The 1148162-nt window shown below is 46.2% G+C and overlaps 1 protein-coding gene and 1 pseudogene across 2 annotated transcripts; both read right to left on the reverse strand.

Moving 5' to 3' along the window:
• Nucleotides 1–25092: 25092 nt before the first annotated feature.
• On the reverse strand, nt 25093–722315 carry LOC137372589 (pre-B-cell leukemia transcription factor 1-like). Of its 2 annotated transcripts, XM_068036530.1 has the most exons (10): nt 721916–722315; nt 721660–721733; nt 151689–151948; nt 129253–129443; nt 114777–114912; nt 109783–109942; nt 79414–79500; nt 75320–75432; nt 49874–49963; nt 25093–25235 (listed from the first exon to the last, which is right to left on the reverse strand). In XM_068036530.1, exons 1-10 carry the CDS (start codon nt 722086–722088, stop codon nt 25143–25145), a joined length of 1377 nt encoding a protein of 458 aa, XP_067892631.1. In that variant the 5' UTR covers nt 722089–722315; the 3' UTR covers nt 25093–25142. The 2 variants fall into 2 exon arrangements, with proteins under 2 accessions (XP_067892631.1, XP_067892630.1); XM_068036529.1 differs by lacking the exon at nt 49874–49963 and having other exon boundaries at nt 721916–722155.
• Nucleotides 722316–1117547: 395232 nt separating this feature from the next.
• On the reverse strand, nt 1117548–1118598 carry LOC137373239 (N-myc protein-like; annotated as a pseudogene).
• Nucleotides 1118599–1148162: the final 29564 nt, after the last annotated feature.

Consider the following 1148162-nt stretch of genomic DNA (forward strand, 5'->3'; position numbering starts at 1 on the left):
GTGTAGTGAATTGGGCCATGATCAAACCAGCTCCCCCAGAGAAGACTGAATTGGTACTGCAGGCAAATGACCATGAAGTTTGTCTGTCTGAAATTTTCATTGGAAAGTTAGAGGACCCAGGGAATGAAGTAAATGAATCTTTCCTAGATGAGGCTTAGCGAGCTAACCCAGCACTGAGAGAGTTAGCACAGGCTGCCCAGTGTGAAGGGTGAAGCAGAGGGAGTCCCTGACTGCTACTATTTAAAGAATGAGGTAGTGATGAGGAACTGGAGTTCTCACAGACCTGAGAGCAAGGAGTTGACAGTGGTTCATCAGTTAATGGTGCCACAGAGGTACCGGAAAGAAATATTAAGAATGGCCCATGAAATTACAATGGCTGTGCATGTCGGTATACAAAAAAAACAAAGCCCGCATAAGGCAGCAATTTGATTGGCCAAAACTCCACAAAGATGTGGTGTGGACTGTAGGAGTTGCCACTTGTGCCAGGTTGAGGGGAAACCCCAACCCACAGTGAAATCTGCATCCCTGAGTCCTGTACTAATGTTTGGAGGACCCTCCAGCAGAGGGCTGGTGAATTGGAAGTGACCCCTCCCGAGAACAAAAGGGGACAGGCAGGCATAGGGCTGACGAAAAGTTAGAGAGGAAAGGGGAAAAAGGGACAAAGAGGACAGGATAAAGGAAGTCCAGGTGGAATCCCAAATGCAAACCCCTACTGTCCAGTCAGCCAACCCCGAAATGTTTGAAAAATAAGACCCCACATCCTCTATGTACATGCAGACACCAGATGTACCCCATGAGAGTTGCTAACAGCGTTTACAGAAACCTGCAAGGACAAAGGGTGTCTCAAGAGGGGAGAGAAACTGTGAGGGTGATGCCTCACCTAGTCGAAGTGCCGCAGGGGAGCTTTAGTTGAATCTGGACAAACACCTGCAAGCGGGAATATCCCAGAGGACAAAGGGAAGATTAACAAAGAATCCTCCCCCACAGTCAGGAGAAAAGGGAACCAACCATACCCTAAAATGAAAAGCCCTTGCATGACTCAGCAAAGCACTGAAAGAGAGATCAGAGTGGATCCACCCACTGTTGACTCTCATGAGCAGAACTCCAATCAGGGCTAATTAAATCTGACCATTCCCCCTGCAGACTTCAGCAGGAACAAAGGCAACCGAGACTATCATGGAAATATGCAAACTGCAAATCTCCCCAAAAATCATATGTTTATTGGGATGCCCATTCCCAACGTATTGCAGGCTGATGGTGAAGAAACTTTAAACCCCTTGGGCAACACATAACTATCTCAGACTCACCTCAAGGGAAAAGGGGCAGTTTAAAGCAGCACTGCTACAAAGGAACGACAGGCTGTAACAATTTTTAGGATTTTTGAATGAGTAAGAATGAATGAGAGAAATGCATATGCGTTTCCCTGTACTTTCTCCTCTTTCTATTTTTTAATGAAATGCTCTCTTAATATCACATTTCATTCCGCTGGATGTGGAGGTGTGATGGAAACCACAGCTGCCAAAATGAGACAGATTAATTTCGTCATATTGAACATTATTTTTGAATTGTTAATGGATTTGAAATAACTTGTTTAAAAGACTACAACAGTGGCTGAAAACATGGCTGCACATTTGCATACTAAAAGATAGTTGCATGAGGAAGACAATGAGAGTCCACCCTGATTCAATTAGCTGGAAAGGTTTTGTCAATAATGATGATCAAGAGACATTGAGAGTCATTGAGCCAGCATTCCACCTGCCCCCACCCCCCACCCTACTGAAAGTGTCTGGTAAGCTTGGGGGAATCCACAAATCTCGCAGGCGAGGCTGCTCTAGACAAGGAGCTAGTCACATGACTGACCTGCTGGCCAACCTGGGTTTTTTTTTAATTGTGCCTGACACAGAACAGTTTGGGAAGAGACTGCAACCGAACTTCAAGAAGAGAGCATCTCTCTATCACACGCAAGGTGCTAAGGCCCCACGGAAGTAATTTAAGCCTCAAGACAGAAGACCTGCAAAACAAGTTTGAAAGTGTGCACTGGGCCCCAATGAGAACTGCAAGACTTAACTTCAATCAAAGACTTTACATCCAATCCAAAGCCAGTAACTAAATTCCATCTACTACTTTAAACCTCCCCTCCTTTAATTCTTTCTCTTTTTCTGTCTCTACTTGCATGTGTGTTTATCACGGATGCATGCTAGGGTTGTCGCATCACATATTTTTAGTAGTTTTAACTGAATTAGAGTTTTAAGGGCAATAAACTTACACCTTTCTTGTTTAAATCTGAGAAAATCTGTCTGATTGATTTATTTACCATTACAATTAGACAGCAGTGAGCAAGGACTCAATAAGGGGAAGCTAAAAACACGATGTTTTAAAAATTAAACCTGTTACGGCCAAAGCAGGAAAAGGCTGAGAGGGGAGTCCTGGACCCCATTCTCATCTGGACATAACATAAGGTTAATAAACTTACACTGTTCTTGTTTAAATCTGAGAAAACCTGTCTGGTTGATTTCTTTGCAATCTCAATTAGACAGCAGTGAGCACGAACTCACTGAGGGGAAGCAATAAACACTCTGTTTTTAAAGTTAAACCCTGTTACGGCCAAACCAGGAAAAGAGCGAGAAAGGAGCCTGATACGCCTTCCTCACTTGGTCGTAACACTGTCCAAATGCTGCCTTTTGGTTTAGATGTTAAACCAAGGCCTATCTGCCTTTTCAGGTATACTTTAAAAATCACACCGTACTATTCAAAGGCGAGCAAGAGCATTTTAGCTTTATATCGTTCATTTGACGTCACTGGCGGTCCCCCGCTTGGAAGTCAAGCTTGACAGGTTTGGCTTCCAGTTGGGCAGGAACTGCTGGAGAAGATGCCGCAGGACCAGGTAGGTCTGATCCCTCATTCTGGAGAGGTGTAATCTGACCCCTGACCCCAGGGAGGGGGGGGCGATCATTGACCCTCCTGGGGGGGGTGGGCTGGTGGCCCAATCTCTGACCCTGGTGTTTGGGGGCCTAATGCTGGGGTGGGTGGGATCCAATCCCAAGTGAAACAGGGAGTCCAGTCCTGCAGGTCGGAAGGGAAGGGGTTGATCTGTGGTGGGTTGGGCGGGGCGGGGTGAGGTGGTGTTTAATTGCATGTGGGGTTTTGAATGGGGAGCATTCTGATGGTTGGAGTAGCTCAGGAGATTGAGGGGAAATAATCCTGTTTCTGCAGTCCACAAGAAGTGCTTCCCGAGACTGTACTGGCCTGTTGCTGGTGCTGTGTTTCCTGAGGCCTGAGAAACTAGGCCGGCCATAAATCCGAGGCTTCCAGCTCATTAACTTATTTCAAATGGTAACATGCCTCCTAGGGCCGGGTTGGCTGTCCGTCCCTTGTTCCACCCGTGTAAAAAACAGATCTCACTGGCTTGCAGCCAGCTGCTTTACACGCATCCATTTCTTTGGCCATTTAACTCCTTATCCACACCCAATCACACCCAGTCTCTCATGTTAAAATTCCCTACACTGTCTGTGAAATGTTTTGGTTGTTCTGAGGACTTGATAGAGCACAATATAAATGAACACTCTTGCTCTCTATCCAGTATGTGGACAGTGGGCAAGGACAGACTTGGATTCCACATGGTTCAGTAGCCTGGGTGCACACATGTGAATTGGCCCATCTCTGGAGGTGCAAGAGACTATGGCTGTCTATTGTACTGTTATGGCCAGGTCTTATTTGCCTGCAATCGGGTTTATTCTTTTTAAACAGTAGTTGTAGTTACCACCTCAGTGAGTGTTTTACCTTTAATGTGATCATAAAAGAACCAATCAGACAGGTTTTCTTGAGTTTAAACAAGAAAGAGATAAGTTTATTAGACTCTACAAGTAAAACCCGATCTAAAAATAATTTAAAAATATGCTACACATTCATGTACACATGCACTTGTGAATCACACACACAAATAGATTACAGAGTGGAAAGTAAGTTTTTTGGTTGGATTAAAATCCAAAATAAATAAAAGTTAAACACACCGTCAGAGGTTGGTGATTCAGTGGTCTTCCAGCTGGAGTTTATTCTTGAAGTTTTTGTCTGGTCAAAGTGCACTTCCTGGCTGGCTCGCTCGGCTCAGGGTTTTCTTGGAGGCAGACTGGTTGGTGGCTCTCTTCCCCTGGATTCTGGCTGTAGCAGTCTGTAGGCTTGGAGAGTCCACAGTCACAGACAGTTTTCAAACTTGATGCTGTCTGGAGAGGAAAAGAGAGAAAGGGAGGCACACAGCCTTCTCTGCTAATGCAGTCTCAGTTACTGTCAGTATCTTTGTGTGTAACCAAACTCCCAGCTTTTCACAGCCTAGAGAGATGGTGACACGGTTCTCTCAATCCCCTTTGTTTTCAATGAGGTTCAAAATTTAAAACCCAAAACCTCTCTCAGGTGGCACTGTCAGTGTTTATCCCCTGAAGGGAGATCTCCATTCATGAATGCCTCAAGATGGCTTTGAATGCCCAGCTAATGAGGGTGCTCTGATAATCTACTCAGTTAGCCAAAGCATTGTCCTGGCTGGGCTCCTTGTTAGACGTGTGTTGTAGGATCAGAATTCCTTCTCTGCACCCATCACCGCCCCCCCGCACCTCCACCGCCAAGTGGATTTTAAAACTTTTTGTGGAGTATGGGGAAGGAACCTCAACTCCCACGGACAATAGTACTGTGAATGAGAGCCAAAGCTCAACACAAAGCACACTGAGGCAGGCTGCTTTCGAGGGGTCAATTTCAAACATTCCAACATCACAACAGAACTGATACTGTTAAAGGACTGGAATTTGGGACATTATCATAACAGTGGCACAGGATAACTGCCATCATGTTAAGTAATTGGGGAGGCCATTGTAACAGCTAATCGGCCCCAGACCACAGCATTCACTCCTGTCAAGACAGGAGAGAAACCTTTTTCTTGTATATCAGCTCTGGAGCCTGGGCTACCTCACCTTGGTGGAGTTCATTGTTCTCGGTCAGGGAAATCACATCAGCTCTAAATGGATCTGTCTGGACCAGGCAGGTAGCAGAGAAAAGAGATTAAAAGGTGCTAAGTGCTGACCATCCAGCAGGATGGCTTCAGGAGACGTGCTTATGATATTTCGATAAGGATCATCATAAAAAGGACAAGATCGAAGGGTTTGGCACTGCAGTTATGTGAAGAAGGATGGGGACTGGTCATCTCAGGTCCAGGCCTATAATTAACATTGGTAATAACCAGCATGTGGGTGATTGTAAGTTTTTCAGTCAAATCTTGAAGGGGTTTGTACTGTGGGGGTTGCAGTTGGAAGAAGGGTCAAAATTGGTCATCTTAACTCAGGACCGACAATCAATACCGGGACCGACCGGCCTTGTGGGTGATTGTAAGTGTTTTCAGCCAAATCGTAGTGATCTTGGTCTGAGGGATTGGGACAAAAGCGTAGTGTTTTTGCCTGAAATTTGTAAGTTTGAGCCAAGTCGTAGTGACTTTGTTTTGGGTAACTTGGAACAGTGGTTGAATCGCTGAAGGGTTCAGCTGGGAATTGGGGTGTCAATTTTAAGTTACTGCAGGACGCTTTGTACTGAGGACAGTTTTGTTTTATTTCTGTTTCAACTAACCATAGAGCTGTCTGTATTAGGGATATTATTGGATTCAATAAAACAACAATTCATGGTTAAGCCAAACCCTGTGTCGTGTAAAATTTTGTTCTTGTAATTCCTAAAGTCCAAGAACTGTAGTAAGAGGGTATGGGAATGGAACCTCTTACAGTATCGATGTGAGGTGTTTCAGATGCAAATTGTGGTGGCTATCTTGGCTGTCAGTTTTTTAAAAGTTAACTGTAGGATTTTTTCCATTAAAAATTTAATGTACGTTTCCAACCTCTGAATTACTATTTCTCATTTGGCATATAGTGTTTTCTTACAGTATTCTAGTCTAAATAATCTACTGTCTTCAGCATGGCTAACAAGGAGGGAGGACGAAACAGATATTTAGGAACAACTAGATCTTAATTTCAACCATTGGTGTGAGTTTTAAAATAAAAAAAAATCTTGGGAATAGCATCATATAACATTTGTTGTAATAAGACTGTGATAGGAACACAAGTAGAGTTATGTTCAGGTGAGAAGGAGGTCAAAGGGCGCCCCTCTCTTCGCTCTCCTTGTTTGACCACAACAGGTTTATTTTTTTTTTAATTGATATACGCGCCAATTCAGCGAGTGTTTAACTATTTACCTGCTATGAATATAAAAGAATCAATCGGACAGGTTTTCTTGAGTTTAACAAAGAAAGGGTTTAGCTTTATTGTACTTAAACAGATCTAAGTAAAATAATAAACTACACTCCAACACACACACACACTCGAGGTACACACACGCACAAAAATAGGTTACAGAGTGGGGAAAAATAAATTGGTTGAGTTAAAGTCGAGAGAAATAAAAAGAGGCATACAGTATGTGGAGATTGGTAACTTGGCTGGCTTCAGGCTGAATTTGGTGGTGCTGAGGCTTCCAGTTTGAAGGTGTGGACAGCTGATTCACTGGTTCTCCTGGAGATAACGATGTGGATGATTTCCTTCAAGGGGTCGCTGTCTGCAGCAGTGATAGGCCTAGGTGGTTCTGGCCAGCAGGCAGGGTTTGAGATTTTCAAGGTGGATTGGTGAAAGAGAAGAAGGAGGGCCCCCACTTGGTTTTCTCTTGTCAGTGTCTAGCTGCTTGTCTAGTTGCTGCAGAGAAAACACCAGCTTGAACATACAGATGGTTCACCTGTCACATGACCATCACCCAGTGATTCAACATGATGGTTACCCCTGTGTATTCCCTCTTGCAACTTAATCAGTCCATGTCTATGAATTCCATTTTCTCAACCAGGGTTCCATTGATCAAAGTGATTAGGTTTGAATGGTTCCTCTCCACCAGTTTAATGTCCAACTGATGGCCTAATGTCTTACTAATGGGAGCAGGATAGGTAGTTCAATCAGACTCCCCTGGTCATTGTTCTTGAGGGGACAGGGCAGACAATTCATCTTCATCTCAATGCATTGGAATGTGGAGTATTGTGATGCAAATTGGGGTGGCCATCTTCGCTGCTAGTAGAGTCACCTTTTATCTGTTTCCTTTTCTTTTAAATTTAATTCAGGTTTCCAGCCAGTGGATTAAAAAAAATCATCATTTGACATAGCACATTTTTGTGACAGTAGCCACATGATATAATAATAATGGAGTAATAGACCAAACATTGCAATCAATTGGTCTACAACAGATTAGATTAGATTAGATTAGAGATACAGCACTGAAACAGGCCCTTCGGCCCACCGAGTCTGTGCCGAACATCAACCACCCATTTATACTAATCCTACACTAATCCCATATTCCTACCAAACATCCCCACCTGTCCCTATATTTCCCTACCACCTACCTATACTAGTGACAATTTATAATGGCCAATTTACCTATCAACCTGCAAGTCTTTTGGCTTGTGGGAGGAAACCGGAGCACCCGGAGAAAACCCACACAGACACAGGGAGAACTTGCAAACTCCACACAGGCAGTACCCGGAATCGAACCCGGGTCCCTGGAGCTGTGAGGCTGCGGTGCTAACCACTGCACCACTGTGCCGCCCTAAATGAATATATCGGTAGGGGGTAGAGAATTGCCATTGTAAGACATAAGTGCTGGAGAGCTTTCGAAACCTTAGGTCCAATGTCACTTGTTTCTCCCAATTTTGTTATGTTTATCACATGTCATGCTTCAAATTACTCCTATAATCTATCCCAAAATATTATTTTCAGAAAGAAACCTATCTTAATTTGCACTGGAATGAATCAATAATTATTGCTTTCACCATCTCACACGGGAGCCTGTTCCACAGATTGGCCACTGGCTCACGGACATAATGAGCTGAATTATCCCACCTTAGTTTTTAAAAGGAGGCGGTTTTATTGGCGGGTCCGTGACCCGGAGACGAAAGTGCTGTGCCTTCCGGTTCAATCTTCCGGAAAGTGTGCAATTTAGAACTGGCCTCCGGATCACCGTCCAAGCGGGGTGGTGGGCAGATTGAGGAGGCAGGAGGGTGAATCAGTGTCTGTGATTGAAAGGGCAGCCAGCAACCTTCACTGTGGCTGCAGTGAGAGTGTTGCTGAGGTGACTGGCACACAAGAGGCCAGAGCAAGATGGATGTGAGATGATGCTGAAGGCACCCATAGGCATGTCTTAGACAACCCCACCTCCCCACTCCATCTTCAAACGCACCTCCATGGCCCTGGGACATTCCCCCCATTGTTCACAAAGATTGGTTTTGATTAGGCAGATTGGCCGACTCGCTGTACAGCTTTGTGTTGGCTCTTAAGGTCTGTGTCAAGCATAGTATGTTAGTCCATAAGAATTTATAGCCAACATTCACCCAGCTCCCTCCCTTTTCTCAAAAGTAATCAGCCCCAGAATCTGACACAGTGAGAGGTGAATGTGATTAACTGAGGCCCAGAGAGAAGAACCTGACTAGTAAAAAATGGAAAGACTTGCATTTATATAGAAACTTTCATGACCTCAGGACATCCCAAAGTGCTTTACAGCTAGTGAAGTACTTTGCAAATGTCGTCAGTGCAGTAATGTAGGGAAACATGGCAGTCAATTTGTGCACAGCAAGCTCCCACAAACAGCAATAACGTAAATGGCCAGGTTTTTTTTCCAGTGATGTTGGTTGAGGGATAAATATTGACCAGGACACTGAGGGGAAGATGTAGCTTTAAGGGAAACCAGGATGGATTGTAATAAACTACATGCTTAACAGTTTTAAAATGGAAAGCATTTCTGGGCCTTGAACAAAGTGAATGCATCATACATGAGTCAATCACCTCACTGAGTGCAGCACTGCTTTACTGACAGGCATTGGAACAGCTTTCTTATTTCCTCTCACCCGGAGCTCGGCTCTCATTAATCACCTGTCAGCACTGTCCAGGCTGTTGGACATCTCATCTCGTCCACAGCCCAGCCCTTCCAAGACATCATCTGAATTGATCAGGAGGGAAGGAGAAATGAAGAAGGTTTCCTTCCGCACATGATATGATCACAAATCTTGTTCGGTGATGAGATCTGTATGTTCTTATCACCGCACTTGAGCTGTTAGTTGGCTGCGAGGGACAAACAGCTAGAATTATTGATCGCTGCGTGGTGATAAGAGCAATGTTGCTGTCCTGAATCACATCTTTTGTTCATGGGGTCAAGGATATATCAGTGAGTTGGTTGGCTGAAGATTTAAATTGCTTTTTCACCCATTTATTCTTACATCAAAAGTCTCACGGAATTGAGGTGACAGACTGGCAGTTATGGAGAAGGTTTCTTCCCTTCCTCTTCCTCGGATACTTGCCACTGTCCCCTTCATAGGGCAATTGACATTTACTTGTTCCCTGTGAGCACTGTTCCATGGTCTCATGCTGCACAGAAGGAGGCCATTTGGCCCTTGTGACTGTACCCTGCTGTTGAAAGAAATACCAACTTCGTCCCAATCCTTTGCTCTTTCCCCTTTGCACTCAGAGAAAAGAAAACGGTCAATGCAGGGCACATTTAGCTCAGAATATTGTTTAATACTGATCCCTACTTAATTATGTTGGCATATGAACAGGAGTAGGCCATTCAGCCCCTCATCCTGCTGATCTGTACCTCAACTTCATTTACCAACCTTTACTCAATATTCCTTACCATAATAACCATACACAACTGCCCATTATTATTCCACAAGCACCCTTCACACAGACATGCGGGAGTAGGTGGAGGAGAAGGGGGAGAGATTTACAAAGGACATGAAACATGAAGTGAAACAGCAATTGCAGGAAGCTGAAGGTATGGTGGGAGAAGAAGGTTGTTGAAGGCTTTAGGAGGGAAGGAGAGAGATAGCAAAGCAAAGTCAATTTTTCAGAGGACAGGGCGTCATTCGCTCAAACACTGGCTTCTAATGGTGGACTGGAGAGGATGGGAGGCAAATATTAATCTAAAGACAGAGAAATTGAGAGTGCAGATTGGGACGTAGAGCTTGAGAAGAATTTCTAATACCAAGGCATCAGACAGGTTTGATGCAAGGTAACAGAATAGTATGAAGCAGTTTCACAGATGGGTTAAGCAGTTGTAACAAGGTCACAGAAGGATTTGATGCAAGGTCATAAGTGATATAGGTGAACAGCATAGATGCATTTAAGAGGTAGCTAGATACGTACCCTAGGAAGAAAGGAATAGAAGGATATTTTAATCGGGTTAGATGAAGTGAGGTGGGAAGAGACTCATGTGGAGCACATAAACACGCCATTCGGCCCAACTGGTCCATGTTCCACATGAGTCTCTTCCCACCTCTCTCTGGATCCACTCTATCAAAACCTTTTATAATTTTAAAGACCACTATTAGATAACCCCTCAAACTTCTCCTTGCAGGAGAAAAGAAACCCACCCTGTTCATCCTCTCCTGATAGATATGCCCCCTGAATTTCTGGTACCATCCTTGTAAATCTATTTTGCACCCACTCCAGTGCCTCTATAATTTTTTTCTAACATGGCAACCAGAATTTTACACAGGGCTCCAGCTGTGGTCAAACCAAGGTTCAAAACAAGTTTAACTTAACTTCTTTACTTTTCAATTCTGTCCCTCTGGAAATAAACCCTGATGCTTGGTTTTCATTTTTTTTCTGGCCTTGTTAACCTGTGTTGCTATTTTTAGTGATTTGTGTATTTGTGCTCCCAGATCCTTTGCTCTTCTACCCCATATACATTCTTATTTTCTAATATGTGACCTCCTTTATTTTTCTTGCCAAAATGTAATATCTCATAGTTAGCAATGTTGAAATTAATTTGCCAATTATAAATCCATTCTCCATGTTTGTTAATGTACTGCAGTCCTCCACAATGTTGACTGTGATTTGTTGCCAGCGAATCGTCGAATCACAGAAGGAGGCCATTCAACCCATTGTGACCATACTAGCTCTCTGCGAGAGCAACTCAGCTAGTCCCTCTCCCCCCTGCCCGTTCCCCGTAGCCCTGAAAAACTTTTCTCTTAGGATAATTATCCAATTCTCTTTTGAAACCATCGATTGAATTTACCGCCACTACATTCTCAGGCACTGCATTACAGATCTTAGCCCAGGGGTCAGCAACAAGTGGCTCGAGAGCCGCAGGCGGTTCTTTAACATCTCATTTGCGGCTCCTGTTTCACGGTGTTTATGTTCCCAATTTGTAATGGTGTAGGAACATTGAGTGATCAATGTCTCTGTTCCTACTGGGCCATTTTACAAATGCATTTCAGAGGGCTCATTCTTTCTTTCCCAGCAGTGCAATTCAATCCACCCCAGCAGCTAAAAAAAGACTTTCTACCAGTTGCATTAATCATTCCAAGATCTGGTTTAACTGTAATTCAGAAGTATATATCACCTTTCACCCACCTTATATCTCAATGAATTTTAAAATCCCACATGCTCAAATAACACGGCAGTTAAACTCACTGCAGTGAATCGTGGGAAGTGGAAATTACTGCAATATAAATGGGAAACATACAAAAATATATATCAACTGGATAGATTTTCCTACCCAATTAGTGACTTGTTTTAAACTGAGATTTTTAGACGTGTTTTAGGCTCCAGTCGCATTAATATGTTCCCATTGTAAAAGCTTCACTTCAACACACTATAGACTAAATAGACTAAAGGTTTGTTGGAGGTGTCGATGTGTATCGATACTGCAATCACACTCCCCACAAGTGAGTAGTCCCGAGTAGATGGAAGAGTTGAATTGAAGTTTAGTGTATATGAGCTCCCTCGCTCACCTAACACAAAGCCTTCTATTACAACGTTGAATTGAGAATTGATTTTTGTTGGGGGACTGGAGACGACACTGTTTCTGAATATAATTCTCTACAAACACATAAACGAAAATTAAAATATTTAAATTTTGTGCCAATGATTTTTCAGTTTTGAAAATGTGTCAACGTGGCTTTGTTGTTTGATTTGATGCGTCTCGTTATGGTTTTTTAATGTGTCATGTGTTAAAATGCAACATAAAAATCTTTAAAGTTACATTTAAGAAAACTCTACAAAGGGAATCAGAGTTTCGACTGTATCGTTAACAAAAAATTGAATTCCGCCCAGCAATTGTTAGCAAAGCTCAAAACCTTTGCTGCAAAATATCCGCTTAGAAGTGAACGAAAACGTGCTGTTATGATTTTCCAGGAAAACGGCTATAAAGCTGAAAGCAAATTTAAGATTTGGGTAGCATCAAGATTCAACTTTCAAAATAATAATAACGGTTTCTACCTATTCCTGGGATGTGGACAGTGAATTTTTGCCTGAACTATATGCAAGATTGAAATTACATGAAATTTTGGTGGTGGCTGCGGTCATTCTGTTAAGCACCAGAGAGAAGTTCAAGCAAATGGCTTTTTACAGCATCAAATAAATGCATAATGCTCCTTAGATTCATGATAAGCAATTTTTTCCTCTTAAGGTATGCTTATGACTTTACTCCATTCTTTAATTTGTTTTTTGTCTTGTGGTTGCCAATAGCTTTTATTTTAAGCAAATTTTTTAAACAAGGCTCCTCTGGTTAAAAAGGTTGCTAACCCCTGTCCTAACCACTTGTGCCTAAAAAAGTTTTTCCTCATGTCACCGTTGCTTCTTTTGCCATTCACCTTTAATCGGTGTCTTCTGGTTATTGATCCTTCCACCAATGGGAACCGTCTGAATGCCAAAGGGATCAAGGGATATTGGGAGAAAGCCGGAACAGGGTACTGAATTAGACGATCAGCCATGATTTTTTTTGAATGGTGGAGCAGGCCCGAAAGGCCTACTCCTGCTCCTATTTTCTATGTTTCAATGTTTCTCTCTAGCTACGCTGACCAGACCCCTCATAATTTTGAACACTTCTATCAAATCTCCTCTCAACCTCCTCTTCTGTAAGGAGAATAGCCCCGGCTTCTCCAATCTATCCACATAACTGAAGTCCCTCAGCCTTGGAACCATTCTCGTAAATCTTTTCTGCACCTTCTCTAAAGTCTTGACATCCTTCCAAAAGTGTGACACCCAGAATCAGACACAATACTCCAGTTGAGGCTGGACCAATGTTTTGTATAGGCTCATCATAACTTTCTTGCTTCTGTACTCTATGTCCCTATTTTGAAAGCCTAGGATCCCTATGCCTTTTTAACAACTTTCTCAACCTGCCCTGCCACCTTCAACAATTTGTGTATATAGACCCCCAGATTTCTTTGTTCCTGCACCCCGTTTAGAATTCTATCCTTTATTTTATATTGCCTCTCCTCATTTTTTCTGTCCGTTGATTCCACCAACCCGTCTATTTCCTCTTGAAGTCTATCTCCTCACAGTTCACACTACTTCCATGTTTTGTGTCACCTGCAAAATTTGAAATTGTGCCCTGTACACCCAAGTCTAGGTCATTAATATATATCAAGAAAAGCAGTGTTCCTAGTGCCACCCTCTGGAACCCCACGATATACCTTCCTCCAGTCCGAAAAACAATTTTTTGTTTACCACGACTCTCTGTTTCCTTTCACTCATCCAATTTCATATCTATGCTGCCAATGTCCATTTTATTCCATGGGCTTTAACATTGCTGGCAAGCCTTCTTGAGGTGTATAAAATTATGAGGCACCCAAAACAGAGTGGATAGGAAGGAGCTGGTTCCCTTGGCAGAGAGGTCAATAACCAGGGGGATAAATTCAAAATAATTGGTGGAAGGATTAGATGGGAGTTGAGGGGGAATTTCTTTCTCCCAGAGGGGAGCAATTTTCGTATCATCCGCAAACCTTTTAATCATGCCCTCTGCATTGAAGTTGAAGTCAGTTTATTATGTGGCATTTTATTGAAGGATTTTTGAAAATCTAGATAAGTTACATCTCCTGCATTATCTTTAATGTTTGTGCAGTTCTTTCCTCTACCCTCCTCAGCACTGTGAGCGGTTCATTGCAGTGAGGGAGTGGTGTGTTGGTTATGTACCAGCTTGTCCTACAAGTAGACTGTCAGTGAGTGTGAAACAGCATAGCACAGCATTCACAATGAATGGAAGAAGCAGCACATTGGGGAAGTCAATGAGAGTAGGAGTAGCTGTTGAGTGTGTGAGTACAGGCGGAAGGAGGTGTAGTGAAATATCCAATTGTGCCTGGAGGAGAGATGCATGGACGTGGGTGAGGAAAGAGTGGGAATAAAGTAGACTTCTCCAAAGCTGTGCAGGGAGTAAGTGATATGTGAAGTTGAGAGTCTTACCTTGGCAGTCCTGGTGAGGTCATTAGATTTCTTCCTGAACTGCTGCCAGGTCTTAGCTCTATCCTGCTGACATTGGCTTGTCTCCATTGCTGAAAGCTAATTTGTAGGGGTGCCCATCATCCATCAGAGGGAAAGAGAACCTCCTTCTGGTTCCTGACTTGCTCCATGAGCACCTCCTTTGCTGGATTGGGCAATTAGGAGGTCCGACCGACATCATGCTGCATCAGTAACTTGCTCTTCACCGACCTCCTACGAAAAGTGCCCCCCACCTTGAAGGGCCACAATCTGCCTTTAAGTGGCAGTCATGCCGTGTGATTTTCCGCCAATCAAATTGGTGAGCTGCCTATAAGGAATGCGATTAGCATTTGCAGCTTGAGCCTGTTGTATTCAAATGGAGCCCAACTACGAATATTGATTAGGCTTCCTGCTTACATAATGAGGAATGTGGAGAAGGTACCCTGGCCCTACTAAGTGACACAGCCTGGGAGTTCTGAGAAAAAGGATAGATCCGTAATTCTCGGAGTTTCCTTAAATAGTTACAATCGTTACACTACTTAAATTGAGCATGTTCTCACTGGAAAAGTGAAGGGTGAGAAAGAAAGAAAAAAACTTACAGTGCCTTTAGTGATCTTGGGACATCCCAAAAGGATTTTACATCCAATTAAGTACTTTAAAATTTTAGTCACTGTTGTAATGTGGGAAATGTGGCAGCCAATTTTCACACAGCAAGATCCCACAAACAGCAGCGTGATAATGGCCTGATAATCTGTTTTAGTTGGTTGAGGGGATAAGTATTGGCAAGGACACTGCTCCCCTCCCTGGGGTCTGGGATTGGACACCCTGGGATCACCCCTTCCCCCGTCATTGGGATCAGGGACCACGCACCCTCTTTGGGATCAGGAATCGGACCTACCTGGTCCTGTGGCCTCTTCTCCAGCAGCCCCTGCACAATTGAAAGCCAAGCCTGTTTATGAAGCCAAACCTGACCCCCAGCCAGGGAACCTGTCAGTGACGTCAGATGCACGCTGTGAAGTTTAAACTCCAGACTGTGTGGGGAAACAGGTTTTCCCTGTGCTACTGGACACTCCTTAAATCCCACAATGGTTGGGTAAAAAATTAAAAATTCTTCCCGACGGGTCACTTTGAAGTGCCATCACTGTTTTGCCAGTATAGTGGCTAGTTTGAGTACAGGAAGGTCCTATAAACAACAAAACCAACGAATGACTGAATAATCTGTTTCTTGGGCACTGTTGGTTGAGGGATGAATGTTGCCCAGTGAAGTGACCAGCTTAGAGAATGACATTGGGACAGGTGTAGGATACGATCAGCTTACGCTTTGAAAGCACCGACGCACATCTTCATCAGGCTGCTTGGTTCTCCAGGCAGGTTAAAGATTCTGTGTGGAGAGGAGGCTTGGACATTAAGGGAGTCTGACATTTGACACATGAGTCCTTTTGAAAGACAGGCATGCTGAAGACTGATGAAGATCCCCTGAGGCCCCTGCCTAATCAGCATGCAGCTACCTTGAGTTGGCTCATCCCATTTAAACCAGGAAGGTAAGCCAGGTACAAAACAAGCTGCGAAGTGCATACTGCAATTGGTGTGCTGGACTGAGTGATCTATATTGACACAACAACGATCTGAAGTGATTGACTCTGTTGTCGGGCGCAGGACTATGAACTAGTACTGGTGGACACTGGTGGCAGTGTGAGGACCAACCAGATGAAAAATCTGGGTAGGCCTTGGTGGATGGTGTGGATTAGATTACCAGCTAGTGGCAAGTCCAAAATCCAAAAGAGAAAGATTGCTGAGGATGGGTGGAGAAACAGAAAGGTTTGGGAAGTGGAGGGTGGGCATGTTGAGGAAAGAACTCTGATCTTCAAGTTGCTCATTGGGAAAATCTGTTGACACTTTTATAACTAAAGCCTCCACATCATAAGATGTGGAAATCACAGGGTGAAATTGTGCGGTGTACTTATATCACATCTGAAATATAGCAAAGACACACCAGAAGGTAAGGAGAATGGGATTTTAGACTGAGTAGGGATTGGAAGGAATAATGGGGAGAAATTCCGCGGCAGCCATAATTTCTGTGCAAGGTTGATGGGGAAACCCTGAAAATAAGGTGGGAGTGGCAATTTTCTTCCCCAGTTCTTTCTACTGTGGAATAGGGCAGCTTATGAAGTGAATGGAATGAAGTGACTTGCTCCGCCTTCAGAGACAGACTGAAGGACTGCATGTGCTCAGATGTCAAGGGAATTCCACTGTCCCACTCCCGGATTCCACTCCATCGCGGCACTGGGAGTCAACTGGACAGGCCTCAGCTGGAGTATTGTGTTCAATTCTGGGCACCCCACTTTAGGAAGGATGTCAAGGCCTTGCAAAGGGTGCAGTGGTGATTTACTAAAATTTTACCGGGGATGAGGAACTTCAGTTATCTGGAGAGACTAGTGAAGATGGGAGTGTGCTCTTTAAAGCAGAGCAGATTAAGTAGAGATTTAATAGAGATGTTCAAAATTAAGAGAGGTTTTGAGAGAATAGATAGGAAGAAACTATTGCCACTTACAGGAGGTTCAGTAACCAGAGGACACAGATTTAACATAATTGGCAAAAGAACCAGAGAGGAGATGAGGAGAGTTTTATTATGCGGTGAGTTATGAAGATCTGGAATGCACTGCCTGAAAGGGTGGTGGAAGCAGATTCAATAGGGACTTTCAAGGGAAAATGGATGAATATTCGAGAAGGAAAAATTTGCAGAGCTATGAGGAATCAGCAGGTGAGTGGGACTAATTGGATAGCTCTTACGAAAGTGTCGGCACAGGCACAATGGGCCGAATGGCCTCTTTCTGTGCTGTGAGCTTCTATGATGCCAACTTGAACTTCTGCGAAAGAGCAGGAAACCAAGCTGCTTAAGGAAATGACTGAGCCTGACTAGATCCAGCGGACCAGTGTGTGGGATAGAACTGGTCAGTGAGCCATTCATCCCACACCACAATCAATTCACGTCAATAACCAGGGGCAGACCAACAGTTTGCAACAAGTGGAACAATTTATTTGCATTATGCATTAACAAGTACAAATTAAAAACCCATCAAACCTACACCTCATTATTCCGTGTGCCCTAACCTGGCAATCTTTGTGGTTAAAAATGACACATTACCCAGTGTTGACTGGTGAACACGAACAAAGAATCTAAATTAATTACAAATGGTTCCGTCTGAGTAAAAAAAGAAAAACACATTTAAAAAAAAATGCAGTATCTTACAATGAAAAACAACATGCTAATGTGACACGATTGTTGTGAAATAAAAATCACTCCCCTTCAAAATGAATTATAATCTATCCTTTTAATTTAACCCAAAAAATAAAGCAGAATTGCTTGCATCTTAAGAGCTTCTTGTCAAAGGTGATGTGAAAAGCAGGGTGGTTATTGACTGTTTCCGAGGGAGTTTGCTATGGTTCTGCTGTGAGTGTTCTTTTTTGCTCATCATTCAGCCTCGTAACCAAACCACTCCCCACGTTCTGCCACAGCAGGCTTCTGCAGTATCCATTCCCTATCTCTGTAATCTCCTCGAGTCCTACCTCTGCGCTCCTCCAATTCTGGCCTCTTGCATGTGTTGAGCATCTCCGAATTTCTTCACTCCACTATTGGTGGTCGTGCCTTCAGCTGCCTCGACCTCAAGCACTGGAATTCCCTCCCTAAACCTCTCCGCCTCTTGACCTCACTTTCCTCTATTAAGGCACCCTTTAAAACCTACCTCTTTGACCAAGCTTTTGGTCACCTGTCCTAATATCTCCTTTTGTGGCTCGGTATCAAAATTTTGTCTAATGACGCTCTTGGGTAGTGCCTTGGGATGTTTTACTACTTTAAAGGCACTATATAAATGCAAGTTATTGTTGTTCTTTGACTGGAGATTGGTTTCTTTCTTTAATGCAGGAAGACCACATTGGTGTTGCTGCTGCATTTGCAGAGTGGTTTGGTAAACCGAGAGCATGTGCTTTGAAAAGAAGCTGTGGGGCATGGGTTCAAACAGGTGAAAGGAAAAGCTGAGGACTGATGTCAGGAAGATCTTCACATATACACACACATGCAGTGATCAACACCAGGAATGCACTTCCCCTTGGAGTAATGCAGGTAAAAACGCTGTGATTGTTTTAACAAATAACTTTATACTGCAATGGTGTGGGGTGGGGGGTGGGGGCAGTGAGGGGGGTGGGGTGGTCAGGGAAAGGGGAGAGTTGGGCTTTTCTGGATGGATGGGCTGAATGATCTCCCTATCGTATCTATGTTGCATTGTGATCTTGTCTGGACTTTCTTCGATTGGTCATTTTTCCACTAGTTATCGCTCTGCTACTGAGAAAAATCAGAGGTTTACAGCATGGGAGGTCATTTGGCCCATTGTGCCTTTGCGAACTCTTTGCAAGAGCAATCCAAATTGAATCCCACTCCCCTCCTTGCTTCCCATAGCCCTGTATCAATCCAAAACTAACCCCACTATTCTCCTTGTTCCCCATCGCCTTCTATCAATCCAAATCTAATCCTACTGCCCCTCTTACTCCTGCATCGCCCTGTGTCAATCCAAAACTAACCCCACTGGTCTCCCCACAACTCTCTATAGTCCTGCATCTTCCTTCACTTGAAATATTTGACTTTTTCCTTTAAAATACATTCTTTATGGTGAAGCACTCAATGGTCTAACAACTCTTTGTGTTTAGAAATATCTCTGAACCTCCTCATTCTCTTGGCAATAATTAGCAGCACAAACATGGGACTAGAAACAGTGTAAAAGCAGCTTGGGTGCAGTCGCCTATCCACATTGAAATTCCAACACCAAAACAGGCCATTTGGCCAAACCAGTAGGTGCTGGTCTTTATCCTGCACATGAGCAGTAGTCGTAATCCCATAAGCCTCCCTATTCCCATATCCATGTTCCCTCTCTCCTTCCACCAACATAGAATTACATATTGCGTAGATATGTTCGGAAACATTTCCTTTGTTCTTTTAAATATGTCTCTGATTGCAATGAAATTAGCCAACAGAGGAAGCTGTTGTTGACACTGTGGTTTAACACTATACCCAGTGACCAGAAATATTCTTAGTCCAATGGTGTACTTTTTCAATTTCCTTTACAGCTTTGGTGAGTTTTTGTGCTCATCGTAATTTTGGAATCATTTTAAAATAATGTTCAATGGCGAGGCATTTGCTACAACTGTGCTCAGCATCTGCAATATTCTCACACAAAGCGTAATTTTCAAACTGCAGTTACCAAGTTCCACCGAACTCCTGTTTCCATGAGCTGGTGGGTCAGTAACCAAAGGACACAGATTTATGATAATTGGCAAAAGTACCAGTCGGAAGAGGACAAGAATTTTTTTTTATACAGTGAGTTGTTGTGATCTGGAATCCGCTGCCTGAAAATAATAACTTTCAAAAAGGAATTGGATAAATATTTGGAAAGGAAATAATTGCAGGACTATGGGGAAAGAGCATGGAAATAGGACTAATTAGATAGCTCGTTCAAAGAGCCAGCACAGGCACCATGGGCTGAATGGCCTCCTTCTGCACTGTATGCTTCTATGAACAAGCCACCTTTCTACAAAGTTTGGTGGGGACAAGGGTGTCACCATATCAGGTCATTGTCAGGCAAGGTATTGTCTGGAACAATTGCAAGACTGCAGGATAGGTCTGGATGACAAAGACTATGTGAGTATATGTGTCTAGGGCCTGAAAGGATGCAGTCTGTTCAGCTTTCTGCTCTGCATCACCTAATTAGAACTGAATGATTTTCACGAGATAACTCAGGGTCTGATGGGGAGAGGCCATTACCAGGATAAAGTGACTGAACTCACTCGAAGCTTAATCAAGATCCAGGCCAGGGAGAATCCAGGCAGAACCTAGAACCTCCTGCAGAAGTTCAGCGTCAGATTGGTTCCAGTTTAGGTCTTGTTGAGATTTATTATCTTATTGTAAATGATGCTTCGGGAGGTAATCAGCTTACATTCTCATATGGTCACTGACAGCAGATCTCCCAATGCCCTCGCTATAAGATGCAACACATTACTGAAGCTACAGTGTCATAAGTGCTAGTCCAGTTGGTAATGGGCAAGCTTGCATCATAATCTGAATCTCAAACAGAAAGGAAGAACTTGGATTTATATCATGCCTTTCAGGTCCTCAGGACATCCCAAAGAACTTTACAACCAGTATAGTCACTGTTGTACTGCAGGAAACACAGTCGGGTCCCACAATGTGGTAATGACCAAATAATCTGTTTTAGTGGCATAGTTGAGGGATAAATGTTGGCCAGGACAGTGAGAGGACCTCCCCTGATCATCTTCAAAATAATGCTGTGGGATTGTTTACATCTACCGGAGGGGGCAGATGGGGCCTCTGTTTAATGTCTCGTCTGCAAGACGGTGCCTCCGACTGCAGCACTGGAGTGTCAGCCTAGATTATGTGCTCAAGTCTCAGCAGTGGGCTTGAATCCACAACCTTCTGACTTAGAGGCAAGAGTGCGACCCACTCAACCACAGTTGACACCCAAATAGGTTTGGCAGCCAGTTGATGGAATAGAATGGCTGAGATACGCAGAAGCAGCATTCTGTATCTACCTGACCTCGGGGCATCCTTAAATGTGGATACTGACAACAAGGAGAGGGCTGAAACACTAAACAAGGAGTGGACATTCAGAGCATTTCACTACATCACTGATCAGGGAGACCTCAGTGTCAAGACTGCTTTTCACATCACCTGTAGTTAGCCGTGAGCAGGAGATTATAAAAGATGGGAACCTAAGTGTCTTCTACTCAGTCACCACTAAATACAAGAAGCCAATGGAAGGGTAGGTAGATCAGCACTCTTAGAGTTTTACACAGAAATGGAGCATTTCATCTAAGACAGAATATAATCACCTGTGACACAAAGATTAGCAAACAGTCATCAGATCAGATTCACATGCCAGTGAGAGTAAGGATTACACATGGTACTCTTGACAGTTTTTGGTTCTTTGTTTAACCCCACCCTCCCTCCCTCCCCCGCCCCCTATACAAGAACATTCAGACTTAAATGTTCAAATAATAGCTACAAATAACAAGACTCAAACAGTGAGTGAGGAAAGGTGTGAGGAAAATGTGAGTAAAGCTGAAAAAGAAACCTTACAGTTTGTGTTTTTATTTCTTAAATTTCATTTTCTGTCCTTTTTTTTGCCTTTTGATTGTTTTTGGTATCGCATTAATGGTCTGAATAAATATGTTCATTGCACGAAAGAAAGGAAACCAGTTTATGGGACTGACTGAGAATGAACCAGGTGCCTTCAGCAGATGGACCATATTCATGGTGCGGCCCTCTCCACTTAAAGGGGAATCATCTTCATTGGGTGGGAATGGGGGGGAGGGGGTTGGCCAAACAAGCTTTTTTGTCTTTCTTTCTGACAATGGTGATGTACACATCACTTGCCCTTGAGATCTCAGTGACAAGAATGATCCTTAGCTCTTCATCTCCCCAACTCCCAAAAACAAAAGATCTGATGAATACTATTTCATGAAGACTGTGTCCGTTTAAACCCCAGTCCTCTACCAGAAAACTTACATTAATCTGAATTAAAGATCTCCCAATGATAGGGAAATGTTAACATTATCCACACCCTCCCCCCCAACCTTGGTCTTCATAGCCTGGACCTCCAGATAATCAAATTCAGGAACACACCAGCAATTGATGACTTTAGGCATTCAGTGCTCAACTCTATGGGTCATGAGTTTGAGACTTAAGAGCTTATGAGTCTCAAATCCATTACAAATAATCAGAATAGGGGCCTCAATACCTTGAACAAACAATTGAATCAAGAATGTGACAATTATAAGTGTTGAAGTCAGTTTGAACTAAAGCCCTTCTCCTTCACTGTTGCTTATAGTTTCTAAAACTTTTGAAATCTATCCCTCCCAACATATCCATACCAATGAAGTCTCCTTGACCTGCATTGGGTCATCACAGCTCACCAATCAGTACACTGATGTGAAGATATGTCATTCACTTCCAATGCATTGCCATAATGCCTCACGGACATCCCTGTAGGGGAACTTCTTGTCACTGGGTGGCTGCACATCACTTTGGGCCACAGCATAAAGACCTCAAGTCTCCTTCCTGTCTCTCCTTCATTCAAGAAGCTTACACTATGGATGAAAATGGAGCTGGCAGAGAGAGGCAGGAAAATAAGTCAGGCGTGAATATGAAAACGAGGAGGTGAGGAAGAATCTGTATCAGTTAGACCTCAGTTGGAGCACTGAATGCCACATTGCCCACCTCATTATATAATGAATATTGAAGGCATGGACAAGACATGTGGTATAGATCCAGTGGAATGATACCAGGGCTGAGGGGATTAGAGTAATGATGAGAGACTTGAAGAATCAGGGCTGGAGTAGAGAAAGTGAAAGGGGAGAGATCCAATAGAAGTGTTTGACAGGACAGACAGTGAAAGTTGATTTCCACAGGTGGATGAATCAGGAACAAATAGATATAGGTATAGATTAATACTGAAAGTTTACACCCGGGGGCAGGGGGGCACTGGTGGAAGGAGGTGAGAGATGAAATGTTGTCACCCTTAGCGTGTGGAATCCATCACCACAAGTGTCTGTTGAAGCACAGTCAGGGCATGGGGTAGAGCGGATAGGTACAATGGGTAGAATGGATGAAACGGCACCCTTCCAAATTGAGATTTCTTTGTTTTTCACGTGTTGAGATAGATTGTAAGTGGAGGGTCTGACAACTGTATCTGATGGGAGGCAGAATCTGCAGACTGTAGGCACTGTGTGGTCTCACTGTGAAGGAGAAGGAAATGGTGACAACCCAGAACTGACAAATCTGGCAACAACAACAGTGCTGCTTGCTCAGCACATCCAATGTGGCACTTCAAGTCTGTGGCTGCCTTGTAAATCACCTTGTCACTCTTGAACAATTGGGGGTAATTTTAATCTAGCCCGAGTTTACTCTGCACTTAGTGGAGAGTCATATCAGGTGTGGGGTGTAAAACTGCTCTTCCACTGGTGCTTGTGGGATTCCTGCCCGAGGAGTTAGGTTATAATTACATGTTTGTGGGCACTGAGAATACAAGGTCAAGATGGGCATCTACAAAGATCGCACTGTTGAAATGATCGCAATGCCAAATTGCAGTTGCTACTTTGGCCGCTGTTGCGAAGACAATCAGTAATGTGCCTGATCAGAGGGCCCCTTTAATTTACCAAGCCTCACTGGCAAAACAGTCAACATACAGCTTGCTGACAAAGAACAAGGAGAAAAGGGTAGAATGTCCGATAGGCAAAGTTCATGTATTAACATTTGACTTCTCCTTTGCTACAGTCCAGTGTGCGATTTCACCATATCCATTAACCCATATTAAACAGCCCAAGTAGGAATAGGTCCAAATCCGTTAAGCAGTTTAACGTAACCAGTGCTTTAGCAACATAAACCAGGAATAAGGCTTTCAGCCCCTCAAGCCTATTCGACCACTCAGTTACATTATGGCTGATCTGTATCTAAACTCCATCTACCCATCTTGGTTCTGTAATCCTTAATACAATGACCCGACAAAAATCTATCAAACTCAGTTTTCAAATTTTAATTGACCTCTAGTCTGAACAGCTTTTTGGGGGGGGGAGAGTTGCAGATTTCCACTACCCTTTGTGTGAAGAAATGCTTCCTGTCATCACCCATGAATGGCTTAGCTCTAATTTTAAGGTTATGCCACTTTTCTGGACTCCCTCACCTGAGGAATCTACCTACCCTATCAACTGCTTTGCTCTTGTTAAACACCTCAATTAGATCATCCCTTAAACTTTTATATTCGAGGGAGTACAAACCTAGTCTATGCAACCTGTCCTCAGAATCTGACCCTTTTAGCTTCTCATTTAAACCAAGCAGCCTCTTAAGGTGTTTGTATAGGATGCTGCATTTTTAGTGGGGCTTATCCGTTATGAGATAGAATTACTATTTCCTTCAGAAAAACACTACTGAGTTAAAACTCAAACTGATGATAACATTTGAAAGGTCGGGCAAATGGAGAGCATAAGCCCAGGCTTTGTAAAATGGGAACCAAAAGGCTAAGAAGAACACAGTAACCTTGGAAACAATGACAGAATCAAATTCAGAATTAACCTGACTAAAAGCGAATCTGGTGGGCGGAGGGGGGAAGGAATAGTGTCTTCACACAAAGAATGATGGGAATGCAAACACGCCGATCCAGATGTAGAATTGACTGAGGGAAAATATTCCTTATTTGTGAAGTTAGTAAGTGACTTACTGGATAAAGATGAAGAGTGGGGACCTGTAGCTATTAGCAGAGAGCAGCTATGGTGCACAAAATGGCAGGGGAGTATTCTGTATTCTATACTGGAGTTTTAACTGCGAGGCACCCATACCAGGAGATGGCTCACACCCTGGACTGGTTCACTTAAGGGTTCAATGTACAGATAATGTATTTCAGTCGATTAACCGAGATGCAAGTGCGTGAAAGAAATCAAATTTGGCTTGAGCAGGCTCGAGACTGATACAAAGAGGTAGAGTGCGGGCATTGTAATGTAACGATAGGGATTCCTTATTGGTCTCAGATGAAGTCACAATGAGGTAATTGTCCATTGGGATAGGCGTGAAGATGTTTTATTCCCGTGTTGTCTCACAATGTTCACTTATAGAGTGCGTCTATACCCAAACAAAGACCGAAAGAACTGTCCCAATTGGTTATCAAGCACCCACCAAAAATTAAAGAGAAAGCTGACTGGGGCTTTAGTCGGTTCACCCCACCCATGCCACAAATCACCACCCCCCCCCCCCCCCCCGCTCCCCACCCCCGTCTGATTGGTCAGTGCAGAGTGAAAGCCCATTGGCTGCTGGAATGCCCTGTTGCTACGAGATCAGTTGGAGGTATCAGACTGGACACTTCCAGGCCCTTCTGTTGGTGACGTCACTGAAGATGGGGTAGTTGCATCCTGCCAGCCTCCATTAGTCTGTGAAAAGAAACAAGTAGCTCAGAGCAAGGAATGGAGTGAGTACAATGCTAATTGACAATTGTACTGACAAGGTCACTGAAACTCACATTTATACATTTAAGCAGTTTGGAAACCACTTAAAATGCCTCTTAAAAAATGATTTTATGTCAGTACTGGTGAATTAACTCCCCCTGTCCCTCCAAGTGTCAGCATCAAGCAAGAACTTGAATTTATTTAACACTTTTCACGTCCTCAAGATATTCCAAAGTGCCTCCTGACCAAGGTGTTAGTGCTGAAGTGTAGTCGCTGTTGTAATGTAGGGAAACGTGGAAGCAAATTTGCACACAGCAAGATCCCACAAATAGCAAAACGATAATTGACCAGATAATCTGCTTTTTGGTGCTTGTTCAGGGATGAATGTTGGCTAAGACACCAGGGAGAACCACCAACCACATACCCCACATCCCCCCTCCCCCTCCATCGACTAGCTATTCTTCAGTGTGGTACTGAGGGAATGCTGGATTTCTGGAGGTGATGTCTTCTGGACCAGACATGAAACTAAGGCTGTGCCTCCCTCCTCAGGTGGATGTGAAAGATCCCACAACACTGAGCAGGTGGAGCTCTCCTGGGCTTTGATGTACTCTTATTCTTCAAACAGCACCATCACATTAAACTGGTCATTTATCTCACTGGTCATTTCTGAAATCTTGCTGTGTTCAAATTGACTGCCACCTAAAACAACAAAAACTTGCATTTATATTGTGCCTTTAACAGAATAAAACATCCCAAGACACTTCACAGGAGTATTCTAAAACAAAATCTGACACCGAGACACGAAAGGAAACATTAGGGCGGCTGACTAAAAGCTTAGCTGAAGAGGAAAAAGGTAGAGGGGGAAGAGGTTTAGGGATGGGATTCCAGTTCTTGGACCTTTGACAGCTGAAGGTACAGCCGTCAACGGTGGAGCAATTAAAATCGTCTCACCTAAATTAAAACAGTGATTGAAGCATTCAGGACATGATAAGCTGCAAGATAAGTGGTGGGTTTTCTTTCAGTGTCCTACTGTTTCCTTTAGACAACCCCAATATCACACACAATCCCCCAGCTGGTACAGCGAGTAGTTGGGGTGCTTCTGGTCTTCTTATCTTCCTGTGCTCTGGAGCCAACTAATTGCCCAGGACAGGGTGAGCCAGGGGAAAGGGGACCCTGCACCTCCACCAGGAAGTGCAGCTGGGATTTGGAACTTGGGACAATGCTAGGAGTTTGTTGGGGAAGTCATTGAGCATCACATGACACCACCCAATGCCGTCCAGCATTATAAAACAGGACCAGTGGATAAATGAAGTCCTACCAGCCAGTCTCAGCCTCACCGCAATCAAAGAGAGAAAGAACGGGAGGGAGAAAGAAAATGATCTGTTAGGCTGATCTTGTAAAAAAAAAACAACAACAGGTTCCATAATGCTCTTTACAGAGCAGAGCTCACTATACACAGTCTGATTCAGCTGTGGCTCAGTGGGTGGTGCTGTGGATGAATTTATTGCTGTTATCGGGACCTTGCTGTGTGTAAACTGGCTGCAGTGTTTGCTACCTTTACAACAATGACCTCGCTTCATTGGCTGTAAAGTGTTTGTGGGATATCCTGAGGTTATGAAAGGCACCATATCAACCCAAGTCAATTTTTTTTCCTGTGTGGATGCCCTCTTGGGTAATAAATAGTGTCAACATCCCATTGTTGTGGTTATCGGCATCCTTCCATGCACGTGAGATGCTGGCCATGCAGCAACTCCATTGGCGATGGGATAGTTTCACATGGTGCACTTCTGCTGATGGATGAAGAGACCAATGCGTGAGAGGCAGGTTCTGTCACAAGTGGTGGTTAACAGGTGTCGACATCCCAAGAACAAATAAAAATAAATGCAATGGTGCCAACCCAGTTCACAGATATTAGGTACTCTTGTTGCACTTGGACCATCTTTAGGGGTGGCGTACCACAACACTGAACCTTACAACCGTTACACATGATAGCTTGCGACCACTATTAGTAGCAACTGTTGTTATGCAGGAATGCTGCTTTATTTGGCAGTGTTGATTGTGGGAGGAATGTTAGCCAGGACACTTGCCCTGCTCTTCTGTGAATCCTATCACACGGGATCCCACCTCCGACAATATTTTTGCCCCCTCCTCCTAGTACCACACTGGCATATCAGCAGTAGGTTATTTGCTCAAGTGCCTGAGGTGAGGTTTGAACTCATACCTTTGAACTCAGACATGAGAGTACTAACTACAGAGCCCAGGCTGGCATTCTTGGGGAATTAATCCACTGGGGGACAGTCATGCTAATCACAACCTCTGAGTGGGAGCCTGATGCCGATTCACCTACCCCCGTGTCACTGTCACTTTGCCCTGTACACAGTCCTTTTAAAAAGTGAAACCAAACGGCTTATCATTGAAACCCTTTCCCAAAAGGTCAGGATGGAACAACTCTGCAAAGAGGCTATTACAACAAATTACTGCCTTCAAGATGGCAAGGTAAGTATAAGGGGCAGAAAGCGGAATCAATTTTGTGTCTGGAAAGCAGGCAGATTAAAGTGCACTGGGGACATTAGTCAAAATTTAAATGCCATTAGCTGAGCGGCAGTAGAAAAGGCCTCTTGGCAGCCTCTCATTTCAAAGCCTGTTATTTTATGGTAAGTACTGCCCGGCCCCGATCACAATCCATACACGCACACACATGCAATCAGAACAAGAGGGGGACAAATTCCGATAAAGTGCCCTCTTGGTGAGAGGATGCTTCCCTGTCAGTGCTCTAATTGCCCTCATTTCCTTTTTTTTTGCTGTTAAGACTGTATAAAAATTCCCACTTTGCTTGTCATCGCAGCTGATGGACAGGATCAGAGGAGTGTTTTACACCAGGATTGACAGTGGTGATTTGATGCTTCGGGGTTACAGTCCTCTGCGAGCTTCAGATCCTTGGAGACGGAAGCCATTTAACCCTGCGTAACCCTGCAAGGGTTATACAGCACACACACAGACACACACACACATTTATTTAGAAAACCCTCCTGGCTAGGTCATGGGACATTGACCCTTTAAAGGGATGATGGTCACGTGCCCTTTAATCTCGTCAGCCGCAGAGTTTGTGATAGATGTTCTCCAGAGTAATATTTACCACAGCTAATATTTCCCTCCAGTCATGGGGGTGTCCCCATTGTGTGCCTTTATCGAGTAGTTCTGCTATAGCCCTCTAAATTCTACATCATTCTCAGTGGGATAACAACGGCAGCTTGCATTTGTACAGCAACAGTAAAGCTGAAAAACATCCTGACGTTACATCAAATTTTACAGCACAGGAACAGGCCATTTGGCCCAACTGGTCTATGCCAGTGTTTATGCTCCATTGAAGGTGAAGTAAGGTGGGAGGAAGCTTATTAGCATAGTCTTTTATTCTTTCCTTCCTCATGTACTTAGCTAGCTTCCTCTTTAATACATCTGTGCATTGAGGCGTAAGGAGAAAAAAAATAGAAGGGAGCTTGTTATTCATTTACTCAGGGCACTGTGTATAATTCAGGTTTCCATTCCACAGAAAGGATATAGAAGCACTAGAGAAGTTGAAAAAAAAAATTACAAGGATGATGCCAGAACTGAGAGATTATAATCATCAGAACAGGTTTAAGTTCTTGTTTCTAGAAAAGAGAAGGCTGAGGGATGAACTCATTACGTCTTTTAAGATTGTGAAGGGGTTTGATAGGATAGACATAGAGAAGATGTTTCCACGTGGTGGAGATCAAAACTAGGGGCCATAAATATTAGATAGTCATCAATAAACCCAGAGTGTTGGAATATCAAACTTGCTACCACATGGAGTGATTGAGGAAAATAGCATAGAGGCATTTAAGGGGAAGCTAGATAAGTACATGAGGGAGAAAGGAATAGAAGGATATGCAGAAAGGGTGAGATGGAGTAAGGTGGGAAGAGATTTGTGTGGAGCAGAAACACTGACATGGAGCTACTGGGCCAAGTGGCCTGTTTCTGTGCAGTAAACCTGAATAATTAGTGTCCTTCCTTGAATCCTGCTCTCTACCTTGAAACATCTGATCAGAGGCAAACATGTTTTCCAGAAATTCAGTGGCATCATGTAGGGGCGGCACAGTGGCGCAATGGTTAGCACCGCAGCCTCACAGCTCCAGTGACCCAGGTTCAGTTCTGGGTACTGCCCGTGTGGAGTTTGCAAGTTCTCCTTGTGACCACGTGGGTTTTCGCCGGGTGCTCCGGTTTCCTCCCACAGCCAAGGACTTGCAGATTGATAGGTAAATTGGCCATTGTAAATAGCCCCTAGTGTAGGTAGGTAGTAGGGAATATGGGATTACTGTAGGGTTAGTATAAATGGGTGGTTGTTGGTCGGCACAGACTCGGTGGGCCGAAGGGCCTGTTTCAGTGCTGTATCTCTAAATAAAATAAAATAATTTAAATGTATGGTGAGCACTGCCCATTCACGAGGCTGATGGATGTTAGTGCGTAGGGGGACGGGAGGCTTGAATTCTACACAACACATCTGCTCCCAGGTTGGACTCCAGGCAGTACATTTAAAGTGAAACGCACAGCAGCAGAACATGGCAAAAGGGGCATGGATAAGTGGGCAGACTGCTCCCTTTCCAACAAGTTGCTTTCACACAAACTTGGCTTTCCACCTTGGGAGAACATGCTGCAATCAGTACGAATGTTTTCCAGTAACCACCGCACAGAACAAAGGAATCGTTAAGGCCTTCTCTGCGGAGTGTCACTGACACCTCAGTGCCCCTGCACTAGGCAGTGGGGGAAAGTCAGCCAGGGCCCCACTCTCAATTGTTATTCAGTAATCTCAATGTGAGTAGACTTCAAGTGAAGAAAGCATACGTCTCTGTAGAGTGTTTCACTGTTTTTCTGGTAATTTTGGTGTACCTCGATTCAAAGTTAGCATGTTGCTTTTTATATTTTTTAAAAGGTATCAAAAGGTGTGAGAGGGCGCGCGTCTCTTCACAAGACCTGCCAGGTGGTTTTATGTTTGTAACTGTTGGGTTTCATTCTCCTCTGAATTAACACAAGAACTTTGTAGGAAAAGCCTATTTGTTTGGTCTGTGTAGCTTGTGCCTGTTGATACAAAAATCTATCAGGCCAAACCAGTGCAGCAAGAAATACAGGCATAAATAGGACTGGGTTCCCAGGGCTTTGTGGATCTGGTTTCCAGGGCTTACAAGCTTCCTGTTGCCCGCAGACAGTAGGTTGGACGCTCCTACTTTGCACAACCATATTGCTGGACTTCACAGATTAAAAACTGCCAAAAAAAACATGTGATTCATTCCATCAACCAGTTCTGGGATTAGACCCTAACTGTGAAACTGGGAATTTTAATGAACAGCACCCAATACCAGTGTATTCTTGTTCTGATTAAACTGGGCTTCCACTTAACAAGAATTGACTGCACTGCTTGCAATTAAGACAGTGACAGTAAAGACAGTTACATAGAAGGCAGATGCTGAGCACAGTCTGTGGATGTCAGCCAGTCTCTATGTTGCTGTCATTTCTTGGAGGCAAAATTTAGTGTGTGCCTTTTTTTAATTCTTTAAACCAATTTGCAAAATGCTCATCCACTCAGTCATGTGGAGTGTGTGCACTGCATGCATAGTGACTGCAGGAGAAACAGACCTTAAGGTGTGAGCTGCCCACTACAGACACTCAGTAGTCCACTATATGCCGCAGAGTAGTTATTGTCTGACAGCACTATTCATACGATCACCCACCTGCCCAACATTAGCAGCACCAGACTGACTCTTCTCCTCTCTAAATACTTCCGGGGGGAAATGGATAAGGTCTGAAAGCGGGTGCAGGGATCACAATGTGGGATTAACCCCCACGCCTCTTCCTTTCAAAGCAGGCAGTGCACAAACTTCGTGCTACCTGCTTATTTATATGATTGCAGCATGCAGCCAGTGGTGTTGTTGAGTGGCTAAATGCCAAAGTCGTGAGAGGCTAGCATGAGTTCAAGCTAGCCTGTGCTATTTAAAGCCAGCCTCCACCTCTTAAAGGGAAGGTGGATTTTGGGTGCAGCAGGTGCTAGAATTCATTATACAAGTGGCTTTAACCTGGGAAACACAAAGGAGTGGCAGAACATGGCAGACATCGGGTTCTAAGGTCCTCTGCTGCAGCACTGGAGGCCTTGGTGCAGGAGGTTGACAGGAGGAGAGAGATCCTCTATCCACAGGGGGCTAGGAGACCCTCCAAGAAGGCAATGGGTGCAGATAGCTGTGGAGGTCAATGCCAGCAGTGTAGACCTGAGGACCTGGATGCAGTGCTGCAAGAAGTTCAATGATCTCACGCAAGTGGTCAAGGTCAGTGAATGTATCTTCAAATACCATATCTTATCAACTGCACCACTAACCTCAGCAACTGCTCAATGTACCACACTCCCTTCACTCACCAACAACAATCTCTACCAATCATAACTGATACATAAAATTAATAGCTTCACCTCACCCTCACGCATTTAGCACTGCTGCAAGCCTCACAGCCACATCCCACAACTTTCACACACAGCCAGCTATTCAACCATGACACTCACATCACCCAAACACATTGCTCCACACTTCAGTCTCTCTTGTAGGACACAGTGGCGCACAACTGAAGGCAGCAACACCTAACTGGTGGGGAACAGGCATGGCTGCATGTCCTTACCCGAGAGAGGAGACCATACTCACCATCGCTGGGGTGGCCGTGAGTGATTCTGTGATCAGCGGTGGAGTTAAAAGGATTGAAGATGACAGAATGCTCATACCTAATCCTCTTTCTTCATGTCCCCTTCTCTCTCATTTCACAATCTCTTCTGATTCCCAAACTGCAGAAGGTGTAAGCATCTAGCTCTTACTTTCCAGCAATCCTGCCCTTGTAGCTTTCTCCTTTCAGATACCCAAGAGTTGCCACCTGGTCAGTCAGTGTCACGGCAGTGTGACGTCAGAGAAGAAGAAACTGATGATGATGAAATGCCATCACTTGTTGTCACCCTCACAGCTAACAGCTCAGATACTGGCACTGCTTACTTTCGAAGGTGGCATAGAGGTTGGATCTGCAGATGGTGAGTCACCAGGCAGGAGTCACCTGCAGCTGGCGAAGGGGGAAAGGATTGCATGGTGCCTGTTCCATGGGAGGGGGGGGGGGTTTGAGGTTGCACACGGGTTCAGCTGCAGAGGACTCAGATGAGGACTTCAATGGGGTGGCGTATAGAAAAAGGCTGATGGGAATGCACACAGAGATGCTTGGTGTATTGATAGGCCGGCCAGACAGCCTACTTTCACAGTCAAGGGGCATGGAGGAGTCCGGCTCCAGCTTGGCACAAAGCTTCACACAGAACTTGGATCCCATCCTTTCCAGTGTGAACGTACTGGCCAACTCCATGAGAACACTTGCTGACACACCCATGATGCAGGGTCTGATGGCCGATGTCTCAGCTTCCAATGCAGCACAAGCAGAAGCCACCCAACGACTGGGTGCTAGAGTAGAAGCTCAGACTGAGGTCATGAAATCTCAGCTTGGTGCCATGCAAGCTCAGACTGCTGCCATCACAGTGCTCAAATGGGGTTTTCAGGGTCTCACAGCAGTCCAGCAATATGTCCTCCAACACATTGTTAGGAATTCTGAGACACTGCTGTCCTCTCTCAGGATGACAACCTTTGTGCTCTCACCACTGTCACTTCACCAGTGTCTTTGCTGTTGCCTGTCTGCCAGCCCAGACTTTTGCCACCCATGCTGAGATGGTGCAGTCCGAAGCCAGGCCTTCTAGGCCCAGAGCTGCTTGCACACATCCTGCAAGGCCATCGGCAGCCTCCCCCACTGAAAGGCAGCAGCAATCCACCAGGCTTGCTGCAGCCACTGGGGTAGCACTGTGTAGGAGCATTAGGACAGGCAAAGTCACCCACAAGACAGGCACTAAGGGAATACACAAGGGTGATCAGTTAACTTTTGTATAAAATATTGAATGATTTGAAAAAGTTGATTTGGAATATTTGTTTGGTTTTGGCTTTATTTCAGCATTGTGGCCAAGAGGACGCTGTGATGGACAGTAACAGAGGAAAAGTAAGATATGGGATTGCTGTTGAATGGTGATTTGGGGTTGTGTTCTTTTTTTTTATCCTTTCTTGGAATGTGGGTGTCACTGGCTAGGCCAGCATTTATTACCCATCCTTAATTGCTCTTGAGAAGGTGGTGGTGAGCTGCCTTCTTGAACCACTGCAGTCCATGTGGGGTAGGTACACCCACAGTGCTGTTAGGAGGGAGTTCCAGGATTTTGACACAGTGACAGTGAAGGAATGGCAAAATAGTTTGAAGGCAGGAAGGTGTATGGTTTGGAGGGAAACTTGTAGACGGTGGTGTTCCCAAGCATCAGCTGTTCTTGTCCTTCTAGGTGGTAGAGGTTGTGGGTTTGGAAGGTGCTGTCAAAGGAGCCTTGTTGAGTTGCTGCAGTGCATCTTGTAGATGGTACACACTGCTACTACTGTGTGTCGGTGATGGAGGGAGTGAATGTTGAATACTGATGGGGTGCCAATCAAGTGGGCGGCTTTATCCCGGATGGTGTCAAACTTCTTGAGTTTTGTTGGAGCTACACACATCCAGGCAAGTGGAGAGCATTCCCTCATGTTCCTATGGGGAGATGGTGATGTAGTGGTAATGTTGCTGGGCTAGTAATCCAGAAGCCTAGGCGAATGTCGTGGGGACATGGGTTCAAATCCCACCACAGTGGGAGAATGTAAATTCAATTAATTAACAGAAATCTGGAATTGAAAGCTAATCTCAGTAATGGTGCCACAAAACAATTATCAATTGTTGTTAAAAAACCCATCTGATTCACTAATGGAAGGACATCTACCAACCTTACGTGGTCTGGTTTATATGTGATTCCAGACCCACAACAATGTGGTTGACTCTTACATGCCCTATGAAATGGCCAAGCAAACCACTCAGTTCAAGGGCAATTAGGGATGGGCAACAAATGCTGCCCTTGCCAGTGATGCACACATCCCTTGAACGAATAAAAACACTCCTGATTTATGCCTTGTAGATGATAGACAGACTTTGTGCGGGTCAGGAAGTGAGTTACTTGCTGCAGAATTCTCAGCCTCTGAGATGCTGTTGTAGACACAGTATGTATATGGCTACTCCAGTTCAGTTTCTGGTCAATGGTAACCCCCAGGATGTTGACAGTGGGGGATTCAATGATGGTAATGCCATTGAATGTCAAGGGGAAGATGGTTAGATTCTTTCTTGTTAGAGATGGTCGTTGCCCCTGGCACTCGTGTGGTGCAAATGTTACTTGCCACTTATCAACCCAAACCTGAATGTTATTCAGGTCTTGCTGCATATGGACATGGACTGTTTCAGTATCTTAGGAATCGCGAATGGTGCTGAACATTGTGTAAACATCCCCATTTCTAACCTTATGATGGAGGGAAGGTCATTGATGAAGTAGGTGAAGATGGTTGGGCCTAGGACATTACGCTGAGGAACTCCTGCAGTGATGTCCTGGAGCTCAGATGATTGACCTCCAACAACCAAAACCATCTTCCTTTGTGCTAGGTATGACTCCAGCCAGTGGAAGGTTTTCCCCTAAATCCCATTAACTCCAGTTTTGCTAGGGCTCCTTGATGCCATACTCAGTCAAGGGCAGTCACTCTCACCTCACTTCTTGAGTTCAGCTCTTTCGTCCATGTTTGAACCAAGGCTGTAATGAGGTCAGGAGCTGAGTGGCCCTGGCGGAACCCAAACTGAGCATCACTAAGCAGGTTATTGCTGAGTAACTGCCACTTGATAGCACTGTTAACGGCACCGCCCATCACTTGGTTAATGATTGAGAGTAGACTGATGGGGCAGTAATTGGCCGGGTTGGATTTGTCCTGCTTTTTGTGTACAGGATATACCTGGGCAATTTTCCACATTGTTGGGTAGATGCCAATGTTGTAGCAATTGCCAGGATGTTGCCAGGACCCATAGCCTTTGCAGTATCCAGTGCCTTCATCGTTTCTTTATATCATGTGGAGTGAATCGAATTGGCTGAAGACTGGCAGCTGTGATGTTGGGGACTTCAGGAGGAGGCCGAGATGGATCATCAACTCGCACTTCTGGCTGAAGATGGATGCAAATGCTTCAGCCTTGTCTTTTGCACTGATGTGCTCAGCTCCCCCATCATTGAGGATGGGGATGTTTGTGGAGCCTCCCCCTCCTGTTATTGTTTAATTGTCCACCATCATTCACAACTGGATGTGGCAGGACTGCAGAGCTTAGATCTGATCTGTTGTTTGTGGGATCGCTTAGCTCTGTCTATTGCATGCTGCTTCGGCTGTTCAGCATGTATCTCGTTCTGTGTTGTAGCTTCACCAGGTTGACACCTCATTTTGAGGTATGCCTGGCGCTGCTCCTGGCATGCCCTCCTGCACTCTTCATTCAACCAGGGTTGATATCCTGACTTGATGGTAATGGTAAAGTGGGGAATATGCTGGACCATGAGGTTACAGATTGTGGTTGAATACAATTATGCTGCTGCTGATGGCCCACAGCACCTCATTGATGCTCAGTTTTGAGTTGCTAGATCTGTTCGAAATCTATCCCATTTAACACAGTGGTAGTGCCACACAACACGATGGAGGGTATCCTTAATGTGAAGACGGGACTTCGTCTCCACAAGGACTGTGCGGTGGTCACTCCTATCAATACTGTCATGGACAGATGCATCTGCGACAGGTAGATTGATGGGGACGAGGTCAAGTAGGTTTTTCCCTCTTGTTGGTTCCGTCACCACCTGCTGTAGGCCCGTCTTGCAGCTATGCAGGACTCGGCCTGCTCGGTCAGTAGTGGTGCTACCAAGCCACTCTTGGTGATGGGCATTGAAGTCCCCCACCCAGAGTACATTCTGCACCCTTGCTACCCTCAGTGTTTTCTCCAAGTGGTGTTCAACATGGAGGAGTACTGATTAATCAGCTGAGGGGGGCGGTAGGTGGTAATCAGCAGAAGGTTTCCTTGCCCGTGTTTGTCCTGATGCCATGAGACTTCATGGAGTCCGCAGTCAATGTTGAGAACTCCCAGGGCAACTCCCTCCCGACTGTATCCCACTGTGCTGCCACCTCCGGTGGGTCTGTCCTGCTGATGGGACAGGACATACCCGGGGATGGTGATGGTAGTGTCAGGGACATTATCTGCAAGGTTTGATCCCATGTGTATGACTACGTCAGGCTACTGCTTGACTAGTCTGTGAGACAGTTTCCCAATTTTGGCACAAGCCCCCAGATGTTAATAAGGAGGACTTGGCAGGGTCGAAAGGGCTGGGTTTGCCATTGTCATTTCCGGTGCCCAGGTTGATGCCAAATGGTCCGCTTTTAGACTTTTCTGTAATGGTTTGGTACAACTGAGTGGCTTCCTAGGCCATTTCAGAGGGCAGGTAAGAGTCAATCACATTGCTGTGGGTCTGGAGGCACATGCGGGCCAGACCAGGTAAGGACGGACGATTTTGTTCCCTAAAGGTCATTAGTGAACCAGATGGGATTTTACAACAATCGACAATAGTTTCACCATTACTGAGTCTAGCTTTTTTTTTATTCCAGATTTATTAATTGAATTTAAAGATTTTAACCCATGTCCCCAGAGCATTAACCTCAGCCTCTGGATTGCTAGTCCAGTGAGGTTATCACTACTCCACCACTGCCCCAAAACTGGTTCACTGGTACCAAAGTCAGTTGAGCTGATCACGACACCCCAGCCTGAACAGAGATGTATCGGTTGCCTCCTTCCTTCCTCCTCCTTCTCCTCAGCTGATTGCCATATACCTGGTAGCAAGGGCAGTGCCCTCATGAGGTTGTGCAGGATGCTGCACACCACCATGAATCGTAAAACACACTCTGGCATATAGACTTTCTGGGGGTCTGCGAAAGAATGTGAATGGGACCCATTGCTGTGATGGCACAGTAAGATCAGGTGTGTGCTGTTGGCTGTTGGTTTGAGTTCCTTTGTCCACTCGAGCAGCGCAGCCAAGAGCTCGCCCACTATGGAGTTCGATGTCCTGTGCCAGGGCCTGGTGCACTCGCACAGTAAGCAATCTCTGGGCCAGCATTGGGCCCGAGGCAACTCTGGAAACAAACATGTAACCAGATTAGCATGATATCGAACTGACTGACAATCCCAAGAGAGGACACGAGAGGCCCCAGGGACACCGGGACTGAATTCTCAGGGCTGGTGCTAGGGGAAGAGTAGGAAGAAGCTGCCATGTCAGCTTCGTTCAGGGGCCTGGAAAGACAATCAAGCCAAACTTTGTTCACTGAGTGTGACAGCTGGACCTATAGTGGAGGTTTACACCTGAAATGGTGTCAGGGTCCCAATAGGAGCTACCCAGCCTAATCCCACTCCACCAAAAGCAGGGAGGTGTGATGAGTGAGGTATTCAACAGGCATGTGGCTCAAAGTCTAGGGTTACCTTTCAGCTGAATGGAGGATCAAAGTTTTCACATCATCACTCACATCAATATATTGGACAGCCCTGACAAAATGTCATGCAAGTCTCTAACAGGAGGACACTGATGAACTTTAGATTTAGAAATGTAAAAGTTCAAGGAGTTTATGGTATATTAAGTCAGGTGGTGGGGGGGACGGGGCAGGGGTCTCCATGCTTACTAATCCATTCGAAAAGGGGTTCTTCAACTAAAAGGTTTGAGAATTACTGTTCTAAGTCTTTCAATGCCAACAATATAAGAACAGGAGGAGGCCATTCAGCTCCTAGAGCCTGTTCTACCATTCAAATAAATCATGGCTGATGTTTATCCTAACTCTAACCACTTGCCTTGTTTTTGTAACCCTTAATACCCTTGTCTAACAAAAATCTATCAATCACAGTTTTGAAATTTTCAATTGATCTCCAGCCACAACAGTTTTTCGGTGGAAAGTATTCCAGATTTCCACTATCCTTTGTGTGAAGATGTGCTTTGTGATATCACCCTGAATGGCCGAGCTCTAATTTTAAGGTTATGGCTCCTTGTTCTAGACTCCCCCCTACCAGAGGCAATAGTTTCTCTCTATCTACCCTATTGAATCCTTTAATCATCTTAAACACCTCAACTGGATCATCCCATAATCTTCCATATTCAAGAAAAAACAAGATTCCGTGCAACCTACCCTTTTAACCCCGGTTTTATTCTGGTGAATCTGTGCTGCACCCACTCTAAGGCCAATATAACCTTCCTGAATTGCAGTGCCCAGAACTAAATGCACTACTCCAGATGGGATCGGTGTACGGCTTGCCGGGGGAGCTTAACCCAACTTGCCTTTTCTCCTCCCTATGTCAACAACTTTCACCTTCTCCCTCTCCAACAGTTTGCTTCTCCTTCCATCACACGCTAAAACCTCGCCTTCCTCCTTTCCCAGTGCCAACAACTTGCCCCTTCTCCCTTGTAGCACCAACATATTGCTCCTAACATCTATCCCTCAATGGCAGTCTCCATTTCCATGAAGGAAATTATATTGCTTGCTTTTCTCTTCATTTGTATCTTTCAAGATTTTTGATTGTAGAAAAGCTAATGGCACAGATGGGTAGGTAATCATCTTTTGATTGACCGATCTGAACAACCAACAGCCCATCTATTCCTGTCAACCACAATCAGATGGAACCCTGTCATCAGGCCCAATATGTCTCACCTCTACTGACAGGGTAAGGAGTGAAACACCTTAGAAATAAGCTCAAGTCCAAGCTCCACTGTTAAATGTTCACTCCAATAGGGCAACAATCACTGTAAATATCCACTGTAGCAATTCATTAGTTGCAGTGAAGCTACCAGCCGAGATTGGATAGGTGATCATGGGGAAACTCTAGATTATTTGGTCTTTGCTCAAAAACCAACATATTTCCCATTTTGTATCATGATGATTTTGCAACAAATTTAGTAAAGATATGAAGTTTTCAGAGGCCTGTCTGAAGAATCAGATAGTTATTGTCATCTTATCCTTGTCAACCAGGGCTGTCCCATCTGAATGCAAAGTATGGACCAGACTGAGCCACCACAAGGGATCAAAGGTAAGTCCCACTGCTACTGTTCTAAATGTGTCAAAACTTATGGAAACCATAGTGACTGAACACCATCTCAACTTAGTATGTGGTTGCTAATTTGGCATCAGGTAAAAGCAATCAACTTACAATACTCTCCACTTCATAGATGAGGAATGGAAAGACTTTCTCACTGGATCACTAACAATCAGGGTATGATAAGGACCATAATTCAGAGACAGTCACTGCACTAACATATAATAAGGCCCATTATCTCAATTCGTATGAATAGATGTACAGGCATGCATGTGACTCAGTGGTGAAAGGAAGAGATGAAAAGTGACGGGAAGAGAGAGGTAGAGGAATGGAAGGCAAGGAATAAAGGCAACTGATTCAGCCTTTATTCAGAGACAGGCAGGTGTCAAATAATATTAAGCTTAAATTAGAACAGAGCTCCGAAACTAAGGTTGTAAATCTGGACAAAGCAAATGATGCAGGTATGAGGAGTGAGTGGCTAAAATGGATTGGGAAACTAGATTAGAAGATAAGACAGTAGATAGGCAATGGCAAACATTTAAAGAGTTAATTCATAATTTGAAACGGATTGTAAATTCCCTTAAGGAATAAACACCCTACAGAAAGAAGTGTTCCAACTGCGGCTAACAAGACGTTAAAGATAGTTTTAGTTTAAAGGAAGAGGCTTATAATGTTGTCAAAAAAATCAGTATGCCTGAGGATTGGGGGATTTTAGAATGCAGCAATGAATGACAAAAATGCTGATAATGCAAAAGAAAATAGAATACAAGAGTAAACTGGCTAGAGACATAAAAACAGATTGTAAAAACTTCTATAGGTATGCAAAAGAAAGAGATTAGCTAAAGCAAACATGGGTCTCTAACAGACAGAGACAGGAGAAATTACAATAAGGAATAAGGAAATGGCAAGGATGTTAAATGAATACTTTGTATGTGTCTTCATGGTAGAAAACACAAAAAACATTCCAGAAATAATGGAGAACCACGGCTCTAGTGGGATTAAGAGATTTAAGGATATTAGTACTGGTAAACAAATAGTACTGGAGAAATTAATAGGAATAAAAGCTAACAAATCCCTGGACCGGATGGCCAAATTCCTAATGTTTTAAAAGAGGCGGCTACAGAGATCGTGCTGCATTGGTTTTGGTCTTCCAGAAATCCCTAGATTCGAGAACATGGATTGAAAGGTAACAAATATAACCCCTGTTCTAGAAAGGAGGGAGAGAACAAAACCAGGGAACTATTGGCCAGTAGTCTGAACATTCATGATAAAAAAAATTTCGAGTTCATTTTCGGGAAGTGATAGCAGGGCACTTAGAATATTATAATATGATTTGGCAGAGTCAACATGTATCTATGAAAGGGAAATTGTGTTTGACAAATCTGTTAGAGTTTTTCTGAGGATGTAACTAGTAGGATGGATAAGGGAGAACCAGTGGATGAAGTATATTTGGATTTTCAAAAAGAATTTGATAAGGTGTCGCACAAGAGGTTCTTATACAAAATCAGGGCTCATGCAAATAATACATTAGCATGGATTGAGATTAGTTAAAGGACAGAAAACAAAGAGTAGGACGAAATGGGTGTTTTTCAGGTCAGCAGCCAAAAGCTAAAGTGGTTCCACAAGGATTGGTGTTTGATCCTCAGCTATTTATAAATTGTAGCAATGACATAGATGAGGGGACCTAGTGTAATGTATCCAAATTTGCCGGTAATACAAAGTTAGACAGGAAAGGAAGATGTCGGTAGGATGCATAAAGGCCACAATGGGATGTAGGCAGGTTAAGTGAGTGGGCAAGAACGTGGCAGAGGAAATGAAATGCGGATAAATGTGAAGTTATCCACTTTGGTAGGAAAAACAGAAAAGCAGAATTTTCTTTTAAATAGTGACACTGGGAAATGTTGGTATTCAGTGTGATATGGGTATCATAGAACAGTACAGCACAGTACAGGCCCTTCGGCCCACGATGTTGTGCCGAACCTTTAACCTACTCAAGATCTAAGTAACTACCTACCCTTCATTCTACTATCATCCATGTACCTATCCAAGAGTCGCTTAAATGCCCCTAATGTATCTGCTTCTACTACCACCGCTGGCAGCGCATTCCACGCACCCACCACTCTCTGTGTAAAGAACCTACCTCTGACATCTCCCCGAAACCTTCCTCCAATCACCTTAAAATTATGCCCCCTGGTGATAGCCCTTTCCGCCCTGGGAAAAAGTCTCTGACTATCCACTCTATCTATGTCTCTCATCATCTTGTACACCTCTATCAAGTCACCTCTCATCCTTCTTCGCTCCAATGAGAAAAGCCCTAGCTCCCTCAATCTTTCTTCGTAGGACATGCCCTCCAGTCCAGGCAGCATCCTGGTAAATCTCCTCTGCACCCTCTCTAAAGCTTCCACATCCTTCCTATAATGAGGCGACCAGAACTGAACACAATATTCCAAGTGTGGTCGAACCAGGGCCTTATAGAGCTGCAGCATAACCTCGCGGCTCTTAAACTCAATCCCCCGTTAATGAAAGCCAACACACCATACGCCTTCTTAACAACCCTATCAACTTGGGTGGCAACTTTGAGCGATCTATGGACATGGACCCCAAGATCCCTCTGTTCCTCCACACTACCAAGAATCCTGTCTTTAAGCCTGTATTCCGCATTCAAATTCGACCTTCCAAAATGAATCACTTCACACTTTTCCAGGTTGAACTCCATCTGCCACTTCTCAGCCCAGCTCTGCATCCTGTCAATGTCCCGTTGCAACCTACAACAGCCTTCCACACTATCCACAACTCCAGCAACCTTCATGTCATCGGCAAACTTGCTAACCCAGCCTTCCACTTCCTCATCCAAGTCATTTATAAAAATCACAAAGAGCAGAGGTCCCAGAACAGATCCTTGTGGAACACCACTGGTCACCGAGCTCCATGCTGAATACTTTCTATCTACTACCCCCTCTGACTTCTATGGGCCAGCCAATTTTGTATGCAGACAGCCAACTTTCCCTGTATCCCATGCCTCCTTATTTTCTGAATGAGCCTACCATGGGGAACCTTATCAAACGCCTTCCTTCTTCCTCTTGACTAGCTGTTCCACATCTCTTGTCATCCAAGGTTCCTTCACCCTACCATCCCTTCCCTGCCTCATCGGGACAAACCTATCCAACAGTCGCAGCAAGTGCTCCCTAAACAACCTCCACATTTCTGTCGTGCATTTCCCTGAGAACATCTGTTCCCAATTTATGCTCCCCAGTTCCTGCCTAATAGCATTGTAATTCCCCCTCCCCCAATTAAATATTTTCCCATCCCTTCTGCTCCTGTCCCTCTCCATGACTATAGTAAAGGTCAGGGAGTTGTGATCACTATCACCGAAATGCTTTCCCACCGAGAGATCTGCCACCTGGCCTGGTTCGTTGCCAAGCACCAAGTCCAATATAGTCTCCCCTCTAGTCGGCCTATCTACATATTGAGTCAGAAAACCTTCCTGGACACACCTGACAAAAACTGCTTCTTCCAAACTATTTGCACTAAGGAGGTTCCAATCAATAGTAGGGAAGTTGAAGTCACCCATGACAACAACCGTAGGTTGTTACTTCTGCACCTTTCCAAAATCTGCCTCCCAATCTGTTCCTCCATGTCTCTGCTGCTATTGGGGGGTCTATAGAAAACTCCCAACAAAGTGACTGCTCCTTTCCTGTTTCTGACTTCCACCCATAATGACTCAGTAGACAAACCCTCCTCGACGACCTCCCTTTCTGCAGCTGTGATACTATCCCTGATTAACAATGCCACTCCCCCACCTCTTTTACCTCCCTCCCTATTCCTTTTGAAACATCTAAACCCTGGAACATCCAACATCCATTCCTGCCGTTGTGATATCCACGTCTCCGTAATGGCCACAACATCGTAGCTCCAAGTACTGATCCATGCTCGAAGTTCATCACCCTTATTCCTGACACTTCTTGCGTTAAAATAGACACACTTCAACCCATCATACTGGCTGCAACTTTGCCCTGTCAACTGTCTAACCTTCCTCACAGACTCTCTGCACTCTGTATCTGCCTGTTCAACAGCTACCCCATCCACTGATCCGTGGCTCCGGTTCCCATCCCCCTGCCAAACTAGTTTAAACCCTCCTGAAGAGCTCTAGCAAACCTCCCGCCCAGGATATTGGTGCCCCTCCAGTTCAGATGCAACCCGTCCTTCTTGTACAGGTCCCACCTTCCCCAGAAGGTATCCCAATGATCCACATATCTGAATCCCTCCCTCCTACACCAGTTCTGTAGCCACGTGTTCAGCTGCACTCGCTCCCTGTTTCTAGCCTCACTAGCACGTGGCACCGGTAACAATCCTGAGATTACTACTCTGCTCGTCCTGCCTTTCAGCTTCCAACCTAACTCCCTATATTCACTTTTCAGGTCCTCATCCCTTTTCCTAGCTATGTCATTGGTACCGATATGTACCACGACCTCTGGCTGCTCCCCCTCCCCCTTAAGAATCCTATAGACTCGATCCGAGACATCCCTGACCCTGGCACCTGGGAGGCAACATAGCATCCGGGAGTCTCGTTCGCGACCACAGAATCTCCTGTCTGTTCCTCTAACCATTGAATCTACTATCACTATCGCTCTCCTATTCTCCCCCCTTCCCTTCTGAGCCACTGAGCCAGGCTCAGTGCCAAAGACCTGGCCACTGTGGCTTTCCCCTGGTAGGTCATCCCCCCCAACCATATCCAAAACAGTATACGTATTATTGAGGGGAACAGCCATCCTTGTACATTAATTCACCGTAAGGTAACATACAGGTCTAGCAAGTTAGGAGATCAGCCAGGATCTCAGTGAATGGCAGTGCAGGCTCAAGGGGGCTACTCCAGTTCCTATGTTGCTGTGAATTTTGGGTCTAATATGCCTATCTGCTGCTAAAAATCTCAGACCTTTTTATTCCTTGTCTCCCAGAATTTTCATGTTTTTTCACTGTGCACTTGCTTCAAATGTTTACCTTTTGTTTAGTTGATATTCAGTGTTTTCATGGTTCCCTCCCACTGCTTGATTATTCATCGGAACCATCTTGAAATGACAACACTCATGGACACACATAACCACTACTGTGGCGAGCATTTGCAGAACCAGCAACTTGTAGCCAGGAGAGGTGAGACCAGTTTAAGCTCCCTGTCAGAGGCTCTGCCTCTGTTTATTAATTGTTAAGGACAATCCAGTTGCTCATTTGAACCCGTTACTCTCTTTCACCAGATGTGGAGTTCACTGATGGAGGCAGGAGGGGCTTTAAAAAAATATCAACGGGCATACACAAAGCTTGGCAACATGGTCGGCTACCGACTTCTAATGTGCCAACCATCAACCCTATAGTTCTGTGGGCAACCGACATGCTGGGGTGGATCAAAGGCCTTAGAAAAAGACAGCCATATTTGGATTGGGTTGCCTTTTCTTCCAATGCTCTACTTGGCTCAAGGGTCATTTCCATACACAAAGGTAACTTGTTGCAACAACGTGTCAGATTGATATCTGTGGAGCAGAAGTTGTCCAAGTGAAATCCCTGTGGACATCTGTGGCCCCTGAGCCTTGGCAGTCCACCCCACCAAGCCTGAACATAGGTTCTATTTCTGCCTATCTGTTTTACTCACTACTTTGTGCTGTTTTAATTTAGTAGTCCTGCAGGTTTGTTACTTTTTTTAATGCTGTTGTCCAATTTTTGGATGGACGGCAAATCAGAAGATCTAAGCACTGAGATTCCTGTTGCCAGAGGAGCAGAAAGGCTGATTTCCACTCATGCAGGAACGCAGGAGTTTGGGGAGAACCTGGTTACAACAGGTTTATGTCCCATTTGTCATGCTGCTTTAACTTCTGATTGGTGGTGAGAGGCGGAGGGGTTGGTGTGGTGCTCTGGATGGACCTTCCTCTGTATATTAAGGTAGCATGCCTGGGTGAGTTCTCTGGGAAGTTCTTCCCATTTTATTCTGCCCTTAAGAGGCCTCAGCTACATCAGTTAAAGTGATCAAACTGGCTGTTGTTGCCAGGCCACAATGGGATTGAACCATATCACATAATGAGCTGTATATACTACTACTCCCTGTCACTCAAGCATTGAATCAGCTGGGAGAGCATTTCTTAATGTGAGCTTCAGCTGCTCCCAGTCTTTTGACTGCAGAATCTGACCATGGAATGAAATCTGCATTACAGGCGGATTGTGAGGGTTTATGTCGTGCATTGAGTCAGACTCTGGCTTTGCATCTCTCGGGCCTGAGTTCACATCTAATGCAGACTGATGGGATATCCTCGCTCTGTTGGTTTTAAAAGGTCCTTTGTGAAATGAGGCTGGGCAATCTCAATCCAGCTCCAGGTGAGTATGGATCAACAGCAGTAAATTGTCAGCCTCTGTCAGATAACCCATGGAACATAAGGAATAGGAGCAGGAGTAGGCCATTTGGCCCCTTGAGCCTGCTTCGCCATTCAATACAATCATGGCTGATCTTCTGCCTCAACTCCACTTTCTTGCCTGCTCCCCAGATTCCTTGATTCCATGAGAAATCAAAAGTGTATCAATCTTACTCTTGAATATACTCAATGATGGAGCACCCACAACCCTAAAATTCCAAAGATTCACAACCCACTGAATGAAGAAATTGCTCCTCATCTCAGTCCTAAATGATCGACCCTTTAAAAATGTGAAGAAAAGCATTTTTGGAAGAAAGAATGAGCAAAGGCAATATAAACTAAATGGAACAATATGCAGGAATAGAGATATCTGCGGGTTCGCATACACAAATCTTTGAAGGTGGCAGGACAAGTTGAAAAGGCTGCTTAAAAAAAAGGCTTACGAAATCCTTGGCTTTACTAACAGTGGCATAGAGTACAAAAGGAAGGTGGATATACTAAACCTTTATAAATCAATGGTTAGGTCTCAGCTGGTGTATGGGGTCCAATTCTATGCACCACTTCAGGAAGGATGTCAAGGCCTTGGAGAGAATGATACCAGGGACAAGGGACTTCTGTAATGCGGAGAGACTGGAGAAGCTGGGGTTATTCTCCTTAAAACAGAGAAGGTTAAGGGGAGATTTGGTAGAAGTATTCAAAATGATGAAGGGTTTTATAGAGTAGATAGGGAGAAATCATTTCCACTGGCGGAAGGGTCGATAACCAAAGGATGCAAAGGAAAGGTTTGCAGGACCGGTGGGGAAAAGAGCAGAGGAGTGGCACTAATTGAATAGCTCTTTCAAAGAGCTGACACAGGCACAATGGGCCAAATGGCCTCCTGCACTGTGATTCTATGATTCTATATTGAGTCAAGCTACAAAAGCTGGGTGGGTTCTCTCGGATATATTTTAGTGGTCGCTTATGATACTGGTCATTCTTGTGACTATCATTTGTCATGACAGGGCTACACTGTGAAAGCTTTAATAGATCTTTATTGACCAGCTTCTGATGTAACACTGTATGACAATTCTATGAAATGTTTGGTTACATGATAACAGCATGCTATTCATCACACGAATGCCAGTGCCTGCAATTAAGTGGGGTTGGGGTCTTGCTGGGAAGAGAGAGGGAGAAAGAGCAAGGGGGAGGGGGGGGGGGGGTAAGAGAGAAAGAGAGAGAGAGAGAGTCATAGGCATAGAGCTGGAGAAACCCACAAACGGGGCCTAATTGTGAGGGAGATACATTAACATCAGGAGAGATACAGTCATTAACACAGGGTGCTATGGGGAGGGGTTACTCAGTGACAGTATGAGGAACTGGATTAACATCAGTAGAGATACAGTCAGTAACACAGGGCACTGAGGGACAGGTTACTTAATGACAGTGAGAGAGAGCTGGATTAATATCAGTAGAGATACAGTCACTGACACAGGGGGCTGAGGGAGCGGTTACAGACTGACACAGTGAGGGAGCTGGATTAACATCAGTAGAGATACAGTCAGTAACACAGGGCACTGAGGGACAGGTTACTTAGTGACAGTGAGAGAGAGCTGGATTAATATCAGTAGAGATACAGTCACTGACACAGGGGGCTGAGGGAGCGGTTACAGACTGACACAGTGAGGGAGCTGGATTAACATCAGTGGAGATACAGTCAGTAACACAGGGCGCTGGGGGAGGGGATACTGAGTGACAGTGTGAGAGAGCTGGATTAACATCAGTAGAGAAAAGAGATCACATTAGTCACACAAAAAGATAATGTCAATCTTCATAATGCCATTGTTTAACAGTGAGACCCCTCTCTAAAAGAGGACTCTTGGAATTGTTACACTAATAAATCCTGGCAGTTGTGTGATACATCAATAATGGAGTTGATTGCAATGATTAATCAATCTCTACCCATCAGTGTTGAACAGACCCAGACGTAAGCTGAGGAAAACCCCCATTGATGGGGAAGTTTGGGAACCATGGTTCCAAAGTCACCTGTTCCTCCCAAGCACTTTCCACAGGTCATGTCTTCAGTTACTCATGCATTGTATCCCCAAGTAAGGTCTGATGGAGAGACTGTCCCATTTGTACGGGGTCCAGTCTATGAATGTACAAAACTGATAGGCCGGAAAAGGTCAACTGGTCCATCAAGCTTGCCCCACACTCGTGACTGAAAGTCCATCTTTAAAAATGGCAGTTTGTGAAACTTCCTCTTTAAATGTGATCCTGATAATGTCATCTCTTTAGAAAGGGTCCTGATGGGGAGATTTTCTCTTTAAAACTCCCTGTATGATTAGAATGACCATTAATGCAAATTGTTTTCCCTCCATGGCCTCACACCTCTCTATTGCTTCAGCCTCCTCCAACCTTATAACTCTGAGATTTTTGCGTTTCTCCAATTCCGGCCTCTCGTGCACCTGCAATTTTGATTGCTCCACAATTGGTGGCTGTGCCTTCAGCTGCCTGGGCTCTAAGCTCTGGAATTCCCTCCCTGAACACCTCTCCGCCTCTTCACTTCACTCCCCTCCTTTAAGAGGCTTCTTAAAATCTATCTTTGACCAAGCTTTTGGGCACCTGTCCTAATATCGCCCTATGTGGCTCGGTGTCAAATTTTATTTGATAATGTTCCTGTGAAGCGGCTATTTTCGTTGTAAAATACCTTGCAGGAGAATGACAGGATCCCATTTTACTTTAATCCATCGTCAGTGCTGATGAAGGATTTCAGTCACCTCAGTCTCACAGGAAACAAGACAGGCCCAGCAAGGGTAAAATATATGAAAACTATTGCAGCAATATTTACCGAAGGCCTCAGGTTTGTTAATCTCATTCTTTTTCTCCTCAGTCTTTTTAAATAAATAAATATATAGAGAGAGCAATAATAAAAATTCATCAACATCTCCCGGCAAGTAGAGAATTTGATTTCCTAGGACATCTAAACGCAGGGCGAGCGGCCAGAAGTAACCTGCAGCGATCCAGAAGCTGTAACCCGGCGGTCATGTGTGTGTGTGTGTGTGTGCGGCTAGCCTGCTCTCTCAGCCTGCTGTCACACCCGCTGAGGGGTGGGATGCGTGATCTGAGAAATCAAGTTGGATTGCTGTCCTCTTTGGAGCCAAGGCTCTGGCTGTCTCTGTCGTATCAATTTTCCCCAGCACCACACAGCTTGTCGCTGTGAATTTACAAGCCCACGCAGCACAGGCAGTGCAAGGAGGGGGTGGGGGGTGGGGGGGAAAGAGATAGCCTGCGTGCTGCTTTTGGCTGTGGGAGAAGCACGGTAGCTATTTTTAGAGCATGCGAGTGGTGGTGGAGGAGGGGGAGAAGGGATGGGTTTGTCGGGGGCGGGGGGAGTGGGGGGAGTGCAGATGGTGAGGGGCTTCAGTTAGCAGGCCTATTGAGACACAGAATCGAGGTTACGGCCTTGCAGTAAACCAGGCGGCACCTGCTTTACTCCACTCGGCCTGCTCGACCGCCCCCGGCATGCGTTTGCCGACGCTGACTGTATCTGACAGGTGGGACACGTCAGATGCCTGGCTTTATCTCCCCGCTCGCCTCCCTCACCATCACCCCTCACTCCCCCGCATGGCGGCAAGGCTAATCCGTGCCGTCGGCGAGCTCGCTTTGGCCGCTGGGAGCAATCACCCGACTGGGCTGATCTCGGAGATGTGACAAGTGGGACCTCCGTGTGGTACTGTCTTTGCCTCCAGCTTGCAAATAATGAGAAGTGAGAGGCAGAGAGAGAGAGAGAGAGGCAGCAATAAATAACAGACTTGATGGAGTTCTTTAATATTATGAAGGGGTTTGATAGGTTGGATGTAGAGAAGATGTTTTCACTTGTGGGGAGTCTAAAACTAGTGGTCATAAATATATGATAGTCACAAATAAATCCAATAAGGAATTCAGGAGAGAATTCTTTACCCAGAGAGTGGTTAGAATGTGAAACTCGCTACCACAAGGTATTGTTGAGGTGATTAAGATAGATGCTTTTAAGGGGAAGCTAGATAAGCACATGGGGGAGAAAGGATTAGAAGGATATAAAAAGATAAAGAAGGGTGGGAGGAGACTCGTTTGGAGCATAAACACTGGCATAGACCAGTTGGGCCGAATGGCCTTTTTGTGCTGTAAGGTAATTCTATGAAATGAAGGAGGAGACAGATTTCTTACATTCAGGGCCTGTGGACTGTAGATCCTGCCAGCTCCCAGACCGTCACTGTATCCGCCTGTCTGGTTGATGACATGGCGCAGCGAGTCCACCTGGAAAAGAAACAAGAGGCCTGGTCACACTGTTAGACCATGCTCCATTTCCTGGCACAGGGGCACACAGTGCCTATCCTTACCCCGCAGGGGCCAGGAGGAGTGAGGGAGCTGGCAGCACAGGGAGCATTTCGTGGGCACTGCCTTGCCATCTTGTTACCTCCCCTCCTCCGAGCCCTTCAACAGGTTGTGGCTGTGAATTGGTGGACTCCTGATTGACTACACTGCCCTCTTCCCCAGCTTCCATCATCAGCTACCGTGGCTTTGTTTGGGGGATGTTCTGGCCAGCGTGGTCCTGAGGCTGAGTTAGCTAGTGATAGAGTAAATGCTCCATGTTTGGCCGCAGTGTCCCCTGGCAATAATCAACCAATGTTCCCCACTCTTCTGTTACCTACCTCCTGGGAAGTGTGAGTGAAAGGCAAATTACTGCAGATGCTAGAAATTTGGAAAGTGCAGTGGCTGGAGTGTCGTCTACATCGGTTGCTTTGCGCTTCAATTCTCCATCCTACTCACACTCTGATCTCTCTATCCTCAGTCACCTACATTACAACAGTGAGCGCACTTCAAAAAAAATCACTCCACTGGCTGTAAAGCATGTTCGGACATCCTGAAGTCATGAAAGGCACTGTATAAATGCAAGTCTTTTGTTGACAGTATTAGAACATAGAGCAGTACAGCACATTACAGGCCCTTCGGCCCACGATGTTGTGCCGACCCTTTAACCTACTCTAAGATCAAACTACCTACCTACTCTTCAATATACTATCATCCATGTACCTATCCAAGAGTCGCTTAAATATCCCTAATGTATCTGCTTCTACTACCACCGCTGGCAGCACATTCCACGCACCCACCACTCTCTGTGTAAAGAACCTACCTCTGACATCTCCCCGAAACCTTCCTCCAATCACCTTAAAATTATGCCCCCTGGTGATAGCCCTTTCCACCCTGGGAAAAAGTCTCTGACTATCCACTCTATCTATGCCTCATCATCTTGTACCCCTCTATCAAGTCACCTCTCATCCTTCTTCGCTCCAATGAGAAAAGCCCTAGCTCCCTCAATCTTTCTTCGTAGGACATGCCCTCCAGTCCAGGCAGCATCCTGGTAAATCTCCTCTGCACCCTCTCTAAAGCTTCCACATCCTTCCTATAATGAGGTTCAACTCAACATCGAGGAACAGCACCTCATTTTGCTATGAGGTATTCTGAAGCCCTCTGGCCTTAATAGTAACTTTAATAATTTCAGACCCTAACAGCACACCCGCTTTCTGTTTAGCAGGTAGCGCTGGCATGGGATGGGTGTACTGGCATTTGTGGGGATGGGGTTGGATTGGTGCCAGGGTGAGAAACCTCCATTGCTGATGGGGTGGTCTGCCACCTGGGGCTGAATTTTATAATGGTGAGTGTCCTGACGTTGAGCCAGAAATCTCGAGGGAGTCCCACCTTGGCCATTTGGGGGACCCCCGGTCGCATTTTACGGTGTTCAAGGAGTTAATCGCCTGGCACCAGGATTCCCATCCCTTTCAGGACAGGGATTCTGCCTCCAAGAGCTGCCAGCCAATCAGAGGGCCAGCAGCTCAGCAACGCCATCAGGAGCGGTGGGCACTGCTGGGACTGCACCCAGCTAGAAGAATCAACATGGATGCTGGCCTGGAAAGGAGTTAAGTGGGGGCAGGTTTGCCAGGGCTAGTCAGGCAGGCATTGGTGGGGGGATGGGTTGTTGAGGGCAGGGGGTGTTGGTGCGGGTTGGCCTTTGCCTCTGGGGCCACAGATTGCCTAAACAGGAGGGCAACCCACCCCCTCCTCCAGCCCCCCTCACTGCTCCAGCCGGCAGGGAAGCTGCCTGATTTTACTGGGCGCTCTCACCATGTGGCGGGGATCCCACCAGCCGCCAGTAAAACACCAGTGATGGCGGGAAGAAGCCCTTAAGCGGCCATTAATGCCACTTAAGGGCCTCAATTGGCCTTTGGGCAAAAAGGCTGTCCTCTACCTGCCCTGCCCGTAACAAAATTCAATGGCATCGGGAAGGCGATGGGCACTCCACCCCCGCCACCACTCCCCCCTGCCATTTTATGGGCACCCCCACCTCCCTGCCCACCCTAGAGGGCTAATAAAATTCAGTCCTTGGTGTCAGCTGTTCACTTCTATCAGAATCCTGTGTAAGTTTTAACTATTCCTAATCTATTTAGTGCTTCATGTTTAGCTCCTCACACCCCCTCTCTATCACGTATGGATAGATCTTTTCTAGCTTTGATTTCTCACTTTCTGCTTCCTATTGTTTCACTTTAACATCACTGCTGTCACTTAATCTACATTCCACTTAGGCACTTTGCAGGTCCTTCATCCCCTATGTGTTGTTGGATTTTTTTTTCACTTCCTCCTTCAAGTTGTCCAGATCTCTGTTCAGACTCCATCTGGAGAACTGCATTCAGTTCCGGAACCACACCTCAGAAAGGATATATTGGCCTTGGAAGGTGAGAAGTGCTGATTCACCAGAATGATACTGGGCTAAAAAGGTAAAATGGTGAGGACAGGTTGCATGGACTTGGCTTGTATTCACTTGCGTATTGGAGGCGGAAGGATGATCTAATTGTGGTGTTTAAAACCTTAAAAGGATTTGATGGGTTCATGGAGAGAAACTATTTCCTCAAGTGCAGAAGTCAAGAATGAGCGGACATAAAAAAGGCAGATTATTATCTAGACAGAGAAAGACTATAAAATACTGCAGTACAGAGGGATCTGGGTGTTCTTGTGCATGAAACATAAACGGTTAGCATGCAGGTGCCGTAAGTAATTAGGAAGGCGAATGGAAATTTGGCCTATATTGCTAGGGGGTTAGAGGTTAAAAATAGGGAAGTCTTGTTACAACTGTACAGGGTGTTGGTGAGGCCACACCTGGAGTACTGTGTACTGTTTTGGTCGCCGCATTTAAAGAAGGATATACTAGCATTGGAGGCAGTTCAGAAAAGGTTCACTAGGCTAATTCCTGGGATGAAGGGGTTGTCTTACCAAGAGAATGGCTAAACAGGTTAGACCTTTATTCATTGGAGTTTAGAAGAATAAGAGGTGATCTTATAGAAACATATAAGATTTTAAGGAGACTCGACAGGGTAGATGTTGAGAAGATGTTTCCACGAGCGGGGGAATCTTGAACTAGGGGACATAGTTACAGAATAAGGGGGCACACATTTAAAACTGAGATGCAAAGGAATTTCTTCTCTGAGGGTGTTGAATCACTGGAATTCTCTGCCTCAGAGAGTTGTGGAGGCTAGGTTATTAAATGTATTTAAGGAGGAGGTAGGTTCTGGATGTTGAGGGTCAATTGGAGCTTTCGAGACCGGAGACCAATAGATTATTGTTGGGTAAGGGTATCGAGGGATATGGAGCAAAGTCAGATACATGGAATTAAGGCACAGATCACCATGATCTAACTGAATGGTAAGTCAGGCTTGATGGGCTGAATGGCCTATTCCTGTTCCTAATGTTTCTTGCTCTCTTTGTTAAATGTTGCTCATCTGTATCATCTTCCCGTTCTGATGAACGGCCCATAGGCGAGACCTCGAGCTGTTGGTTTCTCACTCCACAGATGCTGTCTGAGCTGGTGAGCGTTTCCGGCACTTTCTCTGATCTTTGCTAGAAACTATGCCTGATGACAGGGTGAGGTTCAGCTGCAATGTGGCCGGGTAAGCTGCTGCCACTCACTGCCCAGGCCCGCTATGGAGGTGGAGGGTTGAGGGGATGGTGAAGGGGGTGGTACAGGAGTCACTGCCATGACCTGCAGTGGAAGCTGGGGTGGAGGGGGGGGTGTCCAAGAGGGCTGCCGATGTCCTTGGCATGGTACCCTAGGCTGTAGCAGGTAAGACAGCAATCAGTGATTCCAATCACAAGGTTGCTCTGTGATACAGGTCACATGTGGTCAGTAGGATTGACAACCCTCCAGGAATTGAAGATTCACCTGCCAGCAAAAAAAAGCCGGGGAGAAAAATCATATGGGCAATAAAAAGTGTTATTTTAATTTTCTTTGACCACTTTTGTTTGCAACTATTTCAGATATGGGAAAAAGCTGTTTGACTGACAATCAAGAATCATCCAATCAGGTAATGAAGAGTCTCTTCACTTTCCGATTACATAGAATTGCATCAAATTTGTAGCACACAAACAGACCATTCGGCCCAACCAGTCCATGCAGTGTTTATGCTACACTCCAGCCTCCTCCCATCCTTCCTCATCTAACTATCAGTATAACCCGATCTTCTCCATTATATGCTTATTTAGCTTCACCTTAAATGCATCTAGAATATTCACTTCAACCACACCCTGTGGTGGTGTGTTCAACATTCTCACCACTCTCTGGGTAAAGACGTTTCTTCTGAATTCCCTATATGATCTCGTAGTGACAATCTTATATTGATCTCCTCCAGTTTTGCTCTTCCCCACAAGAGGAAACATTCTCTGTGACTACTTTATTAAAATATTTCATAATTTTAAAGCCCTCTATTGGGTCACCCCTCAGCCTTTCCTATCCAAGAGAAAACAAGACCCAGACAGCTCATCCTCTCCTGATAGGTATAACCTCACAGTTCTGGCATCATCCTTGTAAATCTTTTTTGTACCATCTCCAGTGCCTCTATATCCTCTTTATAATATGGCGACCAGAACTGTACACAGTACTCCAAGTGTGGACTAACCAAGGTTTGATACAGGTTTAGCATAGGGTCTCTATTTTTCAATTCTATCCCTCCAGGAATAAACTCTAGTGCTTGGTTTGCTTTTGTTATGGCCTTATTAACCTGTGTCACTACCATTAGGGATTTATTCCTCTAGCCCTTCATTCCTCGAGCCCTTTCAAATTCTTATTTTTCAATATGTGACCTCCATATTTTTCTTACCAAATATATTACCTCACATTTATCTATGTTGAAATTCATTTGTCAATTATATGTCCATTCTTCAAGTTTGTTAGTCTTCTTGTAATTTATTGCAGTCCTCCTCAGTATTGACTATCTTACCCCACCACCCCAGCTCACTTTGGTGATATCTGCAAATTTGGAAATTGTGTTTTTGATTCCAAAGTTTAAATTATTAATATAAATTGTGAACAGCAGTGGTCCCGCTACTGATCTTTGTGGGAGGCAATTTCCCATCTCCTGCCACTCTGAATAGCTACCGCTTACAACGTTCCCTCTAAGCTGTGTGGGAGCATGGCCTCGCAGCAAATGGGAATGTTCCACGCGGGGGACAATTGGACCAAGCACAAACAGTGGTCCCTTTAAGCGGCAATCTTAAAGGAACCTCGCAGTGCAAGAAACAGGCTGCACACAGTAAAGTGAACATTAACCCCTTACTGCTAATCTCTGTTTTCTGTCTTTCAGCCAGCGAGCTCTTCATTCTCGAATCATCCCTGACTCTGCACAGTCTGACCTGATTCATCCATCTCAGATAGAATGCACCATGAGGATGGGCAAAACAATGGCAGCAGTGTGGGGAGTGTGGGCATTTGGAAGGCATGTCAGGCAATCTCCTGGAAAACATCCAACTGGAGTTAGAAACCTTAATACAAAAACACCTCCACGTTCTGATGAAAGGTCACAGACCCGAAACACTGCGTCAAATTTTCAAATTGTCGTGGAGGAGGAACCGGTGGCAGTTGGGACTGCAATTTCCAGCCACTGGCTGGCATGCCGGTTGCCAGCTTGTTCCAGCCTCGGGGCCATTTTAAAACATGCCGGTTCGGGGCATAATGGCTGCCCGCCTGCAAGCAGTGGGTAGCCAATTAGGCATCCCCAAGAGCCTATCAAATTCAATTCCGCCAATTTTCCAGTTGACATGCGGGTCCCCTGCCGAAGCCAAATCCCGGTCAAGGGATGGAGGTGGCCTCCTGGTGGCAGGCCGGGAGGGCCAGGATCCATTGATAAAGTTGAGCCACACCGCAGCCTCAACAGCCATAGGGCCACAGCTGCAGCCACAGACCTCCCTGTGGAGGATCTCCCCCCTCCACGATGATGACCCGGCAGCTGTGGCCTCATTGTATTTTAAGGTTTTTAAAAAGTCTCCAGAGAGTGCCCCCATCTTGTGGCACCCTCTCCTTCACCTATCTACATCTACAGCTCTCAGCTCTGACGGTGGAGCTGCCAATGTGTCAGTGCTGGAGGGCCTTCTACTGGCATTTCAGCCTCGGGAACCCCTCCCCCACCCCCACTGTCCCTAATACGAAGGGACACCCAGAGGGGGATCACTTAATAGGCCACCTCCTCAAAAACCGCTTCCAGGGTCCCACCTCCAGCAGTTCCGGGTTCCCAACCCTGGAATTCAGCCCGGTGTCAGGATCAGGACCCTGTAACAAAATTCCAGCCCGCTAACTCTGTTTCTCTCTCCACAGATGCTGCCACACCTGCTGAACATTTCCAACATTTTCGGTTATTTTATATTAGCAGCCCATTTTCGGACAAAGGAGAGAGCATAGTCATTGAATAAGGATGTTAAAACCAATGAGTTCCACTTTTCCTTTGAGTAAGTGGCACAGAGGCCAGCTCAACGGAGTACACCTTCTACAGAGTACTTATCTCGGGAATTTGGTGAGTGAGGGAATTTGGCACAGTGAGGGAAAAGGGGCTGTTCTGGTCTTTTACAAATCGGGGAGTGGTCCAAAGAGTGAGTGAGAGACAGCAACACCTGAGAGCTGAGGTCTGGAGACATTAATTAGGTGAGCAGGTAAGCGATTGGTTGGTGAGTTTTATGTTTTTTTCTCTAAACTAGAGCAGAAGTTTAAACTAAAACCTGGGAGATATAAGTTGTCATGCCCGCAAGCCAAACTTATGATCTATAAAATGAACTTGTGAAGTAAATCCAAAATGGACAATTTTCTTGTAAACAAAATGGAGTAAGAGGTCAGGTGACCTTTCCTTGCCTCACAATACAGATAGAACTACAAGAACCCTGAGATAATTTTCATGTCTGGACAAGACAAGTCTTGAAGAAGTCATTGAAATACAAATGAGTTTTCTGGACATATCCCTGAGAAATCATTAAAATGCATATGACCCTTTTTGTGGTAATGGCTGCCTCTCTTCAACTGTTTGGATTGACAATATGTCACAGACTTTTGGACTCCAAACTCAAATTCCAAAGAATGAGTGTGAAAAGCTCTACTTTATCAAGGTGAGATGAGGATGAATGACATCCGGACTCCATTGTCTAACAATGGCCTCACCATCAGAAACCATTTATGAGGACAATGGAAAGAGAAACTATGGTCACATGACAGAAACTAGGTTTCTGATAAGGAGTTTTAATAAAGGTATATTCTGGGCAAAAAAGTCAGAGAGATCTGTCTACCGAAGAGAAAGACCCTGCCTAAGATTAACTGTTTTGAACTACATGTCGGCAGAGACTAGAGTTTGGCCTTGAACTCCCGATTGAGAAATCATACCAGAATTTCGCCATTGACCTTTGGCTGGAACATATCAAGAGTAGTCTGCAACAACACATCTGTCTTCCTGAACCTCCTAAATCTTTCTTCAGTGAACAAGGAAAAGATTACAGGCCTGCATCGTTTCAAGTCTTCAGCCCAGGGAAAAGCAAGTTTAACAGAGAATTCTTTACAGATTATCAGACCTAACACATGTTATCTTTATAACCTCTATCTTTTCTTGAATGTGTGTATACCTGTATAAGTGTGAGAGTGGGTGTTGTTGCGTATATTTCAGGTGTCATATAATAAACATTTATCTTTCTTTTTAAACTTATGATAAAACCTGTAATTTGTCTGTTCTTGATAATTAAAGCACTCAAGATTTTTAAAAAACACAGTCTTTGGTCAGTCAAGAGGTGGAAAAGGGGGGAACCATCCCTATCAATTCTCACCTGTCCGTAACACAGTATTGTATTTAATCTATAGCTTAACTAGTTATACTACTTAATACAGCTACAAATATACATTGTGATATTTCAAAACTTGAAATCCTAATTAGGGAAATAAAATAAAATAGACATGGCACGGCAAGTGATTTGTAGCATGTGGGAGCTGGTGTCACCAGTCTGATCCATAGCAACCACATCTGCAATAAGATTAGATTAGATTAGAGATACAGCACTGAAACAGGCCCTTCGGCCCACCGAGTCTGTGCCGAACATCAACCACCCATTTATACTAATCCTACACTAATCCCATATTCCTACCAAACATCCCCACTTGTCCCTATATTTCCCTACCACCTACCTATACTAGTGACAATTTATAATGGCCAATTTACCTACCAACCTGCAAGTCTTTTGGCTTGTGGGAGGAAACCGGAGCACCCGGAGAAAACCCACGCAGACACAGGGAGAACTTGCAAACTCCACACAGGCAGTACCCGGAATCGAACCCGGGTCCCTGGAGCTGTGAGGCTGCGGTGCTAACCACTGCGCCACTGTGCCGCCCTTAAGTGTCTGCAGCTCAAGGAACTTTGGCTCAGAGATAATGAGCTGGAGTCTGAGCTTCAGATACTGCAATGCATTAGAGAGGGAGAAAGGTACCTGGACACTTTGTGCCAGGAGGCAGTCACAAACCTTAGGTTAAGTAGTTCATATTTAGTCTATGGTCAGGGACAGGAGGGTGTGACTACGAGTGAGGTAGGTATGGGGATCCAGACGGTAGCAATGGAGGAGCCTCAGCCCTTGCACCTATCCAACAGGTACAAGGTTTTGCCAGGGACATTCAGTTCCTGATCTCATTACAGCCTTGGTCTAAACATGGACAAAACAGCTGAACACAAGAGGTGAAGTGAGAGCGATTGCCCTGAATATCAAGGCAGCATTTGACAGAGTGCAGCATCAAGGAGCTCTAGCCAAACTGAAGTCAATAGGAATCAAGGGGAAAAAACTCCACTGGTTACAGTCATACCTAGCACAAAGGAAGATGGTTGTGGTTGTTGGAGGACATTCATCTCAGTCCCAGGACATTGTTGCAGGAGTTCCTCACAGTAGAGTCCTAGGCACAACCATCTTCAGCTGCTTCATCAATTACCGTCCCTCCATCATAAGCTCAGAAGCAAGGACGTTCACTGATGATTGCACATTGTTCAGTACCACTCACAACTCCTCAGTTACTGCGGCAGTCCGTGTCCATATGCAGCAAGACCTGGACAATGTTCAGGCTTGTGCTGATAAGTGGCAAGTAACATTTGCATCACACAAGTGCCAAACAATGATGATCTCCAATAAGATAGAATCTAACCATCTCCCCTTGACATTCAATGGCATTACCATCACTAAATCCCCACTATCAACATTCTGGGGGTCAGGATTGATCAGAAACTGAACTGGAGCAGCCACATAAACACTGTTGCTACAGAAGCAGGTCAGAGAGTGGGAATTCTGCGGCGAGTAACCCACCTCCCAACTCCCCAATGCCTGTCCACCATCTACAAGGCACAAGTCAGGAGTGTGATGGAATACTCTACACTTGTCTGGATGAGTGCGACTCCAACAACATTCAGGAAGCTCAACACCATCCAGGACAAAGCAACCCACTTGATTGGCACCCCATCCACCACCTTGAACATTCACTCCCTTCACCACCGATGCACAGTGGCAGCAGTGTGTACCATATAAAAGAAGCACTGCAGCAACTCACTAAGGCTCCTTCGGCAGCACCTTCCAAAGCCACGACCTCTATCATCTAGAAGGACAAGGGCAGCAGACACATAGGAACACCACCACCTGCAAGTACCCCTCCAAGTCACACACCATCCTGACTTGGAAGAATATCGCTGTTCCTTTACCGTCGCTGGTTCAAAATCCTGGATCTCCCTCCTCAACAGCGCTGTTGGTGTACCCGCACCAAATGGACTGCTGCGGTTTAAGAAGGCAGCTCACCACCACCTTATCGAGGGTAATTAGGGATGGGCAAGAAATGCTGGCCTTGCCAGTGACACCACATCCCATGGCAGAATTTTAAAAATTTAGGTTCTTGCAGCCTATGTGGACGAGAACAGGGACTGCAGGGAGGATGAACAAACTGACCACATTGCTGTGGGGTTGGGTGCCATTCAAGTTGGTGGAGTAAACAGGAACGTAGTAGTAGGAAACAGTATAGTTAGGGGGATAGATACTGTTCTCTGCAGCCAAGAGCGTGAGGCCCAAAGGCTGTGTTGTCTGCCCATTGCCAGTGTTAAGGACATGTCCTCAGGGCTGGAGAGGAACTTGGAGTGGGAGGGGAAGGATCCAGTTGTCCTGGTCCATGGGGATACCAATGACATAGGCAGATCTAAGAAAGAGGTACTGCTGAGGGAGTATGAGCAGCTAGGGGATAAATTCAAAAGCAGAACCACAAAGGTAATGATCTCTGGATTACTATTGAGCCACAAGCAAATTGGCATAGGGTAAATAAGAGTTGAATGTGTGGCTCAAAGATTGGTGTGGGAGAAATAGGTTTTGATTCATGGGGCACTGGCACCACAACTGGGGACATTGGGTGCTGTTCCATTGGGATGGGCTTCACTTGAACTGTGCTAGGATGAGTGTCCTGGAAATTGAATAACTGGGGCTGCAGCGAGGACTTTAAACTAAATAGTGGGGGGTGGCAGAGAGGGGAGAGGGTTCTCATGAGGGGGAATTTAGGAAGTTAAAGGGAAAGGACAAGGCAATAATGCAGGGAAGCAATATGGATAATGATAACCAGAGTGTGACTGGAAGGGACCAAGCATACAAACATAAGAGTGCACCAGCAAATAGGGACAGAGTAGGGAAAAATGGTAAAAAGACAGAATTAAAGGTTCTTTATCTGAATGCACACAGCATTCATAACAATATGGATGAATTGATTGCACAAATAGAAATAAATGGGTATGATATGATGGTCATTACAGAGAGGTGGTTGCAAGGTGACCAAGGGTGGGAACTAAATATTCAAGGGTATTTGACATTTCAAAAGGATAGGAAGAAAGGAAAAAGAGGTTGGGGGCTAGCTGTTACTAAAGGATGAGATCAGTACAGTAGTGAGAAATGATCTTGGCTTGGAAGATCAAGACGGAGAATCAGTTTGGGTGGAAATAAGAAATTGCAAGGGAAAGAAGTCATTGGTGGGAGTAGTTTAAAGGCCCCCGAACAGTAGCTATACTGTAGGACAGAATATAAATCAAGAAATAATAGAGGCTTGTAGAAAAGGTACTGCAATAATCGTGGGTGATTTTAATTTTCATGTAGATTGGACAAATCAAATTGGCAAAGGTAGCATTAAGGATGAGTTCATACACTGTATACAGGGCAGTTTTTTAGAACATAGTGGAACCAACCTGGTAGCAGGCTATTTTAGACCTCGTAATTTGTAATGAGACAGGATTAATTAATAATCTCATAGTAAAGGAACCTCTAGGGAAGAGTATTCAAAACATGATTGAATTTCACATTCATTTTGGGGGTGAGAAACTTGGGTCTGAAACCAATGTATTCAACTTAACTAAAGGGAATTACAAAGGGAGGAAGTCGGAGTTCGCTAAAGTGGTCCAGGAAAATAGGTTAAAAGGTAAGATGGTAGATAAACAGTGATGGACATTTAAGGCAACATTTCATGGTTCTCAATAAAGATATATTCCATTGAGAAAGAAAGATTCTATGAGAAGGATGAACCATCCGTGGATAACTAAGGAAGTTAAGGATGGTACCAAATTCAAAGAAAAGATGTGCAATGTCGCAAAGATTTGTGGTAGGCCAGAAGATTGGGAAAATTTAAAAAATTCGCAAAGGATAACTAATAAAAGTGAGAAATTAGAATATGAGAGTAATATGATACAAAAACAGACAGCAAGAGCTTCTACTAGTATATAAAAAGTAAGAGTAGATAAAGTCAATTAGAGGATGAGAATGGGGAATTAATAATGGGAAACAAGGTGACTTTACAAGTATTTGGTATCTGGCTTCATGGCAGAAGACACAGAAAGCATTCCAAGAATAGTAGAAAATCAAGGGGAAAAGGAAGGGAGGAACTTGAAACAATCACTACCACTAGAGAAAAAGTACTAGGAAAATTAATGGGACTAAAGGCTGACAAGTCCCCTGGAGCTGATGCCCTGCATCCTCGGGTCTTAAAAGAAGTATCTGCAGAGATCGTGGATGCATTGGGTGTAATCTTCCAAAATTCCCTAGATTCTGGAAAAGACCCAGCAGTTTGCAACACCTCTATTCAAGAAAGGAGGGAGACAGAAAGCAGAAACTATAGGCCAGTTAGACTAACATCTATGCTATAATCCATTATTAAGGAAGTAATAGTAGGACATTTTTTAAAAATCATAATGCAATCAGGCAGAGTCAGCTTGGTTTTATGAAATTGAAATTGTGTTTGACAAGCAGGGTGGATAAGGGGGAACCAGTAGATATAGTGCAGTTGGATTTCCAAAAGGCATTCAATAAGGTGCCATATAGAAAGTTACTGCACAAAATAAGAGCTCATGTTGTTGGGGGTAATACATTAGAATGGATAGAAGATTATCTAACAACAGGAAACAGAGAGTCGAGATAAATGGGTTATTTTTAGGTTGGCAAACTGTAATTAGTGGAGTGCCAAAGGGATCAGTGCTGGGGACTCAATTAGTTTCAATCTATATTAATGACTTGGATGAAGGGACAGAGTGTATTGTAGCCAAATTTGCTGATGATACAAAGATAGGTGGGAAAACAAGTTGTGAGTAGGACACAGAGTTTGCAAAGGGATATAGATAGGTTCAGTGAGTGGGCAAAAATTTGGCAGGTGGAGTATAATGTGGGAAAATGTGAGGTTATCCACTTTGGTAGGAAGAATAGAAAACAAGGATATTATTTAAAAGAAGAGAGACTGCAGAATTCTGTGGTACATAGGGATCTGGGTGTCCTTGTCCATGAATCACAAAACGTTAGAATGTAGGTACAGCAAGTAATTAGGAAGGCAAATGGAATGTTGGCCTTTATTGCAAGTAGGGAAGTCTTGCCACAACTGTACAGGGCATTGGTAAGACTGCACTTAGAGTACCGTGTATTGTTTTGGTCTCCTTATTTAAGGAGGGATATATTTGCATTGGAGATAGTTCAGAGAAGGCTCACTAGGTCGATTCCTGGGATGAAGGGGTTGTCTTATGAGGAAAGGTTGAGCAAATTGGGTCTATACTCATTGGAGTTTAAAAGAATGAGTGGTAATCTTATTGAAACATATAAGATTCTGAGGGGGCTTGATAGGATAGATACTAAGAGGATGTTTTTCCTCGTGGGGGAATCTAGAACTAGGGACACAGTTTCAGAATAGGAGATGAGGAGGAATTTCTTCTCACAGAGGTCATGAATCCTTGGAATTTTCTACCCCAGAGAGCAGAGGAGGCTGGGTCATTGAATATACTCAAGGATGAGCTAGACAGATTTCTGATCTATAAGGGAGTCAAGAGTTATGGGGGGCAGGCAGGAAAGCAGAGTTGAGGCTGTGATCAGGTCAGTCATGATCTTATTGAATAGTGGAGCAGGCTCGAGGGGCTGAATCCCGTGTATCTTGGCTGCTATTAGGCAGCCTTGACAGGGATGGAGCAAAGGATTGTAAAGTCCTGGTCAAGCTACTGCATTTTAAAAAGATATTCAATGGGTTGTGTCACAGGGGCTGGTTCATTATAATGTCGTATGTTGTTACGGCCCCTGACACAACACAGATTGATATCGGGTGGATCAGAATAAAAGACGCATAGCACACTAACTGGCAAGGAAATATGCTGGTATTCATCTGTTCCTTTTGGAATGTGTTACTGTTGCCTCTAGCTGTGTTCCTCTCATTTGTGAAGAGTGAATAACAAATATTGTGAGCAGTTGGAAGGAAAATATTTAAGAGCTAAGGTTGCCAACTCTGGTTGGGTCTATTCCTGGAGGTTTTATCACATAACCTCTTGCTGCTGAGCACCCATGCTTCTGCTATTGGCCCATCCTTCGAGCGCATTGCCAACCCATGGCCAATTGGAAAGGGACCAGAATCTTGTTACCCAATTGGATTAAACTTGACTCTCAACGAAGCAATAATTTTTTTCCCTCCATCTCCAATATTGTTACAGCAATAAGTAAAAGTGTTCAAGGAAAATGAAAGAAACACAATGGTGTTTGATGGCCCTATGATATCATCCTGAGTTTTTTGTACAAAACTGTGCCTGGGAGATTAATCTTCAATTCTTGGAGACTGTATGACAACCATGGAGGGTTGGCAACCCTTTTGAAGGCTTGTTCGCATTCTAGGAAGGTGGCAGACCCAATGTTATCTTGCAAATAGATGCTCAACAATTTCCCCTTAATTGTACAATGATAGAGTAAAATATAGCCCCAGGTCTCAGCAGGCTTCACGAATTGAGGGTGTTTAATTCCTGGTGAATTTGGATAACTGTCCCATTGTCAATTCTTACCTAACTCCCATAAGCAAATATACCCACCAAAGCCAATCACGGTCATGTCATCAGGAGTCAGACATGGTTCAGTGCATAGCACTCTCATCTCTAAATCAGAAGGTTGTGGGGTCAAATCCCACTCCAAAGTCTTCAGCACTTAATCCAGGTTGACAAGCCAGCACAGTAAAGGCCTGCTCAAGTCACAAAAAACAACCCGACGGAACCACATCGGACCCGGGCCCGACCCGGCCCGAGTCTCTCCATTGTCCCCCCCAAGCCCGACCTGACCCAAGCCCGACCCGACCACCACAATGTTCCCTTTACTTACCTTCCAACTTCCAATCTTCAGGAAGCTGCAGCATGAGCGTGATGACTTGATAGAGATGCTCACACCCTCACTGTGCAGACTCAGAGTTTTCCTGCTTGATGTCCTAGACTCACAGCTCAGGTAAGTTTTTAACTTTTAACACTTACCTGCAATTCTTGCTGTGTGCATCCGGCCCAACCTGGACCTGGCTTGACTCTGACCCGGCCCAACCCGACCCCAAAGGCTGGACCTGGAAGAGCAGCCCGACCCAACCCGAACTCGACACATGTCGTCGGGTCCGGGTTGGGTAGCAGGCCTTTACAGTACAGTACGAAGGGAGTGCTGCACTGTCAGAAGTGCCATCTCTTGAATGAGATGTTAAACTCATTGACCGTTTCAGGTGAACACAAAACACTACTGCGCAGAAGAGAAGAGGAGGTTTCCTCAGTACCTGGACCAATATTTATACCTCAACCAGCACGGGTAAAACAGATTACTGAGTCATCATCACTTTGCTGTTAGTGGGGCACGACAGTGCGCTAATTGGCTGCAGCTTTTCTTTCATGAAACAGTAATTACTCTTTAAAAATTCTTCATTGGCTGTAAAGCACTTTGGGATAACCTTAAGTCAAGAAATGCACCATATAAATACAAGACTTTCTATTCTTTCTTTCTCATTCCCTTTCAAATCTGCAGTCCGAGGGTATCTGTTATTCTATATATAAACCACGTGAACCCCTCGATTACATTCCAGCCTGTAACTCATTCCCAGGTATCTGTTATTCTGCATATAAATCACCCAAACCAGTTGATTTGATTACAGCCTGTAACTCACTCCCAGATATCTGTTATTCTACACACAAACCACCCGAACCCCTCGATTAGACTCCAGCCTGTAAGTCACTTCCAGATATGTTACTCTATATATAAAGTATCCAAACCCCTTGATTAGATTCCAGTCTGTAACTCACTCCCAGGTATCTGTTTTTCTATATAAAACCACCCAATCTCCTCGATTAGATTCCAGTCTGTAACTCACTCCCAGGTATCTGTTATTCTATATAAAACCACCCGATCTCCTCGATTAGATTCCAGTCTGTAACTCACTCCCAGGTATCTGTTATTCTATATAAAACCACCCGATCTCCTCGATTAGATTCCAGTCTGTAACTCACTCCCAGGTATCTGTTTTTCAATATAAAACCACCCGATCTCCTCAATTAGATTCCAGTCTGTAACTCACTCCCAGGTATCTGTTACTCTATATATAAACCGCCCAAACACCATGAAATTCTATATATACATAACCTGAACCCCTTGATTAGGTTCCAGTCTTTAACTCACACTCCTTTATCTGTTATTCTATATATAAACAACCTGAGCACCTCGATTAAATTCCAGCCTGCAACTCACTTCCATATATCCCGGATTCATGTTTTTCTATATATAAATCACCTGAACCCCTTGACTAGATTCCAGCTGAGAAATCACACCCGGGTATCTGTTATTATATTTATAAACCACTTGAACACTGAATTACATTTGAGCCTGTAATTCAATCCCGGGTATATGACATTCTATATATATATATAACATGAACCCCTGGATTAGCTTCCAGCCTTAAACTCACTCCCAGGTATCTGTTATTCTATATTATAAATCACCCAAACCCATCGAATAGATTCCAGCCTGTAACTCATTCCCAGGTATCTGTTATTCTATATATAAACTAACTGAACCCCTTGATCATATTCCAGACTGCATGTTACTACCAGGTATCTGCTACTCTATATATAAACCATCCAAACCCTTCGATTAGCTTCCAGTCTGTAACTCACTCCCGGGTATCTGTTATTCTATATATAAACCACCCAAACCCCTCGATTAGCTTCCAGCCTGTAACTCACTCCTTGGTATCTGATACTCTATAGATAAACCACCCAAACCCCTCGATTAGCTTCCAGCCTGTAACTCACTCCTTGGTATCTGATATTCTATATATAAATCAACTGAACACCTCAATTAGATTCCAGTCTGTAACTCGCTCCCGGGTATCTGTTTTTCTATGGCTGGGATTTTATTCCCATGAGGGGCGTCCCAGCGCCTGGCCGGAATGTAGGGGCAGGCTCCGCCTTGGCACTCTGTTGGAGATCTGTTGTAATTTCACGGCAGGCAGCCATTGAGGATGCCATCCATTTAAAGGATGAGTTCTTGCCGCCAGAGCTGCTGGCCTTCTGATTGCGGGCTTCCAGGAGTGGTGGCCTCTGCCGGTATTGCAGGAGACTTGCAGTACCAAAGATGGAGCAGACCCCAGGAGAGGTAAGTGGAGTCAGAGTCACAGGGGCCATTCAGGTAGAACACGGCACCAGGGTGGTGGGGATGAATTGGCAAATGTGGGGGGATTTCTTGCCGGCAGAGTGGGCATTGTCGCTGGGGAGGTGGGGGTTGGGAGGCTTTCCGTGGGCCCTGGACTGCCCAGAAAGAAGGAACACCCCCCCACCCGCAGGCTTGCTAGGAGGCCGCTAGATTGTATCTGGGAGTGTTTCCAGGCAGCGGCAGGCTGCTCTGTTTTCCATAAGGACAAGACAATAAGAGACCTTTAAGTGAACATTAATTGGCCACTTAAGGGCCTCAAATGGCCTGGGGCAGGAAGGCCGTCCTTGGCCTTCCCCAAGTGAGATAAAATGGCAGGGACCCAGGCCACAATGGAAATGGTAAACTCTGCCATTTTGTTTGCCTCCCCTAGCTCTGTTCCCATCTCCAAAGACAGGACATAACCCTGCCCTATATGTAAATCACCCAAACTGCTCGATTAGATTCCAGCCTGCATCTCATCCCAGGTATCTGTTATTCTATATAAAAACCACATGAAACCCTCGATTAGATTCCAGCCTGCAACTCACTCCTGGAGATCTGTTATTCTATATATAAACCACCTGAACACCTCAATTAGATTCCAGTCTGTATCTCATCTCCAGGTATCTGCTATTCTATATATAATCCACCTGAAACCCTTGATTAGATTCCAGTCTGTAACTCACTTGTGGGAACCGGTAATTTTATATATAAACCACCTGATCGCCTTGATTAGTCTGCAGCCAGAAAATCACTCTGTTACTATCTGTTATTCTATATATAAAACATCTGATCCCTTGATTAGATTCCAAGCTGTATCTCACACTCGGGTATCTGCTATTGTATATATAAAGCACTCAATCCCTCGATCAGATTCTAGCTGGTAACTCAGTCATGGGTATCCATTATTCTACGTGTAATCCACCCAAAATCCTTGATTAAATTCCAGACTGTAATTCATTCCCGGGCATCTATTATTCTAATATATAAACCACCTGTAAATCACTCCCGGGTATCTGTTATTCTATATATAAACCACCTGAACTCCTTGATTAGATTCGAGTCTGTAACTTACTCCTGAGTATGTGTCATTCTATTTATCAATGACCCGAATTCTTTGATTAAATTCCAGCTTGCAACACATCCCAACTATCTATTAGTCCATATATAAACCACACAAACCCTTCGATTAGTTTCCAAACTGTAACACATTCCCTGTATGTGTTATTCTACAATAAAAACATCCAAACCCCTTGATTAAATTCCAGCCTGTAACTCACTCATGGGTATCTGTTATTCGAAACATAAGCCACCCGAACATTTCAATTATATTCCAGTCTGTAACTCACTCCGGGGTATCTGTTATTCAATATGTAAACCAGCTGAACCCCTCAATTAGATTCTGGTCTGTAACTCACTCCCTGGTATTTGTTATTCTATAAATCATCAATCAAGCTCCTCAATTAGATTCTAGGATGTAACTCAGTCCTGAGTGATGTTATTCTATATGTAACCATCCAAACCCCTTCATTATATTCATCTATAACTCACTCCCAGGCATCTATTATTCGATATACAAATGACCTGAACCCATCGATTAGATTCTGGGTATCTGTTATTTTATATATGCAAACCACCTGAACCCCTCGATTAGATTCCAGCCTGTAACTCACTGCTGGGTATCTGTTATTCTACATAGAAACCATCTGGACCCCTCAATTAGATTCCAGTCTGCAGCTTACTCCCGGGTATTTTTTTATTCTGGAAACCTGGGATAAGCTCCTCTGCTCTTTTTAGGAACCAGCAGCAGATGACTAAAAAGCTAATAAAGTGGGAGAAAATTGATTATGAAAGTAAATTGGCAAGAAATATAAAAACAAACAGCAAGAGCTTCTACGGGTATATAAAAAGAGAGTAGCTAAGGTGAGCGTGGGACCCTTGGAGGATGTGACTGGAGAATTGATAATGGGGAACAGGCAAATGGCATATAATTTAAACCAATATTTTGCAACGGTCTTCACGGTGGACGATACTATAAACTTCCCACAGATAAGCAAGGAGCTAATGGGAGGAAAGATCTTGTAACAGTCTCTATCACAAGGGACAAAGTATTTGACAAACTGATGGGACTAAAGGCAGACAAGTCGCCAGGACCTGATGGCCTGCATCCAACGGTTTTAAAGGAAGTGGCTGCAGAGATAATGGAGGCATTGATCGAAATATTCCAGAACTCACTGGATTCCGGGAGGGTGCCAGCAGATTGGAAAACTGTTAATGTGATGCCCCTGTTCAAGAAGGGAGGGAGACAAAAAGCAGGAAACTATAGGCCAGTCAGCCTAACATCGGTCATTGAGAAAATGCTAGAATCCGCTATTAAGGCAGAATAAGTAGGACATTTAGAAAAGTTTAACGCAGTCAAACAGAATCACATGGTTTTGTGAAAGGGAAATCATGTTTGACAAATTTGCTAGAGTTGTTTGAGGATATAACAAGCAGAGTTGATAAAGGGGAACCGGTAGATGTAGTGTATTTGGATTTCCAGAAGGCATTCGATAAGGTGCCACATAAAAGGTTATTGCACAAGATAGGAGCTGTACAAGAAGGACGGGTTGCATCTGAACTGGAGGGGCACCAATATCCTGGGCGGGAGGTTTGCTAGAGCTCTTCGGAAGGGTTTAAACTGGTTTGGCAGGGGGATGGGAACCGGAGCCACGGATCAGTGGATGGGGTAGCTGTTGAACAGGCAGATACAGAGTGCAGAGAGTCTGTGAGGAAGGTTAGACAGTTGACAGGGCAAAGTTGCAGCCAGTATGATGAGTTGAAGTGTGTCTATTTTAACGCAAGAAGTGTCAGGAATAAGGGTGATGAACTTAGAGCATGGATCAGTACTTGGAGCTACGATGTTGTGGTCATTACGGAGACTTGGATATCACAGGGGCAGGAATGGATGTTGGATGTTCCAGGGTTTAGATGTTTCAAAAGGAATAGGGAGGGAGGTAAAAGAGGTGGGGGAGTGGCATTGTTAATCAGGGATAGTATCACAGCTGCAGAAAGGGAGGTCGTCGAGGAGGGTTTGTCTACTGAGTCATTATGGGTGGAAGTCAGAAACAGGAAAGGAGCAGTCACTTTATTGGGAGTTTTCTATAGACCCCCCAATAGCAGCAAAGACACGGAGGAACAGATTGGGAGGCAGATTTTGGAAAGGTGCAGAAGTAACAGGGTTTTGTCATGGGTGACTTCAACTTCCCTAATATTGATTGGAACCTCCTTAGTGCAAATAGTTTGGATGGAGCAGATTTTGTCAGGTGTGTCCAGGAAGGTTTCCTGACTCAACATGTAGATAGGCCGACGAGAGGGGAGGCTATGTTGGATTTGGTGCTTGGCAACGAACCAGGCCAGGTGGCAGATCTCTCGGTGGGAGAGCATTTCGGTGATCGTGATCACAACTCCCTGACCTTTACCATAGTCATGGAGAGGGATTGGAGCAGACGGGATGGGAAAATATTTAATTGGGGGAGGGGGAATTACAATGCTATTAGGCAGGAACTGGGGAGCTTAAATTGGGAACAGATGTTCTCAGGGAAATGCACGACAGAAATGTGGAGGTTGTTTTGGGAGCACTTGCTGCAACTGCTGGATAGGTTTGTCCCGATGAGGCAAGGAAGGGATGGTAGGGTGACAAGAGATGTAGAACAGCTAGTCAAGAGGAAGAAGGAAGCTTACTTAAGGTTGAGGAAGCAAGGATCAGACAGGGCTCTAGAGGGTTACAAGGTAGCCAGGAAGGAACTGAAGAATGGACTTAGGAGAGCTAGAAGGGGACATGAAAAAGTCTTGGCGGGTAGGATTAAAGAAAATCCCAAGGCGTTCTACCCTTATGTAAGGAACAAGAGGATGGCCAGAGTGAGGGTAGGGCCGATCAGGGATAGTGGAGGGAACTTGTGCCTGGAGTCGGAGGAGGTAGGGGAGGTCCTTAATGAATACTTTGCTTCAGTATTCACTAGTGAGAGGGACCTTGTCGTTTGTGAGGACAGCGTGAAAAAGGCTGATATGCTCGAACAGGTTGATGTTAAGAAGGAGGATGTGCTGGAAATTTTGAAAGACATGAGGATAGATAAGTCCCCGGGGCCAGACGGGATATACCCAAGGATATTACGGGAAGCGAGGGAAGAGATTGCCGTGCCTTTGGCGATGATCTTTGCGTCCTCACTGTCCACTGGAGTAGTACCAGATGATTGGACGGTGGCAAATGTTATTCCCTTGTTCAAGAAAGGGAATAGGGATAACCCTGGGAATTACAGACCAGCCAGTCTTACGTCGGTGGTGGGCAAATTATTGGAGAGGATTCTGAGACACAGGATTTATGATTATTTGGAAAAGCATAGTTTGATTAGAGATAGTCAGCATGGCTTTGTGAGGGGCAGGTCATGCCTCACAAGCCTTATTGAATTCTTTGAGGATGTGACAAAACACATTGATGAAGGAAGAGCAGTGGATATGGTTTTTATGGATTTTAGCAAGGCGTTTGATAAGGTTCCCCATGGTAGGCTCATTCAGAAAGTAAGGAGGCATGGGATACAGGGAAAGTTGGCTGTCTGGTAGTAGATAGAAAGTATTCAGCCTGGAGCTCGGTGACTAGTGGTGTTCCGCAGGGATCTGTTCTGGGACCTCTGCTCTTTGTGATTTTTATAAATGACTTGGATGAGGAAGTGGAAGGCTGGGTTAGTAAGTTTGCCGATGACACAAAGGTTGCTGGAGTTGTGGATAGTGGGGAGGGCTGTTGTAGGTTGCAACGGGACATTGACACGATGCAGAGCTGGGCTGAGAAGTGGCAGATGGAGTTCAACCTGGAAAAGTGTGAAGTGATTCATTTTGGAAGGTCGAATTTGAATGCAGAATACAGGCTTAAAGACAGGATTCTTGGCAGTGTGGAGGAACAGAGGGATCTTGGGGTCCATGTCCATAGATCCCTCAAAGTTGCCACCCAAGTTGATAGGGTTGTTAAGAAGGCGTATGGGGTGTTGGCTTTCATTAACAGGGGGATTGAGTTTAAGAGCCGCGAGGTTATGCTGCAGCTCTATAAAGCCCTGGTTAGACCACACTTGGAATATTGTGTTCAGTTCTGGTCGCCTCATTATAGGAAGGATGTGGAAGCTTTAGAGAGGGTGCAGAGGAGATTTAACAGGATGCTGCCTGGACTGGAGGGCATGTCTTATGAAGAAAGGTTGCGGGAGCTCGGGCTTTTCTCATTGGAGCGAAGAAGGAAGAGAGGTGACTTGATAGAGGTGTACAAGATGATAAGAGGCATAGATAAAGTGGATAGCCAGAGACTTTTTCCCAGGGCGGAAAGGGCTATCACCAGGGGGCATAATTTTAAGGTGATTGGAGGAAGGTTTAGGGGAGATGTCAGAGGTAGGTTCTTTACACAGAGAGTGGTGGGTGCGTGGAATGCACTGCCAGCGGTGGTAGTAGAAGCAGATATATTAGGGACATTTAAGCGACTCTTGGATAGGTACATGGATGATAGTAGAATGAAGGGTATGTAGGTAGTTTGATCCTAGAGTAGGTTAAAGGGTCGGCACAACATCGTGGGCAAAAGGGCCTGTACTGTGCTGTACTGTTCTATGTTCTAGGAGCTCACGGTTTTAGGGGTAACGTATTAGCATGGATTGAGGATTGGTTAACTCACAGAAGACAGAGAGTCGGGATTAATGGGTCTTTTTCAGGTTGGAAGGACATAACTAGTGGAGTGCCACAAGGATCAGTCCATGGCCTCAAATATTTACTATCTATATTAAAGACTTGGAGGAGGGGGCAGAGTGTAATATATCCAAATTTGCTGAGGATACAAAAATAGGTGGGAGGGCATGTTGTGATGAGGACATAAGGAATCTGTAAGGGGATATAGATAGGTTGAGTGAGTGGGCAAAAACTTGGCAGATGGAGTTTAATGTAGGAAAGTGTGAGGTCATGCACTTTGGTAGGAAGAATCAAAAGGCAGACTATTATTTAAACGGAGAAAGACTCCAAGAAAGTGCAGCACAGAGGGATCTGGGTGTTCGTGTGCATGGTGTAGCAAGTAATTCAGAAGGCAAATGGAATTTTTGGCCTTTATTGCTAGGGGGTTGGAGTTTAAAAATAGGGAAGTCTTGTTGCAACTGTACAGGGTGTTGGTGAGACCGCACCTGGAGTACTGTGTACAGATTTGGTCCCCATATTTAAGAGAGGATATACTGGCATTGGAGGCAGTTCAAAAGAGATTCACTAGGCTGATTCCTGCAATGAAGGGGTTGATTTATCAAGAACAGCTAAACAGGTTAGGCCTTTATTCATTAGAGTTTAGAAGAATAAGGGGTGATCTTATTGAAATGTACAAGATTCTGACGGGGCCTGACAGGTAGATGTTAAGAAGTTGTTCCACTAGTGGGGGAATCTCGAACTAGGGGACATAGTTACAGAATAAGGGGACACCCATTTAAAACTGAGATGCAAAGGAATTTCTTCTCTGAGAGGGTAGTGAATGTCTGGAATTCTCTACCCAGAGGGTTGTGGAGGCTAGATCACTGAAAGTATTTAAAGAGGAGGTAGATAGATTTTGAAATATTGGGGAGTTGAGGGCTATGAGGAGCTGACACGAAAGAGGAGTTGAGGTCTGGGGCAGATCAGCCATGATCTTATTGAATGGCGGGGCAGGCTTGAGGGGCCAAATGGCCTACTCCTGCTCCTATTTCTTCTGCTCTTATGCTACTCAGCAATTTGAACTGTGTCATGAGCTCACTCCTGAATCAAAAAATCTTTACAACTGGGAAAAGCATAATTCCTCCAACTTAATTTTGGGAAGACTAAATCAATTGCCTTTGGTCCATGCCACAAACTCCATCCCTTCCCCCTGGCAATTCTCTGTGGTCAAACTGGACCCTAAACTGAGCTTCTGATCACATATCCACTCCATCACCAAGACCGCCTACTTCCAACTCCATATTATCAACCGCCTCCACCTTTTCTCAGCTCAGCCACTGCTGAAACACTCATCCATGCCTTTAGTACCTCTAGATTGACTATTTCACTGCACTCCTGGTTGGTCTCCCACCTAACACTCTCTGTAAACTTACGCTGATCCAAATCTCTGTTGCCTGTGCCCTAAATTACACCGAGGCCCGTTCACCCTTCACCCCTGTTCTTGCTGACTTACATCGGCTCCTGGTGTAATCTTTCTTTTCAAATTCCTCCGTGGCCCTGTCCCTTCCTATCTCTGTAACCTCCTCCAGCCTTTCAACCCTCCGAGTTCTCTGTGCTCCTCCAATTCTTGCTTTTTGCTCATCCCTGACTTTAATCGCTCCACCATTGGCGACCTTGCTTTCAGCTGCCTCGCCCTAATATCTGGAATTTCCTCCCTAAACCTCTTTGTCTTTCTACCTCTCTCTCCTCCTTTAACATGTTCCTTAAAATCTCTTTGACCAAGCTTATGATCACCTCTCTGAATATCGCCTTATGTGGCTTGGTGTAAAACATTGTTTGATAACACTCCTATGAAGCACCTTGGTTAAAGGAGCTGTATAAATACAAGTTGTTGTTGTTATTGTCATCAGTCAGTTATTAGACTCTCAGCATCCAATCTGACAGCTGCCTGAGTTGTTGACCACACCTACATGCTTGAGTGACACGTCTGAAAGTAAATGGAAATGGACGTTGCTTTTCACATATCAGTAATAAAGGGGGTACTGATTTTGAAATAAAATCAAAACTGCTGGAAATACTCAGCAGGTCTGGTAGCATTTGTGGAGGGAGAAACAGAGTTAACGTTTCAGGACCGTGACCTTTCATCATCTCTGCTTCTCCCTCCACAGATGCTGTTTTTATTTCATATTTCCAGCATCTGCAGTATTTTGCTTTTGTGCAGATTTTGAAATTTTGGGAGTAAAATATCTGGGAGGCTGCTGGTGATTCGCCAGGATGAATGAGTGGAAGATCCCTAGAAACTGCAGGGAAAAGGCATGAATGTATTATGGGGAAATTTAACCTTTTTTTTACTTTATCCTATCCAACCTGCCATGCTCTTCCTGGCCTGCAGGGCACTGGAACATTGTGGCCTATGGGTTCCATGGGGTGCTGGAAGCCCTCTCCGGAACCTAACCCATATATGAGGGGTAAAGGGCTATTCTATATTGATGTGCATTGTGGTCCAGTCTCATCTAGCCCCAATGTGGAGTCATTGGATAGTGGTCAGGAACAGGAACCCTGAGACTCCCCTCCCACGTCCCATTTCCCATTAAAGACAGAAGATCCAAAATATTTCAGCATGTTTATTTTAAAGCAGTTTCTGTGATGTCCTACCTGTAACTGCACATTGGCTCCGACCTGGGCTGCCTGGTATGAATCCCCATTCAGCGCTTGCATGCTCATATACAGATCTCCAGTGCTTGTCATGTTATATGAAGCAGAAGAACCTGCAAAATACAAAGGGTAGCCCCTATGTGACCAGGCTGTAGCAGTGGCTCTCTCTCTCTCAGTGCGTCAGCTGCCTCACATAAGAACATAAGAAATAGGAGCTGGAGTAAACTATTCAGCCCTCCACCATTCAATAAGATCCCGGCTGATCTTCCACCTCAACTTCAGCCTCCCAAACTATCCCCATATCCCTTAATTCCCATATTTTTCAAAAGATCTATCAACCTTTGTCTTGAATACACTCAATGACAAAGCATCCCCAACTCTCTGGGGTAGATCACTCTAAAGATTCATAACCCTCAATGAAGAAATTTCTCCTCATCTCAGTCTTAAATGATTGACCCCTTAGTCTGAGATTGTGACCCTGTGTTCTAGACTCTCTAGCCAGGGAAACATCTTCCCAGCATCCACGCTCTTATGTCCCTTCAGAAATGTATATGTTTCAATGAAATCACCTCTCATTCTACTAAATTCTAGGAAATATAGGCATAGTCTACTCAATCTCTCCTCATAGAACAATCTGCTCATCCCAGGGACCCAGTTAACCTTTGTTGCCCTCCCTTTCGGCCACATATCTCCTTCTATAGGTAATGTCAAGCTCACGAGAAGTGCAGTCAGAAAATACAGAACCAAACTGAAGAGTTATAAAAAGTTGACTTCTCCTTGAAATAAAGTAGACAATGGGCTGCAAAATGGCCACCATAGGTCGGGCTGACAGGGCCTGTACATTCAAACTGTCTCACTGTCTGTTAGGGACAAAAGGATACATTCCGGGCTAGTAGGTGTCAATTACACCCAACCTGAAACCATCAGGAGACATTCCTGAATTGAATGGGTTCTTCTGAAACAAAATTGGTGTGAAATAGCCACAGCCCGGGCCACTGAATGGTCAAAACAGGGTGGGAGCCAGGCGGCTCCTAACAGAAGCTAATGTGAGAGATTTGTCTTAAATCTCTCAGGGGGTGGGGGAGTCTTTCAGGACAGGACAAAAGACAACAACATCAGTCTGATCTCTCCTCAGCTCTCACAGTACAACAACAACAACAAAAAATTGAATTCCAGCAAGGCTAAGAGAGAGAGAGAGAGAGATTGATTCAAGCCAATACAGTTGAACCCTGCTGAGACAAGTTGGAAGCTAGCTACAGCAGAGACAAGAGGTGAGAATTGCCCTGAGACATCAATACTGTCTTCATCACAAAGTGAACCGCCAGGAGACTGAAACAACCCAACTATTACCAGACCACCAGCAAACAGGCCTGCAACTTTAAAATTCACCTTCCGAGGAGGATCCCACAGGTTATTCCTGAAACAACAGACTTACATCCTGAACTTTGAACACCTCTTTTTCTGTTCTTTTCTATCTATCTTCTCTTGAGACTGCATGTGACAGTGAATGCGTGCATGAGTGATGTTGCTATCATTTTGAGATTTGTTTAAAATAAATAGTTTTTTTTTAGCTACAGGAAAGCCTATCATTTGTCTGTTTATTTGGCAAATAAAACACAAGGGGTTAAGGCACTACTAACAAAAACACTTGCTGTAGGCAGTTGGGAGGTGAACAGTGGAAACAAGCCACACCATCACCCAACTGGCTGTAACAGTAAGGAGACTAAAACTGTACACAGTACTCCAGGTGTGGCCTCGCCTAGGCCTATACAATTTTAGTAAGACTTTTTAACTCTTATATACCAATACTTTTTGTAATAAAGGCTAACATACCATTTGATTTCCTTATTGCTTGCTGCACCTGTATGTTAACGTTCTGTGATTCGTGTACAAGGACACACAGGTCCCCCTGAATACCTACATTTCCTCCTCTCTCTCCATTTAAAAATATTCTGCTTTTCTATTTTTCCTACCAAAGTGGATAACTTCAAATTTCTACACATTATATTTCCTCTGCCACAGTCTTGTAAACTCACGTAGCCTGTCTGTATACCTTTACAGCAGCCTTGCATCCTCCTCACAGCTTACTTTCCCATCTAACTTTATATCGTCAGCAATTGTGGATACATTCCACTCAATTTCCTCATCTAGTCATTGATATAGATTGTAAATAGCTGAGGCTCGAGCACTGATCCTTAAACTACTTACAGCCTACCAACCCTAAAATTACCTATGTATTCCTATGCTGTTTTCTGTCCATCAACCAATCCTTAATCCATACTAATATATTACCCCCAATCCCATGAGCTTTAATTTTGTATAATAACCTTTTGCGTGGCACCTTATCGAACGTTTTTTTGAAAATCCAAATACACCACATCCACCGGTTCCCCTTTAATCATCCTACTCATTACATCCTCAAAAAACTCTAACAGATTTGTCAAACACAATTTCCCTTTCATAGATTTTTGTGTTGACTCTGCTTCATCATATGACGATTTTCTAAGTGTCCTGTTACCATGTCCCTAATCATAGATTCTAACATTTTCCCTACTACTGATGTCAGTCTAACTGGCCTATGGTTCCCCATTTTTTTTCTCTCTCCATTCTTGAATAGCGGGATTATGTTTGCTACCTTCCAATCCATGGGGACTGTTCTAAAATCTAGGTAAGTCTGGAAGATCAAAACCAATGCACCCAGCATCTCTGTAGCTAGCCTGAGTCACTCTGGGAGGGGGCAGGATCTGAGTCACTCAGAAAGATGGAGGGGTAGGGACTGAGACACTCTGGGGAGCTGGAGAGGGGGCAGCACCTAAGTCACTCAGGGAAATGGAGAGGGTGCAGGGCCTGAGTAAGGGGGATGCTGGACCTGAGTCACTCAGGGAGCATGAGAGATGTGTAGCCTGAGTCATTCAAGGAGATGGAGAGGGGGTGAGGCCTGGGTCACTGGGGAGATGAAGTGGGGGTGGAGCCTGGGTCACTGAGGAGATGGAGAGGAGAATGGTCTGAATCATTCGGGAGTGAGGGAGCAGCCAGAGACCCTCAGGTCAAAGGAGCCTGAGTCATTTGGGGCAAGGTATGTGTCAGTGTCATGGAGTTTCATGGCCAGGACTGGGGGTACGAGGGCCAGGACTGGGGGTACGAGGGCCAGGACTGGGGGTAGGAGGCCTGAGCAGGAGGTAAGAGAGTTAGGACAGATGATGTGAGCGACATTCAGAGTTTTGGCAAGCACTTGACTGCAGGAAAGGAGCAAGTGGAACGAATCGTGAGAGATCTGGATTAATTGGGGATTGGTCTGACAAGAGGTCAGTTATGTTAAATGTAGACTACTGTACGGCAATGACACTGGGGAATGGGAATCAGCAGAGAAATCTAAGATGAATAAACTACAGGACACACTGCAAGAAGGGGATCTCAGGGTACTGGTGAATAGATTGTTGAAATCAGCAGAACAGTGTGACACAGCAGTGAAGGCAACCAAGATCGAGCCACAGAAATATAGGATGGGCTAGAATCAATGATAGGGTAGAGTATCCATGGTGTGTGGAAGGAGGTTAAATGGGTGGGTAAAGTGTACATGGAGTGTGGCAAGAGATTAAATGGGTGGGTAGAGTTTATGATAGAGTGTACATGGGGTGTGATAAAATGAGCTGATTGACTCTGTTCTCTTCCAGGCTGTGTTAAATTCTTAATAAGCATCACTTTACTCGTTTCATTCACCTGATATCATTTGATTTGACTTCCATGGACTGACGCATCTCTAGCTTCTTTCTATCATTTGTCAGGGTTAGATGCATTCTCCTCTCACATTCCAATCTCTTATAACCTTTCTTAAACGTTGATGCTGTACAATGTGTAGGGGCATGATTCAGGGAGGGAACATAACCTTAGGTCAAGTAAACATTGCCTTTTCAGTCACAGATGCTGCCTGAACCGCTTGATGTGCTATAATTGGCTTTGATGGGATAAGGAGGAACGGAGGTGGGCGCATGATCAAGTTCTGCTACTCCTCTGTATGTGTGCATTGGGCGATGGCTACAGTGCCCCCCCACCCCCACCCCTACCCCACAGTAAATCCGCCCATCAACACTCACTCTCTAAGCTCGTACACAAAGACCGGGCAGTTGGACGCGGTGCTGGAGGGCTGCTGGCTCCCATGGATCTGTAGCAGGATTCCGTACCTTCAGAGAGAGAGGGGAGAAAATTAGAAAAAGGCACAGAGACAGCAAACCGTATTCATTGCAAACATTTCACATCAAATATGTTGGACAAAATTGGGGGAAAAGTTGTAATCCAAATTCCCAGCGACGTGTGACACAAATGCCAGAGGTCGACAAGCTCACGGAGATTCCTGCACCATCTCACACGCTCATTCAAAGCCATTCAGGGCCTCACTCATACAGACAGTCAGTCATTGTACGCTCTTTCAAAGGAACTTGCAGACTAAAACTTGGCGAACGCTCCTTCCCCAAACCAAAAAGACATCGACTGCTCATTCATCTCTTTACTGTTTGTGGGATCTTGCTGTGTGGAAAATAGCTATCATGTTTACTGACATAACAACAGTCACTGTGTTTCAAGGGAAGTCGTTCTATGTGTAGCGTATTGACAGCAAGATGCAACAAAGTATTCTTTATCCATACAAGTTTTTATAGGTCAGAATTATGGACTGACGATTTCTTAATGTTCAACTGGCCCACAATATACAGCAGGCCCTACCACACTTACTACCCACTTTCGTCTTTCAGCTAATCCATTCTGGGTGCAGTATGTGCCAATCTAGTTGGATACAAAATTCATGAAACTACAGAGTAAGGGAAACAGAGAGAAAGACACCTCATATGATTAAAGAAGTTGAAGTACAGATAGGCCACCAACAGTTAGACAGCATACACTTTCAAGAGATACAAATACTGTACCACAGTGAGAGAGTGACATAAAAGCTCATATCAGGAAATAAAAATATCCTGAGACACAAGAAGAGCACACATGGAGAGATACAGTATCACATAGCGAAAGGGAGAGAAACAAAGAGATCAATATGACTTTGTCCTTATACTGGAACCCTATTCATTTTTGTCTCCAGCTCCTTCCATGATGCCCCAGGGAACATAAGCAATTTTAGTCAATCTGCAGTCCATACATGTATAACACACGCCACTAACATGCTGATTGCCCAAACACCTTCATTATTTCCCCCACGGACACCTGGATGTTGCAGGAAAGTGGTGCCCCCCACACCCACGCCCAGAGAGTAGGCTTTTCCAAAGTCCAGGACGTCATAGATTACTGACGTGTTGCCCTGTGTGCTCCTGTCCATAAAACTGCAGCCTTGATGAAGCACAAGAAGCTTCGACTCCATCAATGACTGGATAATGTATGACCATCAGTGCAAGGTCAGGCCTGCTAGCTCGGCAACTGCCATGATGCCTGTATTGTCAATCCTCCATTCCCCCATCTCTTTGACCCTGGCTAACAATTGTAATGTTGGCTTCTGACATTTGTACATTGTCTGCTTGCAGCTGCTGGTCTACCCTTCATTGAGAGCGATCATCAAGCTCACCACTGGAACAGTAATGTAATGATTGCAATGTGTTAGCAAGTTGGCGAGTTTCCATCACAACAGCCCAGTTAAGGTGTCCCATGCTATCGGGGGATTGCTGCATACTGCAGGATGGAATAAACATGTTTCTATTAAGGCCGGATGATCCTCAGGGTACTGACGGCGTAAACACGTCAGACATTGAGAACTCGAGCCATCAATCCAAATGTGATGCACTGAGAAAGCCAACGCCATTGTCTTCAATCCCTGCCACAAAGTGTTACCCCGCCATGGATTCTAGCACCTCTCTGGCCACTGTCCCAGGCTGAACAAGACTGGTTGTAACCTTGGTGTCCTACATCATTGTGAGATGAGCTTCCGGCCACATTTTCTCTCCATCACAAAGATCTCCTAATTCCACCTCCATGCCATCATCTATCTCCACACTTCCCTCAGCATATCTGCTGCTGAAACCCTCCTCCATGCTTTTGCTACCTCCAGACTTGACTATTCCAATGCTCTCCTGGCCATCTTTCCACCTTTCCCCCTTCATAAACTCTGCTGTCTGTATCCTAACTTGCACCAACTCTCGAACACCCATCACCCCTGTGCTCACTGACCAGCATTGGCTCCTGGTCCAACAATGCCTTGAAGTCAAAATTCTCAGCCTCAAATCTCTCCATGGCTGAGCCCCTTCTTCTCTCTGTAACCTTGTCAGCCCTAAAACCCTCTGAGAACTCTGTGTCCATCCAATTCTGACTTTTGTGCATCCCCAACTTCCTTTACCAAAATCTCTCCATCTTTCTACCTCTCTCTCTCCTCCTTTAACACACTCCTTAAAACTTAGCACTTTGGTCATCTGTCCTAATATCTCCTGATGTAGCATGGTGTCAATTTTTTCTGACGGCCGTCCTGTGAAGCGCCTTCTGATATTTCACTACCGTTAAAATGCTAAAGAAATGCAAGTTGTCATTGCTGCATTTAGCTCATCAGACCCTGACACCTTCACAACTTGTAATGAAAGTTTGCACAGAGCTCCTCACCATTCCCCTGAAATAGATGCCTTCAGCACAATCAACAATTGCTCCACAACAGGTAGCTGGACCCTTCCTCTCATCGCAAGTTCCTATGTCTGAATGTCATTACAGAAACACTCTGTGGACACAGTGCTAATGAAGTGCCACCAAAATGTTACAGCCCTTCATTGTTTACTGCTGGTGGTTGATGCCAGTGTTCCTAATCTGGTTCTTCCGGGAAAGGCTCCGAGATGCTGGAGCGTGAGAGATGGCCAACTGCTGTGGTGGTCATCAACTCCTGTGAGTGCAGTCCTGGAGTGACCTGTTTTCAGACTATGACCTCTATGGCAGCTCCTAGGGCAGCCCAGCCCTGCACTCTCTCTGATGTCTGTATAGGCATTAGATGGAGTGGGAGGAGGGGAGTGGGTAGAAAGGAATGGAGATCATTCAGATAGACAGCGACATCATCTGTTCCCATTCTTTGTCTGCTCCCATTGCTGGGCCCTGACTCAACACACCCACTGATCTGCAGAGAGCAAACACAGGTAGTGCATTGAGCTGACTGAAGCTCCTAGCTATACAATCTCCTGGCCTGTCCAAGGAGGAGACAGTAGACTCCAGGCCCATCATGGCAACAGTATGCACATTCCTGAGAGATACTGAGTCACAGGTTCCTTTCTGGTGGATTCTGCAGCAGCTGGTCCGAGAGTGGCCACCTGCTATGCAGACATTCAATCCCATGCACCAGAACTGCACAAATGTAGGTTGTATAATTTCCCTCAGTAGCTGCAGGGTGCAGAAAGCTCCTTGGTATGCTCTCCAAAGTCTGTAGCAATCTATTATGCTCAGAAAACTTCCACCCTTTAGAACCTGGACTCCTAAGGGCTCCATCCATGACCCCATCAATGCAAGGAACAGGCATAAGTTCACCCTCTGGGCAGCTGGTTCCTTTCTCTCCTCTGCCACCTCCCACCCTCCCCAGCTCATTTGTTTAATGCAATCCCCTCAAAGGCACCATCCGGGCACTGCTGAGCTGATGCTTCACAGGGTAAAAATGAGCGATCATCATCTTCAAGTGGGACCTTCATGTCCGCCTTTAATGCAACCCATCTCCGAGTCACGTGGCAGACCTAGAGAAAGAGAAGAGGAAGAAGGGGTGAGATGTAGACATGTCAGATAGCACCCCAACAATAACAGATTGGGAAGTGATGTTCATTTTCTTATTTGGATGCAGTGAGTGAAGGAGTGCAAACTAAAACAAATGTAGAAAATTTGCATGCAACCTTATCTGTACCAGGCCTCCAGCTTTCTCTTCCCCTACTTCCTGTAGATTGTTCTGGCCCAGGATCTCTTAGGCTGCAACTTTGATAGGGGCTGGAGCATGTAAATGGTGTTCTCCTCCTGTATGAATTCTCTCCCTCCTCTTATGGGCATTCTTTCCTGCTGGAAGAATAGGAGGTAAATAATAGATCTTCGAGTCTTCCATGTGAATTGGCCTGGTGCCCACTGTGTTTGTCTAATGTAGTGGTACGATGGGTGTTCCTGTCATCATGCTCATTATGGGCACCAGGCCAGTCCATGAGTGTTCTACTGCTAAGATGTGAAGAAATGCCAGAGAAAGGGACAGGAACAATAGGAAGCTTCATTAGGGAAGGGGCGTATATGGGTCATGCCCTTCATAGAGAATACAATGACAGATGTGAACGGCATTCCTACCTTGGTACATTTGGTGAGACCGCTCAATTTTTCCAGCCCTGGCGTGCATGCTGCAATCATTGGCATGGCTGGTAGCTCTCTTGCCACTTCACTAGCACTGAGTTCAGAGTGTGCTCCTGTAGAGGATTCACTGTGCGACACACCCATTGGCAAAAAGATGTCTTCAGCTAGCTCTATCAATATTGTGACTGAGCTGTCAGAAAACCTAGGCTCCCTATCACTCTCTTAAACACTGATGGACATTTCACAAAGGCTTCAGCAAAGGGTGTCCTCCTTTGGCTTTAAGAAAAACCCTTTTAAGCTTCTGGGAGACTTTAAAACTTGCAGCTGCATGTAACTTCCTTCCCTCCATTGGTCACAGAGAGTGAGAGAAACATACATAATATACAGACAGATACAAGTCCAGCAGCAATGACTTGCATTTATAGAGAGTCAAATGTTTAAAGGCACCTCACAGGAGGGTTATCAGGCACAATTTGTCCTCAAATGACAGAAGGAGATATTAGAACAAGCAACCAAAGCTTGGTGAAAGAGGTAGGTTTTAAGAAGCATCTTAAAGGAGGAGAGAAAAGTGGAGAGATTTAGGGAGGAAATCCCAGAGCTTATGGTCTGGACAACTGAAGGCATGGCCGCCAAGGGTGGGGCAAAGGAAAATTGAGGATGTGCAAGAGGCCAGAACTGAAAGAATGCAGTGCTGCCCAAGGGATGCAGGGCTGGGAGGTTACAGAGATAGGGAGGGGTTGAGGCCATGGAGTGATTAGAAGAAGTAGTTAAGAACTTTAAATTCAAAGTGTTGCTGGTCTAGATGCTGATATGAGCTAGTGAGCCTAGGAGTGATGGGCAATAGAACTTGGTGCAAGTTAGGAAACAAACAGCAGAGTTTTGGATGAGCATAAGAGACCAGAATTGGAGGACTGTGGTGTTCTCGGAGGATTGTAGGGTTGGAGGAGATACAGCACTGAAACAGGCCCTTCGGCCCACCGAGTCTGTGCTGACCATCAACCACCCATATATACTAATCCTACACTAATCCCATATTCCTACCACATCCCCACCTGTCCCTATGTTTCCCTATCACCTACCTATACTAGGGGCAATTTATAATGGCCAATTTACCTACCAACCTGCAAGTCTTTTGGCTTGTGGGAGGAAACCGGAGCACCTGGAGAAAACCCACGTGGACACAGGGAGAACTTGCAAACTCCACACAGGCAGTACCCAGAATTGAACCCGGGTCGCTGGAGCTGTGAGGCTGCGGTGCTAACCACTGCGCCGCCCCATGAGGTCATGGAGAGTTTTGGACATGAGGATGAAAATTTTAAATTTGTGATGTTGCAAGACCTGGAGCCAATGTACGCCATTGAGACCAGGAGTTATGTATGAATGGGATTTAATGCGAGTTAGGAAACATGCAGCAGACTTTTGAATGAACAGAGGTTTATGGAGGGTGGAAGAAGGCAGGCTGGCCAGGAGGGCATTGGAATAGTCTCACAGAGAGAGACACACATGTAGAAAGAGATACAAATACAGGACCATATAAGAGACACACAACATATACAGTAATGTACAAATGCAGGACTACATAGAGAGAGATGCACAACATTTATAGGAGATAGAGGAGTACATTTACAGGCAATTTACAGAAAGATCCAAGAACTACAGAGTAGTGATAATGGATGATTTCAGTTATCCTAATAGACTGGGATAGTAATGGTGTAAAGAGCAAAAGGAGTGAGGAATTCCTGAAATCTGTACAAAGGAAGCTTTTTGATCAGTGTGTTTCTAGCCCAATGAGGAAGGAAGCAGTGTTGGATCTAGTTCTGGGCAATGAAGTGGAGCAAGTGGAGTGTGTTTCAATGAGGGAGCATTTGGAGAACAGTGAACATAATATTATCATGTTTAGGATAATTGTAGAAAAAGACAAGGAACTATCAGGGGGAAATACTTAACTCGAGGATGACTAATTTCAGTGAGTTGAAAAGGGATCTGGTCCAGGTGGTTTGGAATTAAAAATTGGTAGGCAAAATTGTAATTGAATAATGGGAGGCCTTCGAAGAGGATATAGTTCAGGTGCAGAGTAGTCACAATCCTACGAGGGGGAAAAGGAAGGGCATCAAGAGCTACAGCTTCCTGGATGACAAAAGACAAAGAGATTAAAACGAGAGAGAAACAGGAGGCGTACGACACATAGAAAGCTCATTATAGAGTAGAGAAACAAGCTAAATACATAAAGAACACAGGGGATCTAATAAAACAAATGAGAGACAAAGAGAAAGTATGAGAGTAGATTAGCAGCTAACATAAAAGGGAACTCAAAAGTCTTTTTATAAACACTTAAATAGTAAGATGGTCGTCAAAGAAAGGGTGGGAACAATTAAGGACCAAAAAGGAGATCTTCTGGAAATAGAGGACATGACCGAGATACCTTGCATCAGTCTTCACTAAGGAAAAGGATGTTGCCAATGTAGCAGTAAAGGAGGAGACTGTCAGAATATGGGATAAGCTAAAAACAGATAAAGAGAAAGAACTTGAAATGTTGGCAGTCCTCAAAATAGAAAAGTCACTTGTTCCGGATGGGATGTACCCTAGGTTACTAAAGGAGGTAAGGGTGGAAATTGCAGAGGCTCTGGGCACAATCTTTGAATCCTCCTTGGATATGGGAGTGATGCCAAGCACTGGAGGATTTCAAATGTTACATCCCTATTAAGAAAAAGGGGAAAGGGATAAACCTGGTAACTACAGTCCAGTCAGCCTAACAGCAGTGGTGGACAAACTGTTGGAGACAATAATCAAGGTCAAAATTAACTAACATTTGGAAAGGTGTGGATTAATAAATAAAAGTCAGAACAGATTTGTTAAAGGCAAGCCATGTTTTACTAACTTTATCAAATTCTTTGATGAAGTAACAGAGTGGATTGATGAGGGTAGTACAGTTGATATTGTGTACATGAACTTTCAAATGGTGTTTGACAAAGTAACACATAATAGATATTTTAGTCAAATCAAAGTCATGGGATTAAAGGGACAGTGGCAGTATGGATACTGTCTAAGGGGCACAAAGGAAAGAACAAAGGTGAATGGCTGTTTTTCCAAACTGAAGGGAGGTATGGCCGCACCTCCCCACCACCACCAGGCATCTATATTAGGTCAGGTCCGCTGCTCTTTTTGATATATATTAATGACCTGGATTTTGGTATACAGGGCCTAATTTCAAAGTTTACAGATGCAACATAACTTAGAAATGTAGTAAACAGCGAGGATAGTAACTGACTTCAAGAGGACATGGACAGATGGGAGAAAGGGGCAGACATGTGCAGATGAAATTTAACCCATGAAAGTATGAAGTGATACATTTTGGTACAATTTCAAAAGGGTGCAGGAACAGAGAATTCTGGGGATGTAGGCAGACCAATCTTTGCTGGTGGCAAGATAAGTTGAGAAGGCTGTTAAAAAAAACATATGGGTTATTTGGCTTTATTGATAGAGGCATAGATTACAAAAGCAAAAACATTATGCTAAACCTTTATAAAAACTCAGCTGCATCATACTTTGGGAAGGATATCAAGACATAGAGAGCGTGCAGAGGAGATTTGGAGGAATGGTACCAGGGATGAGGGCCTTCAGTTATGTGGATGGAATGGATTATTAATTCATTCATTCACAGATGTAGACATCACTTGCAAGGCCAAGATTTATTACCCATCGCTAATTGCCCTTGAGAAGGTGCTGGATGAATCACCTTCTTGAATCACTGCATTCTATGTGGTGTAGGGAGGGAGTTCCAGGATTTTGTCCCAGCGACAATGTCAGAAAAGTGATATATTTCCAAGTCAGGATGGTGTTTGACTTGGAGGAGAACTTGCATGCTGCCCTTGTTCCTCTATGTGGTGGGGTCGTGGGTTTGAAAGGTGCTGTAGCAGAAACTTTTGCATGTTGCTGCAATGCATCTTGTAGATGGCACACTCTACAGCTACTGTGTGCCAGTGGTGTAGGGAGTGAATGCTGAAGGTTGTGGATAGGGTGCCGATCAAGTGGGCTGTTTTGTCCTGGATGGTGTCGAGCACCTCAAGTGTTGTTGGAGCTGCACTCATCCAGGCATGTGGTGAGTATTCTATCACACTCCTGACTTGTGCCTTGTAGGTGGAGGAAAGGCCTTGGAGAGTTAGGAGGTGAGTCACTCACTGCGGAATATCCAGCCTGGTTCGACTCTCTTATCGGAGTTGGTCATTGCCTGGCACTTGTGTGGCACAAATGTTACTTGCCACTTAAAGCCCAAGCTTGAATGTTGTCCAAGTCTTGCTGCATGCAGGCACAACTGCTTCATTATTTAAGAAGTTACGAATGGAACAACATTGCCATTCTAACCTTATGGTGGAGGGAAGGTCATTGATGAAGTAGTTGAAGATTTCTGGCTCTAGGACACTACCTCGAGGAACTCCTGCACCAATGTCCTGGAACTGATATGATTTGCCTCCAAAAACCACAACCATCTTCCTTTCCGCAGGTGCAACTCCAGCCAGTGGACAACTTTTCCTCTGGTTTTCATTGACTTCAATTTTGCTAGGGCTCCTTGATGCCACACTTGGTGAAATGCTACCTTCATGTCAAAAGCAGTTACTCACACCTCACGTCTGGAATTCAGCTCTTTTGTCCATGTTTGAACCATGGATATGAAGTCTGGAGCCAGGTGGCCGTGGCGAAACCCAAACTGAGTGTTGATGAGAAGATCATTGCTGAGTAAGTGCTACTTGATCGCAGTGTCAACGACACCTTCCATCACTTTGCTGGTGATTAGGAGTAACCTAATGGGGTGGCAATTGGCTGGATTAGATTTGTCCTTTTTTTGTGGACAGAACGTAACTGAACCATATTCAACTTTGTCAATGTTTGGCTGGAGGCGCCGTTAGTTCTAGAGCACAATTCGTCAAAACTGCAATCAGGATGTTGTCACAGTCCATAGCCTTTATTGTATCCAGTGGCTTCAGCTATTTCTTGATATCTCATGGAGTGAATCCAATAGGTTAGAGACTGGCATCACTGATGATGAGGACTTCAAGAGGAGGCCGAGACAGATCATCCTTTTGGCTGAAGATGGGTGTGAATGCTTCAGCCTTATCTGCTGCACTTAATGTGCTTGGCTTCACCATCATTGAAGATGCTCATGGAGCCTCCTGCTCCTGGTAGTTGTTTAATTGTCCACCAACTTTCACGACTGGATGTGACAGGACTGCAGAGCTTTGATCTTATCTGTTGGCTGTGGGATCATCTGGTTCTGCTTTTGCTGTTTAGCATGCATGCAGTGTTGGAACCTCACCTGGTTGGCATCTCACTTTCAGGTATGCCTGGTACAGGTGCTGACATTCATTCCTCATTGAATCAGGGGTTAGTTGTCTGGTTTGATGTTAATGGCAGAGTGAGGGATCTACCAGGTCATGACGTTACAGATTGAATACAATTCTGCTGCTGATGATAGCCCACAACGCCTCATGGATGCCCAGTTTTGATCTGTTCTAATTTCATTCCATTTAGCACAATGGTAGTGCCATACAATATGGTGTCCTCAACATGAAGATGGGACATCGTCTCAACAAGGAAAGATATGTCTGGGACAGATCTATTAGTGAGGATGCAGTCAAGTAAGCTTTTCCCTTGTGCTGGTTCTCTCACTACCTGCCGTAAGCCCAATATCGCATTTTTTCCTTCAGGACTCAGCCAGCTCGGTTAGTAGTGGTGCTACTGAGCCACTCTGAGTGATGAACAGTGAAGTCAGTGCCCTTGCTTCTTCCAAATAGTGTTGGACATGGGGGAGTACTGATTCATCAGTAGAGGGAGGACGGTAGGTGATAATCATCAGGAGGTTTCCTTGTCCATGTTTGAGCTAATGCCATGAGACTTTATAGGGTCCACTGTCAATGCTGAGGACTCCCAGGGCCAACCCCTCCTGACTGTGTGCCACCACCTCCTGTGGGTCTGTCCTGCTGTCGGGACAGGGCATACCCAGGGATGGTGATGGTGGTGTATGGGACATTGTCTATAAGGTATGTTTCCATGAGTATCACTATGTCAGGCTGTTGCTTTACTAGTCTGTGGGATTGTTCACCCAACTTTGACACAAGACCCTAGATGTTAGTGAGGGGAACTTTGCAGGCTCTATGTTCTATGTTCAACTGGGCTGGGTTTGCCATTGTCATATCCAAATCCAATGCCTGGTCACTGCTGGATGGTCCATCCAGTTTTATTCTTAATAGACTTTTCTGTAGTGGTTTGATACAAATGGGTGGCTTGCTCAGCTGTTTCAGAGAGGGCAGTTAAGAGACAACCACATTATTGTGGGCTTGGAGTCAGACCAGGCAAGGATGGCAGGTTTCCATCCCTAAAAGACATTAGTGAACCAATTGTTTTTTTTTACAACAATCCAATAGCTTCATGATCACCATTACTGATCCAAGACTTTTTATTCCAGATTTATTTAATTAACTGAATCTAATTTACAAATTGCAAAATTCAACACTGAATTGACATCTCTGGCTTTTTAGCCCAGGTCTCTGGATTACTAGTCATGTAAGAGAACCATTCTACTACCAGAGAAGCTGACATTGTTCTCCTTGTAGCTAAGCAGAGAAGAGCAAGACAAGGTTTGATAGGGCTGTTCAAAATTATGGGTAAATAAGGAGAAACTGGGCTGAATTTTTTGAGGCCCCTGAGGTGAATTGGAGGCGAGGGAGTACAGAGTATCATGATGGGTGGTTGCAGGGTAAAAGGGCCCATCGCCTCCCCATCGCCCAGCGATCTTCCTGGCGATGACCTTCCTGTCCAGACGCCAATTGAGGCCCATAAATCGCCCACTGCTGCTGGGATCTTACAACAGCAGGGGGGGGGGGGGGGGGGGGTGAAGGCTGCTGGGTGTGCCTCTGCTGCACGGGGAAGATGCCTTGTAAAGCAAGGCACCCTCCCTGCGGGCTTGGGAGCGGGGTCGCGGTCCCTTCTTCATGTACAATTTATGGACCACGGAGGACCCCCACCGGGAACAACTTTACCCCCGGGACCCCCTCCCCCTGGGGACTTAGCGACCACCCCCCCACCACCCCTTCATCAGGGTCTTACGGACTGGCCCCAGCAACACAGCCTCACCTAACTCTATTCCAGGGTTCCAGCGCTGGGCCTGGGTCCGAGGCCTCTGGAGTACTGGCAGTGGCCACCACTCCCAGTGGTGCTCCCGATACTGGTGAGCAGCCAGCCCTCTGATTGACCGGCAGCTCTTGGAGGCGGGAACCCTATCCCTTTAAAAACTGGGGTGGGAAGAGACTTTGAACTGGAGGTTAATTGCCTAGTTAAGGGCCTCAATTGGTGGCAGGATGGGACGGCTGTTCACAAGCCTTCCCACCCCAGACTAAATTTTGTCGGAGGCGGGATGGTGGCAAGAACACCCCGCACCCCCAACCCCCACCACAATCCCCTCCGAGTTTATGCTCTCCTTGTCTCCAAAGCCACCGGTGGAAGTGCATAAAATTCCCCCCAAAACATTTGTTCAATGTCTCTGCAATTTCCCCATTCCCCATAATAATGTCTCCTCTCTCTGCTTCTAAGGGACTGTTTACTTTAGCTACTCTCTTCCTTTTTATATATTTGTAAAAGCTCTTCCAATCTGTTTTAATATTCCTAGCTAGTTTACTCTTGTATTCTGTTTTTTTCCCTTTTTATCAAAGGTGGCCTTTGCTGGTTTCTAAAACACTCCCAATCCTCAGACATGTTACTATTCTTTACAATATTATAAGCTTCTTCTTTTAAGAGTAAGCCGCGGATGGCTGTTTCTTGCTGAGTTTTTATTTTTCAATGGAATGTATTTTTGTTGAACATTTTGAATTGTTTCTTTAACTGTTTCCCACTGTTTATTTACTGCCATAACTTTTTGTCTACATATCCAATAAACCTCAGCCAGCTCTCTCCTCATGTCTATGTAATTGGCTTTGTTTAAGTTTAAGATTCTTGTTTGTGGTTGGTGTGTGTCACTTTCAAACTTAACATCAAATTCAACTGTGTTATGATCACTATTTGCCAGTGGGTCTTTTATATGAGATTATGAATCAATCCTGCCTCATTGCACAATACTAGATCTAAAATAGCTTTATCCCTGATAAAAACAGAAAGTGCTGGAAATAGTCAGCAGGTCTGGCAGCTTCTGTGGAGAGAAAAAAAGAGTTAATGTTTCAGGTCAGTGACCTTTCATCAGAACCTAGTATTTCCAGCACTCTGTTTTTATTTGAGATTTCCAGCATCCACAGTACTTTACTTTTATTTTAGCTTTATCCCTAGTTGGTTCAAGTGCATATTGTTCCAGGAACCTGTCATGAAAACATTACACAAATTCATTTTCGAGACTGCCCTTGCCAACATGGTTGGCCAGTCTATATGAAGATTAAAGTCTTCCACAATTATTATATTGCCTTTGGTACAAGCTCCAATAATTTATTGTTTAATGTTCTGTCCAACAGTATATCTACTGGTAGGGGGCCGATAAACTACTCCCACAGCATTTTCTGACACTTGCTATTTCTAATCTCCATGTATACTGATTCTATTTCATGATCTTCTAAACCAAGGCCCTTTCCCGCTAATGCCTTAAATCATCCTTTATCAGTGCTACCCCTTCTCCTTTGCCATTCTGCCTGTCTTTTCACAATATTATGTACCTGGAATATTTATTTCCCAACTTTGGTCACCTTGTAACCATGTCTCTCTAATGATGTTTAGACCTAAACCATTTATTTATATTTATGCCACTAGTTAATCTACCTTATTGTGGTGCTTCTTGCATTCAGATTAAGAACCTTTAATTTCATTTTTTTTTAAGGCTATTCCCTGCGTGGACCTTACTCGCTGATGTACAATTACTGTTAAACTCTCTGTTCCGTCCTGTCTCACTCTATTTGTCTTTACCCACATTGCTAAACTGTTCTATTGCCTCAACTCTTTGGCTTTCTAAATCTCCCTTCACCCAAATCCTCCCCCCCCACCCCCGCCCACTGTGTTAGTTTAAAGCCCTATCCACATCCCTGGTTATATGACTCACCAGGACACTGGTCCCAGCCTTGTTTAAGTGGAGCCCATCCTAATGGAACTGCTCCCTCTTTCCCCAGTACTGGTGCCAGTGTCCCATGAATTGAAACCACCTCTTCCCACAATAATCTGTGAGCTATGCATTTAATTCTATAATCTGCTTGCCTCTATGCCAATTGGCATATGGCTCAGGTAACAATCCAAAGATTATTAGCTTTTATGTTCTGCGTTTTAATTTGGACCCTAACTCCTCAACCCTCTCAGCAGAACATCATTCCTAACCCTACCTAGGTCATCGGTACCTACGTGGATCACGACAACTGGATCCTACCACCACACCCCAAGTGCGTCTCCAGCCATGAGATGATGTCCTTAACCCCGGCACTGGGCGGCAAAACAAACTTTGGAGCTCCCGGTCGCGGCTGTAGAGGACAGTATCTATCCCCGACTATACCGTCCCCTATCACTACCACATTCCTTTTCACTCCCCCCACTTGAATGGCTTTCTACACCATGGTGCTATGGTCAGTTTGCCCATCCACCCTGCTGTCCTTATTCTCATCCACACAGGTAGCAAGTATCTCATACCTGTTAGTCAAAGTCAAAAGTCAGGGGCTGAGGCTCCTCCATCACTACATCTGGGATGCCCATACCTGCCGGACTCACAGTCACACTCTCCTGTCCCTGACCATTGATGAATTCTAAAGTTCTACTTAACCCAAGTGCTGTAAGTGCTTCCTGTCCAATTGACTCTCTCCCTCCCTGATGCTCCATAATGTCTGGAACTCAGAATCTAGCTCAGCAATTCTGAGCTGATTTTTCTCCAGCTGCAGACACTTACTGCTGATATGGTTGTCCAGGACTGCAATGCATTCCACAAACTCCCACATGTTGCAGTCATGGCACATCACCATCCCTGCCATGTCTGTCTAACCTTATTTATTTAATTAGTCAATCAGCTACGAATTTAGTCAGCTGAAGTAAGAGCAAGTTAGAGTCCCTAGCTTGCAAACAAAAGAACACTCACCAGCTACTGGAGGTCGAACAAAAAGGTATAAAAAAAAGCACCTCCTTCCCCCTCTGCACCGAATTCCCGCCTGCACCAAATTCCCGGCATAACACTCCGTCCTCGAAGAACTCTGTCCTCAGTTTTCTCTGTGCTACCTTACTCTTATACAAAAGAGAACTGGCGAAATAGTTGAAGGGGAAAAAATTACTGGGCTATGAGAAAAGAACAGGGAAGTGGGTCGAATATAAAAGCAAAATACTACGGATGCTGGAAATCTGAAATAAAAATAGAAAGTGCTGGGAATACTCAGCAGGTCTGGCAGCATCTGTGGAGAGAGAAACAGAGTTAACATTTCAGCTCAGTGACCTAAGTCACACAAAATAGGAGCGCGGCTTTCAGGGCCGTCGGAGGCAGACTTGCCCCTGGATTTCCAGCTGGTGGGTGGGGCCACCGCCTCATCGTCAAATTCCAGCCTATGTCTTCCTGTTGTTTTTTGCAGTTTTGCTGTACATTTTGTCACATGGCCTCCAATTTGGCATCATGTTCAGATATTATTCCCTCAATTTCCAAGTCTGGATCACATCTTTATATCATAAGACCTCAGCCCAGTTCCCTGTGAAACAACGCGCACCACATCTTAATTCTGTTTCTCTCTGTGCAGATGCTGCCTGACCGGCTGAGTATTCCCGGCAGTTTCTATTTATGTTTCAGTTTTCCAGCATCTGCAGAATTTGGCCTTTGTGCTCACTACATCTCCACTGTTTGTGAAAAATTCTATTAGCATTTGCTTTCTGACCTTCGATCATCTCTATCTATCACTGCCCTTAATTCAATGTGCCATAAACCTTGCCATAAGTCTCCTATAGGACCTTATCAGTGCTTCTTGAAAATCCACATGAGCAACATCCACTCCATCCTTTTATCTTTTCTCGCCCCTATTCTTCAGAAACATTGAGTAAAGGTCGTCAAGCATGAGCTGCCTACAAGTCTGCCCCTTCGAGCTCATCTGAACTCACATTTCTCCCAAGCGCTAAATCATTTCATTCCACATCATCTACTCTACAGGGTGAGTTTCCTCTTCAGCTATAGAAGATGGAGGAAATCGCTCCCGATCATCGCTTGCCCGCCTGGCCAAAAGCCTTAGGGTTAAAGTTATCTCTCGTTGATCACACTACTCTTCACTCCTCCTGTTTTCTTTCTCCTAGATACTCCCAGAAAGTATTAACTCCAAGTATTTTATTGCCAATCCTGACCTGGATGGTAGTACATAATGATTTTGCTTTAAGCTTGGAACCTGTCCCCCAGTTTTGTTTCCTTCACTCTGTACATTGATAAACATCCATTTCAGGTTGGTCTCCCTTGCTCAGGCAATTTCTCCATTGTAACCAACACACCAAAGCTGCGATTTTCCAATAAAGAGGAAAGTTGGGTTCAGTTGGCACAAAGCACAGATTCACCTTTCCCTGAGGCACAGAGCCTGGATCCTGATTGAACTTTCCAATGGAAATCCACTCCTTGATTTGACTCGGTTACAGGCACAGGGAAAAGCTTCATAGAAGAGCCTGGATTGTGGCATGTGTGGCAGTGGATCTAAAAATTCAGTAAGCCATTAGCTCTTAAAGGGCTGCAGCTAACCTTTAAAGGGAAAGTTGCAGGGGGGCATAAATCTAGAGAAGTTGATGACCATGGTGCAGCAGAAACATGCTGGCCACACTGCTCCATTTGGTGAAGAGTTGGTGGTTCGGCTCCAGGGATATATGGAAGCAGGGTGGGAAGCACTGATGAGCACTGCTACCAGCTTCATGCAGAGTTGTCACTGATGGTACCAGTGCATCTTCCGCATAAGTGGTTGCAAAGGAGAAAGAGGTGTGCAGGTCTCAGGGTGGAGGCAAAGTTGGGCATGTTGCTCACTTTTTGCACATTCTTTGTCAACTCTGCAGCTTTGTAGCAGTACCATTTCAAGTATCGGACCTATCTGTTGCCCCTTTGCACACACTCACCCGACCAAAGCTAGTTGGCACACTTTCCTCGCAGGAATAGGTGGAACAGCAAACAGATGCTCAAAGTGCCAGTCACTTCCCCTGTTAGTGGCTTCTCAGTGGAGACAACAGCTGTGGTGTCTTCTGAACCATTACTTCAACTTCCCACTTCTCCTTCCAAATATGCAGCCACCTCAAGTTGCTCTGAACATCATGGCTCCTTATTGAATTGACACGTGGGCAACACCCTCGCCTCAGTGCCAGAAGGTTGGAGGGGTTTTAAGTCCCACTTCGGGACTTGAGCATGTAATCCAGCCTGACACTTCAGTGCAGTACTGAGGGAGTGCTGAACTGCTGGAGCTGCCGTCTTTCAGACGCGTTGTTAAGCCAATGCCCCATCTGCCCTCTCAGGTGGATGTAACAGATCCCATGATATTTTGAAGGAGAGTAGGGCAGTTATATCTGGTGGCCTGGCCAATATTAATCCCTCAACAAATATCACTAAAGCAGATTACCTGGTCATTGATTACTTCGCAGTTTGTGGGATCTTGCTGTGCACATGTTGGCTGCTGCCTTTCCTACATTACAACAGTAACTACACTTGAAGAAAGTACTTAATTGGTTGTAAAGCAGTTTGGGACTCATGAGGTTGTGAAAGGCACAATAAAAATGCAAGTCATACTTTCTATGCTCAGATCCACCAGAAAATCCATTTCTTTGCACACATATATATTTGTATGGCTGGGAAGTAGTTATAGTTTGATGTCGAGGTTAACAATCAAGTCAAAGGACTCAGCTGATGCAGTGTGAATGGTTGTGATGCCACCAGGAATGGATGTCTCAGGGCAAGAGTTAGTCTGACTTAGATGGCTATAGTCAAAATCTGAACTGGTCCTCATGGCCACATCTTTTCTGACCTGTCCTCAAATGGGTGAGGGTTGTCCAGATTTTCCTTGGCAGGTTGAAACCTGGGACTTCACCGCTCTGGTTAGTTATGAGGTTGTGGTTGGTGATGTTAGCAGTCAACCAGGGGCGTGTCATCAAGCTGTCATTGGTTTGTAGGGTGTGCAGTGCGTACCAGTAGGAGCTACGAGATTTCAGGCGAGTTTGAGGGGTTTTTTGGAGGCCCTGTATCAGTGGGAGTGCTTTGTCAGCTGTCAGCTCATGGTGTTCTTTGAGCAGCATGTTTTCCCTGTGGACATCAGGAGGTTCAATGTGTGCTAGCACAGGAAGCCACTCGAGCTGTGTTTGTCTCAACGTTCCAGAAATAATTCTCGTGATTTCCCAGAGGTGGATTATATACTATCTTTGTGTGGCGGATCCTGAGCCAGGTTGAGCAGCTGTACTCTGCTGTTGGGTAGACCAGGGTGAGTGAAGCAGTGCATAATGTGTTGGCTCTGCTGCTCCAGGTGGTACTCACCAGTTCCTGTATGAGATTCACTCGCATCTTAACCTTGGCTCCTGTGTTCTGGAGCTGTTGCCGGTTGATCAATATATGGTCAAGAGTGATGCCAAGATATTTTGGCATTGAGTTATGGGTGAGTGGTCGAGCACAGTACTGGACGTGAAGTTCTTCGCTAGCCTTTGAGTTGTTCAGGTGGAAGGCTGAAACGACAGTCTTGGCGGCATTTGGTTGGAGTCTCCATTTTCAGAAGTAGGCTTCCTGAGAGCATAGATCTTCAGTGAATGTTTTCTGAATGTCCTGGCTAGGGGGCATTGAGGGGGAGACAGCAACCTTCACGTGGTCCTTCTGTTAAAGTAGGTTTTCCAACTTGAGAACCTGCGAACTAATGCTGTCAAGAAGACGACTGATCCCTGGTCACCGGACTCCGGGTCCAAGCAGTAAAAGCTCACTGGAAAATGGATTCTTTGCATGTGAACCATAGTGTTGCTGTGACAACACACCCATTATCCAGATAGGTAGCATCTGCCACACCTTACCCCTGAGGGATAGTTCTGTCTTCACTCCAACTGATGCCTCCATTTCACAGGAGGAAACAGGCGTGAACGCGTCTGCCACTCGCTTGCCGCAGGTCTTTGAACTCCGATCTGCCTAAGGTGGGAACATCCCTACGGTGACCAGCACAAAGAAGGTTTCATGCTGCAGTGACTTTCGTTTCAGCAGGTAGAGCTGTTCATGCTCCAGATGTTGTCCTGTGAAGTGGAGATGGCACAGACCAAGCCTTCTAACATGTGTCAAAGCAAGCATCAACCACTTGGCTGGGTAGTTGACATGTGTGGACAGAACGCCTGAGGCATGCTTGTGCCTGCCTATGGTGGCCCCCTTCTGAACTCCTCATCCTTGCCTGAAGTAGCCAGCACATTCAGAACCCCAACAGGAATATTCACCACTTTCTCTGTACCATGCCACTTAAACTGTCAGCAACAAACAAGAGTAATGAAGAGAAACACTGCCTCAAAAAATGGCAAAAACAAGTGTCGCAGAGCAAAGTGCAGCAGAAATGTCTGAAAAACATACCTGATAAAAGCACTTGTCCGCATGTAACCTACCTTTAAAAGGCTGAGTTGAGCAGGCTTGGCCCAGGATCCCTGCTGTATGCATTTGAAATGTGCGAGAAGTTTGACCTGTGGGTGGCCTCTCAGCTGGCAGCAGGATTTAGAACATAGAACATAGAAAATAGGAGCAGGAGTAGGCCATTCGGCCCTTCGAGCCTGCTCCGCCATTCATTATGATCATGGCTGATCATCCAACTCAGTAGCCTGTTCCGGCTTTTGCCTCATACCCTTTGATCCCTTTTGCCCCAAGAGCAAACTAACTCCTTCTTGAAAACTTCCAACGTTTTGGCCTCAACTGCTTTCTGTGCTAGTGAATTCCACAGGTTCACCACTCTCTGGGTGAAGACATTTCTCCTCATCTCAGTCCTGAAAGCTTTACCCCATATCCTTAGACTACGACCCCTGGCTCTGGACTCCCCCACCATCGGGAACATCCTTCCTGCATCGACCCTGTCAAGACCTGTTAGAATTTTATAGGTTTCTATGAGATCCCCCCTCACTCTTCTGAACTCCAGCGAATGTAATCCTAACTGACTCAATTTCTCCTAATATGTCAGTCCCGCCATCCCAGGAATCAGTCTGGTAAACCTTCACTGCACTCCCTCTATAGCAAGAACATCCTTCCTCAGATAAGGAGACCAAAACGGCACACAATATTCCAAGTGTGGCCTCACCAAGGCCCTGTATAATTGCAGCAAGACATCCCTGCTCCTGTACTTGAATCCTCTCGCTATGAAGGCCAACATAGCATTTGCCTTTTTTACCGCCTGTTGCACCTGCATGCTTACCTTCAGTGACTGATGTACGAGAACACCCAGGTCTCGCTGCATATTCCCCTCTCTCAGTTTACAGCCATTCAGATAATAATCTGTCTTCCTGTTTTTGCTACCAAAATGGATAACCTCACATTTATCCACATTATACTGCATCTGCCATGCATTAGCCCACTCACTCAACTTGTCCAAATCACCCTGAAGCCTCTCTGCATCCTCCTCACAACTCACCCTCCCACCCAGTTTTGTGTCATCTGCAAATTTGGAGATATTACATTTCCATTGTAGGACCACAATTCTTTGATGTGATTGCAGTCTGCGCACTCTGGTAGTGAGGACTCACTTTGGAACCCAAAGCACCGCTGGGGAAATCGAGTATCTGCGGCTACGAGTCTGACCTTCTGGCCACTGCCAGCAGAGCCCCAGAAAATAGTACCCTCAACAGCTTACTTTCCCTTCCAAGTTTCCTATATTCCTCCCTTAATTGGCTCTTCCCTGTCCTGCTGGTATAACGAAACCATGATCTGTTCCTCAAATCTCGAGCTATATATTACTTCCTCAGTCTGGTTATCCCTGCACCTGGGGGCACCAATTCTGGTTGGACGTATTCCTTGGACGTGTTCCGAGGGGTTTCATCACATGACCTCTCACCTCCAAATGTCCCGCCCCCTTGCTCCTGTCATTGATCGACATCCATCTTTGCTGCACCGCGCCTGCCCTCAAAAATTGGAACGCTAACAGTCTCTTTGTTACCTCATTGAATGATCCTTGCCCATCAGTCAAACTGCCTTGTTTCTCCCTCTCCATTATTCTGCTAACTAATAAACAGAAGTGTTCAAAGAAAATGGTACAAGAATAACACACAGATAATTTCTTCTCATGATCATGTGATTTTTCTCCCCGGTTGCTTGCTGCAGAGTTCAGGCGATTCCTGGAGAATCCAGGACCATCTTGGAGAGTTAGCAGCTGATATGTGGCACTGATAGTACTGCTGAGATTGCGATCTTTGAGATCCTACTCCTCAATCCATCATCAATCCATCTCCCACACTGTTCCAATGAAGCTCAAGGGAAGCTTGAGCAACATCACTGCGTCTTTTGATTAGGCTCCTTACAACCTTCTGGACTCAACATCGAGTTCAATAACTTCAGATCACAACCTCTGCTCCCATTTGTTTGGACAGCAAGTACTGGTAATGATTCTGCTGTTGCCAGTTACATCTCAGACTCAGCTTTCGACTCAGCTAGACTCAGCTTTTGTTTCTTGACGTGTCCGATTACCATATCCTTTTGCCTTTCAACATCAGGCTGGATTTTAAAGCCCCTGCTCTGCTGGGAACAGTGGTGGGGGGCAATGAAGATCGGTAGGGAGGAGACCCCGATGGCGGCAGGCCCCGTACCGATCTTGGCGGTGGCAAGTCCTCATTGCGGCCACCCCACCAATCGGCGACAGGACCCACATTAAAATATGTTAATGCCTACTTACCATGCAGGCCGAAACGATTCAGCCACCATGTTGCAATATTTATTATAGCAGCCGACAATGCTGCGCCTTCAAATCCCCGTTCGGGGAAATGTGGCGCGACACCTGTGGGGCAGGGGGAGGAGATTTTATTTTCTGTGTGTGAGGGGGGAGCGGGGTTACAACACATTGGATTGGTCAGGGGGGAGGTGATGGGAAGGGGTAAAGGACAAAGGTGCCGAAATTTGGGTGGGGGTTGGGGGTGGAGGGTGGGGAGAGCGGAAAGGTCAAATTTTCAATATAGGCATTCCACGGGAGGTGGGGCGGGGGGGGTGGAGGGTGACAGAAGGGCAGGAATGTTGTGATATGACATTGGGGAGCTGGAAGAATGAATGGGAAGACTTGTCCATCCATTTTTTAACCTTTAAAGCAATTGTCCTTTTAAAGATGGTACCTCCGCATTGGTGCAGCAAGCTCAGCACACTCACACTCACACCCACACTCACACTCACATCCACACAAACAACCCCACACACATACACACACACACCCACATACATCCCCTGCACCCCCACACACCCTCACATACACATTCAGATCTCTGCACACATCCACACACACATACCCAGATACACAAACGTATACCCACACATACATACACACACACGGCTGAATTTAGTTAACACGTCACAGGTTCTGGATCCGCCACCACTCATGATGTGTGCGGCCGGCCTACCGCAAACATAGGAGAAATGGTGGCCTTGTGGTAACGTCACTGAACTAGTAATCCGGAGGCCCAGGCTAATGCCCTGCAGACAGAGGTTCAAATAACACCATGGCAGCTGGTGGAATTTCAATTCAATTAATTAATCATTTTAAAAAATCTGGAATTGAAAGCTTGTCTCAGTAATGCTGACATGAAACTGTCATCGATTACTGTAAAAACATATCTGGTTCGCTAATGTCCTTCAGCGAAGGAAATCTGCTGCCCTTACAGTAAAGTGGTTGATTCTTAACTGCCCTCTGAGATGGCCTAGCAAGACACTCAGTTCAAGGGCAATTAGGGATGGGCTACAAATGGGTGGGAATCGGAAAGTTTCCCGATCCAATCTGGAGTCAGACAGGGCTGTCCTCTCTCCCCGGTCTTGTTTGTTTGCTGTATTGAACCCTTTGCTGAGTCTATTAGGAAGGATGTGAGCATAAGAGGGGTGACAATCCCAGGCAGCGGAGGCACTCAGGTTAAAACCTCCCTGTACATGGATGACGTCGCCGTCTTCTGTTCGGATCCGCTGTCTGTGTGCAGACTGATGAACGTCAGCGACCAGTTCGAACTGGCCTCGGGAGCCAAAGTTAACCATGGCAAGAGCGAGGCCATGTTCTTTGGGAACTGGGCCGACCGATCCTTTGTTCCCTTCACTGTCAGGTCAGATTACCTGAAGGTGCTGGGGATATGGTTCGGAAGGGCGGGGGCGTGCACCAAAACCTGGGAGGAGCGAGTAGCCAAGATACAACAAAAGTTGAGCATGTGGGGGCAGCGATGTCTCTCCATTGTGGGTAAGAACCTGGTCATCAGGTGCGAGGCGCTCACGTTGTTGCTGTACGTGGCGCAGGTCTGGTCTATCCCCCACTCCTGCACTGTGGCGGTCACCCGAGCCATTTTCGGCTTCATCTGGGGATCTAAAATGGACCGGGTCCGGAGGGACACGATGTTCAAAGCTCTGGATAAGGGCGGGAAAAATGTACCCAACGTGGCCCTCATCCTGATGACCACCTTCGTGTGCGGCTGCATCAAGCTGTGTGTAGACCTCCAGTACGCAAACTCCAAGTGTCACTACGTGCTGAGGTTCTATCTGTCCCCGGTGTTGCGAAGGATGGGCCTGGTCACATTGCCGCGGAACGCTCCATGCAGTTGGACTGTGCCATACCACCAATCCTTCGTGGAGCAGTTTCTGCTGGAAAACACCTTTGACCACCGATCCATCAGGCAGTGGTCTGCACGGAATGTCCTCAAGGCCCTACGGGAAAAGGAGACGGGGGATCCTGTCAGATGGTTCTCCGAGCAGACCGCCAAAGTCACTTGGCGGAATGCCTCATCACCAGAACTTTCAAACAAGCACCAAGATGTAGCTTGGCTGGTGGTGAGAAGGGCCCTCCCCGTCAGATCCTTCCTGCACGCCTGAGGTCTCACCCCCTCCGTGCAATGCCCCCGCGGTGGCTGTGGTGGGGAACTCACTCCTGGAATGTGTCTTTGCAAAGCAGGTGTGGAAAGAGATGCAGTGGATTTTGTCGAGATTCATCCCAAGCAGCTCCGTAACACAGGAGTCTGTGCTCTACGGGCTGTTCCCAGGGACGCACACCGAGACAAACATCAACTGCTGCTGGAGGAATATACATTCGGTGAAAGACGCCCTTTGGTCTGCCCGAAACTTGCTGGTCTTCCAGCGCAAAGAGTTGTCCACGACCGAGTGTTGCAGACTGGCACATTCCCAGGTCCAGGACTACGTGCATCGGGGACGCACTAAAGCTTGGGGCAGCCGCAGCAAAGGCTCAATGGGGAAACACCATGGGTCCCCCCACCAAGCTGGACTGAGGGGCTGGATCCATGGGAAACCCCTCGAACTGTATCGGAGAAATTTTGTGCGCTGTAAAATGTAAAAATGTATATGGCATGACAATGAAATGGAAGGGTTGTGAGGCAGCTCATGATTGTATAGAAGGAAACTGATCACCTTTGCACTGTTTGTATTTTTTGACTTGATGCTGTTTTAAACTGTTTAGGAATGTAATTTTTTTACAGATTTTTATGAATAAAGTATATTTTGGAAATTAAAAAAAAAGGTCTGCCCATCAAGGTGAACTGAGGGGCTGGATCCATAGAAAACCCCTCGAACTGTATCCAGGAAATATTTGTTTGCTGTAAAATGTACATGGCATGTAAAATGAAATGGAAGGAGTGTGAGGCAACTCACTCCTGTATTGAAGGAAACTGATCTCCTTTGCACTCATTGTATTGTTTGACTTGGTGCTTTTTAGAACTGTTTTGTCATGTATTTTTACAGATTTTTATGAATAAAGTATATTTTGGAAATTAAAAAAAAGTCTGCCAGTGACGTCCACATCCCATGGCCCCTCATAGCTCCATTCCTGCTCCAAACGGTCTCACTAAATCCAGCCCACAGACACACTCACACATGCACCCACATAAACATGCATTCACACACTCATACTCACAATCACACTCACATACATACACCTTCACACACTCACATTCACAATCACACACACTCTCACATACATACACATCCACATGCTCACAATCAGAATCACACCCACACCCACACCCACATATATACATCCACGCAGTCATAAACACATCCACACCCACATGCATACACAATCACACCCACACACATACACATCCACGCACTCACAAACACATCCAAACCCACATACATACACATTCACAAACACATCCTCACCCATATATATACATCCACGCACTCACAAACACATTCACACCCACAGACATACACATTCACACTCACAATCACACCCACACCCAGATACATACACATTCACACACTAACACTCACAAACACACCCAAACCCACATACATGCAAAAACCAATACTATTACAGCCAGCCACAGACACAACTACACACATAAATACAGAAATGTTTACACAGACATGGCCACACACACATATAGAGTGGGCATTTGCTCTCTCCCCATCTCCATACCACATCATATCTGGAGTGGTAAACTGGCCCCAATGAGACACAACCCACAAACGCTGGAAAGAACACTGACTCCGAGTTGGTCTAGGTGGTGGCACCTTCTGAGGAGCATAGTGCCACGAAACATGATGGGTAGAAGGGCAGGAGGATTTCAGTATGAATATGACATCCTGAAAGCCGTGGGCACTTCTGCAGAGGCTGGCTGACTTTAGCTGGCCTGATAATCTTTTCTCCATGACCTGTTTTTACTGAGCAACCTTACGTTTCACGTGTATAAAACACACAATAAAAATCAATGGAAGATCAACATCTGGACATCATAACATGGCCGCTAAGGGTAACCAGTGGGAGCGGCACAGCCGCACGAAGCCACCTCCCTGACAGATATGCACATGCACCGGCGCACTGGTGCCTGCACAAAAACCCGAGGGGCAACCATCGGGTGCTCACCATTACAGGATGGCACCTCATTAAGGAGGCCATTGAGGCAGGAGTGCTGCCAAAACCGCACAGTTGTGCTAGCACCCAGACACCTGCACACACGGATGTCAATGTGTGCATGCACATGCATGCATTAATGAACCAATTTAAAAGCCAGCAAAAGACACACACAGACACACACACACACCACACAAAGAGCACAAGAAGCATTTAAATTCTATCAAGACCTAGAACGGCGGCAGGAAAACCAGCCAGGCCCCTGCCCCTCGACCATCATTGCAACAACCATCATGCTCACTCTTAATTTGCCTTTAAGCACAGCTCCAGAAACCCAGTGGATGCACAGGACGTAAAGCTAGGGCCTAATTCATGTGTGCCTTGTTCATTCTTTATCTTTTTTGTTTTTGTTACCTTTTGGATTCTCCCCTGTTGTCAATGAACCTTCAGCTGGGAAAACAAGCCAACGATAAAGCAGGAAACTCTCCCCCACCCCCGCTCCCTCTCCCACCCCCCAACCCCCACACCTGTACAGCTACGACACTAGGGCTGCTTTGACAGTCATAGATTAGGTCCTGAAGACAGAAAGGAAGAGCCTCAGCCCCCAGCCTTCCCCGACCAAGCCCAACCCCTTCTCTCCATGCCCTGCTGAAAGGTGGGCATCCAGAACACTTCCTGGGGATAATATCTCCCTCCAAACCAATCACTTGTGTGCGTTGAACTAAGTTGCTTTGCTGGGAGCTCTGAAACAGAGAGTGCTGTACCCTGCAAAGGGATTCCCATTGTTAAAGTGTCACATTCACAAGGACTGCACAGAATTCAGGATTCTGAGACTAACTGCATCCAAATTCCCATGCCCATGGCGGGACCAGGACTCTGAGAGCTAAGTTTCATCCTTTGGGTCAGCTGGGATCCAGCAAATCACTGCAGGGCAGTAGGCCGAGTGAGAGGAAGTGTATCATCCTCCAGATTGCATGTTTGGGGGGCCCTCCTTTAAGACTCTCTTTAGAACTTAATTCTTTGACCAAGCTTTTGGCCACCTGTCCTTATGTGGCTCAGTGTCAAAAATTGTTTGATCACGCTCCTGTGAAGCACTGTGGGACATTTAGCTATGAGAAAGGCACTATATAAATTTAAGTTGTTGGCATTGAGAAAATAGGGACAAGAAAGGCTGCCAGACAAAGAGAGCGATTGGAGGCTGTAGGTGAGAGAAGGTATCAAACCCATTGAGAAGAATCAGAGACATGTGAGAAAGGCCTTCTTGGACATGGGAGTAGAATTCATTTCCTCAGGATTTATTGAGAGCACAAAAGAGACAAATGTGCTTCCTGGAGACAGCCTTGGCGATGGAAGAGACACAGGCGTTCCATTTGGAGGTCATCTGGTGACTGAGAAGGGCAGCAGATGAACTGCAGGTTTGCACCCATCTTCCCTACTGGTAAACATTGTGCAATCTCTAGCGATCTAGTGGAAATGGTTGGTCTGGTTCCTGACAATGCACTGAAGGACTATTAAAGCTGTTGGCTTCGTATTGGTTTGTAGGGTTGTGCACGTAGCAGTCAATGCTACAGCTTGAATCTATCTAGAATTTGCAGCACACTGCCTGGTAGGGTGCTGGATTCATATTCAATAGTAGCCTTTAAAAAGGAATTGAATTAATACTTGAAGGAGCAAAATTGAAGATGAAAGAGCAGGACAGAGGGATGAACTGGATTATTCTTTGAAAGAGCTGATACAGACACAATGGGAAGAATGGTCTTCTATGCTGTACCATTCTATGAATTGGACTGCTCTTTCAAAAAGCAGGCATGGGCAGGATGGGCCGAATAGCCTCCCGCAGGGCTGTATCACTGTGTACTTCAATGAAATTGCAAGCCATGGGGTTTTATAATTTCCTCACAACATCCCGGGATTTCACAAATCATGAAGTGCAATAATTATTATGAAGGCAAACAAAGCAACCAATTTTCATCCAGCAGGGTCTCACACACAGTAAACGAAGAGGAGAACCAGTTACTCTGTTTTTCATGGTGTTGTTTGAGGGACAAATGTTGCCTAGTACATCTGGCAAATTCCCTGTGCTTCTTCATGAGATCTGACTGGGCAGGTACCCTCAGTATAGTATCATATGCTTAACCTACATTAAGATAATCAGATCATAAGAAATCGGAGCAGGAGTAGGCTCAAGTCCTGGAGTGAAAGTGAACGCAGAGATATCACTGCCGGAGTTCTTGGGAACAGTATCCTTCAGCCAACCGTCTTCAGCCCCTTTAGCAATGAGTTCACTCCAGCTGTTTGCTGATGATTCGACAGTGTTCAGCTCGATTCCTCTGATAATGAAGCAGTCAGTACCAGCATACACCAGGAACTGGACAACATCCAGACTTCAGGAGACAAGTGGCAGGTAATATTCATGCCATAAAATGCTGGATAATAATCATTTCCAACAACAACATAGCCCAACTATCTACCCCTGACGTTCAACAGCACCACCATTGCTTAGACCCCACCATGAACATCTTAGGGGCCAGGAGTTTAACTGGATCAGCATATCAACATACCAGAGCAGGACAGAGGCTAGGTACCTAATGATGATTGACTTACCTTCTGACACCCCCCCGCCCCACCCACTCAAAACTTCACCTTCTACACAGCTCAAAGCAGCAGCATAATGGTGTACTCATCACTCCTCTTAATGGGTATTGCACAACAACACGCCAGAGGTTCCACATCATTTGGGACAAAGTAGTCCACCTAATTGGCACCCCGTGACTGAGCTCAGTATCCTGAAATGATCTGAAGCAGGTCATTTCAGGTGCCACATTTACTCTGACTCTCACATGGAAACAGTTTACTGAGGAGAAATGTAACACCAGGAGCAGAAAAAGTCCCTCACCCAGAAATTCAGGGGTTGGGATACTGCTGGGATGCCCCAGAATTTTGGTTTGGGCCTTGACCAGAGCCATGGCAAATTGCGCCAATTCTGCCTTCTCCAGCGGCCTGCCCTTCCTCAACGTCCTGGCAGCAGTCTGCAGACTTGTCTGGGGGTTGCTCCAGGGCCACTTTGGGAATTCCGCCAGACATGCCCAGTGGCATCTACATCTGCTGGGCTGATTGAAGAGGCTACCAGTGCGGGTACCTGTCCCCAGCATGTTGATGACCCTGTCCCTGGGAATTGGAACAGTGTCACGGAGAGATGGAAGCAGCACGTAGTCCTCAGAGTGACACTGAGAAGCCTGGTGCCCTAACGAAGTATCACTGGGGTATCCTTGACATGCAAGTGCACATCAGGAAATCAACTCCCCTCCTGCCAATTTCAGGACCAGATTTGCTGCTCACAGCACCCTCTGAAATACCATAACCAAAGATCGAACGCAGCAGGGTAGAAATTGCAAGGCTTAGTGCCTTGTTAGATGTTAGTATCGATCAGAGATAGGGCAACAACAGTGCAGCCTCTAAACAAGCAAGGCTCCAGGCTGAGAGCAGTGCTTTGCATTATCTGCCCAAAATACACCTCTTTCTTAAATAACAGAGAAACTCGATGAACTCCCTGCCTGTAAGTTGCCCTTTGTTATAACATGCTGCTGCAGTGTCTTTCAGGTGGCTTGGTAGGAAGCATTTGAAGTTATAACTTCGAATCAGTGAACTTAGCACACACAATCATTCACGTATGTGCTATTTTGATGGTGAGTAAAGAGAGGGCCACATAGACATGTAGCTTGAGTACCTAACATGTTCACTTCTCAACTTGTTTGACCAGAGGTTCTTCACTGTCGTCCTTGTTTGTTTAGGTGATAGCATTCCAAGAGTTGGGATGCCAGCGTATATGACATGCTCCAACAGCAGCAGATGTCTCTACACATTAAGAACATCCATGTGAGGGGCACCAGAGGTTGCTGAAGATAATAAACAAAGGAATAATTCTGTCGGAGAAACACTGACTGGCAGACAACTGAGACTGCAGATTGGGTAGGAGAGCGATGAATGCTCATGGGCTGTCCAAGGAGAGATAGTAATGATGAATGAAGCTTTTGGGTCTCCACTTCAAGATTTGAGCATGTAACCCAGGCTGGAGCTCTACTGCAGTACTGAGGAACACTTACATTGCCTGAAGAACCATCCTTTAGATAAGATATTAAACTGAGGCTATTCAAGTGGACCTTGAAGATCCCGTCGTGTTTTAAGAAAATGTGGAGTTCAACATTCCTCCCATTACTACCAGCACCAAAAACAAATTAACTGGTTATCCATCTCATTGATATTTGTGGGGTCTTGCTGTGCTCAAAATGGCTGTTAATTTGCTGTCATTAAATCACTGGACCTCAAAATATGCAACGAGGAACTCTCTTTCTTAGGATGAGGCAAAGAAAATGCTGTCACTTCTCTTAGGCTGTCAATTCTAGTCCTGCAGAAATGATAAACTCCTCAATATCTCAAAAGTGCACAAGAGCACTCAAGGTGCTGGGAACCCTATTAATGAATCCTAGCTGACAACCAATCACCAGAGAATTGATCAGATGTGAGGCAACAGTCAATGAGCAGAAGAACAGCAGGGTAACTGTGTAGTTATTGGACCCAATTTCATGCAATACTAACCAATGACTGGGAAAGCAGCGTATGTTTTGATAGCTGTGGAGGGGGATTTATGAGCCTCTGCCCACGCCCTGTCCTCTCTCCACCCCGTCCTAATATCATCAAGGCTTACTAATCCATAACAAGGTACCATTTAATTTAAATGACAGCTCCTATCGAATTACAATTGTGCCCAAGCTGAAAGGTCACTTAAAATTGTAGTGATTTTCTGTGTCTAATGGAACAGGTACTGGCGTGAGAAAGCACAGCCAATTCATTTGGTCTTGGGATATACTATTAGCTTCTCATCTTCAGAAATGAAGATGCAACTGTGCCAAGGCCCCCCTAACAATTGGTGAAGAAAATTCCAATGTTGACAGGCTTTGGCCAAAAGTTATGATCTTATAGACCACAATCATTCTTGTCCCACCTATTTTAACCCCAAGGTGTTTAGACCATTGTGGGACGAAACTGCTTGGCACATGTTTTCCTGCATGCCCCAGGAAGTAATACGAGGCATCCTACAATGACAATTGACCTTTCAGCTTCTCCATAATCACAATGAGGGGTGGAGATGTCCTTTAAGAGTTGTTCAATTAGATCTGATTAGTGTCTGGCTGTGCAAAGTGGCCCATAAACACTCACCAGTGGAGTTGGGAGTGGACGGGGAGTTGGCTTGGCTTCCTTGAGCTGTCGCGTTTGTCGCAGTTACCGCTGTTTTGGCGGCGTACAGATTTGCTTCCTCCTGGAACTTGCCTATGTTTTTCTTGTATCGGATTCGCTTGTTACCAAACCAGTTTGATACCTGCCAGGGGGTGATAAAGAGACAAAAAGGAAAAGCTATCAGTGTGTGGTGGTGAGCAGACACACTGAGGTGTGGGGCGTGCCATTCACAAAGGGTAATGCATAGAGTTTACATGGCAGTACAACATTGAGGCTTTTGTACCAGACCTTTTGGCTTCAATACATGCAGCAGCCCACATTTTGATGGTAAATAGGGGCTGGGTTGGGGAAGAGGGGACATTGCTACCTCAATGAAGTGCCACAACCTTCTGACTCAAACTGGAGAACTTTCTCAATCCTTTGGCGATGTCAATGTTTAACCCCACTTCTTGATGTTCCACTCACTGTGCAAGCCAATAGACCATAGACCCACTGTATCAGCCCGTTCATCTGAGGATGGCATGAGTTGGATCAACTTGTTTTATATTGGTGGTCCAACTGCCACATAAAACTGGTCCTTGATCAAAACAAATCCCTTTGGGGAGTCCAGTTTCAATGACCATTTCTGATAATATATTAGCCATGTTGTCCATATACCCTGCCTATGGGAGCGATTGCATGTGGACAGCTAGCTACATGCTCTGGCAATTACCTCATGGAGAATTCTGCTGATCGGCTGCCATTATTTCAGTGGAAGTTCGGTGAATGTTCAAGGAAATTCACAGCAATGGTCGATCGTGGTCAGTATTTATCATCGCACTTTGTGACTCTGATTAGGTTTACCACTAATGTGTGTGATTGCGACAGAGCTTTGACACGGTCCAATAGTTTACTGTATTGTCTTATTATTTCAAAGAACATAATGTTCTATTCGGTATTTATCTCTCAACCAACATCACTAAAACATTATCTGGCCATTATCACATTGCTGTAAAAGTACTTCAAAGGTACTTCATTGGCTGGAAAGCACCTTGGGACATGCTGAGGTAGTGTAAGGTACTATATAAATGCAATTTTTTTCTTTCAATATTTGTGACTTGCCTACAGGATGGAACTTCAATAAACTGCCAGGTACTCGCTATTCAAATTACCATACAGTGGGCCAATATTGGAGAAGGTGACTGACTGCAGCAGAAGCGTAGTGGAGTATGTTCTTCAATTCAGGAATAACATAACTAGGTTGATTGAGCTTGCACAAAATAATCTAAACTGTGGCACGATGCTGCTAGAAAATACTGGGACGATCATAATGCAAGACGCCCAGGGAGCGACAAACCGTATGGCTACTTACAAGCTCGCTGAGCAAGTCCATACTTGGTGGTGGAAAGGCATAGCAGGTGGGCCGTGCAGTCAATGCACAAAATAAACACAGGAACAGGAAAAGGCCATTCAACCCCTTGAGCCAGTTCTGCCACTCAATTAGATCATGGCTGACCTGTATCTCATCTTTCCACCTTGGTTTTTTAACCCCTGATACCCTTGCTTAACTAAAATCTATCCATCTCAGTTCTGAAACTTTCAATTGCCCCACAGCCTCAACTTTTTTTGGGGAAGAGTTGCAGATTGTGTGTGAAGAAGGGCTTCCTGACATCATCTCTGAACAACTCTAACACTAATTTTAAGGTTAGGTCCCTTGTTCTCGACTCTTCCACTCTATAATCTCCTTTAATCATCTTAAACATCCCAATTAGATCACTCCTCAGTCTTCTATTTACAACCTGTCCTCCTAATTTAATCCTTTTAGTCCTTTAAATCTACACTGGACCCTACCCAAGGCCAATATAATGCAGTACTGCAGAGGGGAGTAGATTTCATTATCAGATCTACTAAATGGACATGTCTCTCCCAAGGAAGTCCCTCTGTATCCTGCCACCACCCCTCGGGAGGGATAGGAATGCAAAATTATAGCTTTCTTATCTGAGAAAGCCTCTGTTGACGAGTTCACTTCGTCACCTCCATTATCTCCCCCACAGGAGTGGCACGCCAGGAAATTGCTGTTGGTGTTTCTGTACCTTATTCTCAGCCAGCCAGACTGTTCAAAACAGTTTTAGCACAAGGCCAATAGGGGTATTTCAAATCCTCACACCTCATGCTACACAGTGTGAGGGAACATCCAGCCAGGGAGGTGGAGGACATGGTGACCTGGGAGGAATCTTAGCCATCCCAGAAACCATGGACATCATCAGCAAGAAGGACCAGGCTAAATGGTTCTGCAGTGACAAATGCATCAATCACATTCCAATAGCTGGTGGATTCCACTTTGACAGAGCTTGGGGTTTACGTCCTAACATATGTTAATATAACATAGCAGCTCATGCACTATCCAGTCAAGCAAATCAAGGCTGACAGTCAAGGCTGTGTATAAGTCTTGTACTTGGGTCACTGTGATGGTGGGGGAAACAGTGACCTGAGCAGATGAAGGTGGACAACTTCAATTATTGGAGTTTCGTCTTGACTGAGAAACAAGCTTGGTTATCTTTGGAGGTTCAGGTACACTCGAATATAATCACACAGCTGAGCCATTTATGGTCTGTAAGGAGAAATCCAGTTGAATAAGAAACTGTTTTGAAAAGCTGAACAAGCCCTGAGTACAGACCCTGAGCGAGCTTGTTCCAACTATTGCTGAGTTTTCACAATGCATCAGGCAGAGGCATTGGCACTGCATTGAGGCAAATTATTGACCCTGAGAAGGAAGGCCTAGCCATTTACCTAAATTATCTATTGCCACAAGAGATGACCTGTTCTACAATTGAAAAGAGGCTCTCAAAATCCACAGCCATTACAATGGGCTTCGTCGGGAGTCAAGTGGGTGTCGGTTGAATCAGTCACAAACTTGATCAGGTCCCAGATATGGCAGGTCCTGATCTTGCATCTACATTTCCGAGGTGGCCTTATCCTAGGCCTTCAGTCAGGACCTGGTGTAATATCGGGACAGGTACACTTTGTCTCACCAGATGGACCTGGCTCAGAGGGGTAGAGATGGGCCTAGCCAACATTCATCCCTCGATCGACATCTTGGGAAATAGACGTAACTGGTTATTTATCTCATTTTCTGTTTGCGGGACCTTACTGTGTGAAAATTGATTGCTGCATCTACAAAGAAACAGTGATGAGACTTCAAAAGCAATTAATTGGCTGGAAAGCACTTTATGACATCTTGAAGCTTTGAAAGGTGCCATATAAATACAAAGTTTCTTCTTTTGGGAAGAGGAAGAGGTGGGACGTCAGTGTAGAAGAACAGAATAATTCTTCACTTAAAGTGAGCCATCAGCCCATATAGTTCAGTGTCAGATGTGAAGTTTGCAATGCTCCATCACCACAACCAGTAATGGGATCTCCTTCTGTACAAATGTGGCATCTGCATTACCTACAGCAGTCCAGTAAGCTCTCAATGAATGAGATGCCACTGGACTTGAACCCATTTTTCACCACTGGATGTCCCAAAGCACTTCACAGCCAATGAAGTCCTTTTGATGTTGTCATGCCAATGTGTTTTGTTGGATGATAATTTTCTTTGGTCCACTGACTGGAGATCTGAAATTATATATTTTTTTGAAGAGATTTAAAAAGAACATTTTAAACAGGATGATTGCTGGCAGCTTAGTTTGCTACACTGTATCCCACATTGCAAAAGACTGTGATTGAGGGAGGTGAAATTGCCTGTGCATTTCCCAGCACGAATCAAGACCCAGAAAGTTTAAAGGAACTACCTGTTCTTTTCAGCAAGCAGAGAAATGTTGCTAGCTGCTATGATTGAATCACTGAGTGACTGTCATGTGACAAGCCCCTCCTCATCTATGGTTTTATGCTGGTGTTTTTCTCTGCAGCAGAGGAGAAGCAACTGGACTCTGACATGAGCAGACCCTAAGTGGGGCCCCCTCTCTCTCTCCAATCCAGCTTGAATGCTTTCAAATCCTGCCTGTTGACTGACTACCTTTGCATACTCCAGGTACAATCAGAAACCCTGTGGGATGAAATCTGCTTCGCTTTCTCTAATAGGCCAACTGAACCAGTCATCTACCTTTTCAAACTAAAAGCCTCAGGACCACTGAATTCAGCTAGAAGCCAGCTGAATCACCAATTTTCACAGACCGTATACCTTTTCATGGCCTCAAACTCAACCAATCTATCTTTCCCCACTCTGTAACCTATTTGTGTATGTGTAAGCCTCTCGTATGTGTGTGAGAGTGTAAGTTGGTGTGTTGTTTATTATTTTTATTAGTTCAGTTTACGTACAATAAAGTTAACCTTTTTCTTTGTTAAACTCAAGAAAACCTGTCCGATTGGTTCTGGTTATGATCATAGCAAGTAATCAAACACCTACTGAATTGGCCAACACATCCACTTTAAGAAAGAAGTGAGCCTGTTGTGATCTAACAAGGAGAGGGAAAAGTGGAAAACCCTTCAACCCCTCCTCACTTGACTGAAACAATGTGTGGCCATGGTTTTAATCGAAAACATCCAGCTAATTTGTGCACCGCAAGATCCCCAGAAACAGCAATGTAATAAATGAGGTGATAGTGATGTTGACTGAGGAATAAACATCAGCTAAGACGCTAGGGAGAACTCCCCTGGTCTTCTTCGAAGTAGTGGCCTGGGATCATTAACATCCACTTAAGAGGTAGACATGGCCTCGGTTTAATGACTTATCTGAAAGATGGCAACTTCGACAGTGCAGCACTCCCTCAGTACTGCACTGGTGTGTCAGCCTAGATTATATCCTCAAGTCTCTCAAGTGGGATTTGAACCCACAACCTTCTGACTCAGAGATGAGAGTGCGACCAACTGAACCAATACTTACACAGAGGTGAAAGGTCACTGTTCTAAACCTTTACAGTGCTACTATCAGAGAAAGGGTTTTAAATTGTGCTTGGGGTTATCTCCCCTCCTCCTTTAACTGATAAAGCTGCCCTCACCTGTGCCACCGTGATGCTACATTTCTTCGCCAGTTCTTCCTTGGCTTCTTCACTGGGGTAGGGGTTGCTGAGGTGAGAGTAGAAATACTCATTGAGGATCTCTGTTGCTTGCTTGCTGAAATTACGCCTTTTTCTCCTGAAAGCAAAAACATTTCAAAAAAGAAAACAAAGGGGGGAAGAAACGCTGTCTATTTTGCCCCGTTCAACATCTCGGATATCACCAGTATCTGCCTCCTACCCACTCCTGGTCCGACAAGATAAAAGAGCTCTCTTTACCCCCACTGAGCTGCCTCAGGTGTCACTGAGCTGCCTCCGAACTCACCCTGAGCATCCCCCTACCCCAGGAAGCTACCTCCAATGCCCTCATGGAGCCACCTCCAGCTCCTGCCTCAAAGCCTTATATTTATCAATTTCTTTACCTCCCCTCCCCCCACCAACAATTATCGGCTGCCAGCACCACTTCAGAATCTCTGTGGCCTGAGACAGAGTGAGGGTAGACCAATCAATCGGGGAGCGGACTGCCGATGAGTCAATCCTAAACTTACATGCACACACTCACTTCACAGCACAGACCAGCAGGGAATGATACAGAGAAGAAACACTGGACGATTTTCTCTTACTCCATCCCCTTGCTGCCCCAGAGACCCAGGGTAATAGTCCTCCACACTGCCCAAGCTCAATACATTGGGGATATTAAACCCCATGCCCCCTGGCTGCATGCAATGACTGAGCCACCAGTGGCACCACAATTGTGATCGAGGCTTCGATTCTGACTCCCATGTGTAGTGATGGGCTATGGATAGCCAGTAACAGAGGTTGGCTTCTCCCTTCAGTGACCTGTTCCTGAGTGCCATGGTGCTCGACGTGAGGACTTTCCCAATCCTGCGGCAACAACATGGGAAGCTGAGGTAACTGCCCCAAGGTGACGTGCCAAGTTAGGCACAGCAGGAGGCAGGCTGCACATGGAGCTGTGAAGCTGCTTTAAAATGCTGTTGTCCCCGGGTCTCAGTTGCACAGGTGATCGATAAATTAGTTACAACATAATGAACTGGCCTGAAGAGAACGTTTTTCTTAATGGCAGCATTTTCCCAACTTTGTCACTTTTTAAAATCTTTTTCCTTTGATATTTCTATCAAAAAGACTTGGCAGATTTTGAAACAATTCGGGAAGGCAGTTGCAGCTCTGAGATGATGGGCAATAGTCAGGTAGTGGGGGAAGTTCCGGGAGAGTTGAATGCAGTTTAGTGGGGTAGCAGTGTGTGGGGGGAGTGTGGTGGGGGGGGGAGGGGGGGGTTAACAGATCTCCCTTGGACAGGAGTTGGGCACATTGCATCAGGCTCAGAGGTAGCCCAGCCCTTCTAGAAGTAACTTGGAGGAGCTGTAGGCTCAAGTGTTAAATAGGAGCCTTAGTAATCCCGTTAATGTAATGTTGTCCTTGTATTTTAAAAGGAATAACAAAATGGTGCAGTTACAGGTAATTATTAAAGGTCAAATGTCATATAGCCCTACATATTCCTGGCAGCATATAGGGCTTGGGAGACCCAAAACTCTGCTGCCTGTAACTAACTCACACCAAGTCCTGTTCATGCATCATCCTTATGCTTACTGATCTACATTGACTCCCAGTCCAGTAACACCTTGATTTTCATCCTTGTGTTCAAATCTCTCAGCCCCTCCCAATCTCTGTAATCTCTTCCAGCCCTACAACCCTCTGGGATCTCTACGGTCCTCCAATTCTGTCCTCCTGCGCATCCCTGCTTTTAATGCTCCACCATCGTGGCCGTGCCTTCAGCAATGTTCCCTCTAAGTTGCTCGGCAACACGAAAGGCTGTGCACAAGTAGGCCCCCTTAAGTTACCGAGCATACGCTGCCATGCAAAAAACTTAAATGGCTCACGTGCTTAAACAAATCACCTGTGCATTCCAAAAAAAAATTTGAGGCAATTTTGGCCTTCAGCGGTCTAATCCCTGAGCTCTGGAATTCCCTTCCTAAACATCTCCAACTCTCTCTCCCCCTTTAAGATGCATCTTAAAACCTATCTCTTTGACCAAGCTTTTGGTGATCTGACCCAATATCTCCAGATGTGGCTTGGCACCATATTTTATCTCATGCACTTGTGACACACCTTGGGGGATACTACATTAAAGGCACTAAACAAATGCAAGATGTTGCTGTTGTAGTGATGTTGCAGTGAGAGATACATATCCCATCGTCAAATACATTCCTCAGCAACCTCGGTTCAGCAGATGAGGCAAATGGAATGACAGAAAGATGAATAGCAAATGAAATGTTATGCTGACGAGTGCAAAGTACTGGGAGAATGAAAAAGCAGGATATGTATGAAATGAATGAGCAGAATTAGCACAGGGAGACAGAAAGGGGAGTTGAGACTGACAACCTCATTGCTTTCATTGTCAAAACAATGCAAAATGAAAGTGGTAAGTGTTGGGATAATACCGTTGTTCTGTGCTCGGAGGCACTGTGCTTTGTGAGAGGGCTGCGATACTGCAGTGGTGGTTTCTGAGACTGGCACACCCTGCATACACACCTCCTCCACTAAGGGTGTAAAATTAGCTCTAGCAATTTCATTAGCTTCTGTAAAGAGGGGGAAAAGATTCCTTTCTTTCTCTCTTTGAGACTGCAGAGTGCCAGTTATGCACCTCCAACATTCTTTGTATCAGTTCACCCTTTGAACGTCGACATGCAGAGTTCCAAGTGCCACTGTGACCTGCTAGGAGTGGAGCCAGGGTCGGTTAACTGCTGGATTAATATCCACATGCCTCAGTTGCTAGCACGCTGACCTTTGAGTCATCAAGTAATGGATTCCAGTCCCACTCTAGGGAATTGAACCCATAATCCATACTTACATGTAGAGTGTAGAACGAAGGAAATGCTGAACTGTTAGAGGTGCACCTCCAAATGAAATGTTAAACGGAGACCTATTGGTCGGTTCTGATGGTTACAGTGGATGTAAGCAATATCCTGGCTCTATTCAAGACAGAGCAAGAGAGTTCTCCTGGTGGCCTGGCCAACATTCTTCCCTCAATCAATACCAGCAAAAGAAAAGCAGAGTACCTGGTCATTCACCTCATTGTGGTTTGTAGCAAGTATTGCTGACAGCCAATGTTATTCACTGCATAAGCAGCTATTGGGAAAACACAGGGATTGTGTGTTCTCAATGGTGTTGATGGCACAGGTCAAAACACTGGGCAGCAATGCACCATGGCTCCTTAGACAGCACCTTCCAAACCCGCGACCTCTACCAACTAGAAGGACAAGGACAGCACATACATGGGAACACCACCACCTGCAAGTTCTCCTCCAAGCCACACACCATCCTGACTTGGAACTATATCGCCGTTCCTTCACTGTCATTGGGTCAAAATCCTGGAACTCCCTTCCTAACAGCACTGTGGGTATACCTACCCCACATGGACTGCAGCGGTTCAAGAAGGCAGCTCACCACCACCTTCTCAAGGGCAATTAGGGATGGGCAATAAATGCTGACATAGCCAGTGACACCCACATCCCATGAATGAATAAAAAAAAAAGGATGTTGTGCTGCCCTTGGAGACAGGCATGGAGGTGGAGAGGGGGCAAACAAAATGGCAAGAGGTGCCATTCCCAACGTTGCCCGGGCCCCCTGCCATTTTGTCCACCCCAGGCCAATTTAAGCACTTAAGTGGTCAATTAATGGCCACTTCCCACCTCCACTTCAATGTTTTGGAAGGTGAAGGGCTCACTGCCATGAGACACCACCAGGTAAAGGTTCGCAGCCTACTAGTGGGTTTGGTGGCGGGGGCGGGAGGGTTCCTTCTTTGGGGGCATTCCAGAGCCCCCAGAGGGCCCCGCCGGCAGTGATTGCCGCCACCCTCACCAAACCCCCATCCAGGCACCAGGGTCTGCCTGACTGGCCCCGGCAACCCCAACCCCACTTACCTCAGCCTGGGCTCTCTGGATTCTTATCCGCAGGACCTCCTGCAGTACTGGACGTGGCCATCTCTCCTGGTGGCACTGCCGGTACTGCAGAACAGCTGGCCTTCCAATTACTGAAAGGTCTTGAGGCAGGAGCTCATCCCTTAAAAGGACAGTGTCCTTAATGGCTGGAAGTTAATTAGCTGCCAGCCATGTGATAGCAATGGGGGTCCAACGGAAGGCTAGGGTGGGGTCTTTCGGCCTTTTTAAAATTTATTCCTGGGATGTGGGTGTCGTTAGCAAGACCAGCATTTATTCCCGATCCCTAATTGCCCTCGAGAAGGTGGTGGTGAGCTGCCTTCTTGAATCGCTGCGTCGGTGATGGAGGGAGTGAATGTTTGTGGATGGAGTGCCAATCAAGTGGGCTGGATGGCATTGAACTTCCAGAGTGTTGTTGGAGCTGCTCCCATCCAGGCTAGTGGAGAGTATTCCATCACACTCCTGACTTGGGCTTTGTAGATGGTAGACAGGCTTTGGGGAGTCAGATGGTGAGTTACTCGCCGTGGGATTCCTAGCCTCTGACCTGCTCTTGCAACCATGGTATTTATATGGCTCTGCCTGTCAAGTTTTTGGTCGATAGTAACCCCAGGATGTTGATAGTGGGGAATTCAGTGATGGTAATGCCATTGAATGTCAAGGGGAGATGGTTAGATTTCCTCTTTTTGGAGATAGTCATCGCCTGGCACTTGCATGGCGCAAATGTTACTTATCAACCCAAGCCTGGATATTGTCCAGGTCTTGCTGCATTTCTACACGGACTGCTTCAGTATCTGAAGAGTTGAAAATGGTGCTGAACATTGTGTAATCATCAGCGAGCATCCACACTTCTGACCTTATGATTGACGGAAGGTCATTGATAAAGCAGCTGAAGATGGTTGGGCCTAGGACACTACCCTGAGGAACTCCTGCAGTGATGTCCTGGAGCTGAGATGATTGACCCCCCTCCAAAAACCACAACCATCTTCCTTTGCGCTAGTTATGACTCCAGCCAGTGGAGATTTCCCCCGACTCCCATTGACCTTAGTTTAGGGCTCCTTGATGCCATACTCGGTCAAATGCTGCCTTGATGTCAAGGACAATCACTCTCACCTCACCTCTTTTGTCCATGCTTGAACCAAAGCTGTAATGAGGTCAGGAGCTGAGTGGCCCTGATGGAACCCAAACTGAGTGTCAGTGAACAGGTTATTGCTAAGCAAGTGCCGCTTGATAACACTGTTGATGACACCTTCCATCACTTTACTGATGATTGAGAGTAGACTGATGGGGCGGTAATTGGCCAGGTTGGACTTGTCTTGCTTTTTGTGTACAGGACATACCTGGGCAATTTTCCACATTGCTGGGTAGATGCCAGTGTTGTAGCTGTACTGGAACAGCTTGACTAGGGGTGCGGCAAGTTCTGGAGCACAAATCTTCAGCACTATTGCCGGAATGTTGTCAGGGCCCATAACCTTTGAAGTATCCAGTGCCTTCAATTGTTTCTTGATATCACACAGATTGAATCGAATTGGCTGAAGACTGGCATCTGTGATGCTGGGGACTTCAGGAGGAGGCAGAGGTAGATCATCAACTTGGCACTTTTGGCTGAAGATTGTTGCAAATGCTTCAGCCTCATCTTTCGCACTGATGTGCTGGGCTCCCCCATCATTGAAGATGGGGATATTTGTGGAGCCACCTCCTTCAGTTAGTTGTTTAATTGTCCACCACCATTCACGACTGGATGTGGCAGGACTGCAGAGCTTAGATCTGATCCATTGGTTATTGGATCGCTTAGCTCTGTCTATTGCATGCTGCTTATGCTGTTTGGCACCCAAGTAGTCCTGGGTTGTAGTTTCACCAGGTTAACACCTCATGTTGAGGTATGCCTGATGATGCTCCTGGGTTGCCCTCCTTCATTCTTCATTGAACTGGGACCCCCATCGCAGGGATAAAATCCGGCCCACTGATTTCCCAATCCATGTCCTTTTTGGTGTAAAAGTATTTCTCTTCAAAACCCAAGAAAAAGAAAGTCTAACTCCGGTTAGGCCACACTAGAGTATTGCATCCAGTTCTGATTGCCACACTTTAGGAAGGATGTGAGGGTCCTTGAGAGGGTGCACAGGAGATTTACCAGAATGGTTCCAGGGATGGGGGGGGGGTGTTAGGTTGGAAAAGCTGGGTTTGTTCTCCTTGGAGCAGAGGAGATTCAGGGGAGGTTTGATAGAGGTGTACAAGATAATGAGAGGCTTCGACAGGGTAGACAGAGAAAAGCTGTTCCCATTAGCTGATGGTACAAGTACCAGGGGACACAGATTTAAGGTTTTGGGCATGAGGTACAGGGGAATGTGGGGAAAAGCTTTTTTACACAGAGAGCAGTAATGACCTGGAACTCACTGAGGGTGAGGGTGGTGGAAGCAGAGACAATGAATAGTTTCAAAAGGAAATTGGATATAGGCATATGCTCTGGGAAGAAGGGTTCGAATCTCACCACAGCAGATGGTGAAATTTGAATTCAATTAATAAATCTGGAATTAAAAGCTAGTCTAATGGAGACCACGAAACCATTATCGGCTGTTGTAAAAACCCATCTGTTTCACTAAAGTCCTTTAGGGAAGGAAATCTGCCATCCTTACTTGGTCTGGCCTACATTTGACTCTGAACCCACAGCAATGTGGTTGACTCTTAACTGCCATCTGAAATGGCCGAGGAAGGCACTCAGTTGTCAATGGCAATTAGGGATGGGCAACAAATGCTGGCTTTGCCAGCGACGCCCGCATCCCATAAAAGTATATAAAAAAAGCATCTCATCTGAAAGACAGCATCTCTGACAGTACAGCACTCCCTCAGTATTGTAACAGAGTTCAGCCTGGATTATCTGCCCAAGTCTCTGTAATAGTCAAATCCATAATCTGCTGATTCAGATGTGAGAGTGCTACCCACAGAGCCACGGTTGACCCGGTGTTTAGAGAACTGCAAACAGTGCTCGAGTTTCATTGTTCTGAAGGAGTCGGTGCAAGATTATGTAGAACATTGTAATCTGGTGAAATCTGTTGTGGTTGCTCTTGCCTCAGTTTAGTTTCCCTTAATGTAATTACTCTGATTCACACTTTAAAGCCTGAAAACACAGGATGACTCTCCTTTTCAAAAGGGAGTTTGGGTTTGTGATCATTTTAATTTGGTTACTGATCTGACGGAGTTGGAATATACATTTCTGCCACTTACAGCTATGTAATTAGGGTATCTTTGAGTTCCTTTTCTTCTCTAATATCTTTAACCACACTTGTGGAATCAATGTGCAGCCTTGTTTGGATATGGGTGGGGAAATGGCTTTCCAGTTTACCTGTCACAAGTTGCTGCTGCTATCAGATTGGCCAGTACTGTCTGTTTGATCTAGTGATTAATCAGTTAAGGGATACAAGACTTCCAGGTAACATTCTCACTCTCTCTGCCTGGCAAAAAATTAATAGAAGGAGAGAAAGCAATTCAATTACTTTTCTCACTGTACTGTCACTTGAGTTAAGACAGAGGATTCCATGAGGTTGTCGTTCTGATGGCAGATGCTTTTTCAAGGACGCAAGTTACTCCTAAAGTATCCTTGTTCTGAAAGAGGCACGGGGAGATTACATTAAATATGATCTGTTACAGTTTCTCTTACATATGTTTAATACTATCCAAATGGTATATTCTCGGCTGAGAGATAAAGTCTATCTGTCCAGCCAATGACTTTGCCAGAGTGAGATGTAGTCAGAGTGTGAAGGTGGGAATTTAGTTCAGATGGGAATTCAGTGTAGAGCGGGAAAGAGGAATGGACGTGTGACGTTCCAGCAAAGAAGGTAAGTGATTGGTTGGTGAACATTTTCTCTTTTTCTCTTATCTAAACGAAGGAATTTTGTTTGGGGTTAGTGTAACATTAATTGGAATAATAAGAATAAGAATCTTCTGAGACTTGGGTGATTTATTAGTAAGGTTTTATTATTTGTAGTAAGGTTTACCAGCAGTAGTAAAGCTTATTAGTAGTGGGGCTTAGTAATAGTGGGGTTTATTAATTATAAGTTAATTAATCAAATAGTTAGTTAAAACACAATAAAGATGGCAGGGCAGGTGATGTGTTGCAGCTGTAGCATGTGGGAGCTGATGGACACCAGTGTAATCCACGACAACCACATCTGCAAAAGTGTCTGCGCTCAAGGATCTTTGGCTCAGAGTCAGTGAGCTGGAAGCCAAGTTACAGACACTGCGATGCATCAGTGAGGGGGAAAGTTACCGGGACACTTTGTTCCAGGAGGCAGTCAAACCCCATAGGAGAGTGTCTTCTGATTTGGTCAGTGGTCAGGGACAGGAGGGTGTGACTGTGAGTGAGGCAGGTAAGGGGATCCAGAGGAAGAAGTAGAGGAGCCTCAGCCCTTACAATTGTCCAACAGGTTTGAGGTTCTTTCAGCTTGTATGGATGAGAGCGAGGGCTACAGTGTGGATGAGAAAACTGACCATGACACCATGGTACAGGAAGCCATTCAAGCAAGGAGAGTAAATAGGAATGTCGTGGTAGTAGGGGACAGTACAGTCAGGGCGATAGACACAGTTCACTGTAGCCCAGAGCGAGAAGACTGAGCTGAAGATCCTTGAGCGCAGAAGGCTGCGTTGCCCGCCCGGTGCCAGGGTTCAGTACATCTACTCTGAGCTGGAGAGGAACTTGCAGTGGGAGGGGGAGGATCCAGTTGGTACATGTGGGTACCAATGACATAGATAGAACTTGGAAAGAGGTTCTGCATTGAGAGTATGAGCAGCTCGGGGCTAAATGAAAAAGCAGAACCTCAAAGGTAATAATCTCTGAGTTATTACCTAAGCCACAAACAAATTGGAGTAGGGTAAATAAGATTAGAGAGTTAAATGGGGGCTCAAAGATTTATGTGGGAAAAATGGATTTGATTCATGGGGCACTGGTACCAGTACTGGGGAAAGTGGGCACTGTACCATTGGGATGGTCTTCACCTGAACCATGCTGGGACCAGTGTTCTGGCGAGTCATTTAACCAGGGCAGTAAAGAGGGCTTTAAACAATAGTGGGGATGAGGGATCAAATGAGGGACGATATGATAATTTAGAGAGAGTGAAGGCAAGAGAGCAAGGAAGCAATAAAGGAATTGATAATCTGAGTGTGGCAGAAAGCGAAGATTTGTCAGGAAGCAAAACTGGTAACAGGAAATAGAAAAGTAGCAAGCAAAATTAGAAGACAAATGAAGCGAAGGCAAGCATCAAATAGGATCAGAATATGGAATAATGTTATTCATCATTTAGGAATAATAGGCAAAAACGAAAAGGAAGTGGGGTAGCGCTCTTAATAAAGGATGAGATCAGTACATTATTGAGAGACTATCTTAGATTGAAGGAGCAAGATGTAGAATCAATTTGGATGGAGCTAAGAAACAGCAAGGGGCAGCAAACATTGGTGGGAGTTGTTTGATTTGATTTAGATTTGATTTAGAGATACAGCACTGAAACAGGCCCTTCGGCCCACCGAGTCTGTGCCGACCATTAACCACCCATTTATACTAATCCTACACTAATCCCATATTCCTACCACATCCTCACCTGTCCCTATATTCCCCTACCACCTACCTATACTAGGGGCAATTTATAATGGCCAATTTACCTATCAACCTGCAAGTCTTTTTGGCTGTGGGAGGAAACCGGAGCAACCGGAGGAAACCCACGCAGACACAGGGAGAACTTGCAAACTCCACGCAGGCAGTACTCAGAATTGAACCCGGGTCGCTGGAGCTGTGAGGCTGCGGTGCTAACCACTGCGCCACTGTGCCGCCAAACAGTAATGGTTATATTGGGCACGGTATAAATCAGGAAATTAGAGGTGCATGTAACAATGGTAATGCAGTAATACTGGGTGAATTCAATTTACATATAGATTGGGTAAACCTAATCAGCACTAATGCTGTGGAAGATGAATTCCTGGAGTGAGTATGAGATGGATTCCTGGAGCAGTACATTGAAGAACCAACTAGGGATCAGGCTATTTTAGATTTCGTATTTAACCTTGCTGTAAAGGAGCCTTTGGGAAATAGTGACCATAATATGCTATAATTTTACATTAAGTTTGAAAGTGATATAGTTAATTCTGAAACTAGAGTCGTAAATCTCAACAAAGGAAACTACGAAGGTATGAGGGGCAAGTTAGCTATGGTGGATTGGAAAATACATTAAAAGATTTGATGGTAGACAGGCAATAGCTGGTATTTAAAGAAGTATTACATGGTCTACATCTAATATACATTCCCCTAAGACACAAAAAACCAACAGGAAAGATGAATCAACTGTGGCTAAGAAGTTAAAGATTGCATTAGATCAAAGTTAGTGGCTTATAAGGTTGCCAGAAAAAGTGGTAAACCCAAGGATTGGGAGCAATTTAGGATCTAGCAAAGGATGACCAAGAAATTGACAAAGAAAGGGAAAGGAATGCAAGCTAACGAGAAACATAAAGGCGGACTGTAACAGCTTCTTTAGATATTTGAAAAGGAAAAGATTAGGGAGGACAAATGTGGGCCCATTACAGATGGACACAGGAGAATTTATAATGGAGAATAGGGAAACACCGGAGAAACTAAACAATTACTTTGTGTCTTTTTTCATGGAGAAAGATACAGAAATCTCACAGAAATACTAGGGAACCAAAGGACTTGTGAAAATGAGGAACTGAAAGAAATCAGTATTAATCAAGAGGTCGTACTTGAAAAATAAACTGGATTGAAGGTTGACAAATCCCCTGGATGAGATGAGCAACATCCCAGAGTGTTGAAGGAGGTAGTTATAGAGATAGTGGATACATTGGTGGTTTCTATAGATTCTGGAAAGGTTCCTGCAGACTGGAAAGTAGCAAATGTAACCCCACTATTTAAGAAAGGAGGGTGATAGAAAATGGGGAACTACAGACTGTTAGTTTGACGGTAATAGGAAAAATGTTAGAATCTATTATAAAGGATGTGATAACTCATGAGATAAGACACTTAGAAAATAATGACATGATTGGGCAGAGTCAACATGGATTAGTGAAAAGGAAATCATGTTTGACCAACAAACAAAGAACAAAGAACAGTACAACACAGGAACAGGCCATTCGGCCCTCCAAGCCTGCGCCGATCTTGATGCCTGCCGAAACTAACACCTTCTGCACTTCCGTGGTCCATATCCCTCTATTCCCTTCCTATTCATGTATTTGTCAAGATGTTGGAGTTTTTTGAGGATGTTACTTGTAGCATAGATAAAGGAGAACCAGTGGATGTGGTGTATCTGAATTTTCAGAAGGCTTTATATCAGGTCCCACACAGGAGGATAGTAAACAAAATTAGAGCACATGTGATTGGGGGTAATATATTGATATGGCTGTGCTAAAATGTCACTGACAGATGCACTAAATGTGCATCCAGGATTCCCACATGATATCAGATCCCCTGCTCCCTAAGCATCTCCGAGGTAATATCGGTGCCAAAATGTTCATTCATTCAGGAGGTGAGAAAGAGTAAGAAATGGGTAGATGATGGGCACTCTCCCAGAGGCCTTATTCTACAATGCAACGTCAGAGGATAAGATACTGAATCAAGATTAAATAGACCTCCAATTCCAAAGCAAACCTAGACAAGGCAAGACAAACCAAACAAAGCCTAGTCAACGGCAAGGCAGGCAAAACAAAACCAAGTCAAGCCAAAACATTCTGAATTACACCAAGCCACATCATGACAAGCAAGGTTAAACCAAACCAAATCAAACCATGTGAACTAGCGACAGATTGGTAGCTTTCACTTTCTAGGTATCTTACAGGTATGTGATTGTACTGATTAGATCCAAGTATTATATACCCCTGAAGAGGGTGGAGAGCAGATTTACTCGAATTATACCATCGATGAGGGACTTCAGTTATGTGGAGGGACTGAAGAAGTTAGGATTGTTCCCTTCAGAGCAGAGAATGTTAAGGAGAGATTTAACAGAGGTGTTCAAAATTCCGAGCTGCTTTAATAGAGAAACTGTGTCCACTGGCAGGGGTGTCAGTAACCAGAGGCCACAGATTTAAGATAATTGGTTAAAAAAAAGAGGGAGATGAGGAGTGTCTTTTTATGCAGTAAGTGTTGAGCAAGGGAGTGGGACTATCTGGATAGCTCTTTCAAAGAACCAGCACAGGCAAGATGGGCCGAATAGCTTCCTGTTTTGCTGTATCAATCTATGTTTCACCACTGGGTCATGACCTGGAACTCGCCATCCACAAGGGTAGTGGAAGCGGAGACAATCAATGACTTCAAGGTGAAATTGGATGGCCACTTGAAGGAAATAGACTTGCAGAGCTACAGGGATTGAGCAGGTGAGAGGGACTGACTGAGTAGCTCCGCAGAGAGCCGGCATGGACCTGATGGGTTGAATGGCCTCCTTCTGTGCCGAAAATGATTATGATTCTATGACCTGTTCTGCCTGTTGCCCAGGATGGATCACGGGATTCTGATCTAGTCGTCTTCGATGACCACTTCCTGTTACTTCTACTTGATCCATATAGTCTTGCACATGAGCCTGACTGTAGGAATGGAGCTTAAAGGCAGTGAATTATTTGATTTCAATGACACCATCGAGACCAGTTCTGTTGGATGCCATGTAGAGTGCGTCTTTAGCCCCAGAACCAGACCAGCGCTGCAGCAGTCAAGTAACCACTAAATACATTGAGTGACGTACAAATCTTTTGAACTGGGTTTCCAGTGTAGTTTTATGCTGCAGACAAACTCCTCAAACATGCAGTTTTCATAGGATTAATGCAGCCACTGCATAGAAGGAAAAGCTGTTCTTTGAAGCCCTCTCTCAACTCATGCCATCAATGGACTATTGAAGCACAGATCTGAGAGATAAAAGGGTAGTGTTACAACACATTGTTAGATCTATCTCCTCCTTTATCTTTGCCGAGTGTCAAGGCAAAGGTAGACCTGAAATGTGAAGGCTGATGTTCTTGTCCTTGTTAGGCCAGGGATTCTAAAACTAGGGAGTCTAACTAATGAATGTATTAAAAAGCATGAGGAGGACAAAATTAACTAAGCAGCATGTTATTGTGGAAATTAAACCTCCAGGAGTCAATTTAAGTTTCTGTGTCTGCTTTTTAAGATAGCCATATAGGCTGAGAGTCAAAGTACTGAAGTTGACTAGTTAATGCCCCTTCAAATCTGTCATCCGTGCTGTAATCAGGTTATGAGGCATTGCTCAATGCATCTGTGACACCTAGTGCTAGAACATTCCAAGAATGGCTCCACTTGAAAAGCTCTTAACAGGCTGCAAGGAGCTTTGGGATGTCCTGGGATGGTGAAAGGTGATACATAAATGCAAGTCTTTTTTCTTGAAGAACATGACTAGTATACCAGTTCTTAGATGTATATATCTATATATATTAAAAAGAGCGTGCACAAATTTAAAGGGGGTTCAAAAGAAGACAGACCTGGGGATTCACATACACAAATCTTTGAAGGGGGCAGGGCAAGTTGATAAAGCTGTTGAAAAGTATACGAGTTCCTGAGCTTTATAAATAAAGCCATAAATGGTAAACCTTTATAAATCACTGCTTTGGCTTGAGCTGCAATATTGTGTCCAATTCTGGGCACTACACTTTAGAAAGGATGTTAAGGGCCTGTAAAGAGTGCAGAGGAGATTTACCAGATGGGAAGAGGGATGAGGGACTTTAGTTCTGTGGAGAGTCTGGAGAAGCTGGGGTTGTTCCCCTTGCAGCAGAGAAGGTTAAAGGAAGTTTCCACTGGCAGATAATTGCCAAAAAAGCCAGGGGAAGGTGAGGAGAAATTTTACACTCAGGGAATTGTTGTGATTTGGAATGCACTACCTGAAAGGGTAGTGAAAACAGATTCAACAGTAACTTCCAAAAGTGAATTGGATATCATTTTGAAAAGGGGAAATAGCAGGGAGAGTGAGACTAATTGGATCGCTCTTTCAAAGAGCCAACGTGATGAGCTAAATAGTCTCCTTCTATACGGTATCTTTCTATAATTCTATGATATAAATTGATTAGTTGTCCACTTTGAAGATCTTTAATATGGTGTCCAGTTGAAACGTCAGCCTCCATTTGCATACTTAAACCTAAGGCTTCGTCTAATGCTAAGATTCATCACCTCCAATCTAATCGATCTCAATGGAGAGGAAGCCACGATCATTGCTCAGCATTGGATTAAAGCCAGGTCTAAGGGGCCCTCATTTTACAACTTTTCTATCACCGCCTAAAGCACTATTTGTGTCCTGGCCAAATTTGATCCAACTCCATGAGATGAGAGGACACCTCCCTTTTGCAGAACTCCCTGCCACCACCCCCCCGCACCCAACCCGCCCACCCCCCAACTCTGCTTATAGCATGAGCTCTATTTGTTTTTATTCTGTAAGTTCAAGCAATGATAATGTAGCAACATGGAGTCCCCATTGTCTTCAGCTACTTTCTCTTTCATTAAATTCACTGACTGCATTAAAATGGTACACATCAAGTCTATTTACCGTGCATCCAAGAATCGTGAGCGGAGTATCATGACTGCCTCGCACGTGCTCTGTTTGAGTTGCATCTGGATGGAGTTGAACTTCCGGTGGATGATGTTGACCATCCTCTCGATTTCCTTCGGGGAGATGGGCCGCGTTCGGCTCTGCTCCCGCAGTAGGTTCATTACGTGTGTGGTGAACTCATTGCAGGCCTGTAAGAGATGAGGTGAGAAGCAATGAGAGAACTGATGGAGGCATAGGCTCCTGTGAAACATTGGCAGAGTAGGACCGCGCTGGCACTGCAATCCAGAGTCATACTCTGAGAGCACATCACAAAAACCTTGCCATCGACGACTTTTTATCCATGGCTGCTTGCGAGATATAATTGTGTGGGTGGTTTGGTGAGGGATCATGTACCTGAACAACCTGCTGCCATGGAAACCAACCGAAATCTGACTGGGTACCAGTGGTGCAACCAGTGCATTCAGCTTCCTAGGCCCTAAGCTCTGCAATTACCTCCTGAAACCTTCCTGCCTCATCACCTCCCTCTCCTCCTTAAAGATGATCCTTAAAACCTACTACTTTTACCAAGCTTTTAGCCACCTAATATTTCCTAATATGATATCTCCTTTTGTGGCCCAGTGTCAAATTTTATAGTCATAGAATCATTACGGCACAGAAAGAGGCCATTTGGCGTATCAACTACATGCTGGCGCTCTGTTGATCAATCCATTCAGTCCCATTCCCCTGCTCGATCCCCATAGCCCTCTAAGTTTATTTCCCTCAAGTGCCCATCTAATTTTCCTTTGAAATCATTCATCATCTCCACTTCTACCAACCTCATCGGCAGCGAGTTCCAGGTCATTATCACTCGAAGTGTAAAAAAGGTCTTCCTCACATCCCCCTGCATCTTCTGCCTAAAGTCTTAAATCTGTGTCCCCGAGTCCTTGTACCGTCAGCTAATGGGAACAACTTTTCTTTGCCTACCTTATCTAACCTGTCATAATCTTGTACTCCACTATCAAACCTTCCCTCAATCTCCTCTGCTCTGAGGACAACAACCCCAGCTTTTCCAACCTATCCTTGCAGCTAAAATCCCTCATCCAAGGAACTATTCTGGTAAATCTCCTCTGCACCCTTTCAAGGATCCTCACAGCCTTCCTTGTGGTGACCAGAACTGGATGCAATACTCTACTTGGGGCCGAAGCAGAGCTTTATAAAATGTCAGCATAACCTCCCTACTTTTGTGCTCAAAACTTCTATTTATGAAGCCCAAGATCCCATATGCTTTACTAACCACTCTCTCAATATGTCAATATCAAAGATCTATGCACATGAACTCCCAGATCCCTGTCCCCCGATAGTCTTTAGAACTGTGCCGTTAAGTCTATATTGCCTCTCCCTATCCCTTCTGCCAAAATGCACCACTTCACACTTTTCGGTACTAAATTCCATCTACCACTCTGCCAGCCTATCTATGTCCTGTTGCAGTCGATTTGTATCATCCTCACTGTTTGCCAAACCTCTAAGTTTGGCACCGTCGTCAAATTTTGAAATTGTACTTTGTATTCCAATATCCATATCATTGATACCTATCAAAAAAAGCAGTGGTCCTACCACTGAACCTTGGGGCAACACTACTGTCTATCATCCTCCAATCTGAAAAAAAGCTATTTATCATGACCCACTGTATTGTGTCATAGAGTCACAGAGTCAGAAAGTCGTACAGCATAGAAACAGGCCCTTTGGTCCACCGCATCCATGCCAACCATAATGCCTATACTAATCCCACCTGCCTGCATTAATTCCATATCCCTCTATGCCTTGCTCATTCAAGTACCTGTCCAGAAGCCTCTTAAATGTCGCTACAGTTCCTGCCTCCACCAGCTCCTCAGGTAGCTCATTCCAGATACCCACTATTCTTTGTGTGAAAAATGTACCCCTTTGATCCCCTTTAAACCTCCTCCCGCTCACCTTAAATCTATGCCCTTTGGTTTTAGTCACCCCTACCATGGGAAACAGAGTCTGGCTATCTACCCTATCTATGTCTCTCATAATTTTATATACCTCTATCATGTCCCCTCTCAGCCTCTTTTGCTCCAGGGAAAACAGACCCAACCTATCCAATCTCTCTTTATAACTCAAGCCTACCAAACCAGGCAACATCCTTGTGAATCTTTTCTGCACCCTCTCTAGCTTAATCACATCTTTCCTGTCGTGCGGCGACCAGAACTGCACACAATACTCCAAATGCGGCCTAACCAACGTTATGTACAACTGTAACATGATGTCCCAACTCTTGTACTCCATGCTTCGGCCGATGAAGGCAAGCATGCCATATGCCTTCTTCACCACCCTGTCTACCTATGTTGCCACTTTCAGGGAACTATGTACTTGCACCCCAAGGTGTCTCTGCTCAAGAACACTCCCCAGGGCCCTGCCATTCACTGTATATGTCCTGCCCTGGTTTAACTTCCCATTTAACTGCGTTAAATTCCATTTGCCACTCCCTTGCCCACTTTCCCAGTTGATCTGTAAGCTGTTGTAACCTTAGACAACCTTCTTCAGTGTCCACTATACCTTCAATTTTGGTATCATCTGCAAACTTACGAATCATGCCCCTTACATTCACATCCAAGTCATTAATATAGATGACAAACAACAGCGGGCCCAGCACCGATCCCTGCGGCACACCACTGGTCACCGGCCTCCAATCTGAAAAACAACCCTCCACTACCACCCTCTGCCTCCTATCACCAAGCCAATTTTGTATCCAATTTGCTAGCTCACCCTGGATCCCATTTGTTTGAACCTTCTGGACCAGCCTACCATGCGGGACCTTGTCAAAGGCCTTGCTAAAGTCCATGTAGACAACGTCCATCGCCCTGCCCTCGTCAATCCTCTTGGTCACCTCCTCAAAAAACTCAATCAAATTTGAGAGACATGATCTCCCATGCACAAAGTCATGCTGACTATCCCTAATCAGACCATGCCTTTCCAAATGCATATAAATCCTGTCTCTCAGAATCCCTTCCAATAACTTTCCTACCACTGATGTAAGGCTCACCAGCCTGTAGTTCCCTGGCTTATCCCTGTTGCCCTTCTTAAATAAAGGCACAACATTAGCTATCATCCAGGTCTTCCGGTACCTCACCCGTGGCTAACGATGATACAAAAATCTCTGCCAGGTCCCCAGCAATCTCCTCCCTTGCTTCCCATAGCATCCTAGGATACACCTGGTCAGGCCCTGGGGATTTATCCACCTTAATGCACTTCAAAATCTCCAACACCTCCTCCTTTGTAATGTTGATATGCGCCAGGATATCGGTGTTCCCTCCCTTGAACTCACTAGCTTCCATGACCTTCTCCATGGTAAATACGGATGAGAAATATTCATTTAAGACCTCGCCCATTTCCCGTGGCTCCACACATAGATTGCCACACTGATCCTTAAGGGGACCTACTCTCCCTAGCTACCCATTTACTCTTAATAAACTTATAGAATCTTTTAGGATACTCCTTTATCTTATCTGCCAGGGAAATCTCATGGCCCCTTTTCGCCCTCCTAATTTCCTTCTTAAGTGTAGTCCTACATCCCCTATACTCCTCGAGGGACTCGCTTGGTCCCAGCTGCCTATTCCTGACATATGCCTCCTTCTTTGCCCTGACCAGACCCTCAATATCCCTCGTCAACCAAGGTTCCCTAAACTTTTCAGCCTTGCCCTTCCATCTAACAGGAACATGCCGGCCCTGAACTCTTCCTATCTCACTTTTTAAAGCCTCCCACTTGCCAGACATCCCTTTACCTGTAAACAGCCTCTCCCATTCAACTTTTGAGAGTTCCTGTCTGATGCCATCGAAATTAGCCTTCCCCCAATTTAGGACTTCAACCTGAGGACCAGTCTTATCCTTTTCCATAACAATCTTGAAGCTAATAGAGTTATGGTCACTGGTCCCAAAGTGCTCCCCCACTGACACATCAACCACCTGCCCATCCTCATTTCCTAAGAGGAGGTCGAGTGTAGCCCCTTCTCTAGTAGGACCATCCACATACTGCTTCAGAAAACTATCCTGGACACACTTAACAAATTCTTCCCCATCTGATCCCTTAGCACTAATGCAGTCCCAGTCAATATTAGGGAAGTTAAAATCACCTACTATTCTTTTGGGCCTCCTTATCTCGAGAGACAATGGATACGCGCCTGGAGGTGGTCAGTGGTTTGTGAAGCAGCGCCTGGAGTGGCTATAAAGGCCAATTCTGGAGTAACAGGCTCTTCCACAGGTGCTGCAGAGAAATTTGTTTGTTGGACCTACTATTACAACCCTATAATTCATACACCTATCTGTGATTTCCCTACATATATGCGCCTCCACTTCCCTCTGACTATTGGGGGGCCTATAGTATAATCCCATCAAAGTGATCACCCCTTTCTTATTTCTAAGTTCTACCCATATGACCTCGCTGGACATTCCCCTGGGATCTCCTCTCTGACTACTGCTGTGATGTCCTCCCTAATCAATAGTGCAACTCCCCCTCCTCTCTTACCTCCACCTCTGTCACGCCGGAAGGAATGTTACCCCGGAACATTGAGCTGCTAACCCTGCCCATCCCTCAACCACATTTCCGTAATAGCTATAATATCACAATCCCATGTACCGATCCATGCTCTGAGTTCATCTGCCTTACCTGTAAGACTTCTTGCAATAAAGTAAATGCAGTTTAGCCTACCAGACCTTCCACGCTCCCTGTCCTGCCCCTGCCCGGCCTGCCTACTGGACTTGCTTGCTTTAACCTTGCTTTATTGGTAGGCGGTGGCGTAGTGGTATTGTCACTGGACTAGTAACCCAGAGACCCAGGTATTGCTCTAGGGACATGGGTTCGAATCCGACCACATCAGAAGGTGGAATTTGAATTCAATTAATAAATCTGGAATTAAAAGCTAGTCTAACGATGGCCATGAAACCATTGTCGATTCACTAATGTCCTTTAGGGAAGGAAATCTGCTGTCCTTACCTGGTCTGGCCTACATGTGACTCCAGACCCACAGCAATGTGGTTAACTCTTACATGCCCTCTGAAATGGCCTAGCAAGCCACTCAGTTGTACCAAACCGCTACAAAGTTAATAAAAAGGACTGAAAGCGGACGGACCACCCGGCATCAACCTAGGTACCGGAAACGACAACGGCAAACCCAGCCCTGTCGACCCTGCAAAGTCCTCCTTACTAACATCTGGGGGCTTGTGCCATCCAGACCAGGTGACTTCTCCACTCTAAGCATAACCAGCCTTTCCAGTGCATCCTGCCTATCAATTTTCACCCCATCCATTACCTCTAGCATCTCCATTTCTACTGATATTTTGTCAGCACCCTCTTCCTTAGTAAACACCGATACAATGTATTCATTAAATATTTTATCCTTGCCTTGTGTCTCTAAACACATATCACCCACTTTGTCCCTAATAGGACCCACCCCACTTCTTACTACCGAGATGCCAGATGATGATTTTTGGGTTCCCTGTATGTTAACTGCCATTCCAATCTCATATTCTCTCTTTGCCAGTCTTATTTTCCTCTTCACTTCCCCTCTCAACTTATTGTATTTGGCCTGGTTCTGTCTTGAAGAATTCACCTGACATGCCCCATACACCCTCTTTTTTTTGTTTCATCATTTTCTCTATCCTTCTCAGCATACCATGAGCCCTGCCTTTGTTCCTTCGCTTTCGCCCTTGCTGGAATGTACCTAGCCTGTACCTGAAGTATCTCTTCAGTTACAATTTTTCCAGTCTGTCTTTTCTTCCATTTTACCCTGGCTAGATCCCCCTCTCATCCCATAGAAGTTAGCCCTCTTCCAATTTAGAAGTTCTACTTTAGATTGTTCCTTGCTCTTCCCCATTATTAAACTACACCTTGTGATACGATGATCACTCTTACCCAAGTGCTCCCCCATAGACATTTGGTCCACTTGGCCCACCTCATTCCCCAGCATCAGATGCAGCAATACCTCCTTTCTCATTGAACCGAGAACACACTGGTGAAGGACATTCTCTAGAGCACATTTCAATAATTCCTCCCCCTCCTTTGCCCTTACTCTAAAATTATCCCAACCGATACTTGGGTAGTTAAAGTCCCCCAATATCACCACTCTATAGTTCTTGCATATCTCTGTGATTTCCCTGCAGATTTGCTCCTCTCTCTCTCTCTCACTATTTGGAGGCCTACAGAATACTCTCAGTCACATGAACATAACCTTCTTGTTTCTCAACTCTAACCAAATGGGTTTTGTTTTATAACATTCCTGTAAAGCACCGTAGAACATTTCATTATGTTAAAGGTGTTATATAAACTCAAGTGACTGTTGTTGTAACATATAGATAGAAACCCAATTACATTATAATGTGTCATAAGACTATAGCTGGATCTCAATGAGGTTGATGGTATGAACTAGCACTGACCCAGAGCTGTGTGTGTCAGGAGTTCAAATCGGAGTATCAGGCACAGAGATTAGTGCAACATTTTCATTATCCACTGGATTTACCACCCGCCCCCAAAGGAATGTGCGAAAAGTTGGACATGCTAACCTGTGACTTTGATTAGTGCTGGCAAGGCAGCAGGGTCCATGCCCACAGTGCTAATCTAATAAAGAGTCAGTCTAGGTCAGCACAGCAATACAATTAATATCCCTATAAATGCATTTGGACTGCTAACTCAGCTTCTTAGTAGACACTATTTATCAAACCATGAGCCCCTGGTGAGCCCTGATTCATTTAATTGTTGGTAGAGATTTTCAATTTACCAATCCCATTTTTCCCTCTGTACGGTACATTCACAAGTGGCACAAGTGGCACAGTGGCGCAGTGGTTAGCACTGCAGCCTCACAGCTCCAGGGACCCGGGTTCGATTCTGGGTACTGCCTGTGCGGAGTTTGCAGGTTCTCCCTGTGTCTGCGTGGGTTTCCTCCGGGTGCTCCGGTTTCCTCCCACATGCCAAAGACTTGCAGGTTGATAGGTTAATTGGCCATTATAAATTGCCCCTAGTATAGGTAGGTGGTAGGGAAATATATAGGGACAGATGGGGATGTGATAGGAATATGGGACTAGTGTAGGATTAGTATAAATGGGTGGTTGATGGTCGGCACAGACTCGGTGGGCCGAAGGGCCTGTTTCAGTGCTGTATCTCTAAACTAAAAAACTAAACTAAAATCGCAAACAGACTTTATTTTTAAGACCCAGGGTTTATGATTCCGTTACACGTGGTGCACCGAGGAAATCTTCCCCCACTGTACAACTCCCATCCCCATTCCAGTAAAATTCTGTTAAAGATTCCCCCCTCCATAGGTGAGCTCTGAAAGTGAGAGATGTTTGTTGAGTAAGAGTATCAAAGGATATGGAGTGAAGGCGGGTGAATGCAGTTGAGATACAGATCAGCCATGATCTGACTGAATGGGCCAAATGGACTCCTGGGGGTGGGTATTTTGTGCTCTCCCCACGGCGGGTTTGGAGGTGGGAAGAGCATATAATCAGGCGGGATGGCTGCAGTGGGTTCTCCGACACCTTCCCGCCTCTACTGAAATTAAACCTGGGGCGGGAAGGCCTGTGAATGGCCTTCCCGCCCTGCCGCCAATTGAGGCCCTTAAGTTGGCAATTAATGCCCAATTAAGGGCCTCATCCCGCCACTGCCGCAATCAGCTCAGCGGTGGGCGGGCCTGTCGCCACATGGGAAACACGGCAAAAAAAAGTATGGGTTACTTCCCGGCTCCCGTGGTGGTGGAGCGGTGGGTAGGGATCCCTCATTAAAAGGCACAGCGCCTGAATGAGGGACCCGACATCAGAAAGGGGGGGGGGGCCCGCTGAGAGCCACCCCACACTCTGCCCTTGCTGCTAATCCCTACAAACCCTTCCCTGCGACCCCCACTCCACAGGACCTCTCCTGCCATGACCTACCTATGGCCTGGGTCCAGCGCTCCTCTTCCTCAGGTGAGTGCCGTGTTGGCACTGCTCAGTTAAAGAGGTGCCGGCCTCTGATTGGACGGAAGCTCTTCGAGGGCGGGGCATCCACCGCCGGGGTCCTTGATCCCGTGGAAGGCCCGTCTCTGCCCAGTTATGTGTCTAATTGGCACTTGATTTGGCAGGCCTCACACAGAAGGGGCGACCTGGGGTTCTCGGCAGCGTTTTGGCTGGAAGTGGAGACTCCCGTCGCCCGGATGAAACTCCGGCCCTGCACTCCCTACTGTTTCTATTTAAAGTGACGAAGTGTTGGATTCCTTGAGGTAACAAACCCATTCTGTGATACAACAAATATACTCATCCATGTATGGTGCTCTCCTGGGGTGTTACCAACAATCACTCTGATTGGTGTACAGCCCATTCCTGTGTGTGGGCAATAAAACCTTTATCAGACGATCTAGTCAATCTTCAGACCACCGACAATTTATTGGACAGCTTGGGGCAAGTTCATAATCAATAAGATTCGTCTCCTTTTCAAATTCGCTTGCACCTCCAAATTGGACATTGAGACTGAAGGAAGACAGCAACAACATGGGGAAGTGTTTTTAAGAAAAATAATAATCAATTAGAAAAACAATTCAAGCTGATACAACGGTGAGGACAAGGAAGAGAAACAATCTGAGAAAGGGATGAGAGAGAGAGTACAGGTCATTTACAGTTCATATTTAAATAAAGGTTGGGTTGCTACATTAAAACATTTCCATGTGGTTATTACTGTAATATTAGTGTTTGTTTCAGTGTCCCAGTGTGGCAACTGAAAACATATAAAACTAGCAGACCCCTGAGAGAGCAGAGTTTCTCTGATCTGGCTAGCAATAGTCAAAGTTAACACCTATAAGTGTGTAACTAGTCCTAAATCCCCACCCATAGAAACTGTGCTTGGGGTGAGGAGAAGATTGGATTTACTGGGACGCCTTGTGCAGTCGAATAGGCTGCAGATACTCTCAAGGTTCGGACATGAATACTGGCCATTTGGCTGGTGCAAGTTGGGCCTTTTCAAGGGGCCAATGCCTGCAGGAGGGAAAGCTGACAAAGGTGGAAAGAAAATAAAAGGAGATGGAGTGTGTTTCAGAACAATATATGTTCCTAAAGCTCCATACTTGATCAGAGCTTTGTTTGGAACATACTCCAGCTCATATCTGCTAAGAACTAGTCCACTTATTATATTTTGGGACTTTTTTGCCTATTGCAATTGTCAGGCATCAGCTGGCCTACAGTAAAATAAAAGCAATATACTGCGGATGCTGGAAATCTGGAATAAAAACATAAAGTGCAGGAAATACCCAGCAGGTCTAGCAGCATCTATGGAGAGAGAAACAGAGTTAATGTCTAAGGTCGATGACCTGTCATCAGAACTGCTGGCCTACAGAACATTGAATCATTGGATAGTACAGCACAGAAGGAGGCCATTTGGCCCATCGTGCCAGTGCCAGCATTTTGAAAGAGTTAATCAATTACTTCCACTCCCCTGCTCTTCTCTCATAGCTCTGCAATTTTTTCCTTTTCAAGTATGTATCCAATTTTTTTTTAAAGTCACTACTGAATCTGCTTCCACTACCCTTTCAGGGAGTACATTCCAGATCACAACAACTCGCTGCATTAGAAAAAAAATTCTCTCATCTCCACTCTGGATCTGTTGCCAATTGTCGTAAATCTACGTCCTCTGATTATTGACCCTCCTGCCAGTGGAAACGGTTTCTCCCCAGCTACTCAAACCAAAACCCCACATAATTTTGAACACCTCGAGGAAATAGAACCATAGAAAAATTACAGCACAGAAGGAGGCCATTCAGCCCATTGTGTCCGTGCCAGCTGAAAAACTAGCCACCCAATCTAATTCCACCTTCCAGCACCTGGTCCGTAGCCTTGCTGGTTACAGCACTTCAGGCACAAGTCCAGGTACCTTTTAAAAGAATCGAGGGTTTCTGCCTCCCCACCATTCCTGGCAGTGAATTCCAGACACCCACCACCCTCTGGGTGAAAAAGCTTTTCCTCATGTCCCCTCTAATCCTTCTACCTTAAATCACCTTAAATCTGTGCCCCCTGGTAATTGACCTCTCTGCTAGGGGAAACAGGTCCTTCCTGTCTACTCTATCTAGGCCCCTCTTAATTTTGTACAGCTCAATCAAGTCACCCCTCAGCCTCCTCTAAGGAAAACAACACTAGCCTATTCAATCTTTCCTCATGGCTGAAACTTTGAAGCCCTGGCAACATTCTTGTAAATCACCTCTGTAATCTCTCCAGAGCAATTATGTCCTTTCTGTAATGCGGTGACCAGAACAGTACACAATAATCCAGCTGTGGCCTAACCAGCATTTTATACAGTTCCAGCATTACATCCCTGCTTGTGTATTCTATACCTCGGCCAGTAAAGGAAAGCATTCCATATGCCTTCTTCACCACTCTACCTGTCCTGTCACCTTCAGGGACCTGTGGACATGCACTCCCTTTCATCTACCCTGCTCCAAGGAGAAGAACCCAAGCTCCTCGAATCTTTCCACATCGCTGAAGTTCCTCACACCTGGTATAATTGTACGAAATCTCTTCTGCACCCTCACCAAGGTCTTGGCATCTTTGTTATAATCTGATGCCCAGATTTGACTATAATGACCCTGATATTTTCTCCAGGCTGGAAAGAGAGCAGGAGAGTGAGGGGAGGGGGGAGTGCGAGGAGGGATATTTTTGGATGGGAAAACATTAAGAAATTAACTGCAGGGTTTTGAATGTTATAAAAAGGTTTCCCACTCTATAAGCAGCCAGATTGACATGCTAATTGTCTGGGCTGCTAGCTGAGGAGCTGATGTCAGGTGAGTCTGACACAGATGGGGGATTGGGCGTTGTGGGGGGGGGGCAGGGGTGGGTGACAGAGTCTGACAACAAAGCGGGGAAAGTGGGACTACACGGTTTGGGTTCGGGTCAGTCAATAATGGATCTGATCGTCAGCAGGCAGCATATCGGGACTGGAGGGAAACACCCCCGCTCCTTTTGGCCACAACCAGTGCAACAAAGGCATTCATGGGTTCTCACCTCCTTTTACCTGCCAGGTTTACCAACACCCAGGAATCATGGTTACCACAAGTTAAAAATAAAAATGCTGTCAAAATGGAAAACGCTGCCTTCATTAAAGATTTCAGTGATCGATTCGCTCCAAGAGTAGATTGGACACACTCCCATCACCTGACAGCAAATTATTGCCAGCCTTGCCCTGTCTCCTGAGAGTGGATTGGTCGCCCACTCCCATGACCCGTCTCCTGAGAATGGATTGGTCGCCCACTCCATGACCTGCTTTTTGATAGTTGATTGGTCGCCCACTCCCACGAGCTGTCTCCTGACAGCGGATTGGTCGCCCACGGCCCAGGACCTGTTTCCTGAGAGTTGATTGGTCGCCCATTCCCATGAGCTGTCTCCTGAGAGCAGATTGGTCGCCCACGGCCCAGGACCTGTTTCCTGAGAGTTGATTGGTCGCCCATTCCCATGAGCTGTCTCCTGAGAGCAGATTGGTCGCCCACGGCCCAGGACCTGTTTCCTGAGAGTTGATTGGTCGCCCACACCCATGACCTGTTTCCTGAGAGTTGATTGGTTGCCCGCTGCCATGACCCATCTCCTGAGAATGGATTGGTCGCCCCTGCCTCCCCCCACAACCCACCTCCTGACAGCGAATTTGTCACCCACTTCCTTGACTGTCTGCTGAAAGTGGATTGATCGCTCCTGCTCCAACCCCACAACTCCATCCCCATCCCACCAGCAACCCTCTCCTGAGAGCGGATTGGTCATCCACTCCCCATCTCTGCCCCGATTCCGTTAAAACTGGAAGTAGGCGAGTTGGAATCGAGATTGAAATTATAAACATTTTCACCTTCCCACGCACCTCCAACCACTGTCCTTACAGGTTAAAATTTCCCCCAATACTCCAACTGAGGCCTAACCAGTGATGTATTATGGTTTAGCATAACTTCCTTGCTGTTGTACTCTATGCTGCTGTTTATAAAACCCATATGCCTTTTCAACAGCTTTATCAACTTTTCCTGCCACCTTTAAAGATTTATATAGGTAAACCCCAAGTCTCTCTGTTCCTGCAGCCCCTTTAAAATTGTACCATTTCATTTATATTGCCTCTCCTCATTCTTCCATCCAAAATGCATTAGTTCACACTTCTAATTACACATCAGTTTGTAATGACTTGGGTAATATATTATTGTATGATCAAGAAATCTTTAGAAGGTCAGTATACATTATCCAGCATTATCCAGGCACTCTCCCCACTTTCCACTAACCTCCCCCACCCCCTACCACCATCCCTGCACCATCTCACTCCCTGTCACAATAAGAGGAGTAAGTCCTCGCAGTGTTCTGGTCAATATTCGTGCCTCAGTTAACGCCATCAAAAACAGATTAACAACTCATTTGGCTCATAGCTGTTTGTGGGATTTTGCTGTGTACAAAATGGCTGCCCCATCTGCGACATGACAAGCCACTGCCCTACAGAGTTATGCACTGGACACAAAGCACTTTGAGGCAGTTCTGTGCAGCATGATAAGGCACTGTGCAGATACAAGTCTGTTTGCTTTTTAATTGCATTCATCAAAAAGCAAGTGCTTGGCAAATCTCTTCTCATCTACTCACAGATGCATGACACATTGAGGTGAATCTCATTGAAATGCACCATTCTGTCATTCGTGTGTGTGTTGTCACTGGGATGGAAGCAGAGTGCTGTCTTGCTTCAAACTGTAAAATTCCCATTATACTTTTCTCATAAGAAATTTTAAATAGGACAATGTAGATCATGAATTTAAAATGAAACTCTATTAGCTGCACATTGAAAAGAATTCTTCTGTTTCAGTGTCTGGATGAAAGCAATATGCAAATACTGTGCAGGAATATAATATAGATATATATATTATACACATGCATATATACAAATGTAATATATACATACACACAGCTATATTATATAATGTATATAAATTCAAGTGCCTTAGAATGCTTTTCTATGTTAAAGGCTATATAAATGCAAGTTGTTGTGTATATGAGTGTATGTATCTATACTGTGAGGAGGGCTATTTAGCCCAGCCATTCTTTGAAGGAAACTATTGCATGTTGACTGCACCAGAACTTTGATCTTGCCTTTGAAATGTAGATGCTGAAAAAGATTGCAGACACATAATGGTCACCATCAAACAATATGATTATTATCATTGTTGGCTGTAAAACGCTTTGGGACATCCCAAGGTGGTGAAAGGTGCTATGTCAACAAACATTCTTTCTTAAATTTTATTTGATATGCAGACCAGGTGCATTGTCAGGGGTGCCATCTTTCGGATGAGATGTTAAACTGAAGCCCTGTCTGTCTTCTCAGGTATAAAAGATTCCACAGCACTTCTTTGAAGATCAGCAGGGTCATTCTGGGCAACATTTATCCCTTAATCACTAAAATAGATGATCTGTGCTCAGATTGGCCCCCGTGTTTCTTACATTGTAACAGCAAACAAACTTTAAAAGCTCGTCATTGGCTGTAAAGTTCTTTGGGGTTTCCTGAGGTCATGAAAGTCTTTCGTTCTTTAAAGCAATAAAACTTGTCTCATTGTCAAAAGTTGGCAGCTCACTCTCTTTATACCTCAAAACGAAAAGTGACTGAAAGCATGTTTACATGCCCAGCCACATACTCCTTGACCACTGTCTGAGGCTGATATCATTCTTATGTTCCAATCCCTCCATGGCTTTGTCTTTCCCTGTCTTTGTAACCTCCTCCAGCCCTACAGCCCTCTTAAACACTTTGCATTCCTCCAACTCTGGCCTCTTGAGCATCCCTGATTTCCTTTGCCTCACCATTGGTGGCCATGTCTTCAGCTGTCTCGACCCTGAGCTCCGGAACTCCCTCCTCAAATCTCCCTGCCTCGCTCTCCTCCTTTAAGACCCTCATTAAAACCTAGCTCTTCGACCAAGTTTTCGGTCAGCTTCCTTTGGCTTAGTGACAAAACTTGTCTGGTTATGCTCCTGTGAAGCACCTTGGGATGATTTACTGCCTTAAAGAAGCTATATAAATGCAGGTTGGTGTTGGTGCTGTATTGTCTATGACATTGGATTACTGAAGAAATGGCTTTAGCTTCTTCATAAATTTTATAAGAAAGTCTTGCATTTATTTAGTGCCTTTCATGGCCTCAGTGTGTACCAAAGTCTGAAGCATTTGTGGAGAGTAGTACTGAACCAATATGAAACGAATTAGTCACTGGAGTGTACCCAGGCCCTAAGTCCTGCCACTCTTTTTTTGCTGTAAATCACAGTTGGTGATAATGGTGAACAAAAATCGTCATGGGTTGGCAGGACATTTTAATGGCAGCCACTTATTTTAAGAGTTTAAAAGAGTCATTATCCCTATTAAGTTAATGGGCCGAGGGAAGCCATGCGAGCTCATTGAAGGTGCTGAACTTAAACTGAACGCCTCTCCCCTCCCCACCAGAAATAAACAAGGGGCTGAATTTTATGGGCCCCCCCCCCCCGAGACGGGTTCGGAGGTGGGGGCCCATAGAATTGTGGCAGGAGGGGGCGGCGGGCACGTCACCTCCCCATTGTAATGCACTTTTATTGGGGGTGGGATAGACTGAAGACAGCCTTTCTGCCCAGAGGCCACTTGAAGCCCTTAAGTGGCCTATTACTGGCCACCTAAGGGCCTCTTCCTGTTGCCGCTAGGATCTAACCAACAGCAGGAGGGGGCCTCCGCCACACTGGGAGGTTGCTCAGTAAATTGCGGCGACCTCCCTGCAGGTTTGAGGGGGGCTGTCCTCTGCTGGGAAAACCTGCACCTCCATGAACTCCCTTCCCATTGTATTAAACGCCCACCCTCCACCTCTCGCCAGGGCCTGCTGGTCTGGCCCCAGCGACCCTGCCTCACTTACTTTGGGTTCGGGCTCCAGTGCTGGGCCTGGATCCAAGACCTCTTGCAGTCCCGGCAGTGGCTACCGCTCCCATTGGCACTGCCGATACTACTGAGCTGCCGGCTCTCTGATTGGTCAACAGCTCTTGGAGGCGGGATCCCTGTCTTTGAAGGGACAATGATCCCGGCGCCGGGCACTTAAACGCCTGAGTGCAGGTAGATTGCACCGCGGGGGGTGGGGGGGGAGTGATTCTGAAAGGACAAGGCAGGGTTCCCGTTGCCTTTTCGGCCCAGCACCAGCACAACAAAATCCAACTCAAGGAATATACAAATTAAAAAAGATATAGAGGCACTGGAGAAAGTGCAAAACAGATTTACAAGGATGATACCACAACTGGGAGGTTATAAATATCAGGAAAGACTTAAAAGGCTGGGTCTTCTTTTTGTAGAATAAGGATGGCGAAGGAGTGAGCTGATGGAAGACTTTAAAATCATGAAAGGATTTGATTGGATAGATGTGGAGAAAATGTTTCCACTTGTGGGCGGGGGGACCAAAACTAGAGATCATAAATATAAGATAGTTATTCATCAATTCTATTGGGAATTCAAGAAAAATGTCTTTAGTGGCTAGAATGTGGAACTTGGTACTATATGGAGTGGGTGCGGAAAATCACACAGACGCATTTAAGGGGAATCTGGATAAGTAGATAAGGGAGAAAGGAATAGGAAGTTATGTTGATATGGTTAGATGAAGTAAGGTGGGAGGAAGCTTGGATGGAGCATTAATGCCAGTACAAACCAGCTGGCCCGAATGGTCTGTTTCTGTGCTGTAAATTCTATGTAAAAACAAAAATAAGACCTGAAGGGAAGGGTAGATTAGCAGAAGTACCATTTTATGAGCCAACATCAGGTAACTTACAGCATGGGCAGTGACTGTCTCCTGCAGTCCGCATTGGATGTTAGTTAGGATATGCACTGTATCTTGTGACTCAAAAAAAAACTCAGAAAAAGGGAGAAATGGCGAACCAATAATGGGACTTAAATGCAACATGGGCCATGAAATTCCACGCCACCCAACGCTAACAGAAATTGAGCACCCTGGCAGTGCATGCCAGGCGGTAACCAGCAGCACCCCCCTCCTTCCATCCCTCCACCTGCCTGGCCAGGCCGACATGCACACTATGGAAGTACCTGACCCCTTCCCCAGTGCATAATTGTCTTTAGATGATGTATCCAATAAACAGTGGCCCATGTGTTGGGCACAGAATTAAAGAGATGATTATTAACAAATATAACGAGGAGTGCTTTAAGCCCAAAACAACCACAGATTGTGATGACTGTCTAAGTATCCAACACAGACTGTATGAAACTTAGGTAAAGATGTTTGAGGAACCGTGTATGAGAAAAGAAGCCAGGCAAGACAACACCCTCAATGAGCTAAATGACAAGAGGCTTTCTTCCTAGTAAGTATCTATGTGAGCCCCTGTGGTGATTGTAATGATGTGCACAAGAGCAGAAAGAAAGCTACTTGGTATAAATAGAAGACAGAAATGGAGCTGGAGATTGACTGCAGTGGATTCATGCCACGGTGACAGGCTACACAGCAAGTGCGAAAACCTAAAACCTAATTGTCAATGAGCAGAGGAGATTTGAAAGACAGGTGAGAAAAACAGAAAGCAATGCATGACTTAAAATGAACGCAATTAAGTCAGCTGCCCTTCCACCTGGGGGAGAGGGGGGGCAGGGTGCTAAGACCATGTGCACTTTGAAACACTCAGGCAGATCAGTCACTCACTGAGGGAGGTGTGTTGAAGTGAGCGGTTGACAGGGTGTGAACCGGAATGGAAGCCCATTCACAGTTAGCCGTCAAATTGCACCCTGAGAAAGCTTCCCACCAGTTCCTGAGATAGTGGCCAAGTGAAAGCGATCAAAACACACCCCCAGACATGGGACACACACAGCATTCGTGTGACAACCTAATGTGCAGAGGTGTGTGTGTAAGCTGCACCACCCCATCATTGAGCTGGAGGTCAGAACAGTGGGAGTCAAGGAGGACTCCAATTCACACAAATACTCAATTCTGTCATAATACACTCTCACACTTCCTGCCCATCTTATCAAGCAGATGCCAGGTTGGATCTGAGAAGGCAAATTTCTAATCACTTTCTGACAATGGATTTCGCCCAGATGGCACTTGCTCAATCTGTATTGGTCCAAGTCAGGTCACTTCAGAGTTGGCTTTGCTGTTGGTGCCACTTCGGTCATAAACTGGAGGTGGACATACACTGAAAATTTCCCATTAAAGGCCAGCTGTAAAAGAGATTCCCTTTGCATTCAACTCTGTACTAGTATCTGCACCAGATCTGTTTCACATTCCAACATTCCATGTTCCTTCAAGTAGCACAATATCCTTGAGACTCCTAGCCACACTTCAAGGTGGGGTTCAGTAGGTTTCACTGAGTGTGTTAGTCATCCAAGCCAGGAATGTTTTCATATCCTTGTAATTTTAGACTTTCACTTTCTCCTTGGTCTGCCTCCTTGTCTTGGCTCAAAGTCCTTTCTATAATGTGCACTGAAGAAACAGCTACTGCCCAATGATGGAGTTACCCCATACGAACATACGAACATTCAAATTAGGAGCCACTCGACGCCTCGAGGCCTGCTCCGTCATTCAGTAAGTTCATGGCTGAACTGATTATTCCAAATTTCCACCTCCCCCTGATAACCTTCTACCCCCTTGCTTATCAAGAATCTATCTACCTCTGCCTTAAAAATATTCAAAGACTCTGCTTCCACCGCCTTTTGAGGAAGAGAATTCCAAAGATTCACGACTCTGAGAGAAAATATTTCTCCTCATCTCTGTCTTAAATGGGTGACCCCTTATTTGTAAACAGTGACCCCTAGTTCTAGATTCTCCCACAAGGGGAAACATCCTTTCCACATCCACCCTGTCAAGACCCCTCACGATCTTATATGTTTCAATCAAGTTGCCTCTTACTTTTCTAAATTCCAGCAGATACAAGCCTAGCCTGTCCAATCTTTCCTCGCAAGACAGCCCGCCCATTCCAGGTATTAGTCTAATATACCTTCTCTGAACTGCCTCCAAAAGCATTTACATCCTTCCTTAAATAAAGATATCAGTACTGTACCCAGTACTCCAGATGTGGTCTCACCAATGCCCTGTATAGCTGAAGCATAACCTCCCTACTTTTGTATTCAATTTGCCTTACGATAAACAATAACATTCTATTAGCTTTCCTAATTACGTGCTGTACCTGCATAATGATCTTTTGCGAATCATGCACTAGGACACCCAGATCCCTCTGAATCTCAGAGCTCTGCAATCTCTCACCATTTATAAAATATGCTTCTTTTTTATTCTTCCTGCCAAAGTGGACAATTTCCCACTTTCCCATATTATACTCCATTTGCCAGGTCTTTGCCCACTCATTTAACTGATCTATATCCTTTTGTAGCCTCCTTGTCCTCGTCACAAGTTACTTTCCTACCTATCTTTGTGTCATTAGCAAATTTAGCAACCATATCTTCGGTCCCTTCATCTAAGACATTTATTTATTTATTTAGAGATACAGCACTGAAACAGGCCCTTCGGCCCACCGAGTCTGTGCCGCCCAACAACCACCCATTTATACTAATCCTACATTAATCCCATATTCTCTACCACATCCCCACCATTCTCCTACCACCTACCTACACTAGGGGCAATTTACAATGGCCAATTTACCTATCAACCTGCAAGTCTTTTGAAGGTGGGAGGAAACCGGAGCACCCGGCGGAAACCCATGCAGACACAGGGAGAACTTACAAACTCCGCACAGGCAGTACCCAGAACTGAACCCGGGTTGCTGGAGCTGTGAGGCTGCGGTGCTAACCACTGCATCACTGTGCCGCCCATTTAGATAAATTGTAAAAAGTTGAGGCCCCAGCACAGATCCCTGTGGCACACCACTCGTTACATCTTGCCAATCAGAAAATGACCCATTTATGCCTACTCTCTGTTTCACATTAGCTAACCAATCTTCTATCCATGCCAATATGTTACCCCCTACAGCATGAACTTTTATTTTCTGCAATAACCTTTGATGTGGCACCTTATCAAATGCCTTCTGGATATCTAAGTACAATACATCCACCGGTTTCCTTTTATCCACAGCACATGTAACTCCCTCAAAGAACTCCAATAAATTGGTCAAACATGACTTCCCTTTCACAAAACCATGTTGACTCTGCCTGATTACCTTGAACTTTTTCTAAATTCCCTGCTATAACGTCTTTCATAATAGCTTCTAACATTTTCCCTAAGACAGATGTTAAGCTAACTGGCCTGTAGTTTCCAGCTTTCTGTCTTCCTCCCTTTTTGAATAAAGGAATTACATTCGCTATTTTCCAATCTAACAGAACCTTCCCAAATCTAGGGAATTTTGGAAAATTAAAACTAAAGCAACAACTATCTCACGAGCCACTTCATTTAACAGCCTATGATGAAGTCCATCAGGACCCGGGGATTTGTCAGCCCGCAGCTCCAATTTGTTCAGTACCACTTCCCTGGTGATTGTAATTTTCTTGAGTACCTTCCTCCCTTCCATTTCCTGATTTACAGCTAATATTAGGAGGTTACTTGTATCCTCAATAATGAAGATCAATGCAAAATATCTGTTCAGTTCATTTGCCATCTCCTTATTATCCATTATTAATTCTCCAGACTCACTTTTTATCGGACCAACAATCACCTTGTTAATTTTTTAATTTTTTAATGTGTAATTACTTCAAGCAGGAGGGAGTGAGCAGGAGATTCCCATCGCCTGTCTCTCCCACTGGAACGAGGAGGAGATTTCCATTGCCTGTCTCTCCCATTGGAGCGAGCAGGAGATTCCCACTGACTGTCTCTCCCATTGAAGTGAACAGGAGATTCCCATCGCCTGTCTCGCCCACTGGAATGAGGAACAGATTTCCATTGCCTGTCTCTCCCATTGGAGCGAGCAGGAGATTCCCATCGCCTGTCTCGCCCACTGGAATGAGGAAGAGATTTCCATTGTCTGTCTCTCCCATTGGAGCGAGCAGGAGATTCCCATCGCCTGTCTCGCCCACTGGAATGAGGAAGAGATTTCCATTGCCTGTCTCTTCCATTGGAACAAGGAGGAGATTCCCATTGACTGTCTCTCCCATTGGAGCGAGCAGGAGATTTCCATTGCCTGACTCTCCCATTGGAGCGAGCAGGAGATTCCCATCACCTGTCTCTCCCACTGGAATGAGGAGGAGATTCCCATCACCTGTCTCTCCCACTGGAACGAGGAGGATATTTCCATCACCTGTCTCTCCCACTGGAACGAGGAGGAGATTTCCATCACCTGTCTCTCCCATTGGAATGAGAAGGAGATTTCCATCACTTGTCTCTCCCATTGGAGCGAGCAGGAGATTCCCATCGCCTGTCTCTCCCACTAGAACGAGGAGGAGATTTCCATTGCCTGTCTCTCCCATTGGAGCGAGCAGGAGATTCCCATCGCCTGTCTCTCCCACTAGAATGAGGAGGAGATTTCCATTGCCTGTCTCTCCCATTGGAGCGAGCAGGAGATTCCCATCACCTGTCTCTCCCACTGGAATGAGGAGGAGATTCCCATCACCTGTCTCTCCCACTGGAACGAGGAGGAGATTCCCATCACCTGTCTCTCCCACTGGAACGAGGAGGAGATTTCCATCACCTGTCTCTCCCATTGGAGTGAGCAGGAGATTCCCAGTGACTATCTCTCCCATTGAAGTGAACAGGAGATTCCTATCGCCTGTCTCGCTCACTGGAATGAGGAAGAGATTTCCATTGTCTGTCTCTCCCATTGGAGCGAGCAGGAGATTCCCATCGCCTGTCTCGCCCACTGGAATGAGGAAGAGATTTCCATTGTCTGTCTCTCCCATTGGAGCGAGCAGGAGATTCCCATCGCCTGTCTCGCCCACTGGAATGAGGAAGAGATTTCCATTGTCTGTCTCTCCCATTGGAGCGAGCAGGAGATTCCCATCGCCTGTCTCTCCCACTAGAACGAGGAGGAGATTTCCATTGCCTGTCTCTCCCATTGGAGCGAGCAGGAGATTCCCATCGCCTGTCTCTCCCACTAGAACGAGGAGGAGATTTCCATTGCCTGTCTCTCCCATTGGAGCGAGCAGGAGATTCCCATCGCCTGCCTCTCCCACTAGAACGAGGAGGAGATTTCCATTGCTTGTCTCTCCCATTGGAGCGAGCAGGAGATTCCCATCACCTGTCTCTCCCACTGGAACGAGGAGGAGATTTCCATTGCCTGTCTCTCCCATTGGAGCGAGCAGGAGATTCCCATCGCCTGTCTCTCCCACTAGAACGAGGAGGAGATTTCCATTGCCTGTCTCTCCCATTGGAGCGAGCAGGAGATTCCCATCGCCTGCCTCTCCCACTAGAACGAGGAGGAGATTTCCATTGCTTGTCTCTCCCATTGCAGCAAGCAGGAGATTCCCATCACCTGTCTCCCCCACTGGAACGAGGAGGAGATTTCCATCACCTGTCTCTCCCATTGGAATGAGGAGGAGATTCCCATCACCTGTCTCTCCCACTGGAACGAGGAGGAGATTTCCATCACCTGTCTCTCCCACTGGAACGAGGAGGAGATTTCCATCACCTGTCTCTCCCATTGGAATGAGGAGGAGATTTTCATCACCTGTCTCTCCCATTGGAATGAGGAGGAGATTCCCATCACCTGTCTCTCCCACTGGAACGAGGAGGAGATTTCCATCACCTGTCTCTCCCATTGGAGTCAGCAGGAGCATCCCATCGCCTGTCTCTCCCATTGGAGTGAACTGGAGATTCCCATCGCTTGTCTCTCCTATTGGAACAAGGAGGAGATTCCCATTGACTTTCTGTCCCATCGGAACAAACAGTCGAGTCCCTATGCCTGTCTCTCCCATTGGAGTGAACAGGAGATTTTCATCATCCAATTCTCCAAGAGAGGTGGGATATGTTGTACATTCAGTGATAACACTATAAATAAATGTTCGTTTTCCCATCTACTGATAAGGGCAAGAAGAAAGCATTGACATCTTATAACGGTGTTTGAGGGGACAGTGGGAACGTGTGGAGGGAGTGGGGTTAGAGATGTCCACTCTATACTGAGTATTGGCAGCAAAGACTGTCAAAATGCTGAGGTCAATGTGGAAGGCTGATGGTCTTCATGGACATTGATGATTGGTGTTTACTGAAGAATGACCAATCTGGACAGGGAGGGGGAGTGATGAGGGAGGGAAGGGTTCTTCATGACTGTGTTCAATGCTTCCTTCACCTGGAGTGTACATACATGCAAAGAACAACTAGGCAGTAATGGAACCCTGGTTATTTCCAAACCCCATCTTCCCCGTCCCTCACCCAGGGACACTGATTGTTGCCCTAGGAGGGACTGGCGAATTCTTGCACACACCCTGGGATCAAACCTGGGACCCACCCCTCCCAGTCAGTGGGGCAATGGTCCAGCTCTACCTTGGCAGGCTGTGTCTGTTGAGGGTTCGGCGGTGGGGTTGGGGGGGTGGTGGGGGTGGTCCCTGTATGATTTACCTGTTCATATTTCTCCAGCTCAGTGTGGTAGATCTGCCGGATCTGGGTGAGCTTGGCTCTGTAGTCTGAGTGCTCAGCCGAGTTGTCAGTCGTCGCTCCTCCAGAGACGGCAGCGGCAGCGGCGGCAGCAGCGGCTGCAGCCGAGGCGGACCCCCCACCTTTCTCCGGCCCCGCAACACCCTCCGCCAGCAGCATGTTGTCCAGTCGCACAAGCTGGGGGTCCGGAGGCTCCTCTTCCTGAGCACCTCGGATACTCAACACTGCAAGAGAAGAGAACGTCTGTTAGACTGTGATGGCCAAGCATCAAAACACGACCACACATCATACCTGGTACAGTAGAGGGGAAGGAGAGCGAGAGGATAAATGGCCAACGCTAGTTTTCAAACAATAGTTTGAAATGGCCCAGGGTGACATTGAAGAAACAGATTGAGGGTTTTTTTTAAAATAGATTTGAAACTCAACAGGCAGGTAATTTTACAAGCCTGAGCTCCTGGCACCGACTTGCACTTGCAGGAAGTGTGTGTCGGAGCTCTGGGTGCGACTTGTACACCTAAGTTTCTGTCCTGTACTCTGTGTGAACTTAGCTCCCCAAAGGGAGAGCAGTGTCACATGGAATTACCCCGAATCTGTTCAATAGCTGTGGAGCTGTGAGCAGGTGCATAGTCAACGCAACAAAGTATCAGTTTCAGGATGTCAAGCCCAAAGTGTACACTGTTCTTCTTCCATGGCACCTGAGTTCAAACATTGGAGGTTGTGCAGGGAGCAGCAGGACTGAGTTATGGGGAAAGACTGGAGACCTTCCAACTTTCAGAAGGAGACATCTCGAGAGAAAGATAACATGGTCAACATTTGGAAAACAACTTCAAATTAAAGCATGACAGTGGGACAAAGAGGCACAGGCATACCTACAACTGAGGTCAGGACACACTAAGTCACAGGCACATGGATAGGCTACAGTAGTGGAGGGAAACACTGCTAACATTATTAGCAGGAGGCCAGGAGGTGGTTAGGTCTATTGTGATGGATGAGCCCAGACTGCTCCATTGGACTTCAACTGTGATTCATGGTGTGAATTTTGATTTCTCCAATCATGTACAGAGGGAACATGCCCAGAGCAGGCACAATGGCCCAAGTGTGTTAACGTGCATTGCAAATACGTAAAGTGGGTACCACCAGTGCACAGGGATCTGATCATTCCATCTAACTTCTGCTGTTGTTTCCATTCCAGAAACTGTTCTTCAGACCAGTTTAATGAAAAATGCAACTGAATAAAACCCGTTTGGAATGAAACTGTGACGAGGGAGGTGGAAGCTATGGTGCCATGTTGACCACAGAAATGAACCAGTCCCAGAAGCCTCTCCACTACCCCTCCCCCCCACCTGGCCCTTCAAACAGACAGCAATGCCCCTTTATGTTCCCTATTCAGCATGTTGCTACTCATAAACCAATGGTAGCATCCGACTTGACCTATTCATCAGCTTATAAAGTAAGTGAACGTTATTAGATTCTCTTTTCATTACTGGCGGGATCTCAATGAGGTTTTGTCTCATGGACTTTGGAACTGCCATTATCAGTACGTCAGTTCATCTTCATCTCAGCTATTAATGAGAAGGATACAGATAAATCTTGGCCCCTGGGAGTTGAAGCTCTGCTCATTACCAGGGGTCTGTCACCAGCCTCACTGCCTAGGTCAGGATCTGGCTTCACTGGCAGCCAAGGATAGCCCAGTGGCACTGACACACCCAGTGGGGTAGAGGGAGACAGAGGTGCCCAGCAACGTCACGGTACCAAGCTGAATACAGTGAGGAGATAGAAGAGGTGAGTCTGAGGTCACAGAGTTCACAGTTGCCCTACTCCCGCCCATTGAGTTTTCACCATTTGCACCCATTTGTGGGCCTTAGATCCCTCTGCACCTCGGAATTCTGCAGTCGTTCTCCGTTTAAGTAATACTTTTTTTTTTATTCTTCCTGCCAAAGTGAACAACTTCACATTTTCCCTCATTATACTCCATCTGCCAGATTTTTGCCCACTCACTCAACCTATCTATATTAATCTGCAACCTCCTTATGTCCTCTTCACAGCATACATTGCTATCTGCCTTTATGTCATTTGCAAATTTAGCTACCATGCCATCGCTCCCCTCATTTAAGTCAGCACAGACCCCTGCAGGACTCCACTCGTCACATCCTGCCAATCAGAAAAGGGCCCATTTATGCATATTCTCTGTTTTCTGTCAGCCAGCCAATCTTCTATCCAGACTAAATATGTTACCCACTACACCATGAGCTGACCAGAGATGACCAGTACATATTTTAACAATCGGGTTTACTAACAGAGGATACCAATACCTATCCATAAAAGCCTACTATTTTTTCACAAGAACTGCAGACAAAAGCCTCTGAAACTTTCTATTGTGTTCCTGCCAATGGCTTCAGAATATTTCTACACTCAATCGCCTGCAATACCTGCCGGAAAGTCCATGTTTATCGCTGCGAACAAGGTCAACATCAGTTGTGATGATTCCCCATTCACAATGTCGCATAGCCTGCTGATGTTTCTTATCAAAGCTTACCTCAGCTTGGTCAGTGGTTGCACTCTCATCTCTGAATCTGAACCCTTGGGGGTTCAAGCCCTACTCCAGTGATTTGGGTACCAAATCTCAGCCTACACACGAGCACAAAAATCAAGGCTGATACTCCATTCCAATACTGAGGGAATGCTGCACTGTCAGAGGTGCCATCCTTTAGATGAGAAGTTAAATCGAGGTCCCATCTACTTACTCAGATGGATGTAAAAGATCCCATGGCACTATTTTGAAGAAGAGCAGGGGAGTTCTCCCTGGTGTTCTGGCCAATAATGATCCCTCGATCAACATCACAAAAACAGATTAAGCTGTTGTCCTTTTAAACTGAGGCCATGTCTGTCCTCTTAGGTTGATGTAAAAGATCCCATGTGTTCTGATCCTGTAGTTTTTTTTGTCTGGGAAGAATGCGGTGTGCCTTTAAGGCTGGAAAAAGAGCCGTACTGCTTTAAGGCAGCAAACTGTAAAGACTGAGTCAAAGAATGCATTCTCATTGCCCGGGATACAGCTATTCGGAGACTGTGATTCAAAGGGTGCATTCTTGTTGCCTTGGATATGGCCACTCGGACTGAGCATCGAGAGATACATTTGTTACAATTTAATTTTGAACTGGCTTATAGTACAAACAGCCTGTTCTAACAGAGGAAAACAGACAGACAGCTGTGTGTTAGCACCTGAAAGGAGAAACAGACCATTTAAACTGAAGGAAGAGAATTTAGTTTATTTATTATTCTCTCGCAAAATTCTAAAAAGTCAAGCCAAAACAGAGATCTCTGATAATTTAAACTGAAGGAAGGGAGTTAGATTGTGACAATCTTTTATCCCTCAAAAATTCTAAAGCCAGATTGATTCTATTGAAAGTGGTTGCGAGTTATTCTTCTGTGGTCATCGCTGGAGAAGGAAAGCATCACTTACTGCTGGAATTAGACTATGGATTGTTCTACTGTTGAAGAACCTTTTTTCTCCCCATTGGATGGCTCTGAGGACTTCAAGCAACCTTGGACTTTTTCACTTCTGGCAGGAGTGTAAATTTGCAAGGACTCTAATTTTTTCTATTTTAAATGTTGTTTATATCTTAGTAATGTTTAAGAATTTAGTTTTTCTAATTAAAGAGTTAATTTGTTGATTTAAAGACACCTGGTTTCGTTAGCCTCATTCAGGGGTCAATAGATGGTACAATTTGGCTGGGTCTTTAATTTGGAAAGTTTAAGATGACATGTTAGGTGATCTGTGAAGGGATGGGATTGAATTATCAGTGCGTTTCTCCCACCACAATCCAAATCTTATATTTTGATTGGGGGCTTTGACTGGAGCGGTCGGTCATAACACATGGCACTATTTGAAAAAGAGCAGAGCAGTGTTTCCCGGTGTTCCTGGCCAATATTTATCTTTCAACCAGCATCACTAACAAATAGATGAGCTATTCATTAACACATTATTATATGTGGGATCTTGCAGTGCACAACTTGGCTTCTGTGTTTCCTAAATTACAACAGAGACTACACTTGGCTGTAAAGTACTTCAGGATCTGCTGTGAACAAGTATCCAGGTCCACAATTATTCTCCAGCAATACCCTGAAAGGCTGTCACTTGTTATATTGCCACCGTTGGCAGTGAGCAGCTCCTGCGTTTGCCTATGTAACAACAGTCAGAGCACTTTGGAGTAACTGGCACTTAGAAATTTGACTGGGCACTGTATTAATACAATGTCTTCCTTTCCTGTCACACCCACAACCAATTGAAACTTTGGGCCTACTTTTTAGGCCCTGCTGGGGTGAAGAATAGCGCCGCCAGCTTGTGTGCCGGTTCCCCGGCTCCATCCCGCCCCTGGGCCATTTTCCCAAAAGCAGGATGAGGGAGAGGCAGGGATCCCCACTGCCACATGGCGCGTAGCCATTAAACCAATTAAGGGCCTATAAAGGCCTGTTAACAGAGGTCAACCGGGATTTTCCAGTTGGTCTCCAGGTTGCCACGGGTGGTGGGGGCAGGTTTAACTACCTGGAGGCAGCATCCCAGCAGCAGATGGTGGCCGGCACTCCAGGCAGGCCCAGAGGCCCTCCTTGACTGCCTGGGTTCAGGAACAGCTGCAGGCCACCCTGTAGTGAGGATTCTGCCCCCCCACCCCACACACACACAATGGTGGCCTGGCTGCAAAAGCCATTTTATATTTAAACTTTAAAAGGTTGGAGAGAGGGCGCCTCCATTTTGAAGCGCCCTCTCTCCTACTTACCTTCCATTGCAGCCTGTTGCTGCTTTCAAGCTGGAAGGCCTCTGATTGGTCCACCAGCTTTAAGAGCCTGCCCACTGCCCTTAATTGGACAGTGAGCCTGCCCCATGGCCATTAATTGGCCGCTCCAGGGAAAATCACAATGAGTGACAGTTTCCCACACAGTGCAGGCATCTGGCCCCCTTTTGAGCCTAATGTTGGGGTTCAGAAGCCCGCAGGGGAAACTCCAGCCCTTAGATGGGAGTAACTGAGAGCTATGGTACCAGTGGAAACCACAGTCCAGCATCCTTCCGAGCTTTCAGAAAGGAAGGGACAAAACTGAAGAAGAAAAAAAATCTCATAATCAACTCACAATCTAATTAAAATGGCATTGAAGAGAAGCAATGGATTTAAACGATTGCCCATTTCTTCCAGGCCAGGACATTGTGTGTGTATGTCTTCATGACTATCGTGAAGGACAAATCTAAAAACACTAGAGTTTAAAAAAAAAGGTTTCTGTTCACCACTGTGCATAATTAAGAGAACGAAACACACAGATCTAAATGAGGCTTGACATTTATGGAATATAATGGGATCCGAGGGGAATTCAGTGAGATCCGCATGCCTTTTAACCAACAGGACATGATACCAACAGATATCACTGGCGCTAAGCATGCCACAGAAACCCGCTGTTAGCTATTTAACAAAGAAAAAAATTGCATTAATTTTTCAGTAGTACGTGTCAGGAATCTGTATTCTGGAGTTTTGGAGTTGAACAAATATGCACTCAAGTAATTGCATGTTTTTGTTTCCCGACTTAAAGAGCCATCGTCACCATGTTGCGAGAACATTCCACCCCCCTACCTCTTCGGACACGGGACCACACTTTTTTTGTTGGAGAACAGTTGCCATGCAATTGTACTAGATTTGCCAAAGAGAGAGGGAGAGAGAGAGAAAAGAAAGAAGTCGAAATAACTTTTTGCAATGTATGTGTACATCACATATAGTAAGGAAAGAAAAAAAATTGCTTTTATACAACACATTCCACAACTGTCGGATATCCCAAAGCACTTCTGAGTCAATTAAAGTGCTTTTGAATAAAAGCAAAATACTGAAGATGCTAGAAATCTGATATAAAAACATAAAGTGTTGGAAATACTCAGCAGGTCAGGCAGCATCTGTGGAGAGAGCAGAGTTAACGTTTCGGGTCTATGACCTTTCCTGCCAGAAATGCAGCCCTCACTTTCAAGTTATCCATTCTACCCATTTTTTTTATACCATACTTCAGTTTTTGGAAGATTTTTAGCTAAAGAGCCAAATCAGTGGCAATTTGGGAAGTAGAGTAGTAGGGTTGGTTGGAGGCAAGTAGTATAGGCCGAGATGGAAGATGTCTAAAAATGAGAGCCAGATCTTTCGAATGTGAAATCGAGAAACTCTCTTCCGCAAACGGCAATTGACGCTAGATCAATTGTTAATTTTTAAAACTGAGATTGATGGACCTTTGCTAATCAAAGGTATTAAGGGATCTGGGGCAAATGTGGGCATATGGAGTTATGCCATAATCTCATTGAATGATGAAACAGGATCGAGGGGCTAAATGGCCTCCTCCTGTTCCTGTGTTCATATGAGAGGAAATACTGAGGATTACAGCACCATCACTGGAAGAGACGATAATTACATCAGTGAATTCCAGTTTAAATGCAGACATCGGAACTTGTCATGGGAAATGTTGACAAGCGTGTGACAACAGCGTGACAACAGGAAGTAAGGCTTAGTAGACAGTAAGTACATGCAGATGTAAGATGTTTTATTGCATTACATTTGGTGTAAATATATTTAATAATAAAATTATAAAATAAGACATGTCTCTGTGCAGTGCCTGTGCATCATACTTTAAGGAATCCATCAGACTGTCTATATGCAAATATATGTCCTACTTTCACCTAATTGGCTCATATTCATAAACCAGCAACAAATCACAACCAGGATGCACTGCACCAATCAGCAAGCAGAGAGCAGGAGTGAAAACAGGCAATTCTGAAGATTAAAAAAAAACTAGAAATCAAAAATCATCTGTCAGCTAAAATGACCAAGAAAAGAACTAAATCATTCCAACTATTCTGGAAAATTGTTTCACCAGTCATTTTGTCCCTCAACCATCTGACTACACACGAGTTTAAAAAAAAACTACATCTTATAGCATAACCAACATTTAGGAGAGGGAAGCAGAGAACAAAATGGATGACAGATATAATGGACTGGATGCAGTCGACCTATGCAGAATGTGTAAGGACAGTACAGGACAGACAGAGGTGGCAATCCATGACAGTCAACCTTCTGAGAAGAAGATCACACCAACAAACCAACATTGAGAACTTTATTAATTTGCAGCAACGAATCGAAGATACCCACAAAAACGCCCAACTCCTGTTTCAGATGAGATTGATAAGTTTTGCCCCAATTAAAGTTGCCAACTCTGGTTGGATGTATTCCAGGATATTTAATGTCCCCCATGAGTTTCCTCCACCATTGCTCCCAGCTGTGTCCTGGAAATTACTCTTCAATCCCTAGAAATTCCTAGAGGATCGGCAACCCTATTATCCCAGGCAAAATAGTCAGCCAGAGGCCTGGACATTGGGGTTGGTTGTGAGGCTGATGTCTGTGCTTCTGTCCCTGAGCAAATCCAGTGTGGCAGTCTGCCATATTTTTGATAAGACCATCCCATCTGCTGATGCTGTCCCACTGAGTCCTGGCAGACAAGTCCTTCCAGGACTGGCCAAGCAATGGGAGGCTACAACTGAGAGTATTTGGTCACTCTGCATGAGAGGCCATAGTAATAGGATACAGCAAGTTACGTAGCAAAACACTGCGACTGTTAGCAAGCAACACATCTAACTCACTATGAGCAATGCCACAGCATTACTGCATTATATATTAGAGTCATAGAGTCGTACAGCATAGAAACAGGCCCATGCCGACCATAATGTCCATCTATACTAATCCCACCTGCCTGCATTAATTCCATATCCCTCTATGCCTTGCTCATTCAAGTACCTGTCCAGATGCCTCTTAAATGTCACTACTGTTCCTGCCTCCACCACCTCCTCTGGCAGCTCATTCCAGATACCCACCATTCTTCGTGTGAAAAATTTACCCCTTTGATCCCCTTTAAACCTCCTCCCTCTCACCTTAAATCTCTGCCCTTTAGTTTTAGTCACCCCTACCATGAGAAACTGACTCTGGCTATCTACCCTATCTATGTCTCTCATAATTTTATATACCTCTATCATGTCCCCTCTCAGCCTCCTTCGCTCCAGGGAAAACAAACCCAGCCTATCCAATCTCTCTTTATATCTCAAGCCTTCCAAACCAGGCAACATCCTTGTGAATCTTTTCTGCATCCTCTCTAGCTTAATCACATCTTCCCTGTAGTGCGGTGACCAGAACTGCACACAGTACTCCAAATGAGGTCTAACCAACGTTATATACAACTGTAACATGACGTCCCAACTCTTGTACTCAATGCCTCGGCGATGAAGGCAAGCATGCCATATGCCTTCTTCACCACCCTTTCTACCTGTGTTGCCACTTTCAGGGAACTATGTATTTGCACCCCAAGGTCTCTGCTCAACAACACTCCCCAAGGCCCTGCCAGTCACTGTATATGTCCTGCCCTGGTTTAACTTCCCAAAACGCAACACTTTGCACATGTTTGCATTAAATTCCATTTGCCAATCCCTTGCCCACTTTCCCAGTTGATCTATATCCTGTTGTAACCTTAGACAACCTTCTTCACTGTCCACTATACCACCAATTTTGGTGTCATCTGCAAACTTACAGCAAATCATGACCCCTACATTCGCATCCAAGTCATTAATATATATGACAAACAACAGAGGGCCCAGCACCGATCCCTGCAGCACACCACTGGTCACCGGCCTCCAATCTGAAAAACAGCCCTCCACTTCCAGCCTCTGCCTCCTATCACCAAGCCAATTTTGTATCCAATTGGCTAGCTCACCCTGGATCCCATGTGTTCGAACCTTCCCGACCAGCCTACCACGTGGGACCTTGTCAAAGGCCTTGCTAAAGTCCACGTAGACAACGTCCACCGCCCTGCCCTCGTCAATTCTTTTGGTCATCTCCTCAAAAAACTCAATCAAATTCGTGAGACATGATTTCCCACGCACAAAGCCATGCTGACTATCCCTCATCAGACCTTGCCTTTCCAAATGCATATAAATCCTGTCTCTCGGAATCCCTTCCAAAAACTTTCCCACCACTGATGTAAGGCTCACCAGCCTGTAGTTCCCTGGCTTATCCCTGCTGCCCTTCTTAAATAAAGGCACAACATTAGCTATCCTCCAGTCTTCCGGTACCTCACCCGTGGCTAACGATGATACAACAATCTCTGCCAGGGCCCCAGCAATCTCCTCCCTTGCTTCCCATAGCATCCTAGGCTGCACCTGGTCAGGCCCTGGGGATTTATCCACCTTAATGCACTTCAAAACCTCCAACACCTCCTCCTTTGTAACGTTGATATGCTCCAGGATATTGCTGTTCCCTCCCTTGAACTCACTGGCTTCCATGACCTTCTCCACGGTAAATACAGACAAGAAGCATTCATTTAAGACCTCGCCCATTTCCCGTGGCTCCACACATAGATTGCCACACTGATCCTTAAGGGGACCTACTCTCTCCCTAGCTACCCTTATATTTATAATATATAAAACACACAGATATGTATTGTGCACATATATCATACAGATTCCCATTTTTATAAAATTCATGTAGATACATATACACACACACACTCTTACAATTTATATAATTATCTTCATATCATATATACAGATATATATGCACACATGCATGTATCAGACAGATTCATATATAATGCACTTATATTTATACATATAGATATATATCATTCAATTTATAAAGATACACACACACACATGTTGGGTCCCAGCTGAGGGCCAGAGTGTGGGAACTCCTGCCTTAGGGAGGCCCAGCCCCGCCCATTCCTGGTGGATAGCAGCTCCACCACCACAAGGAAGCTGTACCCTGCAGTCGGGCAGTTGGGAAAGGAGCCCGCCAGAATGACTGCCGATTGTCAGCGTCGGTGTACTATATTCACTGAACCAGGAGAGGTTTTAACCAACAGTAAAAGAGCAGGAATCTGTTTGCCTATGAATTGAACATTTAAGTTTCAAGAACTGAGGGAAACTGCCTGCTTATTTGGCTCATATCTGCTCTGTCAGGCAATCACTTTTGGTTTGGAATACATCATTTTATGTTACATCAATCAGCCTGGAGAGTTTCCGTAATTTACTGCACCCTAATTAGACAAGACTGGCATCCCTTCATGACCTTTGACATTCCTGAGTGACCCCTCTGACCTTAGCAGTGCCCTGCGACCAGTCCTATCAGCAGCCTTCCATCATCATTCATTTCTTTGGAGAAGACCAAATAAACATTTAGTTAGCTGACCACTTTAGGGAGGCGAATGGGGAAGGGACCTCCAGAATAGGAAGGGCAAAAGCTCTCCGATTTCTCTTGAGGCACTCAGGCTGATGACCCTTTGACCTGAAAGAGTTTACTTTAAGCAATGAAGCATTAGTCATTAATTTCACACATAAACAAATGACATGGGGAGCTCAAGGTCTGCTCAGTCAGTTTATTTGACTTGTTTAAGTATCATTTGAAGAGAGAGTAAGGGGGAGGGTTGGAGTTTGTTGAGCTAAATGCAAATAGTTGCCGCACACGTGTAATCCTCTTAGCTGGACTGCCACACACCTAGAACTAATAAACTTACTGTTGATCTAGTACAGACACCTAGCCGTACTGAGAGCTGCAAACTCTGCTTAACTGTATTCATGGAGCCATAGAATCAGAACAGCACAGAAGGAGGCCATTCAGACCATCAAGTCCATGCTGGCTCTCTGTTGATCAATCCAGTCAGTCCCATTTCCCCGCTTGATCCCCATAGACCTATAAGTTTAATTCCCTCAAGTGCCCATCCAATTTCCTTTTGAAATCATTCATCATCTCCGCTTCCACCACCCTCGTGAGCAGCGGGTTCCAGGTCATTACCACTCGCTGAGTAAAAAAGGTCTTCCTCACATTCCCACTGCATCACTTGCCTAAAATCTTAAATCTGTCTCCCCTCGTCCTTGTACCATCAGCTATTTGAAACTGCTTTTCTTTGCTTATCCTATCCAAACCTGTCATCATGCTGTAACCTCTCTCAAATCTCCCCTCAATTTCCTTTGCTCGAAGGAGAACAACCCCAGCTTCTCCAACCTAACCTTGTGGCTAAAATCCCTCATCCCTGGAACCATTCTGGAGATGGGAATGCAGCAACCTGTAGCTTCTCCCTTTGCACACCTGGAGGACGAGACCACGCCTACTTTTGTGCCAATTAGGGCCCTGCCAGTCAGTGCCTTCAACATTAACAACAAGATCAAGAGCTAATGGCTAAGGGAGGAAACACAACAAAATTTGAAGTCGAGTACCATTAGGCGGTTGGTATTTCCCTCAAGTTAGCATCTTCCAGCAACTCCTGCAACTGAAAAGGCCCCAGACATATTGGCTTTCGTCGTTCCTCTGGAGATCAAGGGGGGAGGTGCAGATGCTAGGCAAGTCTGCACTTCCTAAAGCCATGCCTAGGCTACGCAGAAAACAAAGAAAGGTAACTTTTCGGCTTGGAAGCTAGAATGTTGGGACTGCGTGTCCTGGAATGAACAGTGATCTACAGTTAGTATACGCAAGACAGTCCTGAATGACAGTGAACTACACAAGCTTGGCTTGCCAATTCTACATTGCCATTCTACAAGAAACCAGATTAGCCGATACAGGCTCTATTCGAGAGGCTAATTACACCTTCTTCTGGCATGGTGAAGATTGGCGTGAGAATGGTGTAGGCTTTGCAGTGAGCAACTGGCTGGCACAGTCAATTGAGCAACCAATTGCAACCTCGGAGTGCCTCATCTCCCTGCAGTTATCATCCAAAGGAGGCACAGTCAACGTCACATGCATCTATGCACCAACTCTGAACGTCAGCATCTCAGATAAAGAGCATTTTTATGACTCCCTAGGTGTCACTCTGAGGAACATCCCAAATGGTGAGAGACCATTCATCCTGGGTGACTTCAACGCATGGGTTGGGGCAAACAGTGATTCATGGTCAATGTGCTTCAGTTGTCATGGGATGGGTAAGATCAATGACAATGGACAATGCCTTCTTGAGCTTTGTGCCCTGAATGAACTCTGCATCACCAATACCTTCTTCCAGGGCACACATCAGCACAAGGTATCATGGCGTCACCCAAGGTCTAGACATTGACTCCTCACAAGGAGGCACGATTTGCCCAGTGTTCTTCAGATCCACACCTACCATAGAGCAGATTGTGACACCGACCACTCTCTTATCAGCAGTGGCGTGAAGGTGCACCCCCAAAAGTTCCACAGCTCCAAACATGACAGCCCGTCATGCATCAACATACCCTGCATAAGTAATGATAATACTAGCACTGTCGCTAGAATATTTACTACCCACCAAAGCCTTAACGGGAAACACTGATGCAGGCATTGATGATGTTTGGAAGTCACTAAGCTCAATCATCTATGAAGCAGCAGAAGCATCATTTGATAAAGGCAGAACCCGCAACAAGGGCTGCTTTGAGACCTACTCAGCTGAGATGGTATCTGTCATTGATGCAAAAAAACAAAGCCAACATGATACACAAAGAACAAAGAAAATTACAGCACAGGAACAGGCCCTTCGGCCCTCCAAGCCTGCGCCGATCCAGATCCTCTATCTAAACATGTCGCCTATTTTCTAAGGGTCTGTATCTCTTTGCTTCCTGCCCATTCATGTATCTGTCTAGATACATCGTAAAAGACGCTATCGTGCCCGCGTCTACCACCTCCGCTGGCAATGCGTTCCAGGCACCCACCACCCTCTGCGTAAAGAACTTTCCACGCATATCCCCCCTAAACTTTCCCCCTCTCACTTTGAACTCGTGACCCCTAGTAATTGAATCCCCCACTGTGGGAAAAAGCTTCTTGCTATCCACCCTGTCTATACCTCTCATGATTTTGTACACCTCAATCAGGTCCCCCCTCAACCTCCGTCTTTCTAATGAAAATAATCCTAATCTACTCAACCTCTCTTCATAGCTAGCGCCCTCCATACCAGGCAACATCCTGGTGAACCTCTTCTGCACCATCTCCAAAGCATCTACATCCTTTTGGTAATGTGGCAACCAGAACTGCACGCAGTATTCCAAATGTGGCCGAACCAAAGTCTTATACAACTGTAACATGACCTGCCAACCCTTGTACTCAATACCCCGTCCGATGAAGGAAAGCATGCCGTATGCCTTCTTGACCACTCTATTGACCTGCGTTGCCACCTTCAGGGAACAATGGACCTGAACACCCAAATCTCTCTGGACATCAATTTTCCCCAGGACTTTTCCATTTACTGTATAGTTCACTCTTGAATTGGATCTTCCAAAATGCATCACCTCGCATTTGCCCTGATTGAACTCCATCTGCCATTTCTTTGCCCAACTCTCCAATCTATCTATATTCTGCTGTATTCTCTGACAGTCCCCTTCACTATCTGCTACTCCACCAATCTTAGTGTCGTCTGCAAACTTGCTAATCAGACCACCTATACTTTCCTCCAAATCATTTATGTATATCACAAACAACAGTGGGCCCAGCACGGATCCCTGTGGAACACCACTGGTCACACGTCTCCATTTTGAGAAACTCCCTTCCACTGCTACTCTCTGTCTCCTGTTGCCCAGCCAGTTCTTTATCCATCTAGCTAATACACCCTGGACCCCATGTGACTTCACTTTCTCCATCAGCCTACCATGGGGAACCTTATCAAACGCCTTACTGAAGTCCATGTATATGACACCTACAGCCCTTCCCTCATCAATCAACTTTGTCACTTCCTCAAAGAATTCTATTAAGTTGGTAAGACATGACCTTCCCTGCACAAAACCATGTTGCCTATCACTGATAAGCCCATTTTCTTCCAAATGGGAATAGATCCTATCCCTCAGTATCTTCTCCAGCAGCTTCCCTACCACTGACGTCAGGCTCACCGGTCTATAATTACCTGGATTTTCCCTGCTACCCTTCTTAAACAAAGGGACAACATTAGCAATTCTCCAGTCCTCCGGGACCTCACCCATGTTTAAGGATGCTGCAAAGATATCTGTTAAGGCCCCAGCTATTTCCTCTCTCGCTTCCCTCAGTAACCTGGGATAGATCCCATCCGGACCTGGGGACTTGTCCACCTTAATGCCTTTTAGAATACCCAACACTTCCTCCCTCCTTATGCCGACTTGACCTAGAGTAATCAAACATCTGTCCCTAACCTCAACATCCGTCATGTCCCTCTCCTCGGTGAATACCAATGCAAAGTACTCGTTTAGAATCTCACCCATTTTCTCTGACTCCACGCATAACTTTCCTCCTTTGTCCTTGAGTGGGCCAATCCTTTCTCTAGTTACCCTCTTGCTCCTTATATATGAATAAAAGGCTTTGGGAATTTCCTTAACCCTGTTTGCTGAAGATATTTCATGATACCTTTTAGCCCTCTTAATTCGTCGTTTCAGATTGGTCCCACGTTCCCGATATTCTTTCAAAGCTTCGTCTTTCTTCAGCCTCCTAGACCTTATGTATGCTTCCTTTTTCCTCTTAGCTAGTTTCACAATTTCACAACATAAACCCAACAGCTAAGAAACTGCATGAGCTGAAAGTAGCCAAGACAGCCATGCAAAGGAGAGGGAGATACTGCACAAACACTGGATTAGCTTATGTCAAGAAATCTAAACTGCATGTGACAAAGGAAATCTGTGAGCTGTGCATGAAGGGATCAAGAGGGCGCTTGGCCCTGCCATCACTAAAGTTGTTCCCCTGAAGTCAGTAGGTGGTGATGTACTCACCGACAGAAGTAACACTACTGTGAGCTGTACCCCTGTGAGTCAAACATCTCCCAGTCTGCGTTCAACGCTCTCCCGCAACTTCCTATCATGGATGAGATAGATGAAGAACCCTCATCACTGGAGCTCGAGAATCCATAGATTGCTTCGCAAACAGAAGGGCACTAGCCAAAGGCGGAATCCTCGCCAAACTGCTCAAGCAGGGAAAATCCCATCTATTGCCACCCCTTTATGACCTTCTCCTTCTCTGCTGGAAAGTTGGCTCTGTTCCACTGGAGATGCTTGATGCCAAAATCATCAGACTATACAAAAACAAAGGCAGTAGAGGAGATTGCAACAGGGTATCTCACTCCTTAACACCACGGGGAAGGCCTTTGCGGGTGCCTTACTTAAAAGACTCCATTTACTTGCAGACCAAGTGTACCCGGAAGCACAGTGCGGTTTCTGTGCTGGCAGATCTACTGTGGATATGATCTTCTCCATACACCAGCTATAACAGAACCGTAGGGAACAGAGTATACCCCTTTACCTTACTTTTGTAGATCTCATTAAGGTATTGGACACCATCAGCACAGCAGGACTCTACAAGATTTTGGGAAAACTGGCTGTCTGCCGAAGCTCCTCAGTCTCATCCACTCCTTCCACGATAACATGTACTGCACTGTACAGCTTGATGGCTCCACTTTCAACAGTTTCAGAGTGAAGAATGGAGTGAAACAGGGTTGTGTCCTAGTCCCCACTCTGTTTGGCATTTTCTTCTCCATGCTCCTAACCTTTGCCTTCCCTGCAGATATGGAAGGAGTCTACTTTCACACTAAGTCAGCTGGCAAGTTCTACAATCTATCAAGGCTGAAAGCGAAGACAAAAACACATCACCTGATCAGAGAACTCCTCTATGCTGATGATGCTGTGCTAATCACTCACACAGAAACTCAGCTACAAGGACTCATGGACTGTCTCTCCCATGCCTGTAACTTGCCTTTGACCATAAGCGTTAAGAAAACCGTGGTCATGGGACAAGGTGTTGCATCTCCGCCCCTGATCACATTGAATAATACCCTACTGGAAGTGGTTAGCAAATTCTGCTTCCTTGGGTCCACAGTGACAGACAATATTCCCTTGATGCAGAGCTCCATACACGCATAGGGAAAGCAGCAACCACCTTTGGCCGACTCACGAAACGTGCATGGGCTAACACCAAGCTGACCCTTCGGACCAAGCTGATGGTTGATAAGGCCTGTGTTCTCAGCACCTTGCTGTATGGCTGTGAAATATGGGTGACTTTCTACTTGGCTGTTTCTACTACTGTATTATTGTCTCATTCGTGGATTCGTCCTAAATCAGAATAACAAGATCTATTAATATTAGCAACTTAAAATAGATCCAGATTAATTGTTACAAATATTTAAACTTTATGCAGTAAGAAATATAAACAAGAGGAGGCCATTCAGCCCCTCAAGCCTGCTTTGTCATTGCTGATCTTTTTCTTAACTCCATTTATCCGAATTTGCTCCATTTCCCTCGATATTCTTACCCAACAGAAACCTATCAACCTCAGTTTTGAAAGCTCCAGTTATACCCCAGCAATCAAAGCTTTTTGGGGGAGAGGATTCCAGATTCCCAATCCACTTGAGTGAAGAAATACTTCCTGACATCACCTCTGAACAACCCATGGCCCCTCGTTCTGGACTCTCCCACTGGAGGAAATCGTTTCTTTGTGGGACCAGGGAAATCTGCCCCTGAAGATACCTCTTGAGGCACCACAATACATACTCAGGAGGCCAACTGAAGTCAAAAACTTGGATGTTCCTGTTAAAGACCCAGCCTTCCAGTCAGTGAGGGCTGCCACTAGTTCAGTGAGATAGTTAAGCAGGAAGACTCTCATATCTGAGCCCCTGTAAGCAGCGTAAAGTGTGCACCACCAGCATAGGAATACTGTCCACATGAAATATAGACGACCGATGTACTCAAGAGAGAACTGCCACTAAAAAAAGGATGCATTCATATTGCGCTTTTCAGTTGTGATTGAGGAATAAATATTGACCAGGACACCGGGGAGAACTTGCCCTGCTTGTCTTCGAAGAGTGTTGTGCATTGTAACCAAGAGGGTAGATAGGGCCTCAGTTTAACATCTTATCCAAAAGACAGCACCTCCGACAGGGCAGCACTCTCTCAGTACTGCATTGGAGAGTCAGCTTGGATTACATGCTCCAGTCTCTGGTGTGGCAATTGTACCCACAACCGTCCAGCTCAGAGGCAAGAGCGTTTGCCACTGAGACATGGCGGGCACTGCTAACTAACTTGCTGCGACTCAGTCCTCTGGCTGGCACTAGAATCTTTCTCACCAGAGAGTGGGGAAGGTGCTTGTTGTTAGGCTGCCCTGAACCCACCAGGGCAATCACAATGTCTCAGTTATTCAGTTTGAGCAACCTTCAGATTGTGTAAGCTGCCTGAGCCTGTGTTCTCAGCACTTTGTTGTATGGCTGTGAAACGTGGGCGACTTACATCTACCAAGAAAAGAAGCTCAATAATTTCCATCTTCACTGTCTGCGGCGCATTTTGGGTATATCCTGGCAGGAAAAAATTATAAATGTGGCAGGGCTCTCAATGGCAGAGCTCCCAAGTGTGTTGGCACTAATCAAACAGAGGGAGCTTCGGTAGATCAGACAGGTCCGCAGGATGGAAGATGGTCGCTTACCCAAGAACCTTCTGTATGGTGAGGTAGCTGGGGCCAGATGACCAGTGGGGTGCCCAAAGCTCCGTTTCTAGGATGCTTGCAAGCGTGACGTGAGGGCCCTAAATGTTGTCTATCACACCTGGGAGTCACTAGCTGGTGAAAGAGGGAAATGGTAACACATCCTGTGGACTGGTGTGCACTACCATGACAACCAGTGGCTACAGCAGCTTGGCAACTGGTGCCAACATCAAAAACAACAACTCACAGTGTCACTTGTGGCAGATCCTGCTTCTCAAGGATTGGCCTTCACAGCCATCAGCAAAGGTGCACCAAGAGAATACACCCCACCTAAATAGATTGTTTGCTGTATGTCCATCATCTTTTGTAGATGGAAGGATGCCAACCTGGGACTTTGGGAGTCCGATGACAGGAAGAGCAAACCTCCCATGAGTGTTGAGAGCAGATTTTAGCATCAGTGATTTGTTATGAACAAATATTTTTTTGAAGATAAAACATACCTCCAATGGGTTTGCAAGGAGGTAGCTCCCTTCACCCATTAAATCAGACAACTGCCTATTAATTAAATTAAATGTTGCGCCAACTTCAGTAAGATTCATTGCCAGGCGGGCAGGCCGCAATGCTTCCGAGATGAATGATAAAGGGTCCGAAATCTTGGAATAGCATGTGCAGTGTTCCCCATGCACTTACTGAGTTCATCATTGTCGTTTTGAATGCTACTTAGCTCTCTGTAATACCCTGTGACAAACACATCCAGGCCTGTGACACTCTCCTCTCGACATGTACTCCTTGCACTACACAATATGATTGGTCGAAGGATGCTTTTCTGTCCCATTGGGAGAACTGCGGGGTGCAGGGGTTGGGGTGGGGGGGGTTCAGTTTTTACACACGCTCCACACCTTCTGACACCACGCTCAGGTGGTCATTAGTCAAGCTTCAATCATGACCTTTCACCCTTCATTAACATCAACTCATCCAAAACTCTGCTGCTAATTTGCACGAAGTCATATTCACCCATCACCCCTGTACTCTCTACATTGGTGCCCGGTTCGGCCAGGCCTTGATTTTAGAATTCTCATTCTTGTTTTCAAATCCCTCCATGGCCTCATCCCTCCCGCTCTCTGTTAATCTCCTCCAGCCTCACAACCATCTGGGATATCTGCACTCCTTCAATGCTGGCCTCTTGAATATCCCCGATTTTAATCACTTCACCACTTTATTAAAATGTATTTTGGGATGTGAGCATTGTTGGCAAGGCCAGCATTTATCGGCCATCCCTAATTGTCCTTGAGAAAGTGGTGCTAAATAATCTTCGTGAATTCAACTGAATGGCTTGCTAGGCCATTTCAGAGGGCAGTTAAGAGCCACCCACATTACTGTGAGTCTGGAGTCACATATAGGGCAGACCAGGTGAGGTCAGCAGATTCTATTCCCTACAGGACATTAGTGGACCAAATGGGTTTTTACCACAATCCACTAATTTTATGGTCACCATTAATGATGCCAGCTTTATTTAATTAATTTGAAATTCCCCAGCTGCCAAGGTGGGATTTAAACTCATGTCTCCAGATCATTAGTCCAGACTTCTGGATTATTAATTCAGTAACATAACCAGCATGCTACTGTACGATTGCTGGCCATGCCATCAGCTGCCTAGGCCCGAAGCTCTGGAATTCCCTTGCTCTGCCTCTCTTCCTCTCTCTCTTTCTTTAAGACACGCCTTAAAGGCAACCTTTATCTGTCTTAATACCCCTTATGTGGCTCGGTGTCAAATTTTATTTAATAAAGCTCCAATGAAATGCCTTGGGATTTTTTACTTTGTTAAAGGCACTATATAGATGCAACTTGTTGTTGAGTCCCCTGCGAGCTGATTCTGGAAAGTTCTCGACTAAGTACTGGCTGATCATCCTACGGCTCCCGATTAGTTTTGACACGCGGCATAAATCCATTTATTTGTCTCTGCAAAGTTTTGAGTTGCGTCTGTCACACTATGTCACACAACACAAGCCAGATATAATGGCCGTGAAAGCTGCCGGATTGCCATAAAAACCCAACTGGTTCGTTAACGTCCTTTGGGGGGGTGGGTGTGGGGGGGGCGGGGGGAACTGCTGTTCCTCTCCCCATGCCACCCTGGTCTGATTTGGCCTGTCCGTAACTCCAGTCCCAAAATACATAGTGAGGGGGCAACAAATTGCCATCCACATCCCAGAAACAAAATTAAACACTTTTGCATTGTAGTTACTATTGTATGTAGGAAATGAGACAGCCAATTTGCACACAGCAAGCTCCCACAAACAGCAATGAGATAATGAGCAGATAAACTGCTTCACTGATGCTGGTAGAGGGACCAATATTAGCCAAGACTCCTCTGTTTTTCTTTGAATTACGCTGTGGAATGTTTTATAACCACCTGAGAGAACAGACAGATCCTCGGCTTATCATCTCACCCAAAAAGACAGCAGGGCACTCCACAGTACTGCACTGGGAACATTAACCAGGATTGCATGCTCAAGTCCCTTGAGCGAGATTTGAACTCTCAACCACCCAACTCAGAGGTAAGAATGCTACGCACTGAGCCACATTTAACCCTGGGCAGCAGGCTCCCTTTATTGCTGTTAGTCTGTGGAGCTGATCAGGCAAGGGAGTGGGGGATATGCCCGGTCAATGTTTCTCACAGCCCACAGACAGGTTGGCAGGGCATCAATTAACATTCATGACATACGAGGTGGAATGGGCTCAAGGGTAAGTGAACTCAAGAGTGTAAAAATTTGTGCCCCCTATGTAGTATGGCAAGGGCAAAGAGCAGAATACAGTTGCAAAGCAAGAACTTGCACTGCTTTTGTACCTGATCCTGCCCTCAGGCAGTCCCAAAGCACTTCACAACCAAGGAATTACTTCTAAGCGCTGTTGTTCTGTAGGTAAATTTAACGGGCCACTTTCTGGATTCCGCAAGTCATGGAGATAAGCGTCCAGTTATTCTGGTCAGACTGCTCATTTCATCAGGGCCCAATGCATAGGGTCGAGACCATGCATATGCAAACAGGCCACTAACATGACAAAACGAGGACTAGTGAGAGATACAGGACAGGCCAAAGATAGGCAACAGCACGGAACAGAGAGAGAGAGAAAGAGAGAGAGAAAATGTGGGTGTCAATTAAATAAATCAACTCTGATGCCTCTATAGGGCTGACAGCTCGGCTTAAAGATTCTGACAGCCTTCTCTCGGTGGCTTCTAATCTCATAGCGGTCCCTGGAGCCCATGACCAGCAGTGCTAGGCTGAGTGGACACATACACTTCGCATGGTGCTTCGATCCCTGCAGCTGTTCTGCTTGGCCTGCCTCTAATGATGGTAATTAGCATGGAGTGGGCCCAGGCCCGGAAACAGCGGGCCCACAGCCTGACTGCAACAAGGCAAGTCCTTTACACACAGCACACGGAACAGACATGCACACATAGACATAGACACAGACATAGACACACAGACAGAGAAATACGCAGACACACATACAGAGACATAGGCAGAGACATAGAATCACATACCACACACAACAGACACGCACACACAGACATAAACACAGACACACAAACAGACACAGACACACAAACAGACATAGAATCACATACAGATAGACACACAGACCACACACAACATTCAGACACACACAAACACAGACTTAGACACAGGCGCATTGACACACAAACAGAAATGAGGGAATCTGATCAGCCCCATGGAGGTGGGACCGAGAGTTAAATTTGAAAATAAGGCGTCGGCTCAGCTGCCCGACCTGTTCCCATCTCCAAGTGATCTTGCCGGAGGTGGGGTCAATGCGGCAGCGTCTACCCCACCTGGCAAGGTCTACCTCGCCCGGCAGCGTCTACCCGCTCGGCAGTGTCCATTTGCCCGGCCGCAGCGGGTAGCAAATTAGACCAATTAAAGGACCAAATGGCGGTAAGTTCCTGACGCTGCCGGGAACTTCCTGACATTGGATGGCCTCCCAGCTGAGGCCGGAGCACGGCAGCTTCCTGGAGGCTGCCTCCTGGTGGTGACCAGGGTGAGGGGGGGCGCCATTGACACCTCCTCTCAATCCCACAATCGTGGAGTTGCTGGGTTGAGAAGGCCAAAGCCACAGCCACAAGCAATCCTGTCGAGGGGCTCCCCCTCCACAATGATGGCCCTGACAGCTGTAGCCATTGTTTAATTTTACATTTTATGAAGTCTTCAGAGAGTCCCTCCATTTTGAGGCACCCTCGCATTCTCCTGCCTGTCGCAGCAGTGCCCAGCTCTCCCAGTTGGGCTCACGGCTCTCCAGAGCTTCAAGCCCTTGGACTGGGCCTGTTGCCTCGGGAACACGCCCGCCATCCTTAATTGGACAGCGAATGCAGAGGCAGCCTCTTAATTGGTTACCTGGTCGCCATGCGGCCAGACAACACCAGTGAGCTTCGGACCTGCTCTTGGTACTGACTGCAGAAAAATTTCAAAGTTTGTCAGATTCCACCCTTAAACAAAGACATAGGAACACACAGACACACAAACACACACCACCACCACACAGAGACATAGATATGCTCACATCCCATAGATTCAAACACACACTCGCACACCACACAAAGCAAACATGTGCGTGCACACACACACATTCATAGACACAATCCAACCATCTCCTCCGACATTCAACCATATTAACATCGCTGAATCCCCCACTATAAACATCCTGTGGGTTACCATTGACCAGAAACTTAACAGGAGTAGCCACATAAATACTGTGGCTACAAGAGCAGGCCAGAGGCTGGGAATTCTGTGGCAAGTAACCCACCTCCTAACTCCCCAAAGCTTGTCATCTACAAGGCACAAGTCAGGAGTGTGATGGAATACTCTCCACTTGCCTGGATGGGTGCGGCTCCAATAACACTCAAGAAGTTCGACACCATCCAGGACAAAGCAGCCCACTTGATTGGTATCCCATCCACAAACATTCACTCCCTCCACCACTGATACATAGTGGCAGCAGTGTTTACCATCTGCAAAATGCACTGCAACAACTCACCAAGGCTCCTTCGACAGCACCTTCCCAACCTATGACCTCTACCACCTGGAAGGAAAAGAGCAGCCGATGCATGGGAACACCCCCACCTGCAAGTTCCTCTCCAAGCCACACACCATCCTGACTTGGAACTATATCACCGCCATTCCTTCACTGTCGCTGGGTCAAAATCCTGGAACTCCCTTCCTAACAGCACTGGGTGTACCTGCAGTGGTTCAAGAAGGCAGCTCACCACTACCTTCTCAAGAGCAATTAGGGATGGGCAATAAATGTTGGCCTAGCCAACAGCCCATGAATGAATAAAATTCTTACATTCACCTATGATGTTTAACAGGAAGCTTTGATCCAAGTCTGTAACTGGTTAATTATGCAGATCACTACACTTAACCATCTCCCTTTACATATGTAAAAGGTGCTGCTTTAAGATCCAAGAATTTCCTCTTAATATTTTAGACATCATGAAGTCAAAATTATCTTGTTTTCTTCCAATTTCCTGTCCCCCATAGCTGGTGCTGCCCCCTATAGGGATACCATTCCACAGGCATTCTCCTGCCAGTACATCACCCATCCATACCTGCCCAGGGAGTGTTTGATTGCACTGTCCAGACGGAGCTTTACTCTGTATCTAATGTTTTCTTCTAGGGAGCTTTACTTTGTATTTAACACCCCTTTTTTTAAGTGAAGGAAGCCTTGATACCCCAGGCCCTTTTATTTTTGTCGAGGGGACCTTTATTCTCCAGGCCTCCTTTATATGTATTTTAATTTTTTGTATATTACATAAATAACTTCATTTTTAAAAAACAGGTAAATAAAACAAAACTCAAATTAAAATGTAATTTTCAGCATCAATGATGCACTCCAGCCCCTGAGGTGCCCACCAGTCGCTGAAGGCCTCAAGCGACCTGGCAGACATCGCTTGTTCCTTCTCCAGGGACACCCGCATGCGAACATAACCTTGGAAGAGGTGCAGGGAATCAGGGTGAACAGACCCCCAGATGGCATGTACCTGGACTTGTGAAATGCCACCTTGGCCGGGCCCAGGAGCAGACTATCGAGGGGATCCCCCCCACCCTCCGCACCGGGTGTCCAAAGATCATGAGCGTGGTTCTGAAGTGCAGCCAAAACTTGAGGAGCAGTCCCTTTAAATACGCAAAGAGGGGCTGCAACCTCGCACACTCCATACATACATGGAACCCAGACTCGTCCAGGCAGCAGAAATTACAGGCAGCCTGGGAGTCCGTGAACCTACTTAAAAGCTTATTGCATGGGACTGCCCTGTGCAGCACCCTCCACCCCAGGTCCCCAGTGTAAATAGACTCTCGCGTAGAGAGACCTCCACCGGGGGTTTCCCCTCATCACCAGATGGCAACACAGACTGCCACAGCGTGTCCGGGCGGCAGACGAGGGCGAGGAAGCAGAGAGTGTGCAGGAGCAGCCCATACAGGAAACCCCTCCGCACGGTGTGGAATGGTATGGAGGGCAATTCCAAGAGGCTACTCAAGTTGTGTGGGACTGGCTCCCGAGGAGGGTTTTGGGGCTTGGGTCCGATGAACAGTTCCGGCCGAGCGGGGATCAGCTCGGCTGGGAGTGCTCCACACTCCCGAGTCCCCTCGTCACCCACAGTGAAGGGCATCCTGGGAACTTCAGCTACTCCTCCACCCGTCGGTCTGTCCCTAGAGCCGGCAGCCCGGACAGCCAAGGCCCTCCCCTCTCCTCCACCGGCGGGGGAGCACCCTGACTGGAGGCGACCATGTTCCAGACTCTGTTAAGATCCCGGGAAAAGACAGGCAACTTCCTCAGAGAGGCGCGGCTAACGTTCTCCGCCGGCAGCTGCGTGTCGTCTTGAAGGCAATGCCCCTGGCGGATAAAATGCGTCAAAAGTGCATGCCATCTGGGAGGACACTCGACATACAGGTATCTCTGCAGGGTCCGAAGGCGGAGAGTTGCAGTCTGGGTGCGGACGCACACCAGCGACTGGCCGCCCTCCTCAATCGGCAGACTCAGGACCACGGCAGACTCTCAGTGTTTCCTCTTGCCCCAGAAGAAATCGACAAGCTTCTTCTGGATCTTGGTGGCAAATGCGGGGGGGCAGGACCAAAAGTGACCAGTTGGTACCACAGCATCGAGGCTACCAGTTGCTTTATGACCAGCGCTTGGCCCCTGTAGGAAAGTACTTGGAGCAGTCCTGTCCAGCACCCTAGCTGAATGGTAACTTTCACCTCCAACTCCTGCTAGTTTGCTGGCCAGGCTTCCTCAGCGGGACTCAGGTGGACTCCCAGATAGAGGAGGTGCGTGGTGCTCCACGCAAAAGGTGTTAACTCCTCCGGCAGGGAGTCCATCCGCCACTGACCCACCAGGAGTCTGGAACATTTCTCTGAATTGATCCTTGTGGAGGACGCGGCAGAAAAGATCTGCTGGCATTCGCACATCCTCTGCAAGTCACGGGATCTGTGACCGTGAGGAACACGCCATCGCGTAAGCCAAGAGGATGACCCGCATGCCCAGTCCATGCAGAGCCAAACCTGCCAACCTCCTGTGAAGCAGGCACAGGAACGGTTCCACGCAGATGGTATATAATTGGCCAGATACGGGGCATCCCTGACATACTCCTCTCCCAAAGCGAAGGGACACCATCAAGGACCAGCTAACTTTGACCAGACACTCTGCGGTACAAAAGTCGGACCCAGGCCACAAAATGCGGCCAGAGTCCGAACACACGCAGAGCCCTGAAAAGATATTTGTGTTCCATCCTGTTGAACACCTTTTCCTGAGCGAGGGAGAGAAAGGCAACCGACAGACCAGTCCTCTGGGAAAGTCGGATCAGGTCCAGGTCTAGGTGGATGTTGTCCTGGGTGGACCGGCCTGGGACCGTGCAGGAATCGTCAGGGTGGATCGTGTGGGCCATCACAGACTTCAGGCGGGTGGACATAGCCCGGGCAAAGATCTTATAATCCGTGCTGAGGAGGGAGACCGGACACCAGTTCTTAAGCAGGCGGAGATCACCCCTCTTCGGCAGCAGGGCGATTACCACCCTGCACCACGAGAGGGGCATCTCCCCGGTCGCCAGGCTTTCCCCCAGGACCCGCGCATAAGCGCCCCAGGATGTTGCAGAACGTCCTTAAGAACTTTGCGGTCAGCCCGTACAGCCCGGGGATTTGCCTCGCGAGAGCTGGGGGAGGGCTCCACCAACATGAGAGGAGCCTCCAGTCCCCTCCAGGCTGACCTCCGGTAGGTCCTCCCACATGTTTCTCCGCGCATCCTCACTGCACGGATGCGGAGAGAACAACGCACTGTAATAGGTACGGACCTCGATGAGCAGCTCGATGAGCTGCTTCCTAAACCCCCGCCATTTTCCCAGCGAGTAGAAGAAGGGTGAGGCTCAGTCCAAATCTTCCAGGATCTGGATCCGCGACCTCAGGTGCACACCTGAGGACCCTACGAGCTGCAGGTCCCTCAGTGAGCCCTTCTTCTCTTTGTACGCCTGCCACAGGGCCGGGCCCACGATGCCTTGACTGCAACAGGACTCCAAGTCGAGCACCTCCCTCTCCCAGCGCCTGATCTCAGCCTTCCGCCTCTTGGTCGACCCCTTCGCGTACTCCTGACAGCAGACATGGATGTGAGTCTTGCCCACATCCCACCATAGCCTCAAGGAGAGGAACCCCCTGCTTCCTTCTCCAGTCAGCCCAGAATTGACGGAACGAGTCCTGGAATCACTCGTCCTCCAGCAGCCGGTTGTTAAAGTGCCAGAACGCGGACCCTGCCCGCGTGCGGAGAAGAGTGAACTCTGCCCACACCAGGTGGTGGGCTGAGCATGGCACTAGCTGCATGGAGGCCACCAAGATGCAGGAGAAGTACACCTGCGAAATGTAGAGACGGTCGATTCGGGACCCTCCTCCTCCAGACCTCCAGGTGAAGGTGCTGGAATCGGGATGAAGATTCCGCTAGACGTCCACCAAGTTGAGGGAGTTGGTCAGTTCTCTCAACTTCTCTACCAATGCTTGACAGCGCTGGGGAGTGGAGCGATCCTGCACCTCGAGGGTACAGCTAAAATCCCCCTCAAGGATGATGCACTCGCCGTTATCGATAGAGTTGAAGTGAGCAGACACTTCTTCAAAGAAGCGCGCTTACAACTATTTTACCCAGGTGAATGGCAAGGTGGAGCAAGCTGATAGACCTCCAAGAGCTCCAGCTGAAAAATCGGGGCCAACAAGATAGCCACCCCACTAGAAATAGGGGTGAGGTGACTCATGTAGACCCCACCCTATCACTCCAGGAGCCAGGTGGCTTCGTCTCCTGGAACGGTGCATATCTCTATTCCCTGAGGACTGAGAGATTGTGAAATCTGCAGTGAGACCCACTGCTGCTATTGATGTTGAGGCTGGTTATGGTTATCTTCATGTTAAAAGTACTTTGAAACCCATCACCAACACCTCACTGTGAAGAGGGAGCAGAAGTGCACTTCGCCTTCCACTCCTCCAGCAACCCATTGAGGAATGCTTTGAACTGGTGCCTCACAACCACTTTCACACCTGCGCCCTTCGCCCCCCTTCTTGAGGGCGGCACGGACGGACCACATTATCAGCGCCAGATTTGACCATCGGCCTAGGGCCAGTTGAACTTTATTGTGGCAACCCCGGCATGCCGCGAGGAAGTCCCGGAGTTCTGCTGTGGGGATGGCAGGAGGCACGAGGGACTCCACTGCCTCACTGGCAATGGATTCAAGATCGTCCTCCATGCCCCACACTGATTCCCATCCTCCTCTGGGTCGTCACCGCCAGCAGCCGACACACCCACCAAACTCTGTGAGGTGGACATTCCGGCCGCACCAGTTGGTCCTGCCTCCAACATGATCTCGCCCCCAGGATCGATGGCGAAGGGATTCTCTCTGGGTTCTTCTATGGAACTGGAGCCAATGGGCACCAGTGGTTCAGGAACCCCCTCCACCTCCTTCCCCAGGCCAGTGAGCGGCCCAGGGGAGATGGTAGTTTCCGACTCAGGAGATCCACCCGAAGCCGGGACTGGAGGCGGAGAGAGGAAGCCAACTCCCACTCTGCCAGCGCCCGCAGGCCCAGCAGATGCGGCACTATGTAAATTGGCCTCAGGATCGGGTACATCCTGGGCAGCAGCATCAGGCTGCTGGGAGGTTTGACCCTCACAGGTCTCGCCCCCCACCCAGGACACCCGCCCCATTGGCATAAGGAGCAATTTCTCCCGTGGGGTCCACAGGCTCTCCCACAGCAGGCGGGCCCTCTCCCCCATCATCGGGAGTTGCGAAATTAACAGGGGCTTCTCTCCCGACTCCATCCTGAGAGACATAGGGCTGCTGCTTAGGGTTCGAGGCCCTGATAGCCCTTGTGGTGGGGGAAGGCTGAGGACTTGTGCCAGGAGAGGGACTCTGTAACTCCAGGTCCTCTTCAGAGGAGGTAAGCCTCCTCCTCGTATTTCAGGAAGAGCACGGAGGCTCAGAAACCTCAATCTCAGTAGAGGTCTCTGCTTCTACCTCCCCACCACCCCCAACCCCGCCGCCCAGATTCTTTAGCCCGAGCTTAGCCGCAGGGCAGGTGGGCTCCCTGGATCAGGCTTAGGGCTAAGCTGAGGCTCAGGATTTTTTTTGTATCCAGGGGGTGTGCCTTCGAATGTTTTGATTTGCGTCATGCCTTCTTTCCAATCGGACGGGTCTCCCACTCCCAATGGCCTCCAGAACCGCCTGAGCGGTGTTTGTTGCAGATGTAGGCGGAGTAGGGGGAGGTGCAGTAGAGGGAGGTGCAGCGGCGCCACTCTGGGCCGCCAAGGCGGAGTTGACTCTTATGAACATGCACCACCCCCTTACAGGCATGGCATCATGCCCTGTCCAAGGATTAGAAGACACAGTATGTCGCCCCTTGGAACTCCACATTTAACTGGCACTCCATGACTTCCTCTGGCGTCAGCTGCATAAAGAGCTGGTGGCGGAAGGAGTAGAAGTGCCGGTGGCTGTTCTCCCGAAGACCAAGCGGGACTGGGGTGAGCCCCGTCTTTACCGCCCCACGATGGTGCAGGTGGGGGAGGAGGAGCTCACCAGAAATGAAGGGCAGACATTCGGCAAATTGACCCACTGCGCAGTGGCCTCCAGGGGCTCCACTGGCAGAAATATCCCACCCACAGTGAGCCCTTTGCTCAGGGCCAGGGACACCGCTCGCTCGGTCTTCAGGAAACAGTCTTCCTGTACATTTTAGAGGCAGCAACAGTGGCCGAGGGGGCGACAACCTCGGCCATTGCTTTGACACATGCCACTATTGACATGTTGAGATGGAAGGGAGAGTAAGGCTGCGAGGAAGTTTCTCTTTAATAGGTGATTGGAGTAGCTTACTTGAGAATCCAAAGCCCAGTCTTCCAGTCAGGGGAAGGTTCTTCGCCCGGGTCAGCTGGAGCTGACCGATTCTTTCCTCTTCCTGCTGTTATATAAAGACTGTCTTTAGTGGGCAGCTCCAGCTGTCCCGAGCCACGCAATTGGAGTGGGGAGGGAGCTCCCTTGATGCAAGATGGAAGAAAAGCACAAGAACAAATACAGGGGCTCCCTATAGAGCTTTGCAGCCCCACCCTGGATCTTCCAGCGTCTCTACCCTCCCCCAACAGACCAAACAAAAACAGTTCTCTGGTGCTCCAACACTCACCTTTCCAAAATAACGTGCAGGTCTTCTTTGCTCTCCACTAAATAGAAACAGTTCCACACTTGAAGTTGTAAATCTCTCAGCTCTCTCCCCTCTCCTCTCCAGCTGCAGCTCCCATCAGCCTGCACAGGTGCAGTTGTTTTGCCTGATTGCACACAGGAAGTACGCCACAAATTCTCCAGCCAATCCCGTGCTGTATCTGCCTTGGGAGTGTTTGAAGGGACAGTGTAGAGGGAGCTTTACTCTGTATCTAGCCCGTTTTTTTTTTCTTTTTTCTTTATTAGGCAGCAGAAAACCCATGCTTTACCTTCCTTGGAAGTGTTTGATGGGACACTGTAGAGGGAGCTTTACTCTGTATCTAACTCATGCTGTCCTGAAATAAGAAGGATGAGGATGGATCCAGTGTGACAGAGATACTTAATGATCCTCTATTCACTGCAGTCGAGACATTTGCACTTTGTGCCCAGAGAGTGTGTCGGATGTGAATCAGTCACACTCATGGCCTCAATCTATTCCATCTCTGGGAATTCCTCTGACTCTGTGTCCAAATGTCTACTCCTGACGGTACAGCGCAGTGCCTTGTGGAATTCACCCGTTTACATTGCTGGGTGACGAAGAACGTTCTGCTGTGGAATCAACCTAGCCCTGTGCGACTGCACACATGCAGCGACCTCACATTGGCCCAGATTTTACTGGACGGAGGGCATCGCTCAGCATGCCCTGTGACCTGAATTTCTCCCCTCACCCTTTAGCTGGGAAAAGGTTTGCCTGCAATTTGCTGGAAGCGTGAGCTGATCGCAAGGTTGCCAGGGCATCTGGGAATTAGGTGAATGACTGACCCAACAAGCTTTCTCCTTAACCCAGATTTAAAGATAGAGATGGAAACAGAGGAACAATGGAGAAGAAATAGGGTGAATTTGATACAGAAAGAGAAATAAACAGAGGGAAACAAAGACAGGATTAAGAAAGAGCAAAAAAAAGAGATGGCAAGGAAAAGTAAGAAAAGTGGCAGCTGTTCTCCTGACTATCTGATTGTGGGAGAAATCACAGCCAGCCTGCTCCCTGACTCAGTGGTGCAGAGGCCCAGTTGTCGCTGCCCAGCTGAATCGAGCTAACCCAGTACAGACTACGGCATGGAAACAGTCAGCCCGCAGTTGTGCTCAAGTCACAATCTAGGACTTTCTGCCCACAGAGCTTTCCTGATATAAGGAGGAACTCTGTCCCTTTCCCCATTATCCTCAGGAAAGGACAATCCCATTCCCAGACATCGGGGGAACTCTGCCCCTTTCCCCATTATCCTTGAGAAAGGACCAGCACATTCCAGACATCAGGGGAACTCTGTCCTTTTCTGCATTATCCTCGGGAATAGGCCAATTTCCAATGTCAGGAGAAACTCAATGTTCTGCCCCAAGCCCAGATGCTACATATCAGGGAGAAGGCTCACCCCGACACTCCCGCATGCCTTGATGCCAGGAAGGCTCATCCCTGACCCCGATACCCCCCCGCCCATGCCTCGATGTGCCAGGGGTTGGACACACTTCTGTTTATGCTTCTGCTCACTGTGCCCCCACCACCAAGCCCCCCGAATCTACATCACATCTAGCACCAAAAGCTTCTCAAACCCACAAAGCTATGTGGTGTCATGCATACCAAGGGAAGGGAGATGCGAAATATGCACTGAGACCACAGCGGGGGGATGCTTGGCGGCAGGAGGTCACGTGATGAAACCTCCAGGGCTACATCCAACCAGAGTTGGCAACCCGAAGGGGACCCTTACCCAACATGGAAGAGTTAACGCCTTCTGATGGGTCATGTTGCTTCTGGTCAAGGGGAAGGATATTGAAATAAAAGACTTAAGAGATGAAGGGAGGGGGAATGAATAGCCTGTCACTCGCACATGAGATGGCAGAAGGGAAAGGAGTGAGAGAAACAGGACAGGACCCTTTGTACCTGTCGAGGAGAATGAAGGGACCTGCCAGCTGTTTGCGAGCTAGTGTCTGCTTGCCTGGCAGTTCACATAAGGCATCACTCTTTGACTTGCCATGAGCGTATGTGTGAATAATTAACAGTAATTAATCCTCAATTACCATAATTAAGCAAGTCACAGAAAATTAAGTGGCATCTGGAGGCGTCTTCAACAGAGGCGGACAGTGCGCTCAGCTCCTCCATCAGCCATCTGAAAGTTCATTCTGTGCAGCAAAGTACCACCTCTCAAACATTTTAGTCCTCGGGGAGGTCAGGGGCTGGGCTTGTGGATAGGCCTGGCAGTACCTGCAAAGAAATTAACCTGGGAGATTGTATATTGACTGCCTAGGCTGGGACGCCTGTGGGTTTCTCACATCCCCCTCCCTCCATGGTTGAGGAAAGTGCTGACACTCACTATTGAGTGTCACATAGCAAAAATGGCTCAGCTAAATGAGGCAGTGAAAGGCTGCTAACACCACTGGAACTGTAAACCCAAAAGCAGCCAAGTTCTTCAGGATAGGAAGGGAGTAGGGGAGAGAATACATCTGCAACGATACCTGGTTTCCTGATGGGTGGACCCCACACTGCCAGAACACCCTCCAACTCATTGCACACAGCCATCTCAAAGTCACAGTCCTTATCCACTGGTCAGTGACAATCCCTACATTCCAACAGTTTGTGGGAGCTTGCTGTGCGCAAATTGGCTGTTGTGCTTCCTACATTACAACAGTGATTACACTTCAGAAGTACTTCACTGACTGCAAAGCACTTTGGGATATCATGAAGTCACAAAAGGTGCTAATTAAATACAAGCTCTTCTTTCTTAAATGTTCCAATGCTATGCTCTTTGCCATTCAATAGTTTGGATACTCTTATTAATTGAAAGACTTAGAACCAAAAGGCCCAAACTCTGTCCGAATTCCTGATTAGGTTGGTTATTGTGTGAGCATTAAGCCTCAGTCGATCAATCAGTATTGAGTATTGATCAATCAATCCGGTCAGGGATTTAATCCCTTAAGTTGGGCAGGATGTGGGAGCAGCAAGCCCACTACCCACATACCCAGTCATAGGACCTATCCACCGTAATGGTCAGACCTCATATTCATGGCAGGCTACCCTTGCGCGTTTAGTGCGGCTCGCCAGTCAAAGTTGGGGGGGGGGGGTCATGGGTTGGGTGGGACAGAAGTTCTGCCAGCTCCTGCGCAGGGCAAAGTTGGTTGAGTTGGGCTAAAGGGGAAGGGGGAGGCAATCTCAGGAGAGGGCTGTACATGGTTGGGGCAGGTCGAATTTCCCCCATTATTGGAGTTCCCACCAGCTAAGAATGTATCAGGGTCCTACTTCCATTATAGGACCCCATGTTACATCATGTAATGGGGCTGCTATCTGTTCTGGCCAAAGATTTGGTCACCTTTCTGAAGGCCCCATTGAAAATGGCAGCAGGTAGAAACGGGGCAGTACGCTCTGTACTGCAGTTTTGAGCGTGCTGCTGCCTCCGTCTGGAAGGAAACGTAAGGTCATTGACATTCCCTCCTCTGCCTAGCTAAGCATCTTGGTCAAATCTCAGAAATGTAGCCCTGCCATATCTTCCATCGTCTACCTCAACTATGTCTGGGGCCTCTCTGAGCAATACCGCTCTGGTTTTGTGCTGTGGACCCACTGGGATGTGGAGGCTTTCATCCCATCCACCTGGGCCAGACTGGCCACAGAGGTGAAAGTGCCTGTTCAGACTTGACACCCAAGCTGCGAGTTTTCACTGTAGCAGAATCCTCGGTGTAAACGCGACAGGACAGACTTGGACCCGAGCCAACTGTCCTGGAGGGGGTGGAGATGAATGGGTGTGAGTGAGCATGTCTAATTTGAGTTTTGTGGGGTCTAGGCAGGATTCTTCCTCCATTAGTTAGCCTATGTTGAGGAAAGGGTGTTTGGGTTGGTGAGGGGTGGGTGGTGGAGGTGGGGCAGGGAGTGCGGTGAAAGGTGGAAAATGGCTGTGGTGTCCACTCTAGTTTTATTAAAGTTCCACCGTGACCAAAGCAATTGCTTGACCTGCTAAGTTATTTTAGACAGAGAAGAGGTTCAAAGGTGTGTCCCAAATGCATTGTAAGCTCCTGAAACAGGCATCCTTCAACAGCACCTTCCAAACCCGCAACCTCTACCACCTAGAAGGACAAGGGCAGCAGATGCATGGGAACACCACCACCTGCAAGTTCCCCTCCAAGTCACACACCATCCTGACTTGGAACTATATCACCATTCCTTCACTGTCACTGGGTAAAAATCCTGTAACTCCCTTCCTAACAGGACTGTGGGTATACCTACCCCACATGAACTGCAGTGGTTCAAGAAGGCAGCTCACCACCACCTTCTCAAGGGCAATTAGGGTTGGGCAATAAATGCTGGCCTGGCCAGCGATACTCATATCCCATGAAAGAGTAAAACAAAGATTGAGCACGTTTGCAATCTACATCCAGTACAATTGACTCTGTAATTTCTTGCCCGGACCCCATTCTCTCTACTGAGTGAATCAGACAGTTCACAGACAACTGAGGGTCCACATTATCTGAGCTGCAGCTAGGTGAACAACCATCCAGCTCTTAAAACCCATTCAAATGACCACCAGGGCTGCCAATTCTGGTTGGATATAATCCTGGAGGTTTCATCGCATGGCTTCCCACCTCCAATCACCCCATCCCCACACTCCTGCCATTGCTCACCCGACACATCCATCCCCGTGAAGCCTCGCCTTTCCATACCACCTGAAAAGTGAATGGACTGTTCATTAACTAACTAGCTCATTCATAACCGCCAGTCAAACAGCTTTTTTGCCATCTCTGATACTTTTATAACGAAAGTGAATTTTAAAAATGAAGTCAAAAACCCTTCCATTTATTTTATTGCCCCTATGACTTTTCCCTTGGCATTTGTTTGCTCACAGCAAGTGTCCAGGAGATTATTCTGTAATTTCTGGAGACTCCAGGGCAATCCTGGAGGGTGGGCACCCCTACTGACCACAAGGGAAAAGATCAGTCTTGAAACTGCTGGCACCTTGAAGAACATTGAGGGACGATGAGTGGGAGGAAGGGGAGGTGGTTGCATCCTAGTAGTTGGTGACCCTGTCAGCGACATCCAGACAGCATGCTGCACTGGGATCCATCATTCCTCCACCAGCTGGGGTCACGGAGCTAAGGTGAGGATAGAGAGATGGCTTGATGAAGGTATCCAAAACTCTGGTACCCATATCCGAACTTGCACTGAGTCCTGTTCACTCAACACCCCTGTGCTTGCTGACCTACATTGGCTCCTGATCCAGCAATGCCTCGATTTTAAAATTCTCATCCTTGTTTTCAAATCCTTCCCTGGATTTCCTACATTCGAATTAGAATTAGAACATTACAGCGCAGTACAGGCCCTTCGGCCCTCGATGTTGCGCCAACCTGTGAAACCATCTGACCTACACTATTCCATTTTCATCCATATGTCTATCCAATGACCACTTAAATGCCCTTAAAGTTGGTGAGTCTACTACTGCTGCAGGCAGGGCGTTCCACGCCCCTACTACTCTCTGAGTAAAGAAACTACCTCTGACATCTGTCCGATATCTATCACCCCTCAACTTAAAGCTATGTCCCCTCGTGTTTGCCATCACCATCCGAGGAAAAAGACTCCCACTATCCACCCTATCTAACCCTCTGATTATCTTATATGTCTCTATTAAGTCACCTCTCCTCCTCCTTCTCTCCAACGAAAACAACCTCAAGTCCCACAGCCTTTCCTCGTAAGACCTTCCCTCCATACCAGGCAACATCCTAGTAAATCTCCTCTGCACCCTTTCCATAGCTTCCACATCCTTCCTATAATGCGGTGACCAGAACTGCACGCAATACTCCAGGTGCGGTCTCACCAGAGTTTTGTACAGCTACAGCATGACATCGTGGCTCCGAAACTCGATCCCCCTACTAATAAAAGCTAACACACCATATGCCTTCTTAACAGCCCTATTAACCTGGGTAGCAACCTTCAGGGATTTATGCACCTGGACACCAAGATCTCTCTGTTCATCTACACTACCAAGAATCTTCCCATTAGCCCAGTACTCTGCATTCCTGTTCCCCCTTCCAAAGTGAATCACCTCGCACTTTTCCGCATTAAACTCCATTTGCCATCTCTCAGCCCAGCTCTGCAGCCTATCTGTGTCCCTCTGTACCCTACAACATCCTTCGGCACTATCCACAACTCCACCGACCTTCGTGTCATCCGCAAATTTACTAACCCACCCTTCTACACCCTCTTCCAGGTCATTTATAAAGTTGACAAACAGCAGTGGCCCCAAAACAGATCCTTGCGGTACACCACCAGTAACTGAACTCCAGGATGAACATTTGCCATCAACCACCACCCTCTGTCTTCTTTCAGTTAGCCAATTTCTGATCCAAAGCTCTAAATCACCTTCAACCCCATACTTCCGTATTTTCCACAATAGCCTACCATGGGGAACCTTATCAAACGCCTTACTGAAATCCATATACACCACATCCACTGCTTTACCCTCATCCACCTGTTTGGTCACCTTCTCGAAAAACTCAATAAGGTTTGTGAGGCACGACCTACCCGTCACAAAACCGTGCTGACTATCGCAAATGAACTTATTCTTTTCAAGATGATTATAAATCCTGTCTCTTATAACCTTTTCCAACATTTTACCCACAACCGAAGTAAGGCTCACAGGTCTATAATTACCAGGGCTGTCTCTACTCCCCTTCTTGAACAAGGGGACAACATTTGCTATCCTCCAGTCTTCCGGCACTATTCCTGTCGACAATGATGACAGAAAGATCAAGGACAAAGGCTCTGCAATCTCCTCCCTCGCTTCCCAGAGAATCCTAGGATAAATCCCATCTGGCCCAGGGGACTTGATCTATTTTCACACTTTCCAAAATTGATAACACCTCCTCCTTGTGAACCTCAATCCCATCTAGCCTAGTAGCCTGAATCTCAGTATTCTCCTCGACAACATTTTCTTTCTCTACTGTAAATACTGACGCAAAATATTCATTTAACACTTCCCCTATCTCCTCTGATTCCGCACACAACTTCCCACTACTATCCTTGATTGGCCCTAATCTAACTCTAGTCATTCTTTTATTCCTGATATACCTATAGAAAGCCTTAGGGTTTTCCCTGATCCTATCCGCCAATGACTTCTCGTGTCCTCTCCTTGTTCTTCTTAGCTCTCCCTTTAGATCCTTCCTGGCTAGCTTGTATCTCTCAAGCGCCCTAACTGAGCCTTCACGTCTCATCCTAACATAAGCCTTCTTCTTCCTCTTGACAAGCGCTTCAACCTCTTTAGTAAACCACGGCTCCCTCGCTCGACAACTTCCTCCCTGCCTCACAGGTACATACTTATCAAGGACACGCAGTAGCTGCTCTTTGAATAAGCTCCACATTTCGATTGTTCCCATCCCCTGCAGTTTCCTTCCCCATCCTACGCATCCTAAATCTTGCCTAATCGCATCATAATTTCCTTTCCCCCAGCTATAATTCTTGCCCTGCGGTATATACCTGTCCCTGCCCATCGCTAAGGTAAACCTAACCGAATTGTGATCACTATCACCAAAGTGCTCACCTACATCTAAATCTAACACCTGGCCGGGTTCATTACCCAGTACCAAATCCAATGTGGCATCGCCCCTGGTTGGCCTGTCTACATACTGTGTCAGAAAACCCTCCTGCACACACTGGACAAAAACTGACCCATCTAAAGTACTCGAACTATAGTATTTCCAGTCGATATTTGGAAAGTTAAAGTCCCCCATAACAACTACCCTGTTACTCTCGCCCCTGTCGAGAATCATCTTCGCTATCCTTTCCTCTACATCTCTGGAACTATTTGGAGGTCTATAAAAGACTCCCAACAGGGTGACCTCACCTCTCCTGTTTCTAACCTCGGCCCATACTACCTCAGTAGACGAGTCCTCAAACGTCCTTTCAGTCGCTGTAATACTCTCCTTGATTAACAATACCACACCCCCCCCCTCTTTTACCATCTTCTCTGTTCTTACTGAAACATCTAAATCCCGGAACCTGCAACATCCATTCCTGCCCCTGCTCTACCCATGTCTCCGAAATGGCCACTACATCGAGATCCCAGGTACCAACCCATGCTGCAAGCTCACCCACCTTATTCCGGATGCTCCTGGCGTTGAAGTAGACACACTTTAAACCAGGTTCTTGCTTGCCAGTGCCCTCTCGCGTCCTTGTAACCTTATCCCTGACCTCACTACTCTCAACATCCTGTGCACTGGAACTACAATTTAGGTTCCCATCCCCCTGCTGAATTAGTTTAAACCCCCCCGAAGAGCACTAGCAAATCTCCCCCCCAGGATATTGGTACCCCTCTGGTTCAGGTGAAGACCATCCTGTTTGTAGAGGTCCCACCTACCCCAGAAAGAGCCCCAGTTATCCAGGAAACCAAAACCCTCCCTCCTGCACCATCCCTGCAGCCACGTGTTCAACTCCTCTCTCTCCCTATTCCTCGCTTCGCTATCACGTGGCACGGGCAACAACCCAGAGATAACAACTCTGTTTGTTCTCGCTCTAAGCTTCCACCCTAGCTCCCTGAATTTCTGTCTTAAATCCCCATCTCTCTTCCTACCTATGTCGTTGGTGCCTATGTGGACCACGACTTGGGGCTGCTCCCCCTCCCCCTTAAGGATCCCAAAAACACGATCCGAGACATCACGAACCCTGGTACCTGGGAGGCAACATACCAACCGTGAGTCTCTCTCGTTCCCACAGAATCTCCTATCTGTTCCCCTAACTATGGAGTCCCCAATGACTAATGCTCTGCTCCTCTTCCCCTTTCCCTTCTGAGCAACAGGGACAGACTCTGTGCCAGATGCCATCGAATTCCAACAGTGACTACACTTTAAAGGTACTTCACTGGCTGTAAAGCCCTTTGGGATGCCCTAAGGTTGTGAAAGGTGCTTTATAAATGCAAGTATTTCTTTTAATCTTTTTCATGTCTGTGTCCCTGCTGATATCTGTAACCTCCTCCAGTCCTAAAACCCTCTGAGATATCTGCACTTCGCCAACTCCATCCTCTCAGATGCAACCATTTGTAGCCGTGTCTTCAGCTGTCATGGCCCGAATTTCTGGAATTCCCTCCCTAAACCTCTCCGTCTCATGACCTCTCCTCCTTTAAGAACCTACCTCTTTGACCAAGCTGTTGGTCACCTGTCCTAATCAGTGTTCCTGGGTAGCAATCCTGAACATACCGTGCAGTGCAACAAACAGGCTTTGCTCAACAAAGAGAAATTGACGGTATGTCTCCTTTTGTAACTCAATACCAAATTGTTTGATAATGCTTTTGTGAAATGCCTTGAGATGTTTTCCTGTGTTCAAGGCAACTTGTTATTCGTAATGGCAGTGGTTCTGTGTTGAGACTATTGTTCTTTACAATCTTGATTAATGATTTGGATAAAGTTGTTGGGAGAATTGTTCAGAAGTTTTCAGATGATCGAAGGACTTGTGCAAGTGTTATAACCTTAGATTTTTTTTTTAAAAAGCAACTCCAATCAAATGGGCCCCATGGAATGAACGAACTTTGCGACTATGCCCTGGACATTGAATCAGGACATGACAAGGCCTATCCAGCCCAGTCAGCCCTGCAATATCCTCCTTACTAATATCTGGGACAAAGTGGAGGGGCTGTCCCCCGGACCCATCAAGGAACACCCAGATATTGGTATAATTCTGCGAGTATGGCTATCAGACAACGCCCCAGACTCCTCCATCATCATCCCTGGTGATGTCCTGTCCCACCTGCAGGGCAGATCCACCAGAGCTGGCAGCACAGTGGTATACAGTCGGGAGGGAAACACCCTGGAAGTCCTCAACATTGTCTCCGGACCTCATTAAGTTCATGACATCGGGTCAAACAGAGGCAAGCAAACCTCCTGCTGATTACCACCTACAACTCCCCACCTCAGCTGATGAGTCAGTACTTCTCCATGTTGAACACCAATTGGAAGAAGCATTAAGGGCAGCAAAGGCACAGAAATCACTCTGGGTGGGACACATCAATGTCCATCACCAAGTGTATCTCGGTAGTGCCACCCCTTTCCAAGCCTTGAAGGATAGAGCTGTCAAACTAGTCTGAAATGTCAGCCTAGATTATTTGCCTATATCTATCCCTGGAGTGATCAGGTGATTACCACATTGAGCCATGGCTGGCACCATCACTGAAGGAAAGAAGCCTTTTTTTTTTGTTCATTTTGTCCCAGCTATCAACGAACCAGATTCCTGAGCTCAGCAGTTGAGTGGAGCTCCCTTGGCAGAATGTGCCAAATCAGACTGATTCACAACGACAGAGCAGTAACTGGCAAAGGGGAGTGCCATGGTGATTGGGACGGTGAATCAGGCAGACAGCGGATCCCTGTTAAAGGGACAAGGTCATGAAGTCAATGGTGTCTCCAAGATACTTTCCCATGACTGCAAACAGAGAAGGAAAGAATGTTCATTCCATGATGCCCTTGCGTCTCAAACAGGTCATGTGAGTCAGTGATTTATGGAGGACAGTGACTGCAGAGGTATCTCAGCAGATTATGCCAGTCATTGGGTGGATCAGAAACTACCGAAGGAGATTGCAATGCCCCTTCGCTGAAGGTTCACTAGATTGATTGCTGGGATGAGAGTGTTGTCCTATGATGAGAGGTTGAGTAAATTGGGTCTATACTTTCTCGGAGTGTAGAAGAATGAGAGGGATCTAATTGAAATGTACAAGATGCTAAAGGGGCTTGACAGGGTAGATACAGAGGTTGTTTCCCCTGGTTGGGAAATCTAGAACATGGGGGAATAGACTCAGGATAAAGGACCTATTATTTAGGACTGAGATGAGGAGAAATCTCTTCACTCAAATGGTTGTGAATCTTTGGAATTCTCTACCCCCGAGGGTTGTGGATGCTCCATCGTTGTGTATCTTCAAGACTGAAAGTGATTGATTTTTGGCCATTAAGGGAATCAGGGATGTAAGGATAGGGCAGGAAAGTGGAGTTGAGTTTGAAGGTCAGCCATGATTTTATTGATGGTGGCCTATTTTATAATGCTCAGGAAAAAGTCAACTGGCTTGGCCAATCTCCACTGGGATGATGGTAAGGGTGCTACCATTGACTTTAGTGTCTGTGTGTGTTTGAGGGAAAAGGGTCAGGTCAGACAGGGATCAGACTTGGATGCAAAGCTTCCCACAGTTGAATAAACTGCAGGCAGTCCTTGAAGAATGGCTACTTGGAGGTGGTACTGGAGGGCTGCAGGTAGCCATGAGGCTTAACCCTTTGGCTTCAGGGCAAGTGAAGTGGCTTTGACTCACAAGTCCACTGTCATTGTTTAAGACCTGTAGACTTTGGAATAAAAAAGATACTTTTAAATATTGACTTTTTAAAGCAAAGTGTATTCAAACATGCTTTAAATATGCACAGAAATGAAAGGTAGCAAGGATGATAATTGGTTAATGCTGACATCATTTCCACAAAGCCTATAAACATTAAGTAATTCACTCGCCTGTCCCCGAACTGATAAACCCCATATACCCACTGTGTTCGGAAGTTCATGCTCCCGTGTGCTCATCAGGGATTGTCCCACTTAGGCGATCTATCTGAGTTGGGAACACAGGGAGATAAATACCAGAGTGAAAGACACTGATTGATAACCAGGCTTTTAAAGAAAAAACTGTGACGGAAACCTTTAGCCGGGCTTAGGAGGTCAGAATGCAGGATATTATTTTAAGTCAAGTACGGTAGCAAGGTGTGGGGAAGCATTGCGACTTTATTGTTTTTTTTACCATTACGCAGAGATGTTCGTGTGAAAGACACAGATATCCAGTTCAGACCACAAGGGGGCATTATTGTCACACAGCTGTGTGCTCAGATTGTAGGGTTAGGAGTGTGACAATGCAGGAACACCCCCATGACAAGGCGGTCAAACTACTTAGAAGGGTGGCTGGCATCTCTGTACCTGAGAGAATATCCAAGGCAACTCCTGAATTTGTAAACATTCACACCGCATGAGTCTCATGAGAAGTACAATAAGTTTACATCCAGCACAACAATTGATCTAAACAGAAGAGACAGCGAGGAGGGTGGAATGAAAGCAGATAGGTTGAAAAATCTCGTTCTCACACACAGTACAACTTGTCTCGCTGTCTGATCCAGTCTCGGGTCCATTGAATGGAAAGTGACAATGGCAGGGACATAGAGTAGAATTTCTGCCTCTCCTCATCCGAGCACCTTCACTCTCTATCTTTATTTAACAAATATTGATGGACTACTGTGAGGAGAGAGCAGTCATGTGGTGTAGCACTGACAGTGCCTCACACATGTTAGACCAATGACAGTCCCTGTCAGCAACTCCTGCAGTGTGGCTGCATGAGGCTCATCTCGAGCCAATAGCCCCTCATCAGATACCTCACGTTACCACATATAGACACAACGCACTGACCTTAAAAGTTAGCGTCTCTTTGAACAGTATATTGACCCCTAGAGTTACTGTCTCCTTTAATACTGACACAATCCCAGGTTCTCCACATAACCTCACACCTGGTACCATTCATTAAATCTCTGCTGCACCCTCTCCAAGACCTTGTGAATTGTCTTCAGCCAGCCACAACAATTAACAGCTTGTCCCGGCACCCTCTTCCAGCTGATTAACTGTTAACTGCCACTGATGTGAAAGCAAAATTTTAAAGTAAGAAAATTATGTTAACTTTCAGGCTGTTAGCAACAAACTAGCTATACTACTTACCCGCTTACCAGTGAATTCCCGCTGTCATCAAATTCCTGTTGCACTCTGTATTGCAGATACTCCCAGCTGTGTGGGTCCCACATGTTGAACCCCAATGCAGCATAATTGTCCCATGTTTGTCTTGAATGGGAAGAGGAACTCTCAAACTCCAATGAAGCATTAAACTCTTTTAAAGGGACAGTACAGCAAGATATGTATTTATTAGCTGGAGAAACAGAATGATATGAGACTGTCTTAAAATCAGTCTGTGTTTGCCAATAGCGTTAAAGGTTACATGTACCAACCTGCAGTCAACTGTTAAGCACTTGCTCTTTCCCTTGAGTCTGTCAATACGCTTGATGACTATTGGCTGTAAATGCCACTAGCCTCTGTACCAATGACTAAATCTGTCATTTGACCTAAATTCTCCAGGGGTGCAGTCGTCAATAAAGTTGTGCACCATTGGCTGGCCTGTCAATAAGTAGTTCTGGGAATGAGTTAGTTTCTAGTACAGTAACTACACTCAGCCACAGATAAACCCAAAGCTGATCGTACGTCAGACTCTAAGCTGCAGGCCCAGTCACTGAGCTCTGCTCCAGATAACCTCAAACCCATATCAACATTTCAAACTCCATAGCGTACTCAACCTTTTTTTTCAGTCATTACATGTACAAAGTAGTCGCATCAGGGGTCATTCGACAGATAGAATGGGGTGGGAGGGGCGTCTGCAGCATAAAACACAATTGGAACTCCACCAGTACAGATGAGGGAGAACATTTATACCTAACCCCCCCCCCCGGCCACCCCCACCCTCCACCACATGACAGTATCCTAGTGCCTCTTGAATGACTGCAGATATCTGTGGTAGTTGTCATGGCTACTGCAAGGCAAAACTCTTAGGCAAATTTCATGCTGCCACAGGACAATTTTTGGTCTTTCTGACAAGATAGTTATGAAAGCAAGAACTTGCATTTCGAAAGCGCTTTTCATGGCCTCAGGATGTCCGAACGTGCTTTACAGCTAACTAAGTACTTTTTGAAGTGTAGTCACTGTTGCAATGCAGGAAACACAGCAGCTAAGTTGTGCACAGCAAGCTCCCACAAGGAGCGATGTGATAATGCCCAGCTCATCAGATTTAGTGACTTTGGTTGAAGGATAAATATTGACCAGGACACTGTGGAGAACTCCCCTGCTCTTCTTCAAAAAGTGGCATGAGATCATTTACATCCCCCTGAGAGGGCAGACGGGCCTCGGTTTAACATGTCAGCCGAAAATATTAGAAAAACTTCAGCCTTGAGCAAAGGTGCATGAAGAGGAGACTTTACGGAGGTGTGCTGTAATAGAACATTTAAATCCTGTTGCTATTTGATCAAATAGCATCTATTTGTCGAAAGAACATAGAGTGAGTAAGTTTAACCTAACCGGCTTGAATCGGATTCTCTGGGGAAGGCTCTTAGAAGAGCACCGAGAATGACTTCTGGCTTTAAGTTCCAAAGATGGACTAACAAGCTAAACCTATTTCCTTTTCTCGGATAAGGACAGAGTGGGATATGATTCAGGTTCCTATATTACTGTGAGATACAGCTGAAGTAGATGTAATGCCAGACTAACAAAGACGTGGGGACACAGGTTGCAAATTAACCCAGATACTTCTCATTATTGCCACTGTTCAGAGAATATCAAACAGACTTCCTGCAAACAGTTAATCAACAAGGAGCTGTGAGAAATGGGACTGAGGACTACAGGCACGTGTACAAAGGGAGCAGTCAAAAGCATTTCAGAATCCCAAAGGGGCCCACTGCCTCGCCCATGTAGACTTTCTTGCCAGCTAGCTATTCTACCAGGGGAGGATGTCCCTGCTTCCTCCGGTGGATGCCCACTCCATAGCGTTTCATGGAGAGCTGCAATCTCTATGCAGTGTCCCGTACTGAGGGAGTGCTGCACTGTTGGAGGTGCTGTCTTTCTGATGAGACGTTAAATTGAGGCCCCGCCTGCTCTCTCACGTGGGTGTAAACAATCCCCTGGCACTATTTCAACGAGAAGGGGAGTTATCCTAAATGTCTTGGCCAATATTTATCCATCAGTCAACATCACAAAAACAGATTATCCAGTCATTATCACATTCTGTTTGTGGGATCTTGTTGTGCACAAATTGGCTGCCGCATTTCCTACATCACAACAGTGACTACCCTTCAAAAAGAGCCTCATTGGCTGTCAAGCACATTGAGACATCCCAAGGTCATGAGTGGCACTAAGTGAATGCAATTCTTTGCAGCCAAGCGGACAAGACTCTGGTATCAGGCACCCTTGTGAGACGAACACCTGGGGAGTGGTGAATGGGTGGCCGCAGGCTGCAGCTGTATCAAGGGGCCGAGAGGAATGAGGGAAAGCACAGGCATAAACACTGGCCAGGATGACAGGGTGGGGATGTGCGATCAGAAAACGGAAAGGGAGCTTTGATTTTTTTCGCTCGCTTCAAAAATCCATCTTGCTCAAGATGACAACAGGAGAAACCTTGCCTTCCAAACACAATCCCCTTGTGATTAATTCTCATCTCTGCCTATCTGTAACCTGTGAGGAGCCAGAAACAGCACAAAATGGAGCTCAAGGAGCATGAGCCTGGGGCTGCAGATTGAGAACAAGCAGCTGATCAGCTTGCTGGAGGCTGGTCTCAGCTTCGATAAGCCAGCCAGCTAGCCAGCTGATTATCAAAACCCTCTTACAAAAAAATGTGCTGCTGTCTGATTAGAAGACTCCACTCTGCCAAGACAATAAAGAACTATTATCTATCCCCTTTACAGGATAATCCCCGCTCTCTATCAGCCCACAACCATATGGCCACACAGAGAAGATAGGTGTTGATGGACACATAATTTCCATTATAATTAGGAGCAGGAAGCCTTGCTAAAACCTGCAGATGATAAGGCAGGCTATTGTCTGGCAGAAACCACTGCTTCACCAACTCAGCTGCACTTTTTTTTTTACAGAGTTCAAACTTTCCCATTTGTCCGAAAATCTACCCCCCTTCACCAAACCTCCTGTTTAGCTCAAGAGCAAAATACTGCGGATGCTAGAAATCTGAATTAAAACAGAAAAATGCTGGAAATGCTCCTCAGGTCTGGCATCATCTGTGGAGAGAGCAACAGCGTCAATGGGCTGAATCTTCTGTGCCCACTGCTGACATCAGCAGCCAGCGAGAAACAGCAGCCCGCGCTTCCGGGCCACATCTCACCGAGCCTCCGCAATCTTCCGGGCGGCAGCTCATTTAAATAGCCGGGGTGGGCCGTGCCCCCGATCACATGGAGGGTTGGCTGTCTGTTCTGGCAATGGCGTCTGCTGACTGTGCACATTTTAAAGGGCTTTCAGCCCTATCGGGAAATTTAAATATTTAAAGATAAAGTAAATAAAAAGTAATAAAGACATTTCTTCTGTCCCTCTCCCAGCCCCCCAACACCAATAAAATTAATTATTTGCCTCCCCACCCTCAAAACACGCACCTTGCCCATCTGACCTTCCCTACCCCCACCCACAAACTGCATAAACTTCAAACTCCAACCCTTCCCACCATTCCCTACACCAATGATGTTACTTTGACCCCATTCCCCCTCCCCCCCCACCCCCCACCCCCAAGACCCGCACTGAGAAACTTAACTCCTCCCCCTTCCCCACCAATGTGGCGCCTCGTTTCCCCAGACGGGGATCCGAAGGCACGGAAGTGCTGGCCAGCAGCTCGAAGATCGCAGCGGGACTTGAGGCGGTGCCGTAAGTATCATTGATGCATTCCTTTTAATTTATTTAAATATTCAAACGGGGATCCTATCGCCGAGCAGCAGGGGGGTCTGCCATGAGGCCTTGCCGCCACCGGTAATATCAGGCCAGGCCAGGCCCTCCTGGTGTCGGAGTGCATGGCGGCCCTCTCCTGGTGGCATCTTCAGGCACCCCCGCCTGCCATGGACCCCAACGCCTAGGGGAGAACAAAACCCAGCCCAATGTTTCAAGTTGATGACCTTTTATCTGAGTATTTACAACATTTTTTTGTTTTATTCCTGTTTAGCGCCTCTTCCAATCATCCCATTCTTCCCCTACTGATCAATGCTTAGAGTGCTTGATGGCTAGTGTGGTACAATTTGTTTCCAAAGCTGGGGACTGAAGGGAGTGCCTTGGCAACACAAAGTAGGTGAAGGGGTTCAAATGGATGGTGGGTAGCACCCAGACAATAAATAGCAAGCAGCCCCAGGGTGCATCAAACAACCATCTCGCCTGTACCTGGGCTTCAGTCAGACCTGTAGGGTGGAACAAGGCTTTGCCCTCTCTACAAGACACTCCTTCACATCAAACGGTCCAGTTTCTGAGTGGGAACAAAACTTACTCAAACATCAAGGAATCCATTCGAGAACAGAATACTTATGATATGGAGGTATTTGTGTAAGACTGAGTCACACAACCCAAAAAGCCCCAGGATCAATCCTTGGCCTCTGTTGCAGCAGCTGATCGGAACTGGGACAGCAGTAAGGCGGCCGCTATAATTGGCCTCAGTGCCTGTGGGCTAGCGCAACACAACACATCAGGGTTACGGCAACTAATTTCATTCTAGTGAATCCAACTAGAATGTGTATGCGCCTGGGCATCAGGTGAGAAGGGTGTAGGCTGTGACTATGATGCCCTCCAAGGTCAAATATTCTGACAGATGTGGGGCTATACATCAGCAAGTGTTAATGGTTTTGGGAGAAAATGGGAAAATTGGGACAATATCATAGAATGGTTACAGCACAGGACAAGGCCAATTAGCCTGTCGTGTCCATGTTGGCTGTGTGTAAGAGCAACTTAGCTAGTCCTACTTCCCTGCCTTTGCCCATAGCCCTGAAAAATTTTCTCTTCAAATAATTATCCAATACTCTACTGAAAGCCACAATTGAACCTGCCTCCACCACACTCTCAGGCAATGCATTCCAGATCCTAACGATTCGCTGCACAAAAATGTTCTTCCGCATGTCGCCATTGGTTCTTTTGCCAATCACCTTAAATCGGTCTCCTCTACGGTTCTCGACCCTTCCGTCAATGGGAACAGTTTTTCCCTATCGACTCTGTCCAGACCCATCATGATTTTGAACACCTCTATCAAACCTCCTCTCAACCTTCTCTTTAAGGAGAATCGTCCCAGCTTCTCCAATCTATCCACATAACTGAAGTACCTCATCGCTGGGACCATTCTCGTAAATCTTCTCTGCATCATCTCTAAACCCTTCACATCCTTCCTAAAATACAGTTGAGGCTGAGCCAGTGTTTTAATAAAGGTTCATCTTAACTTCCTTGCTTTTGTGCTATATGCTTCTATTTCTATTTCTGTACTTGACCCACCTTATTCCCTGGAAACAGATCCAGCAATACCTCCTTCTTTGTTGGGCCAGAAACAACGTGATCAAGAAAATTCCCTTGTACACACTTCAGAAACTCTTCCCCCTCTCTGCCCTTTACACTATTACTACCCCATAATATATACTAATATATACTATATTAGAATAATTCAAGTCCCCATTACAGCTTTTTCCTCCTCTGCAATTTCCCTGCAAATTTGCTTCTCCATATCTTTCCCACTAGTTGGTGGCCTATAGAATACACACAGTATTGTAATTATCCCTCTATTTTTCCTTAGCTCTATCCAAATACTTGACCCCTCTAGGACATCTTCTCTCTCCAGCACTGTAATATTCTCCTTAATCAATACTGCCATCCCTCCTCCTTTCTTTCCTTCCCTATCTATCCTGAACACCATGTATCTCGGAATGTTTAGCACCCAGTCCTGCCCTTTTTTGAGCCAGGTCTCTGTTATCACCACAGCATAATATTTCCATGTGACTATCTGCGCCTGCAGCTCACCAACCTTATTTAACACATCTTGTGCATTCACATATATGCACTGTAAACCTAATTTAAACCTGATTACATTCCCGCTTACTCTGACCTCACCTAATAACTTACTATTTCTTACTCTAGTGCTGTGTCTCCCAATTTTTTGTGCACTTTGTTTATCATTCCTTATGCTACATCCTGGTTCCCATTCCCCTGTCAAGTTAGTTTAAAACAACACTAGAAAACCGCCTCTCAAGGACGTTGGTCCTGGCCCTGTTGAGGCGTAACCAGTCCGGCCTGTACAGGTCCCACCTCCCCCAGATTTGGCGCCCATGTCACAGGAATCGAAAGCCCTCTCTCTTACACCATCTCTCCAGCCACACATTCATCTGCTCCATCTTCCTATTTCTATACTCACTAACGTGTGACTTAAAAGTGGATAAATCGCCAGGCCCAGATGAGATGTATCCCAGGCTGTTATGAGGCAAGGGAGGAGATAGCAGGGGCTCTGACACAAATTTTCAAATCCTCTCGAGCCACAGGAGAAGTGCCAGAGGACTGGAGGACAGCGAATGCAGTACCATTATTCAAGAAGGGTAGTAGGGATAAACCAGGTAATTACAGGCCAGTGAGTCTAACATCAGTGGTAGGGAAACTATTGGAAAAAATTCTGAGGGACAGGATTAATCTCCACTTGGAGAGGCAGGGATTAATCAAGGATAGTCAGCATGGCTTTGTCAGGGAAGATCATGTCTAACTAACAATTGAATTTTTCGAGGTGACGACTAGATGTGTAGATGAAGGTAATGCAGTTGATGTAGTCTACATGGGCTTCAGTAAGGCTTTTGATAAGGTCCTGCATGGGAGATTGGTCAAGAAGGTAAGAGCCCATGGGATCCAGGGCAATTTGACTAATTGGATCCAAAATTGGCTTAGTGGAAGGAGGCAGAGGGTGATGGTCGAGGGTTATTTTTGTGAGTGGAATCCTGTGACCAGTGGCGTACCGCAGGGATCGATGCTGGGATCCTTGCTGTTTATAGTGTACATTAATGAGTTAAATGAGAATATAGGAGGTATGATCAGTAAATTCGCAGACGATACGAAAATTGGTGGTGTCGTAAATAGTGAGGAGGAAAGCTTTAGATTACAGGGCAATATAGATGGGCTGGTAAGATGGGTAGAGCAGTGGCAAATGGAATTTAATCCTAAGAAGTGTGAGGTGATGCATCTTGGGAGGACTAACAAGGCAAGGGAATATACAATGGATGGTCGGACCCTAGGAAGTACAAGGGTCAGAAGGACCTTGGTGTACTTGTCCATAGATCACTGAAGGCAGCAGCATAGGTAGATAAGGTGGTTAGGAAGGCATATGGAATACTTGCCTTTATTAGCCAAGGCATAGAATATAAGAGCAGGGAGGTTATGATGGAGCTGTATAAAACACTAGTTAGGCCACAGCTGGAGTACTGTGTGCAGTTCTGAGCACCAGACTATAGGAAGGATGTGATTGCACTGGAGAGGGTGCAGAGGAGATTCACCAGGATGCTGCCTGGGCTGGAGCATTTCAGCTAAGAAGAGAGACTGGAAAGGCTAGGGTTGTTTTCCTTAGAGCAGAAAAGGCTGAGGAGGGACTTGATTGAGGAATACAAAATTATGGGGGGTATAGATAGGTTAGTTAGGAAGAAACTTTTTCCCTTAGCGGAGGTGTCAATAACCAGGGGGCATAGATTTAAGGTAAGGAGCAGGAGGTTTAGAGGGGATTTGAGGAAAAAAAAATTCCCCCAGAGGGTGGTTGGAATCTGGAACACACTGCCTGAAGGGGTGGTAGAGGCTGGAACCCTCACAACATTTAAAAAGTATTTAAATGAGCACTTGAAATGCCACAGCATACAAGGCTACAGGCCAAGTGCTGGAAAGTGGGATTAGAATAGATAGGCTTGATGGCTAGCTCGGACACGGTGGGCTGAAGGGCCTGTTTCTGTCCTGTATAACTCTATGACTCTATGGCACTGGGACTAATCGGAGATTACTACCTTTGAGGTCCTGCTTACTAGTCTCCTTCCTAGCTCCCTAAACTCTGCCTGCAGAACTTCATCCCACTTTCTACCTCTGTCATTGGTAGCGATTTGGGCCATGACCTCTGGCTGTTCACCTTCCCCTGACAGAGTGCTCTGTAGCCGCTCTGTGAAATCCTTGACCCTGGCACCAGTGAGGCAACATACCATCCGGAGTTCATATCTGCAGCTGCAGAAATGCTGTCTGTTCCTCTAACTATCAAATCCCCTATATCTAAAGCTTTCCCAACCTTCTTCTTGGCTGCCCATACAGCTGAGCCACCCATGGTGCCATGGACTTGGCTCTGGCTGCACTCCCAAAGAAACCATCACTCTCACCAGTACTCAGAATCTGAAGTTAATAAACCTCAAATGGAGATTAGAATCAGAGTGTGATGCTGTCTGATAATAGGACAGGGTTAAATGAGGAAGGTAGGAGGATGGATAAATCTCCTCATGGATTACTTAGTTAGTTCAGGGATTGGGAATTCTTACCACCTCCGCCCCAACCTTAGTAGATTAACTGATAGGGTAGAGTGTACATGGGGTAGGCAGGAGATTAAATGGGTGCGCAGAGTCTATGATATGATAGGGTAGAGTGTACATTATGTGTGGAAGGAGATTAAATGGATGGGTAGAGTCTATGATAGGGTAGAGTGTACATGGTGTGCAGAAGGAGGTTAAATGGGTGGGTAGAGTCTATGACGGGGTAGAGTGTACTTTATGTATGGAAGGAGATTAAATGAGTGGGTACAGTCTATGACGGGGTAGAATGTACACGGTGTGCAGAAGGAGATTAAATGGTTGGGTAGAGTGTACATTATGTATGGAAGGAGATTAAATGAGTGGGTAGAGTCTATGATGGGCAGAGTGTACATGGAGTGTGGAAGGAGATTAAATGGATGGGTAGAGTCTATGACGGGGTAGAGTGTACATTATGTATGGAAGGAGATTAAATGGGTGGGTAGAGTCTATGATAGGGTAGAGTGTACATGGAGTGTGGAAGGAGATTAAATGGGTGGGTAGAGTCTATGATGGGGGAGAATGTACACGGTGTGCAGAAGGAGATTAAATGGTTGGGTAGAGTGTACATTATGTATGGAAGGAGATTAAATGAGTGGGTAGAGTCTATGATGGGTAGAGTGTACATGGAGTGTGGAAGGAGATTAAATGGGTGGGTAGAGTCTATGACGGGGTAGAGTGTACATGGTGTGCAGAAGCAGATTAAATGGGTGGGTAGAGTCTATGATAGGGTAGAGTGTACGAGTGTACATGGAGTGTGGAAAGAGATTAAATGGGTGGGTAGAGTCTATGATGGGGGAGAGTGTACATGGTGTGCAGAAGCAGATTAAATGGGTGGGTAGAGTCTATGATGGGGTAGAGTGTACATGGAGTGTGGAAGGAGCTTAAATGGGTGGGTAGAGTCTATGATGGGGTAGAGTGTACATGGAGTGTGGAAGGAGATTAAATGGGTGGGTAGAGTCTATGACGGGGTAGAGTGTACATGGAGTGCAGAAGGAGATTAAATGGGTGGGTAGAGTTTATGATGGGGTAGAGTGTACATGGAGTGTGGAAGGAGATTAAATGGGTGGGTAGAGTCTATGATGGGGTAGAGTGTACATGGAGTGTGGAAGGAGATTAAATGGGTGGGTAGAGTCTATGACGGGGTAGAGTGTACATGGAGTGCAGAAGGAGATTAAATGGGTGGGTAGAGTCTAGGACAGGGTAGAGTGTACTTTATGTATGGAAGGAGATTAAATGAGTGGGTAGAGTCTATGAAGGGGTAGAATGTACATGGTGTGCAGAAGGAGATTAAATGGGTGGGTAGAGTCTATGACGGGGTAGAATGTACATGGTGTGCAGAAGGAGATTAAATGGGTGGGTAGAGTCTACGATGGGTAGAGTGTACATGGGGTGTGGAAAGAGATTAAATGGGTGGGTAGAGTCTATGATGGGGTAGAGTGTACATGGTGTGTGGAAGGAGATTAAATGGGTGGTTAGAGTCTATGATAGGGTAGAGTGTACATGGTGTGTGGAAGGAGATTAAATGGGTGGGTAGAGTCTATGATAGGATAGAGTGTACATAGTGTGTGGAAGGAGATTAAATGGGTGGGTAGAGTCCATGAGAGGGTAGAGTGTACATGGGGTGTGGAAAGAGCAGCCTTGAGGGGTTAAATGCCATTTTCTCCTTTTGAGATTCTCTTGAGCTGGAATGTATCTAGGCACGTGCCACTTCTCTTTTTTTAATCTTCCTGTTAAAGGTCGCCCCTCCACAACCGTTCAGTCAGGTAACCTGCTCACCGACCTTCGGAAATGCTGAACTATTCAGAAGTTCCTGGAAATTCTCCCTGGCCTCACAGCACTTGTGGACTCTGACCTCTGGACCCACAGACACACCAGTCAGTTGACGTGATACTCAGGGTGGGGGGAGTGTGTTGCTGGAATTCTGTTACACCTCATTCTTTTGTTGTCTAGATTTCCCCCCAGACGCCTCACAGTTTCCCTTCTGGAATTGAAAGGGATACCACATGTTGCAACTTGCCTAGTACCAGACAGATAGCGCAGCATGTGACGAATTGAGTGAGTCATTTTAATTTTCTCGTATCCATTCAGCTAATTGATTATAGAAGGCTCTCATTTGTGCAGTTAAGAGAAGAGAGACAAAAACACTTCTTTCATTATAGGGCGAGCAAGATTGATATCGGCATCTTGGAAAATCGTGTCCTGATCCATCTGCCCCCTCCTGCCCAACCCTGGATAATAATGCTCACTTTACTTCTCCTGAACAACAACAATTTGCATTTATACAGTGCCTTTAACATCGTAAATTTTCCAAGGGACTTTACAGGAATAGAAGTGAGAGAATAATTGACACTGAGCCACATGAAGGCTCTGTTGTCTTCCACTTTGAAAGGGTTCAATGGTCAACAGAAATTCCTTAACAGGGTGCATGGCATCTATTGGCCATGAGAGCCACATGGGAGCTGAGAATACTGCGCCCGAGCGACTGCTGCAATATGTGCTACTTTATCAATGCAGCTTGTCCCATTCTCAAATATCATGCAGGAGCTGACACTGAGTCACACACAAGTCCTACCTTTACAGACAAGAATGAATGGTTCCTTTTTACCTGCTGTATACTGTATATGTAAAGGAGCTGGCACTAAGATACAAATGGGCTGTACAGTACTAAACAGGAGTGAATCATTTGATCTTACCCTCTGCGCACTGTACAAGTACAGGAGCTGACACTGAGTCACATACATCAGCCATGCAGTATCATACTCAATCATTCCCTTTTACCCAGTATGCACAGTACAGTGTAGTATCACTGTACCCTGACCTGTGTCTCCAATTTTCTACAGCATAGATCAGGTTTTGCAATTAACTCTGAACTGTGGTCAATCATCTTAATGGGGAATATGTGAGATACCCAGCTTTTCCTCTTATCAATTCCGATCGAGGTAAATACTACCCTGCTAGATCGCTGTGTACAGGCTAAAACTACAGTCCAGGCTTATGTGCAGAAACAAAGACACACAAGCAAAATACTATTCAGTTCATGTTTCAGAAGAGACTTTCTGAATAACCCTCACTGCCAAGGACCTGTGTATTAATGGAAGAAAACCATGGGCCAAACACCCACGATTGCCCAATAGATGTAGCCAGCTGGCATGGCTCTGTGCTAAAGGTGCAAAATTGGCAAATCAGCCTTTATATGCAAAGGGTAGATGATTTAAAAATATAAAGAGAGATCTAAGTCCTTCCAAACTCTCTTCGCAAACTTTACGAAAGACACAAACACTTAGCATCTTAGAAATGCCAAAACATTCCAGCAATTTTGAGGCCTATATAATTATCTTCCCATCAACAATATCTTCTTTTCTTCTTTGGCCTCCTTATCTCAAGAGACAATGGGTAAGCGCCTGGAGGTGGTCAGTGGTGAGTGGAGCAGCGCCTGGAGGTGGCTATAATGGCCAATTCTAGAGTGACAGGCTCTTCCACAGGTGCAACAATATAATTTTACATAATGTGGCTTTGTGGAAGAGCAGTGGGTTATCTCATGTTATGCATTGGTGTACTGTATTAACAAATCCCTGCCCTCTTGAGTTACTCCACTGTAAGTTTCCTACAACTAGGTGCTGACTAACTGAAATTGTGTATTCTTTTCAAGCGTAGTCACTGTTGTAATGTAAGGAAACACAACAGCTAATCTGCACACAGCAAAATCCCAGAAACATTAATGAATTAAATGACTAGATAATCTGTTTTTACTGATGTTGATTGAAGGATATTGTTCAGGATACTGAGGAAAACTCCTCTTCGAAATAGCGCCATGCGATCATTTACATTTTGTTTTCACAAAAGAGAGGGGCAATACAGATATTGCAATCCAGGAGGAATTAACATAGTGAGAGAGGAAATATTGAGCAGTTTAACATCTTTGAAAGTAAATAAATCCCCATGCCCGAATGAAATGCATCCTTGGCTGTTAAGGGAAGCAAGAGAAGAACTAGCAGAAACTCTATCATTTTCCAATCCTCTCTGGCTACAGGTGTGATGCCAGAGGACTGGAGGACAGCTAACATTGTACCATTGTTTAAAAAGGGAGAAAGGGATAAACCGAGTAATTACAGGCCAGTCAACCTAATCTCGGCAGTGGGAAAATTATTGGAAAAACTTCTGAGGAGCAGGATAAATCTTCATTTAGGAAAACATGGATTAATCAAAGACAGCCAGAATGGATCTGTTTGAGGAGGTAACAAGGAGGGTCAATGAGGGAAGTGCATTTGGGGTAGTCTACATGGATTATAGCTAGACTTTTGATAAGGTTTCACATGGCAGACTGGTCACGAAAGTAAAAGCCTATGGGATCCAAGGCAAAGTGGCAAGTTGGATCCAAAATTGGCTCAGAGGCAGGAAGCTAAGGTAATGGTTGATGGGTGTTTTTGTGGCTGAAAGGCTGTTTCCATTGGGGTTTGGCACAGCTCAGTACTAGGCTCCTTGCTTTTTGTGGTATATATTAATGACAAATTTGAATGTAGGGGGTATGATTGAGAAGTTTGCAGATGATACAGTTGATAATGGAGAAGAAAGCTGCAGACTGCAGGACGACATCAATGGACTCGTCAATTGGGTGGAACAGTGGCAAATGGAGTTCAATCCAGAGAAGTGTGAGGTTATGCATTTGGGGAAGGCTAACAAGGCAAGGAAATGCATAATAAATGGTAGGTTACTGAGAAGTGTAGAGGAACAGAGGGATCTTGGAAGGCATGTCCACAGATCCCTGAAGGTGGCTGGACACGTTGATAATGTGGTCAAGAAGGCATATGGGATACTTGCCTTTATTAGCCGAGGCATAGAATAAAAGAACTGGGAGGTTATGCTTGAACTGTATAAAACACTAGTTAGGCCACAGCTGAAGTACTGCATGCAGTTCTGGTCACTGCACGATAGGAAAGGTGTGGCTGCACTAGAAAGGATACAGAGGAAATTTACCAGGATGTTGCTTGGACTGGAGAATTTTAATTGTGAGGAATGATTGGATAGGCTCGGGCTGTTTTCTTTGGAATGGAGAAGGCTGAGGGGAGACTTAATTGAAGTGTATAAAATTTTGAGGGGGTCTAGATAAAGTGTTCAGGAAGGCCCTATTCCTCTCAGTTTAAGGGTCTATAATAAGGTGGCATGGATTTAGGATAAGAGGTAGGAGTTTTAGAGTGTGTAATGGAAACCACACCTGCCAAAATGTGACATATTAATTTCTTCATATGGAACATTATTCTTGAACTTTTACTGGACTTGAAATAACTTCATTAAAAAGACCACAACAGTGGCTGAAAACATGACTGCACATTTGCATTCTAAAAGACAGTTGCACGAAGAAGACAATGGGAGTCTTCCCTGATTCAATTAGCCACATGGACTTTTGTCAATAGAGATGATCAAGAGACACTGAGAATCACTGAGCCAGCATTCCAGCACCTCCCCCCCCCCCACCCCCCCACCCCCCCCCCCCCCCCCGCCTCAACTGAGTGTGTCTGGTAAGCTTCCACAAATCTCACAGGCCAGGCTGCTCTAAACAAGGAGCTAGTCACATGACTAACCTGCTGACCAACCTGTTTTTTTTTTAATTGTGCCCGACACAGAACAGTTTTGGAAGAGACTGCAACTGAACTTCAAGAAGAGAGCACCTCTCTCTCTCTCTCACAAATTTCCAGGGACCCATGGAAGTAACTCAAGCCTCAAGACAGAAGACCAGCGAAACAAGTTTGAAAGTGTGCACTGGGCCCCAAAGAGAACTGCAAGACTTAACTTCAATCCAAGACTTTACATCCAATCCAGAACCAGTAACTAAGTTCCATCTACTACGTCAAGCTTTTCCCCTTTGATTTTTTCTCCATTTCTATCTCTATTTGTGTATGTGTTTATTGCATATGCATGCCAGCGTGATCGCATCGTGTATTTTTAGTAGTTTTAACTGAATTAGAGTTATAAGGTTAATAAACTTACACCTTTCTTATTTCAATCTGAGAAAACCTGTCTGGTTGATTTCTTTGCCATTACAATTAGAGAGCAATGAGCAAGGATTCACTGAGGGGAAGCTGAAAACACGTGTTTTAAAAATTAAACCCTGCTATGGCCAAACCAGGAAAAGGCTGAGAGAGGAGCCCTAGACCCCTGCCTCTCCTGGTCATAACTGAAATTTGGGGGCTCGTCTGGGATTGGACCCACAGACAAACGAGAAATTGGAAGTGGGAAGTCAAAATGACCCCAAGCAAAAACAGAAAAGATCTCAATACAGGTTTTCTTGTGGTTGTGTGTGCTAGAATACTAACATGTCTGTGACTGAAGCCAGTAACTCCCCAAACCAGGGTGAAGTAACTTGGGATAAGTTATATCACTGTCTGTGGAGAAGTTGAGAAATATGGCTGAGCAGTGTGGGATCACTTTCCGTGACACAACTAGGAAATCAGAACTCCTAAGACTAGTGGCCAACCTTTTTTCCCTCGAATCTGAAGAAACAAACAGGGTTAGAAATAGACTCCGACAGGGTATTGCTAGCAAAAATACAATTGGAACAGAGGAAACTTGAATTGGAAGACAGGGAAAGAGAGAGACTGTAGAAAGAAAAAGAGAGAGGGGAGAGAAAGAGATTGAAAGTTCCAGAAGGAACGTGAGGAAAGAGAGCTGAGGCAGCTTGAGTTAGCTAGGGGGCGACACAGCACCCCAGTGAAAGCATGGAAGGTACAAGTGCGGGTGTCTGTACGGAATTATTCCCAACTGATCCCAAAATTCAATGAGGGAGACATGGAAACATTTTTCATATCTTTTGAGAAACTTGCAAGGCAGTTAAATGGCTGGCTGAAAGCTGGATTCTTCTGGTGCAAAGTAAGCTAACAGGAAAAGCCCATGAGGTTTATTCCCTGTTGCCAGATGAGAATTCATCCAATCATGAACTGAAAAAAATGCTATCCTTGGGGCACATGAGCCAGTACCAGAAGCTTACCACCAGAAATCTCAAACCCTCAAGAAGCAAGCTGATCAACCTTACTTGGAGTTTGAGAGAAGAAAGCAGCTGGCTTTTGACCAGTGGTTGAGGGCTCTTAAAGTGAGGTCCAGCTATGAAAACCTCAGAGATGTAATTTTGCTAGAGGAATTTAAAAACTCTCTCCCCCTCTCCATAAAGACTCATGTAGAGGAACAAAAAGTACATAGAGCGAGGCAGGCCACAGTTCTGGCTGATGAGTTTGCTCTAAAATACAAGTCGGTTCCGCAGGGGAAAACCTTTCCTAGTCACCCCCACAAACGGATTCTCGCCCAGGGCCCGAGGCCCTCAAGGTGCTAGTGGAGGGGACAGCCCGAAGACCCGCATCAGGACATGGGCGGCACAGTGGCGCAGTGGTTAGCACCGCAGCCTCACAGCTCCAGCGACCCGGGTTCAATTCTGGGTACTGCCTGTGTGGAGTTTGCAAGTTCTCCCTGTGTCTGCGTGGGTTTCCTCCAGGTGCTCCGGTTTCCTCCCACATGCCAAAGACTTGCAGGTTGATAGGTCAATTGGCCATTATAAATTGCCCCTAGTATAGGTAGGTGATAGGGACAGGTGGGGATGTGGTAGGAATATGGAATTAGAGTAGGATTAGTATAAATGGGTGGTTGATGGTCAGCACAGACTCGGTGGGCCGAAGGGCCTGTTTCAGTGCCGTATCTCTAAAAAAAAAATCTGACAAGGACAAAGGGTGGGAAGGTGATCAGAACCCAAGCATTCTTGGGATAAAAAGAAAAGTAGGAGACACAGGGGGCTCTCTTCCAGCCCAAAAAGGAAGGTGCTGTAAGTAGGAGTGAGACCCGGAGACCACTGTGCTTCCATTGTAATAAAGCAGGTCATCTAAGAGCTGACTGCTGGAAACTACGGGGAAAGCCTGCAGGGTAAATCAGGGCACACCTGCTCAGTGAAGGAGAAAGGACCCTGACGGAAAGCACAGCTGAACAAGCTGTGGCTTTAACTGCAGCAGTAGTCAGGCCCGTGGGAGTCAGTTGCCAGCATTCGCCAGAGCTGGCGGGCAGCCATAAAGACAGGGCTAAATTGTGGCGAGTCGAAGAGACTTAGTAGTTGGCAGGAAAAAAGACAGAGGCGCAAGGGGAGAGCCAACTGTGCAACAGCCCCAACAAACAAATTTCTCTGCAGCACCTGTGGAAGAGCCTGTCACTCCAGAATTGGCCTTTATAGCCACTCCAGGCGCTGCTTCACAAACCACTGACCACCTCCAGGCGCGTATCCATTGTCTCTCGAGATAAGGAGGCCCAAAAGAAGAGTCAGGCCCAGAAAACATACTGCTGTGGGTGCAGAAAAATTTAATAGGATTCCCTAGGGTTGTCAGGATTTTCTGTCTGAAGGGAGAGTAACCCATACCCCTCGAGTGGAGCAAGCAAGCCCATCGCAATCCTCAGGGATACAGGGACCACTAGATCCCCTTTACTAAGAAAAGGCCTGACCTTTCCCCCAGAGAGAGCAGTAAATACCAGAATGGTGGTGAATGGTATAGGAGGGCAGTGTACGCCTGTACCTTTACACCGGGTGCACTTGGAGTGTGTCCTACTTTTGGGACCAATGACTGTAGGAATTGTGCATAGTTTGCCTGTGGACGGGGTTGACCTGCTCCTCGGTAATGATCTGGCAGGGGCGAAGGTAGTAGCTTCCCCAGTAGTGAAAGAGAGGCTGCAGGAGGTTAGAGAGACAGGGCAGTGGCAGGAGATGGTCCCCTGCTGTTCCCCTACATGTGAAGTGAATCAGGCCATGGCTAAACCAGCTCCCCCAGAGGAGACTGCATTGGCACTGCAGGCAGATAACCATGAGATCTGCCTGTCTGAAGCTTTCATTGGAAAATTTGAGGACCCAGGGAATGAATTAAATGAATTTTCCCTAGCTGAGGCTCAGCGAGCCAACCCAGTATTGAAAGTGTTAGCACAGGCTGCCCAGACTGAAATTGAAGCAAAGGGAGTCCCTGATAGCTATTATTTAAAGAATGAGGTACTGATGAGGAAATGGAGTTCTCCTCACAGACCTGAGGACAAAGAGTGGACAGTGGTTTACCAGTTAGTGGTGCCATAGAGGTACCGCAGAGAGAAATATTAAGAACGGCCTATGAGATTACAGTGGCTGTACGTGTCGGTATACGAAAAACCAAAGCCCGCGTAAGACAGCTGCTTGACAGGCCAAATCTCCACAAAGATGTGGTGGAGTACTGTAGGAGTTGGCACATGTATCAGGTTGAGGGGAAACCCCAACTTACAGTGAAATCTGTACCTCTGAGTCCTGTATCGGCATTTGGAGGACCCTCCAGCAGAGGGCTGGTGAATTGTAAGGAACCATTGCCGAGAACAAAAGGGAACAGACAGGCACAGGGCTGACGAAAAGTTAGAGAGGAAAGGAGAAAAAGGGACCAGGAGGGCAGGTTAAAGGAAGTCCGGGAGGAATTCCAAATAGAAACCCCTACTGTCGGGTCAGACTAACCCCAAAATGTTTGAAAAATTAGACCCCACATCCTCCTATGTAAATGCAGACGCTAGAAGCACCCCACCAGAGTTGCTAACAGCATTTACAGAAACCTGCAGAGACAAAGAAAGTCCTCAAGAAGGCAGAGAAAACGTGAGGGTGATGCCTCACCTAATCGAAGTGCCGCAGCGGAATGCAGCAGAATCTGGACAAATACCTGCAAGCAAGTCAAGGGAAGATTAGCAAAGCACTTTCACCCTCAGTCAGGAGAAAAGGGAACCAACCATACCCTAAAGTGAAAAGCCATTGCACAACTCATCAAAGCACAAAGAGAGATCAGAGTGGATGCACCCACTGCTGACTCTCATGAGCAGAACTCCAAACCAGGGCTAATTAAATTTAACCACCCCCTTGCAGACCGCAACAGGAACAAAGGCACCCTAGGCAGTCATGGAAATGTGAAAACTGCAAGCCTCCTGAAAAATCACATGTTTATTGGGATGTCCATTCCCAACGTATTGCAGGCTGATGGTGAAGAAACTTCAAACCCCTTTGGGCAACACATAACTATCTCATACCCACCTCAAGGGAAAAGGGGCAGTTTAAAGCAGCACTGCTACAAAGGAAAGACAGGGTGTAACAATTTTTAGGGTTTCTGAATGAATGAGAATGAAGAGAGAAATGCATGTGTGTTTTCCTGTACTTTCTCTTCTTTCTATTTTTAGAATGAAATGCTCTCCTAATATCGCATTTCATTCCGCTGGATGTGGAGGTGTGACAGAAACCACACCTGCCAAAATGAGACATATTAACTTTGCCATATGGAACATTAATTTTGAATTGTTACTGGACTTGACAGTCAATTAGCCAGATGAATTTTTGTCAACAGTGATGATCAAGTGACATTGAGAATCATTGAGCCAGCATTCCACCTCCTCTCCCTCTCCCCACCAGCCCCCCACCCCTACTGAGTGTGTCTGGTAAGCTTGAAGGAATCGACTAACCTGCTGGCCAACCTGGGCTGTTTTTTGAATTGTGCCTGACACTGAACAGTTTTGGAAGAGACTGCAACTGAATTTCAAGAAGAGAGCACCTTTCTCTCTCTCTCTCTCATGCAAAGTTCCAGGGACCGACAGACGTAACTCAAGCCTCAAGATAGAAGACCAGCAAAACAAGTTTGAAAGAGTGCACTGGGCCCCAACGAGAACTGCAAGACGTAAATTCAATCCAAGACTTTACATTCAATCCAGGACCAGTAATTAAATTCCATCTACTTCTTCAAACCTTTCCCCTTTGATTCTTTCTCCTTTTCTGTCTCTATTTGTGTGTGTGTTTATCGCGTATGCATGCTAGCATGGTTGCGTCACGTATTTTTTGTAGTTTTAAGGGAATTAGAGTTTTAAGGTTGATAAACTTACACCTTTCCTGTTTAAATCTGAAAAAGACCGTCTGGTTGATTTCTTTGCCATTACAATTAGAGAGCAATGAGCAAGGATTCACTGAGGGGAAGCTAAAAACGCGTGTTTTAAAAATTAAACCCTGCTACAGCCAAACCAGGAAAAGGCCGAGAGGGGAGCTCTAGACCCCTGCCTCACCTGGTCGTAACAAGGGGATTTGATGGGAAGTATTTTTTCATCCAGAGGGTGGTGGGGATCTTGAACTCAGTGTCTGAATGGGTGGTAGAGGCAGGAGTCCTCATAATACTTAAAAAGTACTTGGATATGCACTTGAACTGCTGTAACCTACTAGGCTACAGACCAAGAGCTGGCAAGTGGGATTAGGCTGGATGGCTCCTTATCAGATGGTGCAGACATGATAGCTGAGCGGCCTCCTTCTGTGCTGTAAATTTCTACTGTCCTGTGATTCTATGATTCTATGCAGCTGAGAGGGTCTCAGTTTAACATCTCATCTGAGAGACAGTACTTCTGACCGTATAGATGACAGTGATAGATAGATTTTTGGTCTTGTAGGGAATCAAATGACATGGGGAGGGGACAGGAAAATGGAATTGAAGCCCAAGATCAGTCATGATCGTATTGAATGGCGAAGCAGGCTCGATGGGTCATATTGTCTACTTCTACTCCTATTTCTTGTGTTCTTATAGTCAATACTGCACTGGAGTGTCAACCTGGATTATTTGCTTAAGCCTCTGGAATGGGACATGTACCTTCTGACTCAGAGCCCAGTGCGCTATCCACTGGGCCACATTTGACATCTCGAAATTAATCCTTAACAGTTTAAAGAGTGTGACATGTCATGAGTTGCTCTCCTTACAGTTTATACATTTTATTAGCAGTTCATCCCCAGCATTCTGCCTTGCTGCCAATGAACTGTTGTTCTTTTCTTTAATTTTACCCTACAGCAGTGTTACTGAGTAACTTTTTGTGAAAGATGACAATCCTTGCCTGAGGCTAGCTTGGCGGGATGCTCCAACACACTGTATAATAAAGTGACAGCTCATAGGTCTGTGCCCATGATGCCAGCACTATGGGCTTTTGGTTTCCAAGGTGGAGCATTGCTCGTCAGCAACTGAAGGTCAGGTATTTCCAACAAGGCCCAGGGTATGATTATGTTATTGGACCAGTAATACAGAAGGCTGGACTGATAATTCAGAGAACAAGAGTTTAAATTCCACCATGAGAGTTTGAGCATATGGAAATATAAAGCATGTATAGGTCAAAGTGACCATCTCTGCCAGTGATCTGGATGAAGGCATAGGATAACCATACACAAGTTTGCGGATGACGCAAAAATGTGTATTTGCTGTGTATGAACAAAAGTTTACTGAGTGAGAGACTTAGATATTAACGTGCACGAGTCTCTAAAGATTCATGACTAGAATTACAAAGCTACAGCAAAAGCAAATAGAGTATTAGCATGAGTCGCTCAGATGATTGTGAATAGATCGATAAATTTGATGACCCTACAAACCAATAATCGGGTTGAGAAATTAATCTACTGACAAATAATCAGATCGATGAATGATTCTACTGGCTAATAATCAGATCAATAAATGATTCTACTGGCTAATAATCAGATCAATGAATGATTCGACTGGCTAATAATCAGATCAATGAATGACTCAGTTGTCTAACATTCAGGTCAATGTCCTGACAAGTAATCAGGTTGATGAACGAATCAACTGTCCAATAGTAAGGTCAATGAATTATTCTACTGTCCAATTATCAGACTGATCAACGATTTCACTGACAAATAATCAGGCCACTGAATAATCCTATTGACCAATAACCAGAATGATGACTGCTTATATTGGCCAATAAACAAACCAATGAATGATCCTACTGACCAAAATCAGGTCGACAAAGAATTCTATAAACCAATAATCAGTCTGATGAATGTTTATATTGACCAATCATCAGACGGATAAATCATTCTATTAACCAATAAGCAGGTCGATAAATGATTCTATTGGCTAATAATCAGATGCATGATTCTACTGAATAATAATCAAGTCAATGAATGATACGACTGTCCAATAATCAGGTCAATGAGTGATTCAACTGTCGATAAGCCAAGTCAATTAATCATTCCACTGTCAAAAATCAGACCAATTGATAATTCTGCTGACCAATAATAAGACTGATGAAGGATTATATTGACCAATAAGCAGGTTGATGAATGATTCCACTGCCAAATAAGCAGATCAATGAATGATTTGATTGAACAATAATTAAACCAATGATTGATTCTACTAGCCATAAATCAGTGATCTGAACAATCCTACTGATCCATAATCAGACCAGTGAGTGACTCGACTGAACAATACAGAGACCAGTGAATGGTTCTATTGAGCAACAATCACATCCAGGAATGTTTCTACTGATGAAAAATCAGACAAATGCCTGATTCCATTGACCACTAATTAGCCCAAGGCTATTGATCAATGAACAGACCGATGAGTGGTGCTACTGACCATTAAGTGGACTGACCACTGATTCTAATGACCAGTATACAGTCCAATTAATAATTCTATTGCGCTATAAAATGGATTAATAAATGACTCTACTGACCGATAACCAGAGCGATGAATAATTCTATTCACCAATAATCAGACTGGTGAATGAGTCCACAGAGTAATAATAAGGATAATGAGTGGCTTGGCTGACCAATAATCAGAAGTTGATTGATTCTACTGACCAATGACTGGACCAACAAAGGATTTCACAGACCAATATTCATGTCAATGAAAAATTGCACTGACCAATAATTAGATCGACCGATATTTCTATTGAACAATATAAACTGAGAAATGATTCCACTGAGAAATAACCAGACCGATTTTTTTTTTATTCATTCATGGGATGTGGGCGTCACTGGCTAGGACAGCATTTATTGCCCATCCCGAATTGCCCTTGAGAAGGTGGTGGTGAGCTGCCTTCTTGAACTGCTGCAGTCCATGTGAGGTAGGGATACCCACAGTGCTGTTAGGAAGGGAGTTCCAGGATTTTGACCCAGTGACAGTGAAGGAATGGCAATATAGTTCCAAGTTAGGATGGTGTGTGACTTGGAGGGGAACATGCAGGTGGTGGTGTTCCCATGCATTTGCTGCCCTTGTCCTTCTAGCTGGTAAAGATCGCAGGTTTGGAAGGTGTTGTCGAAGGAGCCTTGGTGCGTTGCTGCAGTGAATCTTGTATATAGTACACACTGCTGCCACTGTGCATCAGTGATGGAGGGAGTGAATGTTTGTAGCTGGGGTGCCAATCAAGTGGGCTGCTTTGTCCTGAATGGTGTCGAGCTTCTTGAGTGTTGTTGGAGCTGCACCCATCTAGGCAAGTGGAGAGTATTCTATCACACTCCTGACTTGTGCCTTGTAGATGGTGGACAGGCTTTTGGACATCAGGAAGTGAGTTACTCACCTCAGGATTCCGAGCCTCTGACCTGCTCTTGCAGCCACAATATTTATATGGCTACTCCAGTTCAGTTTCTGGTCAAGGGTAACCCTGGATATTGATAGTGGGGGATTCAGCGATCGTAATGCCATTGAATGTCAAGGGGAGACGGTTAGATTCTTTCTTGTTGGAGATGGTCATTGCCTGGCATTTGTGTGGCGCGAATGTTACTTGGCATTTATCAGCCCAAGCTTGGATATTGTCCAGGCCTTGATGCATTTCTACATGGACTGCTTCAGTGTCTGAGGAGTCGTGAATGGTGCAGAACATTGTGCAATCATCAGCGAGCATCCCCACTTCTGACCTTATGATTGAAGGAAGGTTATTGATGAAGTAGCTGAAGATGGTTGGGCCTAGGACGCTACCCTGAGGAACTCCTGCAGTGATGTCCTGGAGCTGAGATGATTGACTTCCAACAGCCACAATCATCTTCCTTTGCGTTAGGTATGACTCCAACCAGCAGAGAGTTTTCGCCCTGATTCCCATTGACTTCAGTTTTGCTAGGGCTCCTTGATGCCATACTCAGTCAAATGTTGCCTTGATGTCAAGGGCAGTCACTCTCACCTCACCGTGAGTCCAGCTCTTTTGTCCATAGAGTCATAGAGTCGTACAGCATAGAAACAGGCCCTTCGGCCCTCCGCGTCCATGCCAACCATAATGCCTATTTATTCTAATCCCACCTGCCTGCATTAATTCCATATCCCTCTATGTCTTGCTCATTCAAGTACCTGTCCAGATGGCTCTTAAATGTTACTACTGTTCCTGCCTCCACCACCTCCTCTGGCAGCTCATTCTAGATACACACTATTCTTTGTGTGGAAAATTTATCCCTTTGATCCCCAGTTGTAATGAGGTCAGGAGCTGAGTGGCCCTGACAGAACCCAAACTGAGCATCATTGAGCAGGTTATTGCTAAGCAAGTGCCGCTTGATAGAACTGTCGATGACACCTTTACTGATGATTGAGAGTAGGCTGATGGGGTGGTAATTGGCCGGGTTGGACTTGTCCTGCTTTTTGTGTACAAGTCATACCTAGGCAATTTTCCACATTGCAGGGTAGATGCCAGTGTTGTAGCTGTACTGGAACAGCTTGGCTAGGGGCGTGGCACGTTCCGGAGCACAGGTCTTCAGTACTATTGCCGGAATATTGTCAGGGCCCATAGCCTTTGCAGTATCCAGTGCCTTCAGTCGTTTCTTGATATCATGTGGAGTGAACTGAATTGGCTGAAGACTGGCATCTGTGATGCTAGGGGCTTTAGGAGGAGGCCGAGATGGATCATCAGCTCGGCACTTCTGACTGAAGATTGCTGCAAATGCTTCAGCCTTATCTTTCGCACTTATGTGCTGGGCTCCCCCATCATTGAGGATGGGGATATTTGTGGAGCCACCTCCTCCAGTTAGTTGTTTAATTGTCCACCACCATTCATGCTGGATGTGGCAGGACTACAGAGCTTAGATCTGATTCGTTGGTTATGGGATCACTTAGCTCTGTCTATCGCATGCTGCTTACCCAGTTTGGCATGCAAGTAGTCCTGTGTTGTCGCTTCAATTGGACTGCAGCAGTTCAAGAAGGCAGCTCACCACCACCTTCTCAAGGGCAATTAGGGATGGGCAATAAATGCTGGCCTGGCCAGTGACGCCTACATCCCATGAATGAATAAAAAAAAAACAGGTTGACACCTCATTTTGAGGTATGCCTGGTGCTGCTCATGGCATGCCTTCCTGCACTCTTCATTGAACCAGGGTTGGTCTCCTGGCTTGCTGGTAATGGTGGAGTGGGGAATATGCCGGGCCATGAGGTTACAGATTGTGGTTGAGTACAATTCTGCTGCTGTTGATGGCTCACAGCGCCTCATGGATGCCCAGTTTTGCATTGCTAGATATCTGTTCGAAATCTATCCCATTTATGATGGTGGCAGCGCAACACAACAGGATGGAGGGTATCCTCAGTGTGAAGGCAGGACTTCATCTCCACAAGGGACTGTGCGGCGGTCACTCCTACCAAACTGTCATGGGCAGATGCATCTGCAACAGGTAGATTGGTGAGGACGAGGTCAAGTATGTTTTTCCCTCATGTTGGTTCCCTCACCACCTGCTAGTCTAGCAGCTTTGTCCTTTAGGACTCGGCCAGCTTGTTCAGTAGTGGTGCTACCGAGCCACTTTTGGTGATGGACATTGAAGTCTCCCACCCAGAGTACATTCTGTGCCCTTGCCAACCTCAGTGCTTCCTCCAAGTGGTAATCAACATGGTGGAGTACTGAGTCATCAGCTGAGGGTGGGCAGTAGGTGGTAATCAGCTGGAGGTTTCCTTGCCCATGTTTGACCTGATGCCATGAGACTTCATGGGGTCCGGAGTGGATGTTGAGGACTCCCCGAGGGCAACTCCCTCCCGACTGTATACCATTGTGCCGCCACCTCTGCTGGGTCTGTCCTGCCGATGGGACAGGACATACCCCGGGATGGTAATGGCAGTATCTGGAACATTGTATGGTATGATTCCATACGTATGACTATGTCAGGCTATTGCTTGACTGGTCTGTGAGACAGCTCTCCCAACTTTGGCACGAGCCCCCAGATGTTAGTAAGGAGGACTTTGCAGGGTTCACAGGGCTGGGTTTGCCGTAGTCATTTCCGGTGCCTAGGTCGATGCCGGGTGGACCGTCCGGTTCTGTTTCTTTGATTTTGTAGCAGTTAGATACAGCTGAGTGGCTAGATAGGCCAGTTCAGAGGGCATTTAAGTGTCAACCACATTGCTATGGGTCTGGAGTCATATGTAGGCCAGACCAGGTAAGGATAGCAGATTTCCTTCCCTGAAGGACTTTAGTGAGACAGATGGGTTTTTACAACAATCGACAGTGGTTTCTTGGTCATCATTAGACTAGCTTTTAATTCCAGATTTTTAATTAATTGAATTCAAATTCCACTTTCTGCTGTGGTGGGATTCAAACCCATGTCCCCAGAGAAATACCCTGGGTCTCTGGGTTACTAGTCCAGTGACAATACCACTACACCACCACATCCCCTATATATAATTCCACTAATTAATAATCAAACCGATGAATGATTCAATTGCCCAATAATTGGGTTGCTAAATTATTCTATTTGCTAGTGATCAGATCAAAGAATGGCTCTACTGGCTGGTAATAGGGAGAAAGATTTATTCTACTGACCAATAATCAGACCAATGAATGATTCTACTCACCAATAATAAGGTGGATAATTGATTCTACTGACCACCAGTCTTAACACCGAATAATTCTACTGACCAATAATAAGGTGGTTGAATAATTCTATTGACTGATAATCAGATCAATGGATGATTCACCTGACCAATAATCACACCAATGAATGGCTCTATTAATCAATAATTATGCCAATATATGACTCTACTGATGAATAGACTGATGAATAACTTGATTGTCATTGTTTGATTCTACTGACTGATAATCAGATCAAAGAATGATATGACTGACAAATAATCTTGGTGATGAATAATTTAACTGTCCAATAGCAGGTCAATGAATGAAGATATTGCCCAATATTCAGATCTATGAATGATTCTACCCAACAATAATCCAGCGGACAAATAATTCAATTGACCAATAATCAGGTCATTAAATGATTCAACTGACCCCTAATCAGATTGATAAACTGATCTGCTAACCAATAATCAAATCAATGAATGATTCTATTGTTCAGTAACCAGACCAATGAATATTTTGATCAGATAGTCAAATCCATGAATGATACTCTAGACCAATAATCGGATTGATGGATAATTCTGTTTAACTATAATCTGAACAATGAATGATTCTATAGACCAATAAACAATTTAACTGACCCATAATCAGAATGATAAATGATTCCACTCACCAATATTAAACTAAATAAGTGCTGACCAATAATCAGAAGGATTATACTGACCAATAATCATACTGATGAATTATTCTATTATCCAGCAAACAGACTGATTAATATTGGTGAACAATCATAGAATAGGATAATAGCAGGCCATTTGGCCCTTTGGCCGATCAGTGAATGATACTACTGCCACATAATCAGACAAATGTGTGATTATATTCATCAATAACAAGATTGATGCTTGATTTAATTTTCCAGTAATAAAGTATTGAATGACTCTACTGACCAAAATTCAGACTGGTGAATGATTCTATCGTCAAATGTCCTGATCATTGTTTCTACTGACAGTGAAAAATACAACTGACAAATAATCAGGATGATGAATGATTCAACTGTCCAATAGACAGGTCAATGAATGATTCTACATGTCAATAATCAGCTCCATGAATGAGACTATGGACCAATAATCAGCTCGATGAATGAGGCTATGGACCAATAATCGGGTTGATACATGATTCTATCAACCAATAATTAGATTGATGAATGATCATATTGACCAATAATCATATCAATGGGTATCTCAACTGACCAATAATCATGTGAATGGATATTTGCAATGACTGATAATCAGTTCATTGAATGATTCTTTTGATGAATAATCAGGTCAAAGAATGATCTTATTGGCCAATAATTGGGTCTATTGGTGATTCTATTGAGCAATAATCAGATTGATGAATGGATCTACAGGCCTTTAAACTAACTGATGAATGATATGACAGAGCAATAATTAGGTCGATGAATGAAACTACTAATCTATAATCAGGCCGATGACTGATTCTACTGACCAAGAATCAGGTTTATTAGTGATATAATTCAGCAATAATTAGATTGATGAATGCATGTACTGACCAATAAGAACATGGATGAATGCTCCCATTGACCAATAATCAGATCAAAATGATTCCACTGACCAATAATGAGATTGATGCATGATGCTAGTGACCAATAATTAGATCAATGAAAGATTTCAATGTAAAATAATCAGCTCAGTGATTGATTTTATTAACCAATAATCTGACCAATGAATGGCCAGGTCAATAAGTGATTCTACTGACCAAAAATCAGGTTGGTGAATATTTCTGCTGAATAGTAATCAGAATAATGTATGATTCAATTGATAAATTTTCAGGTCGACATACATTATATTGATAATTAATCAGGTTAGCAAATGATTCTACTCACCAAAGTTCAAATCAATGAATGATAACGAATTACTAATTGTCAGATCGATGAACGATTGTGCTGAACTATAATCGGAATGATAACTGGTTCTGCTGACTCAATCAATTGTCCAATAAATCAGATCAATGAATGTTTCTACACAATAAATAGACTGATGAATAATTCTACTAACCAATAATCATAGCAATAAATGATTCAACTGACCAATAAAATGGTCAGTGAGTAATTCAACTGGCCAATTTTACTCACCAATAATAAGATTGATGAATGATTCTACTTACAAATAATCACGTCAATGGGTATTTCTCATGACAGTAATCAGGACTATTTATGATTCAACTTACCAATAAGATCGATGTATGATTATATTGATAATTAATCAGATGGATGAATGAGTCAGGGAAATGATCAATAAACAGCCCGAGGAATGCTTCTGCTGACTGATAATCAATCCATTGAATGATAGTGATGACCAATAATCAGATTAATGCTTAATTCCAATAACCAATAATCTGAATGATGAATGATTCCACTGAGCAATAATCTGATATAGAAATTGTTCTATCGGCAGATAATCAGATTGGTGAATTATTGTACTAACCAATAATCAGAACTATATATGATTCTATTGATCAATTATCAGAATAATGAGTAATTGTCCAATAATCAGATCTATGAATGATTCTACTGAACAATAATCGGCTCAATGAACGTTTCGTACTGACCAATAATCGAATCATGAATGGTGCTCATGACCAATCATCAGATCGGTGAATGACTGTGCTGAGCTCTAATCCGAATGATGAATGATCCTAGTCACCAATCAGACCTATGAAGGATTACACTCATCAATAATTAGGCCAATAAACAATCCAGGAGACTGCCCGATTATCAGTCAGATGGATGCTCCTTTGGAAGGATAAACAGGTCATCATATGATCCCACTGACCGATAATCAGACCGATGTATGGCTCCATTGATAAATAATCAAGTCAATGAATTATGCAATTGTTGAATAATCAGGTCGATGAGTGATTTAACTGGCCAATTATCAGGCCAATAATTGTTTTGACTTGCTGATAATCAGGTCAATGAATGATTCTACTTAACAATAGCCAGATTGATGAATAATTCTTTGGAACAATAATCATATTGATGAATGATTCAGTGGACCAATAATCAGGTTGATAATTGATTCCACTGATCAATAATCAAGTTGAGGTATTATTTGACTGACCAATAAACAGATCAATAGATGGTCCTACTGGACAATAATTAGATCAATTAATTATACGGGCCAATAATCAGAACAATAAATGATGCAATTGTGCAATAATGAGGTTGAGGACTGATACCATTGAACAAAAATCAGGTCACCGAATAATTCTATTGGCCAGCAATCAAATCAATGAATGATTTAACTAACCAAAAATAGATCAATTATTCTACTTACCAATAATCAGGTCAATGAACAATTTGATTGACCAATAATCAATTCGATGAATGATTCTACTGACCATTTTCAGGTGGATCAATTATTCTATTGACAAATAATCAGATTACTTATTGTTCCTATTGAACAATAATCAGATGAAAAAATATTGTATTGATCAATACTCAGACCGATGCATGATTCTTTGATCAATAATCAGAATGATGAATTTGTGCAATAACCAGGCCAAGTAATGATTCCACTGAATAATAAGATCCACAAATGATTCTATTGATCAGCAATCAGATCAATGAATGTTTCTATTGACTGAAATTCAGATCAATGAATGTCCCTATTGACCGACAATCAGATCAATGAATGTCCCTATTGACCGACAATCAGATCAATGAATGTTTCTATTGACTGAAATTCAGATCAATGAATGTCCCTATTGACCGACAATCAGATCAATGAATGTCCCTATTGACCGACAATCAGATCAATGAATGTCCCTATTGACCAACGATCAGATCAATGAATGCTCCTATTGACTGACAATCAGATCAATGAATGTCCCTATTGATCAACGATCAGATCAATGAATTCTCCTATTGACTGACAATCAGATCAATGAATGTCCCAATTGACCAGCAATCAGATCAATGAATGTTTCTATTGACTGAAATTCAGATCAATGAATGTTTCTATTGACTGAAATTCAGATCAATGAATGTTCCTAATGACTGACAATCAGATCAATGAATGTTTTTATTGACCGACATTCAGATCAATTAATGTTCCTAATGACCAGCAATCAGAACAATGAATGTTCCTAATGACCGACAATCAGATCAATGCATGTTCCTAATGACCGACAATCAGATCAATGAATGTTCCTACTGACCAATAATGAGATCAATGAATGTATGGAGTAACATATTGGCATTGGTACAAGATTGACTAGCTAACAGGAAACAGAGAGTCGGCATAAATGGGTCATTTTCTGGTTGGCAAGATCAGTGAATGACCAATAATTGAAAATGTGAATGATTTTACTGACTAATAATCAGGTAAGTGAATGACTCTATTAAACATGAATGATGCTGATGGCCACTAATCAAGTTGATGACTGATTTCACTGACCAGTTTGATGAATGATTCAATTGTGCCATATTCATGTCATGAATGATGCTACGGAGGAATAATAAGGTTGATGGATATTTCTACTGACCAATGATCAGGATGATATGATTCTCCTAGCTAATAACCAGATCGATGTATTACTCCACTGGCCAATAATCATATTGATGCATGATTCTATTGGCTAAGATTCAGAGCAATTCTCCTGACAAATATTCAGATCGATGATTGATTTTTCTTAACAATAATCAGGTCAATGAATGATTCTGTTGACCAATATCCAGCTGGATGCATATTTCTACTGACTAACAATCAAGTCAATGAATAGTTCTACTGACCAATAATCACATCAGTGGATGTATTGTTATGACCAAGGCAGGAGAAATGCACTGTTAATTCAGTCCCACTTCTCCACAGGTCATAGCATAACAATGAATTTTCCCACCCACCGAAGAATAGCCAAATTAAACACTGTATTTTTCCCCAAGAATAAAGCATGCCAAACCAAGTTTCTTTAAACCACAGCATTAACTATTTATTAGAAAATAAATAATAAGTCTCAACTATTAATGAGATAAATCTATATATATGAAAAGCTCCTTATTTCCTTAGCTCTCAAAAAAAAACGGTTAACTGGAGAAAAGGGATTTTGGTTTACAGCTGTTTCTTAGGAATAGATGGAATAATAAAAATAATTGAGTTTATCATATTCTGGTAGGGTGTTTATGGTACAGTGAGGTCTCCCAGAGTTGAATAGTCAGATGCCACTGACACTCTCTCCAGGCGAGGTTGATGAACAGTCTTTGATGGGTAGCCGTTCAAAGCAATTCAACTACAGCAGGCCACACACAGGTCTTCCAGCAGGGCTGTAGTAACCAGTCTGCTCAGGACTCACAACAGCAACACAGCAGTGGAAGCTTTGTTCAGGTTCCAGGATTTCCCAAAATACAGAGGCAACAGGAATCTCACTGGATGCAGGAATTCTTCAGAGACAGGAGGCAATAGCAATCTGCCACCTTTCAAATATAGGGTTTCTTTTCAAGAGATGCAAGTCTCCTTTTCAGAGAGAGATCTTTTCCTGAGTCTCCAGGCAGGTCAGGTCTAAGCTTCAAAATGCCTGCTCTTTGTCCAACTCCCTGGTTTTTAAAAGTCCAAAGCGAAAGCAAAAGCCTCTCTGAGCTGATCAAGTGACCAGACAATGTCTCCACTGTCATTCGAAGTGTTGCTTTCAGGAGGTCAAACCCCTGGCTGGCTTCGTTGAAACTGCTTGCTTTTCCTATTCTTGTATACAAAGTCAACATTCAAAAATTCCAGCTCTTTGCAGGTGTCCAAGTCGACTGAAAATCATTTTTTCAGTTTTTAAAGCTCACAGAAGTCTAAGATTTTGGTACAACAAAACCTTTTGGAACAGTATCTACTGCCAATGATTGATTGTTCTACTGAACAATAATTAGGACCATGAATGATTCAAATGATCAATAACCAACTCAATGAATGATCCTATTAACCAACAATCAGGTCAATGAATGATTCAATTGTCTAATAATCAGGTATTCAATGATTCTACCGACCAACAATCAGGTTGATGGATATTTCTACTGACCAGTACTCAAATCGATGAATGATGCTACTGACCAATGGTGTAGTCCATGAATGTTTATGCACTGAATAGGGGAATCATTCAACTGACCAATAAACAGACCGATAATTGATTCTATTCAGTAATAATTAGATCTATGAATGATTGTACAGAGAAATGAATAATTCTATTGATCAGTAATCAGCCAAATGAATGATTCAAATAAACAACAATCACATTGATAAATAATTCAGCTGACCAACAATCCGACGAAAGAATGATTCTCCTGATAAACGATGAGATTAGTGAATGATTTTTGACCAATATAGAGATCGATGGCTTAATCTAGTGACCAATAACCAAATCAATGAATGATGGTAGACAGCAGTGTTCTCCAAGGTTCAATGCTGGGACCACTGTTTTGTTAATATATATATAAATGACTTGTATATTGGAATACAGAGTACAATTTCAAAGTTTGTCAATGATACCAAACTTGGAGGTGTGGCAGACTGTAAGGGTAATACCAATCGACTGCAACAGGACATAGATAGGCCAGCAGAATGGGCAGGAAAGTGGCAGATAGAATTTAATATCGAGAAGTTTAAAGTGATGCATTTTGGCAGAAGGGATAAGGAGAGGCAATATAGACTTAATGGCATAGTTCTAAAGAGTGCACAGGGAGAGGGGGACCTGGGGGTGCATGAGCATAGATCTTTGAAGGTGGCAGGATATATTGAGAGAGTAGTTAGCAAAGCATATGGGATCTTGGGCTTCATAAATAGAGGTATTGAGTACAAAAGCAGGGAGGTTATGCTGAACCTTTATAAAACTCTGGTTAGGCCCCAACTGGAGTATTGCATCCAGTTCTGCTCACCACTTTTTTGGAAGGATGTAAGGGTCCTTGAAAGGGTGCAGAGGAGATTTACCAGAATGGTTGCAGTGATGGGGGATTTTAGCTACAAAGTTAGGTTGGAGAAGCTGGGGTTGTTCTCCGTGAAGCAGAGGAGATTGAGGGGAGATTTGATAGTGGTGTACAAGATAATGGCAGGTTTGCATAGGGCAGTCAAAACAAAGCTGTTCCCATTAGCTGATGGTACAAGGACTAGCGGACACAGATTTAAGGTTTTCGGCACGAGATGCAGGGATATGTGAGGAAGGAATTTTTTATGCAGAGCGATGACCTGGAACTCGCTCCCTACGAGGGTGGTGGAAGTGGAGACGATGAATGATTTCAAAAGGAAATTGGGTGGGCAACTGAGGTAAATAAACTTACAGGGCTACGGGAATAAAGCCGGTGAATGGGATTGATTGGATTGCTCTACAGTGAGCTGGCACGGATTTGGTGGGGCGAATGGTCTCCTTCTGTGCCGTTATGACTCTATGACTCACTATGACTATATGATTCCCCGAAGTAATAATCAGATTGATGGATGATTTTATTGAACAATAATCAGATGGATGAGTGATTCTGTAGTCCAATAATCAAGACAATGATTTATTCTTTTCATAGAAACATAGGAGTAGGTCATTCGGCCCTTCGAGCCTGCACTGCCATTCAATATGATAATGGCTGATCATCCAAACTCAGTACCCTGTTCCCGCTTTCTCCCCGTATCCCTTGATCCCATTAGCCCTAAGAACTATCTCTAATTTTTTCTTGAATACATTTAATGATTTGTTCTCAGCTGCTTTCTGTGGTAGAGAATTCCACAGGTTCACCACTTTTTGGGTGAAGAAACCTCTCCTTATCTCAGTGCTAGGCTTACACCTTATCCTTAGACTGTGACCCCTGGTCCTGCACTCCCCCGCCATCGGGAACATCCTTCCTGCATCTAGTCTGTCCAGTCCTGTTAGAATTTTGTAGGTTTCTATGAGATCCCCTCTCATTCTTCTAAACTCTAGCGAATACAAGCCTAATCAACCCAATCTCTCTTCATAAGTCAGTCCTGCCATCCCAGGAATCAGTCTGGTGAACTTCCGCTGCACTCCCTCCTTAGCAAGAACATCCTTCCTCAGATAAGGAGACCAAAACTGCACACAATACTCCAGATGTGGTCTCACCAAGGCCTTGTATAATTACAGCAAAACATCCTTGCTCCTGTACTCGAATCCTCTGACTATGAAGGCCAACATACCATTTGCCTTCTTAACTGCCAGCTGCACCTGCATGCTTACTTTCAGCGAATGCTGCACAAGGACACCCAGGTCTCGCTGCACCTCCCTCTTTCCCAATCTATCACTGTTCAGATAATAATCTGCCTTTCTGTTTTTGCCACCAAAGTGGATAACCTCACATTTATCCACATTAGACTGCATCTGCCATGTATTTGCCCACTCACTCGACCTGTCCAAATCACACTGGAGCTTCTCTGCATCCTCCTCACAGCTCACACTCCCACCCAGCTTTGTGTCATCTGCAAAGTTGGATATATTACATTTAATTCCCTCATCTATATCATTAATATATATTGTGAATAGCTGGGGTCCTTGCACTGATCCCTGCGGTACCCCACTAGTCACTGCCTGCCACTCGGAAAAAGACCTGTTTGTTCCTACTCTTTGTTTCCTTCTGCCAACCAGTTCTCTATCCATGTCAGTACCTTACCCCCAATTTCATGTGCTTTAATTTCACATGTAAATTTCTTATGTGGGATCTTATTGAAAGCCTTCTGAAAGTCCAAATACACCACATCCACTGGTTCTCCCTTATCAATTCTACTAGTTCCATCCTCAAAAAATTCTAGTAGATTTGTCAAGTATGATTTTCCTTTCGTAAATCCATGTTAACTTTGTCCGATCGTGTCCTTGTTTTCCAAGTGCTCTGCTATTACATCTTTTATAATGGACTCTAGCATTTTCCCCACTACTGACGTAATTCCCTGTTTTCTCTCTATCTCCTTTTTTAAATAGTGGGGTTACATTAGCTACCCTCCAATCCATTGGAACTGTTCCCGGAGTCTATAGAATTTTGAAAACTGACCAGCAATGCATCTACTATTTCTAGGCCACTTCCTTAAGTACTCTGGGATGTAGATTATCAGGCCCTGGGGATTTAATGGGCCTTCAATCCTATCAATTTAGAGTCATAGAGAGATACAGCACTGAAACAGGCCCTTCGGCCCACCGTGTCTATGCCGAGCAACAACCACCCATCTATACCAATCCTACATTAATCCCATATTCACTACCATCTACCTACACTAGAGGCAATTTACAATGGCCAATTTATCTATCAATCTGCAAGTCTTTGGCTGTGGGAGGAAACCGGAGCACCCAACGGAAACCCACGCGGTCACAGGGAGAACATGCAAACTCTGCACAGACAATACCCAGAACCGAACCCGGGTTGCTGGAGCCGTGAGGCTGCGGTGCTAACCACTGTGCCGCCCAATTTCCCTAACACCATTTCCCTACTAATACTGATTTCATACAGTTCCTCCTTCTCACGAGACCCTATGTTTCCCAACATTTCTGGGAGGTAATTTGTGTCCTCTTTTGTGAAGACAGAACCAAAGTATGTATTTAATTGGTCTGCCATTTCTTTGTTCCCCATTATAAATTCCCCCGTTTCTGATTGTAAGGGACTCACATTTGCCTTCACTAATCTTTTTCTCTTCACATATCTATAGAAGCTTTTACAGTCAGTTTTTATGTTCTCTGCAAGCTTACTCTCATACTCTATTTTCCCCTTCTTAATCAATCCCTTTGTCCTCCTTTGCTGAATTCTAAACTGCTCCCAATCATCAGGTTTGCTGCTTGTTCTGGCCATTTTATATTACTCCTCCTTGGATCGAATACTATTCCTAACTTCTTTTGTAAGCCACAGTTGAGCCACCCTTCCTGTTTTATTTTTGCACCAGATAGGAATGAACAATTGTTGTAATTTATCCATGTTCTCTTTAAATGCTAGCCATTGCCTATCCACTGTCAACCCTTTAAGTAATGTTCCCCAATCTATCATAGCCAACTCGCACCTCATACCTTCATAGTTTCCTTTATTTAGATTCAGGACCCTAGTCTCAGAATCAACTCCCTCACTCTCCATCTTAATGAAGAATTCTATCATGTTATGGTCGCTCTTCCCCAAGGGACCCCGCACAACAAGATTGTTAACTAATCCTTCCTCATTACACAATACCCAGTCTAGGATGGCCTGTTCTCTAGTTGGTTCCTCAATGTATTGGTCCAAAAAACCATCACGTACGCACTCCAGGAATTCCTCCTCTACAGTATTATTGCTAATTTAATTTGCCTTATCTGTATGTAGATTAAACTCACCCATAAATATAGTTGCACCCTTATTGCATGGGGCTCTAATTTCCTGTTTAATGCCATCCTCTACATCACCACTGCTGTTTGGGGGTCTATATACAACCCCCACCAATGTTTTCTGCCCCTTCGTGTTTCTTAGCTCCACCCATACAGATTCCACATCAGGATTCTCTGAGTTAATATCCTTCCTCACTATCGTATTGATTTCCTCTTTTACTAAAACGCTACTCCACCTCCTTTCCCTTTTTGCCTGTCCTTCCTAAATATTGAATACCCCTTGATGTTCAGTTCCCATCCTTGGTCACCCTGCAGCCATGTCTCCGTAATCACAATTATATCGTATCCATTTACATCTATTTGTGCGTTTAATTCGCCTACCTATTGCGAATACTCTGCGCATTGAGATACAATGCCTTTAGGCTTGTCTTTTTAACATTCTGAGTCATCTTAGCATTATTTTGCACTACAGCCCTATTTGTTGATTGCCCTTGATTTCTATCCCTTCCACTTATGCCTTTTTGTTTCCTGTCTTTTGTTTCTATCCTTGTTTCCTCCTCCTCAGTCTCCCAGCTCAAGTTCCCATCCCCCTGCCATTCTAGTTTAAATCCTCCCCAACGGCACTAGCAAATGCCCCTGCGAGGACATCGGTTCCGGTCCTGCCTGGATGTAACCCGTCCCACTTGCACAGGTCCCGATGTCCCATGCATCTAAATCCCTCCCTCCTGCACCATTTCTCTAGCCACGCATTCATCTGGTCTATTCTCCTGTTCCTATACTCACTAACACGTGGCACAGGAAGTAATCCTGAGATTACAACCTGTGAGGTCCTGCTTTTAAATTTAGCTCCTAACTCCTTAAATTCATCTGGCAGGAGCTCATCCCTTTTTCTACCTATGTTGTTGGTACCGACATGTATCACGACCACTGCTGTTCACCCTCCCCATTCAGAATGTCCTGCAGCCACTCCGAGACATCGTTGACCCCAGCACCAGGGATTTTCATCAATAATCAGGCTGCTGAATGATTCTACTGACCAATAATAGACTGATCAATAATTCAAATGACCACTTATCAGACTGATCAATAATTCTACTGAACAATAATCAGGCTGATGCATCATTCTATTCAGCAATAATCGGATCTATGAATGATTTTAATGACCAATAAACAAATCAATGATTGACTGAATACAGCAGCCAATATGCAGACTGATGAATGACTTTATTGACCGATAATTAGAATGACAAATGATTCTACTGATCAATAATTAGGCTGATGATTGATTCTATTAAGCAATAAAATTGATGGATGAATGATTCTTCTTCTTCGTCTTAGGCAGTCCCTCGGGATCGAGGATGACTTGCTTCCACTCCAGTTCAATGGGTTCCGAGATGGCTGATAACTCCAATGCATGATCTGCAGGCTCTGCCACATGAGGGGCAGGTGGCACTTGAAGAGTCAGGGAGATCAGTAGTTTGGAGGGTTGTGCGCGCCCTCCAATGCCTCGACTTTGTCTCCGCATGTTCCTGACGAAGTCCGTCGAGGTGTGTGATGCTTCCCGAATGTGCTTTCTCCGTCTAGGCCAGTCACAAGCCAGAGACTCCCACGAGTCAACGGGGATGTTGGATCTCTTCAGGGATGCTTTGAGAAAATCTCGAAAGCGTTTCTGCTATCTTCCTGGGTGTCTCCTATTGCAACCAAGCTCTGAGTAGGGCAGCTGCTTCAGGAGTCTGGTATCAGGCATGTGAATGACATGTCCTGCCCAGCAGAGTTGGTTTAGGGTGATTAGGGCCCCGATGCTGGGCAGGTTGGCTTGAGAGAGGTCTCTGCTGTTGGACCACCTTTCTTGCCACCGGATTTTGAGGATCTTGCAGAGGCAGCTCTGGTGATACTTCTCCAGTGCTTTGAGGTGCCTACTGTAGGCTGTCCAAGTCTCCGAAGCATATAGGAGCATAGGGATCACTGCTGCCCAATAAACCATGATCTTAGTCTCAGGTTTGAGAGCCTAATCCTCAAATACTCTCTTCCTCAATCAGCCGAAGGTTGAGCTGGCACATTGGAGGTGATGATGAACCTTGTCGTCTATGTCTGAATGCACGCAGAATTTGTAACAAGATAGATGAGTTGACGGCACAAATAGGAATAAATGAATATGATTTGATAGCTATTACAGAGACATAGTTGCAGGGTGACCAAGACTAGGAACTCAATATTCATGGGTATTCGACATTCCGGAAAAATAGGCAAAAAGGAAAAGGAGGTGCGGTAGATTTGTTAATAAAGGAAGGTATCAGTGCAGTGGTGAGTAGTGATATTGGTGCAATAGATCATGATGTGGAATCAGTTTGGGTGGAAATAAGGAAAATCAAGGGGAAGAAGTCACGGGTGGGAGTCGTCTATAGGCCCCTGAAGAGTTGCCTCACTGTAGGACAAAATATAAATCGGGAAATAACGGAGGTGTGTAAGAAGGGCACTACAATTGTTAGGGCTGATTTTAATCTGCATATTGATTGGACAAATCAGATTGGCAGAGGTAACATGGAAGACGAATTTGTAGAGTGTATCAGGGATTGTTACTTAGAGCAATATGTTGCAGAACCTACCAGGGAACAGGCTATTTTAGATCTAGTAATGTGTAATGAGATAGGAGTAATAAGAGATATCAGAGGTAAGGATCCTCTAGGGGGTAGCGATCACAACATGGTAGAATTTCAAATTCAGTTTGAGGGCGAGCAACTCAGGTCTCAAACCAATGTCTTAACTTAGACAAGGGCAGTTACGGAGGTATGAAGAAAGAGTTGTCTAAAGTGGGCTGGGAAAATAAACTAAGGGGAAGGTCAGTAGATGAGCAGTGGCAGACATTTAAGCAGATATTTCATAACGCTCAGCAAAAATTTATCCTGGTCAAAAAGAATGACTTGATGAGAAGGATGAATCACCTGTGGATAACAAAGGCGGTCAAGGAGAGTATCCAATCAAAAACTAAGTTATACAAAGCAGCAAAAACTAGTGGTAGGCCAGAGGATTGAGAATTGTTTAGGAAGCAACAGCTAATAAAGTGGGAGAAAATTGATTATGAAAGTAAATTGGCAAGAAATATAAAAACAAACAGCAAGAGCTTCTACGGGTATATAAAAAGAGAGTAGTTAAAGTGAGCGTGGGACCCTTGGAGGATGTGACTGGAGAACTGATAATAGGGAACAGGGAAATGGCAGATAATTTAAACCAATATTTTGCATTGGTCTTCACATTGGAGGACACTATAAACTTCCCACAGATATCAGATAAGCAAGGAGCTAATGGGAAGAATGATCTTGTAACAGTCTCCATCACGAGGGATAAAGTATTTGACAAACTAATGGGACTAAAGGCAGACAAGTCTCCAGGACCTGACGACCTACGTCCAATGGTTTTAAAGGAAGTGGCTGCAGAGATAGTGGAGGCATTGATCGAAATATTGCAGAACTCACTGGATTCTGAAAGGGTCCCAGCAGATTGGAAAACTGCTAATGCGATGCCCCTGTTCAAGGAGGGAGGGAGACAAAAAGCAGGAAACTATAGGCTAGTCAGCCTAACATCGGTCATTGGGAAAATGCTAGAATCCATTATTAAGGAAGAATAAGCAGGACATTTAGAAAAGCTTACCGCAGTCAAACAGAGTCCACATGGGTTTTGTGAAAGGGAAATCATGTTTGACAAATATACTAGAGTTCTTTGAGGATATAACAAGCAGAGTTGATAAATGGGAACCGGTAGATGTAGTGTATTTGGATTTCCAGAAGGCATTCGATAAGGTGCCAAATAAAAGATTATTGCACAAGATAGGAGCTCACGGTATTGGGGGTAATGTATTAGCAGGGATTGAGGATTGGTTAACTCACAGAAGACAGACAGTCGGGATTAATGAGTCTTTTTCAGGTTGGAAAGAGCTGAGTGCCAAAAGGATCAGTGCTAAGGCCTCAATTATTTACGGCCTATATTAATGACTTGGAGGAGGAGGCAGAGTGTAATATATCCAAATTTGCTGACAATACAGAAATAGGTGGGAGGGCATGTAGTGATGAGGGGATATAGATAGGTTGAGTGAGTGGCCAAAAACTTGTCAGATGGAGTTTAATGTAGGAAAGTGTGAGGTCATGCACTTTCGTAGGAAGAATCAAAAGGCAGACTATTATTTAAATGGAGAGAGACTCCAAAAAAGTGCAGCACAGAGGGATCTGGGTGTTCTTGTGCATGAAACACAAAAAGTTAGCATGCAGGTGCAGCAAGTAATTAAGAAGGCAAATGGATTTTTTGGCCTTTATTGCTAGGGGGTTCGAGTTTAAAAATAGGGAAGTCTTGTTACAACTGTACAGGGTGTTGGTGAGGCCGTATCTGGAGTACTGTGTACAGCTTTGGTCCCCGTATTTAAGAAAGGATATACTGGCATTGGAGGCACTTCAAAAGAGATTCACTAGGCTGATTCCTGGGATGAAGGGGTTGACTTATCAAGAACAGCTAAACAGATTACGCCTTTATTTATTAGAGTTTAGAAGAATGAGGGGGCTTGATAGGGTAGATGTTGAGATGATGTTTCCACTAGTGGGGGATCTCGAACTAGGGGACATAGTTACAGAATAAGGGGACACTCATTTAAAACGGAGATGCAAAGGAATTTCTTCTCTCGGAGGGTAGTGAATGTCTGGAATTCTCTACCCAGAGAGTTGTGGAGGCTAGATCATTGAAAGTATTTAAAGAGGAGGTAGATAGATTTTTGAAATATCGGGAGTTGAGGGCTATGATGAGCTGGCATGAAAGAGGAGTTGAGGTCTGAGGCAGATCAGCCATGATCTTATTGAATGGCGAGGCAGGCTTGAGGGGCCAAATGGCCTACTCCTGCTCCTATTTCTTATGTTCTTATGTCTACCTTTGCTGAGAGGAGGTTCCCAAGATGTGGAAAATGGACCACATCTTCCAGGACCTCACCATTGATATTGATTGACAGGGTGTGGGAGCTGGTTGGAAAAGGACCTTCGTTTTCTGAGTGTTTAGTGAAAGACCCATTTTCTCATATGCTTCCGAGAAGGAGTTGACAAAGATCTGGAGCTCAATTTCAGAGTGAGCGCACACGCAAACACAATCTGCATACTGAGGTTCGACGACTAAGGTTGGAGAGATTTTCGTTTTGGATTGAAGGTGGCGTAGGTTGACCAGTTTCCTGTCTGTTCTGCAGATTATCTCCACCCTGCGGGTAGTTTGCTGAAGGTGAGATGTAGCATTGCAGTGAGGAAAATGGAGAAGAGTGTTGGTGCGATGACACAGCCTTGCTTGACCTTGGTATTGACTGAGATAGGGTCTGTGGTGGTTCCGTTGGTGAGGATCACAGTTTGTATATCATTGTCGAGCAGATGGAAGATGGTGACGAAGTTCTGAGGGCAACCAAATTTGAGCAGGATGGTGGTTGCCTCGTGGTTGACCAAGTCAAAGGCTTTTGTGATTCTACTGACGAATAATAAGACTGATCAATGATTCTGATGACCAATTAACAGACCTATAAAATATTCTATTGAGCAATAAAAGAGATCATTGAATGATTCTACTGATTCATAGATTGATAAATGATTCTATTGACCAATAATTAGACCAATGAATGATTCTACTGTACAATAAGAATATCGATGAATGGTTGCACCGACCAATAATCAAATCAATGAATAATTCTATTCGCCAATGATACTAATCAATGATTCCATTGACCAATTAATAGACCAATGAAATATTCTATCAGCAAAAGTCAGATCGTTAAATTGTTCCACCGACCAATTATCAAGTCAATGAATGATTCAGTTGTTCAAAAATCAGGTCATTAATGGTTCTACTGACCAGTAATCAGATTGATGAATGAATCCACTGACCAATAATCAATTCGATGACTAATTCTACGGGCTGATAATCAGACTAATAAATGATTCTGCTGACCAATAATCCAGCCAACAGATATTTTCAAGTACCTGTCAATCTGAAACATTCTCTCAGCCATGGTAATAAACCCGTAATTGAGCTCAGCATCGATTTTGACTGCTGCTCCTGCAAGGCCTTAAAGTGACAGGCCAGTTTAGTAGCTAAAGATTACAATATGCTCTGGAGCCTTACCTACTGTCAGTATCGCAGTAGGCATTCAGCAAGTATCTCAACAGATACAGATTGTTCTGTCCAAAATTGGATTGGTGACAGCCTTAATGCCGGTGTGAGGGGGAGGCGGACTGTGCAAAACTTGATTGCCCTACTATTTACAAATGCTGCTTCTAAAGCTGTGAGTAGTTCAGCACGGGTATAATTATGGAACACATCCTCACAGTGAGTGTTCAGTATCCAGAGGGTTACTGTGCAGTTTGCATCCCTTTCTTCAGTCTGTGTGGGATTATCATTCTGTTAATTAGATAGAGTTGACGTGTGTCAGGATCCCTAATTACAGCACTGGGCTAAATGCTCTTCCTCTGACATCGGCCTCCCAAGCTGCTCTCCATCGCTGTATATTTTCTTTAGCAGAGAGGAAAAGCAAATTACTCAGCCTTTTCAGTAGCAGCCAAAATGGATTGCATGTCTTGGCAAGCTCGGGACAGCTTCATCCAGACGGTCAGAATGTGGGACTTGGCTCTCAATGTTTAAACCTCTTAAAGGAGCATGCTCTTTATGAAAAAGTAGCAAAACAAATTTCAAGGAGCAACAACTGTTCACAATTATTGTCAAAACAACTTCATGCCCCAAGTGACTGCTTTAAGGCAATTTACACCCCCGCGTCTTAAACTTACATTTCTATTGCAGCTTTCACACCAGGATGTCTCAAATTGTTTAATTACCAGTGAATTTTCTTTTGAAGTGTGGTCTCTCCTATGTAGATAGACATGATAGCCAATTTCCACACGGCAAGATCCCCACAAACAACAAATGAGATGAATAACTAGATACCTGTTTATGATAATTTTGGTAGATGGAGGAATATTGATCCAATTCCCTGCTCTTCAAAATGTGAAACCCTGGGGTGATCACCTAAATTGCCAGATCAATGATTTAATGTCTCGTTTGAAAGTCAGAAATTCCAACCCTGTGATACTCCTTCTGTACTGGCACTGGAATGTAAGTCTAGATTTTGTATTCAAGGCCCTGGAGTGAGTCTTGAACCCACAACCTTCAGACTTAGAGGAGAGAATGAGCAAAGCTGACAATTGTATAATGTCGAATTACTCCAGATATGATTTCTTGTAATCTTTCAGTTGCCTCTTTAGAGTTAGAATCTCGGAGTGTGCTTTTGTGTGAAAATGTCCCTGGCGATATCATTCTAAAATGGGAGCATATATGAGCAGGGAATCTTTTCAGTGACTTTGGGTTGGTTTGCTCTCGCAAAGAGCCACAAAAGGCATATGTGTCATGAATGGCCTCCTTCTGTGCTATAAGCCTCAATGGTTCTCTTACAATGCCACAACCTGTAATCTGACCAAATCACACAGGACTATTGAATTGCTCCAGCCGTGCTTTTAGCTGCTTAGACAATAAACTCTTGAATTCCCTAGCAAAATCCCTCTACCTCTCTCTGTTCCTCAAAAACCTAGTTCTATGTCAAAGCTTTGATCATTTGCGCTAATACCTCCTTATGCAGCTCAGTATCAAATTTTGCGTGATAATGCTCCTGTGAAGAATCTTGGGGTGTTTTATTATGTTAAAGCACTATATAAAGGCAAGTTGTTGTTGTTGTGCAGAATGCCTGACTGTGGATCATTAGGAGTGGCTAATACAACAAAGATACTGCATCCGGATCAATCTCCCCCGTCTCTGTACATATCTCATACAGCAACAGTTCAACCTAATTAGCCACTTCCACAGAGCATTTCCCAAATTCCCAATTTCTGGCCTTGGTTTTTCCACTTCACTAAGTTTCTTAAGCTAGCCACAAAGTTTTTGAATTGCGATCTGCAAATTTTGCATTGGCCAGTGTTCAGCTTTCTTGTGTTGTACAGCTTAGTCCCACCACCGCATGGTGCCTTCACAGCATTGTCTGCAGCACCAATCACCAAGGCCCACCCCACTACCTCGCTCCCACCACCACCCCCAGCCAGATAGCTGGCTCATACTGCTGCCATTTTCAGCCAAATAACTCTGCTGGGAAGTGAGAATTGCAGAAGCTCTATCTTAGCATTCAAGGTGTCCTAGATCCCTGGCCACACTCTTTATTCAATCAACTCACCTTCCAGGTTACCTCAAGAGTTTTTATGAGCTGGACATAGGGTTGCCAACTGTGCGTGGACACATTCCTGGAGGTTTCATCACATGACCTCTCTGCTTCAACCACTCTGGCCAGTAAACAACCTTTGTTTTCCCAATCCCTGATATTTTTAAACAGAAGAAAACGAAGAAAAAAAACGCTTTTTTAATGCCCCTCTGATTTTTCCATTGGGTCTTAAATCTTTAATTCCTGGAGATTCTAGGGCAATCTTGGAGAGGGTTGGCTCCCCTAATGGATATGGTCTGTGGATGGTCCCAGATCATCTCCTCTTGTTTGCTTTGTTACGCTCTTATGATCAGCTCTGCACACATAACTAAGGTGAATCTTCAGAAGGCGATGCCTTCATCCAGCAAACGGCAGATTTGTGAAAAGTCCTGCTGTGGTAAAGTGGGTGATGTGACCCTCATGATCGTTTGATTCTAATTTTACTGAATAGTTGTACAGGATAGGAGCAAGTAGCGGGGCTGTCAATTCCACCTTGTTCACTCCTAAAACCACGTTGCTCACGAATTGCGTCAGCCAGAGACTTTCCATCCAATGATAGGAATTTAGGAACATAGGAGCAGGAGTACGCTCTTCACCCCGTCGAGCCTGCTCCACCATTCAATTCAGTCATGTCTGATTATCTACCTCAACGTCACTTTCCCATGCTATCCCCATATCCCTTGATGTCATTAATATCCAGATATCCATCAATTTCTGTCTTGAACATGCTCAATGATGGAACTTCCTCAGCCCTCTGGGGTAGAGAATTCCAAAGATTCACCACCCTCTGAGTGAAGAAATTCCTCCTCACCTCTGTCTTAACTGGCCTACTCCTTATTCTGAGATTGTGTCCCCTGGTTCTAGACCCACAAGCCAAAAGAAACATCCTATCTACATCCACCCTGTCAAGTCCTATAAGTTTCAATGAGATCACTTCTCATTCTTTGAAACTCTAGAGAATACAGGCCCAGTTTCTGCAATCTCTCCTCATAAGACAATCCCGTCATCCCAGGGATTAGTCTGGTGAACCTCCTTTGCACTCCCTCTATGGCAAGTATATCCTTCCTTAGATGAGGAGACCAAAACTGTACACAATACTCCAGGTGCGGTCTCACCAAGGCTCTATACAATTGCAGCAAGACTTCTTTACTCCTGTACTCAAAACCCCTTGTGATGAAGGCCAACATATCATTTGCCCTCCTAATTGCTTACTGCACCTGCATGCTAGCTTTTAGTGACTCATGAACAAGAACACCCAGGTCCCTTTGGACATCAACACTTCCCAACCTCACACCATTTAAGAAATACTCTGTCTTTCTGTTTTTTCTACCAAAGTAGATCACTTCACACTTATTCATATTATATTCCATCTACCATATTCTTGCCCACTTAGCCTGTCCAGGTCCCCTTGAAGCATAATTGCATCCTCCTCACACCTTACAATCCCACCTAGATTTGTGTCATCAGTAAATTTGAAATTACTACATTTGGTCCCCACATCCAAATTATTTATATAGATTGTGACTAGCTGTGGCCCCAGCACTGATCCTTGCAGTACTCCACTAGTAACAGCCTGCCATCCTGAGAATGACCCATTTATTCCTACTCTCTGTTTTCTGTCTGTTAACCAATTCTCAATCCATACCAGTATCTTACCCCCAATCCCATGTGCTCTAATTTTGTTTACGAACCTCCTGTATGGGACCTTATCAAAAGCCTTCAGAAAATCCAAATACACCACATCCACTGGTTCTCCTTTATCTATGCTACAAGTAAAATCCTCAAAAAACTCCAGCAGGTTTGTCAAACATGATTTTCTTTTCATAAATCCATGTTGACTCTGCCCAATCATATTATTTTCTCAGTGTCCCGTTATCTCATTCTTTGTAACAGATTCTAACATTTTCCCTACTACTGACATCAAACTAACAGATCTGTAGTTCCCCGTTTTCTCTCTCCCTCCTTTCTTAAATAGTGGGGTTACATTTGCTATTTTCTAGTCTGCAGGAATCTTTCCAGAATGTATAGAATTTTGAAAGCTTTTAATGATAACAAGGGGAATTTTATGCTATGCCCTACGTCGGAACCAGAAGCGGGAGAGCACCACTTTCTCACATTCGCCCAAATTAAGTTCAATTAATGCCCAATTAAGGGCCTCATCCCGCTGTCATCTGAATTAGCTCAGCAGTGGGCAGGGCTGTTGCCGCACAGGAAGCGTGCCAAGTAAACCCATGGGTTGCTTGCCGGCTCTGGGTGATGGTGGGGGTGGGGGGGGGTCCCTTAGCAGTTAGTGCCTGAGCAAGGGACCCGACATCGGGAAGGAGGGGCCTGCTGAGAGCCAACCCCTGCCCTTACTGCCGCCCCACCCCCCTACATACCACCCACCCCCGCAATACCCCTCCCACTTACCTGTAGCCGGGTTCCAGTGCCTCCAGCGAGTCCAGTACCAGCCACTGCCTCTGCGGTAGCGCTACTCAGTTAAAGAGCTGCCAGTTTCTGATTGGCCGGCAGCGGACCTCCGCCGCTTGGGCTCTTCATGCCTAATTGGCACTTGATCCGGCAAGCCGTCCACAGAGAAGGTTAGGTGGGGCTCTTGCCAGCACTTTTGCCGGTGGTCGAGACACTTGTCGCCAAAACGAAATCCCGGCCAATGGTTGGAAAAGCTTGATACTCGTTCCCGGCTGCAACAGGGATAAGGGCAGTGGAATTTTTACTCCAAGCAGGTAAGCTGACAAACCTTAGAACCAGAACCCTTGTAGACAGCTACTGTCAATAAATCGATGTGAAATTTCCAATATTTCTCGAGTGCCTTCTAGAGGTCCATGTAATCAAAATCTATCCACACTCACCCATCCACCATGTTAGTGACAACCTCAAAAACTTCAACGAGATTATTGAGACATGGCCTTCACCTCGCAAATCCATGCTGACACTCTGTGATCACCTCATACTTATCCAAGTGTTCAGTCACTCTGTCTCTGAAGATGGATTCCTGCAACTTCTCTAAACTGGTGTTAAAATGCCAGCTTTCCAGTTATCTGGTTTCTTACTTTTTCCCCTTCTTAAATAAGAAAGTGATTTGGTAATTTTCCAAAACAAAGGTACAATTCCTGAATCTAGAGGATGTTATAAAATTATGACTCTAATTCCCTCCCTGTTTTTGGTACTCTGGGGTGGAGAAGATCCAGTTCTGGTGATGCACTTATCCCAAGTCTCATTATTTTCTCCATTTACTATTTTTTGCTTATATTAACTGTACTGAGTTCCTCCCCTTGACTTACTTTCCAATTCCCTTGTAAACTCTAGAGATTTAAATGTATAATCTAAACAGACACGTCTAGCGTGATTCTGATGAGACGTTAAATCAAGATCCCAACGGTTAAATGGTTCCAAGCCAAATGGTGAAGAATGAATCTAAACACAGATCCTTTTCTTGATAGTTGGTTTAGTCACAGAATGCAACATTACATATCTCAGCTTCCTGGAAACCCACCTGTTTATCTTAACAGAAATAACCTACTGTTAATACCAATGGCTATCTAAGGCGGATGTAACAGATCCCATTGTACTATTTGAAGAACAGCAAGGCGTTTGATGTCCTGGACAACATCGATTGTGCAAATAACACCACCAAAAACAGATTACCCAACCATTTGTTGCTTATGGGACCTTGTTGTAGGCAAAATGGCTGCTCAGTTTGCTTACAAACCAACAGCGACTTCACTTCAAATATTTAATTGGCTGTGAAGCATTTTGGGACATCCTGAGGATGTGAAAGGTGCTATATAAGTGAACGTTCTGTCAAAAACAGGGCTGGATTTTCCTTAACCCACCCCATTTTCCTGGTTTGAGGGTTATTAGCTATCCACGGTGGGCTGTCAGCCAAATCCCCACTACCCAGAGGAAGCTTACGACTGGTTCAGTGAAAAGATGCAGCCGTGTTGCACTACAGTAGCACCCAAAAATAAAAGAGTTGGAAATAGATTTAAGGAGGGCAGTTGTGCTCCAAAGATCTCGGAGGGACCGGCAGTACGACTGCACTCTACCTCTCTGCCTTTGCTGTCTGTCTGCCTCTAGTCAACCATTCTCTAACCGTTGCTGGCCATGCTTGATCAGCCGTTTGCCAGCGCTTGTCTCACTGCTCTCCCTGTGTGAATCATTGTGCCTGGCAGCCCATTGTGACCTGACATATAATTCCACAAAAAGAAAAGCAAATTGAGCTGCAGCATGCTGGGAAGGTTCAACAACAACAACAAAAATAATAACAACTTGTATTTATATAGCACCTTCAAAAGGAAGGTGCTTCCAGGAGTGAGATTATGCAAAATTTTACACCGATCCACGTAAAGTGATATTAGGGCAGATGACCAAAACCTCAGTCAAAGAGGTAGATTTTAGTCAGCATCTTAAAGTAGTAAAGAGAGGTGGAGAAGCAGAGAAGTTTGGTGGGGGGGAGGGGGGGGGGGGTGGAATTCCAGAGCTTAGGGCCAAGGCAATTGAAGGTATAACCATCAATTTTGTAGCAATTAAAATTGGGGATGCACAAGAGGCCAGAATTAGAGGACCACAGATATCTCGGAGTAGAGGCCTGCTACCCGACCCGACCCCGACGGGACCCGGCGACATGTGTTGGGCTTGGGTTGGGTCGGGCCCATTTTCAAGGTCCAGCTTTCGGGCTCGGGTCGGGGTGGGCCGAGTCCAGGTCGAGTTGGCTCGGGTCGGGCCGGGCACACACGTTAAGTGCTCTGCTGGTAAGTATTGAAATTAAAAAACTTACCCGAGCTGGGAGTCCGGGAGGAAACTGAGACTGCGCAGTGAGTGAGTGACATCACTATGATGTCATCACGCATGCACTGCAGCTTCTTGCAGGTTCAGTGTCAGGAAGGTCAGTAAGGAGATAGTCGGGTCGGGGAGGGTTCGGGTCGGGTCAGGCCCGGGGCTAAATCGGAGGGTAATGGACTGGGTTGGGCTGGGGTCCGCTGTGGTTTGGTCGGGTTCGGATCGGGTTTCTTTTTCCCGACCTCAGCAGGCCTCTATCTCGGAGGGTTGTGGGACTGGAGGAGATTACAGAGATATATAAGGGTGAGGCCATAGAGGGATTTGAAAACAAGGACGAGAATTTTAAAGTCAAGCTGTTGCTTAACTGGGAACCAATGTTGATGAACAGGGGTGAATCGTGAATGGGACTTGGTGTGAGTTAAGACACAGGCAGCAGAGTTTTGAATGACCGCAAGTTTACAGAGGGTGTACTGTGGAAGAGCAGCCAGGAGTGCATTTGAATAGTCAAATCTAAAGGTAACGAAGGCATGAATGAGGGTTTCAGCAGCAGATAAGCTGAGGCAGGGGAGGAGTTAGGAGATGTTACAGAGGCGGAAATAGGTGGTCTTTGTTTTTTTAAAGTTTTTTAGAGATACAGCACTGAAACAGGCCCTTCGGCCCACCGAGTCTGTGCCGACCATCAACCACCCATTTATACTAATGCTACACTAATTCCATATTCCTACCACATCCCCACCTGTCCCTATATTTCCCTACCACCTACCTATATTAGGGGCAATTTATAATGGCCAATTAACCTATCAACCAGCAAGTCTTTGGCATGTGGGAGGAAACCGGAGCACCCGGAGGAAACCCACGCAGACACAGGGAGAACTTGCAAACTCCACACAGGCAGTACCCAGAATTGAACCCGGGTCGCTGGAGCTGTGAGGCTGCGGTGCTAACCACTGCGCCACTGTGCCGCTTTGTGATGATATGCGGTCAGAAGCTCATCTCAGGGTTAGGTATGACACCAAGGTTGCCAACAATCTGCTTCAGCCTCATACTGTTGCCAGAGAGAGGGATGGAGTTAGCAGCTAGGGAATGGAGTTTGTGGAGGGGATCAAAGACAATGGCATCAGTCTTCCCAATATTTAATTGGAGCAAATTACTGCTCATCCAGTACAGGAGTCCGATAAGCAGTCTGATAATTTAGCAACAGTGGAAGAATTGAGAGTGGTGGTGGTGAGGTAGAGCTGGGTGTCAATGTACATGTGAAAACTATTGCTGTGTTTTCAGGTGATGTCACCAAGGGGCAGCATGTAGATGAAATAGGAGGGGGTCAAGGATAGATCTTTGCGGGATACCAGCGTTAAGAGTACGGGAACAGGAAGAGAAGCCATTGTAGGTGATTCTCTGGTTACGATTAGATAGGTAAGAATGGGTCCAGGTGAGAGCAGTCCCACTCAGCTGGATGACAGTGCAGAGGAGTTGGAGGAGGATGGTATGGTCAGCCGCGTCAAAGGCTGTAGACAGGTCGAGAAGGTCGAGGAGGGAAAGCTTACCTTTGTCACAGTCACGTAGGATGTCATATGTGACTCAGGCTCTGTTTCATTCACACCCACACCTGGCTGCCGCTGCCCAATCCAACCCACAGGGCATTCTCTTCCCTGACTGCGGCATGGGAATTGCTGTCAGCTGGCACTCAGTTAGGAACATAGGAACAGGACAGACCATTCAGTCCCCAGGCCGATTCCCCCATTCAATTAGATCATGGCTGATCCGTTTCTTAACTCCATCTATCCACCTTGTCTCCATATCTCTTACAAACATCTATCAATCTGAGTTGGTATCACTCTCACCTCTGAGTCAGAAGGTCATAGGTTCAAGTCCAGACTTGGACTCCAGAGGCTTAAGCACCTATTCTCGGCTGAAACTCCAAAACAGTACTGAAGGAGTGCTGCACTGTCGAAGGTGCCGTCTTCCAAACAAGACTTTAAACCAAAGCCCTTTTTGCCCTTTTAGGGGACATGAAAGAACCCATGGCACTATCTGAAGAAAAATAGAGAAGTTCTCTTGATGTCTGCTCAATAAAACAGATCATCTGGTGATGTTAACTCATTATTTACTGTTGGACCTTGCTGTGCACATGTTTCTCTAAGTAATGACAGTGACTAACATACGAGCATACGAATTAGGAGCAGGAGTAGGCTACTTGGCCCCTCAAGCCTGTTCCGCCATTCAATAAAATCATGGCTGATCTAATTGTAACCTAAACTCCACATTCCCGCCTTCCCCGATAACCTTTCATCCCCTTGCCAAAATCTATCTACCTCTGCCTTAAAAATATTCAAAGACTCTGCTTCCACCGCCTTTTGAGGAAGAGAATTCCAAAGACTCACGAACCTCAGAGAAAACATTTCTCTTCCTCTCTGTCTTAAAGTGACCCCTAGTTCTCGATTATCCCACGAGAGGAAACATCCTTTCAACATCCACCCTATCAAGACCCCTCATGGTCTTATATCTTTCAATCAAGTCGCCTCTTATTCTTCTAAACTCCCGCGGATACAAGCCTCGCCTGTCCAACCTTTCCTCATAAGACAGCCCGCCCATTCCAGGTATTAGTCTAGTAAACCTTCACTGAACTGCTGCCAACACATTTACATCCTTCCTTAAATAAGGAGACCAGTACTGTACTCAGTACTCCAGATGTGGTCTCACCAATGCCCTGTATAACTGAAGCATAACCTCCCTATTTTTGTATTCAATTTCCCTCGCAATAAAACGATAACATTCTATTAGCTTTTCTAATTACATGCTGTACCTGCATACTAACCTTTTGCGATTCCTGCACTAGGACACCCAGATCCATCTGCATCTCAGAGCTCTGCAATCTCTCACCATTTAGATAATATGCTTCTTTTTTTATTCTTCCTGCCAAAATGGACAGTTTCACATTTTCCCACATTGTACTCCATTTGCCGGATCTTTGCCCACTCAACTTATACTCCATTACAACTACAATTCAAAAGCGCATGATTAGTTGTGAAGCGGTTTGGGGCATCTGGTGCATATATATGCATCTCCGTCGACAGCACCTTCCAAACCTGCAACCTCTGTTACCTAGAAGGACAAGGGCAGCAGACACATGAGGACACCACCACCTGCAAGCTCCCCTCCAGGTCACACACCATCCTGACTTGGAAATACGTTGCCACTCCGTCACTGGAGCTCCCTCCCTAACAGCACTATGGGTGTATCTGCACCACATGGACTGCAGCGGTTCAAGAAGACAGCTCATCACCATCTTCTCAAGGGTACCTCGGGATGGGCAATTTTGCCAGTGATGCCCACATCCAGGAATGAGTATAAAAAAATTAAAAATTGTGGCAGGGAAGGATTGATTCCACTGACCACTCCCAACCTCCCACCCCACCCCAGGTCCCACCAGGAGATGGCCAGCGGTCCTTTGAGCAGTGGCAGAAGCTCCCCTGATGCCCCTTTTGGGAGAAGGCCTAACAGCGGACACCGCGCCCTCTCAGTAGACTCTTACATAATCTTTTATAGGCCTCCCCACAGCACTTTGGGAAAGATGACAACCAATTTTCACACAGAAAGGTCCAAGAAATAGCAGTGAGTTAAAATCACAAGACGATATGTTTGGGTGATGTTTGTTGAGTGGACATGTTTTTCTTGAACCCATAAGAACATAAGAAATAGCAGCAGGAGTAGACCATATGGCCCATCGAGCCTGCTCCGCCATTCAATATGATCATGGCTGATCTTGGGCTTCAATTCCACTTTCCCACTCGTTCCCCACATCCCTTGATTCCCTGAAAGACCAAAAATCTATCTATCTATCCCAGCCTTAAACAGATTCAAAGATGGAACATCCACAACCCTCTGGGGTTGAGAATTCCAAAGGTTCCTCTCAGTCCTGAATGATCGGCCCCTTATCCTGAGATGTGTCTCCTTGTTCTAGATTTTGCAGGCAGGGGAAACAATCTCTCAGTGTCTATCCTGTCACGGCCCTTCAGAATTTTGTATGTTTCAATGAGATCAGCTCTCATTTCTCTAAACGCCAGAGAGTATGGGCCCAATTTACTCAGCCTCTCATCATAAGACAACCCTCTCATCCCAGGAATCAATCTAGTGAACCTTCACTGTACCGCCTCCAATGCAAGTATATCTTTCCTTAAATCTGAAGACCAGAACTGCACACAGTATTCCAGATGTGGTCTCACCAAAGCCCTATACAATCCTGGAAGACCCCATTATTCTTGTACTCCAATCCCTTTGCAAACAAGCGCATGGGTAAGGCTTCCACTGCTATGTTCAGACTGGCCAAGAGAGTGTGGGAAAATGGCGCACTGACACGGAACACAAAAGTCCGAGTGTATCAGGCCTGTGTCCTCAGTACCTTGCTCTACGGCAGCGAGGCCTGGACAACGTATGCCAGCCAAGAGCGACGTCTCAATTCATTCCATCTTCGCTGCCTTCGGAGAATACTTGGCATCAGGTGGCAGGACTATATCTCCAACACAGAAGTCCTTGAAGCGGCCAACATCCCCAGCTTATACACACTACTGAGTCAGCGGCGCTTGAGATGGCTTGGCCATGTGAGCCGCATGGAAGATGGCAGGATCCCCAAAGACACATTGTACAGCGAGCTCGCCACTGGTATCAGACCCACCGGCCGTCCATGTCTCCGTTATAAAGACGTCTGCAAACGCGACATGAAATCGTGTGACATTGATCACAAGTCGTGGGAGTCAGTTGCCAGCATTCGCCAGAGCTGGCGGGCAGCCATAAAGACAGGGCTAAATTGTGGCGAGTCGAAGAGACTTAGTAGTTGGCAGGAAAAAAGACAGAGGCGCAAGGGGAGAGCCAACTGTGCAACAGATCCCAACAAACAAATTTCTCTGCAGCACCTGTGGAAGAGCCTGTCACTCCAGAATTGGCCTTTATAGCCACTCCAGGCGCTGCTTCACAAACCACTGACCACCTCCAGGCGCGTATCCATTGTCTCTCGAGATAAGGAGGCCCAAAATAAAAAAAATAAAATAAAAATCCCTTTGCAATAAAGGACAAAGACACAGCCTTCTGACTCAAGCTCAAGAGTTGGAGTGGGGTGGGCTAGGGGATAGGTGAAATTAAGATACAGATCAGTCATGATCTAAATGAATGATGGAACAGACCTGAGGGGCTGAACGGCCTCCAATTGTTTCTATGTTGCCTACTGAGTATCGGCTGAGCATGCTGCAGTCAAGGAAGCAGTGACCTGCATGTTGGATAATGGGGGAAGGGCAGCCAGGTGGGGGTGAGTGTGAAACAGGGCCTGAACCTTCCTGGAATGCTGCAGCTCAATTTGCTTTTCTTTCTGTGGAATTATATGTCAGGTCACAATGGGCTGCCAGGCACAATGATTCACACAGGGAGAGTAGTGAGATAAGCGCTGGCAAACGGCTGATCAAGCATGGTCAACAACGGTTGGAGAATGGCTGACTAGAGCCAGACAGGCAGCAAAGGCAGAGACTTGGAACGCAGTCATACTGATATGGCACGGCGAGCATGTTGAAGCCTGGTAACCCTTGCAGCTTATAATGTGCCTCAGAAACTCAAAAGCACTTCAGACACAATGAAATACTGTGACTGAGTGTGTGGAAAACACAAAAACCGTTTTGTAAGGTCATTACTCAGTTGGTACTCCTATTGCATCTGATGAAAAAGAAGGCTGTGGGTTCAAGTCCCACTCCAGAAACTTCAGCACATTATCCAGGCTGACACTCCAGTGCAGCACTGAGGCCTGCTGCACTGTCAAAGGTGTTGCCTTTCGGATGAGGCATTAAAACCAGGTCCCACCTGCCTTCTCAGGTGGACGTAAAAGATCGCTATTTTGATGAAGAGCGGGGCATTCTCCCCAGTGTCCTGGCCAATATTTATTCCTCAGGCCTATATCATTGGATGTAAAGTGACTTTGGGATCAATGTGTCCGTCTAAACTGCAAGGCCGCATTGCTACACGACAAGTTCCCGCACAGGCCGAGCTCAAGTTGGGGCCCCTTTAAGATAAAGCGCATGCACGGCCATGCAAAAAACTTAAGGGCCTGCACACTTAAAAAATCGGCTGCTCACAACCGAAAAAATTAGAAGGTACGTTGTTTGTGATGTCCTGAAGTTGTGAAATGTGCTGTTATGTCCTAAGCGTTTTGGTATAAACATGCCAACTACAGAATCCAGGGAGATGCCAACCTCTTGGCACATGTTGCAGGAACACGGGGAGTTGGAGAAATGTGGCAGTGGTTCCAACAAGGATTTTTTTTAAAACTCTGTGCACCTATGTGGCTTATTTGAGTGAAACAAGCTAAGAATGAGCTGCAGGTCATTTGATCGTGCGAGGATTGTAAAATCACCACAATCACAGTTTGTTGTCAAGTGAAATAACACAACAGTTTTTTCCTTTTGGTACACTCCTGTGCTGTCTGCAACCCCTCACCATTGGGGAGTGTCCCGATACTCAGTATGGAAGATATCATGCAATATTCATGGCCCTTTAACCTTGACATTTTTTTGGACAGTACTCGAGCTTGTCTGCCTCCCTCGGCAATTTGTATGCTTTTCTCATTGTTTGCCGCGTTGTGATCAAACAGCTCCTGTTTCATGAAAGATTCAGGCGGTATTGACTTCCTGTCGATTCTCTCCTTCACTCTCTATCGGCTTTCTTTTTCTCTCTGTCATTCACTTTTCTCTTTCGCCTCCTGCCTTGATATATTTTGCTTCCTTTGTCGTACTTTTCTTTCAATCCTTCAGTTTCAGTGGTCATCCCAATCCTATTTTCTGATTGCAATTCTTTTTGTCATTTTTCTTTCCCATTCTCACTCTATCTTTTTCTGTCTCTCTGTCCCTGCCCCCTCCCTTCACTGCATTGTCTGCCTGTCTCTCTCTCTTTATATCTCTACTCATCTGTGCTTCTCTCTTTCTGCCTCTCCCTATCTCTCTCTGTCTCTCTCTCTCCCTCTGAGGCACATATTCTTTCTTCTCTCCTGCAGGTAGTGATTCGAGCAGGGTACTTCACGCAAAGTGTTGTCCTTCAGGTACAGCCCTGCAATGAGGGTTACAGCTAGGCTATTACTGCACACCACCAGTGTCTCCAAATAAGGGACAATCAAACAACATACCACATCCCTCTGTCGAAACCATGTCATAACCTGCTTGGAAGCAGTCTGCATTGGCTCATCTGTTATTCTTGTCCATCCCTGGGGGAAGGCTGAGTCTACAGGCTAAGACTGAGGAGACAGAGTGTGAGCATTCACATGATAGAGGGCAACTATCTCCCTCCATCCTAACCACAGGGAGCATTTTAAAAATATATAACCTGGGTGAGGTATTGAATTAACCCTTGGGTCCTTTCAGCTCTGGGACACAAAATCAAACCCGAAACACGACCAATGGGTTGAAAGTGCATTCCTTCTATGTGTTATAAGGGCTCTAAATATTGATTGGGCAGTTGTAATCCAAAGGCACAGGCCAGGATCACTAAATTACCCCAAACAGGCACCAGTTGGAAATCTCACCCACAGGGAGCAGGGGGCAGCTGGTATGGAAGTGGGAAAATGACACACTGGTGCTCTTCCGATGTCAGTACTGTGATACCTTGATCAGTACTGAAATGTCTAGGCCAGGACTGAGATACCCTGACGGCAACTGAGATAACTTGACAAGGACTGAATACCTTGGCTGAGACTGAGACACTTTGGATAAGACTGAGATAACTCAACCAGGACTGAGATACCATGGTCAGGACTGAAATACCTTGGTCAGCACTGAGATACCTTGGCCGGGACTGAAATACCTAGGCCAGGACTGAAATACCTTGGTCGGGACTGAGATACCTTTGCCGGGACGGAGATACCTTGGCCGGGACTGAGATACCTTGGCCGGGACTGAGATATTTTGGCTGAGACTGAGATACCTTGGCCGGGACTGAGATACCGTGGTCAGGACTGAGATACCGTGGTCGGGACTGAGATACCTTGGCCGGGACTGAAAAACCTTGGTCAGGACAGAGATACCTTGGTCAGGACAGAGATACCTTGGTCAGGACTGAGATACCTTGGTCGAGACTGAAATACCTTGGCCGGGGCTGAGATACCCTGGCCGAGACTGAGATACCCTGGCCGAGACTGAGATACCTTGGTCAGGACTGAGATACTTTGGTTAGGAGTGAGATATGTCAGTCGGGACTGAGATACTTTAGCCAGCACTGAGATACCACGGTCAGAATGGAGATACTTCGGTCAGGAGTGAGGTACATTGGTCAGTGCTGAGACACCAGTTTCACCTTGGAGGAGTGGCAATGTTTCCTTACATATTTTTTAACTGTCATCATTGCAGACATGGGCATCTCTCAATCTCTCACTGTCTGTCAGCCATGGCTCAGTGCTCCTGAGTTAGAAGGTTGTGAGTTCAAGCTCCACTCCAAAGACATGAGCACATAATTCCGGCTGACGTCTCAATGCAGTACTGAGGCAGTGCTGCACTGTCGGAGATGCTGTCTTTCTCATGAGCCATTAAACCGTAGCACCGTCTGCCTCCTCAGGTGTGTGTAAGATATTCTATTTCAAAGCAGAGCATGGAGTTCTCCACCATGTTCAGGCCAATATTTATCCTTCAACCAACATTACTAAAAATAGATTATCTGGTCATTATCACATTGCTGTGTGTGGGAGAAATTGCTCAATTGCTACAACAGTGGCTAAACTTCAAAAGTACTTCATTGGCTGTAAAGCGCTTTGGGACATCCTGAGGTCATGAAAACCCACAATATAAATGCATGTTCTTGCTTTCTAGGCTTTCATGCATCTTAGAGATTGGATTACACACAGTGGAAGGCAGCATAGCTCCGAAAACTACAAGGAATCAATGCAAAAAGGTCACACTCCAAAACAGAACCAGATAATCTAAAATGATCTATTACTTTGATAGGCAGCAAAATAATCACCCAAACCTGCCACCTTGACTCATTGGGCCGCACCCTTCCCTGAAGCCCCATTCAAGAATGCGAGCACAGAGTGTCAACTGACACTCCAATGTCATACGAAGGCAGTGCTGTTGGTGGTGCCTTCCAACATGAGACACAATTCTCCATCTGTCTGTCCGAGCTGTGACTGTGATGAGGGCCGTTACAGTGCTGTAGCAGCGACAGAAACCCGACTGGATAAGTCCAAACATGGAGTTGCAGGAAAGATGGGCATGGCTTTGGGAGGCAACAACATGTTCAGGGACGTTGGAGAGGAAAGGGAGTTTGGAGATGGGGTTGCAATTTTCAGGGATAGAGGGAACAATGCTGTTTTCTTGTGAGGAGGGAGGTGATGACAGCAGTTTCCAAAGGGACAGAGACAGTACCTGAGAAGCATGGAACTATTTATGATGCCAGCTAACATTGGGGCCAGGAAGAGAAGTTGGATGTTCATCAGTTAAGAAATGAACTGTTCATTTAACTCATTGCCTTCTGTGGGATCTTGAGGGTCTAAAATAGCCACCATATTTACCCATGTGGAAACAGTCAGGGCACTTCAAAGCAATTTCATATACATGAAGTGCTTTGATGCATGGCAAGGTACCACATAGAAAAAGTCATTTTTTTCTCCAATAAAATAATTCTTAGGGTTCAGAAAGAGGCAGAACTGGACTCTTCTGTGTTCCATGCACTTGAATCTCTGTCTCTCCCCTTCTCACCCCCATCTCCCTCTTACACTCTGCTCTCACTATCTACTTGCTGCTGTTTCTCACTTGGCTTCAATTCCAATTCAGTTTGACTGATAAACGAGATCATTTCTACTGCCTTTTGTAAAGTTTCAAGCAAAAAAAAATTGTTATCTGAAAAAAATCTATCTCGGTTGAGTAATATACTCGTTGAGACTTTACAAGTCATGTCTAATAAAGTTTAAACAGCCACAGTGGACCACTAACCCATACAGCCCAGGTTCTGCGGGAAAGCCCTGTCACTGTAAATAGCTTCATTGTGAGCTGGTGCCGTAAACTTTTATATCTGTGAACTGGCTTTCAAAGCCGTGCGGTTTTCCACTTTGGGACCAATCTGTCATCTTTACGAGGTGAGACGATATTCTTCAAATCACTTGTGCTTAGAGCCATTGTACGTGCTGTACCTACCCTGGGAGTGTTTGATGGGACAGTGTAGAGGGAGCTTTACCCTGTATTTAACCTGTGCTGTACCTACCCTGGGAGTGTTTGCTGGGACAGGAGCTTTACCCTGTATCTAACCTGTTTTTTTCTTTTTTCTTTTTTTTTTCTTTACCCCGTTTTTTTTATGGGGACAGTGTAGACGGAGCTTTAGTCTGTATCTAACCCCGTTTTTTTTTTTCTTTTTTTGGACAGTGTAGAGGGAGCTTTACTCTGTATCTAACCCCGTACTGTCCCTGTCCTGGGAGTGTTTGATGGGACAATGTAGAGGGAGCTTTACTCTGTATCTTAGCCTGGCAACAGCCGCCACCACCCTCCCCCACTCCCTGCTGGTTTAATCATGTTGGTGTATGATTGTGGGTTCAGTTGTGATGCACTGACACATCCTCCATCCCTCCTCCAAACAAAAAGCCCACCAACACTCATAGTATCTCCAACCAATTATACTCTTCCTAACCTGAGGCTAACTGTGGCATACCAGCGCCTGAAAGTGTTAAAGGGAGTTGATAGGGCAGTTGGTGAGAAACTATTGCCTCTGGTCGTGGGAAGTCCAGAATAAAGGGGGCAAAACTGTAAAATTAGAGCTAGGCCATTCAGGGGCAATGTCAGGAAGCACTTCTTCACACTAAGGGTAGTGGGAGTCTGGAACTTTCTTCCCAGAAATGCTGTTGAGGCTGGGGGTCAATTGAAAATTTCAAAACTGAGATTGATAGATTTTTGTTTTGCAAGGGTATCGAAGGATATAGAGAAAAGGCAGATAAATGGAATTAAGATACAGATCAGCATTGATCTGAGTGAATGGCAATGCAGGTTCGAGGGGCCTGCTTCGGGCCCTGTGTTCACTGATTGATCCTGTTGTGGTGGGGGGTGGGGGGGGGAGAAGGGGAGCAGTGTGGGATCCCAGAGATTGAGTTGACTGTAATTACAGGCATGGGAGATGGAAGCAGCATAGTAATTATTATTGTGGTTCCTTAACAAACTTTGCAGAGTTCAAGCTTCATCCTCATTTGAGTCTAATGTGTGATGGATAGGCAGCGGTGTCCCCCGAGGGGCTTGGATCCTCCACTGGACCATGATGGACGAAAGCATAAGACAAGAGTGGTGCATGAGTGTGAGCTGTGCATCCAAAGCCAGCCCTGTAAACTGCTCGCCTCCTCCCCTGCCTCTCTAAGATTCCTGCCAGACATCTGCTTTGCCTGTGTCTCCCTCAGTTCCAGGTGGGCGATCGTGCTGACAAAATCAGCACTGATTTTGCGGACTGTCAGTGTGCGGTCAGAGTCAATAACCTCTCTGCTCTCCAGCGTTACTGCTAGTTAATTAACAATGCCACCCCCGGGACCTAAGCTTCTAAACACGGGCGAAGATGAGCTCTGGCTCATTGTGAAGCACAACCTTAAAGGTGGCTCCTTTCTTCTCTCCAAGTACAGGGCTGTAAAGTACCAGTTCAGCCACTTTCCTTCATTCCTACTGAGGCACGGACTCGGCTTCTGCAGATAAAACTGATGCTTGAGCCCGGCTTGAGTAACTGCTGATCCTGTGCGAGGCTGCAGAGTGCGTGCCAGTGTGCTATGTGACCCTGGTTGGGATAAGGAGGGGGCAGTGGGGGGGCAGTGCCTTGGAGGAGCTATGTCTAATGCTTGCCCAACGTCTACAGCATGCAGACTTTCCAGCAGGAGTCCCTGAACTTTTCAAAGAGACAGATTCAATGGCATTACGATCGCTGAATCCCCCACTATCAACATCCTGGGGGTTACCATTGACCAGAATCTGAACTGGACCAGCCATATAAATACCGTGGCTACAAGACCAGGTCAGAGGCTAGGAATCCTGTGACGAGTAACTCACCTCCTGACTCCGCCAAAGCCTGTCCACCATCTACAAGGCACAAGTCAGGAGTGTGATGGAATACTGTCCACTTGCCTGGATGGGTGCAGCTCCAACAACATTCAAGAAGTTCGACACCATCCTGGACAAAGAAGGTTTACTAGGCGAATACCTGGAATGGGCGGGCTGTCTTACGAGGAAAGATTGGACAGTCTAGGCTAGTGTCAGCTGGAATTTAGAAGAGTTATAGGCAACTTGATTGAAACATATAAGATCCTGAGGGGTCTTGACAGGGTGGGTGTGGAAAGGATGTTTCCCCTTGTGGGAAAATCTAGAACTAGGGGTCACTGTTTAAAAATAAGGGGTCGCCCATTTAAGACGGATATGAGGGGAAATTTTTTTTCTCAGAGGGTTGAGAGTCTTTGGAATTCTCTTCCTCAAAAGGCGGTGGAAGCAGAGTCTTTGAATATTTTTAAGGCAGAGGTAGATGGATTCTTGATAAGCAAGAGGGTGGAAGGTTATCGGGGGTAGGCAGAAATGTGGAGTCATCAGTTCAGCCATGAATTTATTGAGTGGCAGAGTAGGCTCGAAGAGCCAAGTGGCCTACTCCTGCTCCTAATTCGTATGTTCGTATGTAAACATTCACTCCCTCCACCACCGACGCACAGTGGCAGCAGTGTGTACCATCTACAAGATGCACTGCAGCAATGCACCAAGGCTCCTTTGACAGCACCTTCCAAACCTACGACCTCTACCACCTAGAAGGACAAGGGCAGCAGATGCATGGGAACATTACCACCTGTAAGTTCCCCTCCAAGTCACACACGATCCTGACTTGGAACTATATCGCCATTCCTTCACTGTCGCTGGGTCAAAATCCTGGAACTCCCTTCCTAACAGCACTGTGGGTCTACCTACCTCACATGGACTGCAGCGGTTCAAGAAGGCAGCTCACCACCACCTTCTCAAGGGCAATTAGGGATGGGCAATAAATGCTAGCCTGGCCAGCAACGCCCACATCCCAGGAACGAAAAAAAAAAGAACCTGGACTTTCCAGCAGGAATATTCAGACTTTTCAGAAGGAGTCCCTGAACTTTTCAGCAGGAGAACCTACAATTTCCAGAAGGAGAACCTGATTGTCATCAGGGACATGAAGATTCCCAGCCCAGGGCCACTGAAACCAATTTGGCTCGGCTCATGTGATTCCTGAGTCTTGTGAAAATACCATGAAGCTCCAGATTCGATGTTGCTGAATTCCATGCCATGCTTTGTGTTGGTCCCTCATACTGACCAGGATGGGAGGTAATGTACAGCAGAGTTGGCTGTGCAGTCATGTAGTACACGCACTGACATCCCCTAATCCCTGGGCACACACAGTCTACATCACAGCCTCTGATAGTTGAAGTCTTAAAAGGATCTCTAACACTTGACTCAAATTCTCAGGAGTTACATCATCAAAAACATGGGCGATCTTTTAAAACCAGAACAGTTCATAGAATAATCGAATGGTTACAGCACAGGAGGCCGCCATTTGGCCCATCGTGTCCGTGTTGGCTCTCTACAACAACTGACCGAGTACAACTCCTCCACCCTTTCCCCATAGCCTTGAATTTTTTTTTCTCTTCAAACAATGATCAAATTCCCTTTTGGAGGCCTCGATTGAATCTGCCTCCACCACACTCTCAGGCAGCGCATTACAGATCCTAACAACTCACTGCGTAATATAGATTTTCCTCATGTCACTGTTGCTTCTTTTGCCAATCACCTTAAATCAGTGTCCTCTGGTTCTTGACTGTTCCACCAATGGGAACAGTTTCTCCCTATAGACTCTGTCCAGACCCTTCATGATTTTGAACATCTCTATCAAATCTTCTCTTTTCCAATCTATCCACATCACTGAAGTTCCTCATCCCTGGAACCAGTCTTGTGAATCTTTTCTGCAACCTCTCAAATGCCTTCACATCCTTCCTAAAATGTGATGCTCAGAATTGGACATAATACTCCAGTTGATAAAGGTTCATCATTATTTCCTTGCTTTTGTATTCTATGCTCTATGTATAAAGCCCAGGATCCTGTATACTTCGTCAATCACTTTCTCAAACTGCTCTGCCACCTTCAACGATTCATGCACATAAACCCCCAGGTCCTCCTGTTCCTGAGAAAGTTTCATTTCTTAACCAGGAATCAAATACAGGCCACAGGGGTAAACGAGCCAAATCCTAACCACTATCCCACCAGGGAACCAGCTCAACAGCTATTCCCCTTTTCAACAAGTGTCATTTTAGACAGTAACTTCTCCCCATCAGGGAATTGAGCCCCAGTCTCTACCATTACAGGCAGGGTGAGTAACCACTATACTAATGAGGAAATGTTGCCAGACAGTTTTCAGTTCTGAAATGCACCTTATACGCATTCAGTTCCAGTGATATTTTCTTTTTCTCAGCAACCCTACCATTCAGAGAGAGTGGTTTTAAAATCTAGAGCCCTGGGACCAGTTTAGCACAGGGTCTCAAATAAAGAGAGAGAGATCAAATCTACAGCCTGTACAATACACAAAGCCCCTGGCCACTGGTAAACCAGCCAGCTTGCATTGCTATTTGTCCTGAAGGTCAGGGCTTCAAGTCCTCCTTCAGGACTTAATAATCTAGTCTGATACCCCAGTACAGGACTGAAGGAGTCCTGCATTACCCTTCAGTTGGATCTAAGATTTCAAGTCACGAATTCTCCCTCAACCAGCATCATCAGAAGTAGATTGTCTGCTGTTTTGTGGGATTGTTCTGCATGCAAACTGGGTTACGGCATTTACATTACAACAGTGACTATACTGTAAAAGTGCCTCAATGACTGTGAAGCACTTTGGAATAGCTTGATGTGAACGGCATGACAATAGTGCACGATTGCTCTTTCGCTTGATGCTTGGCCTTTCTCCGATTTCATAGGCTTTCTGAGAGCAGTTCTTAAATACTATTTGACTACGTTTAAAGCACTATATAAACGCATGTTGTTATTGTTGCCGCATCAGTGGATGAAACGTCAATCAGAGCATATCAGCAACCTGAGATGGAGGCAAACTCACGGAATGCAAACTTAAACTCTGTATGTGGTCTTGGAGGCTCCATGGTCAGCAGAGACCAGGTTGCAAGAGGTAAATAGATGGGATTTACAGGCCGTCTAGAGGCCTATTTGACCCCGCTTCTGACTACGATTTCAACTCCAGCTCTGTGAAAAATGTCAGGACCAGCGGGGAACGAGCAATCAAAATGGGAATCAGCAAAAGTAACTGTCAACTAAGCAGTGGAAGACTTTAATCAATAACTATCTCCGGGTGGGTTCCTTTCTACTCCTGGTCGCTGTGTGAGATGAAACAAATTATCAGCCTGCCAACTGATATCAGTCTGTTTATCCCTCCCTCTCTCATCCTTCATCGTCCCTTCACTTTAAATTGCACGAGTGTTAACACATCTGAGAAAGCCAACAGAACCACTGGCAACAATACCAACTTGCATTTATAAAGCACCTTTAATGTAGTCATAGTCATAGAGATACAGCACTGAAACAGGCCCTTCAGCTCACCAAGTCTGTGCCGACCAACAGCCACCCATTTATACTAATCCTACCTTAATCCCATATTCCCTACCACGTCCCCACAACTCTCCTACCACCTACCTAAACTAGGGGCAATTTACAATGGTCAATTTACCTATCAACCTGCAAGTCTTTGGCTGTGGGAGGAAACCAGAGCACCCAGTGGAAACCCACACAGTCACAGGGAGAACTTGCAAACTCTACACAGGCAGTACCCAGAATCAAACCTGGGTCGCTAGAGCTGCGGTGCTAACCACTGCGCCACTGTAGCCCCAACATGTTCCACAGAAGTGCTATCGGACAAACTATGACACCGAGCCACACAAGGAGATATTAGGACAGGTGACCAAAAGCTTGGTCAAAGAGGTAGGGAGAGTCTTAAAGGAGAAGTAGAGATGCAAAGAGATTAGGGAGGGAATCCAGAGCTTAGGATCTCGGCAGCTGAAGGCACAGCCACCAGTAAGATGTTGGAGAACCTGCATGTCATGGAGCAGACCTTGCTGAGAGAACATTTTCAAGACTCTCGGATCAGTAGATTTTTACTGGGTAAGGTTGTCAAGGGATATGGAGAAATGGGGCTAAATTGGATTGAGGTAGGAACATAGGAATAGGAGGAGGCCATTCAGCCCCTTGAGCCTATTCCTCCATTTAATTACAATTGCTGATCTATATCTTAACTCCATCTACGTGCCTTGATTCCGTGACCCTTACCTATCAAAAATCTATCAATTTCAATTTTGAGATTTTCAATTGATCCCCAGACTCTGCAGCATTTTGAGGGTATGGGGTGGGTACCCTTTGTATGAAGAAGTGCTTCAGCCCTGAACAGCCTAGTTCTAATCTTAAACTTCTGCCCTGTTGTTTGGTACTTCCACCCAGCACAGGAAAGAGAGAGAAACAGTGTGTTAAACTGCTAAGCCTTTTTGAGAGACTGCTAATTTCACAAACTGTGAAGCTGTGAATGCCGTTCTATTGTTTAAGATGCAAAGGAAAGACAGCTACCAAATCCTACCCCACCTCTTCTCCATCACCAAGGCCACTTACTTCCATCTCTTTAACATTGCCTGACTGCGGCCAGGTGCTGCTGAAAGCCTCACCTATGTCTTTGTTACCTTCAGACCTGACTATTCCAATACTTTCCTGGCTGGTCTCCCATCGTCTGCTCTCCATAAACTTGAGCTCAGCAACCTTGTGGTTTTTTAGCTGTGGCTCAATGGGTAACACCTCAGAATCAGAAGGTGGTGGGTTCAAATCCCACTCCAAATAGCCGAGTGCGTAATCCAGTACAGTGCTAAATGAGTGCTCACTTATCAGTGGTGCTGCCCTTTGGCTGAGATGTTAAAGTGAGGCCCTGTCGGCCCTCTCAGATGGCTGTAAAAATCCCATGGCACTATTGGAAGAAGAGCAGTGGAGTTCTTCCCGGTGTTCTAAATTTATATTATTTGTTCCTCAACATCACTGAGAAATAGCTTATCGAATCATTATCATGTGGGAGCTTGCTGTGCACAACTAGCTGCTGCACTTCCTACATTACAACAGTGACAACACTTTAGAGGTAATGTATTGCCATTTCCCAGCACTGGGTAACACTGCAAAAAGAAGTGGGAGGAAGCAAGTGGGACTGAGGTTTAAAGGCAACCTTGGTGCATTGAGTACATGGTGTGACTGTCACGCAGCCAGGGCTGAGGCAGCAGTGCTCAGAGGAGAAAGGACGAGGAGGGGTGATCATGTTTGGAGGGTGCGAGCCACTCTAGCTGCAGGGACCCTTTCACTGCAACGGCTATGAATCAGGGAAAGCTACTGACACTGCTGGAGGTGGCTCTGAGGCTTTGAAGGCCCAATGCCACGGATGTTCGGGAGAAGGGGTAGGGGGCCTCTCAGTCCACCAGCATCAGGCAACAGTGAAGTTTCAGCCGGGGTTAGGCTCTAAAGATGAGCAGCGTGGCTCGGCTTTATGCCAAGGATGCTTGTGTTGTTTCCTTGTGCAATGGTGGAGTCTGCCCCCAATTCCTTACCCCGCACTCACTCCAGCACTATAACCGGGCCATCTCTGATACAAGTGCTGTGGTAGAGGCCATAGGGAGCCTGGCTGGGATCATGGGGAGGGGGTGCTGGTGGTGGTTGGTGCGGTGTGGTGAAACACTGGGGGTGCTCTGTGAACTCCAGCTGACCCCTGGGGAATGTCCAAACACTGGGGGTGGATGCAGAGAGTGGGAGATCTCTCGGTCCTCCTCCCGACACCAGAGCATCAATCACCTTGACAATAAAAAAACACCAGCATCTCCAGCCCTGGGATAAACCAGTTTACAGCCTGGAACAGACAGATAAAACTCCCGCTGTTTGAGAAGGGGCCTACGCGCCCTTTCAGGCCACGAGTAGTCACAAGCTGCTCAGATGCTTGCTGCACTCAGCCGATGTTTCTTGCACATTGCATTAAGGGATTACTGGAGTCAGTTCATCTCACTTTATCTTCAAACCCCTTTCACTGTGTGGATCTTAGAATCATAGAATGGTTATAGCACAGAGTGAGTCCATTCGGCCCGTCACATCCATGCCAGCTCTCTGGTAAGAGCAACCCAGCTAGTCCCACTCCCCTGCCTTTCCTTTGTAGCCCTGCAAATTTTTTCTCCTCATATAATTATCCAATTCCCTTTTGAAGGCCCCGATTGAACCTGCCTCCAGCACACTCTCAGGCAGCGCATTCCAGATCCTAACCACTCACATTTTACTGAATCTGACATCCTTTAGACACGCTGCAATGATAAATGAGGAAAATTAGGAACAGGAGAAGGCCATTCAGCCCTTCGAACCTAAGCAATTAATACCATGGCTGGTCTACACATATATTATAAGGACAGGTTGAATAGACTTGACTTGTCTTCCCTTGAGTATACAGAATTAAAGTTAATCTAACTGAAGTGTTCAAGATGATTAAAAAATTTAATCCGGTAGATCGAAAGAAACGATTTCCTCTGCTAAAGGAGTCTAGAACAAGACCTTAAAATTAGAGCTAAGCTACTCAGGATGATGTGAGGAAGCAGGATAGAGTTAAGATACACATCAGACATGATCTAATTGAACGGCAGAATAGATTCAAGGGGCTGGATGGCCTCCTCTTGTTCCTACCTCATTTACTCCCTTTCTCTCCATATTGTTTGAAACCCTTACCCAAGGAAAATCTACTGCTCCTAAAGTCACAGCATCATTACAGTGCAGGAGGAGGCCATTCAGCCCATCGTGTCTGCACTGACTCTCTGAAAGAGCAACTCCCTCAGTTCCATTCCCCTGCCTTCTCCCCATAACCCTGCACATTCTTCCTTTTCATGCAACTATCTAACTCCCTTTTGAATACTTCAATTGAACCTGCCTAAAGTCTGTTCCGTGACATGCAGACTGTCCAAGCATCACCCAAGTAGTGCCTCACTTTCGCTCCCAGCTGGATCATTGGCCAAGTGACCAAGCGGAATTGTGTTTTTTTTCACCCCGGTGCTTGTTTTGGCTCAGGATTACATGAGGCCCTGTGAGCTTGTTCCCCTTCTTACTGATGCTGCAGGGCCCACCCGCTACTGAGATTTAGTGGGGTACAGGTGGGATAGACAGCTGTTGTCCATCTGACGTCCCAGACATGGGGTCAGACAAGCAGTGCGCGCCGCAAAAAAAATGCAACGTGGAGCTTCAGCCTTGCTTTCTGCCCACCACACTACCTCTGGTGTCAACAGGCAGCCAGAAACTCACGGCAGGCCTGTACTGTTGAGCTGAGTACAATATATCACCCTCCTGTGGCTCAGTGGTCAGCACTTCTGCCTTCAAGTCAGCAGGTTGCAAGTTCCAAGTCCCACTCCAAAGATTTGAAGGCAAAATCCAGGCTGCACCGTGGGAGTGCATTGTTGGAGGTGCAATTTTTCAGATAAGATGTTAAATTGAGGCCCCATCTGCCCTGTCAGGTGGCCATAATAAAATCCCATGGTGTTATTTCGAAGAGGAACAGGGGACTCTCATCTGTGTCCTGGCCAATATTAATGCTTCCACCAACACCAGTGAAAGAGATTATCTAGCCTTCAGCTCATAGCAGTTTGTGGAAGCTTGCTGTGTGCAAATTGGCATTCCAACAATGAGTACATTTCAAAAAAAGTAGTTAATTAGTTGTAAAGCACTTTGGGATAGCCATTGCAAATCCTTTCCTTATCATTTAAGGGAAGATTGGGTAGTCCAGCTCGAGGTAGCCCAGTGCTTACATTCAACAGTTACTCAGTCATCCTGTCACCTGATACCACTCCACATTGATAGCTACAAATAACCTGAACCAGTGGGATTGGTCTTTGATTTGAAGATCCCACTTTGCAGTCGCTGAGTCCCTGCTTGCCCATATGTTTTCTGAAGGCAATCAGCTCAATTGACTTTGCTGACTTTAACTGTGTGCTATTGACATGCAAACGTCCCCTTAGCTGGAGAGCATTAATATTAATCGCAGCTCCCTTCCAGAGTTGCAGTTTGCCAGCTCAGTAGTGTCCCTCTCCGTCACAAATACATCTCCACTTATCTGCAATATTGAGTGATCAAATATCCCAACACTGTTTCCAGAAAGTGCTGGAGTCACACGATAGGACCATCGGAGTTGAAAGCAGAGGAGACATGTTGTGTTTTTGGAGCTAGGCTCTCTGCCAGATCTGGCAGAGTTCCTGTAACTAAAATGTTACCCCTACCTCCAGTCTTTTCAAACCCCAATACATTCTCCAGCACTTCTTTTCACTAGATCGCACCAAGTCCCGTTCACCCATCGCAACTGTCCTCACTGATCTACATTGGCGTCTTGTCAAACAATGCTTGGATTTTAAAATTAATATTTTTGTTTTCAAATACCTCCATGGCCTCGCCCCTCCCTATCTCTGTAATCTCCTCCAGCCCCACAACCCTCTGAGATCTCTGCACTCCTCTAATTCTGGCCTCTCACACATCCCTGATTTTCATTGCTCCACCTTTGGTGGCCGTACCTTCAGCTGCCAAGACCCTAAGCTCTGGAGTTCCCTCCCTAAACCTCCCCGCCTCGCTACCTCTCTCCCCTGCTTAAGATGCACCTTAAAACCCATGGCTTTGGCTAAGCTTTGGGTCACCTGTTCTAACATCTCTTTATGTGGCTCAGTGTCAAATTTCGTTTGATAATCACTCCTGTGCGGCACCTTGGGATATTTTACTATGTTAAAGATGCTATATAAATGCAAGTTGCTGTTATTGCAGAAATGGTTGCATTCTTGTCGGCAGAAGGTTGTGCGTAGGGACCAGTGTAGTATCACAGGGACTATTGCTCTGTACAATCTTTATTAATGATTTAGACAAAGGTGTTGGAGGAACTGTCCACAAGTTTGGAGATGATACAAGGATTGTGCCTTTTTGCAGTTTTTCCCCCCCCAAATTATTTCCTTCCCTCCATTCCTCCCTGCCCCTCTCCAAAGGCACTGATTCTGGTTGGGGTACAGTACTACGACTGTTGTTGGCCCAAGGGGTCAAGCGACTCCTGGATCCAGGCCCTGGTCAAGCTGCCATTAGTAGGCCAGGTAACTTTCTCCTAGTTGTGCTCATGTTTCTTATCTCTATGGTTTGAATATTTGTTGGGCCTGGAGATTGGGAAAGGGCTATTCTTAGCACTGTTGTCTCATTAGGAGATAAATCCTAAATAAGAATATTCAGGGTTTGGTTGTATCAACTATTGGAGATAGAGGCAAATTAATGGGGAGACAGATTGAAACTTTATCAGTGACACGCAAGGTTCCCTGAAGGCACAAAGTTTGGACAGCCCAGGACTAACACCTCCCCCCACCCCGCCCCTATCATCATCAAGATAACATGAATGAACCAGTATGCCATGTGAGGTTACTAACCAGAATACTAATTGCTCCAATCTAGCTATTATAAGCTAACAACTGACTTATTATCATTAACTAACATTTAGCTTTATTAGAACTCTTATTTGTAGTATGGTAAAGTAGGAAAACTTAGGAAATAGGGCACAGTATAGACAAAATGTCAAGGTTGGAGGATTCTGGGAGATTATGTCAAGTTCTAAAATGCTTACTTGCAGCAAAAAGGTGAAACCTTGAGAGCAGACAGTGGAAACAGCTTCTGAGAGAACAAAATGTAGACTAGTCTCCCAATGAGATAAGAGACCATGGAATGTAAAGCATGAAGATAAAGTAGTCAACACAATGGGGTTAGCAACAGAGTTAGCAACAACAAAAGAATGGTTTTTGGTTGGTTAAGAAAGACATCCTTAACACAAGGGTAAAGATGATTGGGGGAAGGGAGGGTTAATTGGATAGCAGCCAGGATAAAAGATGTATGTGTCTCTGTATGGCAGAGAATTTTCAAACAGCAAAGCTACAAGAGAAGCTATGAGGAGGAGAGAGACTAAAGAAACTTGAGGACCAGAAGTTACAAGAAAAACTAGTCGTGCGCTCTACCCTTCAGTCTCTAATACGGGTACTATCCGTGTTAGACTGTTAACCACTACCTAAGTTTGTGACTCACAGTTTATCTGAAAACTTAATAAACTTGTCCTTACCTTTATTTAAATAAAACCAATTCATAACTAGCTTTTTGCTGTCAAGTCTGGTCCCACCTCAGAAGGGGACATAAACCAACCCCACCTTATCAAATCTTAGAAACATGATTTACTGTATTTTACAACAGGTCGCACCTTCAATTGAAAAGATGCTGGGCAGAAACACAAGAGACTTGTCTAAATGTCTCTCAAACTAGCAACCACACCTCTGCATCAGAAGATTCTGGGTTCAAGCCCCACTCCAGAGACTTGAGCTCATAAGCCATGCTGACATTCCCAGTGCAGTACTGAGGGAATACTACACTGTTGGAGGTGCCATTTTTAGGACAAGACATTAAATTGATGCCCGTCTGCCTTCTCAGATGGATGTAAACGATCCTATGGCACTATTTCGAAGAAAAGCAGGGGATGTTTTCCCAGTATCCTGGCCAATATTTTCCCCTCGACTGACACCACAAAAACAGATTATCTGCTCATGATCACATTGCTGTTTGTGGGATCTTGCTGTGTGCAAATTGGCTGCTGCATTTCTTACATTACAACAGTGACTACACTTCAAAAAGTGCTTCACTGATTGTAAAGCACATTGAAATGTCCTGAGCTCCTGGAATGGGTTATATAAATGCAATTTGTTTCTTCCTTGAGGAAGGAAGGAGATGGTTTTGATAGCAGAGGTGCCAACCTCCTCTTCACATTGACAACAGCATAAATGTCTTTCCAGGTTGTTCTCCGGTCCCAGGCAATAATATGATTTGCCAAACCTCTTCTCGAGGTATCAGTGCCCCTTTTAAAGCAAGGTTGCAAATGCATTCCCTTGAAACCACTAAGAACAGAGAGCTACCTTGCTCGGAAATGGAAATACAGTCCCCAAGCTGCCTGTCTGCTGCCTGCTTTGACTGCTGAATCTGGCGTGTTTTTTTAAAATTTCCAATCCAAATGCACACACACTCTCAGGGGTTCGACTTGCTCTGGGAATTTTAATAGAGCCCAGGGGAGGCTGTCTTCAGCTCGGAAATCAGGCAACAGTCAAAACAAACACGAGATGAGGAGGGCTGAGTGCCTGAGAAGTGAGAACTACAGCTCTCTGCATCGAGCTCTGAGTGCCAGGGCTGGGTGGTATGGGCCCAGCACTGCTGACGTAGCTGTGGGGTGATGAGCTCTCCCAAAGTGAATGGAGAGATGTAGAGTGGAGGCTGAGAAAAGGTAGCAAGGTACATCAGGCAGACCTGTCGGGAACACCAACTCGGGTTGGCCATTTTGAGGCGTTTTCATCACGTGGTTTCTAACTGCCACCCCCACCCCCCACATTCCTGCCATTGGCTGCCTGACATGTCCATCCTTGCAGTGTCCCACCTTCCCACAGCAATCTAAAAGTGAGAAGACTGTCACCCGATTGGATGAATCTCGACAATCTGCCAAACAGCTTCATGATCTCATTTCCAATATTTCTATCACTAATAAACAAGTGCTCAAAGAAATTTAAAAAAAAAAAATAATCGCACCATTTGTTAATGCTGCCGTCATTTTTCTCCTGGGTTTGTTTCTTATTTTGGTTGAAGCAGTGCACTGGAGACTCCAGTGCAATCCTGGGGGGGGGTTGGTAACTGTCATGCCCAGGCATGTCTCTAGCGTACGTTGCCAAGCAACGCAGCTACAAAGGCTGCAAATAGGCCGGCAGCAGGGCCTGTCCAGAGACTGGTGTCCAGTGCACGGGGAAAGGGGAGTGCAGTGGCTGACAGTGGGAGGGAAGTGCATCAAAGTGAAGCATAAAGGCCAAACAAAAGCTTGAAACACAATTTGTTAAAAATTTCTTTTGGGGAGTTTTTAAAAACTTAATTCTTTTTATTTTCCCCTTCCCCATTAGGGTTGCCAACCCGTTTGAAATGCTCCGGAGTCTCCAGCAATTTAAAACTGATCTCAAGAACACCGCGTTGAGCAAAAAAAAACAGGAGGAAAAAAAATACATAGGGGGTTAAAATATTGTGTTTTTTCAAACACTTTTGGTTATTTATTACACCAGAAAAAATGCTGGTGGACTGACAGCCAAGAATCATCCAATCAGGTAATGAAGAGTTTTGTACACTTTCTGATTGACTGGGCAGCTGGGACACCATGAAGATGGGCATGTCGGGCACCCAATGGTAAGACTGTGGGTTGAGGTGGTTGGAGGCAGGAGGTCATGCAGGGAAACCTCCAGGAATATGCTGAACCAGAGTTGGGGAATCCTTAAAATAAAAGCAAAATACTGCGGATGCTGGAAATCTGAAATAAAAACAAGAAATGCTGGAATCACTCAGCAGGTCTGGCAGCATCTGTGGAAAGAGAAGCAGAGTTAACGTTTCGGGTCAGTGACCCTTCACTGACCCGAAACGTTAATTCTGCTTCTCTTTCCACAGATGCTGCCAGACCTGCTGAGTGATTCCAGCATTTCTTGTTTTTATTGGGGAATCCTTATCTCTCTTCCCAGCCTCTATGCCGTGCAACATGATAAGACCCTTTAAAAACAACAGACTTGCATTTCTATAGCTCCTTTCACGACCTCAGGACATCCCAAAGTGCTTTAAGGCAATGAAGTACTTATTTTGAAGTGTAGTCACTGTTGGAATCTAGGAAATACAGCAGCCAATTTGTGTACATCAAGCTCCCACAAACAGCAATATAATAATGGCCAGATAATCTGTCGATTTAGAAAATTATGTGGTACTTTTATCTAATGCAGCCTAATGCATTGTTAGTGATGCATTCAGCTACTGTCAGCTCTGGGTGAGTTGGTAGTATTCTTACTTTCTAGCGAGAAAACTGTGGGCTCAAGTCCTACTGAAGGGAATTTCTCCTTGTTATTTATATGAATAGATAGCATCTTTCATGCTATGATCTGCTCTTGGCCTGTCAAAGAGCGATGTGAAATCGAGTTTTCTCTAGAAGAGAGAGGATAGGAGAAGGTGACTGTTGAATGAACTCCCACAGGGAGAGCACTTGAAGGCTTTATATTGCTGCTGCTGAGCTTTTGGCCTGCGGTGTCTGAGGGCCAGACAGTGCCATACAGAAAAGTGTCAGTGCTAAGTTAGGTGCTTGGTTCTCGTGATGACGCCACTCCTATTCGACCATGGGGTGAATCAAGCCCTGAAGAGCTGACTGAAGAGGACACCACTTATAGGGTCATGACCCCATGATCCAAATTAGAACATGAAAGGGTGCTAAATGCTCACAGCTGTTCGTCAGACACAACTGTCATTCCCTGACCAGCCCCTCCCCAAAGCCCACACGATATACATCATTCCTGGGGTAGGATTCAAAACTAAAGTCAAGACTGCGACAAGGGACAGGAAGACATGCTACGCTGAAAGGTCCCATTCTGTACTCCAAACATTCATGCTTAGAAAGAAGCCAAGATGACATGGGACAGAATGGAAAACTGGCTTCATCTGTATATCTCCATGAAACTGAAATGGGATGTGATTGGCTGCCTAGAATTACTGTTGCATATGGTAAATTGGGTGAGAGACTGCAAAATTGGCAACCAGCAGAGAGTGTACACGTAGCAGATAGGGTTCAATCAGGAACCAGCAGATATTGTACAGTGAGAAAATGGCAGGCAGTGTACCATCAGCAACCAGCAGGCAGTGTACAATCAGCAAACAGCAGGCAGTGTACAATCAGCAAACAGCAGACAGGGTACATGCAGCAGACAGTGTATGAGCAGAAGACAGTGCACAAACGGGAGATAGTGTAAAACCAGCAGTATACCATCAGCAACCAGCAAAAAGTGTACAATCAGCAACTAGCAGAGAGTATACACTCAGAAACCAGAAAACAGTGTACAACCAGCAGACAATGTTCAATCAGGAACCTGCAGACTGTATACATTCAGCAGACAGTATAGAATCTGCAACCAGTGGACAGTGTACAATCAACAAACAGCAGACAGTATATAACAACCGGACAGTGTACAATGAGGAACATGTAACCAGCACTGCACAACCAGAAACAAGATGGAAACAGCAATTAGAAAAGTGTGTGCAATCAGTAACAAGCAGCCAGGGTTCAATCCAAAACCAGCAGGCTATGTACATTTAGCAACAAATAGACAGTATACACTCAGCACCCAACAGATAGTGTACAACCAGCAGACGGTGTTCAAACAGCAGCCAGTGGACAGTGTGAAACATGCAACCAGCAGACAGTGTAGAATTTGCAACTGTAAGACAGTGTACAAGCAGCAGGCAGTGTACAGACACCAGCAGTTGTGTACAATGAGAAACCAGCAGACAGTGTACAGTCAGCAAGCATCAGACGGTTACAACCAGAAGACAGTGTACCAGGAGACAGTGCACAAGCAGCAGTGTTCACTGAGCAACCTGCAGAAAGTGTACAAACAGCAACCAATGGAAAGTGTACAATGAGGAACCAGCAACCAGTCGTGTACAACCATAAACTAGTAGACAGTATACAAATAGCAATTAACAGAGAGTATACAATCAGCAACGTGTGGACAGTGTACAACCAGGAACTAGCAGTCAGTGTACAATGAGGAACCTGTACCCAGCAGTGCACAACCAGAAACCAATAGACAGTATACAAACAGCAATTAGCAGAGAATGGGCAATCAGCAACAAGCAGTCTTCAATCCAAACCCAGCAGGAATGTATAATCAACAAACAGCAGACAGTGTACAATCCACAACCATAGCCAGGGTACACACAGCAGACAGCGTTCAATCAGAAACCAGTAGACACTGTACACTGAGCAACCAGCAAACAATGTAAAATCCACAACCAGCAGACAGGGTACATTCAGCAAACAGTAGGCTGCGTGCAACTAGCAACCAGTAGTCAGTGTACAATTCACAACCATTGAACAATGCGCAAGAAGCAGCAGGCAGACAGAGAACGATCAGAAACCAGTAGGAAGTGTAGAATCAGCAACAAGCAGACAATATACAATTAGCAAACCGCGGGCAATGTAAAAAAACAGCAGCCAGTCAATGGACAGAAACCAGTTGACAATGTACAGTCAGAGACCAGCAGACAGAATACAATCAGCAATCAGTTGACAGTGCACAACCAGCAAAAAGAAGATAGGGTACAATAAACAAGCAGCAGACCGTCTACAATATACAACCAGTGTACAGTGGTACAATATGTAACCAGCAGACAGTGCACACTCAGATTCCGGCTGACAGGGAGCAACCACTGGGCAATGTACAAACTGAAACCTATGAACAGTTTACATTTAGCAGCCACTAAACAGTGCACAAACAACTGCCAGTGGACAGTGTACAATCACCAACCAGCTGACAGTGTACAATCTGCAACTAGTGGACAGTATATAACCAAACAACAGACTGCGTACAATGAGCAAACTGTGGATATGTACAATCAGTAACCAGCAGACAGTGTCCAATTAACAGCCAGTAGACAGTTTAAAATCAGAAACCAGCTGACGGTGTACAATCAGCAGCCAGTGGACAGTGTACAACCAGTAAACAGTGCACAGCCAGTAAACAGTAGACAGTGCACATGAAGCAATAGCAGACAGTATACAACCAGCAACTGGTGGACTGTACAATCAGCAACCAGCAAACTGTGCACAATATGCAATCAGCAGACAGTGTACACTCAGAAACCAGCTGACAGGGAGCAACTGGTGGACAATGTACAAACAACAACCAGTGCTCAATCAGCAACCAACCAACAGTGTAGGACCACCAGCATACTGCGCTATCAGCAACCAGCAGACAATGTACAATCAGCAAACTGCGGGCAATGTAACAAACCAGCAGACCGTCAATGGACCAAAACCAGTAGACAATGTACAATCAGCAATCAATGAGGTACAATGAGCAAACAATAGACAGTGTACAATGTGTAACCAGCAGATAGTGTATAACCAGCAAACAGTAGACAGTGTACATTCAGCGCCCCAGCTGACAGTGAACATTCAGCAACCAGTGGACAGTGTTTAACCAGTGACCAGAAGACAGTGTACAATTAACAACCAGCACATAGTTTACAATCAGAAACCAGTTGACAGTGTACAATCAGCATCCAGTGTACAACCAGTAAACAGTAGACAGTGTACAATATGCAATCAGCAGACAGTGTACACTCAGAAACCAGCAACCAGTGAACAGTGCACAATCAGCTGCCAGCGAACAGTTTACATTCAGCAACCAGCAGCACACACTCAGCAGCCAGCAGATTGTGTACATGCAGCAACTAACAGACAGTGTAGGACCAGGGACAGTGGACTCCACAACCAGCAAACAGCAGACAACATACAATCAGCAAACTGCAGGCAATGTAACAAGCCAGCAGCCAGTCAACGGACACAAACAGTAGACAATGTACAACCAGAAAACGGAGGACAGTGTATAACATGCAACCAACAGTGTACATTCAGAAACCAGTGGGCAGTGTACAACCAGCAAACAGCTGGCTATGTACAATATGCAATCAGCGGACAGTGTACATTCAGAAACAGGATGATAGGGTGCAACCAGCAACCACTGGACAGTGTGCATTCAGCAACTAGTTGACAGTGTACAACCAGCATCAGGCAGACAGTGAACGATCAGAAACCAACAGGTAGCACACAGTCATGAACCAACAGTGTACACTTAGAAACCAGTGGACAGGGAGCAACTAGTAGACAGTGTACATATAGCAAACAGTAGCCAGTTGACAATGTACAGTCAGAGACCAGCTGACAGGGAGCAACCAGCAACCAGCGGACAGTATACAAACAGCAACAAGTGCACAATCAGCAACCAGCAGTCAATGTGTAATCAGCAAACTGCGGGCAATGTAACAAACCAGCAGACAGTCAATGGACAGAAACCAGTTGGCAATGTACAGTCAGCAACTAGCAGACAGGGTACTATCAGCAATCAGTTGACAGTGCACAACCAGCAAAAAGATTTTGTGTACATTCAGCACCCAGCTGACAGCGAACATTTAGTAACCAGCTGACAGTGTACAAGCAGCAAACAGCATACACTCAGAATCCAGCTGACAGGGAGCAATCAGCAAATAGCCGACCGCATAAGTAAACAGTGTGCATGTAACAACCAGCAGACAGTGTTCTCTCTTCTCTTTGGCCTCCTTGTCTCGAGAGACAATGGGTAAGTGCCTAGAGGTGGTCAGTGGTTTGTGGAGCAGCACCTGGAGTGGCTCTAATGTCTAATTCTAGAGTGACAGACTCTTCCACAGGTGCTGCAGATAAAATGTGTTGTCGGGGCTGTTACACAGTTGGCTCACTCCTTGCGCTTCTGTCTTTTTTCCTGCCAACTGCTAAGTCTCTTCGACTCGCCACTCTTTAGCCCCGCCTTTATGGCTGCCCGCCAGCTCTGGCGATCGCTGGCAACTGACTCCCACGACTTGCGATCAATGTCACAGGACTTCATGTCGCGTTTGCAGACGTCTTTAAAGCAGAGACATGGACGGCCGGTGGGTCTGATACCAGTGACGAGCTCGTTGTTCAATGTGTCCTTGGGGATCCTGCCATCTTCCATGCGGCTCACATGGCCAAGCCATCTCAAGCGTCGCTGACTCAGTAGGGTGTATATGCTGGGGATGTTGGCCGCCTCGAGGACTTCTGCATTGGAGACTGTAGATAGTGTACAACCAGCAAACTGCACAGCCAGCAACCAGCAGACAATGTAGAATCAGCAAACTGCAGGCAATGTAACAAACTAGTAGACGGTCAATGAACAGAAACCAGTAGACAATGTACAGTCAGAGACCAATAGACAGGTACAATCAGAAAACAATAGACAGTGTACAATGTGTAACCAGCAGATAGTGTACAATCAGCAGCCAACAGTATACAACGGGCAAACTGTAGACATGTACAGTCTGCACCCAGATGACAGCGTACATTCAGCACCCAGCTGGCATTGAACATTCAGCACCCAGCTGGCATTGAACATTCAGCACCCAGCAGACAGTGAACATTCAGCACCCAGCTGGCATTGAACATTCAGCACCCAGCTGGCAGTGAACATTCAGCACCCAGCTGACATTGAACATTCAGCACCCAGCTGGCAGTGAACATTCAGCACCCAGCTGGCATTGAACATTCAGCACCCAGCAGACAGTGAACATTCAGCACCCAGCTGGCATTGAACATTCAGCACCCAGCTGGCATTGAACATTCAGCACCCAGCAGACATTGAACATTCAGCACCCAGCTGGCAGTGAACATTCAGCACCCAGCTGACATTGAACATTCAGCACCCAGCTGGCAGTGAACATTCAGCACCCAGCTGGCATTGAACATTCAGCACCCAGCAGACAGTGAACATTCAGCACCCAGCTGACATTGAACATTCAGCACCCAGCTGACATTGAACATTCAGCACCCAGCTGGCAGTGAACATTCAGCACCCAGCTGACAGTGAACATCCAGCACCCAGCTGACAGTCAACATCCAGCACCCAGCTGACAGTCAACATCCAGCACCCAGCTGACAGTCAACATAACCGCATGCAGTGGATTGCGCAATCAGCAAACTGTGGGTATTGTAACAAACGAGCAGATAGTAGTCAATGGATACAAACCAGCAGTAGACAGTGTACAACCAGCAACCAGCAGACAGTGTACATTCATAAACCAGCTGATAGTGTACAATATGCGATCAGCAGACATTGTTCACTTAGAAACCAGCTGACAGGAAGCAACCAGCAACCAGTGGACAGCAAACAGGAGGCAAGGAGAAACCAGCAACCAGCAGACTGTACAATCAGCCAACTGCGGCAATGTAACAAACTGGCAACCAGCAGACAGTCAACAGGCAGAATCAATTAGACACTGTACAAAGACCAGCAGACTGTGTACAATCAGCCTCCAGTGACCAGATTATAACCAGCAAACAGTAGACTGTGTACAGTCAGCAGCCAGCATACAGTCAGCAACCAGTTGGCAGTGTAGAACCAACGAACAGCAGAGAGTGTACAATGAGCAACCAACAGACAGTGTATAGTCAACAGCCAGCAGTCAGTGTACAGCCAGTTACCAGCTGACTGTACAATCAACAACCAGGGGACAGTGTACACTCAGAAAGCAGCTGACAGTGTGCAGCTTGCAATCAGTAGACAGTGTATACACAGCAACCAGAGTGTACATTCATCAACCAGCTGATAGTGTATAATCTGCAACCAGCAGACAGTGTACACCAGCAAATAGTCAACAGTGTACAATCAGCAAACAGTAGCTATTGCACAATCCGCAACCAGCAGCAAACAGGTTACAATCAGGAACCAGCAGACAGTGTACATTCCGCAACCAGACAGTGTACATGCATTAACAGCAAACAGTGTACTTTCTGCAACCAGCTGACGGTCTGAAATCAACAAAGGACAAACAGTGTATCATCAGCAACCAACCAGTGGACAGTGTATATTGAGCAAACAGTAGACCGGATGCAATCAGCAACCAGCAGACAGTGTACCAGCAGCACCAGCAGACATTGCACAATCAGCATACAGCAGACAGTGTACAATCAGCAAACATTAAATAGTGTACACCACAGAAACCAGCTGACGGTGAGCAACCAGTAGCCAGCCGACAGTGTACAATCAGCAAACATTAAATAGTGTACACAACAGAAACCAGCTGACGGTGAGCAACCAGTAGCCAGCCGACAGTGTACAATCAGCAAACATTAAATAGTGTACACCACAGAAACCAGCTGACGGTGAGCAACCAGTAGCCAGCCGACTGTGTACAATCAGCAAGCAGTGCACAGTGTACAACAAGCAACCCATGGACAGAGTACAGTCAGCAACCAGCAGACTGTGTACAACCAGAAGCCAGCAGACAGCATATAACCAGAAACCAGTAGACAGTGTAAACTCAGCACAGAATGACCAACCTGCAGGTAGTGAATATTCAGCAAGCAGCAGACAGTGCACATTCAGCAACCAGCTGACAGTGTACATTAAGCATCCAGGAGACAGAGTACCACCAGCAACCAGCTGACAGTGTACATGAAGCAAGCAACAGACAGTGTACAATCGTCAGGCAGCAGTCAGTGTACAACCAATAACCAGCTGACTGTACAATGAGCAACCAGGAGACAGTGTACACTCAGAAAGCAGCTGACAGTGTGCAGCTTGCAATCAGTAAATAGTGTACACTTAGCAACCAGTAGGCATTGTACAAACAGCACCAGCAGACAGTGTACACTCAGCAACAAGAAAGTGTGCAATCAGTAACCAGCAGACAGTGTGCAATCAGTAACCAATGCACAATCAGCAACCAGTTGTCAAAGTACAACCAGCAACAGGAAAACAGTGAATGAACAGGAACCAGCAGGCAGAATATAGCCAGCAATCAGCAAACAGTGTACAATAGCACCCTGCGGGTAGTGTAACAAATCAGCAGGCAACAGGCAGTCAACAGAAGCCAGCAGTGTACAAACAGCAACCAGCAGACAGTGTACAACCTGCAACCAGCAGGCAGGGTATAATCAGCACCAGGACAAAGTGTACAACCAGCAGCCAGCATACATTCAGCAACCAGCCAACAGTGTACAATCAGCAAACATTAGATAGTGTTCATTTAGAAACCAGCTGACAGGGAGCAACCAGTGTACTGTGTACAACAAGACACCCATGAGCAGTGTACAGTCAGAAACTAGCAGACGGTGTACAACCAGAGGCCAGCAGACAGCGTACAACCAGAAACCAGTAGACAGTGTAAACTCAACATTGAATGACCAACCAGCAGGTGGTGCACATTCAGCAACCAGCTGACAGTGCACATTCAGCAACCAGCAGTATACAGTCAGTAGATACCATACAGTCAGCAACCAGTAGACAGTGTACAATCAGAAACCATTGGATTGTGTACAACCAGCAGTCAGGTTACAACCAGCAAGCGGCAGACACTGTGCAATCAGGAACCATGTACAACAATGAACAGACAGTGTACAGGCAGCAACCAGTGTGCAACCAGAAACCAGCACAATTTCCACACTCAGCAAACAGTGGAAAGTGTACAATCAGTTGCCAGAAAACAATGTACCATCAGAAACAGCAGACAGTGTGCAATCGGCAATCAGCAGAAAGTATACAATCAGAAACCAGCAGACAAGTTACATCCAGAGGACAATGTACAACTGGCAGTCAGTGTACAAACCAGTACCAAGAGCTAGTGTAGAATTGGAAACCACCAGCCAGTGTACAATCAGCAACCAGCAGCAGACAGTGTACAATCCGGAAAACCACCGACGGTGCAAAATCAGCAACCAGCAGATGGCATACAAAGACCAACTAGCAAGCAGAGTACATCCAACAGTCAACAGACAGTGTACAATCAACAACCAGTACAGAATGTACAACTAGAAACCAACAGAGAGTGTACAATCAGCAACCCACAATCAATGTACATTCAGCAGCCAGTATACACTGTACAATCAGGAACCAGCAATCAGTGTACCACCAGCAGTCAGTGGACAACCAGCAACCTGTACCAGTACAAGAACACAAGAAGTAGACCATATGGCCCATCGAGCCTGCTCCACCATTCAATACGATCATGGCTGATTTTGGGCTTTAATTCCACTTTCCTGCCCACTCCCCATGTCCATTGATTCCCTGCGAGACCAAAAATCTATCTATCCCAGCCTTAAATGTATTCAATGATGGAGCATCCACAACTCTCTGGGGTAGAGAATTCCAAAGATTCACAACCCTTTGAATGTAGTAATTTCTCATGTCAGTAGACACTGTACAACAGGAACCAGCGGACATTGTACAATCAACAAGCAAACAATGTACAGGCAGCATCCAGAACAAATTCTACATCCAAACCGAGGAAAGTATACAACCAGCCACCAGCAAACATTGTAGACTCAGCAACCAGTGAACATTGTACAATGAACAGCCAGCAGACAGTGTAAAATCAACAACCAGCAGACAGTGCACACTCAGAAATCAGCAGTTAGTGTACTGTCAGCAACCAGCGGAGAGTATACAATCAGCAACTAGCAGAAAGTGTACAATCAGCCACCTGCAAATAATGTACCATCGGAAAATGGCAGACAGTGTGCAATTGGCAACTAGGAGACAGTATACAATCAACAACCAGCAGACAGCGTACATCCAGAAGACAGTGTACAACCTGCAATCAGTCTACAATCAGTGCCAGCAGACAGGGTACACCCAGCCACCAGCAGACAGGGTACCCTCAGCCATCAGCAGACAGGGTACACTCACAACCACCAGCAGACAGGGCACACTCAGCCATTGTACCCTCAGCCACCAGCAGACAGTGTACAACCTGCAATCAGTCTACAATCAGTGCCAGCAGACAGGGCACACTTAGCCACCAGCAGACAGGGCACACTCAGCCATCAGCAGACAGGGCACACTCAGCCATCAGCAGACAGGGCACACTCAGCCATCAGCAGACAGGGCACACAGCCATTGTACCCTCAGCCACCAGCAGACAGGGTACACTCAGCCACCAGCAGACTGGGTACATCCAACAACCAGCAGACAGTATACACTCAGCAACCAGCAGACAGGGTACAATCAGAAACCAGCAGAGAGTGTACAGCCAGCAATGAGCAGTCAGTGTACATGCAGGAACTAGCACACGGTGTACAATCAGAAACCAGGGGACTGTGTATAACCTGTAGACAGGGTACAATCAGAAACCAGACAGTGTGCAACCAGCAGGGAGTGTACAGTGCACAACCAGCAGACAGGGTACAATCAGAAACCAGACAGTGTACAACCAGCAGACGGTGTATAGTGTACAACCAACAGACAATCAGAAAACATTGGCTCTGTACAACCAGTAGTCAGTGTACACCCAGCAAACAATAGACACTGTACAATTAGGCACCAGAAGACAGTTTACAATCAACAACCAGCAAATAGTATGCAACCAGCACAAGTTCTACACTCAGCAAACAGTAGACAGTGTACAATCAGCAAATGACAGACGGTGTACAATATGCAACCAGCAGACAGGGAGCACCCAGCTGACATTGAACATCCAGGACCCAGCTGACATTGAACACCCAGCACCCAGCTGACAGTGAACATCCAGCACCCAGCTGACAGTGAACATCCAGCATGCATTCAGAATTGCACAATCAGCAAACTGTGGGTGATGTAACAAACCAGCAGTAGACAGTGTACAACCAGCAACCAGCAGACAGTGTACTCTTGGGAAAGCAGCTGACAGTGTACAATATGTGATCAGCAGACATCGTTCAATTAGAAATCAGCTGACAGGAAGCAACCAGCAACCAGTGGACAGCAAACAGGAGGCAAGGTGAAACCAGCAACCAGCAAACCAACCAGTGGACAATGTACAATAAGCCAACTGCGGGCAATGTAACAAACTGGCAGCCAGCAGACTGTCAACAGGCAAAATCCAATAGACACTGTACAGTCAAAGACCAGCAGACTGGGTACAATCAGCCTCCAGTGACCAGAGTATAACCAGCAAACAGTAGACAGTGTACAGTCAGCAGCCAGTTGGCAGTGTAGAACCAAACAGCAGAGAGTGTACAATGAGCAAGCAGACAGTGTATAGTCAACAGCCAGCAGTCAGTGTACAGCCAGTTACCAGCTGACTGTACAATCAACAACCAGGGGACAGTGTACACTCAGAAAGCAGCTGACAGTGTGCAGCTTGCAATCAGTAGACAGTGTATACACAGCAACCAGAGTGTACATTCATCAACCAGCTGATAGTGTATAATCTGCAACCAGCAGACAGTGTACATCAGCAAATAGTCAACAGTGTATAATCAACAAACAGTAACTATTGCACAATCCGCAACCAGCAGCAAACAGGTTACAATCAGGAACCAGCAGACAGTGTACATTCCTCAACCAGTGTACATGCCTCAACCAGTGTACATGCAGTAACAGCAGACAGTGTACTTTCTGCAACCAGCTGACGGTGTGAAATCAGCAACCAGCAGTGTACCAGCAGCACCAGCAGACATTGCACAATCAGCATACAGCAGACAATGTACAACCAGCTGACAGTGTACAATACACCGGCACACAGTGTAGAATCAGAAGTTGGCAGACAGTGCATAATCAGGAACCAGCAGCAAACAGTGTACAATAGCAACCTGCAGGTAGTGTAACAAATCAGCAGCCAGCAGTCAGTCAACAGAAACCAGCAGACAGTGTAGAATCAGCAACCAGCACAGTGTGCCGTCTGCAACCAGTAGACATTGTACACTCAGCAAACCAGCCAACAGTGTACAATCAGCAAACATTAGATAGTGTACACTCAGAAACCAGCTGACAGGGAGCAATCAGCACCCAGCAGACAGGGTACAATCAGCAATCAGCATACTGCAGTGTACATTAAGCATCCAGGAGACAGAGTACAACCAGCAACAAGCTGACAATGTATAATCAGCAACCAGTGGACATTGTACAAACTACAACCAGCAGACTGTGTACATTCAGCAACCAGCCCACAGTGTACAATCTGCGAGTGCATGAAATAGCAGGGTATATCAGATGAATATGTGACTGGAGAAATGGTGCAGGGGGGAGGGATTCAGATTCATGGGACATTGGGATCAGTTCTGGGGAAGGTGGGATCAGTACAAGCTGGATGGGTTGCATCTGGGCAGGACCGGGACCAATTTCCTTGGGGTGGAGGGGGGGCGGTGGTGGGAGCGTGGTGGTGGTGTTGCTAGTGCTGTCGGGGAGGGTTTAAACTGGAATGGCAGGGGGAAGGGAATCTGAGCAGGGAGACAGAGGAGGGGGAATCAAGTGGACAGTGTACAACCAGCAAACTGCAGACAGTGAACAATGAACAAATTGTAGACAGTCTACGGTCAATAACCAGCAGACGGTGTGCAATCAGAAACCAGTTGACAAGGACCAACTAGCAACCAGTGTCGAGTGTACAGTGACCAGCTGACAGTGTATAATGAGGAAACAGTGGACAGTGTACAATGAGGAAACAGTGGACAGTGTACAATTCACAACCATTGAAGAGTGTACAACAAGCAGCAGGCAGACAGTGAATGATCAGAAATCAATAGAAAATGTACAGTCAGAGACCAGCAGGGAGGGTACAATCAGCAATCAGTAGACAGTGAACAATCAGAAACCAGTTGACAGGGAGCAACTAGCAACCAGTGGAGAGTGCACAACCAGCAATTAGTAGACAGTGTACAATACACAACCATTGAATAGTGTACAACAAGCAGCAGGCAGACAGTGAGCGATGAGAAACCAGTAGACCATAGAACCATGCAGCCCATAATGTCTGCACCACCTGAAAAAACTAGCTGCCCAATCTAACCCCACCTGCCAACACCTGGTCCATAACCTTGCATGTTACAGCACTTAAGGTACATGTCCGGGTACCTTTTAAGTGAGTTGAGGGTTTCTGCCTCCACCACCGATCCAGGCAGTGAATTCCAGATACTCACAACTCTCTGAGTGAAAAAGTTTTTCCTCGTGTCCCCTCTAATTCTTCTTAAATCATCTTAAATCTGTGTCCCCTGGTAATTGACCTCTCAGCTAGGGGAAGCAGATCCTTCCTGTCTACTCTATCTAGGCCCCTCATCATTTTGTAAACCTCAATTTAAAGTCACCCCAAAGCCTCTTCTTTTCTAAGGAAAACAACCCTAGCCAATCCAATCACAATATACAGTCAAAGATCAGCAGACAGTGTACAGCCAGCAAACAGTAGGCAGTGTAGAATGAGAAACCAGCTGACAGTGTAAACTCAGCATAGAATGATCAACCAACAGGCAGTGTACATCCAACAGCCAACAGTTTACAGTCAGTAGACAGCATACATGCAGTAACCAGCAGACAGTTTACAACCAGCAACAACTGGACAGTGCACAGTCAGCAACCAATAGACAGGGTACACTCAGCAACTGACAGTGTGCAATTAGCATACAGCAGACAGTGTAAATTAAGCATCCAGGAGACAGAGTACAAGCAGCAACAAGCTTACAGTGTACAATCAGCAACCAGCAGACAGCGGACAACCAGCAAACTGCACAATGAGTAACCAGTGGACAATGCCTGCAGTTTGCTGATTGTACAATGGAACAAACCAGCAGCCAGCAAACAGTCAACAGGCAGAAACCAGTAGACAGTGTACAGTCAGCAGCCAGCATACAATCAGCAACCAGTTGACAGTGTAGAACCAGCAAACATCAGAGAGTGTACAATGAGCAACCAACAGACAGTGTACAGTCAACAGCCAGCAGTGTACAACCAGCAACCAGCTGACTGTACAATCAGCAACCAGGAGACAGTGTACACTCTGAAAGCAGCTGACAGTGTGCAGCTTGCAATCAGTAGACAGGGTATACACAGCAACCAAAGTATACATTCATCAACCAGCTGACAGTATACAATCTGCAACCAGCAGACAATTTCTTTTTGCAGCGGCGACAGGGAGAGCGAGGTGGCAGCTGGGTAAGTAAGTCCTATATATTTGGGCAGCGGCTGAACCCGAGACACTACACCTGTAGTGTCTCCCACCCGCCCTCCTCCTCTAACCAAAAAAAAGGACTCGGTGGTGTGTAGATAAGGTAAGGCTTTTTCTATTTCTTTTTTTTTCCGTGTGATTGGTAAAAACTTTTCGTTCCTTTTTCATTTATCTAAGTTAAGACTAAGTTAAGCTTAAGATTAAAAATGGCAGGAGATCTCAGACCCGTGTTATGCTCCTCTTGCTCAATGTGGGAGCTCAGGGACACGGCTGATGTCCCTGACTCCTTCACGTGCTGGAAGTGTGTCCAGCTGCAGCTCTTGTTAGACCGCATGATGGCTCTGGAGCTGCGGATGGACTCACTTTGGAGCATCCGTGATGCTGAGGAGGTCGTGGATAGCACGTTTAGCGAATTGGTCACACCGCAGATTAGGATTGCTGAGGGAGAAAGGAAATGGGTGACCAAAAGGCAGAGAAAGAGCAGGAAGGCAGCGCAGGTATCCCCTGCGGTCATCTCCCTCCAAAACAGGTATACCGTTTTGGATACTGTTGGGGGAGATGGCTCACCAGGGGAAGGCAGCAGTAGCCAGGTTCATGGCACCGTGGCTGGCTCTGCTGTTCAGAAGGGCGGGAAAAAGAGTGGAAGGGCTATAGTCATAGGGGATTCGATTGTAAGGGGAGTAGATAGGCGGTTCTGTGGTCGAAAACGAGACTCCCGAATGGTATGTTGCCTCCCAGGAGCACGGGTCAGGGATGTCTCAGATCGGCTGCAGAACATTCTGAAGGGGGAGGGTGAACAGCCAGTTGTCGTTGTGCACATAGGCACCAATGATATAGGTAAAAAACGGGATGAGGTCCTACAAGCAGAATTTAGGGAGTTAGGAGCCAAGTTAAAAAGTAGGACCTCAGAGGTAGTAATCTCAGGATTGCTACCAGTGCCACGTGCTAGTCAGAGTAAAAATGAAAAAAATAGTCAGGATGAATGCGTGGCTTGAGAGATGGTGCAGGAGGGAGGGGTTCAGATTTTTGGGACATTGGGACCGGTTCTGGGGGAGGTGGGACTATTACAAATTGGACGGTCTACACCTGGGCCGGACTGGAACCAATGTCCTTGGAGGTGCTTTTGCTAACGCTGTTGGGGAGGGTTTAAACTAATGTGGCAGGGGGATGGGAACCAAATGAGGAGGTCAGTGGACAGTAAGGAGGTAGTAACTAAAGCCTGTAAGGAACTAGATAATGAAGTCAGCGTGACTAAGGGGAAGAGTAGGCAGGGAGCAGATGATGAACGCAAAGGGACTGGTGGTCTGAGGTGCATTTGTTTTAATGCAAGAAGTGTAGTAGGTAAGGCAGATGAACTTAGGGCTTGGATTAGTACCTGGGAGTATGATGTTATTGCTATTACTGAGACTTGGTTGAAGGAAGGGCACGATTGGCAACTAAATATCCCAGGATATCGATGCTTCAGGTGGAATAGAGAGGGAGGTAAAAGGGGTGGAGGAGTTGCATTACTGGTCAAAGAGGATATCACAGCTGTGCTGAAGGAGGGCACTATGGAGGACTCGAGCAGTGAGGCAATATGGGCAGAACTCAGAAATAGGAAGGGTGCGGTAACAATGTTGGGGCTGTACTACAGGCCTCCCAACAGCGAGCGTGAGATAGAGGTACAAATATGTAAACAGATTATGGAAAGATGTAGGAGCAACAGGGTGGTGATGATAGGAGATTTTAATTTTACCAACATTGACTGGGATTCACTTAGTGTTAGAGGTCTAGATGGAGCAGAATTTGTAAGGAGCATCCAGGAGGGTTTTCTAGAGCAGTATGTAAATAGTCCAACTCGGGAAGGGGCCATACTGGACCTGGTGTTGGGGAATGAGCCCGGCCAGGTGGTTGAAGTTTCAGTAGGGGACTACTTTGGGAATAGTGATCACAATTCCGTAAGTTTTAGAATACTCATGGACAAAGACGAGAGTGGTCCTAAAGGAAGAGTACTAAATTGGGGGAAGGCCAACTAAACTAAAATTCGGCAGGAGCTGGGGAATGTAGATTGGGAGCAGCTGTTTGAAGATAAATCCACATTTGATATGTGGGAGGCTTTTAAAGAGAGGTTGATTAGTGTGCAGGAGAGACATGTTCCTGTGAAAATGAGGGATAGAAATGGCAAGATTAGGGAACCATGGATGACAGGTGAAATTGTGAAACTAGCTAAGAGGAAAAAGGAAGCATACATAAGGTCTAGGCGGCTGAAGAAAGACGAAGCTTTGGAAGAATATCGGGAATGTAGGACCAATCTGAAACGAGGAATTAAGAGGGCTAAAAGGGGTCATGAAATATCTTTAGCAAACAGGGTTAAGGAAAATCCCAAAGCCTTTTATTCATATATAAGGAGCAAGAGGGTAACTAGAGAAAGAATTGGCCCACTCAAGGACAAAGGAGGAAAGTTATGCGTGGAGTCAGAGAAAATGGGTGAGATTCGAAACGAGTATTTTGCATCGGTATTCACCGAGGAGAGGGACATGACGGATGTTGAGATTGGGGATAGATGTTTGATTACTCTAGGTCAAGTCGGCATAAGGAGGGAGGAAGTGTTGGGTATTCTAAAAGGCATTAAGGTGGACAAGTCCCCAGGTCCGGATGGGATCTATCCCAGGTTTCTGAGGGAAGCGAGAGAGGAAATAGCTGGGGCCTTAACAGATATCCTTGCAGCATCCTTAAACACGGGTGAGGTCCCGGAGGACTGGAGAATTGCTAATGTTGTCCCTTTGTTTAAGAAGGGTAGCAGGGATAATCCAGGTAATTATAGACCGGTGAGTCTGACGTCAGTGGTAGGGAAGCTGCTGGAGAAGATACTGAGGGATAGGATCTATTCCCATTTGGAAGAAAATGGGCTTATCAGTGATAGGCAACATGGTTTTGTGCAGGGAATGTCATGTCTTACCAACTTAATAGAATTCTTTGAGGAAGTGACAAAGTTGATTGATGAGGGAAGGGCTGTAGATGTCATATACATGGACTTCAGTAAGGCGTTTGATAAGGTTCCCCATGGTAGGTTGATGGAGAAAGTGAAGTCGCATGGGGTCCAGGGTGTACCAGCTAGATGGATAAAGAACTGGCTGGGCGACAGGAGACAGAGAGTAGCAGTGGAAGGGAGTTTCTCAAAATGGAGACGTGAGACCAGTGGTGTTCCACAGGGATCCATGCTGGGACCACTGTTGTTTGTGATATACATAAATGATTTGGAGGAAAGTATAGGTGGTCTGATTAGCAAGTTTGCAGACGACACTAAGATTGGTGGAGTAGCAGATAGTGAAGGGGACTGTCAGAGAATACAGCAGAATATAGATAGATTGGAGAGTTGGGCAGAGAAATGGCAGATGGAGTTCAATCAGGGCAAATGCGAGGTGATGCATTTTGGAAGATCCAATTCAAGAGTGAACTATACAGTAAATGGAAAAGTCCTGGGGAAAATTGATGTACAGAGAGATTTGGGTGTTCAGGTCCATTGTTCCCTGAAGGTGGCAACGCATCTCAATAGAGTGGTCAAGAAGGCATACGGCATGCTTTCCTTCATCGGACGGGGTATTGAGTACAAGAGTTGGCAGGTCATGTTACAGTTGTATAGGACTTTGGTTCGGCCACATTTGGAATACTGCGTGCAGTTCTGGTCGCCACATTACCAAAAGGATGTAGATGCTTTGGAGAGGGTGCAGAGGAGGTTCACCAGGATGTTGCCTGGTATGGAGGGTGCTAGCTATGAAGAGAGGTTGAGTAGATTAGGATTATTTTCATTAGAAAGACGGAGGTTGAGGGGGGACCTGATTGAGGTGTACAAAATCATGAGAGGTATAGACAGGGTGGATAGCAAGAAGCTTTTTCCCCAGAGTGGGGGATTCAATTACTAGGGGTCACGAGTTCAAAGTGAGAGGGGAAAAGTTTAGGGGGGATATGCATGGAAAGTTCTTTACGCAGAGGGTGGTGGGTGCCTGGAACGCGTTGCCAGCGGAGGTGGTAGACGCGGGCACGATAGCGTCTTTTAAGATGTATCTAGACAGATACATGAATGGGCAGGAAGCAAAGAGATACAGACCCTTAGAAAATAGGCGACAGGTTTAGATAGTGGATCTGGATCGGCGCAGGCTTGGAGGGCCGAAGGGCCTGTTCCTGTGCTGTAATTTTCTTTGTTCTTTGACAGTGTACATTCATCAACCAGCTGACAGTGCACAATCTGCAATCCAGACTGTGTACAATTAGAAACCAGCAGACAGTGTACGCTCAGTTAACAGTAGGCAGCATGCAACAAGCAACCAGCAGACAGAGTACAGTTCACAGCCATTGAACAGTATACAATAAGCATCAGGCAGAAACCAGTAGACAGTGTATAAGAACCAACTAGTTGACAGCATACAATCAGCACCAACAAACCTTGTGCAATCACCAAATAGCAGATTGTGTATATTCAGCAACCAGTTGACAGTTTGAAATCAGCAAATGGCAGACAGTGTATAGTCAGCAACCAGGGGACAGTGTACATTGAGCAAACAGTAGATAGGATACAATCAGCAACCAGCAGACAGTCCACAATCAGCATACAGCAGACTGCGTACTATCTGCAGCCAGAAGACAGTGCACACTCAGAAAGCAGCTGACAGGGTGCAACCAGCATCCAGTAGACAGTGTACACTCAGTAATCAGCAGACAATGTACAATCAGCAACCAGTAGGCAAAGTACAACCAGCAGCAGGAAAACAGTGAATGATCAGGAACCAGCAGGCAGAGTATAACCAGCAATCAGCAAACAGTGTACAATAGCAACCTGTGGGTAGTGTAACAAATCAGCAGCCAGCGCGGGCAGTCAACAGAAACCAGCAGTGTAGAATCAGCAACCAGCAGACAGTGTAGAATCAGCAACCAGTAGACATTGTACACTCAGCAACCAGCAGGCATGGGATAATCAGCACCAGGAGACAGAGTACAACCAGCAGCCAGCCAGTGTACAAACAGCAAACATTAGATAGTAATATAAAAGCAAAATACTGCGGATGCTGGAAATCTGAAATAAAAACAAGAAATGCTGGAAATACCCAACAGGTCTGGCAGCGTCTGTGGAGAGAGAAGCAGAGTTAACGTTTCAGGTCAGTGACCTTTCATCAGAACATTAGATAGTGTTCATTTAGAAACCAGCTGACAGGGAGCGACCAGCAACCAGCCGACAGTATACAATCAGCAACCCATGGGCAGTGTACAGTCAGCAACCAGCAGACTGTACAACCAGCAGCCAGTAGACAGTGTAAACTCAGCATAGAATGACCAACCAACAGGCAGTGTACATCCAACAACTAGCAGTTTACAGTCAGTAGATAGCATACATGCAGTAACCAGCAGACAGTTTACAACCAGCAGCAACTGGACAGCACACAGTCAGCAACCAGTTGACCGTGTACAAACCAGTAGACAGTGTACACTCAGCCATCAGCAGACAGTGTACAATCAGAAACCATTGGATTGTGTACAACCAGGAATCAGTAGACACTGTACAATCAACAATGAACAGACAGTGTACAGGCAGAAACCATTGGATTGTGTACAACCAGGAATCAGTAGACACTGTACAATCAACAATGAACAGACAGTGTACAGGCAGAAACCATTGGATTGTGTACAACCAGGAATCAGTAGACACTGTACAATCAACAATGAACAGACAGTGTACAGGCAGAAACCAGTGTGCAAACAGCAACCAGCACAATTTCCACACTCAGCAAACAGCAGAAAGTGTACAACCAGCAGCCAGCAGTGTACCATCAGGAAACAGCAGACGGTGTGCAATCAGCACTCAGCAGAAAGTATACATTATTTATCATTAACTTTGAAAAGCACCAGCCATTAACATGCTGTATATTCCCTCCTTTAAAAAAAAAATTGTTGAAAGAAAAAGCCATCTTATCGGAATTTCCATGGTTTCCTAACATATAACACAAGATGGCCCTCTTCGAGGACATCCAACAATTTTTTCAAACAAGCACCTCTCTTAGTAAAACAATCCAACAACTGATGACTTGCGATAACCCATTTTATTTTAGAAATTTCTTTTCTTTCCAACATTTCTTTTATACTCGCGAGATCAATCCTCAACCTCTTTTCTGTGACACTTTTTGCCGAATGGACATTGTCCCAGAGAGACTGGTTATCTATATAGCATTCTATAGGAAAACTTTTCTCCAATTGTCCCTTATACAAGAGTTCTTTTAAAATACTCGATAAATACATACCCATATCTATCACTTCCATCAGTGCCAGTGTCTCAGCAGCTAAGGTGCTTTTAACTATCCTCTTTATTTTCTTTGATTCCCAGGCTAATGGACAACATTTATCTTTTCTTCCCACCAAAAATATAGTGAATCCTGCTGCGCTCGAATAACCATCAGGAAGATTAGCATGTGAGGCATCACTAAAAATGACCAAATTCATCTCTTCTGGGTCACCCAATGCTGGAAACTTGAGTGTACATTTATCAAAACTCAATCTCTTCAATGTCTTATTTGCTTTCAGCACTTCCCCAACAGTAGCATGTTTCAGCATGGTGCTCAATTGTAACACATCATAGTAAGCATCCAGCTTAGTTTGTGTGCACAACCAGTTCAATTACCCGATTAAGTTCCTTAACTGATCTACTTCTTCCTTGGTTGCAGAGTCTTCCTTTTGTGAAGATCTGGCCGAACTTATTGGGATCCTAATAACATTCTCTAGGTAAGACTGTTGATTTAGGATTACCCCCAACTTAGTCTGCCTAACATTCAACCCTATATATTTAAAAGCTCCGGAAGTCTGACTTCCAATTTTAAATTCCTGCAGAACTTAATCTACCACAAATTTCTCAAATGCTTCAGATCCTTCCCACAGAAAATCGTCCACGTGCATGAAGAAAACGCCTGCTAGTTTTTCTTCACAGTACCAATAAAACATTGCCGGATCCACTTTTAGTTGAATACAACCAGCTTTTAGCAGGACGGACCTAACTGAAAAATACCACACCCTGGATGCATCATTTAGCCCATAAACACACTTGTTTAGCTTCCATAATTTCCCTTCTATATCTCCAGCTTTTTTTGGTGGCTTTAAAAATACTTCCCTTTGAAATTTCTCCCCTTGCAAAAATGCTGTTTTGATGTCAATAGACTTACATTCCCAGGAGTATGTCGCTAAAAGGGTTAGGGAAATCCTCAAACTTGCTTTTCCTGCTGTTGGGGAGTCCACTCTAACTTCTTGGTCACCTAGTCATTCCTCAAATCCCTGAGTTACAAGTCTGGCCTTCGCTTTATACGTACCATTGGAAAGTACTTTCTCTGTGCAGATCCATCTATGGGACAATGTTGGTTGTCCTCTATCTGGCACCTCCATGAATATGCAACACTCTCTCTAACTGTCAAGCTCTTTTTGCTTGGCATCTTTTACCAATTTACCATCTAACTTGTTAGTAGCCACTAGAGCTTCTTTATGGTAAAGCCTCCTACTTCTTGTGATGCCCCTCACCTGCTCTCGGCTCCTTGCTCTTGTGAAATCACATTCCCTACTAGAGTTTCCAACCCTTTCTGTGCTACCACTACTCGACCAGTCCCTCCTACAACCAGACTTCCTTTCACAAGTTTGTGACTTTTTCCTTGGACTATGATCATCTCCAGGTCCACTGTCTGAACGTACACTACATTTTCTGGTCTTCCATACTTTCACTTCCTTCTGCCAATCTATAGGTCTGATATCCTGTCCCGTGTCTTGCACATTCATGTTGCAAAATCACCGTTTTGCCATCAGTGCCTATAACTTTTCCTGGGCCCCTCTATTTTTTCTGCCCTTCTCTTCTGTAATACACCATATCCCTGGTATTAAAATTATTTTCTGATGGCCTGATCTGATACCTCAAAGCTCTCCTGATTTTTTTCTGAAACCTCTGCCTTAATAAATGCTCTTCTCCCTGCATATCTGGCATTCAAACATTCCGCATAAATTGAACTAATTTTAGTCCCCTTTGAAGCCGGGGATGATCCCACATTACCGAAGGTATTTTCAGATTCCTGCCATAAACTAATTGATATGGGCTGTAGTCCCCAACCATTCGAAGCATGTTTTTCACATGCACTGCCCACGCCAAAGCAGTAGTCAATTTACAATTTGGCTAGTTGGCTAAAATTTTTCAGAGCATGTCGTCAATCACGACATGATTTCTCTCACAAATCCCATTACTAAAAGGACTTTCTGCTGTCGTGTGCATTGCTACAATATTCATATTTTCACACATACTCCCGAACTCATCATTGGCAAATTCTCCTCCATTGTCAGTTAGAAACCTAGTCAGTGCTCCCAGTCCTTTTCCTATCCTTTCCATTATCATCCACTATTACTTTTTGTCTTTAATATAAATTATCGTCGACAGACTGAATTTAATCACCACGTCTATAAAGTGTAGAATAAAAATGTTTTTTTCTTTATCCCATACCTTCAAGTCCATCGCTATGGTTTCATTAAGGTCCCTTTATAATGGGAGACTTAATATGTGTCATGATGGCATCCTCTTGTATTTTTTACAGATATCACATTTTCTACTGATGTCCTCGATAAGTTTAGTGTAGTCATCATCTATTACCCCTGCAGCTTTTAACAGAATCTTCAACCTATGACAAGACGGATGTGCAAACTGTCAATGTAGTTTTGAAATAATTTGCCTTTTCTCCATTAAATCCCTACCCCCGGATGCCATTAATGCTTCTTTAATATCCTGCTTAGAGAAGTTAGGTCTCGCTAAAGGAATACAATAATGTCCCGACTGTGTAAACCACAAAGCTACAGATTTCCCAAAGACAATCGCTTTATCATATATCCAATTTCATCCGAGCCTTTTTTAAAGATGGTTTACTTAACAGCAAAGGTTACTACACTGGCACCTACATCCGTACAAATAAAATGGTTTACCATTGCTATTTTACACAGAATTACCACTCTTTTTAGTGATTTCAATGTGTTGTCATCCCCAAACTTGAAACAGGTAGAACTGTAGTATTCTTTGACCTTATTTCAGTCTTTCTTACTTAAAGACTTCCTGTAACACCTTAACCAGTCCACTCCACAGACTGTGGACTTACACCCACTGTCTAGTACTGCTCAATTGAACTAATCTGCGACTAGGACACTAGGACCGGACAGAAGCTTCTCGTGACCAATACAATTCCTTCTGATTGATCGCCTTCTTAACCTTCCACGTCCTGTGTCATATCAAAAACCCTGTTATTCCTTTTTGGACAATGCAATGCATAGTGATACTTTGAGTCACATTGGAAACTCCTTTTGACCACCCCTTGGTTTTTCCTGAGGTTCATCCTTCTGCTATAATTACCCAATTCCTGCCATCTGTAATAGCTGCCAAAAGGGTCTCTATCCTCATTTGTTTTGTGTGTGTTTCTCCTTTCGTACTGACGTCTGGGCCCCAATCTTAAATGGCCTCGAAATGCTGCTAGCATTGTATCCTCCAGCTTCGGCATTACTGCTAAAGAGCCCATCTTGTCATGAAAGCGGCCGGAAAGGAATGTTTGCCCAAAATTTTTTTTAAGTCATCGGACATCTGATCAAACAGCGTATCTTTTTCATTGAATATAACTCCGGTTAATAACAAGAGCCTATCTACATTCGATATTCTAGCACAATCCAACAATTTGAAGGCAAGTACTGATGTAGGAATTTCCAAGCAGAATCGCAGCAGTCTAGCATATAGTCGGTTAAACCCCATAATATATTCTTCTATGGAAGAACCATCCATTTTTCTCAATTTATCAAAGTCTGACCATGCCTCATAGGCACTCAGTAAGTCATCTTTCACATAAATTTTATCCATATAGTTCAAGAGTTTGTCCAAACCTTCCTCATGGCCCAAATGAGCCTCTAGCTCTGAGAACACTTTGCCCCTGATCTTGCTTCTGGCAGGAAGTGAAAGTGCAAGGGCTAGTCCTTGTTTCCTTTTTGGGAAAGACATAACCTGTGTCCATATATCAACCTCATTCTTCCATTGATCGTAAGGTTCGGCTTCACAAAACCACGGTGGCGCAGTGGTTAGCACCGCAGCCTCACAGTTCCAGCGACCCGGGTTCAATTCTGGGTACTGCCTGTGTGGAGTTTGCAAGTTCTCCCTGTGTCTGCGTGGGTTTCCTCCGGGTGCTCCAGTTTCCTCCCACATGCCAAAAGACTTGCAGGTTGATAGGTAAATTGGCCATTATAAATTGCCCCTAGTATAGGTAGGTGGTAGGGAAATATAGGGACAGGTGGGGATGTGGTAGGAATATGGAATTAGTGTAGGATTAGTATAAATGGGTGGTTGATGGTCGGCACAGACTCGGTGGGCTGAAGGGCCTGTTTCAGTGCTGTATCTCTAAACTAAACCTTACACTTGGTTTCAGTCATCTTTCTTCAAAATAAACTCCAAATACAGCTTTCTCAAAAAAAAAACTCCAATTCTAATTGCCTGTCTGAAAACAAATTTTAGTGTCCAATCTTCACTTTCAGGCAACCATTCTCTGCTACCAATGCTAGAGAAATCTCCAAGCCTGTTTGTGAAGAAGACACTGAGACTAGGATGCTTTGGTGGAGATTGTTTATTAACATCCAATACCTGTTCACCCTACTATCTTGAACTACCAGGTATTTATCACCCATTACCAGAACTTCAGACCCTAACATGGCCCTGCAGAGAGGTGTGGACCTTGAGGACAGTGAAGCCCTGGAAGGATACACCTCATCAGGGGAGGAGCAGGAGGTAAGAGAGGAGGAGGGAGGGAGATAACACTGAACAGAGACGTGCCCCTGCTGCTGCATGATGAAGTGACCTCCTCCTGCCACCCTCTGGGAAGAGGACCTCCCTCCTCTCCCTCACAGCCTCCAGCATTTAGATCCAGGTTGGCATCAATGAAGTGAGGGTCTGCCCTGCCCCGAATGACAGGTCTCCAGCTCCCCTGCGACATCTCACTTCCCTCTGGTCACAATCCACACATCATCTTGATTACACAAACAATGCGCTCTCCTTGCAAAATCTTATCCATTGTAACTTGGAAGATTTTTGGAGAAGACTTCACACCATAGGGCAGCTTCACGTAGGAGTATAACCTCATGTGTGTGTTTATCGTGAGATATTGCTGACTCTCTCGATTCACATTGAGCTGTGCATAAGCATGGGACAGATCCAATTTTATGAATATCTTGGATCCCGCTAACTCTGAATACAAATCTTGAGAGGTCACTGCCTGGTTTATTGTGACTTTGTAGTCCCCACATAGTTTTATGGTTTTGTCTGACTTGGACACTACTATAATTGCGGTTGCCCAATCACTGTGGCCAGTTTTCACTAGCACATCATTCCTATCTGGCTTCTTTAGTTTCTCTTCAACTTGGGTTTTGAGAGCATGAGGAACCAGCCTAGCCTTGCAATATGCTGGTTTTGCATCAGGTCTGATTCGGATGTGTGCCTTCATGCCAATTACACCTTCATAACTATCCTTGAAAATGTTCCCGTAACTATTCAATAGCTGATCAGTTACTTGGTCGTCTCAACTTGGAAAACATGCTTCCAGTCTAACTTCAGCTGACGAAGCCAGTCTTTGCACATTAACCTTGGTTTGTTGACATATCTCACTACAACAATAGGTAACTTGAGGGACTTGCCCTTATATTGAACATTGCTGTCCACTTGTCCACACGTTTCTCACACCTCACCAGAGTAGGGTTCCAACAGAACTATGCTCTCAGTTAGAGGTACGTCACTGAATTTGCTCTCCATTTATAATGGAGCAATTTGTAGCTGTATCCATGTGCATGTTGATGTACTGTTGATTTACCGGTACCTTTGTACAAAAGTCTCTGTCATTTGAGTGATTGCTAGTGGCATAAATGCTGGACAGCCCTAGCTGTTCTCCGCTTAGGCACTCGAGACTCACTTCAAGATTGTGAACTCCATCCTCGTGATGTCGCTGTTTTCCGTCACCACTGGGATATGTTCCCGTTCCTGCTTTGGCCTTTGCTCAGCAAGCAGTTGCAATATGGCTTTTATTTTGGCAATTAAAGCACTTGGCATTTCTGTATTGACATACTGGTGCCATGTGGTTGCCCTTACAGCGATAACAAGGCACTAAACTGCTATCACCAGCATTCTTCTCACTAGGTTCTCCACCTTAGACATGGCGGGAGCCTCCTGGCAGTGGACAGAAGCTGCACTAGGGGCTAACATAGGACAAAATTCCCGAACATTCTTTGATGCCATCTCTATAAAAAAAAACAATCTTACCCTGGCCAAATGTAAGTTTTTGTGTGCTTAGTAACTTCAATTGGATTCTTTCGTCCACCAGTACACACACAAATGTGTCTAAGAACGTGCTAAGGTTACAATGTAGTGATAAATTCTTCAGTACCACAATGTACTCACCAACTGTTTCACTACTTTTCTGATTTCGGATTCCAAATTTGGAGCGTTCTGCTATCTCTAGTGGCTTAGGTTTGAAATATTCCTCCTACCAGGTGATGATTGTTTTGAATGGCACATCTTTTGCCTTGCTGGGAGAAAGAAGGTTTGTTAACAAGCCATATACTTCCGGGCCATTTTCTATTAGCAAAATTGCTTTCTTCTGCTCAAGAATTGCCTTATTCTGAGTCTTGATCTCTTTACTATCTCTTTAAAGTTCCAAAATGTTATTAGTTCTGAAAAATATGTCCATTCTTTCAATATATGAACTGAATGGTTCTCGAACCCTCTCATATGTTCCCAGCCTTCCGATGTATTCCATGGCTGCAGCCATATTGTCCTGTTGGCAAATTCACAGCAACCCGGTAAACACTTTACTGCGGCTTTCCAAAACCAGTCCAGTCGGTGGTTAAATATGTCCTCTTAACCAGAGGAGAGATTTTAATAAGATGGACATTGGGAACTTGAGGCACCCCATTCAACTGAGGAGACAGTTCCAGACTCTGGGACTTGTACTTTCAGTGCTGTGAGCAAACGTACAAGCTTTACAGCACGTCTACTCATGGAAAGTTCTCGTCAGCAAAGAGATTTTTCTTTCCTTTATTTACCTCCACCTGTTCAACTCCGTCTGCTGAAGGGTTCTGTTAGTGTTCTGGGGACCTCTCTCTGCTCTGATCCAGGCTGGCTTCTGCCGCAGTATCCAAAGCACTGGGGTAAATGTCTCACTTCATCTACAGCAGCTTCAGCGCGTCACCGACCTCTTCCACTCTTTTGGTCTACGATGAAGGAGGACCTTTTCCAAACAGGTGTAAAAACTTATCCATGACTAATCAGACTCTCCAGGCTGACGGGTCAATCCCGGACACAGTGGCTTCAGCAAACCCATTGGCATCACTAATATTGTGGCATTTTGCATGGCCAACACTAGGTATAGCCAGTTCACAAGAGTAAGTTTACTGCCTCATTACACACTGTGCATGCTCAAACATCATATCACATTAACACCAAGTATGGATACATCACAGTGTGCGATCAGCAACCAGTAGACAGTGTACAAGTAGCAACCAGTCAACAGTGAGCAACAAGCAGACAGCGTACATTCAACAACCTGCAACAGTGTACCACCAGCAATGAGCAGACTGTACAATCAGCAACCACCTGACAGTGTACAACCAGCAGTCAGTGTACATTCAGTAACCAGTATGGAGTGTACACGCAGCAACCAGCAGACAACGTACAGCAACCACCAGTGTACATTCAGTAACAAGTGCAGTGTACAAACTGCAACCAGCCGACAGAATACAAACAGAATTCAGTGTATAACCAGCAGGCAGTATACAAACAGCAACTAGTGGACAGTGTATAACCAGCGACCAACTGACAGTATACAATCAGCAACTAGCAGATTGTGTACAAACTGCAACCAGCAAAGGATGTATACTCAGCAATTGGCAGATAGTGCAAAATCTGAAAGAAGCAGACAGTGTAAACTCAGCAACCATTAGACTGTGTACATTCAGCAACCAGTGGACAGCACGCACACAGCAACCAGCAGTGTACAAATCACCATTGGATAGTGTACAACCATCAGCAGGCAGGCAGTGAACAATCAGAAATGAGCAGACAGTGTGCAACAGCAACCAGCACAGAGTGTATAATCAGCAAGCAGCAGACACTGTACAAGTGGCAGACAGTATACAATGAATATTCAGCAGTGTACAATGAGAAACCAGTGTACAATGAGCACCTAGTGGACAGGGTACAATCAGCAACCAGCAGACAACATAAAATTTGCAACCATTGGACAGGGCACACTAGCAACCAGCAGACTGTGTACAATTGAAAACAAGGTGTACAAACAGAAGATAGTGTACAGCCAGCAGTCAGTGTACACTCAGCAACCATCAGGCAGTGTATAATCAACAACCAGCAGACAGCGTACAACTAGCAAACAGCAGACAATGTACAATCGGAACCCAGCAGAGAGTGTACAACACAGAGGACAATGTACGACCAGCCGTCAGTGTACACTCAACAACCAGGGACAGTGTACATTCAGGAACCAGCAGACAGTGTACAATCTGCAGACAGTCTACCATCTAAAAGAGCAGACAGTGCACACTCCACACCAGCAAACCATGTACAATAAGACACTGGTGGACAGCGTACAATCAGCAATGAGCAGATAAATGTTCAAACGGAAGACGGTGTACAACCAGCAATCAGTGCATACTCAGCAACCAACAGACAGTTACAACTAGCAACAAGGAGATGCTGTGCAATCAGCAACAAGCAGGCACTGTAAAACCAGCAGTGTACAACCTGAAACCAGTAGACATGGTACAATCAACAACCAGCAGACAGTGTACCATCAGCAAGCAGCGGACAGCGTATAATTACTAACCAATGGCAGTGTACGCTGGCAAGCAGCAGACTGTGCACAATCAGAAACCAGCAATCAGTGTACATTCAGCAACCAACAGACAGTAAAATACCAGAAAATAGCAGTCTGTGTACACTCAGCAACCAGGGACAGTGTTCAACCAATAGGCACTGTACAAAAAGGAACTAGCAAACAGTGTACTATCAGAAACAAGTAGACAGTATACAATCAGCAACCAACAGGCAGTGTACACTAAGATACCAGCAGACAATGCACACTCAGCAACCAGTAGGCAGTGCACACTCAACAACCAGCAGGCAGTGTACAAACTGCAGACAGTCTACAGTCTAAAATAGCAGCCAGTGTACACTGCATACCAGCAAGCTGTGTACAATAAGACACCAGCAGAGAGTGTACAATCAGCAACCAATATACAAAGAGAAAACAGTGTATCACCAGCATTCAGTGTACAACCAGCAATCAACAGTGTACAATTTGCAACCATTAGACATGGTACGCTGGCAACCAGCAGACCGTGTAACATCAGAAACCAGCAGACAATGTACAACCAGTGGACAGTGTACAACCAGCAGTCAGTGTACAACCAGCAGTCAGTGTACAACCAGCAACCAGGGTCAGTGTACAACCAGTGGGCAGTGTACAATCAGAAAGCAGCAGGCAGTGTACGACATGAAGTCAGTGTACGACATGAAGCCAGTGTACGACATGAAGTCAGTGTACACTCAGCACCCAATGAACAATGTACAACCAGAAACCAGCAGACATTGTACAATCAGAAAGCAGAGAGTGTACAAATAGAACACTCAGTAAGTTTACAATCAGAAATTGGCAGACAGTGTACAATCAGCAACCAGGAGAGTGTACACCAGCAACCAGCAGACTGTGTACAATCAGAAACCAGCAGCCAGGATACAGCCAGTAGACAGTGCACAACCAGAAGTCAGTGTACACTCAGTAACCAGCAGACAGTAAATGACCAGCAACCAGCAGTCACTACGCAATCAGCAAAAAGCAGATTGTTTACAATCAGAACCCAGCAGAGAGTACACAAACAGAGGATACTGCACAACCCGCTGTCAGTGTACACTCAGCAACCAGGGACAGTGTACAACTAGTAGACATTGTACACTCAGCAACAAGCACAGTGTGTACAATCAGCAAGCAGCAGACAGTGTATAATCAGCAACCAGTGTACAATCAGCAATGAGTGTAGAATCAGAACCAAGTAGACAGTGTACAAACTGCAGACAGCAGCCAGTGTACGCTCAGCACCAGAAAATTGTAAACAATAAAATGTTAAAATCTAGAAAGCTTGTTGTGGAAGGATAATGCTGGAGCCTATCTTTACACCGTTTCACATTTATTGTACAGAGTAAAAAGGGCTACGAACAAGTAGCTCCTCACTCAAACTCTCCACCAATCTCAGTAACAGTTTCCCTATAGGTGCTCAAGACAGACCCCAATTAATACCCTCCACCTGCATATAATTAAACAATTGATACACAATTAACAGATTCCCTTCTTTCTTTTATAATAAAACTTTAGATTAATATGCTCAAACAACATTTCAAAATAAATTCCATATTGTGTACAAAGTATTAACATGCTGAAAGAACATTTCAAAATAAATTCCATATCAGTTATGAAGTATTACATTGCGAGATGCCCCATCTCTAGAACCCCTAACAATTTCTTTGTACTAGCATCTCTCTTTGTGAAACAATTGTATAGCTGATGACTTGCATCTACCCATTTAAGATTGGAGATTTCTTTTCTCTCCAGCATTTGTTTCAATCCAGCAAGGCCAATATGTAGTCTTTTCTCACTCACACTTTTTGTAAAGTGTACGTTGTCCCACAAAGAATGATTATTCACATAACATTCAATGGGTAACCCATCTTCAGTATGTCCCTTGTTCAGAATTTCACTCAAAATATTTGACAAATGGAGCCCCATATCCACTGCCAACACAAGACCCAGTGTTTCCGCAGCTAAAGTGCTTTTAACAACCCATTTTCTTAGCTTCCCAACCTATAGAACAACATTTCCCATTTTCACCCATCAGAATTATGAAACCAGCTGCACTCGAATACCCATCAGCAATATTAGCACGTGAAGCATCACTAAAAATTATTAGCTCATCAAAGGATGCGAACTTCAGTACACATTTCTCCAGATTTAATTTTTTTAATGTTTTATTTGTCCTCAAAATATTCTCAACTTTCGGGTGGTTCATCATCGTGTTTAACTCCAGCACATGAAAACTAGAATCAGGCCTAGTCTGAGAGTACAGCCAATTTAATTGACCAATCAAGCTTCGCAATTGCTCAGTCCTCGCCTTAGATATATCATCATCTTTCTGTGATGACCTAGCATGATTAATCAGGATGGGAGTAACACTCTCTAAATAGGATTGTTGATTTAAAGTTATTCCAGACCTACATTGCTTAATATCTAATATATATTTAAAGGCCCCACAAGCCAATCTTAAATTCTGCCCTAATCTTATTAACATATTTCTCAAAATCCTCAGTGCTACTCCATGAGAAATCATCAATATGCATCATGAAGATGCCTGCAAGTTTCCCTTTATGATACCAATAAAACATTGCAGGATCTGCTTTTAGTTGAACACAACCAATTTTCAACAAGACAGATCTCACTGAGAAATACCACATCCTGGAAGCAACATTAAGGCCATAGACACATTTGCTCAGTTTTCATAGTTTTCCATCTGCATCTGCTGCCTCTTTAGGTAGTTTCAGAAACACTTCTCTCTGAAAAGGATCACCCTGCAGAAATGCAGCTTTTATGTCAATGGATCTACACTCCCATGAATACATAGCCAAAAGAGCTAAAAAGATTTTTAAGATTACTTTTCCAGCTTTGGGAGAGGCCACTCTAACATCGGTATCACCCAGTCTCTCTTCAAAACCCCTCGCAACTAATCTTGCTTTACCCTGATAAATCCCCTGGGGTAGGACTTTTTTCAGTACAAACCCATTTATGTGACAAGGCTGGCTGTCCCCTATCTGGTACCTCAGAATAAACACCAAACTCTCTAATTCCTTATGTTTTGCTTTTCTTATTAGTTTATCCTCAAGTTTATTGGCAACCACTAAAGCTTGATGGTCATGAGGACCTCTGCTTCCAGTTCTATTCCGAGACTGCTCTCCAGCCTTTGTTTCATTGTGGAATCTGCTCATACTATGGCCTCTATTAGCACTGTGATGTCTTTCGGGATTAGTGATATAAGATCTCCCTCGTGCACTGTGAGAGATTCTTTCTCCAGTACGAGATCATTTCCTGGCACAAGAGTCACTTACAGACCCACTGTTAGAACTTTCTTACCCTCCACTCTTTCACCCCATGCTGCCAGTCCATGGACCTCACGTTTTGGCCATCATCTTGAACATTTAATCAATATTTAAACTTGCTGGTAGATTTTCCTGCACACCCCACAAGTGTTGCATCCCTCCATATATTAGACACCTCCAGATATATGTTACCCGAGTACCTACACGGGGCAATTGTCCTTTGGATGTGATAGCTCTTTCTTGAGCATCATGATCACTCACATTACTATCCAACCCTTGATCTACCTCATTCTGTTCCTCAGGATCTTCATTACAAATCATATGAGCAGGTAGAAGGTGCTTCGTTTCCCTCTATTAATTGTGAGGAATGAACCTTAACAGTTTGATTTCCATGCTTGATAACTACTGTCTTACCATCGTGACCGATTACCTTACCAGGGCCCTTCCATTCCTTATTACCCTCTCTTTTATAATACACAAAATCCCCTGAATTAAATTTCACCTCAGATGGCCTTATACAATGCCTCAGATTCTTCCAAATTTTCTCAGCCATAATGAAAGCCCATCTACCTGCATATGAAACATTCAAATGTGCAGACAAAAATTGAATAGTGCTTCTAGAACAGGAGAACTGTTGCACAGTACAGAAGGCATTTTGGGATTCCGCTCCATAGACCAATCGATAGGGACTCTATCCCCCAACTATCTGAAGCGAATTCTTTGCATGAACCGCCCATGCCAGGGTAGTTGTCAACTTGCAGTTTGGCTGGTATGCTAAGATTTTATGCCGCATTTTATCAATCACTGCATGATTCCTTTCACAAAGCCCATTGCTGAAAGGAATTTCAGCTGCAGTATTCATAACTATAATGTTCATGTTTTCACACATGTCTCTGAACTTGTCATTGGCAAATTCCCCTCCATGATCAGTCAGAAACTTAGCTGGTGCCCCAATTCCAGTCCCCTTTCATTTCTCCATGATTTGATCTATAATCAGCATTTTGTCCTTGCTATTTATTATTGTAGAAAGAGTAAATCAAGTTTCTAGGTCTGTAAAATGTAGAATGAAAACATTCTTGTCTTTGTTCCATACCTTTAAATCCATGGCAACTACCTCATTAAAGTCACGTCCCAATGGAAGGCTTACAATAAGATGGTGATGGTGTTCTCCAATACTTTTTACAGATTTCACACTTTTCACTAATCTCTTCTATTATCCTCGTATATCAATCACACCTTTCAAATCCTTTCAAAGGGTTTTTAATTTCTGACAAGGAGGATGAGAAAATTGTCTGTGTGACTTTAAGACAATTGCTTTTTATCACTGATTCTTATCACCTGATGCCATTAATACTTCTTTAACACGATGACTAGAAACATCAGGTTTTTGACTGGATAAACTGCAAATTTGCTGTCTTTCCAAAAACAATTGCCTTATCATGTTCCATATCAAATTTCATGTGTGGCTTTTTCATTGAAGGTTTACTCAATAGTAAAGGTATCTCACAGGGCGGCACAGTGGCGCGGTGGTTAGCACTGCAGCCTCACAGCTCCAGCGACCCGGGTTCAATTCTGGGTACTGCCTGTGTGGAGTTTGCAAGTTCTCCCTGTGTCTGCGTGGGTTTCCTCCGGGTGCTCCAGTTTCCTCCCACATGCCAAAGACTTGCAGGTTGATAGGTTAATTGGCCATTATAAATCCAGTATAGGTAGGTGGTAGGGAAATATAGGGACAGGTGGGGATGTGGTAGGAATATGGGATTAGTGTAGGATTAGTATAAAATGGGTGGTTGATGGTCGGCACAGACTCGGTGGGCCGAAGGGCCTGTTTCAGTGCTGTATCTCTAAACTAAACTCACTAGAGACTATATCAGTACTGATAAAGTGGCCTACTCCAGCTATTTTACATGGAATTACTACTCTCTTCAGTGACCCAATGGGTTTTCAGCACAAAACCTAAAGCCGGTAGTCCTTCTGTATTCTTCAACCTTGTGTCGATCCTCACTACTAAGTGAATCCAGGTAACATTGTAGCCAATCTGTTCTACATACTGTTGATGTGCAAGCACTATCTAATACAGCACAGTTGAACGAATCTGCAACTAGTGTACACTCAGCAACCAGGGAAGTGCACAACGAGCAGACAGTGTACAATCAGAAACCAGTAGAGAGTGCATGATCAGTGACCAGCAGACAGGATGCAATCAGCAAAGAGTGTACTATCTGCAGACAGCCTACAACCTAAAACAGCAGCCAGTTTACACTCCACATCAGCAAACTGTGTACAATAATCTAAAATAGAAGTGTGCAATCAGCAACCAGCAGACCATGTACAACCAGTGTACAACCTGCCACAAGTAGACAGTGTACAATCAGCAAGCTGCAGACAGTGTACAATTTACAAGCATTAAACAGTGTACACTGGAAACCAGCAGACTGTGTACACACATAAACCAGCAGAAAGTGCACAATCAGCAACTAGCAGTGTATAACCAGTGTACAGCCTGTGTACACTCATAAACCAGAAGTCAGTGTACACTCAGCAACCAGCAGACACTGTAGAATCAGCAAAAAGCAGACTGTTTACAATCAGAAGCCAGCAGAGAGTGCATAAACAGCAGTCAGTGTACACTCAGCACCCAGCAGTGTACAGTCAGCAACCAGCAGACACTGTACAATCTACCAGCAGATATTGTACAATTGGAAGCCAGAGAGCATACAAAACAGAAGACAATGTACAAACAGCAGTCAGTGTTCACTCAGCAACCAGAGACAATGTACAACCAGTAGGCAGTGTACAATCAGAAACCAGAAGACAGTGTACAATCAGCAGGCACTGTATAACCAGTAGACAGTGTACAATCAGCAACAGCACTGTACAAACAGAAGACAATGTACAACCAACAGTGTACAATCTGCATCCAGCAGACAGTACACAACCAACATTCAGCAGTTTACAAGGAGAAACCAGCAGACATTGTACAATAAGGAACCAACAGTGTACAACCAGCAACCCATGAAGACTGTACAACTAGAAGCCAGCAGACAGTATACAACCAACATTCAGCAGTGTACAATGAGAAACCAGCAGAAAGTGTACAATCAGCAAGCAGCAGATTGTGTGCAAACTGCAACCAGCAGGTAATGCACTCTCAGCAACCAGTAGACAGTGTACATGCAGCAACCAGCAGGCAGTGTACAATCAGAAACCAGCAGGCTGTGTGCAACCAGCAGAGAATGAACAATCAGCCACCTGCAAATCATGTACAATCAGCAAGCAGTATACAATTTGCAACCGTTGGACAATGTGAAACCATTGGACAGTGTAAAGTCAGCAACAGGCAGACAGAGACCAATCAGAAATCAGCAGTGTACAGTCATAAACTGACAGTGTAAAATCAGCAACCAGCATACAGTTAACAACCAGCAGACAGACAATGATCAAAAACCAGCAGTGTAGACACAGCAACCAACTGAAAATGTACAACCAAAAGTCAGCAGACTGTACAATCAGTGAACAGCAGATGTAGTACAAGTTGCTACCAGTGCACTGTGTGGAACCAGCAGACGGTGTACAACCAGAAACTGGCAGCCAGTGTACAAACAGCAAAGTGCAAACAGTGTACAGTCAGAAACTGATTGACAGTGCTGAAACAGCAAAGAGCAGACTATGTACAGTCAGCAACCAGCAGGCAGTGTATACTCAGCAGCCAGTAGAGTGTACAATTTAGCAAACAGCAGTATACAATTAGCAGCAGACAGAAATCAGCAGACTGTGCCGTTAGAAACAAGCAGACAGTGAACACTCAGCAACCTGCAAGTCATGTACAATGAGCAACCAGCAGACAGTGTACAATCATCAGACAGAAAGTGAATGATCAGAAACCAGCAGACTGTAAAATGAGCATCCAGCGGACAGTATACAATCAGAAACCAGTATGCAGTGCACAATCAGCAACCACAACAACTTATATTTATATAGCACCTTTAATGTAACAAAACATCCCAAAGCACTTTACAGGACCATCATAAAACAAATTGTGACACCAAGCCACAAAAGGAGATATTAGGTCAGAAGAACAAAAGCTTGGTCAAAGTGTTTGGTTTGAAGGAGCGTCTTCAAGGAGGAAACTGAGGAGGAGAGGTGAGTGAAGGGTATTCCAGAGCTTGGGTCCGAGGCACCTGAAGGCTTGGCCACCGGTGGTGGAGTGATTAAAATCAGGATGCATAAAAAGCCAGAATTAGAGGAGCACAGATATCTTGGAGGGTTGTGGAACTGGAGGAGATTACAGAGATAGGGAGGGACGAGGCAATATAGAAAACAAGGATGAGAATTTTTAAATCAAAATGTTGCTTGACCTGGTGCCAGTGTAGGTCAGCGAGAATAGAGGTGATAGGGGAACGGGACTTGGTGCGAGTTAAGACTAGAGCAGCAGAGCTTAGGATGATCTCAAGTTTACAGAGAGTAGAATGTGGGAGAGAAGCCAAGAATGTGTTGGAATAGTCAAGTCTAGAGGTAACATAGGCATGAATGAGGGTTTCAGCAGTAGATGAGCTGAAGCAGGGATGGAGAAGGGCAATGTTATGGAAGTGGAAATAGGGTCTTAGTGATGGCACAAATATGAGGTCAGAAGCTCATCTCAGGGTCAAATGTGACACAAATATGGCAATCAGACTGGCTTAATCTCAGCCTGCTGCCAGAGAGAAGGATGGAGTCAGCAGCTAGGAAATGGAGCTTGGAGCGGGTACCGAAAACAATGGCTTCAGTCTTTCCAATATTAAATTGAAGGAAATTTCTGCTCATCTACATGTTGGATAAGCAGTCTGATAATTTAGCAACAGTGGAGGAGTCAAGAGAATCAGTAGACAGTGTGCAATCAGCAACCAGCAGACAGTGTACAATCAACAGACAGGGTACACTCATCAACCAACGGGCAGTGTACAATCAGCAACCAGCAGACAGTGTATAACCTGCAGACAGTGTACAATCCACAGACAGTGTACACTCATCAACCAGAAGAGTGTACAACCAGCATCCAGCATACATCCAAAAATGTACAGCATGCAGTGTACACCCAGCAGACGGTGTACAGCAGCATCCAGTGTACTTCCAATGGTATACAACCTGCAGACAGAGTACATCCAGCATCCAGTATACATCCACAGTGTACAACCTGCAGACAGTGTACATCCAGCAGATAGCGTACATCCAGCATCCATCCATGGTACACAACCTGCAGATAGTGTACATCCAGTATACATCCAACAGTATACAACCTGCAGACTGAGTACAGCCAGCAGACAGTGTACATTCAGCATCCAGTATCCATCCACGGTACACAACCTGCAGCCAGTGTACATCCAGCATCCAGTATACATCCAACAGTATACAACCTGCAGATAGTGTACATCCAGTATACATCCAACAGTATACAACCTGCAGACTGAGTACAGCCAGCAGACAGTGTACATTCAGCATCCAGTATCCATCCACGGTACACAACCTGCAGCCAGTGTACATCCAGCATCCAGTATACATCCAACAGTATACAACCTGCAGACAGTGCACATCCAGCAGACAGTGTTCAACAGCATCCAGTGTACATCCTGCAACCAGATGCAGCACCAGATTGCACTTGGCACATTTGTCAGCAGTGACCCTCACAGCCAGATGTGGTGGGAGAAGGGAGAGGGTGGCGAGAGGGAGAACAGGGAAGAGAGGATGAGGAGGGAGAGACTGAGGGAAAGAGGAGAAATGTAAAGAAAGAGGGGAGATGGAGGAAGAGAAAGAAAGAATGTTTTGGTAGACAATATCAGTCAGCTGTCTACCATGCTGGAAGTGTTATTATTGCTTTAAGACTTTGACTGAAGGTTACCCCTGAAAGGACAGCTCATTGAGGGCACTGAGCTATGCAGACAAGGTCCACTGTTCAAGTCCCGATCTGTGCTGAACTTCCTAATCCCAGCTGGGGAGGTGAAAGGTGTGCTACATCTGGCCTCAGTGACTCTGTTAGGAGAGGGGGAAATTAGCTTTTACACCTATGTGATTGTCACACAAGGACTTGAACCGGCTCATCTGTGAGGCTCCAACAGTTGTATAGTTCATCATCAGGACACACAGATTTGTATTTCTTACTTGCCTAGGGGGAACCAGAGGGTGCCTGGTAACTGTGGGCTCCTTCTCCAGAACGGAACTGACAGGGTCAAGGGAGAAGGTGGGAGGCAGAATGGATGAAAAAAAAATCTCTTGAATTAAAAAGGTGTGAGGGCTCCTGCATTGGCTTAGTGTTTGATCCTGCGCTATAACGGCCACCATGTCATGGGCTATCCAATGTCACGCAGGATTGTTGCAAGTGGTCTTGGGCTAGAGAGGCTGAGAGCCAGACTGGGTTACTGCTTCTGTTAGCTAGCCAATGACCCCTGATGGAAAGTGCATGTGTGCTTGCATGTGCAATAACCCATTGTCAAACAACATTCAGGTGGGTTTGGGTGTGATGCCTCAAGAAGTCGAATAGTGTACAATCTAGGCTCAAGTGAAGAACAGTGATTCAAAGGGCTGCTGGGGAATGGCACTAGACTCCCAGCAAAGAGACAGAGACCAGGTGGAGAAGGCAGGAAAAGAATACAATTAAAGTGAGGAAATGCTAGCTGGGAACATTGTCAAGCTCAGTTCACACAGAAATGAAGCGAGAAAGTGAGAGAGAGAGAGAGAATTTAGAAAATTGCAGATTCAGGAGGCAAGTCAAGGACCTCATCTCTGCAGTCAAAGAGCGAACCTGTGCTTAATTCATACTGATGCAATTATTTTCACAAAAGCTATCTGACGGACCCATTAACCTCTTTCAATGGAAGAGGCTAGCCTTGAAACTTCTCCATTAATGGTGCAGGTTTATCAGAGCTTGCTGCTGTGTGGCTCACAGGGACACACAGCTCTCTCTCTCTCTCTGCCATCCCATAAAGTCATCGCCTAAATTATTGATCCTTTGACATAATCAGTATACCAGTCACGTCTGTGGACAAGGCCTTCACAGCAGAGCATGGTCCCTTGGCTGCAACTCCTGAAATAATTAGGAAAACTTCTTATTAAACTAAAGTGAAAGAAAGGTTCGGAGTCGGAGGCAGGGTGAGAGATCTAGAAGATGATTAATGCCTTTGCAAGGGTGAAGTGCTCGCTGCGATCAAATCCACCAATCAGGCAGGGGGAGGGGGTGAAACAGCTTATGATTTGCAAAATAAATACAAGCGCTTACATCAAAAAACAGGAGAAAACAGATAAACAAGATAGAAAGAGTGAGACAGCAAGGGCAAGAAAGAGAGAGAAAGACAGAGAGGGAAAGAGAGAAAGGAAGACAGAGGGAGTGAGAAAAAACAAGAGGATAAAGGCCTTGATCAGATATAGACAGAAAAATAACCGTTCAATTGAAGATGGTTAGAGCCCAGGAGCATACTTCGCGATCTTGTAAAAATATGTGTTTGTTTCTTGTAATCTAAGTAATTTAGACAAGAACTGAATTCATGTAGCATCAGGGCCACATGTCTGATGAAGGATAGGTCTGAATTTCTACAACCCCATGTCACTTAGTGCAGAAACCTATCGAAGCATTTGACAGACAATGCAGTGTTGTCACTATTGCAATGTAGGAAACGCAGCAGGCAATTTGCTCACAGCAAGCTCCCATAGACAGTTATGTGATAATGACCAGAACCCTATTGCTCTTCTTCGAAATAATGCTGTAGGATCTTGAACATGATGTATTGGGACAGACCAATGAGGCCTTGGTTTAATGTCTCACCTGGAGCTGGAGTAATGCAGCATCTCCTTAATCCCAATCTGAGGTGTTAGCCTTGATGATATGCTAAATCCTGTTATGTGCCTTGAACCCACAACCTATGACTTAGAGGTGAGAATGTGACCCACTGAACTAAGGTGACTGCTTCCACACAGAAGAAAATACAAAGCTTTTTGACAAGAAGTTGAGTGACAGACTGTCCCAAACTGAATTTCCAGTGTTACAGCTTGCGAATCCCACCCACACAGGGGGCTTGAGTGTGAGACACCAATCCCCGTAAATGAGGGAAAATGGCCAGTTTCAGTCAGAGAACTTTCTGTTGCTTACAAAACCATTCAGCTCATCACAACACAAAACTAATCTCACTGCCCTGCTCTCTCCCCCAAAGCCATATAACTTCCACTGCTTCCAAGGTTTATTGAGTCTTCACTTTAAAAGAGTGTTTGATGGGATAGTATCGAGAGAGCTTTACCTTGTATCTAAACCATTTTTTTTGTTTTTTTAGTGACCTGCAGAGGGAGCTTTATTACAGCTTTACTCTATACAAACTGGGTGGTTTTATTTTAATAAAAAAAAGTCAACATATGAAACTCTCCGCCTAATCCGTTTTTTTATAGGTGGCCTTTATACCCCAGGCCCCTTTTATTTTGTTGAGTAGACCTTTATTCTCCAGGCCGCCTTTATATGCATTTAACTAAATAATTTTATTAAAACAGATAAAACAAAATTCAAATTGAAATGCCATTCTCAGCATCGATGTTGGACTCCAGCCCCTGCGGTGCCCACCACTCTCGGAAGGCCTCAAGTGAACTGGCAGACACCACATGCTCCTTCTCCAAGGACACCCAGGCGCTAATGTAACCTTGGAAGAGGGGCAAGCTATCAGGGCGGATGGACCCCTCCCCGATGGCCCGCAGCCGAGACCTGTGAATTGCCACCTTGGCCAAGCCCAGGAGCAGACCGAAGAGGAGATCCTCCTCCAGGACAACCCCCCTCCGCACCGGGTTCCCAAAGATCAGGAGGGTGGGGTGAAGTGCAACCAAAACTTGAGGAGCAGCCCCTTTAAATACTCAAAGAGGAGCTGCAACCTCGCACACTCCATATAAACGTGGAACACGGACTCGTCCAGGCTGCAGAAATTACAGGCGGCCTGGGAGTCCGTGAACCTACTTAAAAGTCTATTGCACAGGACTGCACTGTGCAACACCCTTCACCCCAGGTCCCCGGCACTAGCTCCTTGACCCCCAAGATCTCCGGCTGAAAAGTCAGGGCCAACAAGATAGCCACCCCACCAGAAATAGGGGTCAGGTGACTCATGTCGACCCCACCCTGCCACTCCAGGAGCCAAGTGGCTTCGTCTCCCGGAACGGTGTGTGTTTCCTGCAGAAAGCCCACCACATATCTCCCTTCCCTGAGGACTGAGAGATTGTGAAATCTGCGGTGAGACCCCCTGCTGCCGTTGATTTTGAGGCTGGCTATGGTTATCTTCATGTCAAAGGTACTTAAAACCCGTCACCAACACCTCACTGTGAGGAGGGAGCGGAAGTGCACCTGGCCTTCCACTCCCCCAGCAACCCATTGAGGAACACATTAAAACGGCGCCTCTCAACCAGTTTCACGTCCGCGCCCTTGCCCGCTTTCTTGAGGGCGGCACGGACGGACTGAATGATTAGCGCCAGACTCGACCAACGGCCGAGGGCCAGCTGAACTTTATTGCGGCAACCCCTGCAAGCTGCGAGGAAATCCCGGAGTTCCACCGTGGGGATGAGAGGAGACTCGGTGGGAGGCACAAAGGACTCCACCACCTCACTGGCGATGGAATCAAGGTCATCCTTGATTCTGGCTGGGAGGGCCGACCCTTTGGGGACTCGCCCTCCCCTCCACTCAGGGCCCCCGACCCAGTGGCAGAATGGGAGACTTCTCCAGAAGCCATGTCATCAGAGGCCTCTACCTCCGCACCCTCCTTTTTTTTAGTTACTCTGGGCCTGAGCCCAGCCCTGGGACAGGTGGATTCCCTGGGAGTGGGCCTTGGGCTGAGTCCAGGCTCGGGTTGTGTCACGGCGTCCAGGGGACAAGCCTCTCGGTGCTTACTTTTCCTCCGCGCCTTCCTTCCACTCGGACGGGCACTCCCCTCCCCACCGGAGGCTGTGCGGAGCCAACTGAGCGGTGTCTGTTGGATGTGTGGGGGAGAGTGGGAGGAGGTGCAGTGGCACCACACAGTGCCGCCGAGCTGGAACTGGCGGCCGGGAGGTTGGGGCAGTTCTTACGAACATGCCCCAACCCCTTGCAGACGTGGCACCGCGCCCCGTCCAAGGTCCAAAAGTGGCGGTAGGCCGTCACCTGGAACTCCACACTGAAGTGGCCCTCTATGACCTCCTCCTGCGCCAGCTGCATAAATAGCTGGCGCCGGAAGGAGTAGGCATGTCGGAGGCCGTGCTCCCGAAGACTGAGCGGGACTGGGGTGATCCCCGACCTCACCTCCCCCAGATGGTGCAGGTGGGGGAGGAGGAGCTCACTGAGAATAAAGGGCGGGACGTTTGATAACATTATCCGCTGCGCAGTGGCCCCTAGAGGGTCCACCGGCAGGAAAGTCCCACCCACAGTGAGCCCTTTATTCAAGGCTAGGGACACGGCCCGCTCGGTATTCAGGAAGAACACAGCCATCCCATACATTTTTGAGGCTGCCACAATGCCCGAGGGGCCGACAACCTCAGCCATTGCCTTTACACAGGCCTCTATAGACACATTGGGGTGGGGATAGCTCTTTATCCCATGGCTCGAAGTAATTAATTTAAAAGGTGACGGGGTCACACGGGCGGCCACAGAGGCTACAGCCGCATAGGTATGAGAAGGCCCCGCCACCAGTAATGATGGGCTTGCCATGGTTTAAGAGCCAAACCCACCCCCAAATTGCAGGCAAACAAACAAAAATAAACAAACAAAGAAACCAACTAGTAGGTTTGGGGAGAGGCTGAGGGTATACAGGAAAGGGGAAGACAGGCTGCAAGCGATGACTTTGCTTTTTTTTCTCCTTAAAGGGTGGTATTCAGAGCACTCTGAACACTCCTGGTCTTCTGGTCTTCCAGACGTCCGGTTGTGGGAGGAGTCTTCACCCGGGTCAGCCGAAAGCTGCCCAGGCACTAGTTCGATCCTTCTGTCTCTACAGCCAGGCAGCTTCAGCTGACCCAGGCTGGGCAATTAGGGTGGGGAGGGAGCTTCCTTGTGTAGTCAGTGTAATTGCACAGCTCCCTGTAGAATTGTACAGTCCCCACCCCTTGTTGTTCCGGCCTCTACCACCTCCCACAACAGTCCAAATGAAATAAAAGTCTGGTGCTTGACACCCACCTCGAAATACAGCCTTCTTGTCAAAGTCTTTCCTCCTCTGCAGCAAAAGTAGTTCAGAGTTTTGCAGTTCTGTCCTCAGCACTCCCTCTCCAGCAGCACCTCCAGCAACTGACTGCAGCACTGTCAGCTGCACCTCATGATGCACTCAGGTGTCCCAATTAGGAAGCAGCAAACCCCAGTGCTGTACCTGTCCTGGGAGTGTTTGATGGGACAGTGTAGAGGAAGCTTTACGCTGTATCAAACCTGAACACTGACTACACAAGGAAGCTCCCTCCCCACCCTAATTGCCCAGCCTGGGTCAGCTTGAAGCTGACACAAAGGCCTTGGTATTAAACTCCCACACCCCCTAGTAGCCATGTGCAGGAAAAAGATGGTGGGGATAAAATAGATAAAAAGCGGACTGCATTCTGACGATGGGCTTTGTAGTGTCTGACTGTTCTGCTATAGGGTGGTGGGTCACCTCATTAACTTCTTCAGCGTTTACTGGTGCTGCACTTTACTCTTCCCCAGGTTCCTCAAGAAAGCCTTCGGCCTCCCACCTGTCTCCCTCCCACCTCCCAGAATCAGCAACCAAACTCCCCAAAGACCAAACGCTTCTCTCTGTGTCCACCCGATCATAGCCCAGTGCAGGTCCAGCAATAACAGCCATCACCTCTATGGGCACAGAATGGACATGCCAAGCCATGTTTTTCAGCTGCCTATATGAAGGAAAGGTAGTCACAGTGACAGATCTGGAACAGTCTGTACCTTGGCCTGTCAGGGCTCTGCCTGCTGGGGAGGGTTGAATTGTTAAAGAGGAGATCATGAAACAACAAAATGGAGGGGAAGTTTAACCCAATAGTGTCACTTCCAACATACAGACATATCTCTTTGCCCAGGCACAAACGGTAGTGTTGCAGTCCTCACGACTCTTGGTCTCTCTGGGCCCAAGCTAGCAGGATGGGAGTCCCATAGGTTGGCTATAAGTGATCTATCACCTGAGATCCCTCAGAACCACAAAGCCTCAGTGTGTTTAACAGCAGCCAGGCTCAGCTGAACACATCACACAGCAAATCTTCCAGCCTCTTCTCCTTTCACCAACCTGTTCACCAACACCCCACCCCCCCACCCAACCCCCGCTACCTCCCAATCACCAACCCTGCCATCAGCAACCATCGTTCCTCCCAGTTTCTTGCAATGGAAAACTTCCAAAGCATTCACGCCAGCCAGAAACTTTAGCAAAGTAGGAGAAAGCGCTTCAAAACGTACTGTGCACAACTTTGAGCTCCACATGATGAAAAGATAAAGAGGAAAAGCAAAGGAGAAGGTGTGAAAAAGATTTACAAGCATAATACCCAGAACTGAGAGAATATACTTATCAGGAACAGGCTGGGGCTCTTTTCTCTGGAAAAGAGAAGACTGAACTGTGACCTGATAGAAGTCTTTGAGATTATGAAGGGGTTCGATAGGATAGATTTAGAGAAGATATTTCCACCTGCAGGGAAGACCAGAACTAGGGGCCGTAAATATAACATAGACACTAATAAATTAACCTGCAATTCAGGGGAAACTTCTTTACACAGAGCGTGGTGAAAATGTGGAACTCGCTATCACATGAAGTAGAGGTGAATGGCATCGATGCAGGTAAGGAAAAGCTAGATAAGCACATGAGGGAGACAGGAATAGAAGGATATGTTGATGGAGTTACATGAAGAGGGTTGGAATGAGGCTCGTGTGGAGCAGAAACACTGACATAGACTTGTTGAGCTGAATGATCTGTTTCTGTGCTGTAAATACTATGTAATTGAGGTAGCAGCAACAACTGATATCTTCACAGCACCTTTTCACATAAAGGGACGCCCCAAGTGCTTTCTGTCACAAGCTGAGGCATTGGAATCAGGATCGAACCTGGAGAGAAGAGACAAGGTGGTGGCAGGGATGGTGACGGGCGGTGGGTGTTGACTGAAAGCGAGGTCAAACAGTTGGGTCTTGAGGAGATCCTCAAAAGGAGAGAAAGGGAGGAGTGGGACTCTTGGAATTAAACTAGGTTTGACAATGCAGAATGTTTGAGACTGAAACTCGAGATGTTGCTGCATTATTGCTGCAGGCTTTGCAGTTGTTTACCAGGAAGTTCCTGTGATGCTGCAGGTAATCGCTAGAGAAGCACCAACAGACCCTGACACTGCAGCTTGTAACTTCCTTAACTGTGAAAGGAAGCTGGAGCCTTTCAGTGCCCGCTGTCACATCGCTCCCAGCAATCAGTGAGAGCAGTTATAACCTTTACTCGGATAAGGAAAAGTGAACCAGAATATGTGGGGAAAAAAGTCTTGGAGGGGGAGGGATAATAACTCTGTTGTGAGGTACAGTCCCACTGGTTCTGGACAGCCTAGACAGTGTCAGCAGGCTACGTGACCATGCTGGGGTCCATCACAATGATCATAGGAACAGGACAAGGCTATTGAGCCCCTCCAGCCTGTTCTGCTATTCAGTTAGATCCTGGTTGATCTCTATCTTAACTCCATCTACCTGTCTTGGTTCCCAGTTCAAAATTTCCAACTGACCCTACAGCCTCAACAGCTTTGTTTGGAGGAGAGAGTTCCAGATTTCCACTACCCTTTGTGTGAAGAAATGCTTCCTATCATCACAACTACCAGCAATGCTCAACAGGTCTAGCAACATCAGTGGAGAGAGAAAGAGAGTTAACGTTCACCCCCTTAAATATCTAAATTCCAGGAACTACAGCTCTGCGTTGTTTAATCTCTCCTCTTTACTTGACCTGGGCATGTCAGCCTAGATTATGTGTTTAAGTCTCTGATATGGGACTTGAAACTATAACTTTCCTAACTTGGGGGCAAGTATGCTTCCAAATGAGCCACAGCAGACTCCAATAGAGGAGTGCACTGAGCTGGATGTACAATTCATGAGGAGGGTGGGAGAGAGAAAACAGGGAGGGGAATGTACAGCTATAGACATAGATCAGATAAAAATACACTCATAAAATGACCAAAGTTGTGATAACTCACTCCCATCACTAGATGTAATAAAGCTGAAAAAATGTCCTGAAAGGAGAGAGCATCTATGTGCCACATGTCTGTGTCATTGCTCAATTGCCCCAAGTCATCCTTGTTTCTTCCTAATCACTCATACAAAAATCAGAGCCTACTAGCCTCCCATTAATATAATTGTCACACTCCGCATTTCTGAGTTAATACTGATTGTCAAGCCTGCACAGCATAGATTCAGCCCCAAAATCCAAGGTGAAATGATGGCCCTCTCTTGCATTTCATTCCTTCTATCTCTGAGATTTGTATTAAAGGACCCCAGGCTGCATATTTTCCCTTTCTCTTGGCACCTGCTGTGCTCTAAGTATTCTTATGATAATATGGAATCAGTATGCACTAACATTTGAACTAGGCCCTAAATGAAATCCCCATTATTTTTAATTAATCCTTAATTAAAATATATTACTCTGCAGATTCTGCCAGTCTCTCTTGATATGCAAATATCCATTCAAGGATATTTACATATTATTAATTAAAACAGTGCATTCTTTAACTCCAATAAAGAGCAGGGGGACAGAGGGCTGACAGGCAAACAGGCCTGTTTTCTGTGATGCTGCTTTTTGTATCTGTAATCAACTGGGGGCAGGGAATGGGTATGGGGGAGGGGTTGAATCCTCTATAATATGACTCTGGGAAGATGCTTGGACTGGTGGCTCAGTGATAGCACTCGCACCTCTGTGGGTTCAAGCCCCATTTCAGACACTTGAGTCCATGATCTAGGTTGACACTCCAGTGCAGTATTGAGGGAGTGCTGCACTGTCAAAGATGCTGTCTTTCAAATGAGCCATTAAACTGAGGCTCTGTCTGCCATCACAGGTGATGCACTCTTTTGATGAAGAGCAGTCCTGGCCAGTATTTATCCCTCAACCAACATCACGTAAACAGATGATTTTGCACTGTGAAAATTGACTGTCATATTTCTTACATTACAACAGTGACTACACTTCAGAAATACTTCATTGTTTGTGTAGAGTTTTACAATGTCGTGTGCTCGTGACAGGTGTGATATAAATGCCAGTTAGTTCTTTCTTTCTATCTATGGTATTACATGTTATGCTGCTTTATATTGAATGTGGGCCATGGGTTTGGATGCAGTACAGTTGAAAGCTTAAAAGAAGGACGATGGTGGACAACAAGAGACTGAGACCTGAGACCAGGGAACTAGCCCAATCCACATTTTAGCCTACAGCTACCTTTTCTCATTTTGCTAGGTTTAAAGAGACGGGAATTTCAGCTGCAATACAGTTTTGGTGCTTACTTTTGGTGCATCACATAAAATTCAAAGAGCAAGTTCAACTCTATATAATCTAAATTGGCACTGCAGCCCTGAGGGAGTGCTGCACTGTTGGGGAAAGGGACAACACCTGAAGGGAGAGAACCATTAACAATATCGGCTAACATGGGGATTGGAGAGGATGTTGGGTGGTCAGTAGTTTAGTGGGAATAGGGTCGAGGGGGCAAGAGATGACTCTCATGGACAAGATGAGCTTGGAGAGGACATGAGGGGAGATAGGAGTGAAACTAGAGAAAGATGCGAGTTCAGGCTAGGGCAGGGGGAGCTTTAGAGGAAGTCGTCAGGTGGGCTACTGGGAGGGAGGGGCATGGTCGAGACAGCTGATTGGATGGTCTCGATCTTAGTGACAAAGATGTCCATGAGCTCCTCACACTTATTGTTAGAGGTGAGGGTGGAGGGGACAGGGGAGAGGGGTTTAAGTAGAGAGAAGAAGCCGAGAGTTATCTTTGCATTCCAGGATGATCCTGGAATAGTGAACAGTTTTCGTATACGATGAGAGCAGCACCCGATAGTGTTTTAAGTCATCCAGCCAGCTCTGGTGGCAATTGGTTAAAACAGTTGCCCGCCATATCCTTTCAAGTCTGTATCTCTTGGAGTTAAGGGAGCGGAGATGAGAGCAGTACTGGCGGAATGGTCAGGATGAGAGAGACTGATCTCTTTATTGGGGAGTAGTACATCAAAGGTGGTGTGGTTGAGCGAATCAGTAGCTGCAGAAATATTGTGGCAAACTGAGGACCAAAGTTACGGTTTTGAAATTGCAGGTGCAAGTGAATTGGGGGATACTTCTTTCCAGGCCTGGACACAGAAGGAGGTAGGATAGGGACATGGAAGAGGAATGTGGGTGGAGAGTGACACAAGGAAGTATCAGTGATCATATAAGAACAAAACATCTTGCATTTATATAGCACCTTTAGCTTCGTAAAACATCCCAAAGCACTTCATAAGAGTGTTAGCAAACATAATTTGACACTATGCTTTTGAGGTTTTAAGGAGTGTTTTAAAGGAGAAGAGGGAGCTGGAAAGGTGGAAAGGTTCAGGGAGCAAAATCCAGAGCTTAGGGCCTTGGCAGCTGAAGGCACAGCCACCAATGATGGAGCAATTAAAATCAGGGATGCGCAAAAGGCCAGAATTAGAGGAGCTCAGATATCTCAGAGGGTTGTGTGGTTGAAGGAGATTGCAGAGATAGGGAGGAGTGAAGACACGGAGGGATCTGAAAACAAGGATGACAATTTTAAAATCAAGGCATTGCTCAACCAGGAGCCATAACAGGTCATCGAGCACAGGGGTGGTGGGTGAGTGGGACTCTGGGCAAAAGTAGGAGTCGAATGATCAAAGATTGGAAGTTCATTGACGATAACAAAAGGTTCAAGTTTAGCATTCCACACAAAACCACAGATTCCGTCACTTTTCAGCCAGACCTCCCGAGGTTCCAATTGCAAACTCATTATCCCATCCCCCACTGTCCTTTCCACTCAATTCTCCTTCCTACTGGGCATGTTCTAATTTGACACCTTTGAGCCTTGTAATGAGGTGAGTCGTTTTTGTGTGTGTGTTTGTGTGTGTGTGGCCACAATGGAATTCATTAAAAAGCTGCACAGCAGATCCTGCACTGCTGTGTTAATGACAAAGGAGAGAAAGAGCGAGGAAAGGAGAGAGAAAGACTGCAGCAGAACCTGATGAAAAAAACATGAACCCTGTCACAGTCACAGCAGACGGAAAAGGACAAATACGAATTTATTTTTTTTCTTCAGAGAAAATGAGAAGTAGTAATGGCAAGCTTTTCCCACAGAGAGATGTCACATACACAAGCGGGCAAAGAAAACTCAGCTGCTAACGCCTGTATAACACGCCTGTATAACGCCTGTATAACACACCGTAACCCGCTCCCTACTTAGGCGCAGTGAGGTCATTGCAGTTTTACACCAGCAGTTTGATTGCATTGTTCAGAGACATCTCAAAATGCACGCATTACAGTTAGGTATCTGTGTGGCTCAGTGGGTCACACTCTTGTCTCTGAATGGGAAGACCTTGGGGTCTACGCCTCCCTCCAGAGATTTGAGTGTGCAATCCAGGCTGATAATTCCAGTGTAGTGCTGAGGCAGTGCTGCACTGTCTGAGGTGCCATCTTTCAATCAAATGAGCTATTGGACTAAGGCTCTGGCTGCTGTCTCAGGTGGATGTAAAATACCACCATTTGAAGAAGGACAGGCGCCCTGGTCAATATTAATCCCTCAACCATATCCTAAAAACAAATTATCTGGTTATTTATCACATTGCTATTTGTGGCAGCTTTCTGTGCACAGATTTGCTGCAGTATTTCCGACATAACGTCAGTGACTATTGGTTGCTGAACACTTGGGAGCATCCTGAGGCCATGAAAGGTGCTATATAAATGCAGGTCCTTTCTTTATTGTCATTGCGTCAAAATCCTGAAACTCCATAACTAACTGCACTGTGGAAGCACCTTCATCACACAGACTGCAGCAGCTCGAGAAGAAGGCTCACCGCCACCTTCTCAAGGGCAACTTGCAATGGACCATAAATGTTGTCTATATCTGCATCTGGAGAATAAATTATAAAGAAAAGCTCAGAGCCAGAAAGGAGTCTGGAGGTCAGGGTTCATGTCTGACAGCGTGTGGTCGTGGAGTGAGAGGTGCTGGGAAATTTGCGGCTCCAACCCTCAATGCACCACATTTTATGAGCTTGAGCAAGGGGGAAGGGAATAGAAAAGAGGATTTTGTTTTCATAAAGCAGGTGATTGACACAGATATTAAAGGGAGAGATGCATGGTGGGATGTTAGGTGGCAGCAACTTGCCTGAGCTGTCGATAGCAGATAAGCCCCGACAGGGGATGAAGCTTTCTAATGGAGATATGCAGAGTAAATGTCTTTCCCTCAATGGCTTCTATGTACTGTTGATTGTCCTCCCCCCCCCCACCCCCACTCTCTGACAAACTAAAACATGTCACTACTTTTTGACAGAAATAGAAAATAAAAGGCAAATAGCAACCCTTCTCCTCCCCATACACAGCACTATTCAATATCCTGTGCCCTCAATAGTAAACGCATCGCTGTGGAGGAGAGGAACAGTCTGGGACTGTCATTTATCCTTAGTGTATGGAAATAGTCCTCTGATCTGTTTTAATGGGTTTGCAATCAGTTTCTTTGTTTTAGTGGCTGTCGACCATGGCTGCATGCTCACCTTCAATCAGAAGGTCATGGGTTCAACTGTCACTCCAGACACTTTGAGTCCATAATCCAGGCTGACTTTTGCAGCACAGTACTGAGTGCACTGTCGGAGGTGCCCATTTCCAGGTGAACCATTAAACCAAGGCCCCACCTCGGTTGTAAAAGAACCCACGGCAGTATTTAAAGACGAGCAGGGGAATTCTCCCTGATGTCCTGGTCAATATTTATTCCTCAATCAACATCACTGAAAAACATATGATCTGATCATTTATTTCATTGCTGTTGGTGGATCTTGCTGTGCACAAATTGGCTGCCACATTTCCCACATCCCAACAGTGACTACACTCCAAAAAGTATGCCATTCGCTATTATGGTGGTTGGCCTTCACAGCCATCAGCAAAGGTGCACCAAGAGAAAACACCCCACTTAAATGGATTGCTTGCTGCGTGTCTATCATCTTTCATTGACGGACGGATGCCAACCAGTGGCTATAAAGCACCTAGGGATATCGTGAGAGCTAAAATAGAAATGAAATTCTTCCATTCTTTTGTTTTGATCCAAAATCTCAGTCATAACATTATATCTTTGAGAAACTCTTCTGGGCGCAACCAGAAATGATGTCCCTCAATGGTAGAAAGACTGTCCGTGCGACAGTTCCCATTTGTGTCAGGGATATAGGTGGGGATTCCTCGCCCTGAGCCTTGCCATTATTTGAAGAAGAGCAGGGGAGGCCTCCCTAGTGCCCTGGCCAATATTTATCCCACTGCCAACATCACTAAAACAGATTATCAAGTCATGATCATGTTCCTGTTTGTGGGATCTTGCTGTGCACACAATTGGCTGCCGCGATTCCTAAATTACTGTAGGGACTACACAAGTGCTTTAGGATGTGCTGAGGTTGTGAATGGGGCTATATAAATGTAACTTGCTTATTTCTTTCCGTCAAGCAGGCAGAAAGTTCTGTTTAGCATGGGGTGGTGGGAGCACGGAGAAGAACCAACCCACACTGTGTTTGACCAATATCAGGCATATACAATTAAAGATTTTGGCAGAATTATTTCTGTGCTTTGTAAAGGAAGAAAAGAATGAATTTGCATTTCTATACCTATCACGAGCTCTAAATGTCCCAGAGCGCTTTGCAACCAATGAAGCACGTTTGAAGTGCAGTCACTGTTGTACTGTATGAAAACATAGCGGCCAATTTGTGCATCGCAAAATCCCACAAACTGCAATGAGAAAAATGACCAGATCATTTTTATTTTGTAGTGTTAATTGAGGGATTAATGTTGGCCAGGATACTGGGGAGTACAGTCCTGCTGTTCCTGGATCATGAACATACCAGAAGATCTGGGACTCATCGGTAGAAAGAATTACATGGGTTTCATAATCAAATGACAATGGAAGACAAGCTCCCTACTTGGCACAGGGAGTAAATATACCAAGTGCTGTGGTACTCAACCAAACAAAGCAGAAAGCCCCATCTTTGTGTCCCGGTCTGTGGCGAGGTAGCTGCTCTCGGCCAGGGCTACTGTGTGTCTGGACCAGTGAACAAGCAAAGTATAGGGAATCCACCAGAGCCCTGGCTCCTGACTGCTTCTGATCCAATAACCCCAGCTGGAAGTGAAGGTGCATGCATGGTGTTTGTGGGCCACGGGGAGGGCTCAGCTGTGATATCCCACCACCCTCGACCGCATCTCCAAAGGGCAACTATTACCTGCCTCTGCTTACACATGTTGGGTGTGTACCATATTGAGAATCAGTACCTCCAGGGCATGAAGTTGGACACCTGGGCACTGATGCCCAAAAGTAGGCAGTACCCATTTGAATGTATTCCCCCTGAGAATCAGGGTCGTTTGGGGTTGAGAATGGACACCTGGGCACCATACATCTCTCCCGGTTTGACTTCCTCTTTACAGTATCTAGCAAAGTCAAAATGACCCCCAGGCAATGTATTCAGGGGTTGACAATGGGCACCTGGGCAAGGAGAGTAGCCAGTACCCATTGAACTGTACTCCATTGCAGGGGTAATAAAAACAGAAAGTGCTGGAAATACTCAGCAGGTCTGGCAGCATCTGTGGAGAGAGAAGCAGAGTTAACCTTTCTGATGAAAGGTCACTGGCCTGAAACGTTAACTCTGCTTCTCTCTCCACAGATGCTGCCAGACCTGCTGAGTATTTCCAGCACTTTCTGTTTTAATTTCAGATTTCCAGCATCTGCAGTATTTTATTTTTATTTCAGTATTCAGGGGGTTGGAGCTGAGAAATGGAGACAGAGATCAATCAAAAAAGAATAAATCAGTAATTCCGGACGGAGGTGCCAATCTTGCTGAGGCATTGCACAACTTTAGTCAGTGTTATAGGTTTTCGAAGCTCTGGTATCCATCTCCCAATGATCTGTGTGTCAATTACAGAGCAGCTTAATTAACTGCAAATCTGACTGTCAAATTTGGATTTGCTGTTAATTGGAAAGTGAGGATTCTCAATGGGAGAGGCTGCCCATCATGTTCAATAATGTGGGATGTGGAAAAACCACAGCGAAAGGCCTGTCACCAAAACACTAGGCCTAGAAGGGAGATAACAAGCATCTTAGAATTTTCGGAGCTCATTATTTCCACGTGTGATATGCACACCGCAGGAAGCCTGGACGTAACTCATAAAACCGGTCAACAGTGGAAACAAACAGTGCATTTATTCAACAAGGTAAGGATTACTCACTGAGTAACTGTACAGTGTTATCGTTTATTCAGCAGGGTAAGGGTTACTCACTGTGTAACTGTACAGTGTTACCATTGATTCAGCAGGGTAAGGGTTACTCATTGTGTAACTGTACAGTGTTACCGTTTATTCAGCAGGGTAAGGGTTACTCACTGTGTAACTGTACAGTGTTACCGTTGATTCAGCAGGGTAAGGGTTACTCATTGTGTAACTGTACAGTGTTACCGTTTATTCAGCAGGGTAAGGGTTACTCACTGTGTAACTGTACAGTGTTACCGTTGATTCAGCAGGTTAAGAGTTCCTCACTGTACAGATTTGGTTTTTATTCAGCAGGGTAAAGATTGCTCACTGTGTAATTGTGCAAAGTCACTGTTTATTCAGCAGGATAAGGGTTACACATTGTGGGCTGAAATTTGTGGCACCTGCGGGGCTCCTGGCACCAGCTAGAAAGGTGAGGGGAATCCTGCCTTGGCCATTTGGAGCCCTCCCTTCCCCTTGCGCGATTCTACAGCGCCAGGCCACTTAACAGCCGGGCGCCAGAATCTCTGTTCCTTTAAAGACAGGGACCCTGCCTCCAAGAGCTGCTGGCCAAACAGATGGGCAGCAGCTCAGTAGTATTGGCAATGCCACCGGGGGTCACCGAGCTCAGCGCTGGAGATCCAGACCTGAGGTAAGCAAGCCGGGTTTGCTGGTGCCATTCCGGCAGCTTCCGGCGATGGGGGTAGGGGAGGCGCGGCAGGAGGGTGGACGTTCAGTAGATGGGAAGGAGGGTCCAGGGAGGTGGGTTGATTGCCGGCAGGGGCCCTCCATGGGCCACAGATTCCACACAGACGAGGGCCGCCCCCCAAACTAGCAGGGAGGCCACCTCATTTTACTGGGCGATCTCCCCATGTGGCAGCTTAATGGCAACGGAAAGGGGAAGAGACCCTTAAGTGGTTGTTAATAGGTCTCTTAAGGACCTCTGTTGGCCTCAGGACAGGAAGGCCATCTTTGGCCTATCCTATCCCTGACCAGATTGTGGTGCGATGGGAAGGTGTCGGACCCTCCGCCGCCCGCGTCCCGTTGCAATTCTATGGACACCCCTGCCTCCTAGCCCCTCTCCAAGGTGGGGAGGCCCATAAAATTCAGGTCTGTGTAACTGTGCAGAGTCCCTGTTTATTCAGCCTGGTAAGAGTTACTCACTGTCTCACTGTCCAGTTATTGTTTATTCAGCAGGTTAAGGGTTAATGGAGTCTCTAAGTGTTGCATTTCCCAGCATTGCCCGAATCTAATCAATACTTTCCTGAAGTCCATGTTCCGTAAATGTGATCCTGTCAACAAGGTAACATCATGTGTTAACTGTCTGGGACTGACATTAATGCACAGCAAGATGCTGCATTTCAGAAACAAGTGTATCACATCATAAACATGACATGCAGACGTGCTGGGAGGGGCCCACATAAAAGAGAGAAGTAACTTGCGCTTTACAGAATCACAGAATAATACAGTGCAGAAGAGGCCCTTCAGCCCATCGAGTCTGCACCGATGCATTAAAGACACCTGACCTGTCTACCTAATCCCATCTGCCAGCTATTATGGGCGGCACAGTGGCACAATGGTTAGCACCGCAGCCTCACAGCTCCAGCGACCCAGGGTACTGCCTGTGCGGAGTTTGTAAATTCTCCCTGTGACCGTGTGGGTTTCCGCCGGGTGCTCCGGTTTCCTCCCACAGCCAAAGACTTGCAGGTTGATAGGTAAATTGGCCATTGTAAATTGCCCCTAATGTAGGTAGGTGGTAGGAGAATGGTGGAGATGTGGTAGGGAATATGGGATTAATGTAGGATTAGTCTAAATGGGTGGTTGTTGGTTGACATAGACTCGGTGGGCCGAAGGGCCTGTTTCAGACCTGTATCTCACTGTGACTTGGCCCATAGCCTTGAATGTTATGACGTGCCAAGTGCTCATCCAGGTACTTTTTAAAGGATGTGAGGCAATCCGCCTCTACCACCCTCCCAGACAGTGCATTCCAGACTGTCACCACCCTCTGGGTAAAAAAGTTCTTCCTCAAATCCCCCTTAAACCTCCTGCCCCTCACCTTAAACTTGTGACCCCTCATAACTGACTCTTCAATTAAGGGGAACAGCTGCTCCCTATCCACCCTGTCCATACCCCTCATAATCTTGTACACCTCGATCAGGTCACCCCTCAGTCTTCTCTGCTCCAGCGAAAACAACCCAACCTCTCTTCATAGCTTAAACGTTCCATCCCAGGCACCATCCTGGTGAATCGCCTCTGTACCCCCTCCAGTGCAATCACATCCTTCCTATAATGTGGTGACCAGAAATGCACACAGTACTCCAGCTGTGGCCTTACCAAAGTTTTATACAACTCCAACATGACCTCCCTGCTTTTGTAATCTATGCCTCGATTGATAAAGGCAAGTGTTCCATATGCCTTTTTCACCATCCTATTAACCTGCCCTTCTGCCTTCAGAGATCTATGGACAAACACGCCAAGGTCCCTTTGTCCCCTTTATACCTCGCCTTTCATGGCCCCGGGTTACCCCAAAGTACATTACAGCCAAAGAAGCAGGTTTGAAGTCTTATCACTGTTGTAATGCAGCACAGGTTGGAATTATTTTATCTGTTGACGGATACCAGGGGGTATAAGTTGGTATCCATTTTGCCAGTTTATTTGGAAGGAAACACTGCGACTTTAGCGGTGAGCAGCCTGTGCCCAATCTCTGCAGGAGCTGCCGCCATTGACAAATACATGGTGGGCTTTTTTTTTTAGGCGTCCGGAGCAGCCTTCTAAAAAAGGTGTTCTATCCCTTAAATGTATAGAGGCCTAGCGCCTGTTGAAAGACCCCGTGGAGAAATTAGTGACCGATGAGCAAGGCAGGCCTTGGGCCTGTTTTGCTAAATTGCTCCAGTGCCCTGTGGAGCCTCCAACCAAACAAAAAAGTTCCATTTTATTTTTAAATAACACCTTCTTGGGTCTCAGTACTGCATCAGAGTGTTAGACTGGGTTCCGGATTCCAGGCTCTGGAGTGAAGCTGGAAATGCAACCTTCTGACTCAGAGGCAAGAAATCTACAAACCGAGCCATAGCTGGAAAAATGGCGGGGATTTTAACCTTGTAAATGGATGAGAGTGGGTCAAGTGGAGGGGGTCATGTTTGACAAATCTATTCCCCGACCCAAACCTGCCTGAGTTTAACTAAGGCCGTAAGGTGGGCAGGCAACCAAATCGCTCCCTGAGGCCAGTTGTTACTTTTAACCTGATTATCAGGCTGTGAGATCAGGCACCCCTGGCAACGATCATACCCCTGAGGCCTCTGATCACACTATGCGGCCTCCAACCTCCACCACACCACCACCAGGCCACTGATCCCCATCATGAAGCCACTGGTCGCACCCATCCCACCCCAGGCCTCCAACTTCTTGTACCCCCAACCCTGACCTGCAATCACCCCTCCCCAGGCCTCTGACCCCCACACCTGCTTTGGCCTGCAATACCGCCATGGCCCCCCACCAGGCCTGGAAATACCCCTCCACACTCCTGGGATTCCCTAATCTGAGTTTCTTAAAGGCTGTTTGATCTGCCTGAAGGAATACAGTGCTGCTATTCGGAGAAATGTGTAATCCTAGTGCACAGTAACAAAAGTGATGTGCTTGTGTCAACAACAACAGCTTGCATTTAAACAGAGCTGTAGAGTAGAAAACATCCCAAAACCAGAAACAGCATGTTCTCGGAGGGTTGTGGGGCCGGGAGAGGATACTGAGATAGGGAGGTGTGAGGCCATGGAGGCATTTGAAAACAAGGGTGAGATTTCTAAACTGGAGAAATTGTAGGGGCGAGAGTCAATCCAACTCAGTGAGAAAAAGGGTGATGGGCGAACAGGACTTTGTGCAAGTTAGGACACAGGCAGAAGAGTTTTTAGAAGAACTGAATGTTACAGTAGGTGATTGAACTGTGGCTGGACGGGACAGCAACGGAATAGTTGAGTCTGGAAGTGACAAAGGCATGGATGCGGGTGTCAGTGACACTGGAACTGAGACAGACGATCCCACAAAGGTGCAAGTGTGTAATCATTGTGATGGAGAGGAGATACAGATACAGGAAAATACACACGACTGTATATCAAATAGCAGTAAACTGGTGGCCTCAGGGACGCTGTTCAAATGAACAAACTTGCAATTGTACAGCATATCCCAGAATATTCCACAGCGCTCTGCAGCCAAGGAATTACTTTTTAAGTGTCGTTTTGTAAGCAAATATAGAAGCCTATTTGTGCATGACAAGATCCCAAAAACAGCAAAGAGACAAATGAGCAATTCAACTGCGCTAGTGATGCGGGTTGAGGGGTAGATATTGGCCAGGACACCAGGGATAGGAGGGTTGTGGGGCCGGAAGAGGATACTGAGATAGGGAGGTGTGAGGCCATGGAGGGATTTGAAAACAAGGATGAGATTTCTAAACTGGAGAAATTGTAGGGGCGAGAGCCAATGTAATTCAGTGAGAAAAAGGGTGATGGATGAACAGGACTTGGGGCATGTGTTCTGGGGCAAGTCAGTGGTAAAGGTGCTGCCTTTATAATATTAATGACTCAAAAATGAGTGCTTCGAAAATTCACCCCCTGTCTCTGGGCACAACTGGTCACCATTGTTTTACTCTAGTCACATAATTTCTCTTCCTAAACATGGCAGCCATTTTGAAGCTGTTATATCCCACAAACACCCAAGACAACAATGACAAGACACCGTGAAAGCTTGCACTTGAGTCGCACCTCATCACGTGTCTCAGGGATGTCTCAAAGTGTTTTGGATAAAATTAATTATTTAGAAGTGCAGTGATTGCCGTTATGCTGGCAAGTGCAGCAACCTTTGAGTGCACAGAGTGGTCTCACAAACTGCAATGAGGTGAATTGTTTTAGTTTGGTGATGTATTACTTGGTCTACCTCACTTTTATTCTAATAGTGTCATGGGATCACTAACACCCACTGGAACAGGTAGATGAGGCCTAACACAGGACTTAGAAGCAGGAGAAGGCCATCTGACCCTTTGAGCCTGCTCCGCCATTCAATACGATCATGGCTGATCTGATTATGGTCTCAACTCCACTTTCCTGTCTGACCCCGATAACCATTGATTCCGTTGTCTATCAAAAATCTATCTAACTCAGCCTTGAATAAATTCAATGACCCAGCCTCCATTGCTTTCTGGGGAAGAGATTTCCACGGACTAATGACCCTTTGAGAAAAAAAATTCTCCTCATCTCCGTCTTAAAAGGGAGACCATTATTTTTAAACCGTGTCCCCTTGTTCTAGTCTCCCCCACAAGAGGAAACATCCTCCTGGTATCCACTCTATCAAGTCCCCTCAGGATTTTATATGTTTCAATAAGTTCACCTCTCATTCTTCTAAATTCCAATGGGTAAAGGCCCAACCTGTTCAGCCTTTCTTCATAAGACAATACCTTCATCCCCGGAATCAGTCAAGTGACCCTTCTCTGAACTGCTTCTAATGCAATTATATCCTTTTTCAAAACTGTACACAGTATTCCAGATGTGGTCTCACCAAGGTCCTGTACAGCTGTAGTAAAACTTCCCGACTTTTATACTGGATTCCCTTTGCAATAAACACCAACATACCATTTGCCTTCTTAATCTCTTGCTGTATCTGCATGCTAACTTTTTGTGATTCATGTACCAGGATACATAGATCCCTCTGTACCGCAGAGTTCTGCAACCTCTCGCCATTTAAATAATATATTTCTTTTCTATTCTTCTGGACAAGTTCACATTTCCCCACATTATACTCAATTAACTCTTACCAACTCTTCTGAAAGATGGCACCCCTGACTGTGCTGCAGCCCTCGGTAATGCGAGTGCCAGCCTAGATTACGTGCTCAAGCCCTGGCATGGAGCTTGAACCTATGGCTTATGATACAGTGGCGAGAGTACTACCCTCACATTAAGTTGCTACATAAATGCAGATTATTATTGCCATTGGCCAAGATATTCAGGACAATTCATGAAGTCATGAAAGGGGCCCCGATGCCAGGCTTAATGGGTTAAATTATGAGGACAGATTGCATAGACAAGGCTTGCTTTCCCTTGAATATAGAAGATTGAGGGGTGATCTAATGGATAGGAGGAATTTTATCCTGGTGGTGGGGGTCTCAACGTGGGGAGAAACCGACGCCGAGATCCCGCATCGCCTCTTCTGTGGAAGGCGTGCCTAATTTAATGCCAATCGGGCACTTACGTGGACAGCAGTGGGCCTTCCATGGGATCAAGGATCCCATCACCGGAAGCCCTGCCCTTACAGAGCTGCTGGCCAATCAGAGTCTGGCAGCTGCAGCAACACTGCGGAGGCGGTGGTTGCTGCTGCAGGTGCACCTACCAGAGGCCGAGGAGCGTCGCTGGAATTAGGCCTCAGGTAGGTTAGGGCATGAGGGATATCGTGGGGTGGGGGTTGTGGGTGAGCAGGGGGAGGGGGGTCGGCAGCAAGAGCAAGGGGTTGGCCCTTAGCAGGCCCCCCCCCCTCTTTCCAATGTCGTGTCCCTCACTCAGGCACTAAGTGCCTTTTAACAAGGGACCCACCCCCTCCCCCGGAGCTGGGAAGCAGCCCGCACGGTTTTCCTATACCACCCCCCGCAGAGCTAATTGCGGCTGTGACAGGAAGAGCTCCTTAATTGGTGATTAATTTACAGTTACGGGTCTCAATTGGTGGCGGGGCAGAAGGCCATTCACAGGCCTCGCACCAGATTAAATTTTGGCGGAGGTGGGATGGTGGCACCACTGCCACGATGCCACTCGATTTTATGCTCTTCCCATCTCCAAACCCACCACAGGGGAGAGCATAAAACTCCCCCCGATGTGTTTCAAGTGATCAAAGGAGTTGATAGAGTAGATAGGGAGAAACGATTTCCTCTGGTGTGGAAGTCGAGAACAAGGGGACATAACCTTAAAATTAGAGCTAGACCGTTCAGGGGTGATGTCAGGAAGCATTTCTTCACACAAAGGCTAGTGGAAATCTGGAACTCTCTCCCTCAAAAAGCTGTGGTTCAATTGATAATTTCTACACTGAGAAAGCTCTATTTTTTTGTTGGGTAGGAGTATCGAGGGTCACAGATTGGAGATGGAGTTAAGATACAGATCAGACATAATCTAATTGGATGTTGGAAGAGGCTTGAGGGGCTGAATGGCCTTCTCCTGTTCCTATGACTAATTATGCACACACATTATTGAGCAGAATCTTTGCTAGTTCTGAAATGTGGCTGGATTGGGACCTGGGAGCTGGGTCGAATTCCCTCAGCAATGTAACCAGGCTAGGAAAAATAACAATGTTCCCATGCTATGATTGATTACAAACACCCCTGCACCCTTTCTCTCCCAGTCCCCTGTGCCCCTCACTACACCACACTCTGCAATGTTGCTCTAACCTTCAGCCGCTAGAGAAGCAGCTTTCGTGGAGGTACCTGTGTGCCATTAATCTTCATCAATCATTGCAAGGCTGAGATATGCAAATGAAAGTGCATCAACTGTTGTGGAGGAGTTGGGTAAACGGTCTGTTCAGCTGCTAATGTGCTCCGATCTGACAACAAAGACTCTGTGCGGAGTCCTTAACACTCTTTAACCCTTTGCTTTCCTGCAGGGCTACTCATGTAGCCTAACAGAAAAGCAAAAGAAATATGCGCTTAGATCAGCGGGTAAAGAAAGTAAGGGCGTGCTGCCCTATCCTTCAGATGATATGTTAAACTGAGGCCCTATCTGCACTATCAGGTTGATGTAAAAGATCTGACAAACAGGGAAGTTATTCTGGCCAATATTTATCCTTCAACCAACATTACTGAAAAAAAAACAGGTTATCCAGTCATTATCACATTGCTGTGTGTGGGATCTTGATGGCAGCATATTGGTTGCCATGTTTCCTACATTAGAACAGCATAAGTTCACATTGGCTGTGAAGTGCTTTGGGATGGCTTGAGGTTGTGAAAGGTGCTATATAAATGCAGGGGGTGGGGAATGAGTAATGTGAGTGGGAGGAGACTTGTGTGGTGTAGGGCCGAATGGGCTGTTTCTGTGTTGTAGATTCTATGTAGCTGGAAGGAAGATTGCGGAGATTATACGGAATGAAATCCAAACTCTTTAAGAAAAGTGGAGAAGTGGGGCTGAACCAGCATTTTCTCAAACACATTGTTTTTTATTGCAGGAGGGAAATCGCCTGGACTGCATCTGTATCTCACACACCTGGCTCCAGGTTTCAGGTGAGCAGTGTTTGAATCCAGAGCCGTTACATTTTTGCGTGCACTATATCACATCCAATCCTCACATCTATCTCTATCTCCGGAGGGGGGAGATGGCGGTGTAGCGGTGATGTTACTGAACTGGTAAACCAGAGGCCCAGGCTAATACTCTGGGGACACGGGTTCAAATCCCACCACGTCAGCTGGTGGAATTTAAATTCAATGAATTAATACAAATCTGGAATTGAAAGCTTGTCTCAGTAATGGTGCCATAAAACTATCATTGATTGTTGTAAAAAAAAACATCTGGTTCACTAATGTCCTTGAGGGAAGGCAATCTGCCGTCCTTACCTGGTCTGGCCTACACGTGTCTCCAGACCCACAGCAAAGTGGTTGACTTTCAACTGCCCTCTGAAACGGCTCAGCAAGCCACTCAGTTGCAATTAGTGATGGGCAACAAATACTGGCTTTGCCAGCGATGCCCACATCCCATGAAAGAATTTTTTAAAATGCCGTCCATTGGCTGGAAACCTGGTGTGGCAGTCCATGGCTTGCACTGAGATCTGCTGCCTACGGGGCACGCCTGGGAACATATGTGCACAAACACAAACAGGAACATGCACTGACCTGTAAACATACACACAGACACATCCACAAATGTTCAAACAGGAACACACACACAGTGGCATGCACAGGAACAAACTGACACACGGGGAAACACTTGCAGGAACACCCCAACACACAAGGACTCACAGAGAGGAACATACACAGGGTCACGCATACACGGATTCAGTGGCACAGGAACATACATTTCTTGTCAAGGCTGGGGCTGAGAAGTGGGTGCTTGAGTGATCAGGATCTGAGTCACGAGAGGATCAAGATGGCTGTAAGGGAGGAGATGAATCTGATGATGGTTGGTATGGAGACAGGGGAGAAGCTAGAGTGTTTTGCGATTAAAGATGAATTTGGAAGTGAGCTGGGAGGGCAGAAGATGGAATGAGTTGGGAGTGGTCAGCGAGGAGAGAATGACTTGGGAGTGATAAGGGAGGGGTCGCTGAGGGAATGAGGTAAGACTGGTGGGGCAGGAGTTAAAGTGGTCAAGGAGGGAGCGAGCTGTGGGTCGGAGAGAAGAGAGTGATCAGGGAGAAGTCAGTGTCGAAGTGAGGTAGGAGTGGGTCAGGATGGGATTGGGAGTGAGCTGGGAGTGGTCAGAGAGGGAGTAGGCAGGGCATGGCTGGGGAGGGACAGGAGGGTGAGGCACCTGAGCAGTTAGCTTGAATCAATTAACTATTTGTGCCCTGGGATCAGATATAAGGATGGAGGGGTAGCAGAGGAGTTTGGAGGAGCTCACAAATACATACATACACGTAACACATATACACACAGATATATAGACATTACATAAATACATACACACTTTTTTTTATTCATTCACGGGATGTGGGTGTTGCTGGCTAGCCCAGCATTTATTGCCCATCCCTAATTGCCCTTGAGAAGGTGGTGGTGAGCTGCCTTCTTGAACTGCTGCAGTCCATGTGGTGCAGGTACACCCAGAGTGCTGTTAGGACGGGAGTTCCAGGATTTTGACCCAGTGACAGTGAAGGAATGGTGATATAGTTCCAAGTCTGGATGGTGTGTGGCTTCAAGGGACCTTGCAGGTGGTGGTGTTCCCATGCATTTGCTGCCCTTGTCCTTCTAGGTGGGAGAGGTTGTGGTTTGGAAGGTGCTGTCTAAGGAGCTTTGATAATTAGCTGCAGTGCATCTTGTAGATACATACACATAACGCAAATATACACATCAACATGCATATAAGTACATACAGAAACACACACTAATTTACACATGATCACACACACACACACACATACACATGAGCACACACTCAAATTGATATTAACACACACAGATATACACATACAAGAAATGAAGCAGTGGGCAGATACCAGACAGCAGCACAGCATAAGCCCACTAAACTCCTTCCAAACCCAAGTGAGAGAGAGAGAGAAAGAGAGAAATAGAAGTAAATTAAAAGAGAAGATCCATCATGTAATCTAATGTACCTTGAAAGTAAAATACATGCAGTTCATAAAACAGGAGCGTTGCTGGGCTCGGTGATGTATGGAGGGACAGGATGAAGACTGAAGCATGTGTTGAGACACAGCCCATTCCTCCTGCTCCACAGAGCTGGCGGCTACAGGAGAATAAATGTCGATTATTGTTACTTTGTGCAACTAGTACCTGGCAACTGACAGTTGGACTAAGCTTCTGTGAAGCCGGGCCATTAATCACAGCCTGCTTTAAGTAGCGGATATTAATTTATGTCATCTCTGGTAAGGCTCTCTCTGAAAGGCTTGTTACGGCTTGGAGTGTGGTTTCTGCACAGGTCAGGTTGTTCAAGAGGTATTTCTGACACCCGTCACGCCACTTTCTGAATATTAACCTTTTACTATCAATAGCTGGAATATGAGAAGAACACAGGAACAGAAGGAGGCCATTCATCCCCTCAAACCTGTCCCACTATTCAGCTAGATTGTGACTGCTCTGTATCTTAACTCCATTTTTGGTCTGTAACCCTTAATACTTTTACCGAACAAAAATTTTCCAATCTCAGTCTTGAAATTATCCCCAACAGCCTCAACAGCCTATTGGGGGAGAGAGTTCCAGATTTCCACTATCTTTAATATGGAGAAGTGTTTCCTAACATCACTCCTGAACAGCCTAGCTCTAATTTAAGGTGATGTTCCCTTGTTCTGCACTCGCTCCACCAGACAAATTAATTTCTCTCTATTTACCCTTTCAACTCATTCAATCATCTTCAACATATTGACTAGATCACCCCTTAATCGTCTACATTTAATGGAACACAAGCCTAGTCTATGCAACCTGTCGTTATGATTTAACCATTTAAGCCCCGGTATCAATCTGGTAAATCTGCATTGCACCTACTCCAAGGACAATGGGAAGAATTTTTGGGCCCCACCAAGGTCGGAAATGGAGGCAGAGGGGGCCCAAAAATACTGGCGCTAGGCGGCACGCGGGCCATTTTGGAGGGTGCAGATTCAAGGCCCGGTGAGACCACCTGACCCTATGAGGCAGGCGGCCAATTAAGCTCATTAAGAGCTTTGTTAAACATAGGTAATGGAGACCTTGCTGCCTGCCCGGGTGGAGGTGCAACCAAAGGTTACCCTGGAGAGAGTTTCCCTCCCTTTTCTACTATTTAATTACATTTTTTAAACAAGTGGCTAAGAGGGCTCCTCCACATTGCACAGCCCTCTCTGTTACTCATCATTTATTGCTGCCAGCTATTTCTCTGAAGCTGGAAGGCCTCTGATTGCCCCTCCAGCTTTGGGAACCTGCCTGTTGGCCTTAATTAGATAGAGAAACTGTCTCCATGCCAATTAAGGGGCACCCCAGTTAAAATCCCAAAGCGTGGCTGTTTCCCTCGCCATGGGTGGGTTCAGGACCTGGTAACAGTCCCAGTTCCCGTTTTCCAGCAAACATTCAATCCAATATATCCCTCCTGAGGTGCTGTTCCCAGAACTGAATGCAATGCTCCAGATGGGGTCTGACCATTGCCTTAAACAACTTCATAAAGCAACCCTGCAAATGCTGGTAACCTGAATTGAAAACAGGAAATGCAGGTCGATATGTAACAGGTCAATCAGCATCTGTTAGCAGTTTGGGCGTATAACCTTTCATCAGAACTAAAAAGCCTAAAGGATAACCCGAGCCTTTTAGTGACTTGAACCCTGACTTAATTGTTGCATATTCACACACAACTGTCAGATTCTTCTTGTATGTAGTGCAATGAGAAGCTTTTTTTTGAACTGGTCTACTGATTCTTGTGGCTGTTGCCTGTAGGACATCAATTCTAGGCAGTGAATTCTGAAATTCACTCGTAATTGGAGGTGGTCTTCCAGCACTTTCCATAACATAGCGGGATCTTTCTGGTCCTCTTCAGATATGCCTGAGGTATTGATTCTGTGCAATCCCTCATTTCCAATCACTATCATTATTTTTAGAGCTTGCTTCTCTGGTTCTACCATCACTTGATCTGTGAAGCATACCTGCATTCTCTGTTTGAACCGTTGGAACTCAGATAGGATATCCAGGGTTTTCCAGTTCATGTTGGGAAACTTGGAATCCATCTTGCTGCTGTTCTTTTCCTTTGAAGCTTGCGTTAATAACTTGCTTTAAGACCTGGTTCTGTGACGTTGTACTGTTTCTTCTTTAAGAAACTCTCTTGGCTGATTTGATTGACAGCAGCAACTCCTCTGTTTGTCCAGCTTCCAGCACTAAGCCTGTTCTGTTTACACAGCTGTGCATCAGTTATTTCAAGTGCTTTTTTCTGCTAGTTTATTTATACAGTCTTTTTTTTTATTCATTCATGGGATGTGGGCCACGCTGGCCAGGCCAGCATTTATTGCCCATCCCTAATTGCCCTTGGGAAGGTGGTGGTGAGCTGCCTTCTTGAACCGCTGCAGTCCATTTGGGGTAGGTATACCCACAGTGCTGTTAGGAAGGGAGTTCCAGGATTTTGACCCAGCGACAGTGAAGGAACGGCGATATAGTTCCAAGTCAGGATGGTGTGTGACTTGGAGGGGAACTTGCAGGCGTTGGTGTTCCCATGTATTTGCTGCCCTTGTCCTTCTAGTTGGTAGCGGTCATGGTTTGGAAGGTGCTGTCTAAGGAGCCTTGGTGCATTGCTGCAGTGCATCTTGTAGATGGTACACACTGCTGCCACTGTGCGTCGGTGGTGGAGGGAGTGAATGTTTGTAGATGGGGTGCCAATCACGCGCGCTACTTTGTCCTGGATGGTGTCGAGCTTCTTGAGTGTTGTTGGAGCTGCACCCATCCAGGTAAGTGGAGAGTATTCCATCACACTCCTGACTTGTGCCTTGTAGATGGTGGACAGGCTTTGGGGAGTCAGTAGGTGAGTTACTTGCCTCAGGATTCCTAGCCTCTGAGCTGCTCTTGTAGCCACGGTATTTATATGGCTACTCCAGTTCAGTTTCTGGTCAATGGTAACCCCTAGGATGTTAATAGTGGGGGATTCAGCGATGGTAATGCTGTTGAATGTCAAGGGGAGATGGTTAGATTCTCTCTTGTTGGAGATGGTTATTGCCTGGCACTTGTGTGGCACGAATGTTACTTGCCACTTCTCAGCCCCAGCCTGGATATTGTCCAGGTCCTGCTGCATTTCTACACGGACTGCTTCAGTATCTGAGGAGTCACGAATGGTACCGAACATTGTGCAATCATCGGCCAACATCCCCATTTCTGACTTTATGATTGAAGGAAGGTCATTGATGAAGCAGCTGAAGATGGTTGGGCCTAGGACAGTACCCTGAGAAACTCCTGCAGTGATGTCCTGGAGCTCAGATGATTGATCTCCAACAACCTAGGTATGACTCCAGCCAGCGGAGGGTTTTCCCCCTGATTCCCATTGACTTCAGATTTGCTAGGGCTCCTTGATGCCATACTCGGTCAAATGCTGCCTTGATGTCAAGGGCAGTCACTCTCACCTCATCTCTTGAGTTCAGCTCTTCTGTCCATGTTTGGACCAAGGCTGTAATGAGGTCATGAGGTGAGTGGCCCTGGCGGAACCCAAACTGAGCGTCACTGAGCAGGTTATTGCTAAGCAAGTGCCGCTTGATGACACTGTTGATGACACCTTCCATCACTTTACTGATGATAGAGAGTAGGGTGATGGGGCGTTAATTGGCCGGGTTGGATTTGTCCTGCTTTTTGTGTACAGGACATACCTGGGCAATTTTCCACAATTGCAGAGTTGATGCCAGTGTTGTAGCTGTACTGGAACAGCTCGACTAGTGGCACGGCAGGTTCTGGAGCACAGGTCTTCAGTACTATTGCCGGAATATTGTCAGGGCCCATAGCCTTTGCAGTATCCAGTGCCTTCAGTCGTTTCTTGATATCACGCGGAGTGAATCGAATTGGCTAAAGTCTGGCACCTGTGATGCTGGGGACATAAGGAGGAGGCCGAGATGGATCATCAACTCAGCACTTCTGGCTGAGGATTGTTGCAAATGCTTCAGCCTTATCTTTCGCACTGATGTGCTGGGCTCCCCCATCATTGAGGATGGGGATATTTGTGGAGCCACCTCCTCCAGTTAGTTGTTTAATTGTCCACCACCATTCACGGCTGGATGTGGCAGGACTGCAGAGCTTAGATCTGATCCGTTGGTTATGGGATCGCTTAGCTCTGTCTATCGCATGCTGCTTACGCAGTTTGGCACGCAGATAGTCCTGTGTTGCAGCTTCACCAGGTTGACACCTCATTGAGGTATGCCTGGTGCTGCTCCTGGCATGCCCTCCTGCACTCTTCATTGAACCAGGGTTGGTCTCCCGGCTTGATGGTAATGGTACAGTGGGGGATATGCCGGGCCATGAGCTTACAGATTGTGGTTGAGTACAATTCTGCTGCTGATGATGGCCCACAGTGCCTCATGGATGTCCAGTTTTGCATTGTTAGATCTGTTTCAAATCTATCCCATTCAGCACGGTGATAGTGCCACACAACACGATGGAGTGTATCCTCAATGTGAAGGCGGGACTTCTTCTCCACAAGAACTGTGCAGTGGTCACTCCTACCAATACAGTCATGGACAGAAGCATCTGCAGCAGGCAGATTGGTGAGGACGAGGTCAAGTATATTTCTCCCTCGTGTTGGTTCCCCCACCACCTGCCGCAGACCCAGTCGAGCAGCTGTCCTTTAGGACTCAGCCAGCTCGGTCAGTAGTGGTGCTATCGACCCACTCTTGGTGATGAACATTGAAGTCCCCCACCCAGAGTACATTTTGTGCCCTTGCCACCCTCAGTGCTTCCTCCAAGTTGTGTTTAACATGGTGGAGTACTGAGTCATAAGCTGAGGGAGGGTGGTAGGTGGTAATCAGTAGGAGGTTACCTTGCCCATGTTTGACCTGATGCCATGAGACTTCATGGGGTCCGGAGTCAATGTTGAGGACTCCCAGGGCAACTCCCTCCCTACTGTATAACATTGTGCCATCACCTCTGCTGGGTCTGTCCTGCCGGTGGGACAGGACATTCCCAGGGATAGTGATTGCAGTGTCTGGGACATTGTCTGTAAGGTATGATTCCGTGAGTATGACTATGTCAGGCTGTTGCTTGACTAGTCTGTGGGACAGCTCTCCCAACTTTGGCACGAGCCCCCAGATGTTAGTAAGGAGGACTTTGCAGGGTCGACAGGGCTGGGTTTACCGTTGTCGTTTCCGGTACCTAGGTCGATGCCGGGTGGTCCGTCCGCTTTCAATCCTTTTTATTAACTATGTAGTGGTTTGGTGCAACTGAGTGGCTTGCTAGGCCATTTCAGAGGGCATGTAAGAGTTAACCACATTGCTGTGGGTCTGGAGTCACATGTAGGCCAGACCAGGTAAGGACAGCAGATTTCTTTCCCTAAAGGACATTAGTGAACCAGATGGGTTTTTACAACAATCGACAATGGTTTCATGGCCATCATTAGACTAGCTTTAATTCCAGATTTATTAATTAAATTCAAATTCCACCTTCTGCTGTGGTGGGATTCGAACCCATGTCCCCAGAGAAATACCCTGGGTCTCTGGGTTACTAGTCCAATGATAATACCACTACACCACTGACTACCTTTCAAGAGGCAATTCTTCATGTTTGGGTGGTTTTATGAGTTTTTAAAACTCAGGTTGAGTGAATAAAGCTCTTCATGCTTGAGTGGTTTAATGGGGGTTTGTTTAATAGCTTCAGCTGCAAGAATGGAGAATTCCCGCATTTTTCACTGTCGGGTGCCTCCTGAAATGGCACGCACCACTGTTCAGTCTGAGAGGGGAGACAGGTTTTCTCCGTTTTTTTTAAACAGAGGCACTTCAGAGCATTTCGAAAAAAATTGATCTGCTGAAGGACTTCAAAACTTTTTTTTTAAACCAGTATTCCTTGCCTGTCGGCAGAATGGCTCACCCGATTTCCTTGCAGCCTGTCATTCAGCTCTGTCTTCCACAGCTTGAGGTAAGTGTTTTCTTCTTTCCCTGTTTGGGCCAGTATTTCTCTTTAGCTTTCTCTCCTCCAGCTGTAGGGAGTTTTTAAAAGCTGTTTTCCTGTGGTCTTTAAATTTGGATTTTTTTCTTCTCACCACAGCTGCCACCATGCAATGAGAAGCTTTTTTTATATGTGTTGATGCAACATAACTGAGATGCCTGGACTTCAGGTTTTTTGAAGATCTCAAACAGGTTTATTAAACAGCTAACAACTATAGACAGTAGAGCTAACTATTACAGAACTTGCCTCTAGGTGTTCCAGTCGCAGAGTGAGACTAGCACATAGTCACATGTCTACATCCTGGTACTTGGCTCATTAGCATACTGTTATGACTGACCGCTCCAGTCAAAGCCTCCAATCAAAATATACGATTCTGATTGTGGTGGGAGAAATGCACTGTTAATTCAATCCCGTCACTCCACAGGTCACCTAACATAACATTTAAAAACCTTCCAAATTAAAGAAAGACCCAGCCAAATTGTACCATCTATTCACCCCCGAATGAGGCTAACCCAAACCAGGTATCTTTAAATCAAGAAATTAACTCTTTAATTAGAAGAACTAAATTCTGAAACACTAATATAAACAACATTTAAAATAGAAAAAAAATAGAGTCCTTGCAAATTTACAATCCAATGTTGCTTGCAGTCCTCACAGAATGTTGCTTGAAGTCCTCACAGTCGTCCGATGCGGGAAAAAAGATTCTTCCACAGTAGAACAGTCCGTAGTCTAACTTCAGCAGTAGGTGATGCTTTCCTTCTCCAGCTAATTTCAACAATTAATGACTTGCAAACACTTTCAATAGAATCAAGCTGACTTTAGAGTTTTTGAGGGATAAAAGATTGTCACAGTCTAACTTCCCTATCTTCAATTTAAATTACCAGAGATCTTTGTTTTTGGCTTGACTTTTTTAGAATTTTGAGACATAATAATTAAACAGGCTAAAATTCTATTCCTTCAGTTTAAATGGTTGAGAGCTCTTTTCCAGCTGCTATCACCACAGCTGTCTGTGTCCGTGTGTCTCTGTGTCTGTGTTCTGTTAGAACAAACTGTCTTCAACTAAAAAGCCAGTTCAAAATTGAATTGTTAGAAAGGTATCGCTTAATACTCACTCCCAGTGGCTGTATCTATGGTAATGAGAATGCACCCTTTGAATCTCAGTTTCCAAATGGCTGTTTCTAAGGCAACGAAAATGTACCTTCCTATAACTTCAGGGTTTGCTGGTTCTTAAAGCAATACTGATCCTTTGCAAGCCTTAAAGGCAAATTGCATATTCCCGGAAAAAAAAACTACAGGACCATGACAATACTAAGATCTTAAAGGTACATTACTCTTAAAGGCAATCACACAACAGGTAGAGTTGCAATTTTACAGTCAGGGAGATTCCCCCTCTGTTAAGCACAGACTATGGATTGGGTGAGCCACTAACCTGCTCATTGAGACTTGCCACAGATTGATGTAATAAGACGACACGCTGATGAGGTGCTGCTTCCTCCTACACCCCCTGCTTAGTCCTTCCCATCCACCTGGGAGGCCACTCAAACTCTGCTGGGATTCAAAGTTCCCTCTTACCCATTCTCGGGAAGGCCCACATTTACTGTCCATCCCTCTTGATACAGCTCAGTATTTTCCTGGCCACTTCAGAGGGCAGTTCTCGATCAACCACATTGGAGCGGGACTGGAGTCACATATCAAATGAATGAAAGAACTTGTATTTATATAGCATCGTTCATGACCTGAGGACATCCCAAAGCACTCCTCAATCAACCAGCCCCACTTGTCAACATGACATCCAGTACAGGCAATAGATGCAACATATTTCCGTTTGAGTGACGTGCACTTAAATTGGATTCTCGTTGCTATGTAATCAGAAGCCACAGACCCGCAGCACGGAAGTAAAAACTGTTGAAACAGCAAGCACACAGATAGAAGCTGCTTTTACATACGCCTTTCATGACCTCAGAACGTCCAAAACATTTCACAGCTAAGTACTTTTAAATCGTTGTCTTCACTGTTGAAATGTAGGAGCTGATTTGCAAACAGCAATGTGAAAATGGCCAGATAACCTGTTTATTCAGTGATGTTGGTTGAGGGATAAATATTGACCAGGACACCGGGGAGAACTCCCCTGTTCTTCTTCAAATAGTGCCATGGGATCTTTTACAATCACCTGGGAAGGCAAACAGGGCTTGCGTTTAACATCTCATCTAAAAGATAGCACTTCCAACAGTGCAGCACTCCTTCAGTGCTGCACTGGAGTGTCAGTCTGGACTTTGCCCTCAAGTCTCTGGAGTGGGACTCGAAACTCAGAGGTGAGAGTATGACCCACTGTACCGCAGTTGGCACTAATCTAGGCCGTATAGGGTAATGACAGCAGGTCTCCTCCCATAAAGTTGGGTTTTTACAACAGCTTTCACTGATTATTATTGCCAGATTTATATACATTTTTTAATCTATATACAAATGACCAAACTGCTAGTCTGACATTCTCTACATTAACTAGTCTAACTCTCTGTGTTACTAGTTCTCTAACACAACCATCACACAACTGTACGCTGACAACCCTCCTTAAGGTCATTGAGTCATCGATCCAGTAAATCGCCCTCAATGGAAGCACATTAGCATCCTCTACCTATCAAAATGCACTGAAGCTTCAAAATGCAGGGTGTGGGGTGTGAGCGGTCAAAAGAATGCAACGTGGGCCACCTTCCCCTACCTTGCCACACTCCCTCACATGTGCAGTCCAACAACAACTTGCATTTAGATAGCGCCTTTGATGCAGTAAGTGATCGCAGGGTGCTTCACAGGTGCATTTTCAAACAAAATTTGACACTGAACTACGTAAGGAGATATGAGGAAAAGTGATCAAAGGTTTGGTCAAATATATAAGTTTTAAGGAGTGTCTTCAAGAAGGCAAGAGAAGTAGGGAGGTGAAAGGCTTGAGGAGGAAATTGCAGAGCTTAGGGCCGAGATAATTGAAGGTATGGCCACCAATGGTGGAGTGAAGGAAACTGGGAATAGACAAGAGGCCAGGATCAGAGGAGTGCAGTTATTGGAGGGTTGTGGCACTGGAGGAGTTATAGAAATAGTGAATGGTGAGACCTTGGAGGAATTTGAAAACTAGGATGAGAATGTTAAAGTTGAGGCGTTGCTGAACCAGGAAACAATGTAGGTCAGTGAGCACAGGAATGATTGGTGAATGGATCTTGGTGTGAGTTAGGATATGGGCTCAAGTTTATAGAAGGTACAAGGTGGGAAGTCAGCCAGAAGAACATTGGAATAGTCAAGTTCAGAGGTAACAAAGGCATGGATGAGAATTGCAACAACAGATGAGCTGAGGCAGGGATGAAGATGGACGATGTTACAGAGGTAGAAAAATGCCATCTTCGAGATGGGAGCAGATATGGGGGTAAATTAGCTGGAAGATCGTCTTGTTTTCGTAGATTAGCCAGCATGGACTTACCCAAAAGGTATCTCATCAGTTTACTCAACATCCAACTCACTTCATATACACTGTACGCCATCCAACTCCCCACCCTCTCACACACACACTGTACCCCATCCAACTCCCCACCCTCTCACACACATACTGTACCCCATCCAACTCCCCACCCTCTCACACACACACTGTACCCCATCCAACTCCCCACCCTCTCACACACATACTGTACCCCATCCAACTCCCCACCCTCTCACACACATACTGTACCCCATCCAACTCCCCACCCTCTCGCACACACACTGTACCGCATCCAACTCCCCACCCTCTCGCACACAGACTGTACCACATCCAACTCCCCACCCTCTCACACACACATTGTACCCCATCCAACTCCCCACCCTCTCACACACATACTGTACCCCATCCAACTCCCCACCCTCTCGCACACACACTGTACCGCATCCAACTCCCCACCCTCTCGCAAACACACTGTACTCCATCCAACTCCCCACCCACTCACACACACACTGTACCCCATCCAACTCCCCACCCACTCACACACACACTGTACCCCATCCAACTCCCCATCCTCTCACACACACACTGTACCCCATCCAACTCCCCACCCTCTCACACACACACTGTACCCCATCCAACACCCCACCCTCTCGCACACACACTGTACCCCATCCAACTCCCCACCCTCTCGCACACACACTGTACCCCATCCAACACCCCACCCTCTCGCACACACACTGTACCCCATCCAACTCCCCAGCCTCTCGCACACACACTGTACCCCATCCAACTCCCCACCCTCTCACACACACACTGTACCCCATCCAACAACCCACCCTCTCACACACACGCTGTACCCCATCCAACTCCCCACCCACTCACACACACTGTACCCCATCCAACCCCCCACCCTCTCACACACACACTGTACCCCATTCAACTCCCCACCCTCTCACACACACTGTACCCCATCCAACTCCCCACCCACTCACACACACTGTACCCCATCCAACCCCCCACCCTCTCACACACACACTGTACCCCATTCAACTCCCCACCCTCTCACACACACTGTACCCCATCCAACTCCCCACCCTCTCACACACACACTGTACCCCATCCAACTCCCCACCCACTCACACACACTGTACCCCATTCAACTCCCCACCCTCTCACACACACACTGTACCCCATCCAACTCCCCACCCACTGACACACACTGTACCCCATCCAACTCCCCACCCTCTCACACACACACACTGTACCCCATCCAACTCCCCACCCACTCACACACACACTGTACCACATCCAACCCCCCACACTCTCACACACACACTGTACCCCATTCAACTCCCCACCCTCTCACACACACACACTGTACCCCATCCAACCCCACTCACTGACACACACTGTACCCCATCCAACTCCCCACCCACTCACACACACACTGTACCCCATTCAACTCCCCACCCTCTCACACACACACTGTACCCCATCCAACTCCCCACCCACTCACACACACTGTACCCCATCCAACTCCCCACCCTCTCACACACACACTGTACCCCATCCAACTCCCCACCCACTCACACACACTGTACCCCATCCAACTCCCCACCCTCTCACACACACACTGTACCCCAACCAACTCCCCACCCTCTCACACACACACTGTACCCCATCCAACCCCCCACCCTCTCACACACACACTGTACCCCATCCATCCCCCCTCTCACACACACACTGTACCCATCCAACCCCCCACCCTCTCACACACACACTGTACCCCATCCATCCCCCCCTCTCACACACACACTGTACCCATCCAACCCCCCACCCTCTCACACACACACTGTACCCCATCCAACCCCCCACCCTCTCACACACACACTGTACCCCATCCATCCCCCCCTCTCACACACACACTGTACCCATCCAACCCCCCACCCTCTCACACACACACTGTACCCATCCAACCCCCCACCCTCTCACGCACACACTGTACCCCATCCAACTCCCCAACCTCTCACACACACACTGTACGCCATCCAACTCCCCACCCTCTCACACACTGTATCCCATCCAACCCCCCACCCTCTCACACACACACTGTGCTCCATCCCACTCCCCACCCTCTCACGCACACACTGTACCCCATCCAACTCCCCAACCTCTCACACACACACTGTGCCCCATCCAACTCCCCACCCCCTCACACACTGTGCCCCATCCAACTCCCCACCCTGTCACACACACACTGTACCCCATCCAACTCCCCAACCTCTCACACACACACTGTACCCCATCCAACTCCCCACCCTCTCACACACTGTATCCCATCCAACTCCCCACCCTCTCAACCACTGTACCCCATCCAACTCCCCACCCTGGTCTCACAAATACATTGTACCCCATCCAACTCCCCACCCTGTCTCACAAACACAGTGTACGCCATCCAACTACCCATCCTCTCTCACACATTGTACCCCATCCAAGTTCCCACCCACACACACACTAACACTGTACCTCACGCAATGCATCACCCTCACACATTGCAGCCCATCCAGTGCCCCACCCCCTCTCATACATGCAATCTGCTCCTTTCAATCACCATCCCCCATTCTTCCCAATTGAACACGAGCACTCTACTCCCTCTCTCATCATTCAATCCCAGCATTCACTTTAGCCAAGCATAAGATGACCCTCTCCATAACTATCACCATCCCGTAGCAGCCTGATCAGTATCTCTACTCTTTCTTTAAAGCATTGTGTTAAGTGTCTCTCCCATTTCTCTAAAGCAGTGTGCTCAGAGTCTCCGCTCTTACTCTAAACCCATGTACTCAGTGTCTCTCCTCTTTCTCTAAAGCAGTGTCATAGGGTCATAGAGTTATACAGCACAGAAACAGGCCCTTCGGCCCATTGTGTCTGTGCTGGCCATCAAGAACCTAACTATTCTAATCCCATTTTCCAGCACTTGGCCTGTAGCCTTGTATGCTATGGCGTTTCAAGTGCTCATCTAAATACTTCTTAAATGCTGAGAGGCTTCCTGCCTCTATTACCTCTTCAGGTAGTGCGTTCCACATTCCAACCACCCTCTGGGTCAAAAATGTTTTCCTCAAATCCATTCTAAACCTCCTGCGGTTACCTTAAATCTATGCCCCCGGTTATTGCCCCCTCCACTAAGAGAAAAAGCTTCTTCCTATCTAATCTATCAATGCCCCTCATAATTTTCTATACCTCAATCAGGCCTCCCCTCAGCTTTCTCTGCTCTAAGGAAAACAACTCTAGCCTTTTCAGTCTCTCTTCATAGCTGAAATGCTCCAGCCGAGGCAACATCCTGGTGAATCTCCTCTGTACCGTCTCCAGTACAATCACATTCTTCCTTTAGTGTGGTGACCAGATCTGTACACAGTACTCCAGCTGTGGCCTAACTAGCATTTTATACAGCTCCATCATAACCTCCCTGCTCTGAAATTCTGTGCCTCGGCTAATAAGGGCAAGTATCCCATATGCTTTCCTAACCATCTTCTCTACCTGTGCTGCTGCCTTCAGTGATCTATGGATAAGTACACCAAGGTCCCTCTGTACTTCCTAAGGTCCTACCATCCATTGTATATTCCCTTGCCTTGTTGGTCCTCCCAAAATGCATCACCTCACACTTCTCAGGATTAAATTCCATTTACCGCTGCTCCGCCCATCTTAACAGCCCATCTATATCGTCCTGTAATCTAAGGCTTTCCTCCTCACTATTTATGACATCACCAACTTTCGTGTCATCTGCGAAATTACTGACCGTACCTCCCGTATTCATGTCTAAATCATAAATGTACACTACAAACAGCAAGGGTCCCAGCACCAATCCCTGCGGTCCACCACTGGTCACAGGCTTCCATTCGCAAAAACAACCCTCGACCATCACCTTCTGCCTCCTGCCACTAAGCCAATTTTGTATCCAATTTGCCAAATTGCCATGGATCCCATGGGCTCTTACCTTCTTAACCAATCTCCCATGCGGGACCTTATCAAAAGCCTTACTGAAGTTCATAAAGACTACATCAACTATTTTACCCTCATCTACATATTTCGTCACCGCCTCAAAAAATTCAATCAAGTTAGTCAGACACTATCTCCCTGATGACCATCCCTGATTAATCCCTGCCTCTCCAAGTGGAGATTAATCCTTTCCCTCAGAATTTTTTCCAATAATTTCCCTCCCACTGCTGTTAGACTCACCGGCCTGTAATTACCTGGCTTATCCCTACTATCCTTCTTAAATGATGGTATCACATTCGCTGTCCTCCAGTCCTCTGGTACCTCTCCTGTGGCCAAAGACGGTTTGAAAATTTGTGTCAGAGCCCCTGCAGTCTCATCCTTTGCCTCACATAACAGCCTGGGATACATCTCATCTGTGACTGCTGGGTTTAACCACTTTTAAGCCCACTAAAACAGCGAATACATCTTCCCTTTCAATGCTAATATATTCAAGTATATCACAATCCCCCTCCCTGATCTCTACACCTACATCGTCCTTCTCCATAGTGAACACAGATGAAAAGTAATCATTTAAAACCTCACCCATGTCCTCCGGCTCCACACACAGATTGCCACTTTGGTCCCTAATGGACCGACACTTTCTCTGGTTATACTCTTGCCCTTCATATACTTATAAAACACCTTAGGATTTTCCTTTATCTTGCCCGCCAGTGTTTTTTCATGTCCCCTCTCCGCTCTCCTGATTACTTTTTTAAGAACCCCCGACAATTTCTATACTCCTCTAGTGCCTCCACTGTTATCAGCACTCTGAATCTGCCATAAGCATCCATTTTTTTATTGCTCCAATCCTCAATATCCTTGACATCCAGGGTTCCCTGGACTTGTTGGTCCGACCCTTCACCTTAATGGGTACATGTTGACTTTGAACTCTCACTATTTCCTCTTTGAATGACTCCAACTGATCTTATGGCGACTTTCCGACAAGTAGTTGCTCCCCATCCACTTTGGCCAGATTCTGTTTTATCATCTTAAAATCGGCCTGCCCCAATTCAGTACCTTTATTTTTGGTCCATCTTTGTCCTTGTCCATATCGACCTTAGATTTTACAGAGTTAAGGTCACTATCCCCAAAATGTTCCCCAACTGACACTTCTACCACTTGTCCGGTTTCACTCCTGAGGATTGGGTCCAGTACTGCCCCTTCTCTTGTAGGACTATCTATGTTCTGGCTCAAAAAGGTCTCCTGAATGCATTTTAAGAATACCGCCCCCTTTATGCCATTTGCACTAAGACTATTCCAGTTGATATTGGGGAAGTTGAAATCCATTACTATTATTACCCTATTATTTTTACACCTCTCTGAGATTTGCCTACATATCTGCTCCTCTATCTCTCCCTGATTGTTTGGGGGACTCCAGTAAACTCCCAGCAAAGTGATTCCCCTTTTTTGTTTTTAAGTTCTACCCAAAGAGTGCACTGTGTCTCTCCTCATTCTCAAAAGCAGTGCACTCAGTGTCTCTCATCTTTCGCTAAAGCAGTGTGCTCAGTCCCTATCCACTTTCTCTAAAGCAGTGTGCTCAGTGTCTCTCCTCTTTCTCTAAAGCAGTGTGCTCAATGTCTCTCCTCTTACTCTAAAGCAGTGTGCTCAGTGTCTCTGTTTCTACCCAAAGCAGTGTGCTCAGTGTCTCTCCTCTTTCTCTAAAACAGTGTGCTCAGTGTCTCTGTTTCTACCCAAAGCAGTGTGCTCAGTGTCTCTCCACTTTCTCTAAAGCAGTGTGCTCAGTGTCTCTGTTTCTACCCAAAGCAGTGGGCTCAGTGTCTCTCCTCTGAATCTAAAGCAGTGTGCTCAGTGTCTCTGTTTCTACCCAAAGCAATGTGCTCAGTGTCTCTGTTTCTACCCAAAGCAGTGTGCTCAGTGTCTCTCCTCATTCTCAAAAGCAGTGCACTCAGTGTCTCTCATCTTTCGCTAAAGCAGTGTGCTCAGTCCCTATCCACTTTCTCTAAAGCAGTGTGCTCAGTGTCTCTCCTCTTTCTCTAAAGCAGTGTGCTCAATGTCTCTCCTCTTACTCTAAAGCAGTGTGCTCAGTGTCTCTGTTTCAACCCAAAGCAGTGTGCTCAGTGTCTCTCCTCTTTCTCTAAAGCAGTGTGCTCAGTGTCTCTGTTTCTACCCAAAGCAGTGTGCTCAGTGTCTCTCCTCTTTCTCTAAAGCAGTGTGCTCAGTGTCTCTGTTTCTACCCAAAGCAGTGGGCTCAGTGTCTCTCCTCTTTCTCGAAAGCAGTGTGCTCAGTGTCTCTCCTCTTTCTCTAAAGCAGTGTGCTCAGTGTCTCTCATCTTTCTCTAAAACAGTGTGCTCAGTGTCTCTCCTCTCTCTCTAAAGCAGTGTACTCAGTGTCTCTCCTCTTTCTCAAAAGCAGTGTGCTCAGTGTCTCCCCTCTTTCCCTAAAGCAGTGTGCTCAGTGTCTCTCCTCTCTCTCTAAAGCAGTGTGCTCAGTGTCTCTCATCTTTCTCTAAAGCAGTGTGCTCAGAGTCTCTGTTTCTACCCAAAGCAGTGTGCTCAGTGTCTCCCCTCTCTCTGTAAAGCAGTGTGCTCAGTGTCACTCCTCTTTTTCTAAAGCAGTGTGCTCAGTGTCTCTCCTCTCTCTCCAAAGCAGTGTGCTCAGTGTCTCTCCACTTTCTCTAAAGCAGTGTGCTCAGTGTCTCTCCTCGCTCTCTGAAGCAGTGTGCTCAGTGTCTCTCCTCTCTCTCGAAAGCAGTGTGCTCAGTGTCTCTCCTCTCTCTCTAAAGCAGTGTGCTCAGTGTCTCTCCTCTCTCTCTAAAGCAGTGTGCTCAGTGTCTCTCCTCTTTCTCTAAAGCAGTGTGCTCAGTGTCTCCCCTCTTTCCCGAAAGCAGTGTGCTCAGTGTCTCTCCTCTTTCTCGAAAGCAGTGTGCTCAGTTTCTCTCTTTCTACCCAAAGCAGAGGGCTCACTGTCTCGCCTCTTTCTCTAAAGCAGTGCACTCAGTGTCTCTCATCTTTCGCTAAAGCAGTGTGCTCAGTCCCTATCCACTTTCTCTAAAGCAGTGTGCTCAGTGTCTCTCCTCTTTCTCTAAAGCAGTGTGCTCAATGTCTCTCCTCTTACTCTAAAGCAGTGTGCTCAGTGTCTCTGTTTCAACCCAAAGCAGTGTGCTCAGTGTCTCTCCTCTTTCTCTAAAGCAGTGTGCTCAGTGTCTCTGTTTCTACCCAAAGCAGTGTGCTCAGTGTCTCTCCTCTTTCTCTAAAGCAGTGTGCTCAGTGTCTCTGTTTCTACCCAAAGCAGTGGGCTCAGTGTCTCTCCTCTTTATCTAAAGCAGTGTGCTCAGTGTCTCTGTTTCTACCCAAAGCAATGTGCTCAGTGTCTCTGTTTCTACCCAAAGCAGTGGGCTCAGTGTCTCTCCTCTTACTCTAAAGCAGTATGCTCAGTTTCTCTCTTTCTACCCAAAGCAGTGTGCTCAGTGTCTCTGTTTCTACCCAAAGCAGTGGGCTCAGTGTCTCTCCTCTTTCTCGAAAGCAGTGTGCTCAGTGTCTCTCCTCTCTCTCTAAAGCAGTGTACTCAGTGTCTCTCCTCTTTCTCGAAAGCAGTGTGCTCAGTGTCTCCCCTCTTTCCCTAAAGCAGTGTGCTCAGTGTCTCTCCTCTTTCGCTAAAGCAGTGTGCTCAGTGTCTCTCATCTTTCTCTAAAACAGTGTGCTCAGTGTCTCTCCACTTTCTCTAAATCAGTTTGCGAACTGTCTCTCCGCTTTCTCTAAAGCAGTGTGCTCAGAGTCTCTGTTTCTACCCAAAGCAGTGTGCTCAGTGTCTCCCCTCTCTCTGTAAAGCAGTGCGCTCAGTGTCACTCCTCTTTTTCTAAAGCAGTGTGCTCAGTGTCTCTCCTCTCTCTCCAAAGCAGTGTGCTCAGTGTCTCTCCACTTTCTCTAAAGCAGTGTGCTCAGTGTCTCTCCTCGCTCTCTGAAGCAGTGTGCTCAGTGTCTCTCCTCTCTCTCGAAAGCAGTGTGCTCAGTGTCTCTCCTCTCTCTCTAAAGCAGTGTGCTCAGTGTCTCTCCTCTCTCTCTAAAGCAGTGTGCTCAGTGTCTCTCCTCTTTCTCGAAAGCAGTGTGCTCAGTTTCTCTCTTTCTACCCAAAGCAGAGGGCTCACTGTCTCGCCTCTTTCTCTAAAGCAGTGTGCTCAGTGTCTCCCCTCTTTCTCGAAAGCAGTGTGCTCAGTGTCTCCCCTCTTTCCCTAAAGCAGTGTGCTCAGTTTCTCTCCTCTTTCCCTAAAGCAGTGTGCTCAGTGTCTCTCCACTTACCCTAAAGCAGTGTGCTCAGTGTCTCCCCTCTTTCGCTAAAGCAGTGTGCTCAGTGTCTCTCCTCTTTCTCTAAAGCAGTCTGTTCAGTGTCTCTCCTCTTTCTCTCAAGCAGTGCGCTCAGTCTCTCTCCTGTTTCTCTAAAGCAGTGTGCTCACGGTCTCTCCTCTTTCTCGAAAGAAGTGTGCACAGTGTCTCTCCTCTCTCTCTTCAACAGTGTGCTCAGTGTCTCTCCTCTTTTTCTAAAGCAGTGTGCTCAATGTCTATCCTCTTTCTCTAAAGAAGTGTGCTCAGTGTATCTCATCTTTCTCCAAAGCTGTTTGCTCAGTGTCTCTCCTCTTTCTCTAAAGCAGTGTGCTACGTCTCTCTCCTCTTTCTCTGAAGCTGTGTGCTCAGTGTCACTCCACTTTGTCTGAAGCAGTCGGCTCAGTGTCTCTCCTCTTTCTCTGAAGCAGTGCACTCAGTGTCTCTCCTCATTCTCTAAAGCAGTGTGCTCAGTAACGCTCTCCTCTTTCGCTAAAGCAATGTGTTCAGTGTCTCTCATCTTTCGCTAAAGCAGTGTGCTCAGTGTCTCTCCTCTTTCTCTAAAAGCAGTGTGCTCAGTGTCTCTCCACTTTCCCTAAAGCAGTGTGCTCAGTTTCTCTCTTTCTACCCAAAGCAGAGGGCTCAGAGTCTCTCCTCTTTCTCGAAAGTAGTGTACTCATTGTATCTCCTCTTTCTCCAAAGCAGTGTGCTCAGTGTCCCTCTTTCCACCCAGAGGGCTCACTGTCTCTCCTCTTTCTCTAAAGCAGTGTGCTCAGTGTCTCTCCTCTTTCTCTAAAGCAGTGTGCTCAGTGTCTCTCCTCTTTCTCTAAAGCAGTATGCTCAGCGTCTATCCTCTTTCTCTAAAACAGTGTGCTCAGTGTCTCTCCGCTTTCACGAAAGCAGTGTGCTCAGTGTCTCTCCGCTTTCTCGAAAGCAGTGTGCTCAGTGTCTCCCCTCTTTCTCTAAAGGAGTGTGCTCAGTGTCTCTCCGTTTTCCCTAAAGCAGTGTGCTCAGTGTCTCTCCTCTTTCTCGAAAGCAGTGTGCTCAGTGTCTCCCCTCTTTCCCTAAAGCAGTATGCTCAGCGTCTATCCTCTTCCCCTAAAGCAGTGTGCTCAGTGTCTCCCCTCTTTCCCTAAAGCAGTATGCTCAGCGTCTATCCTCTTTCTCTAAAGCAGTGTGCTCAGTGTCTCCCCTCTTTCTCTAAAGGACTGTGCTCAGTGTCTCTCCTCTTTCTCGAAAGCAGTGTGCTCAGTGTCTCCCCTCTTTCCCTAAAGCAGTATGCTCAGTGTCTCTCCTCTTTCTCTAAAGGAGTGTGCTCAGTGTCTCCCCTCTTTCCTCTTTCCCTAAAGCAGTGTGCTCAGTGTCTCCCCTCTTTCCCTAAAGCAGTATGCTCAGTGTCTCTCCTCTTTCTCTAAAGGAGTGTGCTCAGTGTCTCTCCTCTTTCTCGAAAGCAGTGTGCTCAGTGTCTCCCCTCTTTCCCTAAAGCAGTATGCTCAGTGTCTCACCTCTTTCTCTAAAGCAGTGTGCTCAGTGTCTCTCCGCTTTCTCGAAAGCAGTGTGCTCAGTGTCTCTCCTCTTTCTCGAAAGCAGTGTGCTCAGTGTCTCACTTCTTTGCCGAAAGCAGTGTGCTCAGTGTCTCTCCTCTTTCTAAAGCAGTGTGCTCAGAGTCTCTCCTCTTTCTCTAAAGCAGTGTGCTCAGTGTCGCTCGTCTTTCTCTAAAGCAGTGCGCTCAGTGTACCTCTTTCTACCCAAAGCAGTGTGCTCAGTGTCTCTCCTGTTTCTCTATAGCAGTGTGCTCAATGTCTCTCCTCTTCCCAAAAACAGTGAGCTCAGTTTCTCTCATCTTTCTCGAAAGCAGTATGCTCAGTTTCTCTCCTCTTTCTCTAAAGCAGTGTGCTCAGTTTCTCTCTTTCTACCCAAAGCAGAGGGCTCAGAGTCTCTCCTCTTTCTCGAAAGTAGTGTACTCATTGTATCTCCTCTTTCTCTAAAGCAGTGTGCTCAGTGTCCCTCTTTCCACCCAGAGGGCTCACTGTCTCTCCTCTTTCTCTAAAGCAGTGTGCTCAGTGTCTCTCCTCTTTCTCTAAAGCAGTGTGCTCAGTGTCTCTCCTCTTTCTCTAAAGCAGTATGCTCAGCGTCTATCCTCTTTCTCTAAAGCAGTGTGCTCAGCGTCTCTCCGCTTTCACGAAAGCAGTGTGCTCAGTGTCTCTCCGCTTTCTCGAAAGCAGTGTGCTCAGTGTCTCCCCTCTTTCTCTAAAGGAGTGTGCTCAGTGTCTCTCCGTTTTCCCTAAAGCAGTGTGCTCAGTGTCTCTCCTCTTTCTCGAAAGCAGTGTGCTCAGTGTCTCCCCTCTTTCCCTAAAGCAGTATGCTCAGCGTCTATCCTCTTCCCCTAAAGCAGTGTGCTCAGTGTCTCCCCTCTTTCACGAAAGCAGTGTGCTCAGTGTCTCCCCTCTTTCCCTAAAGCAGTATGCTCAGCGTCTCTCCTCTTTCTCGAAAGCAGTGTGCTCAGTGTCTCCCCTCTTTCCCTAAAGCAGTATGCTCAGTGTCTCTCCTCTTTCTCTAAAGCAGTGTGCTCAGTGTCTCTCCTCTTTCTCTAAAGCAGTATGCTCAGCGTCTATCCTCTTTCCCTAAAGCAGTGTGCTCAGTGTCTCTCCGCTTTCACGAAAGCAGTGTGCTCAGTGTCTCCCCTCTTTCCCTAAAGCAGTGTGCTCAGTGTCTCCCCTCTTTCTCTAAAGGAGTGTGCTCAGTGTCTCTCCTCTTTCTCGAAAGCAGTGTGCTCAGTGTCTCCCCTCTTTCCCTAAAGCAGTATGCTCAGTGTCTCTCCTCTTTCTCGAAAGCAGTGTGCTCAGTGTCTCCCCTCTTTCTCTAAAGGAGTGTGCTCAGTGTCTCCCCTCTTTCACGAAAGCAGAGTGCTCAGCGTCTCCCCTCTTTCCCTAAAGCAGTATGCTCAGCGTCTATCCTCTTTCTCGAAAGCAGTATGCTCAGTGTCTCTCCACTTTCCCTAAAGCAGTGTGCTCAGTGTCTCCCCTCTTTCCCTAAAGCAGTGTGCTCAGTGTCTCTCCCCTTTCTCTAAAGCAGTGCGCTCAGTCTCTCTCCTGTTTCTCTAAAGCAGTGTGCTCACGGTCTCTCCTCTTTCTCGAAAGAAGTGTGCTCACCGTCTCTCCTCTTTCTCTAAAGCAGTGTGCTCAGTGTCTCTCCTCTCTCTCTTCAACAGTGTGCTCAGTGTCTCTCCTCTTTTTCTAAAGCAGTGTGCTCAGTGTCTATCCTCTTTCTCTAAAGCAGTGTGCTCAGTGTCTCCCCTGTTTCTCTAAAGCTGTGTGCTCAGTGTCTCTCCTCTTTCCCTAAAGCAGTGTGCTCAGTGTCTCTCCTCTTTCTTGAAAGCAGTGTGCTCAGTGTCTCCCCTCTTTGCCAAAAGCAGTGTGCTCAGTGTCTCTCCTCTTTCTGAAGCAGTGTGCTCAGTGTCTCTCCTCTTTCTGAAGCAGTGTGCTCAGTGTCTCTCCTCTTTCTCTAAAGCAGTGGGCACAGTGACTCTCCTCTTTCTCTAAAGCAGTGTGCTCAGTGTCTCTTGCCTTTCTCTAAAGCAGCGGGCTCAGTGTCTCTCCTCTTTCTCTAAAGCAGTGTGCTCAGTGTCTCTCCTCTTTCTAAAGCAGTGTGCTCAGTGTCTCTCCTCTTTCTCGAAAGCAGTGTGCTCAGTTTCTCTCTTTCGACCCAAAGCAGAGGGCTCAGTTTCTCTCCTCTTTCTCTAAAGCAGTGTGCTTAGCGTCTATCCTCTTTCTCTAAAGCAGTGTGCTCAGTGTCTCTCCGCTTTCTCGAAAGCAGTGTGCTCAGTGTCTCTCCGCTTTCCCTAAAGCAGTGTGCTCAGTGTCTCCCCTCTTTCCCTAAAGCAGTATGCTCAGCGTCTATCCTCTTTCTCTAAAGCAGTGTGCTCAGTGTCTCTCCGCTTTCTCGAAAGTAGTGTGCTCAGTGTCTCCCCTCTTTCTCTAAAGGAGTGTGCTCAGTGTCTCTCCGCTTTCCCTAAAGCAGTGTGCTCAGTGCCTCTCCTCTTTCTCGAAAGCAGTGTGCTCAGTGTCTCCCCTCTTTCCCTAAAGCAGTATGCTCAGCGTCTATCCTCTTTCTCTAAAGCAGTGTGCTCAGTGCCTCTCCTCTTTCTAAAGCAGTGTGCTCAGTGTCTCTCGTCTTTCTCAAAAGCAGTGCGCTCAGTGTACCTCTTTATACCCAAAGCAGTGTGCTCAGTGTCTCTCCTGTTTCTCTATAGCAGTGTGCTCAATGTCTCTCCTCTTCCCAAAAACAGTGAGCTCAGTTTCTCTCCTCTTTCTCTAAAGCAGTGTGCTCAGTGTCTCTCCTCTTTCTCTAAGGCAGTGTGCTCAATGTCTCTCCTCTTTCTCTAAAGCAGTGTGCTCAGTGTCTCTCCTCTTTATCTAAAGCAGTGTGCTCAATGTCTCCCATCTTTCTCTAAAGCAGTGTGCTCAGTGTCTCTCCTCTTTCTCTAAAGCAGTGTGCTCAGTGTCTCTCGTCGTTCTCTAAAGCAGTGTGCTCAGTGTCTCTCCTCTTTCTCTAAAGCAGTGTGCTCAGTGTCTCTCCTCTTTCTAAAGCAGTGTGCTCAGTGTCTCTCCTCTTTCTCTATAGCAGTGTGCTCAATGTCTCTCCTCTTCCCAAAAACAGTGAGCTCAGTTTCTCACATCTTTCTCTAAAGCAGTGTGCTGAGTGTCTCTCCTCTTTCTCTAAAGCAGTGTGCTCAGTGTCTATCCTCTTTCTCTGAAGCAGTGTGCTCAGTGTCTCTCCGCTTTCTCGAAAGCAGTGTGCTCAGTGTCTCCCCTCTTTCCCTAAAGCAGTGTGCTCAGTGTCTATCCTCTTTCTCTAAAGCAGTGTGCTCAGTGTCTCTCCGCTTTCTCTAAAGCAGTGAGCTCAGTGTCTCCCCTGTTTCTCTAAAGCAGTGTGCTCAGTGTCTCTCCTCTTTCCCTAAAGCAGTGTGCTCAGTGTCTCTCCTCTTTCTAAAGCAGTGTGCTCAGTGTCTCTCCTCTTTCTCGAAAGCAGTGTATTCAGTTTCTCTCCTCTTTCTAAAGCAGTGTGCTCAGTGTCTCTCCTCTTTCTTGAAAGTAGTGTGCTCAGTGTCTCTCCTCTTTCTTTAAAGCAGTTTGCTCAGTGTCTCTCCTCTTTCTCGAAAGCAGTGTGCTCCGTGCCTCTCCTCTTTCTCTAAAGCACTGTGTTCAGTGTCTCTCCTCTATCTCAAGAACAGCGTGCTCAGTGTCTATCCTCTTTCACTAAAGCAGTGCACTCCGTGTCTCTCCTCTTTCTCGAAAGCAGTGTGCTCAGTGTCTCTCCTCTTTCTCGAAAGCAGTGTGCTCAGTGTCTCTCCTCTTTCTCGAAAGCACTGTGCTCAGTGTCTCTCCTCTTTCCCTAAAGCAGTGTGCTCAGTTTCTCTCTTTCTACCCAAAGCAGAGGGCTCAGTTTCTCTCCTCTTTCCCTAAAGCAGTGTGCTCAGTGTCTCTCCTCTTTCTCTAAAGCAGTGTGCTCAGTGTCTCTCCTCTTTCTAAAGCAGTGTGCTCAGTGTCTCTCCTCTTTCTAAAGCAGTGTGCTCAGTGTCTCTCCTCTTTCTAAAGCAGTGTGCTCAGTGTCTCTCCTCTTTCTCGAAAGCAGTGTGCTCAGTGTCTCCCCTCTTTGCCTAAAGCAGTGTGCTCAGTGTCTATCCTCTTTCTCTAAAGCAGTGTGCTCAGTTTCTCTCTTACTACCGAAAGCAGAGGGCTCAGTGTCTCTCCTCTTTCTCCAAAGCACTGTACTTAGTGTCTCTCCTCTTTCTCCAAAGCAGTGTGCTCAGTGTCTCTCCTCTTTCTCTAAAGCAGTGTGCTCAGCGTCTCTCTTTCTGCCGAAAGCAGTGTGCTCAGTGTCTCTCCAAAGCAGTGTGCTCAGTGTCTCTCCTCTTTCTCTGAATCAGTGTGCTCAGTGTCTCCCCTCTTTCCCTAAAGCAGTATGCTCAGTGTCTCTCCTCTTTCTCTAAAGGAGTGTGCTCAGTGTCTCTCCTCTTTCTCGAAAGCAGTGTGCTCAGTGTCTCCCCTCTTTCCCTAAAGCAGTATGCTCAGTGTCACACCTCTTTCTCTAAAGCAGTGTGCTCAGTGTCTCTCCGCTTTCTCGAAAGCAGTGTGCTCAGTGTCTCTCCTCTTTCTCGAAAGCAGTGTGCTCAGTGTCTCACTTCTTTGCCTAAAGCAGTGTGCTCAGTGTCTCTCCTCTTTCTAAAGCAGTGTGCTCAGTGTCTCTCCTCTTTCTCTAAAGCAGTGTGCTCAGTGTCTCTCGTCTTTCTCTAAAGCAGTGCGCTCAGTGTACCTCTTTCTACCCAAAGCAGTGTGCTCAGTGTCTCTCCTGTTTCTCTATAGCAGTGTGCTCAATGTCTCTCCTCTTCCCAAAAACAGTGAGCTCAGTTTCTCTCATCTTTCTCGAAAGCAATGTGCTCAGTGTCTCTCCTCTTTCTCTAAAGCAGTGTGCTCAGTGTCTCTCCTCTTTCTCTAAGGCAGTGTGCTAAATGTCTCTCCTCTTTCTCTAAAGCAGTGTGCTCAGTGTCTCTCCTCTTTCTCTAAAGCAGTGTGCTCAATGTCTCCCATCTTTCTCTAAAGCAGTGTGCTCAGTGTCTCTCCTCTTTCTCTAAAGCAGTGTGCTCAGTGTCTCTCCTCTTTCTCTAAAGCAGTGTGCTCAGTGTCTCTCCTCTTTCTCTAAAGCAGTGTGCTCAGTGTCTCTCCTCTTTCTAAAGCAGTGCTCAGTGTCTCTCCTCTTTCTCTATCGCAGTGTGCTCAATGTCTCTCCTCTTCCCAAAAACAGTGAGCTCAGTTTCTCACATCTTTCTCTAAAGCAGTGTGCTCAGTGTCTCTCCTCTTTCGCTAAAGCAGTGTGCTCAGTGTCTCTCCTCTTTCTCTAAGGCAGTGTGCTCAATGTCTCTCCTCTTTCTCTAAAGCAGTGTGCTCAGTGTCTCTCCTCTTTCGCTAAAGCAATGTGTGCAGTGTCTCTCATCTTTCTCTAAAGCAATGTGTTCAATGTCTCTCCTCTTTCTCTAAAGCAGTGTGCTCAGTTTCTCTCTTTCCACCAAAAGCAGAGGGCTCACTGTCTCTCCTCTTTCTCTAAAGCAGTGTGCTCAGTGTCTCTCCTCTTTCTCTAAAGCAGTGTGCTCAGTGTCCCTCTTTCTACCCAAAGCAGTGTACTCAGTGTCTCTCCTCTTTCTCTAAAGCAGTGTGCTCAGTGTCTCTCTTTCTACCCAAAGCAGTGGGCTCAGTGTCTCTGCAAAGCAGTGGGCTCAGTGTCTCTCCACTTTCTCTACAGCAGTGTGCTCAGTGTCTCTCCCCTTTCTCGAAAGCAGTGTGCTCAGTGTCTATCCTCTTTCTCTGAAGCAGTGTGCTCAGTGTCTCTCCGCTTTCTCGAAAGCAGTGTGCTCAGTGTCTCCCCTCTTTGCCAAAAGCAGTGTGCTCAGTGTCTCTCCTCTTTCTGAAGCAGTGTGCTCAGTGTCTCTCCTCTTTCTCTAAAGCAGTGGGCACAGTGACTCTCCTCTTTCTCTAAAGCAGTGTGCTCAGTGTCTCTTGTCTTTCTCTAAAGCAGCGGGCTCAGTGTCTCTCCTCTTTCTCTAAATCAGTGTGCTCAGTGTCTCTCCTCTTTCTAAAGCAGTGTGCTCAGTGTCTCTCCTCTTTATCGAAAGCAGTGTATTCAGTTTCTCTCCTCTTTCTAAAGCAGTGTGCTCAGTGTCTCTCCTCTTTCTTATAAGTAGTGTGCTCAGTGTCTCTCCTCTTTCTCTAAAGCAGTTTGCTCAGTGTCTCTCCTCTTTCTCGAAAGCAGTGTGCTCAGTGTCTCTCCTCTTTCTCGAAAGCAGTGTGCTCAGTGTCTCTCCTCTTTCTCGAAAGCAGTGTGCTCAGTGTCTCTCCTCTTTCCCTGAAGCAGTGTGCTCAGTTTCTCTCTTTCGACCCAAAGCAGAGGGCTCAGTTTCTCTCCTCTTTCTCTAAAGCAGTGTGCTTAGCGTCTATCCTCTTTCTCTAAAGCAGTGTGCTCAGTGTCTCTCCGCTTTCTCGAAAGCAGTGTGCTCACTGTCTCTCCTCTCTCTCTAAAGCAGTGTGCTCAGTGTCTCTCCGCTTTCCCTAAAGCAGTGTGCTCAGTTTCTCCCCTCTTTCCCTAAAGCAGTATGCTCAGCGTCTATCCTCTTTCTCTGAAGCAGTGTGCTCAGTGTCTCTCCGCTTTCTCGAAAGTAGTGTGCTCAGTGTCTCCCCTCTTTCTCTAAAGGAGTGTGCTCAGTGTCTCTCCGCTTTCCCTAAAGCAGTGTGCTCAGTGTCTCTCCTCTTTCTCGAAAGCAGTGTGCTCAGTTTCTCCCCTCTTTCCCTAAAGCAGTATGCTCAGCGTCTATCCTCTTTCTCTAAAGCAGTGTGCTCAGTGCCTCTCCTCTTTCTAAAGCAGTGTGCTCAGTGTCTCTCCTCTTTCTCTAAAGCAGTGTGCTCAGTGTCTCTCGTCTTTCTCTAAAGCAGTGCGCTCAGTGTACCTATTTATACCCAAAGCAGTGTGCTCAGTGTCTCTCCTGTTTCTCTATAGCAGTGTGCTCAATGTCTCTCCTCTTCCCAAAAACAGTGAGCTCAGTTTCTCTCATCTTTCTCTAAAGCAGTATGCTCAGTGTCTCTCCTCTTTCTCTAAAGCAGTGTGCTCAGTGTCTCTCCTCTTTCTCTTAGGCAGTGTGCTCAATGTCTCTCCTCTTTCTCTAAAGCAGTGTGCTCAGTGTCTCTCCTCTTTATCTAAACAGTGTGCTCAATGTCTCCCATCTTTCTCTAAAGCAGTGTGCTCAGTGTCTCTCGTCTTTCTCTAAAGCAGTGTGCTCAGTGTCTCTCCTCTTTCTCTCAAGCAGTGTGCTCAGTGTCTCTCCTCTTTCTAAAGCAGTGTGCTCAGTGTCTCTCCTCTTTCTCTATAGCAGTGTGCTCAATGTCTCTCCTCTTTCTAAAGCAGTGTGCTCAGTGTCTCTCCTCTTTCTCTAAAGCAGTGTGCTCAGTGTCTATCCTCTTTCTCTGAAGCAGTGTGCTCAGTGTCTCTCCGCTTTCTCGAAAGCAGTGTGCTCAGTGTCTCCCCTCTTTCCCTAAAGCACTGTGCTCAGTGTCTCTCCGCTTTGTCTAAAGCAGTGAGCTCAGTGTCTCCCCTGTTTCTCTAAAGCAGTGTGCTCAGTGTCTCTCCTCTTTCCCTAAAGCAGTGTGCTCAGCGTCTCTCCTCTTTCTAAAGCAGTGTGCTCAGTGTCTCTCCTCTTTCTCGAAAGCAGTGTATTCAGTTTCTCTCCTCTTTCTAAAGCAGTGTGCTCAGTGTCTCTCCTCTTTCTTGAAAGTAGTGTGCTCAGTGTCTCTCCTCTTTCTTTAAAGCAGTTTGCTCAGTGTCTCTCCTCTTTCTCGAAAGCAGTGTGCTCCGTGCCTCTCCCCTTTCTCTAAAGCACTGTGTTCAGTGTCTCTCCTCTATCTCAAGAACAGCGTGCTCAGTGTCTATCCTCTTTCACTAAAGCAGTGCACTCCGTGTCTCTCCTCTTTCTCGAAAGCAGTGTGCTCAGTGTCTCTCCTCTTTCTCGAAAGCAGTGTGCTCAGTGTCTCTCCTCTTTCTCGAAAGCAGTGTGCTCAGTGTCTCTCCTCTTTCCCTAAAGCAGTGTGCTCAGTTTCTCTCTTTCTACCCAAAGCAGAGGGCTCAGTTTCTCTCCTCTTTCTCTAAAGCAGTGTGCTCAGTGTCTCTCCTCTTTCTCTAAAGCAGTGTGCTCAGTGTCTCTCCTCTTTCTAAAGCAGTGTGCTCAGTGTCTCTCCTCTTTCTAAAGCAGTGTGCTCAGTGTCTCTCCTCTTTCTAAAGCAGTGTGCTCAGTGTCTCTCCTCTTTCTCGAAAGCAGTGTGCTCAGTGTCTCCCCTCATTGCCTAAAGCAGTGTGCTCAGTGTCTATCCTCTTTCTCTAAAGCAGTGTGCTCAGTTTCTCTCTTACTACCGAAAGCAGAGGGCTCAGTGTCTCTCCTCTTTCTCCAAAGCACTGTACTTAGTGTCTCTCCTCTTTCTCCAAAGCAGTGTGCTCAGTGTCTCTCCTCTTTCTCTAAAGCAGTGTGCTCAGTGTCCCTCTTTCTACCCAAAGCAATGTGCTCAGTGTCTCTCCTCTTTCTCGACAGCAGTGTGCTCAGTGACTCTCTTTCTACCCAAAGCAGTGGGCTCAGTGTCTCTCCTGTTTCTCTAAAGCAGTGGGCTCAGAGTCTCTCCTCTTTCTGTAAAGCAGTGTGCTCAGTGTCTCTCCTCTTGCCAAAGCAGTGTGCTCAGTGTCTCTCCTCTTTCTCGAAAGCAGTGTGCTCAGTGTCTCTCCTCTTTCTCTAAAGCAGTGTGCTCAGCGTCTCTCTTTCTGCCGAAAGCAGTGTGCTCAGTGTCTCTCCAAAGCAGTGTGCTCAGTGTCTCTCCTCTTTCTCTAAAGCAGTGTGCTCAGTGTCCCTCTTTCTACCCAAAGCAGTGTGCTCAGTGTCTCTCCCCTTTCTCTAAAGCAGTGTGCTCAGTGACTCTCCTTCTACCCAAAGCAGTGGGCTCAGTGTCTCTCCTCTTTCTCTAAAGCAGTGGGCTCAGAGTCTCTCCTCTTTCTGTAAAGCAGTGTGCTCAGTGTCTCTCCTCTTTCCAAAGCAGTGTGCTCAGTGTCTCTCCTCTTGCTCTAAAGCAGTGTGCTCAGCGTCTCTCCTCTTTCTCTAAAGCAGTGTGCTCAGCGTCTCTCTTTCTGCCGAAAGCAGTGGGCTCAGTGTCTCTCCTCTTTCTCTAAAGCAGTGTGCTCAGTGTCTCTCCTCTTTCTCTAAAGCAGTGTGCTCAGTGTCTCTCCTCTTTCTCTAAAGCAGTATGCTCAGCGTCTATCCTCTTTCTCTAAAGCAGTGTGCTCAGTGTCTCTCCGCTTTCTCGAAAGCAGTGTGCTCAGTGTCTCTCCGCTTTCTCGAAAGCAGTGTGCTCAGTGTCTCCCCTCTTTCTCTAAAGGAGTGTGCTCAGTGTCTCTCCGCTTTCCCTAAAGCAGTGTGCTCAGTGTCTCTCCTCTTTCTCGAAAGCAGTGTGCTCAGTGTCTCCCCTCTTTCCCTAAAGCAGTATGCTCAGCGTCTATCCTCTTTCCCTAAAGCAGTGTGCTCAGTGTCTCCCCTCTTTCACGAAAGCAGTGTGCTCAGTGTCTCCCCTCTTTCCCTAAAGCAGTATGCTCAGCGTCTATCCTCTTTCTCTAAAACAGTGTGCTCAGTGTCTCCCCTCTTTCACGAAAGCAGTGTGCTCAGTGTCTCCCCTCTTTCCCGAAAGCAGTATGCTCAGCGTCTATCCTCTTTCTCTAAAACAGTGTGCTCAGTGTCTCCCCTCTTTCACGAAAGCAGTGTGCTCAGTGTCTCTCCTCTTTCTCTAAAGAAGAGTGCTCAGTGTCTCTTTAGTTTCTCTGAAGCAATGTGATCAGTGTCTCTCCACTTTCTCTAAAGTAGTATGCTCAGTTTCCCTCCTCTTTCTCTGAAACAGTGTGCTCAGTGTCTCCCCCTTACTCTAAAGCAGTGCGCTCTGTGTTTGTCCTCTTTCACTAAAGCAGTGTGCTCAGTGTCTCTCCCCGTTCTCAAAAACAGTCTGCTCAGTTACTTTCCTCTTTCTGTGAAGCATTGTGCTCAGTGTCTCTCCCCTTTCTCTAAAGCAGTCTGCTCAGTGTCTCTCCTCTTTCTCTAAAGCTGTGTGCTCAGTGTCTCTCCTCGTTCCCTAAAGCAGTGTGCTCAGCGTCTATCCTCTTTCTCTAAAGCAGTGTGCTCAGTGCCTCTCCTCTTTCTAAAGCAGTGTGCTCAGTGTCTCTCCTCTTTCTCTAAAGCAGTGTGCTCAGTGTCTCTCGTCTTTCTCAAAAGCAGTGCGCTCAGTGTACCTCTTTATACCCAAAGCAGTGTGCTCAGTGTCTCTCCTGTTTCTCTATAGCAGTGTGCTCAATGTCTCTCCTCTTCGCAAAAACAGTGAGCTCAGTTTCTCTCATCTTTCTCTAAAGCAGTGTGCTCAGTGTCTCTCCTCTTTCTCTAAAGCAGTGTGCTCAGTGTCTCTCCTCTTTCTCTAAGGCAGTGAGCTCAATGTCTCTCCTGTTTCTCTAAAGCAGTGTGCTCAGTGTCTCTCCTCTTTATCTAAAGCAGTGTGCTCAATGTCTCTCATCTTTCTCTAAAGCAGTGTGCTCAGTGTCTCTCCTCTTTCTCTAAAGCAGTGTGCTCAGTGTCTCTCGTCTTTCTCTAAAGCAGTGTGCTCAGTGTCTCTCCTCTTTCTCTAAAGCAGTGTGCTCAATGTCTCTCCGCTTTCTCGAAAGCAGTGTGCTCACTGTCTCTCCTCTCTCTCTAAAGCAGTGTGCTCAGTGTCTCTCCGCTTTCCCTAAAGCAGTGTGCTCAGTGTCTCCCCTCTTTCCCTAAAGCAGTATGCTCAGCGTCTATCCTCTTTCTCTAAAGCAGTGTGCTCAGTGTCTCTCCGCTTTCTCGAAAGTAGTGTGCTCAGTGTCTCCCCTCTTTCTCGACAGGAGTGTGCTCAGTGTCTCTCCGCTTTCCCTAAAGCAGTGTGCTCAGTGTCTCTCCTCTTTCTCGAAAGCAGTGTGCTCAGTGTCTCCCCTCTTTCCCTAAAGCAGTATGCTCAGCGTCTATCCTCTTTCTCTAAAGCAGTGTGCTCAGTGCCTCTCCTCTTTCTAAAGCAGTGTGCTCAGTGTCTCTCCTCTTTCTCTAAAGCAGTGTGCTCAGTGTCTCTCGTCTTTCTCTAAAGCAGTGGGCTCAGTGTACCTATTTATACCAAAGCAGTGTGCTCAGTGTCTCTCCTCTTTCTCTAAAGCAGTGTGCTCAGTGTCTCTCGTCTTTCTCTAAAGCAGTGCGCTCAGTGTACCTATTTATACCAAAGCAGTGTGCTCAATGTCTCTCCTCTTCCCAAAAACAGTGAGCTCAGTTTCTCTCATCTTTCTCTAAAGCAGTGTGCTCAGTGTCTCTCCTCTTTCTCGAAAGCAGTGTGCTCAGTGTCTATCCTCTTTCTCTTAGGCAGTGTGCTCAATGTCTCTCCTCTTTCTCTAAAGCAGTGTGCTCAGTGTCTCTCCTCTTTATCTAAAGCAGTGTGCTCAATGTCTCCCATCTTTCTCTAAAGCAGTGTGCTCAGTGTCTCTCCTCTTTCTCTAAAGCAGTGTGCTCAGTGTCTCTCGTCTTTCTCTAAAGCAGTGTGCTCAGTGTCTCTCCTCTTTCTCTCAAGCAGTGTGCTCAGTGTCTCTCCTCTTTCTAAAGCAGTGTGCTCAGTGTCTCTCCTCTTTCTCTACAGCAGTGTGCTCAATGTCTCTCCTCTTCCCAAAAACAGTGAGCTCAATTTCTCACATCTTTCTCTAAAGCAGTGTGCTCAGTGTCTCTCCTCTTTCTCTAAAGCAGTGTGCTCAGTGTCTATCCTCTTTCTCTGAAGCAGTGTGCTCAGTGTCTCTCCGCTTTCTCGAAAGCAGTGTGCTCAGTGTCTCCCCTCTTTCCCTAAAGCAGTGTGCTCAGTGTCTCTCCGCTTTCTCTAAAGCAGTGAGCTCAGTGTCTCCCCTGTTTCTCTAAAGCAGTGTGCTCAGTGTCTCTCCTCTTTCCCTAAAGCAGTGTGCTCAGCGTCTCTCCTCTTTCTAAAGCAGTGTGCTCAGTGTCTCTCCTCTTTCTCGAAAGCAGTGTATTCAGTTTCTCTCCTCTTTCTAAAGCAGTGTGCTCAGTGTCTCTCCTCTTTCTTGAAAGTAGTGTGCTCAGTGTCTCTCCTCTTTCTTTAAAGCAGTTTGCTCAGTGTCTCTCCTCTTTCTCTAAAGCAGTGGGCTCAGAGTCTCTCCTCTTTCTGTAAAGCAGTGTGCTCAGTGTCTCTCCTCTTTCCAAAGCAGTGTGCTCAGTGTCTCTCCTCTTGCTCTAAAGCAGTGTGCTCAGCGTCTCTCCTCTTTCTCTAAAGCAGTGTGCTCAGCGTCTCTCTTTCTGCCGAAAGCAGTGGGCTCAGTGTCTCTCCTCTTTCTCTAAAGCAGTGTGCTCAGTGTCTCTCCTCTTTCTCTAAAGCAGTGTGCTCAGTGTCTCTCCTCTTTCTTTAAAGCAGTATGCTCAGCATCTATCCTCTTTCTCTAAAGCAGTGTGCTCAGTGTCTCTCCGCTTTCTCGAAAGCAGTGTGCTCAGTGTCTCTCCGCTTTCTCGAAAGCAGTGTGCTCACTGTCTCCCCTCTTTCTCTAAAGGAGTGTGCTCAGTGTCTCTCCGCTTTCCCTAAAGCAGTGTGCTCAGTGTCTCTCCTCTTTCTCGAAAGCAGTGTGCTCAGTGTCTCCCCTCTTTCCCTAAAGCAGTATGCTCAGCGTCTATCCTCTTTCCCTAAAGCAGTGTGCTCAGTGTCTCCCCTCTTTCACGAAAGCAGTGTGCTCAGTGTCTCCCCTCTTTCCCTAAAGCAGTATGCTCAGCGTCTATCCTCTTTCTCTAAAGCAGAGTGCTCAGTGTCTCTTTAGTTTCTCTGAAGCAATGTGATCAGTGTCTCTCCACTTTCTCTAAAGTAGTATGCTCAGTTTCCCTCCTCTTTCTCTGAAACAGTGTGCTCAGTGTCTCCCCCTTACTCTAAAGCAGTGCGCTCTGTGTTTGTCCTCTTTCACTAAAGCAGTGTGCTCAGTGTCTCTCCCCGTTCTCAAAAGCAGTCTGCTCAGTTACTTTCCTCTTTCTGTAAAGCATTGTGCTCAGTGTCTCTCCCCTTTCTCTAAAGCAGTCTGCTCAGTGTCTCTCCTCTTTCTCTAAAGCTGTGTGCTCAGTGTCTCTCCTCGTTCCCTAAAGCAGTGTGCTCAAAGTCTTCCCTATTTCTCTAAAGCAGTGTGCTCAATGTCACTCCGATTTCTCTGAAGCAGTGTGCTCAGTGCCTCTCTTTCTACCAAAAGCAGTGTGCTCAGATTCTTTCCTCTTTCTCGAAAGCAGTGTGCTCAGTGTCTCTCCTCTTTCTCTAAAGCAGTGTGCTCAATGTCTCTCCTCTTTCTCAAATGCAGAGAGCACTGTGACACTTCTCTCTCTCTAAAGCAGTGTGCTCAGTGTCTCTTCAGTTTCTCCGAAGCAATGTGCTCAGTGTCTCTCCACTTTCTCTGAAGCAGTGTGCTCAGTGTCCCTCTTTCTACCCAAAGCAGTGTGCTCAGTGTCTCTCCTCTTTCTCTAAAGCAGTTTGCTCAGTGACTCTCCTTCTACCCAAAGCAGTGGGCTCAGTGTCTCTCCTCTTTCTCTAAAGCAGTGGGCTCAGAGTCTCTCCTCTTTCTGTAAAGCAGTGTGCTCAGTGTCTCTCCTCTTTCCAAAGCAGTGTGCTCAGTGTCTCTCCTCTTGCTCTAAAGCAGTGTGCTCAGCGTCTCTCCTCTTTCTCTAAAGCAGTGTGCTCAGCGTCTCTCTTTCTGCCGAAAGCAGTGGGCTCAGTGTCTCTCCTCTTTCTCTAAAGCAGTGTGCTCAGTGTCTCTCCTCTTTCTCTAAAGCAGTGTGCTCAGTGTCTCTCCTCTTTCTCTAAAGCAGTATGCTCAGCGTCTATCCTCTTTCTCTAAAGCAGTGTGCTCAGTGTCTCTCCGCTTTCTCGAAAGCAGTGTGCTCAGTGTCTCTCCGCTTTCTCGAAAGCAGTGTGCTCAGTGTCTCCCCTCTTTCTCTAAAGCAGTGTGCTCAGTGTCTCTCGTCTTTCTCTAAAGCAGTGCGCTCAGTGTACCTATTTATACCAAAGCAGTGTGCTCAATGTCTCTCCTCTTCCCAAAAACAGTGAGCTCAGTTTCTCTCATCTTTCTCTAAAGCAGTGTGCTCAGTGTCTCTCCTCTTTCTCGAAAGCAGTGTGCTCAGTGTCTATCCTCTTTCTCTTAGGCAGTGTGCTCAATGTCTCTCCTCTTTCTCTAAAGCAGTGTGCTCAGTGTCTCTCCTCTTTATCTAAAGCAGTGTGCTCAATGTCTCCCATCTTTCTCTAAAGCAGTGTGCTCAGTGTCTCTCCTCTTTCTCTAAAGCAGTGTGCTCAGTGTCTCTCGTCTTTCTCTAAAGCAGTGTGCTCAGTGTCTCTCCTCTTTCTCTCAAGCAGTGTGCTCAGTGTCTCTCCTCTTTCTAAAGCAGTGTGCTCAGTGTCTCTCCTCTTTCTCTACAGCAGTGTGCTCAATGTCTCTCCTCTTCCCAAAAACAGTGAGCTCAATTTCTCACATCTTTCTCTAAAGCAGTGTGCTCAGTGTCTCTCCTCTTTCTCTAAAGCAGTGTGCTCAGTGTCTATCCTCTTTCTCTGAAGCAGTGTGCTCAGTGTCTCTCCGCTTTCTCGAAAGCAGTGTGCTCAGTGTCTCCCCTCTTTCCCTAAAGCAGTGTGCTCAGTGTCTCTCCGCTTTCCCTAAAGCAGTGAGCTCAGTGTCTCCCCTGTTTCTCTAAAGCAGTGTGCTCAGTGTCTCTCCTCTTTCCCTAAAGCAGTGTGCTCAGCGTCTCTCCTCTTTCTAAAGCAGTGTGCTCAGTGTCTCTCCTCTTTCTCGAAAGCAGTGTATTCAGTTTCTCTCCTCTTTCTAAAGCAGTGTGCTCAGTGTCTCTCCTCTTTCTTGAAAGTAGTGTGCTCAGTGTCTCTCCTCTTTCTTTAAAGCAGTTTGCTCAGTGTCTCTCCTCTTTCTCGAAAGCAGTGTGCTCCGTGCCTCTCCTCTTTCTCTAAAGCACTGTGTTCAGTGTCTCTCCTCTATCTCAAGAACAGCGTGCTCAGTGTCTATCCTCTTTCACTAAAGCAGTGCATTCCGTGTCTCTCCTCTTTCTCGAAAGCAGTGTGCTCAGTGTCTCTCCTCTTTCTCGAAAGCAGTGTGCTCAGTGTCCCTCCTCTTTCTCGAAAGCAGTGTGCTCAGTGTCTCTCCTCTTTCTAAAGCAGTGTGCTCAGTGTCTCTCCTCTTTCTCGAAAGCAGTGTGCTCAGTGTCTCCCCTCTTTGCCTAAAGAAGTGTGCTCAGTGTCTATCCTCTTTCTGTAAAGCAGTGTGCTCAGTTTCTCTCTTACTACTGAAAGCAGAGGGCTCAGTGTCTCTCCTCTTTCTCCAAAGCACTGTACTTAGTGTCTCTCCTCTTTCTCCAAAGCAGTGTGCTCAGTGTCTCTCCTCTTTCTCTAAAGCAGTGTGCTCAGTGTCCCTCTTTCTACCAAAAGCAATGTGCTCAGTGTCTCTCCTCTTTCTCGATAGCAGTGTGCTCAGTGACTCTCTTTCTACCCAAAGCAGTGGGCTCAGAGTCTCTCCTCTTTCTGTAAAGCAGTGTGCTCAGTGTCTCTCCTCTTTCCAAAGCAGTGTGCTCAGTGTCTCTCCTCTTTCTCTAAAGCAGTGTGCTCAGTGTCTCTCCTCTTTCTCTAAAGCAGTGTGCTCAGCGTCTCTCTTTCTGCCGAAAGCAGTGTGCTCAGTGTCTCTCCAAAGCAGTGTGCTCAGTGTCTCTCCTCTTTCTCTAAAGCAGTGTGCTCAGTGTCCCTCTTTCGACCCAAAGCAGTGTGCTCAGTGTCTCTCCTCTTTCTCTAAAGCAGTGTGCTCAGTGACTCTCCTTCTACCCAAAGCAGTGGGCTCAGTGTCTCTCCTCTTTCTCTAAAGCAGTGGGCTCAGAGTCTCTCCTCTTTCTGTAAAGCAGTGTGCTCAGTGTCTCTCCTCTTTCCAAAGCAGTGTGCTCAGTGTCTCTCCTCTTGCTCTAAAGCAGTGTGCTCAGCGTCTCTCCTCTTTCTCTAAAGCAGTGTGCTCAGCGTCTCTCTTTCTGCCGAAAGCAGTGGGCTCAGTGTCTCTCCTCTTTCTCTAAAGCAGTGTGCTCAGTGTCTCTCCTCTTTCTCTAAAGCAGTGTGCTCAGTGTCTCTCCTCTTACTCTAAAGCAGTATGCTCAGCGTCTATCCTCTTTCTCTAAAGCAGTGTGCTCAGTGTCTCTCCGCTTTCTCGAAAGCAGTGTGCTCAGTGTCTCTCCGCTTTCTCGAAAGCAGTGTGCTCAGTGTCTCCCCTCTTTCTCTAAAGGAGTGTGCTCAGTGTCTCTCCGCTTTCCCTCAAGCAGTGTGCTCAGTGTCTCTCCTCTTTCTCGAAAGCAGTGTGCTCAGTGTCTCCCCTCTTTCCCTAAAGCAGTATGCTCAGCGTCTATCCTCTTTCCCTAAAGCAGTGTGCTCAGTGTCTCCCCTCTTTCACGAAAGCAGTGTGCTCAGTGTCTCCCCTCTTTCCCGAAAGCAGTTTGCTCAGCGTCTATCCTCTTTCTCTAAAGCAGTGTGCTCAGTGTCTCCCCTCTTTCACGAAAGCAGTGTGCTCAGTGTCTCCCCTCTTTCCCTAAAGCAGTATGCTCAGCGTCTATCCTCTTTCTGTAAAGCAGAGTGCTCAGTGTCTCTTTAGTTTCTCTGAAGCAATGTGATCAGTGTCTCTCCACTTTCTCTAAAGTAGTATGCTCAGTTTCCCTCCTCTTTCTCTGAAACAGTGTGCTCAGTGTCTCCCCCTTACTCTAAAGCAGTGCGCTCTGTGTTTGTCCTCTTTCACTAAAGCAGTGTGCTCAGTGTCTCTCCCCGTTCTCAAAAGCAGTCTGCTCAGTTACTTTCATCTTTCTGTAAAGCATTGTGCTCAGTGTCTCTCCCCTTTCTCTAAAGCAGTCTGCTCAGTGTCTCTCCTCTTTCTCTAAAGCTGTGTGCTCAGTGTCTCTCCTCGTTCCCTAAAGCAGTGTGCTCAAAGTCTTCCCTATTTCTCTAAAGCAGTGTGCTCAATGTCTCTCCGATTTCTCTGAAGCAGCGTGCTCAGTGTCTCTCTTTCTACCAAAAGCAGTGTGCTCAGATTCTTTCCTCTTTCTCGAAAGCAGTGTGCTCAATGTCTCTCCTCTTTCTCAAATGCAGAGAGCACTGTGACACTTCTCTCTCTCTAAAGCAGTGTGCTCAGTGTCTCTTCAGTTTCTCCGAAGCAATGTGCTCAGTGTCTCTCCACTTTCTCTGAAGCAGTGTGCTCAGTGTCCCTCTTTCTACCCAAAGCAGTGTGCTCAGTGTCTCTCCTCTTTCTCTAAAGCAGTTTGCTCAGTGACTCTCCTTCTACCCAAAGCAGTGGGCTCAGTGTCTCTCCTCTTTCTCTAAAGCAGTGGGCTCAGAGTCTCTCCTCTTTCTGTAAAGCAGTGTGCTCAGTGTCTCTCCTCTTTCCAAAGCAGTGTGCTCAGTGTCTCTCCTCTTGCTCTAAAGCAGTGTGCTCAGCGTCTCTCCTCTTTCTCTAAAGCAGTGTGCTCAGCGTCTCTCTTTCTGCCGAAAGCAGTGGGCTCAGTGTCTCTCCTCTTTCTCTAAAGCAGTGTGCTCAGTGTCTCTCCTCTTTCTCTAAAGCAGTGTGCTCAGTGTCTCTCCTCTTTCTTTAAAGCAGTATGCTCAGCGTCTATCCTCTTTCTCTAAAGCAGTGTGCTCAGTGTCTCTCCGCTTTCTCGAAAGCAGTGTGCTCAGTGTCTCTCCGCTTTCTCGAAAGCAGTGTGCTCAGTGTCTCCCCTCTTTCTCTAAAGGAGTGTGCTCAGTGTCTCTCCGCTTTCCCTAAAGCAGTGTGCTCAGTGTCTCTCCTCTTTCTCGAAAGCAGTGTGCTCAGTGTCTCCCCTCTTTCCCTAAAGCAGTATGCTCAGCGTCTATCCTCTTTCCCTAAAGCAGTGTGCTCAGTGTCTCCCCTCTTTCACGAAAGCAGTGTGCTCAGTGTCTCCCCTCTTTCCCTAAAGCAGTATGCTCAGCGTCTATCCTCTTTCTCTAAAGCAGAGTGCTCAGTGTCTCTTTAGTTTCTCTGAAGCAATGTGATCAGTGTCTCTCCACTTTCTCTAAAGTAGTATGCTCAGTTTCCCTCCTCTTTCTCTGAAACAGTGTGCTCAGTGTCTCCCCCTTACTCTAAAGCAGTGCGCTCTGTGTGTGTCCTCTTTCACTAAAGCAGTGTGCTCAGTGTCTCTCCCCGTTCTCAAAAGCAGTCTGCTCAGTTACTTTCCTCTTTCTGTAAAGCATTGTGCTCAGTGTCTCTCCCCTTTCTCTAAAGCAGTCTGCTCAGTGTCTCTCCTCTTTCTCTAAAGCTGTGTGCTCAGTGTCTCTCCTCGTTCCCTAAAGCAGTGTGCTCAAAGTCTTCCCTATTTCTCTAAAGCAGTGTGCTCAATGTCACTCCGATTTCTCTGAAGCAGTGTGCTCAGTGTCTCTCTTTCTACCAAAAGCAGTGTGCTCAGATTCTTTCCTCTTTCTCGAAAGCAGTGTGCTCAGTGTCTCTCCTCTTTCTCTAAAGCAGTGTGCTCAATGTCTCTCCTCTTTCTCAAATGCAGAGAGCACTGTGACACTTCTCTCTCTCTAAAGCAGTGTGCTCAGTGTCTCTTCAGTTTCTCCGAAGCAATGTGCTCAGTGTCTCTCCACTTTCTCTGAAGCAGTGTGCTCAGTGTCCCTCTTTCTACCCAAAGCAGTGTGCTCAGTGTCTCTCCTCTTTCTCTAAAGCAGTTTGCTCAGTGACTCTCCTTCTACCCAAAGCAGTGGGCTCAGTGTCTCTCCTCTTTCTCTAAAGCAGTGGGCTCAGAGTCTCTCCTCTTTCTGTAAAGCAGTGTGCTCAGTGTCTCTCCTCTTTCCAAAGCAGTGTGCTCAGTGTCTCTCCTCTTGCTCTAAAGCAGTGTGCTCAGCGTCTCTCCTCTTGCTCTAAAGCAGTGTGCTCAGCGTCTCTCCTCTTTCTCTAAAGCAGTGTGCTCAGCGTCTCTCTTTCTGCCGAAAGCAGTGGGCTCAGTGTCTCTCCTCTTTCTCTAAAGCAGTGTGCTCAGTGTCTCTCCTCTTTCTCTAAAGCAGTGTGCTCAGTGTCTCTCCTCTTTCTCTAAAGCAGTATGCTCAGCGTCTATCCTCTTTCTCTAAAGCAGTGTGCTCAGTGTCTCTCCGCTTTCTCGAAAGCAGTGTGCTCAGTGTCTCTCCGCTTTCTCGAAAGCAGTGTGCTCAGTGTCTCCCCTCTTTCTCTAAAGGAGTGTGCTCAGTGTCTCTCCGCTTTCCCTAAAGCAGTGTGCTCAGTGTCTCTCCTCTTTCTCGAAAGCAGTGTGCTCAGTGTCTCCCCTCTTGCCCTAAAGCAGTATGCTCAGCGTCTATCCTCTTTCTCTAAAGCAGTGTGCTCAGTGTCTCCCCTCTTTCACGAAAGCAGTGTGCTCAGTGTCTCCCCTCTTTCCCTAAAGCAGTATGCTCAGCGTCTATCCTCTTTCTCTAAAGCAGTGTGCTCAGTGTCTCCCCTCTTTCACGAAAGCAGTGTGCTCAGTGTCTCCCCTCTTTCCCTAAAGCAGTATGCTCAGCGTCTATCCTCTTTCTCTAAAGCAGAGTGCTCAGTGTCTCTCCTCTTTCTCTAAAGCAGTGTGCTCAATGTCTCTCCTCTTTCTCAAATGCAGAGAGCACTGTGACACTTCTCTCTCTCCAAAGCAGTGTGCTCAGTGTCTCTTCAGTTTCTCCGAAGCAATGTGCTCAGTGTCTCTCCACTTTCTCTGAAGCAGTGTGCTCAGTGTCCCTCCTCTCTCTCTAATGCAGAGAGCACTGTGGCTCTCCTCTTTCTCGAAAGCAGTGTGCTGAATGTCTCTCCTCTTTCTCTAAAGCAGTGTGCTCAATGTCTCTCCTCTTTCCAAAAACAGTGAGCTCACTGTCTCTCCAGTTTCTCTAAAGCAGTGTGCTCAATGTCTCTCCTCTTTCTCTAAAGCAGTGTGCTCAGTGTCTCTCCACTTTCTCTAAAGCAGTGTGCTCAGTGTCTCTCCTCTTTCTCCAAAGCAGTGTGCTCAGTGTCTCTCCTCTTTCTCTAAAGCAGTGTGCTCAATGTCTCTCCTCTCTCTCTAATGCAGAGAGCTCTGTGACACTTCTCTCTCTCTAAAGCAGAGTGCTCAGTGTCTCTTCAGTTTCTCTGAAGCAGTGTGCTCAGTGTCTCCCCCTTTCTCTAAAGCAGTCTGCTCAGTGTCTCTCCTCTTTCTCTAAAGCAGTCAGCTCAGCGTCTCTCCTCTTTCACTAAAGCAGTGTGCTCAGTGACTCTCCTCTTTCTCTAAAGCAGTGTGCTCAATGTCTCTCCTCTTTCTCTGAAGCAGTGAGCTCAACACCTTTCCTCTTTCTCCAAAGCAGTGTGCTCAGTGTCTCTCCTCTCTCTCTAATGCAGAGAGCTCTGTGACTCTCCTCTTTCTCTAAAGCAGTCTGCTCAGTTTCACTCCTCTTTCTCTAAAGCAGTCGGCTCAGTGTCTCTCGTTCTACCGAAAGCAGTGTCCTCAGTATCTCTCCTCTTTCTCTAAAGCAGTGTGCTCAGTGTCTCTCGTTCTACCCAAAGCAGTGCGCTCAGTATCTCTCCTCTTTCTCTAAAGCAGTGTGCTCAATGTCTCTCCTCTTTCTCAAATGCAGAGAGCACTGTGACACTTCTCTCTCTCTGAAGGAGTGTGCTCAGTGTCTCTTCAGTTTCTCCGAAGCAATGTGTTCAGTGTCTCTCCACTTTCTCTGAAGCAGTGTGCTCAGTGTCCCTCCTCTCTCTCTAATGCAGAGAGCACTGTGGCTCTCCTCTTTCTCTAAAGCAGTCTGCTCAGTGTCTCTCCTCTTTCTCTAAAGCAGTGTGCTCAGTGTCTCTCCTCTTTCCAAAAACAGTGAGCTCAGTGTCTCTCCACTTTCTCTAAAGCAGTGTGCTGAATGTCTTTCCTCTTTCTCTAAAGCAGTGTGCTCAATATCTCTCCTCTTTCTCTAATGCAGAGAGCACAGTGTCACTTCTCTCTCTCCAAAGCAGTGTGCTCAGTGTCTCTTCAGTTTCTCCGAAGCAATGTGCTCAGTGTCTCTCCACTTTTTCTGAAGCAGTGTGCTCAGTGTCCCTCCTCTCTCTCTAATGCAGAGAGCACTGTGGCTCTCCTCTTTCTCGAAAGCAGTCTGCTCAGTGTCTCTCCTCTTTCTCTAAAGCAGTGTGCTCAGTGTCTCTCGTCTTTCCAAAAACAGTGAGCTCAGTGTCTCTCCACTTTCTCTAAAGCAGTGTGCTCAATGTCTCTCCTCTTTCTCTAAAGCAGTGTGCTCAGTGTCTCTCCACTTTCTCTAAAGCAGTGTGCTCAGTGTCTCTCCTCTTTCTCTAAAGCAGTGTGCTCAGTGTCTCTCGTCTTTCCAAAAACAGTGAGCTCAGTGTCTCTCCACTTTCTCTGAAGCAGTGTGCTCAATGTCTCTCCTCTTTCTCTGAAGCAGTGTGCTCAGTGTCTCTCCACTTTCTCCAAAGCAGTGTGCTCAGTGTCTCTCCTCTTTCTCCAAAGCAGTGTGCTCAGTGTCTCTCCTCTTTCTCTAAAGCAGTGTGCTCAATGTCTCTCCTCTCTCTCCAATGCAGAGAGCTCAGTGACACTTCTCTCTCTCAAAAGCAGAGTGCTCAGTGTCTCTTCAGTTTCTCTGAAGCAATGTGAACAGTGTCTCTCCACTTTCTCTGAAGCAGTGTGCTCAGTGTCTCCCCCTTTCTCCAAAGCAGTGCGCTCTGTGTCTGTCCTCTTTCACTAAAGCAGTGTGCTCAGCGTCTCTCCCCGTTCTCAAAAGCAGTCTGCTCAGTTACTTTCCTCTTTCTCTAAAGCAGTGTGCTCAGTGTCTCTCCCCTTTCTCTAAAGCAGTCTGCTCAGTGTCTCTCCTCTTTCTCTAAAGCTGTGTGCTCAGTGTCTCTCCTCGTTCCCTAAAGCAGTGTGCTCAAAGTCTTCACTATTTCTCTGAAGCAGTGTGCTCAATGTCTCTCCTCTTTTTCTAAAGCAATGTGCTCAATGTCTCTCCGATTTCTCTAAAGCAGTGTGCTCAGTGTCTCTCTTTCTACCAAAAGCAGTGTGCTCAGTGTCTTTCCTCTATCTCGAAAGCAGTGTGCTCAGTGTCTCTCCTCTTTCTCTAAAGCAGTGTGCTCAATGTCTCTCCTCTTTCTCAAATGCAGAGAGCACTGTGACACTTCTCTCTCTCTAAAGCAGTGTGCTCAGTGTCTCTTCAGTTTCTCTGAAGCAATGTTCTCAGTGTCTCTCCACTTTCTCTGAAGCAGCGTGCTCAGTGTCCCTCCTCTCTCTCTAATGCAGAGAGCACTGTGGCTCTCCTCTTTCTCTAAAGCAGTCTGCTCAGTGTCTCTCCTCTTTCTCTAAAGCAGTGTGCTCAGTGTCTCTCCTCTTTCCAAAAACAGTGAGCTCAGTGTCTCTCCACTTTCTCTAAAGCAGTGTGCTCAGTGTCTCTCCTCTTTCTCCAAAGCAGTGTGCTCAGTGTCTCTCCTCTTTCTCTAAAGCAGTGTGCTCAATGTCTCTCCTCTCTCTCTAATGCAGAGAGCTCAGTGACACTTCTCTCTCTCAAAAGCAGAGTGCTCAGTATCTATTCTCTTTCTCTAAAGCAGTGTGCTCACTGTCTCTCGTTCTACCCAAAGCAGTGTGCTCAGTGTCTCTCCACTTTCTCTAAAGCAGTGTGCTCAATGTCTCTCCTCTTTCTCAAAAGCAGAGTGCTCAGTGTCTCTCCACTTTCTCAAAAGCAGAGTGCTCAGTATCTCTCCTCTTTCTCTAAAGCAGTGTGCTCAGTGTCTCTCGTTCTACCCAAAGCAGTGTGCTCAGTGTCTCTCCTCTTTCCAAAAACAGTGAGCTCAGTGTCTCTCCACTTTCTCTAAAGCAGTGTGCTCAATGTCTCTCCTCTTTCTCAAAAGCATAGTGCTCAGTGTCTCTCCACTTTCTCTAAAGCAGTGTGCTCAGTGTCTCTCCTCGCTCTCTAAAGCAGTGTGCTCAATGTCTCTCCTCTTTCTCAAAAGCTGAGTGCTCAGTGTCTCTCCACTTTCTCTAAAGCAGTGTGCTCAGTGTCTCTCCTCTCTCTCTAAAGCAGTGTGCTCAGTGTCTCTTCAGTTTCTCTGAAGCAATGTGCTCAGTGTCTCTCCACTTTCTCTGAAGCAGTGTGCTCAGAGTCCCTCCTTGCTCTCTAATGCAGAGAGCTCAGTGACTCTCCTCTTTTTCTAAAGCAGTGTGCTCAGAGTCTCTCCTCTTTCTCTAAAGCAGTGTGCTCAGTATCTCTCCTCTTTCTCTAAAGCAGGGCGCTCAGTGCCTCGCCTCTTTCTCTAAAGCAGTGTGCTCACTGTCTCTCCTCTTTCACGAAAGAAGTGTGCTCACTGTCTCTCCTCTTTCTCTAAGGCAGTGTGCTCAGTGTCTCTCCTCTTTTTCTAAAGCGGTGTGCTCAGTGTCTCTCTTCTTTTTCTAAAGCAGTGTGCTCAGTGTCTCTCCTCTCTCTCTAAAGCAGTGTGCTCAGTGTTTCTTCAGTTTCTCTGAAGCAATGTGCTCAGTGTCTCTCCTCTTTCACTAAAGCAGTGTGCTCAGTGTCTCTCCCCTTTCACTAAAGCAGTGTGCTCAGTGTCTCTCCCCTTTCTCAAAAGCAGTCTGCTCAGTTACTCTCCTCTTTCTCTAAAGCAGTGTGCTCAGTGTCTCTCCCCTTTCTCTAAAGCAGTCTGCTCAGTGTCTATCCTCTTTTCCCTAAAGCTGTGTGCTCAGTGTCTCTCCTCTTTCCCTGAAGCAGTGTGCTCAAAGTCATCCCTATTTCTCGAAAGCCGTGTGCTCAGTGTCTCTCTTTCTACCAAAAGCCGTGTGCTCAGTGTCTCTCCTCTTTCTCTAAAGCAGTGTGCTCAATGTCTCTCCGATTTCTCTAAAGCAGTGTGCTCAGTGTCTCTCCTCTTTCTCTAGAGCAGTGTGCTCAGTGTCTCTCCTTCTTCTCTAAAGCAGTGTGCTCAATGTCTCTCCTCTTTCTCTAAAGCAGTGTGCTCAATGTCTCTGCTCATTCTCTAAAGCAGTGTGCTCAGTGTTTCTCGTTCTACCCAAAGCAGTGTGCTCAGTGTCTCTCCTCTTTCTCTAAAGCAGTGTGCTCAGTGTCTCTCCTCTTTCTCTAAAGCAGTGTGCTCAATGTCTCTGCTCATTCTCTAAAGCAGTGTGCTCAGTGTTTCTCGTTCTACCCAAAGCAGTGTGCTTAGTGTCTCTCCTCTTTCTCGAAAGCAGTGTGCTCAGTGTCTCTCCTCTTTCTCTAAAGCAGTGTGCTCAGTGTCTCTCCTCTTTCTCTAAAGCAGTATGCTCAGTGTCTCTCCGCTTTCTCTAAAGCAGCATGCTCAGTGTCTCTCCACTTTCTCTAAAGCAGTGTGCTCAATGTCTCTCCTCTTTCTCAAAAGCATTGTGCTCAGTGTCTCTCCACTTTCTCTAAAGCAGTGTGCTCAGTGTCTCTCCTCTTTCTCTAAAGCAGTGTGCTCAGTGTCTCTCCACTTTCTCTGAAGCAGTGTGCTCAGTGTCACTCCTCTTTCTCTAAAGCAGTGTGCTCAATGTCTCTCCTCTCTCTCTCATGCAGAGAGCTTAGTGACACTTCTCTCTCTCTAAAGCAGAGTGCTCAGTGTCTCTTCAGTTTCTCTGAAGCAATGTGCTCAGTGTCTCTCCTCTTTCTCTTAAGCAGTGTGCTCAATGTCTCTCCTCTCTCTCTAATGCAGAGAGCTCAGTGACACTTCTCTCTCTCCAATGCAGAGTGCTCAGTGTCTCTTCAGTTTTTCTGAAGCAACGTGCTCAATGTCTATCCTCTTTCTCTCAAGCAGTGTGCTCAGTGTATCTCCTCTTTCTGTAAAGCAGTCTGCTCAGTGTCTCTCCTCTTCCCACAAACAGTGAGCTCAGTTTCTCTCCTCATTCTCTAAAGCAGTGTGCTCAATTTCTCTCCTCTTCTCACAGAGTGCTCAATGTCTCTGCTCATTCTCTGAAGCAGTGTGCTCAGTGTTTCTCGTTCTACCCAAAGCAGTGTGCTCAGTGTCTCTCCTGTTTCTCGAAAGCAGTGTGCTCAGTGTCTCTCCGCTTTCTCTAAAGCAGCATGCTCAGTGTCTCTCCACTTTCTCTAAAGCAGTGTGCTCAATGTCTCTCCTCTTTCTCTAAAGCAGTGTGCTCAGTGTCTCTCCTCTTTCTCAAAAGCAGTGTGCTCAGTGTCTCTCCTCTTTCTCTAAAGCAGTGTGCTCAGTGTCTCTCCTCTTTCTCAAAAGCAGTGTGCTCAGTGTCTCTCCTCTTTCTCTAAAGCAGTGTGCTCAGTGTTTCTCCACTTTCTCTGAAGCAGTGTGCTCAGTGTCTCTCCTCTTTCTCTAAAGCAGTGTGCTCAGTGTCTCTCCACTTTCTCTGAAGCAGTGTGCTCAGTGTCTCTCCTCTTTCTCTAAAGCAGTGTGCTCAGTGTCTCTCCTCTCTCTCTAAAGCAGAGTGCTCAGTGTCTCTTCAGTTTCCCTGAAGCAATGTGCTCAGTGTCTCTCCTCTTTCTCTTCAGCAGTGTGCTCAATGTCTCTCCTCTCTCTCTAATGCAGAGAGCTCAGTGACACTTCTCTCTCTCTAATGCAGAGTGCTCAGTGTCTCTTCAGTTTCTCTGAAGCAATGTGCTCAGTGTCTCTCCACTTTCTCTGAAGCAGTGTGCTCAGTGTCCCTCCTTGCTCTCTAATGCAGAGAGCTCAGTGACTCTCCTCTTTCTCTAAAGCAGTGTGCTCAGTATCTCTCCTCTTTCTCTAAAGCAGGGCGCTCAGTGCCTCGCCTCTTTCTCTAAAGCAGTGTGCTCACTGTCTCTCCTCTTTCACGAAAGAAGTGTGCTCACTGTCTCTCCTCTTTCTCTAAAGCAGTGTGCTCAGTGTCTCTCCTCTTTTTCTAAAGCGGTGTGCTCAGTATCTCTCTTCTTTTTCGAAAGCAGTGTGCTCAGTGTCTCTCCTCTCTCTCGAAAGCAGTGTGCTCAGTGTTTCTTCAGTTTCTCTGAAGCAATGTGCTCAGTGTCAATCCCCTTTTTCCAAAGCAGTGTGCTCAGTGTCTCTCCTCTTTCACGAAAGCAGTCTGCTCAGTTACTCTCCTCTTTCTCTAAAGCAGTGTGCTCAGTGTCTCTCCCCTTTCTCTAAAGCAGTCTGCTCAATGTCTATCCTCTTTTCCCTAAAGCTGTGTGCTCAGTGTCTCTCTTCTTTCCCTAAAGCAGTGTGCTCAAAGTCATCCCTATTTCTCGAAAGCCGTGTGCTCAGTGTCTCTCTTTCTACCAAAAGCCGTGTGCTCAGTGTCTCTCCTCTTTCTCTAAAGCAGTGTGCTCAATTTCTCTCCGATTTCTCTAAAGCAGTGTGCTCAGTGTCTCTCCTCTTTCTCTAGAGCAGTGTGCTCAGTGTCTCTCCTCCTTCTCTAAAGCAGTGTGCTCAATGTCTCTCCTCTTTCTCTAAAGCAGTGTGCTCAATGTCTCTGCTCATTCTCTAAAGCAGTGTGCTCAGTCTTTCTCGTTCTACCCAAAGCAGTGTGCTCAGTGTCTCTCCTCTTTCTCTAAAGCAGTGTTCTCAGTGTCTCTCCTGTTTCTCAAAAGCATTGTGCTCAGTGTCTCTCCTCTTTCTCTAAAGCAGTGTGCTCAGTGTCAATCCTCTTTCTCTAAAGCAGTGTGCTCAATGTCTCTCCTCTCTCTCTAATGCAGAGAGCTCAGTGACACTTCTCTCTCTCGAATGCAGAGTGCTCAGTGTCTCTTCAGTTTCTCTGAAGCAATGTGCTCAATGTCTATCCTCTTTCTCTCAAGCAGTGTGCTCAGTGTCTCTCCTCTTTCTCTAAAGCAGTGTGCTCAGTGTCTCTCCTCTTCCCACAAACAGTGAGCTCAGTTTCTCTCCTCATTCTCTAAAGCAGTGTGCTCAATTTCTCTCCTCTTCTCTAAAGCAGTGTGCTCAATGTCTCTGCTCATTCTCTAAAGCAGTGTGCTCAGTGTTTCTCGTTCTACCCAAAGCAGTGTGCTCAGTGCCTCTCCTCTTTCTCTAAAGCAGTGTGCTCAGTGTCTCTCCTGTTTCTCTAAAGCAGTGGTGCTCAGTGTCTCTCCGCTTTCTCTAAAGCAGCATGCTCAGTGTCTCTCCACTTTCTCCAAAGCAGTGTGCTCAATGTCTCTCCTCTTTCTCAAAAGCATTGTGCTCAGTGTCTCTCCACTTTCTCTAAAGCAGTGTGCTCAGTGTCTCTCCTCTTTCTCTAAAGCAGTGTGCTCAGTGTCTCTCCACTTTCTCAAAAGCATTGTGCTCAGTGTCTCTCCACTTTCTCTAAAGCAGTGTGCTCAGTGTCTCTCCTCTTTCTCTAAAGCAGTGTGCTCAGTGTCTCTCCGATTTCTCTAAAGCAGTGTGCTCAGTGTCTCTCCTCTTTCTCTAGAGCAGTGTGCTCAGTGTCTCTCCTCCTTCTCTAAAGCAGTGTGCTCAATGTCTCTCCTCTTTCTCTAAAGCAGTGTGCTCAATGTCTCTGCTCATTCTCTAAAGCAGTGTGCTCAGTCTTTCTCGTTCTACCCAAAGCAGTGTGCTCAGTGTCTCTCCTCTTTCTCTAAAGCAGTGTTCTCAGTGTCTCTCCTGTTTCTCAAAAGCATTGTGCTCAGTGTCTCTCCTCTTTCTCTAAAGCAGTGTGCTCAGTGTCAATCCTCTTTCTCTAAAGCAGTGTGCTCAATGTCTCTCCTCTCTCTCTAATGCAGAGAGCTCAGTGACACTTCTCTCTCTCTAAAGCAGAGTGCTCAGTGTCTCTTCAGTTTCTCTGAAGCAATGTGCTCAGTGTCTCTCCTCTTTCTCTTAAGCAGTGTGCTCAATGTCTCTCCTCTCTCTCGAATGCAGAGAGCTCAGTGACACTTCTCTCTCTCGAATGCAGAGTGCTCAGTGTCTCTTCAGTTTCTCTGAAGCAATGTGCTCAATGTCTATCCTCTTTCTCTCAAGCAGTGTGCTCAGTGTCTCTCCTCTTTCTCTAAAGCAGTGTGCTCAGTGTCTCTCCTCTTCCCACAAACAGTGAGCTCAGTTTCTCTCCTCATTCTCTAAAGCAGTGTGCTCAATTTCTCTCCTCTTCTCTAAAGCAGTGTGCTCAATGTCTCTGCTCATTCTCTAAAGCAGTGTGCTCAGTGTTTCTCGTTATACCCAAAGCAGTGTGCTCAGTGTCTCTCCTCTTTCTCTAAAGTAGTGTGCTCAGTGTCTCTCCTGTTTCTCTAAAGCAGTGTGCTCAGTGTTTCTCGTTCTACCCAAAGCAGTGTGCTCAGTGTCTCTCCTCTTTCTCTAAAGCAGTGTGCTCAGTGTCTCTCCTCTTTCTCTAAAGCAGTGTGCTCAATGTCTCTGCTCATTCTCTAAAGCAGTGTGCTCAGTGTTTCTCGTTCTACCCAAAGCAGTGTGCTTAGTGTCTCTCCTCTTTCTCGAAAGCAGTGTGCTCAGTGTCTCTCCTCTTTCTCTAAAGCAGTGTGCTCAGTGTCTCTCCTCTTTCTCTAAAGCAGTATGCTCAGTGTCTCTCCGCTTTCTCTAAAGCAGCATGCTCAGTGTCTCTCCACTTTCTCTAAAGCAGTGTGCTCAATGTCTCTCCTCTTTCTCAAAAGCATTGTGCTCAGTGTCTCTCCACTTTCTCTAAAGCAGTGTGCTCAGTGTCTCTCCTCTTTCTCTAAAGCAGTGTGCTCAGTGTCTCTCCACTTTCTCTGAAGCAGTGTGCTCAGTGTCACTCCTCTTTCTCTAAAGCAGTGTGCTCAATGTCTCTCCTCTCTCTCTCATGCAGAGAGCTTAGTGACACTTCTCTCTCTCTAAAGCAGAGTGCTCAGTGTCTCTTCAGTTTCTCTGAAGCAATGTGCTCAGTGTCTCTCCTCTTTCTCTTAAGCAGTGTGCTCAATGTCTCTCCTCTCTCTCTAATGCAGAGAGCTCAGTGACACTTCTCTCTCTCCAATGCAGAGTGCTCAGTGTCTCTTCAGTTTTTCTGAAGCAACGTGCTCAATGTCTATCCTCTTTCTCTCAAGCAGTGTGCTCAGTGTATCTCCTCTTTCTGTAAAGCAGTCTGCTCAGTGTCTCTCCTCTTCCCACAAACAGTGAGCTCAGTTTCTCTCCTCATTCTCTAAAGCAGTGTGCTCAATTTCTCTCCTCTTCTCACAGAGTGCTCAATGTCTCTGCTCATTCTCTGAAGCAGTGTGCTCAGTGTTTCTCGTTCTACCCAAAGCAGTGTGCTCAGTGTCTCTCCTGTTTCTCGAAAGCAGTGTGCTCAGTGTCTCTCCACTTTCTCTAAAGCAGTGTGCTCAGTGTCTCTCCTCTTTCTCTAAAGCAGTGTGCTCAGTGTCTCTCCACTTTCTCAAAAGCATTGTGCTCAGTGTCTCTCCACTTTCTCTAAAGCAGTGTGCTCAGTGTCTCTCCTCTTTCTCTAAAGCAGTGTGCTCAGTGTCTCTCCTGTTTCTCTAAAGCAGTGGTGCTCAGTGTCTCTCCGCTTTCTCTAAAGCAGCATGCTCAGTGTCTCTCCACTTTCTCTAAAGCAGTGTGCTCAATGTCTCTCCTCTTTCTCAAAAGCATTGTGCTCAGTGTCTCTCCACTTTCTCTAAAGCAGCATGCTCAGTGTCTCTCCACTTTCTCTAAAGCAGTGTGCTCAATGTCTCTCCTCTTTCTCAAAAGCATTGTGCTCAGTGTCTCTCCACTTTCTCTAAAGCAGTGTGCTCAGTGTCTCTCCTCTTTCTCTAAAGCAGTGTGCTCAGTGTCTCTCCACTTTCTCTGAAGCAGTGTGCTCAGTGTCTCTCCTCTCTCTCTAATGCAGAGAGCTCAGTGACACTTCTCTCTCTCTAAAGCAGAGTGCTCAGTGTCTCTTCAGTTTCTCTGAAGCAATGTGCTCAGTGTCTCTCCTCTTTCTCTTAAGCAGTGTGCTCAATGTCTCTCCTCTCTCTCTTCTGCAGAGAGCTCAGTGACACTTCTCTCTCTCTAATGCAGAGTGCTCAGTGTCTCTTCAGTTTCTCTGAAGCAATGTGCTCAATGTCTATCCTCTTTCTCTCAAGCATTGTGCTCAGTCTCTCTCCTCTTTCTCTAAAGCAGTGTGCTCAGTGTCTCTCCTCTTCCCACAAACAGTGAGCTCAGTTTCTCTCCTCATTCTCTAAAGCAGTGTGCTCAATTTCTCTCCTCTTCTCTAAAGCAGTGTGCTCAATGTCTCTCCTCTTTCTCCAAAGAAGCGTGCTCAATGTCTCTCCCCGTTCTCTAAAGCAGTGTGCTCAGTGGCGCTCCTCCTTCTCTAAAGCAGTGTGCTCAATGTCTCTCCTCTCTCTCTAATGCAGAGAGCTCAGTGACACTTCTCTCTCTCTGAAGCAGAATGCTCAGTGTCTCTTCAGTTTCTCTGAAGCAATGTGCTCAGTGTCTCTCCTCTTTCTCTTAAGCAGTGTGCTCAATGTCTCTCCTCTCTCTCTAATGCAGAGAGCTCAGTGACACTTCTCTCTCTCTAATGCAGAGTGCTCAGTGTCTCTTCAGTTTCTCTGAAGCAATGTGCTCAATGTCTATCCTCTTTCTCTCAAGCAGTGTGCTCAGTGTCTCTCCTCTTTCTCTAAAGCAGTGTGCTCAGTGTCTCTCCTCTTCCCACAAACAGTGTGCTCAATTTCTCTCCCCTTCTCTAAAGCAGTGTGCTCAATGTCTCTCCTCTTTCTCCAAAGAAGCGTGCTCAATGTCTCTCCTAGTTCTCTAAAGCAGTGTGCTCAATGTCTCTCCTCTTTCTCCAAAGAAGCGTCCTCAATGTCTCTCCCAGTTCTCTAAAGCAGTGTGCTCAGTGTCTCTCCTCTTCCCAAAAACAGAGAGCTCAGTTTCTCTCCTCTTTCTCTAAAGCAGTGTGCTCAGTGTCTCTGCTTTTTCTCTAAAGCAGTGTACTCAATGTCTCTCCTCTTTCTCTAAAGCAGTGTGCTCAATGTCTCTCCTCATTCTCTAAAGCAGTGAGCTCAGTGTCTCTCGTTCTACCCAAAGCAGTGTGCTCAGCATCTCTCCTCTTTCTCTAAAGCAGTGTGCTCAGTGTCTCTCCTCTTTCCAAAAACAGTGAGCTCAGTGTCTCTCCACTTTCTCTAAAGCAGCGTGCTCAATGTCTCTCCTCTTTCTCAAAAGCAGTGTCCTCAGTGCACTCCGCTTTCTCTAAAGCAGTGTGCTCAGTGTCTCTCCTCTTTCTCTAAAGCAGTGTGCTCAGTGTCTCTTCAGTTTCTCCGAAGCAATGTGCTCAGTGTCTCTCCACTTTCTCTGAAGCAGTGTGCTCAGTGTCCCTCCTCTCTCTCTAATGCAGAGAGCTCAGTCGCTCTCCTCTTTCTCTAAAGCACTCTGCTCAGTGTCTCTCCACTTTCTCTAAAGCAGTGTGCTCAATGTCTCTCCTCTTTCTCTAAAGCAGCGTGCTCAGTGTCTCTCCAGTTTCTCTAAAGCAGTGTGCTCTGTGTCTCTCCTCTTTCTCTAAAGCAGTGTGCTCAATGTCTCTCCTCTCTCTCTAATGCAGAGAGCTCAGTGACACTTCTATCTCTCGAAAGCAGAGTGCTCAGTGTCTCTTCAGTTTCTCTGAAGCAATGTGATCAGTGTCTCTCCACTTTCTCTAAAGTAGTATGCTCAGTTTCCCTCCTCTTTCTCTGAAGCAGTGTGCTCAGTATCTCCCCCTTTCATGAAAGCAGTGCGCTCTGTGTCTGTCCTCTTTCACTAAAGCTGTGTACTCAGTGACTCTCCTCTTTCTCTAAAGCAGTCAGCTCAATGTCTCTTCTCTTTCTCTAAAGCAGTGAGCTCAACACCTCTCCTCTTTCTCCAAAGCAGTGTGCTCAGTGTCTCTCCTCTCTCTCTAATGCAGAGAGCTCTGTGACTCTCCTCTTTCTCTAAAGCAGTCTGCTCAGTTTCACTGCTCTTTCTCTAAAGCAGTCGGCTCAGTGTCTCTCGTTCTACCGAAAGCAGTGTGCTCAGTATCTCTCCTCTTTCTCAAAAGCAGTGTGCTCAGTGTCTCTCGTTCTACCCAAAGCAGTGTGCTCAGTGTCTCTCCTCTTTCTCTAAAGCAGTGCGCTCAGTATCTCTCCTCTTTCTCGAAAGCAGTGTGCTCAGTGTCTCTCGTTCTACCCAAAGCAGTGTGCTCAGTATCTCTCCTCTTTCTCTAAAGCATTGTGCTCAGTGTCTCTCGTTCTACCCAAAGCAGTGTACTCAGTATCTATTCTCTTTCTCTAAAGCAGTGTGCTCAGTGTCTCTCGTTCTACCCAAAGCAGTGTACTCAGTATCTCTCCTCTTTCTCTAAAGCAGTGTGCTCAGTGTTTCTCGTTCTACCCAAAGCAGTGTGCTCAGTGTCTCTCCTCTTTCCAAAAACAGTGAGCTCAGTGTCTCTCCACTTTCTCTAAAGCTGTGTGCTCAATGTCTCTCCTCTCTCTCAAAAGCAGAGTGCTCAGTGTCTCTCCACTTTCTCAAAAGCAGAGTGCTCAGTATCTCTCCTCTTTCTCTAAAGCAGTGTGCTCAGTGTCTCTCGTTCGACCCAAAGCAGTGTGCTCAGTGTCTCTCCTCTTTCCAAAAACAGTGAGCTATGTGTCTCTCCACTTTCTGTAAAGCAGTGTGCTCAATGTCTCTCCTCTGTCTCAAAAGCAGAGTGCTCAGTGTCTCTCCACTTTCTCTAAAGCAGTGTGCTCAGTGTCTCTCCTCTCTCTCTAAAGCAGTGTGCTCAATGTCTCTCCTCTTTCTCAAAAGCAGAGTGCTCAGTGTCTCTCCACTTTCTCTAAAGCAGTGTGCTCAGTGTCTCTCCAATTTCTCTAAAGCAGTGTGCTCAATGTCTCTCCTCTTTCTCTAATGCAGAGAGCACTGTCGCACTTCTCTCTCTCGAAAGCAGTGTGCTCAGTATCTCTTCAGTTTCTCAGAAGCAATGTGCTCAGTGTCTCTCCACTTTATCTGAAGCAGTGTGCTCAGTGTCCCTCCTTGCTCTCTAATGCAGAGAGCTCAGTGACTCTCCTCTTTCTCTAAAGCAGTGTGCTCAGTGTTTCTTCAGTTTCTCCAAAGCAGTGTGCTCAGTGTCTCTCCTCTTTCTCCAAAGCAGTGTGCTCAATGTCTCTCCTCTTTCTCTAATGCAGAGAGCTCAGTGACACTTCTCTCTCTCGAAAGCAGAGTGCTCAGTGTCTCTTCAGTTTCTCTGAAGCAATGTGATCAGTGTCTCTCCACTTTCTCTAAAGTAGTATGCTCAGTTTCCCTCCTCTTTCTCTGAAGCAGTGTGCTCAGTATCTCCCCCTTTCATGAAAGCAGTGCGCTCTGTGTCTGTCCTCTTTCACTAAAGCTGTGTACTCAGTGACTCTCCTCTTTCTCTAAAGCAGTCAGCTCAATGTCTCTTCTCTTTCTCTAAAGCAGTGAGCTCAACACCTCTCCTCTTTCTCCAAAGCAGTGTGCTCAGTGTCTCTCCTCTCTCTCTAATGCAGAGAGCTCTGTGACTCTCCTCTTTCTCTAAAGCAGTCTGCTCAGTTTCACTGCTCTTTCTCTAAAGCAGTCGGCTCAGTGTCTCTCGTTCTACCGAAAGCAGTGTGCTCAGTATCTCTCCTCTTTCTCAAAAGCAGTGTGCTCAGTGTCTCTCGTTCTACCCAAAGCAGTGTGCTCAGTGTCTCTCCTCTTTCTCTAAAGCAGTGCGCTCAGTATCTCTCCTCTTTCTCGAAAGCAGTGTGCTCAGTGTCTCTCGTTCTACCCAAAGCAGTGTGCTCAGTATCTCTCCTCTTTCTCTAAAGCATTGTGCTCAGTGTCTCTCGTTCTACCCAAAGCAGTGTACTCAGTATCTATTCTCTTTCTCTAAAGCAGTGTGCTCAGTGTCTCTCGTTCTACCCAAAGCAGTGTACTCAGTATCTCTCCTCTTTCTCTAAAGCAGTGTGCTCAGTGTTTCTCGTTCTACCCAAAGCAGTGTGCTCAGTGTCTCTCCTCTTTCCAAAAACAGTGAGCTCAGTGTCTCTCCACTTTCTCTAAAGCTGTGTGCTCAATGTCTCTCCTCTCTCTCAAAAGCAGAGTGCTCAGTGTCTCTCCACTTTCTCAAAAGCAGAGTGCTCAGTATCTCTCCTCTTTCTCTAAAGCAGTGTGCTCAGTGTCTCTCGTTCGACCCAAAGCAGTGTGCTCAGTGTCTCTCCTCTTTCCAAAAACAGTGAGCTATGTGTCTCTCCACTTTCTGTAAAGCAGTGTGCTCAATGTCTCTCCTCTGTCTCAAAAGCAGAGTGCTCAGTGTCTCTCCACTTTCTCTAAAGCAGTGTGCTCAGTGTCTCTCCTCTCTCTCTAAAGCAGTGTGCTCAATGTCTCTCCTCTTTCTCAAAAGCAGAGTGCTCAGTGTCTCTCCACTTTCTCTAAAGCAGTGTGCTCAGTGTCTCTCCAATTTCTCTAAAGCAGTGTGCTCAATGTCTCTCCTCTTTCTCTAATGCAGAGAGCACTGTCGCACTTCTCTCTCTCGAAAGCAGTGTGCTCAGTATCTCTTCAGTTTCTCAGAAGCAATGTGCTCAGTGTCTCTCCACTTTATCTGAAGCAGTGTGCTCAGTGTCCCTCCTTGCTCTCTAATGCAGAGAGCTCAGTGACTCTCCTCTTTCTCTAAAGCAGTGTGCTCAGTGTTTCTTCAGTTTCTCCAAAGCAGTGTGCTCAGTGTCTCTCCTCTTTCTCCAAAGCAGTGTGCTCAATGTCTCTCCTCTTTCTCTAATGCAGAGAGCTCAGTGACACTTCTCTCTCTCTAAAGCAGTGTGCTCAGTGTCTCTCCTCTCTCTCTAAAGCAGTGTGCTCAATGTCTCTCCTCTTTCTCAAAAGCAGAGTGCTCAGTGTCTCTCCACTTTCTCTAAAGCAGTGTGCTCAGTGTCTCTCCAATTTCTCCAAAGCAGGGCGTTCAGTGCCTCGCCTCTTTCTCTAAAGCAGTGCGCTCACTGTCTCTCCTCTTTCTCGAAAGAAGTGTGCTCACTGTCTCTCCTCTTTCTCTAAAGCAGTGTGCTCAGTGTCTCTCCTCTTTTTCTAAAGCGGTGTGCTCAGTGTCTCTCTTCTTTTTCTAAAGCAGTGTGCTCAGTGTCTCTCCTCTCTCTCTAAAGCAGTGTGCTCAGTGTTTCTTCAGTTTCTCCAAAGCAGTGTGCTCAGTGTCTCTCCTCTTTCTCCAAAGCAGTGTGCTCAATGTCTCTCCTCTTTCTCTAATGCAGAGAGCTCAGTGACACTTCTCTCTCTCTAATGCAGAGTGCTCAGTGTCTCTTCAGTTTCTATGAAGCAATGTGCTCAATGTCTATCCTCTTTCTCTCAAGCACTGTGCTCAGTGTCTCTCCTCTTTCTCTAAAGCAGTGTGCTCAGTGTCTCTCCTCTTCCCACAAACAGTGAGCTCAGTTTCTCTCCTCGTTCTCTAAAGCAGTGTGCTCAATTTCTCTCCTCTTCTCTAAAGCAGTGTGCTCAATGTCTCTCCTCTTTCTCCAAAGAAGCGTGCTCAATGTCTCTCCTAGTTCTCTAAAGCAGTGTGCTCAGTGTCTCTGCTTTTTCTCTAAAGCAGTGTGCTCAATGTCTCTCCTCTTTCTCTAAAGCAGTGTGCTCAATGTCTCTCCTCATTCTCTAAAGCAGTGTGCTCAGTGTCTCTCGTTCTACCCAAATCAGTGTGCTCAGCATCTCTCCTCTTTCTCTAAAGCAGTGTGCTCAGTGTCTCTCCTCTTTCCAAAAACAGTGAGCTCAGTGTCTCTCCACTTTCTCTAAAGCAGTGTGCTCAATGTCTCTCCTCTTTCTCAAAAGCAGTGTGCTCAATGTCTCTCCTCTTTCTCTAATGCAGAGAGCACTGTGACACTTCTCTCTCTCTAAAGCAGTGTGCTCAGTGACTCTTCAGTTTCTCCGAAGCAATGTGCTCAGTGTCTCTCCACTTTCTCTGAATCTGTGTGCTCAGTGTCCCTCCTCTCTCTCTAAAGCAGTGTGCTCAGTCGCTCTCCTCTTTCTCTAAAGCAGTCTGCTCAGTGTCTCTCCTCTTTCTCCAAAGCAGTGTGCTCAGTGTCTCTCCTCTTTCCAAAAACATTGACCTCAGTGTCTCTCCACTTTCTCTAAAGCAGTGTGCTCAATGTCCTGTGATTGCTGCAGTGTTCCAGTGAACATCAACGCAAGCTTGAGGAACAGCATCTCATCTACCGATTAGGCACACTACAGGCTGCCGGACTGAACATTGAGTTCAATAATTTCAGAGCATGACAGCCCCCCACTTTACTTTCATTTTTAGTCATTTTTAGTTATTTTTTCTTCCTTTTTTTTGCATTCCTTTTTACATTTTTTACAATCTTTTTTTGCATTTATTTCATTTCATCTTAGTTTGTTCAGTTTGCTTACCCACTGTTTTTTTCAGGTTGTTTTTCTTCAGGTTTGCACTTGCTGATGTTCAATATTCAGTATATTCACACCTAATCTGTACTAATGCTTTGTCTTTCAACACACCATTAACATATTGTTTGCCTTTGCTCCGTGACCTTTTGGTCAGCTATGTGGCCTGGTCCAATCTGCACCTTCTCCTTTGTTATCTCTTGTCCAACCCCCACCTCACTTGTTTATAATCTGACTTTTCTAATATTTGTCAGTTCCGAAGAAGGGTCACTGACCCGAAACGTTAACTCTGCTTCTCTTTCCACAGATGCTGCCAGACCTGCTGAGTGAATCCAGCATTTCTTGTTTTTGTTTCAGATTTCCAGCATCCGCAGTATTTTGCTTTTATTTTAGTGTTTAATTCACTGCCACTTCTCTTCCAGGAATGCCTACCTTGAAGAAGTTCTGCTCTTCTCTCCGACGGGATTTTCGTTTGTCTCTTTTACCTTGTTCACCTTCATTGCTTTCTATTTCCCTCCTGGTGTTTGATAAGGTATCTACCAAAACTCGTTTTCACAGCCACATCTCCTTCCTCAGTGACTGTCTCCGGCTCCGACTGATTCCACGTGGATTCCAACTGCAGTTTCACCCATCATGCTTTGAAACCACCCAGGATCACAGGTATCTCCGAGAAATACAACGTTCCTCGGACTGCTACTCTCGCCGCATCCTGAGATCCACACTCAGTGCTATGCGCCGCCATATGCACACACTGGACCTCTCTCTCCAGCAGCACCGTCTCACCTTATCTCAAATCTATTCTACTCCGCAGTTTCATCTCATCTTACGTCTCATCCGACGCATTAACAAAAAACTTTTTTTCTTCCTTTCAGGTGTTAAGGAACGCAAGCTCCAGCAGCTGATGGGGACTAATGCCCCTCCAGATCCTCCTTCCGCTTCACTTCCCTCTGACCCCACCCCTTCTGATCTGACCGCTTGCCGTGTATTCACTATACCCTCTGACCTCCCCCTCTCTGATGCTGAGCGTTCTGTACTCAGCAAAGGTCTCAGTTTTATCTCCTTACGCCCCCACCTCAATGAATTTTGCGCTCGGCATGACGTTGAGCTCTTCTTCCGTCGCCTCCGCCTCCGGGCTCACTTCTTCGACCAGGAGTCCTCCCCCCGACCAGCAGACCCATTCACCCGCCTCCAGCATTCTCCCTCTACCTGGACCCCTCACCCTGGCCTCTTACCCGCTCTTGATCTCTTCATTGAAAACTGTCGGCGAGACATTGGTCGTCTCAATTTCTCTGCCCCCCTCACTCACTCTAACCTGTCCCCCTCTGAACTTGAGGCACTCCGTTCTCTCAGGTCTAACCCCGACATGGTCATCAAACCTGCAGACAAGGGTGGTGCTGTTGTTGTATGGCGTACCGACCTCTACCTTGCAGAAGCTCAACGCCAACTCACAGACACCTCTTCCTACCTCCCTCTGGACCATGACCCCACCACCGAACATCAAGCCACCGTCCAAAGGACTGTCACTGACCTCATCTCCTCTGGAGATCTTCCCTCCACAGCTTCCAACCTCATAGTCCCGCAACCCCGGACAGCCCGCTTCTACCTCCTTCCCAAAATCCACAAACGGGACTGTCCCGGCAGACCCATTGTGTCAGACTGCTCCTGCCCAACTGAACTTATTTCTTCCTATCTAGACTCTATCTTTTCTCCGCTGGTCCAGTCTCTTCCCACCTACATCCGTGACTGTTCTGACGCCCTACGTCATTTTGACAATTTCCAGTTTCCTGGTCCCAACCGCCTCCTCTTCACTATGGACGTCCAATCGCTCTACACCTCCATCCCCCACCAGGATGGTTTGAGGGCTCTCCGCTTCTTCCTGGAACAGAGGCCCAACCAGTCCCCATCCACCAACACCCTCCTCCGCCTGGCTGAACTTGTTCTCACATTGAACAACTTCTCCTTCAACTCCATGCATTTCCTTCAAGTAAAAGGTGTCGCTAAGGGTACCCGCATGGGTCCTCGTTATGCCTGTCTTTTTGTGGGATATGTCGAGCATTCTTTGTTCCAGTCCTACTCAGGCCCCCTCCCCCAACTCTTTTTCCGGTACATTGATGACTGTATCGGTGCCGTTTCCTGCTCCCGCCCCGAACTAGAAAACTTTATCAACTTTGCTTCCAATTTCCACCCTTCTCTCACCTTTACATGGTCCATCTCTGACACTTCCCTTCCCTTCCTCGACTTCTCTGTCTCCATCTCTGGGGATAGGTTGTCTACCAATATCCATTATAAGCCCACTGACTCCCACAGCTACCTCGACTACACTTCTTCACACCCTACCTCCTGGAAGGACTCCATTCCATTCTCCCAGTTTCTCCGTCTCCGACGCATCTGCTCTGATGATGCTACCTTCCATGACGGTGCTTCTGATATGACCTCCTTTTTCCTCAACCGAGGATTTCCCCCCACTGTGGTTGACAGGGCCCTCAACCGTGTCCGACCCATTCCCCGCACCTCTACCCTCACCCCTTCCCCTCCCTCCCAGAACCGTGACAGGGTTTCCCTTGTCCTCACTTTTCATCCCACCAGCCTCCATATCCAAAGGATCATCCTCCGCCATTTTCGCCACCTCCAGCGTGATGCCACTACCAGTCGCATCTTCCCCTCCCTTCCCCTGTCAGCATTCCGAAGGGATCGTTCCCTCCGCGACACCCTGGTCCACTCCTCCATTACCCCCACCACCTCGTCCCCGTCCCAGGGCACCTTCCCTTGCAATCGCAGGAGGTGTAATACCTGCCCATTTACCTCCTCTCTCCTCACTATCCCAGGCCCCAAACACTCCTTTCAGGTGAAGCAGCGATTTACTTGTACTTCTTTCAATGTAGTATACTGTATTCGCTGCTCACAGTGTGGTCTCCTCTACATTGGGGAGACCAAGCGCAGACTGGGTGACCGCTTTGCGGAACATCTCCGCTCAGTCCGCAAGCAGGACCCTGAGCTTCCGGTTGCTTGCCATTTCAACACTCCCCCCTGCTCTCATGCTCACATCTCTGTCCTGGGATTGCTGCAGTGTTCCAGTGAACATCAACGCAAGCTCGAGGAACAGCATCTCATCTACCGATTAGGCACACTACAGCCTGCCGGACTGAACATTGAGTTCAATAATTTCAGAGCATGACAGCCCCCCACTTTACTTTCATTTTTAGTCATTTTTAGTTATTTTTTCTTCCTTTCTTTTGCATTCCTTTTAACATTTTTTACAATATTTTTTTGCATTTATTTCATTTCATCTTAGTTTGTTCAGTTTGCTTACCCACTGTTTTTTTCAGGTTGTTTTTCTTCAGGTTTGCACTTGCTGATGTTCAATATTCAGTATATTCACACCTAATCTGTACTAATGCTTTGTCTTTCAACACACCATTAACATATTGTTTGCCTTTGCTCCGTGACTTTTTGGTCAGCTATGTGGCCTGGTCCAATCTGCACCTTCTCCTTTGTTATCTCTTGCCCAACCCCCACCTCACTTGTTTATAATCTGTGACTTTTCTAATATTTGTCAGTTCCGAAGAAGGGTCACTGACCCGAAACGTTAACTCTGCTTCTCTTTCCACAGATGCTGCCAGACCTGCGGAGTGATTCCAGCATTTCTTGTTTTTGTTGCTCAATGTCTCTCCTCTTTCTCTAAAGCAGCGTGCTCAGTGTCTCTCCGCTTTCTCTAAAGCAGTGTGCTCAGTGTCACTCCTCTTTTTCCAAAGCAGAGTGCTCAATGTCTCTCCTCTTTCTCTAAATAAGTGTGCTCAATTTCTCTCCTCTGTCTCTAATGCAGAGAGCTCAGTGACACTTCTCTCTCTCTGAAGCAGTGTGCTCAGTTTCCCTCCTCTTTCTCTGAAGCAGTGTGCTCAGTGTCTCCCCATTTCTCTAAAGCAGTGTGCTCAGTGTCTGTCCTCTATCACTAAAGCTGTCTGCTCAGTGTCTCTCCTCTTTCTCTAAAGCAGTCTGCTCAGTGTCTCTCCTCTTTCTCGAAAGCAGTGTGCTCAGTGACTCTCCACTTTCTCTAAAGCAGTCAGCTCAGTGTCTCTCCTCTTTCTCCAAAGCATGGCGCTCAGTACCTCGCCTCATTTCTCTAAAGCAGTGTGCTCACTGTCTCTCCTCTTTCTCGAAAGAAGTGTGCTCAGTGTCTCTCTTCTTTTTCTAAAGCAGTGTGCTCAGTGTCTCTCCTCTCTCTCTAAAGCAGTGTGCTCAGTGTTTCTTCAGTTTCTCCAAAGCAGTGTGCTCAGTGTCCCTCCTCTCTCTCTAATGCAGAGAGCTCAATGACTCTCCTGTTTCTCTAAAGCAGTCTGCTCAGTGTCTCTCCTCTTTCTCTAAAGCAGTCTGCTCAGTGACTCTCCTGTTTCTCTAAAGCAGTGTGCTCAGTGACTCTCCTCTTTCTCTAAAGCAGTCTACTCAGTTTCTCTCCTCTTTCTCTCAAGCAGTGTGCTCAGTGTCTCTCCTCTTTCTCTAAAGCAGTGGGCTCAGTGTCTCTCCTCTCTCTCTAATGCAGAGAGCACAGTGACACTTCTCTCTCTCTGAAGCAGTGTGCTCAGTTTCTCTGAAGCAATGTGCTCAGTGTCGCTCCACATTCTCTAAAGCAGTGTGCTCAGTGTCTGTCCTCCCTCTGTAATGCAGAGAGCACAGTGACACTTCTCTTTCTCTAAAGCAGTGTACTCAGTATCTCTTCAGTTTCTCTGAAGCAATCTGCTAAGTGTCTCTCCTCTTTCTCTAAAGCAGTGTGCTCAGCGTCTCTCCTCTCTCACTAATGCAGAGAGCACAGTGACACTTCTATCTCTCTAACGCAGTGTGCTCAGTATCTCTTCAGTTTCTCTGAAGCAGTGAGCTCAACATCTCCCCTCTTTCTCCAAAGCAGTGTGCTCAGTGTCCCTCCTCTCTCACTAATGTAGTGTGCTCAGTGACTCTCCTCTTTCTCTAAAGCAGTCAGCTCAGTGTCTCTCCTCTTTCACTAAAGCAGTGTGCTCAGTGTCTCTCCTCTTTGTCTAAAGCAGTGTGCTCAGTGTCTCTCCACTTTCTCTAAAGCAGTGAGCTCAACATCTCTCCTCTTTCTCCAAAGCAGTGTGCTCAGTGTCCCTCCTCTCTCTCTAATGCAGAGAGCTCAATGACTCTCCTCTTTCTCTAAAGCAGTCTGGTCAGTTTCTCTCCTCTTTGTCCAAAGCAGTGTGCTCAGTGTCTCTCCTCTTTCTCTAAAGCAGTGTGCTCAGTGTCTCTCCTCTTTCTCTAAAGCAGTGTGCTCAGTGTCTCTCCTCTTTCTCTAAAGCAGAGTGCTCAGTGTCTCTGCCCTTTCTGTAATGCAGAGAGCACAGTGAAACTTCTCTCTCTCTAAAGCAGTGTGCTCAGTATCTCTTCAGTTTCTCTAAAGCAATGTGCTAAGAGTCTCACCACTTTCTCTAAAGCAGTGTGCTCACTGTCTCTCCTCTTTCTCGAAAGAAGTGTGCTCAGTGTCTCTCCTCTTTCTCTAAAGCAGTCTGCTCAGTGTCTCTCCTCTTTCTCTAAAGCAGTGTGCTCAGTGTCTCTCCTCTCTCTCTAAAGCAGTGTGCTCAGTGTCTCTCCTCTTTCTCTAAAGCAGTGTGCTCAGTGTCTCTCCACTTTCTCTAAAGCAGTGTGCTCAGTGTCTCTCCTCTTTCTTCAAAGCAGTGTGCTCAATGTCTCTCCTCGTTCTCTAAAGCAGTGTGCTCAATGCCTCTCCTCTCTCTCTAATGCAGAGAGCTCAGTGACACTTCTCTCTCTCCAAAGCAGAGTGCTCAGTGTCTCTTCAGTTTCTCTGAAGCAATGTGCTCAGTGTCTCTCCACTTTCTCTAAAGCAGTGTGCTCAGTTTCCCTCCTCTTTCTCGAAAGCAGTGAGCTCAACATCTATCCTCTTTCTCCAAAGCAGTGTGCTCAGTGTCCCTCCCCTCTCTCTCTGATGCAGAGAGCACAGTGACACTTCTCTCTCTCTGAAGCAGAGTGCTCAGTGTCTCTTCAGTTTCACTGAAGCAATGTGCTCAGTGTCTCTCCTCTTTCTCTAAAGCAGTGTGCTCAGTGTCTCTCCTCTTTCTCTAATGCAGTGTGCTCAGTGACTCTCCTCTTTCTCTAAAGCAGTCAGCTCAGTGTCTCTCCTCTTTCACTAAAGCAGTGTGCTCAGTGTCTCTCCTCTTTCTCGAAATCACTGAGCTCAACATCTCTCCTCTTTCTCCAAAGCAGTGTGCTGAGGGTCCCTCCTCTCACTCTAATGCAGTGTGCTCAGTGTCTCTCCTCTTTCTCGAAAGCAGTGTGCTCAGTGTCTCTCCACTTTCTCTAAAGCAGTGAGCTCAACATCTCTCCTCTTTCTCCAAAGCAGTGTGCTCAGTGTCCCTCCTCTCTCTCTAATGCAGAGAGCTCAATGACTCTCCTCTTTCTCTGAAGCAGTCTGGTCAGTTTCTCTCCTCTTTCTCTAAAGCAGTGTGCTCAGTGTCTCTCTCTTTCTCTGAAGCAATGTGCTCAGTGACTCTCCTCTTTCTCTAAAGCAGTCAGCTCAGTTTCTCTCCTCTTTCACTAAAGCACTGTGCTCAGTGACTCTCCTCTTTCACTGAAGCAGTGTGCTCAGTGTCTCTCCTCTTTCTCGAAATCAGTGAGCTCAACATCACTCCTCTTTCTCCAAAGCAGTCAGCTCAGTGTCTCTCCTCTTTCACTAAAGCAGTGTGCTCAGTGACTCTCCTCTTTCTCTAAAGCAGTCAGCTCAGTGTCTCTCCTCTTTCACAAAAGCAGTGTGCTCAGTGACTCTCCTCTTTCACTAAAGCAGTGTGCTCAGTGTCTCTCCTCTTTCTCGAAATCAGTGAGCTCAACATCTCTCCTCTTTCTCCAAAGCAGTCAGCTCAGTGTCTCTCCTCTTTCACTAAAGCAGTGTGCTCAGTGTCTCTCCACTTTCTCTAAAGCAGTGTGCTCAGTGTCTCTCCTCTTTCTTCAAAGCAGTGTGCTCAATGTCTCTCCTCGTTCTCTAAAGCAGTGTGCTCAATGTCTCTCCTCTCTCTCTAATGCAGAGAGCTCAGTGACACATCTCTCTCTCTAAAGCAGAGTGCTCAGTGTCTCTTCAGTTTCTCTGAAGCAATGTGCTCAGAGTCTCTCCACTTTCTCTAAAGCAGTGTGCTCAGTTTCCCTCCTCTTTCTCGAAAGCAGTGAGCTCAACATCTATCCTCTTTCTCCAAAGCAGTGTGCTCAGTGTCCCTCCTCTCTCTCTCCGATGCAGAGAGCTCAGTGACACTTCTCTCTCTCTAAAGCAGAGTGCTCAGTGTCTCTTCAGTTTCTCTGAAGCAATGTGCTCAGTGTCTCTCCTCTTTCAATAAAGCAGTATGCTCAGTGTCTCTCCTCTTTCTCTAAAGCAGTGTGCTCAGTGTCTCTCCTCTTTCTCTAAAGCAGTCAGCTCAACATCTCTCCTCTTTCTCCAAAGCAGTGTGCTCAGTGTCCCTCCTCTCTCTCTAATGCAGTGTGCTCAGTGACTCTCCTCTTTCTCTAAAGCAGTCAGCTCAGTCTCTCTCCTCTTTCACTAAAGCAGTGTGCTCAGTGACTCTCCTCATTCTCTAAAGCAGTGTGCTCAGTGTCTCTCCTCACTCTCTAAAGCAGTCTGCTCAGTTTCTCTTCAGTTTCTCTGAAACAATGTGCTCAGTGTCCATCCCCTTTTTCTTCAGCAGTGTGCTCAGTGTCTCTGCCCTTTCTGTAATGCAGAGAGCACAGTGAAACTTCTCTCTCTCTAAAGCAGTGTGCTCAGTGTCCCTCCTCTCTCTCCAATGCAGAGAGCTCAATGACTCTCCTCTTTCTCTAAAGCAGTCCGGTCAGTTTCTCTCCTCTTTCTCTAAAGCAGTGTGCTCAGTGTCTCTCCTCTTTAAAGCAGTGTGCTCAGTGTCTCTCTCTTTCTCTGAAGCAATGTGCTCAGTGACTCTCCTCTTTCTCTAAAGCAGTCAGCTCAGTGTCTCTCCTCTTTCACTAAAGCAGTGTGCTCAGTGACTCTCCTCTTTCACTAAAGCAGTGTGCTCAGTGTCTCTCCTCTTTCTCGAAATCAGTGAGCTCAACATCTCTCCTCTTTCTCCAAAGCAGTCAGCTCAGTGTCTCACCTCTTTCACTAAAGCAATGTGCTCAGTGTCTCTCCTCTTTCTCTCAAGCAGTGTGCTCAGTGTCTCTCCACTTTCTCTAAAGCAGTGAGCTCAACATCTCTCCTCTTTCTCCAAAGCAGTGTGCTCAGTGTCCCTCCTCTCTCTCTAATGCAGAGAGGTCAATGACTCTCCTCTTTCTCTAAAGCAGTCTGGTCAGTTTCTGTCCACTTTCTCTAAAGCAGTGTGCTCAGTGTCTCTCCTCTTTAAAGCAGTGTGCTCAGTGTCTCTCTCTTTCTCTGAAGCAATGTGCTCAGTGACTCTCCTCTTTCTCTAAAGCAGTCTGCTCAGTTTCTCTCCTCTTTCTCTAAAGCAGTGTGCTCAGTGTCTCTCCTCTTTCTCTAAAGCAGTGCGCTCAGTTTCTCTCCTCTTTCTCGAAAGCAGTGTGCTCAGTGTCTCTCCTCTTTTTCTAAAGCACTGTTCTCAGTGTCTCTCCTCTCTCTCTAGAGCAGTGTGCTCAGTTTCTCTTCAGTTTCTCTGAAGCAATGTGCTCAGTGTCCATCCCCTTTTTCTTCAGCAGTGTTATCAGTGTCTCTGCCCTTTCTGTAATGCAGAGAGCAGAGTGAAACTTCTCTCTCTCTAAAGCAGTGTGCTCAGTATCTCTTCAGTTTCTCGAAAGCAATGTGCTAAGTGTCTCTCCACTTTCTCTAAAGCAGTGTGCTCAATGTCTCTGCTCTTTCTCTAAAGCAGTGTGCTCCGTGTCTCTCCACTTTCTCAAAAGCAGTGTGCTCAGTGTCTCTCCTCTTTCTCCAAAGCAGTGTGCTCAATGTCTCTCCTCTTTCTCGAAAGCAGTGTGCTCAATGTCTCTCCTCTCTCTCTAATGCAGAGAGCTCAGTGACACTTCTCTATCTCTAAAGCAGAGGGATCAGTGTCTCTTCAGTTTCTCTGAAGCAATGTGCTCAGTGTCTCTCCACTTTCTCTAAAGCAGTGCGCTCAGTTTCCCTCCTCTTTCTCTAAAGCAGTGTGCTCAGTGTCTCCCCCTTTCTCTAAAGCAGTGTGCTCAGTGTCTGTCCTCTTTCACCAAAGCTGTGTGCTCTGTGTCTCTCCTCTTTCTCTAAAGCAGTCTGCTCAGTGTCTCTCCTCTTTCTCTAAAGCAGTGTGCTCAGTGACTCTCCTCTTTCTCTAAAGCAGTCAGCTCAGTGTCTCTCCTCTTTCACTAAAGCAGTGTGCTCAGTGACTCTCCTCTTTCTCTAAAGCAGTCTGCTCAGTGTCTGTCCTCTTTCACCAAAGCAGTCTGCTCAGTGTCTCTCCTCTTTCTCTAAAGCAGTCTGCTCAGTGTCTCTCCTCTTTCACTAAAGCAGTGTGCTCAGTGACTCTCCTCTTTCTCTAAAGCAGTGTGCTCAGTGTCGCTCTTCTCTCCCTAATGCAGAGAGCACAGTGACACTTCTCACTAAAGCAGTGAGCTCAGTATCTCTTCAGTTTCTCTGAAGCAATGTACTCAGACTCGCTCCACATTCTCTAAAGCAGTGTGCTCAGTGTCTCTCCTCTCTCTGTAATGCAGAGAGCACAGTGACACTTCTCTTTCTCTAAAGCAGTGTGCTCAGTATCTCTTTAGTTTCTCTGAAGCAATTTGCTAAGTGCCTCTCCTCTTTCTCTAAAGCAGTGTGCTCATTGTCTCTCCTCTCTCTCTAATGCAGAGAGCACAGTGACACTTCTCTCTCTCCACCGCAGTGTGCTCAGTATCTCTTCAGTTTCGCTAAAGCAGTGAGCTCATTGTCTCTCCTCTTTCTCTAAAGCAGTGTGCTCAATGTCTCTCCTCTCTCTCTAATGCAGAGAGCACAGTGACACTTCTCTCTCTCTAAAGCAGTGTGCTCAGTGTCTCTCCTCTTTCTCTAAAGCAGTGTGCTCAGTGTCTCTCCTCTTTCTCTAAAGCAGTGTGCTCAGTGTCTCTTCAGATTCTCTGAAGCAATGTGCTAAGTGTCTCTCCTCTTTCTCTAAAGCAGTGTGCTCAGTGCCTCTCCTCTCTAATGTAGAGAGCACAGTGACACTTCTCTCTCTCTAACGCAGTGTGCTCAGTGTCTCTTCAGTTTCTCTGAAGCAGTGTGCTCAGTGTCTCTCCACATTCTCTGAAGCAGTGTGCTAAGTGTCTCTCCTCTTTCTCTAATGCAGTGTGCTCAGTGTCTCTGCCCTTTCTGTAATGTAGAGAGCATAGTGAAACTTCTCTCTCTCTAAAGCAGTGTGCTCAGTATCTCTTCAGTTTCTCTAAAGCAATGTGCTAAATGTCTCTTCACTTTCTATAAAGCAGTGTGCTCAATGTCTCTCCTCTTTCTCTAAAGCAGTGTGCTCAGTGTCTCTCCACTTTCTCTAAAGCAGTGTGCTCAGTGTCTCTCCTCTTTCTCTAAAGCAGTGTGCTCAATGTCTCTCCTCTCTCTCGAATGCAGAGAGCTCATAGACACTTCCCTCTCTCTGAAGCAGAGGGCTCAGTGTCTCTTCAGTTTCTCTGAAGCAATGTGCTCAGTGTCTCTCCACTTTCTCTAAAGCAGTGCGCTCAGTTTCCCTCCTCTTTCTCGAAAGCAGTGTGCTCAGTGTCTCCCCCTTTCTCTAAAGCAGTGTGCTCAGAGTCAGTCCTCTTTCACTAAAGCTGCGTGCTCAGGGTCTCTCCTCTTTCTCGAAAGCAGTCTGCTCAGTGTCTCTCCTCTTTCTCTAAAGCAGTCTGCTCAGTGTCTCTCCTCTTTCTCTCAAGCAGTGTGCTCAGTGTCTCTCCTCTCTCTCTAAAGCAATGTGCTCAGTGTCTCTGCACTTTCACTAAAGCAGTGTGCTCAATGTCTCTCCTCTTTCTCTAAAGCAGTGTGCTCAGTGTCTCTCCACTTTCTCTAAAGCAGTGTGCTCAGTGTCTTTCCTCTTTCTTCAAAGCAGTGTGCTCAATGTCTCTCCTCGTTCTCTGAAGCAGTGTGCTCAATGTCTCTCCTCTCTCTCTAATGCAGAGAGCTCAGTGACACTTCTCTCTCTCTAAAGCAGAGTGCTCAGTGTCTCTTCAGTTTCTCTGAAGCAATGTGCTCAGTGTCTCTCCACTTTCTCTAAAGCAGTGTGCTCAGTTTCCCTCCTCTTTCTCGAAAGCAGTGAGCTCAACATCTATCCTCTTTCTCCAAAGCAGTGTGCTCAGTGTCCCTCCTCTCTCTCTCTGATGCAGAGAGCTCAGTGACACTTCTCTCTCTCTGAAGCAGAGTGCACAGTGTCTCTTCAGTTTCTCTGAAGCAATGTGCTCAGTGTCTCTCCTCTTTCACTAAAGCAGTATGCTCAGTGTCTGTCCTCTTTCTCTAAAGCAGTGTGCTCAGTGTCTCTCCTCTTTCGCTAAAGCAGTCAGCTCAACATCTCTCCTCTATCTCTAAAGCAGTCCGCTCAGTGTCTCTCCTCTTTCTCTAAAGCAGTCTGCTCAGTGTCTCTCCTGTTTCTCTAAAGCAGTGTGCTCAGTGACTCTCCTCTTTCTCTAAAGCAGTCTGCTCAGTTTCTCTCCTCTTTCTCTCAAGCAGTGTGCTCAGTGTCTCTCCTCTTTCTCTAAAGCAGTGGGCTCAGTGTCTCTCCTCTCTCTCGAATGTAGAGAGCACAGTGACACTTCTCTCTCTCTGAAGCAGTGTGCTCAGTTTCTCTTCAGTTTCTCTGAAGCAATGTGCTCAGTGTCGCTCCACATTCTCTAAAGCAGTGTGCTCAGTGTCTGTCCTCCCTCTGTAATGCAGAGAGCACAGTGACACTTCTCTTTCTCTAAAGCAGTGTGCTCAGTATCTCTTCAGTTTCTCTGAAGCAATGTGCTAAGTGTCTCTCCTCTTTCTCTAAAGCAGTGTGCTCAGTGTCTCTCCTCTTTAAAGCAGTGTGCTCAGTGTCTCTCTCTTTCTCTGAAGCAATGTGCTCAGTGACTCTCCCCTTTCTCTAAAGCAGTCTGCTCAGTTTCTCTCCTCTTTCTCTAAAGCAGTGTGCTCAGTGTCTCTCCTCTTTCTCTAAAGCAGTGCGCTCAGTTTCTCTCCTCTTTCTCGAAAGCAGTGTGCTCAGTGTCTCTCCTCTTTTTCTAAAGCACTGTTCTCAGTGTCTCTCCTCTCTCTCTAGAGCAGTGTGCTCAGTTTCTCTTCAGTTTCTCTGAAGCAATGTGCTCAGTGTCCATCCCCTTTTTCTTCAGCAGTGTTATCAGTGTCTCTGCCCTTTCTGTAATGCAGAGAGCAGAGTGAAACTTCTCTCTCTCTAAAGCAGTGTGCTCAGTATCTCTTCAGTTTCTCGAAAGCAATGTGCTAAGTGTCTCTCCACTTTCTCTAAAGCAGTGTGCTCAATGTCTCTGCTCTTTCTCTAAAGCAGTGTGCTCCGTGTCTCTCCACTTTCTCAAAAGCAGTGTGCTCAGTGTCTCTCCTCTTTCTCCAAAGCAGTGTGCTCAATGTCTCTCCTCTTTCTCGAAAGCAGTGTGCTCAATGTCTCTCCTCTCTCTCTAATGCAGAGAGCTCAGTGACACTTCTCTATCTCTAAAGCAGAGGGATCAGTGTCTCTTCAGTTTCTCTGAAGCAATGTGCTCAGTGTCTCTCCACTTTCTCTAAAGCAGTGCGCTCAGTTTCCCTCCTCTTTCTCTAAAGCAGTGTGCTCAGTGTCTCCCCCTTTCTCTAAAGCAGTGTGCTCAGTGTCTGTCCTCTTTCACCAAAGCTGTGTGCTCTGTGTCTCTCCTCTTTCTCTAAAGCAGTCTGCTCAGTGTCTCTCCTCTTTCTCTAAAGCAGTGTGCTCAGTGACTCTCCTCTTTCTCTAAAGCAGTCAGCTCAGTGTCTCTCCTCTTTCACTAAAGCAGTGTGCTCAGTGACTCTCCTCTTTCTCTAAAGCAGTCTGCTCAGTGTCTGTCCTCTTTCACCAAAGCAGTCTGCTCAGTGTCTCTCCTCTTTCTCTAAAGCAGTCTGCTCAGTGTCTCTCCTCTTTCACTAAAGCAGTGTGCTCAGTGACTCTCCTCTTTCTCTAAAGCAGTGTGCTCAGTGTCGCTCTTCTCTCCCTAATGCAGAGAGCACAGTGACACTTCTCACTAAAGCAGTGAGCTCAGTATCTCTTCAGTTTCTCTGAAGCAATGTACTCAGACTCGCTCCACATTCTCTAAAGCAGTGTGCTCAGTGTCTCTCCTCTCTCTGTAATGCAGAGAGCACAGTGACACTTCTCTTTCTCTAAAGCAGTGTGCTCAGTATCTCTTTAGTTTCTCTGAAGCAATTTGCTAAGTGCCTCTCCTCTTTCTCTAAAGCAGTGTGCTCATTGTCTCTCCTCTCTCTCTAATGCAGAGAGCACAGTGACACTTCTCTCTCTCCACCGCAGTGTGCTCAGTATCTCTTCAGTTTCGCTAAAGCAGTGAGCTCATTGTCTCTCCTCTTTCTCTAAAGCAGTGTGCTCAATGTCTCTCCTCTCTCTCTAATGCAGAGAGCACAGTGACACTTCTCTCTCTCTAAAGCAGTGTGCTCAGTGTCTCTCCTCTTTCTCTAAAGCAGTGTGCTCAGTGTCTCTCCTCTTTCTCTAAAGCAGTGTGCTCAGTGTCTCTTCAGATTCTCTGAAGCAATGTGCTAAGTGTCTCTCCTCTTTCTCTAAAGCAGTGTGCTCAGTGCCTCTCCTCTCTAATGTAGAGAGCACAGTGACACTTCTCTCTCTCTAACGCAGTGTGCTCAGTGTCTCTTCAGTTTCTCTGAAGCAGTGTGCTCAGTGTCTCTCCACATTCTCTGAAGCAGTGTGCTAAGTGTCTCTCCTCTTTCTCTAATGCAGTGTGCTCAGTGTCTCTGCCCTTTCTGTAATGTAGAGAGCATAGTGAAACTTCTCTCTCTCTAAAGCAGTGTGCTCAGTATCTCTTCAGTTTCTCTAAAGCAATGTGCTAAATGTCTCTTCACTTTCTATAAAGCAGTGTGCTCAATGTCTCTCCTCTTTCTCTAAAGCAGTGTGCTCAGTGTCTCTCCACTTTCTCTAAAGCAGTGTGCTCAGTGTCTCTCCTCTTTCTCTAAAGCAGTGTGCTCAATGTCTCTCCTCTCTCTCGAATGCAGAGAGCTCATAGACACTTCCCTCTCTCTGAAGCAGAGGGCTCAGTGTCTCTTCAGTTTCTCTGAAGCAATGTGCTCAGTGTCTCTCCACTTTCTCTAAAGCAGTGCGCTCAGTTTCCCTCCTCTTTCTCGAAAGCAGTGTGCTCAGTGTCTCCCCCTTTCTCTAAAGCAGTGTGCTCAGAGTCAGTCCTCTTTCACTAAAGCTGCGTGCTCAGGGTCTCTCCTCTTTCTCGAAAGCAGTCTGCTCAGTGTCTCTCCTCTTTCTCTAAAGCAGTCTGCTCAGTGTCTCTCCTCTTTCTCTCAAGCAGTGTGCTCAGTGTCTCTCCTCTCTCTCTAAAGCAATGTGCTCAGTGTCTCTGCACTTTCACTAAAGCAGTGTGCTCAATGTCTCTCCTCTTTCTCTAAAGCAGTGTGCTCAGTGTCTCTCCACTTTCTCTAAAGCAGTGTGCTCAGTGTCTTTCCTCTTTCTTCAAAGCAGTGTGCTCAATGTCTCTCCTCGTTCTCTGAAGCAGTGTGCTCAATGTCTCTCCTCTCTCTCTAATGCAGAGAGCTCAGTGACACTTCTCTCTCTCTAAAGCAGAGTGCTCAGTGTCTCTTCAGTTTCTCTGAAGCAATGTGCTCAGTGTCTCTCCACTTTCTCTAAAGCAGTGTGCTCAGTTTCCCTCCTCTTTCTCGAAAGCAGTGAGCTCAACATCTATCCTCTTTCTCCAAAGCAGTGTGCTCAGTGTCCCTCCTCTCTCTCTCTGATGCAGAGAGCTCAGTGACACTTCTCTCTCTCTGAAGCAGAGTGCACAGTGTCTCTTCAGTTTCTCTGAAGCAATGTGCTCAGTGTCTCTCCTCTTTCACTAAAGCAGTATGCTCAGTGTCTGTCCTCTTTCTCTAAAGCAGTGTGCTCAGTGTCTCTCCTCTTTCGCTAAAGCAGTCAGCTCAACATCTCTCCTCTTTCTCTAAAGCAGTCCGCTCAGTGTCTCTCCTCTTTCTCTAAAGCAGTCTGCTCAGTGTCTCTCCTGTTTCTCTAAAGCAGTGTGCTCAGTGACTCTCCTCTTTCTCTAAAGCAGTCTGCTCAGTTTCTCTCCTCTTTCTCTCAAGCAGTGTGCTCAGTGTCTCTCCTCTTTCTCTAAAGCAGTGGGCTCAGTGTCTCTCCTCTCTCTCGAATGTAGAGAGCACAGTGACACTTCTCTCTCTCTGAAGCAGTGTGCTCAGTTTCTCTTCAGTTTCTCTGAAGCAATGTGCTCAGTGTCGCTCCACATTCTCTAAAGCAGTGTGCTCAGTGTCTGTCCTCCCTCTGTAATGCAGAGAGCACAGTGACACTTCTCTTTCTCTAAAGCAGTGTGCTCAGTATCTCTTCAGTTTCTCTGAAGCAATGTGCTAAGTGTCTCTCCTCTTTCTCTAAAGCAGTGTGCTCAGTGTCTCTCCTCTCTCACTAATGCAGAGAGCACAGTGACACTTCTATCTCTCTCACGCAGTGCGCTCAGTATCTCTTCAGTTTCTCTGAAGCAGTGAGCTCAACATCTCCCCTCTTTCTCCAAAGCAATGTGCTAAGTGTCTCTCCTCTTTCTCCAAAGCAGTGTGCTCAGTGTCTCTCCTCTCTCACTAATGCAGAGAGCACAGTGACACTTCTATCTCTCTCACGCAGTGCGCTCAGTATCTCTTCAGTTTCTCTGAAGCAGTGAGCTCAACATCTCCCCTCTTTCTCCAAAGCAGTGTGCTCAGTGTCCCTCCTCTCTCTCTAATGCAGTGTGCTCAGTGACTCTCCTCTTTCTCTAAAGCAGTCAGCTCAGTGTCTCTCCTCTTTCTCTAAAGCAGTGTGCTCAGTGTCTCTCCTCTTTCTCAAAAGCAGTGGGCTCTGTGTCTCTCCTCTCTCTCTAATGCAGAGAGCACTGTGACACTTCTCTTTGTCTAAAGCAGAGTGCTCAGTGTCTCTGCCCTTTCTGTAATGCAGAGAGCACAGTGAAACTTCTCTCTCTCTAAAGCAGAGTGCTCAGTATCTCTTCAGTTTCTCTAAAGCAATGTGCTCAGAGTCTCTCCACTTTCTCTAAAGCAGTGTGCTCAATGTCTCTCCTCTTTCTGTGAAGCAGTGTGCTCAGTGTCTCTCCACTTTCTCTAAAGCAGTGTGCTCAATGTCTCTCCACTTTCTCCAAAGCAGTGTGCTCAATGTCTCTCCTCTTTCTCCAAAGCAGTGTGCTCAATGTCTCTCCTCTTCCTCTAAAGCAGTGTGCTCAATGTCTCTCCTCTCTCTCTAATGCAGAGAGCTCAGTGACACTTCTCTCTCTCTAAAGCAGAGGGCTCAGTGTCTCTTCAGTTTCTCTGAAGCAATGTGCTCAGTGTCTCTCCACTTTCTCTAAAGCAGTGTGCTCAGTGTCTCTCCTCTTTCTCGAATGCAGTGAGCTCAACATCTCTCCACTTTCTCCAAAGCAGTGTGCTCAGTGTCCCTCCTCTCTCTCTAATGTAGTGTGCTCAGTGACTCTCCTCTTTCTCTAAAGCAGTCAGCTCAGTGTCTCTCCTCTTTCACTAAAGCAGTGTGCTCAGTGTCTCTCTCTTTATCTGAAGCAATGTGCTCAGTGACTCTCCTCTTTCTCTAAAGCAGTCTGCTCAGTTTCTCTCCTCTTTCTCTAAAGCAGTGTGCTCAGTGTCTCTCCTCTTTCTCTAAAGCAGTGCGCTCAGTATCTCTCCTCTTTCTCGAAAGCAGTGTGCTCAGTGTCTCTCCTCTTTTTCTAAAGCAGTGTGCTCAGTGTCTCTCCTCACTCTCTAAAGCAGTGTGCTCAGTTTCTCTTCAGTTTCTCTGAAACAATGTGCTCAGTGTCCATCCCCTTTTTCTTCAGCAGTGTGCTCAGTGTCTCTGCCCTTTCTGTAATGCAGAGAGCACAGTGAAACTTCTCTCTCTCTAAAGCAGTGTGCTCAGTGTCTCTCCTCACTCTCTAAAGCAATGTGCTCAGTTTCTCTTCAGTTTCTCTAAAGCAATGTCCTAAGTGTCTCTCCACTTTCTCTAAAGCAGTGTGCTCAATGTCTCCTCTCTTTCTCTAAAGCAGTGTGCTCCGTGTCTCTCCACTTTCTCTAAAGCAAGGTGCTCAGTCTCTCTCCTCTTTCTCCAAAGCAGTGTGCTCAATGTCTCTCCTCTCTCTCTAATGCAGAGAGCTCAGTGACACTTCTCTATCTCTAAAGCAGAGGGATCAGTGTCTCTTCAGTTTCTCTGAAGCAATGTGCTCAGTGTCTCTCCACTTTCTCTAAAGCAGTGCGCTCAGTTTCCCTCCTCTTTCTCTAAAGCAGTGTGCTCAGTGACTCTCCTCTTTCTCTAAAGCAGTCAGCCAGTGTCTCTCCTCTTTCACTAAAGCAGTGTGCTCAGTGACTCTCCTCTTTCTCTAAAGCAGTGTGCTCAGTGTCTCTCTTCTCTCTCTAATGCAGAGAGCACAGTGACACTTCTCACTAAAGCAGTGAGCTCAGTATCTCTTCTGTTTCTCTGAAGCAATGTACTCAGAGTCGCTCCACATTCTCTAAAGCAGTGTGCTCAGCGTCTCTCCTCTCTCTGTAATGCAGAGAGCACAGTGACACTTCTCTTTCTCTAAAGCAGTGTGCTCAGTATCTCCTTAGTTTCTCTGAAGCAATTTGCGAAGTGTCTCTCCTCTTTCTCTAAAGCAGTGTGCTCAGTGTCTCTCCTCTCTCTCTAATGCAGAGAGCACAGTGAAACTTCTCTCTCTCCACCGCAGTGTGCTCAGTATCTCGACAGTTTCGCTAAAGCAGTGAGCTCATTGTCTCTCCTCTTTCTCTAAAGCAGTCAGCACAGTGTGTCTCCTCTTTCACTAAAGCAGTGTGCTCAATGTCTCTCCTCTTTCTCTGAAGCAGTGTGCTCAGTTTCCCTCCGCTTTCTCTCAAGCAGTGTGCTCAGTGTCTCCCCATTTCTCTCAAGCAGTGTGCTCAGTGTTTCCCCCTTTCTCTAAAGCAGTGTGCTCAGTGTCTCTCGTCTTTCTCAAAAGCAGTGGGCTCTGTGTCTCTCCTCTCTCTCTAATGCAGAGAGCACTGTGACACTTCTCTCTCTCTATAGCAGTGTGCTCAGTATCTCTTCAGTTTCTCTGAAGCAATGTGCTCAGTGTCGCTCCACATTCTCTAAAGTAGTGTGCTCAGTGTCTGTCCTCTCTCTGTCATGCAGAGAGCACAGTGACACTTCTCTTTCTCTAAAGCAGTGTGCTCAGTATCTCTTCAGTTTCTCTGAAGCAATGTGCTAAGTGTCTCTCGTCTTTCTCTAAAGCAGTGTGCTCAATGTCTCTCCTCTCTCTCGATGCAGAGAGCTCAGTGACACTTCTCTCTCTCTAAAGTAGAGGGCTCAGTGTCTCTTCAGTTTCTCTGAAGCAATGTGCTCAGTGTCTCTCCACTTTCTCTAAAGCAGTGCGCTCAGTTTCCCTCCTCATTCTCGAAAGCAGTGTGCTCAGTGTCTCCCCCTTTCTCTAAAGCAGTGTGCTCAGAGTCTGTCCTCTTTCACTAAAGCTGTGTGCTCAGTGTCTCTCCTCTTTCTCGAAAGCAGTCAGCACAGTGTCTCTCCTCTTTCACTAAAGCAGTGTGCTCAATGTCTCTCCTCTTTCTCTAAAGCAGTGTGCTCAGTTTCCCTCCGCTTTCTCTCAAGCAGTGTGCTCAGTGTCTCCCCATTTCTCTCAAGCAGTGTGCTCAGTGTTTCCCCCTTTCTCTAAAGCAGTGTGCTCAGTGTCTCTCGTCTTTCTCAAAAGCAGTGGGCTCTGTGTCTCTCCTCTCTCTCTAATGCAGAGAGCACTGTGACACTTCTCTCTCTCTATAGCAGTGTGCTCAGTATCTCTTCAGTTTCTCTGAAGCAATGTGCTCAGTGTCGCTCCACATTCTCTAAAGTAGTGTGCTCAGTGTCTGTCCTCTCTCTGTCATGCAGAGAGCACAGTGACACTTCTCTTTCTCTAAAGCAGTGTGCTCAGTATCTCTTCAGTTTCTCTGAAGCAATGTGCTAAGTGTCTCTCGTCTTTCTCTAAAGCAGTGTGCTCAATGTCTCTCCTCTCTCTCGAATGCAGAGAGCTCAGTGACACTTCTCTCTCTCTAAAGTAGAGGGCTCAGTGTCTCTTCACTTTCTCTGAAGCAATGTGCTCAGTGTCGCTCCTCTTTCTCTGAAGCAGTGTGCTCAGTGTCTCTCCACATTCTATGAAGCAGTGTGCTAAGTGTTTCTCCTCTTTCTCTAAAGCGGTGTGCTCAGTGTCTCTCCTCTTTCTCTAATGCAGTGTGCTCAGTGTCTCTGCCCTTTCTGTAATGCAGAGAGCACAGTGAAACTTCTCTCTCTCTAAAGCAGTGTGCTCAGTATCTCTTCAGTTTCTCTAAAGCAATGTGCTAAGTGTCTCTCCACTTTCTATAAAGCAGTGTGCTCAATGTCTCTCCTCTTTCTCTAAAGCAGTGTGCTCCGTGTCTCTCCACTTTCTCTAAAGCAGTGTGCACAGTGTCTCTCCTCTTTCTCCAAAGCAGTGTGCTCAGTGTCTCTCCTCTCTCTCAAATGCAGAGAGCACAGTGTCACTTCTCTCTCTCAAAAGCAGTGTGCTCAGTGTCTCTCCTCTTTCTCTAAACCAGTGTGCTCAGTGTCTCTCCTCTTTCTCTAAAGCAGTGTGCTCAGTGTCTCTTCAGATTCTCTGAAGCAATGTGCTAAGTGTCTCTCCTCTTTCTCTAAAGCAGTGTGCTCAGTGTCTCTCCTCTCTCACTAATGCAGAGAGCACAGTGACACTTCTCTCTCTCTAACGCAGTGTGCTCAGTATCTCTTCAGTTTCTCTGAAGCAGTGTGCTCAGTGTCTCTCCACATTCTCTGAAGCAGTGAGCTCAACATCTCCCCTCTTTCTCCAAAGCAGTGTGCTCAGTGTCCCTCCTCTCTCTCTAATGCAGTGTGCTCAGTGACTCTCCTCTTTCTCTAAAGCAGTCAGCTCAGTGTCTCTCCTCTTTCTCTAAAGCAGTGTGCTCAGTGTCTCTCCTCTTTCTCAAAAGCAGTGGGCTCTGTGTCTCTCCTCTCTCTCTAATGCAGAGAGCACTGTGACACTTCTCTTTGTCTAAAGCAGAGTGCTCAGTGTCTCTGCCCTTTCTGTAATGCAGAGAGCACAGTGAAACTTCTCTCTCTCTAAAGCAGAGTGCTCAGTATCTCTTCAGTTTCTCTAAAGCAATGTGCTCAGAGTCTCTCCACTTTCTCTAAAGCAGTGTGCTCAATGTCTCTCCTCTTTCTGTGAAGCAGTGTGCTCAGTGTCTCTCCACTTTCTCTAAAGCAGTGTGCTCAATGTCTCTCCACTTTCTCCAAAGCAGTGTGCTCAATGTCTCTCCTCTTTCTCCAAAGCAGTGTGCTCAATGTCTCTCCTCTTCCTCTAAAGCAGTGTGCTCAATGTCTCTCCTCTCTCTCTAATGCAGAGAGCTCAGTGACACTTCTCTCTCTCTAAAGCAGAGGGCTCAGTGTCTCTTCAGTTTCTCTGAAGCAATGTGCTCAGTGTCTCTCCACTTTCTCTAAAGCAGTGTGCTCAGTGTCTCTCCTCTTTCTCGAATGCAGTGAGCTCAACATCTCTCCACTTTCTCCAAAGCAGTGTGCTCAGTGTCCCTCCTCTCTCTCTAATGTAGTGTGCTCAGTGACTCTCCTCTTTCTCTAAAGCAGTCAGCTCAGTGTCTCTCCTCTTTCACTAAAGCAGTGTGCTCAGTGTCTCTCTCTTTATCTGAAGCAATGTGCTCAGTGACTCTCCTCTTTCTCTAAAGCAGTCTGCTCAGTTTCTCTCCTCTTTCTCTAAAGCAGTGTGCTCAGTGTCTCTCCTCTTTCTCTAAAGCAGTGCGCTCAGTATCTCTCCTCTTTCTCGAAAGCAGTGTGCTCAGTGTCTCTCCTCTTTTTCTAAAGCAGTGTGCTCAATGTCTCTCCTCACTCTCTAAAGCAGTGTGCTCAGTTTCTCTTCAGTTTCTCTGAAACAATGTGCTCAGTGTCCATCCCCTTTTTCTTCAGCAGTGTGCTCAGTGTCTCTGCCCTTTCTGTAATGCAGAGAGCACAGTGAAACTTCTCTCTCTCTAAAGCAGTGTGCTCAGTGTCTCTCCTCACTCTCTAAAGCAATGTGCTCAGTTTCTCTTCAGTTTCTCTAAAGCAATGTCCTAAGTGTCTCTCCACTTTCTCTAAAGCAGTGTGCTCAATGTCTCCTCTCTTTCTCTAAAGCAGTGTGCTCCGTGTCTCTCCACTTTCTCTAAAGCAAGGTGCTCAGTCTCTCTCCTCTTTCTCCAAAGCAGTGTGCTCAATGTCTCTCCTCTCTCTCTAATGCAGAGAGCTCAGTGACACTTCTCTATCTCTAAAGCAGAGGGATCAGTGTCTCTTCAGTTTCTCTGAAGCAATGTGCTCAGTGTCTCTCCACTTTCTCTAAAGCAGTGCGCTCAGTTTCCCTCCTCTTTCTCTAAAGCAGTGTGCTCAGTGACTCTCCTCTTTCTCTAAAGCAGTCAGCCAGTGTCTCTCCTCTTTCACTAAAGCAGTGTGCTCAGTGACTCTCCTCTTTCTCTAAAGCAGTGTGCTCAGTGTCTCTCTTCTCTCTCTAATGCAGAGAGCACAGTGACACTTCTCACGAAAGCAGTGAGCTCAGTATCTCTTCTGTTTCTCTGAAGCAATGTACTCAGAGTCGCTCCACATTCTCTAAAGCAGTGTGCTCAGCGTCTCTCCTCTCTCTGTAATGCAGAGAGCACAGTGACACTTCTCTTTCTCTAAAGCAGTGTGCTCAGTATCTCCTTAGTTTCTCTGAAGCAATTTGCGAAGTGTCTCTCCTCTTTCTCTAAAGCAGTGTGCTCAGTGTCTCTCCTCTCTCTCTAATGCAGAGAGCACAGTGAAACTTCTCTCTCTCCACCGCAGTGTGCTCAGTATCTCGACAGTTTCGCTAAAGCAGTGAGCTCATTGTCTCTCCTCTTTCTCTAAAGCAGTCAGCACAGTGTGTCTCCTCTTTCACTAAAGCAGTGTGCTCAATGTCTCTCCTCTTTCTCTGAAGCAGTGTGCTCAGTTTCCCTCCGCTTTCTCTCAAGCAGTGTGCTCAGTGTCTCCCCATTTCTCTCAAGCAGTGTGCTCAGTGTTTCCCCCTTTCTCTAAAGCAGTGTGCTCAGTGTCTCTCGTCTTTCTCAAAAGCAGTGGGCTCTGTGTCTCTCCTCTCTCTCTAATGCAGAGAGCACTGTGACACTTCTCTCTCTCTATAGCAGTGTGCTCAGTATCTCTTCAGTTTCGCTGAAGCAATGTGCTCAGTGTCGCTCCACATTCTCTAAAGTAGTGTGCTCAGTGTCTGTCCTCTCTCTGTCATGCAGAGAGCACAGTGACACTTCTCTTTCTCTAAAGCAGTGTGCTCAGTATCTCTTCAGTTTCTCTGAAGCAATGTGCTAAGTGTCTCTCGTCTTTCTCTAAAGCAGTGTGCTCAATGTCTCTCCTCTCTCTCGAATGCAGAGAGCTCAGTGACACTTCTCTCTCTCTAAAGTAGAGGGCTCAGTGTCTCTTCAGTTTCTCTGAAGCAATGTGCTCAGTGTCGCTCCTCTTTCTCTAAAGCAGTGTGCTCAGTGTCTCTCCTCTCTCACTAATGCAGAGAGCACAGTGACACTTCTCTCTCTCTAACGCAGTGTGCTCAGTAGCTCTTCAATTTCTCTGAAGCAGTGTGCTCAGTGTCTCTCCACATTCTATGAAGCAGTGTGCTAAGTGTTTCTCCTCTTTCTCTAAAGCGGTGTGCTCAGTGTCTCTCCTCTTTCTCTAATGCAGTGTGCTCAGTGTCTCTGCCCTTTCTGTAATGCAGAGAGCACAGTGAAACTTCTCTCTCTCTAAAGCAGTGTGCTCAGTATCTCTTCAGTTTCTCTAAAGCAATGTGCTAAGTGTCTCTCCACTTTCTATAAAGCAGTGTGCTCAATGTCTCTCCTCTTTCTCTAAAGCAGTGTGCTCCGTGTCTCTCCACTTTCTCTAAAGCAGTGTGCTCAGTGTCTCTCCTCTTTCTCCAAAGCAGTGTGCTCAGTGTCTCTCCTCTCTCTCAAATGCAGAGAGCACAGTGTCACTTCTCTCTCTCAAAAGCAGTGTGCTCAGTGTCTCTCCTCTTTCTCTAAACCAGTGTGCTCAGTGTCTCTCCTCTTTCTCTAAAGCAGTGTGCTCAGTGTCTCTTCAGATTCTCTGAAGCAATGTGCTAAGTGTCTCTCCTCTTTCTCTAAAGCAGTGTGCTCAGTGTCTCTCCTCTCTCACTAATGCAGAGAGCACAGTGACACTTCTCTCTCTCTAACGCAGTGTGCTCAGTATCTCTTCAGTTTCTCTGAAGCAGTGTGCTCAGTGTCTCTCCACATTCTCTGAAGCAGTGAGCTCAACATCTCCCCTCTTTCTCCAAAGCAGTGTGCTCAGTGTCCCTCCTCTCTCTCTAATGCAGTGTGCTCAGTGACTCTCCTCTTTCTCTAAAGCAGTCAGCTCAGTGTCTCTCCTCTTTCTCTAAAGCAGTGTGCTCAGTGTCTCTCCTCTTTCTCAAAAGCAGTGGGCTCTGTGTCTCTCCTCTCTCTCTAATGCAGAGAGCACTGTGACACTTCTCTTTGTCTAAAGCAGAGTGCTCAGTGTCTCTGCCCTTTCTGTAATGCAGAGAGCACAGTGAAACTTCTCTCTCTCTAAAGCAGAGTGCTCAGTATCTCTTCAGTTTCTCTAAAGCAATGTGCTCAGAGTCTCTCCACTTTCTCTAAAGCAGTGTGCTCAATGTCTCTCCTCTTTCTGTGAAGCAGTGTGCTCAGTGTCTCTCCACTTTCTCTAAAGCAGTGTGCTCAATGTCTCTCCACTTTCTCCAAAGCAGTGTGCTCAATGTCTCTCCTCTTTCTCCAAAGCAGTGTGCTCAATGTCTCTCCTCTTCCTCTAAAGCAGTGTGCTCAATGTCTCTCCTCTCTCTCTAATGCAGAGAGCTCAGTGACACTTCTCTCTCTCTAAAGCAGAGGGCTCAGTGTCTCTTCAGTTTCTCTGAAGCAATGTGCTCAGTGTCTCTCCACTTTCTCTAAAGCAGTGTGCTCAGTGTCTCTCCTCTTTCTCGAATGCAGTGAGCTCAACATCTCTCCACTTTCTCCAAAGCAGTGTGCTCAGTGTCCCTCCTCTCTCTCTAATGTAGTGTGCTCAGTGACTCTCCTCTTTCTCTAAAGCAGTCAGCTCAGTGTCTCTCCTCTTTCACTAAAGCAGTGTGCTCAGTGTCTCTCTCTTTATCTGAAGCAATGTGCTCAGTGACTCTCCTCTTTCTCTAAAGCAGTCTGCTCAGTTTCTCTCCTCTTTCTCTAAAGCAGTGTGCTCAGTGTCTCTCCTCTTTCTCTAAAGCAGTGCGCTCAGTATCTCTCCTCTTTCTCGAAAGCAGTGTGCTCAGTGTCTCTCCTCTTTTTCTAAAGCAGTGTGCTCAATGTCTCTCCTCACTCTCTAAAGCAGTGTGCTCAGTTTCTCTTCAGTTTCTCTGAAACAATGTGCTCAGTGTCCATCCCCTTTTTCTTCAGCAGTGTGCTCAGTGTCTCTGCCCTTTCTGTAATGCAGAGAGCACAGTGAAACTTCTCTCTCTCTAAAGCAGTGTGCTCAGTGTCTCTCCTCACTCTCTAAAGCAATGTGCTCAGTTTCTCTTCAGTTTCTCTAAAGCAATGTCCTAAGTGTCTCTCCACTTTCTCTAAAGCAGTGTGCTCAATGTCTCCTCTCTTTCTCTAAAGCAGTGTGCTCCGTGTCTCTCCACTTTCTCTAAAGCAAGGTGCTCAGTCTCTCTCCTCTTTCTCCAAAGCAGTGTGCTCAATGTCTCTCCTCTCTCTCTAATGCAGAGAGCTCAGTGACACTTCTCTATCTCGAAAGCAGAGGGATCAGTGTCTCTTCAGTTTCTCTGAAGCAATGTGCTCAGTGTCTCTCCACTTTCTCTAAAGCAGTGCGCTCAGTTTCCCTCCTCTTTCTCTAAAGCAGTGTGCTCAGTGACTCTCCTCTTTCTCTAAAGCAGTCAGCCAGTGTCTCTCCTCTTTCACTAAAGCAGTGTGCTCAGTGACTCTCCTCTTTCTCTAAAGCAGTGTGCTCAGTGTCTCTCTTCTCTCGCTAATGCAGAGAGCACAGTGACACTTCTCACGAAAGCAGTGAGCTCAGTATCTCTTCTGTTTCTCTGAAGCAATGTACTCAGAGTCGCTCCACATTCTCTAAAGCAGTGTGCTCAGCGTCTCTCCTCTCTCTGTAATGCAGAGAGCACAGTGACACTTCTCTTTCTCTAAAGCAGTGTGCTCAGTATCTCCTTAGTTTCTCTGAAGCAATTTGCGAAGTGTCTCTCCTCTTTCTCTAAAGCAGTGTGCTCAGTGTCTCTCCTCTCTCTCTAATGCAGAGAGCACAGTGAAACTTCTCTCTCTCCACCGCAGTGTGCTCAGTATCTCGACAGTTTCGCTAAAGCAGTGAGCTCATTGTCTCTCCTCTTTCTCTAAAGCAGTCAGCACAGTGTGTCTCCTCTTTCACTAAAGCAGTGTGCTCAATGTCTCTCCTCTTTCTCTGAAGCAGTGTGCTCAGTTTCCCTCCGCTTTCTCTCAAGCAGTGTGCTCAGTGTCTCCCCATTTCTCTCAAGCAGTGTGCTCAGTGTTTCCCCCTTTCTCTAAAGCAGTGTGCTCAGTGTCTCTCGTCTTTCTCAAAAGCAGTGGGCTCTGTGTCTCTCCTCTCTCTCTAATGCAGAGAGCACTGTGACACTTCTCTCTCTCTATAGCAGTGTGCTCAGTATCTCTTCAGTTTCTCTGAAGCAATGTGCTCAGTGTCGCTCCACATTCTCTAAAGTAGTGTGCTCAGTGTCTGTCCTCTCTCTGTCATGCAGAGAGCACAGTGACACTTCTCTTTCTCTAAAGCAGTGTGCTCAGTATCTCTTCAGTTTCTCTGAAGCAATGTGCTAAGTGTCTCTCGTCTTTCTCTAAAGCAGTGTGCTCAATGTCTCTCCTCTCTCTCGAATGCAGAGAGCTCAGTGACACTTCTCTCTCTCTAAAGTAGAGGGCTCAGTGTCTCTTCAGTTTCTCTGAAGCAATGTGCTCAGTGTCGCTCCTCTTTCTCTAAAGCAGTGTGCTCAGTGTCTCTCCTCTCTCACTAATGCAGAGAGCACAGTGACACTTCTCTCTCTCTAACGCAGTGTGCTCAGTAGCTCTTCAATTTCTCTGAAGCAGTGTGCTCAGTGTCTCTCCACATTCTATGAAGCAGTGTGCTAAGTGTTTCTCCTCTTTCTCTAAAGCGGTGTGCTCAGTGTCTCTCCTCTTTCTCTAATGCAGTGTGCTCAGTGTCTCTGCCCTTTCTGTAATGCAGAGAGCACAGTGAAACTTCTCTCTCTCTAAAGCAGTGTGCTCAGTATCTCTTCAGTTTCTCTAAAGCAATGTGCTAAGTGTCTCTCCACTTTCTATAAAGCAGTGTGCTCAATGTCTCTCCTCTTTCTCTAAAGCAGTGTGCTCCGTGTCTCTCCACTTTCTCTAAAGCAGTGTGCTCAGTGTCTCTCCTCTTTCTCCAAAGCAGTGTGCTCAGTGTCTCTCCTCTCTCTCAAATGCAGAGAGCACAGTGTCACTTCTCTCTCTCAAAAGCAGTGTGCTCAGTGTCTCTCCTCTTTCTCTAAACCAGTGTGCTCAGTGTCTCTCCTCTTTCTCTAAAGCAGTGTGCTCAGTGTCTCTTCAGATTCTCTGAAGCAATGTGCTAAGTGTCTCTCCTCTTTCTCTAAAGCAGTGTGCTCAGTGTCTCTCCTCTCTCACTAATGCAGAGAGCACAGTGACACTTCTCTCTCTCTAACGCAGTGTGCTCAGTATCTCTTCAGTTTCTCTGAAGCAGTGTGCTCAGTGTCTCTCCACATTCTCTGAAGCAGTGAGCTCAACATCTCCCCTCTTTCTCCAAAGCAGTGTGCTCAGTGTCCCTCCTCTCTCTCTAATGCAGTGTGCTCAGTGACTCTCCTCTTTCTCTAAAGCAGTCAGCTCAGTGTCTCTCCTCTTTCTCTAAAGCAGTGTGCTCAGTGTCTCTCCTCTTTCTCAAAAGCAGTGGGCTCTGTGTCTCTCCTCTCTCTCTAATGCAGAGAGCACTGTGACACTTCTCTTTGTCTAAAGCAGAGTGCTCAGTGTCTCTGCCCTTTCTGTAATGCAGAGAGCACAGTGAAACTTCTCTCTCTCTAAAGCAGAGTGCTCAGTATCTCTTCAGTTTCTCTAAAGCAATGTGCTCAGAGTCTCTCCACTTTCTCTAAAGCAGTGTGCTCAATGTCTCTCCTCTTTCTGTGAAGCAGTGTGCTCAGTGTCTCTCCACTTTCTCTAAAGCAGTGTGCTCAATGTCTCTCCACTTTCTCCAAAGCAGTGTGCTCAATGTCTCTCCTCTTTCTCCAAAGCAGTGTGCTCAATGTCTCTCCTCTTCCTCTAAAGCAGTGTGCTCAATGTCTCTCCTCTCTCTCTAATGCAGAGAGCTCAGTGACACTTCTCTCTCTCTAAAGCAGAGGGCTCAGTGTCTCTTCAGTTTCTCTGAAGCAATGTGCTCAGTGTCTCTCCACTTTCTCTAAAGCAGTGTGCTCAGTGTCTCTCCTCTTTCTCGAATGCAGTGAGCTCAACATCTCTCCACTTTCTCCAAAGCAGTGTGCTCAGTGTCCCTCCTCTCTCTCTAATGTAGTGTGCTCAGTGACTCTCCTCTTTCTCTAAAGCAGTCAGCTCAGTGTCTCTCCTCTTTCACTAAAGCAGTGTGCTCAGTGTCTCTCTCTTTATCTGAAGCAATGTGCTCAGTGACTCTCCTCTTTCTCTAAAGCAGTCTGCTCAGTTTCTCTCCTCTTTCTCTAAAGCAGTGTGCTCAGTGTCTCTCCTCTTTCTCTAAAGCAGTGCGCTCAGTATCTCTCCTCTTTCTCGAAAGCAGTGTGCTCAGTGTCTCTCCTCTTTTTCTAAAGCAGTGTGCTCAATGTCTCTCCTCACTCTCTAAAGCAGTGTGCTCAGTTTCTCTTCAGTTTCTCTGAAACAATGTGCTCAGTGTCCATCCCCTTTTTCTTCAGCAGTGTGCTCAGTGTCTCTGCCCTTTCTGTAATGCAGAGAGCACAGTGAAACTTCTCTCTCTCTAAAGCAGTGTGCTCAGTGTCTCTCCTCACTCTCTAAAGCAATGTGCTCAGTTTCTCTTCAGTTTCTCTAAAGCAATGTCCTAAGTGTCTCTCCACTTTCTCTAAAGCAGTGTGCTCAATGTCTCCTCTCTTTCTCTAAAGCAGTGTGCTCCGTGTCTCTCCACTTTCTCTAAAGCAAGGTGCTCAGTCTCTCTCCTCTTTCTCCAAAGCAGTGTGCTCAATGTCTCTCCTCTCTCTCTAATGCAGAGAGCTCAGTGACACTTCTCTATCTCTAAAGCAGAGGGATCAGTGTCTCTTCAGTTTCTCTGAAGCAATGTGCTCAGTGTCTCTCCACTTTCTCTAAAGCAGTGCGCTCAGTTTCCCTCCTCTTTCTCTAAAGCAGTGTGCTCAGTGACTCTCCTCTTTCTCTAAAGCAGTCAGCCAGTGTCTCTCCTCTTTCACTAAAGCAGTGTGCTCAGTGACTCTCCTCTTTCTCTAAAGCAGTGTGCTCAGTGTCTCTCTTCTCTCTCTAATGCAGAGAGCACAGTGACACTTCTCACTAAAGCAGTGAGCTCAGTATCTCTTCTGTTTCTCTGAAGCAATGTACTCAGAGTCGCTCCACATTCTCTAAAGCAGTGTGCTCAGCGTCTCTCCTCTCTCTGTAATGCAGAGAGCACAGTGACACTTCTCTTTCTCTAAAGCAGTGTGCTCAGTATCTCCTTAGTTTCTCTGAAGCAATTTGCGAAGTGTCTCTCCTCTTTCTCTAAAGCAGTGTGCTCAGTGTCTCTCCTCTCTCTCTAATGCAGAGAGCACAGTGAAACTTCTCTCTCTCCACCGCAGTGTGCTCAGTATCTCGACAGTTTCGCTAAAGCAGTGAGCTCATTGTCTCTCCTCTTTCTCTAAAGCAGTCAGCACAGTGTGTCTCCTCTTTCACTAAAGCAGTGTGCTCAATGTCTCTCCTCTTTCTCTGAAGCAGTGTGCTCAGTTTCCCTCCGCTTTCTCTCAAGCAGTGTGCTCAGTGTCTCCCCATTTCTCTCAAGCAGTGTGCTCAGTGTTTCCCCCTTTCTCTAAAGCAGTGTGCTCAGTGTCTCTCGTCTTTCTCAAAAGCAGTGGGCTCTGTGTCTCTCCTCTCTCTCTAATGCAGAGAGCACTGTGACACTTCTCTCTCTCTATAGCAGTGTGCTCAGTATCTCTTCAGTTTCTCTGAAGCAATGTGCTCAGTGTCGCTCCACATTCTCTAAAGTAGTGTGCTCAGTGTCTGTCCTCTCTCTGTCATGCAGAGAGCACAGTGACACTTCTCTTTCTCTAAAGCAGTGTGCTCAGTATCTCTTCAGTTTCTCTGAAGCAATGTGCTAAGTGTCTCTCGTCTTTCTCTAAAGCAGTGTGCTCAATGTCTCTCCTCTCTCTCGAATGCAGAGAGCTCAGTGACACTTCTCTCTCTCTAAAGTAGAGGGCTCAGTGTCTCTTCAGTTTCTCTGAAGCAATGTGCTCAGTGTCTCTCCACTTTCTCTAAAGCAGTGCGCTCAGTTTCCCTCCTCTTTCTCTAAAGCAGTGTGCTCAGTGACTCTCCTCTTTCTCTAAAGCAGTGTGCTCAGTGTCTCTCTTCTCTCTCTAATGCAGAGAGCACAGTGACACTTCTCACTAAAGCAGTGAGCTCAGTATCTCTTCTGTTTCTCTGAAGCAATGTACTCAGAGTCGCTCCACATTCTCTAAAGCAGTGTGCTCAGCGTCTCTCCTCTCTCTGTAATGCAGAGAGCACAGTGACACTTCTCTTTCTCTAAAGCAGTGTGCTCAGTATCTCCTTAGTTTCTCTGAAGCAATTTGCGAAGTGTCTCTCCTCTTTCTCTAAAGCAGTGTGCTCAGTGTCTCTCCTCTCTCTCTAATGCAGAGAGCACAGTGAAACTTCTCTCTCTCCACCGCAGTGTGCTCAGTATCTCGACAGTTTCGCTAAAGCAGTGAGCTCATTGTCTCTCCTCTTTCTCTAAAGCAGTCAGCACAGTGTGTCTCCTCTTTCACTAAAGCAGTGTGCTCAATGTCTCTCCTCTTTCTCTGAAGCAGTGTGCTCAGTTTCCCTCCGCTTTCTCTCAAGCAGTGTGCTCAGTGTCTCCCCATTTCTCTCAAGCAGTGTGCTCAGTGTTTCCCCCTTTCTCTAAAGCAGTGTGCTCAGTGTCTCTCGTCTTTCTCAAAAGCAGTGGGCTCTGTGTCTCTCCTCTCTCTCTAATGCAGAGAGCACTGTGACACTTCTCTCTCTCTATAGCAGTGTGCTCAGTATCTCTTCAGTTTCTCTGAAGCAATGTGCTCAGTGTCGCTCCACATTCTCTAAAGTAGTGTGCTCAGTGTCTGTCCTCTCTCTGTCATGCAGAGAGCACAGTGACACTTCTCTTTCTCTAAAGCAGTGTGCTCAGTATCTCTTCAGTTTCTCTGAAGCAATGTGCTAAGTGTCTCTCGTCTTTCTCTAAAGCAGTGTGCTCAATGTCTCTCCTCTCTCTCGAATGCAGAGAGCTCAGTGACACTTCTCTCTCTCTAAAGTAGAGGGCTCAGTGTCTCTTCAGTTTCTCTGAAGCAATGTGCTCAGTGTCTCTCCACTTTCTCTAAAGCAGTGCGCTCAGTTTCCCTCCTCATTCTCGAAAGCAGTGTGCTCAGTGTCTCCCCCTTTCTCTAAAGCAGTGTGCTCAGAGTCTGTCCTCTTTCACTAAAGCTGTGTGCTCAGTGTCTCTCCTCTTTCTCGAAAGCAGTCAGCACAGTGTCTCTCCTCTTTCACTAAAGCAGTGTGCTCAATGTCTCTCCTCTTTCTCTAAAGCAGTGTGCTCAGTTTCCCTCCGCTTTCTCTCAAGCAGTGTGCTCAGTGTCTCCCCATTTCTCTCAAGCAGTGTGCTCAGTGTTTCCCCCTTTCTCTAAAGCAGTGTGCTCAGTGTCTCTCGTCTTTCTCAAAAGCAGTGGGCTCTGTGTCTCTCGTCTCTCTCTAATGCAGAGAGCACTGTGACACTTCTCTCTCTATAGCAGTGTGCTCAGTATCTCTTCAGTTTCTCTGAAGCAATGTGCTCAGTGTCGCTCCACATTCTCTAAAGTAGTGTGCTCAGTGTCTGTCCTCTCTCTGTCATGCAGAGAGCACAGTGACACTTCTCTTTCTCTAAAGCAGTGTGCTCAGTATCTCTTCAGTTTCTCTGAAGCAATGTGCTAAGTGTCTCTCGTCTTTCTCTAAAGCAGTGTGCTCAATGTCTCTCCTCTCTCTCGAATGCAGAGAGCTCAGTGACACTTCTCTCTCTCTAAAGTAGAGGGCTCAGTGTCTCTTCAGTTTCTCTGAAGCAATGTGCTCAGTGTCGCTCCTCTTTCTCTAAAGCAGTGTGCTCAGTGTCTCTCCTCTCTCACTAATGCAGAGAGCACAGTGACACTTCTCTCTCTCTAACGCAGTGTGCTCAGTAGCTCTTCAATTTCTCTGAAGCAGTGTGCTCAGTGTCTCTCCACATTCTATGAAGCAGTGTGCTAAGTGTTTCTCCTCTTTCTCTAAAGCGGTGTGCTCAGTGTCTCTCCTCTTTCTCTAATGCAGTGTGCTCAGTGTCTCTGCCCTTTCTGTAATGCAGAGAGCACAGTGAAACTTCTCTCTCTCTAAAGCAGTGTGCTCAGTATCTCTTCAGTTTCTCTAAAGCAATGTGCTAAGTGTCTCTCCACTTTCTATAAAGCAGTGTGCTCAATGTCTCTCCTCTTTCTCTAAAGCAGTGTGCTCCGTGTCTCTCCACTTTCTCTAAAGCAGTGTGCTCAGTGTCTCTCCTCTTTCTCCAAAGCAGTGTGCTCAGTGTCTCTCCTCTCTCTCAAATGCAGAGAGCACAGTGTCACTTCTCTCTCTCAAAAGCAGTGTGCTCAGTGTCTCTCCTCTTTCTCTAAACCAGTGTGCTCAGTGTCTCTCCTCTTTCTCTAAAGCAGTGTGCTCAGTGTCTCTTCAGATTCTCTGAAGCAATGTGCTAAGTGTCTCTCCTCTTTCTCTAAAGCAGTGTGCTCAGTGTCTCTCCTCTCTCACTAATGCAGAGAGCACAGTGACACTTCTCTCTCTCTAACGCAGTGTGCTCAGTATCTCTTCAGTTTCTCTGAAGCAGTGTGCTCAGTGTCTCTCCACATTCTCTGAAGCAGTGAGCTCAACATCTCCCCTCTTTCTCCAAAGCAGTGTGCTCAGTGTCCCTCCTCTCTCTCTAATGCAGTGTGCTCAGTGACTCTCCTCTTTCTCTAAAGCAGTCAGCTCAGTGTCTCTCCTCTTTCTCTAAAGCAGTGTGCTCAGTGTCTCTCCTCTTTCTCAAAAGCAGTGGGCTCAGTGTCTCTGCCCTTTCTGTAATGCAGAGAGCACAGTGAAACTTCTCTTTGTCTAAAGCAGAGTGCTCAGTATCTCTTCAGTTTCTCTAAAGCAATGTGCTCAGAGTCTCTCCACTTTCTCTAAAGCAGTGTGCTCAATGTCTCTCCTCTTTCTGTGAAGCAGTGTGCTCAGTGTCTCTCCACTTTCTCTAAAGCAGTGTGCTCAATGTCTCTCCACTTTCTCCAAAGCAGTGTGCTCAATGTCTCTCCTCTTTCTCCAAAGCAGTGTGCTCAATGTCTCTCCTCTTCCTCTAAAGCAGTGTGCTCAATGTCTCTCCTCTCTCTCTAATGCAGAGAGCTCAGTGACACTTCTCTCTCTCTAAAGCAGAGGGCTCAGTGTCTCTTCAGTTTCTCTGAAGCAATGTGCTCAGTGTCTCTCCACTTTCTCTAAAGCAGTGTGCTCAGTGTCTCTCCTCTTTCTCGAATGCAGTGAGCTCAACATCTCTCCACTTTCTCCAAAGCAGTGTGCTCAGTGTCCCTCCTCTCTCTCTAATGTAGTGTGCTCAGTGACTCTCCTCTTTCTCTAAAGCAGTCAGCTCAGTGTCTCTCCTCTTTCACTAAAGCAGTGTGCTCAGTGTCTCTCTCTTTATCTGAAGCAATGTGCTCAGTGACTCTCCTCTTTCTCTAAAGCAGTCTGCTCAGTTTCTCTCCTCTTTCTCTAAAGCAGTGTGCTCAGTGTCTCTCCTCTTTCTCTAAAGCAGTGCGCTCAGTATCTCTCCTCTTTCTCGAAAGCAGTGTGCTCAGTGTCTCTCCTCTTTTTCTAAAGCAGTGTGCTCAGTGTCTCTCCTCACTCTCTAAAGCAGTGTGCTCAGTTTCTCTTCAGTTTCTCTGAAACAATGTGCTCAGTGTCCATCCCCTTTTTCTTCAGCAGTGTGCTCAGTGTCTCTGCCCTTTCTGTAATGCAGAGAGCACAGTGAAACTTCTCTCTCTCTAAAGCAGTGTGCTCAGTGTCTCTCCTCACTCTCTAAAGCAATGTGCTCAGTTTCTCTTCAGTTTCTCTAAAGCAATGTCCTAAGTGTCTCTCCACTTTCTCTAAAGCAGTGTGCTCAATGTCTCCTCTCTTTCTCTAAAGCAGTGTGCTCCGTGTCTCTCCACTTTCTCTAAAGCAAGGTGCTCAGTCTCTCTCCTCTTTCTCCAAAGCAGTGTGCTCAATGTCTCTCCTCTCTCTCTAATGCAGAGAGCTCAGTGACACTTCTCTATCTCGAAAGCAGAGGGATCAGTGTCTCTTCAGTTTCTCTGAAGCAATGTGCTCAGTGTCTCTCCACTTTCTCTAAAGCAGTGCGCTCAGTTTCCCTCCTCTTTCTCTAAAGCAGTGTGCTCAGTGACTCTCCTCTTTCTCTAAAGCAGTCAGCCAGTGTCTCTCCTCTTTCACTAAAGCAGTGTGCTCAGTGACTCTCCTCTTTCTCTAAAGCAGTGTGCTCAGTGTCTCTCTTCTCTCTCTAATGCAGAGAGCACAGTGACACTTCTCACTAAAGCAGTGAGCTCAGTATCTCTTCTGTTTCTCTGAAGCAATGTACTCAGAGTCGCTCCACATTCTCTAAAGCAGTGTGCTCAGCGTCTCTCCTCTCTCTGTAATGCAGAGAGCACAGTGACACTTCTCTTTCTCTAAAGCAGTGTGCTCAGTATCTCCTTAGTTTCTCTGAAGCAATTTGCGAAGTGTCTCTCCTCTTTCTCTAAAGCAGTGTGCTCAGTGTCTCTCCTCTCTCTCTAATGCAGAGAGCACAGTGAAACTTCTCTCTCTCCACCGCAGTGTGCTCAGTATCTCGACAGATTCGCTAAAGCAGTGAGCTCATTGTCTCTCCTCTTTCTCTAAAGCAGTCAGCACAGTGTGTCTCCTCTTTCACTAAAGCAGTGTGCTCAATGTCTCTCCTCTTTCTCTGAAGCAGTGTGCTCAGTTTCCCTCCGCTTTCTCTCAAGCAGTGTGCTCAGTGTCTCCCCATTTCTCTCAAGCAGTGTGCTCAGTGTTTCCCCCTTTCTCTAAAGCAGTGTGCTCAGTGTCTCTCGTCTTTCTCAAAAGCAGTGGGCTCTGTGTCTCTCCTCTCTCTCTAATGCAGAGAGCACTGTGACACTTCTCTCTCTCTATAGCAGTGTGCTCAGTATCTCTTCAGTTTCTCTGAAGCAATGTGCTCAGTGTCGCTCCACATTCTCTAAAGTAGTGTGCTCAGTGTCTGTCCTCTCTCTGTCATGCAGAGAGCACAGTGACACTTCTCTTTCTCTAAAGCAGTGTGCTCAGTATCTCTTCAGTTTCTCTGAAGCAATGTGCTAAGTGTCTCTCGTCTTTCTCTAAAGCAGTGTGCTCAATGTCTCTCCTCTCTCTCGAATGCAGAGAGCTCAGTGACACTTCTCTCTCTCTAAAGTAGAGGGCTCAGTGTCTCTTCAGTTTCTCTGAAGCAATGTGCTCAGTGTCTCTCCACTTTCTCTAAAGCAGTGCGCTCAGTTTCCCTCCTCATTCTCGAAAGCAGTGTGCTCAGTGTCTCCCCCTTTCTCTAAAGCAGTGTGCTCAGAGTCTGTCCTCTTTCACTAAAGCTGTGTGCTCAGTGTCTCTCCTCTTTCTCGAAAGCAGTCAGCACAGTGTCTCTCCTCTTTCACTAAAGCAGTGTGCTCAATGTCTCTCCTCTTTCTCTAAAGCAGTGTGCTCAGTTTCCCTCCGCTTTCTCTCAAGCAGTGTGCTCAGTGTCTCCCCATTTCTCTCAAGCAGTGTGCTCAGTGTTTCCCCCTTTCTCTAAAGCAGTGTGCTCAGTGTCTCTCGTCTTTCTCAAAAGCAGTGGGCTCTGTGTCTCTCCTCTCTCTCTAATGCAGAGAGCACTGTGACACTTCTCTCTCTCTATAGCAGTGTGCTCAGTATCTCTTCAGTTTCTCTGAAGCAATGTGCTCAGTGTCGCTCCACATTCTCTAAAGTAGTGTGCTCAGTGTCTGTCCTCTCTCTGTCATGCAGAGAGCACAGTGACACTTCTCTTTCTCTAAAGCAGTGTGCTCAGTATCTCTTCAGTTTCTCTGAAGCAATGTGCTAAGTGTCTCTCGTCTTTCTCTAAAGCAGTGTGCTCAATGTCTCTCCTCTCTCTCGAATGCAGAGAGCTCAGTGACACTTCTCTCTCTCTAAAGTAGAGGGCTCAGTGTCTCTTCAGTTTCTCTGAAGCAATGTGCTCAGTGTCGCTCCTCTTTCTCTAAAGCAGTGTGCTCAGTGTCTCTCCTCTCTCACTAATGCAGAGAGCACAGTGACACTTCTCTCTCTCTAACGCAGTGTGCTCAGTAGCTCTTCAATTTCTCTGAAGCAGTGTGCTCAGTGTCTCTCCACATTCTATGAAGCAGTGTGCTAAGTGTTTCTCCTCTTTCTCTAAAGCGGTGTGCTCAGTGTCTCTCCTCTTTCTCTAATGCAGTGTGCTCAGTGTCTCTGCCCTTTCTGTAATGCAGAGAGCACAGTGAAACTTCTCTCTCTCTAAAGCAGTGTGCTCAGTATCTCTTCAGTTTCTCTAAAGCAATGTGCTAAGTGTCTCTCCACTTTCTATAAAGCAGTGTGCTCAATGTCTCTCCTCTTTCTCTAAAGCAGTGTGCTCCGTGTCTCTCCACTTTCTCTAAAGCAGTGTGCTCAGTGTCTCTCCTCTTTCTCCAAAGCAGTGTGCTCAGTGTCTCTCCTCTCTCTCAAATGCAGAGAGCACAGTGTCACTTCTCTCTCTCAAAAGCAGTGTGCTCAGTGTCTCTCCTCTTTCTCTAAACCAGTGTGCTCAGTGTCTCTCCTCTTTCTCTAAAGCAGTGTGCTCAGTGTCTCTTCAGATTCTCTGAAGCAATGTGCTAAGTGTCTCTCCTCTTTCTCTAAAGCAGTGTGCTCAGTGTCTCTCCTCTCTCACTAATGCAGAGAGCACAGTGACACTTCTCTCTCTCTAACGCAGTGTGCTCAGTATCTCTTCAGTTTCTCTGAAGCAGTGTGCTCAGTGTCTCTCCACATTCTCTGAAGCAGTGAGCTCAACATCTCCCCTCTTTCTCCAAAGCAGTGTGCTCAGTGTCCCTCCTCTCTCTCTAATGCAGTGTGCTCAGTGACTCTCCTCTTTCTCTAAAGCAGTCAGCTCAGTGTCTCTCCTCTTTCTCTAAAGCAGTGTGCTCAGTGTCTCTCCTCTTTCTCAAAAGCAGTGGGCTCAGTGTCTCTGCCCTTTCTGTAATGCAGAGAGCACAGTGAAACTTCTCTTTGTCTAAAGCAGAGTGCTCAGTATCTCTTCAGTTTCTCTAAAGCAATGTCCTAAGTGTCTCTCCACTTTCTCTAAAGCAGTGTGCTCAATGTCTCCTCTCTTTCTCTAAAGCAGTGTGCTCCGTGTCTCTCCACTTTCTCTAAAGCAAGGTGCTCAGTCTCTCTCCTCTTTCTCCAAAGCAGTGTGCTCAATGTCTCTCCTCTTTCTCAAAAGCAGTGGGCTCTGTGTCTCTCCTCTCTCTCTAATGCAGAGAGCACTGTGACACTTCTCTTTGTCTAAAGCAGAGTGCTCAGTGTCTCTGCCCTTTCTGTAATGCAGAGAGCACAGTGAAACTTCTCTCTCTCTAAAGCAGAGTGCTCAGTATCTCTTCAGTTTCTCTAAAGCAATGTGCTCAGAGTCTCTCCACTTTCTCTAAAGCAGTGTGCTCAATGTCTCTCCTCTTTCTGTGAAGCAGTGTGCTCAGTGTCTCTCCACTTTCTCTAAAGCAGTGTGCTCAATGTCTCTCCACTTTCTCCAAAGCAGTGTGCTCAATGTCTCTCCTCTTTCTCCAAAGCAGTGTGCTCAATGTCTCTCCTCTTCCTCTAAAGCAGTGTGCTCAATGTCTCTCCTCTCTCTCTAATGCAGAGAGCTCAGTGACACTTCTCTCTCTCTAAAGCAGAGGGCTCAGTGTCTCTTCAGTTTCTCTGAAGCAATGTGCTCAGTGTCTCTCCACTTTCTCTAAAGCAGTGTGCTCAGTGTCTCTCCTCTTTCTCGAATGCAGTGAGCTCAACATCTCTCCACTTTCTCCAAAGCAGTGTGCTCAGTGTCCCTCCTCTCTCTCTAATGTAGTGTGCTCAGTGACTCTCCTCTTTCTCTAAAGCAGTCAGCTCAGTGTCTCTCCTCTTTCACTAAAGCAGTGTGCTCAGTGTCTCTCTCTTTATCTGAAGCAATGTGCTCAGTGACTCTCCTCTTTCTCTAAAGCAGTCTGCTCAGTTTCTCTCCTCTTTCTCTAAAGCAGTGTGCTCAGTGTCTCTCCTCTTTCTCTAAAGCAGTGCGCTCAGTATCTCTCCTCTTTCTCGAAAGCAGTGTGCTCAGTGTCTCTCCTCTTTTTCTAAAGCAGTGTGCTCAGTGTCTCTCCTCACTCTCTAAAGCAGTGTGCTCAGTTTCTCTTCAGTTTCTCAGAAACAATGTGCTCAGTGTCCATCCCCTTTTTCTTCAGCAGTGTGCTCAGTGTCTCTGCCCTTTCTGTAATGCAGAGAGCACAGTGAAACTTCTCTCTCTCGAAAGCAGTGTGCTCAGTGTCTCTCCTCACTCTCTAAATCAATGTGCTCAGTTTCTCTTCAGTTTCTCTAAAGCAATGTCCTAAGTGTCTCTCCACTTTCTCTAAAGCAGTGTGCTCAATGTCTCCTCTCTTTCTCTAAAGCAGTGTGCTCCGTGTCTCTCCACTTTCTCTAAAGCAAGGTGCTCAGTCTCTCTCCTCTTTCTCCAAAGCAGTGTGCTCAATGTCTCTCCTCTCTCTCTAATGCAGAGAGCTCAGTGACACTTCTCTATCTCGAAAGCAGAGGGATCAGTGTCTCTTCAGTTTCTCTGAAGCAATGTGCTCAGTGTCTCTCCACTTTCTCTAAAGCAGTGCGCTCAGTTTCCCTCCTCTTTCTCTAAAGCAGTGTGCTCAGTGACTCTCCTCTTTCTCTAAAGCAGTCAGCCAGTGTCTCTCCTCTTTCACTAAAGCAGTGTGCTCAGTGACTCTCCTCTTTCTCTAAAGCAGTGTGCTCAGTGTCTCTCTTCTCTCTCTAATGCAGAGAGCACAGTGACACTTCTCACTAAAGCAGTGAGCTCAGTATCTCTTCTGTTTCTCTGAAGCAATGTACTCAGAGTCGCTCCACATTCTCTAAAGCAGTGTGCTCAGCGTCTCTCCTCTCTCTCTAATGCAGAGAGCACAGTGAAACTTCTCTCTCTCCACCGCAGTGTGCTCAGTATCTCGACAGTTTCGCTAAAGCAGTGAGCTCATTGTCTCTCCTCTTTCTCTAAAGCAGTCAGCACAGTGTGTCTCCTCTTTCACTAAAGCAGTGTGCTCAATGTCTCTCCTCTTTCTCTGAAGCAGTGTGCTCAGTTTCCCTCCGCTTTCTCTCAAGCAGTGTGCTCAGTGTCTCCCCATTTCTCTCAAGCAGTGTGCTCAGTGTTTCCCCCTTTCTCTAAAGCAGTGTGCTCAGTGTCTCTCGTCTTTCTCAAAAGCAGTGGGCTCTGTGTCTCTCCTCTCTCTCTAATGCAGAGAGCACTGTGACACTTCTCTCTCTCTATAGCAGTGTGCTCAGTATCTCTTCAGTTTCTCTGAAGCAATGTGCTCAGTGTCGCTCCACATTCTCTAAAGTAGTGTGCTCAGTGTCTGTCCTCTCTCTGTCATGCAGAGAGCACAGTGACACTTCTCTTTCTCTAAAGCAGTGTGCTCAGTATCTCTTCAGTTTCTCTGAAGCAATGTGCTAAGTGTCTCTCGTCTTTCTCTAAAGCAGTGTGCTCAATGTCTCTCCTCTCTCTCGAATGCAGAGAGCTCAGTGACACTTCTCTCTCTCTAAAGTAGAGGGCTCAGTGTCTCTTCAGTTTCTCTGAAGCAATGTGCTCAGTGTCTCTCCACTTTCTCTAAAGCAGTGCGCTCAGTTTCCCTCCTCATTCTCGAAAGCAGTGTGCTCAGTGTCTCCCCCTTTCTCTAAAGCAGTGTGCTCAGAGTCTGTCCTCTTTTACTAAAGCTGTGTGCTCCGTGTCTCTCCTCTTTCTCGAAAGCAGTCAGCACAGTGTCTCTCCTCTTTCACTAAAGCAGTGTGCTCAATGTCTCTCCTCTTTCTCTAAAGCAGTGTGCTCAGTTTCCCTCCGCTTTCTCTCAAGCAGTGTGCTCAGTGTCTCCCCATTTCTCTCAAGCAGTGTGCTCAGTGTTTCCCCCTTTCTCTAAAGCAGTGTGCTCTGTGTCTCTCGTCTTTCTCAAAAGCAGTGGGCTCTGTGTCTCTCCTCTCTCTCTAATGCAGAGAGCACTGTGACACTTCTCTCTCTCTAAAGCAGTGTGCTCAGTATCTATTCAGTTTCTCTGAAGCAATGTGCTCAGTGTCGCTCCTCTTTCTCTAAAGCAGTGTGCTGAGTGTCTCTCCTCTCTCACTAATGCAGAGAGCACAGTGACACTTCTCTCTCTCTAACGCAGTGTGCTCAGTAGCTCTTCAATTTCTCTGAAGCAGTGTGCTCAGTGTCTCTCCTCTTTCTCTAATGCAGTGTGCTCAGTGTCTCTGCCCTTTCTGTAATGCAGAGAGCACAGTGAAACTTCTCTCTCTCTAAAGCAGTGTGCTCAGTATCTCTTCAGTTTCTCTAAAGCAATGTGCTAAGTGTCTCTCCACTTTCTATAAAGCAGTGTGCTCAATGTCTCTCCTCTTTCTCTAAAGCAGTGTGCTCCGTGTCTCTCCACTTTCTCTAAAGCAGTGTGCTCAGTGTCTCTCCTCTTTCTCCAAAGCAGTGTGCTCAGTGTCTCTCCTCTCTCTCAAATGCAGAGAGCACAGTGTCACTTCTCTCTCTCAAAAGCAGTGTGCTCAGTGTCTCTCCTCTTTCTCTAAACCAGTGTGCTCAGTGTCTCTCCTCTTTCTCTAAAGCAGTGTGCTCAGTGTCTCTTCAGATTCTCTGAAGCAATGTGCTAAGTGTCTCTCCTCTTTCTCTAAAGCAGTGTGCTCAGTGTCTCTCCTCTCTCACTAATGCAGAGAGCACAGTGACACTTCTCTCTCTCTAACGCAGTGTGCTCAGTATCTCTTCAGTTTCTCTGAAGCAGTGTGCTCAGTGTCTCTCCACATTCTCTGAAGCAGTGTGCTAAGTGTCTCTCCTCTTTCTCTAATGCAGTGTGCTCAGTGTCTATGCCCTTTCTGTAATGCAGAGAGCATAGTGAAACTTCTCTCTCTCTAAAGCAGTGTGCTCAGTATCTCTTCAGTTTCTCTAAAGCAATGTGCTAAATGTCTCTCCACTTTCTATAAAGCAGTGTGCTCAATGTCTCTCCTCTTTCTCTAAAGCAGTGTGCTCAGTGTCTCTCCACTTTCTCTAAAGCAGTGTGCTCAGTGTCTCTTCTCTTTCTCCAAAGCAGTGTGCTCAATGTCTCTCGTCTTTCTCTAAAGCAGTGTGCTCAATGTCTCTCCTCTCTCTCGAATGCAGAGAGCTCAGTGACACTTCTCTCTCTCTAAAGCAGAGGGCTCAGTGTCTCTTCAGTTTCTCTGAAGCAATGTGCTCAGTGTCTCTCCACCTTCTCTAAAGCAGTGCGCTCAGTTTCCCTCCTCATTCTCGAAAGCCGTGTGCTCAGTGTCTCCCCCTTTCTCTAAAGCAGTGTGCTCAGAGTCTGTCCTCTTTCACTAAAGCTGTGTGCTCAGTGTCTCTCCTCTTTCTCGAAAGCAGTCAGCACAGTGTCTCTCCTCTTTCATGAAAGCAGTGTGCTCAATGTCTCTCCTCTTTCTCTAAAGCAGTGTTCTCAGTTTCCCTCCGCTTTCTCTCAAGCAGTGTGCTCAGTGTCTCCCCATTTCTCTCAAGCAGTGTGCTCAGTGTTTCCCCCTTTCTCTAAAGCAGTGTTCTCAGTGTCTCTCGTCTTTCTCAAAAGCAGTGGGCTCTGTGTCTCTCCTCTCTCTCTAATGCAGAGAGCACTGTGACACTTCTCTCTCTCTAAAGCAGTGTGCTCAGTATCTCTTCAGTTTCTCTGAAGCAATGTCCTAAGTGTCTCTCCTCTTTCTCTAAAGCAGTGTGCTCAATGTCTCTCCTCTCTCTCGAATGCAGAGAGCTCAGTGACACTTCTCTTTCTCTAAAGCAGAGGGCTCAGTGTCTCTTCAGTTTCTCTGAAGCAATGTGCTCAGTGTCTCTCCACTTTCTCTAAAGCAGTGCGCTCAGTTTCCCTCCTCATTCTCGAAAGCAGTGTGCTCAGTGTCTCCCCCTTTCTCTAAAGCAGTGTGCTCAGAGTCTGTCCTCTTTCACGAAAGCTGTGTGCTCAGTGTCTCTCCTCTTTCTCGAAAGCAGTCAGCACAGTGTCTCTCCTCTTTCACTGAAGCAGTGTGCTCAATGTCTCTCCTCTTTCTCTAAAGCAGTGTGCTCAGTTTCCCTCCGCTTTCTCTCAAGCAGTGTGCTCAGTGTCTCCCCATTTCTCTCAAGCAGTGTGCTCAGTGTTTCCCCCTTTCTCTAAAGCAGTGTGCTCAGTGTCTCTCGTCTTTTTCAAAAGCAGTGGGCTCTGTGTCTCTCCTCTCTCTCTAATGCAGAGAGCACAGTGACACTTCTCTCTCTCTAAAGCAGTGTGCTCAGTATCTCTTCAGTTTCTCTGAAGCAATGTGCTCAGTGTCGCTCCACATTCTCTAAAGTAGTGTGCTCAGTGTCTGTCCTCTCTCTGTCATGCAGAGAGCACAGTGACACTTCTCTTTCTCTAAAGCAGTGTGCTCAGTATCTCTGCAGTTTCTCTGAAGCAATGTGCTAAGTGTCTCTCCTCTTTCTCTAAAGCAGTGTGCTCAGTGTCTCTCCTCTCTCACTAATGCAGAGAGCACAGTGACACTTCTCTCTCTCTAATGCAGTGTGCTCAGTAGCTCTTCAATTTCTCTGAAGCAGTGTGCTCAGTGTCTCTCCACATTCCATGAAGCAGTGTGCTAAGTGTTTCTCCTCTTTCTCTAAAGCAGTGTGCTCAGTGTCTCTCCTCTTTCTCTAATGCAGTGTGCTCAGTGTCTCAGCCCTTTCTGTAATGCAGAGAGCACAGTGAAACTTCTCCCTCTCTAAAGCAGTGTGCTCAGTATCTCTTCAGTTTCTCTAAAGAAATGTGCTAAGTGTCTCTCCACTTTCTATAAAGCAGTGTGCTCAATGTCTCTCCTCTTTCTCTAAAGCAGTGTGCTCCGTGTCTCTCCACTTTCTCTAAAGCAGTGTGCTCAGTGTCTCTCCTCTTTCTCCAAAGCAGTGTGCTCAATGTCTCTCCTCTTTCTCTAAAGCAGTGTGCTCAATGTCTCTCCTCTCTCTCTAATGCAGAGAGCACAGTGACACTTCTCACTAAAGCAGTGAGCTCAGTATCTCTTCTGTTTCTCTGAAGCAATGTACTCAGAGTCGCTCCACATTCTCTAAAGCAGTGTGCTCAGTGACTCTCCTCTTTCTCTAAAGCAGTCAGCTAGTGTCTCTCCTCTTTCACTAAAGCAGTGTGCTCAGTGACTCTCCTCTTTCTCTAAAGCAGTGTGCTCAGTGTCTCTCTTCTCTCTCTAATGCAGAGAACACAGTGACACTTCTCACTAAAGCAGTGAGCTCAGTATCTCTTCTGTTTCTCTGAAGCAATGTACTCAGAGTCGCTCCACATTCTCTAAAGCAGTGTGCTCAGCGTCTCTCCTCTCTCGAAAATGCAGAGAGCACAGTGACACTTCTCTTTCTCTAAAGCAGTGTGCTCAGTATCTCTTTAGTTTCTCTGAAGCAATTTGCGAAGTGTCTCTCCTCTTTCTCTAAAGCAGTGTGCTCAGTGTCTCTCCCCTCTCTCTAATGCAGAGAGCACAGTGAAACTTCTCTCTCTCCACCGCAGTGTGCTCAGTATCTCTACAGTTTCGCTAAAGCAGTGAGCTCATTGTCTCTCCTCTTTCTCTAAAGCAGTGTACTCAGTGTCTCTCCTCTCTCTCAACTGCAGAGAGCACAGTGACACTTCTCTCTCTCAAAAGCAGTGTGCTCAGTGTCTCTCCTCTTTCTCTAAAGCAGTGTGCTCAGTGTCTCTCCTCTTTCTCTAAAGCAGTGTGCTCAGTGTCTCTTCAGATTCTCTGAAGCAATGTGCTAAGTGTCTCTCCTCTTTCTCTAAAGCAGTGTGCTCAGTGTCTCTCCTCTCTCACTAATGCAGAGAGCACAGTGACACTTCTCTCTCTCTAACGCAGTGTGCTCAGTATCTCTTCAGTTTCTCTGAAGCAGTGTGCTCAGTGTCTCTCCACATTCTCTGAAGCAGTGTGCTAAGTGTCTCTCCTCTTTCTCTAATGCAGTGTGCTCAGTGTCTATGCCCTTTCTGTAATGCAGAGAGCATAGTGAAACTTCTCTCTCTCTAAAGCAGTGTGCTCAGTATCTCTTCAGTTTCTCTAAAGCAATGTGCTAAATGTCTCTCCACTTTCTATAAAGCAGTGTGCTCAATGTCTCTCCTCTTTCTCTAAAGCAGTGTGCTCAGTGTCTCTCCACTTTCTCTGAAGCAGTGTGCTCAGTGTCTCTCCTCTTTCTCCAAAGCAGTGTGCTCAATGTCTCTCGTCTTTCTCTAAAGCAGTGTGCTCAATGTCTCTCCTCTCTCTCGAATGCAGAGAGCTCAGTGACACTTCTCTCTCTCTAAAGCAGAGGGCTCACTGTCTCTTCAGTTTCTCTGAAGCAATGTGCTCAGTGTCTCTCCACTTTCTCTAAAGCAGTGCGGTCAGTTTCCCTCCTCATTCTCGAAAGCAGTGTGCTCAGTGTCTCCCCCTTTCTCTAAAGCAGTGTGCTCAGAGTCTGTCCTCTTTCACTAAAGCTGTGTGCTCAGTGTCTCTCCTCTTTCTCGAAAGCAGTCAGCACAGTGTCTCTCCTCTTTCACTAAAGCAGTGTGCTCAATGTCTCCTCTTTCTCTAAAGCAGTGTGCTCAGTTTCCCTCCGCTTTCTCTCAAGCAGTGTGCTCAGTGTCTCCCCATTTCTCTCAAGCAGTGTGCTCAGTGTTTCCCCCTTTCTCTAAAGCAGTGTGCTCTGTGTCTCTCGTCTTTCTCAAAAGCAGTGGGCTCTGTGTCTCTCCTCTCTCTCTAATGCAGAGAGCACTGTGACACGTCTCTCTCTCTAAAGCAGTGTGCTCAGTATCTCTTCAGTTTCTCTAAAGCAATGTGCTCAGTGTCGCTCCACATTCTCTAAAGTAGTGTGCTCAGTGTCTGTCCTCTCTCTGTCATGCAGAGAGCACAGTGACACTTCTCTTTCTCTAAAGCAGTGTGCTCAGTATCTCTTCAGTTTCTCTGAAGCAATGTGCTAAGTGTCTCTCCTCTTTCTCTAAAGCAGTGTGCTCAATGTCTCTCCTCTCTCTCGAATGCAGAGAGCTCAGTGACACTTCTCTCTCTCTAAAGCAGAGGGCTCAGTGTCTCTTCAGTTTCTCTGAAGCAATGTGCTCAGTGTCTCTCCACTTTCTCTAAAGCAGTGTGCTCAATGTCTCTCCTCTTTCTCAAAAGCAGTGTGCTCAATGTCTCTCCTCTCTCTCTAATGCTGAGAGCTCAGTGACACTTCTCTCTCTCTAAAGCAGTGTGCTCAGTGTCTCTCCACTTTCTCTCAAGCAGTGTGCTCAGTGTTTCCCCCTTTCTCTAAAGCAGTGTGCTCAGTGTCTCTCGTCTTTCTCAAAAGCAGTGGGCTCTGTGTCTCTCCTCTCTCTCTAATGCAGAGAGCACTGTGACACTTCTCTCTCTCTAAAGCAGTGTGCTCAGTATCTCTTCAGTTTCTCTGAAGCAATGTGCTCAGTGTCGCTCCACATTCTTTAAAGTAGTGTGCTCAGTGTCTGTCCTCTCTCTGTCATGCAGAGAGCACAGTGACACTTCTCTTTCTCTAAAGCAGTGTGCTCAGTATCTCTTCAGTTTCTCTGAAGCTATGTGCTAAGTGTCTCTCCTCTTTCTCTAAAGCAGTGTGCTCAATGTCTCTCCTCTCTCTCGAATGCAGAGAGCTCAGTGACACTTCTCTCTCTCTAAAGCAGAGGGCTCAGTGTCTCTTCAGTTTCTCTGAAGCAATGTGTTCAGTGTCTCTCCACTTTCTCTAAAGCAGTGCGCTCAGTTTCCCTCCTCATTCTCGAAAGCAGTGTGCTCAGTGTCTCCCCCTTTCTCTAAAGCAGTGTGCTCAGAGTCTGTCCTCTTTCACTAAAGCTGTGTGCTCAGTGTCTCTCCTCTTTCTCGAAAGCAGTCAGCACAGTGTCTCTCCTCTTTCACTAAAGCAGTGTGCTCAATGTCTCTCCTCTTTCTCTAAAGCGGTGTGCTCAGTTTCCCTCCGCTTTCTCTCAAGCAGTGTGATCAGTGTCTCCCCATTTCTCTCAAGCAGTGTGCTCAGTGTTTCCCCCTTTCTCTAAAGCAGTGTGCTCAGTGTCTCTCGTCTTTCTCAAAAGCAGTGGGCTCTGTGTCTCTCCTCTCTCTCTAATGCAGAGAGCACTGTGACACTTCTCTCTCTCTAAAGCAGTGTGCTCAGTATCTCTTCAGTTTCTCTGAAGCAATGTGCTCAGTGTCGCTCCACATTCTCTAAAGTAGTGTGCTCAGTGTCTGTCCTCTCTCACTAATGCAGAGAGCACAGTGACACTTCTCTCTCTCTAACGCAGTGTGCTCAGTAGCTCTTCAATTTCTCTGAAGCAGTGTGCTCAGTGTCTCTCCACATTCTATGAAGCAGTGTGCTAAGTGTTTCTCCTCTTTCTCTAAAGCAGTGTGCTCAGTGTCTCTCCTCTTTCTCTAATGCAGTGTGCTCAGTGTCTCTGCCCTTTCTGTAATGCAGAGAGCACAGTGAAACTTCTCTCTCTCTAAAGCAGTGTGCTCAGTATCTCTTCAGTTTCTCGAAAGCAATGTGCTAAGTGTCTCTCCACTTTCTATAAAGCAGTGTGCTCAATGTCTCTCCTCTTTCTCTAAAGCAGTGTGCTCCGTGTCTCTCCACTTTCTCTAAAGCAGTGTGCTCAGTGTCTCTCCTCTTTCTCCAAAGCAGTGTGCTCAATGTCTCTCCTCTTTCTCTAAAGCAGTGTGCTCAATGTCTCTCCTCTCTCTCCAACGCAGAGAGCTCAGTGACACTTCTCCCTCTCCAGAGCAGAGGGCTCAGTGTCTCTTCAGTTTCTCTGAAGCAATGTGCTCAGTGTCTCTCCACTTTCTCTAAAGCAGTGCACTCAGTTTCCCTCCTCTTTCTCGAAAGCAGTGTGCTCAGTGTCTCCCCCTTTCTCTAAAGCAGTGTGCTCACTGTCTCTCCTCTTTCTCTAAAGCAGTGTGCTCAGTGTCTCTCCTCTTTCTCTAAAGCAGTGTGCTCAGTGTCTCTCCTCTTTCTCTAAAGCAGTGTGCTCAGTGTCTCTCCTCTCTCTCTAAAGCAGTGTGCTCACTGTCTCTCCTCTTTCTCTAAAGCAGTGTGCTCAGTGTCTCTCCTATTTCTCTAAAGCAGTGTGCTCAGTGTCTCTCCTTTTTCTCTAAAGCAGTGTGCTCAGTGTCTCTCCTCTTTTTCTAAAGCAGTGTGCTCAGTGTCTCTCCTTTTTCTCTAAAGCAGTGTGCTCAGTGTCTCTCCTCTTTTTCTAAAGCAGTGTGCTCAGTGTCTCTCCTCTTTCTCTAAAGCAGTGTGCTCACTGTCTCTCCTCTTTCTCTAAAGCAGTGTGCTCAGTGTCTCTCCTCTTTTTCTAAAGCAGTGTGCTCACTGTCTCTCCTCTTTCTCTAAAGCAGTGTGCTCAGTGTCTCTCCTTTTTCTCTAAAGCAGTGTGCTCAGTGTCTCTCCTCGTTTTCGAAAGCAGTGTGCTCAGTGTCTCTCCTCTTTCTCTAAAGCAGTGTGCTCACTGTCTCTCCTCTTTCTCTAAAGCAGTGTGCTCAGTGTCTCTCCTGTTTCTCTAAAGCCGTGTGCTCAGTTTCTCTCCTCTTTCTCTAAAGCAGTGTGCTCAGTGTCTCTCCTCTTTTTCTAAAGCAGTGTGCTCACTGTCTCTCCTCTTTCTCTAAAGCAGTGTGCTCAGTGTCTCTCCTTTTTCTCTAAAGCAGTGTGCTCAGTGTCTCTCCTCGTTTTCGAAAGCAGTGTGCTCAGTGTCTCTCCTCTTTCTCTAAAGCAGTGTGCTCACTGTCTCTCCTCTTTCTCTAAAGCAGTGTGCTCAGTGTCTCTCCTGTTTCTCTAAAGCCGTGTGCTCAGTTTCTCTCCTCTTTCTCTAAAGCAGTGTGCTCAGTGTCTCTCCTCTTTTTCTAAAGCAGTGTGCTCACTGTCTCTCCTCTTTCTCTAAAGCAGTGTGCTCAGTGTCTCTCCTCTTTTTCTAAAGCAGTGTGCTCACTGTCTCTCCTCTTTCTCTAAAGCAGTGTGCTCAGTGTCTCTCCTTTTTCTCTAAAGCAGTGTGCTCAGTGTCTCTCCTCGTTTTCGAAAGCAGTGTGCTCAGTGTCTCTCCTCTTTCTCTAAAGCAGTGTGCTCACTGTCTCTCCTCTTTCTCTAAAGCAGTGTGCTCAGTGTCTCTCCTGTTTCTCTAAAGCCGTGTGCTCAGTTTCTCTCCTCTTTCTCTAAAGCAGTGTGCTCAGTGTCTCTCCTCTTTTTCTAAAGCAGTGTGCTCAGTGTCTCTCCTCTTTTTCTAAAGCAGTGTGCTCAGTGTCTCTCCTCTTTCTCTAAAGCAGTGTGCTCAGTGTCCCTCCTCTCTCTCTAAAGCAGTGTGCTCACTGTCTCTCCTCTTTCTCAAAAGCAGTGGGCTCTGTGTCTCTCCTCTCTCTCTAATGCAGAGAGCACTGTGACACGTCTCTCTCTCTAAAGCAGTGTGCTCAGTATCTCTTCAGTTTCTCTAAAGCAATGTGCTCAGTGTCGCTCCACATTCTCTAAAGTAGTGTGCTCAGTGTCTGTCCTCTCTCTGTCATGCAGAGAGCACAGTGACACTTCTCTTTCTCTAAAGCAGTGTGCTCAGTATCTCTTCAGTTTCTCTGAAGCAATGTGCTAAGTGTCTCTCCTCTTTCTCTAAAGCAGTGTGCTCAATGTCTCTCCTCTCTCTCGAATGCAGAGAGCTCAGTGACACTTCTCTCTCTCTAAAGCAGAGGGCTCAGTGTCTCTTCAGTTTCTCTGAAGCAATGTGCTCAGTGTCTCTCCACTTTCTCTAAAGCAGTGTGCTCAATGTCTCTCCTCTTTCTCAAAAGCAGTGTGCTCAATGTCTCTCCTCTCTCTCTAATGCTGAGAGCTCAGTGACACTTCTCTCTCTCTAAAGCAGTGTGCTCAGTGTCTCTCCACTTTCTCTCAAGCAGTGTGCTCAGTGTTTCCCCCTTTCTCTAAAGCAGTGTGCTCAGTGTCTCTCGTCTTTCTCAAAAGCAGTGGGCTCTGTGTCTCTCCTCTCTCTCTAATGCAGAGAGCACTGTGACACTTCTCTCTCTCTAAAGCAGTGTGCTCAGTATCTCTTCAGTTTCTCTGAAGCAATGTGCTCAGTGTCGCTCCACATTCTTTAAAGTAGTGTGCTCAGTGTCTGTCCTCTCTCTGTCATGCAGAGAGCACAGTGACACTTCTCTTTCTCTAAAGCAGTGTGCTCAGTATCTCTTCAGTTTCTCTGAAGCTATGTGCTAAGTGTCTCTCCTCTTTCTCTAAAGCAGTGTGCTCAATGTCTCTCCTCTCTCTCGAATGCAGAGAGCTCAGTGACACTTCTCTCTCTCTAAAGCAGAGGGCTCAGTGTCTCTTCAGTTTCTCTGAAGCAATGTGTTCAGTGTCTCTCCACTTTCTCTAAAGCAGTGCGCTCAGTTTCCCTCCTCATTCTCGAAAGCAGTGTGCTCAGTGTCTCCCCCTTTCTCTAAAGCAGTGTGCTCAGAGTCTGTCCTCTTTCACTAAAGCTGTGTGCTCAGTGTCTCTCCTCTTTCTCGAAAGCAGTCAGCACAGTGTCTCTCCTCTTTCACTAAAGCAGTGTGCTCAATGTCTCTCCTCTTTCTCTAAAGCGGTGTGCTCAGTTTCCCTCCGCTTTCTCTCAAGCAGTGTGATCAGTGTCTCCCCATTTCTCTCAAGCAGTGTGCTCAGTGTTTCCCCCTTTCTCTAAAGCAGTGTGCTCAGTGTCTCTCGTCTTTCTCAAAAGCAGTGGGCTCTGTGTCTCTCCTCTCTCTCTAATGCAGAGAGCACTGTGACACTTCTCTCTCTCTAAAGCAGTGTGCTCAGTATCTCTTCAGTTTCTCTGAAGCAATGTGCTCAGTGTCGCTCCACATTCTCTAAAGTAGTGTGCTCAGTGTCTGTCCTCTCTCACTAATGCAGAGAGCACAGTGACACTTCTCTCTCTCTAACGCAGTGTGCTCAGTAGCTCTTCAATTTCTCTGAAGCAGTGTGCTCAGTGTCTCTCCACATTCTATGAAGCAGTGTGCTAAGTGTTTCTCCTCTTTCTCTAAAGCAGTGTGCTCAGTGTCTCTCCTCTTTCTCTAATGCAGTGTGCTCAGTGTCTCTGCCCTTTCTGTAATGCAGAGAGCACAGTGAAACTTCTCTCTCTCTAAAGCAGTGTGCTCAGTATCTCTTCAGTTTCTCGAAAGCAATGTGCTAAGTGTCTCTCCACTTTCTATAAAGCAGTGTGCTCAATGTCTCTCCTCTTTCTCTAAAGCAGTGTGCTCCGTGTCTCTCCACTTTCTCTAAAGCAGTGTGCTCAGTGTCTCTCCTCTTTCTCCAAAGCAGTGTGCTCAATGTCTCTCCTCTTTCTCTAAAGCAGTGTGCTCAATGTCTCTCCTCTCTCTCCAACGCAGAGAGCTCAGTGACACTTCTCCCTCTCCAGAGCAGAGGGCTCAGTGTCTCTTCAGTTTCTCTGAAGCAATGTGCTCAGTGTCTCTCCACTTTCTCTAAAGCAGTGCACTCAGTTTCCCTCCTCTTTCTCGAAAGCAGTGTGCTCAGTGTCTCCCCCTTTCTCTAAAGCAGTGTGCTCACTGTCTCTCCTCTTTCTCTAAAGCAGTGTGCTCAGTGTCTCTCCTCTTTCTCTAAAGCAGTGTGCTCAGTGTCTCTCCTCTTTCTCTAAAGCAGTGTGCTCAGTGTCTCTCCTCTCTCTCTAAAGCAGTGTGCTCACTGTCTCTCCTCTTTCTCTAAAGCAGTGTGCTCAGTGTCTCTCCTATTTCTCTAAAGCAGTGTGCTCAGTGTCTCTCCTTTTTCTCTAAAGCAGTGTGCTCAGTGTCTCTCCTCTTTTTCTAAAGCAGTGTGCTCAGTGTCTCTCCTTTTTCTCTAAAGCAGTGTGCTCAGTGTCTCTCCTCTTTTTCTAAAGCAGTGTGCTCAGTGTCTCTCCTCTTTCTCTAAAGCAGTGTGCTCACTGTCTCTCCTCTTTCTCTAAAGCAGTGTGCTCAGTGTCTCTCCTCTTTTTCTAAAGCAGTGTGCTCACTGTCTCTCCTCTTTCTCTAAAGCAGTGTGCTCAGTGTCTCTCCTTTTTCTCTAAAGCAGTGTGCTCAGTGTCTCTCCTCGTTTTCGAAAGCAGTGTGCTCAGTGTCTCTCCTCTTTCTCTAAAGCAGTGTGCTCACTGTCTCTCCTCTTTCTCTAAAGCAGTGTGCTCAGTGTCTCTCCTGTTTCTCTAAAGCCGTGTGCTCAGTTTCTCTCCTCTTTCTCTAAAGCAGTGTGCTCAGTGTCTCTCCTCTTTTTCTAAAGCAGTGTGCTCAGTGTCTCTCCTCTTTCTCTAAAGCAGTGTGCTCAGTGTCCCTCCTCTCTCTCTAAAGCAGTGTGCTCACTGTCTCTCCTCTTTCTCTAAAGCAGTGTGCTCAGTGTCTCTCCTCTTTTTCTCAAGCAGTGTGCTCATTGTCTCTCCTCTCTCTCTTCAGCAGTGTGCTCAGTGTCTCTCCTCTTCCTCTAAAGCAGTGTGCTCAGTGTCTCTCCTCTTTTTCTCATGCAGTGTGCTCAGTGTCTCTCCTCTCTCTCTTCAGCAGTGTGCTCAGTGTCACTCCTCTCTCTCTTCAGCAGTGTGCTCAGTGTCTCTCCTCTTTCTCTAAAGCAGTGTGCTCAGTGTCTCTCCTCTCTCCCTAATGCAGAGAGCACAGTGACACTTCTCTCTCTCTAAAGCAGTGCGCTCAGTGTCTCTCCTCTTCCCAAAAACAGTGAGCTCAGTTTCTCTCCTCTTTCTCTAAAGCAGTGTGCTCAGTGTCTCTCCTCTTTTTCTCAAGCAGTGTGCTCAGTGTCTCTTCTCTCTCTCTTCAGCAGTGTGCTCAGTGTCTCTCCTCTTTCTCTAAAGCAGTGTGCTCAGTGTCTCTCCTCCTTCTCCAAAGAAGCGTGCTCAGTGTCTCTCCTCTTTTTCTCAAGCAGTGTGCTCAGTGTCTCTCCTCTGTCTCTAAAGCAGTGTGCTCAGTGTCTCTCCTCTTCCCAAAAACAGTGAGCTCAGTTTCTCTCCGCTTTCTCTAAAGCAGTGTGCTCAGTGTCTCTCCTCTCTCTCTAAAGCAGTGTGCTCAGTGTCTCTCCTCTTCCCAAAAACAGTGAGCTCAGTTTCTCTCCGCTTTCTCTAAAGCAGTGTGCTCAGTGTCTCTGCTCTTTCTCTAAAGCAGTGTGCTCAGTGTCTCTCCTCGTTCTCTAAAACAGTGTGCTCAGTTTCTCTCCTCTTTCTCTAAAGCAGTGTGCTCAGTGTCTCTCCTCGTTCTCTAAAGCAGTGCGCTCTGTGTCTCTCCTATTTCTCTAAAGCAGTGTGCTCAGTGTCTCTCCTTTTTCTCGAAAGCAGTGTGCTCAGTGTCTCACCTCTTTTTCTGAAGCAGTGTGCTCAGTGTCTCTCCTCTTTCTCTAAAGCAGTGTGCTCACTGTCTCTCCTCTTTCTCTAAAGCAGTGTGCTCAGTGTCTCTCCTTTTTCTCTAAAGCAGTGTGTCTCAGTGTCTCTCCTCTTTTTCTAAAGCACTGTGCTCAGTGTCTCTCCTTTTTCTCCAAAGCAGTGTGCTCAGTGTCTCTCCTCTTTTTCTAAAGCAGTGTGCTCAGTGTCTCTCCTCTTCCTCTAAAGCAGTGTGCTCACTGTCTCCTCTTTCTCTAAAGCAGTGTGCTCAGTGTCTCTGCTCTTTTTCTAAAGCAGTGTGCTCACTGTCTCTCCTCTTTCTCTAAAGCAGTGTGCTCAGTGTCTCTCCTTTTTCTCTAAAGCAGTGTGCTCAGTGTCTCTCCTCGTTTTCGAAAGCAGTGTGCTCAGTGTCTCTCCTCTTTCTCTAAAGCAGTGTGCTCACTGTCTCTCCTCTTTCTCTAAAGCAGTGTGCTCAGTGTCTCTCCTGTTTCTCTAAAGCCGTGTGCTCAGTTTCTCTCCTCTTTCTCTAAAGCAGTGTGCTCAGTGTCTCTCCTCTTTTTCTAAAGCAGTGTGCTCAGTGTCTCTCCTCTTTCTCTAAAGCAGTGTGCTCAGTGTCCCTCCTCTCTCTCTAAAGCAGTGTGCTCACTGTCTCTCCTCTTTCTCTAAAGCAGTGTGCTCAGTGTCTCTCCTCTTTTTCTCAAGCAGTGTGCTCAGTGTCTCTCCTCTCTCTCTTCTGCAGTGTGCTCAGTGTCTCTCCTCTTCCTCTAAAGCAGTGTGCTCAGTGTCTCTCCTCTTTTTCTCATGCAGTGTGCTCAGTGTCTCTCCTCTCTCTCTTCAGCAGTGTGCGCAGTGTCACTCCTCTATCACTTCAGCAGTGTGCTCAGTGTCTCTCCTCTTTCTCTAAAGCAGTGTGCTCAGTGTCTCTCCTCTCTCCCTAATGCAGAGAGCACAGTGACACTTCTCTCTCTCGAAAGCAGTGCGCTCAGTGTCTCTCCTCTTTTTCTCAAGCAGTGTGCTCAGTGTCTCTCCTCTCTCTCTTCAGCAGTGTGCTCAGTGTCTCTCCTCTTTCTCTAAAGCAGTGTGCTCAGTGTCTCTCCTCTTTCTTCAAAGAAGCGTGCTCAGTGTCTCTCCTCTTTTTCTCAAGCAGTGTGCTCAGTGTCTCTCCTCTCTCTCTAAAGCAGTGTGCTCAGTGTCTCTCCTCTTCCCAAAAACAGTGAGCTCAGTTTCTCTCCGCTTTCTCTAAAGCAGTGTGCTCAGTGTCTCTGCTCTTTCTCTAAAGCAGTGTGCTCAGTGTCTCTCCTCGTTCTCTAAAACAGTGTGCTCAGTTTCTCTCCTCTTTCTCTAAAGCAGTGTGCTCAGTGTCTCTCCTCTTTCTCTAAAGCAGTGTGCTCAGTGTCTCTCCTCTCCCTCTAAAGCAGTCTGCTCAGTGTCTCTCCTCTTTCTCTAAAGCAGTGTGCTCAGTGTCTCTCCTCTTTCTCTAAAGCAGTGTGCTCAGTGTCTCTCCTCTCCCTCTAAAGCAGTGTGCTCAGTGTCTCTCCTCTCCCTCTAAAGCAGTGTGCTCAGTGTCTCTCCTTTTTCTCGAAAGCAGTGTGCTCAGTGTCTCACCTCTTTTTCTGAAGCAGTGTGCTCAGTGTCTCTCCTCTTTCTCTAAAGCAGTGTGCTCACTGTCTCTCCTCTTTCTCTAAAGCAGTGTGCTCAGTGTCTCTCCTCTTTCTCTAAAGCAGTGTGCTCAGTGTCTCTCCTTTTTCTCTAAAGCAGTGTGTCTCAGTGTCTCAACTCTTTTTCTAAAGCACTGTGCTCAGTGTCTCTCCTTTTTCTCCAAAGAAGCGTGCTCAGTGTCTCTCCTCTTTATCTAAAGCAGTGTGCTCACTGTCTCTCCTCTTTCTCTAAAGCAGTGTGCTCAGTGTCTCTCCTCTTTCTCTAAAGCAGTGTGCTCAGTGTCTCTCCTTTTTCTCTAAAGCAGTGTGCTCAGTGTCTCTCCTCTTTCTCCAAAGAAGCGTGCTCAGTGTCTCTCCTCTTTTTCTCAAGCAGTGTGCTCAGTGTCTCTCCTCTCTCTCTAAAGCAGTGTGCTCAGTGTCTCTCCTCTTCCCAAAAACAGTGAGCTCAGTTTCTCTCCGCTTTCTCTAAAGCAGTGTGCTCAGTGTCTCTGCTCTTTCTCTAAAGCAGTGTGCTCAGTGTCTCTCCTCGTTCTCTAAAACAGTGTGCTCAGTTTCTCTCCTCTTTCTCTAAAGCAGTGTGCTCAGTGTCTCTCCTCTTTCTCTAAAGCAGTGTGCTCAGTGTCTCTCCTCTCCCTCTAAAGCAGTCTGCTCAGTGTCTCTCCTCTTTCTCTAAAGCAGTGTGCTCAGTGTCTCTCCTCTCCCTCTAAAGCAGTCTGCTCAGTGCCTCTCCTCGTTCTCTAAAGCAGTGCGCTCTGTGTCTCTCCTATTTCTCTAAAGCAGTGTGCTCAGTGTCTCTCCTTTTTCTCCAAAGAAGCGTGCTCAGTGTCTCTCCTCTTTTTCTCAAGCAGTGTGCTCAGTGTCTCTCCTCTCTCTCTAAATCAGTGTGCTCAGTGTCTCTCCTCTTCCCAAAAACAGTGAGCTCAGTTTCTCTCCGCTTTCTCTAAAGCAGTGTGCTCAGTGTCTCTGCTCTTTCTCTAAAGCAGTGTGCTCAGTGTCTCTCCTCGTTCTCTAAAACAGTGTGCTCAGTTTCTCTCCTCTTTCTCTAAAGCAGTGTGCTCAGTGTCTCTCCTCTTTCTCTAAAGCAGTGTGCTCAGTGTCTCTCCTCTCCCTCTAAAGCAGTCTGCTCAGTGTCTCTCCTCTTTCTCTAAAGCAGTGTGCTCAGTGTCTCTCCTCTTTCTCTAAAGCAGTGTGCTCAGTGTCTCTCCTCTCCCTCTAAAGCAGTCTGCTCAGTGTCTCTCCTCTTTCTCTAAAGCAGTGCGCTCTGTGTCTCTCCTATTTCTCTAAAGCAGTGTGCTCAGTGTCTCTCCTTTTTCTCGAAAGCAGTGTGCTCAGTGTCTCACCTCTTTTTCTGAAGCAGTGTGCTCAGTGTCTCTCCTCTTTCTCTAAAGCAGTGTGCTCACTGTCTCTCCTCTTTCTCTAAAGCAGTGTGCTCAGTGTCTCTCCTCTTTCTCTAAAGCAGTGTGCTCAGTGTCTCTCCTCTCTCTCTTCAGCAGTGTGCTCAGTGTCACTCCTCTCTCTCTTCAGCAGTGTGCTCAGTGTCTCTCCTCTTTCTCTAAAGCAGTGTGCTCAGTGTCTCTCCTCTCTCCCTAATGCAGAGAGCACAGTGACACTTCTCTCTCTCTAAAGCAGTGCGCTCAGTGTCTCTCCTCTTCCCAAAAACAGTGAGCTCAGTTTCTCTCCTCTTTCTCTAAAGCAGTGTGCTCAGTGTCTCTCCTCTTTTTCTCAAGCAGTGTGCTCAGTGTCTCTCCTCTCTCTCTTCAGCAGTGTGCTCAGTGTCTCTCCTCTTTCTCTAAAGCAGTGTGCTCAGTGTCTCTCCTCTTTCTCCAAAGAAGCGTGCTCAGTGTCTCTCCTCTTTTTCTCAAGCAGTGTGCTCAGTGTCTCTCCTCTCTCTCTAAAGCAGTGTGCTCAGTGTCTCTCCTCTTCCCAAAAACAGTGAGCTCAGTTTCTCTCCGCTTTCTCTAAAGCAGTGTGCTCAGTGTCTCTCCTCTTTCTCTAAAGCAGTGTGCTCAGTGTCTCTCCTCTTCCCAAAAACAGTGAGCTCAGTTTCTCTCCGCTTTCTCTAAAGCAGTGTGCTCAGTGTCTCTGCTCTTTCTCTAAAGCAGTGTGCTCAGTGTCTCTCCTCGTTCTCTAAAACAGTGTGCTCAGTTTCTCTCCTCTTTCTCTAAAGCAGTGTGCTCAGTGTCTCTCCTCGTTCTCTAAAGCAGTGCGCTCTGTGTCTCTCCTATTTCTCTAAAGCAGTGTGCTCAGTGTCTCTCCTTTTTCTCGAAAGCAGTGTGCTCAGTGTCTCACCTCTTTTTCTGAAGCAGTGTGCTCAGTGTCTCTCCTCTTTCTCTAAAGCAGTGTGCTCACTGTCTCTCCTCTTTCTCTAAAGCAGTGTGCTCAGTGTCTCTCCTCTTTCTCTAAAGCAGTGTGCTCAGTGTCTCTCCTTTTTCTCTAAAGCAGTGTGTCTCAGTGTCTCTCCTCTTTTTCTAAAGCACTGTGCTCAGTGTCTCTCCTTTTTCTCCAAAGCAGTGTGCTCAGTGTCTCTCCTCTTTTTCTAAAGCAGTGTGCTCAGTGTCTCTCCTCTTCCTCTAAAGCAGTGTGCTCACTGTCTCCTCTTTCTCTAAAGCAGTGTGCTCAGTGTCTCTGCTCTTTTTCTAAAGCAGTGTGCTCACTGTCTCTCCTCTTTCTCTAAAGCAGTGTGCTCAGTGTCTCTCCTTTTTCTCTAAAGCAGTGTGCTCAGTGTCTCTCCTCGTTTTCGAAAGCAGTGTGCTCAGTGTCTCTCCTCTTTCTCTAAAGCAGTGTGCTCACTGTCTCTCCTCTTTCTCTAAAGCAGTGTGCTCAGTGTCTCTCCTGTTTCTCTAAAGCCGTGTGCTCAGTTTCTCTCCTCTTTCTCTAAAGCAGTGTGCTCAGTGTCTCTCCTCTTTTTCTAAAGCAGTGTGCTCAGTGTCTCTCCTCTTTCTCTAAAGCAGTGTGCTCAGTGTCCCTCCTCTCTCTCTAAAGCAGTGTGCTCACTGTCTCTCCTCTTTCTCTAAAGCAGTGTGCTCAGTGTCTCTCCTCTTTTTCTCAAGCAGTGTGCTCAGTGTCTCTCCTCTCTCTCTTCAGCAGTGTGCTCAGTGTCTCTCCTCTTCCTCTAAAGCAGTGTGCTCAGTGTCTCTCCTCTTTTTCTCATGCAGTGTGCTCAGTGTCTCTCCTCTCTCTCTTCAGCAGTGTGCTCAGTGTCACTCCTCTCTCACTTCAGCAGTGTGCTCAGTGTCTCTCCTCTTTCTCTAAAGCAGTGTGCTCAGTGTCTCTCCTCTCTCCCTAATGCAGAGAGCACAGTGACACTTCTCTCTCTCTAAAGCAGTGCGCTCAGTGTCTCTCCTCTTTTTCTCAAGCAGTGTGCTCAGTGTCTCTCCTCTCTCTCTTCAGCAGTGTGCTCAGTGTCTCTCCTCTTTCTCTAAAGCAGTGTGCTCAGTGTCTCTCCTCTTTCTCCAAAGAAGCGTGCTCAGTGTCTCTCCTCTTTTTCTCAAGCAGTGTGCTCAGTGTCTCTCCTCTCTCTCTAAAGCAGTGTGCTCAGTGTCTCTCCTCTTCCCAAAAACAGTGAGCTCAGTTTCTCTCCGCTTTCTCTAAAGCAGTGTGCTCAGTGTCTCTGCTCTTTCTCTAAAGCAGTGTGCTCAGTGTCTCTCCTCGTTCTCTAAAACAGTGTGCTCAGTTTCTCTCCTCTTTCTCTAAAGCAGTGTGCTCAGTGTCTCTCCTCTTTCTCTAAAGCAGTGTGCTCAGTGTCTCTCCTCTCCCTCTAAAGCAGTCTGCTCAGTGTCTCTCCTCTTTCTCTAAAGCAGTGTGCTCAGTGTCTCTCCTCTTTCTCTAAAGCAGTGTGCTCAGTGTCTCTCCTCTCCCTCTAAAGCAGTGTGCTCAGTGTCTCTCCTTTTTCTCGAAAGCAGTGTGCTCAGTGTCTCACCTCTTTTTCTGAAGCAGTGTGCTCAGTGTCTCTCCTCTTTCTCTAAAGCAGTGTGCTCACTGTCTCTCCTCTTTCTCTAAAGCAGTGTGCTCAGTGTCTCTCCTCTTTCTCTAAAGCAGTGTGCTCTGTGTCTCTCCTTTTTCTCTAAAGCAGTGTGTCTCAGTGTCTCAACTCTTTTTCTAAAGCACTGTGCTCAGTGTCTCTCCTTTTTCTCCAAAGAAGCGTGCTCAGTGTCTCTCCTCTTTCTCTAAAGCAGTGTGCTCACTGTCTCTCCTCTTTCTCTAAAGCAGTGTGCTCAGTGTCTCTCCTCTTTCTCTAAAGCAGTGTGCTCAGTGTCTCTCCTTTTTCTCTAAAGCAGTGTGCTCAGTGTCTCTCCTCTTTCTCCAAAGAAGCGTGCTCAGTGTCTCTCCTCTTTTTCTCAAGCAGTGTGCTCAGTGTCTCTCCTCTCTCTCTAAAGCAGTGTGCTCAGTGTCTCTCCTCTTCCCAAAAACAGTGAGCTCAGTTTCTCTCCGCTTTCTCTAAAGCAGTGTGCTCAGTGTCTCTGCTCTTTCTCTAAAGCAGTGTGCTCAGTGTCTCTCCTCGTTCTCTAAAACAGTGTGCTCAGTTTCTCTCCTCTTTCTCTAAAGCAGTGTGCTCAGTGTCTCTCCTCTTTCTCTAAAGCAGTGTGCTCAGTGTCTCTCCTCTCCCTCTAAAGCAGTCTGCTCAGTGTCTCTCCTCTTTCTCTAAAGCAGTGTGCTCAGTGTCTCTCCTCTCCCTCTAAAGCAGTCTGCTCAGTGCCTCTCCTCGTTCTCTAAAGCAGTGCGCTCTGTGTCTCTCCTATTTCTCTAAAGCAGTGTGCTCAGTGTCTCTCCTTTTTCTCCAAAGAAGCGTGCTCAGTGTCTCTCCTCTTTTTCTCAAGCAGTGTGCTCAGTGTCTCTCCTCTCTCTCTAAAGCAGTGTGCTCAGTGTCTCTCCTCTTCCCAAAAACAGTGAGCTCAGTTTCTCTCCGCTTTCTCTAAAGCAGTGTGCTCAGTGTCTCTGCTCTTTCTCTAAAGCAGTGTGCTCAGTGTCTCTCCTCGTTCTCTAAAACAGTGTGCTCAGTTTCTCTCCTCTTTCTCTAAAGCAGTGTGCTCAGTGTCTCTCCTCTTTCTCTAAAGCAGTGTGCTCAGTGTCTCTCCTCTCCCTCTAAAGCAGTCTGCTCAGTGTCTCTCCTCTTTCTCTAAAGCAGTGTGCTCAGTGTCTCTCCTCTTTCTCTAAAGCAGTGTGCTCAGTGTCTCTCCTCTCCCTCTAAAGCAGTCTGCTCAGTGTCTCTCCTCTTTCTCTAAAGCAGTGCGCTCTGTGTCTCTCCTATTTCTCTAAAGCAGTGTGCTCAGTGTCTCTCCTTTTTCTCGAAAGCAGTGTGCTCAGTGTCTCACCTCTTTTTCTGAAGCAGTGTGCTCAGTGTCTCTCCTCTTTCTCTAAAGCAGTGTGCTCACTGTCTCTCCTCTTTCTCTAAAGCAGTGTGCTCAGTGTCTCTCCTCTTTCTCTAAAGCAGTGTGCTCAGTGTCTCTCCTTTTTCTCTAAAGCAGTGTGTCTCAGTGTCTCTCCTCTTTTTCTAAAGCACTGTGCTCAGTGTCTCTCCTTTTTCTCCAAAGCAGTGTGCTCAGTGTCTCTCCTCTTTTTCTAAAGCAGTGTGCTCAGTGTCTCTCCTCTTCCTCTAAAGCAGTGTGCTCAGTGTCTCTCCTTTTTCTCTAAAGCAGTGTGCTCAGTGTCTCTCCTCTTTTTCTAAAGCAGTGTGCTCAGTGTCTCTCCTCTTTCTCTAAAGCAGTGTGCTCACTGTCTCTCCTCTTTCTCTAAAGCAGTGTGCTCACTGTCTCTCCTCTTTCTCTAAAGCATTGTGCTCAGTGTCTCTCCTCTTTTTCTAAAGCAGTGTGCTCAGTGTCACTCCTATTTCTCTAAAGCAGTGTGCTCAGTGTCTCTCCTTTTTCTCTAAAGCAGTGTGCTCAGTGTCTCTCCTCTTTTTCTAAAGCAGTGTGCTCAGTGTCTCTCCTTTTTCTCTTAAGCAATGTGCTCAGTGTCTCTCCTCTCTCTCTAAAGCAGTGCGCTCAGTGTCTCTCCTCTTCCAAAAACAGTGAGCTCAGTTTCTCTCCTCTTTCTCTAAAGCAGTGTGCTCAATGTCTCTCCTCTTTCTCCAAAGAAGCGTGCTCAGTGTCTCTCCACTTTCTCTAAAGCAGTGTGCTCAGTGTCTCTCCTCTTCCCAAAAACAGTGAGCTCAGTTTCTCTCCGCTTTCTCTAAAGCAGTGTGCTCAGTGTCTCTGCTCTTTCTCTAAAGCAGTGTGCTCAGTGTCTCTCCTCGTTCTCTAAAACAGTGTGCTCAGTTTCTCTCCTCTTTCTCTAAAGCAGTGTGCTCAGTGTCTCTCCTCTTTCTCTAAAGCAGTGTGCTCAGTGTCTCTCCTCTCCCTCTAAAGCAGTCTGCTCAGTGTCTCTGCTCTTTCTCTAAAGCAGTGTGCTCAGTGTCTCTCCTCGTTCTCTAAAACAGTGTGCTCAGTTTCTCTCCTCTTTCTCTAAAGCAGTGTGCTCAGTGTCTCTCCTCTCCCTCTAAAGCAGTGTGCTCAGTGTCTCACCTCTTTTTCTGAAGCAGTGTGCTCAGTGTCTCTCCTCTTTCTCAAAAGCAGTGTGCTCACTGTGTCTCCTCTTTCTCTAAAGCAGTGTGCTCAGTGTCTCTCCTTTTTCTCTAAAGCAGTGTGCTCAGTGTCTCTCCTTTTTCTCCAAAGCAGTGTGCTCAGTGCCTCTCCTCTTTTTCTAAAGCAGTGTGCTCAGTGTCTCTCCTCTTCCTCTAAAGCAGTGTGCTCACTGTCTCTCCTCTTTCTCTAAAGCAGTGTGCTCAGTGTCTCTGCTCTTTTTCTAAAGCAGTGTGCTCAGTGTCTCTCCTTTTTCTCTAAAGCAGTGTGCTCAGTGTCTCTCCTTTTTCTCGAAAGCAGTGTGCTCAGTGTCTCTCCTCTTTTTCGAAAGCAGTGTGCTCAGTGTCTCTCCTCTTTTTCGAAAGCATTGTGCTCAGTGTCTCTCCTCTTTTTCTAAAGCAGTGTGCTCAGTGTCTCTCCTTTTTCTCTAAAGCAATGTGCTCAGTGTCTCTCCTCTCTCTCTAAAGCAGTGCGCTCAGTGTCTCTCCTCTTCCAAAAACAGTGAGCTCAGTTTCTCTCCTCTTTCTCTAAAGCAGTGTGCTCAATGTCTCTCCTCTTTCTCCAAAGAAGCGTGCTCAGTGTCTCTCCAGTTTCTCTAAAGCAGTGTGCTCAGTGTCTCTCCTCTTCCCCAAAACAGTGAGCTCAGTTTCTCTCCTCTTTCTCTAAAGCAGTGTGCTCAGTGTCTCTGCTCTTTCTCTAAAGCAGTGCGCTCAATGAATCTCCTCTTTCTCAAAAGCAGTCTGCTAAGTGTCTCTCGTCTTTCTCTAAAGCAGTGTGCTCAATGTCTCTCCTCATTCTCTAAAGCAGTGTGCTCAGTGTCTCTCGTTCCACCCAATGCAGTGTGCTCAGTGTCTCTCCTCTTTCCAAAAACAGTGAGCTCAGTGTCTCCTCACTTTCTCTAAAGCAGTGTGCTCAATGTGTCTCCGCTCTCTCCAATGCAGAGAGCTCAGTGTCTCTTCAGTTTCTCTGAAGCAATCTGCTCAGTGTCTCTCCACTTTCTCTAAAGCAGTGCGCTCAGTGTCTCTCCTCTTCCCAAAAACAGTGAGCTCAGTTTCTCTCCTCTTTCTCTAAAGCAATGTGCTCAGTGTCTCTCCTGTTTCTCTAAAGCAGTGTGATTAGTGTCTCCCCACTTTCTCTAAAGCTGTGTGCTAAGTGTCTCTCCTCCTTCTCTAAAGCAGTGTGCTCAATGTCTCTCCTCTTTCTCTGAAGCAGTGTGCTCAGTGTCTCTCCTCTTTCTCTAAAGCAGTGTGCTCACTGTCTCTCCTCTTTCTCGAAAGAAATGTGCTCACTGTCTCTCCTCTTTCTCTGAAGCAGTGTGCTCAATGTCTCTCCTCTTTTTCTAAAGCAGTGTGCTCAGTGTCTCCCTCTCTCTCTTCAGCAGTGTGCTCAGTGTCTCTCCTCATTTTCAAAAGCAGTGTGCTCAGTGTCTCTCCACTCTGTCTAATGCAGAGAGCACAGTGACACTTCTCTCTCTCTAACGTAGTGTGCTCAGTATCTCTTCAGTTTCTCCAAAGCAGTGTGCTCAGTGTCTCTCCACTTTCTCTAAAGCAGTGTGCACAGTATCTCTGCTCTTTCTCTAAAGCAGTGTGCTCAGTGTCTCTGCTCTCTCTGTAATGCAGAGAGCACAGTGAAACTTCTCTCTCTCGAAAGCAGTGTGCTCAGTATCTCTTCAGTTTCTCTAAAGCAATGTGCTAAGTGTCTCTCCTCTTTCTCTAAAGCAGTGCGCTCAGTGTCTCTCCTCTCTCTCTAATGCAGAGAGCACAGTGACACTTCTCTCTCTCCAACGCAGTGTGCAAAGTATCTCTTCAGTTTCTCTAAAGCAGTGTGCTCAGTGTCTCTCCACTTTCTCTAAAGCAGTGTGCTCAGTGTCTCTGCTCTCTCTGTAATGCAGAGAGCACGGTGAAACGTCTCTCTCTCTAAAACAGTGTGCTCAGTATCTCTTCAGTTTCTCTACAGCAATGTGCTAAGTGTCTTTCATCTTTCTCTAAAGCAGTGTGCTCAGTGACTCTCCTCTCTCTCTCATGCTGAGAGCACAGTGACACTTCTCTCTCTCTAAAGCAGTGTGCTCCGTATCTCTTCAGATTCTCTGAAGCAAAGTGCTCAGTGTCTCTCCTCTTTCTCAAAAGCAGTGTGCTCAGTGTCTCTCCTCTTTCTCTAAAGCAGTGTGCTCAGTGTCTCTCCTCTCTTCCTAATACAGAGAGCACAGTGACACTTCTCTCTCTCTAAAGCAGTGCGCTCAGTGTCTCTCCTCTTCCCAAAAACAGTGAGCTCAGTTTCTCTCCTCTTTCTCGAAAGCAGAGTGCTCAATGTCTGTCCTCTTTCTCCAAAGAAGCGTTCTCAGTGTCTCTCCGCTTTCTCTAAAGCAGTTTGCTCAATGTCTCTCATCTTTCTCTAAAGCAGTGTGCAAAGTGTCTCTCCTCTTTCTCTAAAGCAGTGTGCTCAATGTCTCTCCTCATTCTCTAAAGCAGTGTGCTCAGTGTCTCTCGTTCTACCCAAAGCAGTGTGCTCAGTGTCTCTCCTCTTTCTCTAAAGCAATGTGCTCAGTGTCTCTCCTCTTTCTCGAAAGCAGTGTGCTCAATGTCTCTCCACTTTCTCTAAAGCAGTGTGGTCAATGTGTCTCCTCTCTCTCTAATGCAGAGAGCTCAGTGACACTTCTCTCTCTCTGAAGCAGAGTGCTCAGTGTCTCTTCAGTTTCTCTGAAGCAATGTGCTCAGTGTCTCTCCTATTTCTGTAAAGCAGTGTGCTCAATGTCTGTCCTCTTTCTCAAAAGCAGTGTGCTCAATGTCTCTCCTCTCTCTCTAATGCAGAGAGCTCAGTGACACTTCTCTCTCTCTGAAGCAGTGTGCTCAGTGTCTCTTCAGTTTCTCTGAAGCAATGTGCTCAGTGTCTCTCCACTTTCTCTAAAGCAGTGTGCTCAATGTCTCTCCTCTCTTCCTAATACAGAGAGCACAGTGACACTTCTCTCTCTCTAAAGCAGTGCGCTCAGTGTCTCTCCTCTTCCCAAAAACAGTGAGCTCAATTTCTCTCCTCTTTCTCGAAAGCAGAGTGCTCAATGTCTCTCCTCTTTCTCAAAAGCAGTGTGCTCAATGTCTCTCCTCTCTCTCTAATGCAGAGAGCTCAGTGACACTTCTCTCTTCAGTTTCTCTGAAGCAATGTGCTCTGTGTCTCTCCACTTTCTCTAAAGCAGTGTGCTCAGTGTCTCTCCACTTTCTCTAAAGCAGTGTGCTCAGTTTCCCTCCTCTTTCTCTAAAGCAGTGTGCTCAGTGTCTCCCCGTTTCTCAAATGCAGTGTGCTCAGTGTCTCTCTTTCTACCCAAAGCAGTGGGCTCAGTGTCTCTCCTCTTTCCGTAAATCAGTGTGCTCAGTGTCTCTCTTTCTACCCAAAGCAGTGTGCTCAGTGTCTCTCCTCTTTCTCTGAAGCAGTGTGCTCCGTGTCTCTCCTCTCTCTCTGAAGCAGTGTGCTCAGTGTCTCTCCTCTTTTTCTAAAGCAGTGTGCTCAGTGTCTCTCCTCTCCCTCTAAAGCAGTCTGCTTAGTGTCTCTCCTCTTTCTCTAAAGCAGTGTGCTCAGGGTCTCTCCTCGTTCTCTAAAGCAGTGCGCTCAGTGTCTCTCCTATTTCTCTAAAGCAGTGCGCACATTGTCTCTCCATTTTCTCTAAAGCAGTGTGCTCAGTGTCTCTCCTTTTTCTCTAAAGCAGTGTGCTCAGTGTCTCTCCTCTTTTTCTGAATCAGTGTGCTCAGTGTCTCTCCTTTTTCTCAAAAGCAGTGTGCTCAGTATCTCTCCTCTTTTTCTAAAGCAGTGTGCTCAGTGTCTCTCCTCTTTCTCTAAAGCAGTGTGCTCACTGTCTCTCCTCTTTCTCTAAAGCAGTGTGCTCAGTGTCTCTCCGCTTTTTCTAAAGCAGTGTGCTCAGTGTCTCTCCTTTTTCTCTAAAGCAGTGTGCTCAGTGTCTCTCCTATTTCTCTCAAGCAGTGTGCTCAGTGTCTCTCCTTTTTCTCTAAAGCAGTGTGCTCAGTGTCTCTCCTCTTTTTCGAAAGCAGTGTGCTCAGTTTCTCTCCTCTTTTTCTAAAGCAGTGTGGTCAGTGTCTCTCCTCTTTCTCGAAAGCAGTGTGCTCAGTGTCTCTCCTCTCTCTCTAAAGCAGTGTGCTCAGTGTCTCTCCTCTTTCTCTAAAGCAGTGTGCTCAGTGTCTCTCCTCTTTTTCTCAAGCAGTGTGCTCAGTGTCCCTCCTCTTTTTCTCAAGCAGTGTGCTCAGTGTCTCTCCTCTCTCTCTTCAGCAGTGTGCTCAGTGTCTCTCCTCTCTCTCTTCAGCAGTGTGTTCAGTGTCTCTCCTCTTTCTCCAAAGCAGTGTGCTCAGTGTTTCTCCTCTCTCCCTAATGCAGAGAGCACAGTGACGCTTCTCTCTCTCTAAAGCAGTGCGCTCAATGTCTCTCCTCTTCCCAAAAACAGTGAGCTCAGTTTCTCTCCTCTTTCTCTAAAGCAGTGTGCTCAATGTCTCTCCTCTTTCTCCAAAGAAGCGTTCTCAGTGTCTCTCCGCTTTCTCTAAAGCAGTGTGCTCAATGTCTCTCATCTTTCTCTAAAGCAGTGTGCTCAGTGTCTCTCCTCTTTCTCTAAAGCAGTGTGCTCAGTGTCTTTCGTTCTACCCAAAGCAGTGTGCTCAGTGTCTCTCCTCTTTCTCTAAAGCAATGTGCTCAGTGTCTCTCCTCTTTCTCGAAAGCAGTGTGCTCAATGTCTCTCCACTTTCTCTGAAGCAGTGTGGTCAATGTGTCTCCTCTCTCTCTAATGCAGAGAGCTCAGTGACACTTCTCTCTCTCTAAAGCAGAGTGCTCAGTGTCTCTTCAGTTTCTCTGAAGCAATGTGCTCAGTGTCTCTCCTCTTTCTCTAAAGCAGTGTGCTCAATGTCTCTCCTCTTTCTCGAAAGCAGTGTGCTCAATGTCTCTCCACTTTCTCTAAAGCAGTGTGGTCAATGTCTCTCTGTCTACCCAAAGCAGTGGGCTCAGTGTCTCTCCTCTTTCCATAAAGCAGTGTGCTCAGTGTCTCTCTTTCTCCCCAAAGCAGTGGGCTCAGTGTCTCTCCTCTTTCCGTAAAGCAGTGTGCTCAGTGTCTCTGCTCTTTCACGAACGCAGTGTGCGAAGTGTCTCTGCTCTTTCTCTAAAGCAGTGTGCTCAGAGTCTCTCCTCTTTCTCGAAAGCCGTGTGCTCAGTGTCTCTGCTCTTTCTCTAAAGCAGTGTGCTCAGTGTCTGTCCTCTTTCACTAAGGCAGTGTGCTCAGTGTCTCTCCTCTTTCTCTAAAGCAGTCTGCTCAGTGTCTCTCCACTTTCTCTAAAGCAGTCTGCTCAGTGTCTCTCCTCTTTCACTAAAGCAGTGTACTCAGTGACTCTCCTCTTTCTCTAAAGCAGTGTGCTCAGTGACTCTCCTCTTTCTCTAAAGCAGTGTGCTCAGTATCTCTTCAGTTTCTCTGAAGCAATGTGCTCAGTGTCTCTCCTCTTTCTCGAAAGCAGTGTGCTCAGTGTCTCTCCTCTTTCTCTAAAGCAGTGTGCTCAGTGTCTCTCCTCTTTCTCCAAAGCAGTGTGCTCAGTTTCTCTCCTCTTTCTCTAAAGCAGAGAGCACAGTGACACTTCTCTTTCTCTAAAGCAGTGCGCTCAGTGTCTCTCCTCTTCCCAAAAACAGTGAGCTCAGTTTCTCTGCTCTTTCTCTAAAGCAGTGTGCTCAATGTCTCTCATCTTTCTCTAAAGCAGTGTGCTAAGTGTCTCTCCTCTTTCTCTAACGCAGTGTGCTCAATGTCTCTCCTCATTCTCCAAAGCAGCGTGCTCAGTGTCTCTCCTCTTTCTCTAAAGCAGTCTGCTCAGTGTCTCTTCAGTTTCTCTGAAGCAATGTGCTCAGTGTCTCTCCTCTTTCTCTAAAGCAGTGTGCTCAATGTCTCTCCACTTTCTCTAAAGCAGAGTGCTCAATGTGTCTCCTCTCTCTTTAATGCAGAGAGCTCAGTGACTCTTCTCTCTCTCTAAAGCAGAGTGCTCAGTGTCTCTTCAGTTTCTCTGAAGCAATGTGCTCAGTGTCTCTCCCCTTTCTCTAAAGCAGTGTGCTCAATGTCTCTCCTCTTTCTCAAAAGCAGTGTGCTCAATGTCTCTCCTCTCTCTCTAATGCTGAGAGCTCAGTGACACTTCTCTCTCTCTAAAGCAGTGTGCTCAGTGTCTCTCCACTTTCTCTAAAGCACTGTGCTCAGTTTCTCTCCTCTTTCTCTAAAGCAGTGTGCTCAGTGTCTCCCCGTTTCTCTAAAGCAGTGTGCTCAGTGTCTCTCTTTCTACCCAAAGCAGTGGGCTCAGTGTCTCTCCTCTTTCCGTAAAGCAGTGTGCTCAGTGTCTCTCCTCATTCTCAAAAGCAGTGTGCTCAGTGTCTCTCCTCTTTCTCGAAAGCAGTGTGCTCAATGTCTCTCCTCATTCTCTAAAGCAGTGTGCTCAGTGTCTCTCCTCTTTCTCTAAAGCAGTGTGCTCAGTGTCTCTCCTCTCTCCCTAATGCAGAGAGCACAGTGACACTTCTCTCTCTCTAAAGCAGTGTGCTCAGTATCTCTTCGGTTTCTCTGAAGCAATGTGCTCAGTGTCTCTCCACTTTCTCTAAAGCGGTGTGCTAAGTGTCTCTCCTCTTTCTCTAAAGCAGTGGGCTCAGTTTCTCTCCTCTTTCTCTAAAGCAGTGTGCTCAATGTCTCTCCTCATTCTCTAAAGCAGTGTGCTCAATGTCTCTCCTCATTCTCCAAAGCAGAGTGCTCAGTGTCTCTCCTCTTTCTCTAAAGCAGTGTGCTCAGTGTCTATCCTCTTTCTCTGAAGCAGTGTGCTCAGTGTCTCTCCGCTTTCTCTAAAGCAGTGTGCTCAGTGTCTCTCCTCTTTCTCTAAAGAAGTGCGCTCCATGTCTCTCCTCTTTCCCGAAAGCAGTGTGCTCAGTTTCCCTCCTCATTCTCTAAAGCAGAGTGCTCAGTGTCTCTCCTCTTTCTCTAAAGCAGTGTGCTCAGTGTCTCTCCTCTTTCACTAAAGCAGTGTGCTCAGTGTCTCTCCTCTTTCTCTAAAGCAGTGTGCTCAATGACTGTCCTCTCTCTCTAACGCAGAGAGCTCAGTTTCTCTCCTCTTTCTCTCAAGCAGTCTGCTCAGGGTCTCTCCTCTTTCTCTAAAGCAGTGTGCTCAGTGTCTCTCCTCTTTCTCTAAAGAAGTGCGCTCCATGTCTCTCCTCTTTTGCTAAAGCAGTGTGCTCAGTTTCCCTCCTCTTTCTCGAAAGCAGTGTGCTTAGTGTCTCCCCCTTTCTCTAAAGCACTGTGCTCAGTGTCTCTCCTCTCTCTGTAATGCAGAGAGCACTGTGACCCTTCTCGCGCTCTAAAGCAGAGTGCTCAGTGTCTCTTCAGTTTCTCTGAAGCAATGTGCTAAGTGTCTCTCCTGTTTCTCTAAAGCAGTGTGCTCAATGTCTCCCCTCTTTCTCTAAAGCAGTGTGCTCAGTGTCTCTCCTCTCTCCCTAATGCAGAGAGCACAGTGACACTTCTCTCTCTCTAAAGCAGTGTGCTCAGTATCTCTTCAGTTTCTCTGAAGCAATGTGCTCAGTGTCTCTCCACTTTCTCTAAAGCAGTGTGCTCAGTGTCTCTCCTCTTTCTCTAAAGCAGTGTGCTCAATGTCTCTCCTCATTCTCTAAAGCAGTGTGCTCAGTGTCTCTCCTCTTTCTCGAAAGCAGTGTGCTCAATGTCTCTCCTCATTCTCTAAAGCAGTGTGCTCAGTGTCTCTCCTCTTTCTCTAAAGCAGTGTGCTCAGTGTCTCTCCTCTCTCCCTAATGCAGAGAGCACAGTGACACTTCTCTCTCTCTAAAGCAGTGTGCTCAGTATCTCTTCAGTTTCTCTGAAGCAATGTGCTCAGTGTCTCTCCACTTTCTCTAAAGCAGTGTGCTAAGTGTCTCTCCTCTTTCTCTAAAGCAGTGTGCTCAGTTTCTCTCCTCTTTCTCTAAAGCAGTGTGCTCAATGTCTCTCCTCATTCTCTAAAGCAGTGTGCTCAATGTCTCTCCTCATTCTCTAAAGCAGAGTGCTCAGTGTCTCTCCTCTTTCTCTAAAGCAGTGTGCTCAGTGTCTCTCCTCTTTCTCTAAAGCAGTGTGCTCAATGTCTCTCCTCATTCTCTAAAGCAGTGTGCTCAGTGACTCTCGTTCGACCCAAAGCAGTGTGCTCAGTGTCTCTCCTCTTTCTCTAAAGCAGCGTGCTCAGTGGCTCTCCTCTTTCCAAAAACAGTGAGCTCAGTGTCTCTTCAGTTTCTCTGAAGCAATGTGCTCAGTGTCTCTCCTCTTTCTCTAAAGCAGTGTGCTCAATGTCTCTCCACTATCTCAAAAGCAGTGTGCTCAATGTGTCTCCTCTCTCTCTATTGCAGAGAGCTCAGTGACACATCTCTCTCTCCACAGCAGCGTTCTCAGTGTCTCTTCAGTTTCTCTGAAGCAATATGCTCAGTGTCTCTCCTCTTTCTCTAAAGCAGTGTGCTCAATGTCTCTCCTCTTTCTCAAAAGCAGTGTGCTCAATGTGTCTCCTCTCTCTCCAATGCAGAGAGCTCAGTGACACTTCTCTCTCTCGAAAGCAGTGTGCTCAGTGACTCTCCTCTTTCTCGAAAGCAGTGTGCTCAGTGTCTGTCCTGTTTCTCTAAAGCAGTGTGCTCAGTGTCTCCACACTTTCTCTAAAGCAGTGTGCTCAGTGTCACTCCTCTTTCTCTAAAGCAGTGTGCGCAGTGTCTCTCCTCTTTCTCTAAAGCAGTGTGCTTAGTGTCTCTCCTCTTTCTCTAAAGCAGTGTGCTCAGTATCTCTTCAGTTTCTCTGAAGCAATGTGCTCAGTGTCTCTCCTCTTTCTCGAAAGCAGTGTGCTCAGTGTCTCTCCTCTTTCTCTAAAGCAGAGAGCACAGTGACACTTCTCTTTCTCTAAAGCAGTGCGCTCAGTGTCTCTCCTCTTCCCAAAAACAGTGAGCTCAGTTTCTCTGCTCTTTCTCTAAAGCAGTGTGCTCAATGTCTCTCATCTTTCTCTAAAGCAGTGTGCTAAGTGTCTCTCCTCTTTCTCTAACGCAGTGTGCTCAATGTCTCTCCTCATTCTCTAAAGCAGTGTGCTCAGTGTCTCTCATCTTTCTCTAAAGCAGTGTGCTAAGTGTCTCTCCTGTTTCTTTAAAGCAGTGTGCTCAGTGTGTCTCCCTTTTCTCCAAAGCAGCGTGCTCAGTGTGTCTCCTCTTTCTCCAAAGCAGCGTGCTCAGTGTCTCTCCTCTTTCCAAAAACAGTGAGCTCAGTGTCTCTTCAGTTTCTCTGAAGCAATGTGCTCAGTGTCTCTCCTCTTTCTCTAAAGCAGTGTGCTCAATGTCTCTCCACTTTCTCTAAAGCAGAGTGCTCAATGTGTCTCCTCTCTCTCTGAAGCAGAGTGCTCAGTGTCTCTTCAGTTTCTCTGAAGCAATGTGCTCAGTGTCTCTCCCCTTTCTCTAAAGCAGTGTGCTCAATGTCTCTCCTCTTTCTCAAAAGCAGTGTGCTCAATGTCTCTCCTCTCTCTCTAATGCTGAGAGCTCAGTGACACTTCTCTCTCTCTAAAGCAGTGTGCTCAGTGTCTCTCCACTTTCTCTAAAGCACTGTGCTCAGTTTCCCTCCTCTTTCTCTAAAGCAGTGTGCTCAGTGTCTCCCCGTTTCTCTAAAGCAGTGTGCTCAGTGTCTCTCTTTCTACCCAAAGCAGTGGGCTCAGTGTCTCTCCTCTTTCCGTAAAGCAGTGTGCTCAGTGTCTCTCTTTCTACCCAAAGCAGTGGGCTCAGTGTCTCTCCTCTTTCTCTAAAGCAGTGTGCTCAGTGTCTGTCCTCTTTCACGAAGGCAGTGTGCTCAGTGTCTCTCCTCTTTCTCTAAAGCAGTGTGCTCAGTGTCTGTCCTCTTTCACTCAGGCAGTGTTCTCAGTGTCTCTCCTCTTTCACTAAAGCAGTGTGCGCAGTGACTCTCCTCTTTCTCTAAAGCAGTCTGCTCAGTGTCACTCCTCTTTCACTAAAGCAGTGTGCTCAGTGTCACTCCTCTTTCTCTAAAGCAGTGTGCTCAATGACTGTCCTCTCTCTCTAACGCAGAGAGCTCAGTTTCTCTCCTCTTTCTCTCAAGCAGTCTGCTCAGGGTCTCTCCTCTTTCTCTAAAGCAGTGTGCTCAGTGTCTCTCCTCTTTCTCTAAAGAAGTGTGCTCAGTTTCCCTCCTCTTTCTCGAAAGCAGTGTGCTTAGTGTCTCCCCCTTTCTCTAAAGCACTGTGCTCAGTGTCTCTCCTCTCTCTGTAATGCAGAGAGCACTGTGACCCTTCTCGCTCTCTAAAGCAGAGTGCTCAGTGTCTCTTCAGTTTCTCTGAAGCAATGTGCTAAGTGTGTCTCCTGTTTCTCTAAAGCAGTGTGCTCAATGTCTCCCCTCTTTCTCTAAAGCAGTGTGCTCAGTGTCTCTCCTCTCTCCCTAATGCAGAGAGCACAGAGACACTTCTCTCTCTCTAAAGCAGTGTGCTCAGTATCTCTTCAGTTTCTCTGAAGCAATGTGCTCAGTGTCTCTCCACTTTCTCTAAAGCAGTGTGCTAAGTGTCTCTCCTCTTTCTCTAAAGCAGTGTGCTCAATGTCTCTCCTCTTTCTCAAAAGCAGTGTGCTCAATGTCTCTCCTCTTTCTCTAAAGCAGTGTGCTCAGTTTCTCTCCTCTTTCTCTAAAGCAGTGTGCTCAATGTCTCTCCTCATTCTCTAAAGCAGTGTGCTCAATGTCTCTCCTCATTCTCTAAAGCAGAGTGCTCAGTGTCTCTCCTCTTTCTCTAAAGCAGTGTGCTCAATGTCTCTCCTCATTCTCTAAAGCAGTGTGCTCAGTGACTCTCGTTCGACCCAAAGCAGTGTGCTCAGTGTCTCTCCTCTTTCTCTAAAGCAGCGTGCTCAGTGGCTCTCCTCTTTCCAAAAACAGTGAGCTCAGTGTCTCTTCAGTTTCTCTGAAGCAATGTGCTCAGTGTCTCTCCTCTTTCTCTAAAGCAGTGTGCTCAATGTCTCTCCACTATCTCAAAAGCAGTGTGCTCAATGTGTCTCCTCTCTCTCTATTGCAGAGAGCTCAGTGACACATCTCTCTCTCTACAGCAGCGTTCTCAGTGTCTCTTCAGTTTCTCTGAAGCAATATGCTCAGTGTCTCTCCTCTTTCTCTAAAGCAGTGTGCTCAATGTCTCTCCTCTTTCTCAAAAGCAGTGTGCTCAATGTGTCTCCTCTCTCTCCAATGCAGAGAGCTCAGTGACACTTCTCTCTCTCTAAAGCAGTGTGCTCAGTGACTCTCCTCTTTCTCGAAAGCAGTGTGCTCAGTGTCTGTCCTGTTTCTCTAAAGCAGTGTGCTCAGTGTCTCCACACTTTCTCTAAAGCAGTGTGCTCAGTGTCACTCCTCTTTCTCTAAAGCAGTGTGCGCAGTGTCTCTCCTCTTTCTCTAAAGCAGTGTGCTTAGTGTCTCTCCTCTTTCTCTAAAGCAGTGTGCTCAGTATCTCTTCAGTTTCTCTGAAGCAATGTGCTCAGTGTCTCTCCTCTTTCTCGAAAGCAGTGTGCTCAGTGTCTCTCCTCTTTCTCTAAAGCAGAGAGCACAGTGACACTTCTCTTTCTCTAAAGCAGTGCGCTCAGTGTCTCTCCTCTTCCCAAAAACAGTGAGCTCAGTTTCTCTGCTCTTTCTCGAAAGCAGTGTGCTTAGTGTCTCCCCCTTTCTCTAAAGCACTGTGCTCAGTGTCTCTCCTCTCTCTGTAATGCAGAGAGCACTGTGACCCTTCTCGCTCTCTAAAGCAGAGTGCTCAGTGTCTCTTCAGTTTCTCTGAAGCAATGTGCTAAGTGTCTCTCCTGTTTCTCAAAAGCAGTGTGCTCAATGGCTCCCCTCTTTCTCTAAAGCAGTGTGCTCAGTGTCTCTCCTCTCTCCCTAATGCAGAGAGCACAGTGACACTTCTCTCTCTCTAAAGCAGTGTGCTCAGTATCTCTTCAGTTTCTCTGAAGCAATGTGCTCAGTGTCTCTCCACTTTCTCTAAAGCAGTGTGCTAAGTGTCTCTCCTCTTTCTCTAAAGCAGTGTGCTCAATGTCTCTCCTCATTCTCTAATGCAGTGTGCTCAGTGTCACTCCTCTTTCTCGAAAGCAGTGTGCTCAATGTCTCTCCTCATTCTCTAAAGCAGTGTGCTCAGTGTCTCTCCTCTTTCTCTAAAGCAGTGTGCTCAGTGTTTCTCCTCTCTCCCTAATGCAGAGAGCACAGTGACACTTCTCTCTCTCTAAAGCAGTGTGCTCAGTATCTCTTCAGTTTCTCTGAAGCAATGTGCTCAGTGTCTCTCCACTTTCTCTAAAGCAGTGTGCTAAGTGTCTCTCCTCTTTCTCTAAAGCAGTGTGCTCAGTTTCTCTCCTCTTTCTCTAAAGCAGTGTGCTCAATGTCTCTCCTCATTCTCTAAAGCAGTGTCCTCAATGTCTCTCCTCATTCTCTAAAGCAGAGTGCTCAGTGTCTCTCCTCTTTCTCTAAAGCAGTGTGCTCAGTGTCTCTCCTCTTTCTCTAAAGCAGTGTGCTCAATGTCTCTCCTCATTCTCTAAAGCAGTGTGCTCAGTGTCTCTCGTTCGACCCAAAGCAGTGTGCTCAGTGTCTCTCCTCTTTCTCTAAAGCAGCGTGCTCAGTGGCTCTCCTCTTTCCAAAAACAGTGAGCTCAGTGTCTCTTCAGTTTCTCTGAAGCAATGTGCTCAGTGCCTCTCCTCTTTCTCTAAAGCAGTGTGCTCAATGTCTCTCCACTATCTCAAAAGCAGTGTGCTCAATGTGTCTCCTCTCTCTCTATTGCAGAGAGCTCAGTGACACATCTCTCTCTCTCCAGCAGCGTTCTCAGTGTCTCTTCAGTTTCTCTGAAGCAATATGCTCAGTGACTCTCCTCTTTCTCTAAAGCAGTGTGCTCAATGTCTCTCCTCTTTCTCAAAAGCAGTGTGGTCAATGTGTCTCCTCTCTCTCCAATGCAGAGAGCTCAGTGACACTTCTCTCTCTCTAAAGCAGTGTGCTCAGTGTCTGTCCTGTTTCTCTAAAGCAGTGTGCTCAGTGTCTCCACACTTTCTCTAAAGCAGTGTGCTCAGTGTCACTCCTCTTTCTCTAAAGCAGTGTGCGCAGTGTCTCTCCTCTTTCTCTAAAGCAGTGTGCTTAGTGTCTCTCCTCTTTCTCTAAAGCAGTGTGCTCAGTATCTCTTCAGTTTCTCTGAAGCAATGTGCTCAGTGTCTCTCCTCTTTCTCGAAAGCAGTGTGCTCAGTGTCTCTCCTCTTTCTCTAAAGCAGAGAGCACAGTGACACTTCTCTTTCTCTAAAGCAGTGCGCTCAGTGTCTCTCCTCTTCCCAAAAACAGTGAGCTCAGTTTCTCTTCCGTTTCTCTGAAGCAATGTGCTCAGTGTCTCTCCTCTTTCTCTAAAGCAGTGTGCTCAATGTCTCTCATCTTTCTCTAAAGCAGTGTGCTAAGTGTCTCTCCTCTTTCTCTAACGCAGTGTGCTCAATGTCTCTCCTCATTCTCTAAAGCAGTGTGCTCAGTGTCTCTCATCTTTCTCTAAAGCAGTGTGCTAAGTGTCTCTCCTGTTTCTTTAAAGCAGTGTGCTCAGTGTGTCTCCCTTTTCTCCAAAGCAGCGTGCTCAGTGTCTCTCCTCTTTCCAAAAACAGTGAGCTCAGTGTCTCTTCAGTTTCTCTGAAGCAATGTGCTCAGTGTCTCTCCTCTTTCTCTAAAGCAGTGTGCTCAATGTCTCTCCACTTTCTCTAAAGCAGAGTGCTCAATGTGTCTCCTCTCTCTTTAATGCAGAGAGCTCAGTGACTCTTCTCTCTCTCTAAAGCAGAGTGCTCAGTGTCTCTTCAGTTTCTCTGAAGCAATGTGCTCAGTGTATCTCCCCTTTCTCTAAAGCAGTGTGCTCAATGTCTCTCCTCTTTCTCAAAAGCAGTGTGCTCAATGTCTTTCCTCTCTCTCTAATGCTGAGAGCTCAGTGACACTTCTCTCTCTCTAAAGCAGTGTGCTCAGTGTCTCTCCACTTTCTCTAAAGCACTGTGCTCAGTTTCCCTCCTCTTTCTCTAAAGCAGTGTGCTCAGTGTCTCCCCGTTTCTCTAAAGCAGTGTGCTCAGTGTCTCTCTTTCTACCCAAAGCAGTGGGCTCAGTGTCTCTCCTCTTTCTCTAAAGCAGTGTGCTCAGTGTCTGTCCTCTTTCACGAAGGCAGTGTGCTCAGTGTCTCTCCTCTTTCTCTAAAGCAGTGTGCTCAGTGTCTGTCCTCTTTCACTAAGGCAGTGTGCTCAGTGTCTCTCCTCTTTCTCTAAAGCAGTGTGCGCAGTGACTCTCCTCTTTCTCTAAAGCAGTCTGCTCAGTGTCTCTCCTCTTTCACTAAAGCAGTGTGCTCAGTGTCTCTCCTCTTTCTCTAAAGCAGTGTGCTCAATGACTGTCCTCTCTCTCTAACGCAGAGAGCTCAGTTTCTCTCCTCTTTCTCTAAAGCAGTCTGCTCAGGGTCTCTCCTCTTTCTCTAAAGCAGTGTGCTCAGTGTCTCTCCTCTTTCTCTAAAGAAGTGCGCTCCATGTCTCTCCTCTTTCCCTAAAGCAGTGTGCTCAGTTTCCCTCCTCTTTCTCGAAAGAAGTGTGCTCAGTGTCTCCCCCTTTCTCTAAAGCACTGTGCTCAGTGTCTCTCCTCTCTCTGTAATGCAGAGAGCACTGTAACCCTTCTCGCTCTCTAAAGCAGAGTGCTCAGTGTCTCTTCAGTTTCTCTGAAGCAATGTGCTAAGTGTCTCTCCTGTTTCTCTAAAGCAGTGTGCTCAATGTCTCCCCTCTTTCTCTAAAGCAGTGTGCTCAGTAACTCTCCTCTCTCCCTAATGCAGAGAGCACAGTGACACTTCTCTCTCTCTAAAGCAGTGTGCTCAATGTCTCTCCTCATTCTCTAAAGCAGTGTGCTCAGTGTCTCTCCTCTTTCTCTAAAGCAGTGTGCTCAGTGTCTCTCCTCTCTCCCGAATGCAGAGAGCACAGTGAGACTTCTCTCTCTCTAAAGCAGTGTGCTCAGTATCTCTTCAGTTTCTCTGAAGCAATGTGATCAGTGTCTCTCCACTTTCTCTAAAGCAGTGTGCTAAGTGTCTCTCCACTTTCTCTAAAGCAGTGTGCTCAGTTTCTCTCCTCTTTCTCTAAAGCAGTGTGCTCAATGTCTCTCCTCATTCTCTAAAGCAGTGTGCTCAATGTCTCTCCTCATTCTCTAATGCAGAGTGCTCAGTGTCTCTCCTCTTTCTCTAAAGCAGTGTGCTCAGTGTCTCTCCTCTTTCTCTAAAGCAGTGTGCTAAGTGTTTCTCCTCTTTCTCTAAAGCAGTGTGCTCAATGTCTCTCCTCATTCTCTAAAGCAGTGTGCTCAGTGTCTCTCCTCATTCTCTAAAGCAGAGTGCTCAGTGTCTCTCCTCTTTCTCTAAAGCAGTGTGCTCAATGTCTCTCCTCATTCTCTAAAGCAGTGTGCTCAGTGTCTCTCCTCTTTCTCTAAAGCAGTGTGCTCAGTGTCTCTCCTCTCTCCCTAATGCAGAGAGCACAGTGAAACTTCTCTCTCTCTAAAGCAGTGTGCTCAGTATCTCTTCAGTTTCTCTGAAGCAATGTGCTCAGTGTCTCTCCACTTTCTCTAAAGCAGTGTGCTAAGTGTCTCTCCTCTTTGTCTAAAGCAGTGTGCTCAATGTCTCTCCTCATTCTCTAAAGCAGTGTGCTCAGTGTCTCTCCTCTTTCTCGAAAGCAGTGTGCTCAGTGTCTCTCCTCTTTCTCGAAAGCAGTGTGCTCAATGTCTCTCCTCATTCTCTAAAGCAGTGTGCTCAGTGTCTCTCCTCTTTCTCTAAAGCAGTGTGCTCAGTGTCTCTCCTCTCTCCCTAATGCAGAGAGCACAGTGACCCTTCTCTCTCTCTAAAGCAGTGTGCTCAGTGTCTCTCCTCTTTCTCGAAAGCAGTGTGCTCAATGTCTCTCCTCATTCTCTAAAGCAGTGTGCTCAGTGTCTCTCCTCTTTCTCTAAAGCAGTGTGCTCAGTGTCTCTCCTCTCTCCCTAATGCAGAGAGCACAGTGACACTTCTCTCTCTCTAAAGCAGTGTGCTCAGTATCTCTTCAGTTTCTCTGAAGCAATGTGCTCAGTGTCTCTCCACTTTCTCTAAAGCAGTGTGCTAAGTGTCTCTCCTCTGTCTCTAAAGCAGTGTGCTCAGTTTCTCTCCTCTTTCTCTAAAGCAGTGTGCTCAATGTCTCTCCTCATTCTCTAAAGCAGTGTGCTCAATGTCTCTCCTCATTCTCTAAAGCAGAGTGCTCAGTGTCTCTCCTCTTTCTCTAAAGCAGTGTGCTCAGTGTCTCTCCTCTTTCTCTAAAGCAGTGTGCTCAATGTCTCTCCTCATTCTCTAAAGCAGTGTGCTCAGTGTCTCTCGTTCGACCCAAAGCAGCGTGCTCAGTGGCTCTCCTCTTTCCAAAAACAGTGAGCTCAGTGTCTCTTCAGTTTCTCTGAAGCAATGTGCTCAGTGCCTCTCCTCTTTCTCTAAAGCAGTGTGCTCAATGTCTCTCCACTATCTCAAAAGCAGTGTGCTCAATGTGTCTCCTCTCTCTCTATTGCAGAGAGCTCAGTGACACATCTCTCTCTCTACAGCAGCGTTCTCAGTGTCTCTTCAGTTTCTCTGAAGCAATATGCTCAGTGACTCTCCTCTTTCTCTAAAGCAGTGTGCTCAATGTCTCTCCTCTTTCTCAAAAGCAGTGTGGTCAATATGTCTCCTCTCTCTCCAATGCAGAGAGCTCAGTGACACTTCTCTCTCTCTAAAGCAGTGTGCTCAGTGACTCTCCTCTTTCTCGAAAGCAGTGTGCTCAGTGTCTGTCCTGTTTCTCGAAAGCAGTGTGCTCAGTGTCTCCACACTTTCTCTAAAGCAGTGTGCTCAGTGTCACTCCTCTTTCTCTAAAGCAGTGTGCGCAGTGTCTCTCCTCTTTCTCTAAAGCAGTGTGCTTAGTGTCTCTCCTCTTTCTCTAAAGCAGTGTGCTCAGTATCTCTTCAGTTTCTCTGAAGCAATGTGCTCAGTGTCTCTCCTCTTTCTCGAAAGCAGTGTGCTCAGTGTCTCTCCTCTTTCTCTAAAGCAGAGAGCACAGTGACACTTCTCTTTCTCTAAAGCAGTGCGCTCAGTGTCTCTCCTCTTCCCAAAAACAGTGAGCTCAGTTTCTCTGCTCTTTCTCTAAAGCAGTGTGCTCAATGTCTCTCATCTTTCTCTAAAGCAGTGTGCTAACTGTCTCTCCTCTTTCTCTAACGCAGTGTGCTCAATGTCTCTCCTCATTCTCTAAAGCAGTGTGCTCAGTGTCTCTCATCTTTCTCTAAAGCAGTGTGCTAAGTGTCTCTCCTGTTTCTTTAAAGCAGTGTGCTCAGTGTGTCTCCCTTTTCTCCAAAGCAGCGTGCTCAGTGTCTCTCCTCTTTCCAAAAACAGTGAGCTCAGTGTCTCTTCAGTTTCTCTGAAGCAATGTGCTCAGTGTCTCTCCTCTTTCTCTAAAGCAGTGTGCTCAATGTCTCTCCACTTTCTCTAAAGCAGAGTGCTCAATGTGTCTCCTCTCTCTTTAATGCAGAGAGCTCAGTGACTCTTCTCTCTCTCTAAAGCAGAGTGCTCAGTGTCTCTTCAGTTTCTCTGAAGCAATGTGCTCAGTGTATCTCCCCTTTCTCGAAAGCAGTGTGCTCAATGTCTCTCCTCTTTCTCAAAAGCAGTGTGCTCAATGTCTTTCCTCTCTCTCTAATGCTGAGAGCTCAGTGACACTTCTCTCTCTCTAAAGCAGTGTGCTCAGTGTCTCTCCACTTTCTCTAAAGCACTGTGCTCAGTTTCCCTCCTCTTTCTCTAAAGCAGTGTGCTCAGTGTCTGTCCTCTTTCACTAAGGCAGTGTTCTCAGTGTCTCTCCTCTTTCACTAAAGCAGTGTGCGCAGTGACTCTCCTCTTTCTCTAAAGCAGTCTGCTCAGTGTCACTCCTCTTTCACTAAAGCAGTGTGCTCAGTGTCTCTCCTCTTTCTCTAAAGCAGTGTGCTCAATGACTGTCCTCTCTCTCTAACGCAGAGAGCTCAGTTTCTCTCCTCTTTCTCTCAAGCAGTCTGCTCAGGGTCTCTCCTCTTTCTCTAAAGCAGTGTGCTCAGTGTCTCTCCTCTTTCTCTAAAGAAGTGCGCTCCATGTCTCTCCTCTTTCCCTAAAGCAGTGTGCTCAGTTTCCCTCCTCTTTCTCGAAAGCAGTGTGCTTAGTGTCTCCCCCTTTCTCTAAAGCACTGTGCTCAGTGTCTCTCCTCTCTCTGTAATGCAGAGAGCACTGTGACCCTTCTCGCTCTCTAAAGCAGAGTGCTCAGTGTCTCTTCAGTTTCTCTGAAGCAATGTGCTAAGTGTCTCTCCTGTTTCTCTAAAGCAGTGTGCTCAATGTCTCCCCTCTTTCTCTAAAGCAGTGTGCTCAGTGTCTCTCCTCTCTCCCTAATGCAGAGAGCACAGTGACACTTCTCTCTCTCTAAAGCAGTGTGCTCAGTATCTCTTCAGTTTCTCTGAAGCAATGTGCTCAGTGTCTCTCCACTTTCTCTAAAGCAGTGTGCTAAGTGTCTCTCCTCTTTCTCTAAAGCAGTGTGCTCAATGTCTCTCCTCATTCTCTAAAGCAGTGTGCTCAGTGTCTCTCCTCTTTCTCGAAAGCAGTGTGCTCAATGTCTCTCCTCATTCTCTAAAGCAGTGTGCTCAGTGTCTCTCCTCTTTCTCTAAAGCAGTGTGCTCAGTGTCTCTCCTCTCTCCCTAATGCAGAGAGCACAGTGACCCTTCTCTCTCTCTAAAGCAGTGTGCTCAGTGTCTCTCCTCTTTCTCGAAAGCAGTGTGCTCAATGTCTCTCCTCATTCTCTAAAGCAGTGTGCTCAGTGTCTCTCCTCTTTCTCTAAAGCAGTGTGCTCAGTGTCTCTCCTCTCTCCCTAATGCAGAGAGCACAGTGACACTTCTCTCTCTCTAAAGCAGTGTGCTCAGTATCTCTTCAGTTTCTCTGAAGCAATGTGCTCAGTGTCTCTCCACTTTCTCTAAAGCAGTGTGCTAAGTGTCTCTCCTCTGTCTCTAAAGCAGTGTGCTCAGTTTCTCTCCTCTTTCTCTAAAGCAGTGTGCTCAATGTCTCTCCTCATTCTCTAAAGCAGTGTGCTCAATGTCTCTCCTCATTCTCTAAAGCAGAGTGCTCAGTGTCTCTCCTCTTTCTCTAAAGCAGTGTGCTCAGTGTCTCTCCTCTTTCTCTAAAGCAGTGTGCTCAATGTCTCTCCTCATTCTCTAAAGCAGTGTGCTCAGTGTCTCTCGTTCGACCCAAAGCAGCGTGCTCAGTGGCTCTCCTCTTTCCAAAAACAGTGAGCTCAGTGTCTCTTCAGTTTCTCTGAAGCAATGTGCTCAGTGCCTCTCCTCTTTCTCTAAAGCAGTGTGCTCAATGTCTCTCCACTATCTCAAAAGCAGTGTGCTCAATGTGTCTCCTCTCTCTCTATTGCAGAGAGCTCAGTGACACATCTCTCTCTCTACAGCAGCGTTCTCAGTGTCTCTTCAGTTTCTCTGAAGCAATATGCTCAGTGACTCTCCTCTTTCTCTAAAGCAGTGTGCTCAATGTCTCTCCTCTTTCTCAAAAGCAGTGTGGTCAATGTGTCTCCTCTCTCTCCAATGCAGAGAGCTCAGTGACACTTCTCTCTCTCTAAAGCAGTGTGCTCAGTGACTCTCCTCTTTCTCGAAAGCAGTGTGCTCAGTGTCTGTCCTGTTTCTCTAAAGCAGTGTGCTCAGTGTCTCCACACTTTCTCTAAAGCAGTGTGCTCAGTGTCACTCCTCTTTCTCTAAAGCAGTGTGCGCAGTGTCTCTCCTCTTTCTCTAAAGCAGTGTGCTTAGTGTCTCTCCTCTTTCTCTAAAGCAGTGTGCTCAGTATCTCTTCAGTTTCTCTGAAGCAATGTGCTCAGTGTCTCTCCTCTTTCTCTAAAGCAGAGAGCACAGTGACACTTCTCTTTCTCTAAAGCAGTGCGCTCAGTGTCTCTCCTCTTCCCAAAAACAGTGAGCTCAGTTTCTCTGCTCTTTCTCTAAAGCAGTGTGCTCAATGTCTCTCATCTTTCTCTAAAGCAGTGTGCTAACTGTCTCTCCTCTTTCTCTAACGCAGTGTGCTCAATGTCTCTCCTCATTCTCTAAAGCAGTGTGCTCAGTGTCTCTCATCTTTCTCTAAAGCAGTGTGCTAAGTGTCTCTCCTGTTTCTTTAAAGCAGTGTGCTCAGTGTGTCTCCCTTTTCTCCAAAGCAGCGTGCTCAGTGTCTCTCCTCTTTCCAAAAACAGTGAGCTCAGTGTCTCTTCAGTTTCTCTGAAGCAATGTGCTCAGTGTCTCTCCACTTTCTCTAAAGCAGTGTGCTCAATGTCTCTCCACTTTCTCTAAAGCAGAGTGCTCAATGTGTCTCCTCTCTCTTTAATGCAGAGAGCTCAGTGACTCTTCTCTCTCTCTAAAGCAGAGTGCTCAGTGTCTCTTCAGTTTCTCTGAAGCAATGTGCTCAGTGTATCTCCCCTTTCTCTAAAGCAGTGTGCTCAATGTCTCTCCTCTTTCTCAAAAGCAGTGTGCTCAATGTCTTTCCTCTCTCTCTAATGCTGAGAGCTCAGTGACACTTCTCTCTCTCTAAAGCAGTGTGCTCAGTGTCTCTCCACTTTCTCTAAAGCACTGTGCTCAGTTTCCCTCCTCTTTCTCTAAAGCAGTGTGCTCAGTGTCTCCCCGTTTCTCTAAAGCAGTGTGCTCAGTGTCTCTCTTTCTACCCAAAGCAGTGGGCTCAGTGTCTCTCCTCTTTCCGTAAAGCAGTGTGCTCAGTGTCTCTCTTTCTACCCAAAGCAGTGGGCTCAGTGTCTCTCCTCTTTCTCTAAAGCAGTGTGCTCAGTGTCTGTCCTCTTTCACGAAGGCAGTGTGCTCAGTGTCTCTCCTCTTTCTCTAAAGCAGTGTTTTCAGTGTCTGTCCTCTTTCACTAAGGCAGTGTGCTCAGTGTCTCTCCTCTTTCTCTAAAGCAGTGTGCGCAGTGACTCTCCTCTTTCTCTAAAGCAGTCTGCTCAGTGTCTCTCCTCTTTCACTAAAGCAGTGTGCTCAGTGTCTCTCCTCTTTCTCTAAAGCAGTGTGCTCAATGACTGTCCTCTCTCTCTAACGCAGAGAGCTCAGTTTCTCTCCTCTTTCTCTAAAGCAGTCTGCTCAGGGTCTCTCCTCTTTCTCTAAAGCAGTGTGCTCAGTGTCTCTCCTCTTTCTCTAAAGAAGTGCGCTCCATGTCTCTCCTCTTTCCCTAAAGCAGTGTGCTCAGTTTCCCTCCTCTTTCTCGAAAGAAGTGTGCTCAGTGTCTCCCCCTTTCTCTAAAGCACTGTGCTCAGTGTCTCTCCTCTCTCTGTTATGCGGAGAGCACTGTGACCCTTCTCGCTCTCTAAAGCAGAGTGCTCAGTGTCTCTTCAGTTTCTCTGAAGCAATGTGCTAAGTGTCTCTCCTGTTTCTCTAAAGCAGTGTGCTCAATGTCTCCCCTCTTTCTCTAAAGCAGTGTGCTCAGTGTCTCTCCTCTCTCCCTAATGCAGAGAGCACAGTGACACTTCTCTCTCTCTAAAGCAGTGTGCTCAATGTCTCTCCTCATTCTCTAAAGCAGTGTGCTCAGTGTCTCTCCTCTTTCTCTAAAGCAGTGTGCTCAGTGTCTCTCCTCTCTCCCTAATGCAGAGAGCAAAGTGACACTTCTCTCTCTCTAAAGCAGTGTGCTCAGTATCTCTTCAGTTTCTCTGAAGCAATGTGCTCAGTGTCTCTCCACTTTCTCTAAAGCAGTGTGCTAAGTGTCTCTCCTCTTTCTCTAAAGCAGTGTGCTCAGTTTCTCTCCTCTTTCTCTAAAGCAGTGTGCTCAATGTCTCTCCTCATTCTCTAAAGCAGTGTGCTCAATGTCTCTCCTCATTCTCTAAAGCAGAGTGCTCAGTGTCTCTCCTCTTTCTCTAAAGCAGTGTGCTCAGTGTCTCTCCTCTTTCACTAAAGCAGTGTGCTAAGTGTCTCTCCTCTTTCTCTAAAGCAGTGTGCTCAATGTCTCTCCTCATTCTCTAAAGCAGTGTGCTCAGTGTCTCTCCTCTTTCTCTAAAGCAGAGTGCTCAGTGTCTCTCCTCTTTCTCTAAAGCAGTGTGCTCAATGTCTCTCCTCATTCTCTAAAGCAGTGTGCTCAGTGTCTCTCCTCTTTCTCTAAAGCAGTGTGCTCAGTGTCTCTCCTCTCTCCCTAATGCAGAGAGCACAGTGACACTTCTCTCTCTCTAAAGCAGTGTGCTCAGTATCTCTTCAGTTTCTCTGAAGCAATGTGCTCAGTGTCTCTCCACTTTCTCTAAAGCAGTGTGCTAAGTGTCTCTCCTCTTTCTCTAAAGCAGTGTGCTCAGTTTCTCTCCTCTTTCTCTAAAGCAGTGTGCTCAATGTCTCTCCTCATTCTCTAAAGCAGTGTGCTCAATGTCTCTCCTCTTTCTCTAAAGCAGTGTGCTCAGTGTCTCTCCTCTTTCTCTAAAGCAGTGTGCTCAATGTCTCTCCTCATTCTCTAAAGCAGTGTGCTCAGTGTCTCTCGTTCGACCCAAAGCAGTGTGCTCAGTGTCTCTCCTCTTTCTCTAAAGCAGCGTGCTCAGTGGCTCTCCTCTTTCCAAAAACAGTGAGCTCAGTGTCTCTTCAGTTTCTCTGAAGCAATGTGCTCAGTGCCTCTCCTCTTTCTCTAAAGCAGTGTGCTCAATGTCTCTCCACTATCTCTAAAGCAGTGTGCTCAATGTGTCTCCTCTCTCTCTATTGCAGAGAGCTCAGTGACACATCTCTCTCTCTACAGCAGCGTTCTCAGTGTCTCTTCAGTTTCTCTGAAGCAATATGCTCAGTGTCTCTCCTCTTTCTCTAAAGCAGTGTGCTCAATGACTCTCCTCTTTCTCAAAAGCAGTGTGCTCAATGTGTCTCCTCTCTCTCTAATGCAGAGAGCTCAGTGACACTTCTCTCTCTCTAAAGCAGTGTGCTCAGTGACACTTCAGTTTCTCAGAAGCAATGTGCTCAGTGTCTCTCCACTTTCTCTAAAGCAGTGTGCTCAGTGTCTCTCCTCTCTCCCTAATGCAGAGAGCACAGTGACACTTCTCTCTCTCTAAAGCAGTGTGCTCAATGTCTCTCCTCATTCTCTAAAGCAGTGTGCTCAGTGTCTCTCCTCTTTCTCTAAAGCAGTGTGCTCAGTGTCTCTCCTCTCTCCCTAATGCAGAGAGCACAGTGACACTTATCTCTCTCTAAAGCAGTGTGCTCAGTATCTCTTCAGTTTCTCTGAAGCAATGTGCTCAGTGTCTCTCCACTTTCTCTAAAGCAGTGTGCTAAGTGTCTCTCCTCTTTCTCTAAAGCAGTGTGCTCAGTTTCTCTCCTCTTTCTCTAAAGCAGTGTGCTCAATGTCTCTCCTCATTCTCTAAAGCAGTGTGCTCAATGTCTCTCCTCATTCTCTAAAGCAGAGTGCTCAGTGTCTCTCCTCTTTCTCTAAAGCAGTGTGCTCAGTGTCTCTCCTCTTTCTCTAAAGCAGTGTGTTAAGTGTCTCTCCTCTTTCTCTAAAGCAGTGTGCTCAATGTCTCTCCTCATTCTCTAAAGCAGTGTGCTCAGTGTCTCTCCTCTTTCTCTAAAGCAGAGTGCTCAGTGTCTCTCCTCTTTCTCTAAAGCAGTGTGCTCAGTGTCTCTCCTCTTTCTCTAAAGCAGTGTGCTCAGTGTCTCTCCTCTTACTGTAAAGCAGTGTGCTCAGTGTCTCTCCTCTCTCCCTAATGCAGAGAGCACAGTGACCCTTCTCTCTCTCGAAAGCAGTGTGCTCAGTATCTCCTCAGTTTCTCTGAAGCAGTGTGCTCAGTGACTCTCCTCTTTCTCGAAAGCAGTTTGCTCACTGTCTCTCCTCTTTCTCTAAAGCAGTGCGCTCCATGTCTCTGCTCTTTCCCTAAAGCAGTGTGCTCAGTTTCCCTCCTCTTTCTCGAAAGCAGTGTGCTCAGTGTCTCCCCCTTTCTCTAAAGCAGTGTGCTCAGTGTCTCTCCTCTCTCTCTAATGCAGAGAGCACAGTGACCCTTCTCTCTCTCTAAAGCAGAGTGCTCAGTGTCTCTTCAGTTTCTCTGAAGCAATGTGCTAAGTGTCTCTCCTGTTTCTCTAAAGCAGTGTGCTCAGTGTCTCTCCTCTTTCTCTAAAGCAGTGTGCTCAGTGTCTCTCCTCTTTCTCTAAAGCAGTGTGCTCAGTGTCTCTCCTCTTTCCCTAATGCAGAGAGCACAGTGACACTTCACCCTCTCAAAAGCAGTGTGCTCAGTATCTCTTCAGTTTCTGTGAAGCAATGTGCTCAGTGTCTCTCCACTTTCTCTAAAGCAGTGTGCTCAGTGTCTCTCCTCTTTCTCTAAAGCAGTGTACTCAGTGTCTCTCCTCTTTCTCTAAAGCAGTGTGCTCAGTATCTCTTCAGTTTCTCTGAAGCAATGTGCTCAGTGTCTCTCCACTTTCTCTAAAGCAGTGTGCTCAGTGTCTCTCCTCTTTCTCTAAAGCAGTGTGCTCAGTGTCTCTCCTCTTACTGTAAAGCAGTGTGCTCAGTGTCTCTCCTCTCTCCCTAATGCAGAGAGCACAGTGACCCTTCTCTCTCTCGAAAGCAGTGTGCTCAGTATCTCCTCAGTTTCTCTGAAGCAGTGTGCTCAGTGACTCTCCTCTTTCTCGAAAGCAGTTTGCTCACTGTCTCTCCTCTTTCTCTAAAGCAGTGCGCTCCATGTCCCTGCTCTTTCCCTAAAGCAGTGTGCTCAGTTTCCCTCCTCTTTCTCGAAAGCAGTGTGCTCAGTGTCTCCCCCTTTCTCTAAAGCAGTGTGCTCAGTGTCTCTCCTCTCTCTCTAATGCAGAGCACACAGTGACCCTTCTCTCTCTCTAAAGCAGAGTGCTCAGTGTCTCTTCAGTTTCTCTGAAGCAATGTGCTAAGTGTCTCTCCTGTTTCTCTAAAGCAGTGTGCTCAGTGTCTCTCCTCTTTCTCTAAAGCAGTGTGCTCAGTGTCTCTCCTCTTTCTCTAAAGCAGTGCGCTCAGTGTCTCTCTTCTCTCCCTAATGCAGAGAGCACAGTGACACTTCTCCCTCTCTAAAGCAGTGTGCTCAGTATCTCTTCAGTTTCTGTGAAGCAATGTGCTCAGTGTCTCTCCACTTTCTCTGAAGCAATGTGATCTGTGTCTCTCCTCTTTCTCTAAAGCAGTGTGCTCAATGTCTCTCCACTTTCTCAAAAGCAGTGTGCTCAATGTCTCTCCTCTCACTCTAATGCAGAGAGCTCAGTGACACTACTCTCTCTCTAAAGCAGAGTGCTCAGTGTCTCTTCAGTTTCTCTGAAGCAATGTGCTCAGTGTCTCTCCTCTTTCTATAAAGCAGTGTGCTCAATGTCTCTCCTCTTTCTGAAAAGCAGTGTGCTCAATGTCTCTCCTCTCTCTCTAATGCAGAGAGCTCAGTGACACTACTCTCTCTCTAAAGCAGTGTGCTCAGTGTCTCTTCAGTTTCTCTGAAGCAATGTGCTCAGTGTCTCTCCACTTTCTCTAAAGCAGTGTGCTCAGTGTCTCTCCACTTTCTCGAAAGCAGTGTGCTCAGTTTCCCTCCTCTTTCTCGAAAGCAGTGTGCTCAGTGTCTCCCCGTTTCTCTAAAGCAGTGTGCTCAGTGTCTCTCTTACTACCCAAAGCAGTGGGCTCAGTGTCTCTCCTCTTTCCGTAAAGCAGTGTGCTCAGTGTCTCTCTTTCTACCCAAAGCAGTGGGCTCAGTGTCTCTCCTCTTTCCGTAAAGCAGTTTGCTCAGTTACCCTCCTCTTTCTCGAAAGCAGTGTGCTAAGTGTCTCTGCTCTTTCTCTTAAGGAGTGTGCTCAGTGTCTCTCCACTTTCTCGAAAGCCGTGTGCTAAGTGTCTCTGCTCTTTCTCTAAAGCAGTGTGCTCAGTGTCTGTCCTCTTTCACTAAGGCAGTGTGCTCAGTGTCTCTCGTCTTTCTCTAAAGCAGTCTGCTCAGTGTCTCTCCTCTTTCTCTAAAGCAGTGTGCTCAGTGACTCTCCTCTTTCTCTAAAGCAGTGTGCTCAGTGACTCTCCTCTTTCTCCAATGCAGTCTGCTCAGTGTCTCTCCTCTGTCACTAAAGCAGTGTGCTCAGTGTCTGTCCTCTTTCACTAAGGCAGTGTGCTCAGTGTCTCTCCTCTTTCTCTAAAGCAGTCTGCTCAGTGACTCTCCTCCTTCTCTAAAGCGGTGTGCTCAGTGTCTCTCCTCTTTCTCCAAAGCAGTGTGCTCAGTAACTCTCCTCTCTCTCTAACGCAGAGAGATCAGTGACTCTCCTCTTTCTCTAAAGCAGTCTGCTCAGTGTCTCTCCTCTTTCTCGAAAACAGTGTGCTCAGTTTCCCTCCTCTTTCTCTGAAGCAGTGTGCTCAGTCTCTCCCCCTTTCTCTAAAGCAGTGTGCTCAGTGTCTCTCTTTCTACCCAAAGCAGTGGGCTCAGTGTCTCTCCTCTTTACGTCCAGCAGTGTGCTCAGTGTCTCTCCACTTTCACGAACGCAGTGTGCTAAGTGTCTCTGCTCTTTCTCTAAAGCAGTGTGCTCAGTGTCTCTCCTCTTTCTCGAAAGCCGTGTGCTAAGTGTCTCTGCACTTTCTCTAAAGCAGTGTGCTCAGTGTCTGTCCTCTTTCACTAAGGCAGTGTGCTCAGTGTCTCTCCTCTTCCTCTAAAGCAGTGTGCTCAGTTTCCCTCCTCTTTCTCTAAATCAGTGTGCTCAGTGTTTCCCCCTTTCTCTAAAGCAGTGTGCTCAGTGTCTCTCCTCTCTCTCTAATGCAGAGAGCACTGTGACACTTCTCTCTCTCGAAAGCAGAGTGCTTAGTGTCTCCAGTTTCTCTCAAGCAATGTGCTCAGTGTCTCTCCTGTTTCTCTAAAGCAGTGTGCTCAGTGTCTCCCCACTTTCTCTAAAGCAGTGTGCTAAGTGTCTCTCCTCTTTCTCTAAAGCAGTGTGCTCAATGTCTCTCCTCTTTCTCTAAAGCAGTGTGCTCAGTGTCTCTCCTCTTTCTCTCAAGCAGTGTGCTCACTGTCTCCCCCCTTTCTCGAAAGAAGTGTGCTCACTGTCTCTCCTCTATCTCTAAAGCAGTGTGCTCAATGTCTCTACTGTTTTTCTAAAGCAGTGTGCTCAGTGTCTCTCCTCTTTCTCTAAAGCAGTCTGCTCAGTGTCTCTCCTCTTTCTCTAAAGCAGTGTGCTCAGTGTCTCTCTTCTCTCCCTAATGCAGAGAGCACAGTGACACTTCTCCCTCTCAAAAGCAGTGTGCTGAGTATCTCTTCAGTTTCTGTGAAGCAATGTGCTCAGTGTCTCTCCACTTTCTCTAAAGCAGTGTGCTCAGTGTCTCTCCTCTTTCTCTAAAGCAGTGTACTCAGAGTCTCTCCTCTTTCTCTAAAGCAGTGTGCTCAGTATCTATTCAGTTTCTCTGAAGCAATGTGCTCAGTGTCTCTCCACTTTCTCTAAAGCAGTGTGCTCAGTGTCTCTCCTCTTTCTCTAAAGCAGTGTGCTCAGTGTCTCTCCTCTTACTGTAAAGCAGTGTGCTCAGTGTCTCTCCTCTCTCCCTAATGCAGAGAGCACAGTGACCCTTCTCTCTCTCTAAAGCAGTGTGCTCAGTATCTCCTCAGTTTCTCAGAAGCAGTGTGCTCAGTGACTCTCCTCTTTCTCTAAAGCAGTGTGCTCAGTGTCTCTCCTCTTCCCAAAAACAGTGAGCTCAGTTTCTCTGCTCTTACTCTAAAGCAGTTTGCTCAATGTCTCTCATCTTTCTCTAAAGCAGTGTGCTAAGTGTCTCTCCTCTTTCTCCAAAGCAGTGTGCTCAATGTCTCTCCTCATTCTCTGAAGCAGTGTGCTCAGTGTCTCTCGTTCTACCCAAAGCAGTGTGCTCAGTGTCTCTCATCTTTCTCTAAAGCAGTGTGCTCAGTGTCTCTCCTCTTTCTCTAAAGCAGTGTGCTCAATGTCTCTCCACTTTCTCTAAAGCAGTGTGCTCAACGTGTCTCCTCTCACTCTAATGCAGAGTGCTCAGTGACACTACTCTCTCTCTCAAGCAGAGTGCTCAGTGTCTCTTCAGTTTCTCTGAAGCAATGTGCTCAGTGTCTCTCCTCTTTCTATAAAGCAGTGTGCTCAGTGTCTCTCATCTTCCTCTATAGCAGTGTGATCAGTGTCTCTCCTCTTTCTCTAAAGCAGTGTGCTCAACGTGTCTCCTCTCACTCTCATGCAGAGAGCTCAGTGACACTACTCTCTCTCTAAAGCAGTGTGCTCAGTGTCTCTTCAGTTTCTCTGAAGCAATGTGCTCAGTGTCTCTCCACTTTCTCTAAAGCAGTGTGCTAAGTGTCTCTCCACTTTCTCTAAAGCAGTGTGCTCAGTTTCCCTCCTCTTTCTCTGAAGCAGTGTGCTCAGTGTCTCCCCTCTTCTCTAAAGCAGTGGGCTCAGTGTCTCTCCTCTTTCCATAAAGCAGTGTGCTCAGTGTCTCTCTTTCTACCCAAAGCAGTGGGCTCAGTGTCTCTCCTCTTTACGTAAAGCAGTGTGCTCAGTGTCTCTCCTCTTTCACGAACGCAGTGTGTAAGTGTCTCTGCTCTTTCTCTAAGGCAGTCTGCTCAGTGTCTCTCATCTTTCACTAAAGCAGTGTGCTCAGTGACTCTCCTCTTATTCCAAAGCAGTCTGCTCAGTGTCTCTCTTCTTTCACTAAAGCAGTGTGCTCAGTGAATCTCCTCCTTCTCTAAAGCAGTGTGCTCAGTGTCTTTCCTCTTTCTCTAAAGCAGTGAGCTCAACATCTACACTCTTTCTCCAAAGCAGTGTGCTCAGTGACCCTCCTCTCTCTCTAACGCAGAGAGCTCAGTGAATCTCCTCTTTCTCTAAAGCAGTCTGCTCAGCTTCTCTCCACTTTCTCTAAAGCAGTGTGCTCAGTGTCTCTCCTCTTTCTCTAAAGCAGTGTGCTTACTGTCTCTCCTCTTTCTCGAAAGAAGTGTGCTCACTGTCTCTCCTCTTTCTCTAAAGCAGTCTGCTCAGTGTCTCTCCTCTTTCTCTAAAGCAGTGTGCTCAATGTCTCTCCTCTCTCTCTAATGCAGAGAGCTCAGTGACACTTCTCTCTCTCTAAAGCAGTGTGCTCAGTGTCTCTTCAGTTTCTCTGAAGCAATGTGCTCAGTGTCTCTCCACTTTCTCTAAAGCAGTGTGCTCAGTGACTCTCCTCTTTCTCTAAAGCAGTGTGCTCAGTGTCTCTCCTCTTCCCAAAAACAGTGAGCTCAGTTTCTCTGCTCTTACTCTAAAGCAGTGTGCTCAATGTCTCTCATCTTTCTCTAAAGCAGTGTGCTAAGTGTCTCTCCTCTTTCTCCAAAGCAGTGTGCTCAATGTCTCTCCTCATTCTCTGAAGCAGTGTGCTCAGTGTCTCTCGTTCTACCCAAAGCAGTGTGCTCAGTGTCTCTCATCTTTCTCTAAAGCAGTGTGCTCAGTGTCTCTCCTCTTTCTCTAAAGCAGTGTGCTCAATGTCTCTCCACTTTCTCTAAAGCAGTGTGCTCAATGTCTCTCCACTTTCTCTAAAGCAGTGTGCTCAACGTGTCTCCTCTCACTCTAATGCAGAGTGCTCAGTGACACTACTCTCTCTCTCAAGCAGAGTGCTCAGTGTCTCTTCAGTTTCTCTGAAGCAATGTGCTCAGTGTCTCTCCTCTTTCTATAAAGCAGTGTGCTCAGTGTCTCTCATCTTCCTCTATAGCAGTGTGATCAGTGTCTCTCCTCTTTCTCTAAAGCAGTGTGCTCAACGTGTCTCCTCTCACTCTCATGCAGAGAGCTCAGTGACACTACTCTCTCTCTAAAGCAGTGTGCTCAGTGTCTCTTCAGTTTCTCTGAAGCAATGTGCTCAGTGTCTCTCCACTTTCTCTAAAGCAGTGTGCTAAGTGTCTCTCCACTTTCTCTAAAGCAGTGTGCTCAGTTTCCCTCCTCTTTCTCTGAAGCAGTGTGCTCAGTGTCTCCCCTCTTCTCTAAAGCAGTGGGCTCAGTGTCTCTCCTCTTTCCATAAAGCAGTGTGCTCAGTGTCTCTCTTTCTACCCAAAGCAGTGGGCTCAGTGTCTCTCCTCTTTACGTAAAGCAGTGTGCTCAGTGTCTCTCCTCTTTCACGAACGCAGTGTGTAAGTGTCTCTGCTCTTTCTCTAAGGCAGTCTGCTCAGTGTCTCTCATCTTTCACTAAAGCAGTGTGCTCAGTGACTCTCCTCTTATTCCAAAGCAGTCTGCTCAGTGTCTCTCCTCTTTCACTAAAGCAGTGTGCTCAGTGAATCTCCTCCTTCTCTAAAGCAGTGTGCTCAGTGTCTTTCCTCTTTCTCTAAAGCAGTGAGCTCAACATCTACACTCTTTCTCCAAAGCAGTGTGCTCAGTGACCCTCCTCTCTCTCTAACGCAGAGAGCTCAGTGAATCTCCTCTTTCTCTAAAGCAGTCTGCTCAACTTCTCTCCACTTTCTCTAAAGCAGTGTGCTCAGTGTCTCTCCTCTTTCTCTAAAGCAGTGTGCTTACTGTCTCTCCTCTTTCTCGAAAGAAGTGTGCTCACTGTCTCTCCTCTTTCTCTAAAGCAGTCTGCTCAGTGTCTCTCCTCTTTCTCTAAAGCAGTGTGCTCAATGTCTCTCCTCTCTCTCTAATGCAGAGAGCTCAGTGACACTTCTCTCTCTCTAAAGCAGTGTGCTCAGTGTCTCTTCAGTTTCTCTGATGCAATGTGCTCAGTGTCTCTCCACTTTCTCTGAAGCAGTGTGCTCAGTGTCTCCCCGTTTCTATAAAGCAGTGTGCTCAGTGTCTCTCTTTCTACCCAAAGCAGTGGGCTCAGTTTCTCTCCTCCTTCCGTAAAGCAGTGTGCTCAGTGTCTCTCTTTCTACCCAAAGCAGTGGGCTCAGTGTCTCTCCTCTTTCCGTAAAGTAGTGTGCTCAGTGTCTCTCCTCTTTCACTAACGCAGTGTGCTCAGTGTCTCTACTCTTTCTCTAAAGCAGTGTGCTCAGTGTCTCTCCTCTTTCTCTAAAGCAGTGTGCTCAGTGTCTCTCCTCTTTCTCTAAAGCAGTGTGCTCAATGTCTCTCCTCATTCTCTGAAGCAGTGTGCTCAGTGTCTCTCGTTCTACCCAAAGCAGTGTGCTCAGTGTCTCTCATCTTTCTCTAAAGCAGTGTGCTAAGTGTCTCTCCTCTTTCTCTATAGCAGTGTGCTCAGTGTCTCTCCTCTTTCTCTAAAGCAGTGTGCTCAATGTCTCTCCACTTTCTCTAAAGCAGTGTGCTCAACGTGTCTCCTCTCACTCTAATGCAGAGTGCTCAGTGACACTACTCTCTCTCTAAAGCAGAGTGCTCAGTGTCTCTCATCTTTCTCTAAAGCAGTGTGCTAAGTGTCTCTCCTCTTTCTATAAAGCAGTGTGCTCAGTGTCTCTCATCTTTCTCTATAGCAGTGTGATCAGTGTCTCTCCTCTTTCTCTAAAGCAGTGTGCTCAACGTGTCTCCTCTCACTCTCATGCAGAGAGCTCAGTGACACTACTCTCTCTCTAAAGCAGTGTGCTCAGTGTCTCTTCAGTTTCTCTGAAGCAATGTGCTCAGTGTCTCTCCACTTTCTCTAAAGCAGTGTGCTAAGTGTCTCTCCACTTTCTCTAAAGCAGTGTGCTCAGTTTCCCTCCTCTTTCTCTGAAGCAGTGTGCTCAGTGTCTCCCCTCTTCTCTAAAGCAGTGGGCTCAGTGTCTCTCCTCTTTCCATAAAGCAGTGTGCTCAGTGTCTCTCTTTCTACCCAAAGCAGTGGGCTCAGTGTCTCTCCTCTTTACGTAAAGCAGTGTGCTCAGTGTCTCTCCTCTTTCACGAACGCAGTGTGTAAGTGTCTCTGCTCTTTCTCTAAAGCAGTGTGCTCAGTGTCTCTCCTCTTTCTCTAAGGCAGTCTGCTCAGTGTCTCTCATCTTTCACTAAAGCAGTGTGCTCAGTGACTCTCCTCTTATTCCAAAGCAGTCTGCTCAGTGTCTCTCCTCTTTCACTAAAGCAGTGTGCTCAGTGAATCTCCTCCTTCTCTAAAGCAGTGTGCTCAGTGTCTTTCCTCTTTCTCTAAAGCAGTGAGCTCAACATCTACACTCTTTCTCCAAAGCAGTGTGCTCAGTGTCCCTCCTCTCTCTCTAACGCAGAGAGCTCAGTGAATCTCCTCTTTCTCTAAAGCAGTCTGCTCAGCTTCTCTCCACTTTCTCTAAAGCAGTGTGCTCAGTGTCTCTCCTCTTTCTCTAAAGCAGTGTGCTTACTGTCTCTCCTCTTTCTCGAAAGAAGTGTGCTCACTGTCTCTCCTCTTTCTCTAAAGCAGTCTGCTCAGTGTCTCTCCTCTTTCTCTAAAGCAGTGTGCTCAATGTCTCTCCTCTCTCTCTAATGCAGAGAGCTCAGTGACACTTCTCTCTCTCTAAAGCAGTGTGCTCAGTGTCTCTTCAGTTTCTCTGAAGCAATGTGCTCAGTGTCTCTCCACTTTCTCTGAAGCAGTGTGCTCAGTGTCTCCCCGTTTCTATAAAGCAGTGTGCTCAGTGTCTCTCTTTCTACCCAAAGCAGTGGGCTCAGTTTCTCTCCTCCTTCCGTAAAGCAGTGTGCTCAGTGTCTCTCTTTCTACCCAAAGCAGTGGGCTCAGTGTCTCTCCTCTTTCCGTAAAGTAGTGTGCTCAGTGTCTCTCCTCTTTCACTAACGCAGTGTGCTCAGTGTCTCTACTCTTTCTCTAAAGCAGTGTGCTCAGTGTCTCTCCTCTTTCTCTAAAGCAGTGTGCTCAGTGTCTCTCCTCTTTCTCTAAAGCAGTGTGCTCAATGTCTCTCCTCATTCTCTGAAGCAGTGTGCTCAGTGTCTCTCGTTCTACCCAAAGCAGTGTGCTCAGTGTCTCTCATCTTTCTCTAAAGCAGTGTGCTAAGTGTCTCTCCTCTTTCTCTATAGCAGTGTGCTCAGTGTCTCTCCTCTTTCTCTAAAGCAGTGTGCTCAATGTCTCTCCACTTTCTCTAAAGCAGTGTGCTCAACGTGTCTCCTCTCACTCTAATGCAGAGTGCTCAGTGACACTACTCTCTCTCTAAAGCAGAGTGCTCAGTGTCTCTCATCTTTCTCTAAAGCAGTGTGCTAAGTGTCTCTCCTCTTTCTCTATAGCAGTGTGATCAGTGTCTCTCCTCTTTCTCTAAAGCAGTGTGCTCAATGTCTCTCCACTTTCTCTAAAGCAGTGTGCTCAACGTGTCTCCTCTCACTCTCATGCAGAGAGCTCAGTGACACTACTCTCTCTCTAAAGCAGTGTGCTCAGTGTCTCTTCAGTTTCTCTGAAGCAATGTGCTCAGTGTCTCTCCCTTTTCTCTAAAGCAGTGTGCTCAGTGTCTCTCCACTTTCTCTAAAGCAGTGTGCTCAGTTTCCCTCCTCTTTCTCTGAAGCAGTGTGCTCAGTGTCTCCCCTCTTCTCTAAAGCAGTGGGCTCAGTGTCTCTCCTCTTTCCATAAAGCAGTGTGCTCAGTGTCTCTCTTTCTACCCAAAGCAGTGGGCTCAGTGTCTCTCCTCTTTACGTAAAGCAGTGTGCTCAGTGTCTCTCCTCTTTCACGAACGCAGTGTGTAATTGTCTCTGCTCTTTCTCTAAAGCAGTGTGCTCAGTGTCTCTCCTCTTTCTCTAAGGCAGTCTGCTCAGTGTCTCTCCTCTTTCACTAAAGCAGTGTGCTCAGTGACTCTCCTCTTATTCCAAAGCAGTCTGCTCAGTGTCTCTCCTCTTTCACTAAAGCAGTGTGATCAGTGAATCTCCTCCTTCTCTAAAGCAGTGTGCTCAGTGTCTTTCCTCTTTCTCTAAAGCAGTGAGCTCAACATCTCCACTCTTTCTCCAAAGCAGTGTGCTCAGTGTCCCTCCTCTCTCTCTAACGCAGAGAGCTCAGTCAATCTCCTCTTTCTCTAAAGCAGTCTGCTCAGTTTCTCTCCACTTTCTCTAAAGCAGTGTGCTCAGTGTCTCTCCTCTTTCTCTAAAGCAGTGTGCTTACTGTCTCTCCTCTTTCTCGAAAGAAGTGTGCTCACTGTCTCTCCTCTTTCTCTAAAGCAGTCTGCTCAGTGTCTCTCCTCTTTCTCTAAAGCAGTGTGCTCAATGTCTCTCCTCTCTCTCGAATGCAGAGAGCTCAGTGACACTTCTCTCTCTCTAAAGCAGTGTGCTCAGTGTCTCTTCAGTTTCTCTGAAGCAATGTGCTCAGTGTCTCTCCACTTTCTCTGAAGCAGTGTGCTCAGTGTCTCCCCGTTTCTATAAAGCAGTGTGCTCAGTGTCTCTCTTCCTACCCAAAGCAGTGGGCTCAGTTTCTCTCCTCCTTCCGTAAAGCAGTGTGCTCAGTGTCTCTCTTTCTACCCAAAGCAGTGGGCTCAGTGTCTCTCCTCTTTCCGTAAAGTAGTGTGCTCAGTGTCTCTCTTTCTACCCAAAGCAGTGGGCTCAGTGTCTCTCCTCTTTCCGTAAAGTAGTGTGCTCAGTGTCTCTCCTCTTTCACTAACGCAGTGTGCTAAGTGTCTCTGCTCTTTCTCTAAACCAGTGTGCTCAGTGTCTCTCCTCTTTCTCGAAAGCCGTGTGCTCAGTGTCTCTGCTCTTTCTCTAAAGCAGTGTGCTCAGTGTCTGTCCTCTTTCACTAAAGCAGTGTGCTCAGTGTCTCTCCTCTTTCACTAAAGCAGTGTGCTCAGTGACTCTCCTCTTTCACTAAAGCAGTGTGCTCAGTGACTCTCCTCTTTCTATAAAGCAGTGAGCTCAACATCTCTCCTCTTTCTCCAAAGCAGTGTGCTCAGTGTCTCTCCTCTTTCTCCAAAGCAGTCTGCTCAGTGTCTCTCCTCTTTCACGAACGCAGTGTGTAAGTTTCTCTGCTCTTTCTCTAAAGCAGTGTGCTCATTGTCTCTCCTCTTTCTCGAAAGCAGTGTGCTCAGTGTCTATCCTCTTTCACTAAAGCAGTGTGCTCAGTGTCTCTCCTCTTTCTCTGAAGCAGTCTGCTCAGTGTCCCTCCTCTTTCTCTAAGGCAGTCTGCTCAGTGTCTCTCCTCTTTCACTAAAGCAGTGTGCTCAGTGACTCTCCTCTTACTCCAAAGCAGTCTGCTCAGTGTCTCTCCTCTTTCACTAAAGCAGTGTGCTCAGTGACTCTCCTCCTTCTCTAAAGCAGTGTGCTCAGTGTCTCTCCTCTTTCTCTAAAGCAGTGAGCTCAACATCTCTCCTCTTTCTCTAAAGCAGTGTGCTCAGTGTCTCTCCTCTTTCTCTAAAGCAGTGAGCTCAACATCTCTCCTCTTTCTCTAAAGCAGTGTGCTCAGTGTCTCTCCTCTTTCTCTAAGGCAGTGTGCTTACTGTCTCTCCTCTTTCTCGAAAGAAGTGTGCTCACTGACTCTCCTCTTTCCCTAAAGCAGTGTGCTCAGTGTCTCTCCTCTCCCTCTAAAGCAGTGTGCTCAGTGTCTCTCCTCTCTCTCTAATGCAGTGTGCTCAGTGTCTCTCCTCTTTTTCTAAAGCAGTGTGCTCAGTGCCTCTCCTCTCTCTCTAAAGCAGTGTGCTCAGTGTCTCTCCTCTCTCTCTAAAGCAGTCTGCTCAGTGTCTCTCCTCTTTCTCTAAAGCAGTGTGCTCAAAGTCTCTCCTCTCTCTCTAATGCAGAGAGCTCAGTGACACTTCTCTCTCTAAAGCAGTGTGCTCAGTGTCTCTTCAGTTTCTCTGAAGCAATGTGCTCAGTGTCTCTCCACCTTCTCTAAAGCAGTGTGCTCAGTGTCTCTCCTCTTTCTTTCAAGCAGTGTGCTCAGTGTCTCCCTGTTTCTATAAAGCAGTGTGCTGAGTGTCTCTCTTTCTACGCAAAGCAGTGGGCTCAGTGTCACTCCTCTTTCCGTAAAGCAGTGTGCTCAGTGTCTCTCTTTCTACCCAAAGCAGTGGGCTCAGTGTCTCTCCTCTTTACGTAAAGCAGTGTGCTCAGTGTCTCTCCTCTTTCTCTAAAGCAGTGTGCTCAGTGTTTCTCCTCTTTCTCGAAAGCAGTTTGCTCAGTGTCTCTCCTCTTTCTCTAAAGCAGAGAGCACAGTGACACTTCTCTTTCTCGAAAGCAGTGTGCTCAGTGTCTCTCCTCTTCCCAAAAACAGTGAGCTCAGTTTCTCTGCTCTTTTTCTAAAGCAGTGTGCTCAATGTCTCTCATCTTTCTCTAAAGCAGTGTGCTAAGTGTCTCGCTTCTTTCTCTAAAGCAGTGTGCTCAATGTCTCTCCTCATTCTCTGAAGCAGTGTGCTCAGTGTCTCCTCAGTTTCTCAGAAGCAGTGTGCTCAGTGACTCTCCTCTTTCTCGAAAGCAGTTTGCTCAGTGTCTCTCCTCTTTCTCTAAAGCAGAGAGCACAGTGACACTTCTCTTTCTCTAAAGCAGTGTGCTCAGTGTCTCTCCTCTTCCCAAAAACAGTGAGCTCAGTTTCTCTGCTCTTACTCTAAAGCAGTGTGCTCAATGTCTCTCATCTTTCTCTAAAGCAGTGTGCTAAGTGTCTGTCCTCTTTCTCCAAAGCAGTGTGCTCAATGTCTCTCCTCATTCTCTGAAGCAGTGTGCTCAGTGTCTCTCGTTCTACCCAAAGCAGTGTGCTCAGTGTCTCTCATCTTTCTCTAAAGCAGTGTGCTAAGTGTCTCTCCTCTTTCTCTACAGCAGTGTGCTCAGTGTCTCTCCTCTTTCTCTAAAGCAGTGTGCTCAATGTCTCTCCACTTTCTCTAAAGCAGTGTGCTCAACGTGTCTCCTCTCACTCTAATGCAGAGTGCTCAGTGACACTACTCTCTCTATCAAGCAGAGTGCTCAGTGTCTCTTCAGTTTCTCTGAAGCAATGTGCTCAGTGTCTCTCCTCTTTCTATAAAGCACTGTGCTCAGTGTCTCTCATCTTTCTCTAAAGCAGTGTGCTAAGTGTCTCTCCTCTTTCTCTATAGCAGTGTGATCAGTGTCTCTCCTCTTTCTCTAAAGCAGTGTGCTCAATGTCTCTCCACTTTCTCTAAAGCAGTGTGCTCAACGTGTCTCCTCTCACTCTCATGCAGAGAGCTCAGTGACACTACTCTCTCTCTAAAGCAGTGTGCTCAGTGTCTCTTCAGTTTCTCTGAAGCAATGTGCTCAGTGTCTCTCCACTTTCTCTAAAGCAGTGTGCTAAGTGTCTCTCCACTTTCTCTAAAGCAGTGTGCTCAGTTTCCCTCCTCTTTCTCTGAAGCAGTGTGCTCAGTGTCTCCCCTCTTCTCTAAAGCAGTGGGCTCAGTGTCTCTCCTCTTTCCATAAAGCAGTGTGCTCAGTGTCTCTCTTTCTACCCAAAGCAGTGGGCTCAGTGTCTCTCCTCTTTACGTAAAGCAGTGTGCTCAGTGTCTCTCCTCTTTCACGAACGCAGTGTGTAAGTGTCTCTGCTCTTTCTCTAAAGCAGTGTGCTCAGTGTCTCTCCTCTTTCTCTAAGGCAGTCTGCTCAGTGTCTCTCATCTTTCACTAAAGCAGTGTGCTCAGTGACTCTCCTCTTATTCCAAAGCAGTCTGCTCAGTGTCTCTCCTCTTTCACTAAAGCAGTGTGCTCAGTGAATCTCCTCCTTCTCTAAAGCAGTGTGCTCAATGTCTTTCCTCTTTCTCTAAAGCAGTGTGCTCAGTGTCTCTCCTCTTTCTCTAAAGCAGTGTGCTTACTGTCTCTCCTCTTTCTCGAAAGATGTGTGCTCACTGTCTCTCCTCTTTCTCTAAAGCAGTCTGCTCAGTGTCTCTCCTCTTTCTCTAAAGCAGTGTGCTCAATGTCTCTCCTCTCTCTCTAATGCAGAGAGCTCAGTGACACTTCTCTCTCTCTAAAGCAGTGTGCTCAGTGTCTCTTCAGTTTCTCTGAAGCAATGTGCTCAGTGTCTCTCCACTTTCTCTGAAGCAGTGTGCTCAGTGTCTCCCCGTTTCTATAAAGCAGTGTGCTCAGTGTCTCTCTTTCTACCCAAAGCAGTGGGCTCAGTTTCTCTCCTCCTTCCGTAAAGCAGTGTGCTCAGTGTCTCTCTTTCTACCCAAAGCAGTGGGCTCAGTGTCTCTCCTCTTTCCGTAAAGTAGTGTGCTCAGTGTCTCTCCTCTTTCACTAACGCAGTGTGCTCAGTGTCTCTACTCTTTCTCCAAAGCAGTGTGCTCAGTGTCTCTCCTCTTTCTCTAAAGCAGTGCGCTCAGTGTCTCTCCTCTTCCCAAAAACAGTGTGCTCAATGTCTCTCCTCATTCTCTGAAGCAGTGTGCTCAGTGTCTCTCGTTCTACCCAAAGCAGTGTGCTCAGTGTCTCTCATCTTTCTCTAAAGCAGTGTGCTAAGTGTCTCTCCTCTTTCTCTATAGCAGTGTGCTCAGTGTCTCTCCTCTTTCTCTAAAGCAGTGTGCTCAATGTCTCTCCTCTTTCTCTAAAGCAGTGTGCTCAGTGTCTCTCCTCTTTCTCTAAAGCAGTGTGCTCAATGTCTCTCCACTTTCTCTAAAGCAGTGTGCTCAACGTGTCTCCTCTCACTCTAAAGCAGAGTGCTCAGTGTCTCTCATCTTTCTCTAAAGCAGTGTGCTAAGTGTCTCTCCTCTTTCTCTATAGCAGTGTGATCAGTGTCTCTCCTCTTTCTCTAAAGCAGTGTGCTCAATGTCTCTCCACTTTCTCTAAAGCAGTGTGCTCAACGTGTCTCCTCTCACTCTCATGCAGAGAGCTCAGTGACACTACTCTCTCTCTAAAGCAGTGTGCTCAGTGTCTCTTCAGTTTCTCTGAAGCAATGTGCTCAGTGTCTCTCCCTTTTCTCTAAAGCAGTGTGCTCAGTGTCTCTCCACTTTCTCTAAAGCAGTGTGCTCAGTTTCCCTCCTCTTTCTCTGAAGCAGTGTGCTCAGTGTCTCCCCTCTTCTCTAAAGCAGTGGGCTCAGTGTCTCTCCTCTTTCCATAAAGCAGTGTGCTCAGTGTCTCTCTTTCTACCCAAAGCAGTGGGCTCAGTGTCTCTCCTCTTTACGTAAAGCAGTGTGCTCAGTGTCTCTCCTCTTTCACTAAAGCAGTGTGCTCAGTGTCTGTCCTCTTTCACTAAAGCAGTGTGCTCAGTGTTTCTCGTCTTTCACTAAAGCAGTGTGCTCAGTGACTCTCCTCTTTCTATAAAGCAGTGAGCTCAACATCTCTGCTCTTTCTCCAAAGCAGTGTGCTCAGTGTCTCTCCTCTTTCTCTAAAGCAGTCTGCTCAGTGTCTCTCCTCTTCCATGAACGCAGTGTGTAAGTGTCTCTGCTCTTTCTCTAAAGCAGTGTGCTCAGTGTGTCTCCTCTTTCTCGAAAGCCGTGTGCTAAGTGTCTCTGCTCTTGCTCTAAAGCAGTGTGCTCAGTGTCTATCCTCTTTCACTAAAGCAGTGTGCTCAGTGTCTCTCCTCTTTCTCTAAAGCAGTCTGCTCAGTGTCTCTCCTCTTTCTCTAAGGCAGTGTGCTCAGTGTCTCTCCTCTTTCACTAAAGCAGTGTGCTCAGTGACTCTCCTCTTACTCCAAAGCAGTCTGCTCAGTGTCTCTCCTCTTTCACTAAAGCAGTGTGCTCAGTGACTCTCCTCCTTCTCTAAAGCAGTGTGCTCAGTGTCTCGCCTCTTTCTCTAAAGCAGTGAGCTCAACATCTCTCCTCTTTCTCCAAAGCAGTGTGTTCAGTGTCTCTCCTCTTTCTCTAAAGCAGTGTGCTTACTGTCTCTCCTCTTCCTCGAAAGAAGTGTGCTCACTGTCACTCCTGTTTCTCTAAAGCAGTGTGCTCAGTGTCTCTCCTCTCTCTCTAAAGCAGTGTGCTCAGTGTCTCTCCTCTCTCTCTAAAGCAGTATGCTCAGTGTCTCTCCTCTTTTTCTAAAGCAGTGTGCTCAGTGCCTCTCCTCTCTCTCCAAAGCAGTGTGCTCAGTGTCTCTCCTCTCTCTCGAAAGCAGTCTGCTCAATGTCTCTCCTCTCTCTCTAATGCAGAGAGCTCAGTGACACTTCTCTCTCTCTAAAGCAGTGTGCTCAGTGTCTCTTCAGTTTCTCTGAAGCAATGTGCTCAGTGTCTCTCCACTTTCTCTAAAGCAGTGTGCTCAGTGTCTCTCCTCTTTCTCTAAAGCAGTGTGCTCAGTGTCTCCCCGTTTCTATAAAGCAGTGTGCTCAGTGTCTCTCTTTCTACCCAAAGCAGTGGGCTCATTGTCTCTCCTCTTTCCGTAAAGCAGTGTGCTCAGTGTCTCTCTGTCTGCCCAAAGCAGTGTGCTCAGTGTCTCTCCTCTTTCACGAACGCAGTGTGCTAAGTGTCTCTGCTCTTTCTCTAAAGCAGTGTGCTCAGTGTCTCTCCTCTTTCTCGAAAGCCATGTGCTCAGTGTCTCTGCTCTTTCTCTAAAGCAGTGTGCTCAGTGTCTGTCCTCTTTCACTAAAGCAGTGTGCTCAGTGTCTCTCCTCTTTCACGAAAGCAGTGTGCTCAGTGACTCTCCTCTTTCCATAAAGCAGTGAGCTCAACATCTCTCCTCTTTCTCCAAAGCAGTGTGCTCAGTGTCTCTCCTCTTTCTCTAAAGCAGTCTGCTCAGTGTCTCTCCTCTTTCTCGAAAGCCGTGTGCTAAGTGTCTCTGCTCTTTCTCTAAAGCAGTGTGCTCAGTGTCTATCCTCTTTCACTAAAGCAGTGTGCTCAGTGTCTCTCCTCTTTCTCTAAAGCAGTCTGCTCAGTGTCTCTCCACTTTCTCTAAAGCAGTGTGCTCAGTGTCTCTCCTCTTTCTCTAAAGCAGTCTGCTCAGTGTCTCTCCTCTTTCTCTAAGGCAGTCTGCTCAGTGTCTCTCCTCTTTCACTAAAGCAGTGTGCTCAGTGACTCTCCTCTTACTCCAAAGCAGTCTGCTCAGTGTCTCTCCTCTTTCACTAAAGCAGTGTGCTCAGTGACTCTCCTCTTTCTCTAAAGCAGTCTGCTCAGTGTCTCTCCTCTTCCCAAAAACAGTGAGCTCAGTTTCTCTCCACTTTCTCTAAAGCAGTGTGCTCAGTTTCCCTCCTCTTTCTCTGAAGCAGTGTGCTCAGTGTCTCTCTTTCTACCCAAAGCAGTGGGCTCAGTGTCTCTCCTCTTTACGTAAAGCAGTGTGCTCAGTGTCTCTCCTCTTTCACTAAAGCAGTGTGCTCAGTGTCTGTCCTCTTTCACTAAAGCAGTGTGCTCAGTGTTTCTCCTCTTTCACTAAAGCAGTGTGCTCAGTGACTCTCCTCTTTCTATAAAGCAGTGAGCTCAACATCTCTGCTCTTTCTCCAAAGCAGTGTGCTCAGTGTCTCTCCTCTTTCTCTAAAGCAGTCTGCTCAGTGTCTCTCCTCTTCCATGAACGCAGTGTGTAAGTGTCTCTGCTCTTTCTCTAAAGCAGTGTGCTCAGTGTGTCTCCTCTTTCTCGAAAGCCGTGTGCTAAGTGTCTCTGCTCTTGCTCTAAAGCAGTGTGCTCAGTGTCTATCCTCTTTCACTAAAGCAGTGTGCTCAGTGTCTCTCCTCTTTCTCTAAAGCAGTCTGCTCAGTGTCTCTCCTCTTTCTCTAAGGCAGTGTGCTCAGTGTCTCTCCTCTTTCACTAAAGCAGTGTGCTCAGTGACTCTCCTCTTACTCCAAAGCAGTCTGCTCAGTGTCTCTCCTCTTTCACTAAAGCAGTGTGCTCAGTGACTCTCCTCCTTCTCTAAAGCAGTGTGCTCAGTGTCTCGCCTCTTTCTCTAAAGCAGTGAGCTCAACATCTCTCCTCTTTCTCCAAAGCAGTGTGTTCAGTGTCTCTCCTCTTTCTCTAAAGCAGTGTGCTTACTGTCTCTCCTCTTCCTCGAAAGAAGTGTGCTCACTGTCACTCCTGTTTCTCTAAAGCAGTGTGCTCAGTGTCTCTCCTCTCTCTCTAAAGCAGTGTGCTCAGTGTCTCTCCTCTCTCTCTAAAGCAGTATGCTCAGTGTCTCTCCTCTTTTTCTAAAGCAGTGTGCTCAGTGCCTCTCCTCTCTCTCCAAAGCAGTGTGCTCAGTGTCTCTCCTCTCTCTCGAAAGCAGTCTGCTCAATGTCTCTCCTCTCTCTCTAATGCAGAGAGCTCAGTGACACTTCTCTCTCTCTAAAGCAGTGTGCTCAGTGTCTCTTCAGTTTCTCTGAAGCAATGTGCTCAGTGTCTCTCCACTTTCTCTAAAGCAGTGTGCTCAGTGTCTCTCCTCTTTCTCTAAAGCAGTGTGCTCAGTGTCTCCCCGTTTCTATAAAGCAGTGTGCTCAGTGTCTCTCTTTCTACCCAAAGCAGTGGGCTCATTGTCTCTCCTCTTTCCGTACAGCAGTGTGCTCAGTGTCTCTCTGTCTGCCCAAAGCAGTGTGCTCAGTGTCTCTCCTCTTTCACGAACGCAGTGTGCTAAGTGTCTCTGCTCTTTCTCTAAAGCAGTGTGCTCAGTGTCTCTCCTCTTTCTCGAAAGCCATGTGCTCAGTGTCTCTGCTCTTTCTCTAAAGCAGTGTGCTCAGTGTCTGTCCTCTTTCACTAAAGCAGTGTGCTCAGTGTCTCTCCTCTTTCACGAAAGCAGTGTGCTCAGTGACTCTCCTCTTTCCATAAAGCAGTGAGCTCAACATCTCTCCTCTTTCTCCAAAGCAGTGTGCTCAGTGTCTCTCCTCTTTCTCTAAAGCAGTCTGCTCAGTGTCTCTCCTCTTTCTCGAAAGCCGTGTGCTAAGTGTCTCTGCTCTTTCTCTAAAGCAGTGTGCTCAGTGTCTATCCTCTTTCACTAAAGCAGTGTGCTCAGTGTCTCTCCTCTTTCTCTAAAGCAGTCTGCTCAGTGTCTCTCCACTTTCTCTAAAGCAGTGTGCTCAGTGTCTCTCCTCTTTCTCTAAAGCAGTCTGCTCAGTGTCTCTCCTCTTTCTCTAAGGCAGTCTGCTCAGTGTCTCTCCTCTTTCACTAAAGCAGTGTGCTCAGTGACTCTCCTCTTACTCCAAAGAAGTCTGCTCAGTGTCTCTCCTCTTTCACTAAAGCAGTGTGCTCAGTGACTCTCCTCTTTCTCTAAAGCAGTCTGCTCAGTGTCTCTCCACTTTCTCTAAAGCAGTGTGCTCAGTGTCTCTCCTCTTTCTCTAAAGCAGTCTGCTCAGTGTCTCTCCTCTTTCTCGAAGGCAGTCTGCTCAGTGTCTCTCCTCTTTCACTAAAGCAGTGTGCTCAGTGACTCTCCTCTTACTCCAAAGCAGTCTGCTCAGTGTCTCTCCTCTTTCACTAAAGCAGTGTGCTCATTGACTCTCCCCCTTCTCTAAAGCAGTGTGCTCAGTTTCTCTCCTCTTTCTCTAAAGCAGTGAGCTCAACATCTCTCCTCTTTCTCCAAAGCAGTGTGCTCAGTGTCTCTCCTCTCTCTCTAACGCAGATAGCTCAGTGAATCTCCTCTTTCTCTAAAGCAGTCTGCTCAGTGTCTCTCCACTTTCTCTAAAGCAGTCTGCTCAGTGTCTCTCCTCTTTCCGTAAAGCAGTGTGCACAGTGTCTCTCTTTCTACCCAAAGCAGTGGGCTCAGTGTCTCTCCTCTTTCTCTAAAGCAGTGTGCTCAATGTCTCTCCTCTTTCTCCAAAGAAGCGTGCTCAGTGTCTCTCCTCTCTCTCGAACGCAGAGAGCTCAGTGTCTCTCCTCTTTCTCTAAAGCAGTGTGCTCAGTGTCTCTCCTCTCTCTCTAACGCAGAGAGCTCAGTGACTCTCCTCTTTCTCTAAAGCAGTCTGCTCAGTGTCTCTCCTCTTTCTCCAAAGCAGTGTGCTCAGTGTCTCCCTTCTTTCTCTAAAGCAGTGCGCTCAGTGTCTCTCCTCTTTCTCTAAAGCAGTGTGCTTACTGTCTCACCTCTTTCTCGAAAGAAGTGTGCTCAGTGTCTCTCCTCTTTCTCTAAAGCAGTGTGCTCAGTTTCCCTCCTCTTTCTCTAAAGCAGTGTACTCAGTTTCCCTCCTCTTTCTCTAAAGAAGTGTGCTCACTGTCTCTCCGTTTCTATAAAGCAGTGTGCTCAGTGTCTCTCTTTCTACCCAAAGCAGTGGGCTCAGTGTCTCTCCTCTTTCCGTAAAGCATTGTGCTCAGTGTCTCTCTTTCTACCCAAAGCAGTGGGCTCGGTGTCTCTCCTCTTTCTCTAAAGCAGTGTGCTCAATGTCTCTCCTCTTTCTCCAAAGAAACGTGCTCAGTGTCTCTCCAATTTCTCTAAAGCAGTGTGCTCAGTGTCTCTCCTCTTCCCAAAAACAGTGAGCTCAGTTTCTCTCCACTTTCTCTAAAGCAGTGTGCTCAACGTCTCTCCTCTTTCTCTAAAGCAGTGTGCTAATTGTCTCTGGTCTTTCTCTAAAGCATTGTGCTCAGTGTCTCTCCTCTCTCTCTAAAGCAGTGTGCTCAGTGTCTCTCCTCTCTCTCTAAAACAGTGTGCTCAGTGTCTCTCCTCTCTCTCGAAAGCAGTGTGCTCAGTGTCTCTCCTCTCTCTCTAAAGCAGTGTGCTCAGTGTCTCTCCTCTCTCTCGAAAGCAGTGTGCTCAGTGTCTCTCCTCTTTTTCTAAAGCAATGTGCTCAGTGCCTCTCCTCTCTCTCTAAAGCAGTGTGCTCAGTGTCTCTCCTCTCTCTAACGCAGTCTGCTCAGTGTCTCTCCTCTTTCTCTAAAGCAGTGTGCTCAATGTCTCTCCTCTCTCTCTAATGCAGAGAGCTCAGTGACACTTCTCTCTCTCTAAAGCTGTGTGCTCAGTGTCTCTTCAGTTTCTCTGAAGCAATGTGCTCAGTGTCTCTCCACTTTCTCTGAAGCAGTGCGCTCAGTGTCTCCCCGTTTCTATAAAGCAGTGTGCTCAGTGTCTCTCTTTCTACCCAAAGCAGTGGGCTCAGTGTCTCTCCTCTTTCCGTAAAGCAGTGTGCTCAGTGTCTCTCTTTCTACCCAAAGCAGTGGGCTCAGTGTCTCTCCTCTTTCCGTAAAGTAGTGTGCTCAGTGTCTCTCCTCTTTCACGAACGCAGTGTGCTAAGTGTCTCTGCTCTTTCTCTAAACCAGTGTGCTCAGTGTCTCTCCTCTTTCTCGAAAGCCGTGTGCTCAGTGTCTGTCCTCTTTCACTAAAGCAGTGTGCTCAGTGTCTCTCCTCTTTCACGAAAGCAGTGTGCTCAGTGACTCTCCTCTTTCTATAAAGCAGTGAGCTCAACATCTCTCCTCTTTCTCCAAAGCAGTGTGCTCAGTGTCTCTCCTCTTTCTCTAAAGCAGTCTGCTCAGTGTCTCTCCTCTTTCTCTAAGGCAGTCTGCTCAGTGTCTCTCCTCTTTCACTAAAGCAGTGTGCTCAGTGACTCTCCTCTTACTCCAAAGAAGTCTGCTCAGTGTCTCTCCTCTTTCACTAAAGCAGTGTGCTCAGTGACTCTCCTCTTTCTCTAAAGCAGTCTGCTCAGTGTCTCTCCACTTTCTCTAAAGCAGTGTGCTCAGTGTCTCTCCTCTTTCTCTAAAGCAGTCTGCTCAGTGTCTCTCCTCTTTCTCGAAGGCAGTCTGCTCAGTGTCTCTCCTCTTTCACTAAAGCAGTGTGCTCAGTGACTCTCCTCTTACTCCAAAGCAGTCTGCTCAGTGTCTCTCCTCTTTCACTAAAGCAGTGTGCTCATTGACTCTCCCCCTTCTCTAAAGCAGTGTGCTCAGTTTCTCTCCTCTTTCTCTAAAGCAGTGAGCTCAACATCTCTCCTCTTTCTCCAAAGCAGTGTGCTCAGTGTCTCTCCTCTCTCTCTAACGCAGATAGCTCAGTGAATCTCCTCTTTCTCTAAAGCAGTCTGCTCAGTGTCTCTCCACTTTCTCTAAAGCAGTCTGCTCAGTGTCTCTCCTCTTTCCGTAAAGCAGTGTGCACAGTGTCTCTCTTTCTACCCAAAGCAGTGGGCTCAGTGTCTCTCCTCTTTCTCTAAAGCAGTGTGCTCAATGTCTCTCCTCTTTCTCCAAAGAAGCGTGCTCAGTGTCTCTCCTCTCTCTCGAACGCAGAGAGCTCAGTGTCTCTCCTCTTTCTCTAAAGCAGTGTGCTCAGTGTCTCTCCTCTCTCTCTAACGCAGAGAGCTCAGTGACTCTCCTCTTTCTCTAAAGCAGTCTGCTCAGTGTCTCTCCTCTTTCTCCAAAGCAGCGTGCTCAGTGTCTCCCTTCTTTCTCTAAAGCAGTGCGCTCAGTGTCTCTCCTCTTTCTCTAAAGCAGTGTGCTTAGTGTCTCACCTCTTTCTCGAAAGAAGTGTGCTCAGTGTCTCTCCTCTTTCTCTAAAGCAGTGTGCTCAGTTTCCCTCCTCTTTCTCTAAAGCAGTGTACTCAGTTTCCCTCCTCTTTCTCTAAAGAAGTGTGCTCACTGTCTCTCCGTTTCTATAAAGCAGTGTGCTCAGTGTCTCTCTTTCTACCCAAAGCAGTGGGCTCAGTGTCTCTCCTCTTTCCGTAAAGCATTGTGCTCAGTGTCTCTCTTTCTACCCAAAGCAGTGGGCTCGGTGTCTCTCCTCTTTCTCTAAAGCAGTGTGCTCAATGTCTCTCCTCTTTCTCCAAAGAAACGTGCTCAGTGTCTCTCCAATTTCTCTAAAGCAGTGTGCTCAGTGTCTCTCCTCTTCCCAAAAACAGTGAGCTCAGTTTCTCTCCACTTTCTCTAAAGCAGTGTGCTCAACGTCTCTCCTCTTTCTCTAAAGCAGTGTGCTAATTGTCTCTGGTCTTTCTCTAAAGCATTGTGCTCAGTGTCTCTCCTCTCTCTCTAAAGCAGTGTGCTCAGTGTCTCTCCTCTCTCTCTAAAACAGTGTGCTCAGTGTCTCTCCTCTCTCTCGAAAGCAGTGTGCTCAGTGTCTCTCCTCTCTCTCTAAAGCAGTGTGCTCAGTGTCTCTCCTCTCTCTCGAAAGCAGTGTGCTCAGTGTCTCTCCTCTTTTTCTAAAGCAATGTGCTCAGTGCCTCTCCTCTCTCTCTAAAGCAGTGTGCTCAGTGTCTCTCCTCTCTCTAACGCAGTCTGCTCAGTGTCTCTCCTCTTTCTCTAAAGCAGTGTGCTCAATGTCTCTCCTCTCTCTCTAATGCAGAGAGCTCAGTGACACTTCTCTCTCTCTAAAGCTGTGTGCTCAGTGTCTCTTCAGTTTCTCTGAAGCAATGTGCTCAGTGTCTCTCCACTTTCTCTGAAGCAGTGCGCTCAGTGTCTCCCCGTTTCTATAAAGCAGTGTGCTCAGTGTCTCTCTTTCTACCCAAAGCAGTGGGCTCAGTGTCTCTCCTCTTTCCGTAAAGCAGTGTGCTCAGTGTCTCTCTTTCTACCCAAAGCAGTGGGCTCAGTGTCTCTCCTCTTTCCGTAAAGTAGTGTGCTCAGTGTCTCTCCTCTTTCACGAACGCAGTGTGCTAAGTGTCTCTGCTCTTTCTCTAAACCAGTGTGCTCAGTGTCTCTCCTCTTTCTCGAAAGCCGTGTGCTCAGTGTCTGTCCTCTTTCACTAAAGCAGTGTGCTCAGTGTCTCTCCTCTTTCACGAAAGCAGTGTGCTCAGTGACTCTCCTCTTTCTATAAAGCAGTGAGCTCAACATCTCTCCTCTTTCTCCAAAGCAGTGTGCTCAGTGTCTCTCCTCTTTCTCTAAAGCAGTCTGCTCAGTGTCTCTCCTCTTTCACGAACGCAGTGTGTAAGTGTCTCTGCTCTTTCTCTAAAGCAGTGTGCTCAGTGTCTCTCCTCTTTCTCGAAAGCCGTGTGCTAAGTGTCTCTGCTCTTTCTCTAAAGCAGTGTGCTCAGTGTCTATCCTCTTTCACTAAAGCAGTCTGCTCAGTGTCTCTCCTCTTTCACTAAAGCAGTGTGCTCAGTGACTCTCCTCCTTCTCTAAAGCAGTGTGCTCAGTGTCTCTCCTCTTTCTCTAAAGCAGTGAGCTCAACATCTCTCCTCTTTCTCCAAAGCAGTGTGCTCAGTGTCCCTCCTCTCTCTCTAACGCAGATAGCTCAGTGAATCTCCTCTTTCTCTAAAGCAGTCTGCTCAGTGTCTCTCCTCTTTCTCTAAAGCAGTCTGCTCAGTGTCTCTCCTCTTTCTCTAAAGCAGTCTGCTCAGTGTCTCTCCTCTTTCTCTAAGGCAGTCTGCTCAGTGTCTCTCCTCTTTCGCTAAAGCAGTGTGCTCAGTGACTCTCCTCTTACTCCAAAGCAGTCTGCTCAGTGTCTCTCCTCTTTCACTAAAGCAGTGTGCTCAGTGACTCTCCTCCATCTCTAAAGCAGTGTGCTCAGTGTCTCTGCTCTTTCTCTAAAGCAGTGTGCTCAGTGAATCTCCTCTTTCTCTAAAGCAGTCTGCTCAGTGTCTCTCCACTTTCTCTAAAGCAGTGTGCTCAATGTCTCTCCTCTCTCTCTAATGCAGAGAGCTCAGTGACACTTCTCTCTCTCTAAAGCAGTGTGCTCAGTGTCTCTTCAGTTTCTCTGAAGGAATGTGCTCAGTGTCTCTCCACTTTCTCTGAAGCAGTGTGCTCAGTGTCTCTCCTCTTTTTCTAAAGTAGTGTGCTCAATGTCTCTCCACTCTCTCTAATGCAGTCTGCTCAGTGTCTCTCCTCTCTCTCTAATGCAGTCTGCTCAGTGTCTCTCCTCTTTCTCTAAAGCAGTGTGCTCAATGTCTCTCCTCTCTCTCTAATGCAGAGAGCTCAGTGACACTTCTCTCTCTCTAAAGCAGTGTGCTCAGTGTCTCTTCAGTTTCTCTGAAGGAATGTGCTCAGTGTCTCTCCACTTTCTCTGAAGCAGTGTGCTCAGTGTCTCTCCTCTTTTTCTAAAGCAGTGTGCTCAGTGTCTCCCCGTTTCTATAAAGCAGTGTGCTCAGTGTCTCTCTTTCTACCCAAAGCAGTGGGCTCAGTGTCTCTCCTCTTTCCGTAAAGCAGTGTGCTCAGTGTCTCTCTTTCTACCCAAAGCAGTGGGCTCAGTGTCTCTCCTCTTTCCGTAAAGTAGTGTGCTCAGTGTCTCTCCTCTTTCACTAAAGTAGTGTGCTCAATGTCTCTCCTCTCTCTCTAATGCAGTCTGCTCAGTGTCTCTCCTCTCTCTCTAACGCAGTCTGCTCAGTGTCTCTCCTCTTTCTCTAAAGCAGTGTGCTCAATGTCTCTCCTCTCTCTCTAATGCAGAGAGCTCAGTGACACTTCTCTCTCTCTAAAGCAGTGTGCTCAGTGTCTCTTCAGTTTCTCTGAAGGAATGTGCTCAGTGTCTCTCCACTTTCTCTGAAGCAGTGTGCTCAGTGTCTCTCCTCTTTTTCTAAAGCAGTGTGCTCAGTGTCTCCCCGTTTCTATAAAGCAGTGTGCTCAGTGTCTCTCTTTCTACCCAAAGCAGTGGGCTCAGTGTCTCTCCTCTTTCCGTAAAGCAGTGTGCTCAGTGTCTCTCTTTCTACCCAAAGCAGTGGGCTCAGTGTCTCTCCTCTTTCCGTAAAGTAGTGTGCTCAGTGTCTCTCCTCTTTCACTAAAGTAGTGTGCTAAGTGTCTCTGCTCCTTCTCGAAACCAGTGTGCTCAGTGTCTCTCCTCTTTCTCGAAAGCCGTGTGCTCAGTGTCTCTGCTCTTTCTCTAAAGCAGTGTGCTCAGTGTCTCTGCTCTTTCTCTAAAGCAGTGTGCTCAGTGTCTCTGCTCTTTCACTAAAGCTGTGTACTCAGTGTTTCTCCTCTTTCACTAAAGCAGTGTGCTCAGTGAATCTCCTCTTTCTCCAAAGCAGAGTTCTCAGTGTCTCTCCTCTTTCTCTAAAGCAGTCTGCTCAGTGTCTCTCCTCTTTCACGAACGCAGTGTGTAAGTGTCTCTGCTCTTTCTCTAAAGCAGTGTGCTCAGTGACTCTCCTCCTTCTCTAAAGCAGTGTGCTCAGTGTCTCTCCTCTTTCTCTAAAGCAGTGAGCTCAACATCTCTCCTCTTTCTCCAAAGCAGTGTGCTCAGTGTCCCTCCTCTCTCTCTAACGCAGATAGCTCAGTGAATCTCCTCTTTCTCTAAAGCAGTGTGCTCAGTGTCTTTCCTCTTTCTCTAAAGCAGTGTGCTTACTGTCTCTCCTCTTTCTCGAAAGAAGTGTGCTCACTGTCACTCCTCTTTCTCTAAAGCAGTGTGCTCAGTGTCTCTCCTCTCTCTCTAAAGCAGTGTGCTCAGTGTCTCTCCTCTCTCTCTAAAGCAGTATGCTCAGTGTCTCTCCTCTCTCTCTAACGCAGTGTGCTCAGTGCCTCTTCTCTCTCTCCAAAGCAGTGTGCTCAGTGTCTCTCCTCTCTCTCTAAAGCAGTCTGCTCAGTGTCTCTCCTCTTTCTCTAAAGCAGTGAGCTCAATGTCTCTCCTCTCTCTCTAATGCAGAGCGCTCAGTGACACTTCTCTCTCTCTAAAGCAGTGTGCTCAGTGTCTCTTCCGTTTCTCTGAAGCAATGTGCTCAGTGTCTGTCCACTTTCTCTAAAGCAGTGTGCTCAGTGTCTCTCCTCTTTCTCTAAAGCAGTGTACTCAGTGTCTCCCCGTTTCTATAAAGCAGTGTGCTCAGTGTCTCTCTTTCTACCCAAAGCAGTGGGCTCATTGTCTCTCCTCTTTCCGTAAGACAGTGTGCTCAGTGTCTCTCTGTCTACCCAAAGCAGTGGGCTCAGTGTCTCTCCTCTTTCCGTAAAGTAGTGTGCTCAGTGTCTCTCCTCTTTCACGAACGCAGTGTGCTAAGTGTCTCTGCTCTTTCTCTAAACCAGTGTGCTCAGTGTCTCTCCTCTTTCTCGAAAGCCGTGTGCTCAGTGTCTCTGCTCTTTCTCTAAAGCAGTGTGCTCAGTGTCTGTCCTCTTTCACTTAAGCAGTCTGCTCAGTGTCTCTCCTCTTTTTCTAAAGTAGTGTGCTCAGTGTCTCTCCTCTTTCTCTAAAGCAGTCTGCACAGTGTCTCTCCTCTTTCTCGAAAGCAGTCAGCACAGTGTCTCTCCTCTTTCACTAAAGCAGTGTGCTCAATGTCTCTCCTCTTTCTCTAAAGCAGTGTGCTCAGTTTCCCTCCGCTTTCTCTCAAGCAGTGTGCTCAGTGTCTGTCCACTTTCTCTAAAGCAGTGTGCTCAGTGTCTCTCCTCTTTCTCTAAAGCAGTGTACTCAGTGTCTCCCCGTTTCTCTAAAGCAGTGTGCTCAGTGTCTCTCTTTCTACCCAAAGCAGTGGGCTCATTGTCTCTCCTCTTTCCGTAAGGCAGTGTGCTCAGTGTCTCTCTGTCTACCCAAAGCAGTGGGCTCAGTGTCTCTCCTCTTTCCGTAAAGTAGTGTGCTCAGTGTCTCTCCTCTTTCACGAACGCAGTGTGCTAAGTGTCTCTGCTCTTTCTCTAAACCAGTGTGCTCAGTGTCTCTCCTCTTTCTCGAAAGCCGTGTGCTCAGTGTCTCTGCTCTTTCTCTAAAGCAGTGTGCTCAGTGACTCTCCTCTTTCTATAAAGCAGTGAGCTCAACATCTCTCCTCTTTCTCCAAAGCAGTGTGCTCAGTGTCTCTCCTCTTTCTCGAAAGCCGTGTGCTCAGTGTCTCTCCTCTTTTTCTAAAGTAGTGTGCTCAGTGTCTCTCCTCTTTCTCTAAAGCAGTCTGCACAGTGTCTCTCCTCTTTCTCGAAAGCAGTCTGCTCAGTGTCCCTCCTCTTTCACTAAAGCAGTGTGCTCAGTGACTCTCCACTTTCTCTAAAGCAGTGTGCTCAGTGTCTATCCTCTTTCTCCAAAGCAGTGTGCTCAGTGTCTCTCCTCTTTCTCTAAAGCAGTGTGCTCAGTGTCTCTCCTCTCTCTCCAATGCAGAGAGCTCAGTGATTCTCCTCTTTCTCTAAAGCAGTCTGCTCAGTGTCTCTCCTCTTTCTCCAAAGCAGTGTGCTCAGTGTCTCTCCTCTTTCTCTAAAGCAGTGCGCTCAGTGTCTCTCCTCTTTCTCTAAAGCAGTGTGCTTACTGTCTCTCCTCTTTCTCGAAAGAAGTGTGCTCACTGTCTCTCCTCTTTCTCTAAAAAAGTGTGCTCAGTTTCCCTCCTCTTTCTCTAAAGCAGTGTGCTCAGTTTCCCTCCTCTTTCTCTAAAGAAGTGTGCTCACTGTCTCTCCCCGTTTCTATAAAGCAGTGTGCTCAGTGTCTCTCTTTCTACCCAAAGCAGTGGGCTCAGTGTCTCTCCTCTTTCCGTAAAGCAGTGTGCACAGTGTCTCTCTTTCTCCCCAAAGCAGTGGGCTCAGTGTCTCTCCTCTTTCTCTAAAGCAGTGTGCTCAATGTCTCTCCTCTTTCTCCAAGGAAGCATGCTCAGTGTCTCTCCAATTTCTCTAAATCAGTGTGCTCAGTGTCTCTCCTCTTCCCAAAAACAGTGAGCTCAGTTTCTCTCCACTTTCTCTAAAGCAGTATGCTCAGTGTCTCTGCTCTTTCTCTAAAGCAGTGTGCTCAACGTCTCTCCTCTTTCTCTAAAGCAGTGTGCTAATTGTCTCTGCTCTTTCTCTAAAGCATTGTGCTCAATGTCTCTCCTCGTTCTCCAAAGCAGTGTGCTCTCTGTCTCTCCTCTCTCTCTAAAGCAGTCTGCTCAGTGTCTCTCCTCTTCCTCTAAAGCAGTGCGCTCAGTGTCTCTCCTCGTTCTCTAAAGCAGTGTGCTCAGTGTCTCTCCTATTTCTCTAAAGCAGTGTGCTCAGTGTCTGTCATCTTCCCAAAAACAGTGAGCTCAGTTTCTCTCCTCTTTCTCTAAGGCAGTGTGCTCAGTGTCTCTCCTATTTCTCTAAAGCAGTGTGCTCAGTGTCTGTCATCTTCCCAAAAACAGTGAGCTCAGTTTCTCTCCTCTTTCTCTAAAGCAGTGTGCTCAGTGACTCTCCTCCTTCTCTAAAGCAGTGTGCTCAGTGTCTCTCCTCTTTCTCTAAAGCAGTGAGCTCAACATCTCTCCTCTTTCTCCAAAGCAGTGTGCTCAGTGTCTGTCATCTTCCCAAAAACAGTGTCCTCAGTGTTTCTCCTCTTTCACTAAAGCAGTGTGCTCAGTGACTCTCCTCTTTCTATAAAGCAGTGAGCTCAACATCTCTGCTCTTTCTCCAAAGCAGAGTGCTCAGTGTCTCTCCTCTTACTCGAAAGCAGTCTGCTCAGTGTCTCTCCTCTTTCTCTAAAGCAGTGTGCTAAGTGTCTCTCCTCTCTCTCTTCAGCAGTCTGCTCAGTGTCTCTCCTCTTTCTCTAAAACAGTGTGCTCAGTGTCTCTCCTATTTCTCTAAAGCAGTGTGCTCAGTGTCTGTCATCTTCCCAAAAACAGTGAGCTCAGTTTCTCTCCTCTTTCTCTAAGGCAGTGTGCTCAGTGTCTCTCCTATTTCTCTAAAGCAGTGTGCTCAGTGTCTGTCATCTTCCCAAAAACAGCAAGCTCAGTTTCTCTCCTCTTTCTCTAAAGCAGTGTGCTCAGTGACTCTCCTCCTTCTCTAAAGCAGTGTGCTCAGTGTCTCTCCTTTTTCTCTAAAGCAGTGAGCTCAACATCTCTCCTCTTTCTCCAAAGCAGTGTGCTCAGTGTCTCTCCTTTTTCTCTAAAGCAGTGAGCTCAACATCTCTCCTCTTTCTCCAAAGCAGTGTGCTCAGTGTCTCTCCTTTTTCTCTAAAGCAGTGAGCTCAACATCTCTCCTCTTTCTCCAAAGCAGTGTGCTCAGTGTCCCTCCTCTCTCTCTAACGCAGATAGCTCAGTGAATCTCGTCTTTCTCTAAAGCAGTCTGCTCAGTGTCTCTCCTCTTTCTCTAAAGCAGTGTGCTCAATGTCTCTCCTCTCTCTCTAATGCAGAGAGCTCAGTGACACTTCTCTCTCTCTAAAGCTGTGTGCTCAGTGTCTCTTCAGTTTCTCTGAAGCAATGTGCTCAGTGTCTCTCCACTTTCTCTGAAGCAGTGCGCTCAGTGTCTCCCCGTTTCTATAAAGCAGTGTGCTCAGTGTCTCTCTTTCTACCCAAAGCAGTGGGCTCAGTGTCTCTCCTCTTTCCGTAAAGCAGTGTGCTCAGTGTCTCTCTTTCTACCCAAAGCAGTGGGCTCAGTGTCTCTCCTCTTTCCGTAAAGTAGTGTGCTCAGTGTCTCTCCTCTTTCACGAACGCAGTGTGCTAAGTGTCTCTGCTCTTTCTCTAAACCAGTGTGCTCAGTGTCTCTCCTCTTTCTCGAAAGCCGTGTGCTCAGTGTCTGTCCTCTTTCACTAAAGCAGTGTGCTCAGTGTCTCTCCTCTTTCACGAAAGCAGTGTGCTCAGTGACTCTCCTCTTTCTATAAAGCAGTGAGCTCAACATCTCTCCTCTTTCTCCAAAGCAGTGTGCTCAGTGTCTCTCCTCTTTCTCTAAAGCAGTCTGCTCAGTGTCTCTCCTCTTTCTCTAAGGCAGTCTGCTCAGTGTCTCTCCTCTTTCACTAAAGCAGTGTGCTCAGTGACTCTCCTCTTACTCCAAAGAAGTCTGCTCAGTGTCTCTCCTCTTTCACTAAAGCAGTGTGCTCAGTGACTCTCCTCTTTCTCTAAAGCAGTCTGCTCAGTGTCTCTCCACTTTCTCTAAAGCAGTGTGCTCAGTGTCTCTCCTCTTTCTCTAAAGCAGTCTGCTCAGTGTCTCTCCTCTTTCTCGAAGGCAGTCTGCTCAGTGTCTCTCCTCTTTCACTAAAGCAGTGTGCTCAGTGACTCTCCTCTTACTCCAAAGCAGTCTGCTCAGTGTCTCTCCTCTTTCACTAAAGCAGTGTGCTCATTGACTCTCCCCCTTCTCTAAAGCAGTGTGCTCAGTTTCTCTCCTCTTTCTCTAAAGCAGTGAGCTCAACATCTCTCCTCTTTCTCCAAAGCAGTGTGCTCAGTGTCTCTCCTCTCTCTCTAACGCAGATAGCTCAGTGAATCTCCTCTTTCTCTAAAGCAGTCTGCTCAGTGTCTCTCCACTTTCTCTAAAGCAGTCTGCTCAGTGTCTCTCCTCTTTCCGTAAAGCAGTGTGCACAGTGTCTCTCTTTCTACCCAAAGCAGTGGGCTCAGTGTCTCTCCTCTTTCTCTAAAGCAGTGTGCTCAATGTCTCTCCTCTTTCTCCAAAGAAGCGTGCTCAGTGTCTCTCCTCTCTCTCGAACGCAGAGAGCTCAGTGTCTCTCCTCTTTCTCTAAAGCAGTGTGCTCAGTGTCTCTCCTCTCTCTCTAACGCAGAGAGCTCAGTGACTCTCCTCTTTCTCTAAAGCAGTCTGCTCAGTGTCTCTCCTCTTTCTCCAAAGCAGTGTGCTCAGTGTCTCCCTTCTTTCTCTAAAGCAGTGCGCTCAGTGTCTCTCCTCTTTCTCTAAAGCAGTGTGCTTAGTGTCTCACCTCTTTCTCGAAAGAAGTGTGCTCAGTGTCTCTCCTCTTTCTCTAAAGCAGTGTGCTCAGTTTCCCTCCTCTTTCTCTAAAGCAGTGTACTCAGTTTCCCTCCTCTTTCTCTAAAGAAGTGTGCTCACTGTCTCTCCGTTTCTATAAAGCAGTGTGCTCAGTGTCTCTCTTTCTACCCAAAGCAGTGGGCTCAGTGTCTCTCCTCTTTCCGTAAAGCATTGTGCTCAGTGTCTCTCTTTCTACCCAAAGCAGTGGGCTCGGTGTCTCTCCTCTTTCTCTAAAGCAGTGTGCTCAATGTCTCTCCTCTTTCTCCAAAGAAACGTGCTCAGTGTCTCTCCAATTTCTCTAAAGCAGTGTGCTCAGTGTCTCTCCTCTTCCCAAAAACAGTGAGCTCAGTTTCTCTCCACTTTCTCTAAAGCAGTGTGCTCAACGTCTCTCCTCTTTCTCTAAAGCAGTGTGCTAATTGTCTCTGGTCTTTCTCTAAAGCATTGTGCTCAGTGTCTCTCCTCTCTCTCTAAAGCAGTGTGCTCAGTGTCTCTCCTCTCTCTCTAAAACAGTGTGCTCAGTGTCTCTCCTCTCTCTCGAAAGCAGTGTGCTCAGTGTCTCTCCTCTCTCTCTAAAGCAGTGTGCTCAGTGTCTCTCCTCTCTCTCGAAAGCAGTGTGCTCAGTGTCTCTCCTCTTTTTCTAAAGCAATGTGCTCAGTGCCTCTCCTCTCTCTCTAAAGCAGTGTGCTCAGTGTCTCTCCTCTCTCTAACGCAGTCTGCTCAGTGTCTCTCCTCTTTCTCTAAAGCAGTGTGCTCAATGTCTCTCCTCTCTCTCTAATGCAGAGAGCTCAGTGACACTTCTCTCTCTCTAAAGCTGTGTGCTCAGTGTCTCTTCAGTTTCTCTGAAGCAATGTGCTCAGTGTCTCTCCACTTTCTCTGAAGCAGTGCGCTCAGTGTCTCCCCGTTTCTATAAAGCAGTGTGCTCAGTGTCTCTCTTTCTACCCAAAGCAGTGGGCTCAGTGTCTCTCCTCTTTCCGTAAAGCAGTGTGCTCAGTGTCTCTCTTTCTACCCAAAGCAGTGGGCTCAGTGTCTCTCCTCTTTCCGTAAAGTAGTGTGCTCAGTGTCTCTCCTCTTTCACGAACGCAGTGTGCTAAGTGTCTCTGCTCTTTCTCTAAACCAGTGTGCTCAGTGTCTCTCCTCTTTCTCGAAAGCCGTGTGCTCAGTGTCTGTCCTCTTTCACTAAAGCAGTGTGCTCAGTGTCTCTCCTCTTTCACGAAAGCAGTGTGCTCAGTGACTCTCCTCTTTCTATAAAGCAGTGAGCTCAACATCTCTCCTCTTTCTCCAAAGCAGTGTGCTCAGTGTCTCTCCTCTTTCTCTAAAGCAGTCTGCTCAGTGTCTCTCCTCTTTCACGAACGCAGTGTGTAAGTGTCTCTGCTCTTTCTCTAAAGCAGTGTGCTCAGTGTCTCTCCTCTTTCTCGAAAGCCGTGTGCTAAGTGTCTCTGCTCTTTCTCTAAAGCAGTGTGCTCAGTGTCTATCCTCTTTCACTAAAGCAGTCTGCTCAGTGTCTCTCCTCTTTCACTAAAGCAGTGTGCTCAGTGACTCTCCTCCTTCTCTAAAGCAGTGTGCTCAGTGTCTCTCCTCTTTCTCTAAAGCAGTGAGCTCAACATCTCTCCTCTTTCTCCAAAGCAGTGTGCTCAGTGTCCCTCCTCTCTCTCTAACGCAGATAGCTCAGTGAATCTCCTCTTTCTCTAAAGCAGTCTGCTCAGTGTCTCTCCTCTTTCTCTAAAGCAGTCTGCTCAGTGTCTCTCCTCTTTCTCTAAAGCAGTCTGCTCAGTGTCTCTCCTCTTTCTCTAAGGCAGTCTGCTCAGTGTCTCTCCTCTTTCGCTAAAGCAGTGTGCTCAGTGACTCTCCTCTTACTCCAAAGCAGTCTGCTCAGTGTCTCTCCTCTTTCACTAAAGCAGTGTGCTCAGTGACTCTCCTCCATCTCTAAAGCAGTGTGCTCAGTGTCTCTGCTCTTTCTCTAAAGCAGTGTGCTCAGTGAATCTCCTCTTTCTCTAAAGCAGTCTGCTCAGTGTCTCTCCACTTTCTCTAAAGCAGTGTGCTCAATGTCTCTCCTCTCTCTCTAATGCAGAGAGCTCAGTGACACTTCTCTCTCTCTAAAGCAGTGTGCTCAGTGTCTCTTCAGTTTCTCTGAAGGAATGTGCTCAGTGTCTCTCCACTTTCTCTGAAGCAGTGTGCTCAGTGTCTCTCCTCTTTTTCTAAAGTAGTGTGCTCAATGTCTCTCCACTCTCTCTAATGCAGTCTGCTCAGTGTCTCTCCTCTCTCTCTAATGCAGTCTGCTCAGTGTCTCTCCTCTTTCTCTAAAGCAGTGTGCTCAATGTCTCTCCTCTCTCTCTAATGCAGAGAGCTCAGTGACACTTCTCTCTCTCTAAAGCAGTGTGCTCAGTGTCTCTTCAGTTTCTCTGAAGGAATGTGCTCAGTGTCTCTCCACTTTCTCTGAAGCAGTGTGCTCAGTGTCTCTCCTCTTTTTCTAAAGCAGTGTGCTCAGTGTCTCCCCGTTTCTATAAAGCAGTGTGCTCAGTGTCTCTCTTTCTACCCAAAGCAGTGGGCTCAGTGTCTCTCCTCTTTCCGTAAAGCAGTGTGCTCAGTGTCTCTCTTTCTACCCAAAGCAGTGGGCTCAGTGTCTCTCCTCTTTCCGTAAAGTAGTGTGCTCAGTGTCTCTCCTCTTTCACTAAAGTAGTGTGCTCAATGTCTCTCCTCTCTCTCTAATGCAGTCTGCTCAGTGTCTCTCCTCTCTCTCTAACGCAGTCTGCTCAGTGTCTCTCCTCTTTCTCTAAAGCAGTGTGCTCAATGTCTCTCCTCTCTCTCTAATGCAGAGAGCTCAGTGACACTTCTCTCTCTCTAAAGCAGTGTGCTCAGTGTCTCTTCAGTTTCTCTGAAGGAATGTGCTCAGTGTCTCTCCACTTTCTCTGAAGCAGTGTGCTCAGTGTCTCTCCTCTTTTTCTAAAGCAGTGTGCTCAGTGTCTCCCCGTTTCTATAAAGCAGTGTGCTCAGTGTCTCTCTTTCTACCCAAAGCAGTGGGCTCAGTGTCTCTCCTCTTTCCGTAAAGCAGTGTGCTCAGTGTCTCTCTTTCTACCCAAAGCAGTGGGCTCAGTGTCTCTCCTCTTTCCGTAAAGTAGTGTGCTCAGTGTCTCTCCTCTTTCACTAAAGTAGTGTGCTAAGTGTCTCTGCTCCTTCTCGAAACCAGTGTGCTCAGTGTCTCTCCTCTTTCTCGAAAGCCGTGTGCTCAGTGTCTCTGCTCTTTCTCTAAAGCAGTGTGCTCAGTGTCTCTGCTCTTTCTCTAAAGCAGTGTGCTCAGTGTCTCTGCTCTTTCACTAAAGCTGTGTACTCAGTGTTTCTCCTCTTTCACTAAAGCAGTGTGCTCAGTGAATCTCCTCTTTCTCCAAAGCAGAGTTCTCAGTGTCTCTCCTCTTTCTCTAAAGCAGTCTGCTCAGTGTCTCTCCTCTTTCACGAACGCAGTGTGTAAGTGTCTCTGCTCTTTCTCTAAAGCAGTGTGCTCAGTGACTCTCCTCCTTCTCTAAAGCAGTGTGCTCAGTGTCTCTCCTCTTTCTCTAAAGCAGTGAGCTCAACATCTCTCCTCTTTCTCCAAAGCAGTGTGCTCAGTGTCCCTCCTCTCTCTCTAACGCAGATAGCTCAGTGAATCTCCTCTTTCTCTAAAGCAGTGTGCTCAGTGTCTTTCCTCTTTCTCTAAAGCAGTGTGCTTACTGTCTCTCCTCTTTCTCGAAAGAAGTGTGCTCACTGTCACTCCTCTTTCTCTAAAGCAGTGTGCTCAGTGTCTCTCCTCTCTCTCTAAAGCAGTGTGCTCAGTGTCTCTCCTCTCTCTCTAAAGCAGTATGCTCAGTGTCTCTCCTCTCTCTCTAACGCAGTGTGCTCAGTGCCTCTTCTCTCTCTCCAAAGCAGTGTGCTCAGTGTCTCTCCTCTCTCTCTAAAGCAGTCTGCTCAGTGTCTCTCCTCTTTCTCTAAAGCAGTGAGCTCAATGTCTCTCCTCTCTCTCTAATGCAGAGCGCTCAGTGACACTTCTCTCTCTCTAAAGCAGTGTGCTCAGTGTCTCTTCCGTTTCTCTGAAGCAATGTGCTCAGTGTCTGTCCACTTTCTCTAAAGCAGTGTGCTCAGTGTCTCTCCTCTTTCTCTAAAGCAGTGTACTCAGTGTCTCCCCGTTTCTATAAAGCAGTGTGCTCAGTGTCTCTCTTTCTACCCAAAGCAGTGGGCTCATTGTCTCTCCTCTTTCCGTAAGACAGTGTGCTCAGTGTCTCTCTGTCTACCCAAAGCAGTGGGCTCAGTGTCTCTCCTCTTTCCGTAAAGTAGTGTGCTCAGTGTCTCTCCTCTTTCACGAACGCAGTGTGCTAAGTGTCTCTGCTCTTTCTCTAAACCAGTGTGCTCAGTGTCTCTCCTCTTTCTCGAAAGCCGTGTGCTCAGTGTCTCTGCTCTTTCTCTAAAGCAGTGTGCTCAGTGTCTGTCCTCTTTCACTTAAGCAGTCTGCTCAGTGTCTCTCCTCTTTTTCTAAAGTAGTGTGCTCAGTGTCTCTCCTCTTTCTCTAAAGCAGTCTGCACAGTGTCTCTCCTCTTTCTCGAAAGCAGTCAGCACAGTGTCTCTCCTCTTTCACTAAAGCAGTGTGCTCAATGTCTCTCCTCTTTCTCTAAAGCAGTGTGCTCAGTTTCCCTCCGCTTTCTCTCAAGCAGTGTGCTCAGTGTCTGTCCACTTTCTCTAAAGCAGTGTGCTCAGTGTCTCTCCTCTTTCTCTAAAGCAGTGTACTCAGTGTCTCCCCGTTTCTCTAAAGCAGTGTGCTCAGTGTCTCTCTTTCTACCCAAAGCAGTGGGCTCATTGTCTCTCCTCTTTCCGTAAGGCAGTGTGCTCAGTGTCTCTCTGTCTACCCAAAGCAGTGGGCTCAGTGTCTCTCCTCTTTCCGTAAAGTAGTGTGCTCAGTGTCTCTCCTCTTTCACGAACGCAGTGTGCTAAGTGTCTCTGCTCTTTCTCTAAACCAGTGTGCTCAGTGTCTCTCCTCTTTCTCGAAAGCCGTGTGCTCAGTGTCTCTGCTCTTTCTCTAAAGCAGTGTGCTCAGTGACTCTCCTCTTTCTATAAAGCAGTGAGCTCAACATCTCTCCTCTTTCTCCAAAGCAGTGTGCTCAGTGTCTCTCCTCTTTCTCGAAAGCCGTGTGCTCAGTGTCTCTCCTCTTTTTCTAAAGTAGTGTGCTCAGTGTCTCTCCTCTTTCTCTAAAGCAGTCTGCACAGTGTCTCTCCTCTTTCTCGAAAGCAGTCTGCTCAGTGTCCCTCCTCTTTCACTAAAGCAGTGTGCTCAGTGACTCTCCACTTTCTCTAAAGCAGTGTGCTCAGTGTCTATCCTCTTTCTCCAAAGCAGTGTGCTCAGTGTCTCTCCTCTTTCTCTAAAGCAGTGTGCTCAGTGTCTCTCCTCTCTCTCCAATGCAGAGAGCTCAGTGATTCTCCTCTTTCTCTAAAGCAGTCTGCTCAGTGTCTCTCCTCTTTCTCCAAAGCAGTGTGCTCAGTGTCTCTCCTCTTTCTCTAAAGCAGTGCGCTCAGTGTCTCTCCTCTTTCTCTAAAGCAGTGTGCTTACTGTCTCTCCTCTTTCTCGAAAGAAGTGTGCTCACTGTCTCTCCTCTTTCTCTAAAAAAGTGTGCTCAGTTTCCCTCCTCTTTCTCTAAAGCAGTGTGCTCAGTTTCCCTCCTCTTTCTCTAAAGAAGTGTGCTCACTGTCTCTCCCCGTTTCTATAAAGCAGTGTGCTCAGTGTCTCTCTTTCTACCCAAAGCAGTGGGCTCAGTGTCTCTCCTCTTTCCGTAAAGCAGTGTGCACAGTGTCTCTCTTTCTCCCCAAAGCAGTGGGCTCAGTGTCTCTCCTCTTTCTCTAAAGCAGTGTGCTCAATGTCTCTCCTCTTTCTCCAAGGAAGCATGCTCAGTGTCTCTCCAATTTCTCTAAATCAGTGTGCTCAGTGTCTCTCCTCTTCCCAAAAACAGTGAGCTCAGTTTCTCTCCACTTTCTCTAAAGCAGTATGCTCAGTGTCTCTGCTCTTTCTCTAAAGCAGTGTGCTCAACGTCTCTCCTCTTTCTCTAAAGCAGTGTGCTAATTGTCTCTGCTCTTTCTCTAAAGCATTGTGCTCAATGTCTCTCCTCGTTCTCCAAAGCAGTGTGCTCTCTGTCTCTCCTCTCTCTCTAAAGCAGTCTGCTCAGTGTCTCTCCTCTTCCTCTAAAGCAGTGCGCTCAGTGTCTCTCCTCGTTCTCTAAAGCAGTGTGCTCAGTGTCTCTCCTATTTCTCTAAAGCAGTGTGCTCAGTGTCTGTCATCTTCCCAAAAACAGTGAGCTCAGTTTCTCTCCTCTTTCTCTAAGGCAGTGTGCTCAGTGTCTCTCCTATTTCTCTAAAGCAGTGTGCTCAGTGTCTGTCATCTTCCCAAAAACAGTGAGCTCAGTTTCTCTCCTCTTTCTCTAAAGCAGTGTGCTCAGTGACTCTCCTCCTTCTCTAAAGCAGTGTGCTCAGTGTCTCTCCTCTTTCTCTAAAGCAGTGAGCTCAACATCTCTCCTCTTTCTCCAAAGCAGTGTGCTCAGTGTCTGTCATCTTCCCAAAAACAGTGTCCTCAGTGTTTCTCCTCTTTCACTAAAGCAGTGTGCTCAGTGACTCTCCTCTTTCTATAAAGCAGTGAGCTCAACATCTCTGCTCTTTCTCCAAAGCAGAGTGCTCAGTGTCTCTCCTCTTACTCGAAAGCAGTCTGCTCAGTGTCTCTCCTCTTTCTCTAAAGCAGTGTGCTAAGTGTCTCTGCTCTTTCTCTAAAGCAGTGTGCTCAGTGTCTGCCCTCTTTCACTAAAGCAGTGTGCTCAGTGTTTCTCCTCTTTCACTAAAGCAGTGTGCTCAGTGACTCTCCTCTTTCTCTAAAGCAGTGAGCTCAACATCTCTCCTCTTTCTCCAAAGCAGTGAGCTCAGTGTCTCTCCTCTTTCTCTAAAGCAGTCTGCTCAGTGTCTCTCCTCTTTCTCGAAAGCAGTCTGCTCAGTGTCCCTCCTCTTTCACTAAAGCAGTGTGCGCAGTGACTCTCCTCTTTCTCTAAAGCAGTTAGCTCAACATCTCTCCTCTTTCACCAAAGCAGTGTGCTCAGTGACTCTCCTCTTTCTCTAAAGCAGTCTGCTCAGTGTCTCTCCTCTTTCTCCAAAGCAGTGTGCTCAGTGTCTCTCCTCTTTCTCTAAAGCAGTGCACTCAGTGTCTCTCCTCTTTCTCTAAAGCAGTGTGCTTACTGTCTCTCCTCTTTCTCGAAAGAAGTGTGCTCACTGTCTCTCCTCTTTCTCTGAAGCAGTGTGCTCAGTTTCCCTCCTCTTTCTCTAAAGCAGTGTGCTTACTGTCTCTCCTCTTTCTCGAAAGAAGTGTGCTCACTGTCTCTCCCTGTTTCTATAAAGCAGTGTGCTCAGTGTCTCTCTTTCTACCCAAAGCAGTGGACTCAGTGTCTCTCCTCTTTCCGTAAAGCAGTGTACACAGTGTCTGTCTTTCTACCCAAAGCAGTGGGCTCAGTGTCTCTCCAATTTCTCTAAAGCATTGTGCTCAGTGTCTCTCCTCTTCCCAAAAACAGTGAGCTCAGTTTCTCTCCACTTTCTCCAAAGCAGTGTGCTCAGTGTCTCTGCTCTTTCTCTAAAGCAGTGTGCTCAACGACTCTCCTCTTTCTCTAAAGCAGTGTGCTAATTGTCTCTGCTCTTTCTCTAAAGCATTGTGCTCAATGTCTCTCCTCTTTCTCCAAAGCAGTGTGCTCAGTGTCTCGTCTCTTTTTCTAAAGCAGTGTGCTCAGTGCCTCTCCTCTCTCTCTAAAGGAGTGTGCTCTCTGTCTCTCCTCTCTCTCTAAAGCAGTCTGCTCAGTGTCTCTCCTCTTTCTCTAAAGCAGTGTGCTCAGTGTCTCTCCTCGTTCTCTAAAGCAGTGCGCTCAGTGTCTCTCCACTTTCTCTAAAGCAGTGTGCCCAGTGTCTCTCCTCTCTCTCTAAAGCAGTGTGCTCAGTGTCTCTCCTCTCTCTCTAAAGCAGTGTGCTCAGTGTCTCTCCTATTTCTCTAAAGCAGTGTGCTCACTGTCTCTCCTCTTTCTCTAAAGCAGTGTGCTCAGTGTCTCTCCTCTTTTTCCAAAGCAGTGTGCTCAGTGTCTCTCCTGTTTCTCTAAAGCATTGTGCTCAGTGTCTCTCCTCTTTCTCTAAAGCAGTGTGCTCAGTGTCTCTCCTCTTTCTCTAAAGCAGTGTGCTCAGTGTCTCTCCTCTCTCTCTAAAGCAGTGTGCTCAGTGTCTCTCCTCTCTCTTTAAAGCAGTGTGCTCAGTGTCCCTCCTCTCTCTCTAAAGCAGTGTGCTCACTGTCTCTCCTCTTTCTCTAAAGCAGTGTGCTCAGTGTCTCTCCTCTCTCTCTTCAGCAGTCTGCTCAGTGTCTCTCCTCTTTCTCTAAAACAGTGTGCTCAGTGTCTCTCCTATTTCTCTAAAGCAGTGTGCTCAGTGTCTGTCATCTTCCCAAAAACAGTGAGCTCAGTTTCTCTCCTCTTTCTCTAAGGCAGTGTGCTCAGTGTCTCTCCTATTTCTCTAAAGCAGTGTGCTCAGTGTCTGTCATCTTCCCAAAAACAGCAAGCTCAGTTTCTCTCCTCTTTCTCTAAAGCAGTGTGCTCAGTGACTCTCCTCCTTCTCTAAAGCAGTGTGCTCAGTGTCTCTCCTTTTTCTCTAAAGCAGTGAGCTCAACATCTCTCCTCTTTCTCCAAAGCAGTGTGCTCAGTGTCTCTCCTTTTTCTCTAAAGCAGTGAGCTCAACATCTCTCCTCTTTCTCCAAAGCAGTGTGCTCAGTGTCTCTCCTTTTTCTCTAAAGCAGTGAGCTCAACATCTCTCCTCTTTCTCCAAAGCAGTGTGCTCAGTGTCCCTCCTCTCTCTCTAACGCAGATAGCTCAGTGAATCTCGTCTTTCTCTAAAGCAGTCTGCTCAGTGTCTCTCCACTTTCTCTAAAGCAGTGTGCTCAGTGTCTCTCCTCTTTCTCTAAAGCAGTGTGCTTACTGTCTCTCCTCTTTCTCGAAAGAAGTGTGCTCACTGTCACTCCTCTTTCTCTAAAGCAGTGTGCTCAGTGCCTCTTCTCTCTCTCCAAAGCAGTGTGCTCAGTGTCTCTCCTCTCTCTCTAAAGCAGTCTGCTCAGTGTCTCTCCTCTTTCTCTAAAGCAGTGAGCTCAATGTCTCTCCTCTCTCTCTAATGCAGAGCGCTCAGTGACACTTCTCTCTCTCTAAAGCAGTGTGCTCAGTGTCTCTTCCGTTTCTCTGAAGCAATGTGCTCAGTGTCTGTCCACTTTCTCTAAAGCAGTGTGCTCAGTGTCTCTCCTCTTTCTCTAAAGCAGTGTACTCAGTGTCTCCCCGTTTCTATAAAGCAGTGTGCTCAGTGTCTCTCTTTCTACCCAAAGCAGTGGGCTCATTGTCTCTCCTCTTTCCGTAAGGCAGTGTGCTCAGTGTCTCTCTGTCTACCCAAAGCAGTGGGCTCAGTGTCTCTCCTCTTTCTGTAAAGTAGTGTGCTCAGTGTCTCTCCTCTTTCACGAACGCAGTGTGCTAAGTGTCTCTGCTCTTTCTCTAAACCAGTGTGCTCAGTGTCTCTCCTCTTTCTCGAAAGCCGTGTGCTCAGTGTCTCTGCTCTTTCTCTAAAGCAGTGTGCTCAGTGTCTGTCCTCTTTCACTAAAGCAGTCTGCTCAGCGTCTCTCCTCTTTCACTAAAGCAGTGTGCTCAGTGACTCTCCTCTTTCTATAAAGCAGTGAGCTCAACATCTCTCCTCTTTCTCCAAAGCTGTGTGCTCAGTGTCTCCTCTTTCTCTGAAGCAGTGCGCTCAGTGTCTCTCCTCTTTTTCTAAAGAAGTGTGCTCAGTGTCTCTCCTCTTTCTCTAAAGCAGTCTGCTCAGTGTCTCTCCTCTTTCTCGAAAGCAGTCTGCTCAGTGTCCCTCCTCTTTCACTAAAGCAGTGTGCTCAGTGACTCTCCTCTTTCTCTAAAGCAGTGTGCTCAGTGTCTATCCTCTTTCTCCAAAGCAGTGTGCTCAGTGTCTCTCCTCTTTCTCTAAAGCAGTGTGCTCAGTGTCTCTCCTCTCTCTCTAATGCAGAGAGCTCAGTGATTCTCCTCTTTCTCTAAAGCAGTCTGCTCAGTGTCTCTCCTCTTTCTCCAAAGCAGTGTGCTCAGTGTCTCTCCTCTTTCTCTAAAGCAGTGCGCTCAGTGTCTCTCCTCTTTCTCTAAAGCAGTGTGCTTACTGTCTCTCCTCTTTCTCGAAAGAAGTGTGCTCACTGTCTCTCCTCTTTCTCTAAAAAAGTGTGCTCAGTTTCCCTCCTCTTTCTCTAAAGAAGTGTGCTCACTGTCTCTCCCCGTTTCTATAAAGCAGTGTGCTCAGTGTCTCTCTTTCTACCCAAAGCAGTGGGCTCAGTGTCTCTCCTCTTTCCGTAAAGCAGTGTGCACAGTGTCTCTCTTTCTCCCCAAAGCAGTGGGCTCAGTGTCTCTCCTCTTTTTCTAAAGCAGTGTGCTCAGTGCCTCTCCGCTCTGTCTAAAGGAGTGTGCTCTGTGTCTCTCCTCTCTCTCTAAAGCAGTCTGCTCAGTGTCTCTCCTCTTCCTCTAAAGCAGTGCGCTCAGTGTCTCTCCTCGTTCTCTAAAGCAGTGCGCTCAGTGTCTCTCCACTTTCTCTAAAGCAGTGTGCCCAGTGTCTCTCCTCTCTCTCTAAAGCAGTGTGCTCAATGTCTCTCCTCTTTCTCCAAAGAAGCGTGCTCAGTGTCTCTCCAATTTCTCTAGAGCAGTGTGCTCAGTGTCTCTCCTCTTCCCAAAAACAGTGAGCTCAGTTTCTCTCCTCTTTCTCTAAAGCAGTGTGCTCAGTGTCTCTGCTCTTTCTCTAAAGCAGTGTGCTAAGTGTCTCTCCTTTCTCGAAAGCAGTGTGCTCAATGTCTCTCCTCATTCTCTAAAGCAGTGTGCTCAGTGTCTCTCCTCTCTCCCTAATGCAGAGAGCACAGTGACACTCCTCTTTCTCTAAAGCAGTGCGCTCAGTGTCTCTCCTCTTCCCAAAAACAGTGAGCTCAGTTTCTCTCCTCTCTCTCTAAAGCAGTGTGCTCAGTGTCTCTCCTCTTTCTCTAAAGCAGTGCGCTCTGTGTCTCTCCTCTTCCCAAAAACAGTGAGCTCAGTTTCTCTCCTCTCTCTCCAAAGCAATGTGCTCAGTATCTCTTCAGTTTCTCTGAAGCAATGTGCTCAGTGTCTCTCCACTTTCTCTAAAGCAGTGTGCTCAGTGTCTCTACTCTTTCTCTAAAGCAGTGTGCTCAGTGTCTCTCCTCTTTCTCTAAAGCAGTGCGCTCAGTGTCTCTCCTCTTCCCAAAAACAGTGAGCTCAGTTTCTCTCCTCTTTCTCTGAAGCAGTGAGCTCAAAGTCTCTCCTCTTTCTCCAAAGAAGCGTCCTCAGTGTCTCTCCTATTTCTCTAAAGCAGTCTGCTCAGTGTCTTTCGTTCTGCCCAAAGCAGTGTGCTCAGTGTCTCTCCTCTTTCTCGAAAGCAGTGTGCTCAGTGCATCTCCACTTTCTCTAAAGCAGTGTGCTCAATGTCTCTCCTCTTTCTCTAAAGCAGTGTGCTCAGTGTCTCTCCACTTTCTCTAAAGAGGTGTGCTCAGTGTCTCCCCTCTTTCTCTGAAGCAGTGTGTTCAATGTCTCTCCTTTCTCTAAAGCAGTGTGCTCAGTGTCTCTCCTCTTTCTCTAAAGCAGTGTGCTCAGTGTCTCTCCTCTTTCTCTAAAGCAGTGCGCTCTGTGTCTCTCCTCTTCCCAAAAACAGTGAGCTCAGTTTCTCTCCTCTCTCTCCAAAGCAATGTGCTCAGTATCTCTTCAGTTTCTCTGAAGCAATGTGCTCAGTGTCTCTCCACTTTCTCTAAAGCAGTGTGCTCAGTGTCTCTACTCTTTCTCTAAAGCAGTGTGCTCAGTGTCTCTCCACTTTCTCTAAAGCAGTGTGCTCAGTGTCTCTCCTCTTTCTCGAAAGCAGTGTGCTCAATGTCTCTCCTCATTCTCTAAAGCAGTGTGCTCAGTGTCTCTCCTCTCTCCCTCATGCAGAGAGCACAGTGACACTCCTCTTTCTCTAAAGCAGTGCGCTCAGTGTCTCTCCTCTTCCCAAAAACAGTGAGCTCAGTTTCTCTCCTCTCTCTCTAAAGCAGTGTGCTCAGTGTCTCTCCTCTTTCTCTAAAGCAGTGCGCTCTGTGTCTCTCCTCTTCCCAAAAACAGTGAGCTCAGTTTCTCTCCTCTCTCTCCAAAGCAATGTGCTCAGTATCTCTCCACTTTCTCTAAAGCAGTGTGCTCAGTGTCTCTACTCTTTCTCTAAAGCAGTGTGCTCAGTGTCTCTCCACTTTCTCTAAAGAGGTGTGCTCAGTGTCTCCCCTCTTTCTCTGAAGCAGTGTGTTCAATGTCTCTCCTTTCTCTAAAGCAGTGTGCTCAGTGTCTCACCTCTCTCTCCAATGCAGAGAGCACTGTGACACTTCTCTCTCTCTAAAGCAGTGTGCTCAGAGTCTCTTCAGTTTCTCAGAAGCAAAGTGCTCAGTGTCTCTCTACTTTCTCTAAGGCAGTGTGCTCAGTGTCACTCCACTTTCTCTAAAGCAGTGTGCTCAGTTTCCCTCCTCATTCTCTAAATCAGTGCGTTCAGTATCTCTTCAGTTTCTCTGAAGCAGTGTGCTAAGTGTCTCTCCTCTTTCTCTAAAGCAGTGTGCTCAGTGTCCCTCTTTCTACCAAAAGCAGTGTGCTCAGTGTCTCTCTTTCTACCAAAAGCAGTGTGCTCAGTGTCTTCCCCTTTCTCTAAAGTAGTGTGCTCAGTGTCTCTCCTCTTTTTCTAAAGCAGTGTGCTCAGTGCCTCTCCTCTCTCTCTAAAGGAGTGTGCTCTGTGTCTCTCCTCTCTCTCAAAAGCAGTCTGCTCAGTGTCTCTCCACTTTCTCGAAAGCAGTGTGCTCAGTGTCTCTCCTCTCTCTCTAATGCAGAGAGCACTGTGACACTTCTCTCTCTCTAAAGCAGTGTGCTCAGAATCTCTTCAGTTTCTCTGAAGCAATGTGCTCAGTGTCTATCCACATCCTCTAAAGCATTGTGCTCAGTGTCTCTCCTCTCTCTCTAATGCAGAGAGCACAGTGACACTTCTCTCTCTCAAAAGCAGTGTGCCCAGTGTCGCTCCTCTTTCTCCAAAGCAGTATGCTCAGTGTCTCTGCTCTTTCTCTAAAGCAGTGTGCTCAGTGTCTCTCCTCTTTCTCTAAAGCAGTGTGCTCAGTGTCTCGGCTCTTTCTCTAATGCAGAGAGCACAGTGACACTTCTCTCTCTCTAAAGCAGTGTGCTCAGTATCTCTTCAGTTTCTCTAAAGCAGTGTCCTCCGTGTCTCTCCTCTTTCTCTAAAGCAGTGTGCTCAGTGTCTCTCCTCTCTCCCAAATGCAGAGAGCACAGTGACGCTTCTCTCTCTCTAAATCAGTGTGTTCAGTATCTCTTCCGTTTCTCTGAAGCAGTGTTCTAAGTGTCTCTCCTCTTTCTCTAAAGCAGTGTGCTCAGTGTCTCTCTTTCTACCAAAAGCAGTGTGCTCAGTGTCTCTCTTTCTACCAAAAGCAGTGTGCTCAGTGTCTTCCCCTTTCTCTAAAGCAGTGTGCTCAGTGTCTCTCCTATTTCTCTAAAGCAGTGTGCTCAGTGTCTCTCCTCTTTTTCTAAAGCAGTGTGCTCAGTGCCTCTCCTCTCTCTCTAAAGGAGTGTGCTCTGTGTCTCTCCTCTCTCTCTAAAGCAGTCTGCTCAGTGTCTCTCCTCTTTCTCTAAAGCAGTGTGCTCAGTGTCTCTCCTCGTTCTCTAAAGCAGTGCGCTCAGTGTCTCTCCACTTTCTCGAAAGCAGTGTGCTCAGTGTCTCTCCTCTCTCTCTAATGCAGAGAGCACTGTGACACTTCTCTCTCTCTAAAGCAGTGTGCTCAGAATCTCTTCAGTTTCTCTGAAGCAATGTGCTCAGCGTCTATCCACATCCTCTAAAGCATTGTGCTCAGTGTCTCTTCTCTCTCTCTAATGCAGAGAGCACAGTGACACTTCTCTCTCTCAAAAGCAGTGTGCTCAGTGTCTCTCCTCTTTCTCCAAAGCAGTATGCTCAGTGTCTCTGCTCTTTCTCTAAAGCAGTGTGCTCAGTGTCTCTCCTCTTTCTCTAAAGCAGTGTGCTCAGTGTCTCGGCTCTTTCTCTAATGCAGAGAGCACAGTGACACTTCTCTCTCTCAAAAGCAGTGTGCTCAGTGTCTCTCCTCTTTCTCCAAAGCAGTATGCTCAGTGTCTCTCCTCCTTCTCTAAAGCAGTGTGCTCAGTGTCTCTCCTCTTTCTCCAAAGCAGTGTGCTCAGTGTCTTCCCCTTTCTCTAAAGCAGTGTGCTCAGTATCTCTTCAGTTTCTCTAAAGCAGTGTCCTCCGTGTCTCTCCTCTTTCTCTAAAGCAGTGTGCTCAGTGTCTCTCCTCTCTCCCTAATGCAGAGAGCACAGTGACGCTTCTCTCTCTCTAAATCAGTGCGTTCAGTATCTCTTCAGTTTCTCTGAAGCAGTGTGCTAAGTGTCTCTCCTCTTTCTCTAAAGCAGTGTGCTCAGTGTCTCTCTTTCTACCAAAAGCAGTGTGCTCAGTGTCTCTCTTTCTACCAAAAGCAGTGTGCTCAGTGTCTTCCCCTTTCTCTAAAGCAGTGTGCTCAGTGTCTCTCCTATTTCTCTAAAGCAGTGTGCTCAGTGTCTCTCCTCTTTTTCTAAAGCAGTGTGCTCAGTGCCTCTCCTCTCTCTCTAAAGGAGTGTGCTCTGTGTCACTCCTCTCTCTCTAAAGCAGTCTGCTCAGTGTCTCTCCTCTTTCTCTAAAGCAGTGTGCTCAGTGTCTCTCCTCGTTCTCTAAAGCAGTGCGCTCAGTGTCTCTCCACTTTCTCTAAAGCAGTGTGCTCAGTGTCTCTCCTCCCTCTCTAAAGCAGTGTGCTCAGTGTCTCTCCTCTCTCTCTAAAGGAATGTGCTCTGTGTCTCTCCTCTCTCTCTAAAGCAGTCTGCTCAGTGTCTCTCCTCTTTCTCTAAAGTAGTGTGCTCAGAGTCTCTCCTCTCTCTCTAAAGCAGTGTGCTCAGTGTCTCTCCTCGTTCTCTAAAGCAGTGCGCTCAGTGTCTCTCCTATTTCTCTAAAGCAGTGTGCTCAGTGTCTCTCCTCTTTTTCTAAAGCAGTGTGCTCAGTGTCTCTCCTCTTTTTCTAAAGCAGTGTGCTCAGTGTCTCTCCTCTTTCTCTAAAGCAGTGTGCTCAGTGTCTCTCCTCTTTCTCTAAAGTAGTGCACTCAGTGTCTCTCCTCTTCCCAAAAACAGTGAGCTCAGTTTCTCTCCTCTTTCTCTAAAGCAGTGAGCTCAACGTCTCTCCTCTTTCTCCAAAGAAGCGTCCTCAGTGTCTCTCCTATTTCTCTAAAGCAGTCTGCTCAGTGTCTTTCGTTCTGCCCAAAGCAGTGTGCTCAGTGTCTCTCCTCTTTCTCTAAAGCAGTGTGCTCAATGTCTCTCCTCTTTCTCTAAAGCAGTGTGCTCAGTGTCTCTCCACTTTCTCTAAAGAGGTGTGCTCAGTGTCTCTCCTCTTTCTCTGAAGCAGTGTGTTCAATGTCTCTCCTTTCTCGAAAGCAGTGTGCTCAGTGTCTCTCCTCTCTCTCTAATGCAGAGAGTACTGTGACACTTCTCTCTCTCGAAAGCAGTGTGCTCAGAGTCTCTTCAGTTTCTCAGAAGCAATGTGCTCAGTGTCTCTCCACTTTCTCTAAAGCAGTGTGCTCAGTGTCTCTCCACTTTCTCTAAAGCAGTGTGCTCAGTTTCCCTCCTCTTTCTCTGAAGCAATGTGCTCAGTGTCTATCCACATCCTCTAAAGCATTGTGCTCAGTGTCTCTCCTCTCTCTCTAATGCAGAGAGCACAGTGACACATCTCTCTCTAAAGCAGTGTGCTCAGTGTCTCTCCTCTTTCTCCAAAGCAGTATGCTCAGTGTCTCTGCTCTTTCTCTAAAGCAGTGTGCTCAGTGTCTCTCCTCTTTCTCTAAAGCAGTGTGCTCAGTGTCTTCCCCTTTCTCTAAAGCAGTGTGCTCAGTGTCTCTCCTATTTCTCTAAAGCAGTGTGCTCAGTGTCTCTCCTCTTTTTCTAAAGCAGTGTGCTCAGTGCCTCTCCGCTCTGTCTAAAGGAGTGTGCTCTGTGTCTCTCCTCTCTCTCTAAAGCAGTCTGCTCAGTGTCTCTCCTCTTCCTCTAAAGCAGTGCGCTCAGTGTCTCTCCTCGTTCTCTAAAGCAGTGCGCTCAGTGTCTCTCCACTTTCTCTAAAGCAGTGTGCCCAGTGTCTCTCCTCTCTCTCTAAAGCAGTGTGCTCAATGTCTCTCCTCTTTCTCCAAAGAAGCGTGCTCAGTGTCTCTCCAATTTCTCTAGAGCAGTGTGCTCAGTGTCTCTCCTCTTCCCAAAAACAGTGAGCTCAGTTTCTCTCCTCTTTCTCTAAAGCAGTGTGCTCAGTGTCTCTGCTCTTTCTCTAAAGCAGTGTGCTAAGTGTCTCTCCTCTTTCTCGAAAGCAGTGTGCTCAATGTCCCTCCTCATTCTCTAAAGCAGTGTGCTCAGTGTCTCTCCTCTTTCTCTAAAGCAGTGCGCTCTGTGTCTCTCCTCTTCCCAAAAACAGTGAGCTCAGTTTCTCTCCTCTCTCTCCAAAGCAATGTGCTCAGTATCTCTTCAGTTTCTCTGAAGCAATGTGCTCAGTGTCTCTCCACTTTCTCTAAAGCAGTGTGCTCAGTGTCTCTACTCTTTCTCTAAAGCAGTGTGCTCAGTGTCTCTCCTCTTTCTCTAAAGCAGTGCGCTCAGTGTCTCTCCTCTTCCCAAAAACAGTGAGCTCAGTTTCTCTCCTCTTTCTCTGAAGCAGTGAGCTCAAAGTCTCTCCTCTTTCTCCAAAGAAGCGTCCTCAGTGTCTCTCCTATTTCTCTAAAGCAGTCTGCTCAGTGTCTTTCGTTCTGCCCAAAGCAGTGTGCTCAGTGTCTCTCCTCTTTCTCGAAAGCAGTGTGCTCAGTGCATCTCCACTTTCTCTAAAGCAGTGTGCTCAATGTCTCTCCTCTTTCTCTAAAGCAGTGTGCTCAGTGTCTCTCCACTTTCTCTAAAGAGGTGTGCTCAGTGTCTCCCCTCTTTCTCTGAAGCAGTGTGTTCAATGTCTCTCCTTTCTCTAAAGCAGTGTGCTCAGTGTCTCACCTCTCTCTCCAATGCAGAGAGCACTGTGACACTTCTCTCTCTCTAAAGCAGTGTGCTCAGAGTCTCTTCAGTTACTCAGAAGCAAAGTGCTCAGTGTCTCTCTACTTTCTCTAAAGCAGTGTGCTCAGTGTCTCTCCACTTTCTCTAAGGCAGTGTGCTCAGTTTCACTCCTCTTTCTCTAAATCAGTGCGTTCAGTATCTCTTCAGTTTCTCTGAAGCAGTGTGCTAAGTGTCTCTCCTCTTTCTCTAAAGCAGTGTGCTCAGTGTCTCTCTTTCTACCAAAAGCAGTGTGCTCAGTGTCTCTCTTTCTACCAAAAGCAGTGTGCTCAGTGTCTTCCCCTTTCTCTAAAGCAGTGTGCTCAGTGTCTCTCCTCTTTTTCTAAAGCAGTGTGCTCAGTGCCTCTCCTCTCTCTCTAAAGCAGTGTGCTCTGTGTCTCTCCTCTCTCTCAAAAGCAGTCTGCTCAGTGTCTCTTCTCTTTCTCTAAAGCAGTGTGCTCAGTGTCTCTCCTCGTTCTCGAAAGCAGTGCGCTCAGTGTCTCTCCACTTTCTCTAAAGCAGTGTGCTCAGTGTCTCTCCTCCCTCTCTAAAGCAGTGTGCTCAGTGTCTCTCCTCTCTCTCTAAAGGAATGTGCTCTGTGTCTCTCCTCTCTCTCTAAAGCAGTCTGCTCAGTGTCTCTCCTCTTTCTCTAAAGTAGTGTGCTCAGAGTCTCTCCTCTCTCTCTAAAGCAGTGTGCTCAGTGTCTCTCCTCGTTCTCTAAAGCAGTGCGCTCAGTGTCTCTCCTATTTCTCTAAAGCAGTGTGCTCAGTGTCTCTCCTCTTTTTCTAAAGCAGTGTGCTCAGTGTCTCTCCTCTTTTTCTAAAGCAGTGTGCTCAGTGTCTCTCCTCTTTCTCTAAAGCAGTGTGCTCAGTGTCTCTCCTCTTTCTCTAAAGTAGTGCACTCAGTGTCTCTCCTCTTCCCAAAAACAGTGAGCTCAGTTTCTCTCCTCTTTCTCTAAAGCAGTGAGCTCAATGTCTCTCCTCTTTCTCCAAAGAAGCGTCCTCAGTGTCTCTCCTATTTCTCTAAAGCAGTCTGCTCAGTGTCTTTCGTTCTGCCCAAAGCAGTGTGCTCAGTGTCTCTCCTCTTTCTCTAAAGCAGTGTGCTCAATGTCTCTCCTCTTTCTCTAAAGCAGTGTGCTCAGTGTCTCTCCACTTTCTCTAAAGAGGTGTGCTCAGTGTCTCTCCTCTTTCTCTGAAGCAGTGTGTTCAATGTCTCTCCTTTCTCGAAAGCAGTGTGCTCAGTGTCTCTCCTCTCTCTCTAATGCAGAGAGTACTGTGACACTTCTCTCTCTCGAAAGCAGTGTGCTCAGAGTCTCTTCAGTTTCTCAGAAGCAATGTGCTCAGTGTCTCTCCACTTTCTCTAAAGCAGTGTGCTCAGTGTCTCTCCACTTTCTCTAAAGCAGTGTGCTCAGTTTCCCTCCTCTTTCTCTGAAGCAATGTGCTCAGTGTCTATCCACATCCTCTAAAGCATTGTGCTCAGTGTCTCTCCTCTCTCTCTAATGCAGAGAGCACAGTGACACATCTCTCTCTAAAGCAGTGTGCTCAGTGTCTCTCCTCTTTCTCCAAAGCAGTATGCTCAGTGTCTCTGCTCTTTCTCTAAAGCAGTGTGCTCAGTGTCTCTCCTCTTTCTCTAAAGCAGTGTGCTCAGTGTCTTCCCCTTTCTCTAAAGCAGTGTGCTCAGTGTCTCTCCTATTTCTCTAAAGCAGTGTGCTCAGTGTCTCTCCTCTTTTTCTAAAGCAGTGTGCTCAGTGCCTCTCCGCTCTGTCTAAAGGAGTGTGCTCTGTGTCTCTCCTCTCTCTCTAAAGCAGTCTGCTCAGTGTCTCTCCTCTTCCTCTAAAGCAGTGCGCTCAGTGTCTCTCCTCGTTCTCTAAAGCAGTGCGCTCAGTGTCTCTCCACTTTCTCTAAAGCAGTGTGCCCAGTGTCTCTCCTCTCTCTCTAAAGCAGTGTGCTCAATGTCTCTCCTCTTTCTCCAAAGAAGCGTGCTCAGTGTCTCTCCAATTTCTCTAGAGCAGTGTGCTCAGTGTCTCTCCTCTTCCCAAAAACAGTGAGCTCAGTTTCTCTCCTCTTTCTCTAAAGCAGTGTGCTCAGTGTCTCTGCTCTTTCTCTAAAGCAGTGTGCTAAGTGTCTCTCCTCTTTCTCGAAAGCAGTGTGCTCAATGTCTCTCCTCATTCTCTAAAGCAGTGTGCTCAGTGTCTCTCCTCTTTCTCTAAATCAGTGCGCTCTGTGTCTCTCCTCTTCCCAAAAACAGTGAGCTCAGTTTCTCTCCTCTCTCTCCAAAGCAATGTGCTCAGTATCTCTTCAGTTTCTCTGAAGCAATGTGCTCAGTGTCTCTCCACTTTCTCTAAAGCAGTGTGCTCAGTGTCTCTACTCTTTCTCTAAAGCAGTGTGCTCAGTGTCTCTCCTCTTTCTCTAAAGCAGTGCGCTCAGTGTCTCTCCTCTTCCCAAAAACAGTGAGCTCAGTTTCTCTCCTCTTTCTCTGAAGCAGTGAGCTCAAAGTCTCTCCTCTTTCTCCAAAGAAGCGTCCTCAGTGTCTCTCCTATTTCTCTAAAGCAGTCTGCTCAGTGTCTTTCGTTCTGCCCAAAGCAGTGTGCTCAGTGTCTCTCCTCTTTCTCGAAAGCAGTGTGCTCAGTGCATCTCCACTTTCTCTAAAGCAGTGTGCTCAATGTCTCTCCTCTTTCTCTAAAGCAGTGTGCTCAGTGTCTCTCCACTTTCTCTAAAGAGGTGTGCTCAGTGTCTCCCCTCTTTCTCTGAAGCAGTGTGTTCAATGTCTCTCCTTTCTCTAAAGCAGTGTGCTCAGTGTCTCACCTCTCTCTCCAATGCAGAGAGCACTGTGACACTTCTCTCTCTCTAAAGCAGTGTGCTCAGAGTCTCTTCAGTTACTCAGAAGCAAAGTGCTCAGTGTCTCTCTACTTTCTCTAAAGCAGTGTGCTCAGTGTCTCTCCACTTTCTCTAAGGCAGTGTGCTCAGTTTCACTCCTCATTCTCTAAATCAGTGCGTTCAGTATCTCTTCAGTTTCTCTGAAGCAGTGTGCTAAGTGTCTCTCCTCTTTCTCTAAAGCAGTGTGCTCAGTGTCTCTCTTTCTACCAAAAGCAGTGTGCTCAGTGTCTCTCTTTCTACCAAAAGCAGTGTGCTCAGTGTCTTCCCCTTTCTCTAAAGCAGTGTGCTCAGTGTCTCTCCTCTTTTTCTAAAGCAGTGTGCTCAGTGCCTCTCCTCTCTCTCTAAAGGAGTGTGCTCTGTGTCTCTCCTCTCTCTCAAAAGCAGTCTGCTCAGTGTCTCTTCTCTTTCTCTAAAGCAGTGTGCTCAGTGTCTCTCCTCGTTCTCGAAAGCAGTGCGCTCAGTGTCTCTGCTCGTTCTCTAAAGCAGTGCGCTCAGTGTCTCTCCACTTTCTCTAAAGCAGTGTGCCCAGTGTCTCTCCTCTCTCTCTAAAGCAGTGTGCTCAATGTCTCTCCACTTTCTCCAAAGAAGCGTGCTCAGTGTCTCTCCAATTTCTCTAGAGCAGTGTGCTCAGTGTCTCTCCTCTTCCCAAAAACAGTGAGCTCAGTTTCTCTCCTCTTTCTCTAAAGCAGTGTGCTCAGTGTCTCTGCTCTTTCTCTAAAGCAGTGTGCTAAGTGTCTCTCCTCTTTCTCGAAAGCAGTGTGCTCAATGTCTCTCCTCATTCTCTAAAGCAGTGTGCTCAGTGTCTCTCCTCTTTCTCTAAAGCAGTGTGCTCAGTGTCTCTGCTCTCTCTCTAAAGCAGTGTGCTCAGAATCTCTTCAGTTTCTCTGAAGCAATGTGCTCAGTGTCTATCCACATCCTCTAAAGCATTGTGCTCAGTGTCTCTCCTCTCTCTCTAATGCAGAGAGCACAGTGACACTTCTCTCTCTCAAAAGCAGTGTGCTCAGTGTCGCTCCTCTTTCTCCAAAGCAGTATGCTCAGTGTCTCTGCTCTTTCTCTAAAGCAGTGTGCTCAGTGTCTCTCCTCTTTCTCTAAAGCAGTGTGCTCAGTGTCTCGGCTCTTTCTCTAATGCAGAGAGCACAGTGACACTTCTCTCTCTCTAAAGCAGTGTGCTCAGTGTCTCTCTTTCTAGCAAAAGCAGTGTGCTCAGTGTCTCTCTTTCTACCAAAAGCAGTGTGCTCAGTGTCTCTCCTCTTTCTCTAAAGCAGTGTGCTCAGTGTCTCGGCTCTTTCTCTAATGCAGAGAGCACAGTGACACTTCTCTCTCTCAAAAGCAGTGTGCTCAGTGTCGCTCCTCTTTCTCCAAAGCAGTATGCTCAGTGTCTCTGCTCTTTCTCTAAAGCAGTGTGCTCAGTGTCTCTCCTATTTCTCTAAAGCAGTGTGCTCAGTGTCTCTCCTCTTTTTCTAAAGCAGTGTGCTCAGTGCCTCTCCTCTCTCTCTAAAGGAGTGTGCTCTGTGTCACTCCTCTCTCTCTAAAGCAGTCTGCTCAGTGTCTCTCCTCTTTCTCTAAAGCAGTGTGCTCAGTGTCTCTCCTCGTTCTCTAAAGCAGTGCGCTCAGTGTCTCTCCACTTTCTCTAAAGCAGTGTGCTCAGTGTCTCTCCTCCCTCTCTAAAGCAGTGTGCTCAGTGTCTCTCCTCTCTCTCTAAAGGAGTGTGCTCTGTGTCTCTCCTCTCTCTCTAAAGCAGTCTGCTCAGTGTCTCTCCTCTTTCTCTAAAGTAGTGTGCTCAGTGTCTCTCCTCGTTCTCTAAAGCAGTGCGCTCAGTGTCTCTCCACTTTCTCTAAAGCAGTGTGCTCAGTGTCTCTCCTCTCTCTCTAAAGCAGTGTGCTCAGAGTCTCTCCTCTCTCTCTAAAGCAGTGTGCTCAGTGTCTCTCCTCGTTCTCTAAAGCAGTGCGCTCAGTGTCTCTCCTATTTCTCTAAAGCAGTGCACTCAGTGTCTCTCCTCTTTTTCTAAAGCAGTGTGCTCAGTGTCTCTCCTCTTTTTCTAAAGCAGTGTGCTCAGTGTCTCTCCTCTTTTTCTAAAGCAGTGTGCTCAGTGTCTCTCCTCTTTCTCTAAAGCAGTGTGCTCAGTGTCTCTCCTCTTTCTCTAAAGTAGTGCACTCAGTGTCTCTCCTCTTCCCAAAAACAGTGAGCTCAGTTTCTCTCCTCTTTCTCTAAAGCAGTGAGCTCAATGTCTCTCCTCTTTCTCCAAAGAAGCGTCCTCAGTGTCTCTCCTATTTCTCTAAAGCAGTCTGCTCAGTGTCTTTCGTTCTGCCCAAAGCAGTGTGCTCAGTGTCTCTCCTCTTTCTCTAAAGCAGTGTGCTCAATGTCTCTCCTCTTTCTCTAAAGCAGTGTGCTCAGTGTCTCTCCACTTTCTCTAAAGAGGTGTGCTCAGTGTCTCTCCTCTTTCTCTGAAGCAGTGTGTTCAATGTCTCTCCTTTCTCTAAAGCAGTGTGCTCAGTGTCTCTCCTCTCTCTCTAATGCAGAGAGCACTGTGACACTTCTCTCTCTCGAAAGCAGTGTGCTCAGTGTCTCTCCTCGTTCTCTAAAGCAGTGCGCTCAGTGTCTCTCCACTTTCTCTAAAGCAGTGTGCTCAGTGTCTCTCCTCCCTCTCTAAAGCAGTGTGCTCAGTGTCTCTCCTCTCTCTCTAAAGGAGTGTGCTCTGTGTCTCTCCTCTCTCTCTAAAGCAGTCTGCTCAGTGTCTCTCCTCTTTCTCTAAAGTAGTGTGCTCAGTGTCTCTCCTCGTTCTCTAAAGCAGTGCGCTCAGTGTCTCTCCACTTTCTCTAAAGCAGTGTGCTCAGTGTCTCTCCTCTCTCTCTAAAGCAGTGTGCTCAGAGTCTCTCCTCTCTCTCTAAAGCAGTGTGCTCAGTGTCTCTCCTCGTTCTCTAAAGCAGTGCGCTCAGTGTCTCTCCTATTTCTCTAAAGCAGTGCACTCAGTGTCTCTCCTCTTTTTCTAAAGCAGTGTGCTCAGTGTCTCTCCTCTTTTTCTAAAGCAGTGTGCTCAGTGTCTCTCCTCTTTTTCTAAAGCAGTGTGCTCAGTGTCTCTCCTCTTTCTCTAAAGCAGTGTGCTCAGTGTCTCTCCTCTTTCTCTAAAGTAGTGCACTCAGTGTCTCTCCTCTTCCCAAAAACAGTGAGCTCAGTTTCTCTCCTCTTTCTCTAAAGCAGTGAGCTCAATGTCTCTCCTCTTTCTCCAAAGAAGCGTCCTCAGTGTCTCTCGTATTTCTCTAAAGCAGTCTGCTCAGTGTCTTTCGTTCTGCCCAAAGCAGTGTGCTCAGTGTCTCTCCTCTTTCTCTAAAGCAGTGTGCTCAATGTCTCTCCTCTTTCTCTAAAGCAGTGTGCTCAGTGTCTCTCCACTTTCTCTAAAGAGGTGTGCTCAGTGTCTCTCCTCTTTCTCTGAAGCAGTGTGTTCAATGTCTCTCCTTTCTCTAAAGCAGTGTGCTCAGTGTCTCTCCTCTCTCTCTAATGCAGAGAGCACTGTGACACTTCTCTCTCTCGAAAGCAGTGTGCTCAGAGTCTCTTCAGTTTCTCAGAAGCAATGTGCTCAGTGTCTCTCCACTTTCTCTAAAGCAGTGTGCTCAGTGTCTCTCCACTTTCTCTAAAGCAGTGTGCTCAGTTTCCCTCCTCTTTCTCTGAAGCAATGTGCTCAGTGTCTATCCACATCCTCTAAAGCATTGTGCTCAGTGTCTCTCCTCTCTCTCTAATGCAGAGAGCACAGTGACACATCTCTCTCTAAAGCAGTGTGCTCAGTGTCTCTCCTCTTTCTCCAAAGCAGTATGCTCAGTGTCTCTGCTCTTTCTCTAAAGCAGTGTGCTCAGTGTCTCTCCTCTTTCTCTAAAGCAGTGTGCTCAGTGTCTTCCCCTTTCTCTAAAGCAGTGTGCTCAGTGTCTCTCCTATTTCTCTAAAGCAGTGTGCTCAGTGTCTCTCCTCTTTTTCTAAAGCAGTGTGCTCAGTGCCTCTCCGCTCTGTCTAAAGGAGTGTGCTCTGTGTCTCTCCTCTCTCTCTAAAGCAGTCTGCTCAGTGTCTCTCCTCTTTCTCTACAGCAGTGTGCTCAGTGTCTCTCCTCGTTCTCTAAAGCAGTGCGCTCAGTGTCTCTCCACTTTCTCTAAAGCAGTGTGCTCAGTGTCTCTCCTCTCTCTCTAAAGCAGTGTGCTCAGTGTCTCTCCTCTCTCTCTAAAGCAGTGTGCTCAGTGTCTCTCCTCATTCTCTAAAGCAGTGTGTTCAGTGTCTCTCCTCTCTCCCTGATGCAGAAAGCACAGTGACACTCCTCTTTCTCTAAAGCAGTGCGCTCAGTGTCGCTCCTCTTCCCAAAAACAGTGAGCTCAGTTTCTCTCCTCTTTGTCAAAAGCAGTGTGCTCAGTGTCTCTGCTCTTTCTCTAAAGCAATGTGCTCAGTTTCCCTCCTCTTTCTCTAAAGCAGTGTGCTCAGTTTCCCTCCTCTTTCTCTAAAGAAGTGTGCTCACTGTCTCTCCCCGTTTCTATAAATCAGTGTGCTCAGTGTCTCTCTTTCTACCCAAAGCAGTGGGCTCAGTGTCTCTCCTCTTTCCGTAAAGCAGTGTGCACAGTGTCTCTCTTTCTACCAAAAGCAGTGGGCTTATTGTCTCTCCTCTTTTTCTAAAGCAGTGTGCTCAGAATCTCTTCAGTTTCTCTGAAGCAATGTGCTCAGCGTCTATCCACATCCTCTAAAGCATTGTGCTCAGTGTCTCTCCTCTCTCTCTAATGCAGAGAGCACAGTGACACTTCTCTCTCTCAAAAGCAGTGTGCTCAGTGTCTCTCCTCTTTCTCCAAAGCAGTATGCTCAGTGTCTCTGCTCTTTCTCTAAAGCAGTGTGCTCAGTGTCTCTCCTCTTTCTCTAAAGCAGTGTGCTCAGTGTCTCGGCTCTTTCTCTAATGCAGAGAGCACAGTGACACTTCTCTCTCTCAAAAGCAGTGTGCTCAGTGTCTCTCCTCTTTCTCCAAAGCAGTATGCTCAGGCTCTCTCCTCCTTCTCTAAAGCAGTGTGCTCAGTGTCTCTCCTCTTTCTCCAAAGCAGTGTGCTCAGTGTCTTCCCCTTTCTCTAAAGCAGTGTGCTCAGTATCTCTTCAGTTTCTCTAAAGCAGTGTCCTCCGTGTCTCTCCTCTTTCTTTAAAGCAGTGTGTCAGTGTCTCTCCTCTCTCCCTAATGCAGAGAGCACAGTGACGCTTCTCTCTCTCTAAATCAGTGCGTTCAGTATCTCTTCAGTTTCTCTGAAGCAGTGTGCTAAGTGTCTCTCCTCTTTCTCTAAAGCAGTGTGCTCAGTGTCTCTCTTTCTACCAAAAGCAGTGTGCTCAGTGTCTCTCTTTCTACCAAAAGCAGTGTGCTCAGTGTCTTCCCCTTTCTCTAAAGCAGTGTGCTCAGTGTCTCTCCTCTTTTTCTAAAGCAGTGTGCTCAGTGCCTCTCCTCTCTCTCTAAAGGAGTGTGCTCTGTGTCTCTCCTCTCTCTCAAAAGCAGTCTGCTCAGTGTCTCTTCTCTTTCTCTAAAGCAGTGTGCTCAGTGTCTCTCCTCGTTCTCGAAAGCAGTGCGCTCAGTGTCTCTCCACTTTCTCGAAAGCAGTGTGCTCAGTGTCTCTCCTCTTTCTCTAATGCAGAGAGCACTGTGACACTTCTCTCTCTCTAAAGCAGTGTGCTCAGAATCTCTTCAGTTTCTCTGAAGCAATGTGCTCAGTGTCTATCCACATCCTCTAAAGCATTGTGCTCAGTGTCTCTCCTCTCTCTCTAATGCAGAGAGCACAGTGACACTTCTCTCTCTCAAAAGCAGTGTGCTCAGTGTCGCTCCTCTTTCTCCAAAGCAGTATGCTCAGTGTCTCTGCTCTTTCTCTAAAGCAGTGTGCTCAGTGTCTCTCCTCTTTCTCTAAAGCAGTGTGCTCAGTGTCTCGGCTCTTTCTCTAATGCAGAGAGCACAGTGACACTTCTCTCTCTCTAAAGCAGTGTGCTCAGTGTCTCTCTTTCTAGCAAAAGCAGTGTGCTCAGTGTCTCTCTTTCTACCAAAAGCAGTGTGCTCAGTGTCTCTCCTCTTTCTCTAAAGCAGTGTGCTCAGTGTCTCGGCTCTTTCTCTAATGCAGAGAGCACAGTGACACTTCTCTCTCTCAAAAGCAGTGTGCTCAGTGTCGCTCCTCTTTCTCCAAAGCAGTATGCTCAGTGTCTCTGCTCTTTCTCTAAAGCAGTGTGCTCAGTGTCTCTCCTATTTCTCTAAAGCAGTGTGCTCAGTGTCTCTCCTCTTTTTCTAAAGCAGTGTGCTCAGTGCCTCTCCTCTCTCTCTAAAGGAGTGTGCTCTGTGTCACTCCTCTCTCTCTAAAGCAGTCTGCTCAGTGTCTCTCCTCTTTCTCTAAAGCAGTGTGCTCAGTGTCTCTCCTCGTTCTCTAAAGCAGTGCGCTCAGTGTCTCTCCACTTTCTCTAAAGCAGTGTGCTCAGTGTCTCTCCTCCCTCTCTAAAGCAGTGTGCTCAGTGTCTCTCCTCTCTCTCTAAAGGAGTGTGCTCTGTGTCTCTCCTCTCTCTCTAAAGCAGTCTGCTCAGTGTCTCTCCTCTTTCTCTAAAGTAGTGTGCTCAGTGTCTCTCCTCGTTCTCTAAAGCAGTGCGCTCAGTGTCTCTCCACTTTCTCTAAAGCAGTGTGCTCAGTGTCTCTCCTCTCTCTCTAAAGCAGTGTGCTCAGAGTCTCTCCTCTCTCTCTAAAGCAGTGTGCTCAGTGTCTCTCCTCGTTCTCTAAAGCAGTGCGCTCAGTGTCTCTCCTATTTCTCTAAAGCAGTGCGCTCAGTGTCTCTCCTCTTTTTCTAAAGCAGTGTGCTCAGTGTCTCTCCTCTTTTTCTAAAGCAGTGTGCTCAGTGTCTCTCCTCTTTTTCTAAAGCAGTGTGCTCAGTGTCTCTCCTCTTTCTCTAAAGCAGTGTGCTCAGTGTCTCTCCTCTTTCTCTAAAGTAGTGCACTCAGTGTCTCTCCTCTTCCCAAAAACAGTGAGCTCAGTTTCTCTCCTCTTTCTCTAAAGCAGTGAGCTCAATGTCTCTCCTCTTTCTCCAAAGAAGCGTCCTCAGTGTCTCTCCTATTTCTCTAAAGCAGTCTGCTCAGTGTCTTTCGTTCTGCCCAAAGCAGTGTGCTCAGTGTCTCTCCTCTTTCTCTAAAGCAGTGTGCTCAATGTCTCTCCTCTTTCTCTAAAGCAGTGTGCTCAGTGTCTCTCCACTTTCTCTAAAGAGGTGTGCTCAGTGTCTCTCCTCTTTCTCTGAAGCAGTGTGTTCAATGTCTCTCCTTTCTCTAAAGCAGTGTGCTCAGTGTCTCTCCTCTCTCTCTAATGCAGAGAGCACTGTGACACTTCTCTCTCTCGAAAGCAGTGTGCTCAGTGTCTCTCCTCGTTCTCTAAAGCAGTGCGCTCAGTGTCTCTCCACTTTCTCTAAAGCAGTGTGCTCAGTGTCTCTCCTCCCTCTCTAAAGCAGTGTGCTCAGTGTCTCTCCTCTCTCTCTAAAGGAGTGTGCTCTGTGTCTCTCCTCTCTCTCTAAAGCAGTCTGCTCAGTGTCTCTCCTCTTTCTCTAAAGTAGTGTGCTCAGTGTCTCTCCTCGTTCTCTAAAGCAGTGCGCTCAGTGTCTCTCCACTTTCTCTAAAGCAGTGTGCTCAGTGTCTCTCCTCTCTCTCTAAAGCAGTGTGCTCAGAGTCTCTCCTCTCTCTCTAAAGCAGTGTGCTCAGTGTCTCTCCTCGTTCTCTAAAGCAGTGCGCTCAGTGTCTCTCCTATTTCTCTAAAGCAGTGCACTCAGTGTCTCTCCTCTTTTTCTAAAGCAGTGTGCTCAGTGTCTCTCCTCTTTTTCTAAAGCAGTGTGCTCAGTGTCTCTCCTCTTTTTCTAAAGCAGTGTGCTCAGTGTCTCTCCTCTTTCTCTAAAGCAGTGTGCTCAGTGTCTCTCCTCTTTCTCTAAAGTAGTGCACTCAGTGTCTCTCCTCTTCCCAAAAACAGTGAGCTCAGTTTCTCTCCTCTTTCTCTAAAGCAGTGAGCTCAATGTCTCTCCTCTTTCTCCAAAGAAGCGTCCTCAGTGTCTCTCCTATTTCTCTAAAGCAGTCTGCTCAGTGTCTTTCGTTCTGCCCAAAGCAGTGTGCTCAGTGTCTCTCCTCTTTCTCTAAAGCAGTGTGCTCAATGTCTCTCCTCTTTCTCTAAAGCAGTGTGCTCAGTGTCTCTCCACTTTCTCTAAAGAGGTGTGCTCAGTGTCTCTCCTCTTTCTCTGAAGCAGTGTGTTCAATGTCTCTCCTTTCTCTAAAGCAGTGTGCTCAGTGTCTCTCCTCTCTCTCTAATGCAGAGAGCACTGTGACACTTCTCTCTCTCGAAAGCAGTGTGCTCAGAGTCTCTTCAGTTTCTCAGAAGCAATGTGCTCAGTGTCACTCCACTTTCTCTAAAGCAGTGTGCTCAGTGTCTCTCCACTTTCTCTAAAGCAGTGTGCTCAGTTTCCCTCCTCTTTCTCTGAAGCAATGTGCTCAGTGTCTATCCACATCCTCTAAAGCATTGTGCTCAGTGTCTCTCCTCTCTCTCCAAAGCAGTATGCTCAGTGTCTCTGCTCTTTCTCTAAAGCAGTGTGCTCAGTGTCTCTCCTCTTTCTCTAAAGCAGTGTGCTCAGTGTCTTCCCCTTTCTCTAAAGCAGTGTGCTCAGTGTCTCTCCTATTTCTCTAAAGCAGTGTGCTCAGTGTCTCTCCTCTTTTTCTAAAGCAGTGTGCTCAGTGCCTCTCCGCTCTGTCTAAAGGAGTGTGCTCTGTGTCTCTCCTCTCTCTCTAAAGCAGTCTGCTCAGTGTCTCTCCTCTTTCTCTACAGCAGTGTGCTCAGTGTCTCTCCTCGTTCTCTAAAGCAGTGCGCTCAGTGTCTCTCCACTTTCTCTAAAGCAGTGTGCTCAGTGTCTCTCCTCTCTCTCTAAAGCAGTGTGCTCAGTGTCTCTCCTCTCTCTCTAAAGCAGTGTGCTCAGTGTCTCTCCTCATTCTCGAAAGCAGTGTGTTCAGTGTCTCTCCTCTCTCCCTGATGCAGAAAGCACAGTGACACTCCTCTTTCTCTAAAGCAGTGCGCTCAGTGTCGCTCCTCTTCCCAAAAACAGTGAGCTCAGTTTCTCTCCTCTTTGTCAAAAGCAGTGTGCTCAGTGTCTCTGCTCTTTCTCTAAAGCAATGTGCTCAGTTTCCCTCCTCTTTCTCTAAAGCAGTGTGCTCAGTTTCCCTCCTCTTTCTCTAAAGAAGTGTGCTCACTGTCTCTCCCCGTTTCTATAAATCAGTGTGCTCAGTGTCTCTCTTTCTACCCAAAGCAGTGGGCTCAGTGTCTCTCCTCTTTCCGTAAAGCAGTGTGCACAGTGTCTCTCTTTCTACCAAAAGCAGTGGGCTTATTGTCTCTCCTCTTTCTCTAAAGCAGTGTGCTCAATGTCTCTCCTCTTTCTCCAAAGAAGCGTGCTCAGTGTCTCTTCAATTTCTCTAAAGCAGTGTGCTCAGTGTCTCTCCTCTTCCCAAAAATAGTGAGCTCAGTTTCTCTCCACTTTCTCTAAAGCAGTGTGCTCAGTGTCTCGGCTCTTTCTCTAATGCAGAGAGCACAGTGACACTTCTCTCTCTCTAAAGCAGTGTGCTCAGTATCTCTTCAGTTTCTCTAAAGCAGTGTCCTCCGTGTCTCTCCTCTTTCTCTAAAGCAGTGTGCTCAGTGTCTCTCCTCTCTCCCTAATGCAGAGAGCACAGTGACGCTTCTCTCTCTCTAAATCAGTGCGTTCAGTATCTCTTCAGTTTCTCTGAAGCAGTGTGCTAAGTGTCTCTCCTCATTCTCTAAAGCAGTGTGCTCAGTGTCTCTCTTTCTACCAAAAGCAGTGTGCTCAGTGTCTCTCTTTCTACCAAAAGCAGTGTGCTCAGTGTCTTCCCCTTTCTCTAAAGCAGTGTGCTCAGTGTCTCTCCTATTTCTCTAAAGCAGTGTGCTCAGTGTCTCTCCTCTTTTTCTAAAGCAGTGTGCTCAGTGCCTCTCCTCTCTCTCTAAAGGAGTGTGCTCTGTGTCTCTCCTCTCTCTCTAAAGCAGTCTGCTCAGTGTCTCTCCTCTTTCTCTAAAGCAGTGTGCTCAGTGTCTGTCCTCGTTCTCTAAAGCAGTGCGCTCAGTGTCTCTCCACATCCTCTAAAGCATTGTGCTCAGTGTCTCTCCTCTCTCTCTAATGCAGAGAGCACTGTGACACTTCTCTCTCTCTAAAGCAGTGTGCTCAGTGTCTCTCCTCTTTCTCCAAAGCAGTATGCTCAGTGTCTCTGCTCTTTCTCTAAAGCAGTGTGCTCAGTGTCTCTCCTCTTTCTCTAAAGCAGTGTGCTCAGTGTCTCGGCTCTTTCTCTAATGCAGAGAGCACAGTGACACTTCTCTCTCTCAAAAGCAGTGTGCTCAGTGTCTCTCCTCTTTCTCCAAAGCAGTAAGCTCAGTCTCTCTCCTCCTTCTCTAAAGCAGTGTGCTCAGTGTCTCTCCTCTTTCTCCAAAGCAGTGTGCTCAGTATCTTCCCCTTTCTCTAAAGCAGTGTGCTCAGTATCTCTTCAGTTTCTCTAAAGCAGTGTCCTCCGTGTCTCTCCTCTTTCTCTAAAGCAGTGTGCTCAGTGTCTCTCCTCTCTCCCTAATGCAGAGAGCACAGTGACGCTTCTCTCTCTCTAAATCAGTGCGTTCAGTATCTCTTCAGTTTCTCTGAAGCAGTGTGCTAAGTGTCTCTCCTCTTTCTCTAAAGCAGTGTGCTCAGTGTCTCTCTTTCTACCAAAAGCAGTGTGCTCAGTGTCTCTCTTTCTACCAAAAGCAGTGTGCTCAGTGTCTTCCCCTTTCTCTAAAGCAGTGTGCTCAGTGTCTCTCCTATTTCTCTAAAGCAGTGTGCTCAGTGTCTCTCCTCTTTTTCTAAAGCAGTGTGCTCAGTCCCTCTCCTCTCTCTCTAAAGGAGTGTGCTCTGTGTCACTCCTCTCACTCTAAAGCAGTCTGCTCAGTGTCTCTCCTCTTTCTCTAAAGCAGTGTGCTCAGTGTCTCTCCTCGTTCTCTAAAGCAGTGCGCTCAGTGTCTCTCCACTTTCTCTAAAGCAGTGTGCTCAGTGTCTCTCCTCCCTCTCTAAAGCAGTGTGCTCAGTGTCTCTCCTCTCTCTCTAAAGAAGTGTGCTCTGTGTCTCTCCTCTCTCTCTAAAGCAGTCTGCTCAGTGTCTCTCCTCTTTCTCTAAAGTAGTGTGCTCAGTGTCTCTCCTCGTTCTCTAAAGCAGTGCGCTCAGTGTCTCTCCACTTTCTCTAAAGCAGTGTGCTCAGTGTCTCTCCTCTCTCTCTAAAGCAGTGTGCTCAGAGTCTCTCCTCTCTCTCTAAAGCAGTGTGCTCAGTGTCTCTCCTCTTTCTCTAAAGCAGTGTGCTCAGTGTCTTCCCCTTTCTCTAAAGCAGTGTGCTCAGTGTCTCTCCTATTTCTCTAAAGCAGTGTGCTCAGTGTCTCTCCTCTTTTTCTAAAGCAGTGTGCTCAGTGCCTCTCCGCTCTGTCTAAAGGAGTGTGCTCTGTGTCTCTCCTCTCTCTCTAAAGCAGTCTGCTCAGTGTCTCTCCTCTTTCTCTACAGCAGTGTGCTCAGTGTCTCTCCTCGTTCTCTAAAGCAGTGCGCTCAGTGTCTCTCCACTTTCTCTAAAGCAGTGTGCTCAGTGTCTCTCCTCTCTCTCTAAAGCAGTGTGCTCAGTGTCTCTCCTCTCTCTCTAAAGCAGTGTGCTCAGTGTCTCTCCTCATTCTCTAAAGCAGTGTGTTCAGTGTCTCTCCTCTCTCCCTGATGCAGAAAGCACAGTGACACTCCTCTTTCTCTAAAGCAGTGCGCTCAGTGTCGCTCCTCTTCCCAAAAACAGTGAGCTCAGTTTCTCTCCTCTTTGTCAAAAGCAGTGTGCTCAGTGTCTCTGCTCTTTCTCTAAAGCAATGTGCTCAGTTTCCCTCCTCTTTCTCTAAAGCAGTGTGCTCAGTTTCCCTCCTCTTTCTCTAAAGAAGTGTGCTCACTGTCTCTCCCCGTTTCTATAAATCAGTGTGCTCAGTGTCTCTCTTTCTACCCAAAGCAGTGGGCTCAGTGTCTCTCCTCTTTCCGTAAAGCAGTGTGCACAGTGTCTCTCTTTCTACCAAAAGCAGTGGGCTTATTGTCTCTCCTCTTTCTCTAAAGCAGTGTGCTCAATGTCTCTCCTCTTTCTCCAAAGAAGCGTGCTCAGTGTCTCTTCAATTTCTCTAAAGCAGTGTGCTCAGTGTCTCTCCTCTTCCCAAAAATAGTGAGCTCAGTTTCTCTCCACTTTCTCTAAAGCAGTGTGCTCAGTGTCTCGGCTCTTTCTCTAATGCAGAGAGCACAGTGACACTTCTCTCTCTCTAAAGCAGTGTGCTCAGTATCTCTTCAGTTTCTCTAAAGCAGTGTCCTCCGTGTCTCTCCTCTTTCTCTAAAGCAGTGTGCTCAGTGTCTCTCCTCTCTCCCTAATGCAGAGAGCACAGTGACGCTTCTCTCTCTCTAAATCAGTGCGTTCAGTATCTCTTCAGTTTCTCTGAAGCAGTGTGCTAAGTGTCTCTCCTCATTCTCTAAAGCAGTGTGCTCAGTGTCTCTCTTTCTACCAAAAGCAGTGTGCTCAGTGTCTCTCTTTCTACCAAAAGCAGTGTGCTCAGTGTCTCTCTTTCTACCAAAAGCAGTGTGCTCAGTGTCTTCCCCTTTCTCTAAAGCAGTGTGCTCAGTGTCTCTCCTATTTCTCTAAAGCAGTGTGCTCAGTGTCTCTCCTCTTTTTCTAAAGCAGTGTGCTCAGTGCCTCTCCTCTCTCTCTAAAGGAGTGTGCTCTGTGTCTCTCCTCTCTCTCTAAAGCAGTCTGCTCAGTGTCTCTCCTCTTTCTCTAAAGCAGTGTGCTCAGTGTCTGTCCTCGTTCTCTAAAGCAGTGCGCTCAGTGTCTCTCCACTTTCTCGAAAGCAGTGTGCTCAGTGTCTCTCCTCTCTCTCTAATGCAGAGAGCACTGTGACACTTCTCTCTCTCTAAAGCAGTGTGCTCAGAATCTCTTCAGTTTCTCTGAAGCAATGTGCTCAGCGTCTATCCACATCCTCTAAAGCATTGTGCTCAGTGTCTCTCCTCTCTCTCTAATGCAGAGAGCACAGTGACACTTCTTTCTCTCAAAAGCAGTGTGCTCAGTGTCTCTCCTCTTTCTCCAAAGCAGTATGCTCAGTGTCTCTGCTCTTTCTCTAAAGCAGTGTGCTCAGTGTCTCTCCTCTTTCTCTAAAGCAGTGTGCTCAGTGTCTCGGCTCTTTCTCTAATGCAGAGAGCACAGTGACACTTCTCTCTCTCAAAAGCAGTGTGCTCAGTGTCTCTCCTCTTTCTCCAAAGCAGTAAGCTCAGTCTCTCTCCTCCTTCTCTAAAGCAGTGTGCTCAGTGTCTCTCCTCTTTCTCCAAAGCAGTGTGCTCAGTGTCTTCCCCTTTCTCTAAAGCAGTGTGCTCAGTATCTCTTCAGTTTCTCTAAAGCAGTGTCCTCCGTGTCTCTCCTCTTTCTCTAAAGCAGTGTGCTCAGTGTCTCTCTTTCTACCAAAAGCAGTGTGCTCAGTGTCTCTCTTTCTACCAAAAGCAGTGTGCTCAGTGTCTTCCCCTTTCTCTAAAGCAGTGTGCTCAGTGTCTCTCCTATTTCTCTAAAGCAGTGTGCTCAGTGTCTCTCCTCTTTTTCTAAAGCAGTGTGCTCAGTCCCTCTCCTCTCTCTCTAAAGGAGTGTGCTCTGTGTCACTCCTCTCACTCTAAAGCAGTCTGCTCAGTGTCTCTCCTCTTTCTCTAAAGCAGTGTGCTCAGTGTCTCTCCTCGTTCTCTAAAGCAGTGCGCTCAGTGTCTCTCCACTTTCTCTAAAGCAGTGTGCTCAGTGTCTCTCCTCCCTCTCTAAAGCAGTGTGCTCAGTGTCTCTCCTCTCTCTCTAAAGAAGTGTGCTCTGTGTCTCTCCTCTCTCTCTAAAGCAGTCTGCTCAGTGTCTCTCCTCTTTCTCTAAAGTAGTGTGCTCAGTGTCTCTCCTCGTTCTCTAAAGCAGTGCGCTCAGTGTCTCTCCACTTTCTCTAAAGCAGTGTGCTCAGTGTCTCTCCTCTCTCTCTAAAGCAGTGTGCTCAGAGTCTCTCCTCTCTCTCTAAAGCAGTGTGCTCAGTGTCTCTCCTCGTTCTCTAAAGCAGTGCGCTCAGTGTCTCTCCTATTTCTCTAAAGCAGTGCGCTCAGTGTCTCTCCTCTTTCTAAAGCAGTGTGCTCAGTGTCTCTCCTCTTTTTCTAAAGCAGTGTGCTCAGTGTCTCTCCTCTTTTTCTAAAGCAGTGTGCTCAGTGTCTCTCCTCTTTCTCTAAAGCAGTGTGCTCAGTGTCTCTCCTCTTTCTCTAAAGTAGTGCACTCAGTGTCTCTCCTCTTCCCAAAAACAGTGAGCTCAGTTTCTCTCCTCTTTCTCTAAAGCAGTGAGCTCAATGTCTCTCCTCTTTCTCCAAAGAAGCGTCCTCAGTGTCTCTCGTATTTCTCTAAAGCAGTCTGCTCAGTGTCTTTCGTTCTGCCCAAAGCAGTGTGCTCAGTGTCTCTCCTCTTTCTCTAAAGCAGTGTGCTCAATGTCTCTCCTCTTTCTCTAAAGCAGTGTGCTCAGTGTCTCTCCACTTTCTCTAAAGAGGTGTGCTCAGTGTCTCTCCTCTTTCTCTGAAGCAGTGTGTTCAATGTCTCTCCTTTCTCTAAAGCAGTGTGCTCAGTGTCTCTCCTCTCTCTCTAATGCAGAGAGCACTGTGACACTTCTCTCTCTCGAAAGCAGTGTGCTCAGAGTCTCTTCAGTTTCTCAGAAGCAATGTGCTCAGTGTCTCTCCACTTTCTCTAAAGCAATGTGCTCAGTGTCTCTCCACTTTCTCTGAAGCAGTGTGTTCAGTGTCTCTCCTCTTTCTCTGAAGCAGTGTGTTCAATGTCTCTCCTTTCTCTAAAGCAGTGTGCTCAGTGTCTCTCCTCTCTCTCTAATGCAGAGAGCACAGTGACACATCTCTCTCTAAAGCAGTGTGCTCAGTGTCTCTCCTCTTTCTCCAAAGCAGTATGCTCAGTGTCTCTGCTCTTTCTCTAAAGCAGTGTGCTCAGTGTCTCTCCTCTTTCTCTAAAGCAGTGTGCTCAGTGTCTTCCCCTTTCTCTAAAGCAGTGTGCTCAGTGTCTCTCCTATTTCTCTAAAGCAGTGTGCTCAGTGTCTCTCCTCTTTTTCTAAAGCAGTGTGCTCAGTGCCTCTCCGCTCTGTCTAAAGGAGTGTGCTCTGTGTCTCTCCTCTCTCTCTAAAGCAGTCTGCTCAGTGTCTCTCCTCTTTCTCTACAGCAGTGTGCTCAGTGTCTCTCCTCGTTCTCTGAAGCAGCGCGCTCAGTGTCGCTCCTCTTCCCAAAAACAGTGAGCTCAGTTTCTCTCCTCTTTGTCAAAAGCAGTGTGCTCAGTGTCTCTGCTCTTTCTCTAAAGCAATGTGCTCAGTTTCCCTCCTCTTTCTCTAAAGCAGTGTGCTCAGTTTCCCTCCTCTTTCTCTAAAGAAGTGTGCTCACTGTCTCTCCCCGTTTCTATAAATCAGTGTGCTCAGTGTCTCTCTTTCTACCCAAAGCAGTGGGCTCAGTGTCTCTCCTCTTTCCGTAAAGCAGTGTGCACAGTGTCTCTCTTTCTACCAAAAGCAGTGGGCTTATTGTCTCTCCTCTTTCTCTAAAGCAGTGTGCTCAATGTCTCTCCTCTTTCTCCAAAGAAGCGTGCTCAGTGTCTCTTCAATTTCTCTAAAGCAGTGTGCTCAGTGTCTCTCCTCTTCCCAAAAATAGTGAGCTCAGTTTCTCTCCACTTTCTCTAAAGCAGTGTGCTCAGTGTCTCTGCTCTTTCTCTGAAGCAGTGTGCTCAACGTCTCTCCTCTTTCTCTAAAGCAGTGTGCTCAATGTCTCTCCTCTTTCTCTAAAGCAGTGTGCTCAGTGTCTCTCCACTTTCTCTAAAGCAGTGTGCTCAGTTTCCCTCCTCTTTCTCTGAAGCAATGTGCTCAGTGTCTATCCACATCCTCTAAAGCATTGTGCTCAGTGTCTCTCCTCTCTCTCTAATGCAGAGAGCACAGTGACACATCTCTCTCCAAAGCAGTATGCTCAGTGTCTCTGCTCTTTCTCTAAAGCAGTGTGCTCAGTGTCTCTCCTCTTTCTCTAAAGCAGTGTGCTCAGTGTCTTCCCCTTTCTCTAAAGCAGTGTGCTCAGTGTCTCTCCTATTTCTCTAAAGCAGTGTGCTCAGTGTCTCTCCTCTTTTTCTAAAGCAGTGTGCTCAGTGCCTCTCCGCTCTGTCTAAAGGAGTGTGCTCTGTGTCTCTCCTCTCTCTCTAAAGCAGTCTGCTCAGTGTCTCTCCTCTTTCTCTACAGCAGTGTGCTCAGTGTCTCTCCTCGTTCTCTAAAGCAGTGCGCTCAGTGTCTCTCCACTTTCTCTAAAGCAGTGTGCTCAGTGTCTCTCCTCTCTCTCTAAAGCAGTGTGCTCAGTGTCTCTCCTCTCTCTCTAAAGCAGTGTGCTCAGTGTCTCTCCTCATTCTCTAAAGCAGTGTGTTCAGTGTCTCTCCTCTCTCCCTGATGCAGAAAGCACAGTGACACTCCTCTTTCTCTAAAGCAGTGCGCTCAGTGTCGCTCCTCTTCCCAAAAACAGTGAGCTCAGTTTCTCTCCTCTTTGTCAAAAGCAGTGTGCTCAGTGTCTCTGCTCTTTCTCTAAAGCAATGTGCTCAGTTTCCCTCCTCTTTCTCTAAAGCAGTGTGCTCAGTTTCCCTCCTCTTTCTCTAAAGAAGTGTGCTCACTGTCTCTCCCCGTTTCTATAAATCAGTGTGCTCAGTGTCTCTCTTTCTACCCAAAGCAGTGGGCTCAGTGTCTCTCCTCTTTCCGTAAAGCAGTGTGCACAGTGTCTCTCTTTCTACCAAAAGCAGTGGGCTTATTGTCTCTCCTCTTTCTCTAAAGCAGTGTGCTCAATGTCTCTCCTCTTTCTCCAAAGAAGCGTGCTCAGTGTCTCTTCAATTTCTCTAAAGCAGTGTGCTCAGTGTCTCTCCTCTTCCCAAAAATAGTGAGCTCAGTGCCTCTCCTCTCTCTCTAAAGGAGTGTGCTCTGTGTCTCTCCTCTCTCTCTAAAGCAGTCTGCTCAGTGTCTCTCCTCTTTCTCTAAAGCAGTGTGCTCAGTGTCTGTCCTCGTTCTCTAAAGCAGTGCGCTCAGTGTCTCTCCACTTTCTCGAAAGCAGTGTGCTCAGTGTCTCTCCTCTCTCTCTAATGCAGAGAGCACTGTGACACTTCTCTCTCTCGAAAGCAGTGTGCTCAGAATCTCTTCAGTTTCTCTGAAGCAATGTGCTCAGCGTCTATCCACATCCTCTAAAGCATTGTGCTCAGTGTCTCTCCTCTCTCTCTAATGCAGAGAGCACAGTGACACTTCTCTCTCTCAAAAGCAGTGTGCTCAGTGTCTCTCCTCTTTCTCCAAAGCAGTATGCTCAGTGTCTCTGCTCTTTCTCTAAAGCAGTGTGCTCAGTGTCTCTCCTCTTTCTCTAAAGCAGTGTGCTCAGTGTCTCGGCTCTTTCTCTAATGCAGAGAGCACAGTGACACTTCTCTCTCTCAAAAGCAGTGTGCTCAGTGTCTCTCCTCTTTCTCCAAAGCAGTAAGCTCAGTCTCTCTCCTCCTTCTCTAAAGCAGTGTGCTCAGTGTCTCTCCTCTTTCTCCAAAGCAGTGTGCTCAGTGTCTTCCCCTTTCTCTAAAGCAGTGTGCTCAGTATCTCTTCAGTTTCTCTAAAGCAGTGTCCTCCGTGTCTCTCCTCTTTCTCTAAAGCAGTGTGCTCAGTGTCTCTCCTCTCTCCCTAATGCAGAGAGCACAGTGACGCTTCTCTCTCTCTAAATCAGTGCGTTCAGTATCTCTTCAGTTTCTCTGAAGCAGTGTGCTAAGTGTCTCTCCTCTTTCTCTAAAGCAGTGTGCTCAGTGTCTCTCTTTCTACCAAAAGCAGTGTGCTCAGTGTCTCTCTTTCTACCAAAAGCAGTGTGCTCAGTGTCTTCCCCTTTCTCTAAAGCAGTGTGCTCAGTGTCTCTCCTATTTCTCTAAAGCAGTGTGCTCAGTGTCTCTCCTCTTTTTCTAAAGCAGTGTGCTCAGTCCCTCTCCTCTCTCTCTAAAGGAGTGTGCTCTGTGTCACTCCTCTCTCTCTAAAGCAGTCTGCTCAGTGTCTCTCCTCTTTCTCTAAAGCAGTGTGCTCAGTGTCTCTCCTCGTTCTCTGAAGCAGTGCGCTCAGTGTCTCTCCACTTTCTCTAAAGCAGTGTGCTCAGTGTCTCTCCTCCCTCTCTAAAGCAGTGTGCTCAGTGTCTCTCCTCTCTCTCTAAAGGAGTGTGCTCTGTGTCTCTCCTCTCTCTCTAAAGCAGTCTGCTCAGTGTCTCTCCTCTTTCTCTAAAGTAGTGTGCTCAGTGTCTCTCCTCGTTCTCTAAAGCAGTGCGCTCAGTGTCTCTCCACTTTCTCTAAAGCAGTGTGCTCAGTGTCTCTCCTCTCTCTCTAAAGCAGTGTGCTCAGAGTCTCTCCTCTCTCTCTAAAGCAGTGTGCTCAGTGTCTCTCCTCGTTCTCTAAAGCAGTGCGCTCAGTGTCTCTCCTATTTCTCTAAAGCAGTGCGCTCAGTGTCTCTCCTCTTTCTAAAGCAGTGTGCTCAGTGTCTCTCCTCTTTTTCTAAAGCAGTGTGCTCAGTGTCTCTCCTCTTTTTCTAAAGCAGTGTGCTCAGTGTCTCTCCTCTTTCTCTAAAGCAGTGTGCTCAGTGTCTCTCCTCTTTCTCTAAAGTAGTGCACTCAGTGTCTCTCCTCTTCCCAAAAACAGTGAGCTCAGTTTCTCTCCTCTTTCTCTAAAGCAGTGAGCTCAATGTCTCTCCTCTTTCTCCAAAGAAGCGTCCTCAGTGTCTCTCGTATTTCTCTAAAGCAGTCTGCTCAGTGTCTTTCGTTCTGCCCAAAGCAGTGTGCTCAGTGTCTCTCCTCTTTCTCTAAAGCAGTGTGCTCAATGTCTCTCCTCTTTCTCGAAAGCAGTGTGCTCAGTGTCTCTCCACTTTCTCTAAAGAGGTGTGCTCAGTGTCTCTCCTCTTTCTCTGAAGCAGTGTGTTCAATGTCTCTCCTTTCTCTAAAGCAGTGTGCTCAGTGTCTCTCCTCTCTCTCTAATGCAGAGAGCACTGTGACACTTCTCTCTCTCGAAAGCAGTGTGCTCAGAGTCTCTTCAGTTTCTCAGAAGCAATGTGCTCAGTGTCTCTCCACTTTCTCTAAAGCAGTGTGCTCAGTGTCTCTCCACTTTCTCTAAAGCAGTGTGCTCAGTTTCCCTCCTCTTTCTCTGAAGCAATGTGCTCAGTGTCTATCCACATCCTCTAAAGCATTGTGCTCAGTGTCTCTCCTCTCTCTCTAATGCAGAGAGCACAGTGACACATCTCTCTCTAAAGCAGTGTGCTCAGTGTCTCTCCTCTTTCTCCAAAGCAGTATGCTCAGTGTCTCTGCTCTTTTTCTAAAGCAGTGTGCTCAGTGCCTCTCCGCTCTGTCTAAAGGAGTGTGCTCTGTGTCTCTCCTCTCTCTCTAAAGCAGTCTGCTCAGTGTCTCTCCTCTTTCTCTACAGCAGTGTGCTCAGTGTCTCTCCTCGTTCTCTAAAGCAGTGCGCTCAGTGTCTCTCCACTTTCTCTAAAGCAGTGTGCTCAGTGTCTCTCCTCTCTCTCTAAAGCAGTGTGCTCAGTGTCTCTCCTCTCTCTCTAAAGCAGTGTGCTCAGTGTCTCTCCTCATTCTCTAAAGCAGTGTGTTCAGTGTCTCTCCTCTCTCCCTGATGCAGAAAGCACAGTGACACTCCTCTTTCTCTAAAGCAGTGCGCTCAGTGTCGCTCCTCTTCCCAAAAACAGTGAGCTCAGTTTCTCTCCTCTTTGTCAAAAGCAGTGTGCTCAGTGTCTCTGCTCTTTCTCTAAAGCAATGTGCTCAGTTTCCCTCCTCTTTCTCTAAAGCAGTGTGCTCAGTTTCCCTCCTCTTTCTCTAAAGAAGTGTGCTCACTGTCTCTCCCCGTTTCTATAAATCAGTGTGCTCAGTGTCTCTCTTTCTACCCAAAGCAGTGGGCTCAGTGTCTCTCCTCTTTCCGTAAAGCAGTGTGCACAGTGTCTCTCTTTCTACCAAAAGCAGTGGGCTTATTGTCTCTCCTCTTTCTCTAAAGCAGTGTGCTCAATGTCTCTCCTCTTTCTCCAAAGAAGCGTGCTCAGTGTCTCTTCAATTTCTCTAAAGCAGTGTGCTCAGTGTCTCTCCTCTTCCCAAAAATAGTGAGCTCAGTTTCTCTCCACTTTCTCTAAAGCAGTGTGCTCAGTGTCTCTGCTCTTTCTCTGAAGCAGTGTGCTCAACGTCTCTCCTCTTTCTCTAAAGCAGTGTGCTCAATGTCTCTCCTCTTTCTCTAAAGCAGTGTGCTCAGTGTCTCTCCACTTTCTCTAAAGCAGTGTGCTCAGTTTCCCTCCTCTTTCTCTGAAGCAATGTGCTCAGTGTCTATCCACATCCTCTAAAGCATTGTGCTCAGTGTCTCTCCTCTCTCTCTAATGCAGAGAGCACAGTGACACATCTCTCTCTAAAGCAGTGTGCTCAGTGTCTCTCCTCTTTCTCCAAAGCAGTATGCTCAGTGTCTCTGCTCTTTCTCTAAAGCAGTGTGCTCAGTGTCTCTCCTCTTTCTCTAAAGCAGTGTGCTCAGTGTCTTCCCCTTTCTCTAAAGCAGTGTGCTCAGTGTCTCTCCTATTTCTCTAAAGCAGTGTGCTCAGTGTCTCTCCTCTTTTTCTAAAGCAGTGTGCTCAGTGCCTCTCCGCTCTGTCTAAAGGAGTGTGCTCTGTGTCTCTCCTCTCTCTCTAAAGCAGTCTGCTCAGTGTCTCTCCTCTTTCTCTACAGCAGTGTGCTCAGTGTCTCTCCTCGTTCTCTAAAGCAGTGCGCTCAGTGTCTCTCCACTTTCTCTAAAGCAGTGTGCTCAGTGTCTCTCCTCGTTCTCTAAAGCAGTGCGCTCAGTGTCTCTCCTATTTCTCTAAAGCAGTGCGCTCAGTGTCTCTCCTCTTTCTAAAGCAGTGTGCTCAGTGTCTCTCCTCTTTCTCTAAAGCAGTGTGCTCAGTGTCTCTCCTCTCTCCCTAATGCAGAGAGCACAGTGACGCTTCTCTCTCTCTAAATCAGTGCGTTCAGTATCTCTTCAGTTTCTCTGAAGCAGTGTGCTAAGTGTCTCTCCTCTTTCTCTAAAGCAGTGTGCTCAGTGTCTCTCTTTCTACCAAAAGCAGTGTGCTCAGTGTCTCTCTTTCTACCAAAAGCACTGTGCTCAGTGTCTTCCCCTTTCTCTAAAGCAGTGTGCTCAGTGTCTCTCCTATTTCTCTAAAGCAGTGTGCTCAGTGTCTCTCCTCTTTTTCTAAAGCAGTGTGCTCAGTCCCTCTCCTCTCTCTCTAAAGGAGTGTGCTCTGTGTCACTCCTCTCTCTCTAAAGCAGTCTGCTCAGTGTCTCTCCTCTTTCTCTAAAGCAGTGTGCTCAGTGTCTCTCCTCGTTCTCTGAAGCAGTGCGCTCAGTGTCTCTCCACTTTCTCTAAAGCAGTGTGCTCAGTGTCTCTCCTCCCTCTCTAAAGCAGTGTGCTCAGTGTCTCTCCTCTCTCTCTAAAGGAGTGTGCTCTGTGTCTCTCCTCTCTCTCTAAAGCAGTCTGCTCAGTGTCTCTCCTCTTTCTCTAAAGTAGTGTGCTCAGTGTCTCTCCTCGTTCTCTAAAGCAGTGCGCTCAGTGTCTCTCCACTTTCTCTAAAGCAGTGTGCTCAGTGTCTCTCCTCTCTCTCTAAAGCAGTGTGCTCAGAGTCTCTCCTCTCTCTCTAAAGCAGTGTGCTCAGTGTCTCTCCTCGTTCTCTAAAGCAGTGCGCTCAGTGTCTCTCCTATTTCTCTAAAGCAGTGCGCTCAGTGTCTCTCCTCTTTCTAAAGCAGTGTGCTCAGTGTCTCTCCTCTTTTTCTAAAGCAGTGTGCTCAGTGTCTCTCCTCTTTTTCTAAAGCAGTGTGCTCAGTGTCTCTCCTCTTTCTCTAAAGCAGTGTGCTCAGTGTCTCTCCTCTTTCTCTAAAGTAGTGCACTCAGTGTCTCTCCTCTTCCCAAAAACAGTGAGCTCAGTTTCTCTCCTCTTTCTCTAAAGCAGTGAGCTCAATGTCTCTCCTCTTTCTCCAAAGAAGCGTCCTCAGTGTCTCTCGTATTTCTCTAAAGCAGTCTGCTCAGTGTCTTTCGTTCTGCCCAAAGCAGTGTGCTCAGTGTCTCTCCTCTTTCTCTAAAGCAGTGTGCTCAATGTCTCTCCTCTTTCTCTAAAGCAGTGTGCTCAGTGTCTCTCCACTTTCTCTAAAGAGGTGTGCTCAGTGTCTCTCCTCTTTCTCTGAAGCAGTGTGTTCAATGTCTCTCCTTTCTCTAAAGCAGTGTGCTCAGTGTCTCTCCTCTCTCTCTAATGCAGAGAGCACTGTGACACTTCTCTCTCTCGAAAGCAGTGTGCTCAGAGTCTCTTCAGTTTCTCAGAAGCAATGTGCTCAGTGTCTCTCCACTTTCTCTAAAGCAGTGTGCTCAGTGTCTCTCCACTTTCTCTAAAGCAGTGTGCTCAGTTTCCCTCCTCTTTCTCTGAAGCAATGTGCTCAGTGTCTATCCACATCCTCTAAAGCATTGTGCTCAGTGTCTCTCCTCTCTCTCTAATGCAGAGAGCACAGTGACACATCTCTCTCTAAAGCAGTGTGCTCAGTGTCTCTCCTCTTTCTCCAAAGCAGTATGCTCAGTGTCTCTGCTCTTTCTCTAAAGCAGTGTGCTCAGTGTCTCTCCTCTTTCTCTAAAGCAGTGTGCTCAGTGTCTTCCCCTTTCTCTAAAGCAGTGTGCTCAGTGTCTCTCCTATTTCTCTAAAGCAGTGTGCTCAGTGTCTCTCCTCTTTTTCTAAAGCAGAGTGCTCAGTGCCTCTCCGCTCTGTCTAAAGGAGTGTGCTCTGTGTCTCTCCTCTCTCTCTAAAGCAGTCTGCTCAGTGTCTCTCCTCTTTCTCTACAGCAGTGTGCTCAGTGTCTCTCCTCATTCTCTAAAGCAGTGCGCTCAGTGTCTCTCCACTTTCTCTAAAGCAGTGTGCTCAGTGTCTCTCCTCTCTCTCTAAAGCAGTGTGCTCAGTGTCTCTCCTCTCTCTCTAAAGCAGTGTGCTCAGTGTCTCTCCTCATTCTCTAAAGCAGTGTGTTCAGTGTCTCTCCTCTCTCCCTGATGCAGAAAGCACAGTGACACTCCTCTTTCTCTAAAGCAGTGCGCTCAGTGTCGCTCCTCTTCCCAAAAACAGTGAGCTCAGTTTCTCTCCTCTTTGTCAAAAGCAGTGTGCTCAGTGTCTCTGCTCTTTCTCTAAAGCAATGTGCTCAGTTTCCCTCCTCTTTCTCTAAAGCAGTGTGCTCAGTTTCCCTCCTCTTTCTCTAAAGAAGTGTGCTCACTGTCTCTCCCCGTTTCTATAAATCAGTGTGCTCAGTGTCTCTCTTTCTACCCAAAGCAGTGGGCTCAGTGTCTCTCCTCTTTCCGTAAAGCAGTGTGCACAGTGTCTCTCTTTCTACCAAAAGCAGTGGGCTTATTGTCTCTCCTCTTTCTCTAAAGCAGTGTGCTCAATGTCTCTCCTCTTTCTCCAAAGAAGCGTGCTCAGTGTCTCTTCAATTTCTCTAAAGCAGTGTGCTCAGTGTCTCTCCTCTTCCCAAAAATAGTGAGCTCAGTTTCTCTCCACTTTCTCTAAAGCAGTGTGCTCAGTGTCTCTGCTCTTTCTCTGAAGCAGTGTGCTCAACGTCTCTCCTCTTTCTCTAAAGCAGTGTGCTCAATGTCTCTCCTCTTTCTCTAAAGCAGTGTGCTCAGTGTCTCTCCACTTTCTCTAAAGCAGTGTGCTCAGTTTCCCTCCTCTTTCTCTGAAGCAATGTGCTCAGTGTCTATCCACATCCTCTAAAGCATTGTGCTCAGTGTCTCTCCTCTCTCTCTAATGCAGAGAGCACAGTGACACATCTCTCTCTAAAGCAGTGTGCTCAGTGTCTCTCCTCTTTCTCCAAAGCAGTATGCTCAGTGTCTCTGCTCTTTCTCTAAAGCAGTGTGCTCAGTGTCTCTCCTCTTTCTCTAAAGCAGTGTGCTCAGTGTCTTCCCCTTTCTCTAAAGCAGTGTGCTCAGTGTCTCTCCTATTTCTCTAAAGCAGTGTGCTCAGTGTCTCTCCTCTTTTTCTAAAGCAGTGTGCTCAGTGCCTCTCCGCTCTGTCTAAAGGAGTGTGCTCTGTGTCTCTCCTCTCTCTCTAAAGCAGTCTGCTCAGTGTCTCTCCTCTTTCTCTACAGCAGTGTGCTCAGTGTCTCTCCTCGTTCTCTAAAGCAGTGCGCTCAGTGTCTCTCCACTTTCTCTAAAGCAGTGTGCTCAGTGTCTCTCCTCTCTCTCTAAAGCAGTGTGCTCAGTGTCTCTCCTCTCTCTCTAAAGCAGTGTGCTCAGTGTCTCTCCTCATTCTCTAAAGCAGTGTGTTCAGTGTCTCTCCTCTCTCCCTGATGCAGAAAGCACAGTGACACTCCTCTTTCTCTAAAGCAGTGCGCTCAGTGTCGCTCCTCTTCCCAAAAACAGTGAGCTCAGTTTCTCTCCTCTTTGTCAAAAGCAGTGTGCTCAGTGTCTCTGCTCTTTCTCTAAAGCAATGTGCTCAGTTTCCCTCCTCTTTCTCTAAAGCAGTGTGCTCAGTTTCCCTCCTCTTTCTCTAAAGAAGTGTGCTCACTGTCTCTCCCCGTTTCTATAAATCAGTGTGCTCAGTGTCTCTCTTTCTACCCAAAGCAGTGGGCTCAGTGTCTCTCCTCTTTCCGTAAAGCAGTGTGCACAGTGTCTCTCTTTCTACCAAAAGCAGTGGGCTTATTGTCTCTCCTCTTTCTCTAAAGCAGTGTGCTCAATGTCTCTCCTCTTTCTCCAAAGAAGCGTGCTCAGTGTCTCTTCAATTTCTCTAAAGCAGTGTGCTCAGTGTCTCTCCTCTTCCCAAAAATAGTGAGCTCAGTTTCTCTCCACTTTCTCTAAAGCAGTGTGCTCAGTGTCTCGGCTCTTTCTCTAATGCAGAGAGCACAGTGACACTTCTCTCTCTCTAAAGCAGTGTGCTCAGTATCTCTTCAGTTTCTCTAAAGCAGTGTCCTCCGTGTCTCTCCTCTTTCTCTAAAGCAGTGTGCTCAGTGTCTCTCCTCTCTCCCTAATGCAGAGAGCACAGTGACGCTTCTCTCTCTCTAAATCAGTGCGTTCAGTATCTCTTCAGTTTCTCTGAAGCAGTGTGCTAAGTGTCTCTCCTCTTTCTCTAAAGCAGTGTGCTCAGTGTCTCTCTTTCTACCAAAAGCAGTGTGCTCAGTGTCTCTCTTTCTACCAAAAGCAGTGTGCTCAGTGTCTTCCCCTTTCTCTAAAGCAGTGTGCTCAGTGTCTCTCCTATTTCTCTAAAGCAGTGTGCTCAGTGTCTCTCCTCTTTTTCTAAAGCAGTGTGCTCAGTGCCTCTCCTCTCTCTCTAAAGGAGTGTGCTCTGTGTCTCTCCTCTCTCTCTAAAGCAGTGTGCTCAGTGTCTCTCCTCTTTCTCTAAAGCAGTGTGCTCAGTGTCTCTCCACTTTCTCGAAAGCAGTGTGCTCAGTGTCTCTCCTCTCTCTCTAATGCAGAGAGCACTGTGACACTTCTCTCTCTCTAAAGCAGTGTGCTCAGAATCTCTTCAGTTTCTCTGAAGCAATGTGCTCAGCGTCTATCCACATCCTCTAAAGCATTGTGCTCAGTGTCTCTCCTCTCTCTCTAATGCAGAGAGCACAGTGACACTTCTCTCTCTCAAAAGCAGTGTGCTCAGTGTCTCTCCTCTTTCTCCAAAGCAGTATGCTCAGTGTCTCTGCTCTTTCTCTAAAGCAGTGTGCTCAGTGTCTCTCCTCTTTCTCTAAAGCAGTGTGCTCAGTGTCTCGGCTCTTGCTCTAATGCAGAGAGCACAGTGACACTTCTCTCTCTCAAAAGCAGTGTGATCAGTGTCTCTCCTCTTTCTCCAAAGCAGTAAGCTCAGTCTCTCTCCTCCTTCTCTAAAGCAGTGTGCTCAGTGTCTCTCGTCTTTCTCCAAAGCAGTGTGCTCAGTGTCTTCCCCTTTCTCTAAAGCAGTGTGCTCAGTATCTCTTCAGTTTCTCTAAAGCAGTGTCCTCCGTGTCTCTCCTCTTTCTCTAAAGCAGTGTGCTCAGTGTCTCTCCTCTCTCCCTAATGCAGAGAGCACAGTGACGCTTCTCTCTCTCTAAATCAGTGCGTTCAGTATCTCTTCAGTTTCTCTGAAGCAGTGTGCTAAGTGTCTCTCCTCTTTCTCTAAAGCAGTGTGCTCAGTGTCTCTCTTTCTACCAAAAGCAGTGTGCTCAGTGTCTCTCTTTCTACCAAAAGCAGTGTGCTCAGTGTCTTCCCCTTTCTCTAAAGCAGTGTGCTCAGTGTCTCTCCTATTTCTCTAAAGCAGTGTGCTCAGTGTCTCTCCTCTTTTTCTAAAGCAGTGTGCTCAGTCCCTCTCCTCTCTCTCTAAAGGAGTGTGCTCTGTGTCACTCCTCTCTCTCTAAAGCAGTCTGCTCAGTGTCTCTCCTCTTTCTCTAAAGCAGTGTGCTCAGTGTCTCTCCTCGTTCTCTAAAGCAGTGCGCTCAGTGTCTCTCCACTTTCTCTAAAGCAGTGTGCTCAGTGTCTCTCCTCCCTCTCTAAAGCAGTGTGCTCAGTGTCTCTCCTCTCTCTCTAAAGGAGTGTGCTCTGTGTCTCTCCTCTCTCTCTAAAGCAGTCTGCTCAGTGTCTCTCCTCTTTCTCTAAAGTAGTGTGCTCAGTGTCTCTCCTCGTTCTCTAAAGCAGTGCGCTCAGTGTCTCTCCACTTTCTCTAAAGCAGTGTGCTCAGTGTCTCTCCTCTCTCTCTAAAGCAGTGTGCTCAGAGTCTCTCCTCTCTCTCTAAAGCAGTGTGCTCAGTGTCTCTCCTCGTTCTCTAAAGCAGTGCGCTCAGTGTCTCTCCTATTTCTCTAAAGCAGTGCGCTCAGTGTCTCTCCTCTTTCTAAAGCAGTGTGCTCAGTGTCTCTCCTCTTTTTCTAAAGTAGTGCACTCAGTGTCTCTCCTCTTCCCAAAAACAGTGAGCTCAGTTTCTCTCCTCTTTCTCTAAAGCAGTGAGCTCAATGTCTCTCCTCTTTCTCCAAAGAAGCGTCCTCAGTGTCTCTCGTATTTCTCTAAAGCAGTCTGCTCAGTGTCTTTCGTTCTGCCCAAAGCAGTGTGCTCAGTGTCTCTCCTCTTTCTCTAAAGCAGTGTGCTCAATGTCTCTCCTCTTTCTCTAAAGCAGTGTGCTCAGTGTCTCTCCACTTTCTCTAAAGAGGTGTGCTCAGTGTCTCTCCTCTTTCTCTGAAGCAGTGTGTTCAATGTCTCTCCTTTCTCTAAAGCAGTGTGCTCAGTGTCTCTCCTCTCTCTCTAATGCAGAGAGCACTGTGACACTTCTCTCTCTCGAAAGCAGTGTGCTCAGAGTCTCTTCAGTTTCTCAGAAGCAATGTGCTCAGTGTCTCTCCACTTTCTCTAAAGCAGTGTGCTCAGTGTCTCTCCACTTTCTCTAAAGCAGTGTGCTCAGTTTCCCTCCTCTTTCTCTGAAGCAATGTGCTCAGTGTCTATCCACATCCTCTAAAGCATTGTGCTCAGTGTCTCTCCTCTCTCTCTAATGCAGAGAGCACAGTGACACATCTCTCTCTAAAGCAGTGTGCTCAGTGTCTCTCCTCTTTCTCCAAAGCAGTATGCTCAGTGTCTCTGCTCTTTCTCTAAAGCAGTGTGCTCAGTGTCTCTCCTCTTTCTCTAAAGCAGTGTGCTCAGTGTCTTCCCCTTTCTCTAAAGCAGTGTGCTCAGTGTCTCTCCTATTTCACTAAAGCAGTGTGCTCAGTGTCTCTCCTCTTTTTCTAAAGCAGTGTGCTCTGTGTCTCTCCTCTCTCTCTAAAGCAGTCTGCTCAGTGTCTCTTCTCTTTCTCTACAGCAGTGTGCTCAGTGTCTCTCCTCGTTCTCTAAAGCAGTGCGCTCAGTGTCTCTCCACTTTCTCTAAAGCAGTGTGCTCAGTGTCTCTCCTCTCTCTCTAAAACAGTGTGCTCAGTGTCTCTCCTCTCTCTCTAAAGCAGTGTGCTCAGTGTCTCTCCTCATTCTCTAAAGCAGTGTGTTCAGTGTCTCTCCTCTCTCCCTGATGCAGAAAGCACAGTGACACTCCTCTTTCTCTAAAGCAGTGCGCTCAGTGTCGCTCCTCTTCCCAAAAACAGTGAGCTCAGTTTCTCTCCTCTTTGTCAAAAGCAGTGTGCTCAGTGTCTCTGCTCTTTCTCTAAAGCAATGTGCTCAGTTTCCCTCCTCTTTCTCTAAAGCAGTGTGCTCAGTTTCCCTCCTCTTTCTCTAAAGAAGTGTGCTCACTGTCTCTCCCCGTTTCTATAAATCAGTGTGCTCAGTGTCTCTCTTTCTACCCAAAGCAGTGGGCTCAGTGTCTCTCCTCTTTCCGTAAAGCAGTGTGCACAGTGTCTCTCTTTCTACCAAAAGCAGTGGGCTTATTGTCTCTCCTCTTTCTCTAAAGCAGTGTGCTCAATGTCTCTCCTCTTTCTCCAAAGAAGCGTGCTCAGTGTCTCTTCAATTTCTCTAAAGCAGTGTGCTCAGTGTCTCTCCTCTTCCCAAAAATAGTGAGCTCAGTTTCTCTCCACTTTCTCTAAAGCAGTGTGCTCAGTGTCTCTGCTCTTTCTCTGAAGCAGTGTGCTCAACGTCTCTCCTCTTTCTCTAAAGCAGTGTGCTCAATGTCTCTCCTCTTTCTCTAAAGCAGTGTGCTCAGTGTCTCTCCTCTTTCTCTAAAGCAGTGTGCTCAGTGTCTCTCCTCTCTCCCTAATGCAGAGAGCACAGTGACGCTTCTCTCTCTCTAAATCAGTGCGCTCAGTATCTCTTCAGTTTCTCTGAAGCAGTGTGCTAAGTGTCTCTCCTCTTTCTCCAAAGCAGTGTGCTCAGTGTCTCTCTTTCTACCAAAAGCAGTGTGCTCAGTGTCTCTCCTCTTTCTCTAAAGCAGTGTGCTCAGTGTCTTCCCCTTTCTCTAAAGCAGTGTGCTCAGTGTCTCTCCTATTTCTCTAAAGCAGTGTGCTCAGTGTCTCTCCTCTTTTTCTAAAGCAGTGCGCTCAGTGCCTCTCCTCTCTGTCTAAAGGAGTGTGCTCTTTGTCTCTCCTCTCTCTCTAAAGCAGTCTGCTCAGTGTCTCTCCTCTTTCTCTAAAGCAGTGTGCTCAGTGTCTGTCATCTTCCCAAAAACAGTGAGCTCAGTTTCTCTCCTCTTTCTCTAAAGCAGTGTGCTCAATGTCTCTCCTCTTTCTCCAAAGAAGCGTGCTCAGTGTCTCTCCAATTTCTCTGAAGCAGTGTGCTCATAGTCTCTCCTCTTCCCAAAAACAGTGAGCTGAGTTTCTCTCCTCTTTCTCTAACGCAGTGTGCTCAGTGTCTCTGCTCTTTCTCTAAAGCAGTGTGCTAAGTGTCTCTCCTCTTTCTCTAAAGCAGTGTGCTCAATGTCTCTCCTCATTCTCTAAAGCAGTGTGCTCAGTGTCTGTCCTCTCTCCCTGATGCAGAAAGCACAGTGACACTCCTCTTTCTCTAAAGCAGTGCGCTCAGTGTCGCTCCTCTTCCCAAAAACAGTGAGCTCAGTTTCTCTCCTCTTTGTCAAAAGCAGTGTGCTCAGTGTCTCTGCTCTTTCTCTAAAGCAATGTGCTCAGTTTCCCTCCTCTTTCTCTAAAGCAGTGTGCTCAGTTTCCCTCCTCTTTCTCTAAAGAAGTGTGCTCACTGTCTCTCCCCGTTTCTATAAAGCAGTGTGCTCAGTGTCTCTCTACCCAAAGCAGTGGGCTCAGTGTCTCTCCTCTTTCCGTAAAGCAGTGTGCACAGTGTCTCTCTTTCTACCAAAAGCAGTGGGCTCATTGTCTCTCCTCTTTCTCCAAAGAAGCGTGCTCAGTGTCTCTCCAATTTCTCTAAAGCAGTGTGCTCAGTGTCTCTCCTCTTCCCAAAAATAGTGAGCTCAGTTTCTCTCCACTTTCTCTAAAGCAGTGTGCTCAGTGTCTCTGCTCTTTCTCTAAAGCAGTGTGCTCAACGTCTCTCCTCTTTCTCTAAAGCAGTGTGCTCAGTGTCTCTCCTCTTTTTCTAAAGCAGTGTGCTCAGTGCCTCTCCTCTCTCTCTAAAGGACTGTGGCTCTGTCTCTCCTCTCTCTCCAAAGCAGTCTGCTCAGTGTCTCTCCTCTTTCTCTAAAGCAGTGTGCTCAGTGTCTCTCCTCGTTCTCTAAAGCAGTGCGCTCAGTGTCTCTCCACTTTCTCTAAAGCAGTGTGCTCAGTGTCTCTCCTCTTTCTCTGAAGCAGTGCGCTCAGTGTCTCTCCTATTTCTCTAAAGCAGTGTGCTCACTGCCTCTCCTCTTTCTCTAAAGCAGTGTGCTCAGTGTCTCTCCTCTTTTTCTAAAGCAGTGCGCTCAGTGTCTCTCCACTTTCTCTAAAGCAGTGTGCTCAGTGTCTCTCCTCTTTCTCTGAAGCAGTGCGCTCAGTGTCTCTCCTATTTCTCTAAAGCAGTGTGCTCACTGCCTCTCCTCTTTCTCTAAAGCAGTGTGCTCAGTGTCTCTCCTCTTTTTCTAAAGCAGGGTGCTTAGTGTCTCTCCTCTTCCCATAAACAGTGAGCTGAGTTTCTCTCCTCTTTCTCTAAAGCCGTGTGCTCAGTGTCTCTGCTCTTTCTCTAAAGCAGTGTGCTAAGTGTCTCTCCTCTTTCTCTAAATCAGTGTGCTCAATGTCTCTCCTCATTCTCTAATGCAGTGTGCTCAGTGTCTCTCCTCTCTCCCTAATGCAGAAAGCACAGTGACACTCCTCTTTCTCTAAAGCAGTGCGCTCAGTGTCGCTCCTCTTTCTCCAAAGAAGCGTGCTCAGTGTCTCTCGAATTTCTCTAAAGCAGTGTGCTCAGTTTCTCTCCTGTTTCTCTAAAGCAGTGTGCTAAGTGTCTCTCCTCTTTCTCTAAAGCAGTGTGCTCAGTGTCTCTCCTCTCTCCCTAATGCAGAGAGCACCGTGACACTCCTCTTTCTCTAAAGCAGTGCGCTCAGTGTCTCTCCTCTTCCCAAAAACAGTGAGCTCAGTTTCTCTCCTCTCTCTCTAAAGCAGTGTGCTCAGTGTCTCTCCTCGTTCTCTAAAGCAGTGCGCTCAGTGTCTCTCCTATTTCTCTAAAGCAGTGTGCTCACTGTCTCTCCTCTTTCTCTAAAGCAGTGAGCTCAGTGTCTCCCCTCTTTTTCTAAAGTAGTGTGCTCAGTGTCTCTCCTCTTTCTCTAAAGCAGTGTGCTCAATGTCTCACCTCTTTCTCCAAAGAAGCGTGCTCAGTGTCTCTCGAATTTCTCTAAAGCAGTGTGCTCAGTTTCTCTCCTGTTTCTCTAAAGCAGTGTGCTAAGTGTCTCTCCTCTTTCTCTAAAGCAGTGTGCTCAGTGTCTCTCCTCTCTCCCTAATGCAGAGAGCACCGTGACACTCCTCTTTCTCTAAAGCAGTGCGCTCAGTGTCTCTCCTCTTCCCAAAAACAGTGAGCTCAGTTTCTCTCCTCTCTCTCTAAAGCAGTGTGCTCAGTGTCTCTCCTCGTTCTCTAAAGCAGTGCGCTCAGTGTCTCTCCTATTTCTCTAAAGCAGTGTGCTCACTGTCTCTCCTCTTTCTCTAAAGCAGTGAGCTCAGTGTCTCCCCTCTTTTTCTAAAGTAGTGTGCTCAGTGTCTCTCCTCTTTCTCTAAAGCAGTCTGCTCAGTGTCTCTCCTCTTTCTCTAAAGCAGTGTGCTCACTGTCTCTCCTCTTTCTCTAAAGCAGTGTGCTTAGTGTCTCTCCTCTTTTTCTAACGCAGTGTGCTCAGTGTCTCTCCTCTTTCTCTAAAGCAGTGTGCTCAGTGTCGCTCCTCTCTCTCTAAAGCAGTGTGGTCACTGTCTCTCCTCTTTCTCTAAAGCAGTGTGCTCAGTGTCTCTCCTCTTTTTCTAAAGCAGTGTGCTCAGTGTCTCTCCTCTCTCTCTTCAGCAGTCTGCTCAGTGTCTCTCCTATTTCTCTAAAGCAGTGTGCTCAGTGTCTGTCATCTTCCCAAAAACAGTGAGCTGAGTTTCTCTCCTCTTTCTCTAAAGCAGTGTGCTCAGTGTCTCTGCTCTTTCTCTAAAGCAGTGTGCTAAGTGTCTCTCCTCTTTCTCTAAAGCAGTGTGCTCAGTGTCTCTGATCTCTCCCTGATGCAGAAAGCACAGTGACACTCCTCTTTCTCTAAAGCAGGGCGCTCAGTGTCGCTCCTCTTCCCAAAAACAGTGAGCTCAGTTTCTCTCCTCTTTGTCAAAAGCAGTGTGCTCAGTGTCTCTGCTCTTTCTCTAAAGCAATGTGCTCAGTTTCCCTCCTCTTTCTCTAAAGCAGTGTGCTCAGTTTCCCTCCTCTTTCTCTAAAGAAGTGTGCTCACTGTCTCTCCCCGTTTCTATAAAGCAGTGTGCTCAGTGTCTCTCTTTCTACCCAAAGCAGTGGGCTCAGTGTCTCTCCTCTTTCCGTAAAGCAGTGTGCACAGTGTCTCCCCGTTTCTCTAAAGCAGTGTGCTCAGTGTCTCTCTTTCTACCCAAAGCAGTGGGCTCAGTGTCTCTCCTCTTTCTCTAAAGCAGTGTGCTCAGTGTCTCTCCTCTCTCTCTAAAGCAGTGTGCTCAGTGTCTCTCCTCTCTCTCTAAAGCAGTCTGCTCAGTGTCTCTCCTCTTTCTCTAAAGCAGTGTGCTCAGTGTCTCTCCTCGTTCTCTAAAGCAGTGTGCTCAGGGTCTCTCCTCTTTCTCTAAAGCAGTGTGCTCAGTGTCTCTCCTCTTTCTCTAAAGCACTGAGCTCAGTGTCTCTCCTCTCTCTCTAAAGCTGTGTGCTCAGTGTCTCTCCTCTCTCTCTAAAGCAGTGTGCTCAATGACTCTCCTCCTTTTCTAAAGCAGTGAGCTCAGTGTCTCTCCTCTCTCTCTAAAGCAGTCTGCTCAGTGTCCCTCCTCTTTCTCTAAAGCAGTGTGCTCAGTGTCTCCCCGTTTCTCTAAAGCAGTGTGCTCAGTGTCTCTCTTTATCCCCAAAGCAGTGGGCTCAGTGTCTCTCCTCTTTCTCTAAAGCAGTGTGCTCAGTGTCTCTCCTCTCTCTCTAAAGCAGTGTGCTCAGTGTCTCTCCTCTCTCTCTTAAGCAGTCTGCTCAGTGTCTCTCCTCTTTCTCGAAAGCAGTGTGCTCAGTGTCTCTCCTCTCTCTCTAAAGCAGTGTGCTCAGTGTCTCTCCTCTCTCTCTAAAGCAGTCTGCTCAGTGTCTCTCCTCTTTCTCTAAAGCAGTGTGCTCAGTGTCTCTCCTCGTTCTCTAAAGCAGTGTGCTCAGGGTCTCTCCTCTTTCTCTAAAGCAGTGTGCTCAGTGTCTCTCCTCTTTCTCTAAAGCAGTGTGCTCAGTGACTCTCCTCCTTTTCTAAAGCTGTGTGCTCAGTGTCTCTCCTCTCTCTCTAAAGTAGAGTGCTCACTGTCTCTCCTCTTTCTCTAAAGCAGTGTGCTCAGTGTCTCTCCTCTCTCTCAAAAGCAGTGTGCTCAGTGTCCCTCCTCTTTCTCCAAAGCAGTGTGCTCAGTGTCTCTCCTCTTTCTCTAAAGCAGTGTGCTCAGTGTCTCTTCTCTCTCTCTAAAGCAGTGTGCTCAGTGCCTCTCCTCTCTCTCTAAAGCAGTGTGCTCAGTGACTCTCCTCTTTTTCTCAAGCAGTGTGCTCAGTGCCTCTCCTCTCTCTCTAAAGGAGTCTGCTCAGTGTCTCTCCTCTTTCTCTAAAGCAGTGTGCTCAGTGTCTCTCCTCGTTCTCTAAAGCAGTGTGCTCAGTGTCTCTCCTCCTTCTCTAAAGCAGTGTGCTCAGTGTCTCTCCTCTTCCTCTAAAGCAGTGTGCTCAGTGTCTCTCCTCTTCCTCTAAAGCAGTTTGCTCAGTGTCTCTCCTCTTTTTCTAAAGCAGTGTGCTCAGTGTCTCTCCTCTCCCTCTAAAGCAGTCTGCTCAGTGTCTCTCCTCTTTCTCTAACGCAGTGTGCTCAGTGTCTCTCCTCGTTCTATAAAGCAGTGCGATCAGTGTCTCTCCTATTTCTCTAAAGCAGTGTGCTCAGTGTCTCTCCTCTCCCTCTAAAGCAGTCTGCTCAGTGTCTCTCCTCTTTCTCTAAAGCAGTGTGCTCAGTGTCTCTCCTCTCTCTCAAAAGCAGTGTGCTCAGTGTCCCTCCTCTTTCTCCAAAGCAGTGTGCTCAGTGTCTCTCCTCTTTCTCTAAAGCAGTGTGCTCAGTGTCTCTTCTCTCTCTCTAAAGCAGTGTGCTCAGTGCCTCTCCTCTCTCTCTAAAGCAGTGTGCTCAGTGACTCTCCTCTTTTTCTCAAGCAGTGTGCTCAGTGCCTCTCCTCTCTCTCTAAAGGAGTCTGCTCAGTGTCTCTCCTCTTTCTCTAAAGCAGTGTGCTCAGTGTCTCTCCTCGTTCTCTAAAGCAGTGTGCTCAGTGTCTCTCCTCCTTCTCTAAAGCAGTGTGCTCAGTGTCTCTCCTCTTCCTCTAAAGCAGTGTGCTCAGTGTCTCTCCTCTTCCTCTAAAGCAGTTTGCTCAGTGTCTCTCCTCTTTTTCTAAAGCAGTGTGCTCAGTGTCTCTCCTCTCCCTCTAAAGCAGTCTGCTCAGTGTCTCTCCTCTTTCTCTAACGCAGTGTGCTCAGTGTCTCTCCTCGTTCTATAAAGCAGTGCGATCAGTGTCTCTCCTATTTCTCTAAAGCAGTGTGCTCAGTGTCTCTCCTCTCCCTCTAAAGCAGTCTGCTCAGTGTCTCTCCTCTTTCTCTAAAGCAGTGTGCTCAGTGTCTCTCCTTTTTCTCTAAAGCAGTATGCTCAGTGTCTCTCCTCTTTTTCTAAAGCAGTGTGCTCACTGTTTCTCCTCTTTCTCGAAAGCAGTCTGCTCAGTGTCTCTCCTCTCTCTCTAAAGCAGTGTGCTCAGTGACTCTCCTCTTTTTCTAAAGCAGTGTGCTCAGTGCCTCTCCTCTCTCTCTAAAGCAGTCTGCTCAGTGTCTCTCCTCTTTCTCTAAAGCAGTGTGCTCAGTGTCTCTCCTCGTTCTCTAAAGCAGTGTGCTCAGGGTCTCTCCTCTTTCTCTAAAGCAGTGTGCTCAGTGTCTCTCCTCTCTCTCTAAAGCAGTGTGCTCAGTGTCTCTCCTCTTTTTCTAAAGCAGTGTGCTCAGTGTCTCTCCTCTCCCTCTAAAGCAGTCTGCTCAGTGTCTCTCCTCTTTCTCTAAAGCAGTGTGCTCAGTGTCTCTCCTTTTTCTCTAAAGCAGTATGCTCAGTGTCTCTCCTCTTTTTCTAAAGCAGTGTGCTCACTGTCTCTCCTCTTTCTCAAAAGCAGTCTGCTCAGTGTCTCTCCTCTCTCTCTAAAGCAGTGTGCTCAGTGACTCTCCTCTTTTTCTAAAGCAGTGTGCTCAGGGTCTCTCCTCTTTCTCTAAAGCAGTGTGCTCACTGTCTCTCCTCTTTCTCTAAAGCAGTGTGCTCAGTGTCTCTCCTCTCTCTCTAAAGCTGTGTGCTCAGTGTCTCTCCTCTCTCTCTAAAGTAGAGTGCTCACTGTCTCTCCTCTTTCTCTAAAGCAGTGTGCTCAGTGTCTCTCCTCTCTCTCTAAAGCAGTGTGCTCAGTGTCTCTCCTCTCTCTCGAAAGTAGAGTGCTCACTGTCTCTCCTCTTTCTCTAAAGCAGTGTGCTCAGTGTCTCTCCCCTCTCTCTTAAGCAGTGTGCTCAGTGTCTCTCCTCTTTCTTTAAAGCAGTGTGCTCAGTGTCTCTCCTCTCTCTCTCAAGCAGTGTGCTCAGTGTCTCTCCTCTTTTTCTAAAGCAGAGTGCTCAGTGTCTCTCCTCTCTCTCTAAAGCAGTGTGCAGAGTGACTCTCCGTTTTCTAAAGCAGTGTGCTCAGTGCCTCTCCTTTCTCTCTAAAGGAGTCTGCTCAGTGTCTCGCCTCTTTCTCCAAAGCAGTGTGCTCAGTGTCTCTCCTCGTTCTCTAAAGCAGTGTGCTCAGTGTCTCTCCTCTTTCTCTAATGCAGTGTGCTCAGTGTCTCTCCTCTTTCTCTAAAGCAGTGTGCTCAGTGTCTCTCCTCTCTCTCTAAAGCAGTGTGCTCAGTGTCTCTCCTCTCCCTCTAAAGCAGTCTGCTCAGTGTCTCTCCTCTTTCTCGAAAGCAGTGTGCTCAGTGTCTCTCCTTTTTCTCTAAAGCAGTATGCTCAGTGTCTCTCCTTTTTCTCTAAAGCAGTATGCTCAGTGTCTCTCCTCTTTTTCTAAAGCAGTGTGCTCAGTGTCTCTCCTTTTTCTCTAAAGCAATGTGCTCAGTGTCTCTCCTCTTTCTCTAAAGCAGTGTGCTCAGTGTCTCTCCTCGTTCTCTAAAGCAGTGTGCTCAGTGTCTCTCCTTTTTCTCTAAAGCAATGTGCTCAGTGTCTCTCCTCTTTCTCTAAAGCAATGTGCTCAGTGTCTCTCCTCTTTCTCTAAAGCAGTGTGCTCAGTTTCTCTCCTATTTCTCTAAAGCAGTGTGCTCAGTGACTCTCCTCTTTTTCTAAAGCAGTGTGCTCAGTGCCTCTCCTCTCTCTCTAAAGCAGTCTGCTCAGTGTCTCTCCTCTTTCTCTAAAGCCGTGGGCTCAGTTTCCCTCCTCTTTCTCGAAAGCAGTGTGCTCAGTGTCTCCCCGTTTCTCTAAAGCAGTGTGCTCAGTGTCTCTCTTTATCCCCAAAGCAGTGGGCTCAGTGTCTCTCCTCTTTCTCTAAAGCAGTGTGCTCAGTGTCTCTCCTCTCTCTCTAAAGCAGTGTGCTCAGTGTCTCTCCTCTCTCTCTTAAGCAGTCTGCTCAGTGTCTCTCCTCTTTCTCTAAAGCAGTGTGCTCAGTGTCTCTCCTCTCTCTCTAAAGCAGTGTGCTCAGTGTCTCTCCTCTCTCTCTAAAGCAGTCTGATCAGTGTCTCTCCTCTTTCTCTAAAGCAGTGTGCTCAGTGTCTCTCCTCGTTCTCTAAAGCAGTGTGCTCAGGGTCTCTCCTCTTTCTCTAAAGCAGTGTGCTCAGTGTCTCTCCTCTTTCTCTAAAGCAGTGTGCTCAGTGACTCTCCTCCTTTTCTAAAGCAGTGAGCTCAGTGTCTCTCCTCTCTCTCAAAAGCAGTCTGCTCAGTGTCCCTCCTCTTTCTCTAAAGCAGTGTGCTCAGTGTCTCTCCTCGTTCTCTAAAGCAGTGTGCTCAGTGTCCCTCCTCTTTCTCTAAAGCAGTGTGCTCAGTGTCTCTCCTCTTTCTCTAAAGCAGTGTGCTCAGTGTCTCTTCTCTCTCTCTAAAGCAGTGTGCTCAGTGCCTCTCCTCTCTCTCTAAAGCAGTGTGCTCAGTGACTCTCCTCTTTTTCTAAAGCAGTGTGCTCAGTGCCTCTCCTCTCTCTCTAAAGGAGTCTGCTCAGTGTCTCTCCTCTCTCTCTAAAGCAGTGTGCTCAGTGACTCTCCTCTTTTTCTGAAGCAGTGTGCTCAGTGCCTCTCCTCTTTCTCTAAAGCAGTGTGCTCAGTGTCTCTCCTCGTTCTCTAAAGCAGTGTGCTCAGTGTCTCTCCTCGTTCTCTAAAGCAGTGTGCTCAGTGTCTCTCCTCTTTCTCTAAAGCAGTGTGCTCAGGGTCTCTCCTCTTTCTCTAAAGCAGTGTGCTCACTGTCTCTCCTCTTTCTCTAAAGCATTGTGCTCAGTGTCTCTCCTCTCTCTCTAAAGCTGTGTGCTCAGTGTCTCTCCTCTCTCTCTAAAGTAGAGTGCTCACTGTCTCTCCTCTTTCTCTAAAGCAGTGTGCTCAGTGTCTCTCCTCTCTCTCTCTAAAGCAGTGTGCTCAGTGTCTCTCCTCTCTCTCGAAAGTAGAGTGCTCACTGTCTCTCCTCTTTCTCTAAAGCAGTGTGCTCAGTGTCTCTCCTCTTTTTCTAAAGCAGTGTGCTCAGTGTCTCTCCTCTCCCTCTAAAGCAGTCTGCTCAGTGTCTCTCCTCTTTCTCTAAAGCAGAGTGCTCACTGTCGCTCCTCTTTCTCTAAAGCAGTGTGCTCAGTGTCTCTCCTCTCTCTCTAAAGCAGTGTGCTCAGTGTCTCTCCTCTCTCTCTAAAGCAGTCTGCACAGTGTCTCTCCTCTTTCTCTAAAGCAGTGTGCTCAGTGTCTCTCCTCTTTCTCTAAAGCAGTGTGCTCAGTGTCGCTCCTCTTTCTCTAAAGCAGTGTGCTCAGTGTCTCTCCTCTTTCTGTAAAGCAGTGTGCTCAGTGTCCCTTCTCTCTCTCTAAAGCAGAGTGCTCAGTGTCTCTCCTCTCTCTCTAAAGCAGTGTGCTCAGTGACTCTCCGTTTTCTAAAGCAGTGTGCTCAGTGCCTCTCCTTTCTCTCTAAAGGAGTCTGCTCAGTGTCTCGCCTCTTTCTCCAAAGCAGTGTGCTCAGTGTCTCTCCTCGTTCTCTAAAGCAGTGTGCTCAGTGTCTCTCCTCTTTCTCTAATGCAGTGTGCTCAGTGTCTCTCCTCTTTCTCTAAAGCAGTGTGCTCAGTGTCTCTCCTGTTTTTCTAAAGCAGTGTGCTCAGTGTCACTCCTCTCCCTCTAAAGCAGTCTGCTCAGTGTCTCTCCTCTTTCTCTAAAGCAGTGTGCTCAGTGTCTCTCCTTTTTCTCTAAAGCAGTATGCTCAGTGTCTCTCCTCTTTCTCTAAAGCAGTGTGCTCAGTGTCTCTCCTTTTTCTCTAAAGCAGTATGCTCAGTGTCTCTCCTCTTTTTCTAAAGCAGTGTGCTCAGTGTCTCTCCTTTTTCTCTAAAGCAGTGTGCTCAGTGTCTCTCCTCTTTTTCAAAAGCAGTGTGCTCAGTGACTCTCCTCTTTTTCTAAAGCAGTGTGCTCAGTGCCTCTCCTCTCTCTCTAAAGCAGTCTGCTCAGTGTCTCTCCTCTTTCTCTAGAGCCGTGGGCTCAGTTTCCCTCCTCTTTCTCGAAAGCAGTGTGCTCAGTGTCTCCCCGTTTCTCTAAAGCAGTGTGCTCAGTGTCTCTCTTTCTACCCAAAGCAGTGGGCTCAGTGTCTCTCCTCTTTCTCTAAAGCAGTGTGCTCAGTGTCTCTACTCTCTCTCTAAAGCAGTGTGCTCAGTGTCTCTCCTCTCTCTCTTCAGCAGTCTGCTCAGTGTCTCTCCTCTTTCTCTAAAGCAGTGTGCTCAGTGTCTCTCCTCTCTCTCTAAAGCAGTGTGCTCAGTGTCTCTCCTCTCTCTCTAAAGCAGTCTGCTCAGTGTCTCTCCTCTTTCTCTAAAGCAGTGTGCTCAGTGTCTCTCCTCGTTCTGTAAAGCAGTGTGCTCAGGGTCTCTCCTCTTTCTCTAAAGCAGTGTGCTCAGTGTCTCTCCTCTTTCTCTAAAGCACTGTGCTCAGTGTCTCTCCTCTCTCTCTAAAGCTGTGTGCTCAGTGTCTCTCCTCTCTCTCTAAAGCAGTGTGCTCAATGACTCTCCTCCTTTTCTAAAGCAGTGAGCTCAGTGTCTCTCCTCTCTCTCTAAAGCAGTCTGCTCAGTGTCCCTCCTCTTTCTCTAAAGCAGTGTGCTCAGTGTCTCCCCGTTTCTCTAAAGCAGTGTGCTCAGTGTCTCTCCTCTTCCTCTAAAGCAGTGTGCTCAGTGTCTCTCCTCTTCCTCTAAAGCAGTTTGCTCAGTGTCTCTCCTCTTTTTCTAAAGCAGTGTGCTCAGTGTCTCTCCTCTCCCTCTAAAGCAGTCTGCTCATTGTCTCTCCTCTTTCTCTAACACAGTGTGCTCAGTGTCTCTCCTCGTTCTATAAAGCAGTGCGATCAGTGTCTCTCCTATTTCTCTAAAGCAGTGTGCTCAGTGTCTCTCCTCTCCCTCTAAAGCAGTCTGCTCAGTGTCTCTCCTCTTTCTCTAAAGCAGTGTGCTCAGTGTCTCTCCTTTTGCTCTAAAGCAGTATGCTCAGTGTCTCTCCTCTTTATCTAAAGCAGTGTGCTCACTGTCTCTCCTCTTTCTCTAAAGCAGTCTGCTCAGTGTCTCTCCTCTCTCTCTAAAGCAGTGTGCTCAGTGTCTCTCCTCTCTCTCTAAAGCAGTCTGCTCAGTGTCTCTCCTCTTTCTCTAAAGCAGTGTGCTCAGTGTCTCTCCTCGTTCTCTAAAGCAGTGTGCTCAGGGTCTCTCCTCTTTCTCTAAAGCAGTGTGCTCAGTGTCTCTCCTCTTTCTCTAAAGCAGTGTGCTCAGTGACTCTCCTCCTTTTCTAAAGCAGTGAGCTCAGTGTCTCTCCTCTCTCTCTAAAGCAGTCTGCTCAGTGTCCCTCCTCTTTCTCTAAAGCAGTGTGCTCAGTGTCTCTCCTCGTTCTCTAAAGCAGTGTGCTCAGTGTCCCTCCTCTTTCTCTAAAGCAGTGTGCTCAGTGTCTCTCCTCTTTCTCTAAAGCAGTGTGCTCAGTGTCTCTTCTCTCTCTCTAAAGCAGTGTGCTCAGTGCCTCTCCTCTCTCTCTAAAGCAGTGTGCTCAGTGACTCTCCTCTTTTTCTCAAGCAGTGTGCTCAGTGCCTCTCCTCTCTCTCTAAAGGAGTCTGCTCAGTGTCTCTCCTCTTTCTCTAAAGCAGTGTGCTCAGTGTCTCTCCTCGTTCTCTAAAGCAGTGTGCTCAGTGTCTCTCCTCCTTCTCTAAAGCAGTGTGCTCAGTGTCTCTCCTCTCCCTCTAAAGCAGTCTGCTCAGTGTCTCTCCTCTTTCTCTAAAGCAGAGTGCTCACTGTCTCTCCTCTTTCTCTAAAGCAGTGTGCTCAGTGTCTCTCCTCTCTCTCTAAAGCAGTGTGCTCAGTGTCTCTCCTCTCTCTCTAAAGCAGTCTGCACAGTGTTTCTCCTCTTTCTCTAAAGCAGTGTGCTCAGTGTCTCTCCTCTTTCTCTAAAGCAGTGTGCTCAGTGTCCCTCCTCTTTCTCTAAAGCAGTGTGCTCAGTGTCTCTCCTCTTTCTCTAAAGCAGTGTGCTCAGTGTCCCTTCTCTCTCTCTAAAGCAGAGTGCTCAGTTTCTCTCCTCTCTCTCTAAAGCAGTGTGCTCTGTGACTCTCCTCTCTCTCTAAAGCAGTGTGCTCAGTGCCTCTCCTTTCTCTCTAAAGGAGTCTGCTCAGTGTCTCGCCTCTTTCTCCAAAGCAGTGTGCTCAGTGTCTCTCCTCGTTCTCTAAAGCAGTGTGCTCAGTGTCTCTCCTCTTTCTCTAATGCAGTGTGCTCAGTGTCTCTCCTCTTTCTCTAAAGCAGTGTGCTCAGTGTCTCTCCTCTTTTTCTAAAGCAGTGTGCTCAGTGTCTCTCCTCTCCCTCTAAAGCAGTCTGCTCAGTGTCTCTCCTCTTTTTCTAAAGCAGTGTGCTCAGTGTCTCTCCTTTTTCTCTAAAGCAGTATGCTCAGTGTCTCTCCTCTTTCTCTAAAGCAGTGTGCTCAGTGTCTCTCCTTTTTTTCTAAAGCAGTGTGCTCAGTGTCTCTCCTTTTTCTCTAAAGCAGTGTGCTCAGTGTCTCTCCTCTTTTTCAAAAGCAGTGTGCTCAGTGACTCTCCTCTTTTTCTAAAGCAGTGTGCTCAGTGCCTCTCCTCTCTCTCTAAAGCAGTCTGCTCAGTGTCTCTCCTCTTTCTCTAGAGCCGTGGGCTCAGTTTCCCTCCTCTTTCTCGAAAGCAGTGTGCTCAGTGTCTCCCCGTTTCTCTAAAGCAGTGTGCTCAGTGTCTCTCTTTCTACCCAAAGCAGTGGGCTCAGTGTCTCTCCTCTTTCTCTAAAGCAGTGTGCTCAGTGTCTCTACTCTCTCTCTAAAGCAGTGTGCTCAGTGTCTCTCCTCTCTCTCTTCAGCAGTCTGCTCAGTGTCTCTCCTCTTTCTCTAAAGCAGTGTGCTCAGTGTCTCTCCTCTCTCTCTAAAGCAGTGTGCTCAGTGTCTCTCCTCTCTCTCTAAAGCAGTCTGCTCAGTGTCTCTCCTCTCTCTCTAAAGCAGTCTGCTCAGTGTCTCTCCTCTTTCTCTAAAGCAGTGTGCTCAGTGTCTCTCCTCGTTCTCTAAAGCAGTGTGCTCAGCGTCTCTCCTCTTTCTCTAAAGCAGTGTGCTCAGTGTCTCTCCTCTTTCTCTAAAGCACTGTGCTCAGTGTCTCTCCTCTCTCTCTAAAGCTGTGTGCTCAGTGTCTCTCCTCTCTCTCTAAAGCAGTGTGCTCAATGACTCTCCTCCTTTTCTAAAGCAGTGAGCTCAGTGTCTCTCCTCTCTCTCTAAAGCAGTCTGCTCAGTGTCCCTCCTCTTTCTCTAAAGCAGTGTGCTCAGTGTCTCCCCGTTTCTCTAAAGCAGTGTGCTCAGTGTCTCTCCTCTTCCTCTAAAGCAGTGTGCTCAGTGTCTCTCCTCTTCCTCTAAAGCAGTTTGCTCAGTGTCTCTCCTCTTTTTCTAAAGCAGTGTGCTCAGTGTCTCTCCTCTTTCTCTAAAGCAGTGTGCTCAGTGTCTCTCCTCTCTCTCTAAAGCAGTGTGCTCAGTGTCTCTCCTCTCTCTCTAAAGCAGTCTGCTCAGTGTCTCTCCTCTTTCTCTAAAGCAGTGTGCTCAGTGTCTCTCCTCGTTCTCTAAAGCAGTGTGCTCAGGGTCTCTCCTCTTTCTCTAAAGCAGTGTGCTCAGTGTCTCTCCTCTTTCTCTAAAGCAGTGTGCTCAGTGACTCTCCTCCTTTTCTAAAGCAGTGAGCTCAGTGTCTCTCCTCTCTCTCTAAAGCAGTCTGCTCAGTGTCCCTCCTCTTTCTCTAAAGCAGTGTGCTCAGTGTCTCTCCTCGTTCTCTAAAGCAGTGTGCTCAGTGTCCCTCCTCTTTCTCTAAAGCAGTGTGCTCAGTGTCTCTCCTCTTTCTCTAAAGCAGTGTGCTCAGTGTCTCTTCTCTCTCTCTAAAGCAGTGTGCTCAGTGCCTCTCCTCTCTCTCTAAAGCAGTGTGCTCAGTGACTCTCCTCTTTTTCTCAAGCAGTGTGCTCAGTGCCTCTCCTCTCTCTCTAAAGGAGTCTGCTCAGTGTCTCTCCTCTTTCTCTAAAGCAGTGTGCTCAGTGTCTCTCCTCGTTCTCTAAAGCAGTGTGCTCAGTGTCTCTCCTCCTTCTCTAAAGCAGTGTGCTCAGTGTCTCTCCTCTCCCTCTAAAGCAGTCTGCTCAGTGTCTCTCCTCTTTCTCTAAAGCAGAGTGCTCACTGTCTCTCCTCTTTCTCTAAAGCAGTGTGCTCAGTGTCTCTCCTCTCTCTCTAAAGCAGTGTGCTCAGTGTCTCTCCTCTCTCTCTAAAGCAGTCTGCACAGTGTTTCTCCTCTTTCTCTAAAGCAGTGTGCTCAGTGTCTCTCCTCTTTCTCTAAAGCAGTGTGCTCAGTGTCCCTCCTCTTTCTCTAAAGCAGTGTGCTCAGTGTCTCTCCTCTTTCTCTAAAGCAGTGTGCTCAGTGTCCCTTCTCTCTCTCTAAAGCAGAGTGCTCAGTTTCTCTCCTCTCTCTCTAAAGCAGTGTGCTCTGTGACTCTCCTCTCTCTCTAAAGCAGTGTGCTCAGTGCCTCTCCTTTCTCTCTAAAGGAGTCTGCTCAGTGTCTCGCCTCTTTCTCCAAAGCAGTGTGCTCAGTGTCTCTCCTCGTTCTCTAAAGCAGTGTGCTCAGTGTCTCTCCTCTTTCTCTAATGCAGTGTGCTCAGTGTCTCTCCTCTTTCTCTAAAGCAGTGTGCTCAGTGTCTCTCCTCTTTTTCTAAAGCAGTGTGCTCAGTGTCTCTCCTCTCCCTCTAAAGCAGTCTGCTCAGTGTCTCTCCTCTTTTTCTAAAGCAGTGTGCTCAGTGTCTCTCCTTTTTCTCTAAAGCAGTATGCTCAGTGTCTCTCCTCTTTCTCTAAAGCAGTGTGCTCAGTGTCTCTCCTTTTTTTCTAAAGCAGTGTGCTCAGTGTCTCTCCTTTTTCTCTAAAGCAGTGTGCTCAGTGTCTCTCCTCTTTTTCAAAAGCAGTGTGCTCAGTGACTCTCCTCTTTTTCTAAAGCAGTGTGCTCAGTGCCTCTCCTCTCTCTCTAAAGCAGTCTGCTCAGTGTCTCTCCTCTTTCTCTAGAGCCGTGGGCTCAGTTTCCCTCCTCTTTCTCGAAAGCAGTGTGCTCAGTGTCTCCCCGTTTCTCTAAAGCAGTGTGCTCAGTGTCTCTCTTTCTACCCAAAGCAGTGGGCTCAGTGTCTCTCCTCTTTCTCTAAAGCAGTGTGCTCAGTGTCTCTACTCTCTCTCTAAAGCAGTGTGCTCAGTGTCTCTCCTCTCTCTCTTCAGCAGTCTGCTCAGTGTCTCTCCTCTTTCTCTAAAGCAGTGTGCTCAGTGTCTCTCCTCTCTCTCTAAAGCAGTGTGCTCAGTGTCTCTCCTCTCTCTCTAAAGCAGTCTGCTCAGTGTCTCTCCTCTTTCTCTAAAGCAGTGTGCTCAGTGTCTCTCCTCGTTCTCTAAAGCAGTGTGCTCAGCGTCTCTCCTCTTTCTCTAAAGCAGTGTGCTCAGTGTCTCTCCTCTTTCTCTAAAGCACTGTGCTCAGTGTCTCTCCTCTCTCTCTAAAGCTGTGTGCTCAGTGTCTCTCCTCTCTCTCTAAAGCAGTGTGCTCAATGACTCTCCTCCTTTTCTAAAGCAGTGAGCTCAGTGTCTCTCCTCTCTCTCTAAAGCAGTCTGCTCAGTGTCCCTCCTCTTTCTCTAAAGCAGTGTGCTCAGTGTCTCCCCGTTTCTCTAAAGCAGTGTGCTCAGTGTCTCTCCTCTTCCTCTAAAGCAGTGTGCTCAGTGTCTCTCCTCTTCCTCTAAAGCAGTTTGCTCAGTGTCTCTCCTCTTTTTCTAAAGCAGTGTGCTCAGTGTCTCTCCTCTCCCTCTAAAGCAGTCTGCTCAGTGTCTCTCCTCTTTCTCTAACGCAGTGTGCTCAGTGTCTCTCCTCGTTCTATAAAGCAGTGCGATCAGTGTCTCTCCTATTTCTCTAAAGCAGTGTGCTCAGTGTCTCTCCTCTCCCTCTAAAGCAGTCTGCTCAGTGTCTCTCCTCTTTCTCTAAAGCAGTGTGCTCAGTGTCTCTCCTTTTTCTCTAAAGCAGTATGCTCAGTGTCTCTCCTCTTTTTCTAAAGCAGTGTGCTCACTGTCTCTCCTCTTTCTCTAAAGCAGTCTGCTCAGTGCCTCTCCTCTCTCTCTAAAGCAGTCTGCTCAGTGTCTCTCCTCTTTCTCTAAAGCAGTGTGCTCAGTGTCTCTCCTCGTTCTCTAAAGCAGTGTGCTCAGGGTCTCTCCTCTTTCTCTAAAGCAGTGTGCTCACTGTCTCTCCTCTTTCTCTAAAGCAGTGTGCTCAGTGTCTCTCCTCTCTCTCTAAAGCTGTGTGCTCAGTGTCTCTCCTCTCTCTCTAAAGTAGAGTGCTCACTGTCTCTCCGCTTACTCTAAAGCAGTGTGCTCAGTGTCTCTCCTCTCTCTCTAAAGCAGTGTGCTCAGTGTCTCTCCTCTCTCTCTAAAGCTGTGTGCTCAGTGTCTCTCCTCTCTCTCTAAAGCAGTGTGCTCAGTGTCTCTCCTCCTTTTCTAAAGCAGTGAGCTCAGTGTCTCTCCTCTCTCTCTAAAGCAGTCTGCTCAGTGTCCCTCCTCTTTCTCTAAAGCAGTGTGCTCAGTGTCTCTCCTCGTTCTCTAAAGCAGTGTGCTCAGTGTCCCTCCTCTTTCTCTAAAGCAGTGTGCTCAGTGTCTCTCCTCTTTCTCTAAAGCAGTGTGCTCAGTGTCTCTTTTCTCTCTCTAAAGCAGTGTCCTCAGTGCCTCTCCTCTCTCTCTAAAGCAGTGTGCTCAGTGACTCTCCTCTTTTTCTAAAGCAGTGTGCTCAGTGCCTCTCCTCTCTCTCTAAAGGAGTCTGCTCAGTGTCTCTCCTCTTTCTCTAAAGCTGTGTGCTCAGTGTCTCTCCTCGTTCTCTAAAGCAGTGTGCTCAGTGTCTCTCCTCCTTCTCTAAAGCAGTGTGCTCAGTGTCTCTCCTCTTCCTCTAAAGCAGTGTGCTCAGTGTCTCTACTCTTCCTCTAAAGCAGTTTGCTCAGTGTCTCTCCTCTTTTTCTAAAGCAGTGTGCTCAGTGTCTCTCCTCTCCCTCTAAAGCAGTCTGCTCAGTGTCTCTCCTCTTTCTCTAACGCAGTGTGCTCAGTGTCTCTCCTCGTTCGATAAAGCAGTGCGCTCAGTGTCTCTCCTATTTCTCTAAAGCAGTGTGCTCAGTGTCTCTCCTATTTCTCTATAGCAGTGTGCTCAGTGTCTCTCCTCTTTTTCTGAAGCAGTGTGCTCAGTGTCTCTCCTTTTTCTCTAAAGCAGTGTGCTCAGTGTCTCTCCTCTTTTTCTAAAGCAGTGTGCTCAGTGTCTCTCCTTTTTCTCTAAAGCAGTGTGCTCAGTGTCTCTCCGATTTCTCTCAAGCAGTGTGCTCAGTGTCTCTCCTTTTTCTCGAAAGCAGTGTGCTCAGTGTCTCTCCTCGTTTTCGAAAGCAGTGTGCTCAGTGTCTCTCCTCTTTCTCTAAAGCAGTGTGCTCAGTGTCTCTCCTCTTTCTCTGAAGTAGTGTGCTCAGTGTCTCTCCTGTTTCTCTAAAGCCGTGTGCTCAGTGTCTCTCCTCTTTCTCTAAAGCAGTGTGCTCAGTGTCTCTCCTCTTTCTCTGAAGCAGTGTGCTCAGTGTCTCTCCTCTCTCTCTAAAGCAGTGTGCTCAGTGTCTCTCCTCTCTCTCTAAAGCAGTGTGCTCAGTGTCTCTCCTCTTTTTCTCAAGCAGTGTGCTCAGTGTCTCTCCTCTCTCTCTTCAGCAGTGTGCTCAGTGTCTCTCCTCTTTCTCTAAAGCAGTGTGCTCAGTGTCTCTCCTCTTTCTCTCAAGCGGTGTGCTCAGTGTCTCTCCTCTTTCTCTAAAGCAGTGTGCTCAGTGTCTCTCCTCCTCCCAAAAACAGTGTGCTCAGTGTCTCTCCTCTTTCTCTAAAGCAGTGTGCTCAGTGACTCTCCTCTTTTTCTAAAGCAGTGTGCTCAGGGTCTCTCCTCTTTCTCTAAAGCAGTGTGCTCACTGTCTCTCCTCTTTCTCTAAAGCAGTGTGCTCAGTGTCTCTCCTCTCTCTCTAAAGCTGTGTGCTCAGTGTCTCTCCTCTCTCTCTAAAGTAGAGTGCTCACTGTCTCTCCTCTTTCTCTAAAGCAGTGTGCTCAGTGTCTCTCCTCTCTCTCTAAAGCAGTGTGCTCAGTGTCTCTCCTCTCTCTCGAAAGTAGAGTGCTCACTGTCTCTCCTCTTTCTCTAAAGCAGTGTGCTCAGTGTCTCTCCCCTCTCTCTTAAGCAGTGTGCTCAGTGTCTCTCCTCTTTCTTTAAAGCAGTGTGCTCAGTGTCTCTCCTCTCTCTCTCAAGCAGTGTGCTCAGTGTCTCTCCTCTTTTTCTAAAGCAGAGTGCTCAGTGTCTCTCCTCTCTCTCTAAAGCAGTGTGCAGAGTGACTCTCCGTTTTCTAAAGCAGTGTGCTCAGTGCCTCTCCTTTCTCTCTAAAGGAGTCTGCTCAGTGTCTCGCCTCTTTCTCCAAAGCAGTGTGCTCAGTGTCTCTCCTCGTTCTCTAAAGCAGTGTGCTCAGTGTCTCTCCTCTTTCTCTAATGCAGTGTGCTCAGTGTCTCTCCTCTTTCTCTAAAGCAGTGTGCTCAGTGTCTCTCCTCTCTCTCTAAAGCAGTGTGCTCAGTGTCTCTCCTCTCCCTCTAAAGCAGTCTGCTCAGTGTCTCTCCTCTTTCTCGAAAGCAGTGTGCTCAGTGTCTCTCCTTTTTCTCTAAAGCAGTATGCTCAGTGTCTCTCCTTTTTCTCTAAAGCAGTATGCTCAGTGTCTCTCCTCTTTTTCTAAAGCAGTGTGCTCAGTGTCTCTCCTTTTTCTCTAAAGCAATGTGCTCAGTGTCTCTCCTCTTTCTCTAAAGCAGTGTGCTCAGTGTCTCTCCTCGTTCTCTAAAGCAGTGTGCTCAGTGTCTCTCCTTTTTCTCTAAAGCAATGTGCTCAGTGTCTCTCCTCTTTCTCTAAAGCAATGTGCTCAGTGTCTCTCCTCTTTCTCTAAAGCAGTGTGCTCAGTTTCTCTCCTATTTCTCTAAAGCAGTGTGCTCAGTGACTCTCCTCTTTTTCTAAAGCAGTGTGCTCAGTGCCTCTCCTCTCTCTCTAAAGCAGTCTGCTCAGTGTCTCTCCTCTTTCTCTAAAGCCGTGGGCTCAGTTTCCCTCCTCTTTCTCGAAAGCAGTGTGCTCAGTGTCTCCCCGTTTCTCTAAAGCAGTGTGCTCAGTGTCTCTCTTTATCCCCAAAGCAGTGGGCTCAGTGTCTCTCCTCTTTCTCTAAAGCAGTGTGCTCAGTGTCTCTCCTCTCTCTCTAAAGCAGTGTGCTCAGTGTCTCTCCTCTCTCTCTTAAGCAGTCTGCTCAGTGTCTCTCCTCTTTCTCTAAAGCAGTGTGCTCAGTGTCTCTCCTCTCTCTCTAAAGCAGTGTGCTCAGTGTCTCTCCTCTCTCTCTAAAGCAGTCTGATCAGTGTCTCTCCTCTTTCTCTAAAGCAGTGTGCTCAGTGTCTCTCCTCGTTCTCTAAAGCAGTGTGCTCAGGGTCTCTCCTCTTTCTCTAAAGCAGTGTGCTCAGTGTCTCTCCTCTTTCTCTAAAGCAGTGTGCTCAGTGACTCTCCTCCTTTTCTAAAGCAGTGAGCTCAGTGTCTCTCCTCTCTCTCAAAAGCAGTCTGCTCAGTGTCCCTCCTCTTTCTCTAAAGCAGTGTGCTCAGTGTCTCTCCTCGTTCTCTAAAGCAGTGTGCTCAGTGTCCCTCCTCTTTCTCTAAAGCAGTGTGCTCAGTGTCTCTCCTCTTTCTCTAAAGCAGTGTGCTCAGTGTCTCTTCTCTCTCTCTAAAGCAGTGTGCTCAGTGCCTCTCCTCTCTCTCTAAAGCAGTGTGCTCAGTGACTCTCCTCTTTTTCTAAAGCAGTGTGCTCAGTGCCTCTCCTCTCTCTCTAAAGGAGTCTGCTCAGTGTCTCTCCTCTCTCTCTAAAGCAGTGTGCTCAGTGACTCTCCTCTTTTTCTGAAGCAGTGTGCTCAGTGCCTCTCCTCTTTCTCTAAAGCAGTGTGCTCAGTGTCTCTCCTCGTTCTCTAAAGCAGTGTGCTCAGTGTCTCTCCTCGTTCTCTAAAGCAGTGTGCTCAGTGTCTCTCCTCTTTCTCTAAAGCAGTGTGCTCAGGGTCTCTCCTCTTTCTCTAAAGCAGTGTGCTCACTGTCTCTCCTCTTTCTCTAAAGCAGTGTGCTCAGTGTCTCTCCTCTCTCTCTAAAGCTGTGTGCTCAGTGTCTCTCCTCTCTCTCTAAAGTAGAGTGCTCACTGTCTCTCCTCTTTCTCTAAAGCAGTGTGCTCAGTGTCTCTCCTCTCTCTCTAAAGCAGTGTGCTCAGTGTCTCTCCTCTCTCTCGAAAGTAGAGTGCTCACTGTCTCTCCTCTTTCTCTAAAGCAGTGTGCTCAGTGTCTCTCCTCTTTTTCTAAAGCAGTGTGCTCAGTGTCTCTCCTCTCCCTCTAAAGCAGTCTGCTCAGTGTCTCTCCTCTTTCTCTAAAGCAGAGTGCTCACTGTCGCTCCTCTTTCTCTAAAGCAGTGTGCTCAGTGTCTCTCCTCTCTCTCTAAAGCAGTGTGCTCAGTGTCTCTCCTCTCTCTCTAAAGCAGTCTGCACAGTGTCTCTCCTCTTTCTCTAAAGCAGTGTGCTCAGTGTCTCTCCTCTTTCTCTAAAGCAGTGTGCTCAGTGTCGCTCCTCTTTCTCTAAAGCAGTGTGCTCAGTGTCTCTCCTCTTTCTCTAAAGCAGTGTGCTCAGTGTCCCTTCTCTCTCTCTAAAGCAGAGTGCTCAGTGTCTCTCCTCTCTCTCTAAAGCAGTGTGCTCAGTGACTCTCCGTTTTCTAAAGCAGTGTGCTCAGTGCCTCTCCTTTCTCTCTAAAGGAGTCTGCTCAGTGTCTCGCCTCTTTCTCCAAAGCAGTGTGCTCAGTGTCTCTCCTCGTTCTCTAAAGCAGTGTGCTCAGTGTCTCTCCTCTTTCTCTAATGCAGTGTGCTCAGTGTCTCTCCTCTTTCTCTAAAGCAGTGTGCTCAGTGTCTCTCCTCTTTTTCTAAAGCAGTGTGCTCAGTGTCACTCCTCTCCCTCTAAAGCAGTCTGCTCAGTGTCTCTCCTCTTTCTCTAAAGCAGTGTGCTCAGTGTCTCTCCTTTTTCTCTAAAGCAGTATGCTCAGTGTCTCTCCTCTTTCTCTAAAGCAGTGTGCTCAGTGTCTCTCCTTTTTCTCTAAAGCAGTATGCTCAGTGTCTCTCCTCTTTTTCTAAAGCAGTGTGCTCAGTGTCTCTCCTTTTTCTCTAAAGCAGTGTGCTCAGTGTCTCTCCTCTTTTTCAAAAGCAGTGTGCTCAGTGACTCTCCTCTTTTTCTAAAGCAGTGTGCTCAGTGCCTCTCCTCTCTCTCTAAAGCAGTCTGCTCAGTGTCTCTCCTCTTTCTCTAGAGCCGTGGGCTCAGTTTCCCTCCTCTTTCTCGAAAGCAGTGTGCTCAGTGTCTCCCCGTTTCTCTAAAGCAGTGTGCTCAGTGTATCTCTTTCTACCCAAAGCAGTGGGCTCAGTGTCTCTCCTCTTTCTCTAAAGCAGTGTGCTCAGTGTCTCTACTCTCTCTCTAAAGCAGTGTGCTCAGTGTCTCTCCTCTCTCTCTTCAGCAGTCTGCTCAGTGTCTCTCCTCTTTCTCTAAAGCAGTGTGCTCAGTGTCTCTCCTCTCTCTCTAAAGCAGTGTGCTCAGTGTCTCTCCTCTCTCTCTAAAGCAGTCTGCTCAGTGTCTCTCCTCTTTCTCTAAAGCAGTGTGCTCAGTGTCTCTCCTCGTTCTCTAAAGCAGTGTGCTCAGGGTCTCTCCTCTTTCTCTAAAGCAGTGTGCTCAGTGTCTCTCCTCTTTCTCTAAAGCACTGTGCTCAGTGTCTCTCCTCTCTCTCTAAAGCTGTGTGCTCAGTGTCTCTCCTCTCTCTCTAAAGCAGTGTGCTCAATGACTCTCCTCCTTTTCTAAAGCAGTGAGCTCAGTGTCTCTCCTCTCTCTCTAAAGCAGTCTGCTCAGTGTCCCTCCTCTTTCTCTAAAGCAGTGTGCTCAGTGTCTCCCCGTTTCTCTAAAGCAGTGTGCTCAGTGTCTCTCCTCTTCCTCTAAAGCAGTGTGCTCAGTGTCTCTCCTCTTCCTCTAAAGCAGTTTGCTCAGTGTCTCTCCTCTTTTTCTAAAGCAGTGTGCTCAGTGTCTCTCCTCTCCCTCTAAAGCAGTCTGCTCATTGTCTCTCCTCTTTCTCTAACGCAGTGTGCTCAGTGTCTCTCCTCGTTCTATAAAGCAGTGCGATCAGTGTCTCTCCTATTTCTCTAAAGCAGTGTGCTCAGTGTCTCTCCTCTCCCTCTAAAGCAGTCTGCTCAGTGTCTCTCCTCTTTCTCTAAAGCAGTGTGCTCAGTGTCTCTCCTTTTGCTCTAAAGCAGTATGCTCAGTGTCTCTCCTCTTTATCTAAAGCAGTGTGCTCACTGTCTCTCCTCTTTCTCTAAAGCAGTCTGCTCAGTGTCTCTCCTCTCTCTCTAAAGCAGTGTGCTCAGTGTCTCTCCTCTCTCTCTAAAGCAGTCTGCTCAGTGTCTCTCCTCTTTCTCTAAAGCAGTGTGCTCAGTGTCTCTCCTCGTTCTCTAAAGCAGTGTGCTCAGGGTCTCTCCTCTTTCTCTAAAGCAGTGTGCTCAGTGTCTCTCCTCTTTCTCTAAAGCAGTGTGCTCAGTGACTCTCCTCCTTTTCTAAAGCAGTGAGCTCAGTGTCTCTCCTCTCTCTCTAAAGCAGTCTGCTCAGTGTCCCTCCTCTTTCTCTAAAGCAGTGTGCTCAGTGTCTCTCCTCGTTCTCTAAAGCAGTGTGCTCAGTGTCCCTCCTCTTTCTCTAAAGCAGTGTGCTCAGTGTCTCTCCTCTTTCTCTAAAGCAGTGTGCTCAGTGTCTCTTCTCTCTCTCTAAAGCAGTGTGCTCAGTGCCTCTCCTCTCTCTCTAAAGCAGTGTGCTCAGTGACTCTCCTCTTTTTCTCAAGCAGTGTGCTCAGTGCCTCTCCTCTCTCTCTAAAGGAGTCTGCTCAGTGTCTCTCCTCTTTCTCTAAAGCAGTGTGCTCAGTGTCTCTCCTCGTTCTCTAAAGCAGTGTGCTCAGTGTCTCTCCTCCTTCTCTAAAGCAGTGTGCTCAGTGTCTCTCCTCTCCCTCTAAAGCAGTCTGCTCAGTGTCTCTCCTCTTTCTCTAAAGCAGAGTGCTCACTGTCTCTCCTCTTTCTCTAAAGCAGTGTGCTCAGTGTCTCTCCTCTCTCTCTAAAGCAGTGTGCTCAGTGTCTCTCCTCTCTCTCTAAAGCAGTCTGCACAGTGTTTCTCCTCTTTCTCTAAAGCAGTGTGCTCAGTGTCTCTCCTCTTTCTCTAAAGCAGTGTGCTCAGTGTCCCTCCTCTTTCTCTAAAGCAGTGTGCTCAGTGTCTCTCCTCTTTCTCTAAAGCAGTGTGCTCAGTGTCCCTTCTCTCTCTCTAAAGCAGAGTGCTCAGTTTCTCTCCTCTCTCTCTAAAGCAGTGTGCTCAGTGACTCTCCTCTCTCTCTAAAGCAGTGTGCTCAGTGCCTCTCCTTTCTCTCTAAAGGAGTCTGCTCAGTGTCTCGCCTCTTTCTCCAAAGCAGTGTGCTCAGTGTCTCTCCTCGTTCTCTAAAGCAGTGTGCTCAGTGTCTCTCCTCTTTCTCTAATGCAGTGTGCTCAGTGTCTCTCCTCTTTCTCTAAAGCAGTGTGCTCAGTGTCTCTCCTCTCCCTCTAAAGCAGTCTGCTCAGTGTCTCTCCTCTTTTTCTAAAGCAGTGTGCTCAGTGTCTCTCCTTTTTCTCTAAAGCAGTGTGCTCAGTGTCTCTCCTTTTTTTCTAAAGCAGTGTGCTCAGTGTCTCTCCTTTTTCTCTAAAGCAGTGTGCTCAGTGTCTCTCCTCTTTTTCAAAAGCAGTGTGCTCAGTGACTCTCCTCTTTTTCTAAAGCAGTGTGCTCAGTGCCTCTCCTCTCTCTCTAAAGCAGTCTGCTCAGTGTCTCTCCTCTTTCTCTAGAGCCGTGGGCTCAGTTTCCCTCCTCTTTCTCGAAAGCAGTGTGCTCAGTGTCTCCCCGTTTCTCTAAAGCAGTGTGCTCAGTGTCTCTCTTTCTACCCAAAGCAGTGGGCTCAGTGTCTCTCCTCTTTCTCTAAAGCAGTGTGCTCAGTGTCTCTACTCTCTCTCTAAAGCAGTGTGCTCAGTGTCTCTCCTCTCTCTCTAAAGCAGTGTGCTCAGTGTCTCTCCTCTCTCTCTAAAGCAGTCTGCTCAGTGTCTCTCCTCTTTCTCTAAAGCAGTGTGCTCAATGTCTCTCCTCGTTCTCTAAAGCAGTGTGCTCAGGGTCTCTCCTCTTTCTCTAAAGCAGTGTGCTCAGTGTCTCTCCTCTTTCTCTAAAGCACTGTGCTCAGTGTCTCTCCTCTCTCTCTAAAGCTGTGTGCTCAGTGTCTCTCCTCTCTCTCTAAAGCAGTGTGCTCAATGACTCTCCTCCTTTTCTAAAGCAGTGAGCTCAGTGTCTCTCCTCTCTCTCTAAAGCAGTCTGCTCAGTGTCCCTCCTCTTTCTCTAAAGCAGTGTGCTCAGTGTCTCCCCGTTTCTCTAAAGCAGTGTGCTCAGTGTCTCTCCTCTTCCTCTAAAGCAGTGTGCTCAGTGTCTCTCCTCTTCCTCTAAAGCAGTTTGCTCAGTGTCTCTCCTCTTTTTCTAAAGCAGTGTGCTCAGTGTCTCTCCTCTCCCTCTAAAGCAGTCTGCTCAGTGTCTCTCCTCTTTCTCTAACGCAGTGTGCTCAGTGTCTCTCCTCGTTCTATAAAGCAGTGCGATCAGTGTCTCTCCTATTTCTCTAAAGCAGTGTGCTCAGTGTCTCTCCTCTCCCTCTAAAGCAGTCTGCTCAGTGTCTCTCCTCTTTCTCTAAAGCAGTGTGCTCAGTGTCTCTCCTTTTTCTCTAAAGCAGTATGCTCCGTGTCTCTCCTCTTTTTCTAAAGCAGTGTGCTCACTGTCTCTCCTCTTTCTCTAAAGCAGTCTGCTCAGTGCCTCTCCTCTCTCTCTAAAGCAGTCTGCTCAGTGTCTCTCCTCTTTCTCTAAAGCAGTGTGCTCAGTGTCTCTCCTCGTTCTCTAAAGCAGTGTGCTCAGGGTCTCTCCTCTTTCTCTAAAGCAGTGTGCTCACTGTCTCTCCTCTTTCTCTAAAGCAGTGTGCTCAGTGTCTCTCCTCTCTCTCTAAAGCTGTGTGCTCAGTGTCTCTCCTCTCTCTCTAAAGTAGAGTGCTCACTGTCTCTCCGCTTACTCTAAAGCAGTGTGCTCAGTGTCTCTCCTCTCTCTCTAAAGCAGTGTGCTCAGTGTCTCTCCTCTCTCTCTAAAGCTGTGTGCTCAGTGTCTCTCCTCTCTCTCTAAAGCAGTGTGCTCAGTGTCTCTCCTCCTTTTCTAAAGCAGTGAGCTCAGTGTCTCTCCTCTCTCTCTAAAGCAGTCTGCTCAGTGTCCCTCCTCTTTCTCTAAAGCAGTGTGCTCAGTGTCTCTCCTCGTTCTCTAAAGCAGTGTGCTCAGTGTCCCTCCTCTTTCTCTAAAGCAGTGTGCTCAGTGTCTCTCCTCTTTCTCTAAAGCAGTGTGCTCAGTGTCTCTTTTCTCTCTCTAAAGCAGTGTCCTCAGTGCCTCTCCTCTCTCTCTAAAGCAGTGTGCTCAGTGACTCTCCTCTTTTTCTAAAGCAGTGTGCTCAGTGCCTCTCCTCTCTCTCTAAAGGAGTCTGCTCAGTGTCTCTCCTCTTTCTCTAAAGCAGTGTGCTCAGTGTCTCTCCTCGTTCTCTAAAGCAGTGTGCTCAGTGTCTCTCCTCCTTCTCTAAAGCAGTGTGCTCAGTGTCTCTCCTCTTCCTCTAAAGCAGTGTGCTCAGTGTCTCTACTCTTCCTCTAAAGCAGTTTGCTCAGTGTCTCTCCTCTTTTTCTAAAGCAGTGTGCTCAGTGTCTCTCCTCTCCCTCTAAAGCAGTCTGCTCAGTGTCTCTCCTCTTTCTCTAACGCAGTGTGCTCAGTGTCTCTCCTCGTTCGATAAAGCAGTGCGCTCAGTGTCTCTCCTATTTCTCTAAAGCAGTGTGCTCAGTGTCTCTCCTATTTCTCTATAGCAGTGTGCTCAGTGTCTCTCCTCTTTTTCTGAAGCAGTGTGCTCAGTGTCTCTCCTTTTTCTCTAAAGCAGTGTGCTCAGTGTCTCTCCTCTTTTTCTAAAGCAGTGTGCTCAGTGTCTCTCCTTTTTCTCTAAAGCAGTGTGCTCAGTGTCTCTCCGATTTCTCTCAAGCAGTGTGCTCAGTGTCTCTCCTTTTTCTCGAAAGCAGTGTGCTCAGTGTCTCTCCTCGTTTTCGAAAGCAGTGTGCTCAGTGTCTCTCCTCTTTCTCTAAAGCAGTGTGCTCAGTGTCTCTCCTCTTTCTCTGAAGTAGTGTGCTCAGTGTCTCTCCTGTTTCTCTAAAGCCGTGTGCTCAGTGTCTCTCCTCTTTCTCTAAAGCAGTGTGCTCAGTGTCTCTCCTCTTTCTCTGAAGCAGTGTGCTCAGTGTCTCTCCTCTCTCTCTAAAGCAGTGTGCTCAGTGTCTCTCCTCTCTCTCTAAAGCAGTGTGCTCAGTGTCTCTCCTCTTTTTCTCAAGCAGTGTGCTCAGTGTCTCTCCTCTCTCTCTTCAGCAGTGTGCTCAGTGTCTCTCCTCTTTCTCTAAAGCAGTGTGCTCAGTGTCTCTCCTCTTTCTCTCAAGCGGTGTGCTCAGTGTCTCTCCTCTTTCTCTAAAGCAGTGTGCTCAGTGTCTCTCCTCCTCCCAAAAACAGTGTGCTCAGTGTCTCTCCTCTTTCTCTAAAGCAGTGTGCTCAGTGTCTCTCCTCTTTTTCTCAAGCAGTGTGCTCAGTGTCTCTCCTCTCTCTCTTCAGCAGTGTGCTCAGTGTCTCTCCAATTTCTCTAAAGCAGTGTGCTCAGTGTCTCTCCTCTTTCTCTAAAGCAGTGTGCTCAGTGTCTTTCCTCACTCTCTAAAGCAGTGTGCTCAGTGTCTCTCGTCTTTTTCTAAAGCAGTGTGCTCAGTGTCTCTCCTCTCCCTCTAAAGCAGTCTGCTCAGTGTCTCTCCTCTTTCTCTAAACCAGTGTGCTCAGTGTCTCCCCGTTTCTCTAAAGCAGTGTGCTCAGTGTCTCTCTTTCTACCCAAAGCAGTGGGCTCAGTGTCTCTCCTCTTTCTCTAAAGCAGTGTGCTCAGTGTCTCTCCTCTCTCTCTAAAGCAGTGTGCTCAGTGTCTCTCCTCTCTCTCTTAAGCAGTCCGCTCAGTGTCTTTCCTCTTTCTCTAAAGCAGTGTGCTCAGTGTCTCTCCTCTCTCTCTAAAGCAGTGTGCTCAGTGTCTCTCCTCTCTCTCTGAAGCAGTCTGCTCAGTGTCTCTCCTCTTTCTCTAAAGCAGTGTGCTCAGTGTCTCTCCTCGTTCTCTAAAGCAGTGTGCTCAGGGTCTCTCCTCTTTCTCTAAAGCAGTGTGCTCAGTGTCTCTCCTCTTTCCCTAAAGCACTGTGCTCAGTGTCTCTCCTCTCTCTCTAACGCTGTGTGCTCAGTGTCTCTCCTCTCTCTCTAAAGCAGTGTGCTCAGTGTCTCTCCTCGTTCTATAAAGCAGTGCGCTCAGTGTCTCTCCTATTTCTCTAAAGCAGTGTGCTCAGTGTGTCTCCTTTTTGTCTAAAGCAGTGTGCTCAGTGTCTCTCCTCTTTTTCTAAAGCAGTGTTCTCAGTGTCTCTCCTTTTTCTCTAAAGCAGTGTGCTCAGTGTCTCTCCTCTTTTTCTAAAGCAGTGTGCTCAGTGTCTCTCCTTTTTCTCTAAAGCAGTGTGCTCAGTGTCTCTCCTCTCTCTCTTAAGCAGTCTGCTCACTGTCTCTCCTCTTTCTCTAAAGCAGTGTGCTCAGTGTCACTCCTCTTTTTCTCAAGCAGTGTGCTCAGTGTCTCTCCTCTCTCTCTTCAGCAGTGTGCTCAGTGTCTCTCCTCTTTCTCTAAAGCAGTGTGCTCAGTGTCTCTCCTCGTTCTCTAAAGCAGTGTGCTCAGGGTCTCTCCTCTTTCTCTAAAGCAGTGGCTCAGTGTCTCTCCTCTTTCCCTAAAGCACTGTGCTCAGTGTCTCTCCTCTCTCTCTAACGCTGTGTGCTCAGTGTCTCTCCTCTCTCTCTAAAGCCGTGTGCTCAGTGTCACTCCTCTTTTTCTCAAGCAGTGTGCTCAGTGTCTCTCCTCTCTCTCTTCAGCAGTGTGCTCAGTGTCTCTCCTCTTTCTCTAAAGCAGTGTGCTCAGTGTCTCTCCTCGTTCTCTAAAGCAGTGTGCTCAGGGTCTCTCCTCTTTCTCTAAAGCAGTGGCTCAGTGTCTCTCCTCTTTCCCTAAAGCACTGTGCTCAGTGTCTCTCCTCTCTCTCTAACGCTGTGTGCTCACTGTCTCTCCTCTCTCTCTAAAGCAGTGTGCTCAGTGTCTCTCCTCGTTCTATAAAGCAGTGCGCTCAGTGTCTCTCCTATTTCTCTAAAGCAGTGTGCTCAGTGTGTCTCCTTTTTCTCTAAAGCAGTGTGCTCAGTGTCTCTCCTCTTTTTCTAAAGCAGTGTGCTCAGTGTCTCTCCTCGTTCTCTAAAGCAGTGCGCACTGTGTCTCTCCTATTTCTCTAAAGCAGTGTGCTCAGTGTCTCTCCTTTTTCTCAAAAGCAGTGTGCTCACTGTCTCTCCTCTTTCTCTAAAGCAGTGTGCTCAGTGTCTCTCCTCTTTCTCTGAAGCAGTGTGCTCAGTGTCTCTCCTGTTTCTCTAAAACCGTGTGCTCAGTGTCTCTCCTCTTTCTCTAAAGCAGTGTGCTCAGTGTCTCTCCTCTTTCTCTGAAGCAGTGTGCTCAGTGTCTCTCCTCTCTCTCTAAAGCAGTGTGCTCAGTGTCTCTCCTCTCTCTCTAAAGCAGTGTGCTCACTGTCTCTCCTCTTTCTCTAAAGCAGTGTGCTCAGTGTCTCTCCTCTTTTTCGCAAGCAGTGTGCTCAGTGTCTCTCCTCTCTCTCTTCAGCAGTGTGCTCAGTGTCTCTCCTCTTTCTCTAAAGCAGTGTGCTCAGTGTCTCTCCTCTTTTTCTCAAGCGGTGTGCTCAGTGTCTCTCCTCTTTCTCTAAAGCAGTGTGCTCAGTGTCTCTCCTCCTCCCAAAAACAGTGTGCTCAGTGTCTCTCCTCTTTCTCTAAAGCAGTGTGCTCAGTGTCTCTCCTCTTTTTCTCAAGCAGTGTGCTCAGTGCCTCTCCTTTCTCTCTAAAGGAGTCTGCTCAGTGTCTCGCCTCTTTCTCCAAAGCAGTGTGCTCAGTGTCTCTCCTCGTTCTCTAAAGCAGTGTGCTCAGTGTCTCTCCTCTTTCTCTAATGCAGTGTGCTCAGTGTCTCTCCTCTTTCTCTAAAGCAGTGTGCTCAGTGTCTCTCCTCTCTCTCTAAAGCAGTGTGCTCAGTGTCTCTCCTCTCCCTCTAAAGCAGTCTGCTCAGTGTCTCTCCTCTTTCTCGAAAGCAGTATGCTCAGTGTCTCTCCTTTTTCTCTAAAGCAGTATGCTCAGTGTCTCTCCTCTTTTTCTAAAGCAGTGTGCTCAGTGTCTCTCCTTTTTCTCTAAAGCAATGTGCTCAGTGTCTCTCCTCTTTCTCTAAAGCAGTGTGCTCAGTGTCTCTCCTCGTTCTCTAAAGCAGTGTGCTCAGTGTCTCTCCTTTTTCTCTAAAGCAATGTGCTCAGTGTCTCTCCTCTTTCTCTAAAGCAATGTGCTCAGTGTCTCTCCTCTTTCTCTAAAGCAGTGTGCTCAGTTTCTCTCCTATTTCTCTAAAGCAGTGTGCTCAGTGACTCTCCTCTTTTTCTAAAGCAGTGTGCTCAGTGCCTCTCCTCTCTCTCTAAAGCAGTCTGCTCAGTGTCTCTCCTCTTTCTCTAAAGCCGTGGGCTCAGTTTCCCTCCTCTTTCTCGAAAGCAGTGTGCTCAGTGTCTCCCCGTTTCTCTAAAGCAGTGTGCTCAGTGTCTCTCTTGATCCCCAAAGCAGTGGGCTCAGTGTCTCTCCTCTTTCTCTAAAGCAGTGTGCTCAGTGTCTCTCCTCTCTCTCTAAAGCAGTGTGCTCAGTGTCTCTCCTCTCTCTCTTAAGCAGTCTGCTCAGTGTCTCTCCTCTTTCTCTAAAGCAGTGTGCTCAGTGTCTCTCCTCTCTCTCTAAAGCAGTGTGCTCAGTGTCTCTCCTCTCTCTCTAAAGCAGTCTGATCAGTGTCTCTCCTCTTTCTCTAAAGCAGTGTGCTCAGTGTCTCTCCTCGTTCTCTAAAGCAGTGTGCTCAGGGTCTCTCCTCTTTCTCTAAAGCAGTGTGCTCAGTGTCTCTCCTCTTTCTCTAAAGCAGTGTGCTCAGTGACTCTCCTCCTTTTCTAAAGCAGTGAGCTCAGTGTCTCTCCTCTCTCTCAAAAGCAGTCTGCTCAGTGTCCCTCCTCTTTCTCTAAAGCAGTGTGCTCAGTGTCTCTCCTCGTTCTCTAAAGCAGTGTGCTCAGTGTCCCTCCTCTTTCTCTAAAGCAGTGTGCTCAGTGTCTCTCCTCTTTCTCTAAAGCAGTCTGCTCAGTGTCTCTTCTCTCTCTCTAAAGCAGTGTGCTCAGTGCCTCTCCTCTCTCTCTAAAGCAGTGTGCTCAGTGACTCTCCTCTTTTTCTAAAGCAGTGTGCTCAGTGCCTCTCCTCTCTCTCTAAAGGAGTCTGCTCAGTGTCTCTCCTCTCTCTCTAAAGCAGTGTGCTCAGTGACTCTCCTCTTTTTCTGAAGCAGTGTGCTCAGTGCCTCTCCTCTTTCTCTAAAGCAGTGTGCTCAGTGTCTCTCCTCGTTCTCTAAAGCAGTGTGCTCAGTGTCTCTCCTCGTTCTCTAAAGCAGTGTGCTCAGTGTCTCTCCTCTTTCTCTAAAGCAGTGTGCTCAGGGTCTCTCCTCTTTCTCTAAAGCAGTGTGCTCACTGTCTCTCCTCTTTCTCTAAAGCAGTGTGCTCAGTGTCTCTCCTCTCTCTCTAAAGCTGTGTGCTCAGTGTCTCTCCTCTCTCTCTAAAGTAGAGTGCTCACTGTCTCTCCTCTTTCTCTAAAGCAGTGTGCTCAGTGTCTCTCCTCTCTCTCTAAAGCAGTGTGCTCAGTGTCTCTCCTCTCTCTCGAAAGTAGAGTGCTCACTGTCTCTCCTCTTTCTCTAAAGCAGTGTGCTCAGTGTCTCTCCTCTTTTTCTAAAGCAGTGTGCTCAGTGTCTCTCCTCTCCCTCTAAAGCAGTCTGCTCAGTGTCTCTCCTCTTTCTCTAAAGCAGAGTGCTCACTGTCGCTCCTCTTTCTCTAAAGCAGTGTGCTCAGTGTCTCTCCTCTCTCTCTAAAGCAGTGTGCTCAGTGTCTCTCCTCTCTCTCTAAAGCAGTCTGCACAGTGTCTCTCCTCTTTCTCTAAAGCAGTGTGCTCAGTGTCTCTCCTCTTTCTCTAAAGCAGTGTGCTCAGTGTCGCTCCTCTTTCTCTAAAGCAGTGTGCTCAGTGTCTCTCCTCTTTCTCTAAAGCAGTGTGCTCAGTGTCCCTTCTCTCTCTCTAAAGCAGAGTGCTCAGTGTCTCTCCTCTCTCTCTAAAGCAGTGTGCTCAGTGAATCTCCGTTTTCTAAAGCAGTGTGCTCAGTGCCTCTCCTTTCTCTCTAAAGGAGTCTGCTCAGTGTCTCGCCTCTTTCTCCAAAGCAGTGTGCTCAGTGTCTCTCCTCGTTCTCTAAAGCAGTGTGCTCAGTGTCTCTCCTCTTTCTCTAATGCAGTGTGCTCAGTGTCTCTCCTCTTTCTCTAAAGCAGTGTGCTCAGTGTCTCTCCTCTTTTTCTAAAGCAGTGTGCTCAGTGTCACTCCTCTCCCTCTAAAGCAGTCTGCTCAGTGTCTCTCCTCTTTCTCTAAAGCAGTGTGCTCAGTGTCTCTCCTTTTTCTCTAAAGCAGTATGCTCAGTGTCTCTCCTCTTTCTCTAAAGCAGTGTGCTCAGTGTCTCTCCTTTTTCTCTAAAGCAGTATGCTCAGTGTCTCTCCTCTTTTTCTAAAGCAGTGTGCTCAGTGTCTCTCCTTTTTCTCTAAAGCAGTGTGCTCAGTGTCTCTTTTCTCTCTCTAAAGCAGTGTCCTCAGTGCCTCTCCTCTCTCTCTAAAGCAGTGTGCTCAGTGACTCTCCTCTTTTTCTAAAGCAGTGTGCTCAGTGCCTCTCCTCTCTCTCTAAAGGAGTCTGCTCAGTGTCTCTCCTCTTTCTCTAAAGCAGTGTGCTCAGTGTCTCTCCTCGTTCTCTAAAGCAGTGTGCTCAGTGTCTCTCCTCCTTCTCTAAAGCAGTGTGCTCAGTGTCTCTCCTCTTCCTCTAAAGCAGTGTGCTCAGTGTCTCTACTCTTCCTCTAAAGCAGTTTGCTCAGTGTCTCTCCTCTTTTTCTAAAGCAGTGTGCTCAGTGTCTCTCCTCTCTCTCTAAAGCAGTGTGCTCAGTGTCTCTCCTCTCTCTCTAAAGCAGTGTGCTCAGTGTCTCTCCTCTTTTTCTCAAGCAGTGTGCTCAGTGTCTCTCCTCTCTCTCTTCAGCAGTGTGCTCAGTGTCTCTCCTCTTTCTCTAAAGCAGTGTGCTCAGTGTCTCTCCTCTTTCTCTCAAGCGGTGTGCTCAGTGTCTCTCCTCTTTCTCTAAAGCAGTGTGCTCAGTGTCTCTCCTCCTCCCAAAAACAGTGTGCTCAGTGTCTCTCCTCTTTCTCTAAAGCAGTGTGCTCAGTGTCTCTCCTCTTTTTCTCAAGCAGTGTGCTCAGTGTCTCTCCTCTCTCTCTTCAGCAGTGTGCTCAGTGTCTCTCCAATTTCTCTAAAGCAGTGTGCTCAGTGTCTCTCCTCTTTCTCTAAAGCAGTGTGCTCAGTGTCTTTCCTCACTCTCTAAAGCAGTGTGCTCAGTGTCTCTCGTCTTTTTCTAAAGCAGTGTGCTCAGTGTCTCTCCTCTCCCTCTAAAGCAGTCTGCTCAGTGTCTCTCCTCTTTCTCTAAACCAGTGTGCTCAGTGTCTCCCCGTTTCTCTAAAGCAGTGTGCTCAGTGTCTCTCTTTCTACCCAAAGCAGTGGGCTCAGTGTCTCTCCTCTTTCTCTAAAGCAGTGTGCTCAGTGTCTCTCCTCTCTCTCTAAAGCAGTGTGCTCAGTGTCTCTCCTCTCTCTCTTAAGCAGTCCGCTCAGTGTCTTTCCTCTTTCTCTAAAGCAGTGTGCTCAGTGTCTCTCCTCTCTCTCTAAAGCAGTGTGCTCAGTGTCTCTCCTCTCTCTCTGAAGCAGTCTGCTCAGTGTCTCTCCTCTTTCTCTAAAGCAGTGTGCTCAGTGTCTCTCCTCGTTCTCTAAAGCAGTGTGCTCAGGGTCTCTCCTCTTTCTCTAAAGCAGTGTGCTCAGTGTCTCTCCTCTTTCCCTAAAGCACTGTGCTCAGTGTCTCTCCTCTTTCTCTAAAGCAGTGTGCTCAGTGTCTCTCCTCGTTCTCTAAAGCAGTGTGCTCAGGGTCTCTCCTCTTTCTCTAAAGCAGTCCGCTCAGTGTCTCTCCTCTTTCCCTAAAGCACTGTGCTCAGTGTCTCTCCTCTCTCTCTAACGCTGTGTGCTCAGTGTCTCTCCTCTCTCTCTAAAGCAGTGTGCTCAGTGTCTCTCCTCGTTCTATAAAGCAGTGCGCTCAGTGTCTCTCCTATTTCTCTAAAGCAGTGTGCTCAGTGTGTCTCCTTTTTGTCTAAAGCAGTGTGCTCAGTGTCTCTCCTCTTTTTCTAAAGCAGTGTTCTCAGTGTCTCTCCTTTTTCTCTAAAGCAGTGTGCTCAGTGTCTCTCCTCTTTTTCTAAAGCAGTGTGCTCAGTGTCTCTCCTTTTTCTCTAAAGCAGTGTGCTCAGTGTCTCTCCTCTCTCTCTTAAGCAGTCTGCTCACTGTCTCTCCTCTTTCTCTAAAGCAGTGTGCTCAGTGTCACTCCTCTTTTTCTCAAGCAGTGTGCTCAGTGTCTCTCCTCTCTCTCTTCAGCAGTGTGCTCAGTGTCTCTCCTCTTTCTCTAAAGCAGTGTGCTCAGTGTCTCTCCTCGTTCTCTAAAGCAGTGTGCTCAGGGTCTCTCCTCTTTCTCTAAAGCAGTGGCTCAGTGTCTCTCCTCTTTCCCTAAAGCACTGTGCTCAGTGTCTCTCCTCTCTCTCTAACGCTGTGTGCTCAGTGTCTCTCCTCTCTCTCTAAAGCCGTGTGCTCAGTGTCACTCCTCTTTTCTCAAGCAGTGTGCTCAGTGTCTCTCCTCTCTCTCTTCAGCAGTGTGCTCAGTGTCTCTCCTCTTTCTCTAAAGCAGTGTGCTCAGTGTCTCTCCTCGTTCTCTAAAGCAGTGTGCTCAGGGTCTCTCCTCTTTCTCTAAAGCAGTGGCTCAGTGTCTCTCCTCTTTCCCTAAAGCACTGTGCTCAGTGTCTCTCCTCTCTCTCTAACGCTGTGTGCTCAGTGTCTCTCCTCTCTCTCTAAAGCAGTGTGCTCAGTGTCTCTCCTCGTTCTATAAAGCAGTGCGCTCAGTGTCTCTCCTATTTCTCTAAAGCAGTGTGCTCAGTGTGTCTCCTTTTTCTCTAAAGCAGTGTGCTCAGTGTCTCTCCTCTTTTTCTAAAGCAGTGTGCTCAGTGTCTCTCCTCGTTCTCTAAAGCAGTGCGCACTGTGTCTCTCCTATTTCTCTAAAGCAGTGTGCTCAGTGTCTCTCCTTTTTCTCAAAAGCAGTGTGCTCACTGTCTCTCCTCTTTCTCTAAAGCAGTGTGCTCAGTGTCTCTCCTCTTTCTCTGAAGCAGTGTGCTCAGTGTCTCTCCTGTTTCTCTAAAACCGTGTGCTCAGTGTCTCTCCTCTTTCTCTAAAGCAGTGTGCTCAGTGTCTCTCCTCTTTCTCTGAAGCAGTGTGCTCAGTGTCTCTCCTCTCTCTCTAAAGCAGTGTGCTCAGTGTCTCTCCTCTCTCTCTAAAGCAGTGTGCTCACTGTCTCTCCTCTTTCTCTAAAGCAGTGTGCTCAGTGTCTCTCCTCTTTTTCGCAAGCAGTGTGCTCAGTGTCTCTCCTCTCTCTCTTCAGCAGTGTGCTCAGTGTCTCTCCTCTTTCTCTAAAGCAGTGTGCTCAGTGTCTCTCCTCTTTTTCTCAAGCGGTGTGCTCAGTGTCTCTCCTCTTTCTCTAAAGCAGTGTGCTCAGTGTCTCTCCTCCTCCCAAAAACAGTGTGCTCAGTGTCTCTCCTCTTTCTCTAAAGCAGTGTGCTCAGTGTCTCTCCTCTTTTTCTCAAGCAGTGTGCTCAGTGCCTCTCCTTTCTCTCTAAAGGAGTCTGCTCAGTGTCTCGCCTCTTTCTCCAAAGCAGTGTGCTCAGTGTCTCTCCTCGTTCTCTAAAGCAGTGTGCTCAGTGCCTCTCCTTTCTCTCTAAAGGAGTCTGCTCAGTGTCTCTCCTCTTTCTCTAATGCAGTGTGCTCAGTGTCTCTCCTCTTTCTCTAAAGCAGTGTGCTCAGTGTCTCTCCTCTCTCTCTAAAGCAGTGTGCTCAGTGTCTCTCCTCTCCCTCTAAAGCAGTCTGCTCAGTGTCTCTCCTCTTTCTCGAAAGCAGTGTGCTCAGTGTCTCTCCTTTTTCTCTAAAGCAGTATGCTCAGTGTCTCTCCTTTTTCTCTAAAGCAGTATGCTCAGTGTCTCTCCTCTTTTTCTAAAGCAGTGTGCTCAGTGTCTCTCCTTTTTCTCTAAAGCAATGTGCTCAGTGTCTCTCCTCTTTCTCTAAAGCAGTGTGCTCAGTGTCTCTCCTCGTTCTCTAAAGCAGTGTGCTCAGTGTCTCTCCTTTTTCTCTAAAGCAATGTGCTCAGTGTCTCTCCTCTTTCTCTAAAGCAATGTGCTCAGTGTCTCTCCTCTTTCTCTAAAGCAGTGTGCTCAGTTTCTCTCCTATTTCTCTAAAGCAGTGTGCTCAGTGACTCTCCTCTTTTTCTAAAGCAGTGTGCTCAGTGCCTCTCCTCTCTCTCTAAAGCAGTCTGCTCAGTGTCTCTCCTCTTTCTCTAAAGCCGTGGGCTCAGTTTCCCTCCTCTTTCTCGAAAGCAGTGTGCTCAGTGTCTCCCCGTTTCTCTAAAGCAGTGTGCTCAGTGTCTCTCTTTATCCCCAAAGCAGTGGGCTCAGTGTCTCTCCTCTTTCTCTAAAGCAGTGTGCTCAGTGTCTCTCCTCTCTCTCTAAAGCAGTGTGCTCAGTGTCTCTCCTCTCTCTCTTCAGCAGTGTGCTCAGTGTCTCTCCTCTTTCTCTAAAGCAGTGTGCTCAGTGTCTCTCCTCTCTCTCTAAAGCAGTGTGCTCAGTGTCTCTCCTCTCTCTCTAAAGCAGTCTGATCAGTGTCTCTCCTCTTTCTCTAAAGCAGTGTGCTCAGTGTCTCTCCTAGTTCTCTAAAGCAGTGTGCTCAGGGTCTCTCCTCTTTCTCTAAAGCAGTGTGCTCAGTGTCTCTCCTCTTTCTCTAAAGCAGTGTGCTCAGTGACTCTCCTCCTTTTCTAAAGCAGTGAGCTCAGTGTCTCTCCTCTCTCTCAAAAGCAGTCTGCTCAGTGTCCCTCCTCTTTCTCTAAAGCAGTGTGCTCAGTGTCTCTCCTCGTTCTCTAAAGCAGTGTGCTCAGTGTCCCTCCTCTTTCTCTAAAGCAGTGTGCTCAGTGTCTCTCCTCTTTCTCTAAAGCAGTGTGCTCAGTGTCTCTTCTCTCTCTCTAAAGCAGTGTGCTCAGTGCCTCTCCTCTCTCTCTAAAGCAGTGTGCTCAGTGACTCTCCTCTTTTTCTAAAGCAGTGTGCTCAGTGCCTCTCCTCTCTCTCTAAAGGAGTCTGCTCAGTGTCTCTCCTCTCTCTCTAAAGCAGTGTGCTCAGTGACTCTCCTCTTTTTCTGAAGCAGTGTGCTCAGTGCCTCTCCTCTTTCTCTAAAGCAGTGTGCTCAGTGTCTCTCCTCGTTCTCTAAAGCAGTGTGCTCAGTGTCTCTCCTCGTTCTCTAAAGCAGTGTGCTCAGTGTCTCTCCTCTTTCTCTAAAGCAGTGTGCTCAGGGTCTCTCCTCTTTCTCTAAAGCAGTGTGCTCAGTGTCTCTCCTCGTTCTCTAAAGCAGTGTGCTCAGGGTCTCTCCTCTTTCTCTAAAGCAGTGTGCTCAGTGTCTCTCCTCTTTCCCTAAAGCACTGTGCTCAGTGTCTCTCCTCTCTCTCTAACGCTGTGTGCTCAGTGTCTCTCCTCTCTCTCTAAAGCAGTGTGCTCAGTGTCTCTCCTCGTTCTATAAAGCAGTGCGCTCAGTGTCTCTCCTATTTCTCTAAAGCAGTGTGCTCAGTGTGTCTCCTTTTTGTCTAAAGCAGTGTGCTCAGTGTCTCTCCTCTTTTTCTAAAGCAGTGTTCTCAGTGTCTCTCCTTTTTCTCTAAAGCAGTGTGCTCAGTGTCTCTCCTCTTTTTCTAAAGCAGTGTGCTCAGTGTCTCTCCTTTTTCTCTAAAGCAGTGTGCTCAGTGTCTCTCCTCTCTCTCTTAAGCAGTCTGCTCACTGTCTCTCCTCTTTCTCTAAAGCAGTGTGCTCAGTGTCACTCCTCTTTTTCTCAAGCAGTGTGCTCAGTGTCTCTCCTCTCTCTCTTCAGCAGTGTGCTCAGTGTCTCTCCTCTTTCTCTAAAGCAGTGTGCTCAGTGTCTCTCCTCGTTCTCTAAAGCAGTGTGCTCAGGGTCTCTCCTCTTTCTCTAAAGCAGTGGCTCAGTGTCTCTCCTCTTTCCCTAAAGCACTGTGCTCAGTGTCTCTCCTCTCTCTCTAACGCTGTGTGCTCAGTGTCTCTCCTCTCTCTCTAAAGCCGTGTGCTCAGTGTCACTCCTCTTTTTCTCAAGCAGTGTGCTCAGTGTCTCTCCTCTCTCTCTTCAGCAGTGTGCTCAGTGTCTCTCCTCTTTCTCTAAAGCAGTGTGCTCAGTGTCTCTCCTCGTTCTCTAAAGCAGTGTGCTCAGGGTCTCTCCTCTTTCTCTAAAGCAGTGGCTCAGTGTCTCTCCTCTTTCCCTAAAGCACTGTGCTCAGTGTCTCTCCTCTCTCTCTAACGCTGTGTGCTCAGTGTCTCTCCTCTCTCTCTAAAGCAGTGTGCTCAGTGTCTCTCCTCGTTCTATAAAGCAGTGCGCTCAGTGTCTCTCCTATTTCTCTAAAGCAGTGTGCTCAGTGTGTCTCCTTTTTCTCTAAAGCAGTGTGCTCAGTGTCTCTCCTCTTTTTCTAAAGCAGTGTGCTCAGTGTCTCTCCTCGTTCTCTAAAGCAGTGCGCACTGTGTCTCTCCTATTTCTCTAAAGCAGTGTGCTCAGTGTCTCTCCTTTTTCTCAAAAGCAGTGTGCTCACTGTCTCTCCTCTTTCTCTAAAGCAGTGTGCTCAGTGTCTCTCCTCTTTCTCTGAAGCAGTGTGCTCAGTGTCTCTCCTGTTTCTCTAAAACCGTGTGCTCAGTGTCTCTCCTCTTTCTCTAAAGCAGTGTGCTCAGTGTCTCTCCTCTTTCTCTGAAGCAGTGTGCTCAGTGTCTCTCCTCTCTCTCTAAAGCAGTGTGCTCAGTGTCTCTCCTCTCTCTCTAAAGCAGTGTGCTCACTGTCTCTCCTCTTTCTCTAAAGCAGTGTGCTCAGTGTCTCTCCTCTTTTTCGCAAGCAGTGTGCTCAGTGTCTCTCCTCTCTCTCTTCAGCAGTGTGCTCAGTGTCTCTCCTCTTTCTCTAAAGCAGTGTGCTCAGTGTCTCTCCTCTTTTTCTCAAGCGGTGTGCTCAGTGTCTCTCCTCTTTCTCTAAAGCAGTGTGCTCAGTGTCTCTCCTCCTCCCAAAAACAGTGTGCTCAGTGTCTCTCCTCTTTCTCTAAAGCAGTGTGCTCAGTGTCTCTCCTCTTTTTCTCAAGCAGTGTGCTCAGTGCCTCTCCTTTCTCTCTAAAGGAGTCTGCTCAGTGTCTCGCCTCTTTCTCCAAAGCAGTGTGCTCAGTGTCTCTCCTCGTTCTCTAAAGCAGTGTGCTCAGTGTCTCTCCTCTTTCTTTAATGCAGTGTGCTCAGTGTCTCTCCTCTTTCTCTAAAGCAGTGTGCTCAGTGTCTCTCCTCTCTCTCTAAAGCAGTGTGCTCAGTGTCTCTCCTCTCCCTCTAAAGCAGTCTGCTCAGTGTCTCTCCTCTTTCTCGAAAGCAGTGTGCTCAGTGTCTCTCCTTTTTCTCTAAAGCAGTATGCTCAGTGTCTCTCCTTTTTCTCTAAAGCAGTATGCTCAGTGTCTCTCCTCTTTTTCTAAAGCAGTGTGCTCAGTGTCTCTCCTTTTTCTCTAAAGCAATGTGCTCAGTGTCTCTCCTCTTTCTCTAAAGCAGTGTGCTCAGTGTCTCTCCTCGTTCTCTAAAGCAGTGTGCTCAGTGTCTCTCCTTTTTCTCTAAAGCAATGTGCTCAGTGTCTCTCCTCTTTCTCTAAAGCAATGTGCTCAGTGTCTCTCCTCTTTCTCTAAAGCAGTGTGCTCAGTTTCTCTCCTATTTCTCTAAAGCAGTGTGCTCAGTGACTCTCCTCTTTTTCTAAAGCAGTGTGCTCAGTGCCTCTCCTCTCTCTCTAAAGCAGTCTGCTCAGTGTCTCTCCTCTTTCTCTAAAGCCGTGGGCTCAGTTTCCCTCCTCTTTCTCGAAAGCAGTGTGCTCAGTGTCTCCCCGTTTCTCTAAAGCAGTGTGCTCAGTGTCTCTCTTTATCCCCAAAGCAGTGGGCTCAGTGTCTCTCCTCTTTCTCTAAAGCAGTGTGCTCAGTGTCTCTCCTCTCTCTCTAAAGCAGTGTGCTCAGTGTCTCTCCTCTCTCTCTTAAGCAGTCTGCTCAGTGTCTCTCCTCTTTCTCTAAAGCAGTGTGCTCAGTGTCTCTCCTCTCTCTCTAAAGCAGTGTGCTCAGTGTCTCTCCTCTCTCTCTAAAGCAGTCTGATCAGTGTCTCTCCTCTTTCTCTAAAGCAGTGTGCTCAGTGTCTCTCCTCGTTCTCTAAAGCAGTGTGCTCAGGGTCTCTCCTCTTTCTCTAAAGCAGTGTGCTCAGTGTCTCTCCTCTTTCTCTAAAGCAGTGTGCTCAGTGACTCTCCTCCTTTTCTAAAGCAGTGAGCTCAGTGTCTCTCCTCTCTCTCAAAAGCAGTCTGCTCAGTGTCCCTCCTCTTTCTCTAAAGCAGTGTGCTCAGTGTCTCTCCTCGTTCTCTAAAGCAGTGTGCTCAGTGTCCCTCCTCTTTCTCTAAAGCAGTGTGCTCAGTGTCTCTCCTCTTTCTCTAAAGCAGTGTGCTCAGTGTCTCTTCTCTCTCTCTAAAGCAGTGTGCTCAGTGCCTCTCCTCTCTCTCTAAAGCAGTGTGCTCAGTGACTCTCCTCTTTTTCTAAAGCAGTGTGCTCAGTGCCTCTCCTCTCTCTCTAAAGGAGTCTGCTCAGTGTCTCTCCTCTCTCTCTAAAGCAGTGTGCTCAGTGACTCTCCTCTTTTTCTGAAGCAGTGTGCTCAGTGCCTCTCCTCTTTCTCTAAAGCAGTGTGCTCAGTGTCTCTCCTCGTTCTCTAAAGCAGTGTGCTCAGTGTCTCTCCTCGTTCTCTAAAGCAGTGTGCTCAGTGTCTCTCCTCTTTCTCTAAAGCAGTGTGCTCAGGGTCTCTCCTCTTTCTCTAAAGCAGTGTGCTCACTGTCTCTCCTCTTTCTCTAAAGCAGTGTGCTCAGTGTCTCTCCTCTCTCTCTAAAGCTGTGTGCTCAGTGTCTCTCCTCTCTCTCTAAAGTAGAGTGCTCACTGTCTCTCCTCTTTCTCTAAAGCTGTGTGCTCAGTGTCTCTCCTCTCTCTCTAAAGCAGTGTGCTCAGTGTCTCTCCTCTCTCTCGAAAGTAGAGTGCTCACTGTCTCTCCTCTTTCTCTAAAGCAGTGTGCTCAGTGTCTCTCCTCTTTTTCTAAAGCAGTGTGCTCAGTGTCTCTCCTCTCCCTCTAAAGCAGTCTGCTCAGTGTCTCTCCTCTTTCTCTAAAGCAGAGTGCTCACTGTCACTCCTCTTTCTCTAAAGCAGTGTGCTCAGTGTCTCTCCTCTCTCTCTAAAGCAGTGTGCTCAGTGTCTCTCCTCTCTCTCTAAAGCAGTCTGCACAGTGTCTCTCCTCTTTCTCTAAAGCAGTGTGCTCAGTGTCTCTCCTCTTTCTCTAAAGCAGTGTGCTCAGTGTCGCTCCTCTTTCTCTAAAGCAGTGTGCTCAGTGTCTCTCCTCTTTCTCTAAAGCAGTGTGCTCAGTGTCCCTTCTCTCTCTCTAAAGCAGAGTGCTCAGTGTCTCTCCTCTCTCTCTAAAGCAGTGTGCTCAGTGACTCTCCGTTTTCTAAAGCAGTGTGCTCAGTGCCTCTCCTTTCTCTCTAAAGGAGTCTGCTCAGTGTCTCGCCTCTTTCTCCAAAGCAGTGTGCTCAGTGTCTCTCCTCGTTCTCTAAAGCAGTGTGCTCAGTGTCTCTCCTCTTTCTCTAATGCAGTGTGCTCAGTGTCTCTCCTCTTTCTCTAAAGCAGTGTGCTCAGTGTCTCTCCTCTTTTTCTAAAGCAGTGTGCTCAGTGTCACTCCTCTCCCTCTAAAGCAGTCTGCTCAGTGTCTCTCCTCTTTCTCTAAAGCAGTGTGCTCAGTGTCTCTCCTTTTTCTCTAAAGCAGTATGCTCAGTGTCTCTCCTCTTTCTCTAAAGCAGTGTGCTCAGTGTCTCTCCTTTTTCTCTAAAGCAGTATGCTCAGTGTCTCTCCTCTTTTTCTAAAGCAGTGTGCTCAGTGTCTCTCCTTTTTCTCTAAAGCAGTGTGCTCAGTGTCTCTCCTCTTTTTCAAAAGCAGTGTGCTCAGTGACTCTCCTCTTTTTCTAAAGCAGTGTGCTCAGTGCCTCTCCTCTCTCTCTAAAGCAGTCTGCTCAGTGTCTCTCCTCTTTCTCTAGAGCCGTGGGCTCAGTTTCCCTCCTCTTTCTCGAAAGCAGTGTGCTCAGTGTCTCCCCGTTTCTCTAAAGCAGTGTGCTCAGTGTCTCTCTTTCTACCCAAAGCAGTGGGCTCAGTGTCTCTCCTCTTTCTCTAAAGCAGTGTGCTCAGTGTCTCTACTCTCTCTCTAAAGCAGTGTGCTCAGTGTCTCTCCTCTCTCTCTTCAGCAGTCTGCTCAGTGTCTCTCCTCTTTCTCTAAAGCAGTGTGCTCAGTGTCTCTCCTCTCTCTCTAAAGCAGTGTGCTCAGTGTCTCTCCTCTCTCTCTAAAGCAGTCTGCTCAGTGTCTCTCCTCTTTCTCTAAAGCAGTGTGCTCAGTGTCTCTCCTCTTTCTCTAAAGCAGAGTGATCACTGTCTCTCCTCTTTCTCTAAAGCAGTGTGCTCAGTGTCTCTCCTCTCTCTCTAAAGCAGTGTGCTCAGTGTCTCTCCTCTCTCTCTAAAGCAGTCTGCACAGTGTTTCTCCTCTTTCTCTAAAGCAGTGTGCTCAGTGTCTCTCCTCTTTCTCTAAAGCAGTGTGCTCAGTGTCCCTCCTCTTTCTCTAAAGCAGTGTGCTCAGTGTCTCTCCTCTTTCTCTAAAGCAGTGTGCTCAGTGTCCCTTCTCTCTCTCTAAAGCAGAGTGCTCAGTTTCTCTCCTCTCTCTCTAAAGCAGTGTGCTCAGTGACTCTCCTCTCTCTCTAAAGCAGTGTGCTCAGTGTCTCTCCTCTTTTTCTCAAGCAGTGTGCTCAGTGTCTCTCCTCTCTCTCTTCAGCAGTGTGCTCAGTGTCTCTCCTCTTTCTCTAAAGCAGTGTGCTCAGTGTCTCTCCTCTTTCTCTCAAGCGGTGTGCTCAGTGTCTCTCCTCTTTCTCTAAAGCAGTGTGCTCAGTGTCTCTCCTCCTCCCAAAAACAGTGTGCTCAGTGTCTCTCCTCTTTCTCTAAAGCAGTGTGCTCAGTGTCTCTCCTCTTTTTCTCAAGCAGTGTGCTCAGTGTCTCTCCTCTCTCTCTTCAGCAGTGTGCTCAGTGTCTCTCCAATTTCTCTAAAGCAGTGTGCTCAGTGTCTCTCCTCTTTCTCTAAAGCAGTGTGCTCAGTGTCTTTCCTCACTCTCTAAAGCAGTGTGCTCAGTGTCTCTCGTCTTTTTCTAAAGCAGTGTGCTCAGTGTCTCTCCTCTCCCTCTAAAGCAGTCTGCTCAGTGTCTCTCCTCTTTCTCTAAACCAGTGTGCTCAGTGTCTCCCCGTTTCTCTAAAGCAGTGTGCTCAGTGTCTCTCTTTCTACCCAAAGCAGTGGGCTCAGTGTCTCTCCTCTTTCTCTAAAGCAGTGTGCTCAGTGTCTCTCCTCTCTCTCAAAAGCAGTGTGCTCAGTGTCTCTCCTCTCTCTCTTAAGCAGTCCGCTCAGTGTCTTTCCTCTTTCTCTAAAGCAGTGTGCTCAGTGTCTCTCCTCTCTCTCTAAAGCAGTGTGCTCAGTGTCTCTCCTCTCTCTCTGAAGCAGTCTGCTCAGTGTCTCTCCTCTTTCTCTAAAGCAGTGTGCTCAGTGTCTCTCCTCGTTCTCTAAAGCAGTGTGCTCAGGGTCTCTCCTCTTTCTCTAAAGCAGTGTGCTCAGTGTCTCTCCTCTTTCCCTAAAGCACTGTGCTCAGTGTCTCTCCTCTCTCTCTAAAGCTGTGTGCTCAGTGTCTCTCCTCTCTCTCTGAAGCAGTGTGCTCAGTGTCTCTCCTCGTTCTATAAAGCAGTGCGCTCAGTGTCTCTCCTATTTCTCTAAAGCAGTGTGCTCAGTGTGTCTCCTTTTTGTCTAAAGCAGTGTGCTCAGTGTCTCTCCTCTTTTTCTAAAGCAGTGTTCTCAGTGTCTCTCCTTTTTCTCTAAAGCAGTGTGCTCAGTGTCTCTCCTCTTTTTCTAAAGCAGTGTGCTCAGTGTCTCTCCTTTTTCTCTAAAGCAGTGTGCTCAGTGTCTCTCCTCTCTCTCTTAAGCAGTCTGCTCACTGTCTCTCCTCTTTCTCTAAAGCAGTGTGCTCAGTGTCACTCCTCTTTTTCTCAAGCAGTGTGCTCAGTGTCTCTCCTCTCTCTCTTCAGCAGTGTGCTCAGTGTCTCTCCTCTTTCTCTAAAGCAGTGTGCTCAGTGTCTCTCCTCGTTCTCTAAAGCAGTGTGCTCAGGGTCTCTCCTCTTTCTCTAAAGCAGTGGCTCAGTGTCTCTCCTCTTTCCCTAAAGCACTGTGCTCAGTGTCTCTCCTCTCTCTCTAACGCTGTGTGCTCAGTGTCTCTCCTCTCTCTCTAAAGCCGTGTGCTCAGTGTCACTCCTCTTTTTCTCAAGCAGTGTGCTCAGTGTCTCTCCTCTCTCTCTTCAGCAGTGTGCTCAGTGTCTCTCCTCTTTCTCTAAAGCAGTGTGCTCAGTGTCTCTCCTCGTTCTCTAAAGCAGTGTGCTCAGGGTCTCTCCTCTTTCTCTAAAGCAGTGGCTCAGTGTCTCTCCTCTTTCCCTAAAGCACTGTGCTCAGTGTCTCTCCTCTCTCTCTAACGCTGTGTGCTCAGTGTCTCTCCTCTCTCTCTAAAGCAGTGTGCTCAGTGTCTCTCCTCGTTCTATAAAGCAGTGCGCTCAGTGTCTCTCCTATTTCTCTAAAGCAGTGTGCTCAGTGTGTCTCCTTTTTCTCTAAAGCAGTGTGCTCAGTGTCTCTCCTCTTTTTCTAAAGCAGTGTGCTCAGTGTCTCTCCTCGTTCTCTAAAGCAGTGCGCACTGTGTCTCTCCTATTTCTCTAAAGCAGTGTGCTCAGTGTCTCTCCTTTTTCTCAAAAGCAGTGTGCTCACTGTCTCTCCTCTTTCTCTAAAGCAGTGTGCTCAGTGTCTCTCCTCTTTCTCTGAAGCAGTGTGCTCAGTGTCTCTCCTGTTTCTCTAAAACCGTGTGCTCAGTGTCTCTCCTCTTTCTCTAAAGCAGTGTGCTCAGTGTCTCTCCTCTTTCTCTGAAGCAGTGTGCTCAGTGTCTCTCCTCTCTCTCTAAAGCAGTGTGCTCAGTGTCTCTCCTCTCTCTCTAAAGCAGTGTGCTCACTGTCTCTCCTCTTTCTCTAAAGCAGTGTGCTCAGTGTCTCTCCTCTTTTTCGCAAGCAGTGTGCTCAGTGTCTCTCCTCTCTCTCTTCAGCAGTGTGCTCAGTGTCTCTCCTCTTTCTCTAAAGCAGTGTGCTCAGTGTCTCTCCTCTTTTTCTCAAGCGGTGTGCTCAGTGTCTCTCCTCTTTCTCTAAAGCAGTGTGCTCAGTGTCTCTCCTCCTCCCAAAAACAGTGTGCTCAGTGTCTCTCCTCTTTCTCTAAAGCAGTGTGCTCAGTGTCTCTCCTCTTTTTCTCAAGCAGTGTGCTCAGTGTCTCTCCTCTCTCTCTTCAGCAGTGTGCTCAGTGTCTCTCCAATTTCTCTAAAGCAGTGTGCTCAGTGTCTCTCCTCTTCCCAAAAACAGTGAGCTCAGTTTCTCTCCTATTTCTCTAAAGCAGTGTGCTCAGTGTCTCAGCTCTTTCTCTAAAGCAGTGTGCTCAGTGTCTCTCCTCGTTCTCTAAAACAGTGTGCTCAGTTTCTCTCCACTTTCTCTAAAGCAGTGTGCTCAGTGTCTCTCCTCTTTCTCTAAAGCAGTGAGCTAAGTGTCTCTCCTGACTCTCTAAAGCAGTGTGCTCAGTGTCTCTCGTCTTTTTTTAAAGAAGTGTGCTCAGTGTCTCTCCTCTCCCTCTAAAGCAGTCTGCTCAGTGTCTCTCCTCTTTCTCTAAAGCAGTGTGCTCAGTGCCTCTCCTTTTTCTCAAAAGCAGTGTGCTGACTGTCTCTCCTTTTTCTCCAAAGCAGTGTGCTCAGTGTCTCCCCTCTTTTTCTAAAGCAGTGTGCTCAGTGTCTCTCCTCTTCCTCGAAAGCAGTGTGCTCACTGTCTCTCCTCTTTTTCTAAAGCAGTGTGCTCAGTGTCTCTTCTATTTCTCCAAAGCAGTGTGCTCAGTGTCTCTCCTATTTCTCCAAAGCAGTGTGCTCACTGTCTCTCCTCTTTCTCTAAAGCAGTGTGCTCAGTGTCTCTCCTATTTCTCCAAAGCAGTGTGCTCAGTGTCTCTCCTTTTTCTCTAAAGCAGTGTGCTCAGTATCTCTCCTCTTTTTCTAAAGCAGTGTGCTCAGTGTCTCTCCTCTTTCTCTAAAGCAGTGTGCTCAGTGTCTCTCCTCTTCCCCAAGACAGTGAGCTCAGTTTCTCTCCTCTTTCTCTAAAGCAGTGTGCTCAGTGTCTCTGCTCTTTCTCTAAAGCAGTGCGCTCAATGAATCTCCTCTTTCTCTAAAGCAGTCTGCTAAGTGTCTCTCCTCTTTCTCTAAAGCAGTGTGCTCAATGTCTCTCCTATTTCTCTAAAGCAGTGTGCTCAGTGTCTCAGCTCTTTCTCTAAAGCAGTGTGCTCAGTGTCCCTCCTCTTTCTCTAAAGCAGTGTGCTCAGTGTCTATCCTCTTTATCTAAAGCAGTGTGCTCAGTGTCTCTTCTCTCTCTCTGAAGCAGTGTGCTCAGTGCCTCTCCTCTCTCTCTAAAGCAGTGTGCTCAGTGACTCTCCTCTTTTTCTAAAGCAGTGTGCTCAGTGCCTCTCCTCTCTCTCTAAAGGAGTCTGCTCAGTGTCTCTCCTCTTTCTCTAAAGCAGTGTGCTCAGTGTCTCTCCTCGTTCTCTAAAGCAGTGTGCTCAGTGTTTCTCCTCCTTCTCGAAAGCAGTGTGCTCAGTGTCTCTCCTCTTCCTCTAAAGCAGTGTGCTCAGTGTCTCTCCTCTTCCTCTAAAGCAGTGTGCTCAGTGTCTCCCCTCTTCCTCTAAAGCAGTGTGCTCAGTGTCTCAGCTCTTTCTCTAAAGCAGTCTGCTCAGTGTCTCTCCTCTTTCTCTAACGCAGTGTGCTCAGTGTCTCTCCTCGTTCCATAAAGTAGTGCGCTCAGTGTCTCTCCTCTTTTTCTAAAGCAGTGTGCTCAGTGTCTCTCCTTTTTCTCTAAAGCAGTGTGCTCAGTGTCTCTCCTCTTTTTCTAAAGCAGTGTGCTCAGTTTCTCTCCTCTTTCTCTAAAGCAGTGTGCTCACTGTCTCTCCTCTTTCTCTAAAGCAGTGTGCTCAGTGTCTCTCCTCTTTTTCTAAAGCAGTGTGCTCAGTGTCTCTCCTTTTTCTCTAAAGCAGTGTGCTCAGTGTCTCTCCGATTTCTCTCAAGCAGTGTGCTCAGTGTCTCTCCTTTTTCTCGAAAGCAGTGTGCTCAGTGTCTCTCCTCGTTTTCGAAAGCAGTGTGCTCAGTGTCTCTCCTCTTTCTCTAAAGCAGTGTGCTCAGTGTCTCTCCTCTTTCTCTGAAGCAGTGTGCTCAGTGTCTCTCCTGTTTCTCTAAAGCCGTGTGCTCAGTGTCTCTCCTCTTTCTCTAAAGCAGTGTGCTCAGTGTCTCTCCTCTTTCTCTGAAGCAGTGTGCTCAGTGTCTCTCCTCTCTCTCTAAAGCAGTGTGCTCAGTGTCTCTCCTCTCTCTCTAAAGCAGTGTGCTCACTGTCTCTCCTCTTTCTCTAAAGCAGTGTGCTCAGTGTCTCTCCTCTTTTTCTCAAGCAGTGTGCTCAGTGTCTCTCCTCTCTCTCTTCAGCAGTGTGCTCAGTGTCTCTCCTCTTTCTCTAAAGCAGTGTGCTCAGTGTCTCTCCTCTTTTTCTCAAGCGGTGTGCTCAGTGTCTCTCCTCTTTCTCTAAAGCAGTGTGCTCAGTGTCTCTCCTCCTCCCAAAAACAGTGTGCTCAGTGTCTCTCCTCTTTCTCTAAAGCAGTGTGCTCAGTGTCTCTCCTCTTTTTCTCAAGCAGTGTGCTCAGTGTCTCTCCTCTCTCTCTTCAGCAGTGTGCTCAGTGTCTCTCCAATTTCTCTAAAGCAGTGTGCTCAGTGTCTCTCCTCTTCCCAAAAACAGTGAGCTCAGTTTCTCTCCTATTTCTCTAAAGCAGTGTGCTCAGTGTCTCAGCTCTTTCTCTAAAGCAGTGTGCTCAGTGTCTCTCCTCGTTCTCTAAAACAGTGTGCTCAGTTTCTCTCCTCTTTCTCTAAAGCAGTGTGCTCAGTGTCTCTCCTCTTTCTCTAAAGCAGTGTGCTAAGTGTCTCTCCTGACTCTCTAAAGCAGTGTGCTCAGTGTCTCTCGTCTTTTTTTAAAGAAGTGTGCTCAGTGTCTCTCCTCTCCCTCTAAAGCAGTCTGCTCAGTGTCTCTCCTCTTTCTCTAAAGCAGTGTGCTCAGTGCCTCTCCTCGTTCTCTAAAGCAGTGCGCTCTGTGTCTCTCCTATTTCTCTAAAGCAGTGTGCTCAGTGCCTCTCCTTTTTCTCAAAAGCAGTGTGCTCACTGTCTCTCCTTTTTCTCCAAAGCAGTGTGCTCAGTGTCTCCCCTCTTTTTCTAAAGCAGTGTGCTCAGTGTCTCTCCTCTTCCTCGAAAGCAGTGTGCTCACTGTCTCTCCTCTTTTTCTAAAGCAGTGTGCTCAGTGTCTCTCCTTTTTCTCTAAAGCAGTGTGCTCAGTATCTCTCCTCTTTTTCTAAAGCAGTGTGCTCAGTGTCTCTCCTCTTTCTCTAAAGCAGTGTGCTCAGTGTCTCTCCTCTTCCCCAAGACAGTGAGCTCAGTTTCTCTCCTCTTTCTCTAAAGCAGTGTGCTCAGTGTCTCTGCTCTTTCTCTAAAGCAGTGCGCTCAATGAATCTCCTCTTTCTCTAAAGCAGTCTGCTAAGTGTCTCTCCTCTTTCTCTAAAGCAGTGTGCTCTGTGTCTCTCCTATTTCTCTAAAGCAGTGCGCTCAGTGCCTCTCCTATTTCTCTAAAGCAGTGTGCTCATTGTCTCTCCTCTCCCTCTAAAGCAGTCTGCTCAGTGTCTCTCCTCTTTCTCTAACGCAGTGTGCTCAGTGTCTCTCCTCGTTCTATAAAGTAGTGCGCTCAGTGTCTCTCCTCTTTTTCTAAAGCAGTGTGCTCAGTGTCTCTCCTTTTTCTCTAAAGCAGTGTGCTCAGTGTCTCTCCTCTTTTTCTAAAGCAGTGTGCTCAGTTTCTCTCCTCTTTCTCTAAAGCAGTGTGCTCACTGTCTCTCCTCTTTCTCTAAAGCAGTGTGCTCAGTGTCTCTCCTCTTTTTCTAAAGCAGTGTGCTCAGTGTCTCTCCTTTTTCTCTAAAGCAGTGTGCTCAGTGTCTCTCCGATTTCTCTCAAGCAGTGTGCTCAGTGTCTCTCCTTTTTCTCGAAAGCAGTGTGCTCAGTGTCTCTCCTCGTTTTCGAAAGCAGTGTGCTCAGTGTCTCTCCTCTTTCTCTAAAGCAGTGTGCTCAGTGTCTCTCCTCTTTCTCTGAAGCAGTGTGCTCAGTGTCTCTCCTGTTTCTCTAAAGCCGTGTGCTCAGTGTCTCTCCTCTTTCTCTAAAGCAGTGTGCACAGTGTCTCTCCTCTTTCTCTGAAGCAGTGTGCTCAGTGTCTCTCCTCTCTCTCTAAAGCAGTGTGCTCAGTGTCTCTCCTCTCTCTCTAAAGCAGTGTGCTCACTGTCTCTCCTCTTTCTCTAAAGCAGTGTGCTCAGTGTCTCTCCTCTTTTTCTCAAGCAGTGTGCTCAGTGTCTCTCCTCTCTCTCTTCAGCAGTGTGCTCAGTGTCTCTCCTCTTTCTCTAAAGCAGTGTGCTCAGTGTCTCTCCTCTTTTTCTCAAGCGGTGTGCTCAGTGTCTCTCCTCTTTGTCTAAAGCAGTGTGCTGAGTGTCTCTCCTCCTCCCAAGAACAGTGTGCTCAGTGTCTCTCCTCTTTCTCTAAAGCAGTGTGCTCAGTGTCTCTCCTCTTTTTCTCAAGCAGTGTGCTCAGTGTCTCTCCTCTCTCTCTTCAGCAGTGTGCTGTGTCTCTCCAATTTCTCTAAAGCAGTGTGCTCAGTGTCTCAGCTCTTTCTCTAAAGCAGTGTGCTCAGTGTCTCTCCTCGTTCTCTAAAACAGTGTGCTCAGTTTCTCTCCTCTTTCTCTAAAGCAGTGTGCTCAGTGTCTCTCCTCTTTCTCTAAAGCAGTCTGCTCAGTGTCTCTCCTGACTCTCTAAAGCAGTGTGCTCAGTGTCTCTCGTCTTTTTTTAAAGAAGTGTGCTCAGTGTCTCTCCTCTCCCTCTAAAGCAGTCTGCTCAGTGTCTCTCCTCTTTCTCTAAAGCAGTGTGCTCTGTGTCTCTCCTATTTCTCTAAAGCAGTGTGCTCAGTGCCTCTCCTATTTCTCTAAAGCAGTGTGCTCAGTGTCTCTCCTCTCCCTCTAAAGCAGTCTGCTCAGTGTCTCTCCTCTTTCTCTAAAGCAGTGTGCTCTGTGTCTCTCCTATTTCTCTAAAGCAGTGTGCTCAGTGCCTCTCCTTTTTCTCCAAAGCAGTGTGCTCAGTGTCTCCCCTCTTTTTCTAAAGCAGTGTGCTCAGTGTCTCTCCTCTTCCTCGAAAGCAGTGTGCTCACTGTCTCTCCTCTTTTTCTAAAGCAGTGTGCTCAGTGTCTCTCCTATTTCTCCAAAGCAGTGTGCTCAGTGTCTCTCCTTTTTCTCTAAAGCAGTGTGCTCAGTATCTCTCCTCTTTTTCTAAAGCAGTGTGCTCAGTGTCTCTCCTCGTTCTCTAAAGCAGTGTGCTCAGTGTTTCTCCTCCTTCTCTAAAGCAGTGTGCTCAGTGTCTCTCCTCTTCCTCTAAAGCAGTGTGCTCAGTGTCTCTCCTCTTCCTCTAAAGCAGTGTGCTCAGTGTCTCCCCTCTTCCTCTAAAGCAGTGTGCTCAGTGTCTCAGCTCTTTCTCTAAAGCAGTCTGCTCAGTGTCTCTCCTCGTTTTCGAAAGCAGTGTGCTCAGTGTCTCTCCTCTTTCTCTAAAGCAGTGTGCTCAGTGTCTCTCCTCTTTCTCTGAAGCAGTGTGCTCAGTGTCTCTCCTCTTTCTCTAAAGCAGTGTGCTCAGTGTCTCTCCTCTTTCTCTGAAGCAGTGTGCTCAGTGTCTCTCCTCTCTCTCTAAAGCAGTGTGTTCAGTGTCTCTCCTCTCTCTCTAAAGCAGTGTGCTCACTGTCTCTCCTCTTTCTCTAAAGCAGTGTGCTCAGTGTCTCTCCTCTTTTTCTCAAGCAGTGTGCTCAGTGTCTCTCCTCTCTCTCTTCAGCAGTGTGCTCAGTGTCTCTCCTCTTTCTCTAAAGCAGTGTGCTCAGTGTCTCTCCTCTTTTTCTCAAGCGGTGTGCTCAGTGTCTCTCCTCTTTCTCTAAAGCAGTGTGCTCAGTGTCTCTCCTCCTCCCAAAATCAGTGTGCTCAGTGTCTCTCCTCTTTCTCTAAAGCAGTGTGCTCAGTGTCTCTCCTCTTTTTCTCAAGCAGTGTGCTCAGTGTCTCTCCTCTCTCTCTTCAGCAGTGTGCTCAGTGTCTCTCCAATTTCTCTAAAGCAGTGTGCTCAGTGTCTCTCCTCTTCCCAAAAACAGTGAGCTCAGTTTCTCTCCTATTTCTCTAAAGCAGTGTGCTCAGTGTCTCAGCTCTTTCTCTAAAGCAGTGTGCTCAGTGTCTCTCCTCGTTCTCTAAAACAGTGTGCTCAGTTTCTCTCCTCTTTCTCTAAAGCAGTGTGCTCAGTGTCTCTCCTCTTTCTCTAAAGCAGTGTGCTAAGTGTCTCTCCTGACTCTCTAAAGCAGTGTGCTCAGTGTCTCTCGTCTTTTTTTAAAGAAGTGTGCTCAGTGTCTCTCCTCTCCCTCTAAAGCAGTGTGCTCAGTGCCTCTCCTCGTTCTCTAAAGCAGTGCGCTCTGTGTCTCTCCTATTTCTCTAAAGCAGTGTGCTCAGTGCCTCTCCTTTTTCTCAAAAGCAGTGTGCTCACTGTCTCTCCTTTTTCTCCAAAGCAGTGTGCTCAGTGTCTCCCCTCTTTTTCTAAAGCAGTGTGCTCAGTGTCTCTCCTCTTCCTCGAAAGCAGTGTGCTCACTGTCTCTCCTCTTTTTCTAAAGCAGTGTGCTCAGTGTCTCTCCTATTTCTCCAAAGCAGTGTGCTCAGTGTCTCTCCTTTTTCTCTAAAGCAGTGTGCTCAGTATCTCTCCTCTTTTTCTAAAGCAGTGTGCTCAGTGTCTCTCCTCTTTCTCTAAAGCAGTGTGCTCAGTGTCTCTCCTCTTCCCCAAGACAGTGAGCTCAGTTTCTCTCCTCTTTCTCTAAAGCAGTGTGCTCAGTGTCTCTGCTCTTTCTCTAAAGCAGTGCGCTCAATGAATCTCCTCTTTCTCTAAAGCAGTCTGCTAAGTGTCTCTCCTCTTTCTCTAAAGCAGTGTGCTCAATGTCTCTCCTATTTCTCTCAAGCAGTGTGCTCAGTGTCTCAGCTCTTTCTCTAAAGCAGTGTGCTCAGTGTCCCTACTCTTTCTCTAAAGCAGTGTGCTCAGTGTCTATCCTCTTTATCTAAAGCAGTGTGCTCAGTGTCTCTTCTCTCTCTCTGAAGCAGTGTGCTCAGTGCCTCTCCTCTCTCTCTAAAGCAGTGTGCTCAGTGACTCTCCTCTTTTTCTAAAGCAGTGTGCTCAGTGCCTCTCCTCTCTCTCTAAAGGAGTCTGCTCAGTGTCTCTCCTCTTTCTCTAAAGCAGTGTGCTCAGTGTCTCTCCTCGTTCTCTAAAGCAGTGTGCTCAGTGTTTCTCCTCCTTCTCTAAAGCAGTGTGCTCAGTGTCTCTCCTCTTCCTCTAAAGCAGTGTGCTCAGTGTCTCCCCTCTTCCTCTAAAGCAGTTTGCTCAGTGTCTCTCCTCTTTTTCTCAAGCAGTGTGCTCAGTGTCTCTCCTCTCCCTCTAAAGCAGTCTGCTCAGTGTCTCTCCTCTTTCTCTAACGCAGTGTGCTCAGTGTCTCTCCTCGTTCCATAAAGTAGTGCGCTCAGTGTCTCTCCTCTTTTTCTAAAGCAGTGTGCTCAGTGTCTCTCCTTTTTCTCTAAAGCAGTGTGCTCAGTGTCTCTCCTCTTTTTCTAAAGCAGTGTGCTCAGTTTCTCTCCTCTTTCTCTAAAGCAGTGTGCTCACTGTCTCTCCTCTTTCTCTAAAGCAGTGTGCTCAGTGTCTCTCCTCTTTTTCTAAAGCAGTGTGCTCAGTGTCTCTCCTTTTTCTCTAAAGCAGTGTGCTCAGTGTCTCTCCGATTTCTCTCAAGCAGTGTGCTCAGTGTCTCTCCTTTTTCTCGAAAGCAGTGTGCTCAGTGTCTCTCCTCGTTTTCGAAAGCAGTGTGCTCAGTGTCTCTCCTCTTTCTCTAAAGCAGTGTGCTCAGTGTCTCTCCTCTTTCTCTGAAGCAGTGTGCTCAGTGTCTCTCCTGTTTCTCTAAAGCCGTGTGCTCAGTGTCTCTCCTCTTTCTCTAAAGCAGTGTGCTCAGTGTCTCTCCTCTTTCTCTGAAGCAGTGTGCTTTGTGTCTCTCCTCTCTCTCTAAAGCAGTGTGCTCAGTGTCTCTCCTCTCTCTCTAAAGCAGTGTGCTCACTGTCTCTCCTCTTTCTCTAAAGCAGTGTGCTCAGTGTCTCTCCTCTTTTTCTCAAGCAGTGTGCTCAGTGTCTCTCCTCTCTCTCTTCAGCAGTGTGCTCAGTGTCTCTCCTCTTTCTCTAAAGCAGTGTGCTCAGTGTCTCTCCTCTTTTTCTCAAGCGGTGTGCTCAGTGTCTCTCCTCTTTCTCTAAAGCAGTGTGCTCAGTGTCTCTCCTCCTCCCAAGAACAGTGTGCTCAGTGTCTCTCCTCTTTCTCTAAAGCAGTGTGCTCAGTGTCTCTCCTCTTTTTCTCAAGCAGTGTGCTCAGTGTCTCTCCTCTCTCTCTTCAGCAGTGTGCTGTGTCTCTCCAATTTCTCTAAAGCAGTGTGCTCAGTGTCTCAGCTCTTTCTCTAAAGCAGTGTGCTCAGTGTCTCTCCTCGTTCTCTAAAACAGTGTGCTCAGTTTCTCTCCTCTTTCTCTAAAGCAGTGTGCTCAGTGTCTCTCCTCTTTCTCTAAAGCAGTCTGCTCAGTGTCTCTCCTGACTCTCTAAAGCAGTGTGCTCAGTGTCTCTCGTCTTTTTTTAAAGAAGTGTGCTCAGTGTCTCTCCTCTCCCTCTAAAGCAGTCTGCTCAGTGTCTCTCCTCGTTCTCTAAAGCAGTGCGCTCTGTGTCTCTCCTATTTCTCTAAAGCAGTGTGCTCAGTGTCTCTCCTCTTTCTCTAAAGCAGTGTGCTCAGTGTCTCTCCTCGTTCTCTAAAGCAGTGCGCTCTGTGTCTCTCCTATTTCTCTAAAGCAGTGTGCTCAGTGCCTCTCCTATTTCTCTAAAGCAGTGTGCTCAGTGTCTCTCGTCTTTTTTTAAAGCAGTGTGCTCAGTGTCTCTCCTCTTTCTCTAAAGCAGTGTGCTCAGTGCCTCTCCTCGTTCTCTAAAGCAGTGCGCTCTGTGTCTCTCCTATTTCTCTAAAGCAGTGTGCTCAGTGTCTCTCCGATTTCTCTCAAGCAGTGTGCTCAGTGTCTCTCCTTTTTCTCGAAAGCAGTGTGCTCAGTGTCTCTCCTCGTTTTCGAAAGCAGTGTGCTCAGTGTCTCTCCTCTTTCTCTAAAGCAGTGTGCTCAGTGTCTCTCCTCTTTCTCTGAAGCAGTGTGCTCAGTGTCTCTCCTGTTTCTCTAAAGCCGTGTGCTCAGTGTCTCTCCTCTTTCTCTAAAGCAGTGTGCTCAGTGTCTCTCCTCTTTCTCTGAAGCAGTGTGCTCAGTGTCTCTCCTCTCTCTCTAAAGCAGTGTGCTCAGTGTCTCTCCTCTCTCTCTAAAGCAGTGTGCTCACTGTCTCTCCTCTTTCTCTAAAGCAGTGTGCTCAGTGTCTCTCCTCTTTTTCTCAAGCAGTGTGCTCAGTGTCTCTCCTCTCTCTCTTCAGCAGTGTGCTCAGTGTCTCTCCTCTTTTTCTCAAGCAGTGTGCTCAGTGTCTCTCCTCTCTCTCTTCAGCAGTGTGCTCAGTGTCTCTCCTCTTTTTCTCAAGCAGTGTGCTCAGTGTCTCTCCTCTCTCTCTTCAGCAGTGTGCTCAGTGTCTCTCCTCTTTTTCTCAAGCGGTGTGCTCAGTGTCTCTCCTCTTTCTCTAAAGCAGTGTGCTCAGTGTCTCTCCTCCTCTCAAGAACAGTGTGCTCAGTGTCTCTCCTCTTTCTCTAAAGCAGTGTGCTCAGTGTCTCTCCTCTTTTTCTCAAGCAGTGTGCTCAGTGTCTCTCCTCTCTCTCTTCAGCAGTGTGCTGTGTCTCTCCAATTTCTCTAAAGCAGTGTGCTCAGTGTCTCAGCTCTTTCTCTAAAGCAGTGTGCTCAGTGTCTCTCCTCGTTCTCTAAAACAGTGTGCTCAGTTTCTCTCCTCTTTCTCTAAAGCAGTGTGCTCAGTGTCTCTCCTCTTTCTCTAAAGCAGTCTGCTCAGTGTCTCTCCTGACTCTCTAAAGCAGTGTGCTCAGTGTCTCTCGTCTTTTTTTAAAGAAGTGTGCTCAGTGTCTCTCCTCTCCCTCTAAAGCAGTCTGCTCAGTGTCTCTCCTCGTTCTCTAAAGCAGTGCGCTCTGTGTCTCTCCTATTTCTCTAAAGCAGTGTGCTCAGTGCCTCTCCTATTTCTCTAAAGCAGTGTGCTCAGTGCCTCTCCTTTTTCTCCAAAGCAGTGTGCTCAGTGTCTCCCCTCTTTTTCTAAAGCAGTGTGCTCAGTGTCTCTCCTCTTCCTCGAAAGCAGTGTGCTCACTGTCTCTCCTCTTTTTCTAAAGCAGTGTGCTCAGTGTCTCTCCTATTTCTCCAAAGCAGTGTGCTCAGTGTCTCTCCTTTTTCTCTAAAGCAGTGTGCTCAGTATCTCTCCTCTTTTTCTAAAGCAGTGTGCTCAGTGTCTCTCCTCTTTCTCTAAAGCAGTGTGCTCAGTGTCTCTCCTCTTCCCCAAAACAGTGAGCTCACTGTCTCTCCTCTTTCTCTAAAGCAGTGTGCTCAGTGTCTCTCCTCTTTTTCTAAAGCAGTGTGCTCAGTGTCTCTCCTTTTTCTCTAAAGCAGTGTGCTCAGTGTCTCTCCGATTTCTCTCAAGCAGTGTGCTCAGTGTCTCTCCTATTTCTCGAAAGCAGTGTGCTCAGTGTCTCTCCTCGTTTTCGAAAGCAGTGTGCTCAGTGTCTCTCCTCTTTCTCTAAAGCAGTGTGCTCAGTGTCTCTCCTCTTTCTCTGAAGCAGTGTGCTCAGTGTCTCTCCTGTTTCTCTAAAGCCGTGTGCTCAGTGTCTCTCCTCTTTCTCTAAAGCAGTGTGCTCAGTGTCTCTCCTCTTTCTCTGAAGCAGTGTGCTCAGTGTCTCTCCTCTCTCTCTAAAACAGTGTGCTCAGTGTCTCTCCTCTTTCTCTAAAGCAGTGTGCTCAGTGTCTCTCCTCTTTCTCTGAAGCAGTGTGCTCAGTGTCTCTCCTCGTTCTCTAAAACAGTGTGCTCAGTTTCTCTCCTCTTTCTCTAAAGCAGTGTGCTCAGTGTCTCTCCTCTTTCTCTAAAGCAGTCTGCTCAGTGTCTCTCCTGACTCTCTAAAGCAGTGTGCTCAGTGTCTCTCGTCTTTTTTTAAAGAAGTGTGCTCAGTGTCTCTCCTCTCCCTCTAAAGCAGTCTGCTCAGTGTCTCTCCTCGTTCTCTAAAGCAGTGCGCTCTGTGTCTCTCCTATTTCTCTAAAGCAGTGTGCTCAGTGCCTCTCCTATTTCTCTAAAGCAGTGTGCTCAGTGCCTCTCCTTTTTCTCCAAAGCAGTGTGCTCAGTGTCTCCCCTCTTTTTCTAAAGCAGTGTGCTCAGTGTCTCTCCTCTTCCTCGAAAGCAGTGTGCTCACTGTCTCTCCTCTTTTTCTAAAGCAGTGTGCTCAGTGTCTCTCCTATTTCTCCAAAGCAGTGTGCTCAGTGTCTCTCCTTTTTCTCTAAAGCAGTGTGCTCAGTATCTCTCCTCTTTTTCTAAAGCAGTGTGCTCAGTGTCTCTCCTCTTTCTCTAAAGCAGTGTGCTCAGTGTCTCTCCTCTTCCCCAAAACAGTGAGCTCACTGTCTCTCCTCTTTCTCTGAAGCAGTGTGCTCAGTGTCTCTCCTCTTTTTCTAAAGCAGTGTGCTCAGTGTCTCTCCTTTTTCTCTAAAGCAGTGTGCTCAGTGTCTCTCCGATTTCTCTCAAGCAGTGTGCTCAGTGTCTCTCCTATTTCTCGAAAGCAGTGTGCTCAGTGTCTCTCCTCGTTTTCGAAAGCAGTGTGCTCAGTGTCTCTCCTCTTTCTCTAAAGCAGTGTGCTCAGTGTCTCTCCTCTTTCTCTGAAGCAGTGTGCTCAGTGTCTCTCCTGTTTCTCTAAAGCCGTGTGCTCAGTGTCTCTCCTCTTTCTCTAAAGCAGTGTGCTCAGTGTCTCTCCTCTTTCTCTGAAGCAGTGTGCTCAGTGTCTCTCCTCTCTCTCTAAAACAGTGTGCTCAGTGTCTCTCCTCTTTCTCTAAAGCAGTGTGCTCAGTGTCTCTCCTCTTTTTCTCAAGCAGTGTGCTCAGTGTCTCTCCTCTCTCTCTTCAGCAGTGTGCTCAGTGTCTCTCCAATTTCTCTAAAGCAGTGTGCTCAGTGTCTCTCCTCTTCCCAAAAACAGTGAGCTCAGTTTCTCTCCTATTTCTCTAAAGCAGTGTGCTCAGTGTCTCTCCTCGTTCTCTAAAACAGTGTGCTCAGTTTCTCTCCTCTTTCTCTAAAGCAGTGTGCTCAGTGTCTCTCCTCTTTCTCTAAAGCAGTGTGCTAAGTGTCTCTCCTGACTCTCTAAAACAGTGTGCTCAGTTTCACTCCTCTTTCTCTAAAGCAGTGTGCTCAGTGTCTCTCCTCTTTCTCTAAAGCAGTGTGCTAAGTGTCTCTCCTGACTCTCTAAAGCAGTGTGCTAAGTGTCTCTCCTGACTCTCTAAAGCAGTGTGCTCAGTGTCTCTCCTCTCCCTCTAAAGCAGTCTGCTCAGTGTCTCTCCTCTTTCTCTAAAGCAGTGTGCTCAGTGCCTCTCCTCGTTCTCTAAAGCAGTGCGCTCTGTGTCTCTCCTATTTCTCTAAAGCAGTGTGCTCAGTGCCTCTCCTTTTTCTCAAAAGCAGTGTGCTCACTGTCTCTCCTTTTTCTCCAAAGCAGTGTGCTCAGTGTCTCCCCTCTTTTTCTAAAGCAGTGTGCTCAGTGTCTCTCCTCTTCCTCGAAAGCAGTGTGCTCACTGTCTCTCCTCTTTTTCTAAAGCAGTGTGCTCAGTGTCTCTCCTATTTCTCCAAAGCAGTGTGCTCAGTGTCTCTCCTTTTTCTCTAAAGCAGTGTGCTCAGTATCTCTCCTCATTTTCTAAAGCAGTGTGCTCAGTGTCTCTCCTCTTTCTCTAAAGCAGTGTGCTCAGTGTCTCTCCTCTTCCCCAAGACAGTGAGCTCAGTTTCTCTCCTCTTTCTCTAAAGCAGTGTGCTCAGTGTCTCTGCTCTTTCTCTAAAGCAGTGCGCTCAATGAATCTCCTCTTTCTCTAAAGCAGTCTGCTAAGTGTCTCTCCTCTTTCTCTAAAGCAGTGTGCTCAATGTCTCTCCTATTTCTCTAAAGCAGTGTGCTCAGTGTCTCAGCTCTTTCTCTAAAGCAGTGTGCTCAGTGTCCCTACTCTTTCTCTAAAGCAGTGTGCTCAGTGTCTATCCTCTTTATCTAAAGCAGTGTGCTCAGTGTCTCTTCTCTCTCTCTGAAGCAGTGTGCTCAGTGCCTCTCCTCTCTCTCTAAAGCAGTGTGCTCAGTGACTCTCCTCTTTTTCTAAAGCAGTGTGCTCAGTGCCTCTCCTCTCTCTCTAAAGGAGTCTGCTCAGTGTCTCTCCTCCTTCTCTAAAGCAGTGTGCTCAGTGTCTCTCCTCGTTCTCTAAAGCAGTGTGCTCAGTGTTTCTCCTCCTTCTCTAAAGCAGTGTGCTCAGTGTCTCTCCTCTTCCTCTAAAGCAGTGTGCTCAGTGTCTCCCCTCTTCCTCTAAAGCAGTTTGCTCAGTGTCTCTCCTCTTTTTCTCAAGCAGTGTGCTCAGTGTCTCTCCTCTCCCTCTAAAGCAGTCTGCTCAGTGTCTCTCCTCTTTCTCTAACGCAGTGTGCTCAGTGTCTCTCCTCGTTCTATAAAGTAGTGCGCTCAGTGTCTCTCCTCTTTTTCTAAAGCAGTGTGCTCAGTGTCTCTCCTTTTTCTCTAAAGCAGTGTGCTCAGTGTCTCTCCTCTTTTTCTAAAGCAGTGTGCTCAGTTTCTCTCCTCTTTCTCTAAAGCAGTGTGCTCACTGTCTCTCCTCTTTCTCTGAAGCAGTGTGCTCAGTGTCTCTCCTCTTTTTCTAAAGCAGTGTGCTCAGTGTCTCTCCTCGTTTTCGAAAGCAGTGTGCTCAGTGTCTCTCCTCTTTCTCTAAAGCAGTGTGCTCAGTGTCTCTCCTCTTTCTCTGAAGCAGTGTGCTCAGTGTCTCTCCTGTTTCTCTAAAGCCGTGTGCTCAGCGTCTCTCCTCTTTCTCTAAAGCAGTGTGCTCAGTGTCTCTCCTCTTTCTCTGAAGCAGTGTGCTCAGTGTCTCTCCTCTCTCTCTAAAGCAGTGTGCTCAGTGTCTCTCCTCTCTCTCTAAAGCAGTGTGCTCACTGTCTCTCCTCTTTCTCTAAAGCAGTGTGCTCAGTGTCTCTCCTCTTTTTCTCAAGCAGTGTGCTCAGTGTCTCTCCTCTCTCTCTTCAGCAGTGTGCTCAGTGTCTCTCCTCTTTCTCTAAAGCAGTGGGCTCAGTGTCTCTCCTCTTTTTCTCAAGCGGTGTGTTCAGTGTCTCTCCTCTTTCTCTAAAGCAGTGTGCTCAGTGTCCCTCCTCCTCCCAAGAACAGTGTGCTCAGTGTCTCTCCTCTTTCTCTAAAGCAATGTGCTCAGTGTCTCTCCTCTTTTTCTCAAGCAGTGTGCTCAGTGTCTCTCCTCTCTCTCTTCAGCAGTGTGCTCAGTGTCTCTCCAATTTCTCTAAAGCAGTGTGCTCAGTGTCTCAGCTCTTTCTCTAAAGCAGTGTGCTCAGTGTCTCTCCTCGTTCTCTAAAACAGTGTGCTCAGTTTCTCTCCTCTTTCTCTAAAGCAGTGTGCTCAGTGTCTCTCCTCTTTCTCTAAAGCAGTCTGCTCAGTGTCTCTCCTGACTCTCGAAAGCAGTGTGCTCAGTGTCTCTCGTCTTTTTTTAAAGAAGTGTGCTCAGTGTCTCTCCTCTCCCTCTAAAGCAGTCTGCTCAGTGTCTCTCCTCTTTCTCTAAAGCAGTGTGCTCAGTGCCTCTCCTCGTTCTCTAAAGCAGTGCGCTCTGTGTCTCTCCTATTTCTCTAAAGCAGTGTGCTCAGTGCCTCTCCTTTTTCTCCAAAGCAGTGTGCTCAGTGTCTCCCCTCTTTTTCTAAAGCAGTGTGCTCAGTGTCTCTCCTCTTCCTCGAAAGCAGTGTGCTCACTGTCTCTCCTCTTTTTCTAAAGCAGTGTGCTCAGTGTCTCTCCTATTTCTCCAAAGCAGTGTGCTCAGTGTCTCTCCTTTTTCTCTAAAGCAGTGTGCTCAGTATCTCTCCTCTTTTTCTAAAGCAGTGTGCTCAGTGTCTCTCCTCTTTCTCTAAAGCAGTGTGCTCAGTGTCTCTCCTCTTCCCCAAAACAGTGAGCTCACTGTCTCTCCTCTTTCTCTAAAGCAGTGTGCTCAGTGTCTCTCCTCTTTTTCTAAAGCAGTGTGCTCAGTGTCTCTCCTTTTTCTCTAATGCAGTGTGCTCAGTTTCTCTCCGATTTCTCTCAAGCAGTGTGCTCAGTGTCTCTCCTTTTTCTCTAAAGCAGTGTGCTCAGTGTCTCTCCTCTTTCTCTAAAGCAGTGTGCTCAGTGTCTCTCCTCTTTCTCTAAAGCAGTGTGCTCAGTGCCTCTCCTCGTTCTCCAAAGCAGTGCGCTCTGTGTCTCTCCTATTTCTCTAAAGCAGTGTGCTCAGTGTCTCTCCGATTTCTCTCAAGCAGTGTGCTCAGTGTCTCTCCTTTTTCTCGAAAGCAGTGTGCTCAGTGTCTCTCCTCGTTTTCGAAAGCAGTGTGCTCAGTGTCTCTCCTCTTTCTCTAAAGCAGTGTGCTCAGTGTCTCTCCTCTTTCTCTGAAGCAGTGTGCTCAGTGTCTCTCCTGTTTCTCTAAAGCCGTGTGCTCAGTGTCTCTCCTCTTTCTCTAAAGCAGTGTGCTCAGTGTCTCTCCTCTTTCTCTGAAGCAGTGTGCTCAGTGTCTCTCCTCTCTCTCTAAAGCAGTGTGCTCAGTGTCTCTCCTCTCTCTCTAAAGCAGTGTGCTCACTGTCTCTCCTCTTTCTCTAAAGCAGTGTGCTCAGTGTCTCTCCTCTTTTTCTCAAGCAGTGTGCTCAGTGTCTCTCCTCTTTCTCTAAAGCAGTGTGCTCAGTGTCTCTCCTCTTTCTCTGAAGCAGTGTGCTCAGTGTCTCTCCTGTTTCTCTAAAGCTGTGTGCTCAGTGTCTCTCCTCTTTCTCTAAAGCAGTGTGCTCAGTGTCTCTCCTCTTTCTCTGAAGCAGTGTGCTCAGTGTCTCTCCTCTCTCTCTAAAGCAGTGTGCTCAGTGTCTCTCCTCTCTCTCTAAAGCAGTGTGCTCACTGTCTCTCCTCTTTCTCTAAAGCAGTGTGCTCAGTGTCTCTCCTCTTTTTCTCAAGCAGTGTGCTCAGTGTCTCTCCTCTCTCTCTTCAGCAGTGTGTTCAGTGTCTCTCCTCTTTCTCTAAAGCAGTGTGCTCAGTGTCTCTCCTCTTTTTCTCAAGCGGTGTGCTCAGTGTCTCTCCTCTTTCTCTAAAGCAGTGTGCTCAGTGTCTCTCCTCCTCCCAAGAACAGTGTGCTCAGTGTCTCTCCTCTTTCTCTAAAGCAGTGTGCTCAGTGTCTCTCCTCTTTTTCTCAAGCAGTGTGCTCAGTGTCTCTCCTCTCTCTCTTCAGCAGTGTGCTCAGTGTCTCTCCAATTTCTCTAAAGCAGTGTGCTCAGTGTCTCTCCTCTTCCCAAAAACAGAGAGCTCAGTTTCTCTCCTATTTCTCTAAAGCAGTGTGCTCAGTGTCTCAGCTCTTTCTCTAAAGCAGTGTGCTCAGTGTCTCTCCTCGTTCTCTAAAGCAGTGTGCTCAGTGTCTCAGCTCTTTCTCTAAAGCAGTGTGCTCAGTGTCTCTCCTCGTTTTCTAAAGCAGTGTGCTCAGTTTCCCTCCTCTTTCTCAAAAGCAGTGTGCTCAGTGTCTCTCCTCTTTCTCTAAAGCAGTCTGCTCAGTGTCTCTCCTGACTCTCTAAAGCAGTGTGCTCAGTGTCTCTCGTCTTTTTTTAAAGAAGTGTGCTCAGTGTCTCTCCTCTCCCTCTAAAGCAGTCTGCTCAGTTTCTCTCCTCTTTCTCTGAAGCAGTGTGCTCAGTGCCTCTCCTCGTTCTCTAAAGCAGTGCGCTCTGTGTCTCTCCTATTTCTCTAAAGCAGTGTGCTCAGTGCCTCTCCTATTTCTCTAAAGCAGTGTGCTCAGTGCCTCTCCTTTTTCTCCAAAGCAGTGTGCTCAGTGTCTCCCCTCTTTTTCTAAAGCAGTGTGCTCAGTGTCTCTCCTCTTCCTCGAAAGCAGTGTGCTCACTGTCTCTCCTCTTTTTCTAAAGCAGTGTGCTCAGTGTCTCTCCTATTTCTCCAAAGCAGTGTGCTCAGTGTCTCTCCTTTTTCTCTAAAGCAGTGTGCTCAGTATCTCTCCTCTTTTTCTAAAGCAGTGTGCTCAGTGTCTCTCCTCTTTCTCTAAAGCAGTGTGCTCAGTGTCTCTCCTCTTCCCCAAAACAGTGAGCTCAGTTTCTCTCCTCTTTCTCTAAAGCAGTGTGCTCAGTGTCTCTGCTCTTTCTCTAAAGCAGTGCGCTCAATGAATCTCCTCTTTCTCTAAAGCAGTCTGCTAAGTGTCTCTCCTCTTTATCTAAAGCAGTGTGCTCAGTGTCTCTTCTCTCTCTCTGAAGCAGTGTGCTCAGTGCCTCTCCTCTCTCTCTAAAGCAGTGTGCTCAGTGACTCTCCTCTTTTTCTAAAGCAGTGTGCTCAGTGTCTCTCCTCTCTCTCTTCAGCAGTGTGCTCAGTGTCTCTCCTCTTTTTCTCAAGCAGTGTGCTCAGTGTCTCTCCTCTCTCTCTTCAGCAGTGTGCTCAGTGTCTCTCCTCTTTTTCTCAAGCAGTGTGCTCAGTGTCTCTCCTCTCTCTCTTCAGCAGTGTGCTCAGTGTCTCTCCTCTTTTTCTCAAGCGGTGTGCTCAGTGTCTCTCCTCTTTCTCTGAAGCAGTGTGCTCAGTGTCTCTCCTCCTCCCAAGAACAGTGTGCTCAGTGTCTCTCCTCTTTCTCTAAAGCAGTGTGCTCAGTGTCTCTCCTCTTTTTCTCAAGCAGTGTGCTCAGTGTCTCTCCTCTCTCTCTTCAGCAGTGTGCTGTGTCTCTCCAATTTCTCTAAAGCAGTGTGCTCAGTGTCTCAGCTCTTTCTCTAAAGCAGTGTGCTCAGTGTCTCTCCTCGTTCTCTAAAACAGTGTGCTCAGTTTCTCTCCTCTTTCTCTAAAGCAGTGTGCTCAGTGTCTCTCCTCTTTCTCTAAAGCAGTCTGCTCAGTGTCTCTCCTGACTCTCTAAAGCAGTGTGCTCAGTGTCTCTCGTCTTTTTTTAAAGAAGTGTGCTCAGTGTCTCTCCTCTCCCTCTAAAGCAGTCTGCTCAGTGTCTCTCCTCGTTCTCTAAAGCAGTGCGCTCTGTGTCTCTCCTATTTCTCTAAAGCAGTGTGCTCAGTGCCTCTCCTATTTCTCTAAAGCAGTGTGCTCAGTGCCTCTCCTTTTTCTCCAAAGCAGTGTGCTCAGTGTCTCCCCTCTTTTTCTAAAGCAGTGTGCTCAGTGTCTCTCCTCTTCCTCGAAAGCAGTGTGCTCACTGTCTCTCCTCTTTTTCTAAAGCAGTGTGCTCAGTGTCTCTCCTATTTCTCCAAAGCAGTGTGCTCAGTGTCTCTCCTTTTTCTCTAAAGCAGTGTGCTCAGTATCTCTCCTCTTTTTCTAAAGCAGTGTGCTCAGTGTCTCTCCTCTTTCTCTAAAGCAGTGTGCTCAGTGTCTCTCCTCTTCCCCAAAACAGTGAGCTCACTGTCTCTCCTCTTTCTCTAAAGCAGTGTGCTCAGTGTCTCTCCTCTTTTTCTAAAGCAGTGTGCTCAGTGTCTCTCCTTTTTCTCTAAAGCAGTGTGCTCAGTGTCTCTCCGATTTCTCTCAAGCAGTGTGCTCAGTGTCTCTCCTATTTCTCGAAAGCAGTGTGCTCAGTGTCTCTCCTCGTTTTCGAAAGCAGTGTGCTCAGTGTCTCTCCTCTTTCTCTAAAGCAGTGTGCTCAGTGTCTCTCCTCTTTCTCTGAAGCAGTGTGCTCAGTGTCTCTCCTGTTTCTCTAAAGCCGTGTGCTCAGTGTCTCTCCTCTTTCTCTAAAGCAGTGTGCTCAGTGTCTCTCCTCTTTCTCTGAAGCAGTGTGCTCAGTGTCTCTCCTCTCTCTCTAAAACAGTGTGCTCAGTGTCTCTCCTCTTTCTCTAAAGCAGTGTGCTCAGTGTCTCTCCTCTTTTTCTCAAGCAGTGTGCTCAGTGTCTCTCCTCTCTCTCTTCAGCAGTGTGCTCAGTGTCTCTCCAATTTCTCTAAAGCAGTGTGCTCAGTGTCTCTCCTCTTCCCAAAAACAGTGAGCTCAGTTTCTCTCCTATTTCTCTAAAGCAGTGTGCTCAGTGTCTCAGCTCTTTCTCTAAAGCAGTGTGCTCAGTGTCTCTCCTCGTTCTCTAAAACAGTGTGCTCAGTTTCTCTCCTCTTTCTCTAAAGCAGTGTGCTCAGTGTCTCTCCTCTTTCTCTAAAGCAGTGTGCTAAGTGTCTCTCCTGACTCTCTAAAACAGTGTGCTCAGTTTCTCTCCTCTTTCTCTAAAGCAGTGTGCTCAGTGTCTCTCCTCTTTCTCTAAAGCAGTGTGCTAAGTGTCTCTCCTGACTCTCTAAAGCAGTGTGCTAAGTGTCTCTCCTGACTCTCTAACGCAGTGTGCTCAGTGTCTCTCCTCTCCCTCTAAAGCAGTCTGCTCAGTGTCTCTCCTCTTTCTCTAAAGCAGTGTGCTCAGTGCCTCTCCTCGTTCTCTAAAGCAGTGCGCTCTGTGTCTCTCCTATTTCTCTAAAGCAGTGTGCTCAGTGCCTCTCCTTTTTCTCAAAAGCAGTGTGCTCACTGTCTCTCCTTTTTCTCCAAAGCAGTGTGCTCAGTGTCTCCCCTCTTTTTCTAAAGCAGTGTGCTCAGTGTCTCTCCTCTTCCTCGAAAGCAGTGTGCTCACTGTCTCTCCTCTTTTTCTAAAGCAGTGTGCTCAGTGTCTCTCCTATTTCTCCAAAGCAGTGTGCTCAGTGTCTCTCCTTTTTCTCTAAAGCAGTGTGCTCAGTATCTCTCCTCATTTTCTAAAGCAGTGTGCTCAGTGTCTCTCCTCTTTCTCTAAAGCAGTGTGCTCAGTGTCTCTCCTCTTCCCCAAGACAGTGAGCTCAGTTTCTCTCCTCTTTCTCTAAAGCAGTGTGCTCAGTGTCTCTGCTCTTTCTCTAAAGCAGTGCGCTCAATGAATCTCCTCTTTCTCTAAAGCAGTCTGCTAAGTGTCTCTCCTCTTTCTCTAAAGCAGTGTGCTCAATGTCTCTCCTATTTCTCTAAAGCAGTGTGCTCAGTGTCTCAGCTCTTTCTCTAAAGCAGTGTGCTCAGTGTCCCTACTCTTTCTCTAAAGCAGTGTGCTCAGTGTCTATCCTCTTTATCTAAAGCAGTGTGCTCAGTGTCTATCCTCTTTATCTAAAGCAGTGTGCTCAGTGTCTCTTCTCTCTCTCTGAAGCAGTGTGCTCAGTGCCTCTCCTCTCTCTCTAAAGCAGTGTGCTCAGTGACTCTCCTCTTTTTCTAAAGCAGTGTGCTCAGTGCCTCTCCTCTCTCTCTAAAGGAGTCTGCTCAGTGTCTCTCCTCTTTCTCTAAAGCAGTGTGCTCAGTGTCTCTCCTCGTTCTCTAAAGCAGTGTGCTCAGTGTTTCTCCTCCTTCTCTAAAGCAGTGTGCTCAGTGTCTCTCCTCTTCCTCTAAAGCAGTGTGCTCAGTGTCTCCCCTCTTCCTCTAAAGCAGTTTGCTCAGTGTCTCTCCTCTTTTTCTCAAGCAGTGTGCTCAGTGTCTCTCCTCTCCCTCTAAAGCAGTCTGCTCAGTGTCTCTCCTCTTTCTCTAACGCAGTGTGCTCAGTGTCTCTCCTCGTTCTATAAAGTAGTGCGCTCAGTGTCTCTCCTCTTTTTCTAAAGCAGTGTGCTCAGTGTCTCTCCTTTTTCTCTAAAGCAGTGTGCTCAGTGTCTCTCTTCTTTTTCTAAAGCAGTGTGCTCAGTTTCTCTCCTCTTTCTCTAAAGCAGTGTGCTCACTGTCTCTCCTCTTTCTCTAAAGCAGTGTGCTCAGTGTCTCTCCTCTTTTTCTAAAGCAGTGTGCTCAGTGTCTCTCCTCGTTTTCGAAAGCAGTGTGCTCAGTGTCTCTCCTCTTTCTCTAAAGCAGTGTGCTCAGTGTCTCTCCTCTTTCTCTGAAGCAGTGTGCTCAGTGTCTCTCCTCTTTCTCTAAAGCCGTGTGCTCAGCGTCTCTCCTCTTTCTCTAAAGCAGTGTGCTCAGTGTCTCTCCTCTTTCTCTGAAGCAGTGTGCTCAGTGTCTCTCCTCTCTCTCTAAAGCAGTGTGCTCACTGTCTCTCCTCTCTCTCTAAAGCAGTGTGCTCACTGTCTCTCCTCTTTCTCTAAAGCAGTGTGCTCAGTGTCTCTCCTCTTTTTCTCAAGCAGTGTGCTCAGTGTCTCTCCTCTCTCTCTTCAGCAGTGTGCTCAGTGTCTCTCCTCTTTCTCTAAAGCAGTGGGCTCAGTGTCTCTCCTCTTTTTCTCAAGCGGTGTGTTCAGTGTCTCTCCTCTTTCTCTAAAGCAGTGTGCTCAGTGTCCCTCCTCCTCCCAAGAACAGTGTGCTCAGTGTCTCTCCTCTTTCTCTAAAGCAGTGTGCTCAGTGTCTCTCCTCTTTTTCTCAAGCAGTGTGCTCAGTGTCTCTCCTCTCTCTCTTCAGCAGTGTGCTCAGTGTCTCTCCAATTTCTCTAAAGCAGTGTGCTCAGTGTCTCAGCTCTTTCTCTAAAGCAGTGTGCTCAGTGTCTCTCCTCGTTCTCTAAAACAGTGTGCTCAGTTTCTCTCCTCTTTCTCTAAAGCAGTGTGCTCAGTGTCTCTCCTCTTTCTCTAAAGCAGTCTGCTCAGTGTCTCTCCTGACTCTCTAAAGCAGTGTGCTCAGTGTCTCTCCTCTCTCTCTAAAGCAGTGTGCTCAGTGTCTCTCCTCTCTCTCTAAAGCAGTGTGCTCACTGTCTCTCCTCTTTCTCTAAAGCAGTGTGCTCAGTGTCTCTCCTCTTTTTCTCAAGCAGTGTGCTCAGTGTCTCTCCTCTCTCTCTTCAGCAGTGTGTTCAGTGTCTCTCCTCTTTCTCTAAAGCAGTGTGCTCAGTGTCTCTCCTCTTTTTCTCAAGCGGTGTGCTCAGTGTCTTACCTCTTTCTCTAAAGCAGTGTGCTCAGTGTCTCTCCTCCTCCCAAGAACAGTGTGCTCAGTGTCTCTCCTCTTTCTCTAAAGCAGTGTGCTCAGTGTCTCTCCTCTTTTTCTCAAGCAGTGTGCTCAGTGTCTCTCCTCTCTCTCTTCAGCAGTGTGCTCAGTGTCTCTCCAATTTCTCTAAAGCAGTGTGCTCAGTGTCTCTCCTCTTCCCAAAAACAGTGAGCTCAGTTTCTCTCCTATTTCTCTAAAGCAGTGTGCTCAGTGTCTCAGCTCTTTCTCTAAAGCAGTGTGCTCAGTGTCTCTCCTCGTTCTCTAAAGCAGTGTGCTCAGTGTCTCAGCTCTTTCTCTAAAGCAGTGTGCTCAGTGTCTCTCCTCGTTCTCTAAAGCAGTGTGCTCAGTTTCTCTCCTCTTTCTCAAAAGCAGTGTGCTCAGTGTCTCTCCTCTTTCTCTAAAGCAGTCTGCTCAGTGTCTCTCCTGACTCTCTAAAGCAGTGTGCTCAGTGTCTCTCGTCTTTTTTTAAAGAAGTGTGCTCAGTGTCTCTCCTCTTCCTCGAAAGCAGTGTGCTCACTGTCTCTCCTCTTTTTCTAAAGCAGTGTGCTCAGTGTCTCTCCTATTTCTCCAAAGCAGTGTGCTCAGTGTCTCTCCTTTTTCTCTAAAGCAGTGTGCTCAGTATCTCTCCTCTTTTTCTAAAGCAGTGTGCTCAGTGTCTCTCCTCTTTCTCTAAAGCAGTTTGCTCAGTGTCTCTCCTCTTCCCCAAAACAGTGAGCTCAGTTTCTCTCCTCTTTCTCTAAAGCAGTGTGCTCAGTGTCTCTGCTCTTTCTCTAAAGCAGTGCGCTCAATGAATCTCCTCTTTCTCTAAAGCAGTCTGCTAAGTGTCTCTCCTCTTTATCTAAAGCAGTGTGCTCAGTGTCTCTTCTCTCTCTCTGAAGCAGTGTGCTCAGTGCCTCTCCTCTCTCTCTAAAGCAGTGTGCTCAGTGACTCTCCTCTTTTTCTAAAGCAGTGTGCTCAGTGCCTCTCCTCTCTCTCTAAAGGAGTCTGCTCAGTGTCTCTCCTCTTACTCTAAAGCAGTGTGCTCAGTGTCTCTCCTCGTTCTCTAAAGCAGTGTGCTCAGTGTCTCTCCTCCTTCTCTAAAGCAGTGTGCTCAGTGTCTCTCCTCTTCCTCTAAAGCAGTGTGCTCAGTGTCTCCCCTCTTCCTCTAAAGCAGTTTGCTCAGTGTCTCTCCTCTTTTTCTCAAGCAGTGTGCTCAGTGTCTCTCCTCTCCCTCTAAAGCAGTCTGCTCAGTGTCTCTCCTCTTTCTCTAACGCAGTGTGCTCAGTGTCTCTCCTCGTTCTATAAAGTAGTGCGCTCAGTGTCTCTCCTCTTTTTCTAAAGCAGTGTGCTCAGTGTCTCTCCTTTTTCTCTAAAGCAGTGTGCTCAGTGTCTCTCCTCTTTTTCTAAAGCAGTGTGCTCAGTTTCTCTCCTCTTTCTCTAAAGCAGTGTGCTCACTGTCTCTCCTCTTTCTCTAAAGCAGTGTGCTCAGTGTCTCTCCTCTTTTTCTAAAGCAGTGTGCTCAGTGTCTCTCCTTTTTCTCTAAAGCAGTGTGCTCAGTGTCTCTCCGATTTCTCTCAAGCAGTGTGCTCAGTGTCTCTCCTTTTTCTCTAAAGCAGTGTGCTCAGTGTCTCTCCGATTTCTCTAAAGCCGTGTGCTCAGTGTCTCTCCTCTTTCTCTAAAGCAGTGTGCTCAGTGTCTCTCCACTTTCTCTGAAGCAGTGTGCTCAGTGTCTCTCCTCTCTCTCTAAAGCAGTGTGCTCAGTGTCTCTCCTCTCTCTCTAAAGCAGTGTGCTCACTGTCTCTCCTCTTTCTCTGAAGCAGTGTGCTCAGTGTCTCTCCTCTTTTTCTCAAGCAGTGTGCTCAGTGTCTCTCCTCTCTCTCTTCAGCAGTGTGCTCAGTGTCTCTCCTCTTTCTCGAAAGCAGTGTGCTCAGTGTCTCTCCTCTTTTTCTCAAGCGGTGTGCTCAGTGTCTCTCCTCTTTCTCTAAAGCAGTGTGCTCAGTGTTTCTCCTCCTCCCAAAAACAGTGTGCTCAGTGTCTCTCCTCTTTCTCTAAAGCAGTGTGCTCAGTGTCTCTCCTCTTTTTCTCAAGCATTGTGCTCAGTGTCTCTCCTCTCTCTCTTCAGCAGTGTGCTCAGTGTCTCTCCAATTTCTCTAAAGCAGTGTGCTCAGTGTCTCTCCTCTTCCCAAAAACAGTGAGCTCAGTTTCTCTCCTATTTCTCTAAAGCAGTGTGCTCAGTGTCTCAGCTCTTTCTCTAAAGCAGTGTGCTCAGTGTCTCTCCTCGTTCTCTAAAACAGTGTGCTCAGTTTCTCTCCTCTTTCTCTAAAGCAGTGTGCTCAGTGTCTCTCCTCACTCTCTAAAGCAGTGTGCTCAGTGTCTCTCGTCTTTTTCTAAAGCAGTGTGCTCAGTGTCTCTCCTCTCCCTCTAAAGCAGTCTGCTCAGTGTCTCTCCTCTTTCTCTAAAGCAGTGTGCTCAGTGTCTCCCCATTTCTCTAAAGCAGTGTGCTCAGTGTCTCTCTTCCTACCCAAAGCAGTGGGCTCAGTGTCTCTCCTCTTTCTCTAAAGCAGTGTGCTCAGTGTCTCTCCTCTCTCTCTAAAGCAGTGTGCTCAGTGTCTCTCCTCTCTCTCTTAAGCAGTCTGCTCAGTGTCTCTCCTGTTTCTCTAAAGCCGTGTGCTCAGTGTCTCTCCTCTTTCTCTAAAGCAGTGTGCTCAGTGTCTCTCCTCTTTCGCTGAAGCAGTGGGCTCAGTGTCTCTCCTCTCTCTCTAAAGCAGTGTGCTCAGTGTCTCTCCTCTCTCTCTAAAGCAGTGTGCTCACTGTCTCTCCTCTTTCTCTAAAGCAGTGTGCTCAGTGTCTCTCCTCTTTTTCTCAAGCAGTGTGCTCAGTGTCTCTCCTCTCTCTCTTCAGCAGTGTGCTCAGTGTCTCTCCTCTTTCTCTAAAGCAGTGTGCTCAGTGTCTCTCCTCTTTTTCTCAAGCGGTGTGCTCAGTGTCTCTCCTCTTTCTCTAAAGCAGTGTGCTCAGTGTCTCTCCTCCTCCCAAAAACAGTGTGCTCAGTGTCTCTCCTCTTTCTCTAAAGCAGTGTGCTCAGTGTCTCTCCTCTTTTTCTCAAGCAGTGTGCTCATTGTCTCTCCTCTCTCTCTTCAGCAGTGTGCTCAGTGTCTGCCAATTTCTCTAAAGCAGTGAGCTCAGTTTCTCTCCTATTTCTCGAAAGCAGTGTGCTCAGTGTCTCAGCTCTTTCTCTAAAGCAGTGTGCTCAGTGTCTCTCCTCGTTCTCTAAAACAGTGTGCTCAGTTTCTCTCCTCTTTCTCTAAAGCAGTGTGCTCAGTGTCTCTCCTCTTTCTCTAAAGCAGTGTGCTCAGTGTCTCTCCTCACTCTCTAAAGCAGTGTGCTCAGTGTCTCTCGTCTTTTTTTAAAGAAGTGTGCTCAGTGCCTCTCCTCGTTCTCTAAAGCAGTGCGCTCTGTGGCTCTCCTATTTCTCTAAAGCAGTGTGCTCAGTGCCTCTCCTTTTTCTCAAAAGCAGTGTGCTCACTGTCTCTCCTCTTTCTCTAAAGCAGTGTGCTCAGTGTCTCTCCTCTTTTTCTAAAGCAGTGTGCTCAGTGTCTCTCCTTTTTCTCCAAAGCAGTGTGCTCAGTGTCTCTCCTCTTTTTCTAAAGCAGTGTGCTCAGTGTCTCTCCTCTTCCTCTAAAGCAGTGTGCTCACTGTCTCTCCTCTTTTTCTAAAGCAGTGTGCTCAGTGTCTCTCCTATTTCTCCAAAGCAGTGTGCTCAGTGTCTCTCCTTTTTCTCTAAAGCAGTGTGCTCAGTATCTCTCCTCTTTTTCTAAAGCAGTGTGCTCAGTGTCTCTCCTCTTTCTCTAAAGCAGTGTGCTCAGTGTCTCTCCTCTTCCCCAAAACAGTGAGCTCAGTTTCTCTCCTCTTTCTCTAAAGCAGTGTGCTCAGTGTCTCTGCTCTTTCTCTAAAGCAGTGCGCTCAATGAATCTCCTCTTTCTCTAAAGCAGTCTGCTAAGTGTCTCTCCTCTTTCTCTAAAGCAGTGTGCTCAATGTCTCTCCTATTTCTCTAAAGCAGTGTGCTCAGTGTCTCTCCTCTTTCTCTAAAGCAGTGTGCTCAGTGTCTCTCCTCGTTCTCTAAAACAGTGTGCTCAGTTTCTCTCCTCTTTCTCTAAAGCAGTGTGCTCAGTGTCTCTCCTCTTTCTCTAAAGCAGTGTGCTCAGTGTCTCTCCTCACTCTCTAAAGCAGTGTGCTCAGTGTCTCTCGTCTTTTTCTAAAGCAGTGTGCTCAGTGTCTCTCCTCTCCCTCTAAAGCAGTGTGCTCAGTGTCTCTCCTCTCCCTCTAAAGCAGTGTGCTCAGTGTCTCTCCTCTTTCTCTAAAGCAGTGTGCTCAGTGCCTCTCCTCGTTCTCTAAAGCAGTGCGCTCTGTGTCTCTCCTCTCTCTCTAAAGCAGTGCTCAGTGTCTCTCCTATTTCTCTAAAGCAGTGTGCTCAGTGTCTCTCCTTTTTCTCAAAAGCAGTGTGCTCACTGTCTCTCCTCTTTCTCTAAAGCAGTGTGCTCAGTGTCTCTCCTCTTTTTCTAAAGCAGTGTGCTCTGTGTCTCTCCTTTTTCTCTAAAGCAGTGTGCTCTGTGTCTCTCCTATTTCTCTAAAGCAGTGTGCTCAGTGTCTCTCCTTTTTCTCAAAAGCAGTGTGCTCACTGTCTCTCCTCTTTCTCTAAAGCAGTGTGCTCAGTGTCTCTCCTCTTTTTCTAAAGCAGTGTGCTCTGTGTCTCTCCTTTTTCTCTAAAGCAGTGTGCTCAGTGTCTCTCCTCTTTTTCTAAAGCAGTGTGCTCAGTGTCTCTCCTTTTTCTCCAAAGCAGTGTGCTCAGTGTCTCTCCTCTTTTTCTAAAGCAGTGTGCTCAGTGTCTCTCCTTTTTCTCTAAAGCAGTGTGCTCAGTGTCTCTGCTCTTTTTCTAAAGCAGTGTGCTCAGTGTCTCTCCTATTTCTCCAAAGCAGTGTGCTCAGTGTCTCTCCTTTTTCTCTAAAGCAGTGTGCTCAGTATCTCTCCTCTTTTTCTAAAGCAGTGTGCTCAGTGTCTCTCCTCTTTCTCTAAAGCAGTGTGCTCAGTGTCTCTCCTCTTCCCCAAAACAGTGAGCTCAGTTTCTCTCCTCTTTCTCTAAAGCAGTGTGCTCAGTGTCTCTGCTCTTTCTCTAAAGCAGTGCGCTCAATGAATCTCCTCTTTCTCTAAAGCAGTCTGCTAAGTGTCTCCCCTCTTCCTCTAAAGCAGTTTGCTCAGTGTCTCTCCTCTTTTTCTCAAGCAGTGTGCTCAGTGTCTCTCCTCTCCCTCTAAAGCAGTCTGCTCAGTGTCTCTCCTCTTTCTCTAACGCAGTGTGCTCAGTGTCTCTCCTCGTTCTATAAAGTAGTGCGCTCAGTGTCTCTCCTCTTTTTCTAAAGCAGTGTGCTCAGTGTCTCTCCTTTTTCTCTAAAGCAGTGTGCTCAGTGTCTCTCCTCTTTTTCTAAAGCAGTGTGCTCAGTTTCTCTCCTCTTTCTCTAAAGCAGTGTGCTCACTGTCTCTCCTCTTTCTCTAAAGCAGTGTGCTCAGTGTCTCTCCTCTTTTTCTAAAGCAGTGTGCTCAGTGTCTCTCCTTTTTCTCTAAAGCAGTGTGCTCAGTGTCTCTCCGATTTCTCTCAAGCAGTGTGCTCAGTGTCTCTCCTTTTTCTCTAAAGCAGTGTGCTCAGTGTCTCTCCGATTTCTCTAAAGCCGTGTGCTCAGTGTCTCTCCTCTTTCTCTAAAGCAGTGTGCTCAGTGTCTCTCCACTTTCTCTGAAGCAGTGTGCTCAGTGTCTCTCCTCTCTCTCTAAAGCAGTGTGCTCAGTGTCTCTCCTCGCTCTCTAAAGCAGTGTGCTCACTGTCTCTCCTCTTTCTCTGAAGCAGTGTGCTCAGTGTCTCTCCTCTTTTTCTCAAGCAGTGTGCTCAGTGTCTCTCCTCTCTCTCTTCAGCAGTGTGCTCAGTGTCTCTCCTCTTTCTCGAAAGCAGTGTGCTCAGTGTCTCTCCTCTTTTTCTCAAGCGGTGTGCTCAGTGTCTCTCCTCTTTCTCTAAAGCAGTGTGCTCAGTGTTTCTCCTCCTCCCAAAAACAGTGTGCTCAGTGTCTCTCCTCTTTCTCTAAAGCAGTGTGCTCAGTGTCTCTCCTCTTTTTCTCAAGCATTGTGCTCAGTGTCTCTCCTCTCTCTCTTCAGCAGTGTGCTCAGTGTCTCTCCAATTTCTCTAAAGCAGTGTGCTCAGTGTCTCTCCTCTTCCCAAAAACAGTGAGCTCAGTTTCTCTCCTATTTCTCTAAAGCAGTGTGCTCAGTGTCTCAGCTCTTTCTCTAAAGCAGTGTGCTCAGTGTCTCTCCTCGTTCTCTAAAACAGTGTGCTCAGTTTCTCTCCTCTTTCTCTAAAGCAGTGTGCTCAGTGTCTCTCCTCACTCTCTAAAGCAGTGTGCTCAGTGTCTCTCGTCTTTTTCTAAAGCAGTGTGCTCAGTGTCTCTCCTCTCCCTCTAAAGCAGTCTGCTCAGTGTCTCTCCTCTTTCTCTAAAGCAGTGTGCTCAGTGTCTCCCCATTTCTCTAAAGCAGTGTGCTCAGTGTCTCTCTTCCTACCCAAAGCAGTGGGCTCAGTGTCTCTCCTCTTTCTCTAAAGCAGTGTGCTCAGTGTCTCTCCTCTCTCTCTAAAGCAGTCTGCTCAGTGTCTCTCCTCTCTCTCTTAAGCAGTCTGCTCAGTGTCTCTCCTGTTTCTCTAAAGCCGTGTGCTCAGTGTCTCTCCTCTTTCTCTAAAGCAGTGTGCTCAGTGTCTCTCCTCTTTCGCTGAAGCAGTGGGCTCAGTGTCTCTCCTCTCTCTCTAAAGCAGTGTGCTCAGTGTCTCTCCTCTCTCTCTAAAGCAGTGTGCTCACTGTCTCTCCTCTTTCTCTAAAGCAGTGTGCTCAGTGTCTCTCCTCTTTTTCTCAAGCAGTGTGCTCAGTGTCTCTCCTCTCTCTCTTCAGCAGTGTGCTCAGTGTCTCTCCTCTTTCTCTAAAGCAGTGTGCTCAGTGTCTCTCCTCTTTTTCTCAAGCGGTGTGCTCAGTGTCTCTCCTCTTTCTCTAAAGCAGTGTGCTCAGTGTCTCTCCTCCTCCCAAAAACAGTGTGCTCAGTGTCTCTCCTCTTTCTCTAAAGCAGTGTGCTCAGTGTCTCTCCTCTTTTTCTCAAGCAGTGTGCTCATTGTCTCTCCTCTCTCTCTTCAGCAGTGTGCTCAGTGTCTCTCCTCACTCTCTAAAGCAGTGTGCTCAGTGTCTCTCGTCTTTTTTTAAAGAAGTGTGCTCAGTGCCTCTCCTCGTTCTCTAAAGCAGTGCGCTCTGTGGCTCTCCTATTTCTCTAAAGCAGTGTGCTCAGTGCCTCTCCTTTTTCTCAAAAGCAGTGTGCTCACTGTCTCTCCTCTTTCTCTAAAGCAGTGTGCTCAGTGTCTCTCCTCTTTTTCTAAAGCAGTGTGCTCAGTGTCTCTCCTTTTTCTCCAAAGCAGTGTGCTCAGTGTCTCTCCTCTTTTTCTAAAGCAGTGTGCTCAGTGTCTCTCCTCTTCCTCTAAAGCAGTGTGCTCACTGTCTCTCCTCTTTTTCTAAAGCAGTGTGCTCAGTGTCTCTCCTATTTCTCCAAAGCAGTGTGCTCAGTGTCTCTCCTTTTTCTCTAAAGCAGTGTGCTCAGTATCTCTCCTCTTTTTCTAAAGCAGTGTGCTCAGTGTCTCTCCTCTTTCTCTAAAGCAGTGTGCTCAGTGTCTCTCCTCTTCCCCAAAACAGTGAGCTCAGTTTCTCTCCTCTTTCTCTAAAGCAGTGTGCTCAGTGTCTCTGCTCTTTCTCTAAAGCAGTGCGCTCAATGAATCTCCTCTTTCTCTAAAGCAGTCTGCTAAGTGTCTCTCCTCTTTCTCTAAAGCAGTGTGCTCAATGTCTCTCCGATTTCTCTAAAGCAGTGTGCTCAGTGTCTCTCCTCTTTCTCTAAAGCAGTGTGCTCAGTGTCTCTCCTCGTTCTCTAAAACAGTGTGCTCAGTTTCTCTCCTCTTTCTCTAAAGCAGTGTGCTCAGTGTCTCTCCTCTTTCTCTAAAGCAGTGTGCTCAGTGTCTCTCCTCACTCTCTAAAGCAGTGTGCTCAGTGTCTCTCGTCTTTTTCTAAAGCAGTGTGCTCAGTGTCTCTCCTCTCCCTCTAAAGCAGTGTGCTCAGTGTCTCTCCTCTCCCTCTAAAGCAGTGTGCTCAGTGTCTCTCCTCTTTCTCTAAAGCAGTGTGCTCAGTGCCTCTCCTCGTTCTCTAAAGCAGTGCGCTCTGTGTCTCTCCTCTCTCTCTAAAGCAGTGCTCAGTGTCTCTCCTATTTCTCTAAAGCAGTGTGCTCAGTGTCTCTCCTTTTTCTCAAAAGCAGTGTGCTCACTGTCTCTCCTCTTTCTCTAAAGCAGTGTGCTCAGTGTCTCTCCTCTTTTTCTAAAGCAGTGTGCTCTGTGTCTCTCCTTTTTCTCTAAAGCAGTGTGCTCTGTGTCTCTCCTATTTCTCTAAAGCAGTGTGCTCAGTGTCTCTCCTTTTTCTCAAAAGCAGTGTGCTCACTGTCTCTCCTCTTTCTCTAAAGCAGTGTGCTCAGTGTCTCTCCTCTTTTTCTAAAGCAGTGTGCTCTGTGTCTCTCCTTTTTCTCTAAAGCAGTGTGCTCAGTGTCTCTCCTCTTTTTCTAAAGCAGTGTGCTCAGTGTCTCTCCTTTTTCTCCAAAGCAGTGTGCTCAGTGTCTCTCCTCTTTTTCTAAAGCAGTGTGCTCAGTGTCTCTCCTTTTTCTCTAAAGCAGTGTGCTCAGTGTCTCTGCTCTTTTTCTAAAGCAGTGTGCTCAGTGTCTCTCCTATTTCTCTAAAGCAGTGTGCTCAGTGTCTCTCCTCTTTCTCTAAAGCAGTGTGCTCAGTGCCTCTCCTCGTTCTCTAAAGCAGTGCGCTCTGTGTCTCTCCTCTCTCTCTAAAGCAGTGCTCAGTGTCTCTCCTATTTCTCTAAAGCAGTGTGCTCAGTGTCTCTCCTTTTTCTCAAAAGCAGTGTGCTCACTGTCTCTCCTCTTTCTCTAAAGCAGTGTGCTCAGTGTCTCTCCTCTTTTTCTAAAGCAGTGTGCTCTGTGTCTCTCCTTTTTCTCTAAAGCAGTGTGCTCTGTGTCTCTCCTATTTCTCTAAAGCAGTGTGCTCAGTGTCTCTCCTTTTTCTCAAAAGCAGTGTGCTCACTGTCTCTCCTCTTTCTCTAAAGCAGTGTGCTCAGTGTCTCTCCTCTTTTTCTAAAGCAGTGTGCTCTGTGTCTCTCCTTTTTCTCTAAAGCAGTGTGCTCAGTGTCTCTCCTCTTTTTCTAAAGCAGTGTGCTCAGTGTCTCTCCTTTTTCTCCAAAGCAGTGTGCTCAGTGTCTCTCCTCTTTTTCTAAAGCAGTGTGCTCAGTGTCTCTCCTTTTTCTCTAAAGCAGTGTGCTCAGTGTCTCTGCTCTTTTTCTAAAGCAGTGTGCTCAGTGTCTCTCCTATTTCTCCAAAGCAGTGTGCTCAGTGTCTCTCCTTTTTCTCGAAAGCAGTGTGCTCAGTATCTCTCCTCTTTTTCTAAAGCAGTGTGCTCAGTGTCTCTCCTCTTTCTCTAAAGCAGTGTGCTCAGTGTCTCTCCTCTTCCCCAAAACAGTGAGCTCAGTTTCTCTCCTCTTTCTCTAAAGCAGTGTGCTCAGTGTCTCTGCTCTTTCTCTAAAGCAGTGCGCTCAATGAATCTCCTCTTTCTCTAAAGCAGTCTGCTAAGTGTCTCTCCTCTTTCTCTAAAGCAGTGTGCTCAGTGTCTCTCCTCTCTCTGTAATGCAGAGAGCACAGTGAAACGTCTCTCTCTCTAAAACAGTGTGCTCAGTATCTCTTCAGTTTCTCTAAAGCAATGTGCGAAGTGTCTCTCATCTTTCTCTGAAGCAGTGTGCTCAGTGTCTCTCCTCTCTCTCTAATGCTGAGAGCACAGTGACACTTCTCTCTCTCTAAAGCAGTGTGCTCAGTGTCTCTCCTCTTCCCCAAAACAGTGAGCTCAGTTTCTCTCCTCTTTCTCTAAAGCAGTGTGCTCAGTGTCTCTGCTCTTTCTCTAAAGCAGTGCGCTCAATGAATCTCCTCTTTCTCTAAAGCAGTCTGCTAAGTGTCTCTCCTCTTTCTCTAAAGCAGTGTGCTCAGTGTCTCTCCTCTCTCTGTAATGCAGCGAGCACAGTGAAACGTCTCTCTCTCTAAAACAGTGTGCTCAGTATCTCTTCAGTTTCTCTAAAGCAATGTGCGAAGTGTCTCTCATCTTTCTCTGAAGCAGTGTGCTCAGTGTCTCTCCTCTCTCTCTAATGCTGAGAGCACAGTGACACTTCTCTCTCTCTAAAGCAGTGTGCTCAGTGTCTCTCCTCTTCCCCAAAACAGTGAGCTCAGTTTCTCTCCTCTTTCTCTAAAGCAGTGTGCTCAGTGTCTCTGCTCTTTCTCTAAAGCAGTGCGCTCAATGAATCTCCTCTTTCTCTAAAGCAGTCTGCTAAGTGTCTCTCCTCTTTCTCTAAAGCAGTGTGCTCAGTGTCTCTCCTCTCTCTGTAATGCAGAGAGCACAGTGAAACGTCTCTCTCTCTAAAACAGTGTGCTCAGTATCTCTTCAGTTTCTCTAAAGCAATGTGCGAAGTGTCTCTCCTCTTTTTCTAAAGCAGTGTGCTCAGTGTCTCTCCTTTTTTCTCCAAAGCAGTGTGCTCAGTGTCTCTCCTCTTTTTCTAAAGCAGTGTGCTCAGTGTCTCTCCTCTTCCTCTAAAGCAGTGTGCTCACTGTCTCTCCTCTTTTTCTAAAGCAGTGTGCTCAGTGTCTCTCCTATTTCTCCAAAGCAGTGTGCTCAGTGTCTCTCCTTTTTCTCTAAAGCAGTGTGCTCAGTATCTCTCCTCTTTTTCTAAAGCAGTGTGCTCAGTGTCTCTCCTCTTTCTCTAAAGCAGTGTGCTCAGTGTCTCTCCTCTTCCCCAAAACAGTGAGCTCAGTTTCTCTCCTCTTTCTCTAAAGCAGTGTGCTCAGTGACTCTGCTCTTTCTCTAAAGCAGTGCGCTCAATGAATCTCCTCTTTCTCTAAAGCAGTCTGCTAAGTGTCTCTCCTCTTTCTCTAAAGCAGTGTGCTCAATGTCTCTCCTATTTCTCTAAAGCAGTGTGCTCAGTGTCTCAGCTCTTTCTCTAAAGCAGTGTGCTCAGTGTCTCTCCTCGTTCTCTAAAACAGTGTGCTCAGTTTCTCTCCTCTTTCTCTAAAGCAGTGTGCTCAGTGTCTCTCCTCTTTCTCTAAAGCAGTGTGCTCAGTGTCTCTCCTCACTCTCTAAAGCAGTGTGCTCAGTGTCTCTCGTCTTTTTCTAAAGCAGTGTGCTCAGTGTCTCTCCTTTTTCTCTAAAGCAGTGTGCTCTGTGTCTCTCCTATTTCTCTAAAGCAGTGTGCTCAGTGTCTCTCCTTTTTCTCAAAAGCAGTGTGCTCACTGTCTCTCCTCTTTCTCTAAAGCAGTGTGCTCAGTGTCTCTCCTCTTTTTCTAAAGCAGTGTGCTCTGTGTCTCTCCTTTTTCTCTAAAGCAGTGTGCTCAGTGTCTCTCCTCTTTCTCTAAAGCAGTCTGCTCAGTGTCTCTCCTTTTTCTCCAAAGCAGTGTGCTCAGTGTCTCTCCTCTTTTTCTAAAGCAGTGTGCTCAGTGTCTCTCCTTTTTCTCTAAAGCAGTGTGCTCAGTGTCTCTGCTCTTTTTCTAAAGCAGTGTGCTCAGTGTCTCTCCTATTTCTCCAAAGCAGTGTGCTCAGTGTCTCTCCTTTTTCTCTAAAGCAGTGTGCTCAGTATCTCTCCTCTTTTTCTAAAGCAGTGTGCTCAGTGTCTCTCCTCTTTCTCTAAAGCAGTGTGCTCAGTGTCTCTCCTCTTCCCCAAAACAGTGAGCTCAGTTTCTCTCCTCTTTCTCTATAGCAGTGTGCTCAGTGTCTCTGCTCTTTCTCTAAAGCAGTGCGCTCAATGAATCTCCTCTTTCTCTAAAGCAGTCTGCTAAGTGTCTCTCCTCTTTCTCTAAAGCAGTGTGCTCAGTGTCTCTCCTCTCTCTGTAATGCAGAGAGCACAGTGAAACGTCTCTCTCTCTAAAACAGTGTGCTCAGTATCTCTTCAGTTTCTCTAAAGCAATGTGCGAAGTGTCTCTCATCTTTCTCTGAAGCAGTGTGCTCAGTGTCTCTCCTCTCTCTCTAATGCTGAGAGCACAGTGACACTTCTCTCTCTCTAAAGCAGTGTGCTCAGTGTCTCTCCTCTTCCCCAAAACAGTGAGCTCAGTTTCTCTCCTCTTTCTCTAAAGCAGTGTGCTCAGTGTCTCTGCTCTTTCTCTAAAGCAGTGCGCTCAATGAATCTCCTCTTTCTCTAAAGCAGTCTGCTAAGTGTCTCTCCTCTTTCTCTAAAGCAGTGTGCTCAGTGTCTCTCCTCTCTCTGTAATGCAGCGAGCACAGTGAAACGTCTCTCTCTCTAAAACAGTGTGCTCAGTATCTCTTCAGTTTCTCTAAAGCAATGTGCGAAGTGTCTCTCATCTTTCTCTGAAGCAGTGTGCTCAGTGTCTCTCCTCTCTCTCTAATGCTGAGAGCACAGTGACACTTCTCTCTCTCTAAAGCAGTGTGCTCAGTGTCTCTCCTCTTCCCCAAAACAGTGAGCTCAGTTTCTCTCCTCTTTCTCTAAAGCAGTGTGCTCAGTGTCTCTGCTCTTTCTCTAAAGCAGTGCGCTCAATGAATCTCCTCTTTCTCTAAAGCAGTCTGCTAAGTGTCTCTCCTCTTTCTCTAAAGCAGTGTGCTCAGTGTCTCTCCTCTCTCTGTAATGCAGAGAGCACAGTGAAACGTCTCTCTCTCTAAAACAGTGTGCTCAGTATCTCTTCAGTTTCTCTAAAGCAATGTGCGAAGTGTCTCTCCTCTTTCTCTAAAGCAGTGTGCTCAGTGTCTCTCCTCTCTCTGTAATGCAGAGAGCACAGTGAAACGTCTCTCTCTCTAAAACAGTGTGCTCAGTATCTCTTCAGTTTCTCTAAAGCAATGTGCTCAGTGTCTCTCCTCTTTTTCTAAAGCAGTGTGCTCAGTGTCTCTCCTTTTTCTCCAAAGCAGTGTGCTCAGTGTCTCTCCTCTTTTTCTAAAGCAGTGTGCTCAGTGTCTCTCCTCTTCCTCTAAAGCAGTGTGCTCACTGTCTCTCCTCTTTTTCTAAAGCAGTGTGCTCAGTGTCTCTCCTATTTCTCCAAAGCAGTGTGCTCAGTGTCTCTCCTTTTTCTCTAAAGCAGTGTGCTCAGTATCTCTCCTCTTTTTCTAAAGCAGTGTGCTCAGTGTCTCTCCTCTTTCTCTAAAGCAGTGTGCTCAGTGTCTCTCCTCTTCCCCAAAACAGTGAGCTCAGTTTCTCTCCTCTTTCTCTAAAGCAGTGTGCTCAGTGACTCTGCTCTTTCTCTAAAGCAGTGCGCTCAATGAATCTCCTCTTTCTCTAAAGCAGTCTGCTAAGTGTCTCTCCTCTTTCTCTAAAGCAGTGTGCTCAATGTCTCTCCTATTTCTCTAAAGCAGTGTGCTCAGTGTCTCAGCTCTTTCTCTAAAGCAGTGTGTTCAGTGTCTCTCCTCGTTCTCTAAAACAGTGTGCTCAGTTTCTCTCCTCTTTCTCTAAAGCAGTGTGCTCAGTGTCTCTCCTCTTTCTCTAAAGCAGTGTGCTCAGTGTCTCTCCTCACTCTCTAAAGCAGTGTGCTCAGTGTCTCTCGTCTTTTTCTAAAGCAGTGTGCTCAGTGTCTCTCCTCTCCCTCTAAAGCAGTCTGCTCAGTGTCTCTCCTCTTTCTCTAAAGCAGTGTGCTCAGTGTCTCTCCTCACTCTCTAAAGCAGTGTGCTCAGTGTCTCTCGTCTTTTTCTAAAGCAGTGTGCTCAGTGTCTCTCCTCTCCCTCTAAAGCAGTGTGCTCAGTGCCTCTCCACGTTCTCTAAAGCAGTGTGCTCTGTGTCTCTCCTATTTCTCTAAAGCAGTGTGCTCAGTGTCTCTCCTTTTTCTCAAAAGCAGTGTGCTCACTGTCTCTCCTCTTTCTCTAAAGCAGTGTGCTCAGTGTCTCTCCTCTTTTTCTAAAGCAGTGTGCTCTGTGTCTCTCCTTTTTCTCTAAAGCAGTGTGCTCAGTGTCTCTCCTCTTCTTCTAAAGCAGTGTGCTCAGTGTCTCTCCTTTTTCTCCAAAGCAGTGTGCTCAGTGTCTCTCCTCTTTTTCTAAAGCAGTGTGCTCAGTGTCTCTCCTTTTTCTCTAAAGCAGTGTGCTCAGTGTCTCTGCTCTTTTTCTAAAGCAGTGTGCTCAGTGTCTCTCCTATTTCTCCAAAGCAGTGTGCTCAGTGTCTCTCCTTTTTCTCGAAAGCAGTGTGCTCAGTATCTCTCCTCTTTTTCTAAAGCAGTGTGCTCAGTGTCTCTCCTCTTTCTCTAAAGCAGTGTGCTCAGTTTCTCTCCTCTTCCCCAAAACAGTGAGCTCAGTTTCTCTCCTCTTTCTCTAAAGCAGTGTGCTCAGTGTCTCTGCTCTTTCTCTAAAGCAGTGCGCTCAATGAATCTCCTCTTTCTCTAAAGCAGTCTGCTAAGTGTCTCTCCTCTTTCTCTAAAGCAGTGTGCTCAGTGTCTCTCCTCTCTCTGTAAGGCAGAGAGCACAGTGAAACGTCTCTCTCTCTAAAACAGTGTGCTCAGTATCTCTTCAGTTTCTCTAAAGCAATGTGCGAAGTGTCTCTCATCTTTCTCTGAAGCAGTGTGCTCAGTGTCTCTCCTCTCTCTCTAATGCTGAGAGCACAGTGACACTTCTCTCTCTCTAAAGCAGTGTGCTCAGTGTCTCTCCTCTTCCCCAAAACAGTGAGCTCAGTTTCTCTCCTCTTTCTCTAAAGCAGTGTGCTCAGTTTCTCTGCTCTTTCTCTAAAGCAGTGCGCTCAATGAATCTCCTCTTTCTCTAAAGCAGTCTGCTAAGTGTCTCTCCTCTTTCTCTAAAGCAGTGTGCTCAGTGTCTCTCCTCTCTCTGTAATGCAGAGAGCACAGTGAAACGTCTCTCTCTCTAAAACAGTGTGCTCAGTATCTCTTCAGTTTCTCAAAAGCAGTGTGCTCACTGTCTCTCCTCTTTCTCTAAAGCAGTGTGCTCAGTGTCTCTCCTCTTTTTCTAAAGCAGTGTGCTCAGTGTCTCTCCTTTTTCTCCAAAGCAGTGTGCTCAGTGTCTCTCCTCTTTTTCTAAAGCAGTGTGCTCAGTGTCTCTCCTCTTCCTCTAAAGCAGTGTGCTCACTGTCTCTCCTCTTTTTCTAAAGCAGTGTACTCAGTGTCTCTCCTATTTCTCCAAAGCAGTGTGCTCAGTGTCTCTCCTTTTTCTCTAAAGCAGTGTGCTCAGTATCTCTCCTCTTTTTCTAAAGCAGTGCGCTCAGTGTCTCTCCTCTTTCTCTAAAGCAGTGTGCTCAGTGTCTCTCCTCTTCCCCAAAACAGTGAGCTCAGTTTCTCTCCTCTTTCTCTAAAGCAGTGCGCTCAATGAATCTCCTCTTTCTCTAAAGCAGTCTGCTAAGTGTCTCTCCTCTTTCTCTAAAGCAGTGTGCTCAATGTCTCTCCTATTTCTCTAAAGCAGTGTGCTCAGTGTCTCAGCTCTTTCTCTAAAGCAGTGTGCTCAGTGTCTCTCCTCGTTCTCTAAAACAGTGTGCTCAGTTTCTCTCCTCTTTCTCTAAAGCAGTGTGCTCAGTGTCTCTCCTCTTTCTCTAAAGCAGTGTGCTCAGTGTCTCTCCTCACTCTCTAAAGCAGTGTGCTCAGTGTCTCTCGTCTTTTTCTAAAGCAGTGTGCTCAGTGTCTCTCCTCTCCCTCGAAAGCAGTCTGCTCAGTGTCTCTCCTCTTTCTCTAAAGCAGTGTGCTCAGTGCCTCTCCTCTTTCTCTAAAGCAGTGCGCTCTGTGTCTCTCCTATTTCTCTAAAGCAGTGTGCTCAGTGTCTCTCCTTTTTCTCAAAAGCAGTGTGCTCACTGTCTCGCCTCTTTCTCTAAAGCAGTGTGCTCAGTGTCTCTCCTCTTTTTCTAAAGCAGTGTGCTCTGTGTCTCTCCTTTTTCTCTAAAGCAGTGTGCTCAGTGTTTCTCCTCTTTTTCTAAAGCAGTGTGCTCAGTGTCTCTCCTTTTTCTCCAAAGCAGTGTGCTCAGTGTCTCTCCTCTTTTTCTAAAGCAGTGTGCTCAGTGTCTCTCCTTTTTCTCTAAAGCAGTGTGCTCAGTGTCTCTGCTCTTTTTCTAAAGCAGTGTGCTCAGTGTCTCTCCTATTTCTCCAAAGCAGTGTGCTCAGTGTCTCTCCTTTTTCTCTAAAGCAGTGTGCTCAGTATCTCTCCTCTTTTTCTAAAGCAGTGTGCTCAGTGTCTCTCCTCTTTCTCTAAAGCAGTGTGCTCAGTGTCTCTCCTCTTCCCCAAAACAGTGAGCTCAGTTTCTCTCCTCTTTCTCTAAAGCAGTGTGCTCAGTGTCTCTGCTCTTTCTCTAAAGCAGTGCGCTCAATGAATCTCCTCTTTCTCTAAAGCAGTCTGCTAAGTGTCTCTCCTCTTTCTCTAAAGCAGTGTGCTCAGTGTCTCTCCTCTCTCTGTAATGCAGAGAGCACAGTGAAACGTCTCTCTCTCTAAAACAGTGTGCTCAGTATCTCTTCAGTTTCTCTAAAGCAATGTGCGAAGTGTCTCTCATCTTTCTCTGAAGCAGTGTGCTCAGTGTCTCTCCTCTCTCTCTAATGCTGAGAGCACAGTGACACTTCTCTCTCTCTAAAGCAGTGTGCTCAGTATCTCTTCAGACTCTCTGAAGCAGTGTGCTCAGTGTCTCTCCTCTTTCTCAAAAGCAGTGTGCTCAGTGTCTCTCCTCTTTCTCAAAAGCAGTGTGCTCAGTGTCTCTCCTCTCTTCCTAATACAGAGAGCACAGTGACACTTCTCTCTCTCTAAAGCAGTGCGCTCAGTGTCTCTCCTCTTCCCAAAAACAGTGAGCTCAGTTTCTCTCCTCTTTCTGTAAAGCAGAGTGCTCAATGTCTCTCCTCTTTCTCCAAAGAAGCGTTCTCAGTGTCTCTCCGCTTTCTCTAAAGCAGTGTGCTCAATGTCTCTCATCTTTCTCTAAAGCAGTATGCTCAATGTCTCTCCTCGTTCTCTAAAGCAGTGTGCTCAGTGTCTCTCCTCTTTCTCTAAAGCAGTGTGCTCAGTGTCTCTCCTCTTTCTCTAAAGCAGTGTGCTCAGTGTCTCTCCTCTCCCTCTAAAGCAGTGTGCTCAATGTCTCTCCTCGTTCTCTAAAGCAGTGTGCTCAGTGTCTCTCCTCTTTCTCTAAAGCAGTGTGCTCAGTGTCTCTCCTCTTTTTCTAAAGCAGTGTGCTCAGTGTCTCTCCTCTCCCTCTAAAGCAGTCTGCTCAGTGTCTCTCCTCTTTCTCTAAAGCAGTGTGCTCAGTGTCTCTCCTTTTTCTCTAAAGCAGTGTGCTCAGTGTCTCTCCTCTTTTTCTAAAGCAGTGTGCTCAGTGTCTCTCCTTTTTCTCCAAAGCAGTGTGCTCAGTGTCTCTCCTCTTTTTCAAAAGCAGTGTGCTCAGTGACTCTCCTCTTTTTCTAAAACAGTGATCTCAGTGCCTCTCCTCTCTCTCTAAAGCAGTCTGCTCAGTGTCTCTCCTCTTTCTCTAAAGCCGTGGGCTCAGTTTCCCTCCTCTTTCTCGAAAGCAGTGTGCTCAGTGTCTCCCCGTTTCTCTAAAGCAGTGTGCTCAGTGTCTCTCTTTCTACCCAAAGCAGTGGGCCAGTGTCTCTCCTCTTTCTCTAAAGCAGTGTGCTCAGTGTCTCTCCTCTCTCTCTAAAGCAGTCTGCTCAGTGTCTCTCCTCTTTCTCTAAAGCAGTGTGCTCAGTGTCTCTCCTCTCTCTCTAAAGCAGTGTGCTCAGTGTCTCTCCTCTCTCTCTAAAGCAGTCTGCTCAGTGTCTCTACTCTTTCTCTAAAGCAGTGTGCTCAGTGTCTCTCCTCATTCTCTAAAGCAGTGTGCTCAGTGTCTCTCCTCTTTCTCTAAAGCAGTGTGCTCAGTGTCTCTCCTCTTTCTCTAAAGCAGTGTGCTCAGTGTCTCTCCTCTCTCTCTAAAGCTGTGTGCTCAGTGTCTCTCCTCTCTCTCTAAAGCAGTGTGCTCAGTGACTCTCCTCCTTTTCTAAAGCAGTGAGCTCAGTGTCTCTCCTCACTCTCTAAAGCAGTGTGCTCAGTGTCTCTCGTCTTTTTCTAAAGCAGTGTGCTCAGTGTCTCTCCTCTCCCTCTAAAGCAGTGTGCTCAGTGCCTCTCCACGTTCTCTAAAGCAGTGTGCTCTGTGTCTCTCCTATTTCTCTAAAGCAGTGTGCTCAGTGTCTCTCCTTTTTCTCAAAAGCAGTGTGCTCACTGTCTCTCCTCTTTCTCTAAAGCAGTGTGCTCAGTGTCTCTCCTCTTTTTCTAAAGCAGTGTGCTCTGTGTCTCTCCTTTTTCTCTAAAGCAGTGTGCTCAGTGTCTCTCCTCTTCTTCTAAAGCAGTGTGCTCAGTGTCTCTCCTTTTTCTCCAAAGCAGTGTGCTCAGTGTCTCTCCTCTTTTTCTAAAGCAGTGTGCTCAGTGTCTCTCCTTTTTCTCTAAAGCAGTGTGCTCAGTGTCTCTGCTCTTTTTCTAAAGCAGTGTGCTCAGTGTCTCTCCTATTTCTCCAAAGCAGTGTGCTCAGTGTCTCTCCTTTTTCTCGAAAGCAGTGTGCTCAGTATCTCTCCTCTTTTTCTAAAGCAGTGTGCTCAGTGTCTCTCCTCTTTCTCTAAAGCAGTGTGCTCAGTTTCTCTCCTCTTCCCCAAAACAGTGAGCTCAGTTTCTCTCCTCTTTCTCTAAAGCAGTGTGCTCAGTGTCTCTGCTCTTTCTCTAAAGCAGTGCGCTCAATGAATCTCCTCTTTCTCTAAAGCAGTCTGCTAAGTGTCTCTCCTCTTTCTCTAAAGCAGTGTGCTCAGTGTCTCTCCTCTCTCTGTAAGGCAGAGAGCACAGTGAAACGTCTCTCTCTCTAAAACAGTGTGCTCAGTATCTCTTCAGTTTCTCTAAAGCAATGTGCGAAGTGTCTCTCATCTTTCTCTGAAGCAGTGTGCTCAGTGTCTCTCCTCTCTCTCTAATGCTGAGAGCACAGTGACACTTCTCTCTCTCTAAAGCAGTGTGCTCAGTGTCTCTCCTCTTCCCCAAAACAGTGAGCTCAGTTTCTCTCCTCTTTCTCTAAAGCAGTGTGCTCAGTTTCTCTGCTCTTTCTCTAAAGCAGTGCGCTCAATGAATCTCCTCTTTCTCTAAAGCAGTCTGCTAAGTGTCTCTCCTCTTTCTCTAAAGCAGTGTGCTCAGTGTCTCTCCTCTCTCTGTAATGCAGAGAGCACAGTGAAACGTCTCTCTCTCTAAAACAGTGTGCTCAGTATCTCTTCAGTTTCTCAAAAGCAGTGTGCTCACTGTCTCTCCTCTTTCTCTAAAGCAGTGTGCTCAGTGTCTCTCCTCTTTTTCTAAAGCAGTGTGCTCAGTGTCTCTCCTTTTTCTCCAAAGCAGTGTGCTCAGTGTCTCTCCTCTTTTTCTAAAGCAGTGTGCTCAGTGTCTCTCCTCTTCCTCTAAAGCAGTGTGCTCACTGTCTCTCCTCTTTTTCTAAAGCAGTGTACTCAGTGTCTCTCCTATTTCTCCAAAGCAGTGTGCTCAGTGTCTCTCCTTTTTCTCTAAAGCAGTGTGCTCAGTATCTCTCCTCTTTTTCTAAAGCAGTGTGCTCAGTGTCTCTCCTCTTTCTCTAAAGCAGTGTGCTCAGTGTCTCTCCTCTTCCCCAAAACAGTGAGCTCAGTTTCTCTCCTCTTTCTCTAAAGCAGTGCGCTCAATGAATCTCCTCTTTCTCTAAAGCAGTCTGCTAAGTGTCTCTCCTCTTTCTCTAAAGCAGTGTGCTCAATGTCTCTCCTATTTCTCTAAAGCAGTGTGCTCAGTGTCTCAGCTCTTTCTCTAAAGCAGTGTGCTCAGTGTCTCTCCTCGTTCTCTAAAACAGTGTGCTCAGTTTCTCTCCTCTTTCTCTAAAGCAGTGTGCTCAGTGTCTCTCCTCTTTCTCTAAAGCAGTGTGCTCAGTGTCTCTCCTCACTCTCTAAAGCAGTGTGCTCAGTGTCTCTCGTCTTTTTCTAAAGCAGTGTGCTCAGTGTCTCTCCTCTCCCTCGAAAGCAGTCTGCTCAGTGTCTCTCCTCTTTCTCTAAAGCAGTGTGCTCAGTGCCTCTCCTCTTTCTCTAAAGCAGTGCGCTCTGTGTCTCTCCTATTTCTCTAAAGCAGTGTGCTCAGTGTCTCTCCTTTTTCTCAAAAGCAGTGTGCTCACTGTCTCGCCTCTTTCTCTAAAGCAGTGTGCTCAGTGTCTCTCCTCTTTTTCTAAAGCAGTGTGCTCTGTGTCTCTCCTTTTTCTCTAAAGCAGTGTGCTCAGTGTTTCTCCTCTTTTTCTAAAGCAGTGTGCTCAGTGTCTCTCCTTTTTCTCCAAAGCAGTGTGCTCAGTGTCTCTCCTCTTTTTCTAAAGCAGTGTGCTCAGTGTCTCTCCTTTTTCTCTAAAGCAGTGTGCTCAGTGTCTCTGCTCTTTTTCTAAAGCAGTGTGCTCAGTGTCTCTCCTATTTCTCCAAAGCAGTGTGCTCAGTGTCTCTCCTTTTTCTCTAAAGCAGTGTGCTCAGTATCTCTCCTCTTTTTCTAAAGCAGTGTGCTCAGTGTCTCTCCTCTTTCTCTAAAGCAGTGTGCTCAGTGTCTCTCCTCTTCCCCAAAACAGTGAGCTCAGTTTCTCTCCTCTTTCTCTAAAGCAGTGTGCTCAGTGTCTCTGCTCTTTCTCTAAAGCAGTGCGCTCAATGAATCTCCTCTTTCTCTAAAGCAGTCTGCTAAGTGTCTCTCCTCTTTCTCTAAAGCAGTGTGCTCAGTGTCTCTCCTCTCTCTGTAATGCAGAGAGCACAGTGAAACGTCTCTCTCTCTAAAACAGTGTGCTCAGTATCTCTTCAGTTTCTCTAAAGCAATGTGCGAAGTGTCTCTCATCTTTCTCTGAAGCAGTGTGCTCAGTGTCTCTCCTCTCTCTCTAATGCTGAGAGCACAGTGACACTTCTCTCTCTCTAAAGCAGTGTGCTCAGTATCTCTTCAGACTCTCTGAAGCAGTGTGCTCAGTGTCTCTCCTCTTTCTCAAAAGCAGTGTGCTCAGTGTCTCTCCTCTTTCTCAAAAGCAGTGTGCTCAGTGTCTCTCCTCTCTTCCTAATACAGAGAGCACAGTGACACTTCTCTCTCTCTAAAGCAGTGCGCTCAGTGTCTCTCCTCTTCCCAAAAACAGTGAGCTCAGTTTCTCTCCTCTTTCTGTAAAGCAGAGTGCTCAATGTCTCTCCTCTTTCTCCAAAGAAGCGTTCTCAGTGTCTCTCCGCTTTCTCTAAAGCAGTGTGCTCAATGTCTCTCATCTTTCTCTAAAGCAGTATGCTCAATGTCTCTCCTCGTTCTCTAAAGCAGTGTGCTCAGTGTCTCTCCTCTTTCTCTAAAGCAGTGTGCTCAGTGTCTCTCCTCTTTCTCTAAAGCAGTGTGCTCAGTGTCTCTCCTCTCCCTCTAAAGCAGTGTGCTCAATGTCTCTCCTCGTTCTCTAAAGCAGTGTGCTCAGTGTCTCTCCTCTTTCTCTAAAGCAGTGTGCTCAGTGTCTCTCCTCTTTTTCTAAAGCAGTGTGCTCAGTGTCTCTCCTCTCCCTCTAAAGCAGTCTGCTCAGTGTCTCTCCTCTTTCTCTAAAGCAGTGTGCTCAGTGTCTCTCCTTTTTCTCTAAAGCAGTGTGCTCAGTGTCTCTCCTCTTTTTCTAAAGCAGTGTGCTCAGTGTCTCTCCTTTTTCTCCAAAGCAGTGTGCTCAGTGTCTCTCCTCTTTTTCAAAAGCAGTGTGCTCAGTGACTCTCCTCTTTTTCTAAAACAGTGATCTCAGTGCCTCTCCTCTCTCTCTAAAGCAGTCTGCTCAGTGTCTCTCCTCTTTCTCTAAAGCCGTGGGCTCAGTTTCCCTCCTCTTTCTCGAAAGCAGTGTGCTCAGTGTCTCCCCGTTTCTCTAAAGCAGTGTGCTCAGTGTCTCTCTTTCTACCCAAAGCAGTGGGCCAGTGTCTCTCCTCTTTCTCTAAAGCAGTGTGCTCAGTGTCTCTCCTCTCTCTCTAAAGCAGTCTGCTCAGTGTCTCTCCTCTTTCTCTAAAGCAGTGTGCTCAGTGTCTCTCCTCTCTCTCTAAAGCAGTGTGCTCAGTGTCTCTCCTCTCTCTCTAAAGCAGTCTGCTCAGTGTCTCTACTCTTTCTCTAAAGCAGTGTGCTCAGTGTCTCTCCTCATTCTCTAAAGCAGTGTGCTCAGTGTCTCTCCTCTTTCTCTAAAGCAGTGTGCTCAGTGTCTCTCCTCTTTCTCTAAAGCAGTGTGCTCAGTGTCTCTCCTCTCTCTCTAAAGCTGTGTGCTCAGTGTCTCTCCTCTCTCTCTAAAGCAGTGTGCTCAGTGACTCTCCTCCTTTTCTAAAGCAGTGAGCTCAGTGTCTCTCCTCTCTCTCTAAAGCAGTCTGCTCAGTGTCCCTCCTCTTTCGCTAAAGCAGTGTGCACAGTGTCTCTCCTCGTTCTCTAAAGCAGTGTGCTCAGTGTCTCTCCTCTTTCTCTAAAGCAGTGTGCTCAGTGTCTCTCCTCTTTCTCTAAAGCAGTGTGCTCAGTGTCTCTTCTCTCTCTCTAAAGCAGTGTGCTCAGTGTCTCTCCTCTCTCTCTAAAGCAGTGTGCTCAGTGACTCTCCTCTTTTTCTAAAGCAGTGTGCTCAGTGCCTCTCCTCTCTCTCTAAAGGAGTCTGCTCAGTGTCTCTCCTCTTTCTCTAAAGCAGTGTGCTCAGTGTCTCTCCTCGTTCTCTAAAGCAGTGTGCTCAGTGTCTCTCCTCGTTCTCTAAAGCAGTGTGCTCAGTGTCTCTCCTCTTTTTCTAAAGCTGTGTGCTCAGTGTCTTTCCTCTCCCTCGAAAGCAGTCTGCTCAGTGTCTCTCCTCTTTCTCTAACGCACTGTGCTCAGTGTCTCTCCTCGTTCTATAAAGCAGTGTGCTCAGTGTCTCTCCTTTTTCTCTAAAGCAGTGTGCTCAGTGTCTCCCCGTTTCTCTAAAGCAGTGTGCTCAGTGTCTCTCTTTCTACCCAAAGCAGTGGGCTCAGTGTCTCTCCTCTTTCTCTAAAGCAGTGTGCTCAGTGTCTCTCCTCTCTCTCTAAAGCAGTGTGCTCAGTGTCTCTCCTCTCTCTCCAAAGCAGTCTGCTCAGTGTCTCTCCTCTTTCTCTAAAGCAGTGTGCTCAGTGTCTCTCCTCTCTCTCTAAAGCAGTGTGCTCAGTGTCTCTCCTCTCTCTCTAAAGCAGTCTGCTCAGTGTCTCTCCTCTTTCTCTAAAGCAGTGTGCTTAGTGTCTCTCCTCATTCTCTAAAGCAGTGTGCTCAGTGTCTCTCCTCTTTCTCTAAAGCAGTGTGTTCAGTGTCTCTCCTCTTTCTCAAAAGCAGTGTGCTCAGTGTCTCTCCTCTCTCTCTAAAGCTGTGTGCTCAGTGTCTCTCCTCTCTCTCTAAAGCAGTGTGCTCAGTGACTCTCCTCCTTTTCTAAAGCAGTGAGCTCAGTGTCTCTCCTCTCTCTCTAAAGCAGTCTGCTCAGTGTCCCTCCTCTTTCGCTAAAGCAGTGTGCTCAGTGTCTCTCCTCGTTCTCTAAAGCAGTGTGCTCAGGGTCTCTCCTCTTTCTCTAAAGCAGTGTGCTCAGTGTCTCTCCTCTTTCTCTAAAGCAGTGTGCTCAGTGTCTCTTCTCTCTCTCTAAAGCAGTGTGCTCAGTGTCTCTCCTCTCTCTCTAAAGCAGAGTGCTCAGTGACTCTCCTCTTTTTCTAAAGCAGTGTGCTCAGTGTCTCTTCTCTCTCTCTAAAGGAGTCTGCTCAGTGTCTCTCCTCTTTCTCTAAAGCAGTGTGCTAACTGTCTCTCCTCGTTCTCTGAAGCAGTGTGCTCAGTGTCTCTCCTCCTTCTCTAAAGCAGTGTGTTCATTGCCTCTCCTCTTTCTCTAAAGCAGTGTGCTCAGTGTCTCTCCTCTCTCTCTAAAGCAGTGTGCTCAGTGTCTCTCCTCTATTTCTAAAGCAGTGTGCTCAGTGTCTCTCCTCTCCCTCTAAAGCAGTCTGCTCAGTGTCTCTCCTCTTTCTCTAACGCAGTGTGCTCAGTGTCTCCCCGTTTCTCTAAAGCAGTGTGCTCAGTGTCTCTCTTTCTACCCAAAGCAGTGGGCTCAGTGTCTCTCCTCTTTCTCTAAAGCAGTGTGCTCAGTGTCTCTCCTCTCTCTCTAAAGCAGTGTGCTCAGTGTCTCTCCTCTCTCTCCAAAGCAGTCTGCTCAGTGTCTCTCCTCTTTCTCTAAAGCAGTGTGCTCAGTGTCTCTCCTCTCTCTCTAAAGCAGTGTGCTCAGTGTCTCTCCTCTCTCTCTAAAGCAGTCTGCTCAGTGTCTCTCCTCTTTCTCTAAAGCAGTGTGCTCAGTGTCTCTCCTCATTCTCTAAAGCAGTGTGCTCAGTGTCTCTCCTCTTTCTCTAAAGCAGTGTGTTCAGTGTCTCTCCTCTTTCTCAAAAGCAGTGTGCTCAGTGTCTCTCCTCTCTCTCTAAAGCTGTGTGCTCAGTGTCTCTCCTCTCTCTCTAAAGCAGTGTGCTCAGTGACTCTCCTCCTTTTCTAAAGCAGTGAGCTCAGTGTCTCTCCTCTCTCTCTAAAGCAGTCTGCTCAGTGTCCCTCCTCTTTCGCTAAAGCAGTGTGCTCAGTGTCTCTCCTCGTTCTCTAAAGCAGTGTGCTCAGTGTCTCTCCTCTTTCTCTAAAGCAGTGTGCTCAGTGTCTCTCCTCTTTCTCTAAAGCAGTGTGCTCAGTGTCTCTCCTCTCCCTCTAAAGCAGTCTGCTCAGTGTCTCTCCTCTTTCTCTAAAGCAGTGTGCTCAGTGCCTCTCCTCTTTCTCTAAAGCAGTGCGCTCTGTGTCTCTACTATTTCTCTAAAGCAGTGTGCTCAGTGTCTCTCCTTTTTCTCAAAAGCAGTGTGCTCACTGTCTCTCCTCTTTCTCTAAAGCAGTGTGCTCAGTGTCTCTCCTCTTTTTCTAAAGCAGTGTGCTCTGTGTCTCTCCTTTTTCTCTAAAGCAGTGTGCTCAGTGTCTCTCCTCTTTTTCTAAAGCAGTGTGCTCAGTGTCTCTCCTTTTTCTCCAAAGCAGTGTGCTCAGTGTCTCTCCTCTTTTTCTAAAGCAGTGTGCTCAGTGTCTCTCCTTTTTCTCTAAAGCAGTGTGCTCAGTGTCTCTGCTCTTTTTCTAAAGCAGTGTGCTCAGTGTCTCTCCTATTTCTCGAAAGCAGTGTGCTCAGTGTCTCCCCGTTTCTCTAAAGCAGTGTGCTCAGTGTCTCTCTTTCTACCCAAAGCAGTGGGCCAGTGTCTCTCCTCTTTCTCTAAAGCAGTGTGCTCAGTGTCTCTCCTCTCTCTCTAAAGCAGTCTGCTCAGTGTCTCTCCTCTTTCTCTAAAGCAGTGTGCTCAGTGTCTCTCCTCTCTCTCTAAAGCAGTGTGCTCAGTGTCTCTCCTCTCTCTCTAAAGCAGTCTGCTCAGTGTCTCTACTCTTTCTCTAAAGCAGTGTGCTCAGTGTCTCTCCTCATTCTCTAAAGCAGTGTGCTCAGTGTCTCTCCTCTTTCTCTAAAGCAGTGTGCTCAGTGTCTCTCCTCTTTCTCTAAAGCAGTGTGCTCAGTGTCTCTCCTCTCTCTCTAAAGCTGTGTGCTCAGTGTCTCTCCTCTCTCTCTAAAGCAGTGTGCTCAGTGACTCTCCTCCTTTTCTAAAGCAGTGAGCTCAGTGTCTCTCCTCACTCTCTAAAGCAGTGTGCTCAGTGTCTCTCGTCTTTTTCTAAAGCAGTGTGCTCAGTGTCTCTCCTCTCCCTCTAAAGCAGTGTGCTCAGTGCCTCTCCACGTTCTCTAAAGCAGTGTGCTCTGTGTCTCTCCTATTTCTCTAAAGCAGTGTGCTCAGTGTCTCTCCTTTTTCTCAAAAGCAGTGTGCTCACTGTCTCTCCTCTTTCTCTAAAGCAGTGTGCTCAGTGTCTCTCCTCTTTTTCTAAAGCAGTGTGCTCTGTGTCTCTCCTTTTTCTCTAAAGCAGTGTGCTCAGTGTCTCTCCTCTTCTTCTAAAGCAGTGTGCTCAGTGTCTCTCCTTTTTCTCCAAAGCAGTGTGCTCAGTGTCTCTCCTCTTTTTCTAAAGCAGTGTGCTCAGTGTCTCTCCTTTTTCTCTAAAGCAGTGTGCTCAGTGTCTCTGCTCTTTTTCTAAAGCAGTGTGCTCAGTGTCTCTCCTATTTCTCCAAAGCAGTGTGCTCAGTGTCTCTCCTTTTTCTCGAAAGCAGTGTGCTCAGTATCTCTCCTCTTTTTCTAAAGCAGTGTGCTCAGTGTCTCTCCTCTTTCTCTAAAGCAGTGTGCTCAGTTTCTCTCCTCTTCCCCAAAACAGTGAGCTCAGTTTCTCTCCTCTTTCTCTAAAGCAGTGTGCTCAGTGTCTCTGCTCTTTCTCTAAAGCAGTGCGCTCAATGAATCTCCTCTTTCTCTAAAGCAGTCTGCTAAGTGTCTCTCCTCTTTCTCTAAAGCAGTGTGCTCAGTGTCTCTCCTCTCTCTGTAAGGCAGAGAGCACAGTGAAACGTCTCTCTCTCTAAAACAGTGTGCTCAGTATCTCTTCAGTTTCTCTAAAGCAATGTGCGAAGTGTCTCTCATCTTTCTCTGAAGCAGTGTGCTCAGTGTCTCTCCTCTCTCTCTAATGCTGAGAGCACAGTGACACTTCTCTCTCTCTAAAGCAGTGTGCTCAGTGTCTCTCCTCTTCCCCAAAACAGTGAGCTCAGTTTCTCTCCTCTTTCTCTAAAGCAGTGTGCTCAGTTTCTCTGCTCTTTCTCTAAAGCAGTGCGCTCAATGAATCTCCTCTTTCTCTAAAGCAGTCTGCTAAGTGTCTCTCCTCTTTCTCTAAAGCAGTGTGCTCAGTGTCTCTCCTCTCTCTGTAATGCAGAGAGCACAGTGAAACGTCTCTCTCTCTAAAACAGTGTGCTCAGTATCTCTTCAGTTTCTCAAAAGCAGTGTGCTCACTGTCTCTCCTCTTTCTCTAAAGCAGTGTGCTCAGTGTCTCTCCTCTTTTTCTAAAGCAGTGTGCTCAGTGTCTCTCCTTTTTCTCCAAAGCAGTGTGCTCAGTGTCTCTCCTCTTTTTCTAAAGCAGTGTGCTCAGTGTCTCTCCTCTTCCTCTAAAGCAGTGTGCTCACTGTCTCTCCTCTTTTTCTAAAGCAGTGTACTCAGTGTCTCTCCTATTTCTCCAAAGCAGTGTGCTCAGTGTCTCTCCTTTTTCTCTAAAGCAGTGTGCTCAGTATCTCTCCTCTTTTTCTAAAGCAGTGTGCTCAGTGTCTCTCCTCTTTCTCTAAAGCAGTGTGCTCAGTGTCTCTCCTCTTCCCCAAAACAGTGAGCTCAGTTTCTCTCCTCTTTCTCTAAAGCAGTGCGCTCAATGAATCTCCTCTTTCTCTAAAGCAGTCTGCTAAGTGTCTCTCCTCTTTCTCTAAAGCAGTGTGCTCAATGTCTCTCCTATTTCTCTAAAGCAGTGTGCTCAGTGTCTCAGCTCTTTCTCTAAAGCAGTGTGCTCAGTGTCTCTCCTCGTTCTCTAAAACAGTGTGCTCAGTTTCTCTCCTCTTTCTCTAAAGCAGTGTGCTCAGTGTCTCTCCTCTTTCTCTAAAGCAGTGTGCTCAGTGTCTCTCCTCACTCTCTAAAGCAGTGTGCTCAGTGTCTCTCGTCTTTTTCTAAAGCAGTGTGCTCAGTGTCTCTCCTCTCCCTCGAAAGCAGTCTGCTCAGTGTCTCTCCTCTTTCTCTAAAGCAGTGTGCTCAGTGCCTCTCCTCTTTCTCTAAAGCAGTGCGCTCTGTGTCTCTCCTATTTCTCTAAAGCAGTGTGCTCAGTGTCTCTCCTTTTTCTCAAAAGCAGTGTGCTCACTGTCTCGCCTCTTTCTCTAAAGCAGTGTGCTCAGTGTCTCTCCTCTTTTTCTAAAGCAGTGTGCTCTGTGTCTCTCCTTTTTCTCTAAAGCAGTGTGCTCAGTGTTTCTCCTCTTTTTCTAAAGCAGTGTGCTCAGTGTCTCTCCTTTTTCTCCAAAGCAGTGTGCTCAGTGTCTCTCCTCTTTTTCTAAAGCAGTGTGCTCAGTGTCTCTCCTTTTTCTCTAAAGCAGTGTGCTCAGTGTCTCTGCTCTTTTTCTAAAGCAGTGTCTCTCCTATTTCTCCAAAGCAGTGTGCTCAGTGTCTCTCCTTTTTCTCTAAAGCAGTGTGCTCAGTATCTCTCCTCTTTTTCTAAAGCAGTGTGCTCAGTGTTTCTCCTCTTTCTCTAAAGCAGTGTGCTCAGTGTCTCTCCTCTTCCCCAAAACAGTGAGCTCAGTTTCTCTCCTCTTTCTCTAAAGCAGTGTGCTCAGTGTCTCTGCTCTTTCTCTAAAGCAGTGCGCTCAATGAATCTCCTCTTTCTCTAAAGCAGTCTGCTAAGTGTCTCTCCTCTTTCTCTAAAGCAGTGTGCTCAGTGTCTCTCCTCTCTCTGTAATGCAGAGAGCACAGTGAAACGTCTCTCTCTCTAAAACAGTGTGCTCAGTATCTCTTCAGTTTCTCTAAAGCAATGTGCGAAGTGTCTCTCATCTTTCTCTGAAGCAGTGTGCTCAGTGTCTCTCCTCTCTCTCTAATGCTGAGAGCACAGTGACACTTCTCTCTCTCTAAAGCAGTGTGCTCAGTATCTCTTCAGACTCTCTGAAGCAGTGTGCTCAGTGTCTCTCCTCTTTCTCAAAAGCAGTGTGCTCAGTGTCTCTCCTCTTTCTCAAAAGCAGTGTGCTCAGTGTCTCTCCTCTCTTCCTAATACAGAGAGCACAGTGACACTTCTCTCTCTCTAAAGCAGTGCGCTCAGTGTCTCTCCTCTTCCCAAAAACAGTGAGCTCAGTTTCTCTCCTCTTTCTGTAAAGCAGAGTGCTCAATGTCTCTCCTCTTTCTCCAAAGAAGCGTTCTCAGTGTCTCTCCGCTTTCTCTAAAGCAGTGTGCTCAATGTCTCTCATCTTTCTCTAAAGCAGTATGCTCAATGTCTCTCCTCGTTCTCTAAAGCAGTGTGCTCAGTGTCTCTCCTCTTTCTCTAAAGCAGTGTGCTCAGTGTCTCTCCTCTTTCTCTAAAGCAGTGTGCTCAGTGTCTCTCCTCTCCCTCTAAAGCAGTGTGCTCAATGTCTCTCCTCGTTCTCTAAAGCAGTGTGCTCAGTGTCTCTCCTCTTTCTCTAAAGCAGTGTGCTCAGTGTCTCTCCTCTTTTTCTAAAGCAGTGTGCTCAGTGTCTCTCCTCTCCCTCTAAAGCAGTCTGCTCAGTGTCTCTCCTCTTTCTCTAAAGCAGTGTGCTCAGTGTCTCTCCTTTTTCTCTAAAGCAGTGTGCTCAGTGTCTCTCCTCTTTTTCTAAAGCAGTGTGCTCAGTGTCTCTCCTTTTTCTCCAAAGCAGTGTGCTCAGTGTCTCTCCTCTTTTTCAAAAGCAGTGTGCTCAGTGACTCTCCTCTTTTTCTAAAACAGTGATCTCAGTGCCTCTCCTCTCTCTCTAAAGCAGTCTGCTCAGTGTCTCTCCTCTTTCTCTAAAGCCGTGGGCTCAGTTTCCCTCCTCTTTCTCGAAAGCAGTGTGCTCAGTGTCTCCCCGTTTCTCTAAAGCAGTGTGCTCAGTGTCTCTCTTTCTACCCAAAGCAGTGGGCCAGTGTCTCTCCTCTTTCTCTAAAGCAGTGTGCTCAGTGTCTCTCCTCTCTCTCTAAAGCAGTCTGCTCAGTGTCTCTCCTCTTTCTCTAAAGCAGTGTGCTCAGTGTCTCTCCTCTCTCTCTAAAGCAGTGTGCTCAGTGTCTCTCCTCTCTCTCTAAAGCAGTCTGCTCAGTGTCTCTACTCTTTCTCTAAAGCAGTGTGCTCAGTGTCTCTCCTCATTCTCTAAAGCAGTGTGCTCAGTGTCTCTCCTCTTTCTCTAAAGCAGTGTGCTCAGTGTCTCTCCTCTTTCTCTAAAGCAGTGTGCTCAGTGTCTCTCCTCTCTCTCTAAAGCTGTGTGCTCAGTGTCTCTCCTCTCTCTCTAAAGCAGTGTGCTCAGTGACTCTCCTCCTTTTCTAAAGCAGTGAGCTCAGTGTCTCTCCTCTCTCTCTAAAGCAGTCTGCTCAGTGTCCCTCCTCTTTCGCTAAAGCAGTGTGCACAGTGTCTCTCCTCGTTCTCTAAAGCAGTGTGCTCAGTGTCTCTCCTCTTTCTCTAAAGCAGTGTGCTCAGTGTCTCTCCTCTTTCTCTAAAGCAGTGTGCTCAGTGTCTCTTCTCTCTCTCTAAAGCAGTGTGCTCAGTGTCTCTCCTCTCTCTCTAAAGCAGTGTGCTCAGTGACTCTCCTCTTTTTCTAAAGCAGTGTGCTCAGTGCCTCTCCTCTCTCTCTAAAGGAGTCTGCTCAGTGTCTCTCCTCTTTCTCTAAAGCAGTGTGCTCAGTGTCTCTCCTCGTTCTCTAAAGCAGTGTGCTCAGTGTCTCTCCTCGTTCTCTAAAGCAGTGTGCTCAGTGTCTCTCCTCTTTTTCTAAAGCTGTGTGCTCAGTGTCTTTCCTCTCCCTCGAAAGCAGTCTGCTCAGTGTCTCTCCTCTTTCTCTAACGCACTGTGCTCAGTGTCTCTCCTCGTTCTATAAAGCAGTGTGCTCAGTGTCTCTCCTTTTTCTCTAAAGCAGTGTGCTCAGTGTCTCCCCGTTTCTCTAAAGCAGTGTGCTCAGTGTCTCTCTTTCTACCCAAAGCAGTGGGCTCAGTGTCTCTCCTCTTTCTCTAAAGCAGTGTGCTCAGTGTCTCTCCTCTCTCTCTAAAGCAGTGTGCTCAGTGTCTCTCCTCTCTCTCCAAAGCAGTCTGCTCAGTGTCTCTCCTCTTTCTCTAAAGCAGTGTGCTCAGTGTCTCTCCTCTCTCTCTAAAGCAGTGTGCTCAGTGTCTCTCCTCTCTCTCTAAAGCAGTCTGCTCAGTGTCTCTCCTCTTTCTCTAAAGCAGTGTGCTTAGTGTCTCTCCTCATTCTCTAAAGCAGTGTGCTCAGTGTCTCTCCTCTTTCTCTAAAGCAGTGTGTTCAGTGTCTCTCCTCTTTCTCAAAAGCAGTGTGCTCAGTGTCTCTCCTCTCTCTCTAAAGCTGTGTGCTCAGTGTCTCTCCTCTCTCTCTAAAGCAGTGTGCTCAGTGACTCTCCTCCTTTTCTAAAGCAGTGAGCTCAGTGTCTCTCCTCTCTCTCTAAAGCAGTCTGCTCAGTGTCCCTCCTCTTTCGCTAAAGCAGTGTGCTCAGTGTCTCTCCTCGTTCTCTAAAGCAGTGTGCTCAGGGTCTCTCCTCTTTCTCTAAAGCAGTGTGCTCAGTGTCTCTCCTCTTTCTCTAAAGCAGTGTGCTCAGTGTCTCTTCTCTCTCTCTAAAGCAGTGTGCTCAGTGTCTCTCCTCTCTCTCTAAAGCAGAGTGCTCAGTGACTCTCCTCTTTTTCTAAAGCAGTGTGCTCAGTGTCTCTTCTCTCTCTCTAAAGGAGTCTGCTCAGTGTCTCTCCTCTTTCTCTAAAGCAGTGTGCTAACTGTCTCTCCTCGTTCTCTGAAGCAGTGTGCTCAGTGTCTCTCCTCCTTCTCTAAAGCAGTGTGTTCATTGCCTCTCCTCTTTCTCTAAAGCAGTGTGCTCAGTGTCTCTCCTCTCTCTCTAAAGCAGTGTGCTCAGTGTCTCTCCTCTATTTCTAAAGCAGTGTGCTCAGTGTCTCTCCTCTCCCTCTAAAGCAGTCTGCTCAGTGTCTCTCCTCTTTCTCTAACGCAGTGTGCTCAGTGTCTCCCCGTTTCTCTAAAGCAGTGTGCTCAGTGTCTCTCTTTCTACCCAAAGCAGTGGGCTCAGTGTCTCTCCTCTTTCTCTAAAGCAGTGTGCTCAGTGTCTCTCCTCTCTCTCTAAAGCAGTGTGCTCAGTGTCTCTCCTCTCTCTCCAAAGCAGTCTGCTCAGTGTCTCTCCTCTTTCTCTAAAGCAGTGTGCTCAGTGTCTCTCCTCTCTCTCTAAAGCAGTGTGCTCAGTGTCTCTCCTCTCTCTCTAAAGCAGTCTGCTCAGTGTCTCTCCTCTTTCTCTAAAGCAGTGTGCTCAGTGTCTCTCCTCATTCTCTAAAGCAGTGTGCTCAGTGTCTCTCCTCTTTCTCTAAAGCAGTGTGTTCAGTGTCTCTCCTCTTTCTCAAAAGCAGTGTGCTCAGTGTCTCTCCTCTCTCTCTAAAGCTGTGTGCTCAGTGTCTCTCCTCTCTCTCTAAAGCAGTGTGCTCAGTGACTCTCCTCCTTTTCTAAAGCAGTGAGCTCAGTGTCTCTCCTCTCTCTCTAAAGCAGTCTGCTCAGTGTCCCTCCTCTTTCGCTAAAGCAGTGTGCTCAGTGTCTCTCCTCGTTCTCTAAAGCAGTGTGCTCAGTGTCTCTCCTCTTTCTCTAAAGCAGTGTGCTCAGTGTCTCTCCTCTTTCTCTAAAGCAGTGTGCTCAGTGTCTCTCCTCTCCCTCTAAAGCAGTCTGCTCAGTGTCTCTCCTCTTTCTCTAAAGCAGTGTGCTCAGTGCCTCTCCTCTTTCTCTAAAGCAGTGCGCTCTGTGTCTCTACTATTTCTCTAAAGCAGTGTGCTCAGTGTCTCTCCTTTTTCTCAAAAGCAGTGTGCTCACTGTCTCTCCTCTTTCTCTAAAGCAGTGTGCTCAGTGTCTCTCCTCTTTTTCTAAAGCAGTGTGCTCTGTGTCTCTCCTTTTTCTCTAAAGCAGTGTGCTCAGTGTCTCTCCTCTTTTTCTAAAGCAGTGTGCTCAGTGTCTCTCCTTTTTCTCCAAAGCAGTGTGCTCAGTGTCTCTCCTCTTTTTCTAAAGCAGTGTGCTCAGTGTCTCTCCTTTTTCTCTAAAGCAGTGTGCTCAGTGTCTCTGCTCTTTTTCTAAAGCAGTGTGCTCAGTGTCTCTCCTATTTCTCCAAAGCAGTGTGCTCAGTGTCTCTCCTTTTTCTCTAAAGCAGTGTGCTCAGTATCTCTCCTCTTTTTCTAAAGCAGTGTGCTCAGTGTCTCTCCTCTTTCTCTAAAGCAGTGTGCTCAGTGTCTCTCCTCTTCCCCAAAACAGTGAGCTCAGTTTCTCTCCTCTTTCTCTAAAGCAGTGTGCTCAGTGTCTCTGCTCTTTCTCTAAAGCAGTGCGCTCAATGAATCTCCTCTTTCTCTAAAGCAGTCTGCTAAGTGTCTCTCCTCTTTCTCTAAAGCAGTGTGCTCAGTGTCTCTCCTCTCTCTGTAATGCAGAGAGCACAGTGAAACGTCTCTCTCTCTAAAACAGTGTGCTCAGTATCTCTTCAGTTTCTCTAAAGCAATGTGCGAAGTGTCTCTCATCTTTCTCTGAAGCAGTGTGCTCAGTGTCTCTCCTCTCTCTCTAATGCTGAGAGCACAGTGACACTTCTCTCTCTCTAAAGCAGTGTGCTCAGTATCTCTTCAGACTCTCTGAAGCAGTGTGCTCAGTGTCTCTCCTCTTTCTCAAAAGCAGTGTGCTCAGTGTCTCTCCTCTTTCTCAAAAGCAGTGTGCTCAGTGTCACTCCTCTCTTCCTAATACAGAGAGCACAGTGACACTTCTCTCTCTCTAAAGCAGTGCGCTCAGTGTCTCTCCTCTTCCCAAAAACAGTGAGCTCAGTTTCTCTCCTCTTTCTGTAAAGCAGAGTGCTCAATGTCTCTCCTCTTTCTCCAAAGAAGCGTTCTCAGTGTCTCTCCGCTTTCTCTAAAGCAGTGTGCTCAATGTCTCTCATCTTTCTCTAAAGCAGTATGCTCAATGTCTCTCCTCGTTCTCTAAAGCAGTGTGCTCAGTGTCTCTCCTCTTTCTCTAAAGCAGTGTGCTCAGTGTCTCTCCTCTTTCTCTAAAGCAGTGTGCTCAGTGTCTCTCCTCTCCCTCTAAAGCAGTGTGCTCAATGTCTCTCCTCGTTCTCTAAAGCAGTGTGCTCAGTGTCTCTCCTCTTTCTCTAAAGCAGTGTGCTCAGTGTCTCTCCTCTTTTTCTAAAGCAGTGTGCTCAGTGTCTCTCCTCTCCCTCTAAAGCAGTCTGCTCAGTGTCTCTCCTCTTTCTCTAAAGCAGTGTGCTCAGTGTCTCTCCTTTTTCTCTAAAGCAGTGTGCTCAGTGTCTCTCCTCTTTTTCTAAAGCAGTGTGCTCAGTGTCTCTGCTTTTTCTCCAAAGCAGTGTGCTCAGTGTCTCTCCTCTTTTTCAAAAGCAGTGTGCTCAGTGACTCTCCTCTTTTTCTAAAACAGTGATCTCAGTGCCTCTCCTCTCTCTCTAAAGCAGTCTGCTCAGTGTCTCTCCTCTTTCTCTAAAGCCGTGGGCTCAGTTTCCCTCCTCTTTCTCGAAAGCAGTGTGCTCAGTGTCTCCCCGTTTCTCTAAAGCAGTGTGCTCAGTGTCTCTCTTTCTACCCAAAGCAGTGGGCCAGTGTCTCTCCTCTTTCTCTAAAGCAGTGTGCTCAGTGTCTCTCCTCTCTCTCTAAAGCAGTCTGCTCAGTGTCTCTCCTCTTTCTCTAAAGCAGTGTGCTCAGTGTCTCTCCTCTCTCTCTAAAGCAGTGTGCTCAGTGTCTCTCCTCTCTCTCTAAAGCAGTCTGCTCAGTGTCTCTACTCTTTCTCTAAAGCAGTGTGCTCAGTGTCTCTCCTCATTCTCGAAAGCAGTGTGCTCAGTGTCTCTCCTCTTTCTCTAAAGCAGTGTGCTCAGTGTCTCTCCTCTTTCTCTAAAGCAGTGTGCTCAGTGTCTCTCCTCTCTCTCTAAAGCTGTGTGCTCAGTGTCTCTCCTCTCTCTCGAAAGCAGTGTGCTCAGTGACTCTCCTCCTTTTCTAAAGCAGTGAGCTCAGTGTCTCTCCTCTCTCTCTAAAGCAGTCTGCTCAGTGTCCCTCCTCTTTCGCTAAAGCAGTGTGCACAGTGTCTCTCCTCGTTCTCTAAAGCAGTGTGCTCAGTGTCTCTCCTCTTTCTCTAAAGCAGTGTGCTCAGTGTCTCTCCTCTTTCTCTAAAGCAGTGTGCTCAGTGTCTCTTCTCTCTCTCTAAAGCAGTGTGCTCAGTGTCTCTCCTCTCTCTCTAAAACAGTGTGCTCAGTGACTCTCCTCTTTTTCTAAAGCAGTGTGCTCAGTGCCTCTCCTCTCTCTCTAAAGGAGTCTGCTCAGTGTCTCTCCTCTTTCTCTAAAGCAGTGTGCTCAGTGTCTCTCCTCGTTCTCTAAAGCAGTGTGCTCAGTGTCTCTCCTCGTTCTCTAAAGCAGTGTGCTCAGTGTCTCTCCTCTTTTTCTAAAGCTGTGTGCTCAGTGTCTTTCCTCTCCCTCGAAAGCAGTCTGCTCAGTGTCTCTCCTCTTTCTCTAACGCACTGTGCTCAGTGTCTCTCCTCGTTCTATAAAGCAGTGTGCTCAGTGTCTCTCCTTTTTCTCTAAAGCAGTGTGCTCAGTGTCTCCCCGTTTCTCTAAAGCAGTGTGCTCAGTGTCTCTCTTTCTACCCAAAGCAGTGGGCTCAGTGTCTCTCCTCTTTCTCTAAAGCAGTGTGCTCAGTGTCTCTCCTCTCTCTCTAAAGCAGTGTGCTCAGTGTCTCTCCTCTCTCTCCAAAGCAGTCTGCTCAGTGTCTCTCCTCTTTCTCTAAAGCAGTGTGCTCAGTGTCTCTCCTCTCTCTCTAAAGCAGTGTGCTCAGTGTCTCTCCTCTCTCTCTAAAGCAGTCTGCTCAGTGTCTCTCCTCTTTCTCTAAAGCAGTGTGCTCAGTGTCTCTCCTCATTCTCTAAAGCAGTGTGCTCAGTGTCTCTCCTCTTTCTCTAAAGCAGTGTGTTCAGTGTCTCTCCTCTTTCTCAAAAGCAGTGTGCTCAGTGTCTCTCCTCTCTCTCTAAAGCTGTGTGCTCAGTGTCTCTCCTCTCTCTCTAAAGCAGTGTGCTCAGTGACTCTCCTCCTTTTCTAAAGCAGTGAGCTCAGTGTCTCTCCTCTCTCTCTAAAGCAGTCTGCTCAGTGTCCCTCCTCTTTCTCTAAAGCAGTGTGCTCAATGTCTCTCATCTTTCTCTAAAGCAGTATGCTCAATGTCTCTCCTCGTTCTCTAAAGCAGTGTGCTCAGTGTCTCTCCTCTTTCTCTAAAGCAGTGTGCTCAGTGTCTCTCCTCTTTCTCTAAAGCAGTGTGCTCAGTGTCTCTCCTCTCCCTCTAAAGCAGTGTGCTCAATGTCTCTCCTCGTTCTCTAAAGCAGTGTGCTCAGTGTCTCTCCTCTTTCTCTAAAGCAGTGTGCTCAGTGTCTCTCCTCTTTTTCTAAAGCAGTGTGCTCAGTGTCTCTCCTCTCCCTCTAAAGCAGTCTGCTCAGTGTCTCTCCTCTTTCTCTAAAGCAGTGTGCTCAGTGTCTCTCCTTTTTCTCTAAAGCAGTGTGCTCAGTGTCTCTCCTCTTTTTCTAAAGCAGTGTGCTCAGTGTCTCTCCTTTTTCTCCAAAGCAGTGTGCTCAGTGTCTCTCCTCTTTTTCAAAAGCAGTGTGCTCAGTGACTCTCCTCTTTTTCTAAAACAGTGATCTCAGTGCCTCTCCTCTCTCTCTAAAGCAGTCTGCTCAGTGTCTCTCCTCTTTCTCTAAAGCCGTGGGCTCAGTTTCCCTCCTCTTTCTCGAAAGCAGTGTGCTCAGTGTCTCCCCGTTTCTCTAAAGCAGTGTGCTCAGTGTCTCTCTTTCTACCCAAAGCAGTGGGCCAGTGTCTCTCCTCTTTCTCTAAAGCAGTGTGCTCAGTGTCTCTCCTCTCTCTCTAAAGCAGTCTGCTCAGTGTCTCTCCTCTTTCTCTAAAGCAGTGTGCTCAGTGTCTCTCCTCTCTCTCTAAAGCAGTGTGCTCAGTGTCTCTCCTCTCTCTCTAAAGCAGTCTGCTCAGTGTCTCTACTCTTTCTCTAAAGCAGTGTGCTCAGTGTCTCTCCTCATTCTCGAAAGCAGTGTGCTCAGTGTCTCTCCTCTTTCTCTAAAGCAGTGTGCTCAGTGTCTCTCCTCTTTCTCTAAAGCAGTGTGCTCAGTGTCTCTCCTCTCTCTCTAAAGCTGTGTGCTCAGTGTCTCTCCTCTCTCTCGAAAGCAGTGTGCTCAGTGACTCTCCTCCTTTTCTAAAGCAGTGAGCTCAGTGTCTCTCCTCTCTCTCTAAAGCAGTCTGCTCAGTGTCCCTCCTCTTTCGCTAAAGCAGTGTGCACAGTGTCTCTCCTCGTTCTCTAAAGCAGTGTGCTCAGTGTCTCTCCTCTTTCTCTAAAGCAGTGTGCTCAGTGTCTCTCCTCTTTCTCTAAAGCAGTGTGCTCAGTGTCTCTTCTCTCTCTCTAAAGCAGTGTGCTCAGTGTCTCTCCTCTCTCTCTAAAACAGTGTGCTCAGTGACTCTCCTCTTTTTCTAAAGCAGTGTGCTCAGTGCCTCTCCTCTCTCTCTAAAGGAGTCTGCTCAGTGTCTCTCCTCTTTCTCTAAAGCAGTGTGCTCAGTGTCTCTCCTCGTTCTCTAAAGCAGTGTGCTCAGTGTCTCTCCTCGTTCTCTAAAGCAGTGTGCTCAGTGTCTCTCCTCTTTTTCTAAAGCTGTGTGCTCAGTGTCTTTCCTCTCCCTCGAAAGCAGTCTGCTCAGTGTCTCTCCTCTTTCTCTAACGCACTGTGCTCAGTGTCTCTCCTCGTTCTATAAAGCAGTGTGCTCAGTGTCTCTCCTTTTTCTCTAAAGCAGTGTGCTCAGTGTCTCCCCGTTTCTCTAAAGCAGTGTGCTCAGTGTCTCTCTTTCTACCCAAAGCAGTGGGCTCAGTGTCTCTCCTCTTTCTCTAAAGCAGTGTGCTCAGTGTCTCTCCTCTCTCTCTAAAGCAGTGTGCTCAGTGTCTCTCCTCTCTCTCCAAAGCAGTCTGCTCAGTGTCTCTCCTCTTTCTCTAAAGCAGTGTGCTCAGTGTCTCTCCTCTCTCTCTAAAGCAGTGTGCTCAGTGTCTCTCCTCTCTCTCTAAAGCAGTCTGCTCAGTGTCTCTCCTCTTTCTCTAAAGCAGTGTGCTCAGTGTCTCTCCTCATTCTCTAAAGCAGTGTGCTCAGTGTCTCTCCTCTTTCTCTAAAGCAGTGTGTTCAGTGTCTCTCCTCTTTCTCAAAAGCAGTGTGCTCAGTGTCTCTCCTCTCTCTCTAAAGCTGTGTGCTCAGTGTCTCTCCTCTCTCTCTAAAGCAGTGTGCTCAGTGACTCTCCTCCTTTTCTAAAGCAGTGAGCTCAGTGTCTCTCCTCTCTCTCTAAAGCAGTCTGCTCAGTGTCCCTCCTCTTTCGCTAAAGCAGTGTGCTCAGTGTCTCTCCTCGTTCTCTAAAGCAGTGTGCTCAGGGTCTCTCCTCTTTCTCTAAAGCAGTGTGCTCAGTGTCTCTCCTCTTTCTCTAAAGCAGTGTGCTCAGTGTCTCTTCTCTCTCTCTAAAGCAGTGTGCTCAGTGTCTCTCCTCGCTCTCTAAAGCAGAGTGCTCAGTGACTCTCCTCTTTTTCTAAAGCAGTGTGCTCAGTGTCTCTTCTCTCTCTCTAAAGGAGTCTGCTCAGTGTCTCTCCTCTTTCTCTAAAGCAGTGTGCTCACTGTCTCTCCTCGTTCTCTGAAGCAGTGTGCTCAGTGTCTCTCCTCCTTCTCTAAAGCAGTGTGTTCATTGTCTCTCCTCTTTCTCTAAAGCAGTGTGCTCAGTGTCTCTCCTCTCTCTCTAAAGCAGTGTGCTCAGTGTCTCTCCTCTATTTCTAAAGCAGTGTGCTCAGTGTCTCTCCTCTCCCTCTAAAGCAGTCTGCTCAGTGTCTCTCCTCTTTCTCTAACGCAGTGTGCTCAGTGTCTCCCCGTTTCTCTAAAGCAGTGTGCTCAGTGTCTCTCTTTCTACCCAAAGCAGTGGGCTCAGTGTCTCTCCTCTTTCTCTAAAGCAGTGTGCTCAGTGTCTCTCCTCTCTCTCTAAAGCAGTGTGCTCAGTGTCTCTCCTCTCTCTCCAAAGCAGTCTGCTCAGTGTCTCTCCTCTTTCTCTAAAGCAGTGTGCTCAGTGTCTCTCCTCTCTCTCTAAAGCAGTGTGCTCAGTGTCTCTCCTCTCTCTCTAAAGCAGTCTGCTCAGTGTCTCTCCTCTTTCTCTAAAGCAGTGTGCTCAGTGTCTCTCCTCATTCTCTAAAGCAGTGTGCTCAGTGTCTCTCCTCTTTCTCTAAAGCAGTGTGTTCAGTGTCTCTCCTCTTTCTCAAAAGCAGTGTGCTCAGTGTCTCTCCTCTCTCTCTAAAGCTGTGTGCTCAGTGTCTCTCCTCTCTCTCTAAAGCAGTGTGCTCAGTGACTCTCCTCCTTTTCTAAAGCAGTGAGCTCAGTGTCTCTCCTCTCTCTCTAAAGCAGTCTGCTCAGTGTCCCACCTCTTTCGCTAAAGCAGTGTGCTCAGTGTCTCTCCTCGTTCTCTAAAGCAGTGTGCTCAGTGTCTCTCCTCTTTCTCTAAAGCAGTGTGCTCAGTGTCTCTCCTCTTTCTCTAAAGCAGTGTGCTCAGTGTCTCTCCTCTTTCTCTAAAGCAGTGTGCTCAGTGTCTCTCCTCTCCCTCTAAAGCAGTCTGCTCAGTGTCTCTCCTCTTTCTCTAAAGCAGTGTGCTCAGTGCCTCTCCTCTTTCTCTAAAGCAGTGCGCTCTGTGTCTCTCCTATTTCTCTAAAGCAGTGTGCTCAGTGTCTCTCCTTTTTCTCAAAAGCAGTGTGCTCACTGTCTCTCCTCTTTCTCTAAAGCAGTGTGCTCAGTGTCTCTCCTCTTTTTCTAAAGCAGTGTGCTCTGTGTCTCTCCTTTTTCTCTAAAGCAGTGTGCTCAGTGTCTCTCCTCTTTTTCTAAAGCAGTGTGCTCAGTGTCTCTCCTTTTTCTCCAAAGCAGTGTGCTCAGTGTCTCTCCTCTTTTTCTAAAGCAGTGTGCTCAGTGTCTCTCCTTTTTCTCTAAAGCAGTGTGCTCAGTGTCTCTGCTCTTTTTCTAAAGCAGTGTGCTCAGTGTCTCTCCTATTTCTCCAAAGCAGTGTGCTCAGTGTCTCTCCTTTTTCTCTAAAGCAGTGTGCTCAGTATCTCTCCTCTTTTTCTAAAGCAGTGTGCTCAGTGTCTCTCCTCTTTCTCTAAAGCAGTGTGCTCAGTGTCTCTCCTCTTCCCCAAAACAGTGAGCTCAGTTTCTCTCCTCTTTCTCTAAAGCAGTGTGCTCAGTGTCTCTGCTCTTTCTCTAAAGCAGTGCGCTCAATGAATCTCCTCTTTCTCTAAAGCAGTCTGCTAAGTGTCTCTCCTCTTTCTCTAAAGCAGTGTGCTCAGTGTCTCTCCTCTCTCTGTAATGCAGAGAGCACAGTGAAACGTCTCTCTCTCTAAAACAGTGTGCTCAGTATCTCTTCAGTTTCTCTAAAGCAATGTGCGAAGTGTCTCTCATCTTTCTCTGAAGCAGTGTGCTCAGTGTCTCTCCTCTCTCTCTAATGCTGAGAGCACAGTGACACTTCTCTCTCTCTAAAGCAGTGTGCTCAGTATCTCTTCAGACTCTCTGAAGCAGTGTGCTCAGTGTCTCTCCTCTTTCTCAAAAGCAGTGTGCTCAGTGTCTCTCCTCTTTCTCAAAAGCAGTGTGCTCAGTGTCTCTCCTCTCTTCCTAATACAGAGAGCACAGTGACACTTCTCTCTCTCTAAAGCAGTGCGCTCAGTGTCTCTCCTCTTCCCAAAAACAGTGAGCTCAGTTTCTCTCCTCTTTCTGTAAAGCAGAGTGCTCAATGTCTCTCCTCTTTCTCCAAAGAAGCGTTCTCAGTGTCTCTCCGCTTTCTCTAAAGCAGTGTGCTCAATGTCTCTCATCTTTCTCTAAAGCAGTATGCTCAATGTCTCTCCTCGTTCTCTAAAGCAGTGTGCTCAGTGTCTCTCCTCTTTCTCTAAAGCAGTGTGCTCAGTGTCTCTCCTCTTTCTCTAAAGCAGTGTGCTCAGTGTCTCTCCTCTCCCTCTAAAGCAGTGTGCTCAATGTCTCTCCTCGTTCTCTAAAGCAGTGTGCTCAGTGTCTCTCCTCTTTCTCTAAAGCAGTGTGCTCAGTGTCTCTTCTCTTTTTCTAAAGCAGTGTGCTCAGTGTCTCTCCTCTCCCTCTAAAGCAGTCTGCTCAGTGTCTCTCCTCTTTCTCTAAAGCAGTGTGCTCAGTGTCTCTCCTTTTTCTCTAAAGCAGTGTGCTCAGTGTCTCTCCTCTTTTTCTAAAGCAGTGTGCTCAGTGTCTCTCCTTTTTCTCCAAAGCAGTGTGCTCAGTGTCTCTCCTCTTTTTCAAAAGCAGTGTGCTCAGTGACTCTCCTCTTTTTCTAAAACAGTGATCTCAGTGCCTCTCCTCTCTCTCTAAAGCAGTCTGCTCAGTGTCTCTCCTCTTTCTCTAAAGCCGTGGGCTCAGTTTCCCTCCTCTTTCTCGAAAGCAGTGTGCTCAGTGTCTCCCCGTTTCTCTAAAGCAGTGTGCTCAGTGTCTCTCTTTCTACCCAAAGCAGTGGGCCAGTGTCTCTCCTCTTTCTCTAAAGCAGTGTGCTCAGTGTCTCTCCTCTCTCTCTAAAGCAGTCTGCTCAGTGTCTCTCCTCTTTCTCTAAAGCAGTGTGCTCAGTGTCTCTCCTCTCTCTCTAAAGCAGTGTGCTCAGTGTCTCTCCTCTCTCTCTAAAGCAGTCTGCTCAGTGTCTCTACTCTTTCTCTAAAGCAGTGTGCTCAGTGTCTCTCCTCATTCTCTAAAGCAGTGTGCTCAGTGTCTCTCCTCTTTCTCTAAAGCAGTGTGCTCAGTGTCTCTCCTCTTTCTCTAAAGCAGTGTGCTCAGTGTCTCTCCTCTCTCTCTAAAGCTGTGTGCTCAGTGTCTCTCCTCTCTCTCTAAAGCAGTGTGCTCAGTGACTCTCCTCCTTTTCTAAAGCAGTGAGCTCAGTGTCTCTCCTCTCTCTCTAAAGCAGTCTGCTCAGTGTCCCTCCTCTTTCGCTAAAGCAGTGTGCACAGTGTCTCTCCTCGTTCTCTAAAGCAGTGTGCTCAGTGTCTCTCCTCTTTCTCTAAAGCAGTGTGCTCAGTGTCTCTCCTCTTTCTCTAAAGCAGTGTGCTCAGTGTCTCTTCTCTCTCTCTAAAGCAGTGTGCTCAGTGTCTCTCCTCTCTCTCTAAAGCAGTGTGCTCAGTGACTCTCCTCTTTTTCTAAAGCAGTGTGCTCAGTGCCTCTCCTCTCTCTCTAAAGGAGTCTGCTCAGTGTCTCTCCTCTTTCTCTAAAGCAGTGTGCTCAGTGTCTCTCCTCGTTCTCTAAAGCAGTGTGCTCAGTGTCTCTCCTCGTTCTCTAAAGCAGTGTGCTCAGTGTCTCTCCTCTTTTTCTAAAGCTGTGTGCTCAGTGTCTTTCCTCTCCCTCGAAAGCAGTCTGCTCAGTGTCTCTCCTCTTTCTCTAACGCACTGTGCTCAGTGTCTCTCCTCGTTCTATAAAGCAGTGTGCTCAGTGTCTCTCCTTTTTCTCTAAAGCAGTGTGCTCAGTGTCTCCCCGTTTCTCTAAAGCAGTGTGCTCAGTGTCTCTCTTTCTACCCAAAGCAGTGGGCTCAGTGTCTCTCCTCTTTCTCTAAAGCAGTGTGCTCAGTGTCTCTCCTCTCTCTCTAAAGCAGTGTGCTCAGTGTCTCTCCTCTCTCTCCAAAGCAGTCTGCTCAGTGTCTCTCCTCTTTCTCTAAAGCAGTGTGCTCAGTGTCTCTCCTCTCTCTCTAAAGCAGTGTGCTCAGTGTCTCTCCTCTCTCTCTAAAGCAGTCTGCTCAGTGTCTCTCCTCTTTCTCTAAAGCAGTGTGCTCAGTGTCTCTCCTCATTCTCTAAAGCAGTGTGCTCAGTGTCTCTCCTCTTTCTCTAAAGCAGTGTGTTCAGTGTCTCTCCTCTTTCTCAAAAGCACTGTGCTCAGTGTCTCTCCTCTCTCTCTAAAGCTGTGTGCTCAGTGTCTCTCCTCTCTCTCTAAAGCAGTGTGCTCAGTGACTCTCCTCCTTTTCTAAAGCAGTGAGCTCAGTGTCTCTCCTCTCTCTCTAAAGCAGTCTGCTCAGTGTCCCTCCTCTTTCGCTAAAGCAGTGTGCTCAGTGTCTCTCCTCGTTCTCTAAAGCAGTGTGCTCAGGGTCTCTCCTCTTTCTCTAAAGCAGTGTGCTCAGTGTCTCTCCTCTTTCTCTAAAGCAGTGTGCTCAGTGTCTCTTCTCTCTCTCTAAAGCAGTGTGCTCTGTGTCTCTCCTATTTCTCTAAAGCAGTGTGCTCAGTGTCTCTCCTTTTTCTCAAAAGCAGTGTGCTCACTGTCTCTCCTCTTTCTCTAAAGCAGTGTGCTCAGTGTCTCTCCTCTTTTTCTAAAGCAGTGTGCTCTGTGTCTCTCCTTTTTCTCTAAAGCAGTGTGCTCAGTGTCTCTCCTCTTTTTCTAAAGCAGTGTGCTCAGTGTCTCTCCTTTTTCTCCAAAGCAGTGTGCTCAGTGTCTCTCCTCTTTTTCTAAAGCAGTGTGCTCAGTGTCTCTCCTTTTTCTCTAAAGCAGTGTGCTCAGTGTCTCTGCTCTTTTTCTAAAGCAGTGTGCTCAGTGTCTCTCCTATTTCTCCAAAGCAGTGTGCTCAGTGTCTCTCCTTTTTCTCTAAAGCAGTGTGCTCAGTATCTCTCCTCTTTTTCTAAAGCAGTGTGCTCAGTGTCTCTCCTCTTTCTCTAAAGCAGTGTGCTCAGTGTCTCTCCTCTTCCCCAAAACAGTGAGCTCAGTTTCTCTCCTCTTTCTCTAAAGCAGTGTGCTCAGTGTCTCTGCTCTTTCTCTAAAGCAGTGCGCTCAATGAATCTCCTCTTTCTCTAAAGCAGTCTGCTAAGTGTCTCTCCTCTTTCTCTAAAGCAGTGTGCTCAGTGTCTCTCCTCTCTCTGTAATGCAGAGAGCACAGTGAAACGTCTCTCTCTCTAAAACAGTGTGCTCAGTATCTCTTCAGTTTCTCTAAAGCAATGTGCGAAGTGTCTCTCATCTTTCTCTGAAGCAGTGTGCTCAGTGTCTCTCCTCTCTCTCTAATGCTGAGAGCACAGTGACACTTCTCTCTCTCTAAAGCAGTGTGCTCAGTATCTCTTCAGACTCTCTGAAGCAGTGTGCTCAGTGTCTCTCCTCTTTCTCAAAAGCAGTGTGCTCAGTGTCTCTCCTCTTTCTCAAAAGCAGTGTGCTCAGTGTCTCTCCTCTCTTCCTAATACAGAGAGCACAGTGACACTTCTCTCTCTCTAAAGCAGTGCGCTCAGTGTCTCTCCTCTTCCCAAAAACAGTGAGCTCAGTTTCTCTCCTCTTTCTGTAAAGCAGAGTGCTCAATGTCTCTCCTCTTTCTCCAAAGAAGCGTTCTCAGTGTCTCTCCGCTTTCTCTAAAGCAGTGTGCTCAATGTCTCTCATCTTTCTCTAAAGCAGTATGCTCAATGTCTCTCCTCGTTCTCTAAAGCAGTGTGCTCAGTGTCTCTCCTCTTTCTCTAAAGCAGTGTGCTCAGTGTCTCTCCTCTTTCTCTAAAGCAGTGTGCTCAGTGTCTCTCCTCTCCCTCTAAAGCAGTGTGCTCAATGTCTCTCCTCGTTCTCTAAAGCAGTGTGCTCAGTGTCTCTCCTCTTTCTCTAAAGCAGTGTGCTCAGTGTCTCTTCTCTTTTTCTAAAGCAGTGTGCTCAGTGTCTCTCCTCTCCCTCTAAAGCAGTCTGCTCAGTGTCTCTCCTCTTTCTCTAAAGCAGTGTGCTCAGTGTCTCTCCTTTTTCTCTAAAGCAGTGTGCTCAGTGTCTCTCCTCTTTTTCAAAAGCAGTGTGCTCAGTGACTCTCCTCTTTTTCTAAAACAGTGATCTCAGTGCCTCTCCTCTCTCTCTAAAGCAGTCTGCTCAGTGTCTTTCCTCTTTCTCTAAAGCCGTGGGCTCAGTTTCCCTCCTCTTTCTCGAAAGCAGTGTGCTCAGTGTCTCCCCGTTTCTCTAAAGCAGTGTGCTCAGTGTCTCTCTTTCTACCCAAAGCAGTGGGCCAGTGTCTCTCCTCTTTCTCTAAAGCAGTGTGCTCAGTGTCTCTCCTCTCTCTCTAAAGCAGTCTGCTCAGTGTCTCTCCTCTTTCTCTAAAGCAGTGTGCTCAGTGTCTCTCCTCTCTCTCTAAAGCAGTGTGCTCAGTGTCTCTCCTCTCTCTCTAAAGCAGTCTGCTCAGTGTCTCTACTCTTTCTCTAAAGCAGTGTGCTCAGTGTCTCTCCTCATTCTCTAAAGCAGTGTGCTCAGTGTCTCTCCTCTTTCTCTAAAGCAGTGTGCTCAGTGTCTCTCCTCTTTCTCTAAAGCAGTGTGCTCAGTGTCTCTCCTCTCTCTCTAAAGCTGTGTGCTCAGTGTCTCTCCTCTCTCTCTAAAGCAGTGTGCTCAGTGACTCTCCTCCTTTTCTAAAGCAGTGAGCTCAGTGTCTCTCCTCTCTCTCTAAAGCAGTCTGCTCAGTGTCCCTCCTCTTTCGCTAAAGCAGTGTGCACAGTGTCTCTCCTCGTTCTCTAAAGCAGTGTGCTCAGTGTCTCTCCTCTTTCTCTAAAGCAGTGTGCTCAGTGTCTCTCCTCTTTCTCTAAAGCAGTGTGCTCAGTGTCTCTTCTCTCTCTCTAAAGCAGTGTGCTCAGTGTCTCTCCTCTCTCTCTAAAGCAGTGTGCTCAGTGACTCTCCTCTTTTTCTAAAGCAGTGTGCTCAGTGCCTCTCCTCTCTCTCTAAAGGAGTCTGCTCAGTGTCTCTCCTCTTTCTCTAAAGCAGTGTGCTCAGTGTCTCTCCTCGTTCTCTAAAGCAGTGTGCTCAGTGTCTCTCCTCGTTCTCTAAAGCAGTGTGCTCAGTGTCTCTCCTCTTTTTCTAAAGCTGTGTGCTCAGTGTCTTTCCTCTCCCTCGAAAGCAGTCTGCTCAGTGTCTCTCCTCTTTCTCTAACGCACTGTGCTCAGTGTCTCTCCTCGTTCTATAAAGCAGTGTGCTCAGTGTCTCTCCTTTTTCTCTAAAGCAGTGTGCTCAGTGTCTCCCCGTTTCTCTAAAGCAGTGTGCTCAGTGTCTCTCTTTCTACCCAAAGCAGTGGGCTCAGTGTCTCTCCTCTTTCTCTAAAGCAGTGTGCTCAGTGTCTCTCCTCTCTCTCTAAAGCAGTGTGCTCAGTGTCTCTCCTCTCTCTCCAAAGCAGTCTGCTCAGTGTCTCTCCTCTTTCTCTAAAGCAGTGTGCTCAGTGTCTCTCCTCTCTCTCTAAAGCAGTGTGCTCAGTGTCTCTCCTCTCTCTCTAAAGCAGTCTGCTCAGTGTCTCTCCTCTTTCTCTAAAGCAGTGTGCTCAGTGTCTCTCCTCATTCTCTAAAGCAGTGTGCTCAGTGTCTCTCCTCTTTCTCTAAAGCAGTGTGTTCAGTGTCTCTCCTCTTTCTCAAAAGCACTGTGCTCAGTATCTCTCCTCTCTCTCTAAAGCTGTGTGCTCAGTGTCTCTCCTCTCTCTCTAAAGCAGTGTGCTCAGTGACTCTCCTCCTTTTCTAAAGCAGTGAGCTCAGTGTCTCTCCTCTCTCTCTAAAGCAGTCTGCTCAGTGTCCCTCCTCTTTCGCTAAAGCAGTGTGCTCAGTGTCTCTCCTCGTTCTCTAAAGCAGTGTGCTCAGGGTCTCTCCTCTTTCTCTAAAGCAGTGTGCTCAGTGTCTCTCCTCTTTCTCTAAAGCAGTGTGCTCAGTGTCTCTTCTCTCTCTCTAAAGCAGTGTGCTCAGTGTCTCTCCTCTCTCTCTAAAGCAGAGTGCTCAGTGACTCTCCTCTTTTTCTAAAGCAGTGTGCTCAGTGTCTCTTCTCTCTCTCTAAAGGAGTCTGCTCAGTGTCTCTCCTCTTTCTCTAAAGCAGTGTGCTCACTGTCTCTCCTCGTTCTCTGAAGCAGTGTGCTCAGTGTCTCTCCTCCTTCTCTAAAGCAGTGTGTTCATTGTCTCTCCTCTTTCTCTACAGCAGTGTGCTCAGTGTCTCTCCTCTCTCTCTAAAGCAGTGTGCTCAGTGTCTCTCCTCTATTTCTAAAGCAGTGTGCTCAGTGTCTCTCCTCTCCCTCTAAAGCAGTCTGCTCAGTGTCTCTCCTCTTTCTCTAACGCAGTGTGCTCAGTGTCTCCCCGTTTCTCTAAAGCAGTGTGCTCAGTGTCTCTCTTTCTACCCAAAGCAGTGGGCTCAGTGTCTCTCCTCTTTCTCTAAAGCAGTGTGCTCAGTGTCTCTCCTCTCTCTCTAAAGCAGTGTGCTCAGTGTCTCTCCTCTCTCTCCAAAGCAGTCTGCTCAGTGTCTCTCCTCTTTCTCTAAAGCAGTGTGCTCAGTGTCTCTCCTCTCTCTCTAAAGCAGTGTGCTCAGTGTCTCTCCTCTCTCTCTAAAGCAGTCTGCTCACTGTCTCTCCTCTTTCTCTAAAGCAGTGTGCTCAGTGTCTCTCCTCATTCTCTAAAGCAGTGTGCTCAGTGTCTCTCCTCTTTCTCTAAAGCAGTGTGTTCAGTGTCTCTCCTCTTTCTCAAAAGCAGTGTGCTCAGTGTCTCTCCTCTCTCTCTAAAGCTGTGTGCTCAGTGTCTCTCCTCTCTCTCTAAAGCAGTGTGCTCAGTGACTCTCCTCCTTTTCTAAAGCAGTGAGCTCAGTGTCTCTCCTCTCTCTCTAAAGCAGTCTGCTCAGTGTCCCTCCTCTTTCGCTAAAGCAGTGTGTTCATTGTCTCTCCTCTTTCTCTAAAGCAGTGTGCTCAGTGTCTCTCCTCTCTCTCTAAAGCAGTGTGCTCAGTGTCTCTGCTCTATTTCTAAAGCAGTGTGCTCAGTGTCTCTCCTCTCCCTCTAAAGCAGTCTGCTCAGTGTCTCTCCTCTTTCTCTAACGCAGTGTGCTCAGTGTCTCTCCTCGTTCTATAAAGCAGTGCGCTCAGTGTCTCTCCTATTTCTCTAAAGCAGTGTGCTCAGTGTCTCTGCTTTTTCTCTAAAGCAGTGTGCTCAGTGTCTCTCCTCTTTTTCTAAAGCAGTGTGCTCAGTCTCTCTCCTTTTTCTCTAAAGCAGTGTGCTCAGTGTCTCTTCTCTTTTTCTAAAGCAGTGTGCTCAGTTTCTCTCCTCTTTCTCTAAAGCAGTGTGCTCAGTGTCTCTTCTCTTTTTCTAAAGCAGTGTGCTCAGTGTCTCTCCTTTTTCTCTAAAGCAGTGTGCTCAGTGTCTCTCCGATTTCTCTCAAGCAGTGTGCTCAGTGTCTCTCCTTTTTCTCGAAAGCAGTGTGCTCAGTGTCTCTCCTCTTTCTAATAAGCAATGTGCTCAATGTCTCTCCTCTTTCTCTAAAGCAGTGTGCTCTGTGTCTCTCCTCTTTCTCGAAAGCAGTGTACTCAGTGTCTCTCCTCTTTCTCTAAAGCAGTGTGCTCAGTGTCTCTCCTCTTTCTCTAAAGCAGTGTGCTCAGTGTCTCTCCTCTTTTTCTAAAGCAGTGTGCTCAGTGTCTCTCCTTTTTCTCTCAAGCAGTGTGCTCAGTGTCTCTCCTTTTTCTCTAAAGCAGTGTGCTCAGTGTCGCTCCTCTTTCTAATAAGCAGTGTGCTCAATGTCTCTCCTCTTTCTCTAAAGCAGTGTGCTCAGTGTCTCTCCTCTTTCTCTAAAGCAGTGTACTCAGTGTCTCTCCTCTTTCTCGAAAGCAGTGTGCTCAGTATCTCTCCTCTTTCTCTAAAGCAGAGTGCTCAGTGTCTCTCCTCTCTCTCTCTCAAGCCGTATGCTCAGTGTCTCTCCTCTTTCTCTAAAGCAGTGTGCTCAGTGTCTCTCCTCTCTCTCTAAATCAGTGTGCTCAGTGTCTCTCCTCTCTCTCTAAAGCAGTCTGCTCAGTGTCTCTCCTCTTTCTCTAAAGCAGTGTGCTCAGTGTCTCTCCTCATTCTCTAAAGCAGTGTGCTCAGTGTCTCTCCTCTTTCTCTAAAGCAGTGTGTTCAGTGTCTCTCCTCTTTCTCAAAAGCAGTGTGCTCAGTGTCTCTCCTCTCTCTCTAAAGCTGTGTGCTCAGTGTCTCTCCTCTCTCTCTAAAGCAGTGTGCTCAGTGACTCTCCTCCTTTTCTAAAGCAGTGAGCTCAGTGTCTCTCCTCTCTCTCTAAATCAGTCTGCTCAGTGTCCCTCCTCTTTCGCTAAAGCAGTGTGCTCAGTGTCTCTCCTCGTTCTCTAAAGCAGTGTGCTCAGTGTCTCTCCTCTTTCTCTAAAGCAGTGTGCTCAGTGTCTCTCCTCTTTCTCTAAAGCAGTGTGCTCAGTGTCTCTTCTCTCTCTCTAAAGCAGTGTGCTCAGTGTCTCTCCTCTCTCTCTAAAGCAGAGTGCTCAGTGACTCTCCTCTTTTTCTAAAGCAGTGTGCTCAGTGTCTCTTCTCTCTCTCTAAAGGAGTCTGCTCAGTGTCTCTCCTCTTTCTCTAAAGCAGTGTGCTCACTGTCTCTCCTCGTTCTCTGAAGCAGTGTGCTCAGTGTCTCTCCTCCTTCTCTAAAGCAGTGTGTTCATTGTCTCTCCTCTTTCTCTAAAGCAGTGTGCTCAGTGTCTCTCCTCTCTTTCTAAAGCAGTGTGCTCAGTGTCTCTCCTCTATTTCTAAAGCAGTGTGCTCAGTGTCTCTCCTCTCCCTCTAAAGCAGTCTGCTCAGTGTCTCTCCTCTTTCTCTAACGCAGTGTGCTCAGTGTCTCTCCTCGTTCTATAAAGCAGTGCGCTCAGTGTCTCTCCTATTTCTCTAAAGCAGTGTGCTCAGTGTCTCTCCTTTTTCTCTAAAGCAGTGTGCTCAGTGTCTCTCCTCTTTTTCTAAAGCAGTGTGCTCAGTCTCTCTCCTCTTTCTCTAAAGCAGTGTGCTCAGTGTCTCTTCTCTTTTTCTAAAGCAGTGTGCTCAGTTTCTCTCCTCTTTCTCTAAAGCAGTGTGCTCAGTGTCTCTTCTCTTTTTCTAAAGCAGTGTGCTCAGTGTCTCTCCTTTTTCTCTAAAGCAGTGTGCTCAGTGTCTCTCCGATTTCTCTCAAGCAGTGTGCTCAGTGTCTCTCCTTTTTCTCGAAAGCAGTGTGCTCAGTGTCTCTCCTCTTTCTAATAAGCAGTGTGCTCAATGTCTCTCCTCTTTCTCTAAAGCAGTGTGCTCTGTGTCTCTCCTCTTTCTCGAAAGCAGTGTACTCAGTGTCTCTCCTCTTTCTCTAAAGCAGTGTGCTCAGTGTCTCTCCTCTTTCTCTAAAGCAGTGTGCTCAGTGTCTCTCCTCTTTTTCTAAAGCAGTGTGCTCAGTGTCTCTCCTTTTTCTCTCAAGCAGTGTGCTCAGTGTCTCTCCTTTTTCTCTAAAGCAGTGTGCTCAGTGTCTCTCCTCTTTCTAATAAGCAGTGTGCTCAATGTCTCTCCTCTTTCTCTCAAGCAGTGTGCTCAGTGTCTCTCCTCTTTCTCTAAAGCAGTGTACTCAGTGTCTCTCCTCTTTCTCGAAAGCAGTGTGCTCAGTATCTCTCCTCTTTCTCTAAAGCAGAGTGCTCAGTGTCTCTCCTCTCTCTCTCTCAAGCCGTATGCTCAGTGTCTCTCCTCTTTCAAATAAGCAGTGTGCTCAGTGTCTCTCCTCTTTCTCTAAAGCAGAGTGCTCAGTGTCTCTCCTCTCTCTCTCTCAAGCCGTATGCTCAGTGTCTCTCCTCTTTCTAATAAGCAGTGTGCTCAGTGTCTCTCCTCTTTCTAATAAGCAGTGTGCTCAGTGTCTCTCCTCTTTCTCTAAAGCAGTGCGCTCAGTCTCTCTTCTTTCTCTGTAGCAGTGTGCTCAGTGTCTCTCCTCTTTCTAATAAGCAGTGGGCTCAGTGTATCTCCTCGTTCTCAAATGCAGTGTGCTCTGTCTCTCTCCTCTTTCTCTAAAGCAGTGTGCTCAGTGTCTCTCCTCTTTCTAATAAGCAGTGTGCTCAGTGTCTCTCCTCTTTCTCTAAAGCAGTGCGCTCAGTCTCTCTTCTTTCTCTGTAGCAGTGTGCTCAGTGTCTCTCCTCTTTCTAATAAGCAGTGGGCTCAGTGTATCTCCTCGTTCTCAAATGCAGTGTGCTCTGTCTCTCTCCTCTTTCTCTAAAGCAGTGTGCTCAGTGTCTCTATAATTCCTTCAGCAGTATGCTTAGTGTTTTCCTCTTTTCTGCCAAAGCATCATTCCCATCTTCTGCCTTCTTTCTTTTCCTCTTCATTACCTTGTGTTCATCACCACTCCGTCCTCCCGCACCCCCGTCATTGCCACCTTCTCCATTCTCATTCCCATTGGAGCAGGACGCACTGTGTGCAGTGTCATGTCCAGGCTCAGTGGCCCCCAGTGCTAACTGCCATGATCAGCACCAATATACGCTGTGTTCCGGCCTTCGATCCGTGGCATCTGGTCTGCCTGTCATGACCAGAGAGGAACCCAGTCCATACTGATGTGTACCAGCAAACACTGACACACTAAACAGGGCCCCGAAACATTGTCTGACAGTTGGCTTGCAGAAAGGATTCTCCAACACCTTCAGCCACCTTGAGTAACTAACAGCCCCACCCCAATATGCACAGTACTGGAGGAACAAAGTCAGTTTTTTTGCCACAAAGACTATCCAGTTCAGTGTTTGGAAATTTCATTCTGTGCTGGACTGTCCCATTCAAAGCCAGGTAGTCATAGAGTTATAGAGTCATCGAGTCATAGAGTCGTACAGCATAGAAACAGGCCCTTCGGCCCACCGCGTCCATGCCGACCATAATGCCTATACTCATCCCACCTGCCTGGATTAATTCCATATCCCTCTATGCCTTGCTCATTCAAGTACCTGTCCAGATGCCTCTTAAATGTCGCTGCTGTTCCTGCCTCCACTGGCAGCTCATTCCAGATATCCACTATTCTTTGTGTGAAAAATTTACCCCTTTGATCCCCTTTAAACCTCCTCCCTCTCACCTTAAATCTATGCCCTCTAGCTTTAGTCACCCCTGCCATGGGAAACAGACTCTGGCTATCTACCCTATCTATGTCTCTCATAATTTTATATACCTCTATCATGTCCCCTCTCAGCCTCCTTCGCTCCAGGGAAAACAGACCCAGCCTATCCAATCTCTCTTTATAACTCAAGCCCTCCAAACCAGGCAACATCCTTGTGAATCTTTTCTGCACCCTCTCTAGCTTAATCACATCTTTCCTGTAGTGCGGTGACCAGAACTGCACACAGTACTCCAAATGCGGCCTAACCAACGTTATGTACAACTGTAACATGACATCCCAACTCTTGTACACATGCCTCGGCCGATGAAGGCAAGCATGCCAAACGCCTTCTTCACCACCCTGTCTACCTGTGTTGCCACTTTCAGGGAACTATGTACTTGCACCCCAAGGTCTGTCTGCTCAACAACACTCCCCAGGGCCCTGTCATTCACTGTATATGTCCTACCCTGGTTTAACTTCCCAAAATGTATTACTTCACACTTGTCTGCGTTAAATTCCATTTGCCACGCCCTTGCCCACTTTCTCAGTTTATCTATATCCTGTTGCAACCTTAGACAACCTTCTTCACTGTCTACTATACCACCAACTTTGGTGTCATCTGCAAACTCCCAGAAGCTTGGCTTGAGCACTCCCTTTATTCCTCCGTGTTCTTTGACTATCACAGCTGATCTTGGGAGTCAGTTTGCTGCCCAGGTTTCACAATGGGATTGTGAAATTACAAACAAAATCTATCATGGTTATCCAATGGGCAGCTGATCCTCAATGCCGGTTTTATACCCAGGCAGCGTATTGTCAGTCTGCCCCAGTGTTTTCAATGGTTTGAAGCATTAGGGCTTATTTTACAAGGCTCCCCTCCCAGCACAGAGCACGGGTCACAGAATCGTCCCTTTAGTGTCTTCACCCTGTCTCCGACCTGTGTTCCCATCCAACCAGGCTCTGTGACAAAATGATCCCAATATCCTTCATACAGGCCTAATGAGCAGTTTATCCCTAACTTTCTTTCCTCCTCACGCTGTCTCTCTATCTCTCTCTTTGCTTATATTTTATTTTTACAGCATCTCTCCCTCTTTCTTCTTTTCCGTCTTCCTCTTTCCTTCCCTGTTCTCTTTTCTCCCCTCCCTTTGTTCATTGTTTATTTTTTATTCTCTGACTCTCTCTCTCTCTCCATACTGCTGAGCTGACAGGAGGTGAAATCATTACCAAATGCCTTTGGAATACTGCAAGATTTTCGACACAAAAGGAGCAGGATGCTGGGAGTGACACCACAGCAATTAAGTGGCCCTTTTCATTAAGCGGCAGTGTAACCTCCACTGAGCATTATGTTCCATTCACCTCTTGTCAGATATCTCAGGCTATTGTTCTGCCTCGAGCAATTTGGATCTTTTGCTTTGCTTTGTTCTGTCGGAATCTCTGGCAGATCGACCCACGGAATCGGCCAGGACCTCTGCCCATCCTGCAGAATGTAAAGTGAGCTCGGTCCTATTATTTCCCCCTCCCTCCTCCTTCCACGGGCACTGTGAACCTCAGCTACTTCACCAGGCTATTCAACTGCTGGAGCATCACAGCCAAAAGTGACCAGCTTTGCCCAACAGCCCCATGAAAAGTGTCAGTGGAGAAACAAAGAGAAAGGATGAAAGAGAGAAAGATAAAATGGCAAGAGGAAGGATGGAAAGAGAAATTAAAATAGCAGATAGCTATTACTGGATAAAATCCAGCAGTGACACATCGTCACTGAAAGATTCGCATTTTAAATATTTATATTCATTTGCGATAAATATTTTTATATCAGAATCAACCGTATAAGTGGCAATGATTTTTGCCAGGACTGGGGATGGATGGTGAGCATCAGAAGACTTCCTGCCCTCCACCCCCCAAGCCCCCGCCCTCTGCCTCCCTAAACCCACATAATGCCAGCTAAGTGCCCAGGCCATCCTAGAATGAGCTCCCAGCCACGACTACAGTGCGGAGAGAGGGAGAGGATGATCTTTTATTTGTGTGTGTGTGTGTTTGTCACAGCCAATTAACGAGTCACATGAACAATTAAAAGTCTTTTGGCAAATTAATCCGTTACGACATTATTGAAGGAGGCAGTTGTCACACGCCAGCCTCATTGGGCATAATTGATGATTGGCACTGATGTTTGGGTTGCCAATCCTCCAGGATTGACCTGCAGTCTCCAGGAATTAAAGATTTATCTCCAGGACACTGCTGTGAGCAAACAAAAACCCGGGAGAAAAATCATGGGACCTTGAAAATATTGTTTTGTTAATGTTTTCTTTCAACACTTTTGCTCATTAGTAATAAAAGTATTGAACATGAGAGAAAAGGCCATTTAACTGGCAGGCGAGAATCAACCTCCTGGGCGATGAACAGACTGTTCACTTTCTGATTGGGATGGGAAGGCGGGATTCTGCAAGGACGGGCACGTTGGGTGGCCAATGGCGGGTGCGTGGGGGTGGGACGGTTGGAAACAGGAGGTCATGTGATGACCCTCCAGGAAAATGCCCAACCACAGTTGGCAACATTACCTGATGGAGAAGGTAGCCAAGGCTCCTGGGTTTGTCAGCAGGACTGCCTCATGGTGTTAGTGGTGGAGAAAGCCCAGTCAACTCTCTCTCTCTATGTACAGAAATAAATCATCCTTAGAAAAATAAAATGAAACATGCAGGCAGAAGATGAAAAGTCGAATGAATTTGCAGAACTCAAAAAGAGCCCTGTCTTTGGCTGTAATCCAGCTCCGATTCCCCAACAGCCTATTTAACAATATGTGGCAATTAAACTAAATGGTTTTCATTTCCTTGATAAACAGTCATGCTCGTTAACACCCCTACAGGGTTTACAGTCCTACAGGACCCTAATAGATCTGGTACACAGCAATTCCCCTCCCCTCGCCCACTTAAATCACTGGAGTCAGGGCAGAAACTCTTTCTTTTATTAAAAAGCCAAATTAACACTAAAAGGTGGAATGCTACAGATATTCTGTAATTAAAAGCAACATTCACAGAGAACTGTGCCCGATACCATAAATCGAAGAAGAATTTGCTAAGGCTGATGCAGAAAGACGGGAAGAGGAGAGGAGAGAGGGGAAGGGAAGGGGAGAGGGGAAGGGAGAGGAGAGGAGCAGGGAGTGGAGACAGGAGGGGAAACAAAAGAGGGGAGAAGAGAGGAGAGGAAGGGAGAGAGGAGACTGGAGGGGAGAGGATAGGGGGCAGGATAGGGGAGGTGAGATGTGAGGGGAAAAGAGAGGAGGGAGAGAGGTGGAGAGGGAGGAGGAGAGGGGAGGGAGGACAGCGGGAGGTAGGAAAAGGAGAGGAATAGGGAAGGAAGGGGAGCAGAGGGGAGGGGAGGAAAAAGGATGGAAGGAGACGGGGAGAGGAGAGGGAGATAAGAAAGGTGTGGAGAGTTTAATGGTATTGTCGTTACTACCATGGGTCCTACCATAGTGGGTAAGAGTGGATATCTCATTCTGAATCATGTTCGAGTATCAACCTGCTACAAGAAAGATCAGAGAAAGGGATGGTCATTTTTGTCCTTTAGACTAAACCAGTCCCAATTTGCCCTTGCCCACCATTTCCTCCCCTCATCCCCTCCCAACAGGTTTTGGGGTACAGTCCCACCACAGGTGCTGCCCGGTGTTGGGGTACAGTCCCACCACAGGTGCTGCCCGGTGTTGGGGTACAGTCCCACCACAGGTGCTGCCCGGTGTTGGGGTACGGTCCCACTGCAGGTGCTGGGGTACAGTCATGGCAGGTGCTGCCCTGTACCCCAACACCAGGCAGCACCTGCTGTGGGACTGTACCGAACACCTGGCAACACCTGCAATAGGACAGTACCACGGCAGATGTTGCCCGGTGTTGGGGTACAGTCCGACGGCAGGTGCTGGGGTTGTTGGGGTGCAGTCCCATGACAGGTGCTGCCTGGTGTTGGGGTACAATCCCACGGCAGATGTTGCCTGGTGTTGGGGTACAGTCCCACTGCAGGTGCTGGGGTTGTTGGGGTACAGTCCCATGACAGGTGCTGCCCTCTAGTACCCAACGCAAATGGCCACTCTTCACCTCCTGTGCTGGCTGCTTCTGTCACTGGGGGCGTGGGTGGTGGGTGCGTACCATGGCACAGTGTGATCCCGTCCTCATCTGATGTTGCCTCACATTCAGCCCAGCTGCTTTCCCTCTCAACAGACCCCTTCCTTCCAGCTTGGTCTTGAGCTCATGGGATTGTTCCAACCCTCCTCCCTCGGAATTTACTGTATAACTCGCATCCACCTTCCCTCTTTACTCCCAATTCCCCATTCTTAAATTCCACCTCCTGGCAGATGTGCACTACTGCCTTCGTGAATAATTTGCCTGGATCAGAGTTATCTTATTCCATATTGTTCTCCACCTCCTTCAATTGAACGTAGGCTTGCTATCCCTCCAGGACTATTGAGGAGTCTCCAGGAATTAAAGATTAATCTACAGGATACTGCTCCAAGCAAAAAAAACCCAGGAGAAAAATCATAGGTGCAATTAAACAATATTTGAATACATTCATTTATTACTTCTACAAATATCGGCGATGCAGCGGAAGAAAGGATGTTTCACCAACAGTCAAGATAAATCCAATTGGGCAACAAACAGTCTGTTACCTTTCCAATTGGCTGACGGAAGGTAATGCACCCAGAGGATGGACCAATGGTGTGGGCATGGGGGGGCGGGAAGGTTGGAGGCAGCAGGTCATGTGATGAACATCCAGGAATAGGCCCAATCCGAGCCCCACACTTTACCCTGCCCCCTTCACAGTATATCTGAAGAGAGCAATGAGGGTATTCAGTCCCAGTTACTTTGTATTCACTGACAGCTCAGATAAAGGACGTACCACAGAATGTGAAAATCAGATGGACAGCCTCGCATTTATGTCACACCTTATCACCTCTCAAGTGTCCCAAAATGCCTTGTGTAGAGTTAATTAATTTGAAGGCTGAATTGGAAATTCAGCAGAAAGTTTGTGCACAGCAAGACTTCACAAACAATAATGGAATGAATGATGGGGTGATCTTTTTTGACAATAGTGTTGACTGGGGAAAGGAATGTTGGCCGGAACACCGGGAGATCACCCTGCTCTTCTTCTAACAGTTCCCTGGGATCTTTTACGGCTGCCTGAATTTTCCATTCAGCTTTACCATCTCCTCTGCACCTCGGACACTGCAGCACTCCCTCAACACTCCACGGGAGTGAGTGATAAGTCTATATTCACCTACTTGGGTCCGACAATGGGGCTTAAACTCATAACTTGCGGAGATTCACAGATCAGCCAAGATGACAGTGCTGTAAGAATAATGGAGCAATCTTACAGACTGGAATGAAACCAGAAATCACAAACAAGCTTCAAATGAGCATCACTCCACTGCAATTAGTGATTGTCTCACAACAACTATATCTTGCATTTATATAGCACCTTTACTGTAGTAAAACATCCCAGAGCAGATTAACAAGCCAAATTTGACCCCGAGCCGCATAAGGAGATATTATGACAGGCGATCAAGTTTGGTTAAAGAAGTAGGTTTGAAGGAACACGTTAAAGGAGGATAGAGAGGCAGTGAGGTTGAGGGAGGATATTCCTGAGCTGAGGGACTCGGCAGCTGACGACACGGCTGCCAGTGGAGCAGTGATTAAAATCAGGGATGCACGTGAGGTCAGAGTTGAAGTAACGCAGAGATCATGGAGGGTAGGAGGAAGTTACAGAGGTCATCGAGGGGCGAGGCCATGGTGGGATTAGAAAACAAGGATGAGAATTTTGAAACAGAGGCATTGCTGGATTGGGAGCTAATGTAAGTCCGCAAACACTCAAACATAGAAAACATGTCACATTATTGCAACAGGTCGTTGCAGTTCTGAGGTAGGTGCTTGATAATATTGTTCGGGTAATACAGCTTTACTCTGCATCTAATTCTTTTTTTTCTTTTTTTTTTCTTGCTTTTAACCCATTTTTTTCTTTTTATTTCTTGTATCTAACCCATTTTTTCTTTTTTTTCGTTTATCCTGGGGTCAGTGTAGAGGGAGCTTCACTCTGTAACTAACCTGTGCTGTACCTCTTCTGGGAGTGTTTGATGGGGCAATGTAGAGGGAGCTTTACTCTGTATCTAACCCTGTGCTATACCTGCACTGGGAGTGTAGAGGGAGCTTTTCTTTGGCCTCCTTATCTCGAGAGACAATGGATACGCGCCTGGAGGTGGTCAGTGGTGTGTGGAGCAGCGCCTGGAGTGGCTATAAAGGCCAATTCTAGAGTGACAGGCTCTTCCACAGGTGCTGCAGAGAAATTTGTTTGTCGGGGCTGTTACACAGTTGGCTCTCCCCTTGCGCCTCTGTCTTTTTTCCTGCCAACTACTAAGTCTCTTCGACTCGCCACACTTTAGCCCCGTCTTTATGGCTGCCCGCCAGCTCTGGCGAACGCTGGCAACTGACTCCCACGACTTGTGATCAATGTCACAGGACTTCATGTCGCATTTGCAGACGTCTTTAAAGCGGAGACATGGACGGCCGGTGGGTCTGATACCAGTGGCGAGCTCGCTGTACAAAGTGTCTTTGGGGATCCTGCCATCTTCCATGCGGCTCACATGGCCAAGCCATCTCAAGCGCCGCTGAATCAGTAGTGTGTACAAGCTGGGGATGTTGGCCGCCTCGAGGACTTCTGTGTTGGAAATGCAGTCCTGCCACCTGATGCCAAGTATTCTCCGGAGGCAGCGAAGATGGAATGAATTGAGACGACGCTCTTGGCTGACATACGTTGCCAGGCGTCGCTGCCATAGAGCAAGGTACTGAGGACACAGGATTGATACGCTCGGACTTTTGTGTTCCGTGTCAGTGCGCCATTTTCCCACACTCTCTTGGCCAGTCTGGACATAGCAGTGGAAGCTTTTCCCATGCACTTGTTGATTTCTGCATCTAGAGACAGGTTACTGGTGATAGTTGAGCCTAGGTAGGTGAACTCTTGAACCACTTCCAGAGCGTGGTCACCAATATTGATGGTTGGAGCATTTCTGACGTCCTGCCCCATGATGTTCGTTTTCTTGAGACTGATGGTTAGGCCAAATTCATTGCAGGCAGCCACAAGCCTGTCGATGAGACTCTGCAGGCACTCTTCAGTGTGAGATGTTAAAGCAGCATCGTCAGCAAAGAGGAGTTCCCTGATGAGGACTTTCCGTCCTTTGGACTTTGCTCTTAGACGGGCAAGGTTGAACAACCTGCCCCCTGATCTTGTGTGGAGGAAAATTCCTTCTTCAGAGGACTTGAACGCATGTGAAAGCAGCAGGGAGAAGAAAATCCCAAATAGTGTGGGTGCGAGAACACAGCCCTGTTTCACGCCACTCAGGATAGGAAAGGGCTCTGATGAGGAGCCACCATGTTGAATTGTGCCTTTCATATTGTCATGGAATGAGGTAATGATACTTAGTAGCTTTGGTGGGCATCCAATCTTTTCTAGTAGTCTGAAGAGACCACGTCTGCTGACGAGGTCAAAGGCTTTGGTGAGATCAATGAAAGCAATGTAGAGGGGCATCTGTTGTTCGTGGCATTTCTCCTGTATCTGACGAAGGGAGAACAGCATGTCAACGGTCGATCTCTCTGCACGAAAGCCACACTGTGCCTCAGGGTAGATGCGCTCGGCCAGCTTCTGGAGCCTGTTCAGAGCGACTCGAGCAAAGACTTTCCCCACTATGCTGAGCAGGGAGATTCCACGGTAGTTGTTGCAGTCACCGCGGTCACCTTTGTTTTTATAGAGGGTGTTGATATTGGCATCGCGCATGTCCTGGGGTACTGCTCCCTCGTCCCAGCACAGGCATCGCAGTTCATGTAGTGCTGAGAGTATAGCAGGCTTGGCACTCTTGATTATTTCAGGGGTAATGCTGTCCTTCCCAGGGGCTTTTCCACTGGCTGGAGAATCAATGGCATCACTGAGTTCCGATTTGGTTAGCTGTATGTCCAGCTTTACTCTGTATCTAACCCTGTGCTCTAACTGCCCTGGGATGTGGTTCATGGGGACAGTGTTGAGGGAGCTTTACTCTGTATCTAACCCATGATGTACCTGCACTGGGAGTGTTTGATGGGACAGTGTAGAGGAGCTTTACTCTGTATCTAACCCATGATGTACCTGCACTGGGAGTGTCTGATGGGACAGTGTAGAGGAGCTTTACTCTGTATCTAACCCCTGCTGTACCTGCACTGGGAGTGTTTGATGGGACAGTATAGAGGAGCTTTACTCTGTATCTAACCCCTGCTGTTCCTACACTAGGAGTAGTAGAGTAGTAGAGTCATACAGCATAGAAACAGGCCATTCAGCCCACCGCGTCCATGCTGACCATAATGCCAATCTATATTAATCCCACCTGCCTGCATTAATTCCATATCCCTCTATACCTTTCTCATTCAAGTACCTGTCCAGATGCCTCTTAGATGTTGCTCCTGTTCCTGCCTCCATCACCTACTCTGGCAGCTCATTCCAGATACCCACTATTCTTTGTGTGAAACATTTACCCCTTTGATCCCCTTTAAACCTCCTCCCTCTCACCTTAAATCTATGCCCTCTAATTTTAGTCACCCTTACCATGAGAAACAGACTCTGGCTATCTACCCTATCTATGTCTCTCATAATTTTATATACCTCTATCATGTCCCCTCTCAGCCTCCTTCACTCCAGGGAAAACAGACCCAGCCTATTCAATCTCTCTTTATAACTCAAGCCCTCCAAACCAGGCAACATCCATGTGAATCTTTTCTGCACTCTCTCTAGCTTAATCACATCTTTCCTGTAGTGCGGTGACCAGAACTGCACACAGTACTCCAAATGCGGCCTAACCAACGTTATGTACAACTGTAACATGACGTCCCAACTCTTGTACGCAATGCCTCAGCCAATGAAGGCAAGCCTTCTTCACCACCCTGTCTACCTGTGTTGCCTCTTTCAGGGAACTATGTACTTGCACCCCAAGGTCTCTCTGCTCAACAACACGTGTTTGATGGGACAGTGTAGAGGGAGCTTTATTCTGTATCTAACCCGTTTCTTGTTTTTTTCTTTTCTTTTTCTTTTTTCTTTTTTTTTCTTTTTTTGCAGTCAGCTGCACCTCGTTGCTGCATTCAGCACTCAGCAATCCAATTAGGCAGCAGCTAACCCTATATGTACCATGCTGTACCTGCCCTGGGAGTGTTTGATGGGACAGTGTAGAGGGAGCATTACTCCGTATCTAACCCACTGCAGCTGGCATCATGTTGGGAGAATGGGGAAAAGTGTCTGAACACAGCAGGTGAGGCCTTTTATAGCCCTCTTAATGAGGATGCAGTTTTGCTGAGCTATAGTCTACATGATTTGACTGACAGAAGACCCGAAGACTTTAGTGTAAAGACAGATTAGAGGGTCCGCTGAGCCAACAGTGGGGGAAGGAAAATGGGCTTTCAGGTTAAAAAGGACAGTGTTGCTATCCTGAAATGCTGGTGCTCATCCTCAGAACCTGGAGCTGGTAGCCGTAAAACGCAGCAACAAAAACAGATTGGTTGCTGGGGTAAGTCCATGGGGCAGTATAACACCATAATTACACAGAGGAAGATAGCATAAGCAGCACAGAAACAGGCCATTCAGCCCAACTGGTCGATGCTAGAGTTTATGTTCCACATGAACCTCCTGCCACATTACTTCATTTCACCCTATCACTCCTTCTATTCCTTTCTCTCCATCACAGCACAACCTATTTGCCTGATTTTGTCATTCAATCATTTGTCTGATTTTATCCTGAAATATTTAAAAGGCTCATTCCTCATCAAGATGGAGAGCGACATAGTTGATTCTGAGACAAGGGTCCTGAATATTAGTAAAGGAAACTATGAAGGTATGAGGCGCGAGTTGGCCATAACGGATTGGGAAACGTTACTTAAAGGGATGACGGTGGATAGGAAATGGCAAACATTTAAAGTGCGCATCGAAGAACTGCAACAATTGTTTATCCCTGGCGCAAAAGTAAAATGGGAAAGGTAGCCAAGCCATGGCTTACAAGGGAAATTAGAGATAGCATTAGATCCAAGGAAGAGGCATATAAATTTGCCAGAAAAAACAACAGACCTGAGGATTGAGAGCAGTTTAGAATTTAGCAAAGGAGGACCAAGGGATTGATTAAGAAGGGGAAAATAGAGTATGAGAGCAAGTTTGCGGGAAACATTAAAAATTGACTGTAAAAGTTTCGATAGGTATGTGAAGAGAAAAAGATTGGTGAAGAAAAATGTAGGTCCCTTATAGTCAGAAACAGGGGAATTTAGTATGGGGAATAAAGAAATGGCTGACCAACTAAATGCATACTTTGGTTCTGTCTTCACAAAGGAGGACACAAATATCATACCAGAAATGTTGGGAAACACAGGGGTTAGTGAGAGAGAGGAACTGAAAGAAATCAGTATTAGTAGAGAAATGGTGTTGGGGAAATTGATGGGATTGAAGGCCGATTGAAGGTATGCATCCCAGAGTACTTAAGGAAGTGGCCCTAGAAATAGTGGATGCATTGGTGGTCACCTTCCAAGATTCTACAGACTCTGGAACACTTCCTACAGATTGGAGGGTAGCTAAATGTAACCCCGTTATTTAAAAAGGGAGGTAGAGAGAAAGCAGGGAATTATAGACCAGTCAGCCTGACGTCAGTAGTGGGGAGAATTCTAGAGTCCATTATCAAAGATTTTATAGCAGAGCACTTAGAGAACAGTGGTAGAATCGGGCAGAGTCAGCATGGATTTACGAAAGGGAAATCATGCTTGACAAATCTACTAGAATTCTTCAAGGATGTAACTAGTAGAGTTGATGAGGTGGAGCCGGTGGATGTGGTTTATTTGGACTTTCAGAAAGCTTTCAACAAAGTCCCACATAAGAGATTAGCATGTAAAATTAAAGCGCATGGGATTGGGGGTAGTGTACTGCGATGGATAGAAAATTGGTTGGCGGACAGGAAACAAAGAGTAGGGATAAATGGGTCTTTTTCCGAATGGCAGGCAGTGACTAGTGCGGGACCACAGGGATCGGTGTTAGGACCCCAGATATTCACAATATACATTAATGATTTAGATGAGGGAACTAAATGGAATATCTCAATTTGCAGATGACACAAAACTGGGTGGGCGGGTGAGTTGTGAAGAGGATACAGAGAGGCTTCAGGGTGAATTGGACAAGTTGAGTGAGTGGACTAATGCATGGCAGATGCAGTATAATGTGGATAAATGTGAGGTTATCCACTTTGGTAGCAAAAACAGGAAGGCAGATTATTATCTGAACGGCTATAAACTGAGAGAAGGGAGTGAGACCTGAGTGTTCTCGTACACCAGTCGCTGAAGGTAAGCATGCAGGTGCAACAGGCGGTAAAAAAGGCAAATGGTATGTTGGCCTTCATAGCGAGACGATTCAAGTACAGGAGCAGGGATGTCTTGCTGCAATTATACAGGACCTGGAATATTGTGTGCAACTTTGGTCTCCTTATCTGAGGAAGAATGTTCTTGCTATAGAGGGAGTGCAGCGAAGGTTTACCAGACTGATTCTTGGGATGGTGGGACTGACGTATGAGGAGGGATTGAGTCGGTTAGGATTATATTCTCTGGAGTTCAGAAGAGTGAGGAGGGTTCTCATCGAAACCTATAAAATTCTAACAGGACTTGACAGGGTAGATGCAGGAAGGATGTTCCTGATGGTGGGGGAGTCCTGAACCAGGGGTCATAGTCTCAGGATACGGGGTAAACCTTTCAGGACTGAGATGAGGAGAAATTTCTTCACCCAGAGAGTGATGATCCTGTGGAATTCGCTACCACAGAAAGCAGTTGAGGCCAAAACATTGTATGTTTTCAAGAAGGAGTTCGATATAGCTCTTGGGTCTAAAGGGATCAAAGGGTATGGGGCGAAAGCGGGAACAGGCGACTGAGTTGGATGATCAGCCATGATCAGAATGAATGGCAGAGCAGGCTTGAAGGGCCGAATGGCCTGCTCCTGCTCCTATTTTCTATGGTTCTATGTCAACTTCTTTGGCATAAGTGAGTGCACTGTGAGACACCAAAGCAAAAAGCTGCCTTCACATAGGGTCCCTTGACATCTTTTAGGGATTCTCAAAGTGCTTCGCACACAACAACCTACTTTGAACAAGAAAATATGGCCAGGAACTTGTGCAGAGCGGTGAGCTGAATGAACAGTTGATCGGTCCTTGGTTGACGTTTGGTCTCAAGTTCTTTTTTTTTTGGAGCAACAGTTGAGCTAAAATTGACCCAACATGAACCAATATCAGCATCAGCTGGCCTGGGAGTGCCTGCTGTTGGCATTGGAACACGGGTCCTTATGACTGGGCTATTCCACATGCATGCCATTGGGATGAGGCCTATTGATGAACCAGTGCTGGCAGGGGTCCCGGAGCAGGTGAGAAGCCAGGGGAAGTCCATGCTCCATGAGAAGAGGATGGAAGTAAAAATAACTAACTGAAAATCAACCAGACCAGAATCTTATTTCCTTGCTGCCCTGCCCACCTCCCAACCCCATCACACATACATGGCTATTGAGGCAATTATGGAAGACATTATGCGTGTAGGAAGATCCCACTAATGGCAAGGAGATGAATGACCAGTTGATGTACTTTGCTTCCTTCAGTGCTGTTGAATGAGGGAGAACAGCAGACCGTACCTTGGCAGGAGGCGGAATAATGATCAGCCTCAAGGCAGAAGGCAGAGGAATCACCTTTTGTCTCATTCCCTACAACAGCCCAGAAGCCAAACTGACAGCCTTGGCACAAAGAGTGAGGACCAAACATCCTGAGGCACTCCCAGCAGAGCAGACAGAGACGACCTGCAAATGGGGATTGATGGCTTTCCCTGTAAGTGAACGCTTATAAGAGTAATACAGCGAAGATCAGATCAGCAAAGCAGCAATAAATTTCAACCATGAGCTGCTTGTGCAGCAGATGAGTTAAATCGATGGGACACATTCCTTTTGTCTTTACACCGTTCAGTCAACAATATCAAAATGTACGCCAAATCTCAACTCAACTACCTGCCATTGATTAATAATACAAGGAAAGGAACAGCACACAAAGTGTGCTGCTTCAAAGAAGGTGAAGGGATCTGTTTCGTGCCGATTGGGCAGCAGGAGAAAGACCCAAGATTCAGAATGAAGTAGGACAAAGGGAAGAACAAGCAGACCCCCTGCTGAGATTTTAAATTGAAATGGATTGCCAACTCAACTGCCTCTAATGAAACTTGTCTTGTTTGGTCAATGTATGTGTGATGTGGAGGGGGGTGGGGTGCAGTGAGGAAGCAGGATTACAGTCTATTTATGTTTAGATCGTTGTTTTTCCTTCCATCTTCTTCACCTGGACCATGGTCTTCCCCTTGCTCGTCACCTGCTCTAAGACCCCTGTCAGTTGCCTCCTCCTGCGCCTGTGTGACATTCCCATTTCACACATTAGTGAGCACATAACAGCACTTCAAAGTAACTGCGTGTGATAAGCAATACAAGTATCGTACAAGTAGCTGTAAAGTATTGCAGAGACGACGGGCACCCAGAAACATTGGCGTAGCTTCTAGTCTTCGCTGTCCAGAATGAAGATCAGACGGGTTCTATAAATGGCATGCAATCATCCACCCAGGCTGTGTAGACAAAACTCTACCCCAACCTGCCTCATTCAGTACTTGGCTCTCCATACTTTCCTTATAGGGTAACATCTGGGATGTAATGTGCAATTTCTGTATACTTTGGGAAAACATCAGATATACAATGTCGTGCTCAAGATACTCGGACCCAATTGGCAAATCCCCCATCAAAGAAGAGAGGAAAGTCTTGCATTTATCCAGCACCTCTCACAACCGCAGGATGTCCCAAAGCGCTTCACAGCCAATGAGGTATTTCCGAAGTGTAGCCACTGTTGCAATGAAGGAAACGCGGCAGCCAATTTGTGCACAGCAAGCCCCCATAGACAGGAATGAGTTAATGACCAGATAATCTGTTTATTTTTCCAGTGATTTTGTTTGAGGGATACCAGGAACAACTCCCTTGCTCTACTTTGAAATAGTGCTGTGAGATCTTTCACATCCGCCTAAGAGGGTAGACAGTGTTTCAGTTGAATGTCTATGTGGAAGACAGCACCTCCGATCCGACAATGCAGTAATGAGTTAGCACCTTCAGGAGGAGATGGGTGGGGCTGGGGAGAGGTGTTGGCCGGCCTGGGAGAAGAGAAAGATGAAGGGAAAAGGAAAAGGAAGAGGATAGCTTGGATTTGTTTTCTCACACATTACCTGCCGCTGTTTGTTGTCAAGCTGGTGTCTCCCCTCTTGTAACTGCTAACAAACTGTGTCGTAGCATTAAGGGAGACTGGAGGACTGCCCAATGAAGTGTGAATGAATTAGCACGCAGAAGGAAATGTCTCGCATTTATCATCGAACTGCCTGCATTGTCAGCTCATATTTCACCCAACTCGAAACCCTCCGACTGAGGGCAGCCCGCTCACTCGCTCAGTTACTCACTGAGTTACGGCAGAGAAAGCAAGGGAAGTACAGTCCCAACCCCCAACCCTAATGAAAGGAAGATAATTGGAATAACCAGCTTGCATGCAAGAAACACCTCAGTCCTGGTAGATGGAATGAAAACGATCTCACTGACAAATTAATACAAAGTAGAGCAAAGCTTCACTCATGTGCAGAAGGCCTTTTTATCCAATTTGCTCCCTGCTGATGTACTGGCAGCACCTAGGCTAACCTCATATGCAGCACACAGATGGATAGACTTTATAACAAACTGACAAGGGCAATAAACGTCAAAGTGTGACTGGAAGGTGCCACCAACCTGTGCTTTTCCTGTATTTATCTTCATGGTCTGTGTCTGCATGGTGCCGTGTCATCCAGTAAGGGGCCTATTGTATGAGGAAGCGGACATGTAGCGGTATTGCAGTGAGGAGTTAGACGGCAGCGGGCCATTAATGGAGCATGCACGCCAGCTTGGCTTGGTTGTGTTGCACTCTGACCACTAAGCTAAAAGATTGTGAGTTCAAACCCTGTTTGGACACTGTAATAAGGCTCTGGTGCAGTACTGAGGGAGTGCTGCAGTGTCAGAGGTGCCTTCTTTCACACATGATGATGGCTGGTGGACGTAACCCACGACACTCTTTTTGAAGACATGCAGGCGAGTTTTCCCTGTTGTCCTGGCCAAAATTTATCCCTCAAGCAACCTTGCTAAAATAGACGATCTGGTCATTTTCACATTGCTGTTAGTGGGAGCTGGCTGTGGGCAAATTGGCTGCTATGTTCCTGCATTACAACAGTGACTGCTCTTCAAAAAGTATTTGATTGATTATAAAGTCCAGGCATCCAGGCAGATTGGTCAGGAAGTCCTGGCATTGTGAAAGCTACGATATGAATGCAAACCTTTCATTTTGAAGCGCAGTCACCATGGTTACGAAGGCAAACTGAGCCGTCAATTTGCACATAGCAAAGGCTCACAGAATGCAAATGAAATAAAATGACCAGGTAATCTGCTTTTGATGGTCTTGGTTGATGAAACATTGTTCAGGACATGAGGGAGAACGTCAGATTGTGGCATGGGATCTTTTACATTCATCTGGTGTCGGTGGGTAACTCCTTCACCTCTGAGGCAGAAGGTTGTGGGCTCAAAGTCCCATGCCACAGCCTTGAGCACAAACTCTACACTGACACTACAGAGGGTGAGATGTTAAATTGAGGTCCCGCCTGCCCTCTCAGGTTTTTTCTTATTCTGTCAAGGATGTGAACGTCACTGGCAAGGCCATCATTTGTTGCCCATTCCTAATTGGTTGCAAAAGATGCCTGGCATTATTTCAAGAACAGCAAGGGAGTTCTCCCCAGTGTCCTGGCCAATATTTATCCCTCAATCAACACCTACGACAGATTATGTAGTCATTATCACACTGCTGTTTGTGGGATCTTGCTGTGTAGCAGTTGGCTGCAGTGCTTCTGTACATTACAATGGTGACTACACTTCAAAAAGAACTTCATTGGTTGTAAAGTGTTTTGTGACGTCCTGAAGTCATGAAAGGTGCAAAAGAAATGCAAAGCTTGCTTGTTCTTATCGAAACATCTCACCTGAATGAAGGCATCTCTGACACTGCAGCACTCCCTCACTACAGCACTGAGGTGTCCCAGAGTGGGGGTGGTACCCGCAGGCAGCCAACATATACCTGGACTCACACATGATGAACGGCTGCTTGGAGAGAGGTAAAGCTGCCAGAGCCCATGAACTGTACCCAAGCAAGAACTGCAACCTGGGTGGGCACAAGAAGATGTATCCTATCGACATCACCTTACAACTACACAGAAACTCACCAAGGCTCCTTAGACAGCACCTTCCAAACCTGCCACCTAGAAGGACAAGAGCAGCAGATGCATGGGAACACCACCAGTTGCAAGTTCCCCACCAAGCCACACACCATCCTGACTTGGAACTATATCACCGTTCCTTCACTGTCACTGGATCAAAGTCCTGGAACTCCCTTCCTAACAGCACTGTGGGTGTACCTACATCACATGGACTGCAGTGGTTCAAGAAGGCAGCTCACCATCACCTTCTCAAGGACAATTAAGGATGGGCAATAAATGCTGGCCTAGCCAGTGACGCCCACATACCGTGAAGGAATAAAAAAGTGCCTTTAACAGAAACAAACATCCCAAGGTGTTTCACAGAGGTATCAAGGAATAAAGATCCCCAGGCCTTAAAGGAAAAGTTAGGAGAGGTGACCAAAATGCTGGTCAGAGAGATAGATCTTGAATAAACTTTGAAAGGCAGAGAGCAGTTGAGAGGTGAAAGGGTTTAGGGAGGGAGTGCCAGAGAATAGATGTGGTGCAGGAGGCTAGGGGATGTGAAGGAAGTGATAGTCAGCAGAGACGTAAGGCAGGAAGAGATTCCACAATGGGCCAGAATTTACTGTAGCCAGCCAACGAATTGCACCCACTGTTTGTTACACTTGCACTTAACTAACTTCAACTAACTTCTGAAACATTTGGCACTGGCTGCTCCTGTCAGCCAACTATCCAAAAAGCATGGCATCCTTTACAGGGAACCTGGGCCCTGTGTGAACAGAGCAAGCAACTGTGTATCTCCTTAACGAATCAGATTGTAGTATTATTAATGAGCAACACAGTCTGATCAGAAAGTGTCAGAATATCAATGTCAAATCAGGTAGAGAAAGTGAAATAAAAAGAGGGGGAGAGATTGGATTAAAAGGCATTGATAAAAAATATAAAACATTTAAAAACAAAAAATGTAGTTCAAATTTTTACTTTTTTAAACCGCCAACATTACATCTGAAGGAATGAGTCTCTACATTTGTAAAAGTTAATTTTCAGTGCCAGAGAAGTTGTTTGGAAGTAATAAGGAGTTATTTTACCTTTAAGTAGGGCAGACTGAAATGAGCGAGCCCTAACTTTCAGTGGTAAGTTTAGTTTGTATCTACGACATCAGTACAGGAACCCCACGGTGTTCAATATATTTGAATGGGGAGCCAGATGGTGAGATGCCATTTGTGCACAGTTTACAGAGAAGCACTGCACCTCAGACAGCAACTTCCACAGTTTGTGTTTAACTGCACATCTGCGCTTGCCTGAAGTTGCTGTCTGATAGCCTCACTGTTATTTTTGCAGTACATTCTGGCCCACTGGGTGTCTGGCAAGTTTTATCTTCTGTACCAACCACAATTGTTCACACTATGGCGGCTCCACACCTTGTTATATGGTCAACCAGCATTGCAAACATTGACTTGCAACCTCTAACCCAATGTATCATTTTTCAAATGGAATTGCAAAATAAATAAAGCGACGCAAGACAAATGCTTTGGAAACCTGTGGGAGCCACTTGGGAGACCCTGCTAGTCTTGTTCCCACATCTTCCAATCTAATGAGATTTCATTAGTAAAATCGTATTTTAGAGGAGTTTAGGCAGGGGTACAATTTTCTTTCTTGAAGATTAATTGCACAGTTCCCACTGAATGCTTTCTGCTTGAAATAATAAGATGTTTGCCAGGGAGACTGAAAGCCCTGAGTCCCATCCAATTAGACCGTGTTTTTTTATATACAGAGGAGACAAAGTACCAACCGCACAATGCTTGGAGCAAAGTCACTTTTGAAGGCTGTAATGAAATGGATAATTTAGGGTTAACTCTTGGCTCAGACTACAAAGTATTGGAGAGCATTGTTTGCCCTCTACTATTCATCCAGATTGTCATGAACAGAAATGCATGGGCCTTCAAATAAAGGGGGGGTGGGGACTTTAAAAGATTAAGATAAGCATTAAGAAAAATGGCAACCATTCTCCTGACATGTTAATACTGGGAACTTGGCTGTTGGTCTTTGGTTGTTGAACAGCAATTTCTTTCCTCCTCGTGGACTGACTGTAAATCTGTGGGATCTATCAAAGGCTTGGCTTCAGCTTCGAATACAGCAACAAAAGCCAAGCTTAACGTTTTCATGTGGGTTAAAATAAACAGTCTCCTGCATTCCAATTAAGCGCCATTTTACTCCAAATCTTACTTATGCAAAGGCTAGATACGGTATACTAAATTGAAAGAAGTTCAAGTGAAACAGTAATTTGCTTGTACTTCTTTCAATTTCTTATGCTGTATTCACTGCTCACAATGTGATCTCCTGTACTTTGGGGAGACAAACGCAGACTGGGTGACTGCTTTGTGGAACACCTCCATTCAGTCCGATAGTGTGACCCTGTGCTTCTGGTCGCCTGTCATTGTAAATCTCCACTCCACTCCCTCTCTGACCTCTCTATCCTTGGCCTTCTACACTATTCCAATGAAGCTCAAAGTAAGCTTGAGTAACAGCACCTCATCATTCATTAAGCACTTTACAGCCTTTCGGACTCAACACTGAACATAGGAACATAGGAGTAGGAGCAGGCCATTCAGCCCATCGAGCCTGCTCTGCCATTCAATAAGATCATGGCTGATCATCCACTTCAATGCCTTTTTCCCACACTATCCCCATATCCCCTTATGTCATTTGTATTTAGAAATCTGTCAATCTCTACTTTAAACATACTCAATGACTGAGCTTCCACAGCCCTCTGGGGTAGAGAATTCCAAAGATTCACAACCCTCTGAGTAAAGAAATTTCTCCTCCTCTCAGTCCTAAGCTTCCTCCTTATTTTGAAATTGTGTCCCGTGGTTCTAGACTCCCCAACCAGGGGAAACATCTTACCTGCATCTACCCTGTCTATCCCTTTAAGTACTTTGTAGGTTTCAATGAGATCACTTCTCATTCTTCGAAACTCTAGAGAATACAGGCCCAGTTTCCTCAATCTCTCTTCATAGGACAGTCCTGCCATCCTGGGAACAAGTCTGGTGAACCTTTGTTGCATTCCCTCTATGGTAATAATATCTTTCCTAAGGTAAGGAGACCAATACTGCACACAGTACTCCAGGTGCAGTCAACCAAGGTTCTATACAACTGAAGCAAGACTTCACTACTCCTGTACTCAAATCCTCTTGCAATGAAGGATAACATACCATTAGCCTTCCTAATTGCTTGCTGCACCTGCATGTTAGCTTTCAGTGACTTATTGACGAGGACACACAGGTCCCTTGGTATATCTACACTTTCTAATCTCTGACCATTTAAGAAATACTCTGCACATCTATTCCTCCTACCAAAGTGGACAACCTCACATTTTTCCACATTATATTCCATCTGCCATGTTCTTGCCCACTCACTAAGTCTGTCCAAATCCCCTTGAAGCCGCTTTGCATCTTCCTCACAACACACAGTCCCACCTAGTTTTGTGTCATCCGCGAACTTCGAAATATTACCTATGGTCCCCACATTCAAATCATTGATATATATTGTGAACAGCTGAGGCCCAAGTATTGATCCTTGTGGTACCCCACTAGTCACAGCCTGCCAATGCGAGAATGACCCGTTTATTCCTACTCTCTGTTTTCTGCCCGTTAACCAATCCTAATCCATGCAGTATATTACCTCCTATCCCATGTGCTTTAATTTTGCTAACCAATATCTTGTGGGGGATTTTATCAAAAGCCTTCTGAAAATTCAGGTATACTACGTCCATCTACTCCCCTTTATTAATACTGTTAAGTAACATCCTCAAAATAACTACAACAGGTTTGTCAAACATGATTTCCCATTCATAAATCCATGTTAACTATGCCCAATCAGATCATTATTATCCAAGTGTCCATTTATCATATCCTTTAGAATAGATTCTAACATTTTCCCTACTACTGATGTAAGGCTAACAGGTCTGTAGTTCCCTGTTTTCTCCCTCCCTTCTTAAATAGTGGGCTGACATTTGCTACCTTCCAATCTGCAGGAACTGCTCCAGAATCTATAGAATTTTGGAAGATGATCACCAATGCATCTAATATCTCCATGGCTACCTCTTTCAACACTCTGGGATGTAGAATATCGGATCCTGGGGACTGATCAACCTTCAGCCCCATTAATTTCTCCAATACAATCTTTTTACCAATACTAATTTCCTTCAATTCCTCATTCTCCCTAATTCCTTGGATGTCTAATTCTGGGAGATTTCTTGTATCTTCCTCAATGAAGACAGACACAAGTAATCATATACCTTCTCTGCCAATTCTCTATTCCCAATTATAAATTCTCCTGACTCTGCCTGTAATGGACTCACATTTGTCTTAGTCGAACATCTCCTTTTTACGTACCCACAGAAGCTTTTACAGTCCATTTTTATGTTTTTTGCTAGTTTACATTCATATTCTATTCTCCCTTTCATCATCAGTTTCTTGGTCCTCCTTTGCTGTATTCTAAAATCCTCCCAATCCTCAGGTTTACTACTATTTCTGGCAACTTTATAGCCCTTTTCTTTTAATCTTATACAATCCTTAACTTCCTTTGTTAGCCATGGTTGACTGCCTTTACTTTTGGGATTTTTGTGCCTTGAAGGAATGTATAGTTGCTGTAAACTATGTAATAATTCTTTGAGGACTATCCATTGCCTATGTACTGTCATACCTTTTAATGTATTTTCCCAATCCACCTCAGCCAATTTGCCCCTCATACCTTCATAATTTCCTTTGTTCAAATTTAACACCCTGGCTTCAGATTGAACTACCTCACTTTCAAACATAATGTAAAATTCTATTATATTATGGTCACTCATCCCTAAAGGTTCTCTTACAACAAGAATTATTAATTAGCCCTTTCTCATCACATAATACTGGATCCAATAGCCTGTTCTCTCATTGGTTCCTCAACATACTGCTCTAGAAAACCATCCCTAACACACTCAAGAAACTCGTCCGCCACAGCATTAGTGCTCATTCGATTTACCCAATCTATGTGCAGATTGAAGTCACCCATAATTACTGTATTACCCATGCGACATGCTTCTCTAATCTCATTATCACGCCCCACACTACCACTACTGTTAAACAACTCCTACCAATGTTTGCTGCCTCTTAGCTCCACCCAAACACATTCCACATTTTGTTCTTCCGATCTGAGATCCTCCTTTACTAATGTATTGATCCCATCTCTTATTATCAGTGCAACAACAACTCCTTTTCCTTTTTTCCTATCCTTCCTAAATGTTGAAAATCCTTGAATATTCAGTATCCCGGTCTTGGTCACCCTGTAGCCAAGTTTCCATAATGGCAATTAGATTATACCCATTTGCGCCTTTAAATCATCTATCTTGTTGCGAATGCTGTGTGCATTCAGGTAGAGTTCAACAATTTCATATCATGACTGCTGCTTCTATTTTTTCAGACAGCAGCTGCTGGTATTGATTCTGTGATTACCATTTACACCTCCTCTGGACCCATCTTTTTGTTCTTTACTTATTCCATAACCACTCCCTTTTGCCTTGCAATATCATCCCTTTTGTCATTTAACCTCTCCTGTCTTCCACCCTATCAGAGACCTTCCCTTTAATTGTCCTTCTCCCCAACCCAGTCCCTGCCTCTGTACTTGCTTAAAACCTGTAACATAGAGTCATAGCTCTGAAACAGGCCTTCGGCCCACCGAGTCTGTGCCAACCAACAAAGCCCATTTATACTAATCCTACATTCCCTACCACATCGCCACCATTCTCCTACCACCTACCTACACTAGGGGCAATTTACAATGGACAATTTACCGATCAACCTGCAAGTCTTTGGCTGTGGGAGGAAACCGGAGCACCCAGCAGAAACCCACACAGTCACAGGGAGAACTTGCAAACTCCGCACAGGCAGTACCCAGAACTGAACCCAGGTTGCTGGAGCTGTGAGGGTGCGGTGCTAACCACTGCGCCACTCCATCTCTAACTTTTTTCAGTTCTGACGAAACGACCTAAAACGTTAATTCATTTCTCTCTCCACAGACACTGCCCGGCCTTTTGAGTATTCCCAGTATTTCCTGTTATTGACTGAGGAAAAACTTTTTTACACAGCGAGTGGTAATGACCTGGAACTCGCTGCCTATGAGGGTGTTGGAAGTGGAGACAATGAATAATTTCAAAGGGAAATTGGATGGGCACTTGAGGGAAATAAACTTGCAGGGCTACAGGGATAGAGTGGTGGAGTAGGACTGACCTGATTGCTCTACTGAGAGCCGGCATGGACTCGAAGGGATGAATGGCCTCCTTCTGTGCCGTTATGACTCCATGACTCATTGAGTTAGAAACACCTCTGCCAATTTTTATTCCCATAGAAATAATCCTAGCCAGATGTAAAACAGCTGCTGACTCACTATCACCATTATTACACTACTGTACAAAATCAAGATTTGTCCCTCCAGTGATACAATTCTAGATTCTAAACCTAAGTTGTTTCTGGAGAGAGCACTTTGCTAAACAGGCCTGGTAGAAACGTAGATGCCAATCCACGCAGGGTCGCAGCATTGAGAGGTGACTGACAGGGATGACAGTGTAGTACGGGCTGAGCTTTTACTGAATGGAGCACTCCAAAACAACCGAATATACAAGTTGACAGGAATCCTGGCAATTCTTTTGAAGAGATTAAAAATAAGCAGCAGCAGTGCAGAGGCTGCTTTGCAATCCGTATATTCCTGAGGGGGATTGCCCCTTTAAAGAATGTCATTGGCAAGGCAGGAGGCGAAGCAAAAAAGATGATTTGCAAGACATTTGCTCAGCAGTAAAACCTTCCATTGTACCTAGTCAGGGCTGCTGCCTGGAGGCAGGATCAAAGGAAACGGAACAGAAAGGATTTGAAACCACAGAATCCTAGTAATAATAATGAGCCAAGGATTTGGCGATTATTAATATTTGTTATGGTACAGAGCATTTATTATTTCTCTTTGCTGGTGTCCTGCGGCCTTTCCACCAAGTGATTTGTGTCTTAGATCATTCAGGCGTGGTGGGGGTAGGGTGCATGACAGCACGTCCCGGTCCTATTCTCAACTTACAGTCATCATACATCCAACTCTGAAGCCAACTGTGGTGCCATTTATCCCCCTGCCAGCTTAGAGCAGCTGGCACCACATGACAACAACAACAAAAAGGTACAAGAGAGAAGCTTGCTCAAGGTGCTTGAGCACTTGACCTCCCCTACTTCCAGCAGAAATGCCCAACCTCTGATCAGAAAGTATAGCAAACCCCCCTGTCCCCTCCTTCCTCTCTCCTCTCCTTCCTCTGATGACATAGACAAGATTTGGAATCCATAAGGAAATGACAGCTCACAATCAAAAGAAGGAACTTGCATTTCTATAGCACCTTTCATGTTTTCAGGAGATCCCAAAATGCTTTACAGCCAATTAAATGCTTTTGAACTGTTGTAAAGTAGGAAACATGGAAGCTAATTTACACACAGCAAGATCCCACAAACAGCAATGTGATTAAAAACCAGCTAATCTGTTTTTTTTTTCATGATTTGGTTGAGGGATAAATTTCGGCCAAGAGATCTGGGAGAACTCCCCTGCTCGTCTTCAAATACTGCTGTGGGATCGTTCACATTGACCTGAGAGAGGGACAGTGCCTCAGTCCAATGTCTCATCTGAAAAACAACACCTTAGACAGTGCCGTGCTCCCTCAGTACTGCACTGGAATGTCAACCTGGATTATGTGCTCAGGTCTTTGCAGTTGAACTCACACCTTTGAGTGCTACCACTGAGCCAAGACTGACAGCTACAGTCAATTGCTGGGTGATCAATCCCCAACAGTGAGGATGAACTTTATTGTTTTCCCTCTGTAGTCAGCCACACCCTTGGCATGCAGTCTGATACAGCCACCTCTACAGAGGAACCCTTTCCTACCATCTGTGAGCCTAAGCAGCCAACTGCTGCAAGGATCAGAGGCCAGTTAGCAGGGTGAGCGTCCCAGTCAACAGTCAGCTGGTTCCAACACAAACACATCGCCACTTCTGTCACTGCACTACTTAGGAATTCAACTCAAAAGTTACAACTAAGCTTGTGCCAAGGACAAGCCTGAGCAATTTCGTGTTAGTACCAAGAATCATTTACTGACCTTTTTTGTGAGGAGGGAAAAAGTAAAAATTAAACTTTTGAGAGCATCTATCAAACTTCACGCGTCACACTGCAAAATGACCAAAGTATTTAAAATAAAGGACAAAGAAAATCAATCGTTTACTGCTACTGAACTGGAGCTGGAAAATGATAAGCACCCACCAATCTGCAAAATTCCCTTGTTGAATAATAATTGTCCTCTAAGGACAGAATCTTCCCTGTCCTGTGGGGGTGGGTTTCAAAGCGGGACCAGGAGGAATTTCAGAGAAATACGCATGGGTCCAGGCTATCTTCCCAGAGTTGGGACATCACCTGCAGAGACTGCGCTACCTACCCAGCAGCAGTAGTTTGCCAATCTGCATAATTAAATACCCATTTGTTGGCTGATTAGGGACAGAGCCAGGATCTTCTCAGCAGCAGACAGGCTCCCCAATCCCGCAGGGAGCTTGCCGGCGGCCTCCTGTATTAACCCTCCCAGCACCGGAACCGCAGACATCACTTGGCCACACCTGCTGCCGCTGGCCATTCAGTGGAGGGGTTTCCCCTTTACAGGGGTGGCCTGGCAAATGTGGCCAGAATTTATTTTATTAAAGTTAATACCTCTTCAGGGGGGGCACCTCAAGATGGAGGTGCCCTTGCGTTCCCCCTCCGACAGTGGCAGCACCCAACTCTGGCGGTGGGGCTGCCCTCCTCTCAAGACTGCAGGCCCTCTGATTGGCCCTGCAGCCTCAGGGACTTGCCCGCCCTTCTTAATTGGATGGTGGACCCGGAGATGGCCTCTTAATTGGCTGCCTCTGGGAAGATGTCCAGGCAGGCGTGCTAACGGGATCTGGAAATGGTCCCAACTCATGGTCACAGCCTAAGAGTGGAAGATTCCGCCCTAAGTGCGCTGTCCCTTAGTAGCAGGATCATGCAGTGTGTGTCACATGGTAGAACACAAACAACTTGCATTTACATAGCGCCTTTTAACACTCTTGCCCTTAGGAAAGAATACAGCCTCCAACTTACCATGACCAACACCGCAGATCATCTGCTGATTTAAAAAAAAATTATTTCAAAACAAGGTTCAAAGGTTATTATTCTGTTCAAAAGACTTTGTGCTGGGAGATCCGATTCACTCCTATTTGCTTGTCTTGCTAGTTTGAATCTAAGCTAAATGATATCAGAAATTCTGCCCCCACCTCCACCGCCAACTCCGTATCCACAACAGCACAGTCCACATTCCAGTTCTCCAAGACCTTGAAGCTACTGTGGAATTTCAAACATGCTGTCAGATCTCCTTTCACACGCTCACTCTCTATAATCACTGTCGGACACACAGAGGAGGCCTCTGTCCCATCTAGACTTGACTGCCATTCTGCTGGTCAGGGTTTTGAACACTTCACTTTTAATAATAGGTAAAGCTGACAGTAAAATTGTAGAGACAGGTGGTTCCCCACTGATTGCTATGAACTGCGGGGTGGGGGGGGGTGGGGGGGGAGGGGTGGTTGAGGGGTGGTGTGGGGGGTAGTGAGTGTGATGGAGCTAGTGTGTTCTTCGCATTATTCCAAGGGCTTAGCAGGCCAATGTGCTTTTAATTAAAGTAGCTTAATTGGATCCAACAAGGTGACCCCCATGCTTCAAAAGGAAGTGTCCCCCAATGGACTGATGAGTAAAAGCATCAAGCAGTGTAGTATAGAGCCGTGTAGACTCAGGAGGAGCCAGAGTCAATCTCCTAATATTCATCGTAAGGATGGGAGGGGAATGGCTAAGAAGGGATCGGTGATATACTGAGAGGAGGAATATAGTGAGGGGGGAATTGAAGGAAATGGTTAGGGGATGGAGGGATATGGGGATTGAGGTTTATAGTGAGAGAGGGTTGAGGGAAATAATGAAGGGGTTGAGGGATATGGGGATGGAGGAATATGGATACATGAGGAGGGGATGGAGGGGTTTGGCAGATAGGGTGGTGTTAGCATAGTGGTAATGTTATTGGACGAGTAATCCAGAGGCCAACATATGAACTAGGAGCAGGAGTAGGCCATTCAGCCCCTCGAGCCTGCTCTGCCTTTCCATAAGATCATGGCTGATATGTTTGTGGACTCAGCTCCACTTTCCTGCCTACTCCAGATAATCTTTGACTCCCTTGTTTGTCAAGAATCTGTCTACCTCTGTGTTAAAAACATTCAATGACCCTGCCTCCACCGTTCTCCAGGGAGGAGAGTTCCACAGACACACAACCCTCTGAGAAAAAAAAATTCTCCTCATCTCTGTCCTAAATGGGAGACTCTTTATTTTTAAACTGTGCCCCCTAGTTTCAGTCTCTCCCACAAGGGGAAACATCCTTTCAACATCCATCCTGTCAAGCCCCCTCAGGATCTTATGTTTCAATCAGATCATCTCTCATCCTTCTAAACCTCGATGAATACAGACCCAACTTGGCCAACCGTTCCTCATAAGATAACCCTCTCATCCCTGGAATCAGTCGAGTGAACCTTCTCCCAACTGCCTCCAATGCAATTTTGTTTTTTCTTTGGCCTCCTTGTCTCGGGAGACAATGGGTAAACGCCTGGAGGTGGTCAGTGGTTTGTGGAGCAGCGCCTGGAGTGGCTATAAAGGCCAATACTAGAGTGACAGACTCTTCCACAGGTGCTGCAGAAAAAATTGGTTGTCGGGGCTGTTACACAGAATTAGAATGTGGAATTCAGATCACAAAGGCCTGGACTAATGCTCTGGAGACATGAGTTCAAATCCCACCCTGACAGCTGAAAGAATTTAAATGTAATTAATAAATCTGAAATAAAATGCTAGTGTCATGAATAATAACCATGACATTGCTAGGTTGTTGTAAAAATCTGTTGTCCTTACCTGGTCTAGCCGACCTGTGACTCCAGATCCACAACAATGTGGTTGATTCTTAACTGCCCTCTGAAATGGTCAAGCAAGCCATTCAGCTGTAGGCAGTTCACCAGCAAACTGCTCAAGGGCACTTAATGATGGGCAATAAATCCTGGCCCTGCCAGCAATGCCCATATCCCAAAAACAAATGTTTTTAAAAAATGGGGATTGAGGAATATGGATATGCTGAGAAGGGGACTGAGGGATATGGTGAGAATGTGGAATTGTGATCACAAAGACACAGGTTGTTGAGCCCAATGGTCTTTTTGTATGATTCTTCTGAATATTTAAAGCCAATTGAGTTAGACAGAGTTTCGATCTACAAGGGACTCAACAGTTATGGGGGCAGGCAAGAAAGTGGAGTTGAGGTCAAGATCAGATCAACCATGATCTTATTGAATGAAGGAGCAGGCCCGAGGGGCTGAATGGCCTACTCCTGCTCCTATTTCTTACGTTCTTATCAGTGAGCACTGATTTCCAAGACCCCAGATCAGTGCCAGAGTGGTTACCAAAGAAACTAGAGTTCTCTCGATGCAGGTATCTCCCTTCAAAGAGGTTTAAAAGAAGAGACATTGGGAAGTTCAGCTTTGGAAATATCTGCTCCAGTCGAGCCTCAGCAGGATGTTTAGTTTAGTTTAGAGATACAGCACTGAAACAGGCCCTTCGGCCCACCGAGTCTGTGCCGACCGTCAACCACCCATTTATACTAATCCTACACTAATCCCATATTCCTATCACATCCCCACCTGTCCCTATATATTTCCCTACCACCTACCTATACTAGGGGCAATTTATAATGGCCAATTAACCTATCAACCTGCAAGTCTTTGGCATGTGGGAGGAAACCGCAGCACCCGGAGGAAACCCACGCAGACACAGGGAGAACTTGCAAACTCCGCACAGGCAGTACCCAGAATCGAACCCGGGTCCCTGGAGCTGTGAGGCTGCGGTGCTAACCACTGCGCCACTGTGCCGCCCCGTAAATGAGCATTTACTTTGGCTCCAACATGCTTCCTTCAAGTTGGCCAAGAAACCCCCATCTCTCTAGCAAAAAGAGGAAGCCTACAGGAGTTGCTAGTGACAGAACAGGGAGCCTCCCTCGGGCACTTTGTTTCTGGAACAAAGCTCGGGGTGGGCGAGGGGAGTAAGGGAGTCAATGGCAAGAATAAATAACTTCCTATGTTAGAGCCCTAACCATTGGGCTGTGAGTAAACGCACTGCACTGTTCAAGTGGGGCTGAAGCCCTGCACCAAGGGAGAGGAGAATTAGGTATGTCTTCCAACCAAGCTGCCCTGGCCAGTCTGGGAGTTTTTATATAGTGTCTGTTCCTGAACTTCATTAAGTTTTATGATCTCTGCCTCTAATATATAACCATTAATAGCTGCAAAGGATTTAAATGCTTTCTAATTCTACGGCGGCATTGACAGACTATGTACCTCCGGGCAGTTCAACAATAGACAGTGCAGGCACTTCTCCACCCACGACACCACCCCACCCCCGCCTCCTGTCTCTATAATGGAGCCCAGTGCACAGTGAAGCTGATAGATGTTTCATTTGATAACCCACCCAGCCTCTTTCCCTACACAGTCCATTAGTTCCTATTGTGAAAATTATTTTGTGTCAACACTGTGGCATGATTACCAGGCATTCAGATAGCACAAACCTGCCAGCAACGCTGATTCCCAAATTCAAAGACTTGCCTTTATTCAGCGATTCTCACAACCTCAGGTGGTCGTAAAGTACTTGACAGCCAACAAGGTACTTTTTCAATGTGTGGTCACTGCTGCAATGTAGGAAGCAAGGCAGCCTATTTGCGCACAGCAAGCTCCCGCAAACACAAATGGTCACTTGGGAGAATTCCCCTGCTCTTTTTCAAAATAGAACCAGGGGACCTTTTTACATTCACCTGAGAGAGCAGTCGGGGCCTCAGTTTAATATCTCATCTGAAAGATGTCATCCCCATCAGTGGAACATTCCCTCAGTCCTGTACTGGAGTATCAGCCTTACTCTTATGCTCAAGTCTTTGTAGTGGGACTTGAACCCAATAACCTTATCTGTTAGAGCCAAGAGTGCAACCCGCTGAGTCAAAGTGACAGCAACACCATTGGTTTGAGCATGCAGTGCAGTCAAATAAAATGTTGGTGAGGATCAATGCATTACATCAAGATGAGCTGAACAGATGTTTTGGGGTAGTTTGTAACTTGCCACACCAGGGTTAAACTGGAAGTAATGGATTGGTCACCCTTCATTTAAGGGTAAAGACAATGCAATGGTTGATCTGCCCCCAACGACTTCCTGGATGGTAGTGAAAGTTACAATCTACCCCTGTATTTTTCCAGCCTTTAATGGGTTTCACACTATTCTAATACTAAATAGTGATAACACTATTTTGCTCTTGCAGAGGGTGGTAAAGACATGACAGGCATAATGGCCTCCTTCTCTATAATTCTCCTTGTATATATACAGCACCCTCTGCCATCATCACCTCAAAATGCCACACACTGTAAATTGTGGAATGACTGTCGTCATGCACGCAAACCATTCTGCACCCACAACATTTTACACAAACTGTTGAAGGGAGGAGGCTGTAGCCACAACTCTGTTCTCAGAAAGTGCCACAGGGCCTTTAACATCTACCTGGACAGGGAGACAGGGGCCTTGGTTTAACATCTCATCCAAACAGTCAATGCCTCTGGCAGTGCAGCACTCCCTGGGTTGGCAGCCTAGATTCTGTGATCAAGTCCTGGTGCACAGCCAAGGCCAGCACCTCGCTATGGAGCCAAGCAGACCCAGCCTTGGATTTAGTTGAACAGTTGCATAGTATTGAGTTAAAAATGTGCTGGTGTCACATGACAGCTCCTGATTCAGGCATGCTATTTCTTGGTAAAGTATGTATAATAGAACCCCTTACTGCAAATTCTCTCATTACAAGCTGCTCAATACAACAGTCCCTTGAATTGATGGAAGCACAACCATATCAAGAAAAGCAGCAAAAGCTGGGTCAACATCAGAGAAAAACAATCTGGCAATCCTGACTATGCTGCACTAACGGAAGGTGACTTTCCGAGGATCAGTGATTGCTGAACAACAGCATTGTTGCTTATGAATCGGAAGGTTGTGGGTTCAAGCCCCACTCCAAAGACTTGAGGCCAGGTGCAAATGTGGGGAGTCCCTTACAATATGTCAGCCTTGGCTCAGTGGGAGCACTCATTAACTCTGCAGGTTTGACCCTCTGCAGAGACTTAAGCACAGCATCTAGTTTGACACTCCAGCTCAGTACAGAGGGAGCACTGCTCTGTCGGAGGTGCCATCTTTCAGATGAGACATTAAACTGAGGCCCCATCTGCCCCATCAGGTGTATGGAGAAGATTTCATGGCAGTATTTGAAGAAGCATGGGGGAGTTCTCTTTGGTGTCCTGGTCAAATGTATCCCTCAACCAACATCACAACAACAGATTATTTGGCCATTACTACATTGCTGTTTGTGGGAGCTTGCTGTGCACAAATTGGCTGCCGCATTTCCCACATTGCAACATTTTACAAAGTACATCATTAAAGCATTTTGGGATGCCTGAGGTCATGTAGGGCGCTATAGAAATGCAAGTCTTTCTTTAATGTAAAACCCACTTATATCAATGTGCCTGCCGCATCAACAGTTTTCATATTCCTGCTGCGAGTCTGTGACTCCTGATTACATAGCAACGAAAATCCCATTGAATGTCACTCAAACGGGAAGTATATTGCATCTATGCTTCTTCTGAATGTCATGTTGACAAGTAGGGCTGATTGATACTGAGAATACTCTCATTTTGTATCAAGAACATTGAGTGAATAATTGTCAGCTGTAGCTCTAGGTCTTGTATGTTGGTATTATTGTTTAGCAGGTTTAAAAATTCAAATATCTGCCCTGGGATCCTGGAATCTCTGATTCTGAATCTGCGTCAACACCTCTACTGTAAGGTTTAATAATGGCACAAGCAATCATCTAACCCTGTTCTCCTTTAGCTGGCAGCCATTCTACACGCCTGCCAGTCACTGGCACACCTCACACTCTTCCAGCTGGTAGCCTTTCCATGACTGCCTTCCCTGTCAACAGAAATCTGCTTGGCAGTGTACCCCCCACCACACGCCACCTCCTTAGCCTGGAGGTGGCCCCACCACAGCCTCTCAGACTAACCGCCAAACGCTCAACAGTGGTTTAACTTCTCAGGAAAGGTCTTGGGCTTTTTCACACTGATCCTTTAATCTATCAGAAGTTCCACACTGCATCAGGTCAACATGGATCATTACTGCTTTACATTCGCACAAGTAACTTCACCCTAATAATCACCATTGTAAACATACGATTTGTTTCATTTACTCTTACCTCAACAAGGTTCAACCATTGCTACTGTTTAATAACAACCACCACCCTGAACCTTACTGGATGAAAGAGGAGGATTCACGTCCATCTGGTGCGAGGAGTTCATGGATTTCTTTGTTACTAAGATTGAGGCCATCTGATCAGCTGCCTCTGCCGCGTCCCTCCCTTCCACTCGCCCACCGCGCCGAACTTCTTCCAAGGATCCTCCCCTGCTCTAGCCCTGAACTCACATCTTTCTTTAGTTTCTCTCCTATCTCCCCTCATGCCCTTTCTGAGCTCATCTTGTCCATGAGACCCACCTCCTGATACCTTAATCCTATTCCCACTAAACTTCTGAACACCCAGCTTCCCTTCCTCGCTCCCATGTTCATTAATATTGTTAAAAGTTCTCCTCAGCGTCTATTCTGCTCTCTTTCAAATCTGCCGTCATCGCCCCTCTCCTTAAAAGGCTCTTTGCAATCTACCGCCCAATTTCCGACCTCCCTTTCCTCCCCAAAGTCCTGAATGTGTTGTCGCCTCCCAATTCCATACACACTTTCCTGAAACTCCAATCTCTTCGATCAGGTTTCATCCCTGTGACAGCACCGAAACAACTCTTATCAAAGTCACAAATGACAACCTATGTGACTGTGACGAAGGCAAACTTTCCCTCCTTGTCCTTCTCGACCTGTCTACAGCCTTTGACGCAGTTGACCACACCATCCTCCTCCACTGTCATCCAGCTGGGTGGGACTGCTCTCACCTGGACCCATTCTTATCTATCTAATCGTAACCAGAAAATCACTTGCAATGGCTTCTCTTTCCATTCCCTCTGGCGTCCCCAAGGATTTATCCTTGAATCCCTCCTATTCCTCATCTCCGTACTGCCCCTCAGTGACATCATCTGAAAACACAGCATCAGTTTTCATATGTTCATTGAGAGCAGGCAGCCTTACCTCACCACCACCTGTCTCGACCACTCCATTGTCCTTAAATTATCAGAGAGCTTATCCGACATCCTGTACTGGATAAGCAGAAATTTCCTCCAATTAAATATTGGGAAGACTGAAGCCATTGTCTGTGGTGCCTGCTACAAACTCTGTTCCCTAGCTCTTGACACTATCCCTGCTCCTGGCATCAGTCTGAGACTTAACCAGACTATCTGCAAACTCTGTGTCATATTTAAGCCCAAGATTAGCGTCTGACCACATAGTCACACCTATTTCCACCTCCTTAACATTGCCTGACTCTGCCCCTGCCTCAGCTCATTTGCTGCTGAAGCCCTCATCCATGCCTTTGTTACCTCTAGACATGACGATTGCTGGCTTACCTCCCACATTTTATTTTTTATTCATTCATGGGATGTGGGCGTCACTGGCCAGGCCAACCTTTATTGCCCATTCCTAATTGCCCTTGAGAAGGTGGTGGTGAGCTGCCTTCTTGAACTGCTGCAGTCCATTTGGGGTAGGTACACTGACAGTGCTGTTAGGAAGGGAGTTCCAGGATTTTGGCCCAGCGACAGTGAAGGAACGACGATATAGTTCCAAGTCAGGATGGTGTGTGACTTGGAGGGGAACTTGCAGGTGGAGGTGTTCCCATGCATTTACTGCTCTTGTCCTTCTAGTTGGTAGAGGTCGTGGGTTTGGAAGGTGCTGTCCAAGGAGCTTTGGTGCATTGCTGCAGTGCATCTTGTAGATGGTACACACTGCTGCCACTGTGTGTCGGTGGTGGAGGGAGTGAATGTTTGTGGATGGGGTGCCAATCAAGCGGACCGATTTGTCCTGGATGGTGTTGAGCTTCTTGAGTGTTGTTGGAGCTGCACCCATCCAGGCAAGTGGACAGTCTTCCATCACACTCCTGACTTGTACCTTGTAGATGGTGGACAGGCTTTGGGGAGTCTCAGATCGGATCCGTTGGTAATGGGATCGCTTAGCTCTGTCTATGTTTGGCACGCAGATAGTCCTGTGTTGTAGTTTCACCAGGTTGACACCTCATTTTGAGGTATGCCTGGTGCTGCTCCTGGCATGCCCCCCTGCACTCTTCATTGAACCAGAGTTGGTCTCCTGGCTTGATGGTAATGGTAGAGTGGGGGATATGCCGGGCCATGAAGTTACAGATTGTGATTGAGTACAATCCCACAGCGCCTCGTGGATGCCCAGTTTTGCATTGCTAGATCTGTTCGAAATCTATCCCATTTAGCACGGTGGTAGTGCCACACAACACGATGGAGGGTATCCTCAATGTGAAGGCAGGACTTCGTCTCCACAAGGACTGTGCGGTGGTCATTCTACCCTTTGTAAACCTGAGGTTGACCAAAACTCTGCAGCCCATATCCTAACACGCATGAAGACTCGTTCACCCATCAGCAATGCTCCCGCTAAGCTGCTGGCCAGGTCGCAACCTGATATGTACTGCGCAAGGCCTTGCTCTGTGAGAAATAATGTGTGAGCGTGACCGCGCAGTGAAATAAACGGGTCACGCACAACCATTACATTATCCTTCCATGGCCTCACCCCTCCCTATCTCTGTAATCTCCTCCAGCCCCACATTCCTCAGATATCCCTAAGGTGACTAAGGTAGTGGACAGAGGAATGTCTATGGATGTTATTTATATGGGCTTCCAGAAGGCATATGATGAAGTCCCACATAAGAGACTGTTAACTAAGGTAGAAGCCCATGGAATTGAGGGCAAATTATTGACATGGTCAGGGAGGTGGTTGAGTGGTAGGCGACAGAGAATGGGGACAATGGGTAAGTACTCTGATTGGCAGGATGTGACTAGTGGTGTCCCACAGGGATCGGTGTTGGGGCCTCAACTATTCACATTATTCATTCACGACTTGGATGATGGCATCGTAAGTCATATATCCAAATTTGCTGATGATACAAAGTTAGGCAGCATTGTAGACAGTCTAGATGATAGTATAAAATTGCAAAGAGATATTGACAGACTAGGTGAATGGGCAAAACTGTGGCAGATGGATTTCAATGTGGGCAAGTGTGAGATTATCCATTTTGGACCAAAAAACGATAGAGCAGGGTACTTTCTAAATGGGAAGAGGTTAAGTACAGTGGATGTCCAAAGAGACTTGGGGGTTCAGGTGCATAGATCTTTAAAATGCCACGAGCAAGTGCAGAAAATAATCAAAAAGGCTAATGGAATGCTAGCCTTTATATCTAGAGGATTGGAGTATAATGACACAGATGTTATGCTGCAGCTGTACAAAACCCTGGTTAGATCCCACCTGGAGTACTGAGAGCAATTCTGGGCACCACACCTTAGGAAGGATATATTGGCCTCGGAGGGAGTGCAACGTAGGTTTACAAGAATGATACCTGGACTACAGGGGTTAAGTTACGAGGAGAGATTACACAAATTAGGCCTGTTTTCGCTAGAATTTAGAAGGTTAAGGGGTGATCTGATTGAAGTCTTCAAGATATTAACAGGAAAAGACAGGCTAGATAAAGATAAACTATTTCCACTGGTTGGAGATTCTAAAACTAGGGGGCATAGTCTAAAAATTAGGAACAAACCATTCAGGAGAGACGTTAGGGAGCACTTCTTCACGCAAAGGGTGGTAGAGGTTTGGAACTCGCTCCCACAAACAGCAGTTGAAGCTAGAACAGTTGTTAATTTTAAATCTGAGATAGATAGATTTTTGTTAAGCAAAGATATTAAGGGATATGGGCCAAAGGCAGGTATATGGAGTTAGACCGCAGATCAACTTTGATCTCACTGAGTGGCGGGACAGGCTCGAGGGGCTGAATGGCCTACTCCTGTTCCTATCTTCCTATGTTCCTATATCTGCACTGCTTCATTTTTGCCCTCTCGAGCATCCCTGATTTTAATTTTTCCACCATTGGGGGCCATGCCTTCAGCCGCCAAGGCCCTGACTCTATATACAGAGGGTAAAAGTGAACAATTCACTCTCCACCCCACACCCCTCTGTGAAAAAGAAAAGAAAAGCTTGCATTTATATAGCACCTATCAGGACCTCAGGGTATCCCAAAGCACTTTACGGCCAATGAAGTTTAGTCACTGTTGTAATGTTCTTTGAGACAGTGCCATGGGATCTTTCTCATCCACCTAAGGGAGCAGAACTGGCCTCGGTTTAATGTCTTGTCCGAAAGACGGCACCTCCAACAGCAATTCCCTTAATACTGCACTGGAGTGTCAGCCTGGAGTTTTGTGTTCAAAGCCTGGAGTCCGACTTGAACCCACAACTTTCGGACTCAGAGCGCTACCCACTGAGCGACAGCTGACAGTTTACAGCTCATGTGTATCGCAGTGTCTGCTCTTGGACATGTTGCAGTACATAGCAGGTGAACGGAAATAATTAATTCCTATCTGGTGCTGTATGGCTTGTGTGTGTGTCTCAGTGTTTGTTGCACATGTACACTGCACACAGGGTAAAAAAAGGAACGATTCATAGGAACAGGGTAGGCCACTCAGCTTCACTAGCCTGTTCTGCCCTTCAGCGAGATCAGGCTGTTCTGTCTCCTAACTCCATTTACCTACCTTGGCTCTATAACCCTTAATATCCTTGGCTAGCAAGAATCTATCAATCTCAGAATTAAAATTAGTAATTAAGCAAGCATCTACTGCTTTTTACAGTCCCACATGTCTACTGCCCTTTTCTCCTGAGTGGCCTGGCTCTGATTTGAAGATAGTGTCCTCCAGTGCTAGACTCCCCCATCAGCAGAAAATGTTTCTCCCTATCTACCCCATCAATTCCTTTCAAAATCCTAAAAATCACAATCAAATGAACCCTTTACCTTCTATATTCCAATAACAACAACAACACCAACAACAAGCAATATTAATGAAAACATACATAATAAAAACAGAAAGTGCTGGAAATACTCAGCAAATCAGGCAGCATCTGTGGAGAGAGAAGCAGAGTTAACGTTTCAGGTCTGTGACCCTTCATCAGAACTGGCAAAGGTTAGAAATGTAATAGGCTTCGAGCAAGTGAAGATGGGGGGGGGGGTAGGGGCCGGAAGAAGACCCAAAAGGAAGGTGTGTGATAGGGTGGAGGGCCGGAGAGATTAAATGAGAAAGATGTCGTGGAATTAAAGGCAAAGGGAGTGGCAATAGCCGTAGTAAAAGACAAAGCATTTGTCCAGAGAGAATGTTAATGGCAGAATAATGAACAGCTCTGTCTGAAAGCAAAAGCATGAAAAGCCAGTTTAAGACTGGTGCATGGTAAAAAAAACAATCAAAATTGCGGTGCTGGTGTGAAGTTGTTGAACTCAGTATTGAGTCCAGAGGGCTGTAGAGCACTTAATCGGAAAATAAGGCGCTATTTCTTGAGCTTGCGTTGAGCTTTGCTGGAACACTGCAGCAGGCCACGGACAGAGCAGGGTGGTAAATTAAAATGGCAAGCAACCGGAAGCTCTGGGTCACGCTTGCAGACTGAGCGGAGGTGTTCCGCAAAGTGGTCACCCAATCTGCGTTTGCTCTCCCCAATGTAGAGGCGACCGCACTGTGAGCAGTGAATACAGAATACAGTATAGTAAATTGAAAGAAGTACAAGTAAATCGCTGCGTCACCTGAAAAGAGCATTTGGGGCCTTGGATGGTGAGGAGAGAGGAGGTAAAAGGGCAGGTATTACACCTCCTGCAATTGCATGGGAAGGTGCCATGGGAAAGGGATGAGGTGGTGGGGTGATGGAGAAGTGGACCATTTTGATTATTTTTTTTCTACCATGTACCAGTCTTAAACATGTTGTTTATGTTTTACTTTCGGACAGAGCTGTTCATTATTTTGCCATTACATTTCTAACCTTTGCCAGTTCTGAAGGACGGTCATTGACCTGAAATGTTAACTCTGTTTCTCTTTCCACAGATGTTGCCAGACCTGCTGAGTATTCCCAGCATTTTACATTTTTATTTCAGATTTCCAGCATCCACAGTATTTTGCTTTCATTATCAATAAAAACATTTTTGACACTGAGCCACAGAAGGTGATATTAGGACAGGTGACCAAAGATTTGGTCAAAGAGGTAGGTGTTAACAAGCATTTTAAAGGAGGAGAGAGGGGGAGAGGTTGAGAGAAGGAATTCAAGACCTTAGAGTACTAGCAGCTGAAAGCACAGTAGCCAAAAGTGAAATGATTAAAATCAAGGATGCACAAGAGACCAGAATTAGAGGAGTGCGGATATCTCCGACAGTTGTACGGCTGGAGATGTTACAGAGACAGGAAGGGGCGAGGCCATGGAGGGATTTGAAAACACAGATAAGAATTTTAAAATCAAGACATTGCTTAACCAGGAGCCAATGAGACGTAACGAGCACAGGAATGACGGGTGAACAAACTTGGGAGTGAGCTAAGATGCGGGCAGCAGAATTTTGGATGAGCACAGGTTTATGAAGGGTGAAAGATGGGAGGGGAGATCAGCCAGGACAGCATTGGAATAGAAGTAACAAAGGCATGAATGAGCTGAGGCAGGGGCAGAGTGGGCAATGTTGGAAGGTGCGGTCATGGTGATGGAGTGGGTATGTGCTGATATATATTTATATTCCAGGGAATACAAGCCTAATTTATGTAATCTCTCTTCATAATTTAGCCCTTAACACCCTGATTCATTCCCAGCTGGTACGGTACGCCTGTGATTGTCTCAGTGTTGGCCCTAGGACAAACAGCACACACTGGGTTTGCTTGTAAATCCCTCCAAATACACTAGTACTGCCCCTTTAATCCTCAATTCCAACAATTCAAGACAATCTTTTCAGAGGAATCAATCTTGCAGAAAAATGGGGCTTGTCAAAACTTTGCTAAATGGAGAAAATGACACCAAATGGCACATTGAATCAGGACCAGATCACTGTACATTTTCAGGTGACATTATAGTGAGCAGAGTAATGGCTTGATCTACAGCAGGCTCTCTTTGCCAGGCAATTCTGGAAACTCCCCTTTACCAACATTTAAACATGCATTCAACCTCTGAGAAAATGGAGTACAGACCTCCTCCCCCTCCCCACCTCTGATCTGTACGACTGTACTCAGTAGTAATGACGGTTGCTAGGAGAAGGCTTGGGGAGGGGAAGGGGGAGGGGTGAGGGTGGTGATTGGGGGGGTCGGGTGGTACAAAAGAACAATGCAATCATTAATGAGCTCAATATTCTCTTCAACCAGCTAATTACGAACTCTGGCTGACCTCTGGTGAACACCAGGAATCTTACAGCACAGCACAACCCTGCCACTCGAAAAGAAACAATTGCCCATTGGAGAAAACTCCAGGATCAGGAGGGAGGGGAGCACACACAAACACACACAGAACAAACCAAAGGGATAAGAAAAGGCTATTCGTCCATGGAAGCTCTGTGGCATTAACTCATTAAAAGTGGTCAAAAAATTTGTTTAAATAATTCAAATGCTTTTGCTTCTCCCTTGGTAGTTATTTCAAACAATTTCAAAATTTAGTTTCAGATTGTGGGTGTCAGTGACCATCCGGGATTTGAGACAATTGCGTGGCTTGCTAAACCAATTAGAGAGCAATTAACAGTCAACACACTGGTGTGGGACTGGAGGCGGGCAGGTTTCATTCCCTGAAGGGTATTTGTGAACCAGTTGGGGTTTTTTTTTAATGACAGTCCTGACAGCTTCATGGTCACTTTTACTGGCACCAGGTATTTATTTCCAAATCGTTCTTTTGAAACAAAATTGAAATTCTCAACCTGCCCTGGTGGGATTTGAACTCATTTCTGACAGCTGTTTTAAATGTACTTGTCACTAATTTCTATCGATGTTTTTTGACCCTGGTTTCTTGCCGTACTTTGTACAAAATGATCGACAAAACAGGAAGGGTGGGTGGTGTGGTGGGTGATAATTGGTGGAAGCGAGGGTTTCAACCTCATTCTATAAAACTTGGTACTCCCCAGCTCTTAAATACATACCAGTACAGACACAGCAAGGTGAGGAAAGACTATCAGGGAGCGATCTTATGTAGTTCGGTGTCAATTCTGGTCTGATAACATTCTTGGGACATTTTGACCATTCCTAGTTGCTTTGAGCTTTCCTTGAGTTGCTGGTAATGTCTTTTTGGATACAACCGATTCTCAATTTGCCATGGTAAGATTTTCTGGATTACTACTCCAGTAGCATAACCAGTACACTACCATATGCTGCTGATCACTGGCAGGAGTTAGAGACCTCGGCAGAGGAGGAGGAGAGACCGGGCAGATCAGTACTGTTAGACACAGTACTTTATGCTTAGCTTTTATCAATGGGCCGTTGACAGGATTTGTTCCCTGATTGAGGGAAAGCGGGGAAGGGTCATTAACGAGTGATTAATGTGGCAGGATTAATAAGACTAAAAGAATCAAAGGTCACTTCAGATCAGTCGGTCGTGCAACAGTTATGGGAACATAGCTGGATTTTTTTTTAAAGTATAGGCTGATTTAGAAAGCAATCATCACTGCTTTGTCTTCTGTGGCTCAGTGGGTAGCACTCTCATCACACTTCAAAGGCTTGGTCACGTAAACCAGGGCTGACCCCTCCAGTGCAGTACTGAGGGCGTGCTGCACTGTCAGAGGTGCTGCCTTTCAGCTGAGTCAATTAAACTGAGGCCCCGTCTGTCGCCTCAGGTTTATGCAAAAGATCCCATTCAGTCACTTGCAGCACAGAAGGAGGCCATTCGGCCCATCAAGTTCATGCTGTGCCTCCACGGAGCTATGCAGTCAGTCCCTCTCCCTGGCTTGAACCCCATAGCTCTGCAAATCTATTTCTCTCAGGTGACTATCCAACTTCCTCTTGAAGTCAGTGATTGTCTCTGCTTCCATCACCCTTGTGGGCAGCGAGTTCCAAGTCATTACCACCTGCTGCATAAAAATGTTCTTCCTCACATTCCCCCTGCACCTTTTGCCCAAAACCTTCAATCTGTGTCTCCTAGTCCTTGTACCATCAGTTAATGGGAACCGTTTTTCCTTGTCTAACTTATCTAACCATAGTTTCAAAGAAGAGCAGGGGAGTTCTCCTTGGTGTCCTCGCCATTAGCACAGATAATCTAGTCATTACCAAATTGCTGTTGGGATCTTGCCTGTGTGTAAATGACATCAAGAACAAGAAACATGGTCGTTCAGGTGCCTGTAATGTCACCTTGTTGCAGAGAATGGGTTCCAACAAACTAATAGTGGCGATGTTAAATGGGTCCCTTTAAGAGGGGTTGTGGGTATGAGCATGAGGAAGACAGGGGCTAGCTTTTACCAGAGCATAGCTCTTTCCTCTCCAAAGGCACTTCCACAATGGATTGATCGTTTAGTTTGGAATGTGAGGATTCCTGCCTTCTGTTACCTCCAGACTCAATTATTCCAATGCTGTCCTGGCTGGGCTTCCATAATCCACCCTCTGTAAACTTGAGCTCATGCAAAATTCTTCTGTCCATATCCTAACTTGCACCAAGTCCTATTCATCCATTTTCCAGTCTGGCAACCTCTTGATTTTAAAATTCTTCTCCTTGTTTTCAACTCCCTCCCTAGCCTCATTCTCCCTATCTCTGTGAGGTCCTCCAACCCTCAACCTCTTGGCCTCTCCACCTCTCTCTCCTCCTTTAAGATGCTCCCCAAAACCTACCTCTTTGACCAAGCTTTTGGTCCTAATATCTCTATGTGGCTCAGTGTCAATTTTTGTATGATAATGCTCCTGTTAAGTGCTTCGGACTACGTTAAAGGTGCAACATAAATGCAAGTTGTTGGTGCTCTGTACATGTGCAGGAGCTGACACACACGAGCCGTACAGTACCAGATAGGAGTGAACTGTTTCCTTTTGCATGCTGTATACTGTACACATACAGGAGCTGACACTGAAACACACATGGATCATACAGTACAAGATTGGAGTGAATCGTTCTCTGTTACTCAGAGTGTACTGTACATGTACAGGAGCTGACACTGACATACACACAGGCTGTAAATACCAGACAGGAGTGAATCGTTCTCTGTTACCCACTGTGTATTGTGCATGTACAGGAGCTGACACTGAGACACATACAGGCTGTAAATACCAGACGGGAGTGATTGTTCTCTTTTTCACAGTGTGTACTGCACGTAAATCATTTGTTTTTTCAAATCTGAAATTGACTGCAACTTTCACACAGGCCTAGTCTTTTTCTCCTCACTTCCCATCCCTGGATGTACTAACTGAATGCTCCCTTGACCTACATTCTGAGTGAGTAAGGGCAAGGATTTTGAAATGTTGGTTGCTGGAGTAGGTTAGTAGTGAGAGGTTAGTTAGTCTTCATGGGGATAGGAGAGGGAGGGGGCTTGCTGACTGACAGCCGGGCCAGTGGGTGCTGATGATCTCAGCCAGGAGCATGCTCATTTCCCCAAAGGCACTGTAAATATTTGCCAACAGGACACGTTGCTACAGCCTGGTATTTTTACAGCGTTTTATTAAACCAGGCCTGATATTTGGTTTTCAGCTCATCTGACGCCCTGGGGAGTTTCAGTAACATTTACCCACCTGCTTCCTGCTGAACTTTATCTACAAAGGCTTTTCTTTAATAGCTTCTTCACCAGCACTGCTGTAGGGATGATTAACCTTTCGGGTGCTGAATTCTCCCTGACCTTCTGGAGCTCACAGCCATCGTCTCCTATTCAATGCTTCGGGTAACACTCTCAACTTTGAGTCACAAGGCTGGGGGTTCAAGCCCCACTCCAGGGTCCTGAGCACATAATCGGGGCTGCCTCTCTGGTGCAGTACCGAGGGACCACTGCACTGTTGAGGGTGCAGGCTTCATGAAAATCCCACAACCTTATTTGAAGGAGAGAAGGAGGATGTTGCCTCAGTGTCCTATCCAATATCTATCCCTCAATCAAATATCACTAAAACAGAGCACCTGGTCATTATGACATCACTGTTTGTGGGAGCTTGCTGTGTGCAAATTGGCTGCCGTGTGTCCTACATTACGACAGTGACTACACTTCAAAGGTACTTCATTGGCTATAAAACGCTTTGGGACATCCTGAGGGCTGTGAAAGGCGGGTTCTAAATAAATGCTCATTTGCGCCTTCTCACTTGTGTGAGGATACGAGCTGACAGCTCAGCTCCCCAAAACGGCCCCTGAAACAATTAGCATTCATTTTTTCATGAACGGAGATTAGCTTTTACTCCAATGATCTCTGTACACATGGCTGCCACCCCACCACCCCCCCCACCACCACCCCCACCCCGCCTTCAACCCAGATAGTTTCAGCTCTCACTGCGGTTTGGCAATTCCTCACTCATCAGTACAGACAGTGGGGTGTTGGAGGCTAATTTGACTGTAGTGGGGGAACTCAAAGGTCTGACAAGTCCTGCTCTTACCACACACAGGAGCATTGGATAGCGATCAGGAGAAGGAACGCTGGGTGGCTCTCTCCTCATTAGTCCATGTGTACTCACTATAGCAATACCCATGCCATCACAGCCCTGATGGGCTAACTCAGCACAGGTCAAGAACCATACCTTGAACACTCTGCTCTGTGGCCCAATGTGGCACAGGGCTGTCCTTTGGATTAGATAGAAATTACAGCAGTGAAACAGGCCATTCGGCCCAACAGGTCTGCACTGCTGTGTATGCCTTGCATGAGCCTCCTCCCACCCTACGTCATCTCACCTTAACAGTATATCCTTCTATTCATTTCTTCCCCCATGTACTTATCCAGCTTCACCTTGAATTCATCTATTGTATTTGCCTCATCTACCCCTTATGGTGTTAACACTCTGAGTAAAGCGGTTTCTCCTGCATTCACCATTGGATTTATTCATGGCTATCTTATACTAACGACTCCTAATTTCAGGTTCCCCGCAAGTGGAAACATCTCTATTTTCACCCAATTGAACCCCTTCATAATTTTAAAGACATAAACTGCTTTGAGGTGCCAGGACAAGGTACTTAGCCCTGGCCACATATGAATGCTCAGATGAGTGTTAAAGATCCCAAGGCAAAGCAAAGCGGTGACTTGTGTCAGCGTCCTGTCCGACATTCCTCCACCAAATGCCACCAAAGACAAATTTAACAGGTTGTTCCCCACACTGACATTGTGGGATCTTGCTACATGCAAAATGGTTGCCTCATCAACTACAAACACAACAGTGACTGCAGACCAAAACTCTTCCAATGCTTATACAGTATTCAGGGATGTTTCTGAGAGACACAATAAGACTCAATATAAAGGCACGTTCTTTCTTTATCTTTCACTCATTTGGCCACTGGGAAGCTGCATACAGAGACTAACAATCGAGATTTAAGTTAGAATTCATCCAGTTCTCACCATAACTTCAGTGGAAGGGGAGAGGAAACAATGGAGGTATGAGGTAAATGGTCATTTATGGTGTTTCCCTGGGGGTTTTGCTGATTTCTACATAAAGGAAAGTGGAAATCAGAGAACCACATTCTCACCACGGCCCTCAATCTCCTCTCTCTCCAACAAACCCTCTTCTTACAATACTGAAAAGTGAACAGACTATTCACTATGCATTTGGATGATCTTGACTGTCTGTCAGTCTTTTTTTCCTACCTCCGTTCTGTTTTTAATAACCCCCTCTGATTTTTCTCCCAGGTTTTTGCTTGCAGCAGCATCCAGGAGTTCAATCTTTATAATTCCTGGAGACTCCAGGACATTCCAGGTGGGTTAGCAGATCACACTTAGGTGCCCAGCAACAGTGAGAACAGCTTGCATTTATATAATGCATTTAACACAGCAAAACATCCCAAGAGGTCCCAGATCATAAAAAGGGTTTGCTGGTTTTGGATCCGGTATCTTGTAGAGGATCTAAACAATGAACTCATCATTCAATCAATCACATTACAGCACTCACAGTGAAAACATGCGTTGTATTGACAATCACTCAGCACTGAGATAGAAACAGAAACAAAACCACTGAGGTAAATGTTCCAATTTCACAGGTGGCCTCGCATGCAGCCTACATGTTCCTTCTTCCTATAAAAATCGATAGAGTGAAAATCGCGGGGCACTGTGCGATTTGGTGATGTACTGTGTTGCATTGTGAGGCACTGTTGGAAGCAGCATGGGATGATGCACAATAATCCCCACAAACTCAATTTGCACCACTCAGAAATAACACAAGAAGAAAGGCACTCATTGACTCTGAGCAGTGCAGGAAGACTCCAGCCTCAATCCTTCACCGGTGCTGAGTTAAGTCAAATCAAACCACTCAAGCCTGAGGAAAGGGGTTTAAAACCTGAAATGCTGACTGTCTGATTGACTTCTGTCCCACCACAGATGCTCTCTGACTGGTTGAGCATTGTCAACTATTTCTGGTTTTGTTTTCAATCATGCAGAATTAGTGGCTTAACAATTGGCTCCAGCAATCCTGAGATAGGGCGATGATATTATTAATACTGGGTCAGTTACTGTAGCATAACAGGTCCCTATTGTAGTGTATATCAATAATCTGGGTCAGTTATTGTAAAATAACATGTCCCTGATATACTGTACGTTAATAATACTAGGTCAGTTATTGTTAACTAACACATTCCTAATGCTATATATAACTAATACTGGGCCAGTTATTGTAAAATAACATGTCCCCCAATATACTGTATACCAATTATACATGAACAGTTATTGTAACATAACACATTCCTAATATACTAGGTCATATCAGTAATACCAAGGCTGAGCAGCAAGTGTTTATTTGAACATACTACATAGGTTCAGGAGGAAGTAGGGCTGACAAAGTTAGACTCCAGAGAACCTCAGTCTGACAGTCCGACACCCACCAGAGTTCTTCGGTCATCTTCCTACTGACCATCTGGATTGTACTTGATGGAGAGCGGCACTGAACACTACCATCGCATATCGCCTGAGCTGGGCTACAGTGCACTGTGAGTCCAGTTCTACCTGTGAAACAAACTACATACTTCAGTGTTTCCTAGGCTGCCACAGTGAAACCTGCTCGGAGTGATCTACTCCTGTCACTGTGCTGAATCCACAATTCACAGGTATCAGCACACTGCTACTGTGTCCTATCCTCAGACCATCCAAGCAGCAAGGCTTCTCTGAAATTGACCTTGTCCCACCCCATGGAAATAGAAAAGGACATCACTCAATGAGCAGCCCATGTGTGACGTCAATCTCAGGCACGTCATGTACCCAAGGCACAGTCTGCATTGCATCTTATAATCGACCTGTACCCAAGGCACAATGTGTATATGCATCTTATAATCAACCTGTACCCGAGGCACAGTCTGTATATGCAGCTTATAGTCAACCTGTACCCAGAGCACAGTCTGTATATGCAGCTTACGATCGACCTGAACCCGAGGCACAGTGTGTATAAGCAGCTTATAATCAACCTGTACCCGAGGCATATATGCAGCTTACACACAAATTGTGTCTATATCTGCATTGATACAGTAATCATCTGAGTCCATTATGAATATACATGGAGCTCATGTGTTATGTGTACCTGGGCCACAGTTTATATATGAAGCTTACACACCATTTGTGCCTGAGGCACAGCCTATATGTGCAGCCTGTTAAGTACCATTAGCTAAGGTATAGCTTATACTCTACCCACTACACAAGACACAGAGAATACACCTGCAGTCTTCAGACTACATTACCCAGTGTGCCAATTGTTGCACAGATATAGTGGACATGATATTTAGAATTTGTGTTGTTTTTGAATGGAGTTCTGTGCCGCCATTTAACAAATTTATTTCTGTTGCTCAGGAATTCTCCCAGTGTCACGGAGGATATGATCGCAGCACAGGTCTGATACAATCACCCGTCACTTTTAATCACAGTTGCATCCCGTGCAGATGCTGGGCTCTTATCTGGTATCTCACTATATCTGCTGTCTTCGAAACATCACAGTCTCATCTCATTAAAAATCTCCGCGCGTATTAGGTGTCATTCATCAAAGAACTGAACAAACAGAATTGTCCCTTAAGGACATTGGGGTCCAATTATTTCCACCCAGCTGTTTTGTTTTGTGTGTGTTCCCTTTTCCAGTGAAATATGTCCCAGCGATGAGGTATGTTGAAAAAAAGAGAAAGATTGTGAGTCTCAATCAAATTTCATACAAAAAAAAAATTGCCATCGAGTCCCACAGAAAATAAATGGAGTTTGTGCTGTTTAATACTGAAATGGGATGTCATTGACCTGCACATTTCAGGTACGAATCATCTTAGAGTAGAGGCAAATTAAGTGACACTGAATTATCAGCTAGAGAAATGGTGGGGAGTGGTGGCATGGTTGGGGGGGGGGGGGCGGGGGGAAGGTGGGGTGTCAGGGAGAGAGATAAAAGACAGCACTCAGGGTAAAAAGAGAGGAAGACACACACATACAAATACAACAATAAGAGAGACAATGTGAGGCACAGAAAGAGAAACAAGGAGAGAGGGGGATAATCAGATCAAGGGAAAGAATGATGCATGAGGAAAAGAGATATAGAGTGAGAGAATCAAGAAAGTGAACACCATTGTTTATCTGTCACAGACTCTGAAAGTGCATCAGACTCCAATTACGAACCATCTTTTGTCACTTCCAACCATACGATTAAGCAAGGGGAGGGGGAGGTGAGAACGCTGATGACACCCCCACCTCGACCGCCCGAGAAGATAGAGAAAAGTAACATCTCAGCCACCTCCCAGCCAGGAGACGACAGGTTGAGCTGTCTCCCACATCCAGTTACCATCACCAACCCCACCCCTACCTCCCAGACCCCACTCTCCACCCCCTCAGCCCTTACCGCACTCAAACTCCTCTCAAACCATCTGAAATCCACGTCGCTGATTTCTGCTCAATTTCCAATGGATGAAATGAACCAGCCGGTGACCTTTTTGAGTACTTGAGCAGATTATGAAGGAAAACAAATCACTAGGAGGGATTACCTCCATGGCGCAACATATAACCTGCAATCGGGTGGCAGCTAGGCTGTGCGAAACAGCTTTCTGGTGGAAGTGGGTGAAGGGTGTATATTCCACCCCACCCTCAGGTAAAAATCTTTTTCATGTAAAATGTGGCTTCAGCTGTGGCGCTCTTTCCCCTGAGTCAGAACATCATAGGTTCGAGTCTCACTCCAGAAACTTAAGCACATAATCTAGGTTGACACTGCCAGTTCAGTACTGGGGAGTGCTGCATTGTTGGGGATGCTGTCTTTCAGACAAGACTTTAAACTGAGGCCCCATCCGCCCTCTCAGGCGGACATAAAAAAATCTCACAGCACTATTCGAAGAGGAGCAGGTGAGTTCTACCCAGGGGCCCTGACCAATATTTATCACTCAACCAACATCACAAAAAACAGATTATCTGGCCATTATCACACTGCTGTTTGTGGGATCTTGCTGTGTACAAATTGGCTGCTGCATTCTCATACATTACAAAGGTGACACCACTTCAAAGGAGCATCAATGACTGTAAAGTGCTTTGGGATGTCCTGAAGTCATGAACGGCGCTATATAAATGTGAGTTCTTTTTCCACAGATGTTCAAAGGGAAACAGCCCCAGTTTGAACTGATTCTGCAGCATGGAAGGAAATATGCATTGTGTTGCAAGAAAAATAGGAGCAAACATAATCACACTGACACTTCTGCAGCAACGTGACATGCTGTCAAAAGCATCTCATGGAGTGAAGTACTGATGAATTGCAGCAACTGTTGTGTAGGCAGATGCGGCAGATGTCTTTGCGCACAGCAAGCTCCCATTAACCTACAACTGAAAAGAATGTTTGGTCGATGCATTTCCGCTGGAGCTGGTTGAGTGAGGAACATTGTCCAGTACACCAGGAGAGCTCCCATGCTCTTCTCCACATGGTGCCAAGGTTTCCTTAATGTCTCTCTGAACAGTCAGACGGGGGTCTCAGTTCAGTGTCCCAACTATAGGGCTGGAATTTCCTGGGATACCAGAAGTCCCACTGCCAGGGCTGAAAGTGGGAGGCGACCCCGCTTCGGCGAGTGGCAGAACGCAGAGCTACCATCCAATTAAGGACTTGGCCCGCCCCCAAGAGCTGCCGGCCCAATCAGAGGGCCGGAAGCTCAGCAGCACCACCGCTAGTGGTGGGCATTGCTGAGGCAGCAGCTACAGGAAGAGGGCGCCTCAATGGCTGGGCACGCTCAGATACAGTTAAATTGGTTGGGGATAGCCAGGGCCTGGCAAGAATGGCAGTGCCATTGCTGCGGGTACAGCCATTGCCGCCAGGGAGCCCCTCCATGGGCCACAGAGTGACTCTAGAGGCGGGTCGCTCCCGGAGCTTACCTGAGCTGGGAGTCCGGGATGTCAAGGAGGGAAACTCTGATTCTGCGCAGTGAGCGAGTGAGCGTTTCTATGATGTCATCGCGCTCATGCTGCAGCTTCCTGCAGATTTGGAATTGCAAGGTAGGTGAGGTGAAAGTTCCGGTGGTCAGGTCGGGCTCGAGTCCGGTGTGGTTCTGTCAGGTTTGGGTCGGGTTTTTTGTCCTGACCTGAGCAGGCCTTTACTCCCAACATGGGCAAAATGCCCACTTAAGAGCCTCAATTGGCCTCCCAGTGGGCAGCAGATCTGCCAACATTCCAGCCACTGGCAAAACAGCATGGCAGCAGGAAGACATTGGACACCTCACCCGATACCTTGCCACATCATTTTGCCAGCCTTCCTGCCTCCCAGCCTGTCCTGAAAGGGCCCGCAAAATTCCATCCGCAGTTTTTAAACTTGAGGTGAGTTTAATGGGTTGACAGAGAGCTCCCAAGCAGCTACTGCGAAGTGGCTATAATTAGTAGCACATAGTTAATTTGTTCATGATTCAAAAATTAAACAGCTGACTCAAACCAAAGCAGCAACAAGACACAGGTAGAAAAGGTATAAGTGGCCTGGAGGCTAAGGCCCATCAATGAAGCAGTCCTTGAAATCTGCATACTCCTTCAGTACATTGTTCAGGAATGAGTGTTACACCAGCAATCAAACCAAGTTGGCTTCCTTCCACCTTATTTTCTCCCTCCCTTCCCTTCCCCTCCACCCTCTACCAACACCCCGGCACTGACTCCACATGTTTGGCTATTTTGGGAGCACCAACAACCCTCCAGGCACCCTTGCAGGTCCTGCCCACCAGTCGGCTATTAGGCCATGAGGAGCGCCCCTTGTCATCCAACACTCGATGTCCGTTCTCTGGCACTTTTGAAGCCAAGGGGCGGGAAAGGGGGTGGGGGGGGGGGGAAGTCTCTGGACAGTGATCATGAGCATATATGGGAATAGAGGTGGGCCATTTGGCCCCTCAAATGGGAGCTCAGCTGATTTTACTCCTCCCTAACTCAGGAGCACTGAGGACGATTGTAGCACCCAGACGGCTGCGAAACCCAGCACAGACTGGGGGCTTCTGACAGCACACTGCCTTTACCAATTCAACCACTGGGGGGATGCTGCTCCTGTTTGCTTTTCCAAATTTGACAGCCAATTTCTTTCCAGGACATTACATCCCATCCCTCCTGCAGTGTTTTTAATTGTCTGGAACACTGAGCCTTATCCAGCACTCTATCTTATGTAATATGGCAGCACCATCAAATACTCCTCTATAAACATCAGTCCACTAAATAATGATAACAATCACCGTGACAACAAGCAAAATGATAGTCTGTGAACATGTTCAGATAAAAGAACCTCACCCAGAGAAGTCCTTTCTTCAACAATCAGCAAGGCTGCTCCTTTACATAAGAAATAAGTAAGTGTGATCACCCAAATAAATACTATTTGAGAATCTCAGCATCTCATGTGATCAAAGTAACTTATTTCAGCCAGTGTAAATCAGGGTTTCTGATATAAGATAACAAACAGAACAAAACAAACACTGCTTACAGTAGAAAGGTGTCATTTAAAACACACAGTAAGACTATGTCTGAAGTACAGTGCAGGCCTGTCAGTACCTGAGAACAGGAGAGACAGGTGAATGTTTCAGATGGGGACCCTTGGTCCCCACTCAAAATACAACAGCTCACCTCTCAGTTGTCGTCTCGGACACTGACCGACCTGCTCTGTGCTGCCCACATGCTCAGCTTTGATCTCCAAGCTGTATAAAACTATTATTAACGAGCTCACCATCCCCAGGATCCTTGGGTGCAGACAGCAAGGGGGTTAAAGATATCATAGGAGGCAAGATCAACGCTTCTGCAATGTTTGTGAGCAAGTGGAATCCAGAGAGTAAATCATTACCTTGGATTCTCTCTCTAAAAATAAAAATAAATTCAGAGAGAGAGAGATAGACAAATAGATAGATATAGATATAGAGTTAGACAGACAGATATGGAGAGGCAGACAGACAGACAGAGATGGATAGAAAGAGTTAGATGGATAGAAAGAGTTAGATGGATAGAAAGAGTTAGATGGATATAGAGAGGTAGATAGATAGATAAAGAGTTAGACAAATAGATAGATATAGATATAGTTAGATAGGTAGATATAGGGAGGCAGATAGATAGATAGATAGATGACAGAGTTAAATAGATAGACAGACAGAGATATAGTGTTAGATAGATAGAAAGATAGATATAGAGAGTTTGATAGACAGATAGATGGATAGATGGAGAGAGACAGATATAGATCGAAGGTAGACAGACTTTACAACAATTCTACCCGTGAAGCTTACTGTGTTTGGATAACACTGTACTAATAACTCAAAAGGAGGCAACATTCCAGGATCTTTCGCGTGTGCTGTTAGAAATTGATAATTCTCCACATATTATGTCGTATATCACACAAATACACATTACAAATGTCATATCATGTACATATATACACAAATATATGATATGCATGTGCTGTGTGCATGTGTGTATCATATGATATACATATGCACGCAGCACACACACACGTAATATATTATATGCATTTGTATACAGCAAAAAAATACTATTTTCCATAGAAGCAAGCATTGGCTGAACATTGACCAGATTCCCGGTGTGCACGCCACCAAAGCGGGAACTTCTATCGTTACCCCCACCCCGCTCCCCCACACTCAACAATATTTAGACACTTTGTTAGGCTTGTTTGCTTGCCTCTTCTGCCCGTGTGAATCTTTCTCTACATTTAAAAGCATTTTATAAAAATATAATCTCCGTGGAACAATCCATTTTTTGAAAGCCAGCAAGTAGAAAACAGAGCTTCCTTATTATTTTAAAACAATGGCAGAAATCGAAAGGAACTCGCACTTTTCCCCTTTAACCGATTCGAGTCAGGAAAATTAACGAGAGGTTTAGTTACACGCTGAAACAACCGGTAACTGACACTTAATGACCAGAACAGCCGCGAGTTAGCAAGAAAAACAATACGAATTATTAAACAATGCAGCGTTTCGAACTTTTTTTAACCCGTGAAAGTTTGTATCGAAACTAATTTCATATGATGTGGTTTTTTTCTGCAACGTTGTCCTTAAAATTGACAGTCGGTGGGAGTTGTTGGGGGGGGGGGGGGGGGGGTCCTCTCTCCAAACCCCTCGTTTCCCAGTGAAAAAAACTTTGCCTTCCTCTCACATTCAGCTTTGGGCTTAACCTGGGACCCGTTCTGAACCCGGCTGCAACAAATGCTTTCTCCAAACCGTGCTAAAGTGTATCGGGTATCATCGAGGTTAGTTCATGACCTGCACACCCAGGGCTGCCTCACAAACAGCCAGGAATAATACATACAAAGATAAACAAACAGCCAGAGGACAACTCTGAGACTAGGGATGTGGAAAAAAAAACACTTCCCTGACCTGTTTTCTCTTTAATCTCACAAAGCACGTTGAAGAGAGCTGGCTTCATCCTGTGGCAATTCAAAGCATGTTTCCTGCAATGCAAATTGATAATAATCACTTACAGCCTGGTATATATTGAAATTGGAGTTTGTTTTAAGAGTGGATGGCTGGAGCTGGACTCTGGTCACATATTGTTAGACTATGCAGTGATTGTATCTCTCTCGCACACACACACACACACACACACACAAAGCTGCTTTCTCCCTGAACTCACCGTGCCTGGGCTTCATCCAAGCTCTGGTCGGTGATGGTCATTATTTGCTGTAAGATGTCTCCGATGTCCTGCTTCCTGCCCTCGGCCTCTGCCCCGCTGTCCTGCATGTGCTGGGGCAGCCCCGGGATGCCGATCCCGGCGTGGGGATGGCGGAGCCTGGACTGGTCTTCCATCTCGAAACCTTTTGCTCCCCCTCTCTCTCTCTCTCTGCACCCGCCAAGAAAGGAGCCTCCTTCGGATAGAGCAGGGTAGAGCCAGCGCGGAGGATCAAAGAGCCTTTCCCCCTTAACCTTTGCAGGAGGAGGCACTTGATGGGGACAACTGGGCAAGGGGCTCGATCCCCCCAAAAAAACCTTTGCCCCCAGTCCAAATCCTTCTCTCTCTCTCTCTGTATGTCGCTCTTTGCTCCAGTGCAAGCTCTAGAAAATGCTTCCCTTTTTTTTTCTGTTGCTGTTATTGATTCCAATATAAGTAAAGATTTTTTTAAAATGATGCAAATATCAGAGGAAGGAACAGAAAGCAGAGCTGTAGAAACCAGACCAAGCAGCAGCAGAGATGTTTTAAGGAAACAGTTGCACACAAGTAGCTGTATCTCTGCCTGGGGTTGGGAGGTGCTGAGCAGAGGCTTGCAATGCTGGCAAGGTGCTACTTGTGGTGCTGGCGGCTGCGATGTGTCTCCCCTTCTCTCTGCCAACCCTCTCCTGGCTCCAGCTGCTCGCCCCTTTCTGCTGGTGCTTTGCCTTTGTGCTGGCTCGCTCTTTGAAACTGACAGCAGCCTTAGCCCCGCCCCCTTCGCCTCCTCGCCCCGCCCCTTCACCCTCTGATAGACAGCCCAGAATAACAGAGCCGAGGCCCCGCCCACCCTGACGTCAGAGGGGAAACTGATAAAGCGGTGACGTCAGGGTAGTAATGCATCATTTTCAACAATCAGGAAAAGGGGAATGAAGATTCTCAAAAGAGCTGGACTGGTTCATACACTAATTTGCTTCCTAGCAGATTAAAGCAGAAAGTTTACAAAGACAGGAATTTCTGTGACGTTGGTTTTCAAACCTTGGTCCAGGGTGGGTGAAAGTGGGGAATAGAAATTCTGGGGGACTGGGAAGCTCAGGATCCTGATCCTGGGCGGCACAGTGGCGCAGTGGTTAGCACCGCAGCCTCACAGCTCCAGCGACCCGGGTTCAATTCTGGGTACTGCCTGTGTGGAGTTTGCAAGTTCTCCCTGTGTCTGCATGGGTTTGCTCCGGGTGCTTGCAGGTTGATAGGTAAATTGGCCATTATAAATTGCCCCTAGTATAGGTAGGTGGTAGGGAAATATAGGGACAGGTGGGGATGTGGTAGGAATATGGAATTAGTGTAGGATTAGTATAAATGGGTGGTTGATGGTCGGCACAGACTCGGTGGGCCGAAGGGCCTGTTTCAGTGCTGTATCTCTAAACTAAACTAAACTAATACCCAGAAAGGAACAAACCCACCAATAACCTCAACAACTTGCCTTTATATAGTGCCATTAGTGTAGTAAATCCACATATCCACACCATCACTAAGACCACCCATTTTCACCTCCGTAACATCATCCAACTTCGCCCCTGCCTGAGCTTGTTTGCTGCTGAAACTCTCATCCATGCCTTTGTTACCTCCAGGTTTGACTATCCCAACCCATTCCTGGCCAGCCTCTCACATTCAACCCTCCATAAATTTGAGATCATCCAAAACTATGCTTTCATGTCTAAACTCACACTAAGTCCCATTCACCTTTAACCCTGTGCTCACTCACCTACATTGGCACTCAGTTAAGTAAAGACTCGATTTTAAAATTCTCGTCCTTGTTTTCAAATCCCTCCATGGCCTGGTCCCTCTATCTCTGTAATCTCCTCCAGCCCCACAACCCTCCAAGATATCTGCACTCCTCTAATTCCAGCCTCTTGTGCATCCCCAATTTTAATTGCTCCACCATTGATGACAATGCCTTCAGCTCCCTTGACCCTAAGGTCTGGAATACCCTCCCTAAACCTCTCTACCTCACTTTCCACCTTTAAGCTATTCCTTAAAACCTACCACTTTGACCAAGGTTTTAGTCATCTGATCTAATATCTCCTTTTGTGGCTCAGTGTCAAATTTTGTTTTATAATGCTCCAGTGAAGTGCCTTCGTATGTATTATTACATTCAAGGTGCTATCTAAATGCAAGTTGTTGTTGTAAAATGTCCCAGAATGAGATATGTATATATAGAAATCGAGAATCATAGAATGGTTACAGAACAGAAGGAGGCCATTTGGCCTGGCATGTCTGTGTTGGCTCTCTGCAAGAGCGACTCAGCTGGTCCCTCTTCCCTGCCCTTTCCACTGTAAATCTTTTTTCTCTTCAGATGCTTTTCCAATCCCCTTTTGAAAGCCACAATTGAATCTGCCTCAGGCATGGACAAAAGAGCTGAACTCAAGAGGTGAGGTGAGGTGAGAGTGACTGCCCTTGACATCAAGGCAGCATTTGACCGAGTATGGCATCAAGGAGCCCTAGCAAAACCGGAGTCAATGGGAATCAGGGGGAAAACTCTCTGCTGGTTACAGTCATACCTAGCGCAAAGGAAGATGGCTGTGGTTGTTGGAGGTCAATCATCTGAGCTCCAGGACATCACTGCAGGAGTTCCTCAGGGTAGTGTCCTAGGCCCAACCATCTTCAGCTACTTCATCAATGACCTTCCTTCTATCATAAGGTCAGAAGTGGGGATGTTCGCTGATGATTGCACAATGTTCCGCACCATTCGCAACTCCTCAAATAATGAAGCAGTCCATGTAGAAATGCAGCAAGACCTGGACAATGTCTAGGCTTGGGCTGATAAGTGGCAAGTAATATTTGCGCCACACAAGTGCCAGGCAATAACCATCTCCAACAAGAGAGAATCTAACCATCTCTCCTTGACATTCAATGGCATTACCATCGCTGAATCCCCCACTACCAACATCCTAGGGGCTACCATTGACCAGAAACTGAACTGCAGTAGTCATATAAATACCGTGGATACAAGAGCAGGTCAGAGGCGAGGAATCCTGAGGCGAGTAACTCACCTCCTGACTCCCCAAAGCCTGTCCACCATCTACAAGGTACAAGTCAGGAGTGTGATGGAATATTCTCCACTTGCCTGGATGGGTGCAGCTCCAACAACACTCAAGAAGCTCGACACCATCCAGAACAAAGCAGCCCGCTTGATTGGCACACCATCTACAAACATTCACTCCCTCCGCCACCGACACACAGTGGCAGCAGTGTGTACCATCTGCAAGATGCACTGCAGCAACGCACCAAGGCTCCTTCGACAGCACCTTCCAAACCCGCGACCTCTACCACCTCGAAGGACAAGAGCAGTGGATGCATGGGAACACCACCACCTGCAAGTTCCCCTCCAAGTCACACACCATCCTGACTTGGAACTATATCGCCGTTCCTTCACTGTCACTGGGTCAAAGTCCTGGAACTCCCTTCCTAACAGCACTGTTGATGTACCTACCTCACATGGACTGCAGCGGTTCAAGAAGGCAGCTCACCACCACCTTCTCAAGGGCAATTAGGGATGGGCAGTAAATGGTGGCATAGCCAGTGACGCCCACATCCCATGAGTGAATAAAAAAAATGCAGTGCATTCCAGATCCTAACCACTCACTGTGTAAAAACGTTTTTCCTTATGTCATCATTGCTTCTTTTGCCAATCACCTTAAAATGGTGTCCTCTGGTTCTTGACCATACTGCCAATAGGAACAATTGCTCTCTATCTGCTCTGTCCAGATCTCTCATTATTTTGAACACCTCTATCAAATCTCCTCTCAACCTTCTCTTCTCCAAGGTGAACAACCCTAGCTTCTCCAACCTATCCACGAGTCTGAAATTCCTGATCCTTGGAACCATTCTCATAAAGCTTTTCCACACCTCCTCTAAAGCTTTCATATCCTTCCTAAAGTGCAGTGCCCAGGATTGGACACAATACTTCAGTTGAGGCCGAACCAGTTATGAAGATGCATCATAACTTCCTTGCTGTTGTACTCTATGCCTCTATTTATAAAGCTGAGAATCCCATATGCCTTGCTAACCACTTCCTCAACCTGCCCTGCCACCTTCAATGATATGTGCACATATACCCCCAGGTCCCTCTATTCTTGCACCCCCTTGAACGGTACCCTTTATTTTATATTGCCTCTCCTCATTCTTCCTACCAAAATGCATCACTTCACACTCCTCTGCATGAAATTGCATCTGTCACTTGTCAACACGTTCAACCAGCCTGTCTATGTCTTTCTGCAGTTTATTACTATCCTCCTCACAGTTCACACTATCTCCAAGTTTTGGGTCATTTGCAAATTTTGAAACTGTGCCCTATACATTCGAATCTAAGTCATTAACATAGATCAAGAAAAACATTGGTCCTAGTCCTGACCCCTGGGGAACCCCAGTGTATACCTTCCTCCAGTCCAAAGAAACAACTATTTACTAGTACTCTCCGTCTCCTGTCACTCAACCAATTTGATATCCATGCTGCCACCCTCCCTTTTATTCCATGGGCTTTAACTTTGCTGGCAAACCTATTCTGTGGCACCTTATAGAACATCACTTGGAGGTCCATATAGACCACATCAACCAGATTACCCTCATCAACCCTCTCTGTTACCTCTGCAAAAAAACTCCAGCAAGTTAGTTCAACACAATTTGCCTTTTAACAAATCTGTGCTGACTTTCCTTAATTAATCCATTTTTTCCCAAATGACTGTTAATTTTGACTCAGAATATCATTTCTAAAAGCGTTCCCACCATTGCGGTTAAGCTGACTGACCTGTAGTTGCTCAACTTATCATTACACACTTTTTGAACAAAGGTGTAGCATTTGCAATTCTCCAGTTCTCTGGAACCACCCCTGTATCTAAGGAGGATTGGAAGATTATGACCAGTGCCTCTGCAATTTCCACCCTTACTTCCCCCAGTATCCTCGGATGCATCTGATCCAGTCCTGGTGAATTATCAGTTTTAAGTACAGCCAGCCTTTTTATCGTTATCATTTTTTAGCCCAGCCAGTATCTCAACTACCTCTTCTTTGACTATGATTTTGGCAACATCTTCTTCCTTGATAAAGATAGATGCAAAGTAATCATTTAGTACCTCAGCCATGCCCTCTGCTTCCATCTGTAGATCCCCTTTTTGGTTCCTATTCAGACCCACCTGTCCTCTTACTACCATTTTACTACTTATATGCCTAGACTTTGAGATTCCCTTTTATATTAGCTGCCAGTCTGTTCTCATACTTTCTCTTTGCTTCTGTTATTTCTTTTCTCACTTCCCCTCTGAACTTTCTATATTCAAGCTGATTCTCACTTGTATTATCAACCTGACATCTGTCATACACACCTTTTTTCTGTTTCATCTCACTCTATAAATTTCTTCATCAGGGAGCTCTGAATGTGTTTTTCCCTATCTTTCCCCCTTGTGGGAATGTACCTCGACTGTACCTGAGCCATCTCCTCTTCAAAAGCCACCCATTATTCTATAATAGCTTTGCTTGCCAGTCTTGGGGGCTACCATTGACCAGGAACTAAACTGGACCAGCCACATAAATACTATGGCTACAAGAGCAGGTCAAAGGCTGGGATTCTGCGGTAACTCACCTCCTGACTCCCCAAAGCCTGTCCACCATCTACAAGGCACATGTCAGGAGTGTGATGGAATACTCTCCACTTGCCTGGATGAGTGCAGCTCCAAAAACACTCAGGAAGCTTGACACCATCCAGGACAAAGCAGCCTGCTTGATTCACACCCTATCTACAACCTTAAACAGTCACTCCCTTCACCACCGATGCACAGTGTGTACCAAGTACAAGATGCACTCCATCAACTCACCATGCCTCCTTTGGCAGCACCTTTCAAACCTGTGACCTCTGCCACCGAGAAGGACAAGTGCAGCAGACACATGGGAAAACCACCACCTGCGAGTTCCCCTCCAAGCCACATACCATGCTGATTTGGAAATATATCGCCGTTCCTTCACTGTTGCTGGATCAAAATCCTAGAACTCCCAACACTGCACCAGATGGACAGCAGCTGTTCAAGAAGGCAGCTCACCACTGGAGTGATTTGAGAATTGCATTGTACATATTGTTCATTTGAGGCTACCATGCACACATGAGCCAGCAGAGGGAGCTGAAAGTGAAAGTAAAAGTGACAGTTTCTTGGAGCAATACGTTGCAGAACTGACTAGAGGTAAAGCTATCTTAGCTCTCGTATTGTGTAATGAGGCAGGGTTAATAAGCAATGTCATAGTAAAAGATTCACTGGGAAATAGTGATCAAAATACCATTGAATTTCATGTTAAGTTTGAAAGTGATACATTTCAATCACAAACAAGAATCTTAAACTTAAACAAAGCCAATTACGAAAGTATGAGGGGAGAATTGGCTAAGGTTAATTGGGTAAATAGACTGGAAGATATGGTGGTAAATGAACAGTGGGAAACATTTAAAGAAACCATTCAAAGGGTTCAACAAAAATACATTCATTCAAAAACAAAAACTTGTCAAGAAAGACCCATCCGTGTCTCACTCAGAAAGTTAAAGAGAGTATTAGACTAAAAGAAGTGGCTTACAATGTTGCAAACATTGTAGCAAGTCTGAGGATTGGGTGTGTTTTAGAAACCAGCAAAGGGCCACCAAAAAGTTGATAAAAAGGGGAAAAGATATGAGAGTAAACTATAAAAACAGATTGTAGGAGCCTTTATAAGTACATAAAAAGGAAGGGAGTAGCTAAAGTAGATGTTGGTCCCTTAGAGACAGGAGAAATAATCATGGGGAATGAGGAAATGGCAGAGACATTGAAAAAATATTTTGTGTCTGTCTTCACAGTCGAAGAAACAAGTTCCATACCAGAAATAGGCAGTAACCTAAGAGCTAAAAAGAGTAAGGAAATTAAGAAAATTGATATCAGCCGAGAAAAAGTATTGGAGAAACTTGAGGGACTAAAATCTGACAAGTCCCCGGACCGGATGGTCTACATCCTAGGGTTCTAAAAGAGATAGCTGCAGAGATAGTGGATGTTCCAGATGATTTTCCAGAATTCCTTAGATTCAGGAATGATCCCATCAGATTGGAAGTTGGCAAATGTTATGCCGCTTTTCAAAAAAGGAGCTGGAGAGAAAACAGGGAACTACAGGCCAGTTAATCTAACATCAGTCATTGGGAAGATGCTGGAAACTATTATTAAAGAAGTCTTAACATTGCACTTGGAAAAGCATCATTTGATCAGAACAAGTCAGCATGGTTTTACTAAAGGGAGATCCTGTTTGACAAATTTATTAGAGTTCTTTGAGGATGTAACTAGTAGGGTAGATAAGGGGGAACCAGTAGATGTAGTAAACCTGGATTTCCAAAAGGCATTCGATCAGGTGCCACATAAAAGATTAATAAGCAAGATAAGAGCTCATGGTATTGGGCATAATATATTAGTGTGGATAGAGGATTGGTTAACAGACAGGAAGTAGAGAATGGGCATAAATGGAGCATTTTCAAGTTAGCAGGCAGTGAATAGTAGGGTGCCGCAAGGATCAGTCCTTGGGCCTCAGCTATTTACACTCTATATTAATGACTTGGATGAAGAGACAGAGAGGAATGTATCTACGTTTGCGGATGATACAAAGCTCGGTGGAAAGGTAAGCTGCGGGGAGGATGTAGAGAGGCTACAAAGAGATATAGACAGGTTAAGTGAGTGGGCAACAAGATGACAAATGGAGTATAATGTAGGGAAGTGTGAAGTTGTTCACTTTGGTCATAAAAATAGAAACAGAATATTTTTAAAAGGTATGAAACTGGCAAGTGTTGATGTTCAGAGAGACTTGGGGTATTCGTACAAGCAAAGCACAAAGTAAACATGCAGGCGCAGCAGACTATTAGGAAGGGAAATGGCATGTTGACCTTTATTGCAAGGGAATTGGAGTACAGGAATAAAGAAGTCTTACTAAAATTATACAGGGCTTTGGTGAGACCACACCTGGAAGACTGTGTGCAGTTTTGGTCTCCACATTTAAGAAAGGATATACTTGCACTGGAGGCAGTGCAGCGAAGATTTACTAAATTGGTCCCTGGGTTGCGAGAGTTGTCCTATGATGAGTAAATTGGGCCTATATTCTCTGGAGTTTAGAAGAATGAGAGGTGATCTAATTGAGACATACAAGATTCTGAAAGAGCTTGATAGGGTAGAAGCTGAGAGATTGTTTCCACTGGTCAGGGAATCTAGAACACAGAGACACAGTCTCAAGATAAAGGGCCAATCATTCAGGACTGAGCTGAGGAGAAATTACTGCACTCAAAGGTTGTGAATCTTTGGAATTCTTTACCCCGGAGGGTTGTGGATGCTCTATCATTGAATACATTTAAAGCTGGAATAGATAGATTTTTGGTCTCGCAGGGAATCAATGGACATGGGGAGTGGGCAGGAAAGTGGAATTGAAGCCCAAGATTAGCCATGATCATATTGAATGGTGGAGCAGGCTCGATGGGCCATATGGTCTACTCCTGCTCCTATTCTTGTGTTCTTGTAAAACAGAATAAAGAAGACTCCATTCTGTTCAGCAGCATGCAGCCTCGGTGTTTGCCTCATATTTCTTACTAAACTCAGCTAAGTCTCACTCTAGTCCCAAGAACATCACAACTGCTACCTTCTCATGGGTAATTAGGGATAATCAACCAATACTGGCCCTGCCAGCAATGCCTACATCCCACGAATGAATTTAAAAAATCCAATTTACCCGGGACAGACACAGCATACTTGGGTAAAAATTGACACTGAAGCCAGGAAGGAGGTATTTGGGCAGGAGACCAAAATCCTCATCAAAGAGGTAGGTTTTAAGGAGCATCTTAAAGGAAGCAAGCGAGGTAGTGAGGCAGAGAAGTTTAGGAAGGGAATTTCAGAGCTTAGAGTCTAGGCAGCTGAAGGCACAGCTGCTAAGGGTGGGACAAAGGAATTAGGGATGCACAAAGGTGAGGTGAGAGTGACTGCCCTTGACATCAAGGTTCAGCATTTGACCGAGTATGGCATCAAGGAGCCCGAGCAAAACCGGAGTCATTGGGAATCAGGGGGAAAACCCTCCACTGGCTAGAGTCATACCTAGCACAAAGGAAGATGGTGGTGGTTGTTGGAGGTCAATCATCCAAGCTCCAGGACATCACTGCAGGAGTTCCTCAGGGTAGTGTCCTAGGCCCAGCCATCTTCAGCTGCTTCATCAATGACCTTCCTTCAATCATAAGGTCAGAAGTGGGGATATTCGCTGATGATTGCACAATGTTCAGCACCATTCGTGACTCCTCAGATACTGAAGCAGTCCGTGTAGAAATGCAGCAAGACCTGGACAATATCCAGGCTTGGGCTGAGAAGTGGCAAGTACCATTCGCTCCACACAAGTGCCAGGCAATGACCATCTCCAACAAGAGAGAATCTAACCATCTCCTCTTGACATTCAACAGCATTACCATCACTGAATCCCCCACTATCAACATCCTAGGGGCTACCATTGACCAGAAGCTGAACTGGAGTAGCCATATAAATACCGTGGCTACAAGAGCAGGTCAGAGGCTAGGAATCCTGAGGTGAGTAACTCACCTCCTGACTCCTCAAAGCCTGTCCACCATCTACAAGGCACAAGTCAGGAGTGTGATGGAATACTCTCCACTTGCCTGGATGGGTGCAGCTCCAACAACACACAAGAAGCTCGACACCATCCAGGACAAAACAGCCCGCTTGATTGGCACCCCATCTACAAACATTCACTCCCTCCACCACCGACGCACAGTGGCAGCAGTGTGTACCATCTGCAAGATGCACTGCAGCAACGCACCAAGGCTCCTTAGACAGCACCTTCCAAACCCGCGACCTCTACCAACTAGAAGGACAAGGGCAGCAAATACATGGGAACACCACCACCTGCAAGTTCCCCTCCAAGTCACACACCATCCTGACTTGGAACTATATCGCCGTTCCTTCACTGTTGCTGGGTCAAAATCCTGGAACTCCCTTCAGCGGTTCAAGAAGGCAGCTCACCACCACCTTCTCAAGGGCAATTAGGGATGGGCAATAAATGCTGCCCTGGCCAGTGAGGCCAACATCCCATGAATGAATTAAAAAAAAATGCCAGAGTTGGTGGAATGTAGAGTTCTTGGAGGGTTGTGGGGTGGGAGAAATTTATAGAGATAGAGAGGGATGAGGCCATGGAGTATTTTTAACATCAGATGAGAATTTTAAAATCGAGGCATTGCCAGTCTGGAAGCCAATGTGGATCGTCGAGCATAGAGCTGATGGGTGAAGTGATGTGTTAGTATTTCCAAGGGATTCCATATGAGTGTGTCATTAATTGCAGGGGATTTCTGGGAGTGTGCCATGCATTGCACAGGATTCCTGGAAGTGTGTCTGTATTTACAAGAGATCCCTGGGAATGTGTCCGTACTTGTGCAGTATTCCCTGGGAGTGCGTCAGTATTTGCAGGGTGTTCCCTGGGACCGTGTAACTATTTGAAGTTCTTAACTGGCATTGTGCCAGTATTCTCTGGAAATGCCCTGGCAGTGCGTCTTTATTTGCGGGGAATTCCCTGGGATTGTTACAGTATTTGCAAGGGGTTCCCTGGGAGTGTATCGGTATTTGCAGGGATTTCCCTGTGTGTGTATCTGTATTTGCGGGATTTCCCTGGGTGTGTCAGTATTTGTTGGGATTTCTCTCGCTGTGTGTTGGTATTTGTTGGGATTTCTCTTGCTGTGTGTTGGTATTTAGAGGAGATGCCCTGGGAGTGTATTCACATCAACAGGTTATTACCTGGGAGCAATGTCTCCTCTAAATTTGCTTTTGTTGCCCGTGGCCTGTTCACTTGAATGTGCAGTACCTTTAAGTTTTTTGGTGCGGATGCAAATGTGCAATACCAAAAGGGGGAGAACATGAAAGTAAAAGTTTACTAGACTAATACCTGGAATGGGTGGGCTGTCTTACGAGGACAGGTTGGACAGGCTAGGCTTGTATCTGCTGGAATTTAGAAGAGTAAGAGGTGACTTGATTGAAACACATAAGATCCTGAGGGGTCTTGACAGGGTGGATGTGGAAAGGATGTTTCCCCTTGTGGGAGAATCTAGAACTAGGGGTCACTGTTTAAAAATAAGGGGTCGCCCATTTAAGACAGAGATGAGGAGAGATTTTTTCTCTTGGAGGGTTGAGAGTCTTTGGAACTCTCTTCCTCAAAAGGCGGTGGAAACAGAGTCTTTGAATATTTTTTAGGCAGAGTTAGATAGATTCTTGATAAGCAAGGAGATGAAAGGTTATTGGGGGTAGGCGGGAATGTGGAGTTGAGGTTACAATCAGATCAGCCATGATCTTATTGAATGGCGGAGCAGGCTCGAGGGGCTGAGCGGCCTACTCCTGCTCCTAATTTGTATGTTCGTATGTCCATGTGTGACCTGAGAGGTGCCTCCTGGGTTGTTGTGCAGGCACACACACATGCAGTTCACAGGGAACATTGCTTGGGAGTGTGTCAATGTTTTCAGGAATTCCCTGGAAGTCTGTCAATACTTGCAGGGGATTCATGGGGATTGTGTCTGTGTTTACACTGTATTCCCAGGTAATATGTTGCTATGTAAATGGGATTTCCTAGGAGTGTGTCAATATTTGCAGGGGATGCTCTGGGAGTGTAAGTATTTGCGAGGGATTCCTTGGACTGTTTTGGTATTTGCAGGGAGTTTCCTTGGAATGTGTTAGTATTTGCATAATATATCCTGGCTGTGTGTTGATACTTGCAGGGAATTCCAGGGGAGTGTGTCAATATTTACAGGGAGTCCTTTAGAGTGCTATATAGTATAACATTCCCTAAGAGCGTGTCAGTATTTTCAAGACATTCACTGGGAGGGTGTCAGTGTCTGGATATGATTCCCTGAGAGCATGCCAATTTTTATCAGTACTTCCCTTGGAATGTATCAAAACTTGCACAGTATTTTGTGGGATTGTGTCAATATTTGCAGGTGATTCCCTAAGAGTGTGTCAGTATTCACAGGGATTAGCTGGGAGCAAGGATAGGCACCAACATTTTGCACAAGGGACATTTGACAAAATTATTGACTCAGCCATGGACATGGGGGCAATTAATCTGTATACAAAGTGTATAGACAACCTAATGACATCAAAACACAGTCCGAATGAAAACACATTTATCCCTATTTAGTGACAGATCTGGCATCGTTTTTGCTTGCACAAGTAGTCAATGTCTGCTGGCACACGATGTAGCGATGTGAAGAATCTGAATAGATGTCCATCTGTTAGGAGTGATCTTGATCTCTTTCTCTGCCCTTTCTCTCTCAACTCTCCCTCTCTCCCCCTCTGTGTGTCTATCTCTCTACCCTCTCTATTTCCATCCTGTGTTCCTCCCTCTCCCCCCTCTCTCCCCAAGTGTCCCTCTCTTGCCCCCCCCCCCCCGCCCCATCTCTCTCTCTCTCCTGTCTCTCTCTTCTCTCTGAGCCTATCTCTTCCACCCCCCCCCCCCCCCCCCCCACTGTCTCTATTCCCCGGACTGGTGCTTGTTTAAAGAGTTTCCTGACTCTCAGCGTGCTCCCTCAGCACCACCCCATGTCTCTGGCTGTGTGCTGACCCCATTTCCTGCTCTCCCCTTGGCCTTTCTCTCCCTCTCTCCCGCAGTAGCCATTCCCATTCACTCCCTCACTCCCTGAACCGAGCGAAAACAGCAGGGGCGGCCAATCCCAGCACGCCTGCACCACGAACTGCCAATCAGTGCTCACCCTGCCCGGGCAGCCCGCTGTCAGTCAGACAGTGACCAAATCACAAACAGGCGGCCACCGTCCATCAGATGTGGGTCCCGCCTACTCCTCCACCTGCTGTACACTTTAATAAGAGAGCCATCAATCAAAGCCGAGCCACGGGCAGCCCGCTGTCAGTCACAGAGGATTGGTGGACCGATTCTGGCTGCTAGGTTATTTTAAAACACAAGTTTAAAAGCTTGGAGCAAGACATTTGAAATTACCACGGAACTCAAAGTTTTTACCACAGTCACTGGTGTCCGTGTATGGACACGTTGCAGAACCCTGGCTGGGAGTGTGTCATTATTTCCCTGGGATTGTGGTCATAACTGCAGGATATTCCCAAGGAGTATGTCAGTATAGAGGGGGTTGTTCTGGCAGTGTTTCATAATTTATAGGGGAATTCCTGGAGCGTGGGAGTATTTGGAGTGGATTCCCTGGGAATGTGTCAGTATTTGCAAGTTATTCCTTGCACTCTATTGGGTACTTGCAGGGAATTCCATGGGTGTTTGTCAGTATTTTCAGGGGATTCCCTCGCTGAGTGGTAGTCTTTGCAGGGATTAGCTGGAAGTGTGTTATTATTTACAAGGGATTATGTGGGAGTGGATGAGCGTTTGCAAGGGATTCCTTGGAGTGTGTTAGTATTTACAAGGGATACCGTGGCAGCATGTCAATAATTGCAAGGATTCTATGGAATTCTATCAATATGGACAGGGATTCCCTGAGAGTGTTACAGTATTTGGGTGGTTGATGGTCGGCACAGACTCGGTGGGCCGAAGGGCCTGTTTCAGTGCTGTATCTCTAATCTAATCTAATCTATTTGCAAAGGATTCTTTGGGATGGTCATTTGCAGAGGATTCTCTTGGAGTGTGTGTCTTTTAATAGGGTATTCCCTGGGACCCTGTCAGTATTTGCATATGATTCCTGCAGAATGTGTCAATATTTACAGTGACTTCCCTTGAAGTGTGTTAGCACTTGCATGACAATCTGTGGGAATGTGTCAATATTTGCAGGCCATGCCTCACCATTCTGTCAGTATTTGCAAGGGAACACTGGGCGTGTGGGTCAATATTTTAAGGGGATTCCCTGGGAGTGTGTCATAAATTTCAGGGAATTCTCTGGGATCATGTTAGTATATAATGGAGATTTTCCTGGGAATGTGTCAGGGTTTGTAAGGAATTCTCTAGGAGTGTGCCAGTATTTGCAATAACTTCCCGGGGAATATTTCTGTAGTTGCAGCGGATTCCCTGAATATGTGTCAGTATTTGCAGGAAATCCCTTGGCGTGTATCGTTATTTCCAGGGATTTCTCACTGAGTGTGTCAGTGTTTGCAAGGGATTCCCTGGGAGTAGGTCATTATTCACAGTGAATTCCCTGGCTGTGTGTCAAAATTTGCAGGGGAATCCCTGGGAGTGTGTCAGCACTTTCAGGGAATTTCCATGGGAGTTTGGCAGTGATTGCTTAGGATCCCATGGGATCATGTCAGTTTGTACAGGGAATCCCTAGGAGAATGCCATTATTTGCAGGCGATTCTGCGGAAGTTGCTCAGTATTCGCAAGGGATTTTCTTGTTTTGTGTTCGGATTTACCGAGAATTGCCTAGAGGTCTGTCATGATTTGTGGTGTATTCCAGGAAATGTTAAATATTTAGACAATGACTCTAGGAATGTGTAAGTATTTGTAGCAGTCTCCCTGGGAGTGCATCAGTATTTTTATGGGATCCCCTGGGAAAATTTCAGTCTTTGAATGGAATTCCTGGGAATGTGTCAATACTTGCAGGTAATACTGCAGCAGCGTGTCAGCATTTAGCAGAGATTCCCTGGGAGTGGGTCAGTATTTGCAGGGGATTTCCTGGGAGTGTGTCATGATTTGCAGGGGATTCCAGGGATTCTGTGATTATTTGCAATGAATTACAGAGTATTTACAGTACAGTAAATGGTCATTCGATCCAATAGACGTATGCCACTTTTTATGCTCCACACAAGCCTTCTTCAATCGGAGTCAGAAAAGTTGAAAGCAGTTGTCACTTTGAAAGTCACTGATAATGCATGGCCACCATGTCCAGGAGGGACCTAATATTCTTTGAAGGAAGCTGCAGGTGTCTGTCACCATCTAACACGAAAACCTGAACCTCCTGGAGCACATGTCAGGGACCTCAGCCTCTGTCTGTACTCTCTGTGTCGCCAGCAGTACTTCCTGTGAGCTGCACTTCCCTGCTGCTCCCCCCTCTGCTGCTCCCCCTCTGCTGCTCCCCTCTCTGCTGCTCCCCCATCTCTGCTGTTCCCTCCTCTCCGCTATTCTCCTCTCTGCTGTTCCCCACTCTGCTGCTTCCCCCTCTCTGCTTTCCCCCCTCTCTGCTGCTCCACCCTCTCTGCTGCTCCCCTCTTTCTGCTGTTCCCTACTCTACTGCTTCCCCCTCTCTGCTGTTCCCCTCTCTCTGTTGTTCCCCCCTCTCTGCTGCTCCCCCCTCTCTGCTGTTCCCCTCTCTGCTATTTCCCCCTTGTTTTGTCTTTATGTTGTTTCTGGCTCCCAGATGTTGGAAAGAATCACACTTTAACCTGAAAAGGCTAGAGTCAGTCTTGTTTATTGCAGCACCATGCTTGTGCTGTAGAACCTGGTTGAACTGGTTCTTGTGTTACATATAACTTGACTCCCCAGTACAGTCATGAATGAGGCCCCCCCCCCCCCCCCCCACCACTGGAACACTTACACATAACAACTAGTTCCTCACTAATTAGTTCTTAACACTTTACAGATAGTATAACAATATATACATATATAATATCCCTCTTTCTTTAAAACATAATGCCCCTATATCAATATAACTGTCAATATAAATAAAGAAGATAATCATCCGACTTGTGGAAATAATCTGAACCCCTTTTTAGAGTCTTTTACAGCCTGTATTCTTTTTTAAAAATATTATTCACGGTATTGCTTGGGTGGTAAGATGTTGTGCTTCTATCTTGTAGATTTGGCATTTGTTGCTCTCAGTGGTGAGTTGGCACGCTGTACAGGCAATGTTGTGTCACTTGCTGGTGATGTTGTTAATGTTGTCTCACTGGATAGTGATGATTCCGGTGTTGTTGATGGTCTTTTCTGTTGTTCCAGCTCAGGTCTAGGTCAAATATGGATTCTATTCCTTCTCATTTGGTTACTGGTTTCGGTCTCAATGGTATATGACCTTGGAGTCTCAGCTTCACTAACAACTTTTGCTGGGCTCCAGCTTTTCATGATTGGATCCTGTACCTGTACAGTTTGTTCTTTCAACAGCTCGGGTAGGGATTTAACATATTTGTTGAAGTGTTGCTTTCCTCTTACCTGTGCTTCAGTGAGTTGTTGTATCACTTCCTCCTGGTCACGTGAAGGATGTATTTTGCTTGGCAGAGTTGTCTTATATTTTCTTCCATTTAACAGCTCTGCAGGTGATTTCATGTCAGCCTTGAGAGGTGTGGATCGGAGTGGCAAGAAGGCCAGGTTTGGATCTTCATTCGTCTCTTGGCATTTCACAAGTGTTATTTTGACCGTCCGGACGTGTCTTTCTATAAATCTGTGTCCCACTGGGTAGTGTGGTGATGAAGTGATGATGTTGAACCCATACTGGTCAGCAAATTCCTTAAATTCTCTGGATGTAAATTGAGTGCCATTGTCATATATTAACCTTTCAGGAATCCCTTGCTCAGTGAACAGAACTCGAACAGCTAAGGTGATTGTTGTGGCTTTCAAGTCCTTCATCTTCCGGATAAAAGGGAATTTTGAGTAGTAATCTGCGACTATGAGATACCATTCTTGATTATGTGTGAATAAATCGACTCCTACAGTATGCCACGGTCTGGGTGGTACTTCAGTAGCTATCATCTCCTCTTCCTGTTGTGAGTTTCTGTACTTTTGGCATACATTGCACCTAGGCACCACTTTCTCGATATCTTTGTATATACCTATCCAGTACACAGCTAATTTTGCTCTGAGCTTACATTTCTCCATTCCCATATGGCCTCCGTGTATCTTTTGGAGAAGTTCTTCCTGCATTGTTTTGGGTATGATTATTCTGGATCCGGCCAGCAGAACAGCATCTCCTAGTGAGATGTCATTTCTGATAGACCAACATTGCCGTATTGCTGGCTGTGCGTGCTGTATCTTATCAGGCTATCCCTGGATCACTTGCTGAGATAGCATCTGTAACTTCTCATCTTTGCTGGTCTCATCTCTAATTTGACTCAGTTTGGGTGGTGTTACGTTCACTAGGTGATGAAACTTTATGCCTAGATCTTCTATCTCCTGTGGTGACAACTGAGATAGGGTGTCTGCCAGCACCATTTCTCTTCCTGGCTTATATTTCAGAGTGAAATCATAACTCTGAACCCTCAAGAGTAACCTCTGCAGTCTTGCTAGTGCTTTACATAGATTTTTCTTGTAGATCTGCTCCAGTGGACTATGATCACTCTCCACTGTGAACTTCCTCCCACAGAGATATGTGTGGACTTTTTCACATCCACACACGACTGCCAAAAGCTCTCTCTGTATGGTGTTAATGTTGTTTCGCTCTGCCGCCCCTCTGCTGTTCCCCTCTCTGCTGTTCCCCTCTCTGCTGTTCCCCTCTCTGCTGTTCCCCTCTCTGCTGTTCCCCTCTCTGCTGTTCCCCTCTCCGCTGTTCCCCTCTCCGTTGTTCCCCTCTCCGCTGTTCCCCTCTCCGCTGTTCCCCTCTCCGCTGTTCCCCTCTCCGCTGTTCCCCTCTCTGCTGTTCCCCTCTCCGCTGTTCCCCTCTCCGTTGTTCCCCTCTCCGCTGTTCCCCTCTCCGCTGTTCCCCTCTCCGCTGTTCCCCTCTCTGCTGTTCCCCTCTCCGCTGTTCCCCTCTCCGCTGTTCCCCTCTCCGCTGTTCCCCTCTCCGCTGTTCCCCTCTCTGCTGTTCCCCTCTCCGCTGTTCCCCTCTCCGCTGTTCCCCTCTCCACTGTTCCCCTCTCTGCTGTTCCCCTCTCCGCTGTTCCCCTCTCCACTGTTCCCCTCTCTGCTGTTCCCCTCTCCGCTGTTCCCCTCTCCGCTGTTCCCCTCTCTGCTGTTCCCCTCTCCACTATCCCCCTCTCTGCTGTTTCCCTCGCTGCTGTTCCCTCCTCTCTGCTGCACCCCTCTCCACTGCCCCCCTCCCCACTGTTCCCCTCTCCATTGTTCCCCACTCCGCTGCCCCCCTCTCTGCTGTTCCCCTCTCTGCTGTTCCCCTCTCTGCTGTTCCCCTCTCCACTGTTCCCCTCTCCGTTGACCCACTTTCTGCTGTTCCCCCCTCTCTGCAGCTCCCCTCTCTGCTGTTCCCCCCTCTCTGCCCCCTCTCTGCTGCTCACCCCTCTCTGCTGCTTCCCCCTCTGCTGCTCCCCCCTCTGCTGTTCCCCCTCTCTGCTGTTCCCCCCTCTCTGCTGCTTCCCCCCTCTGCTCTTCACCTCTCTGCTCTTCCCCTCTCTGCTCTTCCCCTCTCTGCTGTCTCCTCTCTGCTGTTCTCCTCTCTGCTGCTTCCCCCTCTGCTTTTCTCCCCTCTCTGCTGCTCCCCCTCTGCTGTTCCCCCCACTCTGTTCCCCTCTTTTTGCTGCTCCCCCTCTCTCTGCTGTTCCCCCTCTACTGTTCCCCTCAACTCTGCTCCCCTCTCTCTGCTGCTCCCGCCCTCTCTGCTCCACCCCTCAACTCTGCTCCCCCCTCTCTGCTGCTCCCCCCCTCTCTGCTCCACCCCCTCTCTGCTGTTCCCCCCTCTCTGCTGTTCCCCCCCCCCCCCCTGTGCTGGCACACCTCTGCTGTTCCCCTCAACTCTGCTCCCCCCTCTCTGCTGTTCCCCCCCCCCTGCTCCACCCCCTCTCTGCTCCACCCCCTCTCTGCTGTTCCCCTCTCTGCTGTTCCCCTCTCCACTGTTCCCCTCTCCGTTGACCCACTTTCTGCTGTTCCCCCCTCTCTGCAGCTCCCCTCTCTGCTGTTCCTCCCTCTCTGCCCCCTCTCTGCTGATCACCCCTCTCTGCTGCTTCCCCCTCTGCTGCTCCCCCCTCTGCTGTTCCCCCTCTCTGCTGTTCCCCCCTCTCTGCTGCTTCCCCCCTCTGCTCTTCACCTCTCTGCTCTTCCCCTCTCTGCTCTTCCCCTCTCTGCTGTCTCCTCTCTGCTGTTCTCCTCTCTGCTGCTTCCCCCTCTGCTTTTCTCCCCTCTCTGCTGCTCCCCCTCTGCTGTTCCCCCCACTCTGTTCCCCTCTTTTTGCTGCTCCCCCTCTCTCTGCTGTTCCCCCTCTGCTGTTCCCCTCAACTCTGCTCCCCACTCTCTGCTGCTCCCCCCCCCCCCTGTGCTGGCACACCTCTGCTGTTCCCCTCAACTCTGCTCCCCTCTCTCTGCTGCTCTCCCCCTCTCTGCTCCACCCCTCAACTCTGCTCCCCCCTCTCTGCTGCACCCCCTCTCTGCTGTTCCCCCCTCTCTGCTGTTCCCCCCTCACTCCACCCCCTCTCTGCTCCACCCCCTCTCTGCTGTTCCCCCCTCTCTGCTGTTCCCCCCCCCCCCCCACCACTGTGCTGGCACCCCTCTGCTGTTCCCCTCAACTCTGCTCCCCCCTCTCTGCTGCTCCCCCCCACTCTGTGCTGCTCCCCCCTCTGCTGTTCCCCCCAACTCTGCTGCTCGCCGGCACCCAACCCCACACACTGCTCCAGGTTAAAATTCCCCCCTTATTTTCCAAGTGGTATGTGGCCTCCTTCATCTTCCTACCTTGCTGTATTATCTCACACTTATCTATATTGAAGTTCATTGCCAATTACATTCTGCAAGTTTATTAATGTCTTCCGGTGTTCTGTTGTCCTGTATTAACTACACATCTTAATTTGGTGTCATCTGCACATTTTGAAATTGTACCTCCGATTCTTGAGTCCAAATCATTTGTGAACGACAGTGGTCCCAGCCCGAGTCCTTGCGGGACATCATTTCAATTTTGTGCTCATCTTCATAACTGCCTTTAATACCTACTTTCTGTTTTCTGTTTTGTAACCACTTGCTATGCCTTCTGCTATTTGTTCCCTGTATCCACATATCCTAACTAAAGTTAAGAGTCTGCCCCATGGTACCTTGTCGAAGACCTTTTGAAAATCCAAATATATTATATCCAGTTCATTAACCTTGCCTATCCTTTCTGTTGCTTCTTGGAAGAATTCAATGAAGTTAGTCAAACTTGACCTTCCCTTTTGCGCTGACTATTCTTTATTATATTCTCAATTTCTAGATATTTTTCTTTTACACATTTGAGTGAGGATTCCATTATCCTACCACCGACATTAAGCTAATTGGTCGATAGTTCCCTGTTCTATCACCCTTTTTAACTATGGGAATGACATTAGCTGTCTGCCACTCCTTTGGCACTATTCCCTATTTTCTGATGAATTTTTATATGCACATAATAGTGTTTCTGCTATCTCTTCCCTATCTTTTAATCTACACTGTCAAGAAAACATGCAATGCTTAATGAGGACTTTTTAATTCATCCATTGGAAACCTACATTAAACTTTTAAAAAGGAAAGCTGGGATCCTGCATATAACTTCTAAAAAACTGGCAGCCAAGATAGCCACCACAATTTGCATTGAAATACCTCACATTCCAGGACATTGAATCGGAGACGTATGTCTAACAAGGCTCCCATCCAGGATAATGGCTTAGATAACTGAGCAGATTATCCAGTATTACTCTCATTAGTGGGGCATTCAAAGCCATCTTGAAGCATTCACTATTGGAGACGTACCTCCAGGGGGTAAACACTGACAATAAAACCTGAAAACGATTTGGGTTTTAGACTTTGGACCTCATTAAAAAAGTGTATTGAGAGAACCATGTGACAGTCTCCCCAGGCTGTGTGAAACTTGGAGTTTTGTTACACACAGCAGACAAGCTTGAGTGCTAGCCAGACAGGACCCCAGTGGGGCTTTCTCTCTCTCTCTCTCTCTCTCTCTCTCTCCTCCCCCCAGATAACATCGCAAGTTTGAAATCCGTCTGCCTGCGGAACATCTAAGTCTACCATTGCTACAGATGGAGACCCTGGGGAAGAAGCCACCTACATTACTGTCTCCAAGAAAAACTTGAACCAGTTGGGCCAGCTTCAAAGTGCACTTCTACCAACCAGAAACTTCAGGAGTTCAGCCAGAAGACAACTGAATTACCAGACCTCACAGAATGTATATTATTTTTACTTGTTCTGGAGTCTGATCCAACCTAAACTATTCTTCATCACTCTTAAACCTATTTGTGCTTGATTCTTGTGTGCATGAGTGTGAAAGTTGGAGCATGGTTTTATTATTTTACTTAGAATTTAAGTGCAATAACTAACCTCTTTTTTGTTTAAACGCAAGAAAATCTGTCCAATTCATTCTTTTATGATCACAACAAAATTAAAGGATTAAACACTCACTGAATTGGTAAGCACATCCACTGTTTAAAAAGAAATAAACCCTGTTGAGGTCAAACAAGGAGAAAGACAAGAGGGGAGCCTTGCGAACCCTGCTCACCTGATCGTAACAACACAGATGCAATCCATCCAGTCTAGGAGTTTCATCCTCTCTAAATTTGATTAGTTTATTACTTATCACCCCCCTTTCTCTCTTAAATGTCTTTATATAATTTTTTATCTCTTGGCCTAATGATTGGCCAACATGTTGGTCTCCCTGGTAAATACTGAAGCAAAGTAATATCCAATATTTCTACCTTTTCTCTGTCATTACTGCTGAACTTATCATGTATACCTCTTAGTGGCCCTAACTCTAAAGTCATACAGTCATAAAGTCTTAAAGTCATTTAGAGCATAGAAGGAGGCCAATCGGCCCATCAAGTCTATGCTGGCTCTCCGTGGAGCAATCCAAACAGTCTCACTTCCCCGCACGATCCCCGTAGCCTTGCAGGTTTATTCTGATTTTTCTTTTAGTATTTATATGTCTGTGGAACACTTGATGATTTATTTTTTTTATCCCCTGATGGTTTAATTTTGTCGGTTCCCTTCTTTATTTTTTTTTTGACATCTTTCCTATTCCTTTTCAGATTCCCTTTTGTCACCCTGTCCTTTGTTGTCTGTGTACTCGGTGTATGTCTTTTACTTTAATTTCAATTTTGCCCTTATGTCTTTATTCAGCCTTGGTGTTTCATTACTGGCTCGTTTGATTTTGCTTTTCTGTGGGATGTATTTCTCCTGAACTCTATTGATGTTTCCCACTGCTGTTCTATTTCTTTGCTTGTCAGTAAATGTTTCCAGTTCACTTTCCCTAGTTCCATTCTCATCCGCTTAAAATCAGCTTTTGTTCCAATTTATTACTTTGTTATTTGTCTTACTTATGTCCCTCTCAATCTCTATCTTTATTATGGTGTGATCGCTAGATATTCCCCTATGCTTACTCCTCTTATCTGTTCTGATTCATTTCCCATTACTACATCCAGCAGTGATTCTTTTCATGTTGGCCTTTTTACATACAGGGTGAGGAAGGAGCCCTGTACACATTGTAAAAACTCCATTCTAGCCCTTTTGCAACCTCTGTGTCAGTGTTTGCCAGGGATTCCCTGAGTGTGTGTCATCATTCGCAGGGGAAGCCCTGGCCATGTGTCAGCCTTTACAAACAATTTCCGGAGGCTTTGTCATGATAAGTGGGGGAATCACTGGGAGCGTGTTGGTATATGTAGAGGTTTCCCTGGGTGTAAGTCAGCACTGTATTAAGGGGTGAGGTGGTACAGTGTGGTAGGAAGATGGAAAATAAGTGTCTAAATGGGTTTGAGGAACAGAGGGATCTGGGGTTACAGATAAACAAATCACTCAAAGTAGAGAGCTATGTGGCCTGGTCCAATCTAGACCTCCTTTGTTATCTCTTGCCCCACCCCCACCTCACTTGCTTATAACCTGTGACTTTTCTAATATTTGTCAGTTCCGATGAAGGGTCACTGACCCGAAACGTTAACTCTGCTTCTCTTTTCACAGATGCTGCCAGACCTGCTGAGTGGTTCCAGCATTTCTTGTTTTTAACTCAAAGTAGAGACGCAGGTTAATGAGACTACCAAAAAAAAAACAAAGCACTGGAGTTCTTTTCTAGAGGACTAGAAAAGATTTACTAAGATGATCCCAAAACTGAGTGTAAAACTAACAGGGAAGACTGAACAAGTTGGGGCTCTTTTCCCTAGAAAATAGAAGACTGAGGGGTGACCTTCTTCAGGTCTTTAAGATGTAGAGAGAATATTTCCACTTGTGTGGAAGTACAGAATTAGGGGCCATAAATAGAAGACAGTCACTATTAAATCCAATAGGGAATTCAAGGGTGACATTCATTCCCAGAGAGTGGTTCTGTTCTTATGTATCCAGTTGGAGCCAAAGAATCAACTGTCATGGCTTCTCTTCCCACGCATTGTTACCTCTGGTGTCCCCCAAGGATCTATCCTTGGCCGCCTCCTAGTTCTCATCTACAAGCTGCTCCTCGGCAACATTATCTGAAACACAGCAATCAGTTTCCAAATGTACACTGACGACACGCAGCTCGACCTCATCACCACCTCTCTCGACGACTCTACTGTTTCTAAATTGTCAGACAGCTTCTCCGACATCCAGCACAAGATGACCAAAAATTTTCTCCAACTAAATATATGGAAGACTGAAGCCGTTGTTTTTGGTCTCCGCTGCAAACTCTGTTCCTTAGCTACCATCTCCATTCCTCTCCCTGTCAACTGTCTGAGACTAAACCAGTCTGTTTGCAACCACATATTCACTCTGTAACATTGCTCGACTCCTCCTCTGCCTCAGCTCATTTGATGCTCAAACCCTCACTTATGCCTTTGTTACCTCTACACTTGACTATTCCACTGTATTCCTGGCCGGCCTCCCACATTCTACCATCTGTAAATGTAAGATCATCCAAAACTGCCCGTGTCCTTACTTGCACCAAGTCCCTGTCCCATATGACCCCTGTGCTCGCTGACCTACATTGGCTCCTCATCAAGCAACATCTTGATTTTAAAATTCTCATCCTTTTTTTCAGATCTCTCCATGGCCTCCCCCCTCCCTATCTCTGAAATCTCCCCCCGCCCCACAACACTGCAAGACATCTGTACTCCTCTAATTCTGGCCTCTTGTGTGTCTCTGATTTTAATTGCTCCACCATTGGTGGCCGCACCTTCCAGTTGCCTAGGCCCCAAGCTCTGGAATACCCTCCCTACACCTCTCTGCCTCTCTTTCCCTCCTTCTTCCTTTATGACGTTCCTTAAAATCTACCTCATCTATCCTAATAATCTCCTTATTTGACTTGGTGTCAAATTTTGTTTGATAATACTCCAGTGAAGCACCTTGGGATGTTTCACTATATTAAGGGGAGATGGTGGCATAGTGGTAATGTCGCTAGACTAGTAATCCAGAGCCCCAGGCTAATGGTCTGGGGACATGGGTTCGAATCCCACCACAGCAGATGGTGAAATTTGAATTCAATTAATAAATCGAGAATTAAAAGCTAGTCTAATGGTGACCATGAAACCATTGTCAATTGTTATAAAAACCCATCTGGTTCACTAATGTCCTTTAGGGAAGGAAATCTGCTGTCCTTACCTGGTCTGGCCTACATGTGACTCCAGACCTAGTGGGTGACTCTTAAATGCCCTCTGAAATGGCCTAGCAAACCACTCAGTTCAAGGGCAATTAGAGATGGGCAATAAATGCTGGCCTAGCCAGCGACGCCGACATCCCACAACTGAATTTTAAAAAATGGAAATTGTTATGGTTGTTGGAGAGTGAAACTCACTATCACAAGGAGTAGTTAAGACTAATAGTGGAGAAGCATTCAAGAAAAGCAAATGAGCAAGAAAATAATAGAAGGATATGTTGATGGGATTCGATAATGAAGGCTCATGTGGAGCCATTGACATTGTCCCATTTGGGTGAAATTTCCTGTTTCTCCACCGTAAGTACTATGTTATACTTTGTAATAGTTTATCCTAATTTTTCGGGGAATCACTGGGTGTGTGTCAGTATGTGTAGGGGTTTCCTGGGTGTATGTGTCAGTACTTACAAGTGTTTCCTTGACAGCTCGTCATGATTTGTACAGGATTCCCTGGGTGTGAGTCAGCATTTGCAGGGGATTCCCTAAACGTGTGTAAGTAAATGTGGGGGGGACTCACTGGGAATGTGTCAGTATTTGTAGGGGATTGGCTGAGACTGTGTTCCGGTAATTGATGGGGTTCTCTAGGCACGTGTTATGATTTCAAAGGGATGGCCTGGACTGAGTGATCTCTGAGATTGTGTCAATATTTACAGGGCACTCTGTTGAAGTATGCCAACATTGACAGGAGATTTCACTGGTGCTGTGCCAGCATTTGCAAGCGATTCCCTTAGAGTCTGTCAGTATTTGCAGGGGATTCCCTGGCTGTATGCTATAACTTGTATGGTATCCATGGCATGTGTTAGTATTTACAGGGTGTTCCCCTGGAAATTCATTGGTGTTTGCAGGAAAGTCACTGGGCGTGTGTCATGTTTTGTACAGGATTCCATTGGAGTGTTTGCAGTGAATTCCCATGTCGGTCAATGCTTGCATGGGATTCCCTGGGGGTATGCCAGTCTTTTCAGGGGATTCCCTGAGAATGTGCCAATCTTTACAGGGGATTCCCTCGGAGTGTGCCAGTCTTCACAGGGGAATCCCTGGGAATGTGTCAGTATTTACGGGGGATTTCCTGGGAATGTGTCAGCATTTACAGGGGATTCCCAAAGAGTGTGCTAGTCTTTACAGAGGATTCCCTGGGGATGTGCCAGTCTTTACAGGGGATTCCCGCGGAGTGTGCCAGTCTTCACAGGGGAATCCCTGGGAATGTGTCAGTATTTACAGAGGATTCCCTGGGGATGTGCCAGTCTTTACAGGGGATTCCCGCGGAGTGTGCCAGTCTTTACAGAGGATTCCTTAGGAATGTGTCAGTATTTATGGGAGAATGCCTGGGAATGTGTCAGCATTTACAGAAGATTCAGAATCACAGAATTGTTGCAGTGCAGAAGGAGGCCATTCGGCCCATCGTGTCTGCACCACCTCTCCAAATGAGCAATTCACCTAGTGCCATTCCCCCATCTTCTCCCCATAAAACTGCACATTCTTCCTTTTCAGATAGTCTAATTCCCTTTTGAATGCCTCGATTGAACCTGCCTCCACCGCACTCTCAGGCAGCGCATTCCAGACTTTAACCACCTGCGTGGAAAAGATTTTCCTCATGTCACTTTTGCTTCTTTTACCAATTACTTTAAATCTGTGCCCTCTCGTTCTCGCTCCTTTCACGAGTGGAAACAGTTTATCCCCATCCACTATGTCCAGACCCCTCATGATTTTGAATACCTCTATCAAATCCCCTCTCAGCCTTCTCTTCTCCAAGGAAAACGGTCTCGACTTCTCCTATCTGTCTTTAGAACTGGAGTTCCTCATTCCTGGAACCATTCTCGTGAATCTTGTCTGCCAGCTCTCCAATGCCTTCACATGTTTCCTAATGTGCGGCACCCAGAACTGGACACAATACTCCAGCTGAGGATACTGTATGCTTTATTAACTGCGCTCTCAACCTGTCCTGCCACCTTCAATGACCTATGCACATATACACCCAGCTCCCTCTGCTCCTGCACCCCCATTTAGAATTGTACCCTTTATTTTATATTGTCTCTCCATGTTCTTCCGACCAAAATGAATGACTTCACCTTTCTCATTGAACTTCATCTGCCACCTGTCTGCGCATTCCACCAAATTGTCTATGTCCTTTCGCAGTTCTGCACCACCCTCCTCACAGTTCACAATTGTTCCAAGTTTCATATCATCTGCAAACTTTGAAATTGTGCCCTGTACACCAAGGTCTAGGTCATTAATATATATATCAGGAAAAGCAAGGGTCCCAACACTGATCCCTGGGGAACTCCACTACAAACCTTGCTCCAGCCTGAAAATCTTCCATTAACCACTGCTCTTAGTTTCCTGTCACTGAGACAATTCCGTAGCCATGTTGCTACTGTCCCTTTTATTCCATGAGTTATAATTTTGCTCTCAAATTCCCTGGGAGTTTGTTAGCAGTGGCAGGGGATTCCCTGCATGTGTGTTTCAGTTTTTACAGGGGATTCTCATGCATGTGTCAGTATTTGATGAGGATTTTCTGAGTGCGTTTTAACATTTACAGGTAATTCCCTGGGAGTATGACATAATTTGTAACAGTTTCTCTGGAATGTGTGTGTGTTTGTACAGTGGATTTCCTTGGAATATATCAGTGTTTTTGCAGAATATTCTCAGGAAGTGTGTTATTCATTGCAGGGAATTCCCTGGGAATCGGTCAGTGCTTGCAGGGGATTCCCTGGAGGGGGTGTCAGTAATTACAAGAGATTCCCTCAGAGTATATCTATAGTTGCAGTGGAGTCCTTTGGAGTTGCAGGGAATTCCCTGGGAATTAGTCAATATATGCAGGGCTTTGCCTGAAGTGTGTTATGATTTGTACGGGTTTCTGCAGGACTGCGTCATTATTGGCAGGGAATTTCCTGGACGTGGTCAGCATTTGCAAATGATTCCCTGTATGTTGATAAAAGCAGGAGATTCCTTTGGTACATGTCAGAGTCAGCAGCGATCGCTGGGTGTGTTTCGGTGTTTACAGGGGATTCCTTAACTATGGGGTAACTTTGTACCTTAGGGTTTGGGATAGTCTGTAAATTTGCTCCAGATAGAAGCATGGCCAGAAGCTGTCTCCAAGATGCTGACTTCCAGGTTTAACTCAGATGTAGTTGGATGCATATGGGTAACTTACTCTGAGAGGCTGATTTGTGGACTTTGGAGGTATTGACACTCACAATGTCAGGATGGGTAGTGTCTTGGCTGCCTTAGATTGGACTTTGGACAAGGAACAAAATGACCGTCAGCCATGCCAATGGCCTTCTGTGGAGAGACCTGCAGTTGGTCAGCAGAGAGGGGAGCAACAGAGAGGGAAGTAATAGAGAGAGGTGCAACAGAGGGGACAGCAACAGAGAGGGGAGCAACAGAGCGCAGAACAATAGAGAGGCGAGCAAGAAAGGGGAGCAACAGAGAGCCGAAAAGTATAGAGCGGAACAGCAGGGGAGTTATCCTCAGTGTTTTTTAAAAATTTATTTAGAGATACAGCACTGAAACAGGCCCTTCGGCCCACCGAGTCTGTGCTGACCAACAACCACCCATTTATACTAACCCTACAGCAATCCCATATTCCCTACCACCTATCTACACTAGGGGCAATTTACAATGGCAAATTTACCTATCACCTGCAAGCCTTTGGCTGTGGGAGGAAACCGGAGCACCCGGCAAAAATCCATGCGGTCACAGGGAGAACTTGCAAACTCCACACAGGCAGTAGCCAGAATTGAACCTGGGTTCCTGGAGCTGTGAGGCTGTGGTGCTAACCACTGCGCCACCCCTTTTTAAAATTCCAGACTTATTAATGGAATTCAAATTTCATCATCTGCTGTGGTGGGATTTGAACCCATGCCCCCCAGAGCACTAGCCTGTGCCTCTGGATTATTAGTCCAGTGACATTACCACTACACCACTGCCTCCCCCGAGGTTCTCAATATTGGTTCTGACCAATATTTATCCCATTATCAACATCACTAAAAAAAGTTATCTGTTCATTATCACATTGCTATTTATGGGAGCTTGCTGTGCGTAAATTAACTGCTTTTCCTACATGACAGCAGTGATTCCACTTCAAAAGTACTTCAGTGGCTGTAAAGCCAGTTGGCATGTCCTGAGGCCATGAAAAGTGCTATAGAAATGTAAATCTTTCTTTCTTTACATTTAGATTAGATTAGATTAGAGATACAGCACTGAAACAGGCCCTTCGGCCCACCGAGTCTGTGCCGACCATCAACCACCCATTTATACTAATCCTACACTAATCCCATATTCCTACCAAACATCACCACCTGCCCCTGTATTTCCCTACCACCTACCTATACTAGTGACAATTTATAATGGCCAATTTACCTACCAACCTGCAAGTCTTTTGGCTTGTGGGAGGAAACCGGAGCACCCGGAGAAAACCCACGCAGACACAGGGAGAACTTGCAAACTCCACACAGGCAGTACCCAGAATCGAACCCGGGTCCCTGGAGCTGTGAGGCTGCGGTGCTAACCACTGCGCCACTGTGCCGCCCTACATTTGAGTGAGTTCCTCAGGAATTATCCTTATTCAGATGGAATGGTTGCTGCGGTACCAGTAACTGTAACTGCAGTTATACCACTGTTTGGTTCTCAGGATATAAGTTCAGGCATTGACACAGTGAATTGATTCCAATATTGATAAGCATGAGGCATGTCAGCCCGGGCAGTGAGTGGCTTTACGTTCTGAGCCGAAACCTGTGATTCTTCAGCCCAAAGGTTTGGACAATTGAATCTGTGGACCCAATCCCAATATTCCATGCACAGTTCCCCCCAGCACAGCTCATACATCAAACTCCTTTCAATTCACTGCAAAGAAAGGCAGGCAGAGCTGCCTCTTGGCAATCCGGAAGCAGATGCAGGTAACTCACCGACACCGGGCAAAAGTTGGCACTTCTGCCAGTGGATTACCATAGATTAATCATCTGACCCATGCCCCTCAACCCCTGTGCCTTGCAACATTCTTTGACGTTTGGATTGAACATTGCCTGATGATTTGCCAGGCAGAGAGCATGCTGACACCCACTGTGAAACAAATGGATGGATCTTCAATCATCATCACTTGTTAATGGGAGGCCCGCTGTCTGTGTTTGCTATTATCTGTGCAGTAATATGCCTGCAGATATCCCCTGGCCAGCTCAGTGTCAGGAATTCACTGGCTTGCATTAAGCTAATCATGTCCCACGTGCCTGTTTGATCACTAAACTCGCTCTATTTCCTTCATTACTCCAGAGACTTGGCAAAATCCAGTGCAAATTGAGTGCCAGTTCAGCTGCAGCTTTAGTTCTCAAGGTAAAAAGAGGTGCATTTGAAGCAGTACTGAGGGAGCACAGCACTGTTGGAGGTGCCATCTTTCAGAGGGAACGTTAAATTGTGGCCCCTTCTGCCTTCGCAGGTGGGTGTTAGAGATCCCATGACACTATTTCAAAGAAGAGCAGGGGAGTTATCTCTGTTGTCCTTACCGATATTTCTCCCTCAATCAACATCATTAATGAAAAAAATGACCTGGTTGTTATATTGTTGCTGTTTGTGGGATCTTGCTGTGCTCAAATTGGCTGCCATGTTTCCTACATTACTATTGTAGCTACATTTCAAAGAGAACCTCATTTGGGACATCCTGAGGTCATGAAAGTCTTTTTTCATTACAGGTGGAGTCCGTTAGAGTGCGTGGTTTCCGTGCGATAGGCATGTGTATCACTTGCATGGGCCTTTTCATCAGCTGCATACTAGCACCATGAATTCCCTCTCTTAATGTCTCAATGTTTCTAACCAATAAGTGGCTGATGTGCAGACAAAGAAGCTAATCTCAAGAAGAATTGCGTTCGAGATTCTACAATTGACCTCGGTGCCCCTGGATAGAAAAGGTCAAATCAACCAGGGTCTCTGTTCCTTTTGGAGGTGAGTGCAGGTAGATAGGCAGGCTCAGGTTTGGCTCTGTCTCTGTCACTATTTCTCTCTCTCCCTATCTCTACCTCTCTGTCTCTCTCTCTCTGTCTCTATCTCTGTCTCTCTCTCACTCTCCCCGTCTCTCCCCATCTCTCAAACTCTCACTCAGTTACTCTCTGTCTCTCTATCTGTCGGTCTCTCTCTATCTCTATCTGTCACTCTCTCTTTTTCCCTGTCGCCCTCTATCTCTTTCTACTTCTATCTCTCACTCTCTACCTCTCTGTCTCTACCTGTTTATCTCTCTCTCCAACTCTCATTCTCTACCTCGCTGACTCCCTTTCTCCCTCTCTCTCTGTCTCTCTTTCTCTCCCTGTCTCTGTTTCTGTCTCTGTTTGTCTCTTTGTCTCTCCGTCTCTTGATCTCACAGGCAATTATGATTAACATTCACTCTTTGCTTGCTTGCAAACACAGGTAGGATTGATTTAATGAGTTCTTTGAAGTAACATTAATGCAAAAGCACCTCTGTTTCTTTCTCTGTGACCCCAGTCTCTTTCAGACTCCCCCTCTCTCTCTCTCTCTCTCTCTCTCTCAGCTTAAGATACTTTTTTTAAGTTAGTGGATGCAAAAGAATAACTACAACAGGTGTATAATTGGACCAATTTTATTCATTCTCACACACACAAACACACATTAATTCAGCCTTTTTAAAAATCGTTTGAAGAAAGGCTGGTGGGCAGAAACTGCCAGAAGTTACAAAGAAATATTCCATCAGTATAGATAACTGACAGTACTGGGATGCATCCTGGGAAGTGCAGACGCACAGACTGCACAATGCAAATTCAGCTCCAAATCACAGCTCTGGGCAAAAATAGTAGGTTGAAGCCCAGACGTTTGGAAGAACTTTCAGGTTCATCAAGTAAGACCTCTAATTATGGAATTAGGTAGACACAAAAGACAATTCAATGGATGCGCGCAGTCATATTTTTGTGAAATATGCATTCTTTTAAAGGGGACCGGATAGCCTAGAGTGTGGTGCAGAATAACGCCAACAGCACAGGTTCAATGCTTGTACCGCCTGCTGTAGTTCATGAAGGCCTGTCTCCTCACCTTGCCCCACACTGTGGAATGGTGACCCTCAAAGCTATACATCACCAAGTTGTCTTTTTTTTTATTCATCCATGGGATGTGGGCGTCACTGGCCAGGCCAGCATTTATTGCCCATCCCTAATTGCCCTTGAGAAGGTGGTGGTGAGCTGCCTTCTTGAACTGCTGCAGTCCATGTGACGTAGGTACACCCACAGTGCTGTTAGGAAGACAGTTCCAGTACTTTGACCCAGCGACAGTGAAGGAACGGCGATATAGTTCCAAATCAGGATGGTGTGTGACTTGGAGGGGAACTTGCAGGTGGTGGTGTTCCCATGCATTTGCTGCTCTTGTCCTTCTAGTTGGTAGAGGTCGCGGGTTAGGAAGGTGCTGTCGAAGGAGCCTTGGTGCGTTGCTGCAGTGCATCTTGTAGATGGTACACACTGCTGCCACCGTGCGTCGGTGGTGGAGGGAGTGAATGTTTGTAGATGGGGTGCCAATCAAGCGGGCTGCTTTGTCCTGGATGGTGTCGAGCTTCTTGAGTGTTGTTGGAGCTGCACCCATCCAGGCAAGTGGAGAGTATTCCATCACACTCCTGACTTGTGCCTTGTATATGGTGGACAGGCTTTGGGGAGTACGGGGTGAGTTACTCGCCTCAGGATTCCTAGCCTCTGAACTGCTCTTGTAGCCACGGTATTTATATGGCTACTCCAGTTCAGTTTTTGGTCAATGGTAGCCCCTAGGATGTTGATCGTGGGGGATTCACCGTTGAATGTCAAGGGGAGATGGTTAGATTCTCTCTTGTTGGAGATGGTCATTGCCTGGCACTTGTGTGGTGCGAATGTTACTTGCCACTTATCAGCCCAAGCCTGGATATTGTCTACACGGACTGCTTCAGTATCTGAGGAGTCACGAATAGTGCTGAACATTGTGCAATCATCAGCGAATATCCCCACTTTTGACCTTATGATTGAAGGAAGGTCATTGATGAAGCAGCTGAAGATGGTTGGGCCTAGGACACTACCCTGAGGAACTCCTGCAGTGATGTCCTGGAGCTGAGATGATTGACCGCCAACAACCACAACCATCTTCCTTTGCGCTAGGTATATCTCCAGCCAGAGGACGGTTTTCCTCCTGATTCCCATTGACCTCAGTTTTGCTCGGGCTCCTTGATGCCATATTCGGTCAAATGCTGCCTTGATGTCAAGGGCAGTCACTCTCACCTCACCTCTTGAGTTCAGCTCTTTTGTCCATGTTTGAACCAAGGCTGTAATGAGGTCAGGGGCTGAGTGGCCCTGGCGGAACCCAAACTGAGCGTCACTGAGCAGGTTATTGCTAAGCAAGTTCCACTTGATAGCACTGTTGATTACACCTTCCATCACTTTGCTGATGATTGAGAGTAGGCTGATGGGGCGGTAATTGGCTGGGTTGGACTTGTCCTGCTTTTTGTGTACAGGACATACCTGGTCAATTTTTCACATTGCAGGGTAGATGCCAGTGTTGTAGCTGTACTGGAACAGCTTGGCTAGGGGCGCAGCAAGTTCTGGAGCACAGGTCTTCAGTACTATTGCCGGAATATTGTCAGGTCCCATAGCTTTTGCAGTATCCAGTGCCTTCAGTCGTTTCTTGATATCACGTGGAGTGAATCGAATTGGCTGAAGTCTGTCATCTGTGATGCTGGGGATTTCAGGAGGAGGCCGAGATGGATCATCAACTCGGCACTTCTGGCTGAAGATTGTTGCAAATGCTTCAGCCTTATCTTTCACACTGATGTGCTGGGCTTCTGACTATCCACTCTGTCCATGCCGCTCATAACTTTGTAAACCTCTATCATGTCGCCCCTCCACCTCCGTCGTTCCCGTGAAAACAATCCGAGTTTATACAGCCTCTCCTCATAGCTAATGCCCTCCAGACCAGGAAACATCCTGGTAAACCTCTTCTGTACCCTCTCCAAAGCCTCCACGTCCTTCTGGTAGTGTGGCGACCAGAATTGCACGCAATATTCTAAGTGTGGCCTAACTAAAGTTCTGTACAGCTGCAGCATGACTTGCCAATTTTTATACTCTATGCCCCGACCGATGAAGGCAAGCATGCCGTATGCCTTCTTGACTACCTTATCCACCTGCGTTGCCACTTTCAGTGATCTGTGGACCTGTACGCCCGGATCTCTCTGCCTGTCAATACTCCTAAGGGTTCTGCCATTTACTGTATACTTCCCACCTGCATTACACCTTCCAAAATGCATTACCTCACATTTGTCTGAATTAAACTTCATCTGCCATTTCTCCGCCCAAGTCTCCAACCGATCTATATCCTGCTGTATCCTCTGACAATCCTCATCACTGTCCGCAACTCCACCAACCTTTGTGTCGTCCGCAAACTTACTAATCAGACCAGCTACATTTTCCTCCAAATCATTTATATATACTACAAACAGCAAAGGTCCCAGCACTGATCCCTGCGGAGCACCACTAGTCACATCCCTCCATTCAGAAAAACACCCTTCCACTGCTACCCTCTGTCTTCTATGACAGAGCCAGTTCTGTATCCATCTTGCCAGCTCACCTCTGATCCCGTGTGATTTCACCTTTTGTATCAGTCTGCCATGAGGGACCTTGTCGAAGGCTTTACTGAAGTCCATATAGACAACATCCACTGCCCTTCCTTCATCAATCATCTTTGTCACTTCCTCAAAAAACTCAATCAGGTTAGTGAGACACGACCTCCCCTTCACAAAACCATGCTGCCTCTCGCTAATAAGTTCATTTGTTTCCAAATGGGAGTAAATCCTGTCCCGAAGAATCCTCTCTAATAATTTCCCTACCACTGACGTAAGGTTCACCGGCCTATAATTTCCTGGATTATCCTTGCTACCCTTCTTAAACAAAGGAACAACATTGGCTATTCTCCAGTCCTCTGGGACCTCACCTGTAGCCAATGAGGATGCAAAGATTTCTGTCAAGGCCCCAGCAATTTCTTCCCTTGCCTCCCTCAGTATTCTAGGGTAGATCCCATCAGGCCCTGGGGACTTATCGACCTTAATGCTTTGCAAGACGCCCAACACCTCCTCCTTTTTGATAATGAGATGACTGAGACTATCTGCACTCCCTTCCCTAGACTCATCATCCACCAAGTTGGGAGTGAAGACGGGACTTCGTCTCCACAAGGACTGTGCGGTGGACACTCCTACCAATACAGTCATGAACTGAAGCACTGGTGAGGACGAGGTCAATTATGTTTTTCCCTCGTGTTGGTTCCCCCACCACCTGCCGCAGACCCAGTCTAGCAGATATGTCCTTTAGGACTTGGCCAGCTCGGTCAGTAGTGGTGCTACCGAGCCACTCTTGGTGATGGACATTGAAGTCCCCCACCCAGAGTACATTTTGTGCCCTTGCCACCCTCGTTGCTTCCTCCAAGTGCTGTTCAACATGGATGAGTACTGAGTCATCAGCTGAGGCAGGGCGGTAGGTAGTTATCAGTAGGAGGTTACCTTGCCCATGTTTGACCTGATGCCATGAGACTTCATGGGGTCCGGAGTCGATGTTGAGGACTCCCAGGGCGACTCCCTCCCTACTGTATACCACTGTGCCACCACCTCTGATGGGTCTGTCCTGCCAGTGGGACAGGACATACCCGGGGATGGTGATGGCAGTGTCTGTTGCTTGACTAGTCTGTGGGACAGCTCTCCCAACTTTGGCACAAGCCCCCAGATGTTAGTAAGGAGGACTTGGCAGGGTCGACAGGGCTGGGTTTGCCGTTGTCGTCTCTGTCTAATTGGAGAGATGCCTGTGGTCCTTTGGGACTACAGCTACAACAACAATGCTTTTAAAAATGTTATTTAAATCTTTAATTTGGAAACGAAAAATTCAGTTACTGAGACAAAATTGGCAAATGAAATTATTTTTTTCAGAAAACAATTGAGCAATTTATGCCCAGATCACACCATCTCAGGGTAATATAATCTGACAGCCTATAAATGTGACAGCATGAACAGAAAAAACTATCACAGTGCCACCTATAGGAGTAACAGGTACAAAAACAAGAAATGCCTCAATCACTCAGCAGGTCTGGCAGCATCTGTGGAAAGAGAAGCAGAGTTAACGTTTTGGGTTAGTGACCCTTCTTCGGAGTAACAGGTACTGCAGGTACTATATTGAGTTTGCAGTGAAGTAAAATGTGCCACAATGCTAACTTCATCAGGGGTTATTTTGGCTGAAGGTGAAAACAAGTGCTAAATGGGTGCAGATTTAATAAAACAAACCTGTTTGAAAGTCAGTATTTAACACAATTTTGACTCTAATTGCTGATTATCATAAGTTGAACTTGTCTGGAGGTGCTAAACAGACACCTGCAGGTTTAACACTCAAGTGCTGATTGTATGCAATTTTCATGGAGGAGTCGATGTGAGCTTCTCGCACCCTCTTCCTCTGAAGGTGTGGAGTGCCCTGGCTAGCAGACAGTGGCAAATTGCAGAATGGCTCAGCGATCAAGGGAGATGGTGCACTGGTTCTCGGATGCTGCACTGGAGGTGCCGGTGGAGGAGGCCCAGAGGAGGAGGAGGGATGTCCTGTACCTGCAGGAGGGAAGGACACCACCTCACCCTCCTGTCCCTCTTGTCCACCTCTCCTGCAGCAGCTGGTGCTGCTGTGCCTGGCCTCATGTCCTCCTGCCATTCCTCATCCGACCAATGGGAACCCCTAGCAGAATGCTAGAATGAATGAGGTGATACACTTTGGAAGGAGTAATGTGACACATGGAAGTACTTAATGAATGGCCTGACACTGGGAAGTTCCGAGGAACAAAGGGACCTTGGTGTGTTTGTCCATAGATCTCTGAAGGCAGAAGGGCAGGTTAATAGGGTGGTGAAAAAGGCATATGGGACACTTGCCTTTATCAATCGAGGCATAGATTACAAAAGCAGGGAGGTCATATTGGAGTTGTATAAAACTTTGGTAAGGCCACAGCTGGAGTACTGTGTGCAATTCTGGTCACCACATTATAGGAAGGATGTGATTGCACTGGAGGGGGTGCAGAGGCGATTCACCAGGATGTTGCCTGGGATGGAACATTTAAGCTATGAATAGAGGTTGGATAGGTTTGGGTTGTTTTCGTTGGAGCAGAGAAGACTGAGGGGTGACCTGATCGAGGTGTACAAGATTATGAGGGGCATGGACAGGGTGGATAGGGAGCAGCTGTTCCCCTTAGTTGAAGTGTCAGTTACGAGGGGATACAGTTTAAGGTGAGGGGCAGGAGGCTTAAGGGGGATTTGAGGAAGAACTTTTTTACACAGAGGGTGGTGACGGTCTGGAATGCACTGCCTGGGAGGATGGTAGAGGCGGGTTGCCTCACATCCTTTAAAAAGTACCTGGATGAGCACTAGGCACGTCATAACATTCAAGGCTATGGGCCAAGTGCTGGCAAATGGGATTAGGTAGACAGGTCAGGTGTTTTAATGCATCGGTGCAGACTCGATGGGCCGAAGGGCCTCTTCAGCACTGTATTATTCTGTGATTCTGTGAATGCCGATGGCCAAACACTCCCTTTCCCCTGGTGACTCCTATAGGATGTCCAATAAGGAGGAGGAGCACAGCACTTACTCTCTTCAGGTAAAATCCTCAGAGAATTTCTGGAATAAAGGTTGCTCGAGTGTTGATGAAGTTTTGACAAAGTGTCCCAGGAATTCTCCCGATGTGTTTCGGAGGTCCTCTTCACAGCTCCAGCAGCATGGAACATGAAATGGTGAGTATCCCTTTAAGTAGCTCTTGAAATCAACATAAACGCTGTGTTGCTTCCCAAACAGCTGGGTGCTCTTAGGAGAGGACATTAGGGCAAGTGCTAAGGAGCTCTTTAGTGAGCCCAGCAAGTAATTCAAGTGCAGCCAGCCCCAAGTCTCCAGGCATCCGTTCCTAGCATTGGCTTCAACTCCTTTACCAAGATGGCGTTTTGTGCTAAATGTGGGTTAAACCAGCGTTTTAGCTCAAAACCCCATCGATCACCTCTTTACCGTGTTAGCACCTAAAAAACTTGGTGAAAATTACCCCATAGAGTCATATTCTTAAATCAACAAAAGCTGCAAGAGTGTTTAATCTTTATAGTATGTCTCATTTGTTTCACTCTGACACCACACATACTATCCTTTAGCTTTGAAAATTTGTTTTGAAAAAAAGCAAGTGAATAAATGATGCAAGAGACCAAAATAGAAATAATAATTTTTGGGAAATATTACTGTTGTATCCTGGGACACAGCTCACACTGCACATGCTCAGGCTACAGGTTCTGCCTTCAGTTGGTCAAAAATTATCAAAATTAATCCCAGGCTTTTGAGAGGTGAGACCTTCAAATAAAACCTTTAATGAGATATTAAAAAAACAAAATTTATTTTAATAAATTCAAATATGTTATTGTGAAATATTTGATTGCTTAATTTTTAAGATTTTGTTATTTTGGACATTAGAACTTTCAGTTACTGTGGAAGTAAATGGTAGAAGACATTTTTTTTCAAAAAATATTTGGTCATCAATCAGGCATGATGATGAAATGTTGACTTGTTATTATTGGATTTTGGCATGATAAATGATGACATTGGCACCTTTCTTGGGAATTGTCCTCATTAGCGTCGGTCGAAGATTGGTGAAAAATCCCATTTAAACCAGTATCCAAGATTTCCACTGCTCCTCTGGTGAAGTAATGATGGCCAATCAGGAGCCATCTCCACCCACCCTCAGAGGAATTCTTGGTGAAGGTCTTTTGCATTGTGACATGTTGACATACGGTTTTCTGTTTTTTATATATGGGAAGTAGGCCTGATGGGCACACAAAGTGTGGGCCATCTTCAGGCAGGATTGACAGCAAATAGAGTTTATTTAAACAGGATCTCTCCATGTGACAGCAAACAGAACTCATTCCGGAAAGTCTTCATATAAAAGCAGGATTATTTCACCTGAGTGTTTCTTCTATATCCCTCTACAGTCAAGTGCTTTGCAAAACACTAGGTGTTGCAAACCCTCCCATGTTGTCCTGGATTCTCCAGGAATTAAAGATTAATCTCCAGTGCACTGCTACGAACAGAAAACTGAGTAGAAAAATCATAGGGGTACAAAAACAATTGAGTGTTCTCATTTTCTACAGCATTTTCATTCATCAGTTATAATAATATTCAAGATGGAGGCAGTAGGAGATAGGAGATCATGTGAAAAAATCTCCAGGAATATGTCCAATCAGAGTTGGCAACTGCACAACACTCTGTAGTTTTTTATTTTATACTCGATTGTTACTGACTTTAGCGAATCTGGCGAGGTTACTTTAGGCTTGCCTTTGTCTGGGTGCAACCCTTTTATCAGGGATGGCTGGCAAAAGCGGAGTCGCACAACTAAAAGACAGCAGCTCCTGCCCAGCCTCACGCTTAAAGACTGGTTCACTGGGACTAAGTGTCAGAGGGCTGTGGATGTGTAACCCAGCGTGAGTCAGCAACTTAAGGAGAGACAGAGCGGGGAGGGGGTCAAGAGGAAAAATTGGAGGGAAAAGAATGGGACACTTTTTTTCTGGAGGAACTTACTTTTAAGTGTAAAGTGAACAGCAAACAGATATTGCATTGTGTAGAATTTATCGCACAGAAACAAGCCATTTGACCCAACTGGTCTATCCTGATGCTTGTGTTCCTCATGGGTATTCTCCCACCCCTTTCTTCTCACCCTATCAGCATATCCTTCTATTCCTTACTCTGTCATGTGCACATCTTGCTTCTCCTTAAATGCAACTATATTATGCCTCGCAACCCTTCCTTGTGGTAGTGCGTTCCACACTCTAACCACTCTGGATAAAGAAGTTTCTCCTGAATTCCCTATTGGAGATGTTACTGCCTATTTATGTGTTTATGACCTCTAGCTATAGATTCTTCCAAAAATGGAAGCATCTTTTCTATGGCTACCCTATCGAATCCCTTTCATAATCTTACAAACCTCTATTAAGTCATTCCTCAGCCTTCTCTTTTTGGGAGATATTGAAGAACATCAATTGAGTTGAAGGTTACTTGGGGTGTTCCCTTCAAGTGATACAGGTCTGCCTATTCTGGTAGTCATTATCGTGCGTGCATTGCTTCAACCATGTCCCATTCTTGGTCTAGCCACTGCTTCGCCCTGAGTCATTTCTTTCATCACTGCATCCCACCCCTTTGCAGGCCTTCCGGTTTGCCATCAGAGTCCAGGGGCTGAATTTTTGCTTTGGAGGTGGGAAACAGGAGTCAGGACTGTTTCTGAGTCCCGAACCTGCCTCCCGGGCGGGGGAGGTGTGGGGGGGGGAGGTTACTGACATGGGATTTTCACAGAGGCACCCCTTGATTTGCATGGAGAAAGGTTCCCTTTCCAATTAAAGGTGGCAGGCGGGCTCTCGAAACTGGAGGGCCAATCAGAGGCCTTGCAGCTTATGAGGAGCAGCAGGCTGCAGTAGAGGGTAAGTAACTGAGAAGGCGCTTCAACATGGTGATGGCCTGTCACCAACTTTTTGAACATTTAAATAGAAACAGAAAAAGCAGCCAGGCTACCACTGGGGTTTGTGTGTGTGTGTGTGAGAGTGCCAGGGTGGGGTGGCGGGGGGTTGGTGGTTATTTGGCAGAATCCCTGTACAGGGTGGCCTTTAGCTGCCCCCACACCCAGGCAAGCAGGGAGGCCCTGTAGGCCTGCCTGAAAAACTGGCACCTCAGCCTGCTGCAGTGTGCCCATCTCCTGGCAGTTAAACTATCCCCGTCACGTCGGGAAACTGGAAAATCCCAGTCGGTCTCCTTTCAGTGCCTTTAACAAGGTTCTTAATGAGCCGAATTGGCTACCCGCACTGTGGAGGTGGGTAGCCCTGCCGGCCCTGAACCTGCCTCGGCAAAAACAGCCGGCGCTGCGAATGGGGTCAGGAAACCGGCACACTGGTATTTTTGGGCTCCGTCCGCCTCCATTCCCGACCTCGGCGGGGTCTGAAAACTTAGCCCCGATCATTTTTGTCTGCACCCAGCTGCTCAAAGGCTGTTCCATTAAGCCAAGTAACCTTTGAGTTTTAGCATTTCAATAAATTCCAATGAGCAATCTCCTCACGCAGCCTTTGATAAATCAATCTAATTTTTTTAAATAAACAATTTATATGTGTTTACGAATGGAACTGGGCCTGAACAGTAATAGATTTATGGAGTGTCAAGTGAAAACAACATATTCACTTCAAAATGTAAAAATTTCCTCACCGACTTGAGTGTATAGATTCACAAATCCCTCTGCACATAAAAACACCACACATTAAACTGTTTTAAAGTCTCCTTTTTTGATTAAGTAGTTCATTGGTAAATCTATATTTTCCATTTTTAATTGCTACTTTTATAATCTTTGTTTATTCATGTTATATAACTCATCATCTCAGGAAATGTCAGCGGAGGAATGGTGATCTTGTTAGTGGATGGGTTTATGCAACACTTTACTGTGAATCTTGACTTTGCGAGATAGTGTAGTACAGATAATTGTGTGTCGGCAGCCCGCTTTAAATCTGCCCTGACTGACTTCAATGGAACTAGAAAGCAGCAGAGATGTAAACATGCTGCTTACTCACCGTCACCCACTCTGCACTATCGTGCAAACTCAAGATCTCCCCTTTGTCTGGCCACCATTTTAATGGAGGTGCTGATCAATTTTAAATAACAGATTCATACCCAAAATAGCAAAAACATTTCTAATCTCTTTTGTATTCCGTTTGTTAGCTGCTTACTCATGAATTTAGTGGATTCTGGCATTAGTGGTCACATGCTGTCGGCTGTGATTCAGCACCCTCACCTCTGAGTCAGAAGGTTGTGGGTCCCAGCACCACTCCAGAAACTTGAACACATAATCCAGCGGTACTGAGGGAGCGCTGCACTGTCAGAGGTGCCGTCTCTTGGATGAGGTGTTAAGCTGAGGCCCCGTTTGTCATCTCCGGTGGATGTAAAAGATTTTGAAGTACCATTTCAAAGAAGAGTAGGGGAGGTCTCCCCCATGTCCTGGGCCAATATATAGCCCTCAATCAATATCACTAAAATAGATTATCGGTTCATTATCACCTTGCGGTTTGTGGGATCTTGCTGTGTGAAAGTTGGCTGCCTTGTTTCCTGCATGACAACAGTACTTCAAGAAGCACTTCATTGACTGTAAAGTGCTTTGGGATATCCTGTGGTTGTGAAAGGTGCTATATAAATGCAAAACTTTCTTTCCTTCTTTACTCCTGTTTCTATGTTTAGTTTTGCCCTGATACACATCTTCCGGTTTGCTCGAGGACTATGGTGACATTGTAGGTTGGTGACAAGCCATTCAGATCCAGGGCCCAGATTCAAATCCAGTCCAACATCATGGGATTTAAGCCTCCTCTACCTGCTGGCTGTGCTGCCTGTGTGAAAGGAATGTTGGAGCAGGTCCACCCCAGTTCCTGGTCGGCATAGAGCCCAGCACAAAATCTGGTGCTATAGGGTAGGTTTTCCACACCTAACACAGGATTTTCCATCCATTTGAGGCACAGAAGTGGAAAATCTATCTTTAACATTTCCACTCGGAGGCGGAGAAGATTTCCTTTGCTCGCCAGTTTACAGAAAACGGACTTGCACTATCTGTCAGTTTAGTATGTGGAGAAAATCTTCCCGAAGGAATGTCTGGTAGGTTAAATTTATATGTCACACTGTTGCAAAGAGGAATCTTCATTTGGAACAGGATAGAGGGAACGTCACTCCATATGCAACCTCACTCTAATTGAGGAATGTTTGCTGGAGTGGGAGATGGAAAGGAAAAGAGTAATGGAAATCTTGATCCAATTGAAAATAACTCAGATGGCCTGTTCCTTTAAGAAACACTGCCAACATTTATTGAGATAGCAATTTAGATTCCCGCCTGCTTAATTGAGGGATGTGGAATACAAATGGTCCATCTGAAGAAGAAGATACGAACATACAGGCAAACATATGAATTAGGAGCAGGACTAGACCACTCGGCCCCTCAAGCCTGCTCCACCATTCAATAAGATCATGGCGATCTGATTGTAACCTCAACTCCACATTTCCACGGATCCCGATAACCTTTCACCCCGTTGCATATCAAGAATCTATCTACCTCTGCCTTAAAAATATTTAAAGACTCTGCTTCCACTGCCTTTTGAGGAAGAGAATTCCAAAGACTCACGACCCTCTGAGAAAATATTTTTTTTCTCATCTCTGCCTTAAATGGGCGACCCCTTATTTTTAAACAGTGACCCCTAGTTCTAGATTCTTCCGCAAGGGGAAATATCCTTTCCACATCCACTCTGTCAAAACCCCTCAGGATTTTATACGTTTCAATCAAGTTGCCTCTTACTCTTCTAAATTCCACCGGATACAAGCCTAGCCTGTCCAATTTTTCCTCATAAGACAGCCCACCCATTCCAGGTATTAGTCTAGTAAACCTTCTCTGAACTGCCTCCAACGCATTTACATCATCCTTAACTAAAGAGACCAGTACTGTACACAATAGTGCAGATGTGGTCTCACCAATGCCCTGTATAACTGAAGCATAACCTCTCTACTTTTGTATTCAATTCGCCTCGTGATAAACGATAACATTCTATTAACTTTCCTAATTACGTGCTGTACCTGCATATTCAACTTTTGCGATTCATGCACTAGGACACCCAGATCCCTCTGCATCTCAGAGCTCTGCAGTCTCTCACCATTTAGATAATATGATTTTTTATTCTTCCTGGCAAAGTGGACAATTTCCCATTTTCCCACATTATACTCCATTTGCCAGGTCTTTGCCCATTCACTTAACCGATCTATATCCCGTTGTAGCCCCCTTATGTCCTCTTCACAAGTTACTTTCCTACCAATCTTTGTGTCATCAGAAAATTTAGCAACCATACCTTCGGTCCCTTTATCTAAGTCATTTATATAAATTGTAAAACGTTGAGGCCCCAGCACAGATCCCTGTTACACACCACTCGTTACACCTTGTCAACCAGAAAATGACCCATTTATGCCGACTCTCTGTTTCCTGTTAGCGAGCCAATCCTCTATCCATTCCAATATGTTACCCCCGACACCATGAGCTTTTATTTTCTGCAATAACCTTTGATGTGGCACCTTATCAAATGCATCTGGAAATCTAAGTACAATACATCCATCTTTATCCACAGCACATGTGAAGAACCCTTAAAGAACTCCAATAAATTGGTTAAACATGATTTCCCTTTCACAAAACCATGTTGACTCTGTCTGATTACCTTCATTTTTCTAAATGCCCTGCTATAACATCTTTAATAATAGCTTCTAACATTTTCCCATGACAGATGTTATGCTAACCGACCTGTAGTTTCTTGCTTTCTGTCTCCCTCCCTTTTTGAAGAAAGGAGTTACATTCGCTATTTTCCAACCTAACGGAACCTTCCCCGAATCTAGGGAATTTTGGAAAATTAAAACCAATGCATCAACTATTTCACTAGCCACTTTTTTTAACACCCTACGATGAAGTCCATCAGGACCTGGGGACTTGTCAGCCTGGAGCTCCAACAATTTGTTCAGTACCGCTTCCCTGGTGATTGTAATTTTCTTGAGTTCCTCCCTCCCTTCCATTTCCTGACTGACAGCTAATATTGGGATGTTACTTGTATCCTCAATAGTGAAGACCGATGCATGATACCTGTTCAATTCATCTGCCATCTCCTTATTATCCATTATTAATTCCCCAGACTCATTTTCTATAGGACCAATGCTCACTTTGTTAGAACTTTTCTTTTTTAAATATCTATAGAAACTCTTACTATCTGTCTTTATATTTCTAGCTAGCTTTCTCTCGTACTCTAATTTTACCTTCCTTATCAATCTTTTAGTCAATCTTTGCTGTTTTTTATATTCTGTCCAATCTTCTGACCTGCCTCCCATCTTTGTGCAATTATATGCTTTTTCTTTAAGTTTGATACTATCTTTAACTGTTTTAGTTAACCACGGATGGTGGGTCCCACCCTTGGAATTTTTCTTTCTTGTTAAAATGTATCTATTCTGTGTATTCTGAGATATCCTCTTAAATCCTCTGCCACTGCATCTCTATTGACCTATCCCTTAACCTAATTTTCCAGTTCACTTTAGCTATCTATGCTTTCATGCCCTCATAATTACCCTTATTTAAGTTTAAAATACTAGTCTTGGACCCACTCTTCTCTCCCTCAAACTGAATGTAAAATGCAATCATATTATGATCACTGCTACCCAGGGGCGCCTTAACTATGAGGTCATTAATGATTCCTATCTCATTGCACAATACCAGGTTTCATATAGCCTGCTCTCTGGTTGGCTCCAGAACGTACTGTTCCAAGACATTATCCCGAAAACATTCTATGTACTCCTCATCTAGGCTACCTCTGCCCATCTGATTTTTCCAGTTTATATGTAGGTTAAAATCCCCCATAATTATCGCTGTACCTTTCTGAAAAGCTGCCATTATTTCTTCCTTTATACCCTGTCCTACAGTGTGGTTAATGTTAAGTGGCCTGTACACCACTCCCACAAGTGACTTCTTGCCTTTATGATTTCTCATCCCCACCCAAACTGCTTCTATATCCTGGTTTCCTGAACTTCGGTCATCCCTCTCTATTGTGCTAATACCATCATTAATTAACAGATCTACCCCTTCACCTTTTCCTAGCTTCCTGTCCTTCCTACATGCCATGTACCCTTCAATATTCAGGTCCCAATCTAGGTCATCCTGTAGCCATTTCTCGTTAATGGCCATCAGATTGTACTTATTTATTTCTATTTGCACTTGCAGTTCATCTGTTTTGTTTCGAATGCTACATGCATTCAGATACAGAGCCTTTAGTTCTGCCCTTTTATTATTTTTGTAACCTCTAGCCTTATCTGTTGATTTAGTCTTAGATTTGTACGCTCTGTCCCTTCCTGTCACAGCCTGTTTATCATTTCCCATATTAATACCTTTCCTTCTTGCCTTGTCTCTTCTCTTTGATTTACCATATCTTCCCAAATTTGATCCCTTGCCCCCACTATTCAATTTAAAACCCTCCCTACTTCCTTAGTTATGAGGCTCGTTCGAACACCAGCCCCAGTGCAGTTCAGGTGTAGATCGTCCCAACGGTACAGCCACCACTTTCCCCAGTACTGGTGCCAGTACCCCACGAACCAGAATCCACTTCTACCACGCCAGTCTTTGAACCATGCATTAAGTTCTCTAATCTTATTTGCCCCATGCCAATTTGCACGTGGCTCAAGTAATAATACAGCGATTATAATCTTTGACGTTCTGCTTCTTAATTTGGTGCCTAGTTCCTCATACTGACTGTGCAGAAACTCTCTCCTTGTCCTGCCTATGTCATTGATACCTATATGGACCATGACAACTGGATCCTCCCCCTCCCACTGTAAGTTCCTCTCCAGCCCTTAGCAGATTTCCTGAACCCTGGCACCGGGCAGTCAACACAGCCGTCTGGATTCTCGCTCTTTGCTACAGAGAACAGTGTCAATCCCCCTAACTATACTGTCCCCTACTACCACTACATTCCTTTTTTCTCCCTCCACTTGAATGGCTTCCTGTACCATGGTGCCATGGTCAGGTTGCGCATCTACCCTGCAGCCCCCACTCTCATCCAAACAAGCTGAAAGAACTTCAAACCTGTTGGACAATCGCAAAGGCTGAGGCTCCTGCTCTCTGGGTCCCCTCACCTGCCTCAGCTGCAGCCACACTCTCCTGTTCCTGACTACTGACCAAATCAGAAGACACTATCCTAAAGGGTGTGACCGCCTCCTGAAACAAAATGTCCAGGTAACGTCCCCCTCCCTGATGTGTCGCAGTGTCTGCATCTCTGACTCCAGTTCAGTGACTCTGAGCTGAAGCACTTTGAGCCGCAAACACTTACTGCAGACGTGTTTGCCCTGGATCGCACTGGCATCCAGGAGCTCCCACAAGCTGCAGCCATGACACATCACCTATCCTGCCATCTTTAATGTATTTTAATTGACTACCTAATTATTTTATTGAATTATTTATTTTATTTTCCTTGTTAAAAATATTTTATTAAGCTTACCACTAGTTCCTTTACTATTTTAAATGTTAGGATTAGAATAGACCTTAATCACTTACCAGATACTCACCAAATAGGTAGCTTCTTTCCAAACCAATCACCTACCTGCTTACCTGTGATGTCACAGTTGATTTTCTTGAACGAGCTCATTCCACTGAACAGAGGATTCAATAGAGGACAGGATAGAGGAAAGGATAGGATAGAGGAAAGGACAGGAGAGAGGAAAGGACAGGATAGAGGAAAGGACAGGATAGAGGAAAGGATAGGAGAGAGGAAAGGATAGGATAGAGGATAGGATAGGATAGAGGAAAGGATAGGATAGAGGAAAGGAGAGGATAGAGGATAGGATAGGATAGAGGAAAGGATAGGATAGAGGAAAGGATAGGATAGAGGAGAGGATAGGATAGGATAGAGGGAAGGATAGGATAGAGGAAAGGATAGGATAGAGGAAAGGATAGGATAGAGGATAGGATAGGATAGAGGATAGGATAGAGGATAGAGGATAGGATAGGATAGAGGATAGGATAGGATAGAGGAAAGGATAGGATAGAGGAAAGGATAGGATAGAGGTTAGGATAGGATAGAGGAAAGGACACGATAGAGGAAAGGATAGGAGAGAGGAAAGGATAGGATAGAGGATAGGATAGGATAGAGGAAAGGATAGGATAGAGGAAAGGATAGGATAGAGGATAGGATAGGATAGAGGAAAGGACAGGATAGAGGGAAGGATAGGATAGAGGATAGGATAGGATAGACGAAAGGATAGGATAGAGGATAGGATAGGATAGAGGAAAGGATAGGATAGAGGAAAGGATAGGATAGAGGATAGGATAGGATAGAGGAAAGGACAGGATAGAGGAAAGGACAGGATAGAGGAAAGAATAGGATAGAGGAAAGGATAGGATAGAGGATAGGATAGGATAGAGGAAAGGACAGGATAGAGGAAAGGACAGGATAGAGGAAAGGATAGGATAGAGGATAGGATAGGAGAGAGGAAAGGATAGGATAGAGGAAAGGATAGGATAGAGGATAGGATAGGATAGAGGAAAGGACAGGATAGAGGAAAGGACAGGATAGAGGAAAGGACAGGATAGAGGAAAGGATAGGATAGAGGATAGGATAGGAGAGAGGAAAGGATAGGATAGAGGATAGGATAGGATAGAGGAAAGGATAGGATAGAGGAAAGGACAGGATAGAGGAAAGAATAGGATAGAGGAAAGGATAGGATAGAGGATAGGATAGGATAGAGGATAGGATAGGAGAGAGGAAAGGATAGGATAGAGGATAGGATAGGATAGAGGAAAGGATAGGATAGAGGAAAGGACAGGATCGAGGAAAGGACAGGATAGAGGAAAGGATGGGATAGAGGATAGGATAGGAGAGAGGAAAGGATGGGATAGAGGATAGGATAGGATAGAGGAAAGGATAGGATAGAGGAAAGGACAGGATAGAGGAAAGAATAGGATAGAGGGAAGGATAGGATAGAGGATAGGATAGGATAGAGGAAAGGACAGGATAGAGGAAAGGACAGGATAGAGGAAAGGATAGGATAGAGGATAGGATAGGATAGAGGAAAGGACAGGATAGAGGAAAGGACAGGATAGAGGAAAGGATAGGATAGAGGATAGGATAGGAGAGAGGAAAGGATAGGATAGAGGAAAGGATAGGATAGAGGATAGGACAGGATAGAGGAAAGGACAGAATAGAGGAAAGGACAGGATAGAGGAAAGGATAGGATAGAGGATAGGATAGGAGAGAGGAAAGGATAGGATAGAGGATAGGATAGGATAGAGGAAAGGATAGGATAGAGGATAGGATAGGATAGAGGAAAGGATAGGATAGAGGATAGGATAGGATAGAGGATAGGATAGAGGATAGAGGATAGGATAGGATAGAGGAAAGGATAGGTTAGAGTAAAGGATAGGATAGAGGATAGGATAGGATAGAGGACAGGATAGGATAGAGGAAAGGATAGGATAGAGGATAGGATAGGATAGAGGAAAGGATAGGATAGAGGATAGGATAGGATAGAGGACAGGATAGAGGATAGGATAGAGGATAGAGGATAGGATAGGATAGAGGAAAGGATAGGATAGAGGATAGGATAGGATAGAGGGAAGGATAGGATAGAGGAAAGGATAGGATAGAGGAAAGGATAGGATAGAGGATAGGATAGGATAAAGGATAGGATAGAGGATAGAGGATAGGATAGGATAGAGGATAGGATAGGATAGAGGAAAGGATAGGATAGAGGATAGGATAGGATAGAGGAAAGGATCGGATAGAGGATAGGATAGGATAAAGGATAGGATAGAGGATAGGATAGGATAGAGGAAAGGATAGGATAGAGGAAAGGATCGGATGGAGGATAGGATAGGATAGAGGAAAGGATAGGATAGAGGATAGGATAGGATAGAGGAAAGGATAGGATAGAGGATCGGATAGGATAGAGGAAAGGATAGGATAGAGGAAAGGATAGGATAGAGGATAGGATAGAATAGAGGATAGGGTAGAGGATAGAGGATAGAATAGAGGATAGAGCGAAGGATAGAGGAAAGCAATGGGGATAGGATAGGAAAGAGGATAGAATAGAGGATAGGGTAGAGGATAGAGGATAGAATAGAGGATAGAGCGTCGGATAGAGGATAGCATAGGGGACAGGATAGAATAGAGGATAGAGGATAGGATAGAGGATAGGATAGAGCATAGGATAGAGGATAGAATAGAGGATAGGGTGGAGGATAGAGGATAGAGCGAAGGATAGAGGAAAGCAATGGGGATAGGATAGAATAGAGGATAGGGTAGAGGATAGAGGATAGAATAGAGGATAGAGCGTCGGATAGAGGATAGCATAGGGGACAGGATAGAATAGAGGATAGAGGATAGGATAGAGGATAGGATAGAGGATAGAATAGAGGATAGAATAGAGGATAGGGTCGAGGATAGAGGATAGAATAGAGGATAGAGGATAGGATAGAGGATAGAATGGAGGATAGAGGACAGAGGATTGGATAGGATAGAGGATAGAATAGAGGATGGGATAGAGGATGGGATAGAGGATGGGATAGAGGATAGGATAGAGGAGAGGATAGAGGAGAGGATCGAGGAGAGGATAGAGGATAGGATAGAGGATAGGATAGAGGATAGGAAAGAGGATAGCGGATAGGATAGAGGATAGGATAGAGGATAGGAAAGAGGATAGAGGAGAGGATAGAGGATAGAATTGAGGATAGAGGGTAGTATAGAGGATAGGATAGGGGGTGGATAGAGGATAGGATAGAGGATAGGATAGTGGATAGGATAGTGGAAAGAGGATAGGAAAGAGGATAGGATAGAGATAGGATAGAGGAAAGAGGATAGGATAGAGGATAGGATAGAGGATAGAGGAGAGGATAGAGGATAGAATTGAGGATTGAGGACAGGATAGGGGATAGGAAAGAGGATAGGATAGAGGATAGAATAGAGGATAGAATAGAGGATAGAGGACAGGATAGAGGACAGGATAGAGGATAGGATAGAGGATAGAGGATAGGATAGGATAGAGGAAAGGATAGGATAGAGGAAAGGAAAGGATAGAGGATAGGATAGGATAGAGGAAAGGATAGGACAGAGGAAAGGATAGGATAGAGGAAAGGATAGGATAGAGGATAGGATAGAATAGAGGATAGAGCGAAGGATAGAGGAAAGCATAGGGGATAGGATAGGAAAGAGGATAGGATAGAGGGTAGAATAGAGGATAGGGTAGAGGATAGAGGATAGAATAGAGGATAGAGCGTCGGATAGAGGATAGCATAGGGGCCAGGATAGAATAGAGGATAGAGGATAGGATAGAGGATAGGATAGAGGATAGAATAGAGGATAGAATAGAGGATAGGGTCGAGGATAGAGGATAGAATAGAGGATAGAGCGTAGGATAGAGGATAGCATAGGGGACAGGAGAGGATAGAGGATAGGATAGAGGATAGAATAGAGGATAGAAGATCGGATAGAGGATAGAGGATTGGATAGGATAGAGGATAGAATAGAGGATGGGATAGAGGATAGGATAGAGAATAGGATAGAGGATGGGATAGAGGATAGGATAGAGGAGAGGATAGAGGATAGGATAGAGGATAGGATAGAGGATAGGATAGAGGATAGGATAGAGGATAGGAAAGAGGATAGAGGAGAGGATAGAATAGAGGATAGAATGGAGGATAGAGGACAGGATAGAGGATAGGATAGAGGATAGGATAGAGGAAAGAGGATAGGATAGAGGAGAGGATAGAGGAAAGAGGATAGGATAGAGGATAGGATAGAGGATAGGAAAGGGGTTAGAGGAAAGAGGATAGGATAGAGGATAGGAAAGAGGATAGAGGATAGGATAGGATAGAGGATAGGATAGGATAGAGGAAAGGATAGGATAGAGGAAAGGATAGGATAGAGGACAGGATAGGATAAAGGATAGGATAGAGGATAGGATAGGATAGAGGAAAGGATAGGATAGAGGAAAGGATAGGATAGAGGATAGGATCGGATAGAGGAAAGGATAGGATAGAGGATAGGATAGGAGAGAGGAAAGGATAGGATAGAGGATAGGATAGGATAGAGGAAAGGATAGGATAGAGGAAAGGACAGGATCGAGGAAAGGACAGTATAGAGGAAAGGATGGGATAGAGGATAGGATAGGAGAGAGGAAAGGATAGGATAGAGGATAGGATAGGATAGAGGAAAGGATAGGATAGAGGAAAGGACAGGATAGAGGAAAGAATAGGATAGAGGGAAGGATAGGATAGAGGATAGGATAGGATAGAGGAAAGGACAGGATAGAGGAAAGGACAGGATAGAGGAAAGGATAGGATAGAGGATAGGATAGGATAGAGGAAAGGACAGGATAGAGGAAAGGACAGGATAGAGGAAAGGACAGAATAGAGGAAAGGATAGGAGAGAGGAAAGGATAGGATAGAGGATAGGATAGGATAGAGGATAGGATAGGATAGAGGAAAGGACAGGATAGAGGAAAGGACAGGATAGAGGAAAGGATAGGATAGAGGATAGGATAGGAGAGAGGAAAGGATAGGATAGAGGATAGGATAGGATAGAGGAAAGGATAGGATAGAGGATAGGATAGGATAGAGGAAAGGATAGGATAGAGGATAGGATAGGATAGAGGATAGGATAGAGGATAGAGGATAGGATAGGATAGAGGAAAGGATAGGTTAGAGTAAAGGATAGGATAGAGGATAGGATAGGATAGAGGACAGGATAGGATAGAGGAAAGGATAGGATAGAGGAAAGGATAGGATAGAGGATAGAATAGGATAGAGGAAAGGATAGGATAGAGGATAGGATAGGATAGAGGACAGGATAGAGGATAGGATAGAGGATAGAGGATAGGATAGGATAGAGGAAAGGATAGGATAGAGGAAAGGATAGGATAGAGGATAGGATAGGATAGAGGGAAGGATAGGATAGAGGAAAGGATAGGATAGAGGAAAGGATAGGAAAGAGGATAGGATAGGATAAAGGATAGGATAGAGGATAGAGGATAGGATAGGATAGAGGATAGGATAGGATAGAGGAAAGGATAGGATAGAGGATAGGATAGGATAGAGGAAAGGATCGGCTAGAGGATAGGATAGAGGATAGGATAGGATAAAGGATAGGATAGAGGATAGGATAGGATAGAGGAAAGGATAGGATAGAGGAAAGGATCGGATAGAGGATAGGATAGGATAGAGGAAAGGATAGGATAGAGGATAGGATAGGATAGAGGAAAGGATAGGATAGAGGATCGGATAGGATAGAGGAAAGGATAGGATAGAGGAAAGGATAGGATAGAGGATAGGATAGAATAGAGGATAGGGTAGAGGATAGAGGATAGAATGGAGGATAGAGCGAAGGATAGAGGAAAGCAATGGGGATAGGATAGGAAAGAGGATAGAATAGAGGATAGGGTAGAGGATAGAGGATAGAATAGAGGATAGAGCGGCGGATAGAGGATAGCATAGGGGACAGGATAGAATAGAGGATAGAGGATAGGATAGAGGATAGGATAGAGCATAGGATAGAGGATAGAATAGAGGATAGGGTGGAGGATAGAGGATAGAGCGAAGGATAGAGGAAAGCAATGGGGATAGGATAGGAAAGAGGATAGGATAGAGGATAGAATAGAGGATAGGGTAGAGGATAGAGGATAGAATAGAGGATAGAGCGTCGGATAGAGGATAGCATAGGGGACAGGATAGAATAGAGGATAGAGGATAGAATAGAGGATAGAATAGAGGATAGGGTCGAGGATAGAGGATAGAATAGAGGATAGAGGATAGAATGGAGGATAGAGGATAGAGGATTGGATAGGATACAGGATAGAATAGAGGATGGGATAGAGGATGGGATAGAGGATGGGATAGAGGATAGGATAGAGGAGAGGATAGAGGAGAGGATCGAGGAGAGGATAGAGGATAGGATAGAGGATAGGATAGAGGATAGGATAGAGGATAGGAAAGAGGATAGCGGGTAGGATAGAGGATAGGATAGAGGATAGGATAGGAGAGAGGAAAGGATAGGATAGAGGAAAGGATAGGATAGAGGATAGGACAGGATAGAGGAAAGGACAGAATAGAGGAAAGGACAGGATAGAGGAAAGGATAGGATAGAGGATAGGATAGGAGAGAGGAAAGGATAGGATAGAGGATAGGATAGGATAGAGGAAAGGATAGGATAGAGGATAGGATAGGATAGAGGAAAGGATAGGATAGAGGATAGGATAGGATAGAGGATAGGATAGAGGATAGAGGATAGGATAGGATAGAGGAAAGGATAGGTTAGAGTAAAGGATAGGATAGAGGATAGGATAGGATAGAGGACAGGATAGGATAGAGGAAAGGATAGGATAGAGGATAGGATAGGATAGAGGAAAGGATAGGATAGAGGATAGGATAGGATAGAGGACAGGATAGAGGATAGGATAGAGGATAGAGGATAGGATAGGATAGAGGAAAGGATAGGATAGAGGATAGGATAGGATTAGGGAAGGATAGGATAGAGGAAAGGATAGGATAGAGGAAAGGATAGGATAGAGGATAGGATAGGATAAAGGATAGGATAGAGGATAGAGGATAGGATAGGATAGAGGATAGGATAGGATAGAGGAAAGGATAGGATAGAGGATAGGATAGGATAGAGGAAAGGATCGGATAGAGGATAGGATAGGATAAAGGATAGGATAGAGGATAGGATAGGATAGAGGAAAGGATAGGATAGAGGAAAGGATCGGATGGAGGATAGGATAGGATAGAGGAAAGGTTAGGATAGAGGATAGGATAGGATAGAGGAAAGGATAGGATAGAGGATCGGATAGGATAGAGGAAAGGATAGGATAGAGGAAAGGATAGGATAGAGGAAAGGATAGGATAGAGGATAGGATAGAATAGAGGATAGGGTAGAGGATAGAGGATAGAATAGAGGATAGAGCGAAGGATAGAGGAAAGCAATGGGGATAGGATAGGAAAGAGGATAGAATAGAGGATAGGGTAGAGGATAGAGGATAGAATAGAGGATAGAGCGTCGGATAGAGGATAGCATAGGGGACAGGATAGAATAGAGGATAGAGGATAGGATAGAGGATAGGATAGAGCATAGGATAGAGGATAGAATAGAGGATAGGGTGGAGGATAGAGGATAGAGCGAAGGATAGAGGAAAGCAATGGGGATAGGATAGAATAGAGGATAGGGTAGAGGATAGAGGATAGAATAGAGGATAGAGCGTCGGATAGAGGATAGCATAGGATAGAGGATAGAATAGAGGATAGAGGATAGGATAGAGGATAGGATAGAGGATAGAATAGAGGATAGAATAGAGGATAGGGTCGAGGATAGAGGATAGAATAGAGGATAGAGGATAGGATAGAGGATAGAATGGAGGATAGAGGACAGAGGATTGGATAGGATAGAGGATAGAATAGAGGATGGGATAGAGGATGGGATAGAGGATGGGATAGAGGATAGGATAGAGGAGAGGATAGAGGAGAGGATCGAGGAGAGGATAGAGGATAGGATAGAGGATAGGATAGAGGATAGGAAAGAGGATAGCGGATAGGATAGAGGATAGGATAGAGGATAGGAAAGAGGATAGAGGAGAGGATAGAGGATAGAATTGAGAATAGAGGGTAGTATAGAGGATAGGATAGGGGGTGGATAGAGGATAGGATAGAGGATAGGATAGTGGATAGGATAGTGGAAAGAGGATAGGAAAGAGGATAGGATAGAGATAGGATAGAGGAAAGAGGATAGGATAGAGGATAGGATAGAGGATAGAGGAGAGGATAGAGGATAGAATTGAGGATTGAGGACAGGATAGGGGATAGGAAAGAGGATAGGATAGAGGATAGAATAGAGGATAGAATAGAGGATAGAGGACAGGATAGAGGACAGGATAGAGGATAGGATAGAGGATAGAGGATAGGATAGGATAGAGGAAAGGATAGGATAGAGGAAAGGAAAGGATAGAGGATAGGATAGGATAGAGGAAAGGATAGGACAGAGGAAAGGATAGGATAGAGGAAAGGATAGGATAGAGGATAGGATAGAATAGAGGATAGAGCGAAGGATAGAGGAAAGCATAGGGGATAGGATAGGAAAGAGGATAGGATAGAGGGTAGAATAGAGGATAGGGTAGAGGATAGAGGATAGAATAGAGGATAGAGCGTCGGATAGAGGATAGCATAGGGGCCAGGATAGAATAGAGGATAGAGGATAGGATAGAGGATAGGATAGAGGATAGAATAGAGGATAGAATAGAGGATAGGGTCGAGGATAGAGGATAGAATAGAGGATAGAGCGTAGGATAGAGGATAGCATAGGGGACAGGAGAGGATAGAGGATAGGATAGAGGATAGAATAGAGGATAGAAGATCGGATAGAGGATAGAGGATTGGATAGGATAGAGGATAGAATAGAGGATGGGATAGAGGATAGGATAGAGAATAGGATAGAGGATGGGATAGAGGATAGGATAGAGGAGAGGATAGAGGATAGGATAGAGGATAGGATAGAGGATAGGAAAGAGGATAGAGGAGAGGATAGAATAGAGGATAGAATGGAGGATAGAGGACAGGATAGAGGATAGGATAGAGGATAGGATAGAGGAAAGAGGATAGGATAGAGGAGAGGATAGAGGAAAGAGGATAGGATAGAGGATAGGATAGAGGATAGGAAAGGGGTTAGAGGAAAGAGGATAGGATAGAGGATAGGAAAGAGGATAGAGGATAGGATAGGATAGAGGATAGGATAGGATAGAGGAAAGGATAGGATAGAGGAAAGGATAGGATAGAGGACAGGATAGGATAAAGGATAGGATAGAGGATAGGATAGGATAGAGGAAAGGATAGGATAGAGGAAAGGATAGGATAGAGGATAGGATAGGATAGAGGAAAGGATAGGATAGAGGATAGGATAGGAGAGAGGAAAGGATAGGATAGAGGATAGGATAGGATAGAGGAAAGGATAGGATAGAGGAAAGGACAGGATCGAGGAAAGGACAGTATAGAGGAAAGGATGGGATAGAGGATAGGATAGGAGAGAGGAAAGGATAGGATAGAGGATAGGATAGGATAGAGGAAAGGATAGGATAGAGGAAAGGACAGGATAGAGGAAAGAATAGGATAGAGGGAAGGATAGGATAGAGGATAGGATAGGATAGAGGAAAGGACAGGATAGAGGAAAGGACAGGATAGAGGAAAGGATAGGATAGAGGATAGGATAGGATAGAGGAAAGGACAGGATAGAGGAAAGGACAGGATAGAGGAAAGGACAGAATAGAGGAAAGGATAGGAGAGAGGAAAGGATAGGATAGAGGATAGGATAGGATAGAGGATAGGATAGGATAGAGGAAAGGACAGGATAGAGGAAAGGACAGGATAGAGGAAAGGATAGGATAGAGGATAGGATAGGAGAGAGGAAAGGATAGGATAGAGGATAGGATAGGATAGAGGAAAGGATAGGATAGAGGATAGGATAGGATAGAGGAAAGGATAGGATAGAGGATAGGATAGGATAGAGGATAGGATAGAGGATAGAGGATAGGATAGGATAGAGGAAAGGATAGGTTAGAGTAAAGGATAGGATAGAGGATAGGATAGGATAGAGGACAGGATAGGATAGAGGAAAGGATAGGATAGAGGAAAGGATAGGATAGAGGATAGAATAGGATAGAGGAAAGGATAGGATAGAGGATAGGATAGGATAGAGGACAGGATAGAGGATAGGATAGAGGATAGAGGATAGGATAGGATAGAGGAAAGGATAGGATAGAGGAAAGGATAGGATAGAGGATAGGATAGGATAGAGGGAAGGATAGGATAGAGGAAAGGATAGGATAGAGGAAAGGATAGGAAAGAGGATAGGATAGGATAAAGGATAGGATAGATAGAGGATAGGATAGGATAGAGGATAGGATAGGATAGAGGAAAGGATAGGATAGAGGATAGGATAGGATAGAGGAAAGGATCGGCTAGAGGATAGGATAGAGGATAGGATAGGATAAAGGATAGGATAGAGGATAGGATAGGATAGAGGAAAGGATAGGATAGAGGAAAGGATCGGATAGAGGATAGGATAGGATAGAGGAAAGGATAGGATAGAGGATAGGATAGGATAGAGGAAAGGATAGGATAGAGGATCGGATAGGATAGAGGAAAGGATAGGATAGAGGAAAGGATAGGATAGAGGAAAGGATAGGATAGAGGATAGGATAGAATAGAGGATAGGGTAGAGGATAGAGGATAGAATGGAGGATAGAGCGAAGGATAGAGGAAAGCAATGGGGATAGGATAGGAAAGAGGATAGAATAGAGGATAGGGTAGAGGATAGAGGATAGAATAGAGGATAGAGCGGCGGATAGAGGATAGCATAGGGGACAGGATAGAATAGAGGATAGAGGATAGGATAGAGGATAGGATAGAGCATAGGATAGAGGATAGAATAGAGGATAGGGTGGAGGATAGAGGATAGAGCGAAGGATAGAGGAAAGCAATGGGGATAGGATAGGAAAGAGGATAGGATAGAGGATAGAATAGAGGATAGGGTAGAGGATAGAGGATAGAATAGAGGATAGAGCGTCGGATAGAGGATAGCATAGGGGACAGGATAGAATAGAGGATAGAGGATAGAATAGAGGATAGAATAGAGGATAGGGTCGAGGATAGAGGATAGAATAGAGGATAGAGGATAGGATAGAGGATAGAATGGAGGATAGAGGATAGAGGATTGGATAGGATACAGGATAGAATAGAGGATGGGATAGAGGATGGGATAGAGGATGGGATAGAGGATAGGATAGAGGAGAGGATAGAGGAGAGGATCGAGGAGAGGATAGAGGATAGGATAGAGGATAGGATAGAGGATAGGATAGAGGATAGGAAAGAGGATAGCGGGTAGGATAGAGGATAGGATAGAGGATAGGAAAGAGGATAGAGGAGAGGATAGAGGATAGAATTGAGGATAGAGGGTAGTATAGAGGATAGGATAGGGGGTGGATAGAGGATAGGATAGAGGATAGGATAGTGGATAGGATAGTGGAAAGAGGATAGGAAAGAGGATAGGATAGAGATAGGATAGAGGAAAGAGGATAGGATAGAGGATAGGATAGAGGATAGAGGAGAGGATAGAGGATAGAATTGAGGATTGAGGACAGGATAGGGGATAGGAAAGAGGATAGGATAGAGGATAGAGGATTGGATAGGATAGAGGAAAGGATAGGATAGAGGAAAGGATAGGATAGAGGATAGGATAGGATAGAGGAAAGGATAGGACAGAGGAAAGGATAGGATAGAGGAAAGGATAGGATAGAGGATAGGATAGAATAGAGGATAGGGTAGAGGATAGAGGATAGAATGGAGGATAGAGCGAAGGATAGAGGAAAGCAATGGGGATAGGATAGGAAAGAGGATAGAATAGAGGATAGGGTAGAGGATAGAGGATAGAATAGAGGATAGAGCGTCGGATAGAGGATAGCATAGGGGACAGGATAGAATAGAGGACAGAGGATAGGATAGAGGATAGGATAGAGCATAGAATAGAGGATAGAATAGAGGATAGGGTCGAGGATAGAGGATAGAATAGAGGATAGAGCGTAGGATAGAGGATAGCATAGGGGACAGGAGAGGATAGAGGATAGGATAGAGGATAGAATAGAGGATAGAAGATCGGATAGAGGATAGAGGATTGGATAGGATAGAGGATAGAATAGAGGATGGGATAGAGGATAGGATAGAGAATAGGATAGAGGATGGGATAGAGGATAGGATAGAGGAGAGGATAGAGGATAGGATAGAGGATAGGATAGAGGATAGGATAGAGGATAGGAAAGAGGATAGAGGAGAGGATAGAATAGAGGATAGAATAGAGGATAGAGGACAGGATAGAGGATAGGATAGAGGATAGGATAGAGGAAAGAGGATAGGATAGAGGATAGGATAGAGGAAAGAGGATAGGATAGAGGATAGGATAGAGGATAGGAAAGGGGTTAGAGGAAAGAGGATAGGATAGAGGATAGGAAAGAGGATAGAGGATAGGATAGGATAGAGGATTAGATTAGATTAGATTAGAGATACAGCACTGAAACAGGCCCTTCGGCCCACCGAGTCTGTGCCGAACATCAACCACCCATTTATACTAATCCTACACTAATCCCATATTCCAACCAAACATCCCCACCTGTCCCTATATTTCCCTACCACCTACCTATACTAGTGACAATTTATCATGGCCAATTAACCTATCAACCTGCAAGTCTTTTGGCTTGTGGGAGGAAACCGGAGCACCCGGAGAAAACCCACGCAGACACAGGGAGAACTTGCAAACTCCACACAGGCAGTACCCGGAATCGGATAGGATAGAGGAAAGGATAGGATAGAGGAAAGGATAGGATAGAGGACAGGATAGGATAAAGGATAGGATAGAGGATAGGATAGGATAGAGGAAAGGATAGGATAGAGGAAAGGATAGGATAGAGGATAGGATAGGATAGAGGAAAGGATCGGATAGAGGATAGGATAGAGGATAGCATAGGATAGAGGATAGGATAGGATAGAGGAAAGGATAGGATAGAGGATAGGATAGAATGGAGGATAGGATAGGATAGAGGAAAGGATAGGATAGAGGAAAGGATAGGATAGAGGATAGGATAGGATAGAGGATAGGACAGGATAGAGGAAAGGATAGGATAGAGGATAGGATAGGATCGAGGAAAGGATAGGATAGAGGATAGGATAGGATAGAGGAAAGGATAGGATAGAGGATAGGATAGGATAGAGGAAAGGATAGGATAGAGGATAGGATAGGATAGAGGAAAGGATAGGATAGAGGATAGGATAGGATAGAGGAGAGGATAGAGGAGAGGATCGAGGAGAGGATAGAGGATAGGATAGAGGATAGGATAGAGGATAGGATAGAGGATAGGAAAGAGGATAGCGGATAGGATAGAGGATAGGATAGAGGATAGGAAAGAGGATAGAGGAGAGGATAGAGGATAGAATTGAGGATAGAGGGTAGTATAGAGGATAGGATAGGGGGTGGATAGAGGATAGGATAGAGGATAGGATAGTGGATAGGATAGTGGAAAGAGGATAGGAAAGAGGATAGGATAGAGATAGGATAGAGGAAAGAGGATAGGATAGAGGATAGGATAGAGGATAGAGGAGAGGATAGAGGATAGAATTGAGGATTGAGGACAGGATAGGGGATAGGAAAGAGGATAGGATAGAGGATAGAATAGAGGATAGAATAGAGGATAGAGGACAGGATAGAGGACAGGATAGAGGATAGGATAGAGGATAGAGGATAGGATAGGATAGAGGAAAGGATAGGATAGAGGAAAGGAAAGGATAGAGGATAGGATAGGATAGAGGAAAGGATAGGACAGAGGAAAGGATAGGATAGAGGAAAGGATAGGATAGAGGATAGGATAGAATAGAGGATAGAGTGAAGGATAGAGGAAAGCATAGGGGATAGGATAGGAAAGAGGATAGGATAGAGGATAGAATAGAGGATAGGGTAGAGGATAGAGGATAGAATAGAGGATAGAGCGTCGGATAGAGGATAGCATAGGGGCCAGGATAGAATAGAGGATAGAGGATAGGATAGAGGATAGAATAGAGGATAGGGTCGAGGATAGAGGATAGAATAGAGGATAGAGCGTAGGATAGAGGATAGCATAGGGGACAGGAGAGGGTAGAGGATAGGATAGAGGATAGAATAGAGGATAGAAGATCGGATAGAGGATAGAGGATTGGATAGGATAGAGGATAGAATAGAGGATGGGATAGAGGATAGGATAGAGAATAGGATAGAGGATGGGATAGAGGATAGGATAGAGGAGAGGATAGAGGATAGGATAGAGGATAGGATAGAGGATAGGAAAGAGGATAGAGGAGAGGATAGAATAGAGGATAGAATAGAGGATAGAGGACAGGATAGAGGATAGGATAGAGGATAGGATAGAGGAAAGAGGATAGGATAGAGGATAGGATAGAGGAAAGAGGATAGGATAGAGGATAGGATAGAGGATAGGAAAGGGGTTAGAGGAAAGAGGATAGGATAGAGGATAGGAAAGAGGATAGAGGACAGGATAGGATAAAGGATAGGATAGAGGATAGGATAGGATAGAGGAAAGGATAGGATAGAGGAAAGGATAGGATAGAGGATAGGATAGGATAGAGGAAAGGATCGGATAGTGGATAGGATAGAGGATAGCATAGGATAGAGGATAGGATAGGATAGAGGATAGGATAGGATAGAGGATAGGATAGGATAGAGGATAGGATAGGATAGAGGAAAGGATAGGATAGAGGAAAGGATAGGATAGAGGATAGGATAGGATAGAGGATAGGACAGGATAGAGGAAAGGATAGGATAGAGGATAGGATAGGATCGAGGAAAGGATAGGATAGAGGATAGGATAGGATAGAGGAAAGGATAGGATAGAGGATAGGATAGGATAGAGGAAAGGATAGGATAGAGGATAGGATAGGATAGAGGAAAGGATAGGATAGAGGATAGGATAGGATAGAGGAAAGGATAGGATAGAGGATAGGATAGGATAGAGGAAAGGATAGGATAGAGGATAGGATAGGATAGAGGAAAGGATAGGATAGAGGATAGGATAGAATAGAGGATAGGGTAGAGGATAGAGGATAGAATAGAGGATAGAGCGTCGGATAGAGGATAGCATAGGGGACAGGATAGAATAGAGGATAGAGGATAGGATAGAGGATAGAGGATAGAATAGAGGATAGAATAGAGGATAGGGTCGAGGATAGAGGATAGAATAGAGGACAGAGCGTAGGATAGAGGATAGCATAGGGGACAGGATAGGATAGAGGATAGAATAGAGGATAGAGGATAGGATAGAGGATAGGATAGGATAGAAGATCGGATAGAGGATAGAGGATTGGATAGGATAGAGGATAGAATAGAGGATGGGATAGAGGATAGGATAGGATAGAGGATAGGATAGGATAGAGGAAAGGATAGGATAGAGGATAGGATAGGATAGGATAGAGGATAGGATAGGATAGAGGAAAGGACAGGATAGAGGAAAGGATAGGATAGAGGATAGGATAGGAGAGAGGAAAGGATAGGATAGAGGATAGGATAGGATAGAGGATAGGATAGGATAGAGGATAGGATAGAGGATAGAGGATAGGATAGGATAGAGGAAAGGATAGGTTAGAGTAAAGGATAGGATAGAGGATAGGATAGGATAGAGGACAGGATAGGATAGAGGAAAGGATAGGATAGAGGAAAGGATAGGATAGAGGATAGGATAGGATAGAGGAAAGGATAGGATAGAGGATAGGATAGGATAGAGGACAGGATAGAGGATAGGATAGAGGATAGAGGATAGGATAGGATAGAGGAAAGGATAGGATAGAGGAAAGGATAGGATACAGGATAGGATAGGATAGAGGGAAGGATAGGATAGAGGAAAGGATAGGATAGAGGAAAGGATAGGATAGAGGATAGGATAGGATAAAGGATAGGATAGAGGATAGAGGATAGGATAGGATAGAGGATAGGATAGGATAGAGGAAAGGATAGGATAGAGGATAGGATAGGATAGAGGAAAGGATCGGATAGAGGATAGGATAGAGGATAGGATAGGATAAAGGATAGGATAGAGGATAGGATAGGATAGAGGAAAGGATAGGATAGAGGAAAGGATCGGATAGAGGATAGGATAGGATAGAGGAAAGGATAGGATAGAGGATAGGATATGATAGAGGAAAGGATAGGATAGAGGATCGGATAGGATAGAGGAAAGGATAGGATAGAGGAAAGGATAGGATAGAGGAAAGGATAGGGTAGAGGATAGGATAGAATAGAGGATAGGGTAGAGGATAGAGGATAGAATAGAGGATAGAGCAAAGGATAGAGGAAAGCAATGGGGATAGGATAGGAAAGAGGATAGAATAGAGGATAGGGTAGAGGATAGAGGATAGAATAGAGGATAGAGCGTCGGATAGAGGATAGCATAGGGGACAGGATAGAATAGAGGATAGAGGATAGGATAGAGGATAGGATAGAGCATAGGATAGAGGATAGAATAGAGGATAGGGTGGAGGATAGAGGATAGAGCGAAGGATAGAGGAAAGCAATGGGGATAGGATAGGAAAGAGGATAGGATAGAGGATAGAATAGAGGATAGGGTAGAGGATAGAGGATAGAATAGAGGATAGAGCGTCGGATAGAGGATAGCATAGGGGACAGGATAGAATAGAGGATAGAGGATAGGATAGAGGATAGGAAAGAGGATAGAATAGAGGATAGAATAGAGGATAGGGTCGAGGATAGAGGATAGAATAGAGGATAGAGGATAGGATAGAGGATAGAATGGAGGATAGAGGATAGAGGATTGGATAGGATAGAGGATAGAATAGAGGATGGGATAGAGGATGGGATAGAGGATGGGATAGAGGATAGGATAGAGGAGAGGATAGAGGAGAGGATCGAGGAGAGGATAGAGGATAGGATAGAGGATAGGATAGAGGATAGGATAGAGGATAGCGGATAGGATAGAGGATAGGATAGAGGATAGGAAAGAGGATAGAGGAGAGGATAGAGGATAGAATTGAGGATAGAGGGTAGTATAGAGGATAGGATAGGGGGTGGATAGAGGATAGGATAGAGGATAGGATAGTGGATAGGATAGTGGAAAGAGGATAGGAAAGAGGATAGGATAGAGATAGGATAGAGGAAAGAGGATAGGATAGAGGATAGGATAGAGGATAGAGGAGAGGATAGAGGATAGAATTGAGGATTGAGGACAGGATAGGGGATAGGAAAGAGGATAGGATAGAGGATAGAGGACAGGATAGAGGACAGGATAGAGGATAGGATAGAGGATAGAGGATAGGATAGGATAGAGGAAAGGATAGGATAGAGGAAAGGAAAGGATAGAGGATAGGATAGGATAGAGGAAAGGATAGGACAGAGGAAAGGATAGGATAGAGGAAAGGATCGGATAGAGGATAGGATAGAATAGAGGATAGAGTGAATGATAGAGGAAAGCATAGGGGATAGGATAGGAAAGAGGATAGGATAGAGGATAGAATAGAGGATAGGGTAGAGGATAGAGGATAGAATAGAGGATAGAGCGTCGGATAGAGGATAGCATAGGGGCCAGGATAGAATAGAGGATAGAGGATAGGATAGAGGATAGGATAGAGGATAGGATAGAGGATAGAATAGAGGATAGAATAGAGGATAGGGTCGAGGATAGAGGATAGAATAGAGGATAGAGCGTAGGATAGAGGATAGCATAGGGGACAGGAGAGGATAGAGGATAGGATAGAGGATAGAATAGAGGATAGAAGATCGGATAGAGGATAGAGGATTGGATAGGATAGAGGATAGAATAGAGGATGGGATAGAGGATAGGATAGAGAATAGGATAGAGGATGGGATAGAGGATAGGATAGAGGAGAGGATAGAGGATAGGATAGAGGATAGGATAGAGGATAGGATAGAGGATAGGATAGAGGATAGGAAAGAGGATAGAGGAGAGGATAGAATAGAGGATAGAATAGAGGATAGAGGAAAGGATAGAGGATAGGATAGAGGAAAGGATAGAGGAAAGAGGATAGGATAGAGGATAGGATAGAGGAAAGAGGATAGGATAGAGGATAGGATAGAGGATAGGAAAGGGGTTAGAGGAAAGAGGATAGGATAGAGGATAGGAAAGAGGATAGAGGATAGGATAGGATAGAGGATAGGATAGGATAGAGGAAAGGATAGGATAGAGGAAAGGATAGGATAGAGGACAGGATAGGATAAAGGATAGGATAGAGGAAAGGATAGGATAGAGGAAAGGATAGGATAGAGGATAGGATAGGATAGAGGAAAGGATCGGATAGAGGATAGGATAGAGGATAGCATAGGATAGAGGATAGGATAGGATAGAGGAAAGGATAGGATAGAGGATAGGATAGGATAGAGGATAGGATAGGATAGAGGAAAGGATAGGATAGAGGAAAGGATAGGATAGAGGATAGGATAGGATAGAGGATAGGACAGGATAGAGGAAAGGATAGGATAGAGGATAGGATAGGATCGAGGAAAGGATAGGATAGAGGATAGGATAGGATAGAGGAAAGTATAGGATAGAGGATAGGATAGGATAGAGGAAAGGATAGGATAGAGGATAGGATAGGATAGAGGAAAGGATAGGATAGAGGATAGGATAGGATAGAGGAAAGGATAGGATAGAGGAGAGGATAGAGGAGAGGATCGAGGAGAGGATAGAGGATAGGATAGAGGATAGGATAGAGGATAGGATAGAGGATAGGAAAGAGGATAGCAGATAGGATAGAGGATAGGATAGAGGATAGGAAAGAGGATAGAGGAGAGGATAGAGGATAGAATTGAGGATAGAGGGTAGTATAGAGGATAGGATAGGGGGTGGATAGAGGATAGGATAGAGGATAGGATAGTGGATAGGATAGTGGAAAGAGGATAGGAAAGAGGATAGGATAGAGATAGGATAGAGGAAAGAGGAGAGGATAGAGGATAGAATTGAGGATTGAGGACAGGATAGGGGATAGGAAAGAGGATAGGATAGAGGATAGAATAGAGGATAGAATAGAGGATAGAGGACAGGATAGAGGACAGGATAGAGGATAGGATAGAGGATAGAGGATAGGATAGGATAGAGGAAAGGATAGGATAGAGGAAAGGAAAGGATAGAGGATAGGATAGGATAGAGGAAAGGATAGGACAGAGGAAAGGATAGGATAGAGGAAAGGATAGGATAGAGGATAGGATAGAATAGAGGATAGAGCGAAGGATAGAGGGAAGCATAGGGGATAGGATAGGAAAGAGGATAGGATAGAGGATAGAATAGAGGATAGGGTAGAGGATAGAGGATAGAATAGAGGATAGAGCGTCGGATAGAGGATAGCATAGGGGCCAGGATAGAATAGAGGATAGAGGATAGGATAGAGGATAGGATAGAGGATAGAATAGAGGATAGAATAGAGGATAGGGTCGAGGATAGAGGATAGAATAGAGGATAGAGCGTAGGATAGAGGATAGCATAGGGGACAGGAGAGGATAGAGGATAGGATAGAGGATAGAATAGAGGATAGAAGATCGGATAGAGGATAGAGGATTGGATAGGATAGAGGATAGAATAGAGAATGGGATAGAGGATAGGATAGAGAATAGGATAGAGGATGGGATAGAGGATAGGATAGAGGAGAGGATAGAGGATAGGATAGAGGATAGGATAGAGGATAGGATAGAGGATAGGATAGAGGACAGGAAAGAGGATAGAGGAGAGGATAGAATAGAGGATAGAATAGAGGATAGAGGACAGGATAGAGGATAGGATAGAGGATAGGATAGAGGAAAGAGGATAGGATAGAGGATAGGATAGAGGAAAGAGGATAGGATAGAGGATAGGATAGAGGATAGGAAAGGGGTTAGAGGAAAGAGGATAGGATAGAGGATAGGAAAGAGGATAGAGGATAGGATAGGATAGAGGATAGGATAGGATAGAGGAAAGGATAGGATAGAGGAAAGGATAGGATAGAGGACAGGATAGGATAAAGGATAGAATAGAGGAAAGGATAGGATAGAGGAAAGGATAGGATAGAGGATAGGATAGGATAGAGGAAAGGATCGGATAGAGGATAGGATAGAGGTTAGCATAGGATAGAGGATAGGATAGGATAGAGGAAAGGATAGGATAGAGGAAAGGATAGGATAGAGGATAGGATAGGATAGAGGATAGGACAGGATAGAGGAAAGGATAGGATAGAGGATAGGATAGGATCGAGGAAAGGATAGGATAGAGGATAGGATAGGATAGAGGAAAGTATAGGATAGAGGATAGGATAGGATAGAGGAAAGGATAGGATAGAGGATAGGATAGGATAGAGGAAAGGATAGGATAGAGGATAGGATAGGATAGAGGAAAGGATAGGATAGAGGAGAGGATAGAGGAGAGGATCGAGGAGAGGATAGAGGATAGGATAGAGGATAGGATAGAGGATAGGAAAGAGGATAGCGGATAGGATAGAGGATAGGATAGAGGATAGGAAAGAGGATAGAGGAGAGGATAGAGGATAGAATTGAGGATAGAGGGTAGTATAGAGGATAGGATAGGGGGTGGATAGAGGATAGGATAGAGGATAGGATAGTGGATAGGATAGTGGAAAGAGGATAGGAAAGAGGATAGGATAGAGATAGGATAGAGGAAAGAGGATAGGATAGAGGATAGGATAGAGGATAGAGGAGAGGATAGAGGATAGAATTGAGGATTGAGGACAGGATAGGGGATAGGAAAGAGGATAGGATAGAGGATAGAATAGAGGATAGAATAGAGGATAGAGGACAGGATAGAGGACAGGATAGAGGATAGGATAGAGGATAGAGGATAGGATAGGATAGAGGAAAGGATAGGATAGAGGAAAGGAAAGGATAGAGGATAGGATAGGATAGAGGAAAGGATAGGACAGAGGAAAGGATAGGATAGAGGAAAGGATAGGATAGAGGATAGGATAGAATAGAGGATAGAGTGAAGGATAGAGGAAAGCATAGGGGATAGGATAGGAAAGAGGATAGGATAGAGGATAGAATAGAGGATAGGGTAGAGGATAGAGGATAGAATAGAGGATAGAGCGTCGGATAGAGTATAGCATAGGGGCCAGGATAGAATAGAGGATAGAGGATAGGATAGAGGATAGGATAGAGGATAGAATAGAGGATAGAATAGAGGATAGGGTCGAGGATAGAGGTTAGAATAGAGGATAGAGCGTAGGATAGAGGATAGCATAGGGGACAGGAGAGGATAGAGGATAGGATAGAGGATAGAATAGAGGATAGAAGATCGGATAGAGGATAGAGGATTGGATAGGATAGAGGATAGAATAGAGGATGGGATAGAGGATAGGATAGAGGAGAGGATAGAGGATAGGATAGAGGATAGGATAGAGGATAGGATAGAGGATAGGAAAGAGGATAGAGGAGAGGATAGAATAGAGGATAGAAGAGAGGATAGAGGACAGGATAGAGGATAGGATAGAGGATAGGATAGAGGAAAGAGGATAGGATAGAGGATAGGATAGAGGAAAGAGGATAGGATAGAGGATAGGATAGAGGATAGGAAAGGGGTTAGAGGAAAGAGGATAGGATAGAGGATAGGAAAGAGGATAGAGGATAGGATAGGATAGAGGATAGGATAGGATAGAGGAAAGGATAGGATAGAGGAAAGGATAGGATAGAGGACAGGATAGGATAAAGGATAGGATAGAGGATAGGATAGGATAGAGGAAAGGATAGGATAGAGGAAAGGATAGGATAGAGGATAGGATAGGATAGAGGAAAGGATCGGATAGAGGATAGGATAGAGGATAGCACAGGATAGAGGATAGGATAGGATAGAGGAAAGGATAGGATAGAGGATGGGATAGGATAGAGGATAGGATAGGATAGAGGAAAGGATAGGATAGAGGAAAGGATAGGATAGAGGATAGGATAGGATAGAGGATAGGACAGGATAGAGGAAAGGATAGGATAGAGGATAGGATAGGATCGAGGAAAGGATAGGATAGAGGATAGGATAGGATAGAGGAAAGGATAGGATAGAGGATAGGATAGGATAGAGGAAAGGATAGGATAGAGGATAGGATAGGATAGAGGAAAGGATAGGATAGAGGATAGGATAGGATAGAGGAAAGGATAGGATAGAGGATAGGATAGGATAGAGGAAAGGATAGGATAGAGGATAGGATAGGATAGAGGAAAGGATAGGATAGAGGATAGGATAGAATAGAGGATAGGGTAGAGGATAGAGGATAGAATAGAGGATAGGGTAGAGGATAGAGGATAGAATAGAGGATAGAGTGTCGGATAGAGGATAGCATAGGGGACAGGATAGAATAGAGGATAGAGGATAGGATAGAGGATAGAGGATAGAATAGAGGATAGAATAGAGGATAGGGTCGAGGATAGAGGATAGAATTGAGGACAGAGCGTAGGATAGAGGATAGCATAGGGGACAGGATAGGATAGAGGATAGAATAGAGGATAGAGGTTAGGATAGAGGATAGGATAGGATAGAAGATCGGATAGAGGATAGAGGATTGGATAGGATAGAGGATAGAATAGAGGATGGGATAGAGGATAGGATAGGATAGAGGATAGGATAGGATAGAGGAAAGGATAGGATAGAGGATAGGATAGGATAGGATAGAGGATAGGATAGAATAGAGGCTAGAGCAAAGGATAGAGGAAAGCATAGGGGATAGGATAGGAAAGAGGATAGGATAGAGGATAGAATAGAGGATAGGGTAGAGGACAGAGGATAGAATAGAGGATAGAGCGTCGGATAGAGGATAGCAGAGGGGACAGGATAGAATAGAGGATAGAGGATAGGATAGAGGATAGGATAGAGGATAGAGGATAGAATAGAGGATAGAATAGAGGATAGGTTCGAGGATAGAGGCTCGAATAGAGGATAGAGCGTAGGATAGAGGATAGCATAGGTGACAGGATAGGATAGAGGATAGGATAGAGGATAGAATAGAGGATAGAGGATAGGATAGAGGATAGGATAGGATAGAAGATCGGATAGAGGATAGAGGATTGGATAGGATAGAGGATAGAATAGAGGATGGGATAGAGGATAGGATAGAGAATAGGATAGAGGATGGGATAGAGGAGAGGCTAGAGGAGAGGGTAGAGGAGAGGGTAGAGGAGAGGGTAGAGGAGAGGGTAGAGGAGAGGATAGAGGAGAGGATAGAGGAGAGGATAGAGGATAGGATACAGGATAGGATAGAGGAAAGGATAGAGGATAGGACAGGATAGCGGATAGGATAGAGGATAGGATAGAGGATCGGAAAGAGGATAGAGGAGAGGATAGAGGATAGAGGATAGAATTGAGGATAGAGGGTAGGATAGCGGATAGGATAGGGGGTGGATAGAGGATAGGATAGAGGATAGGATAGTGGATAGGATAGTGAAAAGAGGATAGGAAAGAGGATAGGATAAAGATAGGATAGAGGAAAGTGGATAGGGTAGAGGATAGGATAGAGGATAGGAAAGAGGATAGAGGAGAGGATAGAGGATAGAATTGAGGATTGAGGACAGGATAGGGGATAGGATAGGATGGAATAGAGGATAGAGGATAGAATAGAGGATAGAGGACAGGATAGAGGACAGGATAGAGGATCGGATAGAGGATAGAGGATGGGATGGAGGATAGGATAGAGGATAGGAAAGAGGATAGAGGAGAGGATAGAGGAGAGGATAGAATAGAGGATAGAGGACAGGATAGAGGATAGGATAGAGGATAGGATAGAGGAAAGAGGATAGGATAGAGGATAGGATAGAGGAAAGAGGATAGGATAGAGGATAGGATAGAGGATAGGAAAGGGGTTAGAGGAAAGAGGATAGGATAGAGGATAGGAAAGAGGATAGAGGATAGGATAGGATAGAGGATAGGATAGGATAGAGGAAAGGATAGGATAGAGGAAAGGATAGGATAGAGGACAGGATAGGATAAAGGATAGGATAGAGGAAAGGATAGGATAGAGGAAAGGATAGGATAGAGGATAGGATAGGATAGAGGAAAGGATCGGATAGAGGATAGGATAGAGGTTAGCATAGGATAGAGGATAGGATAGGATAGAGGAAAGGATAGGATAGAGGAAAGGATAGGATAGAGGATAGGATAGGATAGAGGATAGGACAGGATAGAGGAAAGGATAGGATAGAGGATAGGATAGGATCGAGGAAAGGATAGGATAGAGGATAGGATAGGATAGAGGAAAGTATAGGATAGAGGATAGGATAGGATAGAGGAAAGGATAGGATAGAGGATAGGATAGGATAGAGGAAAGGATAGGATAGAGGATAGGATAGGATAGAGGAAAGGATAGGATAGAGGAGAGGATAGAGGAGAGGATCGAGGAGAGGATAGAGGATAGGATAGAGGATAGGATAGAGGATAGGAAAGAGGATAGCGGATAGGATAGAGGATAGGATAGAGGATAGGAAAGAGGATAGAGGAGAGGATAGAGGATAGAATTGAGGATAGAGGGTAGTACAGAGGATAGGATAGGGGGTGGATAGAGGATAGGATAGAGGATAGGATAGTGGATAGGATAGTGGAAAGAGGATAGGAAAGAGGATAGGATAGAGATAGGATAGAGGAAAGAGGATAGGATAGAGGATAGGATAGAGGATAGAGGAGAGGATAGAGGATAGAATTGAGGATTGAGGACAGGATAGGGGATAGGAAAGAGGATAGGATAGAGGATGGAATAGAGGATAGAATAGAGGATAGAGGACAGGATAGAGGACAGGATAGAGGATAGGATAGAGGATAGAGGATAGGATAGGATAGAGGAAAGGATAGGATAGAGGAAAGGAAAGGATAGAGGATAGGATAGGATAGAGGAAAGGATAGGACAGAGGAAAGGATAGGATAGAGGAAAGGATAGGATAGAGGATAGGATAGAATAGAGGATAGAGTGAAGGATAGAGGAAAGCATAGGGGATAGGATAGGAAAGAGGATAGGATAGAGGATAGAATAGAGGATAGGGTAGAGGATAGAGGATAGAATAGAGGATAGAGCGTCGGATAGAGTATAGCATAGGGGCCAGGATAGAATAGAGGATAGAGGATAGGATAGAGGATAGGATAGAGGATAGAATAGAGGATAGAATAGAGGATAGGGTCGAGGATAGAGGTTAGAATAGAGGATAGAGCGTAGGATAGAGGATAGCATAGGGGACAGGAGAGGATAGAGGATAGGATAGAGGATAGAATAGAGGATAGAAGATCGGATAGAGGATAGAGGATTGGATAGGATAGAGGATAGAATAGAGGATGGGATAGAGGATAGGATAGAGGAGAGGATAGAGGATAGGATAGAGGATAGGATAGAGGATAGGATAGAGGATAGGATAGAGGATAGGAAAGAGGATAGAGGAGAGGATAGAATAGAGGATAGAAGAGAGGATAGAGGACAGGATAGAGGATAGGATAGAGGATAGGATAGAGGAAAGAGGATAGGATAGAGGATAGGATAGAGGAAAGAGGATAGGATAGAGGATAGGATAGAGGATAGGAAAGGGGTTAGAGGAAAGAGGATAGGATAGAGGATAGGAAAGAGGATAGAGGATAGGATAGGATAGAGGATAGGATAGGATAGAGGAAAGGATAGGATAGAGGAAAGGATAGGATAGAGGACAGGATAGGATAAAGGATAGGATAGAGGATAGGATAGGATAGAGGAAAGGATAGGATAGAGGAAAGGATAGGATAGAGGATAGGATAGGATAGAGGAAAGGATCGGATAGAGGATAGGATAGAGGATAGCACAGGATAGAGGATAGGATAGGATAGAGGAAAGGATAGGATAGAGGATGGGATAGGATAGAGGATAGGATAGGATAGAGGAAAGGATAGGATAGAGGAAAGGATAGGATAGAGGATAGGATAGGATAGAGGATAGGACAGGATAGAGGAAAGGATAGGATAGAGGATAGGATAGGATCGAGGAAAGGATAGGATAGAGGATAGGATAGGATAGAGGAAAGGATAGGATAGAGGATAGGATAGGATAGAGGAAAGGATAGGATAGAGGATAGGATAGGATAGAGGAAAGGATAGGATAGAGGATAGGATAGGATAGAGGAAAGGATAGGATAGAGGATAGGATAGGATAGAGGAAAGGATAGGATAGAGGATAGGATAGGATAGAGGAAAGGATAGGATAGAGGATAGGATAGAATAGAGGATAGGGTAGAGGATAGAGGATAGAATAGAGGATAGGGTAGAGGATAGAGGATAGAATAGAGGATAGAGTGTCGGATAGAGGATAGCATAGGGGACAGGATAGAATAGAGGATAGAGGATAGGATAGAGGATAGAGGATAGAATAGAGGATAGAATAGAGGATAGGGTCGAGGATAGAGGATAGAATTGAGGACAGAGCGTAGGATAGAGGATAGCATAGGGGACAGGATAGGATAGAGGATAGAATAGAGGATAGAGGTTAGGATAGAGGATAGGATAGGATAGAAGATCGGATAGAGGATAGAGGATTGGATAGGATAGAGGATAGAATAGAGGATGGGATAGAGGATAGGATAGGATAGAGGATAGGATAGGATAGAGGAAAGGATAGGATAGAGGATAGGATAGGATAGGATAGAGGATAGGATAGAATAGAGGCTAGAGCAAAGGATAGAGGAAAGCATAGGGGATAGGATAGGAAAGAGGATAGGATAGAGGATAGAATAGAGGATAGGGTAGAGGACAGAGGATAGAATAGAGGATAGAGCGTCGGATAGAGGATAGCAGAGGGGACAGGATAGAATAGAGGATAGAGGATAGGATAGAGGATAGGATAGAGGATAGAGGATAGAATAGAGGATAGAATAGAGGATAGGTTCGAGGATAGAGGCTCGAATAGAGGATAGAGCGTAGGATAGAGGATAGCATAGGTGACAGGATAGGATAGAGGATAGGATAGAGGATAGAATAGAGGATAGAGGATAGGATAGAGGATAGGATAGGATAGAAGATCGGATAGAGGATAGAGGATTGGATAGGATAGAGGATAGAATAGAGGATGGGATAGAGGATAGGATAGAGAATAGGATAGAGGATGGGATAGAGGAGAGGCTAGAGGAGAGGGTAGAGGAGAGGGTAGAGGAGAGGGTAGAGGAGAGGGTAGAGGAGAGGATAGAGGAGAGGATAGAGGAGAGGATAGAGGATAGGATACAGGATAGGATAGAGGATAGGACAGGATAGCGGATAGGATAGAGGATAGGATAGAGGATCGGAAAGAGGATAGAGGAGAGGATAGAGGATAGAGGATAGAATTGAGGATAGAGGGTAGGATAGCGGATAGGATAGGGGGTGGATAGAGGATAGGATAGAGGATAGGATAGTGGATAGGATAGTGAAAAGAGGATAGGAAAGAGGATAGGATAAAGATAGGATAGAGGAAAGTGGATAGGGTAGAGGATAGGATAGAGGATAGGAAAGAGGATAGAGGAGAGGATAGAGGATAGAATTGAGGATTGAGGACAGGATAGGGGATAGGATAGGATGGAATAGAGGATAGAGGATAGAATAGAGGATAGAGGACAGGATAGAGGACAGGATAGAGGATCGGATAGAGGATAGAGGATGGGATGGAGGATAGGATAGAGGATAGGAAAGAGGATAGAGGAGAGGATAGAGGAGAGGATAGAATAGAGGATAGAACAGAGGATAGAGGACAGGATAGAGGATAGGATAGAGGAAAGAGGATAGGATAGAGGAGAGGATAGAGGATAGGATAGAGGATAGGATAGAGGAAAGAGGATAGGATAGAGGATAGGATAGAGGATAGGATAGAGAAAAGAGGATAGGATGGAGGATAGGATAGAGGATAGGATAGAGGAAAGAGGATAGGATAGAGGATAGGATAGAGGAAAGAGGATAGGATAGAGGATAGGATAGAGGATAGGATAGAGGAAAGAGGATAGGATAGAGGATGGGATAGAGGATAGGATAGAGGATAGGATAGATGATAGGATAGAGATAGGATAGAGGAAAGAGGATAGGATAGAGGATAGGAGAGAGGATAGGAAAGAGGATAGAGGAGAGGATAGAGGATAGAATTGAGGATAGAGGTTGGGATAGAGGATAGGATAGGATATAGGATAGGATAGAATAGAGGATAGAGGATAGAATAGAGGATGGAGGACAGGATAGAGGAAAGGATAGGATAGACGATAGGATAGAGGATTGGATAGAGGATAGGATAGGGGATAGGATGGAGGATAGGGTCGAGGATAGAGGATAGAATGGAGGATAGAGCGTAGGATAGAGGATAGCATAGGGGACAGGAGAGGATAGAGGATAGGATAGAGGATAGAATAGAGGATAGAAGATCGGATAGAGGATAGAGGATTGGACAGGATAGAGGATAGAATAGAGGATGGGATAGAGGATAGGATAGAGAATAGGATAGAGGATGGGATAGAGGATAGGATAGAGGAGAGGATAGAGGATAGGATAGAGGATAGGATAGAGGATAGGAAAGAGGATAGAGGAGAGGATAGAATAGAGGATAGAATAGAGGATAGAGGACAGGATAGAGGATAGGATAGAGGATAGGATAGAGGAAAGAGGATAGGATAGAGGATAGGAAAGGGGTTAGAGGAAAGAGGATAGGAAAGAGGATAGAGGATAGGATAGGATAGAGGATAGGATAGGATAGAGGAAAGGATAGGATAGAGGAAAGGATAGGATCGAGGACAGGATAGGATAAAGGATAGGATAGAGGATAGAGGATAGGATAGGATAGAGGAAAGGATAGGATAGAGGAAAGGATAGGATAGAGGATAGGATAGGATAGAGGAAAGGATCGGATAGAGGATAGGATAGAGGATAGGATAGGATAGAGGATAGGATAGGATAGAGGAAAGGATAGGATAGAGGATAGGATAGGATAGAGTATAGGATAGGATAGAGGAAAGGATAGGATAGAGGAAAGGATAGGATAGAGGATAGGATAGGATAGAGGATAGGACAGGATAGACGAAAGGATAGGATAGAGGATAGGATAGGATCGAGGAAAGGATAGGATAGAGGATAGGATAGGATAGAGGAAAGGATAGGATAGAGGAAAGGATAGGATAGAGGAAAGGATAGGATAGAGGATAGGATAGGATAGAGGAAAGGATAGGATAGAGGATAGGATAGGATAGAGGAAAGGATAGGATAGAGGATAGGATAGGATAGAGGAAAGGATAGGATAGAGGATAGGATAGGATAGAGGAAAGGATAGGATAGAGGATAGGATAGAATAGAGGATAGGGTAGAGGATAGAGGATAGAATAGAGGATAGGGTAGAGGATAGAGGATAGAATAGAGGATAGAGCGTCGGATAGAGGATAGCATAGGGGATAGGATAGAATAGAGGATAGAGGATAGGATAGAGGATAGAATAGAGGATAGAATAGAGGATAGGGTCGAGGATAGAGGATAGAATAGAGGACAGAGCGTAGGATAGAGGATAGCATAGGGGACAGGATAGGATAGAGGATAGAATAGAGGATAGAGGATAGGATAGAGGATAGGATAGGATAGATGATCGGATAGAGGATAGAGGATTGGATAGGATAGAGGATAGAATAGAGGATGGGATAGAGGATAGGATAGAGAATAGGATAGAGGATGGGATAGAGGAGAGGCTAGAGGAGAGGGTAGAGGAGAGGGTAGAGGAGAGGGTAGAGGAGAGGGTAGAGGAGAGGATAGAGGAGAGGATAGAGGATAGGATACAGGATAGGATAGAGGAAAGGATAGAGGATAGGACAGGATAGCGGATAGGATAGAGGATAGGATAGAGGATCGGAAAGAGGATAGAGGAGAGGATAGAGGATAGAGGATAGAATTGAGGATAGAGGGTAGGATAGCGGATAGGATAGGGGGTGGATAGAGGATAGGATAGAGGATAGGATAGTGGATAGGATAGTGAAAAGAGGATAGGAAAGAGGATAGGATAAAGATAGGATAGAGGAAAGAGGATAGGGTAGAGGATAGGATAGAGGATAGGAAAGAGGATAGAGGAGAGGATAGAGGATAGAATTGAGGATTGAGGACAGGATAGGGGATAGGATAGGATGGAATAGAGGATAGAGGATAGAATAGAGGATAGAGGACAGGATAGAGGACAGGATAGAGGATCGGATAGAGGATAGAGGATGGGATAGAGGATAGGATAGAGGATAGGAAAGAGGATAGAGGAGAGGATAGAGGAGAGGATAGAATAGAGGATAGAACAGAGGATAGAGGACAGGATAGAGGATAGGATAGAGGAAAGAGGATAGGATAGAGGAGAGGATAGAGGATAGGATAGAGGATAGGATAGAGGAAAGAGGATAGGATAGAGGATAGGATAGAGGATAGGATAGAGAAAAGAGGATAGGATAGAGGATAGGATAGAGGATAGGATAGAGGAAAGAGGATAGGATAGAGGATAGGATAGAGGAAAGAGGATAGGATAGAGGATAGGATAGAGGATAGGATAGAGGAAAGAGGATAGGATAGAGGATGGGATAGAGGATAGGATAGAGGATAGGATAGATGATAGGATAGAGATAGGATAGAGGAAAGAGGATAGGATAGAGGATAGGAGAGAGGATAGGAAAGAGGATAGAGGAGAGGATAGAGGATAGAATTGAGGATAGAGGTTGGGATAGAGGATAGGATAGGGTATAGGATAGGATAGAATAGAGGATAGGGGATAGAATAGAGGATGGAGGACAGGATAGAGGAAAGGATAGGATAGACGATAGGATAGAGGATTGGATAGAGGATAGGATAGGGGATAGGATAGAGGATAGGGTCGAGGATAGAGGATAGAATGGAGGATAGAGCGTAGGATAGAGGATAGCATAGGGGACAGGAGAGGATAGAGGATAGGATAGAGGATAGAATAGAGGATAGAAGATCGGATAGAGGATAGAGGATTGGACAGGATAGAGGATAGAATAGAGGATGGGATAGAGGATAGGATAGAGAATAGGATAGAGGATGGGATAGAGGATAGGATAGAGGAGAGGATAGAGGATAGGATAGAGGATAGGATAGAGGATAGGAAAGAGGATAGAGGAGAGGATAGAATAGAGGATAGAATAGAGGATAGAGGACAGGATAGAGGATAGGATAGAGGATAGGATAGAGGAAAGAGGATAGGATAGAGGATAGGAAAGGGGTTAGAGGAAAGAGGATAGGAAAGAGGATAGAGGATAGGATAGGATAGAGGATAGGATAGGATAGAGGAAAGGATAGGATAGAGGAAAGGATAGGATCGAGGACAGGATAGGATAAAGGATAGGATAGAGGATAGAGGATAGGATAGGATAGAGGAAAGGATAGGATAGAGGAAAGGATAGGATAGAGGATAGGATAGGATAGAGGAAAGGATCGGATAGAGGATAGGATAGAGGATAGGATAGGATAGAGGATAGGATAGGATAGAGGAAAGGATAGGATAGAGGATAGGATAGGATAGAGGATAGGATAGGATAGAGGAAAGGATAGGATAGAGGAAAGGATAGGATAGAGGATAGGATAGGATAGAGGATAGGACAGGATAGACGAAAGGATAGGATAGAGGATAGGATAGGATCGAGGAAAGGATAGGATAGAGGATAGGATAGGATAGAGGAAAGGATAGGATAGAGGAAAGGATAGGATAGAGGAAAGGATAGGATAGAGGATAGGATAGGATAGAGGAAAGGATAGGATAGAGGATAGGATAGGATAGAGGAAAGGATAGGATAGAGGATAGGATAGGATAGAGGAAAGGATAGGATAGAGGATAGGATAGGATAGAGGAAAGGATAGGATAGAGGATAGGATAGAATAGAGGGTAGGGTAGAGGATAGAGGATAGAATAGAGGATAGGGTAGAGGATAGAGGATAGAATAGAGGATAGAGCGTCGGATAGAGGATAGCATAGGGGATAGGATAGAATAGAGGATAGAGGATAGGATAGAGGATAGAATAGAGGATAGAATAGAGGATAGGGTCGAGGATAGAGGATAGAATAGAGGACAGAGCGTAGGATAGAGGATAGCATAGGGGACAGGATAGGATAGAGGATAGAATAGAGGATAGAGGATAGGATAGAGGATAGGATAGGATAGAAGATCGGATAGAGGATACAGGATTGGCTAGGATAGAGGATAGAATAGAGGATGGGATAGAGGATAGGATAGGATAGAGGAAAGAGGATAGGATAGAGGAGAGGATAGAGGAATGAGGATAGGATAGAGGATAGGATAGAGGATAGGATAGAGAAAAGAGGATAGGATAGAGGATAGGATAGAGGATAGGATAGAGTAAAGAGGATAGGATAGAGGATAGGATAGAGGAAAGAGGATAGGATAGAGGATAGGATAGAGGATAGGATAGAGGAAAGAGGATAGGATAGAGGATGGGATAGAGGATAGGATAGAGGATAGGATAGAGGAAAGAGGATAGGATAGATGATAGGATAGAGATAGGATAGAGGAAAGAGGATAGGATAGAGGATAGGAGAGAGGATAGGAAAGAGGATAGAGGAGAGGATAGAGGATAGAATTGAGGATAGAGGTTGGGATAGAGGATAGGATAGGGTATAGGATAGGATAGAATAGAGGATGGAGGACAGGATAGAGGAAAGGATAGGATCGACGATAGGATAGAGGATTGGATAGAGGATAGGATAGGGGATAGGATAGAGGATAGGGTCGAGGATAGAGGATAGAATAGAGGATAGAGCGTAGGATAGAGGATAGCATAGTGGACAGGAGAGGATCGAGGATAGGATAGAGGATAGAATGGAGGATAGAAGATCGGATAGAGGATAGAGGATTGGATAGGATAGAGGATAGAATAGAGGATGGGATAGAGGATAGGATAGAGAATAGGATAGAGGATGGGATAGAGGATAGGATAGAGGAGAGGATAGAGGATAGGATAGAGGATAGGATAGAGGATAGGAAAGAGGATAGAGGAGAGGATAGAATAGAGGATAGAATAGAGGATAGAGGACAGGATAGAGGATAGGATAGAGGATAGGATAGAGGAAAGAGGATAGGATAGAGGATAGGAAAGGGGTTAGAGGAAAGAGGATAGGATAGAGGATAGGATAGGATAGAGGATAGGATAGGATAGAGGAAAGGATAGGATAGAGGAAAGGATAGGATCGAGGACAGGATAGGATAAAGGATAGGATAGAGGATAGAGGATAGGATAGGATAGAGGAAAGGATAGGATAGAGGAAAGGATAGGATAGAGGATAGGATAGGATAGAGGAAAGGATCGGATAGAGGATAGGATAGAGGATAGGATAGGATAGAGGATAGGATAGGATAGAGGAAAGGATAGGATAGAGGATAGGATAGGATAGAGGATAGGATAGGATAGAGGAAAGGATAGGATAGAGGATAGGATAGAATAGAGGGTAGGGTAGAGGATAGAGGATAGAATAGAGGATAGGGTAGAGGATAGAGGATAGAATAGAGGATAGAGCGTCGGATAGAGGATAGCATAGGGGATAGGATAGGATAGAGGATAGGATAGGATAGAGGAAAGGATAGGATAGAGGATAGGATAGGATAGAGGATAGGACAGGATAGACGAAAGGATAGGATAGAGGATAGGATAGGATCGAGGAAAGGATAGGATAGAGGATAGGATAGGATAGAGGAAAGGATAGGATAGAGGATAGGATAGGATAGAGGAAAGGATAGGATAGAGGATAGGATAGGATAGAGGAAAGGATAGGATAGAGGATAGGATAGGATAGAGGAAAGGATAGGATAGAGGAAAGGATAGGATAGAGGAAAGGATAGGATAGAGGATAGGATAGGATAGAGGAAAGGATAGGATAGAGGATAGGATAGAATAGAGGATAGGGTAGAGGATAGAGGATAGAATAGAGGATAGGGTAGAGGATAGAGGATAGAATAGAGGATAGAGCGTCGGATAGAGGATAGCATAGGGGACAGGATAGAATAGAGGATAGAGGATAGGATAGAGGATAGAATAGAGGATAGAATAGAGGATAGGGTCGAGGATAGAGGATAGAATAGAGGACAGAGCGTAGGATAGAGGATAGCATAGGGGACAGGATAGGATAGAGGATAGAGGATAGGATAGAGGATAGGATAGGATAGAAGATCGGATAGAGGATAGAGGATTGGATAGGATAGAGGATAGAATAGAGGATGGGATAAAGGATAGGATAGGATAGAGGAAAGGATAGGATAGAGGATAGGATAGGATAGAGGATAGGATAGAATAGAGGCTAGAGCGAAGGATAGAGGAAAGCATCGGGGATAGGATAGGAAAGAGGATAGGATAGAGGATAGAATAGAGGATAGGGTAGAGGACAGAGGATAGAATAGAGGATAGAGCGTCGGAGAGAGGATAGCAGAGGGGACAGGATAGAATAGAGGATAGAGGATAGGATAGTGGATAGGATAGAGGATAGAGGATAGAATAGAGGATAGAATAGAGGATAGGTTCGAGGATAGAGGATCGAATAGAGGATAGAGCGTAGGATACAGGATAGCATAGGGGACTGGATAGGATAGAGGATAGGATAGAGGATAGAATAGAGGATAGAGGATAGGATAGAGGATATGATAGGATAGAAGATCGGATAGAGGATAGAGGATTGGATAGGATAGAGGATAGAATAGAGGATGGGATAGAGGATAGGATAGAGGATGGGATAGAGGAGAGGATAGAGGAGAGGGTAGAGGAGAGGGTAGAGGAGAGGATAGAGGAGAGGATAGAGGAGAGGATAGAGGATAGGATAGAGGATAGGATAGCGGATAGGATAGAGGATAGGATAGAGGAAAGAGGATAGGATAGAGGATAGGATAGAGGATAGGATAGAGGATAGGATAGAGGAAAGAGGATAGGATAGAGGATAGGATAGAGGAAAGAGGATAGGATAGAGGATAGGATAGAGGATAGGATAGAGGAAAGAGGATAGGATAGAGGATAGGATAGAGGATAGGATAGAGGATAGGATAGAGGAAAGAGGATAGGATAGAGGATAGGATAGAGGATAGGATAGAGGAAAGAGGATAGGATAGAGGATAGGATAGAGGATAGGATAGAGGAGAGGAAAGAGGATAGGATAGAGGATAGGATAGAGGAAAGAGGATAGGATAGAGGATAGGATAGAGGATAGGATAGAGGAAAGAGGATAGGATAGAGGATAGGATAGAGGATAGGATAGAGGATAGGATAGAGGAAAGAGGATAGGATAGAGGATGGGATAGAGGATAGGATAGAGGATAGGATAGATGATAGGATAGAGATAGGATAGAGGAAAGAGGATAGGATAGAGGATAGGAGAGAGGATAGGAAAGAGGATAGAGGAGAGGATAGAGGATAGAATTGAGGATAGAGGTTGGGATAGAGGATAGGATAGGGTATAGGATAGGATAGAATAGAGGATAGAGGATAGAATAGAGGATGGTGGACAGGATAGAGGAAAGGATAGGATAGACGATAGGATAGAGGATTGGATAGAGGATAGGATAGGGGATAGGATAGGATGGAGGATAGGATAGAGGATAGGATAGAGGATAGGAAAGAGGATAGAGGAGAGGATATAGGATGGGGGATAGAATTGAGGATAGAGGGTAGGATAGAGGATAGGATAGGGGATAGGATAGGATAGAATAGAGGATAGAGGATAGAATAGAGGATTGGATAGAGGATAGGATAGAGGATAGGATAGGATAGAGGAAAGGATAGGATAGAGGATAGGATAGGATAGAGGAAAGGATAGGATAGAGGAAAGGATAGGATAGAGGATAGGATAGGATAGAGGAAAGGATAGGATAGCGGATAGGATGGAGGATGGGATAGAGGATAGGAAAGAGGATGGGATAGAGGATAGGATAGAGGATAGGATAGGATAGAGGATAGGATAGGATAGAGGAAAGGATAGGATAGAGGATAGGATAGAGGATAGGATAGGATAGCGGATAGGAAGGAGGATGGGATAGAGGATAGGATAGAGGATAGGATAGAGGATGGGATAGAGGATAGGATAGAGGAGAGGATAGAGGATAGGATAGAGGATAGGATAGAGGATAGGAAAGAGGATAGAGGAGAGGATAGAATAGAGGATAGAATAGAGGATAGAGGACAGGATAGAGGATAGGATAGAGGATAGGATAGAGGAAAGAGGATAGGATAGAGGATAGGAAAGGGGTTAGAGGAAAGAGGATAGGATAGAGGATAGGATAGGATAGAGGATAGGATAGGATAGAGGAAAGGATAGGATAGAGGAAAGGATAGCATCGAGGACAGGATAGGATAAAGGATAGGATAGAGGATAGAGGATAGGATAGGATAGAGGAAAGGATAGGATAGAGGAAAGGATAGGATAGAGGATAGGATAGGATAGAGGAAAGGATCGGATAGAGGATAGGATAGAGGATAGGATAGGATAGAGGATAGGATAGGATAGAGGAAAGGATAGGATAGAGGATAGGATAGGATAGAGGATAGGATAGGATAGAGGAAAGGATAGGATAGAGGAAAGGATAGGATAGAGGATAGGATAGGATAGAGGATAGGACAGGATAGACGAAAGGATAGGATAGAGGATAGGATAGGATCGAGGAAAGGATAGGATAGAGGATAGGATAGGATAGAGGAAAGGATAGGATAGAGGATAGGATAGGATAGAGGAAAGGATAGGATAGAGGATAGGATAGGATAGAGGAAAGGATAGGATAGAGGATAGGATAGGATAGAGGAAAGGATAGGATAGAGGATAGGATAGGATAGAGGAAAGGATAGGATAGAGGAAAGGATAGGATAGAGGATAGGATAGGATAGAGGAAAGGATAGGATAGAGGATAGGATAGAATAGAGGATAGGGTAGAGGATAGAGGATAGAATAGAGGATAGGGTAGAGGATAGAGGATAGAATAGAGGATAGAGCGTCGGATAGAGGATAGCATAGGGGACAGGATAGAATAGAGGATAGAGGATAGGATAGAGGATAGAATAGAGGATAGAATAGAGGATAGGGTCGAGGATAGAGGATAGAATAGAGGACAGAGCGTAGGATAGAGGATAGCATAGGGGACAGGATAGGATAGAGGATAGAGGATAGGATAGAGGATAGGATAGGATAGAAGATCGGATAGAGGATAGAGGATTGGATAGGATAGAGGATAGAATAGAGGATGGGATAGAGGATAGGATAGGATAGAGGAAAGGATAGGATAGAGGATAGGATAGGATAGGATAGAGGATAGGATAGAATAGAGGCTAGAGCGAAGGATAGAGGAAAGCATCGGGGATAGGATAGGAAAGAGGATAGGATAGAGGATAGAATAGAGGATAGGGTAGAGGACAGAGGATAGAATAGAGGATAGAGCGTCGGAGAGAGGATAGCAGAGGGGACAGGATAGAATAGAGGATAGAGGATAGGATAGTGGATAGGATAGAGGATAGAGGATAGAATAGAGGATAGAATAGAGGATAGGTTCGAGGATAGAGGATCGAATAGAGGATAGAGCGTAGGATGGAGGATAGCATAGGGGACTGGATAGGATAGAGGATAGGATAGAGGATAGAATAGAGGATAGAGGATAGGATAGAGGATAGGATAGGATAGAAGATCGGATAGAGGATAGAGGATTGGATAGGATAGAGGATAGAATAGAGGATGGGATAGAGGATAGGATAGAGGATGGGATAGAGGAGAGGATAGAGGAGAGGGTAGAGGAGAGGGTAGAGGAGAGGATAGAGGAGAGGATAGAGGAGAGGATAGAGGATAGGATAAAGGATAGGATAGCGGATAGGATAGAGGATAGGATAGAGGAAAGAGGATAGGATAGAGGATAGGATAGAGGATAGGATAGAGGATAGGATAGAGGAAAGAGGATAGGATAGAGGATAGGATAGAGGAAAGAGGATAGGGTAGAGGATAGGATAGAGGATAGGATAGAGGAAAGAGGATAGGATAGAGGATAGGATAGAGGATAGGATAGAGGATAGGATAGAGGAAAGAGGATAGGATAGAGGATAGGATAGAGGATAGGATAGAGGAAAGAGGATAGGATAGAGGATAGGATAGAGGATAGGATAGAGGATAGGATAGAGGAAAGAGGATAGGATAGAGGATAGGATAGAGGAAAGAGGATAGGATAGAGGATAGGATAGAGGATAGGATAGAGGAAAGAGGATAGGATAGAGGATAGGATAGAGGATAGGATAGAGGATAGGATAGAGGAAAGAGGATAGGATAGAGGATGGGATAGAGGATAGGATAGAGGATAGGATAGATGATAGGATAGAGATAGGATAGAGGAAAGAGGATAGGATAGAGGATAGGAGAGAGGATAGGAAAGAGGATAGAGGAGAGGATAGAGGATAGAATTGAGGATAGAGGTTGGGATAGAGGATAGGATAGGGTATAGGATAGGATAGAATAGAGGATAGAGGATAGAATAGAGGATGGTGGACAGGATAGAGGAAAGGATAGGATAGACGATAGGATAGAGGATTGGATAGAGGATAGGATAGGGGATAGGATAGGATGGAGGATAGGATAGAGGATAGGATAGAGGATAGGAAAGAGGATAGAGGAGAGGATATAGGATGGGGGATAGAATTGAGGATAGAGGGTAGGATAGAGGATAGGATAGGGGATAGGATAGGATAGAATAGAGGATAGAGGATAGAATAGAGGATTGGATAGAGGATAGGATAGAGGATAGGATAGGATAGAGGAAAGGATAGGATAGAGGAAAGGATAGGATAGAGGGAAGGATAGGATAGAGGAAAGTATAGGATAGAGGAAAGGATAGGATCGAGGATAGGATAGCGGATAGGATGGAGGATGGGATAGAGGATAGGAAAGAGGATGGGATAGAGGATAGGATAGAGGATAGGATAGGATAGAGGAAAGGATAGGATAGAGGAAAGGATAGGATAGAGGATAGGATAGGATAGAGGAAAGGATAGGATAGCGGATAGGATGGAGGATGGGATAGAGGATAGGAAAGAGGATGGGATAGAGGATAGGATAGAGGATAGGATAGGATAGAGGATAGGATAGAGGATAGGATAGGATAGCGGATAGGAAGGAGGATGGGATAGAGGACAGGAAAGAGGATGGGATAGAGGATAGGATAGAGGATGGGATAGAGGATAGGAGAGAGGATAGGATAGGATAGCGGATAGGATAGAGGAGAGGATAGAGGATAGGAAAGAGGATAGAGGAGAGGATAGAGGATAGGATAGGATAGAGGATAGGATAGAGGATAGGATAGAGGATAGAGGAGAGGTTAGAGGATAGGATAGAGGAGAGGTTAGAGGATAGGATAGAGGATAGGATAGAGGATAGGATAGAGGAGAGGATAGAGGATAGGATAGAGGATAGGATAGAGGATAGGATAGGATAGCGGATAGGATAGAGGAGAGGATAGAGGATAGGAAAGAGGATAGAGGAGAGGATAGAGGATAGGATAGGATAGCGGATAGGATAGAGGATAGGATAGAGGAAAGAGGAGAGGTTAGAGGATAGGATAGAGGATAGGATAGAGGATAGGATACAGGATAGAGGATAGGAAAGAGGATAGAGGAGAGGATAGAGGATACAGGAAAGAATTGAGGATAGAGGGTAGGATAGAGGATAGGATAGGGGTTGGATAGAGGATAGGATAGAGGAAAGAGGAGAGGATAGAGCATAGGATAGAGGATAGGATAGAGGATAGGATAGAGGAAATAGGATAGGATAGAGGATGGGATAGAGGATAGGATAGAGGATAGAGGAGAGGACAGAGGATAGAGGATGGGATAGAGGATAGGATAGAGGATGGGATAGAGGATGGGATAGAGGATAGGATAGAGGAAAGAGGAGAGGATAGAGGATAGGATAGAGGATAGGATAGAGGATAGGAAAGAGGATAGAGGAGATGAAAGAGGATGGGATAGAGGATCGGATAGAGGATAGAGGATAGGATAGAGGATAGGATAGAGGATAGGAAAGAGGATAGAGGAGAGGATAGAGGATAGAATTGAGGATTGAGGACAGGATAGGGGATAGGATAGGATGGAATAGAGGATAGAGGATAGAATAGAGGATAGAGGACAGGATAGAGGACAGGATAGAGGATAGGATAGAGGATAGAGGATGGGATAGAGGATAGGATAGAGGATAGGAAAGAGGATAGAGGAGAGGATAGAGGAGAGGATAGAACAGAGGATAGAGGACAGGATAGAGGATAGGATAGAGGAAAGAGGATAGGATAGAGGATAGGATAGAGGATAGGATAGAGGAAAGAGGATAGGATAGAGGATAGGATAGAGGATAGGATAGAGGAAAGAGGATATGATAGAGGATAGGATAGAGGATAGGATAGAGGAAAGAGGATAGGATAGAGGATAGGATAGAGGATAGGATAGAGGATAGGATAGAGGAAAGAGGATAGGATAGAGGATAGGATAGAGGAAAGAGGATAGGATAGAGGATAGGATAGAGGATAGGATGGAGGAAAGAGGATAGGATAGAGGATAGGATAGAGGATAGGATAGAGGATAGGATAGAGGAAAGAGGATAGGATAGAGGATGGGATAGAGGATAGGATAGAGGATAGGATAGATGATAGGATAGAGATAGGATAGAGGAAAGAGGATAGGATAGAGGATAGGAGAGAGGATAGGATAGAGGATAGGAGAGAGGATAGGAAAGAGGATAGAGGAGAGGATAGAGGATAGAATTGAGGATAGAGGATAAAATAGAGGATGGAGGACAGGATAGAGGAAAGGATAGGATAGACGATAGGATAGAGGATTGGATAGAGGATAGGATAGGGGATAGGATAGGATGGAGGATAGGATAGAGGATAGGATAGAGGATAGGATCGAGGATAGGAAAGAGGATAGAGGAGAGGATATAGGATGGGGGATAGAATTGAGGATAGAGGGTAGGATAGAGGATAGGATAGGGGATAGGATAGGATAGAATAGAGGATAGAGGATAGAATAGAGGATTGGATAGAGGATAGGATAGAGGATAGGATAGGATAGAGGAAAGGATAGGATAGAGGAAAGGATAGGATAGAGGATAGGATAGGATAGACGGAAGGATAGGATAGAGGAAAGGATGGGATAGAGGAAAGGATAGGATAGAGGATAGGATAGCGGATAGGATGGAGGATGGGATAGAGGATAGGAAAGAGGATGGGATAGAGGATAGGATAGAGGATAGGATAGGATAGAGGAAAGGATAGGATAGAGGATAGGATAGAGGATAGGATAGGATAGAGGAAAGGATAGGATAGAGGAAAGGATAGGATAGAGGATAGGATAGAGGATAGGAAAGAGGATAGAGGAGAGGATAGAATAGAGGATAGAACAGAGGATAGAGGACAGGATAGAGGATAGGATAGAGGAAAGAGGATAGGATAGAGGATAGGATAGAGGAAAGAGGATAGGATAGAGGATAGGATAGAGGATAGGATAGAGAAAAGAGGATAGGATAGAGGATAGGATAGAGGATAGGATAGAGGAAAGAGGATAGGATAGAGGATAGGATAGAGGATAGGATAGAGGATAGGATAGAGGAAAGAGGATAGGATAGAGGATAGGATGGAGGAAAGAGGATAGGATAGAGGATAGGATAGAGGATAGGATAGAGGAAAGAGGATAGGATAGAGGATAGGATAGAGGATAGGATAGAGGATAGGATAGAGGAAAGAGGATAGGATAGAGGATGGGATAGAGGATAGGATAGAGGATAGGATAGATGATAGGATAGAGATAGGATAGAGGAAAGAGGATAGGATAGAGGATAGGAGAGAGGATAGGAAAGAGGATAGAGGAGAGGATAGAGGATAGAATTGAGGATAGAGGTTGGGATAGAGGATAGGATAGGGTATAGGATAGGATAGAATAGAGGATAGAGGATAGAATAGAGGATGGTGGACAGGATAGAGGAAAGGATAGGATAGACGATAGGATAGAGGATTGGATAGAGGATAGGATAGGGGATAGGATAGGATGGAGGATAGGATAGAGGATAGGATAGAGGATAGGAAAGAGGATAGAGGAGAGGATATAGGATGGGGGATAGAATTGAGGATAGAGGGTAGGATAGAGGATAGGATAGGGGATAGGATAGGATAGAATACAGGATAGAGGATAGAATAGAGGATTGGATAGAGGATAGGATAGAGGATAGGATAGGATAGAGGAAAGGATAGGATAGAGGAAAGGATAGGATAGAGGGAAGGATAGGATAGAGGAAAGTATAGGATAGAGGAAAGGATAGGATCGAGGATAGGAGAGCGGATAGGATGGAGGATGGGATAGAGGATAGGAAAGAGGATGGGATAGAGGATAGGATAGAGGATAGGATAGGATAGAGGAAAGGATAGGATAGCGGATAGGATGGAGGATGGGATAGAGGATAGGAAAGAGGATGGGATAGAGGATAGGATAGAGGATAGGATAGGATAGAGGATAGGATAGGATAGAGGATAGGATAGGATAGAGGAAAGGATAGGATAGAGGATAGGATAGAGGATAGGATAGGATAGCGGATAGGAAGGAGGATGGGATAGAGGATAGGAAAGAGGATGGGATAGAGGATAGGATAGAGGATGGGATAGAGGATAGGAGAGAGGATAGGATAGGATAGCGGATAGGATAGAGGAGAGGATAGAGGATAGGAAAGAGGATAGAGGAGAGGATAGAGGATAGGATAGGATAGAGGATAGGATAGGATAGAGGATAGGATAGAGGATAGGATAGAGGATAGAGGAGAGGTTAGAGGATAGGATAGAGGAGAGGTTAGAGGATAGGATAGAGGATAGGATAGAGGAGAGGATAGGATAGCGGATAGGATAGGATAGCGGATAGGATAGAGGATAGGATAGAGGAAAGAGGAGAGGTTAGAGGATAGGATAGAGGATAGGATAGAGGATAGGATACAGGATAGAGGATAGGAAAGAGGATAGAGGAGAGGATAGAGGATACAGGAAAGAATTGAGGATAGAGGGTAGGATAGAGGATAGGATAGGGGTTGGATAGAGGATAGGATAGAGGAAAGAGGAGAGGATAGAGCATAGGATAGAGGATAGGATAGAGGATAGGATAGAGGAAATAGGATAGGATAGAGGATAGGATAGAGGATAGAGGAGAGGACAGAGGATAGAGGATGGGATAGAGGATAGGATAGAGGATGGGATAGAGGATGGGATAGAGGATAGGATAGAGGAAAGAGGAGAGGATAGAGGATAGGATAGAGGATAGGATAGAGGATAGGAAAGAGGATAGAGGAGATGAAAGAGGATGGGATAGAGGATCGGATAGAGGATAGAGGATAGGATAGAGGATAGGATAGAGGATAGGAAAGAGGATAGAGGAGAGGATAGAGGATAGAATTGAGATTGAGGACAGGATAGGGGATAGGATAGGATGGAATAGAGGATAGAGGATAGAATAGAGGATAGAGGACAGGATAGAGGACAGGATAGAGGATAGGATAGAGGATAGAGGATGGGATAGAGGATAGGATAGAGGATAGGAAAGAGGATAGAGGAGAGGATAGAGGAGAGGATAGAACAGAGGATAGAGGACAGGATAGAGGATAGGATAGAGGAAAGAGGATAGGATAGAGGATAGGATAGAGGATAGGATAGAGGAAAGAGGATAGGATAGAGGATAGGATAGAGGATAGGATAGAGGATAGGATAGAGGATAGGATAGAGGAAAGAGGATATGATAGAGGATAGGATAGAGGATAGGATAGAGGATAGGATAGAGGAAAGAGGATAGGATAGAGGATAGGATAGAGGAAAGAGGATAGGATAGAGGATAGGATAGAGGATAGGATGGAGGAAAGAGGATAGGATAGAGGATAGGATAGAGGATAGGATAGAGGACAGGATAGAGGAAAGAGGATAGGATAGAGGATGGGATAGAGGATAGGATAGAGGATAGGATAGATGATAGGATAGAGATAGGATAGAGGAAAGAGGATAGGATAGAGGATAGGAGAGAGGATAGGAAAGAGGATAGAGGAGAGGATAGAGGATAGAATTGAGGATAGAGGATAAAATAGAGGATGGAGGACAGGATAGAGGAAAGGATAGGATAGACGATAGGATAGAGGATTGGATAGAGGATAGGATAGGGGATAGGATAGGATGGAGGATAGGATAGAGGATAGGATAGAGGATAGGATAGAGGATGGTGGACAGGATAGAGGAAAGGATAGGATAGACGATAGGATAGAGGATTGGATAGAGGATAGGATAGGGGATAGGATAGGATGGAGGATAGGATAGAGGATAGGATAGAGGATAGGAAAGAGGATAGAGGAGAGGATATAGGATGGGGGATAGAATTGAGGATAGAGGGTAGGATAGAGGATAGGATAGGGGATAGGATAGGATAGAATAGAGGATAGAGGATAGAATAGAGGATTGGATAGAGGATAGGATAGAGGATAAGATAGGATAGAGGAAAGGATAGGATAGAGGAAAGGATAGGATAGAGGATAGGATAGGATAGACGGAAGGATAGGATAGAGGAAAGGATGGGATAGAGGAAAGGATAGGATAGAGGATAGGATAGCGGATAGGATGGAGGATGGGATAGAGGATAGGAAAGAGGATGGGATAGAGGATAGGATAGAGGATAGGATAGGATAGAGGAAAGGATAGGATAGAGGATAGGATAGAGGATAGGATAGGATAGAGGAAAGGATAGGATAGAGGAAAGGATAGGATAGAGGATAGGATAGGATAGAGGAAAGGAGAGGATAGAGGATAGGATAGCGGATAGGATGGAGGATGGGATAGAGGATAGGAAAGAGGATGGGATAGAGGATAGGATAGAGGATAGGATAGGATAGAGGAAAGGATAGGATAGAGGATAGGATAGGATAGAGGAAAGGATAGGATAGAGGATAGGATAGAGGATAGGATAGGATAGCGGATAGGAAGGAGGATCGGATAGAGGATAGGAAAGAGGATGGGATAGAGGATAGGATAGAGGATGGGATAGAGGATAGGAGAGAGGATAGGATAGGATAGCGGATAGGATAGAGGAGAGGATAGAGGATAGGAAAGAGGATAGAGGAGAGGATAGAGGATAGGATAGGATAGAGGATAGGATAGAGGATAGGATAGAGGATAGAGGAGAGGTTAGAGGATAGGATAGAGGAGAGGTTGGAGGATAGGATAGAGGATAGGATAGGATAGCGGATAGGATAGCGGAGAGGATAGAGGATAGGAAAGAGGATAGAGGAGAGGATAGAGGATAGGATAGGATAGCGGATAGGATAGAGGATAGGATAGAGGATAGAGGAGAGGTTAGAGGATAGGATAGATGAGAGATTAGAGGATAGGATAGAGGATAGGATAGAGGATAGGATAGAGGATAGGATAGAGGATAGGATAGGATAGCGGATAGGATAGAGGATAGGATAGAGGATAGGAAAGAGGATAGAGGATAGGAAAGAGGATAGAGGAGAGGATAGAGGATAGAGGATAGAATTGAGGATAGAGGGTAGGATAGAGGATAGGATACGGGTTGGATAGAGGATAGGATAGAGGAAAGAGGAGAGGATAGAGCATAGGATAGAGGATAGGATAGAGGATAGGATAGAGGAAATAGGATAGGATAGAGGATGGGATAGAGGATAGGATAGAGGATAGAGGAGAGGACAGAGGATAGAGGATGGGATAGAGGATAGGATAGAGGATGGGATAGAGGATGGGATAGAGGATAGGATAGTTGAAAGAGGAGAGGATAGAGGATAGGATAGAGGATAGGATAGAGGATAGGAAAGAGGATAGAGGAGATGATAGAGGATGGGATAGAGGATCGGATAGAGGATAGAGGATAGGATAGAGGATAGGATAGAGATAGGATAGAGGATAGGAAAGAGGATAGAGGAAATGAAAGAGGATGGGATAGAGGATCGGATAGAGGATAGAGGAGAGGATAGAGGATAGGATAGAGGAAATAGGATAGGATAGAGGATGGGATAGAGGATAGGATAGAGGATAGGATAGATTATAGGATAGAGAAGGATAGAGGAAAGAGGATAGGATAGAGGATAGGAAAAAGGATAGAGGAGAGGATAGAGGATAGAATTGAGGATAGAGGGTAGGATAGAGGATAGGATAGGGGATAGGATAGGATAGAGTAGAGGATAGATAGAATGGAGAATAGAGGATAGGATAGGATAGAGGATAGGATAGAGGATAGGATAGAGGATAGAGGAGAGGATAGAGGATAGGATAGGATAGCGGATAGGATAGAGGATAGGATAGAGGATAGAGGAGAGGTTAGAGGATAGGATAGATGAGAGATTAGAGGATAGGATAGAGGATAGGATAGAGGATAGGATAGAGGATAGGATAGAGGATAGGATAGGATAGCGGATAGGATAGAGGATAGGATAGAGGATAGGAAAGAGGATAGAGGATAGGAAAGAGGATAGAGGAGAGGATAGAGGATAGAGGATAGAATTGAGGATAGAGGGTAGGATAGAGGATAGGATAGGGGTTGGATAGAGGATAGGATAGAGGAAAGAGGAGAGGATAGAGCATAGGATAGAGGATAGGATAGAGGATAGGATAGAGGAAATAGGATAGGATAGAGGATGGGATAGAGGATAGGATAGAGGATAGAGGAGAGGACAGAGGATAGAGGATGGGATAGAGGATAGGATAGAGGATCGGATAGAGGATGGGATAGAGGATAGGATAGTTGAAAGAGGAGAGGATAGAGGATAGGATAGAGGATAGGATAGAGGATAGGAAAGAGGATAGAGGAGATGATAGAGGATGGGATAGAGGATCGGATAGAGGATAGAGGACAGGATAGAGGATAGGATAGAGATAGGATAGAGGATAGGAAAGAGGATAGAGGAGATGAAAGAGGATGGGATAGAGGATCGGATAGAGGATAGAGGAGAGGATAGAGGATAGGATAGAGGAAATAGGATAGGATAGAGGATGGGATAGAGGATAGGATAGAGGATAGGATAGATTATAGGATAGAGATAGGATAGAGGAAAGAGGATAGGATAGAGGATAGGAAAAAGGATAGAGGAGAGGATAGAGGATAGAATTGAGGATAGAGGGTAGGATAGAGGATAGGATAGGGGATAGGATAGGATAGAGTAGAGGATAGATAGAATGGAGAATAGAGGATAGGATAGGATAGAGGATAGGATAGAGGATAGGATAGAGGATAGGATAGAGGATAGGATAGAGGATAGAGGAGAGGAAATAGGATCGAGGATAGAATTGAGGATAGAGGGTAGGATAGAGGATAGGATAGGGGATAGAGGAACGAATAGGATAGAGGATAGGATAGAGGATAGGATAGAGGATCGGATAGAGGATAGAGGATAGGATAGAGGATAGAGGATAGGATAGAGGATAAGATAGAGGATCGGAGAGAGGATAGTGGATCGGATAGAGGATAGGATAGGATAGAGGATAGGATAGAGGATGGGATAGAGGATAGGATAGAGGATAGAGGATGGGATAGAGGATTGGATCGAGGATAGAGGATAGAATAGAGGATAGAGGAACGGATAGGATAGAGGGTTGGATAGAGGATTGGATAGAGGATAGGATAGAGGATAGGATAGAGGATAGGATAGGATAGGATAGAGGACAGGATAGAGGATAGGATCGAGGATAGGATATAGGATTGGATATAGGATAGGATAGAGGATAGGATAGAGGACAGGATAGAGGATAGGATAGAGGATAGAGGATAGAATAGAGGATAGAGGATAGAATAGAGGATAGAGTACAGGATATAGGATAGGGTAGAGGATAGGATAGAGGATTGGATAGAGGATAGGATAGAGGATAGAATAGATGATAGAGGACAGGATAGAGGATAGGATAGGATAGAGGATAGGATCTAGGATTGGATAGAGAATAGGATAGAGGATTGGATAGGATAGAGGAAAGGATAGGATAGAGGAAAGGATGGGATAGAGGATAGGATCTAGGATTGGATAGAGGATAGGATAGAGGATTGGATAGGATAGAGAAAAGGATAGGATAGAGGAAAGGATAGGATAGAGGATAGGATAGAGCAAAGGATTGGACATAGGATAGGATAGAGGATCGAGGATAGAATAGAGGATAGAGGATAGGATAGAGGATAGGATAGGATAGAGGATAGGATAGAGGATAGAGGATAGGATAGGATAGAGGATTGGATAAAAGATAGAGGATAGAATTGAGGATAGAGGGTAGGATAGAGGATAGGATAGGGGATAGGATAGGATAGAGTAGAGGATAGAGGATAGAATAGAGGATAGGATAGAGGATAGGATAGAGGATAGGATAGATGATAGAGGATAGGATAGGATAGAGGACAGGATAGAGATTGGGATAGAGGATAGGATAGAGGATAAAGGATAGGATTGGAAAGAGGATAGGATAAAGGATCAGATAGGATAGCGGATAGGATAGAGGATAGAGGATAGAATTGAGGATAGAGGGTAGGATAGAGGATAGGATAGGGGATAGGATAGGATAGAGTAGAGGATAGAGGATAGAATAGAGGATAGGATAGAGGATAGGATAGACGATAGAGGATAGGATAGGATAGAGGACAGGATAGAGGATGGGATAGAGGATAGGATAGAGGATAAAGGATAGGATTGGAAAGAGGATAGGATAGGATAGCGGATAGGATAGAGGATAGAATTGAGGATAGAGGGTAGGATAGAGGATAGGATAGAGGATAGGATAGAGGATAAAGGATAGGATTGGAAAGGGGATAGGATAGAGGATAGGAAAGAGGATAGAGGAGAGGATAGAGGATCGAGGATAGAATTGAGGATGGAGGGTAGGATAGAGGATAGGATAGGTGATAGGATAGGATAGAATAGAGGACAGAGGATAGAATAGAGGATTGGATAGAGGGTAGGATAGAGGATAGGATAGAGGATCGGAGAGAGGATAGACGATCGAATAGAGGATAGGATAGGGGATCTGATAGAGGATAGGATGGAGGATAGATGACAGGATAGAGGATAGGATAGGATAGAGGATAGGATAGAGGATGGGAGAGAGGATAGGATAGAGGATAGGATAGAGGATCGGATCGAGGATAGAGGATAGAATAGAGGATAGAGGACAGGATAGAGGATAGGATAGGATAGAGGATTGGATAGAGGATTGGATAGAGGATAGGATAGAGGATTGGGTAGGATAGAGGTTAGGATAGAGGATTGGATAGAGGATTGGATAGAGGATAGGATAGAGGATCGGATCGAGGATAGAGGATAGAATAGAGGATAGAGGACAGGATAGAGGATAGGATAGGATAGAGGATTGGATAGAGGATTGGATAGAGGATAGGATAGAGGATAGGATAGGATAGAGGTTAGGATAGAGGATTGGATAGAGGATAGGATAGAGGATAGGATAGGATAGAGGATTGGATAGAGGATTGGATAGAGGATAGGATAGAGGATCGCATAGAGGATAGAGGATAGAATAGAGGACAGAGGACAGGATAGAGGATAGGATAGGATAGAGGATTGGATAGAGGATTGGATAGAGGATAGGATAGAGGATAGGATAGGATAGAGGTTAGGATAGAGGATTGGATAGAGGATAGGATAGAGGATAGGATAGGATAGAGGATTGGATAGAGGATTGGATAGAGGATAGGATAGAGGATAGAGGATAGAATAGAGGATAGAGGACAGGATAGAGGATAGGATAGGATTGAGGTTAGGATAGAGGATTGGATAGAGGATAGGATAGAGGATCGGATAGAGGATAGGATAGGATAGAGGACAGGATCGAGGATAGGATAGAGGATAGGATCTAGGATTGGATAGAGGATAGGATAGAGGATTGGATAGAGGATAGGATAAAGGATAGGATAGAGGATAGAGGATAAATTAGAGGATAGCGGATAGGATAGAGGATGGCATAGAGGATAGGTTTGGGGAATGTATAGAGGATAGAGGATAGGATAGAGGATAGGATAGGATAGAGAACAGCATGCAGGATAGGATAGAGGATAGGATAGAGGATAGAGGATAAATTAGTGGATAGCGGATAGGATAGAGGATAGCGTAGAGGATAGGATAGAGGATTGGATAGAGGATAGGTTAGGGGAATGTTTCGAGGATAGAGGACAGGATAGAGGATAGGATAGGATAGAGAACAGCATACAGGATTGGAAAGAGGAAAGTATCGAGGATAGGATAGGAAAGAGGATAAGATAGAGAATGGGATAGAGGATTGGATACAGGATGGAGGATAGGATAGGATAAAGGATAGAATAGAGTTTGGATAGTGGATAGGATAGGATAGAGGATAGGATAGAGGATAGAGAATAGGATAGGATTGAGGATAGGATAGAGGACAGAATAGGATAGAGGATATGATAGGATAGAGGATAGAGGATAGAATAGAGGATAGAGGATAGGATAGGATACAGGATCGGATAGAGGATGGGAGAGAGGATAGGATAGAGGACAGAGGATGGGATAGAGGATAGGATAGAGGATTGGATAGAGGATTGGATAGAGGATAGGATAGAGGATTGGATAGAGGATTGGATAGAGGATAGGATAGAGGATAGGATAGAGGATCGGATCGAGGATAGAGGATAGAATAGAGGATAGAGGACAGGATAGAGGATAGGATAGAGGATAGGATAGAGGATCGGATAGAGGATAGAGGATAGAATAGAGGATAGAGGACAGGATAGGATAGAGGATTGGATAGAGGATAGGATAGAGGATAGGATAGAGGATAGGATAGGATAGAGGACAGGATAGAGGATAGGATAGAGGATAGGATCTAGGATTGGATAGAGGATAGGATAGAGGATTGGATAGAGGATAGGATCTCGGATTGGATAGAGGATAGGATAGAGGATTGGATAGAGGATAGGATAAAGGATAGGATAGAGGATAGAGGATAAATTAGAGGATAGCGGATAGGATAGAGGATAGCGTAGAGGATAGGATAGAGGATTGGATAGAGGATAGGTTAGGGGAATGTATAGATAGAGGATAGGATAGAGGATTGGATAGAGGATAGGTTAGGGGAATGTATAGACGATAGAGGACAGGAGAGAGGATAGGATAGGATAGAGAACAGCATACAGGATTGGATAGAGGAAAGTATCGAGGATAGGATAGGAAAGAGGATAGGATAGAGAATGGGATAGAGGATAGGATAGGATAAAGGATAGGATAGAGATTGGATAGTGGATAGGATAGGATAGAGGATAGGATAGAGGATAGGATAGATGATAGAGGATAGGATAGTATAAGGATAGGATAGAGATTGGATAGTGGATAGGATAGGATAGAGCAGAGGATCGAGGATAAAGGATGGGATAGAATAGAGGATAGAAGATAGGATAGGATAGCCGATATGATAGGATAGGATAGAGGATAGGATAGAGGATAGGATAGATGATAGAGGATAGGATAGAGGATACGATAGAGGATAGGATAGAGGACAGAGGATAGGATAGTGGATAGAGGATAGGATAGAGGATTGGATGGAAGATAAGATAGAGGATAGAGGATAGGATAGAGGATAGGATAGAGGATAGAGGATAGGATAGAGGATAGAGGATAGCATAGAGGATAAGGTAGAGGATCGGAGAGAGGATAGTGGATCGGATAGAGGATAGGATAGGATAGAGGATAGGATAGAGGATGGGATAGAGGATAGGATAGAGGATAGAGGATGGGATAGAGGATTGGATAGAGGATAGAGGATAGAATAGAGGATAGAGGAACGGATAGGATAGAGGATTGGATAGAGGATAGAGGATTGGATAGAGGATAGGATAGAGGATAGGATAGAGGATAGGATAGGATAGGATAGAGGACAGGATAGAGGATAGGATCGAGGATAGGATATAGGATTGGATAGAGGATAGGATAGAGGATAGGATAGAGGACAGGATAGAGGATAGGATAGAGGATAGAGGATAGAATAGAGGATAGAGGATAGAATAGAGGATAGAGTACAGGATATAGGATAGGGTAGAGGATAGGATAGAGGATTGGATAGGATAGAGGATAGAATAGATGATAGAGGACAGGATAGAGGATAGGATAGGATAGAGGATAGGATAGAGGATAGGATCTAGGATTGGATAGAGAATAGGATAGAGGATTGGATAGGATAGAGGAAAGGATAGGATAGAGGAAAGGATGGGATAGAGGATAGGATCTAGGATTGGATAGAGGATAGGATAGAGGATTGGATAGGATAGAGAAAAGGATAGGATAGAGGAAAGGATAGGATAGAGGATAGGATAGAGCAAAGGATTGGACATAGGATAGGATAGAGGATCGAGGATAGAATAGAGGATAGAGGATAGGATAGAGGATAGGATAGGATAGAGGATAGGATAGAGGATAGATGATAGGATAGGATAGAGGATTGGATAAAAGATAGAGGATAGAATTGAGGATAGAGGGTAGGATAGGGGATAGGATAGGATAGAGTAGAGGATAGAGGACAGGATAGAGGATAGGATAGGATAGAGGATTGGATAGAGGATTGGATAGAGGATAGGATAGAGGATTGGGTAGGATAGAGGTTAGGATAGAGGATTGGATAGAGGATTGGATAGAGGATTGGATAGAGGATAGGATAGAGGATCGGATCGAGGATAGAGGATAGAATAGAGGATAGAGGATAGGATAGAGGATAGGATAGATGATAGAGGATAGGATAGGATAGAGGACAGGATAGAGATTGGGATAGAGGATAGGATAGAGGATAAAGGATAGGATTGGAAAGAGGATAGGATAAAGGATCAGATAGGATAGCGGATAGGATAGAGGATAGAGGATAGAATTGAGGATAGAGGGTAGGATAGAGGATAGGATAGGGGATAGGATAGGATAGAGTAGAGGATAGAGGATAGAATAGAGGATAGGATAGAGGATAGGATAGACGATAGAGGATAGGATAGGATAGAGGACAGGATAGAGGATGGGATAGAGGATAGGATAGAGGATAAAGGATAGGATTGGAAAGAGGATAGGATAGGATAGCGGATAGGATAGAGGATAGAGGGTAGGATAGAGGGTAGGATAGAGGATAGGATAGAGGATAGGATAGAGGATAAAGGATAGGATTGGAAAGGGGATAGGATAGAGGATAGGAAAGAGGATAGAGGAGAGGATAGAGGATCGAGGATAGAATTGAGGATGGAGGGTAGGATAGAGGATAGGATAGGTGATAGGATAGGATAGAATAGAGGACAGAGGATAGAATAGAGGATTGGATAGAGGGTAGGATAGAGGATAGGATAGAGGATCGGAGAGAGGATAGACGATCGAATAGAGGATAGGATAGGGGATCTGATAGAGGATAGGATGGAGGATAGATGACAGGATAGAGGATAGGATAGGATAGAGGATAGGATAGAGGATGGGAGAGAGGATAGGATAGAGGATAGGATAGAGGATCGGATCGAGGATAGAGGATAGAATAGAGGATAGAGGACAGGATAGAGGATAGGATAGGATAGAGGATTGGATAGAGGATTGGATAGAGGATAGGATAGAGGATTGGGTAGGATAGAGGTTAGGATAGAGGATTGGATAGAGGATCGGATCGAGGATAGAGGATAGGATAGAGGATCGGATCGAGGATAGAGGATAGAATAGAGGATAGAGGACAGGATAGAGGATAGGATAGGATAGAGGATTGGATAGAGGATTGGATAGAGGATAGGATAGAGGATAGGATAGGATAGAGGTTAGGATAGAGGATTGGATAGAGGATAGGATAGAGGATAGGATAGGATAGAGGATTGGATAGAGGATTGGATAGAGGATAGGATAGAGGATCGCATATAGGATAGAGGATAGAATAGAGGACAGAGGACAGGATAGAGGATAGGATAGGATAGAGGATTGGATAGAGGATTGGATAGAGGATAGGATAGAGGATAGGATAGGATAGAGGTTAGGATAGAGGATTGGATAGAGGATAGGATAGAGGATAGGATAGGATAGAGGATTGGATAGAGGATTGGATAGAGGATAGGATAGAGGATAGAGGATAGAATAGAGGATAGAGGACAGGATAGAGGATAGGATAGGATTGAGGTTAGGATAGAGGATTGGATAGAGGATAGGATAGAGGATCGGATAGAGGATAGGATAGGATAGAGGACAGGATCGAGGATAGGATAGAGGATAGGATCTAGGATTGGATAGAGGATAGGATAGAGGATTGGATAGAGGATAGGATAAAGGATAGGATAGAGGATAGAGGATAAATTAGAGGATAGCGGATAGGATAGAGGATGGCATAGAGGATAGGTTTGGGGAATGTATAGAGGATAGAGGATAGGATAGAGGATAGGATAGGATAGAGAACAGCATGCAGGATAGGATAGAGGATAGGATAGAGGATAGAGGATAAATTAGTGGATAGCGGATAGGATAGAGGATAGCGTAGAGGATAGGATAGAGGATTGGATAGAGGATAGGTTAGGGGAATGTTTCGAGGATAGAGGACAGGATAGAGGATAGGATAGGATAGAGAACAGCATACAGGATTGGAAAGAGGAAAGTATCGAGGATAGGATAGGAAAGAGGATAAGATAGAGAATGGGATAGAGGATTGGATACAGGATGGAGGATAGGATAGGATAAAGGATAGAATAGAGTTTGGATAGTGGATAGGATAGGATAGAGGATAGGATAGAGGATAGAGAATAGGATAGGATTGAGGATAGGATAGAGGACAGAATAGGATAGAGGATATGATAGGATAGAGGATAGAGGATAGAATAGAGGATAGAGGATAGGATAGGATACAGGATCGGATAGAGGATGGGAGAGAGGATAGGATAGAGGACAGAGGATGGGATAGAGGATAGGATAGAGGATTGGATAGAGGATTGGATAGAGGATAGGATAGAGGATTGGATAGAGGATTGGATAGAGGATAGGATAGAGGATAGGATAGAGGATCGGATCGAGGATAGAGGATAGAATAGAGGATAGAGGACAGGATAGAGGATAGGATAGAGGATAGGATAGAGGATCGGATAGAGGATAGAGGATAGAATAGAGGATAGAGGACAGGATAGGATAGAGGATTGGATAGAGGATAGGATAGAGGATAGGATAGAGGATAGGATAGGATAGAGGACAGGATAGAGGATAGGATAGAGGATAGGATCTAGGATTGGATAGAGGATAGGATAGAGGATTGGATAGAGGATAGGATCTCGGATTGGATAGAGGATAGGATAGAGGATTGGATAGAGGATAGGATAAAGGATAGGATAGAGGATAGAGGATAAATTAGAGGATAGCGGATAGGATAGAGGATAGCGTAGAGGATAGGATAGAGGATTGGATAGAGGATAGGTTAGGGGAATGTATAGACGATAGAGGACAGGAGAGAGGATAGGATAGGATAGAGAACAGCATACAGGATTGGATAGAGGAAAGTATCGAGGATAGGATAGGAAAGAGGATAGGATAGAGAATGGGATAGAGGATAGGATAGGATAAAGGATAGGATAGAGATTGGATAGTGGATAGGATAGGATAGAGGATAGGATAGAGGATAGGATAGATGATAGAGGATAGGATAGTATAAGGATAGGATAGAGATTGGATAGTGGATAGGATAGGATAGAGCAGAGGATCGAGGATAAAGGATGGGATAGAATAGAGGATAGAAGATAGGATAGGATAGCCGATATGATAGGATAGGATAGAGGATAGGATAGAGGATAGGATAGATGATAGAGGATAGGATAGAGGATACGATAGAGGATAGGATAGAGGACAGAGGATAGGATAGTGGATAGAGGATAGGATAGAGGATTGGATGGAAGATAAGATAGAGGATAGAGGATAGGATAGAATAGGATAGAGGATAGGATAGAGGATAGAGAATAGGATAGGATAAAGGATAGGATAGAGATTGGATAGTGGATAGGATAGGATAGAGCAGAGGATCGAGGATAAAGGATGGGATAGAATAGAGGATAGAAGATAGGATAGGATAGCCGATATGATAGGATAGGATAGAGGATAGGATAGAGGATAGGATAGATGATAGAGGATAGGATAGAGGATACGATAGAGGATAGAGGATAGGATAGGATAGAGGATAGGATAAAGGATTGGATAGAGGATAGAGGATAGGATAGAGGATAGGATAGAGGATAAGATAGAGGATAGAGGATAGGATAGAGGATAGGATAGTGGATAGGATAGATAGAGGATACGATAGAGGATAGGATAGAGGATAGAGGATAGGATAGGATAGAGGATAGGATAAAGGATTGGATAGAGGATAGAGGATAGGATAGAGGATAGGATAGAGGAAAGTGGATAGGATAGAGGAGAGGATAGAGGATATGATAGAGGATAGGATAGAGGATAGGATAGAGATAGGTTAGAGGAAAGAGGATAGGATAGAGGATAGTGGATAAGATAGAGATAGGATAGAGGAAATAGGATAGGATAGAGGAAAGGATAGAGGAAAGAGGATAGGATAGAGGATTGGATAGAGGAGAGGATAGAGGAGAGGATAGAGGATAGGATAGAGGATAGTGGATAAGATAGAGATAGGATAGAGGAAAGAGGATTGGATAGAGGATAGGATAGACAGAGGATAGAACAGAGTATAGAGGAAAGAATATAGGATAGGACAGAGGATAGAGTTTTGGATAGAGGATTGGATACAGGATTGGATAGAGGATAGGATAGAGGATAGGATAGAGGATAGAGGATAGGATAGAGGATTGGATAGAGGATAGGAAAGAGGATAGAGGAGAGGATAGAGGATAGAGGATCGGATAGAGGATAGTGGATAAGATAGAGATAGGATAGAGGAAAGAGGATAGGATAGAGGATAGGATAGACAGAGGATAGAACAGAGTATAGAGGAAAGAATATAGGATAGGACAGAGGATAGAGTTTTGGATAGAGGATTGGATACAGGATTGGATAGAGGATAGGATAGAGGATAGGATAGAGGATAGAGGATAGGATAGAGGATTGGATGGAGGATAGGAAAGAGGATAGAGGATAGGATAGGATAGAGGATAGGATAGAGGATAAAGGATACGATAGTGGATAGGATAGGATAGAGGATAGAGGATAGGAAAGGATAGAGGATAGGATAGAGGATAGGATAGAGGATAGAGGATCGGATACAGGATTGGGTGGAGCATAGGATATAGGATAGGATAGAGGATTGGATTGAGGATAGGATAGAGGATAGAGGATAGGATAGAGGATTGGATGGAGGATAGGATAGAGGATAGAGGATAGGATAGGATAGAGGATAGGATAGGATAGAGGACATGGATAGGATAGGATAGAGGATAGGATAGAGGATAGGATAGAGGATAGGATAGAGGATAGAGGATAGGATAGAGGACAGGATAGACAGAGGATAGAACAGAGTATAGAGGAAAGAATAGAGGATAGGATAGAGGATAGAGTTTTGGATACAGGATTGGATACAGGATCGGATAGAGGATAGGATAGAGAGCAGGATAGAGGATAGGATAGAGGATAGGATACAGGATTGGATGGAGGATAGGATAGAGGGTAGAGGATAGGATAGGATAGAGGATAGGATAGAGGATAGAGGATAGGATAGAGGATACGATAGAGGATCGAGGATAGGATAGGATAGAGGATAGGATAAAGGATTGGATAGAGCATAGAGGATAGGATAGAGGATAGGATAGAGGATAAGATAGAGGATAGAGGATAGGATAGGATAGGATAGAGGATAGGATAGAGGATTGGATAGTGGATCGAGGATAGGATAGAGGATAAGATAGAGGATAGAGGATAGGATAGAGGATAGGATAGTGGATAGGATAGAGGATAGAGGATACGATAGAGGATAGGATAGAGGATAGAGGATAGGATAGGATAGAGGATAGGATAAAGGATTGGATAGAGGATAGAGGATAGGATAGAGGATAGGATAGAGGAAAGTGGATAGGATAGAGGAGAGGATAGAGGATATGATAGAGGATAGAGGATAGGATAGGATAGGATAGAGGATAGGATAGTGGATAGGATAGAGGATAGAGGATACGATAGAGGATAGGATAGAGGATAGAGGATAGGATAGGATAGAGGATAGGCTAAAGGATTGGATAGAGGATAGAGGATAGGATAGAGGATAAGATAGAGGATAGAGGATAGGATAGGATAGGATAGAGGATAGGATAGTGGATAGGATAGAGGATAGAGGATAAGATAGAGGATAGGATAGAGGATAGAGGATAGGATAGGATAGAGGATAGGATAGAGGATAGGATAGTGGATAGGATAGAGGATAGAGGATACGATAGAGGATAGGATAGAGGATAGAGGATAGGATAGGATAGAGGATAGGATAAAGGATTGGATAGAGGATAGAGGATAGGATAGAGGATAGGATAGAGGAATGTGGATAGGATAGTGGAGAGGATAGAGGATATGATAGAGGATAGGATAGAGGATAGGATAGAGATAGGTTGGAGGAAAGAGGATAGGATAGAGGATAGTGGATAAGATAGAGATAGGATAGAGGAAAGAGGATTGGATAGAGGATAGGATAGGAAAGAATATAGGATAGGACAGAGGATAGAGTTTTGGATAGAGGATTGGATACAGGATTGGATAGAGGATAGGATAGAGGATAGGATAGAGGATAGAGGATAGGATACAGGATTGGATGGAGGATAGGATAGAGGATAGGATCGGATAGAGGATAGGATAGAGGATAGAGGATACGATAGTGGATAGGATAGGATAGAGGATAGAGGATAGGAAAGGATAGAGGATAGGATAGAGGATAGGATAGAGGATAGAGGATAGGATACAGGATTGGGTGGAGCATAGGATATAGGATAGGATAGAGGATCGGATTGAGGATAGGATAGAGGATAGAGGATAGGATAGGATAGAGGATAGGATAGGATAGAGGACATGGATAGGATAGGATAGAGGATAGGATAGAGGATAGGATAGAGGATAGGATAGAGGATAGAGGATAGGATAGAGGATAGAGGATAGGATAGAGGACAGGATAGACAGAGGATAGAACAGAGTATAGAGGAAAGAATAGAGGATAGGATAGAGGATAGAGTTTTGGATACAGGATTGGATACAGGATCGGATAGAGGATAGGATAGAGAGCAGGATAGAGGATAGGATAGAGGGTAGAGGATAGGATAGGATAGAGGATAGGATAGAGGATAGAGGATAGGATAGTGGATAGGATAGGATAGAGGATAGAGGATCGGATAGGATAGAGGATATGGATAGGATAGGATAGAGGATAGGATAGAGGATAGGATAGAGGACAGAGGATAGGAAAGAGGATAGAGGATAGGACAGAGGATAGGAAAGAGGATAGGATAGAGGATAGGATAGAGATAGGATAGAGGAAAGAGGATAGGATAGAGGATAGGATAGAGGATAGGAAAGAATATAGGATAGAGATAGGATAGAGGAAAGAGGATAGGATAGAGGATAGGATAGAGGATAGGATAGAGGATAGAGGATAGGATAGAGGAAAGGATAGAGATAGGATAGAGGAAAGAGGATAGGATAGAGGATAGGATAGAGGATAGAGGAGAGGAAAGAGGATAGGATAGAGGATAGGATAGAGGAAAGAGGATAGGATAGAGGATGGGATAGAGGATAGGATAGAGGATAGGATAGATTATAGGATAGAGATAGGATAGAGGAAAGAGGATAGGATAGAGGATAGGATAGAGGATAGGATAGTGGATAGGAAAGAGGATAGAGGAGAGGATAGAGGATAGAATTGAGGATAGAGGGTAGGATAGAGGATAGGATAGGGGATAGGATAGGATAGAATAGAGGATAGAGGACAGGATAGAGGATAGGATAGGATAGAGGATAGGAGAGAGGATTGGATAGAGGATAGGATAGAGGATAGGATAGGATAGAGGATAGGATAGAGGATAGGATAGAGGATAGGAAAGAGGATAGAGGAGAGGATATAGGATCGAGGATAGAATTGAGGATAGAGGGTAGGATAGAGGATAGGATAGGGGATAGGATAGGATAGAATAGAGGATAGAGGATAGAATAGAGGATTGGATAGAGGATAGGATAGAGGATAGGATAGAGGATCGGAGAGAGGATAGTGGATCGGATAGAGGATAGGATAGGGGATATGATAGACGAAAGAGGACAGCATAGAGGAGAGGATAGGATAGGGGATAGGATAGAGGATGGGATAGAGGATAGGACAGAGGATAGAGGATTGGATAGAGGATAGGATAGAGGATCGGATAGAGGATCGGATAGAGGATAGAGGGTAGAATAGAGGATAGAGGACAGGATAGAGGATAGAGGATAGAATTGAGGATAGAGGACAGGATAGAGGATAGGATAGGGGATAGGATAGAGGATTGGATAGAGGATAGGATAGAGGATCGGATAGAGGATAGAATAGAGGATACAGGACAGGATAGAGGATAGGATAGAATAGAGGATTGGATAGAGGATAGGATAGAGGATAGGATAGAGGATAGGATAGGATAGGATAGAGGACAGGATAGAGGATAGGATAGAGGATAGGATATAGGATTGGATAGAGGATAGGATAGAGGTTCGGATAGAGGATAGAGGATAGAATAGAGGATAGAGGATAGCATAGAGGATAGAGGACAGGATATAGGATAGGATAGAGGATAGGAAAGAGCATTGGATAGAGGATAGGATAGAGGATCGGATAGAGGATAGAGGATTGGATAGAGGATAGAATAGATGATAGAGAATAGGATAGCGGATTGGATAGGATAGAGGAAAGGATAGGATAGAGGAAAGGATAGGATAGATGATAGGATCTATGATTGGATAGAGGATAGGATAGAGGATTGGATAGGATAGAGGAAAGGATAGGATAGAGGAAAGGATAGGATAGAGGATAGGATAGAGCAAAGGATTGGACATAGGATAGGATAGAGGATCGAGGATAGAATAGAGGATAGAGGATAGGATAGAGGATTATATAGGATAGAGGATAGGATAGAGGATGGAGGATAGGATAGAGCAAAGGATAGGACATAGGATAGGATAGAGGATCGAGGATAGAATAGAGGATAGAGGATAGGATAGAGGATAGGATAGGATAGAGGATAGGCTAGAGGATAGAGGATAGGATAGGATAGAGGATTGGATAGAAGATAGAGGATAGAATTGAGGATAGAGGGTAGGATAGAGGATAGGGTAGGGGATAGGATAGGATAGAGTAGAGGATAGAGGATAGAGGATAGGATAGAGGAAAGGATAGGATAGAGGAAAGGATAGGATAGAGGATAGGATAGGATAGAGCAAAGGATAGGACATAGGATAGGATAGAGGATCGAGGATAGAATAGAGGATAGAGGATAGGAGAGAGGATAGGATAGGATAGAGGATAGGATAGAGGATAGGATAGAGGATAGGATAGAGGATAGGATAGGATAGAGGATAGGATAGAGGATAGGATAGGATAGAGGATAGGATAGAGGATAGAGGATAGGATAGGATAGAGGATTGGATTGAGGATAGAGGGTAGGATAGAGGATAGGGTTGGGGATAGGATAGGATAGAGTAGAGGATAGAGGATAGAATAGAGGATAGAGGATAGCATAGAGGATAGGATAGATGATAGAGGTTAGGATAGTATAGAGGACAGGATAGAGATTGGGATAGAGGATAGGATAGAGGATAAAGGATAGGATTGGAAAGAGGATAGGATAAAGGATAGGATAGGATAGCAGATAGGATAGAGGATAGAGGATAGAATTGAGGATAGAGGGTAGGATAGAGGATAGGATAGTGGATAGGATAGGATAGAGTAGAGGATAGAGGATAGAATAGAGGATAGGATAGACGATAGGATAGACGATAGAGGATAGGATAGGATAGAGGTGGGGATAGAGGATGGGATAGAGGATAGGATAGAGGATTACGGATAGGATTGGAAAGAGGATAGGATAGGATAGCGGATAGGATAGAGGATAGAGGGTAGAATTGAGGATAGAGGGTAGGATAGAGGATAGGATAGAGGATAGTGGATAAGATAGAGGATAGGATAGAGGAAAGAGGATAGGATAGAGGATAGGATAGAGGAAAGAGGATAGGATAGAGGATTGGATAGAGGATAGGAAAGAGGATAGAGGAGAGGATAGAGGATAGAGGATAGGATAGAGGATTGGATAGAGGTTAGTATAGAGGATAGGATAGGATAGAGGATAGGATAGACAGAGGATCGAACAGAGTATAGAGGAAAGAATAGAGGATAGGATAGAGGATAGAGTTTTGGATAGAGAATTGGATACAGGATCGGATAGAGGATCGGATAGAGGGTAGGATAGAGGATAGGGTAGAGGATAGGATAGAGGATTGGATGGAGGATAGGATAGAGGATAGAGGATAGGATAGAGGATAGAGGATAGGATAGATGATAGAGGTTAGGATAGGATAGAGGACAGGATAGAGATTGGGATAGAGGATAGGATAGAGGATAAAGGATAGGATTGGAAAGAGGATAGGATAAAGGATAGGATAGGATAGCGGATAGGTTAGAGGATAGAGGATAGAATTGAGGATAGAGGGTAGGATAGAGGATAGGATAGGGGATAGGATAGGATAGAGTAGAGGATAGAGGATAGAATAGAGGATAGGATAGAGGATAGGATAGACGATAGAGGATATGATAGGATAGAGGACAGTATAGAGGATGGGATAGAGGATAGGATAGCGGATAAAGGATAGGATTGGAAAGAGGATAGGATAGGATAGCGGATAGGATAGAGGATAGAGGCTAGAATTGAGGATAGAGGGTAGGATAGAGGATAGGATAGAGAATAGGATAGAGGATAAAGGATAGGAAAGGAAAGAGGATAGGATAGAGGATAGTGGATAAGATAGAGATAGGATGGAGGAAAGAGGATAGGATAGAGGATAGGATAGAGGAAAGAGGATAGGATAGAGGATTGGATAGAGGATAGGAAAGAGGATAGAGGAGAGGATAGAGGATAGAGGATAGGATAGAGGATTGGATAGAGGATAGTATAGAGGATAGGATAGGATAGAGGATAGGATCGACAGAGGATAGAACAGTGTATAGAGGAAAGAATAGAGGATAGGATAGAGGATAGAGTTTTGGATAGAGGAATGGATACAGGATTGGATAGAGGATAGGATAGAGGATAGAGGATAGGATAGAGGATTGGACGGAGGATAGGATAGAGGATAGAGGATAGGATAGGATAGAGGATAGGATAGAGGATAGAGGATACGATAGTGGATAGGATAGGATAGAGGATAGAGGATAGGAAAGGATAGAGGATAGGATAGAGGATAGGATAGAGGATAGAGGATAGGATACAGGATTGGGTGGAGGATAGGATACAGGATAGGATAGAGGATAGGATAGAGGATAGGATAGAGGATAGAGGATAGGATAGAGGATTGGATGGAGGATAGGATAGAGGATAGAGGATAGGATAGGATCGAGGATAGGATAGGATAGAGGATAGGATAGAGGACATGGATAGGATTGGATAGAGGATAGGATAGAGGATAGGATAGAGGATAGAGGATAGGATAGAGGATAGGATAGAGGACAGGATAGAGGATAGAGGATAGGATAGAGGATAGGATAGAGGATAGAGGATAGGATAGAGGATAGGATAGACAGAGGAAAGAACAGAGTATAGAGGAAAGAATAGAGGATAGAGGATAGAGGATAGAGTTTTGGATACAGGATTGGATACAGGATCGGATAGAGGATAGGATAGAGAGCAGGATAGAGGATAGAGGATAGGACAGAGGATTGGATACAGGATTGGATGGAGGATAGGATAGAGGGTAGAGGATAGGATAGGATAGAGGATAGGATAGAGGATAGAGGATAGGATAGAGGATAGGATAGAGGATAGGATAGTGGAAAGGATAGGATAGAGGATAGAGGATCGGATAGGATAGAGGATATGGATAGGATAGGATAGAGGATTGGATGGAGGATAGGATAGAGGGTAGAGGATAGGATAGGATAGAGGATAGAGGATCGGATAGGATAGAGGATATGGATAGGATAGGATAGAGGATAGGATAGAGGATAGGATAGAGGATAGAGGATAGGATAGAGGATAGGATAGAGGATAGGATACAGGATTGGATGGAGGATAGGATAGAGGGTAGAGGATAGGATAGGATAGAGGATAGGATAGAGGATAGAGGATAGGATACAGGATTGGGTGGAGGATAGGATAGAGGATAGATTATAGGATCGGATAGAGGATAGGATAGGATAGAGGATAGGATAGAGGATATGGATAGGATAGGATAGAGGATAGAGAATAGGATAGAGGATTGGATGGAGGTTAAGATAGAGGATAGAGGATAGGATAGGATAGGATAGAGGATAGGATAGAGGATAGGATAGTGGATTGGATAGAGGATAGGATAGAGGATAAGATAGAGGACAGGATAGAGGATAGGATAGAGGATAGGATAGAGGACAGGATAGAGGATAGGATAGAGGAGAGAGGATGGGATAGAGGATAGAGGATAGGATAGAGTATAGGAGAGGATAGAGGAGAGGAGCGAGGATCAAGGATGGGATAGAATTGAGGATAGAGGATAGGATAGAGGGTTGGATGGAGGATTGGATGGAGGATAGGATAGAGGATAGATGATAGGATAGAGGATATGACAGGATAGCATAGAGGATAGGATAGAGGATAGAGGATTAGATCGAGGATAGGATAGAGGATAGAAGGTAGGATAGAGGATTGGATAGAGGATAGGATAGAGGATAGGATAGAGGAAAGGATAGAGGATTGGATAGAAGATAGAGGATAGAATTGAGGATAGAGGGTAGGATAGAGGATAGGATAAGGGATAGGATAGGATAGAGTAGAGGATAGAGGATAGAATAGAGGATAGGATAGCGGATAGGATAGATGATAGAGGATAGGATAGGATAGAGGACAGGATAGAGATTGGGATAGAGGATAGGATAGAGGATAAAGGATAGGATTGGAAAGAGGATAGGATAAAGGATAGGATAGGATAGCGGATAGGATAGAGGATAGAGGATAGAATTGAGGATAGAGGGTAGGATAGAGGATAGGATAGGGGATAGGATAGGATAGAGTAGTGGATAGAGGATAGAATAGAGGATAGAATAGAGGATAGGATAGAGGATAGGATAGACGATAGAGGATAGGATAGGATAGAGGAAAGGACAGAGGATAGGATAGAGGATAGAATTGAGGATAGAGGGTACGATAGAGGATAGGATAGAGGATAGGATAGAGGATAAAGGATAGGATTGGAAAGAGGATAGGATAGAGGATAGGATAGGATAGAGGAAAGGATAGGGGATAGGATAGGATAGAATAGAGGATAGAGGATAGAATAGAGGATAGAGAACAGGATAGAGGATAGGATAGGATAGAGGATAGGATAGAGGATAGGAAAGAGGATAGAGGAGAGGATAGAGGATCGAGGATAGAATTGAGGATAGAGGATAGAATAGAGGATTGGATAGAGGATAGGATAGAGGATCGGAGAGAGGATAGAGGATCGGATAGAGGATAGGATAGGGGATATGATAGAGGATAGGATAAAGGATTGGACAGAGGATAGAGGATAGGATAGAGGATAGGATAGATGAAAGTGGATAGGATAGAGGAGAGGATAGAGGATATGATAGAGGATAGGATAGAGGATAGGATAGAGATAGGTTAGAGGAAAGAGGATAGGATGGAGGAAAGGGGATAGGATAGAGGATAGGATAGAGGAAAGAGGATTGGATAGAGGATAGGAAAGAGGATAGAGGAGAGGATAGAGGATAGAGGATAGGATAGAGGATTGGATAGAGGATAGTATAGAGGATAGGATAGGATAGAGGATAGGATAGACAGAGGATAGAACAGAGTATAGAGGAAAGAATAGAGGATAGGATAGAGGATAGAGTTTTGGATAGAGGAATGGATACAGGATTGGATACAGGATTGGATAGAGGATAGGATAGAGGATAGGATAGAGGATAGAGGATAGGATAGAGGATTGGATGGAGGATAGGATAGAGGATCGAGGATAGGATAGGATAGAGGATAGGATGGAGGATAGAGGATACGATAGTGGATAGAATAGGATAGAGGATAGAGGATAGGAAAGGAAAGAGGATCGGATAGAGGATAGTGGATAAGATAGAGATAGGATAGAGGAAAGAGGATAGGATAGAGGATAGGATAGAGGAAAGAGGATAGGATAGAGGATTGGATAGAGGATAGGAAAGAGGATAGAGAAGAGGATAGAGGATAGAGGATAGGATAGAGGATAGGATAGGATAGAAGATAGGATAGACAGAGGATAGAACAGAGTATCGAGGAAAGAATAGAGGATAGGATAGAGGATAGAGTTTTGGATAGAGGAATGGATACAGGATTGGATAGAGGATAGGATAGAGGATAGGATAGAGGATAGAGGATAGGATAGAGGATTGGATGGAGGATAGGATAGAGGATAGAGGATAGGATAGGAGAGAGGATAGGATAGAGGATAGAGGATACGATAGTGGATAGGATAGGATAGAGGATAGAGGATAGGAAAGGATAGAGGATAGGATAGAGGATAGGATAGAGGATAGATAGGATACAGGATTGGGTGGAGGATAGGATATAGGATAGAGGATAGAATAGAGGATAGAGGATAGGATAGAGGATTGGATGGTGGATAGGATAGAGGATAGGATAGGATAGAGGATAGGATAGAATATGGAGGATAGGATAGAGGATAGGATAGGATGGAGGATATGGAGAGGATAGGATAGAGGATAGGATAGAGGATAGGATAGAGGATAGAGGATAGGATAGAGGATAGGATAGAGGATAGAGGATAGGATAGGATAGAGGATAGGATAGACAGAGGATAGAACAGAGTATAGAGGAAAGAATAGAGGATAGGAAAGAGGATAGAGTTTTAGATAAAGGATTGGATACAGGCTCGGATAGAGGATACGATAGAGGGTAGGATAGAGGATAGGATAGAGGATAGGATAGAGGATTGGATGGAGGATAGGATAGAGGATAGAGGATAGGAAAGGATAGAGGATAGGATAGAGGATAGAGGATAGGATAGTGGATAGGATAGGATAGAGGATGGAGGATCAGATAGGATAAAGGATAGGATAGAGGATCGAGGATAGGATACAGGATTGGGTGGAGGATAGGATAGAGGATAGATTATAGGATAGGATAGAGGATAGGATAGGATAGAGGATAGGATAGAGGATATGGATAGGATAGGATAGAGGATAGGATAGAGGATAGGATAGAGGATAGAGGATTGGATAGAGGATAGGATAGCGGATAGGGTAGAGGATAGAGGATAGGATAGAGGATTGGATGGAGGATAGGATCGAGGATAGAGGATAGGATAGAGGATAGGATAGAGGATAGAGGATAGGATAGAGGATTGGATGGAGGATAGTATCGAGGATAGAGGATAGGATAGGATAGAGGATAGAGGATAGGATAGAGGATTGGATGGAGGATAAGATAGAGGATAGAGGATAGGATAGGATAGAGGATAGGATAGAGGATAGGATAGTGGATAGGATAGGATAGAGGATAGGATAGAGGATAGAGGATAGGATAGGATAGAGTATAGGATAGAGGATAGGAAAGGATAGAGGAGAGTATAGAGGATAGAGTATAGGATAGAGGATAGGAAAGGATAGAGGAGAGTATCGAAGATCAAGGATGGGATAGAATTGAGGATAGAGGTTAGGATAGAGGATTGGATGTAGGATTGGATGGAGGATAGGATAGAGGATAGATGATAGGATAGAGGATATGATAGGATAGCATAGAGGATAGGATAGAGGATAGAGGATTGGATAGAGGATAGGATAGAGTAGAGAGGATAGGATAGAGGATTGGATATAGGAGAGGATAGAGGAGAGGATAGGGGAAAGAGGATAGGATAGAGATAGGATAGAGGACAGAATAGGATAGAGGATAGGATAGGATAGAGGAGAGAATCGAGGATCAAGGATGGGTTAGAATAGAGGATAGAGGATTGGATAGGATAGCCTATATGATAGGATAGGATAGAGGATAGGATAGAGGATAGAGGATAGGATAGAGGATTGGATGGAGGATAGAATTGAGGATAGAGGATAGGAAAAGATAGAGGATAAAGAATAGGATAGAGGATTGGATGGAGGATAAGATAGAGGATAGAGGATAGGATAGGAGAGTTTGGAGGATAGGATAGAGGATAGGATAGTGGATCGGATATGATAGAGGATAGGATAGAGGATAGAGGATAGGACAGGATAGAGGATAGGATAGAGGATAGGATAGAGGACAGGATAGAGGATAGGATAGAGGAGAGAGGATAGGATAGAGGATAGTGGATAGGATAGAGGATAGGAGAGGATAGAGGAGAGGAGCGAGGATCAAGGATGGGATAGACTGAGGATAGAGGATAGGATAGAAGATTGAATGGAGGATTGGATGGAGGATAGGATAGAGGATAGATGATAGGATAGAGGATATGATAGGATAGCATAGAGGATAGGATAGAGGATAGAGGATTGGATAGAGGATAGGATAGAGGATAGAGGGTAGGATAGAGGATTGGATAGAGGATAGGATAGAGGATAGGATAGAGGATAGGATAGGATAGAGGATAGTTTAGAGGATAGAGGATAGGATAGAGGATTGGATCGAGGATAGGATAGAGGATAGGATAGAGGATAGGATAGGATAGAGGATAGGATAGAGGATAGAGGATAGGATAGGATAGAGGATTGGATAGAAGATAGAGGATAGAATTGAGGATAGAGGTTAGGATAGAGGATAGGAAAGGGGATAGGATAGGATAGAGTAGAGGATAGAGGATAGAATAGAGGATAGAGGATAGGATAGAGGATCGGATAGATGATAGAGGACAGGATAGGATTGAGGACAGGATAGAGATTGGGATAGAGGATAGGATAGAGGATAAAGGATAGGATTGGAAAGAGGATAGGATAAAGGATAGGATAGGATAGCGGTTAGGATAGAGGATAGAGGATAGAATTGAGGATAGAGGATAGAATTGAGGATAGAGGATAGGATAGGGGATAGGATAGAATAGAGTAGAGGATAGAGGATAGAATAGAGGATAGGATAGAGGATAGGATAGACGATAGAGGATAGGATAGGATAGAGGACAGGACTGAGGATGGGATCGAGGTTAGGATAGAGGATAAAGGATAGGATTGGAAAGAGGATAGGATAGGATAGCGGATAGGATAGAGGATAGAGGATAGAATTGAGGATAGAGGGTAGGATAGAGGATAGGATAGAGGATAGGATAGAGGATAAAGGATAGGATTGGAAAGAGGATCGGATAGAGGATAGGATAGGATAGAGGAAAGGATAGGGGATAGGATAGGATAGAATAGAGGATAGAGGATAGAATAGAGGATAGAGGACAGGGTAGAGGATAGGATAGGATAGAGGATAGGATAGAGGATAGGAAAGAGGATAGAGGATCGAGGATAGATTGAGGATAGAGGGTAGGATAGAGGATAGGATAGGGGACAGGATAGAGGATTGGATAGAGGATTGGATATAGGATAGCATAGAGGATAGGATAGAGGATAGAGGATTGGATAGAGGATAGGATAGAGGATAAAGGGCAGGATAGAGGATTGGATCGAGGATAGGATAGAGGATAGGATAGAGGATAGGATAGGATAGAGGATAGGATAGAGGATAGAGGATAGGATAGAGGATTGGATGGAGGATAGTATCGAGGATAGAGGATAGGATAGGATAGAGGATAGAGGATAGGATAGAGGATTGGATGGAGGATAAGATAGAGGATAGAGGATAGGATAGGATAGAGGATAGGATAGAGGATAGGATAGTGGATAGGATAGGATAGAGGATAGGATAGAGGATAGAGGATAGGATAGGATAGAGTATAGGATAGAGGATAGGAAAGGATAGAGGAGAGTATAGAGGATAGAGTATAGGATAGAGGATAGGAAAGGATAGAGGAGAGTATCGAAGATCAAGGATGGGATAGAATTGAGGATAGAGGTTAGGATAGAGGATTGGATGTAGGATTGGATGGAGGATAGGATAGAGGATAGATGATAGGATAGAGGATATGATAGGATAGCATAGAGGATAGGATAGAGGATAGAGGATTGGATAGAGGATAGGATAGAGTAGAGAGGATAGGATAGAGGATTGGATATAGGAGAGGATAGAGGAGAGGATAGGGGAAAGAGGATAGGATAGAGATAGGATAGAGGACAGAATAGGATAGAGGATAGGATAGGATAGAGGAGAGAATCGAGGATCAAGGATGGGTTAGAATAGAGGATAGAGGATTGGATAGGATAGCCTATATGATAGGATAGGATAGAGGATAGGATAGAGGATAGAGGATAGGATAGAGGATTGGATGGAGGATAGAATTGAGGATAGAGGATAGGAAAAGATAGAGGATAAAGAATAGGATAGAGGATTGGATGGAGGATAAGATAGAGGATAGAGGATAGGATAGGAGAGTTTGGAGGATAGGATAGAGGATAGGATAGTGGATCGGATATGATAGAGGATAGGATAGAGGATAGAGGATAGGACAGGATAGAGGATAGGATAGAGGATAGGATAGAGGACAGGATAGAGGATAGGATAGAGGAGAGAGGATAGGATAGAGGATAGTGGATAGGATAGAGGATAGGAGAGGATAGAGGAGAGGAGCGAGGATCAAGGATGGGATAGACTGAGGATAGAGGATAGGATAGAAGATTGAATGGAGGATTGGATGGAGGATAGGATAGAGGATAGATGATAGGATAGAGGATATGATAGGATAGCATAGAGGATAGGATAGAGGATAGAGGATTGGATAGAGGATAGGATAGAGGATAGAGGGTAGGATAGAGGATTGGATAGAGGATAGGATAGAGGATAGGATAGAGGATAGGATAGGATAGAGGATAGTTTAGAGGATAGAGGATAGGATAGAGGATTGGATCGAGGATAGGATAGAGGATAGGATAGAGGATAGGATAGGATAGAGGATAGGATAGAGGATAGAGGATAGGATAGGATAGAGGATTGGATAGAAGATAGAGGATAGAATTGAGGATAGAGGTTAGGATAGAGGATAGGAAAGGGGATAGGAAAGGATAGAGTAGAGGATAGAGGATAGAATAGAGGATAGAGGATAGGATAGAGGATCGGATAGATGATAGAGGACAGGATAGGATTGAGGACAGGATAGAGATTGGGATAGAGGATAGGATAGAGGATAAAGGATAGGATTGGAAAGAGGATAGGATAAAGGATAGGATAGGATAGCGGTTAGGATAGAGGATAGAGGATAGAATTGAGGATAGAGGATAGAATTGAGGATAGAGGATAGGATAGGGGATAGGATAGAATAGAGTAGAGGATAGAGGATAGAATAGAGGATAGGATAGAGGATAGGATAGACGATAGAGGATAGGATAGGATAGAGGACAGGACTGAGGATGGGATCGAGGTTAGGATAGAGGATAAAGGATAGGATTGGAAAGAGGATAGGATAGGATAGCGGATAGGATAGAGGATAGAGGATAGAATTGAGGATAGAGGGTAGGATAGAGGATAGGATAGAGGATAGGATAGAGGATAAAGGATAGGATTGGAAAGAGGATCGGATAGAGGATAGGATAGGATAGAGGAAAGGATAGGGGATAGGATAGGATAGAATAGAGGATAGAGGATAGAATAGAGGATAGAGGACAGGGTAGAGGATAGGATAGGATAGAGGATAGGATAGAGGATAGGAAAGAGGATAGAGGATCGAGGATAGATTGAGGATAGAGGGTAGGATAGAGGATAGGATAGGGGACAGGATAGAGGATTGGATAGAGGATTGGATATAGGATAGCATAGACGATAGGATAGAGGATAGAGGATTGGATAGAGGATAGGATAGAGGATAAAGGGCAGGATAGAGGATTGGATCGAGGATAGGATAGAGGATAGGATAGAGGATAGGATAGGATAGAGGATAGGATAGAGGATAGAGGATAGGATAGGATAGAGGATTGGATCGAAGATAGAGGATAGAATTGAGGATAGAGGGTAGGATAGAGGATAGGATAGGGGATAGGATAGGATAGAGTAGAGGATAGAGGATAGAATAGAGGATAGAGGATAGGATAGAGGATCGGATAGATGATAGAGGACAGGATAGGATAGAGGACAGGATAGAGATTGGGATAGAGGATAGGATAGAGGATCAAGGATAGGATTGGAAAGAGGATAGGATAAAGGATAGGATAGGATAGCGGTTAGGATAGAGGATAGAGGATAGAATTGAGGATAGAGGATAGAATTGAGGATAGAGGATAGGATAGGGGATAGGATAGAATAGAGTAGAGGATAGAGGATAGAATAGAGGATAGGATAGAGGATAGGATAGACGATAGAGGATAGGATAGGATAGAGGACAGGACTGAGGATGGGATCGAGGTTAGGATAGAGGATAAAGGATAGGATTGGAAAGAGGATAGGATAGGATAGCGGATAGGATAGAGGATAGAGGATAGAATTGAGGATAGAGGGTAGGATAGAGGATAGGATAGAGGATAGGATAGAGGATAAAGGATAGGATTGGAAAGAGGATCGGATAGAGGATAGGATAGGATAGAGGAAAGGATAGGGGATAGGATAGGATTGAATAGAGGATAGAGGATAGAATAGAGGATAGAGGACAGGGTAGAGGATAGGATAGGATAGAGGATAGGATAGAGGATAGGAAAGAGGATAGAGGATCGAGGATAGATTGAGGATAGAGGGTAGGATAGAGGATAGGATAGGGGACAGGATAGAGGATTGGATAGAGGATTGGATAGTGGATAGGATAGGATAGAGGATAGGAAAGAGGATAGAGGAGAGGATAGAGGATCGAGGATAGAATTGAGGATAGAGGGTAGGATAGAGGATAGGATAGGGGACAGGATAGAGGATTGGATAGAGGATAGGATAGTGGATAGGATAGGATAGAGGATAGGATCGAGGATAGAAAAGAGGATAGAGGAGAGGATAGAGGATCGAGGATAGAATTGAGGATAGAGGGTAGGATAGAGGATAGGATAGGGGACAGGATAGGATAGAATAGAGGATAGAGGATAGAATAGAGGATTGGATAGAGGATAGGATAGAGGATAGGATAGAGGATCGGAGAGAGGATAGAGGATCGGATAGAGGATAGGATAGGGGATATGATAGAGGATATGATAGAGGATAGATGACAGGATAGAGGATAGGATAGGATAGAGGATAGGATAGAGGATGGGAGAGAGGATAGGATAGAGGATAGAGGATTGGATAGAGGATTGGATAGAGGATTGGATAGAGGATCGGATCGAGGATAGAGGATAGAATAGAGGATAGAGGATAGAATAGGGGCCAGAGGACAGGATAGAGGATAGGATCGGATAGAGGATTGGATAGAGGATAGGATAGAGGATCGGATAGAGGATCGGATAGAGGATAGAGGATAGAATAGAGGATAGAGGACAGGATAGAGGATAGGATAGGATAGAGGTTAGGATAGCGGATAGGGTGGAGGATTGGATAGAGGATAGGATAGAGGATAGAGGATACAATAGAGGATAGGATAGAGGATAGAGGATAGGATAGAGGATTGGATGGAGGATAGGATCGAGGATAGAGGATAGGATAGGATAGAGGATAGAGGATAGGATAGAGGATTGGATGGAGGATAAGATAGAGGATAGAGGATAGGATAGGATAGGATAGAGGATAGGATAGAGGATAGGATAGTGGATAGGATAGGATAGAGGATAGGATAGAGGATAGAGGATAGGATAGGATAGAGGATAGGAGAGAGGACAGGATAGAGGAAAGGAGAGAGGAGAGAGGATAGGATAGAGGATAGAGGATAGGATAGAGGATAGGTGAGGATAGAGGAGTGTATCGAGGATCAAGGATGGGATAGAATTGAGGATAGAGGTTAGGATAGAGGATTGGATGGAGGATTGGATGGAGGATAGGATAGAGAATAGATGATAGTATAGAGGATATGATAGGATAGCATAGAGGATAGGATAGAGGATAGAGGATAGGATAGAGGATTAGATATAGGAGAGGATAGAGGAGAGGATCGGGGAAAGAGGATAGGATAGAGATAGTATAGAGGACAGAATTGGATAGAGGATAGGATAGGATAGAGGAGAGAATCGAGGATCAAGGATGGGATAGTATAGAGGATAGAGGATAGGATAGGATAGCCTATATGATAGAATAGGATAGAGGATAGGATAGAGGATACGATAGAGGATAGGATAGAGGATAGAGGACAGGATAGAGGATTGGATGGAGGATAGAATCGAGGATAGAGGATAGGATAGGATCGAGGATAAAGAATAGGATAGAGGATTGGATGGAGGATAAGATAGAGGATAGAGGATAGGATAGGAGAGGATAGAGGATAGGATAGAGGATAGGATAGTGGATAGGATAGGATAGAGGATAGGATAGAGGATAGAGGATAGGATAGAGGATAGAGGATAGGACAGGATAGAGGATAGGATAGAGGACAGGATAGAGGATAGGATAGAGGAGAGAGGATAGGATAGAGGATAGAGGATAGGAGAGGATAGAGGAGAGGAGCGAGGATCAAGGATGGGATAGAATTGAGGATAGAGGATAGGATAGAGGATTGAATGGAGGATTGGATGGAGGACAGGATAGAGGATAGATGATAGGATAGAGGATATGATAGGATAGCATAGAGGATAGGATAGAGGATAGAGGATTGGATCGAGGATAGGATAGAGGATAGAGGGTAGGATAGAGGATTGGATAGAGGATAGGATAGAGGATAGGATAGAGGAAAGGATAGGATAGAGGATAGGATAGAGGATAGAGGATAGGATAGAGGATTGGATAGAAGATAGAGGATAGAATTGAGGATAGAGGGTAGGATAGAAGATAGAGGATAGAATTGAGGATAGAGGGTACGATAGAGGATGGGATAGAGGATAGGATAGAGGATAAAGGATAGGATTGGAAAGAGGATAGGATAGAGGATAGGATAGGATAGAGGAAAGGATAGGGGATAGGATAGGATAGAATAGAGGATAGAGGATAGAATAGAGGATAGAGGACAGGATAGAGGATAGGATAGGATAGAGGATAGGCTAGAGGATAGGAAAGAGGATAGAGGAGAGGATAGAGGATCGAGGATAGAATTGAGGATAGAGGATAGAATAGAGGATTGGATAGAGGATAGGATAGAGGATCGGAGAGAGGATAGAGGATCGGATAGAGGATAGGATAAAGGATTGGACAGAGGACAGAGGATAGGATAGAGGATAGGATAGATGAAAGTGGATAGGATAGAGGAGAGGATAGAGGATATGATAGAGGATAGGATAGAGGATAGGATAGAGATAGGTTAGAGGAAAGAGGATAGGATGGAGGAAAGAGGATAGGATAGAGGATAGGATAGAGGAAAGAGGATTGGATAGAGGATAGGAAAGAGGATAGAGGAGAGGATAGAGGATAGAGGATAGGATAGAGGATTGGATAGAGGATAGTATAGAGGATAGGATAGGATAGAGGATAGGATAGACAGAGGATAGAACAGAGTATAGAGGAAAGAATAGAGGATAGGATAGAAGATAGAGTTTTGGATAGAGGAATGGATACAGGATTGGATACAGGATTGGATAGAGGATAGGATAGAGGATAGGATAGAGGATAGAGGATAGGATAGAGGATTGGATGGAGGATAGGATAGAGGATCGAGGATAGGATAGGATAGAGGATAGGATGGAGGATAGAGGATACGATAGTGGATAGAATAGGATAGAGGATAGAGGATAGGAAAGGAAAGAGGATCGGATAGAGGATAGTGGATAAGATAGAGATAGGATAGAGGAAAGAGGATAGGATAGAGGATAGGATAGAGGAAAGAGGATAGGTTAGAGGATTGGATAGAGGATAGGAAAGAGGATAGAGGAGAGGATAGAGGATAGAGGATAGGATAGAGGATAGGATAGGATAGAAGATAGGATAGACAGAGGATAGAACAGAGTATCGAGGAAAGAATAGAGGATAGGATAGAGGATAGAGTTTTGGATAGAGGAATGGATACAGGATTGGATAGAGGATAGGATAGAGGATAGGATAGAGGATAGAGGATAGGATAGAGGATTGGATGGAGGATAGGATAGAGGATAGAGGATAGGATAGGAGAGAGGATAGGATAGAGGATAGAGGATACGATAGTGGATAGGATAGGATAGAGGATAGAGGATAGGAAAGGATAGAGGATAGGATAGAGGATAGGATAGAGGATAGATAGGATACAGGATTGGGTGGAGGATAGGATATAGGATAGAGGATAGGATAGAGGATAGAGGATAGGATAGAGGATTGGATGGTGGATAGGATAGAGGATAGGATAGGATAGAGGATAGGATAGAATATGGAGGATAGGATAGTGGATAGGATAGGATGGAGGATATGGAGAGGATAGGATAGAGGATAGGATAGAGGATAGGATAGAGGATAGAGGATAGGATAGAGGATAGGATAGAGGATAGAGGATAGGATAGGATAGAGGATAGGATAGACAGAGGATAGAACAGAGTATAGAGGAAAGAATAGAGGATAGGAAAGAGGATAGAGTTTTGGATAGAGGATTGGATACAGGATCGGATAGAGGATACGATAGAGGGTAGGATAGAGGATAGGATAGAGGATAGGATAGAGGATTGGATGGAGGATAGGATAGAGGATAGAGGATAGGAAAGGATAGAGGATAGGATAGAGGATAGAGGATAGGATAGTGGATAGGATAGGATAGAGGATGGAGGATCGGATAGGATAAAGGATAGGATAGAGGATCGAGGATAGGATACAGGATTGGGTGGAGGATAGGATAGAGGATAGATTATAGGATAGGATAGAGGATAGGATAGGATAGAGGATAGGATAGAGGATATGGATAGGATAGGATAGAGGATAGGATAGAGGATAGGATAGAGGATAGAGGATTGGATAGAGGATAGGATAGCGGATAGGGTAGAGGATAGAGGATAGGATAGAGGATTGGATGGAGGATAGGATCGAGGATAGAGGATAGGATAGAGGATAGGATAGAGGATAGAGGATAGGATAGAGGATTGGATGGAGGATAGTATCGAGGATAGAGGATAGGATAGGATAGAGGATAGAGGATAGGATAGAGGATTGGATGGAGGATAAGATAGAGGATAGAGGATAGGATAGGATAGAGGATAGGATAGAGGATAGGATAGAGGAAAGAGGATTGGATAGAGGATAGGAAAGAGGATAGAGTAGAGGATAGAGGATAGAGGATAGGATAGAGGATTGGATAGAGGATAGTATAGAGGATAGGATAGGATAGAGGATAGGATAGACAGAGGATAGAACAGAGTATAGAGGAAAGAATAGAGGATAGGATAGAAGATAGAGTTTTGGATAGAGGAATGGATACAGGATTGGATACAGGATTGGATAGAGGATAGGATAGAGGATAGGATAGAGGATGGAGGATAGGATAGAGGATCGAGGATAGGATAGGATAGAGGATAGGATGGAGGATAGAGGATACGATAGTGGATAGAATAGGATAGAGGATAGAGGATAGGAAAGGAAAGAGGATCGGATAGAGGATAGTGGATAAGATAGAGATAGGATAGAGGAAAGAGGATAGGATAGAGGATAGGATAGAGGAAAGAGGATAGGTTATAGGATTGGATAGAGGATAGGAAAGAGGATAGAGGAGAGGATAGAGGATAGAGGATAGGATAGAGGATAGGATAGGATAGAAGATAGGATAGACAGAGGATAGAACAGAGTATCGAGGAAAGAATAGAGGATAGGATAGAGGATAGAGTTTTGGATAGAGGAATGGATACAGGATTGGATAGAGGATAGGATAGAGGATAGGATAGAGGATAGAGGATAGGATAGAGGATTGGATGGAGGATAGGATAGAGGATAGAGGATAGGATAGGAGAGAGGATAGGATAGAGGATAGAGGATACGATAGTGGATAGGATAGGATAGAGGATAGAGGATAGGAAAGGATAGAGGATAGGATAGAGGATAGGATAGAGGATAGATAGGATACAGGATTGGGTGGAGGATAGGATATAGGATAGAGGATAGGATAGAGGATAGAGGATAGGATAGAGGATTGGATGGTGGATAGGATAGAGGATAGGATAGGATAGAGGATAGGATAGAATATGGAGGATAGGATAGTGGATAGGATAGGATGGAGGATATGGAGAGGATAGGATAGAGGATAGGATAGAGGATAGGATAGAGGATAGAGGATAGGATAGAGGATAGGATAGAGGATAGAGGATAGGATAGGATAGAGGATAGGATAGACAGAGGATAGAACAGAGTATAGAGGAAAGAATAGAGGATAGGAAAGAGGATAGAGTTTTGGATAGAGGATTGGATACAGGATCGGATAGAGGATACGATAGAGGGTAGGATAGAGGATAGGATAGAGGATAGGATAGAGGATTGGATGGAGGATAGGATAGAGGATAGAGGATAGGAAAGGATAGAGGATAGGATAGAGGATAGAGGATAGGATAGTGGATAGGATAGGATAGAGGATGGAGGATCGGATAGGATAAAGGATAGGATAGAGGATCGAGGATAGGATACAGGATTGGGTGGAGGATAGGATAGAGGATAGATTATAGGATAGGATAGAGGATAGGATAGGATTGAGGATAGGATAGAGGATATGGATAGGATAGGATAGAGGATAGGATAGAGGATAGGATAGAGGATAGAGGATTGGATAGAGGATAGGATAGCGGATAGGGTAGAGGATAGAGGATAGGATAGAGGATTGGATGGAGGATAGGATCGAGGATAGAGGATAGGATAGAGGATAGGATAGAGGATAGAGGATAGGATAGAGGATTGGATGGAGGATAGTATCGAGGATAGAGGATAGGATAGGATAGAGGATAGAGGATAGGATAGAGGATTGGATGGAGGATAAGATAGAGGATAGAGGATAGGATAGGATAGAGGATAGGATAGAGGATAGGATAGTGGATAGGATAGGATAGAGGATAGGATAGAGGATAGAGGATAGGATAGGATAGAGGATAGGATAGAGGATAGGATAGAGGATAGAGTATAGGATAGAGGATAGGAAAGGAAAGAGGAGAGTATAGAGGATAGAGTATAGGATAGAGGATAGGAAAGGATAGAGGAGAGTATCGAAGATCAAGGATGGGATAGAATTGAGGATAGAGGTTAGGATAGAGATTTGGATGTAAGATTGGATGGAGGATAGGATAGAGGATAGATGATAGGATAGAGGATATGATAGGATAGCATAGAGGATAGGATAGAGGATAGAGGATTGGATAGAGGATAGGATAGAGTAGAGAGGATAGGATAGAGGATTGGATATAGGAGAGGATAGAGGAGAGGATAGGGGAAAGAGGATAGGATAGAGATAGGATAGAGGACAGAATAGGATAGAGGATAGGATAGGATAGAGGAGAGAATCGAGGATCAAGGATGGGTTAGAATAGAGGATAGAGGATTGGATAGGATAGCCTATATGATAGGATAGGATAGAGGATAGGATAGAGGATAGAGGATAGGATAGAGGATTGGATGGAGGATAGAATTGAGGATAGAGGATAGGAAAAGATAGAGGATAAAGAATAGGATAGAGGATTGGATGGAGGATAAGATAGAGGATAGAGGATAGGATAGGAGAGTTTGGAGGATAGGATAGAGGATAGGATAGTGGATCGGATATGATAGAGGATAGGATAGAGGATAGAGGATAGGACAGGATAGAGGATAGGATAGAGGATAGGATAGAGGACAGGATAGAGGATAGGATAGAGGATAGTGGATAGGATAGAGGATAGGAGAGGATAGAGGAGAGGAGCGAGGATCAAGGATGGGATAGACTGAGGATAGAGGATAGGATAGAAGATTGAATGGAGGATTGGATGGAGGATAGGATAGAGGATAGATGATAGGATAGAGGATATGATAGGATAGCATAGAGGATAGGATAGAGGATAGAGGATTGGATAGAGGATAGGATAGAGGATAAAGGGCAGGATAGAGGATTGGATCGAGGATAGGATAGAGGATAGGATAGAGGATAGGATAGGATAGAGGATAGGATAGAGGATAGAGGATAGGATAGGATAGAGGATTGGATCGAAGATAGAGGATAGAATTGAGGATAGAGGGTAGGATAGAGGATAGGATAGGGGATAGGATAGGATAGAGTAGAGGATAGAGGATAGAATAGAGGATAGAGGATAGGATAGAGGATCGGATAGATGATAGAGGACAGGATAGGATAGAGGACAGGATAGAGATTGGGATGGAGGATAGGATAGAGGATAAAGGATAGGATTGGAAAGAGGATAGGATAAAGGATAGGATAGGATAGCGGTTAGGATAGAGGATAGAGGATAGAATTGAGGATAGAGGATAGAATTGAGGATAGAGGATAGGATAGGGGATAGGATAGAATAGAGTAGAGGATAGAGGATAGAATAGAGGATAGGATAGAGGATAGGATAGACGATAGAGGATAGGATAGGATAGAGGACAGGACTGAGGATGGGATCGAGGTTAGGATAGAGGATAAAGGATAGGATTGGAAAGAGGATAGGATAGGATAGCGGATAGGATAGAGGATAGAGGATAGAATTGAGGATAGAGGGTAGGATAGAGGATAGGATAGAGGATAGGATAGAGGATAAAGGATAGGATTGGAAAGAGGATCGGATAGAGGATAGGATAGGATAGAGGAAAGGATAGGGGATAGGATAGGATAGAATAGAGGATAGAGGATAGAATAGAGGATAGAGGACAGGGTAGAGGATAGGATAGGATAGAGGATAGGATAGAGGATAGGAAAGAGGATAGAGGATCGAGGATAGATTGAGGATAGAGGGTAGGATAGAGGATAGGATAGGGGACAGGATAGAGGATTGGATAGAGGATTGGATAGTGGATAGGATAGGATAGAGGATAGGAAAGAGGATAGAGGAGAGGATAGAGGATCGAGGATAGAATTGAGGATAGAGGGTAGGATAGAGGATAGGATAGGGGACAGGATAGAGGATTGGATAGAGGATAGGATAGTGGATAGGATAGGATAGAGGATAGATGACAGGATAGAGGATAGGATAGGATAGAGGATGGGAGAGAGGATAGGATAGAGGATAGAGGATTGGATAGAGGATTGGATAGAGGATTGGATAGAGGATCGGATCGAGGATAGAGGATAGAATAGAGGATAGAGGATAGAATAGGGGCCAGAGGACAGGATAGAGGATAGGATTGGATAGAGGATTGGATAGAGGATTGGATAGAGGATAGGATAGAGGATCGGATAGAGGATCGGATAGAGGATAGAGGATAGAATAGAGGATAGAGGACAGGATAGAGGATAGGATAGGATAGAAGTTAGGATAGCGGATAGGGTGGAGGATAGGATAGAGGATAGGATAGAGGATAGAGGATACGATAGAGGATAGGATAGAGGATAGAGGATAGGATAGAGGATTGGATGGAGGATAGGATCGAGGATAGAGGATAGGATAGGATAGAGGATAGAGGATAGGATAGAGGATTGGATGGAGGATAAGATAGAGGATAGAGGATAGGATAGGATAGGATAGAGGATAGGATAGAGGATAGGATAGTGGATAGGATAGGATAGAGGATAGGATAGAGGATAGAGGATAGAGGATAGGATAGGATAGAGGATAGGAGAGAGGACAGGATAGAGGAAAGGAGAGAGGAGAGAGGATAGGATAGAGGATAGAGGATAGGATAGAGGATAGGTGAGGATAGAGGAGTGTATCGAGGATCAAGGATGGGATAGAATTGAGGATAGAGGTTAGGATAGAGGATTGGATGGAGGATTGGATGGAGGATAGGATAGAGAATAGATGATAGTATAGACGATATGATAGGATAGCATAGAGGATAGGATAGAGGATAGAGGATAGGATAGAGGATTAGATATAGGAGAGGATAGAGGAGAGGATCGGGGAAAGAGGATAGGATAGAGATAGTATAGAGGACAGAATTGGATAGAGGATAGGATAGGATAGAGGAGAGAATCGAGGATCAAGGATGGGATAGTATAGAGGATAGAGGATAGGATAGGATAGAGGATAGGATAGAGGATACGATAGAGGATAGGATAGAGGATAGAGGACAGGATAGAGGAGTGGATGGAGGATAGAATCGAGGATAGAGGATAGGATAGGATCGAGGATAAAGAATAGGATAGAGGATTGGATGGAGGATAAGATAGAGGATAGAGGATAGGATAGGAGAGGATAGAGGATAGGATAGAGGATAGGATAGTGGATAGGATAGGATAGAGGATAGGATAGAGGATAGAGGATAGGATAGAGGATAGAGGATAGGACAGGATAGAGGATAGGATAGAGGACAGGATAGAGGATAGGATAGAGGAGAGAGGATAGGATAGAGGATAGAGGATAGGATAGAGGATAGGAGAGGATAGAGGAGAGGAGCGAGGATCAAGGATGGGATAGAATTGAGGATAGAGGATAGGATAGAGGATTGAATGGAGGATTGGATGGAGGACAGGATAGAGGATAGATGATAGGATAGAGGATATGATAGGATAGCATAGAGGATAGTATAGAGGATAGAGGATTGGATCGAGGATAGGATAGAGGATAGAGGGTAGGATAGAGGATTGGATAGAGGATAGGATAGAGGATAGGATAGAGGAAAGGATAGGATAGAGGATAGGGTAGAGGATAGAGGATAGGATAGAGGATTGGATAGAAGATAGAGGATAGAATTGAGGATAGAGGGTAGGATAGAAGATAGAGGATAGAATTGAGGATAGAGGGTAGGATAGAGGATAGGATAGGGGATAGGATAGGATAGAGTAGAGGATAGAGGATAGAATAGAGGATAGGATAGAGGATAGGATAGATGATAGAGGATAGGATAGGATAGAGGACAGGATAGAGATTGGGATAGAGGATAGGATAGAGGATAAAGGACAGGATTGGAAAGAGGATAGGATAAAGGATAGGATAGGATAGCGGATAGGATAGAGGATAGAGGATAGAATTGAGGATAGAGGGTAGGATAGAGGATAGGATAGGGGATAGGATAGGATAGAGTAGAGGATAGAGGATAGAATAGAGGATAGAATAGAGGATAGGATAGAGGATAGGATAGACGATAGAGGATAGGATAGGATAGAGGACAGGACAGAGGATAGGATAGAGGATAGAATTGAGGATAGAGGGTACGATAGAGGATAGGATAGAGGATAGGATAGAGGATAACGGATAGGATTGGAAAGAGGATAGGATAGAGGATAGGATAGGATAGAGGAAAGGATAGGGGATAGGATAGGATAGAATAGAGGATAGAGGATAGAATAGAGGATAGAGGACAGGATAGAGGATAGGAAAGGATAGAGGATAGGATAGAGGATAGGAAAGAGGATAGAGGAGAGGATAGAGGATCGAGGATAGAATTGAGGATAGAGGATAGAATAGAGGATTGGATAGAGGATAGGATAGAGGATCGGAGAGAGGATAGAGGATCGGATAGAGGATAGGATAGGGGATAGGATAGAGGATAGGATAGAGGATAGGATAGAGGACAGGATAGAGGATAGGATAGAGGAGAGAGGATAGGATAGAGGATAGAGTATAGGATAGAGGATAGGAAAGGATAGAGGAGAGTATCGAAGATCAAGGATGGGATAGAATTGAGGATAGAGGTTAGGATAGAGGATTGGATGGAGGATTGGATGGAGGATAGGATAGAGGATAGAGGATTGGATAGGATAGGATAGAGGATAGGATAGAGGATAGGATAGTGGATAGGATAGGATAGAGGATAGGATAGAGGATAGAGGATAGGATAGGATAGAGGATAGGAGAGAGGACAGGATAGAGGAAAGGAGAGAGGAGAGAGGATAGGATAGAGGATAGAGGATAGGATAGAGGATAGGTGAGGATAGAGGAGCGTATCGAGGATCAAGGATGGGATAGAATTGAGGATAGAGGTTAGGATAGAGGATTGGATGGAGGATTGGATGGAGGATAGGATAGAGAATAGATGATAGTATAGAGGATATGATAGGATAGCATAGAGGATAGGATAGAGGATAGAGGATAGGATAGAGGATTAGATATAGGAGAGGATAGAGGAGAGGATCGGGGAAAGAGGATAGGATAGAGATAGTATAGAGGACAGAATTGGATAGAGGATAGGATAGGATAGAGGAGAGAATCGAGGATCAAGGATGGGATAGTATAGAGGATAGAGGATAGGATAGGATAGAGGATAGGATAGAGGATACGATAGAGGATAGGATAGAGGATAGAGGACAGGATAGAGGATTGGATGGAGGATAGAATCGAGGATAGAGGATAGGATAGGATCGAGGATAAAGAATAGGATAGAGGATTGGATGGAGGATAAGATAGAGGATAGAGGATAGGATAGGAGAGGATAGAGGATAGGATAGAGGATAGGATAGTGGATAGGATAGGATAGAGGATAGGATAGAGGATAGAGGATAGGATAGAGGATAGAGGATAGGACAGGATAGAGGATAGGATAGAGGACAGGATAGAGGATAGGATTGAGGAGAGAGGATAGGATAGAGGATAGAGGATAGGATAGAGGATAGGAGAGGATAGAGGAGAGGAGCGAGGATCAAGGATGGGATAGAATTGAGGATAGAGGATAGGATAGAGGATTGAATGGAGGATTGGATGGAGGACAGGATAGAGGATAGATGATAGGATAGAGGATATGATAGGATAGCATAGAGGATAGTATAGAGGATAGAGGATTGGATCGAGGATAGGATAGAGGATAGAGGGTAGGATAGAGGATTGGATAGAGGATAGGATAGAGGATAGGATAGAGGAAAGGATAGGATAGAGGATAGGATAGAGGATAGAGGATAGGATAGAGGATTGGATAGAAGATAGAGGATAGAATTGAGGATAGAGGGTAGGATAGAAGATAGAGGATAGAATTGAGGATAGAGGGTAGGATAGAGGATAGGATAGGGGATAGGATAGGATAGAGTAGAGGATAGAGGATATAATAGAGGATAGGATAGAGGATAGGATAGATGATAGAGGATAGGATAGGATAGAGGACAGGATAGAGATTGGGATAGAGGATAGGATAGAGGATAAAGGACAGGATTGGAAAGAGGATAGGATAAAGGATAGGATAGGATAGCGGATAGGATAGAGGATAGAGGATAGAATTGAGGATAGAGGGTAGGATAGAGGATAGGATAGGGGATAGGATAGGATAGAGTAGAGGATAGAGGATAGAATAGAGGATAGAATAGAGGATAGGATAGAGGATAGGATAGACGATAGAGGATAGGATAGGATAGAGGACAGGACAGAGGATAGGATAGAGGATAGAATTGAGGATAGAGGGTACGATAGAGGATAGGATAGAGGATAGGATAGAGGATAAAGGATAGGATTGGAAAGAGGATAGGATAGAGGATAGGATAGGATAGAGGAAAGGATAGGGGATAGGATAGGATAGAATAGAGGATAGAGGATAGAATAGAGGATAGAGGACAGGATAGAGGATAGGAAAGGATAGAGGATAGGATAGAGGATAGGAAAGAGGATAGAGGAGAGGATAGAGGATCGAGGATAGAATTGAGGATAGAGGATAGAATAGAGGATTGGATAGAGGATAGGATAGAGGATCGGAGAGAGGATAGAGGATCGGATAGAGGATAGGATAGGGGATAGGATAGAGGATAGGATAGAGGATAGGATAGAGGACAGGATAGAGGATAGGATAGAGGAGAGAGGATAGGATAGAGGATAGAGTATAGGATAGAGGATAGGAAAGGATAGAGGAGAGTATCGAAGATCAAGGATGGGATAGAATTGAGGATAGAGGTTAGGATAGAGGATTGGATGGAGGATTGGATGGAGGATAGGATAGAGGATAGAGGATTGGATAGAGGATAGGATAGAGTAGAGAGGATAGGATAGAGGATTGGATATAGGAGAGGATAGAGGACAGAATAGGATAGAGGATAGGATAGGATAGAGGAGAGAATCGAGGATCAAGGATGGGTTAGAATAGAGGATAGAGGATTGGATAGGATAGCCTATATGATAGGATAGGATAGAGGATAGGATAGAGGATAGAGGATAGGATAGAGGATTGGATGGAGGATAGAATTGAGGATAGAGGATAGGATAAGATAGAGGATAAAGAATAGGATAGAGGATTGGATGGAGGATAAGATAGAGAATAGAGGATAGGATAGGAGAGTTTAGAGGATAGGATAGAGGATAGGATAGTGGATCGGATATGAGAGAGGATAGGATAGAGGATAGAGGATAGGACAGGATAGAGGATAGGATAGAGGATAGGATAGAGGACAGGATAGAGGATAGGATAGAGGAGAGAGGATAGGATAGAGGATAGTGGATAGGATAGAGGATAGGAGAGGATAGAGGAGAGGAGCGAGGATCAAGGATGGGATAGACTGAGGATAGAGGATAGGATAGAAGATTGAATGGAGGATTGGATGGAGGATAGGATAGAGGATAGATGATAGGATAGAGGATATGATACGATAGCATAGAGGATAGGATAGAGGATAGAGGATTGGATAGAGGATAGGATAGAGGATAGAGGGCAGGATAGAGTATTGGATAGAGGATAGGATAGAGGATAGGATAGAGGATAGGATAGGATAGAGGATAGTTTAGAGGATAGAGGATAGGATAGGATAGAGGATTGGATAGAAGATAGAGGATAGAATTGAGGATAGAGGGTAGGATAGAGGATAGGATAGGGGATAGGATAGGATAGAGTAGAGGATAGAGGATAGAATAGAGGATAGAGGATAGGATAGAGGATCGGATAGATGATAGAGGACAGGATAGGATAGAGGACAGGATAGAGATTGGGATAGAGGATAGGATAGAGGATAAAGGATAGGATTGGAAAGAGGATAGGATAAAGGATAGGATAGGATAGCGGTTAGGATAGAGGATAGAGGATAGAATTGAGGATAGAGGATAGAATTGAGGATAGAGGATAGGATAGGGGATAGGATAGAATAGAGTAGAGGATAGAGGATAGAATAGAGGATAGGATAGAGGATAGGATAGACGATAGAGGATAGGATAGGATAGAGGACAGGACTGAGGATGAGATCGAGGTTAGGATAGAGGATAAAGGATAGGATTGGAAAGAGGATAGGATAGGATAGCGGATAGGATAGAGGATAGAGGATAGAATTGAGGATAGAGGGTAGGATAGAGGATAGGATAGAGGATAGGATAGAGGATAAAGGATAGGATTGGAAAGAGGATCGGATAGAGGATAGGATAGGATAGAGGAAAGGATAGAGGATAGGATAGGATAGAATAGAGGATAGAGGATAGAATAGAGGATAGAGGACAGGATAGAGGATAGGATAGGATAGAGGATAGGATAGAGGATAGGAAAGAGGATAGAGGATCGAGGATAGAATTGAGGATAGAGGGTAGGATAGAGGATAGGATAGGGGACAGGATAGAGGATTGGATAGAGGATAGGATAGTGGATAGGATAGGATAGAGGATAGGAAAGAGGATAGAGGAGAGGATAGAGGATCGAGGATAGAATTGAGGATAGAGGGTAGGATAGAGGATAGGATAGGGGACAGGATAGAGGATTGGATAGAGGATAGGATAGTGGATAGGATAGGATAGAGGATAGGATTGAGGATAGGAAAGAGGATAGAGGAGAGGATAGAGGATCGAGGATAGAATTGAGGATAGAGGGTAGGACAGAGGATAGGATAGGGGACAGGATAGGATAGAATAGAGGATAGAGGATAGAATAGAGGATTGGATAGAGGATAGGATAGAGGATAGGATAGAGGATGGGAGAGAGGATAGAGGATCGGATAGAGGATAGGATAGGGGATATGATAGAGGATAGGATAGAGGATAGATGACAGGATTTAGGATAGGATAGGATAGAGGATAGGATAGAGGATGGGAGAGAGGATAGGATAGAGGATAGAGGATTGGATAGAGGATTGGATAGAGGATTGGATAGAGGATTGGATACAGGATCGGATAGAGGATAGGATAGAGAGCAGGATAGAGGATAGGATAGAGGATAGAGGGCAGGATAGAGTATTGGATAGAGGATAGGATAGAGGATAGGATAGAGGATAGGATAGGATAGAGGATAGTTTAGAGGATAGAGGATAGGATAGGATAGAGGATTGGATAGAAGATAGAGGATAGAATTGAGGATAGAGGGTAGGATAGAGGATAGGATAGGGGATAGGATAGGATAGAGTAGAGGATAGAGGATAGAATAGAGGATAGAGGATAGGATAGAGGATCGGATAGATGATAGAGGACAGGATAGGATAGAGGACAGGATAGAGATTGGGATAGAGGATAGGATAGAGGATAAAGGATAGGATTGGAAAGAGGATAGGATAAAGGATAGGATAGGATAGCGGTTAGGATAGAGGATAGAGGATAGAATTGAGGATAGAGGATAGAATTGAGGATAGAGGATAGGATAGGGGATAGGATAGAATAGAGTAGAGGATAGAGGATAGAATAGAGGATAGGATAGAGGATAGGATAGACGATAGAGGATAGGATAGGATAGAGGACAGGACTGAGGATGAGATCGAGGTTAGGATAGAGGATAAAGGATAGGATTGGAAAGAGGATAGGATAGGATAGCGGATAGGATAGAGGATAGAGGATAGAATTGAGGATAGAGGGTAGGATAGAGGATAGGATAGAGGATAGGATAGAGGATAAAGGATAGGATTGGAAAGAGGATCGGATAGAGGATAGGATAGGATAGAGGAAAGGATAGAGGATAGGATAGGATAGAATAGAGGATAGAGGATAGAATAGAGGATAGAGGACAGGATAGAGGATAGGATAGGATAGAGGATAGGATAGAGGATAGGAAAGAGGATAGAGGATCGAGGATAGAATTGAGGATAGAGGGTAGGATAGAGGATAGGATAGGGGACAGGATAGAGGATTGGATAGAGGATAGGATAGTGGATAGGATAGGATAGAGGATAGGAAAGAGGATAGAGGAGAGGATAGAGGATCGAGGATAGAATTGAGGATAGAGGGTAGGATAGAGGATAGGATAGGGGACAGGATAGAGGATTGGATAGAGGATAGGATAGTGGATAGGATAGGATAGAGGATAGGATTGAGGATAGGAAAGAGGATAGAGGAGAGGATAGAGGATCGAGGATAGAATTGAGGATAGAGGGTAGGACAGAGGATAGGATAGGGGACAGGATAGGATAGAATAGAGGATAGAGGATAGAATAGAGGATTGGATAGAGGATAGGATAGAGGATAGGATAGAGGATGGGAGAGAGGATAGAGGATCGGATAGAGGATAGGATAGGGGATATGATAGAGGATAGGATAGAGGATAGATGACAGGATTTAGGATAGGATAGGATAGAGGATAGGATAGAGGATGGGAGAGAGGATAGGATAGAGGATAGAGGATTGGATAGAGGATTGGATAGAGGATTGGATAGAGGATTGGATACAGGATCGGATAGAGGATACGATAGAGGGTAGGATAGAGGATACGATAGAGGGTAGGATAGAGGATAGGATAGAGGATTGGATGGAGGATAGGATAGAGGATAGAGGATAGGAAAGGATAGAGGATAGGATATAGGATAGAGGATAGGATAGTGGATAGGATAGGATAGAGGATGGAGGATCGGATAGGATAAAGGATAGGATAGAGGATCGAGGATAGGATACAGGATTGGGTGGAGGATAGGATAGAGGATAGATTATAGGATAGGATAGAGGATAGGATAGGATCGAGGATAGGATAGAGGATATGGATAGGATAGGATAGAGGATAGGATAGAGGATAGGATAGAGGATAGAGGATTGGATAGAGGATAGGATAGCGGATAGGGTAGAGGATAGAGGATAGGATAGAGGATTGGATGGAGGATAAGATAGAGGATAGAGGATAGGATAGGATAGAGGATAGGATAGAGGATAGAGGATAGGATAGGATAGAGGATAGGATAGAGGATTGGATGGCGGATAGGATCGAGGATAGAGGATAGGATAGAGGATAGAGGATAGGATAGAGGATTGGATGGAGGATAGGATCGAGGATAGAGGATAGGATAGGATAGAGGATAGAGGATAGGATAGAGGATTGGATGGAGGATAAGATAGAGGATAGAGGATAGGATAGGATAGAGGATAGGATAGAGGATAGAGGATAGGATAGGATAGAGGATAGGATAGAGGATAGGATAGAGGATAGAGTATAGGATAGAGGATAGGAAAGGATAGAGGAGAGTATAGAGGATAGAGTATAGGATAGAGGATAGGAAAGGATAGAGGAGAGTATCGAAGATCAAGGATGGGATAGAATTGAGGATAGAGGTTAGGATAGAGGATTGGATGTAGGATTCGATGGAGGATAGGATAGAGGATAGATGATAGGATAGAGGATATGATAGGATAGCATAGAGGATAGGATAGAGGATAGAGGATTGGATAGAGGATAGGATAGAGTAGAGAGGATAGGATAGAGGATTGGATATAGGAGAGGATAGAGGAGAGGATAGGGGAAAGAGGATAGGATAGACATAGGATAGAGGACAGAATAGGATAGAGGATAGGATATGATAGAGGAGAGAATCGAGGATCAAGGATGGGTTAGAATAGAGGATAGAGGATTGGATAGGATAGCCTATATGATAGGATAGGATAGAGGATAGGATAGAGGATAGAGGATAGGATAGAGGATTGGATGGAGGATAGAATTGAGGATAGAGGATAGGAAAAGATAGAGGATAAAGAATAGGATAGAGGATTGGATGGAGGATAAGATAGAGGATAGAGGATAGGATAGGAGAGTTTGGAGGATAGGATAGAGGATAGGATAGTGGATCGGATATGATAGAGGATAGGATAGAGGATAGAGGATAGGACAGGATAGAGGATAGGATAGAGGATAGGATAGAGGACAGGATAGAGGATAGGATAGAGGAGAGAGGATAGGATAGAGGATAGTGGATAGGATAGAGGATAGGAGAGGATAGAGGAGAGGAGCGAGGATCAAGGATGGGATAGACTGAGGATAGAGGATAGGATAGAAGATTGAATGGAGGATTGGATGGAGGATAGAGGATAGGATAGGATAGAGGACAGGACTGAGGATGGGATCGTGGTTAGGATAGAGGATAAAGGATAGGATAGGGGATAGGATAGAATAGAGTAGAGGATAGAGGATAGAATAGAGGATAGGATAGAGGATAGGATAGACGATAGAGGATAGGATAGGATAGAGGACAGGACTGAGGATGGGATCGAGGTTAGGATAGAGGATAAAGGATAGGATTGGAAAGAGGATAGGATAGGATAGCGGATAGGATAGAGGATAGAATTGAGGATAGAGGGTAGGATAGAGGATAGGATAGAGGATAGGATAGAGGATAAAGGATAGGATTGGAAAGAGGATCGGATAGAGGATAGGATAGGATAGAGGAAAGGATAGGGGATAGGATAGGATAGAATAGAGGATAGAGGATAGAATAGAGGATAGAGGACAGGATAGAGGATAGGATAGGATAGAGGATAGGATAGAGGATAGGAAAGAGGATAGAGGATCGAGGATAGATTGAGGATAGAGGGTAGGATAGAGGATAGGATAGGGGACAGGATAGAGGATTGGATAGAGGATTGGATAGTGGATAGGATAGGATAGAGTATAGGAAAGAGGATAGAGGAGAGGATAGGGGATCGAGGATAGAATTGAGGATAGAGGGTAGGATAGAGGATAGGATAGGGGACAGGATAGAGGATTGGATAGAGGATAGGATAGTGGATAGGATAGGATAGAGGATAGGATCGAGGATAGAAAAGAGGATAGAGGAGAGGATAGAGGATCGAGGATAGAATTGAGGATAGAGGGTAGGATAGAGGATAGGATAGGGGACAGGATAGGATAGAATAGAGGATAGAGGATAGAATAGAGGATAGGATAGAGGATAGGATAGAGGATCGGAGAGAGGATCGGAGAGAGGATAGAGGATCGGATAGAGGATAGGATAGGGGATATGATAGATGATAGGATAGAGGATAGATGACAGGATAGAGGATAGGATAGGATAGAGGATAGGATAGAGGATGGGAGAGAGGATAGGATAGAGGATAGAGGATTGGATAGAGGATTGGATAGAGGATTGGATAGAGGATCGGATCGAGGATAGAGGATAGAATAGAGGATAGAGGATAGAATAGGGGCCAGAGGACAGGATAGAGGATAGGATCGGATAGAGGATTGGATAGAGGATAGGATAGAGGATAGGATAGAGGATTGGATAGAGGATCGGATAGAGGATCGGATAGAGGATCGGATAGAGGATAGAGGATAGAATAGAGGATAGAGGACAGGATAGAGGATAGGATAGGATAGAGGTTAGGATAGCGGATAGGGTGGAGGATAGGATAGAGGATAGGATAGAGGATAGAGGATACGATAGAGGATTGGATGGAGGATAGGATCGAGGATAGAGGATAGGATAGGATAGAGGATAGAGGATAGGATAGAGGATTGGATGGAGGATAAGATAGAGGATAGAGGATAGGATAGGATAGGATAGAGGATAGGATAGAGGATAGGATAGTGGATAGGATAGGATAGAGGATAGGATAGAGGAAGAGGATAGGATAGGATAGAGGATAGGAGAGAGGACAGGATAGAGGAAAGGAGAGAGGAGAGAGGATAGGATAGAGGATAGAGGATAGGATAGAGGATAGGTGAGGATAGAGGAGTGTATCGAGGATCAAGGATGGGATAGAATTGAGGATAGAGGTTAGGATAGAGGATTGGATGGAGGATTGGATGGAGGATAGGATAGAGAATAGATGATAGTATAGAGGATATGATAGGATAGCATAGAGGATAGGATAGAGGATAGAGGATAGGATAGAGGATTAGATATAGGAGAGGATAGAGGAGAGGATCGGGGAAAGAGGATAGGATAGAGATAGTATAGAGGACAGAATTGGATAGAGGATAGGATAGGATAGAGGAGAGAATCGAGGATCAAGGATGGGATAGTATAGAGGATAGAGGATAGGATAGGATAGCCTATATGATAGGACAGGATAGAGGATAGGATAGAGGATAGAGGATAGGATAGAGGATTAGATATAGGAGAGGATAGAGGAGAGGATCGGGGAAAGAGGATAGGATAGAGATAGTATAGAGGACAGAATTGGATAGAGGATAGGATAGGATAGAGGAGAGAATCGAGGATCAAGGATGGGATAGTATAGAGGATAGAGGATAGGATAGGATAGCCTATATGATAGGACAGGATAGAGGATAGGATAGAGGATACGATAGAGGATAGGATAGAGGATAGAGGACAGGATAGAGGATTGGATGGAGGATAGAATCGAGGATAGAGGATAGGATAGGATCGAGGATAAAGAATAGGATAGAGGATTGGATGGAGGATAAGATAGAGGATAGAGGATAGGATAGGAGAGGATAGAGGATAGGATAGAGGATAGGATAGTGGATAGGATAGGATAGAGGATAGGATAGAGGATAGAGGATAGGACATGATAGAGGATAGGATAGAGGACAGGATAGAGGAGAGGATAGAGGAGAGAGGATAGGATAGAGGATAGAGGATAGGATAGAGGATAGGAGAGAATAGAGGAGAGGAGCGAGGATCAAGGATGGGATAGAATTGAGGATCGAGGATAGGATAGAGGATTGAATGGAGGATTGGATGGAGGACAGGATAGAGGATAGATGATAGGATAGAGGATATGATAGGATAGCATAGAGGATAGGATAGAGGATAGAGGATAGGATCGAGGATAGGATAGAGGATAGAGGGTAGGATAGAGGATTGGATAGAGGATAGGATAGAGGATAGGATAGAGGAAAGGATAGGATAGAGGATAGGATCGAGGATAGAGGATAGGATAGAGGATTGGATAGAAGATAGAGGATAGAATTGAGGATAGAGGGTAGGATAGAAGATAGAGGATAGAATTGAGGATAGAGGGTAGGATAGAGGATAGGATAGGGGATAGGATAGGATAGAGTAGAGGATAGAGGATAGAATAGAGGATAGGATAGAGGATAGGATAGATGATAGAGGATAGGATAGGATAGAGGACAGGATAGAGATTGGGAGAGAGGATAGGATAGAGGATAAAGGACAGGATTGGAAAGAGGATAGGATAAAGGATAGGATAGGATAGCGGATAGGATAGAGGATAGAGGATAGAATTGAGGATAGAGGGTAGGATAGAGGATAGGATAGGGGATAGGATAGGATAGAGTAGAGGATAGAGGATAGAATAGAGGATAGAATAGAGGATAGGATAGAGGATAGGATAGACGATAGAGGATAGGATAGGATAGAGGACAGGACAGAGGATAGGATAGAGGATAGAATTGAGGATAGAGGGTACGATAGAGGATAGGACAGAGGATAGGATAGAGGATAAAGGATAGGATTGGAAAGAGGATAGGATAGAGGATAGGATAGAGGATAGAGGAAAGGATAGAGGATAGGAAAGGATAGAGGATAGGATAGAGGATAGGAAAGAGGATAGAGGAGAGGATAGAGGATCGAGGATAGAATTGAGGATAGAGGATAGAATAGAGGATTAGATAGAGGATAGGATAGAGGATCGGAGAGAGGATAGAGGATCGGATAGAGGATAGGATAGGGGATAGGATAGAGGATAGGATAGAGGATAGGATAGAGGACAGGATAGAGGATAGGATAGAGGAGAGAGGATAAGATAGAGGATAGAGTATAGGATAGAGGATAGGAAAGGATAGAGGAGAGTATCGAAGATCAAGGATGGGATAGAATTGAGGATAGAGGTTAGGATAGAGGATTGGATGGAGGATTGGATGGAGGATAGGATAGAGGATAGAGGATTGGATAGAGGATAGGATAGAGTAGAGAGGATCGGATAGAGGATCGGATAGAGGATCGGATAGAGGATAGAGGATAGAATAGAGGATAGAGGACAGGATAGAGGATAGGATAGGATAGAGGTTAGGATAGCGGATAGGGTGGAGGATAGGATAGAGGATAGGATAGAGGATAGAGGATACGATAGAGGATTGGATGGAGGATAGGATCGAGGATAGAGGATAGGATAGGATAGAGGATAGGATAGAGGATTGGATGGAGGATAAGATAAAGGATAGAGGATAGGATAGGATAGGATAGAGGATAGGATAGAGGATAGGATAGTGGATAGGATAGGATAGAGGATAGGATAGAGGATAGAGGATAGGATAGGATAGAGGATAGGAGAGAGGACAGGATAGAGGAAAGGAGAGAGGAGAGAGGATAGGATAGAGGATAGAGGATAGGATAGAGGATAGGTGAGGATAGAGGAGTGTATCGAGGATCAAGGATGGGATAGAATTGAGGATAGAGGTTAGGATAGAGGATTGGATGGAGGATTGGATGGAGGATAGGATAGAGAATAGATGATAGTATAGAGGATATGATAGGATAGCATAGAGGATAGGATAGAGGATAGAGGATAGGATAGAGGATTAGATATAGGAGAGGATAGAGGAGAGGATCGGGGAAAGAGGATAGGATAGAGATAGTATAGAGGACAGAATTGGATAGAGGATAGGATAGGATAGAGGAGAGAATCGAGGATCACGGATGGGATAGTATAGAGGATAGAGGATAGGATAGGATAGCCTATATGATAGGACAGGATAGAGGATAGGATAGAGGATACGATAGAGGATAGGATAGAGGATAGAGGACAGGATAGAGGATTGGATGGAGGATAGAATCGAGGATAGAGGATAGGATAGGATCGAGGATAAAGAATAGGATAGAGGATTGGATGGAGGATAAGATAGAGGATAGAGGATAGGATAGGAGAGGATAGAGGATAGGATAGAGGATAGGATAGTGGATAGGATAGGATAGAGGATAGGATAGAGGATAGAGGATAGGATAGAGGATAGGACAGGATAGAGGATAGGATAGAGGACAGGATAGAGGATAGGATAGAGGAGAGAGGATAGGATAGAGGATAGAGGATAGGATAGAGGATAGGAGAGGATAGAGGAGAGGAGCGAGGATCAAGGATGGGATAGAATTGAGGATAGAGGATAGGATAGAGGATTGAATGGAGGATTGGATGGAGGACAGGATAGAGGATAGATGATAGGATAGAGGATATGATAGGATAGCATAGAGGATAGGATAGAGGATAGAGGATTGGATCGAGGATAGGATAGAGGATAGAGGGTAGGATAGAGGATTGGATAGGGGATAGGATAGAGGATAGGATAGAGGAAAGGATAGGATAGAGGATAGGATAGAGGATAGAATAGAGGATAGAATAGAGGATAGGGTCGAGGATAGAGGTTAGAATAGAGGATAGAGGATAGGATAGAGGATTGGATGGAGGATAGGATCGAGGATAGAGGATAGGATAGGATAGAGGATAGAGGATAGGATAGAGGATTGGATGGAGGATAAGATAGAGGATAGAGGATAGGATAGGATAGAGGATAGGATAGAGGATAGAGGATAGGATAGGATAGAGGATAGGATAGAGGATAGGATAGAGGATAGAGTATAGGATAGAGGATAGGAAAGGATAGAGGAGAGTATAGAGGATAGAGTATAGGATAGAGGATAGGAAAGGATAGAGGAGAGTATCGAAGATCAAGGATGGGATAGAATTGAGGATAGAGGTTAGGATAGAGGATTGGATGTAGGATTCGATGGAGGATAGGATAGAGGATAGATGATAGGATAGAGGATATGATAGGATAGCATAGAGGATAGGATAGAGGATAGAGGATTGGATAGAGGATAGGATAGAGTAGAGAGGATAGGATAGAGGATTGGATATAGGAGAGGATAGAGGAGAGGATAGGGGAAAGAGGATAGGATAGACATAGGATAGAGGACAGAATAGGATAGAGGATAGGATATGATAGAGGAGAGAATCGAGGATCAAGGATGGGTTAGAATAGAGGATAGAGGATTGGATAGGATAGCCTATATGATAGGATAGGATAGAGGATAGGATAGAGGATAGAGGATAGGATAGAGGATTGGATGGAGGATAGAATTGAGGATAGAGGATAGGAAAAGATAGAGGATAAAGAATAGGATAGAGGATTGGATGGAGGATAAGATAGAGGATAGAGGATAGGATAGGAGAGTTTGGAGGATAGGATAGAGGATAGGATAGTGGATCGGATATGATAGAGGATAGGATAGAGGATAGAGGATAGGACAGGATAGAGGATAGGATAGAGGATAGGATAGAGGACAGGATAGAGGATAGGATAGAGGAGAGAGGATAGGATAGAGGATAGTGGATAGGATAGAGGATAGGAGAGGATAGAGGAGAGGAGCGAGGATCAAGGATGGGATAGACTGAGGATAGAGGATAGGATAGAAGATTGAATGGAGGATTGGATGGAGGATAGAGGATAGGATAGGATAGAGGACAGGACTGAGGATGGGATCGTGGTTAGGATAGAGGATAAAGGATAGGATAGGGGATAGGATAGAATAGAGTAGAGGATAGAGGATAGAATAGAGGATAGGATAGAGGATAGGATAGACGATAGAGGATAGGATAGGATAGAGGACAGGACTGAGGATGGGATCGAGGTTAGGATAGAGGATAAAGGATAGGATTGGAAAGAGGATAGGATAGGATAGCGGATAGGATAGAGGATAGAATTGAGGATAGAGGGTAGGATAGAGGATAGGATAGAGGATAGGATAGAGGATAAAGGATAGGATTGGAAAGAGGATCGGATAGAGGATAGGATAGGATAGAGGAAAGGATAGGGGATAGGATAGGATAGAATAGAGGATAGAGGATAGAATAGAGGATAGAGGACAGGATAGAGGATAGGATAGGATAGAGGATAGGATAGAGGATAGGAAAGAGGATAGAGGATCGAGGATAGATTGAGGATAGAGGGTAGGATAGAGGATAGGATAGGGGACAGGATAGAGGATTGGATAGAGGATTGGATAGTGGATAGGATAGGATAGAGTATAGGAAAGAGGATAGAGGAGAGGATAGGGGATCGAGGATAGAATTGAGGATAGAGGGTAGGATAGAGGATAGGATAGGGGACAGGATAGAGGATTGGATAGAGGATAGGATAGTGGATAGGATAGGATAGAGGATAGGATCGAGGATAGAAAAGAGGATAGAGGAGAGGATAGAGGATCGAGGATAGAATTGAGGATAGAGGGTAGGATAGAGGATAGGATAGGGGACAGGATAGGATAGAATAGAGGATAGAGGATAGAATAGAGGATAGGATAGAGGATAGGATAGAGGATCGGAGAGAGGATCGGAGAGAGGATAGAGGATCGGATAGAGGATAGGATAGGGGATATGATAGATGATAGGATAGAGGATAGATGACAGGATAGAGGATAGGATAGGATAGAGGATAGGATAGAGGATGGGAGAGAGGATAGGATAGAGGATAGAGGATTGGATAGAGGATTGGATAGAGGATTGGATAGAGGATCGGATCGAGGATAGAGGATAGAATAGAGGATAGAGGATAGAATAGGGGCCAGAGGACAGGATAGAGGATAGGATCGGATAGAGGATTGGATAGAGGATAGGATAGAGGATAGGATAGAGGATTGGATAGAGGATCGGATAGAGGATCGGATAGAGGATCGGATAGAGGATAGAGGATAGAATAGAGGATAGAGGACAGGATAGAGGATAGGATAGGATAGAGGTTAGGATAGCGGATAGGGTGGAGGATAGGATAGAGGATAGGATAGAGGATAGAGGATACGATAGAGGATTGGATGGAGGATAGGATCGAGGATAGAGGATAGGATAGGATAGAGGATAGAGGATAGGATAGAGGATTGGATGGAGGATAAGATAGAGGATAGAGGATAGGATAGGATAGGATAGAGGATAGGATAGAGGATAGGATAGTGGATAGGATAGGATAGAGGATAGGATAGAGGAAGAGGATAGGATAGGATAGAGGATAGGAGAGAGGACAGGATAGAGGAAAGGAGAGAGGAGAGAGGATAGGATAGAGGATAGAGGATAGGATAGAGGATAGGTGAGGATAGAGGAGTGTATCGAGGATCAAGGATGGGATAGAATTGAGGATAGAGGTTAGGATAGAGGATTGGATGGAGGATTGGATGGAGGATAGGATAGAGAATAGATGATAGTATAGAGGATATGATAGGATAGCATAGAGGATAGGATAGAGGATAGAGGATAGGATAGAGGATTAGATATAGGAGAGGATAGAGGAGAGGATCGGGGAAAGAGGATAGGATAGAGATAGTATAGAGGACAGAATTGGATAGAGGATAGGATAGGATAGAGGAGAGAATCGAGGATCAAGGATGGGATAGTATAGAGGATAGAGGATAGGATAGGATAGCCTATATGATAGGACAGGATAGAGGATAGGATAGAGGATAGAGGATAGGATAGAGGATTAGATATAGGAGAGGATAGAGGAGAGGATCGGGGAAAGAGGATAGGATAGAGATAGTATAGAGGACAGAATTGGATAGAGGATAGGATAGGATAGAGGAGAGAATCGAGGATCAAGGATGGGATAGTATAGAGGATAGAGGATAGGATAGGATAGCCTATATGATAGGACAGGATAGAGGATAGGATAGAGGATACGATAGAGGATAGGATAGAGGATAGAGGACAGGATAGAGGATTGGATGGAGGATAGAATCGAGGATAGAGGATAGGATAGGATCGAGGATAAAGAATAGGATAGAGGATTGGATGGAGGATAAGATAGAGGATAGAGGATAGGATAGGAGAGGATAGAGGATAGGATAGAGGATAGGATAGTGGATAGGATAGGATAGAGGATAGGATAGAGGATAGAGGATAGGACATGATAGAGGATAGGATAGAGGACAGGATAGAGGAGAGGATAGAGGAGAGAGGATAGGATAGAGGATAGAGGATAGGATAGAGGATAGGAGAGAATAGAGGAGAGGAGCGAGGATCAAGGATGGGATAGAATTGAGGATCGAGGATAGGATAGAGGATTGAATGGAGGATTGGATGGAGGACAGGATAGAGGATAGATGATAGGATAGAGGATATGATAGGATAGCATAGAGGATAGGATAGAGGATAGAGGATAGGATCGAGGATAGGATAGAGGATAGAGGGTAGGATAGAGGATTGGATAGAGGATAGGATAGAGGATAGGATAGAGGAAAGGATAGGATAGAGGATAGGATCGAGGATAGAGGATAGGATAGAGGATTGGATAGAAGATAGAGGATAGAATTGAGGATAGAGGGTAGGATAGAAGATAGAGGATAGAATTGAGGATAGAGGGTAGGATAGAGGATAGGATAGGGGATAGGATAGGATAGAGTAGAGGATAGAGGATAGAATAGAGGATAGGATAGAGGATAGGATAGATGATAGAGGATAGGATAGGATAGAGGACAGGATAGAGATTGGGAGAGAGGATAGGATAGAGGATAAAGGACAGGATTGGAAAGAGGATAGGATAAAGGATAGGATAGGATAGCGGATAGGATAGAGGATAGAGGATAGAATTGAGGATAGAGGGTAGGATAGAGGATAGGATAGGGGATAGGATAGGATAGAGTAGAGGATAGAGGATAGAATAGAGGATAGAATAGAGGATAGGATAGAGGATAGGATAGACGATAGAGGATAGGATAGGATAGAGGACAGGACAGAGGATAGGATAGAGGATAGAATTGAGGATAGAGGGTACGATAGAGGATAGGACAGAGGATAGGATAGAGGATAAAGGATAGGATTGGAAAGAGGATAGGATAGAGGATAGGATAGAGGATAGAGGAAAGGATAGAGGATAGGAAAGGATAGAGGATAGGATAGAGGATAGGAAAGAGGATAGAGGAGAGGATAGAGGATCGAGGATAGAATTGAGGATAGAGGATAGAATAGAGGATTAGATAGAGGATAGGATAGAGGATCGGAGAGAGGATAGAGGATCGGATAGAGGATAGGATAGGGGATAGGATAGAGGATAGGATAGAGGATAGGATAGAGGACAGGATAGAGGATAGGATAGAGGAGAGAGGATAAGATAGAGGATAGAGTATAGGATAGAGGATAGGAAAGGATAGAGGAGAGTATCGAAGATCAAGGATGGGATAGAATTGAGGATAGAGGTTAGGATAGAGGATTGGATGGAGGATTGGATGGAGGATAGGATAGAGGATAGAGGATTGGATAGAGGATAGGATAGAGTAGAGAGGATCGGATAGAGGATCGGATAGAGGATCGGATAGAGGATAGAGGATAGAATAGAGGATAGAGGACAGGATAGAGGATAGGATAGGATAGAGGTTAGGATAGCGGATAGGGTGGAGGATAGGATAGAGGATAGGATAGAGGATAGAGGATACGATAGAGGATTGGATGGAGGATAGGATCGAGGATAGAGGATAGGATAGGATAGAGGATAGGATAGAGGATTGGATGGAGGATAAGATAAAGGATAGAGGATAGGATAGGATAGGATAGAGGATAGGATAGAGGATAGGATAGTGGATAGGATAGGATAGAGGATAGGATAGAGGATAGAGGATAGGATAGGATAGAGGATAGGAGAGAGGACAGGATAGAGGAAAGGAGAGAGGAGAGAGGATAGGATAGAGGATAGAGGATAGGATAGAGGATAGGTGAGGATAGAGGAGTGTATCGAGGATCAAGGATGGGATAGAATTGAGGATAGAGGTTAGGATAGAGGATTGGATGGAGGATTGGATGGAGGATAGGATAGAGAATAGATGATAGTATAGAGGATATGATAGGATAGCATAGAGGATAGGATAGAGGATAGAGGATAGGATAGAGGATTAGATATAGGAGAGGATAGAGGAGAGGATCGGGGAAAGAGGATAGGATAGAGATAGTATAGAGGACAGAATTGGATAGAGGATAGGATAGGATAGAGGAGAGAATCGAGGATCACGGATGGGATAGTATAGAGGATAGAGGATAGGATAGGATAGCCTATATGATAGGACAGGATAGAGGATAGGATAGAGGATACGATAGAGGATAGGATAGAGGATAGAGGACAGGATAGAGGATTGGATGGAGGATAGAATCGAGGATAGAGGATAGGATAGGATCGAGGATAAAGAATAGGATAGAGGATTGGATGGAGGATAAGATAGAGGATAGAGGATAGGATAGGAGAGGATAGAGGATAGGATAGAGGATAGGATAGTGGATAGGATAGGATAGAGGATAGGATAGAGGATAGAGGATAGGATAGAGGATAGGACAGGATAGAGGATAGGATAGAGGACAGGATAGAGGATAGGATAGAGGAGAGAGGATAGGATAGAGGATAGAGGATAGGATAGAGGATAGGAGAGGATAGAGGAGAGGAGCGAGGATCAAGGATGGGATAGAATTGAGGATAGAGGATAGGATAGAGGATTGAATGGAGGATTGGATGGAGGACAGGATAGAGGATAGATGATAGGATAGAGGATATGATAGGATAGCATAGAGGATAGGATAGAGGATAGAGGATTGGATCGAGGATAGGATAGAGGATAGAGGGTAGGATAGAGGATTGGATAGGGGATAGGATAGAGGATAGGATAGAGGAAAGGATAGGATAGAGGATAGGATAGAGGATAGAGGATAGGATAGAGGATTGGATAGAAGGTAGAGGATAGAATTGAGGATAGACGGTAGGATAGAAGATAGAGGATAGAATTGAGGATAGAGGGTAGGATAGAGGATAGGATAGGGGATAGGATAGGATAGAGTTCAGGATAGAGGATAGAATAGAGGATAGGATAGAGGATAGGATAGATGATAGAGGATAGGATAGGATAGAGGACAGGATAGAGATTGGGATAGAGGATAGGATAGAGGATAAAGGACAGGATTGGAAAGAGGATAGGATAAAGGATAGGATAGGATAGCGGATAGGATAGAGGATAGAGGATAGAATTGAGGATAGAGGGTAGGATAGAGGATAGGATAGGGGATAGGATAGGATAGAGTAGAGGATAGAGGATAGAATAGAGGATAGAATAGAGGATAGGATAGAGGATAGGATAGACGATAGAGGATAGGATAGGATAGAGGACAGGACAGAGGATAGGATAGAGGATAGAATTGAGGATAGAGGGTACGATAGAGGATAGGATAGAGGATAGGATAGAGGATAAAGGATAGGATTGGAAAGAGGATAGGATAGAGGATAGGATAGGATAGAGGAAAGGATAGGGGATAGGATAGGATAGAATAGAGGATAGAGGATAGAATAGAGGATAGAGGACAGGATAGAGGAGAGGAAAGGATAGAGGATAGGATAGAGGATAGGAAAGAGGATAGAGGAGAGGATAGAGGGTCGAGGATAGAATTGAGGATAGAGGATAGAATAGAGGATTAGATAGAGGATAGGATAGAGGATCGGAGAGAGGATAGAGGATCGGATAGAGGATAGGATAGGGGATAGGATAGAGGATAGGATAGAGGATAGGATAGAGGACAGGATAGAGGATAGGATAGAGGAGAGAGGATAAGATAGAGGATAGAGTATAGGATAGAGGATAGCAAAGGATAGAGGAGAGTATCGAAGATCAAGGATGGGATAGAATTGAGGATAGAGGTTAGGATAGAGGATTGGATGGAGGATTGGATGGAGGATAGGATAGAGGATAGAGGATTGGATAGAGGATAGGATAGAGTAGAGAGGATCGGATAGAGGATCGGATAGAGGATCGGATAGAGGATAGAGGATAGAATAGAGGATAGAGGACAGGATAGAGGATAGGATAGGATAGAGGTTAGGATAGCGGATAGGGTGGAGGATAGGATAGAGGATAGGATAGAGGATACGATAGAGGATTGGATGGAGGATAGGATCGAGGATAGAGGATAGGATAGGATAGAGGATAGAGGATAGGATAGAGGATTGGATGGAGGATAAGATAGAGGATAGAGGATAGGATAGGATATAGGATAGGATAGAGGATAGGATAGTGGATAGGTTAGGATAGAGGATAGGATAGAGGATAGAGGATAGGATAGGATAGAGGATAGGAGAGAGGACAGGATAGAGGAAAGGAGAGAGGAGAGAGGATCGGATAGAGGATAGAGGATAGGATAGAGGATAGGTGAGGATAGAGGAGTGTAACGAGGATCAAGGATGGGATAGAATTGAGGATAGAGGTTAGGATAGAGGATTGGATGGGGGATTGGATGGAGGATAGGATAGAGAATAGATGATAGTATAGAGGATATGATAGGATAGCATAGAGGATAGGATAGAGGATAGAGGATAGGATAGAGGATAGGATAGTGGATAGGATAGGATAGAGGATAGGATAGAGGATAGAGGATAGGATAGAGGATAGAGGATAGGACAGGATAGAGGATAGGATGGAGGACAGGATAGAGGATAGGATAGAGGAGAGAGGATAGGATAGAGGATAGAGGATAGGATAGAGGATAGGAGAGGATAGAGGAGAGGAGCGAGGATCAAGGATGGGATAGAATTGAGGATAGAGGATAGGATAGAGGATTGAATGGAGGATTGGATGGAGGACAGGATAGAGGATAGATGATAGGATAGAGGATATGATAGGATAGCATAGAGGATAGGATAGAGGATAGAGGATTGGATCGAGGATAGGATAGAGGATAGAGGGTAGGATAGAGGATTGGATAGAGGATAGGATAGAGGATAGGATAGAGGAAAGGATAGGATAGAGGATAGGATAGAGGATAGAGGATAGGATAGAGGATTGGATAGAAGATAGAGGATAGAATTGAGGATAGAGGGTAGGATAGAAGATAGAGGATAGAATTGAGGATAGAGGGTAGGATAGAGGATAGGATAGGGGATAGGATAGGATAGAGTAGAGGATAGAGGATAGAATAGAGGATAGGATAGAGGATAGGATAGATGATAGAGGATAGGATAGGATAGAGGACAGGATAGAGATTGGGATAGAGGATAGGATAGAGGATAAAGGACAGGATTGGAAAGAGGATAGGATAAAGGATAGGATAGGATAGCGGATAGGATAGAGGATAGAGGATAGAATTGAGGATAGAGGGTAGGATAGAGGATAGGATAGGGGATAGGATAGGATAGAGTAGTGGATAGAGGATAGAATAGAGGATAGAATAGAGGATAGGATAGAGGATAGGATAGACGATAGAGGATAGGATAGGATAGAGGACAGGACAGAGGATAGGATAGAGGATAGAATTGAGGATAGAGGGTACGATAGAGGATAGGATAGAGGATAGGATAGAGGATAAATGATAGGATTGGAAAGAGGATAGGATAGAGGATAGGATAGGATAGAGGAAAGGATAGGGGATAGGATAGGATAGAATAGAGGATAGAGGATAGAATAGAGGATAGAGGACAGGATAGAGGATAGGAAAGGATAGAGGATAGGATAGAGGATAGGAAAGAGGATAGAGGAGAGGATAGAGGATCGAGGATAGAATTGAGGATAGAGGATAGAATAGAGGATTGGATAGAGGATAGGATAGAGGATCGGAGAGAGGATAGAGGATCGGAGAGAGGATAGAGGATCGGATAGAGGATAGGATAGGGGATAGGATAGAGGATAGGATAGAGGATAGGATAGAGGAGAGAGGATAGGATAGAGGAGAGAGTATAGGATAGAGGATAGGAAAGGATAGAGGAGAGTATCGAAGATCAAGGATGGGATAGAATTGAGGATAGAGGTTAGGATAGAGGATTGGATGGAGGATTGGATGGAGGATAGGATAGAGGATAGAGGATTGGATAGAGGATAGGATAGAGTATAGAGGATAGGATAGAGGATTGGATATAGGAGAGGATAGAGGACAGAATAGGATAGAGGATAGGATAGGATAGAGGAGAGAATCGAGGATCAAGGATGGGTTAGAATAGAGGATAGAGGATTGGATAGGATAGCCTATATGATAGGATAGGATAGAGGATAGTATAGAGGATAGAGGATAGGATAGAGGATTGGATGGAGGATAGAATTGAGGATAGAGGATAGGATAAGATAGAGGATAAAGAATAGGATAGAGGATTGGATGGAGGATAAGATAGAGGATAGAGGATAGGATAGGAGAGTTTAAAGGGTAGGATAGAGGATAGGATAGTGGATCGGATATGATAGAGGATAGGATAGAGGATAGAGGATAGGACAGGATAGAGGATAGGATAGAGGATAGGATAGAGGACAGGATAGAGGATAGGATAGAGGATAGGATAGAGGAGAGAGGATAGGATAGAGGATAGTGGATAGGATAGAGGATAGGAGAGGATAGAGGAGAGGAGCGAGGATCAAGGATGGGATAGACTGAGGATAGAGGATAGGATAGAAGATTGAATGGAGGATTGGATGGAGGATAGGATAGAGGATTGATGATAGGATAGAGGATATGATAGGATAGCATAGAGGATAGGATAGAGGATAGAGGATTGGATAGAGGATAGGATAGAGGATAGAGGGCAGGATAGAGGATTGGATAGAGGATAGGATAGAGGATAGGATAGAGGATAGGATAGGATAGAGGATAGTTTAGAGGATAGAGGATAGGATAGGATAGAGGATTGGATAGAAGATAGAGGATAGAATTGAGGATAGAGGGAAGGATAGAGGATAGGATAGGGGATAGGATAGGATAGAGTAGAGGATAGAGGATAGAATAGAGGATAGAGGATAGGATAGAGGATCGGATAGATGATAGAGGACAGGATAGGATAGAGGACAGGATAGAGATTGGGATAGAGGATAGGATAGAGGATAAAGGATAGGATTGGAAAGAGGAGAGGATAAAGGATAGGATAGGTTAGCGGTTAGGATAGAGGATAGAGGATAGAATTGAGGATAGAGGATAGGATAGGGGATAGGATAGAATAGAGTAGAGGATAGAGGATAGAATAGAGGATAGGATAGAGGATAGGATAGACGATAGAGGATAGGATAGGATAGAGGACAGGACTGAGGATGGGATCGAGGTTAGGATAGAGGATAAAGGATAGGATTGGAAAGAGGATAGGATAGGATAGCGGATAGGATAGAGGATAGAGGATAGAATTGAGGATAGAGGGTAGGATAGAGGATAGGATAGAGGATAGGATAGAGGATAAAGGATAGGATTGGAAAGAGGATCGGATAGAGGATAGGATAGGATAGAGGAAAGGATAGGGGATAGGATAGGATAGAATAGAGGATAGAGGATAGAATAGAGGATAGAGGACAGGATAGAGGATAGGATAGGATAGAGGATAGGATAGAGGATAGGAAAGAGGATAGAGGATCGAGGATAGAATTGAGGATAGAGGGTAGGATAGAGGATAGGATAGGGGACAGGATAGAGGATTGGATAGAGGATAGGATAGTGGATAGGATAGGATAGAGGATAGGAAAGAGGATAGAGGAGAGGATAGAGGATCGAGGATAGAATTGAGGATAGAAGGTAGGATAGAGGATAGGATCGGGGACAGGATAGAGGATTGGATAGAGGATAGGATAGTGGATAGGATAGGATAGAGGATAGGATCGAGGATAGGATAGAGGATCGGAGAGAGGATAGAGGATAGAATAGAGGATAGAGGATAGAATAGGGGCCAGAGGACAGAATAGAGGATAGGATCGGATAGAGGATAGGATAGAGGATAGATGACAAGATTTAGGATAGGATAGGATAGAGGATAGGATAGAGGATGGGAGAGAGGATAGGATAGCGGATAGAGGATTGGATAAAGGATTGGATAGAGGATTGGATAGAGGATCGGATCGAGGATAGAGGATAGAATAGAGGATAGAGGATAGAATAGGGGCCAGAGGACAGGATAGAGGATAGGATCGGATAGAGGATTGGATAGAGGATTGGATAGAGGATAGGATAGAGGATCGGATAGAGGATCGGATAGAGGATAGAGGATAGAATAGAGGATAGAGGACAGGATAGAGGATAGGAGAGGATAGAGGTTAGGATAGCGGATCGGGTGGAGGATAGGATAGAGGATAGGATAGAGGATAGAGGATACGATAGAGGAAAGGATAGAGGATAGAGGATAGGATAGAGGATTGGATGGAGGATAGGATCGAGGATAGAGGATAGGATAGGATAGAGGATTAGGATAGGATAGAGGATAGGATAGGGGACAGGATAGGATAGAATAGAGGATAGAGGATAGAATAGAGGATTGGATCGAGGATAGGATAGAGGATAGGATAGAGGATCGGAGAGAGGATAGAGGATCGGATAGAGGATAGGATAGGGGATATGATAGAGGATAGGATAGAGGATAGATGACAGGATAGAGGATAGGATAGGATAGAGGATAGGATAGAGGATGGGAGAGAGGATAGGATAGAGGATAGAGGATTGGATAGAGGATTGGATAGAGGATTGGATAGAGGATCGGATCGAGGATAGAGGATAGAATAGAGGATAGAGGATAGAATAGGGGCCAGAGGACAGGATAGAGGATAGGATCGGATAGAGGATTGGATAGAGGATAGGATAGAGGATAGGATAGAGGATTGGATAGAGGATTAGATAGAGGATCGGATAGAGGATCGGATAGAGGATAGAGGATAGAATAGAGGATAGAGGACAGGATAGAGGATAGGATAGGATAGAGGTTAGGATAGCGGATAGGGTGGAGGATAGGATAGAGGATAGGATAGAGGATAGAGGATACGATAGAGGATTGGATGGAGGATAGGTTCGAGGATAGAGGATAGGATAGGATAGAGGATAGAGGATAGGATAGAGGATTGGATGGAGGATAAGATAGAGGATAGAGGATAGGATAGGATAGGATAGAGGATAGGATAGAGGATAGGATAGTGGATAGGATAGGATAGAGGATAGGATAGAGGATAGAGGATAGGATAGGATAGAGGATAGGAGAGAGGACAGGATAGAGGAAAGGAGAGAGGAGAGAGGATAGGATAGAGGATAGAGGATAGGATAGAGGATAGGTGAGGATAGAGGAGTGTATCGAGGATCAAGGATGGGATAGAATTGAGGATAGAGGTTAGGATAGAGGATTGGATGGAGGATTGGATGGAGGATAGGATAGAGAATAGATGATAGTATAGAGGATATGATAGGATAGCATAGAGGATAGGATAGAGGATAGAGGATAGGATAGAGGATTAGATATAGGAGAGGATAGAGGAGAGGATCGGGGAAAGAGGATAGGATAGAGATAGTATAGAGGACAGAATTGGATAGAGGATAGGATAGGATAGAGGAGAGAATCGAGGATCAAGGATGGGATAGTATAGAGGATAGAGGATAGGATAGGATAGCCTATATGATAGGACAGGATAGAGGATAGGATAGAGGATACGATAGAGGATAGGATAGAGGATAGAGGACAGGATAGAGGATTGGATGGAGGATAGAATCGAGGATAGAGGATAGGATAGGATCGAGGATAAAGAATAGGATAGAGGATTGGATGGAGGATAAGATAGAGGATAGAGGACAGGATAGGAGAGGATAGAGGATAGGATAGAGGATAGGATAGTGGATAGGATAGGATAGAGGATAGGATAGAGGATAGAGGATAGGATAGAGGATAGAGGATAGGACAGGATAGAGGATAGGATAGAGGACAGGATAGAGGATAGGATAGAGGAGAGAGGATAGGATAGAGGATAGAGGATAGGATAGAGGATAGGAGAGGATAGAGGAGAGGAGCGAGGATCAAGGATGGGATAGAATTGAGGATAGAGGATAGGATAGAGGATTGAATGGAGGATTGGATGGAGGACAGGATAGAGGATAGATGATAGGATAGAGGATATGATAGGATAGCATAGAGGATAGGATAGAGGATAGAGGATTGGATCGAGGATAGGATAGAGGATAGAGGGAAGGATAGAGGATTGGATAGAGGATAGGATAGAGGATAGGATAGAGGAAAGGATAGGATAGAGGATAGGATAGAGGATAGAGGATAGGATAGAGGATTGGATAGAAGATAGAGGATAGAATTGAGGATAGAGGGTAGGATAGAGGATAGGATAGGGGATAGGATAGGATAGAGTAGAGGATAGAGGATAGAATAGAGGATAGGATAGAGGATAGGATAGATGATAGAGGATAGGATAGGATAGAGGACAGGATAGAGATTGGGATAGAGGATAGGATAGAGGATAAAGGACAGGATTGGAAAGAGGATAGGATAAAGGATAGGATAGGATTGCGGATAGGATAGAGGATAGAGGATAGAATTGAGGATAGAGGGTAGGATAGAGGATAGGATAGGGGATAGGATAGGATAGAGTAGTGGATAGAGGATAGAATAGAGGATAGAATAGAGGATAGGATAGAGGATAGGATAGACGATAGAGGATAGGATAGGATAGAGGACAGGACAGAGGATAGGATAGAGGATAGAATTGAGGATAGAGGGTACGATAGAGGATAGGATAGAGGATAGGATAGAGGATAAAGGATAGGATTGGAAAGAGGATAGGATAGAGGATAGGATAGGATAGAGGAAAGGATAGGGGATAGGATAGGATAGAATAGAGGATAGAGGATAGAATAGAGGATAGAGGACAGGATAGAGGATAGGAAAGGATAGAGGATAGGATAGAGGATAGGAAAGAGGATAGAGGAGAGGATAGAGGATCGAGGATAGAATTGAGGATAGAGGATAGAATAGAGGATTGGATAGAGGATAGGATAGAGGATCGGAGAGAGGATAGAGGATCGGATAGAGGATAGGATAGGGGATAGGATAGAGGATAGGATAGAGGATAGGATAGAGGACAGGATAGAGGATAGGATAGAGGAGAGAGGATAGGATAGAGGATAGAGTATAGGATAGAGGATAGGAAAGGATAGAGGAGAGTATCGAAGATCAAGGATGGGATAGAATTGAGGATAGAGGTTAGGATAGAGGATTGGATGGAGGATTGGATGGAGGATAGGATAGAGGATAGAGGATTGGATAGAGGATAGGATAGAGTAGAGAGGATAGGATAGAGGATTGGATATAGGAGAGGATAGAGGACAGAATAGGATAGAGGATAGGATAGGATAGAGGAGAGAATCGAGGATCAAGGATGGGTTAGAATAGAGGATAGAGGATTGGATAGGATAGCCTATATGATAGGATAGGATAGAGGATAGGATAGAGGATAGAGGATAGGATAGAGGATTGGATGGAGTATAGAATTGAGGATAGAGGATAGGATAAGATAGAGGATAAAGAATAGGATAGAGGATTGGATGGAGGATAAGATAGAGGATAGAGGATAGGATAGGAGAGTTTAGAGGATAGGATAGAGGATAGGATAGTGGATCGGATATGATAGAGGATAGGATAGAGGATAGAGGATAGGACAGGATAGAGGATAGAATAGAGGATAGGATAGAGGACAGGATAGAGGATAGGATAGAGGATAGGATAGAGGAGAGAGGATAGGATAGAGGATAGTGGATAGGATAGAGGATAGGAGAGGATAGAGGAGAGGAGCGAGGATCAAGGATGGGATAGACTGAGGATAGAGGATAGGATAGAAGATTGAATGGAGGATTGGATGGAGGATAGGATAGAGGATTGATGATAGGATAGAGGATATGATAGGATAGCATAGAGGATAGGATAGAGGATAGAGGATTGGATAGAGGATAGGATAGAGGATAGAGGGCAGGATAGAGGATTGGATAGAGGATAGGATAGAGGATAGGATAGAGGATAGGATAGGATAGAGGATAGTTTAGAGGATAGAGGATAGGATAGGATAGACGATTGGATAGAAGATAGAGGATAGAATTGAGGATAGAGGGTAGGATAGAGGATAGGATCGGGGATAGGATAGGATAGAGTAGAGGATAGAGGATAGAATAGAGGATAGAGGATAGGATAGAGGATCGGATAGATGATAGAGGACAGGATAGGATAGAGGACAGGATAGAGATTGGGATAGAGGATAGGATAGAGGATAAAGGATAGGATTGGAAAGAGGATAGGATAAAGGATAGGATAGGATAGCGGTTAGGATAGAGGATAGAGGTTAGAATTGAGGATAGAGGATAGAATTGAGGATAGAGGATAGGATAGGGGATAGGATAGAATAGAGTAGAGGATAGAGGATCGAATAGAGGATAGGATAGAGGATAGGATAGACGATAGAGGATAGGATAGGATAGAGGACAGGACTGAGGATGGGATCGAGGTTAGGATAGAGGATAAAGGATAGGATTGGAAAGAGGATAGGATAGGATAGCGGATAGGATAGAGGATAGAGGATAGAATTGAGGATAGAGGGTAGGATAGAGGATAGGATAGAGGATAGGATAGAGGATAAAGGATAGGATTGGAAAGAGGATCGGATAGAGGATAGGATAGGATAGAGGAAAGGATAGGGGCTAGGATAGGATAGAATAGAGGATAGAGGATAGAATAGAGGATAGGATAGAGGATAGGAAAGAGGATAGAGGATCGAGGATAGAATTGAGGATAGAGGGTAGGATAGAGGATAGGATAGGGGACAGGATAGAGGATTGGATAGAGGATAGGATAGTGGATAGGATAGGATAGAGGATAGGAAAGAGGATAGAGGAGAGGATAGAGGATCGAGGATAGAATTGAGGATAGAGGGTAGGATAGAGGATAGGATAGGGGACAGGATAGAGGATAGGATAGAGGATAGGATAGTGGATAGGATAGGATAGAGGATAGGATCGAGGATAGGAAAGAGGATAGAGGAGAGGATAGAGGATCGAGGATAGAATTGAGGATAGAGGGTAGGATAGAGGATAGGATAGGGGACAGGATAGGATAGAATAGAGGATAGAGGATAGAATAGAGGATTGGATAGAGGATAGGATAGAGGATAGGATAGAGGATCGGAGAGAGGATAGAGGATCGGATAGAGGATAGGATAGGGGATATGATAGAGGATAGGATAGAGGATAGATGACAGGATTTAGGATAGGATAGGATAGAGGATAGGATAGAGGATGGGAGAGAGGATAGGATAGAGGATAGAGGATTGGATAGAGGATTGGATAGAGGATTGGATAGAGGATCGGATCGAGGATAGAGGATAGAATAGAGGATAGAGGATAGAATAGGGGCCAGAGGACAGGATAGAGGATAGGATCGGATAGAGGATTGGATAGAGGATTGGATAGAGGATAGGATAGAGGATCGGATAGAGGATCGGATAGAGGATAGAGGATAGAATAGAGGATAGAGGACAGGATAGAGGATAGGATAGGATAGAGGTTAGGATAGCGGATCGGGTGGAGGATAGGATAGAGGATAGGATAGAGGATAGAGGATACGATAGAGGAAAGGATAGAGGATAGAGGATAGGATAGAGGATTGGATGGAGGACAGGATCGAGGATAGAGGATAGGATAGGATAGAGGATAGAGGATAGGATAGAGGATTGGATGGAGGATAAGATAGAGGATAGAGGATAGGATAGGATAGGATAGAGGATAGGATAGAGGATAGGATAGTGGATAGGATAGGATAGAGGATAGGATAGAGGATAGAGGATAGGATAGGATAGAGGATAGGAGAGAGGACAGGATAGAGGAAAGGAGAGAGGAGAGAGGATAGGATAGAGGATAGAGGATAGGATAGAGGATAGGTGAGGATAGAGGAGTGTATCGAGGATCGAGGATGGGATAGAATTGAGGATAGAGGTTAGGATAGAGGATTGGATGGAGGATTGGATGGAGGATAGGATAGAGAATAGATGATAGTATAGAGGATATGATAGGATAGCATAGAGGATAGGATAGAGGATAGAGGATAGGATAGAGGATTAGATATAGGAGAGGATAGAGGAGAGGATCGGGGAAAGAGGATAGGATAGAGATAGGATAGAGGACATAATTGGATAGAGGATAGGATAGGATAGAGGAGAGAATCGAGGATCAAGGATGGGATAGTATAGAGGATAGAGGATAGGATAGGATAGCCTAGATGATAGGATAGGATAGAGGATAGGATAGAGGATACGATAGAGGATAGGATAGAGGATAGAGGACAGGATAGAGGATTGGATGGAGGATAGAATCGAGGATAGAGGATAGGATAGGATCGAGGATAAAGAATAGGATAGAGGATTGGATGGAGGATAAGATAGAGGATAGAGGATAGGATAGGAGAGGATAGAGGATAGGATAGAGGATAGGATAGTGGACAGGATAGGATAGAGGATAGGATAGAGGATAGAGGATAGGATAGAGGATAGAGGATAGGACAGGATAGAGGATAGGATAGAGGACAGGATAGAGGATAGGATAGAGGAGAGATGATAGGATCGAGGATAGAGGATAGGCTAGAGGATAGGAGAGGATAGAGGAGAGGAGCGAGGATCAAGGATGGGATAGAATTGAGGATAGAGGAAAGGATAGAGGATTGAATGGAGGATTGGATGGAGGACAGGATAGAGGATAGATGATAGGATAGAGGATATGATAGGATAGCATAGAGGATAGGATAGAGGATAGAGGATTGGATAGAGGATAGGATAGAGGATAGAGGGTAGGATAGAGGATTGGATAGAGGATAGGATAGAGGGTAGGATAGAGGATAGGATAGGATAGAGGATAGGATAGAGGATAGAGGATAGGATAGGATAGAGGATTGGATAGAAGATAGAGGATAGAATTGAGGATAGAGGGTAGGATAGAGGATAGGATAGGGGATAGGATAGGATAGAGTAGAGGATAGAGGATAGAATAGAGGATAGGATAGAGGATAGGATAGGATAGAGGATAGGATAGAGGATAGAGGATAGGATAGGATAGAGGATAGGATAGGATAGAGGATTGGAAAGAAGATAGAGGATAGAATTGAGGATAGAGGGTAGGATAGAGGATAGGATAGTGGATAGGATAGGATAGAGGATAGGATAGAGGATAGAGGATAGGATAGAGGATAGAGGATAGGACAGGATAGAGGATAGGATAGAGGACAGGATAGAGGATAGGATAGAGGAGAGAGGATAGGATCGAGGATAGAGGATAGGATAGGATAGAGGATAGAGGATAGGATAGAGGATTGGATGGAGGATAAGATAGAGGATAGAGGATAGGATAGGATAGGATAGAGGATAGGATAGAGGATAGGATAGTGGATAGGATAGGATAGAGGATAGGATAGAGGATAGAGGATAGGATAGGATAGAGGATAGGAGAGAGGACAGGATAGAGGAAAGGAGAGAGGAGAGAGGATAGGATAGAGGATAGAGGATAGGATAGAGGATAGGTGAGGATAGAGGAGTGTATCGAGGATCAAGGATGGGATAGAATTGAGGATAGAGGTTAGGATAGAGGATTGGATGGAGGATTGGATGGAGGATAGGATAGAGAATAGATGATAGTATAGAGGATATGATAGGATAGCATAGAGGATAGGATAGAGGATAGAGGATAGGATAGAGGATTAGATATAGGAGAGGATAGAGGAGAGGATCGGGGAAAGAGGATAGGATAGAGATAGTATAGAGGACAGAATTGGATAGAGGATAGGATAGGATAGAGGAGAGAATCGAGGATCAAGGATGGGATAGTATAGAGGATAGAGGATAGGATAGGATAGCCTATATGATAGGATAGGATAGAGGATAGGATAGAGGATACGATAGAGGATAGGATAGAGGATAGAGGACAGGATAGAGGATTGGATGGAGGATAGAATCGAGGATAGAGGATAGGATAGGATCGAGGATAAAGAATAGGATAGAGGATTGGATGGAGGATAAGATAGAGGATAGAGGATAGGATAGGAGAGGATAGAGGATAGGATAGAGGATAGGATAGTGGATAGGATAGGATAGAGGATAGGATAGAGGATAGAGGATAGGATAGAGGATAGAGGATAGGACAGGATAGAGGATAGGATAGAGGACAGGATAGAGGATAGGATAGAGGAGAGAGGATAGGATAGAGGATAGAGGATAGGAGAGGATAGAGGAGAGGAGCGAGGATCAAGGATGGGATAGAATTGAGGATAGAGGATAGGATAGAGGATTGAATGGAGGATTGGATGGAGGACAGGATAGAGGATAGATGATAGGATAGAGGATATGATAGGATAGCATAGAGGATAGGATAGAGGATAGAGGATTGGATCGAGGATAGGATAGAGGATAGAGGGTAGGATAGAGGATTGGATAGAGGATAGGATAGAGGATAGGATAGAGGAAAGGATAGGATAGAGGATAGGATAGAGGATAGAGGATAGGATAGAGGATTGGATAGAAGATAGAGGATAGAATTGAGGATAGAGGGTAGGATAGAAGATAGAGGATAGAATTGAGGATAGAGGGTAGGATAGAGGATAGGATAGGGGATAGGATAGGATAGAGTAGAGGATAGAGGATAGAATAGAGGATAGGATAGAGGATAGGATAGATGATAGAGGATAGGATAGGATAGAGGACAGGATAGAGATTGGGATAGAGGATAGGATAAAGGACAGGATTGGAAAGAGGATAGGATAAAGGATAGGATAGGATAGCGGATAGGATAGAGGATAGAGGATAGAATTGAGGATAGAGGGTAGGATAGAGGATAGGATAGGGGATAGGATAGGATAGAGTAGTGGATAGAGGATAGAATAGAGGATAGAATAGAGGATAGGATAGAGGATAGGATAGACGATAGAGGATAGGATAGGATAGAGGACAGGACAGAGGATAGGATAGAGGATAGAATTGAGGATAGAGGGTACGATAGAGGATAGGATAGAGGATAGGATAGAGGATAAATGATAGGATTGGAAAGAGGATAGGATAGAGGATAGGATAGGATAGAGGAAAGGATAGGGGATAGGATAGGATAGAATAGAGGACAGAGGATAGAATAGAGGATAGAGGACAGGATAGAGCATAGGAAAGGATAGAGGATAGGATAGAGGATAGGAAAGAGGATAGAGGAGAGGATAGAGGATCGAGGATAGAATTGAGGATAGAGGATAGAATAGAGGATTGGATAGAGGATAGGATAGAGGATCGGAGAGAGGATAGAGGATCGGATAGAGGATAGGATAGGGGATAGGATAGAGGATAGGATAGAGGATAGGATAGAGGACAGGATAGAGGTTAGGATAGAGGAGAGAGGATAGGATAGAGGATAGGAAAGGATAGAGGAGAGTATCGAAGATCAAGGATGGGATAGAATTGAGGATAGAGGTTAGGATAGAGGATTGGATGGAGGATTGGATGGAGGATAGGATAGAGGATAGAGGATTGGATAGAGGATAGGATAGAGTATAGAGGATAGGATAGAGGATTGGATATAGGAGAGGATAGAGGACAGAATAGGATAGAGGATAGGATAGGATAGAGGAGAGAATCGAGGATCAAGGATGGGTTAGAATAGAGGATAGAGGATTGGATAGGATAGCCTATATGAGAGGATAGGATAGAGGATAGGATAGAGGATAGAGGATAGGATAGAGGATTGGATGGAGGATAGAATTGAGGATAGAGGATAGGATAAGATAGAGGATAAAGAATAGGATAGAGGATTGGATGGAGGATAAGATAGAGGATAGAGGATAGGATAGGAGAGTTTAGAGGATAGGATAGAGGATAGGATAGTGGATCGGATATGATAGAGGATAGGATAGAGGATAGAGGATAGGACAGGATAGAGGATAGGATAGAGGATAGGATAGAGGACAGGATAGAGGATAGGATAGAGGATAGGATAGAGGAGAGAGGATAGGATAGAGGATAGAGGATTGGATAGAGGATAGGATAGAGTATAGAGGATAGGATAGAGGATTGGATATAGGAGAGGATAGAGGACAGAATAGGATAGAGGATAGGATAGGATAGAGGAGAGAATCGAGGATCAAGGATGGGTTAGAATAGAGGATAGAGGATTGGATAGGATAGCCTATATGATAGGATAGGATAGAGGATAGGATAGAGGATAGAGGATAGGATAGAGGATTGGATGGAGGATAGAATTGAGGATAGAGGATAGGATAAGATAGAGGATAAAGAATAGGATAGAGGATTGGATGGAGGATAAGATAGAGGATAGAGGATAGGATAGGAGAGTTTAGAGGATAGGATAGAGGATAGGATAGTGGATCGGATATGATAGAGGATAGGATAGAGGATAGAGGATAGGACAGGATAGAGGATAGGATAGAGGATAGGATAGAGGACAGGATAGAGGATAGGATAGAGGATAGGATAGAGGAGAGAGGATAGGATAGAGGATAGTGGATAGGATAGAGGATAGGAGAGGATAGAGGAGAGGAGCGAGGATCAAGGATGGGATAGACTGAGGATAGAGGATAGGATAGAAGATTGAATGGAGGATTGGATGGAGGATAGGATAGAGGATTGATGATAGGATAGAGGATATGATAGGATAGCATAGAGGATAGGATAGAGGATAGAGGATTGGATAGAGGATAGGATAGAGGATAGATGACAGGATTTAGGATAGGATAGGATAGAGGATAGGATAGAGGATGGGAGAGAGGATAGGATAGAGGATAGAGGATTGGATAGAGGATTGGATAGAGGATTGGATAGAGGATCGGATCGAGGATAGAGGATAGAATAGAGGATAGAGGATAGAATAGGGGCCAGAGGACAGGATAGAGGATAGGATCGGATAGAGGATTGGATAGAGGATTGGATAGAGGATAGGATAGAGGATCGGATAGAGGATAGAGGATAGAATAGAGGATAGAGGACAGGATAGAGGATAGGATAGGATAGAGGTTAGGATAGCGGATCGGGTGGAGGATAGGATAGAGGATAGGATAGAGGATAGAGGATACGATAGAGGAAAGGATAGAGGATAGAGGATAGGATAGAGGATTGGATGGAGGATAGGATCGAGGATAGAGGATAGGATAGGATAGAGGATAGAGGATAGGATAGAGGATTGGATGGAGGATAAGATAGAGGATAGAGGATAGGATAGGATAGGATAGAGGATAGGATAGAGGATAGGATAGTGGATAGGATAGGATAGAGGATAGGATAGAGGATAGAGGATAGGATAGGATAGAGGATAGGAGAGAGGACAGGATAGAGGAATGGAGAGAGGAGAGAGGATAGGATAGAGGATAGAGGATAGGATAGAGGATAGGTGAGGATAGAGGAGTGTATCGAGGATCGAGGATGGGATAGAATTGAGGATAGAGGTTAGGATAGAGGATTGGATGGAGGATTGGATGGAGGATAGGATAGAGAATAGATGATAGTATAGAGGATATGATAGGATAGCATAGAGGATAGGATAGAGGATAGAGGATAGGATAGAGGATTAGATATAGGAGAGGATAGAGGAGAGGATCGGGGAAAGAGGATAGGATAGAGATAGGATAGAGGACAGAATTGGATAGAGGATAGGATAGGATAGAGGAGAGAATCGAGGATCAAGGATGGGATAGTATAGAGGATAGAGGATAGGATAGGATAGCCTAGATGATAGGATAGGATAGAGGATAGGATAGAGGATACGATAGAGGATAGGATAGAGGATAGAGGACAGGATAGAGGATTGGATGGAGGATAGAATCGAGGATAGAGGATAGGATAGGATCGAGGATAAAGAATAGGATAGAGGATTGGATGGAGGATAAGATAGAGGATAGAGGATAGGATAGGAGAGGATAGAGGATAGGATAGAGGATAGGATAGTGGACAGGATAGGATAGAGGATAGGATAGAGGATAGAGGATAGGATAGAGGATAGAGGATAGGACAGGATAGAGGATAGGATAGAGGACAGGATAGAGGATAGGATAGAGGAGAGATGATAGGATAGAGGATAGAGGATAGGCTAGAGGATAGGAGAGGATAGAGGAGAGGAGCGAGGATCAAGGATGGGATAGAATTGAGGATAGAGGAAAGGATAGAGGATTGAATGGAGGATTGGATGGAGGACAGGATAGAGGATAGATGATAGGATAGAGGATATGATAGGATAGCATAGAGGATAGGATAGAGGATAGAGGTTTGGATAGAGGATAGGATAGAGGATAGAGGGTAGGATAGAGGATTGGATAGAGGATAGGATAGAGGGTAGGATAGAGGATAGGATAGGATAGAGGATAGGATAGAGGATAGAGGATAGGATAGGATAGAGGATTGGATAGAAGATAGAGGATAGAATTGAGGATAGAGGGTAGGATAGAGGATAGGATAGGGGATAGGATAGGATAGAGTAGAGGATAGAGGATAGAATAGAGGATAGGATAGAGGATAGGATAGGATAGAGGATAGGATAGAGGATAGAGGATAGGATAGGATAGAGGATTGGAAAGAAGATAGAGGATAGAATTGAGGATAGAGGGTAGGATAGAGGATAGGATAGTGGATAGGATAGGATAGAGGATAGGATAGAGGATAGAGGATAGGATAGAGGATAGAGGATAGGACAGGATAGAGGATAGGATAGAGGACAGGATAGAGGATAGGATAGAGGAGAGAGGATAGGATAGAGGATAGAGGATAGGATAGAGAATAGGAGAGGATAGAGGAGAGGAGCGAGGATCAAGGATGGGATAGAATTGAGGATAGAGGATAGGATAGAGGATTGAATGGAGGATTGGATGGAGGACAGGATAGAGGATAGATGATAGGATAGAGGATATGATAGGATAGCATAGAGGATAGGATAGAGGATAGAGGATTGGATCGAGGATAGGATAGAGGATAGAGGGTAGGATAGAGGATTGGATAGAGGATAGGATAGAGGATAGGATAGAGGAAAGGATAGGATAGAGGATAGGATAGAGGATAGAGGATAGGATAGAGGATTGGATAGAAGATAGAGGATAGAATTGAGGATAGAGGGTAGGATAGAAGATAGAGGATAGAATTGAGGATAGAGGGTAGGATAGAGGATAGGATAGGGGATAGGATAGGATAGAGTAGAGGATAGAGGATAGAATAGAGGATAGGATAGAGGATAGGATAGATGATAGAGGATAGGATAGGATAGAGGACAGGATAGAGATTGGGATAGAGGATAGGATAGAGGATAAAGGACAGGATTGGAAAGAGGATAGGATAAAGGATAGGATAGAATAGCGGATAGGATAGAGGATAGAGGATAGAATTGAGGATAGAGGGTAGGATAGAGGATAGGATAGGGGATAGGATAGGATAGAGTAGTGGATAGAGGATAGAATAGAGGATAGAATAGAGGATAGGATAGAGGATAGGATAGACGATAGAGGATAGGATAGGATAGAGGACAGGACAGAGGATAGGATAGAGGATAGAATTGAGGATAGAGGGTACGATAGAGGATAGGATAGAGGATAGGATAGAGGATAAATGATAGGATTGGAAAGAGGATAGGATAGAGGATAGGATAGGATAGAGGAAAGGATAGGGGATAGGATAGGATAGAATAGAGGACAGAGGATAGAATAGAGGATAGAGGACAGGATAGAGGATAGGAAAGGATAGAGGATAGGATAGAGGATAGGAAAGAGGATAGAGGAGAGGATAGAGGATCGAGGATAGAATTGAGGATAGAGGATAGAATAGAGGATTGGATAGAGGATAGGATAGAGGATCGGAGAGAGGATAGAGGATCGGATAGAGGATAGGATAGGGGATAGGATAGAGGATAGGATAGAGGATAGGATAGAGGACAGGATAGAGGATAGGATAGAGGAGAGAGGATAGGATAGAGGATAGAGTATAGGATAGAGGATAGGAAAGGATAGAGGAGAGTATCGAAGATCAAGGATGGGATAGAATTGAGGATAGAGGTTAGGATAGAGGATTGGATGGAGGATTGGATGGAGGATAGGATAGAGGATAGAGGATTGGATAGAGGATAGGATAGAGTATAGAGGATAGGATAGAGGATTGGATATAGGAGAGGATAGAGGACAGAATAGGATAGAGGATAGGATAGGATAGAGGAGAGAATCGAGGATCAAGGATGGGTTAGAATAGAGGATAGAGGATTGGATAGGATAGCCTATATGAGAGGATAGGATAGAGGATAGGATAGAGGATAGAGGATAGGATAGAGGATTGGATGGAGGATAGAATTGAGGATAGAGGATAGGATAAGATAGAGGATAAAGAATAGGATAGAGGATTGGATGGAGGATAAGATAGAGGATAGAGGATAGGATAGGAGAGTTTAGAGGATAGGATAGAGGATAGGATAGTGGATCGGATATGATAGAGGACAGGATAGAGGATAGAGGATAGGACAGGATAGAGGATAGGATAGAGGATAGGATAGAGGACAGGATAGAGGATAGGATAGAGGATAGGATAGAGGAGAGAGGATAGGATAGAGGATAGAGGATTGGATAGAGGATAGGATAGAGTATAGAGGATAGGATAGAGGATTGGATATAGGAGAGGATAGAGGACAGAATAGGATAGAGGATAGGATAGGATAGAGGAGAGAATCGAGGATCAAGGATGGGTTAGAATAGAGGATTGGATAGGATAGCCTATATGATAGGATAGGATAGAGGATAGGATAGAGGATAGAGGATAGGATAGAGGATTGGATGGAGGATAGAATTGAGGATAGAGGATAGGATAAGATAGAGGATAAAGAATAGGATAGAGGATTGGATGGAGGATAAGATAGAGGATAGAGGATAGGATAGGAGAGTTTAGAGGATAGGATAGAGGATAGGATAGTGGATCGGATATGATAGAGGATAGGATAGAGGATAGAGGATAGGACAGGATAGAGGATAGGATAGAGGATAGGATAGAGGACAGGATAGAGGATAGGATAGAGGATAGGATAGAGGAGAGAGGATAGGATAGAGGATAGTGGATAGGATAGAGGATAGGAGAGGATAGAGGAGAGGAGCGAGGATCAAGAATGGGATAGACTGAGGATAGAGGATAGGATAGAAGATTGAATGGAGGATTGGATGGAGGATAGGATAGAGGATTGATGATAGGATAGAGGATATGATAGGATAGCATAGAGGATAGGATAGAGGATAGAGGATTGGATAGAGGATAGGATAGAGGATAGAGGGCAGGATAGAGGATTGGATAGAGGATAGGATAGAGGATAGGATAGAGGATAGGATAGGATAGAGGATAGTTTAGAGGATAGAGGATAGGATAGGATAGAGGATTGGATAGAAGATAGAGGATAGAATTGAGGATAGAGGGTAGGATAGAGGATAGGATAGGGGATAGGATAGGATAGAGTAGAGGATAGAGGATAGAATAGAGGATAGAGGATAGGATAGAGGATCGGATAGATGATAGAGGACAGGATAGGATAGAGGACAGGATAGAGATTGGGATAGAGGATAGGATAGAGGATAAAGGATAGGATTGGAAAGAGGATAGGATAAAGGATAGGATAGGATAGCGGTTAGGATAGAGGATAGAGGATAGAATTGAGGGTAGAGGATAGAATTGAGGATAGAGGATAGGATAGGGGATAGGATAGAATAGAGTAGAGGATAGAGGATAGAATAGAGGATAGGATAGAGGATAGGATAGACGATAGAGGATAGGATAGGATAGAGGACAGGACTGAGGATGGGATCGAGGTTAGGATAGAGGATAAAGGATAGGATTGGAAAGAGGATAGGATAGGATAGCGGATAGGATAGAGGATAGAGGATAGAATTGAGGATAGAGGGTAGGATAGAGGATAGGATAGAGGATAGGATAGAGGATAAAGGATAGGATTGGAAAGAGGATCGGATAGAGGATAGGATAGGATAGAGGAAAGGATAGGGGATAGGATAGGATAGAATAGAGGATAGAGGATAGAATAGAGGATAGAGGACAGGATAGAGGATAGGATAGGATAGAGGATAGGAAAAAGGATAGAGGATCGAGGATAGAATTGAGGATAGAGGGTTGGATAGAGGATAGGATAGGGGACAGGATAGAGGATTGGATAGAGGATAGGATAGTGGATAGGATAGGATAGAGGATAGGAAAGAGGATAGAGGAGAGGATAGAGGATCGAGGATAGAATTGAGGATAGAAGGTAGGATAGAGGATAGGATAGGGGACAGGATAGAGGATTGGATAGAGGATAGGATAGTGGATAGGATAGGATAGAGGATAGGATCGAGGATAGGAAAGAGGATAGAGGAGAGGATAGAGGATCGAGGATAGAATTGAGGATAGAGGGTAGGATAGAGGATAGGATAGGGGACAGGATAGGATAGAATAGAGGATAGAGGATAGAATAGAGGATTGGATAGAGGATAGGATAGAGGATAGGATAGAGGATCGGAGAGAGGATAGAGGATCGGATAGAGGATAGGATAGGGGATATGATAGAGGATAGGATAGAGGATAGATGACAGGATTTAGGATAGGATAGGATAGAGGATAGGATAGAGGATGGGAGAGAGGATAGGATAGAGGATAGAGGATTGGATAGAGGATTGGATAGAGGATTGGATAGAGGATCGGATCGAGGATAGAGGATAGAATAGAGGATAGAGGATAGAATAGGGGCCAGAGGACAGGATAGAGGATAGGATCGGATAGAGGATTGGATAGAGGATTGGATAGAGGATAGGATAGAGGATCGGATAGAGGATCGGATAGAGGATAGAGGATAGAATAGAGGATAGAGGACAGGATAGAGGATAGGATAGGATAGAGGTTAGGATAGCGGATCGGGTGGAGGATAGGATAGAGGATAGGATAGAGGATAGAGGATACGATAGAGGAAAGGATAGAGGATAGGATAGAGGATTGGATGGAGGATAGGATCGAGGATAGAGGATAGGATAGGATAGGATAGAGGATAGGATAGAGGATAGGATAGTGGATAGGATAGGATAGAGGATAGGATAGAGGATAGAGGATAGGATAGGATAGAGGATAGGAGAGAGGACAGGATAGAGGAAAGGAGAGAGGAGAGAGGATAGGATAGAGGATAGAGGATAGGATAGAGGATAGGTGAGGATAGAGGAGTGTATCGAGGATCGAGGATGGGATAGAATTGAGGATAGAGGTTAGGATAGAGGATTGGATGGAGGATTGGATGGAGGATAGGATAGAGAATAGATGATAGTATAGAGGATATGATAGGATAGCATAGAGGATAGGATAGAGGATAGAGGATAGGATAGAGGATTAGATATAGGAGAGGATAGAGGAGAGGATCGGGGAAAGAGGATAGGATAGAGATAGTATAGAGGACAGAATTGGATAGAGGATAGGATAGGATAGAGGAGAGAATCGAGGATCAAGGATGGGATAGTATAGAGGATAGAGGATAGGATAGGATAGCCTATATGATAGGATAGGATAGAGGATAGGATAGAGGATACGATAGAGGATAGGATAGAGGATAGAGGACAGGATAGAGGATTGGATGGAGGATAGAATCGAGGATAGAGGATAGGATAGGATCGAGGATAAAGAATAGGATAGAGGATTGGATGGAGGATATGATAGAGGATAGAGGATAGGATAGGAGAGGATAGAGGATAGGATAGAGGATAGGATAGTGGATAGGATAGGATAGAGGATAGGATAGAGGATAGAGGATAGGATAGAGGATAGAGGATAGGACAGGATAGAGGATAGGATAGAGGACAGGATAGAGGATAGGATAGAGGAGAGAGGATAGGATAGAGGATAGAGGATAGGATAGAGGATAGGAGAGGATAGAGGAGAGGAGCGAGGATCAAGGATGGGATAGAATTGAGGATAGAGGATAGGATAGAGGATTGAATGGAGGATTGGATGGAGGACAGGATAGAGGATAGATGATAGGATAGAGGATATGATAGGATAGCATAGAGGATAGGATAGAGGATAGAGGATTGGATAGAGGATAGGATAGAGGATAGGATAGGATAGCATAGAGGATAGGATAGAGGATAGAGGGTAGGATAGAGGATTGGATAGAGGATAGGATAGAGGGTAGGATAGAGGATAGGATAGAGGATAGAGGATAGGATAGGATAGAGGATTGGATAGAAGATAGAGGATAGAATTGAGGATAGAGGGTAGGATAGAGGATAGGATAGGGGATAGGATAGGATAGAGGACAGGATAGAGATTGGGATAGAGGATAGGATAGAGGATAAAGGATAGGATTGGAAAGAGGATAGGATAAAGGATAGGATAGGATAGCGGATAGGATAGAGGATAGAGGATAGAATTGAGGATAGAGGGTAGGATAGAGGATAGGATAGAGGATAGGATAGAGGATAAAGGATAGGATTGGAAAGAGGATAGGATAGAGGATAGGATAGGATAGAGGAAAGGATAGGGGATAGGATAGGATAGAATAGAGGATAGAGGATAGAATAGAGGATAGAGGACAGGATAGAGGATAGGATAGTATAGAGGATGGGATAGAGGATTGGATAGAGGATAGGATAGAGGATAGGATAGTGGATAGGATAGGATAGAGGATAGGATAGAGGATAGGAAAGAGGATAGAGGAGAGGATAGTGGATCGAGGATAGAATTGAGGATAGAGGGTAGGATAGAGGATAGGATAGGATAGTATAGAGGATAGAGGATAGAATAGAGGATTGGATAGAGGATAGGATAGAGGATAGGATAGAGGATCGGAGAGAGGATAGAGGATCGGATAGAGGATTATAGGGGATATGATGGAGGATAGGATAGAGGAGAGATGACAGGATAGAGGATAGGATAGAGGATGGGAGAGTTGATAGGATAGAGGATAGAGGATGGGATAGAGGATAGGATAGAGGATCGGATCGAGGATTGAGGATAGAATAGAGGATAGAGGATAGAATAGGGGCTAGAGGAGAGGATAGGATAGAGGATAGGATAGAGGATTGGATAGAGGATTGGATAGAGGATAGGATAGAGGATAGAGGATGGAATAGAGGATAGAGGACAGGATAGAGGATAGGATAGGATAGAGGTTAGGATAGCGGATAGAGTAGAGGATAGAGGAGAGGATAGAGGATAGGATAGAGGATAGAGGATAGGATAGCCGATATGATAGGATAGGATAGAGGATAGAGGATACGATAGAGGATTGGATGGAGGATAGGATCGAGGATAGAGGATAGGATAGGATAGAGGATAGGATAGGATAGAGGATAGAGGATAGGATAGAGAATTGGATGGAGGATAGGATCGAGGATAGAGGATAGGATAGGATAGAGGATAGAGGATAGGATAGAGGATTGGATGGAGGATACGATAGAGGATAGAGGATAGGATAGGATAGGATAGAGGATAGGATAGAGGGTAGGATAGTGGATAGGATAGGATAGAGGATAGGATAGAGGATAGAGGATAGGATAGGATAGAGGATATGATAGAGGACAGGATAGAGGATAGCATAGAGGATAGAGGATAGGTTAGAGGACAGGATAGAGGATAGGATAGAGGATAGATGATAGGATTGGAAAGAGGATAGGATAGAGGATAGAATTGAGGATAGAGGGTAGGATAGAGGATAGGATAGGGGATAGGATAGGATAGAGTAGAGGATAGAGGATAGAATAGAGGATAGGATAGAGGATAGGATAGACGATAGAGGATAGGATAGGATAGAGGACAGGACAGAGGATGGGATGGAGGATAGGATAGAGGATAAATGATAGGATTGGAAAGAGGATAGGATAGGATAGCGGATAGGATAGAGGATAGAGGATAGAATTGAGGATAGAGGGTAGGATAGAGGATAGGATAGAGGATAGGATAGAGGATAAAGGATAGGATTGGAAAGAGGATAGGATAGAGGATAGGATAGGATAGAGGAAAGGATAGGGGATAGGATAGGATAGAATAGAGGATAGAGGATAGAATAGGGGTTAGAGGACAGGAAAGAGGATAGGATAGGATAGAGGATAGGATAGAGGATTGGATAGAGGATAGGATAGAGGATAGGATAGAGGATAGGAAAGAGGATAGAGGAGAGGATAGAGGATCGAGGATAGAATTGAGGATAGAGGGTAGGATAGAGGATAGGATAGGGGACAGGATAGGATAGAATAGAGGATAGAGGATAGAATAGAGGATTGGATAGGGGATATGATAGAGGATAGGATAGAGGATAGATGACAGGATAGAGGATAGGATAGGATAGAGGATAGGATAGAGGATGGGAGAGAGGATAGGATAGTGGATAGAGGATGGGATAGAGGATAGGATAGAGGATTGGATAGAGGATTGGATAGAGGATAGGATAGAAGATCGAATCGAGGATAGAGGATAGAATAGAGGATAGAGGATAGAATAGGGGCTAGAGGAGAGGATAGGATAGAGGGTCGGATAGAGGATTGGATAGAGGATAGGATAGAGGATCGGATAGAGGATAGAGGATAGAATAGAGGATAGAGGATAGGATAGAGGATAGGATAGGATAGAGGACAGGATGGAGGATAGGATGGAGGATAGGATCTAGGATTGGATAGAGGATAGGATAGAGGATAGGATAGAGGATAGGATAGGATAGAGGACAGGATAGAGGACAGGATAGAGGATAGGATCTAGGATTGGATAGAGGATAGGATAGGATAGAGGATAGGATAGAGGATAGGATCTAGGATTGGATAGAGGATAGGATAGAGGATTGGATAGAGGATAGAGGATAAAATAGAGGACAGATATTAGGATAGAGGATTGGATAGAGGATTGGAAAGAGGATAGGATAGAGGATAGGATGGAGGATAGAGGATAAATTAGAGGATAGCGGATAGGATAGAGGATAGCATAGAGGATAGGATAGAGGATTGGATAGAGGATAGGTTAGGGGAATGTATAGAGGATAGAGGATAGGATAGAGATTGGATAGTGGATAGGATAGGATAGAGGATAGGATAGAGGAAAGAGAATAGGATAGGATTGAGGATCGGATAGAGGACAGAATAGGATAGAGGATATGATAGGATAGAGCAGAGGATCGAGGATAAAGGATGGGATAGAATAGAGGATAGAAGATAGGATAGGATAGCCGATATGATAGGATAGGATAGAGGATAGGATAGAGGATACGATAGAGGATAGGATAGAGGATAGAGGATAGGATAGTGGATAGAGGATAGGATAGAGGATAAGATAGAGGATAGAGGATAGGATAGGATAGAGGATAGGATAGTGGATAGGATAGAGGATAGGATAGTGGATTCGATAGAGGATAGAGGATAGGATAGGATAGAGGATAGGATAGAGGAAAGTGGATAGGATAGAGGAGAGGATAGAGGATATGATAGAAGATAGGATAGAGGATAGGATAGAGATAGGTTAGAGGAAAGAGGATAGGATAGAGGATAGTGGATAAGATAGAGATAGGATAGAGGAAAGAGGATAGGATAGAGGATAGGATAGAGGAAAGAGGATAGGATAGAGGATTGGATAGAGGATTAGAAAGAGGATAGAGGAGAGGATAGAGGATAGAGGATAGGATAGAGGATTGGATAGAGGATAGTATAGAGGATAGGATAGGATAGAGGATAGGATAGACCGAGGATAGAACAGAGTATAGAGGAAAGAATAGAGGATAGGATAGAGGATTGGATAGAGGATAGGATAGAGGATCGGATAGAGGATAGAATAGAGGATAGAGGACAGGATAGAGGATAGGATAGGATAGAGGATTGGATAGAGGATTGGATAGAGGATAGGATAGAGGATCGGATAGAGGATTGGATAGAGGATAGAGGATAGAATAGAGGATAGAGGACAGGATAGAGGATAGGATAGGATAGAGGTTAGGATAGAGGATTGGATAGGGGATAGGATAGAGGATCGGATAGAGGATAGAGGATAGAATAGAGGATAGAATAGAGGATAGGATAGGATAGAGGACAGGATAGAGGATAGGCTAGAGGATAGGATCTAGGATTGGATAGAGGATAGGATAGAGGATTGGATAGAGGATAGGATAAAGGATAGGATAGAGGATAGAGGATAAAATAGAGGACAGATATTAGGATAGAGGATTGGATAGAGGATTGGAAAGAGGATAGGATAGAGGATAGCGGATAGGATAGATGATAGCATAGAGGATAGGATAGAGGATTGGATAGAGGATATGTTAGGGGAATGTATGGAGGAGAGAGGACAGGATAGAGGATAGGATAGAATAGAGAACAGCATACAGGATAGGATCGAGGATAGATGATAGGATAGGATAGGATAGAGGATAGGATAGAGAATGGGATAGAGGATTGGATACAGGATAGAGGATAGGATAGAGGATAGGATAGAGATTGGATAGTGGATAGGATAGGATAGAGGATAGGATAGAGGATAGGGTAGAGGATAGAGGATAGGATAGAGGATTGGATGGAGGATAGGATAGAGGATAGAGGATACGATAGTGGATAGGATAGGATAGAGGATAGAGGATCGGAAAGGAAAGAGGATAGGATAGAGGATAGGATAGAGGAAAGAGGATAGGATAGAGGATTGGATGGAGGATAGGAAAGAGGATAGAGGAGAGGATAGAGGATAGAGGATAGGATAGAGGATTGGATAGAGGATAGAGTTTTGGATAGAGGATTGGATACAGGATTGGATGGAGGATAGGATAGAGGATAGAGGAGAGGATAGGATAGAGGATAGGATAGAGGATAGAGGATACGATAGTGGATAGGATAGGATAGAGGATAGAGGATAGTAAAGGATAGAGGACAGGATAGAGGATAGGATAGAGGATAGAGGAAAGGATACAGGATTGGGTGGAGGATAGGATATTGGATAGGATAGAGGATAGGACAGAGGATAGGATAGAGGATAGAGGATAGGATAGAGGATTGGATGGAGGATAGGATAGAGGATAGAGGATAGGATAGGATAGAGGATAGGATAGGATAGAGGATAGGATAGAGGATATGGATAGGATAGGATAGAGGATAGGATAGGATAGAGGATAGAGGATAGGATAGAGGATAGGATAGAGGATAGGATAGAGGATAGAGGATAGGATAGAGGATAGAGTTTTGGATAGAGGATTGGATACAGGATCGGATAGAGGATAGGATAGAGGGTAGGATAGAGGATAGAGTTTTGGATAGAGGATTGGATACAGGATCGGATAGAGGATAGGATAGAGGGTAGGATAGAGGATAGGATGGAGGATAGGATAGAGGATAGAGGATAGGATAGGATAGAGGATAGGATAGGATAGAGGATAGGATAGAGGATATGGATAGGATAGGATAGAGGATAGAGGATCGGCTAGGATAGAGGATAGGATAGAGGATAGAGGATAGGATACAGGATTGGGTGGAGGATAGGATAGAGGATAGATTATAGGATAGGATAGAGGATAGGATAGAGGATAGGGTAGAGGATAGAGGATAGGATAGAGGATAGGATAGAGGATAGAGGATTGGATAGGATAGCCGATATGATAGGATAGGATAGAGGATAGAGGATACGATAGAGGATAGGATAGAGGATAGAGGATAGGATAGAGGATTGGATGGAGGATAGGATCGAGGATAGAGGATAGCATAGGATGGAGGATACAGGATAGAGGATAGGATAGAGGATTGGATGGAGGATAAGATAGAGGAAAGAGGATAGGATAGGATAGGATAGAGGATAGGATAGAGTGTAGGATAGTGGATAGGATAGGATAGAGGATAGGATAGAGGATAGAGGATAGGATAGGATAGAGGTTAGAATAGAGGATAGAGGATTGGATAGAGGATAGGATAGAGGATAGGATAGAGGATAGGATAGGATAGAGGATAGTGGATAGGATAGAGGATAGAATAGAGGATAGGATAGGATAGAGGATAGAGGGTAGGATAGAGGATTGGATAGAGGATAGGATAGAGGATAGGATAGGATAGAGGATAGTGGATAGGATAGAGAATAGAATAGAGGATAGAGGATAGGATAGAGGATTGGATAGAGGATAGAGGATAGGATAGAGGATAGGATGGAGGATAGAGGATAGGATAGAGATTGGATAGTGGATAGGATAGGATAGAGGATAGGATAGAGGAAAGAGAATAGGATAGGATTGAGGATCGGATAGAGGACAGAATAGGATAGAGGATATGATAGGATAGAGCAGAGGATCGAGGATAAAGGATGGGATAGAATAGAGGATAGAAGATAGGATAGGATAGCCGATATGATAGGATAGGATAGAGGATAGGATAGAGGATACGATAGAGGATAGGATAGAGGATAGAGGATAGGATAGTGGATAGAGGATAGGATAGAGGATAAGATAGAGGATAGAGGATAGGATAGGATAGAGGATAGGATAGTGGATAGGATAGAGGATAGGATAGTGGATTCGATAGAGGATAGAGGATAGGATAGGATAGAGGATAGGATAGAGGAAAGTGGATAGGATAGAGGAGAGGATAGAGGATATGATAGAAGATAGGATAGAGGATAGGATAGAGATAGGTTAGAGGAAAGAGGATAGGATAGAGGATAGTGGATAAGATAGAGATAGGATAGAGGAAAGAGGATAGGATAGAGGATTGGATAGAGGATGGGAAAGAGGATAGAGGAGAGGATAGAGGATAGAGGATAGGATAGAGGATTGGATAGAGGATAGTATAGAGGATAGGATAGGATAGAGGATAGGATAGACCGAGGATAGAACAGAGTATAGAGGAAAGAATAGAGGATAGGATAGAGGATTGGATAGAGGATAGGATAGAGGATCGGATAGAGGATAGAATAGAGGATAGAGGACAGGATAGAGGATAGGATAGGATAGAGGATTGGATAGAGGATTGGATAGAGGATAGGATAGAGGATCGGATAGAGGATCGGATAGAGGATAGAGGATAGAATAGAGGATAGAGGACAGGATAGAGGATAGGATAGGATAGAGGTTAGGATAGAGGATTGGATAGGGGATAGGATAGAGGATCGGATAGAGGATAGAGGATAGAATAGAGGATAGAATAGAGGATAGGATAGGATAGAGGACAGGATAGAGGATAGGCTAGAGGATAGGATCTAGGATAGGATAGAGGATAGGATAGAGGATTGGATAGAGGATAGGATAAAGGATAGGATAGAGGATAGAGGATAAAATAGAGGACAGATATTAGGATAGAGGATTGGATAGAGGATTGGAAAGAGGATCGGATAGAGGATAGCGGATAGGATAGATGATAGCATAGAGGATAGGATAGAGGATTGGATAGAGGATATGTTAGGGGAATGTATGGAGGAGAGAGGACAGGATAGAGGATAGGATAGAATAGAGAACAGCATACAGGATAGGATCGAGGATAGATGATAGGATAGGATAGGATAGAGGATAGGATAGAGAATGGGATAGAGGATTGGATACAGGATAGAGGATAGGATCGAGGATAGGATAGAGATTGGATAGTGGATAGGATAGGATAGAGGATAGGGTAGAGGATAGAGGATAGGATAGAGGATTGGATGGAGGATAGGATAGAGGATAGAGGATACGATAGTGGATAGGATAGGATAGAGGATAGAGGATCGGAAAGGAAAGAGGATAGGATAGAGGATAGGATAGAGGAAAGAGGATAGGATAGAGGATTGGATGGAGGATAGGAAAGAGGATAGAGGAGAGGATAGAGGATTGGATAGAGGACAGAGTTTTGGATAGAGGATTGGATACAGGATTGGATAGAGGATAGGATAGAGGATAGGACAGAGGATAGAGGATAGGATAGATGATAGGTTAGAGGATAGGATAGAGGATAGAGGATAGGATACAGGATTGGGAGGAGGATAGGATAGAGGATAGATTATCGGATAGGATAGAGGATAGCAGAGGATAGAGGATAGGATAGAGGCTATGGATAGGATAGGATAGAGGATAGGATAGAGGATAGAGTAAAGGATAGAGGATTGGATAGAGAATAGGATAGAGGATAGAGGATAGGATAGTGGATAGGATAGGATAGAGGATAGAGGATAGTCAAGGATAGATGATAGGTTAGAGGATAGGATAGAGGATAGAGGATAGGATACAGGATTGGGAGGAGGATAGGATAGAGGATAGATTATCGGATAGGATAGAGGATAGCAGAGGATAGAGGATAGGATAGAGGCTATGGATAGGATAGGATAGAGGATAGAATAGAGGATAGGATAGAGGATAGGATAGAGGATAGAGGATAGGATAGAGGATAGGATAGAGGATAGATGATAGGATAGAGGATAGAGGATAGAGGATAGAGGATAGGATAGAGGATAGGATAGAGGATAGAGGATAGGATAGAGGATAGGATCGAGGATAGATGATAGGATAGAGGATATGATAGGATAGCATAGAGGATAGGATAGAGGATAGAGGATTGGATAGAGGATAGGATAGAGGATAGAGGGTAGGATAGAGGATTGGATAGAGGATAGGATAGGATAGAGGATAGTGGATAGGATAGAGGATAGAATAGAGGATAGAGGATAGGATAGGATAGAGGATAGGATGGAGGATTGGATAGAGGATAGAGGATAGGATAGAGGATAGGATGGAGGATAGAGGAGAGGATAGAGGATAGGATAGAGAATAGGAAAGTTGATAGGATAGAGGATAGAGGATAGGATAGAGATAGTATAGAGGAAAGAGGATAGGATAGAGGATAAGATGGAGGATAGAGGAGAGGATAGGATAGGATCGAGGATAGGACAGAGAATAGGATAGTGGATAGCATAGAGGATAGGATAGTGGATTGGATAGAGGATAGATGATAGGATAGAGGATAGGATAGAGGATAGGATAGAGGATTGGATAGATGATAGAGGATAGGATAGAGGATAGGATAGAGGAAAGAGCATAGGATAGAGGAGAGGATAGAGGATAGGATATAGGATAGGATAATGGATAAGATAGAGATAGGATAGAGGAAAGAGGATAGGATAGAGGATTGGATAGAGGATAGGAAAGAGGATAGAGGAGAGGATAGAGGATAGAGGATAGAATAGAGGATTGGATAGAGGATTGGATAGACAGAGGATAGAACAGAGTATAGAGGAAAGAATAGAGGATGGGATAGAGGATAGAGTTTTGGATAGAGGATTGGATGGAGGATAGGATAGAGGATAGAGGATAGGATAGGACAGAGAATAGGATAGAGGACAGAGGATAGAGGATAGAGGATAGAGGATAGGATAGGATAGAGGATAGGTTAGAGGATAGGATAGAGGATAGAGGATAGGATACAGTATTGGCAGGAGGATAGGATAGAGCATAGATTATCGGATAGGATAGAGGATAGGATAGGATAGAGGATAGGATAGAGGATATGGATAGGATAGGATAGAGGATAGGATAGAGGATAGGATAGAGGATAGAGGATTGGATAGAGGATAGGATAGAGGATAGAGGATTGGATAGAGGATAGGATAGAGGATAGGATAGGATAGAGGATAGGATAGAGAATAGGATAGAGGATAGGATAGAGGATAGGATATAGAATAGGATAGAGGATAGGATAGAGGATTGGATAGAGGATAGGATAGAGGATAGAGGATTGGATAGAGGATAGGATAGAGGATAGGATAGGATAGAGGATAGGATAGAGGATAGGATAGAGGATAGGATAGAGGACAGGATAGAGGATTGGATAGGGGACAAGATAGAGGATAGGATAGAGGATAGGATAGAGGATAGGATAGAGGACAGGATAGAGGATAGGATAGAGGATAGGATAGAGGATAGGATAGAGGATAGAGGATAGGATATGATAGAGGATAGAGGATAGGATAGAGGATTGGATGGAGGTTAAGATAGAGGATAGAGGATTGGATAGGATAGCGGATAGGATAGAGGATAGAGGATAGAATTGAGGATAGAGGGTAGGATAGAGGATAGGATAGAAGATAGGATAGAGGATAAAGGATAGGATTGGAAAGAGGATAGGATAGAGGATAGGATAGGATAGAGGAAAGGATAGGGGATAGGATAGGATAGAATAGAGGATAGAGGATAGAATAGAGGATAGAGGACAGGATAGAGGATAGGATAGTATAGAGGATGGGATAGAGGATTGGATAGAGGATAGGATAGAGGATAGGATAGAGGATAGGATAGGGGACAGGATAGGATAGAATAGAGGATAGAGGATAGAATAGAGGATTGGATAGGGGATATGATAGAGGATAGGATAGAGGATAGATGACAGGATAGAGGATAGGATAGGATAGAGGATAGGATAGAGGATGGGAGAGAGGATAGGATAGAGGATAGAGGATGGGATAGAGGATAGGATAGAGGATTGGATAGAGGATTGGATAGAGGATAGGATAGAAGATCGGATCGAGGATAGAGGATAGAATAGAGGATAGAGGATAGAATAGGGGCTAGAGGAGAGGATAGGATAGAGGGTCGGATAGAGGAATGGATAGAGGATAAGATAGAGGATCGGATAGAGGATAGAGGATAGAATAGAGGATAGAGGACAGGATCGGATAGAGGATTGGATAGGATAGAGGACAGGATGGAGGATAGGATAGTGGATAGGATCTAGGATTGGATAGAGGATAGGATAGAGGATAGGATAGAGGATAGGATAGGATCGAGGACAGGATAGAGGATAGGATGGAGGATAGGATCTAGGATTGGATAGAGGATAGGATTGGATAGAGGATAGGATAGAGGATAGGATGGAGGATAGAGGATAAATTAGAGGATAGCGGATAGGATAGAGGATAGCATAGAGGATAGGATAGAGGATTGGATAGAGGATTGGAAAGAGGATAGGATAGAGGATAGGATGGAGGATAGAGGATAAATTAGAGGATAGCGGATAGGATAGAGGATAGCATAGAGGATAGGATAGAGGATTGGATAGAGGATAGGTTAGGGGAATGTATAGATAGAGGATAGGATAGAGATTGGATAGTGGATAGGATAGGATAGAGGATAGGATAGAGGAAAGAGAATAGGATAGGATTGAGGATCGGATAGAGGACAGAATAGGATAGAGGATATGATAGGATAGAGCAGAGGATCGAGGATAAAGGATGGGATAGAATAGAGGATAGAAGATAGGATAGGATAGCCGATATGATAGGATAGGATAGAGGATAGGATAGAGGATACGATAGAGGATAGGATAGAGGATAGAGGATAGGATAGTGGATAGAGGATAGGATAGAGGATAAGATAGAGGATAGAGGATAGGATAGGATAGAGGATAGGATAGTGGATAGGATAGAGGATAGGATAGTGGATTCGATAGAGGATAGAGGATAGGATAGGATAGAGGATAGGATAGAGGAAAGTGGATAGGATAGAGGAGAGGATAGAGGATATGATAGAGGATAGGATAGAGGACAGGATAGAGATAGGTTAGAGGAAAGAGGATAGGATAGAGGATAGTGGATAAGATAGAGATAGGATAGAGGAAAGAGGATAGGATAGAGGATAGGATAGAGGAAAGAGGATAGGATAGAGGATTGGATAGAGGATGGGAAAGAGGATAGAGGAGAGGATAAAGGATAGAGGATAGGATAGAGGATTGGATAGAGGATAGTATAGAGGATAGGATAGGATAGAGGATAGGATAGACCGAGGATAGAACAGAGTATAGAGGAAAGAATAGAGGAGAGGATAGAATAGAGGATAGAGGACAGGATAGAGGATAGGATAGGATAGAGGATTGGATAGAGGATTGGATAGAGGATAGGATAGAGGATCGGATAGAGGATAGAGGATAGAATAGAGGATAGAGGACAGGATAGAGGATTGGATAGGATAGAGGTTAGGATAGAGGATTGGATAGGGGATAGGATAGAGGATCGGATAGAGGATAGAGGATAGAATAGAGGATAGAATAGAGGATAGGATAGGATAGAGGACAGGATAGAGGATAGGCTAGAGGATAGGATCTAGGATTGGATAGAGGATAGGATAGAGGATTGGATAGAGGATAGAGGATAAAATAGAGGACAGATATTAGGATAGAGGATTGGATAGAGGATTGGAAAGAGGATAGGATAGAGGATAGCGGATAGGATAGATGATAGCATAGAGGATAGGATAGAGGATTGGATAGAGGATATGTTAGGGGAATGTATGGAGGAGAGAGGACAGGATAGAGGATAGGATAGGATAGAGAACAGCATACAGGATAGGATCGAGGATAGATGATAGGATAGGATAGGATAGAGGATAGGATGGAGAATGGGATAGAGGATTGGATACAGGATAGAGGATAGGATAGAGGATAGGATAGAGATTGGATAGTGGATAGGATAGGATAGAGGATAGGATAGAGGATAGGATAGAGGATAGGGTAGAGGATAGAGGATAGGATAGAGGATTGGATGGAGGATAGGATAGAGGATAGAGGATAGGATAGGACAGAGGATAGGATAGAGGATAGAGGATACGATAGTGGATAGGATAGGATAGAGGATAGAGGATCGGAAAGGAAAGAGGATAGGATAGAGGATAGGATAGAGGAAAGAGGATAGGATAGAGGATTGGCTGGAGGATAGGAAAGAGGATAGAGGAGAGGATAGAGGATAGAGGATAGGATAGAGGATTGGATAGAGGATAGTATAGAGTATGGGATAGGATAGATGATAGGATAGACAGAGGATAGAACAGAGTATAGAGGAAAGAATAGAGGATAGGATAGAGGATAGAGTTTTGGATAGAGGATTGGATGCAGGATTGGATAGAGGATAGGATAGAGGATAGGATAGAGGATAGAGGATAGGATAGAGGATTGGATGGAGGATAGGATAGAGGATAGAGGAGAGGATAGGATAAAGGATAGGATAGAGGATAGAGGATACGATAGTGGATAGGATAGGATAGAGGATAGAGGATAGTAAAGGATAGAGGACAGGATAGAGGATAGGATAGAGGATAGAGGAAAGGATACAGGATTGGGTGGAGGATAGGATATTGGATAGCATAGAGGATAGGACAGAGGATAGGATAGAGGATAGAGGATAGGATAGAGGATTGGATGGAGGATAGGATAGAGGATAGAGGATAGGATAGGATAGAGGATAGGATAGAGGATACGATAGAGGATAGGATGGAGGATAGAGGATAGGATAGGATAGAGGGTAGAGAATAGGATAGAGGATTGGATGGAGGATAAGATAGAGGATAGGATAGTGGATAGGATAGGATAGAGGATAGGATAGAGGATAGAGAATAGGATAGGATTGAGGATAGGATAGAGGATACGATAGAGGATAGGATGGAGGATAGAGGATAGGATAGGATAGGATCGAGGATAGGACAGAGAATAGGATAGTGGATAGCATAGAGGATAGGATAGTGGATTGGATAGAGGATAGATGATAGGATAGAGGATAGGATAGAGGATAGGATAGAGGATTGGATAGATGATAGAGGATAGGATAGAGGATAGGATAGAGGAAAGAGCATAGGATAGAGGAGAGGATAGAGGATAGGATATAGGATAGGATAATGGATAAGATAGAGATAGGATAGAGGAAAGAGGATAGGATAGAGGATTGGATAGAGGATAGGAAAGAGGATAGCGGAGAGGATAGAGGATAGAGGATAGAATAGAGGATTGGATAGAGGATTGGATAGACAGAGGATAGAACAGAGTATAGAGGAAAGAATAGAGGATGGGATAGAGGATAGAGTTTTGGATAGAGGATTGGATGGAGGATAGGATAGAGGATAGAGGATAGGATAGGACAGAGAATAGGATAGAGGATAGAGGATAGAGGATAGAGGATAGGATAGGATAGAGGATAGGTTAGAGGATAGGATAGAGGATAGAGGATAGGATACAGTATTGGCAGGAGGATAGGATAGAGCATAGATTATCGGATAGGATAGAGGATAGGATAGGATAGAGGATAGGATAGAGGATATGGATAGGATAGGATAGAGGATAGGATAGAGGATAGGATAGAGGATAGAGGATTGGATAGAGGATAGGATAGAGGATAGAGGATTGGATAGAGGATAGGATAGAGGATAGGATAGGATAGAGGATAGGATAGAGAATAGGATAGAGGATAGGATAGAGGATAGGATATAGAATAGGATAGAGGATAGGATAGAGGATTGGATAGAGGATAGGATAGAGGATAGAGGATTGGATAGAGGATAGGATAGAGGATAGGATAGGATAGAGGATAGGATAGAGGATAGGATAGAGGATAGGATAGAGGACAGGATAGAGGATTGGATAGGGGACAAGATAGAGGATAGGATAGAGGATAGGATAGAGGATAGGATAGAGGTTTGGATAGAGGACAGGATAGAGGATAGGATAGAGGATAGGATAGAGGATAGGATAGAGGATAGAGGATAGGATATGATAGAGGATAGAGGATAGGATAGAGGATTGGATGGAGGTTAAGATAGAGGATAGAGGATTGGATAGGATAGCGGATAGGATAGGGGATAGGATAGGATAGAATAGAGGATAGAGGATAGAATAGAGGATAGAGGACAGGATAGAGGATAGGATAGTATAGAGGATGGGATAGAGGATTGGATAGAGGATAGGATAGAGGATAGGATAGAGGATAGGAAAGAGGATAGAGGAGAGGATAGAGGATCGAGGATAGAATTGAGGATAGAGGATAGGATAGGGGACAGGATAGGATAGAATAGAGGATAGAGGATAGAATAGAGGATTGGATAGGGGATAGGATTGGAAAGAGGATAGGATAGAGGATAGGATAGGATAGAGGAAAGGATAGGGGATAGGATAGGATAGAATAGAGGATAGAGGATAGAATAGAGGATAGAGGACAGGATAGAGGATAGGATAGTATAGAGGATGGGATAGAGGATTGGATAGAGGATAGGATAGAGGATAGGATAGAGGATAGGAAAGAGGATAGAGGAGAGGATAGAGGATCGAGGATAGAATTGAGGATAGAGGGTAGGATAGAGGATAGGATAGGGGACAGGATAGGATAGAATAGAGGATAGAGGATAGAATAGAGGATTGGATAGGGGATATGATAGAGGATAGGATAGAGGATAGATGACAGGATAGAGGATAGGATAGGATAGAGGATAGGATAGAGGATGGGAGAGAGGATAGGATAGAGGATAGAGGATGGGATAGAGGATAGGATAGAGGATTGGATAGAGGATTGGATAGAGGATAGGATAGAAGATCGGATCGAGGATAGAGGATAGAATAGAGGATAGAGGATAGAATAGGGGCTAGAGGAGAGGATAGGATAGAGGGTCGGATAGAGGATTGGATAGAGGATAAGATAGAGGATCGGATAGAGGATAGAGGATAGAATAGAGGATAGAGGATAGGATAGAGGATAGGATAGAGGATAGGATAGGATAGAGGACAGGATGGAGGATAGGATAGAGGATAGGATCTAGGATTGGATAGAGGATAGGATAGAGGATAGGATAGAGGATAGGATAGGATCGAGGACAGGATAGAGGATAGGATGGAGGATAGGATCTAGGATTGGATAGAGGATAGGATTGGATAGAGGATAGGATAGAGGATAGGATGGAGGATAGAGGATAAATTAGAGGATAGCGGATAGGATAGAGGATAGCATAGAGGATAGGATAGAGGATTGGATAGAGGATTGGAAAGAGGATAGGATAGAGGATAGGATGGAGGATAGAGGATAAATTAGAGGATAGCGGATAGGATAGAGGATAGCATAGAGGATAGGATAGAGGATTGGATAGAGGATAGGTTAGGGGAATGTATAGATAGAGGATAGGATAGAGATTGGATAGTGGATAGGATAGGATAGAGGATAGGATAGAGGAAAGAGAATAGGATAGGATTGAGGATCGGATAGAGGACAGAATAGGATAGAGGATATGATAGGATAGAGCAGAGGATCGAGGATAAAGGATGGGATAGAATAGAGGATAGAAGATAGGATAGGATAGCCGATATGATAGGATAGGATAGAGGATAGGATAGAGGATACGATAGAGGATAGGATAGAGGATAGAGGATAGGATAGTGGATAGAGGATAGGATAGAGGATAAGATAGAGGATAGAGGATAGGATAGGATAGAGGATAGGATAGTGGATAGGATAGAGGATAGGATAGTGGATTCGATAGAGGATAGAGGATAGGATAGGATAGAGGATAGGATAGAGGAAAGTGGATAGGATAGAGGAGAGGATAGAGGATATGATAGAGGATAGGATAGAGGACAGGATAGAGATAGGTTAGAGGAAAGAGGATAGGATAGAGGATAGTGGATAAGATAGAGATAGGATAGAGGAAAGAGGATAGGATAGAGGATAGGATAGAGGAAAGAGGATAGGATAGAGGATTGGATAGAGGATGGGAAAGAGGATAGAGGAGAGGATAAAGGATAGAGGATAGGATAGAGGATTGGATAGAGGATAGTATAGAGGATAGGATAGGATAGAGGATAGGATAGACCGAGGATAGAACAGAGTATAGAGGAAAGAATAGAGGAGAGGATAGAATAGAGGATAGAGGACAGGATAGAGGATAGGATAGGATAGAGGATTGGATAGAGGATTGGATAGAGGATAGGATAGAGGATCGGATAGAGGATAGAGGATAGAATAGAGGATAGAGGACAGGATAGAGGATTGGATAGGATAGAGGTTAGGATAGAGGATTGGATAGGGGATAGGATAGAGGATCGGATAGAGGATAGAGGATAGAATAGAGGATAGAATAGAGGATAGGATAGGATAGAGGACAGGATAGAGGATAGGCTAGAGGATAGGATCTAGGATTGGATAGAGGATAGGATAGAGGATTGGATAGAGGATAGAGGATAAAATAGAGGACAGATATTAGGATAGAGGATTGGATAGAGGATTGGAAAGAGGATAGGATAGAGGATAGCGGATAGGATAGATGATAGCATAGAGGATAGGATAGAGGATTGGATAGAGGATATGTTAGGGGAATGTATGGAGGAGAGAGGACAGGATAGAGGATAGGATAGGATAGAGAACAGCATACAGGATAGGATCGAGGATAGATGATAGGATAGGATAGGATAGAGGATAGGATGGAGAATGGGATAGAGGATTGGATACAGGATAGAGGATAGGATAGAGGATAGGATAGAGATTGGATAGTGGATAGGATAGGATAGAGGATAGGATAGAGGATAGGATAGAGGATAGGGTAGAGGATAGAGGATAGGATAGAGGATTGGATGGAGGATAGGATAGAGGATAGAGGATAGGATAGGACAGAGGATAGGATAGAGGATAGAGGATACGATAGTGGATAGGATAGGATAGAGGATAGAGGATCGGAAAGGAAAGAGGATAGGATAGAGGATAGGATAGAGGAAAGAGGATAGGATAGAGGATTGGCTGGAGGATAGGAAAGAGGATAGAGGAGAGGATAGAGGATAGAGGATAGGATAGAGGATTGGATAGAGGATAGTATAGAGTATGGGATAGGATAGATGATAGGATAGACAGAGGATAGAACAGAGTATAGAGGAAAGAATAGAGGATAGGATAGAGGATAGAGTTTTGGATAGAGGATTGGATGCAGGATTGGATAGAGGATAGGATAGAGGATAGGATAGAGGATAGAGGATAGGATAGAGGATTGGATGGAGGATAGGATAGAGGATAGAGGAGAGGATAGGATAAAGGATAGGATAGAGGATAGAGGATACGATAGTGGATAGGATAGGATAGAGGATAGAGGATAGTAAAGGATAGAGGACAGGATAGAGGATAGGATAGAGGATAGAGGAAAGGATACAGGATTGGGTGGAGGATAGAATATTGGATAGCATAGAGGATAGGACAGAGGATAGGATAGAGGATAGAGGATAGGATAGAGGATTGGATGGAGGATAGGATAGAGGATAGAGGATAGGATAGGATAGAGGATAGGATAGAGGATACGATAGAGGATAGGATGGAGGATAGAGGATAGGATAGGATAGAGGGTAGAGAATAGGATAGAGGATTGGATGGAGGATAAGATAGAGGATAGGATAGTGGATAGGATAGGATAGAGGATAGGATAGAGGATAGAGAATAGGATAGGATTGAGGATAGGATAGAGGATACGATAGAGGATAGGATGGAGGATAGAGGATAGGATAGGATAGGATCGAGGATAGGACAGAGAATAGGATAGTGGATAGCATAGAGGATAGGATAGTGGATTGGATAGAGGATAGATGATAGGATAGAGGATAGGATAGAGGATAGGATAGAGGATTGGATAGATGATAGAGGATAGGATAGAGGATAGGATAGAGGAAAGAGCATAGGATAGAGGAGAGGATAGAGGATAGGATATAGGATAGGATAATGGATAAGATAGAGATAGGATAGAGGAAAGAGGATAGGATAGAGGATTGGATAGAGGATAGGAAAGAGGATAGCGGAGAGGATAGAGGATAGAGGATAGAATAGAGGATTGGATAGAGGATTGGATAGACAGAGGATAGAACAGAGTATAGAGGAAAGAATAGAGGATGGGATAGAGGATAGAGTTTTGGATAGAGGATTGGATGGAGGATAGGATAGAGGATAGAGGATAGGATAGGACAGAGAATAGGATAGAGGATAGAGGATAGAGGATAGAGGATAGGATAGGATAGAGGATAGGTTAGAGGATAGGATAGAGGATAGAGGATAGGATACAGTATTGGCAGGAGGATAGGATAGAGCATAGATTATCGGATAGGATAGAGGATAGGATAGGATAGAGGATAGGATAGAGGATATGGATAGGATAGGATAGAGGATAGGATAGAGGATAGGATAGAGGATAGAGGATTGGATAGAGGATAGGATAGAGGATAGAGGATTGGATAGAGGATAGGATAGAGGATAGGATAGGATAGAGGATAGGATAGAGAATAGGATAGAGGATAGGATAGAGGATAGGATATAGAATAGGATAGAGGATAGGATAGAGGATTGGATAGAGGATAGGATAGAGGATAGAGGATTGGATAGAGGATAGGATAGAGGATAGGATAGGATAGAGGATAGGATAGAGGATAGGATAGAGGATAGGATAGAGGACAGGATAGAGGATTGGATAGGGGACAAGATAGAGGATAGGATAGAGGATAGGATAGAGGATAGGATAGAGGTTTGGATAGAGGACAGGATAGAGGATAGGATAGAGGATAGGATAGAGGATAGGATAGAGGATAGAGGATAGGATATGATAGAGGATAGAGGATAGGATAGAGGATTGGATGGAGGTTAAGATAGAGGATAGAGGATTGGATAGGATAGCGGATAGGATAGGGGATAGGATAGGATAGAATAGAGGATAGAGGATAGAATAGAGGATAGAGGACAGGATAGAGGATAGGATAGTATAGAGGATGGGATAGAGGATTGGATAGAGGATAGGATAGAGGATAGGATAGAGGATAGGAAAGAGGATAGAGGAGAGGATAGAGGATCGAGGATAGAATTGAGGATAGAGGATAGGATAGGGGACAGGATAGGATAGAATAGAGGATAGAGGATAGAATAGAGGATTGGATAGGGGATAGGATTGGAAAGAGGATAGGATAGAGGATAGGATAGGATAGAGGAAAGGATAGGGGATAGGATAGGATAGAATAGAGGATAGAGGATAGAATAGAGGATAGAGGACAGGATAGAGGATAGGATAGTATAGAGGATGGGATAGAGGATTGGATAGAGGATAGGATAGAGGATAGGATAGAGGATAGGAAAGAGGATAGAGGAGAGGATAGAGGATCGAGGATAGAATTGAGGATAGAGGGTAGGATAGAGGATAGGATAGGGGACAGGATAGGATAGAATAGAGGATAGAGGATAGAATAGAGGATTGGATAGGGGATATGATAGAGGATAGGATAGAGGATAGATGACAGGATAGAGGATAGGATAGGATAGAGGATAGGATAGAGGATGGGAGAGAGGATAGGATAGAGGATAGAGGATGGGATAGAGGATAGGATAGAGGATTGGATAGAGGATTGGATAGAGGATAGGATAGAAGATCGGATCGAGGATAGAGGATAGAATAGAGGATAGAGGATAGAATAGGGGCTAGAGGAGAGGATAGGATAGAGGGTCGGATAGAGGATTGGATAGAGGATAAGATAGAGGATCGGATAGAGGATAGAGGATAGAATAGAGGATAGAGGATAGGATAGAGGATAGGATAGAGGATAGGATAGGATAGAGGACAGGATGGAGGATAGGATAGAGGATAGGATCTAGGATTGGATAGAGGATAGGATAGAGGATAGGATAGAGGATAGGATAGGATCGAGGACAGGATAGAGGATAGGATGGAGGATAGGATCTAGGATTGGATAGAGGATAGGATTGGATAGAGGATAGGATAGAGGATAGGATGGAGGATAGAGGATAAATTAGAGGATAGCGGATAGGATAGAGGATAGCATAGAGGATAGGATAGAGGATTGGATAGAGGATTGGAAAGAGGATAGGATAGAGGATAGGATGGAGGATAGAGGATAAATTAGAGGATAGCGGATAGGATAGAGGATAGCATAGAGGATAGGATAGAGGATTGGATAGAGGATAGGTTAGGGGAATGTATAGATAGAGGATAGGATAGAGATTGGATAGTGGATAGGATAGGATAGAGGATAGGATAGAGGAAAGAGAATAGGATAGGATTGAGGATCGGATAGAGGACAGAATCGGATAGAGGATATGATAGGATAGAGCAGAGGATCGAGGATAAAGGATGGGATAGAATAGAGGATAGAAGATAGGATAGGATAGCCGATATGATAGGATAGGATAGAGGATAGGATAGAGGATACGATAGAGGATAGGATAGAGGATAGAGGATAGGATAGTGGATAGAGGATAGGATAGAGGATAAGATAGAGGATAGAGGATAGGATAGGATAGAGGATAGGATAGTGGATAGGATAGAGGATAGGATAGTGGATTCGATAGAGGATAGAGGATAGGATAGGATAGAGGATAGGATAGAGGAAAGTGGATAGGATAGAGGAGAGGATAGAGGATATGATAGAGGATAGGATAGAGGACAGGATAGAGATAGGTTAGAGGAAAGAGGATAGGATAGAGGATAGTGGATAAGATAGAGATAGGATAGAGGAAAGAGGATAGGATAGAGGATAGGATAGAGGAAAGAGGATAGGATAGAGGATTGGATAGAGGATGGGAAAGAGGATAGAGGAGAGGATAAAGGATAGAGGATAGGATAGAGGATTGGATAGAGGATAGTATAGAGGATAGGATAGGATAGAGGATAGGATAGACCGAGGATAGAACAGAGTATAGAGGAAAGAATAGAGGAGAGGATAGAATAGAGGATAGAGGACAGGATAGAGGATAGGATAGGATAGAGGATTGGATAGAGGATTGGATAGAGGATAGGATAGAGGATCGGATAGAGGATAGAGGATAGAATAGAGGATAGAGGACAGGATAGAGGATTGGATAGGATAGAGGTTAGGATAGAGGATTGGATAGGGGATAGGATAGAGGATCGGATAGAGGATAGAGGATAGAATAGAGGATAGAATAGAGGATAGGATAGGATAGAGGACAGGATAGAGGATAGGCTAGAGGATAGGATCTAGGATTGGATAGAGGATAGGATAGAGGATTGGATAGAGGATAGAGGATAAAATAGAGGACAGATATTAGGATAGAGGATTGGATAGAGGATTGGAAAGAGGATAGGATAGAGGATAGCGGATAGGATAGATGATAGCATAGAGGATAGGATAGAGGATTGGATAGAGGATATGTTAGGGGAATGTATGGAGGAGAGAGGACAGGATAGAGGATAGGATAGGATAGAGAACAGCATACAGGATAGGATCGAGGATAGATGATAGGATAGGATAGGATAGAGGATAGGATGGAGAATGGGATAGAGGATTGGATACAGGATAGAGGATAGGATAGAGGATAGGATAGAGATTGGATAGTGGATAGGATAGGATAGAGGATAGGATAGAGGATAGGATAGAGGATAGGGTAGAGGATAGAGGATAGGATAGAGGATTGGATGGAGGATAGGATAGAGGATAGAGGATAGGATAGGACAGAGGATAGGATAGAGGATAGAGGATACGATAGTGGATAGGATAGGATAGAGGATAGAGGATCGGAAAGGAAAGAGGATAGGATAGAGGATAGGATAGAGGAAAGAGGATAGGATAGAGGATTGGCTGGAGGATAGGAAAGAGGATAGAGGAGAGGATAGAGGATAGAGGATAGGATAGAGGATTGGATAGAGGATAGTATAGAGTATGGGATAGGATAGATGATAGGATAGACAGAGGATAGAACAGAGTATAGAGGAAAGAATAGAGGATAGGATAGAGGATAGAGTTTTGGATAGAGGATTGGATGCAGGATTGGATAGAGGATAGGATAGAGGATAGGATAGAGGATAGAGGATAGGATAGAGGATTGGATGGAGGATAGGATAGAGGATAGAGGAGAGGATAGGATAAAGGATAGGATAGAGGATAGAGGATACGATAGTGGATAGGATAGGATAGAGGATAGAGGATAGTAAAGGATAGAGGACAGGATAGAGGATAGGATAGAGGATAGAGGAAAGGATACAGGATTGGGTGGAGGATAGGATATTGGATAGCATAGAGGATAGGACAGAGGATAGGATAGAGGATAGAGGATAGGATAGAGGATTGGATGGAGGATAGGATAGAGGATAGAGGATAGGATAGGATAGAGGATAGGATAGAGGATACGATAGAGGATAGGATGGAGGATAGAGGATAGGATAGGATAGAGGGTAGAGAATAGGATAGAGGATTGGATGGAGGATAAGATAGAGGATAGGATAGTGGATAGGATAGGATAGAGGATAGGATAGAGGATAGAGAATAGGATAGGATTGAGGATAGGATAGAGGATACGATAGAGGATAGGATGGAGGATAGAGGATAGGATAGGATAGGATCGAGGATAGGACAGAGAATAGGATAGTGGATAGCATAGAGGATAGGATAGTGGATTGGATAGAGGATAGATGATAGGATAGAGGATAGGATAGAGGATAGGATAGAGGATTGGATAGATGATAGAGGATAGGATAGAGGATAGGATAGAGGAAAGAGCATAGGATAGAGGAGAGGATAGAGGATAGGATATAGGATAGGATAATGGATAAGATAGAGATAGGATAGAGGAAAGAGGATAGGATAGAGGATTGGATAGAGGATAGGAAAGAGGATAGCGGAGAGGATAGAGGATAGAGGATAGAATAGAGGATTGGATAGAGGATTGGATAGACAGAGGATAGAACAGAGTATAGAGGAAAGAATAGAGGATGGGATAGAGGATAGAGTTTTGGATAGAGGATTGGATGGAGGATAGGATAGAGGATAGAGGATAGGATAGGACAGAGAATAGGATAGAGGATAGAGGATAGAGGATAGAGGATAGGATAGGATAGAGGATAGGTTAGAGGATAGGATAGAGGATAGAGGATAGGATACAGTATTGGCAGGAGGATAGGATAGAGCATAGATTATCGGATAGGATAGAGGATAGGATAGGATAGAGGATAGGATAGAGGATATGGATAGGATAGGATAGAGGATAGGATAGAGGATAGGATAGAGGATAGAGGATTGGATAGAGGATAGGATAGAGGATAGAGGATTGGATAGAGGATAGGATAGAGGATAGGATAGGATAGAGGATAGGATAGAGAATAGGATAGAGGATAGGATAGAGGATAGGATATAGAATAGGATAGAGGATAGGATAGAGGATTGGATAGAGGATAGGATAGAGGATAGAGGATTGGATAGAGGATAGGATAGAGGATAGGATAGGATAGAGGATAGGATAGAGGATAGGATAGAGGATAGGATAGAGGACAGGATAGAGGATTGGATAGGGGACAAGATAGAGGATAGGATAGAGGATAGGATAGAGGATAGGATAGAGGTTTGGATAGAGGACAGGATAGAGGATAGGATAGAGGATAGGATAGAGGATAGGATAGAGGATAGAGGATAGGATATGATAGAGGATAGAGGATAGGATAGAGGATTGGATGGAGGTTAAGATAGAGGATAGAGGATTGGATAGGATAGCGGATAGGATAGGGGATAGGATAGGATAGAATAGAGGATAGAGGATAGAATAGAGGATAGAGGACAGGATAGAGGATAGGATAGTATAGAGGATGGGATAGAGGATTGGATAGAGGATAGGATAGAGGATAGGATAGAGGATAGGAAAGAGGATAGAGGAGAGGATAGAGGATCGAGGATAGAATTGAGGATAGAGGATAGGATAGGGGACAGGATAGGATAGAATAGAGGATAGAGGATAGAATAGAGGATTGGATAGGGGATAGGATTGGAAAGAGGATAGGATAGAGGATAGGATAGGATAGAGGAAAGGATAGGGGATAGGATAGGATAGAATAGAGGATAGAGGATAGAATAGAGGATAGAGGACAGGATAGAGGATAGGATAGTATAGAGGATGGGATAGAGGATTGGATAGAGGATAGGATAGAGGATAGGATAGAGGATAGGAAAGAGGATAGAGGAGAGGATAGAGGATCGAGGATAGAATTGAGGATAGAGGGTAGGATAGAGGATAGGATAGGGGACAGGATAGGATAGAATAGAGGATAGAGGATAGAATAGAGGATTGGATAGGGGATATGATAGAGGATCGGATAGAGGATAGATGACAGGATAGAGGATAGGATAGGATAGAGGATAGGATAGAGGATGGGAGAGAGGATAGGATAGAGGATAGAGGATGGGATAGAGGATAGGATAGAGGATTGGATAGAGGATTGGATAGAGGATAGGATAGAAGATCGGATCGAGGATAGAGGATAGAATAGAGGATAGAGGATAGAATAGGGGCTAGAGGAGAGGATAGGATAGAGGGTCGGATAGAGGATTGGATAGAGGATAAGATAGAGGATCGGATAGAGGATAGAGGATAGAATAGAGGATAGAGGATAGGATAGAGGATAGGATAGAGGATAGGATAGGATAGAGGACAGGATGGAGGATAGGATAGAGGATAGGATCTAGGATTGGATAGAGGATAGGATAGAGGATAGGATAGAGGATAGGATAGAGGATAGGATAGGATCGAGGACAGGATAGAGGATAGGATGGAGGATAGGATCTAGGATTGGATAGAGGATAGGATTGGATAGAGGATAGGATAGAGGATAGGATGGAGGATAGAGGATAAATTAGAGGATAGCGGATAGGATAGAGGATAGCATAGAGGATAGGATAGAGGATTGGATAGAGGATTGGAAAGAGGATAGGATAGAGGATAGGATGGAGGATAGAGGATAAATTAGAGGATAGCGGATAGGATAGAGGATAGCATAGAGGATAGGATAGAGGATTGGATAGAGGATAGGTTAGGGGAATGTATAGATAGAGGATAGGATAGAGATTGGATAGTGGATAGGATAGGATAGAGGATAGGATAGAGGAAAGAGAATAGGATAGGATTGAGGATCGGATAGAGGACAGAATCGGATAGAGGATATGATAGGATAGAGCAGAGGATCGAGGATAAAGGATGGGATAGAATAGAGGATAGAAGATAGGATAGGATAGCCGATATGATAGGATAGGATAGAGGATAGGATAGAGGATACGATAGAGGATAGGATAGAGGATAGAGGATAGGATAGTGGATAGAGGATAGGATAGAGGATAAGATAGAGGATAGAGGATAGGATAGGATAGAGGATAGGATAGTGGATAGGATAGAGGATAGGATAGTGGATTCGATAAAGGATAGAGGATAGGATAGAGGATAGGATAGAGGAAAGTGGATAGGATAGAGGAGAGGATAGAGGATATGATAGAGGATAGGATAGAGGATAGGATAGAGATAGGTTAGAGGAAAGAGGATAGGATAGAGGATAGTGGATAAGATAGAGATAGGATAGAGGAAAGAGGATAGGATAGAGGATAGGATAGAGGAAAGAGGATAGGATAGAGGATTGGATAGAGGATGGGAAAGAGGATAGAGGAGAGGATAAAGGATAGAGGATAGGATAGAGGATTGGATAGAGGATAGTATAGAGGATAGGATAGGATAGAGGATAGGATAGACCGAGGATAGAACAGAGTATAGAGGAAAGAATAGAGGAGAGGATAGAATAGAGGATAGAGGACAGGATAGAGGATAGGATAGGATAGAGGATTGGATAGAGGATTGGATAGAGGATAGGATAGAGGATCGGATAGGGGATAGGATAGAGGATCGGATAGAGGATAGAGGACAGAATAGAGGATAGAATAGAGGATAGAGGACAGGATAGAGGATTGGATAGATTAGAGGTTAGGATAGAGGATTGGATAGGGGATAGGATAGAGGATCGGATAGAGGATAGAGGACAGAATAGAGGATAGAATAGAGGATAGGATAGGATAGAGGACAGGATAGGATAGGATCGAGGATAGGACAGAGAATAGGATAGTGGATAGCATAGAGGATAGGATAGTGGATTGGATAGAGGATAGATGATAGGATAGAGGATAGGATAGAGGATAGGATAGAGGATTGGATAGATGATAGAGGATAGGATAGAGGATAGGATAGAGGAAAGAGCATAGGATAGAGGAGAGGATAGAGGATAGGATATAGGATAGGATAATGGATAAGATAGAGATAGGATAGAGGAAAGAGGATAGGATAGAGGATTGGATAGAGGATAGGAAAGAGGATAGCGGAGAGGATAGAGGATAGAGGATAGAATAGAGGATTGGATAGAGGATTGGATAGACAGAGGATAGAACAGAGTATAGAGGAAAGAATAGAGGATGGGATAGAGGATAGAGTTTTGGATAGAGGATTGGATGGAGGATAGGATAGAGGATAGAGGATAGGATAGGACAGAGAATAGGATAGAGGATAGAGGATAGAGGATAGAGGATAGGATAGGATAGAGGATAGGTTAGAGGATAGGATAGAGGATAGAGGATAGGATACAGTATTGGCAGGAGGATAGGATAGAGCATAGATTATCGGATAGGATAGAGGATAGGATAGGATAGAGGATAGGATAGAGGATATGGATAGGATAGGATAGAGGATAGGATAGAGGATAGGATAGAGGATAGAGGATTGGATAGAGGATAGGATAGAGGATAGAGGATTGGATAGAGGATAGGATAGAGGATAGGATAGGATAGAGGATAGGATAGAGAATAGGATAGAGGATAGGATAGAGGATAGGATATAGAATAGGATAGAGGATAGGATAGAGGATTGGATAGAGGATAGGATAGAGGATAGAGGATTGGATAGAGGATAGGATAGAGGATAGGATAGGATAGAGGATAGGATAGAGGATAGGATAGAGGATAGGATAGAGGACAGGATAGAGGATTGGATAGGGGACAAGATAGAGGATAGGATAGAGGATAGGATAGAGGATAGGATAGAGGTTTGGATAGAGGACAGGATAGAGGATAGGATAGAGGATAGGATAGAGGATAGGATAGAGGATAGAGGATAGGATATGATAGAGGATAGAGGATAGGATAGAGGATTGGATGGAGGTTAAGATAGAGGATAGAGGATTGGATAGGATAGCGGATAGGATAGGGGATAGGATAGGATAGAATAGAGGATAGAGGATAGAATAGAGGATAGAGGACAGGATAGAGGATAGGATAGTATAGAGGATGGGATAGAGGATTGGATAGAGGATAGGATAGAGGATAGGATAGAGGATAGGAAAGAGGATAGAGGAGAGGATAGAGGATCGAGGATAGAATTGAGGATAGAGGATAGGATAGGGGACAGGATAGGATAGAATAGAGGATAGAGGATAGAATAGAGGATTGGATAGGGGATAGGATTGGAAAGAGGATAGGATAGAGGATAGGATAGGATAGAGGAAAGGATAGGGGATAGGATAGGATAGAATAGAGGATAGAGGATAGAATAGAGGATAGAGGACAGGATAGAGGATAGGATAGTATAGAGGATGGGATAGAGGATTGGATAGAGGATAGGATAGAGGATAGGATAGAGGATAGGAAAGAGGATAGAGGAGAGGATAGAGGATCGAGGATAGAATTGAGGATAGAGGGTAGGATAGAGGATAGGATAGGGGACAGGATAGGATAGAATAGAGGATAGAGGATAGAATAGAGGATTGGATAGGGGATATGATAGAGGATCGGATAGAGGATAGATGACAGGATAGAGGATAGGATAGGATAGAGGATAGGATAGAGGATGGGAGAGAGGATAGGATAGAGGATAGAGGATGGGATAGAGGATAGGATAGAGGATTGGATAGAGGATTGGATAGAGGATAGGATAGAAGATCGGATCGAGGATAGAGGATAGAATAGAGGATAGAGGATAGAATAGGGGCTAGAGGAGAGGATAGGATAGAGGGTCGGATAGAGGATTGGATAGAGGATAAGATAGAGGATCGGATAGAGGATAGAGGATAGAATAGAGGATAGAGGATAGGATAGAGGATAGGATAGAGGATAGGATAGGATAGAGGACAGGATGGAGGATAGGATAGAGGATAGGATCTAGGATTGGATAGAGGATAGGATAGAGGATAGGATAGAGGATAGGATAGAGGATAGGATAGGATCGAGGACAGGATAGAGGATAGGATGGAGGATAGGATCTAGGATTGGATAGAGGATAGGATTGGATAGAGGATAGGATAGAGGATAGGATGGAGGATAGAGGATAAATTAGAGGATAGCGGATAGGATAGAGGATAGCATAGAGGATAGGATAGAGGATTGGATAGAGGATTGGAAAGAGGATAGGATAGAGGATAGGATGGAGGATAGAGGATAAATTAGAGGATAGCGGATAGGATAGAGGATAGCATAGAGGATAGGATAGAGGATTGGATAGAGGATAGGTTAGGGGAATGTATAGATAGAGGATAGGATAGAGATTGGATAGTGGATAGGATAGGATAGAGGATAGGATAGAGGAAAGAGAATAGGATAGGATTGAGGATCGGATAGAGGACAGAATCGGATAGAGGATATGATAGGATAGAGCAGAGGATCGAGGATAAAGGATGGGATAGAATAGAGGATAGAAGATAGGATAGGATAGCCGATATGATAGGATAGGATAGAGGATAGGATAGAGGATACGATAGAGGATAGGATAGAGGATAGAGGATAGGATAGTGGATAGAGGATAGGATAGAGGATAAGATAGAGGTTAGAGGATAGGATAGGATAGAGGATAGGATAGTGGATAGGATAGAGGATAGGATAGTGGATTCGATAAAGGATAGAGGATAGGATAGGATAGAGGATAGGATAGAGGAAAGTGGATAGGATAGAGGAGAGGATAGAGGATATGATAGAGGATAGGATAGAGGATAGGATAGAGATAGGTTAGAGGAAAGAGGATAGGATAGAGGATAGTGGATAAGATAGAGATAGGATAGAGGAAAGAGGATAGGATAGAGGATAGGATAGAGGAAAGAGGATAGGATAGAGGATTGGATAGAGGATGGGAAAGAGGATAGAGGAGAGGATAAAGGATAGAGGATAGGATAGAGGATTGGATAGAGGATAGTATAGAGGATAGGATAGGATAGAGGATAGGATAGACCGAGGATAGAACAGAGTATAGAGGAAAGAATAGAGGAGAGGATAGAATAGAGGATAGAGGACAGGATAGAGGATAGGATAGGATAGAGGATTGGATAGAGGATTGGATAGAGGATAGGATAGAGGATCGGATAGGGGATAGGATAGAGGATCGGATAGAGGATAGGGGACAGAATAGAGGATAGAATAGAGGATAGAGGACAGGATAGAGGATTGGATAGATTAGAGGTTAGGATAGAGGATTGGATAGGGGATAGGATAGAGGATCGGATAGAGGATAGAGGACAGAATAGAGGATAGAATAGAGGATAGGATAGGATAGAGGACAGGATAGAGGATAGGCTAGAGGATAGGATCTAGGATTGGATAGAGGATAGGATAGAGGATTGGATAGAGGATAGGATAAAGGATAGGATAGAGGATAGAGGATAAAATAGAGGACAGATATTAGGATAGAGGATTGGATAGAGGATTGGAAAGAGGATAGGATAGAGGATAGCGGATAGGATAGATGATAGCATAGAGGATAGGATAGAGGATTGGATAGAGGATATGTTAGGGGAATGTATGGAGGAGAGAGGACAGGATAGAGGATAGGATAGGATAGAGAACAGCATACAGGATAGGATCGAGGATAGATGATAGGATAGGATAGGATAGAGGATAGGATGGAGAATGGGATAGAGGATTGGATACAGGATAGAGGATAGGATAGAGGATAGGATAGAGATTGGATAGTGGATAGGATAGGATAGAGGATAGGATAGAGGATAGGATAGAGGATAGGGTAGAGGATAGAGGATAGGATAGAGGATTGGATGGAGGATAGGATAGAGGATAGAGGATAGGATAGGACAGAGGATAGGATAGAGGATAGAGGATACGATAGTGGATAGGATAGGATAGAGGATAGAGGATCGGACAGGAAAGAGGATAGGATAGAGGATAGGATAGAGGAAAGAGGATAGGATAGAGGATTGGATGGAGGATAGGAAAGAGGATAGAGGAGAGGATAGAGGATAGAGGATAGGATAGAGGATTGGATAGAGGATAGTATAGAGTATAGGATAGGATAGATGATAGGATAGACAGAGGATAGAACAGAGTATAGAGGAAAGAATAGAGGATAGGATAGAGGATAGAGTTTTGGATAGAGGATTGGATACAGGATTGGATAGAGGATAGGATAGAGGATAGGATAGAGGATAGAGGATAGGATAGAGGATTGGATGGAGGATAGGATAGAGGATAGAGGAGAGGATAGGATAGAGGATAGGATAGAGGATAGAGGATACGATAGTGGATAGGATAGGATAGAGGATAGAGGATAGTAAAGGATAGAGGACAGGATAGAGGATAGGATAGAGGATAGAGGAAAGGATACAGGATTGGGTGGAGGATAGGATATTGGATAGGATAGAGGATAGGACAGAGGATAGGATAGAGGATAGAGGATAGGATAGAGGATTGGATGGAGGATAGGATAGAGGATAGAGGATAGGATAGGATAGAGGATAGGATAGGATAGAGGATAGGATAGAGGATATGGATAGGATAGGATAGAGGATAGAGGATAGGATAGAGGATAGGATAAAGGATAGGATAGAGGATAGAGGATAGGATAGAGGATAGAGTTTTGGATAGAGGATTGGATACATGATCGGATAGAGGATAGGATAGAGGGTAGGATAGAGGATAGAGTTTTGGATAGAGGATTGGATACAGGATCGGATAGAGGATAGGATAGAGGGTAGGATAGAGGATAGGATGGAGGATAGGATAGAGGATAGAGGATAGGATAGGATAGAGGATAGGATAGGATAGAGGATAGGATAGAGGATATGGATAGGATAGGATAGAGGATAGAGGATCGGCTATGATAGAGGATAGGATAGAGTATAGAGGATAGGATACAGGATTGGGTGGAGGATAGGATAGAGGATAGATTATAGGATAGGATAGAGGATAGGATAGAGGATAGGGTAGAGGATAGAGGATAGGATAGAGGATAGGATAGAGGATAGAGGATTGGATAGGATAGCCAATATGATAGGATAGGATAGAGGATAGGATAGAGGATAGGATAGATGATAGAGGATAGGATAGAGGATACGATAGAGGATAGGATAGAGGATAGAGGATAGGATAGTGGATAGAGGATAGGATAGAGGATTGGATGGAGGATAAGATAGAGGATAGAGGATAGGATAGGATAGAGGATAGGATAGAGGATAGGATAGAGGATAGGATAGTGGATAGGATAGAGGAGAGAGGATAGGATAGAGGATAGAGGATAGGATAGAGGATTGGATGGAGGATAGGATATAGGATAGAGGATTGGATGGAGGATAGGATCGAGGATAGAGGATAGCATAGGATGGAGGATAGAGGATAGAGGATAGAGGATAGGATAGAGGATTGGATGGAGGATAAGATAGAGGAAAGAGGATAGGATAGGATAGGATAGAGGATAGGATAGAGGGTAGGATAGTGGATAGGATAGGATAGAGGATAGGATAGAGGATAGAGGATAGGATAGGATAGAGGATAGGATAGAGGATAGAGGATTGGATAGAGGATAGGATAGAGGATAGGGTAGAGGATAGGATAGGATAGAGGATAGTGGATAGGATAGAGGATAGAATAGAGGATAGGATAGGATGGAGGATAGAGGAGAGGATAGAGATTGGATAGAGGACAGAATAGGATAGAGGATAGGATAGGATCGAGGAGAGGATCAAGGATGGGATAGAATAGAGGATAGAGGATAGGACAGGATAGCCTATATGATAGGATAGGATAGAGGATAGGATAGAGGATACGATAGAGGATAGGATGGAGGATAGAGGATAGGATAGAGGATTGGATGGAGGATAGAATCGAGGATAGAGGATAGGATAGGACAGAGGGTAGAGAATAGGATAGAGGATTGGATGGAGGATAAGATAGAGGATAGGATAGGATAGAGGATAGGATAGAGGATAGAGGATAGGACAGGATAGAGGATAGGATAGAGGATAGGATAGAGGACAGGATAGAGGATAGGATAGAGTAGAGAGGATAGGATAGAGGATAGAGGATAGGATAGAGGATTGGATGGAGGATAGGATATAGGATAGAGGATTGGATGGAGGATAGGATCGAGGATAGAGGATAGCATAGGATGGAGGATAGAGGATAGAGGATAGGATAGAGGATTGGATGGAGGATAAGATAGAGGAAAGAGGATAGGATAGGATAGGATAGAGGATAGGATAGAGGGTAGGATAGTGGATAGGATAGGATAGAGGATAGGATAGAGGATAGAGGATAGGATAGGATAGAGGATAGGATAGAGGATAGAGGGTAGGATAGAGGATTGGATAGAGGATAGGATAGAGGATAGGATAGGATAGAGGATAGTGGATAGGATAGAGGATAGAATAGAGGATAGAGGATAGGATAGAGGATTGGATAGAGGATAGAGGATAGGATAGAGGATAGGATGGAGGATAGAGGAGAGGATAGAGATAGGATAGAGGACAGAATAGGATAGAGGATAGGATAGGATCGAGGAGAGGATCGAGGATCAAGGATGGGATAGAATAGAGGATAGAGGATAGGATAGGATAGCCTCTATGATAGGATAGGATAGAGGATAGGATAGAGGATACGATAGAGGATAGGATGGAGGATAGAGGATAGGATAGGATAGAGGGTAGAGAATAGGATAGAGGATTGGATGGAGGATAAGATAGAGGATAGGATAGTGGATAGGATAGGATAGAGGATAGGATAGAGGATAGAGAATAGGATAGGATTGAGGATAGGATAGAGGACAGAATAGGATAGAGGATATGATAGGATAGAGCAGAGGATCGCGGATAAAGGATGGGATAGAATAGAGGATAGAAGATAGGATAGGATAGCCAATATGATAGGATAGGATAGAGGATAGGATAGAGGATAGGATAGATGATAGAGGATAGGATAGAGGATACGATAGAGGATAGGATGGAGGATAGAGGATAGGATAGTGGATAGAGGATAGGATAGAGGATTGGATGGAGGATAAGATAGAGGATAGAGGATAGGATAGGATAGAGGATAGGATAGAGGATAGGATAGAGGATAGGATAGTGGATAGGATAGAGGAGAGAGGATAGGATAGAGGATAGAGGATAGGATAGAGGATTGGATGGAGGATAGGATATAGGATAGAGGATTGGATGGAGGATAGGATCGAGGATAGAGGATAGCATAGGATGGAGGATAGAGGATAGAGGATAGGATAGAGGATTGGATGGAGGATAAGATAGAGGAAAGAGGATAGGATAGGATAGGATAGAGGATAGGATAGAGGATAGAGGATAGGATAGGATAGAGGATAGGATAGAGGATAGAGGATTGGATAGAGGATAGGATAGAGGATAGGATAGAGGATAGGATAGGATAGAGGATAGTGGATAGGATAGAGGATAGAATAGAGGATAGGATAGGATAGAGGATAGAGGGTAGGATAGAGGATTGGATAGAGGATAGGATAGAGGATAGGATAGGATAGAGGATAGTGGAGAGGATCAAGGATAGAATAGAGGATAGAGGATAGGATAGAGGATTGGATAGAGGAAAGAGGATAGGATAGAGGAGAGAATAGAGGATAGGATAGAGGATAGGATAGTGGATAGAGGATAGGATAGAGGATTGGATAGAGGAAAGAGGCAGGATAGAGGATAGGATAGAGGAAAGAGGATAGGATAGAGGAGAGGATAGAGGATAGGATAGAGGATAGGATAGTGGAAAGAGGATAGGATAGAGGAGAGGATAGAGGATAGGATAGAGGATAGGATAGTGGAAAGAGGATAGAATAGAGGATAGTGGATAAGATCGAGATAGGATAGAGGAAAGAGGATAGGATAGAGGATAGGACAGAGGATAGGATAGAGGTAGGATAGAGGAAAGAGGATAGGATAGAGGATTGGATAGAGGATTGGATAGAGGAAAGAGGCAGGATAGAGGATAGGATAGAGGAAAGAGGATAGGATAGAGGAGAGGATAGAGGATAGGATAGAGGATAGGATAGTGGAAAGAGGATAGGATAGAGGATAGTGGATAAGATAGAGATAGGATAGAGGAAAGAGGATAGGATAGAGGATTGGATAGAGGATTGGATGGAGGATAGTATAGAGGATAGGATAGACAGAGGATAGAACAGAGTATAGATGAAAGAATAGAGGATCGGATAGAGGATAGAGTTTTGGATAGAGGATTGGATACAGGATTGGATAGAGGATAGGATAGAGGATAGGAGAGAGGATAGAGGATAGGACAGAGGATAGGATAGAGGTTACGATAGTGGATAAGATAGGAAAGAGGATAGGATAGAGGATAGTGGATAGGATAGGATAGAGGATAGGATAGAGGATTGGATAGAGGAAAGAGGCAGGATAGAGGATAGGATAGAGGAAAGAGGATAGGATAGAGGAGAGGATAGAGGATAGGATAGAGGATAGGATAGAGGATAGTGGATAAGATAGAGATAGGATAGAGGAAAGAGGATAGGATAGAGGATTGCATAGAGGATAGGAAAGAGGATAGAGGAGAGGATAGAGGATAGAGGATAGAATAGAGGATTGGATAGAGGATTGGATAGAGGATAGAGGATAGGATAGTGGATAAGATAGAGATAGGATAGAGGAAAGAGGATAGGATAGAGGATAGAGGATAGGATAGAGGATTGGATGGAGGATAAGATAGAGGATAGAGGATAGGATAGGATAGAGGATAGGATAGAGGATAGGATAGAGGATAGGATAGTGGATAGGATAGAGGAGAGAGGATAGGATAGAGGATAGAGGATAGGATAGAGGATTGGATGGAGGATAGGATATAGGATAGAGGATTGGATGGAGGATAGGATCGAGGATAGAGGATAGCATAGGATGGAGGATAGAGGATAGAGGATAGGATAGAGGATTGGATGGAGGATAAGATAGAGGAAAGAGGATAGGATAGGATAGGATAGAGGATAGGATAGAGGGTAGGATAGTGGATAGGATAGGATAGAGGATAGGATAGAGGATAGAGGATAGGATAGGATAGAGGATAGGATAGAGGATAGAGGATTGGATAGAGGATAGGATAGAGGATAGGATAGAGGATAGGATAGGATAGAGGATAGTGGATAGGATAGAGGATAGAATAGAGGATAGGATAGGATAGAGGATAGAGGGTAGGATAGAGGATTGGATAGAGGATAGGATAGAGGATAGGATAGGATAGAGGATAGTGGAGAGGATAGAGGATAGAATAGAGGATAGAGGATAGGATAGAGGATTGGATAGAGGAAAGAGGATAGGATAGAGGAGAGAATAGAGGATAGGATAGAGGATAGGATAGTGGATAGAGGATAGGATAGAGGATTGGATAGAGGAAAGAGGCAGGATAGAGGATAGGATAGAGGAAAGAGGATAGGATAGAGGAGAGGATAGAGGATAGGATAGAGGATAGGATAGTGGAAAGAGGATAGGATAGAGGAGAGGATAGAGGATAGGATAGAGGATAGGATAGTGGAAAGAGGATAGAATAGAGGATAGTGGATAAGATCGAGATAGGATAGAGGAAAGAGGATAGGATAGAGGATAGGACAGAGGATAGGATAGAGATAGGATAGAGGAAAGAGGATAGGATAGAGGATTGGATAGAGGATTGGATAGAGGAAAGAGGCAGGATAGAGGATAGGATAGAGGAAAGAGGATAGGATAGAGGAGAGGATAGAGGATAGGATAGAGGATAGGATAGTGGAAAGAGGATAGGATAGAGGATAGTGGATAAGATAGAGATAGGATAGAGGAAAGAGGATAGGATAGAGGATTGGATAGAGGATTCGATGGAGGATAGTATAGAGGATAGGATAGACAGAGGATAGAACAGAGTATAGATGAAAGAATAGAGGATCGGATAGAGGATAGAGTTTTGGATAGAGGATTGGATACAGGATTGGATAGAGGATAGGATAGAGGATAGGAGAGAGGATAGAGGATAGGACAGAGGATAGGATAGAGGTTACGATAGTGGATAAGATAGGAAAGAGGATAGGATAGAGGATAGTGGATAGGATAGGATAGAGGATAGGATAGAGGATTGGATAGAGGAAAGAGGCAGGATAGAGGATAGGATAGAGGAAAGAGGATAGGATAGAGGAGAGGATAGAGGATAGGATAGAGGATAGGATAGAGGATAGTGGATAAGATAGAGATAGGATAGAGGAAAGAGGATAGGATAGAGGATTGCATAGAGGATAGGAAAGAGGATAGAGGAGAGGATAGAGGATAGAGGATAGAATAGAGGATTGGATAGAGGATTGGATAGAGGATAGAGGATAGGATAGTGGATAAGATAGAGATAGGATAGAGGAAAGAGGATAGGATAGAGGATTGGATAGAGGATAGGAAAGAGGACAGAGGAGAGGATAGAGGATAGAGGATAGAATAGAGGATTGGATAGAGGATAGTATAGAGGATAGGAAAGGATAGAGGATAGGATAGACAGAGGATAGAACAGAGTATGGGATAGAGGATAGAGTATTGGATAGAGGATTGAATACAGGATTGGACAGAGGATAGGATAGAGGATAGAGTAAAGGATAGAGGATTGGATGGAGGATAGGATAGAGGATAGAGGATAGGATAGGATAGAGAATAGGATAGAGGATAGAGGATAGGATAGTGGATAGGATAGGATAGAGGATAGAGGATAGTCAAGGATAGATGATAGGTTAGAGGATAGGATAGAGGATAGAGGATAGGATACAGGATTGGGAGGAGGATAGGATAGAGGATAGATTATCGGATAGGATAGAGGATAGCAGAGGATAGAGGATAGGATAGAGGCTATGGATAGGATAGGATAGAGGATAGGATAGAGGATAGGATAGAGGATAGGATAGAGGATAGAGGATAGGATAGAGGATAGGATAGAGGATAGATGATAGGATAGAGGATATGATAGGATAGCATAGAGGATAGGATAGAGGATAGAGGATTGGATAGAGGATAGGATAGAGGATAGAGGGTAGGATAGAGGATTGGATAGAGGATAGGATAGAGGATAGGATAGAGGATAGGATAGGATAGAGGATAGTGGATAGGATAGAGGATAGAATAGAGGATAGAGGATAGGATAGGATAGAGGATAGGATGGAGGATTGGATAGAGGATAGAGGATAGGATAGAGGATAGGATGGAGGATAGAGTAGAGGATAGAGGATAGGATAGAGGATAGGATAGAGGGTAGGATAGTGGATAGGATAGGATAGAGGATAGGATAGAGGATAGAGGATAGGATAGGATAGAGGATAGGATAGAGGATAGAGGGTAGGATAGAGGATTGGATAGAGGATAGGATAGAGGATAGGATAGGATAGAGGATAGTGGATAGGATAGAGGATAGAATAGAGGATAGAGGATAGGATAGAGGATTGGATAGAGGATAGAGGATAGGATAGAGGATAGGATGGAGGATAGAGGAGAGGATAGAGATAGGATAGAGGACAGAATAGGATAGAGGATAGGATAGGATCGAGGAGAGGATCGAGGATCAAGGATGGGATAGAATAGAGGATAGAGGATAGGATAGGATAGCCTCTATGATAGGATAGGATAGAGGATAGGATAGAGGATACGATAGAGGATAGGATGGAGGATAGAGGATAGGATAGGATAGAGGGTAGAGAATAGGATAGAGGATTGGATGGAGGATAAGATAGAGGATAGGATAGTGGATAGGATAGGATAGAGGATAGGATAGAGGATAGAGAATAGGATAGGATTGAGGATAGGATAGAGGACAGAATAGGATAGAGGATATGATAGGATAGAGCAGAGGATCGCGGATAAAGGATGGGATAGAATAGAGGATAGAAGATAGGATAGGATAGCCAATATGATAGGATAGGATAGAGGATAGGATAGAGGATAGGATAGATGATAGAGGATAGGATAGAGGATACGATAGAGGATAGGATGGAGGATAGAGGATAGGATAGTGGATAGAGGATAGGATAGAGGATTGGATGGAGGATAAGATAGAGGATAGAGGATAGGATAGGATAGAGGATAGGATAGAGGATAGGATAGAGGATAGGATAGTGGATAGGATAGAGGAGAGAGGATAGGATAGAGGATAGAGGATAGGATAGAGGATTGGATGGAGGATAGGATATAGGATAGAGGATTGGATGGAGGATAGGATCGAGGATAGAGGATAGCATAGGATGGAGGATAGAGGATAGAGGATAGGATAGAGGATTGGATGGAGGATAAGATAGAGGAAAGAGGATAGGATAGGATAGGATAGAGGATAGGATAGAGGATAGAGGATAGGATAGGATAGAGGATAGGATAGAGGATAGAGGATTGGATAGAGGATAGGATAGAGGATAGGATAGAGGATAGGATAGGATAGAGGATAGTGGATAGGATAGAGGATAGAATAGAGGATAGGATAGGATAGAGGATAGAGGGTAGGATAGAGGATTGGATAGAGGATAGGATAGAGGATAGGATAGGATAGAGGATAGTGGAGAGGATAGAGGATAGAATAGAGGATAGAGGATAGGATAGAGGATTGGATAGAGGAAAGAGGATAGGATAGAGGAGAGAATAGAGGATAGGATAGAGGATAGGATAGTGGATAGAGGATAGGATAGAGGATTGGATAGAGGAAAGAGGCAGGATAGAGGATAGGATAGAGGAAAGAGGATAGGATAGAGGAGAGGATAGAGGATAGGATAGAGGATAGGATAGTGGAAAGAGGATAGGATAGAGGAGAGGATAGAGGATAGGATAGAGGATAGGATAGTGGAAAGAGGATAGAATAGAGGATAGTGGATAAGATCGAGATAGGATAGAGGAAAGAGGATAGGATAGAGGATAGGACAGAGGATAGGATAGAGATAGGATAGAGGAAAGAGGATAGGATAGAGGATTGGATAGAGGATTGGATAGAGGAAAGAGGCAGGATAGAGGATAGGATAGAGGAAAGAGGATAGGATAGAGGAGAGGATAGAGGATAGGATAGAGGATAGGATAGTGGAAAGAGGATAGGATAGAGGATAGTGGATAAGATAGAGATAGGATAGAGGAAAGAGGATAGGATAGAGGATTGGATAGAGGATTGGATGGAGGATAGTATAGAGGATAGGATAGACAGAGGATAGAACAGAGTATAGATGAAAGAATAGAGGATCGGATAGAGGATAGAGTTTTGGATAGAGGATTGGATACAGGATTGGATAGAGGATAGGATAGAGGATAGGAGAGAGGATAGAGGATAGGACAGAGGATAGGATAGAGGTTACGATAGTGGATAAGATAGGAAAGAGGATAGGATAGAGGATAGTGGATAGGATAGGATAGAGGATAGGATAGAGGATTGGATAGAGGAAAGAGGCAGGATAGAGGATAGGATAGAGGAAAGAGGATAGGATAGAGGAGAGGATAGAGGATAGGATAGAGGATAGGATAGAGGATAGTGGATAAGATAGAGATAGGATAGAGGAAAGAGGATAGGATAGAGGATTGCATAGAGGATAGGAAAGAGGATAGAGGAGAGGATAGAGGATAGAGGATAGAATAGAGGATTGGATAGAGGATTGGATAGAGGATAGAGGATAGGATAGTGGATAAGATAGAGATAGGATAGAGGAAAGAGGATAGGATAGAGGATAGAGGATAGGATAGAGGATTGGATGGAGGATAAGATAGAGGATAGAGGATAGGATAGGATAGAGGATAGGATAGAGGATAGGATAGAGGATAGGATAGTGGATAGGATAGAGGAGAGAGGATAGGATAGAGGATAGAGGATAGGATAGAGGATTGGATGGAGGATAGGATATAGGATAGAGGATTGGATGGAGGATAGGATCGAGGATAGAGGATAGCATAGGATGGAGGATAGAGGATAGAGGATAGGATAGAGGATTGGATGGAGGATAAGATAGAGGAAAGAGGATAGGATAGGATAGGATAGAGGATAGGATAGAGGGTAGGATAGTGGATAGGATAGGATAGAGGATAGGATAGAGGATAGAGGATAGGATAGGATAGAGGATAGGATAGAGGATAGAGGATTGGATAGAGGATAGGATAGAGGATAGGATAGAGGATAGGATAGGATAGAGGATAGTGGATAGGATAGAGGATAGAATAGAGGATAGGATAGGATAGAGGATAGAGGGTAGGATAGAGGATTGGATAGAGGATAGGATAGAGGATAGGATAGGATAGAGGATAGTGGAGAGGATAGAGGATAGAATAGAGGATAGAGGATAGGATAGAGGATTGGATAGAGGAAAGAGGATAGGATAGAGGAGAGAATAGAGGATAGGATAGAGGATAGGATAGTGGATAGAGGATAGGATAGAGGATTGGATAGAGGAAAGAGGCAGGATAGAGGATAGGATAGAGGAAAGAGGATAGGATAGAGGAGAGGATAGAGGATAGGATAGAGGATAGGATAGTGGAAAGAGGATAGGATAGAGGAGAGGATAGAGGATAGGATAGAGGATAGGATAGTGGAAAGAGGATAGAATAGAGGATAGTGGATAAGATCGAGATAGGATAGAGGAAAGAGGATAGGATAGAGGATAGGACAGAGGATAGGATAGAGATAGGATAGAGGAAAGAGGATAGGATAGAGGATTGGATAGAGGATTGGATAGAGGAAAGAGGCAGGATAGAGGATAGGATAGAGGAAAGAGGATAGGATAGAGGAGAGGATAGAGGATAGGATAGAGGATAGGATAGTGGAAAGAGGATAGGATAGAGGATAGTGGATAAGATAGAGATAGGATAGAGGAAAGAGGATAGGATAGAGGATTGGATAGAGGATTGGATGGAGGATAGTATAGAGGATAGGATAGACAGAGGATAGAACAGAGTATAGATGAAAGAATAGAGGATCGGATAGAGGATAGAGTTTTGGATAGAGGATTGGATACAGGATTGGATAGAGGATAGGATAGAGGATAGGAGAGAGGATAGAGGATAGGACAGAGGATAGGATAGAGGTTACGATAGTGGATAAGATAGGAAAGAGGATAGGATAGAGGATAGTGGATAGGATAGGATAGAGGATAGGATAGAGGATTGGATAGAGGAAAGAGGCAGGATAGAGGATAGGATAGAGGAAAGAGGATAGGATAGAGGAGAGGATAGAGGATAGGATAGAGGATAGGATAGAGGATAGTGGATAAGATAGAGATAGGATAGAGGAAAGAGGATAGGATAGAGGATTGCATAGAGGATAGGAAAGAGGATAGAGGAGAGGATAGAGGATAGAGGATAGAATAGAGGATTGGATAGAGGATTGGATAGAGGATAGAGGATAGGATAGTGGATAAGATAGAGATAGGATAGAGGAAAGAGGATAGGATAGAGGATTGGATAGAGGATAGGAAAGAGGACAGAGGAGAGGATAGAGGATAGAGGATAGAATAGAGGATTGGATAGAGGATAGTATAGAGGATAGGAAAGGATAGAGGATAGGATAGACAGAGGATAGAACAGAGTATGGGATAGAGGATAGAGTATTGGATAGAGGATTGAATACAGGATTGGACAGAGGATAGGATAGAGGATAGAGTAAAGGATAGAGGATTGGATGGAGGATAGGATAGAGGATAGAGGATAGGATAGGATAGAGAATAGGATAGAGGATAGAGGATAGGATAGTGGATAGGATAGGATAGAGGATAGAGGATAGTCAAGGATAGATGATAGGTTAGAGGATAGGATAGAGGATAGAGGATAGGATACAGGATTGGGAGGAGGATAGGATAGAGGATAGATTATCGGATAGGATAGAGGATAGCAGAGGATAGAGGATAGGATAGAGGCTATGGATAGGATAGGATAGAGGATAGGATAGAGGATAGGATAGAGGATAGGATAGAGGATAGAGGATAGGATAGAGGATAGGATAGAGGATAGATGATAGGATAGAGGATATGATAGGATAGCATAGAGGATAGGATAGAGGATAGAGGATTGGATAGAGGATAGGATAGAGGATAGAGGGTAGGATAGAGGATTGGATAGAGGATAGGATAGAGGATAGGATAGAGGATAGGATAGGATAGAGGATAGTGGATAGGATAGAGGATAGAATAGAGGATAGAGGATAGGATAGGATAGAGGATAGGATGGAGGATTGGATAGAGGATAGAGGATAGGATAGAGGATAGGATGGAGGATAGAGGAGAGGATAGAGGATAGGATAGAGAATAGGAAAGTTGATAGGATAGAGGATAGAGGATAGGATAGAGATAGTATAGAGGAAAGAGGATAGGATAGAGGATAGGATCGAGGATAGGACAGAGAATAGGATAGTGGATAGCATAGAGGATAGGATAGTGGATTGGATAGAGGATAGATGATAGGATAGAGGATAGGATAGAGGATAGGATAGAGGATTGGATAGATGATAGAGGATAGGATAGAGGATAGGATAGAGGAAAGAGCATAGGATAGAGGAGAGGATAGAGGATAGGATATAGGATAGGATAATGGATAAGATAGAGATAGGATAGAGGAAAGAGGATAGGATAGAGGATTGGATAGAGGATAGGAAAGAGGATAGAGGAGAGGATAGAGGATAGAGGATAGAATAGAGGATTGGATAGAGGATTGGATAGACAGAGGATAGAACAGAGTATAGAGGAAAGAATAGAGGATGGGATAGAGGATAGAGTTTTGGATAGAGGATTGGATGGAGGATAGGACAGAGGATAGAGGATAGGATAGGACAGAGAATAGGATAGAGGATAGAGGATAGAGGATAGAGGATAGGTTAGAGGATAGGATAGAGGATAGAGGATAGGATACAGGATTGGGAGGAGGATAGGATAGAGCATAGATTATAGGATAGGATAGAGGATAGGATAGAGGATATGGATAGGATAGGATAGAGGATAGGATAGAGGATAGGATAGAGGATAGAGGATTGGATAGAGGATAGGATAGAGGATAGAGGATTGGATAGAGGATAGGATAGAGGATAGGATAGGATAGAGGATAGGATAGAGAATAGGATAGAGGATAGGATAGAGGATAGGATAGAGGACAGGATAGAGGATTGGATAGGGGACAAGATAGAGGATAGGATAGAGGATAGGATAGAGGATAGGATAGAGGTTTGGATAGAGGACAGGATAGAGGATAGGAAAGAGGATACGATAGAGGATAGGATAGAGGATAGAGGATAGGATAGGATAGAGGATAGAATAGAGGATAGAGGATAGGATAGGATAGAGGATAGGATGGAGGATTGGATAGAGGATAGAGGATAGGATAGAGGATAGGATGGAGGATAGAGTAGAGGATAGAGGATAGGATAGAGGATAGGATAGAGGGTAGGATAGTGGATAGGATAGGATAGAGGATAGGATAGAGGATAGAGGATAGGATAGGATAGAGGATAGGATAGAGGATAGAGGGTAGGATAGAGGATTGGATAGAGGATAGGATAGAGGATAGGATAGGATAGAGGATAGTGGATAGGATAGAGGATAGAATAGAGGATAGAGGATAGGATAGAGGATTGGATAGAGGATAGAGGATAGGATAGAGGATAGGATGGAGGATAGAGGAGAGGATAGAGATAGGATAGAGGACAGAATAGGATAGAGGATAGGATAGGATCGAGGAGAGGATCGAGGATCAAGGATGGGATAGAATAGAGGATAGAGGATAGGATAGGATAGCCTCTATGATAGGATAGGATAGAGGATAGGATAGAGGATACGATAGAGGATAGGATGGAGGATAGAGGATAGGATAGGATAGAGGGTAGAGAATAGGATAGAGGATTGGATGGAGGATAAGATAGAGGATAGGATAGTGGATAGGATAGGATAGAGGATAGGATAGAGGATAGAGAATAGGATAGGATTGAGGATAGGATAGAGGACAGAATAGGATAGAGGATATGATAGGATAGAGCAGAGGATCGCGGATAAAGGATGGGATAGAATAGAGGATAGAAGATAGGATAGGATAGCCAATATGATAGGATAGGATAGAGGATAGGATAGAGGATAGGATAGATGATAGAGGATAGGATAGAGGATACGATAGAGGATAGGATGGAGGATAGAGGATAGGATAGTGGATAGAGGATAGGATAGAGGATTGGATGGAGGATAAGATAGAGGATAGAGGATAGGATAGGATAGAGGATAGGATAGAGGATAGGATAGAGGATAGGATAGTGGATAGGATAGAGGAGAGAGGATAGGATAGAGGATAGAGGATAGGATAGAGGATTGGATGGAGGATAGGATATAGGATAGAGGATTGGATGGAGGATAGGATCGAGGATAGAGGATAGCATAGGATGGAGGATAGAGGATAGAGGATAGGATAGAGGATTGGATGGAGGATAAGATAGAGGAAAGAGGATAGGATAGGATAGGATAGAGGATAGGATAGAGGATAGAGGATAGGATAGGATAGAGGATAGGATAGAGGATAGAGGATTGGATAGAGGATAGGATAGAGGATAGGATAGAGGATAGGATAGGATAGAGGATAGTGGATAGGATAGAGGATAGAATAGAGGATAGGATAGGATAGAGGATAGAGGGTAGGATAGAGGATTGGATAGAGGATAGGATAGAGGATAGGATAGGATAGAGGATAGTGGAGAGGATAGAGGATAGAATAGAGGATAGAGGATAGGATAGAGGATTGGATAGAGGAAAGAGGATAGGATAGAGGAGAGAATAGAGGATAGGATAGAGGATAGGATAGTGGATAGAGGATAGGATAGAGGATTGGATAGAGGAAAGAGGCAGGATAGAGGATAGGATAGAGGAAAGAGGATAGGATAGAGGAGAGGATAGAGGATAGGATAGAGGATAGGATAGTGGAAAGAGGATAGGATAGAGGAGAGGATAGAGGATAGGATAGAGGATAGGATAGTGGAAAGAGGATAGAATAGAGGATAGTGGATAAGATCGAGATAGGATAGAGGAAAGAGGATAGGATAGAGGATAGGACAGAGGATAGGATAGAGATAGGATAGAGGAAAGAGGATAGGATAGAGGATTGGATAGAGGATTGGATAGAGGAAAGAGGCAGGATAGAGGATAGGATAGAGGAAAGAGGATAGGATAGAGGAGAGGATAGAGGATAGGATAGAGGATAGGATAGTGGAAAGAGGATAGGATAGAGGATAGTGGATAAGATAGAGATAGGATAGAGGAAAGAGGATAGGATAGAGGATTGGATAGAGGATTGGATGGAGGATAGTATAGAGGATAGGATAGACAGAGGATAGAACAGAGTATAGATGAAAGAATAGAGGATCGGATAGAGGATAGAGTTTTGGATAGAGGATTGGATACAGGATTGGATAGAGGATAGGATAGAGGATAGGAGAGAGGATAGAGGATAGGACAGAGGATAGGATAGAGGTTACGATAGTGGATAAGATAGGAAAGAGGATAGGATAGAGGATAGTGGATAGGATAGGATAGAGGATAGGATAGAGGATTGGATAGAGGAAAGAGGCAGGATAGAGGATAGGATAGAGGAAAGAGGATAGGATAGAGGAGAGGATAGAGGATAGGATAGAGGATAGGATAGAGGATAGTGGATAAGATAGAGATAGGATAGAGGAAAGAGGATAGGATAGAGGATTGCATAGAGGATAGGAAAGAGGATAGAGGAGAGGATAGAGGATAGAGGATAGAATAGAGGATTGGATAGAGGATTGGATAGAGGATAGAGGATAGGATAGTGGATAAGATAGAGATAGGATAGAGGAAAGAGGATAGGATAGAGGATAGAGGATAGGATAGAGGATTGGATGGAGGATAAGATAGAGGATAGAGGATAGGATAGGATAGAGGATAGGATAGAGGATAGGATAGAGGATAGGATAGTGGATAGGATAGAGGAGAGAGGATAGGATAGAGGATAGAGGATAGGATAGAGGATTGGATGGAGGATAGGATATAGGATAGAGGATTGGATGGAGGATAGGATCGAGGATAGAGGATAGCATAGGATGGAGGATAGAGGATAGAGGATAGGATAGAGGATTGGATGGAGGATAAGATAGAGGAAAGAGGATAGGATAGGATAGGATAGAGGATAGGATAGAGGGTAGGATAGTGGATAGGATAGGATAGAGGATAGGATAGAGGATAGAGGATAGGATAGGATAGAGGATAGGATAGAGGATAGAGGATTGGATAGAGGATAGGATAGAGGATAGGATAGAGGATAGGATAGGATAGAGGATAGTGGATAGGATAGAGGATAGAATAGAGGATAGGATAGGATAGAGGATAGAGGGTATGATAGAGGATTGGATAGAGGATAGGATAGAGGATAGGATAGGATAGAGGATAGTGGAGAGGATAGAGGATAGAATAGAGGATAGAGGATAGGATAGAGGATTGGATAGAGGAAAGAGGATAGGATAGAGGAGAGAATAGAGGATAGGATAGAGGATAGGATAGTGGATAGAGGATAGGATAGAGGATTGGATAGAGGAAAGAGGCAGGATAGAGGATAGGATAGAGGAAAGAGGATAGGATAGAGGAGAGGATAGAGGATAGGATAGAGGATAGGATAGTGGAAAGAGGATAGGATAGAGGAGAGGATAGAGGATAGGATAGAGGATAGGATAGTGGAAAGAGGATAGAATAGAGGATAGTGGATAAGATCGAGATAGGATAGAGGAAAGAGGATAGGATAGAGGATAGGACAGAGGATAGGATAGAGATAGGATAGAGGAAAGAGGATAGGATAGAGGATTGGATAGAGGATTGGATAGAGGAAAGAGGCAGGATAGAGGATAGGATAGAGGAAAGAGGATAGGATAGAGGAGAGGATAGAGGATAGGATAGAGGATAGGATAGTGGAAAGAGGATAGGATAGAGGATAGTGGATAAGATAGAGATAGGATAGAGGAAAGAGGATAGGATAGAGGATTGGATAGAGGATTGGATGGAGGATAGTATAGAGGATAGGATAGACAGAGGATAGAACAGAGTATAGATGAAAGAATAGAGGATCGGATAGAGGATAGAGTTTTGGATAGAGGATTGGATACAGGATTGGATAGAGGATAGGATAGAGGATAGGAGAGAGGATAGAGGATAGGACAGAGGATAGGATAGAGGTTACGATAGTGGATAAGATAGGAAAGAGGATAGGATAGAGGATAGTGGATAGGATAGGATAGAGGATAGGATAGAGGATTGGATAGAGGAAAGAGGCAGGATAGAGGATAGGATAGAGGAAAGAGGATAGGATAGAGGAGAGGATAGAGGATAGGATAGAGGATAGGATAGAGGATAGTGGATAAGATAGAGATAGGATAGAGGAAAGAGGATAGGATAGAGGATTGCATAGAGGATAGGAAAGAGGATAGAGGAGAGGATAGAGGATAGAGGATAGAATAGAGGATTGGATAGAGGATTGGATAGAGGATAGAGGATAGGATAGTGGATAAGATAGAGATAGGATAGAGGAAAGAGGATAGGATAGAGGATTGGATAGAGGATAGGAAAGAGGACAGAGGAGAGGATAGAGGATAGAGGATAGAATAGAGGATTGGATAGAGGATAGTATAGAGGATAGGAAAGGATAGAGGATAGGATAGACAGAGGATAGAACAGAGTATGGGATAGAGGATAGAGTATTGGATAGAGGATTGAATACAGGATTGGACAGAGGATAGGATAGAGGATAGAGTAAAGGATAGAGGATTGGATGGAGGATAGGATAGAGGATAGAGGATAGGATAGGATAGAGAATAGGATAAAGGATAGAGGATAGGATAGTGGATAGGATAGGATAGAGGATAGAGGATAGTCAAGGATAGATGATAGGTTAGAGGATAGGATAGAGGATAGAGGATAGGATACAGGATTGGGAGGAGGATAGGATAGAGGATAGATTATCGGATAGGATAGAGGATAGCAGAGGATAGAGGATAGGATAGAGGCTATGGATAGGATAGGATAGAGGATAGGATAGAGGATAGGATAGAGGATAGGATAGAGGATAGAGGATAGGATAGAGGATAGGATAGAGGATAGATGATAGGATAGAGGATATGATAGGATAGCATAGAGGATAGGATAGAGGATAGAGGATTGGATAGAGGATAGGATAGAGGATAGAGGGTAGGATAGAGGATTGGATAGAGGATAGGATAGAGGATAGGATAGAGGATAGGATAGGATAGAGGATAGTGGATAGGATAGAGGATAGAATAGAGGATAGAGGATAGGATAGGATAGAGGATAGGATGGAGGATTGGATAGAGGATAGAGGATAGGATAGAGGATAGGATGGAGGATAGAGGAGAGGATAGAGGATAGGATAGAGAATAGGAAAGTTGATAGGATAGAGGATAGAGGATAGGATAGAGATAGTATAGAGGAAAGAGGATAGGATAGAGGATAGGATCGAGGATAGGACAGAGAATAGGATAGTGGATAGCATAGAGGATAGGATAGTGGATTGGATAGAGGATAGATGATAGGATAGAGGATAGGATAGAGGATAGGATAGAGGATTGGATAGATGATAGAGGATAGGATAGAGGATAGGATAGAGGAAAGAGCATAGGATAGAGGAGAGGATAGAGGATAGGATATAGGATAGGATAATGGATAAGATAGAGATAGGATAGAGGAAAGAGGATAGGATAGAGGATTGGATAGAGGATAGGAAAGAGGATAGAGGAGAGGATAGAGGATAGAGGATAGAATAGAGGATTGGATAGAGGATTGGATAGACAGAGGATAGAACAGAGTATAGAGGAAAGAATAGAGGATGGGATAGAGGATAGAGTTTTGGATAGAGGATTGGATGGAGGATAGGACAGAGGATAGAGGATAGGATAGGACAGAGAATAGGATAGAGGATAGAGGATAGAGGATAGAGGATAGGTTAGAGGATAGGATAGAGGATAGAGGATAGGATACAGGATTGGGAGGAGGATAGGATAGAGCATAGATTATAGGATAGGATAGAGGATAGGATAGAGGATATGGATAGGATAGGATAGAGGATAGGATAGAGGATAGGATAGAGGATAGAGGATTGGATAGAGGATAGGATAGAGGATAGAGGATTGGATAGAGGATAGGATAGAGGATAGGATAGGATAGAGGATAGGATAGAGAATAGGATAGAGGATAGGATAGAGGATAGGATAGAGGACAGGATAGAGGATTGGATAGGGGACAAGATAGAGGATAGGATAGAGGATAGGATAGAGGATAGGATAGAGGTTTGGATAGAGGACAGGATAGAGGATAGGAAAGAGGATACGATAGAGGATAGGATAGAGGATAGAGGATAGGATATGATAGAGGATAGAGGATAGGATAGAGGATTGGATGGAGGTTAAGATAGAGGATAGAGGATTGGATAGGATAGGATAGAGGATAGGATAGAGGTTACGATAGTGGATAAGATAGGAAAGAGGATAGGATAGAGGATAGTGGATAGGATAGGATAGAGGATAGGATGGAGGATTGGATAGAGGAAAGAGGCAGGATAGAGGATAGGATAGAGGAAAGAGGATAGGATAGAGGAGAGGATAGAGGATAGGATAGAGGATAGGATAGAGGATAGTGGATAAGATAGAGATAGGATAGAGGAAAGAGGATAGGATAGAGGATAGGACAGAGGATAGGATAGAGATAGGATAGAGGATAGGATAGTGGATAGGATAGGATAGAGGATAGGATAGAGGATTGGATAGAGGAAAGAGGCAGGATAGAGGATAGGATAGAGGAAAGAGGATAGGATAGAGGAGAGAATAGAGGATAGGATAGAGGATAGGATAGTGGATAGAGGATAGGATAGAGGATTGGATAGAGGAAAGAGGCAGGATAGAGGATAGGATAGAGGAAAGAGGATAGGATAGAGGAGAGGATAGAGGATAGGATAGAGGATAGGATAGTGGAAAGAGGATAGGATAGAGGAGAGGATAGAGGATAGGATAGAGGATAGGATAGTGGAAAGAGCATAGGATAGAGGATAGTGGATAAGATAGAGTTAGGATAGATGAAAGAGGATAGGATAGAGGATAGGACAGAGGATAGGATAGAGATAGGATAGAGGAAAGAGGATAGGATAGAGGATTGGATAGAGGATTGGATAGAGGAAAGAGGCAGGATAGAGGATAGGATAGAGGAAAGAGGATAGGATAGAGGAGAGGATAGAGGATAGGATAGTGGAAAGAGGATAGGATAGAGGATAGTGGATAAGATAGAGATAGGATAGAGGAAAGAGGATAGGATAGAGGATTGGATAGAGGATTGGATGGAGGATAGTATAGAGGATAGGATAGACAGAGGATAGAACAGAGTATAGATGAAAGAATAGAGGATCGGATAGAGGATAGAGTTTTGGATAGAGGATTGGATAGAGGATAGGATAGAGGATAGGAGAGAGGATCGAGGATAGGATAGAGGATTGGATGGAGGATAGGATAGAGGATAGAGGATTGGATAGGATAGAGGATAGGATAGAGGATAGAGGATAGAGGTTAGGATAGGATAGAGGATAGGATAGAGGACAGAATAGGATAGAGGATCGGAGAGAGGATAGGATTGGATAGAGGAGAGGATCGAGGATCAAGGATGTGATAGAATAGAGGATAGAGGATAGGATAGAGGATAGGTTAGAGGATAGGATAGAGGATAGAGGATAGGATACAGGATTGGGTGGAGGATAGGATAGAGGATAGATTATAGGATAGGATAGAGGATAGGATAGAGGATAGGATGGAGGATTGGATAGAGGATAGAGGATAGGATAGAGGATAGGATGGAGGATAGAGGAGAGGATAGAGGATAGGATAGAGAATAGGAAAGTTGATAGGATAGAGGATAGAGGATAGGATAGAGATAGTATAGAGGAAAGAGGATAGGATAGAGGATAGGATCGAGGATAGGACAGAGAATAGGATAGTGGATAGCATAGAGGATAGGATAGTGGATTGGATAGAGGATAGATGATAGGATAGAGGATAGGATAGAGGATAGGATAGAGGATTGGATAGATGATAGAGGATAGGATAGAGGATAGGATAGAGGAAAGAGCATAGGATAGAGGAGAGGATAGAGGATAGGATATAGGATAGGATAATGGATAAGATAGAGATAGGATAGAGGAAAGAGGATAGGATAGAGGATTGGATAGAGGATAGGAAAGAGGATAGAGGAGAGGATAGAGGATAGAGGATAGAATAGAGGATTGGATAGAGGATTGGATAGACAGAGGATAGAACAGAGTATAGAGGAAAGAATAGAGGATGGGATAGAGGATAGAGTTTTGGATAGAGGATTGGATGGAGGATAGGACAGAGGATAGAGGATAGGATAGGACAGAGAATAGGATAGAGGATAGAGGATAGAGGATAGAGGATAGGTTAGAGGATAGGATAGAGGATAGAGGATAGGATACAGGATTGGGAGGAGGATAGGATAGAGCATAGATTATAGGATAGGATAGAGGATAGGATAGAGGATATGGATAGGATAGGATAGAGGATAGGATAGAGGATAGGATAGAGGATAGAGGATTGGATAGAGGATAGGATAGAGGATAGAGGATTGGATAGAGGATAGGATAGAGGATAGGATAGGATAGAGGATAGGATAGAGAATAGGATAGAGGATAGGATAGAGGATAGGATAGAGGATAGGATAGAGGATAGGATAGAGGTTTGGATAGAGGACAGGATAGAGGATAGGAAAGAGGATACGATAGAGGATAGGATAGAGGATAGAGGATAGGATATGATAGAGGATAGAGGATAGGATAGAGGATTGGATGGAGGTTAAGATAGAGGATAGAGGATTGGATAGGATAGGATAGAGGATAGGATAGAGGTTACGATAGTGGATAAGATAGGAAAGAGGATAGGATAGAGGATAGTGGATAGGATAGGATAGAGGATAGGATGGAGGATTGGATAGAGGAAAGAGGCAGGATAGAGGATAGGATAGAGGAAAGAGGATAGGATAGAGGAGAGGATAGAGGATAGGATAGAGGATAGGATAGAGGATAGTGGATAAGATAGAGATAGGATAGAGGAAAGAGGATAGGATAGAGGATAGGACAGAGGATAGGATAGAGATAGGATAGAGGATAGGATAGTGGATAGGATAGGATAGAGGATAGGATAGAGGATTGGATAGAGGAAAGAGGCAGGATAGAGGATAGGATAGAGGAAAGAGGATAGGATAGAGGAGAGAATAGAGGATAGGATAGAGGATAGGATAGTGGATAGAGGATAGGATAGAGGATTGGATAGAGGAAAGAGGCAGGATAGAGGATAGGATAGAGGAAAGAGGATAGGATAGAGGAGAGGATAGAGGATAGGATAGAGGATAGGATAGTGGAAAGAGGATAGGATAGAGGAGAGGATAGAGGATAGGATAGAGGATAGGATAGTGGAAAGAGCATAGGATAGAGGATAGTGGATAAGATAGAGTTAGGATAGAGGAAAGAGGATAGGATAGAGGATAGGACAGAGGATAGGATAGAGATAGGATAGAGGAAAGAGGATAGGATAGAGGATTGGATAGAGGATTGGATAGAGGAAAGAGGCAGGATAGAGGATAGGATAGAGGAAAGAGGATAGGATAGAGGAGAGGATAGAGGATAGGATAGTGGAAAGAGGATAGGATAGAGGATAGTGGATAAGATAGAGATAGGATAGAGGAAAGAGGATAGGATAGAGGATTGGATAGAGGATTGGATGGAGGATAGTATAGAGGATAGGATAGACAGAGGATAGAACAGAGTATAGATGAAAGAATAGAGGATCGGATAGAGGATAGAGTTTTGGATAGAGGATTGGATAGAGGATAGGATAGAGGATAGGAGAGAGGATCGAGGATAGGATAGAGGATTGGATGGAGGATAGGATAGAGGATAGAGGATTGGATAGGATAGAGGATAGGATAGAGGATAGAGGATAGAGGTTAGGATAGGATAGAGGATAGGATAGAAGACAGAATAGGATAGAGGATCGGAGAGAGGATAGGATTGGATAGAGGAGAGGATCGAGGATCAAGGATGTGATAGAATAGAGGATAGAGGATAGGATAGAGGATAGGTTAGAGGATAGGATAGAGGATAGAGGATAGGATACAGGATTGGGTGGAGGATAGGATAGAGGATAGATTATAGGATAGGATAGAGGATAGGATAGAGGATAGTATAGAGGATAGGATAGAGGATAGAGGATAGGATAGGATAGAGGATAGGATAGAGGATAGGAGAGGATAGAGGATAGGATAGAGGATAGGATGGAGGGAAGAGGATAGGATAGAGGAGAGGATAGAGGATAGGATAGAGGATAGGATAGAGGATAGGATAGAGGACAGGATAGAGGATTGGATAGGGGACAAGATAGAGGATAGGATAGAGGATAGGATAGAGGATAGGATAGAGGTTTGGATAGAGGACAGGATAGAGGATAGGAAAGAGGATACGATAGAGGATAGGATAGAGGATAGAGGATAGGATATGATAGAGGATAGAGGATAGGATAGAGGATTGGATGGAGGTTAAGATAGAGGATAGAGGATTGGATAGGATAGGATAGAGGATAGGATAGAGGTTACGATAGTGGATAAGATAGGAAAGAGGATAGGATAGAGGATAGTGGATAGGATAGGATAGAGGATAGGATGGAGGATTGGATAGAGGAAAGAGGCAGGATAGAGGATAGGATAGAGGAAAGAGGATAGGATAGAGGAGAGGATAGAGGATAGGATAGAGGATAGGATAGAGGATAGTGGATAAGATAGAGATAGGATAGAGGAAAGAGGATAGGATAGAGGATAGGACAGAGGATAGGATAGAGATAGGATAGAGGATAGGATAGTGGATAGGATAGGATAGAGGATAGGATAGAGGATTGGATAGAGGAAAGAGGCAGGATAGAGGATAGGATAGAGGAAAGAGGATAGGATAGAGGAGAGAATAGAGGATAGGATAGAGGATAGGATAGTGGATAGAGGATAGGATAGAGGATTGGATAGAGGAAAGAGGCAGGATAGAGGATAGGATAGAGGAAAGAGGATAGGATAGAGGAGAGGATAGAGGATAGGATAGAGGATAGGATAGTGGAAAGAGGATAGGATAGAGGAGAGGATAGAGGATAGGATAGAGGATAGGATAGTGGAAAGAGCATAGGATAGAGGATAGTGGATAAGATAGAGTTAGGATAGAGGAAAGAGGATAGGATAGAGGATAGGACAGAGGATAGGATAGAGATAGGATAGAGGAAAGAGGATAGGATAGAGGATTGGATAGAGGATTGGATAGAGGAAAGAGGCAGGATAGAGGATAGGATAGAGGAAAGAGGATAGGATAGAGGAGAGGATAGAGGATAGGATAGTGGAAAGAGGATAGGATAGAGGATAGTGGATAAGATAGAGATAGGATAGAGGAAAGAGGATAGGATAGAGGATTGGATAGAGGATTGGATGGAGGATAGTATAGAGGATAGGATAGACAGAGGATAGAACAGAGTATAGATGAAAGAATAGAGGATCGGATAGAGGATAGAGTTTTGGATAGAGGATTGGATAGAGGATAGGATAGAGGATAGGAGAGAGGATCGAGGATAGGATAGAGGATTGGATGGAGGATAGGATAGAGGATAGAGGATTGGATAGGATAGAGGATAGGATAGAGGATAGAGGATAGAGGTTAGGATAGGATAGAGGATAGGATAGAAGACAGAATAGGATAGAGGATCGGAGAGAGGATAGGATTGGATAGAGGAGAGGATCGAGGATCAAGGATGTGATAGAATAGAGGATAGAGGATAGGATAGAGGATAGGTTAGAGGATAGGATAGAGGATAGAGGATAGGATACAGGATTGGGTGGAGGATAGGATAGAGGATAGATTATAGGATAGGATAGAGGATAGGATAGAGGATAGTATAGAGGATAGGATAGAGGATAGAGGATAGGATAGGATAGAGGATAGGATAGAGGATAGGAGAGGATAGAGGATAGGATAGAGGATAGGATGGAGGGAAGAGGATAGGATAGAGGAGAGGATAGAGGATAGGATATAGGATAGGATAGTGGATAGGATAGAGGAAAGAGGATAGGATAGAGGATTGGATAGAGGGGAGGAAAGAGGATAGAGGAGAGGATAGAGGATTGGATGGAGGATAAGATAGAGGATAGAGGATAGGAAAGGATAGGATAGAGGATAGGATAGTGGATTGGATAGATGATAGAGGATAGGATAGAGGATAGGATAGTGGATTGGATAGATGATAGAGGATAGCATAGAGGATAGGATAGAGGAAAGCAGATAGGATAGAGGAGAGGATAGAGCATAGGATATAGGATAGGATAGTGGATAAGATAGAGATAGGATAGAGGAAAGATGATAGGATAGAGGATTGGATAGAGGATAGGATAGAGGATAGAGGATAGGATAGAGGATAGGATTGAAGATAGAGGATTGGAGAGAGGATAGGATAGAGGAGAGAGGGTAGGATAGAGGATAGGATAGAGGATTGGATAGAGGATAGAGGATAGGATAGAGGATAGGATAGAGGATAGGATAGAGGATAGGATAGTGGATAGAGGATAGGATAGGATAGAGGATAGGATAGAGGATAGGATGGAGGATAGAGGAGAGGATAGAGGATAGGATAGAGGATAGGAAAGTGGATAGGATAGTGGATAGGATAGAGATAGGATGGAGGAAAGAGGATAGGATAGAGGATAGGATCGAGGATAGGATAGAGATAGGATAGAGGAAAGAGGATAGGATACAGGATTGGATAGAGGATAGGAAAGAGGATAGAGGAGAGGATAGAGGATTGGATGGAGGATAAGATAGAGGATGGAGGATAGGATAGGATAGGATAGAGGATAGGAAAGAGAATAGGATAGTGGATAGCATACAGGATAGGATAGTGGATTGGATAGAGGATAGAGGATTGGATTGTGGATAAGATAGAGATAGGATAGAGGAAAGAGGATAGGATAGAGGATTGGATAGAGGATAGGAAAGAGGATAGAGGAGAGGATAGAGGATAGAGGATAGAATAGAGGATTGGATAGAGGATTGGATAGAGGATAGAGGATAGGATAGTGGATAAGATAGAGATAGGATAGAGGAAAGAGGATAGGATAGAGGATTGGATAGAGGATAGGAAAGAGGATAGAGGAGAGGATAGAGGATAGAGGATAGAATAGAGGATTGGATAGAGGATAGTATAGAGGATAGGAAAGGATAGAGGATAGGATAGACAGAGGATAGAACAGAGTATGGGACAGAGGATAGAGTATTGGATAGAGGATTGAATACAGGAATGGATAGAGGATAGGATAGAGGATAGAGTAAAGGATAGAGGATTGGATGGAAGATAGGATAGAGGATAGAGGATAGGATAGAGGATAGGATAGAGGATAGAGGATAGGATAGAGGATAGGATAGAGGATAGATGATCGGATAGAGGATATGATAGGATAGCATAGAGGATAGGATAGAGGATAGAGGATTGGATAGAGGATAGGATAGAGGATAGAGGGTAGGATAGAGGATTGGATAGAGGATAGGATAGAGGATAGGACAGAGGATAGGATAGGATAGAGGATAGTGGATAGGATAGAGGATAGAATAGAGGATAGGATAGGATAGAGGATAGGATGGAGGATTGGATAGAGGATAGAGGATAGGATAGAGGATAGGATGGAGGATAGAGGAGAGGATAGAGGATAGGATAGAGAATAGGAAAGTTGATAGGATAGAGGATAGAGGATAGGTTAGAGATAGTATAGAGGAAAGAGGATAGGATAGAGGATAAGATGGAGGATAGAGGAGAGGATAGGATAGGATCGAGGATAGGACAGAGAATAGGATAGTGGATAGCACAGAGGATAGGATAGTGGATTGGATAGAGGATAGATGATAGGATAGAGGATAGGATAGAGGATTGGATAGATGATAGAGGATAGGATAGAGCATAGGATAGAGGAAAGAGCATAGGATAGAGGAGAGGATAGAGGATAGGATAGGATAGGATAATGGATAAGATAGAGATAGGATAGAGGAAAGAGGATAGGATAGAGGATTGGATAGAGGATAGGAAAGAGGATAGAGGAGAGGATAGAGGATAGAGGATAGAATAGAGGATTGGATAGAGGATTGGATAGACAGAGGATAGAACAGAGTATAGAGGAAAGAATAGAGGATGGAATAGAGGATAGAGTTTTGGATAGAGGATTGGATGGAGGATAGGACAGAGGATAGAGGATAGGATAGGACAGAGAATAGGATAGAGGATAGAGGATAGAGGATAGGATAGGATAGAGGATAGGATAGAGGATAGGATAGAGGATAGAGGATAGGATACAGGATTGGGAGGAGGATAGGATAGAGCATAGATTATAGGATAGGATAGAGGATAGGATAGGATAGAGGATAGGATAGAGGATATGGATAGGATAGGATAGAGGATAGGATAGAGGATAGGATAGAGAATAGGATAGAGGATAGGATGGAGGATAGGATATAGAATAGGATAGAGGATAGGATAGAGGATTGGATAGAGGATAGGATAGAGGATAGAGGATTGGATAGAGGATAGGACAGAGGATAGGATAGGATAGAGGATAGGATAGAGAATAGGATAGAGGATAGGATAGAGGATAGGATAGAGGACAGGATAGAGGATTGGATAGGGGACAAGATAGAGGATAGGATAGAGGATAGGATAGAGGATAGGATAGATGTTTGGATAGAGGACAGGATAGAGGATAGGATAGAGGATACGATAGAGGATAGGATAGAGGATAGAGGATAGGATATGATAGAGGATAGAGGATAGGATAGAGGATTGGATGGAGGTTAAGATAGAGGATAGAGGATTGGATAGGATAGGATAGAGGATAGGATAGAGGTTACGATAGTGGATAAGATAGGAAAGAGGATAGGATAGAGGATAGTGGATAGGATAGAATAGAGGATAGGATAGAGGATTGGATAGAGGAAAGAGGCAGGATAGAGGATAGGATAGAGGAAAGAGGATAGGATAGAGGAGAGGATAGAGGATAGGATAGAGGATAGGATAGAGGATAGTGGATAAGATAGAGATAGGATAGAGGAAAGAGGATAGGATAGAGGATAGGACAGAGGATAGGATAGAGATAGGATAGAGGATAGGATAGTGGATAGGATAGGATAGAGGATAGGATAGAGGATTGGATAGAGGAAAGAGGCAGGATAGGGGATAGGATAGAGGAAAGAGGATAGGATAGAGGAGAGAATAGAGGATAGGATAGAGGATAGGATAGTGGATAGGATAGTGGAAAGAGTATAGGATAGAGGAGAGGATAGAGGATAGGATAGAGGATAGGATAGTGGAAAGAGGATAGGATAGAGGATAGTGGATAAGATCGAGATAGGATAGAGGAAAGAGGATAGGATAGAGGATAGGACAGAGGATAGGATAGAGATAGGATAGAGGAAAGAGGATAGGATAGAGGATTGGATAGAGGATTGGATAGAGGAAAGAGGCAGGATAGAGGATAGGATAGAGGAAAGAGGATAGGATAGAGGAGAGGATAGAGGATAGGATAGAGGATAGGATAGTGGAAAGAGGATAGGATAGAGGATAGTGGATAAGATAGAGATAGGATAGAGGAAAGAGGATAGGATAGAGGATTGGATAGAGTATTGGATGGAGGATAGTATAGAGGATAGGATAGACAGAGGATAGAACAGAGTCTAGATGAAAGAATAGAGGATCGGATAGAGGATAGAGTTTTGGATAGAGGATTGGATACAGGATTGGATAGAGGATAGGATAGAGGATAGGAGAGAGGATAGAGGATAGGATAGAGGATTGGATGGAGGATAGGATAGAGGATAGAGGATTGGATAGGATAGAGGATAGGATAGAGGATAGAGGATAGAGGATAGGATAGGATAGAGGATAGGATAGAGGACAGAATAGGATAGAGGATCGGATAGAGGATAGGATTGGATAGAGGAGAGGATCGAGGATCAAGGATGTGATAGAATAGAGGATAGAGGATAGGATAGAGGATAGGTTAGAGGATAGGATAGAGGATAGAGGATAGGATACAGGATTGGGTGGAGGATAGGATAGAGGATAGATTATAGGATAGGATAGAGGATAGGATAGAGGATAGTATAGAGGATAGGATAGAGGATAGAGGATAGGATAGGATAGAGGATAGGATAGAGGATAGGAGAGGATAGAGGATAGGATAGAGGATAGGATGGAGGAAAGAGGATAGGATAGAGGAGAGGATAGAGGATAGGATATAGGATAGGATAGTGGATAGGATAGAGGAAAGAGGATAGGATAGAGGATTGGATAGAGGGGAGGAAAGAGGATAGAGGAGAGGATAGAGGATTGGATGGAGGATAAGATAGAGGATAGAGGATATGAAAGGATAGGATAGAGGATAGGATAGTGGATTGGATAGATGATAGAGGATAGGATAGAGGATAGGATAGTGGATTGGATAGATGATAGAGGATAGGATAGAGGATAGGATAGAGGAAAGCAGATAGGATAGAGGAGAGGATAGAGCATAGGATATAGGATAGGATAGTGGATAAGATAGAGATAGGATAGAGGAAAGAGCATAGGATAGAGGATTGGATAGAGGATAGGAAAGAGGATAGAGGAGAGGACAGAGGATTGGATATAGGATAGTATAGAGGATAGGAAAGGATAGAGGATAGGATAGACAGAGGATAGAACAGAGTATAGAGGAAAGAATCGATGATGGGATAGAGGATAGAGTTTTGGATAGAGGATTGGATACAGGATTGGATAGAGGATAGGATAGAGGATAGAGTAAAGGATAGAGGATTGGATGGAGGATAGGATAGAGGATAGAGGATAGGATAGGATACAGAATAGGATAGAGGATAGAGGATAGGATAGTGGATAGAGGATAGGATAGGATAGAGGATAGGTTAGAGGATAGGTTAGAGGATAGAGGATAGGATACAGGATTGGGAGGAGGATAGGATGGAGGATAGATTATAGGATAGGATAGAGGATAGGATAGGATAGAGGATAGGATAGAGGATAGGATAGAGGATAGGATAGAGGATAGGATAGAGGATAGGATAGGATAGAGGATAGGATAGAGAATAGGATAGAGGATAGGATAGAGGATAGGATAGAGGATAGGATAGGATAGAGGATAGGATAGAGGATAGGATAGAGGATTGGATGGAGGATAGGATAGAGGATAGAGGATAGGATAGAGGATAGGATAGAGGATAGAGGATAGGATAGAGGATAGGATAGAGGATAGGATAGAGGATAGGATAGGATAGAGGATAGGATAGAGAATAGGATAGAGGATAGGATAGAGGATAGGATAGAGGATAGGATAGAGGATTGGATGGAGGATAGGATAGAGGATAGAGGATAGGATACAATAGAGGATAGGATAGAGGATAGGATAGAGGATTGGATAGAGGACAGGATAGAGGATAGGATAGAGGATACGATAGAGGATAGGATAGAGGATAGAGGATAGGATAGAGGATTGGATGGAGGATAGTATAGAGGATAGAGGATAGGATATAATAGAGGATAGAGGATAGGATAGAGGATAGGATAGTGGATAGGATAGGATAGAGGATAGGATAGAGGATTGGATAGAGGAAAGAGGACATTATAGAGGATAGGATAGAGGAAAGAGGATAGGATAGAGGAGAGGATAGAGGATAGGATAGAGGATAGTGGATAAGATAGATGAAAGAGGATAGGATAGAGGATAGGATAGAGGATAGGATAGAGGATAGGAAAGAGGATAGAGGAGAGGACAGAGGATAGAGGATTGGATAGAGGATAGTATAGAGGATAGGATAGACAGAGGATAGTACAGAGTATGGAGGAAAGAATAGAGGATGGGATAGAGGATAGAGTTTTGGATAGAGGATAGGATAGAGGATAGGATAGAGGATAGAGGATAGGATAGTGGATCGGATAGGATAGAGGATAGAGGATAGGATAGGATAGAGGATAGGTTAGAGGATAGGATAGAGGATAGGATACAGGGTTGGGAGGAGGATAGGATAGAGGATAGATTATAGGATAGGATGGAGGATAGGATAGGATAGAGGATAGGATAGAGAATATGGATAGGATAGGATAGGATAGGATAGAGGATAGGATAGAGGATACGATAGAGGATAGGAAAGAGGATAGAGGAGAGGATAGAGGATAGGATAGAGGATAGGAAAGTTGATAGGATAGTGGATAAGATAGAGATAGGATAGAGGATAGAGGATAGGATAGAGGATTGGATAGAGGATAGGAAAGAGGATAGAGGAGAGGATAGAGGATAGGATAGAGGATAGGAAAGTTGATAGGATAGTGGATAAGATAGAGATAGGATAGAGGATAGAGGATAGGATAGAGGATTGGATAGAGGATAGGAAAGAGGATAGAGGAGAGGATAGAGGAAAGGATAGAGGATAGGATAGAGATAGGATAGAGGAAAGAGGATAGGATAGAGGATAGGATTGAGGATAGAGTAGAGGATAGAGGATTGGATGGAGGATAGATGATAGGATAGAGGATAGGATAGAGGATAGAGGAGAGGATACAGGATTGGGAGGAGGATAGGAACGAGGATAGATTATAGGATAGGATAGAGGATAGGATAGGATAGAGGATAGGATAAAGGATAGGATAGAGGATAGGATAGAGGAAAGAGGATAGGATAGAGGATAGGATTGAGGAAGGAGGATTGGATAGAGGATGGGATAGAGGATAGAGGATAGGATAGAGGATAGGATAGAGGATAGGATAGAGGATTGGATGGAGGATAGGATAGAGGATAGAGGATAGGATACGATAGAGGATAGGATAGAGGATAGGACAGAGGATAGAGGAGAGGATAGAGGATTGGATGGAGGATAGATGATAGGATAGAGGATAGGATAGAGGATAGGATAGGATAGAGGAAAGAGGATAGGATAGAGGAGAGGATAGAGGAGAGGATATAGGATAGGATAGTGGATAAGATAGAGATAGGATAGAGGAAAGAGGATAGGATAGAGGATTGGATAGAGGATAGGAAAGAGGATAGAGGAGAGGATAGAGGATAGAGGATAGAATAGAGGATTGGATAGAGGATAGTATAGAGGATAGGAAAGGATAGAGGATAGGATAGACAGAGGATAGAACAGAGTATAGAGGAAAGAATAGAGGATGGGATAGAGGATAGAGTTTTGGATAGAGGATTGGATGGAGGATAGGATAGAGGATAGAGGATAGGATAGGACAGAGAATAGGATAGAGGATAGAGGATAGGATAGTGGATCGGATAGGATAGAGGATAGAGGATAGGAAAGGATAGAGGATAGGTTAGAGGATAGGATAGAGGATAGAGGATAGGATACAGGATTGGGAGGAGGATAGGATAGAGGATAGATTATAGGATAGGATAGAGGATAGGATAGGATAGAGGATAGGATAAAGGATAGGATAGAGGATAGGATAGTGGAAAGAGGATAGGATAGAGGATAGGATTGAGGATAGAGGATTGGATAGAGGATAGGATAGAGGATAGAGGATAGGATAGAGGATAGGATAGAGGATAGGATAGAGGATTGGATGGAGGATAGGATAGAGGATAGAGGATAGGATACGATAGAGGATAGGATAGAGGATAGGACAGAGGATTGGATAGGGGACAAGATAGAGGATAGGATAGAGGATAGGATAGAGGATAGGATAGAGGTTTGGATAGAGGACAGGATAGAGGATAGGATAGAGGATACGATAGAGGATAGGATAGAGGATAGGATAGATGATTGGATGGAGGATAGGATAGAGGATAGGATATAATAGAGGATAGAGGATAGGATAGAGGATTGGATGGAGGTTAAGATAGAGGATAGAGGATTGGATAGGATAGGATAGAGGATAGGATAGAGGATAGGATAGGATAGAGGATAGGATAGAGGATAGGATAGTGGATAGGATAGGATAGAGGATAGGATAGAGGATTGGATAGAGGAAAGAGGACAGGATAGAGGATAGGATAGAGGAAAGAGGATAGGATAGAGGATAGGATAGAGGATAGAGGATAGGATAGGATAGAGGATAGGATAGAGGATTGGATAGAGGATCGTGGAGAGGATAGAGGATAGGATAGTGGATAAGATAGAGATAGGATAGGATAGAGGATAGGATAGAGGATAGGATAGTGGATAGGATAGGATAGAGGATAGGATAGAGGATTGGATAGAGGAAAGAGGACAGGATAGAGGATAGGATAGAGGAAAGAGGATAGGATAGAGGATAGGATAGAGGATAGAGGATAGGATAGGATAGAGGATAGGATAGAGGATTGGATAGAGGATAGTGGAGAGGATAGAGGATAGGATAGTGGATAAGATAGAGATAGGATAGAGGAAAGAGGATAGGATTGAGATAGGATAGAGGAAAGAGGATAGGATAGAGGATTGGATAGAGGATTGGATGGAGGATAGGATAGAGGATAGAGGATAGGATAGAGGATTGGATGGAGGATAGGAAAGAGGATAGAGGAGAGGATAGAGGATAGGATAGAGGATTCTATAGAGGATAGTATAGAGGATAGGATAGGATAGAGGATAGGATAGAGGATAGAGGATAGGATAGAGGATTGGATGGAGGATAGGATAGAGGATTGGATAGGATAGAGGATAGGATAGTGGATAGGATAGGATAGAGGATAGAGGATAGGATAGGATAGAGGATAGGTTAGAGGATAGGATAGAGGATTGGATAGGATAGAGGATAGGATAGAGGATAGAGGATAGGATAGTGGATAGGATAGGATAGAGGATAGAGGATAGGTTAGAGGATAGGATAGAGGATAGAGGATAGGATACAGGATTGGGTGGAGGATAGGATAGAGGATAGGATAGGATAGAGGATAGGATAGATAGGATAGAGGATAGGATAGAGGATAGAGGATAGGATAGAGGATAGGATAGAGGATAGGTTAGAGGATAGAGGATAGGATAGAGGAGAGGATAGAGGATAGGATAGAGGATTGGATGGAGGATAGGATAGAGGATAGAGGGTAGAGGATAGGATAGTGGATAGGTTAGGATAGATGATAGAGGATAGGATAGAGGATAGGTTAGAGGATAGGAGAGAGGATAGGATAGAGGACAGGATAGAGGACAGGATAGAGGATAGGATAGAGGATATGGATAGGATAGGATAGAGGATAGGTTAGAGGATAGGATAGAGGATAGGATAGAGGATAGAGGATAGGATAGAGGATAGGATAGAGGATAGAGGATAGGATAGAAGAGAGGATAGAGGATAGAGGATAGGATAGAGGATAGGATAGAGGATAGGATAGAGGATAGGATAGTGGATAGGATAGAGGATAGGATAGAGGATAGAGGATAGGATAGAAGAGAGGATAGAGGATAGGATAGAGGATAGAGGATAGGATAGAGGATAGGATAGAGGATAGGATAGAGGATAGGATAGGATAGAGGATAGGATAGAGGATAGGATAGAGGATAGGATAGAGGATAGGATAGGATAGTGGATAGGATAGAGGATAGGATAGAGGATAGGATAGAGGATAGGATAGAGGATAGGAGAGAGGAAGGGATAGAGGACAGGATAGAGGAGAGGATAGAGGCTAGGAAAGAGGATAGAGGAGAGGATAGGCTTGAGGATTGGATGGAGGATAGTATCGAGGGTAGGAAAGTGGATAGAGGATAGAATAGAGGATAGAGGAAACAATGGAGGATAGGATAGAGGATAGAGGATTGGATAGAGGATTGGATACAGGATTGGATAGAGGATAGGATAGAGGATAGGATAGAGGACAGAGGATAGGATAGAGGATAGAGGAAACAATAGAGGATAGGATGGAGGATAGAGGATTGGATACAGGATTGGATACAGGATTGGATAGAGGATAGGATAGGATAGAGGATAGGATAGAGAATAGGATAGAGGATAGGATAGAGGATAGAGGATAGGATAGCATAGAGGATAGGATAGAGGATTGGATGGAGGATAAGATAGAGGATAGAGGATAGGATAGGATAGGATAGAGGATAGGATAGGATAGAGGATAGAATAGAGGATAGAGGATAGGATAGTGGATAGGATAGTGGATAGGATAGGATAGAGGATAGGATAGAGGATAGAGGATAGGATAGGATAGAGGATAGGATAGAGGATAGGATAGTGGATAGGATAGGATAGAGGATAGGATAGAGGATAGAGGATAGGATAGGATAGAGGACAGTTTAGAGGATAGGATAGTAGATAGGATAGGATAGAGGATAGGATAGAGGATAGAGGATAGAGGATAGAGGATAGGATAGGATAGAGGATAGGATAGAGGATAGAGGATAGGATAGGATAGAGGAAAGGATAGAGGATTGGATAGAGGAAATAGGTTAGGATAGAGGATAGTGGATAAGATAGAGATAGGATAGAGGAAAGAGGATAGGATAGAGGATTGGATAGAAGATAGGAAATTGGATAGAGGATAGAGTTTTGGATAGAGGATTGGATAGAGGATAGGATAGAGGATAGGATAGAGGATTGGATGGATGATAGGATAGAGGATAGAGGATTTGATAGGATAGAGGATAGGATAGAGGATAGAGGATAGGATAGGATAGAGGATAGGAGAGAGGACTGAATAGGATAGAGGATAGGATAGGATAGAGGAGAGGATCGTGGATCAAGGATGTGATAGAATAGAGGATAGAGGATAGGATACAGGATTGGGTGGAGGATAGGATAGAGGATAGATTATAGGATAGGATAGAGGATAGGATAGAGGATATGGATAGGATAGGATAGAGGATAGGATAGAGGATAGGATAGAGGATAGGATAGAGGTTTAGAGGATAGGATAGAGGATAGGATAGAGGATAGGATAGAGGATATGGATTGGATAGGATAGAGGATAGGATAGAGGATAGGATAGAGGTTTAGAGGATAGGATAGAGGATAGGATAGAGGATAGGATAGAGGATATGATAGGATAGAGGATAGGATAGAGAATAGGATAGAGGATAGGATAGAGGATCGGATAGAGGATCGGATAGAGGATTGGATGGAGGATAGGATAGAGGATAGGATAGAGGACAGAATAGAGGATAGGATAGAGGATTGGATAGAGGACAGGATAGAGGATAGGATAGAGGATAGGATAGAGGATTGGATAGAGGACAGAATAGAGGATTGGATAGAGGATAGGATAGAGGATAGGATAGAGGATTGGATAGAGGACAGGATAGAGGATAGGATAGAGGATAGGATAGAGGATTGGATAGAGGACAGAATAGAGGATTGGATAGAGGATAGGATAGAGGATAGGATAGAGGATTGGATAGAGGATAGGATAGAGGATAGGATAGAGGATGGGATAGAGCATAGGATAGAGGATAGGATAGAGGATAGAATAGAGGATAGAGGATAGGATAGAGGATAGGATAGAGGATTGGATAGAGGATAGGATAGAGGATAGAGGATAGGATAGAGGACAGGATAGAGGATAGAGGATAGTATAGAGGATAGGAAAGAGGATAGTTTCGAGGATAGGAAAGAGGATTGGATAGAGGATAGGATAGTGGATAGGATAGAGGTTAGAGGAGAGGATATGATGGAGGAGAAGATAGGATAGAGGAGAGGATCGGGGATCAAGGATGGGATAGGATAGGACAGAGGATAGGAGAGGATAGGATAGGATAGAGGATAGGATGGAGGATAGGATAGAGGATAGGATGGAGGAGACGATCGAGGATCAAGGATGGGATAGGATAGGATAGAGGATAGAGGATAGAGGAAAGGATCGGATATAGGATAGAGGATAGGATAGAGGATAGGATAGAGGATAGGATAGAGGATCAAGGATGGGATGGGATGGGATAGGATAGAGGATATAGGATAGAGGATAGTATAGAGGATCAAGGATAGGATAGGATAGGATAGAGGATCAAGGATGGGATGGGATGGGATAGGATAGAGGATGTAGGATAGAGGATAGGATAGAGGATCAAGGATAGGAAAGGATAGGATAGAGGATAGAGGATAGGATAGGATAGAGGATCAAGGATGGGATGGGATGGGATAGGATAGAGGATGTAGGATAGAGGATAGGATAGAGGATCAAGGATAGGATAGGATAGGATAGAGGATAATCTCTCCCCGCACTCCATGCTCTTTTTAATGAAGTCTCTCCCAGCACTCCGTGCTCTTTTCAATGAAGTCTCTCCCAGCACTCCGTGCTCTTTTCAATGAAGTCTCTCCCAGCACTCCGTGCTCTTTTCAAGAGGTAGCTGTTAGGCTGTTATGGAAGTGAATTGTGCCTTTTCTTTGAAGAGATACTGTTGCCTGACCCGATGGTGCAGGAAGGAGGTTCCATTTCCTTGTCAGTTTAAAAGGAGTCTCTGTTTGGGTTCCTTGGCAATCAAGACAGTTCTTCACAAGTGCAGAGTGCCCAACATCGGAATTAAAAATTTGTCCCAAATTGGATCACCAAGTTCAAACACCTGCATTACAAATTCTTGCTCATTATAGGCCGTACAAGAATGAACATGTTACTGAGTGCTTGTACAAATATGAGCTGATCAGAGAGAGCCAGCATGGATTTATAAAAGCCTAAGTCATATCTAACAAACCTTTTTTTGAATTTTTTGAGGCGGTAGCTAAGACACTAGATAAGGGAGTGTCTATGGATGTTATTTATATGGACTTCCAGAAAGCATTCGAGAAGCGACTGTTAAATATGAGAGCAGGTGGAATTGATGGCAACATATTGGCTTGGGTTGGGAATTGGTTCGGAGGCAGAGAGTGGGGATAATGGGTATGTACTCCAATTGGCAGGGTGTGTCTTGTGATCTACCTCAGTCATCTGTATTGGAGCCTCAGCTTTTCACTATATTTATCAATGACTTAGATGAAGGCATAGAGTGCTATATTCAAGCTTGCTGATGACACTATGTTAGGTGACACAGTCAGTAGTGTAAATGGGAGGAGAAAGTTGCAAAGGGACACTGATAGCTTAAGTGAGTGGGAAAAACGGTGACAGATAAGCGTTCAATGTAAGGAGTGTTAAGTCATTCTCTTTGGACCGAAGGAAGAAAGGTAGATCAAAGTATGTTCGAAATGGTGAGAAACTGGGAACTGTGGAAGAGTGGAAAGATTAGGAGATCCATGTACAGATATCACTATAAACTATTGGACAGGTATAAAAAATAATTAAAAAGGCGAATGGCATGTTAACCTTTGCATCAAGGGGGCTGGAATATTATAGTGGGTGAAAGTTATGCTCAGGTTATATGAAGATCTGGTGAGAGCCTATCTGGAGTATGTGTTCAGTTCTGGACACTGCACCTCTGGAAGGATATATTGACCTCGCAGGGGATGTAGTGCAGATTCACCAAATTTTTTGTTGCCCTTTCCAATAACCAACCAAGTTGCCCAATTCCTTGATAGTGACCCGGGGCAGGATTTAGTTTAGTTTTAGTTTTAGAGATACAGCACTGAAACAGGCCCTTCGGCCCACCGAGTCTGTGCCGACCATCAACCACCCATTTATACTAATCCTACACTAATCCCATATTCCTACCACATCCCCACCTGTCCCTATATTTCCCTACCACATTTGGTGCCGAGATGGGGGTGGGAATGGAGGCGGACAGGCACGATATTTCCCGATGCCAGCTGCCGGTTCCCTGACACAATCCTGATGCCCAGGCATTTTCCTGGAGGCCGGATTGGACGCGGAACAGCTATCTGCCTGCAAGTGGAGGGTAGCTTGTTAAGTCAATTAAGAGGCTGATTAGGCCATTGATCGGAGGCTGACTGGAATTTTCTTGATGGCCTGCGCCCACCGCCCCCACCCCCAGACATGGAGAGCACAGGAGATGCCTGGTGCCAGCTTCCCGGCAGCAGGCCATGGGGCCAACGCTCCAGGATTGTTTTGCGGTCCACTCTGCTGCCACCATACCTACCTGGCCACCTCTGCGGCCATAGTGGTTTAGCAGCTGTGGCCATTTTTAATTGCAAATATTTAAAAAATGCTAATCGGGTCCCTCAAAATGGAGGTGCCCTCTCTTTTCCTTACTTGCAATGGCAGGCTCCTTCAGTGCTGGAGAGCCTCCCATTGGCCCTGCAGCTTCTACAGCCCGCCTTCCATCCTAATTTGATGGCGAGCATGCCCTCTGGCCACTAATTGGCCACTCCAGTAAAAATTGCTGTTGGGTACTGCTCCTGACATGGGGGTCCTGACACAAAACAGAAAATCCTGTCCTGGGATCTTTACCATCCATCCAAGCAAGCAGATCGAGCCTTGGTGTAGCATCTCATTTCTTCTGAAAGACAACACCCCAGACAACGCAGCACTCCCATGCTTTACGTACCAAGAGAATGTTCTCATCCCCAGACATGGGCCTTGAATACACAACCTTGTGACTGATAAGCAAGAGTACCATCAATTGAGCCAAGCTGATGCTGCACCGAGCAGTATCCCTCAGGCACAATCAATATCTTCTGTTGGTGGTGCTGGGACAGGAAGGGGTGCAGAATTCAATTTGACATTTACACCAATCAGTTTTAAAGCAGGACTGAATAATGAAACCAAGGCTGTAATTCATCCCAAAGCTCATTCTTAATATCATCCTGTAGCATTTGTTTAGGCTTGATCCATATTCACACACAATAGCACTGTGAGGTGTTAGTGAGCCTGTCAGGAGGCTACAATCTCAAACAACGACTCCTTTAATCCATCATTTATGGCTCTCTGTACTGGATCAACAAGCCGGCAATTTGTTTCAAATCTCACCATGTCGAGTTGTGGTGTTGAATTTAACAAGACTCCTAGCTCCTGCTCAGCACTAGAAAAAAATGATTATGAAATACGATTGTCAGACCTGCCACCTTGCCGATGAGACCTTAAACCAAGGCCCCACCTGCCATCTCAGGTGAACATATAAAATCCCACACCACTCTTCAAAGAAGAACAGGGGAATTCTCCCCACTGTACTGGCCTATATCATCACTGAAAAAAACAGATTATTTAGGAACATAGAAAATAGGTGACGGAGTCATTCAGCCCCTTGAGCCTGCTCCGCCATTCATCTAGATCATGGCTGATCTACCTCGACACCACTTTCCCACACTATCCCCATATCCCTTGATATCTTTAATATCTAGAAATCTATCCATCACTGTCTTGAATATACTCCATGATTGAGCCGCTACAGTCCACTGGGGGAGAGAATTCCAAAGATTCACTACCCACTGTATGAAGAAATTCCTCCTCAACTCAGTCCTAAATGGCCTACCTCTTTTTCTGAGATTGTGTCCCCTGGTTCCAGACTCCCCAGCCAGTGGAAACATCCTTCCTGCATCTACCCTGTCACGCCCTGTGAGAATTTTGTATGGTTCAATGAGAACACCTCTCATTCTTCTAAACTACAGAGAATAAAGGCCCAGTCTCCTCGGTCTCTCATCATAGGACAATCCCGCCATCCCAGGAATCACTCTGCTGAACCTTCGTTGCACTCCCTCTATGGAAAGTACATTCTTCCTTAGGTAAGGAGACCAAAACTGTACACAATACTCCTGGTGCAGTCTCACCAAGGCTCGATACAATTGCAGCAAGATATCTTTTACTCCTGTACTCAAATCCTCTTGCAATGAAGGCCAACATACCATTTACCTTCCCAATTACTTGCTGCACCTACATGTTAGCTTTCAGTGACTTATGAACAAGGACACCAGGTCCTTTTGGACATCAACACTTCCCAATCTCTCACCATTTAAGAAATACTCTGCATTTCTGTTTTGCCTACCAAAGTGGATAACTTCACATTTTTCCACATTATATTCCTACTGCCATGTTCTTGCCCACTCGCTCATTCTGTATGAATCCTCCTGAAGACTCTTTGCATCCTCCTCACAACTCACATTCCCACCTAGTTTTGTGTCATCAGCAAACTTGGAAATATTACATTTGGTCATTATCTCATTACTGCATGTGGACGCTTGCTGTGTGAAAATTGCCTGCCGTGTTTCCTACAATACAGCAGTGACTACACTTCAAAACTGCAAGGGTGAGATCAAATTGGCTGTGGGGCCTCCCGCAACAGGATCGATTTTGTGAAAATAAATGAAAATAACTTTAAAGTGGGCTAGAAAAATGTAAATGAGGACAGGAAGCTGCAACTTATACTCTCCCATGATGCATTTACGCACAAGTATGGCAAGTCTCATCTCATTAAAACCAAGCCAGCGTGCCATAATTTTAGCAGCTGTAAAGGTCTCAATCATGTAGGAGGTCAAATTGCTGTTGTGCAGCCATTAATCGAGATTGTTTGATTTTACAATCCAGAAAGAGTGGAGTTTTAATTGATCTTTTGATTTAAGGCCCTGACTCTCCAATATTTTTCAAATTATATCGGGTATAATTTGATGGCAGTGGTTGGAGGATGGATGATCCTTTTTGCAGCGGTGAAATTATATTTCATGTATGCTTGTGCTGACCTGTGGTTTGCCCCAGTGCTGTTCCGTTTCATTCTTGGTGCAGAAGATCATGTGTCTTTATTCCCTTAATCACCCCATTCCCCTCATGCCAATTTGGCCTTGTTCCACTGAGAAACAAAGCAAATTCGGAGGCCTGAGCTGGTACTGGGTTGGACATGGGGCCTAATAATAAGTGATTGGGCCACATCCTGGAAACTGAGGCTATGAGTCCAAGCTTTTCAACCTATAAGGTTAGAATCAACATTTTCTTTCCCCTTCTGTATTTTATTGTATTTTTGCCCCCTCTTCTCTTCTAGGCCTTTTCCTCCCCCACTCTCGGCCACCACGTCCCATCTGATGGGACATGGAAAGGGCCAGTGTGTTCTCCAGGTCTTTGTATTTTCTGCTCTTGGGTCAACTATTAAAGAGGTGAGCAAAGACAGGCCTCAGTGACTAATCGACCTGGGGGACACACACAGTACTGAGAGATGCAGAGGTCTGGATGGCTAATGGGTCTGAGTGGCAGTTTTTTGCCCTTTCCTGTGGTGAAATGCTTAGACTTCATTCATCCAATACCTATTTCAAGCCTGAAATTGTGGCTGAGGTTGTGAATTTGGGCATGTGGGTAATTACAGGTGATGGAGGAGGGGACTGTGGTCTGACTAGTGCAATTCTGGATTCACTCTGGCTTCTGTGCTGTTGCCATTAACCACAAATGATGTGGATGTAATAAAATTTGTTGATGCCACCAAGCTGTGTTGTCAGGCAATGAGTATAGAATGTTAAAAGGATTTAGACCGATTAATGTCAATAATGTAAATTAATTCATGCTGAAATGGGAACACTGAAGCATATACGTTAGGAAGGTCTGAGAACTTGGTCTTTAGGGGCATTTAGGTGTCTACCATGGAGCCTTGCAGGCTACAAATAAAGTTAAAATCCCTGTTCCCACTAAGTTGCATCTATCTCACCTAGTTGATACCAATAGATTTCAGTTTTCTGATTTAGGACTTGTCTACTAATGAGGCACTACGCTCAGCTGTTTAGACCCTAAACATTTCCTACATTGCAGCACAGACTACATGTCAAAAGTACTCATTGGCTGTAAAGCAGTTTTGAATGCTCGGAGGTTGTGAAAGGCTTTATATAAATGCAAGCTCTCTCTAATTCTCTCCCCAAACATCTACACTTCTCTCTCCTCCCATAGAACCATAGAAAAATTACAACACAGAAGGAGGCCATTCAGTCCGTGCCGGCCGGAAAAAAAACTAGCCGCCCAATCTAATCCCACCTTCCAGTACCTGGTCCATAGCCTTGCAGGTTACAGAACCTCAGGTACCTTTTAAAAGGATTGAGGGCTTCTGCCTCCACCACCATTCTTGGCAGTGAATTCCAGATACCCACCACCCTCTGGGTGAAAAAGTTAAGATCAGATACTCCTTAAAAACAACCTCTTTGGCAAAGCTTTTAGTCACCATTTCCTAATATTCCTTTCTTTGACTCCATTGTTGTCTGGTCCTGCTTCTATGAAATGCCTGGGATGATTTCCTCCCTTAAAAGTGTTATATAAATGCACACTGTTGTTGTTATGCTGGGGCAGGTAGCAGTGGAGATATGAGAGGATGATACCACAGGGGAAAAACTGTGGAGGAAGATGCAGTGGTCCACCCTATTGAAGGACATAAAGAGGTCAAGTAGGGATGAGGCACTGCGGTCACAATAGCACAGGTCATCATAGGTTATGGTTTCCATGCTTTGGGCTGAGAGCAAGCCTGACTGAAGTGAATGTTGGGAGCAGAGAGTGGCGGTGATGTTGCTTCAGCGATTTTGCAGAAGAAGAGGAAATTGGACTTGAAATCATGGCTGGCAGGTCTGGATGGGTCAACAGTGAGCTATTAATGTCAGAATATGATGATTGCAGTTCTGAAGATAAGGGAGGATGATGATTGGGAAAGGGCCCCCAGTTTATGATTTCCGTATGTATTGGGTTGAACTTTCTTTTATTAATTCATGGGATGTGGGCATCGCTGACAAGGCCAGCATTTGTTGCACATCCCTAATTGCCCTTGAGAAGGTGGTGGTGAGCTGTCTTCTTGAGCTGCTGTAGTCTGAGTGTTGAAGGTACACCCACAGTGCTGTTAGGGAGAGAGTTCCAGGTTTTTGACCCAGCGACAGTGAAGGAACTGTGATATAGTTCCAAGTCAGGGTGGTGTATGACTTGGAGGGGAACTTGTAGGTAGTGCTGTTCCCATTAAAGGCCTGCTTGGGTCTGCAAATAAGACCTGACCTGAGCCCCACAGAACCCCATCCGACCCCAAGCCCATCCCAGCCCGAGTCCTTCCATTTTTCCCCGCACCCAACCCAACCCGACCCGACCCGACCATTAGTTAACCTACCTTTTGTTTTTCACTTTGTTCCTTTCCTGCACAAGCTTAAAATAACTGTAGCAAAACCACCTTTAAAGTCCAAAAGTAAATTAACATTAAAGTCACTTACCTGAGGTGGTGATAGAGCGTGTCCGATCCGGCTCGACCCGACCTGAGTCCAAATGCCAGACCCTGAAGTGCAACCCGACCCATCCTGAACCCGACACATGTCGCTGGTCCCGTTGGGTTCAGTTAGGGTAGCCAGCTTTTAGTTCCCATGCATCTGCTGCCCTTGTCCTTCGAGGCCGTCACAAGTTCCCAGAAATTAGTGAGAAAGACTTTGCAGGGTTGACTGGGCTGCGTATGCTTTTGTTTTGTTCAAATCCAGTACCTAGGTCGATGCTGGGTGGTCCATCCAGATTTATTCCTATGGTTTTTCATAGCGATTTGATACAACTGAGTGACTTGCTAGGCTATTTCAGAGGGCAGTTAAGAGTCACCCACATTCCTATGGGTCCGGAGTCACATATAGGCCACATAGAGTCATAGCATTATACAGCACAGAAACAGGCCCTTCGGCCCATCATATTTGTGCTGGCCATCAAGCACCTAACTATTCTAATTCCATTTTCCAGCACTTGGCCTGTAGCTTTGTCAGCTATGACATTTCAAGCGCTCAGCTAAATACTTCTTAAATGTTGTGAGGGTTCCTGCCTCTACCATCTCTTCAGGCAGTGCATTCCAGATTCCAACCACCCTTTGGGTGAAATGTTTTTTCCTCAAATCCCCTCTAAACCTCCTGCCCCTTACCTTAAATCTATGCCCCCTGGTTATTGACCCCTCTGCTAAGGAAAAAAGTTTCTTCCTATCTAACCTATCAATGCCCCTCATAATTTTGCATACCTCAATTATGTCCCCCCTCAGCCTTCTCCGCTCTAAGGAAAACAACCCTAGCCTTTTCAGTCTCTCTTCATAGCTGAAATGCTCCAGCCCAGGCAACATCCTAGTGAATCTCCTCTACACCCTCTCCAGCACAATCACATCCTTCCTATAGTGTGGTGACCAGAACTGTACACAGTACTCCAGCTGTGGCCTAACTAGCGTTTTATACAGCTCCATCATAACCTCCCTGCTCTTATATTCTATGCCTCAGCTAATAAAGGCAAGTATCCCATATGCCTTCCTAACCACCTTATCTACCTGTGCTGCTGCCTTCAGTGATCTATGGACAAATACACCAAGGTCCCTCTGACCCTTTGTACTTCCTATGGTCCTACCATCCATTGTATATTCCCTTGCCTTGTTAGTCCTCCCAAAATGCATCACCTCACACTTCTCAGGATTTAATTCCATTTGCCACTGCTTCGTCCATCTTACCAGCCCATCTATATCGTCCTGTAATCTAAGGCTTTCCTCCTCACTATTTACAACACCATCAATTTTCGTGTCATCTGTGAACTTACTGATCATGCCTCCTATATTCAAGTCTAAATCATTAATGTACATTACAAACAGCAAGGAACCCAGCACCGATCCCTGCGGTACACCACTGGTCACAGGCTTCCACTCGCAAAAACAACCCTCGGCTATTACCCTCTGCCTCCTGCCACTAAGCCAATTTTGGATCCAAATTGCCAAATTGCCCTGGATCCCATGGGTTCTTACCTTCTTAACCAATCTGCCATGCGGGACCTTGTCAAATGCCTTACTGAAGTCCAAGTAGACTACATCAACTGCTTTACCCTCATCTACACATTTTGTCACCTCCTCGAAAAATTCAATCAAGTTAGTCAAACACGATCTCCCCATAACAAAGCCATATTGACTATCCCTGATTAATCCCTGCCTCTCCAAGTGGAGATTAATCCCGTCCCTCAGAATTTTTTCCAATAGTTTCCCAACCACTGATGTTAGACTGACCATCCTGTAATTAACTGGTTTATCCCTGCTACCCTTCTTAAATAATGGTACCACATTCACTGTCCTCCAATCCTCTGGTACCTCTCCTGTGGCCAGAGAGGATTTGAAACTTTGTGTCAGAGCCCCTGCAGTCTCCTCCCCTGCCTCACATAACAGCCTGGGATACATCTCATCTGTGACTGCAGGGTTTATCCACTTTTAAGCCCACTAAAACAGCTAATACTTCCTCCCTTTCGTCTGGAAAGGATGGCAGGTTTCCTTCCCCAAAGGCCAATAATGAACCAGATGGATATTTTTTTACAACAATCCAGTAGTTTGTAGGTCACCATTACTAGCTCTTTTGTTACTGATTTATTTAGTTAACTGAATTTAAATTCCCCAGCTGGTGTGCTGGGATTTGAACTCATATCTCTGGATCTTTAGTTCTGGCCTCTGGATTACTAGTCCAGTAGCACAACCACTATCTACTATACCCAACAAGGTAAGGTAAGCTTGCCACTGCACTCACTTACCTATGATTGTCCATTACAATATGGAATGATTTTTTTTGCTATACCATCTAGTATCTCATATCTTCTGTAAGGTAACTTCCCCTTTCAATGACAAACAATGCATTTCCAGGTGTATATAAATGGCAATGAGAGCATCAAAATCAGCTGAAAATTCAGCCAAGAGATAATCTGTGATCAAAGGGTTAAACCACATTACATAGCCTCCAAGTCTTTGTCAGTCTGGTCCATCTTCAGAGACCTTCCAGCGAAATGGATTGGAAACTGATTGGATGAACCACGTAGAGCTCGATGGTATTTATTGAATAAACATTAATAAGACCATTCTTCAATTTGGCAGCAGGGGAGTCGGGGTCAATGGGCTTTCTCAGTGCGGCAGTGTAATGCTGAGTCAGCTGTAAGCTCTCTAACAGTCGGATGTCTGATTCATGAACTTTCGTTGCCAAAGCACAGGGTCTGCAACAATGTGAAGATTAACTATCGGAGTTACTGCTTCACAAACCTGGAGCCATAGCATCCAAAATGGACAGTCCATAAAGCTGCCAAAAAGCACTATTTGATCCCTAACATACTGTATCCTAACTTACACCAAGTCCCACTCACCAATCACCCCTGTGTTCACCCGACCTACATTGGCTCCTGCTGCCCAAATACCTAGATTTTAAAATTCTCATTCTCCTGTTCAAATCCCTCCATGCCCTCACCCTTCCTTTCTCTGTAACCTCCTCTAGCCCTATAACCCTCTGTGATTTCTGTGCTCCTCCAACTCTGGCCTCTTGAGCATCCCTGATTTTCCTCAGCCCATCATTGGTAGTTGTGCCTTCAGCTGTCTAAAACCTAAGGAATTCTCTCCCTAAATGTAACCAACTCTCCTTCTTTAAGGGACACTTTAAAATTTACCTCTTTGACCTAGCTTTTGGTCATCTGACCTGATATCTCCTTCTTTGGTTCGGTGTCAATTTCTGGCTGATAACACTCTTGTGAAGCACCTTGGGATGTTTAACTATGTTAATAATGCTACATAAATGCAAATTCTTGTTGTAGCTGGTTGAACCTTCGGATATATTCCCTCACAGCCAGTGCCATGTGCCCTAAACACTACAGCTCATCTCTTCATGGCTGCAATATGTGATTAGTGCCAACATTTTAAAAAGGCGCCTGGGAAAACTTATGTCCGACCACAGCACGTTTTCTTTGTTTTCTCCCCACAAGCATCTTAGGTACAGACTCTCACTGAATTGTTAAGAATATGATCCTCTTCGAGTCATAGAATGATACAACACTGAAACAGGCCCTTTAGCCTATCGTGTCCGTGCCGACCATCAAGCATCTAACTATTCTAATCCCATTTTCCAGCACTTGGCCCGTAGCCTTGTATGCTATTTTATTTTATTAATTTAGAGATACAGCACTGAAACAGGCCCTTCGGCCCACCGAGTCTGTGCTGACCAACAACCACCCATTTATACTAATCCTACATTAACCCCATATTCTCGACCACCTACCTACACTAGGGGCAATTTACAACGGCCAATTTACCTATCAACCTGCAAGTCTTTGGAGGTGGGAGGAAACCAGAGCACCCGGAGGAAACCCACGCAGACACAGGGAGAACTTGCAAACTCCACACAGGCAGCACCCAGAATTGAACCCGGGTCGCTGGAGCTGTGAGGCTGCGGTGCTAACCACTGCGCCACTGTGCCGCCGCTATCGAATGTGTTAGGATAGCACAATGCAAAGATATCACTGAGCTAAAACAGAACTGTGTCCTGAGTTAAGAAGACACTGTGCGAAGGTGGCACGTACCTTGAGTTGGAACCATGCTTAGATGGCACTGTGTTGAGGTGTCATTCCACTATAGATGACCCCTAAAATTGATCTATTCTAAGATTGTGTTGTGTCAACATGGCAGTATGCTAACACAGCATTATATAAGATGGCTCTGTGCTAAGATAACACTGTACTAACCTGGAAATAGATTAAGATATTAAGATATTAAGATAAGTGCCAGGCTGGCACTGCAATAGCATGCTATTGAACCAAGATAATACTGTGCCTACATGGAATTGAACTAAAATAGGAAGATCGCACTATTCTAAGATGGCACTATACTGACTTGGCACTGTACTAAAATGGCATTTTACTCAGAAAGCACAGTACTAATATGGTTCTGCACTAATATGAACAGTGCAGTAAGAAGTCATTGTACTAAGGTTTGTAGGGAGTGCAGGGCAGAGCTACAACACGGGAAGCCCCAGTTCTTAGGCCTGCACTTCTTGTGAGCACTGCTCCCCACTGGAAAGGGAGGGATTAAAGGACCAACCCTTAAGAGCACACTGAGCAATGGCAGCGTTTTGAGATGGCACCAAGCTGTGTGCCAGAAATATTGAGAAGACAATGCCAAACTGGCCTTTGTTTAAATTTCTGATCTCTTGTGTTTGCAGCTTGCTGCTTTAATTTCTCATTTCAACAAGTTTTCCTGTTTTGTTTGTGTGAGAAAGAAAGAAAGGGAGATTTGCATTTCTATAGCACCGTTTAGGGACTTCAGGACATCCCAAAATGCTTTACAGTCAATGAAGTACTTTTTGAAGTGTAGTTGCTGTTGTAATGTAGGAAATGCAACAATCAATATGCACACAGCAAGATCGCAGAAACAGCAATGTGATAATGACCAGATAATCTGTTTCTTTGATGATGATTGAGGAACAAATATTGGCTAGGACACCAGGGATAACTCCCCTGCTCTTTCTTGAAAGAATGTTGTGGGATCTTTTACATCCAGCCAATCGGGCAAATGGGGCTTTGTTTTAATGAGCTGGATTTTTGGCCTCCGATAGGACTGTGTTTGGAGGCAGGCAGGGCTGAAAGTTAGTCCCGTGGGCTGGCGTGCCACTTTCCTGGCTCCATCCCACCTCCAGGATATTTTTGTGGAGGAGGGATTAGTGCTGGCAGGGGTACCTGCCCCCATGCAGCTGATAGTCAATCAGGCTCATTAATAGCCCTATTAAGTCCAACTAAAGGAGACCGACTGGAATTTTCCAGTCGGCCTCCATCTTCCCACAATGGTGAGGGGCCAGTTTAGGTGCATGGAGGCGGTCACCCAGCGGCAGGCCCGGAGGCCCTTCCTGCTTGCCTGGTGCAAGAGCAGCCACAAGCCTCCCTGTAGGGGGATTGTGCCCCACATGGCCCAATCCTCACAATGCTGGCCTGGCTGCAAGAACCATTTATGAATTAAAGATTTTAAAAAGTTGGAGAGAGGGCATTTCCATGTTGAAGCTCCCTCTCAGTTACTTACCCTCCATTGCAGCCAGCTGCGTATCTCAAGCTGGAAGGCCTGTGATTGGCCCTTCAGCTTCAAGAGTCCACTCACTGCCCTTAATTGAACAGGGAACCTGTCTCCATGCCAATGAAGGGGGTCCTGCCCCCGCCCCCTGTGAAAATCCCAATGAGTGACTGTTTCCTCCCAGGGTGCAGTTCGAGACCTGGAAACAGTCTCAAATTCCGTTTCCCACCCCTGCAGGGAAAATCCAGTCCAATGTCTCAATCGAAAGATGGCACCTCTGACAGTGCAGTGCTCCCTCAGTAATACACTGGAGTGTCGGCCTTGCTATTTATACTCAAGCCCTGGAGTGAGACTTGACCCCACAACCTTCCAACTCAGCGATAAAATTGCTACCAGCTGATCCACAGTTCATCCAGATCATTTCCTCCTTCATCATTCACTCATCCTCTTGTCCCTTTGATGGTGCTTCATCCTCTCACTGATGATCTTTTATATCATTCCAACAGTTTACTATTAAGCAGTCTGCAGGTCATTTAACCCAGTTACTTCATCACTTGATTGCCTTATCTGTTGATATCTACTCTCTCCCCTTGCTCCCTTCGCTTTCCATTTTATCCAGTCTTACTAAGATATTTGCTTTGTAGTCTTCAGTTCTGACAAAAGGTGGAAAATTGCAACATTATGACCTGCCATGTATTTCTGGCATTTCTTTGTCCACAACCACCATGACCTCTGGCCTCTGGCCCTGCTTGGCTGCCCTCGATTCTGACCCCTGGTGCAAATTGAGTGAAGTAAAATACAGTTTCCTTAGCATTGTCCTCTCTCAACTCAACAAACATAAACTTGGCCCGAAATAAAAATGGTCAGCTGACTTTGCCAGAAAATTCGTCGAGCCATAAGCTCTCTGTGCTGTGAGTTAAATTAAAATGGACAACAACAACAAAAAATCAACTTCAATTTAAATTGAAGTAAAAAGGGAACAAGAGAATCTAACGACATGACAGGCATTCATTATTGATATTTTGTATTTGGGATCAATAGTGTTTTTCTGTAGAGCTTCCAGAATATTCAAGAGGCGACTTTCTGATAATAATTAAATTTTTTAATTTTTGTTTTGATTTGATTTTTTTGCACATTTCCTGATGTCAGGTAATCCAGGGCCAGGCATCCTTCATTACTCAGGTGGTTGGGTGGGAGCCCTGTTCTCCCATGGCTCCCTAAACCTCTCTGCCTCTCCTCCTTTAAGGCACTCCTAAAATCTACCTCTTTGACCAAGCTTTTGGTCACCTGTCCTAATATCTTCCTGTGTGGCTCTGTGTCAGATTTATTTGTGACAACACTTCTGTGAAAAACCTTGGGACATTTTACTCAGAGGAAGAAAGAAAGACTTGCATTTCTATAGCAGCATTCTTGAGCGCAAGCCGAACCAAAGCATTTTACAGCCAATGAAGGAGTTTAGAAGTGTAGTCACTACTGTAATGTAGAGAAACACGGCAGCCAGTTTGTGCATAGCAAGATCCCACAAGCAACAGTCTGGTAATGACCTGATAACTATCTTTAACAAAAGCAAAATACTGCAGTTACTAGTAATCTGAAATCTAAACGGAAAGTGATGGAAATACTTGGCAGGTCTGGCAGCACCTGTGGAAAGTGAAACAGAGTTAATGATTCAGGTCGATGACCTTTCATGAGAACACTGAAATGTTAACTCTGTTTCTCTCTCCACAGATGCTGCCAGACCTTCTGTGTATCTCCAGCATTTTCTGTATTGATCTTTCATGCTCACCTTGGTTTAACATCTCAGCCGAAAGACGATGTTATAAATGTTAGTTAAATGCATGTTGTTGTTTCGCTGGGCTAAGCTGTATGCAAGAGCAACTTGGAATGACTGAGGAAAATATTCCCCCTCTCTCCCTCCCTCTTTGTGAGCTCTTTTCTTTCCGACAGCCAGGCTGAGATTGGCAGCTCATCCCCATGCAGAATGTCAGATGTGAGCTTGTATCTAACTGATGCTTGGGGCATTGTGTTACTAACACCACTGCACTGCTAATCTCAAGAAAAACTGAAAGCGTTGCACAGCAAAACAGATTGCTAGCTTCTAAGAACCTGGAATATTTATGATGTTTTACCTGTTTATAGCGGACATGGGTTAGTGGAGGAGGGGGTGCGGGGTTGTGGGGAGGGAGGGGTGGGTAAGGGTAAGAGAGGACCTTCTATGTAGTTGGCGTGTCACCCATGAATGGAGAGAGCATACTATCTAGGCTGACACTACCATGCAGTATTGAGGGAGACCTGCACTGTCAAATGAGACATGCAACATCAGCCTGCTCGGTGGGAGGTGAAAGATCCCACTGCACTAGTCAAAGACAAGCAGGAAGTTCTCGCAGAATTCCAAGCAGCATTCTGCTCACAATGAAAAGGAGCTCATTCGTTCAGTCATTGTTGAGGGAACCTTGCTATCCACAGATTGGCTGCTCTATTTGCCAGCAAACGAACAATAAACAACAAACCAAAACCCACAAGAAGCATTGCATTGACTGGGAAACACTTGGGGATCTTCAGAGAAGTGAACGCTGCTACATAAATGCAAGTTCTTTCTGTCATTAAATTGGAGGTGGTTTACTGTGTATCTAACCCATTTTTTTTCTGTACCTGCCCTGGGAGTGTTTGATGGGACAGTGTAGAGGGAGTTTTACTCTGTATCTAACCCTTTTTTTTTATATTTTTCTTTTGTCGAGAGGGCCTTTATTCCTCAGGCCCCCTTTATATACATATTTTTAGAATAACTTTATTAAAATCGAATAAATAAACAAAAAACTCAAATTAAAATGCCATTCTCGGCGTCGACGATGCACTCCAGTCCTTGCCTGGGCCCACCAGTCGTGGAAGGCCTCAAGCGTACTGGCAGACACAGCATGCTCTTTATCCAGGGACACCCGGGCGTGAATGTAACCACGGAAAATGGGCAGGCAATCAGGGAGGACGGACTCTCCGACGGCCTGCAGCCTTGACCTATAAATTGCCACCTTGGCCAGGCCCAGGAGCAGACTGACAAGGAGCTCCTCCTCCCTAAGGGTAGCAGGGATAAACCAGGTAATTACAGGCCGGTCAGTCTAACATCAGTGGTTGGGAAACCATTGGAAAAAATTGTGAGGGACAGGATTAATCTCCACTTGGAGAGGCAGGGATTAATCAGGGACTGTTCCTGTGCTGTAATTTTCTTTGTTCTTTGTTCTTTGATAGTCAGCATGGCTTTGTCAGGGGGAGATCGTATCTAACTAACTTGATTGAATTTTTTGAGGCGGTGGCGAAATGTGTAGATGAGGGTAAAATAGTTGATGTAGTCTATATGGACTTCAGTAAGGCATTTGATAAGGTCCCGCATGGGAGATTGGTTAAGAAGGCAAGAGCCCATGGGATCCAAGGCAATTTGGCAAATTGAATCCAAAATTGGCTTAGTGGCAAGAGGCAGAGGGTAATGGTCGAGCGTTGTTTTTGCGAGTGGAAGCCTGTGACCAGTGGTGTACCACAGGGATCGGTGCTGGGACCCTTGCTGTTTGTAGTGTACATTAATGATTTAGACGTGAATATAGGAGGTGTGATCAGTAAGTTCGCAGGTGACACGCAAATTGGTGGTGTCGTAAATAGTGAGGAGGAAAGCCTTAGATTACAGGATGATATGGATGGGCTAAGATGGGCGGAGATGGAAGGCATATGGGATACTTGCCTTTATTAGCCGAGGCATAGAATATAAGAGCAGGGAGGTTATGATGGAGCTGTATAAAATGCTAGTTTGGCCACAGCTGGAGTACTGTGTACAGATCTGGTCGCCACACTATAGGAAGGATGTGATTGCACTGGAGAGGGTGCAGAGGAGATTCACCAGGATGTTGCCTGAGCTGGAGCATTTCAGCTATGAAGAGAGACTGAAAAGGCTAGCGTTATTTTCCTTAGAGCAGAGAAGGCTGAGGGGAGATATGAAGTATACAAAATTATGAGGGGCATTGATAGGGTAGATAGGAAGAAACTTTTTCCCTTAGCGGAGGTGTCAATAACCAGGGGGCATAGATTTAAGATAAGGTGCAGGAGGTTTAGAGGGGATTTGAGGAAAATTTCTTTCACCCAGCGGGTGGATGGAATCTGGAATGCACTGCCTGAAGAGGTAATAGAGGCAGGAACCCTCACAACATTTAAGAAGCATTTAGATGAGCACTTGAAATGCCACAGCATACAAGGCTATGGGTCAAGTGCTGGAAAATGGGATTAGAATAGTTAGTTGCTTGATGGCCGGCACAGACACGATGGGCCAAAAGGCCTGTTTCTGTGCTGTATAGCTCTATGACTATGACTGATTTGTATTGTGGATATATGTTCCCTTTTTGATGATGTTTTTCTTCAGGTATTTTTCAGTCCACCTCGAACTGAAGGAAAGAGCTCGAATTTATATAGTTCCTTTCACAACCTCAGGAAATCTCAAAGTTCCTACAGCCAATGAGATACTTTTGAAGTGTAGTCACTGTTGTGATATAGGAAACGTGAGAGAAAATTTGTGCACAGCAAGATCCCACAAAAAAGCAAAGAGGCAATGACTAGATCATCCGATTTTGTGGTGTTGATTGAGGGATAGATATTGGCCAGGGCATCAGGGAGAACTCCCCTGCTCTTCTTCAGAATAGTGCCATGGGATCTTTTACATCTGCCTGACAAGGCAGAATGGGCCTTGCTTTAACATCTCAGACAAAAGACAGCACCTCTGATAGGTTGGCCAGCAAAGGGCCTGGAGGAAGATGGCAGCAACCACAAAGACAGCGGGAACAGGGAGTTAAGTCACTCCCCACCGTTTTCAGATCACTGCCAACCTGTTTACCAAACTACGGGCAATGATGGGCAGGAAATGCCCCTCTGGTGCTTCCACCCTGTCCCACAACTGCAATATCTTGAGCATCATGATACACAAGCTCCGTAATCCAACCAAAACCATTTGATCTCCTGGGGGAGGTGAAACACCAGGTAAAATCCCAGGGCTTATTAGTGGAAAAAGCCTGGAAAATTCTTCTCCGACTCTCCCCCACACCCATACCACCTCCCCCCCCACCCCCTTCCCATCTGAGGCAATCAAATCGAGTTCAGGAGATTACTCTGGCTCTGATTGATGTTACCAGGTTACATCCCACTTGTAAGGGGTGAACTCCGTCCCAGCCTGAAACAGGCCCAGCAATCGCTTGAAGGAATTCAGCAAATCATCAATCAGCCAAAGGCCTCAAAATCTACCCATTAAAGTTGCAATGCCCTCTGAAGGAGTGAAGTCAACACAGGCTGATGGGTTCACTCGCTGACTTGTGGGAATGATTTAAATTTTGGTCACAGACTAACCCTTTTCTGGCCTGCTGTCAACCAGACCTGATCCCAGTGCTGCACAGGCCTGAGTCCTTGGCTCCCCTCACCCCTCCCTCACCTCCACTGCACTCCCCTCCCAAAGCAGGTTCTGCAGCATTGGTAGGATTGTCACCAGAATCCCATCCAAAAACATTTAACTTAGACCAAACTGGTGAAGCATGCCAAGTTTTAGCAACACATACTTCAAGCAAGCAGCAGTCTATCTCTTTTTGTCATTTGTTCATAGGATGTGGGCATCGCTGACAAGGCCAACATTTATTGCCCATCCTGAATTGCCCTTGAGAAGGTGGTGGTGAGCTGCCTTCTTGAACTGCTGCAGTCCATGTGGGGTAGGTATATCCACAGTGCTGTTAGGAAGGGAGTTCCAGGATTTTGACCCAGTGACAGTGAAGGAATGGTGATATAGTTCCAAGTCAGCATGGTATGTGGCTTGGAGGAGACCTTGCAGGTGGTGGTGTTCCCATGCATTTGCTGCCCTTGTCCTTCTAGACAGTAGATGTCGTGGGTTTGAAAAGTGCTGTCAAAAGAGCCTTGGTGAGTTGCCGCAATGCATCTTGTATATGGTACACACTGCTGCCACTGTGCATCGGTGGTGAAGGGAGTGAATGTTAAAGGTGGTAGATGGGGTGCCAGTCAAGCAGGCTGCTTTGTCCTGGATGGTGTCAAGCTTCTTGAATGTTGTTGGAGCTGTACCCATCCAGGCAAGTGGAGAGTATTCCATCATACTCCTGACTTGTGCCTTGTAGATGGTGGACAGGTTTTGGGGAGCCTGCCATGCTTAATGACAATGAGGCAACCCTGAATGATTTTTCTTCCTCGTAACCCAGGAAATATTGAGGCTAATTGTCATAGGGATACAGCACTGAAACAGGCCCTTCGGCCCACTGAGTCTGTGCTGATCATCAACCACCCATTTATACTAATCCTACATTAATCCCATATTCCCTACCACATCCCCACCTTCCCTCAATTCTCCTCCCACCTACCTACACTAGGGGCAATTTACAATGGCCAATTTACCTATCAACGTGCAAGTCTTTGGCTGTGGGAGGAAACCGGAGCACCCGACGGAAACCCACACGGTCACAGGAAGAACTTGCAAACTCCGCACAGGTAGTACCCAGAACTGAACCCATGTTGCTGGAGCTGTGAGGCTACAGTGCTAACCACTGCACCACTGAGCCACCCCTTTGTAGCATCCTCTCCGTCACTCCAGACGGGATCAACTGGATTGAATTGAGGCTGGGACCTTCTTCATGTGTGTGATTGTGAGCGGCTCTTTTTCTAGGTTGTTATCGGGAGAGGGCCTCAGGTTAATTTGCCCAATGCAGCCATGACAGGTGTTGTATATGAAAAGATTACAGTAAAGGCAGTCACTCGCATTGTTGCCGTGTAGTGTCAGCCATGGTTTAGTGAATGGTGTTCTTACCTTTCTGTTAGAAGGTTGTGGCTTCAAGCCTCAATCCAGAGACTTGAGCACATAATCCAGACTGACAGTCCAGTGCAGTGCTAAGGGAGTGTGGAGGTGCTGTAATGAGATGTTAAAACAAGGTCCTGATGCTGTCTTAGGTGAACATAAAACATCCCACAATAATATTCAAAGGAGAGCAGGGCCATTCGCCCCCCTGTGTTTTGGCTAGTATTTATCTCGCAATCAAAATCACTGAAACAAATTATCCGCTCTTTCACCCTTTCCTGTTTCTGGGAGCTTGCTGTGCACAAATTGGCTGCTACATTACAACAGGGTCTGCACTCCAAAGTACTTCATTGATTGTAAAGCACTTTCGGACTTCCTGAAGTTGTGGAAGGTGACATATAAATTCAAGTTCTTTCTTATTTCGCCTGTTACTTGCAGGCAAGGGTTAACATTCAGGCTGAAAATGATCAGATCCAAATCGGATCAGACACCCAAATAGAAAAAGAAATGCTTTATATTTAAACAAGCCTTTTGATGTAGGCCTCCGAGAAGGCTGAGGGAAACGATAGACGACAGCTTTAATTTCTGTCAGGGACTCATTTAGAAAAATTCCTGTGCAAAAAAAAATGATTGACTGCAGGTAGAATCAGATAGGATTTTAACAGGCTATTTTGCTCAGGACTAACCCCTCCTGTCACTGCAGCTGTCAGCTAGTCAATGCTGGTAATGAAAGGAAAAATATTTTATTCAGATTTATTAATTGTAAATTAAGCGTGTCTGCCAAGTAGAGGACAGCTCCCTGCGATCTGTCAATGTTGAGGCACATGTTGTGGGCTTCAGGAGCCATTTGTCTTGTTGTCTCTGACAGCGGTGGCTTCCCTCCGCTACTCAGCACAGACCATCCTGGGAGTTTTCAACTGGAAGAAACATAACCAGACAAACCACATCATGTTTTAGTGAGGAAAATGGCATTGCAGTGGGTGAAGGGGGGGGGGGGGTAGTGGTGCAGTTCAATCTCATTCCTCCTTGACTGCCTGCGCTGTGAGCAGCACAGGTCTTGACGGGGAGTCTTTGTGACGTTCCGTGGTTAAGCTTTAAACGGTGACTGTGTTTACTTCTGGCCACTGTATTTCAAGAATGCTGATATTGGCCTTGGAAGGGGGTGCAGCACAGATTTACCAGAATGATACCGAGGATTACATTTTGAGAGCAGGTTGCATTGACTCGGCTTGTTTTCCTTTGAGTGTAAAAAAAAATGATGCGGTAGAGGTGTTTAAAATGATGAAAGGATTTGATAAGAGTAGATAGAGATTAACTATTTCCTCTGATGGGCGAAGCCCAGACCAAGGGGCATAACCTTATAATTCGAGCCAGGCCATTCAGGGGTGATGTCAGGAAGCACTTCTTCACACAAAGGGTAGTGGAAATTTGGAACTCTCTCCCCTCATCGCTGTCGAGGCTGGGGGGGGTGGTTAATTGCTAATTTCAAAGCCGAGGTTGATAGATTTTTGTTGTGTCAAGTTATTAAGGGTTATGGAACCAAGGCGAGTAGTTGGAGTCAAGATACAGATCGGCTGTGATCTAATTGAATGGAGGAACAGTCTCGAGGGGCTGAATGGCCCTCTTGCTGCTCTTACATTCCTCTGATGCCCATTCTGCTTGTGCTGGCGATTCAGGTAGGCTTCAAAGATCCTCAGAAATATTGGGGAGAAGGATGTTCTCCCAGGGTTTTAGACAATGTTCCACCCTCAGCTAACACCACCAAAAAGGAAACATTAACTGGCCAGTCATGCCAGTGGGTTTTATTTTGTGGGATCTTGCTGTGTAAAAGAATGGCTGCAGTATTTGCCTGCACAGCAACAATTGCTGTGCTTCAAAATAATTGTGTCAGAGGTTTCTAGAGACAGAGTATCAAACTTTAGACCCGATTTTAACCAAGGACCGCATATTCCTGGAGGTTTATCACATGACACCCCCCCCCCCCAGACTCTCATTATTGGTCGCCTGGCTTGTCTATCCGTGTGGTCGCGCCTTCCTCCACCAATTGGAAAGAGAATAGATTCGTCAGTACCATATCGTATAATATTGTCTCACAGTTTTAAAACTAATAAACTATTGTGCTCAAAATATTTTATCTTTAAACAGAAGTTTTTATTTCTGCTATATTTTTCTCCTGGTTTTTTTGCTGGCAGCAGTGTGCTGGAGATTAATCTTTCATCCCTGGAGATGCCAGGGAAATCCTGGAGGACTGACAACCCCGACATGAATGGGAGCTGAGGCTTTCCAAACTATATGGCTTAATGTTACACAGAGCAGAACTGAATGCAGCCATTTAAGGTGGGTATGGAAGTGGCGGGGGTGGGGAGTGGAGAATCATGTTGGAGCCGTTCATGCAGAACTCTGACGTCATGGCGTCCTTTCCAGATTTTGTCAGCGGTGGGAAACCACCATGGTGGCACTGCCGCCCTGATGCCACGGAGCGCTCTTTTAAATTGCTGAACTGCACTTTTAAATTCATTTAAATATCATTAATTACAATTTAATGATAGGCTCTTGATTTTGTGAATGACGTTAGCAGTAATCTGCCTCTGGGTTCATGACTGTTAAAGTCTGGTGGCACCGAGACAAGAGGCCATATTGCTGCACAGGGGGAGAGGGCGGTTCACAGGCCTTTGTTGGACTGCGTTGCTGTGTGCTGTGCAAGGGGTTAGGGTTTCGGGGGCTCTGCAAGGGTTTAGTGTGGGTGTGGGGGTGGGTTTGGCTGTATTGGGTTACCAAACAGCTGTGTGATGTGGTTGTTCAGTCACACTGCTGGAACAGAGGGTGGACCATCAGCAATGTTGAGCTCTGAGGTCCATCAGCGACGCCACCGAGAGATTTGCGAAAAGCTCAGTTGCCAAGGCAGGGTCATCTCTGCATTGTCAGCGATCTGCAGGCCCACAGGTCACCTGGCATGGGTCTTATATATCCTGCAGTTTAGGAACCCCCCCCCGCCCACCCCCCACTCCGGCATGATGCAGCCAGGAGACAGCTGCACCTTTCCATGAAGCTCCAAGCTCCATGACGAGAGCAACAGCAGCCGGCCTTGCCAAGAATGGTCCATGTCCACCAGAGAGTGTACTGGAGATGGATCAGCTATCTCCATATGTCCAAGTGCCATTGTCAACGAGGACTACGCCTCTCCAGGGAGGCTGTCACTGACTTAAGCACTCTGTTGCAGGGCGAGTTGCGACCTATGGGATTTGGGGGTCACCCTATGCCAGTGGCCCTGAAGATCACAGTGGCCCTAAACCTCTACACATCTGGATCTCTCCAGAGATCACTAGGGACATGTGTGGGCTATCCCAGGCAGCAGCTCACCGCTGCATCAAGGAGGTAACCAATACCCTGTTCAAGAGGTCTGGTGACTATGTGCGTTACCAGACCAAGCCTGACAACTAAAAGCGCCACTGAATTCAGAGCCATCGCTGGATTCTCCCAGGTGTAAGGTGTGATAGACAGCATGCATGTGGCCATCCAGGCTCCCATGGAGCAGCCAGTGGCCTTCATTAACAGGAAGGGCTTTCATTCAATCAACGTTGAACTGGTCTGCGACCACTGAACGTGTTTCCTGCAGGTGTGTGTCCACTTCCCGGGAAGCAGCCATGACACCTACATACTTCAACAGTCCCAGATGCCACAGTTTTTCAGAACCCTTCCCCCCCCCTCACCTTCAGGGAGGGATTCACGGGGACAAGGGTGCCCATTGGAGACATGGCTGTGGACGCCTGTGCGGAACCCTCACACTGCAGCAGAGGATAGGTACAAAACTTGCCACGGCTCCACTCGAGCAACCATCGAGCAGGCCATTAGGCTGCTGAAGATGAGATTCTGGTGCCTTGATCGATCTGGTGGAGCCCTGCAGCATGCCTTAATAAGGGTCTCATGTATCATGGTGGCTGCTGTGCTCTGCACAATCTAGCACTGCAGAGCGGGGAGGCCTTGCATGACAACGAGATACCTGAGCAACGCTCATCCACCAACGAGAAGGACGCAAAGAAGGGATTAGGGCAAGCAGCACTGGAATTCAAGACATGGCACTGGAGGCCGGACTGGTTGAGAGATACACAAAGAAAGCAAGAGACAACCTCATAACTAAATGCTTCCAGACACCCTGATGGCCACTCACTGAGAATGTAATAAAGACTCACCTTCAGGCAGGAATTCTGTCACCTCTTTTCCATTTGTGTTTGTTGACTTGTGACCAGCTACAATGTGCACTCGTGCCCAAGGGAGGACATATGTTAATGAAACTGTGGTCACATTGACATTGCACTAAGGGGGAAGGGGGAAATTAGCACCTTAAAATTAAGGCATAATGGAACATGGCATTCAGACATTGATGGGTAATGATTTGCACAAAAGAAATTTTAATTGATGATAGCTTTACATATTATCTACACCTCTGAGTCCCAAAGTGTGACAAGCTAGATTTCTTAAAACATTTGTGAGTGCTTCGACACAGCATGATTCCTGCCTCAGCAGCTGGGCTGGAGACAGGAAGCTCATCAGGCCGCCCCTTGGCCTGTGATGACTTTGGCGGCCGTCCTCTGGCTGCCTGAGGCTCTGTCTCTGTCCGCACTCAGCTTTGTCTCTGTCCTCACTCAGCTCTGTCTCTGTCCTCACTCAGACCTGTTTCTGTCCTCAGTCAGCTCTGTCTCTGACCTCACTCAGCTCTGTCTCTGTCCGCACTCAGCTCTGTCTCTGTCCTCACTCAGCTCTGTCTCTGTCCGCACTCAGCTCTGTCTCTGTCCGCACTCAGCTCTGTCTCTGTCCTCACTCAGCTCTGTCTCTGTCCTCACTCAGCTCTGTCTCTGTCCGCACTCAGCTCTGTCTCTGTCCTCACTCAGCTCTGTCTATGTCCTCACTCAGCTCTGTCTATGTCCTCACTCAGCTCTGTCTCTGTCCTCACTCAGCTCTGTCTCTCTCCTCACTCAGCTCTGTCTCTGTCCTCACTCAGCTCTGTCTCTCTCCTCACTCAGCTCTGTCTCTCTCCTCACTCAGCTCTGTCGATGTCCTCACTCAGCTCTGTCTCTCTCCTCACTCAGCTCTGTCTATGTCCTCACTCAGCTCTGTCTATGTCCTCACTCAGCTCTGTCTCTGTCCTCACTCAGCTCTGTCTCTCGCCTCACTCAGCTCTGTCTCTGTCCTCACTCAGCTCTGTCTCTCTCCTCACTCAGCTCTGTCTCTCTCCTCACTCATCTCTGTCTCTGTCCGCACTCAGCTCTGTCTCTGTCCTCATTCAGCTCTGTGTCTCTCCTCACTCAGCTATGTCTCTCTTCTCACTCAGCTCTGTCTCTGTCCTCACTCAGACCTCAATCTGTCCTCAGTCAGCTCTGTCTCTGTCCTCAGTCAGCTCTGTCTCTGTCCTCACTCAGCTCTGTCTCTGTCCGCACTCAGCTATGTCTATGTCCAAACTCAGCTATTTCTCTGTCCTCACTCAGCTCTGTCTCTGTCCTCACTCAGCTCTGTCTCTGGCCGCACTCAGCTGTGTCTCTGTCCTCACTCAGCTCTGTCTCTCTCCTCACTCAGCCCTGTCTCTGTCCGCACTCAGCTCTGTCTCTGTCCGCACTCAGCTGTGTCTCTGTCCTCACTCAGCTCTGTCTCTGTCCGCACTCAGCTCTGTCTCTGTCCTCACTCAGCTCTGTCTCTGTCCTCAGTCAGCTATGTCTATGCCCTCACTGAGCTATGTCTCTGTCCTCACTCAGCTCTGTCTCTGTCCTCAGTCAGCTATGTCTATGCCCTCACTGAGCTATGTCTCTGTCCTCACTCAGCTCTGTCTCTGTCCTCACTCAGCTCTGTGTCTCTCCTCACTCAGCTCTGTCTCTGTCCGCACTCAGCTCTGTCTCTGTCCGCACTCAGCTCTGTCTCTGTCCTCACTCAGCTCTGTCTCTGTCCTCACTCAGCTCTGTCTCTGTCCGTACTCAGCTATGTCTATGTCCTCACTCAGCTCTGTCTCTGTCCGCACTCAGCTCTGTCTCTGTCCTCACTCAGCTCTGCCTCTTTCCGCACTCAGCTCTGTCTCTGTCCTCACTCAGCTCTGTCTCTGTCCGCACTCAGCTCTGTCTCTGTCCGCACTCAGAACTCTTTCTGTCCTCACTCAGCTCTGTCTCTCTCCTCACTCAGCTCTGTCTCTGTCCTCACTCAGCTCTGTCTCTGTCCTCACTCAGACCTCTTTCTGTCCACACTCAGCTCTGTCTCTGTCCTCACTCAGCTCTGTCTATGTCCTCACTCAGCTATGTCCCTGTCCGCACTCAGCTCTGTCTCTGTCCTCACTCAGCTCTGTCTCTCTCCTCACTCATCTCTGTCTCTGTCCTCACTCATCTCTGTCTCTGTCCTCACTCAGCTCTGTCTCTGTCCGCACTCAGCTCTGTCTCTGTCCTCACTCAGCTCTGTCTATGTCCTCACTCAGCTCTGTCTATGTCCTCACTCAGCTCTGTCTCTGTCCTCACTCAGCTCTGTCTCTCTCCTCACTCAGCTCTGTCTCTGTCCGCACTCAGCTCTGTCTCTGTCCGCACTCAGCTCTGTCTCTGTCCTCACTCAGCTCTGTCTCTGTCCTCACTCAGCTCTGTCTCTGTCCGTACTCAGCTATGTCTATGTCCTCACTCAGCTCTGTCTCTGTCCGCACTCAGGTCTGTCTCTGTCCTCACTCAGCTCTGCCTCTTTCCGCACTCAGCTCTGTCTCTGTCCTCACTCAGCTCTGTCTCTGTCCGCACTCAGCTCTGTCTCTGTCCGCACTCAGAACTCTTTCTGTCTTCACTCAGCTCTGTCTCTCTCCTCACTCAGCTCTGTCTCTGTCCTCACTCAGCTCTGTCTCTGTCCTCACTCAGACCTCTTTCTGTCCACACTCAGCTCTGTCTCTGTCCTCACTCAGCTCTGTCTATGTCCTCACTCAGCTATGTCCCTGTCCCCACTCAGCTCTGTCTCTGTCCTCACTCAGCTCTGTCTCTCTCCTCACTCATCTCTGTCTCTGTCCTCACTCATCTCTGTCTCTGTCCTCACTCAGCTCTGTCTCTGTCCGCACTCAGCTCTGTCTCTGTCCTCACTCAGCTCTGTCTATGTCCACACTCAGCTCTGTCTCTGTCCTCACTCAGCTCTGTCTCTCTCCTCAGTCAGCTCTGTCTCTGTCCTCACTCAGCTCTGTCTCTCTCCTCACTCAGCTCTGTCTCTCTCCTCACTCAGCTCTGTCTCTGTCCTCACTCAGCTCTGTCTCTCTCCTCACTCAGCTCTGTCTATGTCCTCACTCAGCTCTGTCTATGTCCTCACTCAGCTCTGTCTCTGTCCTCACTCAGCTCTGTCTCTCTCCTCACTCAGCTCTGTCTCTGTCCTCACTCAGCTCTGTCTCTCTCCTCACTCAGCTCTGTCTCTCTCCTCACTCATCTCTGTCTCTGTCCGCACTCAGCTCTGTCTCTGTCCTCATTCAGCTCTGTGTCTCTCCTCACTCAGCTATGTCTCTCTTCTCACTCAGCTCTGTCTCTGTCCTCACTCAGACCTCAATCTGTCCTCAGTCAGCTCTGTCTCTGTCCTCAGTCAGCTCTGTCTCTGTCCTCACTCAGCTCTGTCTCTGTCCGCACTCAGCTATGTCTATGTCCAAATTCAGCTATTTCTCTGTCCTCACTCAGCTCTGTCTCTGTCCTCACTCAGCTCTGTCTCTCTCCTCACTCAGCTCTGTCTCTCTCCTCACTCAGCCCTGTCTCTGTCCGCACTCAGCTCTGTCTCTGTCCGCACTCAGCTATTTCTCTGTCCTCACTCAGCTCTGTCTCTGTCCTCACTCAGCTCTGTCTCTCTCCTCACTCAGCTCTGTCTCTCTCCTCACTCAGCCCTGTCTCTGTCCGCACTCAGCTCTGTCTCTGTCCTCACTCAGCTCTGTCTCTCTCCTCACTCAGCTCTGTCTCTCTCCTCACTCAGCCCTGTCTCTGTCCGCACTCAGCTCTGTCTCTGTCCGCACTCAGCTCTGTCTCTGTCCGCACTCAGCTGTGTCTCTGTCCTCACTCAGCTCTGTCTCTGTCTGTACTCAGCTATGTCTATGTCCTCACTCAGCTTTGTCTCTGTCCGCACTCAGCTCTGTCTCTGTCCTCACTCAGCTCTGTCTCTGTCCTCAGTCAGCTATGTCTATGTCCTCACTCAGCTATGTCTCTGTCCTCACTCAGCTCTGTCTCTGTCCTCATTCAGCTCTGTCTCTGTCCACACTGAGCTATGTCTCTCTCCTCACTCAGCTCTGTCTCTGTCTGTACTCAGCTATGTCTATGTCCTCACTCAGCTCTGTCTCTGTCCGCACTCAGCTCTGTCTCTGTCCGCACTCAGCTCTGTCTCTGTCCTCACTCAGCTCTGTCTCTGTCCTCACTCAGCTCTGTCTCTGTCCGTACTCAGCTATGTCTATGTCCTCACTCAGCTCTGTCTCTGTCCGCAATCAGCTCTGTCTCTGTCCGCACTCAGCTCTGTCTCTGTCCTCACTCAGCTATGTCTCTCTCCTCACTCAGCTCTGTCTCTGTCCACACTCAGACCTCTTTCTGTCCTCGGTCAGCTCTGTCTCTATCCTCACTCAGCTCTGTCTCTGTCCTCACTCAGCTCTGTCTCTGTCCGTACTCAGCTATGTCTATGTCCTCACTCAGCTCTGTCTCTGTCCGCACTCAGCTCTGTCTCTGTCCTCACTCAGCTCTGTCTCTGTCCGTACTCAGCTATGTCTCTGTCCTCACTCAGCTCTGTCTCTGTCCGCACTCAGCTCTGTCGCTGTCCTCACTCAGCTCTGTCTCTGTCCGCACTCAGCTCTGTCTCTGTCCACACTCAGCTCTGTCTCTGTCCGCACTCAGCTCTGTCTCTGTCTTCACTCAGCTCTGTCTCTGTCCTCACTCAGCTCTGTCTCTGTCCTCACTCAGACCTCTTTCTGTCCTCACTCAGCTCTGTCTCTGTCCTCAGTCAGCTCTGTCTCAGTCCTCACAGCTCTGTCTCTGTCCTCACTCAGCTCTGTCTCTGTCCTCACTCAGCTCTGTCTCTTGTCCTCACTCAGCTATGTCTCTCTCCTCACTCAGCTCTGTCTCTGTGCTCACTCAGCTCTGTCTCTGTCCTCACTCAGCTCTGTCTCTGTCCTCACTCAGCTCTGTCTCTGTCCGCACTCAGCTCTGTCTCTGTCCTCACTCAGCTCTGTCTCTGTCCTCAGTCAGACCTCTTTCTGTCCTCACTCAGCTCTGTCTCTGTCCTCACTCAGCTCTGTCTCAGTCCTCACTCAGCTCTGTCTCTCTCCTCACTCAGCTCTGTCTCTGTCCTCACTCAGCTCTGTCTCTTGTCCTCACTCAGCTATGTCTCTCTCCTCACTCAGCTCTGTCTCTGTCCTCACTCAGCTCTGTCTCTGTCCTCACTCAGACATCCTTCTGTCCGCACTCAGCTCTGTCTCAGTCCTCAGTCAGCTCTGTCTCTGTCCTCACTCAGCTCTGTCTCTGTCCTCACTCAGCTCTGTCTCTGTCCGCACTCAGCTCTGTCTCTGTCCTCACTCAGCTCTGTCTCTGTCCTCACTCAGCTCTGTCTCAGTCCTCACTCAGCTCTGTCTCTGCCCTCATTCAGCTCTGTCTCTGTCCTCACTCAGCTCTGTCTCTTGTCCTCACTCAGCAATGTCTCTCTCCTCACTCAGCTCCCTCTCTGTCCTCACTCAGCTCTGTCTCTGTCCTCACTCAGACATCGTTCTGTCCGCACTGAGCTCTGTCTCAGTCCTCACTCAGCTCTGTCTCTGTCCTCACTCAGCTCTGTCTCTGTCCGCACTCAGCTCTGTCTCTGTCCTCACTCAGCTCTGTCTCTGTCCTCACTCAGCTCTGTCTCTGTCCTCACTCAGCTCTGTCTCTCTCCTCACTCAGCTCTGTCTCTCTCCTCACTCAGCTCTGTCTCTGTCCGCACTCAGCTCTGTCTCTGTCCACACTCAGCTCTGTATCTGTCCTCACTCAGCTCTGTCTCTGTCCGCACTCAGCTCTGTCTCTGTCCTCACTCAGCTCTGTCTCTCTCCTCACTCAGCTCTGTCTCTCTCCTCACTCAGCTCTGTCTCTGTCCTCACTCAGCTCTGGCTCTGTCCGCACTCAGCTCTGTCTCTTTCCTCACTCAGCTCTGTCTCTCTCCTCACTCTGCTATGTCTCTCTCCTCACTCAGCTATGTCTCTCTCCTCACTCAGCTCTGTCTCTGTCCACACTCAGACCTCTTTCTGTCCTCGGTCAGCTCTGTCTCTATCCTCACTCAGCTCTGTCTCTGTCCTCACTCAGACCTCTTTCTGTCCGCACTCAGCTCTGTCTCAGTCCTCACTCAGCTCTGTCTCTGTCCTCACTCAGCTCTGTCTCTGTCCGCACTCAGCTCTGTCTCTGTCCTCACTCAGCTCTGTCTCTGTCCTCACTCAGCTCTGTCTCAGTCCTCACTCAGCTCTGGCTCTCTCCTCACTTAGCTCTGTCTCTGCCCTCATTCAGCTCTGTCTCTGTCCTCACTCAGCTCTGTCTCTTGTCCTCACTCAGCTATGTCTCTCTCCTCACTCAGCTCTGTCTCTGTCCTCACTCAGCTCTGTCTCTGTCCTCACTCAGACCTCTTTCTGTCCGCACTCAGCTCTGTCTCAGTCCTCACTCAGCTCTGTCTCTGTCCTCAGTCAGCTCTGTCTCTGTCCTCACTCAGCTCTGTCTCTGTCCGCACTCAGCTCTGTCTCTGTCCTCACTCAGCTCTGTCTCTGTCCTCACTCAGCTCTGTCTCTCTCCTCACTCAGCTCTGTCTCTGTCCTCACTCAGCTCTGTCTCTGTCCGTACTCAGCTATGTCTATGTCCTCACTCAGCTCTGTCTCTGTCCGCACTCAGCTCTGTCTCTGTCCTCACTCAGCTCTGTCTCTGTCCTCACTCAGCTCGGTCTCTGTCCGTACTCAGCTATGTCTATGTCTTCACTCAGCTCTGTCTCTGTCCGCACTCAGCTCTGTCGCTGACCTCACTCAGCTCTGTCTTTGTCCTCAGTCAGCTCTGTCTCTGTCCTCACTCAGCTCTGTCTCTGTCCGCACTCAGCTCTGTCTCTGTCCGCACTCAGCTCGGTCTCTGTCCTCACTCAGCTCTGTCTCTGTCCTCACTCAGCTCTGTCTCTCTCCTCACTCAGTCTCTGTCCTCATTCAGGTCTGTATCTGTCCTCACTCAGCTCTGTCGCTGTCCGCACTCAGCTCTGTCTCTGTCATCACTCAGCTCTGTCTCTGTCCTCAGTTAGCTCTGTCTCAGTCCTCACTCAGCTCTGTCTCTCTCCTCACTCAGCTCTGTCTCTGTCCTCACTCAGCTCTGTCTCTTGTCCTCACTCAGCTATGTCTCTCTCCTCACTCAGCTCTGTCTGTCCTCACTCAGCTCTGTCTCTGTCCTCACTCAGACCTCTTTCTTACCTCACTCAGCTCTGTCTCTGTCCTCAGTCAGCTCTGTCTCAGTCCTTACTCAGCTCTGTCTCTCTCCTCACTCAGCTCCCTCTCTGTCCTCACTCAGCTCTGTCTCTGTCCTCACTCAGACCTCTTTCTGTCCGCACTGAGCTCTGTCTCAGTCCTCACTCAGCTCTGTCTCTGTCCTCACTCAGCTCTGTCTCTGTCCGCACTCAGCTCTGTCTCTGTCCTCACTCAGCTCTGTCTCTGTCCTCACTCAGCTCTGTCTCTGTCCTCACTCAGCTCTGTCTCTCTCCTCACTCAGCTCTGTCTCTCTCCTCACTCAGCTCTGTCTCTGTCCGCACTCAGCTCTGTCTCTGTCCTCACTCAGCTCTGTATCTGTCCTCACTCAGCTCTGTCTCTGTCCGCACTCAGCTCTGTCTCTATCCTCACTCAGCTCTGTCTCTGTCCTCACTCAGCTCTGTCTCTCTCCTCACTCAGCTCTGTCTCTGTCCTCACTCAGCTCTGTCTCTGTCCGCACTCAGCTCTGTCTCTTTCCTCACTCAGCTCTGTCTCTCTCCTCACTCAGCTCTGTCTCTGTCCGCACTCAGCTCTGTCTCTGTCCTCACTCAGCTCTGTATCTGTCCTCACTCAGCTCTGTCTCTGTCCGCACTCAGCTCTGTCTCTGTCCTCACTCAGCTCTGTCTCTGTCCTCACTCAGCTCTGTCTGTCTCCTCACTCAGCTCTGTCTCTGTCCACACTCAGACCTCTTTCTGTCCTCGGTCAGCTCTGTCTCTATCCTCACTCAGCTCTGTCTCTGTCCTCACTCAGACCTCTTTCTGTCCGCACTCAGCTCTGTCTCAGTCCTCACTCAGCTCTGTCTCTGTCCTCACTCAGCTCTGTCTCTGTCCGCACTCAGCTCTGTCTCTGTCCTCACTCAGCTCTGTCTCTGTCCTCACTCAGCTCTGTCTCAGTCCTCACTCAGCTCTGGCTCTCTCCTCACTTAGCTCTGTCTCTGCCCTCATTCAGCTCTGTCTCTGTCCTCACTCAGCTCTGTCTCTTGTCCTCACTCAGCTATGTCTCTCTCCTCACTCAGCTCTGTCTCTGTCCTCACTCAGCTCTGTCTCTGTCCTCACTCAGACCTCTTTCTGTCCGCACTCAGCTCTGTCTCAGTCCTCACTCAGCTCTGTCTCTGTCCTCAGTCAGCTCTGTCTCTGTCCTCACTCAGCTCTGTCTCTGTCCGCACTCAGCTCTGTCTCTGTCCTCACTCAGCTCTGTCTCTGTCCTCACTCAGCTCTGTCTCTCTCCTCACTCAGCTCTGTCTCTGTCCTCACTCAGCTCTGTCTCTGTCCGCACTCAGCTCTGTCTCTGTCCTCACTCAGCTCTGTCTCTGTCCTCACTCAGCTCGGTCTCTGTCCGTACTCAGCTATGTCTATGTCCTCACTCAGCTCTGTCTCTGTCCGCACTCAGCTCTGTCGCTGACCTCACTCAGCACTGTCTTTGTCCTCAGTCAGCTCTGTCTCTGTCCTCACTCAGCTCTGTCTCTGTCCGCACTCAGCTCTGTCTCTGTCCGCACTCAGCTCGGTCTCTGTCCTCACTCAGCTCTGTCTCTGTCCTCACTCAGCTCTGTCTCTCTCCTCACTCAGTCTCTGTCCTCATTCAGGTCTGTATCTGTCCTCACTCAGCTCTGTCGCTGTCCGCACTCAGCTCTGTCTCAGTCCTCACTCAGCTCTGTCTCTCTCCTCACTCAGCTCTGTCTCTGTCCTCACTCAGCTCTGTCTCTTGTCCTCACTCAGCTATGTCTCTCTCCTCACTCAGCTCTGTCTCAGTCCTCACTCAGCTCTGGCTCTCTCCTCACTTAGCTCTGTCTCTGCCCTCATTCAGCTCTGTCTCTGTCCTCACTCAGCTCTGTCTCTTGTCCTCACTCAGCTATGTCTCTCTCCTCACTCAGCTCTGTCTCTGTCCTCACTCAGCTCTGTCTCTGTCCTCACTCAGACCTCTTTCTGTCCGCACTCAGCTCTGTCTCAGTCCTCACTCAGCTCTGTCTCTGTCCTCAGTCAGCTCTGTCTCTGTCCTCACTCAGCTCTGTCTCTGTCCGCACTCAGCTCTGTCTCTGTCCTCACTCAGCTCTGTCTCTGTCCTCACTCAGCTCTGTCTCTCTCCTCACTCAGCTCTGTCTCTGTCCTCACTCAGCTCTGTCTCTGTCCGCACTCAGCTCTGTCTCTGTCCTCACTCAGCTCTGTCTCTGTCCTCACTCAGCTCGGTCTCTGTCCGTACTCAGCTATGTCTATGTCCTCACTCAGCTCTGTCTCTGTCCGCACTCAGCTCTGTCGCTGACCTCACTCAGCTCTGTCTTTGTCCTCAGTCAGCTCTGTCTCTGTCCTCACTCAGCTCTGTCTCTGTCCGCACTCAGCTCTGTCTCTGTCCGCACTCAGCTCGGTCTCTGTCCTCACTCAGCTCTGTCTCTGTCCTCACTCAGCTCTGTCTCTCTCCTCACTCAGTCTCTGTCCTCATTCAGGTCTGTATCTGTCCTCACTCAGCTCTGTCGCTGTCCGCACTCAGCTCTGTCTCAGTCCTCACTCAGCTCTGTCTCTCTCCTCACTCAGCTCTGTCTCTGTCCTCACTCAGCTCTGTCTCTTGTCCTCACTCAGCTATGTCTCTCTCCTCACTCAGCTCTGTCTGTCCTCACTCAGCTCTGTCTCTGTCCTCACTCAGACCTCTTTCTGTCCTCACTCAGCTCTGTCTCTGTCCTCAGTCAGATCTGTCTCAGTCCTTACTCAGCACTGTCTCTCTCCTCACTCAGCTCTGTCTCTGTCCTCACTCAGCTCTGTCTCTTGTCCTCACTCAGCAATGTCTCTCTCCTCACTCAGCTCTGTCTCTGTCCTCACTCAGCTCTGTCTGTCCTCACTCAGCTATGTCTATATCCTCACTCAGCTCTGTCTCTGTCCGCACTCAGCGCTGTCTCTGTCCGTACTCAGCTATGTCTATGTCCTCACTCAGCTCTGTCTCTGTCCGCACTCAGCGCTGTCTCTGTCCGTACTCAGCTATGTCTATGTCCTCACTCAGCTCTGTCTCTGTCCGCACTCAGCGCTGTCTCTGTCCGTACTCAGCTATGTCTATGTCCTCACTCAGCTCTGTCTCTGTCCTCACTCAGCTCGGTCTCTGTCCGTACTCAGCTATGTCTATGTCCTCACTCAGCTCTGTCTCTGTCCGCACTCAGCTCTGTCGCTGACCTCACTCAGCTCTGTCTTTGTCCTCAGTCAGCTCTGTCTCTGTCCTCACTCAGCTCTGTCTCTGTCCGCACTCAGCTCTGTCTCTGTCCGCACTCAGCTCGGTCTCTGTCCTCACTCAGCTCTGTCTCTGTCCTCACTCAGCTCTGTCTCTCTCCTCACTCAGTCTCTGTCCTCATTCAGCTCTGTATCTGTCCTCACTCAGCTCTGTCGCTGTCCGCACTCAGCTCTGTCTCTGTCTTCACTCAGCTCTGTCTCTGTCCTCACTCAGCTCTGTCTCGGTCCTCACTCAGACCTCTTTCTGTCCTCACTCAGCTCTGTCTCTGTCCTCAGTTAGCTCTGTCTCAGTCCTCACTCAGCTCTGTCTCTCTCCTCACTCAGCTCTGTCTCTGTCCTCACTCAGCTCTGTCTCTGTCCTCACTCAGACCTCTTTCTGTCCTCACTCAGCTCTGTCTCTGTCCTCAGTCAGCTCTGTCTCAGTCCTTACTCAGCTCTGTCTTTTGTCCTCACTCAGCAATGTCTCTCTCCTCACTCAGCTCTGTCTCTGTCCTCACTCAGCTCTGTCTCTGTCCTCACTCAGACCTCTTTCTGTCCGCACTCAGCTCTGTCTCAGTCCTCACTCAGCTCTGTCTCTGTCCTCAGTCAGCTCTGTCTCTGTCCTCACTCAGCTCTGTCTCTGTCCTCACTCAGCTCTGTCTCTGTCCGTACTCAGCTATGTCTATGTCCTCACTCAGCTCTGTCTCTGTCCGCACTCAGCTCTGTCTCTGTCCTCACTCAGCTCTGTCTCTGTCCGTACTCAGCTATGTCTATGTCCTCACTCAGCTCTGTCTCTGTCCGCACTCAGCTCTGTCGCTGTCCTCACTCAGCTCTGTCTCTGTCCGCACTCAGCTCTGTCTCTGTCCTCACTCAGCTCTGTCTCTGTCCGCACTCAGCTCTGTCTCTGTCTTCACTCAGCTCTGTCTCTGTCCTCACTCAGCTCTGTCTCTGTCCTCACTCAGACCTCTTTCTGTCCTCACTCAGCTCTGTCTCTGTCCTCAGTCAGCTCTGTCTCAGTCCTCACTCAGCTCTGTCTCTGTCCTCACTCAGCTCTGTCTCTGTCCTCACTCAGCTCTGTCTCTTGTCCTCACTCAGCTATGTCTCGCTACTCACTCAGCTCTGTCTCTGTCCTCACTCAGCTCTGTCTCTTGTCCTCACTCAGCTATGTCTCGCTACTCACTCAGCTCTGTCTCTGTCCTCACTCAGCTCTGTCTCTGTCCTCACTCAGCTCTGTCTCTCTCCTCACTCAGCTCTGTCTCTGTCCTCACTCAGCTCTGTCTCTGTCCGTACTCAGCTATGTCTATGTCCTCACTCAGCTCTGTCTCTGTCCGCACTCAGCTCTGTCTCTGTCCTCACTCAGCTCTGTCTCTGTCCTCACTCAGCTCGGTCTCTGTCCGTACTCAGCTATGTCTATGTCCTCACTCAGCTCTGTCTCTGTCCGCACTCAGCTCTGTCGCTGACCTCACTCAGCTCTGTCTTTGTCCTCAGTCAGCTCTGTCTCTGTCCTCACTCAGCTCTGTCTCTGTCCGCACTCAGCTCTGTCTCTGTCCGCACTCAGCTCGGTCTCTGTCCTCACTCAGCTCTGTCTCTGTCCTCACTCAGCTCTGTCTCTCTCCTCACTCAGTCTCTGTCCTCATTCAGGTCTGTATCTGTCCTCACTCAGCTCTGTCGCTGTCCGCACTCAGCTCTGTCTCTGTCATCACTCAGCTCTGTCTCTGTCCTCAGTTAGCTCTGTCTCAGTCCTCACTCAGCTCTGTCTCTCTCCTCACTCAGCTCTGTCTCTGTCCTCACTCAGCTCTGTCTCTTGTCCTCACTCAGCTATGTCTCTCTCCTCACTCAGCTCTGTCTGTCCTCACTCAGCTCTGTCTCTGTCCTCACTCAGACCTCTTTCTGTCCTCACTCAGCTCTGTCTCTGTCCTCAGTCAGCTCTGTCTCAGTCCTTACTCAGCTCTGTCTCTCTCCTCACTCAGCTCTGTCTCTGTCCTCACTCAGCTCTGTCTCTTGTCCTCACTCAGCAATGTCTCTCTCCTCACTCAGCTCTGTCTCTGTCCTCACTCAGCTCTGTCTTTCCTCACTCAGCTATGTCTATGTCCTCACTCAGCTCTGTCTCTGTCCGCACTCAGCGCTGTCTCTGTCCGTACTCAGCTATGTCTATGTCCTCACTCAGCTCTGTCTCTGTCCGCACTCAGCGCTGTCTCTGTCCGTACTCAGCTATGTCTATGTCCTCACTCAGCTCTGTCTCTGTCCGCACTCAGCGTTGTCTCTGTCCGTACTCAGCTATGTCTATGTCCTCACTCAGCTCTGTCTCTGTCCTCACTCAGCTCGGTCTCTGTCCGTACTCAGCTATGTCTATGTCCTCACTCAGCTCTGTCTCTGTCCGCACTCAGCTCTGTCGCTGACCTCACTCAGCTCTGTCTTTGTCCTCAGTCAGCTCTGTCTCTGTCCTCACTCAGCTCTGTCTCTGTCCGCACTCCGCTCTGTCTCTGTCCGCACTCAGCTCGGTCTCTGTCCTCACTCAGCTCTGTCTCTGTCCTCACTCAGCTCTGTCTCTCTCCTCACTCAGTCTCTGTCCTCATTCAGCTCTGTATCTGTCCTCACTCAGCTCTGTCGCTGTCCGCACTCAGCTCTGTCTCTGTCTTCACTCAGCTCTGTCTCTGTCCTCACTCAGCTCTGTCTCGGTCCTCACTCAGACCTCTTTCTGTCCTCACTCAGCTCTGTCTCTGTCCTCAGTTAGCTCTGTCTCAGTCCTCACTCAGCTCTGTCTCTCTCCTCACTCAGCTCTGTCTCTGTCCTCACTCAGCTCTGTCTCTGTCCTCACTCAGACCTCTTTCTGTCCTCACTCAGCTCTGTCTCTGTCCTCAGTCAGCTCTGTCTCAGTCCTTACTCAGCTCTGTCTTTTGTCCTCACTCAGCAATGTCTCTCTCCTCACTCAGCTCTGTCTCTGTCCTCACTCAGCTCTGTCTCTGTCCTCACTCAGACCTCTTTCTGTCCGCACTCAGCTCTGTCTCAGTCCTCACTCAGCTCTGTCTCTGTCCTCAGTCAGCTCTGTCTCTGTCCTCACTCAGCTCTGTCTCTGTCCTCACTCAGCTCTGTCTCTGTCCGTACTCAGCTATGTCTATGTCCTCACTCAGCTCTGTCTCTGTCCGCACTCAGCTCTGTCTCTGTCCTCACTCAGCTCTGTCTCTGTCCGTACTCAGCTATGTCTATGTCCTCACTCAGCTCTGTCTCTGTCCGCACTCAGCTCTGTCGCTGTCCTCACTCAGCTCTGTCTCTGTCCGCACTCAGCTCTGTCTCTGTCCTCACTCAGCTCTGTCTCTGTCCGCACTCAGCTCTGTCTCTGTCTTCACTCAGCTCTGTCTCTGTCCTCACTCAGCTCTGTCTCTGTCCTCACTCAGACCTCTTTCTGTCCTCACTCAGCTCTGTCTCTGTCCTCAGTCAGCTCTGTCTCAGTCCTCACTCAGCTCTGTCTCTGTCCTCACTCAGCTCTGTCTCTGTCCTCACTCAGCTCTGTCTCTTGTCCTCACTCAGCTATGTCTCGCTACTCACTCAGCTCTGTCTCTGTCCTCACTCAGCTCTGTCTCTGTCCTCACTCAGCTCTGTCTCTCTCCTCACTCAGCTCTGTCTCTGTCCGCACTCAGCTATGTCTCTGTCCGTCTCTGTCCGCACTCAGCTCTGTCTCTGTCCTCACTCAGCTCTGTCTCTCTCCTCACTCAGTCTCTGTCCTCATTCAGCTCTGTCTCTGTCCTCACTCAGCTCTGTCTCTGTCCGCACTCAGCTCTGTCTCTGTCCGCACTCAGCTCTGTCTCTGTCCTCACGCAGCTCTGTCTCTGTCCTCACTCAGACCTCTTTCTGTCCTCACTCAGCTCTGTCTCTGTCCTCACTCAGCTCTGTCTCTTGTCCTCACTCAGCTATGTCTCTCTCCTCACTCAGCTCTGTCTCTGTCCTCACTCAGCTCTGTCTCTGTCCTCACTCAGACCTCTTTCTGTCCGCACTCAGCTCTGTCTCAGTCCTCACTCAGCTCTGTCTCTGTCCTCAGTCAGCTCTGTCTCTGTCCTCACTCAGCTCTGTCTCTGTCCTCACTCAGCTCTGTCTCTGTCCGCACTCAGCTCTGTCTCTGTCCTCACTCAGCTCTGTCTCTGTCCTCACTCAGCTCTGTCTCAGTCCTCACTCAGCTCTGGCTCTCTCCTCACTTAGCTCTGTCTCTGCCCTCATTCAGCTCTGTCTCTGTCCTCACTCAGCTCTGTCTCTTGTCCTCACTCAGCTATGTCTCTCTCCTCACTCAGCTCTGTTTCTGTCCTCACTCAGCTCTTTCTCTGTCCTCACTCAGACCTCTTTCTGTCCGCACTGAGCTCTGTCTCAGTCCTCACTCAGCTCTGTCTCTGTCCTCAGTCAGCTCTGTCTCTGTCCTCACTCAGCTCTGTCTCTGTCCTCACTCAGCTCTGTCTCTGTCCTCACTCAGCTCTGTCTCTCTCCTCACTCAGCTCTGTCTCTGTCCGCACTCAGCTCTGTGTCTGTCCTCACTCAGCTCTGTCTCTGTCCTCACTCAGCTCTGTCTCTGTCCGCACTCAGCTCTGTCTCTGTCCTCACTCAGCTCTGTCTCTGTCCTCACTCAGCTCTGTCTCTCTCCTCACTCAGCTCTGTCTCTGTCCTCACTCAGTTCTGTCTCTGTCCGCACTCAGCTCTGTCTCTGTCCTCACTCAGCTATGTCTCTCTCCTCACTCTGCTATGTCTCTCTCCTCACTCAGCTATGTCTCTCTCCTCACTCAGCTCTGTCTCTGTCCACACTCAGACCTCTTTCTGTCCTCGGTCAGCTCTGTCTCTATCCTCACTCAGCTCTGTCTCTGTCCTCACTCAGCTCTGTCTCTTGTCCTCACTCAGCTATGTCTCTCTCCTCACTCAGCTCTGTCTCTGTCCTCACTCAGCTCTGTCTCTGTCCTCACTCAGACCTCTTTCTGTCCGCACTCAGCTCTGTCTCAGTCCTCACTCAGCTCTGTCTCTGTCCTCAGTCAGCTCTGTCTCTGTCCTCACTCAGCTCTGTCTCTGTCCTCACTCAGCTCTGTCTCTGTCCGCACTCAGCTCTGTCTCTGTCCTCACTCAGCTCTGTCTCTGTCCTCACTCAGCTCTGTCTCAGTCCTCACTCAGCTCTGGCTCTCTCCTCACTTAGCTCTGTCTCTGCCCTCATTCAGCTCTGTCTCTGTCCTCACTCAGCTCTGTCTCTTGTCCTCACTCAGCTATGTCTCTCTCCTCACTCAGCTCTGTTTCTGTCCTCACTCAGCTCTTTCTCTGTCCTCACTCAGACCTCTTTCTGTCCGCACTGAGCTCTGTCTCAGTCCTCACTCAGCTCTGTCTCTGTCCTCAGTCAGCTCTGTCTCTGTCCTCACTCAGCTCTGTCTCTGTCCTCACTCAGCTCTGTCTCTCTCCTCACTCAGCTCTGTCTCTGTCCGCACTCAGCTCTGTGTCTGTCCTCACTCAGCTCTGTCTCTGTCCTCACTCAGCTCTGTCTCTGTCCGCACTCAGCTCTGTCTCTGTCCTCACTCAGCTCTGTCTCTGTCCTCACTCAGCTCTGTCTCTCTCCTCACTCAGCTCTGTCTCTGTCCTCACTCAGTTCTGTCTCTGTCCGCACTCAGCTCTGTCTCTGTCCTCACTCAGCTATGTCTCTCTCCTCACTCTGCTATGTCTCTCTCCTCACTCAGCTATGTCTCTCTCCTCACTCAGCTCTGTCTCTGTCCACACTCAGACCTCTTTCTGTCCTCGGTCAGCTCTGTCTCTATCCTCACTCAGCTCTGTCTCTGTCCTCACTCAGACCTCTTTCTGTCCGCACTCAGCTCTGTCTCAGTCCTCACTCAGCTCTGTCTCAGTCCTCACTCAGCTCTGTCTCTGTCCACACTCAGACCTCTTTCTGTCCTCGGTCAGCTCTGTCTCTGTCCGCACTCAGCTCTGTCGCTGACCTCACTCAGCTCTGTCTTTGTCCTCAGTCAGCTCTGTCTCTGTCCTCACGCAGCTCTGTCTCTGTCCGCACTCAGCTCTGTCTCTGTCCGCACTCAGCTCGGTCTCTGTCCTCACTCAGCTCTGTCTCTGTCCTCACTCAGCTCTGTCTCTCTCCTCACTCAGTCTCTGTCCTCATTCAGCTCTGTATCTGTCCTCACTCAGCTCTGTCGCTGTCCGCACTCAGCTCTGTCTCTGTCTTCACTCAGCTCTGTCTCTGTCCTCACTCAGCTCTGTCTCGGTCCTCACTCAGACCTCTTTCTGTCCTCACTCAGCTCTGTCTCTGTCCTCAGTTAGCTCTGTCTCAGTCCTCACTCAGCTCTGTCTCTCTCCTCACTCAGCTCTGTCTCTGTCCTCACTCAGCTCTTTCTCTGTCCTCACTCAGACCTCTTTCTGTCCTCACTCAGCTCTGTCTCTGTCCTCAGTCAGCTCTGTCTCAGTCCTTACTCAGCTCTGTCTTTTGTCCTCACTCAGCAATGTCTCTCTCCTCACTCAGCTCTGTCTCTGTCCTCACTCAGCTCTGTCTCTGTCCTCACTCAGACCTCTTTCTGTCCGCACTCAGCTCTGTCTCAGTCCTCACTCAGCTCTGTCTCTGTCCTCAGTCAGCTCTGTCTCTGTCCTCACTCAGCTCTGTCTCTGTCCTCACTCAGCTCTGTCTCTGTCCGTACTCAGCTATGTCTATGTCCTCACTCAGCTCTGTCTCTGTCCTCACTCAGCTCTGTCTCTGTCCGTACTCAGCTATGTCTATGTCCTCACTCAGCTCTGTCTCTGTCCGCACTCAGCTCTGTCGCTGTCCTCACTCAGCTCTGTCTCTGTCCGCACTCAGCTCTGTCTCTGTCCTCACTCAGCTCTGTCTCTGTCCGCACTCAGCTCTGTCTCTGTCTTCACTCAGCTCTGTCTCTGTCCTCACTCAGCTCTGTCTCTGTCCTCACTCAGACCTCTTTCTGTCCTCACTCAGCTCTGTCTCTGTCCTCAGTCAGCTCTGTCTCAGTCCTCACTCAGCTCTGTCTCTGTCCTCACTCAGCTCTGTCTCTGTCCTCACTCAGCTCTGTCTCTTGTCCTCACTCAGCTATGTCTCGCTACTCACTCAGCTCTGTCTCTGTCCTCACTCAGCTCTGTCTATGTCCTCACTCAGCTCTGTCTCTCTCCTCACTCAGCTCTGTCTCTGTCCGCACTCAGCTATGTCTCTGTCCGCACTCAGCTCTGTCTCTGTCCGCACTCAGCTCTGTCTCTGTCCTCACTCAGCTCTGTCTCTCTCCTCACTCAGTCTCTGTCCTCATTCAGCTCTGTCTCTGTCCTCACTCAGCTCTGTCTCTGTCCGCACTCAGCTCTGTCTCTGTCCTCACGCAGCTCTGTCTCTGTCCTCACTCAGACCTCTTTCTGTCCTCACTCAGCTCTGTCTCTGTCCTCAGTGAGCTGTGTCTCAGTCCTCACTCAGCTCTGTCTCTCTCCTCACTCAGCTCTGTCTCTGTCCTCACTCAGCTCTGTCTCTTGTCCTCACTCAGCTATGTCTCTCTCCTCACTCAGCTCTGTCTCTGTCCTCACTCAGCTCTGTCTCTGTCCTCACTCAGACCTCTTTCTGTCCGCACTCAGCTCTGTCTCAGTCCTCACTCAGCTCTGTCTCTGTCCTCAGTCAGCTCTGTCTCTGTCCTCACTCAGCTCTGTCTCTGTCCTCACTCAGCTCTGTCTCTGTCCGCACTCAGCTCTGTCTCTGTCCTCACTCAGCTCTGTCTCTGTCCTCACTCAGCTCTGTCTCAGTCCTCACTCAGCTCTGGCTCTCTCCTCACTTAGCTCTGTCTCTGCCCTCATTCAGCTCTGTCTCTGTCCTCACTCAGCTCTGTCTCTCTCCTCACTCAGCTCTGTCTCTGTCCGCACTCAGCTCTGTGTCTGTCCTCACTCAGCTCTGTCTCTGTCCTCATTCAGCTCTGTCTCTTTCCGCACTCAGCTCTGTCTCTGTCCTCACTCAGCTCTGTCTCTGTCCTCACTCAGCTCTGTCTCTCTCCTCACTCAGCTCTGTCTCTGTCCTCACTCAGTTCTGTCTCTGTCCGCACTCAGCTCTGTCTCTGTCCTCACTCAGCTATGTCTCTCTCCTCACTCTGCTATGTCTCTCTCCTCACTCAGCTATGTCTCTCTCCTCACTCAGCTCTGTCTCTGTCCACACTCAGACCTCTTTCTGTCCTCGGTCAGCTCTGTCTCTATCCTCACTCAGCTCTGTCTCTGTCCTCACTCAGACCTCTTTCTGTCCGCACTCAGCTCTGTCTCAGTCCTCACTCAGCTCTGTCTCTGTCCTCACTCAGCTCTGTCTCTGTCCGCACTCAGCTCTGTCTCTGTCCTCACTCAGCTCTGTCTCTGTCCTCACACAGCTCTGTATCAGTCCTCACTCAGCTCTGGCTCTCTCCTCACTTAGCTCTGTCTCTGCCCTCATTCAGCTCTGTCTCTGTCCTCACTCAGCTCTGTCTCTTGTCCTCACTCAGCTATGTCTCTCTCCTCACTCAGCTCTGTCTCTGTCCTCACTCAGCTCTGTCTCTGTCCTCACACAGCTCTGTCTCTGTCCGCACTCAGCTCTGTCTCTGTCCTCACTCAGCTCTGTCTCTGTCCTCACTCAGACCTCTTTCTGTCCTCACTCAGCTCTGTCTCTGTCCTCAGTCAGCTCTGTCTCAGTCCTCACTCAGCTCTGTCTCTGTCCTCAGTCAGCTCTGTCTCTGTCCTCACTCAGCTCTGTCTCTGTCCGCACTCAGCTCTGTCTCTGTCCTCACTCAGCTCTGTCTCTGTCCTCACTCAGCTCTGTCTCTCTCCTCACTCAGCTCTGTCTCTCTCCTCACTCAGCTCTGTCTCTGTCCTCACTCAGCTCTGTCTCTGTCCGTACTCAGCTATGTCTATGTCCTCACTCAGCTCTGTCTCTGTCCGCACTCAGCTCTGTCTCTGTCCTCACTCAGCTCTGTCTCTGTCCTCACTCAGCTCGGTCTCTGCCCGTACTCAGCTATGTCTATGTCCTCACTCAGCTCTGTCTCTGTCCGCACTCAGCTCTGTCGCTGACCTCACTCAGCTCTGTCTTTGTCCTCAGTCAGCTCTGTCTCTGTCCTCACTCAGCTCTGTCTCTGTCCGCACTCAGCTTTGTCTCTGTCCGCACTCAGCTCTGTCTCTGTCCTCACTCAGCTCTGTCTCTGTCCTCACTCAGCTCTGTCTCTCTCCTCACTCAGTCTCTGTCCTCATTCAGCTCTGTCTCTGTCCTCACTCAGCTCTGTCTCTGTCCGCACTCAGCTCTGTCTCTGTCTTCACTCAGCTCTGTCTCTGTCCTCACTCAGCTCTGTCTCTGTCCTCACTCAGACCACTTTCTGTCCTCACTCAGCTCTGTCTCTGTCCTCAGTTAGCTCTGTCTCAGTCCTCACTCAGCTCTGTCTCTCTCCTCACTCAGCTCTGTCTCTGTCCTCACTCAGCTCTGTCTCTTGTCCTCACTCAGCTATGTCTCTCGCCTCACTCAGCTCTGTCTCTGTCCTCACTCAGCTCTGTCTCTGTGCTCACTCAGACCTCTTTCTGTCCTCACTCAGCTCTGTCTCTGTCCTCCGTCAGCTCTGTCTCAGTCCTTACTCAGCTCTGTCTCTGTCCTCACTCAGCTCTGTCTCTGTCCTCACTCAGCTCTGTCTCTTGTCCTCACTCAGCAATGTCTCTCTCCTCACTCAGCTCTGTCTCTGTCCTCACTCAGCTCTGTCTCTGTCCTCACTCAGACCACTTTCTGTCCTCACTCAGCTCTGTCTCTGTCCTCAGTTAGCTCTGTCTCAGTCCTCACTCAGCTCTGTCTCTCTCCTCACTCAGCTCTGTCTCTGTCCTCACTCAGCTCTGTCTCTTGTCCTCACTCAGCTATGTCTCTCGCCTCACTCAGCTCTGTCTCTGTCCTCACTCAGCTCTGTCTCTGTGCTCACTCAGACCTCTTTCTGTCCTCACTCAGCTCTGTCTCTGTCCTCCGTCAGCTCTGTCTCAGTCCATACTCAGCTCTGTCTCTGTCCTCACTCAGCTCTGTCTCTGTCCTCACTCAGCTCTGTCTCTTGTCCTCACTCAGCAATGTCTCTCTCCTCACTCAGCTCTGTCTCTGTCCTCACTCAGCTCTGTCTCTGTCCTCAGTCAGCTCTGTCTCTGTCATCACTCAGCTCTGTCTCTGTCCTCACTCAGCTCTGTCTCTGTCCGTACTCAGCTATGTCTATGTCCTCACTCAGCTCTGTCTCTGTCCGCACTCAGCTCTGTCTCTGTCCTCACTCAGCTCTGTCTCTGTCCGTACTCAGCTATGTCTATGTCCTCACTCAGCTCTGTCTCTGTCCGCACTCAGCTCTGTCGCTGTCCTCACTCAGCTCTGTCTCTGTCCGCACTCAGCTCTGTCTCTGTCCTCACTCAGCTCTGTCTCTGTCCGCACTCAGCTCTGTCTCTGTCTTCACTCAGCTCTGTCTCTGTCCTCACTCAGCTCTGTCTCTGTCCTCACTCAGACCACTTTCTGTCCTCACTCAGCTCTGTCTCTGTCCTCAGTCAGCTGTGTCTCAGTCCTCACTCAGCTCTGCCTCTGTCCTCACTCAGCTCTGTCTCTGTCCTCACTCAGCTCTGTCTCTTGTCCTCACTCAGCTATGTCTCGCTACTCACTCAGCTCTGTCTCTGTCCTCACTCAGCTCTGTCTCTGTCCTCACTCAGCTCTGTCTCTCTCCTCACTCAGCTCTGTCTCTGTCCGCATTCAGCTATGTCTCTGTCCGCACTCAGCTCTGTCTCTGTCCGCACTCAGCTCTGTCTCTCTCCTCACTCAGCTCTGTCTCTCTCCTCACTCAGTCTCTGTCCTCATTCAGCTCTGTCTCTGTCCTCACTCAGCTCTGTCTCTGTCCGCACTCAGCTCTGTCTCTGTCCTCACTCAGCTCTGTCTCTGTCCTCACTCAGACCTCTTTCTGTCCTCACTCAGCTCTGTCTCTGTCCTCAGTCAGCTGTGTCTCAGTCCTCACTCAGCTCTGTCTCTTGTCCTCACTCAGCTATGTCTCTCTCCTCACTCAGCTCTGTCTCTGTCCTCACTCAGCTCTGTCTCTGTCCTCACTCAGACCTCTTTCTGTCCGCACTCAGCTCTGTCTCAGTCCTCACTCAGCTCTGTCTCTGTCCTCAGTCAGCTCTGTCTCTGTCCTCACTCAGCTCTGTCTCTGTCCTCACTCAGCTCTGTCTCTGTCCGCACTCAGCTCTGTCTCTGTCCTCACTCAGCTCTGTCTCTGTCCTCACTCAGCTCTGTCTCAGTCCTCACTCAGCTCTGGCTCTCTCCTCACTTAGCTCTGTCTCTGCCCTCACTCAGCTCTGTCTCTGTCCTCAGTTAGCTCTGTCTCAGTCCTCACTCAGCTCTGTCTCTCTCCTCACTCAGCTCTGTCTCTGTCCTCACTCAGCTCTGTCTCTTGTCCTCACTCAGCTATGTCTCTCGCCTCACTCAGCTCTGTCTCTGTCCTCACTCAGCTCTGTCTCTGTGCTCACTCAGACCTCTTTCTGTCCTCACTCAGCTCTGTCTCTGTCCTCCGTCAGCTCTGTCTCAGTCCTTACTCAGCTCTGTCTCTGTCCTCACTCAGCTCTGTCTCTGTCCTCACTCAGCTCTGTCTCTGTCCTCACTCAGACCACTTTCTGTCCTCACTCAGCTCTGTCTCTGTCCTCAGTTAGCTCTGTCTCAGTCCTCACTCAGCTCTGTCTCTCTCCTCACTCAGCTCTGTCTCTGTCCTCACTCAGCTCTGTCTCTTGTCCTCACTCAGCTATGTCTCTCGCCTCACTCAGCTCTGTCTCTGTCCTCACTCAGCTCTGTCTCTGTGCTCACTCAGACCTCTTTCTGTCCTCACTCAGCTCTGTCTCTGTCCTCCGTCAGCTCTGTCTCAGTCCATACTCAGCTCTGTCTCTGTCCTCACTCAGCTCTGTCTCTGTCCTCACTCAGCTCTGTCTCTTGTCCTCACTCAGCAATGTCTCTCTCCTCACTCAGCTCTGTCTCTGTCCTCACTCAGCTCTGTCTCTGTCCTCAGTCAGCTCTGTCTCTGTCATCACTCAGCTCTGTCTCTGTCCTCACTCAGCTCTGTCTCTGTCCGTACTCAGCTATGTCTATGTCCTCACTCAGCTCTGTCTCTGTCCGCACTCAGCTCTGTCTCTGTCCTCACTCAGCTCTGTCTCTGTCCGTACTCAGCTATGTCTATGTCCTCACTCAGCTCTGTCTCTGTCCGCACTCAGCTCTGTCGCTGTCCTCACTCAGCTCTGTCTCTGTCCGCACTCAGCTCTGTCTCTGTCCTCACTCAGCTCTGTCTCTGTCCGCACTCAGCTCTGTCTCTGTCTTCACTCAGCTCTGTCTCTGTCCTCACTCAGCTCTGTCTCTGTCCTCACTCAGACCACTTTCTGTCCTCACTCAGCTCTGTCTCTGTCCTCAGTCAGCTGTGTCTCAGTCCTCACTCAGCTCTGCCTCTGTCCTCACTCAGCTCTGTCTCTGTCCTCACTCAGCTCTGTCTCTTGTCCTCACTCAGCTATGTCTCGCTACTCACTCAGCTCTGTCTCTGTCCTCACTCAGCTCTGTCTCTGTCCTCACTCAGCTCTGTCTCTCTCCTCACTCAGCTCTGTCTCTGTCCGCATTCAGCTATGTCTCTGTCCGCACTCAGCTCTGTCTCTGTCCGCACTCAGCTCTGTCTCTCTCCTCACTCAGCTCTGTCTCTCTCCTCACTCAGTCTCTGTCCTCATTCAGCTCTGTCTCTGTCCTCACTCAGCTCTGTCTCTGTCCGCACTCAGCTCTGTCTCTGTCCTCACTCAGCTCTGTCTCTGTCCTCACTCAGACCTCTTTCTGTCCTCACTCAGCTCTGTCTCTGTCCTCAGTCAGCTGTGTCTCAGTCCTCACTCAGCTCTGTCTCTCTCCTCACTCAGCTCTGTCTCTGTCCTCACTCAGCTCTGTCTCTTGTCCTCACTCAGCTATGTCTCTCTCCTCACTCAGCTCTGTCTCTGTCCTCACTCAGCTCTGTCTCTGTCCTCACTCAGACCTCTTTCTGTCCGCACTCAGCTCTGTCTCAGTCCTCACTCAGCTCTGTCTCTGTCCTCAGTCAGCTCTGTCTCTGTCCTCACTCAGCTCTGTCTCTGTCCTCATTCAGCTCTGTCTCTGTCCGCACTCAGCTCTGTCTCTGTCCTCACTCAGCTCTGTCTCTGTCCTCACTCAGCTCTGTCTCAGTCCTCACTCAGCTCTGGCTCTCTCCTCACTTAGCTCTGTCTCTGCCCTCATTCAGCTCTGTCTCTGTCCTCACTCAGCTCTGTCTCTTGTCCTCACTCAGCTATGTCTCTCTCCTCACTCAGCTCTGTTTCTGTCCTCACTCAGCTCTGTCTCTGTCCTCACTCAGACCTCTTTCTGTCCGCACTGAGCTCTGTCTCAGTCCTCACTCAGCTCTGTCTCTGTCCTCAGTCAGCTCTGTCTCTGTCCTCACTCAGCTCTGTCTCTGTCCTCACTCAGCTCTGTCTCTCTCCTCACTCAGCTCTGTCTCTCTCCTCACTCAGCTCTGTCACTGTCCGCACTCAGCTCTGTCTCTCTCCTCACTTAGCTCTGTCTCTGCCCTCATTCAGCTCTGTCTCTGTCCTCACTCAGCTCTGTCTCTGTCCGCACTCAGCTCTGTCTCTGTCCTCACTCAGCTCTGTCTCTGTCCTCACTCAGCTCTGTCTCTCTCCTCACTCAGCTCTGTCTCTCTCCTCACTCAGCTCTGTCTCTGTCCTCACTCAGCTCTGTCTCTGTCCGTACTCAGCTATGTCTATGTCCTCACTCAGCTCTGTCTCTGTCCGCACTCAGCTCTGTCTCTGTCCTCACTCAGCTCTGTCTCTGTCCTCACTCAGCTCGGTCTCTGCCCGTACTCAGCTATGTCTATGTCCTCACTCAGCTCTGTCTCTGTCCGCACTCAGCTCTGTCGCTGACCTCACTCAGCTCTGTCTTTGTCCTCAGTCAGCTCTGTCTATGTCCTCACTCAGCTCTGTCTCTGTCCGCACTCAGCTCTGTCGCTGACCTCACTCAGCTCTGTCTTTGTCCTCACTCAGCTCTGTCTCTGTCCTCACTCAGCTCGGTCTCTGCCCGTACTCAGCTATGTCTATGTCCTCACTCAGCTCTGTCTCTGTCCGCACTCAGCTCTGTCGCTGACCTCACTCAGCTCTGTCTTTGTCCTCAGTCAGCTCTGTCTCTGTCCGCACTCAGCTTTGTCTCTGTCCGCACTCAGCTCTGTCTCTGTCCTCACTCAGCTCTGTCTCTGTCCTCACTCAGCTCTGTCTCTCTCCTCACTCAGTCTCTGTCCTCATTCAGCTCTGTCTCTGTCCTCACTCAGCTCTGTCTCTGTCCGCACTCAGCTCTGTCTCTGTCTTCACTCAGCTCTGTCTCTGTCCTCACTCAGCTCTGTCTCTGTCCTCACTCAGACCACTTTCTGTCCTCACTCAGCTCTGTCTCTGTCCTCAGTTAGCTCTGTCTCAGTCCTCACTCAGCTCTGTCTCTCTCCTCACTCAGCTCTGTCTCTGTCCTCACTCAGCTCTGTCTCTTGTCCTCACTCAGCTATGTCTCTCGCCTCACTCAGCTCTGTCTCTGTCCTCACTCAGCTCTGTCTCTGTGCTCACTCAGACCTCTTTCTGTCCTCACTCAGCTCTGTCTCTGTCCTCCGTCAGCTCTGTCTCAGTCCTTACTCAGCTCTGTCTCTGTCCTCACTCAGCTCTGTCTCTGTCCTCACTCAGCTCTGTCTCTTGTCCTCACTCAGCAATGTCTCTCTCCTCACTCAGCTCTGTCTCTGTCCTCACTCAGCTCTGTCTCTGTCCTCACTCAGACCACTTTCTGTCCTCACTCAGCTCTGTCTCTGTCCTCAGTTTGCTCTGTCTCAGTCCTCACTCAGCTCTGTCTCTCTCCTCACTCAGCTGTGTCTCTGTCCTCACTCAGCTCTGTCTCTTGTCCTCACTCAGCTATGTCTCTCGCCTCACTCAGCTCTGTCTCTGTCCTCACTCAGCTCTGTCTCTGTGCTCACTCAGACCTCTTTCTGTCCTCACTCAGCTCTGTCTCTGTCCTCCGTCAGCTCTGTCTCAGTCCATACTCAGCTCTGTCTCTATCCTCACTCAGCTCTGTCTCTGTCCTCACTCAGCTCTGTCTCTTGTCCTCACTCAGCAATGTCTCTCTCCTTACTCAGCTCTGTCTCTGTCCTCACTCAGCTCTGTCTCTGTCCTCAGTCAGCTCTGTCTCTGTCATCACTCAGCTCTGTCTCTGTCCTCACTCAGCTCTGTCTCTGTCCGTACTCAGCTATGTCTATGTCCTCACTCAGCTCTGTCTCTGTCCGCACTCAGCTCTGTCTCTGTCCTCACTCAGCTCTGTCTCTGTCCGTACTCAGCTATGTCTATGTCCTCACTCAGCTCTGTCTCTGTCCGCACTCAGCTCTGTCGCTGTCCTCACTCAGCTCTGTCTCTGTCCGCACTCAGCTCTGTCTCTGTCCTCACTCAGCTCTGTCTCTGTCCGCACTCAGCTCTGTCTCTGTCTTCACTCAGCTCTGTCTCTGTCCTCACTCAGCTCTGTCTCTGTCCTCACTCAGACCACTTTCTGTCCTCACTCAGCTCTGTCTCTGTCCTCAGTCAGCTGTGTCTCAGTCCTCACTCAGCTCTGCCTCTGTCCTCACTCAGCTCTGTCTCTGTCCTCACTCAGCTCTGTCTCTTGTCCTCACTCAGCTATGTCTCGCTACTCACTCAGCTCTGTCTCTGTCCTCACTCAGCTCTGTCTCTGTCCTCACTCAGCTCTGTCTCTCTCCTCACTCAGCTCTGTCTCTGTCCGCATTCAGCTATGTCTCTGTCCGCACTCAGCTCTGTCTCTGTCCGCACTCAGCTCTGTCTCTCTCCTCACTCAGCTCTGTCTCTCTCCTCACTCAGTCTCTGTCCTCATTCAGCTCTGTCTCTGTCCTCACTCAGCTCTGTCTCTGTCCGCACTCAGCTCTGTCTCTGTCCTCACTCAGCTCTGTCTCTGTCCTCACTCAGACCTCTTTCTGTCCTCACTCAGCTCTGTCTCTGTCCTCAGTCAGCTGTGTCTCAGTCCTCACTCAGCTCTGTCTCTCTCCTCACTCAGCTCTGTCTCTGTCCTCACTCAGCTCTGTCTCTTGTCCTCACTCAGCTATGTCTCTCTCCTCACTCAGCTCTGTCTCTGTCCTCACTCAGCTCTGTCTCTGTCCTCACTCAGACCTCTTTCTGTCCGCACTCAGCTCTGTCTCAGTCCTCACTCAGCTCTGTCTCTGTCCTCAGTCAGCTCTGTCTCTGTCCTCACTCAGCTCTGTCTCTGTCCGCACTCAGCTCTGTCTCTGTCCTCACTCAGCTCTGTCTCTGTCCTCACTCAGCTCTGTCTCTCTCCTCACTCAGCTCTGTCTCTCTCCTCACTCAGCTCTGTCTCTGTCCTCACTCAGCTCTGTCTCTGTCCGTACTCAGCTCTGTCTCTGTCCGCACTCAGCTCTGTCTCTGTCCTCACTCAGCTCTGTCTCAGTCCTCACTCAGCTCTGGCTCTCTCCTCACTTAGGTCTGTCTCTGCCCTCATTCAGCTCTGTCTCTGTCCTCACTCAGCTCTGTCTCTTGTCCTCACTCAGCTATGTCTCTCTCCTCACTCAGCTCTGTTTCTGTCCTCACTCAGCTCTGTCTCTGTCCTCACTCAGACCTCTTTCTGTCCGCACTGAGCTCTGTCTCAGTCCTCACTCAGCTCTGTCTCTGTCCTCAGTCAGCTCTGTCTCTGTCCTCACTCAGCTCTGTCTCTGTCCTCACTCAGCTCTGTCTCTCTCCTCACTCAGCTCTGTCTCTCTCCTCACTCAGCTCTGTCTCTGTCCGCACTCAGCTCTGTCTCTCTCCTCACTTAGCTCTGTCTCTGCCCTCGTTCAGCTCTGTCTCTGTCCTCACTCAGCTCTGTCTCTTGTCCTCACTCAGCTATGTCTCTCTCCTCACTCAGCTCTGTCTCTGTCCTCACTCAGCTCTGTCTCTGTCCTCACTCAGCTCTGTCTCTGTCCGCACTCAGCTCTGTCTCTGTCCTCACTCAGCTCTGTCTCTGTCCTCACTCAGACCTCTTTCTGTCCTCACTCAGCTCTGTCTCTGTCCTCAGTCAGCTCTGTCTCAGTCCTCACTCAGCTCTGTCTCTGTCCTCAGTCAGCTCTGTCTCTGTCCTCACTCAGCTCTGTCTCTGTCCGCACTCAGCTCTGTCTCTGTCCTCACTCAGCTCTGTCTCTGTCCTCACTCAGCTCTGTCTCTCTCCTCACTCAGCTCTGTCTCTCTCCTCACTCAGCTCTGTCTCTGTCCTCACTCAGCTCTGTCTCTGTCCGTACTCAGCTATGTCTATGTCCTCACTCAGCTCTGTCTCTGTCCGCACTCAGCTCTGTCTCTGTCCTCACTCAGCTCTGTCTCTGTCCTCACTCAGCTCGGTCTCTGCCCGTACTCAGCTATGTCTATGTCCTCACTCAGCTCTGTCTCTGTCCGCACTCAGCTCTGTCGCTGACCTCACTCAGCTCTGTCTTTGTCCTCAGTCAGCTCTGTCTCTGTCCTCACTCAGCTCTGTCTCTGTCCGCACTCACCTTTGTCTCTGTCCGCACTCAGCTCTGTCTCTGTCCTCACTCAGCTCTGTCTCTGTCCTCACTCAGCTCTGTCTCTCTCCTCACTCAGTCTCTGTCCTCATTCAGCTCTGTCTCTGTCCTCACTCAGCTCTGTCTCTGTCCGCACTCAGCTCTGTCTCTGTCTTCACTCAGCTCTGTCTCTGTCCTCACTCAGCTCTGTCTCTGTCCTCACTCAGACCACTTTCTGTCCTCACTCAGCTCTGTCTCTGTCCTCAGTTAGCTCTGTCTCAGTCCTCACTCAGCTCTGTCTCTCTCCTCACTCAGCTCTGTCTCTGTCCTCACTCAGCTCTGTCTCTTGTCCTCACTCAGCTATGTCTCTCGCCTCACTCAGCTCTGTCTCTGTCCTCACTCAGCTCTGTCTCTGTCCTCCGTCAGCTCTGTCTCAGTCCTTACTCAGCTCTGTCTCTGTCGTCACTCAGCTCTGTCTCTGTCCTCACTCAGCTCTGTCTCTTGTCCTCACTCAGCTATGTCTCTCTCCTCACTCAGCTCTGTCTCTGTCCTCACTCAGCTCTGTCTCTGTCCTCACTCAGCTCTGTCTCTGTCCGCACTCAGCTCTGTCTCTGTCCTCACTCAGCTATGTCTCGCTACTCACTCAGCTCTGTCTCTGTCCTCACTCAGCTCTGTCTCTGTCCGCACTCAGCTATGTCTCTGTCCGCACTCAGCTCTGTCTCTGTCCGCACTCAGCTCTGTCTCTGTCCTCACTCAGCTCTGTCTCTCTCCTCACTCAGTCTCTGTCCTCATTCAGCTCTGTCTCTGTCCTCACTCAGCTCTGTCTCTGTCCGCACTCAGCTCTGTCTCTGTCCTCACTCAGCTCTGTCTCTGTCCTCACTCAGACCTCTTTCTGTCCTCACTCAGCTCTGTCTCTGTCCTCAGTCAGCTGTGTCTCAGTCCTCACTCAGCTCTGTCTCTCTCCTCACTCAGCTCTGTCTCTGTCCTCACTCAGCTCTGTCTCTTGTCCTCACTCAGCTATGTCTCTCTCCTCACTCAGCTCTGTCTCTGTCCTCACTCAGCTCTGTCTCTGTCCTCACTCAGACCTCTTTCTGTCCGCACTCAGCTCTGTCTCAGTCCTCACTCAGCTCTGTCTCTGTCCTCAGTCAGCTCTGTCTCTGTCCTCACTCAGCTCTGTCTCTGTCCGCACTCAGCTCTGTCTCTGTCCTCACTCAGCTCTGTCTCTGTCCTCACTCAGCTCTGTCTCAGTCCTCACTCAGCTCTGGCTCTCTCCTCACTTAGCTCTGTCTCTGCCCTCATTCAGCTCTGTCTCTCTCCTCACTCAGCTCTGTTTCTGTCTTCACTCAGCTCTGTCTCTGTCCTCACTCAGACCTCTTTCTGTCCGCACTGAGCTCTGTCTCAGTCCTCACTCAGCTCTGTCTCTGTCCTCAGTCAGCTCTGTCTCTGTCCTCACTCAGCTCTGTCTCTGTCCTCACTCAGCTCTGTCTCTGTCCTCACTCAGCTCTGTCTCTGTCCTCACTCAGCTCTGTCTCTCTCCTCACTCAGCTCTGTCTCTGTCCGCACTCAGCTCTGTCTCTGTCCTCACTCAGCTCTGTCTCTGTCCTCACTCAGCTCTGTCTCTGTCCGCACTCAGCTCTGTCTCTGTCCTCACTCAGCTCTGTCTCTGTCCTCACTCAGCTCTGTCTCTCTCCTCAATCAGCTCTGTCTCTGTCCTCACTCAGCTCTGTCTCTGTCCGCACTCAGCTCTGTCTCTGTCCTCACTCAGCTATGTCTCTCTCCTCACTCTGCTATGTCTCTCTCCTCACTCAGCTCTGTCTCTGTCCACACTCAGACCTCTTTCTGTCCTCGGTCAGCTCTGTCTCTATCCTCACTCAGCTCTGTCTCTGTCCTCACTCAGACCTCTTTCTGTCCGCACTCAGCTCTGTCTCAGTCCTCACTCAGCTCTGTCTCTGTCCTCACTCAGCTCTGTCTCTGTCCTCACTCAGCTCTGTCTCTGTCCTCACTCAGCTCTGTCTCAGTCCTCACTCAGCTCTGTCTCTCTCCTCACTTAGCTCTGTCTCTGCCCTCATTCAGCTCTGTCTCTGTCCTCACTTAGCTCTGTCTCTTGTCCTTACTCAGCTATGTCTCTCTCCTCACTCAGCTCTGTCTCTGTCCTCACTCAGCTCTGTCTCTGTCCTCACTCAGCTCTGTCTCTGTCCGCACTCAGCTCTGTCTCTGTCCTCACTCAGCTCTGTCTCTGTCCTCACTCAGACCTCTTTCTGTCCTCACTCAGCTCTGTCTCTGTCCTCAGTCAGCTCTGTCTCAGTCCTCACTCAGCTCTGTCTCTGTCCTCAGTCAGCTCTGTCTCTGTCCTCACTCAGCTCTGTCTCTGTCCGCACTCAGCTCTGTCTCTGTCCTCACTCAGCTCTGTCTCTGTCCTCACTCAGCTCTGTCTCTCTCCTCACTCAGCTCTGTCTCTCTCCTCACTCAGCTCTGTCTCTGTCCTCACTCAGCTCTGTCTCTGTCCGTACTCAGCTATGTCTATGTCCTCACTCAGCTCTGTCTCTTGTCCTCACTCAGCTATGTCTCGCTACTCACTCAGCTCTGTCTCTGTCCTCACTCAGCTCTGTCTCTGTCCTCACTCAGCTCTGTCTCTCTCCTCACTCAGCTCTGTCTCTGTCCGCACTCAGCTATGTCTCTGTCCGCACTCAGCTCTGTCTCTGTCCGCACTCAGCTCTGTCTCTGTCCTCACTCAGCTCTGTCTCTCTCCTCACTCAGTCTCTGTCCTCATTCAGCTCTGTCTCTGTCCTCACTCAGCTCTGTCTCTGTCCGCACTCAGCTCTGTCTCTGTCCTCACTCAGCTCTGTCTCTGTCCTCACTCAGACCTCTTTCTGTCCTCACTCAGCTCTGTCTCTGTCCTCAGTCAGCTGTGTCTCAGTCCTCACTCAGCTCTGTCTCTCTCCTCACTCAGCTCTGTCTCTGTCCTCACTCAGCTCTGTCTCTGTCCTCACTCAGACCTCTTTCTGTCCGCACTCAGCTCTGTCTCAGTCCTCACTCAGCTCTGTCTCTGTCCTCAGTCAGCTCTGTCTCTGTCCTCACTCAGCTCTGTCTCTGTCCTCACTCAGCTCTGTCTCTGTCCGCACTCAGCTCTGTCTCTGTCCTCACTCAGCTCTGTCTCTGTCCTCACTCAGCTCTGTCTCAGTCCTCACTCAGCTCTGGCTCTCTCCTCACTTAGCTCTGTCTCTGCCCTCATTCAGCTCTGTCTCTGTCCTCACTCAGCTCTGTCTCTTGTCCTCACTCAGCTATGTCTCTCTCCTCACTCAGCTCTGTTTCTGTCCTCACTCAGCTCTGTCTCTGTCCTCACTCAGACCTCTTTCTGTCCGCACTGAGCTCTGTCTCAGTCCTCACTCAGCTCTGTCTCTGTCCTCAGTCAGCTCTGTCTCTGTCCTCACTCAGCTCTGTCTCTGTCCTCACTCAGCTCTGTCTCTGTCCTCACTCAGCTCTGTCTCTCTCCTCACTCAGCTCTGTCTCTCTCCTCACTCAGCTCTGTCTCTGTCCGCACTCAGCTCTGTCTCTGTCCTCACTCAGCTCTGTCTCTGTCCTCACTCAGCTCTGTCTCTGTCCGCACTCAGCTCTGTCTCTGTCCTCACTCAGCTCTGTCTCTGTCCTCACTCAGCTCTGTCTCTCTCCTCACTCAGCTCTGTCTCTGTCCTCACTCAGCTCTGTCTCTGTCCGCACTCAGCTCTGTCTCTGTCCTCACTCAGCTATGTCTCTCTCCTCACTCTGCTATGTCTCTCTCCTCACTCAGCTATGTCTCTCTCCTCACTCAGCTCAGTCTCTGTCCACACTCAGACCTCTTTCTGTCCTCGGTCAGCTCTGTCTCTATCCTCACTCAGCTCTGTCTCTGTCCTCACTCAGACCTCTTTCTGTCCGCACTCAGCTCTGTCTCAGTCCTCACTCAGCTCTGTCTCTGTCCTCACTCAGCTCTGTCTCTGTCCGCACTCAGCTCTGTCTCTGTCCTCACTCAGCTCTGTCTCTGTCCTCACTCAGCTCTGTCTCAGTCCTCACTCAGCTCTGTCTCTCTCCTCACTTAGCTCTGTCTCTGCCCTCATTCAGCTCTGTCTCTGTCCTCACTCAGCTCTGTCTCTTGTCCTCACTCAGCTATGTCTCTCTCCTCACTCAGCTCTGTCTCTGTCCTCACTCAGCTCTGTCTCTGTCCTCATTCAGCTCTGTCTCTGTCCGCACTCAGCTCTGTCTCTGTCCTCACTCAGCTCTGTCTCTGTCCTCACTCAGCTATGTCTCGCTACTCACTCAGCTCTGTCTCTGTCCTCACTCAGCTCTGTCTCTGTCCTCACTCAGCTCTGTCTCTCTCCTCACTCAGCTCTGTCTCTGTCCGCACTCAGCTATGTCTCTGTCCGCACTCAGCTCTGTCTCTGTCCGCACTCAGCTCTGTCTCTGTCCTCACTCAGCTCTGTCTCTCTCCTCACTCAGTCTCTGTCCTCATTCAGCTCTGTCTCTGTCCTCACTCAGCTCTGTCTCTGTCCGCACTCAGCTCTGTCTCTGTCCTCACTCAGCTCTGTCTCTGTCCTCACTCAGACCTCTTTCTGTCCTCACTCAGCTCTGTCTCTGTCCTCAGTCAGCTGTGTCTCAGTCCTCACTCAGCTCTGTCTCTCTCCTCACTCAGCTCTGTCTCTGTCCTCACTCAGCTCTGTCTCTTGTCCTCACTCAGCTATGTCTCTCTCCTCACTCAGCTCTGTCTCTGTCCTCACTCAGCTCTGTCTCTGTCCTCACTCAGACCTCTTTCTGTCCGCACTCAGCTCTGTCTCAGTCCTCACTCAGCTCTGTCTCTGTCCTCAGTCAGCTCTGTCTCTGTCCTCACTCAGCTCTGGCTCTCTCCTCACTTAGCTCTGTCTCTGCCCTCATTCAGCTCTGTCTCTGTCCTCACTCAGCTCTGTCTCTTGTCCTCACTCAGCTCTGTCTCTGTCCTCACTCAGCTCTGTCTCTCTCCTCACTCAGCTCTGTCTCTGTCCTCACTCAGCTCTGGCTCTCTCCTCACTTAGCTCTGTCTCTGCCCTCATTCAGCTCTGTCTCTGTCCTCACTCAGCTCTGTCTCTTGTCCTCACTCAGCTCTGTCTCTTGTCCTCACTCAGCTATGTCTCTCTCCTCACTCAGCTCTGTTTCTGTCCTCACTCAGCTCTGTCTCTGTCCTCACTCAGACCTCTTTCTGTCCGCACTGAGCTCTGTCTCAGTCCTCACTCAGCTCTGTCTCTGTCCTCAGTCAGCTCTGTCTCTGTCCTCACTCAGCTCTGTCTCTGTCCTCACTCAGCTCTGTCTCTGTCCTCACTCAGCTCTGTCTCTCTCCTCACTCAGCTCTGTCTCTCTCCTCACTCAGCTCTGTCTCTGTCCGCACTCAGCTCTGTCTCTGTCCTCACTCAGCTCTGTCTCTGTCCTCACTCAGCTCTGTCTCTGTCCGCACTCAGCTCTGTCTCTGTCCTCACTCAGCTCTGTCTCTGTCCTCACTCAGCTCTGTCTCTCTCCTCACTCAGCTCTGTCTCTGTCCTCACTCAGCTCTGTCTCTGTCCGCACTCAGCTCTGTCTCTGTCCTCACTCAGCTATGTCTCTCTCCTCACTCTGCTATGTCTCTCTCCTCACTCAGCTATGTCTCTCTCCTCACTCAGCTCTGTCTCTGTCCACACTCAGACCTCTTTCTGTCCTCGGTCAGCTCTGTCTCTATCCTCACTCAGCTCTGTCTCTGTCCTCACTCAGACCTCTTTCTGTCCGCACTCAGCTCTGTCTCAGTCCTCACTCAGCTCTGTCTCTGTCCTCACTCAGCTCTGTCTCTGTCCGCACTCAGCTCTGTCTCTGTCCGCACTCAGCTCTGTCTCTGTCCTCACTCAGCTCTGTCTCAGTCCTCACTCAGCTCTGTCTCTCTCCTCACTTAGCTCTGTCTCTGCCCTCATTCAGCTCTGTCTCTGTCCTCACTCAGCTCTGTCTCTTGTCCTCACTCAGCTATGTCTCTCTCCTCACTCAGCTCTGTCTCTGTCCTCACTCAGCTCTGTCTCTGTCCTCACTCAGCTCTGTCTCTGTCCGCACTCAGCTCTGTCTCTGTCCTCACTCAGCTCTGTCTCTGTCCTCACTCAGACCTCTTTCTGTCCTCACTCTGGCTCTGTCTCTGTCCTCAGTCAGCTCTGTCTCAGTCCTCACTCAGCTCTGTCTCTGTCCTCAGTCAGCTCTGTCTCTGTCCTCACTCAGCTCTGTCTCTGTCCGCACTCAGCTCTGTCTCTGTCCTCACTCAGCTCTGTCTCTGTCCTCACTCAGCTCTGTCTCTCTCCTCACTCAGCTCTGTCTCTCTCCTCACTCAGCTCTGTCTCTGTCCTCACTCAGCTCTGTCTCTGTCCGTACTCAGCTATGTCTATGTCCTCACTCAGCTCTGTCTCTGTCCGCACTCAGCTCTGTCTCTGTCCTCATTCAGCTCTGTCTCTGTCCTCACTCAGCTCGGTCTCTGTCCGTACTCAGCTATGTCTATGTCCTCACTCAGCTCTGTCTCTGTCCGCACTCAGCTCTGTCGCTGACCTCACTCAGCTCTGTCTTTGTCCTCAGTCAGCTCTGTCTCTGTCCTCACTCAGCTCTGTCTCTGTCCGCACTCAGCTTTGTCTCTGTCCGCACTCAGCTCTGTCTCTGTCCTCACTCAGCTCTGTCTCTGTCCTCACTCAGCTCTGTCTCTCTCCTCACTCAGCTCTGTCTCTGTCCTCACTCAGCTCTGTCTCTGTCCGCACTCAGCTCTGTCTCTGTCCGCACTCAGCTCTGTCTCTGTCCTCACTCAGCTCTGTCTCAGTCCTCACTCAGCTCTGTCTCTCTCCTCACTTAGCTCTGTCTCTGCCCTCATTCAGCTCTGTCTCTGTCCTCACTCAGCTCTGTCTCTTGTCCTCACTCAGCTATGTCTCTCTCCTCACTCAGCTCTGTCTCTGTCCTCACTCAGCTCTGTCTCTGTCCTCACTCAGCTCTGCTCTGTCCGCACTCAGCTCTGTCTCTGTCCTCACTCAGCTCTGTCTCTGTCCTCACTCAGACCTCTTTCTGTCCTCACTCTGGCTCTGTCTCTGTCCTCAGTCAGCTCTGTCTCAGTCCTCACTCAGCTCTGTCTCTGTCCTCAGTCAGCTCTGTCTCTGTCCTCACTCAGCTCTGTCTCTGTCCGCACTCAGCTCTGTCTCTGTCCTCACTCAGCTCTGTCTCTGTCCTCACTCAGCTCTGTCTCTCTCCTCACTCAGCTCTGTCTCTCTCCTCACTCAGCTCTGTCTCTGTCCTCACTCAGCTCTGTCTCTGTCCGTACTCAGCTATGTCTATGTCCTCACTCAGCTCTGTCTCTGTCCGCACTCAGCTCTGTCTCTGTCCTCATTCAGCTCTGTCTCTGTCCTCACTCAGCTCGGTCTCTGTCCGTACTCAGCTATGTCTATGTCCTCACTCAGCTCTGTCTCTGTCCGCACTCAGCTCTGTCGCTGACCTCACTCAGCTCTGTCTTTGTCCTCAGTCAGCTCTGTCTCTGTCCTCACTCAGCTCTGTCTCTGTCCGCACTCAGCTTTGTCTCTGTCCGCACTCAGCTCTGTCTCTGTCCTCACTCAGCTCTGTCTCTGTCCTCACTCAGCTCTGTCTCTCTCCTCACTCAGCTCTGTCTCTGTCCGCACTCAGCTCTGTCTCTGTCCTCACTCAGCTCTGTCTCTGTCCTCACTCAGCTCTGTCTCTGTCCTCACTCAGCTCTGTCTCTCTCCTCGCTCAGCTCTGTCTCAGTCCTCACTCAGCTCTGTCTCTGTCCGCACTCAGCTCTGTCTCTGTCCTCACTCAGCTATGTCTCTCTCCTCACTCAGCTATGTCTCTCGCCTCACTCAGCTCTGTCTCTGTCCACACTCAGACCTCTTTCTGTCCTCAGTCAGCTCTGTCTCTATCCTCACTCAGCTCTGTCTCTGTCCTCACTCAGCTCTGTCTCTGTCCGTACTCAGCTATGTCTATGTCCTCACTCAGCTCTGTCTCTGTCCTCACTCAGCTCTGTCTCTTGTCCTCACTCAGCTATGTCTCTCTCCTCACTCAGCTCTGTTTCTGTCCTCACTCAGCTCTGTCTCTGTCCTCACTCAGACCTCTTTCTGTCCGCACTGAGCTCTGTCTCAGTCCTCACTCAGCTCTGTCTCTGTCCTCAGTCAGCTCTGTCTCTGTCCTCACTCAGCTCTGTCTCTGTCCTCACTCAGCTCTGTCTCTCTCCTCACTCAGCTCTGTCTCTCTCCTCACTCAGCTCTGTCTCTGTCCGCACTCAGCTCTGTCTCTGTCCTCACTCAGCTCTGTCTCTGTCCTCACTCAGCTCTGTCTCTGTCCGCACTCAGCTCTGTCTCTGTCCTCACTCAGCTCTGTCTCTGTCCTCACTCAGCTCTGTCTCTCTCCTCACTCAGCTCTGTCTCTGTCCTCACTCAGCTCTGTCTCTGTCCGCACTCAGCTCTGTCTCTGTCCTCACTCAGCTATGTCTCTCTCCTCACTCTGCTATGTCTCTCTCCTCACTCAGCTATGTCTCTCTCCTCACTCAGCTCAGTCTCTGTCCACACTCAGACCTCTTTCTGTCCTCGGTCAGCTCTGTCTCTATCCTCACTCAGCTCTGTCTCTGTCCTCACTCAGACCTCTTTCTGTCCGCACAGCTCTGTCCCAGTCCTCACTCAGCTCTGTCTCTGTCCTCACTCAGCTCTGTCTCTGTCCGCACTCAGCTCTGTCTCTGTCCTCACTCAGCTCTGTCTCTGTCCTCACTCAGCTCTGTCTCAGTCCTCACTCAGCTCTGTCTCTCTCCTCACTTAGCTCTGTCTCTGCCCTCATTCAGCTCTGTCTCTGTCCTCACTCAGCTCTGTCTCTTGTCCTCACTCAGCTATGTCTCTCTCCTCACTCAGCTCTGTCTCTGTCCTCACTCAGCTCTGTCTCTGTCCTCACTCAGCTCTGTCTCTGTCCGCACTCAGCTCTGTCTCTGTCCTCACTCAGCTCTGTCTCTTGTCCTCACTCAGCTATGTCTCGCTACTCACTCAGCTCTGTCTCTGTCCTCACTCAGCTCTGTCTCTGTCCTCACTCAGCTCTGTCTCTCTCCTCACTCAGCTCTGTCTCTGTCCGCACTCAGCTATGTCTCTGTCCGCACTCAGCTCTGTCTCTGTCCGCACTCAGCTCTGTCTCTGTCCTCATTCAGCTCTGTCTCTGTCCTCACTCAGCTCTGTCTCTGTCCGCACTCAGCTCTGTCTCTGTCCTCACTCAGCTCTGTCTCTGTCCTCACTCAGACCTCTTTCTGTCCTCACTCAGCTCTGTCTCTGTCCTCAGTCAGCTGTGTCTCAGTCCTCACTCAGCTCTGTCTCTCTCCTCACTCAGCTCTGTCTCTGTCCTCACTCAGCTCTGTCTCTTGTCCTCACTCAGCTATGTCTCTCTCCTCACTCAGCTCTGTCTCTGTCCTCACTCAGCTCTGTCTCTGTCCTCACTCAGACCTCTTTCTGTCCGCACTCAGCTCTGTCTCTCTCCTCACTCAGCTCTGTCTCTGTCCTCACTCAGCTCTGTCTCTGTCCGTACTCAGCTATGTCTATGTCCTCACTCAGCTCTGTCTCTGTCCGCACTCAGCTCTGTCTCTGTCCTCATTCAGCTCTGTCTCTGTCCTCACTCAGCTCGGTCTCTGTCCGTACTCAGCTATGTCTATGTCCTCACTCAGCTCTGTCTCTGTCCGCACTCAGCTCTGTCGCTGACCTCACTCAGCTCTGTCTTTGTCCTCAGTCAGCTCTGTCTCTGTCCTCACTCAGCTCTGTCTCTGTCCGCACTCAGCTTTGTCTCTGTCCGCACTCAGCTCTGTCTCTGTCCTCACTCAGCTCTGTCTCTGTCCTCACTCAGCTCTGTCTCTCTCCTCACTCAGCTCTGTCTCTGTCCGCACTCAGCTCTGTCTCTGTCCTCACTCAGCTCTGTCTCTGTCCTCACTCAGCTCTGTCTCTGTCCGCACTCAGCTCTGTCTCTGTCCTCACTCAGCTCTGTCTCTGTCCTCACTCAGCTCTGTCTCTCTCCTCGCTCAGCTCTGTCTCAGTCCTCACTCAGCTCTGTCTCTGTCCGCACTCAGCTCTGTCTCTGTCCTCACTCAGCTATGTCTCTCTCCTCACTCAGCTATGTCTCTCGCCTCACTCAGCTCTGTCTCTGTCCACACTCAGACCTCTTTCTGTCCTCAGTCAGCTCTGTCTCTATCCTCACTCAGCTCTGTCTCTGTCCTCACTCAGCTCTGTCTCTGTCCGTACTCAGCTATGTCTATGTCCTCACTCAGCTCTGTCTCTGTCCTCACTCAGCTCTGTCTCTTGTCCTCACTCAGCTATGTCTCTCTCCTCACTCAGCTCTGTTTCTGTCCTCACTCAGCTCTGTCTCTGTCCTCACTCAGCTCTGTCTCTGTCCTCACTCAGCTCTGTCTCTCTCCTCACTCAGCTCTGTCTCTCTCCTCACTCAGCTCTGTCTCTGTCCGCACTCAGCTCTGTCTCTGTCCTCACTCAGCTCTGTCTCTGTCCTCACTCAGCTCTGTCTCTGTCCGCACTCAGCTCTGTCTCTGTCCTCACTCAGCTCTGTCTCTGTCCTCACTCAGCTCTGTCTCTCTCCTCACTCAGCTCTGTCTCTGTCCTCACTCAGCTCTGTCTCTGTCCGCACTCAGCTCTGTCTCTGTCCTCACTCAGCTATGTCTCTCTCCTCACTCTGCTATGTCTCTCTCCTCACTCAGCTATGTCTCTCTCCTCACTCAGCTCAGTCTCTGTCCACACTCAGACCTCTTTCTGTCCTCGGTCAGCTCTGTCTCTATCCTCACTCAGCTCTGTCTCTGTCCTCACTCAGACCTCTTTCTGTCCGCACAGCTCTGTCCCAGTCCTCACTCAGCTCTGTCTCTGTCCTCACTCAGCTCTGTCTCTGTCCGCACTCAGCTCTGTCTCTGTCCTCACTCAGCTCTGTCTCTGTCCTCACTCAGCTCTGTCTCAGTCCTCACTCAGCTCTGTCTCTCTCCTCACTTAGCTCTGTCTCTGCCCTCATTCAGCTCTGTCTCTGTCCTCACTCAGCTCTGTCTCTTGTCCTCACTCAGCTATGTCTCTCTCCTCACTCAGCTCTGTCTCTGTCCTCACTCAGCTCTGTCTCTGTCCTCACTCAGCTCTGTCTCTGTCCGCACTCAGCTCTTTCTCTGTCCTCACTCAGCTCTGTCTCTTGTCCTCACTCAGCTATGTCTCGCTACTCACTCAGCTCTGTCTCTGTCCTCACTCAGCTCTGTCTCTGTCCTCACTCAGCTCTGTCTCTCTCCTCACTCAGCTCTGTCTCTGTCCGCACTCAGCTATGTCTCTGTCCGCACTCAGCTCTGTCTCTGTCCGCACTCAGCTCTGTCTCTGTCCTCACTCAGCTCTGTCTCTCTCCTCACTCAGACCTCTTTCTGTCCTCACTCAGCTCTGTCTCTGTCCTCAGTCAGCTGTGTCTCAGTCCTCACTCAGCTCTGTCTCTCTCCTCACTCAGCTCTGTCTCTGTCCTCACTCAGCTCTGTCTCTTGTCCTCACTCAGCTATGTCTCTCTCCTCACTCAGCTCTGTCTCTGTCCTCACTCAGCTCTGTCTCTGTCCTCACTCAGACCTCTTTCTGTCCGCACTCAGCTCTGTCTCAGTCCTCACTCAGCTCTGTCTCTGTCCTCAGTCAGCTCTGTCTCTGTCCTCACTCAGCTCTGTCTCTGTCCTCACTCAGCTCTGTCTCTGTCCGCACTCAGCTCTGTCTCTGTCCTCACTCAGCTCTGTCTCTGTCCTCACTCAGCTCTGTCTCAGTCCTCACTCAGCTCTGGCTCTCTCCTCACTTAGCTCTGTCTCTGCCCTCATTCAGCTCTGTCTCTGTCCTCACTCAGCTCTGTCTCTTGTCCTCACTCAGCTATGTCTCTCTCCTCACTCAGCTCTGTTTCTGTCCTCACTCAGCTCTGTCTCTGTCCTCACTCAGACCTCTTTCTGTCCGCACTGAGCTCTGTCTCAGTCCTCACTCAGCTCTGTCTCTGTCCTCAGTCAGCTCTGTCTCTGTCCTCACTCAGCTCTGTCTCTGTCCTCACTCAGCTCTGTCTCTGTCCTCACTCAGCTCTGTCTCTCTCCTCACTCAGCTCTGTCTCTCTCCTCACTCAGCTCTGTCTCTGTCCGCACTCAGCTCTGTCTCTGTCCTCACTCAGCTCTGTCTCTGTCCTCACTCAGCTCTGTCTCTGTCCGCACTCAGCTCTGTCTCTGTCCTCACTCAGCTCTGTCTCTGTCCTCACTCAGCTCTGTCTCTCTCCTCACTCAGCTCTGTCTCTGTCCTCACTCAGCTCTGTCTCTGTCCGCACTCAGCTCTGTCTCTGTCCTCACTCAGCTCTGTCTCAGTCCTCACTCAGCTCTGGCTCTCTCCTCACTTAGCTCTGTCTCTGCCCTCATTCAGCTCTGTCTCTGTCCTCACTCAGCTCTGTCTCTTGTCCTCACTCAGCTATGTCTCTCTCCTCACTCAGCTCTGTTTCTGTCCTCACTCAGCTCTGTCTCTGTCCTCACTCAGACCTCTTTCTGTCCGCACTGAGCTCTGTCTCAGTCCTCACTCAGCTCTGTCTCTGTTCTCAGTCAGCTCTGTCTCTGTCCTCACTCAGCTCTGTCTCTGTCCTCACTCAGCTCTGTCTCTGTCCTCACTCAGCTCTGTCTCTCTCCTCACTCAGCTCTGTCTCTCTCCTCACTCAGCTCTGTCTCTGTCCGCACTCAGCTCTGTCTCTGTCCTCACTCAGCTCTGTCTCTGTCCTCACTCAGCTCTGTCTCTGTCCGCACTCAGCTCTGTCTCTGTCCTCACTCAGCTCTGTCTCTGTCCTCACTCAGCTCTGTCTCTGTCCTCACTCAGCTCTGTCTCTGTCCGCACTCAGCTCTGTCTCTGTCCTCACTCAGCTCTGTCTCTGTCCTCACTCAGCTCTGTCTCTGTCCTCACTCAGCTCTGTCTCTGTCCGCACTCAGCTCTGTCTCTGTCCTCACTCAGCTATGTCTCTCTCCTCACTCTGCTATGTCTCTCTCCTCACTCAGCTATGTCTCTCTCCTCACTCAGCTCTGTCTCTGTCCACACTCAGACCTCTTTCTGTCCTCGGTCAGCTCTGTCTCTATCCTCACTCAGCTCTGTCTCTGTCCTCACTCAGACCTCTTTCTGTCCGCACTCAGCTCTGTCTCAGTCCTCACTCAGCTCTGTCTCTGTCCTCACTCAGCTCTGTCTCTGTCCGCACTCAGCTCTGTCTCTGTCCTCACTCAGCTCTGTCTCTGTCCTCACTCAGCTCTGTCTCAGTCCTCACTCAGCTCTGTCTCTCTCCTCACTTAGCTCTGTCTCTGCCCTCATTCAGCTCTGTCTCTGTCCTCACTCAGCTCTGTCTCTTGTCCTCACTCAGCTATGTCTCTCTCCTCACTCAGCTCTGTCTCTGTCCTCACTCAGCTCTGTCTCTGTCCTCACTCAGCTCTGTCTCTGTCCGCACTCAGCTCTGTCTCTGTCCTCACTCAGCTCTGTCTCTGTCCTCACTCAGACCTCTTTCTGTCCTCACTCAGCTCTGTCTCTGTCCTCAGTCAGCTCTGTCTCAGTCCTCACTCAGCTCTGTCTCTGTCCTCAGTCAGCTCTGTCTCTGTCCTCACTCAGCTCTGTCTCTGTCCGCACTCAGCTCTGTCTCTGTCCTCACTCAGCTCTGTCTCTGTCCTCACTCAGCTCTGTCTCTCTCCTCACTCAGCTCTGTCTCTCTCCTCACTCAGCTCTGTCTCTGTCCGCACTCAGCTCTGTCTCTGTCCTCACTCAGCTCTGTCTCTGTCCTCACTCAGCTCTGTCTCTGTCCGCACTCAGCTCTGTCTCTGTCCTCACTCAGCTCTGTCTCTGTCCTCACTCAGCTCTGTCTCTCTCCTCACTCAGCTCTGTCTCTGTCCTCACTCAGCTCTGTCTCTGTCCGCACTCAGCTCTGTCTCTGTCCTCACTCAGCTCTGTCTCAGTCCTCACTCAGCTCTGGCTCTCTCCTCACTTAGCTCTGTCTCTGCCCTCATTCAGCTCTGTCTCTGTCCTCACTCAGCTCTGTCTCTTGTCCTCACTCAGCTATGTCTCTCTCCTCACTCAGCTCTGTTTCTGTCCTCACTCAGCTCTGTCTCTGTCCTCACTCAGACCTCTTTCTGTCCGCACTGAGCTCTGTCTCAGTCCTCACTCAGCTCTGTCTCTGTCCTCAGTCAGCTCTGTCTCTGTCCTCACTCAGCTCTGTCTCTGTCCTCACTCAGCTCTGTCTCTGTCCTCACTCAGCTCTGTCTCTCTCCTCACTCAGCTCTGTCTCTCTCCTCACTCAGCTCTGTCTCTGTCCGCACTCAGCTCTGTCTCTGTCCTCACTCAGCTCTGTCTCTGTCCTCACTCAGCTCTGTCTCTGTCCGCACTCAGCTCTGTCTCTGTCCTCACTCAGCTCTGTCTCTGTCCTCACTCAGCTCTGTCTCTGTCCTCACTCAGCTCTGTCTCTGTCCGCACTCAGCTCTGTCTCTGTCCTCACTCAGCTCTGTCTCTGTCCTCACTCAGCTCTGTCTCTGTCCTCACTCAGCTCTGTCTCTGTCCGCACTCAGCTCTGTCTCTGTCCTCACTCAGCTATGTCTCTCTCCTCACTCTGCTATGTCTCTCTCCTCACTCAGCTATGTCTCTCTCCTCACTCAGCTCTGTCTCTGTCCACACTCAGACCTCTTTCTGTCCTCGGTCAGCTCTGTCTCTATCCTCACTCAGCTCTGTCTCTGTCCTCACTCAGACCTCTTTCTGTCCGCACTCAGCTCTGTCTCAGTCCTCACTCAGCTCTGTCTCTGTCCTCACTCAGCTCTGTCTCTGTCCGCACTCAGCTCTGTCTCTGTCCTCACTCAGCTCTGTCTCTGTCCTCACTCAGCTCTGTCTCAGTCCTCACTCAGCTCTGTCTCTCTCCTCACTTAGCTCTGTCTCTGCCCTCATTCAGCTCTGTCTCTGTCCTCACTCAGCTCTGTCTCTTGTCCTCACTCAGCTATGTCTCTCTCCTCACTCAGCTCTGTCTCTGTCCTCACTCAGCTCTGTCTCTGTCCTCACTCAGCTCTGTCTCTGTCCGCACTCAGCTCTGTCTCTGTCCTCACTCAGCTCTGTCTCTGTCCTCACTCAGACCTCTTTCTGTCCTCACTCAGCTGTGTCTCTGTCCTCAGTCAGCTCTGTCTCAGTCCTCACTCAGCTCTGTCTCTGTCCTCAGTCAGCTCTGTCTCTGTCCTCACTCAGCTCTGTCTCTGTCCGCACTCAGCTCTGTCTCTGTCCTCACTCAGCTCTGTCTCTGTCCTCACTCAGCTCTGTCTCTCTCCTCACTCAGCTCTGTCTCTGTCCTCACTCAGCTCTGTCTCTGTCCGTACTCAGCTATGTCTATGTCCTCACTCAGCTCTGTCTCTGTCCGCACTCAGCTCTGTCTCTGTCCTCATTCAGCTCTGTCTCTGTCCTCACTCAGCTCGGTCTCTGTCCGTACTCAGCTATGTCTATGTCCTCACTCAGCTCTGTCTCTGTCCGCACTCAGCTCTGTCGCTGACCTCACTCAGCTCTGTCTTTGTCCTCAGTCAGCTCTGTCTCTGTCCTCACTCAGCTCTGTCTCTGTCCGCACTCAGCTTTGTCTCTGTCCGCACTCAGCTCTGTCTCTGTCCTCACTCAGCTCTGTCTCTGTCCTCACTCAGCTCTGTCTCTCTCCTCACTCAGCTCTGTCTCTGTCCGCACTCAGCTCTGTCTCTGTCCTCACTCAGCTCTGTCTCTGTCCTCACTCAGCTCTTTCTCTGTCCGCACTCAGCTCTGTCTCTGTCCTCACTCAGTTCTGTCTCTGTCCTCACTCAGCTCTGTCTCTCTCCTCACTCAGCTCTGTCTCTGTCCTCACTCAGCTCTGTCTCTGTCCGCACTCAGCTCTGTCTCTGTCCTCACTCAGCTATGTCTCTCTCCTCACTCAGCTATGTCTCTCTCCTCACTCAGCTCTGTCTCTGTCCACACTCAGACCTCTTTCTGTCCTCATTCAGCTCTGTCTCTATCCTCACTCAGCTCTGTCTCTGTCCTCACTCAGCTATGTCTATGTCCTCACTCAGCTCTGTCTCTGTCCGCACTCAGCTCTGTCTCTGTCCTCACTCAGCTCTGTCTCTGTCCGTTCTCAGCTATGTTTATGTCCTCACTCAGCTCTGTCTCTGTCCGCACTCAGCTCTGTCGCTGTCCTCACTCAGCTCTGTCTCTGTCCTCACTCAGCTCTGTCTCTGTCCGCACTCAGCTCTGTCTCTCTCTTCACTCAGCTCTGTCTCTGTCCTCACTCAGCTCGGTCTCTGCCCGTACTCAGCTATGTCTATGTCCTCACTCAGCTCTGTCTCTGTCCGCACTCAGCTCTGTCGCTGACCTCACTCAGCTCTGTCTTTGTCCTCAGTCAGCTCTGTCTCTGTCCTCACTCAGCTCTGTCTCTGTCCGCACTCAGCTTTGTCTCTGTCCGCACTCAGCTCTGTCTCTGTCCTCACTCAGCTCTGTCTCTGTCCTCACTCAGCTCTGTCTCTCTCCTCACTCAGTCTCTGTCCTCATTCAGCTCTGTCTCTGTCCTCACTCAGCTCTGTCTCTGTCCGCACTCAGCTCTGTCTCTGTCTTCACTCAGCTCTGTCTCTGTCCTCACTCAGCTCTGTCTCTGTCCTCACTCAGACCACTTTCTGTCCTCACTCAGCTCTGTCTCTGTCCTCAGTTAGCTCTGTCTCAGTCCTCACTCAGCTCTGTCTCTCTCCTCACTCAGCTCTGTCTCTGTCCTCACTCAGCTCTGTCTCTTGTCCTCACTCAGCTATGTCTCTCTCCTCACTCAGCTCTGTCTCTGTCCTCACTCAGCTCTGTCTCTGTCCTCACTCAGACCTCTTTCTGTCCGCACTCAGCTCTGTCTCTGTCCTCACTCAGCTCTGTCTCTGTCCTCACTCAGCTCTGTCTCAGTCCTCACTCAGCTCTGGCTCTCTCCTCACTTAGCTCTGTCTCTGCCCTCATTCAGCTCTGTCTCTGTCCTCACTCAGCTCTGTCTCTTGCCCTCACTCAGCTATGTCTCTCTCCTCACTCAGCTCTGATACTCTCCTCACTCAGCTCTGTCTCAGTCCTCACTCAGCTCTGGCTCTCTCCTCACTTAGCTCTGTCTCTGCCCTCATTCAGCTCTGTCTCTGTCCTCACTCAGCTCTGTCTCTTGCCCTCACTCAGCTATGTCTCTCTCCTCACTCAGCTCTGTCTCTGTCCTCACTCAGCTCTGTCTCTCTCCTCCCTCAGCTCTGTCTCTGTCCTCACTCAGCTCTGTCTCTTGTCCTCACTCAGCTATGTCTCTGTCCTCACTCAGCTCTGTCTCTGTCCTCACTCAGCTCTGTCTCTGTCCTCACTCAGACCTCTTTCTGTCCGCACTCAGCTCTGTCTCTGTCCTCACTCAGCTCTGTCTCTGTCCTCACTCAGCTCTGTCTCAGTCCTCACTCAGCTCTGGCTCTCTCCTCACTTAGCTCTGTCTCTGCCCTCATTCAGCTCTGTCTCTGTCCTCACTCAGCTCTGTCTCTTGCCCTCACTCAGCTATGTCTCTCTCCTCACTCAGCTCTGTCTCTGTCCTCACTCAGCTCTGTCTCATTCCTCACTCAGCTCTGGCTCTCTCCTCACTTAGCTCTGTCTCTGCCCTCATTCAGCTCTGTCTCTGTCCTCATCAGCTCTGTCTCTTGCCCTCACTCAGCTATGTCTCTCTCCTCACTCAGCTCTGTCTCTGTCCTCACTCAGGTCTGTCTCTGTCCTCACTCAGCTCTGTCTCTGTCCTCATCAGCTCTGTCTCTTGCCCTCACTCAGCTATGTCTCTCTCCTCACTCAGCTCTGTCTCTGTCCTCACTCAGCTCTGTCTCTGTCCTCACTCAGACCTCTTTCTGTCCTCACTCAGCTCTGTCTCTGTCCTCACTCAGCTCTGTCTCTGTCCGCACTCAGCTCTGTCTCTGTCCTCACTCAGCTCTGTCTCTGTCCTCACTCAGCTCTGTCTCAGTCCTCACTCAGCTCTGGCTCTCTCCTCACTTAGCTCTGTCTCTGCCCTCATTCAGCTCTGTCTCTGTCCTCACTCAGCTCTGTCTCTTGCCCTCACTCAGCTATGTCTCTCTCCTCACTCAGCTCTGTCTCTGTCCTCACTCAGCTCTGTCTCTGTCCTCACTCAGACCTCTTTCTGTCAGCACTCAGCTCTGTCTCAGTCCTCACTCAGCTCTGTCTCTTTCCTCAGTCAGCTCTGTCTCTGTTCTCACTGAGCTCTGTCTCTGTCCGCACTCAGCTCTGTCTCTGTCCTCACTCAGCTCTGTCTCTGTCCTCACTCAGCTCTGTCTCTGTCCTCACTCAGATCTCTTTCTGTCTTCACTCAGCTCTGCCTCTGTCCTCAGTCAGCTCTGTCTCAGTCCTCACTCAGCTCTGTCTCTCTCCTAACTCAGCTCTGTCTCTGTCCTCACTCAGATCTCTTTCAGTCTTCACTCAGCTATGTCTCTCTCCTCACTCAGCTCTGCCTCTGTCCTCAGTCAGCTCTGTCTCAGTCCTCACTCAGCTCTGTCTCTCTCCTCACTCAGCTCTGTCTCTGTCCTCACTCAGATCTCTTTCTGTCTTCACTCAGCTATGTCTCTCTCCTCACTCTGCTCTGTCTCTGTCTTCACTCAAATCTCTTTCTGTCCTCATTCAGCTCTGCCTCTGTCCTCACTCAGCTCTGTCTCTATACTCACTTAGCTCTGCCTCTGTCCTCACTCAGCTCTGCCTCTGTCCTCACTCAGCTCTGTCTCTATACTCACTCAGCTCTGCCTCTGTCCTCACTCAGCTCTGCCTCTGTCCTCACTCAGCTCTGCCACTGTCCTCACACAGCTCTGCCTCTGTCCTCTCTCAGCTCTGTCTCTATACTCACTTAGCTCTGTCTCTGTCCTCACTATGCTCTGTCTCACTCCTCACTCAAGGGGAGCCAGAGGCGTAGTGGTATTATCACTTGACTAGTAACCCAGAGACCAGGGTATCGATCTGGAGACATGGGTTCGAATCCCACCACAGCTGAAGGTGGAATTTGAATGTAACTAATAAATCTGCAATTCATAACTAGTCTAATGATGGCCATGAAACCATTGTCGATTGTTGTAAAAACCCATCTGGTTCACTAATGTCCTTTAGGGAAGGAAATCTGCTGTCCTTACCTGGTCTGGCCTACATGTGACTCCAGACCCACATCAATGTGGTTAACTCTTACATGCCCTCTGAAATGGCCTAGCAAGCCACTCAGTTGTACCTAACCGCTACAAAGTCTATAAAAAGGAATGAAACCGGACGGACCACCCGGCATGGACCTAGGCACCGGAAACGACAACGGCAAACCCAGTCCTGTCGACCCTGCAAAGTCCTCCTTACTAACATCTGGGGGCTTGTGCAAAAGTTGGGACAGCTGTCCCACAGACTAGTCAAGCAACAGCCTGACATAGTCAAACTCACGAATCATACTTTACAGACAATGTCCCAGACACTGCAATCACTATCCCTGGGTATGTCCTGTCCCACCGGCAGGACAGACCCGCCAGAGGTGGCGGGACAGTGGTATACAGTAGGGAGGGAGTTGCCCTGGGAGTCCTCAACATCAACTCCGGACCCCATGAAGTCTCATGCCATCAGGTGATACATGGGCAAGGTAACCTCCTACTGATTACCACCTACCGCCCCCCTCAGCTGATGAGTCAGTACTCCTCCATGTTGAACAGCACTTCGAGGAAACACTGAGGGTGGCAAGGGCACAAAATGTACTCTGGGTGGGGGACTTCAATGTCCATCACCACTACTGACCGAGCTGGCCGAGTACTAAAGGACATAGCTGCTAGACTGGGTATGCGGCAGGTGGTGGGGGAACCAACACGAGGGAGAAATATACTTGACCTCGTCCTCACCAATCTGCCTGCTGCAGATGCTTCTGTCCATGACAGTATTGGTAGGAGTGACCACTGCACAGTTCTTGTGGAGAAGAAGTCCCGCCTTCACATTGAGGATACACTCCATCGTGTTGTGTGGCACTATCACCGTGCTGAATGGGATAGATTTCGAACAGATCTGCAATGCAAAACTTGGCATCCATGAGGCGCTGTGGGCCACCAGCAGCACCAGAATTGTACTCAACCACAATCTGTAACCTCATGGCCCAGCATATCCCTCACTCTACCATTACCATCAAGCCAGGAGACCGACTCTGGTTCAATGAAGAGTGCAGGAGGGCATGCCAGGAGCAGCACCAGGCATACCTCAAAATGAGGTGTCAACCTGGTGAAGCTAAACACAGTACTAATTGCATGCCAAACTGCATAAGCAGCATGCGATAGACAGAGCTAAGCGATCCCATAACCAATGGTTCAGATCTAAGCTCTGCAGTCCTGCCACATCCAGTTGTGAATGGTGGTGGACAATTAAACAACTAACTGGAGGAGGAGGCTCCACAAATATCCCCATCCTCAATGATGGGGGAGCCCAGCACATCAGTGCAAAAGATAAGGCAGAAGCATTTGCAACAATCTTCAACCAGAAGTGCCAAGTTTTTGATCCATCTCGGACCCCTCCTGAAGTCCCCAGCATCACAGATGCCAGACTTCAGCCAATTCGATTCATTCCGCGTGATATCAAGAAACGTCTAAAGGCACTGGATACTGCAAAAGCTATGGGCCCTGACAATATTCCGGCAATAGTACTGAAGACCTGTGCTCCAGAACTTGCCGCACGCCTAGCCAAGCTGTTCCAGTACAGCTACAACACTGGCATCTACCCGGCAATGTGGAAAATTGCCCAGGTATGTCCTGTCCACAAAAAGCAGGACAAGTTCAACCCGGCCAATTACCGCCCCATCAGTCTACTCTCAATCATCAGTAAAGTGATGGAAGGTGTCATCAACTGTGCCATCAAGCAGCACTTGCTTAGCAATAACCTGCTCAGTAACGCTCAGTTTGGGTTCTGCCAGGGCCACTCAGCTCCTGACCTCATTACAGTCTTGGTTCAAACACGGACAAAAGAGCTGAACTCAAGAGGTGAGGTGAGAGTGACTGCCCTTGACATCAAGCAGCATTTGACTGAGTATGGCATCAAGGAGCCCTAGCAAAACTGGACTGCAGTCAATGGGAATCAGGGGGAAAACTCTCTGCTGGTTGCAGTCATATCCAGCGCAAAGGAAGATGGCTATGGTTGTTGGAGGTCAATCATCTCAGCTCCAAGACATCACGGCAGGTGTTTCTCAGGGTAGTGTCTGAGGCCCAACCATCTTCAGTTGCTTCATCAATGACCTTCCTTCAATCATAAGGTCAGAAGTGGGGATGGTCGCTGATGATTGCACAATGTTCAACACCATTCGCGACTACTCAAATACTGAAACAGTCCATGTAGAAATGCAGCAGGACCTGGACAATATCCAGGCTTGGACTGATAAGTGGCAAGTAATATTTGTGCCACACAAGTGCCAGGCAATGACCATCTCCAACAAGAGAGAATCTAACCATCTCCCCTTGACATTCAATGGCATTACCATCACTGAATCCCCCACTATCAACATCCTAGGGGCTACCATTGACCAGAAACTGAACTGGAGTAGCCATATAAATACCGTGGATACAAGAGCAGGTCAGAGGTTAGGAATCCTGCGGCGAGTAACTCACCTCCTGACTCCCCAAAGCCTGTCCACCATCTACAAGGCACAAGTCAGGAGTGTGATGGAATACTCTCCACTTGCCTGGATGGGTGCAGCTCCAACAACACTCAAGAAGCTCGAAACCATCCAGAACAAAGCAGCCCGCTGGATTGGCACCCCATCCACAAACATTCACTCCCTCTACCACCGATGTACAGTGGCAGCAGTGTGTACCATCTACAAGATGCACTGCAGCAACGCACCAAGGCTCGTTCGACAGCACCTTCCAAACACGCGAGCTCTACCACCTTGATGGACAAGAGCAGCAGATGCATGGGAACATCACCACCTGCAAGTTCCCATCCAAGTCACACACCATCCTGACTTGGAACTATATCGCCGTTCCTTCACTGTCACTGGGTCACAATCCTGGAACTCCCTTCCCAGCACTGTGGGTTAACCTACATCACATGGACTGCAGCGGTTCAAGAAGGCAGCTCACCACCACCTTCTCAAGGGCAATTAGGGATGGGCAGTAAATGCTGGCACAGCCAGTGACGCCCACATCCCATGAATGAATGAAAAAAAAGCTCTTTCTCTGTCCTGACTCAGCTCTGTCTCTTGTCCTCACTCAGCTCTATCTCTGCCCTCACTCAGATCCCTTTCTGTCCTCACTCAGCTCTGTCTCTGTCCTCACTCAGATCCCTTTCTGTCCTCATTCAGCTCTGTCTCTGTCCTCAGTCAACTCTGTCTCTGTCCTCAGTCAACTCTGTCTCTGTCCTCACTCAGATCCCTTTCTGTCCTCACTCAGCTCTGTCTCTTTCCTCACTCAGCTCTGTCACCGTGCTCACTCAGCTCTGTCTCTGTCCTCACTCAGATCCCTTTCTGTCCTCATTCAGCTCTGTCTCTGTCCTCAGTCAACTCTGTCTCTGTCCTCAGTCAACTCTGTCTCTGTCCTCACTCAGATCCCTTTCTGTCCTCACTCAGCTCTGTCTCTTTCCTCACTCAGCTCTGTCACCGTGCTCACTCAGCTCTGTCTCTGTCCTCACTCAGCTCTGTCTGTGTCCTCACTTTGGTCTCTTTCTGTTCTCACTCTGCTCTGTCTCTCTCCTCACTCAGCTCTGTCTCTCTCCTCGTTCAGCTCTCTCTCTGTCTCTAATTCTGTGCTCTGTTTTCTACGCTTAACCAGCTCTGTACTCAAACTCCAGAGTGAAGTTACTCTATAGAAGGATGCCTTTCGGCCCCTCATGACTGTGCCACCTCTTTGCAAGAGCAGCTCAGCCAGGTCCACTGCATTGCCCTTTCCCCATAGCGTTGCAGACTTTTTATATTAGCTAATTATCTAGTGCCCTTTTGAAAGCCGTATTTGAATCTGTCTCCATCACACTCTCAGGCAGTGCATTCCTGATTCTAACCATCTGCTGTATACAAAAGAATTTCCTCATGTCGCCGTTGTTTCTTTTGTCAATCACCTTAAATTGATGTCCTCTGGTTCTTGACCCTCCCGCCAATGGGAACAGTTTTTCTCCATCGATTCAGTCCAGACCCCTCGTGATTTTAAATACCTCTATCAAATCTCCTCTGACCCTTCCCTTCTCCAAGGACAACAACCTCAGCTTCTCCAATCTATCCACGTAACTGAAGTCCCTCATCCCTGGAACCATTCTCGTAAATCTTTTCTGCACCGCCTCTAAGCCGTTACATCCTTCCTAAAGTGCGATGTTCTGAATTGAACATGAAACTCCAGTTGAGGCCGAACCAGTTTTTTAAAATAACTTCCTTGCTTTTCTATTCTGTGCCTCTATTTATAAAGCCCAGGATCCTACATGCCTTTTTAACAGGGGTCAGGAGCATGTCCTTACACAGATACCAGTGTCCCTGGTAAAAGATTTTGAGCTCCATGACTAGTAATTTCAAGGATGAAAAATTTCTCACTAGCTTCATCTTTACGACCAGAATACTTTAAAAATAATTGCAACCCAGTTTTACACTGACAGCTGACAGGTGTTGACGTCGGGGATAGCAGTTTATGAATTTCAAAAAGAATCGGAGTTGTCCAGTGGCTTCCGATTGTTTTAAAAGGCCGCTGGAAAACCCTGAATTTGTCCAAAGTTCAGAAATTGCTGGACTCACTCTCAGCAATGGTCAGAGAGAGAGGGAGGGGAAGGAGGAGAGGGGAAGAGAGGGGGAGAGACGGGAGAGAAAGAGATCAAGATCGCTCCTGACAGACGGACATCTATCTGGAATACTCTGCATCGCTACATCAAGCGTGCAGGCAGACATTGACTACTTGAGCAAGCAAAAACAATGCCAGGTATCTCGCTAAATAGGGAGAAATATGTTTTAAATCAGTTTGTGTTTTGGTGGCATTAAGGTGGCTATACACTTTATGTACAGATTCATTGCCGCCATGTCAGTGGCTGAGTCCATACTTTTGTCAAATGCAACATTTTGGTACCCGTCCCTTTTTAACCACTTTCTCAGCCTACCCTGCCACTTTGAACAATTTGTGTATGTATACCCCCAGGTCCCTCTGCTCGTACACCTGCTTTAGAATTATACCCTTTATTTTGTATTGCCTCCCTGTTCTTGTTGCTCCTTTTGAAATTTGGCATTCTTGCGTATGCCCTGATGATTGCAAGATGAAAAGTTTTGACAGCATGTCTCTTTTTTTAGCAATACATAAGATCTGTACTACCAAGAGACTATTTCAATCAACTTAGTCCAACACAATTTGCCTTTAACAAATCCATGCTGGCTTTACTTAATAAATCCATATTTGTGCAAGTGACTGTTAATTTTGTCCCAGATTATTGTTTCTAAAAGCTTTCCCACCACCGAGGTTAACCTGACTGGCCTTTAGTTATTGGGATTATCCTCACACCCTTTTCTGAACAAGGGTGTAACGTTTACAATTGTCCAATCCTCTGGCACCACCCCTGTATCTAAGGAGGATTGGAAAATTATGACCAGTGCATCTGCAATTTCCATCCTTACTTCCCTCAGTATCCTTGGAGGCATCTGATCCAGTCCTGGTGACTTAACAACTTTAAGTACAGCCAGCCTTTTTCATACCTCCTGTTTAACAATTTTTAGGACATTGAGTGTCTTAACTACCTCCTGTTTCACTGTGACTTTGGCAGCATCTTCTTCCTTGGTAAAGACAGATGCAAAGTAATCATTTAATAACTCAGCCACATTCTCTGCTTCAATGCAAAAATCCCCATTTTGGTCCCTATTCAGTCCCACCATTCCACTTATTACCCTTTTATTATTTATATGCCTATAGAAGACCTTTGGATTCACTTTTGTGTTAGCTGCCAGTCTCTTCTCATTTTCTTCCTTTGCTTCTTTCTTTTCTCACTTCCCCTCTGAACTTTCTATATTCAGTCTGGTTCTCGCTTGCATTATCAACCTGACATCTGTCATAAACATCTTTTTCTGCTTCATCTTACTCTCTATCCCTTTCTTCATCCGGGGAGCTCTGGCTTTGAATGTCCTATCTTTCCCCCGAATGGGAATGTACCTTGACTATACCCAAACCATCTCCTTTTTAAAGGCAGATCATTGTTTCATTATAGATTTGCCTGCCAATCTTTGATTTCAATTTACCTGGGCCCGATCCATTCTCACCCCGGTGAAATTGGCCGTGCTCCAATTAATTATTTTTACTCTGGATTTCTTCTTCTCCTTACACCTCTTTGCAATTTCCCTGCATATTTGTTCCTCTATATCTTTCCCTTTTGTTGTAGGCCTATAGAATACACCCAGCAATGTAATTCTACTTCTATTGTTTCTTAGCTCTAACCAAATAGAATTGGTCCTTGACCCGTCTAGGACATCCTCTCTCCAGCACTATCATATTCTCTTTAATCAAGACTGCCTCATCCTTTCTTTCATCCCTATCTTTCCTGAACACCTTGTATCCAGGGTTATTTAGTACCCAGTCCTGCCCTTTTATCAGCGTGGTCTCCATTCTCAGTGCGACATCATGTTCCCATGTGGCTATCTGTGCCTGCAGTTCACCATCCGTATTTTCCACACTCTGTGCATTCACATACATGCACTGTAAACCTAATTTAGACCTTGTTACATTTCCTCTTACTCTGACACCACCTAATACCCTACTATTTCTTACTGTAGTGCTGTCATCTGTCCCAGTTCTTTGTGCACCTTGTTTTACTTTTCTAATGTTACCTCTGGTACCCAGCGTCCTGCCAAGTTAGTTGAAACCCTCTCCAATAGCACTAGCAAACAACCTCGCCAGGACATTGGTCCCAGTCCTGTTCAGCTGCAACTTGACTGGCCTGTACAGGTGCAATCTCCCCCGGGACCAGTCCCAATGTCCCAGGAATTTAAAGCACTTGCTCCTGCACCATCTCTCCAGCCACATATTGATCTGCTCTATCCTCTGTACTCACTAGTGCATAGCACCAGGAGTAATCCGGAGATTACTACCTTTGAAGTCCTGCTTGCTATTCTGTTTCCCAGCTACCTAAAATCTGCCCGCAGGACCTCATCCCTCTTTCGACCTATGTTGTTGGTACCGATATGGACCGTGACCTCAGGCTGTACTCCCCAGCCATCACTCTCACCCGTATTCAGAGCGGAATACTAGTTGGAGAGTGAGGTGCACTCAGGGGACTCCTGCACTACTTTGACTGCCTGCCTGCACAACCTTAAACTGCAAGGTGACCACATCAATAAGTGTGCTCTCCATGAAACTCTCAGGCCCGTGGATGCACTGCAGTGACTCCAGCTGCTGCTCAGTCTCGGCCACTCGCAGCTCCAGCTGCTTCAGCTGATGACACTGTGGGTAGATTATAATCCTAGCCCCTTTGGGACTATCCGGGATCAGGAATACTTCTCAGATGTTCACTTTCAACTTAAGCTTACAGTAGCCAAATCCTAAAGACACTTGAATGGGTCCAAAGATCTGGTCTAACTCTACCCAAGGGAAAGGAACAAACTAAAAATAATACCATCCTCTCGACAGCCTTTTTTTTTTTAGCAATTTCCGGCCAGCTTACAATGTCCCGAATATTGTAAGGGTCCGGAGGTCCTTCCAAAGAGTGCATGGAGATGCGGTTCACAAGTTAGTGATACAGTCGACTATGTGAGACAATATAAGTTCTAAACTACAGAGAGTTTTATTAAAGAACTGACATGCAACTTACAACCAGTGAGACCATTCATCGCAATATTAACAGTTCTTAGGAAAATGAAAAAAAAAACATATTTCTAGTAGAGAATCCAACTTTTAAATCTACGTATAGTTACAGTAGAATATTCTTAGAACTGGTTAAGCAGGATGTCCAGTAATTAATAAAGTAGCATTTACCTTAAATCCCTGAGCAGTAGGAGACGAAAGAGCTGGTGAGCTATCTCTGTCCCATTTAAGGGGAGGATCATCTTCACTGTGCTCTGATAGCCAAAGAGAATCTAAGTGAATCTAAAAACCTAATCTGACCTCCCAGTATTGATAATATTCTTTCCTGCTTGTTCTACCAGTTGCTCTACCTTGATTAGGTGCAGGCATGCTTGTTGATCAATGGGTCATCACGCAGCTGACTGTGATTTCAAAATGTATCGAGAGAAGATCAGATATTGTTGGGCTTTCAGCAAAAAAACACCGCATCATGTGGTGGACACCCTTTGTTTAGGAGGTATGGTTATCATGCAATTGGTAATCTTCAAAGTATGTCTGGAATGGATTAGATATTGTTGGGCTTTCAGCAAAACGTCATCAAGCGGTTATCATGCGATAAGTGACCTTTGTTTAGGAGGTACAGTTATCGTGTGGTTGGCACCCTTTACCAAGGAAGATGAGCCCTTTAACCCTTTAAATCCTCAGGGCCAGATTCCTTCACAACACGTTCCTGCAAATATGGCTATCTACGAAACGTGAAGCATCCTGCAGTTCCCACATGGAACAGGGAGTGCACTCCAAGGGACTGAGGTGCCCTTTCATAACTCCATTTATTAGACGACACTGGTCCACTCTGCTCCCGTCCTCTCCTTTTACACGGCTCCACTCTCAACCTCTCCTTTTACACTGCACCACTCCACTCCCGGCCTCTCCTTTTACACTGCTCCACTCCACTCCCGGCCTCTCCTTTGACACTGGTCCACTCCGTCCCGGTCTCTCCATTGACACTGGTCCACTCCGTCCCGGTCTCTCCTTTGAAACTGCTCCACTCCACTCCCGGCCTCTCCTTTGACACTGGTCCACTCCGTCCCGGTCTCTCCATTGACACTGGTCCACTCCGTCCCGGTCTCTCCTTTGAAACTGCTCCACTCCACTCCCGGCCTCTCCTTTGACACTCGTCCACTCCGTCCCGGTCTCTCCTTTGAAACTGGTCCACTCCACTCCCGGTCTCTCCTTTGACACTGGTCCACTCCGTCCCGGTCTCTCCTTTGAAACTGGTCCACTCCACTCCCGGTCTCTCCTTTTACAATGCTCTACTCCACTGCCGGTCTCTCCTTTTACACTGCACCACTCCACCACCGGCCTCTCCTTTTACACTGCTCCACTCCGCTCCCGGTCTCTCCTTTGACACTGGTCCACTCCGCTCCCGGTCTCTCCTTTGACACTGGTCCACTCCACTCTCAACCTCCCCTTTTACACTGCTCCACTCCACTGCCGGTCTCTCCTTTTACACTGCACCACTCCACTCCCGGTCTCTCCTTTGAGACTGGTCCACTCCGCTCCCGGTCTCTCCATTGACACTGGTCCACTCCGCTCCCGGTCTCTCCTTTGACACTGGTCCACTCCACTCTCAACCTCTCCTTTTACACTGCTCCACTCCACTCCCGGTCTCTCTTTTTACACTGCTCCACTCCACTCCTGGCCTCTCCTTTGACACTGGTCCACTCCACTCCCGGTCTCTCCTTTTACACTGCTCCACTCCACTCCCAGCCTCTCCTTTGACACTGCTCCACTCCACTCCCGGTCTCTCCTTTTACACTGCTCCACTCCACTCCCGGTCTCTCCTTTTACACCGCTCCACTCCACTCCCGGTCTCTCCTTTTACACTGCTCCACTCCACTCCCGGCCTGTCCTTTGACACTGGTCCACTCCACTCCCGGTCTCTCCTTTTACACTGCTCCACTCCACTCCCGGCCTCTCCTTTGACACTGGTCCACTCCACTCCCGGTCCCTCCTTTTACACTGCCTTACTCCACTCCCGGCCACAACTTTTACACTGCTGCACTCCACTCCCGGCCTCTCCTTTTACACTGCTCCACTCCACTCCCGGTGTCTCCTTTTACACTGCTCCGCTCCACTCCCGGCCTCTCCTTTTACACTGTTCCACTCCACACCCGGTCTCTCCTTTTCCACTGCTCCACTCCACTCCCGGTCTCACCTTTGACACTGGTCCACTCCACTCCCGGTCTCTCCTTTTACACTGCTCCACTCCACTCCCGGCCACACCTTTTACACTGCTGCACTCCACTCCCGGCCTCTCCTTTTACACTGATCCACTCCACTCCCGGCCTCTCCTTTTACACTGCTCCGCTCCACTCCCGGCCTCTCCTTTTACACTGCTCCACTCCACTCCCGGTCTCTCCTTTTACACCGCTCCACTCCACTCCCGGTCTCTCCTTTTACACAGCTCCACTCCACTCCCGGCCTCTCCTTTGACACTGGACCATTCCACTCCCCGTCTCTCCTTTGACACTGCTCCACTCTGCTCCCGGTCTCTCCTTTTACACTGCTCCACTCCACTCCCGGTCTCTCCTTTTACACTGCTCCACTCCACTCCCTTGTCTCTCCTTTTACACTGCTCCACTCCATTCCCAGTCTCTCCTTTGACAATGGTCCACTCTGCTCGCGGTCTCTCCTTTTACACTGCTCCACTCCACTCCCCGTCTCTCCTTTTACACTGCTCCACTCCATTCCCAGTCTCTCCTTAGACACTGCTCCACTCCACTCCCGGTCTCTCCTTTTACACCGCTCCACTCCACTCCCGGTCTCTCCTTTTACACAGCTCCACTCCACTCCCGTTCTCTCCTTTTACACTGCTCCACTCCACTCCCGGCCTCTCCTTTGACACTGGTCCACTCCACTCCCCGTCTCTCCTTTGACACTGCTCCACTCCAATCCCGGTCTCTCCTTTTACACTGCTCCACTCCACTCCCGGCCTCTCCTTTGACACTGGACCATTCCACTCCCCGTCTCTCCTTTGACACTGCTCCACTCTGCTCCCGGTCTCTCCTTTTACACTGCTGCACTCCACTCCCGGTCTCTCCTTTTACACTGCTCCACTCCACTCCCTTGTCTCTCCTTTTACACTGCTCCACTCCATTCCCAGTCTCTCCTTTGACAATGGTCCACTCTGCTCGCGGTCTCTCCTTTTACACTGCTCCACTCCACTCCCCGTCTCTCCTTTTACACTGCTCCACTCCATTCCCAGTCTCTCCTTAGACACTGGTCCACTCTGCTCCCGGTCTCTCCTTTGACACTGGTCCACTCCACTCCTGGTCTTTCCTTTTACACTGGTCCACTCCACTCCCGGTCTCTCCTTTTACACTGCTCCACTCTGCTCCCGGTCTCTCCTTTTACACTGTTCCACTCCACTCCCGGTTTCTCATTTGACACTGCTCCACTCTGCTCCCGGTCTCTCCTTTTACACTGCTCCACTCCACTCCCGGCCTCTCCTTTGACACTGGTCCACTCCACTCCCGGTCTCTCCTTTGACACTGCTGCACTCCACTCCCGGTTTCTCATTAGACACTGCTCCACTCTGCTCCCGGTCTCTCCTTTTACACTGCTCCACTCTGCTCCCGGTCTCTCCTTTTACACTGGTCCACTCCACTCCCGGCCTCTCCTTTGACACTGGTCCACTCCACTCCCGGTTACTCATTTGACACTGCTCCACTCTGCTCCCGGCCTCTCCTTTGACACTGGTCTACTCCACTCCCGGTTTCTCCTTTTACACGGCTCCACTCCACTCCCGGTTTGTCATTTGACACTGCTCCACTCTGCTCCCGGTCTCTCCTTTTACACTGTTCCACTCCACTCCCGGCCTCTCCTTTGACACCGCTCCACTCTGCTCCCAGTCTCTCCTTTTACACTGTTCCACTCCACTCCCGGCCTATCCTTTGACACTGGTCCACTCCACTCCCGGTCTCTCCTTTTACACTGCTCCACTCCACTCCCGGTCTCTCCTTTTACACTGCTCCACTCCACTCCCTTGTCTCTCCTTTTACACTGCTCCACTCCATTCCCAGTCTCTCCTTTGACAATGGTCCACTCTGCTCGCGGTCTCTCCTTTTACACTGCTCCACTCCACTCCCCGTCTCTCCTTTTAAACTGCTCCACTCCATTCCCAATCTCTCCTTAGACACTGGTCCACTCTGCTCCCGGTCTCTCCTTTGACACTGGTCCACTCCACTCCCGGTCTTTCCTTTTACACTGCTCCACTCCACTCCTGGCCTCTCCTTTGACACTGGTCCACTCCACTCCCGGTCTGTCCTTTTATACTGCTCCACTCTGCTCCCGGTCTCTCCTTTTACACTGTTCCACTCCACTCCCGGTTTCTCGTTTGACACTGCTCCACTCTGCACCCGGTCTCTCCTTTTACACTGCTCCACTCCACTCCCGGCCTCTCCTTTGACACTGGTCCACTCCACTCCCGGTCTCTCCTTTGACACTGCTCCACTCCACTCCCGGTTTCTCATTAGACACTGCTCCACTCTGCTCCCGGTCTCTCCTTTTACACTGCTCCACTCTGCTCCCGGTCTCTCCTTTTACACTGGTCCGCTCCACTCCCGGCCTCTCCTTTGACACTGGTCCACTCCACTCCCGGTTTCTCATTTGACACTGCTCCACTCTGCTCCCGGCCTCTCCTTTGACACTGGTCTACTCCACTCCCGGTTTCTCCTTTTACACGGCTCCACTCCACTCCCGGTTTCTCATTTGACACTGCTCCACTCTGCTCCCGGTCTCTCCTTTTACACTGTTCCACTCGACTCCCGGCCTCTCCTTTGACACTGCTCCACTCTGCTCCCAGTCTCTCCTTTTACACTGTTCCACTCCACTCCCGGCCTATCCTTTGACACTGGTCCACTCCACTCCCGGTCTCTCCTTTTACACTGCTCCACTCCAATCCTGGTCTCTCCTTTTACACTGCTCCACCTTGCTCCCGGTCTCTCCTTTTACATGGCTCCACTCCACTCCCGGTCTCTCCTTTGATACTGCTCCACTCCACTCCCGGTCTCTCCTTTTACACTGCTCCACTCCACTCCCGGCCTCTCCTTTGACACTGCTCCACTCTGCTCCCGGTCTCTCCTTTTACAATGCTCCACTCTGCTCCCGGACTCTCCTTTTACACTGCTTCACTCCCGGTCTCTCCTTTTACAATGCTCCACTCCACTCCCGGCCTCTCCATTTACACTGCTTCACTCCCCGTCTCTCCTTTTACACTGCTCCACTCAACTCCCGGCCTCTCCTTTTACACTGCTCCACTCTGCTCCCGGCCTCTCCTTTGACACTGCTCCACTCCGCTCCCGGTCTCTCCTTTTACAATGCTCCACTCCACTCCCGGTCCCTCCTTTTACACTGCTCCACTCCACTCCTGGCCTCTCCTTTGACACTGGTCCACTCCACTCCCGGTCTCTCCTTTTACACTGCTCCACTCCACTCCCGGCCTCTCCTTTGACACTGCTCCACTCCACTCCCGGTCTCTCCTTTTACACTGCTCCACTCCACTCCCGGTCTCTCCTTTTACACCGCTCCACTCCACTCCCGGTCTCTCCTTTTACACTGCTCCACTCCACTCCCAGCCTCTCCTTTGACACTGGTCCACTCCACTCCCGGTCTCTCCTTTTACACTGCTCCACTCCACTCCCGGCCTCTCCTTTGACACTGGTCCACTCCACTCCCGGTCCCGCCTTTTAAACTGCTCCACTCCACTCCCAGCCACACCTTTTACACTGCTGCACTCCACTCCTGGCCTCTCCTTTTACACTGCTCCACTCCACTCCCGGTGTCTCCTTTTACACTGCTCCGCTCCACTCCCGGCCTCTCCTTTTACACTGTTCCACTCCACTCCCGGTCTCTCCTTTTACACTGCTCCACTCCACTCCCGGTCTCTCCTTTGACACTGGTCCACTCCACTCCCGGTCTCTCCTTTTACACTGCTCCACTCCACTCCCGGCCACACCTTTTACACTGCTGCACTCCACTCCCGGCCTCTCCTTTTACACTGATCCACTCCACTCCCGGCCTCTCCTTTTACACTGCTCCGCTCCACTCCCGGCCTCTCCTTTTACACTGTTCCACTCCACTCCCGGTCTCTCCTTTTACACTGCTCCACTCCACTCCCGGTCTCTCCTTTTACACTGCTCCACTCCACTCCCGGTCTCTCCTTTTACACCGCTCCACTCCACTGCCGGTCTCTCCTTTTACACAGCTCCACTCCACTCCCGTTCTCTCCTTTTACATTGCTCCTATCCACTCCCGGCCTCTCCTTTGACACTGGTCCACTCCACTCCCCGTCTCTCCTTTGACACTGCTCCACTCCAATCCCGGTCTCTCCTTTGACACTGCTCCACTCCACTCCCGGCCTCTCCTTTGACACTGGTCCATTCCACTCCCCGTCTCTCCTTTGACACTGCTCCACTCTGCTCCCGGTCTCTCCTTTTACACTGCTCCACTCCACTCCCGGTCTCTCCTTTTACACTGCTCCACTCCACTCCCTTGTCTCTCCTTTTACACTGCTCCACTCCATTCCCAGTCTCTCCTTTGACAATGGTCCACTCTGCTCGCGGTCTCTCCTTTTACACTGCTCCACTCCACTCCCCGTCTCTCCTTTTAAACTGCTCCACTCCATTCCCAGTCTCTCCTTAGACACTGGTCCACTCTGCTCCCGGTCTCTCCTTTTACACTGCTCCACTCCACTCCCGGCCTCTCCTTTGACACTGCTCCACTCTGCTCACGGTCTCTCCTTTTACAATGCTCCACTCTGCTCCCGGACTCTCCTTTTACACTGCTTCACTCCCGGTCTCTCCTTTTACAATGCTCCACTCCACTCCCGGCCTCTCCATTTACACTGCTTCACTCCCGGTCTCTCCTTTTACACTGCTCCACTCCACTCCCTGTCTCTCCTTTTTCACTGCTCCACTCCCAGCCCCTCCTTTGACACTTCTCCACTCTGCTCCCGGTCTCTCCTTTTACACTGCTCCACGCCACTCCCGGCCTCTCCATTTACACTGCTCCACTCCCGGTCTCTCCTTTTACACTGCTCCACTCCGCTCCCGGTCTCTCCTTTTACACTGCTCCACTCCGCTCCCGGTCTCTCCTTTGACACTGGTCCACTCCACTCCCGGCCACACCTTTTACACTCCTTCACTCCACTCCCGGACTCTCCTTTTACACTGCTCCACTCCACTCCCGGCCTCTCCTTTGAAACTGCTCCACTCCACTCCCGGCCACACCTTTTAGACTCCTCCACTCCACTCCCAGTCTCTCCTTTTACACTGCTCCACTCCACTCCCGGCCTCTCCTTTTACACTGCTCCACTCCACTCCCGGCCTCTCCTTTGAAACTGCTCCACTCCACTCCCAGTCTCTCCTTTGACACTGGTCCACTCCGTCCCGGTCTCTCCTTTGACACTGGTCCACTCCGCTCCCGGTCTCTCCTTTTACAATGCTCCACTCCACTCCCGGCCACACCTTTTACACTCCTCCACTCCGCTCTAGGTCTCTCCTTTGACACTGGTCCACTCCGCTCCCGGTCTCTCCTTTTACACTGCTCCACTCAACTCCCGGCCTCTCCTTTTACACTGCTCCACTCTGCTCCCGGCCTCTCCTTTGACACTGCTCCACTCCGCTCCCGGTCTCTCCTTTTACAATGCTCCACTCCACTCCCGGTCCCTCCTTTTACACTGCTCCACTCCACTCCTGGCCTCTCCTTTGACACAGGTCCACTCCACTCCCGGTCTCTCCTTTTACACTGCTCGACTCGACTCCCGGCCTCTCCTTTGACACTGCTCCACTCCACTCCCGGTCTCTCCTTTTACACTGCTCCACTCCACTCCCGGTTTCTCCTTTTACACCGCTCCACTCCACTCCCGGTCTCTCCTTTTGCACTGCTCCACTCCACTCCCAGCCTCTCCTTTGACACTGGTCCACTCCACTCCCGGTCTCTCCTTTTACACTGCTCCACTCCACTCCCGGCCTCTCCTTTGACACTGGTCCACTCCACTCCCCGTCCCTCCATTTACACTGCTCCACTCCACTCCCGGCCACACCTTTTACACTGCTGCACTCCACTCCCAGCCTCTCCTTTTACACTGCTCCACTCCACTCCCGGTGTCTCCTTTTACACTGCTCCGCTCCACTCCCGGCCTCTCCTTTTACACTGTTCCACTCCACTCCCGGTCTCTCCTTTTACACTGCTCCACTCCACTCCCGGTCTCTCCTTTGACACTGGTCCACTCCACTCCCGGTCTCTCCATTTACACTGCTCCACTCCACTCCCGGCCACACCTTTTACACTGCTGCACTCCACTCCCGGCCTCTCCTTTTACACTGATCCACTCCACTCCCGGCCTCTCCTTTTACACTGCTCCGCTCCACTCCCGGCCTCTCCTTTTACACTGTTCCACTCCACTCCCGGTCTCTCCTTTTACACTGCTCCACTCCACTCCCGGTCTCTCCTTTTACACTGCTCCACTCCACTCCCGGTCTCTCCTTTTACACCGCTCCACACCACTCCCGGTCTCTCCTTTTACACAGCTCCACTCCACTCCCGTTCTCTCCTTTTACACTGCTCCACTCCACTCCCGGCCTCTCCTTTAACACTGGTCCACTCCACTCCCCGTCTCTCCTTTGACACTGCTCCACTCCAATCCCGGTCTCTCCTTTGACACTGCTCCACTCCACTCCCGGCCTCTCCTTTGACACTGGTCCATTCCACTCCCCGTCTCTCCTTTGACACTGCTCCACTCTGCTCCCGGTCTCTCCTTTTACACTGCTCCACTCCACTCCCGGTCTCTCCTTTTACACTGCTCCACTCCACTCCCTTGTCTCTCCTTTTACACTGCTCCACTCCATTACCAGTCTCTCCTTTGACAATGGTCCACTCTGCTCGCGGTCTCTCCTTTTACACTGCTCCACTCCACTCCCCGTCTCTCCTTTTAAACTGCTCCACTCCATTCCCAGTCTCTCCTTAGACACTGGTCCACTCTGCTCCCGGTCTCTCCTTTGACACTGCTCCACTCTGCTCCCGGTCTCTCCTTTTACAATGCTCCACTCTGCTCCCGGACTCTCCTTTTACACTGCTTCACTCCCGGTCTCTCCTTTTACAATGCTCCACTCCACTCCCGGCCTCTCCATTTACACTGCTTCACTCCCGGTCTCTCCTTTTACACTGCTCAACTCCACTCCCGGTCTCTCCTTTTTCATTGCTCCACTCCCAGCCCCTCCTTTGACACTGCTCCACTCTGCTCCCGGTCTCTCCTTTTACACTGCTCCACGCCACTCCCGGCCTCTCCATTTACACTGCTTCACTCCCGGTCTCTCCTTTTACACTGCTCCACTCCACTCCCGGTCTCTCCTTTTTCACTGCTCCACTCCCAGCCCCTCCTTTGACACTGCTCCACTCCACTCCCGGTCTCTCCTTTTTCACTGCTACATTCCCAGTCTCTACTTTGACAATGGTCCACTCTGCTCGCGGTCTCTCCTTTTACACTGCTCCACTCCACTCCCCGTCTCTCCTTTTACACTGCTCCACTCCATTCCCAGTCTCTCCTTAGACACTGGTCCACTCTGCTCCCGGTCTCTCCTTTGACACTGGTCCACTCCACTCCCGGTCTTTCCTTTTACACTGCTCCACTCCACTCCCGGCCTCTCCTTTGACACTGGTCCACTCCACTCCCGGTCTCTCCTTTTACACTGCTCCACTCTGCTCCCGGTTTCTCATTTGACACTGCTCCACTCTGCTCCCGGTCTCTCCTTTTACACTGCTCCACTCCACTCCCGGCCTCTCCTTTGACACTGGTCCACTCCACTCCCGGTCTCTCCTTTGACACTGCTCCACTCCACTCCCGGTTTCTCATTTGACACTGCTCCACTCTGCTCCCGGCCTCTCCTTTGACACTGGTCTACTCCACTCCTGGTTTCTCCTTTTACACGGCTCCACTCCACTCCCGGTTTCTCATTTGACACTGCTCCACTCTGCTCCCGGTCTCTCCTTTTACACTGTTCCACTCCACTCCCGGCCTCTCCTTTGACACTGCTCCACTCTGCTCCCAGTCTCTCCTTTTACACTGTTCCACTCCACTCCCGGACTCTCCTTTGACACTGGTCCACTCCACTCCCGGTCTCTCCTTTTACACTGCTCCACTCCAATCCTGGTCTCTCCTTTTACACTGCTCCACCTTGCTCCCGGTCTCTCCTTTTACACGGCTCCACTCCACTCCCGGTCTCTCCTTTGATACTGCTCCACTCCACTCCCGGTCTCTCCTTTTACACTGCTCCACTCCACTCCCGGCCTCTCCTTTGACACTGCTCCACTCTGCTCCCGGTCTCTCCTTTTACAATGCTCCACTCTGCTCCCGGACTCTCCTTTTACACTGCTTCACTCCCGGTCTCTCCTTTTGCAATGCTCCACTCCACTCCCGGCCTCTCCATTTACACTGCTTCACTCCCGGTCTCTCCTTTTACACTGCTCCACTCCACTCCCGGTCTCTCCTTTTTCACTGCTCCACTCCCAGCCCCTCCTTTGACACTGCTCCACTCTGCTCCCGGTCTCTCCTTTTACACTGCTCCACTCCACTCCCGGCCTCTCCATTTACACTGCTTCACTCCCGGTCTCTCCTTTTACACTGCTCCACTCCATTCCCGGTCTCTCCTTTTTCACTGCTCCACTCCCAGCCCCTCCTTTGACACTGCTCCACTCCACTCCCGGTCTCTCCTTTTTCACTGCTACATTCCCGGTCTCTCCTTTGACGACTGCTACACACCCGGTCTCTCCTTTGACACTGCTCCACTCTACTCCCGGTCTCTCCTTTTACACTGCTCCACTCCAATCCCGGTCTCTCCTTTTACACTGCTCCACTCCACACCCGGTCTCTCCTTTCACACTGCTCCACTCCACTCCCGGTCTCTCCTTTTACACTGCTCCACTCCACTCCCGGTCTCTCCTTTGACACTGCTCCACTCCAATCCCGGTCTCTCCTTTTGCACTGCTCCACTCCACTCCCGGTCTCTCCTTTTACACTGCTCCACTCCACTCCCGGTCTCTTCTTTTACACTGCTCCAGTCCAATCCCGGTCTCTCCTTTTACACTGCTCCACTCCACTCCCGGCCACACCTTTTACACTGTTCCACTCCACTCCCGGCCTCTCCTTTGACACTGGTCCAGTCCACTCCCGGTCTCTCCTTTGACACTGGTCCACTCCACTACCGGTCTGTCCTTTTACACTGCTCCACTCTGCTCGCGGTCTCTCCTTTTACACTGCTCCACTCCACTCCCGGTCTCTCCTTTCACACTGCTCCACTCCACTCCCCGGTCTCTCCTTTTACACTGCTCCACTCCATTCCCAGTCTCTCCTTTGACAATGGTCCACTCTGCTCGCGGTCTCTCCTTTTACACTGCTCCACTCCACTCCCGGTCTCTCCTTTTACACTGCTCCACTCCATTCCCAGTCTCTCCTTTGACACTGATCCACTCTGCTCCCGGTCTCTCCTTTGACACTGGTCCACTTCACTCCCGGTCTCTCCTTTTACTCTGCTCCACTCCACTCCCGGCCTCTCCTTTGACACTGGTCCACTCCACTCCCGGTCTCTCCTTTTACACTGCTCCACTCCACTCCCGGTCTCTCCTTTTACACGGCTCCACTCCACTCCCGGTTTCTCATTTGACACTGCTCCACTCTGCTCCCGGTCTCTCCTTTTGCACTGTTCCACTCCACTCCCGGTCTCTCCTTTTACACTGCTCCACTCCACTCCCGTTCTCTCCTTTTACACTGCTCCACTCGACTCCCGGCCTCTCCTTTGACACTGGTCCACTCCACTCCCGGTCTCTCCTTTTACACTGCTCCACTCCACTCCCGGTCTCTCCTTTGACACTGTTCCACTCTGCTCGCGGTCTCTCCTTTTACACTGCTCCACTCCACTCCCGGTCTCTCCTTTTACACTGGTCCACTCGACTCCCGGCCTCTCCTTTGACACTGGTCCACTCCACTCCCGGTCTCTCCTTTTACACTGCTCCACTCCACTCCCGGTCTCTCCTTTGACACTGGTCCACTCCACTCCCGGTCTCTCCTTTTACACTGCTCCACTCCACTCCCGGTCTCTCCTTTGACACTGTTCCACTCTGCTCGCGGTCTCTCCTTTTACACTGCTCCACTCCATTCCCAGTCTCTCCTTTGACACTGGTCCACTCTGCTCCCGGTCTCTCCTTTGACACTGGTCCACTTCACTCCCAGTCTCTCCTTTTACTCTGCTCCTCTCCACTCCCGGCCTCTCCTTTGACACTGGTCCACTCCACTCCCGGTCTCTCCTTTTACTCTGCTCCACTCCACTCCCGGTCTCTCCTTTTACACGGCTCCACTCCATTCCCAGTCTCTCCTTTGACACTGTTCCACTCTGCTCGCGGTCTCTCCTTTTACACTGCTCCACTCCATTCCCAGTCTCTCCTTTGACACTGGTCCACTCTGCTCCCGGTCTCTCCTTTGACACTGGTCCACTCCACTCCCGGTCTCTCCTTTTACACTGCTCCACTCCACTCCCGGTCTCTCCTTTGACACTGTTCCACTCTGCTCGCGGTCTCTCCTTTTACACTGCTCCACTCCACTCCCGGTCTCTCCTTTGACACTGGTCCACTCTGCTCCCGGTCTCTCCTTTGACACTGGTCCACTCCACTCCCTGTCTCTCCTTTTACACTGCTCCACTCCACTGCCGGCCTCTCCTTTGACACTGGTCCACTCCACTCCCGGTCTCTCCTTTCACACGGCTCCACTCCATTGCCAGTCTCTCCTTTGACAATGGTCCACTCTGCTCGCGGTCTTTCCTTTAACACTGCTCCACTCCATTCCCAGTCTCTCCTTTGACACTGCTCCACTCTGCTCCCGGTCTCTCCTTTTACAATGCTCCACTCTGCTCCCGGACTCTCCTTTTACACTGCTTCACTCCCGGTCTCTCCTTTTACAATGCTCCACTCCACTCCCGGCCTCTCCATTTGCACTGCTTCACTCCCGGTCTCTCCTTTTACACTGCTCCACTCCATTCCCGGTCTCTCCTTTTTCACTGCTCCACTCCCAGCCCTCCTTTGACACTGCTCCACTCTGCTCCCGGTCTTTCCTTTCACACTGCTCCACTCCACTCCCGGTCTCTCCTTTTTCACTGCTCCACTCCACTCCCAGTCTCTCCTTTGACACTGCTACACTCCGGGTCTCTCCTTTGACATTGCTCCACTCTACTCCCGGTCTCTCCTTTTACACTGCTCCACTCCACACCCGGTCTCTCCTTTTACACTGCTCCACTCCACTCCCGGTCTCTCCTTTTACACTGCTCCACTCTGCTCCCGGTCTCTCCTTTTACACTGCTCCACTCCAATCCCGGTCTCTCCTTTTACACTGCTCCACTCCACACCCGGTCTCTCCTTTTACACTGCTCCACTCCACTCCCGGTCTCTCCTTTTACACTGCTCCACTCTGCTCCCGGTCTCCCCTTTTCCACTGCTCCACTCCCAGCCTCTCCTTTGACACTGTTCCACTCCCAGTTCCTCCGTCTGCACTGCTTCACTCCCGGTCTCTCCTTTTTCACTGCTCCACTCAGCTCCCGGTCTCTCCTTTTTCACTGCTCCACTCCCAGCCTCTCCTTTGACACTGCTTCACTCCCGGTCTCTCCTTTCACACTGCTCCACTCTGCTCCCGGTCTCTCCTTTTACACCGCTCCACTCCATTTCCGGTCTCTCCTTTTACACTGCTCCACTCCACTCCCAGCCTCTCCGTTGACACTGTTCCACTCCCGGTCCCTCCTTCTACACTGCTTCACTCCCGGTTTCTCCTTTTTCACTGCTCCACTCCCAGCCTCTCCTCCGACACTGTTCCACTCCCGGTCCCTCCTTCTACACTGCTTCACTCCTGGTCTCTCCTTTAACACTGCTCCACGCCACTCCCGGTCTCTCCTTTGACACTGTTCCACTCCCAGCCTCTCCTTTGACACTGCTTCACTCCCGGTCTCTCCTTTGACACTGGTCCACTCCACTCCCGGTCTCTCCTTTTACACTGCTCCACTCCAATCCCGGTCTCTCCTTTTGCACTGCTCCACCTTGCTCCCGGTCCTTCCTTTTACACGGCTCCACTCCACTCCCGGTCTCTCCTTTGACACTGCTCCACTCCACTCCCGGTCTCTCCTTTTACACTGCTCCACTCCACTCCCGGTCTCTCCTTTGACACTGCTCCACTCTGCTCCCGGTCTCTCCTTTGACACTGCTCCACTCTGCTCCCGGTCTCTCCTTTTACAATGCTCCACTCTGCTCCCGGACTCTCCTTTTACACTGCTTCACTCCCGGTCTCTCCTTTTACACTGCTCCACTCCACTCCCGGTCTCTCCTTTTTCACTGCTCCACTCCCAGCCCATCCTTTGACACTGCTCCACTCTGCTCCCGGTCTCTCCTTTTACACTGCTCCACTCCACTCCCGGTCTCTCCTTTTTCACTGCTCCACTCCACTCCCGGTCTCTCCTTTGACACTGCTACACTCCCGGTCTCTCCTTTGACACTGCTCCACTCTACTCCCGGTCTCTCCTTTTACACTGCTCCAATCCACACCCGGTCTCTCCTTTTAGACTGCTCCACTCCACTCCCGGTCTCTCCTTTTACACTGCTCTACTCTGCTCCCGGTCTCTCCTTTTACACTGCTCCACTCCAATCCCGGTCTCTCCTTTTACACTGCTCCACTCTGCTCCCGGTCTCTCCGTTTACACTGCTCCACTCCAATCCCGGTCTCTCCTTTTACACTGCTCCACTCCACACCCGGTCTCTCCTTTTACACTGCTCCACTCCACTCCCGGTCTCTCCTTTTACACTGCTCCACTCTGCTCCCGGTCTCTCCTTTTACACTGCTCCACTACCAGCCTCTCCTTTGACACTGTTCCACTCCCAGTCCCTCCTTCTACACTGCTTCACTCCTGGTCTCTCCTTTTTCACTGCTCCACTCAGCTCCCGGTCTCTCCTTTTTCACTGCTCCACTCTGCTCCCAGCCTCTCCTTTTGACGCTGCTTCACTCCCGGTCTCTCCTTTTACACTGCTCCACTCTGCTCCCGGTCTCTCCTTTTACACCGCTCCACACCATTTCCGGTCTCTCCTTTTACACTGGTCCACTCCACTCCCAGCCTCTCTTTTGACACTGTTCCACTCCCGGTCCCTCCTTCTACACTGCTTCACTCCCGGTATCTCCTTTTACACTGCTCTACTCTGCTCCTGGTCTCTCCTTTTACACTGCCCCATTCCACTCCCGATCTCTCCTTTGACACTGCTCCACTCCCAGCCTCTCCTTTTACACTGCTCCACTCCTGGCTTCTCGTTTGACACTGCTCCACTCCCGGTCTCTCCTTTTACACTGCTCCACTCTCCTCCCGGTCTCTCCTTTTTCACTGCTCCACTCCAATCCCGGTCTCTCCTTTTACACTGCTCCACTCCACACCCAGTCTCTCCTTTTACACTGCTCCACTCCACTCCCGGTCTCTCCTTTTACACTGCTCCACTCTACTCCCGGTCTCTCCTTTGACACTGCTACACTCTACTCCCGGTCTCTCCTTTTACACTGCTCCACTCCACACCCAGTCTCTCCTTTTACACTGCTCCACTCCACTCCCGGTCTCTCCTTTTGCACTGCTCCACTCTACTCCCGGTCTCTCCTTTGACACTGCTCCACTCTACTCCCGGTCTCTCCTTTTACACTGCTCCACTCCACACCCGGTCTCTCCTTTTACACTGCTCCACTCTGCTCCCGGTCCTTCCTTTTACACGGCTCCACTCTGCTCCCGGTCTCTCCTTTTACACTGCTCCACTCCACACCCAGTCTCTCCTTTTACACTGCTCCACTCCACTCCCGGTCTCTCCTTTTACACTGCTCCACTCCACACCCGGTCTCTCCTTTTACACTGTTCCACTCCACACCCAGTCTCTCCTTTTACACTGTTCCACTCTGCTTCCAGTCTCTCCTTTTACACTGCTCCACTCCACACCCGGTCTCTCCTTTTACACTGCTCCACTCCACACCCAGTCTCTCCTTTTACACTGCTCCACTCCACTCCCGGTCTCTCCTTTTGCACTGCTCCACTCTACTCCCGGTCTCTCCTTTGACACTGCTCCACTCTACTCCCGGTCTCTCCTTTTACACTGCTCCACTCCACACCCGGTCTCTCCTTTTACACTGCTCCACTCTGCTCCCGGTCCTTCCTTTTACACGGCTCCACTCCACTCCCGGTCTCTCCTTTGACACTGCTCCACTCCACTCCCGGTCTCTCCTTTTACACTGCTCCACTCCACTCCCGGTCTCTCCTTTGACACTGCTCCACTCTGCTCCCGGTCTCTCCTTTGACACTGCTCCACTCTGCTCCCGGTCTCTCCTTTTACAATGCTCCACTCTGCTCCCGGACTCTCCTTTTACACTGCTTCACTCCCGGTCTCTCCTTTTACACTGCTCCACTCCACTCCCGGTCTCTCCTTTTTCACTGCTCCACTCCCAGCCCCTCCTTTGACACTGCTCCACTCTGCTCCCGGTCTCTCCTTTTACACTGCTCCACTCCACTCCCGGTCTCTCCTTTTTCACTGCTCCACTCCACTCCCGGTCTCTCCTTTGACACTGCTACACTCCCGGTCTCTCCTTTGACACTGCTCCACTCTACTCCCGATCTCTCCTTTTACACTGCTCCAATCCACACCCGGTCTCTCCTTTGACACTGTTCCACTCCCAGCCTATCCTTTGACACTGCTTCACTCCCGGTCTGTCCTTTTACACTGCTCCACTCCAATCCCGGTCTCTCCTTTTACACTGCTCCACTCCACTCCCAGTCTCTCCTTTGACACTGCTCCACTCTACTCCCGGTCTCTCCTTTGACACTGCTCCAAGCCACTCCCGGTCTCTCCTTTGACACTGTTCCACTCCCAGCCTCTCCTTTGACACTGCTTCACTCCCGGTCTGTCCTTTTACACTGCTCCACTCCAATCCCGGTCTCTCCTTTTACACTGCTCCACTCCACTCCCAGTCTCTCCTTTGACACTGCTCCACGCCACTCCCGGTCTCTCCTTTGACACTGCTTCACTCCCGGTCTCTTCTTTGACACCGCTCCACTCCACTTCCGGTCTCTCCTTTTACACTGCTCCACTCCACTCCCAGCCTCTCCTTTGACACTGTTCCACTCCCGGTCCCTCCTTCTACACTGCTTCACTCCCGGTCTCTCCTTTTTCACTGCTCCACTCTGCTCCCGGTCTCTCCTTTGACACTGTTCCACTCCCAGCCTCTCCTTTGACACAGTTCCACTCCCGGTCCTTGCTTCTACACTGCTTCACTCCCGGTATCTCCTTTTACACTGCTCCACTCTGCTCCTGGTCTCTCCTTTTACACTGCTCCATTCCACTCCCGATCTCTCCTTTGACACTGCTCCACTCCCAGCCTCTCCTTTTACACTGCTCCACTCCTGGCTTCTCGTTTGACACTGCTCCACTCCCGGTCTCTCCTTTTACACTGCTCCACTCTACTCCCGGTCTCTCCTTTGACACTGCTCCACTCTACTCCCGGTCTCTCCTTTTTCACTGCTCCACTCCAATCCCGGTCTCTCCTTTTACACTGCTCCACTCCACACCCGGTCTCTCCTTTTACACTGCTCCACTCCACTCCCGGTCTCTCCTTTTACACTGCTCCACTCTACTCCCGGTCTCTCCTTTGACACTGCTCCACTCCAATCCCAGTCTCTCCTTTTACACTGCTCCACTCCACACCCGGTCTCTCCTTTTACACTGCTCCACTCCACTCCCGGTCTCTCCTTTTGCACTGCTCCACTCTACTCCCGGTCTCTCCTTTGACACTGCTCCACTCTACTCCCGGTCTCTCCTTTTACACTGCTCCACTCCACACCCGGTCTCTCCTTTTACACTGCTCCACTCTGCTCCCGGTCCTTCATTTTACACGGCTCCACTCCACTCCCGGTCTCTCCTTTGACACTGCTCCACTCCACTCCCGGTCTCTCCTTTTACACTGCTCCACTCCACTCCCGGTCTCTCCTTTGACACTGCTCCACTCTGCTCCCGGTCTCTCCTTTGACACTGCTCCACTCTGCTCCCGGTCTCTCCTTTTACAATGCTCCACTCTGCTCCCGGACTCTCCTTTTACACTGCTTCACTCCCGGTCTCTCCTTTTACACTGCTCCACTCCACTCCCGGTCTCTCCTTTTTCACTGCTCCACTCCCAGCCCCTCCTTTGACACTGCTCCACTCCACTCCCGGTCTCTCCTTTTTCACTGCTCCTCTCCACTCCCGGTCTCTCCTTTGACACTGCTACACTCCCGGTCTCTCCTTTGACACTGCTCCACTCTACTCCCGGTCTCTCCTTTTACACTGCTCCAATCCACACCCGGTCTCTCCTTTGACACTGTTCCACTCCCAGCCTCTCCTTTGACACTGCTTCACTCCTGGTCTGTCCTTTTACACTGCTCCACTCCAATCCCGGTCTCTCCTTTTACACTGCTCCACTCCACTCCCGGTCTCTCCTTTTACACTGCTCCACTCTTCTCCCGGTCTCTCCGTTTACACTGCTCCACTCCAATCCCGGTCTCTCCTTTTACACTGCTCCACTCCACACCCGGTCTCTCCTTTTACACTGCTCCACTCCACTCCCGGTCTCTCCTTTTACACTGCTCCACTCTGCTCCCGGTCTCTCCTTTTACACTGCTCCACTCCCAGCCCCTCCTTTGACACTGCTTCACTCCCGGTCTCTCCTTTTACACCGCTCCACTCCACTTCCGGTCTCTCCTTTTACACCGCTCCACTCCACTCCCAGCCTCTCCTTTGACACTGTTCCACTCCCAGTCCCTCCTTCTACACTGCTTCACTCCCGGTCTCTCCTTTTTCACTGCTCCACTCAGCTCCCGGTCTCTCCTTTTTCACTGCTCCACTCTGCTCCCAGCCTCTCCTTTGACACTGCTTCACTCCCGGTCTCTCCTTTTACACTGCTTCACTCTGCTCCCGGTCTCTCCTTTTACACTGCTCCACTCCACTCCCAGCCTCTCTTTTGACACTGTTCCACTCCCGGTCCCTCCTTCTACACTGCTTCACTCCCGGTTTCTCCTTTTTCACTGCTCCACTCTGCTCCCGGTCTCTCCTTTTTCACTGCTCCACTCTCAGCCTCTCCTTCGACACTGTTCCACTCCCGGTCCCTCCTTCTACACTGCTTCACTCCTGGTCTCTCCTTTGACACTGCTCCAAGCCACTCCCGGTCTCTCCTTTGACACTGTTCCACTCCCAGCCTCTCCTTTGACACTGCTTCACTCCCGGTCTGTGCTTTTACACTGCTCCACTCCAATCCCGGTCTCTCCTTTGACACTGCTTCACTCCCGGTCTCTCCTTTGACACTGCTTCACTCCCGGTCTCTCCTTTGACACCGCTCCACTCCACTTCCGGTCTCTCCTTTTACACTGCTCCACTCCACTCCCAGCCTCTCCTTTGACACTGTTCCACTCCCGGTCCCTCCTTCTACACTGCTTCACTCCCGGTCTCTCCTTTTTCACTGCTTCACTCCCGGTCTCTCCTTTTTCACTGCTCCACTCAGCTCCCGGTCTCTCCTTTTTCACTGCTCCACTCTGCTCCCAGCCTCTCCTTTGACACTGCTTCACTCCCGGTCTCTCCTTTTACACTGCTTCACTCTGCTCCCGGTCTCTCCTTTTACACTGCTCCACTCCACTCCCAGCCTCTCTTTTGACACTGTTCCACTCCCGGTCCCTCCTTCTACACTGCTTCACTCCCGGTTTCTCCTTTTTCACTGCTCCACTCTGCTCCCGGTCTCTCCTTTTTCACTGCTCCACTCTCAGCCTCTCCTTCGACACTGTTCCACTCCCGGTCCCTCCATCTACACTGCTTCACTCCTGGTCTCTCCTTTGACACTGCTCCAAGCCACTCCCGGTCTCTCCTTTGACACTGTTCCACTCCCAGCCTCTCCTTTGACACTGCTTCACTCCCGGTCTGTGCTTTTACACTGCTCCACTCCAATCCCGGTCTCTCCTTTGACACTGCTTCACTCCCGGTCTCTCCTTTGACACTGCTTCACTCCCGGTCTCTCCTTTGACACCGCTCCACTCCACTTCCGGTCTCTCCTTTTACACTGCTCCACTCCACTCCCAGCCTCTCCTTTGACACTGTTCCACTCCCGGTCCCTCCTTCTACACTGCTTCACTCCCGGTCTCTCCTTTTTCACTGCTCCACTCTGCTCCCGGTCTCTCCTTTGACACTGTTCCACTCCCAGCCTCTCCTTTGACACTGTTCCACTCCCGGTCCCTCCTTCTACACTGCTTCACTCCCGGTCTCTCCTTTTACACTGCTCCACTCTGCTCCTGGTCTCTCCTTTTACACTGCTCCACTCCACTCCCAGCCTCTCCTTTTACACTGCTCCACTCCTGGCTTCTCGTTTGACACTGCTCCACTCCCGGTCTCTCCTTTTACACTGCTCCACTCTACTCCCGGTCTCTCCTTTGACACTGCTCCACTCTACTCCCGGTCTCTCCTTTTACACTGCTCCACTCCAATCCCGGTCTCTCCTTTTACACTGCTCCACTCCACTCCCGGTCTCTCCTTTTACACTGCTCCACTCCACTCCCGGTCTCTCCTTTTACACTGCTCCACTCTACTCCCGGTCTCTCCTTTTACACTGCTCCACTCTACTCCCGGTCTCTCCTTTTACACTGCTCCACTCCAATCCCAGTCTCTCCTTTTACACTGCTCCACTCCACACCCGGTCTCTCCTTTTACACTGCTCCACTCCACTCCCGGTCTCTCCTTTTGCACTGCTCCACTCTACTCCCGGTCTCTCCTTTGACACTGCTCCACTCTACTCCCGGTCTCTCCTTTTACACTGCTCCACTCCACACCCGGTCTCTCCTTTTACACTGCTCCACTCTGCTCCCGGTCTCTCCTTTTACACTGCTCCACTCCACACCCGGTCTCTCCTTTTACACTGCTCCACTCTGCTCCCGGTCTCTCCTTTTACACTGCTCCACTCCCAGCCTCTCCTTTGACACTGCTTCACTCCCGGTCTCTCCTTTTACACTGCTCCACTCCGCTCCCGGTCTCTCCTTTTACACTGCTCCACTCCACTTCCGGTCTCTCCTTTTACACTGCTCCACTCCTGGTCCCTCCTTCTACACTGCTTCACTCCCGGTCTCTCCTTTTTCACTGCTCCACTCTGCTCCCGGTCTCTCCTTTTCACTGCTCCACTCCCAGCCTCTCCTTTGACACTGCTTCACTCCCAGTCTCTCCTTTTACACTGCTCCACTCTGCTCCCGGTCTCTCCTTTTACACCGCTCCACTCCACTTCCGGTCTCTCATTTTACACTGCTCCACTCCACTCCCAGCCTCTCCTTTAACACTGCTTCACTCCCGGTCTCTCCTTTTACACCGCTCCACTCCACTCCCGGTCTCTCCTTTTACACCGCTCCACTCCACTCCCAGCCTCTCCTTTGACACTGTTCCACTCCTGGTCCCTCCTTCTACACTGCTTCACTCCCGGTCTCTCCTTTTTCACTGCTCCACTCTGCTCCCGGTCTCTCCTTTTTCACTGCTCCACTCTGCTCCCGGTCTCTCCTTTTTCACTGCTCCACTCCCAGCCTCCCCTTTGACACTGTTCCACTCCCGGTCCCTCCTTCTACACTGTTTCACTCCCGGTCTCTCCTTTTACACTGCTCCACTCCACACCCGGTCTCTCCTTTTACACTGCTCCACTCCACTACCGGCCACACCTTTTACACTGCTCCACTCTGCTCCCGGTCTCTCCTTTTACACTGCTGCACTCCCAACCTCTCCTTTTACACTGCTCCACTCTACTCCCGGTCTCTCCTTTTACACTGCTCCACTCTGCTCTCGGTCTCTCCTTTTACACTGCTCCACTCCCAGCCTCTCCTTTTTCACTGCTGCACTCCCAACCTCTCCTTTTACACTGCTCCACTCTGCTCCCGATCTCTGCTTTTACACTGCTCCACTCTGCTCCCGGTCTCTCCTTTTACACTGCTCCACTCCAATCCCGGTCTCTCCTTTTACACTGCTACACTCTGCTCCCGGTCTCTCCTTTGACACTGCTCCACTCCACTCCCAGTCTCTCCTTTGACACTGCTCCACTCCCAGCCTCTCCTTTTTCACTGCTGCACTCCCAACCTCTCCTTTTACACTGCTCCACTCTACTCCCGGTCTCTGCTTTTACACTGCTCCACTCTGCTCCCGGTCTCTCCTTCTACACTGCTCCACTCCACTCCCGGTCTCTCCTTTTACACTGCTCCACTCCAATCCCGGTCTCTCCTTTTACACTGTTCCACTCTGCTCCCGGTCTCTCCTTTGACACTGCTCCACTCCACGCCCAGTCTCTCCTTTGACACTGCTCCATGCCACTTCCGGTCTCTCCTTTGACACTGTTCCACTCCCAGCCTCTCCTTTGACACTGTTCCACTCCCAGCCTCTCCTTTGACACTGCTTCACTCCCGGTCTCTCCTTTTACACTGCTCCACTCCAATCCTGGTCTCTCCTTTTATACTGCTCCACTCCACTCCCAGTCTCTCCTTTGACACTGCTCCACGCCACTCCCGGTCTCTCCTTTGACACTACTTCACTCCCGCTCTCTCCTTTTACTCCGCTCCACTCCACTTCCGGTCTCTCCTTTTACATTTCTCCACTCCACTCCCAGCCTCTCCTTTGACACTGTTCCACTCCCGGTCCCTCCTTCTACACTGCTTCACTCCCGGTCTCTCCTTTTTCACTGCTCCACTCTGCTCCCGGTCTCTCCTTTGACACTGTTCCACTCCCGGTCCTTCCTTCTACACTGCTTCACTCCCGGTCTCTCCTTTGACACTGCTCCATTCCAAGCCTCTCCTTTTACACTACTCCACTCCCAGCCTCTCCTTTTACACTGCTCCACTCCACACCCGGTCTCTCCTTTGACTGCACCACTCCTGGCCTCTCCTTTGACACTGCTCCACTGCATTCCCGACATCTCCTTTTACACTGCTCCACTCCTGGCCTCTCCTTTGACACTGCTCCACTCTATTCCCGGCCTCTCCCTTCACACTGCTGCACTCCACTCCCGGATTCTCCTTTGACACTGCTCCACTCCTGGCCTCTCCTTTGACACTGCTCCACTCCACTCCCAGCCTCTCCTTTGACACTGCTCCACTCCACTCCCAGCCTCTCCTTTGACACTGCTCCACTCCTGGCCTTTCCTTTGACACTGCTCCACTCCACTCCCAGCCTCTCCTTTGACACTGCTCCACTCCACTCCCAGCCTCTCCTTTGACACTGCTCCACTCCCAGCCTCTCCTTTGACACTGCTCCACTCCACTCCCAGCCTCTCCTTTGACACTGCTCCACTCCTGGCCTCTCCTTTGACACTGCTCCACTGCATTCCCGACCTCTCCTTTTACACTGCTCCATTCCAAGCCTCTCCTTTTGCACTGTTCCGCTCCATTCCCAGCCTCTCCTTTTACACTGCTCCACTCTGCTTTCAGCCTCTTTCACACCACACTTAGTCAACATAAAATTATTTGGAAGCTAGGGAAGGCGCTATCTGCCTCGATCAACTCTGCCAGGCCCTTTCATTATTTTGAAATCCTCATTTTTGTCCCGGGAAATGACGTTGTCGGTTGCAGCTTTCTTACAAAGAAAAACCTGTATTTCTATCGCTCCTTTCACAAGCTCAGGTGTCAAAAAGCACTTAACAGCCAATGAAGTACTTTTGAAGTGTAGTCACTGTTGTCATGCAGGAAACACAGCAGCCAATTTGCACACAGCAAGCTCCCACAAACAGCAATGTTAATGATGAGATGATCGATTTTAGTGATGAGGAATAAATAGCCAGGACACCAGGGATAACCCTCCTACTCTTGTTAAAATAGTGCTGTAGGATTTTTACATCTAGCTGAAAGGGCAGACAGGGCTTCAAGTTAATGTCTCATCTGAAAGACAGTACCTCCAACAGTGCAGGACTCCCTCAGTACTGCACTGGAGTGTCAGCCTACAATATGGACATAGGTCTCTGGAGCGGGACTGAAACCCACAACCACCTGACTTAGAGGTGAGAGGGCAACCACAGAGCCACAGTAGATAGTTACATAACTTACCTAAGGAAATTAGTAGCTTGTCAGCTTCTGTAAGGTGCACTTTCAGTCACCTCCTCTTAAGGGTAAAGGACTCAATGTCTCCATACTTTCCCAGAACTCAAACCTTTTCAGCCAGGGTCCTCCTTGTGGCTCTCCTGTGCATTGCTTTCATGTGTTGAATTGTTTCACTCATGCCTTGGTGACCCCAAACGACCAGGGAATACTCAATGCGGCTGGCAAGGATACTTCATAGAATCATACAGTACGGGAGGCCATTCGGTACATTGTGGCTGTGCCAGCTCTTTGAAAGAGCTCTCCAATTTGTCCCATATCCCTGTGCATAACCCTGTAAATTTTGCCTGACAGTACAGGTTAGATGCAGTGTAAAGATCCCTCTACACTGTCCCGTCAAACACTCCCAGGACAGGTACAACACAGGGTTAGATACAGAGTAACGTTCCCTCTATACTGACCCCATCAAATACTCCCAGGGCAGATACAACACAGGGTTAGATACAGAGTAACGTTCCCTCTATACTGACCCCATCAAACACTCCCAGGACAGGTACAACACAGGGTTAGATACAAAGTAACGTTCCCTCGATACTGACCCCATCAAATACTCCCAGGGCAGATACAACACAGGGTTAGATACAGAGTAACGTTCCCTCTATACTGACCCCATCAAACACTCCCAGGACAGGTACAACACAGGGTTAGATACAAAGTAACGTTCCCTCGATACTGACCCCATCAAACACTCCCAGGGCAGATACAACACAGTGTTAGATACAGAGTAAAACTCCCTCTATACTGACCCCATCAAACACTCCCAGGGCAGGTACAACACAGGGTTAGATACAGAGTAAAACTCCCTCTATACTGACCCCATCAAACACTCCCAGGGCAGATACAACACAGTGTTAGATACAGAGTAAAACTCCCTCTATACTGACCCCATCAAACACTCCCAGGGCAGATACAGCACTGGCTTAGCTGCTGCCCGATTGAGGACTGCTGAGTGCATAGCGAGGTTCAGCTGACTGAGGCTGTATGCTGGAGGCTGGAAGCTGGAAGGTGGAGGCTGTATGACTGCTGCAAGGAGAAAGGCTGAGATTGAAAGGAAGGTTTCTCCATCTATCCTTATTCCAAAAGAGGAAACAGGAGGCCAAAGGAACTGACAGCTCTTGTGAGTTTGGCTTTTTTGAAGCCCTTTCATTGATTGTTATGGGGAGGGGGAAAGAAGAGACCTGAAGACCTTGGGTGGGGCTGTTTTGTTTCGACAGTGATCTTCTGTGTTTTAACACCATTGAATAGGAGCTCCCTCCCCACCCCAACAACCTAGCCTGGGAGGGCGGGAGCTGCCCAGGTGAAGCGAATTTCTTTTCTCTCCTTCAGCCACTCTCGCCTTGTGATAACCCCCAGCAAAGTATTTGTGGGACAATTCATTATTATTATTTTCTTTTCTCAACTCAATTTTATTCAGTGGTGGCTGTGACTCTTATACCCCAGGGCTTTACAGTCATCTCTGGTGGCAGGGCCTTCCTATGCTGCAGCAGCTACTGCAGCCGCTCCTGTAGCCCCGTCATCATTTAAAATCTTGGCGTCAAAGCATGGGGTAAAGAGTTACATCCACCCAACTATGACTATTGAGGCTTGCATTAAGGCAATGGCCAAGGTTGTCGGCCCCTCGGCCATTGTCGCAGCCTCAAAGATGTACGGGAACGCAGTGCTTTTCCTGAAGACCGGACAGTGGCCCTGGCCCTGAGCAGGGGGCTCACCATGGGTGGGACCTTCCTGCCAGTGGACGCTCTGGAGGCCACTGCACAGCATGTGATTCTATCGAACGTCCTGCTCTTTATTCCCAATGAGCTCCTCGTCCACCACCTGCACCATCTGGGGGAGGTGGGGTCGGGGATCAGTCCAGTCCCGCTTGATCTTCAGGAAGGCAGCCTCTGACATGTCTACTCCTTTCGCCGCCAGCTATTCATGCAGCTGGTGCGGGAGAAGGTCACTGAAGGCTATTTTGCTGTTCAGTTCCAGGTCTTCTGGATCTCTGATGGGACGCGGTGCCATGTCTGCAAGAGGGAGGGGCATGTTCGAAAGAAATGCCCCAACCTCTGGGCCGCCAACTCCATCTCGGCAGCCCAGGGTGGCGCCACTCCCCCGACACCTGCAACAGACACCGCTTAGTCAGTCCGGGGGCTGTGGTTTTCACAGCCTCTGGTGAGGAGGGGAGTGCCCATCCAAGTGGAAGGAAGATACGAAGAAAGAATAAACAAGGAGAGGCACGTCCCCTGGAAACCAAGACACAGCCAAGCCTGAGCTCAGCTCAAGGCCTGATCCAGGGGAACTTACCTTCCCCAGGGCTGGCCCGGGTAACCAAACAAAAGGAGGGTGCGGAGGCGGAGGCCTCTAATGACATGGAGGCCTCTGAGCCTCTGCGCCCTAGTAGAAAAAAGAGAAGGCACCCCTCCACAGAGGTAACACTGAGCGCTGAGGTGCAGGGCCCATCTGCTGGAGGGGAGCTGTCTCCTGTTTCAGGTCCCCAGGCTCCCCCTGCCACCACCACCATCAAGGCTGTAAATCCTGGGCAGGAGCTCCCTACCCCTCAGGATGGAGGGGAAAGGGAGACCCCTGTACATGTGACCCCTCCTGAAGGAGCAAGTGGAGCCCTGCTTGTGGTGGGGCAGCCTGGGGATACTCCTGAAGAAGCCTTCCCAGCTGCCACTGGGTTGAGTGTCCTGAGTGGAGGGGAGGGTGAGGCCCCGAAGGGTCACCCCTCCCAGTCAAAATCCACTCCAGACCAGGGTGTACCCAAACAGTTATGGTTGATAATGCCGCCCTGTCTGCTGGGCCTGTGGGTGCTGGCAGGGCGGGAGATGGCCTCCTCGCTCCACCTCCGGTCCCAGCTCCGGCTAGATTTCCAGAGTTGGGAACTACCATCTCCCCTGGGCCGCTCACTAGCCTGGGGACTGAGGTGGAGGGGTGTCTTGAACCGCTGGCGCCCATAGTCTCCAGCCCAATAGATGAACCCAGAGAGGACTCTTCCGCCATCGATCCTGGGGGTGGGATCGCGATGGTGGAGGGACCAGCTGGCACAGCCGAGACGTCCACCCCACAGTGTGTGATGGGTGTGTCAGCCACTGGCGGTGACAACCCGAAGGAAAATGGGGACTTGATGTGGGGCACAGAGGACGACCTTGAATCCATCACCAGTGTGTATTGAGTATTTAAGGGGCTGCTCCTCAAGTTTTGGCTGCACTTCAGCCCCACACTCCTGTTTTTTGGGCACCCGCTGTGATAGGGGGTGGGCCGAGAGGAGGATCTCCTCGGTTTGCTCCTGGGCCTGGCCAAGGCGGCAATTCGCAGGTCCAGGCTGCGGGACATCAGGGGGTCCGTCCTCCCTGTTTGCCTGTCCATCTTCCGCGGTTACGTTCGCGCCGGCCGGGGTGTGCCTGGAGAAGGAACATGCGGTGTCCGTCGGTTTGCTTGAGGCCTTCCATGACCGGTGGGCACAGCAGGGGCTGGGGTACATCACCGATTTGGAGAATTGCATTTTTATAAAATATATATAGAGGAGTCCTGTGAAATAAAGGCACCCTTGACAAAAATATATAAAAGGAGCCTGGGGTATAAAGGCCACCTTAAAAAAAAAGAAAAAAAATGGGTTAGACAAAGAGTAAAAAAAAACAGGTTAGATACAGAGTAAAGCTCCCTCTACACTGTCCCATCAAACACTGCCCAGAGTACATACTGTAGAGGCTATTTTCCCCAGATACTATAGGCACTCAAGAGGTGGCCAAGGTGGGGTCTTGAGCTGCAATGTTTGGTTAGCCTGCCTTTGGCGCAAGACGCCATCTTGTTAAAGGAGTTTATGAGCATGCTAGGAATGGCCACCCTGATGATGATTAAAGCTCTGATGACCAATTAAATTGGCCCCTTGCGCTCATTAAAGAGGCTGTCCACCATTTTTCTCAGATGCTGCAATATGATTCTAACCTGTAACTAACAACCTCTCCTAACAGCATCCAGCCGAACAGGAGGAAAGAAGTCATTGTCGTAGATGTTGAGAGCCACTTACTGCCATCCTCACATTTCACTATTCATTTGCTGCTGACGATCGCCTAACTACATTGCATTTGAAGAGGACTTTTGAAACACATCAGGAGAATTTCGGGGACACTTTTTCAAGACTTCACCAACACTCAAGCAACTTTTATTCCTGACATTCTCTGAAGATTTCACCTAAGAAGTGCTGTGCCTCACTCCCCGAGAGGAGGATGAAGAGGACAGAGAGGGACAGGCGGGAAGCAGCAGAGGATTCCAGGTAGACTCTCCACACCTGGGAGAGATGCTCAGTGCCATTGAATTGAAAAGAGATTTTGAGAGTCGTCCCCCACCATCAAACTCTGGAGCACTGTTGCCACATGTCTTACCATCCACCATTGAGGATCCATCAAGAAATCCACCACCTGCTCTGAATCCTTTCAACCCTTTCCTCGTGAAGAGCACAATAAACCAGATCATCAATTCCACCATTACCAATTCTCAATTCACAAGATCATCACTCTTTATATGCAGCAAAAGCAAACAATGAAATCATGACACAACAAACTGAAAGGTCTGAGAAATACTGTATAATAAAATTTCAACACTCGGAGTCCAGTTGTAATAATCGAGTGGTGTCTTTATTACGCATGCAGGGAGCCAACGCTGGGCAGACCAGGTCCTTCTCCACCGAGGTCCAAATGAGCACAGTTTGTATATGTTTTCATTGTCTGTTACAACGTAATGGAATTAAGAAGGCAGAGGCCACAGCGCAGTGGCCTCCAGTGGGCTGATAATTGTGATCCTGTATAGTAATTGTAATGCAGAGACTTGGTATTGTTCCCCCCGGAGACAGTAGAGAATGGGTGTGTGTATTCTGCATAAAGGTTTACAGGGGGTGAATTGATGTGGTCTGGGACCATCAGACGATGTGACAATGGCCTTCCCCATTTCTTAATTAGGCTATCCTGTGTATTGTTTGTGTGTCGCCCATTTCTTAATTGCAACTCTTTGCTGAGCCCTTTGTACAATTTCTTAGCTCTCATGTAAGGCTGTGATTGTCTGTGTATGCTTTGGCACCCTAGCTGCTGGTCCTGGCTGGCACTCCAAAATAAATCCAAAATTTTGCACCTTCAAAACCAATATTAAACTATTCTCCCTGGGGTTTACCCTTACCATGGGTTCAAGTCGCACTCCAGAGACTTGAGGACATAATGTAGACTGACACTGCAGCGCTGAGGGTGTGCCACACTGTCAGAGGTGCTGCCTTTTGGATGAGATGTTATACAAAGGCCCATCTTCCTTCTCAGGTGGGTATAGAAGATTTCATGGCATTATTCAGTAGAAGAGCTAAGGGGTTTTTCCTGGGATCCTGACCAATATTTATCCCTCATCCATCACTACAATGTAGATGGACTGGTAAGATGGGCGGAGCAGTGGCAAATGGAATTTAATCCTGAGAAGTGTGAGGTGATGCATTTTGAGAGGACTAACAAGGCAATGGAATATACAATGGATGGTCGGACCCTAGGAAGTACAGAGGGTCAGAGGGACCTTGGTGTACTTGTCCATAGATCACCGAAGGCAGCAGCACAGGTAGATAAAGTTGTTAGGAAGGCATATGGGATACTTGCTTTATTAGCTGAGGCATAGAATATAAGAGCAGGGAGGTTATGATGGAGCTGTATAAAATGCTAGTTAGGCCACAGCTGGAGTATTGTGTACAGTTCTGGTCACCACACTACAGGAAGGATGTCATTGCACTGGAGAGGGTGCAGAGAAGATTCACCAAGATGTTGCCTGGGCTGAAGCATTTCAGCTACGAAGAGAGACTGGAAAGGCTAGGGTTGTTTTCCTTAAGGCAGAGAAGGCTGAGGGGGGACATGATTGAGGTATAGAAAATTATGATACGATAGATGGGAAGAAACCTTTTCCCTAAGTGGAGGTGTCAATAACCAGGGGGCATTGATTTAAGGTAAGGGGCAGGAGGTTTAGAGGGGATTTGAAGAATTTTTTTTTCACTCAGAGGGTAGTTGGAATCTGGAACACACTACCTGAAGGGGTGGTAGAGGCTGGAACCCTCACAACATTTAAAAAGTATTTAGATGAGCACTTGAAACACCATAGCATACAAGGCTACGGGCCAAGTGCTGGAAAATGGGATTAGAATAATTAGGTGTTTGATGGCCAGCACAGACATGATGGGCTGAAGGGCCTGCTTCTGTGCTGTATAACTCTATGACTCAATGACTAAAACAGATTATCAGATCATCATTGCACTGCTGTTTGTGGGATCTTGCTGTGCAGAAATTGGCTGCTGTGTTTCCTACATTACAATAGTGACTACACTTCAAAACTACTGCATTGCTTGTAAAGTGCTTTGAAACATCCTGATGGCACGAAAGGTGCTATAGAAATGCAAGTTCTTTCTTTGAGTGATGATTCTAGGAGAGCTCTTGTCTACTCTGGTGCTTTACAAAGTACGACCCCAGTGGCAGCAGCAGGCGAGGTGGACGCTGCTGGAATTCTGAAGAGGGCAGTTCAGATGTACTCCTGGGACTCCCCCGAGAGGCTGTGGACCATGATGGTCTCCGCTTTGGCTTCAGCAGTCTGGGCCACCTGGCTGACAGGCAACTGCATGGGCAATGGAGGAGTGGCGAGGAAGGAGCTGGAATGTCAGCATCCTGCTGTGTGATTCCCACATCACAACTTCGGTGCCTCTGTTCAGCCAACCCAGTGATCTGCTGGAGGACACATCTCTGGGCACCAGAGACACTCTGCAAGCTCCTTTCAACTGAGGAGCCCACAGCCAATATGGCAGCTACCTGAGCTTTCATTACAGCAGTTTGCCAGTGATCTCAGTCCTTCAGACCCAGTGAGATGTTGGTCTGCACAGGTCGCTGGATGGAACTGACCAACTACTCCATGCTAGAGAGGCTGGAGTCCAGGCTCTGCATCCAGCCGTGGGCCAAGCTTTCAGCAGACTCTTCCATCCCCCTCAACATGAGCTGTAAACTTGCAGGCAGGCTCTCCATTGCACCAAGTACTTGCTTTATTAAACCCTTCAGCCTTCTTCTGGAGCTTAGCCCTGTGAGGTCCTTATCTGACTCCTCTGCAGCAGAACTAGTATCTGACTTTAACCTTGTCAAGGTGGCAGCTGTGGTGCCCCTTCCACCAGGCGTGACTGCTGCCCACTAGTACCTGGTGCATTGCACTGTCCTGGGGGCAGTGCTCCAGGTTCTCATCTCCTGGGCAATCTCCTCCAACATCCGTCGCATTAGCCGCCTCTGTGGCCTCCTTCCCCACTGCGGGTATATCCCTTCACCTCTGTACCTCCTCTACCAGGACCTCCAGTTTTAGGTCCAAGAACCTGTGAGCCATTTCTGTCACGGTGCCTCAGCCATCCTGATACATGTCGTTGTCTGTCTGCCAGCGCACTTCACATCTGAAGTGGCAGTAGCTGAGTGGCAGCTACCCACACTGTGCTAGGACAATTGCTTCCAATCAGCGCTTGAGTGCTAAACATGCAGGTTTCTGTTTCTGCACCTCCAGGCATGTTGAAATTGTAGTAATCACTACTTAGCCCCAAAATTACAGGCAAAAACCAGACTTTGAGACAGGTGTTTCTTATTAGCACAGCACCCATTTAGCACTTGTTTTCACCCTTGCTCCAAAATAACCCCCTGTGTGTGCTCGATAGGGAATTAGGATCTCTTTCCCAATAACATATCTCACTTCAAATCGAAGAAGATTGCCCTCTATCACACAACCGTGACATTTCCATTCCGAACTTTGCAATTCCAGCAGACCTTGTGGCCTCTGAGTTCAAAGGTTAACATCATGTTAGTTTGTGGCATATTGGCAGCAACTTGGTGTTGTGGATGTTGTTTTTGATTGCTCAGTGATTGCTTGCTCTGGGCTGTGTTTGTAGGACTGCTCACTGTGCTGTAGGTCAACCCTGAGGGGGCATGGTTCTAAAAGTGAAACTCAGACAGATCCGGGCAGCCACCTGAAGAAAGCCTACATACACAGAAATCGTGAGTCTAGTTTCCTGATGCTTGGGGTACGAAACATAACATCTGGCAATGAAGATGGCGAGTAATTTAAATTTACTGGCCGCAGCGCTTTTCCTGTCATCACCGGGAGATCCTCCCATTCCTTGAGACAGGTCAATTTCTGGGTTTGAAACCTACTTGCTTGCGATGGGTATAGATGGTGCACATATTGCAATGACCTGTAAGAAGGTGATACTTGTGAACTGCCTGGGAGCAGAGGGCCAGCGTATATTCGAGCAACTAACAGATGATATGTCTACGTTCGATAAGGCTGTAAGCGCTCTCGAGAAATACGTTGGCCCAAAAAAAACTATGATGGTTGAATGATACACGTTTTGCCAGAGAAATGGTGATCCCATAAAACAATATATAGCAGCGTTGTGTCAGTTGGCGTCTACATGCAAATTTGACACCCTAACTAATGAACTAATTCGTGATCAACTAATTGAAAAAGCTTCAATCCCACGAATTAGGGAACGCCAACGGATGGTGGATGATGGTTTTGACTTTGGAAAAGGCCATGACCCTGGCCGTCCAAAGCGAATCCACCATGTGAGGTTCGAAGATGTCACACAAAAATACACCTGCAGGCTCAGGGTCGCTGGCACAGTTTGCCCAATCAGCTCAAGTGCAAGGGTTACAGACAAAGAGACCTTGGCAGGCTCATCAACGCTTGGCATATCTGGGTCAGGCACCCTCAAAAATAAGCCCAAATTGTTGGGGTTCCCATGCATCCAGAACACCATGCCGGCATGAGGGAAAAAGTGCAACTTTTGGTCAAAGATGAATCATTTCACGAAGGTATGCAAGTCATTGAAGAAGCAGAAGCCCTCGTTAGTTGGACACGTGGAGGAACCTATCCTGACAGTGAAGTACTATATGTATATAGTATCGTGGGACAGTAAAGCACGCAGTCTCATGTTGCAGGGGGGGTGTGGTGGTTCACTTCAAGGATTGCACAGTCGCGATCGTGGGCATTTCAGTGTCGCTCCTCCCTGATGTGGGTGTGAAAGTATCCATATTGAGCGAAGATCTCTACCATTACTATTTTTCGCAACTTTCTCTCACTCCTGCAATAGACACTCTTCAAGCTTACGATGACTCGATTATCCCGATTGTCTTCAGAACGATCACAGTTCCAGTACGCTACAAAAATGTCAACCTAGACAAGTTCATGGTCTATGTGGCTAAAGGCAAGAGGCTTATGGGGGTATATAGGCTTATAGGCCTACAGGCTTCAAACTTGCAGACCCCACCAGATCACACATTAATGTGATCGATGAAACAGACTATGCACAACAGTATCCTTCCTTATTCACCAAATTTGGGGAGATTAAGGGGTACTGTCCTGCTTCTCACATCGACATGCCAATTCCACCTGTTTTACAAAGTTTGAAATGGTTGCTGTTTGCAATCTGCGCCCAACTGTAACGGGAGCTGAAACGACTGGAGCGAGTCAACTCATCCCCATAGATATTGAAACTAGTTATTGCGCGGCCCAAAATTGGAGAACTTAGACTATGTGTTGCCCTTAAGTCGGTCAACAAAGTAATTATTTTGGACAAGTATCCACTCCCTACGATCGAAGAACTATTGGCATCATTTCATAACTCAATAGTCTTCACGAAGCTCGACATGTGGCGGAGCTATCTTCAGATACCACTAGCGGAGTGAAGCCGAAATCTTACAGCCTTTGTTGCACACGATGGTGTGTTTCAGTACTGCTGAATGCCCTATGGACTAAGTGCAGCACCAAGTGCATTCCAGAAGATTGTCTCTTCAGTCTTGTCAGACATCGAGGAGATGCTCAACCTTCTCAATGTCATCATCATCCAAAGAAGGGACAAAGCAGAACATGATCAGCGGTTATCCACGGTGCTTGCTTGACTCGCGCAACTCAATGTGTTGCTCAGCGGGGAAAATGTACACTCATGACATCCGCGGTTGACTTTCTTAGGTACAAAGTGACAGCAGCTGGAGTAAGGCTTACATACGACAACATGAAATCCTTTCATGCACTTCCGACCCCATCTAACGCAAATTTGTGCCCCAGTATGCAGAGATCACAGAGTCTCTTTGAAAGCTAGTGCACAAAGATACAAAATGGGAATGGATAATCACACAGCAAACAGCATTTGCATGTTAAAGGTGAAGATAGCATCTCTGCCAGTCCTTGTACATTTCAACTAACAGACGTGCCAGGAAATGCAATAGGAGCTGTACTCTCACAGTACAGGAAGTTGCAGGAATTGAACGACCGATTGCATATGCGTCATGCCCGTCATCAGAAACTGAACGCAAATATGGAGAGCAGGAAGCACTAGCCTGCATCTATGTTTGCGAGCATTGACTCATGTATCTCTATGGTAGGAAATTCACCCTCCACACCAATCACAAAGCAGTGACTACATTGTTAGCTATGTCATGATTTGGTAATCGACCTCAATTCGCTTTCATCAGTATAACTTCGAGGTCAAGTATCTTGTGGGTTCATGTGACCGAGTAGCTGCACTACTATCGCAGACAGCAATAGGGAAATGACTTGCGACGTCGAAGACTACATAGTCGCGGTGATTTTACATGTGACTGCGAATCTTGTGATGTGAGAGAAACTGAAGGCAGAGTCGGCAGCAGACAGCGTATTGCAGAAAGTAAGCCAGTACCTAAAAACCAATTGGCCTCATGAAATAGAGGATAAACTGTCAGTACTACAGAGTGGGCGGCACAGTGGCGCAGTGGTTAGCACCGCAGCCTCATAGCTCCAGGGACCCGGGTTCGATTCTGGGTACTGCCTGTGTGGAGTTTGCAAGTTCTCCCTGTGTCTGTGTGGGTTTTCTCCGGGTGCTCCGGTTTCCTCCCACAGCCAAAGACTTGCAGGTTAATAGGTAAATTGGCCGTTGTAAATTGCCCCTAGTGTAGAGAGGTGATAGGGAATATGGGATTACTGTAGGGTTAGTATAAATGGGTGGTTATTGGTCGGCACAGACTTGGTGGGCCGAAGGGCCTGTTTCAGTGCTGTATCTCTAAATAAAATGTTTTTAAAAATAGTACACAATCAGCTCGCATTGTTTGATGACAACTGTATCACACACAGAACCCCAGCAGTTATCCCAAAACCACTGCAGCAATATGTATTGCATCTTGACCATGAAGGACATTCAGGTGTCATTAAGATGAAACAAGGATCCCGTAAAGCAGTCTGGTGGCCAGCAATAGATCACCACATAGAAGAGTTCATCAAAAACTGTGTAGCACGTAGACTCAGTGAAAAATCTGCTAAACCATGCCCCACAGCTCTGCAACTGACCCCATGGCCAACAAAACCATTGCAACAACTCTTGAGTAGATGTTTTCGGAGAAGTGCATGCAGCTCCTAGCAATCAACGTTTTGTTGCTTGTTGTTCATGATTGACATAGAAAGTGGCCGGAAATCACTACAACAAATACCAGAACCAGCACTTCGGCTATTGAAGTTCTAGACAGATTGTTTACAAAGTGGGTTTTCCTGGAGCCTATCACGATAGACAATGGGTGATAGTTTGTTTCCAGTCATGGAGTTCCTAGCAAGCTGTGGAATTCACCACCATCTGACATCGCGATTCCACCCGCAATTGAATGGTGGCGTTGAATGTTTCAACAGGGTGATCAACGACAGTTTGACAGCTAGCATGTCAGCGAGGAAAACTTTTGAACAATCCATTCATATCCTACTTTGCACATATTGATCCACTCCACACTATATGACTGGAAAGACACTGGCCGAATTTAGATTGGTCGCAACATTCACAGGCCACTGACCATTCTTCAGCCATCACCGTCATTCAAGTGAATGTCAGAGTCAAAGCAGAAGAAATCCTGAAGTGACAAGGTAAAGTAAAAGCATCCTCCGATAAACCAACACATGCAAGAAAACCACGATTCGCAATCGGAGATTGGGTTTGCATCACACGTCCAAATCGCAACCACAAGCTCGCGTCGTCTCTATTGAAACATTAGCAGAATCAAGCGGATGCTTGGTACCAACGTTTATCACTTGGATGACAACACCAAGTGGAACGTGAAACGCTTGTTTGTGAGGAGACCTGGAGATTTCGGCAATCACGACCATGAGGCTACATTTCCTTTTCTGATTAACGATCGTGATGGTGATCATCAACCTCATCAAGATGATCACGCTGAGCCACAACTGCATTTTCGTCAATCTTGGCGCCATTGTAGGCGATTTCTATCTCTCGACGATTATTTGTGTACTCAGAGGAAGAAACGGATTCTAAGAAATAACTCAATGTATAGCCGTTTGATGTTTATGAAGGTTTAATTCAAAATAAGCTCCTTAGTCTACAAAGGGGAAAATATGTTGTGTTTGATTGCGTAGTAATTGATTGTTCTACTCACTATGCTGTCAGTCAGCCCTGAGGGGGGCATGATTCCAAAAGTGAAACGCAGACTGATCCAGGCAGCCATCTGAATGAAGCCTACACACACAGAAACCATGAGTGTAGTTTCTTCACGCATGGGGTATGAATCATAACTGTGGACTCATGGCTGCTGGGAATTGAGACCATTCCAAACTCAATATAATATAAAATAACCCCCACATAAGCACAGTTACAAGTTTTGGTTGTATTGGGGTTAATTCCCTCCAGTTCATTTTCTCAATGTTAAAAATAAAGACCTGTACTCACTTTGATTCACCCTGTCACCACCTAGCAATCAGCTTCTGTTAAAAAATGGATTTTGGTTACAATGTTGGCTTTCTCTCAGCATTTGTAATTTGCGCTAGCAACAACAACATATTTCATAAGCTGACTGGGTCATCTGTGGATTGAAATTGGCAGCATTGTGCAGACAGTTTATGGGATAGTTTACCACAGCACCTAAACCCTACACCCTTCTTTCCACTCCAAAGGATGATAACATTACAATTCAGAACCTTGGCAGGCTAAAAGTTCAAAGTTGGATTTCTGCTGCAAGATGTAATTATGCAGAAGCCAAAGATCACATCACAAGATGATTTGCGCGATTGATGACTAAAACCATATTAAAGTGTTTCAAAAGAATAAAGGGTCCAAAGCCATCAATTTTCACAGGAGCTCTCCTGGGGCTGAATTTTCCAGGCCCCATGGTGATGGACTTGGAGGGAAGTAGGCTGGGAAAATATCGGGGAGCCAGGTTGGGGTGGCTGCCTGATGCATTCCCGCCATCGGGGAACATTCATGGGGTGGGCTGGGAAGCAAGTCAGTTGCCAATTCCATGGAGGCAGGCAGCTAATTAACATCTTTAAGGCCCCAATTAGGGGTGATTTTGCAGCCTCTCCAACATTTTGCCAGCGGTGGATCTGCCCCCTCGCCCACACCATGTGAAGGCAGCCATCTCAATAGAGGCGTGTTCCCTGTGGCAGGCTGGGGAGCAATCTGAACTGGAGGCTCCATGCCCCAATGATGGGAGCCAGGGGCAGGAAAGGCTGTACCCACGGCCCAAATGAACCACCCAGAGGGGCCTTCTAGCTTTGCCTCTCAGAATTATTTATTTAATTTTAGGCTTCCACGGACACTTTCATGTTAAAGTGCCCTCTTGCTCTCCGACCTGCCTCAGCACTGCCCACCTCTCCTGGTGGGGCTGCCGAAGTTCCAGAGCTCCTGGCCCTCTGATTGGGCCGGCAGCATCGAGAGTCTGCATTAAGGACAGCGAGTGCAGAGATAGCCAATTAGGCGGCTCCCTCCTCTGCCAGTCTCACTACCGGTAAGTGCGAGATCGGGACCTCCTATTGGTCACAAAGCCCAGGGTCCCAATACCCGGGTGGAAAATCTGGTCCCTGATCATCAGTTGTGACTTTGAAACATATGGAGAAGTGAGGAGAAAATCCCTGACACCAGGATGTTCCAAGGGTTTCCCTGGATCTTCCAGAGTTATGGTGATAAGTTGGGAGAAGCCCCAAGGAAATTCTGCCCCCCACTCCCCGCACCGAAAGTTCTTAGACATTCTTTTTAGTCACTTTCATAGCCAATAACTCCACAAACCACCAAAAGAGCTGAACTCAAGAGGTGAGGTGAGAGTGACTGCCCTTGACATAAAGGCAGCATTTGACCGAGTGTGGCATCAAGGAGCCCTAGCAAAACTGGAGTCAATGGGAATCGGGAGAAAGCTCTCTGCTGGTTGGAGTTATACCTAGCGCAAAGGAAGATGGCTGCGGTTGTTGGAGGTCAATCATGTGAGCACCAGGACATTACTACAGGAGGTCCTCAGGGTAGTGTCCTAGACCCAACCATCTTCAGCTGCTTCATCGATGACCTTCCTTCAATCATAAGGTCAGAAGTGGGGATGTTCACTGATGATTGCACAATGTTCAGCACCATTCGCGACTCCTCAAATACTGAAGCAGTCCGTGTAGAAATGCAGCAAGACCTGGACAATATCCAGGCTTGGGCTGATAAGTGGCAAGTAACATTTGCTCCACACAAGTGCCAGGCAATGACTATCTCCAACAAGAGAGAATCTAACCATCTCCCCTTGACATTAAATGGCATGACCATCGCTGAATCCCCCACTATCAACATCCTAGGGGCTACCATTGAGCAGAAACTGAACTGAAGTAGCCATATAAATACCATGGTTACAAGAGCAGGTCAGAGGCTAGGAATCTTGTGGTGAGTAACTCACCTCCTGCCTCCCCAAAGCCTGTCCACCATCTACAAGGCACAAGTCAGGAGTGTGATGGAATACTCTCCACTTGCCTGGATGGGTGCAGCTCCAACAACACTCAAGAAGCTCGACACCATCCAGAACAAAGCAGCCCGCTTGATTGGCACCCCATCCACAAACATTCACTTCCCCCCACCACCGACGCACAGTGGCAGCAATGTGTACCATCTACAAGATCCACTGCAGCAATGCACCAAGGCTCCTTAGACAGCACCTTCCAAACCCACGACCTCTACCACCTCGAAGGACAAGGGCAGCAGATGCATGGGAACATCACCACCTGCAAGTTCCCGTCCAAGTCACACACCATTCTGACTTGGAACTATATCGCCGTTCCTTCACTGTCGCTGGGTCAAAATCCTGGAACTCCCTTCCTAACAGCACTGTGGTTGTACCTACCTCACATGGACTGCAGCGGTTCAAGAAGGCAGCTCACCCCCACCTTCTCAAGGGCAATTAGGGATGGGCAATAAATGCTGGCATAGCCAGTGATGCCCACATCCTATGAATGAATAAAAAAAATGTAGAATAGCCAGTGCAAACTACGAAACCAAGAACATCTGGAGCCCATCACCAGTCATATATCTGTCTTTACTTTGATGTTGGAGCAGGTCCATTTCAAGGTCACACCCATTCTCCTTCGAGGTCAGGCAAGTAGGAGATTAAACACTTTTAATAATCAACAGCAGAGACATCAACAGCACAGTCTTGGACATTAGATTGTGGGAACAAAAACAGAAAGTGCTGGAAATACTCAGCAGGTCAGGCAGCATGTGTGGAGCGAAACACAGAATTAACGTTTCATCAGAACTGGCAAAGGTTAGAAATGTAATAGGTTTTGAGCAAGTGGAAGGGGAGAGGAGGGGAAGAAGAACAGAAGGGAAGGTCTGTGATAGGGCAGAGGGCAGGAAAGATTAAACAACAAAAGGATTCATGGTACAAAGCCAAGAAATGAAACAAAAGATGGGTCTGGATATGGTGTAAATGGCAGGATAGTAGCCGTCCGAACACAAAATAAAGGGATTAAGAAAGAAGCACGGGGTGGGGGTGCAGGGGGAGCGGGCAAACAAATAAAAAAAAAACAGCAAAATAAAGCATGAAGAAATAAAATAAAATGGGGGCAGAGGTTATGATCTAAAATTCTTGAATTCAATCTTGAGTCCAGAAGGCTGTGAAGTGCCCAGACAAAAGATGAGGTGCTGCTCCTTGAGCTTGCGGTGAGCTTCATTGGATTACTGCAGCAGGCCAAGGACAGAAAGGTCAGAGTGGGAGTAAGGTGGAGAATTAAAATGATAAGAGACAGGAACTTTGGGGCCATGCTTGTTGACTGAATGGAGGTGATCCGCAAAGTGGTGTTACAACCGAGGCTGGAGGAGTGCATTGTCTTTCTCGAGTCCCACATCTCCACGGGACACAATGTATGTTTAAATGTTTTACCCAGTTACCGATACGGCCAATTATATACTCTTTTTTGTTTCAGAATAAAATCCACCAACCAGGTTTCTTTAATAAATAACAAAATTATTAATTTATTATAAAACAAGACTTAATAAAGATGCAAAGCTTATTAACACACAGGTTGAAATATGAAAGTTTCCTTCTAAATTAACCCAACACATACGCACGCGCGCCCACACACTGTTTTCTCTGCAGAGATCTCTTTAGAAAAAAAGATTTTAAAAAACTTTGGCCAAATACTTGTTAATTCTTGAAGGAAAAGGATAAGATATGGTTTGTTCCCAGGTGGTCCCTTATTCTGGCATCAAAATACGCATAGACGGCTGTCACTGGGATCTTTTTTGAGTTCTTTTCAGGTGACATGGAGAATTAGTCTGGCAGGCTTTCCAGGAGAAATGCAGCATCAGGGGTTTTAGCTATCACACTGGATTTTCCGGGTTTCTCAAAGAGGTGGAAAAAGGATGAGCTGCTCGCTTCTCTGTTAGCAGGCTTACCCCAACTGGCTCAAAACGAAACCAACTCTTGACCACCATAAATCTTGACATGTCACTTCTCTGTAAACAATTCCCCTAGTTACTAGGGCTCCTGCTGTTTACTTAGCTTAAGGCATGTGACATCCAGTCAGGGTTTGTTTTGAAACCATTTCTCAAGTCCTTCCAGTCATCTTTAAAAAAAACAAAGTCCAGCATCTATGGAATCTCTTCAGTCTTTCAAATTAATCAGTTTCCACATTTTTAAACACCAGTCCTTAACAAATATTTAAAATTGGAAGTACTTTCATAACAGCCATCACCCAGTCTATAGTGATCTCTCTAATGTAGAGGAGAAAACCTTGTGAGCAGTGAATACAGCATATTAAATTAAACGAAGTACAAGTAAATCACTGTTTCACTTGGAAGGAATGTTTGGGACCTTGAACAGTGGGAAGTGAGGAGATAAAAGGACAGGTGTTGCATCTCCGGCACTTGCATGGAAAGATGCCATGGGAAGGGGGAGTTGTTGGTGGTGACTAAGGAGTGGACAGGGTGTTTGGTAGGGAATGGTCCCTTCAGAATGCGGAAAGGGGAGGGGAAGAAATACTTGGTGGTGGCATCATGCTGGAGGTGGCAGAAATGGTGGAGGATGATCAGTTGAATACAGAGGCTGGTGGGATGGAAGGTGAGGACAAGGGGAACCTTATCATTGTTCTGGGAGGGAGGGGATGAGGTGAGAGCAGAAGTGCATGAAATAGAGTAGACATGGTTGAGGGCCCTGTCAATCACAGTGGGCGGGGAGAATCCTCGGTTGATGAAAAAGAAAGACAAATCGGAAGCACTAGTATGGAAGTTTGCATCATCAGAACAAATGTGACGGAGGTAGAGAAACTGGGAGAATGGGATAGAGTTCTTACAGGAAGCAGGGTGTGTGGAAATGGAGTCCAAGTAGCTGTGGAGCCTGTGGTCTTATAGTGAATATTGGTTGATAGCCTATCCCCGGAAATGGAGACAGAGAGGTCGAGGAAGGGAAAGGAAGAGTCTGAGATGGACCATGTGAAGATGAGAATAGGTTGGAAATTGAAAGCAAAATTGATGAAATTTTCCACTTCAGGGTGAGAGCAGGAAGCGACACCGATACAGTCATCAGTACCGGAAAAGAAGGTGAGGGAGAGGGCCTGGGTAGGACTGGAACAAGGAATGTTCCATATATCTCACAAAAAGGCAGGTATAGCTGTGACCTGTTTGGGTATTCAGAGCATCACCTTTTATTTGGAAGAAGTGAGTGGAGTTGAAGGAGAAGTTGTTCAATGTGAGAACAAGTTCAGCCAGGCGGAGGAGGGTGTTGGTGGATGGAGACTGGTTGAGCCTCTGTTCTAGGAAGAAGATGAGAGCTCTCAGACCATCCTGGTGGGGGATGGAATCGCACTGGGATTGGACGTCCATGATGAATAGGAGACAGTGAAGTTGAGGATGTAGGTGGGAAGAGACTGTGGGGAGTGAAATAGAGTTATGATAGGAGGAAATCAGTTCAGTGGGGCAGGAACAGGCAGAAATAATGGGCCTATCAGGGTAGTCTTGTTTGTGGATTTTCGGAAGGAGGTAGAAGTGGGCTGTCCGGGGTTGGGGGACAATGAGGTTGGAAGCTGTAGACGAAAGGTCTCCAGAGGAGATGAGGTCAGTGACAGTCCTGGATACAATGGCTTGATGTCTCTGGTTCCAACTAATTCCACATAGATTCCAACTGAAATTCCACCCTTCACATTTCAAATCCACACACAACTACAGATATCTCATGGATATTTGGCATTCCTCAGACCATTGTTCTCGGCACATCCTAAGATCCACTCTCAATGCCTTGCATTGCCATATGCACCTCTCAACCTCTCTCTTAAGCAACACTGACTCACTCTATCTCAAAGATGTCCTGGTCCACAGTTTCATTTCATCCTTCGCATCATCCAGTGTTTTATCAAGTCATCCATTCAGGTGTGAAGGATCGTAAGTTTCAACAACTTACGGTATCAACACCTCTTTGGATCCTTCTTCCCATTCCCTTCCCTCCGACCCCATCTCTTCTTCCAATCTCACCCCTTGCCATGTACTCATGATACCCTTCCCCTCTCTGACTCTGAATGATCTGTTCTCAGCAAAGGCCTCAGCTTCATACCCTTACACACCCACCTCACTGAATTTCGAGCTCAGCATGATGCTGAGCTTTTCTTCCATCATCTCCACCTCCCCACTTCTTCAGCCAGGAGTCATCCCTCCGCTCAGCAGACCTTTTTACTTGTCTCCAAGATTCTCCATCCACCTGGACCTCTCCATCTGGCCTCTTACCCTTCCTTGATCTTTTCATTGAGAACTGCCAGCTGACATTGGTGGTCTCAATGTCCCTGCTCCCCTCTCTCTAACCTATCTCCCTCTGAATTTGCAGCATTCAATTCTCTCAGGTCCAACCTATATTGTCAGCAAACCTGCTGACAGGGGTGGTGCTGTTATTGTCTGGCATACCGACCTCTACCTATCTTCTCAATCTACAGACATTTTCCTAATTTTTGTATAATTTTCTTCCTTTGTATCTCAGTGGCAGCTAACTGAAGTCTATCACTCTATCTCATGCCAAAGAGAAAAGACAGTGCAATCTCAACAGTTTTCTGTTTGAGGAGTGACAGAGATTTGCTTCCAATCTAATGACACTGGAAGAAAAGGAAAAGAAAATTCTATCCCCCAACAGGAGACTCCTTCACTTTGATGGACACATAATTCAATAGAGCCCACTCCCAAATAACAAGATGAGGAATCTTGGCACATGCTGGTCAGAGGCTTTGAAATTAATAAAGAAGTAGCAGAAAGAATCCTGCAATATTAGTGATGGGTTGGCAAGCTTCCTGCATGCCTTTATGTCAGGTTTCATTTTTTTTCAAATTCAATTTTTAATGCTTTTACCAGTTCAATAGGAAAAATCATACATTGCAGCTCAGTAAATATTACATTACAGCCTAACACACAGAAGCAGTACATGGTGGAGAGATAAAGGATCCATAAATATTCCACTAATCTTTCATGGACTTAAAGTGTCAGGTTCAGAGTAGGGCTGTTCCATGTGTGGGACATTGGCAAATTTTGGTACAATCCTCGGGATCCCAGAAAACATTACACACTCTGAGGGACAGACTGGAAATATTGCACACTCCCAGAATGTTCTGAAAATATTGCACTCTCTAAAGGAACCCCTCTCAATATTGGAACACTCAAGAACCCCACTAAATATTGGTCCACTCTCAAGAATCTCATCTAAATATTGGCACACTCTTAATGACCCCTCTAAATACTGGCATACTGCCATGGACACCTCTAAATATTGGCACATGCTTGGACCTTCTGTAATTCTTGGCACACACTCAAGGACCCCTCTAAGTATTGGCACACACTCAAGGACCTCCTCCTAAACATTGGCACACTCTTGAGGACTCCTCCCCACCAAAGTATTGGCACACTGCCATGGAACCCTCTAAATATTGGCACATTCTTGAACCCCCTGTAATTTTTGATGCATTCTCAAGGACTGCCTCGAATTCTTGATGCACTCTCAAGGACCCCTCTAATATTGGTACATTTTCAAGAACCCCCGACACATATTGTCACCTTCTGAAGTAAACCTCTAAATACTGGCACACTCTTGGAACCACTCTAAGTATTGGCACACTTTCAAGGACTCCCTTTAAATATTGTCCCACTTTTGGACCCACATTAAATGCTGGCCGATACTTGTGAACCACACTCCCAGTGGCCTTCGTTCATAACATCCAAAAGACAGTGTCACTATCTAAAGGAATTCAATGCAATCACTTCGTGAAACATATTTTACTGGTGTGCAGCAGAAGTAACACACAAGGATTTAACACGTAGAGCAAAACCCAAAAAGGGAATAAAATAAGAAACATTCTGGGATTTTCTGGTGGGTTCCTGGAGCCTGGAGCCCAGTTTGAAACTGACATTGTTTCTGGAGAGGGGAACCTCCTACCTAGGGTGGTGGTGAACGGGTAGTTAGTTCAACCTCATAGATCACCACACTTGGATAGAACATAGAACGGACCGTCAGCCAGCAAGTTGGAGGGAGGGTGGAATTTATGGCAGAACTCACAGCTAACAGTCTATTTTACAGCAATCAAAGTCCAATTACTCAGCAAACAATCCATTAAAACAGCACACTCCAGCAAACAGTCTACAGAGTCTATTTAAAAAGAGTCTCTATGAACTACAGCAACCAGAACCAATGACTGGCACTACAGCAACAACTCCCGCTAAAGGCAGGATTATTCCATCAGCAAAATGCAATGAGTGGAGAATAGTTACATAATACAAATTACGTGCATTAAATCAATCACAGTCTCTTATAGCAGCGTGATCTCCAGGAGTGTTTGAGGGGGAATTACCCAATCAGCTCCATTCTGGCTGGGAATAGTGGTGTCACTATGTGGAGTCATCTCAGATCATTGAGCAGCAAGAAATGGATCAAGATAAGACTTAACAAATGCGTGGCTGAGGAAATGCTGAGCACTGGGTTGCGACAGGTGCATCCAGAACTTTATACCTTTGAAGGTAACAGGAGAAGTCAATGAGGCTGTTACAAAGACATGCAGAATCCTTGAGTTTATTAATGGAGGCAGAGAGTACAAAAGCAAGGAAGTTATTTTAAACTTTTGTAAATCACTGGTTAGATCCCAACTGGGGCATTGGCCCCAGTATTCACTCAGAGGCACACTGGGAGAAGTGGAGGGAGGGGCCCAAGATTGTTTAGGAAACCAGAAATAAGTTCAGTGTGTCCGTGGCATTTTAACACAACCAGCTCATTAGCATTTTACTATTGTCATTATGATTTGGCACTGATTAAGTGGCAGCGAGTGTGATGATGATTCAAAAAAAATGACCTCAACTCCACTACTTATAGAGCCAATCCAAAGATGAAATTTGGAAGAGTTTGGAGCTGGAAGCAAGGGAAGACAAGGTGTGCCCATGTATTCAGGGCACTCAAAGGTTACATTGTGGTTCAATGACGCCTCACTCAATGTGCAGCTGGGGACTGTGAGGAATTGGAGTGAATTTCCTTCAGCAGCAATGGGAGGAAGAAAGCTGCTGCTGAAGGTAACCAAAGAGGTTGGCAGACTGGGAATTTTGCCACGCTCCTGGAGTCAGTGCAAGAAGCACTTTCGTACCCTCACCAGGTCAGCAAAGGTGAGTACAATTGCACATTCACCAACATCCTACTCTGTGCATCACCCCACTCCCTCACTGTGCCTTGCCAAGCCTACGTCAACACATCACTCCTCACAACCACTGCGATTGCAAAAAACCCCATCCTTTTCACCTCCCTATCTATCCATCCACCACTCCCGCTTACCCTTATCCTTATACAATTTCATACTTCTCCCTGAGTCACCCTCATCAAATATATCCATTGGGTGAAGACATACTATTACAGTCACACATAGGTCTTTTCTTTTCCCCGTTGCAGAAGGGAGCACAGAACACCAGGAAGAGACAGAGAACCGGAGGTGAAACTTCCCAGATTTCCCAGCTAACAACTCCATAGGAGGAGGTGCTGGAGATCAGTCGAGTTTCAGTTACCTGGAAGACCGGAGAAGCAGTGGACCTGGGAGGAATCGCACTGGAGAGAGGCACCTATAAATCAAGACTGGGGCTCGAGGCCCACACCTACCTGGAAGACCGGAGAGGCAGGCTGGCTAGAGGTCGGCACGCATTGAGTTTGAAGAAAAAGTGAAAAGAAAACAGTGTCATCATGGGAAAACCATAGCCAATTGTTGTTAGAGAGTGCCTGTAAATAGCTGGAAAATCAGAAAAAAAGTATGAGGTGTTGCCTCCCTAGTGCCAGGGTCAAAGATGTCACAGAGCGGTTGCAGGACATTCTTCTGGGAGAGGGTGAACAGCCAGAGGTCGTGGTCCACATTGATACCAATGACACAGGTAAGAAGGGGGATGAGGTCCTGAAAGCAGAGTTTAAGGAATTAGGGAAGAAATTAAAAAGCAGGACCTCAAAAGCAGTAATCTCAGGATTACTCCCAGTGCCACATGCTAGCGAGCATAAGAATAGGAGGATTGAACGATTTAACACGTGGCTGGAGATTTGGTGCAGAAGGGAGGGCATCAGATTTCTGAGGCATTGGAATCTGTTCTGGTTTAGGTGGGACCTGTATGAGACGAACAGGTTGCACCTTAGCAGGACCGGGACTAACATCCTCGTGGGGAAAGTTTAAACCAAATTGTCAAGGGGTTGGGAACCTAAGAGGGATTGGAGAGAAGCAAAACTAGTAACAGGATGTAGAAAAGTAGGAAGCGAAATTGGAAGGCAGACAAGACGGAGGCAAACATCAAATAAGATCGGAATGAGGAATAATGCTCAGACAAAGTTAAGGGCACTCTATCTGAATGCACACAACATGTCAAATAAGGTAGATGTGGTTACAGGGTGACCAGGACTGGGAACTGAATATTCAGGAATATTTGTCATTTAGGAAGGATAGGCAGAGGGAAAAGGAGGTGGGATAGTGTGGTTAATAGGGGATGAGATCAGTACCTTACTGAGACAGGCTCTTAGATCGAAGAAGAAAGATGTAGAACCAGCTTGGATGGAGCTAAAGAACAGAAAGGGGCAACAAACGTTAGTGGGAGTTTTTCATAGGGCACCAAACAGTAGTGGTAATGTTGGGCACAGTATAAATCAGGAAATTGGAGCTGCATATAGCTTGGGCAATGCAGTAATAATGGGTGACTTCAATTTACATATAGATTGGGTATACCTAATCAGCATTAATGCTGTGGCGGATGAATTCCTGGAGTGTGTATGAGATGGGTTTCTGAAGAACCAATTAGGGATGGGACTATTTTAGATTTAGTATTATGCAAGGAAAAAGGGCTAATCAATAACCTTGCTGTAAAGGAGCCTTTGGGAAATTGTGACCACAATATGATAGAATTCTATATTATGTTTGAAAGAAATATAGTTCATCCTGAAACTGAGGTCTTAAATCTGAACAAAGGAAACTATGAAGGTATGAGGGGCAAGTTGGCTATGGTGGATTGGGAAAATAAATGAAAAGATTTGATGGTAGACAGGTAATGGCTAGTATTTGAAGAAGTATTACACAGTTTAAAACAAATATACATTCCTCTAAGACACAAATACCCTACAGGAAAGGTAAATCAACTGTGGTGAACAAAAGAAGCTAAAAATTGCATTAGATCAAAGGCTTTTAAGATCGCCAGAAAAAGTGGTAAGCCCAAAGATTGGGAGCAATTTAGGGTCCAGCAAAGGAGGACCAGGAAACTGATAAAGAAAGGAAAAGATAGTATGAATGTAAGCTAGCTAGAAACATAAAGGTGGACTGTAAAAGGTTCTTTAGGTATGTGAAATATTAGCAAGGACGAATGTGGGTCCATTGCAGGTGGAGACGGGAGAGTTTGTGGTGGAGAATGAGGAAATGGCAAAGAGACTAAACAATTACTTTGTGTCTGTCCTCACGGAGGAAGACACAGAAAATCTCCCAGAAATACTAGGGAACCAAGGGACTTGTAAAAAATGAGAAACTGAAAGTAATTATTATCAAAAAAGAGGTAGTACTCAAAAAATTAATTGGATTGAAAGTTGATAAATACCCTGGGCCAGATGAGCTACATCCCAGAGTATTGAAGGAGGTGGCTATAGAAATCATTCAAAATTCTATAGATTATGGATGGGTTCTTGCAGACTGGAAGGTAGCAAATATAACCCCACTATTTAAGAAGGGAGTGAGAGAGAAAACGGGGAACTACAGACCTGTTAGTTTGACATCAGTAGTAGGAAAAAAGTTAGAATCTATTATCAAGGATGAGATAACTGGACACGGACAATAATGATGATTGGGAAGAGTCAACATGGATTTGTGAAAGGGAAATCATGTTTGATTAACCTGTTGGAGGGCTGTGGAAGCTCAATCATTGAGCATGTTCAAGACAGAAATCGATAGATTTCTGGATACTAATGACATCAAGAGTTGTGGGGATAGTGGGGGAAAAGGGTGTAGAGGCAGATGATCAGCCATAGAAACCACAGAAAAGTTACAGCACAGAAAGAGGCCATTCAGCCCCTCATGTCTGCGCCAGCTGAAAAAATTAGCTGCCCATTCTAATCCCACCTTCCAGCACCTGGTCCATAGCCTTGCAGGTTACTGCACTTCAGGTGCAGGTCCAGGTACCTCTTAAATGAGTTGAGGGTTTCTGCCTCCACCACCAATCCAGGCAGTGAATTCCAGACACCCACCAACTTCTGGGTGAAAAAACTTTTCCTCATGTCCCCTCTAATCCTTCTACCAATCACCTTAAATCTGTACTCCCTGGTAATTGACCTCTCCGCTAGGGGAATCAGGTCCTTCATGTCGACTCTAGGCCCCTCATAATTTTGTACACCTCAATTAAGTCATTCCTCAGCCTCCGCTGTTCTAAGGAAAATAACCCTAGCCTATCCAATCTTTCCTCATTGCTGCAATTTTCAAGTCCTGGCAACGTTCTTGTAAATCTCCTTTGTATTTTTTCCAGAACAATTATGTCCTTCCTGTAATGTGGTGACCAGAACTGTGCACAATACTCTAGCTGTGGCCGAACCAGCGTTTTATACAGTTCCAGCATTACATCCCTGCTTTTGTATTCTATACCTCAGCAAATAAAGGAAAGCTTTCCACATGCCTCCTTCAACACCCTATCTACCTGTCCTGCCACCTTCAGGGATGTGTGGATATGCACTCCAAAGTCTCTCACTTCCTCTACTCCTCTCAGTATCTTTTCATTTATTATGTATTCTCTTGCTTTGTTTGCCCTCACCAAATGCATTACCTCACACTTTTCTGGATTGAATTCCATTTGCCCCTTTTCTGCCCACTTAACCAACCAAACCATTGATATCTTTCTGGAGTCTACAGCTATCCTCTTCTCTATCAACTACACGGCCAATTTTTGTGTCATCAGCAAATTTTCAAATCATGCCTCCCACATTTAAGTCCAAATCATTAATAACATACCACAAGGAAGGGACCCAACACTGAGCCCTGTGGAATGCCACTGGAAACCACTTTCCATTTGCAAAAAACATCCGTCCACCATTACCCTTTGTTTCCTGTCACTGAGAGAGTTTTGGATCTGACTTGCCACATTCCCCTGTATCCCATGGGTTTTCATTTTTCTGACCAATCTGCCATGTGGGACCTTGTCAAATGCCTTACTAAAATCCATGTAGACAACATCTATTGCACTACCCTCATCAAGCCTTGCTACTTCCTCAAAAAATTCAATTATTTTAGTAAGACACGCCCTTCCCTTAACAAATCCATGCTGACTATCGCTGATTAATCCGTGCCTTTCTAAGTGCAGTTTATCCTATCTCTCAGAATTTTATAATAATTTGCCCACCACTGAGGCCAGACTGACCGGCCTATAATTATTTGGCCTATCCCTCTCACCCTTTTTAAACAATGGTACAAAGTTTGCAGACCTCCAATCCTCTGGTACCTCGCCTGTATCGAGTGAAGATTTGAAAATAATCCTCAGAGCATCTGTTATTTCCTTCTGGCTTCCTTTATCAGCCCGGGATATAATACATCCAGCCCTGGTAATTTATCCACTTTCAAGGATGTTAGACCCTCTAGTACTTCCTCTCTCATTATGCTTATCGTATCTGATATTTCATACTCCTCTTCTTTAATTACAATGCCTACATCATCCCTCTCCTTTGTGAAGACAGAGACAAAGTACTCATTAAGAACCCTGCCCATATCTTCTGCATCCACACATAAGTTAGCTTATACATCTCCGATAGGCCCAACCCTTTCCTTAGTTATCCTCTTGCTCTTAATGTACTGATAAAACATCTTTGGGTTTTCCTTGATTTTACCTGCCAATATTTTTTCATGTCCTGTTTGCTTTCCTAAATTCCTTTTTTATTTCACCCCTGCACTTTCTATATTCCTCTAGGCTTTCTAAAGTATTATGCTGTTTGTTAATATCATAAGCTTTCTTTTTCTGCTTCACCTTTCCCTGTATACTGTATACTAGACAACCAGGGGCTCTAGATTTGGCAGTGCCATCCTTTTCCTTTGTGCGGACATGTTTACACTGCGCCCGCAGAATCTCACTTTTGAATGCTTCCCACTGGTTTGCCACTGATTTTCCTTTAAGTAGCTGTATCCAGTCCACTTTCGCCAGATCACCTCTCAGCTTTGTAAAATTTGCATTTCCCCAATTTAGAACATTTACTCCTGTTCTATCTTTGTCCTTTTCCATAATAATACTAAATCTAACTGTATCATGGTCACCCATGCTACTTCATCCACTTGCCCAGCTTCATTTCCTAAGACTAAATCTAGAATTGTGCCCCCTCTTGTGGGTTTGTTACATGCTGGCTAAAAAGGTTCTCTTGAATGCAGTTCAAGAATTTTGTGCCCTCTGTGCCCTTCACACTGTTTGTATCGCATTTGATATTAGGGTAGTTGAAATCCCCAACTATTATTGCCCTATTATTTTTGCAGTCAAAAATTTGCCTACATATTTGTTCTTCTATCTCCCTCTCACTATTTGGGGATCTATAGTACACTCCTGGTAGTGTGGCTGCCCCTTTTCTATTTCTGAGCTCATCCCATGTGGGCTCATTTGATGATTCATTTAGCATATCATCCCTCCTCACAGCTATAATTAATTCTTTAACCAATAATGCTACACCCCCTCCTTTTTTATTCCCCTCTCTATCCTGCCTGAAAACAAGGATGTTGAGCTGCCATTTTTGCCCCTCTTGAAGCCAGGTTTCTGTTATAACCTTGATCCATTTGAATGGCAGAACAGGCTCGATGGGCCGAATGGCCTACTCCTGCAATTATTTCTTGTGATCTGATGATCCCTGGCCATCAGAGATGGGGAACTCCCAGCTACCTGGTGACACAGCTAAATATCAGTGAACCACATGTCATACAGCATTCAGTCATGTTGACCCGATTTCAACAGCAAGTAAAACATCGTCATCTTCATAATGATAAGTTGCAACATTCTTCCCTTGCTGTCCGACTGCATATTTTTTCTCTCCAGCAAAGCCTTCACGTGTGCAACAGGAGTTGATGGATCTTGTAGTTGACACAACCTCAGAGGAGTTCAATTCTTGTATGGATGCATCATCACAGGACTATTACATGTTCAGATTCTCGCTCTTCAGTGGGACCAGTTAAACAGATAGCTGTATTTTCACTTGCTGACTCACACTTTACAAGTGAACAGCTTTGTTTCAAACATGGACAAAAGAGCTGAACTCAAGAGGTGAGGTGAGAGTGACTGCCCTTGACATCAAGGCAACATTTGACAGAGTGTGGCATCAAGGAGCCCTAACAAAACTGGAGTCAATGGGAATCATTTTCTCTTGCTGTACATGGTCATTGCCTGGCTCTTGAGTGGCGTGAATGTTACTTGCCACTTATCTGCCCAAGCCTGGATATTGCCCAGGTCTGAAACAAAGCTGTTTCAGAAGAAGATGCTGATATTTTACTTGCTGTTGAAATCGGAGTCGTACCTAGCACAAAGGAAGATGGTTGTGGTTGCTGGAGGTCAATTGTGTCAGTTCCAGGACATCACTGCAGGAGTTCCTCAGGGTAGTGTCCTAGGCCCAGCCATCTTCAGTTGCTTCATCAATGACCTTCCTTCAATCATAAGGTCAGAAGTAGGGATGTTCACTGATGATTGCACAATGTTCAGCACCATTCGCAACTCCTCAGATACTGAAGCAGTCCGTGTAGAAATGCGGCAAGACCTGGACAATATCCAGGCTTGGGCTGATAAGTGGCAAGTAACATTCACACCACTCAAGAGCCAGGCAATGACCGTCTACAGCAAGAGAGAATCTAATCATCTCCCCTTCACATTTGATGGCATTACCTTCACTGAATCCCCCACTATCAACATCCTGGGGGTTACCATTGACCAGAAACTGAACTGGAGTAGTCATATAAATACCATGGCTACAAGAGCAGGTCAGAGGTTAGGAATCCTGAGGTGAGTAACACACATCCTGACTCCCCAAAGCCTGTCCACCATCTACAAGGCACAAGTCAGGAGTGTGATGGAATACTCTCCACTTGCCTGGATTGATGCAGCTCCAACAACATTCAAGAAGCTCGACGCCATTCAGGACAAAGCGGCCCACTTGATTGGCACCTCAATTGCAAACATTCACTCCCTCCAACACCGATGAAGAGTGTCAGCAGTGTGTACCATCTAGAAGATGCACTGCAACAATTCACCAAGGCTCCTTAGACACCAGTTTCCAAACCCACATCCTCTACCACCTAGAAGGACAAGGGCAGCAGATGCATGGGAACATCACCAAGTTCCCCTCCATGTCATACACCATCCTGACTTGGAACTATATCACTGTTCCTTCACTGTCACTGGGTCAAAATCCTGGAACTCCGTTCCGAACAGCACTGTGGGTGTACCTACCCCACATGGACTGCAGCAGTTCAGGAAGGCGGCTCACCACCACCTTCTCAAGGGTAATTAGGGTTGGGCAATAAATGCTGTCTTAGCCAGTGATGCCAACATCCCATAAATGAACAAAACAAAAAGAGCAGATGATGGTGGGAGGGGCAGTAATGGAGAGTCCATGGTGGATGGCACAGGCCTCTCCAAACTCTGGTTAGCTGGACATAGATGCTTTACACCAGGAGCAGTCAACGAAAAGGAGAATGTGCAATGTACTGACAGACCTTCCATGCACACTGACCACGACTGCAGAGAGAATGGAGGAGACAACATCAAGCATGAGTAGGTTGATGTCACAGGGCATTGCAATGATGTCCTCTTGTATGGATAGAGTGGCCAACTCTGTGGAGCAACAAACGTGACGATTAAATCATGCAGACCTTAACCATGAATGTGCAGGCTCCAAATGCTAATGTGTACTCCAACTTAAATAGGTTGACAGATCGCTTTGCCTTGGCCTTACAGGGCTGCACTGACCTGCACCAAAGTGTTCTCCAGCAGTTTGGTAACAGTGAAGTGCAGCTGGGCCATGGGAGGGATGATGGCAAATGGAAAATGGAAGTGGAAATTCCACTAGAAGTCCACCTCTTATCCGTTGTCCCCTCCATACCCCCTCAGTATCCCGTATGCTGCCTTGTGTCCCAATAGGAAAGTCTGCCCACTGCACAGGTGCAGGTGGGGCAGTCTTTGGTGGACCCTCACCAGCTCCAAACAACACCAACAATTTCTATTTATATAGCACCTTTAACATAATGAAATGCTCCAAGACGCTTCCAGAGAGGCATTATAAAACAAAATATGACGCTGAGCCACATAAGGAGTTTTTAGGGCAGATGGCCAAAAGCATGGTTGAAGAGGGAGGTTTTAAGCAGTGTCTTAGAGTCATAGAGTCGTACAGCATAGAAACAGGCCCTTCGGCCCAACGCATCCATGCCGACCATAATGCCTATCTATACTAATCCCACCTGCCTGCATTAATTCCATATCCCTCTATGCCTTGCTCATTCAAGTACCTGTCCAGATGCCTCTTAAATGTCACTACTGTTCCTGCCTCCACCACCTCCTCAGGCAGCTCATTCCACATACCCACTATTCTTTGTGTGAAAAATGTACCCCTTTGATCCCCTTTAAACCTCTTCCCTCTCACTGTAAATCTATGCCCTCTAGTTTTAGTCACCCCTACCATGGGAAACAGACTGGCTATCTACCCTATCTATGTCTCCTTCGCTCCAGGGAAAACAGACCCAGCCTATCCAATCTCTCTTTATAACTCAACCCCTCCAAACCAGGCAACATCCTTGTGAATCTTTTCTGCACCCTCCCTAGCTTAATCACATCTTTCCTGTAGTGCGGCGACCAGAACTGCACACAGTACTCCAAATGCGGCCTAACCAACGTTATGTATAACTGTAACATGACATCCCAACTCTTGTGCTCAATGCCTCGGCCGATGAAGGCAAGCAAGCCATACATCTTCTTCACCACCCTGTCTACCTGTGTTGCCACTTTCAGGAAACTATGTACTTGCACCCCAAGGTCTCTCTGCTCAACAACACTCCCCAGGGCCCTGCCATTCACTGTATATGTCCTGCCCTGGTTTAACTTCCCAAAATGCATCACTTGGCACTTGTCTGCGTTAAATTCCAATTGCCAATCCCTTGCCCACTTTCCTAGTTTATCTATATCCTGTTGTAACCTTAGACAACCTTCTTCACTGTCCACAATACCACCAATTTTGGTGTCATCTGCAAACTTACTAATCATGCCCCCTACTTTCACATCCAAGTCATTAATATATATGACAAACAACAGAGGGCTAAGCACCGATCCCTGCGGCACACCACTGGTCACCGGCCTCCAAACTGAAAAACAACCCTCCACTACCACCCTCTGCCTCCTATCACCAAGCCAATTTTGTTCCAATTGGCTAGCTCACCCTGGATCCCATGTGCTCGAGCCTTCTGGACCAGCCTACCATGTGGGACCTTGTCAAAGGCCTTGCTAAAGTCCATGTAGACAACGTCCATTGCCCTGCCCTCATCAATCCTCTTGGTCACCTCCTCGAAAAACTCAATCAAATTCGTGAGACATGATTTCCCACGCACAAAGTCATGCTGACTATCCCTAATCAGACCATGCCTTTCCAAATGCATATAAATCCTGTCTCTCAGAATCCCTTCCAATAACTTTCCCACCACTGATGTAAGACTCACCGGCCTGTAGTTTCCCTGGCTTATCACTACTGCCCTTCTTAAATAAAGGCACAACATTAGCTTTCCTCCAGTCTTCCGGTACCTCACCCGTGGCTAACGATGATACAAAAATCTCTGCCAGGGCCCCAGCAATCTCTTCTCTTGCTTCCCATAGTATCCTAGGATACACCTGGTCAGGCCCTGGGGATTTATCCACCTTGATGTGCTTCAAAACCTCCAACATCTCCTCCTTTGTAATATTGGTATGCTCCAGGATATCGGTGTTCCCTCCCTCGGACTCACTAGCTTCCATGACCTTCTCCACGGTAAATACAGACGAGAAGTATTCATTTACGACCGCGCCCATTTCCCGTGGCTCCACACATAGATTGCCACACTGATCCTTAAGGGGACCTACTCTCTCCCCAGCTACCCGTTTACTCTTGATATACTTATAGAATCTTTTAGGATTCTCCTTTATCTTATCTGCCAGGGAAATCTCATGGCCCCTTTTCACCCTCCTAATTTCCTTCTTAAGTGTACTCCTACATCCCCTATACTCCTCGAGGGACTCGTTTGATCCCAGCTGCCTATATCTGACATATGCCTCCTTCTTTATCCTGACCAGACCCTCAATATCTCTCGTCAACCAAGGTTCCCTAAACTTGCCAGCCTTGCCCTTCCATCTAACAGGAACATGCCAGCCCTGAACTCTTCCTATCTCACTTTTAACAGCCTCCCACTTGCCAGACGTCCCTTTACCTGTAAACAGCCTCTCCCATTCAACTTTTGAGAGTTCCTGTCTGATGCCATCGAAATTAGCCTGCCTCCAATTTAGGACTTCAACCTGAGGACAAGTCCTATCGATTTCCATAACTATCTTGAAGCTAATAGAGTTATGGTCACTGGTCCCAAAGTGCTCCCCCACTGACACATCAACCACCTGCACATCCTCATTTCCTAAGAGAAGGCAAGATTTAGGATGCGTAGGATGGGGAAGGAAACTGCAGGCGATGGGCACAATCGAAATGTGGAGCTTATTCAAGGAGCAGCTACTGCATGTCCTTGATAAGTATGTACCTGTCAGGCAGGGAGGAAGTTGTCGAGCGAGGGAGCCGTGGTTTACGAAAGAAGTTGAAGCGCTTGTCAAGAGGAAGAAGAAGGCTTATGTAAGGATGAGACATGAAGGCTCAGTTAGGGCGCTTGAGAGTTACAAGCTAGCCAGGAAGGATCTAAAGGGAGAGCTAAGAAGAGCAAGGAGAGGACACGAGAAGTCATTGGCGGATAGGATCAAAGAAAACCGTAAGGCTTTCGATAGGTATATCAGGAATAAAAGAATGACTAGAGTTAGAACAGGGCCAATCAAGGATAGTAGTGGGAAGTTGTGTGTGGAATCAGAAGAGATAGGGGAAGCGTTAAATGAATATTTTTCGTCAGTATTTACAGTAGAGAAAGAAAATGTTGTCGAGGAGAATACTGAGATTCAGACTACTAGGCTAGATGGGATTGAGGTTCACAAGGAGGAGGTGTTAGCAATTTTGGAAAGTGTGAAAATAGATAAGTCCCCTGGGCCAGATGGGATTTATCCTAGGATTCTCTGGGAAGCCAGGGAGGAGATTGCAGAGCCTTTGTCCTTGATCTTTATGTCGTCATTGTCGACAGGAATAGTGCCGGAAGACTGGAGGATAGCAAATGTTGTCCCCTTGTTCAAGAAGGGGAGTAGAGACAGCCCTGGTAATTATAGACCTGTGAGCCTTACTTCGGTTGTGGGTAAAATGTTGGAAAATGTTATAAGAGATAGGATTTATAATCATCTTGAAAAGAATAAGTTCATTAGCGATAGTCAGCACGGTTTTGTGAAAGGTAGGTCGTGCCTCACAAACCTTATTGAGTTTTTCGAGAAGGTGACCAAACAGGTGGATGAGGGTAAAGCAGTGGATGTGGTGTATATGGATTTCAGTAAGGCGTTTGATAACGTTCCCCACGGTAGGCTATTGCAGAAAATACGGAAGTATGGGGTTGAAGGTGATTTAGAGCTTTGGATCAGAAATTGGCTAGCTGAAAGAAGACAGAGGGTGGTGGTTGATGGCAAATGTTCATCCTGGAGTTTAGTTACTAGTGGTGTACCGCAAGGATCTGTTTTGGGGCCACTGCTGTTTGTCATTTTTATAAATGACCTGGAAGAGGGTGTAGAAGGGTGGGTTAGTAAATTTGCGGATGACACGAAGGTCGGTGGAGTTGTGAATAGTGCCGAAGGATGTTGTAGGGTACAGAGGGACACAGATAGGCTGCAGAGCTGGGCTGAGAGATGGCAAATGGAGTTTAATGCGGAAAAGTGTGAGGTGATTCACTTTGGAAGGAGTAACAGGAATGCAGAGTACTGGGCTAATGGGAAGATTCTTGGCAGTGTAGATGAGCAGAGAGATCTTGGTGTCCAGGTACATAAATCCCTGAAAGTTGCTACCCAGGTTAATAGGGCTGTTAAGAAGGCATATGGTGTGTTCGCTTTTATTAGTAGGGGGATCGAGTTTCGGAGCCACGAGGTCATGCTGCAGCTGTACAAAACTCTGGTGAGACCGCACCTGGAGTATTGCGTGCAGTTCTGGTCACCGCATTATAGGAAGGATGTGGAAGCTTTGGAAAGGGTGCAGAGGAGATTTACTAGGATGTTGCCTGGTATGGAGGGAAGGTCTTACGAAGAAAGGCTGAGGGACTTGAGGTTGTTTTCGTTGGAGAGAAGGAGGAGGAGAGGTGACTTAATAGAGACATATAAGATAATCAGAGGGTTAGATAGGGTGGATAGTGAGAGTCTTTTTCCTCGGATGGTGATGGCAAACACGAGGGGACATAGCTTTAAGTTGAGGGGTGATAGATATAGGACAGATGTTAGAGGTAGTTTCTTTACTCAGAGAGTAGTAGGGGCGTGGAACGCCCTGCCTGCAACAGTAGTAGACTCGTCAACTTAAAGGGCATTTAAGTGGTCATTGGATAGACATATGGATGAAAATGGAATAGTGTAGGTCAGATGGTTTCACAGGTCGGCGCAACATCGAGGGCCGAAGGGCCTGTACTGCGCTGTAATGTTGTAAGGTCGAGTGTAGCCCCTTCAGTGCAGCTCCGTCTTAAAGGAGCAAAGCGAGGTGGAGAGGCAGAGAGCGGTAAGGAGGGAATTTCAGAGCTTAGGTCCTAGATCTAAAACCCAGAGGACACCCAGAGGACCCACGAGCATCTTAGCAGTCAGAGCAGGGATCTGAGCGGCCTGCCTCCACCTCTGCTCAAACCACAGGGGTTGCACCACATAGCAGCAGAAAAGAAAGAGTAAAGCTTTGAGAATTCCAAGGGTATGCACATGGGGGTATGAGAAAATGCTTTGTTGTGACGTTTCTTCTGTTTATTTAAGATAGTTAACATAAATTTTATTATTTTGCACCACTTTCCCGTTTTGCCCATTCTTGGTTGCTGGCTGACAAATCACCTTTAAACTTGCTTGATGATGAATGGGAAGATGTGAACTGATGAGGACCAATGGGAGGAATGTGCAAAAGGTGGTTAGTTGTTTGCAGGACTGCTTTGTGTCAGTGGCATTGGGAGGGGCAGAATGAGTGGCTCTTGGATGTGGTTCTCACATTGCTTCACTGCTGCAACCTTAGTGAACATTGCATTGGTAAGGGCATCCCTGGCATCCTGGGCAGCAATGTGAGCAGCTGGTGCTGCATTTCCCTCATCACCTTTCTTTTCCTTGTCTTCCTCCTTCTCGGAATCGTCCGTAGATGATGTACGTTCTGTGTCTTGCTCCTCCCGCAGGTCTAAACTGCCCAATGTTGTGCGGAGCGCAGCTCATCACACCCATTCTGGAGACCCTGACTGGTGCATACTGTCTAAGCATCTGAAACACATCTTCAGCATGTTGATGGCTTCTTTGATCACACATCTGGTGGCTATACAGCATTCATTGTAGCGCTGTTGGGCTTCATTAACTGGGTTTCTGCTTGGTGTCATCACTCAAGTTAGAAGTAGTTATCCCTTGCCTCCGAGCAGCCACCCCTTAAGTCTACTTGCAGGACCAAAGAAGTCAGGGAGCCTGAACTGCCACAGGAGGAAAGCAACATGGAAGCTCCCTGGGAATCTTGTGCACGCCTGCAGAAATAGCTCTTTGCAGTTGCACATCAGCTACATATGAAACGAATGAAATTTCGTGCAGCTCACAAATACTCCTGGTTGGCCTGGGGGTGCACGGATTGTCATGTGCTTGCAGTCGGTGACACCTTGAACCTGTGAGAAGACAGACAGAGGTGCAAACCTGAGTGACGACATCGCAGGTGAAGTTCACCTAATCGCTGGCCCGGGTAAACAACCCACCTTATATATTCGTGGGTCCCCGACTGGGAGATTCTGGATATGTCTCTGGCAGAGCCCAGGAAGCATCAGAATCAATAAAGATGGAGGATGGTCATCACTTTGATAGACACTGGTATTTTGTGGCCACCAGGTTCAACAGGGAGCAGCTTTTCTTCCAGGAGGCTGCAAATGTCTGCTGCATCCTGAGCCCCCTGAGATACTGCTGTTCTGACATATCAAGGAAACTCAGCCTCTGCCTGTAGACCCTGTGTGGTGGGTAATGTCTCCTCGAAGCTCTGCTCGTCCCCTCTCTGTTGTGCAGCAGCAGGTCACAGAAGAGCAAATTGCTCCTTGTCTGAGGTATAATCTAAGGCCCCCGAACCTGATGTGATTTAGAATACTTCCAAAGTGTAGAAAGTAAACTCTCAGCAAAAATATTGTGAATAAACCCTTTCCCACGAGAAAGTAAGAAAACGGGGTTTTGAGTACTGAGTATTTTTGCAGTATTTCAATGAGTTTTAAATAGACCCCTTAATTGCTGTTGTGTTCATGTCTTACTTTCACTGGTAAGTTTCAGGAAGTCCGGGAGATTTGTAGATGCTCTGTTGATGTAAACTGTGTTGAAAGCTCCACAGTACTGGTGGTTTCAACACTATCGGACCCAGTTGAGGGATAAAGTGGCGAGGAGTCCACTCCTGACCACTTCTGGTGTGGCCGGTGCCGATTGCCATGTTGTGGAGGGCGATAGTGCAGACATCCTGTGCGTGGGCTGGAAGCATGCAAAGTTGACAGATCGTGACATTAATGTCGAACGCCACTTTGGAACTCACCATTCTGTTTAATGGCCTCTCTTAAACACATACAGCTGAAGATGCCTTCAGCAGCATGAGAGATTCGCCCCACCATGACGGCCATTTAAAGGCATCACAACTTGCAGGTGAGATGTTTTTCACTATCTACTTGCTGTTACAGACTTAGTGGAAGTGTTGTGTTGTTGGAGGGCTTGAGAGATGGTTTTTTGAAGTCAGAAGGGAGTGGTGCTGGATGTTTTGAGGGAATTGTGTGATTTTGGAAGACCACTTGCTCCCAGTCACAGAAACAATAATTTCAGTTCCCCTTGGGCTGCAACATCAGAGGGAGATGGAGCAGAGACTGCAGAGAAGATGTTGGCCTCAGAGGCGGGGAGGAGGAGGGCTCTCAGTAGGAGGCCTGGCCCACCTGGGCTCTTCGGAGAGCACTTCTCCTGCCTGCACCTCTACTAGGAGCAGTGTGTTCAGTGGCTGTGGAGGACACAACTAGACTACCTTTTCGAACCAGACCGCCAACCTCAGAGCAGGGTAAAGATGGTGCTGGAAGTGTCCGTCAAAGTGACTGTGAACTTGTACTCTAGCATATCTTTCTGGGCTGGATTGTTAGATTATCTCCTTCTAGATTAATAGAAATGAAGTGGAAGGGCAGGCATAGAGGTTGAACACAAAGCTTTAATGGAGTCTTGTTGCTTCAGCTTACACAAGCTGTGCAAGAGAACTGAATCACATTGTCATGAAGACCCCACCTGCCAAGAATAAGACATATTAATTTCGTCATATGAACATTAATTTTAAACTGTTGCTGGAAGGAAGAGATGACTTGCTTAAAGAGATCAGCCGTGGCTGGAAAACATTTGCATACTACGAGGCGGTGCCTGGCAACATGAGAATGGCTCCCTGATCCAGTTAACCCAAATGAATTTTGATCACCAGACATTGAATGTTTAAGAAAGTCAGCATTCCAGGGTGTCTGCTAAGATGGAGAATACACAAACGCAGGAGTTTGTTAAAACAGCTGGTCACATGACTAACCTAGCCCAGGTTTTGTTTGAACTGCTCACAGCACAGTTTGTGAGATTGCAACTGAACTTGGAAGAAGAGAGGCTCTCTCCTGGCTAGCTCTCTCTCTCTCACGAATCTCCAGATCCACTAAAGACACTTACACCTCAAGAGAAAAGACTCCTACAAGTTTGAAAGTGTGCACTGGGCCCCAACGAAACGACAAGATAACTGCAATCAAAGGCTCTACATCAAACTCAAAGGACAGTAAATAAACCCCAGCTATTGCTTCAAACTTTTCCCCTTTATCCTTTTCTACTTTTCAGTCTCTATCTGCATGTGTGTTTATCATGTATGCATGCTAGTGTGGTCGCATCGCGTATTTGTAGTTGTTTTAACCGAATTAGAGTTTTAAGATTAATAAACTTCCACCTTCCTTGTTTAAATCTAAGAAAACCTGTCTGGTTGATTCCTTTGGCTTACAATTGGAGAGCGGTGAACAAGGATTCTGAGGGGGAGCTAAAAACACAGTGTTTTTAAAATTAAACCCTGTTGCGGTCAAACCGGGCAAAGGCTAAGAGGGAACCCCTAGACCCTTTTCTCACCTGGTCTTAGCAATGTGATACTGCATCACTTCCTGTGATGACATACATATTAGCATATATATATATTTAAATGATTATATTTAACATACTAACAAATACACTACCACAAAATGCCCCTTCCCTTAAATGACAACTCCTCTCGTGTAACATTAATCTGTATATGAATAAGCAGCCCCTATGAGATATAAGAAATTTGTTGATTATAACACTATTTACATAAAATATGTAACTGTAACAAGAACATTTGGAACATTCCTCTTCAAGGTGTTGCCTACGTTTGGAACTGTACTTGTTGTCCACTGACTCGACCAGACCGTGTAACTGTCCGTCCTCTCCTCCTGAAGATTGTGTTTGGGACGATTGTCCTCAGTTGTCGGTGTGTTGATTGCTGTCTCTTCATCTGCAAAACATATGTGGGTATGTTTAGGCGATGCTGGTTGGTGCATGGCTAGCAGAAAGTCCCCTGAGGTGAGATCGATTCCTTCGCAGTACCACACCATTTGGTGTTGCTACCTCATACGAACGTGTTTTTGTGCACACCTTGGACACCTCTGCTGGGATTCAGACTGTTCTTGCGGGCATAGGACTTCACCTTCTGACCAATGCATGGTGCAGTAATGTTGTGCCCACATGCACATCATATGCATCTTTCATCTTATCTTGTTTCTGATGTAACCAGTCTATGATTAAGGAGACTTGGTGAGATGATAGCTTGGTAGAGAGGCTTTCACCAGTAAACCAAACAGAATCTCATCAGGTGATGGCAATCTGGAGTCCAATGACATTGCACGAAGATGCAATAATGCAACTTCGATATCACCCAGTTTCCAAACACTTTTTTATCAGCGAATTTACTCTCCTGATCATACATTCAGCCATCTCATTCGAACGAGGATACCGGGGTGATGATGTCACATGGCTGATGGATCATTGTTCACACATATCCTGGAACGGTTTACCCGTGCATTGTAGACCATTGTCAGATATCACTTCTACCAGTGCACTAAAAAGACTAAAAATGGCACTAACAGTGTTGGCCACTGCTGTAGTCAACATGGCTCAAAACTTCTGCACAATAGGAAATTTGGAGTGATAGTCAGTCACGAACAGAAAGTCGTCTCTGTCCACAGAGTGCAGATCTGTTGCTATCTTGGTCCATGATGATGACGGTGTGTCCTGTGGTTGGAGAGGTTCTTTCTGTTGACTAGTTTAGTGTTCCTGACACACATTACAAGATCTCACCATCTGAATTCGGGCCAGAACACTGACTCACGAGCAAGTCATCTCATCCTCTTTATTCCCATGTGCCCTTGGTGGAGCTGTCCAGGTATGTCCGACTGAAGTGTCACTGGAATGAGTACTTGGTGTCCTTTGAATAGTACTCCATTTCATCTCGATGTGGCCAGTGTATTCTCAGATCTGTAGGGATCTCCTGGATGGTCTCAGGCCAACCCTCTACAATGATCTGCCACAGAGCTCAGAGTATGGGGTCTTGAGGGGTCTCCCTCGGAGGTTCCTCTCTTTAGTTTTGACTGAAGCACATGAGATCTATGTTGCGAACATGCTCCAAGCTTGTACAGACTTCGTACACCTAGAAGTCGAGTGGTATGTCTCACACCTTCCCAGGGTTGGGCAGTCTACTTGGAGTGTCTGATAGGGCCATCTGACTACCAGGTTTGTATCTGACATCACAGTTGTAGCCCTGAATCTTGATGAGTAACCTCTGGAGTTGAGGCTGTGAACTTGTGAGTGGCTTTCTCCAGATCATCTCCAGGTGCTTATGATCTGTCTTGACCATGAACCCTTTCCTGAACAGGTATATGTGGAAGCTGGTGATACCAAAAACAAGAATGAGAGTTTATAGTTTGATATTGGACTAATTTGCTTGTGCTGGTGACAGACTTTTTGAACCAAATACAACAGGCTTGCAATCTTGAAGAAGACACGCACTGAGACCTTTCTGCGACACGTCCACTTTTAAAGTTGTTGCCTTCCGAGGTTTATAGTATTGAAGACATAACTCGGCTGACCGTGCTTGTTTCAGTGCATTGAATGCATGTTGGTGACCATCCCTCCATAGGCGTGGTGTGTCTTTCTTCTGCAATTCTCTTAATGGAGATGCCTTCTCTAAAAAGCTTGGTATGTATACAGCATGGAAGTTGAACAGACCTATACATCTTTGGAGGTTGGCCTTGTTCTGTAGTGTCAGCATTGACTAGATGTCTTCGATCTTCCCAGGATCAGGGTGGATATCTGAACTTGAGTAAATGGCACCACAAAAAAAATCATGTGTTCTGCCATAATAGGGCATTTTTTGCTGTTGAAAACCAAATCTTTGCACCTGGCTGTCACCATTAACAAGTGTAGGTTTCTGTCATACACTTCTCCCTTGTGTTCTACTGCAGTGATGTTGTTCGCAATACGCACACAGCCTGGGACTCATTCTGTTATTTGGTCCACCTGCTGTTGAAATATATCCTGGCTGACCGACAGCCCAAATGGTAAATGTAGAAAACAACACCTGCCAAAAGCAGTTCCAAACATTGTTAGCTCTTGCAACCATCTTGACAAGTGTATGGACTAATATCTGTCCTTCGCGTCTAATTTGGAAAAATGTTTCGCTCCAGCAAATGTTGGGTTGAACTCTTCTAGAGTTGGTATCTTATGAGGGCATCTCTTTAAGGCTTCATTTAGCCTGCTCGAGATAAACATAATCGAATTGAGCTGCCCTTCTTGATTGCGGTAGTGATGGAACTGCACCAGTCCATGTGATGTTGCACATGTCAAATGATGTCTCGTTTTTCCATTCCATCCACTTCCATCTTTAACTTTTCTCAAACGTGCACACTGCATTTTCATGGCGGGTCAATTGATGGCGTTGCACCTTCTTTAAGGTGAGGATTGCAACCCTGTGGAAATTCCCAACCGTGTCAAACCAGTCTGGGTACAACCTCTGTGTTCTTGTACTGATCCAATGGGTGTGCACCTGTTTTGACTGCTGTGATTTTCTGACTGGGTCAGCTCATGGAGGGCGACCATGTTAAGTTTGTTGGACGCTGGCAGCCCTGCTACGGCTGGTCCTCACACATCCACTATGTAGAATATCTGAGTAGACCATGTTGATTCTTTGTATCTGCATTCCAGGTCTAGGGAACCTGTGCACTTTATTGTTGAGTTATTGTATGCCACAAGCTTCACTCTTGTAGGTCGGATCACAGATTTCCATGACTTGTGGTACATGTCCTCGAGAATGTAGAAAGGTAGAGTGCTGCCACTTGCATCTTTGTCAATCTGCACTCTCAGTCTATGCCATCCAGCCTTATTGGGGCTGATGATCTGGAGTATTGTAAAAGCTTCCATTTTGTTAATGGAATGGACCTGTTCCGCTAAGGTGATCATATGAAATATCTTCACCTCGATCCACCTCATCCATTTCCTGGATGGGTCTGTGCTTTTGGCAATGCCTGGAAGTTTCTCGCCTCCCTCCGCCTCTGGGTGGTGTAGTTCTGCGGTTTGAGTGCTGCCCCCTCTGGCTTCTCCCCGCGTTCCTGCTGCTGGACTTTCTGTAAAGTTTGGCCCAGTGCCCTCTAAGCCCACATGCCTTGCATATGTCTGCGCATGCTGGGCATCCTGCAGTTACTGCACACCTTGTTCTGCCTGGGTGCCTTAGATATTGTACTGACAGGGATTTCAGACCCGAAGACTTGAAAACACTGTCTCCCTGCAATAATTGCCTTGTATCTGCATCCGTCCTGTATTATGCTTTCCACGTCGTATCCCTTCGGCTTTTCCAGGAGGTCTTTCTGGAATGCTTTAATAGGACTGGAGATGATAACCAACTCCATAATTCATTCTGAGAGTTTAGCATCAGAGAAGTCGCATTCCTTGACTTTCTCTCTGCATCAGTTAACAAAGTCGTCCAAGCTCTCGTCTGCTTTCTGTCCATATCACATGAGTTCCAGGCGGTATACTCTGAAATTGACTTTAATCTTAAGCTGATTTTCTAATGTTGTCCATAGCTTTGATGGATCTTTCTGGTCCACTTCAGATAAACCAGAGGTATTGATTCTGCACAGACCTTCGTTCCCTATGGCGATCCTAATGTTTATAGCCTGTTTCTCAGCATCCACAATCTCATGGTCTAGGAAGCATAGTTCAATCCTCTGCTTAAACAGTTTGAACTCGCCTGGGACATCAGATGCTTTCCAGTCTATCTCTGGAAAGCTGGTTGCCATTGTCTAAGCCTTCTACTCTTTACTCGCCCTGAGGAACAAACCTTGCTATAAAAGTTGAGGCAAGCCATGATGTCTGCAGACCCATGCCCTGAGCTGTGTTGCTGAAGCATGGGCTTGTGAACTTGTAGGCTGGAGGGGCCCTGGTGTCAGGGGCGGCTAATGGCGCACAGTGCGGTGATGGTGGGAAGGAATCTGCACCAAAACAAGACGCTGCACTGATCTCTGTGGCTGAGACTACCGTTAATTTTTGTCTTGCTGGCTTGGGGCAAAAAACAGGGAGTGTGTCCAAATCACCTTCAATCTCTACTCACAACATTGCTCTCCTGATTTGAGAGCTGTAATATGGTCAAGGTGCTTCAAGTAGGGCATCTGATTTGAATTTTCATTTTCAGCTGCTGATCAGTGCTGTCAAATCACTACCGCTGCCACCACATTATGTTATCTCTTTCTAGATTAATACAAATGAAGCTGAAGGTCAGGCATAGAGGTTGAACATAGAGCTTTAATGGAGACTTGTTGTTGCTCCAGCTTACACAGGTTAACTGACTGTACAAAAGAACAGAATCACGTGATATTGCATCACTTCCTGTGATGACATACATATTAGTATAAACATATATTTAAATGATTATATTTAACATGCTAACAAATACATTATCACAACAAGATAATGGCAACATATCACAGTTGGCTATCCATCTCTATATTCCAGAGGTCACAGAGGTCCTGTACATCAAGAGAGGGGACTTCATTGTCTTGTCTCGAAGCAGAGAGAAACAGGAGGAGTGGGCTTGTGGCTTTACCAGAATAGTGGGCTTCACCATGGAGCAGGGAGTCATCGACAACACGCACATGGCTTTGCGAGTTCCCCATCTCAGCGGGGAGATGTACTGAAAGAGGTACCACTCATTCAACATGCAGTTGCTGTGCAACCATGGCCAGACTATCATACTGGTGAATGCCTGCTATCCTGGCAGCAGCCACGATGCTTTCATCCTGTGCCTGCCCACTCTTCTGGCCATCTTCGAGTGACAACATCAAATCGGTGACAAGGCCTGCACACTGTACACATGGCTAATGACACCTCTCCACAACCCCACAATATGTGACTAGTATTCATACAATGGCAGCTGTGCTGCCAACAGGAGTGTGGTAGAACAGATCATCAGCATCCTGAAGCAATGATTCCATTGCCTGGACCCTCGCAGGGGGAGACCTCCAGTACTCACAGGAGCGGAAATCCCGATTCCTGGTGATCTGATACATCCTTCACAACCTGGTTATCGTGGCACAGCCCTTGCCACCAGGAATACGGCAAGCACCTCAGGAGGTGGAGGAAGGGGAGGAGGAGGAAGAGAAGGGGAGGAGGAGGAGGAAGAGGGGGAGGAGGAAGGGAGGAGGCAGCCAGCAAATCCATGGTCCAGATGGGTTGTCCATGAGCATATCATCAGATAGTCATGGCTGAACACTTCCCAACTTTATCATCCCCCTGTTACAGACCATCACAATGTCCTCTTGGCCACAATCCTGAAATAAAAGACATCATAAATCAACCATTCTATACCACATTTATCCAACAAAACATCCAATACTCCATACAACATTCAAATAATCCTCGTTGTGCAGTCCCTTGGTACCTATTTTCCATGTAAATTTGCCTGTCCCCCAGTGGCTGCACCATGGCTGGTGGAAGGCGGCAGACTTTCAATGGGGAAGACTGCAGATGGCCTTGCAGTTCTGGGCCTAGAGGACCAACTTCAGACTGCACTACCTCAGCATGGGTGGCAGGACTCTGCGCTGGCTGGTTGACAGGCAACACTGGTGGAGTGGCAGTGGTGGAAGCACGAATGCTGTCATCCTGACAGATGTCACGGACAGAATTGAGAGAGAACTGAAACCCCAGTTCCCTTCCCTTTGCTGTCCGTAATCAATGGGTTCTTGACAAGGAAGAGGTGTGTGTTTCTTAACCTCTGAGTATATGGCCAATTTGAATAACCAGCAGGATCCTTTTCATGGATTTAAATAAAGAGGGTTATTTTATTTGCACATTCACCCCGAAAGTCTAACATGTCACTCACTCATCTCTCACACACACACACACTGTTAAAAGGATAGTGCACTTTTACCAATTGCAAACAAAGGAATAGTTCATAAGTCACGTGATTTTGGCTCTTCTGGGAGAAAAGGCAGGCATTGCAGGCCTGGTGAAGAAAGGGTTTTCACTCCTGAAGTGTAGTTAGGTGGATTCGATAGCCAGAGTCGTATATCAATGTTGTTGCAGGATTCTCTCAAAGAGGTCTATTTTCAGCAGGTCACAAAGTTAATTGTTTGTCATCTCATTACCAAGAGGTCAGTTTTCTGTACTGGTGGATTTGAAAAGGAACAGGCTTGGAGACCTTAAGAAGTTCCAGCCTCCAGTTCTTTTAAGGCACGATGGTACTGCCTTTCTTGCCGTCTCTCCATCTGGTGGTTTGCTGACTGACCAGTTTCTTCCTGGTGTTTGGAGTAATAAGATCTGTTATCTGTGATTAGCTTTGGTCATGTAGCCATCTGATCAATGCTTCTATTGCCCACCCAGAATGATATGAAGTTCAAAACCATTGCTACACAATGGGTGGGGTGGGGGGGGGTGGGGGGGATTGATGGTGACCAATCACACCTACTTATGATTTAACTGATTTCTTACAGCTCTCCTTCTTATGTTTCAAGCTCAGAGACTGAGTTTAGGAGTCCATAGATATTGAGTTTTGGGTCAGACCATTTGGAACTTTCCAGATGCTTGATATACTTCTGAGTCTGGGCTGAAATTGCAAATGTCACCTGGCCCTCGGCAGCCACCTTACTGCAGCAATTTAATGTCCATTGTGGTTCACTTAAAAAGAAAATTCAGCTCCAGAAGATTCCATGTTTATAGTTATGAATAGGACATGCCTTTACTGGGCATGACAGAGGACAATGGCTTCATGCTCCATGGAGCCACTGCTACTTCCCTGGACCCGGTAACTCAGCAATCCTAATAATCTGCTGGAGCACAGATTGTTGGACTACTGTCAGATCCTGAAAGTCCCTTTCAGCACTGGTATCTGTAGCCATAATGGTAGCAGTCTGAGCTTGCATGGCAGTAAGCTGAACTTGCATGGAAACAAGCAGCGATCTCATGACTTCAGTCTGAGCTTCCACTGTAGCACTCATACTTTGGGTGGCTTCTATCTCTGCTGCAGTGGAAACTGAAACATCGGCTAACAGATGCTGCAGCATGGTCAGGTCCACAGGTTTTCTCATGGAATTGGCTACCACTTCCATAAGAGCATAAGTTATGGGGGCTGGAGCAGGCCATTTGGCCAGTCAAACCTGTGCCACCATTCCAAAAGATCATGGCTGATCTTCTCCCTCAACCTCACCTACCCGTATTATCCCCATGCCCTTTAATTCCCTTAGCACCCAAAAATCTATCGACCTCTGTCTCGAATATACTCAATGATTGAGCATCGACAGCTCTCTGGGGTAGAGAAATCTAAAGATTCACAACAATTTGAGTGAAGAAATTTCTCCTCATCTCCATCCTCAACCCCATACCCTGAAGCAGTGCCCCTGTGTTCTAGATTCCCCAGCTAGGGGAAACAATCTCTTAGTGTCTACCCTGTCAAGCCCTTTCAGAATCTCGCCTGTTTCAATTAGATCTCTCCAAGTACTGCCTTTTAGTATGCAAATGTTCTTCCAGCCAAGTGGCAGGTGATCTCTTGTAAAACAAGTTGTTTCTTCACTCCAGAAACAGTTTAAAATTAATGTTCATGACAAAATTAATATGCCTCATTCTTGGCAGGTGGGGATCTTCATGACAATACATTATAAATAGCTGAGGCCCCAGCAATGATCCTAGTGGCACTCCACTAGTCACAGCCTCCAGCATTACAGATGCCAATATTCAGCCAATCCGATTCACTCCACGTGATATCAAGAAATGGCTGAAATCACTGGATACTGCAAAGGCTATGGGCCCTGACAACATTCCGGCAATAGTACTGAAGACCTATGCTCCAGGACATGCCATGCACCTAGCCAAGCTGTTCCAGTACAGCTACAACAATGGCATCTACCCAGCAATGTGGAAAATTGCCCAAGTATGTGCTGTACACAAAAAGCAAGACAAATCCAACCTGGTCAATTACTGCCCTATCGATCATCAGCAAAGTGATGGAAGGCATTGTCAGCAGTGCTATCAAGTGGCACTTGCTCAGTAATAACCTGCTCACTGACACACAGTTTGGGTTCCACCAGGGCCCCTCAGCTCCTGACCTCATTACAGCCTTTGTTCAAACATGTACAAAAGAGCTGAACTCCAGAGGTGAGGTGAGAGTGACTGTCCTTGACATTAAGACAGCATTTGATAGAGTATGGCATCAAGGAGCCTTTGCAAAACTGGAGTCAATGGGAATCAGGAGGAAAACTCTCCGCTGGTTGGAGTCATACCTAGCACAAAGGAAGATGGTTGTCATTGTTGGAGGTCATCATCTTAGTCCCAGGACATCACTGTTAGGAGTTCCTCAGGGTAGGCCCAACCATCTTCAGCTGCTTCATCAATGGCCTTCCATCCATCATAAGGTCAGAAGTAGGGATGTTTGCTAATGATTGCACAATGTTCAGCACCATTCGCAACTCTTCAGATACTGAAGCAGTCCATGTCCATATGCAACAAGACCTGGACAACATCCAGGCTTGGGCTGATAGGTGGCAGCTAACATTCATGCTACACGAGTGCCAGGCAATGACCATCTCAAACAAGAAGGAATCTAACCATCACCCCTTGCTGGTCAATGGTATTACCATCGCTGAATCTCACAGTCAACATCCTGGGGATCACCATTGACCAGAAACTGAACTGGACCAGCCATATAAATACTGTGGCTACAAGAGCAGGTCAGAGACTGGGAATTCTGCAGCAAGTACCTCCTGACTCCCCAGTGCCTGTCCACCATCTACAAGGCACAAGTCAGGAGTGTGATGGAATACTCTCCACTTGCCTGGATTAGTGCAGCTCCAACAACACGCAAGAAGCTCGACACCATCCAGGACAAAGCAGCCAGCTTGATTGGCACCCCATCCACCACCTGAAACATTCACTCCCTTCAGCACCGATGCACAATAGCAGCAGTGTGTACCATCTACAAGATGCACTGCAGCAACTCACCAAGGCTCCTTCGACAACGCCTTCCAAACTCACAACCTCTACCACCCAGAATTACAAGGGCAGCAGATGCATGGGAGTACCATCACCTGTAAGTTCCCCTCCAAGCCACACCATCCTGACTTGGAACTATATCGCTGTTCCTTCACTGTTGCTGGGTCAAAATCCTGGATCTCCCTTCCTAACAGCACTGTACCTACACCCCAAGGACTGCAGCATTTCAAGAAGGCAGCTCACCACCAACTTCTCAAAGGACATTAGGGATGGGTGAATAAATGCTGGCCTAGCCAGTGATGCCCATGTCCCATGAAGAAATTTTTAAAAAGCCAGCCAACCTGAAAAGGCCCCATTCATGCCTACTCTCTGTTTCCTGTCTGTTAACCAATCTTCTATCATGCGAATACATTACCCCCAACTCCATCAGCCTTATCTTGCATATTAACTTTTTGTGTGGCACCTTATCAAATGCCTTTTGGAAATCTGAGTAAACTACATCTACTGGAACCCCTTTATCTACCCTACTAGTGACATCCTCAAAAAATTCTAATAGATTTGTCTAACATGATTTCCCTTTCGTAAAACCATGTTGACTCTGTCTGAACATACTATGATTTTCTAAGTACATTGTTAAGACTTCCTTAATAATAGATTACAGCATTTTCCCGACAACTGATGTCAGGCTAACTGGCCTGTAGTTTCCTGTTTTCTCTCTCCCTCCTTTCTTGAATAGCACGGTGACATTTGCTAACTTCCAATCCACTCCTTAGGTGATGATGATGATGATGATGGCATCCGTCAATCTTGGGAGACGATCGACTGCGCCCGCTGTATCTGCCACTCCTGGATTGAACATCAAACCACAAAGCTGGAATGTCCTCTCCAAGGTGCAGGCCTGGGAAAATAGTATGGAGATCCTGAGTTGCCAAAGCATCAGGACTCTACTCTTGCCATTGCTGGTATTGTCCAAAGGAAAGGGAAAAAACAGTAATGTTTGGTACCAGCTCTGCTGCAGGACTTGCCAGAAGGCGGCCTGATAAATGACAGATAACCGCCTGTGGGACTCCACTCTGGATTTTTTGTCAGGGTTTACTCCTTTAGCCTTCTTCTCTCCCGAGGCACTCACAAGGCAGTGAGGCTAGTTAGCCGTAGCTGGGGGTCTGGTTCCTGGGTATCAGGACAGATTAGCCTGGGACCACAGGGTACCCAGTTTAAGTACATCGCCATGGGGAGGCACTACATAGGGCTTGCTCATGGAGAGGCTACGTACTGGTAGGGAGAGGTTACACACTTGGCTCTCTTTCTCACAATAATTATACAGCTAGGCAGCGGTGAGAGCTGAAAGCAAGAGGTGACAAGCAGACTAACCGCTATGCACCACTCACTATGTTAACACACTTGACGCATCAAATCAACCAGAGTCACACCTTAGGCAAGGAGGTCAAAACTGCACACAGTACTCCAGGTGTAGCCTCATCAATTTTCTGTCTAATTATAGTAAGACTTTTTTACTGTTATACTCCAATCCTTTTGTAACAAAAGCTAACATACCATTTGCCTTCCAAATTGTTTACGGTATCTGCATGTTAACTTTCCTTCATTCATGTACAAGGACACCCAGGTCCCTCTGAATGTAAACATTTCCCAGTCTCTCACCAATCAAACAATATTCTGCTTTTAAATTTTTCCTACCAAAGTGGATAACTTCACAATTCACCCCACATGGTATTCCATCTGCCATGTTCTTGTTCACTCACCCAAGCTGTCTATATCACTCTGCAGCCTCTATGCATCCTCCTCATCACTTACATTTGTATCGTTAAACAAACTTTGATACATTACATTCAGTTCCCTCATCTAGGTCATTACTATAATTTGTAAATAGCTGAGGTCCAAGTATAGATCTGGTACCCTGTTGCTTACAGCTTGCCTACCCAAAAATGTCCCATTTATTCCTACTCTCTGCTTCCTGTCCATTAACCAATCCTCAATGCATGCGAATATATTACCCCCAATCCCATGAGATCTAATTTTGTGTAATAACCTCTTTTGTGGCGCCTTATCAAACGCTTTTTGAAAATCCAAATAGACTACATCTACTGGTTCCCCTTATCTATCCTACTCGTTACATCCTCAAAAAACTCTAACAGATTTGTCAAACACAATTTTGCTTTCATAAATTTGTGCTGACTCTGCTTCATCATATTATGATTTTTTAAGTGTCCTGTTACCATGTCCTTAATAGATTCTAGTATTTTCCCTACTACTGATATTAGATGAACTGGTCTATAGTTCTCAATTTTCTTTCTTCCTCCTTTCTTAAATAGTGGAGTTATGTTTGCTACCTTCCAATCCTTGGGAACTCTTGTAGATTCTAAGGAATTTTGGAAGATCAAAACCAATGCATCCTCTATCTCTGCTGTTACCTCTTTTAAAACCCTAGGATGCAGATCGTCATGTCCTGGGGATTTTTTTTACCACATAGTCCCGGTAATTTCTCTAGTGGTATTTCTTTATTTATACTGATTTCTTTAAGTTCCTCACTCTTGCTTGACCCTTCGCTTCCCATTATTCTTGGAATGGGTTTTTGTGTCTTCTACTATGAAGAGAGTTACAAAGTATTTGTCTGTGCCATTTCTTTACTCCCCATTTGCCTCTAATGGGCTCACACTTACTTTCATTAACCTCTTCCTATTTACACACCTATAGAAATGTTTACAATCTGTTTTTATGTCTCTTGCTAGTCTACTCTCATGGTCTCTTTTTCCTTGTCAATTTCCCGGTCCTCCTTTGCTGAAATCTAAAATTCTCCAAATCCTCATGATTACTATGCTTTTTGGTGACATTGAAATCCTCTTCCTTTGATCTAATACTGTCTTTAATGCCTCTTCTTAGTCATGGTTGGACCACTTTTTCTGTCGGGTTTTTTGCCTTAAAGGAATGTATATTTGTTGCAAATTATGCATCAATTATTTAAATGCGAGCTATTGCTTGTCTACCATCATATCTTTTAATGTTGTTTCCCAATCTGCCTTGGCCAAATCAACCCTCATACCTAAGTAGTTTGCCTTGTTTAGATTTAAGACCCTAGTTTTGGGCTTAACTTGGATGCTCTGCGTGAAGCCCTGTGCCAAGTTGGAGACAGATTGCACCATACACCCTAACAGTGAAGAGAGACTCTCTAGCTGGCCTGCCAATGCACCAAGCATCTCTGTGTGCATGCACCTCAGCCCTTCCCAGTATGCCTCCCCATCGAGGTCTTCATCTGAGTCGTCTGTAGCAGAACTCGTCTGCGACCTCGCTTTCTGGGGAACTGGCACACACACTATCCTTTCCCCTTACCTGTGCTGCAGCCCACTCATGCCTGGTGACTCATCACATGCAGATCGCACTCTATTCTACCCTTTAAGGTACATGCAGAGCCATTATCTGAGTGTCAGATTGAGTGACAGTGTTTTATCCTCCTCAGTCTGCTCTTCCTCTGGGCCTTCTGCCTCAGGTATCATTGGCTGGCTAGGCTACAGTTCTTGGGTATCTGAAAGCACAAGGGGAGGGGAGGGTGAGGAAAATGGGCATGGGGGGGAAATTCAGAGGTGCATGTTTGGACCATCTGCAGCTTGTACATCATATCAGATAGCCGGATGAGGGTGAAGTGGAATTTGAGAAGGTGCATAAGGCAGGAACATACCATCATCTTGAATGGCTTCAGCAACATTGCTTTCCACTGCCTCAATGACGACCGCTCTAATTATTTCCAGCACCATCTCCTTCACGGGGGTAAGCACATTTAACCGTCCCTGACTCCCGTTGATTAACGACTGTTGCCGTTTATTGTGCGGCACCTTGTCCTGCAAAGGAGAGCTCAGTGAGTGTGGTGCAATGTGCTTGGGTGATGTGTGTGTCACAGTTGAATAGCTGGCAGTGTGTGGAAGCTGTGAGATGTGAGCGTACAGTTTGCAGCAGTGTTAGGTGTGTGAGGGTGAAGTAAAGCTATGATGTGAGGTTTGAATCGTGGATGATAATAGATTGTTGGTAGGTGAGTGAAGGGGCTGTGGTGATGGAGCAGTGTGTGAGGCTCATGGTGTAGTCAGTAGGATATGGCAATTGAAGATTCATTCACTGACCTTAACCGTTCATATGAGATCATTAAAATTCTTGCATCCAGGTTCTTGGGGATAGACCACTGGAACTAACCATAATGGTTATCTACTGCCACTGTCTTCTGGCCCCCTAAAGAATGAGAAATTCTCTCCTCCTGGCCACCTCCTGCACCAGTAACTCCAGTGCATCAACAGAAAACCTGTGGGCTCACTCTCCTGCCTGTTGTACCATTTTGGCTCCTTCCTGAAGCTCTCCCAATCTTGCCCAGCCACTTCCAGCTCCTGCTCCAGCCAGAATGCACCTTCTCCTTTAAGAGCTGCAGTCTGGCTTTAAATAGTGCAGGTGAGTTTCAATGGTGCTCGCCTTGCACGATCTTGGGCTCCCTGCTGAGGCATGCAACCACTCAGTAGTGCATTTAGCACTGGGCTCAATCCACAATCATGGAAATGAGCAGGCATGCAGCAAAGTTTGCACGCTGCCTGCATTACTCCAATGGGGCTCGGGATAATCGCGCATCGCAAACCCCACGTCCGAAATCGGGGCTATCCAATTTAGCCCCACATCTAACATGCATCCTGCCTCTCCCATGCATGGAGCCTAAAGCACACGAGTTAAATACGGAAGTTGGTGGTGTCGTGAGTTTCATTGTGTTATCTTAAGCAACATAATGAGGTACGTGGATTCCAGTTCCTTGAAGATCTCGAAGAAGGTTTATTAACAGCTAAACTAGTAGAGAGCAAATTATATACAGAACCTGTTAGGGGTGTTACAGTGCGGAGTGACTGTGGTTTCTAGTCACATGACTACTTCCTGGCAATTAGCTCATTAGCATACTGAGTTCTGAAAGAGACATCACTCTTGAAGTGATCATACACCATCCCCTTTCTTTCCAAAAATAAGTTTTGTACACTACACGTAAAAACACAAAATTGGACAATATCAAAATTATTTATACAGGGGTATTGATTATGAAATTTACAAGTGCAGAAGCCTAAGAATCCACATTTCATTTTGGTGGTTTGATAACTCTTCCAGATCTTGTTATGGTGTAATCTTCTGGGGATGTGGATTTCACCTGCATCTCGGAGAACTCGGGTATAAGCTGTTGCTGTTCTTTCTGAAGTTTCTCCCTCTCTGCATTCAGTTTCTGTTGCTCTGCCTTCAGTCTGCTAATGTACTCTGTTGCTTTTCTCAGGATGACCACTTTTGAGGCCTTGTCATTCTTGGAAAGTTCCAGCACCTCATCTCAAAGAGCCAACAGACAATGCTTCAACTCATTCCTTCTCTGCCTCTTCAGGACATTATGTGTCTTTCGCCTCTCCTCATCCTGCATGTCTGAAGGCCTGGGGCTCAAGGTTGAGGACCTGTTGGGGGAAGAGTAGTTGGCCTCAGGAAGGTACCTGCCTGTTCTGGTTTGTTTTGGTGCTGGCGGTTCTCTAGAGAGCAGGGGTGAGGGCATGGCACAGTTGTGCCGTTGCTGGATTTCCAGGCTGCACTGTTTGATGTTGGCCAGAGTCTGTGAGCGGGTTCCGGTCCTTGGAGATTTCCCCTTGGCTATGCTCCCCACTGCCAGCCTTTGCTTCTCAATGGTTACGTCAGTCTCTTCTTCTGAGTCGCTGGAGCGCGAAGAAATACTGCCTGTTGACAAAGAACTTTCACCATCTGAGTTTGGATCTTCATTTTCTTGGTGTGGCATCTCTGAGAAGGGGCTGATACTCTCCAAACTAGAACCACTAAGATCCTGGAAGGACTGTGACTCAATCTCAGACATTAGGGGGCTGGACACAGGGAGTGCATCCTCTCTGAGGTGTAGTACAGCATCGCCTTTGAAATCTGCTATGGCGTTGAACCAGTCCGGGTACATTTGTTGTAAGCCCTGGATTTACAATGCGGGTATCCTTGGTCTCTTCTGCTGTAATTGGTACCTTGGTGATCTCCTGGATAGACACAATGTTGAAGGCCTTACACACTGGTAGTCCTGCCACTGCTGGTCCGCTCGTGTCTACCAGGTAAAATATTTGTGGTTTCCATGCCGATTTGCCATAGCTGCATTGCATTGTTAGTGTGCCACTGCCAGGGATGAGTGACCCATTGTATACAGATAACTTTGCAGTTGTCAGTTATCATTAATTTCCAACAACCCCGGTACATATCCTTCAGGATTCAGACTAGTTGGATATTTGTACTATCTCCCGTGTCAATGTTAGCCCTGAGTGTGTGTTTGCCAGCTTTCTTTGGCCACGTGATATTGATAGTAGCAAAAGCTTCCAGTTGTTTGACATCATCAACACAATGAGCTGGATTTTACCAGTCCCCAGATGTCGGGAGTTGTGGTGGAGGTGAGGGGGGTGCCTGGAAAATATTTCTGGGAGAGGCCTGCCACGTTCCCCGATGTGGGGGACGGCCCCGCCCCATTTTACTGGCAGCGGCAAGGCCTCAGAGCGGTCCCCCTCCCCCCCACGCTGCTGCGGGAGCCCAATTTAAATATCCAAAGCGCTACTTACCTTGCCTCATTATTGCCTCTTAGTCCACAGTTCTGTATAGTCCGCTGAACGGGCATCTCTCACGTGCCATCCCGTTCACGGCTAACAAAAGCCAGCGAGACAGAAGTAGCAGTTATCGGAGCCTGTACAGGTAAGTCTTGTGAGACAGGTCTCAACTCTGCATGTATGTGTACGGAGGTGGGCGGGGGGTGGTGGTGGTGACATTACAGGGGTCACAACTTTGCATGCATGTAAGGAGGTGGGAGGGGGGATGGTATTACTGGGAGAAAACTCTGCAGGCGTAAATGGAGCAACTGTGCACCCTCCCTCCTGAAGGGTGGGGCACTCTGCACCATTGAATGTTTGTGTGAGTGAAGGAACAATGTCACTCTGGGAACCCTGTGTGTGGGGAGGGTGCCAGAAACGATGGGTGTATAAAGGTAATCTGGCTGCTGGGCCAATCGATGCAGATGCTACAATCTGAATGTGGTCGTGCTGCACCACTCTTAGTGGAAGCTAAGATGGGCAATGCCATGCCACGCCACATAGTTGATGCATGAACACCCTGATGTACCAGTCAAAATCAATCTCTAACCTGTTAGGTACCTTTGAAGAAGTGAAGGAACTAAGTTTAATTGCCACTTGGATATGGGGATGTTAAACCCTGTATTCATTGATCCGCTTGTTGTGAGGAACCATATGCATCGCAGGCAAAACCAGCAGCCAGGTGCAGCCCACATGGAAGCCCCTGCTCGTGAGCAGCATCTGCCCCCAAGGCGAACTCACCACTATAGAACGCTGCGCATCTAAAAGTTCCACATGTCATACCTGCAGATGTCAGAGCACTAGTATCAGAGGTGACTGTGGATGTCCAGAGTGGCGGTGACACATCTCTGTGCCCTGCTCAACGATGACCTGCAGCCCATGGGCTTCGATGGACAGTCTATGCCTGTGGCCCTCAAAGTGACAGCAGCTCTTAACTTCTACGCCTCTGCATTATTTCAGGGATCCACCAGCGACCTATGTGGGTTCACACAGTCAGCAGTGCACTACTGCATCAGAGAGGTCACCGATGCCCTGTACCAGAGGGCCGGTGACTATGTCGGCTTCAGGACGGACCCTGAGATCCAGGCTCAGAGGGCCATTGGATTTGGCACCATAGCAGGATTCCCTCAGGTGCAAGGAGTCACAGATTGCACCCATGTGGCCATCAAGGCTCCCACTGGACAACCAGCTGCATATCTCAACCAAAAGCCATTGTCCATGTTGCTGCATCCATGGAGACACACATGAGCGAAACTGGCATAGCAACGATGTTATTCCATACACTGGCAGTTCTGAAAGGCAATGATGTAATGGGAGGAGACAGGATCAGCACACGCTGGCACACGTCATTCACACAGTAAAAGCAACACACATGTTAATGAAGAAGATTTAGTGAATAACCTTTACAGTGTTGTATCCCCATGCAGACCCATCTGTGTCACGGTGTTTTTTGAAAATGCTTGTGGCTCCTTCGCGGTGCAACCTCTGCGCTAGCAGCCTGACTGGAGCAAGGCTGCTGATCACATTGCCCTTTGGCTGTAGATATCTTTAGCGGTCATCCTCTGTGCGCACGAGGCCTGGAGGGCCAGGCTGGCTGGGGGATTCCTGCGTCATCACAGAACCCTCCTCAGGTGTCGTGGCTGCTGGAGCTTGACTCAGCGGCGGAGGGGCTGGTCGCCACATTGGAATCAACTAGAGAGGGGACCCCAGATATGACGAGCAGGCTCACCTCCTCCATCTCAAGGCTCCTTTGAATCTCTGCTCTCCCAAGAAGGACCAGGGACAGGGACAGTCTCCATGCCCCTGGTCCCTCTCTCGCCTTGCTACAGCTGTGTGGATCTGATGGCCTCAGCGAGGGATTGCAGGTCAGCGCGGATTAATGGAATGTGGTTCACCAGGAGGGCCACCGCTGTCTCCATGTATGACGCCATGTGCTCAAATGCCTGGGACACGGCAGCTGTCACATCCTGGATGGACTCCCCCATCATCCACTCAGGAATGCACATGGCCTGTGGCATCTCCATCCGACATTGCCACGACTGCTGCTGCAGATCCAGCATGCCCAGTGCTGCCGACAACAGAGGGTCATCAGTAGCCTAGGGCTCAACATGGGCCTGGCCACTCACAGTCCTCCGACAGTCAGGGGCCTTGGCTGTTTCAGCCTCAGTCAGCTGCTCGGCTGTGTGTGCAGTGCTCTCACCAGCTTGTGACCCAGATTCCAAGGTCGATCGGATTCCCACCGAGGTGACTGCATCTGCGCTGGTGGAAGGTGCAGGAGTTCATAGGACGCTGCTTCCTCTGAGATGCAGAAGTGTCATGGGCCTGCCAGAGTCAACTCAGAGTGTTGACCTGCAAGATACAATGAGAAGAGCACACTGTCAGTCTTTATGGTGAGAATGTAATGATTATGTGTCAAACAGCACGATTTTCACAGCGATCATTGTGTATATCAAATGGCTGCATCTTTACCCAGGATCCCGAGCTCAACGTCAATGACTGCACGGTCCAATGTGTCACAGCCAGTTCAAAGGCTTCCTCCTCAGCGTCCGCATATCTGGCACTTCTCCAACAGTCCGACTCACCTCACAAGCATTGTGGGCTCTCTTTGCCTGGAGGAGCAAGGAAACAGAGACTAAAGATGGCAGAGAAGCAACCGAACACGTGTCGCAAGAGTCTGCACTACTGAATGAGCCACATGCTCTGAACAGCAGACAAGGGTGAGTTCTTTCATACTTTCATCCATTCATGTCATGTCATTCCTCCATGTCCAACCTCCCTGTCTTTGGCATGGCATTGGCACACATGTGCCACTCTGTGGGGCCATGATGCAAAGTGCCTCTTACTTTTGTGGTGCAAAGCAGATTGTTCAACCTCTTCTGGCATTGGACCCAGTCATGCCTGATGGCCCCACGGCTACTGACCTCCTCTGCCACCTCCAGCCAGGCTGCCTTGGTCAGGCGGCAGGGCCTCTTCTTACCGTCACTCACCATTACTCTCACCAGATTTAAATCCCCACCTGCACCAATTCTGAGCACCACACTTCAGGAAGGATGTCAATGCCTTGGAGAGGGTGCAGAGGAGATTTACTAGAATGGTACCAGGGATAAGGGACTTCCTATTATATGGAGATAGCAGAGAAGATGTGATTGTCTCCTTCGAACAAACAAGGTTAAGGAGAGAACTAACAAAGGTGTTCAAAATTATGTGGGCCTTTGCTAGGATAGATAGTGAGAAACTGTTTCCACTGGCAGGATATTCAGTTATCAAAGGGCATAAATTTAAGATAATTGGCGAAAAAAGCGAGAGGAAATGAGGAGCTTTTTTTTTAATGTAGCGAGCTGTTTTGATCAGAAACGCATTGCCTGAATGGGTGGTGGAAGCAGATTCAGTCTTAATTTTCAAAGGGAATTGAATAAATACTTGAAGGGGAAGATTTTGTAGGGCTATGGGGAAAGAGCAGGGGAGTGGGACTAATTGGATAACTCTTTCAAAGAGCTTGCACAGGCTAGATGGGCCGAATGGCCTACTTCTGTGCTGTCAGATTCTATAATCCTAATTCTTATTCGGCAAATCAACTGCACTACGGGACATTTCTTATTGATAATACAGCTGCTCCTTTGAAGATGTTTTAAAAATTCCACTTCTGTATGCAGAGGGCACACAGGCAGCATATCGCATGGTACAATTCCACATAATCCTGACAGATCAACTCAACTCATAAATATGAATTTTTGACATTATAACAATTTAAAGCAGTCGATTAAAATTTACAACCCATTTAGAAGTAAGGAGAACAGCACACGGTCCCAGTTTTCATCCGAAAGAGGGAGGGTTGGGAGTGGGGGGAGCTCTATTTATCTGAATTGGCAGATTGGGTTAAATGCTACAGAGAGACAGCTGTGTGCATACTGCTGTATCTCAGAGCTCTGCTGTTTCGGTGCCATTCAGAACAGCATTATGGCTGATGTTTCTGGTGACATCACACTAAAAATGAAAGTTAGCAATCTTAGTGATAGATATTTAAAACACTCGTTCCTCCTTCTGGCTATTTTTCAGTTGGGTGTGCTCACGATTAACTCGATAAACTAATGGGCAGCTAACATGCTGATAACTCCCTCAGTGATTGCCAGCCTCTGTGACGAATTGGGAACACTGATCTTTGCTCCCATCGCGGCCTAGAGTTTCCTGCATGACAGAGACAACGCCCAAGATTTTTCTTGTTGCAGAGTCAATGGCCTAGATTTCACATATGACAGAGATAATTGCCTAGATTTCAAATATGGCAAGGACTATGGCTTAGATATTTTCCTATAGGACAGAGTCCATGGCCTAGATAATTTTACATGACAGAGACTATGGTTTAGATCTTCCTACTAGTTTGAGGCTACCTCTATAAAATAGTTTTCCTTGAACACAATCAGTGCACGGCTGGCTGCACATGGGAAAACCAGGCCTACATACGATTCATGTAGGCCAGCCTTAGAGGGACCACTGCAGGCAGCTACCAACAAGGTAAGTTAATAGCATATACTTACCTGACTGTGGGGTAGGGAGGAGCAGAGTCCTCCTCTCAACCCCATGTTCATAGAACGCCTGTGAAACCTGGCCCTCAATCCTTAAACCTGAAACAGAGCTAAAATCCGAGGCACACCAGCTCATTAAAATATTTAAATGATTGGCCTACCTCTGGAAAGTGGGTTCGCCACCCACAGTCCCCCCGCCCCCAATCTGCCCTCATTCCAAAGTGAAGCGGGCATATTGGAGGTGGGTTGGGAATGGGTTTCCCATTTTCTCCCAAATTATCCCCATGACCTTTGGTTTGCTGATCCAGTGCTACAAGCAATAGACTACTGTACCCTATCTTCTGACTCAATATACCCCTTTAATCTGGTTTGATGTCTGCCCTGAAGCAGGTGATCATCTTCAGGGTCCTACTGCTAGTGATGTGTGAACCTCAGATCATCTTGGTTCATGAGCAGTTAGCCAGACAAACTTGAGATTGCGGTCCGAGCCTGAAAATACTGCTGGTGTTTTTTTTATTTGTTCATGGAATGTGAGCATCACTGACTAGGCCAGCATTTGTTTCCCATCCCGAATTTCCCTTGAGAAGGTGGTAGTGAGCTGCCTCTTTGAACCACTGCGGTCCATCTGGAGTAGGTACACCAACAGTACTGTTAGGGAGAGAGTTCCAGGATTTTCACCCAGCGACAGTGAAGGAACAGCGATATAGTTCTAAGTCAGGATGATGTATGGTTTGGAGGGGAATTTGCATCTGCCCTTGTCCTTCTAGGTGGTAGAGGTCACGGGTTTGGAGATTGCTTTCTAAGGAGCCTTGGTGCATTGCTACAGTGCATCTTGTAGATGGTACACACTGCTGCCACTGTGCGTCGGTGGTGGAGGGAGTGAATGTTTGTAGATGGGGTGCCAATCAAGTGGGCTGGTTTGTCCTGGATGGTGTCGAGCTTCTGGAGTGTTGTTGGAGTTGCTCCCATCCAGGCAAGTGGAGAGTATTCCATCACACTCCTGACTTGTGCCTTGTAGGTGGTGGACAGGCTTTGGGGAGTCAGGAGGTGAGTTACTCGCTGCAGAATTCCCAGTCTCTGACCTGCTCTTGTAGTTACAGTATTTATGTGGCTGGTAAATTAAGTTTCTGGTCAATGGTAACCCCAGGATGTTGATGGTGGGGGATTCAGTGATGGCAATGCTGTTAAGGGTTTATGGTTAGATTCTCTCTTGTTGGAGATCATCATAGCCTAGCTCCCATGTCTGTATGGTTTTCCACTTGCCTCTGTTTTGATGCAGGCTGTAATCCTTTTAATTTAAGTGGATTAACACCACCACTGAAAGAAAGATTGCTGTAGGTACACGGCCTTTACCCACACTGATTTCGAGGCTATAAATACCAAAGGAAGATTAGATACCTGCAGATAAAATGCTGCAGCTCACAGCTGACCTGTGCTTGAGACTGGGTGAGAATTGAGACTGGATTATGTTAATGAGACCCTCCACACTCGATAACCTCGAGCGAGTTCCATCTGTAACTGTTTAGATCGCACAGCATGTATGCACTTTGTTAGATGTGAAGGGATAGTTTGAGTTGACGGATCTTGATCTCGATGTCATATAATCAATGCCTCACTCAGACACATCTCCATTTTGGAGCTTACCCACCTGACTGCATAGAATCTCACTGAGGGCCGTGGTTAATGGGTTCTTTTATAAAAAGACCTTGCCTTCAGCTGTCAGAAGGCACAAGAGATGCAAAAGGCAAGGAAAATCTAAGAGAATTCCCATCAGAAGCAGGGAAGTATAAGATTCTCACATGTTAAGATAACCACTATTTCAGACTGAGCCAACAGCTTATTATTTTTCAGGTAACCAAAACTTTTTTTGTTTGAGGACCCTCTCCAAATTGTGGTACAATCCTGGGGACCCCATCCAAATAGTGGCACATTCCCAGGGAGCCCCTCTAAATAGTGGCAGACTCGAGGACCTTTTCCTGATATTAACACACATCCTGGGACTTCTTCCCAATATTCACACAGTTGCAGGGACTCCTTAGGAACACCAGAACAGGAGGAAGCCAGTCAGCCCCTCAAGCCTGCTCCACCATTCAATTAGTTTGTGGCTGATCTGTATCTTAACTCCATCTGCCCACCTTAGTAAAATCTATCAATCTCAGTTTTGAAATGTCAATTAATCCCCAGTCTCAACAGATTTTTGAGGGAGAGAGTTCCAGATTTCCACTACTCTATGTGTGAAGAAATGCTTCCTGACATCACCCCTGAATGTCCGAGCTCTAATTATAGGGTTATGTCTCCTTGTTCTCGACTCACCACCAGAGGAAACAGTTTCTCTCCCCTGTTTACTTTACCTGGTGCCCTAACTGCAGGGGCTGTGATTCCCATTGCTATGGGTGACAGGGTGCAGTTCTGTGCTCTCTTGCAACTCTCTTGTAAAAGTGGGTGTCCAGTGCAGTGACAGCCAGGGAGAGTTAGGTGATTGATTGTCATATGTGCAGCTGATGGTGGGACAGTCACATGTTTTGACTTGGGCTATTTCCTTTTTAGATTCATGTGACCCATGGCACGGATTAAGATAGTTGAGGCTCGCTTTCCTCCTGACCTGGCCTTACTTTTTTTTTATTCGTTCATGGGATGTGGTCATCGCTGGCTAGGCCAGCGTTTGTTGCCCATCCTTAATTACCCTTGAGAAGGTGGTGGTGAGCTGCCTTCTTGAACCGCTGCAGTCCATGTGGGGTAGGTACATCCACAGTGCTGTTAGGAAGGGAGTTCCAGGATTTTGACCCAGCAACAGTGAAGGAACGGCGATATAGTTCCAAGTCAGGATGGTGTGTGGCTTGGAGGGGAACTTGCAGGTGGTGGTGTTCCCATGCATTTGCTGCCCTTGTCCTTCTAGATGGTAGAGGTCGCAGGTTTGGAAGGTGCTGTCTAAGGAGCCTTGGTGCATTGCTGCAGTGCATCGTGTAGATGGTACACACTGTTGCCACTGTGTGTTGGTGGTGGAGGGAGTGAATGTTTGTAGATGGGGTGCCAATCAAGTGGGCTGCTTTGTCTTGGACAATGTTGAGCTTTTTGAGTGTTTTTAGAGCTGCACCCATCCAGGCAAGTGGAGAGTATTCCATCACACTCCTGACTCATGCCTTGTAGATGGTGGACAGGCTTTGGGGAGTCAGGAGGTGAATTCCTGCTGTTCAGTGCAGGAAGTAATCTTTCACAACATCAGGACATCCCAAAGTATGTCATTGGTTGTAATGTATAATCAATTTATGTACAGCAAGCTCCCACAAACAGCAATGAGATAATGACCAAATATTCTGCTTTTGGTGATGTTGGCTGAGATACGATTAATGGCTCGGGAGAACTCCTCGCTCTTCCTTGTAATAGTGATACAGGATCTTTTATATCCACTTGAGAGGATAGATAGGGCCTTGGTTTAACTTCTCAGCTGAAAGGCAGCATTTCAGACAGTGCAGGACTCCCTCACTACTGCACTGGAATGTCAGCCTGGGATTTGAACCCACAACCTTCTGATGCAGAGGAAAGGGGTGGGGGTGCACTACCCACTGAGCCATAGCTGGCACCTTGGGCAGCCTACCTGAGAATCATATGTTGGGAGAGTGTTGCATCATTTTGGCTTAAAAATGTAATCTGTTTTGATACATGTCAGCTCCTGTATGTGTAAATGTGTTTGCAATCTAAGTCAATCCTGTTGTAGATGAAGCTCTCTCCTAATCTTGTCTTGTGGTTCACAGCTTTGAACTAACTAAGGTGAGCTCAGTGCTTCAAACTTTAACTGCAGATCATTCACAGGCAGGAACAGCATCCACATTGAGGGGGGCCGGGAATTTTATGCTCTCCCTGCGTCAGGTCGTGAGGCGGCGAGAGCATATAATCAGGTGCAGTGGTGGTGGTGGGCGGGACCCCATCACCTTCCCACCTCCACCCAAATTAAGTCTGGGGTGGGAAGACCTGTGAACGACCTTCCCGCCCCGAGCCAATTGCGGCCCTTAACTGGGCAATTCATGCCCATCCCACTGCTGCCGGTATTATCTTAGCGACGGGTGGGCCTGTCGCCGCACGGGGAGCACGCCAAACAGACCCATGCGGGTTGCTTACCTGCTCGGGGGTGGTGGGGTTTGCCCCTCATTAAAAGGCATTTAGTGCCTGAATGTGGGACCTGGCATCGGGAAGGGGGGGCCCCACTACCCTTGCTACCGAACCCCCTACAACGCCTTTCCCTGCGACCCCCACCCCACATAATCCCTCCCGCTGTGCGGGCCTCGGGTGAGTCCAGTACCGGCAGCAGCCACTGACTCTGCAGTGGCGCTGCTCAGCTAAAGAGCTGCAGGCCTCTGATTGGCCCACAATTCTGGAGGGCGGGACTTCCATCGCTGGGGTCCTTGATCCTGGGAAAGGCCCACCGCTGTCCACTTATGTGCCTAATTGCCACTTGATTTGGCAGGCGGTCCCCAGAGGAGACGATACGGGGCTCTCGCTGTTGCCAATACAAAATCCTGGTCAGGCAGTTAAACATATTATCTTACAGCAGGGAAGGCCAATCAGCCCATCATGCCTATGCCAGCTCTTTGAAATGCTGTTGCCATAATATAAGGATCTGCCAGTCACTACTTTCCCAGAGAGGGAAATGCAAGGGTTGATTTTAACTTTCAGTGGATGATGATGATAACAGACTGGTAGCGGATCCTCTGCCTATCTTGCACTCCACATGATTTCCTTTATGCTGACTTTGGAAAGCGGGCAGGCTGAGTAGTGAATGCTCATCCCCCAGAGCCCAGTTTCCATCACCATCTGACAAAAGTCAAAACCAAGAGTTTTACTGGGGATGAGTCACAAGGAGAATCATTCAAATGGGCAAGAATTTTACTGCTTGGGATTAGCTTCCTAAACACCAATTCTATTACTGAGAGCATACACCCATCATCCCTATGCTCACTGACCTACATTTGGCTCACACTCTGGCAATGCCTCAATTTTAAAACTCTCATCCTTTTGTCCAAATCCCTCCGTGACCTCGCCCGTCCCTATCTCTTTCACCTCCTCCAGCCCTACAACCCTCCCAATAAACACAAAGAGTGGAGAGATGCCCATTTCAGCACTGCATTGTCAAGGCTATGCAGTTAATATGAGCAGGCCTGCTCACACTGTGGCAGAAGCAATTCCTTTCCTGTCAGCTCCCATCTTCACTCAGTTCCGCCACTATATAAGCAGTAGCTCTAATTAAAACTCACTCTCAATAGCTACAATGAAACTGAAGTGGCAGGCAGCCCTGGGGTGTGAACCCACCACCATCTGGCTAACAGACAGTTATCTCTGCCTGTCCCACCGTGCCAGCACCAGTGAGAGCAGTTTCAGATATTCACTTCATTCCCATTTGACTTCTGCAGAGTGCAGCTTTTCTGTATACGGTGGTCCAGCTCACATGATCCCTGTACCAAGCAGGACAAAAATGAATGGTTCCCTCACATCTGACAGTGTCGGTGCATATCTCAGAGTCAACTGCCTTGGGTTGGGAGGGCACTTTAGTTACTACTGAGGAATGCAAGAACATACGACGATATTAACAAGCTTGGGGTGTGTAAACAGCAAATGTAAGTGTGTGGTGGAGTGTTTTGATAGGAGGAATAAGGAGGCCACATACATCTTGCAAATTAAATTTCAACGGCACAGAGGAATCCAGGCCTACAGATTCAAAAATCACCAGAAGTAAGCAACACAGACTAACAAAGCCATAAAAAGTGCAAACAAAGCACTAATGCAATAGAATTCAAAAGCAGAGAAGTTAAGTTCAACTTATATGGACCTTTGGTTAGACTGTGCACAATTCTGGTCACCATATTATAAAAAGGATGTAGAAGCACTGGAGGAAGTGCAATGAGTATTTACTAGGTTGATAGCAGAACTCAGAGGTTGTAACTATCAGGGAAAAGTATAGGCTGTAGCTTCTTTCTCTAGAAAAGAGCAGACTGAGGGGTGACCTGATAGAGGTCTTTAAAATTATAGAGGGATTTGATCAGGTGGACGTAGAGAAGATGTTTCCACTTGTGGGGAAGTCAAAAACTAGGAGCCATAAATGTAAGATAGTCACTAATAAATTCAATAAAGAATTCAGGAGAAACGTCTTTACCAGAGGGTGGTGAGAATGTGGCACTTGCTACTATGTGGAGTAGCTGGGCAAATAGCATAAATGCATTTAAGGGGAAGCTAGATAAACACAAGAAGGAGAAAGGATGAGAAGGATATATTGACAGGGTGAGATTAAGTAGGGTGAAACGAGGCTCATATGGAGCATGAACACAGATCAGTTGGGCAGAATGGCCTGTTTCTGTGCTGATAATTGTGTGTAATTCAGTGTCATACCTGGAATGCGCCTGATCAGTGGTAACATTCCTGTCTGTGGGTCAGAAAGTGCTGACTGCTCCAAACAGTCCCAGCAAGTGGAGAGTAGTGCTCTGGCTTTGAATTCAAGGTTGTCATCCAGTAGGATGCTCATGTTTGTTGGGTGTAGGTGCCCCCCAGCTTTATCCTACGGGTTATTGGAGCCTATAAAGCCCTCCCGCTGTTTGGGGGTAATCAGCCGATTGGCTGGTGTAACGAAGGTTACAGCCATGGAAGGCACATTCATGTCAAACTATTAATCAGCCTGTGAATCCTCCTACCACAGCACACTCTTTTCCAAGATTGTGTTATGCTAAGGGCTCTATCTGAGGACATAGCTAAGACCCCAATTGCCATTTTCAGACAGTACCAGGCATAGGGTGAGCCCAGATCATTGATTTTGTGGATCCCAGGAGAAGGAGGTGCCCTCAGAGTGGGCCATTGCCTCACCGGGTGCCCTCCCCCTCCACTGTGAAAATCAGGCGAGGTGTAAAGCGACCTCCCGATTTGCTATTCTCCATATTATGCTATTGTTGAAGACCAATTTTATCCATACACACTCAAGAGTAAGAGAGACTCACACACCCAGCAAGAGAAAGAAAAAGGCACACATATTCCACAAGAGAAAGTGATTCACACTCAGCGAGGAGCCACGCACGTACTTAGAACCAGAGAGACTCACACACAGTGAGAGAGAGAGATACCAATTGGAAAGAAGAGGCACACACCTCAGAGCACAAGAAACACCAAAATAGAGACAAGCACACTCACCCAGACACAAACTCTCACAAAGACAGATAGAGAGACAAAGAGATCAGAGGTTCAGTAACTCTACAGATGCCCAGCCTCTTCACCTGGGTAGCTAGTTCGATAAGTGGCTGCTGCACTGTGATGATTTTAGGGGGCAGGGAGCTTCTTGCCGACTACCAGAAACGTAGAGGACATTTAAACATTGTACCTTGCAAAATCCATTAAAAAAATTGAATAAATTTCAGAGCCCATTAACGATTGATTATTTGACCATATAAAATGATCTTATTAACAAGTGCAGCCTCATCCCATTTTCTGTGATTGTCACGAATGTGGCACAATGTTAACTTGACAATGAGCAACAGAGTCAAACAATCAGACAGGGTTCCAAGTGCTCTCATCATTTACTGCAAACTAGAACAGGAAGGAAACAAAGGCAAAATACTGCAGCTGCTGGAAAGCTGAAAGGAAATGCTGGAAACACCCAGCAGGCCATTCAGCTTCAGAATCAGCTTATAGATCCGGTTCTAAATCAGGAAAGTTGTGGCTTCACGTCCCACTCTGGAGATTTGAGTTTATATAATCCAGGTTGTCAATTGCAGTGCTGAGGGAGTACAGGGGAGTTTTTCCCAGAGTGCTGGCCAATATTTATCCCTTAACGGATGATCTGGACATTATCTGATTGCTGTTTGTGGGATCTTGCTGTGCACAAATTGGCTGCCACTTTTCCAACATTACAACAGTGACTACATTTCAAACGTACTTCATTGGTTGTAAAGCACTTTAGGATATCCTGAGGTTCTGAAAGGCAGGATAGAAATTCAAGTCTTTCATTCTCATTAAGCAGGGACACTGGCTTCAGGTGGCTGGCAGAGAATTGGATTACACTTATGACGTCACATCCTTGACATCACACTCTGTGCAAAACACCAATAAATCGTAACTTGAACAAGCTTTTTCTTTCCAAAATCTGCAAACAGGAAGAATGCAAGTCATTTCCTGCTAGTTTTTCTTGAGATAACCTGACCTCTCGCCAAAGAGCTGTCAATTTAAAGAAACTTGCAACATCAACAGTCAGCCTCCCATTTCAGGACCATGCCTATTTAGGGTCATTTCCCCACAGCGAGTGCCCCTGAGCTGTGTCTTAAAGGGACAGGCCGTTTTAGGAGTTAAACCTCATCACTGTGCCCAGACCCCAGACCACCCATGAGCAATGTCACAGGAAATGAACAATAACTGGTATTTATTTAGCACTTTTAATGTAGTAAAAACATCCCAGGGTGCTTTACAGGATTGTAATCAGACAAAGATTTGACCCCAAGCCGCATAAATAGATATGAGGACCCTGCTCTTGTCCCACCCAAATCAGGAAACAAGTGTGAGATCTGTGCTGGTCAATACTGGGCTTATGCGGGATGCTGCACAGCAAATGTATTTTCTTGCCTTTTCCCTATTTTTCCTGTTTGTTGTAAAGGGAGAGCAGGAATGTGGGGTGGTGGGTCCCTAAAATGTTGAGCTCGGCTAATCTTACCCATTTTGGAATGGATAATACAAACCCCTGCTTTTATTTTACTGCCTGCTATTCGAGTGATTGCAATTCCTTCTGAATAAATCAATCAAATTGTATTCAGCATTGTTGAAGAAAACCTCTTAAGATACCAGAGAAGAAGAGAACAACACTGAGTGAGAAGCTTACAGGCCTGACAGTTCCCTCAAGCCTCTTCTCATTTATATACATCCAGGAGTGTTTGTGTGAAACAAGCTTTCTAAATTAATACAGGATTAATTAGTGTCTTTATCTCATTAAGGCCAAAGTAATTTGCAGATAAAATTGTTTGGAATCCCTCTTACATAATTACACACCGTGTTACTGTGAATGGCCCTCATTACTGACTACTTAACAAAGCGAGCAGGCAGGTTTTGAGAGGGAGCTTGAGTTCACTGAGCAAAGTGTGATTGATGCTCATCTCAATGCCTGTTATCTCTTTCTATTCAGCCACCTTTGAACTACAAAATACTGTGGGTGCTGGAAGCCTGCAATAAACCCATAAAATGCTGGAAGTACTCAGCAGGCTAGGCAGCGCCAGTGGAGAGAGAAACAGTTAATGTTTCAGGTCAATGACATTTCATTCTGTGCAGTCAGCCACAGCAGCCTCAGAATTTTCATGATTCCCTCTCCCCCTTTACTATCCTGCCATCTCCTTTTCCCTTGCACCATCTTCCTTTTTATCATTTAATCATTGCTGATCTCAGACCTGCCCTTTTGTTCTGTGCCTCCCCCTCTGTATTTGCTTAAAAGCTGTTAACCTTGAATGTCATCCAGTTCGACCTGAAAAGTTAACTCTGTTTCTGTCTCCGGAGATGTTGCCTGGCCTGCTGAGTATTTCCAGCATTTTCTGGTTTTATTGCACTTTTCCACGACCTGCAGTTTACTGATTTCACTCCATTCTCTTGCTATCTTGGCATGTCCACTCCATTCTCCCGCAGTAGCAAGGCTTCGTCATTTTATTACTTTAATTTAATGCTCAATCTTAGTTTCACCATCAAGCAAATCCTCAGTGTCTTTGGTCTCCACCTGAACTTACTCTCCTCATCTCGACCAACTTCCTTGCCCTGCTCTCTTCGCTTAACATGCTCCATATCAACTCCTGCATCCCACACTCATGGCCAACTCCTTGATCTTTGCAGCAGGTCTGAGGAGCATCCCAACACCTCTTCATCTCCATGGTCACATTCTGCCCTGGAAGGATCCTAATCTCCCCTCCATCTGGCCTGCCAGCTACAGGCTATGGGCCCCTCCAATCATCTTTTTCGCAGTTGTCAGAACTCGATCTTTAACATTTTCTCTTCCCTCACATCCCATCCCTACCACACTCCCTGCTACAACAGTCACCTTTGTTGCCACAAATCTGCAGAATGTAAGCTCAAACCTGCTTAGTGATCAGCCAGCTTGGCTGTCAACCACCAGATATAGCTGACCTGTCTCTCCCTCTCTGTGACTATGCCAATCCAAGATTACTCTGACCAATAAGGAGAACAGCAGCAGGTCTAAGCTTGCCCGCAGATACTATGTCCTCAGATACCCTCTGCTGCTTCATCCCCATCTTCACCTTACACACAAAATACAAGGTATGCTTTCATGAGGATTTTGTGCATCTAAAATTGAGGCCATCTGTTGCTGCTCCTTCTGACTCCTCTTCAACTCACCCCTCACCTCGACATTCTCTCCTTCCTGCCCGCCACCCAACAGAGCCCTTGCCCATCCCATTCTGGTGAAATTCTCTCCTCCAACCCTCATATTGCTCCTGTGAGGCCTACCATCTGTTCCTTCGATTCACTTCCCACCCAACGCCTGGTCACCCAACTTTACAGCTCAGGCCTATCTCTTCAGCAAAGCCCCGGAAATCCCAGGGCAATGTAAAGTGGACACAGGCCCAACAGAACATGTCTCAACCCCCTTGAACTCCCCACAGTGATTGGGGAGCTGAATGCCCCTTGAGCACTACAGAGAGAAAATCTGACAGCAAATACAAAAATGGAGAGTACCTCAAATAAAGCAGGGCTCCTAGACCTAGCTCCTCTTCTAGTGGCTCAAAATTTAATTTACTTTGAAGCAGGGACTAGTGGATAAAAGTGTACCAAATATGCCACAATAAAGTGTCAAACGCAGAGAGGGGAGAAGGGGGTGAATATCATCCTATATGAGGCATAGAACATTTGTTAATTAATGGTGAACTAGCAACTGGCAATCAACATTGAAGGTACAAAGACCAGGAGTTTCCTCAGAGATGCTTCCCATCGCCTGCTCTAACTTCATCAGATGCACTGGAGAAAGTGTAAAGCAGATTTACAAGATTGATATCAGAACTGAGAGGGTACAGCTATCAGGAAAGACTGAAAAGGCTGTGGCTATTTTCTCGAGAATGGAGCCTAATAATGATCTTTAAAATGATGAAGGGGTTTGATAGGGTAGACATAGAGAAGATGCTTCCACTTTTGGGAGTCCTAAACCAGGAGCTATAAATATAAGATAGCCCCTGATAAATCCAAAAAAGAAATGAGAAGAAACTTTGTCATCCAGAGAGTGGTGAGAATATGGAACTCGCTACTACACAGAGTGGTTGAGGCAAACCATATAGATGCGTTTGAGGGGAAGCTAGATAAACAAATGAAGAAGAAAGAAATAGAAGGATATGTTAATAGGGTGAGATGAAGTAGTCTGGGAGGAGGTACGTGTGGAGCAGAAACAACAGCAAAGGTGTGTTGGGTCGAATGACCTGTTGCTGCGTTATAAATTCTATGCAATTCTATTAAAGTACAGTAGATAACAGGATTTCCGTCCAAGTTGCGGTGATGGAGTGGCAGTGGTTCCGGGTGAATTCCCAGCCTTTTATTTATACCGTGTCTTATTGTGTCTCTCAGCCACGTCTCCAAGCGTACATTGAGTTACTTTGTAGGGTTACTAGGTAGGCAAATGTGGCAGCCATTTTTTCACAGAGCAAGATTTAACAAAATTCAATGGGATGATTGGGCAGTTTATCGGACTGGTGCAAAAGAGAGAAAAATCTACTGATAATGGTAAATAAAGTATATGTGTACTTTGTGAAGGATTTGCTCATTTTGTTTTGAAGCAAACCATACTTGCATCTCTTTAGGGACTAATCTGACAGCACTTTCAAAGAGGTATGATGGGCTGAATGGCCTCCTTCTGTGCTGTGCGATTCTATGATGCCCTCGCCTGGCGTAAATGGGGTCAGTTATGGGGTCAGTAACATTGACAATGTGTCCATCACCATTTTGAAAGGGGCCTAATGCCAGGAGTCCGAAGCTGTTTCAGCTGATAGGCCACTTTCAAAAGGGAAATTGGGGACCTGTGACATAACCAGGACCACAATTGTCATTTTAGGTTGCAACTGGTTGGAGCCTGTGATGAGGGATCTCCTTGCTATTGGAATAGGTGGTTGACCAGAGCATTCCATCAGTTGGAGCCCAAAAGTCAGAATAGACGCTGATCTGTGCAGTACTAAACTCATCCCTCCTGTAGGACATCGCCAAAGGATCTTAGGGAATTGATGCACTGACAACAACCATGCTCACCCAACTCATTGGTCATCAGAGATTGTCCTAGTGCTCTGACTGGTGGCATTCCCACACTGCCCTGAGCAAGATAGCTACCTCCAGTGTCCATTGTGCTCAACATTTTAAATACTGAGCCCAGCTATTCACTCCTTGTGGTGTATCTCATTCCTAAGTGGGTGTAATGCAAAGGAACAGGTGGAGGCCATTCAGCCACTTGAGCCTGTTCCACGGTCAATTCGATCATTGCTGATCTGTATCCTAACTCCATCAACCGGCCTTGCTTCCATAACCTTTAATACCCTTGCCGAACAAAATCTATCAATTTCAGTTTTGAAATTTCAATTGATCTCCAGTCTCAACAGCTTTTTGGGGGAGAGAGTTCCAGATTTCCACCATCCTTTGTGTGAAGAAGTGTTTCCTGATATCACACCTGAACTAATTTTGAGGTCATGTTCCCTTGTGACAGTCTTCAATATGATGCCCTCTGGCAGACCCCAGTCTTGACCCTCTGTTTGAGGTGTTGTTTCTTTTTCTGTAGGGAAGTTTGTTCAGGTCCTGTGCCTTATCACAACATCCCTCCAGAGGGGCCATTGCCTTGGGCACATCTTCCTTCTGACATAGTGTCGTACTGTTGGCTGTTGGTCTTGGTGACACCTCGAGCCTCCCAGCTATCTGCCTCTTCAATGCCTTCCTCATCATCAGGAACCATGTAGGTCTCCTCACAAGGCACGTGCGTCCGAGAATAGGATGAATCATCTCTAAGTACTGGAGCACTGAGATAATCAATTTATGACCTTGAAAAGATCATTGACCTGTGAATCTATATGAATTTGATTTGAAAATCAATTTGTCCTCCAATTTATGGACTGCAGATTCATGAACAGTACAAAATTAAGTGATATTGTCATCCTAATCAAGTTAGTTTACTTTTATCGCATGAGTGACATAGTGTGATAGATGTCTTGCGAATGAACTTGCTGACATCTGGAACGCTAACTGTTTGGATCCCGCCCTCTCTCAGAATGCAGCTTGTGTGTTACGTGAAGAGGATGGCTTCTCCCTGGCATGTTTCATTTCCTCTGCTGATGGTGTGCCATCTTCAGTCAACCAACCCTATAACATCCTGAACATGTCTAACCTTTTAATGTATTTATTGGGCACATTGACATGAGAGGGTGTGATAGAGAGTGCAGCACTTTATCCCATCCCCCCACGCCCCCGCCCCACCCCCGACTTTTGTAACTGAATGTTACTCCCAGTTAGATCCAGACTAAAGCTCCTTTTACCAACGATTGCTTCTTGACCTCACCCTCTTGCTGTCCCAGTATTGTAATTTTCCATTTCCCACATCAGGAATATCTGGGACTCCATGAACAAGGTCCCAATCTATCAATGATTAATGATAAATTAAGAAAGACTTAGCAATAACAGCAACAACATGAATTTATATATTGCCTTTAACGTAGTAAAACTTCCCAAGGTGCTTCACAGGAGCGTAATTAGACAAATGTTGACACCAAATCACTTACGGAGGTATTGTGACAGGTGACGGAAAGGTCATAGAGGTTGGTTGGAGCATCTTAAAGGAAGAGAGAGACATAGCAAAGCAGAGAAGTTTCAGGAGGCAATTCTAGAGCTTCAGGTCTACGCAACTGAAGGCACAGTTGCCAATGATGTGCTGAGTAAAATCAGGGTTCTGCAAGTGGCCAGAATTAGAGGAGGAGAGATATCTCGGAGAGTTGTAGGGCTGGTGGAGGTTACAGAGCTAGGGAGGGAAGACACCATGGAGGGAGTTGAAAAGTAAACTTTCATTTAGACAGTGCCTTTCACAACTTCAGGACATCCCAAAGCGTGTTTACCACCAATGAAGTATTTTTAGAAGTGTAGCCATTATTGTAATGTAGAGAAATGTGACAATGAAGTTCCACACAGCAAGGTTCCACAATCAGCAATGAGACAGTGACCAGGCCAACTGTTTTAGTGATGTTGATTCATGGATAAATATTGGCCAGGACACCGGGGAGCGAGCCCCTGCTCTGCTAAATTGTACCATGGGATATTTTACATCTGCCTGAGAAGGGAGACAGGGCGGGGTTTAACATCTCATCTGAAAGACAGCACCTCCCACAGAGCAGCGCTGCCAGTACAGCACTGTAAGTGTCGACTTTGATTTTTAAAGGGACATCACAACCAAGCCCTGTCCATTCCATATCGGTCTCTCATACACTTTCGAATGTTGGAAAGGAGCAGGAATCCTGGCTGACATTGCTCCACTTCTTGCCAGCAATTCTGATATCAATGGTAGCAGCCTTTACCTGTGCCCTAATTGGGGCCACTGACTCAGAACGTACAGGAAATCCCACCCTAATGGAGTGCTCTGGTCAGCGACTCATTCCAATGGCAAAGAGATCCCCCATTGCAGGCTCCAGCCTGTTGTGACCTGCATAGTTGTTCACTAAACAAGTTACTCACTGAACATCAAGGTAGGTCACACTCAGAGTAGGGTTGTAGCTCAGTCAGTAGTCCTATTACTTCTGAATTATAAGGTTGTGGGTTCAAACCCCATTCTGGGTACTTCAGCATGTAGCCCTAGTTGACATTCCAGTGCCTTCACTATCAGAGGTGTTGTTCTTCAGATGTGATGTTAAATCAAGACTCCATTTGACAAGCATATTCCAGAGTGAAGAAACAGTTGTGTCCTTGCCCCCACTCTGTTTGGCATCTTCTTCTCCATGCTCCTCACTTTTGCCTTCCCTGCACATATGGAAGGAGTCTGTTTGCACACTAGGCAAGACAGCAAGCTCTATAAACTATCAAGGCTGAAAGTGAAGACAAAAACACATTGTGTCCTGACCAGAAGATTCCTCTATGCTGATGCTACTGTCGGAGCTAAGGGGGTAACAGCTGCCATGTGTAATCTGTTGTTACATTCCTGTTTGAATGATACTGCGCAGATTATGGCCTGCTGTAATCTACATAAGATGCTGTAGTTTTTGAAGTAGAATGATTTAGGGAGTGAAACGGTTATGCTCGGGAATTGTTATACTTTGTATGTGTGTCAATGCCTTATAGTAGGATTAAGTTGTGTACTTTGTGTCTAGAATCGTGATATTATGTGAAATGTATATTCGTATACTATACTGGAAAGATGGTGAAGAACAGTGTCTGCTGTAGGACAAAGGCAGAAATAGTTTTGAGATAAGGCAGGATGTCTGATGATTGCTCCTCTCCATTTCAATTCGGAGAGACTCAGAGTAACAACAACTGATAGACTTGCAGGCCTCATGGGGATGGAAATGTAAATAAAGGAATTCAGAGGCCGTTCATAATGGGTATGTTGATGGGGATACCAAACATTCCCTATCGTGTGACAATTACTTAGGCAGAGCATGTGTGGAAGGTGAGGTCATACTTGACCGATTGAAACTGTTAAGTTGTTATATGACCGAATACAGAACGAAGAAATCCTTGAGGGGCGGGGGGGGGGGGAATAAATGAAAGGTGCTAAGAGACATCAGCGTGCATCATCAAGAAGAAAAGAAAGAAGATAGATTTCAATCAAGAGACTAGCGCCGCAGTCATCCAAATGTGGAGGACCAGTGTTCCACAAAAACTGCTTACCACTGCCTTTTGTGAAGTATCACGTTTTTGTACACAGTGATAAACATAATAAATTCTACGTGCTGAGGTTCTATCTGTCCCCGGTGTTGCGAAGGATGGGCTTGGCCACATTGCAGCGGAACGCTCCATGCAGTTGGGCCGTGCCGTACCACCTATCCTTCGTGGAGCAGTTTCTGCGGGAAAACACCTTTGACCACCGGTCCATCAGGCAGTGGTCTGCATGGAATGTCCTCAAGGCCCTACGGGAAAAGGAGACGGTGGATCCTGTCGGATGGTTCCCTGAGCAGACCGTCAAAGTCATTTGGCGGAATGCCTCATCACCAGAACTTTCAAACAAGCACCAAGACGTAGCTTGGCTGGTGGTGAGAAGGGCCCTCCCCGTCAGATCCTTCATGCAGAACCGAAGTCTCGCCCCCTCCGCACAGTGCCCCCGCGTTGGCTGTGGTGGGGAAGAGACGGTCGCCCACCTCCTCCTGGAATGTGTCTTTGCAAAGCAGGTGTGGAAAGAGATGCAGTGGTTTTTGCCGAGGTTCATCCCAAGCAGCTCTGTAACACAGGAGTCTGTGCTCTACGGGCTGTTCCCAGGGACGCACACCGAGACAAACATCAACTGCTGCTGGAGGACTATCAATTCGGTGAAAGACGCCCTTTGGTCTGCCCGAAACTTGCTGGTCTTCCAGCGCAAAGAGTTGTCCACCACCGAATGTTGCAGACTGGCACATTCCAAGGTCCAGGACTATGTGCTGAGGGACGCACTAACGCTTGGGGCAGCCGCAGCAAAGGCTCAATGGGGAAAGACCACAGTGTAAGGTCCCCCCACCAAGCTGAACTGAGGGGCTGGATCCATGGGAAACCCCTCGAACTGTATCGGAGAAATTTTGTGTGCTGTAAATGTAAAAATGTATATGGCATGACAATGAAATGGAAGGGTTGTGAGGCAACTCACTCCTGTTTTGAAGTAAACTGATCTGCTTTGCACTGTCTGTATTCTTTGACTTGATGCTGTTTTAAACTGTTTGGGAATGTAACTTTTACAGATTTTTATGAATAAAGTATATTTTGGAAATTAAAAAAAAATTCTGTTTGAAAGCACACTTGTACCCAGCACGGTTTGTAGCTAGTCTGAACTGAAAGTCCCTTTGAGATCAACTCTCCCAATTTTGTCTGTAATTGTAATTGACCTAAGTCTTACAATTAAACTAAAGCAAACCCCAGGTCTTACACTGCACTAGTCACTCACACGGACATTCAGCTACAAAGACTGCCACTCTCATGCCTGTAACTTGTTCTCCTTGACTGTAAGCGTCAAGAAAACCATAGTCATGGGACAAGGTGTTGCATCTCCACCCCTGATCACACTAAAGGATACCCCACTCGAAGTGTTTAGCAAATTTTGCAAGCTTGGGTCCATGGTGACAGACAATCTGTCCCTTGATGCACAGCTCCATACACGTATAGGGAAAGCAGCTACCACCTTTGACCGACTTGCGAAATGAGCATGGGATAACACCAAGCTGACCCTTAGGACCAAGCTGATAATTTATAAGGTCTGTGTTCTCAGCACCTTGACAAATGTCTGTGAAACTTGGGTGACTTACAGCTACCAGGAAAAGAAGCTCGATAATTTCCATCTTTGCTGTCTGCGATGCATTATAGGTATATTATGGCAGGACAAAATCACAAATGTGGCAGTCCTCTCAAAAGAGCTGCCACATATGTTGACACTATTCAAACAGAGGCAGCTTCAATGGATCGGACACTTCTGCAGGATGGAAGACTGTCACATACCCAAGGATCTTCTGTATGATGAGGTAGCCGGGAACAGATGACCAGTGGGATGCCCAAAACTCTGCTTCAAGGATACTTGTAAGCGTGACATGAAGGCCCTAAATGTCGTCTATCGCACCTGGGAGTCACTAGCTGGTGAAAGAGGGAAATGGCGACACATCCTGTGCACTGGTGTGCACTACCATGACGACCAGATGCAACAGCAGCTTGGCAACAGGCACCAACATCAAAAACAACAACTCACAGTGTCACTTGGCAGCTTCACATACAGCACTTGTGGCAGAACCTACCTCTCAAGGATTGGCCTTCACAACCATCAGCAAAGGTGCACCAAGAGAAGACACCCCACCTTAATGGATTGTTTGCTGCCTGTCCATCATCTTTTGTAGATGGAAGGATGCCAACCAACATTCAAGTGGATGTTAAATAAGGATGGCCCTATTTTGAAGAACAGAGGAATTCTCCCTAGTGTCCTGGCCAATATTCCTCACTCAACCAACATCTCTAAACAAACAAATTTAGCTGCTTATTCCTTCATCTGCCATTTTACAAATTGACTGCTGCATTTGCCTACATATAAACAGTAGGGGTACTTCAACAAGTAGCTTGAGGCACTCTGAGGAAGTGTATTTCTGTCTCAAAGTTTCTCTGCGCAGAATCTCATTACAGCAAACAAGTTTTTCTGACCAGGGAATGACCCCAGTGATGCCTGTGCTGCTTTGCATTCAACATTGAAAGTCGGGGTAAAGGAAGAAGCTTTCAATCACAGGGACCTGTGACACACTAGAATATATTACGAGGAGGGGCAGGTGGGGAATTCAGAATTACAGGCTGAATAAAGTGTACTTTGCTGAATTAAATCCTGTTCGTGCTCATTGCTCTGTCAAGCAGCAAGAGCTCTGGTCAAGTGAATCAAAGTGTTACACCAGATCTACATGAAACATGACCATTATTAACATTAATATTAAAATTCCTATCTACCAGTTAGCCACTATCATCTTCATTTTCAAGTGACAAGCTTCCCAAGAGGTTGCATTCAACAGACCAGTCCACTGCCAAACACCCTCCGATATCCTGTCCAGGGACCAATGACCCTCAGTGTCACTTCCCTACCCCTGGGTATTTTGTTATCTGATGTTAATTAGAAACTACTTTCATTGTCTGAAAAATAGATCTTTTTAAATAAAAGGAAAAGGTGAATCACTCGAATGCTGAATTTTACATTTTTCGCCTCATTGTCAGCACTTATATCTAAAGGAGTCTTTCACATTTACACTTCTACCAAATACAACCCGCAAATCAGGCTGGATTTTGTGAAGGAGGTGAAGCTCCCAGCGCCGGGCCGAAAAGGCGGGGGGACCCCCACCTAGGCCTTTTTGTGACTCCCCCCCATTGCCGCAGAGCGATCCTCCAGTGTTTTGAAGCCTAAGTGCCCGGCGCCGGGAAACCTGTCCCTTTAAAGATGGAATCCCGCCTCCAAGAGCTGCCGGCCAATCACAGGGCCAGCAGTTCAGTAGTATCGGCAGCAGCACAGGGAGCGGTGGCTCCTGCCGGTACTGCAGAGGCCTTGGACCCAGGCCTAGTGCTGGAAACCCAGACCTCAGGTAGGTGAGGTGGGGTCGCCAGTGCCAGTCCAGAAGGCCCCAGCGAGGCAGTTGGAAGGGTGAGCGTGAAGTCCAGGAGGAGAGAGACACGAAGGGGTCCTCTGTGGGCCACAGATTGCCCACAAAGGAAGGAACCCCCCACCCCCACAAGCCCATAGGCAGGGCACCTCATTTTACAAGGCGCCCTTCCATGTGGCGAAGGCAATCCCTGCTGCTGATTAGATCCTAATGGTGTCAGGAAGAGGCCCTTAAGCTGCCGTTAATAGGCCACTTAAGGGCCTCAGTTGACCTCTGGGCAGGAAGGCTGTTGTTGGCCTATCCTGCTCATAACAAAATCGCTTGACGACGGGGAAGCGACGAGCCCCCCTCTCCCTCTGCCCCCGCCACCCGTTGCGATAATATGGGCTTTCAAGCCTCTGACCCCACCTCAGGGGGTCCCATAAAATCCAGCCCACAATGTGTTACTCTGAAGGGCAGATGTGGCAGCCATTGAGTGCACAGGAGTGACAATCGGTCAACTTCCCTATCCTGATTTGGGGGTGCTGGTCCAGAATTCATCAGCACATAAGGTTGCGGGATCTTCCATACCCTATCTGAGGAGTTCAGCATCTCATTCAAAGGGATCTACATCTTTCTCAGAAACAAGCAGGCAACCAACTGAGCCAAGATTCGACCATGGAAAAGCAGGGGGAGGAGGAAGGAAGAAAGGCTGAGTGAGCAGAGTTGTTTAATATATTATAGATTGTTCATGTAGCAGCTTGGGGTTAGAATTAGAACATTACAGCGCAGTACAGGCCCTTCGGCCCTCGATGTTGCGCCGACCTGTGAAACCATCTGACCTACACTATTCCATTTTCATCCATATGTCGATCCAATGACCACTTAAATGCCCTTAAAGTTGGCGAGTCTACTACTGTTGCAGGCAGGGCGTTCCACGCCCCTACTACTCTCTGAGTAAAGAAACTACCTCTAACATCGGTCCTATATCTATCACCCCTCAACTTAAAGCTATGTCCCCTCGTGTTTGCCATCACCATCCGAGGAAAAAGACTCTCACTATCCACCCTATCTAACCCTCTGATTATCTTATATGTCTCTATTAAGTCACCTCTCCTCCTCCTTCTCTCCAACGAAAACAACCTCAAGTCCCTCAGCCTTTCTTCGTAAGACCTTCCCTCCATACCAGGCAACATCCTAGTAAATCTCCTCTGCGCCCTTTCCAAAGCTTCCACATCCTTCCTATAATACGGTGACCAGAACTGCACGCAATACTCCAGGTGCGGTCTCACCAGAGTTTTGTACAGCTGCAGCATGACCTCGTGGCTCCGAAACTCGATCCCCCTACTAATAAAAGCGAACACACCATATGCCTTCTTAACAGCCCTATTAACCTGGGTAGCAACTTTCAGGGATTTATGTACCTGGACACCAAGATCTCTCTGTTCATCTACACTACCAAGAATCTTCCCATTAGCCCAGTACTCTGCATTCCTGTTACTCCTTCCAAAGTGAATCACCTCACACTTTTCCGCATTAAACTCCATTTGCCATCTCTCAGCCCAGCTCTGCAGCCTATCTGTGTCCCTCTGTACCCTACAACATCCTTCGGCACTATCCACAACTCCACCGACCTTAGTGTCATCCGCAAATTTACTAACCCGCCCTTCTACACCCTCTTCCAGGTCATTTATAAAAATGACAAACAGCAGTGGCCCCAAAACAGATCCTTGCGGTACACCACTAGTAACTAAACTCCAGGATGAACATTTGCCATCAACCACCACCCTCTGTCTTCTTTCAGCTGGCCAATTTCTGATCCAAGGCTCTAAATCACCTTCAAGCCCATACTTCCGTATTTTCTGCAATAGCCTACCGTGGGGAACCTTATCAAATGCCTTACTGAAATCCATATACACCACATCCACTGCTTTACCCTCATCCACCTGTTTGGTCACCTTCTCGAAAAACTCAATAAGGTTTGTGAGGCACGACCTACCCTTCACAAAACCGTGCTGACTATCGCTAATGAACTTATTCTTTTCAAGATGATTATAAATCCTGTCTCTTATAACCTTTTCCAACATTTTACCCACAACCGAAGTAAGACTCACAGGTCTATAATTACCAGGGCTGTCTCTACTCCCCTTCTTGAACAAGGGGACAACATTTGCTATCCTCCAGTCTTCCGGCACTATTCCTGTCGACAATAACGACATAAAGATCAAGGACAAAGGCTCTGCAATCTCCTCCCTGGCTTCCCAGAGAATCCTAGGATAAATCCCATCTGGCCCAGGGGACTTATCTATTTTCACACTTTCCAAAATTGCTAACACCTCCTCCTTGTGAATCTCAATCCCATCTAGCCTAGTAGTCTGAATCTCAGTATTCTCCTCGACAACATTTTCTTTCTCTACTGTAAATACTGACGAAAAATATTCATTTAACACTTCCCCTATCTCCTCTGATTCCACACACAACTTCCCACTACTATCCTTGATTGGCCCTAATCTAACTCTAGTCATTCTTTTATTCCTGATATACCTATAGAAAGCCTTACGGTTTTCCTTGATCCTATCCGCCAATGACTTCTCGTGTCCTCTCCTTGCTCTTCTTAGCTCTCCCTTTAGATCCTTCCTGGCTAGCTTGTAACTCTCAAGCGCCCTAACTGAGCCTTCACGTCTCATCCTAACATAAGCCTTCTTCTTCCTCTTGACAAGCGCTTCAACTTCTTTAGTAAACCACGGCTCCCTCGCTCGACAACTTCCTCCCTGCCTAACAGGTACACACTTATCAAGGACATGCAGTAGCTGCTCCTTGAATAAGCTCCACAGTTCGATTGTTCCCATCCCCTGCAGTTTCCTTCCCCATCCTACGCATCCTAAATCTTGCCTAATCGCATCATAATTTCCTTTCCCCCAGCTATAATTCTTGCCCTGCGGTATATACCTCTCCCTGCCCACCGCTAAGGTTAACCTAACCGATTTGTGATCACTATCACCAAAGTGCTCACCTACATCTAAATCTAACACCTGGCCGGGTTCATTACCCAGTACCAAATCCAATGTGGCATCGCCCCTGGTTGGCCTGTCTACATACTGTGTCAGAAAACCCTCCTGCACACACTGGACAAAAACTGACCCATCTAAAGTACTCGAACTATAGTATTTCCAGTCAATATTTGGAAAGTTAAAGTCCCCCATAACAACTACCCTGTTACTCTCGCCCCTGTTGAGAATCATCTTCGCTATCCTTTCCTCTGCATCTCTGGAACTATTCGGAGGTCTATAGAAGACTCCCAACAGGGTGACCTCTCCTCTCCTCTTTCTAACCTCGGCCGATACTACCTCAGTAGACGAGTCCTCAAACGTCCTTTCTGCCGCTGTAATATTCTCCTTGATTAACAATGCCACACCCCCCCCTCTATATTTCAGTTAATATTTCAGTGATTGTGAATTGTATATTAATTGTGTTTAATTGTATGCAGGTGATGGGCATTAACTGGGGATTCACTTGTGCCCCTGTAAAAAGGACCAGACTGAAACTATGGTTGTTGGGGGAGGAGGTGCATGTTTGTAATGTGTCTCTGTCAAAAAAAGGCTTGTAAAAGTTTTTAAAGATTGGCTCCAGTTCTATCCTGCAACACCTGGCTTTCTGGAATTGAACAATGATAATAAAGCCATTCCCACTGTCTGTGTGAACTAGACATTGTTCAGAAGGAAGGTTGCAATTTCTATGGATAGGCTGGCACTCTAAGGGGTGAGGGATTGTATTTTTTTGTTAATAATTAATAGTCACCATTATGAGTTATCCACTAGCAAAAAACTCAATAATAAAGGTAGCCAAAGAACCCTGACAGTCTTCTCACTAGGAGTTGAGAACTATCTTCAGGTGACTTGGCTGACACACGTGAGGGTGGGCAATAGCTGTACTGATCAGTAGAGAGCAGAACTGCTATGATAAATAGAGGCTTTCATTGGCTTTAACCTGGGTTAGGAAAATCCCTCTTCCAAGTTTCAGCTCTATCCTGGAGCTCATAGGGAACATCCAAACTCTCTCATTTCATGGTCATTGCCACTTTTAGCATTTCTGCCTTTCAAAACAATGAGAAAAATGGGAAAAACCGTTTCCACGGGCCGGAGAGTCAGTAACCAGAGGGCACAGATTTAAGATAACTGGCAAAAGAACCAGAGGGGCAATGGGGAGAATTCTTTCCAGGCAGCAAGCTGTAATGATCTAGAATGCATTGATGCAATGCTCACTTTCAAAAGGGAATTGGATAAATACTTGAACAGGAAAAAATAGCAGGGCAATGGGGAAAGAGCGGGGGGAGTCGGATTAATTGAAACCTCTTTCAAAGAGATGGCACCGGTATGATGGGACGAATGGCCTCCTTCTGTGCTGTATGATTCGGTGTTGCCTTCACCCACGCGGATGTGGGCGAGCCAACTTTGAAAAGTCGCCACTCTACCAACTGATTTTTTTTTAAAGTTAAATAAAACACAGATGGCCAAATTGGATTGTCCAACATCCTGAACAAAGCTGGTAACTTTGGTCAGTTAAAAACCCACTTGGTGTTGCAACAGCCTCAGACCCAAGATAGGTTTGGAAGACTAAAGGACTGAGAAACAATTAAGTTGTGTGGAGGAAAGAAAAACAGGGCACTCAAATAGCATGACTAATTTGTGTTTAATAAATTGCTTCTCAGGAAATTGCTGTATCCGTGCCAGTGTTTGATAGTGTATGAGCAGGAAAATATTGATTGCAAATTAAGAAAACAGCTTCCCTGTGAAAACACAGGAGTATGAGTTAATATGCCAAATGGATTAAGTGCACGAATGCTTGAAAAAGATGAGCAAAAATAATATTAAAAATTAGTAATGAACTGAGCATTCAGTGCGAGACAGAGCACAGACTGCAACAGGGGGCTGAATTTGATCAGCCCCTCGACGTTGGGGGCTGTGGGGGGGGAGGCCCGTAAATTACTTGCAGGAGCGGCCCGCCATGACCCCCAAAGCCGAGAAGGCCCTGCTGCATTTTAATGGTGGGGCCGAGGCCTTGGTGCGGCCCCCCCCCCCCACCGCTTGGCATGCAAATCAACTTATCTTGTCCCGGCAGCCATCCCACGCTGATATTATGGCCACCGGCCGCAACTCCATTCGGAGTTCCGAGGCGTGACACTGGTGGCGATGGGGGAGGAGTGAAAATTTCATGGTGGGGGGGAAGCGGGGAAAACTCTTTTGATTGGTGGGGTGGGGGGGGGGGGATGGATGGTGGGAAGGGGTCAAGGTGTAAAGTTGTTAAAGGCCGGGGGGGAAAGGTCAGGATCTGCACA

The sequence above is a fragment of the Heterodontus francisci genome, chromosome 8 (genome assembly GCF_036365525.1).
Source record: "Heterodontus francisci isolate sHetFra1 chromosome 8, sHetFra1.hap1, whole genome shotgun sequence".
In the NCBI taxonomy this organism is placed as follows: domain Eukaryota; kingdom Metazoa; phylum Chordata; class Chondrichthyes; order Heterodontiformes; family Heterodontidae; genus Heterodontus; species Heterodontus francisci.

Excerpts from the sequence above, each read along its gene's own strand:
- LOC137372589 (XM_068036530.1), bottom strand. The coding sequence starts at position 722,088 with ATGGAAGACCAGTCCAGGCTCCGCCATCCCCACGCCGGGATCGGCATC. Across the intron at positions 151,949-721,659 it reads TGAGATTAAAGAGAAAACAG|TGTTGAGTATCCGAGGTGCT; the intron begins GTCAGGGAAGTG and ends CTTCTCTTGCAG. Across the intron at positions 79,501-109,782 it reads GTCCACTCCCAACTCCACTG|GTACGGAATCCTGCTACAGA; the intron begins GTGAGTGTTTAT and ends CTCTCTCTGAAG.